Here is a 1,153,433-nt window from a genome sequence, read left to right on the forward strand (position 1 = left end):
CGCCTTCGGGGGTTGGAAAAATAAACTGTTTCGGCTTTAAATTTACAATACTAACGTGAGCGGCTTTATCAGTGGCGGTTCGTGAACTTGTGGATTGGAAGAGCTGCAGTAGATTTTGGTACATACAAATTTCACTGCTTGATACCATTACTAATAAGTATAGGACAAAAATAAATGCACTACATATCGAAAAACCAAAACTTCTTTACTTAGTTGGGAGATGTCTGTAGCATCATTTGCTAATCGCTAAAAAAAAAAAACTAATACCATCGATTTCAGTCTGAATTTCTGATCGGCAGACACTCAACTTGTAACCTACCACTTCATTCTGAATTGTCTTAGAATAACCTTAAACAGTGGAATGTTCCAAATGATTTTTGAGAGGCTCGTTTAGATTACTCACGAACTGTAGCAACCCACGAAACACACCAGGGTTCTTCGAATCGTTTTATCATCATATCCCCTATGGGGAAGTTTATATTGGCCACAAAATTTGATACAATCAATATTTTTTAAAATAATTTCACGATATTTTCTCACTTCTTTATTATGTTTGAGAATGTTTGTTCTGTTCGTTTCACTTAATTGCACAGCAGTGTTAGTTTTGCGTAACATAGCCAATGAAACAACATTTTTCAGGTGAGACTGCGAAGATTCGTGCATTTTGCTTTTTAGGGGCAAATGTCCTAAATGTGTCACACTACTCTAGTCCATGCAGCATCACCACCGAAGAGGAGGCAAGGAAAACAAAATACAGATTTTTTTGTTCACATCCACGTAACCACAAATGCTTAGCGTAAATTTCATTGTTATACTTCCTTACATAAATGCACTATTTCGGCTGGATGAAGCTTGAGTAAGATTTAAGTCGAGTAACGAACGACCCTTTAATTTCACTTCATTACATCAAACTTCTCCGCAAGGGAAAGTTGAGAAAAATAAAATTAATATTCTGTAATTCGCACACACTCATGCTTGCAAATTTGCACTGTTTAAGTTACGGTATTAAGCCGTCACACCAAAGCAACACTCAGATATACTGATGGTCAACAATTTTCTAAAACTGGAAAAGAAGTCTCTTTCGTATTTTTAGTGCTATACCAAAAGGATTCTACTCGTGCAATCATTTTGAGTTAAGGCAAATATTAGGTTCTGCTGGAGGCTGGATATATACGTAATAATAAGGCAAAAGAGAATATTAATTTCGTTATATTAACTCGATAAGATTCTACAAGAGTAAGTATGTGAAAATAAAATAAAAATTTTGTCACTATGTTTCAAGGGAATAGAGAATCCATTTGACGCACCATTACAATAGCGGTATGGGAGGGGAGGAAAGATCCCTTGTGGCCTGGCTCTGCAAGCCACTGCAGCGAAATATGGGTTTTGAACAGCGGCAGTTTCCCTCTGCTTCCCTTCACCTCTCTACCCCCTGACCTAGCAAAAGACACACTCTCTTACGAGCTGTCCCACCCTGCATATCCCAAGACGACTTTGAATGCAGTGTCAATTCCGGTACAGTCGACGTGCAAAAAGATTATGCATAAGATAATAGTACATATTCCCGGCCAGACGAAATATAAAGCAATCTATACTAATAATAAATCTGTAGCCGAAATTTTTCTGGTAATTTTCGATTTTCCAAAAATAATTGGTCCTAACATATATAATTAACCACACTGAAACCGAAAATCGCTTTTTTGAAATTTTTGTTTGTATGTCTGTCTGTCTGTATGTTTGTTACCTTTTCACGCGATAATGGCTGAACCGATTTCGATGAAAATTGGAATATAAATTAAGTTCGTTGTAACTTAGATTTTAGGCTATATGGTATTCAAAATACATTATTTAAAAGGGGGGTTATAAGGGGGCCTGAATTAAATAAATCGAAATATCTCGCTTATTATTGATTTTTGTGAAAAATGTTACATAACAAACATTTCTTTAAAAATCATTTTCGATAAGTTTTACTCTTTGAAAAATTTTGATAGGATAGATATTTAATGAGATAAATGAGTTTTAAAATTAAAATAACTGCCATCTAAGGCGGTGTATAGAAATAAAAAACAAATGACTTCGTCTATAAGGGGCCTTGGACACAACAATCGAAAGCTATGAAACATAGCCTACAGACAATGTTTCTGTGTTTGTATGAAGTAATATCAGAAGCTAAATTAACCGATTTGTATAATTAATTATTATTTCATCATTGGAAAGTGTAGTTTCTCTAGATGGACATAAAGCTATAATGTTATTACAGTAACTTCTGAGTGAATTGAGGACAGGTAAGATTAAAATAGCTTCTTATGCACAGAAAACTTGATAGGTTATTCTGTATATTCATTTCCTGTATTTCTGAAAATAATGTTTATGAACATATTCATTTTTATCTCAGAGAATTAACGAACAACGAGAGTATATTGATTTAGTATGCAGTAATAGTACGTTAGCTTAGAAATCCATTATTGTATAATTCAAATTTTAACTATGCTCAATTGAATCGTGTTAAAATACACAAAATATATATGCAATAAATGCAATGCAAAAAAATTGGGTAATGAGCCAAGCAGATTATGTTGCGCTGTTGTAAAAGCTGTTCCTCCTGAGATTCAAGATCTCCCACAACAAATTAAAAACTTTCTAATTCGAGTACATCCGTTATCAACACACTTTTTACATAATATAATATAATATAATATAATATAATATAATATAATATAATATAATATAATATAATATAATATAATATGATATAATATAATATAATATAATATAATATAATATAATATAATATAATATAATATAATATAATATAATATAATATAATATAATATAATATAATATAATATAATATAATATAATAATAACTCTGTAGCCAAAATTTTTCTGTTAATTTTCGCTTTTCCAAAAATAATTGGTAATAACAATTAAGAAACATGTTAAAGGAATTGTCATTGCACCAAATGAGTGGTCTCTGAATCAAAATGATCGCATTTTAATATTTTAAATACAATTTAAATTAAGTAACATATTAAACGATTTATCCTTCTATCAAACACGAATGTTCCCTGGATCAAATGTCCTATTTTAATTATGTAATTACTTTATATTTCTTTCTAACGGGTGCAGCGGAGCGCACGGGTACGGCTAGTTTACCAATAAAAGTTGTAACAATTCTCCTAGAAATTAAAATAAATATTATTTTTATTTTCCTGTCAAAGCAGGGAGTGCTGCAGCTCCGCAGCTCTTATGGACGAGCCGCCCCTGGGCTGTATATCTTTTTTCTAACTCTTACGTACTATTTTTTTTTTCAGTCTACCAGTAGTAGTGCAGTATAACAAAGAAAGTCGAATATATGCTTATGTTTAGTCTTCAGGTGTCGACGATGAGATGTATAATACGACTAAGAGTTTAGCTATATCGGCGAAATACTGAACTGAACGTCTTAGCCATTCTTGACAATGGTAGAGCGCATGTAACACCAGACTTGCCAACTTAAGTGATGTGAAATGCGGGAAATGAGTATTTAGTAAATTTAGTAAATTATGTTTTAATAATAATAATAATAATAATAATAATAATAATAATAATAATAATAATAATAATAATAATAATAATAATAATAAAACAATAATAATGATAATAAATAATAATAATAATAATAATAATAATAATAGCAATGGGACGAAAATATAAATATGAAAGCTATTTGATCATCTCTAAATCCCATAGATTATCGTGTCATTGAGGGAGAGCGCAAGTCGTGACCTAGTTGCTGGTATTCATTAATGTCGGTGTGTGTAATTTAATACAAACTGGTAACATCAAACCTTTCACAACTGTGGAGTAACGGTTAGCGAGTCTGACCGGAAACCAGGTGAGCCGGGTTCGATTCCCTATCGGGGCAAGTTATCCGATTGAGTTTTTTCCGGGGTTTTCCCTCAACCCAATATGAGCAAATGCTGGGTAACTTTCGGTGATGGACCCCGGACTCATTTCACCGGCATTATCACGTTCATCTCATTCAGACGCTAAATAACCTAAGATGTTGATAAAGCGTCGTAAAATAATCTACTTACTTAATTACTTACTTACTTACTTACTGGCTTTTAAGGAACCCAGAGGTTCATTGCCGCCCTCACATAAGCCCGTCATTGGTCCCTATCCTGAGCAAGATTAATCCAGTCTCTATCATCATATCCCACTTGCCTCAAATCGATTTTAATATTATCTTCCCATCCTCGTCTCGGCCTCCCCAAAGGTCTTTTTCCCTCAGGCCTCCCAACTAACACTCTATATGCATTTCTGTATTCGTTCATACGTGCTACATGTCTTGCCCATCTCAAACGTCTGGATTTAATGTTCCTAATTATGTCAGGTGAAGAATACAATGCGTGCAGTTCTGTGTTGTGTAACTTTCTCCATTCTTCTGTAACTTCTTCCCTCTTAGCCCCAAATATTTTCCTAAGCACCTTATTCTCAAACACCCTTAACCTATGTTCCTCTCTCAAAGTTAGAGTCCAAGTTTCACAACCATAAAGAACAACCGGTAATATAACTGTTTTATAAATTCTGTCAGATTTTTTGGCAGTAGACTGGATGATAAAAACTTCTCAACCGAATAATAACAGGCATTTCCCACATTTATTCTGTGTTTAATTTCGTCTCGAGTATCATTTATATTTGTTACTCTTGTTCCCAGGTATTTGAATTCTTCCACCTCTTCAAAAGATAAATTTCCCATTTTTATATTTCCATTTCGTACAATATTGTCGTCACGAGACATAATCATATACTTAGTCTTTTCGGGATTTACTTCCAACCCTATCGTTTTACTTGCTTCAAGTAAAATTCCTGTGTTTTCCCTAATAAAATAACCTACTAAAATAATAAAAAAAACAACAAACCTCTAGCAGTGATCTGCATCCAATACGACTTGTCCTTTGGTTGAACAATAACAAATCACGGAGAGCTGTGTCAAGTACGTGTAATCTAACAGCCTGACAAAAAGACAGTCATGAAATGCATGTTCAACACTTTTTAGTCTGATTTTTGAGCTTACAGCAGTATTGGTAGCTAATTATTGCAGTCAAAATTTTATTTACATTACCTCTGTGTACGATTTTTCAAAGAGGATTTTGAGCTGATAATTTTGGAAGGTTGTTTTGTGATATAGATCTCTGAGGGAGTCACGATATTTTAATTGTTTATATTAGTTTCTTAAATTTGTTAGCCGCAGAAATGAACTCGAAGGCCGGGAAGTGGGCTTTAGCGTCCTCACGCGTCGGGTTCATGCTGGTCACTCCCATCAGATGCAGCGGAAGTGCGAGTCCCTTGCTATTGATCCGAGATACAGCGGGGGCATCCACACTTCGGGGCATTCATTCCGGAATTGTTGGCTCCCCGGACTGGGCGTAACACTATCACCACGTGTATTCCCGGAATCTCCCGGATTCACTGCTCAATGTAGGTCAACTTCGCCGGGAAGCAGCCGGTCACCGGCGGGCGCATCTTGGGGGTTGTATGCATCATGCACCATTACAGGGGCGGCCTACACAGCGGAGCTGTTCACTGCAATAACGCCACTCTTACATTGATTTTGAGATCCTACATCAGACTCGTTAAAAGAACGTCTAATTTTTTAAAATTACATTTTAAAATATTTATTAATCATCATTATCATCAGTAAAAAAATAGGTCTTTGCAAACTTGTTTAGGAGTCATCAAGGAGTCTTTCCAATATGCCCTTTCTCTCACATGCACTGCATGACTTCGGATTTTAATATATTATTTTTAATTATTTAATTTATTATAATTATTCATTCTGTCTGATGCTTTTCCAATTCACTGTGGGCTAAAGCAAGAAGATGCACTATCACCTTTACTTTTTAACTTCGCTCTGGAATATGCCATTAGGAAAGTTCAGGATAACAGACAGGAATTTGGAATTGAACGGGTTACATCAGCTGCTTGTCTATGCGGATGACATGAATATGTTAGGAGAAAATCCAGAAACGATTAGGGAAAACACGGAAATTCTACTTGAAGTAAATAAAGCGATAGGTTTGGAAGTAAACCCCGAAAAGACGAAGTATATGCTTATGTCTCGTGACTAGAATATTGTACGAATTGGAAATATAAAAATTGGAGATTTATCTTACGAAGAGGTTGAAAAATTCAAATATCTTAGAGGAACAGGAACAAATATAAATGACACTCAGGAGGAAATTAAACACAGAATAAATATAGGAAATGCGTGTTATTATTCAGTTGAGAAGCTTTTGTCATATTGTCTTCTATAAAAAATTTTGAAAGTTAGAATTTATAAAACAGTTATATTACCAGTTGTTTTATATGGTCGTGAAACTTGGACTCTCACTTTGAGAGAGGAACAGAGATTAAGGGCGTTTGAGAATAAGGTTCTTAGGAAAATATTTGGGACTAAAGTTACAGGAGAATGGAGAAAATTACACAATACAGAACTGCATGCATTTTATTTTTCACGTGACATAATTAGGAACATTAAATCCAGACGTTTGAGATGGGCAGGGCATGTAGCACGTATGGGCGAATCCAGAAATGCATATAGAGTGTTAGTTAGGAGGTCGGAGGGAAAAATACCTTTGGGGAGACCGAGACGTAGATGGGAGGATAATATTAAACTGGATTTGAGGGTAGTGGGATATGATGATAGAGATTGGATTAATCTTGCACGGGATAGGGACCGATAGCGGGCTCATGTGAGGGCGACAATGAACCTGCGAGGTCCTTAAAAGTCATTTGTAAATAAGTATAATCATTCATAAAACTTGTCAAATTTCATTATTTTTTATTTCTTGACTTTGTTAAAGCTTGGTTCTACTTACAACTATTCCTAAATTTGATCACTTATCTTATTCCGTTAGGTTTACTTTGTTAACAACGTCATCTGAGAAATCAAATACAAATAAAATTAAATCGAACCAATATACATTAACTGGTAATCACAGTCAACTGTACTATCGAAGGTGATTTGTTGTAAGAGCGAAGTACCATGTACCATTCTACACGACATGTCCACTGACCATCTAATATAGGCTACTTATTTCTTTCATAGCATCTAAAGTGTTAATCTTCCATGATGTTCGTGGTCGACCTTTTATTTCTTCTTGCAGGAATCCAATAATATATGATTTTTGTAACATATTCTAAGCTAGTTGTTTGAAACCCACTGTGGTACTAGAAGGGCATATACAGGGACATCATTTTATTTTTACTAACATTTTTAATATTAACCTGGCTATACCTTTAGAGAACCGGAAACACCGTTCGCTATCTTCTTCCACGGCTGGAGTTCGACGATACTGGCGTAAAACACAAACAAATCGCTTTACTAGGTATAGGAGGGAAGAAAAGTACTTAATCCATTTACGTAAACTAGGAAATATCGCGATTTTGAGTTCGATCACTTTTGAGTTTAATCAAAATGCAGTACTGTATTAACAATAAATGTTTTTAATCACGAACTGAGTTGTCCATGCGAACGTATTCATTATGCAGTGTATATTATACTGCCTACAGTACATTAGCGTACAATATAGAGAATGAAGTTAAATTGAAAAATAATCATAATATGGATATTTAAACACATTTTTGAAAATGGTGGCCGTTCATTTCGATACAGGCTTCAGTTCTTTTGTGCATATTATCGTACTGTAGACTATTGCATCTAATTCCAATTGCCAGTTTCGTCCTTCGTACTAGTAACTCATGTTGAAATAATTCTGTACCTACTCTATAAAAGAGTACCTTGCGTACTGTAAGTTCAATCTTCACTTCTGCCCGACCCGCACAGATAAAATTACTCAGACATGCTATCTACTGTCCGTCCAAGTGGTTATGCCGCAGGATCGTAGAAAGGGAGGAAATCACGTGACAGTTAATTATTTAACGAGGCCCTTTTATTTAAGTTATTTTAAACAGTTGTATAATATTACATATATGTCCAATTCCTAAAAGAAATTGTTTTCAGAAAAGAGCTAAGACAGCCCAGCTTTTGCAGAGGGGCGTGCAGAAGCAGGTGGGGGAAATCGGAATGCGACGTAGGCAAACGGACGGTACCTGTGCGAAAATATGATTCAATATTGAAAGCTCCTTCGTAACTGGAAAACGCAAATATATAGTTCTGGAACGTACTATACTCACTAGCTCAGTGCTGTTTATTACATGCGGCCTTTATTCTGTGTGGAGGACAGTTGGAACTTCATTAGTAGAAGGGTTGGGACTGAAGTACATTCAAAAACTCAGGTACAATAATAATTGAAGTAAAAATAAAATGATGTCCCTGTAGAAGTCTTGGGGCGGGCAGGAAATGTAAGTACAGAACTGTATTCGTTGATGGATAACCAATAAGAATTTGTATTCATTTCACCTGCCACACCCATTACCCTTATTGGACTGAACTTTCAATTCTGTTTAGTCGAATTTAGGAGAGTCCACTGTACATCGTATGTAAATATATAAGTAAATAGTAAATAAATGTCTGTATTTTTAACTGGTAGAAGATCTATAGCGTCCGTTGCGGCATGTAATTCATCTTAAGAGTGAGTCTGAAACTGAACTTAAGTTATCACTACATCCCTGCCTCCTCGAGCAGAAATGTTGGAGAGGCTTTGAAAACTTGTACGAGTTTCTCGCATGTCAGTCGGTCTTCCCCTGGTGCTCTTTTAGGATCAAATTATTTTAATCTACATAATATTTCTTTAAAAGTGAAGAGTTTATCATCTTCAATACCTATGGACTCCCTTGTTAGCTCTCTTGTGTGGTTTGCAGTGTCGTTTATTTTCATGTCTTCGGGAGCGAAAGCGTCTTCAGAGCTTTCTGCTTTCTCAGTGAAGTTTCCGTCTGATTTTTGGACAGACGTCAGCCAGGTCGTGCTTCTTGATTTCCCAAACGCGATCTTATAAATTGTATTCCATGGATTGGTCCATTCAATTTGAAAAGGACTTTTGTCTTTCTCCATTGCAGATTGGTATAATCTTTTCCCTTCCATGTATGATTTTTCTGCTCGCTCCTTAGATCTTCATTGTTCCGAGTTCGTTGGTTTTTTTCCGCGGTATTTGTAGTTCCGTTGCTGGAAAGATTCTCCCTGGTATTTGTTTTTTACCTCTCTATTCAAAAACGTGTATTGCATTCTGCTGTTATGAACGAAAGCAGTCATGTAGGCCTATTTATTTTTCATCGTTGTACTGTTCAGTTTTTTTCTCGTAATTAGTATGTATGTATGTATTTATGTATGTATGTATGTATGTATGTATGTATGTATGTATGTATGTATGTATGTATGTATGTATGTACAGGGACATCATTTTATTTTTACTAACATTTTTAATATTAACCTGGCTATACCTCTGGATCAACGCCGTTTGCTACCTCCTTCCACGACTGGAGTTCGATGATACTGGCGTAATATACAAAAAAATCACTCTACTAGGTATAGGAGGGAAGAAAAGTAGTTCATCCATTTACGTAAACTAGAAAATATCGCGCTTTTGAGTATGATAATTTTCATTAGGTTTTTGTTTAATCAAAATACAGTGTAGTATTAACAATGAGTGTTTTTACTCATGAACTGAGCTGTCCATGTGAACGTATTCATTATGCAGTGTATATTATACTGTCTACAGCACATTAGCTTACAATATAGAGAATAAAGTTAAATTGAAAAATAATCATAATAGTGATATTTAAACACATTTTTGAAAATGGTGGCCGTTCATTTCGATACAGGCTTCAGTTCTAATGTGCATATCATCGCACTATAGCCAATTGTACCTAATCCCAATTACCAGTTTCGTCCTTCGTAACTAGTAGCTCATGTTGAAATAATTCTGCACCTACTCTATAAAATAGTACCTTACGTACTGTAAATTCAATCTTCACTTCTGCCCGATCCGAAAAGATAAAATTGCTCAGATATACTATCTACTGTCCGTCCAAGTGGTTATGTCGCAGGGTCGTAGAAAGGGAGGAAATCACGTGGCAGTTAATTACTTAACGAGGCCCTTTTATTTAAGTTGTTTTAAACAGTTGTATAATATTACGTAGACGTCCAATTCCTAACAGAAATTAATGTTCTCACAAAAGAGCTAAGACGACAACCCAGGCACTAGCTGGCGAATAAAAGCAGATGGGGGAAACCGGGATACGACGTAGGCAAATGGACGACAGTACCTGTGCGAAAATGATTCAATATTGAAAGCTCTTTCGTCACTGGAAAACGCGAACATATTTTTGGAACGTGCTGTTTACTATGACCGTAAGGCTACTATGACTGTATATGTGGTCTTGGATCTGTGTGGAGGACGGTTGAACTTCATTAGTAGAAGGGGTGGGAGTGAAGTACATTAAAAAACTCAGGTACAATAAAAATTGAAGTAAAAATAAAATGATGTCCCTGTATGTATGTATGTATGTATGTATGTATGTATGTATGTATGTATGTATGTATGTATGTATGTATGTATGTATGTATGTACCTACGCTATAAAGTACCTCGATATTTCCCCCGTTAAAGTAAGTACAGTGCATATCCCTTTCAGTTCTTCGGTAAAAAATCTTGGCATTCATGGATTATAATCTCAACTGGGACATGCAAATCACAGAAACCTGCAGAAAAGTATATTCTATTATCCATGTACTAAAAAGGATAAATGTTCATCTTCCCTTTTGCTTAAAAAGTCCCTTGTGCAGACGCTTGTATTTCCCTATTTTGACTATGCTGACATTTTGCTGACTGACCTTTCCAGCGACAACAAAACGAAACTTCAACGTGCTCATAATTTGTGTGTACGTTTTGTAAGCAATGTTCGTAAATATGATCATATTATCCCATCCCTGGAAACAATAGGTTGGCTTAAACTAGATAAGAAAAGAAATTTACATTCCCTTCTCCTTCTCTTCGAAATCTTGAACTCTTCTATTCCTTCGTACCTGTCGTCTCGCTTCACTTACCTTTCTTCCCACCACAATCTGAACACACGCTCTCGTCATGAAACAATACTAACAATACTATCCCATCGCACCTCCTCATACTCACCCTCTTTCACAATAGCCCTGCCAAGACTCTGGAATTCGTTACCTGCTAGCATCAGGGACTGTCGAAATAAAATTGAATTCAAACGCAAACTTACTAGACACTTGGTCAGTAATTAAGACTTGTTCAGACATGGTTTCTTGTAATATATCGCAAAATATTTCAATATCCGGCAATGTCATGACTATAGAATTTTGTTATTCTAGGTTTAATTTGTAATTCAGTAAATACAAAAATATTCTTTGTTCCTAACTTCTATGATAAAATGTCTAGCTTTCATTAATCAGGTAATCTTGTCGTACTTTAATTTTGATTGTAATTGTAATTGTAAATTTAATATTAATTGTAATTTTATTCTTCATATTATAGTTGTAATCCCCTGGTAGAGGGACAGAGAAGGCCTGACGGCCTTTTCTCTACCAGGTTAAATAAATACTAATACTAATACGTATAATTATAATATCCTTGTTAGGTTTAACCCTCAGATCATTCTTTGTTAGTAAGGCTTTCTAACCTCACATAGACGTACAAATGACGTAACTTCACGGCTTGGGGTCAACACGACGTCATTAAGACGACACAAACAATCACACTGGCAACGGACTCACGGCTGGAGTCCACCACACGACCTTGGCTTGCATGCAGCGCTACTCGTAAAGCTGCGCGCATTAGCCGTTGCGTTGTTTTGATGGTAATTATCAAAGAAATGTAAAAAGCGGTATTATCTCTCACTACACCAGTGATCCTTCAGCACCGCAGAAAATCCAACAGTTCAAAGAGATACGAGACCAGTCGCTTGCTTTGACAGCAAAGCGATAAATGAGGGGCGACTGTTTTCTGTTTCACACCGCGTTAGTGGTTAGCGGGAGCCCAGTAGAGGGAATCGTGTCGCAATAGCTTCTGAGTCCCGGAGAAATATCGTGATGAACTATTTAAATTAAACAGCAGTTAACATAACTGCTTTGTAACATATTCATATCATTGAATTATGTGTTATTTATAGTGACACCGGTAATTTTTATTAATGGGATTTACATGGATAGAATCTTTACGCATAATACACTGATCAAACTTTTTGTGATCACTTGATTTTTACTTAATATTTCTTAAAGTATGATTATTTGACGTCCCTTTCAAGTAAAGATACCATTAATAGGCGATTAGGTGATAATCGTCATTTATAGTATCATATTATTATTATTATTATTATTATTATTATTATTATTATTATTATTATTATTATTATTATTATCATCATCATCAACTATTGGCCAGATATTTTGTATTCGACAGATAATGGAGAAAAAATGGGAGTATAAGGGTACAGTGCATCAGTTATTCATAGATTTCAAAAAGGCATATGACTCGGTTAAGAGAGAAGTTTTATATGATATTCTTATTGAATTTGGTATTCCCAGGAAACTACTTCGATTAATTAAAATGTGTCTCAGTGAAACGTATAGCAGAGTTCGTATAGGTCAGTTTCTGTCAGATGCGTTTCCAATTCACTGTGGGCTAAAGCAAGGAGATGCACTATCACCTTTACTTTTTAACTTTGCTCTAGATTATGCCATTAGGAAAGTCCAGGATAACAGAGAGGGTTTGGAATTGAACGGGTTACATCAGCTTCTTGTCTATACGGATGACGTGAATATGTTAGGAGAAAATCCACAAACGATTAGGGAAAACAGTGGAATGGATTAATCTTGCTCAGGATAGGGACCAATGGCGGGATTGTGTGAGGGCGGCAATGAACCTCCGGGTACCTCAAAAGCCAGTAAGTAGGTAAGTATTATTATTATTATTATTATTATTATTATTATTATTATTATTATTATTATTATTATTTTCTTCACGAATAGGCCTAACTTCTTATTGGTCCGTTACTTTAACACTTTCACAAGGATTTTGAACCTAAAACACAAATAGCAGAAGTTTCTGGTTATTTGGTTAACATGGCACAAGATCATTAAATTACGATGAAACATAATAAACACAAGACAAGGAATACATACTACAGTGCATAATGAATTATATGTAATATGTATCCAAAAGTCTAGCCATATCGCAAGCAGGTCATTGTTGTCAGTTTGTGGGTTTTGGCTATATTACAGACTTGCAAACTTTCCTGCATAATGCGCAAGTCACCCGCAATTAGCCCACGACTTCCTTTGTCCCGCATTGGCATGATAATCTCCCGGACGTAGAGGTAATCGCTTAATTTTCGTTTGTAATATGTTTTCATTTCATTTCCATTAATATTAAAACACACTCCCGTCTCCCGAGTTTCATCTCTCTCAAGTTGGCGGTATGATGTTACATGCGCTGTATGACTGACAAGAATAACGTAAGTCTAAACTGTCATTTATTTAGCTTTATTTCAATCCATTCTCCAGTATGGAATTTTAGGATGGGGAAATGTTTGTAATTCTAATCTCACTCCACTAATACTTATTCAGGAAAGAATAATTAAAATATGCCTTAATAAACCAATTGATTACTCATCCGAGCTTTTGTTCACTGATTTTAATGTTTTGAAAATTAAACAAATTTATTATATTGCCTTATTAAACTCATACATAAAAATCGCAATAAATTCAAATTGTATCATCATAAATATGGAATTAAACGATCCGATTTTATACGGCTAGAGGAATCAAAGTGTTTCACAAGCACAGCCCTTAGCTATGGCACCTACTTTGATCCAAGGTTGTAATAAAATAATTGAAAAATACCCAAATTTGGAAAATTTTATTATCAGAAATTTCAAAAATAACGTTAGGAATTTAATTTTTAAAGAATATATATTGATTTAATATGTAGCCTATATGTATATATATGAGGTCAATTGTTAAAATTGAAATTGTATTTTCTAAAGTTAATTTATTGCTATAATTTTTTTCCTTGACCCACTTTACGTCAAATAATTATCTTTGTTTGTGTTAAGTATCTGTTTAGATAACTCCCTGAGCACGAGTTTTTACTCCTTCAGGGAAGAATTAAGACTGTATTTTTGTACATGTTATTTTTCTTACAATAAACAATTCTAACAAAAAACAATAAAGTGACAGTTAAAAAATAAGCTATACAAATTGCATACAATATCATTCGCATCATGATAAAGGAACAAGACTCGTTATTACGAAATCCGTATAGAAAATAATGAAGAAATATGTGTAGGGCCTCATCTTCGCGACAGTCCTTTTCATAGTGCTTTAATGCTAGAGACTCTTGACGATCATGGCTCATAAATAGTGCTAGTACCGAGAAGCATAGCCACTTAGTTCGTCAAAGACTATTCAGAGTGCACCACAGATGGTGGATCCACATTAAACTCTCAATGAATGCTGAATGAAGAATTATTATTGTATAGTATACTTCCTGTAATTAAGAATCATAACAAGAAATTTGGCGGTGTTATATCTTGCGATCATGGCGGCCAAATATTATGGTAAAAGTTCGGGAATTATTCCACTTCTTTCCTGTAACTAAAATGCCAAGTCGAAATAACACTTTAGAAATATTGGGTTGATGCAAACGTTCGTAGAGTTTTTTTTTTTTTTTTTGCTGTGACAGAAGTTTTTATTTGAGATGAATAGAATACAGAAGTTAATCAGTAATATATTCTCTTACATTGGTTTTTCTATTCCGTGACTGAAAAAATCTGCTACTTTGGACTTAAACAAGTCGTTAAGTCAAGTTTGTACAGTTTCTTCATTGTAAAAGGAGTTGCCTTTAAGATTGTTGGATAGAGAACGGAAAAGGTGAAAATCTGAGAGCGCAAGATCAGGAAAATATGGCGGATTTGGAATCACTCCCAACCAAGATCCTGGATAGCTGCTTTCGTCCTGTTGGCTGAGTGCGGGCATGCTTCATCGTGTTGCAGCAGCATTTGATGCAGTCTTTCCGGTCGTTTTTCTTAAATTGCGGTCGCAAGGTGTTTATGTTGTTAGCAATAAATGTCAGCAGTTATGGTTACATTCCTGGGAAGCACTTCGTAGTATACGACGCTTTCTTTACCCATCAGACGCTTAAGATCATTTTTTTCGGATGGTCACTAACTTTTTTACGGGTTGTTGCATGTTCAAACGACAGATTCATTTTCTTGCGGAGATTTTCCCGATGACATTCTCCCCGTATATGGCACGCGTATTTCGAGCTGCCTCCGCTGCCTTTGTTCCTCTATTACAGCGTTTCTCAAACTTTTTTGAAGTGGGGACCACTTTTTTAAATCAGAACAGTTCCGCGGACCATCTTACTCTTGTTGCCTTCAAAAGCAAATTTATCGTTTTTGTAGCAAATTTTAATACCAGTATACAGTAGAACCCCGATTATCCGACACCGTATTAACCGACTGACGGATTATCCGACTATCTTTCGCTCATTCTCTCTCTTTTTTTTTGCTGTAGAAACATATGAAGTACTACTGTACGTTATATTAGTACGCATTTTTGTCTAGAGAGTGTTATTACTAGCCTTTACACTCCCAGTTTGGTGTACTGTTCGAGTTGCCGTACTGTACAACTTCTACATAAAATGTATTTCATGAACGCTAAAAGAAAATTTTTGTGATCAGTATTGAAAAATGCATATAATTTAGTGATTTGGCTCATCTCGCATCAGAATACGAGACTAATGTTGAAACTGTGCGCGATTTAATAAAAATTAAGGATAAAGTGTATAGAGTATGTAAATCTACAACATGAGACCTCTTACTATTATTATCTTTCCGCTTACAGCCATTACAAGGAGTTTTCTTGCCCCTTAAAAGTACGTCCTTGACAACCGAACTTAAATTAGTGAACTTCTGATCCCCTACCTAGCGTGTTAAACACAAGACTACGGAGGAAATTACGAAACTTCAAGAATTATTCACTTCATTTACGAAAATATTTTATGGTACGGATTATCCGATTTTTTCGATTAATCATTCAGTCCACCCCCTTCATTACCACGGATAATAGCCTAGAGGTTCTACTGTACTTATATTTTAAAATAGAATTAATTAATTAAAATTGATTTAATTCAATTGATTTTATATTAGTGTTAACTAATTAGGGGAGAGTAGGGTAGTATCGGACATCGGGTAATATCGGACAGTGAGTTTCTTTCATCTACCACACGATGATAGTACCTGATTGACATAGTTACGTTTCTGTGATGTCGCATAGAGAAATGTAACCATGTCATTCAGGTACTACCATATGGTGGTAGATGAAAAAAACGCACTGTCCGATACTACCCGACTCTCCCCTAAGTTAATCTTAATAGAAGAAAATTCATTTTCGTTTTTTTAATAATTGAAGGCTATTAGAGTTTGGATAATCTTTAACTTATTAAATAAAAATAATAAATAAATGTTGGTACTCACATTAATGAGATGGATGAGCCTGCCGATTCTTGCACAGTTGTTCCATATTTGGACTATGCTGGTAAGATCGTCACATACAACGAATCGATTTCGGTAGCCTACTTTGTTTTTATTAGAGTTAGTGATGAAAAGCCTTTCTCACACAGATACGTAGAAGCAAACTGAATTATAATCTCTAGAGCACCATTGTACAGTTCACTATATTCTTTTTTCACTTATGATGAGGTCTAGAAATTAACCATACCTTCCGCTTGGAATTTCATTTTAAGGCCGGTGTCACTCGAGATTTCAATTAACTGTTCTCTTTCACTCAATGAAAGTTTGTTATTTTAATATCGCTATGAAATGGATCACGAACCCATATTTACTTGGAAAATAAATTTCAAATTGTGACGTGAGTTGTATTATTGGTGTACGACGTACAGTCCGTGTACATTTCAATGTGCAGATTGAGTGTCGGCAAAACTATTAAGAAAGTTATAAATACATGAAAAGGTTCGGTCCTCTGTTATGAATTACGGTGGTCCCTGACTGGGTTACAGGCGCGGCGCCAGATGTGCAGGGAAAAGATGGCGAGAAACACTACGTTCATAGTGCTTTAAATCTCTTTCTTGTTGCTGAGAGTAGAGTGGGGTAATAAAATTTATAAAATGTCACTACTGGGAGAAAAGGTTAAAGGCAATTGCCATGTGTCATTTGTAAACTCTGAGATTTTCAGCTGTAACGTGATACGGAATTCGTTTGAATTTTATTTTTTCTTCTTTCTTTTTTGAAGGACCACAAGGGCAGATCTCGAGGACCACAGGTGGTCCGCGGACCATAGCTTGAGAAACGCTGCTCTATTAAACTCAAACAGAAAAATATGTCGGAAGTGTTCCACTTGACTCTCAATCTTCCTCACACCACAAATAGCACAAACTTTCTTTAAATCCACAAAATTCAATGCATATTTACAAGCACAACACACGAAATAACAACTGATGAATGATAAACTTTAGCCTAAACACTCTTCTAACAACGCAGTGTTGTGATGAGTAGTGACGAACAAAAACGCTACGAATTCATGCATTAACCTAAATGCGTGTTTATAGTTTATTTGTTTCAACCGCAGCGATGGGTCAGTGCTAGAGGGCTGGACTTATAAGCCAGGGAGCCCGAGTTCAAATGCTGCCTTACCTTGAATTAGTAATTTGTTTTGGGCAACGGTCCAGGGGTTTTCTCCGAGTACTCCAGTTCCACTTTGACATCCAAACAATTTTATTCTCAATCATCATCATCGCCTGTAGTGCACTATGGATAGCTTCTACGTAGCTCTGTCGTAGAGTAGCCTATGGGAGAATAAGAAGTTAAGGACCCTGCCTTTGGAGAAGAGAAAGTTATTTCCTTAAACTATTTTTCAAAAAGTATGCCTAAACGAAATCACTTAACATGCATCAAAGTAGGACGGAGCACTTTGGAATCCAAAAACTGAGATATTTGACTTCATCTGCAAACCATAAATTGTGTAAGTAAATACATTTTTATTTATTTAAAAAAAAGTACTGTATATTTCAATGAAATCACGTAATATGCACCAAATAGGGCGATGCACGTTGTACAATAAAAACAAATTAAGTTATGTGACTTAATCTATAAAGTCTTTTGAGAATAAGGTGCTTAAGAAAATATTTAGGGCTAAGAGGGATGAAGTTACAGGAGAATGGAGAAAGTTATAATAATAATAATAATAATAATAATAATAATAATAATAATAATAATAATAATAATAATAATAATAATATCTATTTATTTAATCTGGCGAAGTTAAGGCCATCAGGCCTTCTCTTCCACTTAGCCAGAAACAAAAGAAGCTGATACAATTTTACAGACTAATATTTAAAGAACACTAATAAAAAAAAGTTACACAACACAGAACTGCACGCATTGTATTCTTCACCTGACATAATTAGGAACATTAAATCCAGACGTTTGAGATGGGAGGGCATGTTGCACGTATGGGCGAATCCAGAAATGCATATAGAGTGTTAGTTGGGAGGCCGGAGGGAAAAAGATCTTTGGGGAGACCGAGACATAGATGGGAAGATAATATTAAAATGGATTTGAGGAGGTGGGATATGATCATAGAGACTGGATTAATCTTGCTCAGGATAGGGACCAATGGCGGGCTTATGTGAGGGCGGCAATGAACCTCCGGGTTGCTTAAAAGCCAGTAAGTAAGTAAATAAGTAAGTAAGCAAGCAACTAATTAAGTAAGTAAGTAATCTATAAGTCTAAACGGTTTAAATAGGCACATGCAATTCATTTTTCAGAAATGCTTATACAATGGGTATTCATGTGTTGTAATCATTTATAATATTATTTTTATATTTACGACAATCGACATTAATAATCTTTATTAAATACGAATGTGTACAAATTTTCAGAAATTTCCTTTTGTTCTGGAGGCTTACCTCGGGCCGTAGCAGAATGTGAAATAATTATGATAATGACAACCCCTAGAGAAATCCCACAACTTCCGCTTTGTCCACAAAAGTTAAACCCTGAAAACTGGTAAGCGTTTTTATCGTATACTGTTTTATTACAAGACAGCGAATAAATCCATCCCTTTTCATTACAAATCATCATAAGCGTAGCGATTTTACCCAGCTATACCTGAGAGCTATTGAAGTTTTTTTAGTAGGTTATTTTACGACGCTTTATCAACTTCTTAGGTTATTTAGCGTCTGAATGAGATGAAGGTGATAACGCTGGTGAAATGAGTCCGGGGTCCAACACCGAAAGTTACCCAGCATTTGCTCATATTGGGTTGAGGGAAAACCCAGGAAAAAATATCAACCAGGTAACTTGGCCCAACCGGGAATCGAACCCGGGCCACATGATTTCGCTGCCAGAAGTGCTAACCGTTTCTTCACAGGTGTGGACGCTATTGAAGTTAAAGTAATCTCAACGAAAATGAGAAAAGACTGCACGTTGTAATTAATTTATCCGAAACGTACGGGTATGGAAAGGAATAGATTTGTTCATTTCATTTACATCTTCATCTTGAACAAAAAGCAAAACTAAAAGCAAATAGTTAGGACAGATTTCGAGCTCATCGGCATTTTGCGTTTTTGATTTAAAATAAAGTACCTACTAATTTTTACTAAAAAATTAATCGATGGTGTTTGGGTAAAAGGAGATAAGTCATAAAATGAGTTTTGAGAAAATGAAAATGAAACTTCGAACCCTTGTTGCAAATAGTTTTCTACATAAATAAAGTATTCTTTTGTTTTTTTTTTCACACCCACTTGTAGAATTTAACATGTGTGTATTCACCTGGGGAACAAAATTCCATTTGCATAAAAATGACTTAACCCTCTTTACCTGAACGCCATCGTAATTATTTAACTGCCTATTTCTCGGATAAATTGACTAATACAGAGCATTTTGCTCGACTCCTGTGCTATAGAAGTTTTTTAAAAGTTGTGTTCGTCTGAATTCACACATTACCGACATGTTTTGATTAAATTGTTGTTCACACGCAAAAGTTCAACCGTACCGATAATTCTAGCTATCACATACATACATACACGCACACACATGCATACATACACACATACGCACATACACATAAGCGCTTGCATGCATACAGTCATACATAAATGCACATATATATATATATATATATATATATATATATAAGTAAATACATATAGTACAGAAAGTTACATTCCCTATCTCTCTTATACCGAATTTTGCACACCTCTACTCCCTCTTACGTATCTGTCCGATTCCACAGTCTTTCTCGGTATCATAAGTTAAATACTAGGTCACAATATGATAACACGCTAGAAATACTACTCCACACATCATCTCTTTATTCTTCACCTTTCACTGTTGCTACTTCTCGTCACTGGAATTCTCTGCCGCCTGAAGTCAAGGGCTGCCGAACTTTAATTTCTTTTAAATGTAAATTAGAAAAATATCTTATGATGAGTTGCCAGACCTAACGCGTTGCAAATATTTAATGCAATGTGTTCCACTGTATTTATTTGTTTTTGTTTCTTATTTTTATTGTGTAATCATGTAAATCGTGTTTATTTATCACTTAACACCAGTATGTATCCCACTGTGTTATTTTTTTATTATTAATCTATTTTTTTATTGTGTACATTTTATTCAGTTGTCGGTTTCTGGTTTAATTATGTGAATCCTACTCTTACTTACTTGTAATCTAATACTAACATGTATACTAATGTCTTTATTTTTATTTTTACTGTGTACATTTTTTTATTGAATTATCGGCTTCTGTTTTTATGTGATTCGTATTTGATTCTAACAACATTAATGTGTATTCCACTATGTTTATTTTTATTTTATGAGGTAAATTTTATGTAACTACCTCTTTTGATCTTATTATGTACCTAAATTGTATCAGTATGTAATCACTTAATTCCGATCCAGTTGTATATTCAACTGTGTAAGCAAGTTTTAATCCTGGTTGAGTGTAAGAGAAGGCCTTACAGCCTTAACTCTGCCAGGTTAAATAAAGCCATTATTATTATTATTATTATTATTATTATTATTATTATTTTATATATATAATTAATTCGAAAGTACTTACACAAACTGTCCTCGACTGCTGCCTGGTTTATGCAGAATTGTTTCCATGGTGATGACTACTACGGACTTCGCTGTCATGCAGGGAAGTCCTGCGATATAACTTAGAAAGGAAGCATTTGCAACATACATTTGTTTGCGCTTGTGGTGACAGGTGACGCATCCGGACGTTTGGGAGTTTATTTCAGATTCACCTTGTACGAATCCAAAGCAACAACGGATATCCATATGTCGCTTCAAAAAATATTTAGGTAAGGATATTCTGGTCTCTGTGATAACTAAAGGCTGGTTCACAATAAACCGGGAACGGAAACGACGAGAACGAGAACGAGAACGAGAACGAAAATAATGTTATAATAAATGTATTTAAATGTGAGCATTCACAGTAGTTAATTGTTTGAATGCTTACATTTAAACACATTTATTTAGAAATATTTCCGTTATCGTTCTCGTTGTAGTTTCCGTTCCCGGTTTATTGTGAACCAGCCATTATTTGTTCCTAGAAACAGTAGTATTATGGAATTATTCATTTATAATATTAATATAAAATAGCCTATCAAAAAAATAATGGCCACATTAAGGCAGCCGTGGCGAAAATGTGATCGTGCGCCGAGCCACTGTGTAATCTGCAACGTGCATAGCACCTATGGAAGGAGGCGGACACCCGAAGGGGAAGTGAAGCAACTGTCTGTCTTATTGACGGATTTTCATGTTCCTTACATCAAGCACTTAAATATAATTTTATACAGTACAAGGTTACAAACTAATGTTTAGTACGTGTAACGAAGAAAGAAATGAATAAGAAAACATAGGACACATTATCACAACCTAAAATTAACTGTCTTCAGAATGTCTCTGCGACAGAGTTTCGAAATCAGGAATATGTCACTTACTGCCAGTCGCAGTTGATCACGAAGGTATTTGTCTGTCAGTCGTGATCTAAATTTGGTTTTTACTATTTTCATTGTTGAAAATATTTTTTCACAAACGTAAGTTGTAGCGAACATGGCTTCAACAGAGCAAGCGAAAGAACGAAGCTTCGGATATTTATTTTTTGGCAAAAATTTGGAAAGTCCTTACATCTAGCTTACATTTAACATCACATTGTAAATCTGTGAGTTTAAATTGAAGATCTAACTGCATATTTGTACATCTGCTGAAAAAGAATCGAGATGATGATAATAATAATGATGATGATGATGATGATGATGATGATGATGATAATAATAATAATAATAATAACACTTAACCTTTTTATGTTTCATCAGTAACATATACTATAATGCCATTTTATGTTATACAACCGTTTCCTCGTAATACTTGTGAACGAATAATACATTTAATATTCTCATCACATTGGCCTCAAAAAATGCGTCCATCCTACTTGAAACTTTCATTTTTGTAGAGGTACATCGTTTCGAGAGAGACATTGCGACGATACGCCATTCGCAGGTCAGAGACAAATACAAATGGAACGGAGTTTGACTCCAGTGAGAGAGAAGGTGGGGGTTGGGGAGGTAGGAAACAAGAGAAATGCATAGCTATCATTGCGAGCCACAGTGTGCTCGCGAGTCACATTTTCGCCACTGCTGCATTAAGGTGACACTAATCTTCTAGAATCGTGAAATTTAATTTCTTTTTTCACGTTTTATCAATTATTTACGACGCTATGTCAACTGGAAGATTATTTAGTGTCGATGAGATTGATGATGAGAAGATGAGTCTTCATGACTCATGAGATTATTTGACTTCCATCGTACAGTTAATTAAAACCTCAGAAAAAATCAACCAAGAAGTCAGCCAAGCGGGATTTGAACACACTTCCGGAAGTAGTCTCGGATCGGTGGGTATGTAAGTGTCTGTTCACACGGTACGGAAATTTCTAGAAACGTGCATTTATTCGAATAGATTTAGTATTGACAGCAGTGTATACACAGTTACATCTTTCTCGTGCATAAGATTAATTTAATTAACTACTTCGTAGACAATGGATGTGAATACGCTTCTTGTTTTGTATTGGTATCACCAACTAGTGTCGTGCATTTCAAGCGCTATGTTCGGTTCAAGTTTGTCGAGAGTGACGAGAACCGAAGTCTACTTTCAAGAATCAAATCTATCCAGCTCGCTCGAATCTGCCCCTTCAAGCTCGCTGGCCTCTCCTACTCTCCCCTCCAACCCTTCATGCTTTTAGCTGCATAAGGATTTTAGAACAAAACTTGTGGTTTTATTTAGATGTGAGGAAAGTAATTTTTAGCATTGTGGGATTTAATCGATTAATCTAATCGGAGAGTCGATCAATTTCTGTTGCAAGATTACTTACTTACTTACTTGCTGGCTTTTAAGAAATCCGGAGGTTCATTGCCGCCCTCACATAAGCCCGCTATTGGTCCCTATCCTAAGCAAGATTGATCCAGTCTTTATCATCATATCCCACCTCCCTCAAATCCATTTTAATATTATCTTCCCATCTACGTCTCGGCCTCCCTAAAGAACTTTTTTCCTTCGGCCTCCCAACTAACACTCTATATGCATTTCTGGATTCGCCCATACGTGCTACATGCCCTGCCCATCTCAAACGTCTAGATTTAATGTTCCTAATTATGTCAGGTGAAGAATACAATGCGTGCAGTTCTGTGTTGTGTAACTTTCTCCATTCTCCTGTAACTTCATCCCTCTTAGCCCCATATATTTTTCTAAGCACCTTATTCTCAAACACCCTCTACCTATGTTCCTCTCTCAAAGTGAGAGTCCAAGTTTCACAACCATAAAGAACAACCGGTAATATAACTGTTTTATAAATTCTAACTTTCAGATTTTTTGACAGCAGGCTGGATGATAAAAGCTTCTGAACCGAATAATAACAGGCATTTCCCATATTTATTCTGTGTTTAATTTCCTCCCGAGTATCAATTATGTTTGTTACTGTTGCTCCCAGGTATTTGAATTTTTCCATCTCTTTAAAAGATAAATTTCCATTTTTTATATTTCCATTTCGTACAATATTCTCGTCACGAGACATAATCATATACTTTGTCTTTTCGGGGTTTACTTCCAAACCTATGTCTTTATTTGCTTCAAGTAAAATTCCCGTATTTTCCCTAATCGTTTGTGGATTTTCTCCTAACATATTCACGTCATCCGCATAGACAAGCAGCTGATGTAACCCGTTCAATTCCAAACCCTCTCTGTTATCCTGGACTTTCCTAATGGCAGATTTTCATATTACTACACATAATAAACTTACAGTACCCTAACTGTTAATAAATATAAAAAAAAATAATTTTCATACTTATATAATTACAACTTTTACTATCAATTCTGTTAATAAATAATAGCCAGCATGTTAAATAAATGTTTTTATTTTCATAATATTATACGTAAGCATAACAAACTATCCAGCCTGTTAAATAAAATATTAAGTTACTTCATTTTCATATTACACATTATCGTCGTGCATGGCAAACACTATGTTCGGTTCATTTTGTCGAGTATACTGATGTTTCCTCTGCAGAAGAAGGTCTGTCGTGTTTGTTCCAACTTGGTATAAAAAATTCGCTGTCCTCCACTCCCACTCCTTTATGTTTTAACCGCTTAAAGATTTGAGCACACTTTGCGATTAGTTTGTCATATGAAATAAGAAGAAGTTTGTAAAATTTTGGTTGCCTCTCTCATGTTCGTACATTGCAGAACAGTATTTTAAACCGCTAAGAATTTGAGCATATATCTTGCGATTAGTTTTCATATGAAATAAGACGAAGTTTGTAATGTCTAGATTTCCTCCCTCATGTTTGAACATTGCACAACACTGGTCGGTACTATGAACATATGCGTTTTTAAAGTATATTTTAATTTATTCATACGTATATTTTTGTGAATATTTAGTCATAGGCTATTAATAACAAAAAAAATACCTATACTGATTATTATGCCTAACTTCGCAAGATAGGGAGAGGGAGGCAGGTTGGCTCAAATTTTACGTTTCATTTTTTTTTCCGTAATTTGTATAGAATTTTATGAAATCCTCGAAGATGGTCGTTCTACGTGGTTCTTTGGCTATGTGGAGAGATATTTGAATTTAGATTCCACCACGATTTAAATTTGAAATTTTGTATTATTTTGAAACGTGCAGATTGAGTCAACTTACTCCGCCCTGGAGGCAGATTGACACATGATATGGGACAAATTGGCTACATATTAAATAAAGGTAAACTGCATATAAGACTAGTTTTTTTTTTAATTTAACATTTATTTCTTTATACAGGCAAATGATTCAATATGACGAACGCACATAAATATATACCCATGGAATTAAACGCTCAGATAAAAGAGCTGAATCCTAGAAAAGCAAGGTAGAAAAATTAATTTTGAACGTGAAAATGACTACATATCATATTGTCTTATTAAAAATATCTGAGAAGGAGTTCATGCATACAAAATTTCTGTTACTATCTGTAAAATGTTTATGTACCATAACTTACATTCCAGACACTGTCACCTGGTGCACATTCTGAATAAGATTTAACACAATACAGGCAATATGTCTCCCCGTCTTGTTCGTTACTTTCTCTTCTTGAATTATTTTCTGTCTTTCGACTGGTCTTAAGAATCCTTTTCTCACTACTAAAGTCTCCTCTTGTATTTTTGCTGAACAAATTCATTATCCTTTTTCGATATCTTCTCCTCCAGTGCTTTCTTAACTGGAGGGTCAGTAAATATCGCAGTAGACAATTTTCCCCTTATGTCCTCATCCGTAGCTTACCTACAATATCAGGTGGGAGCCAGGAATTCGATTTTAAATTCCTTGGCCCTTGACCACTTTTCTGTTTTCTAACTTTACAGCACTGATAGCTCGTAGCATCATATTATCAGTACAAGTAGTTACTCTATAAGTTTTTTAAAGCCCTCATTTTCTCATTCACTGCAGTTAACATATATGTTTTAAGTTATATTTACAATCAATTAAATTGAACTTATATAATAACAAATTGTATGAATAAGTAAATTATATATTGTATAATTTACATAATCATTTACAGTAACACAGCGGCGTAGGTTAAACACCGTGCCAATCTGTTCCCTAACAACTGTGCCAACTTGTCTCTCGTGCAGATATTTGATTTGTGTTAAAATTACGAATTAGAGTAATGAATGATCGAAATGAAATTAACACGAAACAGAGCCAATTGATTGCAATTTCCAACGATGTATTTAAAGTTCATCAAATATTACATATGTACCTTGTAAAAAAATAATTACGAGACGGCGAAAATTTACTTATCTTACTGCAAAAACAACTTTATGGCTTCCTTCTTCTACCGCTTGCCACAAAAGCCTGGCGCTTCCGTGGAGCATGCTTTATAAAGCAGAGATCATATTGTCTGCGTTGTGCTGCAATCCATCGCATAAACACCGAAATAAAACTGGTGTGCCAACGTGCCTCTGTAGCCAACCTGCCTCCATCTTCCCTATGTGCCTGACAACCTTATGCAGGGAAAGGAGGAACTAAGGAGAAAGGCACCGAACGTATGTAAGGGAGGGAAAGATTGAACAAACACAAAGGGAGCTACGGTTCTACAAAGACTCGGCTAACTTAAACCAAACATAAGGCTTCTGACCGGTTTTGAACAGACTCGGTTATTTTAGTTTACATGCTTCATTTCCAGTTACTGCTGGATGCCTAAGGAGTAGGGCGAAGTTTGTAGTATCTTGATATCTCTTCTCATGTTCGAACATTGCACGACACTATCACCAACCAATAAATAACCACAAGTATTTAATGAAATTAATGTTATGCACGAGAAAAAGTCGAACCGTGTGTACACTGCTGTCAACATGAAACCGATTCGAATAAATGTTCGCTTCGAGAAATTCTCATACATTCTGAAAGGGACCATAGGGCCCGTTCACACGGTTCGATTTTTTCCCGTGCGTAATGTAATTTAAGTTATATAGCCTACGGAAAAAAATCGAATCGTGTGTACACTGCTGTCCGTAAGAAATCGATTCGAATAAGTGCTATAGTCCGGGTCAGCTTACTTCATACCCTAAGGGTGAAACCTAACCATTTTTCCCCCATTACTACATAAGCTAGTGGATTGTGGTGATTTTATAGTTTGCAGGTTTAATTTTCTTTTGCCAACTTCTTTTCGAATTTCGATACTGACAAATATTACAAATGGTAGTGATTTTGTAACTGGTATGTTGGCAGCTGAGACAAATATCTACAATATTTGTCGGTACTGGAGTTCCATGAAATTAAAATTGTACTAGATTTCTGAGCTGGTTACTGGAAGCTAGTGAAATATGAACATACTAACAATTAATTAATATCAGTATTAATATTAATATATAATATTTATTTTCGGAGTTAGTGCTAATAATTTCATGTGGTCAAACAAAATACATTTTTAGGTTAGGTCTCATAAGTCAATTGTTTAGTCAAACCAATGGATTTCGTATTGCCAGACAAAATACTTGACATTTTGATCTCTTTCCCGTATAGTTTGCTTACGAAAATATGTTACAAATTATTGAATTATTTAGAATAACCTTCCAACATGAAGTACGGTAAGTAAATAAGTCATTTAGTACGAAGGACTAGTAACAGTTGGCAACACTGACAAAACGGCAATATTTGTTGTTTAGGAACTGTTCTTATGTGATCCTCACTATAGTTTCGAGAAATTCCCGCACCATGTGAACGGACCCTTACGTTACCAGTGATAGTCCTGTTTGTAATTCCTATGTTTTAAAACACAAATAAGTAGGGAGTCATGTAATTTGCACCCAAGTAAAAATAACTTTCATTTTCTGTATTTACACAAATTCTTCCTTTTAATCCCACAATGTAAGATAGCTGATTTAAACTGTGCCTTGACCCTCTTATTAGATACCGTAAAATAGGGCAACTTTGCACCATTTTCTAATTAAACATTTGTTTTCAGTCTATATGTAGTCTTTAAATGTCTAATTTTGAGATGGGAATTTATTTTACACGTTCTAGGGACATGCGGGAATGTATTTAACCAGTCATATCTTCGAAAATAGATGCCTTTTGAAATTTATAATCTGTCAAAAATTGGTGCAAAGTTACCCATAGTTGGGGTTACTTTGCATCGCCAGAGTTTTGTGTATGTATTTATTCACACTGCAATGGGTATATACCCGGTGGCAGTGGTAACTAATTACACTCAATAATGACAATAATAAACTTGTTAATTAAAAATACACTTAATAATAATACCAGTAATTAATACAAATAATTAATACTAACAATAATTTATAATAATAATGATAATAATAGTAATAATAATAATAATAATAATAATAATAATAATAATAATAACAACAATAATAATAATAATAATAATAATAATAATAATAATAATAATAATAATAATAATAGGGAATATCCTAAATTAAATGAAGCATGATCACTTAAAATAACATTTAAAATAAATCTAATTTGTATCTTAAATCTAAGTTCGAACTAAAACCCACGAGTATGATATGTTCATATCTGCACAAGTACCTTTCCACATTACACTCATTTCGCTGTCAACTCACTCACTGCACTGGAACTACGACACATTTCACTGATTCTATCCTGATTTCACTAACACTTCAAAAACATTTCACTGTTCAAATACTTTGCACTGCCACTATAAACTATAAAGCTTCCCTGACAGGAACACGTTTCACTGACACAACACACTTCACTGACACAACACACTACACTGACACAACATAATTCTTCACTGATACAACACTTCAATAACAAAATAGCATTTACATAGTAAAGTCCTTAAGCCTATTTTTAAATACGTTTTTGGTTGTTGGTAAAGCCTTTAGTAAGTCTGCAGGTAAAGCATTCCAATCCCTGATAGTACTATTGAGAAAAGAAAACTTTCCAGTGTCCGTCCTCTGTCTTCTTTCCCTCAATTTATATGAGTGGTCGTTCCTTGAAGAGTAATTTGGCGGTTGCAACCTATTTTTTATTTCTCTCCAGGCAGGCTCACCTCTGTATGTTTTGAACAGTGCGCATAATCGAATTCGCGTTCTCCTGTCCGTTAGTGTGTCCCATTTTAATGGTGAATTTTTCCGACAACACTTGAGAGCCCGTTTTTGAATCTTTTCCAGTGTCTTAATATGTTCTAATCTGTAAGGATCCCAACATGCAGCACCATATTCCATTACTGGACGTACTAGTGATTTATAAGCTATCTCTTTGGATTTATCAGAGCCTTTTCTTAGCACCCTCATCACAAAGTGTAACGCTCTCCATGCTTTTCCCGCTGTGTCCGTAACGTGTTCCCCCCAGCCGAGATCGCTATGTTATTCCGAGGTATTTACATTTGTTAACTTCCAGAATAGTTTCACCCCCTAACGTATACGATGCGACTATTTTATTTATTTTCCTTGTAAAGCTGGTGGCTTTGCTCTTTATAGAATTTATTTTCATTTTGTTGGCTATTGCCCAATCATTTATTCTATTTAGGTCAGTCTGAAGAAGAGTAGTATCTTCATAACATTTTATTTCCCTGTATACCATACAATCATCCGCGAATAAGCGAACCCTAGACAAGATATTAACTGACATCATTTACAAAAGCCAGGAATAGAAGAGGCCCCAAGACACTCCCCTGTGGGACTCTGGAAGTAATTTCAATTGGGTTAGATAATTCCTCCCCTACCCGTACTCTCTGAGTGCGACAAGGTTAAAAACTCCTTGATCCACTGGAGTACTCTGAAGTCAATCCCCGTTGATTGTAGTTTAACCAACAATATATCGTGTGGGACTACATCGAATGCGCGTGAAAAGTCAATAATCACTGCATCTACTTGGCTATTGGAATCTATTCCGTCTTCTAAATCCTGACATACAGTTACTAATTGACTCTCACATGAATAGCCACCCCGAAATCCATGCTGACAGTTATGTAACCAATTTGAGTTATCCCAATGCTGCCTTAGATAAGCTGAAATCAAGTGTTCCAGTGTTAAGAGGAGTAGTGCAAAGTTTGCCACTGCTGGTGTTACATTGCACCATACACGTGTTGAACAATGAAAATATAATGTATCAGGAACAGAAAAAATTGAAACACAGATTGAAAAACTACTATAAATAGTAATACGGACAAAACTTTTTGAAAAAAAAAAACTACACAAAATTTCAATATAAGTGATCACATTCTTCTAAAATGTTGTTTCAAAAATATTTTCAGTTCTTTCGAATGAAAGTCGAGATAACAGCACGTGAATAACTGTAAAAAATTATACGTATTATTTTGTGTCAAGTTCTGGAATGGAATATAAGCAAGCCCTTTCTTGATACTTTTTTGGGTGGATTTACTCTCCCAATTTACATCCTCCCGTTCATATTCCATAATATCCTCCCTTTCAGTTCATTTGCAGGATTTGAATGATTTTGTCACTGCCTTGATGAGAGCACTGTTTGTTTTTATTCCCTGGTACTTGTCCAAGCCGAACCAATTGCTGACATCTTTTGGAGCACTTCATTTGAAATTTTGTCCCTTAATGATAAGCCTAATATCCTTCTCAACATTTTCCTTTGCCATATTTGGAGATTGTTACCAAGTTTGGCAGTGAGAGACCATGTATGACTTTAATATGTAGTAAAAAGAAAAACAAATTCAAGTAATTTAGCTGTAATACAAAGTGTGAATTATAGTAAGCATTTTTAAACTTCATGGAAGATCCTCAAATGAAAATAATGCAATTAAAATTTAAAAAATCTTCGTTTGTGTTATGGTGCAAAGTAACCCCAAATTAGCCTCAAATTCACCTTGATTAGAAAATTATTCTGTAACACATTTGCCGATAAAACAGCTGCACAAGCGAAACTAGAAAGTCTAAATGGATGAATATATATTTTAGTTGGTTATTTAACGACGCTGTATCAACTACTAGGTTATTTAGCGTCGATGAGTTTGGTGATAGCGAGATGATATTTGGCGAGATGAGGCCGAGGATTCGCCATAGATTACCTTGCATTGACATTACGGTTGGGGAAAACCTCGGAAAAAACCCAACCAGGTAATCAGCCCAAGCGGGGATCGAACCCGCGCCCGAACGCAACTTCAGACCGGCAGGCAAGCGCCTTAACCGACTGAGCCACGCCGGTGGCTAGTGGATGAATAAGGAACAGATACATGTATAACCTATCTTGAGATTGTGCACACCATCTGTGATGAAAAGTAATTAATTTGATCTACATTTCAATCTAATTATGCACACGTTCTGTTGTTAAGGTATAGAAATATCATAAACAAAGTCTATGACCACGAACAATGGAAAAATTACTGTACACATATACCACCTATTGGTGGAAGTGGTGAACAGATAAATATGGTTCACGTAAACACCCTAGACCTATATAAAACGTTTTTCATAGATGGTGCAGAGTTACACCTGCAGGTGCAAAGTTACCCCATTTTACGGTATCCTATGCAATTAATTCTGTACACATTTCCATTGTTTTTGTATATTATTTTACACTGTAACTATAAAAATCGGCAATTAATATTGATAGGAGTGGCTGAAACGAAATTCAAACTATGTCACTTGCTTGTCAAGCAGCCAGCACTGTGAAGCAAACCATTCAAGAGGAAACATTTTATGGATAGGCGCCGCTACTACAAAGGTGGTATTTAGAACGCACTCTGGAAAGCGGGCAATCCTTTTTTACAAAGAGCAACCTATTTTGGTTGATCGGTCTTCTCAGATTTTTAAATTACTGAAGGCAAGGATGGAATTCTGACTACAGAATTTGCGACTTGAAGAGAATAGTTCATATTGTTGAAGAAATGAAATACATTTTTTGTCAGGTGAACTTTAATTTTCAGATTAATTCGGGCACATATACAGTGTTTATTACCTAAAATTGTGTATGGAAAAGATTTAAATTGGAGGATGAATCGTATAGACTTTTTTATATAAATAATATTTATTTTTGCTATATTTTCGTAGTGGTTGAAGCTACATTAATTTTGAAAAGTATTTTGTTCAGTTTTGTTCAAGTTCTACATTTTTATAAAGCAAGTTTGCGAATTCAGTTTAATTACGAAAATATTAATTTAACCTGTAACCGAAGTGTGGTACTTTGGGTTCATACAGCATGCATGTAGCATTCCATTTATCTCTTTGCCTTACGTATCTTCCTCCAGTCTATCCTAATAATAATAGTAAAATCCCGAAAAGACGAAGTATATGATTATGTCTTGTAACCAGAATATTGTACGCAATGGAAATATAAAAACTGTAGATTTATCCTTCGAAAAGATGGAAAAATTCAAATATCTTGGAGCAACAGTAACAAATATAAATGACACTCGGGAGGAAATTAAATGCAGAATAAATATAGGAAATACGTGTTATTATTCGGTTGAGAAGCTTTTGTCATCTAGTCTCCTGTCAAAAAATATGAAAGTTAGAATTTATAAACAGTTATATTACTGGTTGTTCTGTATGGTTGTGAAACTTGGACTCTCACTTTGAGAAAGGAACAGAGATTAAGGGTGTTTGAGAATAAGGTTCTTAGGAAAATATTTGGGGCTAAGAGGGATGAAGTTACAGGAGAATGGAGAAAGTTACACAACGTAGAACTGCACGCATTGTATTCTTCACCTGGCACAATTAGGAACATTAGATCCTGACGTTTGAGATGTATAGGGCATGTAGCACGTATGGGCGAATCCAGAAATGCATATGAAGTGTTAGTTGGGAGGCCGGAGGGAAAAAACCTTTGGGGAGGCTGAGACATAGATGGGAGGATAATATTAAAATGGATTTGAGGGAGGTGGGATATGATGTTAGAGACTGGATTAATCTTGCTCAGGATAGGGACCAATGGCGGGCTTATGAGAGGGCGGCAATGAACCTCCGGGTTCCTTAAAAGCCATTTGTATGTAAGTATTGCATATTTATCTACATATTTTGCCAATGTTGGCTGCATATTTATGTACAAATTTCTCACTTTCATATTATATAAAATCCGGGCAATGTTACAACGATACCGACACGATCAACTGTAAGCCTCTCATTGAACTTGGAGTCATGGTATCAGATGTCATGTGCGTCACACATCGCTCAAGAACATTTCCCCGGTGTAAAGCAATATTACAGGGAGGAGTCGGTCTTTAGGTTAAATGCTGGATTACAACTGATGAAATTCTCGTATTTATGGCATCATTCACGAGAAAGTGGTGTCACCTTGAGCACTACTTTTGAAATAATCGGTGAGAATTGTGAAGGAAGAGATATAAGATGATGAAGAACCAAGATTTAGATGGAATGATCAAGAACAAGAAGATTTCAACAAACCTGGAAGATTGATGCTTAAGAACAATGAATACGTATTCGCATGAATAATTTAACTGATGAGACATTTGTTGAACAAATCTGATGCAATTCAGAGATGTGGAACATAATCTGTGTACGATAAACTGGTAGACGTGAGGCTGCTGACTGGGATTACATCTCTGCTATCGATATAGATTCACGATATTGACTTGCGGCACGTATTGTTCCGTGTTTAAATAATAGAACATGCTTAAATGAAAATTTGGGTTTTTGTATTCTGAATATTCTAAAAAATTCAACAAAGAGACAGGCTTATGTAAATAAATAAATAAATAAATAAATAAACGAATGAATGAATGAATAAATAAATAAATAAATAAATTGAATAAGCGAATGACTAAATAAATAATTGAATGATTGAATGAATGAGTAAATAAATAAATAAGTGAACGAATAAATAAATAATAAATAAATAAATAAATAAATAAATAAATAAATAAATAAATAAATAAATAAATAAATAAATAAATAAATAAATAAATAAATAAATAAATAAATAAGTAAATACGTAAATAAGTGAATAAATAAGCGAATGAATAAATAAATAATTGAATGAGTGAATGATTGAGTAAATAAATAAGTGAAGCAATAAATAAATAAATAAATAAATAAATAAATAAATAAATAAATAAATAAATAAATAAATAAATAAATAAATAAATAAATAAATAAATAAATAAATAAATAAATAAATAATTCTATACTAATAATAAATCTTTACGTAGCCGAAATTTTTCTGGTAATTTTCGATTTTCCAAAAATAATTGGTCCTAACATATATAATTAACCACCCTGAAACCGAAAATCGCATTTTTGAAATTTTTTTTTGTATGTCTGTCTGGATGTTTGTTACCTTTTCACTCGATAATGGCTGAACCGATTTATATGAAAATTGGAATATAAATTAAGTCCGTTGTAACTTAGATTTTAGGCTGTATGGCATTCAAAATACTTTATTTAAAAGGGGGGTTATAAGGGGGCCTGAATTAAATAAATCGAAATATCTCGCTTATTATTGATTTTTGTAAAAAATATTACATAACAAAAGTTTCTTTAAAAATGATTTTCGATAAGGTTTATTCTTTACAAAAGTTTGATAGGACTGATATTTAATGAGATAAATGAGTTTTAAAATTAAAATAACACCATCTAAGACGGTGCAATGAAATAACAAATGACTTCGTCTATAAGGGGCCTTGGACAACAACAATCGAAAAAGGGACCTTGGACAGCAACAATCGAAAGCTATTGAACATAGCCTACAGAGAATGTTTCTGTGTTTGTATGAAGTAATATCGGAAGCTAGATTAACCGATTTGTATAATTAATTATTATTTCACCATTGGAAAGTGTAGTTTCTCTAGATGGACATAATGCTATAATGTTATTACAGTAACTTCTGAGTAAATCGAGGACAGGTAAGATTAAAATAGCTTCCTATGCACAGAAAATTTGATAGGCTATTTTGTACATTCGTTTTCTGTATTTCTTAAAATAATATTTATGTACACACTCATTTTAATCTCAGAGAATTAACGAACAACGAGAGTGTATTGATTTAGTATGCAGTAATAGTACGTTAGATTAGCAATCCATTATTTTATAATTCAAATTTTAACTATGCTCAATTGAATCGTGTTAAAATACATAAAATAGGCTATATCTATACTAATAATAAATCTGTAGCCGAAATTTTTCTGGTAATTTTCGATTTTCCAAAAATAATTTGTCCTAACATATATAATTAACCGTCCTGAAACCGAAAACCGCTTTTTTGACATTTTTGTTTGTATGTCTGTCTGTCTGGATATTTGTTACCTTTTCATGTGATGATTGCTGAACCGATTTATATGAAAATTGGAATATAAATTAAGTTATTTGTAACTTAGAATTTAGGCTATATGGCATTCAAAATATTTTATTTAAAAGGGGGGTTATAAGGGGGGCTTGAATTAAATAAATAGAAATATCTCCCTTATTACTAATTTTCATGAAAAATGTTACATAAGAAAAGTTTCTTTAAAAATAATTTCCGATAAGTTTTATTCCATGCAAGATTTTGATAGGACTGATATTTAATGAGATAAATGAGTTTCAAAATTACAATAACGCCATCTAAGGCGGTGTAATGAAATAAAAAACAAATGACTTCGTCTATAAGAGGCCTTGGACAACAACAATCGAAAGCTATGAAAGATAGCCTACAGAGAATGTTTCTGTGTTTGTATGAAGTAATATCGGAAGCTAAATTAACAGATTTGTATAATTAATTATTAATTCACCATTGGCAAGTATAGTTTCTCCAGATGGGCATAATGCTATAATGTTATTACAATACCTAACTTCTGAGTGAATCTTGGACAGGTAAGATTAAAATAGCTTCTTATGCACAAAAAACTTGATAAGCATTCGTTTCCTGTATTTCCTAAAATAATTTTTATGACTGGATCAAAATGTTCGAATTTAATTTTTTTAATATAATTTAAATTAAGTAACATAATAAACGATTTATCCTTCTATCAAACACGAATGTTCCCTGGATCAAATGTCCTATTTTAATTATGTAATTACTTTATATTTATTTCTAATGGGTGCAGCGGAGCGCACGGGTACGGCTAGTAAACAAATAAATAAATAAGTAAAGATATATACATATTGTGACGCTTTATTCAGTGATCTCAGGGTGGATTTATCCCAGAAACTGCAACGTGTTCATAATGCGTGTGTTCGTTTCATTTGTAATGTCCGCTACTACGATCACATTTCGCCTTCTTTCGATAAATTATCGTGGCTCAGGTTAAATGAGAGGAGAAAGTTACATTTCCTTTCTCTCCTATACCGAATTTTGCACACCTCTACTCCCTCTTACGTATCTGGCCGATTCCACAGTCTTTCTCGGTGTCATAACTTAAATACTAGGTCACAATATGATAACACGCTAGAAATACCACTCCACACATCATCTCTTTATTATTCATCTTTCACTGTTGCTACTTCTCGTTACTGGAATTCTCTGCCACCTGAAGTCAAGGGCTGCCGTACTTTAATTTCGTTTAAATGTAAATTAGAAAAATATCTTATGATGAGTTGCCAGATCTAACGCGTTGCAAATATTTAATGCAATGTGTTCCACTGTATTTAGTTGTTTTTGTTTCTTATTTTTATTGTGTAATCATGTAAATCGTGTTTATTTATCACTTAACACCATTTTTTATTGTGTACATTTTATTCAATTATTGGTTTCTGGTTAATTATGTGAATCCTACTTATTTACTTGTAATCTAGTAATCTAATACTAATATGTATACTAATGTCTTCATTTTTATTTTTACTGTGTAGGCTACATTTTTTATTGAATTATCGGCTTCTGTTTTTATGTGATTCGTATTTGATTCTAACAACATTAATGTGTATTCCACTATGTTTATTTTTATTTTATGAGGTAAATTTTATGTAACTACCTCTTTTAATCTCATTATGTACCTAAATTGTATCAGTATGTAATTATTAGACTTCGTGGGATTGCCACGAGAATCGTAAGGTTTACTAAGCACGCGGTATAGACTGTATGAGAAGGGGACGTGCAACGGATGGAGTATGCCTCTGATGTAAACACTGAGCAGTATACTGCAGTTACAATAAAACCTGTATCCTGCATTCAAGAAATATAATGTATGATCATTGAAGCAGGAAATGTCTGAACATGTAAATACACAATTATTTTGTAGTGAGATATATTAACTCTTAAATGTAAGATACTCACATCATCCTTGAATATGTGCATTGCAGTGAAGAGTTACGTACATTTTGAGCGACTGCAAAGTGAACCTCCTTCGATGGTCACTCAAACAGTTTTATATTGGATAAATGTACGTTCAACATCACACGATGTAATAGGTGCATATTTGAAGAACGGAAAGTCACTACTTTTTAGTACACCAACTTCAGACGTCTTGTCGTGGCATGATAGTACATAATTTATAATACGAAGTTGTGAATAGGCAGAATTTTTAGCAATAATGTTTCTCAACTTACATTTAACTTTTTCTGAAATTAGTGAATTGTTATTTTGGATAACGGTTTGTGATACTTTATACACTATATTAAGGGCTTCTGAGAGTTGTAGTTTAGACGATTCTAACAGGGTGATGCTTTGTACACGATTTTAAAATTAGAATCAAAGAACAGAATATCTTCCAATAGCTGTTCAGAAGGCAATGATTTTACAGCTGCAACAGCGGAACTGTCTGTGCTATCCATTGCATCAGTTATCCCCCTTATTTTGCCGTAATATTTTGCATAATAATTAAGAGCATCCAACCCCGTTTTCCAACGGGTCAAGACTGGCTGCGGGGTAAGGGTATTCCAGGGGCAATTGTTTGGAACAGCAACACTCTCATTGTAATATGTTTGATTGAATTCTTGTCTGCACTGAACAAATGTTAAACTTTGACTATTCCAACCACAGTAATGCAAAAACAAGTGCTTACATAGGTATACATTAGCTGTAGCTGCTCTATCTATTTGGACCGGTCACAACTCTTAACATGAACTGCTTATACTACGAGTCCGGGCGGTCGCTCCCCTCCTCTATACTACCGTACATCGACTACCTGATGGCATGCTGGTGTGGCAATTCAACGAAGTCTAGTAATTATTTAATTCCGATCCAGTTGTATGTTCAACTATGTAAGCAAGTTTTAATCCTGGTTGGGTGTAAGAGAAGGTCTTACGGCCTTAACTCTGCCAGGTTAAATAAAGCCATTATTATTATTATTATTATTAATATTATTATTATTTTCAAATACAATTACTTTTATCTCATTATACTATGTAATTTAGTCATCCATTTTATCCCGTCCATTCATTGTCATTATTGTCGTTGTATTATAATCTTGTATATCTTTGTAATACTAGTTTATATGATTCCATTCTTCATTTATGATTCTATTATTTCATTTGTAATTATCATTTTAATTAATTGCCATTAATTTAATTATTTCTTTGTACTTTTATTGTAAATTATTGCTAATGTTTTTGTTATATTGTTTGTGCTGAACTGTAATTAGCCTCTGGCTATTGTACAGTACATTAAATATAAGTAAATAAATAAATTATTATTATTATTATTATTCCTATTATTGTTATTATTATTATTATTATTATTATTATTATTATTATTATTATTATTATCATTAAAAAAGGAAGCCAAATGCAAATACTGTTGATTGATTTATCATAATACAGTGACTACACGTGTAAAAGGACGTGTAAGTGTACCGAGTGTCCACAATCTGTCAAACGAGTGACTTCGAAAACACCACATAACTGAAGGGTTCAGAACCATAGTGGGCCAAGCGCCATTTATTAAACAGTAGAAAACAAGGGTTAAAATGAAATTATTACCATAATTCAATGGAAACATATAGCAAGTAATATAAAGTATACTCATTAAAACTAAATGATATGTCAATCTTCATTATACTATGGTATTCACTTAAATTTAATCCTTGCTTATTATTATTATTATTATTATTATTATTATTATTATTATTATTATTATTATTATCATCACTATTTCTTACCAATGTTTATTATTGTCACACTAACATTACTTATCCAACTTTCATTTTTTACTTCCATGTTGTTTTATGGTCTAGATCAGTCATGTCAATTGATGCCCATAGGCGCAAGCGCGCGCTTTAGAGCTCAGGAGAGCCTGAGCGCTTTACAGCGGAAAGGAAAGAGACAGACGAAAGACGTGGTATATGCCGCTTGGTCGAGCTGTATACAGGGATGGCCAGCACTGATTCAATATATAAAGGGAAGAGAACTTATTAAAACTGTATCCATGTTAATTTTTAGATTTGTCTGTAAAGTATAATTGCATTGTAAGAATGTAAGTTTAAATTTTAATGCTCATTTTTCACAAGTTTTTTTTTATTCAAAAGAAATATTTTCTCAACATTTTTTATAGAAAAATGAAATTTTGAGATAGCCTATATGCCTATTTATTTAGTAGCCATAGAGATACTGAAACAATTTTTTCGTAAATATAATATACCGTAAATACCTATTACTGAAGATAATGTACTTTTGATTTTGAAAATATTCGCGTGGAAAATGTTAGTAAGAAAATGAATTAACAAAGCAACTACTGTTACATCATAAGCAAAATATATGTGCCAAGTGTTGCAAAATATCAGCTCTATAGCTTCAACAGGTTTCGAGAAAATAACTTAATATTCTGATGAAAGGAAGTTGCTCACAAATATCACCTTAAAAGCATAATGCGATAAGAGTTATGTTATGGAATATTAGTTACACTTAAAACATATACCTAGACAGTAACTTTGCTTTGTACTATAATATTGTTCTAATTAGTTCATTGATTACTTTTATAAGGCTAAAGATACCATCAGTATCAATTCCAACTTATCATGTCATACTCAATCTCTTTTTTTTTTTTTTTGGATATCATTTTCTTTATGAATGATGTGTTTCATCCACTTAGTACAATATAGGCACCGTGCATGGGTCTCAAAATCGTACTGGTGGCGCGGCGCAGTGTCTCAATTTCTAATTAACTACAGGCTCGCAGTCATTCACTAGTCTGTGTGATATAGAAATTACCTGCGGCTTTCTGCCGATAAAAAGTTGTAATATTAGTAAGAATGGGTTCATTGATTCATAGTGTTCTGCCCAAGGGCAGGTCTTTCACTGCAATCCCAGCAATCTCCAGTCTTTAATTATTTTATAGATTCAGTGGAAAGTTCAGTACTGCTAGAGTGTACAAATGTAACTACAAAGTTCCTGAAATATCAGTGAAGTTGTTTGGCATTTAAATCAGATTTCAGACCATTGAATGAGGGTGAACAGTCATATTACTAAAACACTGATATGCTTATATTTGATGTCATGACGTGTATAATATTTGTGTGTATAATGTCTCTATAAATTACGTATTTTAATGTGATTTAATTCTAAAAGTAGTCTTAATTACACTTCCTGAATAATGGGCGACTGCAAATTCTCTAAAACACAACACATATGAACAATATCATCAACATACTACCTCTGACTGAGGTTCTGGCTGATATGTACATCTGTTATCAGGCAGTACATCTCACTTGACGATATGTGTCAGAGGAAGAATTTGTTTGTATGCATATGAAGTCTGACTAGTGTAATTTGTAGCTAGTCGGCGATATATGCAATGGAAGGAAAAGGAATTGGCTACTCTACCCCATGATATTCTGGTCTAGTTGCCTCATAAGTGGTGCCTTGTTGGTATCACTTATGAGGTTCAGACTTCCCTTTGGACAGTTGAATAAACAACAAGATCAACATGCGGAAGCAGTTTAATTGATAGTTTTTGTAAAATGTTATACTATATATTTTAATTCGCTGAATGCACCTTTCAAGATGAATTAGAACACTGGCAACGCTGTAAGTAGTTTCGACTTCTTCAGCTGTTAATTTACCATCGTGCAGATACGGTGGAGTAACAACAATGATCCCTTTATCGGAGAGGTTTGTTATTATTCCGGGAAAACCTGACTTCATCACCACCTTCTAATAAAGTCAATAATCCGCAATCAGTTGTTATGAATGTGTTACTCGATCTGCCTCGGTAGCATTTAGATTTGAAGGCCACCATCTGATCCACATTGGGTGGCTGTTCCACTTCTGAACAATTAATTGTCACTCTACATTTTTCAATATTGCAGGCATTGTTTCCTGAATACTTTCTCTGCTAGGCCAAAACCCAAAATTACAGTAACCATTGTGGATGTCAACAACATTAAAGTGGCGGTAAAAATACATTATAATTATAATTGTACGATTAACTCTGATCATCACCCTCATAGCAGAATACGACTATCCAGTTTTCATTTTAATTGGAAAATATGAATAGACGATTTTCTTTGCTAATCTTCCTCTTGGACAGAATTTTCCGAAGGCTTTCGATGTGAAATTCACTAATAAAAATGGTAAAAATAATATGTATGGTCTACATCTTGGGGCGTTTCGACTATCTATGGCAGATATTTTTGGGTTAAATGATAGAATTGGAAATATTTCTTATTATGATTCTACGGGTATGATTGTGTTTCAATTGGCAGCAATTTTAACAATATATTCGAAGCCACAAATGTCACTCCCATTAAGTCTGGTAGTTCTGTCTCATATTTTATTGTAGAATAATTTCGGAAACCTTGCATTTCATTAAACATATCATCTGTTCCTGAACGCGTGTCATAACATTTCTTATGTGACTTCAGTTCGGCATGTAATGGAATAGACACCTGAGTAGACAATTCACACAATTCAATTGTGAAAGAAAAAGACAAAATCACTAAGAATGGTTTCTTTTACTTCTGCCTGTATGGCTACTTCATTTTTCGAAATAACACTTGTTGAGCATTCGCCTTCCATAAAACTTAAATGTTCATCTTTTCTTCTTCTTTATGCGTCTCTTTCGTACCTCTCCGGAGCTAGTTGAGATGAGGCAGTCTTTTTCTTGTAATCTTTTATAAAAATACAGGGAACGGTATGCTAGTTGTGGGGGTGTTCTGATCTCGTTCCCAATAAAATGAATACCGCAAATTTTTGCTGCGGGTGTTGGTTTCAGCACTTAAAATCAAGAATTAAATATCGATATGAATACATTTAAAAATAAGTATATCATTTATTGTTGCTAATGTTATACATTATATATGTAAAGAACTCAGTAATTATCTATAATTTGAAATTTAAATGATAAATTCCTGTCGTTGCTAACTCAATGGTTATTTATAAACATAATACTATATACATTCTATTATTTATATCAGGCCTAGTATATAATAATACTATGATTACAATCAGTGTAGCCTTATTTACTTTCGTCTGCGTACTGCATGGATCCACAATTAGCGTCGTTGCGCTTCAGTTTTCTGTTTTGGGAATGAATAAAAACAATATCGGTTGGTGTGTTCCTATAAGCATTACTACACTCAAGAACACAGCAATTTGCATTACCTTTCCGCTTTTAAGGATCATCCGTATTTCTAATCATTTAACCTGAGACGTTAAGTATATTCATACGCTTCAAGCACAACTCTATCGCTGCTGTCCCGCAGTTAGTAACAACAGTCGCCACCAGAGGAGCTTGCACGGTGCCTATAGTTATACTGCTATGGAATTTATGTGAATATTTCTTCTTAAGGGGACACTCAACTATATTTTGGAACTTATTTCCTATTTGACCAATCTTTTTCAAATTTGGAGAAAAAGTTTAATATACACATGGAAAGTAACATGCAAAATCACAGCTCATTAGATCCAATACTTTTCAAAATAAAAAATATTTCAATTTTTAATCAATCATTAATTGAAATATCACTTTTAATTATCATTTTTTATTTTCTGGCTTTGTGCATTTGACTGTGACTTCTCAATGAATAGGGGAAGAATTCTGCATATTGATTTTGTTCTGTCACGTAAATTAGTGTAGAAATTTAATTTTTCATTTCTATGACACTTTTTCTGCAATTTTTAAGTTGAGTGTCCCCTTAACTCTTTATTATGTTATTAACGTTTCAAACACAACTGCAATATTAAGAAATTGGTGTTAGTACTTTTGTACAGAAAGAAGCCATATAAAAATAACGACATAAAATTTCACGTTCCGTTTAAAGTTTGTGCACCACTGTTTTCTTAATCCAGCAGGCTGCTTATTCCTCTTTCCATACCTAGCGCTTAACGCCCGCGCACGACGTCAAGGTCAGAAAAATCGTTTGCTTTGACATCACTGGTCTAGATATTAATGTAAGAACTATGTATTCAATTACAATTAGAGTCTGGTTGGGCGGAAGAGAAGGCCTGCTTGGCCTTAGCTCTGCCAGATCAAATAAATTATTGCTATTATTATTATTATTATTATTATTGTTATTATTATTATTATTATTATTATTATTATTATTATTATTATTATTAAATGGCGCTTGGCCCACTCTGGCTCTGAACCCTTCAATTACTGATAGAAAAATTATTGTCGTGACTGTTCAAGAGAAGCAACACAGATTCTTTCTACATGTCTGTAAGTACTAGTTATTACATGTTTCATATCTCACAAATACGTTCAAATTACCATTCAAACTAATTTATAAAACTCATAAACAACTTTGTGTCCTATTTCAGTATCTCACAAAGGGATTCCGTTGGTTTTTATATGATTCTGTAATTTTCTATTTAAAAAAAGTACTTTCATTCCTATACATGCATTCAAGTTTCTTTTCTGACATGTGCTACTAATTCTACGATGATTTCTACAGTAGAATACTCGATTTCGTATTACACCAAAACTACTGGACCAGTATTCTACAAGGCCGCAGTTCTAGACACAATGCGTGTTTGCCTTGTCAGCTGTTGCACTAAGCTGTTGACACAATTCTGTCAGCACTTTACATTGTCAGTCTCAGTAATGCAGTTGTCTGAACTGTATGCCTGCTGAAATATATACAGGGACATCATTTTATTTTTACTTCAATTTTTATTGTACCTGAGTTTTTGAATGTGCCTCACTCCCACCCCTTCTACTAGTAAACGTCCAACCGTCCTCCACACAGAACCTAGCGTATATAGTCAAAGTCGCCTTACGGTCATAGTAAACATAAACAGTACTGAGTTAGTGAGAATAGTACGTTCCAGAAATATGTTCGTGTTTTCCAGTGACGAAAGGTCTTTCAATATTGAATCATATTCTCGCACCGGTACTATCGTTCGTTTGCCTACATCGCATCCCAGTTTCCCTCACCCGCTTCTGTTCGCCCCTCTGTAAAGGCTAGTGGCTGGGCTGTCTTAGCTCTTTTCTGAAAACATTAATTTCTGTTAGGAATTGGACGTCTATGTAATATTATACAACTGTTTAAAATAACTTAAATAAATGGGCCTCGTTAATTAATTACCACGTGATTTCCCCCCTTTCTACGACCCTGCGACAAAATCACTTGGACGGACAGTAGATAGCATGTCTGAGTAATTTTATCTTTTCGGATCGGGCGGAAGTGAAGATTGAATTTACAGTACGTAAGGTACTCTTTTATAGAGTAGGCACAGAATTATTTCAACATGAGTTACTAGTATGAAAGACGAAACTGGTAATTGGAATTAGGTACAATAGTCTATAGTGCGATAATATGCAAAATAGAACTGAAGCCTGTATCGAAATGAACGGCCACCATTTTCAGAATTGTGTTTAAATATCCATATTAAGATTATTTTTCAATTTAACTTCATTCTCTATATTGTATGCTAATGTGCTGTAGGCAGTATAATATACACTGCATAATGAATACGTACGAATGGATAGCCCAGTTCGTGAGTATAAACACTTATTGTTAATACAGTACTGTATTTTGATTAAAGAAAAACCTAATGAAGATTATCAAACTCAAAATCGCTATATGTCCTACTTTACGTAAATGGCTAAACTACTTTTCTTCCCTCCTATACCTAGTAAAATGATTTGTTTGTATTTTACGCCAGTGTTATCGAACTCCAGTCGTGGAAAGGGGTAGCAAACGGTGTTTCCGGTTCTCAACCCTTAATCCAAACGTATAGCCAGTTTAATATTAGAAATGTTAGTAAAAATAAAATGATGTCCCTGTATATACTTCTAACCATGGTTAAATAAATGTACTGCAACGCATTTTCCTCACAGACATTTTTTCAAGTGTTCATTTTTTTGGAGCACGTTTGGCGGAATGTTTCTTCTTATCGAGTGCTGAACTTGTTTCTCGTCACTTACAATACTATATAATTTTACAACGCACTGTTTCGACGATTGTGTAGCCTCGAAAACACCGCAGAAACTTGTGTAAACAAGACTTGTATTGCTGCTTCTTCTTCTTCTTCTTCTTCTTCTTCTTCACAGTAGATACATTTCAATGTGGAAAATGCGTTGTTGTACTGTTTATCTACCGTTCAATAGTTAAAAATTCTGCTCTGTATCAGGGGTACAAATCCACGTAGAATATGTAATCCAGTTTCGACAATGAAACTACAGTTGTGTCTGGTTTGAACGTTTTATTTATTTTTGTTTTGATTTACAAATAGAGGATATGAGTCTATAATAAAAAGTAATCAATAAAGGAAATGCAATATATTTCTCTTCGTATGAAGCAACATTCCTAAATAACATTGAACAACAAATTTTTACCCTTCGTCTTGCTCCGAAATAGAAATAGGTAAATATTAGTAATATATGTGTCCTAAATCTGAATTTAAAATCCAAATTGCCTCATCACGTACCATTTTCCGGGGAAAATGAATTGAATTTTTTATGACAAATCTTATTTGTTTTAAATTTTTCAATGCTACTGATAAAATTAAAACACACTACGGATTGAAAATGCCCCATAATACTTGAAAAATATGTACTGGATACAAAAATGATGTTACATAGTTTAAAACAGAACAACAATAAAAATATTTCATGCGTATAATGAGAAAAATCTCGGAATTTGAACTTACATTTAAAATAATTTTCTGGATGACTTCTGTTTATAACTAGACCCGAGACTATATTTTACAAGCATCCAACAACAGTCTGCAAGCATGCTGGATGATGATCTTCCTTTATCGCGCCTTTCCATTTCAGATATTTCTTGATGAAATCTTTCCCCATGCTCCTCGCTTACCGCTCCAAAGTTAGGAGGAGAGGAATCCAAATAAGAATGTAAAAAATATATATTTTGAGGGACATATTACAATCCATTTTGTCATATGCACTTAACATGGTTTCCACAACAAGTTCTATGTAGTTGTCTGCCCTAGAATTTCCAAGGACATTTGAGCAAATGTCTTTGAAAGCACGCCATGCCATTCTTTCTGTAACGGAAAGTTTTTCCTCAAACAAAGGGTCAGCCATTACTGCTAGGAGCTTACGAGAAAAAGAGCGGGCCTGAGGAGAGGGACGCTGTTATCGCTGTGAATCACCGCTGCACGTGACACTAAGCATTGGACTGTATCAATCATTCACAAACCTTCTGCTCTTGCTCAGTCGTGTTATGAATCCATGTGTTTCAGTAACTGATATTCTTTCATTTTCAGTACAGTGTTTATAAAGATTGTGTTTTATTCGTCTATGTGTTGCGGTTACTGATATTCTTTCATTTTCAGTACAGTGTTTATAAAGATTGTGTTTTATTCGTCAAAATAACTAAGCTAATGATAATATTAGTAGACATAGGGGAGAGTCGGGTAGTATCGGACAGTTAAGGATTAATTGAATTTAGGACCTACCATTAATTTTGAATTAAATAATTAATAAGCTTATACTATAAGAAAATAACGTACTGATTTTACTAAATATGAATATCAAAACTATACAATGGTAACTTCAACATGAGAAATTTAAATTTAGAATAATGTTCTGAAATAGTGAAGTTGAGTAAAGTGTCGGCTAGTACCGGACACGCCCTGAACATTGTTACTTTTCATTGTCTATGGTTAGAACAGTAAAAAAAATCATTTTTGTGTTTTTTCTTTTATTTCACACGAATCACATTTGTAAAATTCTGTAGTTGATTCGGTGTTAGCACAATTTTCATGTGCCCAACCCTGGTAGAAGTCACATTTGATCCTGTCTTCCTGGAAGGTTTCACAGCAAATGATACACTCTGTTTCACCTTCAAAAATTTTTCCGCCCTTGGTATTTAGTTCTTGTTTCGACCTGGTAGCTCTTTTATTTATGCTGTCTTGCATCAGCCTTTTCTTCACTTTCTCACTCTTCTTCAAAGCCTGCTTCTCCTCCAGCTGAGCCTTGTAAGGGCTTGATGTGAGTATCTCGCTTCTGGCAGCTTGGCTCCTTCTCACATTAAGCCTTCGTTGAGCAGCTTCTGGAATTGGTGAAATCTGTTTAACGATGCGACTAAAAGAGGGAGTCAGATGTGATGTGGTTGAGTGAGATTTTGACGTTGAAGTTGATGCCGAATCAAGATGTAGATTGAGTGGTTTCGAGCATGAAGGTGGTGTTATGAATCCAGAAGATGATTGTTTTGAGCTTGAGATTGGGGACAGCTGGGAAGAAGTGGACGGCTTGGCAGTACACAACGTTGTTACTGGCTTAGATGCTGAAGCTTCTTATACTTCTGGAAGCTGACGTACGTCCTCTACAGTTGTCTCAGAATCTTCAGGCCCACAATTCCTAGACTCTTCAAAAAGCATGTCAGGGAAATCAAGGCCTTGAGATGGCAAGTAGTCTAAATCGGTAAAAATGTTCGGGTTGAATGGATGGATGCCAGTACATTGAAACCCTTTCTTTACTAAGTCCACGCGGCATATCCGTGAAAATGCAACGTTGACCAGTTCTGAGACTTCATAGACAATAATTTTGGAGAAAGAATTTCTGCGCATCCATTCAGCGCAAGCTTCATTGTATGCGTTCTTGAAAGGCTTCATAACTGTTCTATCTAATGGTTGAAGCCTGTGCGTCGTATGCGGAGGAAGACAACATGTGCACATTGCTGTTTCGAGCATACAGGATGACATTGAGCTCCTTATGGCTGCTATGAACGTCTAAAATTAAGAGCACAGGGTCTTCTCTGGTAGGATGGACACGTTTCACAAATTCCACAAACCACTTCATGAGACTGTCTGCAGTTATCCATCCTGTCTCATGAGCTACAGAAAGACTACCAGATGGTGCATTTATCATCAGGCGGTTGTTCATACGTTGCCTAGGAAACACAAAAAGTGGGGGCAGGAACTGGTCCCCGGATGCGTTGACGCAGAGAAGAACAGTTATTGTACGTCCCCTCTCTCCAGACGTTAATTTGCCTATTTGTTTCTTACCTTTCACGGACAATACTTTTGTATCGTTTATGTGAACGCAGGATATTCCAGTCTCGTCCGCATTAAAAATTCTGCTTGCCGGAAAGTGGAATTGATTTTGCAGATCTCCCAACTTGTCGAAAAATCTTGAAACTTGAGGCCCGTTGAATCCAACCGCTCTCTGTGAGCTGGTAGATTCAGCTGTTCGCAGTGATAAATTAGGATGTCGTTTTAGAAAATTATAGTAGAAATCTTTCCCAGCACGCTTCTTTTCCTTATTGAATCGATGCGGGATTCTTAGAGTCTCAGCCAAGTCGAAAGCCAGTTTGAGAAACTCTTTCTTAGTCAGTGGTATCATGCGATTATCTAAATCTTTTATGTGCTTCACAAATTTCTCTTCATAATTTTCGGAAAAGGTAGGTTTAAACCTGCCCATATCTGCACAAACTTTTACATCACTTCCTGATCTCACCTTCAGAACTCTGTCGCCTAGAGAACCTTTAGGGACAGAAAATGATACTGCGGCTTGCCTGATTGTCATTTTTCCACTCAGCACATTCTGTAAAGCCCCCTTCATGTTTTCTTCTCCCCATTTTCCGCGTTTCTTTTCCATTGTCGTGGACACTAATTATAGATTGGTAATCTGATAATCTGTAAAAGATAAAACATAAAGGGTCTTACGTAATTTATTTGAATTTAATTTATAATTTTAGTTTTAATAATGGTTGTTAATTTTGCTTCAATTTAATTTGTTTGTTTTAATTCATAGGCCCAATTATTCAATTGACAACAGTATGCGTTTTAAAAATTGTCCTGTACCAGAGATTTGTGTTTTAAACATTGTCCGATACTAGACGACACGTTCTGTCCGATACTAACCCGATTTATACCGTCATTTTATTGACACTCAAAGTTAAACTATATAATAATTTTTCATTGTAAGTAATACACAAATGTATTATTTACGAGTAACTCTACACTGCATTTAAGACATATTGTATCAATACTTACAGTGCGAGAAAGATAGACCACCAAACTTAAGTCGATGCACAGAAACTAAACCACACAAACACAAAATGGCATCTGCGAAGTGTACTCGTAGAGCGAATGCTTCCAACTGAAAGCAGTGTTCAGAGGTCGCATAGAGAAACGTAACCATGCCAATCTGGTGTTACCATCTGATGGCTTATGGAAGAAACATCACTGTCCGATATTAGCCGACGTCCGCTACTACCCGACTCTCCCCTATAGTTAATTTTACATAGGTATACAATATCTTATAATGGAACCACAGAGGAAAAAAGGAAAAACAATACACAGTGAGGCCCAGGAAACTATTAGAAGGGTTATACTTGCTTGTGATGAAGAAGCACGACAAGGGAGACTTAGCCACACAGTGAAACAAGCAAATTTACGAATATCTCATTACACTGGTATTTCGAGAATGTGCTGGAGCTGGTGAGACTTCCCTTTCTACTCCAGGGAAACACAGAAATCGCCAAGAGGAAAGAAATGTTCATTTGGACGATTTTGATAAGAGGGTAATTCGAGATACCATTAGTGAATTTTATTTAGTGAGAAAACAAGTGCCCACATGTCCAAAACTGTTGCCTGCATTAAAAGAAAAAATAAACTTTCCATGGGGGGTACATTCCTTGAGAAGGGTTTTGAAAAATATGGGTTATAAGTGGAGAAAATGTCAGAATGCGAGGAAAATATTAATTGAACGCCCACATATTATTGATTGGCGTTGTATGTATCTGAGGGCAATACGGCGATTCAGGGAGCAACATCGTCGTATAATATATATTGATGAAACCTGGATACGTAACAATTTGACGGTCCGTAAATGTTAGCAGAGTGACAGTCAGTCAGGAGTATTGGCTAAGTCAAGTTCAACTAATCGCCTTATAGTCGTTCATGCTGGTTCAGAAAGTGGTTTCGTAGAAAATTCATTACTAATTTTCCAGGCTGGTAGGGCTACAGGAGATTACCACGGCCAGATGAATTCAACAAATTTTGAACGCTGGGTTAACACTCAGCTCCTGCCGAATCTGCCAGAAAAAAGTGTTGTTGTTATGGATAATGCTCCATACCACTCTATTCAAGAAAACAAACCACCAACAAGAAATTCTGTAAGAGCAGAAATGATTTCGTGGCTGGAGAATAACAACGTGCCTTTCGCTGTAGAAATGAGGAAAACTGAACTTTTTATGTTAATAGAAAAACACAAATGCCCAGAAAAGACATTTCGTATCGATCAAATTTTAAAATTTCGTGGCCATGATGTCCTAGATTGCCTCCATATGTGCGACCTTGGTCCGATTGAGCTTGCGTGGGCGAAAGTAAAACGCCTGATAAGTGAAAAAAAAAACGTTGCTAAGGAAATGTCAATGGTACTGAGAGACATAACGAATGCATTTTCATCAGTTACGGGGAGTGACTGGTTAGGGTACTGCAATCATGTGCGGAAGCTGGAGACTCAATACTGGGAAAAGGATGGGTTGTTAGAAAACACTATAGATGAATTCACAATTGCATTGGGGGGTGCCGAAAGTGATACTAGTGACTCGAGTGACTCTCAATCGGATGAAGAAAGTGACGACACCGAACTTGCCCGTCCACTGCCGGACAGCGAATAAGGAAGTTCAACTTTCATCATATCACGTGAGTTAAATTAAATAATTATTTTCTTTTGTATACCAGAATTATAAGCAGCCTTTATTGTTGCTGAAAATCATTACAATATGATAATATTAATAATAGTTTAATACAACTTCGATTTTTTGTTAACATAGATTACGTATTCATTGTTTGCATCTATTATAAAATCGACATTAATTAATTAATATTTATTTTATTTTATTAATATCTTTTATAATTCTGTTGTACAAAAAAAAATAGCGTATGAAACTCGTACACTGTAAACTCGTTTATAATTTTACGCAATTATTATATTCGTTATTCATGTAACAAAGTATAACACTGTAAACTTATTGATTATACACTATTATTGCATTAATGTAAACATTTTTTTTTCAGATTAAATTATTCTTAAATTGTCGAATTACTGAATAAAATAACGGACGAAAATTAAATTTAAGTACTTAAATGTTTTGAGAATAACTTATAACTTAATTTATTGTTAACGGTTAACAGTTAAAAAAATTCTTTCGCATTAAAATGTTAAATTAGAAACGCGACGAATATTTTCAGGACACGTAGTACTAAGATGCATGCGACAGAAATGTTATGACTCTAGTATTACGTCACGCATTCCTTCCGCTCTTCTTCTCGTCAGCTCCTAGCAGTACTTTGTGAATTTGTGGACCGATGAAAATGCCCTCTTTTAATTTGCCTTCACTCAAACTGGTAAACGTTTTCTTTAAATACTTACTGAAAACCATACCCTTGTTTGTTTATTGCATAGATCTCACTTTGAAATTTACTTAATAGAAGGGACCAATATCTGTTTATTTATTAGAAGTACTAAATAACTTGCCAACAACCATAAGAAATCGGAAATAAGTCTTAAACTCATAAAATGCACTAGCTTTTGTTTTGGTTTATACCCCCAAACCGCGCCAGATGTTTCCTTGGGGAGCGCTTGTCGAAAAGTGAAATCATAGTATATCTTAAAAACCTTACGCGATACGAAGAAAAGAGATGCATTTTCGGATTCAGCGCACATCAAACCATAAGGGACACATTGTTTTAAGTCGGAGCAAAATTCTTGTTGTTCAGTGTAATTAGTTCTAGCTCACAACAGATTTTCCACTATAGTTCACTCAAAGTGTAGCGTATATGTACACTTAGCGGCAAAAAGAATGGGCCGACTCTTGGTCGATAGAAATGCTAAGTTCTATCGCGCGGTTCACTCGTGTAAACGTAACCCACTGCAAGGCATTGCTGTGGTGTCTCTTCATTGAAAGTCATCCGTCTATAATGTAGTAAACATTACGAGCGGTGTATGGCCCAGTGGTAAGAAGTCTGACATCTGTACCAGAGGTTGTGAGTTCGCCTCCCGATACGGTAAAATTATTATTATTTTTATTTTAACTTTTACTTAATTTATTAATTTAAATGTGTAATGGCATTTGTTAACAAACTTCGTTATGCCTGTCTTGTAAAAAATATTATTGCCCATCACCTGTGGGCTATTAATAGGTGAGACCTGGCCTGTATAAACAAAAATACTTGTTTCACATCCTAAAAAACCGGACGCATATCAAACACAAATAAATAATTAAATTTAAAAAAACAAGCAATTTTTTATGTATTAACAAAACAAGGCCTATGATGGGGACTAGTATCTCGTCCACAAACCACCTGCGTCAACAACTGCCCTCATTCTGCGCGGCATGGAGTCTACAAGATTATGGAACAGGTCTAAATTCTTGGCCATATCCTCCCACGCATCTAGAACTCTGTCCCATAATTCCTCAGGTGTCCGAACGGGTGGTTGTTCTGCTCAATTAGAGCGTAGGATCCTTTTGACTGCAGCCCACAAATTTTGAATCGGATTCATATCTGGTGAATTTGGAGACCAGTCGACTGGGTCGACATCACGCCTCCGTGGAGGTGTGTATGGGATGATTATCCTGCTGGAAGAAAAATGTTCCTTCTGGATATCGTTTTCCGTTGTATTAACAGATAGCAATATTGCTTGAAAGAGAGAGGGAGGTTTATTATTTATTAGAGTTTGGGCATATTCTAAGAGATATCGCCACATAATTATAGCTTTGCGAGACACATATGATGGCAAATTTGTAATTAAAAAAAGAAGATTGGGGGAAATTCGAACCTTGAGCTACTACTATCAACTTGTTCAATATACCAATGCCGTAACGACTTACGCTACTGTGACTTGTTAATATCAGTTCGGCATAATACGTGGTTTTCCTGTTCATATTCGCTGCGGTTGATTTTGTATTTATCAATTTTATTATTATTTCACTCTTCAAGGGCCCTGGTGTATCTAGAATCAACCCGCCATTCGATTTCATTACATATTTTAGACTCTTAAACAAAATACAGCAAATTTAAATGGTTTAATTATGTGTTACCTAGTGAACTACGGCTTTGACGAGACGAGCATGCGCAATGTTATGTCTCTGGAACTTAGAAATTGTCGGCCGGCCCATTCTTTTTGCTGCTAAGTGTACAGTATCACTTTGATATTACAGAAATCAAGATTACAAATCAAATGAGTGACAGCACAGGTCTGTAGCTGCTCTCGATGTCGAGATATTACTGAGAGAGTCCGCGTGACACTGCTAATTTTATAACTCAACTTCGGCGCCCTCATGTCCGCAGCTAGGGAAAGTAGCTTCATTGGACATGACCACACAAGTTACACTGACTCTTGGCCTAACTACTAATAACATAAGCATTCGGCTGTGACTTGTGGTCTTGTTGCAGTAAGCATTTGAAATTCTATCATTTTGTGTTTTACCATGGATCTTGGAACTGATACTCATAATTGGTGTGGGGATGGTCGTATTCTACCTCGAAACACACAGGCCTATTTCTCAATACAGTTCAGAACACTTACTAACTAACATTGACAATATAATGTACTAGTAAAATTGTATCGTTGACTTAGTGCAATTATTGTTAATAAGGCAATCCCACACAATGTGTTTTTTCCGGGTATAAAGCAAACAAGTTGCTGGGAGAACCCCATAAACTGCCTGCCACAAGACATCTTCACTGCTCGGTAAGAATGCCGGTAACTTAGGTTTGAATCATTCTACACTAATCTTATCCTGGTCTGTCATTCATACAATTATTTTGTAACAGTGAAAGGGCCACTTAGCTGTAAAATAAGAAAACTGACGCACTGTATAAATAGAATAAGCTATGAATTGATAGTACACAGACAAAATAAAAGTAACACTCTGCACCGAAGTATAATCAGAGGAGATTACAATTAGTGACTGCTTGAGGTGGGGACCATTCCTCATCTGTAAAAACTGAACCAGGAATCGCAACGGAAAGTAGGAATTGTTCTGTGTATAATATTTATCTTAGGAAGATTTTTATACGCACTACATTATTTCATTTGTCAGCTTAATCAACGTAATACAGTAAGCTACGAAGAAACTGCCTGGATTGATTTGCCTTTTTTTTTCTTCTTCAATTTTATGCTCATAATTCCCTCATACGCGTATACCTCTGATTGAGGTTCTGTCTGATATGTACATCTATTATCAGGCAGTACATCTCACTTGACGATATGTATCAGAGGAAGAACAATTGTTTGTATACATCTGAAGTCTGATTAGTGTGATATGTAGCTAGTCGGCGATGTATGCAAAGGAGGGGGAAAGGAACTGGTCATCCTACCCATTATCTCCTGACCTAATTGCCTCATAAGTGGTGCCTTGTTGGTATTTTTTATTTCAGTAGGTTATTTTACGACGCTTTATCAACATCCTAGGTTATTTAGCGTCTGAATGAGATGAAGGTGATAATGCCGGTGAAATGAGTCCGGGGTCCAGCACCAATAGTTACCAAGCATTTGCTCGTAATGGGTTGAGGGAAAACCCCGGAAGAAACCTCAACCAGGTAACTTGCCCATACCGGGAATCGAACCCGGCCCACCTGGTTTCGCGGCCAGACCTGCTAACCGTTACTCCACAGGTGTGGACCCTTGTTGGTATCACTTGTGAGGTTCAGATCTGTCTTCGGCCGTTGATTAAACAACAATTCCCTCATAAATAAACTTATAATAATAATAATAATAATAATAATAATAATAATAATAATAATAATAATAATAATAATAATAATAATAATAATAATCCGTGGCGCTACAGCCCGTGAAGGGCCTTGACCGACCAGCCGGCTGCTGGCCTCACGCCCACATGCCGAAGCAGAGATGAACGATCATCCAACCAGAATGGAGGTATCGTGTGGTTAGCACGATGATCCCCCCAGCCGTTATAGCTGGTATTCGCAACCGGATTTCGCCACCTATCGTAGCTCCCCAGTGCATCACGATGCTGGATGGGCACCGGTCCCATACACTGGCCGAAATTTCATGAGAAAATTTCTTCCCCCATGAGGACTCGAACCAGCGCGCATTCCGTAACGCGAGTCCTAGGCAGGATGCCTTAGACCACGACGCCACGGCGCGGGACTAAATGAACTTATAGACTTTCAATATGCACAAAATCTGACCATTAATAGGCCTGTAGAAGAAATCGCTGAATAATAAGCAAACAGGAGGCAAGCCCAAAACAACGTTTTCTTTATGAATGATACAGAATCATAATACTTTTTCTTTACAATTCGCATAACAAAAAGTAAAACTAAACATGTCCATTTTTATATAACAGTATCAACGTCAAATATACTCGGTCATAATTGCCTACATGTACTGTAGAGAATTCTTTAGTGCGGACAAATTGTGTATGCTCTATTGTTCAAAAAGCTATACGGAGCTCTTACTCAATCCTTGTGACGGGATGTTGAACTGAGCTGTCAATACTGTTGGAAAAATATTTCCCAATTTTCTGTAATACAATAATTAACGGTTACGCAGAATACTTGTTGTTGGTACATTAGACTGTACTTCATTTCACTCTCGGTACCAACGCGTGATTTGATGTCCTAGTCGGAGGAGAGAAACTGTAGCTGAGATTTCATTAACATAAGATTAGAATGTTTTGTATGGTTGTGAAACTTGGACTCTCACTTTGAGAGAGGAACAGAGATTAAGGATGTTTGAGAATAAGGTGCTTAGGAAAATATTTGGGGCTAAGAGGGATGAAGTTACAGGAGAATGGAGAAAGTTACACAACACAGAACTGCACGCATTGTATTCTTCACCTGACATAATTAGGAACATTAAATCCAGACGTTGAGATGAGCAGGGCATGTAGCACGTATGGGCGAATCTAGAAATGTATATATAGAGTGTTAGTTGGGAGACCAGAGGGAAAAAGACCTTTGGGGAGGCCTAAACGTAGATGGGAGGATAATATTAAAATGGATTTGAGGGAGGTGGGATAAGATGGAAGAGACTGGGTTAATCTTGCACAGGGTAGGGACCGATGGCGGGTTTATGTGAGGGCGGCAATGAACCTTCGGGTTCCTTAAAAGCTATAAGTAAGTAATTAAGTAAGTAAGATTAGAATAGCTTGGATAAGTCAGAGCGTAGATTAATGTTCAGCTTGCAATATCAATTTTTTTCGTCTTATGACTATGGAAAACTTTTATTGGTGGCAATAACTTATTCTTTTACTAATGCTTACATTGGCTTGATAGTCATCCGCGTCATCCAAAATAGGATAGGATGGAAACATACGTAAGAAAACATCAGTCGCACAAAAAACTGCCTCTTTCATACAGCACAGGAATCAAGTTTTAAGCTGAATTTATCTGGTTGTTATCCTATATGGACAGAAACTGAACCAATAAATAGGTAAATAGACGTTAATAAAAACGGATCATGGTGATAAATAAGAAGAAATAAACAATAAGGTTCACAGTAGGCTAAATAAACTATACAGTAAAAATAAAGAACACAACGACAAAAATAAAATAAAGCAGCGAATTGAGATGAAATAAGAATAACAAGACAAAATAAAAATAACAAGTAAAGTTAACAAAAAATGAAATTAAAAAATAACGACAGGATATGAGTAAATGAAATGATCAACTAAAATAAATGCAATGAAACGTACAAATATATAAAATTAATACAGTGCCCCCGTTTTATTTTCTTACCAATAAGCGGCTCTTACTCGCAGCTGTGTTAAGTTTCTGTTACGCGCCTCATGCTCTGTTCACTGGCAGCTCAAGACCTGAGACCAGGACAGGAAAAACACAAGACAATTGGACTCATTCACTTTCTAAGAACGGAAACGGAAGTTGTTTCCTTCTGGATCTGCCTGTCAGCACGGGCTATAATTTTATTTGTTTTGTGATGAGCGTATGATTGGAACGGATTTGCTGGATTTACTATATAACAGCGAGTTTTTATGTTTCTTATGTACTAACTATGCCCGGCAAGAGCAAAGACTCACCTGAAGTAGCCAGACATGTAACGAGTAGAGCTGGGTACGGAGCGAGTAGAACTGTTGAGTTACTCGGTTCTATCGGTTTATGTGCTTGGCAGCGGAGCACCGAAGTTACTCGGTTAACCGTAGCCGTTGCCGGTCAGGTCAAACGTTCAAACAGAGTTCACGTGTTTTACTTAATTCTAGCAGACAACAACGTAGGTACTGTTGTATTTAAATATTTTCTGCTGCAGGACAAATTATTTCCTTATCCCCCAGGGTGGGCTGAAAGGCCTCTAGTATTAAAGAGGAGTTTATCCTATTATACGACCTGTCAAGTGGGCCTAATGAACACTGACAGTCTGAACATATTACTGTACATAATAATAATAATAATAATAATAATAATAATAATAATAATAATAATAATAAAAATAATAATAACAATAATAATAATATATTATAATATAATAATATTATTACTATTATTATTATTATTATCATCATCATCATCATCATCATCATCAACATATTAGAGTGTTTGATTAATATTAAAATATGTTAAAAAAAGAAGTGCATTATATTTTTCTTCTATTTGTGTTTATTGGATTTCTGTTACCTCATCAGTCATAATTTTATTTGTATTTATTTCTACGAATTATGTTACCTAATTACTTTAATTTATCAATAATATTACTCTTCATCAAAGAGAACATGGGTGTATTGAAGGCTAGTAATGTTATAAAATAAATAAGCATTATGTTCTTCAGTTTAAGATTCCACGTTTTATTGATTATTTTACCCACTTTCCGTAATAGTAAATAATTCTGTGTATTAGTTTTAAGTGTTTTAGGCAGCGCTTCATGGAGCCCGTTTCTTTCTATCTTCTTTTTTAATTAGCTGCAGCGTTTAACGTTTACATCACATGTTAATTTATCAGCTGTTAGTATTATAAATTATTTTATCAATTTTATTTCGTCTGTCATATATAACAACACTGAAAGTTAAATAGGCCTTTGATACAAAATAACTCCTCAAATAGTTGTAATCACGCAAATGAAATTTGCAACCGCCATTTTGCAATGAAGAGAAGCACATTTTTCTCGTCAATTGGCAAAGCGAAAGCGCTTTACTACAACGCTTTTAAAACACGCTTGGTTTCACTTTCAAAGTACGTTCTAAAATCGACTCAATCTATCTCAATTTTAAATCTGCCGCCACAAATTTGTACTCTGTTCAACCGAGTAATGACGTCACAGTAACTGCTCCGAACCGAACCGCTCCGTCCTCAGCCCTAGAAAGAGCAGACGATCTCTCTGGTCATACCCATCTGCCCTGATGGTGAAATCTGTATGGAACTCCGAAACGTTGCAAATGTTGAGTTCCAGGACACGGTGGAATACCTATTTCCGTACACATTAAGGTGAAAGTTACGTGGGGTTCGTACATTCATTCATTCATTCATTATATTCCATAGATCTTACATGAGCAATGAAGGTTTAAGATGTGGAACAAGTCAAAATTTTACGATATTACAGTTACAATTTTTACAAATTTGTACAATATTTTACAGTTTTTACAGATTTACAATTTAGTTATTTTCTACAATTTTTTACAATATTTTGGCGAGATGTAGTGAGAGTAGGTGAAGTCCGAGGATTCGCCAAAAGATTACCCGATATTTGCCTCTTGGTTGGGGAAAACCTCGGAAAAAACCCAACCAGGTAATCAGATCAAAGGGATGAAATGATACCGAGGACTCGCCATAGACCATCCGGCTTCAGTTCCACGGCTGGGGAATACCTCGGAAGAAACCATTCAGAGAGACCAAAGGGGGATCCAACCCAAGCCCGAACGCAGCTCCGGATCAGCAGCCCAGCGAGTCTACCGACTGTGCTACATCGATGGCTCTACTAAAAATATACAATACATAGCCAATCAGATTATTAAATTTACAAACGCAAACGATCATTCATCAGTTGAGGTCATCAATTCCGTGCAGCAATTGCCAATCTGCTGAGAAACATAGAATGGGAAGTACATGAGGAGATTCATTATGTGCCTGAAGACGATTGTCATAGAAGGCTGGATATAATCGCCATTAATAGAAGAACTCAGAAAGCGATGGTCTTAGACCCTACAATATGCTTTGAACGAGATACGAATCAAGCATAGAAGAAAATGATAGCAAGTGAGCTGAATATGTATCTTTCCTTCCATACCTCAATGAAAAATATGGTATTCCGCTTCAGAACTGGGGTGTTACAGGCTATAATTAGGAGAGAGGGGATATCTACCAAAATTCAGATGTAATATTCTTAAATCTTTTAATATTACCTTTTATTAGATTGAGAAGATTGTGATGGAAATTCTGACGGTCTCTCTTCAAATTCTTCATTTCCATTTATAGAATAGAATAGAATAATAGAATGTTTTATTTTCGCTGGCAGAGTTAAGGCCATAAGGCCTTCTCTTCCACTCAATCAGCCTTAATCAATACAATACATATTTAAATTACGAATATTTACACTACACTTAAAAGATTCTCCAGCAATATTTTTCAGTTAAGTTTTAACGACTAGTACATGTTTATTTAAATTTAGATAAACCTATAAGATAAAGTAATAATTTATGCTCGACCATGCCGAAATGTAGTAATTATACACCTGGTAGCAGTCCTTTAATGCATGTCATTAAAGTACACCTATTCATTAAAGTTCAGGTTTTCGATTATCCTCGGATATGCAATCGAAAGACGAGGGAAACGTCATGGAGGCTGGAAATCCAATACTGTTGCAGAAGGTTATATTCTGTTAATATAATAATTAGCGTTAATTGTAAATAATATTCAAATAAATTTAATTTGTCATCTCGTTTTTCAATTCTAAATCAATTTCCAGGTTATACATTCTCTGCATTAGATCAAGGTCAATGACATTATTGTTCATCGGAAAAAAATCAATACTTTCGCGTCTGCGCACATCTCACAATTCACGAGCTATGAACAAGGTCACTTCCGATCTTCTGTCAGATACAAATAAAATAAATACTTCTGAATAATTTCAAATTAGAAATATGGTCGAGCATAAAAAGTCGTATGAAACTTGCCTGTAATGGTAATTAAGACGCACGTATGAACATTATGAAACTCGCTTGCGCTCGTTTCATAAACAAACATACTTGCGTCTTAATTATCATACTATCATTATAGGCTCGTTCCATAATGTACTATTATGAGCTAATTTAATTCAATAATTTATAATTAATTTGAGATATTTAGTAAAATGATGAGAATTAATTTAATATAAGTTTACTAGGACTATGTTATAGGGAGAAAAATATAAATCTAAAATATATTTATATAATGAGAATATTAATGTAATGAAATTTTGCCATTAGAGGTTTTGTGTTTTATTTAGAGAAATTAATAGTAATAATAAGAATGGACAGATGTTAGTTTCATTATAAGTAACAAATATTAATCAGTAATTAATCTGTTAAGTAAGAATTTATGTAATTTGACCTAAATGAAGTTATTTTCCAACAACCCCTTACATCACTCGGAAGCGAGTTCCAATTTCTGGCAACTGAAACTGCATAGGATGAAGAATATAAAGATGGCACACACACATACATTATTTAAACATATACATTTTTGTTGAAATGTATAAAACGAATAATTATTTTACTCATATAATTTTTCCAAATGCTTGTTATTATTCGGTTGAGAAGCTTTTATCATCCAGTCTGCTGTCAAAAAATCTGAAAGTTAGACTTTATAAAACAGTTATATTACCGGTTGTTCTGTATGGTTGTGAAACTTGGACTCTCACTTTGAGAGAGGAACATAGGTAGAGGGTGTTTGAGAATAAGGTGCTTAGAAAAATATATGGGGCTAAGAGGGATGAAGTTAGAGGAGAATGGAGAAAGTTACACAACACAGAACTGCACGCATTGTATTCTTCACCTGACATAATTAGGAACATTAAATCTAGACGTTTGAGATGGGCAGGGCATGTAGCACGTATGGGCGAATCCAGAAATGCATATAGAGTGTTAGTTGGGAGGCCGAAGGAAAAAAAGTTCTTTAGGGAGGCCGAGACGTAGATGGGAAGATAATATTAAAATGGATTTGAAGGAGGTGGGATATGATAATAGAGACCGGATTAATGTTGCTCAGGATAGGGACCGATGGCGGGCTTATGTGAGGGCGGCAATGAACCTCCGGGTTCCTTAAAAGCCAGTAAGTAAGTATATAATTTTTCTTTATATTTTCACGTTTGTAATTTCGGATCCCAGTGATCAATCTCACTTGAGGACGAATGATTTTGAATAAATGTTGGTAGTAACGTGCAAAAAAGCTTCGCGAAGAATTTTCCAAATTACTAATCTTTTAGACGCCCTGAAGTGTATAATGTTTTTAAAAACTTACAGACTGGAAGTGCACAAGGGTAAAAAGCGTTCAAGGAGGCGAATGTCTGATCAATTAAACTCAGGAACGTTCTTATAGGAAGTTATGTATTTTATTTTTATTTCTAGTGTGATAATAATTATAATTAGTGTAAAAGTTAGTGACCGTCAAAGAAATTCTTTTTCGACCCTCTTGCAGGCCGCATGACGGTAGCTTAGAGCGCTTCGGCGTACTGTGAAGGGGCCACTTATTGTTAGCTGTAAAATAATAATAAGGACGCACTGTATAAATAAATAAATAAATAAATAATAATAATAATAATAATAATAATAATAATAATAATAATAATAATAATAATAATAATAATAATAGTGGAAGCAAACTCGCCATGGATATATACAAATTAAGACACCTTAAATTGGATTCAATTCTCTTTGCAGATGATTTGGTATTATTAGCACTTTCAGAAGACGACCTCCAAAGGTCATTATATAATTTGCAGCAAGTAGCAGCCACATACAATATGGAAATTTCAACAGATAAAACAAAAATTATGGCATTCAGTGGGAAATACCCAATACAAAGTAAAATTTGTCTCGATAATAAAATATTAGAAAGATGTAATAGTTTCCCATATTTAGGTTACAATCTTTCCATTTTTGAAGAATTGGACATATCACATAAAATTAATAAATACACAAGAGCTATGGGCATTATAAATTGTGTGATGAAACCATCCTTGGTTCAGAAACACACCCGCATACGTCTCTACAACACATTGACACGACCGATGCTCAGCTATGGCAGCGAAGCATGGACACTGAGGAAAGCAGATAAAAGCACAATAACGGCTTGTGAAATGCGATTCATGCGAAGAACAGCGGGCTATACTAAATGGGATCTGAAAAGAAAGTGTGAAATTTTAAAGGAACTGAAAACTCAACCAGTTTTAGAGTACATTGTTCAATATCAGTCTAATTGGAAACATCATTTGGAAAGAATGAGTAATAGTAGACTCCCAAAGGCAATTTATGATTATGTACCACATGGCCAAAGATCTGTTGGTCGTCCTGCTAAGAGATGGCGTGAAAATGTTATGTGAGACCGTAACAGGCCTTGTGGCCTAACACTTGTCAGGCAGAAGAAGAAGAAGATAATAATAATAACACTTGTCAGGCAGAAGAAGAAGAAGATAATAATAATAATAATAATAATAAAATAATAGTAATAATAATAATTATTATTTATTTTAGCTGGCAGAGTTAAGGCCTTAAGACCTTCTCTTCCACTCAACCATTAAAAAGTATAGGCCTACATACATATGAATGAACTTACAAGCTACAAAGAATATAACAATTTGATTTAGATAAAAGTTACGTTTATACAAGAGTTGCCGGTACTTATGAATTAAACCGTAAAATGTTATGAACTATTAATTAAACAATGAAGTACAAACTGTGTAGCAGAATTAAACTAAAATACATAGAATGTTAATATATTTGAAATAATGTTAAATAATAGGAAGAGATTATTGAGAGACAATTTTGAAAATACAGCACTATCAGGATGCATGTCTAAAAAAAGAAGTTACCATATAGTCACTGACGGTTAAGTCGGTATAATTAGAGTGAATTGCTAAGAAGGTTATTCTTTAAGCTATTTAAAAAAATGTTTATTGTCTTGCAGCCCCTAATATACTTTGTGACAAGGAATTCGATTGTCGCGAGGTGGGTACTGTAAAAGATGATGAATAACAAGATGTTCTATGAAGAGGATACTTAGCGTGCCACAGACAAGTTATCGGGTATTTACGTCGTGGTTGGAGTATAGATAAGAGAAACGAGACGAAAGGAAATTTGCTGTTGAGGTGTGTAGAATTCGAAAGAGTAAAGACAAAGAGTGTTAAGTTCTACGTTCTTTGAATCGAAGCCACGAAAGACTTGCGAAGGACGGTGATATGTGATCATATCGCCGGATGTTGCACACGTATCTGACGCACATATTCTGAACTCGCTGTAACTAGACTGACAGTTCAGAACTTAGGTCACTTAACAGAACGTCACAATAATCGAAGTGCGGCATTACTATGCCTAATAGCATACAATTACTTACTTACTGGCTTTTAAGGAACCCGGAGGTTCATTGCCGCCCTCACATAAGCGAGCCATTGGTCCCTATCCTGAGCAAGATTAATCCAGTCTCTACCATCATATCCCACCTCCCTCAAATCCATTTTAATATTATCTTCCCATCTACGTCTCGGCCTCCCCAATGGTCTTTTTCCCTCCGGCCTCCCAACTAACACTCTATATGCATTTCTGGATTCGCCCATACATACTACATGCCCTGCCAATTTCAAACGTCTGGATTTAATGTTCCTAATTATGTCAGGTGAAGAATACAATGCGTGTAGTTCTGTGTTGTGTAACTTTCTCCATTCTCCTGTAACTTCTTCCCTCTTAGCCCCAAATATTTTCCTAAGAACCTTATTCTCAAACACCCTTGATCTCTGTTCCTCTCTCAAAGTGAGAGTCCAAGTTTCACAACCATACACAACAACCGGTAACATAACTGTTTTATAAATTCTAACTTTCAGATTTTTGACAGCAGACTAGATGGCAAAAGCTTCTCAACCGAATAATAACACGCATTTCCCATATTTATTCTGCGTTTAATTCCTCCCGAGTGTCATTTATATTTGTTACTGTTGCTCCAAGATATTTGAATTTTTCCACCTCTTCGAAGAATAAATCTCCAATTTTAATATTTCCATTTCGTACAATATTCATACATAATCATATACTTAGTCTTTTCGGGATTTACTTCCAACCCTATCGCTTTACTTCCTTCAAGTAGAATTTCTGCGTTTTCCCTAATCGTTTGTGGATTTTCTCCTAACATATTCACGTCATCCGCATAGACAAGAAGCTGATGTAACCTGTTCAATTCCAACCCTCTGTGATATCCTGAACTTTCCTAATGGCATATTCTAGAGCGAAGTTAAAAAGTAAAGGTGATAATGCATCTCCTTGCTTTAGCCCGCAGTGAATTGGAAAAGCATGAGATAGAAACTGGCCTATACGGACTCTGCTGTAAATTTCACTAAGATACATTTTAATTAATCGAACTAGTTTCTTGGGAATAACAAATTAAATAAGAATATTATATAAAACTTCTCTCTTAACCGAGTCATACGCCTTTTTGAAATCTATGAATAACTGATGTACTGTACACACAAAATAAAAATGTAACAAAATGGAAATGATAGGCTACGTAGTTAAAGTAAACTAAAAATTAAAAATAAATAATCTATAGAATTTTAAGTATTGATTAGTATTGGAGTAATGGTGGAATGATAATCTTGATTGAAACAGGCCTGTCAATGAGGAAAGCTTGGGGCCTAACAGAAATCGAACTCATGAAGACTTTTTGCTGAGGATCCTCAGTTGAGCCAAGACCAGATTTACCACCATAGTATAGGTGCGGCAGCGGTTAGCGAGGGGTGGCCAGCTTCCTAGTGGGATGGGGCGTTATCGCAGGGGGGGGACCCGTTCTGAGTTGCGGTTCTATATCGTCGTCACGGCAACCCCTGCCTGCATGGGGCAGTAGCATCGACCGGCTGTACCCGGGGCCCTGAGCCCCCCCACCCGTCCCTGCGCCCCGCCAGCCTCGCCATGCGGCCCGGGATCAAGGAAAACCAAGTAATAAAAAGACACTGGCATTCCAGGAGGCCCGCACCTGTCTGTCAACCCTTGTTAGCCCGACTTCCGAAGACCACTTAAGAAATTTGCTTCAATTTCAATAACACCCTATCACGTACTTATCGACGATAGACCCTCAATAGTCTCCTAAGCCAATAGACTGTTAGCCAACGTCTAGAGTCCAAGCTGTAGACAAAGAAAATTAGTCATATAATGTCCCTTTTGAATTATAGAAGCTGTTCAGATGGTTATACCCCGTTTCTTTATTTAACAACTCTGTCAAACTATGTAGACTGCAATTATAGTTATTTATTGGAGGGCCTATTAAGTTACAGAGACAATAAGATGATATAGTACTCTTCTTTCCTCGTGGATGTTCGTTACGCATGCGCAGCTTGTCGGGAAACAGCTGCGAGGAAAGGAGAGTACTATAGCATTAGTTAGCATTATTTCCTTAAGTCTATTTTAAGCTACAGAAACTATTGAAACACAATAATCTATTGGCCTTACTAATAAAAACCCTATATACAGACGTTTAAATGTCTTATTACTTATACAATGAGTAGCTCGTTTATAAGTTGTGTGTAAATTTCTTACTAATAATCACTACATACGTCGTGTATAACAGTATAACTGTTACACAGCTACGTCATAGTTTCGTCATTACTTCGTTAGGAAAGGTAATAGAATATCTGAGGTTCTCTATTGCATCCGGTAGAGCGCTCTAGTGTGGCGTGTTAAATATCGATAGTACAACTGGCTCTAATCGATTACCATACTACATTTTGGTCAAAGAGTACAAGCTACAGCAATATTATTCTAATAATTCTATGATCTTTGATTTGTTCTTCTGTGGTTACAAGGTAACCATAATCATAAAATGACAGTCGATACGAACAGCTGTTAGAGGGGCGGCCATTTTTTCTCTATATACAACGCTTAAACAAGGGGTTTCGTGTATATAACTACTGCAAAGCAATTCCCATTGTATAGTTACAGCCATAGCTTATTCACGGTTTATTAGTAACGTTTTCTGTCTCAACTCTGCATAAGTCTCGTATAAAAACTAAATACTGTTTATTATTAAGACTGTAAATATATAATTTGAACTGGTAATGGAAATTACGGGAAAACGGCTGAACGGATTTTAATGAATGACTCCTCATTTTGAAGCTTGGAACCCGAAGATTTTCAGAAAAATAGTAGTTTTCAGTGAACTGTCAATTTTCCTACATATTTTCCTATTTTCCAAAATCCATCTGTCATCAGCAGGCTTCGAGACTTTGGACCCGATACAATAAGTTTACTGTGCATGCACTATAGGTTGTTGACTCGCTGCAGGTAGATAGAGATGTGTTGAGGTAACAACGTTGCTATTTAGAGTAGAGTACGGTAGTATGGGGAAACACACATATTACATTCTGAAAGTAAATATACATTACACAATGATAATGTCAAAAGAATGTGAAAAGCATTTATTCTCCTGTCTTTTATAAGCATTTATGTTTAATTATACACAGTGTTAATGGTAGAAATAAGCATGTAGCAATTTTAATTTTTTCGTTTATCCTATTGTTCGTCTTTAGGAACTGCAGTTACAGTACCGAATTGCAATGTACCTACTACAAGATACATTCTCAGTGTCTCAAACGTAAATCTTTTTCGGTTATCTGCCAAAGTTTGTACTGTGAAAAGCTGCGCTCTACGTCGCATGACGTGATAGGAGCAAAACGAAAAAACCTAACATCATTGCAGTCTCTAAGAGACAGTCCTTTACTGTCGGGTGACTCTATGGCCACTAATTAGCTGTTTATGCTACACAATGTCCAATATCCGTTATTTTTACATAAAATTGATTTCCACTTCTGTTTTGCACGTTCAGTACCGGTGTACTTGATGTCTTGCATTATTTTCTAAATTAATTTGAGGGCTTCCGGCATCTCTTGCTCTGACTTTTCTAATCGTGTAATAGTTTCGGACACAGTTTGTATGAAAATCAAATTATTCGTCAGAACCTTCAAATCCAGGGCGTTTTCCTTTGCGTATTTGTTGGCATTCATTCTACAGTACCCCCACCCACTGTACGCTTTATCACTATACTCAGTACGCCGTTATGCGGATTTCCCACTGAACTGCTCTATTGGGTCCGAAGTCTCGAAGCCTGGTTATCAGTTTTGAGAACACTAATGGCGTTTCAGAATAAAACAAAACACACACTACAATAAACAATATTACAAGAAGGCCATGGCCTGCAGGATTGCTGACACAATTAGAAATCAAATTCAAATGGTCTTTAAAAACTTCAAGGCTTACTAAAAATAATTTACAGGTCTGATTCTGTTGTGTGTAATTTTCTGAGTACAGCTGTGTATTGGATATTAAAAACTACAAAACGTGAGGTGGTTTGATGACATTATTACCATTAGAAATGAAATATTATTATGCTATGATGTGACTATTTCTCATTAATTATGCATATTGTTAATGCTATATTGATGATATAAAAGTGAAATCTTTTGGGGTTGTATAAGTAGATGTAGAGAATATCTGAAGTTAGATCTTCATTTATATAATTTACTGAGTGGCGGCTATATAGTAGGCCCTATAAATAGTATATGTTACTGAAAACTACAAAACTTATGTAAGATAATATTATTAAATATAAAATATTTTTATAGTTATTAATCAAGGGGGTTGGGTCTTTTTCATATATTTAATGCCGGTGTAGTGTAGATATTTATATGCGTCATTCTCTTCAGTACTCGCTCGAGAGAGAGCAATAATTACAGTTCCTAAGGAAATACCAAAAGGTATTACCTACTGATAAAATAAGAGGCCTACAAGATTTTGTAGTCTCCCGATCATTTCAGCAAGATCTCTTAGCAGGATAAAATGATTTTACCCTCTACATTTCAAGCTCTACATGCAACAACTATATCAAGATGCTATGTCTATTGTTCGAAAGCTTAGCAAACTTGACAATTTTTTAACTTTCGCCTATAATCCACAATGACCTGAAATAGCTATTGCTTTACTCCCACATGATTAACCCACTGATCGTTCTGACATTGTTACTTGCGTTTTCGCGTTCAAACTAAAAAACTGAAGTATTTGGAATAAAAAAAACCATTCAGAGGGAGTAGCTTCATTATTATGGAACCAATCAACTTTCACAATATCTGGTATTCTTTATTTAAAATAGTCCACACCTGTGGAGTAACGGTCAGCGCGTCTGGCCGCGAAGCCAGGTAACCCGAGTTCGAATCCCGGTCGGGGCAAGTTACCTGGTTGAGGTTTTTTCCGGGGTTTACCCTCAACCTAATACGAGCAAATGCTGGGTAACTTTCGGTGCTGGACCCCGGACTCATTTACTCATTTCACTGGCATTATCACCTTCATTTCATTCAGACGCTAAATAACCTAGATGTTGATACAGCGTCGTAAAATAACCCAATAAAAAATAAAAAAAAAATATTGAAAATAAATCTGAAAAATTTTTATTTCAGCGTCTAATGAACTTAGTTTGCAGCATTTGCTGCACAAGCCACTAGTAATGATATAGTAGTAGTAGTAGTAGTAGTAGTAGTAGTAGTAGTAGTAGTAGTAGTAGTAGTAGTAGTAGTAATAATAATAATAATAATAATAATAATAATAATAATAATAATAATAATAATAATGAAGTTACAGGAGAGTGGAGAAAGTTACACAACACAGAACTGCACGCATTGTATTCTTCACCTGACATAATTAGGAACATTAAATCCATACGTTTGAGATGGGCAGGGCATGTAGCACGTATGGGCGAATCCAGAAATGCATATAGAGTGTTGGTTGGGAGGCCAGAGGGGAAAAGACCTTTGGGGAGGCCGAGACGTAGATGGGAGGATAATATTAAAGTGGATTTGAGGGAGGTGGGATATGATGGTAGGGACTGGATTAATCTTGCTGAGGATAGGGACCAATGCCGGGCTTATGTGAGGGCGGCAATGAACCTCCGGGTTCCTTAAAAGTCAGTAAGTAATAATAATAATAATAATAATAATAATAATAATAATAATAATAATAATAATAATAATAATAATAATAATAATCTCTCTTCAATTTGGTCAGAATTATGAACCACAAGTAGCTGCATTCTCTGATCATATAAGCAGCTTGGCATAAGGTCCCATAAAAGGGAGAAAAATTTCCATTTCATGGCAGGAATCTAACCCGGATTCTCTGCATTTATATCTAGATTTGCTACCATTTAGAGCCGCAGCAAAGGACCAAGATGGTAATTGCAATTGTAATTATTTTTTAAATGTCGTTGTGGAGCTATAGAGTAGAGATTATTCAGGGACAGTTAAATGGTAATTGCAATTTTAAATATTCATGTAACGTTTCTTTTAAACTACAAAACTATTCAGGAACAATGAGGTAATAATTATGATTATAATTCCTAAATGATCCTTTTATAAGGTGAAGGTGCCCCTTCAGAAGCTATGAAGGCGCATGGGGGACATTCCATCCTTTCATGACCCGGAACTGTATAGAATCACGTGGTGTAGTCAGTGCCAAGCTCCAACTGCCTGATCATACCCGGAATAGACCCAGAACTCTTATTTAACAGAAACTTGAGTGGACCCCGGGGCATTTTTGAAAGTTTGGCAGCGAGAGAAATTCCGCAAGCACCAGGAATTGAACCAGTCAGTTGCGACTTCAGGACGATTGCACCAAAATGAGTCGATACCGTTTGGGACGATTTTCGTAGAACGTGTGAGACGGTTACAATAAAACGTTTGAGATATCGTTCCCTTCTCATTTCGTACAGACTTGGACTTCCTAGGTATTGTATTAATTATTGTATTATTGTGTGGGAGAGAAGGCCTCAAGATCATTACTCTGTCAGGTAAAATAAAATAAATGATTTTATTATTATTATTATTATTATTATTATTATTATTATTATTATTATTATTATTATTGGGGATCATCAGTGTGGTTTTAGGCATAATAGATCGAATATTGATCAGATTTTTTGTATTCGACAGATATTGGAGAAAAAATGGAAGTATAAGGATACAGTGGATCAGTTATTCATAGATTTCAAAAAGGCATATGACTCGGTTAAGAGAGAAGTTTTATATGATACTCTTATTGAATTTGGTATTCCCAAGAAACTAGTTCGATTAATTAAAATGTGTCTCAGTGAAACGTACAGCAGAGTTCGTATAGGTCAGTTTCTGTCAGATGCGTTTCCAATTCACTGTGGGCTAAAGCAAGGAGATGCATTATCACCTTTACTTTTTAACTTTGTTCTAGAGTATGCCATTAGGAAAGTCCAGGATAACAGAGAGGGTTTGGAATTGAACGGGTTACATCAGCTTCTTGTCTATGTGGATGACGTGAATATGTTAGGAGAAAATCCACAAACTATTAAGGAAAACACAGAAATTCTACTTGAAGCAAGTAAAGCGATAGGTTTGGAAGTAAATCCCGAAAAGACAAAGTATATGATTATGTCTCGGGACCAGAATATTGTACGAAATGGAAATATAAAAATTGGAGATTTATCCTTCGAAGAGGTGGAAAAATTCAGATATCTTGGAGCAACAGTAACAAATATAAATGACACTCGGGAGGAAATTAAACGCAGAATAAATATGGGAAATGCGTGTTATTATTCGGTTGAGAAGCTTTTGTCATCTAGTCTGCTGTCAAAAAATCTGAAAGTTAGAATTTATAAAACAGTTATATTACCGGTTGTTGTGTATGGTTTTGAAACTTGGACTCTTACTTTGAGAGAGGAACAGAGATTAAGGGTGTTTGAGAATAAGGTTCTTAGGAAAATATTTGGGGCTAAGAGGGATGAAGTCACAGGAGAATGGTGAAAGTTACGCAACGCAGAGCTGCACGCATTGTATACTTCACCTGACATAATTAGGAATATTAAATCCAGACGTTTGAGATAGGCAGGGCATGTAGCACGTCTGGACGAATCCAGAAATGCATATAGAGTGTTAATTGGGAGACCGGAGGGAAAAAGACCTTTGGGGAGGCCGATCCGTAGATGGGAAGATAATGTTAAAATGAATTTGAGGAGGTGGGATATGATGGTAGGGACTGGATTAATCTTGCTCAGGATAGGGGCCGATGCCGGGCTTATGTGAGGGCGGCAATGAACTTCCGGGTTCCTTAAAAGCCATAAGTAAGTATTATTATTATGTGGAAGGAAGAAAATCAATAAAATTATACACAATATGAGTGTGAGGTAGGAAAGATCCTGTTCCAGTATTTGTATTACTTGTTACCATTTACAGGATCTGCAGAATGTTGAGCAGTTCAAATGCCAGGAAAGAATGTCCGCTCTACATCGATGTAGTTTTCACAAATGTAGTCAATAAAAGAAAAATTACTAATAGGCGCTATATATACTAGCATCGTGCATTACAGGCGCTATGCAGGAGGAGGATATTGCGTTTGTTCCACGTTGCTATAGAAATATTCACTGTTCCTCACTGTCATCCCTTTATGTTTTAACCGCTTAAGAATTTTAGCACAGATCTTCCGAATAGTTTTTCATGCAAAATAAGACGAAGTTTGTAATGTCCTGTTCCCTTTCTATAGTTCGAACTTTGCAGGACACTAATAGACACTACCATCGCAAAAGTGTCACTGATTTTGTCTGGAGGTAATAATGAGAGACCTAAAAACTAAAGAATCCTTTACTCACATCTGATTGGAATCCATGTATCCTCTACACATTGCTGGGTATTTGTATAATTTTATTACAAATTTTGGTCAAGATGAAATCTGCAGCAATTAATGTTCCTTTGAGGAAATAGATATTCTACCTTTACTTGGGATGCTCTTTCAGAATCAGCGTAAAACCCCGAAATTAAAAGTCGATCGCAACAACTGACAGTAAAGACTATTTCTGTCCACAAGTCAACATATTGTTCAACGGATCTTTAAGTAAGAAAGACGAACACAACCAGTACACATGGCTGTATGTGAATTGTATAAAGTTGAGTGAAAAACTTTCGATAGTAAAAAAGGTTGAACTCCGAAAACTGAACTTTCAGAACAAATTTTTGGTGCATGTAGACATAACGAAAATTTTGCTTCCGTTAAGAAAACACTAGTGCCCATTTTAAAGCAATATATTTTTTTCCGAAGGACTTTGTAGGCAGATTTTCTTATTAATGCCATGTCTGTCTGTAATAAGTTGTTGCTTTCTTCTTTTGATGATGGTTATCAGTATATTCGGTCCAAAATGAATGAATGAATATTTATTAATAGTTACATACAACAAAAAGACAAATAAAACAAAAAAGAATGCACATCTTCCTAAGCTTTCCTCTTAGTAGCAGTTCTGACAACCTGTAAATATATTTATTTTTTTATACTCTCTGCATACGCTATGTAGCACAACACTGCATTTTCTCTTCATACTAGGAATTTCAATTCTTCATTCTTTAGTTTACAACTCTTAATTTTAGTTTGAAAATATTAATGGCAGCCTTAAATTCAGGCGGTTGCTTTTCAATAAAAATTATACACACGTTGCTTCTGTTTGTTGTTAACAAGTGGTCTATACAAACATTCATATTGCATTGGGTCGCCCACTGCCTACTACAGCTATACCATGTTATGGAATGATTCAGATAATAAAATGCAGGACCGTCCCAGATGTCCTCAACGTGTAACTCAAACGACATAATTATGTGATTCAGGTAATGAAATGCACGACCGTCCTAAACATCTTTTCATCGAACCTGGTGCCTTTCAGCCCGTAACCATTTTTTTCCTTTCTGAGGAGGGCCCGAAGGCTTGCACCGCAGTCTGAGGCTTCTTGTGCCGATCTCCTTATTGTGGGATGATTTGGAAGTCCTTAGAACCGCATTCCTGTGAGTGCGTGTTACATTTCTTGGTGACATCGATTCAGCTACGGCATCCAGGTCTGACGGAATCTCTCTGTTACCATTTCGCAGCCTTCTCAGATCTATAGCATCTGTTTGCAAATCTTGTACTACGTCCTACTGCATCCTCGCAGCATCGTAGATATCGTGATTTACCATGGCGCCATCTGTCCGAGGAAGCTGCACAGACTGGTGGCTCTCTGGTCTGGCGTGAAAGCCCCTACGTTTCCCTTGGATCTGTGCACCTCTCTCAAACTGACGACGCATGTTGCGAATCACGACACCACGTCTGCGGCATCTCCTGATCGACCTGAAAATATTGAAGATGATAGATGAAGTTGAATCCACTAACTACTAATAGTTTAAATAAATTGAATACTAATCGCTACTCTGCGCTTTATTTTACAGAATGTTTACTTTAAACCTCATTACCCAATTTTGATTTACACCACTTTTGCTCTGAACGGCTCATATCCAAATAGCATCCTCAGTAGCCTAATGGTGTATCACTTAATGTACGATAATTACAAACAAATGAACACAATGTGCTTAATGCGAGAAACATTTGAAAGCAAAATGGCATCTCTGTCCACGGCCTGCTACTGTATGGTATTACCCCTGACCATATATTATGTCAGATTGACCACTCCCGTGTTATGAAATGAGAACAACCACCAGAGCCTTCACAGTCGAAAAGGCATTTTACGCTAGACGGAAGTAAAAAGTACAGTTGCTCCATGCACTTCCATGAGGGTTACAGTGTGACTTCTTTTGCAGTCGTTAGATGGCAGCATAGTGAAATTGATAAAAGTGTTTGCCTTGAAAGTCCATTAGTCTGATCAGTCTGTTATTGTGATAGTCAGGGATACTATCACTCGCACTGTTATTATTGTTAACGCCTTGTAGTAGCAGACCTTGCTCTTTTTCAGCAACGAATTGCAATAATTTCCCACTTACACCATTCGATGATGTCGGTTCGTGGCTCACAGTGAGCTGAGAAGGAAACCAATTTTCTCGAGGTACTCTCTTAAAAATGGAACATTTTTGGTCTTTAGAGTCTTAGTCTATGAAGAATAGGATGGGACAAACAGAAACTTGTTTATACAGAGTGATTCACGAGGAAAGGTAAACAATTTAGGATGTGAATCCTGAAGTCATCCTGAGTCAAAAAGTTCATATGAATATGGGACCGTTTTCGAATGGTTACGGAGATATGGCTCTTTGATTTCACAAAAACTTCTGAGATTCCATTGTACTAACTCGTATTTAGAGATAGATAACGGACAAATTTAAAGTTTATATTCACGTCTGCATATATACCTAATATTCTAGACGTCGGGGGTCGATGTTTTCGCACATTTTCAAAGGTACCTCCTTCTGCTTCAACGCACTGTTGCGCTCGGGCGTCAATGGGAGAGTTGCTCGTGGCTGTTCTTTATGCGGCGTGCAGCATCCAAAATACGGTCGATTAGCGCCTCTCTCGTTTCCACCTCCCTTTGCTATACCAAGTCTTTCATCCAACCCCATTTATTACTCTTCGATATGATACCCTTCTGTTCGAAAAGCGTCGTTCGTATTCAGCGACGGCATGCAAGGAACTTCCATCGCACAAACCATAAGCATACACAATATCGGCGTATTCTGCAGTCGAAAATTTATAAGGCATCTTGAAAAACACAACTTAACACTTCCGATAACTGTACCTGTATAACTACTGTACTGTAAGTAGCTGACTGAACTGCTATGAACTGATACGCGATAGTGTATTTGTGTTATGCGCGGGATATGTACCATTACATTAGATAAGGGCAGGCGATTTGACATTTGTAATGCCCCATCACCCGGTTTGTGAGGTGAATGAACTTATCCACGTCGGTCACAATGCAGATTCCAATGTTACGTCATTTATTATGATCGGTGATCTTCTCTCACGTCTCACGTTAGCAACATATGGTAACGTCTGATTCACATTGGGACGAGACGGTTTATAAAAAATGCATCTAGTTCCGCCATATTTCGAAAAAGGACCTATACTCATATGAATTTTTTCACTAAAAAGGACCTAAGATATCGTATCCTAAATTTTTTACCTTTCCTCGTGAATCACCCTGCATATAGATTATTTTATTATTATTATTATTATTATTATTATTATTATTATTATTATTATTATTATTATTATTATTATTATTGTGATGGTGGTGAACGCACCATTTTAATTACGATAGTTAACTATTTTATGACGAGACTGGAACCCTTATGTAATTAAAATGACATAAAATAATCTTTCCTCATACTTACAAATCCTACACAATAATCTTCCACTGGTTCCCTTGGTTAATTGACAGATCTACGGTTGGACCGACATGTTCGAAAAATACAAATGCTTGACTGATGTTAAGTCCCAACAGGTGTATGGGGGATTTAATAGAGAAGAGAGCAATTCAGCACATAGCCTTTAAAATAATCCAGAGTTGCGATTTTCGCTAAGCTCTGCTTGATTGCATAATTTACACTTTATATGCGTATGTGTATAACGGTAGAAGGACGGAAAGAGGAAGAAGGGAGGTTGACGCAGAGAGAAACGGACGCTTACATTGGGAGATGGCTGAAGTATTGAGTATTAATTACATGTTGTTAGTTTTGGAAGCCCAGAGTCATGGTCTTGTGTTACTCGAGGATGAGATTAACATGAGACGGAAAAAACTAAAATGTTTCGTTTGACTATGATTGTCGTCGTTTCGATTTCAGTTTATCAAATCTGTAGTAAAAGAAAAATGGTGTTTTCAGGTGTTTTCATGGAAAATTTAATTTCAATTAGCATACTTAAGAGATCTAAGGGCACGAGAAAGAAAACGAAACAAGAAGAAAAGTAGAAAAAGTAGAAGAAAATAAAAAAATAACTGGAAGAAAATAAGTATAAGAAGAAAATGAAAAAAAGTTGAATGAGTAAAGGAGAAAAGGAAAAGAAAAAAAAGGAATAAAAAGAATGTAAGAAGTAGAAGAACAAAAATCAGAAAGAAGTAGGCCTACCAGACGGAAGAGAATAGAAATGGAACAAATAAAAATAAGTTCGGAATATGTATGATAAGAACTTCCTTGTGTTAAATATTAATGTACCTTGTTAACATGTTTCGACCTATTTTCGGTCATCTTCGGAACTGGTCGTTGTTGGTCTTGGTGCCTCTTGTTTCCTGTGTGGGTGCGTTCGTAGTGTAGAGTCAAAGAGTGTATGCGTTTTGAAATTGAGTTGTGTGTTGAGAATATCGTTGGGGTGTGTTTTCGTGTGTCTGTATATTTCATATTGTTCTAGTGTGTTGAGTTTCTGGCTTTTTGGTTGGATGTGCAGTATTTCCATGTCTGTGTTGATGTCTCTTTAGGTGTGGTTGGCATTTGTGATGTGTCCTGCATATGTGGAGGTGTTTTGTAATTTTGTTATGGCTGTGATGTGTTCTTGTAACGTGTTTGAAATGATCTGCCTGTCTGACATCAATTGAAATTTGAATTTGAGTTTGAGTCAAATTGGTCTGTAGTACCGTAAACTGGGGATGCTTTGAACACAGATGAAACTTCGATTATTTTTTCAGAAAATCATATTTAGGTTTCTACATGCTGCACTTGTTATAGATGGAGGTAAATTTGGTATGAGAATGATTTTATGATAATTTACCTCCATATATAACAAATGCAGCATGTAGAAACCTAAATATGATTTTCTGAAAAAATGGTCAAAATTTCCTCTGTGTTTAAAGTATCCCCAGTTTACGGTACCATTAATGAAATCTGTGTTAAATAGTTTCTTCTTCTTCTTCTTTTTACGGAATACAGAGTCTTCGCTGATTTGTTTGAGCCATAACAAGCGAATACAAGCAGGGTGTGCTATTTCTAAGTTGTGGATCTGTTACTAAGCAAGTCTAGAAGCCGAGCTGAGCAGCTCCCTCCGGTTGCCATGGTGACGATCCTGGCAGGAGCGCAGCGCCACGGCCCGGCTCGTCCACCCGCCTGCGTCGCACAAACCGACGGACATCTCACTCCATTTTGCTTGCATCGCCGAGTTAAACAACAGAGAAACATAGAAGTATGGAGGCTTGACAGTGTGGGACACCTACAACAACAGCCTCGTGTGTGCGGGTTCTTGTGCGATTTAAAACTATTTTTAGAGAGATTTTCATCGGCTTGTGACAGATTGTTAATAGTTATTCAAAAAAACTTCTGAGACGAACGAATAACGTGTTTTTTTTATATGTAGGAATATTTAAAAAAAAAGATTGAAAGATATATACATAATATACATCACGTTTTATACTTTATCTAACAAAGATAACGGTTAGTGAAGACATGTCACTTGTACAGTGCTAGAATGGAGCTCAACGTTTAGATAGACTACTTTTTGTGTCCTTGTCACTTGTGTCCTGGAATAATCCTTCGAATATCGTATATCAAAAAGGCCTGGAAGTGTATAACTTGGTAAGTAGTATCAAACGTTTATATCCTTAAGTGATTAGGTCACACGAACTCTATGTGAACTCTTGCAAGTACCCGGCATGTTTTTGTTTGTACCTTGAGAGCCCTTTAAAACAGTGGTACAGGTAATGGCGATACTAGCGCTGTCTCGCGGCAGGTGTTAAGAACTCGCCACACCCCTGCAAAGAGATGTCTAAGATTTGAATGTTTGTTTCTTAGTTTTATTTCGCGTTTGAATTCATTTTTATTTTGTTTGCATTTGATTGAAACTTCCGTAAACAACTTTCAGGTGGTCGCAGGAGCGGGAAGACGCCTGCAGAAAAAAACACTTCATCTTGTCAATTTATCAACAATGGTGTTTGCGCATATCTCGGATTCCACTGTTGTGAGGTTATGAGCTGTTAAATATAGGTATACAGATGTAGCCGGCAAGTGCAATTCCAAAATATGTCCAGTATTAATACAGACTTCTTTATTATACGTTATTTGTTCACGAAATTTATTTATTTTATTTTAAATCCACCACAAACAGAAGCAGGCTTCCAATTACAGGTGGCTTACATAGATATATACACAAAATACATAATAAGAAAAAAACACAACAAAACAAACACACAAACGAAATAAAGAAAATACATAATGATAATAGATGCTAGAATATAATATTACAGTTAATATAGTGCCAAATGTCAATATAATGATGCAAAATTATTTAAAAACTAGAGTAGAAACATTATAATACACTTCTTCATAATTTAAATATCTAAGGAAATACAATTATTCTTTTTATTATTGTATGAAATTTTTCAACTGTTAAACTGAAATCTAATTGAGAATCACAGTTTAAAGACAGAGAGTTGTAAGTATTACACATAACAAACAATGGAGAGTTCTTGAAGAAAACAGTTCTAGGAATAGGAATAATAAAAGGTTGCCTATGACGTAATTCTGTTCTTTTTACATTGAACTGAAGGAATTTAAGAAAATCACAGTTATTCAATATACCGTTAACAGGAAACAGTGATTGTTATTTTTTAGTGGGTTATTTTACGACTCTGTATCAACATCTCAGGTTATTTAGCGTCTGAATGAAGTGAAGGTGATAATGCCGGTGAAATCAGTCCGGGGTCCAGCACAGATAGTTACCCAGCATTTGATCGTAATGAGTTGAGGGAAAACCCTGGAAAAAACCTCAACCAGGTAACTTGCTCCAACCGGGAATCGAAGCCGGACCACCTGGTTTCGCGGCCAGAAGCGCTAACCGTTACTCCACAGGTGTGGAGAACAGTGATTAATGATTATGTAAGTTTATATTTCTAATGAACTTCAGCTACTTATGTTACTCTTCACAATAGAACAAGAACGTCTGACGACAAAGTAACTCAAGTCATCACACGGGCATCTAAATAACTTCATTAAAATTGTGTTATGACTAGAGGTGTGACATTGCACTTTTTGCCTATTTTATTGCTTTATTCAAAGTTATAGGCTCTTTACTTATATTCATTATTAGGGACCGGATTTTTATGTAATGTCAAGGTGTGAAATATGTACATATTTATGTAAGAAAAATAAGCTGAATATGTACCAAAATATGTAAAATCATGAAAATATTTAATATCAATATCTGGCAGGTATAGGATAGGTAAAACTCTCCAGTTGTGATTTCATAGAGCACCCGAATTTTTTACCGCACACTTTACACATTACTATTTTTCCATCTGCAGTGGAAGTTTCGTCCATCACAATCCATGATTTTATTTTTGTCGTTAGGGTTGAAGATACAGGGGCCATTTAAGTTAGTTAAAAGCAGTAGATAAACTCACTTGCACTTTATACTGTAAGTACTAAAACTGGAGAACTGAGTGAAATGAATGACACAACAGTACTGCAAGCACTGTTTCGCTTTATTGGATTAGGAGAAAATAAGAGGAGATGTGGGACACATGCATTTTAGCTGCTCCCTGTAAGAAACAAAGTACCTACTAAAACCTCAAACCGTAGGTATTTACAAACTGTTGTTTGAAATGTGACATTCCTGTGTTATTCAGAAGGGTAGGATTATTCCAGCTGAGAACCATACTTTGTAATTGCTGGGAAAATCCCATTTCCGTATAGGTCTACTAAATTTAAAGTAAAGAGATCAAGCAATAACCTGAAAAGCTATTTATTTTATTCTTTCAACATCTTTCCAGTTTGTTCCTTTACTCCAGCTTCTTTTCAAAAGTCGGCTACTTTATTGCAGCTCATGTCAAACTTGACACGGGTTTTCCCTCGAAGGATCAGGAAGAGGGTGGGTAAGGTTGCAAACTGCATGGGAACGGCTTCTTAAGACATGTGCAGAACAATTATAGTTCGAGACAAATCATGTCGTCCTCGTCCCACTCCACCACATGAAGGCAACTTTACTTTCTGAATGATTTTTACAATATAAGGTAGTTGTATGAGAAAGGTTACCTTTTGTTCACCCATATTTACAGTGGGCGGTATGGGGTGAGTGCCTCTATTACTTTCTGAAACTAAGGACGTTATGTTTCGTCCCGAAATATATCATTTCTTGGGTAGGTAAAAAGGCTTTTTAAATCTGTGTATTTCAAATTGTAAACTTCCCCAGCAGATTTTTTGTTTTCCTTTTAGAGAAGTAAAAATGAATAAAACCCCTAAATATGTAGATTTATATAATACCAAGCCATAATATTTAATGTGGGGTAAATATGTAAACATATGTAGTATCAAATTGTAATATATTAATGGTAATTACAACATTCGCAAAGATTTGTTATTTATATACGGTTAGGTTGAAAGGAATATAATATGTAATTACATAGAAATCCGGTCCCTATTCATTATAGAGCCATCATTAGGATACAAAAATTCTAAAATTTTCTGTTTTGAAGGTAATTATCTATATCTGGAATCGGAATCTATTAATGCCTATTTCGGTTTTTTAACTTTCCAGAGTTTAAAATCGCTCCTTTTCTTCATTCCATTGTCAAAGAAGGGAATGAAAAAAGAACATGAGCAAATATTGTGGGAAAATATTGTGGCGGATGTTTAGCTTGTATTTATGGCAACAAAAATCACGTTGTTTTAACACTGAACCTCTGATTACGCCATAGTCGGTAGCTAAATTGTCACCACTGTACCGGTATTCTTGCTGACGTCATAGAAATATGTTTTTCATTGTTATTGCGAGTTTTAAACCAAACAAGTAACCTTGATATGGGTTCAACATTAAACCACAGACCTATATTCAAGCCGAAACAATGCCAAAGCAAGCTCAAAAACGGTTATCAGATGATCCTAATTTTCCAACAGACGCCAAGATCATTTTCTGCCTATGTTGCAAAGAGGTAATTTATGAGGTTTCGATATTTTGTTGGGAGATTTTGATATCTAACCTGAACCTCCACTATTCAGAACATGAATTATTTTTCTATTGATGTTAGATATGGAAAACAAATCATCCTGCAACAACATAATAATACAGCAAACCATGAAAACAACGCTGCCAAACAACACAAATCGAAGCAGCCATTTTCTTCAACTTTCATCAGACGATGAAAACCAGAATTTCAGTAAAAATATATCTTTCAGTAAGTTGAAAAATAAAATATTGAAGAAATGTCATGGGAAAGGGACAACAATGCAATTTATTTTCCTGTCTACACTAAAAAAACTGTTGTCACGAAAGGTTGGAGTTGCTGTTATGGAGAAGAAGGAAAATATCTGAAGAATGAATCCTGGATGGGATATACTACGTACATGGAGATGTGCAGGCATTGGAGGGACTGGAGTCACATGAGGTTAGATACGTGTTTTAAATATGCTTCTCTGATGTCTTGTGATGGTGAAAGAACATTTTCTACATTTAAGAACATTCTTTATTTATACTGGCAGAGTTTACCAAGTCACAAAGTATACAAGTAGTTAAAATTTAACAAAAAGTTAAAGAACAGAATACCAACATATTACAAAAAAATAATAATAATAGCATAATAAAATCGACACTAAACAACATGAAAATATTACCATAATAGAAAAAAAAAGAAAGTAAAATACATTGGAATATAGTGAAAGCAACTCATTTAGTACAAATGGTTAATATGGAAAAACGTAAGGAAGAATATATCAAAATGGAATGTAATAAAATAATAATAAAAAATAAAAGAAATACGAAAATTAAATAAAATTCACGATAAAAAGGCTATGATAATAAATTCATCGGCTGATAAAGGGAATAAAAAGGGGAAAGGAAGGAAAAAGAAATATATAGCCTATATTTTTACAAAACTATCGCAGAGAAAAGGGCTTATAACTGAAAGGAATCTAATTAAAAAAGTGCAATTTTAAATTATTTTTGAAACTAGACAATGTCCGACAGTCTCTGACATGTTGTGGTAGAGAGTTCCAGAGATGAGCTGCAGAGACGGTGAAAGATGAAGAGTAGAAGGATGTTCTGTGTTTAGGAATGGAGAGTGTGATATGGTGTTGTGAGCGAGTATCTATTTCGTGATATGAGGACAAATGTTGAAAACGAGAAGCTAGGTAGCTAGGGTTAGAGGTTTGAAGGATATTGTTAGTGATAGAAGAACAGCCGCTGCAATGGAGAATTAAAAAAAATATATTGTTTTAATTGGTTTATTTTACGATGCTTTATCAACTACTATGAATGAAATGAAGGTGGTAATTCCAGCGAAATGAGTCTAGGGTCCAGTGCCGAAAGCTACCCAGCATTTTGCTCTTAATGCGTTGAGGGAAAAGCTTCAGCTACATAACTTGTCCCAATCAAGATAGGTACCAATATTAATTTGCGTTATATGCGAAGATCCTGCTTTATAAACATAACAGATCCAGGAACAGCGAGATAATTTGTATTTGACCTGCACACAGATCGAAGCGGAATGGTATGAAACGAAACAAGGCAGGCAGAACGAAAACTGAACTAGAAGGAAGACAAAATTGAAGGAAAAGAAACTAGAACGAAATGAGACTAGAACCAAAAGAAAACAGATCAAGATAGTTGCACGGTCAGGCATGTTAACCGTTAGTCCATAACGGCGGACGATATATTGTTATGCATTTTCATACAACAATAGCATTGCGCATTGTGAAGAGTATGACAAAAATTAATTGGGAAATAATACCACAGTCTAGTATATACAGTCACGAAGCTCAATACTTAGTAAATATGCATCCATAGATAGTTGCTAACCACTAGGATCGCTAATATCGCCTCATTACAGACAATGCGAAATAATACCGACATAATCTATTGTTCCTAGCACCCTCACAACTCAAGCTTCGTGACTGTATATACTAGATTGTGATAATACTTCAATTGTAATAAGTGCCTATTAATAGCCTATTTTGTGTTTTAATGCCTATACAAACGCCTATTTTAAGTATTTCTACTGCCTGTTTGCTTGTATTTTTAATTTTTTAGAGCCTACATGTCACAGCTTTAGTTATGACATCTGACTAGTGTTCTAAATCCATACTAAGTACGCTGAGGTTCAAGCAATAGCATTTTCTTCTAAATATGTACAAGATCGGGACTCATTTCCTCAAAAGACTGGAGATTTATCTCTGTTTCATTGGGTTAGGTGTACATCATTGTTGTCTTGTAGTTTGACTCAAGCACATGATCAAGGAGTTCATATAATTTGTGTACGTCTAATGTTGAATAATAATCTCAACAGTTAAACTCAGAAGTAAAGAACTTCTTTGGCTTCTAACATAAATAATAAGTAAATGAGAAGGTGTTTTCGGTGTTAAACCTGCCACTATTTCGGTGGGTATTTCATGAAACATGTTGTTTATTTTGTCGGTATTTTGTGTGAAAGTAGTTGTCAATTAAATGTATTATACTATGTTTAATATAACACTTTTTGTTACCTTTTTCTTATTGCTTATACAAATCAGTAAGTCTGGATTTATATGCACTAAAAGTTAATACTGTTAGTCGGTATAGTTAATAAATATAAATGCCATGTCCACAGAACAAATAAAAATTAACAGAGGTGTGAGACAAAGGTGTACTTTATCACCCACTCTATTTTAACATACAGTACGACATTGTAAGACAATGGAAACAAAGAAATAAACCCAGGAATAAAGCTATATCTCGGAAACAAATGTATAAATAGGCCTACTAATGTTTGCAGATGACCAGGTTATTATACAAAAAGTGAAAATGATTTGCAACATGCAATACATCACTTAAACCACTTACTGTATAATAATAATAATAATAATAATAATAATAATAATAATAATATAATCACAAACTCAGAACTATGGAAGATAACAAATCAGAAAGAAATCACAATAGAAATGAAAAGACGAAAGTGGAATTGGATTAGGGCACACAATCAGGAAAGAAGATGGAGCAGTAGAAAGAATGGCTTTGGATTGGAACCTCCAGGGTAATAGAACAAGAGGAAGGCGAAAAAATACTTGGAGGAGAACAGTTTTGGAGGAAATTTCTAGGGAGGGGAAAACATGGAGCGAAGTGAAGAGGTTGGCTACAAATAGGGTCCGATGGAGGCACTTTGTGAGTGCCCTATGTTCCTCATGAGGAGATACAGGGGTTTGATTGATTAATAATAATAATAATAATAATAATAATAATAATAATAATAATAATAATAATAATAATTTATTTTAGCTGGCAGAGTTAAAGCCGTAAGGACTTCTCTTCCATTAACCAGCAAAAAGTATACATACATATGAATGAACTTACAAGCTACAAAAAATACGACAATTTGATTTAAATAAAAGTTACTTGTATACAAGAGTTACTCATGAATTAAACAGTAAAATACTGTGAACTATTAATTGAACAATGAAATACAAACTTTGCAGCAGAATTAAACTAAAATACATAGAATGTTAATATATTTCAAATAATGTTAGATAACAGGAAGAGATTATTTATGTGAGAATTATAATTGTAAAATTTCTGTCAAGAAAACTAAAGTTATCCCCTTTAGAGGAAAATATCCTTTTGCCATCTAGTCTGCTATCAAAAAATCTGAAAGTTAGAATTTATAAAACAGTTATAGGGTAAACTGTATAGTGATTGACCACTTAAGCTAATGAATAATAAAACAATGAAATAGCGGAAAACGGTGGTAACTTATTGAGAGAATTTTAAAGGCATTGGGTCAAGTGAAGATTCAGAAACAAATCAAAATCAATAAACAAAAGAAAAAATAAAATTTTAATGCAAAGATAAATTAAATAAACACAACAAGTCCACTTTTACAGTTATTGACCGTCTACTGCACAGTTATTGACCACACGCTTATTAGTGATTGACCGTCTACTGCACAGTTATTGACCACACGCTTATTAGTGATTGACCGTCTACTGCACAGTTATTGAATACTCATTTATTAGTGATTGAACAACACATTTTCACAATTTTCACTTTTTTCTTGTCTGTTTCGTTTCTCTTCTTCTGATCTTTCTCATTAAGAACTATTCGCCACCGCGTAGCTCTGTCGGCAAAGGTGTTTGCCTGCCGATCCGAAGTTTCGTTCGGGCGCGGGTTCAAGTCCAGCTTGGGCTGATTACCTGGTTGGGTTTTTCCGAGGTTTTGCCCAACCGTAAGGCAAATTTCAGGTAATCTATGACGAATCCTCGGCCTCATCTCGCCAAATACCATCTCGCTACCATCAATCCCATCGACGCTAAATAACCTCATAGTTGATACAGTGTCGTTAAATAACCAAGTTAAAAAAATAAGAAAAGAACTCTTCTCGCTGCCTTTTCTTTCATTTCTTATTCGCTTCCTTTCTTCTCTTGCCTCTTCTTCCATTTTTCTCTTTTGTGCCTTATCAGAAGCAAGTGTGTGTCATTTCTCTGATGTTATTACAAATGGCTTCACCCAGCACTGGACGAGGACCAAAGAACACTTTTCCTTCAACGGGTTATTTGCTTCTGGACGCTAAGGTTGCTTTTAGGACACCAAACTTCTTGGCAGCTTCATTTAAATCAAATCCACTGTGGACAGGTTCTGTAGCGTTTCGTAAAGCTTCCCCTGTATAATGCACTTTACCTGGCTTAGGCATTATAATATAGTATCAGTCCTGTAAAAATCCCCATCATTTAACCGATAACATATATAGAATTGGAGCAAATTGGTCATTATTCTAACAAATAATTTATGAACGACCAATCACTGTAGTTTGCGGCCATTCACTTTATAGTGATTGACCACGGGGCATTTTTATGTCATATAAAAACTTTAACAAAATAATACTCTGTGGACGGAAACCTTATACCTTTCCTCACACTGTGAGTGTAAAAACGAGCACCAGAATTTATGTATCCTTTGCAGAATAAATAAATTATTGCTTGCATTATTCTTAGCAATTTCTCTAGTTACTTACACTTGTTTACGTTCAGTTGCATTTCCAATCGATTTCAGTCCTCTCAGACAACAGATACTAACTCAGTGGGATGAACAGCGACAACTAACCACAAATAAGGGTTGCTACTAGAGGTATATGCAGCAAAAAGTGAAATCACGATCGTGGTTTATTCACAATATACCTGAAAAAAGGAACCGGTCAATCACCGTATATTGGTCAATAACTACCTAGTTTACCCTATTACCGTTGTTCTGTATGGTTGTGAAACTTGGACTCTCACTTTGAGAGAGGAACAGAGATTAAGGGTGTTTGAGGATAAGGTTCTTAGGAAAATATTTGGGGATAAAAGGGATGAAGTTACAGGAGAATGGAGAAAGTTGCACAACCCAGAACTGCACGCATTATATTCTTCACCTGACATAATTAAGAACATTAAATCCAGACGTTTGAGATGGGCAGGACATGTAGCATGTATGGGCGAATACAGAAATGCATATAAAGTGTTAGTTGGGAGGCCGGAGGGAAAAAGACCGATTAAAATTATTTTGAAGGAGGTGGGATATGATGATAGATACTGGATTAATCTTGCACAGGATAGGGACCAATGGCTGGCTTATGTGAGGGAGGCAGTGAACCTCCGGGTTCGTTAGAAGCCATTTGAAGAGTCCACTGCAAAAATGATGGATGTCACTTTCTTGTCGAGAATGAACCAAGACTGTCAATGCATAGCTTAAGACATATAGAATGTACATAGAGAGTTACATGGCATTAACACTGATAGTCATTGTCCAGTAATGATCGGAAAATCACAGTTAAGCTTTGAGCGCTAAGCATTTCTAACTTTCAATTGCTTCTCCTGAAAAATGTATTCCAAATGACATCCATCATTCTTGCAGTGGACTCTTCATTTGTAAGTAAGTAAGAGGAAAATATCCAATACGTTCTAAGATCATTATAAATGATCCTTTAAATGTGATCCAAAAAGAATTATCAAAATTTGTCTACATTAACATTTTGATTACCCAACGAAATTAATTTTTTAGGAATTGATGTATCAAATATAGAACAAATTTCTAAACAGACATTGCTGATTTACTTCCATAAAAATCGCAATAAATTTAAATTTGATCCTCATGAATACCATACGAGACAAAACTACACCCCAAACTGCTGGATTAGAACACAGCAGAAATTTTGGACCCAGAATCTATATATATATATATATATATATATATATATATATATATATACATATATATATATATATATATATATATATATACATATATATATATATATATATATAATTTGAACTGGTAATGAAAATTACGGGACAACGGCTGAACGGATTTTAATAAATGACCCTTCATTTGGAAGCTTGGAACGCAAAGTTTTCAGAAATATAGTAGTTTTCAGTGAAATGTGAGTTTTCTTACATAATTTTCCTATTTTCCAAAATCCATCTTTCGTCAGTTTTGAGAATTAATTGCATTTGAAAATAAAACAAAACACACTCTACAATAAACAATAGGCTATTACACGGAGGCCATGATCTGCAGGATTGCTGACATATTTAGAGTTCAAATTCAATTGGTTATTAAAAGCTTCAAGACTCGTTAAAAAAATTACAGGTCTGATTCTGCGGTATGTAATTTTCTGAGTACAGCTGTGTATTGGATATTAAAATCTACAAAACTTGAGGTGGTTTGATGACATTATTACCATTATAATTTAATTATTATTATAGTTAATGCCATGATGTTAATATATAAACTACAAAACTTACGTAAGATAATAATATTGTTATTAAAAATCAAATATTTTTATAGTTATTAATCAAGTGGGGTTGGGTATTTTTCATATATTTAATGGCGGTGTGGCGTAGATTCAGTATTGGCTCGAGAGAGCGCAAAAATTGCATTTCCTAAGGAAAGACCAAAAGGTATTACTTACTAATAAAATTTTGTAGTCTCTCGATCATTTAAGCAAGATTTCTTATTAGGATAAAATGATTTTACCCTCTACATTTCAAGCTCTACATGCAGCTGCTATACCAAGATGCTATGTCTATTGTTCGAAAGCATAGCAAACCTGACTTTTTTTTAACTATCACCTATAATCCACAATGACCTGAAATAGCTATTGCTTTACTCCAACATGAAAAACCCACTGATCGTCCTGACGTTTTTATTTTCGTTTTCGCGTTGAAACTCAAAAACTGAAGTTGGATAGAAAAGAAAAAGTATTTGGCATAAAAAACATTCAGAGGAAGTATGTTTCATTATTATGGAAGCAAATAATTTTCAAAATGTCTGGTATTTTTCGTTGAAAATAAATCTGAAAAATTCTTATTTATTTAACGAACTTAGTTTGCAGCGTTTGCTGCACAAGCCACTAGTATAATATAATGCATTAATTAGAGCTTAACCTGAACTAAGTACTCTGAACACACATTGATTTAGAAAGCAAATTAGATTAATTATTTAATTTTCTTTTGTGTTCTTAAGCTATTTGAGTTTAAATTTGTAATCTAATACTCGTGTACTTCGTATTTTCTGTATTTGTATATGTCATTACATGGTCTGTATTTTACTATATATTAATATTATTGTGCTGAACGAACATTCTTCAATTTTGTATAACTGAACTAAACTGCGCCCGAGCACGAGCTTCTGCTCTTTCGGGCTGCAATGCCTAATGTAGTGTAAACCTAGTGTATTAAATAAATAAATGTGAAACTTTGAATTGAACAAATATCTCATTTTAACTTCTTAGGTTGTGATATAAGTTACGAACGAGAGTGTTATAAAATCTGTAATGTACAATGGACTATTATGTACTGACAGACTGAATGAATAGCACAACCGAGGCTCTTATTATATTAATGCAGGGAAGGTAGCTGTAATGCTAGTCCGCCACTGCGTGAGCGTTCTGCTCTGGCTTGTCTTGCGGAGCGAGAGCAGCTCTGGCCGACTAAATGGAGCCGCTCTCATGCCCGGCCCTGTTCTAAAGGGTTAGGGAAAATGCAAATTCTTCTAATCAAAGTATAATTTGATATCCTGGGTTTTTTGGGACTCCTAATATGATTAGGGGCACTCTACATCGGGGCGAAACAGTCTCAAGACTGAAGCAGCAACTAATCAATCAACCAACCAACCAATACGATTATGAGTTTGATTTTTCTCTTTTTTCCTGATTTAAACCCCTAAGCGGGCGGGATGACCATGATTATTCAGTGATTTTATTTTTATGAGAAGTAGTATACATAATATAAACCTTGATGTTGGAAAACAATTATCAGGAATGGAATGCCTGAAAACATTGAAAGAATGCACAAAAAAGGTCTTTAAAGCCTTGGTTTTTCTGAACCGACGCATGCGACGTGCAAGGTGCAAGGCCCGCCTCGCACAAATCTGGACCACATGAGAGGTAGTGAGTGGTTTCTATGGCTGCGAGGTGCGCGATCTGCGGAGGTTCGCAGAGAGGCCTCGCAGCGTCGTCTCGGACCGAATCGCGCAGCCGGATTTGTGCGAAGCGCGCACTGCGAGGCCTCAGCAAATAGCTTTGGTTCTAGAGGGACGAAACAATGGTGGGTTGTATAGGAGAGATGTAGATTCACATTTTTTCACTCCTTAAATTTAAAGAAATTCACAACTTTTCGATGATTGGTTCTATCTCCCTATTAAGATGAGAAAAGGAGGTGAGAAGGGTAGCCTACATGTCGGAGTCGTTACAAACACCTGTTCTACTTGACTAACCAACAATAGATTGCAAAGAGCGGAATATAAAATACGTAAGAAATGAAAAACGAACCTGAGGGTTCACAAGAACGGATATATGAAGAAAATATTAACGTATCTAGAAAAAAATTGAAATTAGATAGCCTAGGCAGAGTAGGCTATAAAAAGACAGTCTACTGATCGCAAATACTGTGCATGTAGCAGTAAAACCGTATTCATTCACTGACAGTGTTCTTCCCAACGGCAGATCTTTCACTGCAAATCTAGCATTATTCGATCTTCTATATTTTCTGCCTTCCTCTTAGTCTACACATAGGTTTCAAATATCTTATGTTGTGTATCATCTGGTAATTACTTCTGCTCCGAACTTCTTTTCCCGTTCACAATTTCTTCCAGTGCATCTTTCAGTAGGTAGCTTCTTCTCAGCCTGACCCAACCAATCTGTTATCTGTTTAAACTTTACAGCTTTTTAAATGAGTCTAATACTCATTATTATTTTCAGGTGTGGATTCTAATTTAGTGGCTTTCTCTTGAAAACGTGCTTCAGATTTTCTTCTTTCTCTTCGTTCTTCTGTTTTTCTATATCCAATTTCGTCACAAGAAAAATATTAGAATTAGATACATATAGCGTTGACAAATAGTCTAATGTAGTCACTGTCTTCTCCACTAACAATGCAGGATAATTTTGGCTTATTATTTTAAAAGTAGCAAGACGGCGAAATACATTGGACATAACAAGCGCTCAGCAACTGATTCACACGAACTCGCAGCATGAGAAACCACAAGCTTCTCAGCGTCATTGCGAAAATGGTACGCAGCCGGGGTTGGTTTTTCTGAACCGACGCATGCGAGGTGCGAGATGCGAGGCCCGCCTCGCACAAATCCGGACTACAGTAGAGATAGTGAGTGGTTTCTATAGCTGCGAAATGCGCGGTCTGCGCAGCGTCGCAGAGAGGTCTCGCTGCGTCGTCTCGGACAGATTCGTCCGGCCGAATTTGTGCGAGGCGCGCACTGCGAGGCTTCAGCAAATAGCTTTGCATCTAGAGGGAAGAAACAATGGTGGGTTGTATATGAGAGATGTAGATTGGATTATTTTTACATTGCTTAATTGTAAATGAATTCACAGCGTTTCGGAGAATGGTTTTATCTTCGTCATAGGTGAAAAAAGGAGAGTGAGAAGTTGAAGATCAATATGAGAGTTCACATAAACAGATAAATGAAGAAAATAATGAAGTATATAGGAAAAGAAAATTATTATAATTTAGATATGTTGAGTGGAAAAAACCTCCATTCACGTCCACGTCGTGGTCCCTGGGGCAGTGTAATCTGTGGTTATACTGAACAACAAATTTTTACTTTTTGTCTTGCTCCGAAACAAAAATAGGTGAATATTACTAATATGTGTACCCTAAATCTGAATTTAAATTCGAAATCGTACTATTTTCCGCGGAAAATTGATTACATTTTTTATGAAAAACTTCTTGTTTTTAATTTTTCACTGCTTCTGGTAAAATGACAACACACTTGGGATTCAAAACGCCTCAAAATACTTGAAAAATGTGTACTGGATACAAACATGATGTTATATAGTTTAAAACAGAACAACAATAAAAATATTTAATGCATATAATGAGAAAAATTTCAGAATTTGAACTTACATTAAACGAATTTTCTGGATTACTTCTGTTTATAACTAGATCCGATACTGTCTTTTACAATGAACCAACAATAGTTTCCAAGCATCCTGGATGATGATCTTTCTTTATATCGTCTTTCCATTTCAGATATTTTTTGATGAACTCTTTTCCCATGCTCGTCGCTTACCGCTCCAAGGTTAGGAGGAAAGAAATTCAAATGAGAAAAAGTGTATTTTGAGAGACATATTACACCTCATTTTCTCATATACACGTGACATGGTTTCCACAACAAGTTCTATGTAGTTGCCTGCCATAGAATTTCCAAGGAAATTTCAGCATACATCTTTGAAAGTGCGTCATGCCATTTTTCTGTAATCGAAAGTTTTTCCTCAAACAAAGAGTCAGCCATAACTTTGTGAATTTGTGGACGATGAAAATGCCCTCTTTTAATTTGCTTTCACTCAAACTAGTAAACTTTTCTTTTAAATACTGAAAACCACAACCTTGTTTATTCATTGCGTATACCTCACGTTGAACTGTTCTGAAATTTACTGAATAGAAGGTACCAATATCTATTTATTTATTAGGAGTACAAAATAAAATGCCAACAACCATAAGAAACCGGAAATAAGTTATAAACTCATAAAATGTATTAGCTTTAGTTTTGGTTTACAACCTACAACCCGCGCCAGATGTTTCCTAGGACAAGGCTTATCGAAAAGTGAAATCATAGTAATTATATCTAAAAAACCTTATGCAATATGAAGTAAAGAGATGCATTTTCGGATTCAGCGCACACAAAACCATAAGGGACACATTGTTTTAAGTCGGAGCAAAATTCTTGTTGTTCAATGTTATAGCAAACGGGAGAGAATGAGAGCGTGGGTCCGTTCCTCACAAACTGGAATCCTCTGGTATGGGATCATACCTAGATAGAAAAGCAGGCAGGCTTAGAGGCCTTAAGGTAACAGTGCCACCACGAAACTCACTCATTGAGGGACTAATACCTTATTCTGAGGATATTTTCAAATACTAGAAATTTTCAGGCGAAAAATCGGAAGCGGTGGAGAGACCATCTTTTAATCAGCGTTCAGTCTGAAGCGGAACAGACGAGAAGGCCTAATCCAAGATAATTAATGATGAGGATAGTGATGATGATGGAGGAGTAGGGAAATAGTATCTACTGGATGCAAATAACCGTGAATCTAGTAGTAGAATAGCATAGGGAAGCGTAAATCTGTAAAAAAAAATGTGTAAAAAAACCGGCAATCATACCTCAGGAAGGTTTATACTCGGTCGAAGTTTTCAGATGTCCCCATCAAGGAACCGAGTTTAAACCTCCCTGACGTGTGCTGAGCTATCATATAGCAATATTAAAGCTAAATAGAAAATATTACAAAGCCCTTCAACGTGATTCGTTTCGCAGCCGGAAGATGTAGGTTAGTTTATTTTACAGCTCTTTATCAATATCTTAGGTTATTTAGCGTCTGAATGAAGGTGATAATGCCGGTGAAATGAGTCCGGGGTCCAGTACCGACAGTTACCCAGCATTTGATCATATTTGGTTGAGGGAAAACCCCGGAAAAACCTTAACCAGGTAACTTACCCCGACCGGGAATCGAATCTGGGCCACCTTGTTTCGCTGCCAGACTCGCTAACCTTTACTCCACAGGCGTGGACCACAGATCATAGAGAACTACAGTAAGTACATGGGTTGATTGGAGCATGATAACTAGTTAGCAGACAAATATGCCACTTCAATCCGTGGAAGAGAGTGTTCAGAAAGTTGGTTATGGATAGGCTATAGTAAATGGTTGGATTATCTAAGAGAAATACATGGACGAGACTCCCTGGACCTACTTAGAATCCGATGATACTGTACGTGGCTGTTCAATATCTCAAGATTTTTCGAACTGCAAGAGAAAGGGGCGCCCTATTTCATCAGTTCGAGGAGTGAAATTTGATATGAGGTTTGATAATAGAGGAAATTTCATGGAAAATCGACCCTCTCAGAAACATTGCCGGATGGAATGGTGTAAATGCAAGAAGTGTGATGTAACTCTGTGTCAAAGATGCTTTGAGCCTTACCACACTCGGTAAAGACAGACATTACTAAAATAAGTGTGTTTCATTATTGCTGCAGCATTGTATTGTTGCATTAAATACTAAAACCGTCATAAATAAATTTATTTATATTGGTGTAAATATTTCTGGTTATAAAACATTAAATATACAAAAAAATATATTTACTTTATTGCAAATGAATACGCAGATATGATAAGTGCCCAGCGGTCTATTTATAGACGGGGTGATATTCAACTACTTGGTGCACGGCACAAGAAACAAAATATATTCTTGACATCTTATGGATTCAATTTATGAAATAGATACATTATTTTAGTTTTTTAAATAAAAATAATTTGGGCTTTAATGGGTTAATTAAATACAAAATTCTATAGAAGAGGTACCTTGAGACTCCAAAATAAATTTTGAATTTTGTTTCACAATCAATCAGATGGCGGTTTACAAGAATATTGTAAGCACCCTCGCTTTTCCTATTCTTGAAGATATCACTGTCTTCACCAAAAAGAATGCAGGACCATTTGCTCTTCGTCATTATCTTCATCTTTCATTCAGCATTAGCAAACAGGTGACGAGACAAGCCACGCAGTGTCATTGCGAAGATGGTTCGCAGCGGCGCCTCGCATCTCGAACGTCGCATGCGTCGGTTCAGAGAAACCAAGGCTTAAGTGAGGCAAGACTGAATCATGTTTTACTCAGTTAAAAATTAGAACATAGTCTATAAATAGAATAATAGAAAATACTAGAACTCTATTAGTCATGTGATATACGAGTGCGTCCACACCTGTGGAGTAACGGTTAGCGAGGATTCTCCGTACATTACCTGACATTCGCCTTACGGTTGAAGAAATCCTCGGGAAACCCCAACCAGGTGGCTCGGGTTCGATTCCCGGTCGGGGCAAGTTACCTGGTTGACGTTTTTCAGGGGTTTTCCCTCAACCCAATATGAGCAAATGCTGGGTAACTTTCGATGTTGGACCCCGGATTCATTTCACCGGCATTATCACCTTAATCTCATTCAGACGCTATATAACCCAAGCTGTTGATAAAGCGTTGTAAAATAACCTACTAAAAAAATATAGCTATATACGAGTGCACTCGTCTGAGGAGGACGCCAAATGCTGTCAGAGCAGTGGGTTAGTTCCGAAACGGATACATTACAGGCTCGTAGAGAGATATATGAAATGACTGAAAAACAGTTACAGTAAATAAAAGGGGAAGTATTGAAATTTTTTTTATAGTTAGGATTTTTTACTTGGTTAGGCCTATATAACGACGCTGTATCAACTCCTACGTTGTTTAGTGTTGTAATTGGTGATAGCGAGATGATATTTGGCGGGTGACGCCGAGGATTCACCATACATTACCTGACATTCGCCTAACAGTTGAAGAAATCCTCGGGAAACCCCAACCAGGTAATCAGCCTTGAAAAATTAAACAATAAGAGTCAAGTTTTATAAAACAATGGCTGTATCCGCTCTACTCTATGGTTCCAAAACCTGGATAGTTATTATCAATAACGGTCTTGGATTAGGCCTCCTGGCCTGTTCCGCTTCCATCTCTTCCTTGGTCTTCCGATGTCTCGTTTTCCATGAGGTGTATAGTCCAATGGTCTCTTGGGTAACCTATTGTTGGGCATTCTTAATACATGTTCATACCAGTTGTTGCGGTAAGATTCTATAGTGTCCGTAATGGCCGTGATATTTAATTCTGCTCGGATGTCAGCGTTCCTTTTATGGTCGCAAAGAGTATATCCTGCAAGAGGTCTTAGCAATCGCATTTCAGCAGCTTCTATTCTTCGAAGTTGTCCTTTCGTTAATGACCATGTAATAATGCCGGGACTGCCATAACTTTATAGAATTTCAAAATTGTTTCTGGTCGAACTTTCTTTAACAGAGTTGATTTGATTGTTCTTAACAGTTGCTGAAATTTGGCAAGTTTAACATCTACGTCCCTGAAGTTTATATAAGAAAGACTGCAGCCAAGATAGTTGAATGTGTTGACTTGTTCTATACAATTATTATTGATTGCAATTTTGGATCTTACATGGTTCTTTCCTTGGAAGGCCATGATTCTGGTTTTATTTATAGGGATTTCCAAATTATGATTTTTTGCTATCTTGTATAATATATGTATTGCTCTTTGTAAGTTGTCTTCAGAATTTGCTAAGATTATCTGATCACCTGCGTAAAGTAATGTGTTAAGTGGGAAGTTGTCAATCATAAAATATGTGAGCAATTCGTCTTCCCAATTTTTGGTAATGTTATTTATATAAATATTAAATAAGGTGTGTGACATTGGGCAGCCTTGCTTTACTCCTTGATTTATTGTTCTAGCTTCCTTGCTTAAAGTGTTATTTGCTTTTAATTTGATTTTTGTGTTTTTGTACGTGTTCTTGTTTGTGCAAATTAAATGTTGGGGTATTTCCATTTCAACTAAAACATCCCAAAGTAGTAATATATAGGATAGTAATTTATAAAAGAACTAAAAATAAAAAAAAAATGTATAAATGAGATTCATGAAGAACACAAAGGGATGTACAAGATTGGACTTGATAAAAAAAAAGCAAGGATACAAGGAGAGAATGAAACATTACGCCATAAATGACGATTGGCTACAATACATTACATAGAATCACAGATACCAGTCACGAGACTGACAAAAATGGCACAGGATGACGTAACTACAGATCTTCGGGAACGAGAGACGCGAGAGTTTAAAGAAGAGGAGTATGGATTAACAAGGAAGTCATATCTAGGCAATAAGCCTAATTCGTGAACTGGAGAAGCAGAAGAAGAAGAAGATTGTGTTCACACTACTGAAGTTCGTTTTGAGAATTATGTCAAGGAAATATATATTTTCAGCCTCGCTGGAATATAAAAAAGTAGTTTTGTAGCAAGTTTGCCTGTGTATGTACAGTTTTCTCTTGTAGATTTTATATGGTATTCATAATTACACACCATATTTAGGAGTCTATTAATTCAGAACTTTTACTCATGAATAATGAGAAATGTTGCTAAAAGTTAAAAATGATTTACGTATATTCACAAAGAACTCGAAAAAGTGAATTTCGGTGGTAATAGAATCTACCACTTTTAAGAAGAAATGGTAGTAAGTAAAATAGAATAAATCATGTGTTTCCAGGAGAATTTAGGATTAGGGTTCTAAAAATTTTGTAAATTCTGTTTTATTTAACGACGCTCACAGCTGCCGAGATTATACCAGCGTCGCCGATGTGCCGGAATTTTATCCCGCAGGAGTTCTTTTACATGCCAGTAAATCTACTGACATGAGCCTGTCGCATTTAAGCACACTTAAATGCCATCGACCTTGGCCGGGATCTAATCCGCAACCTCTGGCACAGAAGGCCAGCACTCTACCGACTACGCCACCCAGGTCGACAGGATTAGAATCCCTTAAGGGCAAATACTTTGGGCAGAGCATATTTGCGCCCCACGGTCAGATAAGATGCAGCAGATAAAAAGGGTCCCTGTTTTATGGGCATAGTTGCGCCCCGTTCCCATCAGGTAGAGAAAAGGGGCATGACATAGTTGCGCCCCGATGAAATAGGTAGAGAAAAAGACACTAAGGAAACTCGAGCCTCGTAATCAACCAAGCTTATTGATTTCTTATTCGATTTAGTATTCATTATCGATATCGTTAAAATGAACACCATGAAGTTGGCAGTAATTTATTAACTGTTTTTCTACTGTTTATGCAGTTGACTACCGTTAAAATTAACTTTATGAAGTTGGCAGTACTCTGCTTTATTAACTGTTTTTCTACTGTTTATGCAGTGATTATCAATAGCCTACCGTTAAAATGAATACCATGAAGTTGGCAGTACTTTATTAACTGTTTTTCTATTGTTTATGGAGTTATTATCAATAGCCTACCGTTAAAATGAACACCATGAAGTTGGCAGTACTTTATTAACTGACATATTCAAATGAGTGAGCCGTTGGAATATGGGGTCTTAGCAGTCTTAAGATCTTAGCCCCGAAATATGGGAAATGCGTGTTATTATTCGGTTGAGAAGCTCTTATCATCCAGTCTGCTGTCAAAAAATCTGAAAGTTAGAATTTATAAAACAGTTATATTACCGGTTCTTCTATATGGTTGTGAAACTTGGACTCTCACTCTGAGAGAGGAACATAGGTTAAGGGTGTTTGAGAATAAGGTGCTTAGGAAAATATTTGGGGCTAAGCGGGATGAAGTTTTAGGAGAATGGAGAAAGTTACACAACACAGAACTGCAGGCATTGTATTCTTCACCTGACATAATTAGGAACTTAAAATCCAGACGTTTGAGATGGGCAGGGCATGTAGCACGTATGGGCGAATCCAGAAATGCATATAGAGTGTTAGTTGGGAGACCGGAGGGAAAAAGACCTTTAGGGAGGCCGAGACGTAGATGGGAGGATAATATTAAAATGGATTTGAGGGAGGTGGGATATGATGATAGAGACTGGATTAATCTTGCACAGGATAGGGACCGCTGGCTGGCTTATGTGAGTGTGGCAATGAACCTTCGGGTTCCTTAAAAGCCATTTGTAAGTAAGTAAGTAAGCAGTCTTGATATTTTATTCGTGATTTTCACACCGTCTGTAGCGTATAGTGAGGTTAATTTAAAATGATTGTTAAGTTTAGTGAAAAGGGTAAAGAGTTAATAATTCACAATGGTTCTAAGTTTCAATTTTCGAAACCCTGTACCGTAGGGTTAAGATATCGATGTACAAACAAAAAATGCAGTTCATTTATTGTGTGTGATCGATAAAAAAGTGTTATTTTAAATACCAAAATTGATCATATGCTAGGCCTACCTGATTTCAATGCAGCTATCACTGTAATATTTTTAAGTAGGCCTAATTTATTTATTTTATGACTATCACTTTCGTGTGTAGGCCTACTATGCCCATCGGGGCGCAACTATGCCATGTTCCTTCTGCTACCTGATTTCTTCGGGGCGCAATTATGCCCGGTATGGTATAGTTGCCCCCCGCGGTCAATTGAAAGGCCTAGGCATGGCACAATTGCGCCCCGAAGAAATCAGGTAGCAAAAGGGATATGGCATAGTTGCGTCCCGAAGAAATCAGGTAGCAGAAGGGACATGGCATAGTTGCGCCCCGAAGAAATCAGGTAGCAGAATGGACATGGCATAGTTGCGCCCCGATGGGTATAGTACACACGAAAGTGATTGTCATAATATAAACAAATTACTTAAAAATATTACAGTGATAACTGCATTGAAATCAGATAGGCCTAGCATATGATGAATTTTGCTATTTAAAATAACACTTTTTTATCGATCACACAATAAATGAACTGCATTTTTTGTTTGTACATCGATATCTTAACTTGCTGTACAGGGTTTCGAATATTGAAACTTAGAACCATTGTGAATTATCAACTCTTTACCCTTTTCACTAAACTTAACATTCATTTTAAATTATTCTCACTATACGCCACTCACGGTGTGAAAATCACTAATAAAATGCCAACGGCTCACTCATTCGAATATGTCAGTTAATAAAATACTGCCAACTTTATGGTGTTCATTTTAACGGTAGACTATTGATAATCACTGCATAAACAGTAGAAAAACAGTTAATAAAGTACTGCCAACTTCATGGTGTTCATTTTTACGGTATCGATAATGAATATTAAATCGAATAAGAAATCAATAAGGTTGGTTGATTACGAGGCTCGAGTTCCCGTAATGTCTTTTTCCCTACCTATTTCATCGGGGCGCAACTATGCCATGCCCTTTTCTCTACCTGATGGGAATGGGGCGCAACTATGCCCACAAAACAGGGACCCTTTTTTATCTGCTGCATTTTATCTGACCGTGGGGCGCAACTATGCCCTGCCCACTATGCCATGCCTAGGCCTCCCAATTGACCGCGGGGCGCAACCATGCCATACCGAATACTTTTACCTAAGAAAGGTAGCTATTTTTGTAATCCGAGTAGCATTCGGGAAAGATTCTCATGATTGTCTTAATGATTCCTTTAGTTGATTTGCCAGTTCTTTCAAAACTCTGGCTTTGATGATCAGTTGCTACCAAAGTGGACCTTGAAGTCGTAGCTGTAGCTAATTCTTGGGTTTCAAGCTGTTGTTTTGTGTGTCCATCTGTTGTAGTCCATTCTCACCACATGACCTGCCCATCATCATTTAATGTTCTCTGCGGAAACTTTGACATCTGTCATCTTCCTAAGTTAAAAGCATGTAATCAAGAACTTAATTGTTAGCTACAGAAGTATTACAGGCTCGGATCCTTCTCTCCTGAGGACTGCAGTTTTAATGCAGCATTGGCTGAAAACAATGTTAACATTCAATATAAAACGAGATTTTGATTAAACGTTTTGTAAAACTTAGTTGCATCCATCTCACTTAAATATATTTTAATTGAATATGTTCTACAAATGCGAATTTTATTACAGTTTTAATTAATAGAATGTATTACGTCAAAATTTATTTCATCCCTTTTTAAATTTTTAGGATTTTCAATACGGTCCTCTAAATGTCTACGTAACCTATTTTGATATTTCAAAACTCGTCACTTTTAGTTTTTAAATAGTTTATCAAATATAATAATAATAATAATAATAATAATAATAATAATAATAATAATACTTACTTACTTACCAATGGCTTTTAAAAAACATAGAGGTTCATTGCCGCCCTCACACAAGCCCGCCATCGGTCCATATCCTGAGCAAGATTAATCCTGGTCGTAGCATCATATCCCATCTCCCTCAAATCCGTTTTAATATTATGTTCCCATCTACATGTCTCGATCTTTCCGGAAGTCTTTTTCGCTCAGGTCTTGCGACTAATATTCTATATGCATTTCTGGATTCACACAGGCGTGCTACATGCCGTACCCATCTCAAACGTCTGAATTTAATATCCCTAATTTATTTTAGGTGAAAAATACAATGCTTGCAGTCCTGCATTGTGAAAATTTCTTCATTCTCTTGTGACTTCCTCTCTCTTAGCCTCAAATATTTTCCTAAACACCTTATTCTGGAACACCCTTAACAACTGTCTAAGTTTCACAGCCATATAGAACAACTGGTACCGTAATATAACTGTTTTATAAATAATAATAATAATAATAATAATAATAATAATAATAATAATAATAATAATAATAATACTTACTTACTTACAAATGGCTTTTAAGGAACCCGAAGGTTCATTGCCGCCCTCACATAAGCCCGCTAGCGGTAACTATCCTGTGCAAGATTAATCCAGTCTCTATCATCATACCCCACCTCCCTCAAATCCAATAATAATAATAATAATAATAATAATAATAATAATAATAATACATTGAAACAGAAGAATGTGATGGAATAAAACAAAAATTAAATTGTAAAATGCCAGAGAAGAATGATGCTACGAACTTTCATTCTATATGCTTACCCCACCTGATCTTTAATCAGCAAGAAATTACGAAGTCGCCTTCGGAGTGTACAAAGAAAAGATCTCAATTAGAAAAACAGGAGTGCTCAAGATGTCTCGGAAGATAGGCAAGCAATTCATAGCGCGTTTTGAGGTGTAGGTCATGTAGAAAAACAGGGCAAATTTTTGAAGTTCAGTTGTTGCTCAGAAAGAGAAGCTCTCAAAATGATTATTGTAATAGGCTAAATGTGGACCAGATGAAGAAACTTGCATTTTACAGACATATATTGACAACAGAATTTAATTTATAATTTCATGTGCCATGCAGAATGTCTGTACGGAAATATCATATGTAGGGTAAACATTGGTAATTTCGTGATAATTTCATGAAAACTAATTTAAAATGGAAATGTGTAAATATATCCTTATTCCGATTTTTTCATCTACAAGACGATAACTTGCTGTACAAATCTGGAGACATAAAAGACTGGATACATTCTTGAATATGTACCAAAAACCACTTTTACAACTTAAGCTGAAAGGTTGGTTATTTCGTAATAACCTTGGTAATTTCGTGATATTGCATTGATAATTTCGTGAGAGGTAGAAGAATTGTGGAAAAATTAATTAAAGTCAAATGAAATTCTCATTTATTGTTACAAGACTTCAAACATAGTAATTCCGTCTAATATTCATAGCAAGAAAACATGGAAATACATATCAACACATAATAAGAATGAAATCGAAGTAAAAATTGAAATTGAAAAGGGATCTTCTTTGCCCTGAAAGGGTGAACATTTTTATTACGGACTTTACTATAGCCTATATTACTAGGGTAACTCCAAAAGTAATGCATAACGTTTGTTTAAAAATTGTATTTTTATCCTACAGCTTTGCTATTTTCACAGAATGTAGATGCATCCTTAAGGAACAAAATGCCACTTTTCCACATAATCCCCGTCCCTTTCAACTGCCTTACGTAACCTAGGAACGAGGGCCTGTAGACCAGCACGGTAAAAGTCTGGACCAACACTGTCTGAGCCACTCTTTAGCAGCGTGCACAAGGGAGTCACCTTCTAACTTCGTTCCGCGAAGGGCTCCTTCAGTTTACCAAAGAGATGGTAATCGCACGGTGCCAGTTCAGGACTGTAAGGCGGATGTTTCAGTGTTGTCTATCCGAATTTTCTGATCTGGTCTGTGGTCTTGTGACTGACATATGGCTGTGCGTTGTCGTGCAATAGCACAACATCCTGCTTCTCCCGATGTCGTCGAACACGACTCAGTCGAACTAGAAGTTTCTTGAGATTTGCAACATACCCGTCAGAATTAATGGTGGTTCCGTGTGGCATGATGTCCACAAGCAAGAGTCCTTCTGAATCGAAAAACACAGTAGCCATAACGTTTCCTGCCGAAGGTGTACTTTTGAATTTATATTTCTTTCGTGAATTTGCATGATGCCACTCCATTGTCTGGCTGTCTCCGGTCCAAAATGTGGAGCCATGTTCCATCTTCTGTCACAATTCTTGCAAGTAAGTCATTTCGCAACTTATCATTGACACTTAGCATGATAACAATGCAAACAGAAGCTACACTGAACCCATTGCATCTCCGTTTTCTTTTTTGTTATCACATCTTGTCTTCCGATTTCTAACATTCCTATTGTAATACAATTTTTAAAATAGTATAAAATGTAACACTCAATGCTCAATAAAATTTCGCCTCAAACAGCTAAGATTTCTATCAGTAAAGCTAAGCCTATATGGCGACTACAGATGCATCTAAAATTCCAAAAACATTTCCTAAAATTTGATGAAGATACAATAAATCTTGGTACCAAATATCATATGCTTGCCTTTAGTAATAAGCCTATAATGTAATTACAAACATCCACAAAATTTGTACGCCTGAGAAGTCGTCGCAAACTTGCTCTCTCCAAACATAAAAGCTCACTGAAGCAACTACAAAAGTCACACAAAGCTTAGCTGTATGTTTCTGGAAACTGGACAACATATGCAATCCCTTGGCGGAAATTTGGATCTCGTAACACCATTGGTTAGTTCACAAAAGAGCAAAGAAAGAGTATCACGAAATAACCACTGCCACGAAATTACCAATGTTTACCCTACTTGGTTACATCGTAATAATATATGATGTGCGAATAATCACTTGGTGATTTAAGACGGCGCTTATTCCGTCGGATCCCGGCCACATAGTCACTCATAACGAGTGCACCTCTGCACATGTGTGGATATTGTGCCACTGTCATACATCTATGACGCAGTGCATGAGAGTAGGCCACTAGAGGGAACCCAAGAGGTGGAACTTAAACTGAGAGGGTTCGATCCGACATCGGTGTGCTTAGTGGATAGAGCATCAGCACGTAGAGCTGAAAACCCGGATTCAAATCCCGGTGCCGGAGAGAATTTTTCTCCGTTCCACTCATCTTTCATCATATGATGACGTAGAATATCTGCACGGAAATATCATATGTACTTCGGGACATCATAATAATATATTAATCTATTCTGTTTCTCTACTTGGAACTGAAATGCCAGAGAATCTTTCTGTAAATTGCCTACACATGTCTCGCTATGAGTTGGTTTTTACTTGTGTGGCGTACTGTATGTACATAATAATTCGTGATTCTAGCGTGAACTTTTCGTCTGATATTTCAATAGCCTAACAATCTTATTTTTTGCAAACACATTGAAATTACATTTGAAAGAAATCACTAAACAACGGCAGGTATTGATTTTTAAGAGATTTGTCACATTGCACGCTGCACGATAGAGGCAACCACGGAAGTAAAAACGCGACGTGGGCTTACACGCGCATTACGTGACCCTGAGGTGGAGTGAAGTCAGCCGGCTGCCCCTCTCTCGGCCCAGACTCGAGACGAACGCTCTGTGGCACATACTGCGAATAATAGAAATGCTAGAGACGCACTTTCTGCTTGTTGTTGTTGTTGTTTATTGACATTTCTGGCTTTGAGCCAGAGGCCGATTTAGGGTCTTATACGCGCAGGACGCCCTCTCCAGCCATTGTACATAAATAACCATATAAATATATTTACACATATGAAACTATTCCTGGCAAAAGTGCCAGTAGGTGTGTGAGTGAAGTGACTGATTCCTTTTATTTTGTGTAGGCCTAATTTGTTAATTTGCTATATTTGTAGGGGACTAGTTAGTATTAATATAATATACATATGGTACATATCAGGAATGGTGAACGGGAGAAGAGTTCGGGGTGAAAGATATCAGCTGATAGACAACGTTAATGTATTATTATGGGGAGATTAAGAGGAAAGAAAGAATTTGGGAAGAATGAAAAATGCTGGGTTTGCAGTTAAAGACCTGCTCTTGGGCAGAGCACTATGTATGTATGCATGCATGCATGCATACATACATATATATATATATATATATATATATATATATATATATATATATATATTTACGTACATATTTTTTGTTGAGATTTTAAAGTTTCCCCTTCCGGTGGCAGAAGCGTCTGAATGGTTGTGGAGACTTTCATGGAGTAGAGCTATTTTATTGATCTGCCTCTCTGTTGCTGTCCTGTGTCCTCTCAGACAGTATTCAAATTTCCAACACGTGTTTGCGGTTTTGTTTGTGTGTTTTAGTTTGGTGGTTGGGGCTGGTGGTAGTTTCTCTAGTGTTGTTCTGTTGTTTGTGTTCGGTGGATTTGCGAAGATGTGTTGTGTACATACGCGATTTACTGCAGAATGTGTGTATTTCCTGTTTATTTTGTTTAGATGTGTGAAGAGTGGCTTCGTTTTTGTCGTAGTGTAAACTGTGTTGTTTCTGGTGCGTCTGTGCAGGTGGAAGATTTGGCGGAGAATTCTTCTTTCGCGGGCTTCGAATTTTGATTGGGTCGTTGGAGGGGCTTGTGTGAAGGATGTATGTATAGGGATCGAACCAATGCTTCGTATAGGTGGACTAGTGTTTCGGTTATACAGACAGGTCGATTGATGCCACTTAGGTAGCTTATTGCTCTGGTGGCTGCGTTATATTTCCTCCAGATTTCTTTAGCTACTTCTGTCCAGGAGAGTTTGGAGGTGAGGGGTATTCCTAGATATGTGAGATTTCGCTGGAGTGGAAGTTGATTGTTGGCTATTGTGATTGGGTTGTTCTGGAGGACTGTTTAGATATACGTATTATCACAAACGAATGGCGACAGTTTTTAAACTGAAATCAGGATAACAGAGTTTTTTCTTTTTAATTTTATTATGTAACGTGGCTTTAATCGAAGTCTTTTGACTGCAGTCATAAGAATGTGGATTCATTCCTAGTTGTTACTTGACTAGCTTATAACTGTGCAAGATAGTAATAAATATCCTGATACTCATTTCTTTCTGTTAGGGGTTGTGTGAATGCTGGTCCAAAGTGTGGCCGAAAGGATGAGATTAAATGCAGCGTTTCTTAAACTTTTTTGAAGTGAGGACCATTTTTTTTAAGTCAGAACAGTTCCGCGGACCTCCTTACTCTTGTTCCCTTCAAAAGAAAATTTATAATTTTTGTAGCATATTTTAATACCAGTATATTTATATATTAACGGGTGGCTTGTGCAGAAAATGCTGCAAATTAAGTTCATTAGACGTTCAAATAAAAATTTTTCAGATTTATTTTCAATGAAGAATACCAGACATTTTGAAAGTTATTTGTTTCCATAATAATGAAACATACTCCCTCTGAATGGCTTTTATGCCTAATATTTTTTCTTGAACCTATCCACTTTCAGTTTTTGAGTTTCAACGCGAAAACGCAAGTAACAATGTCAGAACGATCAGTGGGTTTTTCATGTGGGAGTAAAGCAATAGCTGTTTCAGGTCATTGTGGATAGTAGGTGAAAGTTAAAAAAAATCAGGTTTGCTATGCTTTCGAACAATAGATATAGCATCTTGGTATATCTGCTCCATGTTTCGTGAACTATCTTGAATTGTACCCTGCTAAGAGATCTTGCTGAAATGATCGAGAAACTACAAAATTTTGTGGGCCTCTTATTTTATTAGTAATACCTTTTGGTCTTCCCTTAGGAAGTGTAATTTTTGCGCTCTCTCCAGCCAATACTGAAGAGAATGACTCGTATAAATATCTATACCACACCGCCATTAAATAGACCTATATGAAAAGACCCAACCCCACTTGATTAATAACTATAAAAATATTTTATTTTTAATAACAACATTATCATCTTACGTAAGTTTTGCAGTTATATATATATATATATATATATATATATATATATATATATATATATATATATATATATATATACATAAATAGCCGCTACTCAGTAAATTATAGAAATTAACATCTATTTTAACACATTTTCTACATCTACTTATATAACCCCAAAACGTTTCACTTTCATATCATCAATATAGCATTAATATGTATAATTAATTAAAAATAGTCACATCATGGCATTAACTATATAATAAGATTCCATTTCTAATGGTAATAATGTCATCAAACCACCTCACAATACACAGCTGTACTCAGAAAATTACATAGCGCAGAATCAGATCTGTAAATTATCTTAGTAAATCTTGAAGATTTAATAACCAATTGAATTTAAACTTTAATATGTCGGCAATCCTGCAGGTCATGGCCTTCGTGTAATGTCCCTTGTTTATTGTAGTGTGTGTTTTGTTTTATTATAAAATGTGCTAAAATGCAACTAGTTCTCAAAACTGGCGACAGATGGATTTTGAAAAATAGGAAAATGATGTAGGAAAATTGACGTTTCACTGAAAACTACTATTTTTCTGAAAAACTTTGGGTTTGAAGCTTCAAAAGGAGGGATCACCTATTAAAATCCGTTCAGCCGTTTTCCCGTAATTTACATTACCAGTTCAAATTATATATATAGAAATAGAATGAATTAATTAAAATTAATGAAATTAAATTAATTTTATATTTGTACTAACTAATTAAGTTAATGTTAATAGAAAAAAGTTCATTTTTGTTTCTTTAATAATTCAAGGCTGTTAGAGTTTGGATAATATTTAACTTATTAACTAAAAAAAATATATGTTGGTACTCACATTAATCAGATGGATGAGCCTGCCGATTCTTGCACAGTTGTTCTATATTTGGATGTATGCTGGTAAGCTTAAGTCGGAGATCGCCACATACATGGATTCGATTTCGGTAGCCTACTTTGATTTATTGGAGTTAGTGATGAAAACCCTTTCTCACACAGATACGTAGAAGCAAACTGAATCATAAATTCTAAAGCATCATTGTACAGTTCACTGTATTCTCTTTTCACTTGTGATGCAGTCCAGAAATTAACCATATCTTCCGCTTGGAATTTCATTTTAAGTCCGGTCTCATTCGAGAGTTCAGTTAACTATTCTCTTTCACTCAATGAAAGTCTGTCAGTTTCAATATCGCAGTGAAAGTGATCACGAACCCATGAAAATTCATCATATTTACCGGAAAATAAGTTTCAAATTGTGACCTCAGAGTTGTATTATTGGTGTACGACGTACAGTACGTGACCATTTCAATGTGCAGACTGGGTGTCTGCAAAACTATTTAAGAAAGTCATCAATACATGAAAAGGTTCGGTCCTCTGTTATGGATTCGGGTGGTCCCTGGTTGGGTTACAGGCTTGGCGCCAGATGTGCAGGTAAAAGATGGCAACAAATACCACATTCATAGTGCTTTAAATTCCTCTTTTGTTGTTGAGAGTAGAGTGGGAAGTCAGTAGACGGATAGGGTAATAAATTTCATAAAATGTCTGTACTGTGAGAAAAAGTGAAATGCGATTGCCATGTGTCATTTCCAAACTCTGAGGGTCGATTTCTAAAACACGGACGAAATCGTGGTTCCAAACCTCGACTTTTAAACCACGATCGAGGTCTGAATCCTTATGCGATTTCTAAAACGAAGTCGAGACGCGGCTTGAGAAGAAACCGAGGATCGTGGGTTTTATACGCAACTCAGAATCGATCTTTATTCTTGTAAACAGTCGATATTAGAAAGAAATGAACATCGGGATTAATATTTTTATTGAATTATTGCAGTAAGTCACATTCTTTTGTTCTCAGCTAATGTATTGTTATATTTACTAACTTACAGATTTATTATGTGCGTTTAAAACATTAGCATTACTTAGTATTTAACAGGGAACGGATTTTTAGGTACCAGAATGATATTGACTAAATAATTAGCAGAAGTCGAGCCTTTATGTTGTAGTTTATCATTTGTTCATAACTACTACCAACATTAACTACCTGAAAACCCGGTTCTAAGGAATTAATAACCTAAATATTTACTTACAAATGTCTTTTAAGGAACCCGAAGGTTCATTGCGGCCCTCACATAAGCCCGCCAGCGGTCCCTATCCTGTGCAAGATTAATCCAGTCTCTATCATCATAACCCACCTCCCTCAAATCCATTTTAATATTATCTTCCCATCTACGTCTCGGCCTCCCTAAAGGTATTTTTCCCTCCGATCTCCCAACTAACACTCTATATGCATTTCTGGATTCGCCCATACGTGCTACATGCCCTGTCCATCTCAAATGTCTGGATTTAATGTTCCTAATTATGTCAGGTGAAGAATACAATGCGTACAGTTCTGTGTTGTGTAACTTTCTCCATTCGCCTGTAACTTCATCCCGCTTAGCCCCAAATATTTTCCTAAGAACCTTATTCTCAAACACCCTTAACCTATGTTCCTCTCTCAGAGTGAGAGTCCAAGTTTCACAACCATACAGAACAACCGGTAATATAACTGTTTTATAAATTCTAACTTTCAGATTTTTTGATAGCAGACTGGATGATAAGAGCTTCTCAACCGAATAATAACACGCATTTCCCATATTTATTCTGCGTTTAATTTCCTCCCGAGAGTCATTTATATTTGTTACTGTTGCTCCCAGATATTTGAATTTTTCCACCTCTTGTGGAAATTTTTATATTTCCATTTCGTACAATATTCTGGTCACGAGACATAATCATATACTTTGTCTTTTCGGGATTTACTTCCAAACCGATCGCTTTACTTGCTTCAAGTAAAATTTCCGTGTTTTCCCTAATCATTTGTGTATTTTCTCCTAACACATTCATGTCATCCGCATAGACAAGAAGCTGATGTAACCCGTTCAATTCCAAACTCTGCCTGTTATCCTGAACTTTCCTAATGGCATATTCTAGAGCGAAGTTAAAAAGTAAAGGTGATAGTGCATCTCCCTGCTTTAGCCCACAGTGAATTTGAAAAGCATCAGATAGAAACTGACCTATACGGACTCTGCTGTATGTTTCACTGAGACACATTTTAATTAATCGAACTAGTTTCTTGGGAATACCAAATTCAATGAGAATATCATATAATACTTCTCTCTTAACCGAGTCATATGCCTTTTTGAAATCTATGAATAACTGATGTACTGTACCCTTATACTCCCATTTTTTTCTCCATTATCTGTCGAATACAAAAAATCTGATCAATAGTCGATCTATTACGCCGAAAACCGCACTGATGATCCCCAATAATTTCATCTACGTACGGAGTTAATCTTCTCAAAAGAATATTGGACAAAATTTTGTACGACGTCAACAAAAGTGATATTCCTCGAAAATTACCACGGTTGGTTTTGTCCCCCTTTTTAAAAATAGGTACAATTATGGACTCCTTCCATTGTTCTGATACAATTTATTTTTCCCAAATAGCAAGTACAAGTTTATAAATTTCGCTATATAATGCACTTCCACCCTCTTGTATCAATTCTGCTGGAATTTGATCGATACCTGGAGACTTGTACTTTTTCAGATTTTCTATCGTAATTTCGACTTCTGAAAGCATGGGTTCGGGTATAAATGGCTCAGCAGTTTGTATTTCAATTTCGTCCCGATCATTTCTATTTGGCCTATGTACATTTAGTAGTTGCGCAAAATAGTTTTTCCATCTGTTTAGGATTGATGGAGAGTCTGCAAGCAAGTCACCAGTCTCATCCTTGATCATGTTTACCCTTGGCTGTTATACGTTCTTAAATTCCTTTATATTCTTATATATATATATATCTCGAATGTTTTTATTCTTATTTGTTTCTACCTCATTCAGTTTTTCCTTCAAGTAACCTCTCTTTTTATTCCTAAGTGTACGACTTGCTTCCCGTCTTTCATTGAAATAATTATCTCTCTTCTCCTCAACGGATTCTGTAAGAATTTCAATTTTGCCTGTTTCCTTCTTTCTACTACCATGCAACAATCTTCATCAAACCACGGTTTCTTTTTCTTAGTTTCATAATAACCTATGCTCTGCTCAGCTGCAATTTTGATACTATCTCTCATATTTTCCCACACGCTATTAACATCTAATTCTTTCTCAACTTCGTCGGAACTTTCTAAAATGGCAAACCTATTCGAAATTTCGACCTGATAATTTTGCTTAACTTCCTCGTCCTTTAATTTCAAAATATTGAATTTAGTAATATTAACTTGTTGCTCTACTCGCTTGGCTACTGATAATCTTTCTCTTAATTCGCCAATCACCAAATAATGGTCAGAATTACAGTCTGCACCCCTGAAAGTTCGAATATCTACTATACTAGTATGTCTCCGTTTATCTATCAAGATGTGATCTATTTGGTTGTGTGTCAATCCATCTGGAGAAGTCCAAGTATATTTATGTATATCCTTATGGGGGAATGTTGTACTTTTGACAATTAAATTTTTCGATGTGGCAAAGTTGACTAATCTAACTCCATTGTCACTACTAATTGCGTGTAGGCTCTCTTTTCCAATAGCTGGTCTAAAAATATCCTCCCGTCCTACTTTAGCGTTGAAATCCCCCAGTAAAATTTTCATGTGATATCTAGGAAACTGATCAAAAGTATGTTCCAATTCCTCATAATTATATTGTCGTCTTTCTCTTCTGTAGGGGCGTGAGCATTTATAACTATGATGTCGCACCATCTACCCTTAAGTACTAAATATGATAACCTGTCACTGATAAATTCGACCTTTTTTACTGCTGATTTTATTCTTTTATGAACAAAGAATCCTGTTCCTAATTGGTGATTATTGTTTCCTTCCCCATAATACAACAAGTAATCTCCTATTTGTGATATGCCATTCCCATCTAACCTAACCCCTTGTACTCCCACGAAGTCTATTCTATATATAGCTAGTTCTTTTGCTACTAATGTTACCCCTCCTGTTCTATAAAGACTAGTTACGTTCCAAGTGCCAAATCTCAAAACCTTATTCCTTTGCTGTGGTTGTGCCAGAGAATCAGTCCTATTCCGAGTCTTATTGTAGGGATTCGTAACAAGTTATTTTTTTACGGTGATGGGTTGTTAGCCCTTCGCCCAACCCCCAAGCTGGAGGACCACCCCTTATCAGCTGTCTACGAGTGCTTATTCAATATATTCGCAGCTACCCTCCATATCTGGAGGCCGTCTCCTCTATCCGCAACCTGAGGACGCGCCTTGCCGTGGTTATAGGGACCCACAATACATGGAACCTAAATATTAACTGGATTAAAATTTCAAGTGAAACTAAAATGTAGTATGGTTCTATTTTCACATATACTGTAATAGGCTAGTGCTACGTGGTATGCCCCAGTAGCATAAAACTTGAAATAAGAAGACAAATCACGTTTGCTTCATATTATTGTAGGTCCACATCATTTTCGAGTACGAAATAAATGTCCAAAACTACTGTAAAACTGATAATTAAGATATATCGTTTTATAGATGTAAAAGTATAATTAATATAAAATATTATATCTTACTTCCCTGAAAGCAACAAGAAGGTGTCAACCCACCGCCTCTTACATTTCGTTGCAGATTATTATTTAGCGTTCTTGCTAAATTTTGCGTTGATTCCTTCGAAAATCCAAATATTCGCCTGAAATTATCGTCGTTACATAGTTATGAAGGATTATTCCTGTCTCTCATCACTCTAATCCAGGGATTTAATACCCTTAGACACAAATTTTCCTTGATAATCATCCAGCTGATCTACTATCTCCATCTTGTATACATGAGTCTGTGGTTTTAAACCTCCTCCAGCCGTGGTCTCTGCTTGAGACCATGGTTTCGAGTCATGGCTCAGAAAAATGAAAAAGTCCTCGTTTTATAAATCCGAACGCAGTTTAAAGCCATGGCCGTGGTCTAGACCTCGTTTTAGAAATCGACCCTGAGATTTTCAGCTGTAGAGTTATATACAATTCGTTTGAATTTTATTTTTTATTCTGCCTTTTTTGAAGGAACACAAGGGCAGACTTCGAAGACCACAGGTGGTCCGGGAACCATATTTTGAGAAACGCTGGATTAATGGATAAATCCATGATTCCATGAGAACGCGACCTTCAGGGTTGCAGTGTGATGTCTTAACCGCGACATTATTGCGCGTCTCGTTGTTGTTGTTGTTGTTGATGATGATGATGATGATTTTGAAGCTCGCGGACTCAAATTAAGCAGACAATTATGAATTTTGAGGGTTTAATGCCTTCAAAATAGCTTTCTTCACATCATGCACTTAAGTAAAGTAATCTACTTCATCTTCAGACGAAATTCATCAATTATTTTCCTCTAAGATTATTATCTCCTAGGTATGGTTCACACTACCATCTTATCAAAGAAATGGTATCTAATTCAAATAAATAATTCCCCACTGCGTCACAATAACACAGGTCATAGTTACCGTTTGTTTTATAAAGCGATCAGAACTTAATGATGAAATTCATAGACGAATTAATTGTTAGATATGCGTACTGTTTTATTTAGAGTCGTCTTAAGTCTGTATCGGTTAAGGCTAGAACCTACTATTTTTCTAAAGACAGTAGAAGACTGCAACGAATAGGCGACAGTCTTCAAACTGAAGAGGAACTTTGGTTAAGAAACTTTGAAAATTTAATTCCACAAAAATGTTTCAAGAACGTGACAGATACATCCAAACTATGTAAAAGTTCCTGACACCGTCTAAGAATATTTTATGTTACTTTTATGTCAGTTTCAGGAGTTTTTTAAAAGTGTTAAAGCTATTTATCAGAAACTGGAAAAAAGTTTATTTCGGAATGTGAATTGATAGCCCTCCAGTGAGAGGATTGAGAAATTATAGAGATGGAAAACATTTGAAGAGTCCACTGCAAGAATGATGGATGTCACTTTCTTGTCGAAAATGAACCAAGACTGTAATTGCATAGCTTAAGACATATAGAATGTACATAGAGAGTTATATGGTATTAACACTGATAGTCATTGTCCAGTAATGATCGGAAAATCACAGTTAAGCTTTGAGCGCTTTCAATTGCTTCTCCTGCAAAGTGTATTCCAAATGACTGATAAATAATCGAAACATATAGTATGTGAAGCTAGTGCTGCAGAACAGCGCTTAGAACCGGTTTATATTCGACCGGTTGTAGATCGACCGAGGTTGGACATTCGTTCGAATATCCGGCCTTGAAGCGGTTGCGCCTGGCTAGACAGAACCACAGGTACATAGGACAGAATAGCAAGCGCATTTCATCATTCAGGAACCCTGATGGCATTTTGTAACTACACAAATGGAGTAACTGAAGGAAATTTAATTTTCCTAAATAAAAAAAGTGTTAGCTTGAAATTCTTAGGAAAATATTTGGGGCTAAGAAGGATGAAGTTACAGGAGAATGGAGAGAGTTGCACAACGCAGAACTGCACGCATTGTATTCTTCACCTGACATAATTAGGGACATTAAATCCAGACGTTTGAGATGGACAGGGCATGTAGCACGTATCGGCGAATCCAGAAATGTATATAGAGTGTTAGTTGGGAGGCAGAAAGGAAAAAGACCTTTGAGGAAGCCGAGACGTAGATGGGAGGATAATATTAAAATGGATTTGAGGGAAGTGGGATATGATGATAGAGACTGGATTAATCTTGCACAGGTTAGGGACCGATGGCGAGCTTATGTGGGGCGGCAATGAACCTGCGGGTTCCTTAAAAGCCATAAGCAAGTAAGTACAGTAAGTTAGCTTGAAATAGGGTTATAATTGATTGAACACTTTGGTACATTTATCTTCATAACTAATATATGAATCAACTAATGGACACCGGTAACAACAAAGGAAATAAGCGTAATGCATAGATGAAATATAATATATAAACAAGTACAAGAACAAAATAAATTACAATTATTTACAAAATAGGAGAGCAAATAAGTACACACTTACTATTGTAACGTTCATACTTTAAACTCAAAATACATCGGATATTTCTGAAAGAGTAGTTATTAATATAGCCTACGTCTTTTAATTATTCTAAGTGGATGTATTATTATTTCTCTAATAAATCGTTTGGGAGATAAAAAGTTATTAACATAAATAAAAGCATTCTGAAATGTAATGATTGTATTTTCATGATGCGTGTTTCAATCGATGAAGAGAGAGGAGGAAATATCAATTGAAAGGTACACGATGATAATCGCATCCTTGCAACGATTCTTGGAACTCCTGGGTGGCTCAATATTATCGTCTTTCATTAGGGGAGAGTTGGGTAGTATCGGACATCGGGTAATATCGGACGTCGGGTAATATCGGACAGTGAGTTTCTTTCATCTACAACCAGGTGATAGTACCTGATTGACATGGTTACGTTTCTGTGATGTCGCATACAGTTACGTAACCACGTCATTCAGGTACTACCATCTTGGTAGATGAAAGAAACGCACTGTCCGATATTACCCGATGTCCGATACTACCCAACTCTCCCCTAGCTAGAGCCATGCACCCGAGTAAGACTCGGACATCCGTTAAACCGAACATTGGACCACTCCGCGAGACGCAAGAGCTTCGCATACTGTCTATAGCGCCAGGCGTTCAGTAGCAATATGTCTTTTCTATCTTTCGTAACCGGTTATGCAAGACTCTGATGTGAAGCTTTCGTCTCCAATGATTTTCTTCTTCAGGTTCTTGACTTATGAAAGAGACAGACCTCCGGGTAATTTTAGTAGAATTTGTTAATGGTCTACTATTAACGTACAAACGATAAGTAATATTAGTAGATAGTATGTGAACCTTTCGTATCGAAGGATTTTCTTCTTCGGGTTCTTGAATTGCGAGACACTACAGAACTCCAGGTAATTTTAGTAAGATTTGTTAATTAATTAATTAATTCATTCATTCATTCATTATATTCCATAGATCTTACATGAGCAATGAAGCTTTAAGTTGTGGAGCAAGTCAAAATTTTACAAAATTACAATTACAATTTTTACAATATTACAATTACAATTTTTAAAGTTTTACAATTTAGTAATTTTCTACAATGATGAGGTGAGGTCCAAGGATTCGCCAAAATATTACCCGGCATTTGCCTTTTGGTTGGGGAAAACCTCGGAAAAACCCAACCGGGTAATCAAATCAAAGGGGTGAAATGAAGTGATGCCGAGGACTCGCCATAGACCATCCGGCTTCAGTTCCACGGCTGGGGAAAACCTCGGAAGAAACCATTCAATGAGACCAAAGGGGGATCCAACCCAAGCCCGAACGCAGCTCCGGATCAGCACCCCAGCGAGTCTGCCGACTGAGCTACATCGATGGCTCTACTAAAAATAAACAATACATAGCCAATCAGATTATTAAATTTAAAAACACAAACGATCATTCATCAGTTGAGCTATATGTATAATACAAAACAAGTTAATTAATTAAATTTAAGGCATAAGCAATTCAATCAGTTGTAATATACAGAAACTGATAATACATATCATGCAAACTACTTCAAATTACAAACACAAACAATTTATCAACAGAGCTATACAGATTACTATTCAATTTAAGGCATATACAATTCATCGGCCAAAACTATACAAACATATACAACACAAAGTAAGCAGATTAATTCAATTTGCAAGCATACTTTCATTAAGCTATAGAAATTTGTGCAATTAATATCAAGTAGATTAATTCAATTTATAATCATAAACAATTCATCAGTTGAGCTATACAGACTACTATACAATTTACAGCATATAAAATTCATCAATTGAGCTATACAGACTACCATTCAATTTACAGTAGGCCTATATACAGGGACATCATTTTATTTTTACTTCAATTTTTATTGTACCTGAGTTTTTGATTGTACTTCACTCCCACCCCTTCTACTAATGAAGTTCAATCTTTCTCCTCACAGATCCAAGACCGCATATATACAGTCATAGTAAACAGTACGTTCCAAAAATATGTTCGCGTTTCTCAGTGACGAAAGAGCTTTCAATATTGAATCATTTTCGCACAGGTACTGTCGTCCATTTGCCTACGTCGTATCCCGGTTTCACCCATCAGCTTTTATTCGCCAGCTAGTGGCTAGGCTGCCTTATCCCTTTTCTAAGAACATTAATTTCTGTTAGAAATTGGACGTTTACGTAATATTATACAACTGTTTAAAATAACTTAAATAAAAGGGCCTCGTTAAGTAATTAACTGTCACGTGATTTCCTCCCTTTCTACGACCCTACGACATAACCAGTTGGACGGACAGTAGATAGTATGCCTGCGTAATTTTATCTTTTCGGATCGGGCAGAAGTGAAGATTGAATTTACAGTACGTAAGGTACTCTTTTATAGAGTAGGTACAGAATTATTTGAACACGAGTTATTAGTACGAAGGACGAAACTGGTAATTGGGATTAGGTACAATAGTCTATAGTGCTATAATATGCACATTAGAACTGAAGCCTGTATCGAAATGAACGGCCACCATTTTAAAAAATGTGTTTAAATATCCATATTATGATTATTTTTTAATTTAACTTCATTCTCTATATTGTACGCTAATGTCTGTAGACAGTATAATATACACTACATAATGAATACATACGTCCACATGGACATGGACAGCTCAGTTCGTGAGTAAAACACTCATTGTTAATACTGTACTGTATTATGAATTAAACAAATACCTAATAAAAATGATCAAACTCAAAATCCCGATATTTCCTAGTTTACGTAAATGGATGAAATATTTTTCTTCCCTCCTATACCTAGCAAAGTGATATGTTTATATATTACGCCAGTATCATCTAACTCCAGTCGTGGAAGGGGATAGCAAGGTATAGCCAAGTTAATATTAAAAATGTTAGTAAAAATAAAATGATGTCCCTGTACAATTCATCAGTAGAGCTACACAGACTAGTATTAATTTTAAAAGCATATACAATTCATCAGCCAAACTATAGAAACATATACAATCAAATTAGTTCAATTCACAAACTTATTTTCGTTAAGCTGTACAAAATAGTACAGTTCATATGAAGCAGATTAATTTAATTTATAAACTTAAAAAATAAAAATGGTACAATTAAAATATTACATTTAATAACCAGTACACGAAATATAATTTTAAATTTCTCGGATGTTCGTTAAAAGGAGATAAGTATGAATTGGCTAAAATGGGATAAGCAAAGATTTGAACTCTCCATGATTACTTTTTTCTTGTGTTGAAAGGGGTTAAGTCATTCTTCCATCGATAATGCAGTTACAGCGCTCCGTATTTTGTGACAAAGGGGTTATATTTCAGTACCAAAGGAGAGAAGTTTACATATCTTACAATTTGACTTAACCCCGTTTATATGAGCATCCACGAATTAAAACAAACATCTAACATACCATTAGCAGAATTTAATTGTCATGAACGATAATCCTTTCGTTCCGTAAGTTACTGAGCCATGCTGAGAAGCAAGTATAGTTTCTTTTTGTCTTGTTAAATAAGTATGTATATCTTTATTAAACTGAAATATTATATTACTATGTATTGAAAATAGCAGCATCTAATTTGACAATTAATTCAACTGGTAGAACGAAAGAATATAACTGGAGTCAAATAATGTGAACTTAATAAATTTCTTAAAACTCTATCTTGAATAATTTGTAAAGGTCTCAAAACAGTCTTCTTATTATGTCCCCAAATAAATGACATATACATTAAATGAGAATGGTTAAAAGCATAATATACATTCAAAAGACAAGATATAGGCATAGATCTTTTAAGGATATATGTACGTGAACGACCACAAATCTTATCAGAAAATGCAGGCTCTAAATTTCTAAAATTTTATAAGAAAAGGAACTCATAATTGGACAAAAATTACACAAGGTACCACAACAAGACTTATTGGAACTTAAATATCTGATAAAAGTATAAAAATGGTTACTAATAATATTTTTAAAACCAGTTTTGTCGAAGTATAAAAAAAAAATTCTGAAGTTACATCATTTGGTAACCATAACATTGTTATGGTCTCTCTGACATCTTTAATATTTTTTCTGCATGTAACAAACACTTATTTCTGAAAACTGGACTACTCTCAGACATGTAGAGTTGTTTATTTTAATATAATGAATTTTTTATTTGTCCTATATGAAATATATTAAAATATACATAATGTTTTGTGACCTAATTTTTCTATTTTCAAATAAATGCGCATTATTGTAGTCTACCTTTTGCATAAATACATGTTAAATCAGTGTACAAAATTTCAGAATTCTATCTCTAATGGTTATGCAGTTATGAAATAATGTGTAAAAAATGTTCAAATTTTAGGAAAATTTAATTTAAAATAAAACATGAATTCTAAATAATAATAATAATAATAATAATAATAATAATAATAATAATAATAATAATAATAATAATAATAATAATAATAATAGTCGGTATAGGCCAGTTTCTGATGATTTTCAAATTCACTGCGGGCTGAAGCAGGGAGATGCACTATCACCTTTACTTTTTTAGCTTCGCTCTAGAATATGCCATTAGGAAAGTTCAGGATAACACAGAGGGTTTGGAATTGAACGGATTACATCAGCTGCTTGTCTATGCGGATGACGTGAATATGTTAGGAGAAATTCCACAAACGGTTAGGGAAAACGCGGAAATTCTAGTTTTAGCAAGTAAAGCAATAGGATTGGAAGTAAATCCCGAAAATACTAAGTATATGATTATGTCTCGTGACCAGAACATTGTTCGAAATGGAAATATAAAAATTGGAGATTTATCCTTCGAAGAGGTGGAAAAATTCAAATATCTTGGAGCAACAGTAACAAATATAAATGACACTCGGAAGGAAATTAAACGCAGAATAAATATGGGAAATGCGTGTTATTATTCGGTTGAGAAGCTTTTGTCATCTAGTCTGCTGTCAAAAACTCTGAAAGTTAGAATTTATAAAACAGTTATATTACCGGTTGTTGTGTATGGTTGTGAAATTTGGACTTTCACTTTGAGGAAGGAACAGAGATTAAGGGTGTTTGAGAATAAGCTGCTTAGGAAAATATTTGGGGCTAAGAGGGATGAAGTAACAGGAGAATGGAGAAAGTTACACAACACAGAACTGCACGCATTGTATTCTTCACCTAACATAATTAGGAACATTAAATCCAGACGTTTGAGATGTGCATAGCATGTAGCACGTATGGGCGAATCCAGAAATGCATATAGAGAGTTAGTTGGGAGGCCGGAGGGAAAAAGACCTTTAGGGAGGCCAAGACGTAGATGGGAAGATAATATTGAAATGGATTTGAGGGAGGTGGGATATGATGGTAGAGACTGGATTAATCTTGCTCAGGATAGGGACCAATGGCGGGCTTATGGGAGGGCGGCACTGAACCTCCGGGATCCTTAAAAGCCAGTAAGTAAGTAAGTAAGTAAGTAAGTAAGTAAGTAAGTAAGTAAGTAAGTAAGTAAGTAAGTAAGTAAGTAAGTAAGTAAGTAAGTATAATAATAACAATAATAATAATGGTTTATTTAACCTGACAGAGTTAAGGCCATACGGCCTTCTCTAACATTCAACCTAACTTCTTTTTATACTTCTATCAGGTATTTAAGTTCTAATAAGTCTTGTTGAGGTACCTTGTAATTTTTGTCCAACGATTGAGTTCATTTCCTTATAAAATTACAGAAATTTAGAGCCTGTATTTTATGATAATATTTGTGGTCATTCACGCACATATATTCTTAAGCCTTTTCAAAATACCAGAAATTTGAGTAATCTTGATACAAACAGCCAAAATATGCTTATTCCATGTTAAATGTTTATCAACAATCAAACCTAAAAATTTAACTGATGTAGTTTTTTGTATTACAGAATCATTGTACTATAATTCTTTCGGAAGAATATACTAAAAAGAAGGTTTAGTGAAAATAGTATACACAATTTTTTTTCTTCAAATTCCTAATGTCTCCCTCAAGCGTTTCAATTAAGTCAACAGTGAGAAAATGAACTGTCTATTAAACGCATACGACATATGGTACTGCACACCTGGGAGTAACCATATTTGGACAGGTACAAAACATCAATGTGTTTCAACTCATAGTCGTGCTTGCTGGAATATCATAAAGGGGAGTTCTTGCAAGACTCCTTTGTTTCACATTCGATTATGCTCCTCATTCAAAGGGAACTGATCAATTGACTAGTAACTCTATGGGTTTAATGTTCTGGGGATTTCAGTCAATAGCGAAATTTGTGTTAAATGCTTAATATGGAAATATACGAATGCTGTGTTGCAGATGCAAAAGCAGAAATGGTTTCCGATCAAATATTAAATCCTCAGCCGTTGTTGCATCGGTTGTCTGTCTGCTTAAAGGAAACCAGAGTTCGACTGTGGGACATCCTGTGGGATTCGTAGTGAACAAATATACTCGTACAATGTGGGGCTGCATTTCTACGAATAACTCTGATTCCAAAATTCTGTAATTTCGTACCACTATCTTATTTATTTACTTATTTTCCTAGTAATTGTAACATAAAATATAATATATAGGCCTACAGAAAAACATTAGCTCGCCCCCTGAAAGAGTAGAAATCGTGCTCAGGGACGGATTCCTGAATTGAAATTAATAAGTATACAATACAATTTGTCTTATGTCTACTATGCAATTAGAATATATAAATTTAAATTTACAATGTTTCAATTTTTTATAAAATCCATAAATAACTTTTTAAATTGAATACTAGAACTATTAGAATTGACAAGATTAGGATATTTAAATATAAATTTGTTATATATTCTTGGGTCTAAATTACTACTATGATTAAATACTGTAACAGTGTTGCATTTTGGTTAAAACAATCTTAAAGAATTCATACCTTTTGTTTCATAACTATGAGAATACAATTCAAAATTATTTCGATTTTTATGTATGAATTTTATTAATACAATATAATAAATTTGTCTTACGTTAAGTACATTAAAGTCTATAAACAAATTTTGAGATGGAAAATCAATAGGTTTATGAAGACATATTTTAATTATTTTCTTCTGTAATAAATAAAGAGGATTAAAATTGGATTTAAATGAGCTACCCCATCCTATAATTCCATACATAATTACCGATTGAAATAAAGTTAAATATATTGTGCGTAATAAACTTATTGACAAGTAATTCCTCAATAAAACAAAATAATATATTATTTTACGTAATTTATTACAAAGGTAATTAATGTGTTGGTTCCATTATTGCCTTATTATTTTCTAAAGCATATATAATTATAATCAAAATTATAATCAAAATTTATCATAACATCAACCTATGTATATAATTATTTATTAACAATTATCGCTCTTCATTGAGGTGCCCAATCTAGGCTGCCGTCAATTCAGTGTCATGTATTGTATTTATATTTTATTTAGAAATGATCTGTATAGCGCTAAACGCGCTCATCGATCAATAAAAAAAATCTTATGGTGCTGTATCGTAGGGTGTTGCTCTTTGACTCAAATTTTATAAATTTAAAGGAGACCATTTGTGTTAAAATTAAATACTACTTAATTTTGTCACAGTGTTTGTGCTAGAAGATCAATAATAGGCCTAACCCGTCGAAGAACGAATGAGAGAGAGACTAACAGAGCTTTAGCCACTCCTTGTTTCCCATTGAATGTTTTAATGTAAACTACTAGACGTGAAATCTCATAGGGATTAATAAGAAGTGCTTCGACGTAGGGATCTGAGCTTTTGTGACAAATAGAAACAACGGATCCTTATAAAAACAACTCCTCCGCACTTTGTTGGGAAGTGACGAGTAGAGATGTTGGAAATAATTTAAATACCGATATATTACTTACTTACTTACTGGATTTTAAGGAACCCGGAGGTTCATTGCCGCCCTCGCATAAGCCCGCCATTGGTCCCTATCCTGAGCAAGATTAATCCACTCTCTATCATCATATCCCACCTCCCTCAAATCCATTTTAATATTATTTTCCCATCTACATCTCGGCCTCCCTAAAGGTCCTTTTCCCTCCGGCCTCCCAACTAACACTCTATATGCATTTCTGGATTCGCCCATACATGCTACATGCCCTGCCCATCCCAAACGTCTGGATTTAATGTTCCTAATTATGTCAGGTGAAGAATACAATGCGTGCAGTTCTGTGTTGTGTAACTTTCTCCATTCTCCTGTAACGTCATCCCCCTTAGCCCCAAATATTTTCCTAAGAACCTTATTCTCAAACACCCTTAACCTATGTTCCTCTCTCAAAGTGAGAGTCCAAGTTTAACAACCATAAAGAACAATCGGTAATATAACTGTTTTATAAATTCTAACTTTCAGATTTTTTGACAGCAGACTGGATGATAAAAGCTTTTCAACCGAATAATAACAGGCATTTCCCATATTTATTCTGTGTTTAATTTCCTCCCGAGTATCATTTATATTTGTTACTATTGCTCCAAGATATTTGAACTTCTCCACCTCTTCAAAAGATAAATTTCCAATCCTTATATTTCCATTTCGTACAATATTCTAGTGACGAGACATAATCATATACTTAGTCTTTTCGGGATTTACTTCCAAACCTATCTCTTTACTTGCTTCCAGTAAAATTCCGATATTTTCCCTAATCGTTTGTGGATTTTCTCCTAACATATTCACGTCATCCGCATAGACAAGCAGCTGATGTATCCCATTCAATTCCAAACCCTCTCTGTTATCCTGAACTTTCCTAATGGCATACTCTAGAGCAAAGTTAAAAAGTAAAGGTGATAGTGCATCTCCTTGCTTTAGCCCACAGTGAATTGGAAAATCATCTGACAGAAACTGACCTCTACGAACTCTGCTGTACGTTTCACTGAGACACATTTTAATTAATCGAACTAGTTTCTTGGGAATACCAAATTCAATAAGAATATCTTATAAAAGTTCTCTCTTAACCGAGTCATATGCCGTTTTGAAATCTATGAATAACTGATGTACTGTACCCTTATACTCCCATTTTTTCTCCATTATCTGTCGAACACAAAATATCTGGTCAGTAATAGCGATATATTGATATTGCAATATATTGCAGACCTAATTTCGATAAACGATATATATTGCAAATTATATACCGGTATATCGAAACGATTAACGATATATCGCTATTCCGTTAGCAAATTAATAGATTTTAATGCAGTTACATTTCCAGGTGTACATTTATTACAATAAACTTACTTACATTTTAATAGCTTATTCCTTATTAGCATTGACATTAACGTAACAGTCAAAAGATTAAATGTAAAATTGAAACCATAAACATTACATATTCAATACCATATGAAGAGTTTGCAGGAAAAACGATGAATGTCACAGTTTTGTTAAGGTTGATGTCATTATCTAATTCAATGGATTACTGCGAAATTTAATGTTGTTCTTATGAAAAATGATAAAAAGGAGAATTATCACCACGAATACAGTAATCCTTTCCTTTATTTTCTATAGAAACAGCACTACATCTTGCAGTTATAGACTCAATTAGATCATTATGTAATCCTTAATAGAAATGTGACATTCATCGTTTTTCCCGCAAGCTCTTCATATTATTAATTATTATTATTATTATTATTATTGCTATTATTATTATTATTATTATTATTTAGTTCTTAATCTAAATCAAAATTATGGTGGAGGTGAGCTTAAATGATACAATGGGAAAGTGTTAAGTGAACTCTATATGGGTCAGTATTTGATACTGAAACATTGATTCACTCATAGTGTTCTGCCCAAGGGCAGATATTTCACTGCAAACCCAGTATTCTCCAGTCTTTCCTACTTTCTGCCTTCCTCTTTGTCTCCGCATATGATCCATATATGTTATTGTCGTCTTTCATCTGATATCTTCTTCTGCCCCAAACTCTTCTCCCGTTCACCATTGCTTCTAGTGCACCCTCCTACTATTAATTTTAGCCCTCCAAGTAGATGTTGAACAGGGTAGGTGATAAAGGGCATCCTTGTCTTACTTTTCTCCCTATTTCACTTGCTTCTAACATTAAAATTCTTCTCCTTTGACTCGTTGTTTCATTTATAGGTTACTGAAAAGCCTTCTTTCTTTCCAATCCACGCCAATTTTCTTTAGGATTCCCATCAGTTTATTCCAATCCACCATTCAATTATTCTAATTTTATATAGGATTCAATCCAGGATACAAATATAATGTAGTAGATAAACCTCCTGTCTGTCTCATGTTCGCATACGTTGAATTTTGAATTTGGTATTGCATATTAAACAGTTTGAATTCGAATTCCAGCCCAGCCAATCAGAGAAAGGCATTGATTGGATTGGATATTTCAAATTTGCACAGTTATGTAACTGCTTACTTCCATTAACGCCAACTCTCAGGGAATTATCAGAGTTAACTAATGTGGATTTTATTGTTCATAATAATTCCACAAAAACAAATACAGAAAAAAACCGATAAATTTATGAGATTTATTATACGATATATTGAATCAAAATTTCGATATCAATATATCGATATATCGAAACGAAAATATCGGTATTTCGTAAAAACCGATATATCGTTCCCATCTCTAGTGACAAGGATTCATTGTTGGAGCCTACGACGTACTACATATGAAGACCACACGGAAAGAATGGGTTATGTGTAATGATGGAGGAAATAAATTAAATACCGATATACTGATATTGCAATATATTGCAAACCTAATTTCGATAATCGATATTTATTGCAGGAAATATACCGATATATTGAACGATTATCGACATATCGCCATTCCAAATCGCAAATTGCATTTTCAGGCCTACATTTACTGTATTACAATAAAATTACTTAAATTTTAATATTCCTTTCTACCATTGAAATTAACATCGTAACAGTCAAAAGCATAAATGTAAAATTGTAACAATAAATAATGCATTTTCTATACCATATGATGGTCATTTGGTAGAGAAATATATAAAATAGCTAATGTACAGTATGAAAGAAAAATACTGTATATATTTCAAACAATTTGCAACACTTGTATAATTTTTATCTGTTGTGTATGTCACGCGTAGCCTAACATTATTATATAAACACGATTTCTACAATATAAAGGCTGTGTTAGCGATGTGGCTTGATGTGTTGCTGGCTGCTCAAGCTGGGAAATAGTGTGGTGATACTAGTTAGCCATCCTAGGACCTGACTTGTAGCTTAGGCGCTTACCACTAGTATTCACATAAGTCATGTCTGACGGTGCTAACACCCTCTTTTTCCATTTATGATGAAAGACTGTCCGAACGATGCACAGTGTGTAATTTCAAGCATCTAGCCGGCCAAAAATAGTGATGGCGGAAATAAATTAAATACCGATATATTGATATTGCAGTATATTGCAAACCTAATTTCGATAAACGATAAATATCGTAGAAAATATATCGATATATCGAACGATTACCGATATATCGATCGTCCAGTTCAAAAGGGCGACAACTAAAAAATTGCCATTTTTTAGTTATTTATACTACTGAAAGCCCCTTTCGGAGCTCTTTCAGATTCAATATTGAGATAAGTCATATTTACAACCAAAAAGAAAAAAAAAACGAAATAAACTGCTTTAGAAGTAATTGTAACTATCGACTTTATTAATTCATTATTACTACATTTCGAAATCTATTAATAATGAACTGGAAGATTGTGATATACTCGTCCTGAATACTGACTCATTTCTAATTGTCGTGGTTATGAACGAGAAATCTGTCCCTTTTTAGGTGATTTATTTGAAACATTCAACTAAAGATATCTCAAAACTTGTTTTTTGAGTTGCAGCACTTTTGAACCAGACGATCGATATCGCTATTCTGTAAGCAAATTGCATTTTCAGGCTACATTTGCTGTATTATAATAAAATTACTTAAATTTTAATATTCCTTTTTACCATTGAAATTAACATCATAAGTCAAAATCATAAATGTAAAATTGTAACAATAAACAATACATTTTGAATACCATATGATGCAGGTCCTAACCTAAATAAATAAATAAATAAATAAATAAATAAATAAATAAATAAATAATAAAAGATATAATAAGAAAACAGAAGACAGCACTAGGTTGTACATAGAAATCATAGATGTAAACAAATGCCACATCGGTATTAAATCCTTGTTTCTGTTTCCATTTCAGAATATAGAAATAAAAGTTCTGATACCCGTTTTGAGGCCAGACGGTTCCTTTTTTTTATTATCCAATTTAATAAACCCTATTTCATCCTGAGGTATATTAGGGCTATAGTTGGCATCAAAATACATATTTTATAAGCAATAACCAATAATAAAATTATAATACAAAATTGTTGGTCAAGGTTACAATTCTCATGAATTATGTACAAGAACGCACCTTAATGAAAGAATGGATCGTTTCATAAAGCCTCAAGGCATGTCTCTATATTTATATCTAATGGTTATAGGAAGAAATATATATATATATATAATAGTTATTAAACATGTTATTTTAGAAGCAATAAATAGCTATACTAAGAGATGGCTTAAAATTTACGAATTAAATACATTATTTAGTAACAACAATTGGAAATAATCAGGTATTACAAGAAATGGCTCAAAATTAGAAATCAAATGCCTAATTAAAATAAAAATTAAAACCAAGAGTACAATATTATAGTATGCAAAATTGAAAACTTAGTTTCATTATAGTTGATTAGAACTAATACGATTTTTTTCCCGGAATAATTTAACATTTTACAGTTTCACGAATATTCTATTCAAGAACGACATGACATACTTATATGATTTAGAGTCGGTAAGTATATTGGTTAACGGTTTGGTAAATGTATAATTCAAAGTGTTCAGTAACAACTCAAGCTCGAATCTTTCACGGCAAAAGACTGGACAATCGTATAATACATGTTTGACATCTTGGGATTCCTCCCCACAAATGCAAGTTGCATCGTCTTTAATATGGAATCTATTTAATTATTCCCCGAATTTTCCATGCGCAATCAAAAACTGTGTCAGTACGAAATTTGGTGTTATTACTTTACATTTATTACGATGATAGACCGTTGGAAAATATAGCTCTTTTGTAAGAATTCCCTTATCACTATTGACCCATCTTTCGTTCCAGTCTTTCATATAATGTTCTTTGGATATTTTTTGATATAGGATATCGGACATAAATTGTACGACAGTGGCACATCAGAGTTGGCTGCCATCTTTGCCAATTCATCGGCTCTCTCATTTCCAACTATCCCAGTATGCCCTCTGACCCAAGTTATACAAATATGGACGGCACTTTTCATTACTAAAGTTCTTATCTCCGAGGCTATAATGTTAGTGTTATATTTATCATTAATTGATATTACTGCTGACTGCGAGTCATTGTGAACGCAAGCGCTGTAACCAGACTGACTGCACCATTTGATTTCTTCCCTCAAAGCTAATAGTTCTACCTGAAACACTGAGCACTCTGAGGAGAGTCTGAAGATGGCTGAGGTGTGTTCGCTGTCGTTCCTGTAGGCAACAAAGGCACAGCCTACTTTGGCATTTTGATTCGACAGTTTATCCAAACGCGATCCAGCTGTATAGATCAAAAGACGGTTCCCTTTCAGAGTGGGAGTTGCTCTCCTGCCTTGGAGAACATTAATAACAATATTAAAACAGTAGTAGATAAACCTCCCGTCTGTCTCACGTTCTCACACGCTGAATTTTGAATTTGGTGCTGCATATTAAACAGTTTTAATTCGAATTCCAGTCCAGGCAGTTAGAACAAGTATTGAGTAAGGTTGCACAATTAGGGTATGTAACTGTTCACCTTCATTAGCTCCATCTTTCGGGAATTTTGTATGTATGTATTTATTAACACTACAATTGGGTATACACCCGGTGGCAGTGATATATAATATACAATAATTACAATTACATGAAATAAAGTAAAATAAAACTAAATGAAATAAAATAAAATAAACGTAAATCTATAAATAGTAGATGCAATAAACCTAGGACTATAATTAAAAACTATTCTATAATAACGCCTACGATAAGCAAAAGTAAATCTAACTTATAAGTACTTCTATTTCACCAACTATTACAAATTTAAATAATTACATATCACCTTAATTAATTATATACCAACTTAATTACATATCATCTTAATTAATTACATATCACCTTAATTTCTTTGCACATATCATCTTCATTAATTATATATCAACTTAATTATTTTACATATCAACTCAATAATTACATATCAACTTAATTAATTACATATCAATTCAATTAAGTACATGACACAACTTAAATAATTACACTGCACCTCCAATTACATTTTCAGTCTAATCTTCTTAACCTTTCCTAAAATGTATTGATTTTAAGAGGACCACCCTGAAAGATTGCCGCAGGTAAGCTGTTCCAGTCTACTATTGTGCGGTTAACACAAGAAAATTTTGCCACGTCTACATTTAAACTTCCTAATATGATCCGCCCTTCCTAAGTATGATGGTGTTGCTAATCTAGCATTGATATCGGTCCATGCTTTGTGCCCCATTTGTGCCTTAAACAATGCGGTGAGTCTGGTTTTTCGTCGCATTGATTTGAGAAGTTCCCACCCTCACCATGTCCCTTCCCCATTTTGACATATTTTGCTGCCTTGCGTTGGACCTTTCTATTGAATCGATTTGGTTTTGTCTGTACGGATCCCAACCTACTGCTCCATATTCCATAATTGGGCGAACAAGGGTTTTGTACGCTAATTCTTTTGACTTTCTGTTAGATTTCTTTAGAATACGCATAGAGAAATGTAGTGCTTTCCAGGCTTTCCTTGTGGTATTCGTGACTTGTTCCTCCCAACCCAGTTTGTTACTTAAATATATACCTAGATATTTACAAGTGTTCACTTGTGGCACCGATGTACCATTCAGCTGATATCCGAGACAAATTTCTTTATGCGTTCTACAGAAGGATATTGACTTACTTTTACTGACATTGATTTTCATTTTATTTATCAGAGTTGTCTAGTATGGATTTTGTTGTTGTTGATAATGATAATTCGACAAGAAAAATCGATAAATTTATGAGAAAACCGATATATTATACGATATATTGAATCAAAATTTCGATATCAATATATTGCTATATCGAAACGAAAATATCGGTGTTTCGTGAAAACCATCTCTAGTTATGTGAAATTTTTCCGAAAATGAGATGATAGGTACCAACATATTATAGTTCATTAGACAACCTTTCAGGGGAATAAACTACTTTTGTGAAAACAGGTGTAGTCACAGAGTAATTTCTATACAAATGTGAGTTATACAATGAAAGAATGGGCAAAGTCCTCCGCTTGTGGATTTCTGAGCTTTGGTAATGTTGCTTTCTTTTGGTCAAGCAATGAGATATTAGAGGTGCGTTGTTGTTCTTATGTTAATTAATTTTAAACACTTGTTTTAATATTTTTAACGCGAAAAAAGGCAGTAGTATTTGTATGCTATTGCCTGTGGCTCACTTCCTGAGCGGGGCGAGATGCAGAGGGAGAGAGTGGGCGGTCCTGGGTACAGCATGTGCCTACTACCCTACGTTCAACACATCGGCCTTCTCAGGATTTCTTTCGTCAGCTATGGAGCAAGATCAGCCTTGGACAAGAGAATGTATAGACTGTCCCCTCACAAAACAAATTATGTTCTTCTCATCAATTCCTGTAACTAAACACTAATACCAGTGGTAGACTATAGTCTACTTGAGATTATCGACCTAATCGCGATTACGGTTGTCACGTGTACACATCCGTAAACTCTTTCCTCTATGGCAGTGTTTCTCAAACGTTTTCCACCGCGAAACCCCTTTTAACCTAAAGTGTAAAGGCGAAATCCTTGTAATATTTTATTAGTATTTAATAGTTAACAGACAAGTGAAAGATAGTAACTCAATAGTTGTTCAGTGGTACGAATGTATTTGCTTTTTAAGCCTGCAATCTGGTTTTACGGCGGAAAGTTGTAGTCTCATTTCTACTGTACTTCTGCATTTTGTCTTTTCGGTATTTTGTTTTAGTCAAGAGGACTTAGATCTAAGCCCTCTTGGTTTCAGTGAACACATACGCAGAGAATCCAGTGATGAAAGTGATAAGTATTATGGGTATTTTCCGTTTTAGATGTTCATCAAACATATTGTCATTAGGCATATTATTGGAATATTATTATTATTATTATTATTATTATTATTATTATTATTATTATTATTATTATTATTATCACCATCATCATCATTATCGGTGGTTTCATGATATTATTGAGTCATATTTTCGTAATATTTATATATTTTATGGTAACCACTAACGGTAAGTTTAAAATAGCCACCGGAGCAGCTCAGTTGGCTAAGGCGCTTGCCTATCGATCCAGGGTTGCGCTTGGGCACGGGTTCGATTCCCGCTTGGGCTGATTACCTAGTTGGATTTCCTCCCGAAGTTTTCCCCAACCATAAAGCGAATGTCATGTAATGTTTGGCGAATCCCTGACCTCATCTCGCCAAATACCATTTCGCTATCATCAATCCCATCGATGCAAAATAACGTAGTAGTTGATACAATGTTGTTAAATAACGAAGTAAAAACATAAGGAATAAAATTTAAAATCATATAGGGATCACGGAACCCCGGAACATACTTTGAGAAATGCTGCTCTATGGTAATTCAGCAGTTGTCCAAACTGAACGAAGAGTGGCCTAGTGTGTACATACATTTTCGGAAATCGCCATCAGAGATAATAGCGATAGGGGTAACCACGATTACAGTACCCAGTATTTTAAAGAGTAAAAACACCTGCAATGGCATAGGATAATGTTTTCAGAACATGTAATATGCTGCCGTGCCACACGCTGCAACTGCCGTGCCGGTCCGAGCAGACCTAAGAGGCGTGGTTATAAGCACTAGGGAACTCTCGGTTCAGGACGTGAGACACGGGCAGTAGGAGGAAATGAAAGCATTTATGCAATATTTTCATTTCATGGTATGTCAATAGTTATTGGTATTGTATTCTGATTGTTTTATCACTGATTGTGTAATTCACAAGTACAGCCTTAGGCTTATTGTGCAATCTTATATTGGTATGATTTTGAAGTTTTTAGGACCGCTCTTCAAGCACGTAATTCACTGATTGGTGACATTTTATCGATTCGGTTACGGCATCAATTTCAGACGAAGTCCGCGTGAACAGCAGCGCCCCTCGTTCTTCCCTGTTAATATGTCGCCTTCTAGATAGATGGCATTTGTTCGAAATTCACTTGTTTATGTTCTGCTGCATCCTCTAACCCGATGTTCTCTCCATCGTAGATACCGCGACTCATCAACGTAGCACTTATCCCAGAGAGCTACACTACCCTATCTGCCGTAGTCTATTTGCCTACAGGAAAATCCCGGTACCACGTCTGTAGACTTGGTCACCCTGAAACTATTAAGATGGTATATGAATTGAAGCTAGTGAAGGTGAAATGAGTCCGAGGTCTAGCGCCGAAAGTTACCCAACAATTCTGCTTCAAGTGGTTGAACGAAAACCTGGGGGAAAGAAACCAACCAGGTAACTTATCCAATCGGGATTTGAACCCGGGACCGCTCGTTTCACAGTCAGACAAGCTAAACATTACTCCACAACGGTAAACATTGAGAGAGTAGGCCTACGTTAGTTTTAATCGTACTGCAAAGCTTCAGTGTGAAAATGTACAGGGAAATAATTTTATTTTTACTAACATTTTTAATATTAACCTGGCTATACCTTTGGATTAATGATTGAGACCCGGAAACACAGTTTGTTACCCCCTTCCACGACTGGAGTTCGATTATACTGGCCTAAAATACAAACAAATTACTTTACTAGGTACAGGAGGGAAGAAAAGTAGTTCATCCATTTACGTAAAGTAGGAAATATCGCGATTTTGAGTGTGATAAATTTCATTAGGTTTTATTTAATCAAAATACAGTAGAGTATTAACAATAAGGGCCGTATTCATATACATTTTTAGCGCCGGTTTCCGATGGATGATCAGCGTTTTTCGTATTCATAAACCAGTGTTAGCGATAGGATATGATTTGAATTCTGTAGAAGTAACCAGTGAATAGCCGGGGCTAGCTTAGTACGCTCGTAGCGCGTGCTGCGAAATGTCTATGAATAGCACCCTAAATGTTTTTACTCACGAACTGAGTTATCCATGCGAACGTATTCATTATGCAGTGTATATTATACTGTGTACAGCACATTAGCATACAATATAGAGAATGAAGTTAAATTGAAAAATAATCATAATATGGATTTTTAAACACATTTTTGAAAAAGGTGGCCGTTCATTTCGATACAGGCTTCAGTTCTTTTGTGCCTATTATCGCACTATAGACTATTGCATTTAATTCCAATTACCAGTTTCGTCCTTCATACTTAGTAGCCTAACTCATGTTGAAATAATTCTGTACCTACTCTATAAAAGAGTACCTTACGTACCGTAAATTCAATCTTCACTTCTGTCCGACCCGCACAAATAAAATTACTCAGACATGCTGTCTACTGTCCGTCCAAGTGGTTATGTCGCAGGATCGTAGAAAGGGGGGGATCAAGTGATAGTTAATTACTTAACGAGGCCCTTTTATTTAAGTTATTTTAAACAGTTGCATAATATTACGTAGACATCCAATTAATTCCTAACAGAAATTAATGTTTTCAGAAAAGAGCTAAGAAAGCCCAGCCACTAATCTTTACAGTGGAGCGAGCAGAAGCAGGTGGGGGGGAAATCGGGATGCGACGTAGGCAAACGGACGACAATACCTGTGCGAAAATATGATTCAATATTGGAAGTTTTCGTCACTGGAGAACGCAAACATATTTCTGAAACGTATTATAATCACTAACTCAGTACTGCGGTCTTGGTTCTGTGTGGAGGACAGTTGGAAATTCGTTAGTAGAAGGGGTGGGAGTGAAGTACATTTAAAAACTCAGGTACAATAAAAGTTGAAGTAAAAATAAAATGATGTCCCTGTAGTTGTTCTCTTAACGAATTTATTCTGTTGGCAGTGTTGTTTTATGAGAACACACTTTATCACGTCGTCGATCAAATGTCGAAGACAAGAGCTGAACAGTGTCACATGCTGCGTTTTGTGTGTGAAGTGTTCATCACAGATTGGAGATTTAAACTGCTAAATGGGATTCTAGCGCATCTACCAGCTCCTTTACTTATGTTCAATTGAATCGATTGTTCCTCTTTGTCTGCAGGCCCTGTCTAGTCCCCCTGTGTAGTAGTCTACGTATTTATAGTCGAAGCAGCGATGCGGTAAGATTTATTTATTTATTTATTTATTTATTTATTTATTTATTTATCTATTTATTTATTCTGGTGTAGTTAAGGCCATCAGGCCACAACACCAGGAATACAAATACAATAATACATCGTAGCGATGAAATATTGAAACACCAGTTCACAGAAATTTGCAAGCAGAATTTTTTTATTTGTGAGATTTCTGGATTCATATTGAATTTGATATTCCCAAGAAACTAGTTCGATTAATTAAAATGTGTCTCAGTGAAACGTACAGCAGAGTCCGTATAGGTCAGTTTCTATCTGATGCTTTTCCAATTCACTGCGGGCTAAAGCAGGGAGATGCACTATCACCTTTACTTTTTAACTTCGCTCTAGAATATGCCATTAGGAAAGTTCAGGATAACAGGCAGGGTTTGGAATTGACCGGGTTACATCAGCTTCTTGTCTATGCGGATGACGTGAAAATGTAAGGAGAAAATCCACAAACGATTAGGGAAAACAGGGGAATTTTACTTGATGCAAGTAAAGAGATAGGTTTGGAAATAAATCCTGAAAATACAAAGTATATGATTATGTCTCGTGACCAGAATATTGTAGGAAATGGAAATATAAAATTTGCGAATTTATCCTTTGAAGAGGTGGAGAAATTCAAATACCTGGGAGCAACAGTAACAAATATAAATGATACTAGGGAGAAAATTAAACACAGAATAAATATGGGAAACCCTGTTATTATTCGGTTGAGAACTTTTATCATTCCGTCTTACTTACTTACTTACTGGCTTTTAAGAAACCCGGAGGTTCATTGCCGCCCTCATTTAAGCCCGCCATTGGTCCCTATCCTGAGCAAGATTAATCCAGTCTCTACCATCATATCCCATCTCCCTCAAATCCATTTTAATATTATTTTCCCACTTACGTCTCGGCCTCCCCAAAGGTCTCTTTCCCTCCGGCCTCCCAACTAACACTCTATATGAATTTCTGGATTCGCCCATACGTGCTACATGTCCTGCCCATCTCAAACTTCTGGATTTTATGTTCCTAATTATGTCAGGTGAAGAATACAGTGCGTGCAGCTCTGCGTTGTGTAACTTTCTCCATTCTCCTGTAACTTCATCCCTCTTAGCCCCAAATATTTTCCTAAGAACCTTATTCTCAAACACCCTTAATCTCTGTTCCTTTCTCAAGGTGAGAGTCCAAGTTTCACTACCATACAGAACAACCGGTAATATAACTGTTTTATAAATTCTAACTTTCAGACATTTTGACAGAAGACTAGATGACAAAAGCATCTGAACCGAATAATAACAGGCATTCCCCATATTTATTCTGCGTTTAATTTCCTCCCGAGTGTCATTTATATTTGTTACTGTTGCTCCAAGATATTTGAATGTTTTCACCTCTTCGAATGATAAATCTCCAATTTTTATGGTTCCATTTCGTACAATATTCTGGTCACGAGAAATAATCATATACTTAGTCTTTTTGGGATTTACTTCCAACCCTAACGCTTTACTTGCTTCAACTAGAATTTCCGTGTTCTCCCTAATCGTTTGTGGAATTTCTCATAACATATTCACGTCATCCGCATAGACAAGAAGCTGATGTAACACATTCAACTCCAAACCCTGTCTATTATCCTGAACTTTCCTAATGGCATATTCTAGAGCGAAGTTAAAAAGTAAAGGTGATAGTGCATTTCCCTGCTTTAGCCAGCAGTGGATTGGAATTGCATTTTGATGTGGCAAAGTTGACTAATCTAACTCCATTGTCATTACTACTTAGGCGTAGGCTCTCTTTTCCAATTGTTGGTTTAAAAATATCCTCCCGTCCTACTTTAGCATTGAAATCCCCCAATAAAACTCTCATGTGATATCTAGGTAACTGATCAAAAGTGTGTTCCAATTCCTCACAGAAGCTATCCATTATATGGTCGTCTTTGTCTTCTGTAGGGGCGTGAGCATTTATAACTACGATATCACATCATCTACCCTTCAGTACTAAATACGATAACCTCTCACTGATAAATTCGACCTTTTTTACTGCTGATTTTATACTTTTATGTACAAAGAATCCTGCTCCTAATTGGTGATTATCATTTCCTTCCCCATAATACAGTAAGTAATCGCCTATTTGTGATATGCCATTCCCATCTAACCTAACCTCTTGTTCTTCCACGAAGTCTATTCTATATCTAGCTAGTTCTTTTGCTACTAATGTTACCCCTCCTCTTCTATAAAGACTAGTTACGTTCCATGTACCAAATCTTATAACCTTTTTCCTTTGCTGTGGTCGTGCCAGAGAATCAGTCCCATTCCGAGGCTTACTGTTAGGTTTCGTAACAAGCTGTTTTTTACGGTGAAGGGTTGTTAGCCCTTTGCCCAATCCCCAAGCTGGAGGACCACCCCTTATCGGCTGTCCACGACTGCTTATTCAATATATTCGCAGGTACCTTCCATATCAGTAGGCCGTCTCCTCTATCAGCAACCATGATAGGACGCGCCATGCCGTGGTGATAGGGACTATCATCCAGTCTGCTGTCAAAAAATCTGAAAGTTAGAATTTATAAAACAGTTATATTACCGGTTGCTCTTTATGGTTGTGAAACTTGGACTCTCACCTTGAGAAAGGAACAGAGATTAAGGGTGTTTGAGAATAAGGTTCTTAGAAAAATATTTGGGGCTAAGAGGGATGAAGTTACAGGAGAATGGAGAAAGTTACACAACACAGAGCTGCACGCATTTTATTCCTCACCTGACATAATTAGGAACATTAAATCCAGACGTTTGAGAAGGGCAGGGCCTGTAGCACGTATGGGCGAATCCAGAAATGCATATAGAGTGTTAGTTGGGAGGCCGGAGGGAAAAAGACCTTTTGGGAGGCCGAGACGTAGATGGGAAGATAATATTAAAATGGATTTAAGGGAGGTGGCATATGACGATAGAGACTGGATTGATCTTGCTCAGGATAGGGACCAATGGCGGGCTTAAATGAGGGCGGCAATGAACCCCCGTGTTCCTTAAAAGCCAGTAAGTAAGTAAGTAAATATGAGATTTCTGGCTCTCACAGTGATTGGGTGGTGATGAAATTGTTCGGGATTGTAATACAGTGGAAGCTCTTAAGTTCGACAGAAAACAAGTTCGACATTCTATAGTTCGACTTCTTACGTAGTTAATCGGAATAAATTACTTCAGATTTTGGCAGATGATCAAGTACCTCAACAGATTATACAAAATATTACAACATATATAAAACAACTGTCACAGCAATTCGAAGCAAGAATAGACTTTCACAATGGCGACCCATTTAAAGTGGACTACGACAAGGCTGTGGTCTTTCACCACTTCTGTTCATTATTATAGAAACAGAATCGTTCAGGATTGGCGACAGACTCGCCATGGATTTATTCGCTTTACTTTTCGCTGATAATCCAGTTCTCATAGCATCAACTGATGATGGTTTACAATATTCAGTACACAATTTAAATATGGTCAGTGAAAAATATAACATGGAAATTAATATTGAAAAAACGAAAATCATGTCATTTTGTGGGAAATTCCCTGTACTAAGTAAAATCTGTTAGAATAATAAAATAATAAGTTAGAAAGAGTAAATACTTTCACTTACCTTGGCTATACACTATCACCTTGTGATGAAGTAGATATTGCTGAAAAACTATGTAAATGTAATAAAACAATGGGGATCATTAATAAAATCATAAAACCTTCACTAGTACAAATACACACAAGAATAGGCTTGTATAAAACCTTAGCACAGCCAGTATTAAGCTATGATAGTGAAGTGTGGACTGTGAAGAATAAATATGTCAGTAGAATAACAGCAAGTGAGATGAGGTTCATGAGAGCAACAGCTGGATATACTCGTTGAGATCATACAAAAATGAGGACATAATGCAAGAACTTCAAATAGAAGCCATTATACAGTTCATCAGCAAATATCAACTTCAGTGGAAGGGTCATCTCGAAAGAATGGATCGATGCAGAATTCCAAAAGCACTGTTTCATTACCACCCGCATGGGAAAAGATCTCTGAGTCGTCCGAAGAAGAGATGGATTGAAAATTCTAGTTGGAAACCTTAACAGGCCACTCGGCCTAATACTTGTTAGGAGGACGACGACATAGAAGAATTAGACACGCCCCTATAGGGGCACTAAGAAATGGGTTTGCCATTTGAATGGGAATTGGTTCTGTGTCTTGAAGTGATACTTTTGTTAAAGGAAACAGAATATTTTTATTGATTAGGATATTCATATTTAATGACTAATTTTAAATTAATGAACTCTTCTGTTTCTATTTGAGAATTGTGCCGTTTGTGAGACGGAACTGTCGAAACCCACTGTGGTACTAGAAGCGCATACACATGGATGGGCAACTCGTGCTCCCAGAATGCTAAAAAAATGAAAGAGAGAAAGACAGACGGAGGCAGCCGCAGCAGTTACAAGTTGTATGTAGTTTCACTGCAAAAGCCACGGTGAACTCTGGCGGCTCATGCAGGTGATCGTGATATCTATTCCATGATTTGAATTTGAGAATGACGCATGGTACAGTAATTATAGTAATTTTAGACATAATGTATCTAAACACGTAACAAAATTATATTATTTTCTAGCTTTGTAAATTAGTTTAGTACTGGAAACACAAACTAAATACAACCTTTTCAAAATATAACAAATATAGCTGCAACACTTATTTATTATTACAATATTTGATAATATTTCTTATTATATGTATTATTTGAAACGTAGACCGATAGAATTTACAAGTCTTTATACATTAAAGAGTATTCCTCTGTTCTCAGAAAGGTAATAGTCTGTATTCGCAAACAACAACATATTCAAGGAAGTATTTTTTACATGTCACAGCAGATGAAATAAGCTTACTTCTCAGCTCTTTCTGTATTTTGAGAGCTTTTACCTTTTTTCTTGTACTAAACTCTGCCCCAAGCACATACAGAATTGAAAGCTAAGAGTATAGATGGAAATTCTGACTTAGGCAACATTACGAACATTTCGATTCTTGATTTCGCTGGAATCAGACTGGCGTATTGTTCTGTAGATTTATCTATTCAAGCTATACATTTTCAGGATTTTCTATCGGCTGTAAGCCAAAAGGATTTCAGAAAAATCTCGATTCCTTGTCAATTGCCACTGTTTCTCCAAACTTACCAGTGAATTCTGCTGTAGGTTTTGAAGTAGGGTCTTATATTTGATAAGAAGATTTTGTTATCACTCTTCAAAATACTTCATAGTCAAAGAGAAAGTGAAGTTGTCTATGTTCTACATGATACTGCCATATTTCAAATTTATCCATAAATGTTCTTAGCTAGTCGATTATATGTCTTGCAATTCTGTAACTCGCACGCACAACGTGCTAACGATATTTGAAATCAGTCTCACCTTGTTGATATCTCATTTTTACCTTTAGCTGTTCTAAAGCAGATGCAGACAGTATTTCTTTACTAAAACCTTCACTGTATATTTGTAATATAAAAGTCATGCGTAAGAAAGTGTAATAGAACATAATACAAGCTTTACCTCTCTTCCTAATAAAAAAAATTCTCTTTCGACTCTTAATTAAATGGTCTGGGAATTATAATGTTTTTCACTTAAAACGAGCCGCCACTTACTGCAGACGCGTTCGAACTTGTGTCTTGAAAGAACCGCACACAGACAGTACAGCTAGTACAGAGTCCGTTCTATTTTATTTTATTTATTTATTTATTTTTTTTTTGCATTGAGATTGTGTTGACACTTTGAAAGCACGAGTTGCTCACCCATGCGCATACTGTCCAAATTTCACGAGATGATCTTTGCGAGGGGAGTGTAGTTCTTGCGGGGTAAGAGGAGAGAGTAAGCCAGTAACTCGGCGTCCTTGATGGAGCAGGTGGATGGGGTGATGTCATTGGCCGACTGTGACAAACAAATTTCAGTCAATGGCCGGTCTGTTTCGTGTTGGGGGTAAGTTATAAAAGTGGGGGAAAAACTCACATTCCTTGCTCGGATCTTTTCGTGAAATGCGGACAGTACTCAAGTCTTGGAGCGGCAGGAAATGCAAGTACAGTACTGTATTCGTTGATGGATAACCAATAAGAATTTGTGTTCCTTTCATCTGCCACACCCACTACCCGTATTGGGCTGAACTTTCAATTCTGTTCGGTCGAACTTAGGAGAGTCCACTGCACTATATAGAAATTTATTTTCCCCAGCGTTTCAGAACTTCTTAAAGGATAGATACTCGGAGTAGGCCTACTGCAATTTGATATGCAGGTGCGTACCTCCCAGTTTCGTACAAGCAGAATTTAGCTGTTATTGCGGATAGTCAGGCTTGAGGATGTCCTACTTGCGTACGAAAGTGAAGAAATACAATTCTCAATTTTCCTTCACACTTCGTCCTGGCTTAGGACTGGCAGATTTTAAAATTCTAGCGTACTTAAAAATTGTGAACTGTAGTTTTTGGTAATAAAAATTGTCTGGCTGAACTGTCTGCTGCAACATTTAAAAGTCCCGAATAAGAAGAATTGAGCGTACAAATTTAAAATCTGCTTTCTCTTAGAATTTGCAAAGAGTAACATTCTATCTTCAGCATCAACTGATTCTTCGGCCAGACCACGTTGCCTTTGATGAATCCTATGAAGTTGAGATTTTTACCGAAGAAAAACAGGTATTTCAGTAGGCCTAACCTATTCGTATCCGAATTTTATCAACAGTAATCTCACTAGAGGTTTTGATTTATCTAGAGAAAATCAAAGCTCGAGTGGGATTTAATTGGTTACTACACGATTAGAAGAAAGTATATAAAGATTAGAAGAAATAAAGTACTCTAATACAATGAAATATTATCTGACTTACGAAAATACAACTGTCTTCAAATCTATTATTGTACCATCTCAACATTACAAATATTACGCTAGATGGCAGTAGTGTGTTATGTTTAGCTGTTTTCTTGTTATCAGTTGTGCCAACTATGGAATCTTCATTGAATTCTGTAGACGGTTACTAGACAAGGCTTTGTTGATTCAGTTTCATTTTTATTAAAACAGTTGCATTCCACTTCAATTATCCCGATCCTAGTAATTAGCGTCACATGACAGATGATTTTCAATAAATCTTAGTATTAAACAATCTTGATACGTCACTATCCATAATAATATATAGTAGAAGCTATAACATAACCTAAATAATATAAACAAGTGTTAGAAAAGTTTTAATTAGGGGTGATGAAATAAACAAGAAACGTTTTAATTAACGATGATGAAGTAAAAAATAAACATGAATAATTTTAACAGAAACAATTATTGAAGTTAGAATTTTCAAATTTGAATGTTTTCGTGGTTGGTGTTTCAGTTGATGTTATATTGGACGTGTGCGTAAAAGAAGTGAACTCGTTGATGTACATGTTATATTCCTCAACTTATTCAGGATTTCCGAATGGTGCTTTTCATTTATTTGTAGCCTAAATAGGATTTCAAGGAAGATGCATAGCTATGACCAGTGATCTTTATTAATTCTTGTTCTTGAATGCCAATACGAGTCATATTTGAAACTGCTGTGCATCGACTGGAGTGGTTTGTAATTTTTTGTGTTTTTTTTTGACGTCCAGACCAGTTTAGTTTGAAATGTTGGCAAACAAAGAAACAAATGCTAGGGTAGTGATAAAAATAAACAAATGCTAGGGACGCAATAAAATTAAATAAATGCTAGGGACGCGATAAAATTGTGCGATAAGCAGCCATGATTGGTTGAAAGACGTCCTTTCGCACCGTTTTATTGGTCAAAAGTAGTGCGACATAGTAAAAGTGTAATAGTCAACAGTAATCTCACTAGAGGTTTTGATTTATCTAGAGAAAATCAAAACTCGAGTGGGATTTAATTGACTATTACACGATTAGAAGAAAATATATGAATCCTCTAGATTCAAAACCCCCTAAAGAGCATTTTGTTCATAATTTATTTATACCCACATATTGCTTGCTAAGAATGAATTCTAATGATTTATGTAGTTTGAATTCGAAAAGCCACTAAATTTAAAGAAAAAGGTTTGTTAAAAGTCACTGTTAGGTTGAAAATTCTCTCTATTTGGAACCAATTACTGTCAAAATTCTTCAATTTGTGAACATGGATATAGGGGATTTTGAATCTATAGGATTCATATGAAGATTAGAAGTAACAAAGTACTCCAATACAATAAAATATTAATTGACTTACGAAAATACATCAGTCTTCAAATGTAATATTGTACCATCTCAATATTACGCTAGATGGCAGTAGTGTGTTATGATTAGCTGTTTTCTTGTTATCAGTTGTGCCAACTATGGAATCTTCATTGAACTCTGTGGACGGTTACTGGTCAAGAAGGCTTTGTTGATTCAGTTTCATTTTTATTAAAACACTAGCCGTGCCCGTGCGCTCCGCTGCACCCGTTAGAAATAAATATAAAGCAATTACATAATTAAAATAGGACATTTGATCCAGGGAACATTCGTGTTTGATAGAAGGATAAATCGTTTAATATATTACTTAATTTAAATTGCATCCAAATAATTAAAATGCGATAATTTTGGTCCAGAGACACCCATTTGGTGCAATGACAATTCCTTTAACATGTTTCTTAATTTTTATTTCATGCAACCATAGTTTAATGAAGATTGACATCATTTAGATTTAATGTGTATATCTTATTTTACTTGTTATAGGTTTCCATTGAATTATGGTAATAAATTTTAACCCTTGTTTTCTACGCATTCAGTAAATGGCGCTTAGCCCACTATGGTTCTGAACCCTTCAAATAACTTAAATTATATTTTATAATATTACATATTATAAATTATATTACAATATATTATATTATATTATATTATACTATATTATATTATATTATATTATATTATATTATATTATATTATATCATATTATATCAGAAGTTACTGTAATAACATTATAGCATTATGTCCATCTAGAGAAACTACACTTTCCAATGGTGAAATAATAATTAATTATACAAATCGGTTAATTTAGCTTCCGATATTACTTCATACAAACAAAGAAACGTTCTCTGTAGGCTATCTTTCATAGCTTTCGATTGTTGCTGTCCAAGGCCCCTTATAGACGAAGTCATTTGTTTTTTAATTCATTACACGGCCTTAGATGGCAGTTATTTTAATTTTAAAACTCATTTATCTCATTAAATATCAGTGCTATCAACATTTTTCAAAGAATAAAACTTATCGTAAATTATTTTTAAAGAAACGTTTGTTATGTAACATTTTTTACAAAAATCAATAATACGCGAGATATTTCGATTTATTTAATTCAGGTCCCCTTATAACCCCCCTTTTAAGTAATGTATTTTGAGTGCCATATAGCCTAAAATCTAAGTTACAACGAACTTAATTTATATTCAAATTGTCATCGAAATCCGTTCAGCCATTATCGCGTGAAAAGGTAACACACATCCAGACAGACAGACATATAAACAAAAGTGTCAAAAAAGTGATTTTCGGTTTCAGGGTAGTTAATTATATATGTTGCGACCAATTATTTTTGGAAAATCGAAAATTACCAGAAAAATTTCGGCTACAGATTTATTATTAGTATAGATTTACGTGTTTAATTATGTATTTCATTTTTAGTTTGCTTATTTATTATTTATTTATCCGTTTATTTTATATTTAATAATTTTATTTGTTTATACATTTATTTGTTTAAATATGTATTTCTTTTATTTATAGTTTGATTATTTATTATATATTTATCTATCCGTTTATTTTTATTTACACACTAGCCGTACACGTGCGCTCCGCTGCACCCGTTAGAAGTAAATATAAAGTAATTACATAATTCAAATAGGACATTTGATCCAGTGAACATTCGTGTTTGATAGAAGGATAAATCGTTTAATATGTTACTTAATTTAAATTGCATCCAAATAATTAAAATGCGATCAATTTTGTCCAGAGACCACTCATTTGGTGCAATGACATTTCCTTTAACATGTTTCTTAATTTTTATTAAATGGAACCATAGTTTAATGAACATTGACATCATTTAGATTTAATGTGTATACTTTATTTTACTTGTTATATGTTTCCATTTAATTATGGTAATAACTTAATTTTAACCCTTGTTTTCTACGTATTCAGTAAATGGCGCTTGACCCACTATGGTTCTGAACCCTTCAAATAACTTAAATTATATTATATAATATTACATTACATTATAAATTATATTATATTATATCAGAAGTTACTCTAATAGCATTATAGCATTATGTCCATCTAGAGAAACTACACTTTCCAATGGTGAAATAATAATTAATTATAAATTATACAAATCGGTTAATTTAGCTTCCGATATTACTTCATACAAACACAGAAACATTCTCTGTAGGCTATCTTTCATAGCTTTCGATTGTTGCTGTCCAAGGCCCCTTATAGACGAAGTCATTTGTTTTTTAATTCATTACACGACCTTAGATGGCAGTTATTTTAATTTTAAAACTCATTTATCTCATTAAATATCAGTCCTATCAAAATTTTTCAAGGAATACACCTTATCGGAAATTATTTTTAAAGACACTTTTGTTATGTAACATTTTTCACAAAAATCAATAATAAGCGAGATATTTTGGTTTATTTTATTCAGGCCCCCTTATAACTCCCCTTTTAAATATGGTATTTTGAATGCCATATAGCCTAAAATCTAAGTTACAACGAACTTAATTTATATTCCAATTGTCATCGAAATCCGTTCAGCCATTATCGCGTGAAAAGGTAACAAACAGACAGACAGACAGACAGACAGACATACAAACAAAAATTTCAAAAAAGCGATTTTCGGTTTCAGGGTGGTTAATTATATATGTTAGGACCAATTATTTTTGGAAAATCGAAAATTATCAGAAAAATTTCGGCTACAGATTTATTATTAGTATAGATTTACATTCCACTTCAATCATCCAAATCCCAGTAATCAACGTCACTTGACAGATGATTTTCAATAAATCTTAGTATTAAACAATCTCTGATACGTGATTATCCATACTATCATATAGCAGAAGCTATAACATAACCTAAATAATATAAACAAGTGTTAGAAAAATGTTAATTAGGGATGATGAAATAAGCAAGAAACGTTTTAATTAACGATGATGAAAAAAAACATGAATAATATTAAAAGAAACAATTATTGAAAGTACAATTTTCTAATTAGGAACATTAAATCCAGACGTCTGAGATGGGCAGGGCATGTAGCACGTATGGGCGAATCCAGAAATGCATATAGAGTGTTAGTTGGGAGGCCGGAGGGAAAAAGACCTTTAGGGAGGCCGAGACGTAGATGGGAAGATAATATTAAAATGGATTTGAGGGAGGTGGGATATGATGATAGAGAAATGATTAATCTTGCTCAGGATAGGAACCAATGGCGGGCTTATGTGAGGGTGGCAATGAACCTCCCGGTTCCTTAAAAGCCAGTAAGTAAGTACAGTTTTCAAATTTGAATGTTTTAGTGGTTGGTGGTTCAGTTGATGTTATATTGGACGTGTGCGTGAAAGAAGTGAACTCGTTGATGTACATGGTTTATTCCTCAACTTATTCAGGATTTCCGAATGTTGCTCTTCATTTATTTGTAGCCTAAATAGAGTTTCTGGGAAGATGCATAGGTATGACCAGTGATCTTTATTAATTCTTGTTCTTGAATGCCAATGCGAGTCATATTTGAAACTGCTGTGCATAGACTGGAGTAGTTTGTAATTTTCTGTTTTTTTTTTTTTTCTTTTTGACGTCCACACCAGTGCAGCAGTGTTGCCAACGCATAAATTATATCCCCGTCAGTGTAACGCCTAGAAATCCGTCAGAATCCGTCAAAATTAAAAATAAATAAATACGATCTATCCAATATATCTTTCTAATAAAAGCAAATATTAACTTTTTTACCAATCATGATTAAATTAATAATAATAATAATAATAATAATAATAATAATAATAATAATAATAATAATAATTCATTCACATCACCTGCTTCTAGTTCTGGAGTTGATGTGCTGGGTTAGTCTACGCTACCCCAAAAATTAATCTGTAGTAATGTCACGAGAGGTGTGAGATCTGCCGATAAATCCACGAGCGAAGCGAGTGGATTTATCTGGGAAATCTCAGACCTCGAGTGACATTTATTAGGACTATTTCGTGAATAAAATAAATATGTAAATAATATATCCCTAAAATTCGATCACAAAATGTTAATAATTGTATATTTACGAATACTTAATCTATTCAGACATTGTGAAGTTGAAATAGATGAATATCGATTACTGCAATAAAGAAATTCGTTGTTATTATTCAGTAATGCCAAATGCGAAAAGCGAAATATAGGTTTAACAATGTTAATTACATGTACTGCACTTTTCTCTTATCATAATAACATAAATACATTTTCATTATCTGCTGAAATCATGATTTAATTTAAAATTTTATAATATAATTATAATAACCTAATTAATACATTAATTAAATGAAGAATTGTTGAAAACGCATTTATCTAATCTGAATGAAGGAATGTAACTTTTTCAAATAGCCTACAATGGACATGGAATTGGAAGATGAAGATGTATTATATAGGCTACAATAGGTAAGGTTAGCTGTGTGAGCAGGACCAATGTCAGCTGTGCCTTATTTCGACCGTTACTATGTGCTACAGGAAAGCATTTTTTATAGCTCGACAAATGCATTCTCGCTGTAGTGTGTAACGGAACTAAAGCTGCATCTACACAGTTCAATAATCCAATCGCGTATGCATGCAACCTGGGAAGAATATTGAAAGAATCAAGTTTAAAACGTACGTTAAATTAAGATGCATGAAGATTTTGTGTCTACATGGTGCGCCGTTTTGAACGTCGTCTTCACTGCGTAAATATATTAATTAATATTAAATATCAATCTTGCATTCATTGCTTTAAAGTTGAAAGAAAAGTTTAACCGTGTAGTTGTATCTTAATGTATTCATGATTATCAATTCACGGGGAAACAGTTGGCGACAACGACTAAACAAAAGAACGACCATGCGATAAATTGACAGCGATAAATCTAGCTGCAAAAATTATCGCAAAGTCTGACTGTGATTGGTTGGAATTCAAAATTTCATTACACTTCATTAGTCGAAAATGGAATGACGTCATATAAACGAAATAGTCAATTAAAAACGAAAGTAGCTAAAAAAGTCAAGAGACAATGTAAATCGTAATATCCGTCAGAAAATTCGTCACCCGTCAAAGCCATTCTTTTTCCGTCCACTACATTGAAATTCCGCAAATTTTGACGGAATTTCCCGTCCAGTTGGCAACAGTGCAGTGCAGTTTTAAAAATTGGCAAACAAAGAAACAAATGCTAGGGTAGTGATAAAAATAAACAAATGCTAGGAACGCGATAAAATTGTGCGATAGGCAGCCATGATTGGTTGAAAGACGTCCTTTCGTACCGTTTTATTGGTCAAAAGTAGTGTGCCGTAGTAAAAGTGTAATAGTCAAAAGAAAAACAGCACTTTCATAAAGTTCCCTCACTGAAGTATCTTCTCGCATTCTTTTTCTGGAGTGTGATAGTTGTTTCTGTACTACAACTTTCCTTATTTCACTAACACAGTTATGTGTAATTACACTCAACACAATATTTTCTTTACTTTTCATAGTTTCTATGCAACTGTCCCGTTTCTTGTTGAATCACAACCAGATGACTGACCTTATTTATTCTGTGCTTCCTATTTTGCTGACCATTGTATAAAGCCGAAGACTTCCTCTTGGTAGTTTATATTATTTCCACATTGATCACCCTGTAACAGACCAGGAAGATACTGAAAAGTTGAATTGCTATAAGTACGCAAAACCTACGTGTAGGCCTACTACGTATATAGGACGAATATTAACTTGTACCCAATTATGTGTATATAAGTAGGACGATTGTAACCCTTGTACGACTTGTACGCAAGTGTGACGTACGCATGTGTGAATAGCTCAGTATTTTTAGCTGTTCTTTTGAGACAAGCGTGCTACCAGGTGGCCCGGGTTCGATTCCCGGTTGGGACAAGATACCTGGTTGAGGTTTTTTCCGGGGTTTTCCCTCAACCCAATATGAGCAAATGCTGGGTAACTTTCGGTGTTGGATCCCGGACTCATTTCACCGGCATAATCACCTTCATCTCATTCAGACGTTAAATAACCTAAGATGTTGATAAAGCGTAGTAAAATAACCTACTAAAAACATCTGAAAGTGATAGGTCTTTCGATTGGGTCTCGAGGTATTATTCCAATTTTTTTTTAACTTTTCTGAAACAATGTGAATTACTCAACTCACTAAAAGACGAAATTTTAGTTACAGTTCTTAAAAAATCTTGCCAAATATTAAGTCATCACATACATCATATTTCTTAAATGTATCTTTTATTTAGTATCATATCTCTATTTTTCAAACAAAATTGTAATTTTATTGTATCAATGATGCCTGTACCAAATTTTGTGAATACACTGAGTCCTATGGGAATACCTCAGTTGGGAAGCAGTTTATAAGACAATATATTCGCTACATGTATCACTTTATTAAGAGTAAATCTATTTTTTATTTAATTTAAATAAGACAATATATTCGCTACATGTATCATTTTATTGAGAGTAAATCTATTTTTTATTTAATTTAAATAAGACAATATATTCGATATGTGTATCACTTTATTAGAAGTAAATCTATTTTTTATTTAATTTAAATAAGACAATATATTCGCTACATGTCTCATTTTATTAAGAGTAAATATATTTTTTAATTAATTTAAATAAGACAGTATATTCGCTACATGTATCATTTTATTAAGAGTAAATCTATTTTTTATTTAATTTAAATAAGACAGTATATTCGCTACATGTATCATTTTATTAAGAGTAAATCTATTTTTTATTTAATTTAAATAAGACAGTATATTTGCTACATGTATCATTTTATTAAGAGTAAATCTATTTTTTATTTAATTTAAATAAGACAGTATATTCGCTACATGTCTCATTTTATTAAGAGTAAATCTATTTTTTATTTAATTTAAATAAGACAGTATATTCGCTATATGTGTCATTTTATTAAGAGTAAATCTATTTTTTATTTAATTTAAATAAGACAGTATATTTGCTACATGTCTCACTTTATTAAGAGTAAATCTATTTTTTATTTAATTTAAATAAGACAGTATATTCGCTACTACTTACTTACTTACAAATGGCTTTTAAGGAAACCGAAGGTTCATTGCCGCCCTCACATAAGCCCGCCAGCGGTCCCTATCCTGTGCAAGATTAATCCAGTCTCTATCATCATACCCCACCTCCCTCAAGTCCATTTTAATATTATCCTCCCATCTACGTCTCGGCCTCCCTAAAGGTCTTTTTCCATTCGGTCTCCCAACTAACACTCTATATGCATTTCTGGATTCGCCCATACGTGCTACATGCCCTCCCCATCTCAAACGTCTGGATTTAATGTTCCTAATTATGTCAGGTGAAGAATACAATGCGTGCAGATCTGTGTTGTGTAACTTTCTCAATTCTCCTGTAACTTCATCCCGCTTAGCCCCAAATATTTTCCTAAGCACCTTATTCTCAAACACCCTTAACCTATGTTCCTCTCTCAGAGTGAGAGTCCAAGTTTCACAACCATACAAAACAACCGGTAATATAACTAGTTTTATAAATTCTAACTTTCAGATTTTTGGACAGCAGACTGCATGATAAGAGCTTCTCAACCGAATAATATCACGCATTTCCCATATTTATTCTGCGTTTAATTTCCTCCCGAGTGTCATTTATATTTGTTACTGTTGCTCCAAGATATTTGAATTTTTCCACCTCTTCGAAGGATAAATCTCCAATTTTTATAGTTCCATTTCGTACAATATTCTGGTCACGAGACATAATCATATACTTCGTCTTTTCGGGATTTACTTCCAAACCGATCGCTTTACTTGATTCAAGTAAAATTTCCATGTTTTCCCTAATCGTTTGTGTATTTTCTCCTAACATATTCACGTCATCCGCATAGACAAGAAGCTGATGTAACCCGTTCAATTCCAAACCCTGCCTGTTATCCTGAACTTTCCTAATGGCATATTCTAGAGCGAAGTTAAAAAGTAAAGGTGATAGTGCATCTCCCTGCTTTAGCCCGCAGTGAATTGGAAAAGCATCAGATAGAAACTGACCTATACGGACTCTGCTGTATGTTTCACTGAGACACATTTTAATTAATCGAAGTAGTTTCTTGGGAATACCAAATTCAATAAGAATATCATATAATACTTCCCTCTTAACCGAGTCATATGTCTTTTTGAAATCTATGAATAACTGATGCACTGTAGCCTTATACTCCCATTTTTTCTCCATTATCTGTCGAATACAAAAAATCTGATCAATAGTCGATCTATTACGCCGAAAACCGGAATGATGATCCCCAATAATTTCATCTACGTACGGAGTTAATCTCCTCAAAAGAATATTGGACAAAATTTTGTACGACGTCAAGAAAAGTGATATTCCTCGAAAGTTACCACAGTTGGTTTTGTCCCCCTTTTTAAAAATAGGTACAATTATGGACTCCTTCCATTGTTCTGGTACAATTTCCTTTTCCCAAATAGCAAGTACAAGTTTATAAATTTCGCTATATAATGCACTTCCACCCTCTTGTATTAATTCTGCTGGAATTTGATCGATACCTGGAGACTTGTACTTTTTCAGATTTTCTATCGCAATTTCGACTTCTGAAGGCGTGGGTTCGGGTATAAATGGCTCAGCAGTTTGTATTTCAATTTCGTCCCGATCATTTCTATTTGGCCTATGTACATTTAGTAGTTGCGCAAAATAGTTTTTCCATCTGTTTAGGATTGATGGAGAGTCTGCAAGCAAGTCACCAGTCTCATCCTTGATCACGTTTACCCTTGGCTGTTATACGTTCTTAAATTCCTTTATATTCTTATATATATCTCGAATGTTTTTATTCTTATTATTTGTTTCTACCTCATTCAGTTTTTCCTTCAAGTAACCTCTGTTTTTATTCCTAACTGTACGACTTGCTTCCCGTTTTTCATTGAAATAATTATCTCTCTTCTCCTCAACTGGATCCTGTAAGAATTTCAATTTTGCCTGTTTCCTTCTTTCTACTACCATGCAACAATCTTCATCAAACCACGGTTTCTTTTTCTTAGTTTCATAATAACCTATGCTCTGCTCAGCTGCAATTTTGATACTATCTCTGATATTTTCCCACACTCTATTAACATCTAATTCTTTCTCAACTTCGTCGGAACTTTCTAAAATGGCAAACCTATTCGAAATTTCGACCTGATAATTTTGCTTAGCTTCCTCGTCCTTTAATTTCAAAATATTGAATTTAGTGATATATCAACTTGTTGCTCTACTCGCTTGGCTACTGATAATCTTTCTCTTAATTCTCCAATCACCAAATAATGGTCAGAATTACAGTCTGCATCCCTGAAAGTTCGAATATCTACTTTACTAGTATGTCTCCGTTTATCTATCAAGATGTGATCTATTTGGTTGTGTGTCAATCCATCTGAAGAAGTCCAAGTATATTTATGTATATCCTTATGGGGGAATGTTGTACTTTTGACAATTAAATTTTTCGATGTGGCAAAGTTGACTAATCTAACTCCATTGTCACTACTAATTGCGTGTAGGCTCTCTTTTCCAATAGTTGGTCTAAAAATATCCTCCCGTCCTACTTTAGCGTTGAAATCCCCCAATAAAATTTTCATGTGCTATCTAGGGAACTGATCAAAAGTATGTTCCAATTCCTCATAGAAGCTATCCTTTATATAGTCGTCTTTCTCTTCTGTAGGGGCGTGAGCATTTATAACTATGATGTCGCACCATCTACCCTTAAGTACTAAATATGATAACCTGTCACTGATAAATTCGACCTTTTTTACTGCTGATTTTATTCTTTTATGAACAAAGAATCCTGTTCCTAATTGGTGATTATTGTTTCCTTCCCCATAATATAACAAGTAATCTCCTATTTGTGATATGCCATTCCCATCTAACCTAACCTCTTGTACTCCCACGAAGTCTATTCTATATCTAGCTAGTTCTTTTGCTACTAATGTTACCCCTCCTGTTCTATAAAGACTAGTTACGTTCCATGTGCCAAATCTCAAAACCTTATTTCTTTGCTGTGGTCGTGCCAGAGAATCAGTCCCATTCCGAGGCTTATTGTAGGGATTCGTAACAATCTGTTTTCTACGGTGAAGGGTTGTTAGCCCTTCGCACAACCCCCAAAGCTGGAGGACCACCCCTTATCGGCTGTCCACGAATGCTTATTCAATATATTCGCAGCTACCCTCCATATCTGGAGGCCGTCTCCTCTATCCGCAACCTGAGGACGCGCCATGCCGTGGTGATGTATATTCGCTACATGTCTCATTTTATTAAGAGTAAATCTATTTTTTTATTTAATTTAAATAAGACAGTATATTCGCTATATGTATCATTTTATTAAGAGTAAATCTTTTTTTTATATCATTTAAATAAGACAATATATTTGCTACATGTCTCATTTTATTAAGAGTAAATGTATCTTTATTTAATTTAAATAAGACAGTATATTCGCTACATGTCTCATTTTATTAAGAGTAAATCTATTTTTATTTAATTTAAATAAGACAGTATATTCGCTACATGTCTCATTTTATTAAGAGTAAATCTATTTTTTTATTTAATTTAAATAAGACAGTATATTCGCTACATGTCTCATTTTATTAAGAGTAAATCTATTTTTTATTTAATTTAAATAAGACAGTATATTCGCTACATGTCTCATTTTATTATGAGTAAATCTATTTTTTATTTAATTTAAATAAGACAGTATGTTTGCTACATGTCTCATTTTATTAAGAGTAAATCTATTTTTATTTAATTTAAATAAGACAGTATATTCGCTACATGTCTCGTTTTATTAAGAGTAAATCTATTTTTTTATTTAATTTAAATAAGACAGTATATTCGCTACATGTCTCATTTTATTAAGAGTAAATCTATTTTTTATTTAATTTAAATAAGACAGTATATTCGCTACATGTCTCATTTTATTGAGAGTAAATCTATTTTTTATTTAATTTAAATAAGACAGTATATTCGCTACATGTCTCATTTTATTAAGAGTAAATCTATTTTTTATTTAATTTAAATAAGACAGTATATTCGCTACATGTCTCATTTTATTAAGAGTAAATATATTTTTTAATTAATTTAAATAAGACAGTATATTCGCTACATGTCTCGTTTTATTAAGAGTAAATATATTTTTTAATTAATTTAAATAAGACAGTATATTCGCTACATGTATCATTTTATTAAGAGTGAATTTATTTTTATTTAATTTAAATAAGACAATATATTCGCTACAAGTATAATTTTATTAAGAGTAAATATATTTATTTTAGTTGGATTATTAAGTGTAGAAAGTATATTTATTTATGTATAGGAGAATGTCTAAATTTAAATGTTAAACCATTACATTTCACCCTATACTTGTATTAACATTTTCTAATATTAATATCTAAAATATGTTTGTTTTATATGCCATTTAATTAAGACTAAGTTATTTTTCATAATTTATTAGGTACATATTCTGTGCAGAAAATCTATTTATTGACTTGATGGAAACTGTAATTAAGAGATTTGTACTATACTCAATGTTAAATCGATAATGTGTTAAATTGGAATAATCTTATTAAAGAAATTACCCCCAAACTAAATTCAGCTTGTTTTGCTGTTAGATCTATGCAAAGGATAGTAAATATCAATACCTTAAAAACAATATACTTTGCATACTTCCACTCGGTAATGAGTTTTGAAATAATATTCTGGGAAAATTTCACAGATAGTAACAGTATACTGTACTTATATTACAAGTAATTAGAATAAGAGTAGGTGCCAAATCTAGGGAATCGTGTAGGACTATTTAAAAAAAACTGCAAATAATGCCCACGGCTTGTCAGTATATCTTTTCATTAATAATCTTCCTCGTATGTAATCGTGAAAACTTTGTAACTAATTCAATAGTTCATAGCATAAATACACGTCAAAAAATGACTTTCATACTCCATCGGCAAGTCTATCGTGCTATCAAAAAGGAGTGCGTTGTATGGCAGTAAAAATTTTTAATAGCCTCCTTATCGATATAAAAAATGAAACTCAAAACATAAGATTATTTAGGTCCAAATTAAAGAAGTATCTAATTTCTCATGCCTTTTATTCTGTAGATGAATTCATGACATTCAATAACGCTTCATGAAATTGATACTAAAACTTTGTGTTGTTTTAGTAGACTAAATTTAAATCTCTTCTGTATATATTTGATCTAGACTGTGACTATAAATTAAGACTTTATAATAGTATTAAGTTCTTTTAACTTGTTCCATATTCTAGCTGTAAGCAATGTATGAATATAATGGAATGTTAATAAATACAATACAATACAATACGTGGTTGTGTCTTACTCAAGTGAAAGGTAATAATTATGTCTCGTGTTGCAGAATCAAACGGTGAAATTGTCACAGCATTTGTAAAAAAGCCGCCTGTATACAATTGCACGGGAGATGTGGCCAAGATAGCAATTGATATCTACTTCAGGCGGATTAATTATTTCCGAAGTGGACTGAAGAGAGGATAAGAAGTTTCAGGTAAAGCCAATGTACATTTTTAGTATGCTTGTCATATTCTTGTTTAATTATAGTTATTGAAAAACCTCATTTGATTGTATACCCTGTGAACTTTATTGTAAGTCATAGTGATTACATTTCCACCTGCCATGAGACAACTTTCAGTGCTGTTAAGGGAAGAGGATGGTATTTTTGATGAAAAATGACTACATTTAAAAGAAAATTCTTTAAAATACTCTGTGATATGTGTGGATTGTCATTTTTAAACTTCCTGCTTTATGGATTTTTAAATCACTCGCCCACTTTTGTTGTTGTTTCCGATAAATTAAATTTTCAAAATTTTTTTATTTAAATTCCCTTTGATATGTGTGGAATGCATTGCATAAAATATTGTGGGTATTTGTGCCCTTATCGGATGTTGAGACGTCATTTTTAAACTTCCTGCGCTATGGATTTTTAAATCACACGCCCGCTTTTATCGATTTCCAGTAACTTCATTTTTTTTGCTACATTGCCAGACAAAATGGATATAATTTCTGAACTATTAAAGATACATGCATGAAATTTAGAACACATATTCTTTAGATTATTAGGAAACTTCTCTCTGTAACAGAATTTTGTTAATTGATTTCATTTAAAAAAATACGTCCGTTTGTTTGCAAGAAAGGAAATCAGAAAATTGTTACTAAATTTTAATTGTTTTACAAATGTAGGGACTAATATCAAAATTCTGTTACAGACTGTTTGTAGAACATACTTTTGCAAATACATTGCAAAAAACTGTTTGAATCTATCTTTAAAAACGGTTTAGATATATCGGTTTTGGCACAATCCTGCATTGGGTATATTTTTTTCAAATGTGAGCCCCCAAATAATTTTTTTTTCAAAATATTTTTATTTGGTTGAGTTGCCACAGCTATGAGCTCTTTACATAAAAAAAATTAATAATTTACACCAAATAGGAAAAAAGTTAAAAAAAATACCATCCTCTCCCCTTAAATGGTACGAAGAAAACATTGACAGCCTTATTGTTTCATGATTCTTGAAAGAGGTGCTAAACAGTTTAGTTCAACATTACAATGAATCGCGTACCCATCAAGAGATTTCGGGTTAAGTCTTAGAGCACTTAAAAATGTTCATTTCGATGGCACAGATCTTCTTGCGTGTCAATGGTAGTATGACATAGATCCTGGTCTTCATTTGTCTCTGAAGGAAGAAGCAGATGTGATAAGTGCGGTGAACGTGCAGGTCACTGCAGTGTAACTTTGAATTCTCGACCAAATAAGGAACACAAAACAAAAACTCAACAAACACAAAAACACACAAAACACAACACAAACACAAGAACACAAGAAATACATCACACTAACATACGAAAACAAAAACACACACAAGATCGCATCCTCATTCAGAAAACAGAAATACAACATAGCATAGCATAGCATACAGAACAGAAAACACACTACAAAGACATCTCAACACACAAACAAATAAATACAACCACACACTTCCGCTGCGCAGTCCATCGGCGATCAGCATCCAACAGGGAAGCAAGGAGTTGAACTGTGTTGTCCTCCACGCGGGGTCGTCCTGTACGGAGGTTGTCCTGAACGGCATCCCTGCCTTCCCGGAACGCTTTAACCCATGGTGCCACTGTGCGATATGGCAACGCTGCATCGGCATATGCTTCATGCAGTCCCTGAAAACATTCTTGTGCACATGTAATAGTTGCGACAGTTTCTACATTGGACAAACTCGATACAAAGAACACATCAAAGCAATAACCAGAAGACACAATACATCTACATAGGTTGGATAAAAAGTAATGGCAACCGTTCGATATTTCTGACATGGCTTTATTCACAGGGGTACAACATTTACGTACCTTCTATATAGTCGTCCCCCTTATTTATTACCTTTTGCCAAATGTGTGGAAGGCGTCGTACACCATTAGCGCGTCCATCTTCGTTGATGTTCCGTATTGACCGCCCTATAGCACGGATAAGTTCATCTCTGGTATTGTACCGGGTCCCTCGCAGTGGTTCTTTCACTTTGGTGAAAAGATCGTAATCGCACGGATCATATCGGGTGAGTACGGTGGATGTTCCAGAATCTCCCATTGCCAGCGGCGCAAGAGATCCTTGACAGCTGCAGCGGTGTGACTCCTTGCATTATCATGAAGAATAATGGGATTCTGTACCACCAATGGCTTGCAGAATGTGGAGTACAGTTTTGTGACATACTCAGACTTCCGCTGCGCAGTCCATCGGCGATCAGCATCCAACAGGGAAGCAAGGAGTTGAACTGTGTTGTCTTCCACGCGGGGTCGTCCTGTACGGAGGTTGTCCTGAACGGCATCCCTGCCTTCCCGGAACGCTTTAACCCATGGTGCCACTGTGCGATATGGCAACGCTGCATCGGCATATGCTTCATGCAGTCCCTGAAAACATTCTTGTGCACACGACCTCGTGTCACTTCAATTTTGATCCAGGAACGTTGCTCTAGTTTTGTAAACGTGGTCTTAGGGCGCTCGCACTATCCCTATGAAAGTCAACGTTCTACACACTGCAGTAGATTGACAGAGTACTGTCGCCGCTGGCTGCACTAACTCATCTAACAGCCCTTGTTCATGTCCATACAGCTGGCAGCTCTCGAACGCACCATCGTCACGTGACAGCAGTGTTGCCATTACTTTTTATCCAACCTATGTACATATGGTAAACCTGGAGGAAAGTGATACACAAGACTTCTTGTCCTCACCACGTAGATCATGGGCTACTTTTAGATCTATAAGCTTTATTTAAGTATAAGTTCCATGGGTCATCTTCTGCAGCATAATGATTACCATGCTAGCAATTAGGGTCGGCCTGGGTGCCGCAGTCGATAGAGTGCTGCCCTTCTGTGCCTGAGTTTGCGGACTCGATCCCGGACCAGGTCGATGGCATTTAAGTGTTGCTTAGATGAGACAGGCTCATGTCAGTAGATTTACTGGCATGTAAAAGAACTCCTGCGGGAGAAAATTCCGGCACACCGGCGACGCTGATATAACCTCGGCAGTTGCGAGCGTCATTAAATGAAACAACATTTTTGGTAGCAATTATATCCTAGAATCGTACGTTCAAGTCCGTCCGAGGGCGATAAAAATCTGTAGCAAACTTCTTTCGTTAGGATAATAAATCTGAGAATTCCGTGTCTAGATTTTCGGCAAGTAAAATAAACCTGTTCTGAATGAGAGAGACTTTAAATGTAATTTACTGACCATTTCTAGCGTACGTAGAAAAACTTGGATATAATATCAGGGCATTCGAAAAGTAATGGCATCATAGTTACTGTTTCATTTTACATTTATTTAGTTTATTTTTGGCAATATACACTTCAAATAGTCCCTTGCCATGTCTACAATATGTTGCCAAATCCTTGGAAGACGACGGGTCTGTATCTCACTGATGGATCTAGAGCTCTTTGGATCTTAACTCTTGATTGAAAGCGAATGCGTCGTCTCCACCCGTCTTGCAATAGTTCGTTATGGTTGAACTTCTCTCCCACAAGCTTCTTGTAATGCCGCAAAGCACTGGGTCGCATTTTTTCCTCTTGCAATCTGTATTTTTATTAATCATCTTTGTTCACACCTACTGAATATTTTTAGGGTGGTATTACTTAATACAAATCAGAAACAGTGCCTGTATTCACAAACTATAGTTACTTAAAGACTTTTATTATTTCACATTTATAATAATGTATGTATGTATTTATTAACACTACAATTGGGTATACACCCGGTGGCAGTGATATATAATATACAATAATTACAATTACATGAACTAAAATAAAATAAACCTAAATGAAATAAAATAAAATAAACGTCAATCTATAAATAGTAGATGCAATAAACTTAGGACTATAATTAAAAACTATTCTATAATAACGCCTACGATAAGCAAAAGTAAATCTAACTTATAAGTACTTCTATTTCACCCAATTATTACCAATTTAAATAATTATATATCATCTTAATTAATTACATACCAACTTAATTACATATCATCTTAATTAATTACATATCACCTTAATTTGTTTACATATCAACTAAATTACATATCATCTTCATTAATTAGGTATCAACTTAATTATTTTACATATCAACTCAATAATTACATATAAACTTAATTAATTATATATCAATTCAATTAAGTACATTACACAACTTAAATAATTACACTGCACCTCCAATTACATTTTCAGTCTAATCTTCTCAACCTTTCCTTAAATTTATTTATTTTAAGATGACCACCCTGAAAGATTGCCGCAGGTAAGCTGTTCCAGTCTACTATTGTGCGGTTAACAAAAGAAAACTTTGCCACGTCCGTTCTTTGTTTTCTACATTTAAACTTCCTAATATGATCAGCCCTTCCTAAGTATGATGGTGTTGCTAATCTGGCATTGATATCGGTCCATGCTTTGTGTCCCATTTGTGCCTTAAACAATGCGGTGAGTCTGGTTTTTCGTCGCCTTGATTTGAGAAGTTCCCACCCTAAGTCTTTTACTATCTCCTCACCATGTCCCTTCCCCATTTTGACATATTTTGCTGCCTTGCGTTGGACCTTTTCTATTGAATCGATTTGGTTTTGTCTGTACGGATCCCAACCTACTGCTCCATATTCCATAATTGGGCGAACAAGGGTTTTGTACGCTAATTCTTTTGACTTTCTGTTAGATTTCTTCAGAATACGCATAGAGAAATGTAGTGCTTTCCAGGCTTTCCTTGTGGTATTAGTGACTTGTTGCTCCCAACCCAGTTTGTTACTTAAATATATACCTAGGTATTTACAAGTGCTCACTTGTGGCACCGATGTACCATTCAGCTGATATCCGCTACTCTATTAGTGACTAAAAGATTCCATGCTCACCACTAGGAGCGCTGATTTACAGTATTGTTGTCATTACTTTTGAGTAACCTAGTAGAATGGGCCTACTACAGTGGCACCAGTGTCCATGGGCTTGTCACGATAGAAGAGGTTGCCTCTTAAAATAGCGTAGACAACCTTAAAACAAATAATTCCTGTACCAAAGGATGCTGACGTAACGCACCGGACGAATGTCTTAAAATAGCTATTTTGAAAAGTGTGAAAACTGATATTTTTCCAATCTCGAACCCGATTCAAGCGCTAGTTTTCCGCCCAGGCAGCACTAGTTTGACCTCCTGCCTGGTGGTGATGAATTTTGTAGTGGATAAAGCAGACGTTTCGTAGGATTTTCCTTGGGTACTCTCATTCCCCTCTTTTATTCCACCAACATCCTCCATCTCTCTCTTATTTCATCTATCATCTACATAGTTTAAAATAGACTGGAGTGAACATTTGGGGCTAGTATGGTTTTCATCGCGAATATAGGATTTAAGGGCTTGGGGCTTCAGGGTCTGGAGTTTATCAGGTACTCGTCTAGGAATGGACACTAGCTCTGTCAGGGCTAAGACAATGACTCACCATTTAGCATCGGATTCACGAATGCCATGTCATTTTCTACTTGGACCATATAAACTGCCTGCATAACTACAATTGGCACGTACCTACACGTTCTGTAAATAAATATACTTCAAGTACTGAAGGATGTTCCGCTGGCAACGCGACCGGCATATGGCTTCTTCATGATGGAGCCCCTCCACGTTATTCCCGTGCAGTAAGACGCCATTTCGCGGAAACGCTATTACGGGCGATGGCTGTTGCATTTCAGGTCCCGATCGCCCTATCTCACACTCCGTCAGTTCTGATTGTGAGGCCAAATGAAGGGAATTAAGTATGTATGTATGTATGTATGTATGTATGTATGTATGTATGTATGTATGTATGTATGTATGCATGCATGCATGCATGTATGTATGTATGTATGTATGTATGTATGTATGTATGTATGTATGTATATGTATATGTGTATGTGTATGTACGTAAGATGCATGCAAGTAGGTTCCGTATAATTATAATAAGTTTGTGAATTTCACACGTACGGTACTATGGAGAAATAGAAGACTTTTAAGTATAGTCTAAAGTAATAGCATACACAATGTGACAGTGTTACGGTATATGCATTATTTATATTAGACTGTAATTAAAACAGAAATGTACCTATAGATGTAGGAATAAATCTTCGATCACCTGCGAAATCATGAAATTAATAGTATTCGCGAAGTATTCTTGCTGCGATTACCCCTGCTTGAGCGGCAACTTCTTTCACTCCTTTATTCCACTGGTTGCTCATGTCATAGGAGCTCGCGAATAGGCACAAGGGAATCTACTTTCGAAAGGCTGATAGTTATGTTACACTGGGGACAGAACATCTAGAAGCTTGGAGACCGTTACTTTTAAGCGGTCCGACCACCCCCTTCTCCCACACTAGCAGGTACGGTACCATTCATCTGTAAAACTTTTTCTGAACAGAAGTTATTGTATTGTGAGAGGCAGCTGGATCAGTGAAAGTAAGTGGTCAACGTTTTCAGTTTGTAGTGCAACGAACAATTCTGCTGTGTTTGGGTTCTTCTGTAATGACGTCACTAAAACTTCTAGTTGTTCTGTCCCCGGTGTATCTCATTTTACACGTTCTTTGACGTCTTTTGGTCCACACCTGTGGAGTAACGGTCAGCGCGTCTGTCCCCGAAACCAGGTGGCCCGGGTTCGATTTCCGGTCGGGACAACTTACCTGGTTGAGGTTTTTTCCGGTGCTTTCCCTCAACCCAATATGAGCAAACGCTGGGTAACTTCCGGTGCTGGACCCCGGACTCATTTCACCGGCATTATCACCTTCATCTCATTCATACGCTAAATAGCCTAGATGTTAATAAAGCGTCGTAAAATAACCTACTAAAAAAGACGTCTTTCGTTCACTGTAGGAATTGCATGTAATTGATATAGTAATAAGAAAAAATGTGCTACATTAGTTTATCATCGCTTACTGATGAAGATGACTGCAAAATATTGAAAATTTTAAAAATTATACTAGAGGATACAGAAGTGTTCCCAGAGAGAATCTAACATTGCAACGTACTCGTTAATTATAACTTCTCTTTGACTCACTAGCATTCGAACACGGTTCAAAAACTTTCAAAGCTCTTTAGTGGGTTACAATTACGTAAAACGTGATTTTGTGCACGTTATTGCATGGAGAAAGTAAGATTACCATTAAACATTATCCAAAATAGGAAGAAAACTTTGGAACCTGTTAGAATGTCTCGTCCATTTGCACTGTGACACATGAATGTTAGTCTGTCTTTAATTTGATTGTCACCATTGTATTGTTACCACGATTGAACATTATTTAACTGAAAATTTAGAAACCCGTACGTCTTTATCGGAGGTACAAACGAGAAAAATATTACATTTTATATGTAACAGGAAACAGTGACGTCATGCACTGATAAGGTAACAGTGCATCTGCAGTAGTATTGCTGTCGGACTGTACAGGAGGCAGTGACGCCATGTACTGCAGAAACAAAAGTAGCCTGTAGATAGGACAAGTCTATATTATACGAAAGGAATATCGTAAAAAAGAAATGAAAGCTTAGGACGAGCCCATCTCATAAGAGAAAAAAAGACTAAAGTTGCTCGGTAGCTGAAGTTCAAATATGGTTCATGCACTTTCATACACTGTAATAGTACATATAGTATATAATACAGTATTATATTAGTAGCATATAGTCCTCATGAATCTCTAGTTAAAATTAAATATATAACATTAATAAAATATAATAACCCGAAAATGAAGCAATAGAATTAGAGGAGAAAAATTCAATACATTCTGAACGACCAAAATTAATCTTTACGCCAAAAATGAAGACCTATGTAGTCTCGGAATAATTGAGATTTAGAAATTTTATGTCACTTTTATTCATCAACGGATAAGGCAAACAGTTTTTTTTTCCACTACGATCAGTGATTAACATATTTTGCAGACTGTATCGATGGCAAGAAGGATAGATTAGATGAGTTGAGAATATTTTATGGGTGAATCACAGACCGGAGAAAGAACAAAAATGGCTGAGAAACTTTTATAACCGTCACCAGATCGTCCGACCATCACTGTCTCCTATGTTCCGTGAACTAGTACCAGTATATGACTGTGAACATCATACAAAAGGAAGGGTGTAATCTTCATGTAGTGCCGTCTGAACACTTACGTCAAACTGTGTCATAACTTTTGTTAAAACAAATTATACAGGGTGTAACCGTGGCTTTGTTACAAACTTCTAGGAGTGGCAGATGTGATCACTATGAAACATTCTGTTTGGTAATTGCAAGCCTTAATATGTGTGTCACCTCTGATTGAGGTTCTGACTGATATATAGGCTTACATCTGTCATTAGGCAGTACATCTTACTTGACGATATGAGAGGAAAAACAATTATTGTATACACCTGAAGTCTGATTAATGCAATATGTAGGTAGTCGGCGATGTATACAATCTAGGAGAAAGGAATTCGCCATTCTACTCCATTATCTCCTAGTTGCCTCATGAGTTGTGCCTTGTTGGTTTCACTTGTGAGGTTCAGACCTGTCTTCGGACAGTTGACTAAAGAATGTGTGTGTTAACCAGTATAACTAACACTACAGAATAATAACCCAAATTTTTATTACGTCATATAGCAGAGGTCTGCATCGGACGTTTTCGCTCGAGCGCCAAGTAGTTCATAGCATAATCCGATAGGTAGCGCACATGCATAATGGGTAAAATTGTCACGAGCGATAAATCCTCGAACGGTATAAGCAGAGCGTTAGATATTCCTTCTTGTTACAGTGGTGAACTGTGTAGTAACATAATAGATATTTATCATTTAAAAACTTTGCAGTGTTTAACTAACCTCTCCATAGTACAACTACAAAATTTGCTTTAAAATGTAATATAAATGTTGTAGGTAAATGTTTTTTTTTTTCCCCCACACAGGAGTGATTTTGTTTTTGCCACATCTGATAGATGTTATTGGATGTAAATGTACTGTAATTATTATAAACGGAGAACACAATCACGATAATGCAAGAACTGTATCAAGTTTTCTAGTAATAATAATAATAATAATAATAATAATAATAATAATAATAATAATCTCTAAGAATTAGTGTATCAATCTTTGCGTCTGTAACAGTTGTGCAGCATGATTATTCGTTTTATTATATTTTCTGTGACGTTATCTCTGTACTAATATTGTTATTAATCTACTGCTATATCAATAATATTTTGTAAAACGTTTCTACATTGTCGCAGTATATAGGCAGAACACTATGTATGGACCTATCATATTATATATGTGGTAAATCAAATATTGAATAATTATTAATTAGCAATAATAACTGTATATCGAAGTTTTTCATACTATTTTATTTATAACTCCATGTTACTGTTTTGATACGTTCCATTGACTGTTCCATTAAACGTGTGTCATAAACGCAGAAAATAAAGTCTTATTTTTATCGTGTGAGCAAAATATATGTGTATCTTATCTGTCACCTTCCATACAAGATAAGACATGTCGGTGAGATGACCTTGTACTGTGCTTCTATTTATTACGAGCGTATCACGACCGATCGTATCTCACTCGAGGGTGCGACACTCGACCGAGTTTAAGCGAGCGATTTAACTCCAATGCAGCACTCTGTCATATAGTCTATGACCTTTAAATAAAATTAATAAGTAAGTAATAAAATAAATAAATAAATAAATAAATAAATAAATAAATGAATAAATAAATAAATAAATAAATAAATAAATTCAAATCGTTCCTGGCATTGAGAATACAAATTTGTTTTATAAATCTTCGGGCTATTGACTAAACATACAGATCATAAGATCGATGTTTTATGTTAAGGATGCTCCTTAATGAAACGGCTACAGCTCCCGCTTCCCATGCTGGTAACCCAGGTTCGAAACCCGGTGAGTCCAAATCGAATTTGTGGGTAGACAGAGACGGTGCTTAGTGACAGGTTTTCTCGTTTTACCACTAGTATTACACTATTATTCCATTAATCATCATCATCATCATCATCATCATCATCATCATCATCATCATCATCATGCGTTACTACGTAGTTCGCCTCCCATGGTGTGTAGAGGGCAACGTGTTCGGCGGTATAAATAACTACAGCATCGGCTCGTCGCTTATACAGTAATTGGGGATGCTTGAATGAATGACGCAAAGTCAACCACTAATTTCGCACTGTAGTCATGTATATGTTTTACGTGACATCATACAGTCTCCTTAAACGTCTTACCATATGACAGCCGTGGCAAAAATGTGTCTCGCGAGCACATTGTGATTCGCAATGATAGCTGTGCATTTCTCTTGCTTTCTACCTCCCACAACCTCCACCCTCTCACTCACTGGAGTCAAACCCCGTTCCATTGGTATTTGTCTCTGGCCTGCGAGTGGCGTATCGTCGCAATGTCTCTCTCGAAACCCTGTACCTCTACAAAAACGAAACTTTCAAGTAGGATGGGAGGACGCATATTTTTGCTGCCAATATGATGAGAATATTAAATGTATGATTTCTTCACAAGTATTACTAGGAAAACGGTTGTATAACATAAAACGGCTTTATACTACATGTTACTGATGAAACATTAAAAGGTTGTGTTATTATTATTATTATTATTATTATTATTATTATCATCATCATCATCATCATCATCATCTCTCTACGTCGATCCTTTTCAGCAGATGTACGAATAATACGGTTAGATATTCAATTTAAACTCACAGATTTACAATGTGGGATGATCGTCCACCTCTGCTTCGGCATGTGGCCATGAGGCCAGCAGCCGGCTGCTCGGTCTTGGCCCTTCGTGGGCTGTAGCGCCACGGATTATTATTATTATTATTATTATTATTATTATTATTATTATTATTATATTTACAATGTGATGTTAAAATAAAAGCTAGATGTAAGGACTTGACAAATGTTGAACTTTTCAAATCTTTGCCAAAAAATAAATATCCGAAGCTTCGTTCTTTCGCTTGCTCTATTGAGCCATGTTCGCTACAACTTACGTTTGTGAAAAATTATTTTCAACAATTAAAATAGTAAAAACCAAATTTAGATCACGACTGACAGATCTTCGTGATCAACTACGACTGGCAGTAAGTGACATAATTCCTGATTTTAAAACTCTGTCGCAGAAACATTCTGAAGACAGTTAATTTTAGGTTGTGATAATGTGTCCTAAGTTTCTTATTAATTTCTTTCTTCGTTACAGGTACTAAACATTAATCCACCTGCAGTCGACTCAAATCCGACACCGCTAAAATGTCGGCGCGTTTAGACTTCTTAATCCTACTTCGGTACTATTTCATTAATAAAAACAAAAACTTTCATTGCTGAGCGTACAATGAAGTTAGCAGATCTCTGAACTCGTGTTACTTTGATATAACCTGGAGCTCAAGATGACGAATTATGACTTGCATGGCAATTGGAGTAACCATATTGATTTTCAAAGCATCTTTTATCCCTTTAAAGCATATACAGTATATGTATAATCAGGGATATTAGTCAATGACATACTGAATGAAGAAAAGTTGTATAGAAAAGGGGCAAATTAACTGTAAATTCTTTAAAATTATAGTCCAACATTGTGAGTTCGAATGTAATTTTGTCCCTTCAGTAAAATAGTCGTACAAAATTGAGTACGACTTAGAGTTCAGTCGTATCTCGTACAATTAGTCAAAATAGTCGTAAGCGTACGACTATAGTCGTACATATGACAACCCTGCTTTTATATGAGTCCCTTCGTCTTGTGTTATCTGACCACACTACGCAATATAGAACCTTCCCACTTTCGATCCTGAGGAAAAGTAGCCTACACATTATTTCCTCGGCAGTCGCGTTAGAAAGCCGACGGCATTTACCATGGATGGGCAACTCGTGCTCTCAAAGTGTCAACACAATCTCAGTGCAGGTAGAACGGACCCTCTACTAGCTGTACTGTCTGTGTGCGGTTCTTTCAAGACACAAGTTCGATCGCGTCTGCAGTAAGAGGCGGCTCGTTGTAAGCGAAAAACAATATAATTCCGAGATCATTTCCCCTTTAGTTACGAGTAAAAAGAGAAGTTTTTTTTTATTAAGAAGAGAGGTAAAGCTTGTATTATATTACACTTTCTTAACCATGACATTTTATGTTACAAATAAACAGTGATGGTTTTAGTAAAGAAACACTGTCTGCATCTGCTTTAGAATAACCAAAGGTAAAAATGAGATATCAACAAGGTGAAACTGATATCAAATATCATTAGCACGTTGTGCGTGCGAGTTACAGAATTGCAAGACTTACAATCGACTAACTAAGAACATTTATGGGTAAATTTGAAGTGTGGTAGTATCATGTAGAACATAGACAACTTCACTTTCTTTGACTATAAACTATCTTGAAGAAAGATAAGAAAATCTTCTTATCAAATATAAGACCCTACTTCAAGACCTACAGAAGAATTCACTGCTAAGTTTGGAGAAACGGTAACAATTGACAAGGAATCGAAAATTTTCTGAAATATTTTTAGCTTACGTCGATAGAAAATCCTGAAAATTTATAGCTTGAATTAATAAATCTACAGAACTGTTCGTAATGTTGCCTAAGTCAGAATTTCCAAATATACTCTTTGCTTCCATATCTTACTATATGTGCTTGAGGCAGAGTTTAATATAAGAAAGAAGTGTAAAAGCTCTCAAAGTAAAAAAAGAGCTGAGAAGTAAGCTTATTTCATCTGCCGTGACATGTAAAAAATACTCCCTTGAATTTGTTATTGTTTACGAATACAGACTATTACCTTTCTGAGAACAGAGGAATACTCTTTAATGTATAAAAACTTGTAAATTCTCGGGTTCTATGTTTCAAATGAGACATATAATAAGAAATATTAACAAATAGTGTAATAATAAATAAGTGTTGCAGCTATATTTGTTGTATCTTGAAAAAGGTTGTATTCAATTTGTGTTTCCAGTACTAAACTAATTCACAAAACTAGGAAATAATATAATTTTGTTTTGTGTTTAGGGTCAGTCTGTCTAAAATTACTGTAATTATTATACCATGCGTCATTCTGAAATTCAAATCATGGAATAGACATCACGACCACCTGCATGAGCCGCCAGAGCGCACCGTGGCTTTTGCAGCGAAACTATAAACAACTTGTAACTGCTGCGGCTGACTCCGTCTGTCTTTCTCTCTTTCAAGGTTTTTTAGCACTTTGGGAGCACGAGTTGCCCATTCCTGGCATTTACCTACATGAGCGAAATCTGTTTCCTGGTAAATGCTCTGTAGATGAACGACGAATCCCTGATTACTCGTTGGGATTAAAATCTTAAGAGGGAACTAACAATGAGCTCATATTAAAACCTACCTTCAAATTTTAATAAGATCATCTACATAATCATGGCAAAAGATGCCCAAAGGCGCAAGCGCGCGCTCTAGAGCTCAGGAGAGCCTGAGCGCTTTACAGCGGAAAGGAAAGAGACAGACGAAAGAGGTAGTATATGCCGCTTGGTCGAGCTATATTCAGGGATGGCCAGCACTGATTCAATAGATAAAGGAAGAGAACTTATTAAAACTGTATCCATGTTAATTTTTAGATTTGTCTGAGAAGTATAAGTGCATTATAAGAATGTAAGTTTTAATTTTAATGCTCATTTTTTCACAAGTTTGCTCTTTTATTCAAAAAGAATATTTTCTCAACCTGTTTACAGAAAACTGAAATTTTCAGATATGTTTATTTACTGTATTAGTCTTACAGTACTGAATCTATGTTTTCGTAAATCTAATATACCGTAAATACGTATTAGTGAAGATAGTGTATTAAAAATTTTGAAAATATTCGAGTGGAAAATGTTTGTAAGGAAATGAATTAACAAAGCAACTACTGTTGCATAATAAATAAAATATATGTGCTCATATGTTGTAAAAACATCAGCTGTATAGCTTCAGCAGATTTCGAGAAAATAATTTAATATTCTGCTGATAGGAAATTGCGCACTAATATCACCTTAAATGTATAATGCGATAAGAGTTTTGTTATGTAATATTAGTTACAGTTAAAACATGTACCTAGGTAACTTTGCTTTGTACTATAATATATTTTTTTTATTAATTTACTGATTATTTTATAAGGCTAAAGATACCATGAATATCAATTCCAACTTATCATGTCATACTCAATCTCTTTTTTTGGGATATCACTTTCTTTATGAATGATGTGTTTAATCCACTTAGTACAGTATAGTTGCACTACTATGGAATTTGTGTCAATATTCCTTCTCAATTCTTTATGTTATTAACATTTAAAACACAAGTGCAATATTAAGAAATTAATGTTAGTACTTTTGTTTTAGAGTCAATATAATATAATATCGAACAGAAAGAACCAAATAAAAATAACGACATAAAATTTCACGTTCCGTTTGAAGTTTATGCACCACTCTTTTTTAAATCCAACAGGCTGCTTATTCATATACATAACCCTTCCTCATTCCATAATTAGCGCTTGATGCCCGGGCACGACGTCAAGGTCAGAAAAATGCGCTTACTTTGACATCATCAGGCTTCGAGACTTCGGACCCGATAGAGTAGTTCAGTGGGAAATCTGCATAACAGCGTACTGAGTATAGTGGTAAAGCGTAGAGTGGGTGTGGTACTGTAGAATGAATGCCAACAAATACGCAAAGGAAAACGCTCTGGATTTGAAGGTTCTGACGAATAATTTGGTTTTCATACAAATCTATTTTCAAACTGTGTCTGAAACTATTACACGGTTAGAAAAGTCAGAGCTAGAGATGCCGGAAGCTCTCAAATTAGTTGAGGAAATGACACAGAGAATTAATGAGACATCAAGTACATCGGTTACTGAACGTGTGAAATAGAAGTGGAAATCAATTTTATGTATACAAATAACGGATATGGAACATTGTGTAATATAAACAGCAAATTAGTGGACATAGAGTCACCCGAGAATAAAGGACTGTCTCTTAGAGACTGCAATGATGTTAGGTTTTTTTCGTTTTGCTCCTATCACGTCATGCGACGTAGAGCACAGCTTTTCACAGTAAAAACTGTGTTTGTCAGATAACCGAAAAAGATTTACGTTTGAGACACTGAACATGTATCTTGTAGTACATTGCAATTCGGTACTGCAACTGCACTTCCTATAGACGACCAATAGGAATAATGAAGAAATTAAAATTGCTACATGTTTATTTCCACCATTAACTCTGTGTATAATTAAACACAAATGCTTATAAAATAGAGGAGAATAAATGCTTTTCACATTCTTTTGACATTGTCATTGTGTAATGTATAGTTACTTTCAGAATGTACATATGTGTGTTTCCCCATACTACCTTAATCTACTCTAAATAGCAACGTTGTTACCTCAACTCATCTCTACCTTTCACTATCTGCAGCGAGTCAACAACCTATAGTACATGCACAGTAAACTTATTGTATCGGGTCCAATGTCTCGAAAGTCTGGACATTTATTCATTTATTCATTTATTACATTCCACATATCTTGCATGAGCAATGAAGTTTTAAGATGTGGAACAAGTCAAAATTTTACAATATTACATTACAGTTTTTACAAATTTTTACAATATTTTACAATTTTTACAGTTTTACAGTGTAGTAATTTTCTACAATGATGAGTTGAGGTCCGAGGATTAGCCAAAAGATTACCCGGCATTTGCCTTTTGGTTGGGGAAAACCTCGGAAAAACCCATCCAGGTAATCAAATCAAAGGGGGAAATGAATTGATGCCGAGGACTCGCCATAGACCATCCGGCTTCAGTCGGAAGAAACCATTCAATGAGATCAAAGGAGGATCCAACCCAAGCCCGAACGCAGCTCCGGATCAGCAGCCCAGCTAGTCTGCCGACTGAGCTACATCGATGGCTCTACTAAAAATATACAATACATAGCCAATCAACACTGATCTACGTCCTGTAAGAAGCTCACTTTCTAAAAAATAGTTGCTAGTTTTTACTGGAAGGTTCAGAAGTCGAATCTAGAATATGTAAAGTCAGAGCAATGAGTTAGCAGCAGTTCCTGCTCCTCGAGCGGATGGTGGGGTGCTCGCGGGACCACAGCAGTTACTTATCTACACACTTCTGTTTGTCCGGAATAGAACATAAGCACAACTGACTCACATTGATAGAGCGATTGAACACAAATTTTTCTACACTATGCGCAACAAATCGTCCCCTTGTTTCCACACTGTTCTCATTCACATTTTTTTGCACTTGTCTGTATAACAGTATTCAATTTACTCTACTCGGGAGGTCACTCCGTAGAGTTTTCGTTGCGAACCAAGAATATGAAATCATATCCCGGAACAGGAGAGAAGAAATTGGAAAATGAATAAAAAGATTGCATTTTCAAAATGCTGTTCTTATGGAACACCCCAAAACGTAACATCTCCTCCACCGTGTTTTACTGTTGATAGTAAGTTTTATTTTTTTCATCCCTTCATTTGGCTTACGCAGTGCTAGGACTCTACCATTTGAGCTAAAAAATATTAAATTTCTTTTCATCTACGAAAAGTATGTTTTCCCTCCATTTTTATCATGACTATTAACAGGAGCTATTGGAGGAATAGTAACAATAACAGGTATAATTAAATGATTTCTATCTATGTAATTTTCTGCGTAGGTACTATAAAGCCTATTTTTCCTATTTACTGGATTAACATATGTATGTATGTATTTATTAACATTACAATTGGGTATACACCCGGTGGAAGTGCTATATAATATACAATAATGACAATTACAATAATACAATAAGTACAGCAACAATAAAAAAATGAAATAAAATAAAAAAACGGAAATTTATTTCTAACTATAAATAAGTAGATGCAATAGACCTAGGACTGTAAATAAAAACTATTCTATAATAAAGCTTACAATAAGCAAAAGTAAATCTAACTTATAAGTACTTCTATTTCACCCAACTATTACTGATTTAAGTAATTACATATCACTTAATTAATTACATACCAACTTAATTGCATAGCCTATCATCTTAATTAATTACATATCACCTTAATTTATTCACATATCAACTAAATTACATATCATCTTAATTAATTACATATCAACTTAATTAATTATATACCAACTCAATTAATTACATGACACAACTTAAATAATTACACTGCACCTCCAATTACATTTTCAGTCTAATCTTCTCAACCTTTCCTTAAATGTATTGATTTTAAGAGGACCACCCTGAAAGATTGCCGCAGGTAAGCTGTTCCGTTCTACTATTGTGCGGTTAACAAAGGAAAATTTTGCCACGTCCATTCTTTGTTTTCTACATTTAAACTTCCTAATATGATCAGCCCTGCCTAAGTATGATGGTGTTGCTAATCTAGCATTGATATCGGTCCATGCTTTGTGTCCCATTTGTGCCTTAAACAATGCGGTGAGTCTGGTTTTTCGTCTCCTTGATTTGAGAGATTCCCACCCTAATTCTTTTACTACCTCTTCACCATGTCCCTTCCCCATTTTGACATATTTTGCTGCCTTGCGTTGGACCTTTTCTATTGAATCGATTTGGTTTTGTCTGTACGGATCCCAACCTAATGTTCCATATTCCATAATTGGGCGAACAAGGGTTTTGTACGCTAATTCTTTTGACTTTCGGTTAGATTGGCTTTTTCCTTGTCACTCTTCCGTTATACCCATGCGTTTTGTTTCCTGGATTCACATTCAGATTCCCTTGCAAGCTCTGCTACAAGTTTCGGAGCACTCCTTCAGGGATTTTTCTTAATTTTTCTCATTATTGAACGAATATATTTGTCACCAAATTTTCTTCATTGCCCTTTTTGCGGAATCGATTCAATTCTGTCCTCTCTTTCAAACCTCCGTATAATGTCACCTATTGTCATGGATAAAGTGCTAAAAAACCTTGAAAGAAAGAAAGACAGACGGCGCCATCCGCAGCAGTTGCAAGTTGTTTGTAGTTTCGCTGCAAAAGCAGTTCACTGCCACGGTGCGCTCTGGTGGCTCATGCAAGTGGTCGTGATATCTACTCCATGATTTGAAATTCAGAATGACGCATGGTGTAATAATTATAGTAATTTTAGACAGACTGTACCTAAGCACACATAATAAAATTATATTATTTCCTATCTTTGTAAATTAGTTTAGTACTAGAGACACAAACTGAATACATTTTCAAGATACAACAAACACAGCTGCAACACTTATTTATTATTACACTATTTGTTAATATTTCTTACTATATGTCTTATTTTTTTGAAACATAGAATGCAAGAATTTACAAGTGTTTATACATTAAAGAGTATTCCTCTGTTCACAGAAAGGTAATAGTCTGTATTCGCAAATAATCACAAATTCAAGGAAATATTTTGTACATGTCACGGCAGAAGAAATAAACTCACTTCTAAGCATTGAGAGCTTTTACACTTCTTTCTTGTATTAAACTCTGCCTCAATTACATACAGTATATATGGAGGCAAAGAGTATATTTGGAAATTCTGACTTACGCAGCATTACGAACGGTTCGATTCCTGATTTCGCTGGAATTTGAATGGCGTGCTGTTCTGTAGATTTATCAATTCAAGCTATAAATTTTCAGAATCTTCTATCGGCTGTTAGACAAAAGGATTTCAGAAAAATCTCGATCCATTGTCAATTGTCACTTTTTTCCAAACTTACCAGTGAATTCTGCTGTAGGTCTTGAAGTAGGGTCTTATATTTGATAAGAAGATTTTCTTATCACTCTTCAAGATAGTTTACAGTCAAAGAAAGTGAAGTTGTCTATGTTCTACATGATATTGCCACCTCTAAAATTTATCCATAAATGCTCTTAGCTAGTCGATCATATGTCGTGCATTTCTGTAACTCGCACGCACAACGTGCTAACTATATTTGATATCAGTCTCATCTTGTTGATACCTATTTTTACCTTCAGCTATTCTAAAGCAGATCTAGACAATATTTCTTTACTAAAACCTTCACTGTGTTTATAATTTGTAACATAAAATGTCATGCGTAAGAAAGTGTAATAGAACATAATAAAAGCTTTATCTCCCTTCTTAATAAAAAAAAATCTTTCTCTTTCGACTCATCACTGAAGAGAAATGATCTGGGTATTATATTGTTTTTCACTCAAAACCAGCAGTCACTTACTGCAGAAGCGAGTAAACTTGTGTCTTGCAAGAACGGCGTACTGTACATGCACTACAGCTAGTACAGAGTCCGCTCTATCTGCACTGAGGTTGTGTTCACACTTTGAGAGCACGAGTTGCCCACCCATGCCTATTGTACTTCACTTCATGTTCAATAATTCGGCAATTTTCCTGTGTGGCATGATGGAATTTGACAAGTTTTCGTTGAAAAGGTGAATTCTTTCCTTTGCGCCCCATTCGCTTAGAAACAACTGCTAGCAGTCCGCAGTACGTCTGAACAGAACTGCAGTAGGGTAGTGACTGAATCACATCTCCCCACCCTCCAATGTATGTAAGTACGTTCTTGCATACAAGGTCAACGTAACGGAAACGAAGCCTATGCAAGCTGGCCGAATATTAATACAGATGCGTATTCTATCATTTTATGTTCAAAGTTGCAAATAGTCTGTACTGACTTATAGTTCGTGATTTGCGTTTCAATCGGATAAGCACATTTGATGTTTAAGATTCTGTATTTAAAGAGTCCTTTGGTTATTTTCATATTAAAGGTGTTGATAAGTCCGAAAATAAAATGGGGTTGGTTGAATATTAAGTGAAGTCACTATATATTATATTCTATTATCCATGTGCTAAAAAGGATAAATCTTCATCTCCCCTCTTGCTTAAAAAAGTCCCTTGTGCAGACACTTGTACTTCCCTATTTTGACTATGCCGACATTTTACTGACTGACCTCTCCAGCGACAACAAAACGAAACTTCAACGTACTCATAATTTGTGTGTACGTTTTGTAAGCAATGTTCGTAAATATGATCATATTACCCCATCTCTGGAAGCAATAGGTGGCTTAAACTAGATAAGAAAAGAAATGTACATTCACTTCTGTTTCTCTTCGAAATCTTGAACTCTTCTATTCCTTCGTATCTGTCGTCTCGCTTCACTTACCTTTCTTCCCACCATAATCTGAACACACGCTCTCGTCATGAAACAATACTAACAATACCATTTCATCGCACCTCCTCATCCTCATCCTCTTTCACAATAGCCCTGCCAAGACTCTGGAGATCGCTACCTGCTAGCATCAGGGACTGTCGAAATAAAATTGAATTCAAACGCAAACTTACTAGGCACTTGGTCAGTAATTGATTTCTTGTAAATAGTTTCCTTAATCTATCACAAAATATTTCAATATCCAGCAATTTCATCACTATTCAATTTTGTTATTGTAGGTTTAATTTTTAATTCAGTAAATATAAAATATTCTTTGTTCTTCTATGATAAATTATCTAGCTTTAATTAGTCAGGTAATCTTGTCGTACTTTAATTTTTATTGTAATTGTAATTGTAATTGTAAATTTAATACTAATTGTAATTTTATTTGTAATTGTAATTGTAAATTTAATACAAATTTTAATTTTATTCTTCATATTGTAGTTGGAATCTCCTGGTAGAGGGGCAGAGAAGGCCTGACGGCCTTATCTCTAAAAGGTTAAATAAATACTAATACTAAATACTATATACATATATCAGATTGGCCATTCCCATATTATAAAATGGGTACATATGAAAGAGAACAATCACTAGGCTGTCCACTGTCGAAAATGATTTTTTTTGGTAACGACCGCTAGAGGGAAGTACAGCTGCAAGCTATTACAACAGTCTAGTATATACAGTCACGAAGCTTGAGTTGATGAGGGTACTAGGAACAATAGACTGTACCGATACTGTTTCACATTGTATGTGATGTGGCGATAGTAGCGATCCTAGTGGTTAGCAACTATCTATGAATGTATAGGGTAAACATTGGTAATTTCGTGGCAGTGGTTATTTCGTGATACTTTTTCTTTGCTCTTTTGTGAACTAACCAATGGTGTTACGAGATCCAAATTTCCGCCAAGGGATTGCATATGTTGTCCAGTTTCCGGAAACATACAGCTAACTTTGTGTGACTATTGTAGTTGCTTCAGTGAGCTTTTATGTTTGGAGAGAGCAAGTTTGCGTCGACTTCTCAGGCATACAAATTTTGTGGATGTTTGTAGTTACATTACAGGCTTATTACTAAAGGTAAGCATATGATATTTGGTACCAAGATTTATTGTATCTTCATCAAATTTTAGGAAATGTTTTTGGAATTTTAGATACACCTGTAGTCGCCATATAGGCTTAGCTTTACTGATAGAAATCTTAGCTGTTCGAGGCGAAATTTTGTTGAGTATTAAGTGTTACAATTTTTAAAATAGTATAAAATGTATTACAATAGGAATTTTAGAAATCTGAAGACAAGATGTGATAACAAAAAAGAAGACGGAGACGCAATTGGTTCAGTGTAGCTTCTGTTTGATTTGTTATCATGATAAGTGTCAAAGATAAGTGCTAGATGACTTGCAAGAATTGTGACAGAAGATGGAACATGGCTCCACCATTTTGGGCCGGAGACAGAGGCAGACAATGGAGTGGCATCATGCAAATTCACCAAAGAAATAGAAATTCAAAAGTACACCTTCGGCAGGAAACGTTATGGCTACTGTGTTTTTCGATTCAGAAGGACTCTTGCTTGTGGACATCATGCCACACGGAACCACCATTAATTCTGACGGGTATGTTGCAACTCTCAAGAAACTTCAAGTTCGACTGAGTCGTGTTCGACGACATCGGGAGAAGGAGGATGTTCTGCTATTGCACGACAACGCACAGCCATATGTCAGTCACAAGACCACAGACCAGATCAGAAAATTCGGATAGACAACACTGAAACATCCGCCTTACAGTCCTGAACTGGCACCGTGTGATTACCATCTCTTTGGTAAACTGAAGGATCCCTTCGCCGAACGAGGTTAGAAGATGACTCCCTTGTGCACGCTGCTAAAGAGTGGCTCAGACGTGTTGGTCCAGACTTTTACCGTGCTGGTCTACAGGCCCTCGTTCCTAGGTTACGTAAGGCAGTTGAAAGGGACAGGGATTATGTGGAAAAGTGACATTTTGTTCCTTAAGGATGCATCTACAATATAATTTTTAAACAAACGTTATGCACTGCTTTTGGAGTTACCCTAGTAATATATGTAGGCTATAGCTTAAGATTGGGAGTCCGTAATAAAAGTGTTCACCCTTTCAGGGCAAAGAAGATCCCTTTTCAATTTCAATTTTACTTTGATTTCATTCTTATTATGTGTTGATATGTATTTCTACGTTTTCTTGCTATGAATATTAGACGGAATTACTATGTTTGAAGTCTTGTAACAGTAAATGAGAATTTCATTTGACTTTAATGAATTTTTCCACAAATCTTCTACCTCTCACGAAATTGGCAATGCAATATCACGAAATTACCAAGGTTATCACAAAATAATCAACCTTTTAGCTTAAGTTGTAAAAGTGGTTTTTGGTACATATTCAAGAACGTATCCAATCTTTTATGTCTCCAGATTTGTACAGCAAGTTATCGTCTTTTAGATGAAAAAATCGGAATAAGGATATATTTACACATTTGCATTTTAAATTAGTTTTCATGAAATTATCACGAAATTACCAATGTTTACCCTATTTCCTACGTATTGAGCTTCGTGACTGTATATACTAGACTGTGGTATTACTCTATGCAATTCCTTCATGGTTATAACGTGACTTCTTTTGCAGTCGCTAGATGGCAGAATAGTGAAATTGATTAAAGTTGTCTTGCAAATGCATTAGGCTAATCAATCTGTTATCGTCGGTTTCTAGGTAAAAGTGACCAAGTCACATTGAAGGCTTCCAAGCATTATGAAAATTTGAGAGATAATTTTATATTAAAAACTAATAATATAACACATTTACCTTCAAAATAACTAATTACTAACGTCTATAGAAGTACAGTTATCTTTGGATGGATCATTAAACCTTTAAATGCCTTTTTCCAACAATTTTGCATTTTGGACTTGGTCACTTTTACCAAGAAATCGACGATATACGATCAGCAGGCTTCGAGACTTTGGACCCGATACAATAAGTTTACTGTGCTTGTACAGGGACATCATTTTATTTTTACTAACATTTTTATGTGGAGTGCGACTGTCCCATTCGCACAGAAAGAAGCAATGCTACAATCTTCAAATCCGCACATATAAACCATTCGTACTTTGAATATTATCACCAGGCTTCGAGACTTCGGACCCGATAGAGCAGTTCAGTGGGAAATCCGCATAACGGCGTACTGAGTATAGTGGTAAAGCGTACAGTGGGTTGGGGAACTGTAGAATGAATGACAACAAATACACAAAGGAAAACGGTCTGGATTTGAAGGTTCTGACGAATAATTTGGTTTTCATACAAACTGTGTCTGAAACTATTACAAGGTTAGAAAAGTCAGAGCAAGAGATGCCGGAAACTCTCAAATTAGTTGAGGAAATGACACAGAGAATTAATGAGACGCCACGTACACCGGTTACTGAACGTGTAAAACAGAAGTGGAAATCAGTTTTATCTAAAAATAACGGATATGGAACATTGTGTAATATAAACAGCAAATTAGTGGACATAGAGTCACACGACAGTAAAGGACTGTCTCTTAGAGACTGCAATGATGTTGGGTTTTTTCGTTTTGCTCCTATAAAGTCATGCGACGTAGAGCGCAGCTTTTCACAGTACAAACTGTGTTTGGTAGACAACTGAAAAAGAGACACTGAAAATGTATCTTGTACATTGCAATTCGGTACTGTAACTGCACTTCCTAAATACGACCAATAGGATAAATGAAGAAATTAACATTGCTTCATATTTCTTTCCACCATTAACACTGTGTATAATGGCCATAAAAGACAGGAGAATAAATGCTTTTCACATTCTCTTGACATTGTCATTGTATAACGTTTATTACTTTCAGAATGTACATATGTGTGTTTCCCCATACTACCGTACTCTACTCTAAATAGCAACGTTGTTACCTCAACACATCTCTACCTTTCACTACCTGCAGCGAGTCAACAACCTATAGTACAGGGATATCATTTTATTTTTACTTCAATTTTTATTGTACCTGAGTTTTTTAATGTACTTCACTCCCACCCCCTCTACTAGTAAACTTCCAATCGTTCTCCACACACAACGAAGGCCGCGCGTGCAGTACTGAGTTAGTGAGCAAAATACGTTCCAGAAATATGTTCGCGTTTTCCAGTGACGAAAGAGCTTTCAATATTGAATCATATTTTCGCACAGGTACTGTCGTCCGTTTGCCTACGTCGCATCCCGATTTCCCCCACCTGCTTCTGCTCGCCCCTCTGTAAAAGCTGGGCTGTCTTAGCTCTTTTCTGAAAACATTCATTTCTGTTAGTAATTGGACATTTACGTAATATTATACAACTGTTTAAAATAACTTAAATAAAAGGGCCTCGTTAAGTAATTAACTGTCACGTGATTTCCCCCCCCCTCTTTCTACGATCCTGCGGCATAACGACTTGGACGGACAGTAGATAGCATGTCTGAGTAATTTTATCTGTGCGGGTCGGGCAGAAGTGAAGATTAAATTTACAGTACGTAAGGTACTCTTTTATAGACTAAGTATAGAATTATTTCAACATGAGTTACTAGTACGAAGGTCGAAACTGGTAATCGGGATTAGGTACAATAGTCTATGGTACGATAATATGCACAAAAGAACTGAAGCCTGTATTGAAATGAACGGGCACCATTTTCAAAAATGTGTTTAAATATCCATATTATGATTATTTTTCAATTTAACTTCATTCTCTATATTGTACGCTAATGTGCTGTAACACTACAATATACACTGCATAATGAATACGTCCGAATGGATAGCTCAATTCGTGAGTAAAAACACTAAGTGTTAATACAGTACTGTATTTTGATTAAACAAAAACCTAATGAAAATTATCAAACTCAAAATTGCTATATTTCATAGTTTACATAAATGGATGAACTACTTTTCTTCCCTCCTATACCTAGTAAAGTGATTTGTATTTTACGCCAGTATCATCGAACTCCAGTCGTGGAAGGGGGCAGCGAACGGTGTTTCCGGTTCTCTAAAGGTATAGCCAAGTTAATATTAAAAATGTTAGTAAAAATAAAATGATGTCCCTGTATAAAGCAGTATTTTGAATAGATAAAAATTTGAAAATTTCTAAAAAATCGTAACCAACAACTGTTTCTTATTGTCATAGTCGTATTTAGGAGGCTCAAATTATATAGAAAACATGTAACACATGCCCAGCGCAAAAAAAAAAATAAATAAATAAAATTTATTACGCAGTGTTAGCAGTTCTGTTTCCCTTATTGAGCGAAGACGCGGCGTACGTAAAGTGTCATCTTTTATATCCATTTGACCGAAAAAGTACTGGAAAATTGTTTATCAAATGCATAATATTGTGCGCTGCTCTCACTGATTGTCAGCTGTATAATCTTCGTGATCCTTCACTAAAAGTGAATTGACGCAAAATTTCTCTAGTCCACAGTAGTCGTCACCTCTGATTGAGGTTCTGGCTGATTTTGCTGTTGGTTGATATTTAGTAGCTTGTACTGAAAAGCGAGTATAATTCTTTCTTTGCTTATGATATTTTTAGTAGTTGATCCATATTTGTATCCTCAGATAGCCAGTTTGTCCAAGTAATGTTTAATTTTGCTTAACGAATGTTAAATTAACAGTCTGTTTATTTTTAACGCTTCGTTAATGTATTTTCCATTTGTTCAACATAATTTTGTTTAAGATAACCAACAATTAACTATAACATCTGTTAGCACTATTTTAACTACTCAACAGCAGTTGGTAATGATTCTATACATGTAAGACAATTTTTGATTAGCTAAAATTAATCTTTAAATTCTATATTATAGAGTGAGTCATGAAACTTGCATAAAATGACAACCTGTTATAGAAGGCCACGCTCCATAAACAAACAGTTGACAAATGAAAGTTGTAGGTGACGTGCTGAATAATAATTACAAAGTAAGGTTATGTTTCCTCATTGCTGTTATGGATACGAAATACGAAAGAAATAAAATAACACTGATGTATTTAAACAGTCCAAAGTATTTTTTAAATGTTATATTACCAGTCATATGCTAAACATTCCCTACAGAGAGACACAAAATATTAATATGACAACTTCTGTTCGAACAGCTGTGGAGACATGGCCATATTTAACTAACTGTTAAACGAGTTAGCTGCCCGAAATCCTACATTTAAAATTAACAAACTGTTAACAATCTGTTAAATCAAACTGGTGTTGAAAACACACAATTTTATTAATTAACAAACTGTTTAGTGTTTAACAGTCATTAAATTTTCTAACAATACTTGGAAAAACCGGCCATTAGACTCGTTATTTCTGTTTTGTCCAACAACGTTCAATATAAGCTAATTATCGTGGAATAACCCATGTCAAGTAACACCTTTTCTATTTCAATTTTCTCTTCATATCGCCGGGATTTAAACCCGAGATTCTTATGTGGAAAACGGTTATACTAGATCAGGGATAACAGACAAAATGTTGTTACCAATTTTAATATCCACATAACATACCAAGACTGTCAATAAATGGGTCGTTTATTAAGTATAGCGACACTGTAAAAAATCTTGGTTTATTAATGGACAGAGATCTAAACTGGAATAGTCAAGTAATTCACATCTGTAAGAAAACATTTTCATTGCTCCACTCTCTAAATCACTTACGAAACTCTCTGCCTCTTTCCATAAAAAGAAACATTATTCAATCGCTAGTGATGCCCCATTTTGATTACTGCGATTCTCTCTTGACAAATGAGGGGCTTAGAACAAAAAGCAGGTAAGTGACATTATTAAAAAAAATGAGGTAAGTGCGTGTTGTGATAGCCCAAAAGGATGTTTCTTTGGGAAAAAATCAGGGAAATGATCACACTGTGCAGTGCTGCTATATGGGCATCATTTCACCAAACTAGTGTATAATGTTCCATTGCATGTAGAACTTTAACTGCAATTTCCTCAAAACTATGTTTCTGTCACTTACCTGCTTTTTGTTCTAAGCCCCTCAAATATAACTGTCAATTCAGTTGAAAGACTACAATGTGTTCATAATGTGTGTGTCCGCTTCATCTGCAATACTCGTAAATTTGATCATATAACGCCATCTTTTGAAGTTCTTTCATGGGTCCGCCTAAAGGAACGTAGAATAGCACATTCTTTATCTGTTCTGTTTAGAATATTGTTCACTTCTATTCCAAAATATCTGAGAACTCGCTTTGAATATCTTACAACGTTACGGAATCACATCAGGCCTTAGTATCCATTCCTCGTCATCGCACCTCTTTCTGTTCATCTTCTTTCACAGTGTCAGTTTGTCGCCTATGGAACTCCTTACGTCGTCATGTCAGGGATTTCCGAACGGTTAATCAATTTAAATTAAGAATTAAGAACTACATACTTTTACATGAAACCGATTTGTGAGTGTTAGCCGATTTTTATAGGTTATTCTGTGTGTATATGAATTGTCATTTAGGCCTATCATAAAGTAGAATTAGGATATAAATTGTAAATAACTTAATTACGTATCATGTTTAGTTAATATTTCATTATAGCCCATGTAAGCTTGTTAATGTGCATGAAAATGATATTTATATTTAAGTATGACTTTACTATTTTTGTCATTGTTTTATTATGTATTTTACTTCTGGTAGTGTGGAAGAGAAGGCCTCATGGCCTTAACTCTACCAGAGTAAATAAGTAACAAAATAATTTTCATTTTCAACTAGAAGAGCAGATATCATTATTATAGGCCGAAAAAAATTGTGGACTCATTCTCGATCCCACAGTCCGTTTTGAGAACAGCGAGGAACAACCTAGAGAAGTCTGCAAAGAAAAACAGGCAATTTATCTGCCACGCTGCAGCCATTTGGGGACCAAATATAACATCAAGACATGGGACGTTATAGGAATTATGATTGGTGCTAGAGGCACAATCCCACGGGAGTCCTTAGAAATCTTCCGAAAATTAAAAGTTCCTGACAGCATCTTGGACATGATATCCTCCATTGCACTGAAGTCGTCGATCAGCATAATTAATCATCATTTATATTCTTTATAAAATATAATTTGTCTTGTAGCCTAAATTGTTTGTTGCATTTCCAATACATTTTTCAATGATAGCCTACCTAACTAGGGTTTCTACTAAAGAAAAAATTAAATTAAATATAAATATTCATTTAGAATTGATTAGGAGGCCGATTAATAAACCCTGGTTGGGAAGGCTATCAATTATTATTTATTATTATTTGCAATTTTCATCATCTGAAGCTATATTTCATCTTTATGTAGTTGTGCTTATTTTCTCTCTTTAATGGGTTTTGTGTGTCGTGCGTAGTATATTATAGCTTGATATTCTATACGCACGTTGACTGATTATGTCAGAATTTGAACAAAAGAAGTGACACTTCCCTTCCTGTTGTGCTACAGTGTTGAAATCTAGCGTCACAACCACGAAACATCTGCGCACTCTACCGTCAGGTTGGAGATTTAGCGTCAGTTGACTGTTGCATTCGGATGTGTGAGGTTGTGTGTGCATGTCTGTGGTAGCAGATCGGTTAGTTTTGTGCGTGTAATCAATAGAATGGGAGCAAAGGCAAGTGTTGTCGAAGCAAGGAACTTCCATGATCATGCTTGGACGTCTGAGCAGGTAACATTTCTATATTGTATGGATGTGGGATATGATTATCGTCGCTAATCATTTGGTCTCAAATGTTTTTCTTGTAGATATCAGGAGAGTCCTACTTTATACGAATTTCATCTTGCAATTTATTATAACTGTACAGTATATAAACGTGTTACACAGCCAGCAATTTTAAATTAACCCTAGAAAAATTTACGTTCATAAACGTTACGATTTCTTTCGAGTTCTGTAATACATTTCTGTGTTTATGAATCATTTTAACATTGTTAATATATCGGTAAAATGTATATTTGTTTTCAAAGAAGCAATTCTGGCTAACTTTAATTTAATAATCGTGCCTGATAGTGAGAGATAGATTGCTGTGCCTATCGGTTGATTTTTGGAAGAGTAGCCTACAATAAAGGTATTTAATAATCGTGCCTGATAGTGAGAGAGAGATTGTTGTGCCTATCAGTTCATTTTTGGAAGAGTAGCCTACAATAAAGGTATTTAATAATCGTGCCTGATAGTGAGAGATAGATTGTTCTGCCTATCAGTTGATTTTTGGAAGAGTAGCTTACAATAAAGGTATTTAATAATCGTGCCTGATAGTGAGAAATAGATTGTTGTGCCTATCGGTTGATTTTTAGAAGAGTAGCCTACAATAAAGATATTTAATAATCGTGCCTGATAGTGAGAGATAGATTGTTGTGCCTATCAGTTGATTTTTGGAAGAGTAGCCTGCAATAAAGGTATTTAATAATCGTGCCTGATAGTGAGAGATAGATTGTTGTGCCTATCAGTTGATTTTTGGAAGAGTAGCTTACAATAAAGGTATTTAATAATCGTGCCTGATAGTGAGAGATAGATTGTTGTGCCTATCGGTTGATTTTGGAAGAGTAGCCTACAATAAAGGTATTTAATAATCGTGCCTAATAGTGAGAGATAGATTGTTGTGCCTATTGGTTGATTTTTGGAAGAGTAGCCTACAATAAAGGTATTTAATAATCGTGCCTGATAGTGAGAGATAGATTGTTGTGCCTATCGGTTGATTTTTAGAAGAGTAGCTTACAATAAAGGTATTTAATAATCGTGCCTGATAGTGAGAGATAGATTGTTGTGCCTATCGGTTGATTTTTGGAAGAGTAGCCTACAATAAAGGTATTTAATAATCGTGCCTGATAGTGAGAGATAGATTGTTTTGCCTATAGGTTTATTTTTTTTTTGGGAAGAGTACAATAAAGGTATTTAATAATCGTGCCTGATAGTGAGAGATAGATTGTTGTGCCTATCGGTTGATTTTTGGAAGAGTAGCCTACAATAAAGGTATTTAATAATCGTGCCTGATAGTGAGAGATAGATTGTTCTGCCTGTAGGTTTATTTTTTTGGGAAGAGTACAATAAAGGTATTTAATAATCGTACCTGATAGTGAGAGATAGATAGTCGTGCCTATCGGTTGATTTTTGGAAGAGTGCAATAAAGGTATTTAATTATTCGTTCACAGTTCATCGTTTTTAAAAATTTGGAAATATGCACTTACTGCACTTTCTATTAGTAATAATTAGAGTTTCATAACACGAAAATTGATAATTTTCTCTGAATCTTACTTACTTTTATCCTGTGATAAAATCGAATAATCTGTTTCTTTTTTACCATCTATTCAAATTGTTTTTAATGCATACTTTCATGCTATTCATTCATTTTTGTAAAATTGTAGATAATAGAATAAATTAAGTTCCGCTCTTAAAGAGTAACAAAGATATAAGAGACTATGTAGCCAGATCGAAATATGTAGGCTACTTCAGAATTCTTAAAAATTTCTGTATCAGCCTTAGCTTTATCATAGTTTCTCTCCGATTCTTTGACATTTATTGCGGACAAAGAGTAGGTTTTCTTCTACTCTAGTACTTATTGTTATTCGTATTTCACTATACCGTCAGTATCGCTAAAACAATAATTTATCTTATATTGGAGAGTCTGTGTGTATAACGATGATTTTAAATAAAGAATTCCAGTGTTCTGAATTACCTCTGTAGTCAGAATGTTACGTTAAATAGGTCTAAATTATTTCATTTATTTATGTTCAACGTATATCAGTACTGGTGAGATTTCGCAAGATTTTAAAATAAATATATACGAGTATAATACCTCTTTATTGTTATGTCGAGAACGCAAAAACGACAATGATTTACTTCTTTATATCAACAGCAGAGAGACGAAATTAAGTTACGCTTTTGTTTCTCAAATGTACAGACGTTGGTAATCTTCTAATCTATCCAACTGTTAAATGTACGCATAGGATATAATTAACTGTAATAACTTCGAACTCATTAAATTATCGTATTTAATTTCTGGTACGTACGTCTAACTTTTCTTTTGCACATGGCTATTTTTCTCCGTTAACTTTGTGTTTCCTGTTACATATATTTTATTTTTGATTTTAATAGGTTATTTTACGACGCTTTATCAGCATCATAGGTTATTTAGCGTCTGAATGAGATGAAGGTGATAATGAAGGTGAAATGAGTTCGGGGTCCAACACCGAAAGTTACCCAGCATTTCCTCATATTGGGTTGAGGGAAAACCCCGGAAAAAACTTCAACCAGGTAACTATACCGGGAATCGAACCCGGGCCATCTGGTTTCGCAATCAGACGCGCTAACCGCTACTCCACAGGTGTAGACTGTCAAATATATGTTTATGTACATACAAACACGCATATGTGATACACACCTATTATGTGATGTAATATGCACGAATATATTAATAATAAATGCATTTATATAGATGTTTTGATAAATATTGATACTTGCTTAAAACTATTCGATATAAGTTCAACTTGTGTATTTTGATTTCGTTCAAAATATATCATTAATAAAAGAGTATACAATCATTCGAGAATAGATTCTGTAAATGTAGTACCATATATCACATCCTTATATTATCTCTATACTTTCGTTTATCATTTTTAATTCTTATATTTAATTTGTAACTGAAAGTCATTTTTGTATGATGTCTTTAGTATTGTTTATTGTCTCTTAATCCATGTATTTCGTCCACACCTGTGGAGTAACGGTTAGCGCGTCTAGCCACGAAACCAGGTGGACCGGGTTCAAGTTACCTGTTTGAGGTTTTTTCTGGGATTTTCCCTCAACCCAATATGAGCAAATGCTGGGTAACTTTCGGTGTTGGACCCCGGACTCATTTTACTGGCATTATCACCTTCATCTCATTCAGACGCTAAATAACCTAAGCTGTTGATAAAGCGTCGTAAAATAACCTACTAAAATAAAATAAATCCATGTATTTCACTCCTAAAACTACCTTTTTTATATTGCCTATTATTTCTATATCTTGTAACAAATACAATCCTAATATACCTAACGGTAAAATAGGTTACAATGTTTGGATAATAATAATAATAATAATAATAATAATAATAATAATAATAATAATAATAATAATAATATAATTTATGCGTACATTAATTTTAGTGTATGTTTCATTCATTGCTTTTATTATGAAATTGGAATATCCATTTCTTTCATTATGAAATTGAAATATCCATTTCCTTTGTTAGAACCTTTATTTCATATTTTGGAATATATTTATTTAATTATATAGTTTTCTTTTCAAGTAGCAGCTTACTCCGTAAATTTTATTTCATTAGGTACTCATTTTAAATTAGTTATTGATTCGTTCATTTACACATCTTGTTAATTGTTAATAATTAATCTTGTTATTTAAAGCTACTTTCTGTTTGGTTTCATTGTAATATGTTTTTATGGGACATATTATTTTGATTAAAATTCTGTATTACGGTACACGTTTGTTTTTTTTTTCTTTTGTCAATAATCGGTTTATTAAGGTTACAGTATAATAATAATAATAATAATAATAATAATAATAATAATAATAATAATAATAATAATAAATTAAGATTAGTATTCATTTGAATATTAATAGTGCTCCTGTGAAATTTATTGCAAATAAATGATGTCGACGTTTAAATAAATTTAAAAAGACGTGTGTGTATAAGCCATAAATAGGAACATTAAATCCAGACGTTTGAGATGGGCAGAGCATGTAGCACGTATGGGCGAATACAGAAATGCATATAGAGTGTTAGTTGGGAGGCCGGAGGGAAAAAGACTTGGGGAGGCCGAGACGTAGTTGGGAGGATAATATAAAAATGGATTTGAGGGAGGTGGGTTACGATGATAGAGAATGGATTAATCTTGCACAGGATAGGGACCGATGGCGGGCTTATGTGAGGGCGGCAGCGAACCTCCGAGTTCCTTAAAAGCCATTTGTAAGTAAGGAAGTGTGTATAAGTACGAGTAAAATATAAACAGAATTGGTGTATTTTGATTAATAGCAAGCGAATGACAATTTGATGGTTACGACGGAGAGCTTTTTGCTTACTTATTAGCTTGTTAATGTGGTACAAAATTTATAAGTGTAAGTAAATACGCTCTTATTATTAAAGAAATGTAGTCTACGTTAATTTTCTGCTCTTCTTACATGGGTATATATTTTCATATAACTTAAATAAAATTTAAAACCATTTCGAATATAATGTAAGCTTTCGAAAAAAAAAACTTTTAATTCATTTTATATAATTACGAAAAGTATAAAATTAACAGTAAGCTATATAATTAATAGTATCTATTTATATCAGCACACAAACAGAGAATATTATACTATACATGATTATGTTTTGCTTAGTGATGTTTACAGAAGTGAGTTATATCTAGCCATTAAATGAATTCCTCAACGAACTTGAATGCATTTAATTTAATTGGTGCATTTCTCTTCAATGAATTTTATATAATAATAATAATAATAATAATAATAATAATAATAATAATAAGAATAAAGAGATACGTTTGGAAGTAAATCCCGAAAAGACAAAGTATATGATTATGTCTCGTGACGAGAATATTGTGCGAAATGGAAATATAAAAATTGGAAATTTATCTTTTGAAGAGGTGGAGAAGTTCAAATATCTTGGAACAACAGTAACAAATATAAATTATACTCGGGAGGAAATTAAACACAGAATAAATATGGGAAATGCCTGTTATTATTTGGTTGAGAAGCTGTTATCATCCAGTCTGCTGTCAAAAAATCTGAAAGTTAGAATTTATAAAACAGTTATATTACCGATTGTTCTTTATGGTTGTGAAACTTGGATTCTCACTTTGAGAGAGTAACATAGGTTAAGGGTGTTTGAGAATAAGGAGCTTAGGAAAATATTTGGGGATAAGAGGGATGAATTTACAGGAGAATGGAGAAAGTTACACAACACAGAACTGCACGCATTGTATTCTTCACCTGACATAATTAGGAACATTAAATCCAGACGTTTGAGATGGGCAGGGCATGTAGCACGTAGGCTATGGGCGAATCCAGAAATGCATATAATGTGTTAGTTGGGAGGCCGGAGGGAAACAGACGTTTAGGGAGGCCGAGACGTAGATGGGAAGATAATATTAAAATGGATTTGAGGGAGGTGGGATATGATGATAGAGAATGGATTAATCTTGCTCAGGATAGGGACCAATGGCGGACTTATGTGAGGGCGGCAATGAACCTCCGGGTTCATTAAAAGCCAGTAAGATGATGATGATGATGATGATGATAATAATAATAATAATAATAATAATAATAATAATAATAATAATAATCTTCTACTACTTTGAGCGGCTTTTTGACACATTCAATCTTTGCTCGTGTAAGAAAGTACTTTGCCTTCAGCAATTGCTACTACTAGATCGCTACTGTCAGTACTGCTACAGCTTTCCTACCTCGTCCCCGATGACCTAGTAGTTACCATGACAGCCGTAGTACTAGGTTCGCGGGTTTAAACCCTGCCGAGGGCTATGGACTTTAAAGGATTGATACAAATTTCAGCACGGCTTCATACCGGAAAGAAGTAAATCTATGGATCCCTTGTCTGCAGTTTTATGGCACGTAAATGAGCCATTACACCTGAGAGAGGTTTCCAGGCAAAATTGTGTACCATTTGTCGTCTACGTTTAACTTCGATATCTCTGCACCTGAAAGTCGTTCACTAAAATGCTGCCGCAGTACCTACTGATATTACCACTGAAAACATTCGGTTAGGGTTGATCCTCTCCTTCCTAACATGAGTCACAGTATACACTTAAGCTTAAAATCGGTCCATGTGAGGATTGAGATTATGACAGTGACGGCGAAATGAACCTGAGGACCAATCGCCTAGACCTAGAAGACATTCTTGAATGGACTGAGAAAAAACATCGGAAAGAACTCGCTTGTAGGCCAGTTTGTTTCAACAGGGATCGCTATATTCTTGTCAGACGAAATGAATACTCCATAGAGGTTGACTTTTACTATCACCAGAGTTAATACTACCTCTACCATCAGTAACACTAATGCTATATCTCAAGAATAATAATAGTGTCTCTACCGTCATTGTTACTACTGTTTTACCACCAGTAATATTCCTGCTTCTAATATTGTTACCATTCCCATGACTACTACTGCTACTGCAATTAAAATTAGCAGGTACTATTCTGTTCCTACTACGATACTACTTCTACAGTATTATTTCTGTGCCTGATCCTCCACTTACTACACTACTGCTACAATGACAGTCGTATTTACTTCTGCTCCTACTATAATTTTTACACTCGGTACTATTACTTCTGTAACTACTACCGTAGCTACAATCATTGTATTTACTTCTGTTCCTACTATAATTTTTACACTCGGTACTATTACTTCTGTAACTACTACCGTAGCTACAATCATTGTATTTACTTCTGTTCCTACTATAATTTTTACACTCGGTACTATTACTTCTGTAACTACTACTGTAGGTACAATCATTGTATTTACTTGTGTTCCTACTATAATTTTTACACTCGGTACTATTACTTCTGTAAGTACTACTGTAGTTACAATCATTGTATTTACTTCTGCTCCTACTATAATTTTTACACTCGGTACTATTACTTTTGTAACTACTACCGTAGCTACAATCATTGTATTTACTTCAGTTTCTACTATATTTTTTACACTCGGTACTAATACTTCTGTAAGTACTACTGTAGCTACAATCATTGTATTTACTTCTGCTCCTACTATAATTTTTACACTCGGTACTATTACTTCTGTAAGTACTACTATAGCTACAATCATTGTATTTACTTCTGTTCCTACTATAATTTTTACACTCGGTACTATTACTTCTGTAACTACTATTGTAGCTACAATCATTGTATTTACTTCAGTTCCTACTATATTTTTTACACTCGGTACTAATACTTCTGTAAGTACTACTGTAGCTACAATCATTGTATTTACTTCTGCTCCTACTATAATTTTTACACTCGGTACTATTACTTCTGTAAGTACTACTGTAGCTACAATCATTGTATTTACTTCTGTTCCTACTATAATTTTTACACTCGGTACTATTACTTCTGTAAGTACTACTGTAGCTACAATCATTGTATTTACTTTTGCTCCTACTATAATAATCATTGTATTTACTTCTGCTCCTACTATAATTTTTACACTCGGTACTATTAATTCTGTAACTACTCCTGTAGCTACAATCATTGTATTTACTTCTGCTCCAACTATAATTTTTACACTCGGTAGTATTACTTCTGTAACTACTACTGTAGCTACAATCATTGTATTTACTTCTGCACCAACTATAATTTTTACACTCGGTACTATTACTTCTGTAATTACACAATCATTGTATTTACTTCTGTTTCTACTACTACTTCTACTACTACTACTGCTGCTGCTACTACTACAACTACTACTATTACTACTACTACTACTACTACTACAATTTGAATCACATTCATTATTATTATTTCTTCCATTGTTACTACGAGTATTACTGCTATCACTGATACGGCTGCTACTTCTATCCATGTAACAATCAGTAGTCTTCACTGTCACTACCGCGAGTAGTCACTGTTTCTACAAAATGAATACCGTTGCCATTGTTACTATATTGGGATTGAATATTATTTTTGCAATTATAACTAATAACACTCTGTCTTGCAAGTTTAGTTCGTTATAAATAATGATTTTAAATGATTATTTATTTTTCTTTTACGGAACCGTCTTCGTCATATGTTAATTCCTATTCATTTTTAACTAAAAATGAAATTAGTGATTATAACACATTTCCTGGAATTTCATTTAAATTATAAATATCACCTATTGATATTTTACTTTTAACGTTTACAGTGAAACTTCCCTTAACGGACACTTCCCAATAGCGGGCTGTTCTCAATAGCGGACATTTTAAAATTCCCCTGCAAAATAACATTGGCCCTTATGATAAAATTCTTCCAAAAAACGGACATTCTCAGTAACAGACGCGGACACTGAAATATATCATCCAACAACAATTAAAACTTCCAAATAACGGACAGCGTAAAAGAAAAAAAGAAAAAGACGGTTGTAAATTAAACGGAATTCTAACGGAATTCGTTGCAACAATCATTATCGTGCATTTGAACGTTCTTGTACTTTATTGAAGGTAAGCAGCACAGTTGTTAGTTGTGATACTGTACGTGAGCAGTCCGTACTTTCTTAATTTGTGAAGTTGAGTGTTCGGAAGTACAGTCACATTAAAATTGTCACAAAAACGTAAACGTTTGTCACTATAAGAGAAAGTGGATATTGTAAAACATAGTGAGAAGGAGAAAATAAGTGTTGGTAAGCTGGCCACAAAGTTTAATTTGGGAAAAAAATTCAGGTTAGTGAAAAACAAGGATGTTATTTTAAAATCATACATTGAGAATGCAGTTCTAGATTTCTTTGTGTAAGGTGAAGTGGTACAGAGACTGATGTTTATTTCATTTACAAAACATTTATTGGTACGATTTCTCTCCGGATGAACACTGTAAACAATCTCACAATCTCAATGTCTACTGTACTGTACTGTAAAATAGTGTTGAATATGTATGAGAAATTTTAATGTACTGTATACATACTAACGAATATCTAAATAGCGGACACTTCTCAATAACGGACATTTAATTTTTCCCCGGCGGTGTCCGCTATTGGGAAGTTTCACTGTACTCCATACCGTAAGTTTCAACAGAACTAAACACAGTGTTATGATCAAATGATTAATAATGGATTGATAAATTTCAGCTTTAAATTAATTTGAGTGTGCGGGGTTTCAGATAATTACGCACATAATACGTAGTTCTCATACTGTGTTCGTTAAGAAAGGTAATGCTACTTAATATCTTTATCGGTTATGTTACGACGCTTTTTCAACTGCTATGGTTATGTAGATCTGACGAGATGAGGGTGATAATGCCAGCGAAATGAGCCGAGAGTCCAGCGCCGATAGTTACCCAGCATTTGCTCTTAGTGGGTTGAGGGAAAACTTCGGAATAAAACTTCAACGAGGTAAATTGTCCCAACTAGGATTTGAACCCGAGCCCGCTCGTTTCACGGTCAGGCATGCTAACCGTTACACCACAGCGCTGGTACTTAATATTAATTGTCTATTCTTTTTGTACGTTTATGTTGTCGTAGTCAGTGTTTGCTGTTAAACTTAAATGGGAAACTTTGGAAAACAGACGTAGGAAAACTAGAATAACATCATTGTATAGAGCACATCTAGGTCAGAAAGCATGGGTAGACATAACGGCTCGGTTAGAAAAGCCAACGTACTATGGTAGGAACGATCATGATTTTAAAATCAAATGTAGGAAACAGAAAACGGATGTAGGTAAATTCTCATTTTTAAATAGAACTATAAATGATTGGAATGACCTACCTGCAGCGGTCTTTGAGGGCTGTCCTTCCTTAAGGAGATTCAAGAATAATTTAAAGAGTTGTGTATAAAGTGAAAATTAAAATTAAGGTGACATTCAACATTTAATTTTTTAAGGTGGCATGTATTTATCTAGCCTGACGAGTTTACTTCCTTGGTTTGAATTGTAAATTATTTAAAAATAGCGTGTAAGAGGGCCTTAGACTAGAAATGTTTAGTTTAAATGTAGTTCTGTTTATAAGTATGCATAAGAATGCAATTATTTGACTTATTTGAACTGTTGTATCAGTGAAGCGAGGTGAGTCAGTGAAGTTATGGTTTTACAGTGCAGTGAACAGTTCCGATCAGTGATAATTTATAGCGTCAATGAAATGTGTTCTATAGTGTCAGTGAAATGTGTTACAGAGTGTCGGTGAAATGTGTGATAAAGTGTCAGTGAAATGCGTCATAGTGCCACTACAGGGAATGAGATGAGAGTAAAGTGAAAGACTATTGAAACTTATGTAGGACCTATACATAATTATGTAGGTTGTGTTGTAAAATTAGGTGTTTTATTTTATGTTTTATTATTATTGTGTTAAATTGTATTGTGTATTCTTATTGTATTGTGTGTAAAATTGTATATGTGTTGTAAATTTTATTATGTATTGTAAATTTTATTGTGTATTGCTTATCATTTTAACAGTGTATTGTTAATATTGTATATACCACTGCCACCGGGTGCTTGCCCACTTGCAGTGTAAATAAATACATACATACATACAATTTTGTCTTATTTTTAAGTACTCTGACATAAAATGTAACTAGGCCTATTAATTTTCCACATTATTAATATTTATTGTTGATAAATTACGAAAGCGTTATTTACAATGAGTTAGATATGATATTTCATTACTTAAATTATTTCTGCATGAAATTAATAGTTGATGATAGTACTGTATGTAATATTTGTGTACTTAGCAGATTAATATTTTATACGTTCGTTATATTACCTTATGTTTAACATAGCAGATTGTGATTACAGTTTGACCTCCATTCTTTGGAATCTGTTTGCTATTGGTAATGTGTTTATTTACCATAACAAATTTAGTTTTGATGTTGGTTATGTACCATATACGATATATTATTTACTAAATGCCTTTTAATGTGTTGTAGATCACTGTGAAATAAATATCACTTTTACATTATTTAGTAGTTTTTTTTTTCGTGTCGAAAATGTGTTACGTGTTCAATGTTTGCACTTGCATAATCTTGTTTTATTTTCGACTGCCCACAGCAAACAGCTTAAATATTGAATTATCATCCATATACTCATTCATTACTTACGATTTTATTAAATTTGTTGCACTCGTAAGAATTTAATTTTTGTTCGTGTTATGTTATGATTATGTTTATACCAGGAGTTGAAAAGTATTCAGAAGCAAAAATGCGTACATGTTGATGTTAAAGCGTATTCTAAATTAGTATTTATATTTCAGACTTCGTATTAGTTCCAACACTCAATTAATCGATAAATTACTTTGTCAGTATAAACATACAAATCATTATTTAAAATGATATTGGTAACAACTATTTTTGAATACTTATAAACTCGCACATATTTTAAAATTTCTCGTGCTGGTTACCAATTGGATATGAATCAACTCAAGATTTTGTTGGCTAATTTATTTATTGTATCTAATAATAATAATAATAATAATAATAATAATAATAATAATAATAATAATAATAATAATAAAAATAACTACTACTTACTGGCTTTTAAGGAACCCAGAGGTTCATTGCCGCCATCACATAAGTCCGCCATCGGTCTCTATCCTGAGCAAGATTAATCCATTCTCTATCATCATATCCCACGTCCCTCAAATCCATTTTAATATTATCTTCCCATCTACGTCTCGGTCTTCCTAGAGGTCTTTTTCCCTCCGGCCTCCCAACTAACACTCTATTTGCATTTCTGGATTCGCCCATACGTGCTACATGCCCTGCCCATCTCAAACGTCTGGATTTAATGTTCCCAATTATGTCATGTGAAGAATACAATGCGTGCAGTTCTGTGTTGTGTAACTTTCTTCATTCTCCTGTAACTTCATGCTTCTTAGCCCCAAATATTTTCCTAGCACCTTATTCTCAAACACCCTTAACCTATGTTCATCTCTCAAAGTGAGAGTCCAAGTTTCACAACCATAAAGAACAACCGGTAATATGACAGTTTTATAAATTTTAACTTTCAGATTTTTTGACAGCAGAGTGGATGATAAAAGCTTCTCAACGGAATAATAATAGGCATTTCCAATATTTATTCTGTGATTAATTTCCTCCCGAGTATCATTTATATTTGTTACTGTTACTCCAAGATATTTGAACTTCTGCACCTCTTCGAAAGATAAATTTCCAATTTTTATATTTCCATTTCGTACAATATTCTCGTCACGAGACTTAATCATATACTTTGTCTTTTGAGGATTTACTTCAAACCTATCTCTTTACTTGCTTCCAGTAAAATTCCCGTGTTTTCCCTAATCGTTTGTGGATTTTCTCCTAACATATTCACGTCATCCGCATAGACAAGCAGCTGATGTAACCCGTTCAATTCCAAATCCTCTCTGTTATCCTGGACTTTCCTAATGGCATACTCTAGAGCAATGTTAAAAAGTAAAGGTGATAGTGCATCTCCTTGCTTTAGCCCGCAGTGAATTATAATAATAATAATAATAATAATAATAATAATAATAGTAATAATAATAATAATAATAATAATAATAATAAATTTCATGTAGAAATCTATCCCATATAGTTAACTTTAAAATATAATTGACTAAAATTTACTGGTTGCGTTATTCATTTAATTTTTTCGTAAATGTGATTATATGGTTCAAATACAAATTAAACGAACTCTGCTTCGTTTCGTAGTAGGTTTCCTCCTTCATGGAATGGATGTATGTCTAGTGTATCGTATCTGTTCTCTTATTTACTAATAATTGTATATCTGATCTTACACGATTCTCACAGTATGAACAGTGAGATTTCATAATATTGGTTCATAATTCTTTATAAGAGAAAAGATATTATTCGTAAAAATGCCGCTCGAAGTTGATATTATTATTATTATTATTATTATTATTATTATTATTATAGGCCAATTATTTTATAAGTATATCCATTATATTGACAATTATATCGGTAAAACTTTTATTCGTTAGATTTTTTAACGTTTAGTAATTTTTTTCAGTTTCTTATGTTTTCAATGAACATACAGACTGCTGTTTGATTTAGGCTACTACATTTATAATCACAATAATCACATTTTTTCCATCATGTCTGCTGGTCGGACTTGTGCTGTGCTCCAACAAATGAGGGAGTGGTCGCGTTCAGATATCGATCATGAGACTCCAGCCCGTTACTGCTGACGTCACAGCAGCTCCACTGCTCCTCCAAAATACATGCGATGGTCCATCGCATAGCAATCTCTACAGCAGTTTTCTTTCGCATATACTTTTTAATAACTGAAATTCTTCTCCGTTAAAACAATGTTTAATGTGACGTATTTCTCTTGCGTACTTAGATCCATGGTTGTAGGGCTTCAAATCTGGCCGAAGGCGATGTGTTTTTGAAGACGAAAGAATAAAACATTTTTCGTTTGGCGCGAAAGAAATTTTTACCTGAAATTTAAAACATTACGAAGATTGAGCGTGTAAGTAGATGATAATTATTAGGGCCCTAAAGTTAATACTCTAACGAGAATGACTATTATAATGAATTTTATTATAAAAATCTACCATTATTCTACTACTTCATCAGCACTAAATTAAAACATTATATGCAAGAATGGAACGAAAGATGGGTCAATATAATAAGGGAATTCTTACAAAAGAGCTATATTTTCCAACGGTCTATGATCGAAATAAATGTAAAGTAATAACGCCAAATTTCGTACTGACACAGTTTTTGATTGCGCATGGAAAATTCGGGGAATAATTAAATAGATTCCATATTAAAGACGATGCAACTTGCATTTGTGGTTAGGAATCTCAAGATGTGAAACATGTATTACATGATTGTCCAGTCTTTTGCCGTGAAAGATACGAGTTTGAGTTGTTACTGAACACTTTAAATTATACATTTACCAAACCGTTAACCAATATACTCACCAACTCTAAATCATATAATTATTTCATGTCCTTCTTGAATAGAATGTTCGTGAAACTGTAAAATGTTAAATTATTCCGGGGGAAAAATCGTATTAGTTTTAATCAACTATTATGAAACTGTAAGTCTTCAATTTCGCATACTATAATTGTACTATTGGTTTTAATTTTTTTAAATTAGGTACTTGATTTCTAATTTTGAGCCATTTCTTGTAATACCTCCTTATTGTCAATTGTTGTTACTAAATAATGTATTTAATTCGTAAATTTTAAGTCATCTCTTAGTATAGCTATTTATTGCTTCTAAAATAATGTGTTTAATAGCTATTTTATTTTTATTTCTTCCTATAACTATTACAGGTTGCCATTGACAAAGAGTACCGTGATGCAGTAAGTATAGAGAAATGCCTTGAGGCTTTATGAAACATATTTTGTTGTCACAGTGAAAAATAACAAATTGAAATAGATTGAAAGACAAAATAATATACGAAGTAACATCAAGAAGATGTGAATTAAAGACATGGTTCATGTATACAATTCCTGAAAATAGCTATTGTTCCTTTGCGTGTTTGTTTTTAAAATAATATGTTTAATCTGTAACTACAGTCAGTGTATTGTTATTAGTATCTCTTTGTTGTTACCTATTGCTTTAAAAAGAATATGTTTAACTTGTAATTTTAAGTCAATTTTTCTACTATTCCTTTACTGTTTACATTTGTTTTTAAATCTTTTGTATTGCCCCTACTATTCTATATTGCCCTTCAAGAATTTCGTTATTCGTTAGTTGTAAGTCATTACTTGTCTTATTATTTTAATTATTGTATTTGTTCCTGAATCACGTATGTAACTTGTAACCGTAAATCATTGCTTGTAATATCCCTTTATTACTCTTAACTGTTCCATTGTTCATGAATTAAGTATTAATTTGAAAGTGAAAGTCAAACTTTGTTATATTAATCTACTATTGAATATCTTTTTGAGGTTGTGTATTTATTCTGAAACGGTTAGACATTCGTGTATATCTTTTGCATTGATTATTCCTCAAACATCTCATTAATCTTTAACAGGAGCCATTCTTTCACTAATGTGCATGCTTCTACATAAATCATGTGAATTGTAACTGTGACCACTATTTTATATTATAACTTTATTATTGTTTATCGGTTATAAAATATGTACTTTGATGCCAACTATAACCCTAATATACCTCAGGGTGAAATAAGGTTTGTTAAATTTGGATAATAAAAAAAAATGAAAGTGGTGTTCGAAACGTTGCGTTGTTAAAATATCAATACAGCATATTTTGTACCTTGTTCCTGGAATGAGGTACGGAATGAAACATTTTTATATCGGCACTCTGGAAGTTGCGTTTAACACGATAGTCATTTCTGGCAGAAGTACGATAGTACGATGTTAGTACCTCATCATGCTATCCGTCAATTTAAGACTGTGTTGTGGTGGTATAACGGTGAGGTTAAGAGAATTAGCTGTGCATAAAATAATTGGGCTTCTTTTGAGGGATGGGCATACAGTTTATACAGGGACATCATTTTATTTTTACTAACATTTCTAATATTAACCTGGCTATACCTTTGGATCAATCGAAAACACCGTTTGCTACCCCTTTCCACGACTGAAGTTCGATGATTGGCGTAATATACAAACAAATCACTTTACTAGGTATAGTAGGAAGAAAAGTAGTTCATCCATTTACGTAAACTAGGAAATATCACGCTTTTGAGTTTGATAATTTTCATTAGGTTTTTGTTTAATCAAAATACAGTACAGTATTAACAATGAGTGTTTTTACTCACGAACTGAGCTGTCCATGCGGACGTATTCATTATGCAGTGTACATTATACTGTCTATAGCACATTAGCGTACACTATAGAGAATGAAGTTAAATGGAAAAATAATCATAATATGGATATTTAAACACATTTTTTAAAATGGTGTCCGTTAATTTCGATACAGGTTTCGGTTCTAATGTGTGCAATTCCAATTACCAGTTTCGTCCTTCGTACTAGTAATTCCTGTTGAAATAATTCCGTACCTATTCTGTAAAAGAGTACCTTACGTACTGTAAATTCAATCTTCACTTCTGCCCGATCCGAAAAGATAAAATTGCTCAGATATGCTATCCAAGTGGTTATGTCGCAGGATCGTAGAAAGGGGGGAAATCACGTGACAGTTAATTACTTAACGAGGCCCTTTTATTTAAGTTATTTTAAACAGTTGTATGGGTATAATATTACGTCCAATTCCTAACAGAAATTAATGTTTTCAGAAAAGAGCTAAGACAGCCCAGCCACTAGCCTTTACAGAGAGGCGAATAGAAGCAGGTGGGGAAAACCGGAATGCGACGTAGGCAAATGGACGACAGTACCTGTGCGAAAATGATTCAATATTGAAAGCTCTTTCGTCACTGGAAAACACGAACATATTTTTGGAACGTAATGTTTACTATGACCATAAGGCTGCTATGACTGTATATGCGGTCTTGGAACTGTGTGGAGGACGGTTGAACTTCATTAGTAGAAGGGGTGGGAGTGAAGTACATTAAAAAACTCAGGTACAATAAAAATTGAAGTAAAAATAAAATGATGTCCCTGTACATTGAATATGGATGATTGTGAAGAAAACGCATCATAATTTTCCTTTCCAGTTTTAGGGCTTGTGGCTTGTTACGGTCTCCCGCCATTTTTTCAGTGGTCTATCAATGGGTCCTTTTCTTCTGAGTGTATAACGGATATTTTTTTAGGGATCCTGATCCTGTGCATTCTGTTAAGCGTTCTGTACTGATTAGTCTGTTATTGGTGTATAATTTTTAGTTCTTTTGCAATGTCTTAATATGTATATAGCTTGTGGCTCTTCTGAGAAATTTCATCTCGACTGAAGTGAGTCGTTGTGTATCCTGTTTAATAATTTATTGAAGTGTTCCTTTACCAATAATTTTGTAAGCTTTCATTCTGGTAGAGTATGCCTTTCGACTTTGATCAGATTAAAAGTTTGATTGTTTTTTCGTAATGTTGTGTCAATTTTGAATTTTAAGCCGGATAATATTCCTGAATAATAATAATAATAATAATAATAATAATAATAATAATAATAATAATAATAATAATAATTAATGTAACATTTTTAGGTTCATGATCGAAGAGATGAGGGATAGAATGAGTAAACAAAGACTTCACTTAAAATATATCTGGAGTTTGTAAAAAAAATTGAAATAAATACATAATAAAACAATAGTAGCCTACCACGCAAAATAAATGGACGAAAATAATTACAAGAAAGGCTTATGCAATTTTATTTACTAGATGCGAGAGGTAGAGCAGCTGGCTACGGACTGGAAGGTCCGGGGTTCGATCCCAGGTGGTGACAGGATTTTTTCTCGTTGCCAAACTTTCAGAACGGCCCCGAGGTTCACTCAGCCTCCTATAAAATTGAGTACCGGGCCTTTCCCGGGGGTAAAAGGCGGTCAGAGCGTGGTGCCGACCACACCACCTCATTCTAGTGCCGAGGTCATGGAAAGCATGGAGCTCTACCTCCATGCCCCCCAAGTGCCTTCATGGCATGTTACGGGGATACCTTTACCTTTTTACATTTTAGATGCGAGAGGTATGAAATGTATAAAGTTATTCAGAACTCCGGACACGTAACTACTGGATCTTTGTTAACGTGATTTACATAAAAATTAAAATCCTGAGGGAAGACGAGATGTTGTAGGACCTACGTGAAAATGGAGAGAGATAATTTTAAATACACAATCATGGCATGGTAGTCTAATCCAGCCTTGCCAGACTGCAGTGCACGTCTAGGAAGACGGGAGCATTATGACTCTACCGCGGGTACCTGGCCTGACGTAGGAGTGCTTCCAGAGCGAAGGGAAGCGTTGTACAGAATGCAAATATCACTGTCTCTGCAGATAATTGCCTTACCAGTTGAATAAGAATAATAATATTTGTATCTCCATGTAACTCGTAATACTTTCTTCTAAAAAATATTACAACAATGCTCAGGCCTATGCTGACAACTTAAAAACGAATTTTGATCTTTGTACAGTAGTTATACTTACTGGCTTTTAAGGAACCCGGAGGTTCATTGCCACCCTCACATAAGCCCGCCATTGGTCCCTATCCTGAGCAAGATTAATCCAGTCTCTATCATCATATCCCACTTCCCTCAAATCCATTTTAATATTATCTTCCCATCTACGTCTCGACCTCCCCAAAGGTCTTTTTTCCCTCCGGCCTCCCAACTAACACTCTATATGCATTTCTGAATTTTCCCATACGTGCTACATGGCCTTCCCATCTCAAACGTCTGGATCTTATTCCTTTGCTGTGGTCGTGCCAGAGAATCAGTCCGATTTGAAGGTTTCGTAACAAGCTGTTTTTTACGTTGATGGTTTGTTAGCCCTTCGCCCAACCCCCAAGCTGGAGGACCACCCCTCATCGTCTGTCCGCGACTGCTTATTCAATAGGCCTATATACAGCTCCCTCCATATCTGGAGGCCGTCTCCTCGATAGAGGATAGATAGCTGCCTTACCAGTTGAATAAGAATAATAATATTTGTATCTCCATGTACTCGTAATACTTTCTTCTAGAAAAATAACACAAGATGCGCAGGCCTATACTGACAACTTAAAAACGAATTTTGATTTTTATACAGTAGTTATAGAAATAAATATCATTTCTTCTGAACAGTAACACGTAATAAAATTGATTATGATGCTGATCGTATAATAATAATAATAATAATAATAATAATAATAATAATAATAATAATAATGTCACCGTAGTAGTTCATGCGTTTGCGTTTTGCCTACTGATCCGGAGTTGCGCTCCTGCGTGGGTTCGATTCCCACTTAGACTGAGTACCTGGTTAAGCTTTCCCTAGATTTTCTCCAATCGTAAGGCGAATGTCGGGTAATCTAGGCCTATGGCGAATCCTCGGCCTCATCTCGCTATCACCAATTCCATTGACGTTAAATAACTGAATAGTTGATACATCACTGTTAAGTAACCAAGTAAGAAAATGACGATGAAGATAATACAATAATAATAATAATAATAATAATAATAATAATAATAATAAATTAATCTTTCTAAAGTCATTACACACCTGATCCTAAATTAAGGCGTTAATTCTTAGGAAGCACTTCTTCTTAAAACAATACATTAATTAAGGCACGAATTGAAGTTATTTAACTTAGGAGTGGCATAGTCAATGCTTTTTTATGTTAGAAGGTTTGTAGAGATAAATGGAGGATTATCAAACATTTTAAGTTTGTACTCGTATTCCTTCAGAGAGCGCTGTTTGCTGGCGATGTTATCGTGGGTTTAATACTTTTACCACAGCGTTTCTCAAACTATGGTCCTCGAGTTCTGCCCTTGTGGTCCTTCAAAAAGACAGAAGAAAAAATAAAATTCAAACGAATTGCGTATCACACTATAGATGAAAATCTCACAGTTTGGAAATGACACTTGGCAATCTCCTTTCACTTTTTCTCCCAATACTGACAGTTTATGAAATTTCTTACCGTACCCGTGTACCCACTTCCCACCCTACTATCAGCAACAAAAGAGGGATTTAAAGCACTATGAACGTGGCGTTTCTCGCCATCTTTTCCTGCATATCTGGCACCAAGCCTGTAACCCAGCCAGGGACCACCCGAATTCATAACAGAGGACCAAAGTAACAGAGGAACCTTTTCATGTATTGATGATTTTCTTAATAATTCTGCCAACACCCAGTATGCACATTGAAATGGGCACGTACTGTATGTCGTACACCAAAAATAGCATGGCAGTAAAATACTATGTTTCCACCATGAATAAATAATAGAACGTGCCAAACTGCATCTTTACTTGTTAAAAATCGGGCATTTTTCTGCATTAATTTTATTATTTGTTTTTCGAGATAACGATATAAGAAATTTTAGACTCTGCCTGTTTTAAAATCCGACAGGTTTACTTATTATACTTGCGTGTTTCGTCTCTAAGTACCGTTTCAATTTCGCGGGTTTCATACACTCGTTTAAAACAGTTCGTAACAAACAGCGCACCGAGGTTTTGGTTCACGCTCATTGCAGCACCAAGTAAATCCAAGTTCCAAATAACTCTTGTCATATTTACGAAAGTAATAGCTACCACTAGGATTAGATATTTCTTTAATGGAACTATAATTAATATATTTCTTCACACACAGCTTCTGAACTATTAGCACTGCCTAAATGAAGCGTATCAAGTTCCTTTCTTTTCAAAGATCCATCTCGAAGCCTGTTTTACATTATTTATGGGCAGTATTTAACAGAGACATGGACAACTACTAGCGTGTACCACATGAGAAGGATTTCAAACAACTAACTGCTAACAGGCAAGCGATGAATCGACAATGCACATAATTTGTTATAAGTTACTTGTGATTGACTACAAAAAATACAATTACAAAAATATTATAATTAATTCTATTTTAAAATATAAGTATATTGGTATTAAAATGTGCTACAAAAATGATAAATTTGCTTTCGAAGGTAATAAGAGTAAGGTGGTCCGCGGAACTGTTCTGACTTAAAAAAGTGGTCCCCACTTCAAAACAGCTTGAGAAACGCTGTTTTAGCAGAAGCAAGTCTCATCAAACGAGATGTAACTGTAGCGCCTATCTTTACTGTCGTTGTCTTGTCATGTTGCTGGCCACAACTGAATGCGTACCTACCCTGCTGCACAAGACTCTTGATTCTCCTCTTACAGTCGTGAAAGGAGAAGCGAACTGTGTAGAGCTGAGACGAGATGTTATGGCACCAACCTGCGCGAAGTTTTAAATTGCCGCCCAGCAGGGTAGAGGAGTGGGGGTTGTTTGGGTTACGGTTCTCAAGCTCAGAGCGGCAGGCATATGCGTTTCATCTCATTCTAAAAACATTCGCCTTACCTTAGTATCACCACTTTCCTACTCGGAGTCCGAAGGTACCTAATGGAATTACGCCCGCTATTCCATCTTTATATTTTTATTCTCCGTCCGAATCAGACGACTGATCTGTGCTGGAATCAGATGTCCCTAAGTTTATGGAAATGTTCTCCAAAATACTGTCCATAACGTGCTCACTTTCAATGTAATTGTTCTCTACTTTCTTCATATAATCATACACTGATATCCATTCTTGAAAGAAGCGATTACAGAGCCGTACTTATGCGTAGCGTAGAGATTATAAATGAGTCTTCTTATGACTTCCTCATCAAAACTGTCTACAGCTGCAACAATCTTCTTCCTCGGCTGTGATTTTTTCCGGACTGGAGAAAGAATCTGCTGTTCCTGCCTCAATATTTTCCCCTTCTTTCCTGATTCTTGCCAAGGTTCGCTTTGAAATACCAGTGGCAGCCAGTACTCTTGCACACACGCTTTTCAATGGAATTGGTATTCCGTTTACAGCCTCTTCTGACATGAATTTCCATACATTGTATGCTATTTCATGTCCTTGACTATGAACTACTCTATGATTTCACACCTTAGACAATGCCATAATGAGGGCGCTCAGAAGGACAATGTTTTCATTATTAGCAATAGCGGTAGTAGCAGAACGATCTGAACACTCGGAATGCTAGTAACCAACTAACCCAACACCCCTCCAGTTGAGTGTGAGGGCGAGTCCAAGCAAACGAACTAAAATGCGTCCCTCGCGCTGGTGCCATAACTTCTCGTCCGGGCTCTACCAATAAGCAAGAACTACTGAAGAAGCAACGTCTTCTGTCAGTACTCATTGACATGGCTGCGATCCGTTATGTTCAAGACGGTAAAAATTCAAATAATGTTATGTTGAAAAAGAATATATTATGTGACGAGTATGATCTCCATTTTATTCATGAGTGCTGACAGAGAAAATGTCATTTATCTTATACAGGGTGTTTCCGGGCTAGTGTTACAAACTTTCAGGGATGATGGTGAAGGGCACATGTATCAATTTGAGATAAGGAACCCTGGTCCGGAAATGATTGAGTCGAAAGTTACAAGCAAAAATAGTTGTGTGGAAATGACATAATTTTGTTCCTCTGTACACCTTATTTATGTGTATTTATCTGTACATCTTACACATACTGTATTTATCTGACGTTGTTTACGTTGTCTACTTACAGTATTCCATTCAGTGCGCTGTCTGAGGGTTGGGGACAGGAAACTACACTAAAGCAATGCAGATAGCGTAATGTATAACGGACATGGTAGGTCCTGATATGCACGTCTGTAGACAGCAGTGTATGTGTACAAGTTGCAGTGCCCAATCGATCAGTCCTAGTGAAATGGAGGAGTACACGAGAGCGGGATATGCAGACATGATTTTCGAATACGGATGAGCCAATGGGAACAGTAGACAAGCTCACAGATTGTATCGGGCCTAGTACCCACGTAGGAGACATCCGGCCAATACCATCTTTCGACGACTGTTTCAAAGGTTAAGGGAAGGAGGGCACGTGATGCCAAATTACAATTACATTTCCACACAACTACTTTTGCTTATAACTTTCGACTCACAAGGAGAGGACATGCTCTGTATATCACCGAATGGAATAAGATTGTGTGAAATGAAAGTACAAGACGTACTGTTTAAAGTCATAACTGGTATGCGTGGCCAATGACCCCTCGTTTTGGAAATATTGGCTATTGTTATTGGCTATTGTCTATTGTTTGCTGCGAGATTGCGAAACTTCCAATTTAAAGTATTTAATCACGAAACATAATATAGGTTTTCTATTCATTTAAGTGTACCTTATCGTCCCTTTCAATCTGCAGGATTATTTCACTTCCACCCTGTATATACAGAGTGATTCACGAGGATTTATCGCCACTTACGAAGTTTATTTCCGAAGACATTGAACAAAAAATATTATATAAACATATGTCCTATTCTCAATATTTTCAGAGTTACACTAATTTGAAGTTGTTAGTAAAATAACTTTTTTCTTTCCTTTAGTTTTAAGGGTAATAGTAATATGCGTTACAAGAGCGGTATGTTGAAGTTTTCATATTCGAGGAAAAGTTTGAAAAAGCGAAACGTAGTTGAGCTTTTTTAATTTCCGAGAATTGAAAGAAAACATACCGCTCGTGTATCGTACATTATTTTGTGCGAAGACCGTTTATTACATACCTGAAAGAGGAATTTCTAATTAGTTGCAATGAAATCTCCATCTTGGTTTCTGTTCAAAGACAGCAAATTTGCAAAACAAAAATATCTATCTTCAACATTGTTGCTTTAAAATGTTTTCTGTGTTTACTATACTCCAGCAGGCCGTGATATACGTCTGTCTTTTTTTTTTTTACCCAGTCTATAAATGCGAACTTAAAACAAACGGTAAGGTTATGTAATGAGTCTGGAATCTTTTTGATTTTTTCACGGCTTCCTTAATGTTACTTCCATCACAAATGCAGTACTTTAGTGGAATTGTAGAGTTTACTTAATTTTTGCAAATATTTAAAAACAATAATTAACAGTGCAATTTAGGTGAAATTGCAGTGGTAAGTTTCCAATTTATAATTATTACTATATTGAACGTCTCTAAAAATAATATGTTAAAAGCCTAAAGCAGTAAAATCAATATGTCATTTAAGCGGTAAGAAGAGGAAAATTGTTATGTGTGTTAGGTTGTGAATACTGAATGTGGAATTTTAGACTTTCCGCGGATTGGTTTTGTGCGGAAACCAAGCAAATACGCACGATCTCGCACAAAAGAATATTACAAGTAGAGAATGAACTATTCAGAAGTATCATTTCTTTAATTGGCTGGTGTTCTGAAGCTAAAAATATGTTAATTGCTTTGTACAGATTTTGTTGTTCAATTTTTAACTAAAAATTACACAGTTCTTACGCACTTATCAAAATCTTGTTACAAATCATACGATTTTATGAACTTGATTCTTTACAGTTTAATTATGCATTCTAATATACAGTCATAAAGAATTTACAAGAATGGCGTGAAAAAATTGTGATAAATACATAAAAAAATGTGATTTTGTAGTTAAAAGTCGAAAAAAAAATCTGTGCGAAGCAACTAGCCTATGGAATTCACAACATATTTTTATCATTAGAATACTAGCTAATTAAAGAAATGATTTTTCTGAATAGTTCATTCTTTACCCTTAAAACTAAAGAATAATGGTATTTTACTAACAACTTAAAATTAGCGTAACTCTGAAAATATTGAGATTAGGACACATGTTTATACGATATTTTTTTGTTCAGAATGTCTTCGGAAATAATCTCCGTAAGTGACGGTAAATCCTCGTGAATCACCTTGTATATAGGCCTATATGTGACATGTAGCGACCAATAATACAGGCGATCGAAGTAGCCAACGACCAGCGAATAAAGTAGAGCAGAGTTCAGCTTTGGTCGCTTTCATTTCTGGGTAGCGAATTTGTTCGCCAAGCCTTATTACACGAAGCGAAGTTACACAGCTGCGTCCAAAGTAGCCAGCGAATAGCGAACGAATACGCCCTGTCATATACCCTTATCAATAATTTGATTAGCTTTGATGTTACAGTTCGAAATAAATATTGCCAAAGCAACCAAAATGGACAATTAAAAACGCAAAATGTGATGACCTCAAACTGTATTATTTTCTGAGTGAAATGGTGATTTTATTTTTATGTAAACTTTGTTTTAAAAATATTAATCACTTTTAAAACCGTTATGATTTAGATCATCTCTATAAATAGGCCTAAAATGATGGATCGAGTAATTTCATAAAATAAATAACAGGTCGTGGGGCTGAATACTTGAAATAATAATAATAATAATAATAATAATAATAATAATAATTATATATATATTTATTTATTGATATTTATGTGCTGGACAACAGCCATTGGCCAATAAAAGGCCAGCACAGTGATACAATTAATACATTAAAATGAACAACTATGGTACAATTAAATACTTGAGTTAACAACAAAATGAAGAACATAGATTACAATACTTAATTTACAAGAATTAAAACTATAAAATATTAGGGAAAGGAGTTGATTCTTACTACCAATTTGTGTATAAGGATTATGCAAATAATATTAGCAAAGACATTGCCATATTCTAATACTTCTCTACATTGAATGGATCGAAATCGCCTACATGTAAGTTAGCATGTTTAATACATTTGGAGACCGGCGTGGAAGATTTAGAATTTCTAATATAGAAGAGTTTGTGATGTCTCATGTCCTTCATGGGAAGACGAAGGCGGACACTGTTTAAGAAAGATTGACAATTAATGTCACCTTTAAGAATAAGTAATCGAGATCATGACGTCTGGCATACAGGCTTCGACATTTAAAGTGCTCGCATTTTTTATCATCGTTATACTCAGAGTTATTAGGCAGGAATCGGTACGAACATAATGAAATAAATTTCCTTTGAATATTTTCCAGTTTAGCCGAATCAGAACTAGTAATAGAGCTCCAAACTACAGATGCATATTCGAGTTTCGATCTCACTAATGTATAGTATAGTATTAAAGAGAGTCAGGTGAAAAAGAATAAGTAATTGACCGAATTATTCCTAACATTCTTATTGCATGGTTATGAATATAATCAATGTGGTTGTGAAAATATAATTTATTGTCAATTAATACACCGAGGTCTCTAATACAATCATTTCTGTTAATTGATAGGCCTATATTTTTTAGATGATTGTTATATTTTAGTGTAGAGGTTTTCCTTGAAATTATATTACGTAAGTTTTGGATTCATTACTCACCATCCCGTTATCAACTGACCAATTGGTAATTGAATTAATGTCATCCTGAAGAAATTGACAGTCGGCAACACTGTTGATTTTTCGAAAAATTTTAAGATCGTCAGCGAATAATAGATAATAATAATAATAATAATAATAATAATAATAATATTAATAATAATAATAATAGGAGGGGGAAAAAGGAACTGGACAACCTACCTCATTATCTTCTCACCTAGTTGCCTCATAACTCATAAGTGGTGCTTTATTGTATAATTTGTGAGGTTCAAACCTGACTTCGGACAGTTGACTAAATAAACAAAAATAATAAGTGTTATTATTGTTGGCTTTGTCTTTTCAAGCATGTATCCCTTTCTTCTGCTGTTCTTTTAAATTATTCATAGTAGTAGCACTTCATTCCACTGAACATGTCTTCGATGACTTTTCTTCTTGGTCCTCCCTGTCCATTCTTGCCAAATGCTTTTCCCTCCACTATAGGCCTATTAACTAAAAATGTATTATGTCATATTGTATGACCAATTGATTTTCTTTTCCTCTTCCCTGCATTCTTTATTAATATTAACTTTTACTTACCTTCTTTAAACTTCAATATTTGATACTTTTTCCCCAGCAGATTTTTAACAGTTTACGCCATATCCACATTTATGTGGTTTCTAAAAGATTCTTTTCTTACTTTTCAATTTGACAACATTCACTTCCATCCAAATAACATTTTAAATAAATGTTTTCCTTATTGGCATATTTATTTGGTGACAGCTCAGTAACTATTTTTATTAATAAAAACTTGTTTAGCTAAAACAGTACTCATTTTAATTTGGCTATAACACATTAACGGCTTAAGAGTATTACACAAAACTAATGATCCTTACATTACTTCCACTAGGGACCTTATTGAGGAGAGTAAAACATGTTTAAAGAGCCTTAAATTAACTCCTGCTAATTCTTTTTTAAATAATCGTGAAAATTTTGTGAACTCTCGAAAAGTTAGAGACGCTTTAAGAGAAAAGGAATTTGAAAATTGGTGTACATTGCAACAAAAGGGTAAAGGAGTGATTCTTAACAAAGAGTTCCCCCCAGCCAACACCTGGATAAGAAATCACAAATGACATGGCCGCCAAGGTCACCCGATATGACTGCATGTGACTTTTTTCTATGGGGGTATCTAAAGGACCGTGTGTTTGTACTGCCTTTACCACGTGATTCAGAGGAACTAAAAACCAGAATTAGAGAAGCTGCCGAAACGGTCACAGAGGATATGTTGAAAAGGGTGTGGGAAGAGTTTGATTATCGTTTGGACATCTGCCGAGTCACTCGTAGTTCACACATTGAATCTCTGTAAGGTGTAAAACGAACTTTGAGAGTTTGACTTTAAACTGACGTGTTTGAAAGTGCTATCATTAGCAGTTTTTGTGTAATAAAATATTGAAAGTGTTATCGGACTTTTGATATGCCTATCATTTTATCTTTTAGGTGTGTTTCCAAATTATATGTAATACGCTTTGTCAAATCTGGCAACCTTTTCATAAGGGAAGTTAAATTTATATATTATTATTATTATTATTATTATTATTATTATTATTATTATTATTATTATTATTATTATTATTAGTGATGAAACTGTCAAGATAACAGAACTTCTATTTTAACATTTCCAATTTTGATGTTGGCAGAAAGGTTTGGTATTGCACTCACTAGTAATAACTTGGGGTTCCTAACATTTATTTTAAGTTTCAGTTGATTGTAGTATCTACATTCTTTTCACATCCTTCTCAAAATCTGATGGAGTTGCAATATCATCCGACTCGTTCTATTTTCACGCCTGTGGTGGTTATGGAGCCTCACTAGACGTTAAAAAATAGCGAGGGACTGGATATGTAGTCATCATAGCGTAGCGGGTCTCTGTGTGATGTGATCAGTATAGCGTAAGTCCATCGTCCACAACACAAAACCAGTATCAAAGTAAGTCTCTGTGGAGAGACACGATACGAAGGCTGTATCTATTTTTGCATTTGAAACCCACTCTGTATCGTCGTCCCGGTGATTATCATGCTTGTTGGACCCGAAGTTCGCGGCTTCAAACCCGTCGAGAGAGATGGATTCTTAACGATAACAAAATAAATTTTGAACCTGGAGTGTCATATCAAATTTGCTGCATGTAAAAAAAAAGCCTGATAGAGAGCTCCAGGTAATATTTATCGAACATTTCTCATCACGTAAACATTTGGAAGCAGCGCCATATCAGTGGCATAATTGCACTCCGTAATTCATACCAGTGTATATATATATATATATATATATATATATATATATATATAATTTGAACTGGTAATGAAAATTACGGGAAAACGACTGAACGGATTTTAATAAATGAACCCTCAATTTTGAAGCTTGGAACCCAACGTTTTTTCAGAAAAATAGTAATTTTTAGTGAAATGTCAATTTTCCTACATCATTTTTCTATTTTCCAAAATCCATCTGTCGTCAGTTTTGAGAAATAGGTAATGGCCCTTTCAGAATAAAACAAACCAAAACACAAACACACTACAATAAACAATATCACACGAAGGCTATGACCTGCAGGATTGCTAACATATTTAGAGTTCAGATGGCTGACATATTACCAATATGTCGAGTTTCATTTGTGTAACTTTTTCTGAACGTTTCTGTAATATTGGTTATTAAAAACTTCAAGACTTACTAAAAAGAAGATTCTCTGCTGTGTAATTTTCTGAGTACAGCTGTCTGTGTATTGGACATTAGAAACTACAAAAGTTAAGAATGTTTGATGACATTATTACCATTAAAAATGAAATATTATTATAGTGAATGCCATTATGTATTTGTCACCAATTATACAGATTAATGCTTTATTGATATGAAAGCGAAACTTTTGGGGTTACATAAGTAGGCGTAGAGAATATCTGAAGTTAGATCTGCATTTCTATGATATTTACTGAGTGATGGCTATATAGTAGTCTATACAAAACTTACGTACAGTAAGATAACAATATTGTTATTAAAGTGAAATATTTATATACCGTAGTTATTAGTCAAGTGGTATGGGTATTTCGATATATTTAATGGCGGTATGGTATAGATATTTAAAGCTGAAAGTTAGAATTTATAAAACAGTTATGCTACCGGTTGTTCTTTATGGTTGTGAAACTTGGATTTTCACTTTGAGAGGGGAACAGAGATTAAGGGTGTTCGGAAATAAGATGCTTAGGAAAATATTTGGGGCTAAGAGGAATGAAGTCATACGAGAATGGAGAAAGTTACAGAACGCAGAACTACATGCATTGTATTCTTCACCTAACATAATTAATTAGGAACATTAAATCCAGACGTTTGAGATGGCAGCGCATGTAGCACGTATGGGTTAATCTAGAAATGGTATAGAGTGTTAATTGGAAGACCTGAAGGGAAAAGACCTTGAGGGAGGCAGACGTAGATGGGAGGATAATATTAAAATCGATTTGAGAAAGGTGGGATATGATGGTAGAGACTGGATTAATCTTGCTTAAGATAGGGACTTCCAAAATGTCTGGTATTCTTCATTGGAAATAAATTTGAATTGTAATGAAGTTAGTTTGTAGCATTTGCTGCCACTAGTATATATAAATATATAAATAAATAAATAAATAAATAAATATATATATATATATATATATATATATATATATATATATATATAAAGAGTGGAAATGGCAAAGGTTCTAAGTGCCATTGTTTGGCATTTTCCTTTTTCTGACTCATTGTGTTCCATTCGCCATCGCCGATAAACTGTATAAGTTCCATGAACAAAGGCCTTTACAAGTAGTTTCAACATTTACCCCGAAATGTGAATGTTCTAACTCATATTGTCATATTCAGGAGAAGCATTTTTTCCCTTAAACTAGCTAAGAAGTTAACGGTAATTTTTGTAAAGGATCTTATATTGATGATACAACATTAACATGACACAATAAATCCATTTATCCTGACAGTAACTTTATACTATATAATACACAATCAATATTTACCATCTGTTCAGCAGAATCGAAGGCAGGGAGGGGTAAAACTAAAACTAAACAATTTTTCGAATGAATGACATGGAAATTTTACATCACCGTACATTTGTACGTGATGGTGTAATAGATGAGATAGGAAAGGAGAGCAATATATGAGATATTGTTAAATGTCGGAAAGTACGAACAAGTCAACGGTATGCCCATATTGATCATACAGGGACATAATTTTATTTTTACTAACATTTCTAATATTAACCTGGCTATACCTTTGGATCAACGATTGAGACCCGGAAACACCGTTTGATACCCCTTCGATGATACTGGCTTAAAATACAAACAAATCACTTTACTAGGTATAGGAGGGAAGAAGAGTAGTTCATCTATTTACGTAAACTAGGAAATATCACGCTTTTGAGTTTGATCATTTTCATTAGGTTTTTGTTTAATCAAAATACAGTACAGTATTAACAATAAGTGTTTTTACTCACGAACTGAGTTATCCATGCGAATGTATCCTATTCATTATGCAGTGTATATTATATAGTCTACACCACATTAGCGTACAATGTAGAGAATGAAGTTAAATTGAAAAATAATCATAATATGGATATTTAAACGCTTTTTTGAAAATGGTGGCCGTTCATTTCGATACAGGCTTCAGTTCGTTTTTGCATATTATCGCAGTATAGACTATTGTACCTAATTCCAATTACCAGTTTCGTACTTCGTATCAGCGTCCTGGTATCAGTAACTCATGTTGAAATAATTCTGTACCTACTCTATAAAAGAGACCTTACGTACTGTAAATTTAATCTTCACTTCTGCCGGATCCGAAAAGATAAATTACTCAGACATGCTATCTATTGTCCGTCCAAGTGGTTATGTCGCTGGGTCGTAGAAAGGGAGGAAATCACGTGACAGTTAATTACTTAACGAGGCCCTTTTATTTAAGTTATTTTAAACAATTGTATGGGTATAATATTACGTAGTCATCCAATTCCTAACAGAAATTAATGTTCCCAGAAAAGAGCTAAGACAGCCCAGCCACTAGCATTTACAGAGAGGCGAATAGAAGCAGGTGGGGGAAACCGGGATGCGACGTAGGCAAATGGACGACAGTATTTGTGGGAAAATTATTCAATATTGAAAGCTCTTTCATCACTGGAAAACGCGAACATAATTTTGGAACGTACTGTTTACTATTACCGTAAGGCTACTATGATTGTATATATGGTTTTGAATCTGTGTGGAGGACGGTTGAACTTCATTACTAGAAGGGGTGGGAGTGAAGTACATTAAAAAAACTCGGGTACAATAAAAATTGAAGTAAAAATAAAATGATGTCCCTGTAAAATAACAGCAGACTAGTAAATATTGATAAGGGAAATCATCTCGTAGGGAAAAGTTACCCACGAAGATTAACAACTTTGGACAGACATCCAGGCCGCTTGGTTTGTCTCCGAAGAAAGACCAGGAGCGTTAAAAAAAGAATAAGGAGAAAAGTAAAAGAGATACCGACGGTAATAATAATAATAATAGTAATAATAATAATAATAATAATAATAATAATAATGATAAAAATACGGATACTCCCTCATCAATAATCTCAGTTTTGAAGTATAGTTATGGTTAGGAACCGGATTTTTATTACTGGGGAAGTTTACAATTTGAAATGCACAGATTTAAAAAGCCTTTTCACCTACCCAAGGAAAGATATATTTCGAGACGAAACATAACGTCCTTAGTTCCAGGAAGTAATAGAGGCACTCGTCCCATACCGCCCACTGTAAATATGAATGAACAAAAGGCAACCTTTCTCATATAACTACCTTGTATTGTAAAAATCACTCGGAGAGTAGCGTTGACTTCATGCAGTGAAGTGGGAAGAGGACGACGTGATTTGTCTCGAACTATAATATTGTTCTGCACACGTCTTAACAAGTCGGTCCCATGCAATTTGCAACCTTACCCACCCTCTTCCTAATCCTTCCATGGAAAACCTGTGTCAAGTCTGACATGAGCCGCATGGTTAGGGATTTTTATAGTATCTACAGGGTGGGCACAAAGCTATCCCCTGTAAATACCTCAAATACACACATTATTTATGTAATTCATAATTCACACATACATCCACTTTACACTAACTTGTGTCTTAAGTGTCTAAAGGATTAGTAGGTATGTCCCCCATAATTCTCTTCACACAAAACAAAACGTCGCCAGGTTCGGTGTGACATTCGCCTCAGCACGTCAGCTGTGATTTAATTTCAAACTTTCGCTACAGGTGGAAAAATAGTAATGTGTCAAGTGTGCGATAAAAAAGTCAGGTGCTCTATGAAATCACAACTGGAGAGTCTTACCTATCCTATACTAGCCAGATATTGATATTAAATATTTTCCTGATTTTACATATTTTGGTACATATTCAGCTTATTTTTCTTACATAAATATGTACATATTTCACACCTTGATATTACATAAAAATCCGGTCCCTAGTTATAGTTGAAGTGTTGTGACAAGAAATTAATTTAATTTTCAAAGTAAAGGTCATTAGTTTAATGGTCTTGAACACTTTTCAGTGAGGTTCGTTATTCTGGTAGTTTTTTTATGCTAAGAATTCGGTGATACCTGTTCCAGCGACTTTCAAGTTTTGGAAATTTCTTCCACACAAGAAGTGGTCCATAGATCGAAAAAGATAAGAATCTGAAGACGTAAGATCAGTTATATTCGGGGTGTGATAGCTGTACAATACCTCAAATTCCTGGATTTTTTCCATGGTTTTTCGAGTGGTTAAGGTTTTTCATTGTCCCCCTCCAAGAGAATTCGATGAACTAATGCCGGGTACCTCTCTCGCACACTTAATGAACTCGTTTTAACTGTTGAGATTGAAGAACCACATCGACTGCACTTCCATTTGGAACAAATTCCCAGTGAATCACACTTTTAAAATTTCACCAGACACACATTACTTCGGCCCGAAATGATATTGTTTAATAACGACTTTGGCAGTCTAACGGGGATCGAGTCATTATTTCAATGTGTCAGGGTTGCAGCAGCGAAACACAGACGTTAGGTCCTTTTTATAATGTCCAAAATTTTAATGTCCATTTTATTATGTCCATTACATAAAAGTACATGACACTATGTCCAATGATGTATATGTCCACTTTATTTTAGTCCGATTGCACAAATTCTGTGTCCACATTTTTACGTCCACTACATGATTGTGCAATACATTATGTCCATCTACAAATTTACTTCAATTCCCTACTCAGTCTCTTCTGCCTGTTCATCTTCACACAGCTTCAGATGATCACTAATAGCTTTGAGGTAAGTTCTGATGTGTCCTTCTTCGTTGTAGTTGTTGTAATTCCGAACAATCTCTTCTACTCGACTTAAATTTTGTAGGTACGACCTTTTACTAGGGTGTCGCACATCCAAATGCCGGCCAAGCAATTGGATTATTATAATTTCATTATTCCTTTGGCTTTTCTTGATAAATGCCATGAAATTCCAGACCGACGCGTGATGTGTGACGATGTGTTTCTACGGTTGAAGGGTGGACGTTCAACATTGTTTCCTATTCACCATCCGTACCATTGCGTTCTATCGGGCAGTAACATCAACGCCTCTTCATCTTCTATTTCAGATAGTTCTTGAATAACAATACCTTGAGGTGGTCCGTTTGGGTAACTTGTAGCCCTGTATTTCACTCAAGCGACTGTTTCCTTAACGCGATTCTCGGCCGGGTTTGCGATATGCGTACGATTACCTTCTTTAAAGACTGGTAGGCCTATGTCAATCTCCACATTCCTGTTTGTGCAACATCTTGCATTACACACATCTCTCTTTTCACATCTCCAGCATCTCTTTTGCCCATTACTGCTGTATGAATGATGATAACGAAAACTTCTATACAGTAGCAAAGGTTTTCCTTTTTTAGACTGGATCAATTTTGATTCATCCATGGTTGTGTCACAATGTAGCCTACTCTATAGAGGAAACAGGGTAGCCGTTTCCATAGTTTCGATGTACACTGAAACAGAAAGCAAAGAATACTGCTGATGCAGTATTAAATAAAAGTGGACATAAATGACAGTGGACTTAAATAAAAGTGGACATAAATGAAAGTGGACTTAAATAAAATTGGACATAAATAAAAGTGGACATAACAGTAATGGACCCAAAAAAATGGACGCACATAAAATGTGGACATAAATGAAAGTGGACAAAAATATTAGAGGACATAAGTCATATGAACATGGTTTCAATGGACTTAACGTCTTAGAACCGCAGCAATACCTATTTTTCATCACATTTAACAATTCTCCTGAAACATCTATTATCAATAATGTTATAAGCTGACGACAGATATCAGAGACGACTCTGCGTTGAGCCTGTTCAGGTGTCATTACATGAGGTACAGATCTATACCTTCTGTATGATTTTCTAAGCGTTTGTGTGGCGGTGTATTGTATCTTTTGAAGCCCCAAGTTTTTCTGACAGCATACGAGTACTTTTTCGTGGATTTTCTTCCAAAACTCTGTGTATTCTCAATATTCCATATCTTAGGCCTTTCTGGATGTTGAAGATTTACGTCTCTTTCCCATTACTGAAACGCGGAAACCATTGTTGTGCTACTGTTGTGCTACGACTTTCCACACTCGACTAAACTTATTTTTTGAGCCCTGGCAACAGCTTTATAATCTTGTTTTCACAAGGACTCTATCTCAAAATTTATTACCTCCATTTTATATTCTTTGTATTAACGATTGGCGACTGTCACATGCTCAAAGTGAACGATAATTATCATAGCGTACTGTAAATAGCATTGTCCAAGTAAAGCAAGTCATTAAAATCTTACAAACTGAAAACTTTAAACACCGACATCACTTACGAGACGACCTAATAATAGGGTAAAGGTTGGTAATATTGTGATGCTAATAATATTATGATAGGGGCCTACTTTTTTTTTTTTTTTAGAATTTTTTACAATTTTACTGAGCGAGAGGAAGATCAGTTTTTTGCGTCAACGTATTAAGGGAATGTTCGTGGACACGTTTCTGCACAAAACGGGCCCTTCTCTCGCTCATTAAAATTGTAAAAAATTCTCAAAAAGTACTATCATAATATTACTATTCTTTTTTCTTTTTTTTTTTTTTTTTTTTCTTTCACGAGGAGCGTACTGCAGGATTTGTTTCGGTATCTGTTCTATCCATCCTTTTGAAATGATTAACATATTGTAATATTGATTCGACTTTGAGTTATTTCAGTATATCATTATTTCTTTCGTGGTTCCATTTTGTGTCTCATGAAGTCCATCTCGGCAGCGATTAAAACTGTCGGGCAAGAGTTCTTTTTAACTGCGATTCGTGTATAACTCTAAATAAATGATGGTTTTAAAATTGTATTTATTATGCATTATGTTTTTATAAATTTGGTAAATTTATTTTGTATATCATAGTCATGTGTAAGTGATAATGAATGTCCAAGGTATTTAATATTGTTCATCCTTTCCAATTATCTGTTACTGACGTACATCTTGCTGTGTATATATATATATATATATAAATAATATATATAATATATATGTATCTGTGTGTGAGTGTATGTATGTATGTATGTATGCATGTGTATATTTATAAATATATGTCTACATGTTGTTATATTATGTCTACAAATGTACATATTTTAGCGAAATGTCTTAATATGATCTACAAGTTCAACATGTCTATTCATGTTAAATTCTCTAGGTATTTCGATTATAATTTCAAGCCTTCAATCAAATTAATGTTTATTCACCGTATGTATCTATATGTTATGTCTCTACATACGTAAGTATGCATGTATTTATGTATGTATGTATGTATGTATGTGTGTATGTGTATGTGTGTATATTAGCTAAGTGTCATAATATTATCTATAAGTGCAACATGCTATTCATGTTAAATTCTCTATGTTTTTCGACTGTAATTTCAAGGCATTAATCTAATTAATTTATATATGTTACACTCTTACAAGTGTATATTTATTGTATGGTAGTCTGTAAGTTTCAATTTGTTATGATTAGTTTAAAATATAACCCTAATATACTATATGTAAAATAGGGTTTATAAATATGGAATAAATACTACTACTACTACTAATATTACTAGTATCAGAATATTACAACCTTTACCCTATACCTCTTTTTTGTGTTTCTTGTTCACTTCATGGATCTGGGAGCAACAGTAACAATTATAAATGATACTCGGGAGGAAATTAATCACAGAATAAATATGGGAAATGCCTGTTCTTATTCGGTTGAGAAGCTTTTATCATCCAGTCTGTTGTCAAAAAATCTGAAAGTTAGAATTTATGAAACAGTTATATTACGGGTTGTTCTTTAAGGTTGTGAAACTTGGACTCTCACTTTGAGAGAGGAACATAGGTTAAGGGTGTTTGAGAATAAGGTGCTTAGGAAAATATTTGGGGCTAAGAGGGATGAAGTTACAGGAGAATGGAGAAAGTTACACAACACAGAACTGCACGCATTGTATTCGTCACCTGACATAATTAGGAACATTAAATTCAGACGTTTGAGATGGGCAGGGCATGTAGGACGTCGAGGCTGGAGGGAAAAAGACCTTTGGAGAGGCCGAGACGTAGATGGGAGGATAATATTAAAATGGATTTGAGGGAGGTGGGATACGATGATAGAGACTGGGTGAATCTTGCTCAGGATAGGGACCAATGGCGGGCTTATGTGAGTGCGGCAATGAACCTCCGGGTTCCTTAAAAGCCACTAAGTAAGTAGTAAGTAAGTTCACTTCATGGTTTAGGCTCTGCGGCTTCCTAGTTCATGTTTCTTCTTCATGGTTGGCGATCTTTAAAAGTTCACTTTATTTTAATATTGTGCAATATTAGAAAATTCGGGTTCCCCCAATACTCATGTTTTGAGGCCTTTACCTCATTAGGAAGTAGAAGATCCAAGTCGCCCTTTCTTATAACATGGCTATGCCGACTATTATCAATGTCAGAATACAAGTACGTTTGAACTGTTAAGAATTTGGTTAAAACACGAAATTTCCCAGGCATAGGTGTCCTTCCAGTAAATATCCCTTCATTCACTTCCCCCTTTGTCAAGGATGCTGCTTTTTATTATTGTAACTTTATAATAATAATAATAATAATAATAATAATAATAATAATAATAATAATAGTTTTATTTTCCCTGGCAGAGTTAAGGCCATCAGGCCTTCTCTTCCACTCAACCAGGATCAAATCACATACAGAAAAATACATACCGGTATACAAATATTAACTTAAAAATAATAATAAACATAAGTAAGTAAAAAAAAGAGATTGAATACATTAGGCCTATACAATATCAGCATTAACTTTAAAATAACAATAATAACAAATAAATATATATATATGTAATAAAAAAAAGAGACTGTATACATAATCACAAACAGGAAAATACATTCTAGTATACAAGTATTAACTTAAAAAAATAATTAATACATGTTAATATAATCTCACAACTAAAGGAATAGTAGAATTAGTATGATCAGCACAGCACGTGTTACATTGAGACAATGACAATTACCTAGATATTAGTGTTAATGGAAAAAATAAAGTAATGACTGTATAAAATAATAATAATAATAATAATAATAATAATAATAATAATAATAAATAAAAATTACACCTAAAAAAAGTAATTCTGTGCATTTAAAATATTTCTAAACAACTTAATTTTAAACAACTGAGGACTAAGACTACCCCTGATTTCCAGCGGCAGCGAATTCCATGAGCGGGCCATGGCTATTGAAAAAGAACTTGAGTACAGAGATGTCTGATGACGTGGTATTGATAGCAACAGATTGTGCTGTGAACGTGTATTACGATTTTGATGTGAAGCTAGAGGCAAGGTAGTTGGGTTTGGAATCATGTATAATTCGATATAGCAGACAAAGAGAATGTACTAAACGTCGATCTTGCAAGCGGAGCCAGGAGAGTCGTAGAAAATATTCCGATATATGATCATGTCGGCGGATATTGAAAATAACTCGGACGCAGACATTATGTACACGTTGAAGTTTTTGAGAAAGTTCAGCACTTAGGTCGCTATATAAAACATCACAATAGTCAAAGTGAGGCATTACAAGGGTCTGTAAAGGAATATATCTTTATATCTTTTCTGATAAATTTATTTTAAATTCTGTCCAGAATTGTACAACTCTTTGCGTTGTAGAGAAATTCTATTTTCACTTGAATTATTTGATGAATTTCAGAACTTTATTATTTTAAAAAATTTAACACGACTGCTAAACATGATATTCAGATAATGTGAAGATTACGTTCATATTGCAATTCATTTTACGCTGATTAATTTGTGTTTGCAGTAATGCTGAGATACTGGTGTAGGATTGTATCGTGCTTGCTAGCATGCTATCGAACATGTTGTAAAGAACTCTTGTCATGCAACCATTTCTCGTGTAATGTCAGCTCGTGGAAAATTGATTTTCAGATATTTACACAACATTCTTTCCAGTATAAGTAATTTTTAAAATATCACAATCCGACTATTCCAAGATTTTATACCTTGTTATCATTTTCGGTAAATTCGGTGTTCATTTGTAACCCTGCCAGAGCCGCCTTAGTGCCTCAGTTGACACAGCGGTGACTTACGATGACCACGGACCTGAGTTCTAATCTCGGCGATGGAGGAGTTGTAATTGTCGCGGACAAAGGTAATATTTTCGAATGTAGGCTTTCACGGTCGGCGTCAATAGGGTGAAAGTTACCCGGCTATTAGGTTGTGGTCTACTGGCGTCTACCACGTTTCTTCTACAGCTGCGGTAGACATCGTCAGTAGAGTATTTCGCCACTGATGATGTCTACCGCAGCTGTAGACGAAACGTCTAGTGGTAACATCGCTAGTAGATCACTATCTATTAACCCGGTTAATTCTCACCTCAAAGGTTTCGGGGTTCTTGATTTTTTTTCCTTCTCATTCTACCAACACTCTTTGCAATTCCCTTTTCATTATCATCTCTGTTGCCAGAAACAGGATCTATTAATCCGGTTAACTTTCCCCCAAACGTTTCGGAGTTCTTGCGTTTTTTTTTCCCCCTTTTCATTCTACTAACACTCTTTGCAGTTCCCTTTTCATTATCATCTCTGATACGAGAAACAGGATCTATTAATCCGGTTAACTTTCACCCCAAAGATTTCGGAGTCCTTGAGTTTTTTTTTTCTTTTCATTTTACGAAAACTCTTAGCAATTTCCTCTTCATTGTCATCTCTATTTCGAGAAACGGGGTCTATTAATCCGGTTAACTTTCCCCTCAAAGGTTTCGGAGATCTTGAGTTTTTCTTCTTTTCATTCTACGAAAACTCTTTGTAATTCCTTCTTCATTATCATCTCTGTTACGAGAAACAGGGTCTATTAATCCGGTTGACTTTTCCCCCAAAGGTTTCGGAGTCCTTGAGTTTTTTTTTCTTTTCATTCTACGAAAACTCTTTGCAATTCCCTCTTCATTATCATCTCTGTTACGAGAAACAGGGTCTATTAATCCGATTAACTTTCCCCCCAGAGGTTTCCGAGTTCTTGAGTTTTTTTCCTTTTAATTCTACCAACACTCTTTGCAATTCCCTTTTCATTATCATCTTTGATGCGAGAAACAGGATCTATTAATCCGGTTAACTTTCACCCCAAAGATTTCGGAGTCCTTGAGTTTTTTCTTTTCATTCTACGAAAACTCTTGGTAATTTCCTCTGCATTATCATCTCTGTTACGAGAAACAGGGTCTATTAATCCGGTAAACTTTCCCCTCAAAGGTTTCGGAGTTCTTGAGTTTTTTTTTTTCCTTTTCATTCTACGAAAACTCTTTGCAATTCCCTCTTCATTATCATCTCTGTTACGAGAAACAGGGTCTATTAATCCGGTAAACTTTCACCCCAAATGTTTCGGAGTTCTTGAGTTTTTTCCCCTTTTCATTCTACCAACACTCTTTGCAATTCCATTTTCATTATCATCTCTGATACGAGAAACGGGGCACCATTTGTGTCTATGTATCACCGAATCGATCGTCCTGCATGGTTGGTGGTCGTCGCGGTTCTTCCAAAGATTGATAGATAACAGTGGGGGTGGACTCTAGACGACTTATAGGTATGCATCACAGACACTGAAAACCGCAGAATCGTCTTTGTCTCATGAGGACATGATGCATGTAGATCTGTGAGGTATGGCAACCACGTATGATATGTGGATTTGATGGCTGGAGAGTAATGCGTGTTGTGGTGGATGATGGAACCGGTTTAGTCGATTAACATAATCGACACGCAATCATTTTATGACAGGTAGACAGGAGCCCGTTAAAGCATTGTGAATACGATCTAAATAAGTCAATTGCCTATCCCACATGAGTATTAAAGAAGCAATTATCTGTAGTAATGTCACGAGAGGTCTGAGATTTGTCTGGGAAATCTCAGACCTCGAGTGACATTTATTAGGACTATTTCGTGAATAAAATAAAAATGTAAATAATATATCCCTAAAATTCGACCAAAAAATGTAAATAATATATCCGTATATTAACGAATACTTAACCTATTCAGATATTGTGAAGTTGAAATACTCGTAGATGAATATCGATTACAGCAATAAAGAAACTCGAAGTTATTATTCAGTAATGCCAATTGCGAAAAGCGAAATACAGGTTTAACAATGTTAATTACATGTACTGCACTTTTCTCTTATTATTATAACAAATAGATTTTCATTATCTGCTGGAATCATAATTTAATTTAACAGTAACAGTGGGGACAGCTACATACCAATGCTTATGTATTCACAGCGAGACATGTTGCTACACAGTGCAGCCATCTCTGTATAGATAGGCCTAATTAAAACACGAATTTTATTATGCCATACGGAAGACAGTTTGATAAAAAAAACCTTATTATTACTATGCAAGGTCTTTGGGTTTGATGTGCGATGATGTTACATAAATTTGAACATTCGACTTTCTATGAATTCTTTAATTTCGTTCACAAAATACAAATTTTATAGGTTATAATTATAGGTTAAGTTATCTGTGGGAGCAGGACCAATGTCAGATGTGCCTTATTTCGATCGTTACTCACAATCAGTGTTACACGAAAGCATTTTTTATGGCTCGACAAAAGCATTCTTGCTGTAGTGTGTAACGGAACTAAAGCTGAATCTACACAGTTCAATATTTCAATCGCGCATGCGTGCAATCTAGGAAGAATATTGAAAGACTCAAGTTTAAAAGGTAAGTTCAATTAAGATGCATGAAGTTTTGTGTCTACCTAGTGCACCGTTTTTAACGTCGTCTTCACTGCGTAAATATATTAATTAATATTAAATGTCAATCTTGCATTCATTGCTTTAAAGTTGAAAGAACAGTTTAACAGTGTAGTTGCATCTTAATGTATTCATTATCATCAATTTACGAGAAAACAGTTGGCGACAACGACTAAACAAAAGAACGACCATGCGATAAATTGATAGCGATAAATCTAGCTACAAAAATTATCCCAAAGTGTGATTGTGATTGGTTGGAATTCAAAACTTCATTACATTTCATTGGTCGTAAATGGAATGACGTCATATAAACGAAATAGTCAGACAAATCCATTATCTTTACTTCGATTTCCTCAGTTTTTTCATAGACTCAGTTGTAATATGGCGAGTCTTGTGTACTTGTGGTGGTGTACGGAAGGGCGGCAAGAGTCTTTTGGCATTCAGATCATGTCTCATGAATTATGCATATAAATTTCAGTAGAAGTGATAACTTGAGCAGAATCCTTACGAGTATATTTTCAGCTGAGCAAATACCACGAAGATGAGTAGGGTACCTCCATAGCGGTCACCAGATATGACATACGACTCTTGTGTCAACTTATCTCAGTAATTGGGTTTCTCAGACTCACCATTGACATCATCCGTGTGCTAGCGAGTCTAGCCATTTTTCAACTGGTAATTCCTGATTACCGCTAGTGCATAATATTGTGAATATTTCACAGAGAGAAGTAATTTGGCTAGCCATTTCCATCTCACATCACCTAAGCCCGTATGTCTATCCTGTAATCATGTTTGTTTATATAAAATTATCTTAAATGAAGGGAGGAATGGAAGGTTAAGTGGGCAGTGTTGGTAGAATGACATTTTAAATTTTAAGGAAATGTAATTTACAATTCATTTTTGATAACCAGGTAAGCCGATCTTGTTACATTTATCAATATATTAAATCTTCCTTTTCAATCTTTATGGCTTAACACATTAAACAAAATCAAGTTACATATCACTGTTTTGTATATTTACATTTGTACGAACGTTTTTACCACAGTGCTGCATTGGAGTTAAATCGCTCGCTTGAACTCGGTCGAGTGTCGCACCCTCGAGTGAGATATGATCGGTCGTGATACGCTCGTAATAAATAGAAGCACAGTACAAGGTCATCTCACCGACATGTCTTATCTTGTATGGAAGACGACAGATAAGATACACATATGTTTTGCTCACACGGTAAAAATAAGGCTTTATTTTCTGCGTTTATGGCAAACGTCTAATGGAACAGTCAATGGAACGTACCAAAACAGGAACATGAAGTTATAAATAAAATAGTATGAAAAACTTTGATATACAGTTATTATTGCTAATTAATAATTATTCAATATTTGATTTACCACATATATAATACGATAGGTCCATACATAGTGTTCCGCCTATATACTGCGACAATGTAGAAACGTTTTACAAAATATTATTGATATAGCAGTAGATTAATAACAATATTAGTACAGAGATAACGTCACAGAAAATATAATAAAACGAATAATCATGCTGCACAACTGTTACAGACGCAAAGATTGATACACTAATTATTATTATTATTATTATTATTATTATTATTATTATTATTATTATTATTATTACTAGAAAACTTGATACAGTTCTTGCATTATCGTGATTGTGTTCTCCGTTTATAATAATTACAGTACATTTACATCCAATAACATCTATCAGATGTGGCAAAAACAAAATCACTCCTGTGTGAAAAAAAAAGAACATTTATCTACAACATTTACATTACATTTTAAAGCAAGTTTTGTAGTTGTACTATGGAGAGGTTAGTTAAACACTGCAAAGTTTTGAAATGATAAACATTTATGATGTTACTACACAGTTCATCACTGTAACAAGAACGAATGTCTAACGCTCGGCTTATACCATTCGAGGATTTATCGCTCGTGACAATTTTTTCCATCATGTATGTGCGCTACCTATCTGATTATGCTATGAACTACTTGGCGCTCGAGCGAAAACGTCCGATGCAGACCTCTGGTTTTCACCCTCCAAGGGGCATCATCAGGTAAAACAATATTAAAATATCATATGTCTGAAATCAGGTATATAAAAATGTGGAAGACTTTATCATGATACATAACGTATCAAGTAAATATCATAATATAGTGTGCACAATTGAAGATGTTAAAATGGACTTGAACAAATGTATATTAAAAAGTACCGTGAAGAATCATTATTAACATGCCTGAATGGCTATGTCTTGTATGCTATGTATGATATCAAGAAAATGCATTGGTTAATGCTTAATATACTATGCGTACAAAGATATACATTACTGCTAAATAGTACTGAATTGTTGCATATTTGTTATATATATATATATATATATATATATATATATATATATATATATATATATATATATAATTTTAACTGGTAATGGAAATTACGGGAAAACGGCTGAACGGATTTTAATGAATGACCCGTCATTTTGAAGCTTGACATCCAAGGATTTTCAGAAAAACAGTAACTTTCAGTAAAGCGTTAGTTTTCCTACATAATTTTCCAATTTTCCAAAATCCATCTTTCGTCAGTTTTCAGAACTAATTGCATTTCAGCAGTCGGCCGTGATTTCAGAATAAAACAAAACACACACTACAATAAACAATAGATTATTACACGAAGGCAATGACCTGCAAGATTGCTGACATATTTAGAGTTCAAATTAAATTGGTTATTAAAAACTCAAGACTTGCTAAAATAATTTACAGGTCTGATTTTGCGGTGTGTAATTCTCTGAGTGCAGCTGTGTATTGGATATTAAAATCTACAAAACTAGAGGTGGTTTGATAACATTATTACCATTAGAAATGAAATATTAGTATAGTTAATGCCATGATGTGACTATTTGTCATTAACTATACATATTAATGCTATATTGATGATATGAAAGTAAAACGTTTTTGGGTTATACCCAAGCTTAAGTATATGTATAGAATATCTTAAATTAGATCTTCATTTCTATAATTTACTGAGTGGCGGCTATTTTACAAATGAACTTACAAAACTTACCTAAGACAATAATATTGTTATTAAAAATCAAATATTTTCATAGTTATTAATCAAGTGGGGTTGGGTCTTTCTCATGGTGTAGATATTTATATGCGTCATTCTCTTCAGTATTGGCTCGAGAGAGCGCAAAACTTATAAGGAAAGACCAAAACGTATTACTTACTGATAAAATAAGAGGCCTAGAAAATTTTGTAGTCTCCCGATCATTTCAGCAAGATGTCTTAGCAGGATAAAATGATTTTACCCTCTACATTTCAAGTTCTCCATGCAGCAGCTATACCAAGATCCTGTGTCTATTGTTCGAAAACATAGCAAACCTGACTTTTTTCAACTTTCACCTATAATCCACAATGACCTGAAATAGCTACTGCTTTACTCCCACATGAAAAACTTACTGATCGTCCTGAAATTGTAACTTGCGTTTTCGCGTTGAAACTCAAAAACTGAAGGTGGATAAGTTCCAGAAAAAGTATTTGGCATGAAAAAAACATTCAGGGGGAGTATCTTTCATTATTATGGAAGCAAATAACTTTCAAAATGTCTGGTATTCTTCATTGAAAATAAATCTGAAAAATTTGTATTTGAACGTGTAACGAACTTAGTTTGCAGCATTTGCTGCACAAGCCACTAGTTTGATATAAATGACACTCATAGAAGATATTCCATTCAATGGGTATATGATGAAACCAATAGAATGATGCAGGTTGTCAATATTCAGTTTTCAAATTTTTCTATTTTATATGTGCTAAAATGTAAGTTGCAAAATAATGATAGTTTGTTATATAATGTTTTGTATACACGACGCAGAAGTATCTCCAAATGTTGAGTCAAGATTGTTCAAATGTGCTCAAATGTTGTTCGATGTAACGATGGGAACGGTTGAACCTGGAGAAAAACCCTCATTTTTCGATTTTTGCTATCGCATCATATCAGTCAGTGTCAGGAATAGAATCAGTGTTCGCAAAATGATGAACATACTCTACTACTGAATTGCCAAAGTGATTTTAACCTTGCTAATTGCAAGACCTCTCGCCAAGGAATTCTGTTTTCAATCCCCAGGATATCCTGTAAGATTAGTGGCAAATATATCTGCAATGAGACTGCTTTTCATGCAAATTTTCCGTTTCCTCATTAATTGATAATAATTTAGCTGACGACATTTTTGCAAAACAATACTTCTGCGGGGACTATTTTATCATGAATGCTGCACTTGCTTCTGAAATTTTCATTCTGAAATGTTCCATAATAATCATATCATTGCATCACATATTGTTTGGGTAGTGTTCGTAGTTAAGCTGAGAGAATAGGTAGCTGTTGCAACTCGATAAGGAATATAACAAATGTGAAGTAGTATCCTGTCATTTAATGCATTGATGTTAAACTAATTAAGTAACACCTTTTGATTATGTAATATCTGTCCTTATAAATATTATCAAGGATTCTCTTCAAATATTACATCATCATCTCTCTTTCAATTAATCCACTTATATTTACCTTAAACAATTAACTTTCTTTTTTCTTTAATGTATCCATCACATTATACTATACCGGTCTTACTAATAAACCGTGTATAGTTTTTATACGAGACTTACGCAGAGTTGGGACAGAAAACGTTACTAATAAAACTTGCATAAGCTATGAACGTATAAACAGATTGTACTATACAATGGAAAATGCTTTGCAGTAGTTATATACACGAAACCCCTTGTTTAAGCGTTGTATATAGAGAAAAAATGGCCGCCCCTCTAACAGCTGTTCGTAACGACTGTCATTTTTTGACGATGGTTGCCTTGTAACCACAGAAGAACAAATCAAAGAGCACAGAATAATTAGAATAATATTGCTGTAGCTTGTACTCTTTGACCAAAATATAGTGTGGTAATCGATTAGAGCCAGTTGTACTATCGATACTTTACACGGCACACTAGAGCGCTCTACCGGATGCAATAGAGAACCTCAGATATTCCATTACCTTTGGTAACGAAGTAATGACGAAACTATGACGTAGCTGTGTAAGCTGTGTAACAGTTATACTGTTATACATGACGTATGTAGTGATTATTAGTAAGGAATTTACACACGACTTATAAACGACCTACTCACGGTATAAGACAGTTTAACGTCTGTATATAGAGTTTTTATTAGTAAGACCGTACATGTTTATTGTATTCAGGACACTTATGGCCACTCAAATTCTTTGAGCTGATGTCTACAATTTAGAAAATACAGGGACATCATTTTATTTTTACTTCAATTTTTATTGTACCTGTGTTTTTGAATGTACTTCACTCCCACCCCTTCTACTAATGAAGTTCAACCGTCCTGCACACAGATCCAAGACCGCATGTACAGTCATAGTAGCGTTACGGTCATAGTAAACAGTAAGTTCCAAAAATATGTTCGGCTTTTCCAGTGTCAGAAAGAGCTTTCAATATTGAATAATTTTCGTCCATTTGCCTATGTCGTATCCCGGTTTCGCCCACCTGCTTTTATTCCCCAGCTAGTGGCTGGGTTGTCGTCTTAGCTCTTTTGTGAGAACATTAATTTCTGTTAGCAATTGGACGTCTACGTAATATTATACAACTGTTTAAAATAACTTAAATAAAAGGGCCTCGTTAAGTAATGTACTGTCACGTGATTTCCCCCCTTTCTACGACCCTACGACATAACCACTTGGACGGACAGTAGATAGTATGTCTGAGTAATGTTATCTTTTCGGATCGGGCAGAAGTGAAGATTGAATTTACAGTACGTAAGGTACTCTTTTATGGAGTAGGTACAGAATTATTTCAACACGAGTTACTAGTACGAAGGACAAACTGGTAATTGGGATTAGGTACAATAGTCTATAGTGCGATAATATGCACATTAGAACTGAAGCCTGTATTGAAATGAGCGGTCACCATTTTCAAAAATGTGTTTAAATAAGTTATCCATATTATGATTATTTTTCAATTTAACTTCATTCTCTATATTGTACGCTAATGTACTGTAGACAGTATAATATACACTGCATTATGAATACGTTCACATGGACAGGTCAGTTGGTGAGTAAAAACACTTATTGTTAATACTGTACTGTATTTTGATTAAACAAAACCTAATGAAAATGATCAAACTCGAAAGTGCGATAGTTCCTAGTTTACGTAAATGGATGAACTACTTTTTTTCCTTCCTATACGTAGTAAAGTGATTTGTTTGTATATTACGCCAGTATCATCGAACACCATTTGTGGAAGGGGGTAGGAAACGGCGTTGATCCAAAGGTATAGCCAGGTTAATATTAAAAATGTTAGTAAAGATAAAATGATGTCCCTGTATATGTACCACATGTATTGTTTCTACATCCTTCTTACTTAAGATTATTCTTAGTATTTTCCTCACTTATGAATTTCAAATGTTTTAAATGGCAGTTATTCATAATAGGGCTTGTGACAATATCATGGTGTTCTATTAGGTGTATAGAAGACTTAGATATTTATAGGAAGAATTGTATTGCTCTTTTTTACATATGTTTGTAGACTTCTTCTCCGTTGATTTTGGGCTTGCGTCAATTATTGGTAGAAATATGAGAACAATTTCAATGATATCCTGATGGCATATCTTATCTACTACCATTGCCATTTCACCTCAGTTTTTCATTGTTCTTAATTTTCCTTCCTTCGAGGACACGTGTTTGAAAGAGCTAGGCCATTAAGTTATTGTTGTAGATGTTTGAAAGTGCGCTATTAATTAAACTAAATTCAGTAATAATAATAATAATAATAATAATAATAATAATAATAATAATAATAATAAACGATTAGGGAAAACACGGGAATTTTACTTGAAGCAAGTAAAGAGATAGGTTTGGCAGTAAATCCCGTAAAGACAAAGTATATGATTATGTCTCGTGACCAAAATATTGTACGAAATGGAAATATAAAAATTGGAAATGTATCCTTTGAAGAGGTGGAAAAATTCAAATATCTTGGAGCAACAGTAACAAATATAAATGATACTCGGGAGGATATTAAACACAGAATAAATGTGGGAAATGCCTGTTATTATTCGGTTGAGAAGCTTTTGTCATCTAGTCTGCTGTCAAAAAATCTGAAAGTTAGAATTTATAAAACTGTTATATTACCGGTTGTTCTGTATGGTTGTGAAACTTAGACTCTCACTTTGAGAGAGGAACATAGGTTAAGGGTGTTTGAGAATAAGGTTCTTAGGAAAATATTTGGGGCTAAGAGGGATGAAATTACAGGTGAATGGAGAAAGTTACACAACACAGAACTGCACGCATTGTATTCTTCACCTGACATAATTGGGAACATTAAATCCAGACGTTTGAGATAGGCAGAGCATGTAGCACGTGTGGACGAATTCAGAAATGCATATAGAGTGTTAGTTGGGAGGCCGGAGGGAAAAAGACCTTTGGGGAGACCGAGACGTAGATGGGAAAATAATATTAAAATGGATTTGAGGGAGGCGGGATATGATGATAGAGACTGGATTAATCTTGCTCAGGATAGGGACCAATGGTGGGCTTATGTGAGGGCGGCAATGAACCTCCGGGTTCCTTAAGAGCCAGTGAGTAAGTAAATATAATAATAATAATAATAATAATAATAATAATAATAATAATAATAATAATAATAATAGAATAAATATGGTAAATACCTGTTATTATTCGGTTGAGAAGCTTTTATCATCTAGTCTGCTGTCAAAAAATTTGAAAGTTAGAATTTATAAAACAGTTATATTACCGGCTGTTCTTTATGGTTGTGAAACTTTGACTCTCACTTTGAGAGAGGAACATAGGTTAAGGGTGTTTGAGAATAAGATGCTTAGGAAAATATTTGGAGCCAAGTGGGATGAAGTTACAGGAGAATGGAGAAAGTTACACAACACAGAACTGCACGCATTGTATTCTTCACCTGACATAATTAGGAAGATTAAATCTAGATGTTTGAGATGGTCGGGGCATGTAGCACGTATAGGCGAATCCATAAATGCATATAGAGTATTAGTTGGGAGACAGGAGGGGAAAAAGACCTTTGGGGAGACCGAGACGTAGATGGGAAGATAATATTAAAATGGATATGAGGGAGGTGGGATATGATGATAGAGACTGGATTAATATTGCTGAGGATTGGGACCAATGCCGGGCTTATGTGAGGGTGGCAATGAACCTCCGGGTTCCTTAAAAGCCAATAAGTAAGTAAATAAGTACGTATGTAAAGTGTTATCATTATCATATTACATCATTGTTGTTTATGTAAGGTTATTCAGTAGGCTATTCAATAAATAATATTTCCTACACATCCGTGAGCCTAAATTGTCAGGTTAATAACCATGTCATACTCAGTCTCTTTTTTTAGAATATCACTTTCTTTATGAATTATGTGTTTCATCCGCTTAATACAGTATAATATTATACTACTATGGAATTTAAGTGAATATTCCTTCTTAACTCTCTATTATGTTATTAAGATTTAAAACACAAGTGCAATATTAAGAAATCCGTGTTAGTACTTTTGCTTTATAGACAATATAGATAATATTAAACAGAAAGAAGCCATATAAAAATAACGACATAAAATGTCACGTTCCGTTTGAAGTTTGTGCACCACTGTTTTCTTAATCCAACAGGTTGCTTATTCATATACACAACCCTTCCTCTTTCCATACTTAGCGCTTGATGCCCGCGCACGACGTCAAGGTCAGAAAAATGCGCTTGCTTTGACATCACTGTTCTAAGACAAATATAATAGTTCAACACAGTAATAAAAATATGATATATATATTTTTTTGTTTCATAATCGGTTCTTTTTATTCTGAATCAGATTTCAGACATTTGTTTAAAAAATCATCCTCAAAATAGAATGGAGTGATAGACATTTGATAATTACCTTATGCAAAATTGGGTTAACACAGTAAATGTTTAAACATTGCTTTATTATAATGAGCAGGCTTCGAGACTTTGGACCCGATGCAATAAGTTTACTGTGCTTGTACTATAGGTTGTTGACTCGCTACAGGTACTGAAAGGTAGAGATGTGTTGAGGTAACAACGTTGCTATTTAGAATAGAGTACGGTAGTATGGGGAAACGCACACATATGGACATTCTGAAAGTAAATATACATTACACTATGACAATGTCAAAATAATGTGAAAAGCATTTATTCTCCTGTCTTTTATAAGCATTTGTGTTTAATTATACACAGTGTTAATGGTGAAAATACACATGTAGCAATTTTAATTTCTTCATTTATCCTATTGGTCGTCGTTAGGAAGTGCAGTTACAGTACAGAATTGCAATATACTACAAAATACATTTTGAGTGTCTGAAACGTAAATCTTTTTCAGTTGTCTACCAAACACAGTTTGTACTGTGAAAACATGTGCTCTACGTCGCATGACTTTATAGGAGCAGAACGAAAAAACCTAACATCATTGCAGTCTCTAAGAGACAGTCCTTTATTATCGGGTGACTCTATGTCCACTAATTTGGTGTTTATATTACACAATGTTCCATATCCGTTATTTTTACATAAAATTGATTTCAACTTCTGTTTTACACGTTCAGTAACCGGTGTACTTGTCTCATTAATTCTCTGCGTCATTTCTTCAAATAATTTGAGGGCTTCCGACATCTCTTGCTCTGACTTTTCTAACCGTGTGATAGTTTCAGACACAGTTTGAAAATAGGTTTGTATGAAAACCAAATTATTCATCAGAACCTTCAAATCCAGAGCGTTTTCCTTTGCGTATTTGTTGTCATTCATTCTACAGTTCCCCAACCCACTATACGCTTTACCACTATACTCAGTACGCCGTTATGCGGATTTCCCACTGAACTGCTCTATCGGGTCCGAAGTCTCGAAGCCTGGTAATGAGACTTCGAAGTTGAGGCATATAAACTCTGAAGTTACGTGCACACAGGATAAAGCAGAGTTTACAGAGCAGCTGGCAATGTAGTCGTTTCCCATCCTCCACACAACGTATCAGTTGAAGATTTTGCAATGCAGCCCGAGCAAGTGAATAAATAAATAAACTTTCACCCGAATGACAAACGTAAATTTTGTTGGACAGAATACAAAGTATGATTTTCACTCAGATGTAGGAACATAACGTTTTCTTAGGTCTATAAAGAGTTATATCAAATACTTTACTATAATAATACCGTACAGGTAGCAGTTTTACGTGCGAACTACGATGGTGCTGCTACCTACCTACCGGGATGGAGATACTCGCGAAACAAGCTGTAATCAACTGCAATGTATATTGTTTCTGGACTAGTTAATTTGTTAATACTTTTATGAATTAGCGCTGTGTTAAAATGTCAGGGTGTATATGTGCTGTTTATAATTGTGACAATTGCAGCATTACAAACTGCTCCAAATCGTACTTTCGATTTCCGACAATTCATAAAACATAAGTCAACAACATTCTTTAGTAGGCCTAATTCCTTCGTGTTTGTGTTGATAGAAAAATATTAATTAGTTTTTTTTTATTTAGACCTAATAAATAAATAGAAGTTAAAATGTATTGGATTTTAAGGTTTTATCAAATTAAGTTTTATTGTTGTCCACATGCCTTTACTAATTTATTACAAGCATCAGATTACTATCAGTTTTATCTTTGCAGTTGTCAGTAATGCATATATAAAACATTAATGTAAATTCATTCCTAATATCAGATTGATTTTGTCTCGGTAAACCAAAGAAAAAAATGTAACAATTAATTACGGAAAGTAATATGAAGTATGCAATATTTCTCATAATATGCAGCTTTGATATAAGATAATAATTTTACATTAAATATTATTCAACATATCTTAAGTGTTTCATATATAATTCCACATTAGTAACTCACGTTTTAAACAATAGTCCGAATCTCGCTATGTTAATATTTGTGTATGTGGACGTAATTCCATCCCTCTGCGCTAGATGTCAGGTCCGCGATTTTTCGCACTCACGCCAATGCTGCTAGTATACAGTTGTCCGGTATTATTATAGTAAGGTATTTGGTTATATTTTTTTAGTAAGTTATTTTACGACGCTTTATCAGCATCATAGGTTATTTTGCGTCTTAATGAGATGAAGATGATAATGCGGATGAAATGAGTCCGGCGTCCAGCATCGACAGTTACCCAGCATTTGCTCATACTGGGTTGCGGGTAAACCCTGGAAAAAACCTCAACCAGGTAACTTGCCCCAACCGGGAATCGAACCCGGCCCACCTGGTTTCACGGCCAGGCGCATCGTTATTCCACAGGGAGGGACCATAAAGAGTTATTATTATTATTATTATTATTATTATTATTATTATTATTATTATTATTATTATGGGAAGAGGTGTATTGTACATACAAATTTTTGGATTTTTCCAGCAATATTTTATACATTTAATAAAATAGATTTGCGATACTCGAACTCGGGAAATAATGCCCTCACTAGCTTCAACTCTACTAATTACTTATAATTTTTCCACCCTCAAACTCAGGAAACTACGTCGTCGACAATTCCATAGACGAACCGTAAACACTACATCATAACTGTTGCCATTTGTTATTTCGGCTAATGTCAAAGAGAGAGAGAGAGAGAGTGTGTGTGTATGTGTGTGTGTGTGTGTGCGCTCAATGCCTACTCACTTCACTTTACGTGATTCGGGTTAAAAAGTACGCCGACACATGGTATTCCCAAGCGGTCACTCATCCAAGTAGGCTTCTGACCGCGCTGAAATTTGCTTGACTTCGGTGATCGGACGAGAAATGATTTTTGAACATGGTATGGCCGCTACTGCTAGCAGGACACAAATTGCAGTTTCTTCCACATATGGTTAAATAATTTAAAATCAGTCTCATTTGGTAGAGAAATATATAAACTAGCTAATGTATGAAAGAAAAATACTGTATATATTTCAAACAATTTTCAACACTTGTATAATTTTTATCTCTTGTGTATGTTACGCGTAGCCTAACTTTACTATATAAACACGATTTCTACAACATAAGGGCGGTGTAGAAGACGTGGATTGTAGGGTTGCTGGTTGCTCAACTTTGGTCATAGGATGGCGATCAAGTTAGTCATCCTAAGATCTGACTTGTGGCTTATAACTAGTCTTCTCTCAAGTCACGACTGCCGGTTTTACACACATTCTTTTTCCGTTTATGATGAAAGACTATCCGAACGGTACACAGTGTGTAATTTCAAGCATCTAGCCGGCCAAAAATCATTTTTCACACTCCGTCTTTAATGCTAAACCATGCTAAACTCTGATGGAGACATGTTTATAACACTCCAAAGTATAACATCCAAGTGTAGACAGATGCTTACATCTGGTAGGTGACCCTCACAACAGAGCGAAAGTTGCATGTCTCCGATAAGATCATTTACACTGCAGAGGCAGGCGCGCAGTTTGTATTTGGATGACGCAAAGTGAGGAACTTAATATAGTATTTTTCTCTAATACAGAGCGTGGATATATAGGGACATCATTTTATTTTTACTACCATTTCTAATATTAACCTGCTATACCTTTAGATTAACAATTGAGAACTATATGCTATCCCCTCCCACGACTGGAGTTCGATGATACTGGCGTAAAATACAAATCACTTTACTAGGTATAGGAGGGAAGAAAAGTAGTTCATCCATATACGTAAACTAGGAAATATCGCGATTTTGAGTTTGATAATTTTCATTAGGTTTTTGTTTAATCAAAATACAGTACTGTATCAACAATAAGTGTTTTTACTCACGAATTGAGCTATCCATTTGGACGTATTCATTATGCAGTGTATATTTTACTGTCTACAGCACATCAGCGTACAATATAGAAAATTGTGGCTATTTACACGTATTTTTTAAATTGGTGGCCGTTCATTTCGATACAGGCTTCAGTTCATTTGTACATATCATCGCACTATAGACTATTGTACCTAATTCCAATTACCAGTTTCGTCCTTCGTACGAGTAACTCATGTTGAAATAATTCTGTACCTACTCTATAAAAGAGTACCTTACGTACTGTAAATTCAATCTTCACTTCTGCCCGATCCGAGAAGATAAAATTACTCAGACATGCTATACTGTCCGTCCAAGTGGTTTTGTCGCAGGGTCGTAGATAGGGGGGAAATCACGTGACAGTTAATTACTTAACGATGCCCTTTTGTTTAAGTTATTTTAAACAGTTGTATAATATTACGTAGACATTAAATTCTTAACAGAAATTAATGTTTTCAGAAAAGAGCTAAGACAGCCCAGCCACTAGCCTTTACAGAGAAGCGAGCAGAAGCGGGTGGGGGAAAGCGAGCTACGACGTAGGCAAACGGACGACAGCACCTGTGCGACAATATGATTGAATATTGAAAGCTCTTTCGTCACTAGAAAACGCGAACATATTTCTGGAACGTAGTATACTCACTAACTCTCTACTGCTTGACTGCATGTACGCGGCCTTGGATATGTGTGGAGGACAGTTGAACTGCATTAGTAGAAGGGGTGGGAGTGAAGTACAGTCAAAACTCAGGTACAATAAAAATTGAAGTAAAAATAAAATGATGTCCCTGTATTATAAGAAGGTATATACTTACGAATAAACTACTCCTTTTGCTAAAAATTATCTTGTTGTCCAGAATAAGTGTCTGAATAAATATGTGCAACGTTATTACATTACTAGCTAAAAGCACCCTGCATTGTTCGGGTTTTCCTTTTTGCTTCAGACTTAAGATCTCCGCAACTCAAGTATAGAAAAACAAAACGAATTACTGTCTTTACTAAGCTTTCCTAGTCCCTAAAGATGAATTTATTTTTTTGGGTTATTTTATGACCCTGTATCAACATGTCAGGTTACTTAGCGTCTGAATGAATTGAAGGTGATAATGCCGGTGAAATGAGTCCGGGGTCCAGCACCGAAACTTACCCAGCATTTGCTCGTATTGGGTTGAGGGAAAACCCCGGAAAAGACCTCAACCAGGTAACTTGCCCCGACCGGGATTCGATCCCGGGCCATCAGGTTTTGCGGCCAGACGCGCTGACCGTTACTCCACAGGTGTGGACCCTAAAGACAAATCTTTCATAGTGTCACATGAATTCTTAGCCAAAACACCTGCCAAGATTAACAGAATTTAAAACAGCTGAATGTCAGCCACCGAAGAGAAAAGATGTCATCATGTACCTTACTGTTTTTGTTTTAATTAGTTTTGTCTTGTAGTTCAGCTAAACAAAAATATCTCATTGGTCCCTTTACATCAGTACAGCATAGACTCAATGTTGTACTTTGTACTAAAGCTTTGATGACACAAATTTAGTGTAATTTCCTGTCTATATGTGCTTTCGCTTGACGTTTAAAGACAGTTAACGATAAACAGGAAATTCTCTTGTTCCCAGTTTGAACTCCTTGGGGTCTTATGGTGAGTTACAATTTACCTCTTTATCACTCGTATCAAAGAATCAATATGGAAATAGAAAATATATATAATAGGATTGGAGAATTTTGTACCCCTTGCCCGCTTTACGCTTGCTTATGTCATACCCAGTTTGTTAATTATGACTTGAAAAATGACGTCTTACAAATACTCGAACATAATACTGTATATTAATTATGTAATTTTTATTTTATGTTACAGAACTGGCCCTACAGTAAAATCTCGGTATTATTGGACATGAAGAGTAATATTTTGAGAGAAACTTAAAAATTAACAGATTGTTATTTCCAGTAGGCTTAACGTACATAGGCCTACTACTGTACGTTCAGGACATGATAATATAGATATAATTTAGCAATAAAACATATTCGGACATGAACAACAATAATGTAAAAGACATATATTTTAGAATTTATACCCTTATTTTCAGCGAGCTTATGTACGTACATTCACATAATTTTGTGGTAACTTTGTTTGAGACAGGATAAATAAAATACTACGGACGTATCATTTATGTAGTAAAACTTCCTTTATGGCGGGTTAAAATAAAATAACGTATCTAAAATAATGTAAATAAATTATCAAAATAATAAAAAAATATATGTGAGTTCAGTACACGTTCGAACCTCTGTCCCCATGTACTACAGTCATTCACCTTACCACAACGCTACAGAGAGCTACGGATTGAAGCGCTTGAATTTACGTGATGTTTGATTTTGAATTTTTAAAAATTAAACAAAAATGTGTTTTATGCCAGTTTGTATTGCATATTATTGCCCATGATACATTCAATCAAGAGATCATCCCTCAGTTACGTAGTTTTAATATAATATTATTTTATTTTATATTTTAATATCAATATGGCCGCTTTTACAAAGGAAGAAGACGTGACTGGTTGACGTCAATAAAATACAATTGATTGTAGAATAGGCCATTTTAATATCATACATCCCTTATTTCGTTCTAATTTTTATTGTTTTCAATAATTTAACGTTCATCTGTCCATTTTTAATGTAGCCTATGTTCTTCTCCTGGTCATGAAGGTTAAATGTGCAAACTTTCGCAAATATTGGTCAAAGCGTGTAGATTTGTATTGAGTACATACAGTACATACGTACGTACGTACATACATACATACATACATACATACATACATACATACATACATAGCCACATTGTTATATATATAAGATATCAACAATGAGCTGGCCTTTTCCCTGAAGAGAGATATTTAAATTATTGAAGATTAATAAATTCTAACGTAACCTACCTGATGTAATAACGCAACTTTCAACTCCTGAACCTTTTTACTGCGATCTTCGCCAACAAAGCCATCGTATCTCTACGTGTGGACTAGTAATGACGCATTGTATTATGTTTTCCTCTTTCCATTTGTAGCAGATTAATATTGACTCCAGCTGCTGTGAAAAAATAAGCATTTTTCCATGCAATATTGAAAGAATTTGCCGGAAGATTACTTTTCCGTCTTTTAGATTCCTCCATTATGTTGCCGTAGACAGGCAAAGTGAAATAGCTACTGATAACACACACTACACCAGATAGCTGCGTGGACTATCCTCTACCTACAACAGGCCTACGTGATTGGGACGTAACTTTCCGGAGAGCTGTTTGGACGGCTTTCCCACTCCCAAGGAACGGCCGCAACTTGTGTTAAATGTGACCAAACACTGGGCTTGTAGATATACAGGATAGAGAGGGAGACGGATGAGTGAATGAATATATTACACCTTCGTGATGAGTGACCGGTATAGCTCAGAGGATAGCGAACTGAAGTCATGCTCCCAATCTGTGCTGGAGCACTTGCGATGATCTCTTGATTACCTTTTTACCGAGATTTTTCTCAATTGTAAGACGAATTTTAGGTAATGCTATGGCGAATTCTTACACTGTCTAGCCCAGGAATGAGCGATAGTGCGCATTTGTATTGTTTGTGTGAGGTTATAATCCCCACATAAGAACGCTCCCCACTTGAAATTTGACGTGAACATGAAGCAATATCGGAAGATATACAGGGACATCATTTTATTTTTGCTAAAATTTCCAATATTAACCTTCGGATCAACGATTAAGAACCGGAAACACCGTTTGCTACCCCCTTCCACGACTGGAGTTCTATGATACTGACGTAATATACAAACAAATCACTTTACTAGGTATAGGAGGGAAGAAACGTAGTTCATACATTTACGTAAACTAGGAAATATAGCGCGATTTTGAGTTTGATAATTTTCATTAGGTTTTTGTTTAATCAAAATATAGTACAGTATTAACAATAAGTGTTTTTACTCACGAACTGAGCTATCCATGCGAACGTATTCATTATGCAGTGTATATTATACTGTCTGCAGCACATTAGCGTACAATGTAGAGAATGAAGTTAAATTGAAAAATAATCATAATATGGACATTTAAACACGTGTTTGAAAATGGTGGCCGTTCATTTCGATACAGGGTTCAGTTCTAATGTGCATGTTATCGCACTTTAGACTATTGTACCTAATTCCAATTACCAGGTTCGTACTTCGTATCAGTAACTCATGTTGAAATAATTCTGTACCTACTTTATAAAAGAGACCTTACGTATTGTAAATTCAATATTCACTTCTGCCCGATCCGAAAAGATAAAATCACTCAGACATGCTATCTACTGTCCGTCCAAGTGGTTACGTTGCAGCGTCGTAGAAAGGGAGGAAATCACGTGACAATTAATTACTTAACTAGGCCCTTTTATTTAAGTTATTTTAAACAATTGTATGAGCATAATATTACGTAGACGTCCAATTCATTTTTTTTTATTTTATTGGGTTATTTTACGACGCTGTATCAACATCTAGGTTATTTAGCGTCTGAATGAAATGAAGGTGATAATGCCGGTGAAATGAGTCCGGGGTCCAACACCGAAAGTTGCCCAGCATTTGCTCATATTGGGTTGAGGGAAAACTCCGGAAAAAACCTCAACCAGGTAACTTGCCCCCACCGGGATTCGAACCCGGGCCACCTGGTTTCGCAGCCAGACACGCTGACCGTTACTCCACAGGTGTGGACCGTCCAATTCATAACAGAAATTAATGTTCTCAGAAAAGAGCTAAGACAGCCCAGCCACTAGCATTTACAGAGAGGCGAATAGAAGCAGGGGGGGGGGGGAACCGGGATGCGACGTAGGTAAATGAAAAATGATGCAATATTGAAAACTCTTTCGTAACTGGAAAACGCGAACATATTTTTGGAACGTACTGTTTACAGTACTATGACCGTAAGGCTACTATGACTATATGCGGTCTTGGATCTGTGTGGAGGACGGTTGAACTTCATTAGTAGAAGGGGTGGGAGTGAAGTACATTAAAAACTCAGGTACAATAAAAATTGAAGTAAAAATAAAATGATGTCCCAGTATTTTAGGAAGTAGATAAGGGTGCTTGCAAGGCGGAGCCTGGTTGGTAGTTGGTAGCCTGACCGGTTATCTAGTCGAAAGGAATGCCCGAACGTTAAGCAATGGAGACGTGCAAGGCGAGGCCTGGTCGGTCGACTCCTACGCAGCCTATTAGCCCGTTGGTAGCTCGTAGTAGGATGGGCGAAAAATAACGTAGCAGTTACTTTGTAACAGTTACTTAATTGTAACTGTTACAAAAATAACTTGGACACGAAATAACTAGTTACTCGCTGTTACACTGTTACTTTCGTCTGGATGTAACTTCTGCAAAAGAAACTACGTAGTTATAATAACGTCATTACGTAGTGTTCAACCGGTTCACGAGATAGCGCGGCATTACTAATGTGTTTCACCATCTGGTTACAAAAAATATCAACTAAGTCTGTTCCCTAAAGTAGAGCACAGAGCACGGTCGCAGTCTAATATTATGCAAGGTAAACCATCACAAAAATTAGTCATGATGAATAAATCAATTTAGTTTATTATATATCATAAGCTATTGATGTCCTTCGTAACAATATAAAGTTTTCAAATATTTAAAATAAACTATTATTGCATGATTTGTCGCATTAGGGGCCTACTTATTTCATAGGTGGATCTAGGCTTTTAATATCGTGCGGGGGAGAAAGTTTGAGCTTGTTTATATAGGTACCGATAAAACTACTTTAAATAATATCTTAGACTTTGTCTACACTTCTATAAAGTCGTCATATCTCATCCTTTTACAATGCTTTCATGGGCGTAAGCAAGTGGGTAGGTCAGGGAGAGGCTTTGGCTTCCTAAATCTCAAAAGAAAATTTAAAAAATATATGTTAGCACTGAATAAATACAAAAAGTAAACTGAAAACAAGGTACATTTTAGAAAATCTGTCTAATATTAAAATGAAACTATGTGGCACAATTCCATACTATTCAGTTACTATCCCCCCCTCCGTTCTGAAGTCACCAACATTGTACCACAGCCAGGGATGTGCTGGAGGGCACTCGCAAAGGCTCGCGCGAGCCCTTTGTTAAATATTTATATTGGTCCCAAGATCTTTGCTAAATAACTCGCAAGGAAAAATCAATCAAATAAACGCATTTTTCTAATTTAGGTAACCAGCTACTATTCTGCATTCTGCTAAAGCGAACGCTTGAAAATACAGAAATTTAGTGGCTTTTGCACTGCTTGTTGGAGACTCTCTATAGCTAATTATGATTTCCGAGATTTCGTGGATAACTTAATAGGAAGAAATTGCCCTTTTGTCATTCATTATAGCCAAAGCCAAAATAAATCATGAATTACATCACCATTAGCAGTGCGGAAGCTGTAAGAGACTTCAGTGTAATGAATGACATTGTCACTGTGAAAGAAGTAGCTTACAATCTCCCACTTGTCAAGTTTAATGACAATTAAACTATCGGCAAATCTATGAAATAATGGGAGAGGTTCCAGTTTGTGCTATCCTGTTTGAGAAATCATCGCATCGGTGGAGCTGTTTTGAAGATCAAGAGTTATTATTATTATTATTATTATTATTATTATTATTATTATTATTATTATTATTATTATTTTGTTCGCGATCCCGCATTAATAGCTGTGCGGATACTCACGTAGCCGCCGACCTCTGGTTGAAAATCACTGATCTACGCTATATGCGTATTTATTATAATAAATAAATTCATAATGTACATAATATTTGAGGTATAATATGATTCATGATTGTATTTGTTAAATAACATTCGGTTCTGTGGCGTACTGATGATGATGATGATGATTATTATTGTTATTATTATTATTATTATTATTATTATTATTATTATTATTATTATTATTATTATTATTATTATGTGTTTGTTACGAGTGTTGAAAGGTCAATGAAACCAATGTTTTATGGTACAGTATTTCTGCTACAAATGTACTTGTCAACGTTTTCAATCATTTTTACAATATAAGTTATTTAACATTCAAATATAACTTGTTCGTGGGTAACTAACTGCTTCTGTGCCTCTGCTAGTTATTTAACATTCAAATATAACTTTTTCGTGGGTAACTAACTGCTTCTGTGCCTCTGCTAGTTATTTAACATTCAAATATAACTTGTTCGTGGGTAACTAACTGCTTCTGTGCCTCTGCTAGTTATTTAACATTCAAATATAACTTGTTCGTGGGTAACTAACTGCTTCTGTGTCTCTGCTAGTTATTTAACATTCAAATATAACTTGTTCGTGGGTAACTAACTGCTTCTGTGCCTCTGCTAGTTATTTAACATTCAAATATAACTTTTTCGTGGGTAACTAACTGCTTCTGTGCCTCTGCTAGTTATTTAACATTCAAATATAACTTATTCGTGGGTAACTAACTGCTTCTGTGCCTCTGCTAGTTATTTAACATTCAAATATAACTTGTTCGTGGGTAACTAACTGCTTCTGTGTCCCTGCTAGTTATTTAACCGTATAAGTTATTTAAAATTCAAATATAACTTGTTCGTGGGTAACTAACTGCTTCTGTGCTTCTGCTAGTTATTTAACATTCAAATATAACTTGTTCGTGGGTAACTAACTGCTTCTATGCCTCTGCTAGTTATTTAACCGTTAAATATAACTTCTTCTTATGTGACTGCTATAATATTTTGTCTCCGGCAGGAAATTGTAACCGTTACTTATAACCGTTATTTATAACTACTGAACAAAAGTAACGGAGACAGTTATAACAGTTACAAGAAAATAACCGTTTGTCACATCCCTAGCTCGTAGAATGGGTCACCTCATTTTTCCAGCTACCAGCGACCTAAATGCGCATGCGTCCTGCGAGTCCGTAGAACTTTCCCACGTGCTAAACGCCTACTGCTCGTCATTTCGACGTGCATAATGGATTGTGAAAGATTAATTACCACTACTACTACTACTACTACTACTACTACTACTACTACTACTACTAATAATAATAATAATAATAATAATAATAATGTTTATTGCCAGAAAAATACAATATAACGGCATTGTAAATTTACAACATTCTATCACTCCCCTAAAAGAGAGTGTTCTCGTACTGAGGAGAGGATTCGATACATAATAAATGTAGACGCATAAATTAGAACATAACAACATCTAAAATTAATCATTACTCATAACAAATTGCTTACATACTTTTTTAAATTTCAAACTGTTGGAGATAAATAGATGTGCGTATTTCTTTATTAATTCTAAGGCAGATATTAGTACTATGGTTGAAAGCAGTGCTCGTTAAACACTTGGGTTCCAACAAACGTATTGTATTCATGCTTTTGGTTTTGTTTGAGAGTATATTTTCTGAAATATATGTGATTTTTATATAACAAATTTAATAATGCATTGATATAAATTTGATGCATTTTCAAGACTTTAAATTGTAAAAAACAATTTTCCGGTAGGATAATCAATGTTTAAAAATTTTGTAATCAGACTCAACCCGACCACCAAAGCCCATAATTATCATATTGTGAAAGTGTAAGATGAAGTAGGAGTTGAAATGGATACTAATAAAGGTAAAGGTAGCTTCTTCACATGCCAAAAAATGCACTTCGGTGTCATGGAGATAGAGTCCCATGCTTTCTTGATCTCGGCACTAGAATGAGGTGGTGTGAAATGGATACCAATAATAAGTAACTTTGTAAATGAATTGATATTCTATTTAAAATGACGATTTTAGAAACAATATAATTACAGGTACTGACCTTTTGGAAATTAATACATATTATTTTAGCAATGCTCTATGTGTATCACAATGAACTATATGGGATTTAATGAAAGGGTACTATTATCCAATACCTTACTATAATAATACCGACAGCTAGCAGTTTTACGTGCGAACGACGACGGTGCTGCTACCTACCTGCCGCGATGGAGATACTCGCGAAACAAGCTGTAATCAACTGCAATGTATATTGTTGCTGGGGTAGTTAATTTGTTAATAGTTTTATGAATTAGTACTCGTGTTAAAATGTCAGGATGTATGTGTGCTGTTTATGTTAAATGTTATGTTTTAATTAACGACGCTCGCAACTGCAGAGGTAATATCAGCGTCGCCGGATGTGCCGGAATTTTGTCCCGCAGGAGTTCTTTTACATGCCAGTAAATCTACTGACATGAGCCTGTCGCATTTAAGCACACTTAAATGCCATCGACCTGGCCCTGGATAATTGTGACAATTGCAGCATTACAAATTGCTACTTTCGATTTCCGACAGTTCATAAAACGTAAGTCAACAACATTTTTAGTAGGCCTAATTCCTTCGTCTTTGTGTTGATAGAAAAATACAAATTAAATAGAAAAAAAGAAATAGAAGTTAAAATCTATTGGATTTTAAGGTTTTATCAAATTAAGTGTTATTGTTGTCCAGATGCCTTTACTGATTTATTACTAGCATCAGATTACTATCAATTTTATCTTTGCAGTTGTTAGCAATGCGTATATAAAACATTACTGTAAATTCATTCCTAATATCAGATTGATTTTGTCTCGGTAAACCAAAGAAAAAAACATGTAACAATTAGTTACGGAAAGTAATATGAAGTATCTATATTTCTCATAATATGCAGCATTGATATAAGATAATAATTTTACATGAAATATTATTCAACATTTCTTAAGTGTTCCATATATAATTCCACATTAGTAACTCACGTTTTAAACAATAGTCCGAATCTCGCTATGTTAATATTTGTATATGAGGACGTAATTCCATCCCTCTGCGCTAGATGTCAGGTCCGCGATTTTTCGCACTCACGCCAATGCTACTAGTATAGAGCTGTCCGGTATTATTACAGTAAGATATTTGCTATTATGATGCTTTCCAGAAAAGTTGAGTTATTTACGTGGTTATTTGCATACTGAAAATACTCCAATATCTATGATAAGTTACGTTAAGGAGAATCTGAAGACCAATATAATCCATCCTGGCACTTTTATAAATTGTTATTGTTTTTAAAGACAATTTTGAAAAAGCAGAGTAAGTTCAGCTGCACTGACTGGCAGGCGCAAACAAACTTCATTCTCATCATCCCGACCTTCTGCCCAGCCACCAGCTAGCTTACGAGCGACCAACACGGTAACCAGCCAGGCTCCGTCTTGTACACCCCGACTTTCTGTCCAACGACCAACTAGGTTACGAGCGACCAACTCGGTAACGAACCAGGCTCCGTCTTGTAGGTACCATAAGGATTCACAATACAATGTCTTCCTTGTATTATTTGTTGTTGTTGTTGTTGTTGTTGTAAAGAGTGGGAAGAACCGTATTTTCGTACAGGGACATCATTTTATGTTTATACTTAAACTTTTATTGTACCTGAGTTTTTGAATGTACTTCACTCCCACCCCTCCTACTAACGAAGTTCCAACTGTCCCCCACACAGATCCAAGGCCGCAGTACTGAGTTAGTGATTATAGTACGTATCAGAAGTATATGTTCGCGTTTTCCAGTGACGAAAACTTCCAAAATTGAATCATATTTTCGCACAGGTACTGTCGTCCGTTTGCCTACGTCGCATCCCGATTTCCCCCACCTGCTTCTGCTCGCTCCACTGTAAAGATTAGTGGCTGGGCTTTCTTAGCTCTTTTCCGAAAACATTAATTTCTGTTAGGAATTAATTGGACGTCTACGTAATATTATGCAACTGTTTAAAATAAATTAAATAAAAGGACCTCGTTAAGTAATTAACTATCACGTGATTCCCCCGCTTTCTACGATCCTGCGACATAACCACTTGGATGGACAGTAGATAGCATGTCTGAGTAATTTTATCTGTGCGGGTCGGGCAGAAGTGAAGACTGAATTTACAGTACGTAAGGTACTCTTTTATAGAGTAGGTACAGAATTATTTCAACATGAGTTACTAAGTATGGAGGACGAAACTGGTAATTGGAATTAAATGCAATAGTCTATAGTGCGATAATAGGCACAAAAGAACTGAAGCCTGTATCGAAATGAACGGCCGCCTTTTTAAAAAAATGTTTTTAAATATCCATATTATGACTTTTTTTCATTTTAACTTGATTCTCTATGTCGTACGCTAATGTGCTGTAGACTGTATAATATACACTGCATAAAGAATACATTCGCATAGATAACTCAGTTCGTGAGTAAAAACACTTATTGTTAATACTGTACTGTATTTTGATTAAATAAAACCTAATGAAAATTATCACACTCAAAATCGCGATATTTCCTAGTTTACGTAAATGGATGAACTACTTATCTTCCCTCCTGTACCCAGTAAAGTGATTTGTTTGTATTTTACGCCAGTATCATTGAACTCCAGTCGTGGAAGGGTGTAGCAAACGGTGTTTCCGGGTCTCAATCATTAATCCAAAGGTATAGCCAGGTTAATATTAAAAATGCTAGTAAAAATAAAATGATGTCCCTGTACCAACTACTACATCCACAAAGCAAAATATTCTTATTTGTAAGAATCTGCTATATTAATTACATATAATTAACAGGAATTTTAAACAATTCATGAAAATAAATATTGATTTCAAGTGCTTCCAGGTAGATATTATTTTGATGTGAAATATGTATTATATTGCTATAGGTCCCGGTTAATTCGTCTGAATAATCTATACTAATAATAAATCTGTAGCCGAAATTTTTCTGGCAATTTTCGATTTTTCAAAAATAATTGGTCCTAACATATATAATTAACCACCCTGAAACCGAAAATCGCTTTTTTGAAATTTTTGTTTGTATGTCTGTCTGTCTGGATGTTTGTTACCTTTTCACGCGATAATGGCTGAACGGATTTCGATGAAAGTTGGAATATAAATTAAGTTCGTTGTAACTTAGATTTTAGGCTATATGGCATTCAAAATACCATATTTAAAAAGGGAGTTATAAGGGGGCCTGAATTAAATAAATTGAAATATCTTGCTTATTATTGCTTTTTGTGAAAAATGTTACATAACAAAAGTTTCTTTAACCTTAATGTGCAATAAGTTTTATTCCTTGGAAAATTTTGATAGGACTGATATTTAATGAGATAAATGAGTTTTAAAATTAAAATAACTGCCATCTAAGGCGGTGTATTGAAATAAAAAATAAATGACTTCGTCTGTAAGGGGCTTTGGACACAACAATCGAAAGCTATGAAACATAACCTACAGACAATGTTTCTGTGTTTGTATGAAGTAATATCGGAAGCTAAATTAACCGATTTGTATAATTAATTATTATTTCATCATTGGAAAGTGTAGTTTCTCTGGATGGACATAATGCTATAATGTTATTACAGTAACTTGAGTGAACTGAGGACAGGTAAGATTAAAATAGCTTCTTATGCACAGAAAACTTGATATGCTATTCTGAATATTTATTTCCTGTATTTCTTAAAATGGCTGTTGATACATCACCTGGACCCGATCACGTGCTTATGAGAGCAATTCGTAATGTAGTTTGCTATGAAATAATTTCTTTAATTGCAACATGTATACTTTCGTTGTGTGAAATACCTCCTTGCCTCACTAAAGCACGGACTATATTAATCTACAAAGGAGGCGATGTTACTGACTTAGGCAAGTGGCGACCAATTCCATTGTTCCATATTGAGAAGAATCATCGAGCGTATACTCGACAAACGCCTTAGGAAAATTGTTACATTTCACGAGTTCCAACGCGGATTCACAAACAGCCCCGGTACTTTAATAAACACTTCCTTACTTGATTCTATTTTCAAAGAGGCCAAATCCAGAAAAACGAACACCACCTTGGTATTCTTGGACATTCGTAAGGCGTTTGACAATATTGGCCACCTCCATCTGAGAAACACTTTATCCTCTCTCAATGTGCCATCTCCCTTAGCCGAACTTATCGCTAAATTACAGGAAGTTAATACCACTCAGATCAAGGTTAACCACAGAAAAACGGAACCTATAGTAATATCAAGAGGTGTGATGCAAGGATCACCCTTATCGCCTTCATTATACAACATCGCGACGGATCACATTCTTCATGAGCTTACTTCCGAAGAACTTGCCGAAGAATATGGTTTTAAACTCGTATCAGGTCTTCCCAATGTAACCGTTCTGAGCTTCGCTGATGATATGGTAATTGCTGGGAAAGATTCTGAAGCTGCCGAAAAAGCAACTAGAAGACTTCATGAAATTGGGTTGGAGATTAACGCGAAAAAAATCTAAATGCATTTCTATTGTAAACGGCAAACTTAATACGTCTTCTGTTTACCTCGATTCCACTACAGAAGTGCCCGCAAGAGACATCAATGAAACCGTCAAATATCTTGGAGTAACTTACAATGACGAAACCGTTTTCGACTCCGCGAGAACTATGGAAGCCCTCCGATCTGAGTTAGAACGTCTGACCACCTCACCCTTGCTCCAGCCTTACCAAAAATACAACGTGGTTTCTTCCTTCATTTGTCCGAAGCTTGTATATCCTTTTCAAACAACACCTCTCGATAAATTACCTGTCAAGTTCCTCAAAGATGTAGATCTTCTTATTAAAAGCTCAATTAAGGACATCCTGGAACTTCCTGGAGATATTCCAGACAGTATGTTGTATTCCGACAAAAGATTTAAAGGCTTAGGTATTTTCTGCGCACGTTGGGAAGCCTACTTGCAACACGTCAACTCTTGCATGAAGTTGAATATGTGTAATAATATGTACATAAACAACACTAGATGTCTAATGGAGGAAGCTAAACATTGTTTGAACAACCTTCAAATCGATGAAACTGAACACCTAACTTCTACGAGTGGAGTAATAAACACCAGAAAAATTAGGACCGAATTACTCCAGCGAGAGTACAACGCATGGTGCAACTTACCTCAAAAGGGAAAAGGCGTTATTCTGTACAGTGAATTCACTCCCTCTAACAAATGGATAACTAAGCCCGATGGAATGACTAGCGGTGAATGGAAGGAGGCTATCAAGATGACTGCCAACGTAAGCGCTGTAAGAGCCATACCCGGTAGGTCTCAGGACAACCACTGCAGGCGATGCCTCAGTGAGATAGAAACCCTTGGACATGTCCTGGGAGCCTGCCCTTATGGCGAAACATTGCGTATACATAGGCACCATGCAATTAGAACTAAATTGGCCGATGCCCTTAGAAAACTTAAATACACCGTCTATGAAGAAGTCCACGGAACCGCCGACAATGGCAGTAACAGACGAATTGACATAATCGCCATTAGCGAATCCCTGTCTCAGGGTATGATAATCGACCCCACCATCAGGTTTGAAACGTATAAAGGACAGCCCGAAGACTTACATGAGGAGAAACGAGCAATATACTTTCCAACCATCTCGTATTATAAAGATAAATACCAACTTCATGATATCAGTGTTACGGGATTGATGTTTGGAGCAAGAGGAACGATACCCAACTTCTCTTCTCAATTCTGTAAGACCCTAGGACTGCACAAATCTTTTCTGAATGAACTGGCCCTCCTCATAGTTAGAGAGTCAGCCAAACTTTTACGGAACCACCTATATGGACTCTAATTCAGTGTATGGAAAAAATTGACGCACCATTATTTTTTTTCTTTTTCCTTCTTAGCTTTCATTGATTCTTTACTTGAACTTTTTTCTTCTTCTGTAAATTGCCATTGTTTGTTTGTGTATGTGTTTGCCTTTTTTCTTACTCTTTTAGCTCTCATCTTCTATTTGTTCTTGTATTGTTTTGTATGCTTTGTCTAGTGGCAGCCTCTAATTTGAGGAAGCTTTGATAAATAAATAAATACACATTAAATCTAAATGATGTCAATCTTCATTAAACTATGGTTGCATGTAATAAAAATTAAGAAACATGTTAAAGGAATTGTCATTGCATCTAATGAGTGGTCTCTGAACCAAAATGATCGCAATTTAATTATTTAAATACAATTTAAATTAAGTAACATATTCAACGATTTATCCTTCTATCAAGCACGAATGTTCCCTGGATCAAATGTCCTATTTTAATTATGTAATTACTTTATATTTATTTCGAACGGGTGCAGCGGAGCGCACGGGTACGGCTAGTGAACAATAAAATAATATGAAATTAGGGCTATATGGATATTTCACTGTTATTAACAGGAGTGGTACGGACTTAAAAAGTTCAAAGTGTTGAAAAATAAAGAAAGGGAGCCAATCTTGATTTAAAATCTTTCAAGAAATTAGTTTTTGAATTTTACAAGGACTTGCCACAAGAAAGTTTCCTCAATTTGTGGAGCAGTTTTGGACTGTTCAAATGTTCCCCCAAGGAACTGTTCAAACGTGTCCCACATAACCCTATCAAACACGACCATTTAAAAGGAACAAGAAGTAATTATTAGAGATCTGCAATAATTTTTGAAATGCGAATTCATTAGATTCTTTTATTACGTAATGAAACTCATCTCTGAAACGTCGTTCATGTTAGAATATTCTTACGAAATTCGAAAAAAAAAACTTTCTAAGCACTTCAATTCAATTCATCCACTGAGTTCACACCAATAAATTAAATGGAAGGAAAATGGCAGCCAATACATCAGAATGGCTGCCTTCTGCTGTCGGTACCGGCAACTTGAAAATTATGTATTCAGGTGAGAAATTTAATGTGTTCAAATGTACCTCCCGCTCAAATGTGCCTCCTTCTCTCCTACAGTATCGTTGAATAAGGTGAAAGTGTCAACAAATCCGTTACAATAAAATACTGTAAAAAAAGAGTTGCGATATGCCAGGCTTATTTATTCTTGATGTACAGTGAAACCTCTCCTTACGGACACCTCCAAGATACGGACGCTCCTCATTTACGGACGGATTTTTATGTCCCAACTGAAATAATATAGAAATAATGATAAATTTAACTCTCGTTTACGGACACCCTCAGACACGGACACCAACAGCGGTTTTATGGACTTAAAGCTTGCTTTACCTCCTGACTGCGGACAGAACTTGGATATCAGAACCTAATGTGTTACAAAAATGAAAAATTTAATTTTGAGAACTGTACAGAAATTCCTTACCATGAAAGAAGACAATAAGGGTCTCGTAGGCTACCACCAGCCCAGCCGGCTACCCCTTATTGCCTGGAAGCGGGTGGATAAATAAAGTCATACAATTTAACTTGTCTGATGGGTCCAAGGTTTCCGCGGTCGTGAAATTGTATTCGACACATGATGGGTTAGTAGGATTATTCTCTTCACTTCAATCAGGTGTTCTGTTTCGAGAGACATGGCACCTGAACGTAAAGGTTAAGTTCAAACTGTAAGTTACAGTACTGCATAACTGTAGACCTAGAATAAAATTGCATGGCACAGTACTGTATTTTCCTTTTCCGATCTTATCTACTGTAGTTAAAAGTTGCAAAGAATTTACTGCAGTATACTATATTTAGAATTAAACTAAAGTAATAGATTTCATTTAAAGCATGAAGAAATACATAGTGTATAAGTTATTATAAATTTACTGTTACATTGGGGAGCCTCCCTCGCAATAAAGGACACCTCCCAGATGCGGACAGATTGTTACGTCCCTTCGATGTCCGTAAATGAGAGGTTTCACCGTATTTATGAAATACTTCATAACAGCCTCAATTTCAGAATGCATCACAGTAGAACAAGTATCTGTGAACCGTTTTTTTCATTCAGAAGGCGTAGAGCAGTCGGTGGCGCGCACATATGACGGAGAAGTGTTGTGAATGAACGGAAAGATTTTAGTTTGAGAGGGCGTTTTTTTTATGAAGGACCCGCAGGCCAACCTTCGACATTAAGAACAAACGACAAAATGCTGAAGTGAATGCACTAGTAAAATATAGCGTGGGACTATTTAAAGTGAAATTACATCAACTCTGAACATGTTAAGAATAGAGTATGCTATACTTGACGATGACCTTGGCTGCCACACAGTCTGTCTCCGTTAGATACAACTACAACTAGCGTAGGAAGATGAACGCGCCCGTTTATGGATATGGAAAAGTTTCCTAGAGAGATCCAACCGATTTAGAAATTATCTATTGTAACGAATTGTCGAGAGTTTTGATGTTTAATAATAATAATAATAATAATAATAATAATAATAATAATGGCTTTATTTAACCTGGCAGAGTTAAGGCCGTAAGGCCTTCTCTTACACTCAGCCAGGAGTCTCTGATTACTAACTACGTTATAAATGTCAGAGTTTGGAACAAAAACAATCTATCTGTTATTTCACCTTTAGGGAACGGCACGGACTGGAATTGTCCTCGCACGCAGGCCACTCGGGTGGGCCCATTGTACTACCCGAGATGGAATGGTGTGCATGCCCTGAGGCCCCCCGCGCGCAGATTCCCCTGCGCGCCGCCTCGAACTCCCCTACAGCCTACATCAGCGTTTCTCAAACTATGGTCCGCGGACTACCTGTGGTCCTCGAGTTCTGCCCTTGTGGACCTCGAGTTCTGCCCTTGTGGTCCTTCAAAAAAGACAGAAGAAGAAATAAAATTCAAATGAATTGCATATCACACTATAGCTGAAAATCTCAGCGTTTGGAAATGATACGTGGCAATCGCCTTTCACTTTTTCTTCCAGTGCTAATATTTTATGAAATTTCTTACCCTATCCGTTTACCCACTCTATCTCAGCAACAAAGGAGGGATTTAAAGCACTATGAACTATGAACGTGGCGTTCCTCGCCAACTTTTCCCTGCACATCTGGTGCCGCGCTGTAACCCAGCCAGGGACCACCCGAATTCATAACAGAGGACCCCAAAGTACCGAATCTTTTCGTGTATTGATGACTTTCTTGATAGTTTTGCCGACACTCAGTCTGCACATTGAAATGGTCACGTACAATACGTCGTACACCAATGATAGAAAGTGCCAAATTGCATCTTTACTTGTGTAAAATCGGGCATGTTTCTGCATTAATTTTTTTTATTTGTTTCTCCACGACGATATAGGAAATTTTAGACTCCGCCTATTTTAAAATCCGACAGGTTTACTTTTTACACTTGCGTGTTTCGTCTCTAAGTGCCGTTTCAATTTCGCGGTTTCATACAGTCGTTTGAAAGCACTTCGTAACAAAGAACGCAACGAGGTTTTGGTTCACTCTCACTGCCACACCAAATAAATCCAAGTTCCAAATAACTCTTGTCATATATACGAAAGTTTTTTCTCTTTGAATAGCTACCACTAGGACTAGATATTTCTTTAATGGCACTATACTGACTTACTGGCTTTTAAGGAACCCGGAGGTTCATTGCCGCCCTCACATAAGCTCGCCATTGGTCCCTATCCTGAGCAAGATTAATCCAGTCTCTACCATCATATCCCACCTCCCTCAAATCCATTTTAATATTATCTTCCCATCTACGTCTCGGCCTCCCCAAAGGTCTTTTCCCCTCTGGCCTCAAAACTAACACTCTATATGCATTTCTGGATTCGCCCATACGTGCCACATGCCCTGCCCATCTCAAACGTCTGGATTTAATGTTCCTAATTATGTCAGGTGAAGTATACAATGCGTGCTGTTTTGCGTTGTGTAACTTTCTCCATTCTCCTGTAACTTCATCCCTCTTAGCCCCAAATATTTTGCTAAGAACCTTATTCTCAAAAACCCTCAAACTCTGTTCCTCTCTCAAAGTCAGAGTCCAAGTTTCACAGCCGTACAGAACAACCGGTAATATAACTGTTTTATAAATTCTAACTTTTAGATTTTTTGACAGCAGACTAGATGACTAAAGCTTCTCAACTGCATAATAACAGCCATTTCCCAAATTTATTCTGCGTTTAATTTCCTCCCGAGTGTCATTTATATTTGTTACTGTTGCTCCAAGATATTTGAATTTTTCCACCTCTTCGAAGTATAAATCTCCAACTTTTATAGATCCATTTCGTGCAATATTCTGATCACGAGACATAATCATATACTTAGTTTTTTGGGATTTACTTCCAAACCTATCTCTTTACTTGCTTCAAGTAGAATTTCCGCGTTTTCCCTAATCGTTTGTGGATTTTCTCCTAACATATTCACGTCATCCGCATAGACAAGAAGCTGATGTAACCCGTTAAATTCCAAACCCTCTCTGTTATCCTGAACTATCCTAATGGCATAATGGCACTATAACTGATATTAATATATTTCTTCACACACAGATTCTGAACTATTAGCATTGCCTAAACGAAGCGTATCATCATGTTCCTTTCTTTCAAAGATCCGGATCGATGTCAGTTTTCCATTATTTATAATGGGCATTATTTAACAGAGACATGGACGACTACTAGCGTGTACCACATAAGAAGGATTTCAAGCAACTGCTAACAGGCAAGCGATGAATCAACAATGCACAGAATGTGTTATAAGTTACTTGTGATTGCTACAAAAAATATAATTATAAAAGTATTATTATTAATTAATTCTATTTTAAAATATAAGTCTCCTGGTATTAAAATATGCTACAAAAATGATCAATTTGCTTTCGAAGGGAACAAGAGTAAGGTGGTCCGCGGAATTATTCTGACTTAAAAAAGTGGTCCCCACTTCAAAAAAGTTTGAGAAACCCTGGCCTACATGATTCCTTTACCATTCCACGTAGGCCTCATCGCGGTCCCTCAACCCAGGTCTCTCGAGTTACCATGAGCCCGGTGGAGAGCCCACGGTGCGTAGCGCTACCACCAACAACGGATGACAACATATACACGGCGGCACCCCGCAGCCGACTCTATATCGAAGCAATTAGACATTGCATCTATATATAGTATATACGGTATAAATGTAGATTTTGTTCGGATGTATACTTATGTGAGAGAAGAAATGAGTAATGTATTTATTTATGCAGTTAACTCGTCCATAAAAGTGTATACGGTAGTGAAAATATGTGGATATTTACGTTGTTACCATACACATAAAGTATACAGAGCGATCCAAAAGTCGCGCACATCTTACTAATATATTCACATATATTTATAAAGATGAATTTATTACGTTTACTTACATCAGTTTTTACATGAGTTACATCATACCCTTCCTTTAAGATAACCCCACAGGAAGAAATCTGGGGACGTCAAATCGGGGAAACATGGGGGCCAAAAAACTTGAGAAATGATACGCACACCAAAAAACTCGCACAAAAACTGCATGGTTTCATTAGATGTGTGACATGTGGCACTGTCCTGCTGGAACCAACAATCACGTTCATCATTGCGAAGAAGCACTGATCCACATTCCCTAAAACGGGCGATTAATCTCGTTATGGTCGAATTGTTAGGCACTGCCACTTCCGAATAATTCCTATGAAATTCGTCAACAACACGTGCATAAGAACGACTGTAAAAATAATGTTCAACAATGAAAACTCGTTGCTCTTGGGAAAACGACATGTATGTCGAACAGTAAACAAAGGACTACTGCAAGTGTCAGCAGTGTTGCCAACCACACCGCTGCACAAGCTTAAGAAACCCGCTAAACTGTAGTTTAAAAAACTCCAGATTTTTCTTAACACATCACTTCCAAATTTGAAATGCAAACTAACAGTTTTAGGAACAGGAGGATTTTATAATTATAAATATAGACGAAATTATGGAAAGATTGCAACATTTTGTAGGCTCTATATTATGCAAAATCGTTTTCATCCTTGTAGAGTTTTACGCGGCATATTTCTTCAAAATTTAATGAAGTACATACCTACATAGATCAAGAATATACTGGCCACTTCGGAAATAATCACATTCACAATCACAACAGTCGATCCGAAATCTGATGTCACACTGAGTAGGCACGTTCTACCAACAATGAGTCTAGATTTAAGTTTCAAGTATGTCTGTGTTACATAAAGTATAATGCGGAATGATAAACTAAATAATATATCTTATAGGTTATCATAAAGGAAAATAATAATTCAGTTCATTATCAATTCTTTATGATTAAATATATCAATTCAATTACAAAAACAATGCATGCATTAGATTAAGAGTTTAATGAATGCGGCACACCTCATGTGTACAGCAACAATGGATGAAGCAGGAAATGGACGTGGTTGTACCAAATCGAGTTAACATAAAACGTTGATATTTTATACTATCACAATAAAAAAAGTGTGATAATACCATACTAAACTCTGGTTAATGATTAACTAACATTGTTATCTGCAAGTACACATAAAAACAATTATAGATTAACATCTGTACAGAAAAAAAAAACTTAAAAATATCATCTCCCTCTGCCAGAATCATAAAAAAAACGCCAAATAAATAGCTAGCCGCTGACGGTAAAATTCTGTAGCTGACCATAGTCCTGAAAACGCCAGATTTTATCTACAAAACCGCTGACTTGGCAACACCGAGTGTCAGTGTACACATACACATCAAACTGACGTCTAGGTTTGTTGCTGTTAATACTCATGATGCTATCTAGCGGTAGCCGATAGCACTTTCCAACTGCACTACTCAATATAGACACTAGAATTTTAATGTGCGCCACTTTTGGGTCGCTCTCTATTACAAAATACAAATCATATTACATTCAGTAGATTTCTTACTAATTTGTTATAGCCTATGTTAGTCAATTTCATCTTCAATTAATTCATAAAAATCAGTTTATTTGAATAACAACGGGTTTTGAAGAGAGATTGTATTCCTTGAATTAGAGCTGTTCTACAAGTGTTACAGCTATTATTTTAATGAACGTTTGACGTGACAAAGTATTGAATTTTAAAACATGTCATTACAAACTTTTAACATTTTCCGAATGATATACTGCGAAGTTTTATTAAGAATCCCAGTTTAAAATGTTGTAACTGCTGCAAATAGATACATAGCGAGAGGAGCTTATGAAGACCGTCTTGAGTTAAATAAAACTGTTTACTGAAGGATGCACTGAAGAATGGTGAACGAGAGGAAAGTTCGAGATAAAAGAAAACATCAGAAAATAGATAACATTATAACACATCGATCTTTCTATGTCTCACGCTGGTATTTCTTGGACCGCAACGGACTGCAAAGAAAATAACTAACGCAATGTCATATTATATTTGTTATATTTATTCATACATACTGTTCTACCCATGGGTAGGTCTTTCACTATTTAAATGCCGCTTTGATATTTTCTTCATACATTGAAGTATACCTCTGATTGAGGTTTTGGCTGATATGTATATCTATTATCAGGCAGTACATCTCATTTTACGATGTGTCAGAGAAAGAACAATTGTTTGTATGCATCTGAAGACTGATTAGCGGAATTATGTAGGTAATGGGCGATGTATGCATTGGAGGGGGGAAAGGAACTGGCCACCCTACCCAATATCTCCTGGCCTAGTTGCCTCATGAGTGATGCCTTATTGGTGTTACATATGAGGTTCAAACCTGCCTTCGGACAGTTGATTAAACAAGACTGAAGTATTTTTCTCGCAGGCAAACTCAATATTACAGACAAGTTCCATAAAATTTCTCAAGGGCACTCACCTTTTTTAAAGCAACTTTAAGTACTGAATAGGATTCTGTTAGCCTCCCTCCCCCATATGATAGGATGAGATATGAGTATGGAAGTAGATAAGATGAAGATGCAAATAATAACAGTGGAAAAATGAAAACAGGATTCGGCGCCGAAAATTATCTAGTATTTGCCCTTATTGGGTTGAGAGAAAGCCCCGGTAAAATCTCGACCAGGCAACTTATCTCAACCAGGATTCGATCCCGAGTCCGCTAGTTTCGCAGTCAGGTACGCTGACCACTGCGGCAAAGCAGTGAACTAGTTATTTTAATATACTATTCCCAAAAATTACTGCAATGAATTACATGACGACTTTCCATCAGGACTTGGGATGTACTCTAAACAGAAACATGAGCTGCGGTCAGGAAGTCAAAAGGAGAAGAGCAATGGCGAAGAAAGCTTTTGATAGAAAAAGGAGCATCTTCTGCAGATCTCTGAAAAAATAACTAAGGAAGACGCTAGTGAAGTATTTTGTGTCGAGTGTGGCATTGCATGGGTGAGAAACATGAGCATTAAGACGAAGTGAAGAGAAGAGTCTAGAAGCATTTGAACTGTGAATATGGAGAAGAATGGAGCTTGTGGTATGGACAGATAGAATAAGAAACAAAGCTGTGTTGGAAAGAGTGAATGCAGAAAGAATGATGCTAAAACTAATCAAAAGGGGAAAAGGAATTGGTTGGGTCACTGGTCTACTGAAGGAATGGTGAACGGGAGAAGAGTTCTGGGCAGAAGAAGATATCAGATTATAGACGATATATGGATCATATGCGGAGACTAAGAGAAAGGAAAGAAATAGGAAAGATCGGAAAAAACTGATTTTGCAGTAAAACAGAGCACAGAGCCCGTGGGTATGAATGAATGAATGAATGAATGAATGAGGACAGCTGTTCTCGGGGATCACATCTAGGCGTGACGACGACATTGCGGCTAGCCTGTCTGTTGATTTTCTTGTTCTTAAGTATAGGTGATGCAATGACAAAAGATGAGACTTGCTGGAGAAGTATGTAAAATGAATGCATAATAAAATGGATGTTGTTTGTGGGGTAATCGCGAATGGGCGTTATAAAACAGAGCACATGGGCGGAGACGTTTTGAGGTACTGCCTGTGTCTCGAGGGAGAGAGATTAAGCTTGCCTAATAAGGGAGTTTACGTAATATATACGAACGCAAAAGAAATGCTTGAATCTGTTATACTCGTATAGTCTGAAATAGAATAGCTTCACTTCTTTTCATTTGCTTAATTTGTTTTTAATTACTACGTCATATCCTAAAGTCAGAATCGCAGTGTCGTCCTTAATAGAGTGTGATTAACGAACTTGATAACGATCTTTAATTCATCAAATGTAGTTAAATGATCAAACACATTGCATGCTGTTGCAATGCAAAATCATGGAAAGTAAAGGAAGGGAACGAAATATATTCAGAAAGAGTTTTTGACTTATTGCAGGTAGGATGGGCGGAAGTTCTTCGGCTATTGTGACCATCTATTTTGAGTATTGTCACCCTGTTGTTGTTTAGTCAAGTGTCCGAAGATAGGTCTGAACCTCATAAGTGACACCAATAAGGCGTCATTTTATGAGGTAACTAAGCCAGGAGATAATGGGGTAGGTTGGTCAGTTCCTTTCTTCATCCATTGCATACACTTCTAACTAGTAATGTATTAGTCTACACTAATCGGACTTCAGATGTATACAGTCAGCGTCACTGTTTTTGGAGTGTGAAATAAGTAATGGGAACGTTAAGTGTGAGTGTTTTACATTTGCCGTAGTCAGTCCAACTGTGTTTGGCAAATGGCTGATGTGACGTATATAGGAAGTGGTACCATTCTCAGCAACATGCTCACAATCTGGGCACTATATATCTAGGACACACGCCAAAAATGCTGACGCCAGCTGTGCAAACAATTGTTCTTCCTCTGACGCATATCGTCAAGTGAGATGTACAGCCCTGATAATAAAAAGTCAGCCAACGAAACTGGCGATTTTTTAAAACTTTGATAATTATTGCAGTGATTACTTTGAAACGAAACTTTCGCTTTACATTTAAAGTATACACAATAGCATTTACCTGTACCTCATGAAATTCTTATTTTCTGAATACTACATTCCGTAGGTGGGACCCATTTCGTTGCACACATTCTTCAAGTCTAACAAGGAGAGGACACGCTCTGTATATCACAGAATTAAATAAGATTTTGTGACATGAAAGTATAAGACGTACTGTTTAAAGTGGTCAATGACCCCTCGTTTTGAAAATATTGGCTATTGTTTGTGACATACTTCCGTTAGGTGTCTAATAGGAAAACATTAGACTTTGTAACGGCGTACCTCATACGGTTGGATGCTGAGTCGTCATCCAGGTAACTTAAGTTCGAATCCTAATCCCTTCTCATTTTTTAAAGCTTGATATTATTATTATTATTATTATTATTATTATTATTATTATTATTATTATTATTATTATTAATTATTTTTAATTTCTTTTTATTCACTTTCAGTTGTCAGCTCCTATATTCAAAGCCATGTTGAAATATGCGTGGTATGCATCAAAATTAATGAAGGAATGAGAAGTGTTTGTGAATGTGAAGGATGTCTGTTTCGCAGTAGAAGTGCGGAAAAATGTGTGTGACTGTGGACAACCTTCTTTCATTTGCTGTGCATGGTGCAGGAAATATGTATGTTTTGTGTGTTTTTTTATGGCATTTAACATAATGAATCGGGACAAAATGAAGTGGAATAGCTGCTACAGAAACAGAACAGACAGCAGTGACACATCTTACCTGCCTACATGAGCAATATTTCATTGTTTATCCTTTACAATACAATGTTAACTAATTATAATTTGTTTAAAACATGATGAAGCGTTCAATACATTGGGAAATATGATATATGTAAGTAGATTACTGTGATCACAATATTAATCATTATTAAAAGAAAAAAAAATAGGACCAGTTAAGATTCGAACTTAGGTTGCCTGGATAACAACTCAGCATCCAACCATATGGGCTACGCTGCTACACAGTCTAATGTTTCCCTATTGAGCACCTAACGGAAGTATGTCACAAACAATAGCCAATATTTTCAAAACGAGGGGTCATTGGCCATCCATTCCAGGTATGACTTTAAACAGTACGTCTTGTACTTTCATCTCACATAATCTTATTTCATTCGGTGATATACAGAGCGTGTCCTCTCCTTGTAAGTCTAGCCGTGTGACTGGTCTCACCATCCTGTTGAAACCACGTGTCTCTATTGATGAGAGGATTATTGGCAATTTGTGGAGACAAATTCTTTAATCACTCGGACATATCGCTGTGATGTTACAGTAACAGATGTCCCATTATCGTCCGCAAAGGAATAAGGACCGATGATTCCAAATGACGCTATTGCATACCACACTGTGACTTTGACACTGTGTAATGGTTCTTCATCCATTTAATAAGGGTTAGTTGGTGACCATTATCGAAAGTTTGGTTTATTGACGTATGCAGAGAGATGAAAATGAGCATCACTCATCAGCATATTATCATCTTCGTTAACATTTAGATCCAGGAATTGTTGGTAAAAAGTCATGTGGTTTACTTTATCAGCATCTTTCAATGTCTGCACTACTTGAATTTTGTATCAATGCATGTGTAAGTCCTTACGAAGAATTCTTCCTATACTGGTGTTTGACAAACCAATTGAAATTGCATGACGACGGGCTGAACGTTTAGGACTATGGATCGTAGCAACGCTTACGGCGTTGATATTTTCCGGGGTACACTTATTCTTTAACGCAGAACCAGTTAAAAGTTCTAAATTCAGATTTTTATTGCATGGCCTGATGGTATGGGATCATTGCGATGGATATTGTAATTGACATCGAAATAGTCGTTGTGTAACTCCCTGTAAAGCAGATTTGAATAATTCCAAGGGAAAAATTGTTCCTGGACCTAGAAATTATTCAAATCTTCTTCACAGGGAGCTTCACCTGAAAAACTAGATTTGCATAATATATACGTTACTGTAGGCATGTTAGCAGAAAACCACAATTCCAAGTCATACAGAGATTATGTGCACTCGATGTGGATCTCTGGCGTCTCGTTAGCCCACGTGAGTTGTGTGACAAAGGGAAAAATTGAGACGGTCTCGGTGAAGTTTCCGAATAGCTCAGTTGGTAGAGCGCTGGTACGTTCAACCAGAGATCCCGGGATCGATACTCGGCCACGGAACAATTTTTCCTTTTAAATTATTCATGATTTTGTACCTCATGTCGTTAAATAGTTCCATAGATTCCATTAAAGAAACGCTTTGCAGGATCAGACACATCGCCACTTTTCGATATCGTTGGTTAAATGTTTCTGGAAAGAATAGTCTACTTGAAACCATCTATAAGATACACTGGTTTTCCCTTTTCACTATACACAGCTATTTCTTCGCGGTCAGACATGACTGTGAATAAGATCCTCACTATTCTTAACTTGTCCACATCTGTGGCGTAACGGTTAGCGCGTCTGGCCGCGAAACTAGGTGGTCCGGGTTCGATTCCCGGTCGGGGCGAGTTACCTGGTTGAGGTTTTTCCGGAGTTTTCCCCTCAACCCAATATGAGCAAATGCTGGGTAACTTTCGATGCTGGACTCCGGACTCATTTCATCGGCATTATCACATTCATCTCTCAGACGCTAAATAACATAAGACGTTGATAAAGCGTCGTAAAATAACCTACTAGCTATTCTTTACTTCACCAATAATGAAATACAACAACGATGACACAACTACATACATCTAAATAGTTAGTCTTCTTCTTCTGCCTCACAAGTGTTAGGGCACAAGGCCTGTTACGGTCTCACATAAAATTTTCACGCCATCTCTTAGCAAGATGACCCACAGATCTTTGGCCATGTGGCACATAATTATAAATTGCCTTTGGGAGTCTACTATTACTCATTCTTTCCAAATGATGTTTCCAATTAGACTGATATTGAACAATGTAATCTAAAACTGGTTGAGTTTTTAGTTCCTTTAATATTTCACAATTTATTTTCAGATCCCATTTAGTATAGCCCGCTGTTCTTCGCATGAATCGCATTTCACAAGCCGTTATTCTGCTTTTATCTGCTTTCCTCAGTGTCCATGCTTCGCTGCCATAGCTGAGCATCGGTCGTGTCAATGTGTTGTAGAGACGTATGCGGGTGTGTTTCTGAACCAAGGATGGTTTCATCACACTATTTATAATGCCCATAGCTCTTGTGTGTTTATTAACTTTCTGTGATATGTCCAATTCTTAAAAAATGTAAAGATTGTAACCTAAATGTGGGAAACTATTACATCTTTCTAATATTTTATTATCGAGACAAATTTTATAGATTTATTTGTTTTTTTTTTTTTTGTTTTTTTTTTAAGAGACAAATTTTACTTTGTATTGGGTATTTCCCACAGAATGCCATAATTTTTGTTTTATCTGTTGAAATTTCCATATTGTATGTGGCTGCTACTTTCTGCAAATTATATATTGACCTTTGGAGGTCGTCTTCTGAAAATGCTAATAATACCAAATCATCTGCAAAGAGAATTGAATCCATTTTAAGATGTCTTTTAATTTGTATATATCCATGGCGAGTTTGCTTCCACTCTTTAATTATTCGGTTCATATAAATAATAAAGAGAATGGGTGATAATCCACATCCTTGTCTTACACCAGTATTGATGGGTGTCCAAGATGATAACTTACCATCTTGTTTAATTGCTATTTTATTTTGGTTATATATGTTATGAATATTGCGGATAAATTGTTGTGGACCATTGTCGTCTTCTAAAATTTGTAATAACCTTGATCTGTCTACTTTATCAAAGGCTTTCTTGAAATCCACAAAAGCCATATGTGTCTCGATATTAAATTCTTTGTGTTTTTCTAATAATAGTTTCATTTTAAAATATCCATAATACTACTAAATAATTAGTACCAACCTATATGGGCCAGATAAGTGGATTGATTCTCAGTAATTAGTACCAACCTGATAAATTGTACACTCGTAATCTATACCGGATAGCAGTAGATAAATTCACAGTAATTAGTGTCAATATGATGTGTGAACTAAGATTCTAACCGACTCAAATATTTATTTTTAAGTGGTTATTATGTAGGCGCATCTTAACATACATGAGTATAAGCGAAAGTACCTGCGTGGAAGGAACTGAACTAATACTGTACCCTTTTTACCCTGGGACCTAACTAGTAGTGAATATTTCAAGTTATGTATTTATTCGGACTCAATTCGTATCCCAGCCAAGCATAACAAACGAAACAGAAAAGATGACCGTCCAGGTTTTAGTAGCTGGTGATGGAAGCTGTATGTTCCTGATGTTCATTTACGGAATATGGTGCAATGTCCAAAATGTAATGTAATTCTGTAACATTTATGGTTACTGAACTACAAAAAATTGTACTTACAAAAATTGTATAACAATACATTTTTATTTAAGGAATATCCTGTTGTGATGGATATTTTGCATTGAAATTACTGGTTGAGAAACATAGAGAATTTAATCTAGAAACGCATATGGCATTCATTGACTTTAGAAAGGCTTTTAATAAAGTTAATCGGAATAAATTACTTCACATTTTGGCAAATGATCAAGTACCTCAACAGCTTATACAAAATATTTACAACATATATAAACAACCATCATAGCAATTCGAAGCAGCAATAGACTTACACAATGGCGAACCATTTATCGTGGAGTACGACAAGGCTGTGGTCTTTCACCACTTCTGTCCATTATATACATATAAACAGAATCGTTCAAGATTGGCGACAGACACGCCATGGATTTATTCCAGTTAATCGAAATTTGCAGCTTGATGCTTTACTTTTCGCTGATGATCTAGTTCTCATAGCATCAACTGAAGATGATTTACAATATTCAGTACATAATTTAAATATGGTCAGTGAAAAATATAACATGGAAATTAATATTGAAAAAACGAAAATCATGTCACTTTGTGGGAAATTCCCTGTACTAAGTAAAATCTGTTTGAATAATAAAATAATAGAAAGAGTAAATACTTTCACTTACCTTGGCTGTACACTATCACCTTATGATGAAGTAGATATTGCTGAAAAAATATGTAAATATACTAAAACAATGGGGATCATTAATAAAATCGTGAAACCTTCACTAGTACAAAGACACGCAAAATAGGCTTTTATAAAACTTTAGCACAGCCAGTATTAAGTTATGGTAATGAAGCGTGGACTGTGAAGAATAAAGATGTCAGTAGAATAACAGCAAGTGAGATGAGGTTCATGAGAGCAACAGCTGGATATACTCGCTTAGATCATAAAAAATGAGGACATAATGCAAGAACTTCAAATAGAGCCCATTATGCAGTTCATCAGGAAATATCAACTTCAGTGGAAGGGTCATCTCGAAAGAATGGATCGATGCAGAATTCCAAAAGCACTGTTTCATTATCATCTGCATTTCAAGAGATCTCTAGGTCGTCCAGAGAAGAGATGGACTGAAAATTCTAGTTTGAGACCATAACAGGCCACTCGGCTTAATACTTGTTAGGAAGACGACGAACATAAATGTAAGGGTCTCAGCCCTTTCAAAGCTCAATGGGAAGCATATTTTCAGCATCTCAATATTTGCAACACATTGAGAACCTCGCATCCTCTTGTCGTTTCTACAAGGAACATAGCAGCAGAAAAGAAAGTCTGTTCAAGGAAGTTAAAAATTCCACCTGAAGATCTGGATATAAGTAACATCAACGTCCATAAACTACGACAAGATCTTAGGAAACAAAGAGTACGACAAATGGTGTGCGCTTCCACATAAAAGAAAGGTGTTATTTTATTTCAAGAATATACTCCCGGAAATAAATGGATTTTTTCTAAGGAGGGTTTGTCTTCCTCTGAATGGCGGGACGCAATTAAGATGAATGCTAACGTAGCACCAGTGAGAAGTCTTCATCCTTGGACGGTTTCCGTTGCAGATACTGCAACGAGATTGAAACCTTAGCACACGTCCTAGGATCCTGTCAGCATGGAGAATTCCTGAGAAATTCACGCCATCATAACATCCGAAAACTAATAGCACAAGCCCTTAGAAAAAGGTCCTTCGAGGTCCATGAAGAGGTGCACTGCGTTGCGTCTGAAGGCGGCGGAATTAGAAGAGCGGACATCGTGGCTCTAGACAAGACTAATAGCACAGTCTACTATATACAGTTGCGAAGCTTGAGGTGTTTTTTTGCAAATCTCGTGATAAAGCGCTCCAAGCGGTTAGCAACTAGAAACAATAGACTGTCCATGGTCGACTTCGACTGTGTCGTATTTCTATCGAGTGCTAGCTTGTTGCGTATTTCACATTGATGCTTGTGAAATGTTCGTTATTGGCTATAATGAAAATGTTAATGGCTAAAATATAATAATTGGAATAATAATATGGGACAAGGAGGAGATGTTTGTAGTGCTATAAATTGTAGCAACAGTAAGAGAAAGAGGCCAGAGTTATCCTTTTTCCGACTTCTGAAAGATTCAGAAAGGTTCCTGGGTTTCCACAAGAATGCTGTGCAAAAACAAAACTCTTAATTTTGAAGTTCTTTGTGACTGTTAGAATCGTGTTAGAATACATTATATCCTTAAATTTCACAATGAAATGTTTCAGTCTAACCGAAAGGACATTAAATACCGGTTAAAGTTCTGTCACTTAGGCTGCTAAATTTCCAGAGAAATAAAGGTTAGGTCTACTTTTTTTTTCACAGGATATATTTTTAATTATAGCTATTAATTTTGTTATTATTTTTATGTGTTATTTTACTAAAGACGTAGAAAAATTAAGTTTGTTTTAATGAAATTTATTGATCACGTTTTATTTTCAATTCTGGTGGGATTATTATTGCTTAGGCCTATTTTTTTCAAAGGATATGTTTTTAATTATAGCTGTTAATTTTGTTGTTATTTTTATTTGTTGCTTTACTAGAGACGTAGAAAAAGTCTGTTACAATAAAATTTATTGGTCACGTTTTATTTCCAATTCTGGTGTGATTATTATTGCTTAATCTCATCGCACTTTGTTACCTACGTAAGCCTGTACTACAAGTACCGGTACACGTAAGTTACTCCATTAATTCATATTTCCATTATTATTGTTGTAAAGGGAAATGGAAATTAATATTTATTGGTTTCATAGTTAATTATTGCTATAATCTTGAATGAGTGAAGCAATTATAGTAAATTTCAATTCGTTTTGCACAAACAAAAATTATATTAACTTATTTCTTGCAGGTATCTTCGAGTTTATGGTGGAATTTAATATATTTCATTAAAATAATAAATTAACTTCATGCATTTAATATTTCAATAATGGAAGGAAGGTGTTAATTTTTCCAAAAGAACACGACAACGAAAGTGTAACATATTTTTCGTCTGCTAGGAGAGAGATCTGCGATGATGAGGCGATAGTAGCGATCCTAGTGGTGGGCAACTACCCATGTTTGCAATTTTACTACATATTGAGCTTCGCGACTGTATATAGTAGACTGTGCTAATAGTAAGGCTTTATACTGGACCCAACTGTTAGATTTGAGATGAGTCAGACCCAACCATCTGAGGTCAACAAAGAGAAACAACAAATTTATGAGCCTACTATTCCGTATTTTCGAGAAAAATATCAGATGGAAGGCACCTGGGAAGTACATGGTTTAATGATCGGAGCGAGGGGCACCATCCCACGATCAACTGCGAACACTATCAAAACATTTGGAATCCATGACATCATTCCAAAAATAATTACTTCTAGCATTAAAGGGTCTGTGGCGATTCTGAAAAATCATTTATACGGAATATCATAATCCCCCCCCTCTTTCTATCCGTTAGTGTGTGATTGTTACAATATAGCTATGTACAAATGTATTATTTCTTAAATTTAAGCTCCTAGTTTACATTTCAATTTGACTCATCTATTTTACTGTAATCGTTATTATTCTTATATGTGTGTTATTATGTGTTTTTGGCAACCCAGGATGCCTGGGCAGACTATTTCTTCGAAATAAATTATATATAAATACAATTTATCTAGCAACTCTGTCGGGTTGGTGACCACGGATTGAAGTATTTTATTTCATATAATGACGCTGCGTGATTTATTTTGAGAGTATAGAGCTGACATTTTAAAGATAAACAGTAGAGAAAGTGTGTGTCGAGACGGCGGTTAAACGGAAATTCTAATTTCTCCATTAAGATTTTATTACATCTGTGAGAACGTAGAATTGCAGTACAGTTAATTACTACCTGGGGAAAACGTTCACAAACATTAAGCTTCCGTAATTCGGTTTCGTGGCAGAACTCGTGTCTCTCCCCATGGGGACTTCCGACATGTGTAATTAGACCCATCAGAACCCCGAATTAGACTTTTAGCTACTTTCGCACATAGTATATGTTCCAAAAATATCTAATGTGTTAGTCTATCTGTTCAACTACCTGTCTGCTACATCTGTGTTCCCTCCCACCGGAGAGAGTTTTATGAGGCTTAATGTTAAACGCTCTCTAAACAACCGTATTTTCAAAATCAAAACTTGTTTAAAATCTATTAATGTCTTTTATAGCCTACTAGTGGCTTGTGCAGCAAATGCTGCAAACTAAGTTCATTAGACGTTCAAATAAAAATTTTTAAGATTTATTTTCAATGTAGAATACCAGACATTTTGAAAGTTACTGTATTTGCTTCCATAATAATGAAACATACTCCCTCTGAATGGTTTCTGTGCCAAATATTTTTTCTTGAACGTATGTATCCTATGTATCTTGAGATTCAACGCGAAAACGCAAGTAACAATGTCAGGGCGATCAGTGGGTTTTTCATGTGTAAGTAAAGCAATAGCTATTTCAGATCATTGTGGATTGTAAAAGGCAGGTTTGCTATGCTTTCGAACAATAGACATAGCATTTTGGTATAGCTGCTGCATGTAGAGCTTGAAATGTAGAGGTAAAATCATTTTATCTTGCTAAGAAATCTTGCTGAAATGATCGAGAGGCTACAAAATTTTGTAGGCCTCTTATTTTATCAGTAAGTAATACCGTCTTTCCTTAGGAACTGTAATTTTTGCGCTCTCTCGAGCCAATACCAAAGAGAAAGACGCATATAAGTATCTACAACACAACGCCATTAAGTATATGAAAAAGACCCAACCCCACTTGATTAATAACTATAAAAATATTTGATTTTAATAACAATATTATTATCTTCCGTAAGTTTTGTAGTTTATATATATAATAGTCGCCACTCAGTAAATTACAGAAATAAAAATCTAATTTAACATATTCTCTATGTCTACTTATATAACCCCAAAACGTTTCACTTTCATATCATCAATATAGCATTAATATGTATAATACATCAGCAATCCTGCAGGTCTTGGTCTTCGTGTAATAGCTATTGTTTATTGTATTGTGTGTTTTGTTTTATTCTGAAATCACGGCCGTGCTGAAATGCAATTAGTTCTCAAAATTGAAGAAAAATGGATTTTTGAAAATAGGAAAATAATGTAGGGAGATTTATATTTCACTGAAAACTAATATTTTTCTGAAAAATGTTGTGTTCCAAGTTTCAAAATGAGGGGTCATTTATTAAAATCAGTTCAGCCGTTTTCCCGTAATTTCCATTACCAGTTCAAATTATATATATAGAAGATTTGTTGTCAAACGTTTTCACTTCAACTGATTACATTCCATTTATTTAGGCCTATATTCGAACCATATCAGCGTGTTCATAACGCGTGCGTCTCCTTCATTTGTAATGTTCGTTACTACGACCATATGACATCTTCTTTCGAGAACATATCATGGCTTATGTTACATGAGAGGAGAAATCTGCACTCACTTTCTCTCTTACACCGATTTATGCACACTCCATCCCCCTCTTATTTATACGCCCGTGTCCATACTTTCTCTCTCGCTATCATAATATTAATATTCGATCCCAACGTGATAATACGCTAGAACTTCCACTCCACACATCATCTCTGTACTCCTCATCTTTCACTGTTGCTATTTCTCGTTACTGGAACTCTCTGCCACCTGAAGTCATGGGCTGCCGAAACTTGAAATCCTTCAAATTGAAGTTAGAAGATAAGTGTTGTATTGCATGTTTCCACGTATTCACTACATTTGTTTTTATTCTAGTGATATTTATCTTATTTTATCTGTTTTTGTTTTTATCATATTTCCCGATAATGGTACATCTATAATGTGATAACAAGGGACCGGATTTTTATGTAATTACATATTATATTCCTTTCAACCTAACCGTACCTATATAAATAACAAATCTTTGCGAATCTTGTAATTACCATTAATATATTAAAATTTGATACTACATATTTTTACATATTTACTCCACATTACATATTCTGGCTTGGTATTACATAAATCTACATATTTGAGGGTTTTATTCATTTTTACTTCTCTGAAAGGAAAAAAAAAAAAAAAAAAACTTCTGCTTGGGAAGTTTACAACTTGAAATACACAGATTTAAAAAGCTTTTTTTACCTACCCAAGAAAGGACATATTAGTTCCAGGAAGTAATAGAGGCACTCACCCCATACCGCCGACTGTAAATATGAGTGAACAAAAGGCAACCTTTCTCATACAACTACCTTGTCTTGTAAAAATCACTCAGAAAGTAGCGTTGCCTTCATGCGGTGGAATGGAACGAGGACGACATGATTTGTCTCGAACTATAATTGTTCTGCACACGTCTTAACAAGTCGTTCCCATGCAATTTGCAACCTTACCCACCCTTTTTCTAATTCTTCCAGGGAAAACCCGTGTCAAGTCTGACATGAGACTTTCAGGTTATTGCTTGACCTCTTTACTGCATTTTACATTTAATAGACCTATACGGAAATGGGATTTTCCGAATAATTAGAAAGTATAGTTCTTGGCTGGAATAATCCTACCCTTCTGAATGAGACGGGAATGTCACTTTTCAAACAACAATTTGTAAATGCCTATAGTTTGAGATTTTAGTAGGTACTTGTTTCTTACAGGGAGCAGCTAAAATGCATGTGTCCCAGAGTCCATGGATATACCAGAGTAGAGCAATCACTGCGTCGGCCGCCATTGTTATTCCTTTTCAACACGCGTGGGATAGGAATATTTAAAGTAAAATTCAGATATTTTCAATTTTCAGGGCAAAAACTTCTAAAGGATCTTCTTACCCTTTAGAACATTATTGTCAGTCAACATACCAATGTATAAAAACTTCATTTAATAATTATTACAGCAAAAATACGCATTTAAGTGTTCAATACACTCATTCATAAACATCACAGTTATAGGTATTACAGCAACATGAACTTAATAAATTACAAGTAACAAATGAAAATAACAATGTTGCAAATAAAGAAACAATAAATCTAGACATTTCCAACTGCATTCATTGTGCGTATAAGGGGACACTATACTGAAATTAGTTTTAAGAGTTCACAATAGCGAAATCAATAACTACCACAGTTACGAAGCTAGATTCACCAAATTTTGGTCACTGGTATATCTGCTTAATGGTGACAAATTTATAAAATTTCATCCGCCTACGATAAGTGATTTCCCTTTTTTAAATATTTTATTATTAAATATTTAACTGCTTTATATAAAAAGTTGTTTGCACAACATTGACATTATTCTTAAGTGCTAGCCTATTCACTTATATGGATCCTTACATACATGGAATCAAAGCTTACTATAGGGTTTTGCTGTAAAATTAATCAATAAATTACTAGAATTTTTTTATTATAAAATAAAAAATAAAAAAATTAATAGTCATAAAAATTCCTAGTAATTTACCCGTTCACTTTACAGAAAATTCCAATAGTAATGTTTGTTCCAATGTATATAAAGAATCATATAAGTGAATATCAAATAAAAATAATCTAAATTGTGGCGCAAAGGACTTTTTGTATAAAGCAATACAATATTTTATTAAGTTATTAATAAAATGCAAACCACTTATCACAGAGGGACAACATTTTGCACATGTGTTATTATTAACCAGATATACTTGTTATAAACATTTTGTGAATTTACCTTTAAAAATATGGAAGTTAGTAATTTCAGTATAATGCCCCCAAGGATATATTGGTGAGATTTTGTCATTTCTGTTAAAAAAATCGTTTCTTTGTTTTTATCTTTAAAAATTTGTTTATGGTCTAAAGATGCCCTCTGCCAATTTTCATGACATACGACCGGCCTATCAGTTGTTTAGGGTCACATTCTTAAAAGGATGCGCGCTCTGACTGCTAATTTAAATGCTCCGTCCACGACCTCCACTCTGAATTCTGCGACCATTTTGGAAATTACGCTGTATTTCATACATTATTTATTATATTAAATTTCCAATTGAGCCAGTGTAGCTTCTCGACTTCTCGAAATATTTCTTCATAGAATCCAACAGATGTTAGGCCTACTTCAAAGGTTGCTTTCCTTTGAAAGATATTCAGTTACAAAGGAGAGCACAACTCTTGTCTAAAGGAAAATTCCACTTGTTGCTAGTAGCCATAACAACGTGTTTTCCATGCTTGGTTTTTGTTTGTGATACAAGAAATATTTGCAAGTTTCTAACAGTTTTATTGTTAGCCTTATAATACCGTCTATTGTCTATAGTGATTTGTAAGTAATATTTATCTAGTATAGAGTTTTCTTAAGTTTACATAGAATTTTTTCTGTCGTCATCTTTATGTACTAATGTAGGTTAGATGTGCACAGCGTGGTAGTGTATATAAGGGTAAGTTCTGCATATAATATGCTAGGTCTATAGGCTATGTGTCAAAATACCTAGAAAATAAAAAAAACAGAGACCTGGTTCATTATTATCACCCCAAACTTTGAAGTCAATTTTCTCCACTTAAATTTTCTGTAAATATTGCATTGCTAAAACTGCTACTCTTTCTATAGATTTTGTACTACATGCATGATTTTTTGCAGAGGTTTTTGAATGTTCTTAACAAAACTTCCTATCAGGATTATACCTAACACTCATTTTTTTGTTGTTGTTGTTTTGTCAACTGTCCGAAGATAGATTTGAACCTCATAAGTAACACCAATAAGGCATCACTCATGAGACAATTAGGCCAGGATATAATGGGGTAGGGCGGCCAGTTCCTTTCCCTAGATTAGCTACATATTCCACTAATCAGACTTCAGATGCATACAAACAATTTTTCTTCCTCTGTCACATATCGTAAAGTGAGATGTACTGCCTGATAATATATATACATATCAGCTAGAATATGAATAAGAGGTATTTTAATACTAATATTTTTTACGCTCGAGTTGAATTTTATTTCTATTTTTACACTTTTATTGCATCAAATATTTTTAATTATTTTTTTAGTAAAATAAAAAGGAAAATTGTATAGTAAGTTTTGTTTCGGAAGGTCTGACATGTATGTAGACAAAAATTCTGGACAAAATAGTAGCAATTTTTGAATACCTAAATTTACACAATTTAAAATTAAAAATTAAAAGTACAAAATTTCAGAGATCTACCTAGAATAGTTTAGAAAATTGAAATTTCACATCAGTCTAACCTTAATACGGTTTCTAGTTTCTACGGTCTTTGTATTTTTCAATCGAGCCAAACAACACAATCTTGTCTCAAAATGAATTCAGAATTTTCACAAATATATTATGTCATTCTTGCAAATAGCAATTAGGATTAAATTTAGAAATGCTTGGTTTGAAAGGGAGAAGATGGTAAAAATTTGACACTGATCCTAATTGGTACCTGATTTTCATTTGTTTTATGTAGAAATATCATTGCTGAAACAACTTAAATTTTAGATTAGTTTTAGAAAAAAATTTGAGGCCCAAATTTTGAAAAAGTAATTATCAAAATACAGTCATTCATTAATCTCAAAATGTATGCTCGCTTAGGTAGTGGATCGTTTCTTTTTATATTTATAGTCACTTCTTTCCTTTTTCCTTATTTCTTTAACCTTATCACAAAGAAAACAAATGTTCGCTTATTTCAGTTCTCTGTGAACAGTTCTGAACATAGCAGCACTGCATTTTTTCGCACTTACATTACATTCTTTCCCCATACAACCGTATACTGCATAGCGCGCACTGGACTAACAATGGCGGATTTGTCGGCATTTGCCGGCCCAAAGGATTGCAGTACTATGGATATCCACGGACTCTGATGTGTCCCACATCTCCTCTTATTTTCTCCTAATCCAGTAAAGCAAAACAGTGCTTGCAGTACTGTTGTCATTCATTTCACTCAGTTTTCTAGTTTTAGTACTTACAATACCTATAAAGTGCAAGTGAGTTTATCTGCTGCTTTTAACTAACTAAAATGGCCCCTGTATCTTCAACCCTAATGACAAAAATAAAATCATGGATTGCGATGGACGAAGCTTTCACTACAGATGGAAAAATAGTAATGTGTCAAGTATGCGGTAAAAAAGTCGGGTGCTCTATGAAATCACAACTGGAGAGTCTTCCTATCCTATAGGCCTACCTTCCAGATATTGATATTAAATATTTTCATGATTTTACATATTTTGGTACATATTCAGCTTCTTTTTCTTACATAATATGTACATATTTCAAACCTTGATATCACATAAAAATCCGGTCCCTAGTGATAACTTAAGCTACTTATTATCATAATTTTCCTTGCTGTGTCTACTTAAAAATATTGTATATATATATATATATATATATATATATATATTGTGTTCATTACATATTTTGTACTTCACTATTTTATTATTATTATTATTATTACTATTATTATTATTGTTATTATTATTATTACTATTATTATACATAATACATACTTACTGGCTTTGAAGGAACCCGGAGGTTTATTGCCGCCCTCACATAAGCCCGCCATTGGTCCCTATCCTGAGCAAGATTAATCCACTCTCTATCATCATATCCCACCTCCCTCAAATCCATTTTAATATTATCTTCCCATCTACGTCTCGGCCTCCCTAAAGGTCTTTTTCCCTCCGGCCTCCCAACTAACACACTATATGCATTATTATTATAAATAATATTATTATTATTATTATTGTATCATATTTTTATCCTTTGTATGTCTCATTTATATTGACTTAGTGTTCACATTTTATTATACCTTTTCCTTTCTTTCTATATGTTATATAATTGTCTCATTTTAACTGACTTGTTTACATTGTCTTTATGATTATCTACTTCAATGCTGTACTTTGTAAGTTTGTAGTGTTTTTCGTATCGCAGTTTTAACCCTGGTTGAGTGTTAGAGAAGGCCGTAGGACCTTAACTCATCCAGGTTAAATAAACCATTATTATTATTATTATTATTATTATTATTATTATTATTATTATTATTATTATTATTATTATTATCATCCGGAAATTGGGGTCCGTTAAATGAATTAAAAGAAGTGGAATATGTGCAATTGATTAAACATATCTGTATGATACAATACAAGTTTTACTTTTCCCAATAATCGCCATTGACTTCTATGCGTATTGTGTATCTTGCAGTGGCGGTTCGTGCCTAAAATGACAAGGAGTTCACTACTTTTATGATATTACCACAGTCTAGTATATACAGTCACGAAGCTTGGGATGATTTTTTGCAATTCTCGCGATAGTTGCTAGCCGCTTGGAGCGCTGTGAGTACTCGCTTAACCCGATCAGGAAGGGCGGCGTATCAACCATATAAATTACATATTATGGAATGCATAAAGAGTAACATATGTTTCTCTAAAATGTAGTGTAACTCCATTAATACAATTTAAAACATTGATTATGAGATACTTCAGACATAATTCACTTGGGAGTTAAAGTGTAATATTATTTATGGTGTAAAAATTACGTTGTTCGTATGTGTAATACCTGCCTTTATTTCGATTAAATATTGCGAAGTTCTTGTACATTCATTTATGCACGATTCAATAATTTTCAATTGCACCGCACGGATATTTAGATATGTTAAATTATAGGTTATGTTTACTGTATCAGTTGCCCCTTCCTGTCTAAATTTAGTGATCTTCAATGCCTTGCCATTCATATGAAACTTATAGTTTATGTTTACTATATTCAACTTATATTCCTAAATTCGCAATTATACATTATAATTAAGCATAATGTCATGTATGATACCCCGGACATTCAATTTGTCTGTATTTTAATATTCAGCACTGAATTATTATAGCCTATTTATCTACTACTTAAGAGATGAAGTAACATAATCGTATGTACACTAATTTCGTAGGAGTGGTATGGTAAAGGTTTTGTCTAAAATTAAGGAAGGTAGATGTGCTAAATTGAAATCACAATATAAATTCTTTTTTATTAAACCTCAAAATAGCTTCCATTCTAAACTTAAAATGCTGACGCGAACAGATTATGTTAACATGTAAAATTCTCTTCACATTAAAATAACACAGTTTTATAATTATTTCTGCAACATATTATGCAACAAGAATTAAACGGAACTTATGGACACATTGCACTAAATAAAGCTTAGCAATGATACGCAATAAAGTTATAATATAATATTTCACTGAGCTCCATACGCTGAAATAGAAAACCCGAACATACATTATCGTCTGCTCGAGAAAGGGTCTGTGCTGAGGCGATAGTAGCGATTCTGGTGGTCAGTAACTATCTATGTATGCATATTTATTAAGTATGGAGCTTCGCAACTGTATATACTAAGTTGTGGTAATATACTATTAAGGTGTTTCATTTAATAGGTTTTTAATTCTGCTGTGTGAACTATAAGCTTAGAGGTGGGGATTGGTTAGTGCGAAATGGTTTTTGAATAGAAATGTCCGAGGATTCACTGTGACATTAGCTTTATATTTTGGGAAAATATGGTAGAAACATCTCAAACAGTTCATGGACCAAGCAGAATTCGAAAGTATTGTACGCCCGAACGCAGTCGCGTTTTGTTGCACACGTAACTGCGAGACTGTACATCAATTACTATTATCAATAGTGATATAATCAATGTAACTATTTCTGTTACCATTTATTAGCATTACTACTGCATCTGTCACTATTATCAGTGCAAACTAGTAGGTCTACTACGGCTATTATCGATACTTTTACTGCTTTACCGCTACCGATATTACTACAGCTATCACTATTACTACGAAGCTATTATAATAATCGCTATCTATACTAATACTATTGCCAATGCTGGTACTATCAATACTACTAATGCTGCGTTACTATCAGTATTACTACTGTTATTGCTAATGCTAACAGTACTACAGTGAAACTTCTCTTAACGGACGCTTCCCAATAGCGGACTCCTCTCAATCGCGGACATTTTAAAATTCCCCTTCAAAATAACATTGGCCCTTATGATAAAATTCTTCCAAATAGCGGACATTCTCAATAGCGGACGGGGACACTGAAATGTATCTCCCAACAACAATTAAAATTTCCAAATAACGGACAGCGTGAATGAAAAATAAGAAAAAGACGGTTGTAAATTAAACGGAATTCTAACGGAATTCTTTGCAACAATCATTATCGTGCATTTGAACGTTCTTGTACTTTATTGAAGGTAAACATCACAGTTGTTAGCTGTGATACTGTACGTGAGCAGTCCGTGCTTTCTTAGTTTGTCAAGTTGAGTGTTCGGAAGTACAGTCACATTAAAATGTCACAAAAACGTAAATATTTGTCACTAAAAGAGAAAGTGGATATTGTAAAGCATAGTGAGAAGGAGAAATTAAGTGTTCGTGAGCTGGCCACAAAGTTTAATGTGGGAAAAACTCACGTTAATGAAATTTTGGAAAACAAAGATGTTATTTTAAAATCATACACTGAGAATGCAAATGAGAACACAAAAAGGACTTTTCCTAAAACTGAGGGGTTTGCCATTGACAATTTAACATATGAATGGTTCTGCCGTGCTAGAGCAATAAGATGCCTTTATCTGGGACCTTGATTAGAGAGAAAGCCTTAGAAATTGAAAAAGAGTTGCGCTATTCCAATTTTAAAGCTTCGGGTTGTTGGCTAGACAAGTTTCGGTCGCGACACAATATTTCCTACAAAAGTGTATGTGGTGAATCTGCTTCTCTTCATCCACAAATTGCATCTGACTGGAAAAGTAAACTTACTGATATTTGTGAAGAGTGAATATGTATGAGAAATTTTAATGTACTGTATACATACTAACGACTTTCTAAATAGCGGACACTTCTCAATAACGGACATTTAATTTTTCCCCGGCGTTGTCCGCTATTGGGAAATTTAATTGTATTACTATTATTATCAAAATTGTGAGTACTGCTACTAATGCAGTTACTACCAGTACTACTGTTAATATCGTTACCAGTATTGTTACTACTGCTACTATTCTTAATATTAGTACTATCCGTAATATTACCAATTCAAGAACTATCATTACTAATAGTATGTAGGCCTACTACTGCGTCTCTGGTTTGCTGTTATAATCACTAAATCGCTACTACAAAGAGTACCACTGTTGCTATCATTACTAATAATACTGTTACTTTACTGCCATTTCTGTTACTTGTATTCATCTGGAACATTGAAGATGAACTCGGGTCATTCTGCAGCATCACTTAGCGGGGAAACCTCAGTCAGGATTCGTTTACGAAGCCCACACCCTTACAGACACAAATCAATGAGAGAGCTCAGCTGCTGCCATCTCGCGGGCTGCTGCAGAGTTCCTATTGATCGGACACACACATACAAGACGAGCCGCGCCTGTCTGTGAATGCGTGGCTAATGGAAGAAAAAATCCTACGCATTGTGATGCCTTCATATTTGTTGTGATTACACTAGACGTGACAGGCATGAAATCACGAAATAAGTAAAATTGCAAAGGACAAATATCAGGCTCCCAAGAAAAGAATGAAGAGACAATAATAAGACCTAAATAACCTGAACCTCGTCACAAATCCTCTCTTCAAATGGAAATTATTTGATTCGATTGATCTACGTGTGTGATGCGATGACGTATGAATGAAATATTACGTTATCATAAAACCGTCATCACAATCGTATTCAGCTATAGGATTAGTTTTATTATAACCAACTCAAGGATAAAAATAATTACAATAATTATAATGCATACGATCGTTATAGTCATCATTTTAAGTATTTAGTCTTAACAATATTAGCGTCTTTATTGTAATCATAATCTTAGTCACGATTGTAGTCATCTCAGTAATATCAGCATTATTATTGTAGTAACAATCTTAACCATTTATTGTAATTATTTTCCAATAGCATAAACATCATAATTGTAAACTTTCTCAATATTATCTTCATCATTATTTTAATTACAATTTTATTCATTAATGCAATCCATTCTCATTAATAATATCATAGTTATTGTATTCGAAATCTTAATTATTATTGTAACATAATTATTCGGAATAGTATCAATATCATAATTATTGTAATCACATTCTTAATCATTCTCAGTAGTGTCGGCATTATAATTCTAATCACAATCTTAATTGTAGCCATTGTCAATAGTATCAACATCATTATTTTAAACATACTCTTAAGAATGATTTATTGTAATAATTGTCAGTAGTATCAGCATCACAATTGTTATCAGTTAATCACAATTTTAATCATCATTGTTATTCTCAATAGTATCAGCATCATTATCACAATCTTATATAAATTGCAATCATTATCAGTAGTATCAGTATCATAATTGTAACCACAATCTTAATTTTATTGTTAAATAGGCCTACCATTCTGGAAAACATTTGAAAGTATTCAATTGTAGTAATTCTCAGCATTACTATCAGCATCATTATTGTAATCAGGAACTTAACCATAATTTATTGCAATAATTGTCAGCAATGTCAGCTTATAGTACTCGTAATATTAATCAAAATTGTAATCATTCTCTGTAGTATCAGCATCATTATTGTAATAACAACCTCGTCGCTGTTTGTAAATTATCCTTGCAAGGTGTTTTCTAGGATGTCCTCTCAAGTTTTCTTTGTGACATCTATTTTAACATACTGCTTGGTACGCTGTCTTTTTACATGACCATATCATCTTAATTGTTTGTTATATCATCCAAAATTGTAGATTTTAGTCCCATCATTTTTATAATTCTATTATTGTTAATTTTGTCATTTCTATAAATCTTCTCTTCGATGCTTTAAGGTCCATTTCAGTTAGAATAAATTTAGATTGAATTGTTCGTTTAAATGGCGAAATATCATCATAAGTGATTATGCTCTTAATACTGTCATTATAAATGTTTCCGTTGATTTTTTACTTACATTTTTATCTCAAAAACTCTGTTTGATGCTATAGTATATTTTACTCTTTAATTTCTGCATTAAGTTCTTAATATTTTTCATCATTGTATATTTTAACCTCTAAACCAATCATGTCAAACTCGATGCCACCATAAACCTACACAGAGCACAGGTACAGACTCTGGGCAGATGACGTGAAGCAGACGACAATTCAATCGTATCTACATTCAGTGTTCTGTGACCGATCACATTGCCGTGTGCGAATATAATACTAGGGAAATTTCTTGTGCACGATTAGCTATAGTATTTAGCGATAAGCTTATGGTCTCGAACTTCGGAGGTTCATTGGGACATACATTCTTTGCTGTTGTTAAAATGTAGTCCTTAATATATTTTCCGTATGATGTGTTGCGAGAATCATGCGCTAGTTCACTGCTCGCTCTCACAGCATCAACACTATACACCTCCATGTTCTACGAAAAATATATATAAAAAAACCCTTTAAGAACAGAGCGCTAACCTATAGATTATCTCAGTTTTCACAGAATCCTTGAAGCTTTCACCCATTCACAAAGTTATTATCGACGCATAAATGCACCATGATTTTCAGACCTATTTTCAAGAAAAAAGTGCGTCTTATACCCCGAAAAATACGGTACATAGCGGGGAATGTATAGTAAACATTAAGGGCCGTATTCATAGACATTCTTAGCGCGGGCTTCCGGTGAATAATCAGCGTTTTTCGTATTTATAAACCAGTGTTAGCGATAGGGTATGATTTGAATTCTGTACAAGTAACCACTACTACAACTGTACTAATACTACTCCTCTACTATTATTACTACTACTACAACTCCACTACTATTACTACTAATAAATCTAGACTACTACCACTACAACTGTACTAATACTACTACTCTACTACTATTACTACTACTACAACTCTACTACTACTGTTACTACTACTACTAATACATCTATACTACTACTACTACTACTACTACAACTGTACTAATACTACTACATCTCTACTACTACTACAACTCTACTACTACTGTTACTACTACTATACTACTACTGCTACTACTACAACTGTACTAATACTACTACATCTCTACTACTACTACTACTACTACTACTACTACTACTCTACTACTACTATTACCACTACAACTCTACTACTACTACTAATACATCTATACTACTACCACTACAACTGTACTAATACTAATACTCTACTACTATTACTACTACTACTACTACTACTACAACTCTACTACTACTGTTACTACTACTATAACTACTACTACTACTACTACTACTACTACTAATACATCTATACTACTACTACAACTCTACTTCTACTGTTACTACTACTACTATTAATACAGCTATATCACTACTACTACTACTACTACTACTACTACTACTGTACTAATACTACTACATCCCTACTACTACTACTACTATTACAATACTGCTACTACTACTACTACTACTGTACTAATACTACTACATCTCTACTACTACTACTGTACTAATACTACTACATCTCTACTACTACTACTATTACTACTACTACAACTCTACTACTACTGTTACTACTACTATACTACTGCTACTACAACACTACTACTGTTACTACTACTATACTACTACTACTACTACTACTACAACTGTACTAATACTACTACATCTACTACTATTACTACTACTCTACTACTACAACTCTACTACTACTATACTACTACTACAACTGTACTAATACTACTACATCTCTACTACTACTATTAGTACTATTACTACTCTACTACTACTGCTACTCTACTACTACTGTTACTACTACTCTACTACTACTACTACTACTATTACTACTATAACTCTACTACTACTATTACTAATACATGTATACTACTACTACTACAACTGTACTAATACTATACATCTCTACTACTACTACTACTACTACTACTACTACTACTACTACTACTACTACTACAACTCTATTACTACTGTTACTACTACTACTATAACTCTACTACTACTACTACTACTACAACTCTACTACTACTAAAACTCTACTACTACTATTATTATTATTACATCTATACTACTACTACTAATACTACTACTACTAAATCTGTACTAATACTATACATCTCTACTACTACTTCTAGTACTACTACTACTACAACTCTACTACTACTACTAACATTCTACTTCTACTATTACTACAATTCTGCTACTACTATTGCAACTACAATTCTACTTCTACTATTACTACAACTCTACTACTACTATTACTACTACAATTATTCTTCTACTACAATTCTACTTCTACTATTACTACAGTTCTGCTACTACTATTAAAACTACAATTCTACTTCTACTATTACTACAACTTTACTACTACTACTACTACTACTACTACTACTACTTCTACTACTACTACTACTACAATTCTACTTCTACTATTACTACAACTTTACTACTACTACTACTATTACTACTACAATTCTACTTCTACTATTACTACAGTTCTGCTACTACTATTACAACTACAATTCTACTTCTACTATTACTACAACTTTACTGCTACTACTACTACTACTACTCTAATTCTACTTCTACTATTACTACAACTCTACTATTACTATTACTACAACTCTACTACTACTATTACTACTACAATTATTCTTCTTCTACTACCACTACTACTACTACTACTACTACAATTCTACTCCTACAGATGCTATCCTACAGGTGCTAACACCTGTAGGAGGAGGGAAAACTCACCTTCCAGCAAGCACTAGTAACGAAACGGAAAACCAGGGTATAAAGATGGAATACTAATAATACTAGTATTTCCTATTCGTGCACACTGATGTTGTATGTGATAACCTCAAAACATGTAATTTAAAAACGAAATTAATTAAACATACATTGCTATAAACATATATTACTTCTCTTTACGAATGTACAGAGTGGAAGTGAAATAACCTTGCAGATTGAAAGGGACGATGGGATACACCTATAGAAAACCTATATAACATTTCGTGTTTAAATGCACGGTTGATAAGAAAATTAAGTTTGTAGTTTCAGCAGTCCTGCAAGATCGTCGGTAACACATTCTACTCGTGTTACAGATGTAAGAGGTCAACGAAATAGGTGAGTTTTGGTAGGTGAGCTGTTGCTGCCAAGACGTTGTCACTTGCTCGCTTCGTACAATGGCTTGAATTTAGAGCTTTTTAAAATTTAAAATTATGCGAAAACCGTGCACGCTATTGAAATACGCCAGAGAGATAAATTATATTTGATTAGATTTCCTATCGATATGGACAAAAATCACGATCCTACTCGCAATAGTTACCGAATAAAAGATTGTTAAACATTTGGGGGAAAAAAACTTTCTTTTCTGAAAAAAAAAAAAAACTAACTTTCCACCAATACGATATTGTATTTTTTGTTACATACAACATGAGCTATTCGTTTTGGAAATCTGCAAGCTATTTCACTTCCACTCTGTATATCATTACTATTTTTAAGATTAAGAAATAACAATGTATATTCAAGAAAAGATCTTACCGTTAAAATTTTCTTTTTCCTCAAAAACGAAATAATGATTAACGTTTTAACAGTTCAGCTTCTAACTGCAAACTGACACATTCCCGCGAAAGTGTGTGTCAGTGCGTAGAAATAGGGATATCCCTAGCGCGCGGGTACTTTAAGGGATGAGCTTTGCGTGTGCGTTTGGTCTGCAGTAGCTGTATAGCTAAAGGTAAAGGTATCCCCGTAATATGCCATGAAGGCACTTGGGGGGCATGGAGGTAGAGCCCCATGCTTTCCATGACCTCGGCACAGCTACTTTGTCTAAAAAAGAATCTTATTCAGACGCTTGTAATGCCCCATTTTGATTATTGCGATTCCTTGCTAACTAATGTAAGTTCATTCTTAGCTGAGAGACTACAACGTGTTCATAATGTGAGCATACGATTCATCTGCAATACTCGTAAATTTGACCATATAACGCCTTCCCTCCAGTTACTTTCATGGGTGCGTCTGAAGGAACGAAGAACAATACATTCTGTTTAGAATCATGCATACTTCTACTCCGAATTATCTGTTATCGCGCTTTCAATTTCTTACAACTCTTCGAAACCGGCATCAAGCATTTCTTTCTATCCCTCATCATAGAACGTCTTTATACTCTTTATTTCTTGTGTAGCTTCACTTTGTATATACTGTATTTTTTTCTCTGTTTATTTCTATTATTGTATTTGTATTCCTGGTGTTGTGGAAGAGAAGGCCTAGTGGCCTTAACTACACCAGAATAAATAAATAAATAATAAATAAATAAACATTGAGAATTTACAGAGTGTATTATTACTGTATATTAAATGCTCCTAAAATAACTTAGATGCCAAATTTGTGTTGTGTTCTTCTTGTAAAAGCCAGGGAAAGGATTTTGCCTAGATTTTTGCCTGCAATCATTTTCCGAAAGATGCTTACAGGTAGCTCAGACGTATGTATTTAGTAAGTCTATGGCTCAGACTGCCCCCCGCTACAAATTCACGTGCTGTTGCATTAAAGGCGTTGTCGCTCTATGTCACGTTGACAAGATGCTGCTTGTTCTTCGCGTATTCTGATTCATAGCAGACAGCAGAGATACATCAGCCGTCCGAACAACACATTTTATATATACAAACAGATCAATTTTCGAGTAATTTCAAGGCTGCATTGAATAATGATTTTTATACTTTTAATAAAAACCTCATCGATTTTACACTTCCTAAACAAGTGGCTGAAATGAAGCAGAGGAATCTGTTAAACATCCATCATTATTGAGAAATGACTTGGACTTTTCTGGTTCCTCCGATTCCATAAGAATGTAACTAATTAAATAGTGTCTCAAAAGAATTACTTCAACAAGGCCCTGCTTCAACTAAGAAAATGCTGGCTACAGTTTCATTCTGAGACAAGACAAAAAAAAATTGTAACGAAAACATGTATGAAACCTCGACAGCAAGCTTTATTAGCTGAGATATATTCAGTATTTGTATGAGTTTCCAGAGTTTTCCCTGAATTTTTCAATGGGATTATATAATACACTATATATCAGATGTCTTTGGAGCAGATATAAACAAAGGAACGAAACGAAAGAGCGTGGCGGTTCACATGATTCTAAGGGTGCTATTCATAGACATTTCGCTAGCCCGCGCTACGAGCGTGCTAAACTAGCCCCGACTATCGACTGGTTACTTGTACAGGATTCATATCATACATCGCTAACACTGGTTTATGAATACGAAAAACGTTAATTCGCTGATCATCCACCGGAAGCACGCGCTAAGAATGTCTATGAATAAGGCCCTCAATGTCTGCGTATGAATTAAGTGACCGACTACGTTCATATAACGAAAAATGAAAATTAAAGTAATGTGTCTTTGAACATACCTTCTTGCACCAGTCATTATTCCCCAGTTCAGTTTAAGTGATAGGCTTTCCCCTCTACTCACACTCTCAACCATCAGTGAAGGGGAAGATCCTACTGTCCATCTTACTAACGTTCGACTAAATCACTTTCAATATAGTGACTAATTTTATTATTGAAAGTGTTCACCGGTAATCTATATTTCGAAAGTCTATACTATACTATGCGTTTGTATTTCATTTTATTGCTGTTTATATCAACTGGTAGATTAAAAAGCTACTGACAGCAGAAGATAAATGTTTTCTTCTCTGCCAGTTGCTACTCTATAGCACACACAATGGGACAATCTGTACTGTGTCACTCCCCCCTGACTTCATAATACAAACTAACATCCCTTAATTTAATTATCAGTTGAAAATATTGTAAGAACGACACTAAAATATACTAAAACATTTAATTGTCAAACATCTGTGTCACTGTATTTTATAATCACCTATGTACTTTAGTTAATATTTTATTTTCTAGTGTGTACAGTTCAGGGGGTGCAGGTATAAAAGGTAACAGCTACCGGTCTGTTACTGACGGACTCAGGGCAAGTAGAAGGGGAAAGAAATGCCTTCGCATCCTCTCAACTTGTATGAAATGTGGTTTAGTTGTACTGCTGTCGTCTGCTCATACACCGCACAGATGCTAGAAGCAATAGAACTGTAGTAGTGAACGCGTCTCGTAACCAGGTTATGCACGCGCTAGTGTCTACAACGCTCTCAGCTAAGTAATGACTCGCCAATGGGAGCGCAGCGATAACGTGAGATGCATCGAGACTCTTGTTATGGTCTGCTTCAAAGACTTCTGGTATAGAGTGTAAGCTTGCAGTTGTTGTTTAGTCAACTGTCCGAAGACAGGTCTGGACCCCACAAGTGACACCAACAAGGCATCGTTCATGAGTCGGTAGTAAGGTAAAACATTTCTTATGTTATGACAAAAGACATAAGCTACATCAAATTTTGAGGAAGCTGTATGTCGGAAGAACATTCTCACTAGCACATCACTGTCTTTTGTTTCCGGGCATCACTAATGTTCCATTCTATCGTATCTTATATAATCAAATGTTCTGCGAGTGACGTCCAGAAAGTAAGTTTACCCGGAGACGTTTAAAGAAAGAAAACACAATTTCATGGAAAGATTTATTGGAACAGATACAGCAATTGTTTAACTATTTCCCAGTATATTTCCCACTGGAACTGAGAGATTTCTCACACCGCGAACAACTTTTGTCCCTCGTAGAAGTCTCCCGCCTGGAATCGGAACCAGTGTGTGACAACCGTCTGCACCTCTATGTTGATACCACGGTATCAAAAAGTCTCAATTCAGGTGGAAATATGTTGAAAAAATAGCTCAACAATTCCTGTATCTGTTCGAATAAATCTTTCCATAAAATTGTATTTTATTTCTGCAAACGACCTCAGGGAAACTTACTTTTTGGACACGTCTCATAGCTCCAATGTCGCTGTATTTGGAAGTAGACGGTCACCCCTTGCCTTTTGGGATGCTCCCCGACTTCTTCAAATCTTCCATTTGAATTCTAATTCATTCAATGGTGAGCTAGATCTTCTACTTGGCTGCCAAGCATTGAACATGGGCTAAAACAGTTTTTACATAGATAAAGCGAATTTTTATAATGAAAACAAAATTTGTCACATCTCTGTCTTTAAAAGTCACTCTCTGGAGAAATCGATTGAATTGTTATAACACACTGTTTTATCCACTTACTTTTCCCTGATGGCACCATTTCCACACATTGCAGTGTTGACGATATCATTCTCTATCACAGATGACTCTTCAACTTCCTCTTCTTCTATAAAAGGAATATCATCTGGTGCACCTATTCTGTCGCTATTAACAAAATTAACCCCAGCTTCAGTACTCGGTTTCCTTCCACTTAGGTTGTCCAACATGCCACCCTCTACATCTGCAGAGTTCTCGTCAGATACAAAGTTGGGCTTTGGTGGCTGTATGTAGAATGCTCTAATTTTTCGTTTTCTAATTCCCAAAGTATCTCATGCACTTCCATGCACCTTTTTCTAACATTCATTTTGTTACTTGTACTTTCTTGCAACTCCTCTATCTTACTGTTAGTAGCAAGAGAGCACAAAGAATGAGTGACAACATATTAGCCTAGCGTTACCATATGGTAACGTAAGAAACAATGTATTATATCCACAACAATGTTACGGATTGTAAATTTGTAATTGATGTACATGAATACTCAATCAACAATAAGTAAAATGCCACAACAAACATTACAATCAAATTAATCAAAGTAACAAATAAATTATCTTACTTCTTGTTGCTCTCCAAAATTGCTGCTGAGAAAGCAACATCTAAATCGCGCAGCTGCTCTTGCCCAACTGGTATAATCAATTTGTAATTTCATAATGTAATAAGAAAGAACCAATCATGCAACTTGGATTCACAAAGAAAAATTCCAGTTTTATTAATTAAGGATGTGTATGAAGCAAGTTATATTCCTTTCTGCACTGCATGGTAACGCTAGGTTAAAATGGGTTTTAATGTGTGTAGTGGAAATCCCATTGTTGACGGGAGTGTTTATAGTCAATTATAGAAAGTAATTATTGTTGAAATAATAAAATTTCATTCTTGTTTTGAATATAAGTTACAGTACAAACAATTGTTCTTCCTCTGACGTATATTATCAAGTGAGATGTGCTACCTGAATAGATGTACATAATATCATCCAGAACCTCGGTCAGGGTATAGACCTACAGTAAACTCTCGATTAACTGGAATGTTGATTATCTGGGACGACCGATAGTGAAAAATATACCGGTATAGGATATATAGCCTATAGCTATACATAATATAGTCTAGGCGAATATGTAAAGTAATAAAGTAGGGAAAGCTTGACTCCAAAAATTCATTTCGTGAATAAAACCTTTAATAATAATAATAATAATAATAATAATAATAATAATAATAATAATAATAAATTTAGCTTCCCTTATGAAAAGGTTGCCAGATTTCACAAAGCGTATTACATAATTAGGAAATACACCTAAAAGGTAAAATGATATACATTTGAAACGGTTAGGGAATCGAATATACAAAATGTAAGAAAAATTTACACCTAAGTAGCGTTTGTGCTCATTTACAGTTAAGATAGGAGGAAAAATTTTATCAGATAGGTTAGAATGATTTGAATGCCATATACCGCGAGAAAAATAATAGTACGGATTTGTTAGCATTGATATCTAAACCAATCAACAGCCATCGATTAAGATAACTTGAAACTTCCATTATCACTCCCATACAAATGATTTCTTAATATCTGAATCGATCTGTTGAGGGCACTATGGCTATTTCCTTCACAATGCTGTGTGTTAGGCCCAGGTTTTTACATTTGTTGGCAAAGAAGGAGGGTATGGTACCTCGTGCTCCCACCATCAGACCTATCACATCAATGTGGGACAGGCTATATTTACGTATATTTATAGAACGGGAATGTTGGTTCATAGATGCGTTTCTTTTCACTGTCCACCTCATGCGGTTGATCTGCATGTGTCTCAAATCTGATGGTGGGATCGAGAATGTATGCCGAGTTGTTCTTAATGGCAATGATATCAATTCCCCGAACATTTCCTTGTGTGGCTATCCCTGCACCTCTTGATGGACTGTAAACCTTACTTCCTTCAGTGCCTCGGCCAGCATAGAACGGACAGCATGGTGACGGATGTTACGAAGGGCCTCACTATAGGGGCAGAAGCCAAGGATATGGTGAAGAATTTCAATCTCGCTGAGACAACGCCTACAGTGGGTACAATCCCGACTAATTATTAAATCTACGTTTTAACTTAAAATTTCAAAATCATCATATATATTCAAAACTGCATGTCCTTAACCATCAAAATGCACGAATAATCGTGAGGCTATTGGAATCATATTATTTCATCCTATTAAAAATTATATTTCATCTTTCTGCAGCTAGAGAAGTACGAGGAACTCAATTCCGATAGTTCCTCCCCTATATAGGAACGCCATTGCTGGCTGAATATTTTTTTTCTCTCGTATGATGGACGCAGTACAAATGAATAAAGAGGCAATATTCACCTTCGTCAAAGTTTCATTATTTATTTATTTATTTATTTATTTATTTATTTATTTATTTATTTATTTATTCATCCACTTCATTCTCAAATTTCTCGTTCAGGTTCATGAACTTTCATTTTGCTAGTATCTATATTCTGCAGATCCAGCTCTTAAAGGGAATCGCTCAGTATTGTAATTACACGTTTACGCTATGATTTGTTTTAAAATAAGTTAAGGTATGTAAGAAAATGCTGAATTATATTAAAGTATAGTATCTTATACAAAATAATTATAAATATAATTTTGACACGCACAGAAAACCAAGAAGCTAGAGAAAGTAAGCAACTGTACAAGATGATTTGCCGCATGGAACGCTCCTGCCATCTAACGATAAAGACTTCGCATAAGATATCCCTTTCCTCTAGAACACAACACGTCTCAGGTCGTAGATCACACTCTTTCATATTTGTACCCATATTTCATATTCGTAACATTTCCTCTATTATTGTTATTATTATTATTATTATTATCATTATTATTATTATTATTATTATTATTACTGTTGTTATTTAAACCGAGAGTAACATTTCTACAAAGCCTTGTAACCACGTTTCCCATATGAAATCAGAGGTCGTTCTTCTGTAGGTTCTGAAGCGAACTGAAATAGCTTTGGAAACAAAAATAGAATGTAAACGGAAAGCGAAGACTATAATTTCAACATTGAAACATGAATGGATACTCTGTTGCAGACTTCAGAGATGTGGTGACAGCAGCTCGCAGTGCCGGAGGACGCGATGGGGAACAAGCTGAGCTGCTCTTGTGCGCCGCTCATCCGCAAGGCGTACCGCTACGAGGACTCGCCATGGCAGACGTCCCGGCGCCGCGACGGCCACTTGCTCAGGTGCGTAACCAATTCCATTTGCACTTTGTGTTCTCCTTTCTTCAGTCTTCTTTGCTTCTTTCTTCTATCATTATTTCTTCTATGCATATTGTTTTTATGTATTTTGCGCTTTCTTTTTTCTTTCCTCCTATATTTACTTACTGGCTTTTAAGGAAGCCGGAGGTTCATTGCCGCCCTCAGATAAGCCCGCCATAGGTCCCTATCCTGAGCAAGATTAATCCAGTCTCTATCATCATATCCCGCCTCCCTCAAATCCATTTTTATATTATCTTCCCATCTACGTCTCGGCCTCCCCAAACGTCTTTTTCCCTCCGGTCTCCCAACTAACATTCTATATGCTTTTCTGGATTTGCCCATACGTGCTACATGCCCTGCCCATCTCAAGCGTCTGGATTTAATGTTCCTAATTATGTCAGGTGAAGAATACAATGCGTGCAGTTCTGTGTTTTGTAACTTTCTCCATTCTCCTGTAACTTCATCCCTCTTAGCCCCAAATATTTTCCGAAGCACCTTATTCTCAAACACCCTTCACCTATGTTACTCTCTCTCTGTGAGAGTCCAAGTTTCACAACCATAAAGAACAACCGGTAATATAACTGTTTTATAAATACTAGCTTTCAGATTTTTTGACAAAAGACTGGATGATAAAAGCTTCTCAACCGAATAATAACAGGCATTTCCTATATTTATTCTCTGTTTAATTTCTTCCCGAGTATCATTTATATTTGTTACTGTTGCTTCCAGATATTTGATTTTTTTCACCTCTTCAAACGATAAATTTCCAATTTTTATATTTTCATTTCGTACAATATTCTGGTCACGAGACATAATCATATACTTCGTCTTTTCGGGATTTACTTCCAAACCTATCTCTTTACTTGCTTCAAGTAAAATTTCCGTATTTTCCGTAATCGTTTGTGGATTTTATCCTAACATATTCACGTCATCCGCATAGACAAGAAGCTGATGTAACCCGTTCAATTCCAAACCCTCTCTGTTATCCTGGACTTCCCTAATGGCATACTCTAGAGCAAAATTAAAAAGTAAAGGTGATAGTGCATCTCCTTGCTTTAGCCCACAGTGAATTGGAAACGCATCTGACAGAAACTGACCTTTACGGACTCTACTGTACGTTTCATTGAGACACATATTAGTTTCTTGGGAATATCAAATTCAATAAGAATATCATATAAAACTCCATGTATTGTTGGTCCCTATCACCACGGCATGGCGCGTCCTCAGGTTGCGGATAGAGGAGACGGCCTCCAGATATGGAGGGTAGCTGCGAATATATTGAATAAGCAGTCGTGGACAGCCGATAAGAGGTGGTCCTCCAGCTTGGGGGTTGGGCGAAGGGCTAACAACCCATCACCGTAAAAAACAGCTTGTTACGTATCCCTATAATAAGGCTCGGAATAGGACTGATTCTCTGGCACGACCACAGCAAAGGAATAAGGATTTGAGATTTGGCACTTGGAACGTAACTAGTCTTTATAGAACAGGAGGGGTAACATTAGTAGCAAGAACTAGCTAGATATAGAATAGACTTCGTAGGAGTACAAGAGGTTAGGTTAGATTGGAATGGCATATCACAAATAGGAGATTACTTGTTGTATTATGGGGAAGGAAACAATAATCACCAATTAGGAACAGGATTCTTTGTTCATAAAAGAATAAAATCAGTAGTAAAAAAGGTCGAATTTATCAGTGACAGGTTATCATATTTAGTACTTAAGGGTAGATGGTGCGACATCATAGTTATAAATGCTCACGCCCCTACAGAAGAGAAAGACGACCATATAAACGATAGCTTCTATGAGGAATTGGAACATACTTTTGATCAGTTCCCTAGATATCACATGAAAGTTTTATTGGGGGATTTCAATGCTAAAGTAGGACGGGAGGATATTTTTAGACCAACTATTGGAAAAGAGAGCCTACACGCAATTAGTAGTGACAATGGAGTTAGATTAGTCAACTTTGCCACATCGAAAAATTTAATTGTCAAAAGTACAACATTCCCCCATAAGGATATACATAAATATACTTGGACTTCTCCAGATGGATTGACACACAACCAAATAGATCACATCTTGATAGATAAACGGAGACATACTAGTATAGTAGATATTCGAAGTTTCAGGGGTGCAGACTGTAATTCTGACCATTATTTGGTGATTGGAGAATTAAGAGAAAGATTATCAGTAGCCAAGCGAGTAGAGCAACAAGTTAATATTACTAAATTCAATATTTTGAAATTAAAGGACGAGGAAGTTAAGCAAAATTATCAGGTCGAAATTTCGAATAGGTTTGCCACTTTAGAAAGTTCCGACGAAGTTGAGAAAGAATTAGATGTTAATAGCGTGTGGGAAAATATCAGAGATAGTGTCAAAATTGCAGCTGAGCAGAGCATAGGTTATTATGAAACTAAGAAAAAGAAACCGTGGTTTGATGAAGATTGTTGCATGGTAGTAGAAAGAAGGAAACAGGCAAAATTGAAATTCTTACAGGATCCAGTTGAGGAGAAGGGAGATAATTATTTCAATGAAAGACGGGAAGCAAGTCGTACACTTAGGAATAAAAAGAGAGGTTACTTGAAGGAAAAACTGAATGAGGTAGAAACAAATAGTAGGAATAAAAACATTCGAGATTTATATAAGGGTATAAAGGAATTTAAGAACGGATATCAGCCAAGGGTAAACGTGATCAAGGATGAGAATGGTGACTTGCTTGCTGACTCTCCATCAATCCTAAACAGATGGAAAAACTATTTTGCGCAACTACTAAATGTACATAGGCCAAATAGAAATGATCAGGAGGAAATTGAAATACAAACTGCTGAGCCATTTATACCCGAACCCACGCTTTCAGAAGTCGAAATTGCGATAGAAAATCTGAAAAAGTACAAATCTCCAGGTATCGATCAAATTCCAGCAGAATTAATACAAGAGGGTGGGAGTGCATTATATAGCGAAATTTATAAACTTGTACTTGCTATTTGGGAAAAGGAAATTGTACCAGAACAATGGAAGGAGTCCATAATTGTACCTATTTTTAAAAAGGGGGACAAAACCAACTGTGGTAACTTTCGAGGAATATCACTTTTGTTGACGTCGTACAAAATTTTGTCCAATATTCTTTTGAGAAGATTAACTCCGTACGTAGATGAAATTATTGGGGATCATCAGTGTGGTTTTCGGCGTAATAGATCGATTATTGATCAGATTTTTTGTATTCGACAGATAATGGAGAAAAAATGGGAGTATAAGGGTACAGTACATCAGTTATTCATAGATTTCAAAAAGGCTTATGACTCGGTTAAGAGGGAAGTATTATATGATATTCTTATTGAATTTGGTATTCCCAAGACACTAGTTCGATTAATTAAAATGTGTCTCAGTGAAACATACAGCAGAGTCCGTATAGGTCAGTTTCTATCTGATGCTTTTCCAATTCACTGCGGACTAAAGCAGGGAGATGCACTATCACCTTTACTTTTTAACTTCGCTCTAGAATATGCCATTAGGAAAGTTCAGGATAACAGGCAGGGTTTGGAATTGAACGGGTTACATCAGCTTCTTGTCTATGCGGATGACGTGAATATGTTAGGAGAAAATACACAAACGATTAGGGAAAACACGGAAATTTTACTTGAAGCAAGTAGAGCGATCGGTTTGGAAGTAAATCCCGAAAAGACAAAGTATATGATTATGTCTCGTGACCAGAATATTGTACGAAATGAAAATATAAAAATCGGAGATTTATCCTTCGAAGAGGTGGAAAAATTCAAATATCTTGGAGCAACAGTAACAAATATAAATGACACTCGGGAGGAAATTAAACGCAGAATAAATATGGGAAATGCGTGTTATTATTCGGTTGAGAAGCTCTTATCATCCAGTCTGCTGTCGAAAAATCTGAAAGTTAGAATTTATAAAACAGTTATATTACCGGTTCTTCTGTATGGTTGTGAAACTTGGACTCTCACTCTGAGAGAGGAACATAGGTTCAGGCTGTTTGAGAATAAGGTGCTAAGGAAAATATTTGGGGCTAAGCAGGATGAAGTTACAGGAGAATGGAGAAAGTTACACAACACAGAACTGCACGCATTGTATTCTTCACCTGACATAATTAGGAACATTAAATCCTGATGTTTGAGATGGGCAGGACATGTAGCACGTATGGGCGAATCCAGAAATGCATATAGAGTGTTAGTTGGGAGACCGGAGGGAAAAAGACCTTTAGGGAGGCCGAGACGTAGATGGGAGGATAATATTAAAATGGATTTGAGGGAGGTGGGGTATGATGATAGAGACTGGATTAATCTTGCACAGGATAGGGACCGCTGACGGGCTTATATGAGGGCGGCAATGAACCTTCGGGTTCCTTAAAAGCCATTTGTAAGTAAGTAAGTAAGTATATCATATAAAACTTCTCTCTTAACCGAGTCATATGCCTTTTAGAAATCTATGAATAACAGATGTACTGTACCCTTATACTCCCATTTTTCTCCATTATCTGTCGAATAAAAAATATCTGATCAATAGTTGATCTATTACGCCTAAAACCACACTGATGATCTCCAGTAATTTAATTTACATATGGAGTTAATCTTCTCAATAGAATATTGGACAAAATATTGTACGACGTCAACAAAAGTGATATTCCTCGAAAGTTACTACAGTTAGTCTTGTCCCCCATCTTAAAGATAGGTACGATTATGGACTCCTTCCATTATTCTGGTACAATTTCCTTTTCCCAAATTGAACTGTGGCACTGGATACAAAATTGTGAGGTCCACGTTACATGGATCTAAATGTTGTCATCAAATATATTCAAAATCAAATATACAAAGAAATACAGAGTAGTGATTTTCAGTAGCTGAATGATTACCATGCTTCCATTGAATTCGAGGTTGGCAGGTTTAATTCCGACGTAATGCTATGAATTCTTACGATTAATAAAAACATAAACATGAGTCTCTTCCTAAGAGAAGTAAAACCGGAAGCTGTATTTCTTACATTTACGACACATAGTAGATTCTTTCCACGAGTAGAAGGACTTTAGGAAACAGTACTAGTCATATCTCGCCCATAAATCTTCTTCTTTTGCAGAAATATGTACTAACAAATTTTTGGGAATGGAGATATTCCTGACGGCGATATCTGAAAATGTTGAAAAAGAAACAATTAGGATGTTAGTGTTGATACGGTGTTTCCGAATATTCCTACGAGGTAGTAAAAACTTGTAAAAAAGAGCAAAAATTAGTCAATGTTGAGGTATCTAAGACCATACAAAATTAGAGAGCCGATAAGCAATTAGGCATTCGTCTGATTGGAGTAAATTGCAGCCAATCCAGTTAAATTAACTCCTACAATGAGAATTCATGTACAATTTAAATTTAATTTTTAATTTCTTCAGTGAAAATAATTCTTAGATTTGATAGGGAGTGTGAGTTTTGTTTGTTTATTTTATTTATTTGTTTATTTATTTATTTGTTTATTTATTTTATTTATTTGTTTATTTACTTATTTGTTCTTTTATTCATTTATTTGTTTATTTATTTATTTATCTATCTGTCTATTCATGTATCCATCCATGTATTTATTTATCTATCTATCTGTCTATTCATCTATCCATCCATATTTTTATTTATTTATTTATTTATCTGTCTGTCTATTCATGTATCCATTCATCTATGTATTTATTTATTTATTTATTTATTTATTTATCTGTCTATTCATGTATCCATCTATATATATATATATATATATATATATCTGTCTATTCATGTATTTATTTATCTGTCTATTCGTGTATCCATCCATGTATTTATTTATTTATTTATTTATTTATTTATTTATTTATTTATTTATTTATTTATTTATTTATTTAGGAATAAATACTTCTTATCTTATGACGTATAAAGGAAGATTATTGTGACGGTACAAAAAATAAATTTCGGTTGTATCACACGGCTTTTTCTAACGACCACATTCAGATTATGGCTTCTTTATTAATGTCCATAGTTCATTTGTGTAAGCAACAAACTTTTAAGGTATAGAACAGACTTTATTCATAGTTGTTATGTATAGACCGGTTCATCCTAAAATGATGCGCGTGAAGTGTAATTTCGAGAAAATGAAAATGTAATGAAAAACATAAACAATTAATTTGTGATGCTCATTGTTTAAGGGTCTAGTACAGCACTACAAAAGTTTGTGTGTTGCAGGTTGTGGGCCGAGGTATTCCACGTGAGTGCGAGCGGCGCAGGCACAGTGAAGTGGCAGCAGGTGTCGGAGGACTTGGTCCCGGTCAACATCACATGCATACAGGATTCCCCGGAGTGCGTGTTCCATATCACAGCATACAACAGCCAAGTAGACAAAATACTGGACGTTCGGCTCGTCCAGCCAGGTAACACATTTCAGTTCAATCTTAAACGAATTGGAAGTCGAACCATATTTAATTATATCTGACATTTCTCACTCAGAACGTACGAGATTTCATTGCTAGCAGATAAATATGTGATAGAAAAAGTGGATAAGGACAGATCATATTAATTATTATTACAGGTACCTAATTAAAGAGTGGTTTGATTCAAACGCTCTTTCCTTAAACACATCCAAAACAACTGTTGTTTCGCTTTCACTAAGGTCCAGTGGTCTTAAATCTCCTCAATCTTCTTTTAGGCTAAAAATCCATCATTCTAATTGTTCTTCTCAAAATTGTGGATGTCCTATATTAACCGAATCCTCAGAAGTTAAGTATTTAGGCATTACAATCGACCAACACTTACGATGGAATAAACATATTACATATTTTGCAATAGATTACATAAAACAATTTATATCTTTGCTATACTTCGGTCATATTTACCAGTTAATATTTTACGTCTCATTTATTTAGCTTTATTTCAATCCATTCTCCAATATGGAATTTTAAGATGGGGAAATGCTTGTAATTCTAATCTCACTCCACTAATACTTATTCAGAAAAGAATAATTAAAATATGCCTTAATAAACCAATTGATTACTCATCCGAGCTTTTGTTCACTGATTTTATTTTTTTGAAAATTAAACAGATTTATTATATTGCCTTATTAAACTTCATAAATAAAAATCGTAATAAATTAAAATTGTATCATCATAAATATGGAACTGAAAGGTTCGATTTTATAGGATTACCGGAACCAAAGTGTTTCACAAGCACAGCTCTTAGCCATGGTATCTACTTTGGTTCAAGGTTATATAATAAAATAACTCCCTGAGCACGAGTTTTTACTCCTTCAGGGAAGAATTAAAACTGTATTATTGTGCATGTTGTTTTACTGACAATACACAACAATAAACAGTAAACAATATCTGAGTTTCATAGAGAAGATTTCTTTGTGAGAGGTTGTATAATGTAACCACTTGGTTAGATATCATTATGCTCGACCATACCGAAATGTAGTAATTATACACCTGGTAGCAGTCCTTTAATGCATGTCATTAAAGTACACCTATTCATTGAAGTTCAGGTTTTTTTATTCTCGGATATGCAATCGAAAGACAACGAGGGAAACGTCACGGAGGCTGGAAATCCAATACTGTTGCAGAAGGTTATGTTCTGTTACTATAATAATTAGCGTTAATTGTAAATAATATTCAAATAAATTCAATTTGTCATCTCGTTTTTCAATTCTAAATCAATTTCCAGGTTATATCAAAATTAGTTCATGTTATTCTCTACATTACATCAAGGTCAATGACATTATTGTTCCTCGGAAAAAATCAATACTTTCGCGTGTGCGCACATCTCACAATTCACGAGCTATGCACAAGGTCATTTCCGATCTTCAGTCAGATACAAATAAAATGAATACTTTTGAATAATTTCAAGTTAGAAATATGGTCGAGCATAAAAAGTCGTATGAAACTTGCCTATAATGGTAATTAAGACGCTCATATGAAAATTATGAAACTCGCTTGCGCTCATTTCATAAACAAACATACTCGCGTCTTAATTACAATCATTATAGGCTCGTTGCATAATGTACTATTATGCAAGTAAACTACGAGACTTAATAAATAGTAAGTTAATTAAAAAATTAATTATGGCAACTACGTAGGTGTGAACTTCAATGTACAGTTAAGAGTCTCTTTCCAAGTTTCGAATGGTCTTCTGACATCTTCCTCATCGTTATGTGCCGCATATCTTTCGAGGCTCATTCTTTCTATCTAGTCTTTTGCTTCTGTCGCTAGTTAAATGTATTAATGTAATGAAAATAAATAAACGTGCACTGTGCACAGTTTTCCCTTATTGTTTGTATCTTACATGCTCTTCTTGATATCCCACTCCTGTCATTATTTTTAATTTGGTGATTTAGTGGCCATCCTTCTGAACCTGACTTCTAAAATATTAAATGTCAATATTATAGATAAATTCCGTAGGAAAAATTAATATATATATATATATATATATATATATATATATATAATATTCTCTCAGCTAGCAGTGCATAATAACTGCGGATTCCCGGTCAAACAAGTCACTCAGCTGAGTGCGCTCCTAATATAATGGCAGTTGACATTGGATACACGTTAACATAATACAGAGCGTTCGCCTATGGGTGGGGCCAGGAAAGCGGCCTGCCTGCGGTGTCGCTTGCGGGAATCGTCTATCCGTAAGCTTCCGCTTTCTATACTAGGCTATACTCTGCAGGGTTTTAATTTTAAAAGTTTAGCAGCACTAAAGACTGATGTTTTTGAAACACTAACTTCCTGTGAAACACGTCTTAGAGATTTATTAGGAGAGCGTGGAAATCATGCACTGATTTCATCAATTTTTTCTTCCGTCAATACTCTTTGTTTTCGCTTAGGAATTGTAGCATTTATCGACCCTGTTGTCCTTCATTTGTTAACAAGACGTCTAATAGCTTCTCTACCCTGAATTGGAGCACCCGGATATTTCACTTCAAATTGCCTACATGACTCTTTTTTCACATATGCATCATATATAAAAACTCTTTGTTCAAGCGTGGATTTTGCGTTTTGCATTGTTAACAAATTTTACACACACGCTGAATATTTAAGCAACTGTGTCAAGAAACTGCACTGTACGTGTTAAATACTGCAACATCTGGCTCACAACTGATAACTTTTCGACCTTGATGTCTCAACAACTGCGCGCACAAAGCGGCGTATCAGTACCGGTACATGCCGCTTTCCTGGCCTCACCCGTAGGCGAACGCTCTGTATATGCCTAACTTGGAGTCAGGCCACAAAGGGAAACATCGAAGGAGGAAGATTCGATCCGGTGCTGTGGATTGAATTCGGCGTAGCTCAGTGGTTAGAGCGCTTGGTACGTAGAACCAAGGACCCGGGTTCGATCCCCGGCGCCGGAGCGAATTTTTCTCCTAAAATATTAAATGTCAATATTACAGATAAATTCTGTAGGACAAATTAATATATCTGTAATAGATAAACTACGTGCCTAGAACCACATTTCGTTAAAAAGAATGCTTTAAATAAGTTTTCCCGTTAAAATATCACAACGTATTTTCGCAAAATTATAATGCTAGCGCTTTATATTTGGTATAGATAATATCCACTTTTCCCTCTTTCTTCTTCTTCTTCCTCTTTCTCTTCCTCCTCCTCCTCCTCTTGCTCTTCTCTCTCTTCCAGTCCCATCTTTCTCTGCTTCATCTTCTTTACCTCAACGTCACCTGAAGACAAGGATAGAGAAAACATTCGAGACATTGGATTTTCTTTATTTCAGCAACAGAATGATTACAAATAAAATATCTCAGCATTAATTAACCACTACTGCTTTTTTCGTCATTTAAATAGAAGTGTATTGCACTAATGTTCCATCGATCTGTCTCTCGTTCCAGGTACACGGATTGGTCAGGCATCAGAATGTTTCGTGTACTGGAAAGATCCGATGACCAATGACACATGGGGTTTAAACTTCACATCACCCATAGATGCCAAACAATTTAGGGAATGTTGCGTAAGTATATCAATGTTAGTTAAACACCTATTTTATTTGCTTGGTGATGGTCTGACTCACTAATACCATCTCAATAAGCCATAGCTTTTTACAAAAGGCGGCAATATATTCTTTTTCAAATTCTGTGATATTTCAGGCAGTTTAGATTTTTATTTCACTTTTATTTGACCACTAGCTGTACCCGTGCGCTCTGCTGCACCTGTTAGAAATAAATATAAAGTAATTACATAATTAAAATAGGACATCTGTCCAGGGAACGTTCGTGTTTGATAGAAGGATAAATCGTTTAATATGTCACTTAATTTAAATTGTATTTAAATAATTAAAATGCGATCATTTTGCTCCAGAGACCACTCATTTAGTGCAATGATAATTCTTTAACATGTTTCTGAATTGTTATTACATGCAAATAATTAAAATATGATCATTTTGTTCAGAGAACATCAGTTTTTGGTGCAATTTAGTCCCATCAAAATTTTGCTTGGAATGAAACGTATCGGAAATTATTTTTAAAGAAACTTTTGTTATGTAACATTTTTCACAAAAATCAATAATAAGCTAGATATTTTGGTTTATTTAATTCAGGCCCCCTTATAACTTCCCTTTTAAATAAAGTATCTTGAATGCCATATAGCCTAAAATCTAAGTTACAACGAACTTAATTTATATTCCAATTTTCATCGAAATCCGTTCAGCCATTATCGCGTGAAAAGGTAACAAACATCCAGACAGACAGACAGAGAGACATAAAATCAAAATTTCCAAAAAAGCTATTTTCGGTCTCAGGATGAATAATTATACATGTTTACACCAATCGTTAATTCTCTGAGATGGAAATGAATGTGTTCATAAACATTATTTTAAGAAATACAGGAAATGAATATACAGAATAGCCTATGACGTTTTCTGTGCGTAAGAAGCTATTTTAATCTTACCTGTCCTGGATTCACTCAGAAGTTACTGTAATAACATTATAGCATTATGTCCATCTAGGGAAACTACACTTTCCAATGGTGAAATAATAATTAATTATACAAATCGGTTAATTTAGCTTCCGATATTACTTCATATAAACACAGAAACATTTTTTGTAGGCTATGTTTAATAGCTTTCAATTGTTGTTGTCCAAGGTCCCTTATAGACGAAGTCATTTTATTTATTTCATTACAGCGACTTAGATGGCGTTATCTTAATATTAAAACTCATTTATCTCATTAAATATTCGTCCTATCAAACTTTTATGTAGAATAAAAGTTATCGGAAATCACCTTTAAAAAAACTTCTGTTATGCAGCATTTTTCATGAAAATTAATAATAAGCGAGATATTTCGATTTATTTAATTCAACCGCCTTATAACCCTCCTTTTAAATAAAGTATTTTGAATGGCATATAGCCTAAAATCTAAGTTACAACGAACTTAAGTAATATTCCAATTTTCCTATAAATCGGTTCAGCCATTATCGCGTGAAAAGGTAACAAGCATCCAGACAGACAGACAGACATACAAACAAAAATTAAAAAAAAAGCTATTTTCGGTTTCAGGATGGTTAATTATACGTCATATTAACACCAATTATTTTCGGAAAAGCGGAAATTACCAGAAAAATTTTGGTTACAGATTTATTATTAGTATAGATTACTTTCTTATCGCTGATTAAATATTTCATCGTCTATGACTGATCTCTGCATTTCAATATTTATCCTATGCATTTACGCATACTTTGGTGTTTTAATTACGTTATTGCAATATCATAATTTCATCGCCTCTGAATAACACCTTAGTTCAAAAGTAACATTAAAACGTTAATAAATTGCAGCCAATACATCTAAGTATCGAAGTGAAAGCGTTAGCAGGACGGAGAGAACATTGGTAACAAGAGGAATTAAGTCAATATATTTATGCATATTCTGATGACCTAATTACATTATTGCACTACCACAATTTCATCGCCTCTAAGTATGCACAAAGTATAGCTAAACATTTACCTAAAATAACAATTAATTATAATTCTATGTTCTTGTGCCATTCTATGTTCTGATTACATTAATGCTTCATCGTTATTTCATCACCCCTAAATAACCTCTATAATTAAACATTAATATTAATGTAATAATAACCAATCCATGAACTTGAGCGTATTATTGTTCTGGTTACATTATTGCTATGTCATTTCATCTGTAGTTCAAAATTTACCACAAAATAATAATGAATTATCAGCCCACGAACTTATGAATATATGCTGTTCTGTTTACAATTTGCTTCTTATATTGTCATTGTCTCGTGACGAGAATATTGTACGAAAAGGAAATATAAAAATTGGAAATTTATCCTTTGAAGAGGTGGAAAAATTCAAATACCTGGGAGCAACAGTAACAAATATAAATTATACTCGGGAGGAAATTAAACACAGAACAAATTTGGGAAATGACTGTTATTATTCGGTTGAGAAGCTTTTATCATCCAGTCTACTGTCAAAAAATCTGAAAGTTAGAATTTATAAAACAGTTATATTACCGGTTGTTCTGTATGGTTGTGAAACTTGGACTCTCACTTTGAGAGAGGAACACAGGTTAAGGGTGTTTGAGAATAAGGTGCTTAGGAAAATATTTGGGGCTAAGAGGGATGAAGTTATAGGAGAATGGAGAAAGTTACATAACACAGAGCTGCACGCATTGTATTCTTCACCTGACATAATTAGGAACATTAAATCCAGACATTTGAGATGGGCAGGGCATGTAGCACGTATGGGCGAATTCAGAAATGCATATAGAGTGTTAGTTGGGAGGCCGGAGGGGAAAAGACCTTTAGGGAGGCCGAGACGTAGATGGAAAGATAATATTAAAACGGATTTGAGGGAGGTGGGATATGATGATAGAGACTGGATTGATCTTGCTCAGGATAGGGACCAATGGCGGGCTTATGTGAGGGCGGCAATGAACCTCCGGGTTCCTTAAGACCCAGTAAGTAAGTATTGTCACATGCGAAAGTCTGCGGTAATTAAAAAATATAAAACAAGTTATGTCTGCAATTATTATTCTACACCACCAGTTTTTCTTTGAATAACCACTTTAATGTAAAAGAAGTGTTAAAGAATGAACTGGTAGCTATCATCCATATACTGGATGAATAAATTTTAGAGAAACTGTAACTCAGCAACTCTGCTCTCGACCATGCCGTATATCACCTACACTGTTGAACATCTACTTGAAGGATTTAGTGAAGAACTGTTTTCAGAATATGGTAAGAGTGATAGTAGGAGGAAGAAGAATAAAATGCATAAGATTTGCTGATGACATGGAGTTATTAGCAAAAGAGGGCATGATACTAAGCGATATGCTACTGGAGCTAAATCACAGCTGTGAGCAATATGGAATCAAGATAAATGCAAATAAGACAAAGATCATGGTCATAGGAAGGAAAATGAAGAAGGTAAACTTCCGAATTTTAAATGAGGCAGTACAGCAAGTGGAGAGCTTCAAATACTTGGGGTGTACTATAAGCAGTAACATGAGCTGCTGCCAGGAAGGAAGCTGCGGACCTCTGGGGAAAGAACTAAGGAAGAAACTAGTGAAGTGCTTTGTGTGGAGTATAGCATTGTATGGGGCAGAAGCATGGACATTACGACGAAGTGAAGAGAAGCGAATAGACGCATTTGAAATGTGGATATGGAGTAGAATGGAGAGTGTCTGTCCATTTCACAGAGTAAGAAACGAAGCTGTGTTGGAAACAGTGGATGAAGAAAGAATGATGCTGAAACTGATCAAAAGAGGAAAAGACATTTGGCTGGGTCACTGGTTGAGAAGAAACTGTCTACAGAAGGATGTAGTGGAAGGAATGATGAACAGGAGAAGAGTTCGTGGCAGAAGAAGATATAAGATAATAGACGACATTAAGATGTATGGATCAAATGCGGAGACAAAGAGGAAGGCAGAAAATAGGAAAAACTGGAGAATACTGGGTTTGCAGTGAAAGACCTGCTGTTGGGCAGAACACTATGGATGAATGAATATCAAGGACAGAATTCTCACCACATAAGTGTGGTACATTCAAGATCATCATCTCTAGATTGTCGATGTTGATACATTAGCTCCGAGTATGTTATACTGTAGACAACCTGGGCGGATATCGGATACAACATGGGTTGATTGGCCACCACTTTCTCCTGGTATCACTCATTGGGCTATTTATAGTGCACCTATATCAAGGACAGAATTCGCACCACATAAGTTTGGTAAATTCAAGATCTTCATCTCTAGATTTTCGATGTTGATACATTAGCTCCGAGTATGTTATACCTTGTCAAAAATTTTTCTTTCTAAAAAACTTCCCTCCGAATGAATTTCATGCTAAATGTTTTTTCTTGGTCTTATCCATATTCATTTTTTTGAGTTTCAATGTGAAAACGCAAGTAACAATGTCAAGACGATCAGTGATTTTTTTCAGGCCATTGCGGATTGTTGGCAAGAATATGACATTTTGGAGTGTATTAGATATCAGTAAATGCTGGAGATCATTCTGGCCACGTTAAAACGTTAGCATAATATGTTCAATCAATGACGTATTTATTGACCATAAGCTCGTAATGAGTTTTTATCAGAGCCATCTTCAGTTACAAGCTGGAGCATGGGTAGGTTTGGCAACGCTGAGTGTAGGCGGGAGGAGGCGAAATAAAGGCATGACGTTTGACGTTTTAGTGCTTTGATTTCGTTGTCACATGTACGTTTTCGACATTAATTGATACAAAACTAAGTGCATATGATCAAGATTCAGCGTATTGATGTACGTAATTTATAACGGAATCCGAAATGGTATTTAATTTGAGTTTCAGAATACTGCGCAAGCACTTGCATACAGCCATTTATAACTTAACAAAAATTAAAAGCATATGTGTTTTTTATTGATGGTGCAAGGCAAAATAAATAAATACTTAAAGAAATGTTACTTGTACCAAAGATAAATAAAATAACAACGTACTTTCGCAATATCCTATTCCAATCAATTAACCATTATGTGGCTAGTAAATTGACAATGTTTTGCCGCTTTATGTTGTTTCACCTCTGACGTGAAAAGTCTAGGATATCATATACATTTTAATTTCATGTGATTATCTGTCGTGCTTTTCTATAAATATTTCAGATGCCCAGGAAGCCAATTTTAGCTTGAACCTGGTCAGTCACCATAACAACACTGTTATCCTATTTTTTTTGTTATAAACTTTTCAAAATACGGAATAATTTTAAATAAATATAACTACAGAAAACAAGCTAAGAATGTAAATTAAGCAAATAAAATAAAAATGTAAACAGAGGCAATTTTTGACATATTATAATAAAGTATGAGGATGTAAATACAGTTAGGCCAAGTATAAAGATCTATGAAAAAAATGAAGAAACATATCTTCAACATAATACGTAACAAAACACATCATTATCTATTAAGTATGTGCCAATTAGCGTAAATTCAGTGAACTTTAAATCCTGTAAATACGAAGTGAAAAGAAACATGTTTATAACTAATTCATTAGAAAAGAAATAATATTAATAAACAAACCTTGAAAACCAACAAATTGAGTGTATGCAACTACAAATTAAAGGTAGTTCTAACGTATAACAGGCATTCCGAATCTTCAACAAAACTGCAACATTTATGGGATCACAAAACAGTTGTTTACAATGAACTTGAAAATCAACGGCGTAACTTTATTGATGTAGCAGGCGAGACCCAACAATTTGGCTAGAATTCTGATACACCACGTAAGACTATAAACATGTAGTTTATACAATATTTAATATTTAGAAGAATTGTCAATCACTTTGTCATTAATAATAACGGTAAAAACTTGCTAACGACTGCATTCATATAATTTATTGTCTTGTTTTTATCGCCAACACGCACTTAGTTTATAATACATCAACAATTAACGTTTGGTACGACCGCGAACATAATTCCATCGACATACACTTATATTGTAATTTTAATTCACATTGAAAATCGGCATTAGCACAAACACGTGTTCTGGAAAGTAGGCCTTCGGTTGACAGTTAATTACAGTGTTGCCGACGTATGGCTTCGGCTTGTAACTGAAGAAGGCTCTGGTTTTTATTGTTACTCGCTGAAGATCAGAGATGTAAGTTATTTATGTATTGTCCCGCGTATTTTCAACAGTAGAGGCTGTTGTGGGGAATCCGTTGTTGAGGTGCTGAAAATGAGACGAATGCTATAGCAGGGTTGTAGAATCGTATAATATATATCCTAAGTAAAATTATTCACCAAAAATCATTAGCTGTTTCAGCGTTTTATTCGTTGCTAGTTGCGGAAAATAAACTAATCCATCATGTCAGCAAGAAATGAAATGGCCTGCTATTCGTTGTACAGTAAAATGATGTACTTGGCAGCGTTCACGAATCTAATCGATTGAACCAAAGGAATACAAAATTAATTTTGATGTAGTTTAAAGACGCAGCTAAAATATAAAGCATGACTGACGAATGCCTCTTTCATAGACTGCACTATTACCTAGGATAATTAGAGAATCACACATAAATACGTGTCTACACCGCACCGCCATTAATATATGAAAAAGACTGACTCCACTTGATTAATAGCTATAAAAGTATTTTGTTTTTAATAACAATATTTATTATTCACGTACGTTTTGTAGCTTTCAGTAACATATATGTGAAGCACCGCCGTCTGGATATCCTCGCCTAGCGTCTCAGAGGGGATCCAGACGGCGGTGATGTGAAGCTGTTACTCAGAAAATCTTAGAAATGAAGATCTAATGTGAGATATTTTCTACGTTTACTTACATAACCTCAGAAAAGTTTCACTTTCATATAATAAATAATAGTATTAATCTGTATCATTAATGACAGATACTCAGACCATGGAATTACCTGTAATATTTCATTTTAATGGTGATAATGTCAACAAGGTTCCTTGAGTTTTGTAGTTTTTTTTATACACAGCTGTACTAATAAAATTACACAACAGAGAATAGATCTGTAAATTTATGAATCTTCGTAAGAAGTTTTGAAGTTTTTAGTAACCGTTTTAGTAACCATGATAATGCTTTTTTTTATTGTTTTGTTTTATTCTGAAAAGCTATTAGTTCTGAGAAACTGACAACAAATAGAAAGTAGGAAAATTGTGTAGGAAAATTGACATTTCACTGAAAACTACTATGTTTCCGCATATCCTTGGATGCTAAGCTTCAAAATGAGTGGTCATACATTAAAATACCTTCAGTCGTTTTCCCATAATTTCTAGTACCAGTTCAAATTATATGTATATAGATTGGCTGAAAACCCCTTCCTAGTGACAAAAGATAATTTGTTCGTCAAAGAAAAGAGAACTGTTAGAATTGTTTTCTGTTTCGAGCTTAAAATCGTGTTTCCCATAACGACCCTGTTGCAGTCTTGGTTGCATGCACGGCCATGTTTCCCTTGTTTTCTGAATTACAATACAACATTTAAATGCCATTTTCATGAACATGCTAGTGTCCCGTGAACATTTTCTGCGTTGGTTTTCTTGAGAACGAACGTAAGGAGTAAATTTAATGTTGAGCAAAACTTGCGACTTAGAATATCTACAATTGAATCGCATTCTCAAAATTGATAGCTGCAAGATAATTATTATGAACCATCTCATGAAGGGCAGTTCTTGTTATCGCATGCAAAATAATTGTAAAAATAACCTATCTTTAAGTAGTCATAAATATAATAAATAGTATTTAGGAGAGCGTTTTCATTTTTAGTGATATGTGTATACACTTCAAAATACATAAATAATGGTTACTCGAGAGTAAATCTTTCACCTTAAAATAATATTTCAATTTAAACATTTTTTTTTTATAAATTCACTACATGCCTATGATTAGGTGTACTCTATTCACTTATTATAGCACACATTGAATTAAAATTTTAGCCTCTTACTAAAACACACTCTACTAGAAATATTAATATATCTGCAATATTATGGGTATAGGGCTTATACCAATCACAAACATCTTTATACATTCTTTTTTACGTTAAGATTTTTTTTACTGTTTTAAGGACAACATTTATTTATTTATTTATTTATTTATTTATTTATTTATTTATTTATTTATTTATTTATTTATTTATTTATTTATTTATTCTGGTGTAGTTAAGGCCATCAGGCCTTTTCTTCCACAACACCAGGAATAAAAATACAATAATAGAAATAAACAGAAAAAAATACACTATATACAAAGTAAAGCTACACTAGAAATAAAGAGAGAGAGAAAAAAACACTATAAACAAAGTAAATCCACACAAAAATATACACAGGTTGCAGTCACACAAACTTTAAATTAGTGATTAAGTATCATAATTAATTGTATCCTAACTAATTAACTAACATAAACAAGAAACTTGCAACTTTAATCTAAATTAAAAAAGAAAAAGAAAACACAAATCAATACTTCTAGCAATACCTAAAAAACATTAACTAAGACGAAATTTTCCAATTTAATTTTGAATTGTGATAAAGTCCGGCAGTCCCTGACGTCATTAGGTAACGAATTCCAGAGGCGAGGTATTTCTACAGTATAGGAAGATGAGTATAAAGACGTTCTATGATGAGGGATAGAAAGAAGTGCTTGATGTCGGTTTCTAAGAGTTGTAACAAACTGAAAGCGCGATAACAGATAATTCGGAGTAGAAGTATGCATGATTCTAAAGAGAAGAGACAGTGAATGTATTGTTCTTCGTTCCTTCAGACGCACCCATGATAGTAACTGGAGGGAAGGTGTTATATGATCAAATTTACGAGTACTGCAGATGAATCGTATGCACACATTATGAATACGTTGTAGTCTCTCAGCTAAGAGTGAACTTACATTAGTTAGCAACGAATCGCAATAATCAAAATGGGGCCTGAATAAGATTCTTTTTTAGACATATGGAACAAGGAGTGAAGTTGAGAAAATATTTTTTTGCAAATGTGTGTTCTTGAGTGTTCCAATTTAGACCGCTATCCATAAAAATGCCTAGATTTTTAACTGTTTCACTGCATTTAACAATAATTCCATTCAATATTATATGTAGTATAGTACTACTATCAAGAGTGCTTCGTAGACGATTATGTCCCATTACGATTGCTTGCGTTTTATCTGGATTTAACCTTAATCCAAATTTGTGTGCCCACAGTGAAATCGAATTGAAGTCTTCGTTTATTTTATTTACTGCGTCACTACTCTCGTCAGATTGGTAGACCTATAATCCCTATGCCCATAATATTGCAGATATATTAATAACTAGCCATACCCGTGCGCTTCGCTGCAATTGTTAGAAATAAATATTGACTTAAATCTAAATACAGTTTTGTAATTAATTAATGAATAATAGCTTTTTGTATGTTGTAAGTCGTTTGCTCCTGAATCATTTTGAAAGTTGTATTTAAAACTATTAATTTGACTGTTATTATCATGCAACACTTTCTGGAGTTGTTCAGTAAATTCTACTTTTAAGATTTATACTACCTATGTTATACCTAATAGATAATTGGTCAGAATCTGAAATGAAGTATACTTGTAAGAACTGAGGGCTCTCAGCTGAAGATGATTTCTAATTAAATGATAAATCTATGCTTATTTTATTCTGAAACGCTATTAAATGATGGGGTAGAATTGACTTTATGTATTTCTTTTGCACCAAACGATGCCACTTGAAATAAGGTGTTATACTGTCTTATGTTATTTAAAAAGTGTGTTGATAACGGATGTACTCCGATAAGTAAGCTTTTAATTTGTTGTGGAGGCTTTTGAATCTCAAGAGGAACAACTTATACAACAGCGCAACATAATCTGCTTGGCTCATTACCCAATTTTTTTGCATTGCATTTATTGCATAGTTTATTCATTTTATCTATTTTAACAATCACATTATTAAGGAATGGAGATTGAAACCACATGGAAGGATACCTACAGTCTAGTATATACAGTCGCGAAGCTCAATACGTAGTAAATATGCAAACATTAGGTAGTTGCTCACCACTAGGATCGCTAATATCGCCTCATTACAGGTAATGCAAAATAGTACCGTCACTGTCTATTGTTTCTAGCACCCTCAAAACTCAAGCTTCGTGACTGTATATAGTAGACTGTGGTATACCGATAAGTTGTTTGTCCCAAATAGATACCTTATTATTTGCTGCTGATATTATTGTGTTTATGGCAACTTCAGACGATAATTTACAACGTTTGGTTTACAACTTTAATCAAATGGCAGAAAGTTTCAATATGTAAAATTCAACTGACAAATCTGAAGTGATGGCTTTTTTAGGAAAGGAACCAGTCCGTAGCAAAATCTGCATCAATAATAAGATCGAACAAGTTAAACATTTTAGTTATCTCGGTTACCAAATTTCATATGAAGAAAAAAAAAGATTTGTATGAGAAAATTATTAAATTCAATTCAGAGCAATGGGGGTAATTAATCAGATATTCAAACCAACCTTAGTACAAAAACACACGCGCACCAGAATTTATAAAACATTGGCCAGACCTATACTCTGTTTTGGTAGTGAAGCTTGGACGATTCGTAATATTCATTCACAAAGATTAACGGCGGCAGAAATGAGATTTATGAGTCGTACAGCGGGATACACGAGAATGGCTTACATTAGAAATTTTGACATTATGAGAGAACTGCAGATTGAACCGATTATGGAATACCTACAGAAATACAGACAAAACTGGAGATCACAAGTCATCAGAATGCCTCGTTCTAGAATTCCACGCCAAATTTTAAATTACCATCCTGTGGGCAAGAGATCCTTGGGCAGACCGTTCAAGCGCTGGCAAGAGACCATAATGGGCCACTAGGCCCAATACATGCAAGGATGATAATGATGATCTAGTTAAACACAGTTAAATTGAGCATAGTTAATATTTGAATTATAAAATAATGGAATGCTAAGCTAACGTACTATTACTGCGTACTAAATCAATACTCTCTCGTTGTTCGTTAATTCTCTGAGATGAAAATGAATGTGTTACGTAAATATTATTTTAAGAAACACAGAAAACGAATATGGGTAACTTACGAGTGCAGGAATACTATTTCGTGACACTTTGTAAAATAACTCAGGTCCAATGAGCTCAAAGGTAAAATGCTAATGTTTGCTCCATATGTGCTGTATTCTTGGTCTGGAGAAAATACTCACCTTTCCGACAAAATTCTTAAAAATACTCTTATGTTCTGTGGACAAAAAGAAACTGAAGTGTATAAAATTAGAGCATTTTATGTGGACCAAATAAAGTTTAAATAATCAAGTAATATAATATTGTTTATATTGAAAGTTTTCTGTGCGTAAGAATCTATTTTAATCTTACCTGTCCTCGATTCACTCAGGAGTTTCCGTAATAGCATATAACCAGGGCAAGAGATATCGAGCGCTATAAGGTACAAATGCGAGACTCATAGTTGAATGTTTACATAATCGACAGTTGCATTCACCTCCACGCGCAGGGAACATCGAACCGCGCTTCTTCCTAGTGTGCATCGACAAGAAAACAGTACAGTTGTGTCGTAAGTCTGTCATTCAGCAATTCCCATACGTTTCGTGCGGAGATATGCCGAAAACTAAAACACGTAGGCCTACATTAGATACATAATTAAGAGCATGCACTTCAGAATTTGGTGACGTGTTTGTCATTGCAAATGATAAACTATTCTGCAAACTGTGTACACTGTACTTGCTAGATTCGAGGAGTTTCAATGTACGGCGTCATGTAAATAAATGATTCATCGGGTTTTGACATCTTATATCTTCAAATGTATAATGTCCATCCATTTGTACTAATAGCCAATCGAAAGAGCACATTTTCAAGTTCTGTACATATCATTACAAATGTTCTATGTGCCCTCCTCGTGTTATCCGACACACATCTACGCGGTAGTCCAATTCGACCCATACACGTTGGAGCATGTCATTGTCGATGTTCCTCAGCGCAGCACTGATGCGATCCCGGAGTTCAGCCAATGTTGTCGGCATAGGTGGCATGTAAACATTCTCTTTCACGTACCCCAAGAAAAAAATCACAAACTGTGAGGTCAGGAGACCGTGGGGGCCACCTGAGGGGTGCCAAATCATCCTGAGAACATCGCCCAATCCACCGGTTTGGAAGTTCCTCGTTCATGTATCGACGCACTTCTCTATGCCAATGACGCGTAACTCCGTCTTGCTGGAAGATGAAGTTTGGGTTGTCATTTGTCAGCTGAGGAAACAACCAGTCTTGCAACTTTGGTAGGTACGTCGCACCCGTCACGGTATTCACAGTTGCTTGAGGAATGTCCAGTTCACGACTTGCTAGACGTGTTGATTTTTGTTGCCTCTCGGATTCTCTCCACCTTTTCAGCTGAAACACCTGGTCGTCCTGAGCTTTTTCCTTTGCACAAGCACCCTTTGTCTTTCAACTGTCGATACCACCGCAGAATGCTTTGGTGGGTCTCCTCTGTACTGTCTCCGGAACGCACACTGCACAGTGATGATGGATTGAGTACTCTGATATTCCAAAATATAAAATGCTTTCTGTTGATCAGTCACCATTTTACCAACCGCCACTAGTGAGTCACTGAAGAGTCAGAATGAAATCTGAAATGAGAGATACAAAATTTAAGAATATGCTCTTTCTATTGGCTATGAGTACAAATGGGTGGACATTATAAATTTTAAGCTATACGATGTCAAAACCTGATGAATCATTTGTATACACTCTGTTCAATTAAACATAAACGTGCGTGTAATAAAGTGAATAAGATGTTACCGCAAGAGTCCAGCTAGGCAAACGCCGATCTACGAAGAACTGTGTAGTGCATTTATATCTGAAAATATCCCACTCCTTAAATTAAAAAAAAAAATGAGGCACTTCGGGAATTCTTAGGAAAACACACCGGGAGACCTATCCCTGATGGATCGACTTTACGACAAGTATACGTGAGCAAAATATACGAAAAATGTATAGAAAACATAAGAGCCAAATTGCACAATGAAAAACTTTACGTGTATATCGATAGATCGACTATTGATCAGATTTTTTGTATTCGACAGATATTGGAGAAAAAATGGGAGTATAAGGGTACAGTACATCAGTTATTCATAGATTTAAAAAAGGCATATGACTCGGTTAAGAGAGAAGTTTTATGTAATATTCTTATTGAATTTGGTATTCCCAAGAAACTAGTTCGATCAATTAAAATGCGTCTTACTGAAACTTACAGCAGAGTCCTTATAGGCCAGTTTCTACCTGATGCTTTTCCAAGTCACTTCGGGCTAAAGCAGGGAGATGCACTATCACCTTTACTTCTTAACTTCGCTCTAGAATATGCCATTAGGAAAGTTCAGGATAACAGAGAGGGTTTGGAATTGAACGGGTTACATTAGCTTCTTGTCTATGCGGATGACGTGAATATGTTAGGAGAAAATCCACCAACGATTAGGGAAAACGCGGAAATCCTACTTGAAGCAAGTAAAGAGATAGGGTTGGAAGTAAATCCCGAAAAGACGAAGTATATGATTATGTCTCGTGACCAAAATATTGTATGAAATGGAACTATAAAAATTGGAGTTTATCCTTCGAAGAGATGAAAAAATTCAAATATCTTGGAGCAACAATAACACATATAAATAATACTCGGGAAGAAATTAAACACAGAATAAATATGGGAAATGCGTGTTATTATTCGGTTGAGAAGCTTTTGTCATCTAGTCTGCTGTCAAAATCTGAAAGTTAGAATTTATAAAACAGTTATATTACCGGTTGTTCTGTACGGCTGTGAAACTTGGACTCTCACTTTGAGAGAGGAACAGAGATTAAGTGTGTATGAGAATAAGGTTCTTAGGAAAATATTTGGAGATAAGTGGGTTGAAGTTACAGGAGAATGGAGAAAGTTATACAACGCAGAGCTGCACGCATTGTAGTCTTCACCTGACATAATTAGGAACATTAAATCCAGACGTTTGAGATGGGCAGGGCATGTAGCACGTATGGGCGAATCCAGAAATGCATATAGAGTGTTAGTTGGGAGGCCGGAGGGAAAAAGACCTTTAGGGAGGCCGAGATATAGATGGGAAGATAATATAAAATGGATTTGAGGGAGGTGGGATATGATGGTAGAGACTGGATTAATCTTGCTTAAGATAGGGACCAATGGCGAGCTTATGTGAGGGCGGCAATCAACCTCCGGATTCCTTAAAAGCCAGTAAGTAAGTACGTATCGATGAAACGACCAATCCTCTCTGTCGTCACATAGCCAGTGTAATTGTAGGATCAATGAAAACACAAAAAATGCCTAGCAGACCGTATCTTCTGATATGTGTGGCTTTAGATGAAGAAAATTTCTGAACAGTCAGTGAGTTCTTTGGAAATGAATTGACCATGTGATATACAATACGAAAATATTCTGCTGTTCGTTACTGATGCTGCACTTACATAGGGCTAAAGAGTTGAAGAAAACTTATAAAAATGATACACGTGACTTGTCTAGTCTATGCTTGGCACAGAGTGGCGGAAGAAGTCAGGGAACAGTTTCCTAACGCCGACAAATTAATTGCAAAGTTTAAGAAAATATTCATTAAGGCTCCTCACCGAAAGTCGGAATTTAAGAAAGAATGCCCTGCAGTACCTCTTCTTCCCCGTCCAGTTCTTACTCTTTGGGGATGGTGCATAGACGATTGCAAGTACTACGCTCAGAACTTCTAGCGTGTAAAGTAAGTGGTGCAGTTGTTTGACCCAGATGACGGGGCTGCAATTAGAGTATGTCAACAGGATCCGACTGTTGAAAGAGATGTGATGGAAGTTAGTTCACAATTTGGATTCTTACCCGATTCCATTGCTGCATAACAAAGCCGGGAACAGAACTAGTTGTTCAAATAAGGAGAATGAGGGATGTCTGAAAGAAACTCAATGAAATAACAAGTAACACTGGAAAGGTAGCATCTGGCAAAATTAATAGAGTTTTGAAAAAAAAAAACAGTGGATATCGTACACCTAATCAAACTGTAAATGTGATATCAAGAACACATACCGTGGGCGTCATAGAGGGTGTAGACTGAAGTGATATTCTCAATTTCAAGTATGCTCCAACCGTTTCAGCTGATGTTGAACGCAGTTTTTCCATATTTAAGTATTTTCTCTCATGTAACAGGGCGTCCTTTTCAATGAACAATATCAAACAATGCACACAACGATGCAGAGGTTGATATTTAATTATGTATATTTGTAATGTTTATTGGTGTCTTGTGCATTGCCAAGAAACATACATGTAGTTCAAAATGAAATGCAGATTATGTATATAGGCCACTATGTCATTAAAATATTCTATTTGTTTGTTCTGAAATAAGTATAGAGCCAAGTTTATTAGCGAAAAAGAAAGGAGAAACAACATCATCTCCTATTGCTGGATTATCGAAATCTACGAAGAGGTGGCCGAGATATTGTATGATTGAGTACATACTGGAAAGTTCTAGAGCGGTCTTGAGATTTCAAGAATATTCTGTACCTAAAATGTTTATGTGGTGGTGGTGGTGGTGAATAAAACCGTCGATGATGATAGTGATGATGATGATGATGATGATGACGACGTCTTTTATTTTAATTAAAGGATAGATTTAATTTCGTTTGTAATCTGTTTTTACTAATTGTTTTGATAGGTTTTCGATCTTAAACGTTGAAGAGAAAACTCTCGAACATAAAATTATGTTTTCGGTAATATGAGAAAGATAATGAAAGCCGAACTACTCGAAGAAATCCTGCAGACAGATTTATAGATACAAAACTCACAAGATACGATAAGTGAGAGCTATTGCTTATAACTATTTTAATTTGAGAACGGTTCTCGCAGAACAAGCTATATAAACATAACATTAATGATTCGTTATTTAATGAGTAGTAAGAATAAATCTTAAGTACTTTCTCAAGGTTTGTACTTATGAGTATGAGCACTTCCTGTGATTATATACTCGTAACCACTAGAACATACTCATATTCGTAAGATTAAAAATATTCTACTCATCTCATCAGCCTTCATGATCGTTTAAAAGTTAGTAGGCTATATACCGTACTCGTGTTGCCTATCTTCTTTGACAACATCGCACCTTGATGCTAAATTTTTTATAGACTTTCACATACTATTGGCATGCTGTAAAAGTGATGTTAATAAAATAGGAAACAAGAAAATAATACTGAAAAACCTCATTACGGGATGTTGGATGGAGATTACAATCCATTTCTAGAATTCCAGGTATGTTAATATTTTTTAATATGGAGCATATATATATATATATATATATATACATATATATATATACAGTATATATACAGGGTGTTTAAAAATACGGGGCATAATTTCAGGTATGTATTTCCCACATGTAGACAATCAAAATAGTTCATTACAACATATGTCCGGAAATGCTTCATTTCCGAGTTATGGCCTTCACAACATTGAAATTCACCGGAACGTTTTTCTTTCCGCAGGTCGTTGCCGTCAAAGGAGACATTAAGAGGGCACTCTGACGGTTCATTCCGAGGCGAAGGTTACATTCAGTGTTGTGTAGGCGTTAGACTGTGCGACATGTATTTAAATCAAGAGCTGGCAGAGATACACTTCATGTACGGTAAGGCGGACGGCAATGCTGCGCTGGCTCGTCGTTTGTACCAGGAGAGGTACCCACAGCGACAATGTCCAGATCGGAAGACATTTGTACGTCTCCATTACCGTCTGTGGGAGTATGGAAAATTTAACTCTCCTGGTTTGGGAAGGGGACGACCAAGATCTACAACTCCAGAAGTACAGGAGGAGATTCTGGAGGCTGTGAACATGACTACTTCTATCAGCACACGAAGGGTAGCGTTGCAAGTCAATGTTCCTCATACGACTGTCTGGAGACTGTTGAAAGAGTATCAATTGTATCCTTATCATTTGCAACGTGTACAGGCCCTGTCACCAGCAGATTACCCTGCACGAGTTAGGTTCTGTCAGTGGTTCTTGCAGCAGTATGGTGTAAATCTGAACTTTCCTGCCTTAGTATTATTTACAGATGAAGCACAGTTCACACGAGATGGCATAACAAATTTCCACAATCAGCATGTATGGGCGTATGAAAACCCACGTGCAACTGTTTCATCTCATCATCAGGTGCGGTTCTCCCTCAACATGTGGGCCGGTATTATTGGTGATCGATTAGTTGGACCCCATGTACTTGTAAACAGACTTAAACGGGGCAGGCGTACACAAACTTCCTGGAAAACACCATACCTCATGTTTTAGAAGACACTCCACTGATCAATCGTCAACACATTCACTTGTTGCATGATGGCGCTCCTGCACACTTCAGTCGTACGGCTCGCCTGTACTTGGATCGAAGGTTTCCTGATCGATGGATAGGTAGAGGTGGCCCAATTGCTTGGCCTCCACGCTCACCTGATCTGAACCCTCTCGATTTCTACTTGTGGGGCCATTTAAAATCATTGGTTTATTCGTCTCCGGTGTCTGATTTGGAATCCCTTCGGAATCGAATTGTGGCATGTTCTGAGGACATACGCAATACTCCTGGAGTTTGGGATCGTGTTCGCAGGTCAATGAGACATCGATGTGAGGTCTGTATTCAAGCAGGAGGTGGACATTTTGAACATCTTCTGTAACGACAACGACCTGCGGAAAGAAAAACGTTCCGGTGAATTTCAATGTTGTGAAGGCCATAACTCGGAAATGAAGCATTTCCGGACACATGTTGTAATGAACTATTTTGATTGTCTACATGTGGGAAATACGTACCGAAATTATGCCCCGTATTTTTGAAACACCCTGTATATATATAATTTTAAAGTTACAAATAAATGCATTTTGCAATTCATATTTTACAAAATGAACTGTAATTGGCAATTTTAATTAACAATACAATTTTACAGTCGAACCTTAGGTCTATAATTTGATGGCTATTCATCTTTTTACAGACTATATTTTTTCTGAAGAATAAATACGTGTTTAACCAATTTACATTCACTTTTATGAAGCGTTAAAGACTTCTGAAGTTTTTTGAATCCTCATGTTCACGTCTTTTTCTATATTTTTCCATGAAGCACTACACGGTTCATAAATTCTGCCATTTTTTTTAAACTGAACAAAAACAGGAAATACTTAGAACTGAGCCTGCGACAAACCATACTCAGAATAACATGAGAACGAACTTATAAAAATGAGATTATATTACCTTTTATTCATACCAGACATGAGTAGATATTCTGTACAAGATGAACACTCGAGTATATTCTACTATGCTTCCATGTCATGAGTATGTAAAAATAAATAATTATGTACTCAAATGTTTTTATTCTTACTAATAAGAGTATTTACTAAAACAATTCCAGTATATACTATATACTTATTTTTATTCTTATCACCCACTGTCTCTTTTAGTCTACAAGGGCCGTTTATAGATGAGATAATAAGCATAACCGTAATCTTCATTAAACGTCCATTTTCAAGTATAGAGATTATTAATAGTCGATAAGAGAATGAGTTTTATTGTAATTCTTTATTTATTGTCCTAATTTATGTTAAAATGTTCATTATATGAGCCTTTCGAGTCATGAATGTAGTATAGAAACAAGACGACTTGCAATTCTAATCATTTAACACCCACTTTAAACTGAAAAAGCTGTTGAGAGATAGCCTATAGTAACGTAATAGTTGTGATTATTCTCTTCAACCATAGAAGCTGTTGAGATAGATAATATGCTCAATGTAATTGTATGTGTTTATTTAATATCTTGTTTTATGCAACAAAGACTACTGAGAGCCTATAAAATACAAATTTTGGTTTACATAGGCCTAAGTTTTTATTTAATATTATGTTGTGCACAACAAAGCTTACTACGGGATGAAGAGATAATGTAAATACAATTGTATAATTCTTTTCGTAATGTTTTGTATTATAGTTGGTACGATGTGTCTCTAAATTAACTGTAATTATTTATTTAACTTTTCTATAGCCCACAAAGACTCTTCATAGATTGCGCCCTGGTAAATGCAATCTTTACTCTTAATTTAATACATAAATAATAAATGAAAAAATAAATAAAAGAATAAGAAGTAAATATTGTGACGAAACTTAATAGTTGGAACACGAAATAGGAAAAAATGTAGCAAATAAGATAAATAAATAAATTACTTTACTTACCAGTAACATTAATTTTATTCTACAAAGGTTTTTAAGATACAAAATCTTTTTTCTCGGTTATTTAACGACGCTGTATCAAATACTATTCAATTCAATTCAATTCAATTCAGTTTATTTGGCCATTAGACATACAGTTTTAGTCTTCGTCAGAATACATTGAAAAACATATAAATACATTTTAAAAAAATACTAATAAAAGAAACAGTGAAATTTAAATAATACAATGAAAACTTGAAATAATTTGAAACTTTTAAATTAAAGAAAACTAACTAAATTGCAATTAAACTTATTTATTAACGTACATTTTCATACAAATTTGTGTTGAAAAACTCAGCAACAGAGTTTTGAAGCTACTGATTGGTAATTTATAATATTGACTGGGGAGCTTATTATATAATTTCATCCCCATAATTAAAACGTTTGTGTTGCTCTTGTGTAATCTACAATATGGAATATTAATTTGTTCACTATTTCTAATTTCATGATCATGTATATTGGCCACTAATGAGTAATTGTCGATATTTTGTCGAGTGTAAAGTACTAGATCATATATATATACAAATTTATGATTGTTAAAATCCGTGATTGTCTGAAAAGTAGCCGACAATGTTCCAGATAATTTGAGTTACATAAAATTCTATTGGCTTTCTTTTGTAAAATCAAGACGCTTCCAATTTTGGTTCCATTTCCCCAGAAAATTAGGGCATATCGGATTATCGACTGAAAGAAAGAAAAGTAGGCACATCTTAAATAATTTTGAGAAACGCAAATCGTTAATTTCTTTAACAAATATAAAACTCTTGATAGCTTTGTGCATATGTATTCGATGTGCTTATCCCATGTTAAACTGGAGTCTATAAAAAGTCCTAGAAATTTTGTGTAGTTGAGTCTGTTGTCCTTATTAGATAATTTAGGCTGAAAGTAATGTTGATAGTTTTTTCTTGATTAAGCAAGAAACCATTAGATTCAAACCATAAAGCCATCTGTGATAGAGTGTCGCTGTTGAGAGGTTATTTAGCGTCGATGGGGTTGGTAATAGCAAGATAGTATTTGGCGAGATGAGACCGAGAATTCGCCACAGATTACCTGACATTCCCCTTACGTTTGGGGGAAATCTCGGGAAAAAAAAGCCACTCAGATAATCAGCTCAACCGGGAATCGAATTCACTCCCGATCGCAACTCCGGTTCGGCAGGCAAGCGCCTCAGCAGACTGGGCTATGCCGGTGGCTTACAAAATAATTGATCGAGCTGAAAATCCGCTCGTTGAGTTTTCATCGAATACTTTTCTTCCAGAAAAAATATTACGTACTGGAATTAGACGGTATTGTCAGTCTTATGAACGGTCTTTGTCCACCTTATTCGCAAACATGTAATTTTTAACCTATCTCTTGCACATATAAAGACTGCACACAGGCTATATGATATGATATAGGCCAACTGTATGATACAAGATAAATGATATGATAGATGGTACGATATGATATACAGTATGATATGATACAATGCGATACGAAATGGCATTAATGCAGGAAGATAACATATGATGTATTGTGTATGGTATGATATGACATGCTGTATGATATAATATGCAATATAATTGTACTTTACATAATTATTAGGGAGCGGATTTTTATGTGCTAAAAATTTAAATATATTTATTTTTATGTGCTAAAAAGTACGAAAATATTTGCTAAAAATAAAAAATATATATATATATTTTTTTTCAAAATATGACAAAAATACGTTACTTAGCTTGAAAAAAATGTTACTAGGTACTCACCAATCACACTTGAGTATCAGTTGCTAGTACTTGTCCGAGAAATGCAGTGAACAACAAAGGTCATCTCCAAATTCTCCATCAAAAATGCATGCCGATTACCTCTGAACAACGACTTATACTGTGAAAACGATCTTTCCACATCACAGGACGTCAGACGTGCATATTTAAAGAGAGGAATGTCACAAACACCTACACCGTCTATTTCACCTACAGGCACACCCTCCAATACTTGAGCAACTTTACACATTTTTTTATATCCACTGTTTTGTCGTGAATGCACACGTGAAGCAGCGGCAATGTGCGTGTTTCCAGACAAATGTTGGGTTACCTGAGAGCGTTGATCTGCACTTACTGATTTACCAAACAGTTGGCAAAATAACACTTTTCCGTCGGTAGTAAAAATGTTTTTAAATTCATTTACATATTGCTGTAGACGCGATCTTAAACCCGATTTGATTTTAGGCATCTTAAGAGGCTAATATACACACACGTCTTAACGTAAAAAATGTTTCTAGCTACTGACTATGTCGGAGAAAAGCTTCCTATAGCGACGCCATCACGTCTACACTACGCAACTTATGCTTATTGTCCGATAACGGGGAATCACAACAAGATGTATTTCCTCATTTCATAGGGATTAACGAAAGGCGAGAGATTTTAAATTAAATAATGTTTATACCCGAGCTCTCATCCGTTGTGTTTCACAAACAAAGCGCAGAATAAAATAATCTTCAGCAACAATAAACATTCCTAATTATGTGTTGCAAGATCTTTCCTTCTTGTCCAGGTTAATTTATTCTCATATTGATATGCTGTCTAGCAGTTGTCAGAACTTGAGGCGATACTATTACAAAAATGGATCACGGATACACCACACAGCATTTAGAAACACGAAGCAACCAAGAATTCTTAAAAAGATAACGTATAATTGATTTAGTTTTAAAATATTTAAAAGTTCTTGTAACAAAATTATTTAAGTAAAAAAACTCCAAGATTTATGTGTTTATAATAGATTTCCTGAAAATATGTATTTACATAAACTTTTTGTGAAAATATGTGTTTTATGTGAAATAAAATTCGGGTTTTAAACTTGAAACTTGACATTCGGAATTTTTAACTTTGTTAATTGTGTTTTATCACACGCAAGAACAATATTTAATTACATAGGAATCCGCTCCTTAATAATTATAGTCCTATGCAGTATAAGAAATTATTAGTGAAATATGTTGCAAGATTCCCTCTTTTGCTTGGGTTACCGATATCCATAGGCAAATTATACGTATAATAATACAGCGATATTGTTTGTATACATCTCATGTCTGAGTAGTGGAATATGTACTGTCAATGACACAGCTCATCTGCCCTGGAAGGAATGCGGAGTTAGGGGTAGTTTCGCATTAGTAGTGGATAGGGTAGATGGAGAGAAAGTTTGAAAATAGAAATACAATGTAGCATGCATTATAAAAACATTGACTGACCAATTCTGCGCCGCATTACAATGGAGTAGCTAATTTTGAATCACTTTCATCATCATCATCATTATCATAATTAGACTTCGTTGAATTGCCACACGCAGCATACCGATGTACGGTAGTATAGAGGAGGTGAGAGACCGCCCGGTCTCGCAGTATAAGCAGTTCATGTTAAGAGATGTGACCGGTTCAAATAGATAGAGTAGCTACAGCTAATGTATACCTATGTAAGCACTTGTTTTAGCATTACTGTGGTTGGAAGAGTCAAAGCTTAACATTTGTTCAGTGCAGACAAGAATTCAATCAAACATACTACAATTTGAGTGTTGCTGTTACAAATACTTGCCCCTGGAATACCCTTATCCCCGCAGCCAGTCTTGACCCGTTGGGGAACGTGGTTGGATGCTGTTAATTATTATGCAGAACATTACGGCAAAATAATGGAGGTAATTGATGCATTGGATAGCACAGACAGTTCCGCTGTTGCAGCTGTAAAATCATTGCCTTCTGAACAGCTATTGGAAGATATTCTGTTCATTGATTCTAATTTTAAAATCGTGTCTAAAAGCATCATCCTGTTAGAATCGTCTAAACTACAACTGTCAGAAGCCTTTAATATAGTGGATGAAGTATCACAAACCGTTATGTTAAAATGTTATGTTTTATTTAACGACGCTCGCAACTGCAGAGGTTATATCAGCGTCGCCGGATGTGCCGGAATTTTGTCCCACAGGAGTTCTTTTACATGCCAGTAAATCTACTGACATGAGCCTTTCGCATTTAAGCACACTTAAATGCCATCGACCTGGCCCGGAATCGAACCCGCAACCTTGGGCATAGAAAGCCAGCGCTATACCAACTCGCCAACCAGGTCGACAACAAACCGTTATCCAAAATAAGAATTCACTAATTTCAGAAAAAGTGAAGTTTAAGTTGAGGAACATTATTGCTAAAAATTCTGCCTATTCACAACTTCGTATTATAAATGGTGTACCATCAGGTCACGACAAGACATATGAAGTTGGTGTACTAAAATGTAGTGACTTCCCGTTCTTCACATATGCACCTATTAACATCGTGTGATGTTGAACGTACATTTTCCGAAAATAAAAACTGTTTGAGTGACCATCGGAGGAGGTTACTTTGCAGTCGCTCAAAATGTACGTAACTCTTCACTGCAATGCACATATTCAAGGATGATGTATATTACATTAAATTTTAAGAGTTAATATATCTCACTATGAAATAATTGTGTATTTACATGTTTAGACGTTTCCTACTTCAATGATCATTCAATACATTTCTTGAATGCAAGATACAGGTTTTATTGTAACCGCAGTATACTGCTCAGTGTTAACATTAGAGGCATACTCCATTCGTTGCAAGCTCTCTTCTCATACAGTCTATACCGCGTGCGCAGTAAACTTTACGATTCTTGTGGCAATTCCACGAAGTCTAATCGTCATTATCATCGCTGCTGTCATCAATATCACTATCGTCTTCTTTATCCAAAGAAATAATCAGATTACCCACTATTGCAGGCACTGTACTATGTCGAAATGTATATTGGCTTTCCACTTTTAATCTATGTTGACAATGGCCCTTCCAGTCCTATCGGGGGCGATCCCAGTTTCTTTTCTAATTTGTTTTACAGTAAATTCAGACACACCAGTGTCATATGCCACGCTTTTAGTGGCCTGAGCAGCTAAATGCGTAAGACTCCTATTCTTGACTTCATTATCACACGTTTCTGTTACTTTCGCTATTATTTCACAAGCTTGGGAATGAATTAACTTCTTTTTCTTAGGAGCCGGCATGATTAGGTACACTTAAGTTTAAGTTAATAAATTTAGTTGCTATATACAGATACGCTTAGAGATACACTTAGTCTCTACATATACGCAAACACTACGCACGAAATTATTCTACAACAGTTACTGGGCTATTCCATATGAAATCGATCAGTAAAAAACCTCTCATTTTTTTAATACTATAATTTTTTCCCTATTTATACAAGGTGCTGAGGAGAGTGCATTTTCAAAAATATACTATCGAAAGTCAAACGGTTTTCGTACTATTGAGCGACAAATTTAGCGTATTGCATAAAAACAAGCCTCTTTCAGCGCTCAGAACTCTGGAACCGTTTACTGCAGAACATTGAACGGGAGCTCACTTTGAAGCTGACATTTGGTAGGTTATGTTAAGAAGTAATTCTTATTTTTATTGTACACAGAGAGACATATAATCTGATTTTACTTACTTTTAGTCTTTTTTGCCAATTTGTAAAAATGTAAAAAATATTGAGAAAAAAACCTTGCATTATTAAGAGGGATTCGGCATTGTTTGCTTAGTGGCTCGGCGATGAGTTTCGAGGGTATTAAATAAATCATTTTTACACGTCTAGACTTGAACGGCGCAGTACCGCACGAACTGGCCGAGAGATGAAGAGAAGCGAGCGTTGGGCGTCATTTTACTCCTGTGTTTATGAAAACTGGTGATAAAGCTAGCCCAGCTATGCGCTACTAGACGAAACATCATGTGTTTGTCTCCTGACTAGCTCCCGCCTCACAGTCAGCTGGTAAGCTCACGCGCGTACTATTTATTTTCTTTATTTGACATTTTCAATACTTTGTTATCAACGGTGCACCAGTAAAAATATGTGTTTATTTGTACTTTCAATGCGGAATCTAACCAAACATTTTAAAAATATTCTTTTCGTGGGCAAAGGCGTCTTAATAGAGAAAAATCTAAATTTCTCCATCTCCATAAAAAGTATGAAAAACTGTTTAAATGTCAATATAAACTTTAATTTCTCAGCATCAAAATAAACCGTGATTTTGATCACTGGGTGAAAGGATTTCGGAGGCACAACAGTTTAAAGATGCTAATTTTATGAAAATACGATAAATTAAAATATTTTTAATTTAAACACTATGAAGTTCTGATGCCTCAAACTTTGCACAAAGCATTGTATCACAGTTGTCAACGGACAGAAAAAATTTCATTGTATTTAAAAATTGCAAGGTCAATTTTCTCTATATTTCGGTCGATTTGAGATGGAATAGCCCATATACTTAGTCTATATATACGCAAACACTACACACGAAAGTTGTACTGCTACGTCTTAGCTTGGAATATAATATATTTACATCGGCAATTCTATTAATTAGAGAAAACAAACGTTCACCTCCATCTTCCACGTATAAATGGAGACAAATGTTTTTTTTTAAGAAAATAGAAAGGGGATTAAGCAGAGAGTATTCACCCGAAAAGTACCGTTGGCCTCACACCCCTCTAAACAATCACAATCAGGGCAGATGATCTGTGTCACCGACTGTAGCTAGTCAGACGTTTGCAATGGAGGGGGAAAAGGAACTGGCCATCTCACCCTATTGTCTCCTAGCCTAGTTGCCTCATTAGTGATGCCTTGTTGTTGTCACTTGTAGAATCCAAACCTGTCTTCGGACAGTTGACTAAACAACAACAACAACAGTGGACAAACGTGAGTGAAAACGGGACAAGCAAAAGTGGATCAATCCAGTACTTGAAGTGTGATGGTTATTTCAAATGTTGGTGTATTTGTAGATCTATGTCTCTCATACGGCCCTATGACCTGAAATGTCCATACAATTTCTGTCTATAATAATAATAATAATAATAATAATAATAATAATAATAATAATAATAATGGTTTATTTTAACTGGCAGATTTAAGGCCATTCAGCCTTCTCTTCCACTCAACCAGTATGGTAGAAAATTATTACATTGCTATGAATGTAACATAATTAATACAATACAATACAATGCAATACAATTCTACAATACAAGACAATATAATACATAATTAATATAATACAATGACAATTTTTTTATCTTCACAACACCAATAAAATAATTATGTAATAATAATAATAGTAATAGTAATGATAGTCATACCTAAATTAAATTAAATTATTAAACTCGATCACAATTATAACTTCAATTTGACTGCGCCCGTAAGAAATCGTTTAACCTTTTCTTGAAAGTGGTTATTGTCTGGCAGCCCCAAATCTTCTGAAGTAGAGAATTCCATTCACGGGGGACTGAGACAGTAAAAGAGGATGAATAGTGGGGTGTTGTATGGGCAGGAATTGCTAGGATTTGGTTCTCCTGTGATCTGGTTAGATTGTGATTTGAGGATAAGTAGTTAAACCGGGAACGAAGATAATTCGGAGTAGAAGTGTGGAGAACTCTAAACAGAAGAGACAGTGAATGAAGTGTTCTACGGTTACTAAGTTGCAGCCAGGATAAAGATTTGAACGAGGGTGTAATATGGTCAAATTTGTAAGCATTGCTGATGAATCTGACACACATATTGTGCACACGCTGCAGCTTGTTCGAAAGGTCAGTTGTCAAGTCTGTAAGTATTACGTCGCAATAGTCAAACAGTGGTAGTACGAGGGTTTGCACTAGAGTCTGTTTTAATTCTGGCGGGAGGAAGTTTCTGAATGGATTAAGAGAATGCATGGTACAGTATAGCACACGCTCTTGGATATTTCCTTTTTTTGGCATTCCCAATTTAAATTTTCGTCCAAGAAAATGCCGAGGTTTCTGACGACGGAATGCTACGGAATAGCGGCATTTGCTTAAGAGAAAGTCCGCAGTAGAAAACCATCCGGAACGACGGCAAATACATGTTGTAAAGTAACTGTTAATCTTCAGAGCAAATGTTAATGAGAAAGTATAAAAGAAGGGAGAAAATTTAATTTACCCTCCCATTTGTAAGGACTAAAATATGGCAGAGAAACAAGTTGTTACGTGTGAATTCATTATGCAAACAGTTTTGTCGTGACAGGCTGCAGTTTCTGTGGTCACTTGTAACTGGAAGCGATTCAGCAAGCACGCAAACAAGCATTCAGAGCGCTATCGCGTGGGAGGACCGCGTAGAATATGGAATCCTAGTCAATATACATACTCTTAAATCAAGTGTTTGCCGTAATAGGAATAGCTGTCAAGGAGCGTATTTCATAATAAGCAGTGTCATGGTAACGACATCCAGTCTTTTATAAGCTTACTCTCTCGTTTGTTTTATTTAATATCTAATTAGTGCAGCACGTAACGGTTTTGATGTTGCTTGGAGGCTTGGCCATGGCTTCTATATTTGGACATTGTCAGTGTGTTATTTTGGAAGGAGGCTTGGCATCGAGTTGGCTCTTACGTCACAGGAGTCCCGTTATGTATGTATTTGTATGTATTTATTTACACTGCAAGTGGGCAAGCACCCAGTGGCAGTGGTAGACACAATATAAACAATACACAATACAATCATTTTATTTTTACTTCAATTTTTATTGTACCTGAGTTTTTGAATGTACTTCACTCCCACCCCTTCTACTAATGAGTCCACACTTGTGGAGCGCGTCTGGCCGCGAAACCAGGTGGCCCAGGTTCGAATCCCGGTCGGGGCAAGTTATCTGGTTGAAGTTTTTTCCGGGGTTTTCCCTCAACCCAATAGAGCAAATGCTGGGTAACTTTCGGTGCTGGACCCCGGACTCATTTCACCGGCATTATCACCTTCATATCGTAAATAACCTAGATGTTAATACAGCGTCGTAAAATAACCCAATAAAATAAAATCTACTAATGAAGTTCAACCGTCCTCCACATAGAACCAAGACCACATATACAGTCATAGTAGCCTTACGGTTGTAGTAAACAATACATTCCAAAAATATGTTCGCGTTTTCGAGTGACGAAAGAGCTTTCAATATTAAATCATTTTCGCACAGGTACTGTCGTCCATTTGCCTACGTCGTATACAGGTTTCCCCCACCTGCTTTTATTCGCCAGCTAGTGGCTGGGCTGTCTTAGCTCTTTTCTGAGAACATTAATAATTTCTGTTAGGAATTGGACGTCTAAGTAATACTATACAACTGTTTAAAATAACTTAAATTAAAGGGTCTCGTTAAGTAATTAACTTTCACGTGATTTCCTCCTTTTCTACGACAAAACCATGTCTGAGTAATTTTATCTTTTTGGATCGGGCAGAAGTGAAGATTGAATTTACAGTACGTAAGGTATTTCAACATGAGTTACTGATACGAAGTACGAACTTGGTAATTGGAATTACGTACAATAGTCTATAGTGGATAATATGCACAAAAGAACTGAAACCTGTATCGAAATGAACGGCCACCATTTTAAAAAATGTGTTTAAATATCCATATTATGATTATTTTTTAATTTAACTTCATTCTTTATATTGTACGCTAATGTGTTGTAGACAGTATAATATACACTGTATAATGAAGACGTCCGAATGGATAGCTCATTTCGTGAGTAAAAACACTCATTGTTAATACTTACTGTATTTTGATTAAACAAAAACCTAATGAAAATTATCAAACTCAAAAGCGCAATATTTCCTAGTTTACGTAAATGAATGAAATACTTTTCTTCCCTCCTATACCTAGTAAAGTGATTTGTTTGTATATTACGCCAGTATCATCGAACTCCAGTCGTGGAAGGGGGTAGCAAACGGCGTTGATCCAGAGGTATAGGCAAGTTAATATTAAAAATGTTAGTAAAAATAAAATGATGTCCCTGTACAATACACAATACAATTATATACACAATACAATAAGAATACACAATACAATTTAACACAATAATTACAATTAATAATAAAACATAAAATACCTAATTTTACAATAAACCTACATATGTATAGGCCCTACATAGTTTCAATAGTCTTTCACTTTACTCTCATCGCACTCACTGTACTGGCACTATGACGTATTTCATTGACACTATAGAACGCATTTCACTGACACACTATAACACATTTCATTGACACTATAGAACACATTTCATTGACGCTATAAATTATCACTGATCGGAACTATTCACTGCACTGTAAAACCATAACTTCACTGACTCACCTCGCTTCACTGATACAACAGTTCAAATAAGACAAATAATTACACCCTTATGCATACTTATAAACAGAACTGCATTTAAGCTAAACATTTCCAGTCTAAGGCCCTCTTACACGCTATTTTTAAATAATTTACAATTCAAACCAAGGGAGTAACTCGTCAGGCTAGATAAATACATGTCACATTAAAAAATTAAATGTTAAATGTCACCTTAATTTTAATTTGCACTTGATACACAACTTTTTAAGTTATTTTTTAATCTCCTTAAGGAAGGACAACCCTCAAAGACCGCTGCAGGTAGGTCATTCCAATCATTTATAGTTCTATTTAAAAAAGAGAATTTACCTACATCCATTTTCTGTTTCCTGCATTTGATTTTAAAATCATGATCGTTCCTATTATAATACGTTGGCTTTTCTAACCGAGCCGTTATGTCTACCCATGCTTTCTGACCTAGATGTGCTCTATACAATGATGTTATTCTAGTTTTCCTACGTCTGTTTTCCAAAGTTTCCCATTTAAGTTCTTTTGTCGTATCGTTTCCATCTTCTCTTTTACCTTGAACAAATTTAGCTGCCCTATACTGGATTCTTTCTAAGGAATTTATCTGATATATTCTATAGGGATCCCAACATGTAGTTCCGTATTCCATTAACGGTCGCACTAACGTTAGATATGCTATTTTTCTCGATTTGGGACTGGCTTGACTCTTTAACGGGCCACCTTGTACAATATCCTTTGTCCTCCGCCTGCCTTTCCTTCCTTCCTTCCGACATTGCGCAAGTCATCTGTAGAAACTAGAAAACACACACTAGCTACACACTCCACCAATGACAACGAAGATAATACGTGTAATATAATTTAAACACAATAATTATCGATACACTAGACCGATAATACAACTAAATAATATTTTTAATTCACACAAAACACGCACTAACCAGCCAACTCAGTCATTCCGGGCACTATATTCACCACTAGGCCGTTGTATTTACGTGCAACTTGTAAACATAGACATGGCAACACCGTCCCGATACCATGGTTACGCGTTTTTCGTGATTGGTTGATTTGAATGGTTGCCATGGTAACATGCTAAAGGCGCCATTTGTCAGGTCGGAAGTTGTTTTGGACAAACCAGTAACAAGAATTTTTCGAAATTAAATTAAGACAAAGTAAAGCCAACTAAAGGACAAAACCAGAGGAAGAAGTTGATTTTATAACGGAGAACTCTTACATAGACACTGCATTACGAACATAAATGGTAGAATACTTACTCGATAAAATTACAAGTCTAGTGCTACAGTTGTAGATTTACAGAAGGAATAATTTACTTTCTCAAGGAAATCGTTCTACATAGCAATGACATGGCTGGATATGCCTTGGCATACTTCTTCAATTCGTGGAATTATATTTAGGTATACAAAAGTCAAATCTGTGTAAATTTAAAATACAAGCAATTTAAACAATATGGAATTAATGAAACTAAGGAGCTCGGGTAAAGATGTCATCAGTCATCGATCTTACTAAATAATTATACTTCGAAGCTCAGGTCCGATGGGAGAGATGCAGGTTAACTGATAGCGGAGTATTGGACGGAGGTGAGGAAACAGACTAGGGCTGCCTGGTTGGAGGTTTCGTACGTACTACGATGTCATTGCGATGTCGAAAACGAAATTCAATTGTAACAAGTTTTTAAATATACATTATTAAATTCCTTCCACAAAAAACCTTATAGCAGAAATATTTTGAAATAGCAAAATGCATCACATTATTGCTGGAAAAAAAAAATGCAGCCTTAATTATGGAGTAAAATTTATAATGACTTGGATTTTGAAGTACCGTTATCTATACTTGAAAATTATACTCTATAAATTCAAATAGGAAATTGGAGATATTTAGAATATGCAATTTAATTAATATTAATATATTATTATATTTAACATCCTGTATATTTTAAATTGGTTACCTTTTCCATTATTACTTGTTACTAATATTAAATTCTTACTAAATTGAATATTTCAGTTATTTTCAATTTAAGTATAATATTATCTTCGTTTTTTGGTAACGGTAATGAGTTTTGGGGTTGGGTTTATATTAAATAGAACCTATTGTTTTCTTTTTTTTCTACGTAAATATTGTTTCTTTTATAGTAATTTAATTAGTTTCAGACATCTGTTTCTGTGACCAATGTTTTGGAATCACTCTGCTTTAACTTACTTTTTGATTTATGTAGGCCTACAGTTACAAATGGTATGTGTTCTGATATTCTAATAATAAAGTATTATTATTAGGGCTAGGTGAAAATGTGATTAATTACAGTTGCAGAATTGGAGTTAATGTTGCCGATATTTTAAACTACAGTAGCATACGTGTAATCTCCCTTTCACACTAATATCTACCTAGAATATCATTTTATCTCAGTTTGTGAATTGAATGTTGCTTACCTACGTTACTGTTAAGTTAGATTTCATTACCTTTAATCAATTGTTATTCTATTCTAATACTCTAGACTACTAACAGCTGTTGTATTTTATTGGAGTAATCGAACAAATTATTATCCATAATTTATTCATAACAAAACCATCATTTCCTCCCGCCAAAATTAAAACAGACATTAGTGCAAACCCTTGCATTACTATTACTTGATTATTGCGACGTGATACTCACAAACTTGACAACTGAACTTTCTAACAAGCTCTAGCGTGTGCACAACATGTGTGTCAGATTCACCAGCAATGCTCGCAGATTCGACCATATTACATCTCGTTCAAATATTTATCCTGGCCGCGACTCAATAACCGTAGACATTTCATTCGCTGTCTCCTCTGTTTCGAGTTCTCCACACTTCTACTCCAAATTATGTACGGTCCCGTTTAACTATTTATCCTCCAATCACAATATAAACACAGGTCACAGAAGAGCTAAATCCTAGCAATTCCTCCTCATAGAACATCCCACTATTAACCCTCTTTTACTGTCTCTATCTCAGAAGATCAGGGGCTGCCAGACAATAACTAGCTACTTTCAAGAACAGGCTAAGCGATTTCTTACGTATGCAGTCAAATTGAAGTTATAATTATCATTATTGAATTTAATAATTTAATTATATTTAGGTATTATTATTATTATTATTATTATTATTATTATTATTATTATTATTATTTTATTGGTATGTTGGGACGATAAAAGGAACTGTTAATGTATTATATCATATTATATTATATTATATTATATTATATTATATTATATTATATTATATTATATTATATTATATTATATTATATTATATTATATTACTAGCCGTACCCGTGCGCTCCGCTGCACCTGTTAGAAACAAATATAAAGTAATTACATAATTAAAATAGGACGTTTGATCCAGGGAACATTCGTGTTTGATAGAAGGATAAATCGTTTAATATGTTACTTAATTTAAATTGTATTTAAATAATTAAAATGCGATCATTTTGGTCCAGAAAGCACTCATTTGGTGCAATGACAATTCCTTTAGCATGTTTCTTAATTGTTATTACATGCAACCATAGTTTAATGAATATTGACATCATTTAGATTTAATGTGTATACTTTATTTTACTTGGTATATGTTTCCATTCAATTATGGTAATAACTTAATTTTAACCCTTGTTGTTTCCTACGTATTCACTAGACTAAATGGCGCTTGGCCCACTATGGTTCTGAACCCATCAAATAACTTAAATTATATTATATTACATAGTATTATATTATATATTATATTATATTATATTATATTATATTATATTATATTATATTATATTATATTATATTATATTATATTATATTATATTATATTATATTATATTATATTACATTACATTATTATATCAGAAGTTACTGTAATAACATTATAGTATTATGTCCATCTAGAGAAACTACACTTTCCAATGGTGAAATAATAATTAATTATACAAATCGGTTAATATAGCTTACGATATTACTTCATACAAACACAGAAACATTCTCTGTAGGCTATCTTTCATAGCTTTCGATTGTTATTGTCCTAGGCCCCTTATAGACCAAATCATTTCTTTTTTATTTCGTTACACTGCCTTAGATGACAGTTATTTTAATTTTAAAACTCATTTATCTCATTAAATATCAGTCCTATCAAAATTTTTCAAAGAATAAAACTTATCGCAAATGATTTTTAAAGAAACGTTTGTTATGTAACATTTTTCACAAAAATCAATAATACGCGAGATATTTCGATTTATTTAATTCAGGTTCACTTATAACCCCCCTTTTAAATAATGTATTTTGAATGCCATATAGCCTAAAATCTAAGTTACAACGAACTTAATGTATATTCCAATTTTCATTGAAATCCGTTTAGCCATTATCGCGTGAAAAGGTAACAAACAAACATACAGACAGACAGACAGGCATACAAACAAAAATTTTAAAAAAGCGATTGTCGGTTTCAGGGTGGTTAATTATATATGTTAGGACCAATTATTTTTGGAAAATCGAAAATTACCAGAAAAATTTCGGCTACAGATTTATTATTAGTATAGATATTGTATTATATTATATTATATATCACCTCATGTGATAGTTATTAAGTTCCTCGTCGGTAGCTATTAATTATGTCCATTTCGGCTTTTCCATTTTAAGATTATCTAATGTTCCTTCAAATAGAACGTTGAAAATCAATGAAAAGTGACCAACACGCTTGAAAAGATGCATTCTCGTGTACCATATCCATATTAACTCTTCCTAGTTTACATATATTTGAATGAGTAAAATTTGTACATTTGAATAATTTGATGTACCAAAAAAGATATACATAATTATAACACAAGAACTAGAATTAACTTGGCCATTCCTGCTTGCAGATTAACTAAAACACTTGATAGTTTTGTTTTTTTAGATGTTAAATTTTATATCAAATTACCGATACACTTAAAAGAAGCTATTAATTTTAGTAATTCTGTTAGGACTTTTCTAATTGAAAATAGTTCTTATAGCATAGATGAATTTCTTATGATTAGACAGTGGATGCGGGATGACTATCGTTGAATGTAGGTGTACATTTACTATATGTTACATTTTTTTTTTTCATTCAGACCATTCGCTCAACAGGTTTAAACGTAAACAAACGACGTCAAAATGCTACTGTATCTCCGTACAGTCAGAAGGAAAAGAAAAATAACGTAGGCCTACTGTAGTACTGTAGTACATACCTTGCAAGGTTCAGTCCTCGCCATCATTGATGCAATTACCAGCGTTGCAGTAAAAGACGATATATTTTCGTAATATAATCGTACCTATTTTTAAGAAGGGGGACAAGACTAACTGTAGTAACTTCGAGGAATATCACTTTTGTTGACGTCGTACAAAATTTTGTTAAATATCCTTTTGAGAAGATTAACTCCATATGTAGATGAAATTATTGGGGCTCATCAGTGTGGTCTCAGGCGTAATAGATCGACTATTGATCAGATTTTTTGTATTCGACAGATATTGGGGAAAAAATGGGAGTAGCCTATAAGGGTACAGTACATCAGTTATTCATGGATTTCAAAAAGGCATATGACTCGGTTAAGAGAGAAGTTTTATATAATATTCTTATTGCATTTGGTATTCCCAAGAAACTAGTTCGATTAATTAAAATGTGTCTTAGTGAAACTTACAGCAGAGTCCGTATAGGCCAGTTTCTATCTGATGCTTTTCCAATTCACTGCGGGCTAAAGCAGGGAGATGCACTATCACCTTTACTTTTTAACTTCGCTCTAGAATATGCCATTAGGAAAGTTCAGGTTAACACAGAGGGTTTGGAATTGAATGGGTTACATCAGCTTCTTGTCTATGCGGATGACGTGAATATGTTAGGAGAAAATCCACAAACGATTAGGGAAAACGCGGAAATTCTACTTGAAGCAAGTAAAGAGATGTGGTTGGAAGTAAATCCCGAAAAGACTAAGTATATGATTATGTCTCGTGATCAGAATATTGTACCAAATGGAACTATACAAGTTGGAGATTTATACTTCGAAGAGGTGGAAAAATTCAAATATCTTGCAGCAACAGTAACAAATATAAATGACACTCGGGAGGAAATTGAACTCAGAATAAATATGGGAAATGCGTGTTATTATTCGGTTGAGAAGCTTTTGTCATCTAGTCTGCTGTCAAAAAATCTGAAAGTTAGAATTTATAAAACAGTTATATTTCCGGTTGTTCTGTATGGCTGTGAAACTTTGACTCTCACTTTGAGAGAGGAACAGCGATTGAGGGTTTTTGAGAATAAGGTTCTTAGGAAAATATTTGGGGCTAAGAGGGATGAAGTTACAGGAGAATGGAGAAAGTTATACAACGCAGAGCTGCATGCATTGTATTCTTCACCTGACATAATTAGGAACATTAAATCCAGACGTTTGAGATGGGCAGGGCATGTAGCACGTATGGACGAATCCAGAAATGCATATAGAGTGTTAGTTGGGAGATCAGAGGGGAAAAGACCTTTAGGGAGGCCGAGACGTAGATGGGAAGATAATATTAAAATGGATTTGAGGGAGGTGGGATATGATGATAGAGATTGGATTAATCTTGCTCAGGATAGGAACCAATGGCGGGCTTATGCAAGGGCGGCAATGAACCTCCGGGTTCCTTAAAAGCCAGGTAGTAGTAGTAGTAGTAGTAGTAGTAGTAGTAGTAGTAGTAGTAGTAGTAGTAGTCGTAGTATATTCTTGTAAGTTGTCGAAGCTGAATCGTCTTCGTCTATCGATTAAACAGTTTTTGTATCGAGAGAATTTCTGAAGAAAACCTCTAAAATGGAGATCACTCAATTTCTTTAGAGGAATATTTGTACTGAGCATCATGTTGCACGTGTCGTTAGACCCGCACAACTAGATGATGATGATGATGATGATGATGATGATGATGATGATGATGATGACGACGGTTCCTTAGAATTCATTTCAACGCATTTCCTGTGCGATGTACTGTTGCAATGTTTCTCTATAGCCTGAGTTTTTCTGTTTTTTATTTACATTTTTACATACATTACACACGATATTGTCTTCGTTAATACATAAAATGTCACTCTCATACTTCTTAATTGCATTTCGTATCTCTGAGCGAATTTAACGTTTTGCCTTCGACATTATGAATGGATCAGCACTGCACTATTCAACTCGTACTAAATACTTGAGCTGGATAACATAACTGCGCACATTGCGCTGCAATATTACTATTAACGGACCGGGGTTCTTTCGTTCTGTACGCTACTGTACTCGCCAGGTACACAAAAGACGGACGGCGCGGCACGTGCCATATACTCTGATACGAAACAACTTCACTTTTCCTTAAGTCATCCCGCATACATGTCTACTTATGATTCTTTCTAATGTAATTCAATAATGACGAAGCTTTTTATAATTTTATTGTTTAATGGCTAATAAAGATTATTATTATTATTATTATTATTATTATTATTATTATCATCATCATCATCATTTAATTGTTTTTTCCTCCCATTTCCACGTTTGATCATAGATTCATTCATCCATTCATTCATGCTACTAGTTACAGTTTATTTTTTGTGAACTACTATACAAGAAACATACCTAAATGAAATCACTTAATTAACACCCAAGTAGGACAAGCTCTCGACTTTTGGATAAGTCTACACAAATGCATTCTCCATGATCTCAAAATGAAGATATTTGATTAGAGTCGACGGCAATTCGGAAGGCGGTAGTCTGCTAGCGTTTGTGTCGAGAGAGACTAATAGAGAGGGCAAGGCAGCGTACAACATTGCCACATCGTTCTTCACGCGCACGTGCAATACAAATACCGCAGGAGAGAATTTAAATTATCAAAAGACAATAATTTCCTTAACCGTTGATTACTGAAAGCATAACACCAAACAAACCCTGTTTCCTTCACTAACAATATTCTTTGCACGTTTCTCAATCCCACACCACATGCTTCTACAGTCGTTTCTTGCGCGTTGGCAACGTAGCAATCAGCATCAAGATGGCCGGCAGCGTTCTGCTCGTCAACGTTTTTAAAATAATTATACACCTTTAACACTATTTTCCGCGCCTGCCTGTGCAATACTTATCTTTTTACAGTCTCTTCTTATCTTACACATACACAGTAAATGCTAGTTTTACTTATTCAATGTATTGAAACATTCACACGTGAACAAACAAACTTGGGAAGTACTTGTTATAGACTGATTCTGACTGGTTCTACTGTACAAGTTTGTGACGTCACATATCAGAAATGCTACGGCGCATATAGAAGCTAACCGCCTTCCGAAATGCCGTCTAATGTAATAAATGGTACGTTTGATATAGACATAAATAGTTTCTTTATCACCAAGCTGCGGATTTTTAGGCACTAAAAACAGTTGAAATAGGCAGGCAAAATAGGCATTCAAAATTCTAAAATAGGCATTTAAAAAGGCACTAACAATTTCTAATTTTCAACGGCTAACACGACCATAGCGTAGCATTATACATTACTTTCTATAGTAATGTCATTATGGCAGTGAATAATTAAATATTCGTCCAAATGTTGTAATGAGAACTGATGTCTATTGTCTGTAAGAATGTTCTTAAATTGGGAGAAACTCCCTTCCACTTCACATGAAGTGATGGGGCAATACTTCAGGGATCCAATCCCAGCTGGAGACCAAACCAGTGGGAACGCGGTAATGTCAATGCATTTTCCAATCAGTGCTTCTGATGACTTTTGCTTTGGCATATCTCCACGGTATACTTCACGTATTTTTTTTAGTTGGTTATTTAACGAAGCTGTATCAACTACTAGGTTATTTAGCGTCGATGAGATTGGTGATAGCGAGATGGTATTTGACGAGATGAGGCCGAGGATTCGCCGTAGATTACCTGGCATTCACCTTACGGTTGGAGAAAACCTCGTAAGAACCCGAAGTAGGTAATCAGCCCAAGCGGGATCGAACCCGCGCCCGAGCGCAACTTCAGACCAGTAGGCAAGCGCCTTAACCGACTGAGCTACGCCGGTGGCTTTTCACATATTACAGCAGAAAACTCAACTCCGTACTCAATTCACAAACTCACAAAACGGATACACAGTTTAAAACAACTTCCCTAGTCAACTACCACAATGATTCATGCGGCTTTCGAAATACATTTTTCCTTATTGGTTGATTTTAAATTATTCAATTTCTCCGCGCTCTGGTGGCAGTAAAACGTAACACACAGAATTATCGATATTCTATATCACTTCCCTCAGCTAGATAAAAAAGAAACAAATTACAGATTCAAAAAATATCGATAGACTGGTCAGTAAATTCAAGTATAATATATAATACGGATATTTAGGCACCTTTTAGGAATTTATAAGCAAATAGGCATTTACTAGTGAGATAGGCAATTATAGGCACTATAGAATTCGCATATAATACTCACAATGTCTTAAAATGGATATGTAACCTAAAATCTTCCGCCTTCAGGTTAAGGATTAAAATAGGCATATAGGCATAAATCCGCAGCTTATTTATCACAAATTTACATAAACTTAGCTATAGATTTGTGTCAGTATTCTCTAATAACTTACTGTTTTTCTCTTTACGAAAATAGGCATTTATGGGTATAATAATGTGTTAAACATAGCAGTGGTAAGCCTATATCGAGATTCCGTCCTTTAAATTGCTATTTGGCTTCAGTGGGTCGCCCACGCATAACAAATAGGTATATTTACAAGGGTTGGTATAAATCCTTGAAAAAATGAGCCCACGCTATCTTATTTTTCCCCTATCTGTCCCTCTGCGTGATAACTAAAGAAAGGCATTTATACCACAACATGAGGATATTAAGTTAGTTGTGTTTAGACATGAATGACGTAAAGCCTGAGGTATGGCCAGGTTACAACTGAAATGTGTTTTGTATCGCAGTAATTGAATGGGGATATGTTTTATGTACGTACAACGAACACTCTATGCATACCTAACCTTGTAGTCTCTGTGGCTGAATTAGTGATAACTCAACGCTTTGAAAAAGGGAAAATATAAATAATTTTACATTATAGTAATTAATTTCTCTTAGCCAAAACTTTTTCTGTAGATATCAGTTACTGTGTCTTATCGTCAATATCTCTACAATCGCGAAGAAAATTGTCTGACGATTCTCGAAATGGGGCGATATTGTATGTTTTTGTTTTTGAATAAAGAACAATATTTTACCAAAAATTTCAACGCTATGTAACTCTAGCTTAGTTGGTAACGCGTTTTCCTGCTGAACAGGAGCTGCGCTCGTCGAGCGTGGGTTTGTTACCCGCTTGGGCTGGTTACCTAATTGAGTTTTTTCCTCAAGATTTTTGATAATTGTAAGGCGAATGTCAGGTAATAACACGACCAATACTCAGCCTCATCTCACCAAACACCATCTCGCTATCATTAATTCCATCGACGCTAACCAACCTGTACAGCAGTTGATAGTGTTGTTAAGTAACTCATTAAATATTTACAAAATATCATTATGTAGGCCTATTTCATATAATTATATCAATTTCGGATGAAGTAACTTTGAGATGCTGAGTGTGAATAAAATCTGCCCCATAGCTTACGAGAAATCGCTGCACAGCCGAATAAACAGACTCTATACCTCAAAACCACTTTTTCGTTGTTAGAGATGCTGAAACATATACTTAAAAAAAATTGAAATCGATATCTTTTTAACCTTCACACTATAATCACAGTCTAATATATACAGTCACGAAGCTTGAGTTGTGAGGGTGCTAGGAACAATAGACTGTGCCGATACTATTTCGCATTGTCTGTAATGAGGCGATATTAGCGATCCTAGTGGTTAGCAACTATCTATGGATGCATATTTACTACGTATTGAGCTTCGTGACTGTATATACTAGACTGTGCTATAATTTTTTAAATCATACAAAATTTCGAAAAAAGACAAATTTCGCAGGTTTTGAATCAATTGATGAAAAATGGTTGATGTTGAAGAGCCTTTCACTTGAGCTACTGAGGAGTAAGTGTGAATGACTCATTTGCAACGAAAGTTTCAAATTGTTGACAATTTAATAATGTATAATTTCATGTCTGATATTGAAACAGACGTACTATAGTTGCGACGCTGTTATTCCCGGCGTGACTCATCCTCTTTGCTTACGTCTTAGGAAGTGAAGGCTCTATAAAGTCTAGGTAGGTAGTGTCGTTCGCCATTTTTGTTCTTTCGTTGCCGAGCTACCATACGGGGAATCTATTTGCCACATCGTTAAACATTATCATGTCGTAGCTCCTATGATAATAAATCAAACACACTGTAATTCAGCAAATAACGTCTTCGTGTGCTTTCTGCGAACGCCAACGAAAGAGCCAAAATGGCGGGCGATTATATTAAGTATTTATCGAGCCTTAAGAAATGAATAATATCTTCATCAGCTAATCACAAGACACACACTTTTAAATGTAGCCGACCTGCAACGTGATTGGCTGCCGGAAATTAGAGCGACGGAACTATAAATCGGAATTTATAGCAGGAGTGAATGTTCAGCTTTTAGTGGAACCCTCCGATTCATATAGGGTACTTTCACATATACATCTTATCGCTCTTAAAAATCCACTTCCGTCTATCGGATATGAACCCACGAGTCGGTGAATATGGTATCCACTTGACCAGCCAAGAAAATTATCTTACAAAGGAAATAACAGATTGTGATGGTTGTATGTTCTTTAGAGAACCTACATTTATTTTCCCTGCTATTAGCATACAAAAGCATATTACATTAATGCCCGGTTTCTGGAAAGACAGATACCTGTACATACAAAGTTATCTAAGATTTAACGCGCTGATATGTTTGAAACGAGTTTCCGAAACAACAGTTATGGTCATCTTTACAGTTATCTGTGCTTCAACTGGTAACTGTGCCTCGGTCTGTTGTTACCTGGCTGTTAGTACTGATTCTAACAAATACCGACATGCGGCGCTACTGCATTACTGTTTTGTAAATTATAATAACTGATATTAAATAATAATATAAACCGGAATTAATTAATTTACTATATTATCAGTATAATTTAAAAAAATTTGGCGTTTTATTTACGTAACTTACGATAAATGTTCTACTTTCCATGACATATTAGGATAATAATGTGTGTATGTAAAAACAATTTCGAATATCTTAAGCTTAATTTTCTTCATAAACTTCAGACTCTATGTCGTCAGTCAAGGAATATTTTATTCTTGGGTGCTCTACCAATGCCAATGGTATTTCGGTCTCAGAAAGTCCATTTGAACACATGAAAACATTCATATGGACGAATGTAACATATTTTACATTACTAATATGGCTGCCGTAACCACCACAGCTGACTGCGGTTGTAGTTTTGTAGCAGAAATTACATCTAGCCCTCGCTCCACTAGTATTATTTACCTCGATGATCACGCCAAATACCAACAATTATTGCCTTTTTAATCATATTACGATTGTTTATCACACGGTTCCTTGATCCTACTACCACAGTCTAATATATACAGTCGCGCAACTTCACATTTTTTGCCAACATTCGCGACACTAGCGCCCAAGCGGCAGGCAAGGCACTGGTCATAGGGTTGATATAGTCACGTTCAGCCAGCACATGCTTTAAAGGGATGCAAGATGTTATGGTAAAGTTTTAATCACGCGTCGGAATAAAGGCAATGTGTGCAATGACGAAAATTGCAGTAACAACAAGTTTAAATCTCCGAATTTGTTGTTCTTCAGATTCCCTAAAGACCAAGAGATAATCATAACTCAGTCATAAGCAATAATCCACGTTGTAGGGAGCCTAGGTATTGTGTTCTATAAAACATTTATTAGTTATCAGTTACCTATTTCTGTGTCAGGAAGGAGAGTTTAAATAAAAACAAAGTATATAACTGTTACAGTGTATTATTTTTTTTGCAGAGATCATATGTGACTTTGGATAATGTATCTACAGTTTTTAATGCAAGTAATTCCATAATTTTTGTATTCGTGTTTTTTTCTTTATACTTTTCAAAAGTTGAATGTTATATTGCATTCAAGTATGGTTCATGGTGTTAATTTTTCAGGAATTCATGGAGTATTGTAATCATTTAGCAAAATATTCTCTTCTTGAATAAACCCAGACTGTGTCGATAAATTTCTGATGTGTTGGTGTAGATTCATGTGGCAGACTATTAAGTTCTCAAGAAATAAAAGAGCCTTTTTAAATTTAATATAAAAAGCAATCTTTACTGTAATAATTTGCATGACTGTTTTTGCTGTCGATTCTACATTCCCAGTGATTATTTCAGCCGTTCAGAACAGAAGTGATGTAACTTAAAATTAGGTAATGAGGTTTAAAGTAAAAATTCTGTAAAATACAGCGAAAAGTAGCAATTAATATATCCTTCGTGCTATTCACTGACTACTAATAGTTTAAATAAATTCAATATTAACTGCTACTTTGCGCTGTATTTTACAGAATGTTTACTTTAACCCTCATTACCCATTTTTGACTTACACCACTTTTGCTCTGAAAATAAAATTAGGCCTACATTTTCTGAGTTAATTGAAGTTACAATTTTTTCAACAAAATTGTGTGTTCATTTATTTGTTCTCACCTACGTCATATTAACAGTAAGTTTATGTAAATTACGTATTATATAGGTAGGATAAGTTAAAATTAAGCTTACGTGTGAAAACTGGAAATGTAATGTAAAATGCGGTAAACTTGCCATAAAAATTTAAACCATAATATCAGCACTATTTGTGACTGAAAATAATAAAGGAAATATAGGTTCTTCAGAAATGGAAAAATAATTAACTTAATAAATCAATGTCTGTCATATTAAGGTTTAAATCCTCCCCTTCTTTATTTTCAAGTTTACCTCAGCGGCCGATTTGCGGTATGGAAAATAGTTAATTTCTCAGGAAATAGGGAGAGGAGTTCACCACGCAATGTACCCTACAATTTTGAAACTACTAATTTTGACTCTTCTCACAGGAAATATAGAGTTCCAATGATTCATAAATATATTTAGGAATGAATTGAATTAACCGTCCACGTACGAACAATTATATTATTTCAAACCATGATATGTGATCTGGGTCATGATTCAGTTGTAAGGAGGAGAAAGAATTACGTTTATTCCTAGCTTCTGAAACTTGTAGATTAACTGCGTGTGAAATTCTTCTAGGATTCTAAAGTAAAATTAATAAGAACGATATACATTGTATAACATACAAATATAAAATAAGTTACGCAAAACCCGTTTTCTGATGTGTTATCATATGTCGTGTGCACACTTTTAGCTTGCCTGCCGCTAGAGGGCTACTGTCGCGCCAGCTGTCAAATGTTGGCATATTTTATACGTATGAGTTGCGCGACTGTATATATTAGACTGTGCTACTACTACAGAGCTCACTGCCATATTACTACTGAAAACTTCTGCAAATAAAAATAACTATAAATAACTAAAAAAAAAAATCACTAACAAAATACTAGTGGAGACATCTATGGACAACAAGAGATACTGAACTTGAGGTTATCTCAACTGTCAGTTACAAGATCTGATAAATCTACATTTAACTTTTCGGAAACTCATGAAAGTTATCAGTGCAGTCAAATTTATAAATGTAGTTAAGGAACTGACAGTTAACTGAGGTGAAACAGAAACCGGGCATAATTGATGTACTGTAATTTATTTTATTTTATTAACGCCCTCGTCTTATAGCCTACTATCCCTGTCCAGCATGGCCCCCTCTTGTCTGAACCTTTATCTGCACTTGCCTTGTTCTTGCTCTTTCTCTTTCGTATTATATTTCTCATTTACCATTGTCTTTTTGTGTTCTACTCTTGACATTTTCTTATTTTTCTTTGACTTTTACTTAAATGTATAGGCTACCGTCCTCTTTTAGCTCTGTTTCATCTAAACACAGACGTGTTGTCCACTTGGTAATGTTCATAAATTAAACGTAGACTGTTTTATGTCCACTACTTGAATGTCTATGAAATGAAGTCCATGATAAAGAAGTCCAAATAATAGAATGTGCATAATTCCTGAAGTCCACAAAAGAAATTTCTAATTGTGGGATGTACAGTAGTGGCAAAAAAAACCGGACCGACTGAATAATCAAAGTCCCCAAAATGAGCCACTGCGCATGCTACGCCCGCATTCACAAGATAGCGAGTAATCTATTGAAATTGTTGTAGTTTCGACTGCTGACGTAGTCCATTTCGAAAGCCATTAGAAAATAATAATAAGTTAATTAAGTGGTAAAATATCGCTGCCCCAAGCACCTGAGCCATTCAATGAAGATGAAAACAGTAAACAGCTGCGTGGCTGTTGTTCAACTGCACAGGTGGTTTCGGGTCCAAGGAATATGCACCGACGCTCTGGAGTGAACAAGGCTCTGAAATCAGCTACAAGGGTCGGTCCGGTTTTTTTTGCCACTACTGTACAATAGATACTGTATAATATCCATTTTTAAGTAAGGTCGTTGATAAGAAAATGTATTAAGCCTAATATGCAGTACCAGAAAAAAGTAATGATTCAAATCTTGATGGCAGTGCTTCTGTATGTAGGCAACAGGTTTCGCAAGACTGTCCACAAATAGCTTATATGCAGGTGCTCTTGTTTACTGCACATGCGCCATGCGTTGTATCTGAAACTTAGTAAAATTAGGTGGTCCATTTCTTTTTTTCTGGAACTGTACAGTAGTGGCAAAAAAACTTGACCGACCCTTGTAGCTGATTTCAGAGCCTTGTTCACTCAGAGCACGATAGACTGGTAACTGAGACTTTCGTGGTTCGAATCCTACCTAGAAAGGAAACTTTTTTTTTGTCCTTATTCAAAATTATTTTCAATACTTTTCGATGCAGCGATATTTTACTACTTTACCAGAACATGAATTTTACCAGCAATCAAAAAGTATTGGGAATAAATTTGAATAAGGAACAAAAAAAAGTTTCCTTCCGAGGCAGGATTCGAACCACGAAAGTCTTAGTTACCAGTCTGTCGTGCTCTGGAGTGAACAAGGCTCTGAAATCAGCTACAAGAGTCGGTCTGTTTTTTTTTTTTTTTGCCATTACTGTACATACTTTTTAATGGCATGTCTAACATTTTGATGACCGCTAACCACTTGCGTAATGAAGTTCATTTATTCTTTTGGTCTTTCCTGATAAACTCCATAAATTTCCAAATTGATGCTTATGTGTGAAAACTTAACGCATAAATCTATTATACCAGTCTTCAAAGGTATTTGTAATGTTTTCTTGAGTTATCAAAACTACCTGATCTAAGGGCTTCGCTCTTCTTCCTCTGGTTTGTGTTACCCTTACGCAGGTTATGTACATCCACAACGCTAATTCCAACGGTTTTCATGATAGTTATAGGACTATCAGATAGCCTACATTTAATACATCATCCATTGGCACGTAAGAGAGGAGTCAGTCGGTTTATAAAGACTACCAGTTAGATGACATGCTGCAGAAGAAGGTGTAAGAAAAGGATTTGGATTATCACCTATTCTCTTTATTATTTATATGAACCGAATAATTAAAGAGTGGAAGCAAACTCGCCATGGATATATACAAATTAACAGACACTTTAAATTCTCTTTGCAGACGATTTGGTGTTATTAGCACTTTCAGAAGACGACCTCCAAAGATCAATATATCATTTTCAGCAAGTAGCAGCCACATACAATATGGAAATTTCAACAGATAAAACAAAAATTATGGCATTCTGTGGGAAATACCCAATACAAAGTAAAATTTGTCTCGATAATAAAATATTAGAATGATGTAATAGTTTCCCATATTTAGGTTACAACCTTTTCATTTTTGAAGAATTGGACATATCACAGAAAATTAATAAATACACAAGAGCTATGGGCACTATAAATAGTGTGATGAAACCATCCTTGGTTCAGAAACACACCCGCATACGTCTCTACAACACATTGGCACGACCGATGCTCAACTATGGCAGCGGAGCATGGACACTGAGGAAAGCAGAATAACGGCTTGTGAAATGCGATTCATGCGAAGAACAGCGGGCTATACTAAATGGGATCTGAAAAGAAATTGTGAAATTTTAAGGGAACTAAAATCTCAACCAGTTTTAGATTACATTGTTCAATATCAGTTTGATTGGAAACATCATTTGGAAAGAATGAGTAATAGTAGACTCCCAAAGGCAATTTATGATTATGTACCACATGACCAAAGATCTGTGGGTCGTCCTGCTAAGAGATGGCGTGAAAATTTTATGTGAGACAGTAACAGGCCTTGTGGCCTAACACTTGTGAGGCAGAAGAAGAAGAAGAAGAAGAAGAAGAAGAAGAAGAAGTCAGATTTCGAACATTAATTCTCACTGTGGGTATTACCGATTGTTCTAAGCAGTTTTCTGAGCCAAAGCAACAACTTATCTCCAGATGGACTGACGAAAATGGAAGAGACATCCTTTAATTGAGCAGTGCAGACAATCTGCACATTGTACAGTCGTCTCTGTGCACTGAGCTACCTGAATAGAGTAAATCGACTTAGAGGAGCGCGTGGCACGATTGTACCTCACGCAACACTTGAACGAGTTAAACTTAAATCTACAAGAGAAAGAATTTCTGACATATGGCTGCCTAGAATAACGTTGTAAGTCAGTTTTTACAGTTTGTCAGGAAATTAAAAATATGTTTATTCCATACTAACATTGTTAAATATTACAAAATAAGACAGTGTTAGGTCTGTATTAATACTTCAGTAAGTATTCACAACATATATATATATATGTATTGTCTTCATCTTCCAAATAACACAACTTTTTGAACATTTACAGTAGAAAAACGTTGTATGTCAATCCAGAAGAACAACGTTGTAAAACAAAGAAACGTAAATAATATTCATATTTCCTGGTAGATTCTTTATGGTTGTTACATTTGAGTACATTAAATAATAATAATAATAATAATAATAATAATAATAATAATAATAATAATAATAATAGACAAATTTATATCATAAGAACTTGAAACAAATTACATAACTTAAATAATATGTTTAGGCATACAATATCGATATTACACAGACAAGAATCCTTTTTTTTTTTTTTTCTTTATTCTCTTATTAGGCCATGGTAGAATTCAGAGTAACCATGACCTTATTACCTTTAACTATTCTCCTTTAGCACTCTATGGGCCTACATTGACTTACAACCTTGTTCTACTCACCAGTCCAGGTCGTTTCACAGCTTGTTTAATGTCACCTTCCTTCGAAGTATATTCTTTCCCCTGATCCTTTAGTGTCTTACGTACATTGTCCTTTCATTGCATGATATTAATTTTACGTTTTCTCTTTCTATTTACGTTTTTTATGAGACCATGTGTCACGCTACAAGTATGATTGTCCGCCATTTTATTTGCGTTACAACATTATTCAGCTCAGCAACACACTCAAAATACTACAGCTCTCGAAGTAGTGTGAATATCAGCAAGACGATGACAGCACATGATGCAAGATGTGCGATACAACATTTTTCAGCCGAAAACTCAGTTTGGCCAAAAACGGACTTACAACGTTATTCTAGGCAGCCATTCCATTAATGACGTGGTGAAAGCATTTAAACTGATGGTTTTGTTGTGCAAAACACATATAGGATCACATTCTTATTAATTTTCGCTACTTTCAGTCACTGAATGCAAGAATGGATGTTCAGAAATATATAAATATTCTGAATAGCTTGAAAGATGAGCAGAATGTCCAAATGTAAATTTAATCCAACACACTTGTACATCTTTCCAGCTAAGAAGTAAGAGAGAGCCGCTTGAGCAACACACACACACACACACACACACACACACACACGCCGTTCATGTACTGCACATTCAGTGTCTCATTACTGGCATACCTGCTTTAACTCAGCAGGACACTGAAGAACAGCCGTGACGAAAATGTGATCGTGCGCCGAGCCACTGTGTAACCTGCAATGTGCATAGCACCTATGGAGGGAGGCGGACACCCGAAGGGGAATTGAAGCAACTGTCTGACTTATTAACGGATTTTCATTTTCCTTACGTCAAGCATTTAAATATTATTTTATACAGTATAATGTTACAAACTAATGTTTAGAACGTGCAACGAAGAAATAAATGAACAAAAAAACATAGGACACATTATCACAACCTAAAATTAATTGTCTTCAGAATGCCTCTGGGACAGAGTTTCAAAATCAGGAATTATGTCACTTACTGCCAGTCGTAGTTGATCACGAAGGTATTTGTCTGTCAGTCGTGATCTAAATTTGGTTTTTATTATTTTCATTGTTGAAAAAATGTTTCACAAACGTAAGTTGTAGCGAACATGGCTTCAACAGAGCAAGCGAAAGAACGAAGCTTCAGATATTTATTTTTTGGCAAAGATTTTAAAAAGTTCAACATTTGTCAAGTCCTTACATCTAGCTTTCATTTAACATCACGATGTAAATATGTGAGTTTAAATTCAAGATCTAATCGCATTATTCGTACATCTGCTGAAAAAGGATCGACGTACAGAAATAATAATAATAATAATAATAATAATAATAATAATAATAATAATAATACCTAATCTTTTGATGTTTCATGAGCGACATGTAGTATAATGCCGTTTTATGTTATACAACCGTTTTCCTCGTAATACTTGTGAACAAATCATACATTTAATATTCTCCTCATATTGGCAGCAAAAAAATGCGTCCTCCCATCCTACTTGAAAGTTTCGTTTTTGTAGAGGTACATGGTTTCGAGAGAGACATTGCGACGATACGCCACTCGCAAGTCAGATACAAATAAAAATGGAACGGAGTTTGACTCCAGTGAGTGAGAAGGTGGAGGTTGTGGAGGTAGGAAGCAAGAGAAATGCATAGCTATCATTGCGAACCACAATGTGCTCGCGAGTCACATTTTCGCCACGCCTGCTGTAGAATATGAACTTTTCATTAGTGGGTATGAAAGCTCTGTATCAAATTGAAATTGACTTAAACTGAGTGGATTTCTAAAAAGTGGAATTTAAATACAATGGCCAAAAGAATATACGGGCATAAAATAAATATGACGTGGACGTTGCCTGTGGATGATGCGTCTTGAAACCGTTTTACCCATACGCTTATTTTATCTTCCCTTATTCTGGCTTATATTATTCTTTTCTTACTCTGTCCGGCCTTTCTGCTATATGACCCTTACCTTGTCCTAGCTCTGTGCTCTGTCCAGTGTTGCCAAGTCAGCGGTTTTGTAGTTAAATCTGGTGTTTTCAAGATTATGGTTAGCTACAGAATTTTACCGTCAGCGGCTAGCTATTTATTTGGCATTTTTTGATGATTCAGGAAAAGGGAGATGATATTTTTTTTCTGTAAAGAATGAACTTGCGGGAAACAACATTAGTTATCATAAACTAGAAATTAATATGATATTATAACATTTTTTCATTGTGCGAGTATAAAATATCAACGTTTTATGTTAACTCGATTTCGTAAAACCACGCCCATTTCCTGCCTCATCCATTACTGTACAAATAAGGTATGCCACATTCGTTAAACTGTTAGTCTAATCATATAGGCATTGTTTTTGTAAATGAATTGACATGTTTAATCATAAAGGGTAGATAATGAACTGAATTATTATTTTCATGTATGATAACTTATACAGTATTATGATTAATTCATTTATAGTGTTCTGTCTATGGGCAGATCTTTCACTGCAAACCCAGCATTCTCCAGTCTTTCCTACTTTCTGCCTTCCTCTTTGTCTCCTCATATGATCCATATATCTTGATGTCGTCTTATATTATATATTATTAATTTATCATTCCACATTGTAGTTCATGTAACACAGACATACTTAAAACTTAAAACCAGACTCATTGTTGGCAGGCACGTCTCCAGCTCAGTGTGAAATCAGATTTCGAACAGACTGGTGTGAAGTGTTCAGTATATTATTATTGATCTACTTCATTCAATTTTGAAGAAACATGCCACGTAAAACTTCAGAATTTTAGGGATGTGTGAAGAAAAAAAAAACAACGTGTTAAAAGGTTGGGTGGAAGAGTTGCCGGTGATATTTCGAAAGCTCGGCGTAAATGATGTAGGGTGATATTGAATGCAAAATATTCCGATTTAATTGTCCGTACGATTTTGCATAGAACATAGAGCCTACGAAGTGATACACACTTTCCATAATTTAGTCTACATTTTTATAAAATTCTCCAGTTCCTAAAACTGTATAGTTTGTATTTCAAATTTGGAAGTGATGTGTTAAGAAAAATCTGGAGTTTTGCAAGAACGGTTTATTTTAAGCTTGTGCAGCGATAAATGGAATTCTGAGTTGGCAACACTGGCTCTGTCCTCTTTTCTATCATATCGTGGCCTATTCCTCCACTACACACGCAGATCTGTGCATATATTGCTTTGTTTGTTACAGTCACCGTCTTTTAAATTCTCTCGAAAGGCGTCGTCGTCATACTCGCTGAAGTTGGAACCGCCGAACAAGCAGAAGATGAAGGCGAAGAGAAAGCCGCTGTCGACGCCGGCCTCGCCCAGCCGCTCGCGCGAGCCGCAGTGCACGTGCATGACCGCGGAGCAGTACGCCCGCCTGCGCGCGCAGGACCCCCGCTACAGAGGTAAGCCACGCCCCTGCCTTCTGTACCTGCATCAAATGCAAACACTCTTTTCTCAGATCATGTGCAAATGACATACTTTCTCATTATATGTTTTGCTAAGTAACTGAAAATAACCGCTCTTAAAAATGCTTTGAATAATGTTAACTTGCGCCCTGTAGACCTCTTAAACTTGAAAAAGGAAAAAATCCTTGATTTGAAGGGATATTTATCACAATTCTGTAGGCAACAGTTACATGGCCACAGGCATATCTTAAGCCCGGTTCAGACGGTGCGTGTTTCTGTGATGGATTCCAAGGTGGCTGCGCTGATGGGTAGCCTGCGTGCTCACTTGCCGGAAGTAATGCACTCTGGTGGCTCCGTGGATGGCTATCTTGCTGGATTTCGAGGGTAGGTTCCTTGCTATTTTTCGTGATGGTTTGCAGGCTGGAAACCAAAGATGATCATATAATATCACCTCTGAAACCATGTCGCCATGTTCGTTGTTTTCCAACTAAACCTATTTTTTTCTATATTGTTTAGTTTCTAAGAAACGACAATTAAATATCGGACTTTAGCTGTTTTGCACTTATGGCTTAATTACTTTATTACGACATTTACTACTGTTAATGTAGGACTTAGTTGTTTTCCACTCACGGTTTAGTTTCTTTTTGACCATAAGTGTTGGCAACATATTGTTATGCCCCAGGGCTAAAGAACGCCCTGTAGCATGATTTCCTGTGGAGTATTAAATTTGAAATAGGAACAGTGTCAGCGGAATACACGGTCTTAAGATGCTTAGCCAGCGGTATAGAGTCTTGCTGGGCGTATGGTAAATCACTCTCCACAATGAAAGTATTCTTACGCCTCAGATCATTGCTGGACTAATCGGATTGGTCCAGTAGGACAAAGCATGCATTTTAATTGGTTAAAATTATATCACGCATTGCTCGAAATCTTTTCTTGCGCGTAGTCTCATTATAGCGACTTATCACTATAATGCACTGAATCAAATTAAATGTAAGAGATGTTTGATTAAGACGACATTTGTAAGTGCGTGAAATCAAAAGTGCTTTTAAGCCCATCTCACCTTGTGGTTGGCTTGGTCGGTTCCCCGGACGGGAAACGGATAACGACATAAAAAGTGTTGGTGAGAAGACGCGGCAGTTAGTGAAGACTGGCAGAGAGGGTGAATTTGAGAGATTTAGAAGCGGCATGGCGTCATCCAATGAAATACCTTGTTAAGTAGCTTTGTACATTTGTAAATATATAATAAATCAGGTAGAGTTTACAATATTGCAATCATTTCAGACTAAGTTTAGTAATCATGTAGTTTTCCTATAGTATCCTGAGAGTAAAATCGTTTTCCATTGTTGTGTACAATGGTGGTGTCAGAAATCCTGATGAGAAAGAAGTCGAACGCAGTAGCCATCCGGCTAGCAATCAGTGCGACCTAAGTGACGGTCGCACAACAATATGAAACAGCAGATGATTTTCCAATTTGAACTGTGAAAAGAGCCAGCTCCGTGTGAACAACTACCATCACCGTAGGCAACACGGGAGGCAGCAAGTGAGCACGCAGGGCAGCCATCAGCGCAGCCACCTTGGAATCCATCACAGAAACTAGCACCGTCTGAACCAGGCTTTAGGCGGTAGCACATTTCCTGCCAACCCGGAGCTACGCTCGGGCGTGGATTCAGTTACCGCTTGGGTGATTACCTGGTTGTTTTTTTTCCGAGGTTTTTCCGAACCGTGAGAAGAATGCCAGGTATTCTATGGCGAATCTTTCGCCTTATTTCGCCATATACCATATCGCTATCGCCAATTTCATCGACTCCAAATAACTTAGCAGTTAATACAGGGCCAATTAAAAAAAATCAGTTACATTGTTGTTAAGATGCATACGTTTTACTTCGCTTCATTTGGCACTATTTCTTGGGAGAGGGGGAGAGAAGAAGGATATTTCAGAAGAGTAATATTATATGGGCCTATTTTGCATGTATGAATATTTTGTGCAAATCTTGCCTAGGACGTAAAATAATATTTCTTAAAAATCTCTTGCATATTGGATGCGGAGGTCTGCATGGACAATCGGGCAAGTAGGACAAAACTTATATATTTTCGTGTGCTTTCTCTGGCCATAATAGTTTTTTGTTTTCTCAAGTAACACGTTAATAATAATTTTCACCTAAAAAAAAAATAGAAAATCTTTATTCTACGTCTGCAAGCAAGATTATCGTACGCCTCCAAGTGCCAAATATTTTATTTTTAATATAATAATGTATCCAGAGCAACAGTAAATTGTGAGTTTATTAGTATGCAATAATGAGTGACTACATATCAGCAATGACCAGTGAGTACTCATTTTCACATTACACAAACTGATTACTTAACTTATTGTTTTGTTGATGTTCCCTTGTTTCCCCGCTTAAAGTTGTGGTACCCTAACTGCACTATTATAACAAAAATAAGTTGGGCTTATTAATTATTCCATTAATTTGAGCCTTCACCTGGCTCTCTGTGTACTTTGAAATTTCGGGCGGGCTCAAGTAATACAGTTAAAAACAGTCTCTGATTCGGATTGGATTAGGATTCACAGGGAACGGGTCAGACTGGGCTTTAAGCTTTGGACTTTGCAGATAACTGTTGCGTATAATCCAGATTATTTGGCCCTTTGGTAATGAATATGTATAAAGTCCATAAAGTAAAATATTGTAGATATATTGTATATAGACGGATGGAGAGATAGACAATGTAAGAACCAACTTTTTCGGCATCACGGGTTTCAAAACGAGAATTTTCATGAATATCTCTATATCACGATATTTTCTTTGTATTTCGTATAATGAGAAAGTAAAACATAATTCTAAGTAATAGGAATGGTTCCAAGATAGCTATAAAAGTGGAACAATCGCATATCTCGTTCAGTGAACTGGCGTCTTCTCAACAGAAGAGAAATTGGTTATATCTTTGGCAGGCAATATGGAATTTGTAAGTGAACAAAATGACTGTTAGGCTGGGTTTGCCGCCCATATGCTCGTACTAGGGTTTACCTTGCCTGATTATCTCTGTAACATGAACGCAACAGTTCTGAATCAGCACTGTACAGTTATGCAGTTCCGGCATATACCAATTTTGTGTTTTTCCTTCTTCGTACAATTTGGGAGACGATTGCCCCCAAAATTTTAGTTTTAGTAGGCCTACCTAGTACCAAATCTGGAGTACTTTGTAAGAACAAAATGAGGTTTGCGTTTTTTATTATCTTAAATATTTTTTTTCTGCAGTTATATTTTTCTATTTGTTTATTTTGCAATAAAAGCAAAAGTAAACTTTCACTGAAGAAGTTACCTCAAGGCAAGGTATCAGATTGTCAGTGATTTGTTTTCGAAGAAATAATAAGTAAATTATTTTTGTATTATGTTTCTTTACATATATTATTAAGGTGAAAATTAATTAAAATTATTTTCGTATATTTATTTTCTGACTATGATTCTTGACAACACGCAGTTGATAACGGTATCTCAACCAAAGGGCTTCAGTTTCGTTCTTATACAGATCTTAGAATTTCTGGTGGAGAAAAAGGTCACAGGGAAAGTGTTCTCCTAATTTTTCATATGTCTTCCATTGTTTTACCATCCCATTTTTCCCGCATCATAAACCCATCTATTCTTAATCACCTTTTGTCCCTCGCATGTAGTGCATTTAGTTAACCAACATTTCTCTCCAAAGTAGATTGAGTGTAGATTCTGGCAAACTTTTCTCTTAGTATTTCGGTTCCGATTGCCAATATCAATCCACAGTTGCTCCAATATTTTATTTGTACCTCGTAGTCCTTGCATATCCTCAGTAATTGAAAGGTAGGATAAACTAATTGTCGAACAAAGCTTTAACAGTTTTTAATTTGTGATTTCCTCGAACAATAATAAAATTAATTTATTTAATAGAAAATTCTGTCCAATTAAGAATATTTTTGTCTCACCTGTTCTTCTTTAGGTTGTTTATTACGGATGTAGAACTATAAAATGATTAATTATTATTAATATATTCATTTTCGATGAAGCTAAGCCTACATCCTAGATATCAACAGTAGTTTCCTATGGGAATGTTCTTGCGTCAGCACTTTGGTAAGAGCTAGTAATTAAATTTTAATGAATGTGGTGTGTTGTCTGTGTGTGTATATATAGTTCTTTCATTCTAATATACCTACAGCGAGGTGTACCATTAACCAAATTGGTATAGTAACTGTCAACTAAGAGGGACTCTTCTGCGCGTTTGTGTTCACGCGATATTCCAAAACGAATCAGCTTCAGTCATTTGGTAGGCGATAAATAGCCACAGCGATTGTATTTTATATGGTTATTTATTTGTATGAAGATAACCATCATTAATTGTGATTTGTATGTTTAAATTAATTTAAGAGGAAGAATTTAAAAATTATGCTGTCAAGAAAATAATGATATGCGGCCAAAGTGAATGGATACTCACCAGAAATGAAACATATATGACACTTTTTGAAGTCTCTATGCCTTTTCCTTGTAATATGTTCAAGAGGAAATACTACTTTTTCCTTTCCCAAATCGTTGCATGTTTATGTAATACTGGCATAGATTGAAGACGGTCGCTGGCATACATTGATGTTAACAAGACGTTAATTTCTGGACATAACAATCGCAAATCTTATTATTCTCCAAAGGTGGCTAAGGTTTAGTCCAGTAAATTGAGAGTTCTTACAGGAATTAATGCGAATGGATAACGTTAAATCTATGTTATGTAAAGGAAATTGATTTTGGAGCAGCATTCCTCTAAACGACATTTCATACAAGTTGAGAGGATGCGAAGGCATTTCTTTCCCCTTCTACTTGTCCTGAGTCCGTCAGTGACAGACTGGTAGCTGTTACCTCTTATACCTCCACCCCCCCAAGCTGTACACAATAACAAATAAAATATTAAATAAAGTATATAAGTGAATATAAAATACAGTGTCACAGATGTTTGACAATTATGTGTTAGAGTATATTTTTGTGTCATTCTTACAGTATTTTCAACTAATAATTACGGTACATTTAGGAATATTAGTTTGTATTATGAAATCAGGGGGAGAGACACAATGCAGATTTTCCCATTATGTATGCTGTAGAGTAGGAACTAGCGGTGTATAAAACATTTATCTTCTGTTGTCAGCAGCTTTTTAATGTACCAGTTAATATAAACAGCAATAAAATTCAATATAAACGCTTAGTACGGACTTTAGAAATATAGAGTACCGGTAAACACTTTCAGAAATAAAATTTGTCACTATGTAGAAAGTCAATTAGTCGAACGTTTGTAAGATGAACAGTAGCATCTTCCCCTTCACTGGTGGTAGGGAGTGTGAGTAGAGGGGAAAGTATATCAACCAAACTGAAATGGGGTTTAGTATTCCAGTTTTCGTCAAAATTTCTCACTCCATTTGTGGTTCATTAGTTCCGTACAATCGCTTCGTCGTATTAAAAAAAAGACTTTACATTATTACAATTACTATTTAGCACATGTGTCAAATTATGAATGGGGTGTAAGAATCCGTGAATTTTAACCAATCTGAGCCATCGAACTCTGCAATATTGTAAATTCCATGATCGCTTTAGTCTTGATGCTGATTATTCTCAAGTGTTCTTACAACCAATTAGAAGCGTCATAACTTAATAATTATTATCAATTAACTCAGAAATAAATTATCTTTTTTAAGCGTGAAGTGCATCCAATAAATTTTATTTTACGAAATGTTACTTCCGAATTTAATTATGATTATAATAAAAATTGACATTTCCACTATTCCTTAATAGTTAGAGTAGTATAACTTCAGATAACGCTAGTCGTATTTCAAAGTTAATATTTTCGTTCTATAAAATGAAAACCTATGGCAATTTTTTCAGATTTTTCTGAATAGCCACTTTAACTGAAAAGCGACAATAAATAAATATTGGTATAGTGCAATCATCAAATTATCGCCTTCAAAAAGCGTCTGTTGCTAAAAAAAGTATATCATGTAATTAATTACGTTAATACGGTAAATATCATTTTATCTTCTCTAGACAGCCTCTCCAATTATAAGTACAATGAGTAACATTTTGAATAGTCTCTTAAGTTGAAAAGAATTAAAATGACAATTTTCATTAAAATTATCTTTCTAATGGCCGGTTTCTCCAAGTATTGTTAGAATATTTAATGAATGTTAAACTCTGAACAGTTTGTTAAATATAGTTATTTCATGTCTTCAACACTAGTTTGGCTTAACAGCTTGTTAAGTGTTTGTTAAATTTTTAATGTAGGATTTTAGGCAGTTAATTCATTTGACAGATAGTTAAATATGGCAGATGACACCACAGCTGTTCAGACAGAAGTTGTGAAAATAATATTTTATGTCTCTCTCTCTTTAAGCAATGTTTCGTGAATGACTGATAACATAACATTTAAAAGACGCTTTAGGAAGCTAATATAGGGAAGATAATCTTCAAAACTGAACTGATTATCATATTGGCTGCTTATTTTGATGCTGAGCTAGTATTTATTGAATATTTGGAAAATGTGGGATCTCAACGTGGCAAGGTAACTAGGAATGATGATTTATATACTATGCATGATACTCAATTTGTGACAATATAGGTTTTCAAGACAAGTAGGCCTCAAAATTTACAAGAAATTTAAACCAGACTTGAATATCCTACAAACAGAAATAGACCACTTACTCCAATTCAGTGTCTACTATTTACTCTTGATTCTGTGATACTGGCTCTTTTCAACTAGTTACAGCCAATGTCAATAGTGTTTCAAAATACACAGTGAGTATTATATTACAAAGTTTTCAGAAAAAATTGCTTCTTTGAAAAGTCCTCTATTAGCATTAGTACTATAACCTCACGTTGTAATAATATTATTATTCAATAGTAGTCACCTACAACTTTCATTTGTCTTCTTCTTTATCGGCCATGGCCTATTGTACCAGGTTATTATTTTATACATGTTTCATGACTTACTCTACAATAAGAATTTAAAGAATAATATCAGCCAATAAAAAATGTCCTTACGTGTGCAAAATCATTACCAACTACTGTTGAGTGGTTAAAATAGTGTTAACGACTGTTATAGTTAAGTCACAGTCTAATATATACAGTCACGAAGCTTGGGATGATTTTTTGCAATTCTCGCGGTAGTTGCTAGCCGCTTGGAGTGCTGCGAGTACTAGGACCAATAGACTGTGCCACAGTCATCGTGATCTAATACAGGCCGTAAGGCAGACCATGTAACTCGCATAACCCGATCACGAAGGGCGGCGTTTCAACCATATAAATTAGTTGGAATGCATAAACAGTAACATATATTTCTCTAAAATGCAGTGTAATTCCATTAATAAAATTTAAAACAATCATTATGAGACACTTCAGACACAATTCACTTGCGAGTTAAGGTGTAATATTATTTATGGTGTGAAAATTGCGTTGTTCGTATGTGTAATATCTGCCTTTAATTCGATTAAATATTGCGAAATTTTTGTACATTCATTTATGCATGATTCAATAATTTTCAGTTGCACCGCAAGGATATTTAGACATGTTGAAATTATAGGCTATGTTTACTGTACCAGTTGCCCCTTTCTGTCTAAAGTGATCTCCAGTACCTTGCCATTCATATGGAAATTATAGGTTATATTTACTATATTTAACTTATATTCCTAAATTCGCAGTTATACATTATAATTAAGCATAGTGTCATGTATGATACCCCGGACATTCAGTTTGTATTTTAATACTACAGTTGAGTACTGAATTATTGTGTTTCTCTACTACTTAAGAGACGAAGTAACACAATTGTACGTACACTAATTTCATAGGAGTGGTATGGTAAATTTTTTGTCTAAAATTAAGGAAGGTAGATGTGCTAAATCGAAATCAGAATATAAATTCTTTTTTATTAAACCTCAAAATAGCTTCCATTCTAAACTTAAAATGTTGACGCGAACAGATTACGTTAACATGTAAAATTCTTTGCACATTAAAATAACACAATTTTTCAATTATTTCTGCAACATATTAAGCAACAAGAAGTAAACGGAACTTATGGACACATTACACTAAATAAATCTTAGCAATGATACACAATAAAATTATAATATTTCACTGACTTCCATGCACTGAAATAGAAAACTCGAACATATGGTACATTACAGTTTGGATCGAAAAGGCATTGACTGTGCCGTTTTTCGCATTGTTGTGAAAAGTTGTGTAAACGGTGAAATGTTCGTTATCGGTTGTAATAATTGTAAATAGCTACAATACAATAATTTGAATAATAGCATGTGACAAGGAGACGTTTGTAGCACTATAAATTGTAAGAAAAGGAGGTCAGAGTTATCCTTCTTCCGAAAGATCCAGGAAGGTGAGTTTATAGATTATAATATATATTTTATGAAAATAATACATAAACCATATGTATTTCATATTTCAATAGTGGAAGGAAGGTGTTAATTTTTTCAAAAGAACACGATATCGAAAGTACAATACATTTTATCGTCTGACAGGGAAAGAGTCTATGATGAGGCAATAGTAGCGATCCTGATGGTGAGCAACTATCTATGTTTGCATATTTAGTAAGTATTGAGCTTCGTGACTGTGTATACTAGACTGTGGTTGTGTTGGTTATTTTAAACAAAATCACATTCGAGAAGCGAAAAATACAGTAACAAAACGTTAAAAATAAATAAGCTGTTAATTTCACACTAGTTAAGCCAAATTAAACATTTCTTGGACAAACTGGCCATAAGTATCCACTCTAGTTGAAAATTTATGTTAAAGAATCGTGTTATACGATAATTATAATCATATTGTCTCCGAATTGCCTTTATAATTCAGAAAGAATACTAAATATGGAAGTACGACTAGTAGGATAGTTATCATTTTACTTTCTTTAAAGAAACCTCTCCAATTGAAAAGCGACAGCTTAGACAATGATTACCGCCTCTGAATAACCTCTGTAGTTGAAAAATAATATTAAATAAATCAAATTAATAACACCTGTATTTATCGTTCTTAAATTTTGAAGTGTGACAGTTCTCTCTCATTCGTCAGTGTACAGTGACCATCTATTAAGGTCGAAATTATGGGAGATTATAAAGAATATTCAGTGCAGACAGTTATTAGTTATATTTCGGTTAATTACACCAGTTTAATGTATTAAATGACTTTAATAAGCACTAAATATGTTAATATAACAAATAAATTAAGAACTTTGATGCAAAGATTTTGATGTATTAAAACAGAAATTTCTGGATTTCTAAATGTTGTTAGTTCTTGACTACCGATCCGGAGTTGCGCTGGAGCGTGGGTTCGATTTCCGCTTGTGCTGATTACCTGGTTGGGTTTTTTTTTCCCCGAGGTTTTCTGCAACCGTAAGTCCAATGTCAGGTAATCTATGGCGAGTCGTCGGCCTCATCTCGCCAAATACTATTTCGCTATTACCAATCCCATCTATGTTAAATAACGTAGTAATTGATACAGCGTCATTAAATAACCAAGTAAAAAGAAATTTCTAAATGTTTGCTACGCTACTTGAGATTCAACTAACGGGACGTGAAATAAATTTATTATGCATACATTTTGCATATTTCAACCACGAATCCTCTGCAAATTAATAAAAAAAATTTAAAAAAAAATGGTATTGGATTTATAGTTTGGGTTTAATCATATTAAACACTACTTAATCTCTATTCATTCTCAATTTTAATTTTATTTTTGTCTGTATTGGAATCCCCTCCTGAGCACGAGTCTTACTCATTCAGGAGTAAGCTAGTTTATCTTTCATTGTATTAATTAATTTGTATTCATTTCAAACTTACTATTAATAAAAATAAATAAAATAAATAAATTTATATTTAAGACAATTGTAAGTTAGACTTCACAGAGTAAACTAAGAAATATTTTAGTGTAATGTCAAACAAATTATTAACAATTTGTATTTTTTATCTACCTCATCAAAGGTTTTTAATGAATTTATAAATATATTATTAGTGAATCTGAATTAATATGAGTAATTATGCGATATGATTTTCTTTATTCGGTTATTTTACGACGCTGTATCAACATCTAGGTTATTTAGCGTCTGAAGTCCACACCTGTGGAGTAACGGTTAGAGCGTCTAGCCGTGAAACCAGGTGGCCCGGGTTCGATTCCCGGTCGGAGCAAGTTGCCTGGTTGAGGTTTTTTTCCGGGGTTTTCCCTCAACCCAATATGAGCAAATGCTGGGTAACTTTCGGTGTTGGACTCTGGACTCATTTCACCGGCATTATCACCTTCATCTCATTCAGAAGCTAAATAACCTAAGCTGTTGATAAAGCGTCGTAAAATAACCTAATAAAAAAAATTTAGCGTCTGAATGAAATGAAGGTGATAATGCCGGTGAAATGAGTCCGGGGTCCAGCACCAAAGTTACTCAGCATTTGCTCGTATTGGGTTGAGGGAAAACCCCGGAAAAAAAAAACTCAACCAGGTAACTTGCTCCGACCGGGATTCGAACCCGGGCCACCTGGTTTCGCGGCCAGACGCGCTAACCGTTACTCCACAAGTGTGGACTATAAAATTCTTCTTTATTCCTATATAAATCCAATAATATTACATGATTATTACTACTATCAGCTAAAGTTACTGAAAACTTGAAATTAAACATATATTTAGAAGTGTTTCTTGTTATGGGACGTTGGACCCCGGACTCATTTCACCGGCATTATCATCTTCATCCCATTCAGACGCTAAATAACGTGAGCTGTTGATAAAGCGTCGTAAAATAACCTACTAAAATAAAAAAAAAAATAAAAATGTTATGGAACAGAGATTATGAAAATATTAATCGTTTTAATGTTTTGATTATAAATAATGTAAATGTCAATCAAAGTTATAAATTCATATCAATTCCCCTAATTTCTTTAAAAAAATGTAAAAGCAATGTTTCTACAAACATATGTATTAAAAGTCTTAATACTTAGGTCAATGTCCTTTAAGCATATCAGTTCTATAATGCATCAAATACAATGTACTCTTGGCTTTAGGTTGACACTCTCAATAGAATATCTAGAATACAATATTTAATTAATATACTATTTGAATATAATGTGATATATTATTTATACATATTTTTATGTTTTCAATTTCAGTAAAGTAATTTAGGCCTATTTCATGTTGTTTGCAATTACTTTATCGAAATTGTTTGTAAAATTTGAAGAGGCAAGAATATTATCATATACTGTAGCCTATCGTACAACGAATTGTGATGGAATAAGTAAATAAAAACGCAACGAGGATAAAACTAATCTCTTTCGCATTTTCATATCAGTTAATTAGGGCGAGAAATTGACTCTTATCTTAATTATCACGATCATCAGAAGTAAATCCAAAAGACCTCCTGTTGTGGGAAATCTTAAGAAACTTATCAATGGAAATGTATCGAATAGTCTATAAGAGCTTACTGCAAGATCTAATGCTATTGTCTTGCAATTATTGAAAGACAATGAAGGGAGGACATAAAATATACATTAAGTTAAAATCAATCAAACAGTATTGAAACACACAAAAAGACAATTAAAAATCATTCGCTATATTATATGTTTCGGGAAGAGCTATCCCAACATTAAGACCGGTTCAGTTCGTACTAGTACATCCTGCTGGTTAGTATGAGTATTTCATGATGGTATTGTGACAGCGACGTGAGATTCGAAAGTTCCACACGTCTCTAGAGATGGCACTCCAGAAAAATCCAGAGCCCTCCCCTCTCTACCAGCACCAGATGCGCGCGCACTCTCTCTCCACTCTCTCGCCGCGTTGGCTCTTTCCCCTCTCCGCCGCGCGCCATCCAAAGTGCTCCGCGCGATCTTCTCTCTTGCGGGACGCTGGTCGTGAGTTCGAATCTCACGTCGCTGTCACATTTGGGGAAGAGGAAACTTTCGAAAGTTCCACACGTCTCTAGAGATGGCACTCCAGAAAAATCCAGAGCCCTCTCCTCTCTACCAGCACCAGATGCGCGCGCACTCTCTCTCCACTCTCTCGCCGCGTTGGCCCTTTCCCCTCTCCGCCGCGCGCCATCCAAAGTGCTCCGCGCGATCTTCTCTCTTGCGGGACGCTGGTCGTGAGTTCGAATCTCACGTCGCTGTCACAGTATGATTAATAAATAGACACTGGGAACAATAATTCATAATAAATAATACTTCTTTCTTCAATTAAACAAAACTTAGATCTAGAAATTACACATAAACAAAAAAGATAGACTTTCATATAAATGAACCGAGATTGATTCATTGGAAGTATAGGAAATAAAATGGCTTTATTCCTTTCTGCAGGCACTCTAATCATGTAGGCGTTTAATCTTACGTTATAAAAATATACTAGCTCGTTATGTTGCTGAATTCTGAACAAACCGGCAGAGTAAAGAAAAAGTTGGAGAGAAAAAGTTTCAATTCGTACTGACTTTATCTACCTCATTTCAAAATAGTTTCACTTATTTCCCTAATAACTTTTATATTGGGCTTCTTAAATAGTTTGATATACGCTTTCATGAGGATTATAAAGAAATAATTATTATTTACTCCTGCAGAATAAAATACCTATCCATTGTCTATAAATACAAATTTCCAGCTGAAAATGTATCGATTTTTAACCTAGAACAGGGATGCAAAGCTGTGCTTCAATTGTGGCAGAACGTCACAAGTAGGAACACGTAACTCATCCCTTTCCTTCAATCCTCGCGTCATTGTAGGGCAGGGAGAGAAGAGAGATGTATTCAGCGTGCTTGCCAAATGTCACATATACGTCATGAATGCTCCGGGGAAACAAACTCTTTCCCCATGCTTCCACCCCTCTCTTCTTCAGTTCTACATCCCTGACCTAGAACGTTACTATAAGAAGTACTTGAGCCACAATGGAGAACTACATTCTCGCCAAAAGTTCGGATAATGCTTTGCGTATGTGCTGAGAATTTTAAAACTTCTCATCAAGCGTGAACACTGGACCTAATATTTCTGTAAGCAGAATATCAATTAACTGGATAATGATTTTGAAGTTACGATGATATGATGAATATTATTATATCCTAGGAAGCTTTCAATTGCAGAGTTTATTCAGTGTTAGTAAGATTAATGGCCAGTTTGTCCAAGTAATGTTTAAGTTTGCTTAACGAATGTTAAATTAACAGTCTGTTTATTTTTAACGCTTTGTTAATATATTTTCCATTTGTTCGACATAATTTTGTTTAAGATAACCAACACTTAACTATAACGTCTCTTAGCACTATTTTAACTATTCAACAGCAGTTGGTAATGATTCTACACATGTAAGACAATTTTTGATTGGCTAAAATTAATCTTTAAATTCTATATTATAGAGTGAGTCATGGAACTTCCATAAAATGACAACATGTTATAGCAGGCCACGCTCCATAAACAAACAGTTGACAAATGAAAGTTGTAGGTGACGTGCTGAATAATAATTACAAAGTAAGGTTATATTTCCTCATTGATATTATGGATACGAAATACCAAAGAAATAAAATAACACTGATATATTTAAACAGTCCAAAGTATTTTTTAAATGTTATATTACCAGTCATATGCTAAACATTCCCTACAGAGAGGCACAAAATATTAATTTCGCAACTTCTGTTCGAACAGCTGTGAAGACGTCGGCCATATTTAACTAACTGTTAAACGAGTTAACTGCCCGAAATCCTACATTTAAAATTAACAAACTGTAAACAATCTGTTAAACCAAACTGGTTTTGAAAACATACAATTTTCTAACAATACTTGGAAAAACCGGCCATAAGTGTAGCTGTAGGATGCTGAAGTTAAATTCTTGACACACACGACCATAAAATTTGCCTGGAGCTCTCTTGTTCAGGAACAAAGTTACTTTACGTGCCGTAGATCTACGACAGAACATCACTTTTATTACTTCTCTTTCGAAAATTCTTGAACTCGTGAACCTCGGGTATAATGCCACGTATTGTAACCAAGGAGACTTCAAATTGTGGCATGTTGTGTATGCAAGTATTTTCTTGTCTTGTTGCATGCGACTGTCTTCACGATCTTCCCTCTCACTGCATCGAACTGGGGCGTCTGTTCTTCTCGGCAGTCTCTCTCCTCGCATGTCGCATGCCCTGTCTCATGTGTCAGTAGCTGCAGGTGTCGGTGTCGTCGCAGGTTCGGCGACGCTTCCTCGTGCCACGACGCGCGCCACGGAGACCGACGCCGGCGCCCGCGGCGAGAAAGTGACGGCGGCCACCTCCAGCACGTCTCTGTACGACAACGTAGGAAGCGGCGGGGGCGGGGGCGGCGGTAAGGCGCCTCAACGCGGGGCAGACGCCGCCCAGGGCGCGGGCACGAGGCAGACCAGAGACCGCGGGACGCAGCAGCAGAACCAAGACATCGGCACCACCACGACCCCCACCACGGCGTCGGCCGGCAAGACCTCGGTAGGCACGCAGAACCACGTGGGCTCCCAGGTGGGGCAGGAGGCGCACGAGGCCTCGAAGAGCGAGGGCACGCAGGCCGGCGGCACCCTGCAGGGGAGCAAGAAGAAAGAGGCCCACCACGCGCTGAGCGCCTCCAAGTCCATAGACTACCCCGACATGGACATGGTGAGGGAGGCGGAACTGCGCGCCGCGCACCACCACAGCGTCAACAACAACAATAACAACAACAATAACAACAATAACAACAACAATAACAACAACAACAACCGGCGTTCGAAGAGCAAGAGCACGGACGACATGACTCGAGGCGACGGCAGCATCAGCCTGGATTCGAATACGCTCAAGAGGATGCTGAAACCGATGCCGTCGGCGGAGAGCCCGGTGACGTCACCCGAGATGACGCGACGTCGCTACAACTATTACAACAACCACCACCATCACCACCACCACGGCAGCAACAATAATGGTCGCCATGTGTTGTCTGAACCAGAGTCCAACCACCATCACAAGAGTTCTGGAGGACGTTTCTCCAGCTCCAGGTCGTCTCACGAGATCGGGCGCGGCAGTGGCGGATACTCCGGGGGACGAGGGCTGTACCTGGAGTTGGAGCGCAACGGGGGCGGTGGCGGGGGCGGCGATCTGTCGCCCCCGTCGGACAATGTGTTGTTCGACAATCAGTGCTATGCCACCACCCCCAGCTCCAGTAACGGCAACTCGGACCTGGACCAGCCGTCGCACTACCACAACTCCACGTCCACCCCCACGCCTGGCTCGCCGACCAGCAGACTGCTGCTAGAGTACGAGATGCATCTGAGGAACACCTTGGCCAAGGGGATGGACGCGGAGAGCTACAGCCTGCACACGTTCGAAGCACTGCTCACACAAAGCATGGAGAATCTGGGTGAGTACCTCACCAAACAACTCCAACTAGAGTTAAACGCACGATTGAAGGCGGGTGAGGGAGGATTATCTCGTAACGCTGCAAGATTTCTGTTCTGAGGATGACGACAAGATCAACAGGAGGACAGATATCACATTTACTAAACTAAAATATGAACGAAGATTCTACATGGTCGATTCTTTTACAAGATTAGATCATCATGACATGTGCCAACACTTCTACTGGACGTGAATCTTCGCCTTCTTTTCTTCTCCTACGAGGGAATTCTTGTTACCATTATACACAACTATTCTGTCGTTTTTCTGTGAAATAGGCAGAACTTTCTCCTTTCATTTTTCCGTGCATAATATTTGTCATGAACAGCATAAACTTTTATTGTAGCTTGTAAGCTGTTCTATAACATCTCTTTGTAAGAGAATCAATGACTGAAGCTGATTGGTGAAGAAAATAATGCTATCTCAGCGCACCATTCACCCGCCTTCGTTCTTGCGTTTGACTCTAGAAAACAAAAGCAAAGACATTCAATAACGACAAGGAAATAATAGTCATTTTTCATCATTATCTCCATCACCATAATATCATAATCATAACTACGTCACGAATTAGGAAATTATCTCTTATAGCTTCAACAAAATAGGTTTCATTTAATCTTCTTCTAATTATAAGTTTGTAGTGGAATGCAGATATCTTGTGTTTCTGTATGTTTTTATTTTTTTTTACTTAGGAAATAAAATGTTTAATTTTCATTTCCGTTTTTGTTTATTTGATCCATTTCTGTGCAATTCATCACTAGGGACCGGATTTTTATGTAATTACATATTATATTCCTTTCAACCTAAGCGTATGTAAATAACAAATCTTTGCGAATCTTGTAATTACCATTAATATATGAAAATTTGATACTACATATTTTTACATATTTACCCCACATTACATATTATGGCTTGGTATTACATAAATCTACATATTTAGGGGTTTTATTCATTTTTACTTCTCTAAAAGAACAAAAAACGTCTGCTTGGGAAGTTTACAATTTGAAACACACAGATTTAAAAGGCTTTTTTACCTACCCAAGAAAGGATATATTTCGGTATGAAACATAACGTCCTTGGTTCCAGAAAGTAATAGAGGCACTCACCCCATACCGCCCACTGTAAATATGAGTGAACAAAAGGCAACCTTTCTCATACAACTACCTTGTATTGTAAAAATCACTAAGAAAGTAGCGTTGCCTTCATGCGGTGGATGGGACGAGGACGACATGATTTGTCTCGAACTATAATTGTTCTGCACACGTCTTAACAAGTCGTTCCCATGAAATTTGCAACCTTACCCACTCTCTTCCTAATTCTTCCAGGGAAAACCCGTGTCAAGTCTGACATGAGACTTTCAGGTTATTGCTTCACCTCTTTATTTTAAATTTAATAGACCTATACGGACATGAGATTTTCCGAGCAATTAGAAAGTATGGTTCTCGGTTGGAATAATCCTACCCTTCTGAATGAGACAGGAATGTCACTTTTCAAACAACAGTTTGTAAATGCCTATAGTTTGAGGTTTTAGTAGCTACTTTGTTTCTTACATCGGGCAGCTAAAATGCATGTGTCCCACATCTCCTCTTATTTTCTCCTAATCCAGTAAAGCGAAACAGTGCTTGCAATACTGTTGTGTCATTCATTTAACTCAGTTCTCTAGTTTTAGTACTTATAGTATAAAGTGCAAGTGAGTTTATCTACTGCTTTTAACTAACTGAAATGGCCCCTGTATCTTCAACCCTAACGACAAAAATAAAATCATAGATTGCGATGGACGAAGCTTTCACTACAGATGGAAAAATAGTAATGTGTCAAGTGTGCGGTAAAAAAAGTCGGGTGCTCTATGAAATCAACTGGAGAGTCTTACCTATCCTATATCTGCCAGATATTGATATTAAACATTTTCATGATTTTACATATTTTGGTACATATTCAGCTTATTTTTCTTACATAAATATGTACACATTTCACACCTTGGTATTACATAAAAATCCGGTCCCTATTCATCACTGTCAGATATGTAATTTCTATGAATTGCATTTAATCGATTTTAATCTATTCTCAGCAGCGGCAGTGCCACACCATCACCATCACAATCAAAATCGTCTTCATCACCATCACCATTACCATCATCTGCATTCAGTTAAACCGAATGACCCCTTCCGTTCTCACTTTTGCGTCATCGTGTACAGATAGGTATACCTTGACTATAGAATCACTAAAGTACAATTTTAACATTTAAGACAGTTTCATTATTTCAATGAATAAAATTATTATTTGACTTATGAATGGATAGTTGAATGTATTTTCAACTGATTGGTTTACCGGTGGGTGATTTGTTAATAGACTGAATGTTAGACATACTGTTTTTTTTTTTCAGGGACTTTCCTACAGACGTGTAGGGTGGTAAGATTGATCAGTATGAATAATTTTCATATAGGAACTCATGTGCAGAAACCTTACTGTTGTAGTTAAAAGTCTTATGATGGGTTGCAAGAAAGCATTTGTTACTTCGTTAGCCGCTAACGGACCAATAAGTTCGAAAGACGCGTTGCAAGAAACATCTTTAGTGTTATTGGTCCGTTGAAGGATTCACTAACTTAGAGATCTGATTTCCCTCCTATAATAATATTTATTCCTCCGTTAGACAGCCATCTTACGTACTTTTGTGTATTGGAGAGTAGTTTATTGTTGTTGTTGTTTATTGTTGTTTATTGTTAGTAAAATAACATGTACAAAAATACAGTCTTAATTCTTCCCTGAAGGAGTAAAAACTCGTGCTCAGGGAGTTATCTAAACACATACTTAACACAAACAAAGATAATTATTTGACACAAAGTGGGTCAAGGAAAAAAATTATAAGAATAAATTAACTTTAAAAATACAATTTCAATTTTAATAATTTAAATCATACAAAATATACATAGGCCTACACATATTAAATGGACATATATTCTTTAAAGATTAAATTCCTAATGCTATTTTTGCAATTTCTGATACTAAAATTTTCCAAATTTAGGTATTTTTCAATTATTTTATTATATAACTTGGACAAAATAGGTACCATGGCTAAAAGCTGTGCTTGTGAAACACTTTGGTTCCTCTAGTCGTATAAAATCGCATCTTTTAGTTCCATATTTATGATGATACAATTTGAATTTATTAGGATTTTTATGTATGAAGTTTAATAAGGCAATATAATAAATCTGTTTAATTTTCAAGATATTAAAATCAGTGAACAAAAGCTCGGATGAGTAATCAATTGGTTTATTAAGGCATATTTTAATTATTCTTTTCAGAATAAGTATTAGTGGAGTGAGATTAGAATTAAAAGCATTTCCCCATCCTAAAATTCCATATTGGAGAATGGATTGAAATAAAGCTAAATAAATGAGACGTAATATATTAACTGGTAAATATGACCGAATTATAACAAAGATATAAATTGTTTTACGTAATATGTTGCATAAATATGTAATATGTTTATTCCATCGTAAGTGTTGGTCGATTGTAATGCCTAAATACGTAACTTCTGAGGATTCGGTTAATATGGGACATTCACAATTTTATATATTTTGATTCATCATAATGTTACCTGTGTGAGATTCAGGCGTGCGATATTTTGTGTAATAGCCTATATACACGATATTATATTAATATTGCATATCGATGGCTAAAAGTGATATCTCGTATCTGTACATTTCAGGAAAATAAAAACAACTTCGAAACTATTTTCTCAAAATAGACATGCTTCTTATATACGTTTCAGCTCTGCAAGATTTCTATTCGAGAACAAAATATTAGTACACTGTTCAATTTTGTGAATATAATAATAGTGTAGTTAATCTAAATAATAATAATAATAATAATAATAATAATAATAATAATAATAATGTAGAGAGAAGAATAAAAAAAATAGCTGCCCTTGAAAAAGGGTTACCGAGTGGTAATAGCATCTAAATTAATTGTAGATCAACAATATTCTATTTTAAATTTAAATTTTATTTTTATTTTATTTTATTTTAATTTATTTTTGGGGGGCAGCTATCCTCGACATGAATAATTTATTTTTCATATATAGAGCTGTACAGATGGTTATTTACAATTAACAAGGAATGTCTTAAAACATTAATGGCTATATCTTGAAGTTCCAAAAGATCGATATGGAAACGATGAAAGAAATTGATACAAAATCTTGATATAGTGCCCCTTGCACCAAAGAGCAAGCCAATTACTTCCCAGCGACAAACGGGTATGCGGTATTTCTCTTCCAGATAAGGAAAACAGGGTTCATAATGTCTTTTCTTTTCCAGATCTACTTCTAGTGGTTGGAATTCGGCACCCTCAAATCTTCTAGTGGGATCGATTATGCAGCCAATCTAAATTACAATTTTTGTAGATAGAGATATCTCTTCTTAATCATTGATATACGATAATTTGATTATTTATTTAATGTATTTATTTATTTATTTATTTATTCATTAATTCTTTGAATAATGAAGTTGTTATTTATTTCTTTATTACAGTCTGTAGTTCATCGTCTGACGACGAGGTTATGTGCTCTATAGACTGTCTTTTTATTTTCCATAAAATTAATGTACTCGTGTGCTATTTCTAATAAAAAAAATAGGCATATGTATCTTTTTCACTGAAACTTATGTTCCTGATTTCTTCCTGGTTCGTATGAGCCTATATTTATTTCAAATTTTGACAACAATAAAAGTAATGCTTCACACCAGTCTAGCAGCCGATGTTCACTTTTTATTCATTCACGTCCTATTGCTTCACTTGTAAAATCCAAAGATGCTTGGTTAAAGATCCAATAACTACTGGTCCGTTAAATTCCTCTTCTGCAACCCGACAATCCAGTAACTTTAAAGGTCCACTAACTAATGGAGGAATACATTACCTATAGGTCTGTTTTCTTGTAACCCAGCATTAATGCGTGTAGTCAGGTTGCTTTCTGTTATATTGCTGAACTATAGCTATTAATTCTGAAGCGATTAAGGGCTTATAGTAAATTATTTTGTTCATTTTTTAAATGTAAGCCGGTATAGTGCCATGGTAATGTTTGTACTTAGTTTACAGTGTACATTGCAATACTAACTGACATCGAACTCATAATCTATGCAATGAAACCAGCGTATAGGTAATTAAGTATGGACACTTCGCGTCGGTACCTTTGATGTAGCAGGACTGATTTCAATGACCTTCAAGCCAGCTAGAGCGTGAGATTCTGCTTTCTCCTTAGAGTTGGCGCTGACATCACACCAGCTAGCAGTCGACACAGCGGAAATATAACACATATAATTAATGCATCTAGGTACATTATGTACTCAAATAAAATAAATTGGATCCATAAAATAATAAATCCGTCATTAACTGTAATGTCTAGACTCTAGAGTTCCGTTATAATGAGAGTTGAGAAGTTGACCCTAACAACAATTAAAATATGTAATGATTTGATAGCAGTGAAAATGGAAAAACAAAACTCTTATGAGAAGTAAAACCATATACCTATATTATATTATATACAAATATTAAACGAATTTGGTACATAATTTATAACGTATTATATTATTTTATAATATAATTTATTATATCTGAAATATAAAAAATTATTATTACAACTAGTTTGGCACTGAGAAATAAGGAAAAGCTGTTAACTTGAATTTATTTGAAGCAAAGCGTTACTGGATTATGCAATAAGATAGGCGATGTTTGGATCCTATGTCTCAACTCTATACTCAATTATTATCTTAGGGTATGCTCGATTACACTAACCTCTAGCGCTTGAAAGTGGAACTAAACGCCGGTGCACAGAGAAACAAAACACAGGAAAATTCGCTCTGTGTCCATTCTTTATAATCCCTATTCGCTGATGTAACTGTCCTTTTAGGACGTTAAGCTTATTAGAGTTAAGCATTAGGCCTATATACAAACAATAACTTTGGTTTCTTTCCGTTTCTTGTTATTATAGAAATAATAACATTAAAAGAATTTTTAAACTACCATATTATCGTAATGTGACAATTGCCTATCTGAATTTATAGATTGAAATACATACTTTTGCTGCACTGAAATAAAACAATGAGTGTGACAAGGTAACTTTGCAGCTTTACCTTTCTGCATTAGGATACTTTTTCGCACTGCATTTTACACAGTTATAATGTAATCAGATTTTAGGACTTGGATGTAGAAACTTGTGACTCAAATTTAGCGAACATTTTAACATTGAATAAATATATCATAAGTTGAAGACTTCATAAATGTAGATTTTTCTCGGAAATACGCGAACATAACATTTTCTGTAATCGTAGTCACCTTTTTATTCCAGACCAAACTATGAACAATTGATATTCTCTCTCATATCGTTGTCTAGATCTTTCAGGAAGCAACTGGTTTCTCAAACTCTGCGCTGCCTCAATGTTATCGAGTGCAGTTCCTATCAATTCTCCATCACTTTCATACATATTCATAATAACTTACGATATTTTTCGCATTTTTCAAACAAACTTGAAACAAAAGCAATAGTTACTAAATAAAACAGTTATCTGACCATGGTAACAAACTAACAAATGCTAGTCGATTCGCGTCTTCTAGTATTGTGAGATTTTAAACGAAATACTATAACATTACCTACTAGATTATGTATTTTTATGTTTTAAAATTATGCTTATCCATAAAAATAGTACGTATCCCACGTGTAGAAAGGCTCATTGCAATCCTCGTGTCATATGACTCTCAGATGTGCAATGGATGCCTAGTATTACAATATACTATTGTTGATGTGCATTTGATTTATGGAAGAGCAAATGAAAATGCAAGAAAAACTGCAAAGCTTTATTAGTCAAAATATAATTTACGATGTCGACTAACTCATGAGAATTCACCAACGTGACGTGTTGTTGACTGACTTAAGCACCGAACTCTGGAACAAATTACGTGTCCATATATACAGGGTGATTCACGAGGAAATGTAAAAAATTTAGGATGTGAATTCTGAAGTCATTCTGAGTGAAAAAGTTAATATGAATATAGGTCCGTTTTCGAATTGTTACGGAGATTTGGCTCTTTGATTTCACAAAAACTTCTGAGATTGCATTGTACTAACTCGCATTTAGAGACAGATAACGGACAAATTTAAAGTTTATATTCGCGTATGCATACATACCTAATATTCTAGAAGTCGGGGTCGATGTTTTCGCACATTTTCAAAGGTACCTCCTTCTGCTTCAATGCACTGTTGCGCTCGGGCGTGAATCGCTCTCATCGCTCGGGAGAGTTGCACGTGACTGTCTTCATGCCGCATCCAAAATAGGTCGATTAGCGATTCTCTCGTTTCCCCGTTCCTTTGCTGTACCAAGTCTTTCATCCCATATACAGTAAATACTCTTCGATATGGTACCCTTCTGTTCGGAAAGCGTCGTTCATATTCAGCGACGGCACGCAAGGAACTTCTAACGCACAAACCATAAACATACACAATATCGGCGTATTCTGCAGTCAAAAAATTTATAAGGCATCTTGAAAAACACAACTTAGCACTTCTGATAACTGTACCTGTATAACTACTGTACTGTAGGTAGCTGACTGAACTGCTATGAACTGATAAGTGATCGCGTATTTGTTGTGACATTAGTAATGCTCCATCACCCGGTTTGTTTCTCTTCTCGTATCTACATCGCTCACAATGCAGATTTCAATGTTACGTCATTCATCGGTGATCTTGTTTCACATCAGCAGCATGTAGTGACGTCTGATTCTCATTGGGGCGAGACGTTTTACCAAAAAAGTGCATCTAGCTCCGCCATCGTTCGAAAACGGACCTATGTTTTACGAACTTTTTCACTCAAAATGGCCTAAGATATCGTATCCTAAATATTTTACCTTTCCTTGTGAATCACCCTGTATGTACAATGTCCGACGACACGATCATATTTAATCATTTTTCGAATCTTTATAATGGCTCCATCTCAACGATCGCAGAACTGTACACTGTCTTTCTCTCCTATTTCAAATTCTGCGCACCTCTGCCCCAAGTTATCTGTCGTCTCGTCTTGTGTATTTATGTTCCAATCATAACCCAAATACTCAATTTCAGATCACCGCACATTGTGTATACCTCATCATAACACTTCTCGATACTCTTCATCATTCCCCGTTTGTTTATTGTCTTTGGAATTCCCTATCTCATACTTTAAGGGGCTGTCAGACATTGGCTACATAGACAGCTTAGACAGTGATCTTTATTAAAATGTAATATTACTACTATATGATATTTATTTTAAATATATAAATTTTCTCTATCATTTTAATAATTATTTCGATTTACATTGTTGAAATATAAGAATAATAATAATAATAATAATAATAATAATAATTTATTTGAACGATCATAATAATGATACACTTTTGGTTCGCACTCCCGATGAAGCAAAAGCTTGTGGCCGGGAGTAGAGTTTACATGGAATAATGGAAAAGTAATATTACAAGTTTAAGCCTATACTAAAATAATTATTTACTTGTTTAATTTAAGTAATCAAATATATGTAAGCAAAAGTAAAGTGATAAATATCAAAATAATAACACAAGAAAGAATAATATAAGAAATACAATGAAATTATAACAAATATATGTAAGCAAAAGAAAGTGATGAATATCAAAATAATAATACAAAAAATACAAAGAAATTATATCAGGTAAAACGTAGAAGATTCGGTTAACTAGAAAGTACAAATAATAAAATGAAATGAAAAATGTTAAATAATACAATTGTAATAAAATGCAAAATATTATGCAATAATATAACGGAGTAATAATTATTAAGTACAGTATATACATAAATGATATTTTAGTTTTAATTGATTTATTGAATTTTGAAAGATTGAAAGATTCCTAACTTAGAAAATTTTGTTTTTTTTTTTAATTTCATGTAAAGAAAAAATGAAAAATAACAAAAATGAATATATATATATATATATATATATATATATATATATATATATATATATAATAGGATACTAATCAGTGTTTAAAATCAGTTGAAGTGCTTGCTTTTTAAATAATTTATTATTGGAAGTTGCTAATTTTGAATATTTTTAATGAAGTTATTATACAATCTCGGGCCGAAATTTGAGGCATGCCTTAGTCCTGCTTCAGAATTGCATTTGGGTTCAAACAAAGGACATGATATAATTTGTCTTCTTGTACTGTAACCATGGTCATGATAGTTATTATTATTGTTTTTGTGGTAGTATTTTAATAGGGGATATATAGGGCATATCAAAAGTCCGGTAACACTTTCAATATTTTATTACACAAAAACTACTAATGATAGCACTTTCAAACACACGTCAGTTTAAAGTCAAACTCTCAAAGTTCGTTTTACACCTTACAGAGATTCAATGTGTGAACCACGAGTGACTCGGCAGATGTCCAAACGATAATCAAACTCTTCCCATACCCTTTTCAACATATCCTCTGTGACCGTGGCGGCAGAACCTCTTCGAATTCTGATTTTTAGTTCCTCTAAATCACGTGGCAAAGGCGGTACAAACACACGGTCCTTTAGGTACCCCCATAAAAAAAGTCACATGCAGTCATATCGGGTGACCTTGGTGACCATGTCATGAAACATCTGTCCCTTACTCCAGCACGTCCTATCCAACGATCAGACATCTCCGTATTCAGGTAAGCACGAATTGCATTGTGGAAATGTGGCGGAGCCCCATCTTGCTGAAAGATGAAATCGTCATCGAGATCTTGTCTAAGTTGAGGCACCAACCATTGCTCCAACATGTCCAGATATGAATGTCCAGTCACAGTAGCCTCAATGATGATGAAAGGTCCGTACAGTTTTCGTTGTGACAACGCGCAGAAAACATTCACCTTCGGTGAATCACGCTCATGTTCAATGATTTTGTGAGGTTTCTGTGTACCCCAAACACGACAATTGTGCTTGTTAATTTTCCCACTCGTATGGAATGTCGCTTCGTCGCTGAAAATTAAGCGGCTGAATAAGTCATCGTCGTCTGCTACGAGTTTTCTTGCCGGCTACAACAAAGGCAGCAAAGGTGAATGTTGGATAGGACGAGCTGGAGTAAGGGACAGATGTTTCATGACATGGCCGCCAAGGTCACCCGATATGACTGCATGTGACTTTTTCCTATGAGGGTATCTAAAGGATCGTGTATTTGTACCGCCTTTGCCACGTGATTTAGAGGAACTAAAAACCAGAATTCGAGAAGCTGCCGCCACGGTCACAGAGGATATGTTGAAAAGGGTATGGGAAGAGTTTGATTATCGTTTGGACATCTGCCGAGTCACTCATGGTTCACACATTGAATCTCTGTAAGATGTAAAACGAACTTTGAGAGTTTGACTTTAAACTGACGTGTGTTTGAAAGTGCTATCATTAGTGTAATAAAATATTGAAAGTGTTACCGGACTTTTGATATGCCCTATATGTATATTTGTTTAATATTCAGTACATTGAATTCTTAGTATATTGTTTGACACTTGGAATTAAATTATTATTATTATTATTATTATTATTATTATTATTATTATTATTATTATTATTATTGTTATTATTAAATGTAAATTGCTCCTGTATTGCTGTCATTTTTATATTTGTTCTTATAGGCCTACTGGTTGAGTGGAAGTAGAAATAAACCTATTAAATAAATAAATAAACAGACGTATGCAGGAAACACGGCGTCTGGAAGCAAAGGAAGATAACAGAGATGATATTATGTTCGATGGTAGCTAGCTACTACACATATCAACATTGAAATTACCATACAAAACTTTTCGGCACATGTGCTCCTATATAAAAACTGTTCATGCTGATCACCTCTACCAGCCGTTAAAGTTTATAACGAAGTCACTTGCAACAGCCTGTATATAAACTAAGTTATTGATTCATTTACTTATTATATTTATTATTGTATTTGTGCTTCCTTTTTTATTTGTTTATTGATGGATTGATTCATTCGTTCCTTGTTCATGGTACATTTCATTCTTTCATGTATGTGTTTAATTGATTGATTCGCTAATTAATTTCTTCATATATTATATTTATTTCAATTTTTAATTAGCTGATAGACTGAGTAATTAACTCGTTCATTAGTTTAATACTTAATTCTATCCTCAAATTTAGGCTTCAAGAATAATTTATTTCAATTTCATCATATCTGTCTTGGTTTTTCAATGTCACAAGTGTACAACACAATCATTACAATAGCTTGTATAGACTAAATAATTGATTCAATTATTTCTTATTCATTATTGCATTTTTCTTTGTTATTTTATTTGTTTATTGATAGTTTGATTCGTTCTTCTTGCCCATGGTATATTTAATCTTTTTATGTGTGTTTTATGATTGATTCACTCATTAATTTCTTCCTTATTGTTATATTTACTGTACCATTATTTCAGTTTTTCATTAGTTGATAGATTGAATAATCAACTCGTTCATTACTTTAATACTTAATTCAGTCCTAATTTCAGGCTTCAAGATTTAGCATTTATTCCGATTTAACCATACCTCTCTTAGTTTTCAATGTTACAAGCTGGTATTTAATACATTTTTGTTATGGTGATACAGTTAATTTCAAGTGCTCCGAATGATTCTGTTGTTGCTGTTTAGTCAACTGTCCGAAGACAGGTCTGAACCTCATAAGTGACGCCAATAAAACATCACTCATGAGGCAACTAAGCCAGGAGATAATGGGGTAGGGTGGCCAGTTCCTTTCCCCCTCCATTGCATACTTCGCTGACTTAGTAATTTTAGTAACATATTACACAAATCAGACTTTAGATGTATACAAATAATTGTTTTTCTCCTGATACATATCGTCAAGTGAGATGTACTGCCTGATAATACGAGGCAACTGACTTTTTTATTGTTTAATATCTTGTCACATAAGAAATTATTTTAAGACATTATTCTTTCAGTAACTGGTGTGAAATCTCTAAGTTATGGATTGTACATTTCATTTTACGTTTTCCTTATGCTAAATATGCTATTTTGTCATGATTGAAGAATTTGGTCTATACCTCTTCTCTTACAGTGGCATGTTCACATTAACATCCCATCAAAATAAGCTGAATTTAAACGGAAAGTGGCAAAGACCAATTTAAAGTATCAAGTCTACTACACCTTTTTCAGTTGTATTTCAGAAAAAATAAATTTAATTTCAGAAATTATCAATTGTATTTCAGATTAGTCAATTCAATTTCAGATAGTATCAATTGTACACAGGTTGTAACTTTAATAATGGCAAGTATTTATTTATTACGAATATACAAGTAATACATCTGTGAAACTTCTACAGTCCTTCAGTATAGTAACCAGCATTGTCTACAACTCGTCAGCGATGTGGAAGTCGTAGTATCCCTGTAGCAGCTCCTGTTCTGTTGATGTTTCTGATGGATCGCCCTACTGCCTGCAGAATATAGGGAACAGTTCGGAATCGAACGTCACGAAGTGGTTCCTTCATCTTTGAATTAAATCATAATCACAGGGGCTTAAGTCTGGTGAATGTGGTGGATGTAAAAGCACTTCCCACCCACAGCGAGGATACAAATCAGTTTGCCATGTGCGCCCTTGCGTTATCCTGCGTTAGGCGATTCTATAGAATATCAAACACAGTCATATGCGATATTCCTATCTCCTGGGCTAACTCACTTACCGTCTGTCGTCGATCGCTGTCTAATAGAGCGGAAACAGCTTGAAATTCCTCTTCACTAACACTAGGACGATCCGGCCGAGCCATGTTTTCCACACGGTCATGCCCCTCGTTGAAGGCTCGAACCCACCTCGCCACATTCCTGCATGGTAACGCATCTCTCCACATGCCTCAACAAGACCGTCATGACATTGTCGTGCTGTACGACCACGGGGAGATTGAATTTTCAGCCAAGATCGCCGTTCCTGCTTTGTAAACATGGCGAAACACAACCGCTTAGAGCTGTAACCAACAGGCGACTAACTTCAACTCTCCACAACGCATGCGCTATGATTCGGACGGAAGAGTCCTTTTTAGGGGGAAGGAGGGCAGACATAGACTAACATGTGGTAGAAGTGACAACAATTAACTCCGTCTCGTTTCGCTTTTACAGCAGTGTTGCCACTATTAAAGTTACACCCCACGTACTTCAAAAAACTTTAATTGTATTTCAGATTTGTCAATGTAATTTCAGATGGTATCATTTGTATTTCAGATTAGTCCATTCAATTTCAGATGGTATCAATTGTATTTCAATAAACATCAATTGTATTTCAGATTTGTCAATTGTATTTCAGAAACTATCTTTTGTATTTCAGAAGTTGGTGGTTGTGATTGTGTTCGTGCAGTACAACATAGTACAATTCATCATGCTGCAGCTTTATAGCTATGGAGAATATGCTCTTCAGACGCTAAAATGCAATAAAGTCGAGGATTTTTAAACCCATCTTCCGTTTTTTTTAATATATGTTAAAATCTCAAGTAGGCCTACATTTGTTATTTTGTGAAATAAAATTGACTATGTAATCTTAAATGCATTGCTTATTTTCTGAAATTAAATTGACTATGTACAGTAATACACCTGTCAAATTATATTGTTGTTATGTATGTAATAATTCGATAAATAACTTTCGAATTTATTACTGCATTACAAAGTACAGTATTTCACAATACAGTACAGTAAATTTCTAAAAATCCTTATATGAAACCCATTATACTTTATACTTTATAAGAATAAAAAGACCCCAGCCCCTTGGATGACGACTGATGTCCGAACGCGACTTAGCCTATAGGAAATACACCCGCAATAAAAACGACGAATATTTTAACTCATATAAACACCTAAGAAACAGAACGACTCAACTAATAAGAAACGCTAAACTCAAATACTCCTACAAACTTATAGAGCCCAACACAACCCCTTCCGAGTTATGGAAAAATCTGAAGGTCATTGGACTTGGAAGGGCTAGTGAACAAGCAGACATACCCATCCCACTTGACCGATTGAACGAACACTTTGTAAAGGACCCGACCTTAAACAACACAACGAAACAAGACACAGTTTTGCCTGACTCAGCTTCCCCAACTCGAGACAAATTCTATTTTACTGACGTCACTCCTATTGACGTAATGAAAGCCATCCGACGCATCAAGACGAAAGCTCAAGGGCCAGACAACATTAGCATATTACTCATACAGAAAATACAAGACATAGTAATACCTACAATTGCACACATATTCAATAGTTCCTTAATCACTTCAACTTTCCCTAAAATATGGAAGCAAGCTTTCGTTCTTCCTCTTCCAAAAGTCAAAGTTCCCACCGACCCGAACGACTATAGACCAATCAGTATCCTGCCAGCCATATCAAAAGCACTGGAAAGAATCGTACACAGACAAATTACTAACTACATGAACGAACACAAACTATTCGACAAGTATCAGTCAGGTTTCAGAGCTGGACACAACACAAGCACTGCTCTACTTAAAGTGACAGAAGACATTCGTGAAGCAATCGACTCTAATAAAGTAACAATACTAACACTTCTTGACCTTAGCAAAGCTTTCAACTCTGTAAATTTCGACCTGCTCACCCATAAATTGAGAAATCTGCATTTGTCAGAGACTGCTGTGAGTTGGTTCGAATCCTACTTACGGGAAAGACAACAATGTGTTGTATCCGGGAATCGAAGCTCTTCCTGGTTTAACATAACATCAGGTATACCACAGGGTTCGGTACTCGGACCATTGTTGTTCACGATATATGTCAGTGATATTACATCTCATGTAAGGCATTGTAACTATCACTTGTATGCTGACGACCTTCAATGCTACATCTCTTCCCGCTTAGATCGAATAAATGACGCTATAGATAAATTGAACAAAGACATTGACTCGATTGTGACATGGACAAAGAAATTCCATCTTAATATCAATCCTGGAAAGACACAAGCAATCATATTAGGACACAAACGGCAAACCGACGCTGTAAAGCACCTCGACATTTCCCCCGTTAAAGTAAGTACAGTGCATATCCCTTTCAGTTCTTCGGTAAAAAATCTTGGCATTCACATGGATAATAATCTCAACTGGGACATGCAAATCACAGAAACCTGCAGAAAAGTATATTCTATTATTCATGTGCTAAAAAGGATAAATGTTCATCTTCCCTCTTGCTTAAAAAAGTCCCTTGTGCAGACCCTTGTATTTCCCCATTTTGACTATGCTGACATTTTACTGACTGACCTTTCCAACGACAACAAAATGAAACTTCAACGTGCTCATAATTTGTGTGTACGTTTTGTAAGCAATGTTCGTAAATATGATCATATTACCCCATCCCTGGAAGCAATAGGTTGGCTTAAACTAGATAAGAAAAGAAATTTACATTCACTTCTCTTTCTCTTCGAAATCTTGAACTCTTCTATTCCTTCGTACCTGTCGTCTCGCTTCACTTACCTTTCTTCCCACCACAATCTGAACACACGCTCTCGCCATGAAACAATACTAACAATACCATCCCATCGCACCTCCTCATACTCATCCTCTTTCACAATAGCCCTGCCAAGACTCTGGAATTCGTTACCTGCTAGCATCAGGGACTGTCGAAATAAAATTCAATTCAAACGCAAACTTACTAGGCACTTGGTCAGTAATTGAGACTCGTTCAGACATGGTTTCTTGTAAATAGTTATTTTAATCTACCACAAAATATCTCAATATCCGGTAATTTCATCACTATAGAATTTTGTTATTGTAGGTTTAATTTGTAATTTAATAAATACAAAAATATTCTTTGTTCTTAACTTCTATGATAAAATGTCTAGCTTTCATTAATCAGGTATTCTTGTCGTACTTTAATTTTTATTGTAATTGTAATTGTAAATTTAATATTAATTGTAATCTTATTGTTCATGTTATAGTTGAAATCCCCTGGTAGAGGGGCAGAGAAGGCCTGACGGCCTTATCTCTACCAGGTTAAATAAATAAATCTAATCTAATCTAAATCTAATCTAATAAAACAAGAAATTGAAGATACAAAATCTGAAATATATTTGATGCCATTTGAAATACAATTGAAAATTAATCTGAAATTCATTTGATACCATCTGAAATACAATTGACTAATCTAAAATGCATTTGATACCATCTGAAATACAATTGTCTAATCTGAAATACAATTGATACTATCTGAAATTGAATTGACAAATGTGAAATACAGTTGATAATATCTGAATTTAAATTGAGTAATCTGAAATACAATTGATATTTTCTGAAATACAACTGGAAAAGGTGTAGTATTGTATCTACAGTTGATTTTCTAAAAAGTCATTTTTGTCATTTACTTGTATTCGTTTTTGCGCCAACCGTAGTAACCATAGTTCGACCCCAAAATAAGGTCTATGAAATTTACTTACGACGAATCATTTTCAGGCAGTTTTCTCAGTATTTCGACTTTCCCCGTCATTTTTACTCAACTTTTGCTCGATTATCGCCGCATTTTCTCAATTTCTGGGAATACTTTTTGTAATTTATAGAGAAGTTGAATACGCAGATTAAATGATAATGCTGTCAGCTCAGTGCACATTACTTAGTTTATGTAAGGTGAGCTAAATAGCTGATTAAAATTCCACTTTTCATTATGTCGCCTTTGATTTTCGTCTGTATTTCCTATGAGAAATATAATAAAAATTATAACTTTAATATTTCGTTAATAGTGTGCCTAGTGCGAAGTGATAGTAAATAATTTCAAGTACAAATTATATGCGAAACGTCTCTGAATAACATCCCAAGTTTGAGAGAGAAGTTGAATGAAAAATTTCAAGTTACTTTATGTGCGTTTGGCTCATCATCTTATATAATATAAAAGTCAATGTGGCTATGTATGTACTCTATACAAATCTACACACTTTGACCGATATTTGTCAAAGTTTCCACATTTAACCTTCATAACCAGGAGAAGAACATAGGCTACATTAAAATCGGACAAATGGACGTTAAATTAATTAAATAGATAAAAAATAAAAATAAATACGATTAAACATTGATGTATAATAAATGCAATCTTATACAGTCAATTGTTCTTTATTATTGTCTGTTATATTCAACATCGACTTCCATGAGGCCATGGAAAAATAACACGACATGAAAATTGTTGATAGGCTACATCATGAAGGCCAAAATCTAGACAATCTTGGTTGTGTGATTGTAGCCTGTATATATTTTCGTTTGGTTTTACTTTGCTTATAGTTCGATTTTCTATTATTTTATTCGTATTTCTGGCGGTGTGGAAGAAGGCCTAATGGCCTTAACTACGTCAGAATATAAATCTATAAACAAACAAATAAATAAACCAAAACAAACATATATTAAAAACAGTTAAACGTAAGGCACATGAAGAAATGTTTATTTTCGATGCCTGATGTACAGGCGATTAAATTGAGTTAACCCTGGCAGGCATTTGGCTAAGAAGTTCATTAATTTAAGTATGTGAACGCTATAGAAAGATTCATTTTTTAGGGAAGACGAAAGCTTAGTAAAGACAATTCGTTTTGGTTGTCTGTAGTTGGATTTCCGAAAAGTCTAACAACCAGTTTAATTAGAAATAGAAGCAGAAAGGAAAACATAGGCAACGACGGGTGATTTCAGTTAGTTCTTAATAATTCTCACAACTTGAAAGAAAATTAAATAAAGGATTGCATTTAGTACATGTACAGTTGATAGTACAGTTCCTACGAAGTTTCTTATTTAATAGTGAGATGGAAGTGTTACGAAAATATTTTTCTTTTTCCTTTTTCACAGGAAAAAAAAAGCATTTTCTCTGATGCAGTAAATTTTACTCTACGTAACAACAGTATTTTATCGCTAATAAAATTGTTGAGGATTCTTTTACTGTAACTCTCCTGGTGGACTTTTGGTACACTACTATGCTGCGCGAGTACTCCTGACATTAATGTCGCTTGTGCGCAGATGAAAATCTCCGGGCACAAGACTTGATCGATACGCAGTTACAGAAGTCAAGTTTTCGTAGAAGGCGTAGGAGTCCGATGCTACCATTCCAGAATAAAGCAAATTTATTATCTTTTCAATAATTTCTTAAATATTAAAACAGAATTAGGCAAATGAGTTGCAGTTTAAAAATTGCTTTCTATTCCGCTGACTAATTACAGCATTAGACTCATAACAAAAACCAAAGTAGCCTATATTCTGTTCACGATTAAAATTTTCCAATTATCTCTACACCATATTGTAGAGGGGTACAGCATTCTCGTAAAAATGTGATTTATTTTTCATGTTTTTTATACGTACGTAGAACCACCAGCTACTGAAATTATACTAACAAAAACATGTGGCAGGTTAATCAGCTCTCCCTCCATTCTTTCCACATCATACTTAGTCATAAAATTGATATTTCTTATAGGAAACATATGTTAATAGAAATAATTTTGTGTTTCTATTTATCTGTTTATTAACAGCAGTACCATTCCTAATTAACTAATAGGAAATATGTAATTAAATAATTTATTTGTTTTAGTCTAAATCTTTTACGTCTAACCAGCCACAAAAAAATTTTATACTTGAAGTAAACAATTATATTTTTGTTGAATTATCTTTTCATTTATTCATCTGATGTCAAAAGTGAATCATTGCAAGAGTTAAATAATTATGAGAATGTATTTATTTTTATTATTAAATTGCTGTATCTTCTGATTAACTAAGAAGACTGTGGTAAGGCCAAGGAGAAAAATTTCATCATTTTAATTATAAATGCTTCATCTGGCCAACTCCGAAGACTGAATACTACTTAAAGGATAAATTGCATTCTCTTTTATGCAAGTATAATTTTATATTAATTGATAAGGATATCATAAATTATTTAAAACTGTATGTGTATATTCATTTTCTTATTTGTTTATATATTTATTTTCGCAACTATTGCTGATTGGGAGCACATATTGCTGTAAATCGCATAACATTTTTGCAAAAAGAAGTAGATTTTAGTCTCCTTTTACAAACTGTCCCCTTTATTGAATTATTGTTTAAGATGCATAGCCACATAGAATACGGTCTTTATTAATGTGAATTGGCTATATGCACGACAGTGGAAGAAAAATTCCATGAACTCCCAATCCTATCTACTTAAATTTTTGTCTGTTCAATTACTTATTTGTGATTCATATTGCTCGTTGATAATCGAAATTAAAGTAGGATAATTAACAATTCATTATTATAGTTTACGAGTAACTACGTAATTGTGGAGTTTATTCGAATGAACCTTGAATATGTTGTCAAAGAATTAGTATAAAATAATCATAAAATAAATACCAAGTGAATAATTTTAATTTAGTTTCTCGTAAAGAGATAGAATTATACCAGCATTATAAGATTTAACATTTTGATAATAAATAACTAAACAGTAAGAAACCAAACCCAAATCATCTCAACCCAATAAAATTCTAATTTTTGTTGGTACATAATACTACTAGTATTCGGTCAGATAAGAAACCGTCATTACATTGCCTGGATTCAGTCCTTCTAGTTGAAAAAGTGTAGCTATTTTCTGTGAGATGATAAATAGTAAATATTGTAACAATGAAGTGCAGAAAATACAACAGAGCAAACTGGACTGCCTAAGAAAAATATCCCGGTCAGTTCTGTCCACCACAAATTCTGTTCACGTGATGACTAGATAATGGAAACGAAATGACTGAACGAATTATTGAACTGGTCTTATGATAATTTGTCGACAGTACTGTACTAAATAAGTAAGTAGGTACAAATTTGTGGTTGAATAACTAACTGCATAATTATTAAATAAATGAAGACCATTTAAAAAATATATATTAGAAAGAGTAAATTATTTTACATATCTCGGATACACATGATCTTTTTTCGATGAAGTAGACATTTCACAGAAAATTTCTAAATACACCAAAACAATGGAAATAATTAACAACATTATGAAACCTTCTCTAGTACAAAGGCATACTAGAATTCACCTATACAAGACCTTGGCGAGACCTGTACTTTGTTACGCCAGTGAGGCATGGACATTGAGGAAGAAAGACGAAAGCAGAATAGCGGCTAATGAAATGAAATTTATGAGATATACAGCGGGATATACGAAATGGGATCACAAACGCAATGAAGATGTAATGGAAGAATTACAACTAGAACCTGTAATTAATCACGTAAAACATTATCGGAACAACTGGATAAATCATCTGCATCGCATGCATAGAGATAGAATCCCAAAAGTCATGCTCCACTATCGTCCAAACGGGAAGAGATCTCTCGGTCGTCCAAAGAAGCGCTGGATTGAAAATTCAACTGTGAGATCGTAACAGGCTATTTGGCCTAATACTTGAAGGAAATAAGAAGAAGACCATTTAAATATATACTCTAAATAGTTTAAATAGTTAAGAGACAAGTATATAGAGAAGAAAACAGAACTAATTAAATAAATAAATAGGTAAATTTTATACTTCATATTTCGAAATTTTCATATAAATGAATAAAGTAAATAAGTGTATAAATAAAAAAAGCTTCAAATCCTGCATTTCTGGGTTTTAAATGTGCTTTCCTTCCAGAGAGCTTGTCAGTTTTTTATGTTGTCTTGCGTAAAGCAACGGCCTTGCGTAAAACAATGACCATGTTGACTATATGAACAGAAAATCCACTTACTTATGAATGTCTATACTTCGTTTCATAATGTCTGGCAGGAGAAGTAAACATTGTCGGCAGAGGATGGTCGGTGCTGGACTCCGGACCCATTTCACCGGCATTATCACCTTAATTTCATTCAGACGCCAAATAACTTGAGATGTTGATACAACATCGTAAAATAACCCATTAAAACATCTACTTAGAGAATTTAATGAAGAACTGTTTTTAGAACATGAGAAGAATAATAATAGGAGGAATAAGAATAAAGTGCATAAGATTTGCTGATGATATGGTGGTGTTAGCAGAAGAGGAGACTCTACTAAGGAATATGCTATTGGAACTAAATGACAGCTGTGGGCAGTAAGGGCTGAAGTTAATGCAAACCAATGGAAGTCAGTGGTTATGGCAAGAAAAGTAAAGAAGATAAACGTGCTAATTTGAAATGAGGAAGAAGCTTTAAATAATTTGGGTGTGCTATAAGTAGCAACATGAGCAGTTGCCAGGAAGCCAAAAGGAGGATAGCAATGGCAAAGCAATTTTTATAGAAAAAAGATCATTTTCTCTGGACATTTAGAAAAATAATTAAGGACGAGATTAGTGGAGTGCCTTGTGTGGAATCTGGCATTGTAAGAGCCGAAATATGGACATTATGACGAAGTGAAGAGAAACTCCTTCAAGCATTTGAAATGTGGATATGAGAATAATGGAGCGTGTAAAATTAATATGAAATAAAGCTGTGCTGGAAAGATTGAGTGAAAAAAGAATAATTCTGAAACTGGTCAGGAAGATAAAAAGAAATTGGCTGGTTCACTGGCTAAGAATTTTTTTTATTTAAATTTAAATATACAGAACAAAGAAATATAATTACAAAACAAACAAAGAGAAATACAAATAAAATAATACAAGCAATATAAAAAGAAGATACAGTAGTATTAACAAAATTTGAGACCGAATGAGCAGCGCTCGTGCTCGGTCGCAGTTCAGATATAATATTAAAATAAAAAATAATAATAATATAAATAAATAAGTAAAATAAAATAGGAACTAAAATATAATTACAGCGGCAATGGAATTATATAATATAATATTAACACTAGAGAAGAATAATATCGCACGTGAAAAGTAGTACTAATATATATTTCAAAATTATAGAATACAAATATAATATAGATTCATTAATTCATACACATAAGCTATAAATTTATTTAATCAAATTGAAGATATTAACACGTTTCTAATTTTCTTGTTATATGTTAGTGGGTTACATGTTAGAAGTTCTGGGCGTAATTTAGTTAAAGCATTGTACAACCGAGGGCCAAAATTTATGCTATGCTTTAGACCAGCAGATGTGAGACTTTAGGTTCTACTAATGTTGAATTAGGCTAATATTTTGTCTTGTGACATAATTGTATGTCTGTAATACAAACTTATTACGATTTTTATGATAAAATTTTAACAGCGTATACTTATAAATTTGTTCAATATTAAATACATTAAATTCAGAATAAATTAATTTAGTTGGATAATCGAAACGTTTCTTCAAACAAATTTTAATTATTCGTTTTTGTAGTAAATTTAACGGACTAAGATTAATTTTTGTACTTCCACCCCAAACAATTATATCATATTGAATGATAGACTGAATAATGGCCAAATAAACATTTCGTAGAACTCTAATAGGTAAGTAGCATCGAAGATTAACGAATTTATAAATTGTTTTACGAAGCCTCTTACAAAGAAGAAACTGCCTACTGAAGAATGCACTGGAATGAATAATGATCGGGAGAAGAGTTCGGAACAGAAGGAGATATCAGTTGATGGACGACTTTAAGATATATGGATTGTATGTGGAGATTAAAAGGAAAGCGGAAAATAGGGAAGATTGGAGAATGTTGGCATTGCAGTGAAAGACCTGCCTTTGAACAGAAAACTATAAATAAATTAATATGTTTTGTATGGAAGTGAGTGAAGTCTCTCTGTTGCTCTCGCATATAACGACTTGGATGCTGGTTTCCTGAGCTAGGTGTGTTTTGGAGCCTGACACCTATTTCATCTAATTTCTCTAGTGAGAACGCGAGGTCTACTGATTTTCATTTACTCAGAACGGAGCCTGTTTTTTTTTGTTTTTTTGTTTTGTTTTTTTTTTTTTTTAACTTTCCCACTAATCTAAGGATTACGGTTCTATCAGCAACGTTTCCACCGTGGAACTCACGTTGAAAGAAGCAACGATACTTTTCGTATAGAACGGTATTTGAAATACTTTTTTCACAAGAAATATTCTTTGTCTTAAACTGCATACATTCACACATTTACACAATGACAGAGATACTGAATACCATCTTGTGTAACCGAAGGCCTCTGCCAGCCGAATGCTGTCCTCTCTTCCTCCCGGCCGAGTTCAGCTCGGGCTACGGGCGATGCGTCACTTTGGAGACTCTCTGTATAATTTACAGATAAATAGAAACATTAACTTGTGAATTAACAAACCAAGTAAGGAAATAAATAGAGCTATGCAATAAATATTCTTGCAATTAGTGTTTTGTATATGTTACAACATTTTAAGATTTTACAGTTATATTTATTGGTATGATACAATAAGATAAAATAAGGCAATTCTCTATAAAAATGAATAAAATGTCTCATTTAAAGGAGCATATAACATTCCACATATCTAAGTAAGTGAATTTCAAAGGAAACTCGTCAAATTATTAAGTATAGATGTGTAATTTGAATTTTTATAATTTACCTTGCTCACAATTTCTGAATTTGAGACCAATGAATTACAAAATTGATATGCTCTTCAGCACTGTTAGCTTGTTGGTAATTGGGCTAGAGAAATTATACTGAAAGTAAGGGTCTTAAATAAATTAGTCGTCATTATAGAGATTTTTTCTATTTACAGAATTTGCAGAGAGTTTACCTGGGTCCACCCCACGTAGCCCATATCCAGCTAGAAGACGTGAGTATTACTTTTGTATCTCAGTTATTTTTTTGCAATACACACTTTTTAATGAATTTCCACTGCTTCATTATATCACATTCACAATTTACCACTAACTAATTTAGGAAAATAGCTGTATTGTATATTTCCTTGCATCTTGCAGAACAATATGCATTTCAAATTTTGAGGAAAGATGTTACATCATAGAAAATGTAACAGCGAAGAATTTCCTGTGAATAGAGGGACACAAATGTCACTAAGAATAACATCTAATTCGTTATAAATTTATTCATAGATGCGTGTGTACATACATTATTACTATTATTATTATTATTATTATTATTATTATTATTAATTATATTTCTTATAATTGTGTTTATTATTGTCATATTGGGTGTAATTAGTTACCATTGCCACCAGGTATTTAGCCATTTGCAGTGCCAATACGTACATACATATACATACATACATACACACATACATACATACATACATACACACATATATACATACATACATAATACATACATACATACATACATACATACATACATACATACATACATACACACAAGTGCATATACTCATTCATACGTAAATACACATTACACACCGTGCAGTATATGCATAATCGCACGCACACACAGATTTAATCCAAAAAATATCCGAACACCTTTGAGAATGTAACTTTGATTCGAGTGTATCGAAGGTAACCGAAGAACTAAAGACCGTTCTACATGTGAGTTGTGAGAGCGATATTATTAGTTTCGTCTGATGGAATTCGATGTTATGTTAGCTTATTAGTTTATTAATATTCGCATACTTGGGTGTAAGAATATCTCAAATAGAAAATAACTTTGAACCTGAGGTTAATCTCCACTTAAACTGTGTATAAAATGAGTAGTCTGCGATGGAAAGCGTACTGTCCGAAGTCTGTCTGATTAACAGAACGATTTTGGTTTTAATACTTAAGGAAGCGGGAGCTCTTGTAAGAGTTCTAGCCTTACTTTATAAAGATATCAGCATTTTATCATAATCTATATAAGTACAAATGGATTTTATTTATTTATTTATTTTTATTTATTTATTTATGTATTTATTTATGTATGTATTTATTTATGTATGTATTTATATATTTATGTATTTTTTATTTATCTATTTATGTGTGTATTTATGTATGTATGTATTTATTTATTTATTTATTTATTTATTTATTTATGTTTTTTGTGGCTTTGAAAAAATCCACGAAGCCAACTCTGATCTTCACTTAAACAGGATATGAAAGAAAACAAAAAGAAGAAAAGACTAGTAATAAAAGTATTTTTGTTAGATATAACAGTCAGAACACTATTGCTCATTCTTAATTACATACTATTTGAGTCCATTCGTAACTGGAGTCATAAGACAATATTATTGTGTAGGATAGGGCCTGACTTGCTCCAGACTAAGTAAACACTACTCCCTTCTACTAGTTAAAATTCTACCTACTGGAAAGAGCGCCCCCAACACCCTAGTTGAAACATCAGCGAATGGACAGTACCGTCAGCTGGAGGACACGCGACAACTAGTTAATGTTTGTAAACAAAACGCACGGATCAAGGATGCCTATCCTGATAAAGCTACTTTATCCGAACCTTACTCATCAGCAGGCTTCGAGACTTGGGACCCAATACAATAAGTTTACTGTGCATGCACTATAGGTTGTTGACTCGCTGCAGGTAGGTAGAGATGTGTTGAGGTAACAACGTTGCTATTTAGAGTAGAGTACGGTAATATGGGGAAACACACATATGTACATTCTGAAAGTAAATACACATTACACAATGACAATGTCAAAAGAATGTGAAAAGCATTTATTCTCCTGTCCTTTATAAGCATTTGTGTTTAATTATACACAGTGTTAATGGTGAAAATAAGCATGTAGCAATTTTAATTTCTTCATTTATCCTATTGGTCGTCTTTAGGAAGTGCAGTTACAGTACCGAATTGCAATGTACCTACTACAAGATACATTCTCAGTGTCTCAAACGTAAATCTTTTTCGGTTATCTGCCAAACACAGTTTGTACTGTGAAAAGCTGCGCTCTACGTCGCATAACGTGATAGGAGCAAAACGAAAAAACCTAACATCATTGCAGTCTCTAAGAGACAGTCCTTTATTCTCGGGTGACTCTATGTCCACTAATTTGGTGTTTATATTACACAATGTTCCATATCCGTTATTTTTACATAAAATTGATTTCCACTTCTGTTTTGCACGTTCAGTAACGGTGTACTTGATGTCTCATTAATTCTCTGCGTCATTTCCTCAACTAATTTGAGGGCTTCCGGCATCTCTTGTTCTGACTATTCTAACCGTGTCATAATTTCAGACACAGTTTGAAAATAGATTTGTATGAAAACCAAATTATTCGCCAGAACCTTCAAATTCAGAGCGTACTCCTTTACGTATTTCTTGACATTCATTCTACAGTACCCCCACCCTGCTCATCAGTTTCAAGGCTTGTAACTACAAAACGGAACGTTTCCGGACGTGGGTTCCTAGATGGTAATTGTTTTCGTATTTATCACCTCTACCACTCTAAAAATTTGGAAGGATTACTGGAACACTCTGTATATGGGCTATTCCATATAAAATCGATCAGTAAAATACCTCGCATTTTTTTATACTCTAATTTTTCCCTACTTATACAAGGTGCTGAGGGGAGTTCATTTTCAAAAATATACTATCGAAAGTCAAACGGTTTTCGTATTGCGCGACAAATTTAGGGTATTTTATAAAAAAACAAGCCTCTTTCAGCGCTCAGAACTCTGGAACCATTTACTGTAGAACATTGAACGAGAGCTTATTTTGAAGCTGACATTTGGTAGGTTATGCTAAGAAGTAACCCTTATTTTTATTTTACACAGAGAGACAGTTAATCTGATTTTACTTGCTTTTAGGCATTTTGGCCATTTGTAAAAATGTAAAAACATATTGAGAAAAAACCTTGCATTATTAAGAGGGATTCGGCATTGTTTGCTTAGTGGTACGGCAATAAGTTTCAAGGGTGTTAAATAGATTATTTTCACACGCCTAGACTTGAATGGCGCAGTACCGCACGCACTGGCCGAGAGCTGAAGATAAGCGAGCGTTGGGCGTCATTTTACTCCTGTGTTTATGAAAACCTGTGATAAAGCTAGCATAGCCATGACTGCTAGACGACACATCACGTGTTTATGTCTCCTGGCCTTGCTACCTCGGCTAGCTCCCGCCTCACAGTCAGCTGATTAGTTCACGAGCGTACTATTTATTTTCTTTATTTGATATTTTCAATACTTTCTTATCAACGTGCCGTCAGTAAAAAATAAGTGTTTAATTGTACTTTCAATGCGAAATCTAAACATATATTTTTAAAACATTTTTTCCTTGGCAAAGGCGTCTTAATGAGGAAAAATCTAAATTTCTCCATTTCCATAAAAAGTAAGAAAATCTGTTTATATGTCAATATAAACTTTAACTTCTCAGCATCAAAATAAACCATGATTTTGATCATTGGTTGAAAGGGTTTCGGAGCCACAACAGTTTAAAGTTGCAAATTTTATGAAAATACGATAAATTTAAATATTTTAAATTTAAACACTATGAAGTTCTGATGCCTCAAACTTTGCACAAAGCATTGTATCACAGTTCTCTACGTACAAAAAATGTTTCATTCTATTTAGAAATTGTAAGGTCAATTTTCTCTGTATTTCGGTCGATTTGAGATGGAATAGCTCATGTACACAGTACGTATATGTATAGGCATTGCACACGTTCATATGTTCATTAAATACATTCGTTACAGGTAATGTGTAGGCACAAAGCGCGAGTGTGTATTTTTGTATGTGTGAGATAGGGAGAGAGATGGAGCTAGTTTCTCTTATCAATTTTCATTTGAATTATTCCTTATATCCAGTATTTCAAATATCTTTTTAGACGGTAAGATGTAAAGGTAGGAAATAGGAGAAGGTGAAAAATTTTAAAGTCATGTAAAGAGACATAGTAGTATAAAGGACCACAACATCCTCTAGCGTTCGGGTCATCCCCATGTAGTCTGAGCTCTGCTAGGTGATAAAATTGCGATTTTAAAATTCAGAGCTCGTTGCTACTCGCTCTCAAAGCAGATCTTGTTTCCTTATAACGGTAGCGCCGCGCCGTAGTGAACGCTCCCTATATATAGACATGCAACATTTTGTCGCAGCTGGTTACTGGAAAAGTGTTTCCACGATATCCACTCTTGGTTGTAATAAAATTTTGTAATTCTGTCTTGTAGTTCAAATGTAGTATTTATAGAATTATTTATTTTTGTTTACTATTGTTTTGACCTGTGTTTATTTAGATTTAGATTTAGATTTATTTAATAATAACATATAGCCTACATAAAAACGTTACATTAAAGTACCCCGAAAGAGCAAAGCTCGTGTTCGGGGACATTTCCGTTACATAATAGTAATATGCGTTACAAGAGCGGTATGTTGAAGTTTTCATGTTCGAGGAAAAGTTTGAAAAAGCGAAACGTAGTTGAGCTTTTTTAATTTCCGCGAATTGAAAGAAAACATACCGCTCGTGTATCGTACATTATTTTGTGCTAAGATCGTTTATTACATACCTGAAAGAGGAATTTCTAATTAGTTGCAATGAAATCTCCATCTTGGTTTCTGTTCAATGACGGCAAATTTGCAAAACAAAAATATCTGTCTTCAACATTGTTGCTTTAAAATGTTTTCTGTTTTTACTATACTCCAGCAGGTCGTGATATAAGTCTCTTTCCCCCCCCCCCCCAGTCTATAAATGCGAACTTAAAACAAACGGTAAGGTTATGTAATGATTTATTTTTCATTTTAATATTTTAACAATAATGTAAGTAAGTAACAATATTATTTATATAACATATTGCAGTAATAACGTCGGCAAGTTTGTTGATTTTTTCACGGCTTCCTTAATGTTACTTGCATCACGAATGCAGTAACTTTAGTGGAGTTGTAGAGTTTACTTAATTTTTACAAATATTTAAAAACAATAATTGACAATTTAGGGGAAATTGCAGTGGTAAGTTTCCAATTTATAATTATAACTATATTGAACGTCTCTAAAACTAATATGTTAAAAGCCTAAAGCAGTAAAATCAATATGTCACTTAAGCGGTAAGAAGAGGGAAATTGTTGTGTGTGTTAGGTTGGGAATACTGAATGTGGAATTTTAGACTTATCGCGGATTGGTTTTGTGCGGAAACCAAGCAAATACGCACGATCTCGCACAAGTATACATACTTTGTAGACAAAATACTTAAGAAAAAGGTCATATAAAGATGATAATAAAATTAGTAAATAATAATACTAGTAATAACTGAGTGAAAAAAGAGACGATGTTGAAATTGGTGGATTAATATTAACTTATTGTTAGTAGTATAATTAGTACAGGTCATGTTGATATAGTAACCAAGATAAGATAGAAAAAATATACTTAGGATAGAAATAAACTTGTTTTACAATACATGGTACATAATATAATACAGGGAAGTCTGTCATATAAATTTTTTAATTCTGGATCTGAAAATTTCATTGCTTAAAGTAGTCAATTCTGGATGAAATTTAATTATCGAATTATATAGACGTGGACCATAATTTGTACTATGTAGTAAAGCAGCAGATGTGAAACATTTAGGTTTAACTAAATTAAGAATTTCATTTCGTCTTGTATTATGATCATGTGGCTGAGCTACAAATTTCATTCTATTTTTATGATAGAATTTCATTAAAGAGTATTTATAAATTTGGTCAATTGTAAAAACATTCAATTCGGAATGGATCAAATTTGTTGGATAATCCAGCCGCCTTTTCAAACAAATTTTGATTGTACGTTTTTGCAACATAATTAGACGAAGAAGAGCAGTTTTTGTAATGCCTCCCCATCCAGTTATACCATATTGGATAACAGATTCAACTGTAGCCAAATAAACCATACGTAATACATGAGTAGGCAAGTAATGGCGAAAGTTTACGAATTTGTAAATTGTTTTACGGATCCTGTTACATAGAAAGGTGATTTGTCTATCCCATTTCAAGTGCTGATCAACAATAATTGCCAGGTATTTCACATCTACAGATTGTTTCAGGCAAGGGCATTTACAGGTTGTAGAGAGTTTACAAAATGAGTTGTGGATTATTAATTTCAAATGAGAAAGTGATTTGAATTTGTTGAATCCAGAGACTTGTCTTTTTTATTAATTTTAATTTTAATTGTTTGTTACTGGAATTTATATTTATTTGTGTTTTGATTTACCCATTGCAGTAACTTTGCAGTTTCGTCATACAGTTCACTGTAGTACAGATTTATTTATTTTTGTGTGATATTATGACTATTGTTTATTGCTTTTTTGCTCTCAATAACAGTTACAGGCCGTGAAAGTGATACACCCTACTTAGCGGAAATAACACTTTAATGAACCGAGTTCGTTTATTGAAATAATATACATTTGACTTTCCATGGGAATAATAGCATCTTACTTTCATTTACAACTGTTATGCCGTTTAACTTATTCCATTCTTTATAGGCCTATGCAATGCATCAAATTATTCTTTCCTCTGTAAGTCCGAGATTTCTCTGTCAATAACTATAACACAATAGACCTACTTTTGTTTTATTCGCAAATTTGTTCAGGAACTTTCATTTTTCACAAATTAAAACTACAAGCCGTTGTAGATAAATTACTTACCATACTACATCATCACATGATAGCACCTAACGAGAATTGCAAGTAACATATACACGAGAAGTTTATTTTATGTTAACTTTTTACCTTTTGCAATTCCTTTTGTTTTGTTTTTTTTTAATAATCTGGAGATCTTTCACAAAAAAATCTTATATGTCAAAAGTACACACCTAGATCTTCAGTGGACTCGTTACAAACTCGGTTAGCGACTAATTCCTAAGCATCCATATTCCTCCGTTCAAAATCTTTTGCGTGCTTGTTAGATTGAGAACTAAAATTTGTTTTTGAAACGACTACAAATATTTTAATGTAGATATGGGGAAGAATTGAGCTTGTGAAATGGACAGACAGGACACAATAAGAAATGAAGCTATGCTGGAAAGAGTGGGTGAAGAAAGAATAATGCTGAAACTGATCAGGAAGAGAAAGAGGAATTGGCTGGGTCATTGGTTGAGAAGAAACTGCCTACTGAAGGATGGACTAGAAGGATTGGTCAACGATAGAAAAGTTCGGAGTAGAAGAAGATATCAGATGATAGCATTAAGATACATGGAGCATATTCGGAGACTAAGAGGAAGTCGGAAAATAGCGAAGATTGAAGAATCTTCAGTGCAATAGATGCTCTTGGGCAGAATACAATGAATGAATGAATGAATGTGTTTTTGTTTATTTATTATTCCTTTCTTGCAATTATTTGTTTTTTTTTTCATGATAATTCTATTCGTTTCTAAATTGTTTTAACATTTTATTACAATTTTTATTTGTAATGTTTATCAAATTCCATTATTTATTCCTTATTTGTTTACATTTACTATATTGTTTTAGTCATTTATTTTATTTGGTAAAGGTTAGTTAATCATTGTGTATTTTGTATGTATCAATTTTTATTATTTTTGTTATATTCAGTTTAATTTCTTACTTGTTTCCTTTGTATTTTATTTTACATTAAATATATTTTCTTGTTATATTTCCATCTGATTTATTCGCTTATTTTAATTTTGGCTTTATTTTTTAATTTGTTTATCTTTATAATATATTGTTTCTATTTATTCTATAAAGATTTATTGAATATTAATTTTCAAGTTACTTATATTTGTTTCTAGCATTGCAACTCAATCTCATATTATAAAAGATACAATTTAGCTTTCACCACTTCTGTTTATTATATATATATATATATATATATATATATATATATATAGGCTATAAACAGAATCGTTCAAGATTGGCGACAGACACGCCATGGATTTATTCCAATTAATCGAAATTTGCAGCTTGATGCTTTACTTTTCGCTGATGATATGGTTCTCATAGCATCAACTGAAGATGATTTACAATATTCAATACACAATTTAAATATGGTCAGTGAAAAATATAACATGGAAATTAATATTGAAAAAAACGAAAATCATGTTATTTTGTGGGAAATTCCCTGTACTAAGTAAAATCTGTTTGAATAATAAAATAATAGAAATAGTAAATACTTTCACTTACCTTGGCTATACACTATCACTTTATGATGAAGTAGATATTCGCTGAAAAAAATATGTAAATATAATAAAACAATGGGGATCATTAATAAAATCATGAAACCTTCACTAGTACAAAGACACACAAGAATAGGCTTATACAAAACCTTAGCACAGCCAGTATTAAGCTATGGTAGTGAAGCGTGGACTGTGAAGAATAAAGACGTCAGTAGAATAACAGCAAGTGAGATGAGGTTCATGAGAGCAACAGCTGGATATTCTCGCTGGGTTCATAAAAAAATAAGGACATAATGCAAGAACTTCAAATAGAACCCATTATGCAATTCGTCAGGAAATATCAACTTCAGTGGAAGGGTCATCTCGGAAGAATGGATCGATGCAGAATTCCAAAAGCACTGTTTCATTACCATCCGCATGGCAAAAGATCTCTAGGCCCTCCAAAGAAGAGATGGACTGAAAATTCTGGTTTGAGATCATAACAGGAAGACTTGTTAGGAAGACGACGACGACAATTTACCTTCTCACAAGTGATGATAATACGTACTATACTATGATATATATATATATATATATATATATATATATATATATATATATATATATATATATATATATATGTATGTTTGTGTTTCTTGGTCCGTCTTCGTGCGTCTTGGTTTGCTGGATAGATTCCTATCATATTCGATGTCTATATATAATATTAATAAACTTAGCTTCCTTTATGAAAAGGTTGCCAGATTTCACAAAGCGTATTGCATATAATTTGGAAACACACTTAAAAGGTAAAATAATATGCATTTGAAACGGTTAGGGAATCGAATATACAAAATGTGCCCAATGTGCCCATTTACAGTTAAGAAAGGCGGAAAAAAATCATCAGATAGGTTAGAATGATTTGAATGCCATACCGCGAGAAAAATAATAGTACGGATTTATTGGCATTGATATTTAAACCAATCAACAGCCAGCGGTTAAGATAACTTGAAATTTCCATTATAACTCCCATACAAATGATTTCTCAATATCTGAACCGATCCTTTGAGGGCACTAATGGCTATTTCCTTCACAATGCTGTGTGTTAGGCCCAGGTTTTTACATTTGTTGGCAAAGAAGGAGGGTATGGTACCTCGTGCTCCCACCATCAGACCTATTACATCAATGTAGGACAGGCTATATTTATCTTTATAGAACGGGATTGTTGGTTCATAGATCCGTTTCTTTTCACTGACCACCTCATGCGGTTGATCTGCATGTGTCACAAATCGGATGGTGGGATCGAGAATGTATGCCGAGTTGTTCTTAATGGCAACGATATCAATTCGCCGAACACTTCCTTGTGTGGCTAGTCCCTGCACCTCTTGATGGACTGTAAACCCTACTTCCTTCAGTGCCTCGGCAAGCATAGAACGGACAGCATGGTGACGGATGTTGCGAAGGGCCTCACTATAGGGGCAGAAGCCAAGGATATGGGGAAGAGTTTCAATTTCGCTGAGACCATGCCTACAGCGGGTACTATCCCGACTACTACCCGGCACACATGAAATAAAATATTTATAGCAACAAGGAGAACAGTACATTTTGTATCCCGATATTTTTCAACTGAAATTACGAGATTGCTGCGAGCTTGTTGAAAAAAAATTGTTGTGGGGACTAAGTGATTATTATTCCGTGAAACGCATAATGATAATCGATAAATAATGTACCATTTATTTCATATAGGTTCTTTTTGTACTATGACTTTATCATGCCGCACAATGAACAGAACGTCTTACCACAGACTCAAGTTCAAACATCGGAAAGTAGTGTGGAAATACTGTAGATATTACACTCCGAGTATTCCTGTATCTCTGCTACCACTCCACTGTTTATTCATAATTGCTTCGTTGTCATCGCTCCGTGATGTATTGTCAGCCCTTGGAAGTCAACAATTTCTTAATACATCAACTACACCAAGTTTTTTTTTCGCAATAAAATGTTTCCAAAGAAATAACAAACGTCGTCGTCATCATCATCACCATCATCATCATCATCATCATCATCATCATCGACTGAAACTTCTGATCCTTTTCTCTCTCAAGAAATCGAAATCGAGTAATAAACGTGGCGCGTAGAATTAAAATAAAGGAAGAATATCAGTATAATATACGTACTACTACACATTATGTAATACATTTGGAACATTTGGTGCTTTTTGTACTAAGATAATTTTGGATCTATTTTATATTGTACAAGGGAAGGCAGAATTGAAAACATAGAAATTAGACAAGACTTTGAAATATTTGCAATAGCAGGCAAAATACAGGGACATCATTTTATTTTTACTTCAATTTTTATTGTACCTGAGTTTTGAATGTACTTCACTCCCACCCCCTCTACTACTAAACTTCCAACCGTTCTTCACACAGAACCGAGGCCGCGTATGCAGTACTGAGTTAGTGAGTATAGTACGTTCCAGAAATATGTTCGCGTTTTCCAGTGACGAAAGAGCTTTCAATATTGAATCATGTTTTCGCACAGGCACTGTCGTCCCTTTGCCTACGTCGTCGCAACCTGGTTTCCACCACCTGCTTCTGTTCGCCCCTCTGTAAAGTCTAGTAGCTGGGCTGTCTTAGCTCTTTTCTGAAAACATTAATTTCTCTTAGGAATTGGACGTCTACGTAATATTATACAACTGTTTAAAATAACTTAAATAAAAGAACCTCGTTAAGTAATTAACTGTCACGTGATTTCCCCCCCCCTTTCTACGACCCTGCGGCAAAACCACTTGAACGAACAGTAGATAGCTTTTCTGAGTAATTTTATCTTTTCTGATCATGCATAAATGAAGATTAAATTTACAGTACGTAAGGTATTCTTTTATAGAGTAGGTATAGAATTATTTCAACATGAGTTACTCGTACGAAGGATGAAACTGGTAATTGGAATTAGGTACAATAGTCTATAGTGCGATAATATGCACAAAAGAACTGAAGCCTGTATCGAAATGAACGGCCACCATTTTCAAAAATGTGTCCACACCTGTGAAGTAACGGTCAGCGAGTTTGGCCGCGAAACCAGGTGACCCGGGTTCGAATCCCGGCCGGGGCAAGTTACCTGATTGAGGTTTTTTCCGGGGTTTTCCCTCAACCCAATACGAGCAAATGCTGAGTAACTTTCGTTGCTGGACCCCGGACTCATTTCATCGGCATTATCACCTTCATTTCATTCAGGCGCTATATAACCCAGATGTTGATACAGCGTCGTAAAATAACCCAATAAAATAACAAAAAATAAAATAAAATTCTCTCACAAGAAATCGAAATCGAATAATAAACGTGGCGCGTAGAAATGAAATAAGGGAGAAATGTCAGTATGATATACGTACTGCTACACATTATGTCAGGCATGTCAATTGATGCCCACAGGAGCAAGATCGCGCTTTAGAGCCCAGGAGAGCCTGAGCGCTTTACAGCGGAAAGGAAAGAGACAGAATAAAGAGGTGGTATATGCCGCTTGGTCGAGCTATATTCAGGGATGGCCAACACTGATTCAATAGATAAAGGGAAGAGAACTTATTAAAACTGTATCCATGTTAATTTTTAGATTTGCCTGAGAAGTATAAGTGCATTATACGCCTAAGAACGTAAGTTTTAATTTTAATGCTCATTTTTTCACAAGTTTGATTTTTTTATTCAAAAGAAATATTTTCTCAACTTTTCGTATAGAAAAGTGAAATTTTCAGGTATAGGCCTATTTATTTAGTAGCCTTACAGAATGTTTTCGTAAACCTAATGTACCGTATATACGTATTACTGAAGATAATGTATTGAAACTTTTGAAAATATTCGCATGAAAATTGTTTGTAAGGAAATGAATTAACAACGCAACTACTGTTACAACATAAGCAAAAGATACGTGCCCATGTGTTGTAAAAATGTCAGCTCTATAGCTTCAGCAGATTTCGAGAAAATAATTTAATATTCTGATGATAGGAAGTTGCTCACAAATATCACCTTAAAAGCATAATGCGATAAGAATTTTGTTATGTAATATTACTTGCACTTAAAACAGATACAGTACCTAGGTAACTTTGCTTTGTACTGTAATATTTTTTTGATTAGTTTATTGATTACTTTTGTAAGGCTAAAGATACCATCAATATAAATTCCAACTTATCATGTCATACTCAATCTCTTTCTTTGGAATATCACTTTCTTTATGAATGATGTGTTTCATCCACTTAATACAATATAATATTATACTACTATGGAATTTAAGTGAATATTCCTTCTTAACTCTCTATTATGTTATTAAGATTTAAAACACAAGTGCAATATTAAGAAATCAGTGCTAGTACTTTTTTTTTACAGACAATATAGATAATATCAAACAGAAAGAAGCCATATAAAAATAACGACATAAAATTTCACGTTCCGTTTGAAGTTTGTGCACCATTGTTTTCTTAATGCAATAGGTTGCTTATTCATATACACAACCCTTCCTCTTTCCATACTTAGCGCTTGCTGCCCGCGCACGACGTCAAGGTCAGAAAAATGCGCTTGCTTTGACATCACTGCATTATGTAATAGATTTGGAACATTTGATGCTTCTTGTATTAAGATAATTTTGGATCTCATAAATACAGTGCATACATTTTATATTGTACAAGGGAAGGCAGAATTGAACACATAGAAATTAGACAAGACTTTGAAATATTTGCAGTAGCAGACAAAATAGAATTCGACAGGCAAAACTGGAAAGACCACATGCAGTAGAATGAATGGCGAAGAATATTCGAAGTATATATTGCAATACAAACCAAAATGAAGGGGAGATGTAGGCAGACCTAGGAAGCGACGGGCCAATGACCTAAATCGTGATTGGAAATGAAGATGACATTTTATTTCGCTGTCGTACGAGACCAGAACCAGCTGTTACTGCGCGCGCTGCAATTCAAGGTCACGCATAGCCGCTGATAGATGGTTTTCTGTTATTGTGCGCAGTATTGAGTTGAGTTGAGTTTCAGAGCAATACTAACTTACTACCACAGAAATCCAATAAAATATAAATCTAATAGAGATGAATATCGTACTCGAAGACAAAAGTCTACTTTCCCATTAATCGAGCCTAAATGTAATACAAGTGCAGCTCTTAAACATGGTGCTAGTTTCGGTCCAAGACTATATAATAAAATTACAAACCATTTTCTAAATTTGAAATATTTTAAAATTGAAAATTTTAAAAAAGAAATTTATAAAATTATTCATGATGTATAATATTAACAAATGTGTGTATTTTTTTTACCTTTTATTTTTCACCACTATATTCATGTTTTTATTCAATATCACTGGCTTCTGTCTGATTTTAAGTTTATATTAAATGTTTTTTCTCTCTTTTTCTCGTTCTCCTTATTTTTTTTTTTTTACTCTTGTGTGTTATTTATTGGTTTGAATTAAGTTACTTACTGTATTTAGTAAACTGTCCTTGTAAATTTTATGTTATATTAGTGAGTAAGACCGCACCGTACACGAGCCTGGCTCTTACGGTAGTGGCTAGAAACATTTTTGTTTTATAATTTTAATTTTTACTCACTAGCTATCTAGTTAAATAAATAAATAAACAAATAAACAAACAAATAAATACATAAACAAATCAACAAATAAACAAATAAATAAATAAAACAGTTGAAACGAAAATCTATTACGAAATAAGCACAAGAAGCGGGGATCAGCCGATCAGTACATAATTCTACAAAATTTCTAAAAAACGAGAAGAAATAGCCAACATTTCGGACGCAGAGTTGCAACATGTAAATAAAACTGTGTTTAGACTGTATAACGCCTGCCCAGAAGCAAATGGGGAACACTTTCAATATCATGTTTGAAAAGGTAAGCATTTTTATCACTTTCACAATTTCAAATTGTAAAGAAAAAACTATCCTTTGTAGGTTTATCTCGCAGTTTTCACTTCCTCTAGTGTTAAACTGTAAAATATATCCACTGTGGAAACATCATGAAAGCAAATTTGTTGCATTTAAAGGTCAGGAAAAGCCCTTAGTTTGGCAGGATGTTAACTGCTGTTACGAGACAATCGGCATTTAGAATATGTTACTGACTGATTCGTCACACTAATATACGATGAAGTCGTGCATTCCGTTTAAAACCCACTCACAAAATCTACGCCTGATTTCAGATCACCAGGTCGTAGTTCTTGCACGTAAATGTGTAACGTTTTAACTGCAATAGCTTAATAGTACTTCGCACAGAAAAGTAAAACATAGCCTACTCCTTTTCTTCAAAATATGACGAAGCATTTTAGGGAAATTTTCTAAGCGATGTCTAATGTCATCCAAATTTTATTCGGTGAGGATAATAACCTTCTTTTGCGTTTCTTAGTCTATAAACACTTTCTGTCGCCAGGAATTTATTCACAAATGTCGTCGAAAAACTTTAGCCGAATTCAATACATAATTGTCGTACAAAAGCACTCCCTGTGTAGTACTTTATCTGTAAGCCATTTTAAGCTATAAATTACAGACACAAACATACTCGTACAACACCAAATTTCATCTTGGCTTTCAATAAGGCAAAGAACAGCAATGTTGCCGCTTTTATTCGCAGCTAACATACCCTTTCCGTAACCGGTGCGTGAAAGTGCACCTGCAGACAGTGCAATTTCCCGCTTCGTGGTACGGAGATAATTATTTATTTATAATATATTCATCATCCTCTGACTGAGGTTCTGGCTAATATGTATATCTATTATCTGGCAGTATGTCTCGCTTGACAATATGTCTCAGAGGAAGAACAATTGTTTCTATATTTACATCTGAAGTCTGACTAGTGTAAATGTTACTATAATCTTTTCGCTGTAAGAAAAATCCTAATATAAACAATAGCACGTGACTAAAGTGAGGCCACTGTTTGGAGCCATAGATTCTCAGTACGTGTTCCCGCCTACTGTTGTACATTCTGTTTCATGTTAAACAATTCCTGTTACTATGCATTCATTTGTTTAGGAAATATTTACTTTATAATTACTGTAATTAAAACTCACTTAAGTTATTATATACATTTAAGCCTATTTGTTTTTCTCCGCTTTTGAGAGAGTTTTCACTCTTATGGTTAATAACCACACACACCAATGATGCAGAGGCCATAGTACAGTACCACGTGCTTACGTGAACAACTACGAGCTCAAGTGACGCTACCTTGTTACAAGAACAGACTACCTCGGTATTACTGTTGGTATTCATCCGCGTTCATAGTACATAATAAAATATAAAAGTAGCTTTTCTTTTACATATCGTTTTACATCTAAGTGAAGTTAAATGTTTCATTGTATTTAACAACTAGAATTCAATTTTTTATTTTCAAATAATACAAGATGATAGTTTCCAAATACGAACTATATTTTCCTGCGTCGTGTGAGTGTTTCGACTGTGAGCCAATCACGGGTATGACAGTCACGTGCTTGTGTTTAAATTAGGATTTTTCTTACAGCGAAAACAGTGTAGTCAGCGATGTATGCAATGGAGAAGGAAAGGAACTGGCCACCCTACCTCATTATCTCCTGGCCTAATTGTCTCATAAGTGGTGCCTTATTGGCATCATTGGACAACAAGAACAATAATATATTCATCCAGTACCTTTAGTGTCAAATTTTTCTAGTCGTTGTCGACCTCAATGTGACCGTGTCATTGTTCATTATTGCGACTGGATCGCCCGTTCTTCTATATATAGTTGAGTATTGAAAAATAATGTCCACCTTTTCTTGTATAACTGTACCAAAATTCGTTTAAGCTTTTAAATCCGTGCATGTCTAGTGGGTATAGAACACAGAGCTCAAATATCACAACACAAAAATGTGAAAACCCTGACGCAACAGTAAGTTATGGACGGTCGCAAAGATAAAAAATGTAAACATCAAGCTTTGTCTAGCTAGATTTTAACACGGCATCTCACGTTATGTCATATTCCATTCTCCATATCGTAACTGAATAATCTAGAAATTCAATAATATATTAATTGTCTATAGACTTGGCATACATGAACGTCATTTCAGATCAATCTCTTCATTGAAATGTTTTATTCTTAATCTTTAACTTTATTCACTGTGAAATTCAATTTCAGTTGTTCTTCAGTCTTTGCAGCAGTGGAAATTGCTGTCTTTAAGCGAAATAACGAACACTTAGTGTCCAATAGAGCGCATTATTCAGTAGGCCCAAATTTATCTTAGACTTTCTTATGGCTTTTAAGTAACCCGGAGGTTCATTGCCGCCCTCACGTAAGCCCGCCATCAATCCCTATTCTGAGCAAGATTAATCCAGTCTCTACCATCATATTCCACCTCTCTCAAATCCATTTTAATATTATCCTTCCATCTACGTCTCAGCCTTCCCAAAGGTCTTTTTTCCTCCGGCCTCCCAACTAACACTCTATATGTATTTCTGGATTTGCCCGTACGTGTTACATGCCCTGCCCATATCAAACGTCTGGATTTTCCTAATACGTCAGGTGAAGAATGAAATGCATGCAGTTCTGCGTTGTGTAACTTTCTCCATTCTCCTGTAACTTCATCCCTCTTAGCTCCAAATATTTTCCTAAGCACCTTATTCTCAAAAACCCTTAACCTCTGTTCCTCTCTCAAAGTGAGAGTCCAAGTTTCACAACCATACAGAGCAACCGGTAATATAATCATTGCTTTATAAACTCTTTCAGATTTTTTGACAGCAGACTTGATGATAAAACCTCAACCGAATAGTAACACGCATTTCCCATATTTATTCTGCGTTTAATTTCCTCCCGAGCATCGTTTATATTTATTACTGTTGTTCCAAGATATTTTAATTTTTCCACCTCTTCAAAGGATAAAGTTCCAATTTTTATATTTCCATTTCGTAGAACAGCGTTTCTCAAACTTTTTTTAAATGGGGACCACTTTTTTAAGTCAGAACAGTTCCGCGGACCACCTTACTCTTGTTCCCTTCTAAAGCAAATTTATTATTTTTGTAGAATATTTTAATACCAGTATACTTATATTTTAAAATAGAATTAATTATAATACTTTTTTAATTATATTTCTTGTAGCCAATCGCAAGTAAATTATAACAGATTCTGTGCATTGTTGATTCATCGCTTGCCTGCTAGCAGTTAGTTGTTTGAAATCCTTCTTATGTGGTACCCGCTAGTAGTTGTCCATATCTCCATTATAAATAATGGAAAACTGTCTTCGATCTGGATCTTTGAAAAGAAAGGAACATGATGATACACTTCATTTAGGCAGTGCTAATAGTTCAGAAGCTGTGTGTAAAGAAATATATTAATTATAGTGCCATTAAAGAAATATCTAGTACTACTAGTAGCTATTCAAAGAAAAAAATACTTCCGTAAATATGACAAGAGTTATTTGGAATTTGGATTTACTTGGTGTGGCAATGAGAGTGAACCAAAACCTTGCTGCATTGTTTGTTGGGAAGTGCTTCCAAACGAGTGTATGAAAGCCGCGAAATTGAAACGGCACTTAGAGACGAAATACGCAAGTGTAAAAAAGTAAACCTGTCGGATTTTAAAATAGGGGGAGTCTAAAATTTTTTATATCGTCACCTGGAAAAACAAATAAAAAAATTAATGCAGAAATATGCCCGAGTTTCAACAAGTAAAGATGCAATTTGGCACGTTCTGTTTTTGGTGTACAACGTATAGCACGTGGCACCCGTATATTAATTCGCAGAAAAACGATAAAGATAAACATTTGTCGGCTTGTGTTAAGAAACATTCACAGTCGCCAAGAATCATCGGAACACAAAAATCACACTGTGATAAAATCGCTATTAACTGTCACAGCAAATTTTCCAGAGCTGTCACAGTTCGAAGCTGTGAAAGCAAAATGCTGTCACATCCCACCTCTAATAACAATGATCTTGGTCATGGAAGCGTCTGAATGTATTGTTTTTTATGTTGCAGGTCCTGGGAGTAGCGCCAGCATGAACAAGTCCTCGACTCTACCGCTGCCACACCGCCTCGGCATGGAGCGACCCAGCAGTAGTGCGGCACGTGACAGGGAGGGATACTACAGCGACCGCAATGAACTCATCAGAGACCGCGAAAGAGAGCGGGAGAGAGAGCGAGAGAGGGACCGTGACAGGGGCTACCTGAGCGACCATAACTCCAGGTATGGAAGCGCTCAACACGTCCTGTTTCACCATGGATGAATATATAATAGGATGCGAAACTTACTGAGTTCCCCTAACACATACTAGAGGCGCTGTTATAGAAATTGCTCTTGCTGCCACCTGTTGGGAGGAGGGGCGTTATTACATCTAGCAGCGCACCAAGTAGCGAAAAGAGTAATAATTACTCCATGCATTTAGCAGCGCACCTGGTGACGAAAATGTTAAACTGTGCAGAAAGTATTCCCTCCCACCCTCATCGATAGTCAAAACTAACCCAATTTAAAATAAAACATTTACATTTTTATTCCTCACAGCATCTTCTACTGAAAATTCTTACCGGAGCCAACAGTAAGATAAAAGAGACGATCTATTTTACACTATCCAATTAAAATATAACCAGACAGAGACAAAAAATAAAGCAAAAGGCTAGATAATTGGGATTGTATTCTTTGGGTATTTATTGTACAGCGTAATGGAAAAGTCTGCAAGAACTACTTATATAGTTCAATTTATTATATTACTATTACTTTACAATACATTCAACAACACTATTTTTACAACGTCCATAAACATCACTGTTTAACATACACTGTTTATACACACACATAGCATCACTTTATATTCACTTATTAGCAAGTTTCTGTCTGCCATCTTGTCTCTTCGAGCAATATCTCGAACGGATAAATAGAGAATTCTGGGTAATGTACCCAACACGTAGTTCTAATGTTCACCACCTACGACGTTGGGCGCTGATCATCTTATTTCAGCCCCCCGCCGCCAGATGGTGCTGACCGCAGTTTAGCATCCTATTATATATTTATCCATGTGGTCACGTTTGAATGTAGGCCTCACATTTATCGCTAAGGAATTGTATCAGAAGGACAAACAATGATACAATAACGCAAGAATAATACAAAATTGATTTTGCGTTAATTCACAGTATTAGGGGCCTGAAGGAACAATAGCTGCTTGTATTTTTTTTATTTTAGTAGGTTATTTTACGGCGCTTTATCAACAGCTTTGGTTATTTAGCGTCTGAATGAGATGCAGGTGATAATGCCGGTGAAATGAGTCCAGGGTCCACCACCGTAAGTTACCCAGCATTTGGTCATATTGGGTTGAGGGAAAACCTCGGAAAAACCTCAACCAGGTAACTTTTCCCGACCGGAAATCGAACCCGGGCCACCTGGTTTCGTGGCTAGACGCGCTAACCGTTACTCCACAGGCGTGGACAGCTGCTTGTGTATTGGATGACCATTTAAAAATAAATATACAATTAGACTAAAATATACAGCAATAAGGAACACACTACCTTTGTACAATGTCATTGAAGGTAGCAATTCGATCCAAACACAGTTCTTTGTATAAAACATAACTTTACATACTGCATATGCGAACAATTGAGTCAAACAGAACACTGATTGAAAAACATAACTTGACACAATTAGAATGAGACTTAGATTACAATAATATTTCTTTATAAACAATGTTTTTTTGTATATGCTATATCACCATCTTGACCCAGTTCACTTGTATTTCTAATGACAACTTGTATATCTTGTGGATTCTTGACACGTCTGAACGCAACATACAATTGTGCCACTCAGTATCATCTTTAAGTAGTCCACGTGTAACAGCAGTTTTTTTGGATATTTCATAGGTTATAATCCAGACCTGCAGAACTGTAGCTCCTTAGAGGGACTGCTTTATTATCCTTCCTTACCCCACCCACCTTTTCTACCAGTGCGGTCATGACGTTCTAGTTACGCTCGGCTGCATCAACATTCATTCTCGCGGAGGCAGGTATACAATACGCTATCAAAAATTACAAATGAACAGATAATAAAATCCTTAGGCACATACCTTTAGAAAGTAAGAGAAAAATGAATGAGGGAAATAAATAAGTTAAAATACATGTAAAATAAATTTTAAAATGTATGTGTGCATATAATGTAAGAAGGTCTACCTATGTATATATGTCCTATTACTAGTGAAGCCGATTAAGTCCACTGTTTGTGTAAAATAAGTTAAGTACAGTCCCCGACTTGTCTTTCCGTGCTCTGTATTCTACTAAAATGAAAAAAGTCCGAAATGTTGCATGCAGGCAACAAATCAATTACATTATTTGAAGAATTTATTATTATTTTTCGTGCATTAATAAAGTTTTAATTCCTGTTTATAAAAAACTTGTATTACTGGTCTTAACTGGTTTTACTAGTAATAGGACGATAAATAAATTGTACGTTGATAAGTGAGTGATAGCTATATGACCGGATGTCAGTGCTGTCATTCAACATTGTAACACATTCCAGCCAAATAAATAAATACATAAATATATATAATATATATAAATAAATACGCAGTACGCGTACTGCAGTTTAAAGAGAACTGGAACATGGCAAAATCTAAACCCGTGAACAAATACTACTTCCAAAGGAAATAAGAACATGATTATTTTGTTGTTAAAGAAGACGAAAGAATTGCTTGTTTACTGTGTCCCATCCAATTTATTTCTACTCGTCATTTCATTATTAAACCACATTTCAACAAAGCCCATATTAAGAATTACGGAATGCACAAACTTTCGGTTTGAAGAAAAACTACCGGAAAGACTGTGTAAAGTGCTGCTGCAACACGATAATGCGCACCGACACTCCGCTATCATGACTAAAGCAGCTATCCAGAAGCTTTGTTGGGAGGTGATTCCACATCCCCATATTCTCCCGAATTTGCGCTCTGAGATTTCCATATTTTCCGTCCTCTGTCCAAAAATCTTCAAGGGAACTCCTTTGATAACGAAGATGCTTTACAAACTTGGCTTGACGACTTCTGTAACACTAAATCAGCAGATTTCTTCTGACGTAGAATGGAAAAACTACCCCAGCGTTGGCAGAGAGTCATTGATGCTATAGGAGAAAATATTACTGATTAATTTTTCTATTCGTCTGAAAATAAAAACTTTTGTTATGGCGAAAGAACGCATAAACCCAGTATAAGCGGTACGGGAACTTCTGGGCCATACTATTAGAATTCACACATTTCAAGTAACCTCATAAAAAGAAATTTGCGGCAAGATAAATTATAGCTTTTGAAAAATCAGGCCCCACATAATTTCCTTAAGAAGGTAGTGGTTTGGTTGTGCTCGAAGTGTGGCATGTGGCGCCATCTATTGGAACCAGTAATCACATTCTTCAACATAAAGTAGGGTAGTAAAGTGTGAAATGACAATCTTGGTAGAGTTTAAGAAAATGGGACCAACGTTGCGACGACGTGAAATCGCTCACCGTACAATAATTTCCTCACAGTACAGATGTGTTTCATGTAATACATGTGGGTTTTCAGAGGTCCAATACCTGTTCGTTGGACTGTTTGTGATTCTCTAAGATGAATTCAGAACTCATCGCTGAAAAACAGTAGATGCAATACTGCCATTCCATGTTGTTCCACAAACGAATGAAATCATGTATAATACTGAGTTCGTTCTCGCACAAGTACAGTAATTGCTGCACTTCCTGAGCACACTGAACACGATATTCATGGGGACGTAATTCCTCGTAGCCTCTGGGCACTGTCACAAGAGATCCTTGCTTGCTCTGCTAGTTTTGGAGACTTTGAAGAAGAACTCTGTAGCGCGGGTCTTCACTAGTACTTGTCGTCCTATATTAGATTCATGTTTGCCGAGTAGGCCTATAGAGCAGAACCGAAGATCGCATTACAGAATTAGTTCTATCACGTTTGTTGCTTTTCTGCCTAGTTTCTTCCCTTCCACTCCTTCCTTCATGATTTAGCTACATAAGGCTGACAGACACGTATCTTGCAAAGTTATGCTTAGTAATAAATATAGATGATGATAATAATAATAATAACAATAATAATAATAATCATCATCATCATCCTTGCATGTATTGGGCCTAGTCGCCCGTTACGGTCTCTTGCCAACGCTTGAACGGTCGGCCCAAGGATCTCTTGCCCACAGGATGGTAATTTAAAATTTGGCGTGGAATTCTAGAACGAGGCATTCTGATGACATGTGATCTCCAGTTTTGTCTGTATTTCTGTAGGTATTCCGTAATCGGTTCAATCTGCAGTTCCTTCATAATGTCAAAATTTCTAATGTGATCCATTCTCGTGTATCCCGCTGTACGACGCATAAATCTCATTTCTGCCGCCGTTAATCTTTGTGAATCAATATTACGAATCGTCCAAGCCTCACTACCAAAACAGAGTATAGGTCTGGCCAATGTTTTATAAATTCTGGTGCGCGTGTGTTTTTGTACTAAGATTGGTTTGAATATCTGATTAATTATCCCCATTGCTCTGTTGAATTTAATAATTTTCTCATTCAAATCCTTTTCTTCTTCATATGAAATTTGGTAACCGAGATAACTAAAATTTTTTACTTGTTCGATGATCTTATTATTGATGCATATTTTGCTACGGACTGGTTCCTTTCCTAAAAAAGCCATCACTTTAGATTTGTCAATTGAAATTTCCATATTGAAACTTTCTGCCATTTGATTAAAGTTGTAAACCAAACGTTGTAAATTACCGTCTAAAGTTGCCATAAACACAATATCATCAGCAAATAATAAAGTATCTATTTGGGACAAACGACTTATCGGTATACTTCCATGTGGTTTCAATCTCCATTCCTTAATGATGTGATTCATGTATATTATAAATAATAGAGGAGATAAACTACGACCCTGTCTCACTTCTTGATTTATTTGTTTCCATTCTGAATATTTGTTTTCAGTCCTAACCTGTATATCATCATTGTTATAAATATTGTAAATAACTGTTACTAATTGATTTGGAATACCATCATGTGCTAAAATATTCAATAATTTGTTTCTATCTACTCTGTCGAAGGCTTTCTTCATATCAATAAATGCCAGGTGGGTTTCAATATTAAATTATCTATGTTTTTCGATCAAAAGCTTCAGTGTAAAATATCCATCTGCATATAATAATAATAATAATAATAATAATAATAATAATAATAATAATAATAATAATAACAATAATAACAATAATAATAATAATAATAGTAATTATAATAATCTGCACAGAAACTGTGATTTATTTGGATATACTGGAACTTGCATTTTTACACACATATTTCGTTTCATTTAGAGTACTTTAGGTATTGTATTATATTGTATTTATTAATATTGCATGGTATTCATACATTGCTTCACAGCCAGAATATGGAACAAGTCAAAAAACTTAATACTATTATAAAGTCTTAATTGACAGTCACAGTCTATATGAAATACATACAGAAGAGATATACAATATAATCTACTAGTACAACACAAAGTTTTAAATAATTGATTAAATGGCGATCTTACTCGTGTTAATTATGTAAGCATGTGTGGCTTACAGCTGTTTCGGTGCCACTTCACACCATCCTCAGAGCCTTCTGTGTCTCGGTGCCATCACAACTTCGCTACTTGTTGTGTGGGTGCATTCGTGTGATGAAGAGTTGTGTCAAATAGTGTGTGTGTTCTGAAATTGATCTGTATGTTGAGTATTTGATCAGGGTGTGTTTTAATGTGTCTGTATATTTCATATTGTTCTAGTGTGTTGAGTTTTTGGTTTTTGGGTTTTATGTGTAGGATTTCCATGTCTGTATTTATGTTGTTGTATGTGTGGTGGCATTAGTTATGTGTTCAATAATCAAATACTCAACACACAGATCAATTTCAGAACACACACACTATTTGACACAACTCTTCATCACACGAACGCACCCACACAACAGGCAGGAAAGTTGAGATGACGCCGAGACACAGAAGGCTCTGAGGATGGTGTGAAGTAGCACCGAAACAGCTGTAAGCCGCACATGCTTACATAATTAACACGAGTAAGATCAACATTTAATCAATTATTTATATTCAAGTGTTAAAAGTAATGCACGAAAGATTCAACATGGATTACAAAGTTTTAATATCAATCTCATGAAGCGTTGTTGAATGTCATGAATTCACCTACAGAATAGAAGGCGTGAGAAATTAGGTACTTCTTTAATTTGGCCCTAAATAATCTTATGTTTTGAGTTTCATTTTTTATATCGATAGGTAGGCTATTAAAAATTTTACTGCCATATAACGCACTCCTTTTTGATAGCACAATAGACTTGCTGATGGAGTATAAAAGTCATTTTTTGACGTGTATTTATGCTATGAACTGTTGAATTAGTTACAAAGTTTTCACGATTACATAAGAGGAAGATTATTAATGAAAAGATATACTGACAAGCCATGGGCATTATTTGTAGTTTTTTTAAATAGTCCTACATGATTCCCCAGATTTGGCACCTATTACTATTCTAATTACTCTTTTTTTTTTTTAATAGGAATATACTGTTACTATCTGTGGAATTTCCCCAGAATATGATTCCAAAACACATTACCGAGTGGAAGTATGCAAAATATATTGTTTTTAAGGTATTGATACTTACTATCTTATGTATAGATCTAATAGCAAAACAAGCTGAATTTAGTTTGGGGGTAGTATCTTTAATATGATTTTTAAGCCAAGAAATTTGGTTGTTGTTGTTTATAATAGGGATCTATTGTTAATTATAGCGTTAGAAATTTGCGAGGTTGAATTTGGATAGGATTCAAATTGAATTATGTTAGTTTTGTTACAATTTAATGCCAATTTTTTTGCCTGAGAACCAGTCACATATTTTGAAGAGAATTTCCTCTGTTGAAGATTGGAATGTGTTGTAGTTATTGGCTGTAATTACTATACTTGTGTCATCTGCAAACAGTATGTATATTTTTGTGAATGTTTAGTTATAATAATAATAATAATAATAATAATAATAATAATAATAATAATAATAATAATAATAATTAGGGCTAGGATTTTGATGAAATTGCATCTTTATTTTAGTAAGCCAGAAACATAAGTAGGTGCTTTAGTATTTATATGTTATGTAATAAACTGAGTGTTTTAAAACATATTTCTTAAGGCCTTTTTTTTTTGCATTTTTTACCTCTTACAACTCATAAGAGCATTTTTTTTGTTTTATTCGGTCACTTTTGGGGAATTTTCATTTAATTTTGGCCATAAATCCCCATTATTAATGTAAAATATTATTTATTTTCTTCGATATTTTCTCAACATATTTTTTTCAATTAATAACCATTATATTGTATATTATTTTAATCGTTTTTCTACACAAATATTGTCATTTTAACGTTGTAAACCACCACGTAATGGATCAGTCCAAGCACCCCTTCAATATAGACTTCTCCATACTTGCTAGTTCCGGATAAGAGTGGCCTTGTTGTGGACTATGGAACTACACGAGGTAAAATAATTAATTAAAGTCTACTACTTAGAAAAATTATGTAAAATTAAATAAACTTAAATGTTGGTACTAGAATTAAATATAATTATTAGTCTGAATATTGATATTCTTACTAAGCCAATTATGTAAGTTCAATTTTTAGGGAATTTTAAGGTCATTTTTTAGAGATTTTTAGTTCATAAATGCATTGTTTTAGGACATTTTTTCATGATTTATAGATCATCATAATCCTAGCCATAATAATAATGATGATGATGATGATGATGATGATGATAATAATAATAATAATAAACGTTGATACCGTTATCTGAACTGCTACAGCATCGGATTTCCACGCTAATAATCCTGGTTCGATTCCCGACGAGTCCAACTGGAATTTGTAGTAGAAAAAGACGGTGTTTGGTGATAGGTTTTTGCAGGGTAGTACTGTTTCCCTACAGGCATTCCACCATTGCTTCATTGATCATCACCATACGATGTTCCGCAGTTTATCTCCTATTGTGTACCAAGAGCAACGCCTTCACGGAGGCTCAAAGAAGTACAAGCTTCAGCGCTCGCCCACTATATGGGGACACTGGGGTAAATGAAGCAAATCAGTGTCCCCCATTAGTTAAAAAAAATGTATAATTATGTAAAGAATGCCCCAAGAAGAACGTGGATTTAATAATGCGAAGAATAAATTAAACAATAACAGATAACAGAGCAGATGTAGTGCCAATAAAAAGATATTGTTGTGACATTGCGCCATTGTTTTTTGTTGGTTTGGTGGCCCTGTTATCTATTCTGTTATCCGTTTTTATTGCATTTAATCACATTATTAAATCCGACGTTCTTGTTGGGACACTCTTTATGTAGGTCAATTGTTGAAAGAACGGCAGAACGAGACCATGCTCATTCCTCCAATCATTCATGGTCCAGTAAATGTCCATTTAATCACCAGCATGCACTCAGAGCGAGGGGAAAAATGTCATTCACCATTCACTTCAGTCAACAAACTTCGCTACGAACATAACCTCTGAAACCAATTTTAACAAGCTTAGCCATTGCTCCACTTTTACGTGTTCCTGGATGCCTGTGGAATAAAGCAAACTTAATAGTATGTTGGTTTCCTGTCTCATGTTCGAACATTGCACGACGTTAGTTTCCACATCCTTCAGTACACCTTCCGTCAACACATTAGATTCAGTAGCGGCCGGTGATCGAAATCCTTGGTGAGGCCAGATGAAACTAGTTTAAGTGCCTCCGATAGAAAATGTTTATGATATTAATTATTATTGTTATTTTATTATTAATATCATTATTACTGTATTATTATTAGTCTATTATTATTACTATTAATGAAAAATAATAATTTCACTCACCAAATAAACTGTTATGCTGTGAGTTTCAGTGATTGTTTCAGTGTCATGAAGCAACCCATATTATGTGTTGAAATTTCCCTTTCTTTCTTTTATTTTTATTTTTTCCCTTGATAGCAACAAACAAGGCCAAGAGAAGTTTATTTTGAACCACATAACCACTTAACCATTTTGTTGCCCATACCAGTATGCAATATAAACTCGCTTTTCAAGATTATGTCAGAATAAATGTTAGCGATGTCGTAGGTATCTCGGTAGGCTCTCTCTTTATTTAAAACTGCCTTTCTTTTAGTGTTATTTCTTCTCGAAAAAGGACACTCTAACAATGAATTAACTACACCAGCATTATTTCTCGCATTTGTTTGTGTTTATATTTTCTCGAAATACATAACAACATTGGCCCAGATTCACTATTGTACTACGAAGTGCAATAGTACAACACCCTCGCTGAAGTCATAAACTAAGACATAAGGGGAGAGAATAGTGTGGGTCTCTGCCTGCCAAAGAGCTGGAATTTTTGTTATTTATGGGCTATTTAGGAAGACAAGTCACCATTGCTATTCCCACCCCACTCTACCCCTGAGGCCGGCCCATGTATGGCAGGAGTGGAAGCTGACCAGGCCAGACGAATTGTGCCTCAGCTACAACGTTTTAAGCGCAAGCTCAAAGCCTGCGAAAAGACATGAAATGCAGAATCCAGACCCGGCACGAGCGATCCTGGCCTCAAGAACAAATTTTACTGCAAAACAGGTCTATATACATCACTAGCCAGACCCGGCACGAGCGATCCTGGCCTCAGGAACAAATTTTACTGCAAAACAGGTCTATATACATCACAAACCAGACCCGGCACGAGCGATACTGGCCTCAGGAACAAATTTTACTGCAAAACAGGTCTATATACAAATGCTTCTACAGCGATATATGCTTCATTCAAATAACTAATACATTACATAAAAACTCAAAATTTGATTTCAGTTAAGCCAAGTGACTGAAGCCCGGCCTCACTTGCCTCAGTCAATCAGCCGCTACTTTTCTTGTTCCTATCTTCTAAACCTCCGTTTTACGGAAAAAAAGCTATGATTCTACACAGCCTTTACTAAATGGTCACAGAAGTATCCACTCAGAATTTCAATATACTAAACATGGAGTTCCCCAGAGATCAATTTTAGATTCATTATTGTTTCTAGTTTATATTAATAGCTTAGCCTCAACCGTAAATAATTTATCACAGATGATACAAGTGTTATTACATGAAGTAAACAATATGATTACTTTATAAACCCTCCTAATACAATATTAAGTATAATGAGTGAATGGTTTAGTACAAATAAACTAGCACTTAATGTTGATGAAACTAGTGTAATCAAATTGAGCACACATAATAGTCCTCTGTTTCCCTACTATATTACATTAAATGAAACTGATCTCAAAGAATCTGTAAACAGAATATTTCTTTGTTTGGAGTTGGATAATCACTTGAACTGGAAAACATACATAGAAGATTTTTGCTCCTAAATTGAGATCTGCCTGTTATATATTAATATTCTTATCTTCTATTGGCAATATAAACACGCTTAAAATTGCATACTTTACACACTATCATACTATATTAAAATATGGATTAATATTTTGGAGAAACTCGTCTGAAGCTTTATTTTTTGTTTTTATTGGGCTATTTTACGACGCTGTATCAACATCATAGGTTATTTAGCGTCAGAATGAGATGAAGGTGATAATGCCGGTGAAATGCCGGGGTCCAGCACCGAAAGTTACTCAGCATTTGCTCATATTGGGTTGAGGGAAAACCCCGGAAAAAACCTCAACCAGATAACTTGCCCAGACCGGGATTCGAACCCGGGCCACCTGGTTTCGCGGCCAGACGCGCTGACCGTTACTCCACAGGTGTGGACTGAAGCTTTGTTTCACAAACGGAAGTTATAAGGATAATTACAGATTTGCATGAAAGGACACCATTTAAAAATGTTTCCAGAATTTAGAAATGTGAGCACATTGTTTTCTTTCAATGGTGATGATCTTCATTATAAAAATGTATTAGTTACTAATCGAAACGTCTATAATTTTAATACAAGAAGCAAATCAGAACTCAAACTAGGTACCCTTTGTTAGTTCCTTACAACTAACTTACTCACTTACAAATGGCTTTTAAGGAACTCGAAGGTTCATTGACGCCCTCACATAAGCCCGCCATCGGTCCCTACCATCATATCCCACCTCCCTCAAATCCATTTTTATATTATCCTCCCATCTACGTCTCGCCCTCCCCAAAAAGATCTTTTTCCCTCCGGTCTCCCAACTAACACTCTATTTGCATTTCTGGATCCGCCCATATGTCCTATGTGCCCTGCCCATCTCAAACGTCTGGATTTAATGTTCCTAATTATGTCAGGTGAAGAATATAATGCGTGCAGTTCTGCGTTGTGTAACTTTCTCCATTCTCCTGTAACTTCATCCCTCTTAGTTCCAAATATTTTCATAAGCACCTTATTCTCGAACACTCTTAGTCTATGTTCCTTTCTCAAAGGAGAGTCCAAGTTTCACAACCATACAGAACAGCCGGTAATATAACTGTTTTATAAATTTTAACTTTCAGATTTTTTGACAGCAGACTAGATGACAAAAGCTTCTCAGACTTTTTCCTTATTTATTCTGCGTTTAATTTCCTATGTAATGTTATTTATAGGCCTAGTGTTGCTGTTGCTCCCAGGTATTTGAATTTTTCCACCTTTTCAAAGGCTAAATTTCCAATTTTTATATTTCCATTTCGTACTATGTTCTGATCAGGAGACATAATCATATACTTTGTCTTTTCGGGATTTACTTCCAAACGTATTTCTTTAATTTCTTCAAATAAAATTTCCATGTTTTCCTTAATCGTTTGCAGATTTTCTCCTAACATATTCACATCATCCGCACAGATAGCTTTGTTAGTCAGATATTATAAAAAGGAATTCACAATAATTCATGTATTACGGTCTTCAATGCACTTTCTAATTGTTTTAAAGGTTTGAAAGGTTAGAACAAAATGTTCAAAACAGAAGTAACGAAATTTCTACATACTAATACCTTTTACTGAACCGATGAATTGTTTATGCTTGTAAATTGAGTTAGTGCTTGCTATGTATCGTATATTTTTGTATAAATTTGTAATTACTCCGCATATTAAGATCTGAGAACTACATACTGTAAGGTCTATGGAATATACTGTAGAAGTGGGTAAAGTCAGTCAGTGGGTGTATAATTCGATCATTTGCGATTTTTATTGAAAATTATAGATCCTCACAATTACCTGTTACAATTTTATTATGCTGACTTCATTGCCTGACATTGCAAATATAAGCGAGAGGGAAATCAAAAAGCCTGCGCATGCCAACAATGGGAACACTGTGTAACTACCATTGAAGTGAAAACTGTTATTCTCAACTTTTTCTCTTAAACGATAACAAAGTCTTACAAACTCTAAATTATAGTCAGCAGTGAAAGGAGACAGGAAGTACACGTAAGTACTTTCGTTGAAATTGTATCATGAAATAATAGTTTTGCAGTTCGTAAATGTTAGTAGGCTATTGAAACTTATTATTTTCAGAAAACTTGTACTTTTGTAGGATTAAGTCGATCATGCCATCGACCTACTCGAAGCAGATAGGACCAGCAGGAAGAATAAATTGTTCACCGAAATACCTCCAACTAACACTTATAAACAGAAAAGTGTCATAGTATAGCTTATATTGATGGGATAGTGGGGAAAGAAGAAAACGAAATTATGGTGAATTCCTTGCGTAAGAGAAGCACTGCCAAAGGAAGATATATTGTATATCCCTCTGTACTTGACGATGGGAACAACGTAGTTTCTAAAGTGACATGAGGAGGTGAAGATTTCAAATAACATGTGATATAAACCTAAGCGATGTTGAATAGCATTTTAGATTATAATTGAAGTGTGGTATTTCAATGTACCGGTAAATTTTGAATTTTTAAATCTTTGTTTGTTGGCATGTGAAGTATTAAAATGTGTTTTTATGTTTTACATGTTGGCAATAATAGTCACGTTTGTACAGTGGAGACCTATAGGCCTAATTGTATCGAATTGTATGATCACAGTAACAAAAGATACACTATATAATGCTATAGGCATATATTGTAGATTAATATTGTTTTTTACACCCCTTATAACAAATAAAGTATATGTAATACACTTAATTTGTTTTTTTAAAACATAAACAATGATCGACTTTACTCCGCAATATTTTAAAATCGATCTTAAACTAAAAATTCAATGGTGATCGACTTTACCCTATTTAAAAAGGTAACTTCGACCACAAGTCAAATAAAAAAAATCAGTCTTTGATAGATTGTAATTCACTTCTTGTAATACGATTTCATAAGTGAAGGATTTGACGACAAAATGCTATTTTCTGAGGAACTTCGCTCCATTGCATAACCTCAATATCATAAAAAAAATTGCAAAATTTTGATCGAATTTACCCTCTTCTACGGTAATAAATGATATAAAGTGAATGGTTGAACGACAGCATCCGCATATTTAGGAGGAATTCTCTCGGCAAGATGTGCATATGAGCGCTTTGCGAAATAATCCCCAATAATAAACATCCTCTGTTCCTGCAGAAAAGACATGCTGCTCCCGCTACACGTTGCAAGCCACATAGTTCAGTGGCAGCAGTCTGTCGGAAGGTTGCTGATCTAGAAGGACGTTCGCACGATTTACACTATCATTTCTGACGACGCCATGTTGTTGCTTCCAGGTGTACCTCGTGTCTCGGCGAGTCGGCGCGTGCTCAATGGTTCCGGCACTCCGACGGCTGGAGGTCCGGCAGCTCAACGTTCGGCTCGGGGTCTGGCTCCGGCCTCGTCTCGGGTTCAGGGACCGGACAAGGCACTCACAAGCGCTCGCCCTGGGACTCCCTCCCCTCATTACGACATGAGGGCAGTTTGGGAGACAGCGGCTACAAGTCCAACCGCGCAGATTCTTTCGAACAAAGGCGAGTCCTCTTTCCTTACATTACAGGCAGAAATAGAGGCCGGATTTATATGCAATCACATAGGCGTAACATTTACTGAAATGTACAGTCTTAGATAAAAATATGACCGGCGCCCTTCGGAAGACTTGGCTTGATTCCGTGAGAGCTTAGTTTTACACGTGAAGTAATTTCTTATGCACGACTCCACTCTGTGTTTCCTTTGTTTTGTTCGTTTGTTGCTTTTTCTGTCTGTTTATAGGTCAAATGTTATGAATAATCTATAAGGAAGATATATTCAAGGAGTAAATTAGGTGCAAAATAAACATTCTTTCCCTAATCGCGTCAACCAGGCGCTGCCCAAAGAGGACTTAGACAAATTCACGCTACAAGAGATGTCATTTTTTGTGTCTAAGGCTGTACATTCTAAATATTTACAATTAATTTGATTCTAATAACACTGGGCAAAAAAAAAAAAAAATCTTTAATGTTTCCTGCACTTCATGAGTCAATTCTTACTAATTTTGGGTTTCGAAAAACGAATATGACAATGAAAAATTTTTCTTTGCCCCAGTTTCTGTGATACACAATAGGTGGAAGTATTTCAGTTTAACGGATTAAGAGAAAACGATACATTATTTTTAATTACATATGCCAACAACATTGAAAGTGCATTTAAATTTTTTTAAATAGCAGTTACATTCTATGAGTTCTAAATTTATGGAACAATGCCTGGCAGATGGTTGGGTCTGAAGAGAATCATGTGTGGCTTCATGAGATCGTCGTCTTTTAGCTTGCCTCTTGTGAGTTCCGGAGTATCCCTACGCAAAGACCAGCAGTAATCCGCAAGCATTGTTTCATTCTAACGGCCCTGATATCTTTGTTCCATAACAGAAATATTGTGATGGAACCTTCCTCCATGTTCATCACTGAAAGCTCCACAACTAGGAGGGAAAAAGTCTAGGTGGGAGTGGAGAAAATGGATTTTAAGGGACATGTTGCATCCGAGTTGATGGTATTTTTGCAGGAGCACTGTCACCAACTGAGTGTAGTTATCATCTCTTTTGTTGCCTATAAATCCATGAATAACTCCCTTGAAGGCTTCCCAAACTTCCTTTCCTTTCCCCTCCAAAACTTGGTCAAATGCAGGATCCTTTACAAGTTCTCGAATTTGTTGCCCGACAGAAATACCTTCCTTAACTTTGGCAGCACTTAATTTCGGAAATTTCTCTTTTACATACTTAAAGGCCCGTCCTTCTTGGTTCATACCTGTGACAAAATTTTTTATCAAACCCAGGTTAATATGCAGGGGTGGAAGAAGGACATCTTTTGGGTCCACGAGAGGCTCGGCAACAACATTTTTCTCGCTATGGTTAAGATTTCTTGCAGGCCAGTCTGCTTGAATATAAGTTAATGTTATTTCCTATCCCTGCTGTCCCACATACATAAAAAGCAGCAATAAATTGTGTATCCCAGTTGCATTCCTAAGAGTACAGCAATGACTTTTAGATCACCACAGATTTTCCACTTGTGTTCATGATATTTGATTGAGTCGAAGAGGGCTGTCATATTTGCATAAGTCTCCTTCATATGAACTGCATGACCAACAGGAATAGAAGAAAGACGGTTTCCATTGTGAAGTACTACAGCTTTCAAACTAAGCTTGGATGAGTCTATGAATAGCCTTCATTCAGTTGGATCATGGTTCAAATTCAAACATTAATGTCGCAGCAAACAAGATTGTTTTTCTTCTAAAAAAAAGGGGGGGGGAGCAGATCCCTGTGACGTTGTCTGTACTGTGAGATCCTGACATCACGTTCGAGAAGATTCCATTGCTGTAGTCTAGACCCTAGAATTTCTGCCTTCTCCTTTGACAGGTCAATGTCTCTAATGAGATCACTCAATTCCGCTTGACTCAGTCTGTGCGGCTTATCTTTTTTTCCTCAAAATCAGGGTCATGGGATGTGGAAGGCTTGTTGGATTCTTCTTGCTCCACACTGTCTTCATTTTCTACTTCAAACACACAATTTTCGTGGCATTTTTACAAATTTTACACTTTAAAAACACTTCCAATCTAAAAATTCTGCATTAATTACAGCAGAAACAATATGAAATTCACAGTCACAGCAACAATATCTATGTTTGTAACTTACAAATAGCTGAAGAACATTTTTTCTTTGATATTTGACAGGTTTGCCAACTCCCAAAACAAAATTTCCCCTAAATTTCCCCCAAACTGAAAATGTTGACTCTGAAAAATGAAATGTCACTTTATCTCCAAAGCAAGAGCTAATCTGTCATTTTTATGGTGATTTTTGAATTCAGCAGGTGGAAATACATAAGAATTAGCTATTTTTGAGCCCGAAATATTTTCATTGTTGACCAGTGTAATCAGTACCCACCAGAGTGCTGCATTGGAGTTAAATCGCTCGCTTGAACTCGGTCGAATGTCGCACGCTCGAGTGAGATAAAATCGGTCGTGATACGCTCATAATAAATAGAAGCACAGTACAAGGTCATCTCACCGGCATGTCTTATCTTGTATGGAAGGCGACAGATAAGTTACATATGTTTTGCTCACACGGTAAAAATAAGGCTTTATTTTCTGCGTTTATGACAAACGTCTAATGGAACGTACCAAAACAGTAACATGAACTTATAAATAAAATAGTATGAAAAACTTCAATATACAGTTATTATTGCTAATTAATGATTATTCAATATTTGATTTACAACATATATAATACTGTATGATAGGTCCATACATAGTGTTCCGCCTATATACTGCGACAATGTAGAAACGTTTTACAAAATATTATTGATATAGGAGTAGATTAATAACAATATTAGTACAGAGATAACGTCACAGAAAATGTAATAAAACGAATAATCATCCTGCACAACTGTTACAGACGCAAAGATTGATACGATTGATACACTAATTATTATAGATTATTATTATTATTACTATTATTATTATTATTATTATTACTACTACTACTACTACTACTACTACTACTACTACTACTACTACTACTACTACTAGAAAACTTGATACAGTTCTTGCATTATCGTGATTGTATTCTCCGTTTATAATAATTACATTTACGTCCAATAACATCTATCAGATGTGGCAAAAACTCCTGTGAGGGGGGGTAACATTTACCTACACTATTTATATTATATTTTAAAGCAAGTTTTGTAGTTGTACTATGGAGAGGTTAGTTAAGCACTGCAAAGTTTTGAAATGATAAACATCTATGATGTTACTACATAGTTCATCACTGTAACAAGAACGAATGTCTAACGCTCGGCTTATACCGTTCGAGTACTTATCGCTCGCGACAATTTTACCCATCATGCGCTACCTATCGGATTATGCTATGAACTACTTGGCGCTCGAGCGACAACGTCCGATGCAGACCTCTGGTACTCACCGAGACTGAAACACTTGGCCACGTACTGGGGTTCTGTAAGAAGGGAGAGCTACTGCGTAACAGACACCATCGTGCCCGTACAGCAATTGCCAACCTGCTAAGAAACGGAGGATGGGAAGTACATGAGGAGATTCATTATGTATCTGAAGATGATTCTCATAGAAGGGTGGATATACTCGTAATTGCCATCAATAGAAAAACCCAGAAAGCGATGGTCTTAGACACTACGATTTGCTTTGAGCGAGACATGAATCAGGCACTGAAGATAAATGATGACAAGCGAGCTAAATATCTACCTTGCCTTCCATACCTCAGTGAAAAATATGGCATTTCGCTTTACAACTGGGATGTTACAGGCTTACTATTTGGAGCGAGAGGTTGTTTACCAAAATTTACGTGACTGTATTATCCTTAAATCCTTTAAAATTCCCTTTTATGAGGTTCAGAAGGTTGTGATGGAAATTCTGAAGGCTTCTCTTCAAATTCTACACTACCATTTGTATATGTTAACACATAAATGTTTGTTTTAATATAAAATTCAAATAATTATTTTGCTCGTTTCATTTCCCTTTACCTTTATGTTTGATAATTCCGGATCCCAGTGGTCAACCTCACTTGAGGACGGATGATTTTAAAACAAATCTTAGTAGTGCCATCTTAATTACATTTTTATATGAATTTGAAGTAGTCTATAATCGATGTAATTCTGACACTTTTCTCTGTAAATTTTCTTCGTTTGTCACTGAATATTTTACATAGGTAAAATGTTTTCCTTCTACAATACAGAAGTTACCGATACGCACGTTATAAACCTACAAAAGAATAAGACTACTAAATCTGTACCTCACAGGTAATGTATGATGTCTTTTTTTTTTTTTTTTTTTTTCAATTTTGAGATTATAGCACTACTGAATTTCTAAGGGTGAGATCTATCTAAAGGTAGGCCTACCTATAGGCCTACTCTGTCCTGGGGACGATTTATTTCGGATTCAATGCATTTTCTCAAAAGGAAATGATCATATATTAAGTATATAGCCTACTACCATAAATTCCACGTAACTTTGTTTACTTTTTTATGCGTCTTAAAATTTTTCAAGGTGAAACAGAATAAGAAATGAAGCTGTGTTGGAAGGAGTGGGTAAAGAAATAATGACGCTGAAACTGATCAGGAAGAGAAAAAGGAATTGGCTGGGTAAATGGCTGAGGAGAAACTGCCTACTGAAGGGTGCATTGGAAGAAATGGTGAACGGGAGAAAAATTCCGAGCAAAAGAAGAGGAAGGCGGAAAATAGAAAATATTGGAGAATGTTTGCTTTATAAAAGACCTCCCTTGGGCAGAACACTATGAATGAATGAAGTTTGTAACTTCAGCAGTTACGAAAGCAAGAGAAGATTGAAATTTGTTTTTTTATCTATACCGGTATCCTAAAATGGACATCATACAATATCTTTGAGGTAGCCTACAAAATTTTAGTAAGCATCAAGTATCAGACCTGGGACCATAATGATTATATTTCGCAGCAACCATTACTGTAAAACAAAATGCCGCTTTGTAAATATATGTTTAAATTTAGCCTATCTTTTAACTCTGTGTTAAGATGTGTACTATATACATGTGTGTGTGTATATATATATATATATATATAAAGCGTTATTTTCAAGAAATATATGTTTTAAGTTCATCGCACTTTTATCGGAACGGCTAGTGTATACTTTACACGCTGATAAACCGTATTCGAATTCTGGTGATGGACAAAGCTGATATTCAGTGGTAGGTTTCAGCAGGTACATCCGCTTCCCCTATTAGCATTCTACCATTGCTCCATTAATATTCATTTGTTTCTATGTAGATCACCTCCTATGGTTCGCTAATAGCAACGAAATGGCGGAAAAATTTTACAGTTACGACACGTCACTGCCAGAGAAAGATTTTGAGGTAAATGATGATGATGAATTATTAGTACCCCCCCCCCCTCGTAGCAGAAAAATTAGTCATTAAAAAAAGTATGTGAACACGAATGCATTTTGTATATAAATATGCACTTTAGGCATAACTTAATAGTAAGAACCTATCCTTGCACACAACACGCGTAATTTTTTTGTAATGAGATTATTATTATCATCATCATCATCATCATCATCTGTGGTCATACAGCCCTTTTAGTTTAGCCTTGACCTCCTTAAGAATTGCCGCCCAATCTTCCCTCTCTAGGGCTCTCCGTCTCCATCTCTTAATTCCTGCTTTAACTAGATCATCCTGAACATCATCCAACCATCGTAGTTTAGGTCTTCTTGCTCTTCTTTTACCACTTAGCGTGGCATCTAGTAATCTTTTAAGAATATTATTATTGTCCAGATTATTATTATTATTATTATTATTATTATTATTATTATTATTATTATTATTACTACTACTATTATTACTTACTTACTTGCTTTTAAGGAACCCGGAGGTTCATTACCGCCCTCACATAAGCCCGCCATCGGTCCCTATCCTGAGCAAGATTAATCCAGTCTCTACCATCATATCCCACCTCCCTAAAATCCATTTTAATATTATCTTCCCATCTACGTCTCGGCCTCCCTAAAGGTCTTTTTCCCTCCGACCTCCCAACTAACACTCTATATGCATTTCTGGATTCGCCCATACGTGCTACATGCCCTGCCCATATCAGACGTCTGGATTTAATGTTCTTAATTATGTCAGGTGAAGAATAAAATGCGTGAAGTTCTGCGTTGTGTAACTTCCTCCATTCTCCTGTAACTTCATCCCTCTTAGCCCCAAATATTTTCCCAAGCACCTTATTCTCAAAGACCCTTAATCTCTGTTCCTCTCTCAAAGTGAGAGTCCAAGTTTCACAAATATAAAGAACAACCGGTAATATAACTGTTTTATAAATTTTAACTTTCAGATTTTTTGACAGCAGACTGGATGACAAAAGCTTCTCAACCGAATAATAACAGGAATTTCCCATATTTATTCTGTGTTTAATTTCCTCCCGAGTGTCATTTATATTTGTCACTGTAGCTCCAAGATATTTGAACTTTTCCACCTCTTGGAAGGATAAATCTCCAATTTTTATATTTCCATTTCGTGCAATATTCTGGTCACGAGACATAATCATATACTTTGTCTTTTCGGGATTTACATCCAAACCTATCGCTTTACTTACTTCAAGTAAAATTTCCGTGTTTTCCCTAATCGTTTGTGGATTTTCTCCTAACCTATTCACGTCACCCGCATAGATAAGTAACTGATGTAACCCGTTCAATTCCAAACCCTCTCTGTTATCCTTAACTTTTCTAATGGCATACTCTAGAGCAAAGTTAAAAAGTAAAGGTGATAGTGCATCTCCTTGCTTTAACCAACAGTGAATTGGAAACGCATCTGACAGAAATTGATCTATACGAACTCTGCTGTACATTTCATTGAGACACATTTTAATTAATCGAACTAGTTTCTTGGGAATACGAAATTCAATAAGAATATCATATAAAACTTCTCTCTTAACCGAGTCATATGCCTTTTTGAAATGTATGAATAACTGATGCGCTGTACCCTTATACTCCCATTTTTTCTCCATTATCTGTCGAATACAAAATATCTAGTCAATAGTACATTCTTTCCTATGGGATATTAATTTCGTATATCTAGATCTAGAGTCGGTTATATATGGGCGAATCCAGAAATGCATATAGAGTGTTAGTTGGGAGGCCGGAGGGAAAAAGACCTTTGGGGAGCCCGAGACGTAGATATGAAGATAATATTAAAATAGATTTGAGGGAGGTGGGAGATGATGATAGAGACTGGATTAATCTTTCTCAGGATACGGACCAATGGCGGGCTTATGTGAGGGCGGCAATGAACCTTCGGGTTCCTTAAAAGCCAGTAAGTAAGTAAGTAAGTAGGAAGCTTGGGTGGAAAGGAATCAGAAAAATTCAAAAGAACTATTGGGGTTAATTAGAGACAGACAAAAGTAAATCACCTCTCTTGTTCTAGTAGATGTGGACGATGTTGCTATTTTGTGACGAACATGCTGTGTTTGTAAAATGCGTAATTTAAACAACAAATAAAATGAAAAATTTGATACCCAATAAAAATTTCAATGCTTTGGACTAGTGATCAGCAAATCTGCCTTCGAAACTAAGGGCCCGGAGTAGAATTCTGGTTAGGACAAGATGCCCCAACCTCAGAATAGGATTCTTCATCATAATCTTCAAAAAAGTTGGCAGAGTTGCAAGTGACTACACGCTAATATGCAAGGCATTAGCAAAAAAATTCAGTAAAAATTGAGATAATGATGCAAACTATTTGAAAAAATTAAAGCAAAAACCACCACCACCACCACCACCACCACCATCACAACACCGATGTTGCTGCTATGTTCAACATATTTTTGAAGTTATGTAGAGGAGAAGGTGGAAATATGGGCTAGGAGTGGTAATATACGCTACCTCGTTTTTTACTATATATGATCACAGTCTACTATATACAATCACGAGGCTTGAGTTTTGAGGGTGCTAGAAAGAATAGACTGTGACGGTCCTATTTTGCATTGCCTGTAATGAGGCAATATTAGCGATCCTAGTGGTGAGCAACTATCTAGTGTTTGCATATTTACTACGTATTGAGCTTCGCGACTGTGTATACTAGACTTTGATATGATGTTGTTAACTAGCGAAAAAGCTGTAAAAGTACATCTCGTCCATCAGTCTGCGTGCACAAAGAGACAATCTAGTTGCTTTTGTGGTGTGGATGTGGTGTGTCCTTTGTGTTTTTCATCAATTTCAAAGTTTTTGCAGGGGTGTAGTTTCAATTTTATTGAAAGAAATGTATTTCGTGTTCAGAAATCACGCTTGATGTGTTGCACTGATTAAGTATAGCGCTATCACATGGCATAAGAGTAATATTTATTTAGGACAACAATTGTCATACATAATCTTAGAAACATTCATGAGTCGATGCTGCTAATATGGGTTACCGCTGTGTCAAATATGGGATAGGTAGCCCATATTACCAGTACATTAACACATCCCGTATTTTCACTATCGTGACTTGTGTTGTTACAGAATATTTCCATTGATGTGACACAGGTTTCCTACTTATGTTTCTTTGTTTTTTCCAATTTTATTTTCAAATTTTTATGGTAGCCCATATTTAGACCCTACTATCTATAGAGGACCAGTTCGTCTTTCATTCAAAAAGTAATTATATTCAAATATCTATTGCAACTATTGACCTTTAAGACTGCAAAAACTGCATATGAATAATTACTCTGTATGTCAGTAAAGATTTCCAAGCATTATGTCACAACATTTTCCATTATTATCAGGAAAACAAAATGGTAGCCCATATTTCCACCTTCTCCACTACTGTTGTTTTAGTCAACTATCCGAAGAGAGGTCTGAACCTCACAAGTGATACCAACAAGGCATCACTTATGAGGCAACTAGGCCAGGATATAATGGGGTAGGATGGCCAGTTTCTCATCGCCGATTAGCTACATATTACACTAATCAGACTTCAGATGTATACAAACAATTGTTCTTCCTCTGACACGAGTATGCTATCGTCAAGTGAGATGTACTTTCTGATAATACTGATATGTACTGTACATATCGGTCAGAACTTCAATCAGAGACGATATCTACAAGGAGCGGCCGGTCCTTAAGAGCCACCGGGGCTCCCATAAATTTTCTTTTCGCATTTAAAATGTGTGTCAGTATCAGTGGCGGCTCATACATATTTAATGTATAGTGCCAAAATCAGTGGTATATCCAGGATACCCTAAGGGGGAGGGTAACTCTTTTTCCTACTATAAGCAATAATAATAATAATAATAATAATAATAATAATAATAATAATTAGAGACGAGAATTCCATGCAAATGCATGTTTTTATAGGAACATAGGACATAGCTCATACTTAGTACTTATCCATTTCATTACTTGCCGGTTCCAAATATGTGTACTTTTCCCTTGCATATTTGCATGTTTTCGACTTTTTAGGGATAAAAACATGCATAATGCATATTTAGGTAATTTTTAGCTTAATAATGCATATAATATACATTACATTCAGTTTAAATGCATGTTTTAATGGTTTTGTGTGGACACCTTAGTTTCTCGATTTTATAGCCCATATTATTTTAGCTTCAGAAATCAGGATTGAAAAAAAAAAAAAAAAAAAAAATTAAATAACAGAAAAATTAAATAAAATGTTAAGATTTTCTCAATAAGGTGTTAGAGGACCTTTCCCTAGACTGAAGTCCACTTTTACAACACTCTACCGACGACCCTCTATACACTGCGTGTCATAAATTTATTACGTTGGATATTTTGAGAATAGTAAGTAGAGAGGAAATGTAGAGGTTTCAAGGAAATTGCCGACAAATAATTTAGGTCAAAAGCATCCTCTTTCAGGGAGGTTGTAAATTCTCTTCCTTTTCTAGTACTAGTAGCAATTTAGATTCTTCTAAAATTGGAATCACCGTTAAACTGTGTTTGCAGTTTGTGAATGTCGTAAGTTGTTAATGTGCTTGTTTATTCTGTTTGCGCGTGTTAATGTGGTTCTAATATGTTTCCAATTTAAAGATTCCAAAAGTGTATTCTTTGCACAGTGGATTACTGTAAAGGAAAATATTTTATTAGGTCAGATGAGGATGTCGTATTTGCGAGATCTGTTTCCGAATATTTTATATGACAATTGTTCTTTGTAAAATAATTACAAAACTTGTTCAAAATAATTATTAAATTACGATGTCCGTTTTTAAATCGTATCTAGGTAACCGTAAGGTCTATTATAATTTCAGATGAAATGTACTAAAAATTTTCAAGTCGACCAGCATGTCGCATCTGTTTCACATATTGCAAGAATGCAACAAAAGAAATAATCTTCAAAGAATTTCATAGATCACTCAGCTATGCCCGTGGGAAAGTGGATGTAGCGGCGAAAAACAAATTGGACAGGGTCCTAAATGCTAACCCGGACTGCGGATTCTCTTGTTCAGTGGAGAAGGTTATTTGTGGCGAAAACTTGAATGAAGAATTTGACCTGACACTGTCACAAATATGTTCATTCAAGTTTAAACCCGTAACTTCTTGCAATATAGAGACAAGTGCAGGAACCTCACAGAAACCAATTTAAAAATGTTATTAGGTTTTTAACTGTGCCAAAAAAGTGAAGTGAAATAAGACATTTTGAAACAAAAATAAAAGTGCATATTTTAAAGTATTTTTCGCTTGATCATGCATATTTCATAGTTTGATAGTGCATGAATGCATGCATATTTTGGGATTTTATAGTGCATAAAATTCTCGTCTCTAATAATAATAATAATAATAATAATAATAATAATAATAATAATAATAATAATAATAATAATAATCACTCACCAAATTTATACAACTGGAGCACTTGAGCACTTTTGTTGACCAGGTTAATATGCGCGATAGATAAAACCCATTCGCCTATTCTTCTGACTTGAAAATAAATCCATCATTTTTTTGTTGAAGTTGTCTATTTTGCAAACAAAACTCCTCAGATTCATCGTGCTCTCTTAGTGCTAAATCTAGTGCCCCACAAAATCGTATACAATTTATTATTAAATTTAACACATATCTGTTTTTATCAACTTGCTCATTGTGTTTTGCAATCGCGAGTCTGTAGTGTGAATTTAACTGATTTTCAGTGTTCGCTTTACCCAGCATAGACCAACTGTAGACGTTATTCATATTAACCTTTGACTTATGATGTGTTTTTATTTTACCCCATAAGTGTACTAAATCTGTCACAGCCACTTTTGACCAGCTAAGTTCACCTCCGAACAGAACACACGAGAAAAAGAAGAACGCATTTTTCACATCACATCCACACAACCAGTTGTTTTTTAAATAAATATCTGGGTTGAATTTGCGAGATCTGTTAACTTTAGCACTTTGCTGCTTTTGATGAATATTTAAGTGCGGTGTTGGTCTGCCTAATTCTTTAACAAGAAGTTTGTTTTCATATGTTAATGTTGAAAACTGAGATTCCAATAAAGCGCCAACCGAATTCATTTTTTAACAGTACACAACACGATAACACGACCACTATTACGATGACAACCTCACGACTTAACACGTTCACACTACACTTGGTACTTTGGTAGAAATAAGTGAAAACTTTCTCAAGCCAAGTTTTCAAGAAACCGGGAGAGATTTTATTATCTTATTGTTGCAGTCTTCGCTAAGAAACTTGTTCCGACAAAGCGAAGGACAGACAAAGCGCGAGGTAGTAAGGGATCGGCATAGTAAATGGGGATGTATACAGTTTTACAAGCATTGCAAAAGCCAGCGGCAATTTGTGCCTGGCACATTTCAGATCATGCTTTTAGATGCTGAAAAGGACGAGCGAACATGAAGATTGCGCGCGCATTCCATTATATTTCTTATGGGATGTAGTGCCTGACACAGATCCATCCTCCAAACACTGGTTACAACGTGTTTCGCTGCAAAGATCATATTGACGGTAGAGTTTGTGTAAGCGTAACTTGTTTCTCTCAGGTTTTGAGCGGAAAATATGAATTCTCCTTTTCCTTCTGTATTCTGGTAGTGCCATGGCACAACGGCATTACCTCTAAAGCCGCCCCTGGTCAGTATAACGTCAAAGATTGTATGACACTAAATATGGTGAGCCTGGGCCAGCGTCAGAGAGCTCCACAACTTGAATCACTTTATCGCTCAACTGCCATGGTGCGCGGAGTGCAATGTCGCGTTCGCTACCGACGGAGATTCACGAAGTATTACGAAGTTACCGTTACGAGTATATGATTCGCTTGGGGCCCGTCCTGCCTGGCGCACGGAAGCGCATACTATAGTACATACCAACGAGATAGAAAGAGAAGGATATAGAGTGGCCATGTTGTCCTGTACAGCGCTCTTTGCGGTGCCACCGCGAAACACGGCAGATCTGAACTAAGCGCCCACCTTTGTAAAAATTCGTCTGCTTACAATGTTGTATAACGGAGGTAAGAACTACAAAAAAAAAAAAACAAACAAACAAAGAAAAAACATGCCTGTTGTGTGTGCTGCATATAACTGCAATGTGAAAAGGAAAAAGACAAATGATATATCATATTCCATGTAAATTTTGTGAAGTTAAATCCATAGTTTTGTTAATTAGCAGCATTTTTTTCATGCATTAATGTGTAACAACTCCCGGCATAAACAAAATAAATAGTTCACTGGTAATGTACTTAAACTAAATACGGACAAAACCACTACAATTCTGTTTCAGACCCAATGAAAAACAAATACCAATACAATATTAAAATTGTATTTTGACACCGGCATTCTTTATTTCTGCTCCTTCTGTCCTTACTGCTTATAGAAGACAATGAGCTGTATCTTATAAAAAGTAGGCCTATTTCGAAGACAAACGATTAATCAAATAAATGGTTCACTAGTAATAAAGTTAAACTAAATACGGATAAAACCACTACAATTCCGTTTCAAACCCAGTAATAGCAATCAAATATTAAAATTGTATTTCGACACTCGCATCCAAAATAACGCAAAACTCTGGGGTAGGTCGTATTGTCGTTAGTATTTTGACTGGAAGGACATGAAAGAATATAATTGAGCACCCACGTGCAATAATGGGGTAAGTATGAATATATTTCGTAACTACTTACCCCATTATTGACGTGGGTGCTTAATTATACACTAATAATAATCTGTGGTGCCACAGCCCTTGAAAGGCTCAGACAGACCAGCCGGCTGTTGGCCTCACATTCACATTTCGATAATTATACTCTACTGTAACAAAAAAAACTGAAAGCGTGTTTGGTCATGTTTTACCCACGTTACAAGCTTGGAGGTAAAGGTTGTTTACTACAGTTAGGGCCTACTTTCATTCTATATCTTATGGTATAATAAATAGTTTTGCAATGTGTAGAGACTGGGAAAACAATTTAATAAAATCATCCGTATCATACTCGTTCATTTTGTAGGCAATCTTGCAGGTCGCATTTAAAAGAACCTGGGAATATTAACATTTTCTTCAGTATATTTGCTAGGACTTCTTGTCATACTACATGACAATTTTGCTTAGGTTATTCTTTTAAGCATTCCTTCTAGGAATAGCTCAAGTGTTTTAAATTTAGCGTACATAAGTTTAGATTAAGTTCCTAGGACGTATTTGACGAAATACAAGGTTTTTCCACTTCAGTTTAACTGATTTATGCAAACGAAATTTTGACAGCAGACGATTCTAATGTCACTTATCGCCACGCCTACTTTGTTTTGGAAGCATAAGTTCATGGCGGACGGTCGTTCAATTTTTTTCAAACATGGCGGCGCAATGACCACTCTATATCTTTCTCTTTCTAACTCGTTGGTACATACCGCTTCAACAACACGATGAAACTTTCAGTCCCGAGTTGTATTCTCCGTTAAGGAAAATAAAGTGGAGCTATTGAAATGCTTCGAAAGGATTGAAGAGGGAGATGACTCAAATGAATGGGATGATATAACAGTGAGAGAAGCATTTGGTCTAAAAAAGCTTGTTAAATAATAATTAATTTATATATTCTAAATTTATTTTATGGCTTGATGAAACATGTTGATATGTTAGAAAATATGGAGAAACTGTTGTTAGTGTCCCGCAAGAAATTTTTCAAAGTCCAATGATGGAACACTGCGCATGCGCAAGACACAGACAAATAAAGGAGCTACCACACCATAGATACAGCTGGTGCTCTAATAGTAACATGTACTTAAACCGTTCTAGCAGGTACATTTCACAATAGCTGAAACTCAACATAACAAATGGCGGCAGTTATATTGCATCGTTTAGGGCCGTTTTCTCCAAAGTTAGCTAAACTTGGGATAAATTAAACCCGTTCAACTTTACTATTCAGTTTAAACATGCTTCCATTTTCTCCATAAATATCTGACAGCCCACTGTTTAAACTAATGTTGGCACTAGATGCTCATGGCTTCTCATGTGTTGGCTACACTGAACAACTAGCCAATCAGAGCCAAGATTACTGATGGCGCGTCAGATTTTCAACATGTCAGCGACAGATCACGATGTCAGTTGTTTACAGAGAATTAATGCTATAATCAAATCAACGCGAATAAAGAAGGAATGCATCTACTAGTTTCACAAATAAATACATCATTTATACCCATGCGAAGTGTTGTGTATTATTTAATCAGCTGTTTTCTTGAATTTATTGGAAAGCGTTCTCGATTCCACTTTTCTCTGATAGGCAAGATCGTACAATAATTTGTGTCTTGTGTTAATGTGCATTATCTGGTGGCATGTGTGGATCCATATAATAGAGATGCAAACTGCAAATAGATTGAGCATATCTGAAAATCTATCCTTTTCCTTTGAAATTGTAGCCAAAAATGTCACATGAGTGGACATTCTGTAGCAATATGTCAATTCAGTACCTCTAAAATTCTTGTACTCTTTCAATTAAAAATTGTAAATAAAATGAATATCCAATGTACGAGTAATATTCATATTTAATTTATTTTTAACCCGTTATAATAAAAGTGAATAAATATAAATTATGTGAATAGCATAAACATTGTTACCGTCACAGTGAAGGAGACGTACGTAATAAAGTATAATCTTCTATTATGTGTATTGCGTGCGATATAATAAAATTAGGGATACAAAAGTACGGGCATTTTTCTTTTCTTTTTCCGAAATTTGGGGATATTATTTGAATTAAAGAAGACAACTTACTATATTGTACCAATGCATAAAAAATCAAAGCGAAAGTGAATATAACATAATTCTACTCTCCTAACGTTAATGTCCTGAAAATTTCAAACAGATAGGTTAGTCTGCTTGATTTTCTTTTATGGATTTTATTTACCTTCGACCTAACCATTTGGTCTTATCGCGACATCAGAATTTATATCAGTTTTACAGCTGATAGATTATAATATTTAAGTGTGTAATGTGTATATCATTATTGCATTACAAGAGGGGGATATCAGTGCAACAGACTGGTTCAAATTACAATATTAGTACAAATAAGAGAAATTATAATGTATGAACTGCTTGATTTAAGCATGCATGATAGCAATCTAGCCTAACTAGTGTATTATGTAACTAGTCGGCGATGTATGCAAAGGAACTGGCACCTTACTCCATTATCTCCTGGCCTAGTTTCCTCATAAGTGGTGCCTTGTTGGTATCACTTGTGAGGTTCAGACCTCTCTTCGGACAGTTGACTAAACAACAACAAAACATAAGAATCACAAGCACGACCTCATCGAAAAGTTTGTCTACGTTGGTGGCAGAATTAGGACTAGAAACGAGTGAACTCGGCTAATTTCTCGATACTGCCCGAGTGTAATTCGTAAGCTGAACCTACTTGAAAGCAAGAAAACCGCTCAATACCCTCAAAACTCGAGATACGAAATGCACTGGTTATAAAAGTTCAGAATATTTTTTTTCTTTTTTTAGAAAATCATCTAATTTTATTTCACCTTCTGTGATCAATATGTAGCTGTCTGAGGGATGTGTACAAAACAGTGGCTATTGCCGTTGGTTATTCTATAATAGGTGTCATCTCTTGAAGAATGTAAAAATTAATTTTATTGTTAATCTGGTTTCCTAGCCCGAACCAGGAAATACATTTCACCACTTTTTTTTGCTTGTACGATACGGATACTGACACTTGTCTTAAAATACAAATTTTCAGTACAAAATATGAAGTTATGGTAACCTTAGATATAATTACGAGGAATTCAGAAGCCAATTTGATTAAATATTCTAACATTCTAATGGGGAAAATAACTTCTGAAAGGTTCAATAGTACATATATTAGTGGACAGAAGAGAGTTGCGATCTGCATGATTGTAATTGAACTAAAAAGTTAATCATCTTGAGGTGTTATCCTTAGGATGCGTTATAGTTATAACTAAAATTCGAAGGTTCAGTCCCTATTCTAGCCCGCAACGTGTAGCATTACCTTTGTTTACTGCTGCATCATGCATCAGGTACGTACAGCCAACTTATAAAAACACTCATGCACAATAGGACCTCAAGCTCCATGTAACCCAGCCGTGGCGAGAACGTGACTCGCGAGACATTGTGGCTCGCAGTGATAGCTTTGCATATCGCTTGCTTCTAACCTCCGCCAACCTCCACCCTCTCACTCACTGGAGTCAAACTCCGTTCCATTTGTATTTGTCTCTGACCTGCGAGTGGCATATGCCTCTCTCGAAACCATGTACGAAAGTTCCAAGTAGGGTGGGAGGACGCATTTTTTTGCTGTCAATATGATGAGAATATTAAATGTAGCTATGATTTGTTCACGAGTATAATGAGGAAAACGGTTGTATAACATAAAACGGCATTATGCTACATGTTACTGATGAAACATTAAAATGTTAAGTGTTGTTGTCGTCATCATCATCATCATCATCATCATCATCATCGTACGTCGACCCTTTTTCAGCAGATGTACGAATAATGCGGTTAGCTCTTCAATTTGAACTCACTGATTTACTATTTGATGTCAAATGAAAGCTAGATGTAAGGACTTGACAAATGTTGAACTTTCAAATCTTTGCCAAAAAATAAATATCCGAAGCTTCGTTCTTTCGCTTGTTCTGTTGAAGTCATGTTCGCTACAACTTACGTTTGTGAAAAATTATTTTCAACAATTAAAATAGTAAAAACCAAATTTAGATCACGACTAACAGGCAAATACCTTCGTGATAAACTACGACTGGCAGTAAGTGACATAATTCCTGATTTTGAAACTTCGTCGCAGAGACATTCTGAAGACAGTTAATTCTAGGTTGTGATAATGTTCATTTCTTTCTTCGTTACACGCACTAAACATTAGTTTGTAGCCTTGTACTGTATAAAATTATATTTAAGTGCTTGACGTAAGGAAAATGAAAATCCGTTAATAAGTCAGACAGTTGCTTTACTTCCCTTTCGGGCGTCCGCCTCCCTCCATAGGTGCTATGTACGTTGCAGGTTACACAGTGGCTCGGCGCACGATTACATTTTCGCCACCGCTGATGTAACCCGGTCAGTCTGATAGGATTTGTCCGTGCGTAATAATATGATAATTAATATAGACAGTATGCTGGTAATAAACGACAGTGTTATTGAACATATTGTCGTTCGAAGAACATACAAAGGCAGTTGTACAGGACATTCAACATTTAAATTACCGTATTTAAAGCAACAGTAATATGTACATAGTCACAATTTTCTGGAACAAAACATTATTTTGTTCATAGACCATATGTGCAGTACAGTTGGTTAAAATGAAAGTGGCTGGCTTCTGAGAGACTGAGTTCGAATCGGGTATTTCCGTGAGCGCTCGGGACAGCCAGGCTTTGTTCAAAAGATTGCGTATATTCTTCTATTACGCAGTTATAATGGGGAACACAACTATTAATCACTAAAATCTTCCGAGAAAATAATTCATATACGAGATTTAAAACAGATAGATCGTTCAGAGTGTATAAACAGTGAATATTGTAACACAAACACTATACTGTATAACAGGTTCTCAAGTGGAGTATGACCATAGCTCGTTACAATGCCATTCTGACTGCAGTGAAACTCTTATGGCCGGTCTTTCCAAGTATTGTTAGAAATTTTAACGACTGTTAAACTCTAAACAGTTTGTTAATTAATAAAATTGTATGTTTTCAACACCAGTTTGGTTTAACAGATTGTTAACAGTTTGTTAATTTTCAATGTAGGATTTCAGGCAGTTAACTCGTTTAACAGTTAATTAAATATGGCCGATGTCTCCACAGCTGTTCGAACAGAAGTTGCGAAATTAATATTTTGTGTCTCTCTTTAGGGAATGTTTAACATATGACTGGTAATATAACTTTAAAAAATACTTTGGACTGTTAAATACATCAGTGTTATTTTATTTCTTTCGTATTTCGTATCCATAATAGCAATGAGGAAATATAACCTTACTTTGTAATTATTATTGAGCACGTCACCTACAACTTTCATTTGTCAACTGTTTGTTTATGGAGCGTGGCCTACTATAACAGGTTGTCATTTTATGCAAGTTTCATGACTCACTCTATAATATAGAATTTAAAGATTAATTTTAGCCAATCAAAAATTGTCTTACCATGTGTAGCATCATTACCAACTGCTGTTGAGTAGTTAAAATAGTGCTAAGAGACGTTATAGTTAAGTGTTGGTTATCTTAAACAAAATTATGTTGAACAAATGGAAAATACATTAACAAAGCGTTAAAAATAAACAGACTGTTAATTTAACATTCGTTAAGCAAAATTAAACATTACTTGGACAAACTGGCCATTAGCGTAGTTTGTCGAGCGATAGCTAAGAATTCGTGAGATTACAAGTTCAAATCTTCATGGAGTTACTAAACTTCTATTTTGTTGCCTTTTAAATGCATCAGTGAAAATATAACAGGTTTTCGTTTTTTTTTTCTTAGAGTACTTTTCGCTTTATTATTATTATTATTATTATTATTATTATTATTATTATTATTATTATTTTCGTGTTAATAGAAACTTTTGACGCTAGATGGAATTAACACTAAAGACACAATTAGGAGCTTTCATATTAAAATGCTGTGTTAATAATTTCATTAATCCCTGCTGCTTTGCACTCTATTGCCCAAGGAACATCCAGTAAATATGTTGACGGTTAAATAATTGGCAATAATTAATTTGCAAGTTGTACTACAGGGAATATGATTCTTCTTCTTCTTGTTCTTGTTCTTGTTCTTCTTCTGCCAATACACAGTTTCGGGTTGTTTCCCGTCTGTGAACTACAAATTGAATTGGTCCGTCCAACGTCGGTGAGGTCTGCCTAAATCTCTTCGTCCTCGTGGATGGTAATACAAAAGTCTCTTTGGCAAACGATTTTCAGGCATCCTAAGAAGGTGGTTTCTCCATTTACGTTGATAATGTTGGATGTCTGCGGTATATCTCCTCAACTTCCCACTGATTTATTATGTCTTCGCTCCTAATACAGTCCCGCAATGTAACTCCTGTCAGTGATCGTAGAAATCTCATTTGTGATGCGTTGATTCTATTTATTTCCTTTTGCCTCAGTGTCTAACATTCACTGCCATATAACAGAGCTGGTTTTGATATTATGTTGTGAAATCGGATTTGGACCTCTTTTCGCATTTGTTTTCCAAAGTTCCTTCTCAAGATACCATTTAATTGATTATATTTCAATATATTTTTATTTACGTCTTTTTGATAATTATACAAAGAAATATGACTCCCTAAATATACAAAATCTGTCATTTGTTCTATAATTTTGTTATCAACCACTATTTTTGCTCGTAGAAGGTTTTTGCCATAAGCTGCCATTACTTTTGTATTTTCGGTTGATATTTTCATATAGTATTCTTTTAAAACCATCTGTAGTTTAAAAACAGAGCGCTGTAATTCGTCTTCAGTTTCTGCAAACAATACTTGGTCATCTGCATATATTGTTGTATTTAGTCTTGTGTTTGTCAATTTGTATACCTTTTGGTACTACTTCATTCCATTCTTTAATTGCTTTGTCTAAGTCCTTAATATGATTATTATACCAATCTAAATCCGTGATCATCAAGGGCTAAACGTAATAATTGTAAACAAAAAGAACGACCATAATTCTGATGACAAAATATATCCTTCGCTTAATATAGGAGCATTGTACGCAACTTGAAGTGTAAAATTTTCGAATCGTTGCCCATGCGTTGTAGCTGGTCACAGATTATTGACAACCCCGGATCTCATCTCCAGCGAGTACGCAGTGGCATTTGTCCCCTTCATAATTACATCCAGCACATCTGATTGGAAACTCCCCCCCCCCCTCCCAAACCCATTGGTCAGCTAACGCGTGAAGCTGATTGTCCCTCCCTCTCAGTTTGGTGGAGATGAGCTTCGCCTGTTTGTTGTGAAGCAAGTAGAAACATGTGAAAAGTTGAAATAATTCAGAGGTTAATGTTCACCTGCTGATCTGGAGCTCCTCTCAGACATGGGTTTGATTCCTGCTTGGGCGGATTATCTGGATTGTTTCTCCGAGGTTTTCCCCAATTGTTGAGAAGCATATTAGGCAATCATATTGCGAATCTTTGACTTCATCTCGCCAAATGCTATTTCACTGTCACCACTTTCATCAATGTTAAATAACTTCTAAATTGATACAGCGTCGTTAAATAACATAAGGTACACGTACCAAATAACACCACCTTAACACTTCAGTCACTTTTGCTCTGGAAATAAGTTATGTATAAACACGAAAATTATGAAATAGAAACTGTAATGTTATCTTTACAAAATAGCACAATGAAAATGGATATATTATATACCGAACAAGATTTAGAACTCAAATAGGAAAAACTTTGTAAACTGGCGTTACTAGGAACAGGTTGTCCAATTAACGCCACCTATTTTCTAGTAACTATATACACTTATAATTGTTAATGAATTATTTTTCCTAAGCAACACAAATTGAACTAAGCGACTAAATTTGAGTTTCTATTGATAAAATATACAAAATCACTCAATACTAATGAAAGATTCTTGATCTGAAACTGAAACACCAGATGGATTAGGAAAATATGTTTTCCAGTGACTCCTTACTTAAAAAAAAGAGACAATGTGATACAGTAGAAAGTTATTAAACACAAAAGTATTTACCTTAGTTTAATATGAATGTTTTCCAATAAGTAAAACAAAAAAATTAAGTTATGTAAAATAAAAAAAAAAATTAAGAGTTCGATAAGCAATTGAACCAATATCATCACTGCACATTCTGAACATTTGTAAGTTGAAAGCTTAGTGATTTTCCTGATGTTTTCACACTGATGCTGTACTGTGAGCCTTAGTACTAACATAACCTAAAATTTTGTCTGTAGACTTTTAACGCCACTTGGCGTTAAAGCGCTACTGAGTACTTGATAATATGACATACCTGTTTCTCTAACATTTTCAAATTTTATAGATAGCAAATACTTTCTATACACAGAAGAATGTTTAAGGATCACGAAAATATATAGTTTAATATAGTTATTATTTGCTCAACACACAAAATAAAATATTGCCTCTTACCTTGATATAAGAACAGCCATTCACTATCAACACACAACAGGAAAATGATGGAATATCATGTCACTCGTAAATGTCAGCGGACAGCTAGTAACTCATTTCACCACTAATTTGCAAGCGAATGCAGGCTACAGTAGTGCACTACCGAAAACTTGTGCCGTTAACAAATTTTAATAGGGTGGCGTTAAAGGTATACATGGCGTTATTTGGCTCAAGGACCTTACTAATACATATTTACGTTTAAATTGTTCACACTATCTAAGTTTCCGTCTCAGAACTGTCGGCGTACAGGAAAAAATACTGTGTTTGCATTTTTAGCTCATCTTCGATATTATTCTCTACAGTCCCGAGACAAATTTAAAGTTAAAAAAATGTTAAAATATTATTTATTGGGTAATTGGCGATAGAAAGACAAACACTAACCAATCAAAATTTGTATCATGACCTCAATTCTTGTTTTATGCTAGGTATCGTATGTGATACCGTGGGATTCTATAAGGACTTAATTTAGTATCCATTCAGTTTTATTTATTTTATAGAAATGCATACAATTGCTTACAAATAATGAAATGAAAATATCTGTATTCCTGTAGCAATACTACGCTTAGAAATCATGACAAATATAATACTCTCGTTAAATGGGCCTATATAATATAGAAAATATATTTCCTTCGTGGAAAAAAGATGATCTGTAAAGATGCTCTGTACCAGGAACTACACTACCGGTAAAAAAAATCTGAAGAATAATAACAACAGAATAACAGCAACAACAAGGAATTTTGCAAAATATTGCAAAATGTTCCCTGTGGCTACAAAGACGAACCCCGTCCTAAACCAAAGCCTGTACCGTTTCAAGGTACCTAATGCATTTCGACCGTAGTTCGCTCCAGATGCGGGCACAGTGATCAAATCTGATTGGCAGTTTCACACTCTATTTCAGCCATTGGCTTATATGAATTGGTTCTGCCCACAATTTTTTACTAAACTGTCCGTCTATTGGAGTATTATACAATACATGGGTGCAGTGATCAAATCTGATTGGCAGTTTCACATAATTCCTATTCCAGGCATTGACTTATATGAATTGTTTCTGCCCATAATTTTTTACTAAACTGTCCATCTATTGGAGTATTATGCAATACACGGACACAGTATCCTTTTTTTGACCCGCACTTACAGTCTTCTACTAGTTCTACACCGAATCCAGTGGATGCCATAAAAACGGACGTATTGTCAAACTACTTTAGTAGAGCTAGTTTGTCGCCATTTCTCACCACTTGCTCGTAACTACCCCTACATTCTTTCTTCATATCAGCGTCACTTTTTAGTGAAGGGTATTATATTGTAAAGAATATTTTGATTATATGAAAATGATGCGAGCATGAAATAACAGCTATCACGTTTGTACAATATTATATATTCTACTTATTATAGAAAACTATATTAATGTGATTTATGAAAAGTCATGCTAATGACCAAAGCTATCGCCAATGATACCTCTTAAAAAGTAGTATTGTACGCCTGTATGAGAGCCCAAACAATGTTTCTATTATTATTACGTGAATAGGTTCCGGTAATGTGTAAGAATGTATCAACAGTTAATATTATTTAATTTAACATATAACAAATCGTCAATTATATTTGCTTTTCTCAGCCATGCTGCTGACTGGACGGAATGATAAATCCAATCAACTGGAAGCATCTAGTGACAAGAAAATAGAAGAAACTCGAATGAAAACCAGAAAGCGTAGGTGGTATAGAATAAGATACCTCAGAGCACGGACCTATATAAGCGCATAATGAATGATATGAATAAATTTCTAAGCTGTCATATATGGTACCGAAGGATAGACGAGGTTAAATGACTATCATTGGCCCGTCGATACGCACCCTGTACTACATCAATTACATTCCAGCTATTATTAAAATGGCCCCATACCTCATTGTTATAAAAACATTCTGGGTTCTACCAGTGAACCATATGGATGTTACTAAGATATTTTATGCTGGTGTTTGGAAAGAACAATATACATTAATGAATGTTTGGAAATCGCACGTGGAATAACAGACCATAAAAATATTTCCCAAGCAAAGGTCCTTAATGTTGTGTGTTCTTTGTTGTGCAGGGGCATTTTCGACCGACAAGATAGTCTACGATCCGACTACATGAGCGACAGAGAGTCTCGCTATGGCATCGTGCAGCAGGCATCCATCGAGAGCACGGATTCGCGCCTCTGCTACCTCACTTCATCAGAGGTGAGTACTCAGTCTCGTTTCTTTACTAGTTATAGTTTTAAGTTGTGAAAAACTTTCTCAGTAACATTTCTTGCTTCGAATTTGACATGAATTGAACGTCATTAAAGTGTTATTAATTGTTCACCTGATTTTCGTAAAATCCCATTCTGAGCGTGTTTCCAATCACTGTTTCGTTGAAATTATCGTTGCCCGATTTGAAATCTCAACGCAACTGATTGAAAAGGTAAACAATATTTTCCGCCGTGACATTTCTCTAACGTCTCTAATTCCTAACTACTCATTCCTGCAATTGTAATAGGATAGAAATTGAACATAATTTATTTGTAGTTATTTTTAAGGTGTCACTATACTGAAATTACTAACTTTCATGTCTTTAAAGCTAAATTCACAGAACTTTTATCACTGGTGTATCTGGCTAATAATAAAACATGTACAATATTTCATCCCTCTATGATAAGTTGTTTTTACTTTATTAATGTCTTAATAAAATATTGTATCGCTTTATATAAGAAGTTCCTTGCGCCACAATGTACATTAATTTTAACTGATATGATTCTTTATATACATTGGAACAAACATTAGACTACTATTGTGTTTTTCTGTACAGTGAATCGGTAAATTACTAGGAATTTTTTTATAATTATTAATATTTCTATTTTTTATTCTTTTATACTAGAAAATTCTAGTAATTTGATTAATTTTACAACTGGTAAGTTTTGATCCCATGTATATAAGTGAATATCAGTTAAGAATAATGTAAATTGTGGCGCAAGGGACTTTTTATGTCAAGCGATTTAATATTTTAATAAATATTATAAAATGCAAACCACTTATCATAGCCGGATGAAATATTATACATTTGTCATTATTAACCAGATACACCAGTGATCAGTCGGCCAAGGTAGCGTAGTCGGTATAGCGCTGGCCTTCAGTGCTCGAGGTTGCCGGTTCGATCCCGGTCCAGGTCGATGGCATTTAAGTGTGTTTAAATGCGACAGGCTAATATCAGTAGATTTACTGGCATGTAAAAGAACTCCTATGGGACAAAATTCCGGCACACCGGCGACGCTGATATAACCTCTGTGCAGTTGCGAGCGTCGTTAAATAAACCAATTTTTTTTTATACCAGTGATCAAAATTTTGTGAATCTAGCTTCATAAGTATGTTGATTATTGTTTTCACGATTGTGAACCCTTAATAATATAAAACTTGAAAATTTCAGTATAGTGTCCTCTTGAAGTCACTTGCTCATTTTATTGAAAACCACACTTCTGTTCTTAATCCAGTATTTTTTTCACTATATACTGAAATGACAGTTAACCAAGCTGAAGCCTGAAAACAAAGTTTTGCAAGGATAAACAATTTTCTCCAGTTATATCACTTCTTACAGACTTCTCTAGCTTTGCAGAAACGCCTCTCGACTTCAATGTTCTCGGTTCTCGTTTTTAAACGTTATTTGAGTGTGGTGGTCTCGCATCATTCGCCCATGTTTATAGAAAATTCAGACATGGTAGCTTTGTCTACTACAATTTAATTGAAATATTTTTTACCCGAGATGCAATCTCGATTTAAAGGTTTGCAAGGATGCAATATTTTCCGACAAAAAATTTCATGGAAAGTCATAGTATAGATTCACCTGTCTACTTTCGGTGACCTCATTGTAGTTTACAGAAATTGAACGTTATTAAAACATAATCATTTGTCGCGGATAGCCACTACTACTGCCTATATTCAGTAATTTTAACACACTTCCATTAAAATGCTTGTTCATCCAAGATAAAATTTCAAAGGATTACATCAATGGTCGGCATTTTATACCTTCAATCGTTATACAGTGAATGCAGTAAACCTATCCAGCTCATTCTCCTCATATGCTGGCGAACTTGATGACAAAGGAGAAGATTATGGACAATAAGAAATCATTAAAATACTTAATATTAGTTTTGATTACGAAGTGAGGTGCAGAAGAAAGATTTTAGTGTCCTTTATGAAAGCAGCGAGGAGTAATGGATATTACGCGATAGAGAGAGAGAGAGAGAGACAGAGACAGAGAAATAACTCGTCCGGCCTTAATTAAGGATGACCACGAGGACCCGGAAAGTAATAGCAAGTAAATATAATTAATTAAATATGAATATTGTTATAAAAATAAAATGTAATAATTAAGCACCATTTATTAACAAATTATAAAATGAAATCTTAGAAGATGACTATCAAATTATAGCTACTTATAAATAAAATATTTTATTTAAAATTAGCATATCCTTAATTAAGGCCTTCTGAGTGGTATAAATGAAATTGTATAATCTGCAGGGAATCTTTAAGAATTTGCGAGATGATTTTTTGAATTTAAAAAGATGATATTGATAATTGTTTTAAAAATTTTGGTAAAGAATTCCGAGCACCTAAAAAATAAACCCGTCACTGACCAATTGAAGAGAGGGATGTTATACTTGGCACTAAGGTAGGGAATACAAGGTTCATAAATGGCCCTCTTTTCCTGATAAACCTGATGAGCTAGGTTTAGATCTCTCTCCATGTATATAGTTGTATCTATGATAATAGCCTTTTGTTGTTGCCTGTTTATTCCTATTATATCCGCTCTTCTGTGGGAGTCGTCTTCAGAAATACAGTGCACCTCATCATGAACTTCCCAACCCTTGTTCCGAAGAAGACAGGCGATAGCTCTATGATGCCTGTTGCTACGCAATATCTCTCCTTTCCGACAAAAGCCCAACACGTGGCCAAGAGTTTCTGTCTCGTTGCAGCCAGGTTGACGGCAACAGGTCGTGCTGAAAACTCTGCCAGGAACGGAGCGCACTGCAGTAAGGTTGCAGGACATCTTGATTGCATTAATGTAGTCTGAAGACGACAAATTCTTTTTGGTGCTGACCCATGAATTGGCTCTTTGAAAATAAATTTAAAATCAATGGTGAAGCATTCGATGTCGAATTTTATTTGGAAAGCATGAATGAGGCGGAAAAACATGAGAATATAAATGAAAGGGAAAGGGCACAGAAAAAGGAAAGAGTAAGGGGTATAGTAAATAATAACTCAATGAAAAGAAAGGGTGAAGTTGCAGAAGGTCAAGGATTCATGAGAATGCGGAGGAAGGGTGTCTGCAGAATTCAACAGTCGGCAAATTCCACTCAGGCGTTAGTTTTGAAAACGACTCCACATGTGCCAACGTCGATAGGAAATAGGAGAGGGAATGAAGCCAGGAGTAAAGCGGGGAGGAGCGGAATGGACACTTGAATGAGCTAGTAATGACGTCATTCCAAGGCCACGCCAGAAGAGAGTGGCATCAGGAAGGTGGAGGAGTTTGCAATGTCAGCAGTGGAGATCTTGAAGATGTAGGTCAGCAGGTGAAGAATGAAGCCAGGAGTAAAGCGGGGAGGAGCGGAATGGACACTTGAATTAGCTAGTAATGACCTCATTCCAAGGCCACGCCAGAAGAGAGTGGCATCAGGAAGGTGGAGGAGTTTGCAATGTCAGCAGTGGAGATCTTGAAGATGTAGGTCAGCAGGTGAAGAATGAAGCCAGGAGTAAAGCGGGGAGGAGCGGAATGGACACTTGAATGAGCTAGTAATGACGTCATTCCAAGGCCACGCCAGAAGAGAGTGGCATCAGGAAGGTGGAGGAATTTGCAATGTCAGCAGTGGAGATCTTGAAGATGTAGGTCAGCAGGTGAAGAATGATGATTCCAGGAAATTTCATTTTCTGTAGTTTTACTTCCTATTCCCATGTTATGTAAATGACTCCATGGAGAAATTGAGGGATTGAGAAGACCGAGAGCATGACGGCGTTTGGCATTTCTAATACTTCGTGTTTTGTTCCTAATTTTTTATAGTTCTAAATATTTCTCTCAGATGTATTGTGTCTGACAGCTGTGAGTTGTGTGGGATGAAGATAAATACCAATAAGACGAAGAGCATGATCATAGGAAGAAAAATACAGAAAATAAACTTACGAATTCTAAATGAGGCAGTAGAGCAAGTGGACAGCTTCAAAAATTATTAGGGTGTACTATAAGGAGTAACATGAGCTGCTGCCAGGAAGTTAAAAGGAGGATAACAGTAGCAAAGGAAGCTTTTAATAGAAAAAGGAGCATCTTCTGCGGACCTCTGGAAAAAGAACTAAGGAAGAGACTAGTGAAGTGCTTTGTATGGAGTGTGACATTGTATGGTCAGAAACATGGACATTACGACGAAGTGAAGAGAAGCGAATAGAAGCATTTCAAATGTGGATATGGAGAAGAATGGAACGTGTGAAGTGGACAGACAGAAGTTGTGTAGGAAGGAGTGGGTGAAGAAAGAATGATGCTGAAACTGATCAGGAAGAGGAAAAGGAACTGGTTGTGTCACTGGCTGAGAAGAAACTGCCTTTTGAAGGATGCACTGGAAGGAATGGCGAACGGGAGAAGAGTTCGAGGTAGAAGAAGATATCAGATGATAGACGACATTAAGATACATGGATCATATGAGGAAATAAAGATGAAGGCAGAAAAAAGGAAAGACTGGAAAAAGCTGGGTTTGCAATGAAAGACCTGCCCTTGGGCAGAACACTGAATGAATGAATGAATGAATGAATGAATGAATGAATGAATGAATACTTCCTATAGGCGACGTCACGTGACTCCATGAGGTTAAGTATGCTACCAGTCATTCATGGGGCAGGACGATGAGTAGCACATCTTTTCTAATTGCATCACCATGCTATTAAAAGCGGCCAATTTTTCATCAACAGTGTCTATGTTAAATATTGTATGCCATGTCAGTTTCATGGCGTCGGAAATTAATTTATTCTTGTCGACATGTTTTAGATTTCTGTAAGTAATGAATTTCGCTGCAGCTTTCGTCGGACACTGAAGAGAATACTCTGCGAATATTAAGTCATGTACAGAAATTCCAGGGACAGGCAACTGCCCTGTTATTACAATTCTGTCAGGATTGTTTGTAATAATTAGATCAATTAGGTTTTCAGTAGTAACTGTGTGATGGGTGAGGTTAAGGAGAAGAATATGGCTGTAAGTTATACCTATAAATAAAAAACTTTCGTATTCTCCATCGAGATACATTTAATGCAACGAAATTACAGTTGAAATTCTTTATTTTTCAAGTAAAACCATGTCACTTTAAATTAGAAAGTTATTGAACTAATTTACTTGACCACAGAAGAGAAGTTTACAGACTTCCTTAAAAGTACAACATTAACATAATAGTGTACATTCTTACAGTATAATACACAAAAGCTGATATATTATGTATTAATGTTACATTTTAAGGATATGACCTTCACGATACAACTACTCTCCCTCAAATGCTCGAATGAATGCTTCACATGCCTTTACTACGAGAGACGAAACACGCTCCCACGTCATAATTTGATTAGTTGGAAATCACTAGCCTACGTCGATGCTATTCCATAATTTTACTTGATTGATTACGTCACAGTAAAATCAGAAATGACGGACGAAACGAAAGTTTTGTTTTTTTGCTGTTTTGTCAGGAATGACAGTGTTTCTGTTTATGAAAGCTGAAGTAAATAGGTTACTTCAATACAACTCGACTTTTATAAGTCTTCAAACAAATTTAGGTTTAGCGCTGTGATAAGCGACGCATATATTCGTATATTTTATTTTCTTTCTGCTCCGAACTACTATTTTGCTCTCTGAAAAGCGATAGTGTCAGCAGTTATCTTAGCGTCAATAAAAAAAAAAAAAAAAAGAATCAAAACATGTCATCTTGTTTCGTAGAGTTCCGAGATTAAATAATGTTATGTCGTTTGATTCAATTTTAACGCGAAGTTTCAACTCTCAGTCATCACAAGTTGTAAACCTTGTTAGATTCCGCAGTCAGTTCTGGATTGAAGTAGGCAAAATGTTTTTAGCGGTGCCTCTAGGGAAAGAAATACACTTAAGAATAATAATTATTAAACTGAATCTAACAATTCCTTTACCTTAAACATGGCATGGCTTCCAAAAGAATATCAGAGACGACAATAATTGTTATTATTAGGGAATGGATTTTTATATGCTAAAAAACTTGAAAATGAATTCCCAAGAAACTAGTTCGATTAATTAAAATGTGTCTCAGTGAAACGTACAGCGGAGTCCGTATAGGCCAGTTTCTATCTTATGCTTTTCCAATTCACTGCAGGCTAAAGCAAGGAGATACACCATCACCTTTACTTTTTAACTTCGCTCTAGAATATGCCATTAGGAAAGTCCAGGATAACAGACAGGGTTTGGAATTGAACGGGTTACATCACCTTCTTGTCTATGCGGATGACGTGAATATGTTAGGAGAAAATCCACAAACAATTAGGGAAAACACAGAAATTTTACTTGAAGCAAGTAAAGCGATAGGTTTGGAAGTAAATCCCGAAAAGACAAAGTATATGATTATGTCTCGTGACCAGAATATTGTACGAAATGGAAATATAAAAATTGGAGATTTATCCTTCGAAGAGGTGGAAAAATTCAGATATCTTGGAGCAACAGTAACAAATATAAATGATTCTCGGAAGGAAATTAAACACAGAATAAATATGGGAAATGCGTGTTATTATTCGGTTGAGAAGCTATTGTCATCCAGTCTGTTGTCAAAAAATCTGAAAGTTAAAAATTATAAAACAGCTATATTACCAGTTGTTCTGTATTGTTGTGAAACTTGGATTCTCACTTTGAGAGAGGAACAGAGATTAAGGGTGTTTGAGAATAAGGTTCTTAGGAAAATATTTGGGGTTAAGAGGATGAAGTTACAGGAGAATGGAGAAAGTTACACAACGCAGAACTTCACGCATTGTATTCTTCACCTGACATATTAGGAACATTAAATCCAGACGTTTGAGATGGGCAGTGCATGTAGCACGTATGGGCGAATCCAGAAATGCATATAGAGTGTTAGTTGGGAGGCCGGAGGGAAAAAGACCTTTGGGGAGGCCGAGACGTAGATGGGAGGATAATATTAAAATGGATTTGAGGGAGATGGGATATGATGATGGAGACTGGATTGGTCTTGCTCAGGATAGGGACCGTTGGCGGACTTATGTGAGGGCGGCAATGAACCTTCGGGTTCCTTAAAAGCCATTTGTAAGTGATTAAGTAAAAAAAACTTGAAAATATTAATTTTCTTATATAGTAAAAATTTAAAATAGTATAAAAATGGAAAATATGTGTAAAAATGGTAAAAAAAATTGTGTTTCAATATTACAGAATTTTAAATATGTAATACTATAAAAGGATCACTCACCAATCATGATGGGACAGTGAAGGGTTCAAATAACTCGCTGTTGCAGTGAACAATGAAAACTTTCTCTCAGTTTTCCAACAAAAACCGACGTCGTTGTCTTGGAACAATGCGTGATACCGGGAGAAGGAGCTTTCAACGTCACAAGAAGTTAGTCTAGTCTTGCATATTTCATCAAAGGAATGTGAGTCACACAAACTCTCAATTTCAGCAACGTCTTCTTGCCCTTTATACATTAAATCCATAATTATTTTCAAGCACGCTTTTATATTTCCCTGTAAAAGGTTCTACTTTACGACCTTTAGAGTGAATTATCTTTTTTCAATGCCATGCACCTCATTAACTGTCTCATTCAACAAGGTGATGTTTCTGATTTCTTTATAGAACGACGCAAAAAAAAACTCAAATTTGCAGATATGTAAGGTAATTAATTTTTTAAGGAACTGTCCTTGTTCTGAAGAATTTCAATTAATGAAGGATCAAAATTATTTAGTTCGTCTAGCACTGATTTAAATTTTTCAAAGTTGTCTGCATAATCCCGAAAAGACAAAGTATATGATTATGTCTCGTGACGAGAATTTTGTACGAAATGGAAATATAAAAATTGGAAATTTATCCTTTGAAGAGGTGGAAAAATTGAAATACCTAGGAGCAACAGTAACAAATATAAATGATACTCGGGAGGAAATTAAGCACAGAATAAATATGGGAAATGCCTGTTATTATTCGGTTGAGAAGCTTTATCATCCAGTCTGCTGTCAAAAAATGTGAAAGAATTTATAAAACAGTTATATTACCGGTTGTTGTTTATAGTTGTGAAACTTGGACTCTCACTTTGAGAGAGGAACATAAGTTAAGGGTGTTTGACAAAAAGGTTCTTAGGAAAATATTTGGGATGAAATTATAGGAGAATGGAGAAAGTTACACAACATAGAACTGCACGCATTGTATTCTTCACCGGACATAATTAGGAACATTAAATCCAGACGTTTGAGATGGGCAGGGCATGTAGCACGTATGGGCGAATGCAGAAATACATATAGAGTGTTGGAAAAAGACCTTTGGGTAGGCCGAGACGTAGATGGGAAGATAATATTAAAATGGATTTGAGGAAGGTGGGATATGATGATAGAGACTGGATTAATCTTGCTCAGGATAGTGACTAATGGCGGGCTTATGTGAGGGCGGCAATGAACCTCCGGGTTCCTCAAAAGCCAGTAAGTTAGTAAGTCTACATAATATGCTACTGCTTCTAACAATGTCCCCAGCGAGTGCTATGGGTCTAAGTGGAATTGCAGAATCTAGATTTCTAGCTTTGAACAAATCAATTCTTATTGGGGCTTTCACGAACACTTTTTTGTCGTTTGAAATTCATTTATTCACTTCAGAATGTAAGGATGTTCCTATTTACATACTCTGCAAGACAGCACGTGCAGTCAAGGTCACGATGCAATATATTTAAGAAAGAAATTCATATTGTGTGTTCATTAATATGTAGTATGTACAGTAGTGGCAAACGGACCGACCCTTGTAGCTAATTTCAGAGCCTTGTTCACTCCAGAGCACGATAGACTGGTAACTAAGACTTTCCTGGTTCGAATCCTGCCTGGGAAGGATGTCATAGATGTATGACAGTGGGACCATGTCCACACATGTGCAGAGGTGCACTCGTTATGAGTGACTAACCCAAGAGGTGGAACTTAAACTGAGAGGATTCGATCCTACATCGGGATGGGAATCCGGTGTGGCTTAGTGGATAGATAATCAGCATGTAGAGCTGAAAACCCGGGTTCAAATCTCGGTGCCAGAGAGAATTTTTCTCCGTTCCACTCATCTTTCATCATATGATGACGCAGAATATCTGCACGGAAATATCATATGTACTTCGGTACATCATAATAATATATAAAAAATACATGCCGTAACCGTTTTCAAATTCTAAATGAGTTTTTCTGTATTATATTTAATAATAACGTAATAAAAATCGCAAAAGAAACTGAAGTACTCAGAGGAAAAATCTTCTATAGCCTCACACTTTTATGTAAGTCTCACAGGATTTCATAACATAAGTTTTGAACTAAGATCGATTTTCTCACAGGAATAAGTCGACTGATCGATCGACTGTTACATTACATCGTTGTAAAAAAACTTCATTAAAGTTTACAATTTAAAGCAAGATCAATGGACATCAAACCTTTCATGAAATTGCCGTAAGGAGAAGAATTTCTTGCCTCTGTCTGGAATCGAACTTTCGCCCTTTCATTTCTTACCTATGATGAAAATTCGTATACGATTTGAATGCTTTAACTTGGAAGCGAGTGGAGTATAATTGGCCAATGCAGGAAACGAACCTCTTGCTTGAGGAGTGGGAGGAAGGGACAGAGAGGGTTGTTTGATGATGAATGTACTCGCTTAGGGAGCGTGAAGTGAGGCGAGAAGTGTGTAGTTGAGATTGAAACCCTCCTCTGCTTCACCATCGATGTGGTCTGATAAGGAATCTCATTAAGAGGTGCAACACGTTGGTTGCCAAGGAGGTAAAGTTCCACTTGGACACTTTTAAATGAATTTCCGTAACTTGTACTTACATCGTATCTTTCGCCAGTGCCGTCCGCTAACGGCATTCTACGAGTTTCTCTTTCCATAGTTTTACTTTAACACTTTAAGGGATACAAACGATTAAGTGTTACTTTAGCACTGCTTGCAAACGATGGCTCTTAAGTTCGAAACTGACATAAAACATGAATATTTTGTGGTAGGTTAGATGAACTGCTTTCATGCCGATTTAATGTCTCAGGAGTCTTAACATGTGTATCCAGTGTAACATTAAAATGTCTCAAAACAGACATGTCAAATTCAAAGTACGAAAATCTTTCAAGGATATAAAAAAAATCCGTGGCGCTACAGCCCGTGAAGGGCCTAGACCGACCAGCCGGCTGCTGGCCTCACGCCCACATGCCGAAGCAGAGGTGGACGATCATCCAACCAGAATGGAGGTATCGTGTGGTTAGCACGATGATCCCCCCAGCCGTTATAGCTGGCATTCGCAACCGGATTTCGCTACCTATCGTAGCTCCCCAAGTGCATCACGATGCTGCGTGGGCACCGGCTCCATACACTGGCCGAAATTTCATAAGAAAATTTCTTCCCCCATGAAGATTCGAACCAACGCGCATTCCGTAACGCGAGTCCTAGGCAGGTTGCCTTAGACCACGACGCTACGGCGCGGAACTTAATACTGTAGATATAAGTTATGATAAATTCGTTAGCCTCGTCCAGTAACTTTATTTACTTTAGTTCATCCTTTTCATCCTGTAGTATAACTTGTTTATTTATTTCAGTAACATAATTATTTAATTATTTCTCTCCGCTCTAAAAAAAATCTTAATAGATAGACCTATGTATTATGACAAACCAGAGCCATCTTCAGTTACAAGCCGGGGCATGGGTAGGTTTGGCAACGCTGAGTGGAGACTGGCGGAGGTGAAATAAAGGCATGACGTTTGACGTTTTAGTGCTTTGATTTCGTTGTCACATCTACATTTTCAACATTAATTGATACAAAACTAAGTGCATATGATCAAGATTCAGTGTATTGATGTACGTAATTTATTACGGAATCCGAAATAGTATTTTATTTGAGTTTCAGAATACCGCGTGAGCACTTGCATACAGCCACTTATAACTTAAAAAAAATTAAAAGCATACGTGTTTTCTATTGATGGTACAAATGAAAATAAATAAATACTTAAAGAAATGTTACTTGTACCAAAAATAAATAAAATAACAACGTATTTTCGCAATATCCTATTCCAGTCAATTAACCATTATGTGGGTAGTAAATTGACAATGTTTTACCGCTTTATGTTGTTTCACCTCTGACGTGAAAGGTCTAGGGATATCACATACATTTTAATTTCATGTGATTATATGTCATGTTTTTCTATAAATATTTCAGATGCCCAGGAAGCCAGTTTTAGTTTAAACCTCGCTAGTCACCATAACAATACTGTTATCCTAAATTATTTGTTATAAATTTTCTAAAATATAATTTTAAATAGGTCAAGGCCAAGTATAAATATCTATGAAAAAATGAAGAAATATACCTTCAACATAATACGTAACAAAACACATCATTGTCTATTAATTATGTACCAATTAGCGTAAACTCATTGAACTTTAAATCCTGTAAATATGAAGTGAAAATAAACATGTTTATAACTAATTTATTACAAAAGAAATAATATTAATAAATAAACCTTGAAAACCAGCAAAGTGAGTGTATGCACCTACAAATTATAGGCAGTTCTGACGTATAGCAGGCATTCCGAATCTTAAACAAAATTACAACATTTATGAGATCACAAAACAGTTGTTTAGAATGAACTTGAAAATCAACTGCGTAACTTTGATATAGCAGGCGAGACCCAACAATTTGACAAGAATTCTGATACACCACAAACCACAAGTGAGACTATAAAAATGTAGCTACACAATATTTAATATTTAGAAGAATTGTCAGTCACTTTGTCATTAATAATAATCGTAAAAATTGCCAAAGACTGCAGCCATATTTTCATTTATTGTCTTGTTTTTATCGCCAACACGCATTTAGTTTATAATACATCAACAATTAACGTTTGGTACGACCGCGAACATAATTCCCTCGACACACACTTATATTGTAACATTAATTTACATTGAAAATCGGTATTAACACCAACACGTGTTCCGGATAGTAGGCCTCCGGTTGACAGTTAATTACAGTGTTGCCGACGTATGGCTCCGGCTTGTAACTGAAGAAGGCTCTGGACAGACTCATCGGTTCCTTACTACATAATATTGACTTGTTTATTTCAGTAACATAATTTGTTCCTTTGATTATTTATCTCCATTTATTTTATGTGTTACCTGATTTTATCAAATTTATTAATTTATGTATTTATTTCGCCACATTTTATTTTTATTCAATTTTTTTGACATTAAATTACGATATTTTATTCCTACATATATAGTTCTAAACATCCATTTCAATTTAATTTAATTAAAATTATCCTTATTTTATCTATCCATATTTATTGTTACGTACCTAATTTCATTTTCTATTAATTCTTCCTCACTATTTAGAAAGAATAAAGGAAAATATTGTTATCCTTTAAAAAATGGAATTCGAAAGTTTTGAAGAAAAATGTATGTTTTCTGCATTTCTTATATCTATAAAGTAGTCGTCGTAGGCATGCCGTTTGCCTGTCTCAGGACATAAATTTTAGCGTGAATGCAATATAATAAGTAAATCAAATATAAGAATAGTTTTATTTCTAGTCGGAAAGATACAAAATATCAATTAACAACAAACCGTTGCCAAGGAGAGCTAAAATTTTCATGGTCCACTCCGTTGCATAATGAACACAGACAGGCTAGTTGTGAATTCAGAACTCAGAGCGCTACATGTAGTCTTTCTTCTAAATTATTGGCCGAATTTTGCTCACGTTCGCCGCGGCCATCCAAGCTGTCCGTGGTTCGATTGCCGGAGTGGGCATTGTAAGGAATTTATCTTCCTTTTGCGGGATGAGGTGGTTGTCTATTGTCTTTTGGTTGTCCTGTGAAGTTTTTACGATGATCCTGCATTGTGCTGATCCCACATATAGGGAGACCAGCAATCTGTGGATATATCTAGTGTCGATTCACACAATATATCCTCCTCTCCCCTAGGTTGTAAGTTGGCAAAATAGAGGAGGTAAAACAGATAAAGAAAAGATGACGTTCGTATTCAGTAACTACAAGTTAATTTACCCGGAAATAATACATATGAAACAGGACAATCTTTAGTATAGAATTATTTGAAACAAAAATCGGCAGACACTACAGTAGAGGAGCAAGACCTGTCCTGTGACCTTATCATGTGTCGTGGCTATATCACCAATGGGTATGGAGGGAGAAGATAGGTTTGAGTCTGAGATGAACTTCCGTGTCGATAGATTCGTATAATATCAACCATCATGAAACAAACTCTCTTTCTAATAGCTCACAGCTGACCTGATGGAGCTCGCCTCCTGAGATACTTTTTGCTACTTTCTGTATTACGTAGAATAAATTGGAAAACGGGAGGAAGATGTTAGTTATATTTGATAGATTGTTATCTGTATTAAAATCACATTTTCTTAAGTTCATTGCTTTCCTTGGATTAAAATTCGCTTTAAAAATTAACCTGCTTCTTTGAATACTAATGACAAATAAAAGCGTACTGACATCTTTCTTGTTTAAAAATTAAATTTAAAGAATATTCTTTACCCACATTCATTATATCTGAAAAAAAAAAAAAAATGTTTTGCAGACAAGCTTATAAATCATAGGCTATTGAGATAAATACTTCCTCACGTTGAATCTTTTCAGTGATGTTTTTTTTTTATATTAAATTTCATTTCGTGTTTGATGTTTTTCGCTAAAAGATATATGCATAATGCGTAAAATATTTTAGTTTATCATTAATCTTTCACAATGAGACAATAATATGGTTTTCTTGTAAACGTGTAAGTTTAATATTCCTCCGTTGAAAACCTTGCAGGGGAACATCACTTTTTTTTTGGAAGTTGAAGAGAGGCTTGGAAATTAAAAATTTTGAAAACTTTGTCGTATGGTGAGAAAGCATACGTCATCTTCGTGACACTCATTTATATTTTTTATTGCTTGCATATTTTAGTTACTGTAGTTTTCAATTATTTTATTAATTTATTTATCTTCAGTTGTGTATAGTTATAGTTTTTACCTAATTTTGTTGCTATCCTATTTCACTTAATGTATTTAGTTTCATATGTTTTAATTATATAAAGTTATATTTATCTTTTATTTATCTATATATTATTTTAAATATTGCACGAAATGGAAATATAAAAATTAGAAATTTATCTTTTGAAGAGGTGGAGAAGTTCAAATATCTTGGAGCAACAGTAACAAATATAAATGATACTTGGGAGGAAATTAAACACAGAACAAATATGGGAAATGCCTGTTATTATTCAGTTGAGAAGCTTTTATCATCCAGTCTGATGTCAAAAAATCTGAAAGTTAGAATTTATAAAACAGTTATATTACCGGTTGCTCTGTATGGCTGTGAAATTTGGACTCTCACTTTGAGAGAGGAACATAGGTTAAGGGTGTTTGAGAATAAGGTGCTTAGGAAAATATTTGGGGCTAAGAGGGATGAAGTTACAGGAGAATAGAGAAAGTTACACAACATAGAACTGCACGCATTGCATTCTTCACCTGACATAATTAGAAACATTAAATCCAGACGTTTGAGATGGGCAGGGCATATAGCACGTTTGGCGAATCCAGAAATGCATATAGAGTGTTAGTTGGGAGGCCGGAGGGAAAAATACCTTTAGGGAGGCCGAGACGTACTTAGGAAGATAATATTAAAATGGATTTGAGGGAGATGCGATATGACGATAGAGAATGGATTAATCTTGCTCAGAATAGGGACCAATGGTGGGCTTATGTGAGGGCGGCAATGAACCTCCGGGTTCCTTAAAAGCCAGTAATTAAATAAGGATATATTATTTTAATGTACCGAAATACATATGAAATTTCCATGCAGATATTCTGCGTCATCGTACGATGAAAGAGTAGTGGAACGGAGAAAAATTCTCTCCTGCACCGGGATTTGAACCCGGATTTTCAGCTCTACGTGCTGATGCTTTATCCACTAAGCCCATCCCGGTTGTCGGATCGAATCGTCTCAGTTTAAGTTCCACCTCTTGGGTTCCCTCTATCTATTTACCTGCTTTATTTATTTACGTTTTATTTATTTATATTAATTTGGTTACAAATTGAAATTTTTAATAATTACTGTTTATTTTTATGCATCTGTTTTCAGTAGTTTATTTTTGTATATCCAACTATTTATGTATGATTATTTATCTATATCCCGTCTCTGTATTTAGTTTCTATGAATACGTAATCACGTCTACGCATATAAAAGACCCCGTGTCATATGAACATTGTAACGGGGAATGGTGTGGCAGTTAAATAATATTTCATTCCCGCCTGCTCGCTTCTGTCACATGAGTGGAATAGCCTATTTACTTGGGGGGTGAGGGAAATAATTACGAGGAGCTTGTGCATGCACAAGTTTTTAATTAATTTTGTCCTGCTCTCTTTCTGCCAGCAACCAGATGTTGAGCAACATTCCGATGTAATGGATTTTTAGTAATACTGTTACAACTACTAGCATGAGGAACTATTTCGCGTACTATCGTCACAGCTCCTGGTATTGCTACTATTACAAATACTATTGCTATTATTAGTTAGGCCTATTACTACTCCTAATACTGCTACTAGAGTGCCTACCTGCACTTGTACAATAATAATGTTATTACTGTCGCCACCACTATAATATTATTGTCATTACTGCTATTACTACAACCACTACTGTTGCTATTGTTATAATTACTACTACTATTACTAGCAGACCTATCACTGCTGCAACTATTACTGCTATAACTACAGTTTCTACTACTACTACTACTACTACTACTACTACTACTACTACTACTACTACTACTACTACTACTACTACAATTATCACTCAATTGCTACCGGTATTGTTACTGATACTACTATTAATACAACCACTACTGTTGCTATTGTTATAATTACTACTACTATTACTAGTAGACCTATCACTGCTGCAACTACTACTGCTATAACTACAGTTTCTACTACTGCTACTACAATTATCAGTCAATTACTACCGGTATTGTTACTGATACTACTATTAATAAAAAAATAACCACTACTGTTGCTATTGTTATAATTACTACTACTATTACTAGTAGACCTATCACTGCTGCAACTACTACTGCTATAACTACAGTTTCTACTACTGCTACTACAATTATCACTCAATTACTACCGGTATTGTTACTGATATTACTGTTACTACAACCGCTATTGTTGCTATTACTATACTTCCGATATTGCAAGCACCCTATCACTGCTGCTACTATTACTGCTATAAATATAGTTGGTACTGCTGCTACTATAGGCATCGAACAAGGAAAACTCAGTGCGCAGAAACCAGGGGGCGTGACTGTCTCGCGCAGATGACGTAGCTCCCGTTCCCTGCATGCTCTCACGCCTACTGCAGAGGGGTAAGAGGGGTATAGCATGCACGCCGCGAGGAGTTCGAGTTCTACTACAGTCACTACTATTTTAATATGGCTATAGTTACTACTGCTATTACTAGCAGCGCTACAATTACTGCTATAACTACCATTTATACTACTGCTATGCTGCTGCTACTACTACTACTACTACTACTACTACTACTGCTACTACTAATACTACTACTGCTACTGCTGCTACTAATACAAATACTACTACTAAAACTATTATTATTATTATTATTATTATTATTATTATTATTATTATTACAACACTTCCACTTAAAATTACGTTAATTCGTGTTTTTATACATTTAACTTCATTACGGCATCGAATTCTTTGACTTCCTTCTTGCAGTTTTCTCACGCCAATTTTCTTTCCTATAGCTTGAATTTATATCAAATGACTGCTTAAACACCGGAACCCTGATACATATTCAAAAACGAAATACTGAAATACGCGTGAAAATATCCCTTATAATTATGTAGTTACATAATTTCACTGACTTTGCATTTTTCTCTAAGTGCTAAAACGCTATTTTCTTACATCATATAAAATAGTACCTTGTCACCTTCAATAAAATCTCTCTTCTGAATTTAACATCTGAATTTATTTGCTTCAGATCGTGATCATCTTGACGGTAGTTTCTCTAATATAAAATTGATGTGGAATATCACTGTCCCCTTCAAACGACTGACACTTAATTTTTTCTTGAAACGAAGAAGAATTTGTGATCTATACCTGTCAGGAAATGTAAAATCTTAAAGCCGAAAGAAAAATAAATGTGTGACAGTATCCTGTTGGACAGTAGCTACAATAACAATGTAACAAGCAGTTGTCTCGAACAGGATTGAGTTAATTTTACTCATCTGTTATTATTTCCTAGTAACGATTGATTTCAAAACAAAAGTTTAATCACCAATCCAAACATTACGACACGGAAAATAGGAGAATTCTGAAATTTAGGCAAGCCTAAAATAATAAGTTGATTACAATTTTTCCACTAGCTATTTTCGCTTTGATAATAAATCCGATCTTGAGAAAGTTAAATTATAAGCAAAGTATTCATTTAATTTTGTAAGTCCGGAGGCGAAAAAACCCTTGGGGAGACCGAGACGTAGATGGGAGGACAATATTAATACGGATTTGAGGGAGGTGGAATATGATGATAGGGACTGGAATACTCTTGCTCAGGATAGGGACCGATGGCAGGCTTATGTGAGGGCGGGAATGAACCTCTGGGTTCCTTAAAAGCCATAAGTAAGTAAGTAAATAGCAAAATATTTATTCAAAATATTTTTCCATTTATATATGTCCATGGTCTGCTGCCTTGGCTCTGTGGATAGCGTACGCGCTTCTTATCCAAGCGTTCCATGTTTCTATCCCTGCGTGAGCAGTGGAAGACTTTCATCTTCCGTTCTCGGGACTGTATGTTTATCCCTTGTCATGTATTGTCCTGTGTTTTCTCAGCGGTCGCCTGTGCCGTGCTCACCACACGACTAGGGAGGCCCACTATGTATGCCTGCCAAGTGTTAGCCTATAGATATCTTTCCCTACAGCGCTTTAGATTGTAAGTTGGTAAAAAGGAGGAGGTGAAACATGACGAAGAGAGATGACATGCATGAAATTGTTGACTTAGGCGAAAGCTTTAATGAATACTTACTCTTCATACTATATATGTTTCAAAATACACATATTGTTCCCAAAACAGCGTTATGTTTGTTATTATCCATTTTTATTTTATTCCTCTTTTATAACTAAAGCTAGTAAGGAATGAATAGCGACCTCGCGAATCTAGGAACCAACAGCTAGTATAATGTCCTATAGGTCTAGAGAGGAAGACGAGAAATCAAGTTAAGGCCAATTCACAATAAAAATTAAACATAACCGTAACAGAAGTTTGCGCCCAGGCTACCAAATGGGATCATTCACAATGATTCACATAAACACTGACATAAACATTACCGTAAGACGTTAACGTGAAAGTTTGCAAACTACAAACTTTCATGCTTATGCATACAGAACACACTCGTGGAGCGCTGAAGTATACGACAGAATATGAGGAAATGGCGTCGTTGTTATGTGCCATGGTTACCAAATATCTTTGCGGTTATGTTTATGTTCCATTCGTGAATGTTCTTGATTTTACCGTGACGTTTACATTTTTAAGTTAACGTTTACGTTATGTTTAATTTTCATTGTGAATGAGCCTATATACCAGTAAGTAGCCAGCTGGAAATATATACAATACATAAAAAGGAAACAATTTTAATCATAGACGAGCGGGAAGAAGTCGGGATGTCCGCAAAATAAATAATTTTAACAATTATAGCTACAACGACATTATGGTTAATAATTGTATTATTATTATTATTATTATTATTATTATTATTATTATTATTATTCCGGGTAGCTCAGTTGGTAGAGCAGCTGGCTACGGACTGGAAGGTCCGGGGTTCGATCCCAGGTAGTGACAGGATTTTTTCTCGTTGCCAAACTTTCAGAAAGGCCCGAGGTTCACTCAGCCTCCTATAAAATTGAGTACCGGGTCTTTCCCGGGGGTAAAAGGCGGCCAGAGCGTGGTGCCGACCACACCACCTCATTCTAGTGCCGAAGTCATGGAAAGCATGGGGCTCTACCTCCATGCCCCCCAATTGCCTTCATGGCATGTTACGGGGATACCTTTACCATTATTATTATTATTATTATTATTATTATTATTATTATTATTATTATTATTATTATTAGAGCAAATAATGTTAAACTTTACAAGTCGTGAAGTCTTTGTGACTTGAACAAGTTTGTTCAGATTCTTAGCCAACACTAGAAATTCATAACTAAAGATACGCTTGCTTATGTGGTTAGCATGACACTAGACCGCCGCCGTTTGAGACAATGAAAGGGATGTTCGCCTAGACAAGATCATATGGAAAGGAGACAGTCTCCACTTTGTTTGGTGCCGAAATTGAAACTATACTGTCTGGACTGCATTTTATTCACATATTATGTTAACGCTTGCGCTTTACCGAAAGATGTTTATTTCAAATTATATTTGTTTTTATCTAATTATCTTTAACTATTTTAATAACTTATATAATCTTACTTTGTAATTATTATTTGTGCATGTTATTTATATATTCCTTTTATTTACTTATTTATTTATTTATTTATTTATTTATTTATTTATTTATTTATTTATTTATTTATTTATTTATTTATTTATTTATTTATTTTTGTTTGTTTATTGATTTGTTTTATTTCAATTGGTATTTCTGATCATTTATTATTATTATTATTATTATTATTATTATTATTATTATTACTTACAAATAGCTTTCAGAGAACTCGGAGATTCATTGCCACCCTCACATAAGCCCGCTATCGCTCCCTATCCTGAACAAGATTAATCCAGTCCCTACAATCACATTCCATCTCTCTTAAATCCATTTTAATATTATCCTTCCATCTACATCTCGACCTCCCCAAAGGTGGGGGTGGTATTATTATTATTATTATTATTATTATTATTATTATTATTATTATTTGTAAAGTTGTTTGTCCGCCGCTGCAATGGCTCTAAGGTAGTGTATACTCTGCCCATAAAAGCTGTCCGTAAGTCGAAGAAATTTACCTTCCATCAAAGGAGAATAGCAATGGCAAAGGAATCTTTTAATAGTAAAAGGAATATCTTCTTCGAATCTCTAGAAAAAGAACTAAGGAAGAGATTGATTAAGTGTTTTGTGTGGAGTATGACATTGTATAGAGCAGAAACATAGACATCACGACAAAGTTGTCCATACCTGTGGAGTAACGGTTAGCGCGTTTGACCCGAAACCAGATGGCCCGGATTCGAATCCCGGTCGGGGCAAGTTACCTGGTTGAGGTTTTTAAGGGGTTTTCCCTCAACCAATATGAGTATATGCTGGGTAGCTATCGGTGCTGGACTCCGGACTCATTTCACCGGCATTATACCTTCATTTCATTCAGACGCTAAATAACCTAAGATGTTAATGTAATATATCGTCGTAAAATAACCCACTAAAAAAGAAACGAAGTGAAGAGAAGCGTATAGAACATACCTGCACAAAAACAGCGCTCAACGAGCGCGCGCGCGCTCCTTCGGAGCGGGAGAGCTGTGTTTACCGCTCGCCGAAACGGAGAGGAAGATACGTCAGAATGACATAGACTTGCTAAGGTATAGGAGAGGGAAACGACCACTCAGCTATCTAGTGGAGTGCAGTGTGTAGGCCTATTCTCAGTAACTGTTTCACGTTGCTTACCTACTGCTATAGTACAGTATGGAGGAATCTAAAAGACGGAACATAACATTTAACATTTAACGATTTACAGCTCGAACTTATTGATCTTCAATATGACCTAAGGGCTAAAGATCGTTTGAATAATACTACTAGCCTGGTTGAGTTTTACAAGACTAAACATTAGCAATAATATCCACGACTACACAGGCAGGCTGTGAAAATGATTGCTATGTTTAGCTCAACATTTATATTTGTGAGCAACTGTTTTCTATAATCAACTTCAATAAAGGCAGACATCGAACATCTGTAACTGATATTTCATTATGATCAGTAGGCTACTGTTCCTTTCAGCTGCCAACAGCATAAAACCTCGTTTTGATGTACTGATAAATAAAAATATAATAAAATGATATTGTACGTTTAAGTAGCTATAGAATTTCTATTATTTCTGTAAAATAAATATTTCTTTATTAATTAATAATAGTCCAAGATAGTTTTGCAAACACTGAACGGCAATTTATTTCATAAACACTCTTACTAGTACTTCCTTTTGTGTATATTTTGTACGAGATCACCCCTTCTTCCAGTCCACCCTTATACAAAGCGCAGCTAATATCTGCATTCCGCTCATGAGCTGTGAGCCGGCTCGGAGAGCGGAAATCTTGTGCAGTCGTGATATAGAAGCATTTGAAATGTTGACATAGAGAAAAATGGAGCGTGTGAAATGGACAGACAGAATAAGAAATTAAGTTTTGTTGAAAAGAGTGAGTAAAGAAGGAATGATGATGAAACTGATCAGGAAAAGAAAATAATAATAAGTTGGGTCACTGGCTGAGAAAAAACTGTCTGCTGAAAGATGCACTGGGAGAAATGGTGAACGAGAGAAGAGTTCGGGGCAGAAGAAGATATCAGATGATAGACGACATTGAGTATGTGGATCTTATGCGGAGAAAAAGAGGAAGGCAGAAAATAAGAGATTGGAGAATGGTTGTTTGCAGTGAGAGACCTGTCCTTCGACAGAAAATTATGAATGAACTATGGGAGTAGATGATTGTCTGTTGTCTTGTGATTGCCCTGTGATATCTCGGCGCTAGGCTTGCGTTATACCAATGCCACTTCCAGGGAAGTCCATAATGTGTAAATGTCTAGTGTTGATTCAGACACAATACCCTTCCTCCCTCTACACAGCAGCGGTCTATACGTTAGTGCTACAAGGGAGATAAAGAAGAAATAACGTAGAATTGTTTCCATAATTACTCCATTTGCCTGTTGGCTCGTTGCGATATGAGCTACATTTGAGCTACATTAGGCATTGCAGCCCGAAAGAGCAGAAGCTCGTGCTCGGGCGCAGTTCAGATCAGTTATACAAAATATATCACAAAATTAAGAGAATTCATTGAGCACAATAATATTAATATATGGTAAAATACATACAGCATGTAATAATAGGGTCTATATACAAATAGAAAATATAAAAGTATATAAATATTTGAGTATCAATTTTTAACTCAGTTAGCTTAAACAATTAAATAATTAATCTGATTTGTTTCTTAAATCTATGTGTGTTAAGTGTACTTAGTTCAGGGTAAGCTCTAATTAATGCATTATATATTTTGGGTCCAAAATTCATGCTGTGTTTTAATCCAGCAGTTGTGTGGCATTTGGGAGTATTTAGAAAGAAACTGTAGTTTTGTCTCGTATGGTATTCGTGAGGATCAAATTTAAATTTATTGTGATTTTTATGTAAGTAAATCAGCAATGTTTGTTTATATTTTTTTTAGATTTGATACACCAAATTCCTGAAAAATTAATTTTGTTGGGTAATCAAAAGGTTTATATAGACAAATTTTGATAATTCTTTTTTTGGAGCAAATTTAAAGGATGGAGAGTCGATTTTGCCATTCCTCCCCAACCTAAAATACCATACTGAATTATTTATTGAAACAGAGCTAAGTACACAGTACGCAGAACATAAACAGATAAATAAGAGCGTAGAATGGAAAATTTGTGGATTGTTTTACGCAATCTGTTACACAGGAAGGAGATATGCTTGTCCCATTTTAAATGTTGGTCAATAATAATGCCTAAATATTTAACTTGTGAGGATATACTCAAAGCGTTACATGAGCAAGTAGGTAGGTTACAATCATGTATTGTTATACTTCTATTATTATTCATTTTTAGTTGCTCAAGGCCATGTGATGTTAATGAAAATGGTATTAATTTTGTTTTAGAAACGTTCAAAGAAAGTAAGTGAGCATCCAGCCATTCTTTAATAACGTTATTACCACTATTAGAATTTTGATAAGTTTCATTCCAACTCGAACCGCTAAATATAACAACAGTATCATCAGCATAAGAATATAGAGTACCAGAATATTTCTCAATGTCAATTTTAAGTAAATCGTTGATATATATTAAAAACAAAACAGGACCTAAAATCGTCCCCTGAGGTACACCTATATCAATGTTACTTGTTTCACTAAGGTGATCATTTATTTTAGTTGCTTGAGTTCTGTTACTTAAGTAAGATTTAAATAATTTTAAAGCCATTCCATTAATTCCCAATCTATCCATTTTATTCAAAAGTATATTGTGATTGACTGTATCGAAAGCTTTTTGTAAGTCTAGAAAAATATGCAGAGAGACTTGGAGTAAATTTACGCACGTTCGCAACGGAACGAAATGTGACTCACTATTGTTTTCACTGTAAAGTTTTTGTCGGAGATTTGAATGCGTCAGGTTTTCTGTTTACTCATCGCAAATACCACGAACATGTTACTCCAGGAAATCCTCAAAACTCTTCCTAGAATTGGAGCAGGGAGTCGATAAACAACTGCAGAGCTATTACCAAAAAGTTCAGGAACTATTCGTAGAAACTGCAAGGGCTCAGAACAGAGAAGACCCGTGTATTGATCTGTGTGATCTCCTTCAACTACTAGCCTATATATTTCTACTCATTTAAAAACAATTTCTTAGCACAATTACTTCCAGTAGTGAGTAAATTAACGAGTTAATTTGGTCCATCTCGCACAGCAGAGTCATGAGAATCGGTAGAAATTTTCTTGACAACGCAACGGCTAGAGTTCATTGCTTTCACGCTTCACGAACATTACAACCTTTTTATGCTCGCACACTGGAGTTGAAGTCGTTACGACGTAATGTGATTGTTTTACTTCAGACGTTTTGTTACTTATTTTATCTCAGATCTCTCGTATTACTCTCTACAGTCTTTTAAGGAAAGCGAATGCAGTCTTCATTTGAATCGCACAAGCAATAAAATGAATGTAACTTCAAAGAATTACGAACATTTAATTCAATTAATAATAGTATTATTACTATCATTAAGCTTACAACCACTACCACTACACTACCACTACCACTACGTGTCCACCATTTCTGTTCATCTAGAAGTGTTTTGCCGTCGGTAAAGTGCTATGTCGTTCAAATGTTATTGTTTTAATATCATATTACTTCATCATATTACTTCATTGACATACGGTAGTTACTTCAGTTACTTATGCACTCACCATTAAATCAGACGGTCGAAGTGTTCACCGTTTGCTCTTAAACGTAGGTCAGTCCTGTGGAAAGATTGCTGGTAACTGCGTGAAAGATTTACTGTATTGCAAGAATCGCTTGACTAATATTTTCCTTTAAATTCCCCAGAATTCTTTGACAAGTTAAAGGTTGTACAAGACTAGTTCTTATAAGGAATGATGATATACGACATGAATTAAACATCTGTAAGATGAATGACAAAATAAATAAGTGGAAAGAACGTCTTGAGAGGATGTCAGATGCGAGGCTGCCCAAGCAAATATGGAAATATCGAACTATAGCACTGATGTCAAAGCAAGCGCATTTTTCTTACCTTGACATCGTGCGCGGGCATCAAGCACTAAGTATGGAAGGAGGAAGGGTTGTGTATATGAATAAGCAGCCTGTTGGATTAAGAAAACACACATTTTGCCCGCTGTGGTATAGTGCCTTCTTAATTTTTAATATTGAAGGCAGTAAAGAATCAAGAGTTGTTAATTTAACAAGTTTTAACGTATTATAATTGTGTTTCAATTTTGTATCTGATATAGACACAATAAACTCTTCGTGTGTGATACACAACAGATTCTTCGTATGAAATTGTTAATTTTGTGAAGACAATTGTAGCACTTAATTGCCGTGCGTGTTCTTATACAAGCTTATTCAAGTTGAATGATTTACAAATTCAGTCAGTGGGAATGAAATGCAAATTTGTGCAGCAGAGAGTGAGTAAACACATCAGCGAAACAAATGAGAGCATTTGGAACGAGTTAAAACATGTTCATAACGAAAAGAAAGGGTACAAATAAAAGTAAAGGAACAGGACCAACAACACATTTGCCACGTCTGGAGCAGGACCAACAATACATTAACCACGTTTTATACAGGACCAACATATTAACCACGTCTGGAACAGGACCAACAACAACACATTAACCACGTCTCGAACCTTCAAACTAATGAAAAGCTCTCTTTAGACGCAGAGATATGTTCGCAGTTTCTCCAAATCGATTCCAGGCAGATTGTGTGGAAGGCCTACTCAGATTAGTTATTTTCCGGATACTTAGGCTCACACTCTCGCTCCACTGCCCTACCCAACCGGTACCGCCGTGCTATCAGATCGTTTGCGATTAGTTCATTCAGCTGAATGCTCACCAAAGAGACCACGCTTTGACTCGAGCAGAGTCTGTGACATGGTGAGGGAAGAGACTGCGTAACAGTTTTTTTTTTCTGGATAATAGGGGTTTCCCTGCCATTATTTGCACTTACTGCAATACGAGCGTGTCATCTTGTGGTCTTTCAGTAGGCTATTTAAAGTATTTGAGTAAGTACATGTATACCAAACTATTTGCTACCAAATATTTCGATGAAAGCTCTTATATCAATTGCTTTAATGAGAGCTATATTAATGTGATTTCCGTTAAATAAATAATTGACTGTAGATCAGCTTATAATAGTTACCGTACTAGTGGCTTTTGCAGCAGATGCTGCAAACTAAGTTCATTAGATGTTCAAATAAACATTTTTCAGATTTATTTTCAATGAAGAATACCAGACATTCTGAAAGTTATTTGCTTCCGTAATAATGAAACATACTCCCTCTGAATGGCTCTTTTTGTGCCAAATACTTTTTCTTGAACCTATCCACCTTCAGTTTTTCAGTTTCAACGCGAAAACGCAAGCAACAATATCGGGACGATCAGTGGATACCCATTTCAGGTCATTGTGGATTGCAGGTGAAAGTTAAAAAAATGCCAGACTTGCTATGCTTTCGAGTAATAGACATAGCATCTTGGTATAGCTGCTGCATGTAGAGCTTGAAATGTAGAGGGTAAAATCATTTTATCCTGCTAAAAGATCTTGCTGAAATGATCGGAAGACTACATAATTTTGTAGGCTTCTTATTTTATGAGTAAGTAATACCTTTCGGTCTTTCCTTAGGAACTGTAATTTTTGTGCTCTCTCGAGCCAATACTGAAGAGAATGACGCATATAAATATCTACACCACATCTACATTAAGTATATGAAAAAGACTCAACCCCACTTGATTAATAACTATAAAAATATTTGATTTTTGATAACAATATAATTATCTTACGTAACTTTTGTAGTTATATGTATAATATATATATATATATATATATATATATATATATATATATATATATATATATATATATATATATATAGCCGCCACTCAGTAAATTATAGAAATGAAGTTCTAATTTAAGATATTCTCTACATCTAATTACATAACCCCAAAACGTTTCACTTTCATATCAATATAGCATTACTATATATAATTAATGAAAAATAGTCACATGATGGCATTAACTATAATAATACTTTATTTATAGTAGTAGTAATGTCATCAAACCACCTCAATTTTAGATTTTAGTATTAAATACACAGCTGTACTCAGAATATTACAGACTGCAGACTCAGACCTGTAAATTATTTTAGTAAGTCTTGAAGTTTTTAATAACCAATTGAATTTGAACTCTAAATATGTCAGCAGTCCTGCAGATCATGGCCTTCGTGTATTAACCTATTGTTTATTGTAGTGTGTGTTTTGTTTTATACTGAAATGCAATTAGTTCTCAAAACTGACGAAAGATGGATTTTGGAAAATAGGAAAATTATGTAGGAAAACTAACGCTTCACTGAAAGTTACAATTTTTCTGAAAATCCTTAGATGCCAAGCTTCAAAATGACGGGTCATTCATTAAAATCCGTTCAGCCGTTTTCCCGTAATTTCCATTACCAGTTCAAATTAAATATATAGATTTACGAGATACTATTGTCGTAACGTTTCATTTTACAATACGAGATTGAAAATTTGTCAAAGAGGCCGCAGGACGAATTTGATAACCAGTTGAGAATTGTAATATGAAGCTACGACATGTGTGTTGTATAAAGTTTTATCCACTTTCATAAAAAAATAATGTAAAATTGAATATTGTCTGAATGTAAGATTTTTATGGCCGGCTATATTAGATTTGCTTTTGTAGCTGTTCGATTCCTCTAGAGGGCCTTGTACGAGAAACATTCGAAGAATGTTATTATTGTTACCGTGACTAGTCAATATAAATATTACAAATGCTGCTATTGGTTTATTAATTCCAATAAAATCGCGACAGAGGTATGAAGAGGAATATGAGAAATTTGAACAGTGGTGTAAGAAAAAAAAGGTAGAGAATGTTTCTGAAAAGGTTATGCTGGCATATTTTTCAATGAAAATTAAAAAGTAGAAATTAAGTTCTTTGTGGACTCATTATTCTGTGTTGAGGTGTACGATCTCATTGAGAAAAACGTAGACATTAGTAAGTAAACACATTTGTTAGCTTTTCTAAAGTGGAAAAGTGAATTGTGAAAATGTTACCATTAATGTGTATAACAAATAAAATTTTTACTTTACGACACTCGGTGCCGTAAAGTTGTCATTACAATACTCGTTTCAATGTTTTTATGTTTCACTTTACGTTATGAAAGCGGATAAACAGTCTTTATCGTTAGTCAAAATCGTGCATGCCACATTATTGTACTACCGTCGTAAAAATATTTTCTTTATTAATTGTTTTATAATGTACAAAAAGATAACGTATGAAACACGTTTATAATGTTATGGAGTTATTGCATTTGTCAAAATTAGGAAACGAGCGAAGCGATCTGCTACTGCCTGCCTTTTAATGTATATCTGTTGTCGACTAATATAATTTAGATCTAATTTATTTACCTTTCTACTTAACATCCGCTTGACCACTTGTCCAACCACTAACCCAGTCTCCCATCCTGCTTATCTATTTGTCAGTCTCTCTGATCGTCAGTCCGTCTGTCTCTGTCCATCTCTGCCTGCCTAGTTCGTCCAGTCATCCATTTACCTACTTGCCTACCTGCCTGCCTGTCTGTCTTATCTAATCTAATCTAATCTAATCTAATCTAATCTGTCTGTTTTTCTTTGTCTCTGTATATTCATCTTTCCATCATGTAAGAACCATTGACTGGCAGATGGGAAGATTAATACGTATGTTAGGTAGGTAAGTAGGTACATAAGTAGATAGATAGACAGAGATGGGTGCAATGCGTTTGCGCCATATTTATTGTTTATTTGCAATAGGGATATCTTATGCCAAGTTTTACCGTTAGATGGCAGGAGCGTTCCATGCGACCCAACATGTTGTAGGGCTATATTATGTCATATGCTATAGTTGATTGTTTTCTCCCTCTTGTTGGTTTTTTGTACGTGTCAAAACTATATTTATAATTATTTTGTATAACTTAATATAATTCAGTATTTTCTTACCTAATAATTTAATTTACAATAAATAATAGCGTAAACTTGTATAATGATAGGGACCAATGGCGGGCTTATGTGAGGGCGGCAATGAACCTCCGGGTTCCTTAAAAGCCAGTAAGTAAGTAAGTAAACTTGTATAATACTGAGCGATTCCCCATAAGAGATAAAATAAAATAGGAACTTTGTCGCAGGTGAATATTGCCTCTATGATCATTAGTATAGTAAGTACCGTACGCTAAAATCTAGATATGCAGCCATCAATGTGTTTTTTTTATAGGGAAGGAACTATCGAGATTGAATTCCTCGTATTTTTTTATAGTTGCAGAAAGATCAAATGCAATGTTAGAGAAGATGATATAATATGATGGCAGTAGTATCACGATTATTACTGTGTTTTGTAGGTTAAGAACATGCAGTTTTGAATACTATGATGATTTTTAAAATTTGAAGTAAAACTATGGTTTTAATAATTTGTATACAGCATATTAAAAACATTATTCACGAAATGGATTTTACTATGGATAGTCCTGGACAATAAACATCCCAGTTAATCGAGAGTTTACTGCAGGCGTAAACTTCGGAAAGTCCTAGAAGTACTGAATATAATCTAAACTAACATAGCTCGTTGTCGAGGTTGCATATGCTTCTATTAATTTTCTTTTCCCTCTTCCAAAACGAAACTGTAGCCAGCAATTCTTTACTTGAAGTAGTTATTTTTGTTTAATAGCTAGCACTTTCGAGGCACAATTTAATTAGTTACATTTTTAAGGTTTAAAACATATATTCAGAATATTTCGGGACCTGAATGAAGACAAAAGGCTTTCCCTGGTTTTTACATATACGAACACAACAAAAATTTGGCATTTTGAGTTGTTTTTAAGAGTATTTAATGTACTAATATACTACGTAAATCCTCAAGGTTTAAATACCGGAAAACAAATGAACACGCAAAGCGCATCCCTCGAAGTACACGCGCGCTATCTGTTGGTACTAGTTCAGAATATCCCTACTGAAAAGTACTGCCATATTTAAGGGTAATGAGTTTGCGCCAACGACTGTTTTGGGTAAGAATTTTCATTTTTCTTAAGTTGGTAGATCACTAAATCTACTAGTGCATGATACCCAGGTGGCGTGTTTTGTTTTGGTAGTAGGCACAATGAGCGGGGGGGACATAAACATTGTGAGGGTGACTAGTGACTAGTGAAGGTTGTCATGGAGGTAGTCCAAAGGTGCAGCAATAGGGGACAGGACTTATTTGTAAGAGATGGTTTTAAGTTTCGCAAGGCGTACACATATGTAGATGAACGTATACGTTGGCGTTGTACAGTGAAGAATTGTCCTGCCAAAATAATATTCTTAAACAGTGAAACGAAAATTTTAGGCGGCCATAATCACCAAAGTAATGAAAGAGATCTCGTGCGTAAAAAAATGCGTGCGTCGTGTAAAAGGAAAGCGACTAGTGACTTAAGTGAAAAACCAGGCATCATAATATCTACAACATTCAATGAGAATCCAGTGTACTGCATTTCACTGACGTTAAACTATTACGAGAAGCAATCTAGAGAGAACCACGTCACCATATGACGAAACTACCAACAACCATACTTGAAGTTCACGAAGCTGTAACTGAATTGCAACCAATGTCCTCCACTAATGAAGATTTTGTATCGTATCGTAACATCTTACATAATATTTTTGTACCAACCTATGAACAAAAAAGTTGCATATTACGTTTGAGTTACTGGCGCAAACGCAATACGGATATACAGCAACCCATTTGGCGCAATTACAAGTGGCGCAATCATGCTGGCCCGGACAGAGATATCTCTGTCCCAGGATTAAATACTCGAGCAGGTAGGTAGGTAATGCACATTTAAACCATAAGATAGTATGTATGATGGAAACAGTATGGTGAACGTAACTCTGGTCGAATTACAATAGATAGAATATTCGAAGCGTTCCCCATGGATCTCAATGTAAGCGATTATACATCACATGACGCACTTTTTCGAATGCTTCGGCCTATATCCTAACAGCATTACAGGCGGCGCACATACGTTGTTCCATAGTCGGTACATCAAGATCCGGTTGAGAGTACAAATATTTAATATTCTCTACAACTAAGAATCAAGGACATTTGGTCTGGAGACCAGGCGGGTCATGCGGTAGGACCTCTTCCACCTATCCATCTATTAGGAAAGTGTTACTGAGGCACTGGGGAACGGTAACACAGAGCTGAATCATGCGTCAGCCACATGCCTTGTCGTTTTTCCAACAGTATAGCCACATATCACGTTATGTAGACCAAGTTCACAAACGCATTTCGCACATATATTCACAAGACCTATCAGTGTATCTACATAAGTACCTATTTGCTTGCCTAAGTATTTATCTTCCCATCTATCTGTCGATGGTGGTTCTTACGTCCCTAACATTTTATTCTTAACAGACGTTTGGGTTTTGTCGATCTTGCACTAGATCAGGGATGCGATACCTACTAGTATTTCAGAGCGCGAGCTTTTTTAAGCTCTCTCCATAAGCGCGGAGCTTTTCTACCTGAGGCACAAGGGTGTACAGCACATACAACGTTGCAGACCATGACAGATCGCAAGCGAGATTACAATACAGATTTTAATGATAAGTAGAAGGTTCAGTTTTTATGAAATGAACATGGCGGTGAAGTACAGTGTTTAATAAGTAAAAAATATATATTATATTATTTGTAAAAAAATTTCAAACGTCAGTACGAAACACAACACAACACAGATATAGAGATTATTCTGGAGAAGAGCGAAATTGATTTCAGACAAGAAATAATGCTGAAAAATTAAGAAAATCCCAGTTTTTTTTGTTTTTGTTTTTTACGATTATAATCGTAATCATATTTGAGACTGTTTTAAATGACTTAACCATATAACCATATAGGCCTATGACCATACATGCGGTGCGTGAGTTGAGACGAACATTTTTTTGTTTTTTTTTTTTTATGCTGTTTTCTCGACTTTAAAATTTTAAGCAGTTTACTGAATGAAAAGCTCCTTGCACAACAGTTATTTTCATATTGGTCTGAAACTTCACACAAAGATCAATTATGTTGATAAATAAAATTTAATTAGCATTTGTATGATATATTAATATTACATTTCTTCGGGGAATATTCATATTGCATTTAGATTAAATATACTGTAATGGCAAATTCATAAAGTTTAAAAATTTATTGTGTATCTCTATTTAGACTGATCTCCAAATCTAATTAATTTTTATTCCCACGACTATTTTCAACACTTTGAGCAAGTGTGAATTTAAAATTTTGAAAACTTTGACGCAAGGAGCCTTTTTAGTGATGTCAATATAAAATATATTTTTAAAAATATAATTTCAAAACTATTAGACTTAATGACACCAAATTGTGTACAGATTACATGTAGTATTGTAGATCTGTTTATATAGTTTAAATTTCACAAATTCTGGCCGAAAATGGTGGAAGTTTTAAAAATCATACATATCCCCTTAAATGATTGACCCCAACATTTACGATGGCTCTTCAATAGCATAATTTAATCAATTTTCTTTTTCGTGTTACGTGCATCTCACAAATCACTTTAAGAAAACTCATTACATAATCACGACTGGAGAGTAAGGACTACATTTTCACAATCACACAATCAATATACTCTATTTCAATCTATATTGTCATTATTATTTTTTCAACAAATGCTCAAAAGTACTTAGAGATCACACATGTCGAGCATGTAGACCCTATTAGTTTCTCCTAACCAATGAAGTGAAGTATTTACACAATAAATAATTGCTTTTAACAAGAAAATGGTTTACAAATAATTAACTTTTCCTATTTCTCTTTTTGTTCTTAAAATCCCTTTCCTTTGCGATTTGTTTATATATGTACATGTATATTAAATAACTGAATAATTAGCCCTATTACATAGCCAGAAATTTAGTAACGCAAGTTATTGTAATAATTGCTGCCTTTATTCGCTGCATGTGCATGTACATCCCTGATGTCTACTTTACGACGCTATGTAGTGGATACGCTATGCGCTCGTGATCAAGGTCGAGCTTTTCTACCGTGATTGGGAGCTAATATCGTCTCATCCCTGCACTAGATGGTCAATTTGGGACTTCTGTCATGTAAGATAAGCACAACAATGGGACTCGCATTAAGACGATACAGTTCGTTCGAAGTGACTCGACTTCCTTTTCATTATAATTCTACTATTGCTCCCTTATTGCCATAGCATCATAACGTAGACCTTGAATATCTTCTCTAGGTGAAGAATTAACTACGTATACGCTCTGAATGTTTATGTTACGTTTTGTTTAGACGCGAGTTCACTGAATAAAGTGTGTGAGATTGTCTACAGTTTAGATATAATCTGCGATCAAGAGAGCATAAATGCCGCGATGTGATAAAATGCGGGCAGATTCATTCAGAAGAGACCATTATCTGTTGCATGTTGGGAAAAGAGGCGGCGCGTGTGCGTGACGTCATGGGTCGATCTCGCAAGTAACAGGGGAGCAGAACCCACCCCCTCACGCCGCAATGTTGCGCGGATGTGCCCGGGCGGGCAGGCGATCTTATAACGAAACTTGGGGGAAAATTCTGAATGGGGATTTATCCAGGACCAGTGAGACGATGGCTGCCTCTCTGTTGATAACGCTCTTTACACTCTTACCTCTTCTCATCTGATCTGATCGATAGACCGCAATCGACGACAATGCTTAGCTGTTCTCCACATCTGCTCACGTTCTACTGCTTGGTGAGAAACATTGACTGTAAGGTCAGTGCTGTGGGTTCATTTCCCAGTTAGTGACTCTAGATTAGCTAGCCTTGAAATTTTCATTTATATACGAATTTGTTGTAAACTGTAGATTGGCATTTCAGTTTTACTGGTGATAAAATTGTTTCAGTTAGTGTTGAGTCAATTCCTTAATTGACTTTCACCTGGACGAACGGACACAGCTGTGGAATGATACAGAAGTATTGGCAATAATCTTGACTGTCGAATTTCACCTAACCGCTTTATCTAACTGTACATTGACATTTAATTTTACTGTTTTTGCGGTAGTGTTTGAACTAGTTTAATTGGTGTTCGTCGATTTGTGAATTGCCACTAGTGAGCAGATACAGCTGTGGAATGATACAAAAAAGAATTGAATCTATTATAATGAAGCTACTGGTATGTATATGACATTAATATTATTACGTAACTTGTAGCATTGATGCAATATGTTCTGTCTTATCTCTTCATCGCTGAGGGTTAGCCTACCTGTTGAGCCTCAAAATCAACCAAACGTCAGCTCAGTTCAACTTGTTTATTGCAGCGAGAGTGACCTTGAATTTTACGGGGTGGTGACCTTGGAAAGCTGCAGGTCAATACAAGGGATGGCGGCCATGTTGTTTTGTGGATGACCATTTATTTTATGAATGAATATTACAAGTAAGGAAACACGTGATATTTATACGCTTAGTATCTTAGATGCGTACTATATGACCTGATTGATAGACAGGTGTCATGCGAACAATGAAAGTTAAAGTGCACCTCTGATACGACGACGTGTTCGTTTGTTCTCGTAGAGTCCACTTAATTAACATACGTTTATTTACCAGTGAACTATCTAGTGATCTTATCTTATTATGAGAGAATGCATAATGGCTATAATAAAACAGCATTCAATAAACGGAAAGTGTTTTCTCAAAAGCAAATAAAATAATATGAAATTAACTACTAATTTAGGTCCTAATGCGTAGGAGAGTCAGAAGTATTAACAACAAAGATAATTGTTTGGTACAAATTAATACTCAATTAAATTAGCTTTCCAATTAAATTTCTAAAAACAAAAATACAGTACTTGATTAAACGTGAATTTCACTGAAGAAATTTATACGAATTAAAATTATCTGTAATTAAATATTAAGCATTCAATTTAATTAAGTATTGATTTATTTTAAGAAAAAAATACACAGCTTTAGTTAAGTTACTTAATTAAAGTATTAATAGGTCATAATATTTAATAAATAATTCATTTCTTAAAAAAAATACGAATTTAATTACTCTCTTAATTTATTTTTAGTGATGAGTGAAGCATTAAGTTAACAAAATAGAATTTACATAAATTTAATAATTACTCCAATAATTATTTTATAATTTACAATGACAAGTAATTCATTTAATCTAAACGAGACAATTTACACAAAAATTCAATTATCAGCATAATTATTTTATAATTTACAACGATAAGTGAAGAATTAATTTTAGAAAAGAGAATTTACATGAATTAAAATACTCTCTTAGTTACTTCGCAATTTACAGTCGTAAATAATTTATTCAATTTATGAAAATGGATTCATAAGGATACTATCACTTCACAATTTACAGTCGTAAATAAAGCATTCAATTTATGAAAAGGGATTCATAAGAATACTATTACTTCGCAATTTACAGTCGTAAATAAAGAATTCAATTTATGAAAAGGGATTCATAAGAATACTATTACTTCAAAATTTACAGTCGTAAATAACGCATTCAATTTATGAAAAGGGATTCATAAGAATACTATTACTTCACAATTTACAATCTTAAATAACGCATTCAATTTACTTCCGTAATTATTCCGTAATCTACAATGATAAAAAAGCTTTCAATTTGCAATCCATTATTTACACAAATTCAATTATCGTCATAGTTATTTTATAATTTATAATTGTAAGGAACTTATCTAATTTACAAAAGATAATTTATATAAATATAATTGCTTTTATAATAGTATTATAATTTATAACAACAAGCTGAACATTCAATTTATAAAAGAAAATTTACATAAATTTAATCATTCTCGTAATTATTTTACAATTTTCTATGAAAAATAAATCATTCAACTTACAGAACATAATTTACGAAAATTCAGTTACTCTCACATTCATTTTTAATCTACGATGGTAAATAAAACATTACATTTATAAAAATATAATAAGAATTCTATTACTTCGTAATAATTCAATTTTTTACAATAGCAAATAAAGCAACTGATTAACAAAAAAGAAACATTCATTAGGTAGCTTCAAAACTATTTTGTATACAATGAGAAGTAAAGCATTTAATTAACAAAAAAAATCGCAAATGCAATTATCTTCATAATTGTTTTGTAATTTACAATGGTAAATAAATCATTAAATTTATTTAAAAAAAGAATTTACTCAAATTAAATTAATTCTTATTAAATTTATAATTTAAAATTTTTATAAAAGCCATTCATTTTCTGAAAGAGAATGAACACAAGTCCATTTTAATTCTGTAATAAGTCACAGAATTTATTAAATAATTCGTTTTCTTGAAGACAAAATTTGTAAAATGAAATTGTTTTGGCCATTGTTTCTCTAATAATTTACAATTATTATTATTAATATTATTATTATTATTATTATTATTATTATTATTATTATTAATTCAATTTCACAACTTCAGTTAGATTTTGATTTATTCGTAATTCAAAATTAAATTAATAATACTTTTTCGCCTCTGTAAAAAAATAAACACAGATTCAATTTCCTATTTAGTTATACAGGGACATCATTTTATTTTTACTTCAATTTTTATTGTACCTGAATTTTTTAATGTACTTCACTCCCACCCCTTCCACTGATGAAGTCCCAACTGTCTTCTACACACAAATCCAAGACCGCATATAGTAAACAGCACTGAGTTAGTGAGTATAGTACGTTCCAGAAATATGTTCGCGTTCTCCAGTGACGAAAGAGCTTTCAATATTGAATCATATTTTCGCACAGGTACTGTCCGTTTGCCTACGTCGCATCCCTATTTCCTCCACCTGCTTCTGTTCGCCCCTCTGTAAAAGCAGGGCTGTCTTAGCTCTTTTCTGAAAACATTAATTTCTGTTAGGAATTGGACGTTTACGTAATATTATACAACTCTTTAAAATAACTTAAATAAAAGGGCCTCGTTAAGTAATTAACTGTCACGTGATTTCCCCCCTTTCTACAATCCTGCGGCATAACCACTTGGACGGACAGTAGATAGCATGTCTGAGTAATTTTATCTGTGCGGGTCGGGCAGAAGTGAAGATTGAATTTACAGTACGTAAGGTACTCTTTTATAGACTAGGTACAAAATTATTTCAACATGAGTTACTAGTACGAAGAACGAAACTGGCAATTGGAATTAGATGCAATAGTCTATAGTGCGATAATATGCACAAAGGAACTGAAGCCTGTATCGACATGAACGGCCACCATTTTCAAAAATGTGTTTAAATATCCATATTATGATTATTTTTCAATTTAACTTCTTTCTCTATATTGTACGCTAATGTGATGCAGACAGTACAATATACACTGCATAATGAATACGTTCGCATGGCTAACTCAGTTCGTGAGTAAAAACACGTATTGTTAATACAGTACTGTATTTTGATTAAATAAAAACCTAATGAAAATTATGGACCTCAAAATCGCGATATTTCCTAGTTTACGTAAATGGATTAAGTACTTTTCTTCCTTCCTATATCTAGTAGAGTGATTTGTTTGTGTTTTACGCCAGTATCATCGAACTACAGTCGTGGAAGGAAGGTAGCAATCTGTGTTTCCGGTTCTCTAAAGGTATAGCCAGGTTAATATTAAAAATGTTAGTAAAAATAAAATGATGTCCCTGTATAATACATGTAAGGGATTTTTCATTGAAATCTTATTTGAATATTTCAATATTCTTCAAGGAGACTTAACAGAATCTTGAGCTTCACTCGTTCGAATCGAAAATAAACTGCAAAGTAAGAAATATTCATTAAATTTGTACTCAAGATGTATATATATTCTATTTCCGTCTTGTTAACAGCTTCAACTCCGTTTGACTTTCACTCGGTGAATTTGTTCTTTATCAGTTCCGAATCTCGATATTCTTGACAGGGTATCGCCGCGAGAGGACGGCAACTTCTCTGCCGTAATTGTCGAACGCGCAGTCTAAACAATATATTGCAGGAGCTACGTTTATAAAATGTCTACGAAAAATAAAATAATAATAAAGATTTTACTTCCTCTGACGAGGCCCAAGGTGTTTCGTCTTGCATTCTATCCGTACTTGTTAATGGAATTTGTACTAGCATTGTTTATGCTACATAGCTCTAATAAAACCTCAATACAGAAACAAAGTTGAAATGCAAAGCTCGTTCAAATGTTATACCATTTATGATTTTAAAATGAAACACATTATCTGAATTATTTCATGTTAGACGTAATAACATGAATCTCTAAGTTTTCCTCTTGAACCGTCACATAGCTGAAATATTGTGTGATTTTCGTGATTGTATTCTCGTAATGATTGTATGTATGTATGTATGTATGTATGTATGTATGTATGTATGTATGTATTTACACTGCAAGTGGACAAGCACCCGGTGGCAGTGGTACAAACAATATAAACAATAAACAGTACAATAAATTATACAACACACAATACAATTATACACAATAGTTACAATTAATAATAATACATAAAATAACCTTATTAATAAGTGAACCTAATTTTATATTTCAACCCACATATATTTAGGCTTTACATAAGTTTCACATTGGTACTGATAATAATCTTTCACTTTACTGTCATCTCACTCTCTACTGGCACTATAACACATTTCACTGATACTATAGAATACATTTCATTGACACTATAAATTATCACTGATCGGAACTATTCACTACACTCTAAAATCATAACTTCACTGACTCACCACGCTTCATTGATACAACAGCTCAAATAAGACAAACAATTACACCCTTATTCATACTTATAAACAGAACTACATTTAAATTGTAGTGGCATTATTCACCATTCTTTTCAATTTGCTGTTTTCTCGGAGATTATTAAAATATAATTTTTGTAATTTTTACTCTTCTCAGCATCCCTTTCAAACTAAAGCAGCTATTAGGATGATATTTTGTGTTGTGCTTGTAACTTTGATACAAAATCCCTTTTGTAATTATGAAAGATATTCGGAACGAATGGCTACTATTCTTTGTTTACCTTTCCCTTGAAATGTTAAAGAATATTCAGAGATAATATAATGAACCAACAGGATTACAACGAAGAGCTAAACACAATCAAATACATAGCACAAGAAAACGGATACAACCCTAACATAATAGACAACATAATACGTAAGACAAAACATAATCACAAAAAAACATAAGAATACAACACAAACACAAGAACACAAAAAATACATCACACTAACATACGAAAACAAAAACACACACAAAATTGCAATCTCATTCAAGAAATTAAATTATAAGATCGCATACAGAACAAATAACACTTTACAAAAACATCTCAACACACAAACAACACAAATAAACAAATATAACCACACAGGCGTATACAAACTCAAATTTATTTATTTATTTATTTACTTACTTATTTATTTATTTAACCTAGTAGAGATAAGGCCATCAGGCCTTCTCTTCCCCTCTATCAGGGGATTAAAACTACAATATTAACCTGCAACAACTTCTACATAGGACAGACAGGCAGATCATTTCAAACACGTTACAAAGAACACATCACAGCCATAACAATATTACAAAACACCTCCACATATGCAGAACACATCACAAATGCTAACCACATCCACAGAGACATCAACACAAACATGGAAATACTACACATCCAACCAAAAAGCCAGAAACTAAACACACTAGAACAATATGAAATATACAGACACACAAAAACACACCCCAACGAAATTCTCAACACACAACTCAATTTCAGAACACACTCTTTGACTCTACATTATACCACAGGAACACACCCTCACAGGAAACAAAACAAGAGGCGCCAAGACCAATAACGACCAGTTCTGAGGATGACCCATAAATAGGTTGAAACATGTAAACAAGGTACGTTAGAATTTAACACAAGAAAGTCTTATCATACATATTCCGAAGTGATACAGTGTTAAAAGTTGTGTAATCAAGATGTATACCGTAATATAATTTTATTGTCATTCTAATTAGTTGTTGTTTAATGTCGCTTTGAAGTACTCAGACAGAAAGACATAAAAGTTACAGCCGTATTTTAACGCCTATTTTCGACTACAGCTCTTCAGATGTGTGAACGTATGATGATAACAGAACATTAACAGAATGATACTTGTAAAGAAAACAGAAATAAATGCTGTATTAGAGAAAATCTACTTCATAAACATTTTTTCTATCATAAAAAAAATTTTCTATCACAAATTTTACATAATCTGTCCATCATTGAAATACATTTTCTTACGCTGGAAAACCCTTAAGATGACATCGCTAGATCATACTCTGGGAGTGTAGCGGAATTCTGCTCTCCTCAAGACTGATCATAAGAATAAATAATTATAAAAAAATTGATGATTGCCTCAGATTACAAATTTAATTTTCCCACTAAAGGAATAATTGAAGACTGGACATAAAAAAGGATGTAAGTGCCAATATCTTTGAAAATTAGTTGTCCAAAATAGAGTTTATGTCCCTGGCTCAATCCAGTAAGAAAAGGGGTTAAATTTTATTGTAATTTTATTTAGAGTTAGCTTCTTCCATAGATGTGCAAAATGTATGATACTACATTACTAGCTGAACAAGAAAGCCCTGTTTTCTAAGGTTTTTCTCTTTGACACTTACAGCTTTTTATGTCCAGTCTTCAATTCTATTTTATTTCATAATTCAGACCATTCATGTAATTCTTTTGTACTGAATATATTCTGATTTATTATATATTTATTTACTTATTTCTTTACTTATTTATTTATTTATTTATGTATTTATTTATTTATTTATTTATTCTGACAGGATTAAGGCCATAAGGCCTTCTCTTCCATCCCACAAGAGAGCACATATAAATACAATAAGAAAATACAGACGCTGATGAAAATATTACAAATTAAATTAAAACCCTATAGAGGGTCAACAGGGTCAAAGAACACTATAGAGCTCAATTCGAGCTAATAGAAGAAAAAAAAAAAAGAAAGAAAAACAGAGATAGCAATGGTGATAACTGATAACTGACAATAATAATAGTAGTAGTAGTAGTAATAATAATAATAAATACATTACATATTAATTGTCAATTTTACAACAGCATAGTTACAATATTTACTATATGTCATGAGTTAAGCCGAAGTTGCGCAACCTGACAGGTGTTCAAAAAGCAATTCCATGAACTAGAATGTGATGTTTTAATTTAGATTTGAAATTTGATATTTTCCGACTATCTCTGACATGGTCAGGGAGAGAGTTCCAGAGGCGTGGAATAGATATGCTGAAAGATGATGGGTAGAAGGATGTTCTGTGCAGAGGAATAGAGAGAAGGTACATGTTCCGGGTTCGAGGTAGTGAAAGGTAAACAAAACGAGATGGTAGGTAAGAGGGTGTGGAGGTGTGGATGATATTAAATAGTAATAAGAGAGAGTTGAAGAATCTTCTTTCTTTAAGTGGACTCCAACACAACAATTCTAGTGACGATGTTACATGATCGAATTTTCTAATGTTACAAACGAAACGAACGCTGTAGTCTATGGGCAAGATCAGTATTTAGATTCGTGAATAGAGAATCGCAATAATCGAAGTGGGGCACCACTAAAGTTTGGATCAGGTTCTTTTTAAGGCTGAGAGGTAAAACGTTGGTTAAGTGTCTGAGGGAATGAATTATGGAAAAAGTTTTCTTACATATGTTACTGAAGTTACTAAGATTTAAAGTGCATAGCCCTATATGACCATGTACTTGATAAAATTAACTTGTTGTGTTATAAATGAAAAATGAAAATAAATATACAAGACTTTTCTACGAAAAATAGAGTCCGCTCTCATACTGATTTTAAGATCATGTTAAGATTAATTTATAAAAGTCGGTCATTACCTTCAGTTACAATTTACAGGGTGTTCTTTTTAACTTTCCAGCTGCTTATCTCGAAAGAACGCGTTTGTGAGAAAACAGTTTTGAATATACCTAAACGTTTTTCGTTTGAAAGGAAAAACAATGGCATTAGTTACACTTTATTTAGTGGAGGTTATCAAAGTACTTTTGAGGTCTTCTTGGTTTTTTAAATCTGAGCCCAAAATTTTTTTTTCGTCAGATTTTGTATATTACGTACAAAAACAAATCTTTTTCTTTTACGTTTTTTAAAGAAACTTTTATTGTTATAAAAATTTATAAAAATAAAAACATTAGTACACAGTAATACTTCGAAAGATTACGTCTTACATTTCGTTTGTTTACTTTGCACATACTTGTAAACATTCGTTTTAACTATTAACAGTTCCACGACTGTTGTAGGGCTGCGTCAGAAGTTAATATGTGATGAAATAAATTGACGAGCGGATGTGAAATAGAAGAAATCTCATTTCTGCGCTTATGTTTACTGTGCAGTATGTATCTATTAAAAGTAAACAAAAGCAATCTGGCGTCTGTGTTTACAGTAGTCTATGTGTTTTAGTAAGTTATTTTACGACGCTTTATCAACATCGTAGAAAACAAAGAACGGACGTGGCAAAATTTTCCTTTCTTAACCGCACAATAGTAGACTGGAACAGCTTACCTGCGGCAATCTTTTAGGGTGGTCCTCTCAAAATCAATACATTTAAGGAAAGGTTGAGAAGATTAGACTGAAAATGTAATTGTAGGTGCAGTGTAATTATCTAAGTTGTGTCATGTAATTAATTAAGTTGATATGTAATTAATTAAGATGATATGTAATTAAGTTGATATGTAAATAAATTAAGGTGATATGTAATTAATTAAGATGATATGTAATTAAGTTGATATGTAAATAAATTAAGGTGATATGTAATTAATTAAGTTGATATGTAATTAAGTTGATATGTAAATAAATTAAGTTGATATGTAATTAATTAAGATGATATGTAATTAATTAAGATGATATGTAATTAATTAAGGTGATAGGTAATTACTTAAATTGGTAATAGTTGGATGAAATAGAAGTACTTATAAGTTAGGTTTACTTTTGCTTATTGTAGGCGTTATAATAGCATAGTTTTCATTTATAGTCCTAAGTTTATTGCATCTTTTTATTTATAGTTAGAAGTAAATATAAGTTTATTTTATTTTTTATTGCTGTAATTATTGTATTATTGTAAGAGTATTATTGTATATTATATATCACTGCCACCAGGTGTATACCCAATTGTACTGTTAATAAATACATACATCTTAGGTTATTTAGCGTCTGAATGAGGTGAAGTGAGTCCGGGGTCCAGCACCGAAAGCATTTGCTCATATTGGGTTGAGGGAAAACCCCGGAAAAAACCTCAACCAGGTAACTTGCCCCGACCGGGAATCGAACCCGAGCCACCTGGTTTCGCGGCCAGACGCGCTAACCGTTACTCCACAGGTGTGGAGTAGTCTATGTTTCTTTATGCGAAAGATAAACGAAAGAATACAATATTTCAAAATATTACCATGCACTACTAATGTTTAATATTTTTAAAAAACATTTTGTAAAAATTAAAATTTGATGAGAAAATGATTCAGGCAACAGCTGCTTATTCTTATGCGTAAAATCAGAATTTTAAAAATCTTTGGGTTCCTATTAGAAAGAGTTGATCTTAAAGGACCTTTATAACGTCCACTAAATCAAAAATAATTAATGCCATTGTTTTTCCCTTTCAATCGAAATGTTTATTAAAAACTGTTTTCCCGCTTACGCGTTATTTTCGACGTAAGCAGCTGTAAATTTAAAAAAGACACCCCAATATACCTCGATATCAGAAAATTCCTGTAGGATCGGGAGACTTACTACTATTTTTAATTAGACAACGTTTCTCTATAATTTTTGTCAACGCTCACCTTGTAAATAAATACCTGCACTTAAAAATACCGGCCTGGATTGCGCAGGCGGTAGAGACACGGCATGACACTATCGCTTTGTCATAAGGATTGTGCATTCGAGCATGGATGTTGTGTACGTATTAGTTTAAGGAACTGGAAAACGGAAAAAAGGGAGAAAACTACAACAGAAATGAAACCTCTTCATTTTTTTAATCATAGTTGTTCACAGAAGGATTTTAAAATAAAAAAAAACATACAACACTTCTTTACATGCTGTGTCAGTTCTAATATCCTTAATATTTCATAGATTTCTACGTTCCCTAAGTCGCTTGCTTCTATAACGAACATAATTGGGTCATTTGCAGAATTTGTATAACAAATGACGTCCATCAATTCATACCTTTCCCATTATTACATTTATAACGGTAGAGTTATAAATTCCTAACAGTGAGTAGTTTCAATACTAATGTAGTAAACGTCACAAGAATTATTTCCTTCATGTAAAATATTTCACGAGAATAAAATAAAATTCTCATAGTAACAGCTAAAATTCTGTGTCCATACTTGTTAAGTATTTAAAATGGAGCATGATTATGTCCATATAAAGGTTTGTTTAATAATGCAATTGAGCAAAAATCAAACATTTGATATTATCAAAGCTTACTCATTTATGTCTGAGTTTATATTTCCTTAATATTATTGCATAATTACTCTAATCCAATAAGTCAGTCAGGTCTGTTACACCATTCTGTTCCTATGGATACACAGTTGAAAAAGAAATCCCACAGATGTCAGCACAAGTCAAGATGATGCACAAAGAGTCATTTTGATTGTACTGCTATGTTCACCCATTTTGATTTGGCGAGATTGTGTTCCATACCCTTGCTTTATGTTTTAGTCTAAGCGTGCATTTTTACTCTGTTTGTGTTGTGTTTTCCACAAATAACAACATATAAAGTCAAGATCAAGAGGACATAATAGTGCACGTGTGCAGTAGTTAAGTTGCTATTTTTAAGATTTTTAAGCAAAAAAATTTTATGTTAGCACATGCTTATGTTTGCTTTGTCATGTCTCTTACCTGTCAGATTTGTTACTCCGTCATGTCTGTTACATCATTCAAAACAGTGCTATAAAGCAAGGTGAGTGTACAGTGGCTGATTAATTACTATGGCAGAGACATTGCACTGTATTAATTCATACAGAATATGCACTAAATAGTACTTTAATTCTGACGTTCTCAATCGTCCATTTGTTATACAAATTTTGCAAATGACCCAATTATGTTTCGTTTAGAAGTATAGAAGAATATAAAGGAGTGTCCATAGATAGCCTAATTACTACGTCAAGTATGTTGTGCGTTATTTGCTGCTCAGATTATCAAATTTTCAGACCGATATCAGAGATGGAGAACTTTCTATTTGCTTCCTCTATTGAACGCGAACTTGTCTACCTATCATCTAGGAAAGAGGCGTAGTAGCGAAATACATTTAAGTTGGCGTTAGAGCCTTGTGACGCAGACGACAGGGCAACATGTCGCCTTCTCTTCTCCCAATTATTTACGGCGCAAGTCGACAGATCTAATGATGGGTCAGACTCTTTGAAGCGCCCACTAACTGAACCGCAACTGAGCGGTCCATACTCGACGATCCGGTCGATAAATGTCTCGGGAGATAGAACGTGCGGGTCATTACACAGATTTCCGACAGGAAAAGAAGAGTCATTCCGCACGGAATTCTGCTCCATCTTGGAGTCACCGTACATTTTCGACTTTCTCTTCTTTTTATCCTTTCCATCTCTCTTTTTCTTTCACTCTTCCTCCGCCTCATTCAACTGCCCTCGTACAATAACTTTTATTTTCATCTACGCTCTCCTTTCTCTCCACCTCTTTCGTCCATTTTGATATCTGCTTGTTGAAATTGCACTTGGTCTCTTGAACTTTGTACTGAAACGTTTCCCTTTTATCTTTATCCATAATTCTATCGTTTACTGAACAACTTTTATAAAAAGCCGCCTCTCTGATGACAATAAACAACGCCAAGCCTTTCATCCCGACTCTGTAGAGAGAATTTCTCGCAGTGATGTAACTGGGAGATTTTTTCAACATAGAATTCTCCAATAATAAAGACTATAATACCTTTTGTCAACAGAGAAGCACTGACACAACAAAGGGAAAATAGTTATGACGCTTAGTAGCTACTGGGACATTTAGCAATCGATTTAGTTTAGCTGAATTTGCTTTCAGTTAATTGGTTGATTTTATCGTGTGCTGTGCATGCCGTACTTACAAGGATTTAAATTTATTTAAATTGGTGCTGATATTTCTTCTTAATTGTCAACCTCAGTCCAATTTCAAGAACTGTCACAAAATGAAATATTACTTATATCATTATCGATATATTTGTATTTCCTTCGTAGGCAGTAAGACAATTGTTTTTTTTTAATACGTTTGGATGAATTTTGCCCCAAATATTTACAAGAATATAATTATTAACGTGAAACTGATTTTGGAGGCAGAAATTTTGCTTAATAATTTAGCATTCGAGACAAATTTAGGGCTTACTTTTCTAGTAGAGAAAGAAGAGCTAAATGCTATCACTGAGATGCATTGTTATATTTATGCCACTTTTGACAAGAAGACGTGTACTTAAAGTACTTTCCGAACGGACCATCTGTGTCAGTAAAATTAATTCCATATATCATTATAATTTATAGTGATTACAATATTCAAGCCATTGTTCAATCTGTTCAAACATATACAATTTTTTACTTCAGTCATCTAGAAAAATTTTTACTTACTATTTGGGAAAAGGAAATTGTACCAGAACAATGGAAGGAGTCCATAATTGTACCTATTTTTAAGAAGGGGGACAAGACTAACTGTAGTAACTTTCGAGGAATATCACTTTTGTTGTCGTACAAAATTTTGTCCAATATTCTTTTGAGAAGATTAACTCCATATGTAGATTAAATTATTGGTGATCATTAGTGTGGTTTTAGGCGTAATAGATCGACTATTGATCAGATTTTTTGTATTCGATAGATATTGGAGAAAAAAATGGGAGTATAAGGGTCCAGTACATCAGTTATTCATAGATTTCAAAAAGGCATATGACTCGGTTAAGAGAGAAGTTTTATATAATATTCTTATTGAATTTGGTATTCCCAAGACACTAGTTCGATTAATTAAAATGTGTCTCAGTGAAACGTACAGCAGAGTCCGTATAGGTCAGTTTCTATCTGATGCTTTCCCAATTGACCGTGGGCTAAAGCAAGGAGATGCACTATCACCTTTACTTTTTAACTTTGCACTAGGATATGCCATTAAGAAAGTCCAGGATAACAGAGAGGTTTTGGAATTGAACGGGTTACACCAGATCCTTGTTTAAGCGGATGACGTGACTATGTTAGGAGAAAATCCGCAAACTATTAGGGAAAACACATCAATTTTACTTGAAGCAAGTAAAGCGATAGGTTTGGAAGTAAATCCCGAAACGACAAAGTATATGATTATGTCTCGTGACGAGAATATTGTACGAAATGGAAATATAAAAATTGAAGATTTATCCTTCGAAGACGTGGAAAAATTCAAATATCTTGGAGAAACAGTAACAAATATACATGCCATTTGGGAGGAAATTAAATGCAGAATAAATAAGGGAAATGCCTGTTATTATTCGGTTGAGAAGCTTTTGTGATCTAGTCTCCTGTCAAAAAATCTGAAAGTTATAATTTATAAAACAGTTATATTACCTGTTGTTCTTTATGGTTGTGAAACTTGGACTCACACTTTGAGAGAGGAATAGATATTAAGAGTGTTTGAGAATAAGGTGCTTAGGAAAATATTTGGGGCTAAGAGGGATGAAGTTACAAGAGAATGGAGAAAGTTACACAACACAGAACTGCATGCATTTTATTTTTCACCTGACATAATTAGGAACATTAAATCCAGACGTTTGAGATGGGCAGGGTATATAGCACGTATGGGCGAATCCAGAAATGCATATAGAATGTTAGTTGGGAGGCTGGAGGGAAATATACCTTTGGGGAAGCCGAGATGTAGATGGGAGGGTAATATTAAAATGGAAAATAGGGAAGTGGAATATGATGGTAGAGACTGGATTAATCTTGCTTAGGATAGGGACCGATGGCTGGCTTATGTGAGGATGGCAATGAACCTCCGGGTTCCTTAAAAGCCATAAGTAAGTAAGTCAAAAACTTATCTTTTGTTAAAATATATATGAAGGCATTTTATTAATATACAGTAAGTATATATTAACGAACGTTTTCGCCTTATTGGCATCATCAGATTTGTAGTAGCAACAAAGTTAAGTTCTTGACTGAAAACAAAAATTATATAAGTTAAGTTTGTCAATATAGCTTATCAGAACATCAAATATAAACTGTAAAGCAATATATTCAACTTAAAACTAATTCTACGACACATTCCATTACGGTTTTAAAATTATTCCTAATCGTCATGGGTATTTCAGGGAAGATATTCCCTTGACACGCTATATATACGTCCCTGCTCTAATAACACTCAATTCAGTATTTTTATAATCATTGCATTTTTTTTAAGGTAATGTTTTAATATTATCTCTAATGCATTGTAATTTACCATTCTAAGCCTCCACTGTCCTCTAATAGCTAGAGCGCTGGATTTATAATTCTGTGGGTCCGGGTTCGATTATAACTTGTGTTGGGCAAACCCTTGGTCCAGATAACAGGGGTTTTTTTCCGGGAGCTCCAGTTCTCCTGGGGCATCCCAAAAAATCTCAATCTCATCTCATAGCGGGTGTAGCGTAGACCAGCCTCGTGTGGCACACTCTGGGTAATGACTCTTGTCGAGAAATTGGTCTACATGAACTGGCTCCGTATGGATGAATGACTAATAGTAAAATATCTATCATTGGTAAAAAAAAAGAAAACTTTACCACTCTTGCCCACAATTTCACCAGCTTCCTTCCACATATTTATTTTTTTATTATCTGCAGTAATGTCACGAGAGGTCTGAGATTTCCCGATAAATCCACGAGCGAAGCGAGTGAATTTGTCTGGGAAATCTCAGACCTCGAGTGACATTTATTTGGACTATTTCGTGAATAAAATAAAAATATAAATAATACATCCTAAAATTAGCTCAGAAATTGTTAATAATTGTATATTTACGAATACTTAACCTATTCAGACATTGTGAAGTTGACATAGATTGAGTATCGATTACTGAAATAAGGAAATTGGATGTTATTCAGTAATGCCAATTGCGAAAAGAGAAATACAGGTTTAACGATGTTAAGTATTTATTTACTAGCGCTTCCTCAAATTAGAGGCTGGCATTAGACAAAGCATACAAAACAAGAACAAATAGATGATGAAAGATAACAGAGTAAGAAAACAAGGTAAACAAGTACACAAACAAACAAACAAACAAACAAACAAACAAACAATGGCAGTTTAGAGAATAAAAAAGTTACAAGTTACTGCACCTTTCTCTTATTATAACAGAAATATGTTTTCATTATCTGCTGAAATCATAATATAATTTAAACATTTTATAATATAATTACAAATAACCTTATTAATACATTAATTAAATGAAGAATTGTTGAAAACGCAGTTATCAAATTTGAATGAAGGAGTGTAATTTTTTTCAGATAGCCTACAATGGACATGGAATTAGAAGATGAAGATGAAGATGTGGAAGTAGGATTTTAAAGGTCGAACACACCTAAACAAATTGAAATTCTACACCCAAATTAAATCTTAATCCAACATTCACACTTTATTTAGTACTTCGTCGTTACATTACGCACTACACCGAGAACTAAGAACTGTGTAATATTGTGTGGAAACAACTATATAGCAATGCTTATGTATTCACACTACAGCGAGACATATGTTGCTAAACAGTGAAGCCATCTCTGTATAGATAATTAAAACACGTATTTTATTACGGCATATGAAAGGCAGTTCGATAAAAAACCTTGTATATAACATTATACAAGGTTTTTGGGTTTGATATGCGATGATGTTACATAAATCTGAACATCTACTTTCTATTAATCGTTTAATATCATTCACGTAATACAGACTTTATAGGTTAAAATTAGGTTAGTTACCTGTGGGCGCGGGACCATATGTTAGCTGTGTCTTATATCGACCGTTACTTCGTGCTACAGGAAAGAATTTTCCATAGATCGACAAATGCATTCTCGCTGTAGTGTGTAACGGGACTGAAGCTGCATCTACACAGTTCAATTTCCCATGCAGTCTGGGAAGAATATTGAAATGATTAAGTTTAAAACGTACGTTCAATTAAGATTCATGAAGATTTTGTGTCTACATGGTGCGCCGTTTTGAATATAGCCTTCACTGCGTAAATATATTAATTAATATTAGCAATCAGTCTTGCCTTCATTGCTTGAATGCATAAAGTTGAAATAACAGTTTAACCGTGTATATGCATCTTAATGGATTCATGCTCATAATTTACGGGAAACAGTTGGCGACACCGACTAAACAAAAGAACGACCATGCGATAAATTGATAGCGATAAATCTAGTTGCAATAATTATCGCGATGCTTGACTGTGATTGGTTGGAATTCAAAATTTCATTATAATTCATTGGTCGAAAATGGAATGACGTCATGTAAACGAAATAGTCTGTGTAATTTTGGAACGCATATCATCCAAGGCAGAATGATTGGAAATATAATTAATTGAAGTTTCATAACTTATTTGTGAGAAATTGTTAAAGACAAGATGTTTTGCAGCCATATTATTTTATCGTCATTCGTTTGTTCTAAATGAACGACGCCGACGATCATCGGTGCCTATTTGTAGCCAAGTCACTCCACAGCGATGAACGCCAAAGCAGAGCGCTGCAGCCCGCGTGTATTTACACCTATAGCTAACCGAACAGCGCTGTTCGCTCGGCGATGATCGCCATAACGGGGGAACCATAGCTTTAAGATTATTTAAAACATTTGTGAAGTATCTTTCTTGCAAGTTGTGCAACTCTGAATTATTCTTGACGCAAACTGATCATTCTTTCCGTGACGGCGACGACGAACTAATTATTTATAACCTGAAAAGAGGATACTGAATTATCTCGTGCAGTACCTCTGTACTGATTATATTTTATCAAAGAATAGAAGTTATGTGGTATTTTTAGAGTATTAATTAGAGCGTTTCACTCAGCAGTGACGAAGCAGTCGGACGTGTTCCTGTACTTTCCATTCGAAGCGGTGTGAAATATGTAAAATAATTCATGGCGTTATTTTTAACTTCACAGTTATCTTCAAAATTCTAACAAACTAACAACAGTTCGTATTTTTACCGCACCTTTTCCAACATAGAAAATTGACCGATTAAATCATAGTGGCTAAAATAATTCATAACTATATTATCAGTGTATTAACTTTCTGTGTAGGAATGCCAAGAAATGGGATACTTTCTTAAAGTTTAGTCCTACATATACTAGGTCATTCACTGAAGAAATAGCCTAAATAAAAAATAATTAAGTTTATATTTGTTTTAGAAAACTAATTTTTGTCATTTTTCTATATATATTATGTCACACTACAAGCTGTCTCAATTTCTGCAGAAAAAAATCTTTATCCTGATAACATAGCCAATCATAACTTTCTTTTAACTTAATCATAATCATCGAATTTCATTCCTCTGACAGAAGCGTCACGTGACAATCTGATGGTGCGAGATGTAGGCTATGAGGGGCATGTGACAGAATCTGCCAATCCAATTATTCGGTGCATTATATTGTGTTATAGACACAGGGAGGATGAGGGTCATTCTAAAGAAGAATAACCACCCTTCGTCTGCATTCAACAACGCTTTGCTTTGTATTAGCAGATAGTCGGTTCCGTTTAATTTATTTAATCTTGGCAAGGTAGAATTTAAAACTTGGCTCATAAACATGGCCTTTTAAAACATTAGTGAATTTTTTAACGCTGTCATTTGTGACATTTAATTATTTTACTTTGTAATCTGACAATGACTTGCGTTTTTAGTATTCATGGACTTCGAATATAGAATATAAAAGAAACGTCGCTTGGAAGACCCAAAAAGAAATGAGACCAATTTCCAATGTAGACGTAACGGGACATTTGTAGATGGATGATGATGATGATGATGATGATGATTATGAGCATGAGTTTGACAACGGACAAACATTATGCACTAGGCGGAATTCGAACTTGCAACCGTGGTCACCATACAACTTCAAAGCTATACCTAAAGGCCCATTCACAATGAAAATTAAACATAACTGTAACATAAACACAGAAGTTTGCGCCCAGGCTACCAAATGGGGTCATTTACAATGATTCACATAAGCATTGACATAAACATTACCGTAAGACGTTAACATGAAAGTTTGCAAACTCCAAACTTTCATGCTTGTGCTTACGTGATTTACAAACAGAACACAATCGTGGAGCGCTGAAGTATACGACAGAATATGAGGAAATGGCGTCGTTGTTGTGTTTCCATGGTTATCAAGTATGTTTGCTGTTATGTTTATGTTTCCATCGTGAATGATGGTATGACTTCTTGATTTTACCGTAAAGTTTATATTCTAAGTTAACGCTTACATTATGTTTAATTTTCATTGTGAATGAGCCTTTAGTATTTGCTTATCCTGCGGCCACCTACCGCTGGGAAATAGTTACGAAAACTGTTGAGCATTCCAACTATCTAACAGTGATTGCTATTTTACAGTGACTTGGAACTGTTGTCTGTCTTATCGCGCTCGCGTTCACAAATTTCATTCCTAATTAAACCTCACTGGTTTATTGATCGAATTATTCAATAACCAAAAACTGGCAATTATTGGATTTCAAATTTCATTGGAAATTCCAACATAGCAAGCCACGTCAACTCTGTGAGCTTGAAGGTTTGTTTCGATGCAAAGCAATGGTGGGATACGAGATTGAGGCTCTCGCGGTATTCCGTTTCTGATATAGTATATGAATGTATACATATATTTTAAATGATGCCTCTAACATTTAGGATAACCTAACCGCACTGATTCATATTTATATATACACTACTGTTGTGGGATTTAATCGATTAATCGGTCAATTTCTATTGTAAGTTTAATCGATCAAAAATATTTAATCGAATAATCGAGTCGATTAAAATTAATCGGTTGTAGTTGATATTAATTATTATTTTGTTAATACAAACTCATACTAAAAATTTCGACAATATTTCTCTCTCGGAAATTGCTTATCTAAAAGCACAATACTACTGTTATTTTCTAACTGTAAACCAGGTAGTGTAGAGAAAATCTTTGCACAAACACTTCAGAAAGAGATGGAGATATGAGGAGAGTGGCCTAGTCTACCTCTGTTGAAAGTTGAAACACAATGTGTAACCCTTATTAAGTTTTATGGTTTTCCAAGAAAACTTCCACCTTGTCAGCTCATCTTCCTAGCATATGAAATATATACATTTCTGGGATTCGTCCCCCTCATCCCTTATAAAATATCCATGTCTACACTGTGTGCAAATCTGGTAATTCGACTACAATAGGGGCCAGTCTTCCGTTTCGACTGCTGTACTTTTGCAGTTGCAGTTTCTGTACTGACTTTGTATATGAAGGTTCTGTGTTTAGTTTGATAAAGAAAAAAACAGTTTTCTGTTGTCTGTGAAGAGTATAAACTCCATTATGTCATATGAGAATTTGAGAGGTAAACTCTGTGAAGCGTCTGGATTTAAATTGAACGATCGTGGAGAAGTGCTTGACAGAAAAAAAGTTTTTTTCGTGTTAGTGATTCAGGAAACTTGCATAGACACTTCGCTAGCCCGCGCTACGAGCGTGCTAAACTAGCCCCGGCTATCGGCTGATTACTTGTACAGGATTCATATCATATCATATCGCTAACACTGGTTTATGAATACGAAAAACGTTAGTTCGCTGATCATCCACCGGAAGCCCGCGCTAACAATGTCTATGAATATGGCCCATTGTTACTAAACGTAGAGCGGCACTTAATTCGAAGTATGTGAATGCACTCACATTTTTAAAGTAATGGATGAAGCAGTATTAACTAGGTGAGCCTTCATACTTTTTGTTATTTATGTTTGTCTCAAAAATTCCCGGAGAAATTGACACAACAAATTATATGCATCATCATAAATATGTTGGTAAATACTGTCATTAAAGTAATTGTTTTGTAATATAACGATACAATATATAAAGATATACAACATTTAATACTTACGCTTATCACCGAACACAAGTTAAAGTTAACAATAATTGTGTATTACAGTATATTAAAACATGTTTTCAAATCGATCAAAACTCGATTAATCTATCGATTAATCGATTAAATTCAAATAGTTAATCGATTAAATATTTTGATCGATTAACAGCACTATAGTCGCGACGCTGTTATTCCCGGCGTGACTCCTCCTCTTTGCTTAAGTCCTAGGAAGTGAAGGCTCTATAAAGTCTAGGTAGGTAGTATCGTTCGCCATTTTTGTTCTATCGTTGCCGAGCTATCATACGAGGAATCTATTTGCTACACCTTACACATTGTCATGTCGTAGCTCCTATGATAATAAATTAAACGCACTGTAATTCAGCAAATAATTGAGCGGCAAATAACATCTTCGTGTGCTTTCTGCGAACGCCAACGAAAGAGCCAAAATGGCGGGCGATTATATTAAGTATTTATCGAGCCTTAAGAAATGGATAACGTCTTCATCAGCGAATCGCAAGACACACACGTTTAAATGTAGGCCTAGCCGACCTGCAACGCGATTGGCTGCCGGAAATTAGAGCGACGGGACTATTTGTTTTATTCCTTTCTTTGTTTATTCTTATCTCGCCTTTCCTGATTTCCTTTCCCGCTTTCCCTTTCTTTCATTTTTGCATTGTAGACAATAAATCAGTTACAATTATATGTCGTGGTCTTGCACACTGGCGCAGCCATGGGAGAAGGGTAATGGGCTCTATTCCCCCCAGATGCAAGTGCTTTCTTATTTATGTTTTTCAATTATTTGCTGATATTACAACCAGTAATTAGTAGTAACGAACACAATATAAGCCTGTTCAAAGCATTTCACGTAAAATATTTTGAAATAAATTATTGAAGAGTTCGTTGTTGAGTAAATAATTTCTGGTCGTAATTGCAATCCAGCGAAGATTGCAATTGCGTCAGTCCTATCACAGCTTCTCTGATCCGATTCATTGGACTTATCCACGTCACAGAAGAATATACAAGGCCGTGATCTAAGCCGTGTTATATTCTCGTTATTATCGACTCGGCCTCATGCTTAACATGTCGGCATCCTACAATAACGTGCGGTGTGCTTTTAAAACATAATTTTGCCTACCGATTCACAGTGTGAAATTTCGCCAATATAGCTGGCCAAAAATATTTGTCGCTTCTATAAGCATGAGTAGTAATGTTTTATGTTACAATAACATGATATTACCCTTATTCTATCATTTGACGACAGTTTCAGATGTGCGAGATTTCTGAACTCGCGAGGATGTCGGTTCGAATCTCTACGGATTACAAAAAATTGTTACATTTTGGAGTTGGCATAGAATATTCTTAAATTGGTCAATTGGAAAAGAAAAATTACTGTAGGTAATGTTCAATATTTTAAAAATAATTTTATTACTTCTTTAACCAGAAATCATTATTTTGCATTAAGTGTTGGAGGGATAATTATCAGACAATTATAATACTGACACGTACATATTTTAATCACTGTCTTAGCAGACATGGGAAAACCTACTATATTTTCACTCACATATAGGCTATTGTATCTAACATCTAGAACCTTAAACATTTTCACAATACATCACACTTTAGAACATTATAAAATATATAAAATATTATTGTCCAGCAGTGGGGAAATAAAAAACACGTTAGCCTGTAATTTATAAGTGATGAAATTACACTTAAAAGTAACATCTAATAATGATAGTAGTAGTAGTAGTAGTAGCAGGAGCAGGAGCAGCAGCAGCAGTAGCATACTAAACATAATAATTGAGTAAACAGAAAATAAATACTCTTGTGTAAATGAAGGGAGATAGAGCAGACTGAATCACACAAACAGAACATAATACGAAATAGAAGTATTCAAAAGGGAATGAAGATAGTGAAAAGTCAATAATACTAACTCAAAATAAAATGAATAATAAAATCTAAACATAATAAGGAAGGGCTATATTAAAATACTGACTGACATTTAAATTAAAACAGGTAATACCTAAGCAAGATAATGTTTTCAGAACAATAAATGCTTAAAACCCTATCTCCAGCATTGAGGGGCATGTCAGTGTCCGTAAGCAACTTTATAGCATCCGGTGATAAATCAACATGTGCTGAGTGCCGAAACTTTCTGAGACTGGAGATGACAGGATCACTTGAAATCAACAACATAGAAAGTACTGTATATCTCTGTTAGTATGGATTCTTGACATCTTTCTAGTATCATTCTGCCTGTATCTTCTACAGTCCTTGTTGCGAGCCTCTTGGGCTTCTTCAGTTAGTTGCCCTATTGGTAGCATGAAATTACTTACAATTTCTGGGCCATGAACTAGGATCTTATGAACAGATACTGGCATATAATACCATGGGTATAAACTAATATACAGTTCTCTTGTTTGATTTAAATATTGTTTGAATTTATTTTGATTGGTGTCTTAATAGTATTTAGAACATCCTCTTGCACACTTGGTAATCGATGAACAGTATGGCCCAATAATGACTGTAATTTAATTTCTGCATTTACTTCTGTGATCGGAATACTGTCCTCTGGAGGGAAGCATGCTTCTTTTGCCTGACGTAAAATGTAGTAGGAAGGATATATCTGTGATCCTAATTCTTTTGCATTGTCGTACATAATTTTATGTTGATTGTACGTAAGATTGGCACTAACATAGAATGATAATGCCTGTTCAGGACTAATTTGCTTAGGTTTTGATTCGAACAACTGCCTGGCTTTTTTATTTTTGTTGCTCTCTTAAGGGAAACTAGGAACAGTTCTTTAACAATGTTAGCAGCATCTATTTTGTCCTGAATGTTTAAGATCTGGTTCAGCTGCTAACATTACAGCTCCGGAACCTTGCCCCTGAGAAAAATTTAGCTTTCCGCCTCTTATTCCTGTAACTACTATCGCCAAAGGATAATTTTGGCCTACCCTTACTTGAACCCGATTTGTTCGTAAATTCTTCACAGTCCGATTTCATGTCTCTATAAATTTCTGCTGGGAATGTTAAGTCACAATCTAACCACTGACGATTAAATTTAAAAAATTGGTGCATCCGTCTTCCACACTTAACCCACTTATTAAACTGTATCGAAAGTTTTGATACAGAATTTTTCATTTTATTAAGAGTGGATTTATTACATTCTCCTATGTCCAAAACCTGAAGCAGCGAGTCCAGCATTTTTGTATTCCTTGTTTGTTTGGAGCTACTACGCCACACTTGAAACAGCCTCCTCCTTGCAATTGAAGTGCGGGAGTCTGAAAATGACAAACTTCCGCACATTTCCGCAACTTGAGATTTTGCATACATATTTAAAACAAATCGATCTTCATAATTATGTAAATTCTAGAGTTTGGAACTTTTTGGAAATTTTAAAAACTCTATTTAAAGAATATTTTTTTTAATCCTATATTTTTTGGCCATTTTAAACTTAATGTTATGGCTTATTGGTAGAAAACGAATTATTTAAATATATATAGGATTAAAGTGCATACCTTCCTCTGCATTTTCCATGTTTCACTTTTAAAATAACACGCTTCTGACAAAGCTTACACAGCTTTGTCTTATGGTGCGCTGAACGCAACTGAGAAAGGCAACCGAAACCTTATCTCGATGCGTATGTTTATGCTTGTGCTGAGTATAAACTATGATGACCCTTGCCAAACAAAATGCAGAACAAGATACTGCAGACATTTAAGAATAAAATGTATTGCAGCGTGGATCTCAATTTTCGAAGTCAAAATTGACTTTTGGCCAGCTAGATTGGCGAAATTTCACACTGTGCGATTGTTGCTCTGTAGATTTCACTCTAATCGTCACGTTGTCACGTCTACTTCCTCGATAAGAATAAGCACTAGTTTGTTATATTTTGAATGGCCATTATTATAATTGTTTCATATACGAGTATGTTGACATTCTTAACTCTTAATAATAATTTTTAATCACATACCTTAATGTTCGTCCCCAGCACAAGACATTGCAATCTCGATTTTAGTCCATGTGAATTAGACAAGTAGGTGTCATTTAATAACGGAAGCAGCTTATTTGTTGCAATATTGAAATTGAGGCGAGTGATTGGAGCGGCGACACAAGAAATTGAAAACAATAATACAATTAAATTTCAAAAACCTGTCGAATGTTATGCACGAGGCCGCTCAAAGTCCTGCCGAATGTTAACCATGAGAGCGCGGCGATAATACCTGCGCCTGCGCAATACCAAGGTTTATGATTACTGATATGTTACTTCTGGATTTAAAAATAGAATAAAATGAAATCAAATAAAGTGCTTTATACCTTTTTGTGTTAAAAATTTAATATAAAAAAATTCGTAAACAAGACGGGATGAACAGTGTTACCGGTGGTGGTGGTGGTGGTGGCGGTGGCGGTGGCGGTGGCGATGGCGGCGGCGGCGGCGGCGGTTGTTTTATTGATTAAGAGTGAGATCTTAAAGAGATTTTTTTGGAAACTAAAAAAAAAAAAAAAACGAAAACAAACCATGTTTAATCCCATCCAAGCTAATAATTCATTAAATTATTTAATTTTTTATGATTGACCATGCCGAAATGTAGTAATTATACACCTGGTAGCAGCCCTTTAATGGACCTCATTAAAGTACACCTATTCATTAAAGTTCAGGTGTTCCACCAATCAGAAAACACCATTGTAGCAATGTGAAAGGGCAAGTAGAGATTATTCTCGGATATGCAATCGAGAGATAACTAGCGAAACGTCACGGAGGCTGGAAATCCAATACTGTCGCAGAAGGTTATGTTCTGTTACTATAATAATTAGCGTTAATTGTAAATAATATTCAAATAAATTCAATTTGTCATCTCGTTTTTCAATGTCTAAATCAATTTCAAGGTTATATCAAGATTAATGTTTATTTTACTCTCTAGATTATATCAAGGTGAATGTCGACATTTGTTTCTCGGAAAAAATCAATACTTTCGCGTCTGCGCACATCTCACAATTTACGAGATATTGCAGAAGGTCAGTTCCGCTCCCCAGTCAGATAAGAATAACGTGAATACTTATGAATAATTTCAAGTTAGGAATATGGTCGAGCATAAAAATTCGTATGAAACTTGCCTATAATGGTAATTAAGACGCTCGTATGAAAATTATGAAACTCGCTTGCGCTCGTGTCATAAACATACTCGCGTCTTAATTACTACCATTATAGGCTCGTTGCATAATGTACTATTAGCAAGCATGGAATTATTTTAGCACCTTCTGGTTGTACCAGTGCCTTGTATATAAGCACATTAAACGTTCATTCTTCCGAGCTACATTTTCTGTCTCATAGCTTGGAGAATTTGATTTCTCTAACGAAGTCGTAATTATGCTAACACCCTTCTTCTTCCGTCTATACATCTGAGGACTTGTTGAAATAAGCCTCCTTTTATAATTATGTGATCAAACCATATCCATCTTAGGTGTTCTAATGTCCTTGTTATTGCTAATATTCCACAAGTCCTGGAATTAGGATAAAATATTTCTTCTTAAACTTTCGTTCTATAATGGGCCTATTATTAAGGTCAGACTGACTATATATATATATATAATTTGAACTGGTGATGGAAATTACGGGAGAACGGCCGAACGGATTTTAATAAATGACACCTCATTTTGAAGCTTGGAACCCAAAGTTTTTCAGACAAATGGTAGTTTTCAGTGAAATGTCAATTTTCCTACATCATTTTCCTATTTTCCAAAATCCATCTTTCGTCAGTTTTGAGAACTAATTGATTGCATTTCATAATAAAACAAAACACACATTACAATAAACAATAGGCTATTACACGAAAGCCATGACCTGCAGGATTTCTGACATAGACTTCAAATTTAATTGGTTATTAAAAACTTCAAGACTTGCTAAAAATAATTTACAGGTCTGATTTTGCGGTATGTAATTTTCTGAGTATAGCTGTGTATTGGATTTTAAAATCTACAAAACTTGAGATGGTTTGATGACATTATTACCATTAGAAATGAAATATTATTATAGTTAATCCCATGATGTGACTATTTTTCATTATCATACATATTAATGATATGAAAGTGAAATGTTTTGGAGTTATATAAGTAGATGTAGAGAATATCTTAAATTAGATCTTCATTTCTATAATTTACTAAGTGGCGTTACGTAAGATAATATTGTTATTAAAAATCAAATGTTTTTATAGTTATTAATGAAATGGGGTTGGGTCCTTTTCACATATTTAATGGCGGTGTGATGTAGATATTTATATGCGTCATTCTCTTCAGTATTGGCTCGAGAGAGCGCAATAATTACAGTTGCTAAGGAAAGACCAAAAGGTATTACTGATAAAATAAGAGACCTACAACATTTTGTAGTCTCCCGATCATTTCAGCAAGATCTCTCAGCAGGATAAAATGATTTTACCCTCTACATTTCAAGCTCTACATGTAGCAACTATACCAAGATGCTATGTCTATTGTTCGAAAGCATAGCAAACCTGACTTTAACTTTCACCTACAATCCACAATGACTGAAATAGCTATTGCTTTACTCCCACATGAAAAACCCACTGATCGTCTTGATATTGTTACTTGCATTTTCGCGTTGAAACTCAAAACCTAAGGTATATAGGTTCAATAAAAAGTATTTGGCACAAAAAAACCATTCAGAAGGAGTATGTTTCATTTTTATGGAAGCAAATAACTTTCAAAAGTCTGGTATTCTTCATTGAAAATAAATCTGGAAAATTTTTATTTGAACGTTTAATAAACTTAGTTTGCAGCATTTGCTGCACAAGCCACTAGTTTATCTTAATTACAAAATTTCCAGTACAGACAGAATGATGATTTACAGATATTACATTTTGTGTTCGTTTAAAATTATTGTCCTGATTTGAGTGAGGTGTTCATTATAAAGAATATTGATTTACGCTCATAATTCTTCAGAAATACGTACACTTTTGGATATTCCATCGTATTCTGGAACTTCACACTTCCAGCAACTGAGCTCATTTATTTGGAGTAGTCAGACATGAGCCCAACAGAGAAGGCGACTTCCTTGATGGTATTTATTTGCATCTATGATGGAAACTGTATGTAGTTCTGAGATTCGTTCATATGATGTATTTTACATTTCTAACTTAGGTATAGTTAGGTATAATTCTTTCTTAGGTATAATTATTGATAATCATTTAAAATGGAATAATCATATTCATTATATTTATAATAAATTACGTAAAACCTTGTTACTTTGTTGTTCTAAGAAATATTTTGTCACTTAACTGTGTACGTGTAATTTATTTAGCATTATTTCAATCTTTATTTATGTATGGTATCATAGGTTGGGGTGGAACTTATAAATCCAACGCCTATCCGTTAATTTTGCTACAGAAAAAAAGTATTAAAAATTTGTTTAAAAAAGCAGAAAGATTACCCAACTGAATTGTTGTTTAAACACTTCAAAGTTTTCAATATTAAACAACTGTATTATTTTATTTTATTAAAATATTTTCATAAAAATTTTAATAACTTTGAAAGGTATATACATAAATATAGAACTAAAAATATGAATTCTCTGCGTTTGTGTGAACCAAAATGTAAAACCAATGCAGCTTTTTATCATAGCATGAGTCAAGGTACCAGATTATTAAACAAATTTTATTCCAATATTATTTTAACCACGAATCCTCTCCAAATTAATAAAAAAAATTGTATTGGATTTATATTTTGGGTTTAAACATACTAAATACTATTTAATTGGTATTCACTCTCAATTTTAATTTTATTTTTGTCTGTATTGGAATCCCTTCCTGAGCATGAGTCTTACTCATTCAGGAGTGGGCTAGTTTAACTTTCTTTGTGTTTATTAATTTGTATTCATCTCAGACTTACTAGCAATAAAATAAATGAATAAATAAAGCTACGTGTGTAGATCCTTCGGTCTATAATAATAACTAATAAATATACTAATTCGTTTTAATGCAATGTTATTAAACTAAATATTTAAATGAATCCTGTAAAGCCTTAAACAGTATAGGCATTTGCGTTTGGAGAGGTAGATTGAATTTTACCCACACGTTGTGCTAGTTCAAATGATTATTTTAATCATTTACAGTGTGAAACCATGATTTCGAATACATTACATTATTACGTATATTGTGTTGTATCAGTCCCGTGCCGTGGCGTCGTGGTCTAAGGCAGCCTGCTTAGGATTCGCGTTACGGAATGCGCGCTGGTTCGAGTCTTCATGGGGGAAGAAATTTTCTCATGAAATTTCGGCCATTGTATGGGACCGGTGCCCACCCAGCATCGTGATGCACTTGGAGAGCTACGATAGGTAGCGAAATCCGGCTGCGAAAGCTAGCTATAACGGCTGGCGGGATCATCGTGTTAACCACACCATACCTCCATCCTGGTTGGATGATCGTCCACCTCTGTTTCGACATGTGAACGTGAGACCAGCAGCTGGCTGGCCGGTCTGGGCCTTTTATGGGCTGTGGAGCCACCGATTATTATTATTATTATTATTATTATTATTATTACTATTATTATTATTATTATTATTATTATTATTATTATTATTATTATTACGTTACACAACACAGAACTGCACGCATTGTATTCTTCACCTGACATAATTAGGAACATTAAATCCAGACGTTCACGTATGGGCGAATCCAGAAATGCATATAGAGTGTTAGTTGGGAGGCCGGAGGGAAAAAGGCCTTTAGGGAAGCCGAGACGTAGATGGGAAGATAATATTAAAATGGATTTGAGGGAGGTGGGATATGATGATAGAGAATGGATTAATCTTGCTCAGGATAGGGACCAATGGCGGGCTTATGTGAGGGCGGCAATGAACCTCCGGGTTCCTTAAAAGCCAGTACGTAAGTATGTAAGTATTAGTATTACGATTGTGTCTTTTTACTTTGTTATTTAACGACGCTGTATCAACTACGAGGTTAATTAGCGTCGATGGGATTGGTGATCGCGAGATGGTATTTGGCGAGATGAGGCCGAGGATTCGCCATACATTACCTGACATTTGCCTTACGGTTGGGGAAAACCTCGGAAAACCCCAACCAGGTAATCATCCAAGCGAGAATCGAACCCGCGCCCGAACGCAACTCCGGATCGGTAGGCAAGCGCCTTAGCCGACAGAGCTACGCCGGTGGCTCTACGATTATATTGTATAAAGTGTGGAGGAAAATTGAGTCATTTCAAGATGCACAACTTAATATTTAAAATTCCTATTTATTGTATATTTTATATTTGCGCGTAACTTTCGTGTAAAAATGTAACCAATACATCTTCTTTTTAGTTTCTTCAATGCTGTTTTGTATATTCCTCTCCCGCCACCTTGTTAAAGATGTCTAACAGGCTGTAGGCCTATGAATGTCTGTCCAGTCTTCTTTTCTCTATCCTCGGGTACCACATTGTTGTTATATGGGACCACGTAAGCTGATCTATTTTCACCATGTACCATCCTCATTTCAATTGTTGAGTTGTTTGTACATATACTGTATATATATATATATATATATATATATATATATAATTTGAACTGGTAATGGAAATTACGGGAAAACGACTGAACGGATTTTAATAAATGCTCCTCATTCTGAAGCTTGGAACCCAAAGTTTTTTCAGAAAAATAGTAGTTTTGAGTGAAATGTCAATTTTTCAACATAATTTTCCTATTTTCTAAAATCCATCTGTCGTCATTAACTAATTGCATTTCAGAATAAAATAAAACACACACATAGTAAACAATATTACACGAAGGCCATGATCTGCAAGAATGCTGACATACTTAGAGCTCAAATTAAATTGGTTATTAAAAACTTCTAGACTTACTAAAATTAATTTACAGGTCTGATTCTGTGGTGTGTAATTTTCTGAGTACAGCTGTATATTGGATAGTAAAAACTACAAAACTTGAGATGTTTAATGACATTATTACCATTAGAAATGAAATATTAATATAGTTAATGCCCTGCTGTGTCTATTTTTCATTAATTATACTATTAATGCTATATTGATGATATGAAAGTGAAACGTTTTGGGGTTATATAAGTAGATGTAGAGAATTTCTTAAATTAGATCTTGATTTATATAATTTTCTGAGTGGCGGCTATATAGTATATGTTATTTAAAAGTATAAAACTTACGTAAGATAATAATATTGTTATTAAAAATCAAATATTTTTGTAGTTCTTAATCAAGTAGGTTTGGGTCTTTTTCATATATTTAATGGTGATGTGGTGTCGATTTATATGCGTGATTCTCTTCAGTATTAGCTCGAAAGAGAGCAAAAATTAGAGTTTCTAAGGAAAGACCAAAAGGTGTTACTTACTGATAAAATATGAGGCCTACAAGATTTTGTAGTCTCCCGATCATTTCAGCAAGATCTCTTAGCAGGATAAAATTATTTTATCCTCTACATTTCAAGGTAGTTTACGAAACATGCAGCGGCTATACCAAGATGCTATGTCTATTGTTCGAAAGCATAGCGAACCTGATATTTTTTTTAACTTTCACCTACAATTCACAATGATCTAAAATAGCTACTGCTTTACTCCCATATGAAAAACCGACTGATCGTCCTGACATTGTTACTTGCGTTTTCGCGTTCAAACTAAAAAACTGAAGGTGTATAGGTTCAAGAAAAAGTATTTGGCATAAAAAAACCATTCAGAGGGAGTATGTTTCATTATTATGGAAGCAAATGACTTTCAGAATATCTGATATTCATCATTGAAAATAAATCTGAAAAATGTTTATTTGAACGTCTAATGAACTTAGTTTGCAGCATTTGCTGCACAAGCTACTAGTAATATATAACATGTACGATATATATATATATATATATATATATATATATACATAAATCAACGGCTCATCTTTATCATCGTTGTTTAACTTATCGAAGTGACTTGTCCCGTCTTCAAGTAGAGTTAATAGTATTGATAAAAAATGTAAACGACTCTGTCAAGTCTGCTGTACGTTGTGATGTTCTATCTCTTGAAATTAAATAATTCAACTACCATTTCGCTTGCAGCACCTATTTATGCTATAAAAGGTAACGTAAGTCACGCGAGGTCTTGGAGATGGCATTTCTCTTCTCAACACGTTAATAATTCAGGAATTGCTTCGCAGATGGAGTGTCTTTTTATGCTGCAGGTGTGACGTGTGCGACATGCACCAGTTTTATACTCTTTAAGTAGGGTTACTGTTTGTGGAAGGATACCGGAGGAGAGAAGTTCTTTATATTTACGAATTCTTTAAATTGTTAATTTAGTTACATGTTTGGCAACGATAAATAATAATATTAATTAAATTGCACACCGTTGTAACGCCAGACTTGCATTCTGAGATGAGCTACAATTTCTTGTTCCCTAAACCACTCAGTTATTTGTATTTTTTTAATACTTAGCACAACACGATTTCTTTTGATACAGTGGAAGACATTTAATATACAAGTTATACAGTACGACAACTCAAATAAGGTCCCTGAGCTAAATAACGCCATGTATACCTTTAACGCCACCCAATTAAAATTTGGTAACGACACAAGTTTTCGGTAGTGCACTACTGTAGCCTGCATTCGCTTGCAATCTAGTGATGAAATGAGTTACTAGCTGTCTGCTGACATTTACGAGTGACATGATATTCCATCATTTTCCTGTTGTGTGTTGATAGTGAATGGCTGTTCTTATATCAAGATAAGAGGCAATATTTTATTTTGTGTGTTGAGCAAATAATAACTATATTAAACTATATATTTTCGTGATCCTTAAACATTCTTCTGTGTATAGAAAGTATTTGCTATTTATAAAATTTGAAAATGTTAGAGAAACAGGCATGTCATGTTATCAAGTACTCAGTAGCGCTTTAACGCCATGTGGAGTCAAAAGTCTATGGACAAAATTTTAGGTTATGTTAGTACTAAGGCTGACAGTACAGCTCAGTGTGAAAACATCAGGAAAATCACTAAGCTTTCAACTACAAATGTTCAGAATGTGCAGTGATAATATTGGTTCAATTGCTTATCGAACTCTTATTTTTTTTTATTTTACATAACTTAATTTTTTTGTTTTACTTATTGGAAAGCATTCATATTAAACTAAGGTAAATGCTTTTGTATTTAATAACTTTCTACTGTGTCACATTGTCTCTTTTTTTTAAGCAAGGAGTCACTGGAAAACATATTTTCCTAATCCATCTGGTGTTTCAGTTTCAGATCAAGAATCTTTCATTAGTATTGTGCGATTTTGTATCTTTTATTAACAGAAACTCAAATTTACTCGCTTAGTTCAATTTGTGTTGCTTAGGAAAAATAATTCATTAACAATTATAAGTGTATATAGTTACTAGAAAGTAGGTGGCGTTAATTGGACAACCTGTTCCTAGTAACTCCAGTTTACAAAGTTTTTCCTATTTGAGTTCTAATTCGTGTTCGGTATATAATATATCCATTTTCATTGTGCTATTTTGTAAAGATAGTATTACAGTTTCTATTTAATAATTTTCGTGTTTTTACGTAACTTATTTCCAGAGCAAGAGTGACTGAAGTGTTAAGGTGGCGTTATTTGGTACGTGTACCTTAGTAGACCATAATAACTCTCTGTAGAAAAATAACGTGATACGTAATATAATGTACAATATTTCATATATTTCTGTAGCAAAAAAAATCAAAGACAATCGGATAATCCGCCAATCGGTTAATAGGGTGACGGATAATCGGGGTTCTACTGTATTTTCGATTTTTAATTCCTTTTAGTACTTCTACACTAGGCATCATAGACTCTGAAGCAGGATCATGTTCAGCATATTCCAAACTCAATATCAAGGAATTCGCATTATCTTCTTTTAAAGTAAGGTTACAGCTGTTGTTATCCCCATTTCACTGAGCACTGGTTGATAGCTGATGACCCTCGGGTATTACGGAACCCTTCTTAAGCCACAGTTCCAGTTCAACGAAAGTTTAGTTAACACTTCTGCAATCAAATTAACATGCAGGTATATATATATATATATATATATATATATATATCTTCCTTTTCATCTAAATGTTGGATCGTCAAAGAGTTTTCAGAGCATTCAGCGAGCCGTAGCCGCTCTACGCAAAACCTTCAATGTACGCTTGATGTCCTTGCGCTTGTATTTTTGAAATATTTACGTTACATGCCGGTTGAATTTCTCTTTGAAACTACGTGCTCTACTAATACGGAAGAGAGTAAAAGTTGCAGATAATACGTATATTACACAGGGAAGTTATTTTGAATACTGCACGATTATAAGACGTTTACATGAAACCGAAGGTTTTTCAAACTTAAAAATTAAGACATAAATATTTAATATTTCAGCTTTAATTTTTACTTTCTCATTATACAAGATAACTTATAAGGGAAAGTATTTTGGTAATTGAAAGATCTATTTCCAGATTTTCGCGGAAGTAGGTCTACAAATAACCAGCATCACTGATACCGTAAGAATAGTTTGTCATAACATGTCTGTGTACTGCTATTTCTTCTCAATTACTGGACGAATCTTATTCATATTCAGTTTCTACAAGTTAGTTTTAAAAAAATGAGAAAAAAATAATAGTTACTTTCTGACTTATTTACAAATGGCTTCTAAGGAACCCGCAGGTTCATTGTCGCCCTCACATAAGCCCGCCATCTTGAGCAAGATTAATACGTGCAATCCCTAGCATCACATCTCACCTCTCTCAAATCCATTTTAATATTATCCTTCCATTCCCCCGTGTTCCAGAGAAATACATTGTATGCAAACTTATATCCACTTCTGATTGCTATATTCAAAGTTCAAACGGCCTCCGGACTATCCTTAGAAACAAGAAGGATTCCATTTCTTTAACTCTATTTGTTACTTTTGAGTGAACCAAAGCAAAGTTTAAATAGTTTAACATTTATGTCACTTTTATATACTGATGTTGCAAATGGAGAAATATAGATAGCTGTTTTGTGTATGAAAAATTGACTTATATCTACTGTTTATAAATAAAGTTAAATGTTTTTTTTTTATATTTTTTTAATATTACTGTCATCTTCTGTTGTGCTTTCTTTCTTCCTTTTTCTCTTTCTTTTCTACTTTCTATCCTTTTTTCATTGTCTGTTTATTCTCTCATATGAACAGCTGTTTCGTGTCAATTGTGGATCTGTGCCTGCGATCGGTTATGTCAGTATATGTGCGCCCGCACATAGTTTACGTAAATATATGCAGACTTGTACAGCTATGCACTTCTGATTTTTTTTTAGAAACTTTAGAAAATTGTAGCCTTCTTCACCACTCCTCAGGTAATGGCATTTTTGTGTACGAATTTTAGCGTATTTGAGTTTTATTTTCGATAAGGAATTTGAGATACGAGTTTATCTCCAGTTCATTGTAATAGTGAGATCAGCGATGGGGAGAAGTAGCACAGTGTGTTCCCTTCCCCTCAATCATAGTTGAACCCCTCCCACTGCTAGCTAGCAGACTGCTCATTCTTGTATATGTTTCCGTCCACATCGCGACCACAAGTCTGCGAGTATCAGTGGTGGAATCATGTCCCACGGCAAAGTAAAAAGATACATTTACAAAGACGAATGAGCATATAAGTACTTTTGTGTTCCTCGAAATAATAAAGCATTGTGTTTGTCGTGCAGCAAGGTGGTATTCTGCTCCTTGTTCAGTGTGTTCCCTCCATGAACAGAATAAAATTATGAGAAAAATTTGGCAGATAAATATTTGAATTTGTATTTATATCGTGATGACATTGTTGTAACAGAAATCCTGATATTACAGTATCGTGATGGTTTTGTGTAGTCGTTTTACAAATTAAACGCTAATTTATGTCCTCCTTTTAAATAGGGCCTTTCCGCAATAAGAAATTGGAAGAAATTAAACATTCATTAAGAACCAAAGACGAGCCAGCTTCAGTTTGTTTAGAAACAAACATACTTCGTGTTAGTTATCTTTTCTCAAAACATATAGCAGAGAAAGTTAGGTGTTCTCGGAAGGGTGTAATAACTTCGGCCCCAGGTTTTATAACATGATAATAGCTAAATTCCTAAACATACAATTTGCTAATGCTTCTTATTTTAAAAAAAAATCAATTAAAAATTGCTGTTAACAGGAAAAAATTTAACTCAATTATTGTGATATCTGTGGTTTTTCTTCTTCACTTTTTACTCTGTTATTTAATAAATTGTCTTAACATTATGTGGAATGCTCCCTGAGCACGAGTATGTAAATTTCTCTTTCTGAGGGTGCTAGAGTGTTGTTATATTAAAAAATCAATATGTATCTTTGTTCTGGCAATAAAGTATTATTATTATTATTATTATTATTATTATTATTACTGTTATATTGTTGTTTCTTTTGTAACATTATTATACATTGTTAATTATTCGTACTATCAGTTCATCTGTTGCAAGAAAAGTATTTGCATTCTATTTACTTTGTTTATTACTCATTCGATCTGTTTACCGAATGAAGTAACAGAGTTATTATTTTCGTTCTATTTATGTAAATACATTTTAATTATTAAAATGTAAACGCTTGTTTCGTCCTATTAACATTTATCAGCACCCTATTAGTTCAGGTCAGGAGTATAACAACACAACTATTACATCGCGTTTCTACTGGGTTACGCCGCTGCACAGCTTTGGACCCGCCTTATAAACAATCAAACGAAATACGCCTGACCTTGCTGTTTTAGATGTGGAGTGAGTAAGTTGCTGATTATGTTCTTTCCACCCCTTTACCCCATCGCTGTAATACTGTATCACTCTCTTGTCTTATATTTGTCCTGAATTGTCTTGGTTCCTAAATTTACTACCGAATTTCATTCGTCTAGACTTCTAGAGTCTTCATATAGGCCTACACTATATCTTATGCTACTGTTAAATAATATTGGAGATAGGCTACAACTTTGTTCGCTCCTTGGAAGTGATAGAGTAGTAACATCTTTTTAAAAGGAAACCTTGGCCCAGTTTGCTTCGACTGGTAATACCTTGTAAGGGCCCTTTGTCAAAGATACGACGAAGTTCTCAACGTCGGCTGAGGTATAGAATGAGATTTCTATACTCCTCAGATGGCTAAGGAGGCAAACAACTACTGCTAAAGGTTAGAGAAGATCGGGCAACACGAGAAGCCGTAAGATGGCAACCTCATCACAGGTCTTACCTTGCAGCAATCTCTACTACTCAGGAGCTTCATACGAAAAAGACTATCGATTTCAAATATAGTCATCATCTCTAGCTACACCGCTTCATCACTAAATGTAGGCCTACTGGATTTAAAACGTCTGACTCCAAGTCTTCAAAGATCCACACTACTTGATGCCTGACACCGTGTGAAAAAGTCTGTGTACGAATTATCGTATAGCAATATGGTATTACCACCATCTCCAATTAATACATGGCATTCTCACAAATAAACATGGTTGTTAATGTGTATGTATGTATTTATTAACACTACAATTGGGTATACACCCGGTGGCAGTGATATAATATACAATAATACCATTACAATTATACAATAATTACAGCAATAAAAGAAAAATAAAAAAGATAAAATAAACCTAAATTTATTTATAACTATAAATAAATATATGCAATAAACCTAGGACTATAAATAAAAGCTATTCTATAATAACGCCTACAATAAGCAAAAGTAAACCTAACTTATAAGTACTTCTATTTCACCCAACTATTACCAATTTAAGTAATTACATATCACCTTAATTACAAATAAAGTTAATTACATATCACCTTAATTTATTTACATATCAACTTAATTACATATCAACTTAATTAATTACATGACACAACTTAGATAATTACACTGCACCTACAATTACATTTTCAGTCTAATCTTCTCAACCTTTCCTTAAATGTATTGATTTTAAGAGGACCACCCTGAAAGATTGCCGCAGGTAAGCTGTTCCAGTCTACTATTGTGCGGTTAACAAAGGAAAATTTTGCCACGTCCGTTCTTTGTCTTTTACATTTGAAATTCCTAATATAATCAGCCCTTCGTAAGTATGATGGTGTTGCTAATCTAGCATTGATGTCGGTCCATGCTTTGTGTCCCATTTGTGCCTTAAACAATGCGGTGAGTCTGGTTTTTCGTCGCTTTGATTTGAGAGATTCCCACCCTAAGTCTTTTACTATCTCTTCACCATGTCCCTTTCCCATTTTGACATATTTTACTGTCTTGTGTTGGACCTTTTCTATTGAGTCGATTTGGTTTTGTCTGTACGGATCTCAACCTACTGTTCCATATTCCATAATTGGGCGAACAAGGGTTTTGTACGCTAATTCTTTTGACCTTCGGTTAGATTTCTTCAGAATACGCATAGAGAAATGTAGTGCTTTCCAGGCTTTCCTTGTGGTATTAGTGACTTGTTCCTCCCAACCCAGTTTGTTACTTAAATATATACCTAAGTATTTACAAGTATTCACTTGTGGCACCGATGTACCATTCAGCTGATGTCTGAGACAAATTTCTTTATGCGTTCTATAGAAGGATATTGACTTACTTTTAGTGACATTGATTTTCATATTATTTTCTGTCGTCCAGGTTTCAATCACGTTAAGATCGTTTTGTAAGGCGGCGATATCAGATTCGTCATTAATTTGTCTATATATTATACAGTCGTCAGCGAATAATCTAACATTTACAAAGAACATTCTGACGAATTGTTATAAAACTGGACGTAAAGTACTGAAGGAACGTCTTACAAATAATAAGACACTGGAGCCGAGGATAAATAAGAGGGTAAGAAATATAACAGGAAGGAAAGCGGAAGGGAATGGCAAAAGCACTCATGGGACACAAGCAGTTTTCCATGGAATATCTAAACTCTGATATTGTCACGTCCCGTATCAACGTGCGTGGAAGGAGAGTGGAAAATGTGACAAATTTTACTGCATATGAAATGCTGACATATACAGACTTGTCTTTGTTTATATAACATTTCTTTCTCGGTTGCTTTCAACTGTATACACTAACGAAATTATTTCTTCTCTATATTTGGTAGGTGATAATACTTTTAAACAATTTATGTTGAGTATTTTTCAATTCAATATAGACAATACTTCTTATCAAATGGGACTGGAGTTTGATTCCAAACAGATTCAAGAGATTTGTAGTGGTAAAAGAACCTGAGAGGTATTTCTTCCACAATTTTTCAGTAATTTTCATTTCGATCCTCATGAACTTATCTTCTCTGAATGGTTGTGGTGTTTCAAAGGGGTTAAATAAGTTATATTATGCTTAAGGCCCATTCACAATAAAAATTAAACATAACCGTAACATAAACACTGAAATTTGCGGCCAGGCTACCAAATGGGATCATTCACAATGATTCACATAAACATTACCGTAAGACGTTAACATGAAAGTTTGCAAACTCCAAACTTTCATGCTTATGCTTACGTGATTTGCAAACAGAACACAATCGTGGAGCGCTGAAGTATACGACAGAATATGAGGAAATGGCGTCCTTGTTATGTTTCCATGGTTAACAAGTATCTTTGCGGTTATGTTTATGTTCCCAACGTGAATGTTCTTGACTTTACCGTAACATTTACATTTTTAAGTTAACGTTTACGTTATGTTTAATTTTCATTGTGAATGAGCCTTTAAACATGGGACGGCGCAATGCTTCCCACTACCAAGGCCATGACGAAGTCGGCACAAAACCTCCTCCTAACTCAGACACCCGTCCGTTATTTAGAAGAGTGTATGTATGTATGTATGTATGTATGTATGTATGTATGTATGTATGTATGTATGTATGTATGTATGTATGTATGTATGTATGTATGTAGGTAGGTACGTACGTACGTACGTACGGCATTTGAGGACAGGCGTATAAAGAAAAATATATCTCTGACTGCTCAATTTCATAAATCCGCCTATCCTCAAGCTCCATTAGTCATGGGAATTGAAATTGAAACCGTCCCTGAAATCCAATCCTCGACAGCGATATATATTAGGGTTTTTCGTTCAGAATAGCGAAGGCATAAATCCTGCGCGGAAAGGATAGCCCGCCGTGGTATGTCGTCTGTCAGCATTCCACTTTTCCTACAGTTTGCAATCCAAGTCGGAATTTTAGGACAACAGTAGACTTATAAAGACTGTTTTCACAAGAATTGCATCGTTCTTATTCTGAAGCAAGAACGAATGTGCTCTCTCAAAAAAGGAACAGCGGTAGAATAAGTTTGCTCCTTAAGGTCGGTCATTTGCGAAACTGAGAGATTACCATTATTTTTTTTTTACTTTCGAATGATCGTTTTTTACTTGTGTGTGGAAGATTGTTCCCCAGGAGAGTGATTTTATTCTACAACATTTCATATAATAATAATAATAATAATAATAAAAGCCATAAATCCCCAGTGGTCTTCTGCTTGGGCAGGGGTGGCTCGAATCTTGACCATCAGAAGAGCCGACCTGATGGTCTATTTACATTCCTAGTTTTTTTTTGTCCACAATTTCACTAGCACTGGTTGTTGCTGCCGCTAAAAGTTGGTTGACTGCGTCCTTCCACCGTGTTCTTCGGCGTCCTATTCTGGTCCACAGTCCTCCTAGCTGCAACTTGAACTCGTCCCCCATCTGGTTCTCGGTCGTCCACGGTTTCTCCAGCCAATTTTCGGATCTCAACTAGTTATTAGCCAATGCAGAGTAGGTAAGAGCAAATCTTTGAACCAAGACTAGACAGGCACACATTGCGGACCTTCCTGATCGTGTGCTCAGCACGGCACAGGGTCACCGCTGTCACAGTACAGGAGAGCGTATTAAAAGGAGCAGGTATTCCCATGCAAAGAAAATTAATATTTTCCTTTTCCCAAGTTCGCAATCGAACCACCGATAGCTTGATGGGAAGCACGTACACTGTCCACTGAGTTTTGAATATTACATCTTGTATTTTCCATTTTCTTGCTTGTCCTGTTTTAGATAGATTATTTATTTATTTATTTAATTATTTATGTATTTATCTATCTATCTATCTATCTATCTATCTATCTGTCTGTCTGTCTGTCTGTCTGTCTGTCTGTCTGTCTGTCTGTCTGTCTGTCTGTCTGTCTGTCTGTCTGTCCTATCTATCCTATCTATTCTATCTATTCTATCTATTCTATCTATTCTATCTATTCTATCTGTCTGTCTGTCTGTCTATTTTTCCGTACTTCATAGTATAAAGGAACACATCCAGGAGTTTGGTACTGACTCAGTTTTCTGAATAGGATCAGTGGCGAACGCGATCTGATTATAACTATTTCGATCTATTATTATTCAAATCAGTAAGGTACTGCACAACTACACAAAAATATATTATATTTAATTAAATGTGACCAAAATAATATTCTTTCATTGCAGAACATGAAAATAATACTATTTTATTACATAACATTAAAATAATACCGGTACTCTTTTATTACAAAACATAAAACTAGTACACATTGTTACGGTTTTTTACGACTATCTGCATGACATTATCAAGACATCGTTCTTTAGCACATAACGCCTCTCTATGTATTATGTAGTGAATTTCAACTAATTCATCTGATGATTCATTAATGGATTTTAGAAATCGTCGTAATATAGCTATGAAGCCATTATGTTTCTCTATTATTGCTGGGGTGCCATCTGTGGCTATACAAATAAATTTTTCTCAGAATAATTCATATTTTGTCACAACTTCAAATACAGCTTCGAAAATATCATTTCTACTTGTATTGCCTCTCAAAGATACAAAATCAAGAAAATCTCCAAATATGTTGAGTTCAGAATCCACACCCCGTAGAAAAATGGCTAATTGCGCAGTATCTTTTGTCGATAGCTAAAGAATACCATATCAACGCTCTCAATTTTACTTTTTGCTGATCTTCAACGTCCTTAGCTATTTCCGTAAGTTTGTCTGTGATAGTTCGCCCAGAGAGATATATTGATTTACGTACTTCAGTTTTTTTCCAGACAAAGACTCTCGGAGACAATCATCAAACATTCTCTAATAAAGTCTCCTTCCGAGAAACATTTCAAATTTTCGGCTATGTGCTTCGAGATAAGATGACTGACTGGAATTACGTTTGTTCTTAAACAAACTGAAGCGGGCTCGTGTCTAGTTTCCTTTAACTCTATTAACATTTCTGAGACGGTTTGGGCCTATGCAGAAAAAGAATATAAAAAGTATACCTTTAAATATGCGTAATTCTTATGGCCGGTTTTTCCAAGTATTGTTAGAAAATTTAACGACTGTTAAACTCTAAACAGTTTGTTAATTAATAAAATTGTATGTTTTCAACACCAGTTTGGTTTAACAGATTGTTAACAGTTTGTTAATTTTAAATGTAGGATTTCAGGCAGTTAACTCGTTTAACAGTTAGTTAAATATGGCCGATGTCTCCACAGCTGTTCGAACAGAAGTTGCGAAATTAATATTTTGTGTCTCTCTTTAGGGAATGTTTAACATATGACTGGTAATATAACTTTAAAAAATACTTTGGACTGTTAAATACATCAGTGTTATTTTATTTCTTTCGTATTTCGTATCCATAACAGCAATGAGGAAATATAACCTTACTTTGTAATTATTATTGAGCACGTCACCTACAACTTTCATTTGTCAACTGTTTGTTTATGGAGCGTGGCCTACTATAACAGGTTGTCATTTTATGCAAGTTTCATGACTCACTCTATAATATAGAATTTAAAGATTAATTTTAGCCAATAAAAAATTGTCTTACATTTGTAGAATTTTAGCCAATAAAAAATTGTCTTACATGTGTAGAATCATTACCAACTGCTGTTCAGTAGTTAAAATAGTGCTAACAGACGTTATAGTTAAGTTTGGTTATCTTAAATAAAATTATGTTGAACAAATGGAAAATACATTAACGAAGCGTTAAAAATAAACAGACTGTTAATTTAACATTCGTTAAACAAAATTAAACATTACTTGGACAAACTGGCTGCTAATATCTTAAAATCGCAAACATTTTATAAAAAAAATAATATACATATATATAATGAGACAGCCAACTATCTCTATGACAACCACAATGTTGAAAATGAAATGCAATAACAATTGAAATACACCTGAGAAACATAGTTCACTGTAATCCTTTGCGTAAACAGTGTTAAAATGATGACATCACACATTGTCTCATCATTATGAGCGACACAAAAGTACTTTAGTTCCCATTCGAGTTTAAAAACATATTTCTTTGCTCTACCACGAGGCATGAGTCCAGCATTGATGCCCACTCAATGTTGTGAAAGACATACTGGTGCTTGCCTAGTAAAGGTAGGCAAGTCGTGGTAGTGCGTGGAAGAGGTTAAAACACGGACAGAGGGGAGGGAACACAATGAGGCACTTTTTCCCACGACTGCACTAAAGTAATCTAAAGTGACTATTCACGTAACTATTATATGATATTAAGAAATGTTCTTCATATACCTCGGACGCAATTTGTTCTTTTTTTCATTAACTAATACCGTTTTTTAATTACATATTTTATGTAAGTTAATTGAATAATAAATACCGATACAAGACACGTTACAGATACTAAAACAAATGCTCATAGACAACACACCACAAGAACACATCGAAGAAATCATCGAAATTACAGACATCATCACAAAGCAAAACTATTTCACACACAACAATTCTACACCCAAACAGAAGGATTGCCAATGGGATCACCAATAGCTAGCATACTAGCAGAGATATTTTTACTTAACATAGAACAAACATACATACTCAACAATGAACACAACAAATATGCAGACAACATAATATACTGGCACAGATACTTAGACGACATACTCATACTATACAAAGTAAACAAACGACAAATACACAAACTACACCAATACATAAACAAAATACACCCAAAACTCCAATACACACTGGAACTTGAAAACAATAACTCCATAAATTTCCTAGACATCACCATAACAAAAGTTGACAACAAACACACCTTCAAAATATACAGAAAACCAACCACCACCACCACCACACACTACACAACACATCTAACCACCCCATACAACAGAAACATGCTGCATTCAGGACAATGGTACACTGATTACTCAACATATCCATGAGCCAACAACACTACAATGAAGAAGTGAACACAATCAAATACATAGCAAAAGAAAATGGTTACAACCCAAACATAATAGACAACATCATAAGGAAGACAAAACAAAAACTCAACAAACACAAAAACACACAAAACACAACACAAACACAAAACACAAGAAATATATCACACTAACACACGAAAACAAAAACACACAAGATCGCATCCTCATTCAAAAAACAGAAATACAACAGAAAACACACTACAAAGACATCTCAACACACAAACAATACAAACAAATAAATACAACGACACAGGCGTATACAAACTCACATGCAATAGTTGCGACAGTTTCTACATTGGACAGACAGCCAGATCATTCCAAATTCGATACAAAGAACACATTAAAGCAATAACCAGAGGACACAATACATCTACATATGTCGAACACATAACTAATGCCAACCACACATACATTAACATAAATACAGATATGAAAATCCCACACATACAACCCAAGAACCAAAAACTCAACACACTAGAACAATATGAAATATACAGACACACTAAAACACACCCTAATCAATTTCTCAACACACAGATCAATTTCAGAACACACATATTATTTGACACAACTCATCACACGAACGCACCCACACAACAGGCAGCGAAGTTGAGATTGCGCCGAGAACTAGTAGGCTTTGAGGATGGTGTCAAGTAACACCGAAACAGCTGTAAGCCACACATGCTTACATAATTAACACGAGTAAGATCGCCATTTAATCAATTGTTAATAAATTTATGGTTGTCTTCCTTTTGAAGTTCCATATGTAGGCCTACCATATTTAAATCGTTAGAGTCTTATTTTTCAAAATCTTCTAAACTTCATTTTATATAATATTTCTGTGTGATGAAATAGTAATAATAGTTATTAAGCACGTTTCATTTCTACTCGCTATTGTTATTAATGTGTCACTCATATTGAATGGGAAGGTTGTCTGTATTTATTGGTTGACTCTGAAGTGCTGTTGCCTGTCAGCTTCGTTTAGAGACGATTTGATTGGATTATGCTCATTCCATCTATCTGTTTTGACTTTTAATCTAGTGTATTTATAAATGTCACTTTTAGTCTGCAAACACAACCCCTCTCAGTATGTTTGTATACCTAAAAATAGAGAATATTCTACACATTCTTTACTGTAGTTTCACATTTTTTCAAATGTTTTGCTGTTACTCACTTCTTTAATAACTGAACTTGTTGCTTACAATGCTGCCCTTAGGATCCAAGATTTGCGGTCTGAAACCAGATTGAGGACAAAGACTATAAAGGGATAACAAATGTTAAACATGTTTAAGTAGCCTATATCATATAAAATTGGGAAATATTGAACATATAATTACCACTTTTCTCATCAAAGATCCAGAATCGAAATTTTGTACACACATTTTACGTTGGTCCTACATCTACTGACAAGCTTAAACTAATTTAAAGAATAAAATAATAGGTTTATATACTTCGTTTTTAGTTATATTTGAATATCTGACTAAATATATGCATTTTGTTTATGAAAGCTTATCCAGATATATGTGAAATTTGATAATTGTGGCTTTAACCATTTCTGAGAAGACTTAACGTGTCTACGTTCCTAAAACTTTTAAGTAAAAGAAATGTAATTTAAAATGTCTTATATCGATTTATGGCCTAACTACTAATACCATTAGCATTCGGCTGTGGCCCATAGTGTTACTACAGTAAGCATTTAAATTTCTGCCATTTTTTATTTCGCCACGAATTTCGGAATGGGTGCCCATCAGAGACAGGCAAAATCTCTGTCAGGCTTGCCCATGACTGTTTACGTCCGTGAGCGGGCTTACGCTTCGTATCGTTCGCCCGCCTGCAACCTTCCCTCACAAGCAGGCAGGCAGTGTGGTTGCACTTGACTCCCAAACCGTCCTACGAGTGACCCGAAAGGACTGTTGGGTTCCGCTGACCTGTGCCAGACTGTGCTGCTTTCAGATGCATGATAAATATGAACCAAGTCATTCAAACCTGACAAGAAGCCTACAGATATAGACAAACTACTGAAAACTGAATTTGTTGTCTTCTGAAACGTACCGTTAATAAAGACAAAGAAAACTATTTCTCGTCAACATAATATCCATTAAATGCCAACAGTTATTATAAATTACTTGCACTTTCCTTTTCGTTATAGTAATATAAATTTAATGCAAACAATTCAAACTTTCAACTTCATAAATAAAAAGAAATCTATCCCTCAGAAGTTAAATAGCAAATCAATATTTTGAAGAACGAAATGTATAATATTCTCTTATTATTTTATGAATTCTGTAGCGCAATAAATCATAAAACTGTTTCTTTAATCAAGAATTATCTGCCGTTATTTCTTGAGTCACATACACTTTGTAGAAAAATGAAATGTATAATATTTTTCTTATTATTTTATTAAATTCTGTAGTGAAATAAATCGTAAAACTATATTTCTTTAATCAAGAATTTTCTGCCGTGTTGGATCATAAAATAAAGATTTTTTTAAGTGACTAAATAGCCAACGAACTTAGATTTCAAACTAGTACTGTTTCTTCTTAACCAACGCAGACTGGCTTCCGTGAATGCAAGTCACTCTACCTTATAATACGAGCAAACAGGCAGGCTTTCTTGGGTCCCGCCTGGACTGAACCTATAAAACACGGGCTGAATGGGTTTAGTCTTAAAAGTTAACTTGCTTTGTAGCGTCACCGGAACCCAAGCCTGACGGCAAGCAGTTACGGGCGTGAGTCTTGTCTGATTTGCCGGTGTCTAGTGCCCATATTGTACTCAAAAATTTATTAATTATATATTTGTAGCATCTTAATTTGATGGCTTTGGAGAATATTTTTCAAGAGGAAAGCGAGTTAAAGGCATATGAGTATTCGGGTTCGCTAGGCATTGCTATATTTCGAATCCTGTTTGATTATGATCTCTGACTTCGTGATGAAGGATCCATGGAGCGGAGAAAAATTCTCTCCAGCACCGGGATTCGAACCCGGTGTTCAGCTCTATCCACTAAGACGCACTGGATTCCATGCCGGATTGAATCCTCTCAGTTTAAGCTCCACCGCTTAATTTCCCTTTAGTGACCAACCCTCATGCACTGTGCCACAGATGTGTGGCACAATATCCAACACATTAATGTGCAGAAGTGCACTCATTACGAGTGACTAAGTAGCCGGGATTCGACGGAATGAGCGCCATCTTAAATCACCAAGTGATTATATACGCATAAAGTATTATAGCGCTGTACCGAAGTACATATGATATTTCCGTGCAGAAATTCTGTGTTATTATATGATGAAGGATCTAAGTTTAATTATTTTATTTAATTAGAACCTTAGTTCAGGCATGCCAAAACCCTGCACATTGTGCAGTCGCGCACATTCGGCACTTGTCTCTGTGCGATGTGCAGTTCCTATTCCCCTACCCGGAGGGAGTGAATCGGCTTGGAGGGGAACGCGACAGGGCTGTACATTATCTGCAGTAGCAGAACAGCTTTGGTTTCAGTAACACAGATCAGTACGGGTGCTCATTGAGCTGTGATTGTGAATGCGTTATGAAAAATAAAGTGAGGAGTCCACAGATATTACGAAGAAGAGAAATCACGAATCATATAACGTAACTGTTATGATGTTTTCCTCAGCCAACAGTAATTATTTTAAAATGAAAGGCTTTCATCATGGCATGTGGACCTAATAGTGATGTGAGAATTTAAATCAGATTAGTAAAGTTCTCAAAATATGATATTCGCCAGCTCTTATTTCTTAATTAGTATTCTCACGGCAAGACAAACATGACAATGATATTGTTTTGGAGTCTGTACTAACACAGCCATCAATGGTTAGACGACTTACAACTTTTATTTGATAAGCTGATAAGTTATGAGAATATTGAGTGAAGAATACATGTGAGGATCTTGAGGTTGTAAGGGAAGGAAAGAAAGCAACTATTTGTAAGGCGGAAAATTTTTCTGGAAAAATAATACATAACGGCGAATTTTCCATCTTACGTTACTATATTATCTTAATATACTTACGTTAATAAATCTTTAAACCTGACATAAAGAAAATGTCCTCGCTTCACAGCTTGTGAACTACTCTTTTAACTCAATTCAGTAACGCTCCCAACTTGCTAATACTTGCTCTCGACGTTTTCCAAATAAACTATATATAAATTTAAATTCAAGCTTAATTTATCCAATTTATTAATAATAATGTGAATTTATATTAATATACAGCAAGGAAATGATTTCAGTGTAAAAGCCTCACAATGTCCTATTGCATGTAATTGGGAGTAAAATATTTTCCTTAACATTTGTTCACCAATGGTCCCAATAATACTTGAGGAAAAATGAAAGAGTATTACTTTGAAATAATCAGTACCTGCTGCGTAAAATGAAATACTGTGTTCGTTTTTTGTTGTTTCGAAATTACTGCAATATCTATATTTTCTTCAAATACTGTATACAAATCATGTAAATAAATGATTCTTTACAAACGATTGCTTTGTGAATTGTAACTGAGTAAGTCTATAGTTTCTTGTGTTACAATTGTCAAATATAGACACTGACAATAATTATTGTGTTTTTTCCTTCTGCTAAGTGTGTTTATAATGTCCAAATGTCAATTTAATTGAACACTAAAAGCGCAGAATAGATTCTTGTACATCCCTCCGGCTAAGAACTGGTAAGAGCAACACGTGAATGACGCAATCTGCACAGACAGGCGTTCCGCGCACATACACTGCACTTTCAGTGTCTGATTTCTGACATGCCTGCCTTAGTTGCTCTTCATTTTGTTTTATCCTTGTTATTTTCAAGCATTTATACTTTACACCTCAACTTAAACACACAAGTTTGTTTTGTGAACTTATATAGGTATACATTTATTAATTGTATTTTTTTCGTTATTTAGTTAAAGATAAACAGTCTAATACGCTCGTGTATGAAACAGGAAATATTATCTCTCTCACCGGAAGGATATAAATTAGGTGCTAGTTACTGCAGACAAACTCTTGAGGATGGAAGCGTGAGTGTATTTCTCAAATCTGACCTTAATTTCAAAAATATTGATCTTTCACATTTTTGCAAAGACAGGGATTTAGAAATTTGTGCTGTTGAATTAGAAAATGAAACATATAATTTCATTATAATATGTCTATATAGAGCACCATCTGGAGACTACGAAAATTTTATTCATTTATTGAAAAAGACACTAGAATGCTTACAGAAACTGAAACGTGAATGCATTATGTGCGGAGACATCAATGTCGATTATCTAACAGAAAGCAATAGGAAAGATCAACTAAATTCATTGCTAGCATCTTTCAATTTAATACACACAGTAAACTTTCCGACAGAATACAAGGGGATTCAGCTACTGCAGTAGACAACATATTCATCGGAAAAGAAAAAATAGGTATATCTCAAACAACCCCAATAATTAATGGTCTTTCGGATCATGATGCTCAACTCCTAAGTATAAATATTAACACATCATCAAAAAAAACAACTAAAGTGAGATTCAGAAATATAAACAGGGAACCATTAAATAATTTTGAAATAAATCTTAAAAGTGAAACATGGGAATCAGTATTCAGTCAAAGTGATATGAACAGTAAATTCAACGAGTTTCATAAAACATTTCTAAATATTTTTGAATCCAGTTTTCCTGTAAAGTATAAAAATGAAACAATATGTAACAATAGATAGATTACATAAGATATTAAAATCTCATGCAAAACCAAGAGATCATTATACATACAGAGCAGAAATAGTAATGATACAAACTTAAAACAACACTATAAAAATTATTCAAAAATATTACACAAAGTAATTCAAAAAGCTAAAGAATTACACTATAATACAACAATACAAAACTCTGATAATAAAATTAAAACAACTTGGAACATAATCAAAAAGGAAAGTGGACGATCAAAAAGTAAAGTAACAAACTATACCCTTATATCTAACAATACAAAAACATCAGACCCAAATGAAATTGCAAATATATTTAACAAATATTTTCTTACAATAACTGATAACCTCAACATCCCCCAAGATAATGTTACTAACAGTTTAGATTCTTTAACACAACATTTTCCAACAAAATTCCCAAATATTCAAATATTTCCAACAAACAACAAGAAGTAATTGCAATTATTAAAAATCTAAAGTCAAAAAACTCCTCAGGGTACGATGAAATAACAAGAAAAATGTTAAAAGCAAGTTCACATATTATAGCTGGGCCATTAAGTTATTTATGTAACTATTCATTGTTCAATGGTATATTTCCTGAGAGATTAAAATATTCTGTGGTTATTCCTATCTTCAAAAAGGGAGAAACAATGTCTCTAGAAAATTACAGACCCATATCACTTCTACCAGTCTTCTCCAAAATCTTTGAAAAAGTAATAATATTCTGGGGAAATTCCACAGATAGTAGCAGTATATTTCTATTACAAAAAAGAGTAATTAGAGTAATAGTAGGTGCCAAATCTAGGGAATCTTGTAGGACTATTTTCAAAAACTACAAATAATGCCCATGGCTTGTCAGTATATATTTTCATTAATAGTCTTCCTCGTATGTAATCGTGAAAACTTTGTAACTAATTCAACAGTTCATAGCATAAATACACGTCAAAAAATGACTTTCATACTCCATCGGCAAGTCTATCGTGCTATCAAAAAGGAGTGCGTTATATGGCAGTAAAAAATTTTAATAGCCTCCCTATCAATATAAAAAAAGAAACTCAAAACATAAGATTATTTAGGGCTAAATTAAAGAAGTACCTAATTTCTCACGCCTTCTATTCTGTAAGTGAATTCATGACATTCAATAACACTTCATGAAATTGATTCTAAAACTATGTGTTGTACTAGTAGACTATATTGTAAATCTCGTCTGTATATATATATATATATATATATATATATATATATATATATATATATATATATATATTTGATCTAGACTGTGACTATAAATTAAGACTTTATAATAGTATTAAGTTTTTTGACTTGTTCCATATTCTAGCTGTAAAGCAATATATGAATACCATGGAATGTTGATAAATACAATACAATACAATACAATGAACATAACTTGAACGAGAGCGGTAATAGAGAGAAAAAAAATCACGTGACGCTGTTCTACTGAAACTAGGTAAAACCAGGACGAATAGAAGAAATAGTGTACGCATTTCTATGGGGGACCTGACAACTAATGGCGCTTCGATCGCTAGGATCTATCGGTTGTCTGAAGTCAGACACCTCGAAAATGTATTTCTCGCGCGTTTAATGATGAAAGTTTCTAGGGGTTGTTAATATGCTTTGTAGTTGAGAGTTATGTAGATGTCTTCAATTTGTTGTGCTTTGAATTAACCAGTGACAAAATAATATTATGTAGTTTACAAAATAATTAGAAAAATGCCGTACTGTTTTATTTGTTGTAGAAATAGTGTAACAAGATATTTATTTTCATCTCCCAAAGAAAAAGATGAGTTTGGGCAATGGGCCAGATCGATTCCGCGGAAAGATAGGCAGCTTTCGGTAAATAATCGTAATTGTGATGTGCATTTTCCCGAATGCATGATTATAAAATCAGACTGTTTTATTGATAAAAAGTCATAAGACAGAAATACCGCGGGTGAGTTGGAAATTACAACCAGGAGCTGTACCTCACATTTTTCCTAATTTACCGAAATGATGAAATATGTGAAAATAAACGTTATGGAGTGGTAATATTCGAGGAGTCAAACTCAGAGAAGAAATTCAATTTAATAATTATTATTCCCTTAATACATCTTGATTACACAACTTTTAACACTGTATCACTTCGGAATATGTATGATGAGACTTACTTGTGTTAAATTCTAACGTACCTTGTTTACATGTTTCTATCTATTTATGGATCATCCTCAGAACTGGTCGTTGTTGGTCTTGGCGCCTCTTGTTTTGTTTCCTGTGAGGGTGTGTTCGTGTAGTATAGTGTAGAGTCAAAGAGTGTGTGTTCTGAAATTGAGTTGTGTGTTGAGAATTTCGTTGGGGTGTGTTTTTGTGTGTCTGTATATTTCATATTGTTCTAGTGTGTTTAGTTTCTGGCTTTTGGTTGCATGTGTAGTATTTTCATGTCTGTGTTGATGTCTCTGTGGATGTGGTTAGCATTTGTGATGTGTTCTGCATATGTGGAGGTGTTTTGTAATATTGTTATGGCTTTGACGTGTTCTTTGTAACGTGTTTGATATGATCTCCCTGTCTGTCGTATGTAGAAGTTGTTGCAGGTGTTACATTTGAGTTTTGTATACGCCTGTGTGGTTGTATTTGTTTATTTGTGTTTTTGTGTGTTGAGATGTTTTTGTAGAGTGTTATTTGTTCTGTATGCGATGTTGTAATTTAATTTCTTTAATGAGGTTGCAATTTTGTATGTGTTTTTGTTTTCGTATGTTATTGTGATGTATTTTTTTTGTGTTCTTGTGTTTGTGTTGTATTCTTATGTTTTTTGTGATTATGTTTTGTCTTACGTATTATGTTGTCTATATGTTAGGGTTGTCAGTCGTGGACAGCCGATAAGGGGTGGTCCTCCAGCTTGGGGGTTGGGCGAAGGGCTAACAACCCATCACCGTAAAAAACAGCTTGTTACGAATTCCTACAGTAAGCCTCGGAATAGGACTGATTCTCTGGCACGACCACAGCAAAGGAATAAGGTTTTGAGATTTGGCACTTGGAACGTAACTAGTCTTTATAGAACAGGAGGAGTAACATTAGTAGCAAAAGAACTAGCTAGATATAGAATAGACTTTGTGGGAGTACAAGAGGTTAGGTTAGATGGGAATGGCATATCACAAATAGGAGATTACTTGTTGTATTATGGGGAAGGAAACAATAATCACCAATTAGGAACAGGATTCTTTGTACATAAAAGAATAAAATCAGCAGTAAAAAAGGTCGAATTTATCAGTGACAGGTTATCATATTTAGTACTTAAGGGTAGATGGTGCGACATCATAGTTATAAATGCTCATGCCCCTACGGAAGAGAAAGACGACTATATAAAGGATAGCTTCTATGAGGAATTGGAACATACTTTTGATCAGTTCCCTAGATATCATATGAAAATTTTATTGGGGGATTTCAACGCTAAAGTAGGACGGGAGGATATTTTTAGACCAACTACTGGAAAAGAGAGCCTACACGCAATTAGTAGTGACAATGGAGTTAGATTAGTCAACTTTGCCACATCGAAAAATTTAATTGTCAAAAGTACAACATTCCCCCATAAGGATATACATAAATATACTTGGACTTCTCCAGATGGATTGACACACAACCAAATAGATCACATCTTGATAGATAAACGGAGACATACTAGTATAGTAGATATTCGAACTTTCAGAGGTGCAGACTGTAATTCTGACCATTATTTGGTGATTGGAGAATTAAGAGAAAGATTATCAGCAGCCAAGCGAGTAGAGCAACAAGTTAATATTACTAAATTCAATATTTTGAAATTAAAGGACGAGGAAGCTAAGCAAAATTATCAGGTCGAAATTTCGAATAGGTTTGCCACTTTAGAAAGTTCCGACGAAGTTGAGAAAGAATTAGATGTTAATAGCGTGTGGGAAAATATCAGAGATAGTATCAAAATTGCAGCTGAGCAGAGCATAGGTTATTATGAAACTAAGAAAAAGAAACCGTGGTTTGATGAAGATTGTTGCATGGTAGTAGAAAGAAGGAAACAGGCAAAATTGAAATTCTTACAGGATCCAGTTGAGGAGAATAGAGATAATTATTTCAATGAAAGACGGGAAGCAAGTCGTACACTTAGGAATAAAAAGAGAGGTTACTTGAAGGAAAAACTGAATGAGGTAGAAACAAATAGTAAGAATAAAAACATTCGAGATTTATATAAGGGTATAAAGGAATTTAAGAACGGATATCAGTCAAGGGTAAACGTGATCAAGGATGAGAATGGTGACTTGCTTGCAGACTCTTCATCAATCCTAAACAGATGGAAAAACTATTTTGCGCAACTACTAAATGTACATAGGCCAAATAGAAATGATCGGGACGATATTGAAATACAAACTGCTGAGCCATTTATACCCGAACCCACGATTTCAGAAGTCGAAATTGCGATAGAAAATCTGAAAAAGTACAAGTCTCCAGGTATCGATCAAATTCCAGCAGAATTAATACAAGAGGGTGGAAGTGCATTATATAGCGAAATTTATAAACTTGTACTTGCTATTTGGGAAAAGGAAATTGTACCAGAACAATGGAAGGAGTCCATAATTGTACCTATTTTTAAAAAGGGGGACAAAACCAACTGTGGTAACTTTCGAGGAATATCACTTTTGTTGACGTCGTACAAAATTTTGTCCAATATTCTTTTGAGGAGATTAACTCCGTACGTAGATGAAATTATTGGGGATCATCAGTGCGGTTTTCGGCGTAATAGATCGGCTATTGATCAGATTTTTTGTATTCGGCAGATAATGGAGAAAAAATGGGAGTATAAGGGTACAGTACATCAGTTATTCATAGATTTCAAAAAGGCATATGACTCGGTTAAGAGGGAAGTATTATATGATATTCTTATTGAATTTGGTATTCCCAAGAAACTAGTTCGATTAATTAAAATGTGTCTCAGTGAAACATAGAGCAGAGTCCGTATAGGTCAGTTTCTATCTGATCCTTTTCCAATTCACTGCGGGCTAAAGCAGGGAGATGCACTATCACCTTTACTTTTTAACTTCGCTTTAGAATATGCCATTAGGAAAGTTCAGGATAACAGGCAGGGTTTGGAATTGAACGGGCTACATCAGCTTCTTGTCTATGCAGATGACGTGAATATGTTAGGAGAATATACACAAACGATTAGGGAAAACACGGAAATTTTACTTGAAGCAAGTAAAGCGATCGGTTTGGAAGTAAATCCCGAAAAGACAAAGTATATGATTATGTCTCGTGACGGGAATATTGTACGAAATGGAAATATAAATATTGGAGATTTATCCTTCGAAGAGGTGGAAAAATTCAAATATCTTGGAGCAACAGTAACAAATGTAAATGATACTCGGGAGGAAATTAAACGCAGAATAAATATGGGAAATGCGTGTTATTATTCGGTTGAGAAGCTCTTATCATCCAGTCTGCTGTCCAAAAATCTGAAAGTTAGAATTTATAAAACAGTTATATTACCGGTTCTTCTATATGGCTGTGAAACTTGGACTCTCACTCTGAGAGAGGAACATAGGTTAAGGGTGTTTGAGAATAAGGTGCTTAGGAAAATATTTGGGGCTAAGCGGGATGAAGTTACAGGAAAATGGAGAAAGTTACACAACACAGAACTGCACGCATTGTATTCTTCACCTGACATAATTAGGAACTTGAAATCCAGACGTTTGAGATGGGCAGGGCATGTAGCACGTATGGGCGAATCCAGAAATGCATATAGAGTGTTAGTTGGGAGACCGGAGGGAAAAAGACCTTTAGGGAGGCCGAGACGTAGATGGGAGGATAATATTAAAATGGATTTGAGGGAGGTGGGGTATGATGATAGAGACTGGCTCAATCTTGCACAGGATAGGGACCGATGGCGGGCTTATGTGAGGGCGGCAATGAACCTTCGGGTTCCTTAAAAGCCATTTGTAAGTAAGTTGTATATGTTAGGGTTGTATCCGTTTTCTTGTGCTATGTATTTGATTGTGTTTAGCTCTTCGTTGTAATCCTGTTGGTTCATTGGTATGTTAAGTAGTCTGTGTACCATTGTTCGGAATGCAACTTGTTTGTGTTGTGTACGTGTGTTGTTGTTGTTGTGGGTTTTCTGTATACTTTGAATGTGTGTTTGTTGTTTACTTTTGTTATTGTGATGTCTAGAAAATTTATGGATTTGTTGTTTTCAATTTCGAATGTGTAGTGTAGCTTTGGGTTTATTTTGTTTATGTGTTGATGCAGGTTTTGGAACTGTCTTTTGTTTCCTTTGTATAGTATTAGTATGTCATCTACGTATCTGTGCCAATATTCCCTTAAATTGTATGAATTTGTTGATTTCGGAGATCTCACGACTGATGTCCAAAAGAAACAATTAGCAAATCATGCATTAGTATTTATGTTTATGCCAGTTGTGCAAGGTTGGATTCAACCAATTGCTATTTACACTAGCAGAAACGCTACTCCAGGTGATATTCTCGCTAAAATTCTTATACAAGTTATACTAAAATTAGAAGCAGGTAACCAATCATGGTGAGTAATTTAATGAATTTATAGGTACTTAACGCATATTCTAACATTTTGTGGGTTTTGTAGGTTTCGTTTTTTGTCTCTGAATTCGCAACTTGTTACGAAAAGTTTAATTATATAAATACTGAACTTATAATTGCTTTCACAACGTTTCAGATCCCATTGTATTTTCCGTTAGGAACGTTCATAATAGTATTACCTGATAGAAAACTATTAATTATGAATAAGGGACTATAAAGGTATTTCTTAAGTTACGAATAGCCGGGTTAAATGTAAGAAATTTGCTTTTAAAAAGGACTACATTGAACGTAAGAAGTACTGCAGCCGTGGCGAAAATGTAATAGTGCGCCGAGCCACTGTGTAACCTGCAACGTGAATAGCACCTATGGAGGGAGGCGGACACCCGAAGGGAAAGTGAAGCAACTGTCTGACTTATTAACGGATTTTCATTTTCCTTGCGTCAAGCATTTAAATATAATTTTATACAGTATAAGGTTACACACTAATGTTTAGTACGTGTAACGAAGAAAGAAATGAACAAGAAAACATAGGACACATTATCACAATCTAAAGTTAACTGTCTTCATAATGTCTCTGCGACAGAGTTTCAAAATCATAAATTATGTCACTTACTGTCAGTCGTAGTTGATCACGAAGGTATTTGTCTATCAGTCGCAATCTAAATTAGGTTTTTGCTATTTTCATTGTTGAAAATAATTTTTCACAGACATAAGTTGTAGCGAACATGGCTTCAACAGAGCAACCGAAAGAACGAAGCTTCGGATATTTATTTTTGGCAAAGATTTTAAAAGTTCAACATTTGTCAAATCCTTACATCTAGCTTTCATTTGACATCACATTGTAAATCTGTGAGTTTAAATTGAAGACCTAACCGCATTATTCGTACATCTGCTGAAAAAGGATCGAAATAATAATAATAATAATGATAATAATAATAATAATAATAATACTTAACCTTTTAATGTTTCATGAATGACATGTAGTATAATGCCGTTTTATGTTATACAACCGTTTTCCTCGTAATACTTGTGAACAAATCATACATTTAATATTCTCATCATATTGACAGCAAAAAAATGCGTCCTCCCATCCTATTTGAAACTTTCGTTTTTGTAGACGTACTGTACATGGTTTCGAGAGAGACATTGCGACGATACGCCACTCGCAGGTCAGAGACAAATACAAATGGAACGGAGTTTGACTCCAGTGAGTGAGAGGGAAGGTGTTGGAGGAGCAAGAGACATGCATAGCTATCATTGCGAGCCACATTGTGCTCGTGAGTTACATTTTCGCCACGGCTGAAGTACTGTGAACTTCTTCCGAGTCACGCTCGTAGCGGTAGCAGCGCCGCGTTGCGGCAGATCCGTGTAAACTCACAGAGTGCGTACACTATTTCTTCTGTTCGTCCTGGTAAAACCAACACAAAATAAGCATGCATATGTAAGTTGTACACATTTGCATTACTCCTTCTGTATCATAAAAATGCATTTTGATATACACTTCGACTGTATAGAATAGAATTTACTCATTGGTCCAAAAGAACGAACAATGAAATCAAATCAAATACACAAAATATTAAACACGAAGCTTGTTGTGACATCACCTTAATTTCCATTCTCTTTAAAAGCTTTCAGTCAACAGTCGCTCTGTTTTGCATTCATCGTAATCTGTGCTTACGTTTTCCAACTCATGTACAATTTTGTCTATTATGTGTGATGTTTTCATACAGTCAGAATTGAGGTTTTTATGACAAAAGAATTAAATAAAAATGCGTTACATGTATAGCGACGCGCAAGATTTGTGTTACACATTCAGTTTTTCGTTTCACTCAAAGAGTCGTTAGTAAAGTCTAATGGGGATGATAATTAAATGTGCTTGATGCTTGATGCGTTGTTAACAATTATACGTTTAGTGATTACGTAATATAAAGCATTCGCTTGCATATAAACGTGTAAATCTGCTAATGACAGCTTGTGAGAATGTACTGGAAACTATTCTAAATAGTCGGTTATTTGTTCATGATTGTGCAGTTAAGCAACGCATGCACTATCTACAATTCTGACATATTTTTTCACTTCTTCGTAACACATTAGACATTACAGACATATTTGTTATTACTTCATCATCATCATCACCATCATGTACTCTAAAGTTTACTTCATTAAGTGTGTTCAGTTTTTATTGATCTGTCCTTACAGAATATGATAAATGATGAGAGTGCCACCAACAAAGCTTGTAGAAATCTTGCCAAACAGTATTTTTCCATAATGGTTTCATTTCCATTATTCGCCTTTGCATTCATTCATAATTCCAGTCCACACCTGTGGAATAACGGTCAGAGCATCTGGCCGCAAAACCGGGGTTTTCCCTCAACCCAATACGAGCAAATGCTGGGTGACTTCCGGTGCTGGACCCCGGACTCATTTCACCTGCATTATCACCTTCATTTCATTCAGACGCTAAATAACCTAGATGTTGATACAGCGTCGTAAAATAACCCAATAAAATAAATAAATAAATTCATAATTCCCTGCCCAAGGGCAAGTCTTTCATTGCAAATCCAGTATCTTCCGCCTTCCTCTTAGTCTCCGCATGTGATCCATATATTTTAATATTGTCTATCATCTGATATCTTCTTCTGCCACGAACTTTTCTACCGTTTACCATTTCTTCCAGTGCATCCTTCAGTAGGCAGTTCCTTCTGCCAATTTCTTTTTCTCTTCCTCATAAATTTCAGCATTATTCTTTCTTCACCCTTTCTTTCTAGTACAGCTTGATTTTTTACATAGTATTATTAAGATATCTTATTTAATGCACTATAATCATATATTTATACAGCGTTTTTTTTAGGACTAGGCTACGTGAATAATGATATAGGAAAAATCACGGGAGTTAAGAATTATATACTTAGACTTTTGTCAGGAAAGATTGTTTCTTTTACTTCTCAGAATCTTTATTTAGCCTTTTGTAAAATTCTAAAATGGAAAGAAATAATAGTCTATTACAGTAAAAAAAACACACTTCTTTAAAACCGATCACAAACCACACAAGAAAAAACAAACCAGCGCCAGTTTCAACTAAACTGGCGTCACACCTAGCAGAGACATCTTCAGGGTTTCTCAGGTCACTTTAGTAAAGTAGTAGCTTACATTAATCACTAACGAAGCCTTTCGATAAAAATGATAAGTAAACCTCAATGTTGTGCAACTTTTCACGTTTACCTGATTATAATGCATGGCTGAAGTTCCTTTTAAGATTTTGGTGTTATTGCCAATTTGGAGGTGTTAGTTTAAAGTTGCGTATATAAAGTTTTATAATCCAGAGTTAAGATATTTAACACATAAGATTGGTTTATACAACATTTTTAGCATGAATTTTCAGTTATAGAATTTACATGGACTTTTAATACATGGCTGCATTTATTTTTTTGGCAAAATTGTGGAAAAAAATGTGCCATCTAATAAAATAAAAAGGACTAAATTGATGAAAATATTACTCCAAATTTCATTATTGTTAAAATTTCGCAAATAAAGCAAGTACTAATTGGTGGAATTAATTTAGGCCTAAGCACTTGAATTAATTTGTTTGCGTTTTATACGAATTCACGTTATTTTGCGACTCAAATGTGCGTTTTCTTATGATTATGGGAAGAAGTATAAAGAAATTGCGCAAAAAATGGCAAAATGAGAACAATTTACGTCATCGCGTCTTGCGAATTTCACGGACCTTTTTGCAATGGTACATATCATTCGATGCAAAGAAACGTAAAATGAAATGTTTTCACTTTCATCGTTTACCATATTAAGTCCTCAATTTTAAACCAACACAAGACATCGATAATTGACGAAACTACGTGGCAAGTATACCGATAAGACACTGCAGGAAAATGTGGTGGAAGATAAATCCTCACTCCTTGCTAGTAACCAGACCCGAATCAACTGAATTCATAGCCGCACTACCTTTAATCACGGTGTAGGGAAGTAAATATTTTTATATACATAGTATTTATTAAAATCCATAACATATGGAGATAAAACTGGAGTACTAAAATGATGTTCAATTTTCTTAAGCGTTGAAATGTTTCTTATTAAATTTTACGTATTCTGTTATTTAACGACGTTGTATCAACAGTTAGGTTATCTACCATCGATGGAATTGATAGCGAGATGGTATTTGTCAAGATGAGTCTGATGATTCGCCGGAGGATTACTTGACATTCGCCTTACAATTGGGGAGAAAACCTCGGAAAAACCCAACCCAGTAATCAGCCCTTGTGGGATTCGAACCCACGTTCGAGCGCAGTCTCGGATCAGTAGACAAACTCGACTACCGCCTGATGACAGTGATATTGATGTTTAACAAGACGCGTCAACAACAATGGCTATTTGCACCCGTTAGTTAAAATTCTTTACAACAAACACAAACTGATACTAGCATACTAGCATAGACCTAAGTGAAATATGATCACAAGCTAAAAATGTCACACTGAAACTAAGCGTACAGCTACCACAACAATGCTGATGAGATCCTTCATTTCTCTATGCGTACATTTCTGTATGCGCATTCTGAAAAAATCTAATCGAAGGTCAAAAGAATTAGCGTACAAAACTCTTGTTCGCCCAATTATGGAATATGGAACATTAGGTTGGGATCCGTACAGACAAAACCAAATCGATTCAATAGAAAAGGTCCAACGCAAGGCAGCAAAATATGTCAAAATGGGAAAGGGACATAGTGAAGAGATAGTAAAAGACTTAGGGTGGGAATCTCTCAAATCAAAGCGACGAAAAACAGACTCACCGCATTGTTTAAGGCACAAATGGGACACAAAGCATGAACCGATATCAATGCTATATTAGCAACCCCATCATACTTAGGCAGGGCAGATCATATTAGGAAGTTTAAATGTAGAAAACAAAGAACGGACGTGGCAAAAGTTTCCTTTGTTAACCGCACAATAGTAGACTGGAACAGCTTACCTGCGGCAATCTTTCAGGGTAGTCCTCTCAAAATCAATACATTTAAGGAAAGGTTGAGAAGATTAGACTGAAAATGTAATTGTAGGCGCAGTGTAATTATCCGAGTTGTGTCATGTAATTAATTAAGTTGATATGTAATTAATTAAGATGATATGTAATTAAGTCGATATGTAAATAAATTAAGGTAATATGTAATTAATTAAGGTGATATGTAATTAAGTTGATTTGTAATTAATTAAAGTGATATGTAATTACTTAAATTGGTAATAGTTGGGTGAAATAGAAGTACTTATAAGGTAGGTTTACTTTTGCTTATTATAGGCGTTATTATAGAATAGTTTTTATTTATAGTCCTAGGTTTATTGTATAATTTAGGTTTATTTTATTTTATTTTATTTTATTTTATTTTATTTTATTTTATTTTATTTTATTTTATTTTATTTTATTTTTATTGCTGTAATTATTGTAGAATTATAATGGTATTATTGTATATTATATACCACTGCCACCGGGTGTATACCCAATTGTAGTGTTAATAAATACATACACATAATGGGTACTGTATGTATGAAGTAACAGAATTCATAAGAAGAAATTACTAAAGACATGTTTCAAAATATGTATAAAAAGTAACTAAATGTATGACTGAAGGGATGCTGGGTAACTTTCGGTGCTGGATCCCGGACTCATTTCACCGGTATTATCATCTTCACCTCATTCAGACGCTAAATAACTTAAGATGTTGATAAAGCGTCGTAAAATAACCTACTAAAAATGACTGAAGGGATATATTCGAAATATGGTATTGTATGTCATCATCATCATCATCATCATCATCATCATCATCATGTACTGTACGATTTAGACTTTTGGCCTGTTTTGTTTGTATAGAAATTTAAAATTGATTTTTCCAACGCTTTTTAGGGCATCCGATTTAGCGCCTTGAATTGCAGCAGACGAGGACTGCGAGTTGGACCCACCTTGGTTATTTGTGATCATGCCATCTATTCCTATATTCTCTGAATGTTTTGTAATTTTTAGTTGGTTATTTAACGACGCCGTATCAACAACTAGGTTATTTAGCGTGGATGAGATTGGTGATAGCGAGATGAGGCCGAGGATTCGCCATAGATTACCTAGCATTCACCTTACAGTTGGAGAAAACCTCGGAAAAAACCCAACCAGGTAATCAGCCCAAGCGGTGATCGAACCCGCGCCCGAACGCAACTTCAGACCGGCAGGCAAGTGCCTTAACCGACTGAGCCACGCCGGTGGTAATTTTTTGTAATATTTTGCATGTTTAATTCTTGTCGAATATTTTCGTCTCGCTTGTCGTCTAATAAACTATATCCTGCTATTAATTGATATTAACAACCTGATTTCAGTTGCTTCCATTATCCTTTTTTTTTTACTTGGTTATTTAATTACGTTGTATCAAGTGCTGGGTTATTTAGTGTCGATGGAATTGGAGATAGCGAGATGATATTTGGCGAGATGAGTATAAAGGATTCGATATAGATTACCTGACATCCGCTTTACTGTTGGAAAAACCAATCAGTTAATCAGCTCAAGCGAAAATCGAACCCCTGCCCGACAGCTTCGGATCAGCAGACAAACATGCTACCGCTGAGCTACGCCAGTCGGTTCCATTGTCTTCATTTATTGAGTTGTCATGTACAATATTTCAAATCCATAGGGCAATGCTGGAATTGCCATTTCTTCATAGAATTTTAAGGTCGTTTTTGTCCTAACTCAATAAATGAATTAGTTTTACTTTTATTGTGGCCATTAGCTGTTAAAATGTAGAGAGTTTTATATACACATCATTAATTTTCTCATATGATATCATGCAATCTAAGCAATTGAAGCAGTTAATTTGCCCCACAATTTCATTATCAATAATTATTTTTGTTCTTAGTGGTTTTGTGCCCTTAAACCCCATACTTTAGTTTTTTTAAGTACTTAAAGGACGTGTTTTTTTTTTTTTTTTTTTTTTTGCAATACAGTTCAATTTAAACAGGGCTCTTTGAAGATAATATTGTGTGGTTGCAACTATAGCCCGATCATCGGCAAACAATCATGTGCTTTAGAGACGTGTAACTTCGGTTAAATTTGTTTCCACATTCAGGCCCATTTGTCACCTTCTGATGACATCGTCAATGTAAAATTAAATTAAACTACTGTAGTGGCTTGTGCAGCAAATGCTGCAAACTAAGTTATAAGAAGTTCAAATAAAAATTGTTAAGATTTATTTTCAATGAAGAATACCAGACATTTTTTAAGTTATTTGCTTCCATAATAGTGAAACATACCCTTCTGAATGTTTTTTATGCCAAATACTTTTCCTTGAACCTATCCATTTTCAGTTCTTGAATCTACTTATATAAAACCCCAAAAGGTTCCACTTTCATATTATCAATATAGCATTAATGTGTATAATTAGTGACATATAATTTGCATTAACTATAATAATATTCCATTTTTAATGGTAATAATGTCATCAAACATTCTTAAGTTTTGTACTTCTTAATATCCAATACACAGCTGTACTCGGAAAACTACAGACCAGAGAATCAGACCTGTAAATTATTTTTATATGTTATAAAAAATTACACAAATGAAGATCGACATATTGTCATTATGATGTCAGAGAATCTGAGCCATCTGAACTCTAAATATGTCAGCAATCCTGCAGGTCATGGCCTTCGTGTAATAGCCTATTGTAATGTGTGTTTTGTTTTATTCTGAAATGCAATTAATTCTCAAAACTGACGAAAGATGGATTTTGGAAAATAGGAAAATAATGTAGGAAATTTGACATTTCACTCAAAACTACTATTTTTCTGAAAAACTTTGGCTTCAAAATGAGGGGTCATTTATTAAAATCCGTTCAGTCGTTTTCCCATAATTTCCATTACCCGTTCAAATTATATATATATATATAGGTGATAAGGGCACCTTGTCGAACGTCTGGTGTTATTCCTTTAATGTAGGCCTAATAATGAAGACTAAATAAACATGATATGTTGTATTTTTATGTAAAAAACATTTCGCCTATCAAATACAGAAAATGTTACTATAAGACGACAGTTTTCGTTCCACCACTTGCAGAACTCTCGAAGATTTCCACTTAAGGAAGATTCTTAGGAACACGATGCTTTTCAACTGTTTTCTCTAAACAATTTTCCGGCCACTAGTTAGAGAATAGACTACTGATCAAACCCTCCCTCACAGTGCATGTGAGAAACCACGGAAGTTGGAATAAGAGAATAAAAAGGGCGAACGTCAGTGAAGATCTTTTGATGGCTTGAGAGAAAGTTGGTGCGAGACTCTAGCCAAGGAGAAGTGAATGGAGAGAAAAAAGTGATACTCCTTAAACTTGAAAGGATAAAGCGAAACACTTCCTTTACAAAAAGGCGTTATTCTTCTAACCGTGAAGTCGGATAAAGGTGTCGGCAGGTGACTACACCAGAGCATCAGCTTTCAACACCGGATATGTGGGTTCAAATCTCTCTGAGTTTAAGAGGAATTGATAGTGGCGGTGCAGGGGCTGCTTCTTATTGAAATACCCCCTTTTTCCATACAACCAGTTAATCAGATTTCATTATCTTCTGAGAGTAATTGACCAGCCGAGCCAATCAGTACTGTAATATATCTTCTGGTACTTCATTTCTGATGAGCCGCTTTAAGCTGATTACAGTCGTCAGTTCTCAGAATTGCAGTTCCAGGTGAATGTTCTCTAATTCGTATATTTTTTTACCAAGCCCTCAATTCATGATGTCCTTCATACCTATATTAAGTCGTTGCTGTAATTTCAATGTTGACCGTAGAAAATATGCAAATCTGAGGCCATTACAGGCCTGTGTCGTACAATAAAGAGTATACGAAGAAATAGAATTTGAAGTAAAGAATAAGAGAAAATATGAAAGAAAAGAAAATGTAGATCGGCCATCAAAAACTAAAAGTTGAAAATGCATAAGCCTGAATTGAAAATAATAATAATAATAATAATAATAATAATAATAATAATAATAATTACTTACTTACTTACAAATGGCTTTTAAGAAACCAGAAGGTTCATTGCCGCCCTCACATAAGCCCGCCATCGGTCCCTATCCTGAGCAAGATTAATCCAGTCTCTATCATCATATCCCACTTCCCTCAAATCCATTTTAATCTTATCCTCCCATCTACGTCTCGGCCTCCCCAAAGGTTTTTTTCCCTCCGGTCTCCCAACTAACACTCTATATGCATTTCTTAATTCGCCCATACGTGCTACATGCCCTGCCCATCGCAAACGTTTGAATTTAATGTTTCTAATTGTGTCAGGTGAACAATACAATGCGTGCAGTTCTGCGTTGTGTAACTTTCTCCATTCTCCTGTAACTTCATCCCGCTTAGCCCCAAATATTTCCTTAAGCACCTTATTCTCAAACACCCTTAAGCTATGTTCCTCTCTCAGAGTGAGAGTCCAAGTTTCACAACCATACAGAACAACCGGTAATATAACTGTTTTATAAATTCTAACTTTCAGATTTTTTGACAGCAGACTGGATGATAAAAGCTTCTCAACTGAATAATAGTAACAGGCATTTTCCATATTTACTCTGCATTTAATTTCCTCCCGAGTATCATTTATATTTGTTACTGTTGCTCCAAGATATTTGAACTTCTCCACCTCTTCAAAAGATAAATTTCCAATTTTTATATTTCCATTTCGTACAATATTCTGGTCACGAGACATAATCATATACTTTGTCTTTTTCAGGATTTACTTCCAAACCTATCTCTTTACTTGCTTCCAGTAAAATTCCCGTGTTTTCCCTAATCGTTGTCGGATTTTCTACTAACATATTCACGTCATCCGCATAGACAAGCATAGACAATAATAATAATAATAATAATAATAATAATAATAAATACAGTTTCAGAGGAGAAATTAGAAGAAATTCTAAGTCAAGGTCTCAAATGGAGAAGAAAGAATAAAACTATATTGTTCACTCACTCACTGTGGAAATGTCTTCAGAATCGCTGACCACATTATAATGTTGTGTGCTCGAAGGAGTACAACAAAGAGAATTGAATTGTCCGTTGTCTTTGTTTCCGATTCAGTCCAGACACTATTTGCCTATATTGTTCGTGGAGATATTGTTTCCGTCGTGCAAGCTGCAAGGCAGGGTTAAATGCTACACATCTAAACATTCCGTGTCCCGGCAGTTCTCTGTGTCAAGGTTTCAATTTAGATATCTCTCTACTCTATCACGAGGTGGGTGTGGTCACACGAGAATAAATCAGGTGGAATATTCCTTCAATTTGAACAATGCTCCTATAAACCAAGGAAGAATGTTAGCGTTGCGACATTGATCCCAGCCTCCCGCCCCGTCCCTCGCCCCGCGCTCGTTGCCTTGCCAACCACCCCGCTCTCTCGCATGTGGAGCCCTCTGGCTGGCTTCGTGACGTCACAGGGATGCTGCTCCGCTTGGGCAGAGTCGAGCGTCTCCTCTGCACGGGATTACGAGGTTTCGACGTTGCAGTTGCGGCCATTTGTGATGTTTATGTGATCGGCGTCTAGTGAACGCGTTAACTGGACATCCATGCGAATTTGTCTGAAGATGGGGCTCGGCCGAACTCTGAGGTGTTACTAGCCATCTTTTGTAGGGTCGTTGAGCCTACAGATGACGTAACATTTACAAAAGGTGGTTTGTGAAGTGCCTTTACTGTAAGACAAAGAGTAAGAACATGACCGACACATGTGCCTTGTACCGGAGGATGGATTGATGTCGCCGACGACGCGACATGGTGGAGTCGTCCTCCACCTTGCCCCGGTACGGGCGGCGCCCCTACCATGTGGTCTCCAGCGCCCTGCGTCGCCGACGCAACAAGACGGTGCACTTCGGTGACAACCTGCTGGCGTCTGAGTTCCTGGAGCCCAACGTGCAGCAGCTGTTCAGCTTCATAGAGACGGTGCTGAGCGCCTGGGTGGTGGACGAGGATGACGATGACAGGAGACGGAGGAGTCGGAGCAGGAGTCGAGGACTCCAGCAGCCCCGCAGGACGCCTTCGGACGTGGTGGCCCTCATCGGCAGCAACCTCAACGGCGACCGTAATATCGGCAGCCCCAGGTTCAAACACCGGCATTGGCGTATCGCGCCCGATCGCTGCAACGCCATCTTTCTCAGCAAGGTAAACAGACAGGGACGCCACTCGTGTCCCAGCAAGTCTGACAAGCGCCAAAACTAATCAGATGTATGTCACATAGCTTACGGTTATTATTTTCACAGCTCATTTGTTTTGTAGATGGATTTTCAACATAGTAGACCGGATTTTGAACCCACATACACATACATCTTGATGAGGTTTATAGCACGACAGATTCGCTTAGATCAGTGATGTCAAAGCAAGCGCATTTTTCTGACCTTGACGTCGTGCACGGGCATCAAGCGCTAAGTATGGAAAGAGGAAGGGTTGTGTATATAAATAAGCAGCCTGTTGGATTAAGAAAACAGTGGTGCACAAACTTCAAACGGAACGTGAAATTTTATGTCGTTATTTTTGTATGGCTTCTTTCTGTTTGATATTATCTATATTATCTGTAAAACAAAAAGTACTAATATCAATTTCTTAATATTGCAGTTGTGTTTTAAACGTAAATAACATAATAAAGAGTTAAGAAGGAATATTCACTTAAATTCCATAGTAGTACAACTATACTGTACTAAATGGATGAAATAGGCTACATAATTCATAAAGAAAGTGATATCCCAAAGAAAGAGATTGAGTATGACATGATAAGTTGGAATTGATATTGATGGTACCTTTAGCCTTATAAAAGTAATCAATGAACTAATCAAAACAATATTACAGTAAAAAGCAAAGTTACCTAGGTGCTCTATCTGTTTTAAGTGTAACTAATATTCCATTACAAAACTCTTATCGCATTATGCTTCTAAGGTGATATTTGTGAGCAACTTCCTATCATCAGAATATTAAATTATTTTCTCGAAATCTGCTGAAGCTATAGAGCTGACATTTTTACAACACATGGGCACATATATTTTGCTTATGATGTAACAGCAGTTGCTTTGTTAATTCATTTCCTTACAAACAATATCCATGAGAATATTTTCAAAATTTTCAATACACTATCTTCAGTAATACGTATTTACGGTATATTAGATTTACGAAAACATTCTGTAAGGCTACTAAATAAATAGGCCTATATCTGAAAATTTCACTTTTCTATAAAACAAGTTGAGAAAATATTTCCTTTGAATAAAAAAATCAAACTTGTGAAAAATGAGCATTAAAATTAAAACTTACATTCTTATAATGCACTTATTCTTCTCAGACAAATTTAAAAATTAACATGGATACAGTTTTAATAAGTTCTCTTTCCTTTATCCATTGAATCAGTGCTGGCCATCCCTGTATATAGCTTGACCAAGCTGCATATACTACCTCTTTCGTCTGTCTCTTTCCTTTCCACTGTAAAGCGCTCAGGCTCTCCTGAGCTCTAAAGCGCGCGCTTGCTCCTACGGGCATCAATTGACATGACTGGCTTAGATCATCCCATTCTTCCTTACCATTCACGTTTCATCATTGTTTCATCATCGTCATCATCATCATCAGTCCATTGTTGGAGACTCGAGTTAAAGTATGCGAGAGCAACTGAAATTTGTGATAAAGAGTACTTTGGTGCAGGTTTTCTCTGAGTACTCCTATCTCCTTTATCATCCACAAATCATCTACCACCACTAAAAAACATTCAGAGAAAATAGGACAAGCACGTGTATTTTCAAAACCAGCTCAGCATCTATGAATAGCGTCCATGATGAAATTTTGAATTACAATTATAATTGCCATTTTAACATCCCTGAATATCCTCTTGTAAAAATTCTGTGGTCGGGAGGAAAAAAGTCTTAAGTAAAAATTTTATACTTTTCAGAAGAGCAGTAGAAAGATTGAAATTGGTGCCAATTATAGAGTTTTTTTAATTAAGAAGTTTTTCCTGGATATTATTTGTTTATATTTCTTCTAAAATAGGTAATGTTGCTCATTTAACAATTTTCTTGATTATTTCCAAAAACAGCCGCACTTAAACCCTTTTAAGACTGGAAGCCAAACTGAGTAGAACGGACTATTAAACACAAGACCTTTTTCATGTCAAAATAAATGAGAAATTTAAGTTATTAGGAATGCAAAATGGGTCTTAAGCAATTATAGGACTGTTTACCCTGGTGCTTAAAGTTTTAAAAGGAAAGGGCATCAGTATGTGATAAAATGGCTAAAATACAAGTTAGACCTTTTTAATAGGGAAACATGGAAAGTAAACATGTGATGTTTGTAAGGAATAAAGTATTAAATATTCTTAAGTCCTTTATTCTGTGTGTGCTCGATTCAAAAAGTACTTAAGACATTTGGTAACGCTCTATAAATCCAGCCAGGAGTCTTATTTGACTTTAGCCGTTTTACCAGATTGTATAGAATTGTTTCCGCTTTCAGAATATATAAAAATCTCATTTTCACAAAAAATTTACTTAAGACCTTTTTCCTCCCGGGCACAGAATTATAAATAAAAGTATCATCTTACCTTCTGTAACCATACTCCATAGTTTTAAAGACATGTTTAATAAAGAATTACACATATACTATTATCTATGAATGATCTCTGTAGTTTGGAGCATATGCTACGTAAAGAATTACAATTAGGGATCATCAACACATCGTTTCTGAATAGGTTATGTGTTTTAAAAGACATCACATAGGCTAATTACAATCAGCTTTAGGATTAGCGATGAGTCTCGTGTTCCGACACTGCTCTTTGGCCGATTGTCTGGATCGGTTTTCAGAGGTTTTTCCCACTGTAAAGTGAATGTCAGATAAATCGATGGCGAATCCTCGCATTCATCTTTCTAAAATAGCACAATGCTATCATCGATGCCAGATAACTGCATAGTTGGTACATCGTCGTTAAATAACCTTTTAAGTAATTGAATTCACCCTTTCATTATTATTTTCTGACTAATCTCTGTATTTCAAAGAGATGTTAAATTGTCTCGGTGCACAAGCTATGATATTTCTTAAGGTCAAATCTGTCGTAGAATAAATTTTTTCATATTAAGACTATTTTCCCATAAATCCCATTCCATTATTGCTTACTGTAATTTTCTTCTTTATGTTCCGTAATAGACGAAAGGTGTTAAATGAAGACTTGAAGCCATTATATTTTGGTATAACGAGGATCTCTCTGTCATTTTTTCTTACAAAAGGAAATTACAGATGATATCGCCGCTCTATAATAAGTGCAGATTCTCATTAGGCTGTACCATAGTAAAATATTTAAAAATGTTTTTAAAATTTAGGTACACAAGACGCTACGTTATTCGAAGTGCAATCTTCAATCTCCGCCTAGCTTCATTAATCATCTGGGAGACTTTTATTTTCAGTTAATTCATTGCATAAATCTGACAGGTTACAACAAATTTATCTCCTCCTCGATATGAGTTCTGCCATCATATAAGTGATGCTTTCATTACTGAACTTAAATTGCATTTTTATACATTTTCTTAATATATTTTCAGTTTTAAATACTAACTAAACACGTACAATAATGCAATGAAAAATAATGAGTGTGTTTTTTTTTAATTGGTTGGTTATGACATTTTTGTGCAAATCTTCAATTTTTCTTTCAACTTCACGGATTCAAGCAATGCATGCAATATTGATATTTAATATTAATATATATTATACGTAGTGAAGATGACGTTCAAAACGGCGCATCATATAGACACAAAATCTCCATGTATCTTAATTGAACGCGCGTTTTAACCTTGATTCTTCCAATATTCTTTCCAGATTACATGCGTACTCGCATGAAAAATTAAACCGTTTAGATGCAGCTTAAGTCCGGCAATAAGAAGAATTGAGACAGGGAAATCAAAAACTCCCTAACTCCAATAAACCAAATTTTACAGGAGAGAGAAAAAAAAACTTGTTATTTCTCTTACTAACTTTAAATATTATGCATTTCTCTATTAATAATGTATAAAATTACATTCTTTATTAATTAAATACTTCAAAACCTAAATTTTTACGTTATCTTATGTTACACTTTGAAATAAACACTGCTGGAGTTACTGGTTTTCTGACTTCCACATTGTATGAATTAAGAAAAGTGAATAAATATGAGCCATGTGAAGAAAAAAAGACAAGTATATCATAATTCCCTTATGAAACATTGGAATATACGAGAAAATGGAAGTTTATTATTAAGATTAACATTACTACATTTTTTTTTAATTTCAAATATATGAGACAGAAAATCACAAATTACCATAAAGCACATCAAAATACACAAATAAAACCACAAACAATATTAAAATGTTAACACAGTCCCATTCATATTACAGATTCTGTTTTTTTCTCTCACTATCATATTCTTCTTGTGCATCTAGATTATAGATTATTACTGTCCGCAAACAGAGTTCGGTAATTCAGCCTACTTTCCTCAGAAATAAACTGCATTAAATTGTGCAAGTCCTTTTGCTTTCTTCTTTCAATGGCAATGCTGAATTGTACCTACTTTAGTTGACTGGGGAATGATGCATCTGTATTGGGTTTCTGGAAGTTAATCGACTCGATATTGTGCCTTTAATAGTCTTCTTACATGGATTTCATAGATTTTTGTGACATTCTGAATACCGTATCGTATCACTTTACTCAGCCGGTTGAGCGACATGCTACCGGGAAATTAAGCTTGGAATGCAAAAACTCTCTTATTTCATGGAGTAAGTGGAGTTCTGACTTCCACGAGTTTTAAAACAGCCCCCAGAATGCAGATGAATGTCGATATTAGTGTATTCTTGTCTTCCACGCATGCGGGACAAACTAAAAAGCATCATCCAGACCATAACTCAATTTTGTCAAAAATTGGAGTTAGTGGGTTTTTTTTTATCTCCCTGTCTCAATTGTAATTCTGAGGAAATGGTATATGTAAGGCGGAATTCATTAACCTTAGTGAAAGAGTATTCAGTAAATAACCAGTAAATTTTGTTTGGAATTCTGTCACTCACTATTCGGGCTCTTTTACATGCAATTTATTTACTATGACGTGGGTATTGTAGCTTTTTTTCTATTCAGATATAGGATATGCTAAACCTTTGTTCGTCCTTAAGAATACATCGCCTTTAGTCTGATTTGAATCCGCGAATCTCGAATCTAATTGCAAATATCTAGAACTCCATCGTTAGCGAAGAGTTACCATATATTTTATAAGATAAAATATATCGACACACACCTTTGTTTATGATTTTAATACCATTCATAGTATGTATTGAAATAATTAGAAATATAATTCGACCTGGAACATAACCGATTAGCAGCCTACTGTATATGGAACCAATAGGAATATCCTAAACTTCTGAAATTTTCATTTTAACTACAATGTTGAAATACTCTAAATTATACACAGGTTGTAACTTTAATAATGGCAACTATTTATGTATTACGAATATACAAGTAATACATTAGTGAAACTTCTACAGTCCTTCAGTATAGTAACCAGCATTGCCTACAACTCGCTGCCAGCGATGTGGAAGTCGTAGTATCCCTGTAGCAGCGCCTGTTCTGTTGATGTTTCTGATGGATCGCCCTACCCTGCAGAATATCGGAAACAGTCCGGAATCGAACGTCACGAAGTGGTTCCTTCATCTTTGGGATTAAGTCATAATCACAGGGACTTAAGTCCGGTGAATGTAGTGAATTTTTATTTTAGTAGGTTATTTTACGACGCTTTATTAACATCTTATTTATCATCTGAATGAATGAAGGTGATAATGCCGGTTAAATGAGTCCGGGGTCCAGCACCGAAAACCCCGGAAGAAACCTCAACCAGGTAACTTCCCCGACCGGAAATCGAACCCGGGCCACCTGGTTTCGCGGCCAGACGCGCTAACCGTTACTCCACAGATGTGGACGAATATGGTGGATGGAAAAGCACTTCCCATCCCCTTGATGATACAAATCAGCTACAGAGTGTGCCGTGTGCGCCCGTGCGTTATCCTGCAAAATGATGGGAGGGTCCTGCAAAACGTGTGGGCGCTTTCATCCAACGCTGGTCACGGATTATGCTCAGAAAAATGACGGAAATATTGTGCATTAACATTCTGTCTTTGCGGGACGGTATGTGTTAGGATGGCGCCGTCACAATCGTACACAACAATCAGCATAACTTTCACATTCGTAGAGGTACGACGCACCACTCTGCGTGATGATCTGTAATGACGCTACTCATTTGATTGACGCTTAAGTAGAGGTTCGTATGACCTGGTCCATGTCTTATCAAGCGCAACAATACGCCGTAAGAAGGCGTCTCCTTCACGATCATAACGCTCCAAGTGAGTTTGAGAGGTGTCGTATCGTATCCATCGCTGTGCCTCCGTCAAATCCCAGGGAACCCACTGAGATGCAATTTTTCTCATTTTTAAGCGATTCTTTAGAATACGAAACACGGTCATATGTGACATTCCTATCTCCTGGGCTAACTCACGTACCGTTCTGTTGTCGATCGTTGTCTAATAGCGAAGAAACAGCTTGCACTTCCTCTTCACTAACACTCGGACGTCTCGATCGAGCCATGTTTTCCACTCTGTCAAACCGCTTGTTGAAGGCTCGAACCCACCTCGCCACAGTCCTGTATGGTAACGCCGTCCCTCCACATGCCTCAACAAGACCGTCATGACATTGTCGTGCTGTACGACCATGGGCAGATTGAATTTTCAGCCAAGATCGCTGTTCCTGCTTTGTAAACATGGCGAAACACAACCGCTTAGAGCTGTAACTAACAGAGACTAACTTCAACTCCCCACAGCGCATGCGCTGTGAATCGGACGGAAGAGTCCTTTTAGGGGGGAGGAGGGCAGACATAGACTAACATGTGGTGGAAGTGACAACAATTAACTCCGTCTCGTTTCGCTTTTACAACAGTTTTGCCACTATTAAAGTTACATCCCACGTACAAGCTGTGTGTGTATTTGAGAAACAATAGAACGACTTCTTTCGTTACTGTCATACGAGGCGCATCCAGAAAGTAAGTTTCCCGATTTTTCCCTTTGAAAGTAAACGTAATTAGCCATGTCAATTGCGCATGCGTAACAGATCTATGACGTATCAATCATATGTCACGTCTGGTGCCAATAGGGTGGCAGCAGTGGTCCGAAATGGAAGCTCTTATTCCTTCTCCCGCCGCCTGCGAGGTTCGGTCGGTGATAAAGTTCTTTAATGCACAAAGCATTGCGCCAATTAAAATTCATCGGCAGCTCTGTCAGGTCTATTGGCCGAACATCATGAGTAAACAGATGGTGCGTCGCTGGTGTAGGCAGTTTTCCGAAGGTCGTCAAAGTGTCCATGATGAAGAGCGCAGTGGGCGACCGTTCCTCATCAATGATGATCGTGTTGAGCTGGTGCGGCAGTGCATCATGGAGAACCGTCGCTTCACGATTACGGAGCTGAGCAGCCATTTTCCACAGATATCGCGATCCTTGTTACATGAGATTGTCACTAAGCACCTGCTGTTCAAAAAAGTGTGTGCCAGAAGGGTGCCGAAGAACCTGACACCCGAACACAAAATGCAACGTTTAGGAGCAGCACTGACATTTCTGCAATGGTATCACGATGACGGCGACGAGTTCCTCGACAGGATCGTCACGGGCGATGAGACTTGGATTTCGCACTTCACCCCGGAAACCAAGCAGCAGTCAATGCATTGGCGGCATAGTGGATCTCCGGTCAGGACGAAATTCAAACAGACACTGTCGGTACGGAAAGTGATGTGCATGGTGTTCTGGGACAGGAAGGGCATTCTGCTCATTGACTTCCTTCCAAGAGGTGAACGGTGAACGCTGATCGTTACTGTGAAACACTGCGAAAATTGCGACGTGCAATTCAAAACAAGAGGCGTGGAATGCTTACTGCAGGTGTTGTGCTCCTCCACGACAATGCTCGTCCACATACGGCTCGGCGGACAACAGCTGTTTTGACGGAATTTGGCTGGGAGTTGTTTGATCAGCCACCTACAGTCCTGATCTTACTCCCAGCGATTTTCACGTTTTCTTGCACCTCAAGAAATCCCTGTCCTTCGGTGAGCATTTGGCAACGACGAAGAGCTGAAGACGTCTGTCACAGGCTGGTTCCATTCACAGACGGCAGAGTTCTACGACAGAGGGATACAAAAGTTGATCCCACGATACGACAAGTGTCTCAATTCTGATGGTGGCTATGTTGAAAAATAGCTGAAACATTGCTGTACCTGTTGCCAATAAATGTTTTCCTGAAAGTGTGTGTTCTTTTTTTTAAATAGGGAAACTTACTTTCTGGATGCGCCTCGTACGTCTAAATAGAGAAAGTAAATGACTAAAGCGAAAAATAATATTTATTTTATTTTTACAATGTATGAAATACTTTTTCCTCTTATCATAAAAATTGTGACGTTTTTAGTTTGCTTCAATATGATTTTTTTATTTATAAAATTTACATAAACTACGAATAGATATCATTTTATTAATCTGTTAAATTAAATTGTCATTTTATAAAAGGAAAAATTTGATTCTGCACTATTAAATAATACAGAGCATTCGCCAAGAAACAGAGTTCGCTCAAGTAAATAATAATAATAATAATAATAATAATAATAATAATAATAATAATTTATTTATTTAAACGATCATAGTAATAGTACACTTTTGATTGGCACTGCCAATGAAGCAAAAGCTTGTGGCCGGGAGTGGAGTTTACATCGAATAATGGAAAAGTAATATTACAAGTTTAATCCTACACTAAAATAATTATTCAATTGTTTAATTTAAATAATCAAATATATGTAAGCAAAAGTAAAGTGATGAATATCAAAATAGTAATACAAGAAATAATAATAAAGAAATACAATGAAATTATATCAAATATATGTAAGCAAAATAAAGTGATGAGTATCAAAATAATAATACAAGAAATAATAATACAAGAAATACAATGAAATTATATCAGATAAAACATAGACGATTCGGTTAACTAGAAACTACAAGAGCTAATGGCACCTTTAAAAAAAATTAATAAAATGAAATGAAAATGTATTAAATAGTACAATTGTAAAATAAATACAAAATATTATGCAATAATATAATGAAGTAATATATTATATACATAAATGATATTTTAGTTGTAATTGATTTATTGAATTTTTGATAGATTGAAAGATTCCTAATTTAGAAAATATATATATTTTTTAAATTTCATGTAAAAAAATGAAAAATATCAAAATTATATATATATATATATATATATATATGAACTTTTCATATTACAGATCGAGCGGGACTGTCGAGAAAATAGTGTGTACATTTCCCCTGGGTCCAACGTGGAAGGTTTTGTGTTTCGTAGTATGTATAGATAATACAGAATGAAGGGACGTCAGTGTTAGAGTAATAGTATGCAGCTGACTTCCATTCAAAGCCATTTGTGGGAATGCAATACACATTAGAACAGCGCATCTTCATTTATGATGCGCACTGTATATTGTGAAGAAATCGTACAAAAAGTGTTGTGCTATATTTCTATGGCGTTCAACAACCGTCTGATTCAACAGTTTATTTCAGAATTCAGCGAAGAAATAAAGTACTTAAATCGCGTTCTATGTGAAAAAACCTAATGGGATAGGCTATATCATATATGCTACAACAGTCTACTACGAATCGTTAGGACAATTAGCTCAGTAGCCAAGTTTATCCAAGTTATCAGCTTGGAAAGCAACGAAATTGCTATAACCAAAGCTTTATAAGATAACAGTCATTCATAAGTTGCATGAAACGGACCATATGCTTAGGGTTCAGTTTTGCCGATAGAGACAAAATCCAACGTGTGTATAGAAATCTTTTCAAAATATGTGAAATGATTTACAGAGGATGGCCGACTTTTCCAGCACTTACAAGGTAAGCTAATAGCCTAAATTACGTCTGTAATGTAATGTATAAGTAGCGACATTTTATTGACGAATTCCGACGCGCTGGATCACCGCAAAGCGACTGTAACTTGCCGATGTCACTTTTCGAACGGCGCTGTACTAAGCGAAACCTGTTTTCAGGCGTACATCCGCTATAAACGCTATTTAAATCATTTGTCTTTAACATGTTATCACAATATTCATTTTAGAGAAAAGAGGTTAAGTTTCCTAACCATTGTTACGTATTTGTAAGTAAATTAATGCTTGATTATCATTATTGCATTGCAAATAGAATACAAGCTCTTTAATGCTTAACAAAGGATTTTAATTGACTGTAATCTATACTAATAATAAATCTGTAGCCAAAATTTTTCTGGCAATTTTCGATTTTCCAAAAATAATTGGTGTTAACATGTATAATTAACTATCCTGAAACCGAAAATAGCTTTTTTTTAATTTGTATCTGTCTGTCTGGATGTTTGTTACCTTTTCACGCGATAATGGCTGAACGGATTTCGATGAAAATTTAAATATAAATTAAGTTCGTTGTAACTTAGATTTTAGGCTATATGGCATTCAAAATACTTTATTTAAAGGAGTCTGAATTAAATAAATCGAAATATCTCGCTAATTATTGCTTTTTGTGAAAAATGTTACATAACAAAAGTTTCTTTAAAATGATTTCCAATACGTTTTATTCCATGCAAAATTTTGATAGGACTGATATTTAAGGATATACAAAACTTTTAAAATAACAATTAAATATATTTTCACCGCCGCCTCAGATTATAGCGTTGTTGTTCCTGCAGTAACTCCTATGTGCAAAATATACAATTTTTGAGTAGGAAAAAAAACACATTTATTCATTCCATGGCAATGGTACATAGGAGATTGTGAATTCTTACATTTTCGAAAGAAAGAAATATAATTACTTATCACTATATATGCTGTATCACTATTTAAGTTGTGTGAAGGGTTCAGAACCATAGTGGGCCAAGCGCCATTTACTGAATACGTAGAAAACAAGAGTTAAAATTAAGTTATTACCATAATTCAATGGAAACATATAACAAGTAAAATAAAGTATACACATTAAATGTAAATGATGTCAATGTTCATTGAACTATGGATGCATGTAATAAAAATTAAGAAACATGTTAAAGGAATTGTCATTGCACCAAATGAGTGCTCTCTGGACCAAAACGATCGCATTTTAATTATTTAAATACAATTTAAATTAAGTAACATATTAAACGATTTATCCTTCTATCCAACACGAATGTTCCCTGGATCAAATGTCCTATTTTAATTATGTAATTATGTTATATTTATTTCTAACAGGTGCAGCGGAGCACACGGGTACGGCTAGTACATAAATATAATAATACAGAGTTATGAGAATAAAAAGTTTGTATATTATATTTACAACTACAAAATATAGCATACATTCTGTCCATACCGTTACATTTTACATAAAATTGCAATAGCACACTCTGCTCAAAATTTATAAAACGTTGGCGGGACCATTATTAAAATATAGAAGTGAGACTTGGACTATAAAGAAATTTACGATCTATAAGAAAAACATCACAGTCACTTTTAAATCATAAAAGGAACTTTGACATGTCTATCAAGTAATCTTGTGATTCCCTGTTACCGGGCTCCGTCAATCGATATCCTTCAAGATATACTGAAAGATGATAGTTTAAAAAACGATTTGACTTTCCTATTAGCAAATCTAAGCTTTTTGTGTGACACCATAAAAAAAAACTCGAAACATCCAAAAACCTGTTGTCTGAAACAAGGAGGTGCGTGCCGTGGAAATTAAACTAGACTCGCTACCAGGTTCAGAAACACAATTACTAAGGGACAAATTCCAGAATGTGTTTGGGAAAAACAGTGGATATAAAAAATGTGTAAAGTTGCTCAGGTATTGGAGGGTGTGCCTGTAGGTGAAATTGACGTTATTCAGAGATAATCGGCATGCATTTCTGATGGAGAATTTGGAGATGACCTTTGTTGTTCACTGCAATTCTCGGCCAACTGCTAGCACTCAAGTGTGGTTGGTGAGTACCTAGTAACATTTTTTTTTTCAAGCTAAGTAAGGTATTTTTGTCACATTTAAAAAATATATATATCTATATTTTAGCAAATATTTTCGTATTTTTCAGCACATAAAAATAAATATATTTAAATTTTTAGCACATAAAAATCCGCTCCCTAGTGATGTCTATAAATATTTGATTCTGCGAGTCAGGTTACTAAGTTTTTCTTGTTCTTCTTGAATTGTCCAATTTTTCTTCCCGTGAATTAAGTGAAGATTTTTCCTCAGTATTTTATTTTCAAAGATCATGGACTCATTTTCCGTTCTTCCTCTTAGGATGCATGTTTCTGTTCCATAAAGTAAAATAACCGCTTTTTATTATTCAAAATACATCTCTTTGTTATGACACCAGTACAGTACTTACAGTCAGATCAAAAACTGTACATATATAACCGTTAGACTTAAACATGTGCAAGGAGGAATTCGAGAACTTGAGGAGACGGTTATAGATGCATTATACTACAGACTATTCTTCTCCGCCCTTCTAAGTGCTTTAATGCAGCTGATGTTCATGCAAGTGGCAAAATGTGTAAGAGATATAAATCCTGAACATGGAGGATGTAGGAAGAGAATAAAGACCGTACGAGATTTCTAGAATGCATTAGTCAGTGTACATACATGCTGTAAACAATGTGGCTTTGAGAGTATGTGGGATAAACGCTGTACTGACATACAATAGAACTTCATTGCTGCAGATTGCTTTTTCAGAAAAATTTTAGCGTAGTGCTTTCTAGTTCTTTTTTATATTGTCGTGCATCCATTTCTGATTTGCAGTACTTGACGCCTCTCAACCTCAAAACAAAAACCCAACAAACTTTAAGGTCAAATATATTGCGCCTCAAGTGTTCGTGTTGCATAATCGGCAATGTATTAGGAGATTTTGAGCAAGAAAGAGGAGTTTTATCTCTATATCATAGGAATTAGATGTGTCCTTTTCCACTGCTTATGAAACACTTTAGGCCTACTTGTTAACCATATAAATACGATGTTTAGCAGTAAAAATCTTTCCAAATCCTGTAAAGGCTTAATAACAAAATGTAATGATAATTATCATCATCATCATCATCCTTGCATGTATTGGGCCCAGTGGCCCGTTACGGTCTCTTGCCAACGCTTGAACGATCTGCCCAAGGATCTCTTGCCAACAGGATGGTAATTTAAAATTTGGCGTGGAATTCTAGAACGAGGCATTCTGATGGCATGTGATCTCCAGTTTTGTCTGTATTTCTGTAGGTATTCCGTAATCGGTTCAATCTGCAGTTCTTTCACAATGTCAAAATTAATAATGTGATCCATTCTCGTGTATCCCGCTGTACGACGCATAAATCTCATTTCTGCCGCCGTTAATCTTTGTGAATCAATATTACGAATCGTCCAAGCTTCACTACCAAAACAGAGTATAGGTCTGGCCAATGTTTTATAAATTCTGGTGCGCGTGTGTTTTTGTACTAAGGTTGGTTTGAATATCTGATTAATTATCCCCATTGCCCTGTTGAATTTAATAATTTTCTTCTTCATATGAAATTTGGTAACCGAGATAACTAAAATTTTTAACTTGTTCGATGATCTTATTATTGATGCAAATTTTGCTACGGACTGGTTCCTTTCCTAAGAAAGCCATCACTTTAGATTTGTCATTGAGATTTCCATATTGAAACTTTCTACCATTTGATTAAAGTTGTAAACCAAACGTTGTAAATTATCGTCTAAAGTTGCTATAAACACAATATCATCAGCAAATAATAAAGTATCTATTTGGGATAAACGACTTATCGGTATACTTCCATAATGATAATTGTAATTATAATAAATAATAGATATGAAGAACGTGTAACACATGAAATCTTTCATCGTGAAATATCAAGATACGAGGCGCATCCAGAAACTAAGTTTCCCGATTTTTTCCTTTTGAAAGTAAACGTAGTTAGCCGTGTCAATTGCGCATGCGTAACAGATCTATGACGTATCAATCATATGCCAGCCGGACAGGTCCGGCATGGTGCCAATAGCGTGGCAGCAGTGGTCCGAAATGGAAGCTCTTATTCCTTCTCCCGCCGCCTGCGAGGTTCGGTCGGTGATAAAGTTCTTTAATGCACAAAGCATTGCGCCAATTGAAATTCATCGGCAGCTCTGTCAGGTCTATTGGCCGAACATCATGAGTAAGCAGTTGGTGCGTCGCTGGTGTAGGCAGTTTTCCGAAGGTCGTCAAAGTGTCCATGATGAAGAGCGCAGTGGGCGACCGTTCCTCATCAATGATGATCGTGTTGAGCTGGTGCGGCAGTGCATCATGGAGAACCGTCGCTTCACGATTACGGAGCTGAGCAGCCATTTTCCACAGATATCGCGATCCTTGTTACATGAGATTGTCACTAAGCACCTGCTGTTCAAAAAAGTGTGTGCCAGGTGGGTGCCGAAGAACCTGACACCCGAACACAAAATGCAACGTTTAGGAGCAGCACTGACATTTCTGCAACGGTATCACGATGACAGCGACGAGTTCCTCGACAGGATCGTCACGGGCGATGAGACTTGGATTTCGCACTTTACCCCGGAAACCAAGCAGCAGTCAATGCATTGGCAGCATAGTGGATCTCCGGTCAGGACGAAATTCAAACAGACACTGTCGGTACGGAAAGTGATGTGCATGGTGTTCTGGGACAGGAAGGGCATTCTGCTCATTAACTTCCTGCCAAGAGGTGAAACAGTGAACGCTGACCGTTACTGTGAAACACTGCGAAAATTGCGACGTGCCATTCAAACCAAGAGGCGTGGAATGCTTACTGCAGGTGTTGTGCTCCTCCATGACAATGCTCGTCCACATACGGCTCGGCGGACAACAGCTGTTTTGACGGAATTTGGCTGGGAGTTGTTTGATCAGCCACCCTACAGTCCTGATCTTACTCCCAGCGATTTTCACGTTTTCTTGCACCTCAAGAAATTCCTGTCCTTCGGTGAGCGTTTTGGCAACGACGAAGAGCTGAAGACGTCTGTCACACGCTGGTTCCATTCACAGGCGGCAGAGTTCTACGACAGAGGGATACAAAAGTTGATCCCACGATACGACAACTGTCTCAATTCTGATGGTGGCTATGTTGAAAAATAGCTGAAACATTGCTGTACCTGTTGCCAATAAATGTTTTCCTGAAAGTGTGTGTTCTTTTTTTTAATAGGGAAACTTACTTTCTGGATGCACCTCGTACTACATTTACCTTAAAAGAAATATAAAACAAAAGAACATAATTGTAAGAATAATTCCCAAGGAACTGGCTGTAAAATATACTCTCACAACAGTGAAAGAACCTGACCAAATATCATACGCAGTCGGTTTTAGAAACAAGTCAAAATTAAATTTGCATAAAACTCTTGACAGAAAAAATGATACCACATAATAAACTAGTCACACTGGCATTTTGTAAAACAAAACAACACACAAAATTGGCTATGCAATAACAAGCTTTGATAATTTAGAGGAAATTTACATGGAATCGAAAAGAGAATATCAAGATCAGATCGAAGAGATGAAAATGCCGAAAGTCATCGAGGTGGTAGCCATAGCAACATCAATCCAGTTTTAATCCGCCTTAATTAAACTAATGGAAATTACTGGCGGCTATAACAGCTTGAGAAATCTGTATTATCCAGGGTACTACACGCGTTGATTCTTAGTTACATAAGCAGAACAACCCGCCATTTCTAATCTCACAGTCAAGGCGACATAACAATTCGTGTACAAAGACAAGATTATGGATGCATGTTTGAGGTTGGGCGACAGTAAAGCTTCACTATTGTTGCCTGTGAAATAAACAAATACAAGGGTAAAGTAAATCCATGTGAAAGAATTAAAGTTTGAAAGAGTATTAAAAATATAAAGTAATGTAAATCCTATGTGTATTAATTTATGTGAAAATTAATTAATTAATTTATAAATATAAAATATAAATTAAAGTAATATATTTAGATGAAAATTAATTCAGTAAGTAATTAAAAAATATAAAGTAAAGTAGTCCCTATGTGGATTAATGTTTCGATGCAAGTTAATTTATTACAAAATAGACTATTAAGCAAAATAAATACTTTGTCAATTAATGTTTCAAGATCTGCACTGGGAGAATCGAACCCTCGAACTTCCGACTTAAAGATCAGCATTTTGTCAACTAGGCTATCAGTGACAGCAATGAATTAAACTCTCTATATGAAATAGTGTACCCTGCATAAATGTTTCAATGAATGCAGTTAGAATCCCCTGTTGACTACTGAATGCAAATATTGAAATTACATTTCATTTCTTGAAATATTTCATCATAAAATATCTTGAATTATATTTATATGCTTACTTACTTACATACTTACTTGCTTACTTACTTACTGGCTTTTAAGGAACCCGGAGGTTCATTGCCGCCCTCACATAAGCCTGCCATTGGTCCCTATCCTGAGCAAGATTAATCCGGTCTCTACCATCATATCCCACCTCCCTCAAATCCATTTTAATATTATCTTCCCATCGACGTCTTGGCCTCCCCAAAGATCTTTTTCCCTCCGGCCTCCCAACTAACATGCTATATGCATTTCTGGATTCGCCCATACGTGCGACATGCCCTGCCCATCTCAAACGTCTGGATTTTATGTTCCTAATTATGTCAGGTGAAGTATACAATGCGTGCAGCTCTGCGTTATGTAACTTTCTCCATTCTCCTGTAACTTCATCACTCTTAGCCCCAAATATTTTTCTAAGAATCTTATTCTCAAATTGAATTATATTTATATTACAAAGGTAATTATATATTGTTGGCGTCCAATCCTTGCGTCTCGAATTTATGATCCACTTATTTTTTTCTTTCTTTGTCAGCAGAAAAATGGTAGAATTTGTAGATTCCATGCCTACAATTATTTGTACAGTTTGCAGCCGCACAACAACCACTGCGTAAAATTCTGCAGTGCCTGGGAAAAGTGACATAAGTTAGTTTCCACAAACCTTTTTTGATAATTTATTGACAACTTACACTGGTTCATATCGATTTGATTTTTTTCTGTATGAATTATTGTAATGGGAGAAATACTTATGTTTATTTTTCCAAGCGAGCATATGTTCCGTAAGTTGTCAATACATTATCAAAAAAGGGTTTGTGGAAACTGACTTATGTCACATTTCCCAGGCACTGCAGAATTAATAATAGAGTTTAATGTTTAAAACTAAAATGCATCCACGTTTCAGAACTTTTACTTTCCGTAATGTTGTTTCCGCCACACAGACGTCAAGTCACTTGCTTGGGAATCAACATGGCGGATTGGTCTGCTCGGGGAATATAGTGCTCTAATTTTTAGTAAATGATCCATCCATATCCAGAAACTCGCTCTATCTTGTACTACAGTAAACTGCTGCTTGTGAAAGTTTCTTAAACCACAACGTTAATTACGTACACTACATAAAATTCCATTGTAAGATAATCCTATAATAATAATAATAATAATAATAATAATAATAATAATAATAATAATAATAATAATAATAATAATACTTACTTACTTATAAATGGCTTTTAAGAAACCAGAAGGCTCATTGCCGCCCTCACATAAGCCCGCCATCGGTCCCTATCCTGTCCAAGATTAATCCAGTCTTTATCATCACATCCCACCTCCCTCAAATCCATTTTAATCTTATCCTCCCATCTACGTCTCGGCCTACCCAAAGGTATTTTTCCCTCCGGTCTCCCAACTAACACTCTATATGCATTTCTGAATTCGCCCATACGTGCTACATGCCCTGCCCATCGCAAACGTCTGAATTTAATGTTCCTAATTGTGTCAGGTGAACAATACAATGCGTGCAGTTCTGCGTTGTGTAACTTTCTTCATTCTCCTGTAACTTCATCCCTCTTAGCCCCAAATATTTCCTTAAGCACCTTATTCTCAAACACCCTTAACCTATGTTCCTCTCTCAGAGTGAGAGTCCAAGTTTCACAACCATACAGAACAACCGGTAATATAACTGTTTTATAAATTCTAACTTTCAGATTTTTTGACAGCAGACTGGATGATAAAAGCTTCTCAACCGAATAATAACACGCATTTCCCATATTTATTCTGCTTTTAATTTCCTCCCGAGTGTCATTTATATTTGTTACTGTTGCTCTAAGATATTTGAATTTTTCCACCCCTTCGAAGGATAAATCTCCAAATTTATATTTCCATTTCGTACAATATTCTGGTCACGAGACATAATCATATACTTTGTCTTTTCGGGATTTACTTCCAAACCGATCGCTTTACTTACTTCAAGTAAAATTTCCGTGTTTTCCCTAATGGTTTGTGGATTTTCTCCTAACCTATTCACGTCACCCGCATAGACGAGAAGCTGATGTTTCCCGTTCAATTCCAAACCCTGCCTGTTATCCTGAACTTTCCTAATGGCGTATTCTAAAGTGAAGTTAAAAAGTAAAGGTGATAGTGCATCTCCCTGCTTTAGCCCGCAGTGAATTGGAAAAGCATCAGATAGAAACTGACCTATACAGACTCTGCTGTATGTTTCACTGAGACACATTTTAATTAATCGAACTAGTTTCTTGGGAATACCAAATTCAATAAGAATATCATATAATACTTCCCTCTTAACCGAGTCATATGCCTTTTTGAAATCTATGAATAACTGATATGCTGTACCCTTATACTCCCATTTTTTTCTCCATTATCTGTCGAATACAAAAAATCTGATCAATAGTCGATCTATTACGCCTAAAACTACACTGATGATCCCCAATAATTTCATCTACGTACGGAGTTAATCTTCTCAAAAGAATATTGGACAAAATTTTGTACGACGTCAACAAAAGTGATATTCCTCGAAAGATACCACAGTTGGTTTTGTCCCCCTTCTTAAAAATAGGTACAATTATGGACTCCTTCCATTGTTCTGGTACAATTTCCTTTTCCCAAATAGCAAGTACAAGTTTATAAATTTCGCTATATAATGCACTTCCACCCTCTTGTATTAATTCTGCTGGAATTTGATCGATACCTGGAGACTTGTACTTTTTCAGATTTTCTATCGCAATTTCGACTACAGAAAGCGTGGGTTCGGGTATAAATGGCTCAGCAGTTTGTATTTCAATTTCGTCCCGATCATTTCTATTTGGCCTATGCACATTTAGTAGTGGCGCAAAATAGTTTTTCCATCTGTTTAGGATTGATGGAGAGTCTGCAAGCAAGTCACCATTCTCATCCTTGATCACGTTTACCCTTGGCTGATATCCGTTCTTAAATTTCTTTATGGCGTTATATAAATCTCTAATGTTTTTATTCTTACTGTTTGTTTCTACCTCATTCAGTTTTTCCTTGAAGTAAACTCTCTTTTTTTCCTAAGTGTACGACTTGCTTCCCGTCTTTCATTGAAATAATTATCTCTCTTCTCCTCAACGGATTCTGTAAGAATTTCAATTTTGCCTGTTTCCTTCTTTCTTCTACCATGCAACAATCTTCATCAAACCACGGCATCTTTTTCTTAGTTTCATAATAATCCATGCTCTATATATTTTATATATATTTTGATGTACCGAAGTATATATGATATTTCCATGCAGATATTCTGCGTCATCATATGATGAAAGAGTGATGGAACGGAGAAAAATTCTCTCCGGCGCCGGGATTTGAACCCGTTCCATCACTATTTCATCATATGATAACGCAGAATATCTGCATGGAAATATCATATGTACTTCGGTACATCAAAATATATATGATAAGCGTAATAAATCACTTTGTGATTTAAGACGGCGCCTATACCGTCGGATCCCGGCCAACCAGTCACTCATTCGAGTGCACCTCAACACATGTATGGACTTCGGTCCTGCGTTCATGGACATCTATGACGTAGTGTAGAGGGCGGCCACTAGAGGGAACCCAAGAGATGGAGCTTAATCTGAGACGATTCTAACCGGCGTCGGGGTTGTATCCGGCGTGGCTTAGTGGATAAAGCATCAGCACGTAGAGCTGAAAACCCGGGTTCAAATCCCGGCGCCGGAGAGAATTTTTCTCCGTTCCATCACTCTTTCATCATTTAATCTATGCTCTGCTCAGCTGCAATTTTGATACTATCTCTGATATTTTCCCACACGCTGTTAACATCTAATTCTTTCTCAACTTCGTCGGAACTTTCTAAAGTGGCAAACCTATTCGAAATTTCGACCTGATAATTTTGCTTAGTTTCCTCGTCCTTTAATTTCAAAATATTGAATTTATAATAATAATAATAATAATAATAATAATAATAATAATACACTAAGATTTGATTTCGCCGAACTCTTGTAACCATTTTGTTTCAGGGCTCACATGTTTTGCATGCTCTGAAAATTTTTCACAAAGTGAATGCACGCTAATGTAAGGCTGCAGGAGAGTAAATAATAATTAATCAACAACGCCTTCGACTGACTTCTTAATCTTAGCAAATTTAGCGTGAAAAATGACACGATGAGCCTTGTCGTGTTCTATAATTATTAGAATGAAGTTGTATTTTGTGCGTTTTTTTATCATCTCTTTCAAATGGATTTTAGATTTTCGCCCAGCCCATGGATCTCTCACATGCTGAAGTTTGTGTCATGTCAATACATCGATTATTTTATTTTTTAGAACGGAAAAGTTTTCCATCAAGTGCATTAACTTCGCCAATTTTTACTCCATACTTTTGCCCAGTAATTTACATATTATTTACTAGATAACTCAGCTTATTGTCTCTCTTTCTCAGTTGTTAGGTTCAAAGCAGCAAGAATACTCTCTAATCCACGATCACCACTTCTCAATACTCATACTTCCACTCTCCGCAAACTATGACAAATTGTACGTCCAACACAGTTTTGGGATGAATGTGAGGGTAACTACTAACGATTAAAATTATAGCCCTCTAGGAACTCTGAAACATGCAGATACTGCCAGAGATTGTTCTCGAGGAATTAGTTTTCCTATTAATCACTCGCGTGTTATGAATAAGTTACCCGGGTTTACTCAAATCAGACTGGAAACTTAAATTTTCGTCCATTAATTACAAATATCATTTTCATAGCTATGTATTGTATTATAATATTCTCAAAAGATGTCCGTTATTCATTATATAATAATGAATTGCAATATCTAACATTAATGACATGAAAATCTATTATCGACGAGCATCGCTTGCGAAACTCTTAACTTTATCGAATTCTTTATAACTTTAATGTATAATTTTACGCATCGGTAATACTATTCTTAATAATCCTCTGATTTAATGATGTCTAAAACAAAAGTTTGTAATTTATAAAATAATAATATGGTCGAAATACAGTTTCCTTCTCTTACATGCCAGTCACAATCGTTTTTCGATTATTTTTGTTTTCAGTGCTATTCTCACTTAAATGTCCGTTTATTAGCCTTACAAAATATTTATTTCATCGGTTGTAAGCAGACAACTTCAGAGGAGAGTTAGATGAAGAATTACAATTAAAATCGTATTTATCTTACGATCTTTGAAAATCTTTTGTAATTTAGAAGAATGTTAAATACAGCCAACTCTGGATATAGTGAACTCTGTTATAGTGAACATTCGGCTGTAGTGAACCTAAATCGTTGGTCCCAAACCGCATACATTAATATTTCCGTTCATAGTGAACTCTCGCTTCGGTTATAGTGAACCTTAAAAATTGAAGTTACAAGAGTTGTATCCTGACAAATTCTTACCTGAAGTCAGACCTTCTTGTATAGAGAACAATATTCTAAATTTCTTACTCTTTAGTCAAAGAACAAAGGTAGGGTTAGTGATTCCTAGACAATGAGCTGTACTGTTAATCCAGGCAACGCATCGAAACAACGGAAAATGAAATTGTCTTATTTTATTAAAGAAGACGGACATTATGTCCAGGGCATAAATAAAGGTAAGATTTCGATGGCTTTCAAACTCAACCCTCTTCAAGTTTCCATTAAGTGACCCGGGAAATTCCAAGGCTGAGTACGCACATAACAGCGTTTGTCATTTCTACCTGATCTGTGTTCCAACAGTGAATGTACTGTATAAAAATGTCGAAGCGTAAAGTGTTTTCTTTGGAAGATAAGGCGAATATTATAAGTGACATTGAACGTGGTCTTTCGCAAGCGGACTTGGGTCGACAGCATAGTTCAAGTAAATCAATTGTGAATAACAGTATACAGTGTAATCCATTCCACAGAAATGAAATATCTTATTTTCTTGTTCACAATTTCATTCATTTCTGTCTTTTAAAGTTAGTGGAGGGACACTTCGGATATAGTGAACGAAATATGCAGGTCCGCAGAGGTTCGCTATTTCCGGAGTTGACTGTATAAGAATCCTTGGAAGTCACGGTTGTGGATTTTAATTCCGTCTAGGACAGTGATGTCAAAGCTCGCGCATTTTTCTGACCTTGACGTCGTGCGCGGGCGTTAAGCGCTAGGTATGCTAGGAGGGATAAGCAGCCTGTTGGATTAAGAAAACAGTGGTGCACAAACTTCAAACGGAACGTGAAATTTTAGGTCGTTATTTTTATATGGCTTCTTTCTGTTTATTTTCTATATTGTATGTAAAACAAAAGTACTAACCCCTATTTCTTAGCCTAATATTGCAGTTGTGTTTTAAACATTAATAACATAATAAAGAGTAAAGAAGGAATATTCACACAAATTCCATAATAACTACAACTATACTATACTAAGTGAAATAAACACATCATTCATAAAGAAAGTGTTATCCCAAAGAAAGACACTGAATATGACATGATAAGTTGAAATTGATATTGATGGTATCTTTAGTCTTATAAAAGTAATCAAAACAATATTATAGTACAAAGCAAAATTGTCTAGGTATATGTTTTAACTCTAACTAATATTACATAATAAAACTCTTATCGCATTATGCTTTTAGGTGATATTGGTGCGCAACTTTTTGTTATCAGAATATTAAATTATCTTGAAATCTGCTGAAGCTATAGAGCTGACATTTTACCAACACATAGGCACATATTTTTTGTTTGTGATATAACAGTATCTGCTTTGTTAATTCATTTCCTTACAAACATTTTCCATGCGAATATTTTCAAACATTTTAATGCACTATCTTCAGTAACACGTATTTAAGATATATCAGATTTACGAAAACATTGTTTCAGTACCTGTAAGGCTACTAAACAAACATATCTGAAAATTTCACTTTTCTGTAAAAAAAAGTTGAGAAAATATTCTTTTTGAATAAAAGAGCAAACTTGTGAAAAATGAACATTAAAATTAAAACTTTCATTCTTATAATGCACTTATTCTTCTCAGACAAATAAATTAACATGGATACAGTTGTAATAAGTTCTCTTCCCTTTATCCATTGAATCAGTGCTGGCCATCCCTGAATATAGCTCGACCAAGCGGCATATACTACCTCTTTCGCCTGTCTCTTTCCTTTCCGCTGTAAAGCGCTCGGCTCTCCTGAGCTCTAAAGCGCGCGCTTGCTCCTATGGGCATCAGTTGACATCACTGGTCTAGGACATGGGAATTTGTCAATTAACAATGTTATACCTAGTACTGGCTTGGAATTCTTAGATGGAGGCCCGGCGTCGTGTTAATCCAAAGTGTGTAGTCTCATCATGTGTCGGGCTCGTTTCAATCAAAAAGATTGGAATAAGCAAAATCTTCTATAGATACATAAAAGTCCCTACTAGATACAAATTCTTGTGTTGTTCTGCTGAACAGAAAATAAAACCCCGCTAAAAATAACTCTCGTACTTTTATTGATTACATTCTGTGTCCTTGGTTGTCTCTGGATGTAACGAATGCGATTGTTTTTGTACTAGCACAGGTGCGAACACTTACTTGTCTAATCTCCGTGAAAGCAAGCAACTTCTCTGACGTACCCGTGTAGCAAGTTGCAGATACGGACGTGCGTAGGCGTTAAGATTATTTATGTCGCTTGTTTGCTGCTACTAGTGTACAAAAATTCTAAGTCATAGAGCCACAGCAAGTGAAAGTCTGGATATGTAAGCAAGAAAAGAAACGCTGTTGAAGTTTTGCAAAAACAGTGCTAAGTTAGGAGTGTAAAATATAGACATCACAGAAAAAGACAATGTTATGCAGTGACAGATATATCCTTTCTCATTAGTAGGATCCAGAATTTTTGGTATAATATCACTGAATAGAACGACATTCAAGTTTCTGGAGAGCGCTGTGTTTGTTAGAGAGACGTAATATATTCCCAGGAGGGAAATGTGTTATTAAGAAATGAAAGAAAATTTATGACGATTTTATTTAAATCGAACGTTTTTTTTTCATTCAATATAGATAGTAATAGCGTTAGTCATATACCAGTCCTATACGAGTAGATAGGTATTATAAATTATTGTTCTAGTCTGTATAACTGTTTCTCTCATTATAATATGCTTCCGCGAGTATTCAAAATTAGTGTATACCTTCCCACTCAACTACAAGAAGTCGCTAACAACGGAGGTCATTGCTATTCATATTTAATACTTACTTACTTACTTACTTACTTACTTACTTACTTACTTACTTACTTACTTACTTACTTACTTACTTACTTACTTACTTACTTACTTACTTACTTACTTACTTTTAAGGAACCCGGAGGTTCATTGCCGCCCTCACGTAAGGCCGCCATAGGTCCCTATCCTGAGCAAGATTAATCCAGTCTCTATCATCATATCCCACCTCCCTCAAATCCATTTTAGTATTATCCTCCCATCTACGTCTCGGCCTCCCTAAAGGTCTTTTTCCCTCCGGCCTCCCAACTAACACTCTATACACATTTCTGGATTCGCCCATATGTGCTACTTGCCCTGCCCATCTCAAACGTCTGGATTTAATATTCCTAATTATGTCAGTTGAAGAATACGATGTGTGCAGTTCTGTGTCGTGTAACTTTCTCCATTATCCTGTAACTTCATCCCTCTTAGCCCCAAATATTTTCCTAAGCACCTTATTCTCAAACACCCTTAACCTATGTTCCTCTCTCAAAGTGAGAGTCCAAGTTTCACAACCATAAAGAACAACCGGTAATATAACTGTTTTATAAATTCTAACTTTCAGATTTTTTGACAGCAGACTGGATGATAAAACCTTCTCAACCGAATAATAACAGGCATTTGCCATATTCATTCTGTGTTTAATTTCCTCCCAAGTATCATTTATATTTGTTACTTTTGCTCCCAGGTATTTGAACTTCTCCACCACTTCATAGGATAAATTTCCAATTTTTATATTTCTATTTAGTACAATATTCTCGTCACGAGACATAATCATATACTTTGTCTTTTCGCGATTTACTTCCAAACCTATCTCTTTACTTGCTTCCAGTAAAATTCCCGTGTTTTCCCTAATCGTTTGTGTATAAGATAATCAGTCCCATTCCGAGGCTTATTTGAAGGGTTCGTAACAAGCTGTTTTTTACGGTGATGGGTTGTTAGCCCTTCGCCCAACCCACAATATGCAGGACCACCCCTCATCGGCTGTCCGCGACTGCTTATTCAATATATTCACAGCTACCCTCCATATCTGGAGACCGTCTCCTCGATCCGCAACCTGAGGACGCGCCATGCCGTGGTGATAGGGACCCACAATACACGGATTCATATTTAATGGGCTACATAAATTAAAACAAGAATTATTTTAAATAATATAGTTTAATATACATGTAAAATGTATCTTTATTGTAATACTGTACTTTCTTTTCGGTTCCATACATGAATATTCTTCACACTATAATGCATGGAATTCTTCATTTCTGAGACTAGTAGGAGATTTCATTCCGAAGACCTAAAATGTCTGTCAATAGATAAATTTAATTTCTTCATGTGAAATTGTATAATTTATGGGATTTATAAATCATGTAGAAAATATATATGCTAGGTAGGCCTATCTACTTTCCCAAAATTCACCTTCTTGCAACTACCTATGCATCAACACAAATCCATTTCAAAGTATTAATGATTTTAAATAGTGGCAAAAATTAATTGAATTAACGATTTAAGAAAAGAAATTGAGGGGTTGGGTGCAAGAAAGGCTCTTATCTCAACTGCAAGTTTTGAGAAAATTGATGTTGAAAATTCAAACCGTAATAATGTGATCTATGCACGCCTTTACATTTTGGTTCTCCTGACCTCTATGATCACAGTATTGAACTACAACTTGGTGATCATATGTATAACAGATCAGATAACACAATAAAGCGTTTTACTCAAAAAGGGCATTCATCAATGATGCTTGTATAGTACGGAGACGCCCTCGTGTTATTTCATGGAAGCCCGTGAAGGCGTCTACACCTGTGGAGTAACGGTTAGCGCGTCTGGCCGCGAAACCAGGTGGCCCGGGTTCGATTCCCGGTCGGGGCAAGTTACTTGGTTGAGGTTTTTTCCGGGGTTTTCCCTCAATCCAATATGAGCAAATGCTGGGTAACTTTCGGTGCTGGACCCCGGACTTATTTCACAGACATGATCACCTTCATCTCATACAGACGCTAAATAACCTAAGATGTTGATAAAGCGTCGTAAAATAACCTACTTAAAAATCCATGAAGGCATTTCGACATACTGGAACATCAACTACTGCGCCGTCTTTCGTAACATACCTTGTAAAACAAACTTCCCCCTGAATGCAAACGTTGTGATCTCTGCTGCCGAAGGGTTGATATTAAGCTTACGGGAAAGTCTCTGTTTCATATCTTGTACAGTAATCATCCCCGATAAATAAGAATCTTGTAAATCTTTCGGTTCTAATGTGGAGAAATTATGAAATAATGCCTCTCGATCTTCCTCGTATACTGTCTCGAAGCAATGATATCTCTTGCATCTAGAAAAAGAAATGTTCCATCTTACTTATTATAATACAATGATATAATTATTAATAATAATATTTCATATCAATTATTTCATTATGCTTTACATTTTAATAATTAAGTAATAAACACTTGCTTGTTAAAGTTTATATTACAGAACTTTACTGCTTACCTGTAACAAACGCCAATACTTTTTCATTCCACATGCTTCTCAATATGGTTCGTGTGTTCTTCCTCTGTATTTTTAATCTTTTTATAATGTTTTGCTTCTTCTCCATCCTCTTTTTTTCTACAGTGGAAAACTAGCATCCTCTTATGTAGAAGCCATTATTCAATATTACAAACAAAAACACTACCAATTACAGGAAGTAATGAACACATCCTGAAAAGTGCATTGTTGTGTATTTGAAAGTAATACTGGATTGAAGTAATCTAAATAATCAATTAGAATGTAGCTAAAATTCGAATGAAAATAACCATGTCAATTGACATGGGCAGTTTTAGTCGAAACCACGAATGACATGGCTTATTTTTATAGAACCACCATATCTCTGACAAGCCCTCACGCTTGACATGGGCTGATTTTCACGTAAATGATATGTCCAGGCGGTAGAAGAAGTCTCCATCTATTGTATAACATCGAAATCTTATTTTCGAAAAAAGTGACAAGGGCTGTTTTTATTTAAAAAAAAAAACTCAATTGAGCTTTTAATAACGGAAATTTTAAGAAATTTTGAAAATAGGTCACCAGTTAATGCTACATTCTGTGATCTCACTAAAGCGTTCGATTGTGTTGATCATAATTTAATTTTATCAAAATTAGAATTTTATGGTATTCGAGAGAACACAAAATATTTTTAGAATCTATCTTCATGGCAGAAGCCAATTAGTTGCTATAGGCGAAAATTGGTCACGTCTCTCCACTACACATTATGGGGTTCCACAAGGCTCAATAATTGGTCCTCTATTATTTTTAATAGCAATAAATGACCTTCCAGAATTCATTAAAGCAATAACAATTATGTATGCAGATGACACTACTTTCCTATGTTCTTCCTCTGCTCTAAATCAATTACATGCTCTCAACAACAACACTCTATCACAGATGGCTTTATGGTTTGAATCTAATGGTTTCTTGCTTAATCAAGAAAAAACTATCAACATAACTTTCAGCCTAAATTATCTAATAAATAAGGATAACAATCTCAAGTATACAACATTTCTAGGACTTTTTATAGACTCCAGTTTAACATGGGATAAGCACATCGAATACATATGCACAAAGCTATCAAGAGTTTTATATTTGTTAAAGAAATTAACGACTTACATTTCTCAAAATTATATAAGATGTGCCTACTTTTCTTTCTTTCAGTCGATAATTCGATATGCCCTAATTTTCTGGGGAAATGGAACCAAAATTGGAAGCGTCTTGATTTTACAAAAGAAAGCCATTAGAATATGATGTAAATCAAACTATCTGGAACAATGTCGGCCAATTTTCAGACAATCACGGATTTTAACAGTCATAAATTTGTATATATACATATGATCTAGTACTTTACACTCGACAAAATATGACAATTACTCATTAGTGGCCAATATACATAATCATGAAATTAGAAATAGTGAACAAATTAATATTCCATATTGTAGATTACACAAGAGCAACACAAACTGTTTAATTATGGGGATAAAATTATAGAATAAGCTCCCCAGTCAATATTATAAATTACCAATCAATAGCTTCAAAACTAGATTTTACAATTGGTTATTAAATAATCCTATTTATTCTGTTGCTGAGTTTTTCAACACAAATTTGTATGAAATTGTATTTTAATAAATAAGTTTAATTGCAATTTAGTTATTTTCTTTAATTTAAAAGTTTCAAATTATATCACGTTTTCTTTGCCTTATTTAAATTCTACTGTTTCTTTTATTAGTGTTTTTTTAATGTATTTATATGTTTTTCAATGTATTCTGACGAAACCTAAAACTGTATGTGTAATGACCAAATAAATTGAATTGAATTAATGAAGAAGACAGTATTTACTGAGAATTAATTTCAAATTATTGAGATTTTTTAATAAGAAAGAGCGGTGGCTGCTATAAATTGAACAACAGAAATTATTTCGTCTATAGAGGGCAGCGTTAACATACAGAACATAGTTAAGATGGGAAGTCGGGTCTCTTGCACAGAAGTACTCTTGGCTTCTATAGCTGCGCTGCTCAGCTTGTTCATCCCTGAGGCGCGAGGAAGTCGGACTTCACTACTTTGAAAAAGTTGTGCAACTCTAGTGGTCACTTACTGTGCTCCCTGCCCTCCGCTGCTGTTCTTGGTACTTGGCTTTGTCTCCATTGTCGTCCACAAGGGTCGCTCTCACACAATGCCTGCTCCTTACCTTTCAATATAGTCGAGTGTCCAAGTGGCAGATAAGATAACCCTGTAAGTCACTACAGCCCGATAGGGACAGTTTTCTTTCCTAGATTTAGACACGAAACATTTCGTGTGTAACGGAATAATATTGCTATTATCAACATCATTATCATTATCACATTTTATTCAACTTTGTTGCAACCTAGTTCCTCAGAAGCAGACCTCGAAAATATTTATTTCCACAACACATCCCGAACGATATGAGCACATTTTATCTCCACATTTTTTCCATCCTGTTAGTTTTTTTTAGTCTTCATAATGTAACATATTCACAATATGTAATTCCAATTGATATTGTACAACATTTGTGTTCTTTCCCGTATTCTGCTTACTTCACTAGCGAGATTTTAGATGTTTTAAGCCTCTAATCAAATATACAGGGTGTAAACGATACAAACTGTCAAAATTATATAGATAGTGCATATCGATCTACTGAACAAAAGTCTAGTGAAATTTAATCGTTATTTCTTATTATATATATATATATATATATATATATATATATATATATATATATATAATTTGAACTGGTAATGGAAATTACGGGTAAACGGCTGAACGGATTTTAATGAGTGACCTCTCATTTTGCAGCTTGGAACTCAAAGTTTTTTTTTTCAGGAAAATAGTAGTTTTAAGTGAAATGTCAATTTTTTTACATAATTTTTCTATTTTCCAAAATCAATCTTTCGTCAGTTTTGAGAACTAATTTGCATTTCAGAATAAAACAAAACACACACTACAATAAACAATAGGTTATTACACGAAGGCCATGACCTGCAATATTGCTGACACATTTAGAGTTCAAATTCAATTGGTTATTAAAAATTTCAAGACTTGCTAAAATAATTTACAGATCTGATTTTGCGGTGTGTAATTTTCTGAGTACAGCTGTGTATTGTATATTGAAATCTACAAAACTTGAGATGGTTTGATGACATTATTACCATTAGAAATGAAATATTATTATAGTTAATGCCATGCTGTGACTATTTTTCATTAATTATGCATATTAATGCTATACTGATGATATGAAAGTGAAATATTTTGGGCTTATATAAGTAGAAAATATATTAAATTAGATCTTCATTTCTATAATTTACTGAGTGACGGCTATTATTTATACATAAAACTACAAAACTTACGTAAGATAATAATATTGTTATTAAAGACCAAATATTTGTATAGTTATTAGTCAAGTGGGGTTGCGTCTTTTTCATATACGTAATGGCGGTGTGGTGTAGATATTTACATTCGTCATTTTCTTCAGTATTGGCTTGAGAGAGTGCAAAAATTACAGTTCCTAAGGAAAGACCAAAAGATATTACTTACTGATAAAATAAGAGGCCTACAAAATTTTGTAGTCTCCAAATCATTTCAGCAAGATGTCTTAGCAGGATAAAATGATTTTACCCTCTACATTTCAAGCTGTCCATTCAGCAGATATACCAAGATGCTATGTCTATTGTTCGAAAGCATGGCAAACCTGACTTTTTTTTTAACTTTCACCTACAATCCACAATGACCTGAAATAGCTATTGCTTTACTCCCACATGAAAAACCCACTGATCGTCCTGACATTATTACTTGCGTTTTCGCGTTGAAACTCAACAACTGAAGGAGGATAGGTTCAAGAAAAAGTATTTGGTATAAAAAAAACATTCAGAGGGAGTATGTTTCATTATTATGGAAGCAAATAACTTTCAAAATGTCTGGTATTCTTCATTGAAAATAAATCTGAAAAATGTTTATTTGAACGTCTAATGAACGTAGTTGGCAGCATTTGCTGCACAAGCTACTAGTTTTATTTTTAATTCGTAAAATGCCATGTTTTAAGATTGATAGTAGTCTAATTATTTGTTTACATTTCCACTGAACGTGAATTCTATTGCCAGTGACCTTGCGCCCAACATACTGCATACCAAAACAACAGAATAGCAACCGACTGCTTGAGCGTACGTATCGAGCAAAGTAAATAACGACTATCTATTCTTATTTTCAAAAAAGTTAGACTTACAAAACTAATTTTTAAGGGGAAATACCTTGACAGTTGCAGAAAAACATTATTTGGCTTTTTTCTTCAGCTATTTATGCTCTACTACGAGTATTTTTTGGCATTTTATATCGTTTACACCCTGTATATAGTCGGATTAGCTTACTTAATACTCTAAGGGTAAAACCTAACCATTTTGCCCCTGTTATTACATACATTACATTTTCTTTTATCAACTTTGTTTCGAATTTCAAGTACTGACAAATACTACTGCAGTTATTTTCTAATTATTATGTTGGTAGCAATAATTTTGGTTTGCAGTGAAGGAAACTGATGAAATGGGAAGTACCTAGGTTTGTGAATTAATAATTAACTAGAAATACCAGTGTTAATATTAGTATCAATACATAATTCAGTTACGTTGCGTTGTGATTTCAATTCAACACTATATTCAAGTAAATGTAATTAAAGAAGAAATAACTTATAATAACCTATAGACCTACTTGTTATGAAACATACACGTGGCTAATGGATACAAATATATTTCTTTGTGTTCATATTTTTATTAAAATGTCCAAGAGAGGAAATAGCATGGTAGCGACTTAGGAGTATCGGTGTGTGTATTTTAAGTAGGGTATGCCTTTGGAAGTTGTATTCTGTTTTCTGAGTCAGTAGTAATTTGACGTGATCAAACAAAATACATATTTAGGTTAGGTCTCGTGAATCGTAAACTATTTAGTCAAAGCAATGAATTTCATGTTGTCAGATAAAATACATTTTAATATTAGATGATACTAATCTACTAATTATCAACATAATGTGTGAGAGGTCCAGGAGGAAAAATATACTCTTTCACAAATTATTGAAGCATTTAGAAAACACCTTCTGAGATAAAGATGAGATGTGGTAAATAAGTAAATAAACAAGACATTGTTATTTTAATACTACGTTATTATCATTGCTATTATTATTGTCATTATAATTTATTCCAGTACATGTTATTGTGACGTTACCCTCTTTGGTGATATCTCGTAATGGTTGGCCTTTTAGGAACTACTCTTACATGATCCTCACTACTGCAGCAGCTGTTAGATTTAATCGAAATTCAAAATTATTTTAAGGTCAAAGTACGTAAATGTATATATTTACAGAACTATAAAAGTACAGTTCCTACGACTGACATATGACTCCAAATAAATCGATATTTAATAGGCCCAATAATAAAGAAGCGTCAATAAGTTGATATATGTAAAACCACAGTATCCGGCCTATTAGCAATCAGTGTTGGTGTGGTGTACAGATCATACACAACTGCACTGGTACAAGTGTAAGAACATTGAAAGCCTGTTTCTTTTTTCCATTGATAAGCTTACCTTGGCTTGTTTTAACCACTTGCCAAAACTTACTGCAGTGTTTCCATGATTTTCTCCCTCGAAACGAAAGTACCATAACAATATTAAGAAAATATAACCTTTCGTCATTGCAGTATAATACTGTTATAACATAAAACGTACAACTATTAAGGAACATATATGTTAAGATAAATGTATTCTAGCCTCGTCTTATAACTACTGACATTTTCAGTCTTCAAAATGTTCTTTACTATAAGCCTAATCCCAAACGTCTATTGCGTATGATAAAATATAATATATACTTTATGAAAATAATTATAAACCTTATGTATTTCATATTTCAATAGTGGAAAGAAGGTGTTAATTTTTTCAAAAGAACACGATATCGAAAGTACAACACATTTTTCGTCTGCTAGGGAAAGGGTCTGTGATGAGGCGATAGTAGCGATCCTGGTGGTTAGCAACTATCTATGGATGCATATTTACTACGTATTGAGTTTGGTGACTGTATCACAGTCTACTATATACAGTCACGAAGCTTGAGTTTTGAGCGTGCTAGAAACAATAGACTGTGACGGTACTATTTTGCATTGCCTATAATAAGGCGATATTAGCGATCCTAGTGGTGAGCAACTATCTAATGTTTGCATATTTACTACGTATTGAGCTTCGCGACTGTATATACTAGACTGTGGTAATAGGACATCACTAACAGTGACAGTAATCCAGACCAGATCTGATATGATGTCATTTCTTTTAAATAATTATCACAGCTTTTTAATTTTAAGTACTGGGAATGAGATTCTTCTATAATTCAGCTATGGAGAGGAAAAATATAGTTTTCGAAGAACTTTACCGTGGCCTAGCGATCAGAAATGGCCGCTAAAATTATGACGTAGTTACACAGGCTTTATTAGAAACTAAATCCGTCTCAGAAATAAAATGATTGCTTACTGAAATACCCGCTGGGTAGAAGTATTTATTTCAATAGGTTTTATTCTAACATCTTTCAGTTTATTTAAGTAATTGAAATTACGATTCTTAACCAACAATATGGCATTCAAAAGTAGTTTCAACTAGCATTTCATTTTTATTTATTTATTTAGTTATTTATTTCTTATTTATTTATTTATTTATTTATTTATTTATTTATTTATTTATTTATTTTTCTAATATTTGTAACATAAAATATTATATATATATATATATATATATATATATATATATATATACAGAAAAACTTTAGCTTGCTCCTGAAAGAGTTGAACTCGTGCTCAGGGGCGTAATGCTGAATTGAAATTAATAAGTATACAATAAAATGTGTCTTATGTCTACTGTGCAATTAGAATATATAAATTTAAATTTATAATTTTTCAATTTTTATAAAAATCATACATAACTTTTTTAATTTAATACTAGAACTATTAGAATTGACAAGATAAGGATATTTAAATATGAATTTGTTATAATATATTCTTGGGCCTAAATTACTACTATGATTAAATACTGTTGCAGTGTTGCATTTTGGTTCAAACAATCTTAAAGAATTCATACCTTTTGTTTCATAACTATGAGAATACAATTCAAAATTATTTCGATTTTCATGTATGAATTTTATTAATACAATGTAATAAATCAGTCTTATGTTAAGTACATTAAAATCTAAAAATAATTTTTGAGATGGAAAATCATTAGGTTTATGAAGACATATTTTAATTATTTTCTTCTGTAATAAATAAAGTACATTAAAATTGGATTTAAATGAGCTACCCCATCCTATAATTCCATACATAATTACCGATTGAAATAAAGTTAAGTATATTGTGCGTAATAAACTTATTGACAAGTAATTCATCAATAAAACAAAATAATATATTGTTTTACGTAATTTATTACAAAGGTAATTAATGTGTTGGTTCCATTTTAAATGATTATCGAAAATTATGCCTAAATACTTAACTTCAGAGGACTCCTTAATAATAATCGGACATTTATACTGTATAAGACAACAATCAGAATTATGTAATTTAATACTTAATATAGATGTAGGAGGTTTGTTACATTTTTCAGATAATAAGAATGGAATAATTATGGTTTTATTTTCGTTGACAGAAAGCTAATTTACGTCAAACCATTTTTTTATTAATTTAAGTCCATTATTTGAATTATTATATGCATCATACCAGGTTTTTCCACCAAAAAGTAAAACTGTGTCATCTGCATAAGAATAATGAACAGCATTGTATTGTTGTAAGACAATGGCATGTTCCAAGATCGTCGTTAAAGACAGCTGGTAGTAACATAAGATAAAAGATAAACACTTTTCATATAATTACTCCAACATTGTTCCATTTTCGCCTTGTCAACTCATTTTCGTTTATATGCAACTCATGTACTTTCATAAATAAATGTTAAGAAATTTTGGTTATGATAAGCTTATAATTCAGCAACTGTAGAATGAGAATTGAATATGCTCGGAAAATCTGCCACACATTCTTTTACTGTATATTATCTGACGAGACTCAACTACAGGTCCTTTTGCTCAGATGCCGCCAGCGGTAATGGAGCAATAGTTTAATGAGAATAATAGCGAACTTCGTAGTGATGGGAAAAAAACTTTCACCACAATAATCGCTTCAATACCGCAGCGTTTCTCTAGCTTCTTTGAAGTGGGGACCCTTTTTTAAGTCAGAACAGTTTCGCGGACCACCTTACTCTTGTTCCCTTCGAAAGCAAATTTATCATTTTTGTAGCATATTTTAATACCAATATACTTATATTTTAAAATGGAATCAATTAATTAAAATTAATTTAATTGAATTAATTTTATATTAGTATTAACTAATTAAGTTAATCAATTTCATGTTGTAGTTTGCCGATAAGCTGTTAATATTTAACTGTAATTATTTGTTTACTATGCCGCCTTTGCTTATCTTAAAAGTAAATAATTTGCATTAACGTTTTCGATACATGTGTATCATCTTCAGATGTGAAGTGTTAAATTAACATTTATAATGAAAACCTTGCCTATTAGATGGAACTTAAAATGATGATACTAGTGTGATTGCTTTGACTTAACTTAAGTTGATCTGTGATATACATGTTATGTTAGGTTAAAATCACTTGCAGTTCATGTGGTATAATCTAAAAGATATGAAACTATTTAAGAATTGTATACAACTATAAATGTAGTCATAGAAATGTGAAAACTTTGCAGAAACACTTTAAAAAGTTTAAAAACACTTTGAACACTTGTGTTTCTGCAAAGTTTTCACATTTCTATGGCTACATTTATAGTTGTATACAATTCTTAAATAGTTTCATATCTTTTAGATTATACCACATGAACTGCAAGTGATTTTAACCTAACATAACATGTATATCATAGATCAACTTAAGTTAAGTCAAAGCAATCACACTAGTATCATCTAATAGACAAGGTTTTCATTATAAATGTTAATTTAACACTTCACATCTGAAGATGATACACATGTATCGAAAACGTTAATGCAAATTATTTACTTTTAAGATAAGCAAAGGCGGCATAGTAAACAAATAATTACAGTCAAATAATTAAGTTAATGTTAATAGAAGAAAATTCATTTTCGTTTTTTAATAACTCGAAGTATTAGAGTAGATAATTTTTAACTAATTAACTAAAAAATAAATAAATGTTTGTATTTCATTAATGAGATTCTTGCACAGTTGTTCTATACTTGGATGTATGCTGGCAAGCTTAAGTCGGAGATCGTCATATACATCAGGTCGATTTCAGTATTTTGTTTTTATTAGAGTTAGTGATGAAAACCCTTTCTCACACAGATACGTAGAAGCAAACTGAATTATAATTTCTAAAGCACCATTGTACAGCTCACTATATTCTCTTTTCACTTGTGATGAGGTCCAGAAATTAACCATACCTTCCGCTTCGAATTTCATTTTAAGTCCCGTGTCTTTCGAGAGTTCAATTAACTGTTCTCTTTCACTCTATAAAAGTTTATTATTTTCAATATCGCAATGAAAGGGATCACGAATTCATGGAAATTCGTCATATTTACTTGGAAAATAAGTTTCAAATTGTGACCTCGGAGTTGTATTATTGGTGTACGACGTACAGCACGTGACCATTTCAATGTGCAGACTGGGTGTCGGTAAAACTATTAAAAAAAGTCATAAATACATGAAAAGGTTCGGTACTTGGTCCTCTGTTATGAATTCGGGTGGTCCCTGGCTGGGTTACAGGCGCCAGATGTGCAGGGAAAAGATGGCAAGAAACACCACGTTCATAGTGCTTCAAATTCCTCTTTTGTTGTTGAGAGTAGAGTGGGAAATCGGTAGACAGGTAGGGTAATAAATTTAATAAAACGTCAATACTGGGAGAAAAAGTGAAAGGCGATTGCCATGTGTCATTTCGAAACTCTGAGATTTTCAGGTATAGTGAGACACGCAATTCGTTTGAATTTAATTTCTTCTTCTGTCTTTTTTGAAGGACCACAGGTGGTCCGCAGACCATAGTTTGAGAAACGCTGGTAGAGCTCAGAAAATCTGTCGGGAATCGACCTTTGATCCTCTTTGTGAAAAACCATGAAGCATCGATAATTGAGAATGATAGCGAGCACTCTGTAGTACTGCGAACTAACTTGCACTGCAAAGTCTTTGCCACAGAGAATCTGCAGGGAATCAAACTTTTACTTCTTCTGGTAATAAGTACTCAGTTGATTGATCTACAGCCGTGTAAATATTGGAGTGATGTGGATGAAATAAATGCATGAACCGGGAAGGCCCCGTTGTACAGGTTATGAGGGGTGGAATTTGTGTTTGGAGTTCCTTTTACTGTGCCCTCATATTCGGATCGATACGCTAGCGACCCTTGCGCGAGGGGGAAACATCGGAGCATCGCTAGCTGAGATCAGATCTGACGCCTCACAAGCTTTGATGGAGCAGATATCTAAAAATACTTCAAGTCAGGTCGGCGGATTTCTGCCGCCGCGTTGCTTGTTGACTTAGATGTCTGTCATTTCATATCGGCTACCGCTGAAAATCGCAGACGTGATCGTACTTGTGGACACAGTTGCCAGCCGCCTTTCACCGATTTTGTACCCTACGTTATGGCTCTAGTGGTAGCGTTTACTTCTTCAAATCCTGCGGATTCAGGTTTCATTTTCGATAGAAAATAGTTTTATGTAACTTACCTTTCGTATTTCTCTCCCCTTGTATTTCTTTCTTATGTTTTCTGAAGTTAAGCGATGATCTTGCATCATGCTAATCATATGAGCAGAGAGTTTCGATACTTATAAATACAAAGTTCTGGTAAATAATCCAATCCAAAATTCCCTATAAACTAAATTAAGATGACGATGATAATAATAATAATAATAATAATAATAGTAATAATAATAATAATAATAATACTTACTGGCTTTTAAGGAACCCGGAGGTTCATTGCCGCCCTCACATAAGCCCGCCATTGGTCCCTATCCTGACCAAGATCAATCCATTCTCTATCATCATATCCCACCTTCCTCAAATCCATTTTAATATTATCCTCCCATCTACGTCTCGGCCTCCCCAAAGGTATTTTTCCCTCCGGCCTCCCAACTAACACTCTATATGCATTTCTGGATTCGCTCATACGTGCTACATGCCCTGCCCATCTCAAACGTCTGGATTTAATGTTCCTAATTATGTCAGGTGAAGAATACAATGCGTGCAGTTCCGTCATTATTATTATTATTATTATTATTATTATTATTATTATTATTATTAATTGAAAAGAAATATTCAGAATGGAAACGAATAAATCAAGGAGTGAGACAGGGTTGTAGTTTATCTCCTCTATTATTTATAATATACATGAATCACATTATTAAGGAATGGAGATTGAAACCACATGGAAGTATACCGATAAGTCGTTCGTCCCAAATAGATACCTTATTATTTGCTGATGATGATGTGTTTATGGCAACTTCAGAAGATAATTTACAACGTTTGGTTTACAACTTTAACCAAATGGCAGAAAGTTTCAATATGGAAATTTCAACTGACAAATCTAAAGTGATGGCTTTCTTAGGAAAGGAACCAGTCCGTAGCAAAATTTGCATCAATAATAAGATCATCGATCAAGTTAAAAATTTTAGTTATCTCGGTTACCAAATTTCATATGAAGATGAAAAACATTTGAATGAGAAAATTATTAAATTCAACAGAGCAATGGGGATAATTAATCAGATATTCAAACCAATCTTAGTACAAAAATACATGCGCACCAGAATTTATAAAACATTGTCCAGACCTATACTCTGTTTTGGTAGTGAAGCTTGGACGATTCGTAATATTGATTCACAAAGATTAATGGCGGCAGAAATGAGATTTATGCGTCGTAAAGCGGGATACACGAGAATGGATCAAATTAGAAATTTTGACATTATGAAAGAACTGCAGATTGAACCGATTACGGAATACCTACAGAAATACAGACAAAACTGGAGATCACATGTCATCAGAATGCCTCGTTCTAGAATTCCACGCAAAATTTTAAATTACCATCCTGTGGACAAGAGATCCTTGGGCAGACCGTTCAAGCGTTGGCAAGACACAGTAACGGGCCACTAGGCCCAATACATGCAAGGATGATGATGATGATGATGATTATTATTATTATTATTATTATTATTATTATTATTACTACTAGCCATACCCGTGCGCTCCGCTGCACCCGTTAGAAATAAATACAAAGTAATTACATAATTAAAATAGGACATTTGATCCTGGGAATATTCGTGTTTGATAGAAGGATAAATCGTTTAATATGTTACTTAATTTAAATTATATTTAAATAATTAAAATGGAATAATTTTGGTGCAGAGGGCACTCATTTGGTGCAATGACAATTCCTTTAAAATGTTTCTTAATTTTTATTACATGCATCCATAGTTCAATGAACATTGACATCATTTACATTTAATGTGTATACTTTATTTTACTTGTTATATGTTTCCATTGAATTATGGTAATAACTTAATTTTAACTCTTGTTTTCTACGTATTCAGTAAATGGCGCTTGGCCCACTATGGTTCTGAACCCTTCAAATAACTTAAATAACTTAAATTATATTATATTATATTATATTATATTATATTATATTATATTATATTATATTATATTATATTATATATTATATTATATTATATTATATTATATTATATTATATTATATTATATTATATTATATTATATTATATTATATTATATTATATTATATTATATTATATTATATTATATTATATAAAAATTGTGTTGATAACGGATGTACCCCGATAAGTAAGTTTTCAATTTGTTATGGGGGCTCTTGAATCTCAGGAGGAACAAATTTTATTTTACAACAGGGCAACATAATCTGCTTGGCTCATTACCCAAATTTTTTGCATTGCATTTAATGCATATGTATTTTAGCTCGATTCAATTGAGCATAGTTAAAATTTAGATTATAAAATAATGAAATGCTAAGCTAACGTATTATTACTGCATATTAAATCAATACACTCTCGTTGGTCGTTAATTCTCTGAGATAAACATTATTTTAAGAAATACAGGAAACGAATACACAGAATAGCCTATCAAGTTTTCTGTGCATAAGAAGCTATTTTAATCTTACCTGTCCTCAATTCACTCAGAAGTTACTATAATAACATTTTAGCATTATGTCCATACAGAGAAACTACACTTTCCAAAGGTGAAATAATAATTAATTATACAAATCGGTTAATTTAGCTTCCGATATTGCTTCATACGAACACAGAAACATTTTCTGTAGGCTATGATTCTTAGCTTTCGATTGTTGTTGATCAAGGCCCCTTATAGACGAAGTCATTTATTTATTTCATTACACGGCCTTAGATGGCAGTTATTTTAATTTTAAAACTCATTTATCTCATTAAATATCAGTCCTATCAAAATTTTTTAAAGACTAAAACTTATCGGAAATGATTTTTAAAGAAATTTTTGTTATGTAACATTTTTCATAAAAATCAATAATAAGCGAAATATTTCGATTTATTTAATTCAGGCCCCCTTATAACCCCTCCTTTTTAATAATGTATTTTGAATGCCATATAGCCTATAATCTAAGTTACAACGAACTTAATTTATATTCCAATTTTCATCGAAATCCGTTCAGCCATTATCGCGTGAAAAGGTAACAAACATACAGACAGACAGACAGACATACAAACAAAAATTTCAAAAAAGCGATTTTCGGTTTCAGGGTGGTTAATTATATATGTTAGGACCAATTATTTTTGGAAAATCGAAAATTACCAGAAAAATTTCGGCTACAGATTTATTATTAGTATAGATTATTATTATTATTATTATTATTATTATTATTATTATTATTATTATTATTATGCTTTGATAGGGCCATTTTGACTGTTTCAACTTCTGTATCGAGCTGATCTCTCCAACGTTCCTTGGGTCTTACCGTTATTCCTCTTCTCTGTGTATTTTACAGAAGCTCGTATGATGTTCGGTATGGCTGCATCTTAGTCACGTGATAATGATGTGAAGCTATGAACGTTGCCGCTGTTGATAGTGCTTTGAGTATTTAAATTGTCGCGGATGGCTTCATGACAAGCAGGCCTACTGAATGTCCTGGCAGTGTTCTCATGGGTAGCATTTTTGCTGCTTCTAATCTTCTGAGCTGAAATGTTGTGAATGCCCATAATCTAGATTGGAGATATAATAATGTCGGTATATCACTGTTCTGTACATTTTAATATGGTTTCTGCTCTGACTTTTGAAGAAGATTTTCTGTTGTCTCCATAAGTTTTTGATATTTAGGAAGTCTTCTTGCAATTTTAATTTTCTTCCTCAAAAACAGTCAGCTTACTTGATGACGTCTGTCACTTAGGCCTACATTCCTACCATTTTCATATCAGATATTGCTTAAAATGGCGTTTGAGTTCTAATTCTAGCTATTACCTTATAATTGAATTATATTTCTAGGCTCTCGGTGAAAGAACACTTAGGCCCGATTGCATAAACATCGCTGACTGGAGTTCACTTTCGAGCAAAGAACAAGAAATGAACTGAGTTCCATCTCTGTATATATATATATATATATATATATATATATATATATATATATATATATATATATATATATATATATATATATATAAAATTTGAACTGGTAATGGAAATTACGGAAAAACGGCTGAATAGATTTTAATGAATGGCCCGTCACTTCGAAGCTTGGTATCCAAGGATTTTCAGAAAAATAATAACTTTCAGTGAAGCGTTATTATTCCTACATAATTTTCAAATTTCCAAAAATCCATCTTTCTTCAGTTTTGAGAACTAATTGCATTTCAGTATAAAACAAAACACACACTACAATAAACAATAGACTATTACACGAAGGCAGGATTGCTGACATATTTAGAGATCAAATTCAATTGCTTATTAAAAACTTCAAGACTTACTAAAAATAATTTACAGGTCCGATTCTGCGGTGTGTAATTTTCTGAGTACAGCTGTGTATTGGATATTAAAATTTACAAAACGTGAGGGGGTTTGATGACATTATTGCCATTAGAAATGAAGTATTATTGTAGTTAATACCAAGATGTGACTATTTTTCATTAATTATATATATTAATGCTATATTGATGATATGGAAGTAAACGTTTTAGGGTTATGTAAGTAGATATAGAGAATATCTTAAATTAGATTTTCATTTCTGTAATTTACTGAGTGGCGGCTATAGGCACCGTGCAAGCTCCTCTGGTGGCGACTGTTGTTACTAATTGCAGGACAGCAGAGATAGAGTTGTGCTTGAAGCGTATGTATATACTAACGTCTCAGGTTAAACGATTAGAGATATGGATGACTCTAAAAAGCGGAAAGGTAAAGCAAATTGCTGTGTTCTTGGGTGCAGTAATGCTTATAGAAACACACCAACCGATATTGTTTTTATTCATTCGCAAAACAGAAAACTGAAGCGGAACGACGCTAGTAAGGATTCAAGCAGTAAGCAGACGAAAATAAGAGGCCTACACTGCTTGTAATAATAGTAGGCCTATTATTATATACCAATGTAAAAAATATATAATGTGCATATTATATTATGTTTATAAATAGCCATTAAATGAACAGCGACGGGAATTTATAATTTAAATTTCAATGCTGTATATGCTATTATATTTAAAAGTAAAAACATAGTACATAATTACTGAGTTATTTACATATACTGTATATTATCTATAATATTAGCAACAATAAATAAATATATTTATTTTTTTTTAAGTATTCATATCGATATTTAAATCTTGATTTCAAATGCTGATGTTTCATCTTGGGAACCAACACCCGCATCAAGAATTTGCAATATTCATTTTATTGGAAACGAGAACAGGACACCCCCAAAACCAGCATACCGTTTCAGTATTTTTTCAAAAGATTGCAAGAAAAAGGCTGCCTTGTCTCAACTAGCTTCGGGAAGGTACGAAAGAGACACAAAGAGAAGAAGAAAAAGTGAAAATTTGAGTATTATGAAAGGTGAATGCTCATCAAGTTTTATTTCGAGAAACGAAGTAGCCATACAGGCAGAAGTAAATGAAACCATTCTTAGTGATTTTGTTTTGCCTTTCACAATTGAATTGTGTGATTTGTCTACTCATGCGTCTGTTCTATTGCACACCGAACTGAAGTCACATAAATGTTATCACAAGAGTTCAGGAACAAATGAATGTTTAATGAAATGCAAGGTTTCCAAGATTATTCTTCAATAAGAGATGAGACAGAACTACGAGACGTACCGGGAGTGACATTTGTGGTTTTCAATCTGTTGTTAAAATTGCTGCCAATTGAAACATAATCATACAGTAAGATTAGTAAAGAAAATAATCTACTTATATTATTTTTAATTAAAATGAAAACTGGATTGTCGTATTCTGCTATGAGGGTGATGTTCGGAATTCATCGTACAACTATATAGGATGTACTTTTACCACCACTTTAATGTTGTTGACATCCACAATGGCTGATTTTGTGTACTGGTCTAGCAGAGAAAGTATTCAGGAAACAATGCCTGCAATATTCAAAAGAAAGTACCCAAAATGCAGAGTGAAAATTGATTGTATTGAAATTGAAGTGGAACAATCACTAAACGTGGATCAAAAATGGTGGCCTTCAAATCTATATGCTACGGTGGAAGATCGAATGACACATTCATAACAACTGATTGAGGATTATTGACTCTATTAGAAGGTGGTGATGAAGTCAATAAAACAAACCTCTCCGATAAAGGGGTCATTGTTGTTACTCCACCGTATCTGCATTATGGAAAATTAACATCTGAAGAAGTCGAAACTATTTACAGTGTTCGAATTCATGTCGAAAGTTGCATCAGCGAATTAAAATTTAAAGAACATTTTACACAAACTATCAATTGAACTACTTCCATATGTTGATGTTGTTTAGTCAACTGTCCGAAGACAAATCTGAACCTCACAAGTAATACCAACAAGGCACCACTTATGAGGCAACTAGGCCAGGAGATCATGGGGTAGGGTGATCAGTTCCTTTCCCTCTCCATTGCATACATAGCTACATATTACACTAATCAGACTTCATATGCATACAAACAATTGTTCTTCCTCTGACACTTCGTAAAGTGAGAAAAGTGAGATATACTGCCTGATAATATGTACATATCAGCTAGAACCTCAATCAGAGGTAGTATGTTGATATTATTCATGTGTGTTGTGTTTTAACGAATTTGCAGTCGCCCATTATTCAGGAAGTGTAATTAACACTACTTTTAGAATTAAATCACATTAAAATACATCATTTATAGAAACATTATACACATAAATATTATACACGCCATGACATCAATTAATATAAGTATATCATTGTTTCCGTAACATGACTGTTCCCCCTCATTCAACGGTCTGAAATATGATTTAAATTCCAAACTACTACACTGATATTTAAGGAACTCTGTAGTTACATTTTTACACTCCTCTAGCAGTACTTAACTTTCCACTGTGTGTAGGAAATAATTAAATACATATTTACGGTCACATTACACTTCAGTTCTGTTTTCTGCTTTCAGTATTCTACGCAAAGGACATGGAATATTAAGTCGTCTAATTTTAGAAGAGAAGCCGGCACGACGAATGTTAGTTCTTTTTTCGGGAATATGTCATTAATTCTCCTTCCCTTACAATGTTTTTCTTTTCCTACTGGAACTGTCTAATTTGTTCATTATTAACGTAATAAAGAAGCACGGCTACATGTTTACATGAACTTCCAAGTCCTGCCGGGCAAGGGCAAGTACTATTAATAATATTTATTTCTCCGTCAATGTATAGAAAGGTCGATTAGAGAAAAAATCACGAATATGAAAGTAATAATAATAATAATAATAATAATAATAATAATAATAATAATAATGATAATAATAAATCATGTAATATTGCAGTATAAACTTCGGGGACATGCACTTACTTCAAGAGATACTTGGTAGGATGAATGAGTAACAGACGTTTGCTGGACTTCTGCTTTTAATAAAGAAAAATCACTTCTCTTCATTTCTTTCTCATTACTCCATTACTCACATGTCCATTAATAAAAAGAGTGTTTCCTTTCATTAGTTCTGAACAGAAGAAAATATCAAATAATAGACATTAATATATATGGTTCTTATGCGGAGACTAAAAGAAAGGCAGAAAATAGGAAAGACTAAAGAATGCTGGGTTTCCAGTGGAAGACGTGCCCTTGGGCAGAACACTGTGAATGAATGAGTCCCTTCTTACTAATATTACAACTTTTTAATCGACAGAAAGCCGCATGTAATTTCTATATCATACATGACTAGTGAATGAATACCATTCTGTAGTTAATTAGGAACTGAGACACTACGCGGCGCCACCAGTACGATTCCCAGACCCGTGCACGGTGTCTATACAGTATATATAACTACAAAACTTACGTAAGATAATAATGTTGTTATTAAAAATCAAATATTTTTATAGTTATTAATCAAGTGGGGTTGAGTCTTTTTCATATACTTAATGACGGTATGGTGTAGATATTTATAAGCGTAATTCTCTTCGGTATTGGCTGGAGAGAGCGCAAAAATTACAGTTCCTAAGGAAAGACCAAAAGGTATTACTTACTGATAAAATAAGAGGCCTACAAAATTTTGTAGTCTCCCGATCATTTCAGCAAGATATCTTAGCAGGATAAAATGATTTAATCCTCTACATTCCAAGCTCCTACATACAGCAGCTATACCAAGATGCTATGTCTATTGTTCGAAAGCATAGCAAACCTGACATTTTTTAACATTCACCTACAATCCACAATGATCTGAAATAGCTATTTCTTTACTCCCACATGAAAAACCCACTGACCGTCCTGACATTGTTACTTGCGTTTTCGCGTTGAAACTCAAAAACTGAAGGAGGATAGGTTCAAGAAAAAGTATTTGGCATAAAAAACCATTCAGAGGGAGTATGTTTCATTACTACGGAAGCAAATAACTTTCAAAATGTCTGGTATTCTTCATTGAAAATAAATCTGAAACATTTTTATTTGAACGTCTAATGAACATAGTTTGCAGCATTTGCTGCACAAGCCACTAGTTTTGTATAACATTGATATTAGATTATGTGAACTTGGTTTAATGTTGATATATGATTACAAAAGTGCTTGTCAAAACATCGCTAAACATGAAGGAAAATCGTGTTTGTAGTGAGTTGACTTGCAGTACATTGCTTGATATTCATATGAGAGGTTCAGAGAACAAAATGGTGTAACTCCACTTTTCAAGAAACTGGAGTTAGCCTACTGGCATACTTTGTAGCAAGAACGTCCACACTTTCCAGTGTTACAAGGAAATACGTATACAAATGATCATAGTGCTCAGATGTGAGGTTATTGAGGAGAAACACTAAGAGAGGAGAAAGCGTTAAGCAAATTTTTAAAATGGAGAGAAAGAGAGAAAAGGATGTAGGCCTATATTTTGTCCAATGACTGGGCCCTTAACTTGCCCTTATTCGTCCCGACTCCACGAGCAGGCTACTAAATGTCGCTAGCATCGAGAAGCGTAGACCACTTAGTTCGTCAGATACTATCCAGAGTGCACCACAGGCTAATACATTTATATCGACCTTGAATGAAATTGTCAACATATATAAATGAGTTATAGAGATCATAAAACATTGCTACTACCAAACAAACGCACAAAATTTCGAAACAAATTATTGCAGGATATAATTCCATGAGATTGTGAAAATCTGAAGATATTATGTTACGAGAACACAAGGAAACGTCAATTCTGAAAACAATATAGTCAACAGCCCAATAAATGTGACAGTGCACTATGCATTATGTGCATAACTAGGCCTAAGCGTAATAGACTAATACACATCTTTCTCTACGCACAATTAAAATAAACTTTATTCAAGTTTTACTTACAGGAACAGTATTTATTCTTCTTTATTTTGATAACGAATTATTTAGATTTGTTAAATTAAGTTCAACCAGCTTGACCTGAGAAAAACTTCCAGTTCGATTTGATCTTAGATCAAGACGAAATGAGTCCACACCTGTGGAGTAACGGTCAGCACGTCTGGCTGCGACACCAGGTGGCCCGGGTTCGAAACCCGGTCGGGGCAAGTTGAGGTTTTTTCCGGGGTTTTCCCTCAACCCAATACGAGCAAATGCTGGGTAACTTTGGGTGCTGGACCCCGGACTCATTTCACCGGCATTATCACCTTCATTTCATTCAGACGCTAAATAACAACCGGTAATATAACTGTTTTATAAATTCTAACTTTCAGTTTTTTTTTTTTTTTAGAATAGATTGAATGACAGAAGCTTCTCAACTGAATAATAACAGGCATTTCCCATATTTATTCTGCGTTTAACTTATGCGGATGGCTACTACCACAATTAATTTGTTAGTCTATTTTTAGACCTCTGTATCTGTAAAGATTCCGTCCTATATGTATGAACGAAATGCCGAGATCAGCCGAGAAGAGGCAGTGGCATAGATCAGTGTTCCGCAACCGGTGTGCCTTCATAAGCTGAAAGGTGTGACGCGAAAATTACTTGTAATTGAAATGGTGTGTTGGCAAAACATGCCCAATCCCCGAGTGTGTTGTGTGTGGTGAAAATCTCAGTAATGCTGTTATGGTTCCCAGTAAATTAAACAACATTTGGTAACAAAACATTCTTTTCTGTCAAACGAAAATGTAGCCTATATTATTATCGTCGGTTGTTGGAAGAAAAAAAAAAAAAACAAGTGCCGCTCTTGACGATGTCGGTACAGGTTTGACAAGAAGTACAAGAAGCTAGCTATAAGGTGGCTGAATTTATCGTAAAAAAAAAACACACATAATAGCTGAAACGTTGTTAATGCCTAAAAATTGGTTTGAGATGTTCCCAACTGTATGGCCCTTGCTGACGGTAATAAAGTGTTGATGGACTCAATTAAAGAACATTTAGTAATCTTGCAGCAGAAGTTCAAGAATTATTTCGGAGAGAGTGTTCAAGATTTTTACTGGGTTCGTGATTCATTCACTGTGAATTCAAAACATCTTCCGTATAATATACTCGTACAAGAGAAACTAGCAGACTTAAAAGCAGACAGAATATTGAAATTAAAACTTCACGAAGTGCCTTTACAAACATTTTGGTCGTCAGTAAGGAGTGAATACCCGACTATCTTCGAGACGGCAGTTAATACGGCATTTTCAACTATAAGTGTGTGAACTGGGCTTCTCGACGTTAAATGAAAATTAAAACATCAAAGAGGGAGAGACTCAAATCCATCGATGAAAGAATGAGGCTTGCACTGTTAACGATTCCGCCACAGATCAGCCACTTGTGTGCATATAAGCAGATCCATTGAAGTTATTTGCTTTAATATTAGTAATAAAAATACGTATTTTCTTCAGTGAATTAAAGTTCATAAATTCTTAATAAATGCAAGAGTCGATTTCTGTTTATAACAACGACAACAATAATAATAATAATAATAATAAAATTAATAATAAATTTAATTACAATACGTAACTATATTAACAGAGTCACATCATATGTTTCTGAGGGGATTAATATTTTGGTGTGCCGTGTGGAGTCCAGGCCCATCTAGGGTGTGCAGTGAGTATAAAAAGGTTGCGGAACACTGATATAGATGTCAGTGCTCGGCTTTGGAATCTAACTTTTAATATATTTTCTCTGAATTACATTTTCAGTTATGCTGTAACTGATTCCTCTTGTCTTCAGATGTCAGACGATGACCGGATGTCCCTGACGACGGCGGTGAGCGACGAGGAAGATGCAGAGAGCGTTCACAACTCACCATACAGGGCCAAACAAACGGGCACTGCGGCTGCTTCCTTCAACTGCACCGGCGCCGTCAGGAAGGCGGGGTGAGTAGCTCAATATCTGTCAGTCTGACCGTAGAGGGTTTCATAACCCTGTCAGGTTTGACGCTGGTCCATTATTAGCTTCTTCAAACCTTCACAGACCCAGCCCTAGATCAATCACTCAGCTGAAGGCTTTTCACAAAAGAAGCGGACACATATCGAACAAGGCGACAATACAGCTGAACTTGGTTACAGTGAGCACGGTTAGTGCGACACCTCTGCTACGGAGCGACTGTCATTAAGAAGTACTATTTTTATCAGTACGCCTATTGAACAATTATTTTTATGCTCGACCATGCCGAAATATAGTAATTATACACCCGGTAGCAGCCCTTTAATGGACCTCATTAAAGTACACCTATTCATTAAAGTTCAGGTTTTCCACCAATCAGAAAGCAATATGAAAGCGCAAGTATCAATTATTCTCGGATATGCAATCGAAAGACAACTAGCGAAATGTCACGGAGGCTGGAAATCCAATACTGTCGCAGAAGGTTATGTTCTGTTACTATAATAATTAGCGTTAATTGTAAATAATATTCAAATAAATTCAATTTGTCATCTCGTTTTTCAATGTCTAAATCAATTTCCAGGTTATATCAAGATTAATGTTCATTTTACTCTCTAGATTATATCAAGGTAAATGATATTTGTTCCTCGGAAAAAATCAATACTTTCGCGTCTGCGCACATCTCACAATTTACGAGATATTGCACAAGGTCACTTCCGCTCCCCAGTCAGATAATAATATGAATACTTATGAATAATTTCAAGTTAGAAATATGGTCGAGCATAAAAAGTCGTATGAAACTTGCCTATAATAGTAATTAAGACGCTCGTATGAAATTATGAAACTCGCTTGCGCTCGTTTCGTAAACATACTCGCGTCTTAATTACTACCATTACAGGCTCGTTGCATAATGTAGGCTACTATTATAACGATAATTTTTAATAAGTAATTCGTTTATAACATGGGTGGGCAACTCATGCTTTCAAAGTGTCAACACAACCTCATTGCAGGTATAACGGACTCTGAACTAACTGTAGTGTCTGTATGCGGTTCTTGCAACACGCAAGTTCGTTCGCGTCTCCACTGAGTAAATATGGCGGATAGCTGCTAGACACGTGTTATTACGCTCCGACTTAGGTGATTATTAGCAGCGGTTTCAGAGTACATTACTCTTTGAAAGTGTTTAAAAGTGTCGTGGTATATAATTTTGTGTTATTTCGCATTCGATTTCTACGACAAAATGGGTGGAAATAGCAATAATAAGAAGTCATCTCCCAGCGAGTTCTCCGAAGAAGCTGTCCGACGCGTCATGGTGGAAGCGTTGAAAGATCCCGGCATGCTGCAGGTACTGACGCAGGCCATCAGGACCGCCATTGTGGAGGACTTGAAACAAACTATTGCTGAAAACAGTGCTGTGATAGAAAGCCTGAAAACAGCTCTAGAGGAGAAGGACAGGCACATTAGGCAGCTCCAGATGAAGGTGGACGATCTGGAGCAATATCAGAGGCGACAGTGTTTACGGATTTTCGGTGTGAGTGAAAGTGAATCTGAGAACACGGAAACTATCGCCACTGAACGTGGCTCCTAAAATAGGAGTACAATTAACTGAAAGTGATATCGACAGAAGTCACCGAGTGGGACGAAGAAACAGTGATAGGCCTCGGCCTATCATTGTCCAATTTGTCAGCTATAGAAAGAGGGCTGAGGTATTCAGAAACAAGAACTGTTAAAGGGTAGTCTTGTTACCGTCCGTGAAGACCTAACTAAAGCCAGGCATAATCTCTTAAAAGAGTGCATAACTAAATACCGCCTGAATATAAACGTGTGGACACAAGACGGAGACATTATTGTCAAAGTAGGCGAACACAAACACAGAATTAAATGCCCAGAAGACATGATCTGAACGAGTCGGCTGCGTAAAACTAGTAAGGCAACTAATTTTAATATACTGCAATATTCAATCTATATTAAATTTTACTCTAACAGTAACTTCACTTAATAATTAATTCTTTTTCATTCTTATTTTTATCATTTAGCACTGTAAATTTAAGTCACTTTAACTTTTACTATATAATAACGTTATTAATTAATTAATTATTTTTATTCTTATTCTTTATCATGTAGTACTGTAATTTTAAGTTATTATTGCTAGAAAATAATTTAAAAACTTGAATTGCATTTAGGTTGGTACCATTGAGAACAAAAAGCAGCATGTTCGCCCGACAGTCCCTGAGGTCAGAGGACAGAGACCGCCCCCCTGTATTAACACGAACAATAGCAATCCTACCCGCTCACTGCCCTGTACCGCAGACATACTCAAGGCTGCACTTTCTTCCTCTCCTTTGTCACTTAATATTGTTCACGTGAAAGCTCAAAGTCTGTTGTGTCATTTTGATGAATTGTCTTCTATCTTCTCACCTTTAGACATTCACGTTATTCTTATCTCGGAATCTTGGTTACATCCTAATCTTCTTTCCACTCTCGTAAACCTTCCTGGCTATACGCTTTGCCGTAATGACAGAGAGGGCAAGAGAGGAGGAGGGGTGGCTGGTTATATTAGATCCGATTTGCGACCTAAAATTATTCATCATTCTCCAAGCCAGTACTCTGCCAAACCCGAATTTATGTTTATTGAAATTTGTACCTTATTTACAAAATGTCTAGTGTGTGTCGTATATAAACCCCCACATATATATGACGTAGTTGATTTCGAAACCTCCTTAATAAACGTAACGCCGCAACATGAGAACGTTATAATAATGGGTGACTTCAATTCAAACTTACTTGACTCACATCCTAGTACGACTAAAAGACTTCAATCATTCTTTCAGTGCCTTGATATGGTAATCTGCAGTGTCCTAAATTGACTCCTAGAGTAATTACTTACAGGGATATTAAAAGAATAGATGATATTGCACTGAAAGAAGACGCTGCACAACTTCCATGGCACATGATCTGGACATTACGAACTGTAGACGAGAAAGTAGACTTATTCAATACGTTAATACTTCAACTTTATGACAAACACGCGCCATTAAACACCAAACGTACCAGAAAGACCCCAGCCCCTTGGATGACGACTGAAATACGTAGCCTGATGTCCGAACGCGACTTAGCCTATAGGAAATACACCCGCAATATAAACGACGAATATTTTAACTTCTATAAACACCTCAGAAATAGAACGATTCAACTAATAAGAAACGCTAAACTCAAATACTCCTACAAACTTATAGAGCCCAACACAACCCCTTCCGAGTTATGGAAAAATCTGAAGATTATTGGACTTGGAAGGGCTAGTGAACAAGCAGACATACCCATCCCACTTGACCTCTTGAACGAACACTTTGTAAAGGACCCGACCTTAAACAACACAACGAAACAAGACACAGTTTTGCCTGACTCAGCTCCCCCAACTCGAGACAAATTCTATTTTACCGACGTCACTCCTATTGACGTAATGAAAGCCATCCGACGCATCAAGACGAAAGCTCAAGGGCCAGATAACATTAGCATATTACTCATACAGAAAATACAAGACATAGTAATACCTACAATTGCACACATATTCAATAGTTCCTTAATCACTTCAACTTTCCCTAAAATATGGAAGCAAGCTTTCGTTCTTCCTCTTCCAAAAGTCAAAGTTCCCACCGACCCGAACGACTATAGACCAATCAGTATCTACCAGCCATATCAAAAGCACTGGAAAGAATCGTACACAGACACATTACCAACTACTATTCGACAAGTATCAGTCAGGTTTCAGAGCTGGACACAACACAAGCACTGCTCTACTTAAAGTGACAGAAGACATTCGTGAAGCAATCGACTCTAATAAAGTAATAATACTAACACTTTTTGACCTTAGCAAGCTTTCAACTCTGTAAATTTTGACCTCCTCACCCATAAATTGAGAAATCTGCATTTGTCAGAGACTGCTGTGAGTTGGTTCGAATCCTACTTACGGGAAAGACAACAATGTGTTGTATCCGGGAATCGAAGCCCTTCCTGGCTTAACATAACATCAGGTATACCACAGGGTTCGGTACTCGGACCATTGTTGTTCACAATATATGTCAATGATATTACATCTTATGTAAGGCATTGTAACTATCACTTGTATGCTGACGACCTTCAATGCTACATCTCTTCCCGCTTAGACCGAATAAATGACGCTATAGATAAATTGAACGAAGACATTGACTCGATTGTGACATGGACAAAGAAGTTCCATCTTAATATCAATCCTGGAAAGTCACAAGCAATTATATTAGGACACAAACGCCAAACCGACGCTGTAAAGCTCCTCGACATTTCCCCCTTTAAAGTAAGTACTGTGCATATCCCTTTCAGTTCTTCGGTAAAAAATCTTGGCATTCACATGGATAATAATCTCAACTGGGACATGCAAATCACAGAAACCTGCAGAAAAGTATATTCTATTATCCATGTGCTAAAAAGGATAAATGTTCATCTTCCCTCTTGCTTAAAAAAGTCCCTTGTGCAGACCCTTGTATTTCCCTATTTTGACAATGCTGACATTTTACTGACTGACCTTTCCAGCGACAACAAAACGAAACTTCAACGTGCTCATAATTTGTGTGTGCGTTTCGTAAGCAATGTTCGTAAATATGATCACATTACCCCATCCCTGGAAGCAATAAGTTGGCTTAAACTAGATAAGAAAAGAAATTTACATTCACTTCTCCTTCTCTTCGAAATCTTGAACTCTTCTATTCCTTCGTACCTGTCGTCTCGCTTCACTTACCTTTCTTCCCACCACAATCTGAACACACGCTCTCGCCATGAAACAATACTAACAATAACATCCCATCGCACCTCCTCATACTCATCCTCTTTCATAATAGCCCTACCAAGACTCTGGAATTCGCTACCTGCTAGCATCAGGGACTGTCAAAATAAAATTCAATTCAAACGCAAACTTACTAGGCATTTGGTCAGTAATTGAGACTCATTCAGACATGGTTTCTTGTAAATAGTTCTCTTAATCTATCACAAAATATTTCAATATCCGGTAATTTCATCACTATAGAATTTTGTTATTGTAGGTTTAATTTGTAATTCAGTAAATACAAAAATATTCTTTGTTCTTAGCTTCTATGATAAAATGTCTAGCTTTCATTAATCAGGTATTCTTGTCGTACTTTAATTTTTATTGTAATTGTAATTGTAAATTTAATGTTAATTGTAATTTTATTGTTCATGTTATAGTTGTAATCCCCTGGTAGAGGGGCAGAGAAGGCCTGACGGTCTTATCTCTACCAGGTTAAATAAATAAATACTACTAAATACTACTATTTAAACATCGCCAACCCTTCCACTCACTGCACTCCCCCTACGTTGTCCTTTTAGATATGCTATCCTTTCCAAAGAGCTCTGAGTCGTGTAGAATCTACTGACATCGGCGTCACGCAAACACAAGTGATGTCCTATTTTTCGAGACGAATGTAATAGTGAAAGGAGAATATTGTGGAGAGTGTTGTTGAAATAATAAGGGGCAAAGGGGAGAATCGCGAGAAAAACACTTATAACTAGACAGTGGTTGCGGGATGACTTAAGGAAAAGTGAAGTTGTTTCGTTTCAGAATATATGGCACGTGCAGCACCGTCCGTCTTTTGTGTACCTGGCGAGTACAGCAGCGTACAAAACGAATGAACCCCGATCTGTTCATAGTAACATTGCAACGCAATGTGTGCAGTTGTGTTATCCTGCTCAAGTATTTAGTACACGTTCAATAGTGCAGTGCTGATCCATTCATAATGACAAAATATTAAATTCGCTCAGAGATACGAAATGCAATTAAGTATGAGAGTGACATTTTATGTATTAACGAAGACAATATCGTGTGTAATGTACGTAAAATTGAAATAAAAACCAGAACAACTCAGGCTATAGAGAAACATTGCAACAGTACATCGCACAGGGAATGCGTTGAAATGAAATGTGAGGAACCATCTACATCATTATCATCATCATTTAGTTGTGTGGGTCTAACGACACGTGCAACATGATGCTCAGTACAAATATTCCTCTAAAGAAATTGAGTGATCCCCATTTTAGAGGCTTTCTTCAGAAATTCTCTCGATACAAAAACTGTTTAAGCGATAGGCGAAGACGATTCAGCTTCGACAACTTACGAGAATATATCGTCGTTTACTGCAACGCTGGTAATTGCATCAATGATGACGAGGACTGAACCTTGCAAGGTATGTACTACAGTACGTTATTTTTCTTTTCCTTCTGACTGTACGGAGATACAGTAGCATGTTGACGTCGTCTGTTTACGTTTAAAACCTGTTCAGCCAATGGTCTGAATGAAAAATTGTAACATATAGTAAATGTGCACCTACATTCAACGATAAGTCATCCCGCATCCACTGTCTAGTGATAACCTTGACTTTGTCACAGAACAACTCTCCCATTGCCGAGATTTCAAATCAGGTCCACGGTCATCGTAAGCAAGCGCCCTTCAAACTGAGTTACCAAGGAGGCTGATCTTAGACTGTACTTTATAAAGAAAGAACTGATGAAGGAAATTAAAAATACCTCCAATATGACAGTACAACCGCACACTAACGATTATTTCATATAGGCATGTGTCAGAATCTCTTTCTTGATCAGATACACTGTAATCTGTTGCCATAGAGATTCATATTTTCTTAACACAAAGTGTAATTTTTACATGTGTAGGTATATTGAACAGAGGTCTGTGAAACAAGCTCTCGAACACTGCAGGATATTGAAAGCAATATCTTACACACTATCTCAGACTGGTGACATACAATGGGCTGCAGAATGTTTCAGAATTCGAAGAGAGACGAGAGACGTGCATTTCATAACGTGGCTGACATTTCCATTAATACTTGTAATGGTATGAATGTTTTAATGAAACTAGATTGCTTGGCAACCAGGACCGTTCGCCGATTCCTCTATTTTTTTTTTTTACTGGTAGGCCTAGCTGACAGTCTCGTGACATCAAGCGCTATACATACTAGATAATAAAAGACCTAATTGTCAACGGAACATTATAAATGCACATATGGAAGTATAAATGTAATCTATTTAATTTTATTTAATTATGTCCATTGGAACATTGTAATTGTTTCACTTATTACCACCCACTCAAGCTAATACATGAAATAAATATACACTTACTTACTTACTGGCTTTTAAGGAACCCGGAGATTCATTGTCGCCCTCACATAAGCCCGCCATTGGTCCCTATCCTGAGCAAGATTAATCCATTCTCTATCATCATATCCCGCCTCCCTCAAATCCATTTTAATATTATCTTCCCATCTACGTTTCGGCCTCCCTAAAGGTCTTTTTCCCTCCGGCCTCCCAACACTCTATATGCATTTCTGGATTCGCCCATACGTGCTACATGCCCTGCCCATCTCAAACGTCTGGATTTAATGTTCCTAATTATGTCAGGTGAAGAATACAATGCATACAGTTCTGTGTTGTGTAACTTTCTCCATTCTCCTGTAACTTCACCCCACTTAGCTCCAAATATTTTCCTAAGCACCTTATTCTCAAACACCCTTAACCTACGTTCCTCTCTCAAAGTGAGAGTGAAAGTTTCACAGCCATACAGAACAATCGGTAATACAACTGTTTTATAAATTGTAACTTTCAGATTTTTTGACAGGAGACTAGATGACAAAAGCTTCTCAACCGAATAATAACAGGCATTTCCCTTATTCATTCTGCATTTAATTTCCTCCCGAGTATCATTTATATTTGTTACTGTTTCTCCAAGATATTTGAATTTTTCCACCTCTTCGAAGGATAAATCTTCAATTTTTATATTTCCATTTCGTACAATATTCTGGTCACGAGACATAATCATATACTTTGTCGTTTCGGGATTTACTTCCAAACCTATCGCTTTACTTGCTTCAAGTAAAATTGATGTTTTTTTTCCCTAATAGTTTGCGGATTTTCTCCTAACATAGTCACGTCATCCGCTTAAACAAGGATCTGGTGTAACCCGTTCAATTCCAAAATCTCTCTGTTATCCTGGACTTTCCTAATGGCATACTCTAGAGCAAAGTTAAAAAGTAAAGGTGATTGTGCATCTCCTTGCTTTAGCCCACAGTGAATTGGAAACGCATCTGACAGAAACTGACCTATAAATAAATATACACTTAGGCCTAAATATCTCACAGTACAAGTGTCCTGCACTATTAGAATATGAAAGAGGCAACCAAGACATTACAAACTTTGTCTCATTCCATATGAAAAACTAATCGCAAGATCTGTCCTAAAATCCTTAAGCGGTTAAAACATGAAGGAGTTGGAAGGGAATAGTTTATAACAAGATGGAACGAACACGACAGGCCTCCTTCTGCAGAGCGAACATTGAACATTCGCCATACTCGACAAACTTGAACCGAATATAGCGCCTGAAATGCACGACACTACATAGTAAGTAAACAAGCTAGAGAACCCGTACTCCAGTCATGTCAACTGATGCCCATATGGGCAAGCGCGCGCTTTAGAGCTCAGGAGAGCCAGAGCGCTTTACAGCGGAAAGGAAAGAGACAGACGAGAGAGGTAGTATATGCCGCTTGGTCGAGCTATATTCAGGGATGGCCAGCACTGATTCAATAGATAAATGGAAGAGAACTTATTAAAACTATATCCATGTTAATTTTTAGATTTGTCTGAGAAGTATAAGTGCAGTATAAGAATTTAAGTTTCGATTTTAATGCTCATTTTTCATGTGTTTCCTTTTTTATTCAAAAGCAGTATTTTCTCAACTTTCTACAGAAAGGTGAAATTTTCAGATATGTTTATTTAGTAACCTTACAGGTAGTGAAACAATGTTTTCGTAAATCTAATATATCGTAAATATACAGTATATTACTGAAGATATGTATTGAAAATTTTGAAAATGTTCGCATGGAAAGTATTTGTAAGAACATGAATTAAAAAAGAAACTACTGTTACATCATAAACAAAGATATGTGTCCATGTGTTGTAAAAACGCCAGATTTCTAGAAAATAATTTAATATTCTGATGATAGGAAGTTGCACACCAATATCACCTTAAAACCATAATGCGATAAGGGTTTTGTTATGTAATATTAGTTACAGTTGAAACATATACCTAGATAACTTCGCTTTGTATTGTAATATTGTTTTGATTAGTTTATTGATTACTTTTATAAGGCTAGAGATACCATCAATATCAATTCCAACTTACCATGTCATACTTAATCTCTTTGTTTGGGATATCACATTCTTTATTAATAATGTTTCATTCACTTTATTATGTTATTAACTGCAATATTAAGAAATTGGTATTAGTACTTTATTTTATAGACAATATAGATAATATCAAACACCAAATAGCTATATGAAATAACGACATGAAATTTCACGTTCCGTTTGAAGTTTGTGCACCACTGTTTTCTTAATCCAACAGGCTACTTATTCATATACATAATCATTGCTCCTTCCATACCTAGCGCTTGATGCCCGCGCACGACGTCAAGGTCAGAAAAATGCGCTTGCTTTGACATTACTGCCGTACTCGGTCCGCTAGTATACGCTGAAATTGGTTCTCAGTCTAAAAGAAATTGAGACTAATCTCGGAAACCCAGTTTCGCTTAAGTCTCTCTTGGTTTATCGAGTAAATTCTCTTGAATTGACAGCTTTCGGTTCAACCTCGACGCTTTCCGTTTCCGCCAATGTCAGATTCGACTTAAAATCCAAGATACACGAAAAATGTCTCAGAGCTCGAAGTTAATGGAAGAGGGATTTAAAATTGTAGAACTGCAGAGTAAGCAATCGCTTGAGGGAACAGCTCAGTGCGGTGAGACGGATACAAACTTACGACGGATCTCTCAAACTTCGGACGCTTTCCTATGGCATATATATAATCTGTCTCTAGTTGATAGCGCCAGTGCAATTCTCAAATCAATTTGAATGTTAAATGTTCGTGATCATTATTATTATTATTATTATTATTATTATTATTATTATTATTATTTGCTTTCCGATTCATTTAACTAAAACTGTTGAGCTCTCAGGTCTCAGCCTTAGGACCTTTTCTCTTTATAATTTTCATAGATATAATTGCACATTACTTTTTTCTTAATCCAACAGCCTCCTTATTCATATACATAATCCTTGCTCCTTCCATACCTAACTCGTATAAAATAATAAAACTCCGATTATTATTATTTACAATTCGTTGATGATTTTAAAATCTTTGGTGCAATTAAAAATCCCGCTGACTGCCAAGCTCTCTAAAGCGATATTAACGCAATCACAAAATGGCCTGAAAAGAACGACATGCATTTAGGACAGGCCTGCAGAACCCGTAAGTAGGGGAAATATGACGTCAGGCTCACTCCACTTCTATTGGGGATGATCGACTTCCGCGTAGAGTTGTTCTCTGCCTGTGACGGCACTGTAATAAATTCATTGTATTTATAACGCGTTATCTATTTCAAGGTTTACAGTTATGCTAGATTTCCTGTCGGTAGTTTCTTTGAGAGGAGGTAATTTTTACAAAAACAAGAAAATATATTATAAACATGAATCCTAAAATTAATACTTTTAAATAAGCAAGGACTGTGAAACTGGTATTGTAACAACTCTCTTCTAATATAAGTTCAGAAAAAAAGGTCTGATATTTTGAGAGGTGATAATATTCATAAAAACAAGAATAAAAATGTCTAATAAACATGAGGCTGAACAAACAAGGAGTGTTAAATTGGTACTGTAACAACAGCATAACTTCTAATGTGAGCTCTTCGCTCGTTTCTTATTGTAGTAAAAAAAAGAGTAAACGGACAGATATGACATGCCTAAAAAGAAATTAGCAAAAAGCTTATATTTCAAAGATAGGATGCTGTTGCTACAATATCAATTTGACAATCTTTGTTTCTTCAAAGTTATTCATTTTAGAGCCCATGTCTATTAGACATTTTTTCTTGTTTTTACGGTAACTACCTCCTCTCAAAATATTGGACTCTTTTTTCTTAACATTCTGTATAGTCGTATGTATATACATATGTATATGTGTAAAATCTTATTATTATATTTATATAATACAGTATAAAGGGCTGAACTTGCCTATTTTTGTATCAACTGATTGAATAGGCCAACATAATAATATATCTTCACACTGCCCTGATTGTATGGAACTTACTTACGGTGATAATAATGATTTCCATTGTATCTGACATCAGTAAGTTCTAACTCGGCTGAAAGCGATTATTTTTAAGAACGATAAAAGTTCTAACTGTGTCTCGAAATAAGAGAGTTGCACACCAAATTCCCCTACAGTTCCATGCCATTATTCTAGCATTTCTTAATATCATTCTGTCCACACCTGTTGAGTAACGGTCAGCGCGTCTGGACGCGAAACCAGTGGCCCGGGTTCGGTTCCCGGTTGGGGCAAGTTACCTGGTTCAGGTTTTTTCCGGGGTTTACCCTCAACCCAATATGAGCAAATGCTGGGTAACTTTCGGTGCTGGATCCCAGACTCATTTCACCGGTATTATCACCTTCATCACACTCAGACGCTAAATAACCTTAGATGTTGATAAAGCGTCGTAAAATAACCTACTACTAATACCATTCTATCATAAAAAGTAATTAATCCCGTCTTACAGAACTGGAATTCTAGACTCTGTCAAACTGCCAGAGGGCATGTTAGATATTTGCCGACCATATCTGGGGGTGTTAGTAGTAATTCATGTGGAGTAGGAAATCTTTGGCATATAGGCTATAAGAACTCTGCTCTCGTAATCTGATCGGTCTAGCATTCCGTAACAACGAAACTACTGCACACGAGGCATAGTTCAGAGCGTAGTTTGGCTGTCGGAACCGAACTCGTCCATAAAGTAGATCTCTATAACTTGTGAATCTGCTGTTTCCGGACCCACTTGCAGTTTTTGTGCATATTCGTGACAAGGCGAAAATTAATGTGCAGTTGGGATTATTGCACGACTAGATTATTGGCCCGTAGCTGGAAATGACGATCTGGACAGGTTCCAATTGTTTGTGGCACCGCAACTCGCTGTCATAAACCATTATGAACTTAAACCTGTTTCGAACCAAAATGTACAGAATCTATTAATCTTGGTCTTCCACTGCGGCTCAAATGAGACCGTTCCTGGCTGTAGATCCGGAGAGCGTGGGCTCGATTCCCAGCTGGAAAGAAGAGATTTATCTTTTCTCTGTAGAGTGTGTGTTTGTTTGTTCGTTTACTTGTTTATTTTGTTTGTTTATTCGTTTACATCTATCTATCTATCTATCTATCTATCTATCTATCTATCTATCTATCTATCTATCTATCTATCTATCTATCTATCTATCTGTCTGTCTGTCTGTCTGTCTGTCTGTCTGTCTGTCTGTCTCTGTCTGTCTGTCTGTCTGTCTGTCTGTCTATCTGTCTATCTGTCTATCTATCTGTCTGTCTGTGTCTGTCTATCTATCTATCTATCTATCTATCTATCTATCTATCTATCTATCTATCTATCTATCTATCTATCTATCTATCTATCTATCTATCTATCTATCTATCTATCTATCTATCTATCTATCTATCTATCTATCTATCTATCTATCTGTCTATCTGTCTATCTGTCTGTCTATCTGTCTGTCTGTCTGTCTGTCTGTCTATCTATCTATCTATCTATCTATCTATCTATCTATCTATCTATCTATCTATCTATCTATCTATCTATCTATCTATCTATCTATCTGTCTGTCTGTCTGTCTGTCTGTCTGTCTGTCTGTCTGTCTGTCTGTCTGTCTGTCTGTCTGTCTGTCTGTCTGTCTGTCTGTCTGTCCGTCCGTCCGTCCGTCCGTCCGTCCGTCCGTCCGTCCATCTATCTAGCTAGCTACCTATCTACCTAAGTACCTACCTTAATACTAATGTGCTATCCAACAGCGACTTACTTATAATAGGTTAGCACAACATTTACTATTATAATAGCATAATAGTATTATTTTCAATGCTAAAATAATATAATAATACTTTTAGTGAATATTTTACAATTAATGCAAATTTTTAATTCATAAAAGTAACTGGATCAAATTATTCTTATACAAGTTGGCAGTTTTAATGTATCTGGAAACAGAGAAAAAGAGATTAGAATTTATGTTATACGAAAAAAGATTACGAGTTCTCATGGGTTTCTGTAGGAAAAGTTAAGGTAAGGTATTTTTTATGGAAGATTCAAAGGTTACATTATCTTTAAATATAATGAATAAAAACAGAGTATGAAGATCGTGTGATTGGACAGAAATTCATACGCACATAATGATAAGAATTTGCATTCGATACATTCTAATGTTGCCGAATGAGTTGTAATGGAATCCCAGAGTAGGCTATATGTGCATATTCGAATTTAGATCTCACTAATGAATCAGCCTAGAGAAAAAATAAATTATTTAAAGTATTAGATCCAATATGCTAATTGCATGGTCGTATGTGAAATCTACATGCTGATGAAAATAAAATTTATTGCCAAAGAACATATCAAAATCTTTGATACAATCCGTTGACAATTTTTCGATTCTGTCTATGACACTTTGGAGAGATTAACATTCAGCAATATTTTTTTGCTTTCAATTCGCCAATAATAATAATTAGTCATAATTTATTCTTGTGCCAATACCACCTATGAAAATTATAAACTTAAGATGTCCTGATGTTGAGTTCTATAGCACTCCACAGTTGAAGTTACATGACCGGAAAGTTTATAATAATAATTAATAATAATAATAATAATAATAATAATATAATGATAATAATAATAGTTCGATAGACTGAATAACATCACTAAATAAAGATAGTTAATTGATAGAATAAAAACTTTTTGGGACCAACAAGAAGTATACAAAATCTCAACTGTACTACCATTTATAGAAGTTATTCCGAAATGTTTACATAGTATTCTAAACTAGACTGGAGTGCTTGAACACTTGCATTCAACTGCATGATTTTCGGCACTCTATCGATATTTGTAATAGTCGATCGTATTCTCAATAAATAATGATTACCATAAAGATAGAAATTTCCCTTATGTCAGGTGAAGAATACAATGCGTGCAGTTCTGTGTTGTGTAACTTCCTCCATTCTCCTGTAATCTCATGCCTCTCAGCCCCAAATATTTTCCTAAGCACCTTATTCTCGAACACCCTTAGCCTATGTTCCTCTCTCAGAGTGAGAGTCCAAGTTTCACAACCATAAAGAACAACCGGTAATATAACTGTTTTATAAATTGTAACTTCCAGATTTTTTGACAACAGACTGGATGATAAAAGTTTCTCAACCGAATAATAACAGGCATTTCGCATATTTATTCTGTGTTTAATTTCCTCCCGAGTATTATTTATATTTGTTACTGTTGCTCCCAGGTATTTGAATTTTCCACCTCTTCAAAGGATAAATTTCCAATTTTTATATTTCCATTTCGTATAATATTCTCGTCACGAGACATAATCATATACTTTGTCTTTTCGGGATTTACTTGCTTCAAATAAAATTCCCGTGTTTTCCCTAATCGTTTGTGGATTTTCTTCTAACATATTCACGTCATCCGCATAGACAAGCAGCTGATGTAACCCGTTCAATTCCAAACCCTCTCTGTTATCCTGGACTTTCCTAATGGCATACTCTAGAGCAATGTTAAAAAGTAAAGGTGACAGTGCATCTCCTTGCTTTAGCCCACAGTGAATTGGAAACGTATCTGACAGAAACTGACTTATACGGACTCTGCTGTACGTTTCACTGAGAAACATTTTAATTAATTGAACTAGTTTCTTGGGAATACCAAATTCAATAAGAACATCATATACAACTTCTCTCTTAACAATAATAATAATAATAATAATAATAATAATAATAATAATAATAATAATAATAATAGGGCATAACTGTTGTAATAATAGACCTATCGTTAATTGTTTAGGTAAAGTAATACTTTCTATTCTGAACCCTAGGCTTCAAACGCCGGCGAGTTCAAATGGCGGCGATTGCGATAGATTTTTGTCATGTACTGCTGTTTCTCTTACCAGCATTTCTCCATTAATCCATGTCGTCATTCTATAGTCCTATAACGTAGATCTATCCTTCATGGTGCACTACGAACAATGTTAACGACGACAAGGTGATCACCAGTTTCGGCGCATTACTCCAAAAGAAGTGAGCTTAAGGTTGGGAATTGAAGTATCCGTCGTTAGAAATAAATTTAAAGTAGCGATGAACAAATGCCGAACCACTTGATAAGCAACCCGCAGAACCATAACACGCCAAGAAGTTCGGAACGAACTGATAGATGAAGACTTGAACAGACAATGAGTGCAGTGGCGGATTGCTGATATATACTTTTCTACTTCCGGTTTAACCGGAAGTAACTCCAACTCTCTTATTTTAAATGAAACACCCAATATATATTTTTTTTATTTTGGAATAAAGCTCATTAAGAGCTTTTCAAAAATTACAAACACTTGATACTTCTGTACAAATTCAGTGTTGCTAAGTCAAGAAAACAGAAAAGTGTATCGAATATTAAAATAATAAATGCACCACCTAAATAACTTTTGAAGCATACGGTTCCGGTTTAACCGGAAATAATTCCAACTCTCTTATTTTAAATGGAACACCCAATATATAATTTTTTTTAGTTTTGAACAAAGTTCATTAAGAGCTTTTCAAAAAGTACCCACACATGGTACTTTGTACAAATTCACTGTTGCTAAATAAAAATGGAAGTAGTGCAAGATATTCCTAAAGCCTGGTTAAATCATTCCTTAAATGGTTTCTATGATCGAGTGACACATTGTAAAGCAGCTGAGGGCTACCAATTTGAACACATAATTTAGAAGGTGAGCTAGCTTTGTTTTGTTTTTGTTAAGGAAGGAGTATTTTTATTATTTTAATATTCGATACATTTTTCTGTTTTCTTGACTTAGCAACACTGAATTTGTACAGAAGTATTGAGTGTGGGTACTTTTTGAAAAGCTCTTAATGAGCTTTATTCAAAAATAAAAAAAAAAAAAATATTGTGTGTTTCATTTAAAATAAGAGAGTTGAGAGTTACTTCCGGTTAAACCGGAAGTAGAAAAAACTCGGTAATACCACTATTGAGTTCTTAGCATATGATTATCCTCACATACCAAGTTTCAGATCACTGAACCGTATGCTTCAGAAGTTATTTAGGTTTATTATTTTAATATTCGATACACTTTTCTCTTTCCTTGACTTAGTAACACTGAATTTGTACAAAAGTATCAAGTGTGGGTAATTTCTGAAAAGCTCTTAATGAATACTATTCAAAAATAAAATAATATATTGGGTGTTCCATTTAAAATAAGAGATTTGGAGTTACTTCCGGTTAAACCGGAAATAGAAAAAACTCGCTAATAACCAGGGGCGGCTCGTCCATATTAGCTGCGGAGCTGCAGCACTCCCTGCTTTGACAGGAAAATAAAAATAATATTTATTTTAATTTGTAGAAGAATTGTTACAGCTTTTATTGGTAAATTGCCTTATATTTCATCTGGCCGGGAATGTGTACTATTATCATATGCATTATCTTTTTGCGCGTCGACTGTACTGGAATTGACACTGCATTCAAAGTCGTCCTGGGATATGCAGGGTGGGACAGCTCATAGAGAGTGTGTCTTGCTAGGTCAGGGGGTAGAGAGGTAAAGGGAAGCAGAGGGAAACTGCCGCTGTTTAAAACCCATATTTCGCTGCAGTGGCTTGCATAGCCAGGCGACAAGGAAAGATTTTCCTCCCCTCCCACACCGCTATTGTAATGCTACGTCAAATGGATTTTCTATTCCCATGAAACTTAATGACAAAATTTTTATTTTCTCTTCACATACTTATTGTTGTAGAATCTTATCGAGTTAATATAACGAAATTAATAATCTCTTTTGCCCTATTATTACGTATATATCCATTCTCCAGCAGAACCTAATATTTGCCTTAACTCAAAATGATTGCACGAGTATAATCCTTTTGATATAGCACTTAAAATACGAAAGAGGCTTCTTTTCCAGTTTTAGAAAATTGTTGACCATCAGTATATCTGAGTGTGTTACTTTGGTGTAACGTTTTAGTACCGTAACTTAACCAGTGCAAATGTGCAAGCATGAGTGTGTGTGAATTACACAATATTAATTTTATTTTTCTCAACTTTTCCTTGCGGAGAAAATTGATGTAATGACTCACCTGAAAAATGTTGTTTCATTGGCTATGTTAGGCAAAACTAATATTGCTGCGCAATTAAGTGGAACAAACAGAACAAACATTCTCAAACATAATCAAGAAGTGAGAAAAAATCGTAAAATTATTTTTAAAAATATTGATTGTATCAAATTTTGGGGCCAATATGAACTTCGCCTTAGGGGACATGATGAAAAAACGATTCGAATGACTCTGGTGTATTTCAAGGGTTGCTACAGTCCGTGAGTAATCTAAACGAACCTCTCAAAAATCATTTGGAAAATGCCACTGTTTAAAGGTAATTCTAAGACAATTCAGAATGAACTGGTAGATTGCAAGTTGAGTGTCTGCCGATCAGAAATTCAGACTGAAATCGATGTTATTAGTTTTTTTTTTAGCGATTAGCAAATGATGCCACAGACATCTTCCAACTAAGTCAGAAAGTTTTGGTTTTTCGATATGTAGTGCATTTATTTTTGTCCTATACTTATTAGTAATGGTATCAAGAAGTGAAATTTGTATGTACCAAAATCTACTGCAGCTCTTCCAATCCACAAGTTCACGAGCCGCCACTGGTAATACTATTATTGAGTTCTTAGTATATGGTTATCCTCGCATGCCGAGTTTCATGTCACTGAACCGTATGGTTCAAAAGTTATTTAGGTGGTGCGGGACTTTTAACTAACCCTGTATGTAAATATATATATATATATATATATATATATATATATATTGATTACGGTTTATGTATAATTTAGACCACATATAAATAAAATAATACGAAACAACATTTTAATTACTTTCCTTTCCATTTGCAATTATTTCGTCAAAATCTCGATTTATTTCAGATAAAGCTATTTTTAGTTGCGCCAACAGATGTTCGTCAGTCAAACGACATAATGCATTTGTGAAAAAAGTTGCTTACACAAATATGTAGAAGCCAACATAGCCAAAATTTTAGTTGCAAAGAATCTTAATGGCATGTGTTTAGCAACTGAAAATTGTTTAAATACATCGACACCAAGTTTATCGTGGCACAGATGTTTCAAACGAGTAGCCCTATCATTTTTCACAGATATTAATTGTAGCCCAACTGCAAATCCAGTCTTATCTTTGCAGTTCGACGTGCATAGGATTTACAAAAAAAAAAAAGTCAAAATCATTTCCCAGGTTTTTTAATTCGGCAAATCATTTTACTAAAACTTCAGTCTTTACTTACTGGCTTTTAAGGAACTCGGAGGTTCATTGCCGCCCTCACATAAGTCCACCATTGGTCCCTATCTTGTGCAAGATTAATCCAGTCTCTATCATCATATCCCACCTCCCTCAAATCCATTTTAATATCATCTTCCCATCTACGTCTCGGTCTCACCAAAGGTACTTCAGTCTTTAGATGTTCTAATAAGGAAATATATTTATTAAGGTCATTGTAGTCATTTGTATTTTGGAGGTTTTGCAAATAGGGAAAATGTTATAGCTGCCCCTCTGGTAGCTGTCCCTTCCACAGGTCCAACTGTACGGGAAAGGATTTAATTGCATCGTACATGTTCACTATATCTTGATTTCTTCCTTGAAGTTTCTTGTCGAGATCGTTTAAGTGTTTTGATATCAACAAGGAAAGCCAAATCTTTAATCCATTCTTTGTTTTCTAATTCCACAATTCATTCGCTTTCCCTGTAAAAACAAACAATATTGATTAATGGACATGAACATTATGCATAGCAAGCATAATGAAGTAAATCATCATCATCATCATCATCATCCTTCACGAATTAGGCCTCTGTAGACCTGTTTCGGCCCCATCTAGCAGTCTTCTAAAAGGTCTTCCTGGTCGACGATGTCCTCCAGCTTTATACTGCATCATAATTTTTGGGATTCTTGAATTTTCCATTCTTCTTACATGATCTAGCCAATTTAATTTGTATCTGTTGATTTTTTCTTCTACTGACTCTACTTCTAAATGTTCTAAAATTTCTTCATTCCTTTTTCGGTCTAAAAGAGTATATGCTGCTGTCCTCCTGAAAAATTTCATTTCCGTTGCTTTGATTCTGTTCATGTCTTTTTTCTTTAATGTCCAAATCCCGCTTCCGTATAAAAGGGAGGGTAATTCTAGTGTATTATATATTTTTAGTCTTGTAGATTTTTGTACTAATTTACATTTTAATATATTGTTTATTATTCCTAGAATTTGTGTAAATTTGGTAATTTTCTTGTTCACATCTTTTTCATTTTGATAAGATATTTCACAACCCAGATAATTGATATTTTGTACTTGTTCGAGGCATTGGTTATTGTGTATTATCTTACTTCTGACTGGGTCTTGTCCTAAAAATGCCATTACTTTTGATTTTTGTGCTGAAATTTCCATCCCAAAATCTTTTAATATTTTATTTAATGTATATAATCCTCTTTGTAAATTATCCTCTGAATTGGAAATTATGACTTGATCATCGGCATAGAGTAAGGTATTTAATGTTAGAGCACTGGTTATTTTGATTCCTGATGTGTAGATTTGGTTCCATTTTAAAATAATTTCATTTATATAAATGCTAAATAAAGTTGGTGATAGTGGACAACCTTGTCGAACTCCATTATTAACTAATTTTCTTTCGGATATACAGTTATTTATTTTGATACTTATTTTGCTGTCTGTGTAGATTTATATTATATTTTGTAATAGCAAATTTGGAGTATTTTTATCTTGTAACATGTGGAATAAAAGGTCTCTTCGGACTTTATCAAAAGCTTTCACAAAATCAATAAAAGCTATATGGGTTTCTAAATTAAATTCTCTTCCTTTTTCTAACAATAGTTTGATACTAAATAATGGATCTACACATGATCTTCCTTTTCTAAAGCCATTTTGACACTCCAGAAGGAAAGTTTCAGCATGTTTTTTTTTTAATTTTTCATGAAGTAAATGATAACTTTTAATGCAATAAAACATTTGTTTTGTAAAGCTATTTGTATGCAACTGTTACTGACCAGACGTTTCATAAACTCATTTACTGTCTCACGAAGTTCAAAGAAGCGATGAAGCATGTTATCCCGTTTGAACCATCTGACATCAATATATTAAATCAGATCTTCATAATCGGATTCCATGTGCTCCAGATGGCTCGTAACAAAATTGTAACTAGGTCGAATGCTGTTTAGTACGTGTTAGTTCCGAACTTACGCGATATACTTCTAAACTCTATCGGGTAGAACTTCATTTTTCCTTGTCGTGCTATCTTTGTATTGCCATCTTACAGGTTTGTGCAGATATTTTTCATTTTTAGTTATTCTTAGAGAATTGAGTCTCAAAACTTTAAGTATAGTTAAAGATAAAGATACTCCTTTATATGCCATGATGGCATCCATGTTTTCGTGACTTCGACACTAGAATCAGGTTGTGATCAGCACCGCACTATGACCGCCTTTATATAATATTAATTAATAATTAATAATATGTACGCAATATGTTGAAGAGACAATAAAACATGAAGGAGACAGTATTCGACACTGTGTGGATAATGAGAATATAGGACAGGTTTTCCCCGAATACTTCGGCTTTTCCTTTCATTCTTACTAAACCATTGTTCCTTAATTGCGTATCATATTACAATCTCTGAACAGCTTCTTTAGTTCAAAAGATTATCACAAATTAATAAAGGATTATCCATTATCTATCCTTAAAAATCGAACTACCCATCAGAAATTCTGCCGAGGACGAGAATCGAAATCAGGCTGCCTAAACAGAAAGCACACGCGCTGTTTCCGCCGACCCATAGGGCGATAATGGACGTAAATGTAGGCAGTACACTAAGCATTAATACCTTGATGCATCCAATCAGTAGACTATAATCATTACACATAGAGGTCGCCAGACTGGCGCCAATACCGTTCTATCACAGTCTAATATATACAGTCACGAAGCTCAATACTTACTAAATATGCAAACATAGATAGTTGCTCACCACCAGGATCGCTACTATCGCCCCATCACAGACTCTTTCTCTAGCAGACGATAAAATGTATTGTAGTTTCGATATCGTGTTCTTTTGAAAAAAATTAAGACCTTCCTTCCACTATTGAAATATGAAATACATGAAGTTTATATATTATTTTCATAAAATATATATTATATTCTATAAACTCACCTTCCTGGATCTTTCGGAAGAAGGATAAATCTAACCTATTTTTCTTACAATTTATAGTACTACAAACGTCTCCTTGTCCCATATTATTATTCAAATTATTGTATTTTAGCCGTTTATAGTTATTACAACCGATAACTAACATTTCACAGTTTACATAGCTTTTCACAAAAATGTGAAATACGGCACAGTCAATGCCTTTTCGATCTAGACCAGGCCGTAATGTTTGTTCGTGTTTTCTATTTCAGTGTATGGAGCTCAGTGAAATATTATATTGTAACTTTATTGCGTATCATTGCTAAGCTTTATTTAGTGTAATGTGTCTATAAGTTCCGTTTACTTCTTGTTGCATAATATGTTGCAGAAATAATTACAAAACTGTGTTATTTTAATGTGAAGAGAATTTTACATGTTAACATAATCTGTTCGCGTCAACATTTTAAGTTTAGAATGGAAGCTATTTTGAGGTTTAATAAAAAAGAATTTATATTGTGACTTCAATTTAGCTCATCTACCTTCCTTAATTTTAGACAAAACATTTACCATACCACTCCTATGAAATTAGTGTACGTACAATTGTGTTACTTCGTCTCTTAAGTAGTAGATAAATACAATAATTCAGTACTCAATTGCACTATTAAAATACAGACAAATTGAATGTCCGGGGTATCATACATGACATTATGCTTAATTATAATGTATAATTGCGAATATAGGAATATAAGTTAAATATAGTAAACATTACCTATAATTTTCATATGAATGGCAAGGCATTGGAGATCACTAAAATTAGACAGAAATGGGCAACAGGTACAGTAAACATAACCTATAATTTCAAAATATCTAAATATTCGTGCGGTGCAACTGAACATTATTGAATCATGCATAAATGAATGTACAAGAATTTCGCAATATTTAATCGAAATAAAGGCAAGTATTACACACACGAACAAAGTAATTTTCACACCAAAAATAATATTACACCTTAACTCGCAAGGAATTATGTCTGAAGTGCCCCCTGATCATTGTTTTACGTTTTATTAATGGAATTACACACACATTTTAGAGAAATATATCTTACTCTTTATGCATTCCAATTAATTTATATGGTTGAAACGCCTCCCTTCGTGATCAGGTTAAGCGAGTCACATGTCTGCCTTACGGCCTGTATTAGATCACGATGGCAGTGACACAGTCTATTGTTTCTAGTACTCACAGCGCTCCAAGCGGCTAGCAACTATCGCAAGAAATGCAACTCGTTGGCAAAAAATCACCCCAAGCTTCGTGACTGTATATAGTAGACTGTGGTTCTATACTGTATTCCCAAATGCCCTTCCTCCGAGACCAACTCCAGAATATCTCCAGAAATAACTATACCTTCAAACACGATCAAATATTGTAATGGATTTGTCATGAGAATGACAAAAAATAAGCTAAATACACTTTTCCAATTCAGATATAACTCATGATTATGTCGCTATGCTCACTCAAAATCTAAGGGCCGTATTCATAGACATTTTTAGCGCGGGTTTCCGGTGGTTGATCAGCGTTTTTTGTATTCATAAACCAGTCTTAGCGATAGGATATGATTTGAATTCTGTACAAGTAACCAGTGGATAGCCGGGGCTAGCTTAGTACGCTCGTAGCGCGTGCTGCGAAATGTCTATGAATAGCACCCTAATAGTCCTACTCTGTCCAAGATCGAAGCCTGACAACTATTGGTGAAAATCCGTCAGAGGATTAGTCACAAAGGAGGCCTGTTTCCATGTCTTTGTTGCAGATTCCTGAGCGTCAAGAAATGGTTGCTTCGAAAAAAGCACCAGATCGAGCTTGCACGCAAAAGAGGCTGGAAGGGTTACTGGGTATGTCTGAAGGGCACCACTCTGCTCTTCTACCCCTGCGACTCCCGGGAGGGACGCTCTGTCGAGGCGGCCCCCAAGCACCTCATCATAGTCGATGGTGCTATCATGCAGCCCATACCGGAGCACCCGAAAAGGGACTACATCTTCTGTCTCAGCACAGCCTTCGGTGACGCTTACCTCTTCCAGGTGAGTGTAGCCTTATACTGTAGTGCTACGTGATGCGAGAACTACAGCGTATTTATTCGTTCCTTAGGACAATGATTTTCAAGCGTGACCCTATTGCTTTGCTAATACTTAAGGTCCCTCTGTGTATACAGGGTAATTCAGGCTACCCGTAACAGTAATTTATTTCGGAAACTAGTGCATGAACATTTTCGAGACAAAAATATTTATAATTTTACCGCATGTGAACTTTCACTTGAGCTTGATTTCATCAATCAGCTCTAACAGGAAGTAGGGTCAGTGGCGTATTACTTTAAAATTTCAAATGGGAGTCGGGGTCAAATATGGTACCATTTGATAGAGCTCTTCAAAACAAACAACTTTCATAGGAAACGTTTTTATCAATTCCTAATCTTTCAATGAGAAAATGTACGAAAAGACAATGGGTGATTCGGATCACCCGTAAGTCATTTATTTCGGAAAACTAGTGCATGAAAATTTTCGAGACAAATATATTTATAACTAAAGCACATATGAACTTTCACTAGAACTTGATTTCACCAATCAGCTCTAACAGGAAGCAGGTCAGTGGCGTATCACTTTAAAATTTCAAATGGGAGTCGGGTCAAATAGGGTACCATTTGATAGAGCTTTTCAAAATAAACAACTTTCGTAGGAAACGTTTTTATTAATTCCTACTCTGCCAGTCACTTGACCACGCCGAAGTATTAGGAGTCACTGACAGTGTTAGAAGAAGAGTACAGGTGTGTGTTGCTCAGAACGGCAGATAGTTTGAAAATTTATAAAAATTTAATGGAATTGTCAAGCCTTTCAGTAACATGTCAACATTAATAATTGTCTTGTTTGCATTTTCGTCTTGTAACATTTCTCAATATTGATGACATTGTCTTTTTGTACGTTTTCTCATTGAAAGAGTAGGAATTGATTAAAATATTTCCTATGAAAGTTGTTTGTTTTGAAGAGTTCTATCAAATGATACCTTATTTGACCCCGACTCCCATTTGAAATTTTAAAGTGATACGCCACTGACTCTACTTCCTGTTAGAGCTGATTAATGAAATCAAGCTCAAGTGAAAGTTCACATGCGGTAAAATTATAAATATTTTTGTCTCGAAAATGTTCATGCACTAGTTCCCGAAATAAATTACTGTTACGGGTGGTCTGAATCACCCTGTATGTATCTGTATATGAGTATATTCCTCAGTCTCTTAAACAGCTTACTGAATAATGAAGAGCCACTAAGTTTCTTGGCAAAAAGTTATCATTAGATCAATTTGAAAATAAATGTTAAAAGACTGCAAAAATTATCAAGGTGTCGATCTTCTCAACAGTGTATATAAAAGATTTTCTTCATTTACAGCCAGTAAATTAGAAACTCACTACAGAAATTTAATCGGTGAAGAGTGAAGTCGATTTAAAAGGAACATATCTTACATTGATGGATTTTGAAGTTCAAACTTTGATTGAAAAATAAGAAATTGAATAAAGAATTACACACGACTCTCATAGATCACAGAAAAGCTTTTGACTGGATTGGCCGAAGTAAATTTCAACAGGTAAACTCTAAATAAAAACATATTAGAAGGGTACAAGGGAGAAAAGATCAGGGTCCACCAAAAGTGAAAAACGAGTTATTAATATCAAATAGATTACTAATATGTGAGTGTATCATCGTGTTAAATATTACTGAGCATAAATGATTAGCATCCGAGAAACATGTATTTAAATTTGAGCATTGTTAAAAGAACATCGACGGTCGAACTTTCAGTGTGCTCTTCTGAACAATTTGCTTTATCTTTTTCCCCCCTGTATCCTTCATTTGTGATATATAACTTACATAAAACAGAATATCAGTAAATATTGTACCAGAAACCTATGCAACAACAACATTCTTACACCGATTAGGCTACTGTTCACTATCTATAAAAAGCAGTCTTTAAAAGCTGCCGTTGGACATCACACTACAAGGGAATAACAGATTAGATTGTTACATGCAAACGATCAAGTCCTTTTCGACAATAATAAAGATGAATTACATAGTCTGAATTTATAGAAAAAAAATTATAGTTTTTAAATCGCACCAAATACACTAAAATCATAGTTTTCAAGCGTAAAATACCAGTGAAAAGCATGAGATTAATTATTAATTTCATACTGGAACTGATGCATTCCTTAGGCTACGCCCTGACATACTAGAAGAATGTGATCAAACTTCAAAACTTATAACAAAGCATTAAGAAATATAATCAAGTTTTTCCAGTAATATAAGTTCCAAAGACTACAAAAATTTGGCAAAATGTACCCTCAGCTATGGCAATAAGATTGAAATATTCATTGTCAAAATGAACGATATTTAAGAATTTAAGACTGAACATAGGAAAGGCTGTAAGTGTCAATATCTGTTAAAATTGATTTTCAAATAAAAAAGAAAAGAAAAGGACTTCCTCGTTCAATCGACTAAGAAAAAATGATAAGTCCCTTTGAAATTTTATTTAGAGCCTAGCTTCTCCCGTATGATATTAATACTTGCACAAGAAAGCTCTGTTTTCTGCGGTTTGTCTTTGTCACTTAAGTCTTTTTTATGTCCAGTCTTCAAAATTGTAGAAATGAGATTTTAAGGAGAACTGCTGGCTATAGTATTTTGGCTCATATGAATAAGGAGCGGATTCCTATGTAATTAAATTTTTTTGCGTGTGATAAAACACAATTAACAAAGTTAAAAATTTCGAATGTGAAGTTCCAAGTTTAAAACCCGAATTTTATTTCACGTAAAAATACATATTTTCTCAAAAAAAATTTATGTAAATACATATTTTCAGGAAATCTATTATAAACACATAAATCTTGGAGTTTTTTTACTTAAATAATTTTTTACAAGAACTTTTTTAAAACTAAATCAATTATATCACTCAGAAGTACTGTATCTTTTCAAGAATTCTTGGTTGCTTCGTGTTTCTAAGCGCTGTGTGGTGTATCCGTGATCCATTTTTGTAATAGTATAGCCTGATGTTCTGCTAACTGCTAGGCAGCGTATCAGTATTATTATTAGAGAATAAATTAACATGGACAAGGAGGAGAGATCTTGCAACACATAATTAGGAATGTTTATTGTTGCTGAAGATGATTTCATTCGGCGCTTTGTTTGTGAAACACAACAGATAAGAGCTCGGGTATAAACATTATTTAATTTAAACAAATCTCTCGCCTCTTGCTCATGCCTATCAGGCCATAAGCATAACATATGAAGGATGACGAAATAACAGGTGAATAAAACCTTTTGTTGAATATTGAAGAGAGTACAGGCAACATTGGTTTTAACATGAAAAAATAGAACGCTACAGAATATGTAGACAGATTCTTTGTCATATACAAGGCAGTAGATCCGTTAGAAGACCTCACAACGATGATTAGATATCGTAACAGGAAACTAAGACCTATTACAGTACTAGGTGGAGGAGGAAGAGGAGGAGGAGAAGGTGGAGAGGAGGATTATATAGAGTGAACCGTAAGTAATGTCATTAATTTCAGGGGATTATTCTTCGAGATGCTTCAAACAAAAAGTTTAATACAATTTTGTTCGTTTTTGCTTCCTTTTCGAGATAAAAATTGTTTCATATTAAACATTTCATTGAGTGTTTTGGAAAAAAAACATTGATTTAATTCTCAATATACTCGGTTAATTTAAGAGAACCGTGTATTATGATAATAAATAATTGAAAGAAATGTAGTTTTGTCCTTTAAATGTGTAGAAATTTGATCCGAACAAATGTAACACTGTAACATTCCTTTGCAGAACAAGTTATATTTGTTCCGATGAAATTTCTTTACATTTCAAGGACAAAACTAGAATTATTTCAATCATTTATTATTACAATGCACTGCTCTCTTAAACTGACTGAGCATATTGTAAATTAAATCAATGGCTTTCCCAAAACATGCTATGAAATATTTCATATAAAACTATTTTTATCTCGAAAAGGAAGCAAAAACGAGCAAAATTGTATGGAACTTTTTGTTTGAAATATCTCAAAGAATAACTCCCTGAAATTAATGGCATTACTTAAGGTTCAACCTGTATATGTGGCTGTGTTTAGAATACATACGTACGTACACGTACGCACGCACACACACACACACACAGAGAGTCTTAGAGGAAAGTTTTATCGCACAGATACTTTATAAGTCCCAGAAAGGAGATAGTGCGCATGATCAGAGGACGAGCGACCTGGTTCACAAGAGAACGACTAGTTAAGGTAATAAAATTAGTTTTGTTTCGTTGTATATCTGATCATGTGCACTGCCTCCTTTCTGGGACTTACAAAGTACCTGTGCGACAAATTTTTTTCTAAGACTTTACGTACACACATACGTAATACGTACAGTACTAGGAAAAAAAAAAGTAATGGATCGATTCTTGATGGCGTTGGTCCTGTATGTCGGCAACAAGTTTCGTAAGAATGTCCACAAGTAGCATATACAGAGTGATTCACGAGGAAAGGTCAAACATTTATGACGTGAATTCTCAAGCCATTCTAAGTCAAAAAGTTCATATGAATACAGGTCCCTTTTCGAACGGTTACGGAAATATGGCTCTTTGATTTCACAAGAACTTCTAAGATTCAATTGTACTTACTTGCATTTAGAGACAGATAACGGACAAATTTAAACTTTATATTCATGTATGCATATATACCTAATATTCTAGACGTCGGGGTCGATGTTTTCGCATATTTTCAATGCTTCAATGCATTGTTGCGCTCGGGCGTGAATCGCGCTCATCGCGCGGGAGAGTTGCACGTAACTGTTCTCTATGCCGCATCCAAAATACGGTCAATTAGCGCCTCTCTCGTTTCCCCCTTCCTTTGCTATACCAAGTCTTTCATCCAACCCCATAGACAGTAAGTACTATTCGATATGATACCCTTCTGTTCGGAAAGCGTCGTTCATATTCAGCGACGGCACGCAAGGAACTTCCATCACACAAACCATAAACATACACAATATCGGCGTATTCTGAAGTCGAAAATTTATAAGGCATCTTGAAAAACACAATACTTTCGATAACTGTACCTGTATAACTACTGTACTGTAGGTAGCTGACTGGACTGCTGTGAATTGATGATAGTGTAGGCTATTTGTGTTATCTGCGGGTTCTGTGTCATTACATCAGACAAGGGCAGGTGATTGGACATTTGTAATGCCCCACCATCCGGTTTCTTCCTCTTATCTACATCGTTCACAATGCAGATTCCAATGTTACGTCATTCATTGCGACCTAGACCTTGTCTCACGCCTCGTCTCACGTCAGCAGCATATGGTAACGTCTGTTCAAATTGTGGCGAGACGTTTTACCAAAAAAAAAAATTCATCTAGCTCCGCCATCGTTCGAAAACGGACCTATGTTCATATGAACTTTTTCACTCAAAATGGCCTGAGATATCGTACCCTAAATGTTTTACTTTTCCTCGTGAATCACCCTGTATACACGCGCTCTTGTTACTTCACAAGCTGAATGCGTTGTATCTGGAAATTAGTACAATTAGGTGGCCTTTTTCTTTTTTCTGGTACTGTGCATATATTCATTCATTCTGTTACAATTCATCAATGTAATTTTATATATCGATCGTCCAGTTCAAAAGTGCGACAACTCAAAAATTGTCATTTTTTAGTTAGCCTATTTATACTACTGAAAGCCCCTTTCGGAGCTCTTTCCCATTCAATATTGAGATAAGTCATATTTACAACCAAAACGAAAAAAAAACTAAATAAACTGCTTTAGAAATAATTATGACTATGGACTTTATTAATTCATTATTAGTACATTTCGAAATCTATTAATAATGAACTGGAATATTGTGATATACTCGTCCTGAATACTGACTCATTTCTAATTGTCGTGGTTATGAACCAGAAATCTGTTCCTTTCTAGGTGATTTATTTGAAACTTTCAATTGAAGATGTCTCAAAACTTTTTTTTTTAGTTGTCGCACTTTTGAACCAGACGATCGATATATATATATATATATATATATATATATATATATATATATATTTCAATCAAATAAATCGAATTTTGATTGGAAATCATAAAATGAAGTTATTAATAACTTCGAAATTCTAAACTACTTTCCCATCCGAGCTTATGTAAATGCCTAACACATAAGCATATATAACTCATGATACATATTGTACTTCTACATGTACTTCACGTTGAATTTAAAAATGTTGCATGCAAATATTAAGTCCATTGAAATGGAATAAGGAAAAGAGTTGTTGATTTTTAAAGCAATTTTAGTGATGGTTCAACAGAAACATGCTGCACTGGAGTAAGAACACACACAATGTATTTTCAAGGGGCTGAGTGTGCCTCATAAGCATAAAGTTGAAGTTCATATCTCCACCAGAAACTGAAGACGTTCTTCCAGGACATAATAATCAACTCACTGTTGGTATGGTAGCGATACTAGGCCCTAAGTGATTAAGAAAGGAGAATCTACAGTATTGCTAGGATGTTCGCTACGTTCTAAATCATGGTACCAGCTGGACATTATTGATTGTCTTGTTCGAAGGCACCATGCCAAGTTGAGCTGGAGAACTGGGTGAACAGCATCCACTCTGCCTGCGCAGCTGCATTCGCGCGTCATCGCGGTAAGACAGGCACGTTGCATCTGCTGCAGGAAGAGATTTACCGCCTGGAGAAGGCCATAGAGTCGGTAAGTAATTTGCATGAGGTTCGTTTGTGGAATTATAGATGTGAAAGTGTATATTGTCCTTAAGTACCATCTACTGTCTGAAGAATGTAAGTCAATACTTTCGCTGAAACTCTTGAATATTATCATGCTTTTATATAAGCACCTTTATTTGATAACACTGCACAACAGTGATTTTGATAAATGTAAAATTTCTTCTGTTTATTATGTAATTTCATCTACTGATTCCAAAAATGAAGTCATAATTTTTCTACCACCCACCATTTTTTGTTTGTTTGTAATTTTGGAAAAATTGATTTATTTTTATTGCTATATACAGTGTTTACCATGCCAATGAAAAAGTAAATATTTCAAATATTTCATTTTATTGCTTTAACAATTGACCTATAACTTTACATCATTATTGCCTGTGAAGTTAGAATTCATAAAAATAATTTTCATTCCTCTTTAGACTGTGCTTGTTAGTATTAATTCTCAGTTGATTTGGAACTTAATTCATGAAACAAGTTTCATAACCTACGTTTTTTTGTCCTAATTTAGATGTAGTAAAAAATCTTATAAAGTGAAACATACCTCGATATACTGTACAAATTACATAAACAATTTTTGTTACGTTTGTGAATAGTTAACTTCGAATTTTACCATACTACTTAAAAGAGCTTACAAGTATTTTTTTTGATTGCAAAATAGATGAGGACAGGAAACTGGCCCCTGAAATCTATCTTGCTCCATGTAATTCTATTAACTAGTTTGCTAAAAGGATCCCGTCATATGTCTCTTCCAGATCCAATGATATGCCGCGAACCTAAGGATCATTCAACAGACTATTACTTTATAGCAGCGGTGGCGAAAATGTAATCGTGCGCCGAGCCACTGTGTAACCTGCAACGTGCATAGCACTTATAGAGGGAGGCGGACACCTGAAGGGGAAGTGAAGCAACTGTCTGACTTATTAACGGATTTTCATTTTCCTTACGTCAAGCACTTAAATATAATTTTATACAGTACAAGGCTACAAACTAATGTTTAGTACGTGTAACGAAGACAGAAATGAACAATATCACAACCTAAAATTAACTGTCTTCAGAATGTCTGTACGACAAAGTTTCAAAATCAGAAATGATGTCCCTTACTGCCAGTCGTAGTTGATCACGAAGGTATTTGTCTGTCAGTCGTGATCTAAATTAGGTTTTTACTATTTTCATTGTTGAAAATAATTTTTCACAAACGTAGCGAACATGGCTTCAACAGAGCAAGCGAAAGAACGAAGCTTCGGATATTTATTTTTTGGCAAAGATTTGAAAAGTTCAACATTTGTCAAGTCCTTACATCTAGCTTTCATTGCAACATTACATTGTAAATATGTGCGTTTAAATTGAAGACCTAACCGCATTATTCGTACATCTGCTGGAAAAGGATCGAAATAATAATAATAATAATAATAATAATAATAATAATAATAATAATAATAATAATAACACTTAACCTTTTAATGTTTCATTAGTAACATGTAGTATAATGCCGTTTTATGTTATACAATCGTTTTCCTCGTAATACTTGTGAACAAATCATAAATTTAATATTCTCATCATATTGGCAGCAAAAAAATGCGTCCTCCCATCCTACTTGAAACTTCCGTTTTTGTAGAGGTACATGGTCTCGAGAGAGACATTGCGATGATACGCCACTCGCCGGTCAGAGACAAATACAAATGGAACGGAGTTTGACTCTAGTGAGCGAGAGGGAGGGGGTTGGGGAAGTTAGGAAGCAAGAGAAATGCACAGCTATCATTGCGAGCCACAATGTGCTCGTGAGTCGCATTTTCGCCACGGCTGTTATAAAGTGAAACATACATCGATATACTATACAAATTACATAAACAAATTTTATTACGTTTGTCATTAGTTAACTTCGAATTTTACCATACTAGTTAAAAGAGCTTACAAGTATTCTTTTCATTACAAAATAGATGAGGACAGGAAATTCGCCCCTGAAATCTGTCTTGCTCCATGTAATCCTATTAACTAGTTAGCTAAAAGGATCCCGTCGTATGCCTCTTTCAGTTCCAACTATATGCCGGGAACCTAAGGATCATTCAACAGACTGTTACTTTATAGGAACCACAGATGAGAAGATTACAGACAACTTGTCACTAGCTGATTCAGAGCTATAACGTGATGGGGTGTCATGTATCTCTCAAAATAACTTCTTGGATTCTCATCTATTTTTTCTTTCCTCAAAACCTTCGGGTAGTGAGCGACGAACATGGGGAGCGTTTTCATCAGGATTTTTCTGAAATGGAAAGGGTCTACACGACACTCAAAAGAGATGTTTTTGAAGCAGAGTATAGCTTAAAATGTATCTGACACATTTTAGGTAAGTAAATATGATCTTAGGTAAAATTTACAAGGTGTCAATACTAGAAAAGTATGAATTACATTTCATACCATTACTCAAAAAACCCGGGTGATAGAAAAATATTTAAAACAGGTTTGAAATCAGCACGAAAAATGCAATAAGAATCACCTATTCTTTATCTTTCGACAAACAATATGTTTAATTTTGTTGAACAGTATACTTAGGGCCTTTATGGGAATAGTATCTCATAAATAATGTCTTTTTAAGCAAAGTTTTATTCGGAATATATCCGAATACGAAATGTATAGCACTAAAGACAATTAAAGTTCTATGATCTTTACCTATCTTTCAGCCAGTGTCATGATCTCGTAGAGGTACCAGTTCGTGCTTTTGATATTAAAAATTTGTGAATACTCATTTCTACTGCTTCAGTGTTCTGAAAATTTCCTTCAGGAAGGAAATGGATCTTGGATCTAAACGAGTGGTAACCCGAAGTCGCAAGATCAAGGCTATATGCTGGACTGGTACGAGTTCGACTCCAACCATTTCCTTTGTGGGTTTGAGCAGTGTGGGAGTTTTTTGCCCTGTTTCAAGACAACTCTGTTTCAATTCAATAGTGTCGACCAGAGTGCTACATTGGAGTTAAATCGCTCGCTTGAACTCGGTCGAGTGTCGCACCCTCGAGTGAGATACGATCGGTCGTGATACGCTCGTAATAAATAGAAGCACAGTACAAGGTCATCTCACCGACATGTCTTATCTTGTATGGAAGGCGACAGATAAGATACACATATGTTTTGCTCACACGGTAAAAACAAGACTTTATTTTCTGCGTTTATGACGAACGTTTAATGGAACAGTCAATGGAACGTACCAAAACAGGAACATGAAGTTATAAATAAAATAGTATGAAAAACTTCGATATACAGTTATTATTGCTAATTAATAATTATTCAATATTTGATTCACCACATATATAATATGATAGCTCCATACATAGTGTTCCGCCTATATACTGCGACAATGTAGAAACGTTTTACAAAATATTATTGATATAGCAGTACATTAATAACAATATTAGTACGGGGATCACGTCACAGAAAATATAATAAAACGAATAATCATGCTGCACAACTGTTACAGACGCAAAGATTGATACACTAAATATTAGAGATTATTATTATTATTACTACTAGAAAACTTGATACGGTTCTTGCATTATCGTGATTGTGTTCTCCGTTTATAATAATTACATTTACATCCAATAACATCTATCAGATGTGGCAAAAACAAAATCACTCCTGTGGGGGGGGGGGGAACATTTACCTACAACATTTATATTACATTTTAAAGCAAGTTTTGTAGTTGTACTATGGAGAGGTTAGTTAAACACTGCAAAGTTTTGAAATGATAAACATCTATTATGTTACTACACAGTTCATCACTGTAACAAGAACGAATGTCTAACGCTCGGCTTATACCGTTCGAGGATTTATCGCTCGCGACAATTTTACCCATCATGCATGTGTTCTACCTATCGGATTATGCTATATACTACTTGGCGCTCGAGCGAAAACGTCCGAAGCAGACCTCTTGCCGACCACTTCTTCTGTTAAAAGTGAATAAATTTCTTCCAACTATTGAGAATTAAGTTCACCATCAGTAACATGTCCGTTTGAAATCAGCTGAAAATTAATTACCTTCATAATATTCCACTAGACACAAAATATTACTTTCCGTCAAATAGACTTCAGTTGGCAACATTCCTAGGAGATTGACGGGTATAGAACCACTGTTACTAGGGGTCAGAGTTGCGCTAATATATCCATTTGTCACCACATATGACAATTCTCTTGATAAATTTATCGTCCATGTGATTAGTGACAAGCTGACAACAAATACCCAAACCTCGCAGAGCTTGTTCTGGCGTCTCTTCATGAAGTCCAAATCTACAACTTCTGTATGATTTCCCGAGGATCTTGATGTTGCAATGTAGTACTTTATCTTTTGATAGGTATACCAATTTCTTTGAAAATTTAAAAGTGCTTTTTGATTAATTTTCTCCTAAAGTTCTAAGTGTTTTTTCGATACCTTGCGCCTTCCGATGTGTGGCAGAACAACATTGGAAAAACTTTGGCTGGCAAGAAATTTTATTTCAGATCTTCAACAATAGACCTAACTTTCATACTGCAGTTCTGGCTAAAGAAGTATTTTTTTCAGTTCTATTACTCGTACATTATAAAAAAGTTCTGTGTTTTATACAGGACCACAAACTGAAGCACATGGCAGATCTACAACAGAGTGTCGTATCCGACCCTGAAACTAAGCAGCAAATAAACAATCAGATTATTCAGTGGGAGGAGAACCTGGAACGACTGCATTGTGAACAGTTCCGACTGCGCTGCTACATGGCCAGCTTGCAAAGCGGAGAGCTGCCAAATCCAAAGGTGAGCGAAGTAGCGTATGAATATTAATCAAATGGCTGGTTCCTACATTGTGTTAACATGTTCCATTCCAGCCTTTTCACTAAGGCTTGTTTATTTTTATTCTCTTTTACTCCTTTATTTTTTCAATCCCTTCTTTTCTTCGTTTTGCTTTTCTTCCTTGTCTTCTTTCGTTCTCTTGACTTTCCTCTACCTATCGTCATCATTTCCTGCTCTTCCTTGCCCAATCTCTCCTTTCTCTTTATGATATACGTTGTTCTCTTCTCTTCTCTTCTCTTCTCTTCTCTTCTCTTCTCTTCTCTTCTCTTCTCTTCTCTTCTCTTCTCTTCTCTTCTTCCTTGTCGTTCTCTCTCTCTCTCTCTCTCTCTCTCTCTCTTACATCCGGAGGTTACATTTTTTTAGTATATGATTTTAACAAACTTGACATTCAGACCTTTTACATCCGTGCATTTTATAAATGCGCCAGACAATTTATTTCTGGTGCCATTTGTTTTATTGTTTTGGTTCTTTTTAAATACTACTTGGGGTCTGAGAACTTCTCACTTTCATGGTTTTTATTCATCACCTTGTTGAAACTGCATTTTTTTGCCTCGTTTTAACCGTGACAACGCTTTTTAGTTCTTTTAAGTATTCCGGTTATTGTATTGTGTTTGTGTTTAATAAAAGATTTTAGATAAGGGCGCAAATAGTCACAGTAGCTGACGCGCCCTTTTTAAACCCCACTGAGTAACTATCTCTCTCTCTCTCGCTTTCTCTCTCCCCCTTTTCCGTACCCTTAAACGTTCGCGTTCTCCTTCTAATTTTCTTGGTTCTCTTTCCTTATCCTGTCTCTTAACTTATTTGTTCATTTTCTTTTCTTCTTTGTCCTTTTCCTTTCCTTCCTCGTCTTTCTATTTTCCTTTTCTTCCTTCCCTCCTGTGTCCTCTTAACTTTTCCTTCTCCCTCTCCTTCCTCTTTTCAATGCCCTCTTTCTCAAATTTATCGTTTTCCTCCTCATTTTTCTATTTTATTGTCCACTTTCTCAACTTTTCTCGTTTTCCTCATCTTCTTTCTCTCCTTCATTGTCCGATTTCTCAACTTTCTCCTTTCGCCATTTTTTTCTTTTTCAATGTCCTATTTTTTAGCTTTATATTTTTCCCATTAATTTTTTCTCTTTCATTGTTCTCTTTCTCAACTTCTCTCGTTGTCCTCTTTTTCCATTCTTTCATTGTCCTTTTTCTGAACTTTCTCCTTTCCCTCCTAATCTTCCTTTCTTTCATTGTCCCTTTTCTCAAATTTCTCCTTTCTCTCCTCTTCTTTCTTGTCCCTTTTCTCAAATTTCTCCTTTCTCTCCTCTTCTTTCTTGTCCCTTTTCTCAAATTTCTCCTTTCTCTCCTCTTCTTTCTCTCTTTCATTGCCTTCTTCCTCAACTTTCTCGTTTTTCTCCTCTACTCTATTTCCTTCAATGCCCTCCTTTCGAGCATCCTCCTTCCTCTCCTCTTTCTTTCTTTCTTTCTTTCTCTTTCTCAACTTGTTTACCTTTTCTTCTTTTTGCCTTTCATTGTCTTTTCTCTCTTCGTCTTCTTTCCCATTTCCCTCGGTCTCTTTCTTAACTTTTGTGTTCTCTCCATCTTCGTCTCTAGATCTTTTTCTTTGTCTTTCCTCTGATCTTTATTGTTGTCTTTCTCTTTCCCTCGTCTTCTTCCTCGCCCCCCCCTGCTTCCTTTTCTTCTTTCCCATTCCCTACGTCGTCGTCTTCCTCCCCTTCTTCCGTTTTCCCCTTTCTGTCTTTTTTCTTATTCTTCTACCTCTTCCTCTAATAAGTCATATTTGCTTTCTTCTTCGTTTTCTTTTATTTCTGCTCCTCGTTCTACCTTTTCTACTTCTTCCATTCCTCTTATTTATATATTTTTCCGTCTGTAAAATAATGGACATCGTGTTGTTTTCGTCTAGAGTAGACCTGCATAATTCTTTGCTTTTCTATTTCTTGGCAAATTAATTTGTTACCATTTTAGTTTTACATTTGTTCCTAAAAGAGAAAATTTGAAAATATATGTAAAACCTATTGAAAGTAACATCACTTAGTCCATCGCTGTGGAGTAACGGTTAACATGTCTGACCGTGAAACGAGAGGACCTGGGTTCAAATCCTGGTTGGGACAAATTACTTGGTTAAGATTTTTCCCGAATTTTCCCTCAACCCATAAGACCAAATTCTAATTCTAATTCTAATTTATTCACAATTTACATTTGAAATTATACATATGAATTGATACTCGAAATGAGCATATGCTCGTGCTCGGGTACAGTCCAGTAGGTCTACACATATTTTACAGATATCAATAATAATGTTGATGATAGAAATAATAGTAACAATAATAATAATAATAATAATAATAATAATAATAATAATAATAATAATAATAATAATAATAGAATAACCGTGACGGAGATGATACAAAGATAGTAATACAAATTAATTCAATAATAATAATAATAATAATAATAATAATAATAATAATAATAGTGATAAAACAAAAATATTTACTATAATAAAATAAATACTAAGACATAAAATAAAATATAAAACCACTTAGCGAGAGTTAACACAATTTAAATAAGCATATAATAGCCAGGAAAAAAATGACGAACTCGAAAATCAACAGAAAAGTTCGTTGTAACGCAGACGACAGCAACCGCCGTATTGACAATGTGTTATGCATTAATGGTAGTAGGGGGGAGCAGAAGGTCTACGTAACTGCCGTTCTCTTCGAATCTTCTCATACAATCATGGGAAGTTAATGCTGAAAAACAAAGTGTCTACGAGTTAAACTGTTCATTATTACCAGGATAAATACAAATAATACTGAAATATATTAATCAAGTTTCAGTTATAGATCTCCCCTTTTGTGCAAGAGGTATTATCTCAAAATATTTTATGAATGGCGGGGAAAATATAAATTTCAAGAACTCTCTAGTGACAGAGATAGTAACAAGTACAATCAAGTGTATCTGTGGCGATGCTAAGAAATCATTTATTGGAGATATGCATTGTTATTAATTAAGAAAGTGATCTATTTATATTTATTACATTGTTTTATCTTATAGGTTACATGCATCAGATAAATACAATAAATTTTAGTAACATATAATGCTAGTAACACTTAAAATAATAATAAAATGCTGGGTAACTTTCGGTGTTGGATCCTGAACTCATTTCGCTCGCATTATCACCTTCATTTCATTCACACGCTATATAACCATAGTAGTTGCAAAAGCGTAGTAAAATAACCAATACAAAACATCACTTAACCAGGGGCGGCTTGTGGGGTAGTGCCAGTGTGCCATGGCACCGCCAATGAAATAAACAAAAAATAATATCCTAAAAAGCAGTTGCAGTAGTTTATTTCTACACTTTTATTCGTATTTCATCTGAACGAGCGCGCGCACAGATCGGGACGCACTCTTGCAGCGTTTTTCCGAACTTTGGAGCCACTTCTGTGTGGCACTGCCTACGTCCATATACCACTGTACAAAAGGCTACTGATTCTAGTTTATATGCATTTCTTATGGCAGACTTTGAGCCGAATTCAGTTTGACTCAGTAGTTAATATTCCGCCCGCTAGAGCACAATAATGCAGAAATTTCGCTAGATGGCAGGGTTGTTGGAGACGTTAGGAAGGGAACCATGAACCGCAGACTTGCACGAATACACAAGTTAAAGTTCCGCGCCAAATGTTAATGTAATGTTGCCAATTCAAAACTAATGCACATAACTTGGATTTGAATGTGTAAAGTATTATCCGTTTAACTATATTGAATGCAGAGATAGTCATGGTTCTTTTTAGAAAGATAAATATTTTTTCATATTATGTAAAACTGTTTGTTAATGTTGTGTAATATTTGTTTTATTTTGCGGCAACTAAATATCGTTACACTGTTGCTGTAGTATTGATGCTTCTGTTAACGATACATGAGATCTGTGCAGGACATGAACATGTGTTATTCAGGTCGCTGCCTTAGATTCATCGGCCTGTTAAATAAAGTGCAAACGTGTTCGTTTATTATCTATATCACTGTTTATCTCGTGTGTTTTTGCCAGTAATTTTATTAGTTATAAAATTTATTTGTTTTTGACTAACAATACTGTGAAAGTTTTGCATTATCTGTATCTGTAAATTTCGTTATTAGTTTCGGAAATGTTATTGTAACTGTTACTAGATGCATTATTAATTATACACCTGGTAAAATAGCTGGTTTAATTAATTTGTTTTATTTAACATAATGTAAACGTGAGCTGCGATTATCAGTTTCACTAGGGTAATTTGCGTAAAACCTTTTTTTTTTTTTTCATTTTTGGCACCACCACCAGAATGCCTCACCGGCCGCCACTGCACTTAACTAACATTGCAATTATATGGTTTATTTGTGATTGTTTCAGAGCCTTCTGACTCACGTATCACGTGCTACAAAGAACACACTGAACAAGTTGGGGGTGTTCACAGTATCCTCATTTCACGCCTTCATCTGCGCTCGAAGCCCCTCTCTTCTGAACAATCTGCTGGCAGGTCGTGGTGCCACCAAGCGGAGACCTCCTATGCTTTCCCGCTCCAATTCTGGTTCTAGTCGACGTTCGCTCCAGATGACATCTCGCGAGGAGAGTGAAAAGACTGTCAAAGTATCTCTGCCTGATAATCAGGTATTGGAAGGAAAAATAATATCCTTATCATTTAAACTCTATATTTATAAAGTCAGAATTTATTTCTTTATTCGAAATCATTACTAAACTCAAAACAGAGCAAAAACTGATAAATTAGAATTTTAAGACATTTTCAGCAGTTTCACAAAAGATTTATTTCATTTTATAAACTAAGTGAAAATCACTTCTTAAATTTTTCGCATATAATAATTATTTTGGACAGTATTTTATCTGCATGCAAACTAAAAACCTTTTTTAATTTTCATTTAACTCCAGAACATGTTTTTATTTAAACTAAATGTTTAAAATGGTCAACTTGACACTTCTTGCCCCTTCATAAATTCACAATCCCTAGATGTCAATTTTGTTGTTTTTAAATCACCCAACCTGAGAGATATCAACACCAGAGCCAAGAAACTTTCTTCTTGCAATCAAAGGTAAGTAAAAAGGTATAATAATATTTTAACTTGAAAACTAAAACTCTCTTACAGAATTAATTCAGTCATGTGTACAAAAGAATGAATTTCATCGTAACTGTTACAAGTTAACAAAACGAAGCAACATTTTTATGCAAGTGAATGTGCATAATATATTTTTAAATTTCACAAAATATTTTCGGCAAGTATAAGGTATATAAACGGAATTACTTGTTACGTCTGAATAAAAGCATAAAGAGCAAAGTTCAAGTCATAAAAGCAGTCGGTAACTTCCAAGTAACTGTTGTCAATGGGAGTGGCGGGAATGATCCATAAGTGTCCGAATCCATACTATGGTGAGAGGAGGGGGACCGGTCCAGTGCCACATGGAAGGGTGAGGGATTCCCCAAATCATCACAGCGTTGCCAACTGACAACCGCCATCAGACCTGTCCCAAAATAAATACACATATTTAGACTCTGTATATTTGTTGTTATAACAATGTTGTTATTATTATTATTATTATTATTATTATTATTATTATTATTATTATTATTATTGTTATTGTTATTGTTATTATTATTATTATTATTATTATTATTATTATTATTATTATTATTATTATTATTTAAAATTAAAATAAGATGGGAAAACATTATTTCCAATGAAGACGTTAAAGACTCGACAGAATTTGGGTTGCATCTCTGTACTTCTATTCTAGTTCAATCCTTAGATGTTTCTTTTAGAACATATAGATCGATTTCAGCTTGTAGCCTTGTAGGAAGAGCCCAGTGAACTAACCACTGCTGTTCTGTTGGAAGAGTTACGATAACACTCTCCTTCGTTGTTCATTTGTTCACGCTTTGCGCTTATATCATTATTGTCAGACATAGCGATGAAACATAGTAGGCCATGCGTGTGCAATATGCCAGCTGCATTTTCTAAATTAAAAGGAAAATCATTACATAGCCAAAGCCAAGAAATTATTACTGATGTTTATGAATTGTGTTCTCCAAGATTCATAACAAAGGTTCAGGAAGTACAATAACGAGATTCGGAAGCAACAGAAGTCTTATATGTTCGATTTCAAGAGCATTACATAACCGAAAGAAGCACGTTGAAATAAGACTATCATTCGATACGTCAGGCAAGACAAAAAGAATAACGGAAATAGATAATTCTCATAAATGTGCTATTCGATGTACTATTCATAATACTTACAAATAGGACGTAACTTAACAGTTCCAACAGAAAAAAAAAAACTACAACTAAAGTTGAAAGACACATTTAGGTTTCAAGGTAGTGTCAGTAGCTTTATGAAACTATTATAAAAGATCTTGGTTTGAAGTGAAAGGAAACTAGATGTAATAGGAAATCATCATATACTACACCAATGGATTGGACTGACGTTAGTAATGCTGATTGTTAGTCTCTATATCCATATTTGAAGAAGAATGTATCATTTGTTTTTTCGGAAGGAAAGAATGGTTTCACTCCAAAAGACCTGCGTATCTACAGATCGAAACAAAAAAAAACTGAAAATGTTCGTTATGAAATTAATTTAAAAAAATACGGTATTTAAAATGACTTGTAACTAGGTTAACACCATATTTACATCTCAACTTTGTCCTGGTTGTCGATAATGTTATCAGTCACAACATTCAAATACATAAACCGCCTACACCTAATTCTCTAATGAAGGATATGAAAGCCTGACTGAAAAAATTACATCCGTTTTAACAGCAAAGCTACAAAAACAAAATTGTGTGATATAATGAAAGCAAATAAGCAAGGAAGAAAAACATATTGCATCAAATATCATCAGAACACGGTCATAATCCTCTACGTCTTCCACCATATCAGCCAGATGAACCCAATGAATTAATCTGAACGAATGTTAGGAAATAGGAACACCAGCCTCATAGGCTATTTATTTGGATGAATGTTGAGACCGGATAGAAAATAGGAATAGCAGTTTAAGCGTCATCGAACAACTGTGTCTCCGGAGATTTGAAAAAAATCTAGTCTGGGGAGCGTGGGGGCCATATATTTTAAGAAATGATATGTTCTCTAAAACGTTGTAGAGATCTGTCAGCTGTGTGTGCAGTGGCATTGTCTTGTTGGAATCATGAATACTTGGCTATTTCATCTTCAAGCTGAAAAATGAAATCATACAGAATTTCAAAGCAATAACGTTCACTGTTTATCGTTTCAATAAACAAAATAACTTCAAGTTTCCGATCATACATTGGCGTAACGTATAAACTGTAAGGGTTATCGCCCGACCATAATCGTGTGTTCTGTGAATTGATGTAGCCGAAAAGGTGAGACCAGACCTTTTCCGTGTAAAAAGAAACATCAAGCACATTAATACTTCTTTGTCACATTACATTACCTTAATCCTCTTTCGTGGTCAGCCGCTTTCAGTTCTTGTACTGCCGTTACTTTATACGATAAGAATTTTCATTGTTTTCGAACAGCTTCATACTCTATTGCAAGACAGCTACTTGTATGTTGTGCCAACTTACATAATGATTTTATGGTCCTCTGAATCACAGAGCCATAAATATCCTCCTACTTCAGCTAGTCTCGCACTCCGTTCATCGTCCTGCACTGAGCTAGTTTCACGGAATTTATCGGTTACCAGACATAAAGTCTAGGATTATAATGTCCATTCGTCAAAATGTCCATGGAATAATGTCCACGTTGAAAATGTCCGTGTTAAATCGTCCAGAGTCAAAATGTCCATACTGCCCGTGCCTCACTTCCTGAGCTGTTTCTTTGCGGGGCGAGACGCAGAGGGGGTGAGTGGGCGGTCCTGGGTACCGCATGTACCTACTACCCTACGTTCAACACATCGGCCTTTCCAGGATTCCTTTCGTCAGCTATGGAGCAATATCAGCCATGGACAAGCGAATGTATAGGCTGTCCCCTCACAAAACAAATTATGTCCTACTCATCAATTCCTGTAACTAAACACTAATACCAGTGGTAGACTACAGTCTCTACTTGAGATTATCGACCTAATCGCGATTACGGTTGTCACGTGTACACATCCGTAAACTCTTTCCTCTGTGGCAGTGTTTTTCAAACGTTTTTTCATCGCGAAACCCCTTTTAATCTAAAGTGTAATTGCGGAATCCTTGTAATATTTTATTAGTATTTAATAGTTAACAGACAAGTGAGAGCTAGTATCTCAATAATTCTGTTCAGTGGGACGAATGTATTTGTTTTTTAAGCCTGCAATCTGGTTTTATGGCGGAAAGTTGTAGTCCCATTTATGCTATACTTCTGCATTTTGTCTTTTCGGTATTTTGTTTTTGTGGACACATACGCAGAGAATGCAGTGATGAAAGTGATAAGTATTATGGGTATTTTCCGTTTTAGACGTTTATTAGGCCTAAACATATTGTTATTACGCATATTATTGTAATATTATTATTACTCATATTCTTGTAATATTATCATCATCATCATCATCATCATCATCATCAGTTGTTTCATGTTATTATTGATTCATATTTTCGTAAAATTTCTATATATTTCTATAGTATCCACTAAGTATAAAATAGCCACCGGTGCAGCCCAGTCGGCTAAGGCGCTTGCCTATCGATCCAGAGTTGCGCTCGAGCGCGGATTCGATTGCCTCTTGGGCTGATTACCTGGTTCGATTTTTTCCCCGAGGTTTTCTCCAACCGTAAGGCGAATGTCATGTAATCTTTGGCGAATCCCCGACCTCATTTCGCCAAATACCATTTCGCTACCATCAATCCCATCGATGCAAAATAACCTTGTAGTTGATACAATGTCGTTAAATAACCAATTTTAAAAAGTATAAAATAAAATTTAAAATCATATAGGGCTCACGGAACCCCGGAACATACTTTGAGAAATGCTGCTCTATGGCAATTCAGCAATAATTGTCCAGACTGAACGAAGAGTGGCCTAGTGTGTACTTACATCGCTATCGCCACCGGAGATAATAGCGATAGTGGTAACCACGATTAGAGTATCCAGTATTATAAACAGTAAAGGCCCCTGCAATGGCATTGGATGTTTTCCGCATATGTAATATGCTGCCGTGCCGCACACTGCAACTGTCGCGCCGGACCGAGCAGACCTAAGAGGCGTGGTTATAAGCACTAGGGAACTCTCGGTTCAGGACGTGAGACACGGGCAGTAGTTCTATAATGTCCGCTTCACTCTGATGTTCAGAGTCAAAATGTCTACAGTTCTATAATGTTCACTTCACTCTGATGTCCAGAGTCAAAATGTCCATAGCTCTATAATATACACTATATCCATTGTTCAAGGTAGTTATAGTAATCTATGTAAAAATTTTCAAGTACAGAACTAACCAGAACTGAAATTTTTAAAGATGGAACGAAATCCTTAGTTAGTGCATCACAGAAGGGTAAGCCACTTCTTTCTTTTCGTGGGTACCTGTACAAACATCATGACCTTAATAGAGATAGGACAAAAATATATCGGCGATGCAGGGAAAGGAAAATGTGTAATATTACAATGATAACTAACAGCAACCTGGATAACATTCGGGTTTTGCGGGATGGCACAGATAAGCATTTACATAGTGCCGATGAAGCAGGTATAGAAGTAAACTGCATCTTGAACCGTGTTAAGGCAAGAGCAAGAGCGTTGGCTGTATATCATCCATCCATTTGACGATTTATACAGTGCCTAAAGCGTGAAGAAAATGAAATTTGAACACAAATATTACAAGCAAGAGGGGGGCGTACACAAATTAAAGAGGCGGTGAATAAAACGTATTTGACGAATCAAAGACAAATTCTCCAGATTGTGAGAAACTACAAGAGGTACAAAGAAAATGGAGAAATTCTCATATAGCTACCTTAAAAGTGTTGGTTACCATCTTAAAAGTGGGGCTCCGGTTCCCGATGATTAATAACTTATTTGTACGAGTTATGGAATAAAATTTATTGTGTTCTATTCAAGCAGAATTTTCTTTTGAACTTGGACGTTTGACACTATGGACATTTTCACCTTACGAACGTTTTATCATATGGGCTTTCTGTCGTATGGACATTTAGTACATGGACATTTTCACCGTATGGACATTTTGACCTAATGGAGGTTTTATCATATCGTCACGTGAATGCAAGAACTAGGTGACTCGAAATTTGCGTTTTTTAGTTACCTCTTTTATAGCATAGCAAAAATCGCACAAAATGTAATGCAAGAACTAGATAACTGATCGAACGATACCAGCGACTTCTATTTTCCAATATAATAAATAGGTAAAAGAAAACGAGACATATTCCCTAGTGCAATAAATAAGTAAATAGGCAATGTCACAAAATGTGAAAAATCAAGTTACCTAGTTCTTGGATTCAGGTGACGATATGGACGTTCTGTAGTATGGACTATATACGGTGGAAGCAATTTATCGATAATTGCACAAACTGCATTACGATGTGGAACTGGTGTTCTTGGAAATTTGTCAGAAAATTTCTGCAGCACTGTTTCCATTTAGGCCTTCCCTAAACGCATAATCGACAAGAAAAGCACATTCTTCCCGGGAAATAACCATGGCGTCTACTCGATGAAACTCAGCGACTGCGACAATTATTGTAGGGTTACCAACTGATAAAGTTCAAAATATATCTTTTTTTCAGGAATCAATGTGCTTGTGGCTTTGGAATTGTACGAGGGATGATCTAGAAAGACTGAGACTGATTTTTCCACCGTAGCTTCCTTCATAGTCCCATGCTTGTACCTAGAATATTTGAAAAGAGCGGGGTTTTATGTATAGGTAGTGTCCATAGGCGGCAGCACTGTCGTACTGGTCGATTGTTGTAATGCTCTGTATTGTAGATACTGCTTGCATTCACATACGACAAAATGGAGGTGACGCGAGAGGAGCAGTATGAATCGATAAAATTCTGTTTTCGCTTAAAGCACACAGCCTCAGAAACTTTATGAAAAGCTGCAGTAAGCATACTGTGAAGATGCACTGCATCTTGCAACAGTGTTTAGGTAGTTCAAGGACTTCAAAGAAGGACGAGTTTCCTGCGTTAAGCAAGGTGGGCTTGGTACTTCGTCCTCTGCTGTGATAGAAGTCAACATCAATATAGCTGGTGTGATTGTCCGTGAGGATCGGTGGATAATATTGTGTAAACTAGAGACGGGAAAAGTTATTTTCTCGTAACAGTTCCAACTGTCCAGTTCCTTGAAAATACTAGGTTCCAAATAACAGTGCCATAATATACTCGTATAACTACACAAGTACATAGTGGTATTTTGGATGAATGTTAGCTACTTATGTCCCGCCCACTATAGGAGAATAGGCCAGTTTTACACTAATCCTAAACATATTTAGTATACCTTGTTGCTTGTGGGCCATCCCAAACCCCGACCTCCACCCAGAAGAGCGCCAGTCCTTATATACCCGTCAGTCAAGGCCTTCTGACAAATAAAAGCAATTGACAATAGATATCTCAGTCATGACAACCTCATAAAATATCCTATCAATTGAATAATCGATTTTGCTACGTACAACATAATTATATTATATTATATTATTACCCATTTCAGCGAGTACTGACGACACTGCAAAATACGACAATTTGGTCCAGGCAGCATTCCCTTTTGACACAAGGATGATTTATGTAACATGTTTCTAAATGAGTCTTTTAAATACCGGTACATTCCTTAATATAATTTGGTCTAGGGAGCATTCTCTTTTGGCACAAGGATGATTTATGTAACATGTTTCTAAATTAATCTTTTAAATACCGGTACATTCTTTAATAAATCACTGAAAAACAAATGTGAATATAGGTATGTGGAGTGAGTACGAAATTATTATTATTTTTTGGCGCATCATTTTTACGTAAATAACGACAAATAAAAACTAACATGCCAGATATTTTAAGATATACAGGAAACAAGCATGAATATTATTCACCATTCTTAAAGATCTTGGGATAGAAAAAAAACGTATGGAATAGAAATTACATACAATTAATGTACGTTTAGTAAACAATAAGCAAACCATCTTTGATTAATCATTTCAAAACAACGTGAATATAGCGTAGATTGTGTAGGAAAATAATTTCTTATATGTTGCTCCCAATGTGCATCATTGTTAACTTATGAAAACAAATGAAAATTAACATGGCATATAAACACTATTTGAAGAAAGATAGGAGATATTAAGTAATATTCAGCGTTCTTAATGATCTTTGGATGGAAAATAACAATGAAATATGTATAAAATAGAAATTACATACAGGTGAGCATATAAAAAAATAATAAGTAGAATCATATCTGATTAATAAGCTCAAATTACTCCAGGTTTAGTGTAAGAGTGGTCTATATCTAACGATGTCTCCCAGCAAATTACTTGGTTCATAAAAACAAAAAATCATGTTAGAAGATTGAATTTGTGTATTTTCTCTGAAACTTTCCAAATATTTGTAGGCAGTATTTTACATTAGATTGCCGAAAATTGGTTTATAGCGCAGCATTGGCAGTGATAAAAGTGTGACCGTATTTTGTAACATGTACCACAATAACATGTACGGAAGACTAGTTTGATAGAACAGTGGTATTTCGGAACATGGACGTACGAGTAGTTGATATTTTGACACTAAATGATCACATAGCCTACTTCCCTGTACCCATGTGATGCAGAATGATGTCGTAATGAACTGAGATGTGAATTCGTGGAAAAGAAATGTTTTCTACTACCAAACTGAATTCGTAGATCAGGTTTGTTCGAAGCAGCAAATTTGGAACAGATGCATTGTAGGGGCCACCCATCACACATTATACACAAAAAAGGTCACTGGAAGTAATGGTGTGATTAGCGTTTTTAGCATTCGATATTCGATAAGCATTAAATGCTACCAAATTAAAAAATTAAACAGTTTGTTACTACTGATGTGATTTTAGTTACTTTTTATTATATTTTTGGTCCAGGGAAAATATATTTTACTATTACTGCCGTTATTTCCATTTTGAAGTAGGCTACAAGTCAACAATGTAAAACTGACTATTAATTTAGAAGTTGGCAACATATTTTATGTCTATTATAACAACAATACGTATCGATAGTAGCATTCATATCATTCAGCCAATAAGGAGATTGTAATTTTAAATTATTTGTAAATTGGTCACGAAATCGAAGTGGATGCCAATGATAAATAAAATCTAACCTATGCTTCCTCTTCTGCCCAGTTCAAGTTCACAATGGTGTTCAATTTCTCGAAAAATTAATAATAAAAAGCTATGATAATTTCGGTCGTGCTAAAATTCATAATACCGTCATTAATAGTAATAATCTCATTGTAATGTAACAAGTAATTTACAACATTTATATTTTTGTAGCTAAATAAAAAATCGTCAACATTCTCTGCTGTCTCACTAAGTTTACAATAGCCTACAGTCATGTTTCAAGAGAAGTTAGCTTAATTTCAAGAATTGGTAATGAAACTAAAAATGTAAAATATTTGTAAATAAATCTTGGCCTATATATTTTCATCTCCCTTGATGAAATTCACAATATATTTACTATACTGTAATATAGGCATTATGTTAATAATTGTTTTATAGAATCCTATATTCGGTAACATCGGTTTTAAGATAATTTGTACATGTTTTAAAAGAAGTTCTTCATATCTTTATTATTTATCTTTTATCTTTCTAACGTTTCTTTCAGTGTGGCGAAAAGATTTCCACTTCAGTTTCCAATAGAACAAAAGATGTTCCGTTCTGTGGAACAGACGTTGTTATGATGTAGTTCCAAAGTGAAGCGAGTATTTTGTATTAGCTCAGAACAACACTGTTATTTTGTAACGTAGTATTCCAAGTTGCTGTTACTTTTTGAAACTGTTCCAAAATAACTGTTACGTTATTTTTCCCCACCTCTAAAGGCTCGTCTCCACTATTAAACATTTAACAACAACTTGTTAAATGTTAAATTATTTACCGTTAACATTCCAACATGTTGATTGAATATTTTAATGCTAATTTCATTTAACACTTTGTTCACACTGCTAAACATGTTAAACTTGACTTTCTTTGCGTAGTCAACCATAAACAGTCTATGAGATTTTAATGTAGATAGTGTCTTATTTTTCAAACCTTGGACAATGGACTCAGATGATGATTTGACTTTTGTAATTGCCTCTATTGTTTGTTACGAGGCCTTGAAAAGGAAGAAAATGAGAATGTGGGTGCAGCAATATCTTAGTAAAAGACATTATGCAGAAGACATTCTAAACGAGCTTAAAGTTGAAGATCGATTTGGATTCAAAAACTTGCTGAGAATGTCAGAACACGATTTTAATATAGCGCTGCAAAAATACTTCCTATCACATGAAAGAAAGACACAATTTAAGAGCAGCCATTTCATGTCAGTTAAAAAAATTACAGCGCGATTGATTGACTACGACATGATAGATGTTAAAGGAGCGAGTAATATCGTGTAATTATTCTTTCCGAAGTTTTACGAACGTTAACATACATCACCAAGTACGACCATTACTGATGTCAACATAGCATTAACGTTTAGCATACGACGAGATTGCGAAAACTCTATTGTATTCTCGAGAACAATTAAATAATAATTCCAGTTCTCTAAAACAGTCGGCCTTCTTCGTTTTGTATCTGTATTCTTTTGCAAATATATCCCACAAAAAAGAGCTTTCCATCAGTGCATTAATTTTATTCTAACGTATTTTCTTTCATCCATTCCATTACTTCGAACAACTTACAGCCAACACCAAGGACCAATGATAGTATAAAAATGATCAATATACGCGCCACAAAATCGGAAGTTAGTTGTTGCTATGGAAACTGTACGAACTTTGCCGAACTGTACCGATGCTGCACGAGCAAATGAATTCACTTGACATGTTTTCCATTGCTGCTGGAAAACACGCCAACATGTTAAAAGTGTTAACTTCAACATACTCAGTCAACATTTTAAGTCAATTGAGACTTGAAATGTCCATATACATGTTAAATTCAACATGTTATATTTAACATGATGTTGTTAAATGTTTAATAGTGGAGACGAGTCTTAATGTAAACTCGCTGAAATATTACGAATTGCATATGGCAGTGTCTTTACAATTACGCATGATCATCTCCACATGACCCTGTTTGTGCCCGTTGGGTGCCAAGTCTGTTGACTCCTAAACAGAAGACTGTGCGATTGGAAACATCCCGTGACGTGCTACGTCTCTTTGCTGGTAGAGGGGACGCTTTTCTGGAATCAATTATCACCAGTGATGAGTCATGGCTGCATAATTATGATCCTGAAGGAAAACAAACCAGTACAGTGTGGAAATCGCCAGATTCGCTATCACCAAAAAAAAAAAAAAAAGCGAGAGTTATTCCATCTGCAGGAAGGTGATGGTGATGACGTTTCTTGACTGTAAGGAAATGATTTACCAGCAAACAGTTCTCCTCATACTTCTGTTAAAATATTGGCGACACTGAAAAAGCACATTGCAAAGAAACGACCACAACTTCATCGGATGGTTGGAGACTGCATCATGACAACGCACGACCTCACAGCGCGAATCAAGTCATGCAACGTAACTTGTATATCACATCAGTCTTATAGCCCCGATCTCGCTCCCTGTGACTTTTTTATTCCCGTCACTAAAGGAAAAGCTCCGAGGCATTCGATTTAAGATGTCTAAAGGCCGTATTCATAAACGAGACTTTGGATGAAGACTTCCCAAAGTCGACTTTCGTAGTAAAGTTTAACTTTGTTAAAAGTCCTATTCATAGATAATACTTCTGAGACTTTGACTTTGGTAAGTCGAGATTTGACGATCTTGTTCTAATTTTGGCAATCAAAATCACTGCTTTCTAAACGAATTAAATTAATAGATAGCTGAAATAGAGTAGGCATTGCCACAATCAAAGCCATCTTTTGAGTCACAAATCAATGAAACAATTGAACATCGGTACATATTAAGCAATAATTGTTAACCGTTATTGCAGCTTTACATAAGAATAATATTATTCGAGGGCTTATTGTGAAACTAACGTAAGTACAAAAATTGACATTTTTAGATATTTACAACAATCGATAATAATTTGTTCTTCTACCTAGCCACAAAAAAATCGTAACTCAGTTCGAACAGTCTTATATATAACACAATTCATAACTACAAAACATGATGGTATGGTTTATCTGAAATAGTATTGCCTGTTAAGAATTTTGTTGTGAATAAAACATCTATTGCAGTTATGTTGGTTTCACATTAAGCTCTGAAATTATTTCATTGTAAAATACTTTTGTTGTGAAGATAAGGATGATAAGATTCCACCAATGACAGACTATGAAAGAGATATATTATCCTGCTGACAGTTTGTAGAGTTATTCCCTGCATGTCTGCAAAAACTACTTAAAAATTATCTGAAATCAATATGCAGAAAATATTATTATGACGACCGCAAGAATTATAAATTAACTGCATTTCCAACTGTGTAACCTATCCTCTATAGAATTAAATAGTAGGAATCAATATTAAGCTATTAATCCTTACCTATAGCGTAAAATCGCGATGAAATAACATGTATTATTTATTGGTGGAACAGATAATCCTCTTTTATTATTCATCAATGAAAGTTGAAACATGATATTTAATACTGTCTATCAAATCTATAATAATACGCTAAGGAACATGAGCGGCTTTAATAACCTCCTAGATGCCATCAATATTCTCGGAAAATTCAACAATTTCCCAAATATCAGTCATTTTCCTTTTGTCCACGAACGAAAGTCATACCGGTAGTCAAAGTCTAGATTTTCGGCGACTTCGAAGTAAAGTCACGATTGAAGTTTACTTTCCTCAAAGTGTCGACTGTGAATAGGAAAATGGTGACTTTGTACTTTCCAAAGTCAACTTTGGTCCAAAGTCTCGTCTATGAATACGACCTTAAAGCAGTGCTCAAGCAATGTGATGCGATCCTAAAGGACCTGACATGTGTTCGAGGACTGGAAAAAACGTTATCACAAGTGCATTCAAGTAGAAGGGGCTACTGTGAAAAATCTGATGTAGGCCTAAACATTGAAGTAGAGTAATAAACATCTGTGAAAAAAATAGTCTGTCTTTCTTGATCAGCTCTTGTAGCAACTGTAAAAAGAAATTCCTCTGGTTGGGTCATACAAATACACAATGACTTTTCCAACGCTCTGTATAATGAAAATTAGGCTTTGGTAAATCTTTAAGTGCAGTGTAATTAAATGTAAACGACTCCGTTAACAGTAGCAGCTGAACTTCGATATTTCGGATACAGATGGCCATAGTGCAATTACTCACTTAGGCCTATAGGAATAGACATTTTTCTGTAAAAAGAGATTGGGCAGATCTGATTTTTAATATTATGTATTGCTGTAAAAGCCTCAAGTATGGTAAAATTTAGGATTCATGAAACAACTTGCCTATTGATTCAGGACTTCACTACAATTTTTTATGTTTCGTTATGAGTAGAATCGAAATGGGGTACTGTACTCCAACCACGAGAAAGTCTTTGCGGAATGAGACGGAGCGGGGTAATGCTGTGAAGGAATGCTGATATCATAAGATGTCATAAGGTCACACACGTGGGTACTCGTATCTCTATTGGCTAGCTCTCACAGCACAAACAATAACATTGGTACACACATATTTACACTACCCTAGTTACAAAATTAGTTCATTGTTAATCTCCTGATCTTTTAATCCCTCCATACAGGAAATAACATATGCAGGAGAGCGCATGGTTTTTGAACTGACGTTATAACGATAATATTATCTGTCTACTTCGCTCCAATAGATGACGCAATAGTAAACACATTCCTTTCACGGTTGATCTCCTGGTTGGAGAACAGTATCTATTTTTCATATTTAATAATATTTCGTAAAAATTGTTATATTGCGGACAAATCTTCAAATTACTGTATCCACTCACAAGCAACCTATTATAACATCAGAGCCAGTGCCCAGTATACAGTACAGACCAGAGCGTTGCCAACCGTAATCGAATTCGACTAAATACAGCTTAATTTTTAGTCATGTAATTTGTAGCAGAATGATCGCAGCCGAACTGAGATTCGATCGAGTGAACATCTGTGAATACTCGCTTTAATACCTATGCCCCCCGTAAAATTACGAAAAAAAACAGAAAATGTAGGTTATTTTTTTATATATACCCACACTGGTCTACGACCCTTATTTATGGCAAGGAAAGTATTGCTATTTTCAGTTTTATTTTCCTACTATTTCAATAGAGTCTGTGGGATCGCCTTCCCAACAGAAATAAACCTGCCTTACCCAATAAATGACACCTGCAACACAACTTTAAATCTGTAGAATTGGTGGTCTGTTTTCTGTATTATTCAAGAATAAAGACTATCTCTAAACCATCTCCAAATGTGCCCCTCTTTACGATTGGACTTCTGTTGTCGCCATGTTTACAATGTTTTGCACAAGTATTGCTACAAGTGGACAATGAGATATCCATGGGAAGAGCCAGTTTTTAAAATGGGGAGAGGATATATGTTTCACTGTTTATTTATTTTTATGACATCTTCTGATTTTGAGTATAGCTTAATTTTGGTATCTGTAGCTGAATTGCTGGACGTTTGTAGCAGACTCGCTCCTGTTAAGACTAGCAGACGTTATTTTCGATATGTTTTCCTGAATAATTAGGATACATTCATTTTTTTTAAAGAAAATTTTATTTATTTATTTTTATTTGATTTTATTTTATTTCTAATTTTGGGGGTTTGGATTTCATATTTTTTCTCTATATTTTTTCGCTCTTTAATTATCACCACACCCCTGATAAATATTTGGTCTAGTTAATATCATGTTTGTTTTTTAATCCGAAACTTATGAATTCGTACACTTACCAAAGACGAGGATATTTTAATAGCGACACTCTTAATATGATTTTATTCGGAAGGGTAATGAGACCGTCTGTGTCGCAAATTTACAGAACGTAAAAGAATTTGCCTCAGACTGATAAGGTATCGAGAAGAATTTATACTTTCATTTCGCTATATTCTCTGCTTTGCCAAAGATGTCTCTGCGGGAAGACATCTCTATTCGAAATGTTAATGTCTTAGCAAGACACTGTGTATTGAGACCGCAAAAGCCTATTGTGAACGAAGTACAGTAGCAAAAAAAAAAAAAAAAAAAAAAAAAAAAAAAAGCATGAGAAATTAGTCGGTAAACAACTGTATAGAGGATTGGCCTTTGATATAAAAATACCTAGATAATACTTTACCGTAGTATTAAGATTTACTTTACCTACTTGACACTATACAACTAATAAAAACCAAACCACCATTGTAACTCAGGCGGTAGGCGCGCCTGCCTCTGATCTAGAGCTGCTCTCGGGCGTGGATTCAATTCCCGCATAGATTGTTATTTGATTTGGTTTTCCGAGGTTTTCCAAAATTTTAAGGCGGATTTTAGTTAATCCATGACGAATCCGTTATCATCAATTTTATTGATTATAAATATCCTAGTGAGTAAAAAAAATAAAAAAGTTCCCTTTCTTTACATACAGTGTCTATCAGTATTATTCTTACAGGTGAAAATATGTAACAAATTTAGTGATAAAGGACACATGAAATGCAAGTGTTATATTTATCTTTGAAAATTTTATTCAGCAGCATTATGAATACAAATAAAACAAAAAATAAACTCCATATATATCATAAACATGTAAATCAATAAAATTTAACAAAAAATAGAATTTCTTCACCTGTCATTTATGTTCGTATACTTAGTAACAAAATTAAATAACTACACATAAATAACAAACACTTACGTGCTAATATCTGGTTGCATATCCTCTGGCTTTGATCACTGCCTGGCACCATCTCTGCATGGAATTTACCAACTTTTTACATTGCTGCGGAGTGAACTTTCGCCATTCTTTCAGCATAACGATTCTGAGGTGTTCTTTGGACAAAATTGTATTTTTATGTTCATTTTCCTTAAATCTCAATGATAAATGCTCGATGGAATTCAGATCGGATGATTGAGGAGTAGTATAGAGTTGCTTCGGGACGTTCCATATCAACCAGTGTCTGTTCATTTCGGCCGTAGGTTTGCTGTTGTTGTCTTGTTGGAAAATGTAGACAGACGGCAAACTCATTTATATTGCACTTTACTTGACATTATTTTTCAAGATGTTGTTATAGACCATTTTGTCCATAATTCCATCAATGAAGTCGATATTACCTACGTCTTTCGAGGACATACAGCACCAAATCATTAGGGGAGAGTCGAGTAGTATCGGACATCGGGTAATATCGGAGAGTGAGTTTCTTTCATCTACCACACGATGATAGTACCTGATTGACATGGTTACGTTTCTGTGGTGTCGCATAGAGAAACGTAACCATCATTCAGGTACTACCATATGGTGGTAGATGAAAGAAACGCACTGTCCGATATTATCCGATGTCCGATATTACCCGACTCTCCCCTATCCATGATTCACAGTGGAAAGAGTGTTATCCACTTCGTCGCCCTCATTCTTCTTTCTCCACACTCTATGGGCACCATCGGATCCGAAAAGATTAACCTTGGTCTCATCCGACGAAGTAACACTGTCCCAAAATTCTTGCTCCTTATTTACACGAGCTTTAGCAAATTTAGTTCTTGAAACTCGATTTTTCCTACTTACTAAGGGCCTCTTCCTCATACCTCTACCATGAAATCCATATTTATATAGAACACACCGCTCCGTTGATTCGCTAACAGTCTTCCTTGTGGTTTTTGTCATGAGAGGACGTAGTTTCGGCACACTTAATAGTAGATATGATTTTATCTGTCTTATGATAAAATGTTCTTCCCTCTCATTAAGTTTTTTTTTTTTCTTTTGGTTTTCTCATCTGATTTGCAGTAGATTCACGGTATTAGAATTCATTAACCACATATGGTATTCTGGAATGGCTTTTATTTATTATATTGTCTATTTTCCTTAAAGAATAACCTTTAAGAGTCAGTCTAAGTATCGTCCCGTCTAGCTCGGCATGCAGTTCCTTCGATTTGCCCATTTCGAACAGAACTGACTGCTGAAGCAAAACAAATCCTAGAGCACGGGACAATGCACTGTTTACGTTGCACTCGCTGTTACCATTAAGGCACGGATCCCCGAATATGTCAACATTACTCAAGTGTACGAATATAAATGACATACTATTTTATTTTCAAAGCAATATGTTTATTAATATTTGTGTTATTTAGGGATTAAAATAAAACTGGTTGTAAATTAACGCTCTAAGAAATGGTTTTAAAACATAGTACACTGTATAAGTATAATTACTTTGTACAGAATGTTGTTTTATTCGTTTAAATTAAATATGTACGAATAAGAATGAGAGACACTGTAAAACAAAAGTTATATTTCTTACACAGGTTAATGCATATGCGAGTTTACATTAGACGGAGGAAATGTTCATATTGAAACTGTGGCGTGTATTTCATTAACGAAAAAGGTGTCGATTGTTTTTTCTCTTACACATCTTGTATTGCATGTCTGATCTTAATTAAAGATAACATGTGATATGAAAATAGTACTGTTATTGAAACTTGTTATAGCTCTTGAAATATCAGATCTAGTGCGACTTTAGTGGTTACATCAAACTGCAGTGATGTAATTAAAATGTTATTGAATAATATGACTAGTTACAAATTTTACGTATGGAGGTTATTCAGATAGTTTAATTACTGACTACAACTCCTATGCCAATAAAATAACAAAGATCGGCACTACTGCTCTTCCCTCTTTGTCTTACTCCCTCGTTAGTGGCTAAATTTTTAATTGATACGCTGTTCCAGCAATAAAAAGTGATAAAAAATATCAGCAGTGAAAATAATAGAAGGTGTAGCCATACAAATGTGCAGCAGAGCCGCAGAGGTAACTTAATAAATTAGAGACAAGGATTGACAATAACAGGCGAGGTTATAAATGATGCGTTATTTAATGTGTATCATAAACAGAATGTGGGCATTATACAGGGCTAGCACAAATTAAGGGTACACGGGAAAAACGAACAATGTCACATTTCCATTAAGGTTGAAATATTGATTTATTTCGGTATACTACTGCTAAAATTATTGGTGTTTCTACTTGAAATGAAGGAAATGATGAATGTATCCGTGGTTTTAATTCTTCTTTACCACTTTTGGTAAAAATAACACTAAATTTTGTAGTAATACAGTGAATTAGATAATGATATCACCCTTAACAGCATTGTGACATTGTTCGTTTTTCCCGTGTACCCTTCAAATGATTTAAGCGATTTCACTGGCATGTATTATGAAAAGTATGAAGCCTACATTATTGAAACATATACCAATGAAAAGAGATACTCGCCAAGTTATGAAGCTACAATTGCTCGATGTGCTCTCCTCGCGTCAACCGACAAACATCGACACGGTAGTCAAACTCATCCACACACGCCGGAGCATATCCTGGTCAACTCTAGCCACAGCAGCACGGATCCGATTCTTCAGGTCATCAAGATTAACTGGCAATGGTTGTACATAAACTTGATCTTTGACAAATTTCCATAGAAAAAAATCACATGGGGTCAATGGTAGGGCATTGGAGACCAATGAAATTAGGAAGGGGCAATTGCTACAGTAAACATAACCTATAATTTCAACATATCTAAATATCCGTGCGGTGCAACTCAAAATTATTGAATTGTGCATAAATGAATATACAAGAATTTCGCAATATTTAATCGAAATAAACGCAGGTATTACACATACGAACAACGTAATTTTCACACCATAAATAATATTACACCTTAACTCGGAAGTGAATTATGTCTGAAGTGTCTCATAATCATTGTTTTAAATTTTATTAATGCAATTACACTACATTTTAGGGAAATATATGTTACTCTTTATGCATTCCGACTAATTTATATGGTTTAAACGCCGCCCTTCGTGATCGGGTTAAGCGAATCACATGGTCTGTCTTACGACCTGTATTATATCACGATGGCAGTGGCACAGTCTATTGTTCCTAGTACTCACAGCGCTCCAAGCGGCTAGCTACTATCGCGAGAAATGCAAAAAATCATCCCAAGCTTCGTGACTGTATACACTAGACTGTGAGTGTACTGAGATACTTCAGCGAAACTTGGAGAGTGTCTCTTTTCATTGGTATATTATGCTTCAATAGTCTAGGCTTCATACTTTCATAACACATGACAATAACATCAGTTTATTATAATCGCTAGCCCCTTCATAATGGAAGACTTCCCACATATATGTTTCAATACAGTTACACTTATTTTAATCTTCCATCATCATCATTGTATTGTTATCATTTTCAAGCTTTCACCATCTTTGATGTTCTTTGTATTTTGGTAGCAAATGCCACTGAAAGTGAAATTACACAAATAGGTAAGGGGATGTTCAGTAAGTTTAAATGCAGCATTATGACATACATTCACAGCAATGAGTCTTTTGTGGACTGGAGCATTTTCTTAACTGAAGATAATTCCACGAGTCATTAACTCTATTCTTTTTTCTTTGATATAATAATTGCGGAGAAGAGTTATTAATGCTTGTTAGTTTTACCCAGAAATCATTTGACTTCTCTTCAAATATTTAATCATTACATTTCACAAAATTATTGCTATGATATATTCAGCTGAGTCCTATACTTCCAATTGTGGAGAACCACCTTGACAACGGCTCTCCACTGTTTTGATTTTCAAAGTAGTGAACCCGTATTTTATCAACCGTTAAAATCGACCAAGAAAAAGTTTTAAAGCCTGTTTTGAACAAAGTCAAATTGGCTTCAGAGAAAATCTGTCCTTCACGCTTTCAAAGCAGAATCATTGTTGTCACCCACCTGACTGACATCATAAAACCCAAATAATAGTTAAAATTATTGTTCCAACTGCGCCGTTTGCAAAATCTGTCATCTCAGCAATAGTGGGCAAGCGACGATCTTTCCTGATTAAATCATTCACGTGATCAACACTTTCTTTAGTGCCGGTACACTCGATGTATTGCTAACCCGCACTCTTTGCGTTTCCTCTTCTTGTTCTTCCAAACATAAAATTCCGGTACCAATTTTTTATAATTTGATATGAAGAAGAATTGACTTTCAAGATATTTGTCATATCTTGATAGATTTCTCTGAGAGTTAAAACATTCTCGTGGAGATATTAAATTTAATGTTTGCATGAAGCTCATTCTTCTCTATTTCTAAAAGGAACTTCCTACAATCACTGTTTCAGAATTGAAATGCTTTTAAACTAGAATGTCACCTACAGAATAGAAGGCGTGAGAAATTAGGTACTTCTTTAATTTGGCCTTGAATAATCTTATGTTTTGAGTTTCATTTTTTATATCGATAGGGAGGCTATTAAAAATTTTTACTGCCATATAACGCACTCCTTTTTGATAGCACGATAGACTTGCCGATGGAGTATGAAAGTCATTTTTTTTTAGGCTTTCTTGGTGATTGTGTTCATAAGCAGACTTTTGAGTATTTAATCTTGTGCTATAATTTAACATCGTCAGTATTTCGGAATGCATACAGGTTTCATCTTCATGCTCAGCTCCTCTATTGGGCCTGCAATGCCTGGCTGGCTACTTTATAAAACTGGCCATGAAATCAACGTTACTTCCTTTCTTCAGTATATTATATTGACCATCCCTGGGCATAAAGGGGAAGTGAAAGGGATGGAGAAACCCCTGCCCATGTTTTTTTTTTGTAACGCCTTATAAACAAACGCGTAGTAAGGCTCCATGCATCAGTGGCGGATAGGCGACCATCAAGAGCAGAACGTTCGTAAAAACTATCATGCCCGCCTCATACAACCCGTAACTGATCTTCCTGCCTGCTCGTACTGCACCAAAACATTACTGTCTCAGCCGGGGAAGGTGGGGTGGGGAGTTAAGGGGTGATCTTCAATGAATCTATATAGACTGTACAACTTACTACTTAATTGGGGTTAAATGAATCATCCGATATGACATGAGAATATACAATAATGTAGGTTAAATGCATATAATGGAGAAAATTATATAATTTATATAAGATAATCTAGACTGTTTTAATAACATTTTTTAACACAAAACAAAATACTATGAATCCTTCAGTCCCACACTACTGGTAGAAAATACACAGTTGTATGATCAGTGTAGTAATACCTATAATGCAACCAATGTGTATGAAAGACAGACTTTTAAAATTATAGGGTCTACATAAAGATTGTTAAACATTCAATAAACAAAGCTCCGTTAGTACAGTAACATCGTGCTCAGCCAACCGTGTTAGAAACAATAAATATTTACAGCCATTATAGAAGAATGTAACTGATTTTATAATTCATTCAGAATTACAAGTTAAATTGGGATAGTTATTACTAGGGACCGGATTTTTATGTAATATCAAGGTGTGAAATATGTACGTATTTATGTAAGAAAAATAAGCTGAATATGTACCAAAATATGTAAAATCATGAAAATATTTAATATCAATATCTGGCAGATATAGGATAGGTAAGACTCTCCAGTTGTGATTTCATAGAGCACCCGACTTTTTTACCGCACACTTGACACATTACTATTTTTCCATCTGTAGTGGAAGCTTCATCCATCGCAATCCATGATTTTATTTTTGTCGTTAGGGTTGAAGATACAGAGACCAATTTAGTTAGTTAAAAGAAGTAGATAAACTCACTTGCACTTTATATTGTAATTACTAAAACTAGAGAACTGAGTGAAATGAATGACACAACAGTAGGCTACTGCAAGCACTGTTTCGCTTTATTGGATTAGGAGAAAATAAGAGGAGATGTGGGACACATGCAGTTTAGCTGCTCCCTGTAAGAAACAAAGTACCTACTAAAACCTCAAATTATAGGCATTTACAAACTGTTGTTTGAAAAGTGACATTCCTGTGTCATTCAGAAGGGTAGGATTATTCCAGCCGAGAACCATACTTAATAATTCCTGGGAAAATCCCATTTCCGTATAGGTCCACTAAATTTAAAGTAAAGAGGTCAAGCAATAACCTGAAAAGCTATTTAATCTTTCAACATCTTTCCAGTTTGTTCCTTTACTTCAGCTTCTTTTCAAAAGTCGGCTACTTTATTACGGCTCATGCCAAACTTGACACGGGTTTTCCCTGGAAGGATTAGAAAGAGGGTGGGTAAGGTAAAGTGCATGGGAACGGCTGGTTAAGACGTGTGCAGAACAATTATAGTTGGAGACAAATCATGTCGTCCTCGTCTCACTTCACCGCATGAAGGCAACGCTACTTTCTGAGTGATTTTTACAATACAAGGTAGTTGTATGAGAAAGGTTGTCTTTTGTTCACTCATATTTATAGTGGGCAGTATGGGATGAGTGCCTCTTTTACTTCCTGAAACTAAGAATGTTATGTTTCGTCCCGAAATATGTTCTTTGTAGCGTAGGTAAAAAAGCAGAAGTCTCCCCCCCCTTTAGAGAAGTAAAAATGAAAAAACCCCTAAATATGTAGATTTATATAATACCAAACCAGAATATGTAATGTGGGGCAAATATGTAAAAATATATAGTATCCAATTTTAATGCATTAACGGTAATTACAAGATTCGCAAATATTTGTTATTTATATACGGTTAGGTGGAAAGGAATATAATATGTAATTACATAAAAATCCTGTCCCTATTTATTACTCACAAATCGATAATATGATATGGAAATGTATTAGAGTAAAAAATCTTTAAATCTATCTCCGGAGTTGCGCTCGGACGTGGGTTCAACTCCCGTTTGGCTCGATTGCCCAATTGGATTTTATTTCCGAGATCTTGTCCAACAGTGCAGTGTGGCGAATGCCAGGTAATCTATGGCGGATCCTTAACCTCACTCTGCGAAATATCATCTCGCTATCATCAATTCCATTGACAAAATATAGCATAGTACTTAATACAAATAATCAGTAAAAATTATTTCACCTTCTGTTAGATCAGGCCTGCACATGGTTTGCGCTCTCCGAGCCGGCTCACAGCTCATGAACGGAATGCAGATATTAACTGCGCTCTGTATAAGGGTGGACTGGAAGAAGGGGTGATCTCGTACAAAATATACATAAAAGGAAGTACTATTACGAGTGCTTATGAAATGAATTCCCGTTCAATGTTTGCATAACTATCTTAGACTATTATTAATTAATAAAGAAATATTTATTTCACAGAAATAATAGAAATTCTATAGCTACTTATATGTACAATACCATTTTATTATATTTTTATTTATCAGTACATCAAAACGGGGTTTTATGCTGTTGGCAGCTGAAAGGAACAGTAGCCTACTGATCGTAATGAAACATCAGTTACAGATGTTCGATGTCTGCCTTTAGTAAAGTTGATTATAGAAAACAGTTGCTCACAAATATAAATGTTGAGCCAAACATAGCAATCATTTTCACAGCCAGCCTGTGTAGTCGTGGATATTATTGCTAATGTTTAGTCTTGTAAAACTCAACCAGGCTAGTAGTATTATTCAAACTATCTTTAGCCCTTAGGTCACATTGAAGATCAGTAAGTTCGAGCTGTAATTCGTGTAATATTAAATGTTATGTTCCGTCTTTTAGATTCTTCCATACTGTACTGTAGCAGTAGGTAAGCAACGTGAAACAGTTACTGAGAATAGGCCTACACACAGCACTCCACTAGATAGCCGAGTGGTCGTTTCCCTCTCCTGTACCTATAGCAAGTATATGTCATTCTGACGTATCTTCCTCTCCGTTTCTGCGAGCGGTAAACTCGGCTCTCCCGCTCTGAAGGAGCGCGCGCGCTCGTTGAGCGCTGTTTGTGCAGGCCTGTGTTAGATCATACAGCTTCCAGACGAGCATATTATAGAATTCCCAGTTCTTAAAATGCAGAATAATTTGATACATTAAACTCTTCAGGGATAGTTCTCAGAAGCCACTTCTTTCAATTCAGCTTCCTATTTTACCGAAATTATGGATCTAATATGCCATACTACGCACTACATGTATTGTGCTTTCAAATGGTCATATTTTTGTACACAAACATAGGGGAGAGTTGGGTAGTATCGGACATCGGGTAATATCGGACATTACGTTTCTTTCATCTACCACCAGATTGTTGTACCTGAATGACATGGTTACGTTTCTGTATACGACATCACAGAAACGTAACCATGTCATTCACGTACTATCATCTGGTGGTAGATGAAAGAAACTCACTGTCCGATATTACCCGATGTCCGATACTGCCCAACTCTCCCCCTACACATGGATATATCAAGGAATTACGGTTCAAAGTAATAATATTAATAAGAAAAAATGTAAGCAAATCCCGCTTCTCTCACTTCTGTTGAGACAACGTACAGTACGCTGCATGTGCAACTTACCGGCATTATAACCGACCGTAGCGCGCGTGTTTAGTGGGGAGATCCGACAGCTCTGCCGCACGAGAGAAAAACGAATCGACGATGAATGGCAGTGATTTAGGCCCATAGTCATGTACAAATAATGCACCGGTAAGAGGTAATAAGGAAACATTATGTTGATCTTACCTTTTATCTAAGCATATATTGAAAATGATGTCTACCTTTCTGGACATAAGAATCACATCGGAGAAACTTACAGATATTCAGGCAAGAATACAACTACGTCCCAAGAAATCTTAACGCCTTTTAGCACAAAAATGCGACATGTCACAAAGATCAGCATTAAGATGGACTGAAAATTCTGCACATCATTATGCGAGGAGTGACAGTGGTTCATCGATTACATCAATAGCATCCAGCCACTCGCTTGAATTTTTGTAAATGAATGCTGTAATCTGTTCGTGATGGTACTGTTGATCCATCTCAGTCAATAATGACGGAGGAAGTTGGTTCCATCCAAAAGGTTATATCCACTCAATTGGAAACTGAAAAGCCTAATTTAGTGCATGCAGTCCCTCTTCACGATCAGAAAGGGGGCGTGTGGTGGCATTATTACACATGCGGTAATTGGTCCCTACCAGAGTGCTGCATTGGAGTTACATCGCTCGCTTGAACTCGGTCGAGTGTCGCACCCTCGAGTGAGATAAAATCAGTCGTGATACGCTCGTAATAAATAGAAGCACAGTACAAGGTCATCTAACCGACATGTCTTATCTTGTATGGAAGGCGACAGATAAGATACACATGTTTTGCTCACACGGTTAAAATAAGGCTTTATTTTCTGCGTTTATGACAAACGTCTAATGGAACGTACCAAAACAGTAACATGAAGTTATAAATAAAATAGTATGAAAACTTCGATATACAGTTATTATTCCTAATTAATAATTATTCAATATTTGATTTACCACATATATAATATGATAGGTCCATGCATAGTGTTCCGCCTATATACTGCAACAATGTAGAAACGTTTTACAAAATATTATTGATATAGCAGTAGATTAATAACAATATTAGTACAGAGATCACGTCCAGAAAATATAATAAAACGAATAAGCATGCTGCACAACTGTTACAGACGCAAAGATTGATACACTAATAATTATTAGAGATTATTATTATTACTAGAAAACTTGATACGGTTCTTGCATTATCGTGATTGTGTTCTCCGTTTATAATAATTATATTTACATCCGATAACATCTATCAGATGTGGTAAAAACGAAATCACTCCTGTGTGGGAGAAAAAAAAAAGCATTTACCTACAACATTTATATTACATTTTAAAGCAAGTTTTGTAGTTGTACTATGGAGAGGTTAGTTAAACACTGCAAAGTTTTGAAATGATAAACATCTATGATGTTACTACACAGTTCATCACTGTAACAAGAACGAATGTCTAACGCTCGGCTTATACATTTCGAGGATTTATCGCTCGCGACAATTTTACCCATCGTGCATGTGCGCTACCTATCGGATTATGCTATGAACTACTTGGTGCTCGAGCGAAAACGTCCGATGCAGACCTCTGATCCCAACATACTGCGGCTTTTTTTATTAATATTAAGATGAAAAACAGTATGTTTACTTCCAGCAGGATAACTCCACTGCACATGCAACAGCTATATCGTTAGAAGCATTAGAAAAAGTGTTTGATGATCGCGTAATTAGTCGCCAGCTCATTTCCCGGATTTAAATGTTCTAGATTTTTTTCTGTGGGGAATATAAAATACAAAGTTTGTGTGAACAGTCCACACTCTTGAAGGGCTGGAGGATGATATAGGCGAGTGCTCAGTGAAATTACAAATAGAGAGTTGCTGAAGATGTTTCAGAATTTTCTACTCAGATGTGATTCTTGCATCCAGAAAGGTGGACATCATTTTCAACACATGCTTTGATAAAAGGTAAGATCAACATAACGTTTTCTTATTACCTCTTACAGGCGCTTTATATGTCCCGGACTATAGTCCTAAATCACCGCCAATCACCGCCAATTCGTATTCCTTCCATGCGAGAGAGCTGTAGGATCTTCCCACTAACGCGCGCTATGTCCGCTTATGCCGGTAAGTTAGTTGTATGCCGCGTACTGTATACCCTTAAATACCCCTACTTTCTCAGTATACGTATGTAACTTCAACTGTCACCATTTCTACTAAAATTCGTCTCCTATTTACCTTAATTAAATTCCATTACGGTACGTTGAAATCAAACTGTAGATTTTGCAAGCTCATATACCGGTACATTCCTGCAGAATGACTAAGAATCGCATGAACCTTGCATCATTGATCACGTATCACAGTGGTTCATAATGCTATGGACAGGGCAGAACTTCTGGGAAGTCATTGGAGATCGTTGTCTTTATGTGGGTAGAGGTACAGTTTTATTTTCACGCAAAATCACTTGAAAGAAACGGACTGAATGCGTAAAAATAGTAATGATATCTAGAAATGCTTCTTCTTGTACAGTCTGTGTTGTTTCGGTGGGGACCCGGCTTCATACTGACTCCACGTAATGACAGTTCCGCCAGTTTCTTATCTAGCTATCTACAGTTATCTGTAATGTGTTAGGTCAATAAAGCTTTTGAAGAAGACCGGAAAACACATTGGACTGAAGAGTCATTAACGGTGGTGGTGGTGGTGGTGGTGGTGGTGGTGGTGGTGGTGGTGGTGGTGGTGAAGTAAATATTATTGGTGATTTCGAGGCAGGTAATGAATAGGGACCGGATTTTTATGTAATATCAAGGTGTAAATATGTACATATTTATGTAAGAAAAATAAGCTGAATATGTACCAAAATATGTAAAATCGTGAAAATATTTAATATCAATATCTGGTAGGTATAGGATGTAAAATCACGAAAATATTTAATATCAATATCTGGCAGGTATAGGATAGGTAAGACTCTCCAGTTGTGATTTCATAGAGCGCTCGACTTTTTTACCGCACACTTGATACATTACTATTTTTTCATCTGTAGTGAAAGCTTCGTCCGTCGCAATCCATGATTTTATTTTTGTCGTTAGGGTTGAAGATACAGAGGCCAATTTAGTTAGTTAAAAGAAGTAGATAAACTCACTTGCACTTTATACTATAAGTATTAAAACTAGAGAACTGAGTGAGCTGAATGACACAACAGTAGGCTACTGCAAGCACTGTTTCGCTTTACTGGATTAGGAGAAAATAAGAGGAGATATGGGACACATGCATTTTAGCTGCTCCCTGTAAGAAACAAAGTACCTACTAAAACCTCAAACTATAGGCATTTACAAACTGTTGTTTGAAAAGTGACATTCCTATGTCATTCAGAAGGGTAGGATTATTCCAGCCGAGAACCATACTTTGTAATTTCTCGAAAAATCCCATTTCCATATAGGTCTACTAAATTTAAATTAAAGAGGTCAAGAAATAACCTGAAAAGCTATTTATTTTAATCTTTCAACATCTTTGCAGTTTGTTCCTTTACTTCAGATTCTTTTCAAAATTCGGCTACTTTGTTGCGGCTCATTTCAAACTTAACATGGGTTTTCCCTGGAAGGATTAAGAAGAGGGTGAGTAAGGTTGCAAATTTCTTGGGAACGGCTGGTTAAGACGTGTGCAGAACAATATAGTTCAAGACAAATCATGTCGTCCTCGTCCCACTCCACCGCATGAAGGCAACGCTACTTTCTGAGTGATTTTTACAATACAAGATTGTTGTATGAGAAAGGTTGCCTTTTGTTCACTCATATTTACAGTGGCAGTATGGGGTGAGTGCCTCTATTACTTCCTGGAACTAAATCTTGTTATGTTTCGTCCCGAAATATATCCTTTCTTGGCTAGGTGAAATCTGTGTATTTCAAATTGTAAACTTCCCAAGCAGAAGTTTTTTTTTTTTCCTTTTAGAGAAGTAAAAGTGAATAAAACCCCTAAAAATGTAGATTTATATAATACCAAGCCATAATATGTAATGTGGGGTAAATATGTAAAAATATGTAGTATCAATTTTTAATATATTAATGGTAATTACAAGATTCGCAAAGATTTGTTATTTATATACGGTTAAGTTGAAAGGAATATAATATGTAATTACATAAAAATCCCGTCCCTAGTAACGAATTATGGCCACTTTTAGAAATACAGTGTGTGTGTGTGTGTGTGTGTGTGTGTGTGTGTGTGTGCGTGCACGTACGTGCCTAATGCCCACCCACTTCACTTTGCGTGATTCGGGTTCCGCACACTGCGGATAAATGGCACGACTGTGATTCGTTTTCAAATTGCACACCACTTCGGTGGGCCACGTTATGCATGATGTGTATCTGTGAAGAGTTATGTCGTGTACTAGGGTGAGTGTATGTTAAGTGTTCGTGTAAGTGTAGTGTAGGGAATGGGTGAGGATGATGATGAAGGTGAGGAAGGGAGAAGAGGGAACCCGATGCCAGCACGTAGCCTACTCCTGTCGAATAGCACCAAGGTGTGCAAAAAATCCTCCCCTTGCTTTGCAGAGATAGGTTGTGTTCTTCAATCTTTTTCTTATTGTTCTGGCACTGATTTAGACCTCCCATCGCCTTTTCGAGGCAATTTCGTTCTTCTGCAGCAGTCGCATGGTGATGCCCGCAGATAATGAACGTCCTTAACAGTTTCTCTTCCGACGCTATTACCGGTCTTCTGGAGAAAGTGTTTAGTTCTCTGTACCTTTGAAATATTCTCTAGACAATAAATATATAACTAACACAGAACATATTTGTCCCATATTTTATAAAAGAAAGTGCTCTTACAGCTTTCTGTAGACCTAAGAGCATGTTACGTGACAAAAATCAGTTCCACACGGACTTAAAAACCTAAACAATTACAATTTGATCAAACAGTAATATGGGATATGACAAAGATTAAGCATGAAATTATTAGGAAGCCATAAACATTATTTCTGGAAGAGCAACATTTATTGCAGAGCTCAGTTTGAGATAAATACTGAAGAGTCGGAAGTTCATAAACCTCTCTTCGACATGGGAAATCCGTCTAGAAACTACTGCCTTCAACAAAAAAAAGTTTGAGAATAGTGGGAAAATGAGGCGTTATGTTGGCTATAGTGATATCTCATGAACTGTTAACGCTAACCCCCCCCCCCATGGTCACTGTATCATGGTCTATATGCCTGTATATGTAAATATATGTGTATACACGTGAACGACGCATCTTAGTTGCATTCAATAGGGAGATTCAAGGTATTCTACAGTTCAGGATAAATACAATGCCTCATTAAACGTGTGGACTTAACTACTTAGTGACGGAGATGACAAAAGATAGATCAGGAAAAAATTAAGGCATATTGCTGTATTTTGAAGTAGAGGAAGCGCAAAGAAAGCTTGCCCATTTGACTGATGCGCAGAGAACGATATTCTGTCCTCATGCCGCCATGCTCGTTACAGGGCTGCTATGAATCACCTAATGTTGATTACAGGGCGCATTCGAAAGCGCGGTCTTGAACTGTTCGTATCGTGGAGTGTATTGTGCAGAGCGGGTAGAAGTTAGCGTATTATTCTGCGTTTTATCCCTGATATCAGAAGTTTTAAATAGTTCAAAGTGTGTTTGTTAAATAACAGAGTTCTGTATAACATTCTATGTACTTAACGATGCCCCTGTTTCGCTCTAAATTAGGAAGTGCTAATAAAATGTTACATATTCAAACTAGGGAATTGTTAATAACGTTTATAAATTTATGAAAAATGAAACAGACTCCGCTCGTAACATAAGGAGTATATACAGATTAAAATAAACCGACCATAGTACCCTAGTTATCGGAACATTTTAATAAAATCACATAGTATTAGTCCTTAGTGTTTTATTACAACGTCAAATACAGGGATATCATTTTATTTTTACTAACATTTTTAATATTAACCTGGCTATACCTTTGGATCAACACCGTTTGCTACCCACTTCCACGACTGGAGTTCGATGATACTGGCGTAATATACAAACAAATCACTTTACTAGGTGTAGGAGGGAAGAAAAGTAGTTCATCTATTTACGTAAACTAGGAAATATCGCGATTTTGAGTTTCATCATTTTCGTTAGGTTTTTGTTTAATCAAAATGCAGTACAGTATTAACAATGAGTGTTTTTACTCACGAACTGAGCTGTCCATGCGAACGTATTCATTATGCAGTGTATATCATACTGTCTACAGCACAATAGCGTACAATATAGAGAATGAAGTTAAATTGAAAAATAATCATAATATGGATATTTAAACACATTTTTGAAAATGGTGGCCGTTCATTTCGATACAGCCTTCAGTTCTAATGTGCATATTATCGCACTATAGACTATTGTACCAATCCCAATTACCAGTTTCGTCCTTCGTACTATTAACTCATGTTGAAATAATTCTGTACCTACTCTATAAAAGAGTACCTTACGTACTGTAAATTCAATCTTCACTTCTGCCCGATCCGAAAAGATAAAATTACTCAGAAATGCTATCTACTGTCCGTCCAAGTGGTTATGTCGTAGGGTCGTAGAAAGGAAGGAAATCACGTGATAGTTAATTACTTAACGAGGCTCCTTTATTTAAGTTATTCTAAACAGTTGTATAATATTACGTAGACGTCCAATTCCTAACAGAAATTAATGTTCTCAGAAAAGAGCTAAGACAGCCCTGCCGCTAGCTGGCGAATAAAAGCTTGTGGGGGAAACCGGGATACGACGTAGGCAAATGGACGACAGTACCTGTGCGAAAATGATTCAATATTGAAAACTCTTTCGTCACTGGAAAACGCGAACATATTTTTGGAACGTACTGTTTACTATGACCGTAAGGCTACTATGACTGTATATGCGGTCTTGGATCTGTGTGGAGGACGGTTGAACTTCATTAGTAGAAGGGGTGGGAGTGAAGTACATTAAAAAACTCAGGTAAAATAAAAATTGAAGTAAAAATAAAATGATGTCCCTGTATCAATTATTACACGTTTACATATTTCTTATAACATCTTTGTCATTTCATTCAGTGATTTTATGTGTAAAAAAATAGTGCTTCTGTATTTTCAACAATTACATATTTCTTGTAATATCTTTGTAATTTCATTCAGTGATTTTATATGTAAAAAAATCGTGTTTCTGTATTTTCAACAACGTTATGTTATTAGTTACTCTGCAACTAGGTTTAGGTTACGTTACATGCGTTGTGATAAATCTCACTCGAAACATCAAGCCAGCAGACGACTGAGAATAGTCGACAGTTTGCCAATCGAATCGAAGCGAGGTCGAGTACACCCGAACGTTTCCGAAAGTTCGCACAGCTTTCCATGGCAAGCTTTTCTTGCGTCTACTCTAGCAATTAAATTAATTCGATATAACTAATCAAATATGTTTTATGGAATATTCATAATAATTATTACAGTTACAACAAAGCTGAAAAATATTACGCCATGAATTCTTGGCACGCCAAGCGTATCACATATTATGACCAGTCACTGTAATGGCATTGCATGTTACATTCGACATTACACCACACTGGAGGACAATTTCGTAACACTTTAGTCTGGACCCTTGTGTTCCTCTATACAGACCGACTCCACTCCAGCCCCTACCTAACAAAATCTGTTGCTGGGCCGCGAGTAGTCGCATGACACGTCCATGCACGCTTCCCTACGCAGACCGATTCCACTCCAGCCTCTACCTAAAGCAGGGTTTGACAGAATTATGCACTCTGTGCTTGCACGGTGTACTACGAGAGAAGTGTTTATAGAGTGCACGAAAACCGGTTTATTCAAGTTGCGGTACGTACAGTATGTTTCAAAAGAAAATGCTATTCTACCAAACTAAATAAGAACACAAAGTAATGAAACACTTCCTTAAACACAAAACAAATCATGTCTGTTGCACATTAATTCATATTACTCAATTTCTCAAGATTTGGAGAAACTGTATTAGCACAAGCTATGCGAAGAACTGCCGTTAAAAGCCAATCATTTCTTGTTTGAGATTTGTTTATTTTCGCAATAGAAAATAACTTTTCACATCTATAAGTGGAACCAAATAAACACAAAACTTTCTCACACAGCTTATGCAGATTGGAAAAGCGTCCTCTTGGGAATCCGTCGTAAAACGGCACAAGACTCGACCTTGAATCATATTTCGCTCGCATCTCTCGATCACATCGCAGGTCAATCAATTCACACTATAATGAAAGGGGGACGTTATCAATAATCAGTTGGAATCAGAACATATAGCAAAAATACGCAAATCCATTTCCAGGCAATCTAAATCGTGGAACCTTGATGTAAATTCCTCTAATAGACCGGATAGAATACATACGTACATTTCGAAATTTTCATTGTTCAAAATTCTATGCGCTTAGATAAGGATGGGAAATGATATATTTTGCCCTTTTGCATTTGACGTATCCATAACAGCAATTTCTCCTTAAAAGCTGCAATTCTATCAGTAAATTGTGTATTAAGAATTTCTTTTCCCTGAAGTCCTAAATGTAGCTCATTTCAAAGCTGTAAGATCTGTTGTAGCTGCTGGCACACTACAGCGCGCTGCAGCGCTCGCACTTGGAATTCCCCGTGCGCACGGAGGGCAAATGCACTCAAACGCCCATCGCTGACCTAAAGCCTGATTCACACGGGGATAGTTTACAGGGGTCAAGCGCTTGAAGCCTCTAAATTTGACGCCGTATTTGCGATCACACGGAGACACTAAACTTGAAACCATGTTCCACACGTGAAAAACGTGCGCTGAATGTTGTATGCTTAAAGGTAACTGTTTTAATTTTTTTTTTTTTTTTGTGAACCACTTCTATATTTGTTTTGGACACCTTATTCCCTAAGTTTCGTAACAAGTTTCTGAAATAATTGCATCTGTTTAATTTTAATTGTTATTATTTTGTAGTTTTCTCATGCCGTACCGTATATTCCACGGAAGTTATGTAGTACAGTACATCTCATGCACTTCTAAAAATAGGGTGTATATATATTTATTTTTATTTATTTATTATGACTTATGGGAAAGTAGGTACACAGGCTAGATGCCCATCAAAGCACCTTCTTTACATAAATTTAATTTATGATTATTCATCTATACATCTTGATTACACAACTTTTAACACTGTATCACTTCGGAATATGTATGATAAGACTTTCTTGTGTTAAATTCTAACGTATCTTGTTTACATGTTTCGACCTATTTATGGGTCATCCTCAGAACTGGTCGTTGTTGGTCTTGGCGCCTCTTGTTTTGTTTCCTGTGAGGATGTGTTCGTATGGTATAGTATAGTGTCAAAGAGTGTGTGTTGAGAATTTCAGGCGTATACAAACTCAAATGTAACACCTGCAACAACTTCTACATAGGACAGACAGGCAGATCATTTCAAACACGTTACAAAGAACACATCACAGCCATAACAAAATTACAAAACACCTCCACATATGCAGAACACATCATAAGTGCTAACCACACCCACAGAGACATCAACACAGATATGGAAATACTACACATCCAACCAAAAAGCAGAAACTAAACACACTAGAACAATATGAAATATACAGACACGCGAAAACACACCCCAACGAAATTCTCAACACACAACTCAATTTCAGAACACACACACTATTTGACACTACACTATACCACACGAACACACCCTCACAGGAAACAACACAAGAGGCGCCAAGACCAACAACGACCAGTTCTGAAGATGACCCATAAATAGGTCGAAACATGTAAACAAGGTTCGTTAGAATTTAACACAAGAAAGTCTTATCATACATATTCCGAAGATTATAATTATTGATAATGATTCATATGGGCGCCAGTTATAAAATAGGTAATAATACTGTATATGCGACTCATTAGCAATATAAATAAAAGAAATGAAAACATGAGAGAGATGTTGCTTATTATGATTAAAAAATCAGAAATTTAATAAATCGATCATAAATTGCAGGAGCAAAACAAGGAAAAAGTTTTGATATTTGTCTCGATCTAGTGATATTAAATAGCAAATTTCTTCTATATATATATTTGAAAGGATATAAAATGGAATTAGTTTGAGTATTTCAACAAAATCTGTAATATTTTTGTTCATACTTTTTGTGAGAAATATCATCGAGTAAATCGTTCTTGTGTCTTTGACCGTGTGGAAACCAAAAATTCATCTCAATAATCTAGTTGGGAACTGGAATGGACAAGATATTTTGAATATATTATAATATAGGAACCTAAGGAATTTATTTTATATCAACTCATTAGAATGAAAGTTGTTTTTGCAACAGGATTCCAGATAATAATTATTATAGTAGCATATTCCACTTGCTTCTAATCAGGTGTAGGCCAAACCTAAAAACAGATGGTTGGTTGAATAATTTCGAATTACAAATCCAAGTGATTTGTGAGCAGAATTAGTAATTGTTAAAATGTGGAGTTTGAAAGTTAAATTAATCTCAAATTCCATACCTACATTAATTAGCTATTAATTTAAACAAACCATACACGCACACTATCCACAATATCTGCTTGCAAGTTGCTACAAGTTAGCATTCACACGAGGAAAGTGGTGGAGTCAAGTTGATCACGTGACGGGAAAGTGGACACAAAAGTTGACGAGTCGTCAACTCAAATTCTGCTTGACCGCCAAGTCACAACTTGACTGTCCCGACCATATCACACAGGGAAAGTCGAAGGAAAGTCTAGTTGCTTCAAGCACTTGACTTCTGTAAACTATCCCCGTGTGAATAGGCCTTAACAAAATATGTTGCTAGGGGGCGAGTAGTCTTACGCCGGTGTAAGGAACGGTCCGTGCACGCTTCCCTACGCTGACCGGTCTCACTCCACCCCTTACCGCCTAGCTTCCTCGGAACAGGCGCTGCGCACTTCCGACACTAGCCGACGAAACATTACTACCACAGTCTAGTATATACAGTCACGAAGCTCAATACGTAGGAAATATGCATACATTAGATAGTTGTTAACCACTAGGATCGCTACTATCGCCTCATCACAGACAATGCGGAATAGTACCGGCACAGTCTATTGTTCCTAGTGCCCTTATCAACTCGAGCTTCGTGACTGTATATCACAGTCTACTATATACAGTCACGAAGCTTGAGTTTTGAGGGTGCTAGAAACAATAGACTGTGCCGGTACTATTTTGCATTGTCTGTGATGAGGCGATAGTAGCGATCCTAGTGGTGAGCAACTATCTAATGTATGCATATTTACTACGTATTGAGCTTCGTGACTGTATATACTAGACTGTGTTACTACATGGGACTGGTCTGCATAGCAGTTCTTTGTTTATGTGTTTCCTATTTCGCAAGTAAATGGTTCATTGCTTGTTTGTATGTGTAATGCACAGACTATGGATTTTCACCCGGTAGAATTCCACCACATATATCTCAATGACATATGCAAATGCAAGCTTACATAACCATTTTTTGTCTAGCTTCTACTGTAGAATGTCCTCTTACTAAACGATTAAGATACACTTTGTGTATTAAATGGCTTCAGTGATAAAGATCACTTCTGTCTTCCTTTTATTCTAATTAATATAAAATCTCCACTTGTTATCCTTTCAGTTTAGATAATATATGTGCACGTCCATTACTGTGTTCAGTGTAATATCTGTACTGCTCACTTTCTGTGTTGAGGCGGGATCAGAGAAACATGCTCATCTGTACAGCATTCATTTTTAGCTCCTTACCTTTTAGTTGTGTGCACATGGAGTTTATGTCGTTGTTTGTTGACATCAGATCGAGGGGTGGAGTACCCGCTGGGACAGACTGGACACGTACACTCGCATTAATATAAAGTGAGTCACTTCTGTCAATCATTCTTGAGCGAAACAAATGAACTTCAACTGTTGCAAATTATAACTAAGTGCATGCGTAAAGTATCGAAATTAAAGCTTCTCCTGCGATCACTCAACAACAGTTTGTATTTAGAGAAACTTTTCTCGCCATCAAAAGACGTTACTGGAGCAAACAGCAAATAAGGAACGTTACTGTCTTTTACTCCCCTTTGCGCCAGTTTTTTGCCACAATGCCGAATAACCAGGGATCTTGTGCAGGACGCCTTTAAGTTTATTCTTAACTTTTTCGCCAAGAGTATTACCCTGTACATCTAGAACATTCACGTTTCTTTCAAGATCTTTTATTAAATTAAGGGCTTCTGACATTTTCAGATCGCGAGCTTCTAAACGTTTGTTTCCGAGAACCCTGAAACTATCAAGACCTGCAACACTTAGCGACGATTCGTTATGTATATTTTTCCAGAAAGTCCTTAAAATAACTATTTTCGAGCTTGTGAAATGGTAGATTACATTTAACCATCATTTCACATAAATCTCTGTAAAATTCCGAGTCCTTAACCTGATTGTCAGTAGAGATGGACGATTGTTCATTGCCTATCCTGGTGAACAAATTTACGTGGTTAATATGTTTCTTCGAATTACAATGTTGTTTCAACTATTTACTTTTACTTCCCCTTATTGACGTCTTACACAGAACACATATTATAGAGTCGGCATGTGACTTTATATGTTCATTTCCAAAGTCCTCCACAATCTTATTCAAACGATCCTGTAAAGAACGTTTTGCTTTCGGCATTGTAAATGCACTGATCTTGTACAACTAAAGATAATTGACATGGTACGTTCGCTGTGTGCTCTACGTGGACGGTCTGTCTTACAACTCCGCAACTATTTTGTATGTGATCCGTACGTACCAAAGGTGAAGTGACGTCATCCATACTCCGTACAGCTAACTTAACATTCGTTGTCTGTCGTGTTATGGGGCTAAAAATGAATGCTCTACTCATCTGTAACAAAAGATTCTGGGGAGGGATTGATGGGAACTTCAAAAACCTAACTTTCATGTCCCCACCCGCACGTTGATTTGATATACCTACCGCTGGTTGTACAACCCTTTTTATATGATTATGATCCAATTACCTGTAAGCTAATGAAAAAGTAATAATTTATTAAAAGGAGACCTCAGAAGGTTGAGAATTCTGATATTCTATCAGAACAGAACTTCAAACTAAATCCAATAATAAACGTACATTTTTAACTAAGAATATTTGAGCTGACAAGCAAACGTTCTGATGGGGGCAGAAAAAAAAAAGTTAAAATTTTTTCTTCCACCATGTTAATAATGTCAAAATAAGTGCTTATACAAATTTTGGCCACTCGACCGCAATTATGAGGGACGTAAAAAAATTAATTCGCCTGGGGCCGTTAACAAAAAGAAAAAACACAATTTCATTGGACAAATTTATTGAAACGGACACAGCTTGTTCAGCTATTTTTCAACATATTTTTCATCGGAATTGAGACATTTTTCATATCATATGATCGACAGAGAGAGATGCAGACGCAGTCAAACGCTGGTTCTGGTCTGAGGCGGCTGACTTCTACGACACAAAAATTGATCCCATGGTATAACAAATGTCTCAATTCCAGTGGGGGATATATTGACAAATATAGCAACACTTTCTGTATCTGTTTCAATCAATATTTCCATGAAATTGTGTTTTTTTTTATAAACGGCCCCAGAGAAAATTACTTTCTGGACGGTCTCTTAATTGCGGTCGAGTGGCCAAAATTTGTATAACCACTTATTTTGACATTATTAACATGGTGGAAGAAAAAAAATAACTTTTTTATCTGCCCCATCAGAACGTTTGCTTGTGAGAGACTATTACTTTGGAACATAACAAAATTAAAAGGAAAACTTTAATAAAAACTTGAGTAGGCAAGTATAAAACCAAAAAATATATATATATAAATTTAAAACCAAGAAAAATATAAAAGTAATAATAAAATTAAAAATAAATAACGTGAATGTTTCGTATATTATATTCGACAACAGTTTTATTACTAGTTGCTAAGAACACTGAATTTAAATTGGCAGCTATGTTTTACTAATTGCGGTACTGAGACACAAAAGATTTATTCTTGGATTACTTTTAAATTTATATATATATATTGCAACCAATGTCCTGGTGTGTCTGACGTACTCCATGTGGATAATTGCTTGGGCGTGCTGATCCCCGCAGACTGCTCACGTGTACCTTCGGGATGCGATGTCCGTGGAGGAGTTCCTCGTGAGCGCTTGCGGTCGCAAGAATTTAAACGCCATGGAACATTTTGTTCGTGTGAAGAAGAGACGAGACATGGAAGACCACAACTATTTCGTTCCGCATCGGACGGACCTCATAGAAACATACGTAAGTATACGTCGTTTTGCAGTTTGCCCATAATTATTTACATTTACGAGTAATGACATATTTCAGTACACATTCACTATACAGAACGACGAAAAGTTCTATAAGAAAACTTCTAGGGGTAATTGAAGAAATGAGAATCATTTTTTACAACTATGGGTTTAAGTAGGTCTTCTTGAAAACCGCATTCCATCAAGCACGCAACCCGATCATAAGCCTTCAATGCAATGTAGGGCTATTCCATATGAAATCGATCTGTAAAAAACCTCGCATTTTTTATACCCTAATTTTTTCCCTACTTATACAAGGTGCTGAGGACAGTGCATTTAAAAAAAATATACTATCGAAAGTCAAACGGTTTTCGTATTATTGAGCGACAAATTTAGCGTATTTTATAAAAACAAGCCTCTTTCAGCGCTCAGAACTCTGGAACCATTTACTGCAGAACATTGAACGAGAGCTTATTTTGAAGCTGACATTTGGTAGGTTATGTTAAGAAGTAATCCTTATTTTTATTGTACTCAGAGAGACAGATAATCTGATTTTACTTGCTTTTAGGCTTTTTGGCCATTTGTAAAAATGTAAAAAAAAAATATTGAGAAAAAACCTTGCATTATTAAGATGGATTCGGCATTGTTTGCTTAGTGGCTCGCCAATAAGTTTCGAGGGTATTAAATAGATTATTTTCACACGCCTAGACTTGAACGGCGCAGTACCGCACGCACTGGCTGAGAGCTGAAGATAAGCGAGCGTTGGGCGTCATTTTACTCATGTGTTTATGAAAACCTATGATAAAGCTAGCACAGCCATGACTGCTAGACGACACATCATGTGTTTGTCTCCTGGCCTTGGTTGAATCGGCCAGCTCCCGTCTCACAGTCAGCTGGTTAGTTCACGCGCGTACTATTTATTTTCTTTATTTGATATTTTCAAGTCGACCTGGTTGGTGAGTGGTATAGTGCTGGTCTTCTATGCCCAAGATTGCGGGTTCGATCCTGGGCCAGGTCGATGGCATTTAAGTGTGCTTAAACGCGACAGGCTCATGTCAGTAGATTTACTGGCATGTAAAAGAACTCCTGCGGGACAAAATTCCGGCACATCCGGCGACGCTGATATAACCTCTGCAGTTGCGAGCGTCGTTAAATAAAACATAACATTGATATTTTCAATACTTTCTTATCAACATACCATCAGTAAAAAATGTGTTTATTTGTACTTTCAATGCGGAATCTAACTATATATTTTTAAAATATTTTTTCCTAGCCAAAGGCGTCTTAATGAGGAAAAATCTACATTTCTCCATTTCCATAAAAAGTAAGAAAATCTATTTATTTGTCAATATAAACTTTAATTTCTCAGCATCAAAATAAACCATGATTTTGATCATTGGGTGAAAGGGTTTCGGAGCCACAACAGTTTAAAGTTGCAAATTGTATGAAAATACGATAAATTTAAATATTTTAAATTTAAACACTATGAAGTTCTGATGCCTCAAACTTTGCACAAAGCATTGTATCACAGTTCTCTACGTACAAAAAAGTTTCATTGTATTTATAAATTGTAAGGTCAATTTTCTCTGTATTTCGATCGATTTGAGATGGAATAGCTCAATAGCTCATCAGCTGTTTGTTTTGAAGTCCAACATACTTCGTAAGTGAAGCATGCTTCATCCGTTATCAACGCCTCTACAGGAAACTGAGAATCGTCAGCCGCGTGAAATTAGCGCATACACGCAACTCAAAGAGGATAGTTTTCTGGACTTCACCCTACATCACTCTCGTGCTCATGCAACACGTTCCATACATATTGCAAACCGTACGTCAGGCGTGTCCAAAATAGTTAGCGCCGAATCACTGTTGAATGCAGCCCGCAACACTTGAGTCTACGTTTGAGGAGTGGGGATGGAGAGGTAGTTTAGACAAATCTCAACGTGTGGCAGTGGTGGATTACGTAATTTAGCTGTTATCAATGGCTGTTTATTTATCGAATTATCAACTTAAAAAATATGTATTTATACAAAATTTATCCATGGAATATTCTCTTACAGATACTTTTTGAAATATAACGTAATCGACATTTGTTTAAGAATGAATATAATGCATGTTTATTTCTTCAGTGAGCCAATTCATAGGCTAATTCTTCTCATATAGCATTTGATATATTAATAAACTGTTATTAACTAATTTTTAATAACGTCTTTCCTATATCTATTGAATCAGAAATTTGCAAAAGGAACCAAGTCCACATTTTTTGCAAGTTAAGGGTATATGTATATGAACGACCACAAATATTATCAGAAAATGCAGGCTCTAAATTTCTAAACTTTTATAAGAAAATGAACTCACAATTGGACAAAAATTACAAGGTACCACAACCAGACTTATTAGAACTTAAATATCTGATAAAAGTATAAAAAAGGTTACTAATAATATTTCTCAAACCAGTTTTATCAAAGTATGAAACAAAAACAAATAACAAAAAAATTCTGTTGTTACATCATTTGGTAACCATAACATTATTATGGTCTCTCTGACATCTTTAATATTTTTTCTGCATGTAATAAACACTTATTTCTGAAAAGTAGACTACTCTCGGACGTGTAGAGTTGTTTATTTTAATACAATTAATTTTTTATTTGTTCTTTTTAAAATATATTAAAATTTACATAATGTTTTGTGACCTAATTTTTCTATTTTCAAAGAAATGGGCATTATTGTAGTCTACCTTTTGCATAAATGCATGTCAAATCAGTGTAAAAAATTTCAGAATCCTATCTTTAATGGTTGTGTAGTTATGAAATAATATGTGTGAAAATTTAATTTAAAGTAAGAAGTGAATTCTAAAAAAATGTTATTAGTAACATTCTTATACTTTCATCAGGTATTTAAGTTCTAATAAGTCTTGTTGCGGTACCTTGTAATTTTTTTCCAATTGTGAGTTCATTTCCTTATAAAATTTTAGAAATTTATAGCGTGCATTTTCTGATAATATTTGTGGTCGTTTACGTACATATACCCTTAAGTTTATACCCGTTTCTGGCTCTCCATACTCCCTTCTTAGATTTCAGCATTAAAAGGAACCAAGTTCTATAGAATGTATACATTTAAATTATGTGTCAACATGTTTGGACTGTTATACATCCAGATCCATACAAAAAGGTTTTGTGTTGTTTTCTTAAAATTTACTTTTTTCGGACTTGGTCCCTTTTGCAAATTCCTGATTCAATTCAATTAATAATTCACTGTAAAGAACTTGGTTTATATGTTTGTAATAATAAGTAATTATTTTAACCATTACTGTTCCATTATCTTCTTTATCGACAACATGAAAATCTGACGCTATATCTGATTCAATCAAAACGTTCCAGAACATAACCAATGCTAACCATACATACAATAACATAAATACGGACATGGAAATCCAACACATACAACCCAAGATCCAAAAACACACACACTAGAACAATACGAAATATACAAACACACTAAAACACACCCCGATCAAATTCTCAACACACAGATCAATTTCAGTACACACACACTATTTGACTCCACTCTTCAACACCTTACAACAATCAAACACACCCACATAACAGGCAGAGAAGTTCGAGATGACGCCATGATCTAGTAGGCTCTGAGGATGGTGTGATGAAGCACTGAAACAGCTGTAAGCCGCACAAATCTTACATAATTAACACGAGTAAGTCCACTAGTTGATCAATTGATTACGTTCCACAACGTTCTTTTCCAATATATGTATCCTGTATTTTGATTTCACAATGTTCGTCACACTTATAGGTTGATGTATACATAAATTATACGAAACAAGCAAAGTATAATAATAATAATAATAATAATAATAATAATAATAATAATAATAATAATAGGCCTAATAATACATTGATTATAGTTCACGTTAAGACTTTGTTTGTTAAAAACATAAAATTGTTTAGTCACCCGTTAAAAAGTGTTAAAATTTGTTAACAGAACAAACCAACAGAAACACCACGTGAGAATAAATACATAACATTAACATATCGCAATACCAATACTCACAAAATTGCAACTTCATTCAGAAAACTAAAATACAAGATAGCATATAAAACAAATAACACAACACAGAAATATCTAAAATAATCACATTAAACATTCAAATAAATATAATTTAACTGCAGTTTACAAACTAAAATGCAATAGTTGCCCACATTTTTACATACGACAGACAGGAAGATCCTTTCAAACAAGATATTATGAACATGTTAAAGCTACAACAAAACCCTACATCACATCAAATTACACAGAACACATTATCACCAATAATCATGACTACAATAATATAGAAACAGATATGGAAATTTTACACATCACATCAAAAAGTTCACAGTTAAACATCTTAGAACAATACGAAATATATAAACATACAATAAGATACCCACAACATATATTTAACACACAATTACAGTTCAATACCCGCACATTATTCGACGTCGTGATACGTCATAACCAGGGAACGGATTTATATGGACTAAAAATATATGAAATATGTAAATATATATGTAGTTATTTTTACCAAAATATGGAATTAAATATGGATTTTTACCAAAATATGGAATTAAATATGGACTTAAAATTATAAAAAAATGACTATGTACGTTAAATATTGGTACATTTTAATCAAACTAAACAAAAAATATAATGGACGTACCTTATCTTCCAATGTAGTTTCAACAAAACACAATTTTTATTGTCTGTTACCATAACAATAGGTTACAAACATTTCTTTCAAGTGCTGAAAAGTGAATCTTCTTCTATTGTCTCTGAGGATAGATTTATACTGACTAAAAGAGCGTTCGACGTCACAAGAAGTAACTGGTACATAATTCAATTTCACAATGTCTGCTGGGGATAAGTCCAAGTTAATCTTCACTGTTGATTCACCACTCATCACAGCAACAACCTTTTGTAGTTCTTCATATCCAGGGTTTTTTGAAAGTACAGTGTCCACCTTAGCTCTTACTGCATCTGCAACTTTACCTCTACCACGATTCAGTTGTTCCACAGTGCTATTTATAATTTCAAAACTTTCAGATAGTGAAAGGTGCCTATTTTGGAGACTTTTGAGCGTTTTTATGATGCATGAAAATGTATGCTGAATGTGAGCTAAGTCATTCTTCACACTTATGTCACAGGTAACTGTTTTCGCAGTATCAATTGAGACTGCATCTTCAGAGTCCAATGCAAGGAGAACATTGTTAATAGAGTCTATATGTTCGGCATAATATTCAACTGCTTCTAGCCATGTACCCCATCTAGTTAAAATTGGCTTTGGTGGCAATGGAATTTCAGGGTACATTTCTTTCAACACGTTAACTCTACTGGGAGCTTTGAGAAATACTTTTTTCACTGATGAAATCAACAAATCTACTTTAGGGAAATTGTCTCTGACCACTTCTGCCACACGATGAAATGCATGCGCCACACAAGTAAAATGAGTCAATTTAGGATATACAACAGATAATGCTTGTCCAGCTTTGACCATATAAGGGGCAGCATCGCTAATAAAGAATAACACATTATCGTACATAATACCCTTTGGCCACAGGATACCCATAGCTTCGTTGAACAGTTTAACTATAGTTTTGTTATTGCACTTTTCTAGAACATCACAATGTAAAAGAATTCGTTCAGAATATTGTTCACTTAACAAACCGATAACTACATTACCAACAAGTCTACCTTCTTTGTCGGGAGTCTCATCAATGGAAACCCAAATTGAACTATCTTTAATTTCATCTCTTATCTTCTGTATTGTCTCATCGTAGATGGATGGAGCATACGTCTTCCTAAGTGTTGACTCATCCGGGATTGTATGTTGAGTATATTTTTCAAGGAATTCCCTGAAGACCTTATTCTTTAGTTTGTAGAGAGGAATATCAGCAGAGATGAGAGAACGGCACAGGTCGATGTTAAACTCAGATCTTACATTCGATGTTGTTGGTTGTGTTAAAAACAATTGTCTCTGCTTGGAATTTAGTTGTTTGTTGGCCTGATGTTTACTAGTTGTAATGTGTTGTTGCACCAGGAACTTTTGTGTAGATGATACTGCACACTGACACAAATTACAAAATAATATTTTATTGTCAGTTGATAAACCATCTTCTTTAAATTCTGAAATGTAACTTGTTAGTTTTGATTTTAAATTGACTGAATGACGTACTTTTGGCATATTTACCGTCTTTATAGTATGATTTACAAAACTGAACATATGTGTACTCTGACTGGCATTTAACTGTTGAGCTGCACAACTGAAGTCTGTTAAAAATTTTAAATTAAATTAATACAGTTTTGTAACTTACTTTCCCATTGTTGATAGGACTGCTAATTTTCAAATAACTCTGATGTTAAAGGGATTACTGAACATGTGTTTAAATCTCTATTGTTGAAATGTATTTTTAAAAGTTAATGGAATTTTGTTTTGTTTTATTGTTAAACCTAATATAATATGGACTGTTTTATATGAAATATGGAAAATATATGGAAATTAACGAAAATATGTACTAAACTCTAAAATATGGAAAAATATGGAAAATAAAAGTAGGATTTTTCAACCCTACACATTGTGAAACATAAAGATAATGCAAAATATAAATTATATTAGCTTTATAAGTAAATATGTATTTACATATAAATCCTTTCCCTGGTCATAACACACAAACAACCAGCCCCCACCATAAGAGCAACACACCCCCACCCCTACAACCGACAAATGCACATCGTAGAATTCAAGATCACCAGAGTTCAGGAGACACTGATGAAGACGTAACATCACGTCGAAACCTAAGGTTTTAAAAATTTTAACACTTTTTAACGGGTGACTAAACAATTTTATGTTTTAATAATAATAATAATAATAATAATAATAATAATAATAATAATAATAACAATAGTAGCAATAATTATTATCATAATAATCATCATCATATTCTATACCAGTTAACTAAAGTGATATCAAAAACTTTTTTCTTGCATTTTAACTGTCTTGATTGTACCTATGCAGTGTAAAATATTACCATGGCAACTTAAACTTACCATTAAGCAAATCCTGCATAGTATAGTCAAAAAACAAGGTACAATAAAAAAATTGTAAGAAAGTTCTTGATGTCACTGTATATAACATAAGAATTGTGATGAATAAGTTAATATAATGTGAACAATAATAATAATAATAATAATAATAATAATAACAATAGTAGTAATAATAATAATAAACATCATCATCATCATCATATTCTATATCAGTTAACTAAAGCGACATCAGAAACTTTTTTATGCTCGACCATGCCGAAATGTAGTAATTATACACCTGGTAGCAGCCATTTAATGGACCTCATTAAAGTACACCTATTCATTAAAGTTCAGGTGTTCCACCAATCAGAAAATATCATTGTAGCAATATGAAAGCGCAAGTATCGATTATTCTCGGATATGCAATCGAAAGACAACTACTGCGAGATTAGACAATATTAAACTCAGTCGAAAGAAACAACACACAAATTAACATCAATTCACCGTCATCTTCCAGCCTTTCACAAAGCACATTCCCGCAAATTCATTTCACCAATTGCCGGAAAAATCAATATGGTCGAGCATAAAAAGTCGTATGAAACTTGACTGTAATGGTAATTAAGACGCTCGTATGAAAATTATGAAACTCGCTTGCGCTCGTTTCATAAACATACTCGCGTCTAAATTACTAACATTATAGGCTCGTTGCAAGCAAATCCTGTATGGTATAGTCAAAAAACAAGGTACAATAAAAAATTGTAAGAAAAAAGTTCTTGATGTCACTGTAGATAACATTAGAAACGTTATGAAGAAGTTAATATAATGTGAATAATAATAATAATAATAATAACAACAATAGTAATAATAATAATAATAATAATAATCATCATCATCATCATCATCATCATATTCTATACTAGTTAACTAAAGTGACGTGAAAAACTTTTATCTTGCATTTTTAACTATGTCCTATGCAGTGTAAAATATTACCATGGTAACTAAAACTTACCATTAAGCAAATCCTGCATAGTATAGTCAAAAAACAAGGTACAATAACAATTGTAAGAGAAAAGTTCTTGATGTCACTGTATATAACATTAGAAATGTTATGAAGAAGTTAATATAATGTGAACAGTAATAATAGTAGTAATAATAATAATAATAATAATAATAATAATGTAGGTACAGTCTTTAAATCAGAAAATTGAGGAGTGGTACGTAGTATAATGACGTTTTATATTGGTTTTGAAAAGCCAAGCAAAACCTTGCAGCAAATGAGATTTTAATATTTTTTTTTCCTTCACAGTCAGAAACTAAAATGTCTCCTCCCATTGCGAATGGAAGTTATTTTCTTCACAATCGACACGAAAAAACGCGACTTCGATATAGACATTGCGAAGGTACAAGCGACACTGATACCATAGGTCCTCTGTCATGCAGGGAGTACTGGGAGGGGTTACAGAGCTCGATGCTCGCAACTCACTAAATGGACACGCCTGCCGTACGGGCGAACACTTGTGGATGGATTGTGTTCAAAATGTAATAAGTAGGGCTAGGATTTTGATGACCTATAAATCATAAAAAATGACCTAAAAACAATGCATTTATGACCTAAAAATCTTTAAAAAATGACCTTAAAATGCCCTAAAAATTTATCTTACATTCTAAAATTGGCTTAGTAGGAAAAGGAGTTTTGTGCTACTTAATATTTTGACTACGGTAATAATTAAATTAAATTCTAGTACCAACGTTTAAGTTTATTTAATTTTACATAATTTTTTCTAAGTGGTACACTTAAATTAATTATTTTACCTGATGTAGTTTCCATGTAGCCCATCACAAGGCCATTCTTATACGGAATTAGCAAGTATAGAGGAGTCTATATTGAAGGGGTGGTTGGACTGATCCATTACATGGGGTGTACTACGTTAAAAGGGCAATATTTGTATAGAAAAACGATTAAAATATTATACAAAATAATGGGTATTAGCCACCGGCGTAGCTCGGTCGGTTAAGGCGCTTGCCTGCCGATCCGGAGTTGTGCTCGGGCACGGGTGCGATTCCCGCTGGGGCTGATTATCTGGTTGGGTTTTTTCCGAGGTTTTTCCCAACTGTAAGGCAAATGTCAGGTAATCTATGGTCAATCCTCGGCCTCATCTCGCCAAATATATCACTATTACCAACTCCATCGACGCTAAATAACCTCGTAGTTTGTATAGCGTCGTTAAATAACCAAGTAAAAAATAAAGGGTATTAATGGACAAAATATGTAGACAAAATATCAAAGGAAATGAACATTATTTTATATTAATAATGGGTATTTGTGGCCAAAATGAAATGAAAATGCCTCAAAAATGTCCGAATAACACAAAAGATGCTCTTATGAGTTGAAACAGGCAAAAAATGCAAAAAAAAAATGCCCTAACAAATATGTCTTAAAACGCTCAGTTTATCACATAACATATAAATACTAAAGCAGCTATGTTTCTGGCTTACTAGAAAAAAAAATGAAATTTCATCAAAATCCTAGCCCTAGTAATAAGTAATAATACTTCTTCACCAAAATGAGCCTGATTGTGATTGGTTATTATCAGTGAGCCGGTGTCCCCCAGTCTACGGTGAATTCAGCTGAAAGCAGTGGCGAAGCTCTTAAGAGGTTTTTGAGGCTTAGCCTACCCAACAATTTTAAGTAACAGTAGGTCTATAACTTCGTAATAACGATGTATCGTAATACTTGGTTTCACTCCGATCCTTCCATATATTAAGTTCACTTTTGGCAGTCATTCCAGGATGGAGAGTTCAGTGCGAGAGGCTAGTGGCAGAAGCCTCTAAAGCATTGCTATCACCTTGACTCGCAAGCTTGAGGGGATCGGGGAGGATGTATCGATTAGCTACATCTCGGTACGAGACGCGGCTAATCTCAATAATACGTTGCGCTATATTGACTTTTTGTGAATGCGCTGCGTTGTTGAATGTTAGTTTAATCAAAATTTCATGCGTGTGAGTTACATATTAATTTTGTGTAAAATGGCTCATACTGAGAGAACAATGAGATTGTTATTTGTAGAATTAAAAGAGAAACCATTGAACATATGAAGCAAAATATGCTTATAAAGATAGAAGATCGATACCACATTTACATATTACATAAAATAGCGGGTGGAGGAAAATAAAATACAAAATTTCAATTTTCGTAGTAAAGAAATATCCTTGGTTAACAGGGTGCTCTGAGAGAAATAAGTTATAATGTCGTTATACCTGTATTCTGTTTGGGGGTGAAAATGAGTGGTCATCGTCTTCTTGTGGAATATGTCACAAAAAAAAATTATATAAAAGCCGAGAAACATTTACTCTATGAAAAAGATATAAGGTAAGCAGATTTTTTCAGCCTACCTAGTATTTACATCTTAGCTTTGCCACTGGCTGAAATTACGATAAACTGGTCTCTTTCCTGAAAAGTTGACAGTATATTCTCTTGGCTCTTCTATCTTTTACATTAGCAGCACCATACACAGAGTGCCCGTAACTTCGCACACCATGTTGATCTGGCGATGCACTTAGCGATATCAGCACAAACTTTTCAAAGTTGGGTTTCAAACCAAGAAACTAATGAACTGACTACACATTGCAATGAAGGCCGATGAATTGATTGCTGTCTTAGTGGACTGTACCGGGTGATTAAAAAATCCGCGCAAAAATGTAAAGGAAGGCACAACAAATACTTTTTGTCTGACAACATGGGATCGGCATCGGGTCGTTGTTGTGATTGGAGGAAATTCCCTTGGCAGCAAGGCAATGCTTGTGCAGGTTGCGATGCCAGGAATCGTTACCCTGGAGAATTTGGTGTCCCTTGCTGAAATGACATTAATTTGTCCCTTTAGATGGCTAATTTTTTATTTCATTACTTTATATTGTCGGACCATCGGATCTGTGCCCCTTCAGCACTGTCGTCGTTCTTGAAAAAGTTAATGGCTGTACTCACTCCATTCCACCCGCTTTCCTCCCACCACATCAAACAGCAGGCCATGAACCTTGCCGAATAGGGATGTTGCCAAACTTCCGTCAAACGCTGTCATAAATAACTGGTCCTCCATGCTACAATATAATTTCTTTCAATCAAAATACATCTTGTATTTCTACATTTTTTAACCTAAATCCCATGTCTCGAATCACTTTCCGTAGCGTTTCTCTCCAACTTTGAAAATTATTGCTTCTCTCGAAACCTTCAGTAATTTCTTCAATGTTAGAACTTCTTTCTGCACGGTATAAAATTCTTGTATATTTCTTCTTAAAATACATCGGTTCATATCATTTGCAAGAATTAAAGGTTGCCTTGGTCGGTTCTTCCCTGGTGATTCTAGCGTTTCATCTCCTGCACAGACTCCCTCTCTCCTGATTTTCTTTATTAGGCGCTCTGACCTGCCTATATAAATTACATAACATGTATTAATATTAGTTAAGTAAGTAATTTTAATACGTAATCAATTGAAATAAAATAAGCCCCACCTGTGATCGCAGCTGCTCTTTTCGTTGCCTTATTTATAGGAAACAGATACTGACCTGTTTGTTTCTCTTCATCGCAAAATGCTATTACGTACTTGCTTAATAATATTTCTTACGCCACTCCGTGCTGCAGTATTCATATGAGTTGACAACACTGGACTGCAAGTGCAAATAAACTGTCCCGCAAGAAGGCTCAAAATTGTGAGTAGTGGGGGAGAGAAAGGGAGAGAGATAGAAAAGAGAGAGATAGGAATGCAGGGAGAGAAATGAATTACCGAGGCTGAGAAGGAATTAGGGTTCAATTCGCACATCTTGCGGAGGCACAGATCCGATGGTCCGACAATATTTTACTAAGCAGAAAATAGCGAATTTCGATTCATTTTTACATAAGTTGAGCGCGATAACAATACAAGCCAGCCAACAATGCTAATTATTGTGAACGTTATTTTTTTTCTACAATAAGTTGGAAAATTGTTGTTTAGCAGTTTAAATTGTCATTTCAAAGGCGGCCACAAACTTTATTCTTTTTATTTTCACACAGTTTTACCGAGCGAGGAAGACTGCATGGGTAAGAACGAAGAACGAATAATGAATACTGAGTTTTTGTAAGTTTTTATATCCCCCTTCCCGAGGAACAAAACATTCAATTCGCACTCTTTGCATGTGGTTTCAACGTGATGGTTTGTCGGCACATTTCACGGTTCCTTCGAAACTTCCTGCACGGCATCTTCGCCTATTGTTTGGCCATTAAGATCACCAGACTTCACTAGCATGAGCATTTTCCTGTGGGTTAACTTTGAAGAATGACGAGAAACAATATTAAGGAACAGGATTTTGGTTGTATCTAACATAATTCGTGATCTTTAAAAGAGTTTGAAAGTCAATGGTTCGCCATTTTGAGCTCTGTTTAGAAGTTAATTGTTAATGATGGTCACTTCGAGCACCTCCTGTAACTGCGCACCGTGTGGGTAGGTAACCACTGTATTTAGCGGGTGATGGGTTGTGTGCGGCGCGGCTGTCCCAATTTTCGTGTCGCCTAACAGCCAACAGAGTGACACTGAAACCATGTTTTTAACAAAAAATTATATATTAATTGTTTTTTGTCAGCCTGTAATGATTTCAGGATGCACTTTCGACTCATGGTTGTTTAACAAAAACGTTTTTTTTTTTTTTTTGCATCTCTTCTGTTACCCCTGAAAGTAATGACATCGATTTTTTTCTTCACTATGTAGTCTGCTATCAATAGTCATTCAACTGCTGGTTTATAGTCACAAGTTTTCCTATAATATTCTCCTGTATAATTTCTCAAAAGCAGTTTTACGACAAGAGGCCTCAGTTGGTTAACTTTGTCATTCGGTATTTCTTTAAAATACGTACAGTATTTATTTATACCCTTTAAATAGAACATTACCAGCACTTTCATTTTACAAGACTACTTTTAAACTTATTCTAACGTTAGAAAAGACATTTTACAAAGTAATCTCTTTAGGAGTAGAAGGTCCAAATCCAATACACATCAGTACTAAAACTTTTGTATAGATTCAAGCATCAAAATTATGACATTTTTATACTGTAGTTATTAATGGTAATGAAATGCTTTATTACATTCTAATATAATTTATTAAAATAATTGTATCATGAAAATGATACATTCTTTCCCGTTAAACGTTATGCACATTTTGCAACAATTCATTTTCATTACATTCCTTTTAATTGTTAGTTATTTTAAACATTATTCAAAAGGCATAAATTAAATAATAATAAGAAGATAAACGTTTCGTTATGCATTGCCCACAAAAGACACTTTTTATAGTTCAAGAGAGCCTGGCTTCATTTTTATATTAATGATTTAAGTGCGTACATAATATTGTCATAGGAAGTTCATGTATAAAAAATTTAAGATGGAAGTGTAGCTGGCCATGTGTAATTAATTAGTAGGCCTTGTAAAAAAGAAGATTATTGATTATTGTCAACTTTTCATGCATGATACTTTGACAAAATATTATCAGTTTTCGGTTAGGTGATTCAAAACAATTATATCATGGTATTACTATTATAATTTCTGTTGTGTATTTCATTTTAAAGATTTTTTTGTCATTAGGTTGCGTTCTTTTTCTCAAAGAATTGTTTCCGTACAGTTCTATAAATAAAATCTTTTTTTCTGTAGTATAATAATTCATTGTTTCAAGATTAAGGCCATCAAACAGAATTTTAGCTGGCAATAATCAGTAGATAATCTTCTTTTCTACAAAGTACAGAGTCTTTCATAAGTAATGAGTCTATCGGAAAATCAACTATTTTGGATAATTTTTTTAAATGATGTTCATCCTCACGAGAAAGAACCCTTCCCGGTGCCGTATAGTCGATTTCGAAACAAACACCCTCTCCCCCGCCGCCAGAGGAAGCTACTTATCCATGTGTAATGCGCATTTGATACCAACTTAAAATGATCTGGAGCATTGCCTTCTATACACCAATGACTTAAAGTGACCTGGAGCATGGCCTTCTATACGCCAAGGATAATGGCATACAGCCATGCCTATACACACTGTTGTGAAAGACTTGAATGATAAAATGCCACGCAGCTGCTTAACGTTATTGCAGAAGAGAAAAATTGCTGCCTGGTTTGAACTTGGAAACAGTGTCGCTCAAATTCAGCGTTTATTCCGTAGACGAAGTGTCTCCAGGCAGGTAGGTCGGTCGCACAGGCCCAATCCGTTGTCCTCCGCGATCACCTGATTTGACTCCACTGGACTTCTTTTTCTGGGGGTTCATCAAGGATCGTGTCTATGCGACTAAGCCACGCATCATTCCTGAATTAGTGGAACGAATTGAACACACGATACAAATGGTTACGCCTGACATGCTCACCAGAGTCCATGAAGAATTGATACGTCGCTTACATTTGTGCATTCAGCAGAACGGAAGACACCACATTTTGTCAACAATTGAAACTGTTTTTAGATTTATGTGTTTCAATAAAGGTTTAAAACACTAACCACTCTTTTGTTTAATAGCTCTGGCGGCAAGGGAAGGGATGTTTGTTTACAAATCGACTGTACGGCACCGGGAAGTGAGGATGAACATCATTTCAAAAAATTATCCAGAATAGTTGATTTTTCGATAAACTCGTTACTTATGAAAGACCCTGTATACTAATTTATTACACATGACCACCAGCTACATGTAATTCCACTTTCAATTTTTATACATGGATTTCTTATGACAATGTTAATTCTCTATGTACTGTAGTTCGAAATACACATGGTATGCATCTAGACCTAACTATTTTTTTTTCTTTCAGAAATTCACATAAAATTTTACTCTGAGACATTACTATGTACGAAAATAAATGTTTAAAATCGATAGAAATATTACAGGGTGCTGGTATTAGAAATTTATAATGTGAGCGTAAATAAATCATTTACTTTTCATGCAATCAACAGTTCAGTGCAATCGAATATTATTCCAAGAGAAATTGTAAAACAGTAACCTATTATGATCATTCGCACACGCTTACAGTTTACACGCAGCTGAGCAGTGGCGGGTGAATACAAGCTGATTATTTTATGAAAGAACGACACCACATTATTCTATGTGGTTTTAAAATTGTTTATGATATGATATATGATATGATATATGATATGATATGATATGATATGATATGATATGATATGATATGATATGATATGATATGATATGATATGATATGATATGATATGATATGATATATGATATGATATGATATGATATGATATGATATGATATGATATGATATATGATATGATATGATATGATATATGATATGATATGATATGATATGATATGATATGATATGATATGATATGATATGATATGATATGATATGATATGATATGTGATATTATGATATGATATGATATGATATGATATATGATATGATATGATATGATATGATATGATATGATATGATATGATATGATATGATATGATATGATATGATATGATATGATATGATATGATATGATATGATATATAATATGATATGAAATGATATGATATGATATATGATATGATATGATATGATATGATATGATATGATATGATATGATATGATATGATATGATATGATATGATATGATATGATATGATACAAGCACAGATTATGAGCGCATTTTGTGATACTCTCGGCAGAAAAAAAAAAGTATTTTTTTTTTAAGAAAAACAACGTATTTCTATTTTTCTAATACCATATTCTCTACTACCAACTTGAAAATAATTATACTATAAATGAGGATCCATTTTATTTTAGTTGTACCGTGTTAAGTGCCCTAAAACATTTTCTGTCATAAAAATAAAAATTTAAGATTCTGTATTTGATGACCTAAAATACCGGTACTAGTTCTTACAGCAGTCTCTCATAAAATTGCCTATTTAATCTGTATAAATATTCTTTAGCTAGTTCAGATACCGCATTCATATAACTATATATTTTTAACAAAGGCACCACAAATACAGACTTCCAATCTCATGCGTCCCACTCAAAAACTCCGTATGAGAAAGTTTCACCACGATTCGCAGTAGGTTTGATCGGACTGACAATGTACTTCACACAATTCTCGGTTCTCGAGCGATCAGCTTTTATTGCAGTCAAGATAGACTTTAAAACCAAAAGTACAGTGTGGAATAGCGCGTTTTATTATGTTAGAAGCCAAATGAATACTTTTTAAGTATAGATCGAATCGACAGTATCCATTGAAAATTGTCTGCTGCAAACGTCCGAAGCAAGTAAATTAAAAAGAGATTTTGTTTTAAGTTCGATATTGGATAAAAAGTAAAAAATAAAAGTACTATTTTAAGATGAAGGTAATATGGACCAAATTGGAACAGATTAGAAAGAATTCCAAGAAAATATCTCCATAATCTAACAGCAGAGTGTGCTGTTTAACGTAAATGCGCGCATTCAGCAACAAAATTTTGCAATTTTGACCTATAACTTAATATTTCAGTGGTTCAAAGGCTGAATATTCCCGTTCCCGACAACACTAACATTCAGATTTAGGCCAATCTTCGATATCTCCCCACACCATAATGGGACTGACGTCTGATTTATATTTCGTCGAAATGGGAAATGGGAGGAGAAACTTTAAAAGGTAAGCGAAAATGCATCCTTTGCAAAGGGAGTTCGGGGCTGAGAGAAACTGAATATGTGAGCTCCAAGCCTGTTGGCCACTTGTCTCACTCCAGGTTACACTGCTCCACTGAAGGAGCTCTAGAGAATGTTGAAGGGGAAAAAGCCGAGAATGGACGTAACCATTGCTACCACATACGGGAGAGAGGAGGAGTCGTATGAGGAATTTACTGCAGGATCGGAAGAAGAAACGCCGGAAGGTGTAAAGGCTCATTCAGAATGAAAATTACACATAACTTAAGCGTTAACTTAGAAATGTAAACGTTACGGTAAAATCAAGAACATTCACGATGGGAACGTAAACATAATCGCAAAAATACTTGGTAACCATGGAAGCATAACAACGACGCCATTTCCTCATATCCTGTCCTATACATCAACGCTCCACGATTGTGTACTGTTTGAAAATCACGTAAGCATAAGCATGAAAGTTTGGAGTTTGCAAACTTTCGTGTCAACGTCTAACGGCAATGTTTATGTGAATCATTGTGAATGATCCCATTTGATAACCTGGTCGCAAACTTCTGTGTTTATGTTACAGTTATGTTTAATTTTCATTGTGAATGGGCCTTTAGTCTGCACATTGAAAGGTACTTTGTCCTTTCGCAGTGCAAGTAGGAGTCGAGTAAACTCGCTCATGTAACAGACTGAGCAATGTGTGAAAGCCGAGCCAAGGCATATATGTCGAAAATTTGTATGCGGAAAAATTTCGGGAACTTTATAGGGAAGGGGATCTAGGTCCATGATCCATTTCTTTTAAGGCTCATCTCGGCATTTGTCTTAGTGCCTTAGAAAAACCATGGAAATACCGTAGGCGGGATGAGTTGTCTCAATTTAAGAGACTAGCTAATTGACTCTTATACAGGGACATCATTTTATTTTACTAACATTTTTAATATTAACCTGGCTATACCTTAGATTTACGGTTGAGAATCGGAAACACCGTTTGCTACCCCCTTCCACGACTGGAGTTCGATGATACTGGCGTAAAATACAAACAAATCACTTTACTAGGTATAGGAGGGAAGAAAAGTAGTTCATCCATTTACGTAAACCAGGAAATATCGCGAGTTTGAGTTTGATAATTTTCATTAGGTTTTTGTTTAATTAAGATACAGTACAGTATTAACAATGAGTGTTTTTACACACCAACTGAGCTTTCCATACGGACGTATTCATTATACAGCGCATATTATACTGTCTATAGCCCATTAACGTACAATATGGAGAATGAAGTTAAATTGAAAAATAATCATAATATGGGTATTTAAACACATTTTGGAAAATGGTGACCGTTCATTTCGATACAGACTTCAATTCTTTTGTGCATATTATCGAACTATAGACTATTGCATCTAATTCCAATTACCAGTTTCGTCCTTCGTACCAGTAACTCATGTTGAAATAATTCTGTACCTACTCTATAAAAGAGTACCTTACGTACTGTATATTCAATCTTCACTTCTGCCCGACCCGAAAAGATAAAATTACCCAGACATGCTATACTGTCCGTCCAAGTGGCTATGTCGCAGGATCGTAGAAAGGGGGGAAATCACGTGATGCTTTAATTCATTACTTAACGAGGCCCTTTTATTTAAGTTATTTTAAACAGTTGTATAATATTACGTAGACGTCCAATTCCTAACAGAAATTAATGTTTTCAGAAAAGAGCTAAGACAGCCCAGCCACTAGCCTTTACAGAGGGGCGAGCAGAAGCGGGTAGGAGAAACCGGGATGCGACGTAGGCAAACGGACGACAGTACCTGTACGAAAATATGATTCAATATTGAAAACTCTTTCGTCACTGGAAAACGCGAACTTATTTCTGGAACGTACTATACTCACTAACTCAGCACTGTTTACCATATGCGGCCTTGATTCTGTGTGGAGGACAGTTGGAACTTCATTAGCAGAAGGGTCGGACAGAAGTACATTCAAAAACTCAGGCACAATAAAAATTGAAGTAAAAATAAAATTATGTCCCTGTATGAGGCGATTATTGAATTATGACTCAATAGACAAGGTGCATTGTCTCAATGTAGGAGATTAGCCAGTTGACTCTTTAGTAAAAGATTTCAAAGATTTAAGTACGTTTTCTCCACCGTGCGTAGTGTGGGAAGATATCGAAGTTTCACCCAGTTTTATAATTGACCGTTTTTGCAAAACTTGGTAACTGCAAAATTTTCAAAATTGAGATTTTGGTGGATTAGTTAACATAAGACAGGCCTCTACATGATTCTAAAGGCTTCTTAGGAAAATCATATTATTTCCTTCACAGTAGCGTGTCAAAGTGTGATCGTTTTTTCAAAACTTGCTTTCTGCTATGTGAGAGCTATAACAAAACTTGCAGTTATTTCAGTTTTTTGTGTTTCCTATAAAATTTAGTTTTTACAGTTAGCAAGTTTTGCAAAGAGGACCGTTTTTGAAAAACTTGCTAACTGAAAAAAACTAAATTTTACAGGATAGACAAAACACTATAGTAAGCAAGTTTTGCTATATCTCTTACTTATAGCAGAAAGCAAGTTTTGAAAACACGATCACACTTTGACACACTACTGTGAAGAGAAATAACCCAATTTTACTAAGACGCCTTGAACATCATGTAGAGGCCTGCCTTATGTTAACGAATCCATCAAAATCTCAATTTTGCAAAGTTTGCAGTTAGCACGTTTTGCAAAAACGGTCATCTTAACATGGCGGAATTGTAAACCCACAACTGATATTTTTACTGACGAAATGTGACTACAATTATCGAGATACCATACGTAACTTTCAGAACAGTCGTTATTGGAGTTCGGAAGTACTTCATCAATTATATCAGGCCTGTCCAGACTTCGAGCCCCAGGCGCGCTACTCAGCTGCGCCAGTGCACCGAGGTCCCACCACGCGGCTATCAGAGTAATAGTGGGGACAACCCAAACTACATTTCGAAAACGGCTTGGCTGATTTGGCGATTTTAAGGATATTTTGTAGCTAGCACTTCAACACTTCAGGTTCCTGCTAAAGCAAACGCACTACGAGCTGTGAAGCTGCTAAGAGGGGATTGAATACAATTTAAAACCACCTACCTGTGTGTGTGTTGTCAACTGTAACGCCTGCTTAAGTTCACTCAGCTTCATTTCACGATCGATGCCTACCAAGCGCCGTAAGTATCCTTGTGTTTTCGATTATAGTGGCGTTCCAAGGAATATTTCTTTAAATTTAAAAGCACAAGATCACATGCAGAAATAGGCTACCTCGCACTCCTGTTTGAAGATCGAAGCCTCTCCGTTTCTTTTCACGACTCGCCTTAGTTATACTTTACCTTCAAACGCTACCATCAAGCATACACGTGTCACTGCATCCCCCCCCCGTTTGTGGTATTGTCGGACCATCGGATCTGTGCCCCCGTAAGATATGCGAAATGAACCCTAATTCCTTCTCATCCTCGGTAAGTCATTTCTCTCCCTGCATTCCTATCTCTCTCTTTTCTATCTCTCTCCCTTTCTCTCTCGCCCACTACTCACAATTTTGAGCCTTCTTGCGGGACAGTTTATTTGCACTTGCAGTCCAGTGTTGTCAACTCAACATGAACACTAGCACGGAATGGCGAAAGAAATATTATTAAGCAAGTACGTAATAGCATTTTGCGATGAAGAGAAACAAACAGGTCTGTTTCTTATAAATCAGGCAACGAAAACAGCAGCTGCGATCACAGGTGACGCTTATTTTATTTCAATTGATTACGTAATAAAATTACTTATTTAACAAATACTAATAATACAATATTTTTATGTAATTTATTTAGGCAGGTCAGAGAGCCTAATAAAGAAAATCAGGAGAGAGGGAGTCTGTGCAGGAGATGAAAAGATAGAATCACCAGGGAAGAACAGACCAAGAGAACCTTTAATTCTTGTAGATATGAACCGATGTATTTTAAGAAGAAATATACAAGAATTTTATACCGTGCAGAAAGAAGTTCCAACATTGAAGAAATTACTGAAGGTTGCGAAAGAAGCAATAATTTCCAAGGTTGGAGAGAAACGCTACGGAAAGTGATTCGAGACATGGGATTTAGATTTTAAAAATGTAGAAATACAAGATGTATTTTGTTTGAAAGAAATGATATTGTAGTATGGAGGACCAGTTAATTTATGACACCGTTTGACGGAAGTTTGGCAACATCCCTATTCGACAAGGTTCGTGGCCTGCTGTTTGACGTGATGGGAGAAAAGCGGGTGGAATGGAGTACAGGCGTCAACTTTTCCAAGAACGACGACAGCGCTGAAGGGGCACAGATCCGATGGTCCCACAATACCTAAGAAGTTACGTCCATTTTCGACTTCTCCCATTCAAAATTTTCTAGGGCTCCTTCAGTGGGGCAGCGTAATACAGAGTGAGACAAGTAGTCAACTGTCTGTGAGCTCACATACTCAGTTTCTCTCTGCCCGAACTCCCTCTGCAAGGACGCGTTTTCGCGTACCTTTTAAATTTCTCCTCCCATTTCCCCTCTCTTTCATTCATTTTGAATCTTTCGTACACTACTTTTAACACTTGAATATAAATAACTTGATTAAATGGCGAACTTACTCTTGTTAATTATGTAAGCATGTGCGGCTTACAGCTGTTTCGGTGCTACTTGACACCATCCTCAGAGCCTTCTGTGTCTTGGCGTCATATCAACATCGCTGCCTGTTGTGTGGGTGCGTTCGTGTGATGAAGAGTTGAGTCAAATAGTGTGTGTGTTCTGAAATTGATCTGTGTGTTGTAGGGGCGAATGCTAGTCACGAAAGTTAGGCTTGCTCTTTTATTCACAGAGGAAGATGGGAGGATATAATAATTCATAATCAATAAAAATAATCAGACCCACATAAATAATTTATTTTATAACTATGAAATCATTGAGTCATGGATCATATTCGCTTATGAGATGTAGAAGTTCGATATGATATAACAAACATCGCCAACAAAACAGTTTATTTAGTTTTTTTTCGACCCTGCCAACCAATGCATATTGTTGTATTGAGCTGCACTGAACGAGCGCACATATTCTCTATAATGTCTGTCTTCTCTTGAATAGTTCTTCGGGAAAATGGATTTAATAATAAGGTTTCAATGAAACACAATTCCGAACTCATTGCAATACTTCAAATTAGTGTTTAAGAATTAATAATACATGCAGCAGCTAACACATGCATTCCGCACATTGCACTCGCAGATCACAGCACATTCCCGCTGTCAGTACTGCTCTGTGTAACGTTAAATAGTCGTTGGTGTAGCTCTCGGACCAGAGCTTCAAACAACACATAACAAAAGCATGTGCCCCTAGGACGGACTAAGGAGAAAGGCACTTGCGCGCGCATCATATTCTCGCTATTTCTACGTCTTTCCTGTAGCTCCAAGAAACGAGCAATCGTTGCGATACTTACGGTGTGCAACCTGCGGATGGTATTATGCCTATACAATATTCCAGATATCAAAATAAATTTTAATGTAGCCTACGTAATTCTATTTTGAGAAATACACATTCTACGAAAATATTGGGCTTGCGCAGCAAGCATAGCATGCCCTGAGAAATCGTCCCTGGTGTGTTGAGAATTTGATTGGGGTGTGTTTTACTCAACACACTAGAACAATATGAAATATACAGACACACTAAAACACACCCCAATCAAATTCTCAACACACAGATCAATTTCAGAACACACACACTATTTGACACACAGAACTCTTCATCACACGATCGCACCCACACAACAGGCAGCGATGTTGAGATGACGCCAAGACACAGAAGGCTCTGAGGATGGTGTCAAGTAGCACCGAAACAGCTGTAAGCCGCACATGCTTACATAATTAACACGAGTAAGTTCGCCATTTAATCAAGTATCTTTCATTCAATTCAATACACGTATATAACTATAGTCTATACGTACATTAAGCGCGGAGCAAATGCGATTGACTCTATGCAGCCTGGCGGGGCAAACGAGAGGGGTGGTAGTCTGACTCATGTCAGTTGTGCGCGCCGAAGGACTGCCTGGAGCATGACTGGCGCACTGCTGCGCCGGGAGCGCTGTTTGGACGGGCCTGATTTATGTAATAGGCTATTACATCACATTCATAATGTTCTGCATAATATTACACAAGAACTGGGTCCAGTGTTGAGCAATTTATTGAACCTTATCAATGAGCAACTGGACATAATTTCGAACATTTTTTTCTTAATTTCGGTAAGATTAAACACTGTTACAGCATGTGATTACACCCTTAACCTTGTAATTTAATCATAATGTTGAAGAACATCCTTGTATAGGTAATAAGTGTCATTAAAGAAGGCGAAGAGCTAGCAATTTGGCCAGTACATGTTGGGAGCACTCGAGATTGGAAATCCTGTATGCTAGTATTGTAATGGTTTAGCAGCCGTGAAATGTGATTAGAAAGGAAAATTGAAGTACATAGAACACATTTTAAAATTATTTTAATTATTCAATTGTCATTTTGGCAAAAGTCCATATAGAGTATAGGTTCTGAGAACTACTGTAGCCTACTTCACTGAATGAAATGTATGTATTAATTTATATGGAATGTACAGAAGAGTTTGTATGGTAGTTATAAATAATTGGATGTTACAGCTACATACGCACGAAATAGTGGAAGTTTGCGCCAAAATTCTCTACCAAGTAGAACTCCAACGCACCACCCTGGAGCAGATGTGGGGGTTTTCTGTGGAAGCAGAGCTTATAGAGAACGCAGACCGTCAGGACGAGCTGTGCTGTTACGTCAGTCGAGTGGAGGACAAGAGTGTTGCCATGCAGAACGGTGAGTGAATTCCTAAAGATAAATGCAGTCTTTAGAATTTAAGCATAATTTAAGTAGTGTCAACTATGGTGAAATCGGACGTTGGTCAAGTTTTATTACCTTACTACCACTTCCAACGGACTCCTAACGAATATTCACACGTTTATCACTGGGATTGTGGCGCTGGAAATCAATTTAGAACACTTTTATCTCAGCCACGACACATTTCAATTTTTATTGTACAATATGAATGCAATTATCACTACATTGACACAATAATTCTTGCAAATAACACAGAAACAACTTCGGAAACGTAATTAACAGAGTCGCAGTTTCACTTCACTTCCACTAGATGGACTCAGAATTCCAGCAGACGATATGGTACAGCCGTAGCAGGGATGCCAATATCGGCAAACGAAATGAAACTGTGAGGAATGTTACAACAGGTGTGCTAAACGTTAGCAATGTTACAATAGATGTGTAGCACGTTAGATTAGGTTAGGTTTTGTTAGGTGTGTAAGATAATATGTATGGTTACCACAGTTGGCGACACTGCAATCATTCTCCCACTCCACCTCAAATAACGTAACAACGACGAAATATGGCCGCCTTCTTCCTTCAAGTACGACGATTTTCCTATATAAGTAAGGAATCTATTTAGGGCGGGTTGGGTGGGACCACAGCTCTCCCAGTGATCACATCGAGTTTCTACTACTCCACACTACAAAACTAAGGTATTTTCAGTGTTTGTTTTTAATTTTCTATACTGGCAGTACATTAATAAAACTTCACCCGGACTCTTTTACTTATGTCTTTTATGGCATGCTGATGTTTTTGATTATACAGTATGGCATTTCTCGGGGAAAATATTTTACAATTGTAGTGCATATAAAACATGGAGGGTAGCTGTTGAATAAGCAGTCCCAGACAGCCAATGAGAGATGTTCCTCCAGCTTGGGGGTTGGGCGAAGGGCTAACAACCCATCACCGTAAAAAACAGCTTGTTACAAATCCTTCAAATAAGCCCCGGAAATGGGACTGATTCTCTGGCACGACCACAGCAAAGGAATAAAGTTTTGAGATTTGGTACTTGGAATGTTACAAGTCTATAATTATAGAACAGGAGGGGTAACATTAGTAGCAAAAGAACTAGCTAGATATAGAATAGACTTTGTGGGAGTACAGGAGGTTAGGTCAGATGGGAATGGCATAACACAAATAGGAGATTATTTGTTGTGTTATGGGGAAGGAAACGATAATCACCAATTAGGAACAGGATTCTTTATTCATAAAAGAATAAAATGTAGCACTAAAAAAGATCGAATTTATCAGTGATAGGTTATCGTATTTAGTACTTAAGGGTAGATGGTGCGATATCGTAGTTATAAATGCTCATGCCCCTACAGAAAAGAAAGACGACCATATAAAGGTAACTTCTATGAGGAATTGGAACAGACTTTTGATCAGTTACCTAGATATCACATGAAAATTTTATTGGGGAATTTCAATGCTAAAGTAGGACGGGAGGATATTTTTAAACCGACTATTGGAAAAGAGAGCCTACACATAACTAGTAATGACAATGGAGTTAGGTTAGTCAACTTTGCCAGTATTCTTCACCTGACATAATTAGGAACATTAAATCCAAACGTTTGAGATGGGCAGGGCATGTAGCACGTATGGGCGAATCCAGAAATCCATGAAGAGGCTGGAGGGAAAGAGACCTTTAGGGAGGCCGAGACGTAGATGGGAAGCTAATATTAAAATGGATTTGAGGGAGGTGGGATATGATGATCGAGAATGGTTAATCTTGCTCAGGATAGGGACCAATGGCGGGCTTATGTGAGGGTGGCAATGAACCTCCTGGTTCCTTAAAAGCCAATAAGTAAGTAAGCGCATATGAAACTTGATTTTTTTCCAAAGAGGTAATTTGAAAAGTTAAATTAAAAGTGTTTTATATTACAGCATTTTTTACGAATGTGTACAGCCTTTCAGCTCTCTTTCACAACTCACGTTCTTCTTGAATCATCGCTAAAGTTGCTTTCCTCGTAATTTATATTACCAGGAGAGCTTCCTAGTGATACTTTGAAGTAGGCCTATCACTTGTCTATTCAGTAACTCACTTCAGCTCGTGACTGTTTTATATTTTCACTTAGTCTGGCAGAGAGTTTACTTAAAATGTCTCTTCAAAAAAAAAAAAAAAAAAAAAAAAATTTACCCAATCCACGTCCAACAAATTGTTGGCAAGTCATTTCTCTTTATTCCCTTTTCTACCGAATATCCTTTTACATGTTGCGTACTATCATCAAAGGTTAATGGGAAGCCCTAGTGGGCAGCTCTAATGCCATACATCAGAGTTTCCTCCTCTTTTGAAGTTAAAACAGTTTGGTCTACCATGGATATAGGACGAACTTTGTTAACTTTATTTTCATTTGTAATCTGGTATTTGATACAATTATTCTGAATCTTTGCAATGAGAAAGCTTTCCTGCCTTGACAGCTCTAACAACAGCTTCCAGCCTCACAGGATCACAATATCGCATCGACTGTAGCTACTCCAAGTGATTTCTTATAATTTAGGGATATCATCTGATATCAATCCACACTAATAAAAATCATGCAAGTTATAGTTCTTGGAAGAGATAAATGACTGGTAATAACCAAAGTACAATATCACCTGAATTTGGAGTTAATAATATACTATCCAAGTTCAATATTGGCAATGAACTAAATAAAAATGTTATTTACTTCGATATAGCAATATTCAGTTCCTACTATGATTGACAGGTGGCGAGTTTTGAGTTTAGCTGACAAGCGCCAATCACATTGTTTTCCAACAGTCAAAGTTCAAATGCTATAGGCTACGTTGTCACTTTTCTTACTCGGTTGTCAGTGTTTTCATTTCAAGATATACTGCATTTTTTCTGTGACCTGTAGTGATCTAAATGGTTATTTGAAATATGGAGATCGTGGAAAAGCATTTCTTGCTATTCAGAATGCATTATCAATGAAGAACCATTCCTTGTACAGAGCAAATGTGTCAGCTGTGTTATTCCTACTCCTAGACATGTGCCATCCATGCAATTTCGGAAATTTCTTTCTTTTTATCTCAATTGTCTCTCATCATACCGATTCAATTAGGCTATAAACCCAGTAATAAATTAAGCAATTTAATTTTCTACACAAAAACACACCCACATCAAATCACAACTCAATTTCAGAACACACACACTATTTGATTCACATTACATTACACAAACGCACCCCCACAGGAAACGGAATTAGGAGGCGTGAAGACCACCCAGTTCTGATGATGGCCCCCAGGCCGAAACTAGTTAACAAGATAACCTAGTTATTTAACACGTGAAAGCATATATATATATATATATATATATACACACACACTTTATATTCCGAAGTGAAATAGTGTTAAGTTATGTAATCAAGAAGTATAATAAAATATGACAAATGCCTGATATCAAGGTTGATGTTTTTCAAGTTTCAACAACATGATTTTAATGTTTTAAGTTATAATTAAAATTTTCATGGCTTGCAGTACCTAACGGTATTTTTCAATGATATTTGCTGTTATAGAAGATTAGGAAGTGAGAGAGTAGTTGCCCTTACTTCTGGATTGATGTACTAAAGATCACAAAAGTGATAACACGAATAGATGTAGAACTGAAAGATAATTTGTTTGCTTGCAGGTATCATCAAGGGAGACGAGATCATGGTGATCAACGGTGCTATCGTGAGCGACCTGGACATGATGTACCTAGAGAGCGTCTTACAAGAAGAACTAGCTCTCTGCATGATGATGCGCTCCTCGCGCACAGAACCCCCAGACCTTGCTGGAATCATGAGAGCTACCGACGATATCATCGAGAGTCTTGTGTGTCCCCCACCTCCCTCAGAACCTCCTGTCATAAGCGAGGAGATGATCTCTGGCCTCATCGTACCTGCGCCGGGTTGGAGTTAGTATCTTCTTCCTTTTCTTCTTAAATGATCATGGAAATGCTAGTGGTAGGCCTATAGTCTGAAGTTAACAAATTGGCCAACGATTGTAGTATCAATTTCAGATTAAATGGAAACAACTTTTACTAGTTTTGTATCTAATGTTACACTGATCGTTTGTTAAACTGTTTCAAAACTTGCAATGTAAATTGTACTGTACCAATTTCTTCAATTGACACTGGAACAATACTTACACCTATGGTATGCTGGGTGAATAGATTACTTTCTTACCATGAAATAGCAACTTCCCTCTTGGGCAGTAGTGCTGGTTACAGAGGGCGTATGCCAGTGATGTCAAAGCAAGCACATTTTTCTGACCTTGACGTCGTTCGCGAGCATTAAGTGCTAGGTATGCCAGGAGGAATAAGCAGCCTGTTGGATTAAGAAAACAGTGGTGCACAAACTTTAAACGGAACGTGAAATTTTATGTCGTTATTTTTATATGGCTTCTTTCTGTTTGTTATTTTCTATATTGTCTGTAAAACAAAAGTACTAACACCTATTTCTTAGCCTAATATTGCAGTACTGTAGTGTTTTAAACGTTATTCATTCATTCATTCATTCATTTTATTCCATAGATCTTACATGAGCAATGAAGCTTTAAGATGTGGAATATGTCAACATTTTACAATATTACAATTACAATTTTTACAAATTTTTATAGTTTTACAATTTAGTAATTTTCTACAATTTTTACAATTTTGTACAATTTTTTTTACATTTTTTACATATTTTTACATTTTGGCGAGATGTAGTGAGATGAGATGAGGTCCGAGGATTCGCCAAAATATTACCCGGCATTTGCCTTTTCGGTGGGGGAAACCTCGGAAAAACCCAACCAGGTAATCAAATCAAAGGGGGTAATCAAATCAAAGGGGTTGATGCCCAGGACTCGCCATAGACCATCCGGCTTCAGTCCCACGGCTGGGGAAAACCTCCGAAGAAACCAAAGTCCAAAGGGGGATCCAACCCAAGCCCAAACGCAGCTCCGGATCAGCAGCCCAGCGAGTCTGTCGACTGAGCTACATTGATGGCTCTACTAAAAGTATACAATACATAGCCAATCAGATTATTAAATTTACAAACGCAAACGATCATTCATAAGTTGAGCTATATTATAATACAAAACAATTTAATTAAATTTAAGGCATAAACAATTCAACCAGTTGTGATATACAGAAATTGATAATACATATCATGCAAACTACTTCAAATTACAAACACAAACAATTTATCAGTAGAGCTATATAGATTACTATTCAATTTAAAGCATATACAATTCATCGGCCAAAACTATACAAATATATACAATACAAAGTAGCATGCTTTCATTAAGCTATACAAATTTGTGCAATTAATATCAAGTAGATTAATTCAATTTATAATCATAAACAATTCATCAGTTGAGCTATACATATTACCATTCAATTTACAGTAGGTCTATATACAATTCATCAGTAGAGCTACACAGACTAGTAATCATTTTAAGAACATATACAATTCATCAGCCAAACTATACAAACATATACAATCAAATTAGTTCAATTTACAAACTTATTTTCGTTAAGCTATACAATTCATATGAAGTAGATTAATTCAATTTATAAGCTTAAACAATTCATCAGTTGACCTATACAGTATACTATTCAATTTACAGTACATACAATTCATCAGTTATGCTAAACAAAAAATACAATACATAGTAAACAAATTAAGTCAATATAAAAACATATTTTAGTTGAGCTATATAAAATTGTACATGTCATTTAAGTAGAATAATTCAATTCACAAGCATAAACAATTCATAAATTGTGTAGAAGGTATGAGTATGTAGAAATTTGGTTAATTCTTTTCTGAACCTTTTCTCGTTGTTCTTCAAATCTTTAAGATAATTAGGCAGTGCATTGAAGACTGTTATACATGAATAGCGAACTCCTTTTTTAAAACAGCTTAGACTAACAGAGGGTAGATGAAGATCTGATTTATGTCTTGTATTAATATGATGAATGTCTTGATTAGTACTGAATTTATCTTGGTTCTTAATATACAGCATCATTAGGGAAAGAATGTATTCACAAGGTAAAGTCAAGATTTCTAAGTTTCGGAAAATATTTTTACATGAGGTCCTTTTATGCACTCCGGCCATTATTCTTATAGCTTTCTTTTGTAAAACAAAAACGTGTTTAGCTTCAGACGAGTTACCCCAAAATATTAATCCATATTTCATTACAGAGTGAAAATATGCAAAGTATGACATTTTAAGTAAGTTTATATCACCAATAGTAGATAAGGATCTTAATGCATAACAGGCAGAGCTCAATTTACGAGTAATACATTCTATATGCGTTTTCCAGTTCAAGTGATTATCCAATTCTAAACCAAGAAACTTTGTGCTTATAGATTCTTTGAGATGAGTTCCATTGAATCGAATACTGTAGGAAACCTGAGCACTATTGTGTGTACTAAATTTGACTGCACTGGTTATATCAACATTAAGTGCTAGTTTATTTGCATGGAACCATTCATTCATTAGATTCAGCACTGTATTAGAAGTGTTTATATAATGATCGTATTGTTTGCTTGAAATAATTACACTTGTATCATCTGCAAATAAAATTACATGGGATGAATTGTTTATGGTCAAGGCTAAATCATTAATATAAACTAGAAACAACAATGGACCTAAAATTGACCCCTGCGGAACACCATGTTTAATATTTTTAAATTCTGAATAAGTAACTTTATGACTATTTGGTACATTTATTTCTACTTTTTGTTTTCTATTTGATAAGTACGATGTAAACCAACCCAACATCTCATCTTTAATACCATAAAACTTCAATTTTTTTACTAATATACTATGATCTACACAATCAAATGCTTTAGCTAAGTCACAAAAAATCCCACCTACATGTAGTTTCGAATTTAATGAATTTAGTATTTCATCCACCAAACTAAAAGCAGCATTCTCTGTCGATTTTTGTTTTCTAAATCCAAACTGTTCTAAAACTAATATATTGTTGGACTCCAGGTAATGATATAATCTATTATACATAACTTTCTCAAACATTTTTGAAAATGTTGTTAATAATGATATGGGTCTGTAATTAGCAATAGTACATTTATCTCCCTTTTTGTATATTGGTTTTACTATTGAATATTTGAGTCTTTCTGGAAAAATACCACATTGCATTGACAGATTGCATAGATAGCTTAACGGAGGGGATAATATTTCAGAACAAGCTTTCAGAACTTTACTTGGAATTTCATCATATCCAGAGGAATATTTTGTTTTTAGTTGTTTTATCACATGCATGATTTCTGCTGCGGTAGTGGGAATAAATTTGAGACCTAAAAACTCAGTGTTAAATGCATCAGTTAGGTAACCAAGTGCAGCATCTTCTGCACAATCTTGAATGTTTAAGTTCTGAATAATATTTATATAGAAGTCGTTAAAATGATTTGCAATTGATTTTGGGTTATCTATTTTACTATCATTGATTTTAATGCAAGTAATATTTTCACTCTTTGAATATCGATTAGTTTCATTTTTAATAATATCCCGAATAGTTTTAATCTTATTATCTGAATTTTGTATTTTTTCATTCAGATACATTTTCTTTGCATCTTTTATAACTTTTGTCAACGTTTTACAGTAATTTTTGTAGTAATTAAGAACATGAGGATCATCACTATTCCTACTCATTAAATATAGATTCCTTTTTCTAGCACATGATATTTTAATTCCCTGAGTTATCCACATGTTTTTACTTTTACATTTTTTCACCACCTTGACTGGAAAACATTCATTGAAATAATTCGTAAATGTAGTGAAAAATGCATTAAATTTAGTATTAATATCAATGGTATCGGTACTATATACATTTTCCCAAGATTCATTTTGTAGACATGTATTTAAATGATGAAGAGATTCAGCATTTATAATCCTTTTTTTTTATTTTTAGATTAACACTTTGGAATTTTTCACTCATATTGAAAACACTTAGAATTCGTGCATCGTGATCAGACAGGCCATTGACTAATGGTACTGTTGAATAGGAATTCAATCTACTTTTATCTATAAATATATTATCAATGGCAGTACTACTTCCAGCTTGTGTTCTGGTTGGAAAACTTACTGTGTGACTAAGATTATAAGTTTCAAGAAGTGAGTTTAATTTTCTTTTACGTGAGCTTTCTGATAGATAATCTATGTTTATGTCACCACAGATTACAAATTCGGTATGTGGTTTATAAAGTCTTTTCAATAATGAATCTAAGTTAGTAACATAAAAAAGAGTAAAGAAGGAATATTCACACAAATTCCATAATAACTACAACTATACTGTACTAAGTGACTTAAACACATCATTCATAAAGAAAGTGTTATCCCAAAGAAAGATAATGAATATGAAATGATAAGTTGAAATTGATATTGATGGTATCTTTAGTCTTGTAAAAGTATAATCAAAACAATATTATAGAACAAAGCAAAATTGCGTAGGTATATGTTTTAACTGTAACTAATATTACATAATAAAACTCTTATCGCATTATGTTTTTAGGTGATATTGGTGCGCAACTTTCTGTTATCAGAATATTAAATTATGTCGAAATCTGTTGAAGCTATAGAGCTGACGTTTTACCAATATATAAGCACATGTTTTTTTTTTTTTTTTTTTTTTTTTTTTTGTGATGTAAAAGTATTTGCTTTGTTAATTCACTTCCTTACAAACATTTTCCATGCGAATATTTTCAAACATTTTAATACACTATCTTCAGTAATACGTATTTACGAAATGTTAGATTTACGAAAACATTGTTTTAATACCTGTAAGGTTACTAAACAAACATATCTGAAAATTTCACTTTCCTGTAAAAAACTTGAGAAAATATTCTTTTTGAATAAAAAGCAAACTTGTGAAAAATGAGCATTAAAATTAAAACTTACATTCTTATAATGCACTTATACTACTCAGACAAATCTAAAAATTAACATGGATACAGTTTTAATAAGTTCTCTTCCCTTTATCCATTGAATCAGTGTTGGCCATCCCTGTATATAGCTCGACCAAGCGGCATATACTATCTCTTTCGTCTGTCTCTTTCCTTTCCACTGTAAAGCGCTCAGGCTCTCCTGGACTCTAAAGCGCGCGCTTGCTCCTATGGGCATCAGTTGACATCACTGGCGTATGCCATCAGTGAGTGAATATTGCTATCTGCAATTGCATCTCAACTTACTTTAGTCTTACATTGTTGGTGGAAACCAATACAAGATTACATGTGTATGCATATGCTCATGTTTAGCTTAAAATGGAACACAGATTAGTATAGAATAAGAGTATTCACGAACGATATTATGTGTTAACAAACTGGGTTAGTGAAGTTCGAAAATGATAACAGGAAAGATTCCCTGGTTTTAATGTTTCAAATTATTCAATTATCTATGAACTTGTAAATAGATTTTGGACGACAGGAGGTGTTAACAGACAAGCAACGCAGAAGCAGGCATGCTATCTTCACCAAGGAAAATTTCGATAACATTTATTTTGATATCGCTTGGAAAATTATCCTAAAATGATTTCGTCGTCTTTGCAGGAAATGGTTATGTCTTATAGTTCTGTGTTAAATTCTAAAATGTTATTGAAGATAAAACTTTACAAGTTTACAATGATGCAAGGACTACATCTGGTGACCCTACAATCAGCATAGATTTTGTGAGTGAATTTTAAATGTAGAACATGACGGTGAAATTAACCTTAATCCCATCTGCTTTCAGACAAGGCTTTGTTTCAGCTCCCTCTCTCACCTCTTCCCCTCTCTCTCATACCTCCCCTCCCTCTCCCCGTTTCCTCACTCCTCCCTCCCCGTTTCCCCCCTCTCTTTCTCTCTCCCCTCCCCCTCTATCCCCTTTTTCTCTCCTCCCTCTTTTCCCCTTTCTCTCCGTCTCTTTCTTGGAGCATTACAGCCCAAGAGTCTAGTTGCTGCTTCATAGTAAGGAAGTAATCTTTTCACTCTGTATGTTTCCTGAAAATCTGAATTAAGCATATTTAAAGTTATTTTTTATTCAGAGGTATAAGTTACAAACTGTTGAAAAACTATAATCCTCTGACTGAAGTCATAGTATTAAAAACATGAGTTAACGAAATGAATAATATACTTAGGAAAACAAACATATTGATTGTTATGCATACCAGTAAGTGTAAATGTATCTTATTTTGAATATTACGCTCACGGTACCATACTGGTAATGTATTTAAATTAGCCTACATACCAAAAATTAAAAAATTAATGTACCAGTAACTATTATGGTTGTCCATGTTGAATCTTTCGTACACTACTTTTAACACTTGAATATAAATAATTTATTAAATGGCGATCTTACTCGTGTTAATTATGTAAGCATGTGTGGCTTACAGCTGTTTCGGTGCTACTTGACACCATCCTCAGATCCTACTAGATCTCGGCGCTATCTCAACTTCGCTGCCTGTTGTGTGGGTGCGTTCATGTGATGAAGAGTTGTGTCAAATAGTGTGTGTGTTCTGAAATTGATCTGTGTGTTGAGAATTTGATTACGGTGTGTTTTAGTGTTCTGTATATTTCATATTGTTCTAGTATGTTGAGCTTTTGGTTTTTGGGTTGTATGTGTAGAATTTCCATGTCTGTATTTATATTATTGTATGTGTGGTTAACATTAGTTATGTGTTCGGCATATGTAGATGTATTGTGTCCTCTGGTTATTAACACATTAAAGCAATAACCAAAGGACACAATACATCTACATATGCCGAACACATAACTAATACTAACCACACATACAGTAGCATAAATACAGACAAGGAAATTTTACACATACAACCCAAAAACCAAAACCTCAACACACTAGAACAATATGAAATATACAGACATACTAAAACACACCCTAATCAAATTCTCGACACACAGAACAATTTCAGAACACACACATTATTTGACACAACTCTTCATCACATAAACACACCCACACAACAGGCAGCGAAGCTGAGATAGCGCCGAGATCTAGTAGGCTCTGAGGATGGTGTCAAGTAGCACCGAAACAGCTGTAAGCCACACATGCTTACATAATTAACACGAGTAAGATCGCCATTTAATCAATTATTTATATTATGGTTGATATCCATGTTGTATTTGTCAATTCACGTAAAGTCAAAATAAACAGAAGTTTCGTAAGAATTTTAATAGAAGTTTAGAATTATTAGGCCTACTGTTTACTAAGATGTAACGCTACTACATTACTACCGTTTTTCACCAGGTAAAGAGTTATACTCGCCCGAAACAGAGAGTTCTCCAGCACCATCCAGTGACACTGGAAAAGCTACTTCACGAACAAATTCTTTCGAGATCGAAAATCTACTGAAGGTAAGCTTGCTTGGAAAAACCAATACTTTGAAAACGTGTATAAAATATGGTCAATGTTACTTATGTCCCTCCCACTATAGAGACATAGGCCAATTTTACACATATTTAGTATAACTTGTTGCTTCTTTGACAGGTTAAGTTTGGTTAGTTTAGGTTAGGTTAGGTTTTTGTTATAGCCTACCTTGCATATACGATTATAGCGCAACATTGGCAGTGATAAAAGTGAAATATTCGTTCAGTGGGCGTTGGATAGTCTACATTGACCTAAAATATAATCTGTGGGAAATTAATAGTATCCATTATAATGAAAACATGCATAGTCATTTTATGCATCCATAATTTTATTTATTTATCGAAATTAACTGCACAGAAAGTAGTGATGCCCAGTAAGTATATTTATGCAACCCTACAAATTGTTCCATTATACACGTCTATATTATTTCTTTACCTATTTATTTGGTTCCCTCGCTTTAAAAAGTCTGCGAAAGAATAATTTGGCCAACTTACAAACTTCCCAACCTCCTTGATTTCTCTAGTGTGGATTTTTTCTTAGATGTTCAGTTTAGCAGGCTGAGGAGCATACTTAGCCCAACTGTTATTAATTAATAAGTATTTACTCCTTCTGGTGTTACAGTTTAACCTTCTGTATTTTTTAATTTATTTATATAAATTTATTTATTTATTTATTCATTCATTCAAGTATTTTATTTATTTCATTTATACAGAGTGGAAGTGAAATAATCCTGGAGATTGAAAGAGGCAGTAGTGTACGCTGAAATTAATAGAAAACCTATATTACGTTTTGTGATTAAATTTATGGTTAATTAGAAAATTGAGTTGGAAGTTCATAGAACTAAAGTGGGAAATTGGAGATTAAGACCAGTATATTTACAAATGTTAATCTATGCGGATGATATAATCTTAATAGCAGAGACACCTGAAAGGCTACAACACATGCTGATGGAATGGAACGAAGAGTTAATGAGAAAAGGGATGCGGATTAATGTCAACAAGAGTAAAGTAATGTGGATCTCTAAGGAAGATAGACAGGCAACAGAATTTAACATTGAATGTGAAGGACAAAACCTGGAGAAAGTGGAACAATATTTGGGAACAATAATAACTACTGACGGAAGAGTAGATCAAGAAGTACTGAACAGGGTAAAGAAAGCAACATCAGCATACTAACAAATAAGTAATACAATAGTTGAGAAAAAAGAAATAACCACTAAGACAAAAATACAGATATATAATTCAATAATTAAACCTATAATACAATATAGTACCGAAAGCTTACCATTCTTAGATAAACATCGAGTAAATTAACAGCAGTGGAAATGAAATATCTTAGAAGAGCTGTAGGAAAGACCAGAAGAGATAGGATAAGGAATGACAGGATAAGAGAAGAAGTTAAAATGAGAAAAGCATTAACAGAGGTGATTAATGAAAGGCAGTTGAAATGGTTTGGGCATGTATATCGTATGGGAGAGGAAAGGAAGTTTAAACAGGTGATGGAGATGAGAGTGGAAGGAAGAAAGAGAAGAGGAAAAACCAAGGATTAAATGGGAGGATACAATAAAAAGAATAGGCCAACAGAAAGGAAAAACAATGGTAGAGATGAAGAGAATGTGTAGAGACCGGGAAAAATGGATGAATTGGACGGAGAGAGGCAAACCCGACACTTAGCAGCAGAAGGGACTGAAGAAGAAGAAGAGGAAGAGTTGGAAGTTTCAGCAGTCTGGCAACATTGCCGCTAACACACTGCTCTTTCTTCTAGTAATACAGATGTAAGAGGTCTGCTTTGGTGAACTGTCTCCCATCTCTTTTTCTGGCTGCAATGTTGCAAGCTGGTCGTATCGATCAGTGGCTTCAAATTAGTGGTTTTTAAATTAAATCTACACGAAAACCGTCCTCGCTATTAAAACACACCAGAGGAATAAATGATTCTTTATTAGATTTCCTATCGATATGGCCAAAAATCACGATCCTACTCGCAATAGTTACCGAACATTTGGGGAGGGGAACTTATTTTTCTGAGATAGCTATAGATTTTCCACCAATTTGGTACCAGTATTATACTTTTTTTTTGTTACATACAACATGGGCTATTCACCCTGAAAATCTGAAGGGTTATTTCACTTCCACCCTGCATATTCATTCATTCATTCATTCATTCATTCATTCATTCATTCATTCATTCATTCATTCATTCATTCATTCATTCATTCAATGTTTTTAGTTCGTGGGTACTGTACTTACTTGTATTAATTCCTATTTGTTAGATATTGCTGTTATAATTTATGTTTCCTGAACTACTATATCTTTTCTATCTCGCATCATATTAAATCATTATCATGCCATAGCATAGTACCAGTATGTTATATATTTAATTTCGGTAGAATATTTCCTTATCTAGTAAAGTTATCATTTTCAGTGTTGATATTACTGACTCAAATTTAAATATGTTCACAATACAGTAAAACCCCGATAAGACGCTGTTCAAGGGACCGGGTGTAAATCGCGTATTAATCGGGACCGCTTATTAGTCGGGTATACTAATTTTGACTTATATGCAATATCTATTAGCATTTTTCTGTATTGAAATACATGATTCGTGAAAGGTAATAGAGCATTATTCCATTATGTAATTACTGTACTGTACGTTAAAGACATCTACGATACTGTATGTATGTTCTGTACTTAATTCTTTCGAAAAGAGTCATTTATAGTTGTTTGCCGTGTGCGTGTTCTCCAAGTCCTTATGTTTATCACATTTCACTCTCTTGCGCTTACATCCTCCCGACGTCGCAGCTGCAGTGATTGAGTCACGATTTTTTATTATCGTTCTTAATGTCGATGATGGGATTCCTAATGAATCAGACAGTTGTTTCTGTTTCCATCGCACTTTCGTAAGATTTCCAATTTTTCCGACACAGAAAGCACTTGTAATCACACTCACAAACACTTCAACACACTAAAAGATAATAAACAGCCCAGCATATATTTCCAGAATTTTGTTACGGTCGAGAGAGTTTGAGAGAGAGAGAGAGAGAGAGAGAGAGAGGGTTAGCAAGAGAGTGGATTAATTTAACTGTAAACTTGTGTTGTATTGTAAACTTTAAGCGCGCAGATAAAGGGTCGAATAAGAGAGCGTAACAAGAGGGTGAGTATTGTATAGTATGAAGGTTTAAATGCGCGGGTAAAGGGTGGAATACCAATACTTTTCAGGTTAATGGCACCAGTTGATTGACTGACTGACTGACTGACTGACTGACTGACTGACTGACTGACTGACTGACTGACTGACTGACTGACTGACTGACTGACTGACTGATTGATTGATCTATACATGGATGTAGACGTCAATTACATAATAAATAAAAAACACAATAAAATTAAAAACCCTACAAGTTAAAATAGCTACATTTAAAATAAATAATATAATCAATTAGTATTGCATATATCATAACTTGTGATTTAAGAATTCTTTCACTGAATAAAAAGTTTGATCAGTTAAAATCTGTTTAACTTTCACTTTAAATTTTGCATAAGGTATCTGCAATGGTAATTTATTAAAAAACACAATGCCAGTATAGGCAGGCGATTTTTCATATTTCACAAGTCTATGATTTTTTATTGAGAACAGATGTGCATTTCGTGTATTATAATTATGATCATCTAAATTCTTATTGTATTTATTCTCATTCTGTTTCAAGAAAATTAGGCATTTGTAAATATAAATGGATGGAAATGTTAAAATTTTGTATTGTCTAAAATAAGGTTTGCATGAGTCAAAACTCTTTAATTTAAAAATGGATCGTATAATTCTTTTTTGTGCAATAAATATCCTATTAACATTGATAGAGTTATCCCATAAGAAAACGGCATAACTGAGATATGCATAAGCAAGTGAATAATAAATTGAAATCAATATTTTGGTGTTTAGTATATCTCTCAGTTGCAAGTTCAATGGCCAAAATGTTTCATTGCTGTTACAGTACACGGCATTGCTGAAAATTACATCGAAAATATTCCACAAAAATAACGTATTATGCTGGACTTGAGCGCAACAAACGGGGTATTTTATAAAGGCGTTATATTTGAAATGTGCAGGGACCGGACAAAACAAAGCGTATTACATGGGATATCGTAATAAACGGGCGCGTCTTATCGAGGTTTTACTGTAATTGTAAAGATTGTTAATTTATTAGCGAAACTTCTAAATATATAGTATTATTGCCTAATTCCTATTGTAAGGGACTGTAAGAAAATAATGTCTGAGCATCGATTAAAAATGATTTTCCATGATATAAGTGGTTCTATTAATTTATTACAGACAGCAGAACAAGTTACAGGATTCTGCAGGTCGCCAGTAGAGACTCGGAAGTCCAGTCCTACTGGAAGTGTTGCTAGCAGCCAGTCTCAAGCTCTACTTACTCCTAGTCGTCAACTGTCAGATGCAGAGAAACTCCGAAAAGTAGTGCTTGAGTTGGTGGACACAGAGAGGACTTACGTGAAGGTAAACCTGACAAAACTTTCATCTAGTGAAACAGCAGTGGCGTAGCGCCAATGTAAGCTAAAAAGCTCAGCTTCCCCAGTTAATAATAATTTCATAACAAACCTGCAGTTTATGAACAAAATCATTTATTAATTTTAATACAATTTATATTTATGCGTTAAATATTGTGATGCGGCAGCTTAGGATGATTTGTGATGCAGCAGTAAACATGAAGCCCGCACACACCAGCTTCCAATCCCCTCATTCTTCTGTGTAACCCACACCGCAGATTTTCCATCTCTTTCTAACAAAACTACCCTGGTCGCAAGGCTCGCAAGAAGCTAGCTTTAACATTGAAAAGAATTTAGTTTCCGAGTTATCCCTTTCGTGAATTGTGTTTAGTTGAAGTGTTAGTGTGCATTGTGGCTGATCTAATAAATAATGAGTGAAATAACAGTTTCTGACACCAATTTAATTGAATGTTTAAGACAGTTACATTTTCAAGACTGACTTACGAACAAAAGTGTGATTTAAAAAACGACCGACTCCCTGCTATCAGTGAAGGACACAACCAAGACAGACGCATACTTACGTAATTAATTACTAATACTGTATTTATTGACCGTTAATATTGTGCTTTCTCTAAAATATATGACAGGGAGTAAGCTAATGTTAAATTATAGGTATATGTTTCTATTTGTTAGAGATATGTGTAAACCATGAAATCGTAATTTACTACGTACTATTTGAGGTCATGTCTTATCGGTGTTACTTACGAGGTTCCAACCAAACTTCGGACTGCTGACATTGACTACTATTTATTTTAAGACTATATTTTTGCAATACCTTTTCTCATATGTACAGTAGTGGCAAAAAAAAACTGGACCGATCCTTGTAGCTGATTTCAGAGCTTTGTTCACTCCAGAGCACGATAGACTGGTAACTAATACTTTCGTGGTTCGAATCCTGCCTGGGAAGGAAACTTTTTTTTTTCCTTATTCAAATTTATTCTCATTACTTTTCGATTGCTGGTAAAATTCATATTCTGGGAATAATAAGTTAATTAAGTAGTAAAATATCGCTGCAATAGAAAAGTATTGGGAATAAATTTGAATAAGGAACAAAAAAATGTTCCCTTCCCAGGCAGGATTCGAACTACGAAAGTCTTAGTTACCAGTCTATCGTACTCTGAGTGAACAAGGCTCTGAAATCAGCTACAAGGGTCGGTCCGGTTTTTTTTTTTTTGCCACTACTGTACATGGAAGATAATTTGAGTTAGCTTCCCCTGCTCAAAATTTCATGCTACGCCACTGTGAAACAGTACCGGTATGCTGAACAAATGTTTCCAGAGTATTATTCGTTAACTGCAGAATTACGCTTCCAAACGAGAACTTTTGTAAATAAAACCCTAAGGTCTAAAAAAAAAAAAAAAAGATAGACATAAATTTGCATGACAGCTAAAATGAACGGAAATTTAACAATTTATGAAATGGAATAAGAGATGGCATACATTTTTAGAGCACCTTCTCCACTGTCATGTGAAACATATTAACTTCACGATCTGTATCATCATCATCATCATCATCATCATCATCATTAGGGCTAGGATTTTGATGACCTATAAATAATGAAAAAAATCTTTCAAAAATGCCCTTAAAAATGCCCTAAAAATTTATCTTACATAATTGGCTTAGTAAGAAAAGAGGTTTTGTACTACCGGTACTTAATATTTAGACTAGTAATTAAATTAAATTTTACATAATTTTTTCTAAGTAGTACTCTTTAATTAATTATTTTACCTGATGTGGACGTGAGGTCAGCAGTCGGCTGGTCGGTCTTGGCCCTTCATGGGCTGTAGCGGCATGGATTTACTTTACTTTTAGTTTCCATATAGTCTACCACAAGGCCACTCTTATCCGGAATTAGCAGGTATAGAGGAGTCTATATTGAAGGGGTGGTTGGACTAATCCATTACATGGGGTGTACTACGTTAAAATGGCAATATTTGTGTAGAAAAACGATTAAAATATTATACAAAATAATGGGTATTAATGGACAAAATATGTAAAGAAAATATCAAAGGAAATAAACATTAATTTACAGTAATAATGGAACTCTTTGCATCATAATCCACAGTTAATTCCCGATTTACCACGAAAATCGTCTGTAGCTGCATTTAGATTGGCAACAGGCCATAGAATTGGAATATATCAGTCCCCTAACTGCCCATTGTGCAACTCAAACCAAGAAATGGATTCGGAACACCTCAAATTCTGTGCTTCAGTGGCTGACCATGATAATATCTTTGAAAAATATTGAGTGCAATAGGTCAAATGACTTTACTGTCAAACGCCTGGCATTAGAAAACAACAACATTAATAATGGGGATTTATGGCCAAAATTAAATGAAAATTCCTAAAAAATGACCGAATAAAGCAAAAGATGCTCTTATGATTTGAAACAGGCAAAAAATGCAAAAAAATGCCCTAACAAATATGTCTTAAAACACTCAGTTTATCACATAACATATAAATACTAAAGCAACTATGTTTCTGGCTTACTAGAAAAAGATGCAGTTTCATCAAAATCCTAGCCCTAATCATCATCATCATCATCATCATCATCATCATCATCATCTCTTTGTTTTATTACCAAAAATATCTATTGTGCGACAGCCCATGAAGGGCCAAGACCTACAAGCCAACGGCTGTTCTCACGTTCACATGCCTTAGCAGGGGTAACATGTGGTTAGCACAGTGATACCCCCAGCCATTATAGCTTGTTACGAAACCAATTTCACTGCTCACTGTAGTTCTCAAAATTCATCATGATCCTGAATGGGCTCAGGTCCCATACACCACATCCAATCCTTCCAATGTGCCGTCCACCTGGCGAAAGCAGCCAATATAAGAAAGATAAAGAGGAGGAGTGGATGATCGTACCGCCGCTTCCACAAAGCCAACACGGGAGCCAGCAAGTGAGCACGCAGGGCACCCATCAGTGCAGCCACCTTGGAATCCATCACAGAAACTAGCACCGTCTGAACCAGGCTTTATTCTGTAATTACAAAACAGACCTTAATTTAAGAACGCGACGACTGCTTGTTCGCAAGATTATAGCTATTAGTTGTTAAATTTTTGTTAATCTACTTTTGAAATATTTGTTAATTTCAGCACTTAAACAATCTGCTGGAGAACTACCTGGAGCCATTAAAGAAGGAAACATTCCTATCAAATGCCGAGATCAATGCCTTGTTTGGAAACATTCAGGAGATTGTGGCATTCCAGAGACAGTTCCTACAAAACCTGGATGAAGCTTTGGAGCTCGAACCCGATTTCCATAAGTTCGAACATCCCAGTCAATTCAAAGTAAGTAAAACATAGAGTAACGTAGTTTTTACAGTGAGAATTTTCAGTAATGCTTAAAGTATCAGACTTCATATCGACTTTGAAAATGTGAAATTCTTATGAATACGAAGTCCGTAATTTATTGTATTTTAAAGTACATAGTTTCGCTTAATAAATTGCCATACTGACATGATTTCTTCACTCCTAGACTTTGAAATATTATGAATATACAGTATAGAACATATTATTATTATTATTAGGGACCGGATTTTTATGTAATATCAAGGTGTGAAATATGTACATATTTATGTAAGAAAAATAAGCTGAATATGTACCAAAATATGTAAAATCATGAAAATATTTAATATCAATATCTGGCAGGTATAGGATAGGTAAGACTCTCTAGTTGTGATTTCATAGAGCACCCGAATTTTTTACTGCACACTTGACACATTACTGTTTTTCCATCTGTAGTGAAGGCTTCGTCCATCGCAATTCATGATTTTATTTTTGTCGTTAGGATTGAAGATACAGGGGCCATTTTAGTTAGTTAAAAGCAGTAGATAAACTCACTTGCACTTTATACTGTAAGTACTAAAACTAGAGGACTGAGTGAAATGAATGACACAACAGTACTGCAAGCACTGTTTCTCTTTACTGGATTAGGAGAAAATAAGAGGAGTTGTGGGACACATGCATTTTAGCTGCTCCCTGTAAGAAACAAGTACATACTAAAACCTCAAACTATAGGCATTTACAAACTGTTGTTTGAAAAGTGACATTCCTGTCTCATTCAGAAGGATAAGATTATTCCAGCCAAGAACCATACTTTCTAATTGTTCGGAAAAACCCATTTCCGTATAGATCTACTAAATTTAAAATAAAGAGGTCAGGCAATAACCTGAAAATCTCATGTCAGACTTGACACGGGTTTTCCATGGAAGAATTAGGAAGAGGGTGGGTATGATTGCAAATTGCATGGGAATGACTTGTTAAGACGTGTGCAGAACAAATTATAGTTCGAGACAAATCATGTCGTCCTCGTCCCACTCCACCGCATGAAGACAACGCTACTTTCTGAGTGATTTTTACAATACAAGGTAGTTGTATGAGAAAGGTTGCCTTTTGTTCACTCATATTTACAGTGGGCGGTATGGGGTGAGTGCCTCTATTACTTCCTGGAACTAAGGACGTTCTGTTTCGTTCCGAAATATATCCTTTCTTGGGTAGGTAAAAAAAGCTTTTTTTTTTTTTTTTTTTTTTTCCTTTCAGAGAAGTAAAAATGAATAAAACCCCTAAATATGTAGATTGATGTAATACCAAGCCATAATATGTAATTTGGGGTAAATATGTAGTATCAAATTTTAATATATTAATGGTAATTACAAGATTCGCAAGGATTTGTTATTTATATACGGTTAGGTTGAAAGGAATATAATATGTAATTAAATAAAAATCCGGTCCCTAATTATTATACAGTATAAAAATATATTCTTTTCTAGAATATGTTCGTTTTGTCGAGATGACAATTGAGACCACCTACTCTTTCCATTTTCCATTACACGTTCTTCTTTCCTTTTCCATTATAGTTTTTGTGGTAATATGCAAACCTTAAACAAATCTCCAAATATATTAATCAGCCTTACAAGAGCACTCCCTCACAGTGTTACGTGTCATATATTTCAAGAAAACAAATGTGAAATAAACTCTTAGACTGAAAATAAGACAACAGCTAGGGCACTAGTATTCCAAGTTCGAGATTGATTTGGATCCCAAGAAACCAAGATAAATGTACTAGAATAGTGCTAAGGCAGACTTCTTATTGTGCTTTCGTTTTCCATCATAATTCCATAATTTTTGCTCAATTAATTATACATAACACTACTACAGAAAATAGCGAATAAATTACGACACTATTTTTTCTCGAAATTACAATTAACAAAAATATCTAAAATGAAAAGGTCTTAAAAAACAAGTTGTTAATAGAAGATTATGCATTTTGAGACAATGCTTAAATGGGTAAGGATATTAAAGAGGCTGCATTTGAAATTTAAATTTCTGACATAAATTTAAAGTTACGTAAATGTGGACAATAATCTTCGTCTTTGTCACTATGATCTAGGGTGATCAACTCTCCCATATTTTCCGGGAACTCCCATATTTGAGCTAATTTTTTTTGGATTCTCCTGACTCCCGTATTGATATTCTAATCCTCTCGCATTTTTCATAATCAATCATGAATGCTAATTTCTTAATGTAACCTTACAATAAACACTAAATATACAAGGCGTGTTCTTAAAGTAAGTTCCGTTTTCAATTATAGCAGTCGCATAACTGCAATCATTATTTTTTGAGTGCGTGTTTTCTTCTTCAGTCCTCAGGTAAGCTGTGCATGCAGTTTCAGAGATTCAGTCCGTATGTATGGTTAGTTGTGATCAGTTGAAATGTTTAAAGTGATCGAGCACCCCGCCGACTGTGAGATGCGGTCTGTTATCTGTTTCTTGAATGCGAGGAACATCAAACCAGCTGACATCATCGTCAACTTTGTGAAGTGTATGGTGATGATGCCATTAGTGATGGAATGGTCAGGAGATGTGTTAGGAAGTTCAATGAGGGCCACGTCTCTGTGCATGACGAGCAGCGTACCGGTCGGCCATCTTTGATCAATGACGATTTGGTGCATGCTGTCGATGAAAAAATTCATGAGGACAGGAGGTTCACAATTTCTTCGCTTTCCTTGAATTTTCCACAAATGTCGCAGAGTGTTCTCTACAAATTGTGATAGATTGATTATGATATCGAAAATTGTGCTTACGATGGGTACCCAAGATGCTCACAGAGGAACACAAAACCAAACGAGCTTCCAGTGCATTGAGCTTTCTCACACGTTACAGTGAGCAAGGCGATGAGTTTCTTGACCATATCGTGACAGGTGACGAGACTTGGGTGTCTCACATGACACCTGAATCGAAGCAGCAGTCCATGGAATGGAGGCACACTGCATCGCCAAGGAAAAAGAAATTCAAACAAACCATGTCAACACGCAAGATCATGTGCACTGTTTTTTTGGACAGAAAAGGAGTCCTTCTCATCGAATTCTTGCCTCGGGGTGAAACCATTAATAGAGAAATCTAATGTCAGACCTTGAAGAAGCTCCATCGTGCAATTCAGAACAAGAGACGTGGGATGCTGACTGACGGAGTTGTGTTGCTTCATGACAACGCTCGGCCACACACAGCTCGTGACACCCAAAATCTCATCTCGAAATTTGGCTGGGAATAAATTGACCATCTCCCCCTACAGCCCGGATTTGGCTTTGAGTGACTTTCATCTCTTCCTGCACCTCAAGAAGTTCCTCGGTGGTCAACGTTTTGATGGCGACGATGAAGTGAAAACAGCAGTGCGGGAGTGGTTCACATCGCAGGCGGGCGAATTCTACAATGAGGGGATAGCAAGACTTGTGCCACGACTCGATAAATGCCTCAATAATGGTGGAGATTATGTTAAGAAGTAATTGAAGTGTGGGGAATACAGTGCAACAAAAATGGTTTGTAAATATCTTCCCGTTTACTTACTACACCCTTTTAGAACATACTTTAAGAACATGCCTCGTATTTAGATATAAACTGACATTAATATTAATAGTTTATCAGGCAGCAATCAGTGCAGTAATCCTGTTCCGGTGATCCTGGATTGTTTGTGTAATTGTGTGCACTTATGATTGTAAAGAATTTCTTTATCAGTTTGCATATCAATGTAAAAAATTGAATACTCTGTGGCATCCTGTTGACAAATACAAATAACTTAAAGTTAAAAAACATGGATATTTTTTCAATATTATTGCACTCAATATTGAGATATAACTCATATTTGTAGTATAATTAAATAGATAGTTGTACATTATTTACTATAAACAATTTTAAGAAATCATAAATTGTGGCTTCACATCCCAAACAATTGCGCTAAAATTTTTCGTGACTAAATCTCCCATATTTTTGTGATCAGAAATTGGTCACCCTACTATGATCCTTTCAGTTAACATAGTCGGCCTGGGTGGCGCAGTTGGTAGAGTGCTGGCTTTCTGTGCCCGAGGTTGCGAGTTCGATCCTGATCCAGGTCGATGGCATTTAAGTGTGCTTAAATGCGAAGGCTCATGTCACTAGATTTACTGGCATGTAAAAGAACTTCTGCGGGACAAAATTCTGGCTCACCAACAATGCTGATATAACCTCGGCAGTTGCGAGCATCGTTAAATAAAACATAATTTACAATTCAGTTAACCTTGGCTTCCCTACGGACAATATGAAAAGGACATATAAAATGTTTAATTTCTTACAAAATTTAATGGTATGTATAGAGACCTATAATGTATTCTGACAATTTGAATGAGTGCAAACAATTTAAGCAGTTCAATAATGGAGACATTCCACGAACTAATGCTGTAATGATGTTACATAAATAGGTAAGCTACCAAATATTTTATATTATTTTAGGTAGTCACTATTTTTAAGAAATCATAAATCTTAAACAGTTATCATTATAATTAATTTAAGGTATTTTTTTTTATTTCAGATGATAGTCATATAAATATGATAAGTTTATTTGAAATTTTTATTTAACGTCTCTTATATACTATAAAGGCAAATAATGATATTTCAATGTACCGTAACTTTCCTTTTTATTATTCATTGTTCGATACACTCTTTTAACACTTATAATCACTGAATAACTTAATGATATCTTTACTGTGTTAAGGGAAGAGGATGGTATTTTTTTAACTTTTTTTCCTATTTGGTGTAAAATATTAATTTTTTGTATGTAGAGAGCTCATAGCTGTGGCAACTCAACCAAATCAAAGTATTTAAAAAAAATTATTTGGGAGGCCCAAATTTGAAAAAAATATACCCAATGCAGGATTGTACTAAAACTGATATATCTAAACCGTTTTTAAAGATAGGTTCAAACAGTTTTTTGCAATGTATTTGCAAAAGCATGTTCTACAAACTGTCTGTAACAGAATTTTGATATTGATCCCTACGTTTGTAAAATAAACATTTAAAATTTAATAACAATTTTCTGATTTCCTTTCTTGCAAACAAACGGACGTATTTTTAAAATGAAATCAATTAACAAAATTCTGTTACAGTGAAAAGTTTCCTAATAGTCTAAAGAATGTGTGTTCTAAATTTCATGCATGTATCTTTAATGGTTCAGAAATTATATCCATTTTTGTCTGGCAATGTAGCAAAAAAAATGAAGTTACTGGAAACCGATAAAAGCAGGCGTGTGATTTAAAAATCTATACAGCAGGAAGTTTAAAAATGACGTCTCAACATCCGATAAGGGCACAAATACCCCATAATGTTATGCAATGTATTCGACACATATCAAAGGGTATTTTAAAGAAAAAAAATTTTTTTTTTTTTATTTAATTTACCGGAAACAACAATAAAAGTGGGCGAGTGATTTAAAAATCCATAATGCAGGAAGTTTAAAAATGGCGACTCAACATCCGATAAGGGCACAAATACCCACAAAATGTTATGCTATGCATTCCACACATATCACAGAGTATTTTAAAGATTTTTTTTTTTTGAAAATTTATTCATTTTTCACCAAAACATACCATCCTTTCCCCCTAACTTTTGCAATTTAACTGGCTGACTAGTTTCGAAGTGGTATTCTCCAGTGTCTTTTTTAACTTACAGGAATATCAGTGAAAAACGAATGTATGATATGCCAAAAGTGGAACAAAGATGGAATGAAACTGGTATGAGAAAACGAAAGCACTCGATAAAACCTGCTTCATTATCACTTTGTCTATACAAACCTCAAAGGATATGTCAAACAAACAACCAATATCTTTTCTATTCTGGAAGTTTTAAAACACAATAAAACACTTCAGATGCTATTCAAGAAAGCAGTGTAAAAATTGACTCTGATTATTTAAATAAACTTTTATTCCATATTTCCTATTAGAGGATGTATTTTTTTTTCTTTCAGAATGTGCTCTTCTCTGTGGGTAGCGCATTCCTCTACTATGTAAACCACTTCAAACTGTACAGCTCCTTCTGTGCCAGCCACTCCAAAGCACAAAAAGTTCTGCACCCCAGTAAGTAGTTTCTTAATATTGTTGATTTTGAAGTCTCAAATATAAACTAAAAGAGCATTAAACAGGTACCTAACATAATTTTGAAACTTCTGAAATTCAAAGTTACTCTCAATTCTTAAGTGGTTATCTTATTTGTCATTAGACCTGACTTTTGTGGGTTCGGATATAGCAGAGATTGATAAAATGTTTAGAATTGTAAAAATCCTTCGTAAGAGAAATCATATCAAAGTCCCATGTCGTAGATGCAAGTGAAAGAACGCTGTCTCTGACCAGAGGGTTCCAGACTAAATTTACTGATTATATCTCGCCATGAAAAAATTGAATTTTGCTAGTCATCATTCTCATCTGCCATCATGTACCAGTAATCGGAAGTACTGAATTCCTCCTTCCAGATACACCAATTCATAAATTGAATCCAACACTAGAAACTCTGCAGCTCTCAACAAGAGCAGAATTCCAGGAAAGTCTTATTTGACCATACCTTGACACTAAAAGCAACTAGAACAAACTTTTTAATAATTCAGTTGATTTCTAAAAGCATAATAGCAATAATACGCATAGTAATAACAATTTTAACACAGAACTGAGTAATATGTCAACTCACTAACAAACTCCTCAGTGCGCCTCGGTGTCTCTTTCACTCCATAATAACGTCTGGACTGTCACAATAAGGAGCCACGTTCTGATAGTCCGAAAGCTACTAATTGCTCTGTATTCTTACTCCTTCCAATAATCAGATTCCTTTTCTTGGCTGGAGTGTCGTGCAGCAAAGTGTGGCAGAAGCAGCTCCTTGAAATTAAATAGTCATTCATCACTGAAAAATAATCCAGGGTGTGATAACCAATCAAGAGCCAAGGATGACCAGCCGAATTCTGGTCTTACGTCCACTTATCTTAGCAGAGATGAACGATCATCAAGGTAAAGTGTAGTCAGCACAAGTGATCCTCCCAGTGCAATAGCTCACTTTTGATTTTGCTAGTCACAGTAGCTCCTCAAATTCATCATGATGGCACGTGGGCACAAAGTGAGGACTCGAGCCAGCAGTCATTTTGTACAGCTAGTCGAAGGCATGTGCCTTCCTTAGACCACACAGCAATGGCGCGGGACTCGTCTCTTATAGTTAGCAGAATCAATCTATTCGCCTGTCTTTTGTGGACTGATAATTTTGGCTAACATATTATCTGCTGTAATGATTTGCTACTTAAAAAAGAAACTTTGAACTTTATTCTTAACTTTACAAATGAGTTCAAACTACGCAAATTTGCTTAATGTTTCTATCCTCAGTATGCACACACACACACACACATACACCTACACACGATATTCTTTTTCCTAACAAAATAAAGGACATAAGGAAAGGAGGCAGAAATAAACTTAGAAAAGCAGAAAGGAAAAAGAAAATTGTCAAGAAGAAAGAAAGAAGAAAATAATTCATTACATATTCATTATATGAGGTCTCGCCACCCTCATTGAATATTATCACGACTACTATAAAGTAGTCAATGTGCATTATCACCTTTAAATCGAGAAAAACTCGTTCTGGCACCGGGAATCGAACCCGGGACCTCTCAGCTCTACGCGTTGAGCGCTCTTTCCAACTGAGCTATGCCGGGATACGATCCACGGTGCCGGTCGAACTCTTCTCATTGTAATGTTTACTGCCTACTACCTGCATTTAAACCTATGTAAGTCATGTATGCAGGAGTGCATATTTAAATGACTTTATGGCCATATTCAACAACAGTTTGTGACAACTGCTAACATTTAATACATCACATATTCATTATATGAGGTCCCGGCATAGCTCAGTTGGAAAGAGCCCTCAGCACGTAGAGCTGAGAGGTCCCGGGTTCGATTCCCGGTACCGGAACGAGTTTTTCTCTATTTAAAGAAAATAAAGAGAAGTAGGAAAGAATTAATAAATGAGAAGGAAAGGCAAAATAAGGAAGACTAAAGAAAGAGAGAGAAAAGGAACAAACAACAGTGAAGAAGAAATAAAATAAAGCCAAGAAAGAAAAAATATGAGAATAGGAAAAGGAAACAAGCAAATGAAAGAAGATAAGAGAAAGAAAAAGTAAAGGAAGAAAGAATAAAGACGAGGAAAAAAGGAGAAGAGTAGAAAAGAGAATTTAAGATAGAAAGTAAAGAGAAAAGAAAGCAAAATAAAAATATAGGGGAAAGGAAAGGAAAAGGTTAGATAGAATAAGTTTCACGAAAGTATCGATAGTATTTCTTTTTTATCCAAGATACATTACACTATTGTCGGATCATCGGATCTGTGCCCCCGTAAGATATGCGAACTGAACCCTAATTCCTTCTCAGCCTCGGTAATTCATTTCTCTCCCTGCATTCCTATCTCTCTCTTTTCTAGCTCTCTCCCTTTCTCTCTCTCCCACTACTCACAATTTTGAGCCTTCTTGCGGGACAGTTTATTTGCACTTGCAGTCCAGTGTTGTCAACTCAACATGAACACTGCAGCACGGAGTGGCGAAAGAAATATTATTAAGCAAGTACGTAATAGCATTTTGCGATGAAGAGAAACAAACAGGTCAATTATCTGTTTCCTATAAATCAGGCAACGAAAACAGCAGCTGCGATCACAGGTGGGGCTTATTTTATTTCAATTGATTACGTATTAAAATTACTTACTTAACTAATACTAATAATACGACATTTTTATGTAATTTATATAGGCAGGTCAGAGCACCTATCAAAGAAAATCAGGAGAGAGGGAGTCTGTGCAGGAGATGAAAAGCTAGAATCACCAGGGCAGAACAGACCATGGGAACCTTTAATTCTTGTAGATGATATGAATCGATGTATTTTAAGAAGAAAGATACAAGAATTTTATACCGTGTAGAATGAAGTTCCGACATTGAAGAAATTACTGAAGGTTGCGAGAGACAATATTTTCCAAGGTTGGAGAGAAACGCTATGGAAAGTGATTCGAGACATGGGATTTAGGTTAAAAAAATGTAGAAATACAAGATGTATTTTGATTGAAAGAAATGATATTGTAGCATGGAGGACCAGTTATTTATGATACCGTTTGACGGAAGTTTGGCAACATCCCTATTCGGCAAAGTTCGTGGCCTGCTGTTTAACATGGTGGGAGGAAAGCGGGTGGAATGGAGTGAGTACAGGCGTTAACTTTTTCAAGAACGACGACAGCGCTGAAGGGGCACAGATCCGATGGTCCGACAATAACTTATAATACTTTGGTTTCTGTTTATTTCGTAACTTAAATCCGAAACTGTTGTCTTAATTGAACTTGTAATATTGACATTTGACAATATTAAAGCAACACAAGAGGCAACGAAAATTAACCAGTCAGTCTGTTTTATAGTAATCTGTTGCTTGTTCAGATGAGGGCAATCAGGCACTCCAAGAGTTCCTCGCAGCACGCAATCCTCGCCAGCAGCATTCTTCAACACTTGAATCGTACCTCATCAAACCAATCCAGAGGATCCTAAAGTATCCCTTGTTACTACAACAATTAAGGAATCTCACAGATCCGCAAGCAGATGAACACCAGCATCTAGTAGGTAAGTCCTATTTATGTTTGATTATTATTATCTATCTGTCTCTCTGTCTATATAGCCTATCCTCCCATCTTTTCCTGGGCTTTCCAACTATTCTTTTCCCATGCATTTGTTGGGTGAAGGACCTTCTTGCTATCCGCTTCTCATCCATTCTCACTACATGTCCTGCCCACTGTAATCTTCTAAATTTAATAAATCTGGATACTTCCATATATTTATATAACTGATATAACTCAGAATTATATCTTATTCTCCATCCTTTCTCATCTTGGACTGGGCCAAAAATCCGTCTTAAAATCCTTCTCTCGAAGCTGTTCAATCTTTCCTCCGCCTTACTTTGCATGGTCCATGTCTCACAACCATAGCACAATATTGGTCTTATTATTGTTTTATACAGTCGTATTTTGTTATTCCTATGTATTGTTTGGGATTTCAACAAGTCGATCATTGAAAAATAGGCTTTGTTAGCCCGTAATATTCTTTCTTTTATCTCCACTAATCATCATTCTCCTTGTTTACTATGGAACCCAAATATTTAAAGTTTTCTACTATTTCAATATCAGTATTATTCAGTTAGATAACTTTATTTTGTACTGATTTTTTAGTTTGAAGAACTGTTTTCGTCTTATTTGTATTAATACATAATCCTATCTCTGCCGCCTTCCCATCTAATTCTGTAAAAACTTCTTCTATCGCCTTTTTTGACCTTTCCACAATGCTGATATCATCAGCATAACCTATCAGTTGTACTGATTTATATACTACTGTTGAGTCTGTTTGTATTTCCATTTGCCTGGTTACATATTCCAACGCTAAATTAAATAAAACTGGGGCCAGCCCATCCCCTTGTTTCAATCCATTCCTTACAGTCAGTTCTTCTGTTAACTCATTCTGAATTTTAACTTGTGCTATGGTGTTTTCCATGGTAGTTTTTATTAATCTTTTTAATTTTGATGGGATATTATATGAAATCAGTGCTGCGCACAACTTTTTCCTCACTATGCAATCATAAGCTTGTCTAAAATCGATAAATACTTCATAAAGGTCCATACCATACTCCCAGAATTTCTCACTGATTTGTCTAAATGTAAAAAGTTTATCTATGATTGACCTTCCAGGTATCCTACCTACCTACATATCTATCTGTCTGTCTGTCTAATTATTTATAAATTCATTTATTTACTTACATAATTATTTATTAACTTACTAGTCTCTCATCATTAGCCTGCACAGATGTAAGCCAATTGCATTAATGTTATTATTCAATTTTTGTTACAGAGGCTTTAAAAGGCATGGAAAAAGTAGCAGAACACATTAATGAAATGCAGAGGATACATGAAGAATATGGAGCAATTTTTGATCACCTCTTCAGACAACATCAGAAGTCATGTAAACAAGTGAGTTTACCATCTTGTTACCAGTACTGAAGATGACCATTATTGTATGCATAATAATAATAATAATAATAATAATAATAATAATAATAATAATAATAATAATAATAATATTTATTTGTCAGAAACCAGTGTACAAGGCCTGGATATGACATCGTCAGGTTCGATAGTATACACACGCACACATACACTCACACATGCACAAATAAATATAGACAAGTAAACAAATAATTATAAGCAAATAAACATACATAGTCAAATAAACAAACATTGAGAAATAAACAAAACAAACACTGAGAGATAAACAGAGTATGCTGTAGGTTAACACATTTATATAAGGACAAAAGGTATAATTAAAATACAGAGACAAATTAAAATATAAAGAAAGGGTTACATTTCTAAAATACAATATTTACATCATACTCCATGAATTCATTCACTGAATAGAAAGGTCTGTTCAGCAACCATCTATGTATGCAGGGCTTAAACCTATTTATTGGTATCTTTCTCGCCTCCAATGGTAGCTTATTAAATATATTTATGCCATTAAAAAAGCACAAAGTTATTGCAATTGAATCGATCAAATCAAGAAGTGATCAAGTGACATTTTTTTGAGAATGGAGATAATGCCGCCATATTGTCCTCTGTGTGGAGGGGCGTCATATTGATGCAAGAAAAAACCAAATACATTACTGAAATCTGTTTTAATAATGCACCAAAGTTTTTTCTTAAGTCAAGCAATGGCCAAGTGCATAGTACTTGGTTCTTTCTTGCTATAAGTTCATATCCTCAAGTCAATAAATGACCAAGTTTAAGTACTTGAACATTTAGTTGGCAGCCGTATGAGTGTCTATGTGTTTGTGAAAAACTGTATCTCGATCTAGTTGAGCAAGAATATTACAGCTCTGTGAAAACCTTTGCAATAAGTGAAGAAGAGGAGGAAGATCGTTAGGTTCTATTGGGTTAGATTTGATATGAAGACTAAATTTTGTTCAGTTAAATTCTTTCTTTAGTATCTTTTCAGTCATATCACATTTCCATAAATGTTTTGCGTTGCAGGGATCAATGTTTTGTTTTAGTTCAAGTTATTGTACTTTAAGTTTTCAATCAGTGTAATCAGTGCTGTAGTTAGAAAAAATTGTAGGGGGTACCGGTACTGTTGAAATCCCCTTGATCATACAATATCATCATCATCATCATCATCATCATCATCATCATCATCATCATCATCATGAACAGTTTCGTTTTAGGTCAAAATGGGCTGTGACGGTGAACCTAGCGAAGATGGTCTTGGTCTTTCCACTGATGTTTTGGTCGTCCTTGATCTCGATGTCCTGTTGGAGCTTACTGGAATGCTAATTTTGGGAGTCTAGTTCTTTCCATTCTCCGCAGATGCTCTTTCCATTCTTGTTGATATCTTGTTATCTCCTCGGTTAAACTGGGTACTCCAAGTTTTTCTGTGATGGCAGTATTCCTTTGGTGGTCTAATCTAGTGACTCCTAACAATATCAGACAATATGTTGTTGTTGTTGTTGTTGTTGTTGTTGTTGTTGTTGTTGTTGTTGTTGTTTTCTAATGCCAGGCGTTTGACAATAAAGTCATTTGACCTCTTGCATTCCAATATTTTTCAAAGATATTATCATGGTCAGCCACTGAAGCACAGATTTTGAGGTGTTCCGAATCCATTTCTTGGTTTGAGTTGCACAATGGGCAGTTAGGGGACTGATATATTCCAATTCTATGCAGGTGTTTGGCCAAACAATCATGGCCTGTTGCCAATCTAGATGCAGCTACAGACGATTTTCGTGGTAAATCGGGAATTAACTGTGGATTATGATGCAGAGAGTTCCATTTTTTCTCTTGAGATTGTGTTATCAAATTTTGTTTGTTGAAGTCTAAGTATGTAGATTTAATAAATCTTTTCACAGAATAATACGTAGATTTAGTAACAGGTCTGTAAGTAGCAGTGCTGCCCTTCTTTGCTAAAGCATCCGCATTCTCGTTTCCCAGGATTCCACAATGGGATGGTATCCATTGGAACACAATTCTTTTATTGAGTGATATTAATTGAGAGAGCATTTGAGTTATTTCTGCTGTTTGAGATGAAGGTGTGTGTTTAGAGACTATTGATAGAATATCAGACAATAATATGGACTCATATTGTACTTCTTTTCCAAGGTTACTTCTTCGTCATGCAGACCTCCTTCCAAATCGCAGCCACTTTGCACATAAAACAAGAAATTAAGTGCTGACACTGGTGGCTCAACACTTTTTTTAGGAGCAAAAGCCTAGAAGCTCTTTTATTAGAAGAGTACCGGTATTCCTTTTCTTAGTGAAGATATTGTTCATTACAATAATGCTCATTCACATCTTTAGTTCAAATTAGAACAATCTATAATATGTAACTGGGCTCTGATTGAGGTTCTGTCTGATATTATCAGCAGTAAGTAGGCTACATCTCACTTGACGATACGTGTCAACGGAAGAACAATTGTTTGTATACATCTGAAGTTTGATAATATGTTACTAGTCAGCGATGTATATATTTATAATGAATTCATCTATCCTAAGTGCTAATCATATTATGAGATGTTGTATGTTAGAGTTTTTCTATATGCAAACTGAAAACATTAATCTCAATTACATTAAATGCTACAAATAATGCTTCTGCTCAAAAAGAAAATAATAATAATTTTTCTCGTACATTCTAAACAAATTCTTCTACAAAATTAAATATATTACAGAAACAATATATATTTATTTTGCAGCCAATAGACTTGAGTCCTGGTGACCTTCTGTATTATGGTGGTGTGGAATGGCTCAATATCTCAGACTTCCTCGGCAAGATCAAGAAGGGTCTGGAATTACATGCCATGTGCTTTGTTTTCAAATCTGCAGTTGTATTCCTCTGCAAAGAAAGGCTCAGGCAAAAGAAGAAACTCATGGTAAGTTTTAAAAACCATATTAATTAATGTTCTGCTTTATTCTTTTCAGTTCTTGTTAGATATTGTTTTCATTGATTCCACTTCTAATGAGACCTATGTGGTAGCTGAGTGGTCAAACCTTCACCTGTTACTTAAGTAGTCTGAGTTCGAGTTCTGGCTAGGCCTAAAATTTTTATTTTTTAACAACGGAGAAGAATTTGCTCTGGTGCCGGGGATCGAACCCAGAACCCCCAGTTACGCACTGGTTGTTCTGCCACTGAGCTACGTCAAGGCTCAATCCACAGCACCGGATCGAACTCCTACCAGTACCTTTGATTTTTTCCCATGTTCGACATAATATGTCATCGTACAGTAGCGCTAGAGTGAATTTTTCTCTGTTATTAATAAATAGTAGCCACTACAGAGAATTCTGTAGGATCAAAAATTAATAATATCATCATGTAAGATTTTTACTTTGACACTTGAAGGGTACACAGGAAAAACGAACAATGTCACAATGCTGTTAAGGGTGATGTCATTATCTAATTCACTGTATTACTACAAACTTCAGTGTTATTTTTACCAAAAGTGGTAAAGGAGAATTAAAACCACGGATACATTCATCATCTCCTTCATTTCAAGTAGAAACACCAATAAATATTGTAGTAATATACCGAAATAAATCAATATCTCAACCTTAATGGAAATGTGACATTGTTCGTTTTTCCCGTGTACCCTTCACTTGTGTCAGACATGATCGCAATTGGGATTTTTCTCAGTGTTAATTCTTTATTCGTTAACAGTGATCAAAAAAGTCCAATCTATAGTGCCTATCTCGTTTAAACAATCCACCGATGCTTTCGCCATCTTTTACTTTGTCAGTATAAATTGGTCTACACAACTGGCTTCTTCACATGGCTGAATGACAGATAATTAAGTATCAGCCATAGCAAAAAAAAAATACATACATGGGATATTCAATAATTAGTGGCAACAATGTTTGTATGTGGCACTATCAGCGGTAAATGATGCAAGCTGATAACAATGAGAAAGAAGAGATCTGATGTGTGTTATCTGTGAGTTTGAAGACAATAATCTCATTTATAAGGTATTTGTAGTGAGTTTAATTTGTAGACTGTTATCTGTAGTGCTCTAAAATGTTTAGCAAATACGAACAAAGATGCTTAATTAAAATTCAGATTGCAAGAGGCAAGAATGCTCGACAATGCCATACAGCATTACTGGAAGCTTGTGGTAGAGAGACTTCACCATATCATACCGTGGCTAGGTGGGCACATGCATTTCACAAAGGGAGGGAAGATGTTCATCAAAAACGTGGAGCTGGCAGACCGCAAACGGCAAGTGATGATGTGCATGTGAACACTGTAAGAGCACTGCTGGAAGAACACCGTTGTTGGACTTGTATTGAACTAGCAAGGAAAGTTGGAATTGCTCTTGGTACGATTCTTCACATACTTAAGAAGTTAAAGACGAGGAAAATCTGCGCTCGGTGGGTTCCACACAATCTTAAAGAGGAAAACATGTGGCAGAGAATGGTAACAGTGAGATTAGAACGCTATGGACGTGAAGGCGAGCGTTTCCTTCGACGTATCATAACTTTAGATGAAACCTGGGCTCGATGCTTCCAACTAAAATTGAAGAGAGAATCAAATGAGTGGCAGCACAATGATTCCCCACAGCCAAAAAAGTATCGGTAAGAACAGGATCCACTTAAAGTCATGTTCATTATTGCTTATGATTTTGACAGTGTCTTTGTCACTCATTCACTTCCTATGGGAAATCATGTGAACGGTGCATATTACAGTTACTTTCTGGAGCACCATTTATGACCAGCTGTGTGCCGTAAACGTCCGAATCTCCTGAATTCTCATCCTATTGTGCTACATGATGGTGCTCGCTCTCACATAGCTGCCCCTGTGATTAATTTACTTCGCAGATGGAACTGGGAAATTCTAGAGCATCCTCCATACTCCCCAGATATGAGCCCATGTGATTTTGAACTTTTCGCGAACATAAAATTACCACTTAGAGGAGTTTGCTTTAGAACCAGACAGGCAATTATAGCAGCAGTAGAGCAGTCTGTTCGAAGATTAGTACAAGAAGACGCTGTGGATGGCATCCGTCGTCTCCCTGAGGTGTGGAGGCGGGTTCTTCATGTTGGAGGAAATTACTTCTGAGCACTGCAACAATGTGACTGTTTCAAAACTGTTTTCTTTGTTGTTAATTCAAATGTTGCCATTAATTTTTTAATTACCCATGTATAGACCATACAAGGGTTGTAAATAAAGTAGTGGCAACACTGCCAGGAATGGGTCATGTGAATTCGCATGCGATACAAGACAACTGGTGATCATAGAGATATTTTCGGTGTATTGAATGGTAAAATCGGTTGCTATGACAACAGATGTTATTGTGCGTGCTTAAATGTAGAGCACTATTTTTAATTGCTTTAAAGCATGTTTACTAAGATTTACGAATGATCGTGGATAAAAATCGAGGTAGCCCATGGTAGAAATGTTCGCCAATGTCATCAATGGTTACTTAAAGCTTGTGGAAATGATGCATTATCATATCGGATGGTTGCAAGATGAGTCTCTGTATTTCGTACGGGTCAGAATGAGACGGCACATGTGAACAATGAAGTTTTAGGCTTTGATAGGTTTGGTGAGATATTGTTTAAAATATACGACATTTTTTGTGCAATCTCATTACATTACAACGCAACTTTTGTGCCCTAGCCGTTTTTTGATTTCCCAAAAAAATTTTTTTCTATACACCCCTAATGCAGATGCTTGAATTGAAAGTACGTTTATATAGAGTTAATGTCTGTTCAACGAAAGAATAAAGTGATGTAACACATGCACGTGGTGTTAAGATCTCTGAATTGACAATGATTCTTTTATTTTTTGCCACAGGAACAGATCTATTGGGTTCTATGATTTACATCACTTTATTCTTTCTTTCGCTGGACAGTACAGAAGTTGGAATTTTCCTTTAGGTTTAAATCAGTACTGTACCGGTATGGCATTTTACGTACATAGGCCTAATTTTGTAACTGACGATTTCTTCTTCTTATTTGGTATTACAGCCCAAGTGAGCCTTAACCTCCTCTATGGCTCTCTTCCATCCTTCTCTATCCATCGCCACTTCCTCCAATTCCTTATTCCTAATTCCACTCGTACACAGTTCCACCATCTTGTTCTCGGTCTTCCTCTTAATCTGGTTCCATCTGGGTTGTTATTGAAGACAATCTTCACTTTCCTTGTAGTTTCCATCCTTGTGACGTGTCCCAACCATCTCAATCTTTGACATCTTATGTGCGTCTCCAAATCCGATTCCTTCTACAGTTCGTATATCTCATTATTATATCTGGCTCTCCATCCATCCACTGTTTCAATTTCTCCGAAAATCCTTCTTAAGATTTTCCTCTCAAATACTGCTAGTTGTTTGCATGTATTTTTATTTAGGACCCATGTTTCTGTACCATATGTTATAATGGGTCTTATTAGGGTTTTGTAAATCTTGATTTTGATTTTTCTAGATATTATTTTATTTTTAACAGTTGGTAAAAGTGAATAATATGCCCTGTTAGCCAGATTTATTCTTCTTTGTACCTCATTCCTTAGGTCATTATTTGCTGTCAATATTGATCCGAGATATGTAAATTCTTTTACCTTTTCAAACTTGTATATTCCCATTTTAACTTCCTTCACTTGATCATTTTGTCTTTTGGTGACTGACATAAATTTAGATTTCTTTGTATTTATTTTAAATCCCAGCTTCTGAGAACTGACGATTTACCCTGACCAAATATTTTGGTGAGCTTCAGTGCTTCCATAAATTCAGCGGCCTTGTCCTTGGATGGCCCTGCTAAGAATAACTATTGAAACTTCTGCTTACAGCAGCCCAGACTAAACACTGGATGAGTCGTACCGAACTGCATGATTAAGATTTTATTCAATACCTGTACAGGGTATATATGCATTTCTTGTTTGTATAGGGTGTTTCGAGTAAAGGCAGCTCAAGTGAGGTGGAAATTATCCGCTATCAGGTTCTTATCCCAGTTACGGAAGTGCAAGTCCGAGCAAGTTCAGCTAAAGACATGGACTCTCACTTCCTGTGGGAACTCATTCACCTGCGCAGCCAATTACAGAGGCGGTCTGAGAAGGTGTATGTCCTGTCCAACAGGTATGTAATCATAGCGTGAAAACTGTCTGAAAGAGGAATAAATTTTTGTCGCTTTTATGAGGTACCAGTAACAAAAATAATAGTTATTTATGGTACTTGTGAGGTAAGTGCATCTTTATTGCGTGAGTAGAAGGATTTAAGCACGAGGCGTCAGCCGAGCGCAATGAAGATCACGCTCACAAATACCATACGTAATTTTATCCATGACCATAAGGAAAAATTATGTTTTATAAAAGAAAATATGTTGAAAATAAGTCCTCGTATAATCACATTTATCATGGCATGGATTTTAGAATCGATACGCAAACTAGGTAGGCCACGATGTAGGAGGCCATGAATAGTGAGGAATGGTATCTAAGGCGTTGGATAAATAACAAATTATAATTATTTATGTAATTTAATTTTTTTTTTTCATTTTAAACGTGTATTTTCATCTTTTTGAAGTTTCAGGGATTATTTAGAAACGTTCACGGGACTAATGTGATTAAAATATTTTCATATTTTACTTCTGTAAACTTAAGAGGAATATTAAGACGTAATTAATCATCGTGTCTGTTTAGCTCAGTTGACTAACGCGTGTTGTTATTAAATCCTATAAACCCAACTTCGCAATTTCAAGTCTCCTCGCATCCCGAAAGGTAAATTATTATCCCAAACATTTAGTAAATATCATAAAAAGCTCATATGAGACAAAAATATTGATAAGAGTAGGTAATCAGATAAGCAATTCAGTAATAGTAAACAAAGGTGTGAAGCAAGGGTGCCCGCTATCTCCAACATTATTTAATATAATTATACCTCAATAAAGCCATAGAAGAATGGCGGAATAAAATATCATTTGGTATAAATTTAGGAACAACTGTATTAAATACAGTGCTTTTTGCGATGATCAAATATTGATTGCAGAATCTGAGGATGATCTACAAATGGCAACTTACCAACTCCAGCTAATAACAGAAGGATATAATCTAAAAATTTCTAATAATAAAACTTAAACAGTGGCTTTCAGCGGGCTTAACCATAGGCGATGTAAAATAGTTATTAATCAAGGAACTGTAGAACAGATATCTTCTTTTAACTACTTAGGCTGCAATATATCTTATTTGGGTGAACAGGATATTAACAGTAAGTTGAGCAAATTGCAACAGATGTGTGGAACAATAAGAAGAACTTTAAGAAATAAAACACAGTGCTCAACACAATTAAAATGTTACAAAACCCTAGCAGTTCCATTATTAAACTGGTCATTAAACCGCGCATCAAAAAGAAAAATTCAAGTAAGTGAAATGAAGTTCCTACAAGGTGTTGCCAGTTATACTTTATTGGATCATCAAAGAAATGAAAATATCCGACAATTATTAAATATTTTTAATTTAGAAGAAAAGATTAAAAATCAGAAACAAAATTGGTACCAACATACTGTATTACAAGACTGACTAATGATAGACTACCAAAACAAATTATGGATTATGCACCAACAGGATATAGAAATGTCGGAAGACCGAAAATGAGATGGACAGATGATTTAAACCTTGAAGACGGAACAGGCCAATAGGCCTAATCCCTGTAGCTGAAGGCGGGGGGGAATATATATATATATATATATATATATATATATATATATATATATATATATGGATGCAGTGCACAAATTACGATGTACTAGTATTAGTAGATAGAGAAAGAAGGAGATTGAGTGTATGGAGATTTAAGAAATGATAATAAAGAAATAGAGGTAGTGACATCTAGTAACTTCTTGAGTAATAGTTGAATGTAAAAGTATAGGTGTGTGCCCGGGTACTAGGAAAATACTAATGAACTGTGAGGTAAAGTCTTTATTTCACTAGTGGAATAAAGTAATGTTGAATAAAAGCCTATTTTACGAACGCAAAAGTATTTAGTAAACGCATGTTTTTTGTTAAGGTCATGGATAAGAACTATTTATTTCAAGTTCGTTTCAGTCTACAGAGTTTCAGAGACAATGAAATGGCGATATCAGTGATGGAAAAAAAAATAATGAGCCATGATAAACTCGATGGAAAAGGGAGAAAATTCTCTTCCCCAGCACAAAATTATTTTCTTGCCCAACAGAAACTATAGATGCATCTAATTATTTTAGTTTAGCTTCAAAAACTGAATCCATAATTCAAACATTCTTTGCTATGTCAGTCTAAACCAGCACTTTCCAACCTTCTTCGTCTTTCGTACCTCTTAACTAGGCTTATATTGAAACTGTACCCCCAACTCCTCCTCCTCCAACACCATTTTTTACCACACTACTTGCATAAGATGTAATAAAACTGTTTTGTATATCTGGGTTAGTTTTTTTTTTTTAGTTTAAAATAATAGAAACAAATTTGGCAAAAAGCAATATTTATTTTACAATTATTTTAAAGCAATAAAATAATGAAGACTAATAACTCTGATAGTTATTTCATTAACATGTGTTTTATATTGTTATGCTATAAAATACAAATTTTTACAAAATTTTGTAGTAACAAAATAAAAAGATTACAATTACGAAACACTTTTAAGTTAAAATAATTTCAGATTTATCTTTACTTGTATCATCAGGTATTGCAAGAAACAAGGCAAAAAGATGTACCGTAATGTCCACCATTTATCAATAAATTATCTTTGGCGCATCTCTGAATGGCTGACACATACTCCTGGTTGGGAATCGCTGGTCTAAACAATATCTCTTGCAGATACAAAGATCTATTTAAAAACTGTAAGCATATTAAAATAAACTATACATGTTAGTATTTTTCAACCCTTGATATATTTCAGCAAATCATGTGAATCTAATATAGGCCTAATATGTTTATGTATATGAGACAGATGCGGTATTAACTCATTCCCTCCTCCATCCCCGGGAAGGAGGGAGGGGAGAAAATTGTTTGAAATCAACACTTACGATGGGATGAGAACAGTAAAGAAACCAAAGTACTGGTAGGTCTACTCGGAAAAAAAAAAAGTATATCACTAATGCTTTGTCCACCATAAATCTTAAGAATTCGCCTAGGACCTAACCCCATTTATTTTGCATTTATTAAGCATTTCTCTCAAAGTTTATTCAATTTTTATTAATTTAAATCAATGTAATAGCGTCAGTGTGTGATATTTCTTGTAAAATATAATTTTGTCTAAAGTTATAATGTAAAAGAAAGATATAGGTAATATGAAAGATTTTTATACTCGTATGTGGCTATTTTCAGAACGAAATATCGCTGTAACAAATGGTTTCAATGTTTTGATTATTGCTATTTCAATAACCGTTGAGTTTTATGGAAAGAATTAACTACAGTAATAAGAAGCTCCACTGTAGAATGATATCTTAGATATAAAGATATAACAAAGCAATTGCCATTATTTTATGGTGCAGCTTAAAAATGTGTTGTAAAGGAATCACTATAGTAAATAGCTAAAGTTCTTTTTATATTATTATTTGTACAGCACGGCTGACTTCAGAAATGCCTTCCTGAAGACAATCCGTCAGATAATCAGAGAGAGTGTTAGAAATATGAGTATCCCAGCAACGAAACCTGGCACGACAAGTACAGGTAAGTACAGTAAAAACATTTTAGTTTCTTACCACTGTCCACAGCCATGCTACCAGATTCCATCATGCACTCTACAAAACAGTCGCAAAATAATCACCTTGACAGTAACTCACTATTAATGCTCATTGTTACAACAATAAAAATAAAAAATAAGTATTTAAAATCGTTCTTCATGAAGTGTTACATCGTTGAAGTTTTTATGAGTCAAAACAGGACGCCACCTCCTATGCACTGTCTTGCAGCTAGACTTTAGTCTCTCTAAAGATTATATGCTGTAGGATGACTGTCGGACAGAATAGGGATATCTTATGCGAAGTTTTACCATTAGATGGCAGGAGCGTTCCATGCGGCGCAACATGTTGTAGGGCTATGTTATGTCATATGCTACAGTTGATTACGTTTTCCCGCTTGTTGGTTTTCTGTGCGTGTCAAAATTATATTTACAATTATTTTGTATAAACTAGTATAATTTAATATAATTCAATATTTTCTTACCTCATAATTTAATTTAATTTCCAATAAATAATAACGTAAACCTGTATAATATTGTGCGATTCCCGGAGATGGGTGGGCAAATCTGCAGTACGCAGAATATAGATATGAGTAAACTGAATGTTCATGAACCTAAACGGGAACTTTGAGAACGAGGTGCACGAATAAAAAAATTGGAACCATGTCGAAGGTGAATATTGCCCCCTTTAATCATTAGTATTTAAGTAACAGGGTATGCTGCCACCAACGTGTTCTTTTATAGAGAAGGGACTATCGAGATTGAATTCCTTGTATTTTTTTCTATAGTTGCAGGAACATCAAATGCAATTTTTAATAGGATGATATAATATGATCACAGTAGTATCACGATTATTCGTGCATTTTGTAGGTTAAGGACATGCAATTTTGAATACTATGTAGCCTAGGATGATTTTGAAAATTTGAAGTTAAAACATGGTTTTAATAATTAGTCTACAGTACATTAAAAACATTACTCACGAAATGGATTTCACTACGGATCGTCCTGGATAATAAACATCTCAGTTTATTGAGAGTTTACTGCAGGCGTAAACTTCGGAGACTCCTACAACTACTTCATATAATGTAACTAAGCTAACATAGCTCGCTGTCGAGGTTGCATATGTTTTTATTAACTTTTCTTTTTCCTCTTCCAAAATGAAACTGTAGTCAACAATTCTTACTTGAAGTAGTTACTTTTCTTTAATTAGTTATATTTTTTAAGATTTAAAGCATTATTCAGAATATTTCGGGACCTGATTGAAGACAAAAAGCTTTCCCTGGTTTATTACAATAGGAACATAACAAAAATTTGCCATTTTTAGTTGTTTTTAAGAGTATTTAATATACTAATTCCAAATACCTACACAACGTATATCAATGTTTATATACCGAAAAACAAATGCACACGCAAAGCGCAGCCCTCAAAGTACACGTGCGCTATCTGTTGGTGCTAGTTCAGGATATCCCTATTAGTGAATCGTGTGCAAAATAAATACCCATTATTGTATAATAAATCGAGAAATATCCATTCAATCACCACTAAAGAAGTTCTCGCTCATAATGACTGCCAGACCCAACAAGAAATTTAACTTCTCCCACAGGGACTGCATGAGTGCATTGTCTTATGTTTGTCCTGTGTTATCTCAGGCCAGCTTAGGCTACACAGCATGAGGCGCACAAGGGAAGCTCATAATACAGCTGCAGGAGTAAGTGCAGCTTGAAGGTAAGGAAATGAAATGTGTGCGCTGTATATTATAATTATTAGATAGTACCAGTATGTCTATTTATGAAAATAGCTCAATGCTTTTGATTGTAAGAGAACGTTTTGAGATTCATATCAGAGACTCAACACTTCGATTCTTTTTAATAAGGACATAGTCAATTGCACAATATATGAAGGGTCCAGAAGAATAACAATCAAAGTCACACTTTCTTCAAAAAAAGTTATTCAATCTTAAAAACACCTTTACACAGTAACTGAGAAACACTGAAATTTAATATTAAGAAATACACTGATTACCTGATTGGGTTTCTTCCGAGGTTATTCCCAACTGTAAGATGAATGTCAGGCAATCTATGGCGAATCCTCGGCCTCATGTCTCCAAATACCATCTCGCTCAGCGATGGGGTAAAGGGGTGGAACGAACATAATCAGCAACTTACTCACTCCACATCTAAAACAGCAAGGTCAGGCGTATTTCGTTTGATTGTTTATAAGGCGAGTCCAAAGCTGTGCAGCGGCGTAACCCAGTAGAAACGCGATGTAATAGTTGTGTTGTTATACTCCTGACCTAAACTAATAGGGTGCTGATAAATGTTAATAGGACGAAACAAGCATTTACATTTTAATAATTAAAATGTATTTACATAAATAGAACGAAAATAATAACTCTGTTACTTCATTCGGTAAACAGATCGAATGAGTAATAAACAAAGTAAATAGAATGCAAATACTTTTCTTGCAACAGATGAACTGATAGCACGAATAATTAATTAACAAATTATATAAATAATGTTACAAAAGAAACAATAATATAATAATAATAATAATACTTTATTGCCAGAACAAAGATACATATTGATTTTTTTTAACATAAAACACACTAGCAGCCCCAGAAAGAGTATGTTACCTACTCGTGCTCAGGGGGCATTCCATATAATGTTAAGACATTTTTATTAAATAACAGAGTGAAAAAGTAAAAAAGAAGAAGAAGAGAAAAATACAAAAATTGAACTTTAAATTTTCTCTGTTAACAGCAATTTTTTAATTGGTTTTTTTTCTACATTATCGGCATTAGCAAATTGTATGTTTAGGAATTTAGCTATTACCATGTTATAAAACCTTGGGCCGAAGTTGTTACTCCCTTCCGAGAACATCTAAATTTCTCTACTATATGTTTTGAGAAAAGATAACTAACACGAAGTATGTTTGTTGCTAAACAAATTGAAGCTGGCTCGTCTTTAGTTTTTAATGAATGTTTTAATTCTTCCAATTTCTGGCCCTATTTAAAAAGGACATAAATTAGCGTTTAATCTGTAAAATGACTACACAAAACCGTCACGATACTGTAATATCAGGATTACTGTTATAACAATGTCACCACGATAAAAATACAAATTCAAATATTTATCTGCCAAATTCTTCTCACTATAATTCTGTTCATGGAGGGATTTAAAATGCCGGAACACACTAAACAAGGAGCAGAATACCTCCTTGTTGCACAACGAACACAATGCTTTGTTGTTTCGAGGAACACAAAAGTACTTACATTTCCATTCGTCTTTGTAAATGTATCTTTTTACTTTGATGTGGACATGATTCCACCACTGATACTCGCAGGCTTGTGGTCGCGATGTGGACGGAAACAGATTCAGGAATGAGCAGTCTGCTAGCTAGCAGTGGGAGGGGTTCAACTATGATTGAGGGGAAGGGAACACACTGTGCTACTTTTCCCCATCGCTGATCCCACTATTACCAATTCCATTAATGCTAAATAAGCTAGTAGTTGATACTGCGTTGTCAAATAACCAAGTAAAATAAATAAAAACAATTGAGGTCTTTATAATGTTAGTGATGATACGCCTCTTAGTGATTTATGTTCTTGAACCATCATTCATAACACATGCATAAATTAAACCAGTTACTGTTTACCCGAAAAAGAAAGAAATTTTCGTTTTCTGCATTTTACACTCTCCAGTTCCAAATTTTTTTATTACTATTGGCAGGTATTTGACTGTTTCTTCATTCACCCATATGGAGCCAGTTGTGCAGACCAATTTACCAACACAGTTGTTGCCTAGGGTGCGCCATATGGGGCTGGTCTATGACTAGGGCCCGGATATATATGCACTGAAAATACCTAAAATATGCATGCAAATATGCATTAAAAATTTTGAAAATATGCACTAAAAACAAAACAATATGCACTAACCAAATCTTGCAACTGTACTGTGGTTGGTTTTTTCCAACACTTTGCATGAAAGGAAACGAGGTTTGCTGGGTTCCTTTGGACATAATTTACCCGCTATGAAGTTCGCTATGTATCTGCCACATGAATCTGTTGATTCATCAACCAAAATCCATTAACAGTTCTCTCCTATGTCAGACCATATTGAATCTAGGATAGAAGCATGTAGCGAAAGTAAATAATTTTTCCTAAGAGTGGATTCATCCGGTGTCCTCTGATTAAGACAATATTTTTGAAGAAATGATCATAGATATGGATTATTTAATTTATGCAGCGGAATGTTCTGCATACAAAAGCTTTATGAAAGTCAGCAGAAAATTTACTAACTTCAGACCGTGATTTCGCTTGAGTTAAAAGTACCTGTTGCGTGTTCTTACCCTTTTGTTTTGATCAGAGATGTGCAGTTGTTTATGAATGCTGTTCTAGTTAAAACTTTTTCTCGCATTTCACAGTCTTCTCACATACTTGACAATACACTACATCGCCGTCAGTTGAATAGTCACTATTGCCTGAAATCCACAGCTGCATTAACAAGGATTTAGTGGACTTGTCTTCAGGCATTTTTAGTTTAATCTGACAGAACACCACATAAACTATTAGTAGATGAAAAACAAGTCAACAGATGAACACCTGCTGTCCTGTCGACACAAACTTTGAGAGGATACTGCATTGAGAAAGGAATGTAAGAAATTCCTTCTGTGAAAAAGGTCTGCAACGTCCATCTAACTGCATGTATTGTGAGACTGGAAGTATGGTCCCGTTAACATTTCACTTGAAATAGGAAGGCTATTGTAGTGCCAAGGGATGTCCGACATACAAATTCATTACTAGATTTACAGTTCGTTCAGAAATGTCAGATAATTGATCATACATAAACTAAATAAATGCCGAAACATGCACTAACCCTCAAAATATGCATTTGCATATGCACATATGCATTTTCGAAAAATCCGGACCCTGTCTATGACATACCAGAGATGAGATGAGATGAGATGAAATGACGGGCTTGTCCAATACAAGTTGGGGGTACGTCATGGGTCGAACCCAGGTCTACAGGATTATAAGTCCAGCGCTCTAGCCACTAGACCACCATGACGGCTAGTCCCAAAATGTGAGATATCTCACAGGTAGCTCAGCTGGCTCACGATAACTGCGAGTCATATTTGTGGATCCTGAGGGTTTTCCTTGGGGTTCATCTGTTTCCCTCAGTCATTTCAGTCAACATTGTCGTCACTACAGTAGCATTAATCAAAACGATATTGGTGTGATGTAATATTGTGATTGGCATCAGTCTGAGGCCATAGTTTTGTTTGTTTGTTTAGTCAACTGTCCGAAGACAGGTCTGAACCCCACAAGTGATACAACGAAGGCACCACTTACGAGACAACTAGGCCAGGAGATAATGGGGTTGGGTGGCCAGTTCCTTTCCTCCTCCATTGCATACATTGCCGACTAGCTACATATTACACTAGTCAGACTTCAGATGCATACAAACAATTGTTCTTCCTCTACTGGGTCTTCATTTCAAAGTGTGTCATGACGTCACTGTTGATGAGTCAGCGATTTGAAGCGAGTTTCAGCTTTTATGTCAGAGAAGTTGCCTATTAATCAAGGCGTTCAATCTGAACTTGAGAACGTGTACGGTATAACTTGAACGTCGTAGAAACAGATGACTGTCTGTACGGTCTGTGTGCTACCATAACCTCTTTCGAACTGTCTTTTGCGCGACCAAGTCGTACGCAGGGTATTTGTTATCATCGGTTGCGTACCGCAACATTTCACAATACAAATCAAAATATTCCATGTCCATGTTGACTGTCGAAATTAATGTCAACAAATGCGTAAGTAATCGTCTTAACCCTCTCCCCATATCTCGACAGTAAGAAAAAAAACTCAGTCCACACCTGTGGAGTAACGGTCAGCGCATCTGGCCGCGAAACCAGGTGGCCCGGGTTCGAATCCTGGTCGGAGCAAGTTACCTGGTAGAGGTTTTTTCCGGGGTTTTCCCTCAACCCAAGACGAACAAATGCTGGGTAACTTTCGGTGTTGGACCCCGGACTCATTTCACAGGCATTATCACCTTCATATCATTCAGACGCTAAATAACCTGAGATGTTGATACAGCATCGTAAAATAACCCAATAAAAAAACTCACCTCAGTACATGTTTCGAAACAGTTCACATTCCTGCCACTACCAGTGTTACCGTACGAATCGGTAAGAACGCCATACTTGCCAGGCAACTTCTCTGACACATAGGTAATACGCCTCTGCGGAAGTGTAGGAAGATTGAATTCTCTAGGCTCATCGACTAGCCACATGACGACATACAGCGAGCCATGACACACTTTGAACTGAACACCCAGTAGTATGTTTTCGGAAAAGGGGAGTGGAAGGCCACTGCAATGGGACTCCATTGTAACCATAAAGATGTACAAGTTAAATAGATAGATAGCACCATACAGCCGAATTACGATATCTACAAGAATGTGACTATTCGAATTTCAAACATTTCTATGATAGGAATGTTAAGGCACAATAATCTCACTAGAGGCTCCAGTACAAGCCTTCGGGGCCCTCCGCAATAACAAAAAAAGAGATGAAAGAGTAGTGGAACGGAGAAAAACTCTCTCCAGCACAGGATTTGAACCCGGGTTTTCAGCTCTACATGCTGATGCTTTATCCACTAAGCCACACTGGATTCTCATCCTGGTGTCGGATCGAATCCTCTCAGTTTAAGTTCCACCTCTTGGGTTTCCTCTGGTGGCCGCCCTCTGCAGTACGTCATAGATGTCTATGAACGTAGGACTGAACTCCACACATGTGCGGAGGTGCACTCGTATGAGTGACTGGTTGGCCGGGATCCGATGGAATAAGCGCCATCTTAAATCACAAGTGATTTACGCATATCGTATATATTACTTTTTTTAATGAACCGAAGTACATATGAGGATCGATTTTGCAAAACTTGCTAACTGCAAAATTTGCAAAATTAAGATTTTGATGGATTCGTTAACATAAGGCAGGCCTCTATATGATGTTCAAAGCGTCTTAGTAATATTGGTTTATTTCTCTTCATTGTAGTGTGTCAAAGTGTGATCGTTTTTTCAAAACTTGCTTTCTGCTATAAGTGAGAGATACAGCAAAACTTGCTTACTATAGTGTTTTGTCTCTCCTGTAAAATTTATTTTTTTCAGCTAGCAAGTTTTGCAAAAACTGTCCTCATATGTACTTACCCTTTATACAAAATTACACAATTTTTCATAAGTATTGTTATCACTTGATTTAAAATGTTGATTAAATTCTTTTACTGTTTACTTGAGTTATATCACTGCACACCTAGCAATATAGCAGAAAATTTTTCCCTTGCAGGCACACTAATGTCTTCATCGACAACAGGCACTACTACATCATCATCCTCAACGACGGGTGGTACACCAGTAGCTAATGAAAGTACTCCTCCAACTACAAGCAAAGGTGTTGTCATCCTCCAAGGTTCTCATACTTTAGGGAAGCCGAAGAAACCTCCGAAAGGACCTCAGAGGCATTCTGCAGGGAACATTGACTATGACAATTTGGACAGCAGTAGAGACTCTGGTGAAGATGTGCCCCATCCAGGAAGTGGTAGCTTTAGGTCAAGAAGTAAAACGGTTAGTGACGGAACAGGTAGGTACACTTTGTAATTAAATTATTCTAGAGATTTATAAAATCGATCAAAAACTACTTCATGAAAGCGTATGTCTGTTAATTTTTTGCTTACCTTAAACTGAGATATTCGTAGGGACTGACGTAATTGTCAGACTCGAAACTTAACTGAAGACTTTCAAAGTACATACATTTAAAAATAATAACTCTTTGAAAGTTATTTTTTTTTCATTTATGCACCATAACACCCAGACGTATGAAAGAAAATATTGACACAATTGTTTAAGTCATATAACGTGGTGGCTTTATGGGTTAAAGCAGCGTTTCTCAAACTATGATCTGCAGACCACTTGTGGTCCTCGAGGTCTGCCCTTGTGGTCCTTCAAAAAAAGGCAGAAGAAAAATTAAAATTCAAAAGAATTGTGTATCACTCTATACCTGAAAATCTCAGAGTTTAGAAATGACACATGACAATCAGCTTTCACTTTTTCTCCCAGTACTGACATTTTATGAAATTGATTACTCTATCCGTCTACTCTCAACAACAAAAGAGCGATTTAAAGCACTATGAACGTGGTGTTTCTCGCCATCTTTTTCCTGCACATCTGGCGCCGCCCCTGTAACCCAGCCCGGGACTACCAAAATTCGTAAGAGGACCGAACCTTTCCATGTATTTATGACTTTCTTAATAGTTTTGCCGACACCCAGTCTGCACATTGAAATGGTCAATACTGTACATTGTACACCAATAATACAACTCTGAGGTCACAATTTTAAACTTATTTTCCAAGTAAATATGACGAATTTTCATGGGTTCGTGATCACTTTCATTGCGATATTGAAATTAACAAACTTTCATTGAGTGAAAGAGAACAGTTAATTGAACTCTCGAATGAGACCGGACTTAAAATGAAATTCCAAGCGGAAGATATGGTTAATTTCTGGACTGCATCACAAGTAAAAAGAGAATACAGTGAACTGTACAATGGTGCTTTAGAGATTATAATTCACTTTGTTTCTACGTATCTGTGTGAGAAAGGGTTTTCATCACTAACTCTAATAAAAACAAAGTAGGCTACCGAAATCGACTCAATATATGTGACGATCTCCGACTTAAGCTTATCAGCATACACCCAAATATAGAACAACTGTGCAAGAATCGGCAGGCTCATCCTCTCATTAATGTTAGTACCAACATTTAGTTATTTTTTTTTAGTTAATAAGTTAAAGATTATCTAAACTCTAATAGCCTTGAATTATTAAAGAAACAAAAATGAATTTTCTTCTATTAACATTAGCTTAATTAGTTAATACCAATATAAAATTAATTTAATTTAATTAATGTTCATTAACTAATTATATTTTATAATATAAGTATATTGATATTAAAATATACTACAAAAATGATAAATTTGCTTTCGATGGGAAGAAGAGTAAGGTGGTCCGCGGAACTGTTCTGACTTAAAAAAGTGGTCCCCACTTCAAAGAAGTTTGAGAAACACTGGGTTAAAGTATTGGAGGAAGATCAGTCGAACCTCGGAAACGTCGCATATCTCAAAAAAAGTTCAGCTATGGAAATGTACTAAAACAAATTTTTCACTATTGCTTCTCCCACCTTCAAACTGGTAGTAAATGATGCGTTGTGTTATGCCAGAGGAAATCACAGCACATCGATCAGACAGCGACAAAAACTGTGATCCTGGCACAAAGTCTGAAGGAGAGGAGGATTCACAAACGAAGGGGAAGGCAACATTAGGACGAACACCTAACCACCTTAGCCTGAGCACCACGTCGACTCTGTCAGCAGGCAGTACTGGCAGCCAGGCTCGCCTCATCCAGTCTTCGCATCAACCCGAGAACTACCAGCCAACCACGGTAAAAGATCTAGGTAAGCCTACCTGCATGCAGTGCTACCTATCAGGCAACTACAAGACCGTGTGAACACACCCCGCAACAACGAACATTAAATGGAAGCTCATCTGTTGATTCCTACAACATTTTGCTCAGCAGTGAGGTAGGTGCTCAAAGTGCCTTGAGAGCAGGTATGTGTGTTGCTGGAGCTTTTTTTTTCGAATGATTTACACAGAAGATTAATATTAATCACGAACTAAAGCATCAAGTTTACATGTCTGTCACCATCTTGCAGCTGTATTTTTGAACAGGACAGTTTAATAACCAAAGACCAGGGTATTGAATTCTTAATAGTGGTCCTGCCTAAATTAACATTGTACTGGCATTGCCACCTAACTGATCAAATGATGCTCACATGTATCATAGAAATGCTCAATTACAACAGCAAGATAAAACATGCAGCTATATCCATTCTTTCTTGATATTTAGATTTAAGATATTTTGTTCATCATTTTACAAATAATTTTCATTAACCTTTTTTAATAACAAAAAAAATCTTTATCCAACATAAAGATGACTCAGCTGTAATTGTCATCTTAGCAAAGAGACTACGGTTTGATTCTTTGACAGAGCCTGTGGGGACAAATGGCTGTGTGGAAGTTTTTCTCCAATACTTCGGTTTTTCTGTAGCATTCTCATTCAGCCATTACTCCATTAAGACTACATCGTTCTTTCATTCTTGTGAAGAGTTCCTACAGTTCCAAATAATAGTTAAATAGCTGTCTACTACCGTACCTAATAATACTTACTTACTGGATTTTAAGGAACTCATTGCCGCCCTCACATAAGTCCGCCATTGATCCTTATCCTGAGCAAGATCGTACCTAACAATAGATCGTGAAAATTCGTATGTAAGGGGCTAGGTTTACTTAAAAACTTCCCCTCCATTTCAAATAAAATCTAGTCCATTTATCATATAAATACTGTATTTGAATCCCTTTCTACAGTAATGGACTATCCTTTATCGAGAACAAAATAGTGGCTGTTCACTCTTAGCTGAGAGACTACAACGTGTTCATAATGTGTGCATATGATTCATCTGCAGTACTCGTAAATTTGACCATATAACACCTTCCCTCCAGTTACTTTCATAGGTGCGTCTGAAGGAACGAAGAACAATACATTCACTGTCTCTTCTGTTTAGAATCATGCATACTTCTACTCCGAATTATCTGTTATCGTGCTTTCAATTTCTTACAACTCTTCGAAACCGACATCAAGCACTTCTTTCTATCCCTCATCTTAGAACGTCTTTATACTCATCTTCCTATACTGTAGAAATATCTCGCCTCTGGAATTCGTTACCTAATGACGTCAGGGACTGCCGGACTTTATCACGATTCAAAATTAAATTGGAAAAATTTTGTCTTAATGTTTTTTTAGGTATTGCTAGAAGTATTGATTTGTGTGTTTTTTTTTTTCTTTTTTCTTTTTTTACTCTAGATTAAAATTGCAAGTTTTTTGTTTATGTTAGTTAATTAGTTAGGATACAATTAATTATGATACTTAATCACTCATTTAAAGTTTGTGTGACTGCAACCTGTGTATATTTTTTTGTGGCTTTACTTTGTCTATAGTGTTTTTTCTCTCTCTCTCTCTCTCTCTCTCTCTCTCTCTTTATTTCTTGTGTAGCTTTACTTTGTAAGTGTATTTTTTTCTGTTTATTTCTATTATTGTATTTGTATTCCTGGTGTTGTGGAAGAGAAGGCCTGACGGCCTTAACTACACCAGAATAAATAAATAAATAAAAAAATAAGTGTCCAGAGGGTCAGTTTGTCCCCCATCATTCTCCTCATATAAAATAATGCGTCACCAAGTTAGGTGTGACATTCGCCTCAGCATTGCTGATGTAATCTGTTGGAAAGTGTGTCACACTGCGTCCTTCAGTTCATCAATGGTGTCGTACCATTCCTGTGCAACAATGCTTTTAATCATACATGGGCACAATTTTCGGTTACGTGAGGCACTCGATTTGAAATAGTTTGTTTACTAGGAGAGGAAACTGCAGAGTAGGATGGGAAATATAAACTGCTGTAACCTGCATCACCTTATCGTAATCGCTAAGGCGGTCAGTGGCGAATTATTAGGAAAGCGCTTGGTTAACGTGAGAGACTCGAAAACATTTATTCAATTTGGCAAATTAATTCGGCAGCTTTAATTATAAACCTCTTTACTATTTCTCCATCATTGAATTTATTTAAATCACAGGCGAGAAATTGCGTAACTAGCCAATAATAAATACCGGTAATTGATTAAATGGCGATCTTACTCGTGTTAATTGTGTAAGCATGTGCGGCTTACAGCTGTTTCGGTGCTTCTTCACACCATCCTCAGAGCCTACTAGATCTCGGCGTCATCTCGAACTTCGCTGCCTCACGAGTAAGATCGCCATTTAATCAATTATTTATATTCAAGTGTTAAAAGTAGTGTACGAAAGATTCAACATGGATAGCCAATAATATTCCATCACGTTGTCTACGTTTATTTTCTTTAATATTCTGGCGTTTCTCAAGATTACTTAATAGATTTGCACGTTCTCGACCTAAAATAATTTCAGAAAATCATATTTCGTTTTCTACGCACATTTGATATTTTGTTTTTATAAATTTCTTTTGGAAATAATACGTACAAACAACATTTAATTTCTCGTACCTTTTAAAGCAGCGTGTTTATGGTATAATGTTGTATTTAGTATACTATGCAAATGTAAAGATCATAAATTTTCTTCGGAATAGTACGAAAAATAACATTTAATTTGTCTTACCTTCTAATTCAGCATGTTCTTCATGACATAAGGAGTAATGTCGTTGTATATTAAATTTATTAATGCCTAATAGGATTTTCGAGCATAACATACATCGTATGTTCTCCCCTTCTGAACAGCAAAAAAACTCTTCCTCCCATTTCTCATGAAATAATCGTTTTCTAACGCGTACACACTGCTTTGATAATGCCATTATGCCACCACTGATATTGCTTATGAAACTGATATAGAACCTGCCCACGCCTAGGAGCTATGTGAGGGAGGAATGGGGACTGTGAAGATGATGTCACTCAGAGCGATAAGCTCTGTGAAGGTCAGTGAGGCACGATGCCCATGTATGCTCTTAATTAAACCTCACAGCGCATTGTCACAGATTTCCACAACACTAGATTGGCCATGGCCCATCCATCTTACCAGCTCCTCTCGACTGGCCACGTCACAGCCCTGACTTCAGAACCTGTGACAGTGCGCTTTAGGGTTTCATCAAGAGCATTGTTGAACAAGAATGGTATGATGAATTGAAGATGCCATGCGACGCACTTTTCAACAGAGTACAGGAGCAATGCTGAAGCAATTGTCACACTGAACCTGGTGACGCATTATTTTGTGTGAGGAGAATGATGAGGGAAATACTGACCCTTTGGACACTTACGACTCACAGTTAGTGTAAAGTGGATGTATGTCTGCATAATGGCCGGAATTACATAAATAGTTGTATATTTGTGGTACTTATAGAAGGTAACGGGACTCTGTGCCCACCCTGTATGCTTCGTTGGGAGTGGAAGGGCACTCTAATGGGAATTCATTTTAAGACATGCAGGGCACTACACAACTGAGTCACCATATCTACAAAAGCGCGATCGTTTGGACTAAAAAAATAATTTTCAATTTAGCAGCAGTAAGACACAATGAACCTACTAGAGCCTGCAGTACCCCCATGCTAGATTTCGGACTCCTCCGCCATACCAAAAAAAAAAAAATAAAATAAAAAAAAAAGTATATGAGATTAGAGTCATTTTTGATTTCATATAAGGCAACAGGACGTCAAGGAGTAATACAATCTTTTGTAATCAAAATTTACTTCAGTGCTGCTCCCACATGTCCTCTGCTATGAACAGTGCATGCACTTCCAACCAAGCAATCAGTGATTCGACTTCTTTCTGTTCCACGGGATTGGGTGTTTGTTCCTCGTCTTGTACTTGTCCTGTGACGTCTCTGTGGTGGCCCTGCATTGTAAGAGTGTCTAGTGTTGGTCCAGAGACACCCTCTCCTTCACTACATTAGACTTGAAGTCTAAGGAAGAAGAGGTTAGATAATAAGGTAAAGAAGAAGTAACTTACTTCTGCTTAAGATATCAAGAAATAATATAATTTTTTGTAATCGAAATTTGGTCTAGTGATACTTCGCAATAAAATTATTTCACAACAATGAATTTAAAAAACTGACTAAAAATTATACATTAAATGCTGTGTTAGATTAAAGAGAGGGATAAGGAAAAGAATAAATTTAAATTTTTACAGTGTTTACTTAACCCGCAACCTGGGACATATTATTTTTGTCACACTGTCTTGGATGTGGAGTATTTTTTACCCAGTTCTAAAAACCAGGCGCTATTTTCAAGTCTATGTGACATTATGGCAATGAAATTAAGTTTGGAGGCACATGAGATAATGTTTCATAATTAAAAACAAAAAAATATATATTTTTGTGGAAATGAAGGCTTTACTGCCAACAAATTTGTATTTTGAGAAATTCCTCGACACAGTTTTACACTCTGTTAATAAACAAAGAATGGAAGCACGTAACCTAATCATTAACAAAATTGAATATCAGAACATTGAACTGTAAACAATAATGCATAAATTAACCTAAAAATAAATTCCATTGTTACAAAACTTGTACCAAATATTTAGATTGAATTTAGGTAGTTGTGACAAACATAATTTCTGCAGTCTCCACTGGATTTATATCACAGTCATTGTCACTAAAGTCACTTTCTTCAGCTTCCAAAGTATTCTGCGTCCAACCACTGAACTTCGGATCATCAGCCCGCATACAGTGCTTCGATGCGAATGTCATGTTTACCTTTAGAGAAGATACGAGATAAATGTGGAAAAACTAACATTACCTGGGACATGGGGTATAATCTACCCGAGCCTGAAATTAAAGCGGTTTAGGTTATGATTACTCACCTACAGGAACAAAACAGTTACATCTAACAATGAATAGTCAACTGCCAGGAAGGTACTCAGTAGCGCTCCTGTGTTGGGTGACGGATAACAGAATTAACGAAAGATTTTAAAATGGCTTGGGTAGAATATACCCCATATCCAAAGTTATGGGTTAAGTACGTACTTAAATGTTCCTGGCAAATACCATAATTTGATAATAGGAATTTTTAAAACACAGGTGGATTAATATCTGCAGAAAATAAAGCCAGTTTTATTGTTTTAAATTATTTTAATATTGATATGATCTTATATTCTTTCTGGATCATGTCTTTTCCGAAATTTCTCTTCTCAAATTGACTGTCTAGGATCGTGTGACAAATGAAGATCAAAGGCAAGAGTTTTTGTTATTAGCGATAAATGAGGAAGTTGTTTATTGTTCAAAAACCATGTTTTTAGATGTATTTGTCACAACTCTGAAATGGTTTACGACATTATTTTTTTGCGAATTTTTTATAATTCTGTCTGTTTTATAGCTATAAATGAGAAATATATTACTTTTCATTTGTTATAGAAAAAAATGTACAGTACATTTGTTTCAAGTTGCAAAAATAAGAAGAACCTTACAAATAAAACTTGAATTACCAGTAGACATCCACAACTTCATGTAATGAAGTCAGAAGCAGTATGTAATAACTGAATTTTAGAGGTCTGATGGAAGAATAATAATTAGAGAGGTAGGTCCGTATTTCAATTGTTGCGACAACAATCAAATAAATCTGTTAGCAGATTTCTCTGCCCCTAAGCGTTAACTTGAATGGGGACAGATATTTCCTTGGAATTTCCCTACCCGCTATTGCTTTTGGTAAAGAAGCTTACAAGGGACGACTGCCTGCAGGTTTGGGACAAACGGTATTTTTTTGCTAATTACGGAGTTTTCCCACTGAGATTGTTGACCTGCGGTTCTTTGAAGAAAACTGTTTTCTTAACCAGAGAGTTCTGTAAGTAGTTAGTGATTTGGTAGTGGTATGTTCTGTATTAAGGATTAAACATGGGAAATTAATAGTGTTGAACAATATCAAGAACATGGATTTTACAAAGTTGTTAATAATGTTTTTGTGTGTAAATATTGCAATACGAGAATTGATTGGAATACGCGTGAACATTACTGTTACCTTATCTGTAAACTTAATCAGGACTGTACGCCGTATTTGTTAACTTTAATTCCAGCCATTAATCATTAATTTTAAGGTATCCGAAAATAATTGCGAAATTAATGCGGATTTTTAGCATAATTTTCAACTCAAAACACCGCCAATTACAAAAATTAATGCGAATTTTTTAAATATTTATCACCATAAACTCTTGCCTCTGGTGAAGAAAGGAGGTAGAGTTCCTGAGATCTTTTTTCAAAATTGTATCTTCTTCTTCTTCTTCTTCTTCTTCTTCTTCTTCTTCTTCTTCAAGAAGCTATAAATAAACTCATTTACAGTTCCATCTCTATACAATGATTAATTTAATTAAAATCATCACCATCACCACTGCAACTGCCGATAGTATCACCACCACCTAAAAGATTTACAACTGCTGGAGATTAGAAATAGGTATAGAAACTGATTATTTTTATAATTAAAACACTGTATTCTATGTTCAGTGTACACAAATTTTTGCTAAGGAATACTATTTATTGCATTATTTTTACTGTATTGCTAAATATTGTTAAAACATTAACTATTCATTATTTCTTTTGTTACATAGTAGAATTAGATTCGTATTAACTTGATTACCGGTTATTTATAACATTTCAGATTCCTTAATTTTGTACAGCTGAAAGGTTTACTACTTAAAATACTTTATATAACATAGAAAATGAATCTCACTATTGTAAAACCCAGTGCTAACATGACGATGGCATACATATAGATTTTAATTATTGTCATCAACATCTCTTTTTATAAACTTGAACTGTATATCATTTTTCGAAGTAGGCCTATACTGAAAATAAAATGAAATGTCCATATACAGAGTGTTTCATAATTATAGGTACAAACTGCAGCGGTGAGTAGAGGACAATAAAACAAGACAAAAAGTACTATACATCTTGATTACACAATTTTTAACACTATCACTTCGGAATATAAAGTATATACAGGGTGATTCACGAGGAAAGGTAAAAAATTTAGGATACGATATCTTTGACCATTTTGAGTGAAAAAGTTCATTGAACATAGGTCCGTTTTCGAACAATGGCCGAGCTAGATGCATTTTTTTGGTAAAACGTCTCGCCCCAATGTGAATCAGACGTTACCATATGCTGCTGACGTGAGACGAGGCGTGAGACAAGGTCAAGGTCGCAATGAATGACGTAACATTGGAATCTGCATTGTGAACGATGTAGATAAGAGGAAGAAACCGGGTGGTGGGGCATTACAAATGTCCAATCGCCTGCCCTTGTCTGATGTAATGACACAGAACCCACAGATAACACAAATAGCCTACACTATCATCAATTCACAGCAGTCCAGTCAGCTACCTACAGTACAGTAGTTATACAGGTACAGTTATCGGAAGTGTTCAGTTGTGTTTTTCAAGATGCCTTATAAATTTTCGACAACAGAATACGCCCGATATTGTGTATGTTTATGGTTTGTGTGATGGAAGTTCCTTGCTGAATATGAACGACGCTTTCCAAACAGAAGGGTACCATATCAAAGAGTACTTACTGTCTATGGGGTTGGAGCAAAGACTTGGTATAGGAAAGGAAGGGGGAAACGAGAGAGGCGCTAATCGACCATATTTTGGATGCAGCATAGAGAACAGTTACATGCAACTCTCCCGAGCGATGAGCGCGATTCACGCCCGAGCGCAACAGTGCATTGAAGCAGAAGAAGGTACCTTTGAAAATGTGTGAAAACATCGACTCGATGTCTAGAATATTAGGTATGTATGCATATGTGAATATAAACTTTAAATTTGTCCGTTATCTGTCTCTAAATGCGAGTTAGTAAAATTGAATCTTAGAAGTTATTGTGAAATCAAAGAGCCATATCTCCGTAAACGTTCGAAAACGGACCTGTATTCATATGAACTTTTTGACTCAGAATTACTTCAGAATTCACATTCTAAATTTTTTTTACCTTTCCTCGTGAATCACCCTTATGCTTTCACGTTTTAATTAACTAGATTACCTTGTTGACTAGTTTTGATGATGGCCCACTGGCCGATATTAGTCAACAAGGCTACCTAGTTAATTTATACGTGAAAGTGTATATATATATATATATATATATATATATATATATATATATATATATATATATATTTTATATATCTCTGGCGTGTAACTACCATTTACAATGTGTTACCGGAGTTTGTTGACATTATCAAGAAACATTATATGGTTATATAGTTTCAGTCAGCAACTTATCAAAGTATATAAGTACAGAATAAATTTTCTGTCACATCACATTAAATTATATTTCACGAATATTTTCAACTTATGCGAGGCGTATTCTTAAAGTAAGTTCCAAAAGGGTGTACTAAGTAAACGGGAAGATATTTACAAACCATTTTTGTTGCATTGTATTCTCCACACTTCAATTACTTCTCAACATAATCTCCACCATTATTGAGGCATTTATCGAGTCGTGGCACAAGTCTTGCTATCCCCTCATTGTAGAATTCGCCCGCCTGCGATGTGAACCACTCCAGCACTGCTGTTTTCACTTCATCGTCACCATCAAAACGTTGACCACCGAGGAACTTCTTGAGGTGCAGGAAGAGATGAAAGTCACTCGGAGCCAAAGCCGGGCTGTAGGGGGGATGGTCAATTTGCTCCCAGCCAAATTTTGAGATGAGATTTTGCGTGTCTCGAGCTGTGTGGGGCCGAGCATTGTCATGAAGCAACACAACTGCATCAGTCAGCATCCACGTCTCTTGTTCTGAATTGCGCGATGGAGCTTCTTCAAGATCTGACAATAGGTTTCTCTATTAATGGTTTCACCCCGAGGCAAGAATTCGATGACTAGGACTCCTTTTCTGTCCCAAAAAACAGTGCACATGATCTTGACATGGTTTGTTTCAATTTCTTTTTCCTTGGCGATGCAGTGTGCCTCCATTCCATGGACTGCTGCTTTGATTCAGGTGTCATGTGAGACACCCAAGTCTCGTCACCTGTCACGATATGGTCAAGAAACTCATCGTCTTGCTCACTGTAACATGTGAGAAAGCTCAATGCACTGGAAGCTCGTTTGGTTATGTGTTCCTCGGTGAGCATCTTGGGTACCCATCGTGAGCACAATTTTCGATATCATAATCGATCTATCACAATTTGTAGAGAACACTCTGCGACATTTGTGGAAAATTCAAGGAAAGTGAAGAAATTGTGAACCTCCTGTCCTCATGAATTTTTTCATCGACAGCATGCACCAAATCGTCATTGATCAAAGATGGCCGACCGGTACGCTGCTCGTCATGCACAGAGACGTGGCCCTCGTTGAACTTCCTAACCCATATCCTGACCATTCCATCACTAATGACATCATCACCATACACTTCACAAAGTTGACGATGAATGTCACCTGGTTTTATGTTTCTCACATTCAAGAAATGGATAACAGACCGCATCTCACAGTCGGCGGGGTGCTCGATCACTTTAAACATTTCAACTCATCACAACTAACCATACATATGGACTGAAGCTCTGAAACAGCATGCACAGCTTGCCTGAGGACTGAAGAAGAAAACACGCATGCGCAAAATAACAATATTGCAGTGATGCGATGGCTATAATTGAAAACGGAACTTTAAGAACACGCCTCGTATAAAGTCATCTTCAGGTGATAGATACAATAAAAGCAACAAAAATTGAACACAGGTGATATACATCAGGTGAACACTTGTATACATTACAGAATTAAACCTGTATATTCATTAAAAGAGGATATGAGTGTGGCTCTAACAGCATGCAATATATAACAATTAGTAGTTAGTTAAAATAGTCTTGTAATATGAAGACCCCACTTTGATTAATTCCATAAATGTTGTGCGACCAATAACAGATTGCATGCATATTTAAAATTAAAGTTTAAAAACGGCGGAATTATCCACATGTGATGCAGTGTTCAAACAAGCAAAGTCTATGAGATGTAGATATTGGCATTCTATGTGTACTTATATATAGTCGGACCATTGGATCTGTGCCCCTGTAAGATATACGAACTGAACCCTAATTCCTTCTCAGCCTCGGTAATTAATTTCTCTCCCTGCATTCCTACTCTCTCGTTTCTGTCTCACAATTTTGGCCTTCTTGCGGGACAGTTTACAATATTTGCACTTGCAGTCCAGTGTTGTCAACTCAACGTGAATAATGTAGCACAGAGTGGCGAAAGAAATATTATTAAGCAAGTACGTAATAGCATTTGCGATGAAGAGAAACAAACAGGTCAATATATGTTTCCTATAAATCAGGCAACGAAAAGAGCAACTGATATCACAGGTGAGGCTTATTTTATTTCAATTGATTATGTATTAAAATTACTTACTTAACTAATACTAATAATACAACATTTTATGTAATTTATATAGACAGGTCAGAACTCCTAATAAGGAAAATCAGGAGAGAGGGAGTCTGTACAGGAGATGAAAAGCTAGAATCACCAGAGAAGAACAGACCAAGGGAACTTTTAATTATTATTGTAGATTATATGAACCGATGTATTTTAAGAAGAAAGATACAAGAATTTTATACCGTTCAGAAAGAAGTTTCAACATTGAAGAAATTACTGAAGCTTGCGAGAGAAGCAATAATTTCCAAGGTTGGAGAGAAAAACTACGGAAAGTGATTCGAGACATGGGATTTAGGTTTAAAAAATGTAGAAATACAAGATGTATTTTGATAGAAAGTAATAATATTGTAGCATGGAGGACCAGTTATTTATGACACCGTTTGACGGAAGTTTGGCAACATCCCTATTCGGCAAAGTTCGTGGCCTGCTGCTTAACGTGGTGGGAGGAAAGCGGGTGGAAGGGAATGAGTACAGGAGTTAACTTTTCCAAGAACGACGACAGCACTGAAGGGGCACAGATCCGATGGTCCGACAATACCGTACTTTGATAAGTTGCTGACTGAAACCATATAACCATTTCTATTATAATTCCACCTTACCTGAAACCAAATATGACTTTCAAATTTATTATCAAGAAAGCTGGAATACACAAAACATTTCAAATATCCTCAAACAAAAAATCCAGACGATTCAAGTCGGGGGACCTGGGAAGCCACAATGTTGGTAAGCCACGACCATGACTAATACACCTGTGGAAGCTTGTACATATGAACTCTAGACTATTCGAATTAAACTGAATTGGTACTCCATCACGCAAGCACCACAGCAACTGCCTTTCCTAAAGAGACATATCATCCAAAATGTCGCGTAGCTCATGTTAGGTACGCACGACAATTAAGTTTGCTAAGTAACAAATGAGGTTCCAAATGCACCAGACGTATTCAGTTGATGGCCATAGTGATGACATCTCGCAACTGTTGTTTTCGGACCTATGTTTATTCGAACTCTTGCCTTGTTTGGCCCTCTAGTCGCCCCTACATTTTGTACGCATCATTATGAAATACTCTGTATAGTCCTGTATTAAGTTGCGAGCTTAAAACTGTTACGTGAAAAATATTCCACACAGCCAACAATAAAAAATCAGATTCCTCTTGTAATTGCATTTAATAAAATATTCTCCATTTTGAATCTTGCAGACAACATAATATACTGGCACAGATATATAGACGACATACTCATACTATACAAAGGAAACAAAAGACAAATACACAAACTACACCAATACATAAACAAATTACACCCAAAACTTCAATACACACTGGAACTTGAAAACAACAACTCCATAAATTTCCTAGACATCACCGTAACAAAAATTGACAACTTCAAAATATACAGAAAACCAACCACCACCACCACACACATACACAATACATCTAACCACCCCATACAACAAAAACATGCTGCATTCAGGACAATGGTACACAGATTACTCAACATACCCATGAGCCAACAACACTACAATGAAGAAGTGAACACAATCAAATACATAGCACAAGAAAACGGTTACAATCCAAACATAATAGACATCATAAGAAAGACAGAACAAAAACTTAACAAACACAAAAACACGCAAAACACAACACAAACACAAGAACACAAGAAATACATCACACTAACATATGAAAACAAAAACACACACAAGATCGCATCCTCATTCAGAAACCAGAAATACAACATAGCATACAGAACAGAAAACACTCTACAAAGACATCTCAACACACAAACAAATAAATACAACCACACAGGCGTATACAAACTCACATGTAATAGTTGCGACAAGTTCTACATTGGACAGACAGGCAGATCATTCCAAATATGCTACAAAGACCACATTAAAGCAATTAACCAGAGGACACAATACATCTACATACACCGATCACATAACCAATGCTAACCATACATACAATAACATAAATGCGGTCATGGAAATCCTACACATACAACCCAAAAACCAGAAACTCAACACACTAGAACAATACGAAATATACAAACACACTAAAACACACCCCGATCAAATTCTCAACACACAGATCAATTTCAGTACACACACACTATTTGAGTCCACTTTTCAACACTTTTCAACAATCAAACGCACCCACACAACCAGCAGAGAAGTACGAGATGACGCCGAGATCTAGTAGGCTCTGAGGATGGTGTGATGAAGCACCGAAACAGCTGTAAGCCGCACAGACTTACATAATTAACACGAGTAAGTCCACTAGTTAATCAATTACCTAAAATATTCTCCTATCAGTGCTAAAATTAAAACAGAAAATTATTCATATATTTACTGTTGTATTGGTAATATAACGGTACATACAATAATTTAGCGATATTTAAATTCGCTCACTCAGAATCATAATTATATTTTAATTTGGGCTTCTTATGCTTCAATTGTATATACAGAGTGCGTACAAATCCATATACCGTATTCCTATATATATATGTATCACAAATGGTGGGAATCCAAACATCTGTATGTGTCCCTCCGTGCATAGATGAATGCTCTGCCAAGTTCTGTTGTTCATGCTAATCAACATTCTGGGAGTCACTTTCTGGAAGGCTGAATGTACCGCATTTTTGAGTTCATAATTTATTTATTTTTTTTATTTAGTTTTATTTTTATTTATTTAACTAGCTAGCTAGTGAGTACAAATTAAAATTATAAAACAAAAGTTTCTAACCACTACTGTAAGAGGCAGGGTCGTGTACGGTGTGGTCTAGCCAATAATATAATAATATTGAATATATAATGGCGCTTCCACATCTCCCCCTTCATGAAACCCCAGAAGGCGTTAACCTATGTTATCAGGTCGGGCTTCTTCGAGGCCATAGTAAAGGAGCTGGACAATTGTCCGATCCAGCAATTCCCGAAGATTGCTTTCAGTGTCGAACAGCTGATTCAGAGTAGACCAGCACCCCATCATGTTGAAACCACTGTTCAAAATTTCTGCGTCTTGCAGTTGTGGAATGAGCCACTCATAACTGACGTGATCAACAAAACCAGTAAAAAAATACGGACCAAATAGACACATTCTTGTCATTTAAGCCCAGATTGTGACATGAGATGGATTGCACTCGATTTCTTCAAAGAAATTTGGAATAATTTATTTTCCCATATCTTCCATGTCACATTTTTTTATCGATGTGCAGTTAATTTGGCGCTCATGGACCCACATGGCTGCCACTAAATCTTCATCGATTGTTATGCATTCAGTGTATTCCGAATCTCAGCGCTGAGCAATCTGATGGCATCACGGTGTTCCGAATTTCACCGATGGAGTCACTGATGCTCCACCGGTGTCGCACCGGTGCCATCAGCTTGCAGAGGTGGTGGCAGTATCCATCAGTGAATCTGATTGGTTCTTGTATAGGGCAGGAATTAGCAGACGAATGACATCGTGCACTGTTATGTCATGGCGGCATGTTCTGCTCTAGTTCTGCTGTATTGTCTGTAATGAGCACAACGTAAAAACAATATGTTAATGGCTTATGAGCAAACATGTCAACGGACCAGTTATTACTACCAGTTCAAGAAATAAATTGTTTATGCTCTCTTTTCTTTGAACGAGATGGCAGTACGGAAATTTCGCAAAATTTTGCTAGCGTAGCACAGACAACAACTTATACAGTCGCCATGACAGCCATCGATCCTTCCAGCAATTTTGTTCCTAGTTCGCTGCAGCGTGACGTCATTGTTGTCCACTGGTCCGGTGAGATTCGGAATATGCTGATAGTAATCCTCAGAGCATCAATAGGGGATAGCTCTTGAGACAGCAGAACACTTGCACGAGTGACATAATTATTCACGTGAGCTTAATGCATTTTGTGCGCATTCTGTATTTATAATATTGGTATATGTTGAGAACAGAGATGAATTTTCTTGGACATAGAAAACAGCACATTCGCACAAGTAACTTCATTTTGTGGACAGACTGTACTGCATGTTAAATCTTGCTGCTGCATTACTGAAATAGTTTGATAGACATAATATATAGCAATAATAACTCACTGAAATTTATGCGTTGATAGATGTATAGAAATTATAACATGATGAACAAATATTCCTTTCATATTATTTTCATCCAACATTGGCGTAACTCGTTTAATTACAGCAATGGACAATAATCAACTATATGAATGTAAGACGAGGTATTTATTTTCTGATTTTCAATACAATTAATGCTTTGTTCTGATACAGTTATTGTGATTGTGTGAAAACAATATTGATACATGGTCTTGAAAATTATACTTCTCTTATTACATTCGGTTAACCCTGTTTTGTCCATATTACTTCTAACACAAATTTATAACAAATGTACGGTATATTAATATTGCTGATCATCAGAATTGTATAGTTTTTAGTTACGCAGAGTGTTTTATAAGAATAAAAATGTTGAGGTAAATAATATCATCCCAAACATGTATTAGATCAGATGGTCTGTTAAGGTCTCACATCAGTCCATCTCTCAGCTGGGCGACCAACAAATCTTCTTCCATGGTGAGCATACTGTAGGATTTGTTTCGAGATACGTGTAGGTAAATTATATAAATAATACATTAATGTTGTCCTGTCATTCTTTCTGAGAATTCTTTTTTCATATTACAGTGCGGAGAAACAGTACCTAACAAGCAACGTAAATTTAAAGTTTAAGCATATAACTTTATTTTTCAAATTTTCAAATTTCAAATTTATTCACAATTTACATTTCAAATTGTACATATGAATAGATACCCGAAATGAGCATATGCTCGTGCTCGGATACAATCCAGTAGTCTACATAAATTTTACAGAGATCAATAATAATGTTGATGATAGAAATAATAGTAACAATAATAATAATAATAATAATAATAATAATAGAATAATCGTGACAGAGATGATATAAAGATAGTAATACAAATTAATTCAGTAATAATAATAATAATAATAATAATAATAATAATAATAATAAAACAAAAATATTTACAATAATAAAATAAATACTAAGACGGGTGAAATAAAATATAAAACCACTTAGCGAGAGTTAGCACAACTTAAATAAGCATATAATAACCAGGAAAAAATGAACTCGAAAATCAACAGAAAAGTTCGTTGTATCGCAGACGACAGCAACCGCCATACTGACATTGAGTTATGCATTATTAGTAGTAGAGGGGAGCCGAAGGTCTACATAACTGCATTCTCTTCGTATCTTCTCATACAATCATGGGAAGTTAATGCTGAAAAACAAAATGTCTACGAGTCAAACTGTTCATTATTACCAGGATAAATAGAAATAATACTCAAATATATTAATCAAGTTTCAGTTATAGATCTCCACTTTTGTGCAAGAGGTATCATATCAAAATATTTTATGAATGGCGGGGAAAATATAAATTTCAAAAACTCTCTAGTGAGTAATTACTAAAATAATAAATAATAGAGTATTTATAATTAACATTCAAAATGACTTCCCTCACTTCATACCAATAGTCAGAGATTTTGTAATTCCACAACTCATTCGAGGAAATCTTGCAGCCACGTTCAATCTCTCTATCAGTCTATAGACAAATTATTCTGTTCAGTTACTAAAAAACAACTTTATTCTACACTTGGGTAGCTAGACTTAAATTAAGAGTAGGTACCGTATTTTGAGACAGATTTTGCCTCATGTAATAGTAGATGTCGACTGCAGTTTGCAGCTCTGATTTGATTAAATGTGTCGTGCTCATGTTTCGAACATCTGTCCAATTATTGTTTATAAGATGAAACACACTCTTCGTATGAGCATTACTACTTGATATGCTTAGAACAAAACTAGCCAGTTTTTCCAAATGTATAACATTAACATTAAACGGATGAGCAACTAAAACTCATTTCTGGCAAGCATTACGTTCTATAAAGATGCATATTTTAATGCATCTCTTGAACAAAAAAAACTCATCATATAGGCCTAAACAATCATCATTCACGACAAAATCAAATGTTTAGAAAAAAGTTTTTATATTATGCAAAAATAAAGGAAGAAAATTGCTCGAAGAGAAGAATAATATGGGAGCCGGAAGACTGTTAAAAATTAGGGGCAAATACGGGAGGTCCCGGGAAATATGGGAAGGTTGACAACCCTAGACTCACCTCACCAGCTATACAAAGAATGCAAAAGAAATGCATCAACTGTTCCTCACTCCAAAGCTACTTGAAACCACGCCCCTTATTCATCAGCTTCCGAACTGATGATGTCCAGTGTACAAGGTACATTAGAAACATTGACTCGCTGCTATACCTGTACCCATAATATTACTGCCAAACAGGTCGGACCTGTATATAATATGAAATTAATTTCTATCACAATTAATATACGAATAATAAAATTTCATTGTAAAAGTACTATATAATAGGCACAATTAACAAAAAGCTGCATCTGTAGCTCAGTGCTAGTGCGTGCTGGTTTGATCCCCGGCTGCGTCATGATGGAATATCTAGTGAACAAACCAAACATTTTACAGGATTTTTCTCAGGGTACTCTCGTTTAACTCTTTCATTCCAGCAACACACTCTATTTCTCCCTCATTTTATCTAACATCTACAGTAGTTAAAAATAGGCTGGGATAAAGTCTTAGTAGTAGTACAAATCTCTGTACTGATATACAGGGTGATTCAGACCACCCCTAACAGTCATTTATTTCGAAATCTAGTCCATTAAAATTTTTGAGACAAAAGTATTTATAATTAAACCATATGTGAACTTTCACTTGAGCTTGATTTCCTCACTCAGCCCTAACAGGAAGTAGGGTCAGGGGCATATCACTTTAAAATTTCAAATGGGAGTCGGGGTCACATAAGGCACTGGTACCATTTGACAGAGCTCTTCAAAACAAATAACTTTCATAGGAAACGTTTTTATTAATTCCTACTTTTTCAATGAGAAAACGTACAAAAAGGCAATTGGTGATTTGAACTACCTGTAACTCATTTCTTTCGGAAACTAATGCATTAAAATTTTCGAGACAAAAATATTTATAACTAAACCACATGTGGACTTTCACTTGAGCTTGATTTCATCAATAAGCCCTAATAAGAAGTAGGGTCAGTGGCGTATCACTTTAAAATTTCAAATGGGAGTCGGAGTCAAATAGGGTACCATTTGATAGAGCTGTTCAAAACAAACAATTTTCATAGGAAAAGTTTTGCTTAATTCCTACCTTTTCAATGAAAAAACATACGAAAAGACAATGGGTGATTCAGACCACCTGTAAGTCATTTATTTCAGAAACTAGTGCATTAAAATTTTCGAGACAAAAATATTTATAACTAAGGCACATGTGAACTTTCACTTGAACTTGATTTCATGCAGTCTTTCAATAACATATCAACATTCATTTTCTTGTTTACATTTTCGTCTTGTAACATTTGTCTTTTTGTACGTTTTCTCATTGAAAGAGTAGGAATTAATAAAAACGTTTTCTATGAAAGTTGTTTGTCTTGAAGAGCTCTATCAAATGGTGCCCTATTTGACCCTGACTCCCATTTGAAATATTAAAGTGATACGCCACTGACCCTACTTCCTGTTAAGGCTGATTGATGAAATCAAGCTCAAGTGAAAGTTCACATATGGTTTAGTTATAAATATTTTTGTCTCGAAAATTTTAATGCACTAATTTCCGAAATAAATTACTGTTACGGGTGGTCTGAATCAGCCTGTATATATAGGATTTAAGAGCTTTGGGCTCAGAAGCTTGTGGTGTATCATGTACTCGTTTGGTGATGGAACCTTGCTCTGTCTGGCTTGAGACAGGATGACCAGCCTGTCAGCATCTGATTTACGATTGCCACCCGGGCCACCTGTTGGAATGGAAAAATAATCTCATATAGGGCGCACAATGGGCCAATGTGAGCCTAAGTACATGGATGCATCTTGCATTCAGCCCTGAAAAAGCCAGCCAGTCAACACAATTCAAGTCTCTTACAATTTATACGACGTATTTCCTATCTGACATCATGTAGGGGACTGAAATCAGTTAATGGCAGCAACTGTGACCCTCTAAGTCTGTTTACTTGCAGAAACAGCCTGGCTGGAGTGCTAGTAAAAACAAGATAATTGCATGAATGTTGGTTCTGTTATTGAGTTGGCTCTTTGAATCTTTGGTTCTGTCGCAATGGATAATGATGATGGAATTTGTGTTGGACAAAGCAGATGTTGCAGAGGGTTTTCATCGGGGTACTCCTGTTTCCCTCTATCATTCCACCAACACTCTCCACCTCCCTGTCATTTAATCCATCATCTGTAATAGTAAAAACAGTTTGGGATGAAGTCTTGGGGGTACGAGTTTCCGATGCTGACATAGGAAGGGCTTGGGGCTCCGGGCCCCTAGGGCTTATCAGGTTACTCGTTTGCAGATGAGACCTTATAGAATACTGCTCTGGTAGTTTGGTAGAATATGAAAATTGGGTATTGTACGGTAGAACTGGTTGTGGAATTTGTAATATTGGTCAGAAAAGAAATGTGAATGCATGTATAGGATTTTTTAAAATTAAGTGTTACAGAATCATAAAACAACCAACGACATGTCTTTGTAGGATATCGAAATAAGCCTGTAAGCTGATTACGAAATAGGTACTCTTATTGGTATTAGTGCTCTATTTTACACACACACACACCAGTGGCGGCTCCTGCGTATTGCTTAAGAGGAGGAAAGAAGCTAACAGCACGAAATGACACGTTCTTGAATGAAACAAGCTACAAATTAGCCAACATGCATACATGTAAGACCAGGTAGTGTTGGGGTTGGTCTTCCCTTCTGCATAGCAATAATCTGTTCTTGTAAACTGAGTTCCCTAAATTTTTCAAAATATATAATGTTTTCACTTCCATTCATTGTTAAATAATTGCACAAATTAACAATTACAAGGAAATTCACCTCGCAGCATTTTTCGAGCACACTACAGCATCACATGTGTTGGAAAAGACTATGGCTACTAACACGTAAACGTAACCGTGGAAATGGGAATGGGAAATAATCTGAGGAAAGCGAGAACACTGCACCCACCCACGTGGTCTGTGTTGCCACATATACATTTTACAAATTCAGTATCACATGCTTTTGAAGAATGTCAGTTCTTGTAAAGTCATACTACCATTATTGTTCAAAGTTGCCAGTGGCCAATTAATTTTTTATGTTAAAAATAATTTGTAGTTTGGAGTACTACTTTCAATTTCAAATATATTTGTACAAAACTGACAACTTGGCTGTTGCCCTGTCTAGTAGACAATGAATGGAATTGAATTTCAGGGGCCAAAAAGATCTGCGATACTAACGTAGAACTACTTCCTCTTTGTTTTATATAAACCCGACTTTAACTTTCAAATATCCTAGAAAGTTTCAAACCATGAATAGTAGCTTATATAAAGTGCAATGAATAATATTTTTGATTTATAATTAAAAAGAAAAGTTTATATGGTGTCTTTCATAGCGTTGCGTTAAAACTGTTTTTATTGTGCCTCCTCCAAGATGTGTTAGTCTGGTTGAATGCAACATCGTTAGATGGCAGCAGTAGCGAGCTTGCTGCACGACCAGTCGGTTTCTATTTCCCGCCCTTACGCTGATTCAGAGGAGGATCTCCTCCCTCTCTGTTCATTTACTCGCTTTAAATCTCTACTTCTTTCTATGGCCGCTAGTGCACTGTTGTCTATGTGTGTTAACTGCAGTAAAGGAGGAATGGATTGACTTTCCTCCACACAAACAATCTCGCATCTTTCTCACAGTTTTCTAGCAGCACATGAGCATGCATCGTTTAAAACTCGACCAACCGAGGTTTTCTTATAGCCGTGAACTTAAAAATTATCGAATCTTCCTTGAATTTCAAGGCACATATTTTATTTGGTATTTACTTTCAAAAGAAGAAAAATGTGAGGAGGACGTTCCTCCCTTCCCTCCCCCGAGGAACCGCCACTGACACACACGCACACAGTCTTAAGCAAGTTGCAGAGGAAGTCGCTTTGTGCAAGTTAGGGGATAGTAACGTGTAGTAGAGGCGTTGACCTGTGTTAAACTGGTGAATAAGTGTGCGTAATAATGAAATGGAGGACAACGCAGTGAAACAAGACCTAATGGAAATGAAGGAGAGCATGGCAGAGCTAAGGAAGAAGATGGAAGAAATTCAACTGGAGAACGAAATTTTATAAAAACAAATGGGATCACTCTGAGTAGGAGAAGAGGAGAAAAACTTGTTATTTTTCGGAATAGAAGAAAAAGAGAGAGAACAGAGTATCGATACATATGAGAAGATATTAGGAGTGTGTTGGGAGTGTTTTGGTATGGACGTGAGCAATGGACAAGTACAGGAAGCATTTAAAGTAGGAAAGAAGCAAAAACAAAATTCAGAATAAATTAGGCCAATATTAATAAAATTAAAGAGAGTGGTTATGAAGGAGAGGATTATGAGGAATAGAAGGATGCTAGGGAACACAACGATCAGAATAGATGACGACTGGAGCTACGAAGTGAGAAACAGAAGAAGAGTTTTAATCCCTTTTCTTAAAGCAGCACGAAGAAATGGACAATTCGCGAAACTTGTCAAGGACAAAATTAAGATAAACAATTTGGTTTTTAGTGTAGAAGAAGTCTAGTAACGTTAAAGGACCCAATTGTAGACTCAGAAGAAAGGAAAAGGAACAGAAAAATTTTGAAAGGAAAAAATCAAGAATATCGTATCTAAAGGCGAGGTTAGTGACACGAGTATGGTGAGTGTATGCAAGAGCAGCGAGGCAAGTGTAAAAGTGTTAAACTCAGCGAAAATTCCCGGAAAGCAGGCAGTGACGTCATCTGAAGACGAAATAGAAGTGACGCAAACTGGTATTCAGCAAGCACAGCAGAACGTAACCTCAGTGAATCGAAGGTAAATAGTGGGCATCAGATGGGAGCAATTCCAAAGCGGGTGAAGGAACTAAGATCCAAATCGAGGCTGACGAGAAGCAGAGTAACGCAAGTAGGAGATAGTTCAGGGAGCAGTGATGAAGGAAGAGGGGAAAACAAGGTGAAAAGGCAGTATGACTTAAGGAAATGATGTGGAGGGGAAATAAACTGAGAGAAAAGAAAACTAGGACCTAAAATAAAGTAGCAATGTGGAAAAGTTAGCAGTGAAAAGTCCAAATAGTTAGAGATTTGGAATGAGGGGAGATGTGCTATACACGAGAGGGGATCAAGAATTAGAAGTATAGTATTTTTGGTTGCAACACTGCAACATCTGCATCACTTTAATATTAAATTAAAATCCTTATGTAAATAGTATGCGACCTTTGATGTCTGAACTTAATTCTTCCTGTCAACATCTAAGTCTCCCTTGTCCAGTTGAACTTCGTAAATCTGTGACTAGGAAATTAAGAGAGGAATTAAGAAATGCAGTATTAGAATCATGGAAAGTAATGCCTGGAAGAGGCAGAGGTGTAGAATTGTACAGACAAGTACCTAAAGCCAACGCCTGGATTTTTAATAAGTCTGGACTATCTACATCTGAATGGGTAACCTGCCTTAAAATGAACGCCAATTTAGCAGCAGTTCGAGGAGTACCTGGTCACTCTTTGGACGGATTCCGGTGCAGACATGGCTGCCCAGAGACTGAAACCCTTGCCCACGCCCAAGGTCAGTGTAACAGAGGTTTACTCCTCCGAAATGCCAGACACCATCATGTTCGATCCTTAATTGCAACTGCTTTAAGAAAAAAGTCTAGGATAGTAGAAGAGGAAGTCTTTTGCCTTGCTACTAATGGCTCCTCTAGACGTATTGACATCATAGCGTATTCCCAGACTACCAAGAAAGGTTGATCCTACCATAAGGATTGAAACGGGGAGTAGCCAGCTGGAGGATGTCAATAAAGAAAATATCAACATTTATCTGCCAACAGTTGATTACTTCAAAGCAAAATACCAGCTTGAAGACATTGAGGTGATTGGTCTTCTTATTGGAGCTCGTGGTGTGATTCCCAAGTTCTTTGAAAGCTTCAGGAAGACTTTTGAACTACCACTGACACTTACTGCTGACATCATAATTTCAGTTTTGAAATGCTCTTGCCAAATTCTGAGTCAACATATTCACTCAGTTTAATTTTTTTTTCTCTTCACTTCATAATTCATATATGTTTATTTTAATTTTCTTTCTACAAAATTTATGTAAACATTTAATATTGTAAAATTCATGTAGGAGAGTATACTGAGTCCTTTTGGGCTACCTCCAATGGGAGGCAGTTATTATTATTATTATTATTATTATTATTATTATTATTATTATTATTATTATTATTATTAATGGGTGAGGAGTAATGTTAGGGGAAGTGATGATGGATAAGAAAAGACTAGTGAAATAATTGCAATAATAAATTAAAAGAACGAACGACCTTAATGACTTGTACCAGAGGCGTGTAAAATGGGGAGACAGCACTGTATACTAATAATGTGAAGTGCCGCCTCACCAAAAGGTATGTTGCTTAAAGACAAATTCATTCATTTATTCATTCATTCATTCATTCGTTCGTTCATTTGTTCATTCATTCAAATATATATACTAACTTGACCCACTCAAAATTTCTTAGTAATATATGTAAGCTTACAGTATATATACTAAGAAATTTTAAGTGGGTGAAGTTGGCACAATATAGGAGAATTCTAACCTAGACAATAAAAAGTGAAATTTCTTATTATTTAATGACTCGCCCAGCATCTTGTAGAAGCTTTCTTTTCTGCTCTATGTGTCTTCTTATGACAAACTCGTATAAATCAACATACCATCTCACAACTGCAATAAGTTGCATGTTAAAGCAACTTAAATGTCTCCTTCCTTCGTTTCTCCATAAATTTTTATTCTTTTTATCTCCACGCTTTTTGAAAGGCACATTTAAAATTAAAGATGAAAATTGAATAATTTTATAACCGCAGAAGATTTAATCTTGCTGTCTTTAGTTTCATGTGCAATCACATCTACTGGTTGTACAAGTGTTAATGAAATTGCGAACACTTACATTATGCAGTTGTAGTTTCACTTACAAGAATATTGGTTGGTTAGTAATAGTCTAAGCTCCTTTTGGATTTTTTACAAAATTACACCAGTTTTCTACTCCTACACTCAACCTAGGCACCAGTATTTGTGAGCATAATGCAAGTGTAGTGAATGAAATACAAAAGTAATAAAAGGAATTATTTGAAAATTGGTGCTTTCTATAAAAGGCAATGCCGTACATCTTATTCTTGCTATAATTGAAGTATATTTTAAATAATAAAAACAATTTCATGAATAAATTATAACATGGATCCCCAAGTTAGGACAGCACATTCTTAGTGATGAAATAAGGAACTAACGAAAAGAAAAATTGAAATATTTATTACATACCAGTATTGCAAATCAGTGTTTCTCAACAATTTTACAAACTACTTTTTTTTAGGAATGCCAGTACAATCATAATGTACAGATGTAAAATTAAATTTTAAACATACCGTAGGCCTACTTACGTGCATAAAATATAGTAAGTAATCATTACTTACACACTTTGGTGGTGTAAATAAAATTTAAGATTAACTGAAATGAAAATTTGAAATATTTTAATTAATTAATTATAAAGTTTTCCATTTTAAGCGTAAACTCTCCATAAGTTAGTTCCTGATTACAAAAATTATTGTGACTTCGGAATATGTAGTTTATTGCTTTCGCATGTTAGATACTAGGTACGGTACTTTGTTGACTAGTTTTAGCCTGTTGTGGGTAGCTTCAGAACTGTTTGGTCCTGGTCTTCGCACCTTCTGTTTAAGTTTCGTGTGGGTTCGTGTGTATAGTTTAATGTGGAGTCAAAAGTGTGTGTGTGTGTTCTGAAGTTGAGTTTTGTGTTGAGGATTTCATGTGGGTGCGTTTTTTGTATGCCTGTATATTTCATTTTGTTCTAGAGTGTTTAGTTTCTACATAGGACAGACAGACAGATCATTTCGAATATATTACAAAAAAAAAACATCACAGCCATAACAAAATTACAACACACTTTCACATACACAGAACATCACAAATGCCAACCACACCTACAGCAACATAAGCACAGAAATGGAAATTCTACATATTCAACCGAAAAACCAGAAACTAAACACATTACAACAATATGAAATAGACAGGTACACAAAAAACACACCCACATGAAAACCTCAACACACTTTTTGACTCCACATTACACTACACAAACACACCCTCACACGAACGAAACACAAACAGAAGGCGCAGAAACCAGGACCAACCAGTTCTGAAGATAGCTCACAACAGGTTGAAACTAGTCAACAAAGTAGGCCTACCGTACCTAGTATTTAACATGCGAAAGCAATAAACTACATATTCCGAAATGATAGTGTTAAAAGTTGTTTAATCTAAATGTATAATTATTGGGTAATTTCTTAGTACCCGGTACTCATTACAAGGTCGTTTTTATGTTTACACAGCGGCCCAATCCTAAACATATTTAGTATAACTTGTTGCTTGTGGGCCATTCCAAACCCCGACCTCTACCCCTAAGAGCGCCAGTCCTTATATACCCGTCAGTCAAGGCCTTCTGACAAATAAAAGCAATTGACAATAGATATCTCAGTCATGACAACCTCATAAAATATTCTATCAATTGAGTAATCGATCTTGCTACGTACAACATAATTATATTATATTATTACGCATTTCAGCGAGTACTGACGACCACTGCAAAATACGACAATTTGGTCCAGGGAGCATTCTCTTTTGGCACAAGGATGATTTATGTAACATGTTTCTAAATTAGTCTTTTAAATACCGGTACATTCTTTAATAAATCACTGAAAAAGAAATGTGAATTTAGGAAATGGAGTGAGTACGAAATTATTATTATTTTTTGGCGCATCAGTTTTACGTAAATAACGACAAATAAAAAGGGATTATTACCAAGTACGTACACTGCGTTTGTCAAATGCGCATCACCATGCTTTCCAAAAGGCACTTTTCAGTGCCCGAAACCCCGACTTATGTTTTATGATGTGTTCTTTCTTGCTTTAAGGGGGCCGCCCCCTAAAACCCCTCTTGGGGACTTGGCCCCCAAACCTTCATGCAATTAATTTATAGTAATAACCGGTCCATCACATTTGAGTTGAAGGTACGAGTTACATTTTATAATGTGTTCTTTCTTGTTTTAGGGGGCTCCAACCCCTGTTGGGGACTTAGTCCCCAAATCCTTATGCAATTAATTTATAATAGTCTAATAAACCGGTCCATCACCTTTGGGTTGAAGGTACGAGTTATATTTTATGATTTGTTCTTTCTTTGTTTAGGGGACTCCGCCTCCTAAAACCCCTGTTGGGGACTTGGCCCCCAAACCTCCATGCAATTAATTTATAGTAATTAACAGGTCTATCACCTTTGGGTTGAAGGTACGAGTTACATTTTATAATGTGTTCTTTCTTGTTTTAGGGGGCTCCGCCCCCTAAAAACCCCTGTTGGGAACTTGGTCCCCAAACCCTCATACGATTAATTTATAGTAGCCTAATTAATCGGTCCATCACCTTTGGGTTGAAGGTACGAGTTATTATGTTATGTGTTCTTTCTTGCTTTAGGGGGTTCCGCCTCCTAAAAACACCTATTGGGGAATTAGCCAACTTACACCCAACTTGGCGTATACTTACCTGTATATGTGTAACCGATCCGTCATCACAAAAATAGTATTATCACATCATACGTTACCATGACAATCACGTTAGGCCAAAATTGACATAAGTAACCAGTACTGGGTACTAGGAAAATACCAATTATTGTAAATTAAACATTGATCTTTATATAAAGGAAGTCCCATTTTGAGAAAAGAACCCAAATCACAGGGATACAGAAAATTTAGTGGCAAAATCTCTTCCATTAACAAAATTAAACACTATCAGCAGTCTTCATCCTAGCCTATAATCTAATCACAGTAGATAAAGAGTTTCTCCTTTCTGCTATACCCACTTCATAAATGTATTTCGACATTGTAAGACTAGTTGATCACAAGAAATGTTTAGTTTGTATTTGAATTGGAAGGCAACCAACCATACTTAACAAACAGTGAGAGGTGCATTAAATACGTAGAATGATTCTAGAGTTATGTAAAATGTGTCTTTGAAGAAATAGGCCTACACATATTTTTTATCTGTTTTGATACTGCCTAAGCTTCATTCTTGTAACGGTAAGTACTTAAGTTCAATATGTGACACATCCCTATTTCCAAACACCACATATTTCGTTGTAATATTGTGATGAGTCAGCTCTATTAATGCATGATGTGTGTCTCATAGGTATTTGTGTTTCGTTTACCCGGAAGAAGAAGAAGAAAGGTTTCTATCAAACAATGGATTCTTTCTTTATGGCATGATTCAAATAACTAAGGGATACACATCCATATAAGAACATACAAGCTTGAAGTTCAGAATATTGTTGAAACTTACTCTCAAAAAGATGTATTATGGGCAGAACTAGGTCGTTCATAAAATCTCTGTTACAGTACTGTTGATAATACAAACAATTATATTTGATAACATGTATAAATAACTGCAATAAATGATTGAATACTCCTGTTAACTAAGACTGTATTGGCAAATAATTCAAGTTTAAATATTTTCACACTGGATATACAATTATAATCATATGTATTCAGGCTTATGCAATTAATCAACAGTTTTTGACATTCTGCAGCAAAAGTAATTAATCCTATTATTTTCAAAGACTAGTGACATTTCATAAAATGATTATTAAACACAAAAAATAAGATGAAATCAACTGTAAGTGCTTACTTATAAAAATTGTCCAATTTTTTCTCTTTTATGATGGCTGTGAAGGTTTATGTTCGTTGTCTTTGTATATTTTTTGTTATTAAGATTATCAATATTATCATATCTTTATTTTTTTTTTTTGTATATTACTTTAGTTGTTTAATACTTTATTAGTACAAGACATATATTTTTTGTCATATGTGTTCTATTGATTAATATGGTACAAGTTTGTAGTAAAATTTTTGAGGCAAAGAATAAGAAATAATTCAGAAAGAGAAACACTGATCCCTGATGTTGAACTGAGCCACTCTATTCTGTATCAGTTGGAAGTAACATAATATGTCTAATCTGTTACTCAGTTAACATTAAAATTCAAAATATATTTCTAGCTGGTTCCAATAACTTAAACTAAATCCATTAGATACTAACCTGTTCATGTATAGCCTACAACTAATGTTTAAATGAACTGTAGTAAAGATAAGTATGTAGTGAGATAAATGAAGAAATGTAAGTAGAATGAAGAGATTTTAGATGAGAATTTAGTTGAAGTGTGTTGGCACAATGTAAACAAAAGAATCTTCAAATAAAATGATTACTATTGTGTATTATTCCATCATTTTAAACAAATTATAATAAAAGATAATGCTTGGTAACAATCCCTTCCCAAGCACTGCGTAGTATTAAATTTACATCGTAATTCCTAGAATTAAATAATGGCTCACAAATAAAAATTCATTTGTAGTGGTGAGTAGGTCATTAATACTTTCAAGCAGTGGCGGCTTCTCAAGGGGGTTGCAGGTTTGTACACCCCCCAGTAATGTTCCTAATCTCCCGGCTTTGTTACTATTAAAAATATAATTTTATTTTACAATTTTCATTCATGACTGTCTGCAGCTGGCGTCTTGTTTTGTACGTCTGCAGGAGCCTCCGAGCCTCTTGGTTTGCAAAGATGTTGAAAACCTAGGGAAGGTAGTTTATAGAGATGTTCGGCTAATGCGGGGACAGGGGGATTAGGCATGGTCTACTGCTTCCTCATTGAGAACGGTTTGCCGCACTCCCTGACATGGACACTAACATCAGTGCAGAAGAAACTAAATTCACTGGGAAAGTATCTGTTTCAACTAGACATTTGTCCGAAATAATAAGCATGAAAAATGTATTCATTCGGCTTGTGCAACGAACAGACGCATATTTCGCATATTACTTTCTCAATCTACATGCACACAAACGGCACAATACATAAAGGAGCTTGTATTTTGCTCTAAAGTTCTAAGAGTTGTCGTTCTGACAAGAAGTGCTGCTATCTCCCGACAGCCTACGAAAGCTGCATTTGAATTTTATGAACGAAAACGTTATACTTAGTACTTGGTAGCATTCTGATGGCGATTCTGTGCTCAAATGTTTTTCATGAGGGTAAATCGCAATATAGAGAGCTCCGCCCATGACCCCTTCTACTTTTGGACTTTCTGTATAAATAAGTATACTTATATTTATTCAGTAATTTTACTTATTAATTTTGCATATAAATTAGCTTTATATATATATATACGCCCTCAGGTATACACGGTTTAAATTTTAAAGTAAAATATGTTTAACTCCTTTTCGATATCCATTGTGCACCATCATATTTTCAAACCACCAGCCGCCACTGCTTTCAAGTCTTGGAAAGTGCTATAGTTGGTGCATGACAGTTCACTGATCCAGGACTTGAAACAATAGACTTCATTTAATTGTTTACTCCCATCCTCTTGCTTGCATCACTAATCCATTGCTTTTACAACAAGCTTTTATGTCTATGTCTGTTGGTTTTCATACACTCCAAGTATTAAAAGATGTGTACAAAAATATTTTTTAATATACGGTACCGTAATTTATGTTACCTACATGTTGTTTTATTGATGTAACTGTATGTTGTGCTATCGAATGATGAAGGTAAAAACAATATTCAAAATTATGAGTAAATGAACTGAAACTGCAAACCCAAAACACTAACTGGTTGACTTTCTCTGGTTGTAGGGTCGCCAGTGTGGAAACCAAGAGACATGGTAGGCCTAGGCGAAGCAACCACTCTACCCCGCAAGGGCAAATCCTCCTCAACATCCTCTTGTTCCGAAACCACGACCACTAGGGACCGAGAGCGTTGTTTAGTGTACGAGTTTCCTGTTGTGAGAAAGACAGAAGGCTCCACCAGCACTCATGAGACTTCCTCATCCTCGTCAACAAGCACCCAGCAGCCATGAAGGAGGGCTCGACTCAAAACATAGGTAATTCTACATTTTTCATTCACAACAAAGTCCTTAAAAATGAAGTTTTATTTTTACACCATCTTATTTCATTCCGACATACTTGGTGTCAGTTTTAGGAAATACCATGATTACGGTACTCGTTCCATGAAACATTGTTGGTGTCATGGAAAGGTTATACAGAACAGCAACTTTCCGTACCAGTGACAATGATGTTTTATATTATGAGAAATGAGATAGTATTTATGGTGTGGAAAATGGCGGAACAGATGCATTACAGGACCCACTCTAAATATAAAAATATGCTAACCCACAAAAAAAGGTCAACGGAAGTTGCGTTTCTATCAATTAAATGATCGATATATCGCACATCGGATACAAAACTGGCACAACTCAAACTTGAATAATTTGATACAACTCGAGTTGTGTCTGTTTTGTAGCTAATATAAATAATTTTTACTTCAGTGAAACACTGAATTTTAGAGATGTGTCAGTCTTATAGTTGGTAGAATATTGTTATAGCTATCCAGTTATGATACTAACTCAATTTTCAGTTTTTTTTAGTTGTGCCAGTCTTCTATCCGATGTGCGATATATTGTTTTCAGTATGTTGCCAACCAATCAATATTGTTGTAAATTAGTTTGATCATAATCATGGCAGCAATTTCGAATGCTATAGTTAAATATAAAAAAAGAAGTGGATCAAATTCTCCCTCTTGATTTAAAATGTAGGCCTCGAAATGGAAATTATGGAATTATAAATAAGTTGTAAACTTTTTAGAAGCTTTATCCATGAATAAAGACATGCAGGCTATGTTTATGGTTTTTTTATGCGAATATGGTTTACTTAGGAGTGAAATGTTTTGCGAAACATCCAATCCTGGGATGAGACTGAAGAAATTTAAAAGTAAACGAAATGAACTCCTGTGGAGATGTCATTGGAAATTGCAAGGTATTAAATGATAGACACAGGAACGCCGTATCGTAGCACTTTGTGAAATCACTCGGATAACAGAGAAGATGAAATGGAACAAGTCCAGTGAAGTCCATGGTAAAATGCTAATTTTACACCAGTTTTGTTTTTAATTCTTTGGTCCAGGGAAAATACTAATAAAAATGTGTTTTTGTGAAAGACTAGTATTTTCCCTGGACCAAAAATACAGTATAAATTGAGTAGAATTAGTATTTTATAATATATTATAAAGATGACTAATATGAACTTAATTTTATTGTTGTATTAATACCAATGTTGTATTGTTTGAAAGTTTAATCTTACTGTGTTTAAAGTTTAGCTTTGATTTGTTTCTTTAACTTCATTTTGAATAAAATTTAATATACTGTATAACAAAGGTGACTAATATGAGCTTAATTTCATTGTTGTTGGTTTTATTAAATTATACATGTTTATAGTACTATGTATTTTGTATTGTTAAGATGGCATACTTGATATAATAATCGAAAATATACAATATATAATCGATACTATGGAATACTCGGGGTGGGTCCTATAATGCATCTGTTCCAAAATGGCAGTAGGTACCCTGTACTCCAAGAAAATTTGCCACATTAATTTTGTCCACAAAGAATCACTACGAAATCCAGTTCTCCACCATAAAAACTGGTATAGTACTATTTAATCAGTGGTGGATCTTTCAAACTTTAGCCATGTTGAAATGGAATACTGGTACGGTACCTATCTTGTTCATTTGTGTTGCCTAACTTCAGATGTGGGTGCCAATGACAAAGATTTGCTTGGGTTACTTGTACACCTAACTATTTTAATCAAGGAATTTCTTAACAATGATTAAACAGTTTCCTGTTGATTTTACAAGATGGTGAAGGATAAAGAAATGGTAAAATGACGGCAGGGAAAACGGAAATATGAGAAATCTCAAATTTTACTTCTTAAATATTATTTATAGCTATAATTTATTTATATTTTTGTTTAATTTATTTTTAATATAATTTTGTTATCGCTAAGCAATCTTATCAAGAAAATTTTGATTTCGTCTTGCTGGGTAAGCTCAGAAAATGAATTGTTCACTCATTCGTTAATAATGAATAAGTTGCATACAGAATCGGAATGTTCATGAAATGAGAGATAAATTAGTGTTAAATTTAATATATTTATACTAGGTACTTTTCAGAATTTGAAAAAATTAAACAATTGGTTTCATCATAGCAAAAATATTATATGAAAAATAAAGTTACACAAAACCAAACTGTTTATACTTACTTACTTACTGGCTTTTAAGGAACCCGGAGGTTCATTGCCGCCCTCACATAAGCCCGCCATCGGTCCCTATCCTGAGCAAGATTAATCCATTCTCTATCATCATATCCCACCTCCCTCAAATCCATTTTAATATTATCTTCCCATCTATGTCTCGGCCTCCCTAAAGATCTTTTTCCCTCCGGCCTCCCAACTAACACTCTATATGCATTTCTGGATTCGCCCATATGTGCTACATGCCCTGCCCATCTCAAACGTCTGGATTTAATGTTCCTAATTATGTCAGGTGAAGAATACAATGCGTGCAGTTCTGTGTTGTGTAACTTTCTCCATTCTCCTGTAACTTCATCCCTCTTAGCCCCAAATATTTTCCTAAGCACCTTATTCTCAAACACCCTTAACCTATGTTCCTCTCTCAAAGTGAGAGTCCAAGTTTCACAGCCATACAGAACAACCAGTAATATAACTGTTTTATAAATTCTAACTTTCAGATTTTTCGACAGTAGACAGGATGATAAAAGTTTCTCAACCGAATAATAACAGGCATTTCCCATATTTATTCTGTGTTTAATTTTCTCCCGAGTATCATTTATATTTGTTACTGTTGCTCCCAGATATTTTAACTTCTCCACCTCTTCAAAAGATAAATTTCCAATTTTTATATTTCCATTTCGTACAATATTCTGGTCACGAGACATAATCATATACTTTGTCTTTTCGGGATTTACTTCCAAACCTATCTCTTTACTTGCTTCCAGTAAAATTCCCGTGTTTTCCCTAATCGTTTGTGGATTTTCTCCTAACATATTCATGTCATCCGCATAGACAAGCAGCTGATGTAACCCGTTCAATTCCAAGCCCTCTCTGTTATCCTGGTCTTTCCTAATGGCATAATCTAGAGCAAAGTTAAAAAGTAAAGGTGATAGTGCATCTCCTTGCTTTAGCCCACAGTGAATTGGAAACGCATCTGACAGAAACTGACCTATACGAACTCTGCTGTACGTTTCACTGAGACACATTTTAATTAATCGAACTAGTTTCTTGGGAATACCACATTCAATAAGAATATCATATAAAACTTCTCTCTTAACCGAGACATATGCCTTTTTGAAATGTATGAATAACTGATGCACTGTACCCTTATATTCCCATTTTTAAACTGTTTATACTACTTACTGATATTGTTTTTCAAATATTTGACAAGCACTTTTATTTGATTTGAAGTCTTTATATGGTGAATTACGATTTAATTATAAATTACTGACATTAGGTGGATAAGACGTTGCACTTGTTGATTGTTCCTTGACTGTTGGTGGTGTAGGAACATTCACCATTCACTAAATTATCGATACTATTACCGGTAACTGAACTGCAGAAGTGAGGTTAGATTTTTTCCCTCTACATTCTTGCACTCGTTCCAATCAGGAACAAACATAGAGTTAGTACCTACCGTATATCATACTTACTGTATGGGTACAAATCAAGAATGGTACGGGCCCACAGTGAAAGTAGCTATAATAATTAGACCCCTAGTAAAAAAAAATACAAAATGGTAATAGCAAAAACAATAATAATAATAATACTAATAATAATAATAATAATAATAATAATAATAATAATAATCCACCTCTTTGATGTTGAACACAGTCACACATTTATTAAGACTCTTTTCTTTTAATAGGTACCGGTACTAGTCTCCAGACTCTAAAGAGAAACTTTTCAGCACTTTGAGAAGACAAAATTTCCTTCAGAATCAATCTCCAAAATGTCATGTTTAATCTAATCAAATTTAAATTATTTAAGTGTGGTTGTGCCATGCGTTTTCTTAATAAAATTCATATTTTATTAATTTTAGCTTGGAAAATGAATGTTCTGCATATTCATCGATCATATAAACAATGTCAGAAAAACCTTCATAGCAATTTCCAACTCGAATGTCATTTATATTACCGGTATTATTATTATTATTATTATTATTATTATTATTATTATTATTATTATTATTATTATTATTACCGGTATGTCATCATTTTCATCATCATATTTTTTGTTACCAGTGGAACTAAAATGGTTAATTAGTTTCGGAATTTTTTTGATACTGTACTTTATTTCCGTTCTTTACATTTCTTTTGCTTAGACAACCACTTTCAATAAATCTAAAATGCAATTAAGCCTGGTTTCAGACTTCCCCCTCAATATCTAAATTGACGTGTTTTTTGTTTAAATTCAATTCAATTTAAACAATTAGTTATTTAGACTGGGAAGTTTTGAAATGAAAGCCCTGTATATAACATTGAACCACATTACAACACCAGATATATTTAAACATATAATAATACTGTTGGAGATGCAACTAATATAAATTTTAAAGCAATCTGTCGTCAATTAGGTAAGTTTTAGAAAAGTAAATTATTGTTTGAGACATTTCCCTGCTTATTACAAAACACAGAAAATAAAACATATAAGGAAATACGAGGCGTGTTCTCAAAGTAAGTTCCAAAAGGGTGTAGTAAGTAAACGGAAAAAGATTTACAAACCATTTTTGTTGCATTGTATTCCCCACACTTCAATTACTTCTCAGCATAATCTCCACCATTATTGAGGCATTTATCGAGTCGTAGCACAAGTCTTTCTATCCCCTCATTGTAGAATTGCGATGTGTCGCCATCAAAACGTTGACCACCGAGGAACTTCTTGAGGTGCAGGAAGAGATGAAAGTCACTCGGAGTCAAATCCGGGCTGTAGGAAGGATGGTCAATTTGTTCCCAGCCAAATTTCGAGATGAGATTTTGGGTGTCACGAGCTGTGTGTGGCCGAGCATTGTCATGAAGCAACACAACTCCATCGGTTAGCATCCCACGTCTCTTGTTCTGAATTGTGCGACGGAGCTTCTTCAAGATCTGACAATAGGTTTCTCTATTAATGGTTTCACCCCGAGGCAAGAATTCGATGAGAAGGACTCCTTTTCTGTCCCTAAAAAAAAACCAGTGCACATGATCTTGCGTGTTGACATGGTTTGTTTGAATTTCTTTTTCCTTGGCGATGCAGTGTGCCTCCATTCCATGGACTGCTGCTTCGATTCAGGTGTCATGTGAGACACCCAAGTCTCGTCACCTGTCATGATATGGTCAAGAAACTCATCGCCTTGCTTACTGTAACGTGTGAGAAAGCTCAATGCACTGGAAGCTCGTTTGGTTATGTGTTCCTTGGTGAGCATCTTGGGTACCCATCGTGAGCACAATTTTCGATATCTTAATTGATCAGTCACAATTTTGTAGAGAACACTCCGCGACATTTGTGGAAAATTCAAGGAAAGCGAAGAAATTGTGAACCTTCTGTCCTCATGAATTTTTTCATCGACAGCACGCACCAAATCGTCATTGATCAAAGATGGCCGACCATGCACTGCTCGTCATTGAACTTCCTAACCCATCTCCTGACCATTCCATCACTAATGGCATCATCACCATACACCTCACAAAGTTGACGATGAATGTCAGCTGGTTTGATGTTTCTTGCATTCAAGAAATGGATAACAGACCGCATCTCACAGTCGACGGGGTGCTCGGTCACTTTAAACATTTCAGCTGATCACAACTAATCACAAACACGGACTGAAGCTCTGAAACTGCATGCACAGCTGAAGAAGGAAACACGCATGCGCAAAATAACGATTGCAACGATGTGACGGCTATAATTGAAAACGGAACTTACTTTAAGAACACGCCTCGTACATAAAGAATTTTGTTGTGTAGATAATGTAAATATATTGCTATCTAATTTGAAAAGACAAATTGAAATGAAGTAATTAAATATTGTTGTCAAAAACACAAAATAAAATGCATATAACAAAACATTTTGTTGTTTAGATTATGTAAATATATTACAAATACAACTTTCTAATATTGAAATAAAGCGATAAAATGTTCTTGTCAATCCCACGAGAACAGTGGTTCTTAATCTTTTTTGAGCCATGGACCCTTTCAAAAATCTGGTGAAAGCTAATATCCCTACCTAGAAAATGTCAAGAAAGTGAGAAGCATTTTAGATACGCTTCTGCTTTTTACATCAAAATAATGTATTGCATACATGTTAATTTTTATATGACTTTCATGGGCCCTCTGAAGCCCATCCAAGGACCTTCAAGGGGTCCATAGACCCCAGATTAAGAACCTTTTAGTACGAGATTGGTGACTGACTGGCTCCCACTGAACTCCTCGTCTGTCCACCTCGCCCAGAGCATGCTCGATTCCTGCCCACCATGAGCACATCTGCTGTAACATATACATTCAAGTGAGATGTACTGCCTGTTAATAGATTTACATATAGGCAGAACCTCAATCAAGATGGTAATAAAAACAATTGTTATCAGGTCGTGACATAAGTAATGTCAGTTTTTTAAGTTTGGTGTTTTATAAGATTTTAATGGTTTTCTTTAGTTTGACAATGCAATTTACAGGACGCTATGGTTATTATTGTGTATTGTGAGCATGTGGCAGTCGTCAATTGTTAATGCAAAGAATATAAAATGGAGGTGATAAAGTTTGGGATTAAAGTTCTTCCAAAGCACTACAGGAAACAAGATTATATAGCTACTGATGCAGATTGAAGAATAATTACGTGAAATCGAGGGTGAAGGTGATGTTAGTGAGTGTGTAGCACAACGATTATTCCAGTGTTTCAGTAATGGATAAGGAGATATAAAGATTTACGTCATGAAAAAGCTAAGGTATGGGACATTGAGAAAACACGGAGGCTTTTGGAAGAAGATTTTAAAAAAGTACTCATAGGTTGTCAGAAGAACTTGGGGCTTCAAAAGATACAATACGTCGCCATATTGAGACGTTTAGAAAATCATACTGAAGTTTTAGATCTGTACCTCATGAATTGACACCTGAACGACCCTTAGATTTACTCATTCTCCTATCAAATTGAATACCAGGTCTTTCCTGGGGGTAAAAGGTAGTAGGAGAGTGGTGCCAACCACACCATCTCATTCTAGCATTGAGATAAAAAAAAAAAACATGCAGCTGTACCTCCATGCCCCCCCCCCCAAGCGCCTTCATGACATATATAGGGGATATTTTTACTTTTACATAATAGGATACGGTATTACAAAATAAAAATCGTACCTATCTTTAAGAAGGGGGACAAGACTAACTGTAGTAACTTTCGAGGAATATCACTTTTGTTGACATACAAAATTTTGTCCAATATTCTTTTGAGAAGATTAACTCCATATGTAGATGAAATTATTGGGGATCATCAGTGTGGTTTTAGGCGTAATAGATCAACTATTGACCAGATATTTTGTATTCGACAGATAATGGAGAAAAAATGGGAGTATAAGGGTACAGTACATCAGTTATTCATAGATTTCAAAAAGCCATATGACTCGGTTAAGAGAGAAGTTTTATATGATATTCTTATTGAATTTGGTATTCCCAACAAACTAGTTCAGTTAATTAAAATGTGTCTCAGTGAAACGTACAGCAGAGTTTGTATAGGTCAGTTTCTATCAGATGCGTTTCCAATTCACTGTGGGCTAAAGCAAGGAGATGCACTATCACCTTTACTTTTTAACTTTGCTCTAGATTATGCCATTAGGAAAGACCAGGATAACAGAGAGGGCTTGGAATTGAACGAGTTACATCAGCTGCTTATCTATGAGGATGACGTGAATATGTTAGGAGAAAATCCACAAATAATTAGGGAAAACACGGGAATTTTACTGGAAGCAAGTAAAGAGATAGGTTTGGAAGTAAATCCCGAAAAGACAAAGTATATGATTATGACTCGTGACGGGAATATTGTACGAAATGGAAATATAAAAATTGTAAATTTATCCTTTGAAGAGGTGGAGAAGTTCAAATATCTTGGAGCAACAGTAACAAATATAAATGATACTCGGGAGGATATTAAACACAGAATAAATATGGGAAATGCCTGTTATTATTCGGTTGAGAAGCTTTTATCATCCAGTCTGCTGTCAAAAAATCTGAAAATTAGAATTTATAAAACAATTATATTACCGGTTCTTCTTTAGGGTTGTGAAACTTGGACTCTCACTTTGAGAGAGGAACATAGGTTAAGGGTGTTTGAGAATAAGGTGCTTAGGAAAATATTTGGGGCTAAGAGGGATGAAGTTACAGTAGAATGGAGGAAGTTACACAACACAGAACTGCACGCATTGTATTCTTCACCTGACATAATTAGGAACATTAAATCCAGATGCTTGAGATGGGCAGGACATGTAGCACGTATGGGCGAATCCAGAAATGCATATAGAGTGTTAGTTGGGAGGCCGGAGGGAAAAAGACCTTTAGGGAGGCCGAGACGTAGATGGGAAGATAATATTAAAATGGAATTTAGGGAGGTGGGATACGATGATAGAGAATGGATTAATCTTGCTCAGGATAGGGACCAATGGCGGGCTTATGTGAGGGCGGCAATGAACCTCCGGGTTCCTTAAAAGCCAGTAAGTAAGTAAGTATTACAAAATAAAAAAAGTCTGGCTTTTCTGTAGGGGCTGTTGTACCTGCAGGCATCCCTGCTCTACTATAACCTCAAAGTAAATACTCCAGACTTTTACAGTTCTTTAAGTGACGTCTTCATAAAGAACAGTACATATTAACCAATCCAGTCATGACGTCATGCACTATTATTCAGGTTTTCTAAAGGTTAACATCAGCAGATAAAAGGGAAGCATGCTTTCTTTCAAAAATTAACACCGTTTGCGGGCATGGGAGTTTCTATTTTATAGCTATGCACTGTCACGTCTTTCTTCTTTTTAAGCAATAGATTGTATGTGTCTATGATTATATTATATACACAGAGCATTAATAAAATATGGGCGATTTAAAGAATTAGTAATGTAAACTTATATAGGTATTATTCACATTCTTATTGCACAGATTTCAAACTAAAAGTGGGAGATTTATTTATACATGATTAATAACGTCCAAAATGAATGGCAATATGATTTAAATGGTCTTTAAAATTACCAATAATTCTGTGGCACAAGTCGTCGAGAATTAAGGACTGGATACTTGGGTTCGATGTAGAATACTGATATCAAATGGAACAAGTAAACTATGTTGCATATCCTCTTATCCAGCTTTTGATACCATATGCAGTAATAATCTCGTCCATTTTGTCATAAAATAGTGCTATAATTATATTATGGATACTTAAAACATGTACATGGTTTAATATTTTCCAAAGTAGTGGAATTAAGTGACGGTCAAAAGTGAATTATCGTATTTCGATTTATGGTAACTGAAATAAAGTAAGGTGGTCTAACATAATCTAGGAATGGAAGAAACAATAATACCAAAAAATAACAATACCTGTAGACCTAATAATAATAATAATAATAATAATAATAATAATAATAATAATAATAGTAATAATAAATTTGTTATCACCAACTATCATCAACTTTATGCAAAAATATTTTTAAAGAATAACAGACTCGAAGTATATGAATTCTGACGCTATTAAATTAAGTACCACTACCATTTTTGTATATAAATTTTAAAATGAATAGATTTATCGAAGGAGACACGAACCCTAGTGGAATGAGGAAGGCAGGACTGTCTGCTTATCTAACTCTAGCACTGAGAGGAGATGAAAATGGAAAATTGACGGAAGCAGAAAAAGGGACATGGAAGAACCAGATAGTCTGTTTATGTCTCGAATAAAAAAAATCGGAAGAAATGTGGTTTTACTTGCCTTCTTAATCATTTCATAGCAATATTTATTCACATAGCAATTCTTAGTTATAGCATTATTGTCATGAAAATTTGTCCATTTGCTTGTTTGCATTATTTACTTATTTACCAGTATTTATTTATCTCTTCATTTATTTATGCATGCATTCATTCATTCATTCATTCATTCATTCATTCACTCATCATTTATTTATTTCTTTATTTATTATTTAAAGTTTTCAACTCGAAGGTGTGCAGCACTTGTGAGATGACAGGAAGAAGAAGTAGGAAGAAGAAGAATAAAGTGCATAAGATTTGCTGATGATATGGCATTGTTAGCAGAAGAGGAGGTGATACTAAGGGATATGCTACTGAAGCTAAATGACAGCTGTGAGCAGTATGGGATCACAAAAGAAGTAAATTAAAATCATCAGTACCAGTTGCAGAAGACACAGCCCTGCAGTGTACATAGGTTGGATAAAAAGTTATGGCAACACTGCTGTCACGTGACGATGGTGCGTTCGAGAGCTGCCAGCTGTGTGGACATGAACAAGGACTGTTAGATGAGTAAGTGCAGCCAGCAGTGACAGTACTCTGTCAATCTACTGCAGTATGTGGAACGTTGACTTTCATAGGGATAGTGCGAGTGCCCTAAGACCACGTTTACAAAACTAGAGCAATGTTCCTGGATCAAAATTGAAGTGACACGAGGTCGTGTGCACAAAAATGTTTTCGGGACTGCATGAAGCATGTGCTGATGCAGCGTTGCCATATCACACAGTGGCAAGATGGGTTAAAGCGTTCCGGGAAGGCAGGGATGCCATTCAGGACAACCTCCATACAGGACGACCCCGCATGGAGAACAACACAGTTCAACTCCTTGCTTCCCTGTTGGATGCTGATCGCCGATGGACTGCGCGCGAGTTAGCAGCGGAAGTCGGAGTATGTCACAAAACTGTGCTCCACATTCTGCAAGACATTCTGGGTTACCGCAAAATTACAGGGCGTTGGATACCCCATGAAATTTCCGAGGTTTAACAATGGCACCGCCATGCAGTTGCACAGGCCTTGTTGGACCGGTACCAAAGGAAAGATGACGACTTTCTTGGACGAATCGTCGCTGTGGACGAAGCCTGGGCTCGCTCATACGAACTAACCAAACTTGAAACGTCAGTCAAATGAATGGAAGCATCCAGGTTCTTCTCGTCCGAAGAAAGTGCGCCCTACACAATGTGCTGTGAAGGTGATGTTCATTGTGGTGTATCACAATGATTGGGTAATACTGCACCACGCTGTACCTCCAAGGTAGACGGCAAACGCGGACTACTTCTCCAGGTTCCTGCAGCATCACCTTCGTCCAGCCCTCACGAGAAAACGACGACACTTGGTGGTACAGAATCCCATCATTTTTCACGATAATGCAAGGAGTCACACCGCTGCTGTTGTCAAGGACCTCTTGCGCCGCTGGCAATGGGAGATTCTGGAACATCCACCGTACTCACACGATATGAGTCCATGCGATTACGATCTTTTCACCAAAGTGAAAGAACCACTGCGAGGGACCCAGTACAATACCAGAGATGAACTTATCCGTGCTATAGGGCGGTCAATACGGAACATCAACAAAGATGGACGCACTGATAGTGTACGACACCTTCCACACATTTGGCAAAAGGTAATAAAAAGGGGAGCGACTATATAGAAGGTACGTAAATGTTGTACCCCTGTGAATAAAGCCATATCAGAAATATCGAACTGTTGCCATTACTTTTTATCCAACCTTAGTATATTGACTACACCCCAACTCTGGCTACTAGCAACAAGCATCTATAATGAACACCGATCAAAATACCCCTCATTTCTCGTGAAAAACAACAACTGAATAGACTACAGTGGACTATAGTGGATTTTATGTTGTCAGCAAACAGCTGGATACATTAAGAAGATTGATTGATTGAATTCTGAAGTTGAAAGCATTAAATGAATTACTGCTACTAAACGGGTTGGCCAGAAATGAATGCCCCATATAATTTTCCTCGGTCAAAACAATGTGTTAGGAACACAAAATTTGTCGGTATTAAGTATTTGAAGTTTCTTGCATCTGTGCGCAAAGTTTCAGCATGTTGCAAGAGACAGCAAAGATGCTGCAACAATGCAAAATTGAGTCTATCCGTGATACTCATTACAAACGATGTGCTGTAATAGAATTCTTTGTTGCGAAAGAAACAGATGTTGGGTGAATATTCACAATCGTATGTGTGAAGTCTGCAGCGTAACCAGAGTAAGGACTGGTACAGACAAGGTATACATGCTCTTCTTTCTTTCTCGGTGGCTTACGGCCATAATAGTTGATAGACATTATGTGGAAAAATAGGGTGTGTAAAAAACCTCTTTTTATAAAGTGTGTAGTTTTAATTTTTCTAGAATAGATATTTACTAATAAAAAATGTGGGGCATTATTTTCTGCACAGAATAATACTACTGCTACTACTATGGAGATGACGAGAACGATGATGTTGAGGAGGATGGTGATGTCAGTAACAATAGACAAGACAAGAATAGCAATTAAAATTACTACTATAATGATTATTATGGTTATGAAAAATTGCTGGGATAATGGCAGAGAAAGTGGAAATATCCTAGGAAAGCCTGCCCCAATACTGTCTTGTCTTCCAAAAATTTCTCACAGAAGACTTCAATTTCGATTCTTCAGCTGTTTTTAGTTGACTGTATCTGACTGAGGCTTTGACTTACTTTATAAAAGGAGAAAAATAGACTTGAATAATCCAGCTCATTCTAATGCCTCGTTTCCACTCTCACCAAGACGAACCAAGGCTGAGTGCAATGGGCACATCTCACCTCACCTCATCCTGCCTTGGCAGCACATCACTTTGTGGTACCCGAATCAAAGGAAGGAGTGGCGAGTGAGAGTGTCCTCGACACTTTCGTCCAGTCAGTGCAGGATAGCGTTGGCACGTGGTGTATCACTACATATAATTAGTCAACTTTCTTGATTAATTTCATTGTTTTTGTTTCATTACTATTTTTTCAAGAGTTGAGACTTTGGAATTTCCTTTGCGTGATACATAAGCACTAAATTATAATAGCTTAATATACATAAAGCCATCCAAAGTGATCCTCTTTGAGCTACATTATTTGGTTTGGTTATAGACCTTATATTGAAGAAACTGGAGATGAGGGGAAACATTACAACAAAATTAAGGCAATGTATAGCTTATGCTGATGTCATAATAATAACCACAAGAACAAAATCGGCTTTGATAGAAACATTTAACAATTTAAAAGAACAGCAATGAATTTCGGATTGATAATTAATGAGAAGAAAACAAAATTTTTAATCCACTGATTGAAGTTCACGTTAACACTTTGTTTGTTAAAAACATAAAATTACTTAGTCATACGTTAAAAAGTGTTACAATTACCTTCGACAGACGGCCCGTTTCGACGTGATGTCACGTCTTCATCAGTGTCTCCTGAACTACTGGTGAACAAACCAACACAAACACCACGTGAGAATAAATACATAACATTAACATATCACAATACCAATACTTACAAAATTGAAACTTCATTCAGAAAACTAAAATACAAGATAGCATACAAAACAAATAACATAACACAGAAATATCTAAATAATCACATTAAACATTCAAATAAATATAATTCAACTGGAGTTTACAAACTAAAATGCAATAGTTGCCCACATTTTTACATAGGACAGACAGTAAGATCCTTTCTCACAAGATATAATGAACATATTAAAGCTATAACCAAACCCTACATCACATCAAATTATGCAGACCACATTATCAACAATAATCATGACTACAATAATATAGAAACAGATATGGAAATTTTACACATCACACCGAAAAGTTCACAGTTAAACATCTTAGAACAATGCGAAATATATAAACATACAATAACATACCCACAACATATACTTAACACACAATTACAGTTCAATACCCACACATTATTCGACGTCATGATACGTCATAACACACAAACAACCAGTCCCCACCATAAGAGCAACATACCCCCACTCCTACAATCGACAAATGCACATCGCAGAATTCAAGATCACCAGTAGTTCAGGAGACACTGATGAAGACGTGACATCACGTCGAAACGGGCCGTCTGTCGAAGGTATATATCTTTTTTAAAATTTTAACACGTTTTAACGTATGACTAAGTAATTTTTTTTTTTTTATTTTTTAAATGCAGCACAAAAAGGAAAATTTTATGAGATTTTAAAATAAATGATATAATGATTCAACAAGTTCCAAGTTTCAAATATCTTGGATCAACTCTTAATAACAACAACACCATTGAGGAAGAAACAAGAGAAAGAATTGTAATGGGGAAACAAAGCATACTATGCCACCCTGCAGTTATTTAGAAGTAAATTGATATCTAAACAGTCCAAATTTAAGCTATACTGTACTACAATAAGACCTGTAGTAACTTATGCCAGTGAAACATGGGTCCTTAAAAACTCCATAAAACACAAACTACTGTACTAATTTTTGAAAGAGCAATACTGGTACTAAGAAAAATTTTTGGTTCAACTAAAATGAATGATGGTACATGGAGAATTAAATATAACAGTGAACTGAATGAGCTGATAAAGAATAGGAACATAATAAATCATATAAAATCGCTAAGATTAGGATGGTTTGGTCATATAAATAGAATGGAGAATAATAGATTGGTCAAACAAATATACAAATGGAAACCAATAGTTAACAGAAAGCAGGGTAGACCAAAAAATAGATGGGAGGATGATGTCCTGAATGATTTGAAATTGGTGAAGGTGGAAAACTGGACAAAGATAGTTGGAAGCCGTAAGGAATGGAAGAAAGTTGTTGAGAAGGCCAAACCTTTCATCTGAGTATTGTAGAGCCTGAAGAAGAAGAAGAAGAAGAAGAAGAAGAAGAAGAAGAAGGAGGAGGAGGAGGAGGAGAAGGAGAAGGAGAAGGAGAAGGAGAAGGAGAAGGAGAAGGAGAAGGAGAAGAAGAAGAAGAAGATATAAAGCCATCGCAGCAGCAAGTCTGACATCCTTCATCACCGAAACAAAGTGAAGATCAAGCCAGAACTCGACAGAAAGTCACTTCACCAATGTGAACAACAACGTGATACTACAGTCTAGTATAACAGTCACGAAGCTCAATACGTAGTAAATATGCATCCATAGATAGCTACTAACCAGTAGGATCGCTAATATCGCCTCATTACAGACAATGCGAAATAGTACTGGCACAGTCTATTGTTCCTAGCACCCTCACAACTCAAGCTTCGTGACTGTACGGGTTATTCCATATGAAATTGATCAGTAAAAAACCTCACATTTTTTTATTCTCTAATTTTCTCCCTACTTATACAAGGTGCTGAGGGGAGTGCATTTTCAAAAATATACTATCGAAAGTCAAACGGTTTTCGTATTATTGAGCGACAAATTTAACGCATTTTATAAAAACAAGCCTCTTTCAGCGCTCAGAACTCTGGAACCATTTACTGCAGAACATTGAACGAGAGCTTATTTTGAAGCTGACATTTGGTAGGTTATGTTAAGAAGTAATGGACAGCCGATGAGGGGTGGTCCTCCAGCTTGGGGGTTGGGCGAAGGGCTAACAACCCTTCACCGTAAAAAAACAGCTTGTTACGAATCCTTCAAATAAGCCTCAGAATGGGACTGATTCTCTGGCACGACCACAGCAAAGGAATAAGGTTTTGAAATTTGGTACTTGGAATGTTACAAGTCTATATAGAACAGGAGGGGTAACATTAGTAGCAAAAGAACTAGCTAGATATAGAATAGACTTTGTGGGAGTACAGGAGGTTAGGTTAGATGAGAATGGCATAACACAAATAGGAGATTATTTGTTGTATTATGGGGAAGGAAACGATAATCACCAATTAGGAACAGGATTCTTTATTCATAAAAGAATAAAATCAGCAGTAAAAAAGGTCGAATTTATCAGTGATAGGTTATCATATTTAGTACTTAAAGGTAGATGGTACGATATCGTAGTTATAAATGCTCATGCCCCTACAGAAGAGAAAGACGACCATATAAAGGATAGCTTCTATGAGGAATTGGAACAGACTTTTGATCAGTTACCTAGATATCACATGAAAATTTTATTGGGGGATTTCAATGCTAAAGTAGGACGGGAGGATATTTTTAAACCGACTATTGGAAAAGAGAGCCTACACATATCTAGTAATGACAATGGAGTTAGGTTAGTCAACTTTGCCACATCAAAAAATTTAATTGTTAAAAGTACAACATTCCCCCATAAGGATATACATAAATATACTTGGACTTCTCCAGATGGATTGACACATAACCAGATAGATCACATCTTAATAGATAAAAGAAGACATACTAGTATAGTAGACATTCGAACCTTCAGGGGGGCAGACTGTAATTCTGACCATTATTTAGTAATTTGGAGAACTAAGAGAAAGACTATCAGTAGCCAAGCAAGTAGAGCAACAAGTTAATATTAGAAGATTCAATATTCCGAAATTAAAGGAGGAGGAAACTAAGCAACATTACCAGGCCGAAATTTCAAATAGGTTTGCCGTATTAGCAAGTTGCGACGATGTTGAAGAAGAGTTAGATGTAAATAGCATGTGGGAAAATATCCGAGATAATATCAAAATTGCAGCTGAATAGAGCATAGGTTATTATGAAACTAAGAAAAAGAAACCGTGGTTTGATGAAGATTGTTGCATGGTAGTAGAAAGGAGGAAACAGGCAAAATTGAAATTCTTACAGGATCCAGTTGAGGTGAATAGAGATAATTATTTCAATATAAGACGGGAAGCAAATCGTACGATTAGGAATAAAAAGAGAGAATACTTGAAGGAAAAACTGAATGAGGTAGAAACAAATAGTAAGAATAAAAACATTAGAGATTTATATAAGGGCATAAGGAATTCAAGAATGGATATCAGGCAAGGGTAAACGTGATCAAGGATGAGAATGGTGACTTGCTTGCAGGCGCTCATTCAATCCTGAACAGATGGAAAAATTATTTTGGACAACTACTAAATATACATAGGCCAAACAGAAATGATCGGGACGAAATTGAAATACAAACTGCTGAGCCATTTATACCCGAACCCACACTTTCTGAAGTCGAAATTGCGATAGAAAATCTGAAAAATTATAAGTCTCCAGGTATCGATCAAATTCCAGCAAATTAATACAAGAGGATGGAAGCGCATTATCTAACGAAAATTATAAGCTTGTACTTGCTATTTGGGAAAAGGAAGTTGTACCAGAACAATGGAAGGAGTCCATTATCGTACCTATCTTTAAGAAGGGGGACAAGACTAACTGTAGTAACTTTCGAGGAATATCACTTTTGTTGACGTCGTACAAAATTTTGTCCAATATTCTTTTGAGAAGATTAACTCTAGATGTAGAAGAAATTATTGGGGATCATCAATGTGGTTTTAGGCGTAATAGATCAACTATTGATCAGATATTTTGTATTCGACAGATAATGGAGAAAAAATGGGAGTATAGGGGTACAGTGCATCAGTTATTCATAGATTTCAAAAAGGCATATGACTCGGTTAAGAGAGAAGTTTTATTTGATATTCTTATTGAATTTGGTATTCCCAAGAAACTAGTTCGATTAATTAAAATATGTCTTAGTGAAACGTACAGCAGAGTTTGTATAGATCAGTTTCTGTCAGATGAATTTCCAATTCACTGCGGACTAAAGCAAGGAGATGCACTATCACCTTTACTTTTTAACTTTGCTCTAGAGTATGCCATTAGGAAAGTCCAGGATAACAGAGAGGGTTTGGAATTGAATGGGTTACATCAGCTGCTTGTCTATGCGGATGACGTGAATATGTTAGGAGAAAATCCACAAACAATTAGGGAAAACACGGGAATTTTACTGGAAGCAAGTAAAGAGATAGGTTTGGAAGTAAATCTCGAAAAGACAAAGTACTGTATATGATTATGCCTCGTGACCAGAATATTGTACGAAATGGAAATATAAAAAGTGGAAATTTATCTTTTGAAGAGGTGAAGAAGTTAAAATATCTGGGAGCAACAGTAACAAATATAAATGATACTCGGGAGGAAATTAAACACAGAATAAATGTGGGAAATGCCTGTTATTATTCGGTTGAGAGACTTTTATCATCCAGTCTGCTGTCGAAAAATCTGAAAGTTAGAATTTGTAAAACAGTTATATTACCAGTTGTTCTGTATGGTTGTGAAACTTGGACAGAGACTACGGGTGTTTGAGAATAAGATTCTTAGGAAAATATTTGGGGCTAAGAGGGATGAAGTTACAGGAGAATGGAGAAAGTTACACAACACAGAACTGCACGCATTGTATTCTTCACCTGACATAATTAGGAACATTAAATCCAGACGTTTGGGATGGGCAGGGCATGTAGCACGTATGGGCGAATCCAGAAATGCATATAGAGTGCTAGTTGGGAGGCCGGAGGGAAAAAGACCTTTAGGGAGGCCGAGACGTAGATGGGAAGATAATATTAAAATGGATTTGAGGGAGGTGGGATATGATGATAGAGAATGGATTAATTTTGCTCAGGATAGGGACCAATGGCGGGCTTATGTGAGGGCGGTAATGAACCTCCGGGTTCCTTAAAAGCCAGTAAGTAAGTAATTAGTAATCCTTATTTTTATTGTACACAGAGAGACAGATAATCTGATTTTACTTACTTTTAGGCTTTTTGGCCATTTGTAAAAATGTAAAAAAATATTGAGAAAAAACCTTGCATTATTAAGAGGGATTCGGCATTGTTTGCTTAGTGATACGGCAATAAGTTTCGAGGGTATTAAATAGATTATTTTCACACGCCTAGACTTGAACGGCACAGTACCACACGCACTGGCCGAGAGCTGAAGATAAGCGAGCGTTGGGCGTCATTTTACTCCTGTGTTTATGAAAACCTGTGATAAAGCTAGCACAGCCATGCGCTGCTAGACGACACGTCACGTGTTTGTCTCCTGGCCTTGCTTGTCTCGGCTAAGCTCCCATCTCACAGTCAGCTGGTTAGTTCACGCGCATACTATTTATTTTCATTATTTGATATTTTCAATACTTTCTTATCAACATACCGCCAGTAAAAAATATGTGTTTATTTGTACTTTCAATGCGGAATCTAACTATATACTTTTTAAATATTTTTTCCTAGCCAAAGGGGTCTTAATGAGGAAAAATCTAAATTTCTCCATTTCCATAAAAAGGAAGAAAATCTGTTTATATATCAATATAAACTTTAATTTCTTATCATCAAAATAAACCATGATTTTGATCATTGGGTGAAAGGGTTTCGGAGCCACAACAGTTTAAAGTTGCTAATTTTATGAAAATACGATAAATTTAAATATTTTTAATTTAAACACTATGAAGTTCTGATGCCTCAAACTTTGCACAAAGGATTGTATCACAGTTCTCTACGTACAAAAAAAAGTTTCATTCTATTTAGAAATTGTAAGGTCAATTTTCTCTATATTTCGGTCGATTTGAGATCGAATAGCTCATATATACTAGACTTTGGTGATACCACAACTGCACGGCAGGCAACTGTGTGTGAGGGGCGAAAATGTAGAGAGAACCTCGCGACCGTGTATCTTTGCCTCAGTGGCTCGTCCAAATCATCGAGATGAGAATGTAGAGGAAGAATAAGTGAATGGAGAGATTGAACGAATGACCTGCAAGTACAATTCTAGAAGCTAGAGGCGATTTTTTTTTAACCAATGGCAGGTATTCGACTCTGCATCCTTCACCCAAACAACCCCGTTTAAGAGTAATACGCCAAAGCTGTAATTCTTTTAACCAACAATTTAGCATTTCCCTCGGTGCACACCGGGAGGTAAATCACTTAACACCACATAACCGTGACGATTAATAAAGCAATGGTGGAATGCTGGTAGGAAAAATTGGAGTACCCTGTGGAAACCTACGACAAGCACTGCCTTCTTCGACAGCTAATTCCACTTGATCTACCGGGATTCGAAGCCAGGTTACCTGCATGGAAAGTGGACGCTCTAGCCATTCGGCTAATGGTCCACATGGGAATAAGATGAGGTAAATGAAAACTGTAAGAGTGGTTTTTCAGTATGACAAAGATGGTACCCGAACACAGTGGGATGTCATTTTGGTGATCTCGAACTGGCAGGATAATCCCTTGGGTGCTAGTGAGTCTTGCCACAAGGCATTCATCATCTGGTACTGAAATATACACCCATATGCCAATAGGTTTCGCCTATAGAACATCTGTGTCTGACACCAGTCTACAGCCATGGACTTTTCACATATAAGTATTAGTGTGGGTGGTCATCTTCATCTGACACCACCGAAGTTCCTACATCTTACCCTGAAACTATATTCATGAAACATGAAATGGAAAGTAGGACGAAAAGTAGAGTTCGCAATGAAATTGGTACGAGGCGTGTTCTTAAAGTAAGTTCCGTTTTCAATTATAGCCGTCGCATCGCTGCAATCATTATTTTTTGCATGTGTGTTTTCTTCTTCAGTCCTCAGGCAAGCTGTGCATGCAGTTTCAGAGCTTCAGTCCGTGTATGTGGTTAGTTGTGATCAGTTGAAATGTTTAAAGTGATCGAGCACCCCGCCGACTGTGAGATGTGGTCTGTTATCCGTTTCTTGAATGCGAGGAACATCAAACCAGATGACATTCATCGTCAACTTTGTGAAGTGTATGTGATGGTGCCATTAGTGATGGAATGGTCAGGAGATGGGTTAGGAAGTTCGAGGGCAGCATCTCTGTGCATGACGAGCAACGTACAGGTCAGCCATTTTTGATCAATGACTATTTGGTGCGTGCTGTCGATGAAAAAATTCATGAAGACAGGAGGTTCACAATTTCTTTGCTTTCCTAGAATTTTCCACAAATGTCGTGGAGTGTTCTCTACAAAATTGTGACAGATGGATTACAATATCAAAAATTGTGCTCACGATGGGTACCCAAGATGCTCACCGAGGAACACATAACCAAACGAGATTCCAGTGCATTGAGCTTTCTCACACGTTACAGTGAGCAAGGCGATGAGTTTCTTGACCATATCGTGACAGGTGACGAGACTTGGGTGTCTCACATGACACCTGAATCAAAGCAGCAGTCCATGGAATGGAAGCACACTGCATCGCCAAGGAAAAAGAAATTCAAACAAACCATGTCAACACGCAAGATCATGTGCACTGGTTTTTTTTTGGGAGGACAGAAAAGGAGTCCTTCTCATCGAATTCTTGCCTCGGGGTGAAACCATTAATAGAGAAACCTATTGTCAGACCTTGAAGAAGCTCCATTGCGCAATTCAGAACAAGAGACGTGGGATGCTGACCGACAGAGTTGTGTTGCTTCATGACAACGCTCGGCCACACACAGCTCGTGACACCCAAAATCTCATCTCGAAATTTGGCTGGGAACAAATTGACCATCCCCCCTACAGCCCGGATTTGGCTTTAAGTGACTTTCATCTCTTCCTGCACCTCAAGAAGTTCCTTGCTGGTCAAAGTTTTGATGGCGTCGATGAAGTGAAAACAGCAGTGCGGGAGTGGTTCGCATCACAGGCGGGAAAATTCTACAATGAGGGGCTAGCAAGACTTGTGCCACGACTCGATAAATGCCTCAATAATGGTGGAGATTATGTTGAGAAGTAATTGAAGTGTGGAGAATACAATGCAACAAAAATGGTTTTTAAATATCTTCCAGTTTACTTAGTACACCCTTTTGGAACTTACTTCAAGAACACGCCTCGTAATATTGAGGAAAACTCTCATACTTCGAGATTATTCACCACAAGTATCACTTCAGTTAGCACCACAGATCGAACATGAGGTTGTGGTATGATAAGTCTCCTCTGTAGCATTGAGCTAATGGGGGACCTTAGACATAGCAGGAATAGGAAGATAATTTTCATAGAATATACAACAATTTGCGTAAAAATGTATTATGTCTCATTTTCAGGAAGCAGTAAGCACACCACGTGCCAGGACGTCTCCAGAATGGCTATGAATGTGTGAAAAGAAGAATGAGCACCTCTTTCAACAAGATGCAGTGTGTTTAGTGACAATAATAGGATAAAAACCGTGACAAAAATTATTTTAAAATTATTTACTACAATATTACATGCACTGTTAATATATTTTGTTCTTTTCTTTTTTTTTTTTTTTTTTTTTAAGATTGCAATGCCCAAGATTTATCTGGAATTTTGAGTAGAAACTGTACAAATGAATGTTGGCATGTGGTCTGAATTCCCATAAAAACTATACTGGTATGCAGTTGAAACAATTTTGATGTTAAGCAATCACTTTCTTTCAAAGAACTGTTCACTTAAGTAGGTATGCTATCCTAGTATGCCATTCTTCTAACCTAATGAAACAGTGAGTGTGGCAACAAGAACAGTCTATTTAATTACTGCATTGTATACAACCGTCATTTTTTTTTTTTTTTTTTCAGATTGTGAGCATGGCAACAAACTACCAGAAAAGTGTCTTCCGGAATCTTGTTATAGTTAATAATAATAATAATAATAATAATAATAATAATAATAATAATAATAATAATAATAAAACACTTTTTTCAGATTTATATTGGGCATTATGATTGGTTCTGTTATACTGTTTTCATTATACGGTACATTGAAAGTTTGTCACAAGCTTAACATCATTATTTGGATGGTGTACGAGCACAAGTGAAGGTGTATTTGTGGTGTAAGGTTGGAGGGTTGATTTGAAATCAAATTAGAACTGAAATCCATAACCCTTATATAAAATTGAGCAAGAAGTACAGAATGGCGATTTCTTCTCAGAACACTTCTGTTACTCGTCTAATATCCTGAAACAAACTAGCCACTTTTTTTTATTTTGGTATAAAGAATAATTTTACCCGTTACATTATCGTTATGGTAACATCGGAAATATTTTATAAAGTGGCTTATTTTTTCCAATTTATTAATCTACGTAAGTGTTCTGAGGCTACTGTTAATAAATTTCTTCCTAGTAAGAAATCAATAAATATTTGTTGAAATTCTACTTTATATTTTCACAGAAAATAATCTTACAGAATGTTTTGTTGATTTTATTGAAATCCAATGTATATAATATATACTGAGCTGCAAACTTGATATCCGATCAACCCTGAGAGATAGGTTATATATAACGTAAAGAAGTCCTGTTTGAAAAAGAAAGCGTTGCTTATAGACAAGAGTATGTTCACAATGAGATATGTTATTAAAATTACAAGTTATGTATTGTTGATGTTGTTGAAGTCCTGGGTAATTGTGATAAAAAAGAAATTGATATTTAGGAAATGTCTATCACTCTCTTACGAACATCGCTGGATGATGGACTGAAAGATATATTTGTTATTATTGACAGTTTTGGAATGCTGCTAACTGTATTTGACTTAAAAGTATGGACAAGGCAATACAAAAAAATTGCATACGTATGGCCTACGAGCCTGTGTGAGGTGGTTAAAAATAGCTCAAACTTGGAATGTATTTTTGTGGTTTAGTATTATAAGATACATTACATCAGCTTTACTAAAAGTATATCAAATGTTAAAATCCCATTATCATATGTTACCACGGAGATACCCATTCATCATTTGTACATATATATCATTTACTATCTGTCATAGTTACATCGTGTCAAGCGTGAGTGGTCAAGTTCTAATAGTACATTTAAAAATTATTGAATGAGCTTCAAATTGAGGAATGATGTTCCTCCAGTAGTTGTTATGAAGGAAGGGTACTCATAACATTATGATATTTTGTCAATTTGTAATTCAATTACAAGAATTGATTATATCGTTATGCAACACCATGCATTATACCATCATCACCAAACATTTTCATGCCTCAAATCAAATACAAAACTTGGTTTCGTTTCCCAGTAACGTAACCGGAGGATCTTTGTTCCTAGGTAACTGGAAAAAAAAAATACTAGACGTAACATTAGGCTGTATCGAAGGTTTCCCAACACAGTTCTTCTGCCAATGCACTTTGTTCAATAACAGTCACATGAACAATCTTACGTACCGTATATTATGTTACTAGATGTTTGGATTCTTTAATTACCGTACAAGAATGTGCTCATCGTCTTCGCTCTACAGTAGGAAAACGTACGAAAGGCCAAAATGTGGAGTTTCCAATGTTCATTTGCCTGTGGAAACATTGCTCAGATATGAACATAACTGTTTGCATATCAGCTGTTGAAGTAGCCTATTGGTGAGTGAGTAGTTAAACAATTTTAGAGCGTGCGATTTTAAGTCTTTATTACTGCAACAATATGTTAGTACGTCATAAGTTTGTCGACACCCACCTCATATTTTGTGCAATTTCTCGTCAGTGTAATGAGACAAAGCTCAACATCTGTAACATAAAAGAGCACCTCATTGATTATTATCCTTGTTAATAACTCGTAAATGGAGAGGCAGTAATATTTTACATCAAACCTTGTTAAAAAAAAAGAAAAGGGTTTAAAATATGACTGTCTACCTGGTTTTATACGTATAAAGAAGAAAATAAAGCAATTAAAATGAGTTTACTGTTGGATCTGAGCAAATTCTTGAGACTTATAAACTGGCAATATTATTCCTTTCGCAGTCCTGGTACAGCTAAATCCAGCCTACAGACAGTCGTTGTTTCTTTATAATCAACAATCAGCAAATAAATGGATTTTTAATTTCCCTGAACTTTAGTAAGGCTTCCAAAATGCTAATTACTTTGAGGATTTTTAGGGAATTTGTTCAGATTCAGAATATAGTTACCGGTACTTGGATAGAAATTGCACAGTTTTAACACATTGTATATAATTGTGCTTATATTTCAAATAGTATTGTTATTATTGAAAAAGAAGTACATAACTACACAATTTAAAGCAGAGGGACCTAATAGCTGAAAAATTGTAGTCACATAAGTTACACAAAACAAATGTAAATGTTGCATTTGACACAAAATGACGAAGTTTAATAATATATAAAACAATTCCTAAGAGTAGGCTAATGCATATCCATATCATACAATAATTTTTTTATGCTTAGCCATTTCTTAACATCTGTAGAGAAACTACAATGCAGCAACCTGGCTCTCAAGACAAGCCGATCGCAGATTCAAGCTATGCAAACAGCTTGCTATTTGTGAAATGCAGCACAGTATCGATAATTTGATACACCACAAACAATTAATGTAAAGTCCATGTCGAATCTTTCATACACTACTTTTAACACTTGAATATAAATAATTGATTAATTGGCGATCTTACTCGTGTTAATTATGTAAGCATGTGCGGCTTACAGCTGTTTCGGTGCTATTCGACACCATCCTCAGAGCCTACTAGATCTCGGCGCTATCTCAACTTCGCTGCCTGTTGTGTGGGTGCGTTCGTGTGATGAAGAGTTGTGTCAAATACTGTGTGTGTTCTGAAATTGATCTGTGTGTTGAGAATTTGATTGGGGTGTGTTTTAGTGTGTCTTATATTTCATATTGTTCTAGTGTGTTGAGTTTTTGGTTTTTGGGTTGTATGTATAGGATTTCCATGTCTGTATTTATGTTACTGTATGTGTGGTTAGCATTAGTTATGTGTTCACATGTTCTTATGTAATCACCCCACACAATACAAACATGCTGCATTCAGGACAATGGTACACAGATTACTCAACATACCCATGAGCCAACAACACTACAATGAAGAAGTGAACACAATCAAATATATAGCACAAGAAAATGGTTACAACCCAAACATAATAGACAACATCATAAGGAAGACAAAACAAAAACTCAACAAACACAAAAGCACACAAAACACAACACAAACACAAGAACACAAGAAATACATCACACTAACATATGAAAACAAAAACACACACAAGATCGCATCCTCATTCAGAAAACAGAAATACAACATAGCATACAGAACAGAAAACACACTACAAAGACATCTCAACACACAAACAAATAAATACAACCACGCAGGCGTATACAAACTCACATGCAATAGTTGTGACAGTTTCTGCATTGGACAGACAGGCAGATCATTCCAAACTCGATACAAAGAACACATTAAAACAATAATCAAAGGACACAATACATCTACATATGTCGAACACATAACTAAGGCTAACCACACGTACAATAACATAAATACAGACATGGAAATCCTACACATACAACCCAAAAACCAAAAACTCAACACACTAGAACAATATGAAATGTGGAGACACACTAAAACACACTCCAATCAAATTCTCAACATACAGATCAATTTCAGAACACACACACTATTTGACACAACTCTTCATCACATGGACACACCCACACAACAGGCATCGAAGTTGAGATAGTGCCGAGATCTAGTAGGCTCTGAGGATGGTGTTGAATAGCATCGAAACAGCTGTAAGCCGCACATGCTTACATAATTAACACGAGTAAGATCGCCATTTAATCAATTATTTAATGTAAAGTATTATTAAATATGAGCAATTAAAACATAATTGACTCGCTTCCCTTGAGAAATAAAGGCAATGTTTTCTCGAATGTTATTTTTAAGTTCTTCCAGGGTACCGTACCGATATGTGGATTATTTTTTATACTTTGTCTTTTAGAGTTTAAGCCACAAAGGATTAGGTCTGGGGATTGAAGAGGCCACACAATCCTACTGATAATTCAAATACTCTAGGAAGTTCATCCTTAGAATAGTCAGCTGCTGTATATGCTGTTGCAAAATCCAGTTAGAGAGGGAGCATGCCTTTGTCTTCTTTCAACAGGATTCTGCAACAGCACATATAGCTAACTATTTTGTGAACGAAATTCAGAGAGTATTCGAGGATATAATTATCAGTAGGAATGTGTGGACCTTCGATCTTCCGACCTAAACCCTTGCGATATTCATTTCTAGGGAACTATTAAAAACATACACAAAAATAATTCACATATCCCGAAAGAACTGAAAAATATACGTCACCAAACATCGTAAGATGAAGAATACATTTGAAAAATAGCATTTAAGAAAACATTGCCTCCATTTCTTAAGTAGGTACAATAAATGTTCAAAAGAAAAGGAAGATAGTTTCAGCATCTCCTTTCTCAATTTAATAATATCTATTTTACATTAACAGCTTGTGGTATCGAATTACTGATAATGTGCTACATGTCCTGATATCAAGCTGTCTGCGTAACTGGAGTCTGTGTTGCAGTTTCTCTACAATCTATTCACCCAGCATTAGTTTACCAGTTACAGATTCTCACCTTTGTATCCAGCAGGAAAAATCGCAGGTTGTTTGTTTGTTTATTTACTTATTTATTTACGGCCGTGTCTTGTGTCGTAATGACATAGATGCCAAAGTCAAGACATTTGTATGATTTATTTAAGATTTTGTGATTATGTTCACTGGAAATGATACGAAGCTATTATTTGCTGCGCCAGCGATATAAATTAAGATAAGTTATGGAGATTTAGTAGAATTAATGCAGAATAAAATGAGAGAACCCGGGAAATTCTGCCCACATACCGTGTGTATTCACTACATATTCTGTTTGGGGTGATCGAAACCTAGATGTCTAGTGTGGATAGCTGATCTCCAAGCTGTTTAGTTACTACATATATTAAGTTAAATTATTTTATGAAAAAAACAATCCGAGAGAAAAACTCTTAAGAAATTGTGTTGTAAATATTGCTTAACATGTGGATCGACATAAACTTTCGTTCTTTGATTATCTCTGTATTTATTTATTTCTAATTTGTAAGTTGTGTATATGTTAATTTATAATTCAGTACTGGTACTTAATTTTCTGACTTTAATAGTAAAAACACTGCATACTTTTCGTTAATATCGTTTCATCTTGATTAAATTAAATTTTGCAGTGCACCAGTTGGCATTTTGTAGTCTAGCCTTGACTGTGGTCTGTGTAATGGAGTTTGGTTGCATTTTTAAGAATGAATTTCTCATTAGCATTTACTTTTCTTCATACGAAAACGTATTATAACATCTCATGTTATATGTTGGCTCTATCCACATATTGACTGCATTTAATGAATTTTAGTTGTCATTTTTTTTTCCTTTAGAAATGAATATAATTTTCGTTACAAATATACGGTACTAATAAAAAAGTAATATACTGTACTGTATTTATACTTTTGTGACTAAATTACATGTACGTTTTATAACTATTTGGATGTTCGTGCAACATATACATTTGGAAATATAAACACAAACTGCGTAATAATTTCTTGCTCTGGATATACCTTATTTTCATATCATTAGAACACCTGAATAATTCAAAAATAGAATACTTACTTAATACCCACATACAAACTCTGCAAACTAGAGCGAAGATAATAGGCTGGATTTCAGAGAATTAATTTCAATCGTACAGGGGCAGAGTGGTGTGTTGTCACATGTGAATGATATTAAGTTATTTATTTATTGAAATTCTTATGTATGTTTTAGAAGTATTCATCTTACTGTTTCTGCTTTAGCATAAATAGATTAATTTTCTTAGTTATTTTCTTCAAAACAATTTCAAGTCAGTATGCTGTTTTATAAAATAATACCATCACCACTACCCTCATCATCATCATCATCATCATCATCATCATCATCATCATCATCATCATCATCACCACCACCACCGACAAAGTTATAAATTATTACTTTAGGTCATAATGCTTACTGTTATCACTGTTGTAAATGTTAATGAACTAACAGGCAACTTTCAATTATTTCTAATTATTCATTAAAAATAGCTCTCTAATTTCATATTTACTTGATCAGGAATCTGCAAAAGAAGAAATATGTAAGTACACAACAGTAATATGCTTGTACAAGGCCTTAAAAACTATCAAAAACTTGAAATGAAACATTTAATATTTCATAACATTAAATAGTAAGAATTAAGATATACGGATCATATGAGGAAACAAAGAGGAAGGCAGAAAATAGGAAAGACTGGAGAAAGGTGGGTTTGCAGTGAAAGCCCTGCCCTTGGGCAGAACACTAAATGAATGAAATAGTAAGAATTATTTTGTACTCTTCAACTTCCTGTAATGTCCTGCCCCATAGCCGCATGATCCAAAGCGTTATGAATTACAGTAGACTAGTGATGCTGAATCCTCATGAGGGAAGAAATTTTCTCATGAAATTTCGGCATTGTATGTGACCAGTGCTCACACAGCATCTTGACGAATAATTTGAGCAGCAAAACCCAATTTCAAAAGCCAGTTATAACAGCTGGGGAGATCATTGTACTAACCACATGTTACCCCATACCGGTTGGATGATAGTTCACTTCTGCTGAGACATGTGAATGTCAGGCCAGTAGTCAGCTGGTGGACTTTAGCCCTATATGGGCTGTCGCACCATGGCTTATCTTCTGTAGTCCAAGAACAGTGAAAACTAAAATAGAAAGTTTACTGGCCTAAATTAGTATCGGTACCGGTATTGAATTTCAAAATAAAAGAAATATTATTTTGATGAATTGCGTTAACTTGTTTTATAATGTTTTCTGTCACCTGTTTTAACGAATTATTTCTGTGATTATAAGAATATGCAATTTCTCATTTCTTACCTTTAAATAAAAAGGTCAAAGGTTGGCTGTTCATGCTAGTAATCCGGGTTCGAATCTCGGTTGGTCCATGTGGAATTTTTTATGGACAAAGATGGTGTTAAGTAATAGGTTTCTCGTTTACCTTACCAGTATTCCACTTTTCTTCTATTAATCGTCACAGCCACTGGCATAGCTCAGTTTTCTAAGTCACTTGCCTACCAATCAGGAGTTGCGCTTGGGCGTGGTTGGATTCCCGCTTGGGCTAATTACCTGATTGGGTTTTTTTTTCGAGGTTTTCCCCAACCGTAAGCTGAATGTCACGTAATCTATGGCGAACCCTCTGCCTCATCTTGCCAAATACCATCTCGTTATCACCAATCCCATTTTGACACTAAATGACCTATCAGTTGATACAGCGTCGTTAAATAACCAAGTAAAAAAAAATAATCATATTGGTGTGCTGTAGACGACCTCCATGTTGTACCAAGGACAACGCTCTGTAGAAAAGGATCTATAAGTACCAGTACAGAGTGTTCCTCCTAGAGGTAAATGACGCAAAAGCCATTGAAATAAAAAATCTTTAACTGAAAAATAATAATTTAATGGACTTGGAGACAGTAACAGTTGGCTTTTTTTTACACCGAAATACTTAAACTGCCTTCCAAGATAAACCACTGTTACTCCAATAGTAGTTTCAATGTGACCTTGGTAGTAAGATTGTATGTCCTTGCACAAGTCTTGCAGAGTACAAAATGTCAAAGAAAAGTTTTACATTACATTACAATAAAGTGTAAATGATTAAAGAATCTTGAAGAGCAACAACTGCAAATTTCAAAATAATGAGCATAGTAAAGATAATAGTTTTGACAAGAAAATCATCAATCTTGCATATCTTTATTTTAGAAGACTGTATATTGAATACGTATAATTAATGTTTCGTTAATGATTCTTGCTTTTCTGTTTCAGTACATTTTAGTTCTTTTCTTGTTCCGAATAATAAGAATAAAATGAAGGTAGCATACTGATAATAAGGTGATCGTAGAATTTCCATTAGACAAATTCTGACGAAGTATTGCACAAAACGTAATTGTTTACCAGTACTGGTACGTTAATTAATACATCCATGAAGGTTTGTTTGTCATAGTAGAACGAAATCAAAGTTCAACTAAGATCGTGTCTAAAGTTTCGAAAACTTGACTACTAGTTCTGTATTTAACTAGATTTTTACTGCATTTAATTTACAGAGAATCTGCTGCTTTTCCTGTATAGAAACTCTTCCATTGTAGAATGACACGTAAGTTTTTTTTCACGTTAATTTATACCAGGGTTAGTTAAAAGTCCCGCACCACCTAAATAACTTTTGAAGCATGTGATTCAGTGACATGAAACTTGGTATGTGGGGATAACCATATACGGTACTAAGAACTCAATAATGGTATTACCGAGTTTTTTCTACTTCCGGTTTAACTGGAAGTAACTCCACCTCTTTTATTTTAAATGGAACACCCAATATATTTTTTTTATTTTTTAATAAAGCTCATTAAGAGCTTTTCAAAAAGTACCCTCACTTGATACTTCTGTACAAATTCAGTGTTGCTAAATAAAAATGGAAGTGGTACAAGATATTCCTAAAGCCTGGTTAAATCATTCCTTAAATGGTTTCTATGATCGACTGACACATTGTAAAGCAGCTGAGGGCTACCAATTTGAACACATAATTTAGAAGGTGAGCTAGCTTTGTTTTGTTTTTGTTAAGGAAGGAGTATTTTATTATTTTAATATTCGATACTTTTCTGTTTTCTTGACTTAGCAACACTGAATTTGTACAGAGGTATCGAGTGTGGGTACTTTTTTGAAAAGCTCTTAATGAGCACTATTCAAAAATAAAAAAATATATTGGGTGTTCCATTGAAAATAAGAGAGTTGGAGTTACTTCCGGTTAAACCGGAAGTATAAAAAACTCGGTAATACCATTATTGAGTTCTTAGTATATGGTTATCCTCACATACCAAGTTTCATGTCACTGAACCGTATGCTTCAAAAGTTATTTAGGTGGCGCGGGACTTATAACTAACCCTGTATATTAAATATTGAGATTATTGGAAAAAAATAGTTAATTTACTTGCACCACTTTTATTCATGTGAAATTCTTCTGAAATGTTTACATTTTCGCAAAAGACTATAATAAAAATTCATAACAAGTCTCACTTCAGAAGAAAAGCAAAGACGTAGAGTTAAACGTAAAAAAAAAAAAAAAAACAATTAGGCCTATGTCCCTAAGTGGGTTGAGGAAAAATTTGCTAGTCATTTGTTCTCTCTCAGGTCAAAATTCAGCCCCTCTAGGCATGACCCTCGCTTATTATTCTATTATAGTAAGCAATGAAATCTGCCTTATAGAGTCTTTGTATCAGAAATACATTTCCTTACATTGCAAGCTAGAAGAGTCCAGAAAATTTTTAGTTGATCATATCTGGAGGTACCGAAAAAAAAATAATAAATTATTATAATTATTATTATTTTATTATAATCTTAAGTTCAGTTTAATGGCTTGAAGAAGAGAGAGTTTCTTTGTAAACAGAGACCTATTTCTATTTATTCTTACTGGTACCGATTTGCAGCTGCCACCTTCTTTTGGTCCCCAATTTTTCTAGATCTCCGTCTTGACATTTTCTTGTATCAGATTTCTTTGTTCTAAAACTCTCTGTAGTTACAAAAATATATTATAGTTTGTCTTTCACTCATTGTTAAATATGTACATATACTGCACTGAGTTCAAACACTTTGAGTTAGTTGAACGTTTTGGTACACAAAAACAAGTTACAAATGTGGCTCCACGAGATTATAATCAAGGGCACAACATTGTTTGACATGGAACAGATATGTATTGCACATATATTTATAATATTAGTCGGGAAAGTAGTTTGTTCCATTTAAATCTTTTGAATACTTGATGCGAAGTGTGTGCAGTTCTGTGCTAATGTCTTATATTTAGAAACATCCACCGTTTCGGAGCCAAGGATGATCAGGACTCTTTCCTTGCCTTTCTTGATGATGGAGCTTCTACATACCGGTAGCTCCGAAACATTGGATGTTTCTACATATGACAAAAATCTCAAAATTTACCATCATATATTGAACACTAACAGTCTTAAATCATGCTTTTGAATTCTTATATATCAGGGTGGCACTAAAAGACAGGGTCATTTGTTAGACTGTTTTGAGACTTTCTATTGTGGGGGTGATGATTCCCTTATTCTATAACTTACACAGATAATATATCTATATCAAGTTAAATATTTCATAATTTAATAATTGTACTTCTTAAATTCAACTTACGTACGGTACATACATAAATTTTGTGGATAACAAAAATACAGAAAGAAATCGATGTAGTGGCTTCATCTACATTATGACCATTTTATAATGAAATTTAATGTAAGAAAAATACCAGTAAAAAAAAAAGTAGACGATATACTGGGAAAAGCACGTTGCTTAACTAGAATATATCATGGAGTTTAAAAGTTAGTTCGAAATTAGGACAAGCTGAGTGTTGGACTAAATGTAAGGAAGATCGTTGTCGAAGCCCTTTATCTTAATTAATCACGAATACAAGAACTGAAATTAAGTCTCAATTTTTACACTTGTGTAATGCAATCGGCCTTTTGCACATGTGACAAGAAACCCAATGCCCCACATTAATTTATTTTAAATTGGAAAAGGCTAACCATAATTCCATCACATTTCATATTCTGAAATATAAATACCATTGAGATTTAAAGTCATACCTATCTTTCATTTTTCAGTTTTCTTATACTTGTGTATGTACATAACATTTCAGTTTTCCTTACATCTGTTGTGAATGTGAACTGTACAGAAGAAATATATTATTTAAGCATTTTAAATTTCCAAATCTTTGTAGTTATTAACAAATAAGGAAACAGATGCCTTGTACATAGTATATGTGAAGCTTTAAAATAAACTATACTGAATCATCCTATTATATTGGTTATATTTACTATTATTACTTCTTCCATTGAACGAACTCCTGTTATCTGATAAATTCCTGTCTGACATCTGTGTATAATTCACAAGACTGAAAACTAATAAATGTGAAGAATAGTAGGGGAGTAGTGGGTACAGTGAGACAAAAAATATTAAGACATATATGTATGCAAGTGAAATTTCAAATATTTTTCAAATCAAGTGCAATAGAAATATACATTAAAACATGGAGTACAATAATACATACACAGAAATGTTAATAGATAAAGGACATAATATACAATACGTGTTTGTCAAAAAAATGAAAATGTCTCACTGTTCCCATTCAGGAGGGCACAGTGAGACACCACAGTGTCTATTAACGGACATTGAAATGATTTACATTTATTTCAAAAGAAAAGAAAGCTTGCTGTCTCTTTATCTTGCCATGTTCTGTAGACTTATTTAGAATCATTTTGATGTCTGACTTCGAAACCATTGAAACATCTCGAACATTTGGAAAAGTGAATTTTCCATGACTTTTCAAACTTTTGCGAAAAAATAAAATTAATTTTTGGTGACAACAAAGCTTATAATTATAAGAATTTAATTTAATTCTTTATTATTTTTTAATATTTTCTTAAATTTTGTGAATAATTTTTTATTTAAGAAACCATTAAAATATAATGTATCCATTATTTTAAGCTATAGTTCCTAAATTGGTTACTAGTAAGTTCATTTTTAATGTTAGTTACCGGTAAATGTAATATAATTACAGTTTATTTTTGCAAATCATTGGTAAATGGGAACAGTGAGACGTCTCAGTGTACCCGTCAATGGAATGTCTCACTATTCCCTTTACACATAGTTCATTTAAAAATGGCGCCATCGCTTCAAAATCAGAACAAGAAAGACGAAACTTTGCCAAACATAACGTCAAATACCATAGTATTAGGTAACAAAACATTCATATTTATATTTCATTTGTCTATCCAATATAATCTTCATTAAACACAAGCCAAAATTTTACTTCTAGAGTGAAAAATTACGAATTATTTTTTCATCACTCACCTTTATAACTAGAGTCAAATCGAGTATGAAAATACTGTTACTTTACTCATGCAACATACAACTCCACTGTTACAAACATCTCAATATCAAAATTTACCATCTAATAAAATATGTCTCACTGTTCTCCCTGTCTCACTGTACCCACTTCTCCCCTAAACATAATATTTGTTGAGTTTTGTACTATATATTACAAAATACCATAAATAATAGCTTATACTCTGCTGGAAACCAGCGAATGAAGAAAGTCAGTAGCAGAGCACTGCGGAGACTGATAGAAGATTCCTTCTCATGTGAATACACAGTGATGTACTGAACTTATTCACAGAATGGAATACTTCATCCTGACTTCCAGATATTGATGTCAGTGTTTCAGAATTTTTTGTCAAATTCTTCCATAACCACCACAATAAGAAAATTCCAGTACAGAATATTTAAAAAACGTACTGTGCACAAAAAAATGTTTAAGCTACTCTTATACATGTGAATGGTATTAAAAGCATGATTGATCCTTGAATGTAGAGTTGAGTTTAGCTTGGTTTGTTAAACAATTCTTTAGACAGCCATTCTTAATAGCATATTGTAAATTGCAATATTAGTGTGGAAAGACATTCATATCACATCTGACTGTCATTGTTGCAACCCGAGGTTGTATATGACACGAGAATTGCAATGAGCCTTTCTGCACGTGGGTTACATACTGGCCCTATTTTTTATGGACGACCATAAAAATACATAGTAGATAATGTTATAATATTTTGTTTAAAATCTCACAATGTTAGAACAGCGAATAGGGATTACAAAGAATGGACTCTGAACAAATTTTCCTGTGTTTTGTTTCTCTGTGCGCCACCGTTTAGTTCCACTTTTCCACTTTCAAGTGCTAGAGGTTAGTGTAATCGAGCACATGCTAAGATGATAATTGAGAATAGAGTTGAGACACAGGATCCAAACATCGCCTACCTTATTGCATAATCCAGTAATGCTTTGCTTCAAATAAATTCAAGTTAACAGCTTTTCCTTATTTCTCAGTGAGAAACTAGTTGTAATAATAATGATTTATATTTTATATATAATAATTATATTATGATGTTGTTGTTTTCTAATGCCAGGCGTTTGACAATAAAGTCATTTGACCTCTTGCACTCCAATATTTTTCAAAGATATTATCATGGCCAGCCACTGAAGCACAGATTTTGAGGTGTTCCGAATTCATTTCTTGATTTGAGTTGCACAATGGGCAGTTAGGGGACTGATATATTCCAATTCTATGCAGGTGTTTGGCCAAACAGTCATGGCCTGTTGCCAATCTAAATGCAGCTACAGACGATTTTCGTGGCAAATCGGGAATTAACTGTGGATTTTGATGCAGAGAGTTCCATTTTTTCCCTTGGGATTGTGTTATCAAATTTTGTATGTGGATTTAATAAATCTTTTCACAGAGTAATACGTAGATTTAGTAACAGGTCTGTAAGTAGCAGTGCTGCCCTTCTTTGCTAAAGCATCTGCATTCTCGTTTCCCAGGATTCCACAATGGGATGGTATCCATTGGAATACAATTCTTTTATTGAGTGATATTAATTGAGAGAGCATCTTAGTTATTTCTGTTGTTTGAGATGAAGGTGTGTGTTTAGAGACTATTGATAGAATAGCTGCTTTGGAGTCTGACAATATAACTGCATAGATGTGATGTGGCATAGAAGATTCCTGAGACTTTCACTTATTGCAATGATTTCTCCATCAAAACTTGTTGTTCCATACCCAAGAGAATTTATATTATAAAATAATATAATACATTATAAAATTATGTATCAAATTCGTTTAATATTTGTATACAATATAGGTATATGGTTTTACTTCTCATAGGAGTTTTGTTTTTCCATTTTCAGTGCTATCAAATCATTACATATTTCAATTGTTGTTGGGGTCAACGTCTCAACTCTCATTATAAAGGAACTCTAGAGTCTAAACATTACAGTTAGTGACGGATTTATTATTTTATGGATCCAATTTATTTTATTTGAGTACATAATGTACCTAGATGTATTAATTATATGTGTTATATTTCCGCTGTGTCGACTGCTAGCTGGTGTGATGTCAGCGCCAACTCTAGGGAGAAAGCAGAATCTCACGCTCTAGCTGGCTTGAAGGTCATTGAAATCAGTCCTGCTACATCAAAGGTACCGACGTGAAGTGTCCATACTTAGTTACCTATATGCTGGTAACACTGCAGCTGTATGAAGGAGGTTTACAGTCGAGAGTACCAATAAATAATAGATTTTTTCTACAATAGTGTGTGAAGTGCAATTTCACGCACTGTTAGCAGTGTGTAAAGTGAGCGTTTTCAACACCAGTGCGTGAAGTGAGCATTGTGTGCGTGAAGTAACAATTTGAGGCTATCAAAGAAAAAACATTGTATGGTACACATTCGTGAAGTTGTATTTTGATATTCAGGTATTTGAGAAACTCGGCAAGCCTCATTTCTCAAACCTACACTCCTGTCAAAATGCTACACGCGCGCGCTCGCACGCACGCACGCACGCGCGCACACACACACACACACACACACTCTCTCTCTCTCTCACTCACACACTCTCACACACTCTCTCACACTCTCTCACACACACTCTCACACACTCTCACACACACTCTCACTCTCTCTCTCTCTCACTCACTCTCTCTCACTCACACACTCTCTCATTCACACACTCACTCACTCACACACTCACTCACACACTCACATTCTCTTTCACACTCTCTCTCACACACTCTCTCACAGTCTCACACACACACACACACACACACACACACAAAAAAACTAAAGAGAACTTTGATCATATGAGCATTATCATTAATAAAAAATAAAATTTTATTGCAATCTGTTTGAGATACTGTTGAAATATTTCAGCCTTCACATAGTTCATAAACACAAACTTTATAAGTACTGCACAACACATAATTAACATTTCAAAGTGAAAGATAAATATTTTTGTTGGTATCCAATTTTACATGAAAAATAAGAACAATAAATGCACAATTAAATTCTGCAAAATGTTCACTGTTGTACAAGATCGCTTGTCTCCAATTCAGCTAATATGACAAGTCTAATTTTTTTTTCTCAAGATTTTGAAGAGTTTGTACCTATTGTAGGCCTATGCTGTGTGTTTTCATTACAGCTAGCGTGATACATTGAATATAAAATCTTTATTTATTATTATATGTCTATCCAATCTGTTTGCGATAAATAAAGAAGGCTTCAGATTCAGTTTCCTGATTATAATGTTCCAAGTTGCTGTAAGGTTAACATCATTGTAACAAACGCTGTAACACAAGGTTTAGTTAGAACTTACAAAGCACGGAAATGAATATATTTTGTTCTCACTGCGAAAGAATTTCATGGAAATTTAACTCAATTGAGATGTTGAATGGCATTGCTTTCATCCACCAAGCAGAGTTACAATTAATTCTGTATCACTTTTTAAGGTTTATGAAGAAAGTGGATGTCAGCACACTTCAAATGTATTTCTAATGCTGTAAATTATTATTACAAAATAATTACTTTATAAATAAGACACTTTAGTTCAGTCCATAACGGTTGGCTAGACTGTGATCACCAGAAACTGAATCTAATATACAGCATACAGGTACCTCTGAAAGAATGCCAAAATTAAAAGTACCTATTGGTAATACTCTTATTCATATCTGACTTACAGAGTTTTAAGTATGATTGCAGTTACTCTTTACTTTCGCTGTTCGGCATCTGGAAATCTACTTCATAAGTTAATCAAAGCATAAGTGCTACAAAATGAGGACAGAGCAAATTTCTGTAATCTGTTAATGATGGGAACTATTTGGTGAAAATGAAAACTATATATTTACAATGATTGTTACATTCATTTGTAAGTGTAGTAAAACATTACATTATGAGTAAATCACAAATAAAAATTCAACACAAAGCAAACTCGAAACTACAGAAAAATCATTTAACCAATTGACTTAGTCAAGTATTTTGAACTTTAGATGACATCTGCAGCTAGGATGTGTAACTAACTAACGAAGAGTTCAATATTTTCAGTTTCTTAGGAAATAATGTATGGAACAACAAAAGCCAAAATAACAGCACCTGGTACGTAAGTAGTTGTGTGTTCCATATTAACATACAATAATAAAACTAGGCCGGATACGACCAAGACAAAAAAAATTACATGAACAATATTAAAATGGAAGTATCAGTACAGAAGAATGGTAGCCAGAACTACATGACACAGTATCAAGAACCAAAAGATCAGGGATTAGTGTAAAATACAGTACAGAAATGAACAGCTAAGTAGAAGTAGGAATGAATAAGATCTTCATTTTACAGAAGAAAATGACATAATACATTTACGGAACATTTTAAGTCAATATTTCATTTAATTGTGGAAGATTAAGATGATTCATAACCTTCTCAACAAGATGTGACTTCCTGTCCTTCACCTTGCACGGTACATTCTTGGTCCGCAACCAATTGACAAGTGTGGCTGTATTAACACGTGCCAAATCTCTATTCCTTGCTAATGCCTCCACATCTACATCAGTCTGGACTTGGGGACGCGATCGTGGCTTCTTGTTTACTATGATCTGTAACAAATAAGGATTGAGTGAATAACACAAACCTTTGAATGTTGTTGTTGTTGTTGTTGTTGTTGTTGTTGTTGTTGTTGTTGTTGTTGTTGTTGTTGTTGTTGTTGTTGTTGTTGTTGCTGTTGCTGCTGCTGTTGTTGTTTTTTAATGCCAGGCATTTGACAATAAAGTCATTTGACCTCTTGCACTCCAATATTTTTCAAAGAAATTGTCATGGTCAGCCACTGAAGCACAGATTTTGAGATGTTCCGAATCCATTTCTTGATTTGAGTTGCACAATGGGCAGTTAGGGGACTGATATATTCCAATTCTATGCAGATGCTTGGCCAAACAATCATGGCCTGTTGCCAATCTAAATGCAGCTACAGACGATTTTCGTGGTAAATTGGGAATCAACTGTGGATTATGATGCAGAGAGTTCCATTTTTTCCCTTGAGATTATGTTATCAAATTTTGTTTGTTGAAGTCTAAGTCTAAGTATGTAGATTTAATAAATCTTTTCACAGAGTAATACGTAGATTTAGTAACAGGTCTGTAAGTAGCAGTGCTGCCCTTCTTTGCTAAAGCATCTGCATTCTCGTTTCCCAGGATTCCACAATGGGATGGTATCCATTGGAATACAATTCTTTTATTGAGTGGTATTAATTGAGAGAGTATTTTAGTTATTTCTGCTATTTGAGATGAAGGTGTGTGTCTAGAGACTATTGGTAGAATGGCTGCTTTGGAGTCTGACAATATAACTGCATTCTTAAATTTATTGATGTGGCAGAGAAGATTCCTGAGACTTTCACTTATTGCAATGATTTCTCCTTCAAAACTTGTTGTTCCATATCCAAGAGAGAGACAGGACGAAACACCTGCACCGGCACCTTGTTCTCTGGAGATCAAGGATCTGTCAGTGTATAAATGAAGCCAGTTTTGTGGAGGGTACCTAATATTAATTGTCTCTAAAGAAAACTGTTTCATTATTTCAGTGTTTACTTCTGATTTCAGTATTTCTTGTGTTAAATTTAGAGTATACTCTATATTTATAGAGTTAAAGGGTTTGGTTTAATTTGTAAGTTTTCTTTTAAATTCGGGACGTTGATTTTCTGTTTTAATTCTTGAACCATGGATAGGAAACTTTTTTGAGTTTTTAATCTACAGAGAGGACTGTATGAATGCCAATTGTTTCCTGGTGATCTGATAAGTTTTTCATATTGAATCAGTGCTTTTTCTTCTATTATCATTTTGAATAGTTAATTACAATAATTTAATTAATGTGTGGATGCTTTGTAATCACAGAGGAAATACGAATTTTCACAAGTAGTATACATATTATTTACTGACTTCAAGAAAGCATTCGACAGTAATCACAAAAGATATCTGTGAATAAAAATATTATGGTTTATTTAACGAAGCTCACACGCCAGTGTGCCGGAATTTTGTCGCGCAGGAGTTCTTTTACATGCCAGTAAATCTACTGACATGAGTCATCGACCTCGGCCGGGATCGAACCCGCAGCCTCGAGCATAGAAGGCCATCACTCTATACCAACTATGCTACCGAGGGCGACTATCTGTGAACAACTTCAATATGAAAGAATTTGGGATTCCAAAGAAATTAAGTACCGGTAAGTAACTTAATAACAATGTGTATGTATAACTGATATAACCAATGCCAAATATAAAGTCAAAGAAGAAGCTACTCCATCTAATAATCTTCATGTAAATGCAGGAGTTAAACAAGGAGATTCGTCATCACCTACATTATTTATTCCAATAATAGAGGAAATAATTTGACCAATCAAATCTTTGAATACTAGAGCAAAATTAAGAAACAAAATTAATATCTTAGGTTATGCCGATGGTTCAGTAGGGAGAACGTGAAGATAGCATAAAATTACTTACTGTGAAACTCTACAATGTGTTAAATTCAACTGGTTTGCAAATAAAATTAATACTGGCAGGGACAAAATATCTAGTAGGCCTACTAGTAGTTTTCCAAAATCCACATCATGCAATTACATATACATTAAAACAAATTTGAAAGATTTGATGAGTTTAAAAACTTAGGGACACAAATACATTTGATTAACACTGTTGTCATCTTCCTAAGTATTAGGCCGAGTGGCCTGTTACGGTCTCAAACTAGAATTTTCAGTCCATCTCTTCTTTGGACGACCTAGAGATCTTTTGCCATCCAGATGGTAATGAAACAGTGCTTTTGGAATTCTGCATCGATCCATTCATTCGAGATGACCCTTCCACTGAAGTTGATATTTGCTGATGAACTGCATAATGGGTTCTATTTGAAGTTCTTGCATTATATCCTCATTTTTTTTATGATCCCAGCGAGTTGCACTCATGAACCTCATCTCACTTGCTGTTATTCTACTGACATCTTTATTCTTCACAGTCCACGCTTCACTACCATAGCTTAATACTGTCTGTGCTAAGGTTTTATACAAGCGTATTCTTGTTTGTCTTTGTACTAGTGAAGGTTTCATGATTTTATTAATGATCCCCATTGTTTTATTATATTTACATATTTTTTCAGCAATATCTACTTCATCATAAGGTGATAGTGTATAGCCAAGGTAAGTGAAAGTATTTACTCTTTCTATTATTTTATTATTCAAACAGATTTTGCTTGGTACAGGGAATTTCCCACAAAATGACATGATTTTCGTTTTTTCAATATTAATTTCCATGTTATATTTTTCACTGACCATATTTAAATTGTGTACTGAATATTGTAAATCATCTTCAGTTGATGCTATGAGAACTAGATCATCAGCGAAAAGTAAAGCATCAAGCTGCAAATTTCGATTAATTGGAATAAATCCACGGCATGTCTGTCGCCAATCTTGAACGATTCTGTTTATATATATAATGAACAGAAGTGGTGAAAGACCACAGCCTTGTCGTACTCAGTAGCGGCCCACGGTTACAAAGGTTGGCAGTTCTGCATGAAAAATAGTGTATTTAGCAAACTCATGCAGTTTATTGCATTTAAATCAGATGTGTGTAATTACAACGCCTTCTCAAAGTTGACTGTGCACCCGAAAGTGTACTCCAACCATCTGCACGCCCTACCCACCCCATGCGCTACACCTCTCCCACCCGGCACAACTACACGTAGTAGCGATATGCTCCACATGTTGATACCTGAATAATCAACCATCAGGAACTTTCTATTGTTCGAACGCTTTTAACTCCTACCGAATTTTGTTACGCCAACTTTTCTAGCCTACACCCATACCGGCAGACAGGATTATAAGACATTGAGCTAGGAGTTCTCTGTGCAATTTCTCTTTTAATTTAGAAAAGGGTTGGTCGTTTAGGTCTTCATTTCATTCATTTTAAAATAAAATATTTTCTTAGACACACTGACTAATCACATCAAACCACCCACAGTACTCAACACACTGGAACTGTAATGATATATAGTAAATCCAGAAGCCTAGTGTTCTCCTAACGTAGGTCATAAAGAAATGAGGGTGTTGGGAGTTCTTTTGTATATTCGGAGAGAGCTGCTTCGGTTGCAGCTCTAATGCAGTCTTATGGGAGGGTAAAAGAAACCAGTTTTCTGCTACCGACTACCCTACATTGAGCTCCAGGAACTGCCGATCACAGATCCGAAAAGTACACTACAGATAAAATTCTCGAGCAGTTCAAGGCTCCTACAGACAGTAAAATCTCAAATTGAAGGAGAATGAATTGGAAATATAAATGAAACAATGAACTAGATTAGATAAAAGCACGTTTTACATTTTACAGGTCCATGTAAATGGCGGTTCTGCAGTTCTGCAGTTCTTATTGTACAGCCGCCCCTGGTTGTACTCCACTATAAATGGGTCGCCATTGTGAAGGTCTATTGTTGCATCGAATTACTATTACAATGTTGTTTTATATATGTTGTAAATATTTTATATAATCTGTTGAGGTACTTGATCATCTGCCAAAATCTGAAGTAATTTATTCTGATTAACTTTATCAAAAGCCTTTTTAAAGTCAATGAATGCCATATGCATTTCTAGATTAACACTGTAAAAGAAGAAATTAGGATATCTGAAGTCAGAGAAGTACAGTACTCTCAAATTCGTTAAAAAAAGGGAAAATTATATGTCATACATACAAATCACTGATTAATCCTAGGCCTATACCAGTATCGACTTTGCTTCTGAAACCTGGGCAATGAAGAAATTTTTGTTTTATGCTTTCGTAAATTTCGCGTTTTGTCTCGCTGGCATGAAAAAAGGGTATGTAATGAACGCACGTAGATAAAATGTCGAATCATGCCAGCTTGTTATAAGTGTCCCTTTTTTATTTTGGAAATCTGGTCATCCTAGCTTAAACTTTAATCTCATTTCGAAGATTTTAAGTTACCGGTAAATTATATAAAAATACTTACAATAAATGATAATAATAGAAATGCATACCGGTACTTTGTTAGGCAGTGTGACAGAATCGTAGTTCATATTAGGCAAGGACTGAAAATCTCCTGGAAGAGATTGTTTTTTCTCTATTATAACAGAGTTGACTGACTGTGGTGCTACAGATGCACAGAGTTTACGTTTGAACACAGGAATCATTTTCTCCTGCTGCTTCAGAATGTCTGAAAAACAAAAGCAAAAGCAAAATGTCAATATATTAAAACTGATTTTAGTCTTGACCCCTCATAAAATGTCCAAAAACGAATATATCAGTCGCGGCTCCTGCACATTTCTTAAGAGGAGGAAAGAAGTTAACAGCGCAAAATGACACATTAAGAGAAACATGCTATACTTCGCACGAAAACATGACGACCTTCCCTCATACCCTTCACCAATTAACTCCAGGCACGCGCAAGGGATAAACCCTTAGCCGAGTTGCCAATTCTTGAAGTCATTGTGATTTGCGAACATTTTTCAAACTGTGTTCCATGAAACCGCGATTTTCAGTGAGACTATATTATCTTTGTAAATATACCTTAATTTATAATTACTAAAACAAAATTGGTATAAAAATGAACAAACTTATTTTAAAAACACTTAATATTTATATTTTCACTAACATGTGTTGCCTAAATAAACAAAGAAATGCAGAATTATAGCCTATAATAAGGGTTAAATTCTCATGTTATTGAAGTTCCAGAATTTTATACTTAATTAAGGATGTTTCGCTGGTAAAATTTTCGGAAACTGTGATCATTGAATAGCAATTTATATTCGGAATATGTATTACAGTATATGACTTCCTTGTGTTAAATTCTATCGTACCTGGTTTACATGTTTCGACCTTTTATGGGTCATCCTCAGAACTGGTCGTTGTTGGTCTTGGCACCTCTTGTTTTGTTTTCTGTGAGGTTGTGTTCGTGTGGTGTAATGTAGCAATTTATAGTACAAGAGAGTAAAATTAGATTTTATCCGCTTCGCCTTGGGTGATAATTTCCACGAGCGCATAAAATCTGTTTACTCTAGTGTGCTATACAGTATTTTATTCATTACTGGTATGTAAATTGAATTTAAAATTGCAGGTCTTTTCTTTGTAATGTATTGTTGGCGAAGAAGTTCATATATATTCATTTTAACTATGCTAATATGTTGGTTGTCATGTAGAGAGTGATTTAAAAACATTTAATTCACTGCTGTAAGTTAGAAAACTTTTAAGCACTGCTGTAAATAATGTCAATATTTACGTTGCTAAGGACAGTGAAATAAAGACCAGTTTAGATACCAGTCATGGATAAATGTATTCCTTTTACATCATTTTTTCATAACACGAAAATCATATTAAAGCACAAAAGAATATATTTGTTTCTCTGCCAGTTTAGTTGCTGATTCTATGCAAATTTTCTATAGGCCTAAGGATCGTTATAAGATACGAAATATGACTGAATTAATTAAGGGGGCATGTACACTTCTTATACCTTAAAATGCCGTTATGTAAAATATAGGCCTAATAATTATAAAATGTAAATTTCTACACTAACTATTGAAGTTAATTCAGGTAAAACAACCTATATTAGTTTTTTTTTTAGTTATTTTTATTTAACGACACTGTATCAATTACTAGGTTATTTAGTGTCGATGGGATTGGTGATAGCAAAATGGTATTTGGCGAGATGAGGCCGAGGATTCGCTATAGATTACCTGACATTCGCCTTACTGTTGAGAAAAACCTCGGAAAAACTCCAATCAGATAAATCAGCCAAAGCGGGAACTGAACCCACGCCCGAGTGCAACTTCGGATCGGCAGTCAACTCAGCCAACTGAGCTATGCCAGTGGCTCCTTATTAGTTCTGAAGTTATGATTTTTAATGTAAAGTGCGGCATTGGCTATAATAGCTGTTCAGTGGAAAACGGCATGAGCTTTTTTTTCTTCTTCGCAAACTATATTCCTTAAAAACACTTTTCCTGGTAATTCCGGAAGTGCTGGATAGAATCGAATGAAATTTTTTCTGCATTCTTAAACATAATGTACAAATTAGGCCAGAATATTTCCGCAAATTTATTTGCTGTTGGCGATATCTCTTTCGCGTACTGTTCACATACTGTTCGACGAAGTACATCACGCATAAAATCGTCTATCTTACCGAATTCTGTTTTAGTTTATTTTCTCTTTAGTTGGTGAACCGTAATTCTTAATTTCTATGCCCCATATATTATTTTTTACCAACTCCGCCGGTTGCGTCCGATTTTAAGTGATTAAGATTTGTACTTATCAAACTGCCTCAACTTTCGATTACTCTATGGATAGAATTTCTAACGTTAGACACAATTTTAACACTTTGTTTTTAATAGCTACGCTCCTCTGCAAATAAGATATTCTGTTTCTTCGACTGTGTTATTTGTTCTTGTCGTGATCTTCAGGTGAATCAGGAAGCCTGACTGCGGATCATCTGCTCCAACACTCATTAATCATGGCCGGAATAAATTACACATATTGAAGTGCACAACGGTATAAAACAACACGTCGACAAATGCCTAAAAAGACACTGAGAACGGGTGAAACCCAACAGGTAGAGGCAATGACTTAAATTTGACAATGCTGGGATCCATTGTATTTCTGCCACGCGGCTAGGGGTTGAGTAGAGGATGGGGGTTTATGAGAGATTACCAATTCCAAGAAGAGAGGCCGTCATGTTTTCGAGGCAAGTATACAAATTAGCCTACATGCATACTTGTAAGACCAGGTAGTGTTAGGGTTGGCCTTCTCTTTTGTATAACAATAATCTGTTCTTGTAAACTGAGTTTCCTGAATTGTCCAAAATATGTTTTCACTTCCATTCATTGTTGGATAATTGCACAAATTAACTATTACAAGGAAATTCACAAACTCGCAGCATTTTTCGCGCACACTACAGCATCACACGTGTTGGAAGAGACTAGCTACTAACACATAATCAGAACCGTTTTACGGAAGTGGGAATGGGAAATAATCTGTTAGGAAAGCGAGAACACTGCACCCACTCACGTGGTCTGTGTTGCCACATGTACATTTTACAAGTTCAGTGTCGCATGCTTTTGAAGAATGTCAGTTCTTGTAAAGTCATACTATCATTATTGTTCAAAGCTGCAGGTGGCCGATTAATTTTTTTATGTTAAAAATAATTTAGTTTGGAGTACTTTCAATTTCAAACATATTTGTACAAAACTGACAACTTGGCTGTTGTCCTATCTAGTAGACAATGAATGGAAGTGAATTTCAGGGGCCAAAAAGATGTGCGATACTAACGTAGAACTACTTCCTCTTTGTTTTATATAAACCCGACTTTAACTTTCAGATATCCTCGAAAGTTTCAAACCATGAATAGTAGTAGCTTATATAAAGTGCAATGAATAATATTATATTTTGTTATGTAATTAAAAAAAAAAGTTTATATGGTGTCTTTCATAGCTTTGTGTTAAAACTGTTTTTATTTTGCCTCCTCCAAGATGTGTTATAGTCTGGTTGAATGCAGCATCGATAGATGGCAGCAGTAGCGAGCTTGCTGCACGACCAGTCGGTTTCTATTTCCCGCCCATGCGCTGATACAGAGGAGGATCTCCTCCCTATCCGTTCATTTAATCGCTTTAAAACTCTGCTTCTTTCTCTGGCCGCTAGTGCACTGTTGTCTATGTTTGTTAACTGCAGTAAATGAGGAATGGATTGACTTTCCTCCACACATACAATCTCGCATCCTTCTCACAGTTTTCTAGCAGCACGTGAGTGCGCATTGTTTAAAACTCGATCAACCGAGGTTTTCTTATAGCTGTGAACTTAAAAGTTACAGAATCTTCCTCGAATTTCAAGGCATATATTTCATTTGGTATTTACTTTCAAAAGAAGAAAAATGTGAGGAGGACGTTCCTCCCTTCCCTCCCCCAAGAAACCGCCACTGGAATATATCATCACATGTGTAGACAGTAAGCAGAAGTACAGTGTGGGCAGAAAGTAACTCCCTGTTGTAAAATGCTTATAAAGTTTGTATATATTAATATTTTTTTATGAAACTCAGTACAGTAAAATCCCTTGTATTCGGCACCCAAATAACCGGCAATACCAAAACAATGGCACTTTTGGCTACACCAAAAAAAAAAAAAAAAAAAAAAAAAATGTCATTCATGCGAAAGGAAAGAGTCGGGCAAAGATGTAAGTGGTTTTTTTTGGATCGCACATGCTGCATATTGTATTTACTCTTTACATTGTTCAAGCATGAAAACATAGACAGAAAACCCCGTAGATAGGGTAGCATCAATAAGTTGTCACTTGGGACTTGCAAACAATGCGCAGAGCAATACCTTTAAATTTACCACTTGAACTCGCCCATTTTGAAGGGAAGTTGGATGAGTCTAAATAGGAAAGTGTGAAATTTTCTGTTATGCTGTAGCGCATAAAAGCTTCATTCGAGTAATAAACAAGCAGACATTAGAGATATGTTAAAGAGGTTCAAATCATGGAGCACTACATAGCTGCGACGTTGGCTACACTGCTCTTCAAGTCACATGGCCGCCATTTAAAATTGTCATAAGTTTATGAAAACTTTTAGTATTTTTTACGCTATTATGTATTACTGTAATTACGAACTGATGAATGTAGGCTACATTACCGCATTCAGTACTAAAAATAAACATTGTGCGTATTTCAAAACTTTATTTTTAAATATGTATACAAAAATTACTAAATTTCAATATGGAAAAAAATGTTGGTGCAGTACAATATGTCTTTACATAACCTATAAACATATTTTCCAATTATCCGGCACTGGCTTTGTCCCACAGTTGCCGGATACGAGGAATTCTACTGTATATAGTTTCTTTACAGAGGTAGAAAGTGATCCATAATGGCACATCGCAGGACACTGCAGGAAAGGCCTCTAGTGGCCTACCCTCATGCACTGCGTCATAGATGTATGACAGTGGCACAATGTCCACTAGAGGGAACCCAAGAGGTGAAACTTAAACTGAGAGGATTCGATCCGACATTGGGATGGGAATCCGGTGTGGCTTAGTGGATAGAGCATCAGCATGTAGAGCTGGAAACCTGGGTTCAAATCCCAGTGCCGGAGAGAATTTTTCTCCGTTCCACTCATCCTTCATCATATGATGACGCAGAATTTTTGCACGAAAATATCATATGTACTTCGGTACATCATAATAATACCGTATTGGCCCGAGTGTAAGCCGCACCCTTAATTTTAGGGGGAAAGGAGAGAAAAAAAAAAAAGAAAAATTGAGTGCAGAATGAGAAAAAAAGGAAAATTGAGTGCAGTGAAATTTACCTGTCACATTATCCAATTACAAAACTGTTTACACTATTTAAACACTTTTTCTTCAATTACAGTATTATGTGGGTAAATCACCAAAAATACCGGTACAACTAATCACCGTGTTCTCCAATGTCACTGCTGACTTCACTACTACCAGTACCGGTATTTCTTTCATCACTGTCATTTTGTTCATCACTCTCCGCCCAAAGTACTTCGTCCTCACTGCCATCCAGAGCATTAGACACGCAGCATTTCTTGAAGCCTTTGATGATTGAATCTGGTGATATCGTGTGCCATGAAGAGAGAATCCACTCACACATAAGGCTGACAGATGGCTTCTTGATCTTCCCAGATGGAGTGAATGCATGACCCCCTTCTAGAAGCCAATCCGAATACTGTTTTCGGAGATGGTCTTTAAAAGGCTTGTTCACGACGACATCAAGCACCTGCAATTTTGATGTCATACCTCCTGGTATGACGACTAGGTATGTCTTCAATGCAGTAATTTTCTTCTTTACTTCGGGTGTGAGGTGACCTTTAAAGGCATCCAATACTAACATAGCCCTCTTACAGAGCAGCGCACCTGGTCTGCGATTCCAAACCGTAGCTAGCCAGTCCACCATTAGTTCGGTTGTCATCCATCCTTTCTCTTGGCAACGAATCACTAATCCCTTAGGTAAATTCTCCTTGGGCATAGTTTTACGCTTCAGAATAACGTACGGAGGCAGTTTTCCTCCATCTGCCATAACCGCCAGCATCACAGTGATTCTTTGTTTTTCATTTCCAGTTGTTCTCAATGATATGCTTTTCGCCCCTTTATTGTCAACTGTCATATTGCTTGGCATGTCCCAAAATACGGGCGTCTCGTCGGCATTGCCGATCTGGTGTAATGGGTAAGAGTGGCGCTGACGCAATTCAATGACGTGCCTCTGGAAGTTGATGAGTTTCTCAGTAAAATCCTCTGGCAGTCTCTGTGCTAATGAAGTGCTTCGTCGGAGAACAAAGCCACTTCTACGCATAAACCTGCGGCACCAACCTATACTCCCATGGAATTCTATCTGTGGAATGTTTAGGGTCTTCGCTATTTCCAACGATTTTACCTGGATTACTTGTCGAGAGATAGGCATCCCTTCTTTCCTTTTGTCTTGTACAAAGGAAAGGACCCTATGTTCTAGTTCAGGGTATTTCCCAGCCTTGGGTCCTCTGAAAGATTTTCTGGTTCTATTGGCATTTTTCAGTTTATCCTCCGAGGCGATCCAGCGCCGCACATTAGACTCATCCACACTAAACTTTTTGCCGGCTTTTCTATTAGACGTACTCCTAGCATGACGAATAACTGCAAGTTTGAAACTAGCGTCATAACTGCGCCGAATTCCCAAGCTTGTTGAAGCTTTTCTTTCTACGTTTCCGCTCATGGCTGAACCCGTAGCTACGTACAAACTGTTTTAATCTGTCCTATCATACAAAAGAGTACGATCACTGTAATATGAAGACTGGTACATTGTTGCGTCATATACCATACGACTGCTGACAATTTCAAACACGAGCGCGTGGCATTGTTGCTCCATTTCAAAATGATAAAATTACCGGTAGCAACATGCGCTACATTTCAAGTTTAAATTTATCGGCCGCGCAAATAAGCCGCACCCCAACTTTTCGAGTTTGAAATTTGAATAAAAAGTGCGGCTTATATTCGGACCAATACGGTATATGATATGCGAAAAATAATCACTTAGTGATTTAAGACGGCGCTTACTCCATCGGATCTCGGCCACTTAGTCACTCATAATGAGTGCACCTCTGCACATGTGTGGACATTGTGCCCTGTCATACATCTATGACGCAGTGCATGAGGGTAGGCCAATAGAGGGAACCCAAGAGGTGAAACTTAAACTGAGAGGATTCGATCCGACATCGGGATGGGAATCCGGTGTGGCTTAGTGGATAGAGCGTCAGCACATAAGAGCTGAAAATCCGAGTTCGAATCCCGGTAGTGGAGAGAATTTTTCTCCGTTCCACTCATCCTTCATCATATGATGACGCAGAATTTCTGCACGGAAATATCATATGTACTTCGTAATAATACAGAAAAATAACCCTTAAACTTATCTCCAACCTCGAATGCTTATGATTGAGCAGAATTATTGCCTCGAAACTTAGTTAATGCTATCTAATTCCCATATGGCATAGGCCCCATACTTTCGATAGGAAAGACGATGTTCGCTGTAAAGAAACCAGCTCAGCTGACGTTCACTCGGTGATGATCGCTGTACCGGAACCATAGCTTTAGGAGCACTAGTGGAAAATGCCGGTACATATGTGGAGTTTTAATTTTAATTGTTCATGATTTCTACCATTTCACACCACAACAGAACTTGTTTCATTACAATAGATAAATTAGGAAGAAAGTTATTAGCAATTCCTAATGGGAAGTTAGTTTCCGTCCACTCTGTAGATAAATAGGTAAATATAAAGGTACCGGTACCAGTACCGATAGTGTGCGTGTGTGTGTGTGTGGATAGGCAAGCATGTAGGGAGTGGATATATAAGCAAAGAGCTAAGTTGATAGGCGTAAATAGATTGGGGGGGGGGGTGCGTGCGTGCATGTGTGATATACATGTATATATAAAATATATCGATGTTACAACATTTTACTTGCAAACAAATTGATATTCCTTTTCATCTGTGAACTTCAAGGACCTACCTTTGCCTACATTATACATTTCAATTTGTGGTAGACAGTTATATATGGCTGGTGGTAGTTTGTTCTCAGTTTCTGCATTATCAGTTGAGTTTTGTTGATTGGATAATGTTGTAGATTTTGGAACTGATGACAAAAATTCAGATTTGTTGGCTGGAAGTAGATTCTCACACAAGTTTGCCTTTGCCAAGCTCTGAAACCAGCAATTATAATTCTGTTACTCAAAAGCCACAGAAATAAATTAGTATAGGCTAAACAAATTATTTCTGTGATAAGAATATAATGTAACTGTTATCCATCGTCTAAACCCATTGTGTGTAAGAAATATTAGACAGCAGAAGAGTTAATGAAGAACTCAACATTAGTTAACAACAACAGCATATTAAAACTGTATATATATTTTATCTAGAAAATGTTGCATGAATTTCTTTGCTTGCAAGGAAGTTAAATAAATTGAACATTCAATTATTTTATGTATTTCATTAAGTTAGCAGTTTTGGGCTCATACTGAAAATTCTGAAATATGTGACAAGTCTTTCTGAAAATCACCTCCTCACATAATTGTTTAAACCAGTAGCAGCTGGTGGTCAAAATAATGAGTGTGCTACAATCTCTATATCGGCCTACTGTATACACTTATATTTATCTTGATTTCAGACTCGCCTAGTGACGAAATATGAAGTCCAGACGACATTCCTTCCTACTGAAAATTTGTCAATTACCCTGGTGTTAAACCCCTCCATCTTGGACTTCACACTCTTTTCTATTGACAGTATTGCAAGAGCAGTGAGACAATCCTGGGACATAGTGTTCCTTAAAAATGTTTTTATGCGTTTTAAGCAAGAAAAACATCTTTCTGGCTCAGCAGTAGTCATTGGTGTTGTAACCAAAATATTTAACAACTTCGTTACTTCACAGAATGGATTCCGTATAGAACTTCAAGTTCGCGTTCAGGAAAATTATGTGAAAAATTGTCAAAAATTTTGCTGTTTAACAATTTTGTTGCGTCTAGGTAGCTTAAAGACTGGAAATGGTGAGTAGCTTCCTGAATTATACGGTCACATACTTCCTTGGCTTCAATTTTCTGGGATTCCATTTTCCGTCGCTTGCTGGCTGATTCAGGAGGAACCTCATACAGATAGATGGCAGATACATTGTAAATAGTTCCGAGTTCTTCCACAGTCTAGTATATACAGTCGCGAAGCTCAATACATAGTAAATATGCAAACATTAGGTAGTTGCTCACCACTAGGATCGCTAATATCGCCTCATTACAGCCAATGCAAAATAGAACCGTCACAGTCTATTGTTTCTAGCATCCTCAAAACTCAAGCTTCGTGACTGTATATAGTAGACTGTGGTTCTTCCACAAACAAGCATTCTTTCGTTACGCTTTATTTTTGCAATCTCCAAGCTGTGTCGTGCTGAAGCTGACTACAGCACTTTCCCGCGTAAAAATAGCCAATCAGAGCAGTGAGTATTTGGTGAAGTTCTAAGTAGCACAACGAACCCCCTGAGGCACCGAAGAGTGAAGACTAAACACTCTATAACGAGTCATGAACATAACCACGACAAATTGTCAAATGACAGATCAAATACTATGGTATTACAAATACATTATTTGAGCAAAAATTATCATTGTGCTGTAGCACTGTAGCACATAAGGACGGGCCGCCCCTGGTTTAAACTACATTCTGTGGTAAGTTCCTCTAATAAAATTGGTTTTAACAGACTACAAAATGTAAAATTTCTGTCGCAAGAACATAATTCCAGTCCATGATTTTACAAACATACCTCACTCCAGTGGCATAGTTTGGGCACAGCATACACTATTCGGGATTCAACACCAAAAGGATACCCGCATAAGGTCGGTAGTTTTATTGCCAAATTTTTCAAGAAAGTTTGTAGCACGGTGTTGTGATCCATGTGCCGAAGAAATACCAAGTCATGTTGCCGAACACACAGACTTGGGTATGTGTACAGTATGGGACTAAGAGAATGGAACGAAAGGGAGCAAAAGAACAGTTTCTCAGGCTTTTCTGGAAGTCTGTATCCATACTGAAACAAACAGGTGTATGCAACATATAATAGTTTCTATGATTCTTAACTTCAACGTAGGCTAGTTTTTATTTCTTATAGCACAAAAACAAAACATTACAAAATTAAATAGGCCTAAATTTAATAATTATATTAAATATTTTAAAAGAAAAGTTTTCAGAATTCTGAAACGCTAGTTATACATGTTAACACCAATTATTCTTGAAAAATCGAAAATTACCAGAAAAATTTTGGTTACAGATTTATTAATAGTATAGATAGATGCTGTTTTGTAGACTTAAATATCAGGATAAAAGAGATGTTTTAAATTCTGGATAAGTTCCATTTGTTCTTTGTTTTTAGAAATTGCTAAGAAACTAGAGAAGTTGTATAATAGTAAGTACATTATGCAACGAGCCTATAATGGTAGTAATTAAGACGCGAGTATGTTTATGAAACCAGCGCAAGCGAGTTTCATAATTTTCATACGAGCGTCTTAATTACCATTATAGTCAAGTTTCATACGACTTTTTATGCTCGACCATATTTCTAACTTGAAATTATTCATAAGTATTCATGTTATTCTTATCTGACTGAGGAGCGGAACTGACCTTGTACAATACCTCGTAAATTGTGAGATGTGCGCAGACGCGAAAGTATTGATTTTTTCCGAGAAACAAATGTCGACATTGACCTTGAGATAATCTAGAGTAAAATAAACATTAATCTTGATATAACCTTGAAATTGAATTAGACATTGAAAAACGAGATGACAAATTGAATTTATTTGAATATTATTTACAATTAACGCTAATTATTATAGCAACAGCACTGACTTTATTTCAAACATGGGTGATTTATTGATTTATTGTTGTCTTTCGATTGCATATCCGAGAATAATTGATACTTGCGCTTTCATATTGCTACAATGGTATTTTCTGATTGGTGGAACACCTGAACTTTAATGAATTGGTGTACTTTAATGAGGTCCATTACAGGGCTTTTACCAGGTGTATAATTACTACATTTCGGCATGGTCGAGCATAAAATAACTTCATAAAATTCTTCCGATGAAAGAAGCTTTTTTGTTTGAAAGATTGAAGCATTTCACTTTAAATGCTACACCACAGGAGAGACTTTCATCATTAGCCCCTTAGCTTTGCATAGAGATATACTACCAGTATGCCTCCAAGTTAAATTTGCGTCCCGTGAACACAAGAGACGAGCATTAGTAGCTCGTTGTTATACTAGGGGCAGAAGAAATCGGCGGGTCTGGCAAACCCCTACTTCTCTATCCCGACTCCTACACCCCTCAGAACTTGCTTGGTGTATGTTCCTGTCCCAAATAACTCCATTGATACTTTTTCACTGCAGAAAAACTTATAAAATAAATAAAATATATTACAAATGGGGCCTACATTCTTCACTCAATATTATCATTATAATATTTTGCAAGTTAAGTCATTTCACAAATGTACGGTAATAAAGTGTAATGTAAACTTAAAATAAATCAAATATTTAGCATTACACAAATACTTTGTATTTATGTATTTTCAGAATGTTGTGTTGAAATAGTAAATACTAAATAATGTTCATGCAGTATACTTACCAACTTTATAAATCACGATAAAATTAAACATTGAAGTACAAAATATTAATGTATGTTTACTGATTGTGGAATATGTATATTAATATAACATGAACGAGTTTCGTAATGAAAGCACACTTACGAATGGCTTAGCTTAATAAAATAAATAACATAATAGGTATGACACAAAAAAATCGTTTTATAAATTGGGCACTCAGCACTATTCTGATTCTATGCAATGAGTTTCATTCAGTCTTGTTTATACGTCTGTATTATTGAAGTCCATCAACAATTCAATACAAGAAGTGTTGAAATAGCATATATTCAATGAAAAAAGTCGATAAAATATTCGCCAGTCACAGTTATATCTACTCAAGTTAATGTATTATTGACAAACTATTAAATAATATTTCATTTTATGATCCTAATAATATTTTATTCCCAAACATACCGGTAATGTATTTTACCTAATTATAACAAACACTGGAGCTCCTAAAAATTTAGCAGTCAAGAATATGTAGTAGACTACAATATAATACTCCATTTGACAGAGATATAATTAGCATATCAATTAAGAAATTTACCTTATTCCGTGAACAATTTCTAAAAAAATTAAATTAACTTAATAATGATCTTCAACAATCTAAATAATGAAACAATTTTCCATTGTTAATGTCTTAAATAAGTAACTTAATATAGCATAAAATAAAATGTTACAATATCTAAAAAAAATATTATTAATTTAAATGTAAAATTCAATATTATCTACATCTGTCCGTGTATTCTTTAAATAAATATGTATGTATGTATGTCTGTATGTATTTATTCACACTGCAAATGGGTGTATAACCGGTGCCAGTGGTAACTAATTACACTCAATAATGACAATTAATAATAAACACAACTAATAAAAAAACAATAATTAATAATAATAATAATAATAATAATAATAATAATAATAATAATAAGGAGCATCCTACATTAAATGAAGCATGGTCACTTAAAATAACATTTAAAGTAAATCTAATTTGTATCTTAACCCTAAGTTCGAACTAAGACCCACGAGTGTGACAGGTTCATACCTTCACAAGTACCTTTCGGCACTACATTTATTTCGCTGTCAACTCACTCACTGCACTTTTCTACCTGATTTCACTAACATTTCTAACCATTTCACTGTTCAAATACTTTGCACAGCCACTTCACTGACACCAACACACTTCACTTACACAATATATTTCACCGACACTACACACTTCACTGACACAACACACTTCCTCACTGATAGAACACTTCAAATAACAAGATATCAATTACACCCTTTAAGTAATGTGTATAATGTACTACCGTCTATTAGTAAAGTCCTTAAGCCTATTTTTAAATACATTTTTGGTTATTGGTAAAGCCTTTAGTAAGTCTGCAGGTAAAGCATTCCAATCCCTGATAGTACGATTGAGAAAAGAAAACTTTCCAGTGTCCGTCCTCTGTCTTCTTTCCCTCAATTTATATGAGTGTTCGTTCCTTGAAGAGTAATTTGGCGGCTGCAACCTATTTTTTATTTCTCTCCGGCTGACTCACCTCTGTATGTTTTGAATATTGCGCTTAATTGAATTTGCGTTCTCCGGTCCGTGAGTGTGTTCCATTTTAATGGTGAATTATTACGACAACACTTGAGAGCCCGTTTTTTAATCTTTTCCAGGGTCTTAATATGTTCTAATCTGTAAGGATCCCAACATGTAGCACCATATTACGACAACACTTGAGAGCCCGTTTTTTAATCTTTTCCAGTGTCTTAATATGTTCTAATCTGTAAGGATCCCAACATGCAACACCATATTACGACAACACTTGAGAGCCCGTTTTTTAATCTTTTCCAGTGTCTTAATATGTTCTAATCTGTAAAGATCCCAACATGCAGCACCATATTCCATTACTGGACGAACTAGTGATTTATATGCAATCTCTTTGGATTTATCAGAGCCTTTTCTTAGTACCCTCATCACAAAGTGTAACGCTCTCCATGCCTTTCCTGCTGTGTCAGTAACATGTTCCCCCCAGCCGAGATCACTGCTAAATGTTATTCCTAGGTATTTACATTTTTTAACTGTCCCCTAACTGCCCATTGTGCAACTCAAACCAAGAAATGGATTCGGAACACCTCAAAATCTGTGCTTCATTGGCTGGTCATGATAATATCTTTGAAAAATATTGGAGTGCAAGAGGTCAAATGACTTTATTGTCAAACGCCTGGCATTAGAAAACAACAACAACATTTTTTAACTTCCGGAATGGTTTCACCCCCTAACATATACGATGCGATTATTTTATTTTTTTTTTCTTGTAAAGCTAATGGCCTTGCTCTTTAGAGAATTGTATATGTAAAATTAGGCTCCATAGAATGATTGTTTTACTGCTATTCATCTCCCATTTGCATAAATTTTCTGGACCAATCGTAAAGAAGCGCCACTGGCCTTTGACAGTGACTGTCTGCATTGATGATAGGACATTTTTAATGTCCTCACAGTTCTTTCAAGAAACAGTGAAGTTGATAAACACCACCTTTAGTAAGGCTTCTGATATCAGGGCCCGACTCAGGGCCCGACTGAGACATGATAGTGATTACAGCACTCGGATGATTAGTAGCTGTTTAAAAATACTGTTTATTATGAGACATATTGTATTTACGAACAAACTGTAGCACAGTAGTATCACAGACAAGCACTTGTCAATAACTAACATTCGAACGGAGCGACAGAAAGGTTTCCTTGTTCAGGTCATAAACCGATAGAGAAAGTGTGGAGTGAGTTGTTTCCATACCAAACCAAAAACCCGCCTATTGATTCTGCCTGTACTATAGTATACAATCTACAGTTTCGTCTGTGAGCGAGTTACAAGAGATAATGCAATGAGTGAGGTAATGTATATAATGTGTGTAAGAAATACGGTGCATTATATTAATATTAGTAATATTAATTTAGACATACTTCGTTGCAATAATTAACTATTCAGTATTGAGTATCCACTGTACGTGAAGACGATAATTGAAATTGGATAAAATAGTCTATCAGAATTAACGATTACTGCACTTTACACGGGTACAATACATTATTTATATGGGTACAACTAACACTTTCAGCACCTCCTACACACGTGTATTCACCACTATCTCATACAACTCGCTGGCACGAACAGTAAACACCTCTTTATCAGCTTAGTATTTACTCATAGGTTGCAAAGGCGAGAGGGAGAGGGAATGGTGATTTACATTCTTTCCGGATGCAGATTTAACTTGGAGGCGTAGTACTGTTCAGTCTCAGTGAAACTCAGATATTTTACGAAGGCATCATCGACAGATATAATTGACTTAGTATACGAGAAAAAGGACGAGTGAATGAAATTAATTTTTTTTTCTTTGCATGTATTCTAGAACTAGTAAAATTGTACGTAGTTTATGAATAGTAAGCTTACACATGTATTACCGGTAGTAAAACTGTTCATGCATCTATGTATGTGAACAACACTCCACACATATATTTTTTACACAAATCGCTACTGGAGGGAAATAAAATTGTGAGTACCATGTGGTACATTTAGCCTACATCGTGTAAAAGAATCATGTCCTTAATAGAGGATTCCAAACAAAATTTAGGCCTGTTACTATAGCATAGCATTTTAGACAAATATATATATATATATATATATATATATGAAGCGGTCAATGGAATAAGGGCCGAAGTCCAAGTTTTGTCGAAAATGGTTTTTTGAGTGCAATTTACTCTCAAAGGCAAGGCGCACATTATGCACTATTAAAATGACCGATATCCATGCCCGTTATTATATTACAGCGGCTTAAAAATTTCAATCCATGGAACAAGGTCCGATGTCCGGGACTTCGGACATTATTGTATTGGCTGAGCTACGAGTATGATTTGGAGAGTGTCTCATAGAGGCACTGCAGGTGGAAAAGTGGATATCGCGAGTAAATGGATTGAACTTGTTAAACGTCACTTCCAAGTTGTTGAAATGACACACACTATTTTCAAAGACTTTGATGGGTTTCACACAGTTTTTCAAGAAAAGCGCATCTCAAAATGGTGAAGTGTTTCAGGTATCAAAATACAAGGTTTTCCCATACCATCATTTGCACAAACACCAGGTAAAGGTCGTAAAGTAATGAGCGGAATGGTCATGAGCAGCTTCTGTCTCCTTAAGAATAACGTGACTCCCAACCTCAATGTACCACAGGACCACAGCTGTTAAAAGTGCAAAGGTACATGATGTATCTACTCACTCATTCATTCGTAGTGTTCTGCCCAAGGGCAGGTCTTTCACTGCAAACCCAGCATTCTCCAGTCTTTCCTATTTTCTGCCTTCCTCTTTGTCTCTTCATATGACCCATATATCTTAATTATCTTAATGTCGTCTATCATCTGATATCTTCTTCTGCCCCAAACTCTTCTCCCGTTCACCATTCCTTCCAAGCATCTTTCAGAAGGCAGTTTCTTCTCAACCAGTGAACCAGCCAATTACTTTTTCTCTTTCTGATCAGTTTCAGCATCATTCTTTCTTCACTCATTCTTTCCAACACAGCTTCGTTTCTTATTCTCGATCCATTTCACATGCTCCATCCTTTTCCATATCCAAATGCTTCTAGTCACTTCTCTTGACTTCGTCGTAATGTCCATGTTTCTGCCCCATACAATGCTACACTCCACACAAAGCACTTCACTAGCCTCTTCCTTAGTTCTTTCTCCAGAGGTTAGCAGAAGATGCTCCCTTTTCCATAAAAAGCTTCCTTTGCCATTGCTGATCTCCTCTTAACTTTTTGGTAGCAGCTCATGTTACTGCTTATAATACATTCCAAGTATCTGAAGTGGACACTTGCTCTACTGCCTCATTTAGAATTCGCAAGTTTACCTTGTTTACTTTTCTTCATATGACCATGGTCTTCGTCTTGTTAGCATTTATCTTCATTCCATACTGCTCACAGCTGTCATTTAGCTCCAGCAGCATATCCCTTAGTATCATCTTCTCTTCTGCTAACAATGCCATACCATCAGCAAATCTTATACACTTTATTCTTTTTCCTCCTCCTATCACTCCTCCCATTTATGTATCTAAACTCCTGAAATATCTATGAGAGAATGCACAGCAGTACTTGCAGAGTATTAAGGGTGAGGAAGGTAGCAGAACTCAGAATGTTGGCAGTGACTAAGGACAAAAGTCAGTTGCTCATTACATTGAAATAGTTTCTTTATTGTAAGTATTATTATTATTCATATTGGTGTCATATCCTTTTTTTCTAGACAATTAGCTCAAGTGATGTGTGTATTCTGAAAATACAACTCATTTAATAAATAGAATTCACTATTTCAGATTATTGTGCTTGTCTCTTACACTTGCGTAGTAAAACAATGTAATAAGGACCAAAGTCCACCACTTATCATTCTATTTATTACCCATACTATTAAACTCACACGTGAGTGTTCATTATTAGTCAGAGTGGTGCACTATGACCTACAACTGTGCAAATTTTTGTTAGTGTTGGTCTATTGATTTAGGAGATGTGATTTTTTTTCGTCTCCTGAAAAATTTACTTCTCTGGACTTCGGTCCTTATTCCACTGACCGATTCATATATATATATATATATATATATATATATATATATATATATAATATATATAATTTGACGTGGTAATGGAAATTACGGGAAAAAGGCTGAACGGATTTTAATGAATGACCCCTCATTTTGAAGCTTGGCATCCAAAAATTTTCAGAAAAAATAGTAACATTCAGTGAAGCGTTATTTTTCCTACATAATTCCTATTTTCCAAAATTCATCTTTCGTCAATTTTGAGAACTAATTTCATTTCAGAATAAAACAAAACACACTACAATAAACAACATGTTATTACACGAAGGCCATGACCTGCAGGATTGCTGACATATTTAGAGCTCAAATTCAACTGGGTATTAAAAACTTCAAGACTTACTAAAAATAATTTACAGGTCTGATTCTGCGGTGTGTAATTTTCTGAGTATAGCTGTGTATTGAATATTAAAATCTACATAACTTGAGGTGGTTTGATGACATTATTACCATTAAAAATGAAATATTATTATAGTTAATGCCATGATATGACATTGATGATTTGAAAGTGAAACGTTTTGGGGTTACATAAGTAGATGTAGAGAATATCTTAAATTAGATCTTCATTTCTATAATTTACTGAGTGGCGGCTATTATATCTCAACTACAAAACTTACGTGAGATGATAATATTGTTATTAAAAATCAAATATTTTTATAGTTATTAATCAAATGGGATTGGGTCTTTTTCATATGCTTAATGGCGGTGTGGTGTAGATATTTATATGCGTCATTCTCTTCAGTATTAGCTCGAGAGAGCACAAAAATTACAGTTTCTAAGGAAAGACCAAAAGGTATTACTTACTGATAAAATAAGAAGCCTACAAAATTATGTAGTTTCTCGATCATTTCAGCAAGATCTCTTAGCAGGATAAAATGATTTTACCCTCTACATTTCAAGCTCTACATGCAGCAACTATACCAAGATGCTATGTCTATTGTTCCAAAGCATAGCAAACCTGACAATGACCTGAAATAGCTACTGCTTTACTCCCACATGAAAAACCCACTGATCGTCCTGACATTGTTACTTGCGTTTTCGCGTTTAAACTCAAAAACTAAGGTAGATAGGTTCAAGAAAAAGTATTTGGCATAATAAAACCATTCAGAGGGAGTGTGTTTCATTATTATGGAAGCAAATAACTTTCAAAATGTCTGGTATTTTTCATTGAAGATAAATCCGAAAAATTTTTATTTGAATGTCTAATGAACTTAGTTTGCAGCATTTGCTGCACAAGCCACTAGTTAATATTTATAATGGGAGCATAGATGCGAGTTGATTACCTATATTAACGAACCAGCTGGATAACACAGGGAGGGGTTACTGAAACCAAGGCGATAAGATAAGGGACTCGCTGGTTGAACATTCTTCAAGAACATTAATGATACCCACACGGTACAACTGATTGAGATAAATATATTTTTGTATAGCGCTTACGAGTTTATAACAGATCAACAGTACTATACTTCTCAAAATTTCTCATTTAATTATAGTTTAACTTTACGTATAGGTACTTAATAATATTACAGGCTAACAACATAGTTTTAAAAAAAGTTAATTCCGTATGCTTATACTCATAATTCTAACCATGTTCTTCCAATGTCTCTTGAGCTCTTTGTAAGTCTTGAAAGGACAGGAATCAGGAATATGAGGAGATAAAGCCCTTACACGAACTTTCTTCAAACTATAAAAAAGAATATCAGTTTATATAATAATTTATTTATTTATTTATTTTATTTATTTATTTATTTATTTAATGTGCTGTACAACAGCCAGTGGCCAATTACAGTTCAGCACAAATATAACAAAAAACATAAAACAAAAATAATTATTACACATAAATATAATTACGATTAATTACAATAATGACGATGAATGGATAACTAAGAATACTATTATGAGACAATGTTAATTGAGTATAATGCCTAAAATAATACATAAATGATAAATCGTTGCCAAGAGCAAACAAAGTCTATACATTGAAGGGATCGAATTCGCAGCCATGCATGTTGGCATTTTTAATGCATCTGGAGACTGGTGAAAGAAATTTCGAATTTCTAATATAGAAAAGTTTGTGGGCTCTCATATCTTTTGTTGGAATACGTAAGGTAATATTGTTTAAGAAAGAGTCACAGGATACAAAAGAACAGATAATCTAGCTCATGGCGTCTAGCATATAGATTTTGACAATTAAAATATTCACATTTTCTCTCATAACTATACCCGGAATTAATGGGCAAAAATCTGAATGAACATAAGGATATAAATTTTCTTTGTACCTATATTTTCTAATTTAGTCGAGTCCGTAGTTGTAATCGAGTTCCAAACTACAGATGCATATTCGAGTTTCGATCGCACCAATGTATAGTATAGCATTAAGAGAGAATCGGGCGTGGAAAAAGAATAAGTTATTGACCGTATTATTCCTAGCATTCTGATTGCGTGATTGTAAATGTAATCAACGTGACTATGAAAATACAATTTACTGTCAAAGAATATTCCAAAATCTTTTACGCAATCCGTTCTGTTAATTAGTACATTATTTAGATAATAATTAAATTTCAGTGAAGAAGTTTTTCTAGAAAAGGTTATTACATTAGTTTTGGATACGTTAATTTTCATACCATTGTCTTCCGACCATTTAGCGACTGAATTAATGTCACATTGAAGTGATTGACAGTCAGTACTACTTTTGATTGTACGAAAAATTTTTAAATCGTCTGCAAATAATAAACAGTCAGAACTTATTCTTTTACATATATCATCTATGAATATAATAAATAGGAGAGGTCCTAAAGTAGATCCCTGCGGGACTCCGCAAATTATATTATAAGAATAAGAGTGTATATTAAACAGTCTTACACATGAAACTCTATTACTTAAATAATTTTCGAACCACTTTACGTAGCTTACAGAAAGGCCAATATTTCCTAACTTATCAAGAAGGATATAGTGCGGAACTACATCAAAAGCTTTGCTGAAATCAAAATATATTGAATCAGTTTGTCCCTGCGTTTCAATTATTGGTACAATTTGATTTAGATATGTGACCAGGTTAGTGACAGTGGATTTAGTTTTAGTAAATCCATGTTGTGAAGAATTGAGCTTGTTTTTCACATAAAACGATATATGTCTGTGAATAATGGTTTCAAAAATTTTTGAAAAGTTATTTAGGATCGAGATAGGTCTGTAGTTTCTGACATCATTTCTTTTTCCGTTTTTAAATATAGAAATAATTGCAGCGTGTTTCCATAGTGAGGGAAATTCACCATTTTTCAAACTAATATTAAATATGTGGGCTAAAAGAGGAATAAATATATTAGAGCATCCTTTAATTATAGAATTTGGAATACCGTCAGTGCCAGTTGTTTTTGTTGGTTTAAGTTTTTTAATTGCTTTACGAACGTCATCATGTGTTACTTTAGGTATAGGTAATGAGTCTGTTATATTCGTAATAATGTTTTCATATGTATGGCTATGTTTAGTCTGAACAGATTTGAAGTGATCAGCAAAAGCATTGACAATGTCTAACTGATCTGTGATGTGTTTATCGTTAAGAATTAATTCAGAGGGATAATTATCAGTCTTCCGAAATGATTCAACATATTTCCAAAACTTTTTTGGTTCCGTTTTAAGATTTTCATTAATATTTTGAAGCCATGATAATTTATCCGATTTAATTTTAGATTTCACAAGTTTTCTATAGTAGGAAAATGTTTGATAATAAAATTCAGTTTTGAATTTTTTATATTTTTTATGTGCATGGTCTTTCTTTCTAATAAGTTTACGTAAGGTGTTAGAAAACCATTGTGGATAACTAGACCTTTTGACTCGAGTGACAGGAACTGCCTGGGATATGACACTATTAACTACTGAACATAGTGAGCTAGCTGCATCGTTAACATCGACAGCTTGGTAAACACAGACCAATCGTAATTATATAGACTCCAATATAAATTCAAGTAATCACCTTGAGAATAATTTGGGAAAGAATTTTGTTGATTCTGGGGAGAAAAATTTAGTGTGACTTCAAGAGTTATTGTTAAGGGAGGATGATAGTCATCCTGTAAGACTAGCGAGTGAGTGGCCAGATTGACCTCAGTCTCGGTTAAATTTGTAAATATAAGATCAAGTAAGTTTTTGTTATTAACTGTTGAATTTACTTGTTTCAATCCAAGAAAGCAAGAAGATGAAAATAACTCTTGAGCCTTAATTTTGGAGTAGTAATGGATGTTATTAGCACAACAACCAGATAACCAATTCATACCAGGAGTATTAATAATAATAATAATAATAATAATAATAATAATAATAATAATAATAATACAGTAAAACCCCGATAAGACGCTGTTCAAGGGACTAGGTGTAAACCGTGTATTAGGCGGGTATACTAATTTTGACTTATATACAGTATCTATTAGCATTTTTCTTTATTGAAATACATGATTCATGAAAGGTAATACAGTACTACTCCATTATGTAATTACTGTACTGTACGTCAAAGACATTTACAATATGTACTGTACTTAATTCTTTCGAAAAAAAAAAAAAAACATTTATAGTTGTTTGCCGTGTGCATGTTCTCCAACTCCTCATGTTTACCACACTTCAATTTCCTGCGATTACATCCTCCCGACGTCGCAGCTGTAGTGATTGAGTCGCGATTTTTTATTATCGTTCTTAATGTCGATGATGGGATTCCTAATGAATCAGAGAGTTGTTTCTGAGTAAGAGTACTGTTCTCATCGTACTTTCGTAAGATTTCCAATTTTTCCGACACAGAAAGGACTTTTTGTTTAACACTTTTTGTAATCACATTCACAGACACTTCAATACACTAAGGACCAGCAAAAATTTCCAGAATTTTATTATGGTCGAGTGAGGAATGTTGTTTGAGAAAGAGAGGGTTAGCAAGAGGGTGGGGTATTGTAACTGTATGCAGGCTTTAACCACGCAGATAAGGAGTCGAATAAGAGAGCGTAACAAGAGGGTGGGGTATACTAAGGTATGAAGTATGAAGGTTTAAATCGCAGGTAAAAGGTCGAATACCAATACTTTTCAGGTTAATGGCACCAGTGAGTTCAGTAACCAAGGTGTTTCATTACTGTTACAGTACATTGCTGAAAATTGCATCGAAAATATTCCACAAAAACAGTGTATTATGCGGGACTTGAGCGCAACAAACGGGGTATTTTATAAAGGTGTTGTATATGACATGTGCAGGGACTGGACAAAAAAAGCGTATTACACAGGATAGCATAATAAGCGGGCGCGTCTTATCGAGGTTTTACTGTAATTATAAAATTACAAAAATGACAGTAGGACTATATAGATTCTTGTAGGAATCTCACTTTTCAGCTGAGCAATAGCTTTAAAATGCTGATATGATAGATCTATGATATTAGATGTTGGGAAACAAACCTAGCAGGAAATGTACCTTACAACTTGACTTCTGAGCTTCCTAGTCATACGAACGAGAAGCACTCAACACGACTCAGAGAATGCATTACTAAATTAATGAACAATACCTGCCATCAGTACTAATCTTTATTGACATGTTGGTTCCGATAAGTAAATGAATAACATTCATAAGCTTTATTTGAAAATCGTCTGTATCTTATCATACTTACTTACTTACTGGCTTTTAAGGAACCCGGAGGTTCATTGCCACCCTCATATAAGCCCGCCATCGGTCCCTATCCTGTGCAAGATTAATCCATTCTCTATCATCATATCCCACCTACCTCAAATCCATTTTAATATTATCCTCCCATCTGCGTCTTAGTCTCCCCAAAGGTCTTTTTCCCTCCGGCCTCCTAACTAACACTCTATATGCATTTCTGGATTTGCCCATACGTGCTACATGCCCCGCCCATCTCAAACGTCTGGATTTAATGTTCCTAATTATGTCAGGTGAAGAATATAATGCGTGCAGTTCTGCGTTGTGTAACTTTCTCCATTTTCCTGTAACTTCATCCCTCTTAGCCCCAAATATTTCCCTAAGAACCTTATTCTCAAACACCCTTAATTTCTGTTCCTCTCTCAAAGTGAGAGTCCAAGTTTCACAACCATACAGAACAATCGGTAATATAACTGTTTTATAAATTCTAACTTTCAAATTTTTTGCTGTATCTTATCACAAATAAATTTATTTATGGTAACCTATGGTATTATACAATATGCATATTGTTATGAATGATGACTTAACTGTGCAATCTAAAAGCATATAACATGAGCAAGTTAATAGACATTGTGTAGATATAGAGGTACTGAGAAAAAGATTGAAATTAGAATTAAAATATTAATATTACTTACTTACTGGCTTTTAAGTAACCCGGAGGTTCATTGCCGTCCTCACATAAGCCCGCCATTGATCCCAATCCTGCGCAAGATTAATTCATTCTCTATCATCATATCCCACCTCCCTCAAATCCATTTTAATATTATCTTCCCATCCACGTCTCGGCCTCCCTAAAGGTCTTTTTCCCTCCGGCCTCCCAACTAACACTCTATATGCATTTCTTGATTCGCCCATACGTGCTACATGCCCTGCCCATCTCAAACGTCTGGATTTAATGTTCCTAATTATGTCACGTGAAGAATACAATGCGTGCAGTTCTGTGTTGTGTAACTTTCTCCATTCTCCTGTAACTTCATCCCTCTTAGCCCCAAATATTTTCCTAAGCACCTTATTCTCAAACACCCTTAACCTATGTTCCTCTCTCAAAGTGAGAGTCCAAGTTTCACAACCATAAATTACAACCGGTAATATAACTGTTTTATAAATTCTAACTTTCAGATTTTTTGACAGCAGACTGGATGATAAAAGCTTCTCAACCGAATAATAACAGGCATTTCCCATATTTATTCTGTGTTTAATTTCCTCTCGAGTAAAATTTATATTTGTTACTGTTGTTCCCAGGTATTTGAATTTTTCCACCTCTTCAAAAAATAAATTTCCAGTTTTTATATTTACAAAAAAAACAAAATTATTATATTATTATAAAACACTGACTTCAGCGTTTTATAGAACCTTGCTCCTCATTCACTGTCACAACTTATGAGATGTCATCATTATCGCCATCTTCTTCATTGCTATTCAGGTGCACGATGACGCCATCCACGGTATTTTCTAGGATTTCATATTTCCTACAGTTTTCCTCCTCTAGCTTCACGACGTGTTGACAATATGACTCCCAGTCCTCTGCACTAACTATGCTTATTGCTTAGTTTGTCAGGCTCAAGAGGTACCAGTCAAGATGTCGACTGTTACATTATGTTTCCTTATGTAATGATTCATGTTGTGCTCCTTCTTCTCAAATTCACAGCAATTCAGTAATTAATTCATAATCATGGCTCGCTCACGTATTCGATTTTCGCCGAGGACATGACATTTCTCCTGACAAATTGGTTCGTTGGTGTTCCACTCTTCCATAGCCATGTTGTCAACAGTTATTCTCGCATGTGATAAAAAATCGAAAACTAAATCGTAACACCTAAACTACAGAACCATGTTGTTAAAATTTGTTCTCATATGTTTACACAATAGCAATCGCAATACCAAAACCCAGCAAAATTTCAATACCAGAATAGAGTCCGTAAGTGAAAGACAAGAGATATACGATCCGCACAGAAGTTGTTGTTTTCTAATGCCAGGAGTTTGACAATAAAGTCATTTGACCTCTTGCACTCCAATATTTTTCAAAGATATTATCATAGTCAGCCAATGAAGCACAGATTTTGAGGTGTTCCGAATCCATTGCTTGGTTTAAGTTGCACAATGGACAGTTAGGGGACTGATATATTCCAATTCTATGCAGGTGTTCGGCCAAACAATCATGGCCTGTTGCCAATCTAAATGCAGCTACAGACGATTTTCGTGGTAAATCGGGAATTAACTGTGGATTATGATGTAGAGAGTTCCATTTTTTCCCTTGAGATTGTGTTATCAAATGTTATTTGTTGAAGTCTAAGTCTAAGTATGTAGATTTAATAAATCTTTTCACAGAGTAATATGTAGATTTAGTAACAGGTCTGTAAGTAGCAGTGCTGCCCTTCTTTGCTAAAGCATCCGCATTCTCGTTTCCCAAGATTCCACAATGGGATGGTATTCATTGGAATATAATTCTTTTATTGAGTGATATTAATTGAGAGAGCATTTTAGTTATTTCTGCTGTTTGAGATGAAGGTGTGTGTTTAGAGACTATTGATAGAATAGTTGCTTTGGAGTCTGACAATATAAGTGCATTCTTAAATTTATTGATGTGGTATAGAAGATTCCTGAGACTTTCACTTATTGCAATGATTTCACCATCAAAACTTGTTGTTCCATATCCAAGAGCTCTATAAAGTGAGAAGAGACAGCACGTAACACCTGCACCGGCACCTTGTTCTCTGGAGATCAAGGATCCGTCGGTGTATAAATGAAGCCAGTTTTGTGGAGGGTACCTAATATTAATTGTATCAACACTGAAGCAACGTAGACTGAAAGCAAAAAGCAACAGCATAATATATGGTACTGGCCTGTTCTATACTCCTCACCCCAGGCATGGGTTCCTCATTCCCTTAGAGCAGACGTGGGTTTAAATGCGCCGTTCTACTCTGATTGCTGCAACATGCATCAGCTGTTAACGTAATACTCAGCGGTGGATCGCGTGAAGTATTGAAACACAGAACGTTAAGTAATTATGCAGGACAAAAAGATACACAGTTTTCTACAAATGTTATTTTTATGAATCAACAATGAAAGAAAACAAATTTTCCAAAACAAATACAAACTATTTTACAAAAAGCTGAAACATAACTGTATTTCTAATTTAAACAATCACTGTAAAAACCTTATAAAATGACATAAAACGTACAATTCCACAACAGTTAAAAAGTAATGCCATAATCTGAACCTATTTGTTTTGAAAGGGCATCAGTCACTAATTTGCATCCTTTGAAAATAAAATTAAGAAACTAAGGAAAAATAGATTCTTAACAAAATATCAAGCACATTACTAAGAAACAGAACAACAACAATTAGGCTATTTTTTTAAACTTCTTACTGTAGTCCTTTGTTGTTTTTGTCAATTTACGTCAATTGACTCATGCCCTTAAAAGAAAGGATTCGTTTATTCTTCTTCGTCACGTAAATCAGCAAGTGTTTCAAAATTTGGAGTCATGTCAGACATTGCAATTGTGAGCTGTTAGAATAAATTTTCGTCTGAAATGCGTGATCTTGATTTGGATTTTACAATGGCCAACTGAGAAAAAAACTGTTCACAAATAAAGGTTGAGCCAAACATAGAAGCAATTTTCATAACAAAACTCCGAAGATGTGAATATTTTACTTTGCAAAGTTGTTTAAGCTTATATACATCTAAACCAGCCATATTTGTGCACTTGCACTTGGGGTTTCGCGGCCAGACGCGCTAACCGTTACTCCACAGGTGTGGACTACTATTATTATAAAAAATAAAATAAAATAAATTTGTTCGATTAAAACGAGTCTTTTCACAATGTCGCTCAACGTGCTAGTAAAATTTTGTAGCATAATAAGCACCTAACGCTTTCCCCTTCTTCGCAAAAAAAGAATTCATTTTCCCATTCTTTGTGGAAATAATATTTTTGGACTTTTTTACTTCAGGAGCTTCCTTAGAGCGCGACATTTTTTTTTAGTGAAATCCACCGCTGACTGCCAGTACTTCAACCAGTCGGACATGTACCCCAGCTAGGGGTGTGGAGGGAGGGAGATCACGTCCTTGCGTTCGACTCCGTTCGACATGAACTACTGATGCCCACGTCTGCCTTAGAGCAAAGAACTCAAGCTATAAGGTGCATACAGCACTATATTATAGAATTTTAATCATAAAAAAAGACTGACACAAACAATACCTGGGCAGAACACTGACGCACTGCTCGCCACAGTTGTTTCCCATATCCATATTCTCTTTTTGTAGCTGTGGAAGTCTAATCCGTAGGGGCCACACAGACATGAACATATCCCCATCTTAAACAAAAAGCAGAATTAGATACAGTTATGCAATATAGAAGCAATTCCAAATACTGTACAGGTTTTCAGCTAGAGTTCTTTTAACAAATCGTTTCAATTAAAATTATACTTTGACATTATCCAAAAAGTAACAGTTGCATTATTAACATTCTGTAATGCTCTTTCAGATGAATGGTAATAGGTCTCATCACAGTAGAGTAGAGGGCCAAAATTGGAGTTGGTTCTATACTGCTTACAGCAAAACTGGATATTTGCAATCAGTGGCATATACTGGTTAAAGGGTTTGGGCTACCGCTGACCCTATTATTACACAAAATATATCTAACAATTACTTTAATTTTAATTACTATGGTAAAACTAATAATACAAAATTATTACATTATGTTATATTATAAACTTTTTCTTTTGTAATTTCCTTGGGCTACTGCCGGTAGCCCCAGTAGCCTGCAAAATACGCCCCTGTTTGCAATTGGTTCCTATTTGTCTGCATAGAAAAGGAGAGAGATTAGGCAACACTCATGCAATTTGTATTTGTATTGTATTTATTAACATTCCATGGTATTCATACATTGCTTCACAGCTAGAATATGGAACAAGTCAAAAAACTTAATACTATTATTAAGTCTTAATTTATAGTCACAGTCTAGATGAAATATATACAGACGAGATTTACAATATAGTCTACTAGTACAACACAAAGTTTTAGTATCAATTTCATGAAGCGTTTTTGAATGTCATGAATTCACCTACAGAATAGAAGGCGTGAGAAATTAGGTACTTATTTAATTTGGCCCTAAATAATCTTATTTTTTGAGTTTCATTTTTTATATCGATAGGGAGGCTATTAAAAATTTTTACTGCCATATAACGCACTTCTTTTTGATAGCACGATAGACTTGCCGATGGAGTATGAAAGTCATTTTTTGACGTGTATTTATGCTATGAACTGTTGAATTAGTTACAAAATTTTCACGATTACATAAGAGGAAGATTATTAATGAAAAAATATACTGATAAGCCATGGGCATTATTTGTAGTTTTTTTAAAATAGTCCTACAAGATTCCCTAGATTTGGCACCTACTATTATTCTAATTACTCTTTTTTGTAATAGGAATATACTGTTACTATCTGTGGAATTTCCCCAGAATATTATTCCAAAACTCATTACCGAGTGGAAGTATGCAAAGTATATTGTTTTTAAGGTATTGATATTTACTATCTTTTGCATAGATCTAATAGCAAAACATGCTGAATTTAGTTTGGGGGTAATTTCTTTAATATGATTTTTCCAATTTAACACATTATCGATTTTTAAGCCAAGAAATTTGGTTATTGTTATTTCTAATAGGGATCTATTGTTAATTACAGAGCTAGAAATTTACGAGGTTTAATTTGGACAAGATTTAAATTGAATTATGTTAGTTTTGTTACAATTTAATACTAATTTATTGACTGAGAACCAGTCACATATTTTGAAGAGAATTTCCTCTGTTGAAGATTGGAATGTGTTGGAGTTATTGGCTGTAATTACTATACTTGTGTCATCTGCAAATAATATGGGATGACCTACATCTTTTATTTAAATGACTCTTGTTGAAGTGCATGTTTAACACTTTCTTAAGGAAAACCTGAAACATTTAAATACTTGTCAAATTTCAAAGTAAAAACAAAAAAATTTGTAGATATTCACTTCTATGTCTTTATACTCACATACGTTGGAAATTTTCCTGTATGTTCCATCACAGTCTTCGTCTGCTTTTAATATCCCTGCTTTTTCCAAATGCTAATACCCAAACATACAACAACATGTGGTGCTTTCTGAAGACATTGTCTCTGAATATGTGGAAAACAGTTAATCATTTTGAAGCTTTTGTTAGATTATGAAATAGTATCACACAATGCTGCCACAATTAATTTTCCCAGTGTTAATCAATCAATCTTCTTAATGCAGCCAGCTGTTTGCTGACAACATAAAGTCCACTATAGTCCACTGTAGTCTATTCAGTTGTTGTTTTTCACGAGAAATGAAGGGTAGTTTTATCAGTGTTCATTATAGATGCCTGATGCTAGTAGCCAGAGGTGGGGTGTAGTCAATATATACTGCAGGGCTGTGTCTTCTGCAACTGGTACTGATGATTTTAATCTACTTCTTTTGTGGTTTATGGATGGACAGTATAGAAGAATGTGTTCCAGATCTTCATCATGATTATTACACCACAGACAAGTAGGATTATCAGAAATGTGAAATCTGTGTAGGTACAATTGAGTGACAATGTGACCTGTTCTGGCTCTTGTTAAAAATGTTTGAACATGTCTGGGCAAGTTTTTGTACATTTCCAGGTCATTTGGTTTCTTTCGTACAGACTGTAAAATTTTTTCTTTGTCAGAAGAGAGCCAATTGTTGATCCAAAGGTTTGTAAAATGAGACTTTACTGAAGCAAAAACACTGGATAGAAATATCACTTGAAGAGATCTTGGTTGCAAATATGTTGCCTGTTTTGCAATATTATCGACTTTCTCGTTTCCAGGTATACCACAATGACTAGGTATCCATTGAAATGTTAATTCCTTTTGTAGTTCTTTTAGTTTACGTAGTTGTTTCTGAATTGGAATAATTCTATGTGCATATAGGTTTGGTACATATTTAATTATATTAAATATAGCCCCCTTGGAGTCGGTATGTATGCAAATAGATTTTTCAGAAATTTGAGTAACACACTGAAGAGCAGCATCAATAGCTAGAAATTCAGTGTCAAGACTGGAGGAGGATGAACATGGTATGAAATAATTTTCTTGATATTTTGGAATATAATACCCTGCTCCTGATGTCCCATTATTAGGATTTAGAGATCCATGTGTATAAATTTGAAGGTGATCCTTATATGTCCTGCAGAGTAGTTCCATGGAATCTAACTTAAGAATGTATGGAGGATCATTTTTGGAATGATTTCCTGGAATTTGTATGCTATGTTCTGGAATCATCCATTTCCATGGAAGAATTTCGTTCACAACTGGAGTTTTAGCAATGAGTGTGTCTGTGATATAGATTGGTATTTCTTCTTTTTTTCCCAGTGTTAAGATTACAGAGTGTAAATTTCACTTATGACAGAGTTCGCTTAGGAAAATTAAAGGAAACAATATATCAATCCAGGAGGATTGAAACAAAACATATGAAATTGGAAATGGTTAAAAACTTTTATTTTTTGGTCTTTCCTATTTACCATCATCAGAGATGTCAGATGATTTTGCAGAACTAATATCAGAGGCCCCTTCCAATAGTGAATGTTTTTTGATTTTCTCATTATATTCTGGAAAACTATATTGAAACATCAACCTTCCCCCTTCGAACTGTACAAACTACAGACGCAGCAGAATGTTACCACAATTGACTACAGAATGAATTTTGTAAGACGTATCTACCTATCTTCATGGTCAAAGATGTATTACAGTAAAACATAGACTGCATATGAGGTATTTAAAATGAGAGAATAGAAATGGGAAGGACAGCAAAGAAAGCAGAATGGACAAACACGTAAGGAATTATTCATCTTCAATCAGTATCCAAAACAAAAAAATACAGTGCAACGAAATGAACAATGTCCATATTTATTTTAATATAGACCTATTTTAAAGAAGGCCACAGTGTATTTCAACTTCTGTGTTTCTTAGTTACTTCCTCGAGCACATCATTTTCATTCTTATAAATTTTCTCATGTAATTATATACAGTATGTACAGTAGTGGCAAAAAAAAAAACCGGACCGACTCTTGTAGCTGATTTCAGAGCCTTGTTCACTCCAGAGCACGATAGACTGGTAACTAATACTTTCGTGGTTCGAATCCTGCCTGGGAAGGAAACTTTTTTTTGTTTCTTATTCAAATTTATTCCCAATAATTTTCGATTGCTGGTAAAATTCATGTTCTGGGAATAATAAGTTAATTAAGTAGTAAAATATCGCTGCAATCGAAAAGTATTGGGAATAAATTTGAATAAGGAACAAAAAAAAAAAGTTTCCTTCCCAGGCAGAATTCGAACCACTAAAGTCTTAGGTACCAGTCTATCATGCTCTGGAGTGAACAAGGCTCTGAAATCAGCTACAAAGGTCGGTCCGGTTTTTTTTTTTGCCACTACTGTACATAAGGGCCAGTCCATTAAGGCACACCTCCCCTGTGCTGTTCCTAAGGTAGGTTTTTGTTATGAATGCTTATATAAAAGGATCAATCGTCAATTCAAGTATCAGAAATTAAACTTTTAAGACAAGTTAAAAATCACAGTACCCTAAATGTTATTTAAAAAATGGCACAGAATGAGCAAAATTGAAAACGATTTGCCTAAATAAAAGAATAGAAAAAATTAAACTCTCAGAACGAATGGATGAAAAAATGATTTATAAAATAGTGACCTGTTGCGCGAAAAGGCTCCTAAAGTCGTGAAAGGAAATTTTACAGGAGAGCAAAATAACGAATTTGCGGTGTAAAAACTGCATTTCTATTCATGTTGAATCTTTTGCACACTACTTTTAACACTTGAATATAAATAATTGATTAAATGGCGATCTTACTCGTGTTAATTGTGTAAGCATGTGCGGCTTACAGCTGTTTTGGTGCTTCTTCACACCATCGTCAGAGCCTATTAGATCTCGGAGTCATCTCGAACTTCGCTGCCTGTTGTGTGGGTGCATTTGATTGTTGAAAAGTTTTGAAATGTGGTGTCAAATAGTGCGTGTGTTCTGAAATTGATCTGTGTGTTGAGAATTTGATCAGGGTGATATGCCGAACGCATAACTAATGCTAACCACACATACAGTAATATAAATACAGACATGGAAATCCTACACATACAATCCAAAAACCAAAAACTCAACACACTAGAACAATATGAAATATACAGACACACTAAAACACACCCCAATCAAATTCTCAACACAGAGATCAATTTCAGAACACACGCACTATTTGACACCACATTTCAACACTTTTCAACAATTGAATGCACCCACACAACAGGCAGTGAAGTTCGAGATGACGCCGAGATCTAGTAAACTCTGAGGATGGTGTGAAGAAGCACCGAAACAGATGTAAGCCGCACATGCTTACACAATTAACACGAGTAAGATCGCCATTTAATAAATTATTTGCATTTCTATGTTTTGACATCTTGCACTATCTGTAGGCTTTTTTACATACTAAACTAGGACGTAGTTTTACACAGTGCTTCTTAAATACCTAAATCTTTCTTATAGTTGCTAAGAAAACAAATGAAAACTTTAATTTGCATTTTTCTCGAAAAGTACATAATGTAATATCAATATTCAATAAGTAATATATTAAAAACTGTAGCACCTAGACCATGATTTTTTTTAATGCTCAGTATTTTATCCTCTTTTTCAAACCACAAAAAACAAAAAAATGAAAAATCCGACTTTAGGTCCCATTTCCTGCAACTAGTCACTATTAATTAACGTATTATAAGATAAACATGAACTGGAAATAGATTTAGGTTATCCAGAAAGACATGATCTGTTACTTGAAACCGAGATAAGACAAAGGCAGTGGTCTAAGCCTGACACGAAGAAGAAGAAGAAGAAGAAGAAGAAGAAGAAGAAGAAGAAGAAGAAGAAGAAGAGGAAGAAATTATCACTATAGAAGAATGAAAAGGAAAAAATCCAAGTGAAGTTAAGGATTCATATGTGCATTACCTGCCTCAATGAAAAACGTACAAATATGATATTTTCTAAGATCAATCAATCAATCTTCTTAATGTATCCAGCTGTTTGCTGATAACATAAAGTCCACTGTAGTCTATTCAGTTGTTGTTTTTCACGAGAAATGAGGGGTATTTTGATTGGTGTTCATTATAGATGCCTGTTGCTAGTAGCCAGAGTTGGGGTGTAGTCAATATATACTGCAGGGCTGTGTCTTCTGCAACTGGTACTGATGATTTTAATTTACTTCTTTTGTGGTTTATGGATGGACAGTATAGAAGAATGTGTTCCAGATCTTCATCATGATTATTACACCACAGACAAGTAGGATTATCAGAAATGTGGATACTCACCTTGTCATGGTGAGGGGGCTTAAACTTGTTGTTTAAGCTAACAAGTAACAAAGAGGTACCCACATAAGCTGCATTAACACCAACGCAGTCCCACTATATTTTTCACTACTTATGATTCATGGAGTCCCTCAGTGTAAAATTCTCCAGAGGTAAAATAGTCCCTCAATCGGATCTCCATGTAGGGACTGCACTGAGAGATGCCAAGAATCGTACTACAGTACTTATTTGGAACACCAAAAGTCACACCGTCCAGTCAATCAGAGCCAAATTTAATATTGAAAAGAACCACATAATGAGACAAAGAGGTAAATGTAATACCAATAGGATTGAAGTATGGTGTCAGTCCAATGCAGAAGCAAAATCCATTCTCTGTAATTTAAAAAATGAGGCTAAAAGAATAAAAAAAAGAAAAAAATAATAAAGAATAAAAAAAAGAGAATATTTTCTAAGATGTAACTGTGCAAATGTTAAAGTTCTACGTTTCAATAAGGTAAATACTCTTTTGAAATTAGTTTAGTTTTACTTAGAAATAGATAATTATGATGTGATTAAAAATTCATGTCCCAAAAATATCCGATAAACTGACATTTGTTTTCAGGGTCATATTGGGCACAATGACTCACTGCTGCAGCACTAGCTCTAAGAGAATGTCCCCTTTTCAGTAAGCAATCCAGCGAACGGTTGTCTATTGCATTGAGACTATAGAGCCATTTGATTACACTCCTAAAATTCAGGACACCGGTGACCCGAACCGATTTTAAATAATGCCATCATCAGGTCACCGGTGACTCAGTACATGGGAGAATCCAGACATCAAATCCTTCCACTGCAGGGAACATGTTAAATAAAAACCTGTATTTGTCATCAGTTATTATTAGAGCTAGGATTTATATAAATAATTGATTAAATGGCGATCTTACTCGTGTTAATTATGTAAGCATGTGAGGCTTACAGCTGTTTCGGTGTTACTTGACACCATCCTCATCTCAGCGCTATCTCAACTTCGCTACCTGTTGTGTGGGTGCGTTCGTGTGATGAAGAATTGTGTCAAATAGTGTGTGTGTTCTGAAATTGATCTGTGTGTTGAGAATTTGATTAGAGTGTGTTTTGGTGTGCCTGTATATTTCATATTGTTCTAGTGTGTTGAGTTTTTGGTTTTTGGGTTGTATGTGTAGGATTTCCATGTCTGTATTTATGTGTGGTTAGCATTAGTTATGTGTTCGGCATATGTAGATGTTTTGTGTCCTCTGGTTATTGCTTTAATGTGTTCTTTGTATCGAGTTTGGAATGATCTGCCTGTCTGTCCAATGTAGAAACTGTCGCAACTATTGCATGTGAGTTTGTATACGCCTGTGTGGTTGTATTTATTTGTTTGTGTTGTTTGTGTGTTGAGATGTCTTTGTAGTGTGTTTTCTGTTCTATAATATGCTATGTTGTATTTCTGCTTCCTAAATGAAGATGCGATCTTATGTGTTTTTGTTTTCGTATGTTAGTGTGATGTATTTATTGTGTTCTTGTGTTTGTGTTGTGTTTTTGTGTTTGTTGAGTTTTTGTTTTGTCTTCCTTATGATGTTGTCTATTATGTCTGGGTTGTAACCATTTTCTTGTGCTATGTATTTGATTGTGCTCACTTCTTCATTGCAGTGTTGTTGGCTCATGGATATGTTGAGTAATCTGTATACCATTGTCTTGAATGCAGTATGTTTGTGTTGTGTGGGGTGATCAGATGTGTTGTGTATGTGTGTGGTGGTGGTGGTGGTTGGTTTTCTGTATATTTTGAAGGTGTGTTTGTTGTCAACTTTTGTTATGGTGATATTTAGGAAATTTATGGAGTTATTGTTTTCAAGTTCCAATGTGTATTGGAGTTTTGGGTGTATTTTGTTTATGTATTGGTGTAGTTTGTGTATTTGTCGTTTGTTTCCTTTGTATAGTATGAGTATGTCGTCTACGTATCTGTGCCAGAAAGATTCAACATAGGATTTATATCTAGTAAGAGTTAAGAATGACGCCGAGCATAGTTCAGCTGATGTGATGCTGATTAAGAAAGTTTTAAGCCTGGTTGACAAGACTCGAAATGCAAGAAAAGTCACAAGGATTAGACAATAAACCTTTTAATCCCCCCACTGTTTTGTAAGTGGTGGTTAAGAGAATTAAAGACCCTTAGTGCTAACTAATGGAAGTACTGAATGACAAGAATGGCAAGTATTAGGAGTGGGGGGCATGTTTATAAACTATGCCGACTATAATATTAGCTTTTACTACATATGAATCCTAGCTCTAGTTATTATAGAAGCAACTTACCTCTTGTTATCACTTCTAATTTAATGGCATTCAAGGCTGAAGTACTCAGTAAGAAGTCACGTCCTTCAATTAAATAACAATCTACTTGATTCCACAAAGGGCTGATGCGAGCTACTAAAGTATAACGGAAACAAGCTTCATAAATAACATTAGACACAGGTTCTGGGCTTCTTGACTGAAACAATTAAAATCGAGCAAGAAATTTAATCAGTTTTGACATTACTTCCTAAGTAAACGTACAGGGTGATTCACGAGGATTTACCGTTGCTTACGAAACTTATTTCCGAAGACATTCTGAGCAAAAAATGTCATATAAACAAGTGTTCTAATCTCAATATTTTCGGAGTTACACTAATTTGAAGTTGTTAGTAAAATACCTTTTTTCTTTAGTTTTAAGGAAAAAAATTACAAATAGAGAATGAACTATTCAGAAGTATCACTTCTTTAATTGGCTAATGTTCTGAAGCTAAAAATGTGTTGTTAATTGCTTTGTACAGATTTTGTTTCTCAATTTTTAACTAAAAATTACATTATTCTTACGCACTTAACACAAAAATTGTTACAAATCATACGACTTTAGGAACTTGATTCTTTACAGTTTAATTATGCATCCTAAAGTATAGTCTTAAAAAATTTACAAGAGTGGCGTGATTTGTAACAACTGTTGTGATAAATGCGTAAAAAAATGTAATTTTGTAGTCAAAATCGGAAAAAAATTCTGTACGAAGCAATTATGGAATTCACAACACATTTTTAGCTTCAGCATACTAGCTAATTAAAGAAATGATACTTCTGAATAGTTAGTTCTTTAGCTGTAATATTCTTTACCCTTAAAACTAAAGAATAATGGTACTTTACAAACAACTTCAAATTAACGTAACTCTGAAGATATTGAGATTAGGACACAAGTTTATATGACATTTTTTGCTCAGAATGTCTTCGGAAATAAGCTCCGTGGCGGTAAATCCTCGTGAATCACCCTGTATATTGCTCATAAAGCTGCAACAGGTATGTAGATGATTCTTCCCTCCCTCCATGTACGGAAGAGGGGTCCGAAGATTAGCACTGCAGGCTCAAATGGGCTCTTATTGTGCCTTATCACTCCTAGTTCAAATTTAATTTAATTTAATTTACTTTTTTATTTAAATTGAAATATACAGAATAAAGAAATATAATTACAAAACAAACAAAGAGAAATATAAATAAAATAATACAAGCAATATAAAAAAGAAGATACAGTAGTATTAACAAAATTTGAGACCAAATGAGCAGCGCTCATGCTCGGTCGCAGTTCAGATATAATATTAAAATAAAAAATAATAATAAAAATATAAATAAATAAGTAAAATAAAATAGGAACTAAAATATAATTACAGCGGCAATGGAATTATATAATATAATATTAACACTAGAGAAGAATAATATCGCACGTGAAAAGTAGGACTAATATATATTTCAAAATTATAGAATACAATATAATATAGGTTGATTAATTCATACACATAGGCTATAAATTTATTTAATCAAATTGAAGATATTAACACGTTTCTAATTTTCTTGTTATATGTTGGTGGATTACATGTTAGAAGTTCTGGGTGTAATTTAGTTAAAGCATTGTACAACCGAGGGCCAACATTTATGCTATGCTTCAGACCAGCAGATGTGAGACATTTAGGTTCTACTAATGTTGAATTAATATTTCGTCTTGTGTCATAATTGTGTGTCTGTAATACAAACTTATTACGATTTTTATGATAAAATTTTAACAGTGTATACTTATAAATTTGTTCAATATTAAATACATTAAATTCAGAATAAATTAATTTAGTTGGATAATCGAAACGTTTCTTCAAACAAATTTTAATTATTCGTTTTTGTAGTAAATTTAACGGACTAAGATTAATTTTTGTACTTCCACCTCAAACAATTATACCATATTGAATGATAGACTGAATAATGGCCAAAATAAACATTTCGTAGAACTCTAATAGGTAAGTAGCATCGAAGATTAACGAATTTATAAATTGTTTTACGAAGCCTCTTACAAAGATAAGTAATGTGATGAGGCCATTTTAAATTCTGATCAATAATGATACCCAGATATTTGACATATGTGGCTTCTTTCAAAGGTGGACATTTACAACTTTCGGGATCTAAACAATTTTCACTGTGTATTATTAGTCTATATTTATCGCTAAATTTTAAATTTTGAACACTGGCAGCTGTTAACGAAAAAGGAACTAAAGTTGATTTAGATATATTTAAAGAAAGGAAGTTGGAATTAAGCCATTTTTTAACAATGTTAGCACCTATATTAGCATTTCTATATGCTTCCTGCCAAGAAAAACCACTGAAAATAACTACTGTATCATCCGCATATGAATATATAGAACCATTAAATTTTTCTAAATTTATATTTAGCAGATCATTAACATATATTAGAAATAAAATAGGTCTCAAAATTGTTCCTTGCGGTACACCTACATCAATATATTTGTATTCACTAAATTGATCTTCAATTTTGGTCATTTGCCTTCTGTTACTAAAATATGATTGGAATAATTTTAAAACTATACCTCTAACTCCAATAGTATGTAGTTTGTCCAAAAGTAAATTATGATTGATAGTGTCAAAAGCTTTCCGTAGATCCAAGAAAATACCCAAACATTTGTTTCCGATATCTAGTTCATTGATAATTTTTCCAGTAACATTAATAAGAGCATCATCAGTAGAAATATTATTGCGGAAACCAAACTGATTTTTAGAGAGGATTTTATGTTTTTCTAAATAATTTATTAATCTATTCTTTAAACATTTTTCAAGCAATTTGGAAAATGTTGGAAGTAAAGATATAGGTCTATAGTTATTTAAATTATTTTTATCTCCAGATTTGTATATTGGAATTACTATGGCACATTTCAAAACATCTGGGAATATACCTTGCACAAAACATAAGTTAAAAATATGAACCATGGGTTTTAATATATATTTGATAATAATTTTGAAAGTATTATTCTTAATTCCATCTATACCAGGAGCAACATTATTTTTTAACTTCTTAACCAAAATAATAATTTCATCTTCAGTTACAGGGAAAAGAAACATGGAGGAAGCTAAATGTTCATCTTGTGTCTCATTTTGTAGAGAAGAGTTAAAATTTGACTTATTAATGTTAGAAATAACTTTGTGTCCTATCTCTGAAAAATAATTATTAAATTCGTTTGCAATCTCTTTTCTGCAATTTAATATTTCACCCTTATCGTTTTTTAACTCCTTGACTGGCTGTTTATTTTGTACATTTACATCTGTAGCTTCATTTATAACTTGCCACAATTTTTTAGGTTCATTTTTGTATCTATCAAATTTGGATTCATAATATTTAATTTTCGTTTTTCGAATGATAAGAGTTAACATATTTCTATATGCTCTGTAGTAATTTTTTAGTTGTACGTTACTTGGATTCTTTTTAACTTTTAAAGCAAGTTTGTCTCTTGTACAAATATAATTAATAATGCCGGCCGTGATCCAGATTTTATTTTCTTGGATTTATTAGAAATTTTCTGATTACTGTTTATAATAGTATGTTTATCTATATACTTTATGATTAAATTGTAGAAAATTTGAAAACAGGCATTGGCATCATTACAATTATAAACCGATTCCCAGGTTTCTTTTAGAAAATCTGTAATCAAATCAGGATAATTAATTTGTTCCATATTTTGTGATGAGAGAGTAACAGACGGCCTGGAATTGTATTCATTGTTAGACATTTTTAATAAACTAAAAACAATATAATGATCGGTAATAGCACTAGATAAAACGCCAGGTATGAAGCTATAATTATTTTGAGTTTTTAGAAATATATGGTCGATGCATGTGCCAGAAATTATTGAAGGCCTAGTGATGGCATTTAAATAATTTACAAAACCACATTCATGGAGAACATTCATATATTTACTGCCAATTAAATCTATACTATTTTCTAATATGTTTATGTTTATGTCTCCAACAATAATATGGTTGCGACAACCTTCTAAATTGGATAAATACTGCTCTAAATTGTCTATGAAATCATTTTGAAGTTCAAATGGCAGTTTTCTTTGTAGATATTGTGACTCAGCTATGTGGTGCCATCGGTCGATTTAGCCTTGTAGGCTTACAGGTCCAATGGAGTCCCACTAGAATGCTTCCAACCTCCCAAAATGTCAGATATTAGAAGGTATACAGAATAATTGCTGTGAGTGGAAGGAATAGATACAATGACAGATAAATGCCTACTTAAAATGGCTCTACATTAACCATGGGAAAGTGACTAATTGAGGACCATTTTTGCAAAACTTGCTAACTGAAAAAACTAAATTTTACAGGAGAGACAAAAAACTGAATGAAGAAAAAGAGGTTATAGGTAGAACCATCACACTTTGACACACATAATGAAGAGAAATAATTCAATTTTACTAAGATAACATCGCATAGAGGCCTGCTTTATGTTAACGAATTCACCAAAATCTCAATTTTGAAAATTTTGCAGTTAGCAAGTTTTGCAAAAACAGTCCTCAATTGGAATACGTAGAAAGAGATAGTAAGAGCAAGTATGTAACTTCCAGCTACTTCGGAATAGAGAGATAAATACTCACCCCTTGGATAGAAGAAGAGTAGTTCTTAACAATGGGAAAATAAATACATGATAAAATTGAAGCCCAAGTGGGAAAAACACTTCATGTCCACTTTCGGTACAAAAGGAGTTATTAGAGCATCTAGAGGCTTAGCATGAACACTGTCACGTGGCTAAAGAACGAAAAAGAAAAACGATTCGAGTCTTTCGAAAAGCCACTTTGAAAATTGGCTAGCACAAAGAAAAATGCTTCATGCCCACATAGGAATAATACTGGAGATTATCTCAACACCAGAGACGTGTGACATGAATCATTCTTCCAGCTTTGTCTTCATTATTAAGAATTTGTTGCATTGACATCAGTCGGAGTCAGAACCAGTTGCAATATTAATGTAGCAGAATATTGCTTTTACTTTCTCACTGCACGAAGTATAAAGAGGAAGCGATGTTTTGAAAAAAAATCGATTTCGAGATTTTAACAGAAATACAGTACATGTTTTTAACATCCCTCATACCGAAAAAGTGATTTTGTACATGCACTCTATCTGCCTCTTTATAATGACTCCTCCTTTAGTACTGGTATTAGATCAATTTTGTTTGTATTCAGTATCTCCAAGTTAGTTCGAAATTAATAACTTTAGTAAAAATTAACGGATCTTTATTTTAAATCAACAACATACAAAGTCGACTTCCTCTAAATCAAAATCAGAGGATTTTCTTCGTGATTTTTTGTATTATGAAGAATAAACTGAAAAATGAATTGGTTGTATATTTCGTGTCAAAAGAAAAAAGTTTTCTCCAGCGAAATTTTGGACTACAGACTTATTTCTAATCTTAGTCGCAATTTCTGTTCAAGATTTATCACCTCGAGCACAAAAGAATACATTACAACCAACAATAATTTCAAATTCTTCTTTCTTAATAGATTAGCGGTCACTAATTCTAAGCCTCATTATTATGCTTGAATGAATAACAACAGGAGCAATTTATTACTTTAAAACTTTCTCTTCAATGATTTGATTTTGCATTGTTGCTGATTATGTTTCACAAGAAGGAATACACTTAGGTCATTGATAACATAAATCAAGAATAACTGTGGCTGAAGTGAAATATTTGAAAAGAACAGCAGGTTATAAATGAAACGACTACAAAACAAACAGGGGCGGCCAGTGACATAAAAATCTCGATTGTGCTACAGTTTGATCATACACATACATAAAATGTAACATGCAATTAATCTAATGTCGAAAATTATCTTCATACTACCAGTACACTCCTTCCTACTGCAGAATTTCTCTATTATTCTGATGTTGAATCCTTCTATGCCAGACACAATCGTAAAATATCGAGAGTCATTTAATTTACCTCAAACATCAATTTCATTTCATAATAATTCATGAAATTTTCATAATTAAATGTTACATGGAAATATTCAAGGTGTTCCATTTTTTTTTTTTTTTGCCTGTCAATGTATATTTATCTATTATTTACAACACATTAATATTTTTCTGGCAGTTTCCAATGAGTGTCGGAACTAGTTCCGACAACAAACCAAATAAAGTAAATTTAAATAATTCAATTATGCGTTTACAAATGAAGCTGTGTTGGAAAGAGTGGGTGAAGAAAGAATGATACTGAAACTGATCAAGAAGAGAAAAAGAATTGGTTGGGTCACTGGCTGAAAAGAAACTGCCTACTGAAGGTTGCACTGGAAGGAATAGTGAACGGGAGAAAAGTTGGGGCAGAAGAAGATATCAGATGATAGACGACATTAAGATATTATGGATCATATGCGGAGACAAAGAGAAAGGCAGAAAATAGGAAAGATTAGAGAATGCTGGATTTGCAGTGAAAGATCTGCATTTGGACAGAACACTATGAATGAATTATATGTTATCTTATTTATCTGTGCTCTAGGTCTCTGAACATGTCTTGTGTCTGGGACTTAGAATATTCCAGCATCTCATTCTTTTTTGAAGTGATTGTACGTCTAGTTAAACTGTAATTTTATTATAAATTGAATAAAAGATTTTAATTCTTGGGGTTATAAAAATCTCTTTTTGTGCAATACAAAAAAGCCAAAAGTGTATCTTATTATAATATACTTTATATTCGTACATGAAGACCTCGCCGTCTTCATTGAAGTAAGCCATTGATGATACAAAGGAGGAGAGTTCGCCCAGCACCGCGAATCGGGTCTCGGCAAAGCTGAGAGATCCTGGGTTCGATTCCTGGTACCAGAACGAATTTTTCTCCAATAATAGGCATGTATCTTATTATTTTAAAATATAATAAATGATTCCATTTAGACAGGGTGTAACTAAAAGGTACCCTACATCAAAGCTTCAGGGAAACTTTCCTCAAATCTAGAGGATGGAAATATATTATACAGGGCTTTCATTTCAAAACTTCCCAGTCTAAATAACTAATTATTTAAAGTTAATTAAATTTAAACAAAAAAAACACGTCAATTTAGATATTGAGGGGGAAGTCTGAAACCAGGCTTAATTGCATTTTAGATTTCACCCCCACCCCCAGTCTCCCTCCTTTAGAAATTTCAAATGGCACCCGTATATTTTTATACTTAAATATGAAAGAGCATTCAATTGTTTATACACCTCATTCATTTATTTCACATTTTTGTTTTATATCGTTGCCTCGCAACCTAGATTGTTGTTATTGTTGATTACAGCTGAAGCTACAAATACCATTGAACATTTCTTGTCATAGTTGTGTTCGTGTTTTAAATTGTTGTAAAATGGTGTATACCCTTAAAGAGAGAACAGAAATCATATTTATTTACGGAATTGCGTCTTCTTTTTGATTGCAGAAGGGTACCAGTACTTACATTTTTCGATGTTTTCTCTTCCGTTCTTTAACCTCCAAATTCCCAATCTCCACCAAGCTATGCCCATATGTTCTTCCCTGGTGTTAATTCTTATGTATTCTTCCTGTCTCCATACGATTTTCATTTCTTTGTAATCTTTTAATGACCTTAGACTGTTTAAATTACTGAACATTTCTTGCCTCGCTATGTCATTACTCCTGCCCATTATAATTTTACCCATTAACTTAAATTTATATTAATTTAATCAATTTTCTGGCATACCCAATTTAGTCCTAATCTACTTACGTTATTTTCTAATTCTCTTAGTCAATCTGACTTAGTTTTTCATCGTTTATTATTATTATTATTATTATTATTATTGTTATTATTATTATTATTATTATTATTATTATTATTATTATTATTATTATTACAGTGAAACCTGTTCAAGACGGAAGTGACATGGTCCTAATTTTTTTTTCCGTTGTGGACAGGTTTCCATATTATTCAGGTGTGACATTAAAATGGAATATTTTGTCACTGATATACCGGTACATGAAAAACAAAATGGCATGCCGCAAACTGCAAGAAGTACAAAATATTCAATTTAACACTCATCACATTAAATCAGCTTTCTGTCGCTCATTACGTTAGTGAATCATCTTGATTAAAATCTCATTTTCTGTATAAATATTATCATAACTCACTCATTAGTCATTAAACATTACTAAAGTTTACTAATCTCATTCTATTTAATATCTAACACTATACTCTAATACTGTACTGCATATCACTGCATATTATTAATTAATTGGACTAGGAGCTATCTATTAGAAGCCTTGAATTCTGGTTTATTTAATTTCTTCCCCAGTTCAATAGCTTGCTTTGCAGAAGAGATCCAGAAATTGGCTTGTTCTTTGAAAGGTCATGAACAATCCACTCCCACAACAGTTCATTTATTTTCACATAAACAGTTGCTTTCTGGTTCCTTTTGCGTCACCAATATTGGCTGCACGTCACTAACACATTATGATCTTTATTTTTTAAAGTGTCACACCTGAGTTTTCCACAACTTTACTTCTATATTATTTCAAATAGACTTTGTTTCTAATTTTCCTTTATCTCGATAACTTTTACTCCATCACTTAATGTTAATGCCACATTTTATGCAACTTTTTTCTTTTACCTGGAAATCACTACACTTGCGCTCTGTTTAGCTACGACAGTATATGGGTGTGAAGCATTGAAAATCTTTGAAGGGACTCGTCTGCCTAGTCAACAGGGTAATAAAATTTATGACCAACAGGCCAACACACCCTCGTACCCTCTAGAATTTTGCAAAGAAAACTTGTTTTTATCTTAGTGACCTACATATTTCGTATATTCCTTGAAATTACACGCTGTTTCAAAATATAGTTACAAAATATAGTGTGTCCAAAATATTGTTTCCGTTTTGAACAGTAGCACACAGTTTCCGTTTCTGCGTTGGACAGTTTCCGTTTTATTCAGGAAAAATTACACATAATACATACAAATTTCACTGGGACCAATAAATTGTCCCGAAATAGACAGGATTCCGGATTATTCAGGTTCCGATTTGAACAGGTTTCACTGTATTATCATTATTAGATAAAATCAATGACGTGTGTGCCTATTCTAAAAATAAACAGATATCGTATGATTTGAGTTACATGGGTTTTATATTAATTTTATTGTCCATCACTCACACACTCACCGTTATGTATAGTTTTTCCAAGAGTAATTGTACCTTTCCAGTTCTGTAGAAGTCATCTGTCATCACAATATAAATAGCACCATCCTTACCATTGCTGGGAGATGCTATTATTTCTGACTCAGAAAATATTAACTGCCTAAAAAGAAATATACATCAGTTTATCATTATTTTAAGTCTTCTCAGATACATTACTCAAGTATACATTACATGTAACACATTGGATTTAAGAAATTTTTTTACTTTTCTGTAATGTTATTAGTTATTGGAAATTCTAACTTTCAAGGCCTAACAACAATAGCTGTAAATACAACAAAAAACACGATTGTGCAAAAAAAAAAATTTTTCTTACTTTATACTAAGCGAACGTATAAAAATAGTGTATCAAAGGGTTCTGCAAACTGCACATCATATGAAAGGGTTCCTTGAACTCTAAACCGCTGGGACAGTATCTTCTTTCTACCTTCAACAAGTAGACTTACCACCACAAATAGTAAATAATAGTCCTACCTATTTCTTTTGATCACGCTTATATCTCAGCATGACCATGGACACAAATTTATAGCACAATGTTGAAATTGGAAAAAGAAAAATAGTTAGGCCTACTTACGATAATAGGAAACAAAAATTTATCCAGTGAATGATATTGATATCACCGATATTGGTATCACTAAAACAAGCCTGATAAGACCCCTATATAGGCCTGTTAAGGGAGAAGGAGGCACATTAGAACGGATTTAATTTCTCACCTCAACACATAATTTTCAGTGAGTTGCCAGTATTGACAGCAAAAGGTAGCACTTCTGATGTACTGACTGCCATTTTCCTTCCATTTAATTTATTGGTGTGAACTCAGTGGATGCACTTGTGTCGAAACTGCTTAGAATTTTTTTTTTCGAACTTCGTAAGGATATTTTGACAACAATGTACGTTTCAGAAGTGAGTTTCATTATATTAGAGCCTAATGAATTCACTTTTCGAAATTATTGTATATCTCTAATGTTTACTTATTCTTTATTTTAAGTCCACACTTGTGGAGTAACGGCTAGTGCGTCTGGCCGCGAAACCAGGTGGCCCGGGTTCGATTCCCGGTCGGGGCAAGTTACCTGGTTGAGGTTTTTTCTGGGGTTTTCCCTCAACCCAATATGAACAAATGCTGGCTAACTTTCGGTGCTGGACCCCGGACTCATTTCACCTGCATTATCACCTGCATCTCATTCAGACGCTAAATAACCTAAGATGTTGATAAAGCATCGTAAAAATAACCTACTAGAAAGAATCTAGCTTTTAATGAATGGTCGTAATGGATAGGGTCACGTGGGGCACATTTTAACAGTTTCTCGGGAAAACGTTTGAACAAAGTTCAAAACTGCTCCACAATAATAATTTAACAATACTGTGAAAAACGTTTTAAAAGTTTAATGTAACGAATTTATTGATGATACCATATTTGTTTTTAAGGCATAAAATTGTTCGGACATACATAAAGAAAAGAACAAGCATGAATTACCCAATGAAGTTATTTAGGAAGCAGCAAGGCCTGCCAGTAAAGCAAAAGATGCGCATGTGCCTATGAGCGGCAAAATTAAAAAAAAAAAAAAATCGTCCCTGAGAATCCTGAGATATTTGTTTTGGGAAATCGACAAATGCGGAAACCATTTCTAATCACATATATTGCTGACTAACTTCCTAATTTAATTTAATTCTAACTTATAATTTAAAAACTGTTTACACATACTAAAATATCACATCATTTGCTATTACTATCTACTACAGAGTAATCAGCAGACCTGTTAGATATTTATTTCACCACTGCAAGGTGTGCAAGAAAAATCGCACAATTGTACTAATCACGTATTGTGACTGCAGTTTGCATTAGTAAAAATCATAACACTTCAACGTCGATATATTTTTTAAAAAAGAAAGGGAAAAGTTAGGCCCACTTATAAATGATTAAATTATGAATTCAGGGAAATGGAAGACAATACAGTACTTTAATTCACTGGAACTTAATAATAATAATAATAATAATAATAATAATAATAATAATAATAATAATAATAATAATAATAATAATAATAATAAATACATGAAAGGATAGACTACAGTGTTCATGTAAAATGTATTAAGTTTCTTTCATTATTTCCGAAAAGGTATGGTGTATGAATTGAACAACAGGAAGGTAGGCCTAGTTTATTTTATTGGGTTATTTTACGACGCTCTATCAACATTTAGGTTATTTAGCGTCTGAATGAAATTAAGGTAATAATGCCAGTGAAATGAGTCTGGAGTCCAGCATTTGCTCGTATTGGATTGAGAGAAAACCCCGCAAAAAACCTCAATCAGGTAATTTGCCCCGACTGGGATTCGAACCCGGGCCACCTGGTTTCGTGGCCAGGCGCGCTGACCGTTACTCCACAGGTGTGGACAGGAAGGTAGTGCCTTAGTTTATAATATGTAATATCTTTTAATGTCAACAATGACAGCCATTCATTTTAATATAATTGAGACGTAGAAGTTTTGAAATTATGTCTATTGACCATAAAATATTGTACGAAGCATTTAATAAGCAACGGTGAGTCCTTTAAATGTCCCAAATGTCAATGTCATTTAAGTGTTCTGCTATGAATCTCTAGAACCGAACAGCGCTCTGAGCGGCGGAATTGGCATTACGCGAGAACTACTTAGACCCGTATTTCTGTGCGCCAGCTTGTATAATCTCGTAAGCAAGGGTATGTATAATAATCATTAATTATTTTGCATACATCAATCATAGTCTTTTGTTATCTCTTATATAACTGAATTCCAGTTTGGCGGTACCAAGGTACAAGAAATGTATTTTGGGGGTACGCTAGTTAAAATGATGAAATACTACTCTGCTAAATCAAAGTAGCCTACTAAAATAGCTATTAAATTCGTAACTACGGGATGACTCTCTAGTGGCTTCTAATGAATAACTGTTACAAAAAAAAAGTAGGCTACTTAATACATAGCATTTTGGCTATTATAGCTGCTTAGATAGAAAGACGACATCCAAATTGCAAAACTTTACACTCATGAAAGTCAAGAGACCAATAACTCATGTCTTCGAAAATGTAGAACATACCTATCGCCACACGCTGCGAATGCGAAATACATGTAAACTCTTTTAATAACCTAATTAACTCACAAGTATAATGCATCGTAGACTCTATATATCATTTATAATTTTCTCATTGAACAGAAATCATCATACCTGCATCTAAAAATTTGCCAGTGATAATCGGATTTTGCAGAACTATCGTACTTTTCAGAGCAAGTCACGTAACCCACAATACAACACATTCTTTCTCGTTTCGGAATAGAAGAAAACAATATCGTCCTAACAGATCTGTTATTCAAAACATCCATTGTTATAACACAACCACAATATAAATTTCTTGCATTCCTGCACCCTACAAGCCGCCTGGCACCTAAAACAACAATGTAACGCTAGCGTTCTTAAATTCAAGCTACTATACACCCGCCAACAATGACAAAAAACAAAATCGAAACTTCATGCATGAACAGAGTTGCCAATTGTGACAAGAATATAGTGACAATCGCTCTACACGGATCAACTTTAAGCATTCAAATTTCAAGCAATGCATGCAAGAGTGAACGAAACGCATTCAATTGAGCACGCTTTTTTCCATTAAAATGAGAGCGCATGGGGCAAGTGAAAGCTATCGTTGGGGACTTTTAATCCGTGGTTAGAAAATTCGCTTACACGATCATAAAATTGTAGGTCAGAACGCCAGTGTAAGCGAACGACGGGATAAATCAGAACCATAGACAAATAAATAGATCAGAACAGAAGAGATAATTTGACAAACTTCGAAACAGTTCTGCTAGTTCTCAATAGGTGGCACCATTATTGGGGCTATTTAAAAAAGTGTCTGCGAAAATGACAATATCAGCGATTTCCAGCTACACCCAGTGTTGTTTTACAATCAGTAGGGGAGGATGAAATATTGAATAATTGAAAACGTCAAATCTCGTTTCTCAAATGTGTACTGAGTGTTGGGAAAACGACACCAACAAGAATGGTCTACGAACTGGCTTTCTACATCACAGATAACACAAAGAGGAGGGACCCGAATATTCTTCCACTATGACTCTCAATAAGGAAATTTAAAGTGAAAGGAAGGGATTTTTCTTCGAACAATTACCGTCGCTGTCGTTCACACTTGTTGTTGTTCTTGGTAGTGATACCAACATGTTACATATGTTACTATGTCTCTCTTGATTTGATTTCCAGTATTTTATTCATATAAATGCCTTCATATATATTACTTACTTCCAGAGTAGTTATGCATATTGAAATCAGTTTTATTTTATAGCAAGAAACTATGGTCAAATAGACAAAAGTTGTATTGAGATAAACTTGAGTATTATCAGTTTTGCATTTTATATTGGCAGTCATGAATTTATGACCCGGGTATCAGCATTCTGCAGCTGCACGTGTTGAAGGATGTAGTAAATCCATATACCTTGGAAGGATGTATTTAGATGTGTAGCTGTGGAGAATGTTTTTGGATACATTTTCAGAGTGTAATTAGTATTTAAAAGTCATATGGCTTGTCCCTGTAATGTAATTATCATCAGCTGTTAATCCTTGAACTGTAGTCGTAGTTCCACGTAAATCCTTTTGAAAGCATAGTACATGTGGTCTCAGCCTAGTTGAAATATTAAGTTGTCTACGTAATGTATTAAGTTTTGTGTTGTGAAGATTGTTGTAATGGGGGCAAGAAAACGTAGGAAATCCGACACTGAGGACCAGTCTGGAGAACCGCCATCGAAAAAATTACAAACATTTTCTGGAAGTTCTTTTCGTAAAAGTATTCAAGGGCAAAGTGCCCTTGCAGGTTAGTATCAGTAATGAGTAATATCGGTAATAGTGAAGTTGTATAAATGTAGTGTAAATGTAAACATTAAAGGGTAAACTGCTTTCTGGGTAAACCCATTAAAGTTAACATTTAATGTTCTTCGAGGAAAGTTGTCTAAAAATCCGTCAGCTAGTGCAGGTCTACTTTTACAAAGTATAAAACTATAACTGTAAAATAAATCAATATCTCTCAATCTATAAAGTTTGACTAAGGTTGATATTACCTGGAGAGGCCATTATCTGAAGGGTACAACAAGCTAAACAGTGACGAGAATAAAATAGGCAATCTAATCAATCAATCAATCAATCAGTCTTCTTAATGTATCCAGCTGTTTGCTGACAACATAAAGTCCACTATAGTCCACTGTAATCTATTCAGTCGTTGTTTTTCACGAGAAATGAGGGGTATTTTGATCGGTATTCATTATAGATGCCTGTTGCTAGTAGCCAGAGTTGGGGTGTAGTCAATATAAACTGCAGAGCTATATCTTCTGCAACTGGTACTGATGATTTTAATTTACCTACTTATTTTGTGGTTTATGGATGGACAGTAAAGAAGAATATGTTCCAGATCTTTATCATGATTATTACACCACAAACAAGTAGGATTATCGGAAATGTGAAATCGGTGTAAGTACAATTGTGTGACGTGACAATATGACATGTTCTGGCTCTTGTTAAAATGTTTGAACGTGTCTGGGCAAGTTTTTGTACATTTCCAGGTCTTTTGGTTTCTTTTGTACAGACTAAAATTTTTTCTTTGTCAGAAGAGAGCCAATTGTTGATCCATAGGTTTGCAAAATGAGACTTTACTGAAGCAAAAGCACTGGATAGAGATATCACTTGAAGAGGTCTTGGTTGCAAATATGTTGCCTGTTTTGCAATATTATCGACTTTCTCGTACAGTGACTAAGTATCCATTGAAATGTTATTTCCTTTTGAAGATTTTTTGGGTTACTTAGTTGTGTCTGAATTGGAATGAGGGCGCGTTTCCGTACAGAGGCAGTGGCATTTCTCTAAGGTTAGGGCCCAGTTTAGGTGGGGGGGATGTGTGTGTGTGTGCGTGCGTGCGTGCGTGCGTGCGCGCGCGCGTTTTTTTTTATCGAAACATGCGTACTATTCTAAATATTTTCTAGCCCCTAATTTTCAGAAATTTGAATAACACATTGAAGAGCAGCATCAATAGTTAGCAATTCAGTGTCAAGACTGGAGGAGGATGAACATGGTAGGAAATAACTTTCTTGATATTTTGGAATATAATACCCTGCTCCTGATGTCCCATTATTAGGGTTTAGAGATCCATCTGTATAAATTTGAAGGTGATCGTTATATGTGCTGCAGAGTAGTTCCATGGCATCTGACCTAAGAATGTAAGGAGGATCATTTTTGGAATGATTTCCTGGAAATTGTATGCTATGTTCTGGAATCACCCATTTCCATGGAGGAATTTCGTTCACAACTGGATTTTTAGCAATGAGTGTGTCTGTGATATAGATTGGTATTTCTTCCTTGTTTATTTTATAGAACTTACTCAGGATATTATCAGACAGTTTGAAGAACATCTGAGATCTGGATGAGGCTTGCAATTTTAAATAGGCTACCTAAGAGAGAACGAAAGAATTAAAGTAAGATTACCTTGACAAAAGCAGGATTGGAGAATAGCACGCGACACTGAAAGTTTTTTTATGAAGAAAAGTGAAAAAAGTTCTAATTTTCAGAGGGAAGGTAGTTTGGAATGTGAAGAAATCATGGAGGACGACTGTTGACTGGAAAACATATTAGAAAATGAGTAAAATTCGGAAATAATTCATCCGTGTAGATAACAAAGTGATTATATAAACATGTGAAATAAAGAGGTAGAAAGAACACTTTAAAATGAAGACGAAATACATATTTCACTTCACCTAGTATATGCAAGGCATACCAACAGCCTAAATTAATTTAACTTAACCTGTCAGATTCAAAAGCCTAACTTAATCTAATCGGTCACAGATTCGTATATGCAAGGCATATGTAAAGCCTAAACTAACCTACCACAGATTTCCGCACCGTAGAACTCAGAAAAAATGCAAGTTGAAAGATTCAGCATCGCGTGCTATAGAAAAGCCCAAAAGCAACCAAACCTAACCAGAACTGGTCATATAATTTATTATATTGGTGAATCTTTCTTATGTCTCAGCCACTATAGAAACTTCATGAAATACCTTGAAAATGCCTTGGATTTATAGTATTGATTAGCAGAAATTTATGTGATCACTGGGAGAGCTGTAAGCCCACCCAACACGCCCTAAATACGTACCTTACTTATATACGAAAATCATCGTGCGTGAATGAAGAATACCGCCATATTTCTTTAATGTAACAGTGGGTTTCAGTGTCGCCAACATAGTAATAATACTACACACCTAATCAAACCTAACCTAACCTGTCACATAATACACATCTAATCAAACCTAATCTAACCTGTCACATAATACTACATACGTTTAGTAACATTCCTCACATTTAATAGCATTTCGTTTTCAAATTGCCGGCTCTGCCACTCGTGTCGGTTGCTATCTAGTGGAAGTGGATTGTACTAATTCTAAGAAGAATATGGCGACTTTAAAAATAATTACATTTTATATGTTTCGTGACATACTAAAGGTGTTAATCTATACTAATAATAAATCTGTAGCCGAAATTTTTCTGGTAATTTTCGATTTTCCAAAAATAATTGGTCCTAACATATATAATTAACCACCCTGAAACCGAAAATGGCTTTTTTGAAATTTTTGTTTGTATGTCTGTCTGTCTGTCTGTCTGGATGTTTGTTACCTTTTCACACGATAATGGTTGAACGGATTTCCATGAAAATAAGAATATAAATTAAGTTCGTTGTAACTTAGATTTTAGCCTATATGGCATTCAAAATACGTTATTTAAAAGGGGGGTTATAAGGGGGCCTGAATTAAATAAATTATTTCGCTTATTATTGATTTTTGTGAAAAATGTCACATAACAAAAGTTTCTTTAAAAATCATTTCCGATAAGTTTTAATTCATTGAAAAATTTTGGTAGGACTGATATTTAATGAGATAAATGAGTTTTAAAATTAAAATAACTGCTATCTAAGGCAGTGTAATGAAATAAAAAACAAATGACTTCGTCTATAAGGGGCCTTGGACAACAACAATCGAAAGCTATGAAACATAGCCTACAGAGAATGTTTCTGTGTTTGTATGAAGTAATATCGGAAACTAAATTAACCAGTTTGTATAATTAATTATTATTTCACCATTTGAAAGTGTAGTTTCTCTAGATGAACATAATGCTATAATGTTATTACAGTAACTTCTGAGTGAATTGAGGACAGGTAAGATTAAAATAGCTTCTTATGCACACTTAAAATAATGTTTATGTAAGTTACACATTCATTTTAATCTCAGAGAATTAACGAACAACGAGAGTGTATTGATTTAGTATGCAGTAATAGTATGTTAGCTTAGCATTCCATTACTTTATAATCCAAATTTTAACTATGCTCAATTGAATCGTGTTTTTATTTTTTTTTTTATTTTAGTAGGTTATTTTACGACGCTTCATCAACAGCTTAGGTTATTGAATCGTGTTAAAATACATATGTATTAAATGCAATGCAAAAAAAATTGGGTTGGCTAATGAGCCAAGCAGATTATGTTGCGCTGTTATAAAAGTTGTTCCTCCTGAGATTCAAGAGCCCCCATAACAAATTAAAAACTTACTTATCAGAGTACACACTTTTTATATAATATAATATAATATAATATAATATATAATTTATTTAAGTTATTTGAAGGGTTCAGAACCATAGTGGGCCAAGCGATATTTACTGAATACGTAGAAAACAAGGGTTAAAATTAAGTTATTACCATAATTCAATGGAAACATATAGCAAGTAAAATAAAGTATACACATAAATCTAAATGATGTCAATGTTCATTAAACTATAGTTGCATGTAATAAAAATTAAGAAACACGTTAAAGGAATTGTCATTGCACCAAATGAGTGGTCTCTGGACCGGAATGATCGCATTTTAATTATTTAAATACAATTTAAATTAAATAACATATTAAACGATTTATCCTTCTATCAAACACGTATGTTCCCTGGATCAATGTCCTATTTTAATTATGTAATTACTTTATATTTATTTCTAACGGGTGCAGCAGAGCGCACGGGTATGGCTAGTGAAGTAATATATATATATATATATATATATATATATATATATATATATATATATATGGTACAATAAGATTTGAAATCTGTTGTGGTTGTGATAAAAGTAATGAAAATTAGTTTATAGCACCACATTGGCAGTGATAATCTGAAAGTTAGAATTTATAAAACAGTTATGTTACCAGTTGCTCTGTATGGTTGTGAAACTTGGACTCTCACTTTGAGAGAGGAATATAGATTAAGGGTGTTTGAGAATAAGGTGCTTAGGAAAATATTTGGGGCTAAGAGGGATGAAGTTACAGGAGAATGGAGATAGTTACACAACACAGAACTGCACGCATTGTATTCTTCACCTGACATAATTAGGAACATTAAATCCAGACGTTTGAGATGGGCAGGGCATGTAGCACGTATGGGCGAATCCAGAAATGCATATAGAGTGTTAGTTAGGAGGCCGGAGGGGAAAAGACCTTTAGGGAGGCCGAGACGTAGATGGGAAGATAATATTAAAATGGATTTGAGGGAGGTGGGATATGATGATAGAGAATGGATTAATCTTGCTCAGGATAGGGACCAATGGCGGGCTTATGTGAGGGCGGCAATGAACCTCCGGGTTCCTTAAAAGCCAGTAAGTAAGTAAATACATTGGCAGTGATAAAAGTGTGTAGTATTCGTTCAGTGGCTGTTGGATGCTCTAGATTGACCATTAAATCATTTCTGATTGTTTCTGCAAGAAGTTTGATATAGGCCAATGTAGACCTATTATGTTTTTCTTAGTACAGTATCTGTAACTGTAATCTAATTGTCTTTCTGATTGCAGCCATAAAAGAATTTATAGCACTCTGTAAATCACGAGACACTCAAGATGCTGTTGTACATTATCTGGAGGCAGGAGGTGGAGGTTTGGAACTGCTTGGACTTTTGCAATCTGAAAACAAGAAGAACATGGCATATGTTGTACCTGTTTTTTCTGCTTTTCGCTTCATCGTCATCAGGTTAGTTAAAGTAGCCTATAGAATTAAAAGAAAGGAATTAGAGAATCTATTGTTTGCCTACCAGCTCCTGTTTCTGCCTGGAATTTGGTAGAGGTCTTAAAGTGCAATAAAGAGATAGCTATATTTGTGTGAAAACGCTGATTTTTTACTACCTACCATACTAGTATGTATTCAAAAAACATAACGCACTCTATTAGTATTGTGATCAGGGCTGGCCTAAGGAGTTGCGAGGCCCAATTCGAAAAATTATTTGGGGCCCCCATGTTCACAGACAAAGTCTGTAGAATCTATACCAGTAAGCATAGTTTTTTTTTTTTATTATACAAAGAAATGAAAGAACATATGCATTTGAAAAGTGTATGTGATTTTATGTCAAATAAGCACTGGTCCCTTCCTCATCTTCATCATCATCATCATCATCATCATCATCATCATCATCATCATCATCATCACCACCACCGCCACTCATTCCAGACACTATACTTACACGAACACTTACACATACACTCACCCTAGTACACGACATAACTCTCCACAGATACACATCATGTACAGTGTGACTCGCCGAAGTGGTGTATAGCTAGAAAATGGCAGAGCAGTGTATATTAGAGAGTACCGCATTCTCGGCGGCGGTGGCCATATTTACTCCTTGCTCGGCACAGAAGCATAAGCAGTAATGCTAGAGGGAAGGTCATTAAAGACGGATATCATACATGTTGTTGTGGTTTATTGAATACAGGAGAGAAGGATTAACAAACATTATTGTCATAGTGAAATGACTCATTAGAGATAACACTTTATTATTTATGTTATGCCCATTTCAATAGGGATAACATAAGCAATTTTCTACTGCATTTCTCATACCAACACTTCGACTGCCACATTTAAGATATTGTTGTACTGCATTTGCTATAACAGACAATTTTCTTAACAATAAATACATTCTAGTCCTAAAATACAGTGACGAGACTTTTTTAAAAATATTATAACATGTTGGGAACGTATGAGTTGAAGTGTTAATGAATAAAGACTTCAAATCCTTTAATTTCAACTCATTTTCTACCAACGTTTCACATTTTTCTGCATATAGAATTATATCAAATACGAATTTACAAGGGTATACAAGTGACATTACCTTATACGACTTGAGAGTCACTAATGTGCTAATAAAATTTATAGATTCATCCCTGGTATCAGTTATTAGAGATGAAAAACAGTTTTCACAAATAGGGTACTATATAACTTATTTTATTTTGAACAAAACTGTTCCCGACAAATAGTAAAGAGCCTGTTATTCACTCAAGTCACTATTTATATTTTCAGTTAAATTACAATTTAGCCTAAGATCAATTTCCTTTTACTAACATTCATCTTCACTTGAACTTTCTGTTTCGGATTTACTTATATCTGTACCTAGAAACTCAATTAATTGTTCAGAATCGCAAACTGCGTAATTTTAATGCTTCGTTTTTTGAGAAAAACTGAGAAATCGTAATGCAGTTTTGAATTATTTTGCATCCGGGATTGGATTTCTGGAACGGACGGTAGAAAATAAATTTCCTAACGCATCCTGCATGCATCTATCTGGCAAAGATACTTGAAGTTCGCTTTATTAAGACAATTTTCATAAAAATCAAGAACTATTTTTGTTACCAATATTATACCAGTTTGGGATGGCTTCCAACGTCCCCTTTTGCCTTCTTTGATGTTTTCAATTATAAATATTTTGTAATTACTTCCTTATGGCTTTTAAGGAACCTGCAGGTTCATTGCCGCCCTCACATAAGCCCGCCATCGGTCCGTATCCTGTGCAAGATTAATCCAGTTTCTATCATCATATCCCACCTCCCTCAAATCCATTTTAATATTATCCTCTCATCTACTGCCTTCCCAAAGGTCTTTTTCCTCTGGCTTCCCAACTAACACTCTATATGCATTTCTGGATTCGCCCATACGTGCTACAAGTCCTGCCCATCTCAAACGTCTGGATTTAATGTTCCTAATTATGTCAGGTGAAGAATACAATGCGTACAGTTCTGTGTTGTGTAACTTTCTCCATTCTCTTGTGATTTCATTCCTCTTAGTCCCAAATATTTTCCTAATTACCTTATTCTCATACACTCTTAACCCTCCGCTGGACACGTTAAAAACGTTACGTGTGTTGGCAAATGGGTCATGGGGTCTCAAAAGACCTCAGATGCCCAGCGAAGGGTTAATCCTGTTCCTCTCTCAAAGTGAGAGTCCAAGTTTCACAACCATACAGAACAACCGGTAATATAACTGTTTTATAAATTCTAACTTTCAGATTTTTCGATAGCAGACTAGATGACAAAATCTTGTCAACCGAATAACAAACATTTGCATATTTATTCTGCATTTCATTTCCTCCCGAGTGTCATTTATATTTGTTACTGATGCTCTAAGATATATGAATTTTTCCACCTCTTCAATGGATAAATTTCCAATTTTTATATTTCCATTTCGTATAATATTCTGGTCACGAGACATAATCATATACTTTATCTTTTCGGAATTTACTTCCAAACCTTTCGCTTTACTTGCTTGAAGTAAAATTCCCGTGTTTTGCCTAATACTTTGTGGATTTTCTCCTAGCATATTCACATCATCTGCATAGACAAGAGGCTGTAACCCGTTCAATTCCAAACCCTCTCTGTTAGCCTGAACTTTCCTAATGGCATATTCTAGAGCAAAGTTAAGAAGTAAATGTGACAGTGCATCTCCTTGCTTTAGCCCGCAGTGAAAGTATTATGTCGTTGAGAAAATTAATCATTGAAGTATAGACTATTCCTCGTCTTGTTTGTGATTTAATGCTAATTTGTATAACAACAATTGATTACACATTGATTAACTGCACAACAACACCGCATTCTTCAAGATAGCAATGGAATATCACATTAGAAACCTGTGTTCCTATGCAAGTCTTGCATTGTAATGAGTCTCCGCAGGAGTAAATATGGCCGCCGCGTCGGCATTTGCCGGATCAAAAGAATGTGGTACTCTCCAATATACACTGCTTTGGAAAATGGGTCACAGTTCTGCCATCTATCCACAATATGCGGAACCCGAATCACGCAAGTGAAGTTGGTGGGCATTGGATACATTCTAAATCTTGACTGCTATGTATGTTCTTGTATATCACAACATCAGGATAGCTTTAATTGTATTAATGTAACCTATATTCAGGTTGAATTTATGTAGATAACTGTACTGTTTGGTGGTCACTTTTTTGTGTCTGAGAGTGCACCTGTTTCTGAATGAGAAGGCTCCAAATAAAATTTACCAGCTGTTCATTTTCGGACACTGAAATTCAAATCTTAGAAGCCATCATTCTCACCTGTCATCTATAACCATCTTGCCATTAATGAATAACCTCTACATCTAAGGAAGAAAACAAAAGTTGAAGTAAACATTCATCAATAATGAAGTAAATATTCATAAATAATACTGATCTGTGTCATTTTTGAGGTCAGCATTTTCATAGCTGTTCTATTATATTTAGTGCACGCTGAATTCAGAAATATAACTCATTTTGCTCAGTCAGGTCAGATTTTCTTGCTATTGTATTTTTTTAAGAAGATGGTATTTCAGAAATAAATTGTATTTTATAGCTATTAAACTATACTAATTATGGTTTGAAGTCAGACTTACATTTGCGTAAACAGTAAAATATGTATATGGAATGAACACAAACACCATTATGTGGAAGGAAACACCTTTTCAAGGATTTTCGTCGTGTTTTGCATCTGGAACATGTCTCTTGAGGTACTAGCAATAGTCTGCAAGCATGTTTACATCCCAACGACCCTGGTACCTCTCTTCCTTCACTCGAATGTGTCTATGAAAGTGCTTTCCTTGCTCTTCTCTGTATTCCCCACAGTTTTCAGGAAAGTAATCAAAATGCGAGCTGAGGAAGGGCATCTTTATGGACATACACGCATTAACTTTGCAGGAGTTCCTCAACAGTATGTTCGTACTCTGGGTCCTATGGTTGCGCAGAAAGTTCTTAATAATAGAATATGAGCCAGGCATCCCTCTCTTTATCATCTAATTTATCATCATTCATATACTTCCTGATTTGAGGGCCATCAAAAATACCTGCTATTAGTTTGGCTCACTGACACGTGGAAACTTCTGATCTAGGAAAGCAAGATCTCTACTTTCTTTGTTGAGTGTCTTATGCCACATTTGATGTGAGGTGGCGAAAGTAGAACTTTTTTAGGACAAACCGTTGTGTGAACCTGGTGCAGCACACACGAGGTACGAAAAGTTTGTTCTGATCATAAATTTTTACGCCAAAGTGGGCAATGATACTTGTACATTTTCCTCCAAAAGGAGTGATTTTAAACTTTCGATCTGGCATGGTCACTTTACCACAAATATAGTTGTTTTCTAATGCCAAGCATTTGACAATAAAGTCGTTTGACTTCTTCCACTCCAATATTTTTCAAAGATATTATCATGGTCAGCCACTGAAGCACAGATTTTGAGGTGTTCCGAATCCATTTCTTGGTTTGAGTTGCACAATGGGCAGTTAGGGGACTGATATATTCCAATTCTATGCAGGTGTTTGGCCAAACAATCATGGCCTGTTGCCAATCTAAATGCAGCTACAGACGATTTTCGTGTAAATCGGGAATTAACTGTGGATTATGATGCAGAGAGTTCCATTTTTTCCCTTGAGATTGTGTTATCGAGTGATATTAATTGAGAGAGCATTTTAATTATTTCTGCTATTTGAGATGAAGGTGTGTGTCTAGAGACTATTGATAGAATAGCTGCTTTGGAGTCTAACAATATAACTGCATTCTTAAATTTATTGATGTGGCATAGAAGATTCCTGAGACTTTCACTTATTGCAACGATTTCTCCCAAAACTTGTTGTTCCATATCCAAGAGATCTATAAAGTGAGAAGAGACAGCACATAACACCTGCACCAGCACCTTGTTCTCTGGAGATCAAGGATCTGTCGGTGTATAAATGAAGCCAGTTTTGTGGTGTGGTCCTCCAGACATTCTGGGGGTTGTGTGTGAATGAAGTAGCCACCATAACGTTAAAATATGGTGTTCACTTAAATCGGCTACAACTTGCCATTTTCACTCCAATATGAAATGAGTACCACAAATATAGTAAAATCAGTCTTATCACTGAGAAAGCTCGAGCCAGACTAGATGGGGCTGCAAGAAAGAAGGTGATTTTACCACCCCCCCCCCTCTCTCCTGCTGAGTTGACATTATACAGAGTTGCAAGCTATGGCCCGTGTCTCAAGTGTGATTTTCAAGGTCTGACACAGGAATGAAATTTCTCGAAAAGGTCCTTTCTGTCACATTAACTGTATGTACTATATCATACATTTAATGTACATCTTATGTGAATATGTCTGTTTAGTATCAGTAAACATCATATTTTCTTACTTGTTGTATGCTTTATTTCTGTAAATGCAGACTAACTAAAAACTTAGCAGTAAAAAAACCTGACCTGATTGAGCAAAATGAATTATATTTTTGAGTTCAGCATGCATGGAATATAAAAAACTCAGTTATAAAATCCTTTAATCTCAGAAGAAAAGGTTGTTTGAAATGCAGACCAATGTAATTAATATAGTGTTTTCTCCATTATAAATATCACAGAATCTCCTGGAGTTCAAATTGTAATCCTTTTGGTGAGAAGTTTTCAGATGACAGTTTATATCATGTTATTTTAGATTAGATATAGCTAACAAGAGAACTGCTAATGAGCTGATATCGAAACCTCCCCTCAAACAGCACACACCTATTCAACAGCAGGTAAACAAATGTAAATAATTAGTTGCTCATAATAACTTTGAGGATGAGAAAGCTTAATTTGAATGTTACATTAAGAAATAATAGCGCATACTTGGAGAGATTGATCCTTGATCTCCAGAGAACAAGGTGCCGGTGTAGGTGTTACGTGCTGTCTCTTCTCACTTTATAGATCTCTTGGATATGGAACAACAAGTTTTGATGGAGAAATCATTGCAATAAGTGAAAGTCTCAGGAATCTTCTATGCTACATCAATAAATTTAAGAATGCAGTTATATTGTCAGACTCCAAAGCAGTTATTCTATCAATAGTCTCTAAACACGCACCTTCATCTCAAACAGCAGAAATAACTAAAATGTTCTCTCAATTAATGTCACTCAATAAAAGAATTGTATTCTAATGGATACCATCCCATTGTGGAATCCTGGGAAACGAGAATGCGGATGCTTTAGTAAAGAAGGAATCTACATACTTAGACTTCAACAAACAAAATTTGATAACACAATCTCAACGAAAAAATGGAACTCTCTGGATCATAATCCACAGTTAATTCCCGATTTACCAGGAAAATCATCTGTAGCTGCATTTAGATTGGCAACAGGCCATGATTGTTTGGCCAAACACCTACATAGAATTGGAATATATCAGTCCCCTAACTGCCCATTGTGCAACTCAAACCAAGAAATGGATTCGGAACACCTCAAAATCTGTGCTTCAGTGGCTGACCATGATAATATTTTTGAAAAATATTGGAGTGCAAGAGGTCAAATGACTTTATTTTTAAACGCCTGGTATTAGAAAACAACAAAACAACTAGGAGAGATTAGTTGAACTGTCATTCTCGTGAAAACACACCCAGTCACAAAATAAACTCGTGAACTCAGAGTGCTTCATCAGTAGGAGCACAGCTGAGCGAGCGCTATCTGCTAAAAGCCAAGCAAGGGCTCTGAATTTTTAGATGATCTTTCATTAAACCTTTAATTTCGGAACCTTAGTATGAGCAGCTAATTCTTTGCATTTATCTGTATAACAGTGTGCGCAATTTGAGGGGTAGTTCTGACAGCATTCTAACAGTTCCCTTGCAAGAAGTAATCTTACTATTGTGTTCTGTTTCAGCACTCTAACAAGTGCTCAGCAATACAAACCTGACACAGAAGAAGCATGTAAACAACTGCTGACTTACCACTTTTCAACCATACATGACATGCTCTCTTTGAAGAGTACTTCTAAGCACAGACAAATAGTACTGAAGTTGCTAGCAGGTGAGTGCATTTGATGCTTGTTTCAGTTATTCAACTTTTCCTTTCTCATTTTATTGTATGCAAGATTTCATATACACATGCACTCTCTCTCTCTCTCTCTCTCTCTCTCTCTCTCATCCAGTGTATATCATAGTGTGATTATTTTCTTCCTGTAGTCAACTCCTTAATTTTGTATATCAGGTGCTTGTCTGATATTTTTAGTTTACTTTAATGTATTTCATTTTCCAGAAATGTAGTGAAAATATTTAAGAAAATTTGTACATTTGCTTGTCTAGTAATAGAATTACTTTTTGGTTTGTTAATATAAAAAAAATAACTAAACAGAAAGTCTATCATTGCAGTTATATTTATGTATGTACCTGTATAATCAGAAATAAAAATAATTGTGTTTAGCGGTTGTGACGCTCAGTCCCCAGCTGGCCCGGATGATCTTGAACCATGTGAAGATTGGGCCTCATTTATGGTCTACATTAACAAAACACACGAAACCAGTAGACAAGAGTGTTCGCACTAGCTTCATACATTTCCTGATGGCTTTTCTTTTTGATGGCTGTACGTCAGTAATTAGACACTTGCTCGAGATTAAAGGTAAGTTCGAATTTAGACCATTCTCTACAAAGGGTGTATCAGACCAAATGTACATAGGTACTATCCTAGATCATATATACCCAGATTGCTCGGCGTTATAGGTTTTGATGGTAACAACTTTTGTCAGGTAGAATTGGAATATATCAGTCCCCTAACTGTCCATTGTGCAACTCAAACCAAGAAATGGATTTGGAACACCTCAAAATCTGTGCTTCAGTGGCTGGTCATGATAATATCTTTGAAAAATATTGGAGTACAAGAGGTCAAATGACTTTATTGTCAAACGCCTGGCATTAGAAAACAACAACAACTTTTGTCAGGTTTACTATGCTGCCATCTAGTTGTTACATAAGGAGTCACGTCATAACTCCCATTTGAATTGCATTAGTGACTGTACTGCCATCTCGTGTTCGTTTACTGCAGATGAGTGATGATCCTGGCGGTTGTTCTCTTCAAAGTGCAATTGATTTTAACATAGGAATGAGCAATCTGTATGTGATCTGGGGTACTATCTAATGCTCTTGATTTGACAATCGAGTTATTTTCTCTCTTGCTTCCCAGTATTTAGATGTAAGACTTTTATTTTGTTTATGTGCTTCACATTGTGTTAAATGATTAATTAATTAATTTATTTATTTATTTATTTACTTATTTATTTATTTATTTCATCAATCTTTGTTCACTTCGTGGCGGATTAGATGTGTTCCTCCTGTTCTTAATCCGCCATCACTCTCTATACAAACATTACAAGAACTACTACATATTGAACCTATAAGTATCCTCTGTGCACTCTAATAATAATAATAATAATAATAATAATAATAATCTAATAATAAACTAATAATAAGTATAGCTCTTGTATTTAAAACCCTTACTTTAGCTTTTTCACTTCTATACTCAATCTCTTAAAAGTTATTCTGTTAACTTCATTGACTACTTTTCGTAGTTTCCTATCATGTCCGACTACTCATCATTTATAATTCCATATCCATTAGAGCTTTGACTTTCTCTTCCCATTTAATTTTAACTCTAAAAAGAAATTCTCCTAATTTATGCAGACTGCTGGCGTTAAGGGGACCATTCATTTTTTATAAGCTACTATAGCGTTTATTTGTAGAAATTTTTTATCCACCAAACCGTTTCTCAAATCATTTGTTGCCTGTCACTTTAACGCAATATGCATTGCGTCTTCCGCTAGTCCACACAAAGGACATTTATCCTTCTCTACATTCCCTCTCTTATTCTTGAGCCTCCAGATACCTAATCTCCACCATGCCATTCCTGTTCTCTCTTCCCTTGAATTTAGTCTAATATATTCTTCTTGTTCCCAAAACTGCTTCACCTCCCTATAGTATTTCAGTGATCCTAGGTCTTTAATGTTACTAAAAATATCTTGTCTCGAAATTTCGTTTGCCCTCTCATTTACTATTCTTCCAATAGTTTTCGTGTTTATAGACCCTAGTTCTCTCCATAGCCGATTTAGATCTAATCTGTTTATTTCTCGTTCCAGCTCTTTCAGCCAATTCGATTTCCAATTAGCGGCTTCCGTACAAAAGATACATGTTTTCATAATTACTGAATCACTCCTAAACAGAATATTACCTAAATATTTGATTTTTCTTTCTAGAATAATTCCCAGACTCGAATTGATTCCCATCTCTAGTAACGCTGCTAGGTTAGAAGCATTCTCCGGTATTCCTAGAAATTTGTTACACATTTTGGCTCTTACTTTATCGATGTTTCTGCTGGATAACCTATTATCCCAGATCTCAATATTATATAATATTTTTCATTCAACTAGTGCATTATAGATGTTGAGAAATAGTGTTAAATGATTCATATTCATTTCTTCTCCTTCAGAACACCATACAGAATTTGGAGTAGACACTCATGAGGCAACTAAGCCAAGAGATAATGGATCTTCTAACATTTCTTTACAATATTTCATGCGCAAATGAACACCAATTCAAAATAAAAACTAAATGTGAAATAGGCACTTACTGTAATGTAATGAAAAAGTAAGACATAATGATTGGCTAAAGCAGGATGTCAAAACGCCTGCACTGCATGCTCTAAAGAGCCCGCATAACATTTCCTTAAGTGCGATAATTCTACTTTATCTTGCTAAGGAATGAACCTTGTTGGATTTGTATTGCTTGTAGTATGAGCACGTAATACAGGCACTTTGACATCTCTGGGCTAAAGCAATCTGCATCATTTTCTCTTTGCTACAACCCATCTACATAGATTACAATAACATCAGATATATCTTATGCCTGTGTCATATTTGGCGAATGGTTGGCACATCACATATTACATGAATTAGTAACTATTTTACATCATTGTGAATAAATAGCCACAAATAAAAGTTTGCTTCTCTGTATTCTGGAACATTTTACCTATGACTTGATGGGTTTTATTCCATTTTGCTTTGAGGATCCCAATATAGTTCTGCAGTGTTGTTGTTTCGATGAAGAATGTAATTTAATCCTTGGGAGGATAGAAGGTGCTTTTCGATCCACGTTGTTTGCATATGATGAATGTTTTAGACTGGTAGATCTTCATATGCGTGAGATGAACAGCAAGGCAATCATATCCTGTCTTCAATCTGAATGTAGCTATTGCCTCATTTCTTGGTTATTCTTATTCAAGTTCCATAGTTTTTCGATGTCTTCCCACTTTTTTTCTTTTGACCGTTTGAATGTTTCTTTCCTATTGACTTCTAAGGTCTCTTTAGAAGTGAGTCTCTTGAAAGAGTTTAGAGAAAGTGGTTTTTTACGTATAGTTTTTTTCTGTGCCTTTCTTGGCTAATTTGTCAGCATTCTTATTTCCTTCCACTCCTACATGGGCTGGAATCTATTGGAAAATTGTTGTTGTTGTTGTTTTCTAATGCCAGGCGTTTCACAATAAAGTCATTTGATCTCTTGCACTCCAATATTTTTCAAAGATATTATCATGACCAGCCAATGAAGCACAGATTTTGAGGTGTTCCGAATCCATTTCTTGGTTTGAGTTGCACAATGGGCAGTTAGGGGACTGATATATTCCAATACTATGCAGGTGTTTAGCCAAACAATCATGGCCTGTTGCCAATCTAAATGCAGCTACAGACGATTTTCGTGGTAAATCGGGAATTAACTGTGGATTTTGATGCAGAGAGTTCCATTTTTTCCCTTGGGATTGTGTTATCAAATTTTGTTTGTTGAAGTCTAAGTATGTAGATTTAATAAATCTCTTCACAGAGTAATACATAGATTTAGTAACAGGTCTGTACATAGCAATGCTGCCCTTCTTTGCTAAAGCATCCGCATTCTCGTTTCCCAGGATTCCACAATGTGATGGTATCCATTGGAATACAATTCTTTTATTGAGTGATATTAATTGAGAGAGCATTTTAGTTATTTCTGCTGTTTGAGATGAAGGTGTGTGTTTAGAGACTATTGATAGAATAGCTGCTTTGGAGTCTGACAATATAACTGCATTCCTAAATTTATTGATGTGGCATAGAAGATTCCTGAGACATTCACTTATTGCAATGATTTCACCATCAAAACTTGTTGTTCCATATCCAAGTGATCTAGGGTGATACCCCCAGTAATGGACATGTAACCAGTAATGGACAGGTTGACTTTTATTTTGTAATAATAAGAGTACCATGTGAAATTTTGCATTGGTTGTCCATCTAGTGATAGGCGATATTACTACAAAGAAGTACAAGTTACGAAACGTACCACCAGAGGTCAGGTATTTCCATAAACTACAGTACATGTTGTTGCTGCATGAAGCATCTCTTTGTTTGAGGCAAGAGTAAGGAAATTTGTTAAGGTGTGTACACGAAGAATCTGTTTCATATGCAAGACATCTTTTACTAATAATTGTAAGTGTTTTGAATTTTATTTAAATTAAGGGTTGAAAGACAGTGTTAAAGTTGTATTTATGCATAATTAATATCACACATGTGTTTTAGAACACATGTTCATTACTGGTTTAAAATTGTTCATGTTTTCCAATAATGGACATGGTATGTCCATTACTGGATTTTATTAAATGTTTTTCAAGTGGCTAGATATTGAAACTCTATAGTATACTTATGATGTCAACAGAATGATACAGCAAAATAAGCATAAAATCCAGTAGTGGACAGGGGGTGTCCATTATAGGCATTACGAATGTCCATTATTGGATAGGAATACATATAGGTATTGCAATTAGACATTTTATATTTTAGATACTGTCTGCATTTTATAAGAAATGGCTGATGCAGGAAGGAGACCCTTCTTTAAATATAAAGAAGAGGACATGGAGAAGGCAATTGAGGCTGTGAAGAAGAAGGAAATGTCTTTCGCTGGTGCCAGTAAAGCTTTCAGTGTGCCTCGTGTGACACTCATGCGAAAGGTGAAAGAAGGTAAGAGTGCCAAGAGAAAAATGGGCCCACCAACTGTACTAAGTGAAAGAGAAGAAAGTCGATTGGTGCAGTGGATAGGTGATATTGGAAAGCTTGGCTTCCCTCTTATTAAAGAAGATCTTCTGTGTACAGTGAAAAGAATAATGGACAATACACAAAGAATTAATCCCTTTAAGGATGGGAAACCGGGCAAGAAATGGTTTGATGCATTTCTTAATCGTCATGCAGAACTGAAAGAACGAGTTGCAGAACAACTTACAGCTAGCAGGGCCTGTGTAACTGAAAAACAGATCAGAAGTTGGTTTGCGGAGGTGAAATCATTTTTCCTAGAGAACAGTTTTCATGATGTACTTTTAGATCCAACGCGCATATTTAATGCTGATGAATCTGCATTCAATCTGTGTCCAAAGTCAGGAAAAGTGTTGAGCATAAAAGGCGAGAAAAATGTCTATGAAGTGATTAGTGGCTCGGGAAAAGAATCATTAACAGTTTTAATTACAGTTCGAGCGGATGGTTTAATGGTGCATCCATTCATTCTGTATCCGTATATTCGTATTCCAGCTGATGTGATTAAGAGTGTGCCTGACAACTGGGCTATTGGGAAAAATGAGTCAGGATGGATGACAAGTGAGACTTTCTATGAATATATTTGTAATGTATTCCAACCCTGGCTTGTGAAGAAGAAGGTGAAACTGCCTGTTGTTCTCTTTATGGATGGACATAAATCCCATCTCAGTATGCACTTAAGTGAATTTTGCTCTCAGAAGCAAATCATCTTGATTGCTTTGTACCCAAATACAACGCACATTCTGCAACCATGTGACGTTAGTGTTTTTAGACCAATGAAAGTTTCATGGAAAAATGTCGTCCATAAATGGAGAGCTGAGCACTCATATGAGGCAGTGACAAAACAAAACTTCGCACAGTTATTCAGCAGTGTAACATCATCAGTCAAACCAGAAACTATTCAGAATGGTTTTAGAATTAGTGGGCTATTTCCTTTTGATGCTGATAGTGTGAATTACAGCAAATGTGCTCCAAGTGAGATTCTGACACACGCAATAGTTCCAGCATTCCAAAATGTTGAACCACAACAAAAAAATGATGTGAAAGTTATCCAAGGGCACCTTACTTACTTAGAATCTTTGATTGCACCAGAAAAACTATCACATTTCAATGCTTGCTTTAATGAATCTAGAGAATGGAATGGTGAAGAATGTGCAAAAGATTTATATAATATCTGGAGTAGTATAAAAAATGAAGCTCATTCACTAGATTCAAACAATTCACAATCAGCACCAGTGACATTCCCTGCGAATCAGTCAGCATCGGTGACATTCCCTGTGAATCAGTCAGTATCAGTGACGTCCCCTGAAGAACCATCAGTATCAGGTCATTTACTTCAGACCAGAAATGAAACAACACCTAGCAAAACAGGATTGGATGATGATGAGGAAAGTACATCTAGTGTCGGCAGTCCTTTTAAGAGAGCACTATTCTGGCCTGAAAAGCGAGAAAAGACAAAAAATAAGAGGAAAACTGAAAAAATACCATCGGTGATCACATCAAATGAATGGAAGAAATACTGCATGAAGAAGGAAAAGGATAAAACTGAGAAGGAGCTGGAAAAGAAAAAGAACCGCCTTATCCGTGAAGCAAAGAAGAAAGAAAAAGAGAACCAACAACATGAGAAGAAGAACAAATCCAAACTATCTCAGAAAAGACAAAAAACCCGGGTCATATATTCAGAAACTGAAACCGAGACTGAAGAGTGCTATGACAATCTCTGTGATGATACTAGTGATAATATAGTATTCACTGACTCTGATGATGACACTGTCCCTAATTATGACACGTCAATAGCAAAAGGCAAAATTGATATTCAAGCAGAAATGTATTATGCAGTCCATTATGATGACCATTTGCCTTCAGTAGGACGTGTTATTTCAATTCAGGAGAATTTGTGTCGGATGAAATTTCTAAAACAAATAATGGAAAATACCTACAACTGGCCTTCTAAAGATGATATTCAAGATGTTAATGTGTCATTCATTTTGCATGGCCCAATTAAATTAATGGGTAATGGGCCTTTCACAATTGATCAGAATCAATTGTTAAAAATTCGTGCAGCAAGTAGGTTGTTTAAATTAAACAGAAAATGAACTTGGTTTGGTTTAATATGGTACCCATTTCCTTAAGCACTTATATAACAGGAATATGATTATCTTGTGCATTATTTTTGACATTTCTTATAATCTGAATTTAGATTTCTTTCTAATGTAAAAATAATCTGTAGTGTTGATATCCAAGGGTATTCTATTATTATACTTCGATTAAAAATGTCCTATCATTCTTGTTTGTTTTAAGTGTTCCTTTTGATGTTAAAGGTAAAAAATAAATACATATTTTTGTAAATGTCCATTACTGGTTTTCGGTATGTCCATTACTGGAAATGGAGAGTTATTGGCCTGTCCATTTCTGGTACTGAAACTCATCATTAAAAAAATAATTATTATTTTAAAATTATTGGGAATATAAGTTATTCATTTTGGGGAAATATTATAGGGATGTGTGCAAACTTAAACACATGGAAATGTTACCTGAAAAATGTATTAATGATGAATAATAATCAACTGAAGAAAATCCGACCTTAGCATGTCCATTACTGGGGGTATCACGCATTCCTAAATTTATTGATGTGGCATAGAAGATTCCTGAGACATTCACTTATTGCAATGATTTCACCATCAAAACTTGTTGTTCCATATCCAAGTGATCTATAAAGTGAGAAGAGACAGCACGTAACACCTGCACCGGCACTGCATGCTCTAAAGAGCCCGCATAACATTTCCTTAAGTGCGATAATTCTACTTTATCTTGCTAAGGAATGAACCTTGTTGGATTTGTATTGCTTGTAGTATGAGCACGTAATACAGGCACTTTGACATCTCTGGGCTAAAGCAATCTGCATCATTTTCTCTTTGCTACAACCCATCTACATAGATTACAATAACATCAGATATATCTTATGCCTGTGTCATATTTGGCGAATGGTTGGCACATCACATATTACATGAATTAGTAACTATTTTACATCATTGTGAATAAATAGCCACAAATAAAAGTTTGCTTCTCTGTATTCTGGAACATTTTACCTATGACTTGATGGGTTTTATTCCATTTTGCTTTGAGGATCCCAATATAGTTCTGCAGTGTTGTTGTTTCGATGAAGAATGTAATTTAATCCTTGGGAGGATAGAAGGTGCTTTTCGATCCACGTTGTTTGCATATGATGAATGTTTTAGACTGGTAGATCTTCATATGCGTGAGATGAACAGCAAGGCAATCATATCCTGTCTTCAATCTGAATGTAGCTATTGCCTCATTTCTTGGTTATTCTTATTCAAGTTCCATAGTTTTTCGATGTCTTCCCACTTTTTTTCTTTTGACCGTTTGAATGTTTCTTTCCTATTGACTTCTAAGGTCTCTTTAGAAGTGAGTCTCTTGAAAGAGTTTAGAGAAAGTGGTTTTTTACGTATAGTTTTTTTCTGTGCCTTTCTTGGCTAATTTGTCAGCATTCTTATTTCCTTCCACTCCTACATGGGCTGGAATCTATTGGAAAATTGTTGTTGTTGTTGTTTTCTAATGCCAGGCGTTTCACAATAAAGTCATTTGATCTCTTGCACTCCAATATTTTTCAAAGATATTATCATGACCAGCCAATGAAGCACAGATTTTGAGGTGTTCCGAATCCATTTCTTGGTTTGAGTTGCACAATGGGCAGTTAGGGGACTGATATATTCCAATACTATGCAGGTGTTTAGCCAAACAATCATGGCCTGTTGCCAATCTAAATGCAGCTACAGACGATTTTCGTGGTAAATCGGGAATTAACTGTGGATTTTGATGCAGAGAGTTCCATTTTTTCCCTTGGGATTGTGTTATCAAATTTTGTTTGTTGAAGTCTAAGTATGTAGATTTAATAAATCTCTTCACAGAGTAATACATAGATTTAGTAACAGGTCTGTACATAGCAATGCTGCCCTTCTTTGCTAAAGCATCCGCATTCTCGTTTCCCAGGATTCCACAATGTGATGGTATCCATTGGAATACAATTCTTTTATTGAGTGATATTAATTGAGAGAGCATTTTAGTTATTTCTGCTGTTTGAGATGAAGGTGTGTGTTTAGAGACTATTGATAGAATAGCTGCTTTGGAGTCTGACAATATAACTGCATTCCTAAATTTATTGATGTGGCATAGAAGATTCCTGAGACATTCACTTATTGCAATGATTTCACCATCAAAACTTGTTGTTCCATATCCAAGTGATCTATAAAGTGAGAAGAGACAGCACGTAACACCTGCACCGGCACCTTGTTCTCTGAAGATCAAGGATCTGTTGGTGTATAAATGAAGCCAGTTTTGTGGAGGGTACCTAATATTAATTGTCTCTAAAGACAATTGTTTCAGTATTTCAGTGTTTACTTCTGATTTCAGTATTTCTTCTGTTAAATTTAGATTATATTCTATATTTAATAGAGTTAAAGGGTTTGGTTTAATTTGTAAGTTTTCTTTTAAATTCGGGATATTGGTTTACTGTTTTAATTCTTGAACAATGGATATGAAACTTTTTGAGTTTTCAATCTACAGAGAGGACTGTATGAATGCCAATTGTTTCCTGGTAATCTGATAAGTTTTTCATATTGAATCAGTGCTTTTTCTTCTATTGTCATTTTGATACTGTTAATATTAGTGAGGAATCTCATAGACTCTATTGGAGTTTTGATTCCACCAGTAATAATAAGTCTGAGAGCTTGATTTTGAACATATTCTATGTCGTTTATGAAAGGTGAAGTAATTAAAATTTCTCCGCAGTATGTCAGTACTGGCTGTATAAACATTTTGTATGTAGTGTTCAGAGTTTTCCTAGAGCATCCCCATTTCTTTCCTGCTAGTCTTTTTAGAAGGGAGAATCTTTTACGAGCTTTTTCAGAAATGTATTTCAAATGGTTGCTCCATGTTAACTTACTATCGAAAATAACTCCAAGATATTTGGATTCATAAGTCCTAGGAAGGTGTTGGCCATTGTATTGGATATTGAATTCTCTTTCTTTTTTACCAAGTGAAAATATTTGGTAGTTACTTTTGCTTAAATTGAGTGTCATCAAATTTGATGTATTCCATTCATGTAGTTGATTTAGAGCTTTAAGAGCAGAATTTTGAATTTTGTCTCTATGTCTGTAAGATCCGGAAGTCCACAAAACTATATCATCTGCAAATAGTGCTGTTTTCATGATCTATTGGAAAGTAATCATCGTCTTAAGAGCTAATAGTTGCTTATGAAGTTATTTGATGTTCTGGATTCTAACCAAGGGAGGTTTGCATTTGAGGAAACAGCAACGTATTTTGGAACATATGCTGTTTATTTTAGCTAATGTTCGGTAACAACAACAACAATAATAATAATAATAATAATAATAATAGAACAAGAGAATAACTTGAATTATTTAGCCTGCAGTGTGAGACATGAAAGAGACTTGGATGTAAACAAAAAATGCGATAAATAAATTCCAACACTTCTGTGAAATGATGAAAAACACATTAATAGAAAAATACCAGAAAGAAACAATGTCGGTATTGTATAATGTGGTAGCTGTGCCGATTCTAATTTATGGTTCAAAATGCTGGACATCTAACAAAAGGGCAGGAGAGAAGACTGGATGTGTCAGAGATGAAATTTTTAAGATCAGTAGCGGATTACAGACTGATGGACCACAAACAAAACGAAGCTATTAGGGAGGAACTATGAATAACAGGAATAAACGAACTAATTAAAATATAACGACAGAAATGGTTTGAACTCATACAAAGAATGACAATATAACAATATTTCCGAAACAGATATTGAACTACAAACCAAAGATTAAAAGAAGACAAGAATTCCTCTTAAAAGTGTGGAGTGATCAACACTTTGACTAATCTCGTATTCTGAACAATAATTGAAGCCTAATTCATAAAGAAATTGGTGAATAATAATAATGATAATAATAATAATAATAATAATAATAATAATCAATCTTCTTAATGTATCCAGCTGTTTGCTGACAACATGAAGTCCACTATAGTCCACTGTAGTCTATTCAGTTGTTGTTTTTCACGAGAAATGAGGAGTATTTTGATCGATGTTCATTATAGATGCCTGTTGCTAGTAGCCAGAGTTGGGGTCTAGTCAATATATATTGCAGGGCTGTGTCTTTTGCAACTGGTATTGATGATTTTAATTTACTTCTTTTGTGGTTTATGGATGGACAGTATAGAAGAATGTGTTCCAGATCTTCATCATGATTATTACACCACAGACAAGTAGGATTATCAGAAATGTGAAATCGGTGTAGGTACAATAGAGTGACAATGTGACCTGTTCTGGCTCTTGTTAAAAATGTTTGAACATGTCTGGGCAAGTTTTTGTACATTTCCAGGTCATTTGGTTTCTTTTGTACGGACTGTAAAATTTTTCCTTTGTCAGAAGAGAGCCAGTTGTTGATCCGTAGGTTTGTAAAATGAGACTTTACTGAAGCAAAAGCACTGGATAGAGATATCACTTGAAGAGGTCTTGGTTGCAAATATGTTGCCGTTTTGCAATATTAACAACTTTCTCGTTTCCAGGTATCCATTGAAATGTTATTTCCTTTTGGAGTTCTTTTAGTTTACTTAGTTGTTTCTAAATTGGAATAATTCTATGTGGATATAGGTTTGGTACATATTTAATTATATTAAATATAGCCCCCTTGGAGTTGGTAAGTATGCTAATAGATTTTTCAGAAATTTGAGTAACACACTGAAGAGCAGCATCAATAGCTAGCAATTCAGTGTCAAGACTAGAGGAGGATGAACATGGTATGAAATAATTTTCTTGATATTTTGGAATATAATACCCTGCTCCTGATGTCCCATTGTTAGGATTTAGAGATCCATCTGTATAAATCTGAAGGTGATCCTTATATGTACTGCAGAGTAGTTAATAACAACAATAATAATTTGAGTACATTTTAATGAAGTTATTATGAAACAAAATGCACAGTGCCATGTTATCTGTTGTAATGAATTGGCTGGAGTGAATGGTTACTTGAAGAAACTCGTATGATCTGGACCATTACAGTTTTCTTGTATGAAGTGCACATTACATATACAAAATGTTCAATGTTGTCTATACACTACACAAGATTATGTTGGATAAACATTGAATTGAAATATTACACCACCACATTCAATGAAGGTAAATACACATATAGTAACATAGTTTATTGGCTTGTGACTTGGGCCACTTGGCTTGTTCCCGCTCCTCTCAGTATATTCTTTCTGTCAGATTTTATCTCTCTCTGAGTCGAGGTCTCCAACTTTCTTCATCTTCATGATCTGTAATTCATAAATTTTTTGCTGAGCACATTTAAGACATTCTGTTAATATTGTAACTTTTATTCCAACAACAATAATGTGACTTTTATTTCAACAACAACCATACTCCTGTCAACAATGGGTATTCCATTCAACACAGCAACACAGTATTCGTTACTGCACTCCACAGAACGGCAATGACTATTCACGTGGATTATTGAGAAGAACAACAATGTACTGCTAATCTCAACTAATGTTCACAAAGCACTATGTACAAAACAAAACTGTCAGTTCTCAGTTCACAGTTTGTTCGCTTTGGCTAGTTCTTCTAGCTCACTCAGTCAAGTTCACTGTACATCGAACCCCAAATCTTCCAGATAACAGTTCACTGCACTTCGAACCGAAGACTTTCAGATACAGTTCACTGCACGTCGAACCCAAGACTTCCGGACGCGTTGTCTTTGCCTGGACGTTGCCACAGTTACTCAAGTTCACTGCACCTCGAACTCAGATCCACTGGATACGTCTCTGCTAACTAGCTCTCTCACAGCTGACAAAACTGACTAAACTTTTTATTTTTTTTATTTTAGTAGGTTTTTTACGATGCTTTATCAACAGCTTAGATTATTTAGCATCTGAATGAGATGAAGGTGATAATGCCAGTGAAATGAGTCCAGGGTCCAGCACCGAAAGTTACCCAGCATTTGCTCATATTGGGTTGAGGGAAAACCCGGAAAAAACCTCAACCAGGTAACTTGCCCCGACCGGGAATCGAACCCGGGCCACGTGGTTTCGCGGCTAGACGCACTAACCGTTACTCCACAGGTGTGGACCTGACTAAACTGACACACTTGAAAGCTGCTCGCGCTTTATTTATTTAATCACATGTTCTCGATCATTCTGTGTTTCTCTTACGTCCCTCCCCTCCCCTTCACTCTCTCTCCCTTGCCGCGCCGCTCTTCAACATCTGCCGAACGCGCGCATAGACTCCCGAGGCAATGGTTGCCACAATATGCTATGTCAGTTTTTTCCTACTGTCTTATTTTCAGTATCAAGTCGAGAATTCCTACCTCACATCTGATAACTTCTGTACGTTTTTGATCTTGTAGAGGTACTCCTACCATAGACCTCAGAAAACGCATCTCTCCTGATTCAATTATTTGTCTGTCTTGTTTTGTTAGCATCCATGTCTCAGTGGCATAGGAACCGGCACTGTCTTATAAAACTTCAAATTCATTTCGTTCATTGTCTTATTTTTTCAGACATCTTGTAATTGCACGTGGGTGAAATTCTGAAATGGGCAAATGTGAATAACAAAACTGGAAAAAATATATTATATTAAATTGTGTACTTTTTTCTCACATTGGTTACATTTGCTACTATTATTGAAGATTCTGGTATCAGTTGCGCTTAAAAAAATTTTTATGTGAGATTTTTCTAATTTAAAAAAAAACCAAGGGATTGTTGTTACCTTTCCCTTACAGCCCATTGTTTAAGGTATCTTCTAAACTTCTGTACTTCAGATTTCACTTGTCTTCGAACATTTCTTTTTTCACGATCAGTCATATCTGCTATTTTCTTTCTTTTTTTTATATATTCTTTGCCATAGTCCCTTTTTTTCTGCAACTCCTCTTCAGTCATATTTGCCCTCTGCTTATGTATCCTCTCCCATTCATATTTCCTACTTCCATCATCAGACTTTTTTTCTTTCTTATAAACAATCACATGAAATAATATTCGAAGTTACTTTATCCACCAGTATTTAATAATTGTATGTTAAATGAAACCTTGGTCCCACAATAAAGGGACCGACATTACAGGGACCGTTGTTACAAATTAGTTTAATTTCCGCAATAGTTCTGACAAAATAAATCGTTAAAAATATCATGGAGGTTAGATTTTTTAGTCGACAAACATTGTAACGTTTTGCATATACTACGAAAGTTTAATATATACAAATTATATTTAATGCCACCTGGGACCGGTGTTACCGATAGAAAACATAACATTCAGTCATCAGTGATGATTTTTGTATTTTTTCAATAAAATAAATTACGACAATGGACGAAAAGTTTTTTAACTGGCGCCATGTTGACCTCTCATCACTACCAACCATTAAAATTTACCACATGAAGCAAAATTGTCTTTTGTGTAGCTCTTTTATTTCAAGGGACTGGCATTATGAAATTTTTGGGGACAAACTTTATGTTAAAGTTCAGTTCAGAATTAAACAATTCCTGTCTTTCATAATTATTTTAACTATTTATTTTTATAATCTTGGCCGAGGAAATAAAATCAAATCGAAACATTCTGAGAAAAACTTAGTAAAACAGAGTGAAATGTAGTTGGGGACATAGGGACCGTAGTTACATTTTTAATTATAAATTTTAAAATTAATCCTTTTATGCTTTGTTTCCAACTAAAACATGTGAGAGTTAGTTAATTAAACGCAAAAGTAATCAGTTAACATTTTCAAGAAACTCCTTAAATCAGTCAGGACGTACATTTACCCAGTTCAGAATATTCACTTACGTATCAGTTGATATCTCTGAAATTCCGTTTTCAACTACTTTTATAAATAAAAAAATATATAAAATAATACATTATGACATGTGTGTTATTCTTGAATAGGTTTTCTCACAAGCATAATTCCTGGATTGCTGTATGATAATTCTCAAACAGTGCATCTTGTACTAACAACAATGTGTGACAACATACTGATGAATATGGCAATTTCCAAGACAAGTAAGTTGCACACATTCAGTACACCAGTAGTGAAGTCTCTCTTTGCGCTTTATGATTGGAAAGGACCTTTGAAGTGGAAACCTACAATAAAAGGCCAAGATGTTGAGGCGAAAGATATTGTAGAGGTAAGAGTATACATTAATTTTCTTTAGTTGAGTATTTATTACTTGAAATAAAATGATCCAAACATACATCAATTAATATTTAGCAGGAAACTTCTTACAAAAGTGGAGGACTGGGGTTTGAATCTGGATATTCTGTGAAATTTGTATTTGACAAAGTAACTATAAGACATTTCCCTCCCCCCCTCTCCCAAATACTTTTAATTTTCAAGTCATTTTAATTTTATCATTGTTACGTATTTAATATATTCTATTTTATTCACTCTGCTAAACTTATCACTACTATATCACACTTTGAAAGCATTCATAAACGAAAACATGGTTCATAGTAGTGACACTTGGCCACACGTGTTTGCGAACTTCAAGTTCATAGAGGAATATATAAATTGAATTACTATACTCAAATTTGCAATATTTTCATTGTAAGAAAAAATATATAACTTTTTTAAAGACTGTACACAAGTAAAAAATGGAATGTTGAAAAGGGGATCAAGTTGAGATGAAAAATGGTCGGAGGAATAAGTGTATTATTTCATTGTTAGTAGAGGTGTGAAATCATAGCATTAATTATAGCAAAAATATTTGTAAAATAGCATTTTATAGACTTAATTATTGAAGAAATTGCTTCATTTTCTATATACACTTTTAACACTTATATATCACTGATTAAATTTCCAACTTCTTTACCGTGTTAATATTTAGGATTTATCTTGCTTGACTAGTTTCGAAGTCTTGTGCTTCATTGTCCAAAGCCTAGTGGAGATCCCGCGCTATCTTCTGGTTTCCTGTTGTGGTGGGGTGTGTTCATTATTGTGGTGAAAAGCGTGTGTGTTTTGAAATTGAGTTGAATGTTCAGGATGTGATGCAGGTGTGTTTTAGTATGTTTATAAATTTCATATTGTTCTAGGGTGTCAAGTTTCTGATTTTTTGGCTGGATGTGTAGTATTTTCATGCCGTTGTCTACGTTACTGTAACTGTGGTTGGAGTTTGTGATGTGTTCTGCATAGGTTGAATTGTTGTGTAGTTTGATTATGGCTGTGATGTGTTCTTTGTAACGTGTTTGAAATGATCTTCCAGTTTGTCCAATGTAGAAGTTGAAATGATCTTCCAGCCTGTCCAATGTAGAAGTCATTGCAATTTTTTCATGATAGTTTGTAAACTCCTGTTAAGTTGTATTTATTTGTGTGTCTTGTCTATGTGTCAAGATGTTTTTGTAGTGAGTTCTGTGTTCTGTATGCTATGTTGTATTTTAGTTTCTTGAATGATGATGCAATTTGTATGTGTTCTCGTTTTCATATGTTAGTGTCATAGGCGGAGTTATGGGGAGGGGGGAGATGGGGGGCACTGCCCCCCCCAAACTTGTCTGACCTTTATTTTTCTATTAACATTAGAAAATATTGAATTCAAAAGATTTTCCTTGCTTTTGTTTATGATTAAGTTTCTGTGCTCAAATTGACGAATAAATGTCTTCAGATCATGTGTCTGGACTATAATATTTATTTTAAATTTCTGAATGTATAAAAATTTGTATACCTCATTTGAGGAATGGAAGCACTGTAATGTTTCTTGTGTAACAGCCTGTACTCATGTGTTAGAAGTCTGCAGATGTTCAGGCCACCACTGGGAGAAATATGAATAACATACTGCAGAATAATGCAGAAAAAAGAAAAGTGAGCCTGGTACAACATGTAAATTTAAGGACGTGAGATTAAGTAAAATAATTAGAATTTACTTTTCATATATCTTCAGGAGGGTAAGCTTCAGATAAAAAAGTTTCTGTTAGCATTGTTACGTAATGTTATTGCTGTATGCATGTGTTTGTGTACGAGAGAGAAAAATAGGTAGATTTTTTAAGTTATGTCCTATTGTAATTTGTAGTAGACCTACAGTTCAAGTCCTATAGAACTAGGTCCGAAACATTGTGGATATGGATGTAATACTGTAAGAAATATGTCCCCGAAAATACCTTTATTAAATGATCATACTCTGATATACTGTACCACGGTCAAGTTATAATGGAGGGAGGAGGTAATTGATGTCCCCCATAACCTTGTTATATCGGGATTCTATGGTTTTGCATTGCCACCCCCCCAAGGAAACTGTTCTCTCTCTGCCTATGGTTAGTGTGATGTATTTGTTTCTTTCCTGTGTTTGCATGGTGTTTTCTTGTTTGCGTTTAGTCTTTCTTATGATGTTGTCTATTATGTTGGGGTTGTATCTATTTTACTGTGCTATGTATTTGATAGTGTGTATTTCTTCGTTATAGTCTTATTGGCTCATAGGAATGTTGATGAGTCTGTGTATCATGGATCGGAATGCTGCGTGTTTGTATTGTGTGGGGTGAATGGAGGTGTTGTGTATGTGTTACCGCAGTAGTGGGTTTTGTGTATATTTAAACATATTTTTGTTGTCTGTTTTTTTTATGGTGATGTCTAAGAAATTTATGGATTTGTTGTTTTCTGTTTCTAGTGTGTAGTGTAGTTTCGGGTGTATTTTGTTTGTGTGTTTGTGTAGGTTTTTCAATCTGTCTTTTGTTTCCTTTGTGTAGTATTAGTATTCCTTCTACATATCTGTGTCAGTATATGATGTTGTCTGTATGTTTACTCTTGTCTTCGTCTCCAGCATCCTAGTCGAAATTTACATAAACAACATAGAACAGAAACACATTCTAAACAAAGACAAGAGCAAACACGCAAACATCATCATATACTGGCACAGATACGTAGACTACATACTAATACTGTACAAAGGAAACAAAAGACAGATTGAAAACCTACACAAACACATAAACAAAATACGCCCAAAACTACACTACACACTAGAAAATAACAAATCCATAAATTTCTTAGACATCACAATAATAAATACAGACAACAAAGACATCCATGTTGAATCTTTCGTACACTACTTTTAACACTTGAATATAAATAATTGATTAAATGTCAGTCTTACTCGTGTTAATTGTGTAAGCATGTGCGGCTTACAGCTGTTTCGGTGCTTCTTCACACCATCCTCAGAGCCTACTAGATCTCGGCGTCATCTCGAACTTCGCTGCCTGTTGTGTGGGTGCGTTCGATTGTTGAAAAGTGTTGAAATGTGGTGTCAAATAGTGTGTGTGTTCTGAAATTGATCTGTGTGTTGAGAATTTGATTAGGGTGTGTTTTAGTGTGTCTGTATATTTCATGTTGTTCTAGTGTATTGAGTTTTTGGTTTTTGGGTTGTATGTGTAGGATTTCCATGTCTGTATTTATGTTATTGTATGTGTGGTTGGCATTAGTTATGTGTTCGACATATGTAGATGTATTGTGTCCTCCGGTTATTGCTTTAATGTGTTCTTTGTATCGAGTTTGGAATGATCTGCCTGTCTGTCCAATGTAGAAACTGTCGCAACTATTGCATGTGAGTTTGTATACGCCTGTGTGGTTGTATTTATTTGTTTGTGTTGTTTGATGTCTTTGTAGTGTGTTTTCTGTTCTGTATGCTATGTTGTATTTCTGTTTTCTGAATGAGGATGCGATCTTGTGTGTGTTTTTGTTTTCGTATGTTAGTGTGATGTATTTCTTGTGTTCTTGTGTTTGTGTTGTGTTTTGTGTGCTTTTGTGTTTGTTGAGTTTTTGTTTTGTCTTCCTTATGATGTTGTCTATTATGTTTGGGTTGTAACCATTTTCTTGTGCTATGTATTTGATTGTGTTCACTTCTTCATTGTAGTGTTGTTGGCTCATGGGTATGTTGAGTAATCTGTGTATCATTGTCCTCAATGCAGCATGTTTGTGTTGTGTGGGGTGATTAGATGTGTTGTGTATGTGTGTGGTGGTTGGTTTTCTGTATATTTTGAAGGTGTGTTTGTTGTCAACTTTTGTTATGGTGATGTCTAGGAAATTTATGGATTTATTGTTACACAATTAACACGAGTAAGATCGCCATTTAATCAATTACTTATCAACAAAGACATGTTCAAAATTTACAGGAAACCTACCACCATGGTAACACACATACACAGTACCTCCAATTACTCCACACAACACAAACATGCAGCATTCTGATTCATGATATGCAGACTCATCAAATTCCTATGAACCAACAAGACTATCAAATACATAGCACAGGAAAATGGATACAACCCCAACATAATAGACAACATCATAAGAAAGACTAAACGCAAACAAGAAAATGCCACACAAACACAGAAAAGAAACAAATACATCACAATAACATATGAAAACAAGAACACATACATAATTGCATCGTCATTCAAGAAATTAAAATACAACATTGCATATAGAACACAGAACAAACTACAAAAACATCTTAACACACAGATAAGACACACAAATAAATACAACTTAACAGGAGTTTACAAACTATCATACAATAATTGCAATGACTTCTACATTGGACAGACTGGAAGATCAATTCAAATATGTTACAAAGAACACATCATAGCCATAACCAAACTACACAACAATTCAACCTATGCAGAACACATCACAGACTCCAACCATAGTTACAGTAACGTAGACAACGACATGAAAATACTATACATCCAGCCAAAAAACCAGAAACTTGACACCCTAGAACAATATGAAATTTATAAACATACTAAAACACACCTGCATCACATCCTGAACACTCAACTCAATTGTTTACTGGTTATACTGTGCACTATAAATGTGTTTGGATAGTGTTTTGTACTGCAAAAATCAAACGTATGTATCCCAGTCCATAATTTTATGTATATATTTTTTTAGGATGAAGATGTTGATGTTGAAACAGAAGAGGACAAACAGATCGTAACAGATGCTGTCCATAATTTTCTTCAAGTTCTGTGTACATCTCATAAATTTGGAATTATTTTTCACGATAAAAGTATTGGAACATCAGGCAAAAAGCATAATGAATTGTTGCAGTCAGTACTCATGGTAACTTATATTTTATTTTAAACAATATTTAATAGAACTTCTGATAATTCCATATATAGTATATACAGTAGTTGGTTCCATTATCTTCAGATATAGGCAACTAAGAACTTTTTGTAATTCTGATAGACTGACAGTGTAGAGCAGCATTTCTCAAACTATGGTCCGCGGACCACTTGTGGTCCTCGAGTTCTGCCCTTGTGGTCCTTCAAAAAAGACAGAAAAAAATAAAATTCAAACGAATTGTGTATCACATTTTAGTTGAAAATCTCAGAGTTTGGAAGTGATACATGGCAATCGCCTTTCACTTTTTCTCCTTGTACTAATATTTTATGAAATTTCTTACCCTACCCATCTACCCACTTCCCACTCTACTCTCAGCAACAAAAGCGGGATTTAAAGCACTATGAACTATGAACGTGGCATTTTTCGCCATCTTTTTCTCTGCTTATCTGGCGCCGAGCCTGTAACCCAGCTAGGGACCACCCAATTCATAACAGAGGACCAAAGTACCGAACCTTTTCATGTATTGATGACTTTCTTGATAGTTTTGCCGACACCAGTCTGAACATTGAAATACACACGTACTGTATGTCATACACCAATAATAGAACGTGTCAAATTGCATCTTTACTTGTTGAAAATCGGGCATGTTTTTGCATTAAGTTTTTTTATTTTTATTTTTTTCCAGATGACGATGTAAGAAATTTTAGACTCCGCCTATTTTAAAATCCGACAGGTTTACTTTTTACACTTGCGTGTTTTGTCTCTAAGTGCCGTTTCAATTTCGCAGGTTTCATACACTCGTTTGAAAGCACTTCGTAACAAACAATGCTCCGAGTTTTGGTTCATTCTCATTGCCACACCAAGTAAATCCAAGTTCCAAATAACTCTTGTCATATTTACGAAAATATTTTTTCTTTGAATAGCTACCACTAGGATTAGATATTTCTTCAATGGCACTATAATTAATATATTTCTTCACACACAGCTTCGGAACTATTAGCACTGCCTAAATGAAGCGTATCATCATGTTCCTTTCTTTTCAAAGATCCGAATCGAAGCCAGTTTTCCATTATTTATAATGTGCACTATTTAACAGTGATATGGACAACTACTAGCATGTACCACATAAGAAGGATTTTAAACAACTAACTGCTAACAGGCAAGCGATGAATCAACAATGCACAGAATTTGTTATAAGTTACTTGTGATTGGCTACAAAAAAATATAATTAGAAAAGTATTATAATTAATTAATTCTATTTTAAAATATAAGAATACTGTTATTAAAATATACTACAAAAATGATCAAATTGTCTTTCGAAGGGAACAAGAGTAAGGTGGTCCGCAAAACTGTTCTGACTTAAAAAAGTGGTCCCCACTTCAAAAAAGTTTGAGAAACGCTGGTGTAGAGAATTCCATTTGTTTAGTATGGAGTACCTTTAAAGAGGAATTCATTATCCTGATGAAAAGGAGATGGTGGGCGGAACTTAGTGTAATATAGAACTTGCATCTTTGTTTCCCTCATGGAAAAAATTGTACTTTGGATATTGTCATCTGAAAAAGCCATTCCACTCGTCCAGTTTAAAACCTTTAATTCTTCAGATTTTAAATCACTAGGTTCAACTTCATTTTGAAGTTAGTGTGTTCTTAAAGAACTTTTAATATGATATCTTTGGTGGTTGTTTACCATATTTGTTATTCAGTCCAAAGCTATGATTTCAAAGGATTTTTAAGAGTGTTAAAATTTTTAGCGTAATTTTCTTGAAAAAGATAATAAACCCAGTGTCACATGTTTAAATTTATAGCATGTAAAACTCTGTTCTTGAGTGAGAGGATTCCAAGCAAAATTTAGCAGCTACTTTTCGCCTTTGTCAAAATTAAATTCTGTTAGCCATATTTCTTTTTCTTCATCTTTCATTGATTCATTCAGTCATTGGGTACAAAATTTCACTTTACTGGTGTCCCTACCTGAGACTGGAATATTTAACACAACCAGATTATTGAAGTCCAGAAAATTTATAGAGGACAGCTGAATCTAGATGCACTGGAAACCATTGAGTTCTAAGGATGGCCTTGTTTGAAAAAGAAGTAAAGTCAGAGAATCCCAAGTCTTAGATTTATGGTACCTGTAAATAAAGGACTCACTTCTTGAATGAGTGTGTTCTAGACGAAATATACTAGGTTTTTATGCTGCTAATAATAATCTTCATCTGCTATCCTATGATGACAATGAATTTCACTGTTAAGGTGGAAATTGAATTCTTGACATTGTGAGATTAGCTGAGCCTAATTGTTGATATCTGGTGGTGTTAGAAATAAACAAATACTAGCATTATTAAGTGTTCGCGTAGGCTTCCGCAGCTGGTGTACATGGTCTCTGGATAACTTCGGGGCTTATACCGCGTTGTCTTGGTGTTGGTGGCTGACGTTTCGACCACTGTGTTGTGGTCATCTTCAGAGCTGAGCAAATTGGATAAAGAAATAGCTATAGCCTTACACTCAACAGATTCAGGCCATGCCATCGAATTCGACAGTATCAAGATAATAGATAAAGAAGACAACTTATACAGAAGACTGGTCAAAAAAGCCATCCACATCAAACTACACCCCAACTACATTAACAATGACGATGGGTTACAACTCAGCAACTCATGGGGAAGTCTATTCCAAGATCATTCTTAGGAACGAGAAACCAGGTCTCCACATGTACGCGGCGCCCCTTCATCCGGACATCGGGCACAGAATCAAGGTCACTCTTTCGGACCTTATGAGAACCAGTCTTTAATATAAATACTTCCTTCCATACAGACCTCAATCGGATTGGACAATGAAGAACCAATCAAATGCCAGAAGGAGAACCTACGACCTATCACCGAAAGTCCTCCCCCCATTGAGACTCCTCTATATATATATATATATATATATATACAAGCTCGCACACTATTCTTTATCCAATTTGCTCAGCTCTGAAGATGACCACAACACAACAGTCGAAACATCAGCCACGAAGACTAAGACAACGCGGTATAAGCCCCGAAGTTTATCCAGAGACCACTAGCACTATTAGTTTCGTTCCTTAATATTACATTTCCTGCATAAACAAACACTTCTGTTTGTGAAAAGTGCAACATCCAGAAAGAATGGCCCAAACGACTCCAAACTCAGGAGATGTGTAGAACAGTGTACCACCAATAATTGATGTCGGTGCAGAGCTTCCAAACGAAGTGCAGGTATGCCTCGTCGATGTGGAAGGGCGCAATATCAGCACGTGAGTTCGAACGGGGCACAATAGTTGGTCTCCAGGAAGCAGGTTTGTCATACCGTGACATTTCGGCTCGTACAGGGCATGCTGCTACGACAGTGATGCATGTGTGGATCCAGTGGATAGAAGAGGGTCATACGCAGAGACGAGCGGGTACTGGACCACATAATGTGACCACAGTACGGGATGACTGGCTTGTTCACATGGCTGTGACAGACCATACAGCTTCATCCACAGTGTTGAGTCGACATTGGAATACTGCAATGGGTGTGGACCTGTCTGCATCAATGGTTCGTCACCATCTTTTGAGGGCTGGACTAATGGCTCGCATGCTGTTTCATCGGCTTCCATTGTCCAGAAACCACCAACACCTCAGACTGCAATGGGCACGTGAACGTTGTCACTGGTGTGCTGAGTGGCAAAATGTAGTACAGTGAAACCTCTCATTTACGGAGATCGAAGGGACGTAACAATTTGTCCGCATCTGGGAGGTGTCCTTTATTGGGAGGGAGGCTCCTCAATCTAACCGTAAATTTATAATATTCATTATGTATCCCTCCATGCTTTAAATGAAATGTATTACTATAGTTTAATTCTAAATACAGTTTACTGTACTACAGTAAATTCTTTGCAACTTTTAGCTACAGTAGATAAGACCGAAAAAGGAAAATACAGTACTGTGCCATGCAATTTTATTCTAGGGCTACAGTTATGCAGTACTGTAATTTACAGTTTTCAAATTAACCTTTACGTGCAGGTGCCATGTCTCTCGAAACAGAACAACTGATTGAAGTGCAGAGAATAATCCTACTAACCCTATCATGTGTCGAATACAATTTCACGATCGCAGAAACCTTGGACCCATCAGACAGGTTAAATGTTATGACTTTGTTTATCCACCCGCTTCCAGCTAACAAGGGGTAGCCAGCTGGGCTAGTAGTAGCCTATGAGACACTTACTGTCTTCTTTCATGTTAAGGAATTCTTGTACAGTTCTCAAAACTAAATTTTCCATTTTTGTAACACATTAGGTTTTGAAATCCAAGTTCTGTCCGCAGTTAGGAGGTAAAGCAAGCTTTAGAACTGTGAAAGAGCTGTCCGTGTCCATGTCTGAGAGTGTCCATAAACGAGAGTTAAATTTATCATTATTTCTATATTATTTCAGTTGGGACATAAAAATCTGTCCGTATATGAGGAGTAGCCGTAAGGAGAGGTTTCACTGTATTTTCGGACAAGTTCCACTTCAACTTGTCCTACAATGATGACCGCATACGTGTTAGACGCTATTGTGGTGAACACAATCTGTGAGCTTGCATTGTTGAGCGGCATAGTGGACAGACGCCTAGTGTGATGGTGTGGGGCACCATTGGATGCAACATGCGATCTCGCCTCCTACGTATTCAGGGCAATCTGAATAGCAACCACTACATTAGGGAGGTTTTAGAGCCCGAGGTACTGCCTCTCCTTCAGGCAACTCCACATGCCATATTTCAGCAGGACAATGCCCGGCCACATGTGGTGAGGATTGTGCAAGTCTTCTTCGTAGAACAACGGGTATCACTGCTTCCCTGGCCTGCACATTCACCAGACATGTCGCCCATCGAACATGTCTGGGATATGGTTGGTCGGCAACTTGTTCGTCATGGTCCTCCAGCACCCACTCTTGACGCTTTGTGGACTTACATACAAACTGCGTGGAGGGAGATTCCCCAGGAACATATTCAGGTCTTCTCTGATTTCATGCCAGGACACTTAGAGGCTCTGATTGCAGTGCATGGAGGCTTCACACCGTACTGAAATCTCACGCTCACAGATCATGTACAGTTCTGTAATTCTAATCATTTGTGTATTGTCATGTACATGTGGTATCAGTTTCATTTCAGTCTCATGTATCCTTCTTGGTGTTGCAATTTCCACAAACATTAGTGTATTATTAATAAATAACAAGATTTAACTTATTTCGTATTTCAATGAATATCCTGTAAAGTAGGTAATTTGTTAGTAATTAATCGTTGTATGGTTCCTTGAAATATGTTGGTTTTCATTTTATAAATTTGTACATGCAAAGAAAACAAAAAATGCAGTTAAAGACAACATTAATAAAAGGTACTTTTGTACTGTATTTATTTTGTGTGCATATGTTATTTATGTGCTGTATTTTTTATTTGAACAGAACTTGGAGAAACCTTGGGAACATGAAGAGATGGCCGAATTGATTGTCAAGATTCTCGTATCTTGTCCTGACCTCATGAAATGTGTTGTAGCAAATGTGGAACCGTATTTAGAGCCTCGAGTTTCCAACAGATGGATGAAAACTATGAATTTTGTAAAGCAGGTAAGGACGAAATATTTTATTTTTGTGAAAACTGTTGATCAACATAAGAATTAAAAAGTTCATTATGTTGAATACATGACTACAAAGAATGATTATGTTCTGTGATTGCTTTACATTAAAAATATATGAGCGTTAATTAAAATATATCATTTTGTCATTTTTTTGTTTTTACTTTTCAGATTGTGCAGAGCATGTCTCCAGAGCAACACTTAAAACCATATGCAGATGGTTTGACAGTGCACCAGTTAACCCTTATAATACAAACTCTAACCCTGCCATCACCAGTGTTGAAGGCAGTTGGCTCAGGGATGCTACAAAATAAATATCTGATCATCAGATATGAAGCATTGAGCTTACTGCTTGTGATGTTGAGACAGTTCAGTGATTTCATTACCTCTGTAAAAAGGTGGAATCTTATTGATGATTCTACCCTCCATGCCCTTAAACAGAGCATTATGAAGGTATACTTAAATTTTTGTAAATGGCCATTAGTCAGTATTTCATTGCATGATATAGAAGGGAAATTATTGACTTGAGGATTGTAATGAATTTATTTATGAATGCAGTACTGTGAGAAAACAGATGTGCAAGATAGTGTCATACAATATACACTCCTTCATCAACTAGAAGGAGAGACCAGTAAATTGTAATCTATAAACGTTGTTCATTAAACCCCAGGAAATATCGAATGTTAGTGTAATAAATGTGAAGCAGGAAATACCATCAACACGGATTGTATTCTTCACCTGCCATAATTAGGAATATTAAAGTCAGACGTTTGAGATGGGTAGGGCATGTAGCATGTATGGGCGAATCCAGAAATGCATATAGTGTGTTAGTTGGGAGGCCGGTGGGAAAAAGACCTTTGGGGAAGCCGAAACGTAGATGGGAGGATAATATTAAAATGGATTTGAGGGAGGTGGGATATGATGGTAGAGACTGGATTAATCTTTCTCAGGATAAGAACTGATGGTAGGTTTACGTGATGGCAGCAATTGATCTCCGGGTTCTCTAAAAGCCATAAGTAAGTATTAGTTTTATATTCATGTTCGATTGTTTATGTCCATACACATTTATAAAACATAATTTCTGTTGTGCTTGTGCTGTTATATTATTTAATAAAGATTTTTATGCTCGACCATGCCGAAATGTAGTAATTATACACCTGGTAGCAGCCCTTTAATGGACCTCATTAAAGTACACCTATTCATTGAAGTTCAGGTGTTCTGCCAATCAGAAAGCACCATGTGAAAGCGCAAGTATCGATTTCATCAATTGCACAATAAATAACCTACATTTGAAATAAAGTCAGTTCTGTTACTATAATAATTAGCGTTAATTGTAAATAATATTCAAATAAATTCAATTTGTCATCTCGTTTTTCAATGTATAATTCAATTTCAAGATTATATCAAGATTAATGTTTCTTTTACTCTCTAGATTATATCAAGGTCGTCGACATCTGTTTCTCGGAAAAAATCAATACTTTTGCATCTGCGCACATCTCACAATTTACGAGGTAGGCTATTGCAGGCAAGGTCCGTTCCGCTCCTCACTTAGATAACAATAACATGAATACTTATGAATAATTTCAAGTTAGAAATATGGTCGAGCATAAAAAGTCGTATGAAACTTGCCTATGATGGTAATTAAGACGCTCATATGAAAATTATGAAACTCGCGCTCATTTCATAAACATACTCGCGTCTTAATTACTACCATTATAGGCTCGTTGCATAATGTACTATTTCATTATAAGCTGTTAATGGGAAATGAATTCAGAATTTAAGAAAAATTTTCATCTTATATGGATGGAATGACAGATTATTAAATGAAACTATATGTCTCTTTTCAGCAACTCCCAAATAATGAAATGATGATATCTCTCTGGAAACTGTCATCATTTGAGGAAGATGAAGAGGAAGATAGTCCTCAATTAACAGATGCTTTGCCAGAACCTAGCATCAGTTCATATCTTTTGTCAGTAATAGATTTGTTATTGTTCTACAATGAATGTTTTCCTCACATGTTGGACATTCCAAGTTCCACTAATTTCTTGGCTGATATAGAAAATATTGCATTAAATGAAGAGGCTCAGGAATCAGTAGCTCTTCTACAAGAAAGAATCCTACAGCTTCTAATCACACTGGATAGCTTTGCCTTTACACCTGACAAGGTATGTAGAAGTTAACTCAGTTCATTTCTGCTCATAAGATCGAGATTTACTTTAGTTATTGATAAATTTAATTCGTATTAAATGAACCAGGGTTTTTATCCTTGATAGATCCCGTTATAATTATGTGGTGAACAAAATGGTATTGTGAAATAGTTTTCCGTAAGTACTGTATTTACTCGAATGTATTAGGTTGGTGCATAATTCCATAGCGATTTTCCATAAGTTTACTAAACACATAAGAGAGAAGTTAATCATTAACAATATATTGTCCTTCACTATTTACAACAGTGTGCCAACACTGGAGTAGTTTTTTGATTCCGCGCCTGTAGAAATTGAGTGGTTTTGAGTTATAGAAGTCATCAAGCCATGTTCAGAGCGCATTTTTATTCAGAAAGGAAGTTCCTTGAAGGTTGTTTGATAGAGAGCGGAAAGGTGAAAATCTGAGGGCATAATATCTGGTAAATAAGATGGGTGTGGAATGACTTCCCAACCCAACTCCTGGTTAGTGTTTTGTGTCAGGTTAGCAGAGTGCAGACTGGTGTTATTGTGGAGTAGCATCACTTCACGCAGTCTTGTTGGTCGTTTTTCTTGGATTACATGTACAAGATGTCTCAGTTGGTGGCAATAGGCAGTGATGGTTACACCTCGGGGAAGCAATTTGTAGTACAGCACATCCTCGCAGTTCCATTAGATGCATAACATCTTTTGTAGATGCTCGCTGGCCTTTGTACAGGGAGTTGCTTTTTTCTTTGAGTTCAACCATTCCTTTCTTTTCCTTATGTTAGCATAAAGACACCATTTCTCGTCACCAGTAACGATATTGGTTAGGAATGTTTGATGTTGTTCACGAACCAGCAAGCAAAGATGCATGCACATATGGCCACCTGCTGATTTTTGTGGTTTTGGCTTAGAGCATGCGGTAGTACCCATACATCTTACTTTTGAACCTTGCCCATTGAATGCAAATGTCACACGATGATGGAATGGTCACAGTTCATCTCATTTGCCAGTTCTCGGATATACTGACATGGATCATTGTAAATTAATATGTTTAAACGATCTTCAACAAACCCCGAAGGTCTTCCTGAATGCAGAGTGTCACTAATCTCAAAACGACCCTTCTTAAAACAAGAAAACCATTTTCTTGCCGTGCTCTCTCCAATAGCATTGTCCCCATACACGGCACAAATGTTTCTGGCCGCCTATGCTGCTTTTGCCTGTCTATTAAATTCCAAAAGAAGAATATGTCGGAAATGTTCCACTTTCTCCATTTGACACTTCATTTTGTAACATCCACGGCTCCACTCCCTATCTGCAAAAATGAAAACTTCAGTATGTAAACTCAATCACAACAATTGAACTTCAAATAAAAAATGACAATCGATAAATAAACCCATAGCAACTGGAGAACCAACATGCAAAACAAAAACACTACAAACCCACTAATATGCATCCCAATTTTTTTATCCTAAAATCCAGAATAATTACTGGCGAATATAATACGCATTTGTGCTAAAACATTCAAGATTAAAATAATATTATGAAGACAGGTTATAAAGGCACCCTGACCTACAGCTATACATCATATTCATTCTCACTTGCAGTATGAGAACTGGAAATTCTGGTGAACAGGTCTGGGTTGATGTCAATACATTGACAATGGGTAATGTCATGCCACTTTTTCATAAGGAATCGTATTGTTGTTAATTTCTTTAGTTTATTTAAAGAGGCACAATTGTTAAAAGTTGTGTACAAAAAATCTCAGAACAAAATAAAAGTGTCATTAAGTTTTTACCGTAGTTTAAAATAATATTCATATTAATAATAACTGTTGTCAAAAATGGACATGAAATTACGATTGAAAAGTGTACAAGAGACGAGAAAACACGAACTCGTAATGCCATTTCCATCAGTTTCCCACCATGTATCATAGCATAAATTGAGCATTAATTTAAATTTGTTCATGTCTGAGTGTTTGGATGCAAATATAATAGCCATCGAATATAATATGGTTCCTGGTTTTCAGGACGACATTTTGTCAAAAAAGGTGCATACTATAATAGCATAAATAAATCCGCCAAGTTAGAGCATCTGTCTCCAGACTAGCTGGCCCGGGTTCGATTCCCGGTAAGATCAGAGATTTTCTTGTAAAATTTCTACCTCGGGACTAGGAGAGGTGGCAGTGCACAACTTCTGATCACTAAATTGTGCACCAATATCCCTGGGTTAAATCCCAAATCTCTCCACAGTACATATATTACTTTTGATAGTGATTTGTCTGTTGGATGGGGATGTTAAACCTGGCAGTTCCCCTTAGTACTATAAGACAGGAGTAGGCTATGTGTCGGCACTAGGTTTCCCCTTCTCCCTTCCTCATCATCATCATTCTCACTCATTCCCTGCACTACACTTATAATTACACTCACCGTAGTATACGACATAACTCTCCACAGATAAACTCATGCACAGTGTGGCTTGCTGAAATGGTGTTCTAATTGAAAATGGGTTACAGTCTTACTATTTATCTGCAATATGTGGATCCCGAATCACGTAAGTGAAGTGAGGGATAAATCGTAAAACAGTGAATGCCAGTAGGAGAAGTTATCCCCACCCTCACCGCATAGCACCTCGCTCGCCTACTCTCTCTCTCTCTCTACTATCTGCCCCGCTTCGGTGAATCACTGCCTACCGCCTCGCATGGATTTCATATTTTACAACAACACAATACAACCAAATTGATGTGCATTAGACAACAACCACATACGTACTAAGACATATCCAACGACACACATTGCATTTCTGCAATATGTTATGGCAGTTCCTTTGAACATAAATAGATTCATTTTCCCTTCTACCACCAACTCGTCTCAGTAGCCGAGAGGTCTAAAGCGTGACCAAAAAGCATGCGTGCGTTTTGTTAGGAAGATCACTGGATCGAATACTATCCTCCTCTAAGTCATAAGAAAAAAAAAAGAGAGACATGAAGCAAGAAAGAGAGAAGGAGAGGCTGGAGAGGGAAACAGGACGAACTTCCGCTTTTGCTTCGTAGATGCCGCATTCATTTTTTTTTGTTCCACTTTCCTCCACTAGATGTCATCCCAGCCTAAACCCCTATTTCCACTCTTTCCCGCTAGAGTGTGCTGTGAGCTTGTAGGGGAAAAGTGGAAAGGGGTCATGGGCAGAGCTTAACGTTCGCTGTTTTACGATTTGCCCGAATTGGGTAGGCATACACACAAACACACATAATTGCGTAAATATGGTACATGGGTTTTCCCTACTACTCTCATTTCATTGATTGGTTCACTATTGCCATATCATTTTTAATACATCTCAGTAGAAATACCTCCTTGAGCCCCGAGTAACACTCACTTTCATTAGCAGTATTATTGATCAGCATTTGCTGCTCAGTGGACAAATACCTGTGACCTTTCGCTAAGGGAAGTTACTCTGTTTTATTTATAACTATTGCTTACACTTCTCACTAACAGAATGAACCGCATCTTCTTGATACGTAAGCTGCAAGAAATAAGATGTTCATCAGTGTACGAGGCGTGTTCTTGAAGTAAGTTCCAAAAAGGGTGTAGTAAGTAAACAGGAAGATATTTACAAACCATTTTTGTTGCATTGTATTCCCCACACTTCAATTACTTCTCAACATAATCTCCACCATTATTGAAGCATTTATCGAGTCGTGGCACAAGTCTTTGTATCTCCTCATTGTAGAATTCGCCTACCTGCGATGTGAACCACTCCCGCACTGCTGTTTTCACTTCATCGTCGCCATCAAAACGTTGACCACCGAGGAACTTCTTGAGGTGCAGAAAGAGATGAAAGTCACTCGAAGCCAAATCCTGGCTGTAGGGGGGGATGGTCAATTTGTTCCCAGCCAAATTTCGAGATGAGATTTTGGGTGTCACGAGCTGTGTGTGGCCGAGCATTGTCATGAAGCAACACAACTCCATCGGTCAGCATCCCATGTCTCTTGTTCTGAATTGCGCGACGGAGCTTCTTCAAGGTCTAACAATAGGTTTCTCTATTAATGGTTTCAAGAATTCGATGAGTAAGACTCGTTTTCTGTCCCAAAAAACAGTGCACATGATCTTGCGTGTGACATGGTTTGTTTGAATTCCTTTTTCCTTGGCGATGCAGTGTGCCTCCATTCCATGGACTGCTGCTTTGATTCAGGTGTCATGTGAGCCACCCAAGTCTCGTCACCTGTCACGATATGGTCAAGAAACTCATCGCCTTGCTCACTGTAACGTGTGAGAAAGCTCAGTGCATTGGAAGCTCGTTTGGTTTTGTGTTCCTCGGTGAGCATCTTGGGTACCCATCGTGAGCACAATTTTCGATATCTTAATCGATCTGTCACAATTTTGTAGAGAACACTCTGCGACATTTGTGGAAAATTCCAGGAAAACGAAGAAATTGTGAACCTCCTGTCCTCATGAATTTTTTCATCGACAGCACGCACCAAATCGTCATTGATCAAAGATGGCCGACCGGTACGCTGTTTGTCATGCACAGAGACACGGCCCTTGTTGAACTTTCTAACCCATCTGACCATTCCATCACTAATGGCATCATCACCATACACCTCACAAAGTTGACGATGAATATCAGCTGGTTTGATGTTTCTCGCATTCAAGAAGTGGATGACAGACCGCATCTCATAGTCGGCGGGGTGCTCCATCACTTTAAACTGATCACAACTAACCACACACACGGACTGAAGTTCTGAAACTGCATGTACAGCTTGCCTGAGGACTGAATAAGAAAACACGCATGCGCAAAATAACGATTGCAGCGATGTGACAGCTATAATTGAAAACGGAACTTACTTTAAGAACACGCCTCGTATTTGCTTCAGTGATGCAATATGAATGGTATAAGGTATTAGACAATGTATTTGTATGTATACATGAAAACGAAATCTTATATGAGGTGCCACATTAGATTCATAAGAAAGTTCCTTGGAATTGTTGTCAACAACAAGTATACATTTGTAAACATTACAGTATTCTGCTATTGATAACTTGAGCATTATTACCGGATAAGCCATAATTTGCGACCAGCAATATCCCCTGTAATTTTTATCAGCAGAGACATCTCAAAGATAAAGTGTATAAAACAAATTCTCGCACACTGCAGAATCTGGAAAAGAATTTCTTACAAATATCACTAATTACTTAATTAGAAATTACATGTAAGGAGCGACAGCGTGTCTCATAAATTATTCAAGAGATGTAAGGCATGCATTCAACAAGGGGTCAGACATTTACACCAGAGTCCACACCTGTGGAGTAATAGTCAGCGCGTCTAGCTGCGAAACCAGGTGGCCCGGGTTCGAATCCCGGTCGGGGCAAGTTACCTGGTTGAGGTTTCTTCCGGGGTTTTCCCTCAACCCAATACGAGCAAATGCTGGGTAACTTTCGGTGCTGGACCCCGGACTCATTTCACCGGCACTATCACCGTCATATCATTCAGACGCTAAATAACCTAGATGTTGATACAGCGTCGTAAAATAACCCAATAAAATAAAAAAATTTACACCAGAACTTGTATTGGTAATTGTAACTTTAATGAAATTAGGTTTCTCTTGTGACTGAGACTATTGATGACTCATTTTCTAATTCGGAGCTAACGGTTGCTCGCCAACTTCACTAGTAATAGTCCATGCTCCTGTTAGTTTTTCAATGAATTTTTTTTTTTTATATTCCTAAACAAGTACTTTTTTTTCTATTCTGCTTGGGTTTAAATTTGTAACATTATTTTGACATTCCATTATTTCGTTGTTGTAATAAATTTTTCTATATGCGTTCCTTTTCCCCTTCTCTTTTTCTGCATTTCTTTCTTGTAACTTTCTTTGTTTTGTAATTTCTGCCTTGTATTTCTTTATTTACTTTGTTACTTTATTTTTCTCTAAATTAAATATGTTTGCAAATAAAGTGACTTATTATCAGGGAAAGGATTTATATGTAAATACATATTTACTTATAAAGCTAATATAATTTATATTTTGCATTATCTTTATGTTTCACAATGTGTAGGGTTGAAAAATCCTACTTTTATTTTCCATATTTTTCCATATTTTAGAGTTTAGTACATATTTTCGTTAATTTCCATATATTTTCCATATTTCATATAAAACAGTCCATATTATATTAGGTTTAACAATAAAACAAAACAAAATTCCATTAACTTTTAAAAATACATTTCAACAATAGAGATTTAAACACATGTTCAGTAATCCCTTTAACATCAGAGTTATTTGAAAATTAGCAGTCCTATCAACAATGGGAAAGTAAGTTACAAAACTGTATTAATTTAATTTAAAATTTTTAACAGACTTCAGTTGTGCAGCTCAACAGTTAAATGCCAGTCAGAGTACACATAGGTTCAGTTTTGTAAATCATACTATAAAGACGGTAAATATGCCAAAAGTACGTCATTCAGTCAATTTAAAATCAAAACTAACAAGTTACATTTCAGAATTTAAAGAAGATGGTTTATCAACTGACAATAAAATATTATTTTGTAATTTGTGTCAGTGTGCAGTATCATCTACACAAAAGTTCCTGGTGCAACAACACATTACAACTAGTAAACATCAGGCCAACAAACAACTAAATTCCAAGCAGAGACAATTGTTTTTAACACAACCAACAACATCGAATGTAAGATCTGAGTTTAACATCGACCTGTGCCGTTCTCTCATCTCTGCTGATATTCCTCTCTACAAACTAAAGAATAAGGTCTTCAGGGAATTCCTTGAAAAATATACTCAACATACAATCCCGGATGAGTCAACACTTAGGAAGACGTATGCTCCATCCATCTACGATGAGACAATACAGAAGATAAGAGATGAAATTAAAGATAGTTCAATTTGGGTTTCCATTGATGAGACTCCCGACAAAGAAGGTAGACTTGTTGGTAATGTAGTTATCGGTTTGTTAAGTGAACAATATTCTGAACGAATTCTTTTACATTGTGATGTTCTAGAAAAGTGCAATAACAAAACTATAGTTAAACTGTTCAACGAAGCTATGGGTATCCTGTGGCCAAAGGGTATTATGTACGATAATGTGTTATTCTTTATTAGCGATGCTGCCCCTTATATGGTCAAAGCTGGACAAGCATTATCTGTTGTATATCCTAAATTGACTCATTTTACTTGTGTGGCGCATGCATTTCATCGTGTGGCAGAAGTGGTCAGAGACAATTTCCCTAAAGTAGATTTGTTGATTTCATCAGTGAAAAAAGTATTTCTCAAAGCTCCCAGTAGAGTTAACGTGTTGAAAGAAATGTACCCTGAAATTCCATTGCCACCAAAGCCAATTTTAACTAGATGGGGTACATGGCTAGAAGCAGTTGAATATTATGCCGAACATATAGACTCTATTAACAATGTTCTCCTTGCATTGGACTCTGAAGATGCAGTCTCAATTGATACTGCGAAAACAGTTACCTGTGACATAAGTGTGAAGAATGACTTAGCTCACATTCAGCATACATTTTCATGCATCATAAAAACGCTCAAAAGTCTCCAAAATAGGCACCTTTCACTATCTGAAAGTTTTGAAATTATAAATAGTACTGTGGAACAACTGAATCGTGGTAGAGGTAAAGTTGCAGATGCAGTAAGAGCTAAGGTGGACACTGTACTTTCAAAAAACCCTGGATATGAAGAACTACAAAAGGTTGTTGCTGTGATGAGTGGTGAATCAACAGTGAAGATTAACTTGGACTTATCCCCAGCAGACATTGTGAAATTGAATTATGTACCAGTTACTTCTTGTGACGTCGAACGCTCTTTTAGTCAGTATAAATCTATCCTCAGAGACAATAGAAGAAGATTCACTTTTCAGCACTTGAAAGAAATGTTTGTAACCTATTGTTATGGTAACAGACAATAAAAATTGTGTTTTGTTGAAACTACATTGGAAGATAAGGTACGTCCATTATATTTTTTGTTTAGTTTGATTAAAATGTACCAATATTTAACGTACATAGTCATTTTTTTATAATTTTAAGTCCATATTTAATTCCATATTTTGGTAAAAATAACTACATATATATTTACATATTTCATATATTTTTAGTCCATATAAATCCGTTCCCTGCTTATTATATATGAAGCTACTGCTATCTGCTGATGATTATGTTGCAGTGTGGGTGGTAAAAATGGACACTTTCTCGTAAGGAAGTGATTGTGAGGTGGTGGTGATAGTTAGGGACCGGATTTTTATGTAATTACATATTATATTCCTTTCAACCTAACCATATATAAATAATAAATATTCGCGAATCTTGTAATTACCATTACTTACTGGCTTTTAAGGAACCCGGAGGTTCATTGCCGCCCTCACATTGGTCCCTATCCTGAGCAAGATTAATCCAATCTCTACCATCATATCCCACCTCCCTCAAATCCATTTTAATATCTTCCCACCTACGTCTCGGCCTCCCCAAAGGTCATTTTCCCTCCAGCCTCCCAACTAACACTCTATATGCATTTCTGGATTCGCCCATATGTTCTACATGTCCTGCCCATCATTGATTACCATTAATATATTAAAATTTGATACTACATATTTTTACATATTTATCCCACATTACATATTATGGGTTGGTATTACATAAATCTACATATTTAGGGGTATTATTCATTTTTACTTCTCTAAAGGGGGGGGGGGGCGAAACTTCTGCTGGGTAAGTTTACAATTTGAAATACACAGATTTTAAAAAGCCTTTTTACCAGCCCAAGAAAGGATATATTTCGGGATGAAACATAATGTCCTTAGTTCCAGGAAGTAATAGAGGCACTCATCCCATACCACCCGCTCTAAATATTGGTGAAGAAAAGGCAACCTTTCTCATACAACTATCTTGTATTGTAAAAGTCACTCAGACAGTAGCATTGCCTTCATGCAATGGAGTGGGACGAGAACGACATGATTTGTCTCGAACTATAATTGTTCTGCACACGTCTTAACAAGCTTTCCCATGCAATTTGCAATCTTACCCACTCTCTTTCTAATCCTTCCAGGGAAAACCCGTGTCAAGTGTGACATGAGCTGCAATAAAGTAGCCGACTTTTGAAAAGTAGCTGTGAAGAAAGAAACTGGAAAGTTGTTGAAAAATTAAAATAGTTTTCAGGTTATTGCTTGACCTCTTTACTTTAAATTTACTAGACCTACACAGAAATGGGATTTTCCGAATAATTAGGAAGTATGGTTCTTAGCTAGAATAATGCTACCCTTCTGAATGAGACAGGAATGTCACTTTTCAAACAACAATTTATAAATGCCTATAGTTTGAGGTTTTAGTAGGTATCTTGTTTCTTACAGGGAGCAGCTAAAATGCATGTGTCCGACATCTCCTCTTATTTTCTCCTAATCCAGTAAAGCGAAACAGTGCTTGTAGTACTGTTGTGTCATTCATTTCGCTCATTTTTCTAGTTTTAGTTCTTACAATACCTATAAAGTGCAAATGAGTTTATCCACTGCTTTTAACTAACTAAAATGGCCCCTGTATCTTCAACCCTAATGACAAAAATAAAATCATGGATTGTAATGGACGAAGCTTTCACTACAGATGGAAAAATAGTAATGTATCAAGTGTGCGGTAAAAAAGTCGTGTGCTCTATGAAATCACAACTGGAGAGTCTTACCTATCCTATACCTGCCAGATATTGATATTAAATATTTTCATGATTTTACATATTTTGGTACATATTCAGCTTATTTTTCTTACATAAATATGTACATATTTCACACCTTGATATTACATAAAAATCCGGCCCCTAGTGATAATTAATGGAATAATGGATGGGAAAGAATAGGTCCCAAAGAAAACCTGTCCCATGCTGCCATTGTTCATCACACATTTCATTTGACTTGCTGAGATTTAATCCCAACTCTCCACTAAGAAGTCAGTGCTCTATCTGTTCGGTGAATGATGTGCTTCTTTCCTGTTTTAAAATTATTTGGTCTCTGTGGCAGTGAATTTGCTTCTTTTTTTTCTCTCCCTGTTAGGATATGTTCAGGAGTGCTGTTCATCGTCTGTCAAACCTAGCTGACTTTCCTTCAGTCGCCATTCCCCTGCAAGCAAGGAATATTCTCTGCACACTTCTCATCAACACTGGGCTATTTGAAGGAGTCCTGAATGAGGTATTTGTGTGGCTTCACTGTTTCCTTGCTACGCCTGCTGATCACAGACAATCTGTGGTCAAACTTCTGGTGGATGCAGTTGTATGTGTCTGCAAGGATCCTGCTAGATACACAGATTATATTTCACAGTCAGAAGAAGTAGGCGAAGACACCAATCAGACTCTAGATAAAAGTCAGATAGAGGATGTATTTGATGGTGAGTAAAGTTAGAATCTTTATTTTATTACCTGTGCTACATATTTAGAAATATAAATTACGTTGTTTGTCTTACATAGACTATATTATTGTTTGTGATGTAAGTGAAGCAGCCTATACTGGATAAGAAATAGCAAAAGCTAGGAATTTGTAATATTACATGTGCGCGCGCACACACACACACACACACACACACACACACACACACACACACACACACACACGCGCGCGGATGGAGGGAAGGGAGGGATATATATATATATTAATGTAGGTGCTCAAGTATATAATAAATTGAATAGAATCTCAATGTATTGTTATTATTATTATTATTATTATTATTATTATTATTGTTATTAGTATTAGTATATTACAATAAAACTTCATTTATACATTTCTCACTTATGTTTTCCACACTTACACGTTTTTTCTGAAGTCCCGGCAAAATACCTATATGTTTCATATTAAATTACTGTATTCAGTTATACACTTTTACACTTGATATGATATGATATGATATGATATGATATGATATGATATGATATGATATGATATGATATATGATATGATATATGATATGATATGATATGATATGATATGATATGATATGATATGATATATGATATGATATATGATATGATATGATATGATATGATATATGATATGATATGATATGATATGATATGATATGATATGATATATGATATGATATATGATATGATATATGATATGATATATGATATGATATATGATATGATATGATATGATATGATATATGATATGATATGATATGATATGATATGATATATGATATGATATGATATGATATGATATGATATGATATGATATATGATATGATATGATATGATATGATATGATATGATATGATATGATATGATATGATATATGATATGATATATGATATGATATGATATATGATATGATATGATATATGATATGATATGATATATGATATGATATGATATATGATATGATATGATATATGATATGATATGATATATGATATGATATGATATATGATATGATATGATATATGATATGATATGATATATGATATGATATGATATATGATATGATATGATATGATATGATATGATATGATATGATATGAAATGATATGAAATGATATGATATGATATGATATGATATGATATGATATGATATATGATATGATATGATATATGATATGATATATGATATGATATATGATATGATATATGATATGATATATGATATGATATGATATGATATGATATGATATGATATGATATGATATGATACGATACGATATATGATATGAAATGAAATGATATATGATATAATATGATATATATGAGAGCGTGGTGCCGACCACACCACCTCATTCTAGTGCAGAGGTCATGGAAAGCATGGGACTCTACCTCCATGCCCCCCAAGTGCCTTCATGTCATGCTACAGGGATACTTTTACCTTTTTTTTATGATATATGATATGATATGAAATGAAATGATATATATGATATGATATGATATGATATGATATGATATATTTATTAGTCAAACAGCATCTATCATGTCATGGTGTACCTTCACATTCCTGTATTTAGGAAGCACCACAACTCATCATTACATTTTTGCCATCACATTACTTTTTCTCATCGTCTGCTTATCTCTTCTCTGATCCTATTGTTAAAATCAGGAATTTTTTTCTACTCAACAGATCAAACACCACTTTTGTTCTCAACTATCACTTCTGTTTACGTACTGAAACAAACCACATTACATTAACACTATTGCCCATGACTCTTTACTACAATCACACTATTCCCCTTAATTCTTTACTATATTAACACTATTTTCCTTTACTCTTTACTATCTTAACACTATATCCTTTACTCTCTACTATATTAACACTATTACCCTTTATTCTTTACTATATTAATGCTATTCCTCTTTGCTCTTTACTACCTACGTTAATATCATTCCCCTTTACTGTTTATTATATTACCCCATACCCCTTTACTCTTTACTATCAATAACACTATTTCCATTTACTAGGTTTCAAAACATGCTTCTTTTTCCCTATGCCTTCACACCCATTCCTTTCTTACCTCATTTACTAATATATCCATTTTATCCCTCATATCATCCATTAATACTTTCCATGTCTCTGGATCAATCTTTTCAGCACTGTTCACTTCCACCATATTTCTGTCTTTATTGTTATTCTCTTCTACATTGTTACTAATTTTTTTCATCACTATTTGTTCTGCTACTGCAACTCGAGCAGGATAAGGGCCTTCAGGAGCCACAGACTTGGAATATGGTACCTGAGAAGGCACCTTCAATAAAACCTTCTTTCCACATCCTACTCTGCAATTCTATATACGTATGAAGTGTGTGCTAAGACACATTACGTGCACCATTTTTGAGTAAATAGCTTGCAGAAAATTAGCCGCTTTAGCCATATATGGTGTACTGTCAATCAACAACAACAGTATGTTGTCATGTTAAATGTCATTATGGCATAATGGATTCAAAGATCTACCAAAGTTCTCTCTTCACATGTTGATCCACAGCAATCTTTCTTTCAAGCCCAACTGTCATTTCGTACATCTTACAATATATTTTGTATATTTGTATCTGTGCTAAAAACTTTTTTTACATAATGAGAAACATAATGCTCTAATCTTGTAGTGTAGGCTTTCATGGCCGGAGTCTATAGATCTAGATTCATTTTCCGGGCTGATAGGCCGTGGTCTGTTGTTTGATTTTCTACCAGACGTTTTGTCTGCAACTGCGGCAGACATCTTCAGTGGAGTGGTATTCGAGGTCGCAAAAGTCTTCTCGGCATACCTGAGGCAACTGATCCTGTGGCTGGTTGTGCGTGCGTATTTATAGTGCATCTAGCGGGCCAAGGCCTACATATTTATAGTGCATCTAGCGGGCCAAGGCCTACACATTTATAGTGCATCTAGCGAGCCAAGGCCTACATATTTATAGTGCATCTAGCGGGCCAAGGCCTACATATTTATAGTGCATCTAGCGGGCCAAGGCCTACATATTTATAGTGCATATAGCGGGCCAAGGCCTACATATTTATAGTGCATCTAGCGGGCCAAGGCCTACATATTTATAGCGCATCTAGCGGGCCAAGGCCTTGGCCTGCTAGATGCACTATAAATATGCACACACAACCAGCCACGGGATCAGTTGCCTCAGGTACACCGAGAAGAGTTTTGCGACCTCGGATACCACTTCGATTGACTGGACGGTGTGACTTTTGGTGTTCCAAATAAGTACTTTAGTACAATTCTTGGCATGTCTCAGTGCAGTCCCTACCCAGAGATCCGATTGAGGGACTATTTTACCTTTGGAAAATTTTACACTGAGGGACTCCATGAATATAAACAGTGAAAAATATAGTGGGACTGCGTTGGTGGTAATGCAGCTAATGTGGGTACCTCTTTGTTACTTGTTAGCTTAAACAACAAGGTTAAGCCCCCTCACCACGAGATGGTGAGTACCCAATCATTAGTACCAGTTGCAGAAGACAAAGCTCTGCAGTATATATTGACTACACCCCACCTCTGGCTACTAGCAACAGGCATCTATAATGATCACCGATCTAAATACCCCTCATTTCTCGTGAAAAACAACAACTGAATAGACTACAGTGGACTATAGTGGACTTTATGTTGTCAGCAAACAGCTGGATACATTAAGAAGATTGATTGATGTCGAATACCACTCTACTGAAGATGTCTGCCACAGTTGCAGACTAAACATCTGGTAGAAAATCAACCAACAGACCATAGCCTATCAGCCCGAAAAATGAATCTAGATCTATAACGATCTAATTTTTACGTTTTATTTTGCTTTACTTTTGGCGTGACTTCACTACGCAACAATTTGCTATATTAAAAAAAAAAAATTCCCAAAAACAGTGAATTGATAGCAGTTAACCATGTACAGTATCTGCTGTTAATGAGTCATGTTTCAATTTAGTATGACTGATTGTGCAAATTCATTCGTAGAAAGAGAGGAAATAAGGCTTTACTGGATATCCTGAAGCCAAAGTTCTTTAGTAAAATTCATTGTCTGTCGGTATTGGGCAGAGGAGAGCTAGGTAGTCTTGGCCATGTTTATTTATGTAAAAGTGTAGGTTATTTTAGCTTTTGTACTGCCAAGAAACAAATAAAGTTAATTGCGTTTTAAGAAAAGTGCCTTTGTGAAAACTTAAAAAATGCAAAATAATGTGTAATAATTGTTAAAAAGTACTAAAATTTCATTAAAAAAAGTCACATTCTACAAAATCAGCAAAAAAAATGCAACAAAAAATGCCCTAACAAATATGATTAGAACAATTTAGCTCCTTTCATTCTGAAAAACATTGGTGTTTGGCCTTACCATGAGAAAGATACAAATGCATAAAAATCTCAGTCCTAATAATAATATCATCATCATCATCATCATCATCACCAAGAAGTTGTCTTTACCTTCAATGGTAATAAGACTTCGTATATTTATATAAAATTGTATTTTTACAGAATTACTGGAAACTTCCGAAAATGAAGTGAATGAAGATGGATTTGAAGATGTTGTACCTAATAGTATGGTTATACTGAGTCCATTGCTCCCAGGTGTATTAGAGACTGCAGCTATTGAAAGTGAAGATTATCAGACAGATGGTGTTAAATATTTTATTTCTTGTGTAATAATTCATCTTCTACATTCTCAAACATCTCCAGAAACATTACTACATCTTGTTGAGCGTTGGCCTATGTCTGTGCCATCTGCTGTCATGACTTATATTAAAGGATGGTCATCTGAAGGAACACCACAACCGCTTAAGAAGCCTTTTGGAAGCAAAAGTACTGAGAGCAAACTTAGTGTAGCCCTTTTGCAACATAGTGGAAGTTCTGTTGATCACATTTTGGGCTTAGATGTGAGCGAAAAATCTCTTGAAAATGAAAATAGAACTTTGGTTTCAGTGCAAATGGCCTCGGAGCTCTATAGCAAAAGACAGTTTTGTACTCAAGATCCAGTCCATTTGCTACTGCTTTATAAGTTATCAGTTTTTCATATGGTGCAGCTTGCATCCCATGGGAAGTTAACTGAAACATTGAGAGATAAATGTAAAGATGCATTGATATCTCTACTAAGTGCAGTCTCACATGTAGACAATCATTCAGATAGAGCAGTGTTGACATCTTCCAAGGAAGTACTTGGTTTATTAGATGGTAAACAGTTACTCATACATTGTCTGCAACACACATTTACACATCCTTGTCTTGTACAATTTTTCAGTCCTGTTCATAGAAAGAAACAGTCTGTGCAGAAATTAGTAACTGAACTTGTTTTAGAATTAGTGAAATTATCATCTCAATCAAAGAACAATATAATAAATTTAAGTGGCTTCTTCAGACCATTTAAACAGAAATTAATTCATCAAATCATCAGAAAGTTAAACAAATTTGATAAAAACAAAATGTCTTCCTTTGATGTGAATGATATTGTGGCAATGGTAGAAATTTTTGAACTGAATTTCTTTGATGTAGTGAAACTTATGGAGAATATGGTGAAATTGCCAGTGGAGGCATTGGTATCTTCAGATGGTGATCTCCCCTCTTTTTCTCTATGGGGACATCTTTTAGTGCACCTCACGAAACGTTTTGTAACTTTGCACAAACCAATGAAGTCTACCATGGTTACCATCATTGCCAATTATTTGGCATCAAAACAACAACATTTATATCTTATGTTGTTGGAAGAACATTTCTTGCAGTATTTGGAGCAGTTTCCACATCACTTGGAACACATACCAACACGTAAGATATTTCACTTTATTTTATTTTATAGTGGTATATGGGTCATTTGCAGAATTTGTATACAAATGACATCCATCAATTCATACCCTTCCCATTATTGCATTTATAACGATAGAGTTATGAATTCCTAACAGTGAGTAGTTTCAATACTAATGTAGTAAACGTCACAAGAATTATTTCCTTGAAGTGAAATATTTCACGAGAATAAAATAAAATTCTCATAGTAACAGCTAAAATTCCGTGTCCATATTAAACGGCATTTCTTGCAAGTTGAGAGGGCGCGAAGACATTCTTTTCCCCCTCCCTATTCCCCAGATACTGTTAGCGACCGAGCAGTAACTGTTACTTCTTATACCTGCACCCCCTACGCTGTACACAGAACAAAATAAAATATTTAATAAAGTACACTAGGGGATATAAAATGCAGCCATACAGATGTTTGACAGTGATTTGTTTCAGTATATTTTAGTGTCATTGTTATAATATTTTCAACTGGCTACTAATAAAATTAACGAATGTTGGTTTGAATGTTGGGGAGCGACACAGTGTAGATTGTCCCAGTGTGTATGTCGCAGTGTAGCAACTAGCGGTGGAGAAAACATTTATCTTTTGCCCTGAGTGGTTTGAGATTTGTTTCGTCCCTACAGTTTACTTCGTAGTGTTTTGTGAATATCGGTATAGGAAATAGTGTACATAGTGTAGTGTTAATTTCTTACATAAGTACATAGTTTTTTTTTTATTTAGGATTAGGACCGTATTTTATCGTAGTTTGTAAATTATTTAACGAACATTATGGCTTCCAGCAGTGTTATAAAACATAAAAAAGGTAAACCAATGCGAAGTGGTCAGAAGAGATGTGTGTTGAATTTATTTCAAACGTTATGTGCTGAAAATCTAACTTACAGTTTAGAAAAGGTGGCTGAGATGACGGGGAAACTAACGGGAGTGGGAAAAGCAAGTGTTTATCGCATCAGAAGAGAGGCGAAGATGAATGACAATAAATTAAAGAGTCCGGTGAAATTTCGCAAAACTGTTCCACTATTAGAAAAATACGACGAATTCACAAAATCAGCAATAAGATCTGAAGTTCACCAATTCTTTTTTCGTCAGGAACTGCCAACTTTAGTCAAAATATTAGCTGCGGTGAACGGTGATGAAGATAATAGTGATAAGATAAGACATAAAGAGGTATGTTAATTTAAATTAATTCTTGATTTCCGCACAAAACAGATTATGAAAGTCTATAAAAATATTCCTAGTTCTAATTTTATTATAATGCATGTCATAATACAGGCTTTGTATTATAATGTTATTATTCATAATTCCACTTAAATTCACTGCATAGTACTATAATTTGTGTAGCTGCAAGTAGAAACGCATTACTACTGGTTCAGTAGACCTATGCTTATTAAGATCGAAATACTTAAATTTAATATGTCAGTTGTACGCCTGTTTTAGTATTTATTTCTTCTTACGTTACAAGTAACTGTCGTATATTGAACTCATTAAATATTTTTAATGTGCAACTTATTGATATAGACAGGAATAAAAATAGAATTGACTTCTTGGTATAGACTTTCGAAATATAGATTTTGACACTTTGTGTTGTAAGTCAATTAGTCGAACGTTTTTACGACGGACTGTAGCACCTTCCCCTTCACTGACGGTAGAGAGTGTGAGTAGAGGGGAAAGCCTCTCAACCAAACTGAAATGGGAATTAGTTAAGTTTTTAAAATGGAGCATGATTATGTCCAGATAAAGGTTTGTTTAATAATGCAATTGAGAAAAAAATTAAAGAAACATTTGATATCAAATCATCTTCATTTATGTCTGACTTTATTATTTCCTTAAATATGATTGCATAATTACTTTAGTCCAGTAAATCAGTCAGGTCTGTTACACCATTCAGTTCCTATGGGTACACAGTTGAAAAATAAATCCCACAGATGTCAGCACAAGCCAAGATGATGCACAAGAGCCATCTTGAGTGTACTGCTATGTTCACCCATTTTGATTTGCGAGTTTGTGTGTCATACTCTTGCTTTGTGTTTTAGTCTAAGCATGCATTTTTACTTTGTCAGATCTGTTTGTGTTGTGTTTTCCATAAATAACAACATATAAAGTCAAGATCAAGAGCACTTAATAGTACACGTGTGCAGTAGTTAAGTTGCTATTTTGAACAATATTAGGCAAAAAAATTTTAGGTTAGCACATGCTTATGTTTGCTTTGTCATGTTGGTTACCTGTCAGATCTGTTACTCCATTTCATGTCTGTTATATCATTCAAAACAGTGCCATAATTTTTTCTTATTATCTGTCATTAAAGAAACTAAGGCTCAAATATCTTCGCCTTAAGGGCAATCTACTAAGATAATTGTTACTGAAAGAATGGTTTTCTGTTAGTTACTGAGCAAGTTATTATCTTTACGTTAGGTAACAGATCTGATATTAAGATATTTAAAATATTTGTTCATTTTTGATCTGAAGTTAGTTCCGTTACTATTCTAAAACCTATGCATTGTTTAAAGAATATCTGATATAAAAAATAAAGGAATTCTATTTCTATAAAAGATCCATTGTCCTGTCCTGTAATACACCTGACATTTAGCCATGTCATCAGAGATTCATTGATACTTGTAGGGAATGCTGTAAAGCAAGGCAAGTGTACAATGGCTGATTACTATGGCAGAGACATTGCACTATAGTAATACATGCAGAATATGCACTAAATAGTACTTTAATTTTGACGTTCTCAATCTTCCATTTGTTATACAAATTTTGCAAATGACCCATATATGTATGTATACTGGTGAGCTGGCAAGTATGAGTCTTGAAGGGGTATAGAATAGGTAATCTTGTGATTAACTGTGACATAATCTATCGGCAGTTGCCATAAATCATTACTGTCATTTCACATCGGTATGTTGTTCAGCTGTGTGTTCAAGGAGTTAAATTCTTGAGCTTTCATTATTGTTTCTTTTTAATTCAGTTGACTCATTTGCATTTCAATAAGTTTTTTGTGTGACAATACATAGTGAGCAGTAACACTTCATTATGAATGTTGCGAGGAATGTTTTCTGAAACTAGCCTGCAGTGTAAGCCTTCAGACCTCTCACTAATATCATAGTCTAGTATATACAGTCACGAAGCTTGGAATGATTTTTTGCAATTCTCGCGATAGTTGCTAGCCTCTTGGAGTGCTGTGAGTACTAGGAACAATAGTCTGTGCCACAGCCATCATGATACAGGCCATAAGGCTGACCATGTAACTCACTTAACCCGATCACGAAGGGCAGCGTTTCAACCATATAAATTAGTTGGAATGCATAAAGAGTAACATATGTTTCTCTAAAATGTAGTGTAATTCCATTAATAAAATTTAAAACAATGATTATGAGACACTTCAGACATAACTCACTTGCGAGTTAAGGTGTAATATTATTTTTGGTGTGAAAATTACGTTGTTCGTATGTTTAATACCTACCTTTATTTCGATTAAACATTGCGAAATTCTTGTACATTCATTTATCCACGATTCAATAATTTTCAATTGCACCGCACGGATATTTAGATATGTTGAAATTATAGGTTATGTTTACTGTACCAGTTGTCCCTTTCTGTCTAAATTTAGTGATCTCCAATGCATTGCCATTCATATGAAAATTATAGGTTATGTTTACTATATTTAACTTATATTCCTAAATCCGCAATCATACATTATAATTAAGCATAATGTCATGTATGATACCCCAGACATTCAATTTGTCTGTATTTTAATACTACAATTGAGTAACGAATTATTGTATTTATGTACTACTTAATGAGATGAAGTAACACAATTGTACGTACACTAATTTCATAGGAGTGGTATGGTAAATGTTTTGTCTAAAATTAAGGAAGGTGGATGTGCTAAATTGAAATCACAATATAAATTCTTTTTATTAAACCTCAAAATAGCTTCCATTCTAAACTTAAAATGTTGACGCGAACAGATTATGTTAACATGTAAAATTCTCTTCACATTAAAATAACACAGTTTTGTAATTATTTCTGCAACATATTATGCAACAAGAAGTAAACAGAACTTATGGACACATTACACTAAATAAAGCTTAGCAATGATACGCAATAAAGTTATAATATAATATTTCACTGAGCTCCATACACTGAAATAGAAAACCCAAACAAACATTACGGCGTGCTCTAGGTCGAAAAGGCATTGACTGTGCCGTATTTCACATTTTTGTGAAAAGCTATGTAAACTGTGAAATGTTGGTTATCGGTTGTAATAACTGTAAATGGCTAAAATACAATAATTTGAATAATAATATGGGACAAGGAGACGTTTGTAGTACTATAAATTGTAAGAAAAATAGGTAAGAGTTATCCTTCTTCCGAAAGACCCAGGAAGGTAAGTTTATAGAATATATTTTATGAAAATAATATATAAACCTTATGTATTTCATATTTAAATAGTGGAAGGAAGGTGTTAATTTTTTCAAAAGAACATGATATCGAAAGTAGAATACATTATGGTCTGCTAGGGAAAGAGTCTGTGATGAGGCGATAGTAGCGATCCTGGTGGTGAGCAGCTATCTATGTTTGCATATTTAGTAAGTATTGAGCTTCTTGACTGTATATATTAGACTGTGCTGATATCTGTAAAGAAGCCATACACTTGCTTTGGTGAGAGAAAAAGAGAGAGAGACAGATGGGGGGAGGAGAGGGATGGAGAGAGTGGGAAAGGGACAGAAAGAACAGAAGAGGAAGGAAAAAGTAGGGGAGGGAGAGTATGTATGTGCGCATGCATGGGTCTGTGTGTGTTTTTTGTTATTTTATTTTATTAGGTACATAACATGGGCATTACAATGTGTTCTGGTTTTCGTTTAACTGTACCTTTGCTGATGTGCTAATCTATAAATAATTATTAATAATTATGCCCCTTACTTACTCACTTACTTACTTACTTACTTGCTTACTTGCTTTTAAGGAACCCGCAGGTTCATTGCCGCCCTCACATAAGCCCGCCATTGGTCAATATCCTGAGCAAGATTAATCCAGTCTCTATCATCACATCCCACCTCCCTCAAATCCGCCCTGCCCATCTCAAACATCTGGATTTAATGTTCCTAATTATGTCAGGTGAAGAATACAATGCGTGCAGTTTTGTGTTGTGTAACATTCTCCATTCTCCTGTAACTTCATCCCTCTTAGCCCCAAATATTTTTCTAAGCACCTTATTCTCAAACACCCTTAACCTATGTTCCTCTCTCAAAGTGAGAGTCCAAGTTTCACAACCATAAAGAACAACCTGTAATATAACTGTTTTATAAATTCTAACTTTCAGATTTTTTGACAGCAGACTGGATGATAAAAGCTTCTCAACCGAATAATAACAGGCATTTCCCGTATTTATTCTGTGTTTAATTTCCTCCCAAGTATCATTTATATTTGTTACTGTTGCTCCAGGATATTTGAACTTCTCCACCTCTTCAAAAGATAAATTTCCAATTTTTATATTTCCATTTCGTACAATATTCTGGTCACGAGACATAATCATATACTTTGTCTTTTCAGGATTTACTTCCAAACCTATCTCTTTACTTGCTTCCAGTAAAATTCCCATGTTTTCCCTAATCGTTTGTGGATTTGGTCCTAACATATTCACGTCATCCGCATAGACAAGCAGCTGATGTAACCCGTTCAATTCCAAACCCTCTCTGTTAACCTGGACTTTCCTTAATGGCATACTTACTTACTTACATACGTACTGGCTTTTAAGGAACCTGGAGGTTCATTGCCGCCCTCACATAAGTCCGCCATTGGTCCCTATCCTGAGCAAAATTAATCCATTCTCTATCATCATATCCCACCTCCCTCAAATCCATTTTAATATTATCTTCCCATCTACGTCTCGGCCTCCCTAAAGGTCTTTTTCCCTCCGACCTCCCAACTAACACTCTATATGCATTTCTGGATTCGCCCATATGTGCTACATGCCCTGCCCATGTCAAACGTCTGGTTTTGATGTTCCTAATTATGTCAGGTGAAGAATACATTGCGTGCAGTTCTGTGTTGTGTAACATTCTCCATTCTCCTGTAACTTCATCCCTCTTAGCCCCAAATATTTTCCTAAGCACTTTATTCTCAAACACCCTTAACCTATGTTCCTCTCTCAAAGTGAGAGTCCAAGTTTCACAACCATACAGAACAACCGGTAATATAACTGTTTTATAAATTCTAACTTTCAGATTTTTCGACAGCTGACTGGATGATAAAAGTTTCTCAACCGAATAATAACAGGCATTTCCCATATTTATTCTGTGTTTGATTTCCTCCTGAGTATCATTTATATTTGTTACTGTTGCTCCCAGATGTTTGAACTTCTCCACCTCTTCAAAAGATAAATTTCCAATTTTTATATTTCCATTTCGTACAATATTCTGGTCACGAGACATAATCATATACTTTGTCTTTTCGGGATTTACTTCCAAACCTATCTCTTTACTTGCTTCCAGTAAAATTCCCGTGTTTTCCCTAATCGTTTGTGGATTTTGTCCTAACATATTCACGTCATCCGCATAGACAAGCAGCTGATGTAACCCGTTCAATTCCAAACCCTCTCTGTTAACCTGGACTTTCCTTAATGGCATACTTACTTACTTACATACGTACTGGCTTTTAAGGAACCTGGAGGTTCATTGCCGCCCTCACATAAGTCCGCCATTGGTCCCTATCCTGAGCAAAATTAATCCATTCTCTATCATCATATCCCACCTCCCTCAAATCCATTTTAATATTATCTTCCCATCTACGTCTCGGCCTCCCTAAAGGTCTTTTTCCCTCCGACCTCCCAACTAACACTCTATATGCATTTCTGGATTCGCCCATATGTGCTACATGCCCTGCCCATGTCAAACGTCTGGTTTTGATGTTCCTAATTATGTCAGGTGAAGAATACATTGCGTGCAGTTCTGTGTTGTGTAACATTCTCCATTCTCCTGTAACTTCATCCCTCTTAGCCCCAAATATTTTCCTAAGCACTTTATTCTCAAACACCCTTAACCTATGTTCCTCTCTCAAAGTGAGAGTCCAAGTTTCACAACCATACAGAACAACCGGTAATATAACTGTTTTATAAATTCTAACTTTCAGATTTTTCGACAGCTGACTGGATGATAAAAGTTTCTCAACCGAATAATAACAGGCATTTCCCATATTTATTCTGTGTTTGATTTCCTCCTGAGTATCATTTATATTTGTTACTGTTGCTCCCAGATGTTTGAACTTCTCCACCTCTTCAAAAGATAAATTTCCAATTTTTATATTTCCATTTCGTACAATATTCTGGTCACGAGACATAATCATATACTTTGTCTTTTCGGGATTTACTTCCAAACCTATCTCTTTACTTGCTTCCAGTAAAATTCCCGTGTTTTCCCTAATCGTTTGTGGATTTTCTCCTAACATATTCACGTCTTTGCATAGACAAGCAGCTGATGTAACCCGTTGAATTCCAAACCCTCTCTGTTACCCTGGACTTTCCTAATGGCATACTCTAGAGCATCTCCTTGCTTTAGCCCACACTGAATTGGAAACGCATCTGACAGAAACTGACCTATACGGACTCTGCTGTACGTTTCACTGAGACACATTTTAATTAATCGAACTAGTTTCTTGGGAATACCAAATTCAATAAGAATATCATATAAAGCTTCTCTCTTAATCGAGTCATATGCCTTTTTTAAATATATGAATAACTGATGCACTGTACCCTTATACTCCCATTTTTTCTCCATTATCTAACGAATACAAAATATCTAATCAATAGTTGATCTATTATGCCTAAGACCACACTGATGATCCCAATAATTTCATCTACATAAGGAAGAATTGATGTATATCTATACCTAAAGTGATATTACATTTGTATTATTTTTTTGCATCTTTGTGATATAATATTTTTGTGTTTTTCAGGCTTACTGCATTCCCTTCTGCAACAACAACCAGTACACAGCTCCACTGTAAAACTTTGTGTATTGTTGCTCAATCGCAAATCAGTCCTGATTCATGATTTCATATCATTTGTAAGACAGAGTAAAAGTCTGAGACAGAATTCTACTCTTCTCTTTCCACTCTTATCAGTTGCCTTCGACTATGGTGCTCCAATTGAACAAACTGTTCTTAATAAAATATATAGTCAGTGCAGCAGTGAGATTCAGACTGCAGTTCTAGAACCGTCTAAAGCATCATGGTGGTTAAAGTGTCATAGTGATGTTGCAGTACAACTTCTGGAGAAGTGTATGGGTGAGTAATTTTTCATGGTAATTAATTTTCTGCTTTCCTCTGCTCCTGCTTCTCCACCTTTCATCATCTCACTATATTTTTCTCGTCCCTCCACATCAGTGTTTTATCCTTTAATCTCTTCCTCATTCTCCCTCTACTTCCTTTGTTTTCTATTCACTCGCATCTTTTTCTTATTCCTCTTCCCCTCATAGCAGTGGCGGCTGATTGACTGAGGCAAGTGAGGCCGGGCCTCAGTTACTTGGCTTAACTGAAATCAAATTTTGTGTTTTTATATAATACTAGTGGCTTGTGCAGCAAATGCTGCAAACTAAGTTCATTAGACGTTCAAATAAAATTTTTTCAGATTTATTTTCAATGAAGAATACCAGACATTTTGGAAGTTACTTGCTTCCATAATAATTAAACATACTCCCTTTGAATATTTTTATGCCAAATACTGTTTCTTGAACTTGACTTATTCACCATCAGTTTTTGACTTTCAACGCGAAAACGCAAGTACTCGTAACAATGTCTGGACGATCAGTAGGTTTTTCATGTGGGAGTAAAGCAATACCGGTAGCTATTTCAGGTCATTATGGATTGTATGTGAAACTTTCGAGTCAGTACTGAAGAGAATGACGAATATAAATATCTACACCACATCGCAATTAAGTATATGAAAAAGACCTAACTGCACTTGATTAATAACTATAAAAATGTTTGATTTTTAATAACAATATTATCTTACGTAAGTTTTGTAGTTATATAGCCGCCACTCAGTAAATTATACAAATGAAGATCTAATGTAAGATATTCTCTACATCTACTTACATAACCCCAAAACGTTTCACTTTCATATCATCAATATAGCATTAATATGTATAATTAATGAAGAATAATCACATCATGGCATTAACTATAACAATATTTCATTTCTAATGGTAATAATGTCATCAAACCACCTCACGTTTTGTAGATTTTAATATCCAATACACAGCTGTACTCAGAAAATTACTCACCTATAAATTATTTTTAGTACGTCGTGAAGTTTTTAATAACCAATTGAATTTGAACAGTCAGCAATCCTGCAGGTCATGGCCTTTGTATAATAGCTTATTGTTTACTAGCTGTACCCGTGCGCTCCGCTGCACCCGTTTGAAATAAATATAAAGTAATTACATAATTAAAATAGGACATTTGATCCAGGGAACATTCGTGTTTGATATAAGGCTAAATCGTTTATTATGTTACTTAATTTAAACTGTATTTGCATAATTAAAATGCGGTCATTTTGATCCAGAGACCACTCATTTGGTCATAAAAATTATTTTAGGAAATACAGGAAACGAATGTACAGAATAGCCTATCAAGTTTTCTGTGCATAAGAAGCTATTTTAATCTTACCTGTCCTCGATTCACTCAGAAGTTACTGTAATAACATTATAGCATTATGTCCATCTAGAGAAACTACACTTTCAAATGGTGAATTAATAATTAATTATACAAATCGGTTAATTTAGCTTCCGATATTACTTCATACAAACACAGAAACATTATTTGTAGGATATGTTTCATAGCTTTCGATTGTTGCTGTCCAAGGCCCCTTATAGACGAAGTCATTTGTTTTTTAATTCATTACACCGCCTTAGATGGCAGTTATTTTAATTCTAAAACTCATTTATCTCATTAAATATCAGTCCTATCAAAATTTTTCAAGGAATAAAACTTATCGGAAATAATTTTTAAAGAAACTTTTGTTATGTAACATTTTCCACAAAAATCAATAATAAGCGAGATATTTCGATTTATTTAATTCAGGCCCCCTTATAACCCCCCTTTTAAATAATGTATTTTGAATGCCATATAGCCTAAAATCTAAGTTACAACGAACTTAATTTATATTTCAATTTTCATCGAAATCCGTTCAGCCATTATCGCGTGAAAAGGTAACAAACATACAGACAGACATACAAACAAACATTTCAAAAATGCGATTTTCGGTTTCAGGGTGATTAATTATATATGTTAGGACCAATTATTTTTGGAAAATCGAAAATTACCAGAAAAATTTCTGCTACAGATTTATTATTAGTATAGATTGTAGTGTGTTTGTGTTTTTTTTATTTTGAAAAGCCATTATTTCTCAAAACTGACGACAGATGGATTTTGGAAAATAGGAAAATTAACATTTCACTGTAAACTACTATTTTTCTGAAAAACTTTGGGTCCAAGCTTCGAAATGAGGGGTCATTTATTAAAATCCGTTCAGCCGTTTTCCCGTAATTTCCATTACCTGTTCAAATTATATATATAGATATTAGTTATTTGAATGAAGCATATATCGCTGTAGAAGTATTTGAAAACTTTGTAGTGTATATAGACCTGTTTTGCCGTAAAATTTGTTCCTGAGGCCAGGATTGCTCATGCCGGGTCTGGTTTCTGCATTCCATGTGTCTTCGCGGGCTTTGATGTTGGGCTTGAAAAGCTGTAGCTGAGGCACAATTCGTCTGGCCTCGTTGCCTGGTCAGCTTTTACTCCTCCCATCCGTTGACCGGTCTTGAGGGTAGAGTGGAGTGGGAATAGTGGTTGTGACTTGTCTTCCTAAATAGTCCATAAATAAAGTAAAAATTCCAGCTCTTTGGCAGGCAGAGACCCACACTGTTCTCTCCCCTTATGTCTCAGTCTATGACTTAAGCGAGGGTATTGTACTTCATAGTACAGTAGTGAGTGTGGTTCAATGTTATGTGTTTCTGGAAAATATAAACACAAATGCGAGAAATAATGATGATAATTATAGTTAATTCATTGTTAGAGTGTCCTTTTTCGAGAAGAAATAATATTGAAAGAAAGGAAGTTTTAAATAAAGAGATAACGTACCGAGAAACCTACGACATCGCTGACAATTTTTGTGATAGATAATCTTAAACGCGAGTTTCTATTGCATCCTGGTATGGGCAACATAAATGGTTAAGTGGTAATGTGGTGCGAAATAAACTTTTCTGTTGGCCTTGTTTGTTGCTGTCAAAGGGAAAAAAAAAATTTAAAAAAAAGAAGAAAGGGGAATTTCAACACATTTTCTTGCTGAGCATAATATGTGTTGCTTCATCACACTCAAACAGTCACTGAAACAAACTCACAGCATAACTTATTTGGTGAATGACTTATTATTTTTCATTAATAATAATGATAATACTGATAATAATAATAATAATAATAATAATAATAATAATAATAATAATAATAATACAGTAATAATGATATCTATACTAATAATAAATCTGTAGCCGAAATTTTTCTGGTAATTTTCGATTTTCCAAAAATAATTGGTCCTAACATATATAATTAACCACCCTGAAACCGAAAATCGCTTTTTTTTTTTAATTTTTGTTTGTATGTCTGTCTGTCTGTCTGGATGTTTGTTACCTTTTCACGTGATAATGGCAGAACCGATTTATATGAAAATTGGAATACAAATTAAGTTCGTTGTAACTTAGAATTTAGGCTATATGGCATTCAAAATATTTTATTTAAAAGGGGGGTTATAAAGAGGCCTGAATTAAATAAATCGAAAAATCTCCCTTATTATTAATTTTCATGAAAAATATTACATAACAAAAGTTTCTTTAAAAATAATTTCCGATAAGTTTTATTCCATGCAAAATTTTGATAGGACTGATATTTAATGAGATAAATGAGTTTCAAAATTACAATAACAACTCCATCTGAGGCAATGTAATGAAATAAAAAACAAATGACTTAGTCTATAAGGGGCCTTGGACACCAACAATCGAAAGCTATGAAACATAGCCTACAGAGAATGTTTCTGTGTTTGTATGAAGTAATATCGGAAGCTAAATTAACCGATTTGTATAATTAATTATTAATTCACCATTGAAAAGTGTAGTTTCTCTAGATAGACATAATGCTATAATGTTATTACACTAACTTCTGAGTGAATCGAGGACAGGTAAGATTAAAATACCTTCTTATGCACAGAAAACTTGATAGGCATTCGTTTCCTCTTACTTACTTACAAATGGCTTTTAAGGAACCCAGAGGTTCATTTCCGCCCTCACATAAGCCCGCCACCAGTATCTATCCTTAGCAAGATTAATCCAGTCCCTACCATCACATCCCACCTCCTTATTTGAAGGATTCGTAACAAGCTGTTTTTTACGGTGATGGGTTGTTAGCCCTTCGCCCAACCCCCAAGCTGGAGGACCACCCCTCATCTGCTGTCCGCGACTGCTTATTCAATATATTCGCAGCTACCCTCCATATCTGGAGGCCGTCTCCTCGATCCGCAACCTGAGGACGCGCCATGCCGTGGTGATAGGGACCCACAATACATGGATTCGTTTCCTCTATTTCCTAAAATAATTTTTGTGGCCAAATGAGTGGTCTCTGGATCAAAATGATCGCATTTTAATTTTTTTAATACAATTTAAGTAACATAATAAACAATTTATCCTTCTATCAAACACGAATGTTCCCTGGATCAAATGTCCTATTTTAATTATGTAATTACTTTATATTTACTTCTAATGGGTGCAGCGGAGCGCATGGGTACGGCTAGTTAATAATATAACAATAATAATTAACAGGGAACGGATTTATATGGACTAAAAATATATGAAATATGTAAATATATATGTAGTTATTTTTACCAAAATATGGAATTAAATATGGATTTTTACCAAAATATGGAATTAAATATGGACTTAAAATTATAAAAAAATGACTATGTACGTTAAATATTGGTACATTTTAATCAAACTAAACAAAAAATATAATGGACGTACCTTATCTTCCAATGTAGTTTCAACAAAACACAATTTTTATTGTCTGTTACCATAACAATAGGTTACAAACATTTCTTTCAAGTGCTGAAAAGTGAATCTTCTTCTATTGTCTCTGAGGATAGATTTATACTGACTAAAAGAGCGTTCGACGTCACAAGAAGTAACTGGTACATAATTCAATTTCACAATGTCTGCTGGGGATAAGTCCAAGTTAATCTTCACTGTTGATTCACCACTCATCACAGCAACAACCTTTTGTAGTTCTTCATATCCAGGGTTTTTTGAAAGTACAGTGTCCACCTTAGCTCTTACTGCATCTGCAACTTTACCTCTACCACGATTCAGTTGTTCCACAGTACTATTTATAATTTCAAAACTTTCAGATAGTGAAAGGTGCCTATTTTGGAGACTTTTGAGCGTTTTTATGATGCATGAAAATGTATGCTGAATGTGAGCTAAGTCATTCTTCACACTTATGTCACAGGTAACTGTTTTCGCAGTATCAATTGAGACTGCATCTTCAGAGTCCAATGCAAGGAGAACATTGTTAATAGAGTCTATATGTTCGGCATAATATTCAACTGCTTCTAGCCATGTACCCCATCTAGTTAAAATTGGCTTTGGTGGCAATGGAATTTCAGGGTACATTTCTTTCAACACGTTAACTCTACTGGGAGCTTTGAGAAATACTTTTTTCACTGATGAAATCAACAAATCTACTTTAGGGAAATTGTCTCTGACCACTTCTGCCACACGATGAAATGCATGCGCCACACAAGTAAAATGAGTCAATTTAGGATATACAACAGATAATGCTTGTCCAGCTTTGACCATATAAGGGGCAGCATCGCTAATAAAGAATAACACATTATCGTACATAATACCCTTTGGCCACAGGATACCCATAGCTTCGTTGAACAGTTTAACTATAGTTTTGTTATTGCACTTTTCTAGAACATCACAATGTAAAAGAATTCGTTCAGAATATTGTTCACTTAACAAACCGATAACTACATTACCAACAAGTCTACCTTCTTTGTCGGGAGTCTCATCAATGGAAACCCAAATTGAACTATCTTTAATTTCATCTCTTATCTTCTGTATTGTCTCATCGTAGATGGATGGAGCATACGTCTTCCTAAGTGTTGACTCATCCGGGATTGTATGTTGAGTATATTTTTCAAGGAATTCCCTGAAGACCTTATTCTTTAGTTTGTAGAGAGGAATATCAGCAGAGATGAGAGAACGGCACAGGTCGATGTTAAACTCAGATCTTACATTCGATGTTGTTGGTTGTGTTAAAAACAATTGTCTCTGCTTGGAATTTAGTTGTTTGTTGGCCTGATGTTTACTAGTTGTAATGTGTTGTTGCACCAGGAACTTTTGTGTAGATGATACTGCACACTGACACAAATTACAAAATAATATTTTATTGTCAGTTGATAAACCATCTTCTTTAAATTCTGAAATGTAACTTGTTAGTTTTGATTTTAAATTGACTGAATGACGTACTTTTGGCATATTTACCGTCTTTATAGTATGATTTACAAAACTGAACCTATGTGTACTCTGACTGGCATTTAACTGTTGAGCTGCACAACTGAAGTCTGTTAAAAATTTTAAATTAAATTAATACAGTTTTGTAACTTACTTTCCCATTGTTGATAGGACTGCTAATTTTCAAATAACTCTGATGTTAAAGGGATTACTGAACATGTGTTTAAATCTCTATTGTTGAAATGTATTTTTAAAAGTTAATGGAATTTTGTTTTGTTTTATTGTTAAACCTAATATAATATGGACTGTTTTATATGAAATATGGAAAATATATGGAAATTAACGAAAATATGTACTAAACTCTAAAATATGGAAAAATATGGAAAATAAAAGTAGGATTTTTCAACCCTACACATTGTGAAACATAAAGATAATGCAAAATATAAATTATATTAGCTTTATAAGTAAATATGTATTTACATATAAATCCTTTCCCTGATAATTAATATCATGAATAAACATTTCCTATCGGAGGCACTTAAACTATGTAGTAGCATCTGGCCTCACCGAGAATTTCGATCACCGGCCACTACTACCTCATAGCCATTTCATAGTTTCTTATTATTATTTTTGTTTCTGTTTCTGTTGTCATCGTTATTACACCAGAATTATGTGTTAATCAATTTACTTTCTCCACATTTGCATGTCATTTTCAGTACTTCCTGATCAAATCCCCTAATAAACTTAAGTTACTAGTTGTATCTTTTTGAATTGACTTCTAATTTTTACATCTTAAAAATTGGGTATTATTTTCGTGTTTGTCTTACTCATGCGTTACAAGCTCAAAAATAAACATTTTTAGAGTAAAAATAATAATTATACTAGTATTAATAAATAATTTAAGACATCAAATTATTGTAGTAGTAAACAAGGCAATTATGATGAGCTTGTTTGCTTATATGTAACTTAGATCTATACCGTTAAATAAAAGATTAACATTTGTTTTCTCGTATTTTATCATTTGTGAATGGAACTTGGTCATAATATTCAAATATTATTGTAGCCATTTAAATTCTATATATTTTCTGGACTTATTTTTGCCTCAGTGGTTTTGGAAAACACACATAATCTCGTCATATGTACTGATAATTATAATTATGTATAAATAATGATACATAATTGTCACAAACCATAGAAAATAACAAAAATCTTCACCAAAATTGTATTACAGAAGTTAAACCAAAGAGTTCCACAATTCAGTACACTGCTCTGTCGATATTGGAGAAAGTCAGTGTTCACCTACTTCGATGTAACACGTAGAACAAGTCCCCTGTAATTGACAAGCATCATGTTTGGCTAATCTGGTCTTGGTAGAGCATGAAAGTCAAGGAATATTATGGACAAGAAGACATTGATCATATGGGAATGGGTCTTTAAGACTTGTTAAAAGAAATTAATTTTATTTCCTAGAATATATCTATCCATAAAATACAATAATAAATAAATGAAATGATGAATGAATAAATGAATTAATGTATGAATCAATGAAGAAATTAATGTGTGAGTGAATAAAATAATAAATGATTAAATAAATTAATGAATAAATAAATACACAAATAAATAAATACATAAATAAATAAATAATTAAGAAGCAAACCAAGCAAACAAATAAATATATACAGTAATTAAATAAATGAATGAATTAATAAATAAATAAGTGAATAAAGAAGTGGGTAAATAAATAAATAAGTAAATGAATCAATGAATAAATGAGTAAATAAATGAATAAAAAAATTAATAAATATATAAATAAATAAGCAAGCCAAGCAAACAAATAAATAAGTAAATAAATTAATAAATAAATGAGTAAAAGAATGATTAAATCGATTAATAAATCAATGAGTAAATAATCATAATCATTTATTGCATCCACTGATCATACACATGATGTGGGACATGTCATATTTACAAACTAATAATTAATTACATAATATACATAAAAGTAATAACTATAATTAAATGCAACACAAACACAAATATACAAAACTTGGAACTTGATTGAAGAAGACTACAGGTCGGTCGATTTTGGCTATAAGTCCCATTTGCAGTATGTCTTGAAGTCAGGAGTCAGTTTCAACCGCCGCGTCCTTCATGAGAAGACATCCTTCTCGAAGTCAGGATCTGGAAAAGTGAAAGTAAAATTTTTTGAAGTAAGGCGTTCTTTTTCTATTCAGTTATGACAATTTTCAATAAATTCGTTCATACTGTAAAAGCAGTTTTTGATTAAAATTTTATAAAGAGCTTTCTTAAATTTCTGATGTGCAGATATTTCTTTAAGATAATTTGATATGCTATTATACATAAGAAGACCAGCATGAATGAAACTGTTTTTATATAGAGTTGTGTTAAAACTTTCAATAAAAATATTATCTTTATTTTTTTTATTGTACTGGTGTGTGTCTGAATTTATAGGAAAACTATACAAATTATATTTGATAAAATTTAAGGTTTCATAAATATAAATACAGGGTAATGGCAAGATATGTAATTTTTTTAAGAATGGTCTGCACTTGAATAAATAGATAAATAAATAAATAAGCAAGCCAAGCAAACAAATAAATGCGTAAGTAAATAAATACGTAAATAAATAAGTATATAAATAATTACATAAGTAACTCAATAAATAACTGAATAAATAAATTAATTAATTAATAACTAAATGAATAAATAAATGAGTGAATGGATAAGTGAATATTATCTTAAACTCTCCAGCAATATCCAACTTAATATTTGCACTGTCTTCTAGGCATTGAATAATATTTATTTGTCAGAAATACTGAAACTTGAACATCAGTGACATGATGCCTTATCGGTATGCGGGGGCTTGGATTCTCGTCACAACAATCGACCACTTGTACTGTTTTCTACTTTCTTTAGACTCAAATGCATTCTATTAAATTGATGGAGCAGTGTAACTGACATTAACTGTAGGCATTCCATCCAAGGGAATGAAATTTGATTGTAGTCAGATTGATAGAGATTTGCAGTAGACATAGTGAATGTGGGACGCGTTTTCTTGAGTACTTCAATTTTTCTATTCATATCACCATTGCTCTGCTCCAACTATGTCATCCATCGACCAACACTAATTCTAATTATAGTGAGGATCACATAAGAACAGTTCCTAAACAGCAAATATTGCCGTCTTGTCAGTGTTACCAACTGTTACCAGATATCACACGATCCTATGTACTGAATGACTTATTACTTTGTTGGAAGGTTATTCTAAATAATTCAACAATTTGTAACATATTTTCGTAGGCAAACTATATGAGAAAGGGATCAACATGTCAAGTATTTTGTCTGACAATACGAAATTCATTGGTTTGGCTGAACGATTGACTCACAAGACCTAACCTAAAAATGTATTTTGTTTGACCACATGAAATTGTTAGTACTAACTCCGAAAACTTAACTGACTATAGTCTTGAATTATAAGCACAACACAACACATAAAAAACTATTATGTATTAATATTAATACTGATATTAATTAATTATTAGTATGTTCAAATTTCACTAGCTTCCAGTAACCAGCTCAGAAATCTAGTACAATTTTAATTTCATGGAACTCCAGTACCGACAAATATTGTCGATATTTGTCTCAGCTGCCAACATACCAGTTACAAAATCACTGCCATTTGCAGTATTTGTCAGTATCGAAATTCGAAACGAAGTTCGCAAAAGAAAATTCAACCTGCAAACTAGAAAACCACCACAATCCACTAGCATATGTAGTAATTGGGAAAAATGTTTAGGTTTCACCCTAAGGGTATGAAGTAAGCTGATCCGGACTATAGCTCCTGTAATTTAAAAGTCTCTGTAAATGAAACATACTTACCTTAAGCTAGTGTATAAAGTAATGTCTGTCCATTTATATGTATATATTTATTGTGTTTGCAACTTCATTTCAGATACTGAAGTGGCAAAAGATCTATGTCACAAATTCAAATCAACTGTTACAAAGTCGCTCAAATATGAAGATTTTCATGTCACCATTCTCAAATGCATATTTGCAAAGAATCGAGTAAATGATGAGGAATCACAATTAAACTTTGTATTGCTGTTACTTGAAATGTTAATTAACTCATCACAAGAAGGAATATTGGATGAAAAACGAGTTGAACATGTGTGTCAAATTTTGCAAGACTCTGTGGGGTTACTGAATGACAGCACAGCTTTGCAGAAGAGTAGTGAATGGTCTGCATGCATTAAGATGTCCCTCAAGTTTGGTTTACAGACACAGCAAGATACCAAAGGAATGTTACTTGAGACTCTTGGAAAATTATGTGATATTATCTATAGAAGTAACATAAAAGAACCCGATGTAAATAAAATGTTTCAGTGGACATTATCACATTCTGAATTTCTGACTGTCATGCTTGGAACAGCACAGAAGAAAGGTTAGTTACTTACTTACTTACTGGCTTTTAAGGAACCCGGAGATTCATTGTCACCCTCACATAAGCCCACCATTGGTCCCTATCCTGAGCAAGATTAATCCACTCTCTACCATCATATCCCACCTCCCTCAAATCCATTTTAATATTATCCTCCCATCTATGCCTCGGCCTCCCCAAAGGTTTTTTTCCCTCCGGCCTCCCAACTATCACACTATATGCATTTCTGGATTCCCCCATATGTGCTATATGCCCTGCCCATCTCAAACGTCTGGATTTAATGTTCCTAATTATGTCAGGTGAAGAATACAATGCGTGCAGTTCTGTGTTGTGTAACTTTCTCCATTCTCCTGTAACTTTATCCCTCTTAGCCCCAAATATTTTCCTAAGCACCTTATTCTCAAACACCCTTAACCTATGTTCCTCTCTCAAAGTGAGAGTCCAAGTTTCACAACCATAAAGAACAACTGGTAATATAAGTGTTTTATAAATTCTAACTTTCAGATTTTTCGACAGCAGACTGGATGATAAAAGCTTCTCAACCGAATAATAACAGGCATTTCCCATATTTATTCTGTGTTTAATTTCCTCCCTAGTGTCATTTTTATTTGTTACTATTGCTCCCAGGTATTTGAATTTTTCCACCTCTTTAAAGGATAAATTTACAACTTTTATATTTCCATTTCGTACAATATTCTGGTCACGAGACATAATCATATACTTTGTCTTTTCGGGATTTACTTCCAAACCTATCTCTTTACTTGCTTCAAGTAAAATTTCCGTGTTTTCCCTAATCGTTTGTGGATTTTCTCCTAACATATTCACGTCATTCATATAGACAAGCAGCAGATGTAACCCGTTCAATTCCAAACCCTCTCTGTTATCCTGAACTTTCCTAAAGGCATACTCTAGAGCAAAGTTAAAAAGTTGTTGTCCAGTGCCTTGCATTTGGCAATGAAGCCATTAAAAAGTAAAGGTGATAGTGCATCTCCTTGCTTTAGCCCACAGTGAATTGGAAACGCATCTGACAGAAGTTGAAAAGGTTAATTACAGTAGATAAAAAAGTAATATATTTCTTCTTATGTCTTCTTTTTAATATCGATTATGATCTTTGGAAAAAAACAGAGTGCATTTCATGATAGTATTCGTCTGTTACTTCTTTGTGAAATGTGAAGTCCATTATGCATCATGCCAGAAGCACATTTGTCTATGAAAATGCATATACAGGGTGAATCAAAAGTCTGGAACCATATAAATGTCTTCCCTATGCTTGATTTTCGATTACTATAGACAGTGTTGTCACAGTAATTTTTCTCTTGGCCATACGCCCCACTTCTTGTTTTCTCCCTTGAAATATATTTTGCTCTCCTCTCTCTATTTCCCCGACTGTCATTTAATGATTTTTTAATATTAAAGAAGAAGAAGTAAAGAAATTGTTTTGCTTTACATTTTAATTGTAGAACAAGCTTTATTTAAAGAATATATGATGTAGCCCCACCATAGATGCACACTTGTCTCGATGAATGTTGGAGTGTGTATTTGCATGTATTTGCAGCACTTCTTCTTTTTCAACCATTATTTTATATAATTCTGGATTCCAGTGCTGCAGAGTTGGACAGTTTTTGTTTATGACCATCAAATAAAATACGCTGTCCTGGGCCCGTCTCAAAGAGTGAAGAACTATTCACTCTCTCACTTTACTCTTCAATATTCTTCAAGCCTCTAACCCTAGCTACTTAGCTTCTCGTTTTCAACATTTGTCCTCATATCACGAAATAGATACTCACTCACAACACCATATCACGCTCTCCATTCCTAAACACAGAACATCCTTCTACTCTTCATTTTTCACGGTCTCTGCAGCTCATCTCTGGAACTCTCTACCACAACATGTCAGAAACTGTCTGACATTGTCTGCGATAGTTTTGTAAAAATATAGGCTATATATTTCTTTCCTTCCTTTCCGCTTTTTGTTCTCTTTATCAGCCGATGAATTTATTATCATAGCCTTTTTATTGTGAATTTTATTTAATATTCGTATTTGTTTTCTTTTTTATTATTATTTTATTACATTCCATTTTGTTATATTCCACCTTACGTTTTCCATATTAACCATTTATACTAAATGAGTTGCTTATACTATATTCCAATGTATTTTACTTTCTTTTTTGTATTATTGTATTATTTTCATGTTGTTTAGTGTCGCTTTTATTATGCTATTATTATTATTTTTTTTTTTTTTGTAATATGTTAGTATTCTGTTCTTTAACTTTTTGTTAAATTTTAACTGCTTGTATACTTTGTGACCTGGAGAGTGTAAGAGAAGGCCCTATGGCCTTAACTCTGCCAGTATAAATAAAGAATTATTATTATTATTATTATTATTATTATTATTATTATTATTATTACATTAGGAACAGCAAGAGATGATCTAAGATCTTTACAGATCTCTGCATACAAAACTTAGGCACCCATATGCCGTATGGCTCCATACAGACAAAATTTTCTTTTTCCCATACGATTAATTAAAAAAATTTAGGTTCCCATATGCTGTATGGCCCTATATGGCCTCCATGACAGCACTGACTAGATGTTACCAGTATTTGTAAGACCAAATGCTCTACCAGTGACACATTCGATTCTAGCCCTCAGCTATCTCAAAAACCGCCATTTTGGATGCAACTTTGAAATTTTAAATGGAAAGGGGGTCATGCAGATACTCAAAAGTATGTGAAATTTTCTGGAAAAAAGGTGCAATCTGTTTTGAGATATCTCTAATCGTTTTCAAGTTATTTAAAGATAACTGTCATAATGACACAAACATTAGTTACTGCATCTACAGATATTTTGTAACATCGTACAGCACTAAGGAGGCTTTGGAAAAGATATTTTTATGCAGTTGTGGTAATTAACTTTTCCTGCTTTATTGTTTTGTTAACCTGTGACAGTTTTAATGCATTGTTGTGGTTATTTGAAGCTTTCCTATAACACATTTCTTGATTTTCGTGATGGCATTATCGAAAGAGGAAAGAATTGATATCATTCTTCTTTCTGGTAGGTTAAGCCACAGAAATGTTGCAGCAGACTGAACGAACAGTTCCCTGGACATTGGATTGGTCGATGTGGACCAGTAGAATGACTGGCCAGGTCTCCAGATTTAACACTTCTTGATTTTTTCTTTTGGGGTTATATAAAGAGCTTGGTATATGAAGAGAAAATTGAGAATGTGGAACATTTAAAGAACTGTATCATTGAAGCCTGTGCTAAAGTCACCCCGGAAATGCTACAAAATGTTCTCTTCACATTCTCAATTTTCTCTTTATATACCAAGCTCTTTATGTAACACCAAAAGAAATAATCAAGGGGTGTTAAATGTGGAGTCCTGGCCAGCCATTCTACTGGTCCACATTGACCAATCCAATATCCAGGAAACTGTTTGTCCAGTTTGCTGCAACATTTCTATGGCTTAACCCACCAGAATGAAGAATGATATCAATTCTTTCTTCTTTCGATAATGCCATCATGAAAATCAAGTAATTTGTTATGGGAACGCTTCAAATAATCACAACAATCATTGAAACTATCACAGGTTAACCAAACAGTAAAGCAGGAAAAATTAATTACCAGAGTTACATAAAATATCTTTTCCAAAGCCTTCTTAGTACTGTACCATGTTACAAAATATCTGTAGATGCAGTAACTAATGTTTGTGACATTATGAACAGTTGTCTTTAAATAACTTGAAAACGATTAGAGATATCTCAAAACAGATTGTATCTTTCCCCCCCCCCCCCAGAAAATTTCACATGATTTTGAGTACCTACATGACCCCCTTTCCATTTACAATTTCAAAGTTGCATGCAAAATGGCGGCTTTTGAGATAGCTGAGGGCTAGAATCGAATGTGTCACTGATAGAGCAATTTGGTCTTACAAATACTAGTAACCCTATAGTAATCGAAAATCAAGCATATGGAAGATATTTATATAGTTTCAGACTTCTGATTCACCTTGTATATTATGAAGAAATCAGATTCTGTAAAGCATTATTACTAAGGTGATAATGATCTGTATCTTGGTATATGTATTTTTTTAACATTTCTATATTTGTTACTTTTTAATTTCAGCTAAAATTCTAGCACTGTTGCTCATACTTGTCCAGAAAGATCCGTCAGTAATGTCAGCTTCACATGTTCCAGTATTTCTGAGTTCTTATAATGCAACTCTGGAGCTATCAGACCAACTTGTTTTACAGGTAAGTCTATAGCTCGTAAATACAGAATTTCTCATGTTAACAGTGTCAGTCATGTTTTGATGAAAGGCATTCTCAGTTCCTGAAGGGAGCCAAGATTACGTAGGCTATGTGAAAAGTGAGTTGTTGATTCTATTCCTGTTCCAAACACACACAGCATTCATTATGTCTCTGCTCTGAATAATAAGTGTGTTTTGGTGAGAGAAACTCCTTCACTTCCTCTGATAATGAGGATGATGATGCTTCATCAGATAGGCTTACTGATAATGTAATGAGAAATGACTAAACCTATAGGTATAATGGCATTGACGCCTAAACAGAACTGGGTAGTTGTCAGATATGACAATATGCTTTACCCAAGTGACGTGCAGTCAGTTAAAATGAATAAAGTAGAGGTGAAAGTGGGGCAGACGCAAGAAGAGCTTGCCACGGTAAGCTGCTCGAACTTATGGTAACGTTCGGGTGCACTCGACCTCGCTTCGATTTGATTGGCAGTTCTCAGTCATCTGCAGGCTTGATGTTTCGAGTGAGATTTATCACAGCGCATGTAACGTAATGTAAACCTTGTTGCAGAGTAACTAATAACATAACATTGTTGAAAATACAGAAGCACGAATTTTTTTTACATATAAAATCACTGAATGAAATGACAAAGATGCTATAAGAAATATGTAATCGTGTAATAATTGATATTTGACATTGTAATAAAACACTAAGGGCCGGTTTGTCCAAGTATTGTTAGAACACTTAACGACTGTTAAACCTTCAACAGTTTGTTAAATACAGTTTTTCCATTTGTTCAACACCAGTTTGGCTTAACAGCTTCTTAACCGTTTGTTAACTTTAAATGTAGGATTTCAGGCCGTTAACTCATTTAACAAACAGTTAAACATGGCGGATAACACCACAGCTGTTCAGACAAAAGTTGTGAAAATAACATGTTATGTTTCTCTTTGAGGAATGTTTAGAGTAAGGGCCGGTTTCACCAAGCTTCAGTAAATCAGTCCAAATGAAACATTAACTAGTACTGAACATAAAAATATTTACACGAGTACGTTTATATGTGCGGTGTCTCCGTAGGCTTCAATCCGAGCTCCTATATGTGCCTCGTCGCGCTGGTTACGTCACAACTCTCTGATGGCGCAGTCAGTAGCGAGTTGGCTTGGCATCCCAGGGACCCGTGTTCGAATCTCGGTGGTAACCCTTTTTTTTTATCAACGTAACTAATTTTTATGCATGTTACCTTTCATTTTTTTTTTTTAATTTTGCGTAGTGGAACAAATTATTTCGCAACTCTGGCTCCACTAGGAGAATTTAAAAAACTCTTGGGAGATCAATTTTCTTCCCGAAATAAAACAAAGATAAACAAACAAATTAAAGAAAAATAAAAGAAATACACATGTGGATCTAATACATTGTCCACATGCCACCGGCGTCTATCACTGCCTGGCATTTTCGGGGCATTGAGTCCACCAGATCGCGGAAATAGTTCTGGTCCTTAGCGAAATCTTCCCAGGTAGCCAGAACTTGATCCCAGAACTGATCTGGATTTTGAGGTGGGATGTCTCGATATTTGTCAATCCTCCTCTTTTTCGTGCTTTTCCGTGAACCATCTTTGAACGTATATGGCGGAGTGCGCGGGGTGATTATCCTGCTGGAAAATTAAATTTCCATCGGAAAGAAAACGATTATAAATTCCAAGAATCCAGCTCTTTTGCTTCTGTTTTAAAGCCAGTGCAAACATATCTTATCGCTAGCTGTAATATAATTCTAATAAATGAAAGTTAATATACCAATTAAGTTTTGTTGTTTGAATGCACATTATGTATTTATTTACTAATATTTCTTAGATATACTGGTATGTAGTTATAATAATCACTTTCATGTCTTAAAATAAAACTCAGTTGTATGTTACCTAGTTGACTAGTTTCAGCTTTGTCTCAGCCGTTTTTATGATATTCTAACCTACAATCAGTTTCTTCTAAAATTTTGAGTACCGGTTCCACGATCTTCGTGACGCGGTATCTTTTGTGAATTTTTATGTCATTCAAATTTTCAAAATGATCGGTTTTTAAATGGTTAACATTATCTCCATTTGACTCTTAATTTTCGAGCAATTCCAGATATAACAATTCTGTGTCGAAACGTTCCGCCATTTTATATTGCAACTAATGAATAATTAAAAATTTAAAGACGGAAATTTCTATCACTAAATTTAATGATAGTTTTACTGGTTTGTTAGGCTAAAGATGCTTGGTGAGATATAAAAATGATTTAATGAACCAGTAAATACATTAATGAAGCTTTGTGAAACCGGCCATAAGACTGGTAATATATAATTTCAAAAATATTTTGGAATATTAATATAGGGAAGATAATCTTTATAAGTCAACTGATTATCATACTGACACTTATTTCGATGCTGAGCTATTATCCATTTAATATTGAGGAAATGTGCGATCTCAACGTGGCAAGAAATTGAAGTCAGATTTGAATATCCTATAAACAGAAATAGGCCACTTGTTCCAATTCACCAGCTACTATTAACTCTAGATTCTATGTTACTGGCTCTTCAACTATAGCCGATATCAATAGTGCTTCAAAATACACAGTGAGTAAATAATAAAATGTTTCAGCAGCAATTGCTTCTTTAGGACTAAAGTACATATAATTTATACATGGACCTGAATTAGAGAATTTTATATGATACGGAATTCTCCTCGGGGTTTTGTGTACTACACACACATTCGTGTAATTATTGTCACCTGGTGGTAATAATGCTGAGTTTTTCTAAACAGAAATTCATATTTAGCATTATAAAATATAACCATACGTATAATAATTATTATTATTCAATAGTAGTCAATGCAACTTTCATTTATCAACTCTCTGTACTGTATGAATCATGGCTACTGTAACAGGTTACGATTTTACACATGTTTCATGACATATTCTACAGTACAGAATTTAAATAATAATATCAGCCAATAAGAAGTTGTCTTATATATGCAAAATCATTACCAACTGCTGTTGAGTAGTTAGAATAGTATTAACGACAGTTAAAGTTAAGTGTTGGTTATTTTAAACAAAATTATGTTGGAAAAATGAAAAAAATCTTAACAAAATGTTAAAAATAAACCAGCTGTTAATTTAACATTTGTTAAGCCAAATTAAACATTACTTGGACAAACCGGCCATAATACTATGTGATTTTATTAAAATGTTCCGATAACTAGGGTACTATGGTCGGTTTATTTTAATCTGTATATACTCCTTATGTTACCTGGGGGGAAAAAGCCAAGTCTGTACTTTTATCCATTTTCAATTTATTATGGAACACCTCAATTCCTGCAGCTTGGAAAAAAGCAATCATTGCACCAATTCACAAAAAAGGGAAACCTGCTCATGATGTTAATAGTTATCGACCAATAGCACTATTAAGCATGATAGCAAAAATCATGGAGTCCATGATCTCCAACAGATTAACTTGGTATTTAAAATCCCAAAATCTTTTATCACCAAGACAAGCCAGCTTTCGACAACTACGCTCTACCAATGAACAAGTCATATGCCTCAATCAAGAAATAAAAGACAGTTTTAACAAGAAAGAAGATACCTTGGCAATATTTATTGACTTTCAGTTAGCATATGACTCTGTTTGGAGAAATAAATTATTACTAAAACTCCAGAAATTAGGTATCTCCAGCAGTATATTTAGATGGATATCAGAATTCCTTAGTCAAAGATTCATTGCCACTAAATTCAATAACTCACTTTCTAGTTACAGACAAACATATCGAGGTCTACCTCAGGGTGCTGTCCTCAGCACAACTTTATTCAATATTTATATAAATGACTTACCCTCCCTATTAGAGGAATCAAACATGAAAACAGCACTACTTGTAGATGATATAGTTTTGTGGACTTCCGGATCTTACAGACATAGAGACAAAATTCAAAATTCTGCTCTTAAAGCTCTAAATCAACTACATGAATGGAATACATCAAATTTGATGACACGCAATTTAAGCAAAAGTAACTACCAAATATTTTCACTTGGTAAAAAAGAAAGAGAATTCAATATCCAATACAATGGCCAACACCTTCCTAGGACTTATGAATCCAAATATCTTGGAGTTATTTTCGATAGTAAGTTAACATGGAGCAACTATTTGAAATACATTTCTGAAAAAGCTCGTAAAAGAATCTCCCTTCTAAAAAGACTAGCAGGAAAGAAATGGGGATGCTCTAGGAATACTTTGAACACCACATACAAAATGTTTATACAGCCAGTGCTGACATACTGCGGAGAAATTTTAATTACTTCACCTTTCATAAAAGAAATAGAATATGTTCAAAACCAAGCTCTCAGACTCATTACTGGTGGAATCAAAACAACTCCAATAGATTCTATGAGATTCCTCACTAATATTAACAGTATCAAAATGACAATAGAAGAAAAAGCACTGATTCAATATGAAAAACTTATCAGATTACCAGGAAACAATTGGCATTCATACAGTCCTCTCTGTAGATTGAAAACTCAAAAAAGTTTCATATCCATTGTTCAAGAATTAAAACAGAAAATCAATATACCGAATTTAAAAGAAAACTTACAAATTAAACCAAACCCTTTAACTCTATTAAATATAGAATATAATCTAAATTTAACAGAAGAAATACTGAAATCAGAAGTAAACACTGAAATACTAAAACAATTGTCTCTAGAGACAATTAATATTAGGTACCCTCCACAAAACTGGCTTCATTTATACACTGACGGATCCTTGATCTCCAGAGAACAAGGTGCCGGTGCAGGTGTTACGTGCTGTCTCTTCTCACTTTATAGATCTCTTGGATATGGAACAACAAGTTTTGATGGAGAAATCATTGCAATAAGTGAAAGTCTCAGGAATCTTCTATGCCACATCAATAAATTGAAGAATGCAGTTATATTGTTAGACTCCAAAGCAGCTATTCTATCAATAGTCTCTAAACACACACCTTCATCTCAAACAGCAGAAATAACTAAAATGCTCTCTCAATTAATATCACTCAATAAAAGAATTGTATTCCAATGGATACCATCCCACTGTGGAATCCTGGGAAACGAGAAAGCGGATGCTTTAGCAAAGAAGGGCAGCACTGCTACTTACAGACCTGTTACTGAATCTACGTATTACTCTGTGAAGAGATTTATTAAATCTACATACTTAGACTTCAACAAACAAAATTTGATAACACAATCTCAAGGGAAAAAATGGAACTCTCTGCATCATAATCCACAGTTAATTCCCGATTTACCACGAAAATCGTCTGTAGCTGCATTTAGATTGGCAACAGGCCATGATTGTTTGGCCAAACAACTGCATAGAATTGGAATATATCAGTCCCCTAACTGCCCATTGTGCAACTCAAACCAAGAAATGGATTCGGAACACCTCAAAATCTGTGCTTCAGTGGCTGGCCATGATAATATCTTTGAAAAATATTGGAGTACAAGAGGTCAAATGACTTTATTGTCAAACGCTTGGCATTAGAAAACAACAACTCCTTATGTTATGAGTGGAGCCTGTTTCGTTTTTCATAAATTTATAAACGTTATAAATAATTCCCTAGTTTGACTGTGTAATGTTTTAATAGCACTTCCTAATTTAGAGCGAAACGGGGGCCATTGTTAAGTACATAGAATGTTATACAGAACTCTGTTATTTAACAAACACACTTTGAACTACATAAAACTCCTGATATCAGAGATAAAACGCAGAATATGTAATGCAAACGCTAGCTTCTACCCATTCTGCACAGCAACACTCCACGATACGAACAGTTCAAGACCGCGCTTTCGAATGTGCCCTGCATTAGGTGATTCATAGCAGCACTGTAACGAGCATGGCAGAACGAGGACCAAATATCATTCTCTGCGCATCAGTCAAATGGTCAAGCTTTCTTTGCGCTTCCTCTACTGCACCGATCAAAATCTGGAAAATACTATTATTGGCTGAACAAGTGGACTGCATTACATATTTCAAAAGAGGCATTGTTAAGAAGATTGAAGCTCCGTACCCTGTGGAGGTACTCGAGGTCACTATTTCTTTATTCATTCATTTATTATCTTCCATAGATCTTACATGAGCAATGAAGCTTTAAGATGTGAAACAAGTCAAAATTTTACAATATTACAATTACATTTTTACAAATTTTTACAATATTTTACAATTTTTACAGTTTTACAACGTAGTAATTTTCTACAATGATGAGGTGAGGTCCGAGGATTCGCCAAAAGATTACCCGGCATTTGCCTTTTGATTGGGGAAAACCTCGGAAAAACCCAACCAGGTAATCAAATCAAAGGGGTAAATGAAGTGATGCCGAGGACTTGCCATAGACCATCCGGCTTCAGTCCCACGGCTGGGGAAAACCTCGGAAGAAACCATTCAATGATTCCAGAGGGGGATCCAACCCAAGCCCGAACGCAGCTCCAGATCAGCAGCCCAGTGAGTCTGCCGACTGAGCTATATCGATGGCTCTACTAAAAATATGCAATACATAGCCAATCAGATTATTAAATTTACAAATGCAAACAATCATTCATCAGTTGAGCTATATGTATAATACAAAACAAGTTAATTAAATTCAAGGCATAAACAATCAGTTGTGATATACAGAAATTGATAATACATTTCATGCAAACTACTTCAAATTACAAACACAAACAATTTATCAATAGAGCTATACAGATTACTATTCAATTTAAAGCATATACAATTCATCGGCCAAAACTATACAAACATATACAATACAAAGTAAGCAGATTAATTCAATTTACAAGCATACTTTCATTAAGCTATACGAATTTGTACAATTAATATCAAGTATGTAGATAAATTCAATTTATAATCATAAACAATTCATCAGTTCAGCTATACAAACTACTATACAATTTACAGCATATACAATTCATCAATTGAGCTATACAGACTACCATTCAATTTACAGCATATAAAAATTCTATTAATTAATCAGTCTGCAGATTTTAATTTAATTTAGTTTTACCTATTTCATATGTATGTGTTATTTCTAATATGCATACATGATGTGATATGAAAGGCTGTTTGTAAAGACTGGCCCATTTTTTTCATTATCTTTAGTAAATGAAACTCAGAATAATTTTATTTTATAAAGCTGTTGCATGAGCACTGTAAATAAATACAATAATTAAATTGTAATTTCATAATAACATAGAAATAAAAATACTCAGCTCTTATTTTAATTAAATAAGTGAAAAAAAAAAAGAGCAACAAAAATTACCTGTATCTGATGCCAACATATTTCAGACATTTTACGTCAACACCAACAATTTTACATTTGACATTAAAAGAAATTTACTTTCTTAAGAATGTGAAGCAGCAAATAGGGTGGGAATTGTGTTCTTATTGTAACTTAAAAATGAAAATTACTTTACCGAACTGAAGTACTACACTTCACAGAGTTTTCATATTAAACTAGGTGATGTTACATAAACTGATTTTTTGTGCTTTACATCTGACACTATGAATTTTTATATTATACCTAGTAAAAATGAATTTTTAGATAGAAACTCAATGATAAAAAGTTCTTCAGATTGAATGCCCAAGGTTGCGGGTTTGATCCCAGGCCAGGTCGATGGGATTTAAGTGTGCTTAAATCCGACAGGCTCATGTCAGTACATTTACTGACATGTAGAAGAACTCCTGCAGGACAAAATTCCGGCACATCTGGCAACGCTGACATAACCTCTGCAGTTACGAGTGTAGTTAAATAAACCATAACATTTAACATCTTCAGATTGATATTCTCAGGCAATGTGAGAAGATTACTTGATTTCCAAAGACATTATTAAAAAAAAATATGGTGTAAAAATCTTCCGAATTTTACGCCTGAACCATGGAATTGCCCTGTAGGAACCAAGAAACATTCCATAGTTTTTTGTCTATATTTCTACGACATTCTATACTATCCCAGAAACTTCGGAATATGAAACGTGTACAATGCCAGGACTGCCATACCCTGACTCTACGAGTATGGCTCAATAAAATCCAGCAGAATTGTAAAGTTAGTCATCTACTGCATTTCCCTAAGTTCATTCCCAGTTTATGGGTTGCATGTGAATCATTTGAAAGAACAAATCACGGATTTGAATAATTTCAAGGGAAAAATTGTTCCGGGGCCGGATATCGATCCCGGGACCTCTGGTTGAACGTACCAGCGCTCTACCACTGAGCTACCCGGGAACTCCACCCGACACCGTCTCAACTTTTTCCTTTATATCCACACAACTCGCGTGGGCTGACGAAACGCCAGAGACCCACAACGAGTGCACACAATCTCTGTGTGAAAGACTAGATTTGCATAAATCACGGATATTTGCAATTCTATTGGGGTCAGTACTTATGGCTTGTCAGATAAAGTGTAGCAGAGAAGTGTTGTATTTCATTAATGTTAACTTCACCAAAACGTCTCAGTTGATTGTCTATGCCGTAAACAAATGTTGATCGCAAAGCATGTTTTATAGTACTGTAAAGAATTTTCAGTTTGAAATGTTGCCAAATAAAGAAACAAATGGTAGGGAGGTAATAAAAACAGAATAAAGTATATAAAGATTACAAGAAATAAAATACTCTAATACAAAAAAGTAGATATTGATTGACTTACTAAAATTCTACTTCGCTAATGTTACCTTCACCAAAATGTTTGAATGGAGCCGCCATTTTCAGTCGACTATTTATGCAGGAAACAAATGACTATCGCAAAGTGTGTTTTATAGTACTGTAAAGAATTTGCAGTTTGAAATGTTGGCAAACAAAGGAACAAATGCTAGGGAAGCGATAAAATTGTGTGATAAGCAGCCATGATTGGTTGAAAAACGTCCTTTCATACTGTTTTATTGGTCGAAAGTAGTATGGCGTAGTAAAAGTGTAATAGTCAGCACAAACTAACCTGTCATAGGTGCTTCATCATCCTATTTTTAGAACAAACGAAAGTGTCTGGTGCTAATATGAGTTCCTCGGTTACCCAATGAAATGCAGAGTTGCCTATTTTAAGTAATGAATGGCGCAGATGAGACCCTACAGATAAAGAAGTTTCATTTCTAACTTTGCGTTGAAATCTCCAACAAACAGGTATCACAATTTCGAGGGCATCTTATAAAACACTGAAACTGAAAAGGAAGGGGCAAGTGAATCACTCTGTCTGTATATGCTGTATGTATGTATGTATGTATGTATGTATGACTTATAACTCGAAACTCTTTGTAGTACAGTCTTGCATGTTACTTTAATATCAAGGAAAACAGTTATTTATAATATAAATTATTTGCAGTTACTTCAAATCTATGAAGCTGAAGGAGTGAGTTTGTATGAGTACCGGCCATACCTGTGGGGGGAAGCAGCTGTCAGTCATTACAGTGTCAAATCTAAAGTAGGGTTGTCTCTATGGAGGCAACCTCAAACAGGCCAAGTATTAGATCTTCTTGAGATGGATACTGTATTGGACACACTTAAAAACTTTCCTCTGGGTAGAGGTCTTGAGGTAAGTTTTTTTTTTCTCCTTCTACTCATCTGCTTATTCCTTTGTTTCACCACATACCACTTTTCCCTCCATGTGCAATTGAAAAGTAACTTAGCAACTGTGAACAAATATAGTTTTCTTTTAGAATACCACACTTGTGATATTTTTAAAAGAATGGAAATCTGTTCTTTTTCTAACATTAAAAATAATTTCAATTAAACCTATCTGCAGAATTTGCATTCCTCTTCATACTCATTGCGACCTCTCTTCATTGCAGGAAATTCTGCTGACTACTCGTCTTTAAATTTAATTTTACGTTTTGGTGGTATAGTCACAGTAACAATAATAATAATTATAATAATAATAATTATAATAATAATAATAATAATAATAATAATAATCATGACAGCCACTGTTGAAACAGAAAAACAATGAGATTCTTACAATACAATAATTTCCTGCTTCCTCCAACCTGCTGAATGTTTAGCCAAGTTATTTTAATATAACGAAGCGCATTCGGTAGCTTGTCAACACTAATTGATAATTCTGCAGTACTTGGGAAAAGTGACATAAGTCAGTTTCCACAAACCTTTTTTGATAATTTATTGACAACTTACGGAACATCTGCTCGCTTGGAAAAAGAGACCTAAGTATTTCTCCCATTACAATAATTCATACAGAAAAAAATCAAATCGACATAAACCAGTGTAAGTCGTCAATAAATTACCAAAAATGGTTTGTGGAAACTGACTTAAGTCACTTTTCCCAAGCACTGCAGAAATTTAAACCAAAGTGGTTGTAGTCAAGTTTCCAATCGATTAATGACAATCGAATTTTAATAAGACAACTGAGGTGGAAATTTCAAATACATTTCATAGTAGAAATGACATAATATTATCGTAAAATATATATATTCTGTAAATCCGGGATTTTTACTAAACCGACTGGAACACTTTTTCCAACTCTCGTAAGAGGGACAGTCCCAGTTTTCCAGGACGTATGGCAAACCTAATTACTTATTTTCTTTTTCCTTCCTCTTCTACTTAACTTTTTATTTTTTTGTTTTCAGCTCCTACTCAACTCCTTGTCTTCCTTCAACTATTCACTTACAAATTTTTTGTTTTCCTACACCTTCTACTTAATTGCTTACTCTTTTTTTTATCTTGTACCCACCTGCTATTTTTTTTTTTTCATTTTTATATTTTCTCTTGAGATGTTATTTTGATAGTAAAGTACATAATGTACTGATTTCATATGGAATTGGAATGTTATTTAACCAATGAAGATGCATTCATGTATAAATGCTCTTTTACACAAAAATGTATGGTGTCAACCACAAGGTGATGACACATATATAGATCTGTTTATCATAAATTACTATCATCATCAACATCATGGTATGGGCCGTTTGGCCCATTTTGTTCCCCTTACGAATTTGTAATAACTATTCATAAATTACTAAGAAACTTTAAAAGAACGAAGTATTGTAGAAACTCATTGACACAGTTGTTGACTGTATTGTTGTCGTCTAGAAATTTTGTTTTGTTTTCTTTTTTTTTTTTTAAGACAGTGAAGTTCATAATTTGCCTTTTTCGTCTGCTGTTTAACATCTATACATATAAATTAAATTATACACCTTTTTCTTTCTTTCCATTATTTTTTTTTAGGTTTCTCAATTATCTAAACACATTTGTGTGTGTGTAAATTTTATCTTCTCACAGGATTCTCAAACATTTATGTATATGTATTAAGTGATTCCATCTTCTTTCCGTCCATTATTCTCTTAATTTTTTGTTTTCCTACACCTTCTACTTAATTGCTTACTCTTTTTTTTATCTTGTACCCACCTGCTATTTTTTTTTTTTTTTTTTTTTTTTTTTTCATTTTTATATTTTCTCTTGAGATGTTATTTTGATAGTAAAGTACATAATGTACTGATTTCATATGGAATTGGAATGTTATTTAACCAATGAAGATGCATTCATGTATAAATGCTCTTTTACACAAAAATGTATGGTGTCAACCACAAGGTGATGACACATATATAGATCTGTTTATCATAAATTACTATCATCATCAACATCATGGTATGGGCCGTTTGGCCCATTTTGTTCCCCTTACGAATTTGTAATAACTATTCATAAATTACTAAGAAACTTTAAAAGAACGAAGTATTGTAGAAACTCATTGACACAGTTGTTGACTGTATTGTTGTCGTCTAGAAATTTTGTTTTGTTTTCTTTTTTTTTTTTTTTAAGACAGTGAAGTTCATAATTTGCCTTTTTCGTCTGCTATTTAACATCTATACATATAAATTAAATTATACACCTTTTTCTTTCTTTCCATTATTTTTTTTTAGGTTTCTCAATTATCTAAACACATTTGTGTGTGTGTAAATTTTATCTTCTCACAGGATTCTCAAACATTTATGTATATGTATTAAGTGATTCCATCTTCTTTCCATCCATTATTCTCTTACAGGTTTCTTAAACATAAAAAAAAAATTATATATGTAAAGTTTACATCTCTTGTCCTTTTCTATTTTCTAATTTTACAGGCTTCTCAAATATACAAAGACATTTGTACATGCAAAGTGTACGATCCAGCTTTCTTTTTGCCACTCTTTACTCATCTCCTGGCTCCTGCATCTATAGTGCAGACTCACAAGTTCATATGTTCAGGTGGGCTGGCACTGACTCTAGCTTCATTGGGATCCAGCTGTGAGGAAACACGAGCTGCTGCATACCAAGTTGTGTCCAAATTGTACTTCCATGAAGAAGCCATTAGGTGAGTTTCAGTTAATCCTGCACCAGAGTTGGGCGAGTAAATTATAATATGAAAGTATTATGCACATAATTTGCTTGTAAAGCATGTAAAGTAAAGTAAAATAAAAGAAAAAAAGTTTCATTCATTGCATAATAAACTAACGTTTAACTGTGACACATTAAACCTTAATAACTCAATTGGTTTAATTTTCGTTTCTTTTACTAGTTATTTACACCCAAGAAATTTGAGTACAAACTGAATCCAGTGATGTTTCAAAACTCTTCATTAATATTAATCTTCCGCATGAAACACTTTTAATGTTCATTCATAATTTTTTTTATATTTTAAGAGTTATACAGCACTATTACGTAAAAATTTCAGTTTGAGGTTATGGTGCAACACACTTTCTCAGTTGCCTTCAACTCTTCCTGCATTAAATAACACTAATTATGTTTTCTGGTTAGCCTCTACTGAAATTTCAAAAACAGGACTTGTGTAATGAACTTAAGACAAAAGACAAGTACTAAGATGATATAATATGGCTTGATTTTAAAATGGTTTCCTTATTTGAAATAATTCGTTGCCAGATTCAAGTACTGCCTAATTTTGCGTACATTAAAAATTTAACCAACATTGCTAAGAAAATGTATTCCGTAATTATCACACATTTGATCTTTAGTTTTGAGTGTGGAATAAATATACGCAAATTTTTTAGTATTACCGTATTTTCTCGAATACCCCATGCTCTCAAATAAGCCACACACCCCACTTTAGAAAGAAAGAAAAAACCTCAAATTATAAAAATAAAACTGCCAGCAAATGTATTCACGACAAATTAAAAACAATTAAACACAAATACAGTTCAATTAATTTTAAGTCCTTCGTTGCAAGTAAAGATTGCAACGGCATTAGAGCATTCGAGGCCTAGGGGTTCATTTCCCTTTCCTTCCTCCTCTTTCTACTTTTCTGTTCCTAGTGCTGATCTGCTGTGGCACTAAAATCGTCCTCCAGTGGCTTAAGGAGGGAAAGCTGATGATCAACAAGATCTCCCAGCTAGGTCCAATGGACCCGTCGACCAACAGCAGGTGTGGTCCTCCAGACATTCTGGGGGTTATGTGTGAATGAAGTAGCCACCAGAACGTTAAAAAACGATGTTCACTTAAATCGGCTACAACTTGCCATTTAACAAATCTGTGCTTCATTGGCTGGTCATGATAATATCTTTGAAAAATATTGGAGTGCAAGAGGTCAAATGACTTTATTGTCAAACGCCTGGCATTAGAAAACAACAACATTTAGTGGTACTCGTTTTCAGAATTTGAAATATGACTCACAAACTATACGCTTATCATATTTCAATTTCATTCTGACACATGTATGCTAATCCAAATGTCATTTAACAATGTTAACAATTGAAATAACTGCGCAGGAAGATAATAGCATGCACTACTACCTTAGGAGTTGCGCAGGAGAAAAATCGGCAATATTGCCAACTTTATTTTGAACAAGCCGCGCATCTGTATGTTTTACTAGTATATTTCGAAAGAAAGTGCGTAGTGTATTCGAGAAAATACGGTATTTTTCATATGAAAGATGATTAGTGTTAGCATTGTGGACTAGAGCTCATTCGGAAAAAAATCTCTCCAATTGCGCATATGAAGCTGAAATGTTTGCAGTTGTATCAGCAAATCCCCTGTTTTCTTGTGGTGTCTCTTGGCAAAGAATCAGAATTCTTTCTATATATTTTTCCAGCGGTCATTATGTTCGTCACCACGATTCTATCCTTGATATTGCGGGTGAAGCAAATAGTTCTACTGCATCAGTGATATTGTTTTCTGACTTCTGCCATGTATTGCTGTGCTGGTTTATAGAATCTAGAAGCACAATATTCTTTCATTCACTTGCTAAAGAACATAATAATAATAATAATAATAATAATAATAATAATAATAATAATAATAATAATAATAATAAGTGAGATTTCACTGATATTGAAATTATGGCATATTCATCATTGGCTGGCAGTTTATACATTGTTGTAATGTTGATTTTCAAAGGAACAGACATGGCATGTTGTTGAGAGCGCTAGTAGGTGTCGACAATGAGACTAGCTGCAGAACCATCATTAGACAAAAGTTGTTATATATTTTGGATGTTTGAATGCTTTAAGAACTATATTTACATTATAACTTCAGATGAAATGTTTGTTGATAGAAGTAGAAGGCAGCAGATTTGAGTATATGAGTTTTAGGTGGAATGTTATAATTTATGACACTTCCTCATTTTTACCATATTGCTGGCATTATCAGACACAATACAATAGACTTTTGTATTATACCGTATTTTTGCTATTTCGGTCACTTCATTCACAATTATTATTTATTTCCTATCTCTGACTGTCTGACACTAAACCATTACTTCATTAGATTCAGCACTGTATTAGAAGTATTTATAAAGAGATTGTATTGTTTACTTGATAGAATCACATTTGTATCATCTGCAAATAAGATTGCACAGGATAAATTACTTATAGTTGAGGCTAAATCATTAATATAAACTAGAAACAATAACAGATCTAAAATTAAACTCTGGGGAATTCACTGTTTAATATTTCTAAATTCTGAATAAGTGACTTTGTGACTATTTAGTATATTTATTCCCAGTTTTGTTTAGCAATATACGAGTCAGCCTACATGATAGACATTATAAACAAACATGTATGTAGCTAGCAGTATGCTTTCTGTTCAAGAAATGCTGCGACATAGAACATTTTAAAAAGAAAGTTTACGCTAAAGAGAGTGTGGTTTTATATTGCTGATTGTTGGAAGAACAAACCAATCTGTCTTCCAATTGTATCATATGCAAAGTGATACATATGGTCGCCCTCAGTAGCGTAGTCGGTATAGTGCTGGCCTTCTAATCTCGAGGTTGCTGGTTCGATCCCGTCCCAGGTCGATGGCATTTAAGTGTGTTTAAATGGGACAGGCTCATGTCAGTAGATTTACTGGCATGTAAAAAAACTCCTGCAGGACAAAATTCTGGCACACTGCGATGCTGATGTAACCTCTGCAGTTGCGAGCATCGTTAAATAAACCATAATTTAATAATTTTTCATACATATGTAAGAAACAGGTTTTTTCTATTATATTATGTTACACTCTCTTACGTTAAATAATTACTGTACTAAAATACTATGAAAATAATATTTCTATTAGGAGTGATTTTAGAATGAATTTAGAGATTGATTACTTATTTACGTTTTTTACCTTAATTACTCATTTTTATGCTTATTTATTTTTAACATCGTGTAGAAATCCTTTTTTCTCAAAATGTCCCAATCCTATCCTACACGTCTTTATATAAACTATCGTTATTATGAAATTTGTCAAACATGTAGGATATTATCAACATCACTTCTGCCTTCTGGGGATGCATGGTAGTATTGCCAGTAAGACATAATGCTCCAAGCTAAAAGGTCACAGATTTGATTCCTGGTGGAGTCATGGATTTTCTCCATTGATCTTATCCTTCCAGGGGTGTGTTTACTCACCCCCTAACAGAAATAGTTACCAAGTGTAGTTCCTTTGGGACTAAAGGTGACAGTCACACAGGATTGATATCCCTACTACTGTTAGTGTCGATTATCTGTACAAGTGAGAGCTTAACCTTTTGCCATTATCTGTACAAGTGAGAGCTTAACCTTTTGCCATTTGGGCCTCCATGGTCTATAATGGGATGACCTTACTTTACTTTTACCTGCATCCTTAGTTGCACTTTCTCATTGGACATATGTGTGATATCACACTTTGTGACTAGTTGTTTTTATTTTTATCAATTTTATTTTTACAGAAGGGCCAAGGGGCGACTACTGGGTCTGCAGTTCTTAGATGCGATACGAAATGGAGTGGCAAATATAACAAACACATCCAAATATCCACAGCTCTCTTCCATCATAACAACTTTCCTAGCTCAAACATCACTCATTCTTCCAGAGACTCATCATGCAATGTATATTCCTCTACAGAATTTCATCATAGCCAAATCATCCCTTGATGTAAACACAGTACCTGAGTTCTTCACTTTCTTCCATAGTTCTGAAATTGAATACAGGTAAGTTCTATTTATTTCTTAGTAAATGAAGTCTAGTTTGTTATACTAATAGTATTGATTGGCTCTGAATATAATTCACAAATTCTATTGTATCAGCTGTTTTATAATTGGAAAGTATAAAATAAGTACTTTCTTATTCGACTTCTCTTCCACTATCATCATCATCATCATCATCATCATCATCATCATCATCAAAGACTTTCCATTGTCTTCTAATGTGTTCTTTTTGATGCACTCTTCTAAATACTTCTTTTTTTTACATATTTTCTGACTTTCTTGTATATAACTTGTGTTCTAGGCATTCCGATAATTTTCGATGTTGTTTCATTTCTAAAGTGAATTTGAAAACTTTTCTTTTCCACTTTTTTTCCTTCTCTCCCAAAAACAATTAGCATATTTTTCGTAGGGTCAATGATACTAAACATATCACTTTTAGTTTTTTTTTTTATCAGTGTATCATCTGTTCTTCGTATAATTTCTTCTACTACTATTCAAAAATTTCATTTTGGTTGCTTGCTTCAGCTTAAATTCTTACTGATATGATCCGAGTTTATCATCTAATATATAAAAGTGAATGTGGGTATGTATGTATGTATGTATGTTCCCTATACAAATCTACACGATTTGTCCAATATGTACCAAAGTTTGCACATTTAATCTTCATAACCCGGAGAAGAACATAGGCTATATTAAAATTGTTAAAATGGACGTTAAATTGATTAAAAAAGTAAAAAATAAAAATAAATATGATCAAACATTCATATATAGTACTAAAATGCAATTTCTATAGTCAATTGTTCTTTATTATTGTCTGTTGTATTCAACATAGACTTTCATGAGGCCATGGAAAAAGCAAAACGATATAAAATAACATTGTAGATACATCATGAAGGCTAAAACTAGATCATTCATACAATAAGTATCTTTACGAAGTCCAGGACCGAATTATAAATTTCTCGATGCAGTTGTAGATAGTGAGCAGACTGTGTTTTATCAAACTGAATTCTTAAATTCTTTAAAATCACAAGGATTGCCAACACATAATTTAATACTTAATATTGAATCACCAATAGTACTATTGCGAAATATTGATCCACAAGAATTATGCAATGGAACAGGAATTGGAGTGAAAAAACTCATGACAAACGTAATAGAAGTGACAGTATTAACTGGCAAAACGAAAGGAAAAGATGTTTTTATCCCACATATTCTTATGATAGCCAGTAACTTGCCATTCGATTTTAAGTAACTGCCATTTCAGTGCAACTAGCATTCGTAATGACCGTAGTAAAATAAAGCTCAAGGATAGTCACTCAAAGTTGCAGACATTCACTTAAATCTCCGTGTTTTTCACATTGTCAATAATTGCGTAACTTGCTTTCAAGTGAGCACACCTAAACATATATACACATTTATACAAAAGACGGGAAAACGAATTGTATGCATATCAATGAGACTTTTGTCATGTTCCTAATGTAGTATGTGAATATACGCAAGCCCACTGAAAATAAGACATTAATTTATATTTTCTTTATTTTTGTTCATTTGAATTGATTGGGATACCGATATTTTAAATCCAAGATTTGGACGGCTATCATTTCGATATACTACTTAATTCTAAAATATATATCTTTCAAAATATTATTGCCCATGTCCAATAATGTGTTATTGCGAAATTTTATCTGTGTAATCAGGTTGCCAGTGTAGTATGTCAAGCATTGTGGAAAGAACGGTCACTTCATTTTCTATAACATATGTCTTTCAAAATATTATTATTTATGCTGAATAATGACTTCTTGCAAAATTATACTCTATCTGCATTCTGTATATAAAATAAAAAGTAATATATTTAATATGTTCTGAATTTGTTAGATATAATATCTCAAGTAATATTTTAAAAAAGGCCGGGTATGATATAAGCGGGCGTACAGCTGTCAAGGGGTAAAAAATATTCCAATATAAATTGAATTACATACGTATATATTGATTCTTTGGTACGACCGATAGATAAATTTTGGCTCACGATGACACCTCAACGATTAAGACTGGGAACAAGAGAATTCTCTAATTACCATCAGCTGTCTCTGTAATTCAAGTGAAAGCACACATAGACATGAAATTACGTGAAATGTATGTCAGCACAGCTTCAGTTAAATGTACAGATCTTACAATTATTTTTTCTCCGCCTCTGTAGTCGTACAACGTCACATTTGTGGCGGGGAGGAAAGGAGACAGCAGAAAAATTAATGGTGTTTAATACGCTGACAGCCACGACTAAGATAAAGCACTTGAAATTTAGCGGTAACTGACCGGCAGAGATAAATAAACAAAACAAATAAATATATAAATTTAAAACAAAGTTGAATGTCAGGCACATGATGAAATATTTTCTTTTCGGTGCCTGATCTACAATTGTTTTAAATTTAGTTAAACCTGGCAGGCATTTGGCTAAGGAGTATTAATTCATATAAGTGAAGTTAAGTAAAGATTCATCTTTATGTGCGAGGAAAGCTTAGTAAAACAATTCCTTTTGGTTGTCTATAGTTGGGTCTCCGAAATTTTCGAAAATTTAACAAACAGTTCATTTGAAAACAGAAGCAGAAAGGAAAACCCGGGCAATGCCGGGTACTTTCAGCTAGTAATATATTAAAGTTGGAATAAGTATTAATTGGACAAAAGTTGAAGTTTAACTGCAAGTAAAAATTCTGTTTGATATAAACAGAAGCCAGATAATTAAATGTAGAGAAAATAATGAATTTTAATTACTGAGACGTTAAAATTACATTAGAGATTTTTAAAAACTAAAGTTAGAGAGAAACTGAATAAGGTTGCAGTGTTACCAGAATGTCTTATTGGCAAGTTTTTTAATTGTGTCAATTTTATATTAATAGGATGTATCGTCTATGGATACTGCAAATAATTCGGGATGGAATGAAGAGTGATAAAGATTTTCAAGTGAGTGAAAGAAGTGTAGTTTTGAAACTTCTTATGAGTTTCTACTCATCTGTTCTTGCTGATGATGACGTCAAGGTTAGTACTATACATTTTTTTATAGTTTCCATTTAAATCTGTGTGATTGCGTGTGCACATGTGCATGTGGAGCATATGAAATGGACAGACTGAATAAGAAATGAAGTTGTGCTAGAAAGAATGGGTGGAGAAATAATAATGCTGAAACTAATGAGAAAGAGAAAAAGGAAATTGGCTGGGCCACTGGCTAAGAAAAAACTGCCTACCAAAGGATGCACTGGAAGGAACAGTGAATGGAAGAAAAGTTTGGGGCAGGAGAAGATATCAGATGATAGACAACATTAAGATAAGATACATGGATCAAATGCGGAGTCTTAAGAGGAAGGTGGAAGATAGGAAAGATTGGAAAATGCTGGGTTTGCAGTGAAAGACCTGCTCTTGGGCAGAACACTCAGAATGAATGAATATATATGAACTTAATATAACATAATTGTGTACACTTTTATTATTGCATTCCTGAAACTTCTCTTTTTCCAAAACTTGTGTATAGGCCTATGCATGTCTGCAGGTGTGTGTTTATGCATTTCTGTTAGGTTTTACTGTAATTAACTGATGGTGCATTCATTATGTGGACAAGAAGAACAAGTATGCCAAGTCAAGCTTTTACATACCTGTTAATTACTTTTCATTGTTCTCTTCATTTGTATAATATGGAGGAATGCCGATGCTTATTTCGAATAATGTACTTGTGAAAGGAGAATAATTTTCATGAATTTATTTTCAGAAAAAGTGACCTAATTGTGGTACCTGAAATGTTCTTGGCTCAAAAATCTGTGGTAATGTCCCTTTTTGGCCAAGAAAATTATTGTCACCGTAGTGTGAATGTTAATGCCATTTAAAAAGTACTAGTCTTTATGTTAAAACTTTATAAGAGAGAATATCATCGAAATGATAGCCGTCCAAATCTTGGATTTAAAATATCGGCATCCTAATCAATTCAAATGAACAAAAAAGAAAATATAAATTAATGTTAAAAAAATACATAATGAAATTTTAAAAAAGAATATTCTGCAACAAGATTTGGTAGCTATCAAAACGATAAAAATTTATTGCAAATAAATAATATACATTGAATATTGTAAAGATGAATAGAGATGGTGATGGATGATGTTCAATGAAGATTTTAAAATGGTTGATGCAATTGTCTGAAGAATCTTATCAGGAACCTTTAATTTTCTGAGGATCTCTGATGTAAATTTGGGAATTGTTCCTCGCGCACCAAACATAAGTCCAGTGATATTCCAATCTTAAATATTATATTTATGACTGAGATTATCACAGCATGGAAGGTAAATAGCGCGTTTCTCTTCATGTACCTGTTACTATTGTAATTAACGTGTTTTTCAGAAGTAGACTTTTGGGTACTTCGTGTTCTAGAACTTATGATCTCCAACAGTTCAGAACTACATTCAGTTTCCATCTACACTGGAAATGGGAATACTTGAAGGGTCCCAAATCTGTTGGGCCCGTAATGCTTGGCCACTCCAATCCACATAATATATTTATTATATTTTCCACAATTTCGAAATTGATGCCTTATTATGAATTCTTTTATTTATTTAGGGTTATTTTTAAAATGTACGTATACCTGTCTGAATCTCTTTCAGAAATTGATCCTTGAAGTGATTGAATCAGTTGTGAGGATTCCTGGGCCAGCTGAAGTTCTCGTGTCCAAGAATGGCCTCATATCCTGGTTGCATCAAATAATAAGACATCTCACCCCAGATGACATCATTCTCACCAGTGCAACAATTAATGTTGTGCATTCTTTATGGAATACTTTCTGTTGTTCATCTGAATCGAAGAGTCCTGGTGACATTAAAAGGAAATCACTGGTGCTTCAGCATCTTCCACGTCATATATTGCTGTTAATGTCAAATCTTTTATCCAAAGTTGGATTAAAATTGACACTGACGGACCTCCGAAAGTTTCTGCATACCATAAACAGTGTATTATCATTTGAAAATACAAAAGCAACATGTAGTATAATAAACACACAAAAGATGTTTGAAATACTTCAGGTAAGCAAAGCTGTTGTAGGCTCAGTTTCAGACTGTGAGGATCTGTTGATGTACGGATGCAAGTTTGCACAGCCTTCTAAAGGAACCAGTTCTACACTTACTGCAGACAGTGACAGTGAACAAGCAGTTTGTTATTTGAGAAGTATCATAATGAGATGGTTACAGAAGATGTTCAACAGTCATGCACCAACATGAGAGTTGAGTATAAGGGCTGTTCAATAGAATAAATACTAATCGTGATGTTTATTGCTTTATTCATTCATTCATTCATTTATTTTATTCCATAGATCTTATATGAGCAATGAAGCTTTCAGATGTGGAACAAGTAAAAATTTTACAATACAGTAGAACCCCGATTATCCATCACCCCATTAACCGATTGTCGGATCATCCGACTATCTTTCTCTCATTGGATAAATCGCAATATAGCGAACGCCAGTAGAGGAAGTTATCCCCTCCCACATGAAATGTGTACTCGACACAACACTCGCCTATCACGTAGAGTGTCTGTTCAGCTAGTAGGGGAAAAGTGGAAGGGGTCGTGGGCAGAGCTTCTACGTTCGCTATATTGCGATTTGCCCCTCTCGTTTTCTTTTTCCTACAGAAATATCTGTACATTATATTAGCACGTTATTTTTTCGAGAGAGGATTATTACAAGACTTTGCTCTTACACAGTATGGTCTACTGTTCAAATTGTCGTACTGTGTAACTTCTTTATAAAATTTATTCTACGGGTATCAAAAGAAATCGTGTTGTACTAAGTATCAAAAAGTGCAAATAGAGTGGTTTGGGGAACGAGAAACTGTGGCTCATCTCAGAATACGAAATTGGAATCACAACTATATGCAATTTAATGAAAATCAAGGATAAAATGTATAAATACGTAAATCTACAACATGAGACGTCCACTCTTCCTATCTTTCAACAGACAACCATTAAAAGGAATTTCCTTGCAACTAACAACCCGTTGTTAACAAGCAGACTTAAATCAGTGAAGTTCTGATGCACTACCCAGCGTATTCAATACAAGACCATAGAGGAGCTTATGAGATTGCAAGTATTATTCACTAATTTTACCAAAATCTTTTATGGTACGGATTACCCGATTTTTTCGATTAACCATTCAGCCCACCCCCTTCATTACCACGGATAATAGAGGTTCTACTGTATTACAATTACAATTTTTACAAATTTTTACAGTTTTACAATTTAGTAATTTTCTACAATTTTTACAATTTTGTGCATTTTTTAGAATATTTTGGCGAGATGTAGTGAGATGAGGTGAGGTCCAAGGATTCGCCAAAAGATTACCTGGTATTTGCTTTTTGGTTGGGAAAAACCTCGGAAAAACCCAACCAGGTAATCAAATCAAAGGGGTTGATGCCAAGGACTCGCCATAGACCATCCGGCTTCAGTCCCATGGCTGGAGAAAACCTCGGAAGAAACCATTCAATGAGACCAAAGGGGAATCCCACCCAAACCCGAATGCAGCTCCGGATCAGCAGCCCAGCGAGTCTGCCGACTGAGCTACATCGATGGCTCTACTAAAAATATACAATACATAGTCAATCAGATTATTAAATTTACAAACGCAAACGATCATTCATCAGTTGAGCTATATGTATAATATTAAACAAGTAAGTTAATTAAATTTAAAGCATAAACAATTCAATCAGTTGTGATGTACATAAATTGATAATACATATCATGTCATCATCTAATAACAGACATCCTTGTGAATTGAATGGTCAAGTCTTTGAGAATCACTTACAAGGTAGTCATTTCTTCCTTTAATAACTGAAAATGTCTGCCACAATGTGTTCCTTTAGAATAGATGGAAATTATGAATTTGCTGTTTGCTCTCAGGATCCAAATTGTACAGCTGTGTGCCATCTTGAGAAAGAAAATTGCCGCCACCTTTCACTATTCTCGTCATCTCTAGACACTCACGTTCTCAGACAAGCCACTGAATGCTGACCTGCTTCATGTGTGTATCTGACCCCTATACATCTATATTTATTGGAAATGTACAAAAACTTGCCCAGACATGTTCAAACATTTTAACAAGAGCCAGAATAGGTCACATTGTCACTCATTTGTACCTACACCGATTTCACATTTCTGATAATCCTACTTGTCTGTGGTGTAATAATCATGATGAAGATCTGGAACACATTCTTCTATACTGTCCATCCATAAACCACAAAAGAAGTAAATTAAAATCATCAGTACCAGTTGCAGAAGACACAGCCCTGCAGTATATATTGACTACACCCCAACTCTGGCTACTAGCAACAGGCATCTATAATGAACACCATCAAAACATCCCTCATTTCTCATGAAAAACAACAACTGAACAGACTACAGTGGACTATAGTGGACTTTATGTTGTTGGCAAACAGCTGGACACATTAAGAAGATTGAGTGATTGAGATATCAATGTACACTGTCACTCAATGCTGCTAGTGCCACATTGATGTGAACATATCTATATGGAAATCGATCACAAAAATAAATCCATTCAAATGTATTCCTTAAAAAGCAGGAATAAATTATATTATTTTTAAGGTAGTTCTGTCAGGACTCTTGAAATCATTTCTTTTTAAAAACAGAAACAATAAAAGGAGGCTTTACTGTACTCTTGAAACAAGTTCCATTATATGTTTACAAAATGTTATTGGACTAGTCTTCAATAATAATAATAAATATTATTATTATTATTTCTTTTTATTTTTATTTATTTATTTATTTATTTATTTTTATTTTTTTGTTGCTAATGGCGAGTACTTGACTCGTCATTATCCATATGAAGCCAGTTATATACTGTAGACCAATTTACCGACAGAGTCGTTGCCCAGGCTGTGTCATAGGAGGCTGGTCTATGCTACATCCATGATGAGATGATATGATGATGGAGATTTGTTGGGGTGCCATAGGTGAACTGGAGAAAACCTCTTGTGTTACTTGGACTTGCACAACACAAGGAATTGAACCCGGGTCTACAGGATTTAAGTCCAGCGCTCTAGTCACTAGACCACCATGGTGGCTACTTCAACTATTCTTGTTAACAATATGATTTATAATTAATTTTTTAATATATAATTGCTTTTCTATCGCACTTCCTGAGTTCAATTTAATACAGTAAAACCCCAATAAGAAGCTGTGCAAAGGACCGCGTGTAAACTGCGTATTAACTGGGACCGTATATTAGGCGGGTATACTAATTTTGATTTATCTATTAGCATTTTTCTTTATTGAAATATAAGATTCATGAAAGGTAATACAGTATTACTCCATTATGTAATTACTGTACTGTACGTCAAAGACATTTACAATATGTACTGTACTTAATTCTTTCGAAAAAAAAAAGTCATTTATAGTTGTTTGCTGTGTGCGTATTCTCCAAGTCCTCATGTTTACCAGACATCAGTTTCTGCGATTACATCCTCCCGACATCGTGATTACATCCTCGTAGTGATTGAGTCGCGATTTTTTTTTTAATTGTTCTTAATGTCTATGATGGGATTCCTAATGCATCAGAGAGTTGTTTCTGAGTAAGAGTATTGTTCTCATTGTACTTTCGTAACATTTCCGATTTTTCCCACACAGAAAGCGCTTTTCATTTAACACTCATTGTAATGACATTCACAGACACTTCAATACACTAAAGGACAACAAACTGCCCAGCAAAAATTTCCGGAATTTTATTACGGCCAAGTGAGGAATACTGTTTGAGAGAGAGGGTTAGCAAGAGGGTGAGGTATTGTAACTGTATGTGGCTTTAACCACGCAGATAAGGAGTCGAATAAGAGAGCGTAACAAGAGGGTGGGGTATGCTAAGGTATGAAGTATGAAGGTTTAAATGCACAGGTAAAGGGTCGAATACCAATACTTTTCAGGTTAATGGGACCAGTGAGTTCAATGACCAAGATGTTTCATTGCTGTTACAGTACATTGCTGAAAATTACATCGAAAATATTCCAAAAATCAGCGTATTATGCGGGACTAGAGCGCAACAAACGGGGTATTGTATAAAGGCGTTATATATGAAATGTGCAGGGACTGGACAAAAAAAGCATATTACACTGGATAGCATAATATCCGGGCGCGTCTTATCGAGGTTTTACTGTACTATATTTTGTTTTTAGGGAGTGGATTCACCAAAGTGCCTTAAGATTGTCGATCTTCTCCTTTGTTGTTTATATCTACTTCCAAATGAAATGAAACAAGTTACAATGATCTTATTACTACATTGCAGGTTCAGTGTTTACATTCATAAGAACCCTAGTAGAAATGCTGGGATTACTTTTTTATTACCTTCCATTTAAAAACATTTAATACTACATATAAACAGATGTTGTAGGATAAAACAAATTCTCCATGTGCATTCCTCATCATCGAATAAGGTTCAGGCAAGATGCATACAAAACGATGTAGCAGCAGTCTGCTCCTCACATATTGCTTCCATCGCACTGGAAATAAACTTAAACATGTTTCAGTTGGTACACTTGCCATGAGTTAAGATTGTTGTGTCAGTATGATGTAAAAGGTTTGGGATGAAGTTAACAAAACACTTGCGTTTTCATTATCTCCTGGCAACTTTTCTTTAAATAACAAAAATCCAAGTCAATTTTTATTAAACAGCCTTTGTATATTTTTATATTAAAATAAAGGATTTGACAAACAAGTAAATTGAATTTTTATTTATTTCATTCTTTTACATAGTACTTAGATACATCAAAATACATGCCAAGAGCCACATAATGGTACAGCACATATTTTAAATTGTTAACTGCCTCCCATTGGAGGTAGCCCAGAGGGACTCTGTATACTCTCCTACATGAATTTTACAATATTAAATGTTTACATAAATTTGTTGACAGAAAATTAAAATAAACATATATGAATTATAGACTAAAGTGAAGAAAAAGAAATTAAACAGAGTGAATATGATGACTCAGAATTTGGCAAGAGCGTTTCAAAACTGAAGTTACTGTGTAACCACCAGCTCAGCGTCCCTGACTGGAATGCGGTGATTGCCTGCTAGTAAGACAAGGACAGAGCTATGTTGAGGTGTAACATGAATGCTACTACCTAAATAGAAAATATTACTCACATTGTATTCCTCATGGTGAAAGTGGTGTTGCTAGATCCGATAGGTCCGACATGCGCAGAAATGAAGAAGTCTGATCGTCACTTGTATCACAGTTATCACTGTCATCACTATCACTATCAGTGCTGAAACCGTCTCCAGAAATGATAATGCTGTCGATAACATCAGGTAGTCGTCCATCTGTTTCCCAATATGAGTCCTCCAGTTTCTTCACGTGGTCACAGCAGCGTTTCCAGTCGTCTTTCGTTATGGACGCTATTGCATATTTTGCAATATTATTCAGCGCCTGTAATGACAGGTCGCCTGTAACATTATTTTCTCGCACTATGCGCTTCATTTGTGCCCAAATGAGTTGAATTGCACTAAGTTCACACATGTAAGGGAGTAGTCGCAATACGGTATGACGATGTAAAGCAAGCATGGTTAAGTCTCGGTGTACATTTTTTCCTGCAGCCATGTTATAATATCCTGTTTCACAGCACACCGTGAGGGAACTTTGTCAACTTGCATATGGTGATATGGTGCGTTATCCATAATCACTACAACTTGGGAAGGGAGATTTGGAATTAGTTTTTCCGTAACCCACTTCTCGAAATTAACATGGTTCATTTGGTCATGGTAGTCACCAGTAGACGTACCTGCCTTATAGATCAACTCAGCATTTTGAATGAAACCTTTGCTACTGCCCGCATGAACAATGATTAATCTGTTTTTGGCATTTACGTCCATATGAATGCCTATATCACTATCATCTTGCCAACATCTCCTGAAAGTCAAGTTATTGTCGATCCAACTTTCATCCAAGTAAACCAGCTCACGACCAACTTCCCTATAGCGCCGAATTTGAACTAAATATCCGTGCCGCCAACTCAGACTATCAGGTCTCTCTAATAACACTTTCTGTTGACTTCGACATTTTTTTCCACTTAAATCCCATCCTCTTCTTAAGAGTTTGGAGAGATGATTTATCCCATGGAAAGTGTATTTTCTGTCGAATAATGGGCAGCAGTTTCGGCACGGTTGGAACTGTCTTCTCTTTTAAGTAGATGTCGTGTACAGACCTGCGAATGACACATCGATCGAAGTCATCTACTTACATTGTCGTATGAGGTGGTTTAGTTTTGCGTTTCTTTCCTGAAGTAGACAGAGGTTCATTTGGAGAATTTATTTCCTGTAATTTATTCTCTTTACGTATATTTTTAAGTAGTTTCCGATTTATTGCAATATAATGCTGCTCTTTTTGCTGCCTGATTTATAGGTAATGAAAGAGCATTATTCCTAGCTTATCATCACACTGCTTAGTAACGGAACTGATAATTTCGCGGCCTTCCGAATGAATCAATTTACTCTTCTTTAATGGCTGCATTTTAACAATACACCCTTTCAATATAGCTTACTATTTATTTATAATCAGTCACAATCACAAATAAATACAAGAGAAAAGAGAAAATGAAAATACACACACTAAGAACCACACTATCGCTATATAGCACATTGGCCTACTAGTTGAGATAAGTGTTTTTTGCACGAATATTACAGTCACTCCTACTCCAGCTAACGGGACTGATGATCTACCCCTCACTTCCCCAGCTCTCAGAGGTGTCGAGCTGCTGGCCAGACAGTATGTCAGTAGTAAGTGTCTGTGGTAGTTCAAAAGTCTTCCTGAAGCTTTCAAAGAACTTGGGAATCACACCACGAGCTCCAATAAGAAGACCAATCACCTCAATGTTTTCAAACTGGTATTTTGCTTTGAAGTAATCAACTGTTGGCAGATAAATGTTGATCTTTTCTTGATTGACATCCTCCGGCTGGCTACTCCCTGTTTCAATCCTTATGGTAGGATCAATTATACAGCATAACCTTTCTTGGAAGTCTGGGAATACGCTATGATGTCAATACGTCTAGAGGAGCCAAAAAACTTCCTCTTCTACTGTACAAGACTTTTTTTTTCAAAGCAGTTGCAATTAAGGATCGAACATGATGATGTCTGGTATTTCGGAGGAGTAAACCTCCGTTACACTGACCATGGACGTGGGCAAGGGTTTCAGTCTCCGGGCAGCCATGTCTGCACCGGGATCCGTCCAAAGAGCGACCAGGTACTCCTCTAACTGCTGCTAAATTGGCGTTCATTTTAAGGCAGGTTACCCATTCAGATGTAGATAGTCCAGACTTATTAAAAATCCAGGCATTGGCTTTAGGTACTTGGCTGTACAATTCTACACCTCTGCCTCTTCCAGGCATTACTTTCCAAGATTCGAATTCTGCATTTCTTAATTCCTCTCTTAATTTCCTAGTCACAGATTTACGAAGTTCAACTGGACAAGGGAGACTTAGATGTTGACAGGAAGAATTAAGTTCAGACATCAAAGGTCGCATACTATTTACATAAGGATTTTCATTTAATATTAAAGTGTTGCAATAACACTTCCCATGATGCTCTGACTAGTCCCAAAACTATATTTTTTGCTTGCATATAACATACTAGTAGGTGTATCAGATGGCAACATAAGCATTTGTTTAACAGAACTACGTATTAACTTGTCAATAACTTCTAAGAATGTTCCTGGTAACTGATGGATAGGAGCCATTTGTAATGGGTAGATCAATCCAGTGGGTTGGTACACCCTCATCCTCATTCATCCCATAAATTCAGGGTGCACAATAGGCCTCAGTATAGCCGACATGCTAAGGGTTGTCCCTAACACGTCCCTAGCCACCATTATTTAACCTAACCTACTGATAGCCTGAATCACCTACTGGCTGAAAGTCTTTCTCCAGGAAACGATCCCTCAGTTTCGGAAACAGGTGAATATCCGACTGTGTCAAGTCTGGACTGTAGGGTGGTACTCAAAAGTTTCCAAGTGAAATTCATCACATAGCAAATCATTTTGTCTTTCTGGTAGTATGCAAGTGAGCATTGTCATGAAGAACAACAATTCCGCTTGGCAGTTCTGAATAGCCAGATGAATAACTGATTGAACTTCGTAGTTAACAGAATTATCAATACATGCATTAATTTAAAAAAATCGCTACCCTCAACAAATCACTATTTATGCCCCAGCTATTGTTCCAGACAAATATCTACATCACACTGAACACAGCTAATCCAACACCGGCTACAACGAAACAGCTGCATAGTCAGAATACCCAAATGTTCTTTACTTTACGAATCACCCATAACAGAATGAGAAATTGTAACCAATATTAGAATTTGTCTTCAGTTCAGCCTTAAGAACCAAGAACGCAATTAAAATTTGTTATCATATACTGGTATGAATTGCGAACCGAAAAAACAAAGGAGCGTCATTATGTCTAAATTAATGAAATTTGATATTAGTAAGTTTTCGTTTTTTAGAGAAAAATATTTCAACATTACACATCATAAAAAAACCAAACTCGAGAACTACAAACGAACATGCAGTCGTTATTCCAATTGCTAGTATTGTAAAGATTGGTGCTACAGCTGTGAAGGTAATACCAAATGTTTGTCTGTTTATTTTAGGCATGTTCTCTCTCCAGTAGCGCTGGCGTAGTCTGTGTAGTACTCCACTCAGCCACATTTGTCTCAGACTGTGAAAACAATAAAACAATTTTTGTGGTATGTCATTTAACTCATTCTGGTGCTAAACACAAATTGAGAAAACACTAGAGTTTTAGAATTAAATTACGTAAAAAAATACTTAGAATCAGTGTCAGCTTTGATCATCTTTGTTGGTGGGGCCAGATGTGAGGTTCATTATCTTCAAAGTGGGAATTGGGGGTACACTTTTTAAAACATGGCCGACCTAAAGGCCCATTCACAATGAAAATTAAACATAACCATAACATAAACACAGAAGTTTGTGCCCAGGCTACCAAATGGGATCATTCACAATGATTCACATAAGTATTGACATAAACATTACTGCAAGACGTTAACATGAAAGTTTGCAAACTCCAAACTTTCATGCTTATGCTTACGTGATTTGCAAACAGAACACAATCGTGGAGTGCTGAAGTATACGACAGAATATGAGGAAATGGCGTCGTCGTTATGTTTCCATGGTTACCAAGTATGTTTGCTGTTATGTTTATGTTCCCATCGTGAATGATGATATGACTTCTTGATTTTACCGCAATGTTTATATTCTTAAGTTAACACTTACGTTATGTTTAATTTTCATTGTGAATGATAAGTTGTACTACCAAAAACAGTAGAATAACATACCGTATAATAAAATTTACAAATATAAAGTCTAAAATGATAACAGAGGTTTAGAACTTAACTCACTAAGTGGCAGGATTACTTATATAAAGGTTGAGCACATCTGTTCTTGTGGCTGGCAAAGATATCAACAACTCTGTTAAAGTTTGGAATTTTACTAATTCCCTCCTTATGAATCGATCATACAGCAGTGAATTCAACCTGTTTTGGCCCATTCTGTTCCTGTTCCTAAGGAATGTTTTCATTCTTTTCAAAGTGCTGAAACAGGAGTGGTTAGTGCAATTTCCAGTTCTGTGTACTTTCAGAAAACAATTCCTCGAAGGAATGCTGCATAAAAAATCTGAATAGATCACAGACTGAATGGATATCTTGGAAAGTATCATTGTAATAGATCATGAACAGTTCATTTTTCAATATAGGGTCATTCCATATCAAAACAACAAGGCGCTCAACCCGACCGACTTGGATTTCTTTCAAAATTTGAGGATTTGTTTTACCTGCCGCACTAACTAAAATTTCCGAGTTTCATATGTCCTGTGCTTTTCGCTTTCTGTCAGTGGCGTTTCAAACATGAAGAAAAATCATATTTTTGTAAGCACGCCACTTAAATTAAAATTATATGTCTCAACAACGTATCCAGATAAATTTACAAAAATTGGGTGATACATTCTTAATATGTGATAGTTTTTATTGCTTATATTGTTTTCTGCGTGTATTCAATTACACTAAAAAAACATGGTGAAACAATTTTCATATATTCATATTTTAAAATGCGGGGGTTCTATTTTAAGGAAAAAAATATATAGTTCGCCTCAATTAGTGATATAATGAACTGATAAATTTCAACTTGGAATCATCATAGGTTACAAAGACAAAAATTATTATGTCACTGCAAGCGTAAGCTAACCGTATAAGTCGCGATAATTATGTCCCACACATTCGTTGTATTTAATTATATTTGATCATATTCTTGAATGTCGCTATGTCATTTAACATGTACATAATTCGAATTTTTTTTAATTATTACCTCAAATAAATTATTGTCACATGGATTTTGTTAAACCTGAAGTTCTATAAGAAATGCTTACTTTTCATTGCTGAGATGAAATAGCCTGATCATCTTTCCAGACAGGATGCTGCGTTGTTTCAGCGGCATTTTAAAACTGATTAGCAAGTATAATACCCATCCTAAACAGCAGGACTGTATGAAACTTGTGTTCCAGGCACTGCAGTAGATTTTGCAAATCGAAGAGCAAGCATTTTTTCCTCTTCAGTATAGCTTTTTTCAGTCACATAAACAGTATTAACGTTTGGGAGATGATCCCTTGTCCAGTCGTACAATTCCCTAGGTATAGTTATTTGTTTATCGGATGGTCTCTGCAAACTAGTACAAGCTGCAAACCTTTTAAGTGTCCCTCCTACAACATCGCATGCTCTTTTGCCATGCAATATGCAAAAATAATGCAATTCTGCTAAAAATCCAAAATCTTCTTCATGTAATGTGAGGTTCAGCAAATGTTTTCCTATTTTTATATTGAGCAGAGAATCCATCGGAGAAATACATAATTTTTGTGGTGAATTACAGATGTTTGTTTTAATGACTCCATTAGATATTTTTGAAACATGTACAGCTGTAGTGTCATATTTCGGGCAGTGTGAAATTATTACCAGATTTTTAATAGAGACTATACCGGATGACGATTCGTTATAATCAGGGAACGGATTTATATGGACTAAAAATATATGAAATATGTAAATATATATGTAGTTATTTTTACCAAAATATGGAATTAAATATGGATTTTTACCAAAATATGGAATTAAATATGGACTTAAAATTATAAAAAAATGACTATGTACGTTAAATATTGGTACATTTTAATCAAACTAAACAAAAAATATAATGGACGTACCTTATCTTCCAATGTAGTTTCAACAAAACACAATTTTTATTGTCTGTTACCATAACAATAGGTTACAAACATTTCTTTCAAGTGCTGAAAAGTGAATCTTCTTCTATTGTCTCTGAGGATAGATTTATACTGACTAAAAGAGCGTTCGACGTCACAAGAAGTAACTGGTACATAATTCAATTTCACAATGTCTGCTGGGGATAAGTCCAAGTTAATCTTCACTGTTGATTCACCACTCATCACAGCAACAACCTTTTGTAGTTCTTCATATCCAGGGTTTTTTGAAAGTACAGTGTCCACCTTAGCTCTTACTGCATCTGCAACTTTACCTCTACCACGATTCAGTTGTTCCACAGTACTATTTATAATTTCAAAACTTTCAGATAGTGAAAGGTGCCTATTTTGGAGACATTTGAGCGTTTTTATGATGCATGAAAATGTATGCTGAATGTGAGCTAAGTCATTCTTCACACTTATGTCACAGGTAACTGTTTTCGCAGTATCAATTGAGACTGCATCTTCAGAGTCCAATGCAAGGAGAACATTGTTAATAGAGTCTATATGTTCGGCATAATATTCAACTGCTTCTAGCCATGTACCCCATCTAGTTAAAATTGGCTTTGGTGGCAATGGAATTTCAGGGTACATTTCTTTCAACACGTTAACTCTACTGGGAGCTTTGAGAAATACTTTTTTCACTGATGAAATCAACAAATCTACTTTAGGGAAATTGTCTCTGACCACTTCTGCCACACGATGAAATGCATGCGCCACACAAGTAAAATGAGTCAATTTAGGATATACAACGGATAATGCTTGTCCAGCTTTGACCATATAAGGGGCAGCATCGTTAATAAAGAATAACACATTATCGTACATAATACCCTTTGGCCACAGGATACCCATAGCTTCGTTGAACATTTTAACTATAGTTTTGTTATTGCACTTTTCTAGAACATCACAATGTAAAAGAATTCGTTCAGAATATTGTTCACTTAACAAACCGATAACTACATTACCAACAAGTCTACCTTCTTTGTCGGGAGTCTCATCAATGGAAACCCAAATTGAACTATCTTTAATTTCATCTCTTATCTTCTGTATTGTCTCATCGTAGATGGATGGAGCATACGTCTTCCTAAGTGTTGACTCATCCGGGATTGTATGTTGAGTATATTTTTCAAGGAATTCCCTGAAGACCTTATTCTTTAGTTTGTAGAGAGGAATATCAGCAGAGATGAGAGAACGGCACAGGTCGATGTTAAACTCAGATCTTACATTCGATGTTGTTGGTTGTGTTAAAAACAATTGTCTCTGCTTGGAATTTAGTTGTTTGTTGGCCTGATGTTTACTAGTTGTAATGTGTTGTTGCACCAGGAACTTTTGTGTAGATGATACTGCACACTGACACAAATTACAAAATAATATTTTATTGTCAGTTGATAAACCATCTTCTTTAAATTCTGAAATGTAACTTGTTAGTTTTGATTTTAAATTGACTGAATGACGTACTTTTGGCATATTTACCGTCTTTATAGTATGATTTACAAAACTGAACCTATGTGTACTCTGACTGGCATTTAACTGTTGAGCTGCACAACTTAAGTCTGTTAAAAATTTTAAATTAAATTAATACAGTTTTGTAACTTACTTTCCCATTGTTGATAGGACTGCTAATTTTCAAATAACTCTGATGTTAAAGGGATTACTGAACATGTGTTTAAATCTCTATTGTTGAAATGTATTTTTAAAAGTTAATGGAATTTTGTTTTGTTTTATTGTTAAACCTAATATAATATGGACTGTTTTATATGAAATATGGAAAATATATGGAAATTAACGAAAATATGTACTAAACTCTAAAATATGGAAAAATATGGAAAATAAAAGTAGGATTTTTCAACCCTACACATTGTGAAACATAAAGATAATGCAAAATATAAATTATATTAGCTTTATAAGTAAATATGTATTTACATATAAATCCTTTCCCTGGTTATAATATATTACGAACGTATGAATGGTTGCCTGCACATTAGTCCTGTGATATGACTGAATTTCATCTTGGATTACGAAATAATAGTTTTCAGCGAAGTCGCATAACACAACAAGCTGGCATGGCAGTAGAAATGATTTCATATCACGTAGAAACTTACTTTGTTCAGATGATATAAATGAGTGAGTCAGTAAATCACCAAGTTTCTCCAAGAGACAATCGAAAAATTTGTCTGTGGGTTTCATTATGGTCTCAAGCGTTGAACGGTCAGTCGTCATCCACTGGTTGTAGGTCACTGATTCACTGAAGTTTTATTCGAAACATTTCTCTAAACCCTCTCTTATTTTGAATGGTTCAGGACATTCTGTACATTTCCTGAACAAGCAATTTATATGAGGAGGACTGCACACCGTAGTAGCCAAGAAATGTTATAAGTTGGAAGTTATCAAGAAAAATTTTCTAGAAATCCACGTAGACTTGATTTAATAAATTGCTTCCGGCATAAGTTTTACATTCTGATGAGGACACAAACACAGACAGTATAGTTCCACTAACTCCAGCTAGCATACAATTTCTTGGTCTAAGAGCTGAAAATTTGGAGAATATTACCTTCATTTCAGGGTTAGAATTTTTAAACACTGCATATAATTCATTTCTGCTCATGTGATTTACTCCCTGATTCTTTAATCATAACAAATATTTCTTACCAGGCATCATTCTGCTTATCTCGTCAGAATAACAGAATTCTTTAACTTTACCGGCAACAGCAGCGAGCAAGGGTTTTCCAGATTTCGGATTTGGTGAACACAAAATTCCCTTTCCCTTTGCCAGGACTTTGGCTTTCTGAATTATGTATTCGAAAGCTGAAAGAAACTCTTTTTTATATTATTTACGCTCCAGCTTTTAGGTAGTAGTGTTAAAATGGTGATTTTCTCACTTACCTGAATTTTGAAAATTTCAGAATCAGGAAGGTCCTGGTTCCTCGGCGTCTTGAATATCGAAGACTTTATCTTTTACAATATTTCCAATTTCTGTCTCTTATATTTCTCTTGTTCGTAGCCTTTTTTGTTTAATAAGGAACACACCTTGGTCAAAAAGACTTGTATTTAATGAACTTACATTTGCTGTAGAATCGACGTATTCTTCATTACTAGAGTCATTCTGAGGATTCTGCGTAATAGCATCATATTATATTTTTATTTCTTTGCGACACATAGTGCACACCTTTTGTTCCTGTTTAAATCAGGGAATACATTTAGCATCCACGATATAACACTTCTTAAATTTTTCTTCTAATTACAATGCCCTGATTTCTCGAAGGGATTGCAGCAAACATAGGCCTATAACTTAAAACGCGACTCCATTACATCGCACAAAACTACCACATACTACAAAAACTAACGACACTGCACTTGAAACAGATCGCACATTTTGTATAAATTGAAGACTGTATAAATTGCCACTCATGACGGCCTGACAGATCAACGACGCAGATAATCAGACAAGTACGATCTCGCACGCATGCAGTGTTTGTGTAAGATGGGTTTAAGTACTACAAACCAAGACTTGATATATTTTTTTCACTGAAACGTTACCAAAATGAAACTTACACCAAGGGGAGAATGCTCTTACCTCTATAACATATATTTTTCGCGAAATAATTCGTGTCCTGCATTTTTAGATATTCAATGTTAAAATGTGTTTCACGTGACCATTCAATAAAGAATTCGATACTTTGATGCAAACCTATTTTTATTGAAACGTATGATTCCTTAGCTTTAAAATAAGCCCAAGTTTAAGATTCTACCTCAATTAGAAGAGAAGTTATGAATTATTTTTGTTGACATACAGTAGTATGCAACATTTTTACATTTTTTCTCATATTGACAGAATTGCTGTATGGATATTGTGCATTATTGAGGGCTAAAATTTTACATAATTAATTAACTTAAGGTTCTTTACCATTAATCTAATGAAAATCTGAGGTGTTCGGGTTGAAAAATCCACTTTTTTGTGTTGATTTGACATGGAATGACCCTATATATATATATATATATATATATATATATATATATATATATATATATATATATATATATTCCAAATAATGGAACTGTAACTTGATGAAAAAATGCTGACTAAATTAACTAGGAAATTTTCTCTGAACGTAGCAAATTTTTTTTGATCAATAATTTCGAAGCTACTAAATATTTGAGACTCTTGTAATCGTCCTTTCAGTTGGTTACTCATTATGTCACATACTTTGACATCTGCAGTCAGGTTTACTTCTGAGCCATGTTTTGGTCGTTTCCTTGAAGGACCAGAATGTGTGTCTTCATCAAAGTGATACCTTCCAATGTTGTCTTATTTCAAATACAGCCTATTCAAAGTGTTGTAATGTGTTGGATATGGTAATTGTATTGGCACTCTGCATCTAAATTGTGTTATATAAGATGTTAACATGTTTCATATGTCTTAGAAAGAAAAAAAAAAAAACAAAAATTCTGGATTGTTAAGCAAATTCTTTAAACCAAAAGCTTTCTCGCTGTTATATCACAGTGTGTAGATTATTATTGGGCTTGCCGCTCTGCGTGAATGAAGGGACAGTGGCTGCTAAAACCAATTAGTGAGAGACTTTGCAAAGGATATTTTTACTTAGCTTTCTCATCTAGTCTGTACCACTTTTGAAGTAATAACTACGAGCAAATAAATTATAATTATAAATAAATGCATATGTGTTACATGCTCCACTGGCCCTTAATGACAATCCACCACTGATCGCTCTTGTGTAAATAATTGCCACCTAACATTCATATTTTTATAATTTGTTTTATTGATTAATTCTAAAATTTTTCTGTTGAAATAAAAAGTAGTTACGGTAATTTTCATTGTATTAATGAGTTCGTTATTGAAAAACAGTTGCAGTTTACTATGTGAGGAACATACAGTACAATCCAACTTACTTGTGATTGAAGAGACATTTATATGGACTCCGCTTTGACAGTGCCATGGATACACTGCCTGGAATAGTGGTATGTGGCACTTTCTGAATGTTGCATGGTACATCTCCATTTTCTATTCTCATCAGCCACATGTCAGAAGTTACAAGTGCATATTTGTCCTCAGCACAAAGACGCAAGATGCCTTCCATTGCATTATCATGTAAACTTTCTCTTTTGTTTTGAATCAGTCTGCGGTATAGTGTCCTCATTACGTAGTTTTTTGATTCCTAAAAAGCAGTAATGATAATATAATGTATAATAATAATAATAATAATAATAATAATAAAATACATTATGCAAGATGATAGTCTGTCTGAACTGTGTCTACTGTCATTAAATGCCAATTGTCTGTAAAGATGGGAGTCTTAAGCCTCGTGTATACGGTGTCAGCAGGTAATGTGTCATTTAGTGAGCAATGGCAAGCTGAGTGACAGCAGTCTGGAACTGATGCATAGTTGAGTGTGTACACATCCGGAAACGGTGATGTGCACACAGGATTATCTTAACAGCATGTTAACAAGGTACGTTAAAATTTAACACAAAGTCTCATCATACCTATTCCAAAGATAAAATAAATTATTTATACCATACGTAATAATGTGTTTTCTCTACTTCGTACAGTGAAATATGATACTTCTGCTCCCTTTGTGACACCAAGCTTGTACGTTCCATCCCGCAGGAGACCTTCAAAGCCAGTGAAGGGCAGTATATCTCGTTGGACTGTCAGGAAGGACACAAGAGCGGCGGAATAGGCTGCCAGCAAGACGTATCCCAGCACGTAGGAAGTCAGGTACACAATGCGACAGGGCCAGGATCTTGGTGTCATTTCCTGACCTGAACAGTTAATACATATTGCCACACAGAAATGTTTTCTGATTAACTTTACACTTCTTTATTGTGTCAACTTTTTAGGAAATTACCTAGCTGACTGGTTTCAAAGGCTTTGGACATTGAAGGATAACACTTCGAATCTAGTCAGCCAGGAAATTTCCTAAAAAGCTAACACAGTAAAGAAGTTGTAAAGTTAATCAGTGATTATAAAAGTGTATATAGAACAATGAAGAAATGTTTAATTTAAGCTATATACACAATTGAAAAGTTAAGAACAACATTTTTAAAATACAGTAGAGCCCAGATTGTCCGTCTCTCTATTAACCGATTGGCGGATTATCCTACTGTCTTTCTCTCGTGGGAATTTTTTTTTTTTTTTTGTGACACAGAAATATATGAAGTACTGTACATTATTAGCCTGTAATTTTTTTCTAGAGAAAGCTATTACAAGATTTTACCTTTACACAGTATGGTCTAATGTTCGAGTTGTCGTACTGTATAACTTCTATATAAAATGTCTTCTTGGAATATCAAAATAAATCGTGTTATTCTAAGGATAAAAAGTCCAAATAACTTGAGTGGTTTGAGGAATGAGAAATTGTGGCTCATCTTAGAATACGAACTGTGTGTAATATGTAGCTAATCAGCTATGTATGTATTGGCGGGAGAAAGGAACTGGCCACCCTACTCCATTATCTCTTGGCCTAGTTACTTCATGAGTGATGCCTTATTGGTGTTACTTATGAGGTTCAAACTTGTCTTCGGACAGTTGGCTAAACAATAACCAGTGGCATAGCATGAAATTTTGAGCAGGGGAAGCTAACTCAAATTTTGCAGTGTAGGCTTTCACGGCCGGAGTCTATAGATGTAGATTCATTTTCCGGGCTGAGAGGCCGTGGTCTATTAGTTGGTTTTATACCAGACGTTTCGTCTGCAACTGCGGCAGACATCTTCAGTGGAGTGGTATCCGAGGTCGCAAGACTCTTCTCGGCGTACCTGAGGCAACTGATCCTGTGTCTGGTTGTGCGGGCGTATTTATAGTGCGGCTCGCGGGCCGCACTATAAATACGCCCGCACAACCAGACACAGGATCAGTTGCCTCAGGTACGCCGAGAAGAGTCTTGCGACCTCGGATACCACTCCACTGAAGATGTCTGCCGCAGTTGCAGACGAAACGTCTGGTATAAAACCAACTAATAGACCACGGCCTCTCAGCCCGGAAAATGAATCTACATCTAACTCAAATTGTCTTCCATGTACATGTGAGACATATTGCAAAAATATAGTCTTAAAATAATAAATAGTAGTTAATGTCAAGTCAGCAGTCCGAAGATTGGTTGGAACCTTGTAACACCAATAAGGTATCACCTCAAATGTTACGCAGTAAATTATGATTTCATGGTTTACACATATCTCCAACAAATAGACACCTATACGTATAATTTACCACTAGCTCACTCTCTGTCATATTTAGAGAAATCACAATATTAATGGTCAATAAATACAGTATTAGTAATTACGTAAGTATGCGTCAGTCTTGGTTGTGTCCTTCATTGACAGCAAGGGAGTCGGTCGTTTGGTTAATCGCACTTTTATTCATAAGTCAGTCTTGATAATGGAATTGTCCTAAAAATTCAAGTAAATTAGTGTCAGCAACTGTTATTTCACTCATTATTTAATATATCAGCCACAATTCATACTAACACTTCAACAAGACACAACTTACGAAAGGGATAACACGGAAACTAAATTCTTTTCAATGTTAAAGCTAGCTTCTTGCTAGCCTTTCGACCAGGGTAGTTTTGTTAGAGAGAGATGGAAAATCTGCGGGGTGGGTTACAAAATTTTTGATATTTTAGGTAATAGTTTAATTCTATTAGATGTAATAAAGGTAATTTATATTACTTTATTTATCCTATCACGATAACCCTTTATTCAGGCACTTTATTTTTTGTTATTTTAAGGATAAATAAAGTAATATAAATTACCTTTATTACATCTAATAGAATGAGTGTAAGAAACCAGTCTGCTTGGAAGCTGGTGTGTGCAGGCTTCTTGTTTACTGCTGCATCACAAATCATCCTTAGCTACCACATCACAATATTTAACGCGTAAATAAAAATTGTATTAAAATTAATAAATAATTTTGTTCATAAACTGCAGGTTTGTTATGAAATTATTATTAACTGGGGAAGCTGAGCTTTTTAGCTTACATTGACGCTATGCCACTGACAATAACTGTGTGCAATTTAATAAAAATGACGTATAAAATATGTAAATCTACAACACGAGACCTCCACTACCCCTATCTTACCACAGACAGCCATTACAAAGAGTTTCTTTGCCCCTTAAAAACCCATTTTTAACAACCAGACTTAAATGAGTGAGCTCTGATCCACTACCTATCATGTTGAATACAAGACCACGGAGGAAATTACGAAAGAGTAAGCATTATTCACTAAATTTACGAAAATCTTATGGTACGGATTATCCGATTTTTTTTAACCATTCAGCCTACTCCCTTTATTACCACGGATAATAGGGGTTTTACTGTAGCTCGCTATTAGGTTGGTTCAGATAGTGGTATTAGTGGCTAGTAATTGGTGAAGGTGATCTCACTCTAGACATAAGTTCTTTTAAATCATAATTTCCAGAACAGATAGAGGAGGCAGTCTAGTGCTGGGATTATAGAATCAGAAAACTCGTACACTAAAAAGACCAATACTTTCACAAACATTTTCTGAAATATGAAAACGGGTCAGATGCCAAAAAGTGTAATAGAACATTTATTACCTCAAAAGTAATCTCAAAACTCTTTATACATTTATCCCACTAAAATACTCTCTCAATTAATATCACTCAATAAAAGAATTGTATTCCAATGGATACCATCCCATTGTGGAATCCTGAGAAACGAGAATGCCGATGCTTTAGCAAAGAACGGCAGCATTTCTACTTACAGACCTGTTACTAAATCTACGTATTACTCTGTGAAAAGATTTATTAAATCTACATACTTAGACTTCAACAAACAAAATTTGATAACACAATCTCAAGGGAAAAAATGGACTCTCTGCATCATAATCCACAGTTAATTCCCGATTTACCACGAAAATCGTCTGTAGCTGCATTTAGACTGGCAACAGGCCATGATTGTTTGGCCAAACACCTGCATAGAATTGGAATATATCAGTCCCCTAACTGCCCATTGTGCAACTCAAACCAAGAAATGGATTCGGAACACCTCAAAATCTGTGCTTCAGTGGCTGGCCATGATAATATCTTTGAAAAATATTAGAGTGCAAGAGGTCAAATGACTTTATTGTCAAATGCCTGGCATTAGAAAACAACAACATCATTTATCCCACTACGAGACAAGACGATCACTCCCATTCTTGAAAAAGTTTGTGCACTGTCTACCGAACCAGTTCTTTACCCAGTCATACACGTCTTCATCCGAATGCAAAACGAAGCCCATGAATGTCTTTCTTCAACTCTCCAAAAATGTGAAAATCGCATGGGGAGAGATCTGAGCTGTAGGAGAGTTTTGAAGCATTTCTCAACCAAGTCTCTGAATCGTATTCCTCACAAACTTGCCACTATGTGGGCGAGCATCATCATGAAGAAGGATAATACTGTTCGATAGCATTCCAGGGCGTTTTGACTTAATGGTGTGTCTCGGTTTCTGTAAAGTTTCTTCATAACGCTGTGCTTTGATTGTGGCCCCATGTTCGAGAAATTCAACAAGCAGAGAATCCCTAGAATCGAAGAAGAATGTCAACATGACTTTACCGGAACTTACGTGTATTTCTTTGGGGAGAATCCATGTGTTTCCATTGTTGACTCTGCTGTTTGCTCTCCAGTTCAAAATGGTGACACCACAATTCGTCCTCAGTGACAATACTGGACAGAAATGCATACTCTTCCTCGTGGTATCGTTTCAAGTGACCCACTGAGCTGAAGCAGCCATTCTGTTTGCTTTTTGTTCCTTTGTCAACTGATTCGAACCCATTGTGCGCAGATTTTTCGGTAAAGCAGGTTCTTCGTCGCAATGATGTATACGGAACTGTGACTTATTCCCACCAAACAACGAAGTTCTTCCACAATGTTCCATCGATTTCCCCATATAAGACCATCAACCTCAGCAATAACAGCAGGAATGATGGCACGATGAGCCTGTCCTAGGCGAGCATCGTCTTGCAGTGACACGCGTCCCTCTCGGAATCTCTTGTGCCATTCCAGTACATGGGAACATGACATGCAATGATGGATTTCTCGTCCTATTCCTTCAGCAGTCAAAAATCGCACCACATCTCGCTGTTCTTCTTTACCTGACTCCATTAGTGATGTTGGGTGAACACACGTATCTCTAACCTCACTTCCAGCAAAATAAACGAACGACTAGTGTGTAAGTAGAGGTTGTAATTTCCTCCCGAGTGTCATTTATATTTGTTTCTGTTACCCAAAAATATTTGAATTTTTCCACCTCTTCAAAGGATAAATTTCCAAGTTTTATATTTCTATTTCGTACATTGTTCTGGTCACGAGATATAATCATATACAGTAGAACTTGGTTATAACGACATCCAAGGGACCTTAAAAATTATGTTGTTATAAACGAGTGTCATAGTAACTGAGATTCACATTATCAATCTAGTGAGGTGGAAAATAAAAAATAACAAACTTAAGTAGACTTATTTTAGATTTATGTATTGACTTTTAAGCCTACAATGAACATAATAAAATACAAGTAAGCCTACAATTATAAATACAGTATTCTGTATTAAAACAGTTTGTTCAGTACTCACCAAACTACTTTATTTAGAAGTGAAGTAATCAGTCATTTTACTCTGTTGTCTTCTACATGCCCAATACACACTTTCTAGAGCTAAATTACGTTCTATGTTCATAATTTCAGTTGCAATTTCACTGCTCCCTTCCCTAGCTTCATAGAAATGTTCATAATTCTAATGACTTCTAAAGCGTCACTCATTTCTTTTAGTGGTTATACTGCGTTAAACTTGTGTGCACTTAGTGAAAACTTCCTGTCGAAACTGGCCTAATACCGCATGAATTCGGGCAGTTACAATGGGGTGGGGAATCCACCTACATTCCAGAGATTTATGACAGAAGGAGACTAAAGAATTTGTCAGGGTCAGATTTCAACAAAATATTTCTTAAAATACTTTGGCTCTTAGAAAATCTTATTCCAAACTGAGGTTGAAAATGACGTTATATGTGAGGTAGACGCATATACGTTTGTCGTATTAACCAAGTTAGAAAAGCATATGTCTTATGGGGAATTAGTTGGGACCACAGAATATTTGACGTTATAGGCAAGGTGTCGCACAAAACGAGGTCGCTATAACCAAGTTCTACTGTACTTTATTTTTTTGGGATTTACTTCCAAACCTATCTCTTTACTTGCTTCAGGTAAAATTCTCGTGTTTGTGCTTGTAAAGTGAATGAATCTGCTAGCTATATATTGTATATTGTTGTGTAACTTTTGACATGTTCCATATCTCAGAGCTACGATATTGATATAAGATCTACAGAGTTCAATAACTGAAATGAAATGTCATGAAAAAAGGATAATATTATAAGCATCATCCTCTACTATGTTTAGTATTAGTAGCAACATGATTATTGTTTTTATTTTTTAATTTTGATGCAGCTACAGACACTGAGCTGTTTATGTAGTGTAGAGAATAGTTATTTAAAATATGTACTAACTACTGTAGTAGTAGTCGTGAAATTAGATTTATTGTATTTACCTTGGCTACAAAAAGCGCTGTAAACGCAATACAGAGATTCCAAAAAATGTCCGGGGTGCGAACCATTCCTTTTACAGCTATGTCCAAGGTGGTGAAACAATGATAATGTACCAGTCAGGATGAAGATTGCAGCTGTTACTGCAAGCCACAGATTTCTTTTAAATGGTGCTAGGAAACTGCTCCAATGAAGTTCAAGTGTTTCGATCCTTTCAATATACAGGTTAGTACTGAAAGAAAAAGTTATAAAACATATCCATTTATGATTACACTAGCTTGGCCGAATGTTTCCATGCTTCCCATTATGTCCAAGATTCATAGATAAAAACTTGGCATGTGTTTGTTGTCCAACTTTCTGGATTTCAAATTTTCACTTGAAATGGAACTTTACTATAATTTTTTGTTAATTGTTAATAATATTCCTAATTTTAAGCTTTCTAGTGATTTGTTTATCCTTTTATTTTTTATCTTGGCTTAAAAATCGATAATGTGTTAAATTGGAAAAATCATATTAAAGAAATTACCCCCAAACTAAATTCAGCATGTTTTGCTATTAGATCTATGCAAAAGATAGTAGATATCAGTACCTTAAAAACAATATATTTTGCATACTTTCACTCGGTAATGAGTTTTGGAATAATATTCTGGGGAAATTCCACAGATAGTAACAGTATATTCCTATTACAAAAAAGAGTAATTAAAATAATAGTAGATGCCAAATCTAGGGAATCTTGTAGGACTATTTTAAAAAAACTACAAATAATGCCCATGGCTTGTCAGTTTATATTTTCATTAATAATCTTCCTCTTATGTAATCGTGAAAAACTTTGTAACTAATTCAATAGTTCATAGCATAAATACACGTCAAAAAAATTACTTTCATCCTCCATCAGCAAGTCTATTGTGCTATCAAAAAGGAGTGCGTTATATGGCAGTAAAAATTTTTAATAGCCTCCCTATCGATATAAAAAATGAAACTCAAAACACAAGATTATTTAGGGCCAAATTAAAGAAGTACCTAATTTCTCACGCCTTCTGTTCTGTAGGTGAATTCATGACATTCAATAATGCTTCATGAAATTGATACTAAAACTTTGTATTGTACTAGTAGACTATATGTAAATCTCTTCTGTATATATTTCATGTAGACTGTGACTATAAATTACGACTTTATAATAATATTAAGTTTTTTGACTTGTTCCATATTCTAGCTGTGAAGCAATGTATGAATACCATGGAATGTTAATAAATACAATACAATATGACAGCTTTGAGTCTATTGGGAATACTCAGTGCTGTAGTTGGACCGGTATGCTGTACTGTCTAAAATAAAAATTTGCTGTTACCGTACCAGACAAAAATACAGATTCGAAAATATATTAACTATGTTGAAATAGTCTTTAATATACTTTGAAATGGAGAATGTTAGCTATTTAGAAAACATTTTGATTTTGATATCTGGCATGAAAGTAGCGGCTGGCATCTCATATTCTTTGCTTAAACGCTTGTTCATTCGTTGTTTTATCGAAAATCATGGTCTGAAACTTCAGGAGTAGATGTGATTTGTTAGTTTCAAGCTTGCATAACGCCTCAAGAAATCTGCTACACTGATTCGATAATTTCAAAACTTGTGTATATGCTTTCGCATAACACTGATTTTATGATGCGGCACCTGAAGAATTCTGCTGCATTGATTCGCTAATTTTAAAACTCACTCAGGTGTAATGCTAGCAGTTTGCTAGAGGTGGGAAATATTGTTACTTTTCGTGCATTCATGAATCTTGAGTCCAGTTACATGTTATAGATTGTATTCCAATTTCAACTAAAGAATGTGAATGAGCATTACTGTAATGAACAATATCTGCACTAAGAAAAGAAATACTCTTCCAGTAAAATAGTTCCTAGGTTTTTGTTCCTGAAAGTGTTGGGTCACCAGAGGCAGATACATGACGAAGAAGTAACTTTGGAAAAGAAGTGCAGTAAGAGCTGGTCTGACCAAGGAGATTTCAGCAGTACCCCCTAAAATTTGTTTCCAACTATAGCACTGGGAATACTTCCCTCTTGAAAATTGTGTACATAAGTTTTTATGCATTGATTTCTGAAACTTATTCGGATATTTTATCCGAAATAGAGACATGTTGAAAATTATTAATCTATATTATATAGATTCTTATTTATTTATTCTGGATGTATATTGTTATTTAAGATGTTTACCTCATTACAGTCCTCAGCCAACATGAATGTAGTTAGGAGTCTAGCCCTGGGTGTTTACTCTGTATAATCTTATTGAAAATGAGAGTCAGATAGGTGTTTAATTTCTAGATATGTGGTTTGACTTTTGAAGTGCATCTGACTACCTTATTGAGACATACATACTTGTCTATCATTAGTGGCATTAGGAAGTCCACTACTTTAAGTCTGCTTGAGTACATCGTTAATCCTCCAATAGCTGCATCTGCTTCTTTTCTCGCAAGGACTCCAATCATTCCAAACCAAGTACCAAAGTCTGATTTAATGGACCAATCTTCTTCTGTTGTTTCTATATATTTTGATCTGGTAAGCGAAGAATCAATGGTGTGAGATTTTACTGTTTAAGTCTGTTGTAGTTCATTCATTATCTCATGAAACCTACTTGCACGTAAGGGGAAGAAGAAAGTGGACTGTAAAGCTTCCCTCTCTAGCTATGCTTCCACTTGCAGCTAGCTAGCTCACCTCCACCATAAGGCTCTTACTATGAGCTGTGTCGCACGTGTTCATTTGGTTCCAAGAGATAATGAATAACCTATAGTAATGATACATGCTATTCTGAACAATAATTGACAAGTGTTCAATAACATTTTTAATGTGTAGGGGAAAAAGAAGGAAAATATGAAAGGATCTCTTGTGCAAGTTCTTTGAAGGAACCATAATATGAGATCTATTAATGTCACAATGAAAATGGACAAAAATAGGATCATAATAAAATTAGTATAATATTTTCTGGAATATACGAATCTTAATTTATTTAGTAATGAATTATTTCGTAGAGTGTAAATCTTACGTTATTTTGACTTATTCAAATATAAAATATACTTACGTAAAATTTAAACGTTTTTCTAATTCTGACCAGGTTTCTCCTAAAAAGCCACTGATCTTTACAGTTGCTCCACTGTCATCTCTGATCAAAGTTGTAGGAAGGTCAAACTGTTAAAATAAGGGTTATATTTTGAAGAAAAGTTAAGATTTCATCATTTCAATAATTAGTTTTTAACAATTGGAAAAGAAATGTTGTATAATTGTATGATTGATATTTTATGAAGATGTGGAAAAATCTATATGTTGTATTGAAATCTATGTAATTGCTATAATACTATATCTATTTATTTATTTAAAATTTTCATTATACAGGGATTGCCTAGAAGACAAAACAAAACAAAATTTTGAATATTACATATTACATGGATAATTTGTTATGAATATAAAACCAATACTTTTTAAGTAAGTTCTTTTTTAACATTTACTAGTACTTAAAATTAATAATGGAAAATTCTGTGCGTTGAATAGATACCCTATAACCATCATAATTGAACCATTACCTGCTCAAATTATGAAAAATAGTTCCTTATGATTTTTTATGCAATGTACTTGACGTGCCTTTCAACCAAACTCCAAACAGCTCTGTCTAGGAGTGAAACACCATAACTAAGGTCTTTTTGCCTCCATAGTGTTGTCCTAGGTATACCATGGAAGGTGATTTACATAGCACCAGATAATTATGATGATTAAAGGAAAAACGAGTGGAACTTCGGTAAGGGAAACGGGAGTACCCTGCGAAAACCTAGCACCAAACACAGTCCTTGTCCACTACAAATTCCATTTGACCCACTGGGTGCTTATGATTGTTTTTGTTTTTTTATTATTATTATTATTATTATACTTTATTTACTTACTGGCTTTTAAGGAACCCGGAGGTTCATTGCCGCCCTCACATAAGTCCGCCATTGGTCCCTATCCTGAGCAAGATTAATCCATTCTCTATCATCTTATCCTACCTCCCTCAAATCCATTTTAATATTATCTTCCCATCTACGTCTCGGCCTCCCCAAAGGTCTTTTTCCCCTCCAGCCTCCCAACTAACACTCTATATGCATTTCTGGATTCGCCCATACGTGCTACATGCCCTGCCCATGTCAAACGTTTGGATTTAATGTTCCTAATTATGTCAGGTGAAGAATACAATGTGTGCAGTTCTGTGTTGTGTAACTTTCTCCATTCTCCTGTAACTTCATCCCTCTTAGCCCCAAATATTTTCCTAAGCACCTTATTCTCAAACACCCTTAACCTATGTTCCTCTCTCAAAGTGAGAGTCCAAGTTTTACAACCAAAAAGAACTAATGGTAATATAACTGTTTTATAAATTCTAACTTTCAGATTTTTTGACAGCAGACTGGATGATAAAAGCTTCTCAACCGAATAATAACAGGCATTTCCCATATTTATTCTGTGTTTAATTTCCTCCTGAGTATCATTTATATTTGTTACTGTTGCTCCAAGATATTTGAACTTCTCCACCTCTTCAAAAGGTAAATTTCCCATTTTTATATTTCCATTTCGTACATTATTATTATTATTATTATTATTATTATTATTATTATTATTTTATTATTATTATCATAATCATTATCAACATCATAACATGTAATCATTATATTTATTCATTGATATAATACTTAGATAGCCACCAGCACAGCTCGGTCAGCTGATGAGCTTGCCTGCCAATCCGAAGTTGCACTCGGTCGTGGGTTCGATTCCCGATTGGACTGATTACCTGGTTGGGTTTTTTCTGAGGTTTTTCTCTAACTGCAAGGCAAATGTCAGATAATCTATGACGAATCCTCGGCCGTATCTCGCCAAATACCATCTCGCTGTCACCAATCCCATCGACAGTAAATAACCTAATTGTTGATACAACGTCGTTAAATAACCAACTAAAAAATACTTAGATGAAAATAAAATACATTATACCTCTGAAACAACCACTCGTAGACCCAGGCCATGGAGGTTCTTTCTTCTATTGTAGAAACCTGTAGTTCTCCATGCAAGACCCATTTGGAGTGACCAGTTTCCAATAGTCTGTATTACTAAAGGGAAATGTTTCTTGATACGGTACACCTCTTTAAGGTATATTATCCCTTCATTTCCCGGCACAGCCACCAGAAACTCACAATCGAGAGGAATGTATATTTGAAGAAAAATATCGTCTATTGGACGAGGTTCCGGGAGAAAGAGTAACCATTCTGCCCAAGTTGATCTCACGTCTGCCATCACCTTTCAGATGAAGAAATTAGAAAGACGTGTTAATGAAAGTAATTTGAGTTCTGAAGAAAGTTCAGTCTCAAATAATACAGATACTCGTAGACTTACAACAGATTTCAAAGATCATGTCATAAGTTAAGTTAAGCGTAAGGTGAAAAGTCACATACAGTAAGCATAGTACTAAATATATTATGATATATTTTATTACATTTATTAATACCATAAGCAGCACAATCTGTTTTTTATGCTAGTGATTGAACTTCACGACTGCTGCCAGGCTTAACTTACGAGGCGTGTTCTTAAAGTAAGTTCCAAAAGGGTGTAGTAAGTAAACGGGAAGATATTTACAAACCATTTTTGTTGCATTGTATTCCCCACACTTCAATTACTTCTCAGCATAATCTTCACCATTATTGAGGCATTTATCAAGTCGTGGCACAAGTCTTTCTATCCCCTCATTGTAGAATTCGCCCGCCTGTGATGTGAACCACTCTCGCACTGCTGTTTTCACTTCATCGTCACCATCAAAATGTTGACCACCGAGGAACTTCTTGAGGTGCAGGAAGAGATGAAAGTCACTCGGAGCCAAATCCGGGCTATAGGGGGGATTGTTAATTTGTTCCCAGCCAAATTTCGAGATGAGATTTTGGGTGTCACGAGCTGTGTGTGGCCGAGCATTGTCATGAAGCAACACAACTCCATCGGTGACATTATCTGAGTTAATATCCTCTCCTGGTAAAGTCTTTGCATTTTTTAAGCAATTTCGACATTTTTCCTGTACCAGTAAAATATTGGGCCTGTCTCCTTTGCCAGAGACGTCCTTAGTAAGTCTTTCATCTTTATATTATGCTTTCATGACATACTGATACTTTAAATGTTAACCTCTTGAAGAAAATAACTAGAATATTGACACGTTTGTATCTCTTTATACAAATTATAATGTAGATATTTCCATATCTAAAAATATACTTTAAGATTTTGACGAAACCTATATTTTTAAATCCCTGATATTGAAAATTAGAAATATCTCTTTGTCTCAATTCATTGTTGCAGGATAACACTGAATAATAATGAAATGTTGGTAGGGTCAAAAGAAGTAGGCCTACTCCAAGAAAATCTACCCCATGATTGTCTTTGTCCATCATAAATTCCAGTTTGTCTCACCAGGATTCTAACTCAGGTCATCGATATTAAAAAGAAAATCGACTAGTTTAGCTAGTGGTGCACCAATGAATAGGGTGTATTTGAGTCTTCTATAGAAACAATGAAATATAATCGTGCATAGTTAACAGTATTGTGAAAAATGTTAAATGTTCAGAAATGAAATATGTAAGGATGCATGATGATGAATCAAATATGATAAGAATTAAAACTTCATCTCTTAAATGAAAAAATTACATAATCTGGAAATAAAATACATACTATCATCTACATATATAACTAACTACCCATAAAAAGAAAGGAACGTACAATGATTGCAAAGACAAAATTAAATAGGCTATTGAATCCAATATGAGAGATGCGTAGAGGTGGTAGTGGTCAACATGAACATACACTAACCTCGTGTATGGATGGTTTAGCCAATGGCAATACAACAAGAGGTAGGCGATACCCGAGTGAATAGTACTGTAGGATGTCAGGCAGTCTTTGTAGCTCCACAACAGTTGTAAGAACTCCTTCCTGAGTCAACTCTTTCTGAATCGTATGAAGCATTTTGACAGCTGTCAGTTCTGGAATCAGAATTATAAATGTATTTCAATAATTAAAAGATAAATTATTATATTATATTATATTATATTATATTATATTATATTATATTATATATAAAAGTCAATGTGGTTATGTATGTATGTATGTATGTACTCAATACAAATCTACACGCTTTGACCAATATTTGCCAAAGTTTGCACATTTAACCTTTATAACCCAGAGAAGAACATAGGCTACATTAAAATTGTGCAAATGGACGTTAAATTGATTAAAAAATGAAAAATATAAATAAATACAATCAAATATTCATGTATAACAGCAGAAGACAGTTTCAGACGGTGTGACGTTTGTGGAGGAAGAGCACATCCCTCATTTCGTGTGACGTCAGGTGAGAGCACGTAATGCAAAGTGCCTACATAAACGGCGTTTCTTTGAGTTACGAGAAGAAATAGCATTGTTCATGACTAGTCTAAATCAGCCTGTCCCCAAGTTGCAAGAATAAACCTGAATTTGTGACTTGGCTTTCCATGAGAAATTAAACAGATCACTTAAACGATTTAAATACCTCACTTCAGGGCAAGAGTCTCATCGTAACAGATATATACTATAAAGTTGAAGCGTTAAATTGCCATTGGCTCTATGGATAAATCAATTGCTGGCTGGAAACTGTGCATTTTTCGAAGTTATCGCAAGTGCGTGATCCGGACATTAGTCCCTCATAAGAATATGTGCAAATTCTACAAGATCTTCTTCGCCAGTTGAATCGAAGTTTCAAGTTGTAGAACAGTTTCTACTATATTTCAGCTCTTTGCAACCCTTATTCCCCAGATGTCAAAGATGTTCCTAGCAGGTACCAATTGGAACTGTTAAATTTACAATGTGACGATTTGTTGAAGGACAAATATAAACACAACAAGGGCTTGGTTGACTTTAACAGGAATTTCTACCAAGCCAAATTCCCGAGATTATATGCATTTGCTGCACAGGTATTATGTATGTTTGGTTCGTATGGTTGTATGCGAACAATTTTTTCTGTTATGAAACTTGCTAAACCTAAATTAAGAAGTACCTTGTCAGATCACAACCTAACATGCAGTCTTAATTATATATTGCCCAGTCATTATGTCCCAATATTGATAAATTGGTTAAAGAAAAAAGAAACAAAAAATGCAGAAAAATGTCAACATAATTAATCGTTCTGTGCCTTCTTCCAAATTACAGAGAAAAGAAAATGTAGTTTGTATATATTTTTTCATAAAATACAGCAAAGGTTTAAGTATTTCTAATTATTTTTAAACACGTTATGTGATTGCAGTGATTATAAATAAAGGATAGCTTGATGTACAAATGAATGTGCATAATAAAAACTTGTATTATTTTACTATATATTTGTTTCGCCAAATTAACTGAAATGAAATACTACGTGACTATTAGATACAGTAAAGTGTCCAGCATATGAGACTGTCTTTGCTATAGATTGATTTTCGCATAATAGAGCAGAAATTGAATTATTTATACTCAGAACACAAGATGTGCAATTGAGTTAACATTACCATTGCGATATCCAGGCATTAAACTGTGTTATGAACGCAGATCACTTTTATTTATCGCCTAAATCACTGCTACCTGCACGCCAAATACCCTCTCCACCCCCCCTGCAAACTGCTGTCCACATTTCACAGACCCTGCACAGACGTCGAATGCGAGACGGCAGAGCGGAGAGAGGTGACGTCACAGTGCTGTATCCTGTCCTGGTCTGATGTATAATATTAAAATGCAATCTTCTATAGTCAACTGTTTTTTATTATGTTGTTGTTTTCTAATGCCAGGCGTTTGACAATAAAGTCATTTGACCTCTTGCACTCCAATATTTTTCAAAGATATTATCATGACCAGCCACTGAAGCACAGATTTTGAGGTGTTCCGAATCCATTTCTTGGTTTGAGTTGCACAATGGGCAGTTAGGGGACTGATATATTCCAATTCTATGCAGGTGTTTAGCCAAACAATCATGGCCTGTTGCCAATCTAAATGCAGCTATGGACGATTTTCATGGTAAATTGGGAATTTACTGTGGATTTTGATGCAAAGAGTTCCATTTTTTCCCTTGGGATTGTGTTATCAAATTTTGTTTGTTGAAGTCTAAGTATGTAGATTTAATAAATCTCTTCACAGAGTAATACGTAGATTTAGGAACAGGTCTGTAAGTAGCAGTGCTGCACTTCTTTGCTAAAGCATCCGCATTCTCGTTTCCCAGGATTCCACAATGGGATGGTATCCATTGGAATACAATTCTTTTATTGAGTGATATTAATTGAGAGAACATTTTAGTTATTTCTGCTGTTTGAGATGAAGGTGTGTGTTTAGAGATGATTGATAGAATAGCTGCTTTGGAGTCTGACGATATAACTGCATTCCTAAATTTATTGATGTGGCATAGAAGATTCCTGAGACATTCACTTATTGCAATGATTTCACCATCAAAACTTGTTGTTCCATATCCAAGTGATCTATAAAGTGAGAAGAGACAGCAAGTAACACCTGCACTGGCACCTTTTTCTCTGGAGATCAAGGATCTGTCGGTGTATAAATGAAGCCAGTTTTGTGGAGGGTACCTTTAAAGGGGTGTCTTTAAAGACAATTGTTTCAGTATTTCAGTGTTTTTTTATTATTGTCTGTTGTATGCAACATCGATTTTCATGAGGCCATGGAAATTATAACATGAAATTAAAATAACATTATTGATACACATCATGAAGGCTAAAACTAGATAATTCATGCAATAAATATCTTTATGCAGTCTAGGAACGTATTATGAATTTCTCGATGCAGTTGTACATAGTGAGCAGACTGTGTTTTATCCAACTGAATTCTTGAATTCTTTGAAACCACAAGGATTGCTACCATATAATTTAATACTTAATATTGAGTAACCAATAGTACTATTGTCAAATACTGACGTACCAAAACTATGCAATGAAACAAGAATTGGTGTGAAAAAACTCATTCAGAACGTAGTAATAGAAGTGACAATATTAACTGTCAAAACGAAAGAAGATGTTTTTATCCCATGCATTCTATGATACCCACTAACATGCCTTTCGATTTTAAGTAACAGCAATTTCAGTGCGACTAGCATTTGTAATGGCCATATTAAAATTAATCTCAAGGACAGGCGCTCAAAGTTGCAGACATTAACTTAAAAACTCCGTGTTTCTCACGTTCTCAACTACATTTTATACAAAAAAGTAGGAAAAAAAAAAACAAGATTTTACACACGTCAAGAAGCAATTCAATGATACTTTTTCATATTGCTAATGTAGTATATATTGATTCTTTGATACGACAGATGGAGAGATAAATTTTGGCTCTCGATGACACCCCAACTGGTTAGACTAGGAACAAGGGAATTCCCTGTTATCGTCAGCTGTCTCTGAAATTCAAGTGAAAGCAAACACAGACATGAAATTACGTGAAATGTACAGCTTCAGATCAATGTACAGATCTTATAATTATTTTATCTCTGCCTCTATTCAACGTCATATTTGTGGGGAAGGAATGGAAACGGCAGAAAGGTTGTAATGATTTTTAATACGTTGACTCCTATGACTAAGATAAACCACTCGAAACTTAACAGTCACTCACCAACAGAGATAAAATGTAAGTTCTGTAGAACATTGATACCATGCTAAGTAGGCCTATAGGGACCGAGGAGTGTGTTTTTGTTTTGCTGAACTTCAAGACAATGCCAATTCATTTAAAGTTTATGTGAAACATATATATGTTTGATTTAACTTTATTTATAGTTTGAGTTTTTTTATCATTTTATTTGTATTTCTGGTAATATGGAAGAGAAGGCCTGATTGCCTTAACTACGCCAGAATAATTAAATAAACATATATATATATATATATATATACACACACACAAATTAAAAAAAAAACATTTGAAAGTAAGGCACGTGATTAAATGTTTCCTTTCGTTGCCTGATCTGCAGTTGTTTTAAATTGAGTTAATTCTTTCAGACATTTGGCTAAGAAGTTCATTAATTCATGTAAGTGACGCTATGTAAAGATTCATTTTTATGGATGAGGAAAGCTTATTAAAGAAAATGCGTTTTAGTTGTCTACAGTTGAGGTTCTGAGACTTTCGAAAAGTCTAACAACCAGTTAAAAAAAAAAAAAAAAAAAAAAAAAAAAAAGGACAACCCGGGCAACACCGGGTGCTTTCAGCTAGTATATTATATTATATTATATTATATTATATTATGTGGTTACTAGTTTGCTGTTAGATTCATAATTCGTAGGATCAAGTCTTTAAGAATGTCTATTTCAGTGGAAAATCCGTTTGAAGTGGATTTCGAACCCATGGCTGAACCACTACGCAACGTGAAAGCTTCATCTTTCTTAACCATAGTGTAGGCCTACTATTCGTAAGCGGATAGCATTAAACTTACGTTTGTCTGATTCTTCATGTTGATAAAGCAGAATTATATACTTGGAATGGAGTTTTTGTTGAATTGAGCGAGAGACTTGGACAATAGTGTGCATGGATATTTTGTTTCCTGCTACAACTACAGTTAACACGAATACTATGATCCACGTTATAAGAGCCATGACCTATTCACTCGCAAGAATACTTCAGTGTGCGCCAAATCTTGTTGGTGTGAACATTTCTGTTGTGAATATCCGTTTTACTACTACGATATTTTCATTTTGCCAGATGTTATGATAACAACGAAACAGTCTGACAGAAAACGGACGACATAACTTAATATGTTTAGTCATGTTGTTTTAAACACGAAAAATACTGGGGCATAAAAGCGAGAACGTGTAGAATAGTAAACTGAAGTTCGAAGGTTCTTTCCCAGTTTTGTTAGCAATCTTGCGTTCGAAATCGTTGGAACTGAAGCGAAAGTAAAAATAATAATAATATGGAATAATATCCGTACGTGAGGAAGTGGAGAACAGACTGCCACAAAAAAAAAAAAAAAAAAAAAAAAAAAGCAACCAGAATAAACATAGGCCTACTATGTTCAGAAGAAATATTTCTTTTCAAAACATATTAAATCAGAAGCATTTCGTAATCGAAACAGACAGGAACATCATTATTATTGGTCCACACCTCTGGAGTAACTGTTAGCGCATCTGGCCGCGAAACTAGATGGCCCGGGTTCGATTCCCGGTTGGGGCAAGTTACCTGGTTGAGGTTTTTCTGGGGTTTTCCCTCAACCCAGTATGAGCAAATGCTGGGTAACTATCGTTGCTGGACCCGGACTCATTTCAACCGGCATTATCACCTTCATTTCATTCAGATGCTATATAACCTAAGATGTTGATAAAGCGTCGTAAAATAACCTACTCTACTACTACTACTACGCATTATTATTATTATTATTATTATTAAGTTATTATTATTATTAATAAAATTAAATATCAATAAATTATTATTATTATTATTATCATCATCATCGACCGGAACTATGGCAGAATGCCCTTTTAAGGGAAGACTCCACTGAAAATCATGAAAATTTTTCCAAATTTTTTTAGCTATTTCACTTATTCAGAATTTATATTTTCATACCCCAAATGGATTCAGCTCAATTCTGATTACAAATACTCGTATGTTTACACTTTTTAAATTAGGGCTGGAAGGAGGCGTGGAATTTAAACAGCTGTCAAAATTGTTTTTCATCGAAGAAGTAACTTTTTGTTGGCTCCCTGAAGTTGCTAGATGAATGTAGCGGAGGAGAATATTAATTTACATAAATATTCATTTTATTTTCAAATCTATTTTTCTGTGTTCATTTTTGTTGATTCAACACCAACTTTCTTATGCCAAATATTAAACAATCTGGATGAAATTTTTACTCCAAGTATTTATGAGGTAGCTGCATGTTTCTATGCATTTATTTTGTGAGAAATGCTGCTAGCTTATTTTATTAATATTTTTCTTAATGCTGCTAGTTTATTTTATTAATACGGGCAAAATATTAATAAAATAAACTAGCAGCATTTCTCACAAAATAAATGCATAGAAACATGCAGCTACCTCATAAATACTTGAAATAAAAATTTCATCCAGATTGATTAATATTTGGCATAAGAAAGTTGGTGTTGAATCAACAAAAATGAACACAGAAAAATAGATTTGAAAATAAAATGAATATTTATGTAAATTAATATTCTCCTCCGCTGCATTCATCTAGTAACTTCAGGGAGCCAACAAAAAGTTACTTCTTCGATGAAAAACAATTTTGACAGCTCTTTAAATTCCACGCCCCCTTCCAGCCTTAATTTAAAAATGTAAACATACGAGTATTTGTAATCAGAATTGAGCTGAATCCATTTGGGGTATGAAAATATAAATTCTGAATAAGTGAAATAGCTAAAAAAATTTGGAAAAATTTTCATGGTTTTCAGTGGAGTCTTCCCTTAAATATGTTAACTTACATCTATGTTAAATTTAAAAGTGTCTCTATATGAATTACATCTTTATTTTAATATAAATGCCTTAATTGTAAAATAAATGCCTTTTATTACATTAATTTAATTATTTATTGTTTAAATCAAACCTATCTGCCTGTACATTTAATTTATTTCTGTAACTGTAACAATGACAATATCGAAGCTTTCCAGTCAATTCATATTACTAACTTTAAAAGTGACAATGTGTTTCGCATTGTAGAAATAAAAAAGTAAAGGTTTAAATTACTGCTTGTGTTTGCCTTCCGATAATTTCATATTTTCTTTGAAAGCAACAGTGAGTGCGGCAGTTAGGGAAAACCACAGAAAAAAAAATCCCAACCAGAATTTGAACTCGGGCCCACTCATTTCGCGCTAACCATTACTCCACAGCGGTGGACTTATGTTTTAGTTAAGTACTCTTACAGCGTTTGCCCTGTATTATTTTAAGTTAAGCTATAGTACAGAGGTCTCCAAAAAGCTTATAGTCATTCGTGCTCTCGATGCTGCCCGCCGAACACAGTGTGCTAGGAGGGGGAGAGACTCGTACCTCAACAGATGGGAGCGGTCAGTGGGGGATTGCGGCAACGGTCCGTTTATGTTTACAAATAATAACATCAAAAGGATAAGAAATATCATACGTTTGTATATTATTTTGACATATTATGAAGCTTATACTTTTGATTGGGAAATATTCGTGAGCGAATGCAAACATGGAAAATAGAATAATTCATTTCGCATAAGCTGCACTTTCCAAACATCTAGCATTGCCACAAACCATGTAACACGATTGTACATGTCGATTATATTCTGAGTGTGTCCTTGCAGATGACAATTCAAATTGTTGAAATTTTCCGAAATACCAACAAGGAATGTTAAATCAGTACCAAACAGTTCATCTTCCAGCTCCTGAATGTTCTTCCCTTGTAAATTAAAGGGAACAATTAGTTTCAATGAACAATGTAGATATACTGAAACAAAATATACAATAAAGCATATGCATAAAAATCTTACCTAATCTTCATATTCCTCTCTTAGGCCTAATTGCTCTAACAGCTTACGAAATTTGCGATATTTTAGGAAGGAACCATTAATTGTGTTGACCGATCGTACGACGACATCCATCATCTATTTCATATTTACAACTTTACTCCACAGTGCTTCCTGGTGAATTAAACAATGCGAATATGTTACATTTACAGGCACTCCCTTATCACTCAACCATTTGTTTAGCCTGCCTACCAATCCTGTCCGTTTACCAGTCATGGCTGGAGCCCCATCTGTTGCTATTGACACAAGCCGTTGCAAATTCAACCTTTCTGTTCTATGGTGTCTTTCAGTACCTGAAAAGCATCTTCTCCAGTTGTATTTTCCTCCAGAGTAATTACATCTAGAAGATATTCAGACAAATTAAAATGTTCATTAATTCCTCGGATGAAATTGGCTAGGTGAGCTTTGTCATTTCTATATATGCTTTGGTCCAATGCAAGTGAGTAAGCTACAAACTAGTTAATTGTTGTTTCGACTTCAGATTCAATTACATTTGCAATCTTGCAAATCCTTCTCTGAACTGTGTTTGGAGACAATTTAATTTTCTTAAACTTGTGACTTTGTTTTGGACACAGTATTTTAGTAACGTTCTGTATGCACGATTTTACAAATGCTCATGCTGTAAAGGGCTTCATTGATTTTTCAATATTCCAAGTTAGAACATAGCTAGCAAGAAGTTTTTTGTTTAAGACTGAGGATACGTGTGTGATTTGTGTTTGTATTTTCTTGTTTCAAATTTATCAAAATATTTGTATTTTACCTAAAATAAAACGAGAAACTATAAGTATATCATGCGAAACTGAGTGTAAACGTATTGTAATGTACTGATTATTATGTATAACCAACAGTTATACAGACGTCCCAAAATAAATTATTTTTACAGTCCAGCATACCTGTTATTTTATTGTATGATATTCTTTGTGAAGAGTCGAGTAGTGTCGTCGCATGTTCAATTTTAACACGCCCTTAAGAATTTTCGAACAAATTAAACATTTCATATTCTCCCCACTAACACATACATACATACATACATACATACATACATACATATATATATATATATATATATATATATATATATTTCTCTTCCCTTTCATCCATGAATGTACTACGGTCATGAAGAGAAGACATTGTGAAACGGTCGAACACTCCGACCAACACAATGACAATGGCAGTCCGCCACTGCTCTTCGTTTGCGCATAAACATTGAGTACAGTACAGGTGGGGATGGGTGAGGCGGAGCGAGCTCACTACATACTGACTTCGGTTCCGTTCAGGGGCTTACTCGCGAGTACGCTTTTGGAGACGTCTGCTATAGTATTTAGTGCCCTATTGAAGAAAAAGATTGTTTTTTTCATGCTTAAGAGCTAATGATAAAAGAAGAGTATGGAAGATTTGTATGCCAAAGATTTGAAAGTATGCCCGTATTAAACTTAATAATTTGATTTATGTCTATACTTGTTTTTCTGAAAGATGGGACATGACAGTTAAGCGGCCGAGCTTGGAACTACAGTGCTATGTTGCCAATATGGACTACCACGCTGTTAGCTGATGGAAGCTAGCAATTGACGTTAAGTTGGCTGACGTTAAAACATTCATTGACAATTGACGCGAAGGTAAGAAAACAATACAGAAATCGACAATGAATCAAAGATGAAGCATACCAATGCTAACATTGTGTGCACAATAAATGTCACAAGGAGAGCTATTAAGCATTCGCCACGTGGGAAAGGTAAGTTTGGCAACTCAACCGTTGTTACCATAGCAACAGACCTACCACGCTATGTGACATTCAGTTGTTTTTCCGATCGCAACGCTCCTGTCATGTCCCTCTTTCAAAAAAACAGGTATAACGCCTATCATTTACTTGTATTAATATGATTTACAGTGAAATTGAGGAATGCAAGTGTACATAGGCTATATTTTATAACCTAAAATTCGTAAAGAATTACGAATGACAGACGACAAAAAATAATAGTGAGTCTGCTTTGCGAATGGTTTGATATGCAAATGTTTGTTGTGTGAATACTTTATATCAAATAATATTGACAATACTCAGTTTGTTTTGACATGAAACGCTACAGTACTGCTATAGTACGAAAACGACAGCCTGCCCTATTACAACAAGGATCCAATAAAATATAGGCTATTACCATATTTCATGAATTTCTGAAATAATATTATTTGTTCAAGAAATGTAATGGTCATTTTTTAATGGGCTGATGAAGTGAGTCCAATAGCTTCTGCATTAAATAAATAAAAATGTATTTTATTAAATGTATTACTCTCGATTTCGTTTTATACTGAATATTCGATATTAAAATACGGTACAGTACGCATTTAATTGTTTAAATAAAAATGTAATTTTTAATGTAAAATAAGTAGCCTACTTTCCTTTCAGACACCGACGTATTTCCGAAGTACTGGTAGCGTAATCCAAGGTTACGCTCGCACGTGGATTTAAATTCCTCTGGTTGGGTATTTTGACATGTAAATTCGATGGTGTTTGTATAAAGGGAGATTAGTCATAAAAATGAGTTTTGAGATAAGTGAAAATTCAACTTCGGAACCTTATTGCAAGTAACTTCCTAGGCCTACATAAAATGTTATAGTCCCGTCGCTCTAATTTCCGGCAGCCAATCGCGTTGCAGATCGGCTACATTTAAACGTGTGCGTCTTGTGATTCGCTGATGAAGACGTTATTCATTTCTTAAGGATCGATAAATACTTAATATAATCGCCCGCCATTTTGGCTCTTTCGTTGGCATTCGCAGAAAGCACACGAAGACGTTATTTGCCGCTCAATTATTTGCTGAATTATAGTGCGTTTGATTTATTATCATAGGAGCTACGACATGATAATGTTTAACGGTGTGGCAAATAGATTCCTCGTCTGGTACCTCGGCAACGAAAGAACAAAAAGGGGAACAATATTACCTACCTAGACTTTATAGAGCCTTCACTTCCTAAGACGTAAACAAAGAGGAGGAGTCACGCCGGGAATAACAGCGTCGCGATTATAGTATTATTTTTTTAGATACCCACTTGTACTCGTAGAATTTAACTTGGATATGTACAAGGGGAACAAAACTCTATTTTGCACCAAAAAAAATGGCGTAACCCGGTTTACCCGAACACCATCGAATTTATATAGAAAAAATGAAAGGATTTTGTGGAACGGAAATTACACTGACGTCATTCGACTTCGGTCGTCATGAAAATGTTTACCTAATATCCGATTACTTTAACAATGTGGACGAATCCATTCCTGTGCACAAGAGGAGGCAGGAACAGAGGAGGCCTTCCAACATATTTCTGACAAATGAAATGAACTTATATCGAAGATGGCTTATATATATAATGGATTGATCAGTTTTTGGTACATCACAGAAAAATGGTAGAGTTTAGGTTGTCAACTAGTATTTCTTTATGTTCTATGGGGTGCTTTGTATGTTAACATACCAAGTTTCACCTTTTTTTTTTTTTACATTTATTGGCATGTAGTCATTATCTATATATAATTTGAACTAGTAATGAAAATTACGGGAAAACGGCTGAACGGATTTTAATGAGTGACCCGTCATTTTGGAGCCTGGCATCCAAGGATTTTCAGAAAAATTGTAACTTTCAGTGAAGCGTTAGTTTTCCTACATAATTTTCCTATTTTCCAAACTCCTTCTTTCGTGAGTTTTGAGAACTCATTGCATTTCAATATAAAACAAAACACACACTACAATAAACAATAGGATATTACACGAAAGCCATGACCTGCAGTATTGCTGACATATTTAGAGCTCAAATTCAATTGGTTATTAAAACCTTCAAGACTTACTAAAATAATTTACAGGTCTGATTCTGCGGTGTGTAATGTTTTGAGTACAGCTGTGTATTGGATATTAAAATCTACAAAACTTGAGGTGGTTTGATGACATTACTAGCATTAGAAATGAAATGTTATTATAGTTAATGCCATGATGTGACTATTTTTCATTAATTATACATATTAATGCTATATTGATGATATGAAAGTGAAACGTTTTGGGGTTATGTAAGTTCATGGAGAGAATATCTTAAATTAGATCTTCATTTCTATAATTTACTCAGTGGCGGCTATATAATATATAACTACAAAACTTACGTAAGATAATAATATTGTTATTAAAAATCAAATACTTTTATAGTTATTAATAAAGTGGGATTGGATCTTTTTCATATACTTAATGGAGGTGTGATGTAGATATTTATATGCGTCATTCTCTTCAGTATTGGCTCGAGAGAGCGCAAAAATTACAGTTCCTAAGGAAAGACCAAAAGGTATTACTTACTGATGAAATAAGAAACCTATAAAATTTTGTAGTCTCCCGATCATTTCAGCAAGATCTCTTAGCAGTATAAAATGATTTTACCCTCTACATTTCAAGCTCTACATGCAGCAGCTATACCAAGATACTATGTCTATTGTTAGAAAACATAGCAAACCTGACATTTGTTTAACTTTCACCTACAATCTACAATGACCTGAAATAGCTATTGCTTTACTCCCACATGAAAAACACACTGATCGTCCTGACATTATTACTTGCGTTTTCGCCTTGAAACTAAAAAAACTGAAGGTGGATAGGTTCAAGAAAAAGTATTTGGCATAAAAAAAGACCATTCAGAGGCAGTATGTTTCATTATTACGGATGCAAATAACTTTCAAAATGTCTGGTATTCTTTATTGTAAATAAATCTGAAAAATTGTTATTTGAACATCTAATGAACTTAGTTTGCAGCATTTGCTGCACAAGCCACTAGTATAGTAAAATTCTAACTCAGACCTAAGTCACGGTCCTCGAGCCGCATTCGCGGTCGTACGAAACGTTAGTTGTTTATTGTTGAAGATTTGGAATGCCTGATATATGTCAGAACCATCTATAAGTTTGTAGACGTAGACACTCACTCTATTCATTTTCAAGGTTTGTTTATGTATGTGTGTGTGCGTGCGTGCGTGCGCGCGCACGTACAAAAAGAAACTGAAGTGTATAAAATTAGAGCATGTGATGTGGACCAAATGAAGTTTAAATAATCAAGTAATATAATATTGTTTAGATTTAAAGATTTCTGTGCGTAAGAATCTATTTTAATCTTACCTGTCCTCGATTCACTCAGGAGTGAATTACGGTGTGCTATTACCGTAAAAGCATAAACATTATGTCCATCTAGAGAAACTAAATATTCCAATGGTAAAATAATAATTATACAAATCGGGTAAGTAGCTTCTGAGATTACTTCATACAAACACATAAACATTCTCTGTATGTTAATATTGATAAACCTTTATCCAATCATGCAATATCCGTATAAAATAGTGTTAAGTGAATAGTTTCCGTTTGTTGTTGTGCAAGGTCCCTTATAGAGGAAATCATTTGTTTTCATTTCATTGTAGCTTATTAGTCTGAGGTGGCGCTGAAATGTGTTTACATTGTCATTTTAAAATTCGTGTATCTCGTTAAATATCAGCCCTAACAAAATTTTTCATAGAATAAAACAGATCAGAAATCGTTTTTAAAGAAACTTTTGTTATATAATATTTTTCATAAAAATCAATAATAAGCGAGATATTTCGATGTATTTAATTCAGGCCCCCTTATAACCCCGTTTTAAATCAATTATTTTGAATGCCATATATCCTAAAATCTAAGTTACTACAAATTCAATTTATATTCCAATTTTTATATGAATCGGTTCAGCCATTATCGCGTGAAAAGGTAACAAACATCCAGACAGGCAGAGAGACATATAAACAAAAATTCCAAAAACTCAATTTTTGGTGTCAGGATAGTTAAATGTTAACACCAATTATTCTTGAAAAAATCGAAAATTGCCAGAACAATTTCGGTTACAGATTTATTAATAGTATAGATTTCAATTTAAAATTTGACAACAAATAAGTCTGCTTAAATGCAACAGGCTCATGTCACTAGATTTAGTGGCATGTAAAAGAACTCCTGCGGGACAAAATTCCGGCACACTGGCGACGCTGACATAACCTCTGCAGTTGCGAGCGTCGTTAAATATTAATCAATCAATCGAACTCCTGTATCTCCTCACGAGGAGCATAGGGCATTCACAAAGTGCCTCCATCGGACCCTATTTGTAGCTAACTTCTTCACTTCGCTCCATGTTTTCCCTTCCCTAGCAATTTCCTCCAAAACTGTTCTCTTCCATGTATTTTTTGGCCTTCCTCTTGTTCTACTACCCTGGGGGTTCCAATCCAAAGCCATTCTTTCTACTGCTCCATCTTATTTCCTGATTGTGTGCCCTATCCAATTCCACTTTCGTCTTTTGATTTCTATTGTGATTTCTTTCTCATTTGTTATCTTCCAGCATATTAAAGAAATAATTGTGAAGAACAGTATTGTTATGGTGACTGGCGAGGCTTAAACCAAAACTGGCTTAATAGGCATCTGTAATATTTATGAAAAAGCACGACGGATAATCGTAGGAATTTTTAAAATGTATATGATATCCTAGATCTTTCACGTTACAGGTGAAACACCATAGAGGTACAGAACATTGCCAATTTGCTAGCTACAAAATTGATTAATTGATTGGAACGACTTCAGAATACCTCGAAAGATGTCGTTATTGCGTTACTGGATTATTTATTTTATTACATGGAACATATTTTATGTAGGCCCTATGTATTTATTTATTTACACAAAAACGTGTATTTTTAATTAATTTAAGTGGCATCAAAGTCTTTGTATAAAAGTACTTACGCGATATTCTGAAATCCAAATAAAACATTTAACATTCCGTAATAAATTACATATATCAATACCCTGAATCTTGATCATATTCACTTACCTTTGTATAAATTAATATCGCAAATGTCAGTGACAACGAAACCAAAGCACTATTTTGTCAAATTATATTATCAATACAGATTTCAAACATCCCGCTTTATTTCGTCTCCTCCTCCGCCTTCGCTCAGCGTTGCCAAACGTACGAATGCTCCTGCCACGGTCGACTAGTCGACCGTGCTCCGGCTTGTAACTGAAGACGAACTCTGACATAAGCTTAGCATCCAATAGGCCGTGATTACAGTGCTAAAGTTCAGGAGGAATATTTTTATTTTAGCCTGATTCCTGATTTGTCACTCACAAGATTAGGTACCCTGTTGCATCTGTTTGGCTTAGAATAATACATGAGTAGCATATACGTTTTTTCTAAAGATTGAACATGACATCGTTGCCATCGGAAAAACAACTAAATATTACATAGCGTGAAAGGCTTGTTGCTATGGTAACAACGGTTGAGTTCCCACGTGGTGAATGCTCTCTTGGCGCCATTTATTGTGCACAGAAGTCAACTATTAATACGTTTCATGTTTCATTCCTTGCATTAGCCATATAACATTTTTTTTTTCTACAGTTAGGTCTGGAGTAACTTCAAATTTGAATTCCCAAGCAGTGGCGGCTTTCATATTTAATGCCTAGTGCGAAAATCAGTGGTAGATCCAGGATACCCTAAGGGGGAGGATAACTCTTTTTCCTACTATTTCCTCCCTGGATCCGCCTATGATCTAAACCAAAAACAAGAAATAAGCAATAATAATAATAATAATAATAATAATAATAATTAGAGACGAGAATTCCATGCAAATGCATGTTTTTATAGGAACATAGGACATAGCTCAAACTTAGTACTTATCCATTTCATTACTTTGCGGTTCCAAATATGTGTACTTTTCCCGTGCATATTTGCATGTTTTCGACTTTTTGGGGATAAAAAATGCATAATGTAAGTTTTAGCTTAATAATGCATATAATATACATTACATTCAGTTTAAATACATGTTTTAATGGTTTTGTGTGGACATCTCAGTTTCTCGATTTTATGTCCCATATTTTAGCTTCAGGACTCAGGATTGAAGAAGAAAAAGAAAAACAAAAACTAAATAACAGAAAAATTAAATAAAATGTTAAGATTTTCACAATAAGGTGTTAGAGGACCTTTCCCTGGACGGAAGTCCACTTTTACAACAATTTACCGACGACACTGCGTGTCATAAATGAATTTATTACGTTGGATATTTTGAGAATAGTAAGTAGAGAGGAAATATAGAGGGTTCAAGGAAATTGCCGACAAATAATTTAGGTCAAAAGCATCCTCTTTCAGGGAGGTTGTAAATTCCCTTCCTTTTCTAGTACTAGTAGCAATTTAGATTCTTCTAAAATGGAATCATCGTTAAACTGTGTTTGCTGTGTGTGAATATCGTAAGTTGTTAATATGCTTGTTTATTCTGTTTGCGCGTGTTAATGTGGTTCTAATATGTTTCCAATTTAAAGACACCAAAAGTGTACTCTTTGCACAGTGGATTACTGTAAAGGAAAAGATTTTATTAGGTCAGATGAGGATGTCGTATTTTGCGACTGTTGGAGTAAAGAGTTAAGCAATGCTGTTCTGTTTCCGAACATTTTATATGACAATTGTTCTTTGTAAAAAAAATTACAAAACTTGTTTAAAATAATTATTAAATTACGATGTCCGTTTATAAATCGTATCTAGGTAACCGTAAGGTCTATTATAATTTCAGATGAAATGTACTAAAAAATTTCAAGTCGACCAGCATGTCGCATCTGTTTCACATATTGCAAGAATGCAACAAAAGATAAGAATCTGCAAAGAATTTCATAGATCACTCAGCTATGCCCGTGGGAAAGTGAATGTAGCGGCGAAAAACAAATTGGACAGGGTCATAAATGCTAACCCGGACTGCGGATTCTTTTGTTCAGTGAAGAAGGTTATTTATGGTGAAAACTTGAATGACGAATTTGACCTGACACTGTCACAAATATGTTCATTCAACTTTAAACCCGTAACTTCTTGCAATATAGAGAGGTCATTCTCTGCCTACAAAAACATATTGACTTACAAGTGCAGGAACCTCACAGAAACCAATTTAAAATGTTGTTAGGTTTTTAACTGTGCAAAAAAAGTGAAGTGAAATAAGACATTTGAAACAAAAAAAATGCATATTTTATCGTATTTTTCGCTTTATCATGCATATTTCATTGTTTGATAGTGCATGAATGCATGCATATTTTGGGATTTTATAGTGCATGAAGTTCTCGTCTCTAATAATAATAATAATAATAATAATAATAATAATAATAATAATAATAATAATAATCACTCACCAAAATTTATACAACTGGAGCACTTGAGCATTTTTTTGACCAGGTTAATACGCGCGATAGATAAAACCCATTCGCCGATTCTTCTGACTTGAAAATAAATCCATCATTTTTTTGTTGAAGTTGTCTATTTTGCAAACAAAACTCCTCAGATTCATCGTGCCCTCCTAGTGCTAAATCTAGTGCCCCAAAAAATCGTATGCAATTTATTATTAAATTTAACACATATCTGTTTTTATCAACTTGCTCATTGTGTTTTGCATTCGCGAGCCTGTAGTGTGAATTTAACTGATTTTCAATGTTCGCTTTACCCAGCATAGACAAACTGAAGACGTTATTCATATTAACCTTTGACTTATGATGTGTTTTTATTTTACCCCATAAATGTACTAAATCTGTCACACCCGCTTTTGACCAGTTAAGTTCACCTCCGAACAGAACACACGGGAAACAGAAGAACGCATTTTTCACATCACATCCACACAACCAGTTGTTTTTTAAATAAATATCTGGGTTGAATCTGTTAACTTTAGCACTTTGCTGCTTTTGATGAATATTTAAGTGCGGTATAGGTCTGTCTAATTCTTTAACACGAAGTTTGTTTTCATATGTTAATGTTAAAAACGGAGATTTCAATAAAGCGCCAACCGAATTCATTTTTTCACAGTACACAACACGATAACACGACCACTATTACGATGACAACCTCACGACTTAACACGTTCACACTACACTTGGTACTGTTGGTAGAAATAATAAAGTGAAAACTTTTTCAAGCCAAGTTTTCAAGAAACCGGGAGAGATTTTATGTTATTGTTGCAGTTTTCGCTCTAAGAAACTTCTTCCGACAAAGCGGAATGACAGACAGAGCGCGAGGGATAGTAAGGGATTGGCGTAGTAAATGGGGATGTATACAGTTTTACAAGCATTGCAAAAGCCAGCGGCAATTTGTGCCTGGCATATTTTAGATCATGCTTTAGATGCTGAAAAGGACGAGCGAACATGAAGATTGCGCGCGCATCCCATTATATTTCTTATGGGATGCAGTGCCTGGCACAGATCCATCCTCCAAACACTGGTTACAACGTGTTTCGCTGCAAAGATCATATTGACGGTAGAGATTGTATAAGCGTAACTTGTTTCTCTCAGGTTTTGAGCGGAAAATATGAATTCTCCTTTTCCTTCTGTATTCTGGTAGTGCCATGGCACAACGGCACTACCTCTAAAGCCGCCCCTGTTCCCAAGTAAGAAAATGAGCGGTTGAACACACAAATGATGGGCCGTGCTTTGGTTTTGTTCATTTGGGAAGGGATTTGCTGTTTGTACTGTATATTAAAACAATTTACTAAGAAAGTGGGTGATCTTCACGAATATGTATGATTTAAATATTTAAACTATATGTTTCCTAAAACTTCAAAGTTATTTAACTATTTAATTTAATGCCCAAACACTTGATACGCGATCATTCATCTACGAACTTCCCAAAACAAATCACCAATACACTCTTATACTGAAAAGTTTGATGCATGGTCCTAGCACAGTCTAGTATATACAGTCACGAAGCTCAATACGTAGTAAATATGCAATCCATAGATAGTTGCTAACCACTAGAATCGCTACTATCGCCTCATTACAGACAATGCGAAATAGTACCGCACAGTCTATTGTTCTTAGTACCCTCAAAACTCAAGCTTCGTGACTGCATATACTATACTTATTATTATTATTATTATTATTTTTTTTTTTTTTTTTTTATTTATTTATTTTTTTTTTGAAAGATGGGACTTTGGTCCTAGTCCAAAACACTACTCTCATCTTTGCACAGAACGCAAAATGATGACGGCAGGATGGAAAACCGATGTAGATGAGCAGCCAGATTATCGTGACCAGTGAGGAAAAAAACTTCAAAGTAGTCAAATTAACTTGAACAATATAGCAACTAAAGTATCATTTGCAGCAATAAAGCGAATAAAAACATTTTGAGGAATACTCAGGAAAAGGAAAGAATGTCATCCTTATAATTTCTATAATATATTGAGAATGGACTTCATAAATTTATGCCCAAAGAAATTTTCTTCGATGGGCTCATCACATTTTTACTACGACAAGGAGATTCGAGTTGCATTATAAAGTAATAATATGAGGTAAGACTCTGGAAGTCTCTGATAAAGTCTAACAGAAGAATAACGAAAGAGAAGACATGGCAAGAACGAGCGAAGGAACGAAACACTATCAGATATTGGCGGTTGTGAGGACAGAAAAGACAGGGCTTTTTCATTAGTATGATGTTTTTGAATCAGCACTCTACTCGTAATGAATAGTGCTGATTCAAAAACATCATAATAATGAAAACGACATGTGCCAAAGAACTGACACCTTCACGCAGATTAGTAGCCTATTACTATTGTCCAAAATAAGCAAGATTCTCTCATCATGTGGTCCAATCTACATAATATAAGAAATCTATTGAAAAGACAAAATATAAGCCGAAGTTTGTAAGTTGTATGAACTGTGTCTAAGATAAGAGACATAATGTATTTTACACAATCGTATGGGAACTGAAATTCGGTTTCTATATCGGGAATAGAATCAAAATCGGAAAATGTTCCTAATAAGTAATATTTATATTTGTTATAATCTATGCATAGTTCAAATTCTTTGTGCCTCCCACCTCACATTTCATTGCAGGGCTGGGTAATGTTCTTTTCGTACACAATGTCAGTAAAAGTAAGTCAATATCCTTTGTAGAACGCATAAAGAAATTTGTCTCAGACATCAGCTGAATGGTACATCGGTGCCACAAGTGAATACTTGTAAATACTTAGGTATATATTTAAGTAACAAACTGGGTTGGGAGCAACAAATCACTAATACCGCAAGGAAAGCCTGGAAATCACTGCATTTCTCTATGCGTATTCTGAAGAAATCTAACCGAAGGTCAAAAGAATTAGCGTACAAAACCCTTGTTCGCCTAATATTATGGAATATGGAGCAGTAGGTTGGGATCCGTACAGACAAAACCAAATCGATTCGATAGAAAAGGTCCAACGCAAGGCAGCAAAATATGTCAAAATGGGAAAGGGACATGGTGAAGAGATAGTAAAAGATTTAGGGTGGGAATCTCTCAAATCAAGGCGACGAAAAACCAGACTCACCGCATTGTTTAAGGCACAAATGTGACACAAAGCATGGACCGACATCAATGCTAGATTAGCAACACCATCATACTTAGGCAGGGCAGATCATATTAGGAAGTTTAAATGTAGAAAACAAAGAACGGACGTGGCAAAATTTTCCTTTGTTAACCGAACAATAGTAGACTGGAACAGCTTACATGCGGCAATCTTTCAGGGTGGTCATCTCAAAATCAATACATTTAAGAAAAGGTTGAGAAGATTAGACTGAAAATGTAATTGTAGGTGCAGTGTAATTATCTAAGTTGTGTCATGTAATTAAGTTGATATGTAATTAATTAAGATGATATGTAATTTAGTTGATATGTAAATAAATCAAGGTGATACGTAATTAATTAAGATGATATGTAATTAAGCTCATTTGTAATTAATTAAGTTGATATGTAATTACTTAAATTGGTAGCAGTTGGGTGAAATAGAAGTACTTATAAGTTAGGTTTACTTTTGCTTATTGTAGACGTTATTATAGAATAGTTTTTATTTATAGTCCTAGGTTATTGCATCTATTTATTTAGAAATAAATTTAGGTTTATTTTATTTTATTTTTTATTGCTGTAATTATTGTATAATTGTAGGCCTAATGGTATTATTGTATAATATATATCACTGCCACCGGGTGTATACCCAATTGTAGTGTTAATACATACATACATACATACATACATACATACATACATACATACATACATACATACATACATACATACATACATACATACACACATTACTTTGATTCAACATTATGTATTAAAAGAATTCTGTAGTAAATTTAAGGAAGTATCATTCTATTTTTTTTATCAAACTATTTGTGATAACTTAAAATATAAGGGTATCTCTTTTATGAGCTGTATCAATTTGTTACAATTAATTGTTATTATGTACGCAGAGTACATGAACTTTTAATCGATATGTTGTGTTGGCAGCATGTGTCTGACATTCGTCAAAACCAAAGTTCAACTTGCCATGATAAACATGTGATGTTGACCCTAGCAGAGAATACTAGCGTTGATTACAGAGCCATCTTCCGACAAAACATGTAAGTTCTCATTCGATAACAGATCGCGGCGGTACGCAGGCGTGCTCGGCATGAGAGGGGTTTGGAAGCAGGTAGTACAAGTCCATCGCGCAAATTAAGCAGACCACGAGGTGGTATTATGGCAAGTGTTACGAGCGTTTCTGAATGAGTGCGTGTGGAAAAAATGTGCGAAGGTTACTTAATCCGTGCGTGTACTTTGTGAGGTTCGTGTGCTTATATTTCGGTACTATTTTGAGTTGTATGTTGAACGTGATGTGTCGCCGGGCGAGCTAGACGGGATTTACGGGTAGGGTAAAGGCTCCAAAGCATTCGCGAGTGAAAGTGTTGGTGGTTGCGCGGCTCGGCCATATTTTGGCCCGACCCGGCTGGTTGGCTGGGAGAGTGAAGTGGGCTCAGGGGTTAGTAAAGAGTGAAAGAGACACGCCCCATAATCACCCAATCCGAGAAAGCAGCTGGAAGTGTGTATGGATGAGAATGTGTGTCCATGCTTACATGTGACATTTATAGCTATGTATGGCAGTAGTATCTTCAGGTTCAGTGTGTGACAAGTGAGAAACAGACCACACGAATAACCCCCACGCAACAAGCTGACCGGCGGTTGTCTGCAGCGAAACATGGCTGACGACGAGGTGTTATTCGATGACGTTTATGAACTCTGTGAAATAATTGGCAAGTAAGTAAAAAAAAATACAACACCACATTGTGTACATCTTTTCTTCGCTATTATATCTTTTCCTGAAAGCTCTGGTCCGTTGCTAAGCGACGTGTTTGTGCTTGTGAGAGGTTATGATTGACTGTTTAAAATTTATATTGCCTTTCGTCTTAATAAGATTTAGTATAATGTTTATTTAAAGATAGTCCACTATCAGAGGTTATATTGTTACAATGGGAGGCATATCGGCGTGTGTGCACGCCTCCCCCCCCCCCCCATCAGGCTAAGTACAGTCGCGAACATGGAAATTGAACACCAGTAAGTTGTGATGAGAAAGTGCTAGATGAAAATAACATTAAATCAAATATATAGAATTTATTTAATTTTCCTAACAATATTTTTTATTATTTACGTCAGCATGTACAGGCCTAGTTTGGGTATTGACGTACTGACTTTCTAGATATTTGTATTATAAGTCGGGGTTGATTTTATTGAACGTTCTATTTCATTATGATTTAGTAGTGTAGACATTCTTTGCCTCTTAATATTAAAAGCAGTAGGAAACAAATGTTGGCAGCCTTTGAAACCTTACAGTTTTACAGAATGAGAATGAGTGATTTGCCTGTTAATTGAAGACATTAAAAAATATCTGTAAGCTTGCTACTTGATTTATAATAACTTATTTAGAAATACTCCTTTATATTACAATTTTTGTTTAGAAATTATTTTATTTTGTCATTATGTTTAACAAGAAACTAGAATGTTATAGGATTGTTGTTTAATGAACTGTCCGAAGAAAGGTATGAACCTCACAAGTGATACCAACAAGGCACCACTTATGAGGCAACTAGGCCAGGAGATAATGGGGTAGGGTGGCCAGTTTCCTTTCCCCTTGTTACAGGTTAGGGTAAGGTAAAGGTGCATTCCTTAACTTAAACACAACTTCTTTACAGTGCTTGCATATCGAGTCTTTATTTCTTATCAGAATGTTATGTTACAAGTTTTGGTAAATTGTTAGAAGATGTTTCCATGTAGTTGTATAGTGTAATAACTACCGAAAATTCTGTTTATTTGTTCTTTGGTCTAGGGTAATGCATCCTATTTGAATTCAATGAAGATAGATTACCGGTACTTGTTTCATTTGTGCTTCAAATTGTCGACTGTGTTCCAACAAAGTATGCTTGTGTTGTGTAACAAATATTCGAAAACAGAAGGTGCTTTTAAAGCCTTTGGTCCAGGAGAATTATTTGAATGTAATGAAGGAAACAAATGGCAAAGAACAGAAATTAACAGAATTTTCTGTATTTTTGTCAGAAATGCTACACCAAAGGCACAATTTTTGTAATTTTTCAGAATATGTCGCTGCACATACACCAGTCTTACACTAAACCTAAACTTAGTCTGTACTAAAATCCTAAACTAACCTAACCTAACCTAACCTAACCTTTCCTAAATCTGTCACAGGTTAGGTTAAGTTAATTTAGAATTTGAGTATAGCTTCATACACAAAGTTTAGGTTAATATAAAACTGGTCTATGTGCAGCGATACATTCTGGGAAATTATCCAGTTTTCGTTTGCTTCACTGACTTCTGTGAGATGTAGGTCTATATAGTGATAAAGGCATGGTTTTAGTTTGCAGCCACAAAAACTTTAAATATAAAAATCGTTTCATATTTATCTGTATAATAAGTTAGGCTATTCTAATGTATACTGTTGTACCTTCCACTCATTTTTACTAATTACCGACATAACATGTGAGAGTTTCAAGACGAATTGCTAGGGAAATGGTCAGTTTTCCTAGTATTGCATCCTGGACCTCTCGAGTATTATATTTTTGTAACAAGTGGAGGGAGTGAGGGCTACAACATTGCATTAGAATGTACAGTAAGTATGAAACGAATTTTATGTTGGAAGTATTTATGACTGCTAACTAAAACCACATGTTTACTACAGAAGCCAGTGACACAAAAGAAAATTGTGCCTTCTTTGGTGTAGCTTTTCTGTAGAATTATCTTTCCTAAACAAAACCAACATACGTACATGGACACCTATTAAATTACCCGAGTTTTAAATAACTTATTGGGTAATTAGTATACAATGATTAATTGTAGTATACAGTAAACGACATACAGTAAACCAAGTAGGATAGATGCTCAAAAAATAAAATAATTTTTCCTATAATTTAACGGAAATAAGTGAAAGGTTAAGTTATAGGCTAGAAACATTAATGATTAATAGAGGCTATTTGAAGTTTAAAAAGACTATTCTAACATGTTGAAGTCATTTTTTATTGCGCATTTAATTTCTATAACACTGGCGCAGCGAGGGGGAGGTTTGGGGTAACTTTCCCAAAGATCCTCCCAGAAAAATAAAAAAAAAAACGAAACGCTGTTGAAGCTCTGCAACATTATAACACAACTTATTTCCAGTGATACACAACAATAATAGCTCTTCTTGTAACTACTCATACTCTTGAAAGGTCATTTTCATCACTAAGAAATCGTAGGAACCGTACCTTAGGAACAGCACAGGCAAAGAACGTCTTAATGGACTGGTGTCATTACATACATAAATGAGAAAGTTTCTGTGAGTGAAAATTGTGTGCTCAAGGAACTAGCTAAGAAACCCAGAAGTTGAAGTACACTGTGTCCGGCTTAAAAGTATAATATAAGAAAAATGGCCGTCGGTTATTTTGTCACACTTCAATTTTTTATGTAATTAATATTTAATAAGAATTTACTCGGGGATGGTTTTCATTGCAAACATACATTATTTATTCTATTTCTATTTTATTTACGATTTTATAATTAAATAGAACATAAATCCATAAAGACTGTAATACCACAGTCTACTATATACAGTCGCGAAGCTCAATATGTAGTAAAAATGCAAACATGGGTAGTTGCCCACCACTAGGATCGCTACTATCGCCTCATCATCGCAGATCTCTCTCCTAGCAGACGTCAAAATATGTTACACTTTCGTTGTCGTGTTCTTTTGGAAAAATTAACACCTTCCTTCCATTATTGAAATATTAAATGCATAAAGTTAATTTATTATTTTAATGAAGTATATTAAATTCCACCATAAACTCGAAGATATCTGCAAGAAATAAGTAATATAATTTTTGTTTGTGCAAAACGAACTGAAATTTACTATAATAGCTTCACTCATTCAAGATTATAGCGATAATTAACTATGAAACCAATAAATATTAATTTGCATTTCCCCTTACAACAATAATAATGGAAATATGAATTAATGGAGTAACTTACGCGTACCGGTACTTGTAGTGTAGGCTTACGTAGTTAACAAAGTGGGATGAGGTTAAGCAATAATAATCACACCAAAATTGGAAATAAAACGTGATCAATAAATTTTATTGTAACAGACTTTTTCTACTTCTCTAGTAAAGCAACAAATAAAAATAACAACAAAATTAACAGTTATAATTAAAAACATATCCTTTGAAAAAAATAGGCCTAAGCAATAATCCCACCAGAATTAAAAATAAAACGTGATCAATAAATGTCATTAAAACAAACTTAATTTTTCTACGTCTTTAGTAAAATAACACATAAAAATAATAACAAAATTAATAGCTACAATTAAAAATATATCCTCTGAAAAAAAAAAAAAAAGTAGATCTAACCTTTATTTCTCTGGAAATTTAGCAGCCTAAGTGACAGAACTTTAACCGATATCTAATGTCCTTTCGGTTAGACTGAAACATTTCATTGTGAAATTTAATGTATTCTAACAGTCACAAAGAACTTAAAAATTAAGAGTTTTGTTTCTGCACAGCATTCTTGTGGAAACCCAGGAACCTTTAAGAAATCGGACAAAGGATAACTCTGGCCTCTTTCTCTTACTGTTGCTACAATTTATAGCACTACAAACGTCTCCTCCTTGTCCCATATTATTATTCCAATTATATTTTAGCCATTAACATTTTCATTACAACCAATAACGAACATTTCACAAGCATCAATGTGAAATACGCAACGAGCTAGCACTCGATAGAAATACGACACAGTTCAAAGTCGACCATGGACAGTCTATTGTTTCTAATTGCTAACCACTTGGAGCGCTTTATCACGAGATTTGCAAAAAAAACACCTCAAGCTTCGCGACTGTATATAGTAGACTGTGGTAATACTGCAACGTATTAACTTACGTTCATTTTTTTTTATTTCTGCACATAAATATTTTTCATTTCGTCGCATGGCAACATTGTAATGAAAATTTAAATCTGTGAGCACTCGCCTATTCTTGATATCCCGTTTTCCTTAAGTGCTGCATACAGTATTATCTCGTTAGAAATGTATTCTTCATACTAATTCAAGATGTATAGTTCCTTACGTGTTTGTCCATTCCACTTCTTTTTTTTTACTGTCCTTTCTATTTCTCGTATTTTCAGTACCTCACATGTAGTCTTATGTTTTTATGGCCATGAAGATAGGTGGATAATTTATATCTTACAAAATTCATGCTACAGTCCACTATGGTAACATTTTGTAGTGCCTGTACAGTTCGAAATTGTGGGCCTTCAGTCCACAGTTGAGTGGGGGGAAGGTTTATGTTTAAGTATTGTTTTCCAGAATGTCATGAGAAATTTCAAAACAGGAGGGATCTCTGAAATAAGTTCTGCAAAAACGTCTGATACCTCTGATGCTAATAAATAGGAAAGACTAAAAAAATAAAAAATTTTAACCACTTTCGAATTTCAGATGTTTTGTTTCGGAAGTTCTGAGTTGATATAAGGCTACCGTTTCCTTTAATTTTCCTAAGCCAACGCTGTCCTAAGTGAAATTTGCACTCTGTAATCTTAACATTAGGAAAATTAATTTTGACAGCATTGTGTGATGTTATTTCATAATCTAACAAAAGCTTTGAAATTATTAACTGCTTTCCAATATTTGGAGACATAATTTCTTCAGGAAGCACTACGTGTTATATGTTTTAATATTAGCACTTGACAAAGAACAAGTAACCACATGAATATTGGAAGTATGGTGTACATTTGATAGAAATGGTTGGGAACATAATCAGAAGTACCATCAACCAAAATAATGATGCATTCATTATTCATGAGGAAAGTTAGATTTGTTTTACAAGTTATTAACCCTTTGCAGCACAAATTAATTTTTTATGTTTTTCATATCATGGATCATAACAAAGCTTCAATCAATTTTTTCAATATTTTAACTCTGCACACAACTTCAAAACACAGATGGCACCTATATGTCTGTGGCTGGGAGGAAAAAGGTCTTAAGTAAAAATTTTATACTTTTCAGGAGAGCAGTAGAAAGATTGAAATTGGTGTCAATTATAGAGTTCTTTTAATTAAGAGGTTTTTCCTGGATATTATTTGTTTATATTTCTTCTAAAATAGGTAATGTTGCTCATGTACGGTAATAATTTTCTTGATTATTTCCAAAAATAGCCACACTTAAGCCCTTTTAAGACTACAACCCAAACTGAGAAGAAGGGACTATTTAAACATAAAAACTTTTTCATGTCAAAATAAATAGGAAATTTAAATTATTAGGAATGCAAAATAGGTCTTAAACAATATAGAACTGTTTACCTGGTGCTTAAAATTTTAAAAGGAAAGGGCATCAGTATGTGATAAAATGGGTAAAATGCAAGTTAGACGCATTGAATGTAAACATGTGATGGTTTGTAAGGAATAAAGTATTAAATATTCTTAAGTCCTTTATTCTGTGTGTGCTCGATTCAAAAAGTACTTAGGACATTTGGTAACGCTCTATAAATCCAGTCAGAAGTCTTATTTGACTTTAGCCGTTTTACCAGATTATAGAGAATTGTTTCCACTTTCAGAATATATAAAAACCTCATTTTCACAAAAAATTGACTTAAGACCTCATTCTTCCCGGCCACAGATGTTATACCCAAGAGATAGTTTCTTGGTGAAATATCTGTGCTATAAAATTTAGAAAGAAAGAAAACTGTGGTTCTTCTGAACAACCACTATGCTGCAAAAGGTTAAGACAATTTTACTGTTCCGTCCACATACAAAAACTGAATTCTCTAGATTCAAAACCCCCTAAAGACCATTTTGTTCAGAATTCAGTTATGCCCACATATTGCTTGCTAAGAATGAATTCTAATGATTTATATTGTTTGAATTCAAAAAGCCACCAAATTTGAAGCAAAAAGTTTGTTAAAAGTCACAGTTAGGTTGAAAATTCCCTCTATTTTCCACCAATTAACTTACTGTCAAAATCCTTTATTTTGTGAAAGTGGATATATAGGGGATTTTGAATCTATAGGATTCAACTGTTCTCCAATGTGACTAACTACATTTGCGGCAGAAGCATGTTATAATGGTTCATTGATGGAGAAAGTGTTTTACAAATTTTCCTGTAAACTACCTACCTGAGCGGATCAATTTCAGAAAAAAAAATCTCAAAATTATTAGGCTATTTTATTTTTATTTCTTCCCTAATCAACTTTAAGAGTTTGGTTATAAATCACCTGTTGCCTTTCTTTTCAATGTACGATTTTTTTTGTTTTTGTTTTTGTTTTTGTTTTTAAATTAGATATTATGAAATCTTTTCATGGTCATGATACCTGGTCTATCAACGTTTAAAAGTTTCTACTTCTCATGATCTGTTTCACTGTAAGCTTCCACGTTTTGCAAATGTAGTTTTCAGGTATAGCTCCGTGTGAAGTTGATTTAAATAATTTGAAGGGAAAAATTGTTCCGGGGCCAGGTATCGACACGTTAAAATACACAAAATAGCTACTTATATAAAACTCTAAAAGGACATTAAATTTGTTTATAAAATATTAACACGTTAAAATACACATAATAGCTAGGCCTGCTTATGTAAAACTCTAAAAGGACATTAAATTTGTTTATAAAATATTACTAACTTATGGCTTTAAGGAACCCGGAGGTTCATTGCCGCCCTCACATAAGCCCGACATTAGTCCCTATCCTGAGCAAGATTAATCCAGTCTCTATCGTCATATCCCACCTCCCTCAAATTCATTTTAATATTATCTTCCCATCTACGTCTCGGCCTCCCTAAAGGTCTTTTTCCCTCCGGCCTCCCAACTAACACTCTATATGCATTTCTGGATTCGCCATACGTGCTACATGCCCTACCCATGTCAAACGTTTGGATTTAATGTTCCTAATTATGTCAGGTGAAGAATACAATGCGTGCAGTTCTGTGTTGTGTAACTTTCTCCATTCTCCTACAGCTTCATCCCTCTTAGCCCCAAATATTTTCCTAAGCACCTTATTCTCAAACACCCTTAACCTCTGTTCCTCTCTCTAAGTGAGAGTCCAAGTTTCACAGCCATACAGAACAACCGGTTATATAACTGTTTTATACATTCTAACTTTCAGATTTTTTGACAGCAGACTAGATGACAAAAGCTTCTCAACCGAATAATAACAGACTTTTCCCATATTTATTCTGTGTTTAATTTCCTCTCGAGTGTCATTTATATTTGTTACTGTTGCTCCAAGGTATTCGAATTTTTCCATCTCTTCGAAAGATAAATCTCCAATTTTTATAGTTTCATTTCGTACAATTTTCTGGTCACGAGACATAATCATATACTTAGTCTTTTCGGGATTTACTTCCAACCCTATCGCTTTACTTTCTTCAAGTAGAATTTCCGCGTTTTCCCTAATCGTTTGTCGATTTTCTCCTAACATATTCACGTCATCCGCATAGACAAGAAGCTGATGTAACCCGTTCAATTCCAAACCCTCTGTGTTATCCTGAACTTTCCTAATATCATATTCTAGAGCGAAGTTAAAAAGTAAAGGTGATAGTGCATCTCCCTGCTTTAGCCCACAGTGAATTGGAAAAGCATCAGATAGAAACTGGCCTATACGGACTCTGCTGTAAGTTTCACTAAGACACATATTAATTAATCGAACTAATTTCTTGGGAATACCAAATTCAATAAGAATATTAACTTATATGAAACTTCTCTCTTAACCGAGTCATACGCCTTTTTGAAATCTATGAATAACTGTTGTACTGTACCCGTATACTCCCATTTTTTCTCCAATATCTGTCGAATACAAAAAATCTGATCAATAGTCGATCTATTACCCCTAAAACCACACTGATGATCCCCAATAATTTCATCTACATATGGAGTTAATCTTCTCAAAAGTATATTCGACAAAATTTTGTACGACGTCAACAAAAGTGATATTTCTCGAAAGTTACTACAGTTAAGGCTCATTGACAATGAAAATTAAACATAACGTAAGCGTTAACTTGAGAATATAAACGTTACGGTAAAATCAAGATCATTCACGATGGGAATATAAACATAACCGCAAACATACTTGGTAACCATCGAAACATAAAACGACGCCATTTCCCCATATTCTGTCGTATACTTCAGCGCTCCACGATTGTGTTCTGTTTGCAAATCACGTAAGCATAAGCATGAAAGTTTGGAGTTTGCAAACTTTCATGTTAACGTCTTACGGTAATGTTTATGTCAGTGCTATGTGAATCACTTTGAATGATCCCATTTGGTAGCCTGGGTGCAAACTTCTGTGTTTATGTTACGGTTATGTTTAATTTTCATTGTGAATGGGCCTTAACTCTTTAATAATAATTTTTAATCACATACCTTAATGTTCGTCCTCAGCACAAGACATTGCAACCTCGGTTTTAGTCCACGTGGATTAGACAAGTAGGTGTCATTTAATAATGGAAAGCAGCTTATTGGTTGCAATATTGAAATTGAGGCGAGTGATTGGAGCGGCGACATAAGAAATTGAAAACAATAATGCAATTAAATTTCAAAGACCTGCCGAATGTTATGCACGAGGCCGCTCAAAGACCTGCCGAATGTTAACCATGAGAGCGCGGCGATAATACTTTGTTCTCAATTTTGACTGTATGTTGGACTCACGATAACCAAAGATGATTGTTTTAGCAACAGCGCTTATTCTGCCCATAAATTATAATCTACAGCTACAAGACACACCGTCTTGTAGCTTTGACATTGACATTGTCGTCGGCTCTTTATACCTCAAAGCCTTCCGCCTTCTTTGATAGCGCCTGGGCTCGAATGAGCATGACTTCTATAATTTCTACTGTATGAAGCCGCCCTCATTCGAGCCCAGATGCTATCAAAGAAAGCGGAAGGCTTTGAGGTATAAAGAGCCGACGACAATGTCAATGTCAAAGACACCGTCTTGCAACTCATCATCATCAATAATAGCTATCAGGGTTTAGGCCATTTGGCCTGTTTCGTCTCAGGTGAAAAGCTAGTCTCTCCATCGCTTCTTCGGGCGTCACGATCTCTGTATAATCTCCTGGGTAGTCTATCATTTGGCATCCTTAGAACATGCTCATGCTAGTTGCTCTGATACTTGTGGATTGTCTCTGTAATGGCTGCGATATTTAGTTCTTGTCGGATGTCTTCATTATATTTATGGTCATAGAGAGTGTAGCCTGCTATACTAAAAGCCAGGTTATGAACCGACTAAACCGGAAGCAACGTTCTGTTGCTCTCTTTTTGAGCTCTATTGCCACATAGTGGCGCGAGATTCAAAGCGTGTTTAGCGTTTGTCACCGATATGTTTAAAATAACTACTGTCTATAGTTCTCGATAACACTATCAACAATATTAGTAATTAAAATTACTGTTTTAAGAAAGCACGAGCTAATGACGCTGGTACGAAATGCGACTCGTAATGCACGTGGTACTGCAAATGAACTGGGAAGTTTGGCTACACTGTCTCCGTGATTCCGTTGCCAGATTTTCGTTAGCAGACGACATTTTCACGTGAGGTCCAATGAAAAGCTCCGTTCTCTTTTCCCTTCCGCCCCGCCATACTCAACGTGTCATCGCTGCACAGGCTACCCCTCTAACCCGCACTTTCCTCTCGCCCTGCCAACTACTTTCTGTTTAGTCGGTTCATAACCTGGCTTTTAGTATAGTGGTCTTAGTAATGTCATCTCAGCTGCTTCTATTCTTTTCAGTTGACTAGTTGTTGCAACTGTGGATTATAATTTAGGGCCAGAATAAGCGCTGTTGCTAATATGTCTTGACGCTAATCAGTGCATTCTTCTTCAGTGAGCACGTGTTTTAGTTGGAGTACAGAATTATTATTTTTCTAGTTGTATTTGATAGTGTGTAGTTAATAGTTTTAGTAGTATTGCATAGTGTGCATTATAGTTTGACAACTTCAAGTGAAACTCCGTAAAGCACCCCAACTTCTTGAATCTCTCTCTTTCTTTCTTTTCTCTCCCTCGCTCCTCGTCATTCAGTCACCAATCACCACGTAAATATCTGAGAAGGTGTGTGTGGGCATCGCGACCAATAGAAGAACCACTCTCCAGTATTACCACAATAACGGATTCTTCATTTTTGCCTCGACTGTCGGCTAGGAAGGTTCCATTATGCTAGCATTGGAGGCAACTAGTCAACCTTTTAATGCTTTTGTTAGCAGGTTTGACAAACTGTGAGTGGACCTGCAAGTACATAGTGCATAGTGCTCTCTCTCCCTTCCTCTCGTGCTTTCTAACTTGCTCCTCCTCAAGAGAGCCAGCGCTCATGTAGTAACTCGGTAAGGGTTTCAGTTCGATTTGTCAATCTATAAGTGCGAATAGGTTGAAGCCTTGGGAAACAAACCAAATCCCTTCTATTGAAAATTAACAAAGTGACCCTTAACTTATAGTCCCGTCGCTCTAATTTCCGGCCCTATCGCGTTGCAGGTCCGCTACATTTAAACGTGTGCGTCTTGTGATTCGCTGAGGAAGACGTTATTCATTTTCTTAAAGCTCGATAAATACTTAATATAATCGCCTGCCATTTTGGCTCTTTCGTTGGCGTTCGCAGAAAGCACACGAAGACGTTATTTGCCGCTCAGTTATTTGCTGAATTACAGTGCGTTTGATTTATTATCATAGGAGCTACGACATGATAATGTTTAACGGTGTGGCAAATAGATTCCTCGTCTGGTAGCTCGGCAACGAAAGAACAAAAATGGCGAACGATGCTACCTACCTAGACTTTATAGAGCAGTGATCATCAACTCGCGTATGAACGGGCACGGGCAGTGCTTGGCTATTGCGCGCTTACTGTACCGAGCAGAGAACCGGTTTGTAACGTTGCGTTGTAGTGAACAGAGGCGGTTCTTGCCATCCATTTAAACAAGAGATGTGAGGAACAGTAAACACTTCAAAACGTAGGCCACACTCAAGAAATACGATTTACAGATGCATTATACAACTCACAGTAACGAATATGGCAGATACGAAGATAAAGAGCATGCAGTATTAGTTCAACAATTGAAGGAAACTGTGCTAGAAGTTGTTTAAAATCACAATGTTAGTGAATCGGCTATGCGACTCAGTTATAAAATTTCACTTGTAATAGTCAGATATTAGAAACCTTTTAAAGATTGAAAATTTGAAGAATGTTTAATTGCAACTGAAGAACTTATGTCACAACAAGTGTAGGAGTTTGAATCTATCAGTTTGTCTCCTTCCACCGTGGTGCGTCCCATCCGAGGTCTAGCCGAGGACGTTCAGGTGCAACTAGTAACTATTTGTCACCTTTCATTTTGTTATTCTTTGGCAGTAGATGATAATACTTACGTAGCGATAATCCCCAACTGGTGATTTTTGTAAGAAGCGGTATTGAAAACCTTCAGATTAAGGAGAGCTCTTATATATTATTCTCATAAAGGATACTACTACTGGTTCCGATATTTTCATGTAGAGACTGTAGAAATTATTTTGAACTTTCTTGGAATAAACTTATATCCTTGGCAACCAATGGTGCTCCTTTCATGGTTGGAAGTAAAACGGGTGTAATAAGGAGTCTAAAGGACGGAGTGAAAAGCGTTAATTTACCCCATGAAGTTATTTCTATTAACTGCATTATACACTAATAATTAGATCGAAAGATCTCACTCATCGTCAATTTAAGTCTTTCTTGACGAATGCAACAGTGAGTATGGCGATCTGTTATATTATAGTAAAGTGCGGTGAATAAGTCGTTGCAAATTATTGAATAGGTTCTTTGAACTGAGGGAGGAAACATCATCGTTCACGAAGAAAAAAAAAGCCTGTATCATAAGTGAAAAATGAAAAACTGGATTTGTGAATTTGCCTTCTTAATGTAATTATCTGAATGCTTTAAATTGTTTTCTACAAGGTAAGAACAAGATTATTGCACAGTAGGTCCGGGTTTCGATCCCAAGTGATGACGGGATTTTTCTCGTTGCCAAACTTACAGAATGGCCCCGAGGTTCACTCAGCCTCCTATAAAATTGAGTACCGGGTCTTTCCAGGGGGTAAAAGGCAGTCGGAGCGTGGTGCCGACCACACCACCTCATTCTAGTGCCGAGGTCATGGAAAGCTTGGGGCTCTACCTCCATGCCCCCCAAGTGCCTTAATGGCGTGTGACGGGGATACCTTTTTTTTATATGACAGAGTGAAGGCGTTTAATATGAAACCACCTCTAATTATGGAACGTCAGCTTAACTAAAAGGATAAGTTACAGCACATTTTTCAAAATTAACAACGATATAGCCCTACTAAAATTTCTTAAGACTTTGGATTTCGAAGAATATATTCACACATAATGCGATCTCCGCCAGGAATTTGATTCGACATTTAAAGACTAGGAAAATTTTCAATTTTATTTTTGATTATTATCTGTAATTGGAACTTATTGATTTACTTTACGATAGTGAATTGAAGGGCAAATATCAAAATAAAAGAAGTTATCTGAGTTTTATATGAACTTTCCATGTGTTAGATTTCCCCGATTGTACAGACATACATGTTAGGATCCATACATCTGTGCGAAAAGTAATTTTTTCCTATGATGAAGATAAACAAGCCATGTCATGAAACCAAGTATCGGATCACAACTTAAAATGTGCTCTCAGATTATGCACTATACGAAGAATAGTTCCAAACGTTGAGAAATTGCTGAGGGAAAAGAGAATTAAACAAATCCCAAAAAATCAGTGCTAATGCCAGTGTTGAGTGAAGTGAATGGCGTTAATTTCTGCATTACTATTCCCAGGGTTTTTTTATGTGTTTTGTTCAACACTTTCCCTAACAGAAGCAGTTTACACATTTACAGTAATTTTCATGCATTGCCCGAATAATTAACATGAATTGTGTATTACATTTCTAAAAGTAGGCCTAATTATAATTTTATTAACTTCTAACTTTGTTGAAAATAACCTATAATGTTTTCCAAATTGCTTAACATGGTTTATTTAGTTATTTCTATTCAGCCTGTATCTTTTTTCATCAGAAAACAATCATAAACCTATGCAGTAAATTCATATTGTGGTCCCGCCGCTGAACGTCTTACCTGCCCTGTTACGACTTTCCGCGGGCGAGCGGGTAAGGCTTGATGACGACACAGTGCTCTGAGTTGGGGACCACTGTTATAGAGCCTTTACTTCCTAAGACGTAAGCAAAGAGGAGGAGTCACGCCGGGAATAACAGCGTCGCGACTATAGCACTAGTGATTCCGGTGCACTAAAGAAAAGGAACGCGACAAAAACTATAAACAAAACCAAAAGTTTGTAATGCACACGAGTAGGCTATGTTCAAAAAACAAAGTAGGAAAAGGCTCAATTTAGGAGATTTTGAAATTAGACAGAAAAAAAGTGCGAAGAATTGTGCAGAGGTGTCCTGTCACGCAAAAAAAAAAAAAAAAAAAAAAAAAAAAAAAAAAACAGGAAACAAGACACCAAAATTTAATAATATTGACGATTTCTGCTGTGATTTCATTAGACGCGATGTTTTTCGGTTTTTTAGAGATGGGCAGTTGCCGACAGTGCATGAACTTTTAAAACCCTTAGTGATAGTCGATACATGTGTTGAGTGCACCTCAACACATGTATGGACTTCGGTCCTGCGTTCATAGACACCTATGACGTAGTGCAGAGGGCGGCCACCAGAGGGAACCCGAGAGATGGAGCTTAATCTGAGACGATTCTAAACGGCGTCGGGATTGTATCCGGCGTGGCTTAGTGGATAAAGCATCAGCACGTAGAGCTGAAAACCCGGGTTCAAATCCCGGCGCCGGAGAGAATTTTTCTCCGTTCCATCACTCTTTCATCATTAGTTTGTAACCTTGTACTGTATAAAATTATATTTAAGTGCTTGGTGTAAGGAAAATGAAAATCCGTTAATAAGTCAGACAGTTGCTTCACTTCCCCTTCGGGTGTTCGCCTCCCTCCATAGGTGCTATGCACGTTGCAGGTTACACAGTGGCTCGGCGCACGATTACATTTTCGCCACCGCTGGACTACAGCTTTTTCTCCAGTGGATGGATTTTATTCACTCAGTGTTATCGAGTAATTGATTCGATCTTAAAAATAATCGTAGAAACATTTTAGAAAGTTTATGTAGCTACAGCATATAAATAATGACGCGATTGTTTTTGAAGAGACGATTCTACAGGGTGTTTCAAAAATACGGGGCATAATTTCAGGTATATTTCCCACATGTAGACAATCAAAATAGTTCATTGCAACATGTGTCCGGAAATGTTTTATTTCCGAGTTATGGCCTTCACAACATTGAAATTCACCGGAACGTTTTTCTTTCCGCAGGTCGTTGCCGTCAAAGGAGACATTAAGAGGGCACTCTGACAGTTCATTCCGAGGCGAAGGTTACATTCAGTGTTGTGTAGGCGTTAGACTGTGCGACATGTATTCAAATCAAGAGCTGGCAGAGATACACTTCATGTACGGCAAGGCGGACGGCAGTGCTGCGCTGGCTCGTCGTTTGTACCAGGAGAGGTACCCACAGCGACAATGTCCAGATCGGAAGACATTTGTACGTCTCCATTACCGTCTGTGCGAGTATGGAAAATTTAACTCTCCTGGTTTGGGAAGGGGACGACCAAGATCTACAACTCCAGAAGTACAGGAGGAGATTCTGGAGGCTGTGAACATGACTCCTTCTATCAGCACACGAAGGGTAGCGTTGCAAGTCAGTGTTCCTCATACGACTGTCTGGAGACTGTTGAAAGAGTATCAATTGTATCCTTATCATTTGCAACGTGTACAGGCTCTGTCACCAGCAGATTACCCTGCACGAGTTAGGTTCTGTCAGTGGTTCTTGCAGCAGTGTGGTGTAAATCCGAACTTTCCTGCCTTAGTATTATTTACAGATGAAGCACAGTTCTCACGAGATGGCATAACAAATTTCCACAATCAGCATGTATGGGCGTATGAAAACCCACGTGCAACTGTTCCATCTCATCACCAGGTGCGGTTCTCCCTCAACATGTGGGCCGGTATCATTGGTGATCGATTAGTTGGACCCCATGTACTGTACTTGTAAACAGACTTACGGGGCAGGTGTACACAAACTTCCTGGAAAACACCATACCTCATGTTCTAGAAGACACTCCACTGATCAATCGCCAACACATTCACTTGTTGCATGATGGCGCTCCTGCACACTTCAGTCGTACGGCTCGCCGGTACTTGGATCGAAGGTTTCCTGATCGATGGATAGGTAGAGGAGGCCCAATTGCTTGGCCTCCACGCTCACCTGATCTGAACCCTCTCTATTCCTACTTGTGGGGCCATTTAAAATCATTGGTTTATTCGTCTCCGGTGCCTGATTTGGAATCCCTTCGGAATCGAATTGTGGCATGTTCTGAGGACATACGCAATACTCCTGGAGTTTGGGATCGTGTTCGCAGGTCAATGAGACATCGATGTGAGGTCTGTATTCAAGCAGGAGGTGGACATATTGACCATCTTCTGTAATGACAACGACCTGCGGAAAGAAAAACGTTCCGGTGAATTTCAATGTTGTGAAGACCATAACTCGGAAATGAAGCATTTCCGGACACATGTTGTAATGAACTATTTAGATTGTCTACATGTGGGAAATACATACCGGAAATTATGCCCCGTATTTTTGAAACAACCTGTATAGGTCTATATCTATTATTACTCCTTGTTTGACATCGTGAAATGTATTGTTTACTTAGAGTTTTTACCTTTTCCTGATCCTTTCTTTGTCCCTGAAACTTTCAATGTTAATAATAATGATTATAAGGTTAGGTGGCCGCTAGACTAGAGCACTGCTCTTCCATTGAGGTGGCCCGGGTTCGATCCCCGACCAGGTTGTGATGAAATTTGTGGCGAACAAAGACGTTGCAGAGGGTTTTACCCTGGGTACTACATTTTCGTTCTATAATTCCATCAACACTCTCCATCTTCCCCTGATTTCATGTCACCTGTAGTAGTTAGAAAGAGGCTGGGATGAAATCTTGGTGGTAGGTGGTGCGGGCTTCAGGAAGGGCTTCGGGCCTTGGGGTTATCAGGTTTCTCTGAGGATCGGACCTGGCTCTGTCAGGGCTGAAGCAGAATGGCCCACCCAGCGAATTTTCCTGTTCTGTTTTTCTGTGCGAATGAGCTCCGTCGGCGTTTAGTTCCACTTTCAACCGCTAGAGGTTAGTGTACTCGAGCACACGCTAGAGTTCCTCGATAATAATTGAATACAAGAGTTGAAATACAGGATCCAAACATCGCCTACCTTGTTGCATCCATTAAATTCAAGGTAACAGCTTTTTCTTATATATTATAAAATAATATAATGCATTATAGAATTGCGTATAAAATTCATTTAATATTTCTACACACTATAGAGACGTATGGTTTTATTTCTCATAGAAGTTTTGTTTTTCCATTGTCAGTGGTATCAGTACATATTTTAATTGTTGATGGGGTCAACGTCTGAACTCTCATTATAATAATAATAATAATAATAATAATAATAATAATAATAATAATAATAATAATTTATTTTAGCTGGCAGAGTTAAGGCCGTAAGGCAGTCTTGCGATGAGGACTAATAATTGCGAGCGAGAGCTATTTTATGCCCGCTGCGCGCGCGCGGAGCTCTTTTACCCAACGAGTTAGAAAGAGAAAGATATAGAGTGGTCATTGCGCCGCCATGTTTGAAGAAAATTGAACGACCGTCGGTAATGAACTTATGCGCCCAAAACAAAGTGGGCGTGGTGATAACTGACATTAGAATCTTCAGCTGTCTTAATTTAGTTTGCATAAATCAGTTAAACTGAAGTGGAAAAACCTAGTATTTCGTCAAATACGTGCTAGGAACTTAATCTAAACTTATGTACGCTAAATTTAAAACACTTGAGCTGTTCCTAGAAGGAATGCTTAAAAGAATAACCTAAGCAAAATTGTCATGTAGTATGACAAGAAGTCCTAGCAAATATACTGAAGAAAATGTTAATATTCCTAGGTTCTTTTAAATGCGACCTGCAAGATTGCCTATAAAATGAACGAGTATGATTCGGATGATTTTATTAAATTTGTTTTCCCAGTCTCTACACGTTGCAAAACTATTTACTATACCATAAGATATAGAATGAAAGTAGGCCCTATCTGTAATAAACAACCTTTACCTCCAAGCTTGTAACGTGGGTGAAACATGACAAGACACGCTTTCAGTTTTTTTTTGTTACAGTAAAATATAATTATTATCGAAATGTGAACGTGAGGCCAACAGCCGGCTGGTCTGTCTGAGCCTTTCAAGGGCTGTGTGGCACCACAGATAATTATTAGTGTATAATTGAGCACCTACGTACAATAATGGGGTAAGTAGTTACGAAATGTATTCATACTTACCCCATTATTGCACGTGGGTGCTCAATTATATTCTTTCATGTCCTTCCAGTCAAAATACTGTGAATTTTATTTAGTAACAACAATGTAATTTATTCGCCACAACAATAATTCCTTTCTACAATTCGCCTTAAACGCTCTCGTCAACAATTGGATTTTTACTCAACACAGTATTCGTTATAGCACTCCACCGACGACAATGACAATTTACTTGGACTAGTACGAACAACAATTAGCTGTTAATCTTAACTAATATTTACAAAGCACTATTTACAAATCAGAACTATCAGTTCTCAGTTCACAGTTCTTCTATCTCAGTCACTCGAGTTCACAGTATCTCGAACCACAGACCTTCAGTTACAGTTCACTGTACTCGAACTCGGGTCCCTCCAACTGCGGTCCACTGCACTCGAACTCAGGTCCCTCCAACTGCGATCCACTGCACTCGAACTCAGGCCTTCGGATGCTGACGCAGATGCGGACGCACACTCGAGTCGAACTCCGGTTGGCTTGACTGGCTTGCTTGCTCTGGCTTACTCACTGACTGAATAACTGAAAACTCTGTCTAGTTCGCTGGCGCCTGCTCTTTTATAGCAAAATCATAGTTGCGAGAACCTTCTACAGGTGTGTAGAGAATTATCTCAATATCTCTACATCGACAGACGTCTGGAATAGTCGAGAAGGTCGTTCCACATTCACTGCGTCAAGTAGCAGCCGCGCGCGCAGACTCGTCGCGTGACGTAATACACCCTCTCTCTTCTCTCCACCGCGCGACGTCACTCAATGTTCCGTGGAGCCTGTGCGATCTGCTTTCTTGCGGGACGCTGGTCGTGAGTTCGATTCTCACGTCGCTGTCACAATACTAACAACAATACGACCTACCCCAGAGTTTTGCATTATTTTGGATGCGAGTGTCGAAATACAATTTTAATATTTGATTGCTATTTGTAGGTTTGAAACGGAATTGTAGCGGTTTTGTCCGTATTTAGTTTAACTTTATTACTAGTGAACCATTTATTTGATTAATCGTTTGTCTTCGAAATAGGCCTACTTCTTATAAGCTACAGCTCATCGTCTTCTTGTATAAGCAGTAAGGACAGAAGGAGCAGAAATAAAGGATGCCGGTGTCGAAATACAGTTTTAATATTGTATTGCTATTTGTTTTTCACTGGGTCAGAAACGGAATTGTATTGGTTTTATCCGTATTTTGTTTAAGTACATTACCAGTGAACCATTTATTTTGTTTATGCCGGGCGTTGTTACACATTTATGCATGAAAAAATGCTGATAATTAACAAAACTATGGACTTAACTTCATAAAATTTACATGAAATATGATATATCAGTTGTCTTTTTCCTTTTGACATTGCAGTTATATGCAGCACACACAACAGGCATGATTTTTCTTCGTTTTTTTGTACTTCTTACCTCCGTTATACAACATTGTAAGCAGACGAATTTTTACAAAGGTGGGCGCTTAGCTCAGATCTCCCGTGTTTCGCGGTGGCACCGCAAAGAGCGCTGTACAGGACAACATGGCCACTCTATAGTCTTCTCTTTCTAACTCGTTGCTTTTACCTGTAAACATTGCTAAGGATGTACAGATCTTAGAACACCGCGCATCATGACGGAACGGAAGCGCTTAAAGCTTTCAAGGAAGAGTGGAAGATACAATATTTATGCTTCGAACATGGTGATGAAGTCCAGTGTTTTTTGTGTAAAAAAAATATCATTTGCAAAAAAAGCAACATAAAACGGCATTGTGAGACGCAACATGAAAAAAAAAATATAGGTATTATTCAGGAGAAGAGAGAAATAAATTCATTTCGGAATTGACATCGAAGGTAAATTAATTTACATTTGGGTCAGTAGATTGTATCTAGATTCCTTTTATTTCTTTATTTTAAATGTATTGTTGATGTTTTATTTGTTGTTTGTTTCTGGATATTTACTTTTATTACACCACGTGTTTCTTTAATTTAGAAATAATATTTTATCTTTGATTGCACTTTAACTTATACTATTACTAAACTCAAAATGCTAATTCACTTTTATTCCAATAACTATTTTCAGGATTTTTAGCAAATATGAACTAAAATTTTGAAAACTTTGATGCAAGGAGCTTTTTTAGTAACGTCAATATAAATATACTGAAAAATATAATTTCAAAACTATTATATCTAATTGCACCAAATTTTGTTCAGATGATAACCTATTATTATAGATCTGTTTATATAGTTTAAATTTCACAAATTTTGGCCGAAATTGTGTCATACATACGGTATCCCCTTAAATGATTGACCCCAAAAATTACGATGGCTCTCCATATCTTAATTTAATCAATTTGTTTTTTCATATTACGTGCATTTCACAAATAACTCTAAGAACACTCATTACATAATCACGACTGGAGAGTAAGGACTAGATTTTCAAAATCACACAATCAATATACTATATTTCAATCAATATTGCCATTATTATTTTTTCAGTAAATACTCAAAAGTACTTAGAGATCACACACGTCGAGCAGGTAGACCCTATTAGTTTCTTCTAACCAATGAAGTGAAGTAAGCTTATGTACATAATAAATAATTGCTTTTAACAGTAAAATGGTTTACATACAATTAACTTTTCCTATTTCTCTTTTTGTTCCTAAAAAACCTTTCCCTTTGCGATTTGTTTATATATGTACATGTATATTAAATAGCTGAGTAATTAGCCCTATTACATAGCCAGAAATTTAGTAACGCAAGTTATTGTAATAATTGCTGCCTTTATTCGCTGCATGTGCATGTACATCCCTGATGTCTACGTTACAGTGGATGCGCTATGCGCTCATGATCAAGGTCGAGCTCTTCTACCATGATTGGGATCTAATATCGTCTCATCCCTGCCGTAAGGCCTTCTCTTCCACTCAACCAGCGAAAAGTATACATACATATGTATGAACTTACAAAGAATTCAACAATTTGATTTAGATAAGAGTTACATGTATACAAGAGTTATTTACGAATTAAACAACAAAATACTATGAATTATAAATTAAACACTGAAATAAATAGAATGTTAATATATTTCACATAATGTTAGATAATAGAAATAGATTATTATGAGACATTTATGAAAATACAGCGCTATCAGGATGCATGCCTAAAGGAAGGAGTAACAATGTAAACAGTGATAGTTTAAGTCAGTATGATTGGAGAGAAATGCTAAGAAGGTTATCTTTTAAGCTGTTTTTAAAAGTGTTTATTGTCTTGGAGCCCCTAATACTTTGTGACAGGGAATCCAATTGTCGCGAGGTGGATATTGTAAAAGATGACTTGTAATGAGATGTCCTATGAAGAGGTATACTTAGCGTGCCACAGATAAGTGATCTGGTATTTACGTCGTGGTTAGAGTATAGATAAGAGAAACGAGACGAAAGGTAATTTGGTGTTGAAGTGTGCATAATTCGAAAGAGTAAAGACAAAGAGTGTAAAGTTCTACATCCTTTAAGTCGGAGCCACGAAAGACTTGCGAAGGACGGTGATATGTGATCATATCGTCGGATGTTGCACACGTATCTGACGCACATATCCTGAACTCGCTGTATCTTGACTGACAGTTAAGAACGTAGGTCACTTAACAAAACGTCACAATAATCGAAGTGCGGCATTACTAGGGTTTGTACTAAGGTAAGTTTTAGTTCCTGGGGCAAGAAGTTTCTTAAGCGACTCAAACAGTGAATGGAGGAACAGATTTTTTTTTATCGTTTCTTTAACTTGAACATTCCAATTTAGATTATTATCGAAAAAGAAGCCAAAATTTTTTACGACAGATGAATAAGGGATTAGCGTGTAAAGGAACTCTAGAGTTTAGACTCTTAGACATTACATATAATGACGGATTTACTACTTCATCGGTCCAATTTATTTTGAGTACATAATCTACAGCTGTCAAAAGAAAAAGTGGCCGCTCTCCTGAAACAAAGTTCCCTTCGGGTATCTTGGCTACAATTCGGAGACAGGCGATGTTACATGTTGTTGGACCACGTTGCCTGATATCTACAGTTATAATTGAAGTATTCTGTGTGTTATTCGATAGCGTAATGGCAGCGTTCCGGCCTCTTATTCGTGAGGTCCTGGGTTCGACTACAACCTCGTGCTTTTTATGTTCTTTTTTGTTCTGTTTTTGAGAGAGACAAACTATACATAATGGCTCCTTTCTCTTTTACAATTATTTTAGTAATTAACATCAGGTTCATTAATATATTATGCCATGACTTTATGATTATGATATTGTGGCTGCAAATGGAAAGAAAAAAGATTTTATTGTCAATAAAAATATCTTTCGTGGCATAAACAAAACAAATTTACTGGCGTCAGCCTTAAAACATTCAAACAATTAAGCGTTCAAAAAAAAAAAAAACAAAAAAAAAACAAAAAACAAAAAGCCACAATTCAATATTTAGTCTATCTTCCTCTTATCTCGATCATCTTGCAGTCGAGTGGGCATGGAATCGACTAGTCTTTGCAAATAGCGACTGTTTTTAGACACGATATTCCAGGCATTCTGAACATACATACATACATAATTGTTCTGCCCATGGGCAGGTCTTTCATTGTAAACCCAGCAATCTCCAATCTTTCCTATTTTCTGCCTTCCTCTTAGTCTCCGCATATGATCCACATATCCTAATGTCGTCTATTATTCTTTTCAACCAGAGATCCAACCAATTCCTTTTTTCTCTTTCTAATCAGTTTCAGCATCATTCTTTCTTCACTCACTTTTTCAGACACAATTTTATTTCTTATTCTATCTGTACACTTCACACGCACCGTTCTTCTCAACATCCACATTTCAAATGCTTCAATTCGTTTCTCTTCATTTCGTCGTAATGTCCATGTTCCTTCCCCATACAATGCCACACTCCACACAAAGCACTTCACTAGTCTCTTCCTTAGTTCTTTTTCCAGAGGTCCGCAGAAGATCCTTCTTCTTCTATTAAAAGCTTCCTTTGTTCATGTTTGCAGTTTTTCTTAGGAAGGATAGGCCTAAATGCGGTAACATCCCGTTGCTTTCCGCACACCACTATCTCTTTCGCATCTTATTAGATTCCAGGGGGCCCAAGCGTGGAGATGAGGAGAGTGGATTTGACTAATTGGGCCCTCCGGACTTCACCGAAAGTCACGGCAAGGGTTAAATATTAGTTCTATCAGGATGTTTGACTCGATCAGAGACCGGGAAATCCCAATTAGCCTTTGCCCCCCGCATCCTGGACTAGCTTCTACGAATCATCAGAAAATCTTAGAGTGTGATTGGGCCAATTTTTCGGAAAATGTTTCCACACTTTTGCCCTCGTAGCTCAGCGGACGAACGTCGGAATTTAGATGTCAACGTCTCAGGTTCAATTCCTTGTTACTCCTTTTCATTTTATTGTGGTTCAAGATAGTATAATGTAATAATACAAAGAGAAAAACTAATACCAGTATTATGCAACTGGATTTTTCCAAACCTAATATTAAATTTATGTTATTTATATCGCTAAAGAACGATTACAATATAAATAACTTGAATATTATTTATACAGTATCACTAAAGAACGATAACAGAATATAAATGATAAATATCGGTTTGTTTAATTAATATAAGATATTATATAATACGTATTTAATTATCTAAATAAAATAACCTATTTTACAAAGAAAAATGGTTATTTGTGTTATAATAATTACTTACATAAAATACAGATTATTTATATTGCGAAAGAACAATAACAATATAAATAACTTGAATATTATTTTATAATGCTAATGAAGGAAAACAGAATATAAATGATAACTTGAATATTATTTATATCGCTAAAGAACGATAACAGAATATAAAAAATGTGAATATTATTCATATCGGAATTTCACAGAGTTATTACAGATATATTTAAGAAATTGTAGAAGTATAGTAATTAGTAACAGTGTCCTATTTATTCTACTTGGAGCCAAATTTGTAACTTTTAAAAGTGTGGTTACTATGTTGAAGTGTATGTGTTGTAACGGATGCTTGATTTGTTATGTATGTGAGTCAGTTATGGGATGCTTGATGTCGTCGCAATGTCGTAATTATAGTTTGATTGTGTTTGTGTGACTATTGTGTATTAATTTATGATGTATGGTACGGAAAGTTGCATATTTGTGTTATAGAAGTGTTACGTATGTGTGTTGTTAATGTTTTTGTATGTTTCAAATTGATACCTGATATTTGTTTTGCAATCGCGATACCTAATTTACGGTTTGTTTATGTTTTGTTTACATCGCGTAAGCTAATTTAATTTTCTTTTCTATTTCTCTTTATGCTTATCTTTTTTGTGTATAAAACTATAGCCCTAACATACATGTGTAAAATAGGGCTAACTCCCATTGGAGATACAATAATAATAATTATTATTCATACCGTTATAAAACGATAACAGAATACAAATGATGACTTGAATTTTATTCATATCTCTAAAGAACGATAACAAAATATAAATAACGTGATATCCATAAAGAACGACAACTGAATATAAATGATAATTTGAATATCATTTACATCGCTAAAGAACGATTAAAAAATAAAATGAAAACTTGAAGAAGGCCCGAACCCACAACCTTTGAATCATTAAACAAGCACTCTACCGCTGGTCTACGAGGCGCAGATATGGAACACTTTCATAGTTCCGGAACTGCTTGTACAAGCACATGCATCGTGTAACATCGCCGCGACCCGAAGTGGACTTTGAAAATATTTGCTGTTCACGAGTGCGGCCACTTTTTTTTTTTTTTTTTTGACAACTGTACACTAGTCGCCTGGAATCTGAAAGCACAGCGGCAGTTAGCTTCGTCTGTAAAATAGAGAGTGCGCATGCGCGAACATATACTACTTACAGTTCTGCTTCTACCCACCGCGTGACGTCACTCATGGTTGCAGATCCCAGGCGGGAAGTAATGCTGTGAGGAAGAATCTCTACAATACATCTTCACATACATTTACTACTATTTAATGCCAATAAAAACAAATTAATTTGAATATTATATCATTTTGTAGGTGAACTGATAATTTCAGGCGTTTGACACTGCTTGTCTTTGTAACTAAATAATTTCCACAAAGAGCATCACCTCATCTTTCACTTACTGAATGACTTTGTCGTCATTGTGCTATGAGTACGTTTGCGCTCTCGTTGACATCACTGTACGACTTCATAAGACTTCTAAGTCATGCTAGTAGTGCGTAATCGCTTCCGATGTGCGAGTAGCTTAAAACTCTTCTCCCACGACTGAGTTTGAACCCTCGATAATGTCCAGTGTTGCCAACTCAGAATTCCATTTACCGCTGCACAAGCTTAAAAAACCGCTAACCTGTAGTTGAAAAACTCCAGATTTTCCTTAACACATCACTTCCAAATTTGAAATACAAACTATACAGTTTTAGGAACCGGAGAATTATATAACAATGTAAACTAAATTATGGAAAGTGTGTATCACTTCGTAGGTTCTATGCAAATTCGTATGGACAGTTAAATCCGAATATTTTGCATTCAATATCAGCTTACACCATTTACATCGAGCTTTCCAACTGTCACCGTCAATTTCTTCCACCAATCTTTCAACACATTATGTTTTTTTTTTCAAACATTTCTAAACTTTTGTACGTATGTAGTTTTACGCGGCATATTTCTTCAAAACTGAATGAAGTAGATCAAGAATAATATACTGGACACTAGAGATGGGTAAAAAATAACACAACAGTTATTTTGGAACTGTTCCGGTCTCGGAACTGTTGCAAAAATGAACAGTAGGTCGGAACCTCCTGTTCCGAAATAACAGTGTTCCGACTCCGAGCTGCTCACTTGCCAACTGTTGCGGCCTCGCAGTACCGCGTGGCACAAGGTATGTTCCGACTCCCTCGGAACTGTTGCAAAAATGAACAGTAGGTCGGAACCTCCTGTTCCGAAACAACAGTGTTCCGACTCCGAGCTGCTCACTTGCCCAGCTGTTGCGGGCTCGCAGTGCCGCGTTGCACAAGGTATGTTCCGACTCCGAGATAACAGTCGGAACGTCGGAGCTTGTTCCGATGAACCAACGACAGCTGCAGTTACACTGTACTTGAAACTCTCACGTGGTTGGAGGGGGGCGCATGGACATTGAAATCCTTGCGGTGGCGCGAACTTTAATATCAACATTTGTAAGACTGGCCAATCATCTGTAATGTTATAGTAAGTATTCAATAATCTGTAATATTGATTCCCGCTTTATGGTTTATTTCACCATTAGTTGACTAATTCTGTTTTATAAACATTCTACAAAGTCATAAAGTACGCATACTATTATTAATTAATTGATCAGCTGATTCTATACAAAGGTTAAAGTCGTAAATGGTAATGAGTGGTTTAGTTACAATGTCTGTATGTCGTTTGTTGAGGTTAAGTCTGACAAGCACAAGTTTTTGTGCTATCTTCTCTGTTATCAAAGAACGACAAAAATGTTGTAGCATTATTTGTTGGAAACTACCCATATAAGTACTGATTTGGAGAGCGAGGTTTAATGCGAAGTTTAAATTACACTTTGGTAAAGATGCGATTCCAACGTTTTACTAACCCACTGCGGGGTTTCCAGGTTTCAGTACTGCCAATATATATCTTTTTTATTTATGAAATTGTAATATTTATTATTATTATTATTATTATTATTATAACTGTGCATTAAGAAAAGTAAAATTAAAAATTAATGATTTGTTTTTTTTTATTATGTAATAGAGAGAACAGAAATTACATACCATATGTTTTAAATGTTATGTTATTTTTTTTTACTTGGCTACCATGTCTTTATAACTTTATGTACGAAAACAAAGTGTTGTATTCTGTCCTTGTAGTCAACAGCTGTGTAATTACTAACATTAAGCTTTTGAGTTCTGTCCGCATGCACAGCAATTTTCCAAAATCGATTCGAATGTGCATTGCAGTGCCATCTATAGATAAGAATGTGTACTATGTCATGCCTGTGAGTGCTCCAGTGTGAGCTGCATGGTGTTATTTGTCTATGGTGAAGAGGGAGGGTACTGTACCGTTCGTTTGAACGACTCAACGACTCCGACTCATCACCACTGGTGACTGTTATTTCGGAACTGTTATTTGGAACATAGTATTTTTTCGGAACCGGAACAGTCGGAACTGTTCCGGGAAAAGAACAACTTCGCCCATCACTACTGGACACTTCGGAAACAATCACATTCACAATCACACCAGTCCGTTCGAAATCTGATTTCACACTGAGCTGGAGACGTGCCTGCCAACAATGAGTCTGGTTTTAAGTTTTAAGTATGTCTGTGTTACATAAACTACAATGCGGAATGATAAATTAAATAATATATAATATAAGACGACATTAAGATATACCGGATTATATGAGGAAACAAAGAGGAAGGCAGAAAATAGGAAAGACTGGAGAATGCTGAATTTGCAGTGAAAGATCTGCCCATGGGCAGAACACTATGATTGAATGAATGAATCATAATACAAGTTATCATAAATGAAAATAATAATTCAGTTCATTATCTACTCTTTATGATTAAACATATCAATTCATTTACCAAAATAATGCACATATGATTAGACTAAGAGTTTAACGAATGTGGCATACCTTATATGTACAACAACAATGGATAAGGCAGGAAATTGACAAGGTTGTACCAAGTCGAGTTAACATAAAACATTGACATTTTATACTCGCACAATGAAAAACTGTGATAATACCATATTAATCTATGGTTTATGATTAACTAATATTGTTGTCCGCAAGTACATATGAAAACAATTATAACATCTTTACAGAAAATATCGTCTCCCTCTCCCGAAATCATAAAAAACGCCAACTAAATAGCTAGCCGCTGACGGTAAAATTCTGTAGCTGACCATAGTCCTGAAAACAACAGATTTAGCTATGAAATCGCTGACTTGGCAACACTGTACATGTGCAGGGCAGGCACGTTGACAAGTGACTACGGATGATACAAAATGTTAATGAGCGCTTTACTCTTGCGGTGTACGTACATTTTGATCCAGGGTATTGGCCTGAAATTTTGATGGAGGAGGTACGTAATATAATGACCCATTGCGTTGGCTATATAAAGCGAGAGTTTACATGTTCATTACACCGAAGTGCATTGTGTTCAGATTAATTGTATAATGAGTCGCTTTGTGTGGCTTGCGGTACATTCTTTCATTATCATTTTGCCGAATTACATATTTCACGTGTATTTTTGACAGAGCGCTGACTTATAAATTTGCTACAATCCATTCATGTCCTAAAAATGCTTTTGTGGATAAATTTATACGCCCAGCCGCAGCTCAATCAGCTGTCAGTTTCTCAGCAAAGGGTGCTTGGTTTGAAGTCCGATGTATCGTGTGCAGTTTGTAATTTAGAAGTCACTATGGGTCAGATTTTGTTCCAGTACTTTGGTTCCGTCATTCTTGTTTCATAATTGCTATAATTATCGCAGATTTCTCAGAGTTCGATCCTAAACATGCCCTGTAAATCTTGTAATGTACAAAATGGCTGTATGAAATTTTTTAGTTTCTTGTGCCATTTTCACTTCCACCAATGTTCCATTATTACTAGGCATTTATCACTCCTGAATAGCTTGTGAAGTGTGAAAGGTAAGACAATAGAACATTAAAACTGCAGTTGTGTCCGAATAGTCTTTGTAGATAAAAGGAGAGTTAAACAAAGAATTACAATTATCGTCTTATCGAATAATCTATTTCAGTGGCGGTTTTAGCGGGGAACTAAGCTAAGAATCTGAAACAAACATTTTGTTAAAATTTTAAAATAAAGATTTCCTTGAATTGAGTATACGTAAACGGAAACTACATTCATGTGATTGCTTAACGTCGCTGTGAAAACTTAATTCACATTTTCATATGAATCGAATTAGGCCTACTTTATATAATGTAGACTGATAATTTAATGGTTTGTTTCCAAAACAGCTATTTTGCTCAAAAACCGATTTTAACTCAGTGACATATAATAAACATGTTTCTTACATTCTGAATTCAGTGCTAAAATCATGTTATTATACAAGTACTTACCACACCGGCGACGCTGATATAACCTCTGCAGTTGCGAGCGTCGTTAAATAAACCATAATTTAAATTTTTATGAGCTTAAAAATGAATTATTAAAATATTTGCCACAGAAAAATCTGAGTTGGTACCCTCATAAGTGACGAAATATCTAGCTGATATTTTTGGACATTTGAATATTCTTAATGCTAGTATGCAGAGAAAGGAAGAGAATATTCTTAGATCAAGTGCAAACTGAATGGATTCTTCAGAAAAATTCAACTGTGGAAGTCACACAGCTGACACTGATATTAATTCTAGTCTGATTTTAGAATATGTTTCTGTTTTGGAGGACAAACTGCAATAATAATTTATTTTCCTTCCTCAACGTGAATGAATGCGATAGGGTTCGCACAGTCCCTTTGCCGTTACTGCTAGGGACACAAAACGCCTATCAGTAGAACAAACAGAGTTGGCTGATCAAACTTTGCAGCTCAAATTTAGGGAAGAAAAACTACTTAATTCTGGATTTTATTGAAGAGAGAGTTCTCAGTGTTACAGAACATGCCACATCTATAGCTACTGCTTCAGTTTTATACAACATTTCTGTGCGAACAGGGATTTTCGATACTAACACACTTTAAAAATAAGAAACGCGAACGACTCTTTCTGTAGACCAAAAATTGGGTTTTTATCCGTGATTCCTCCCCGCATTGAAGAATTGTGCAAAAGTAAACAAGTCCACATTTCTCACTGAATTATTGGCAAAACATTCTTAACTTTTAAATTTGTGTTACATGTTTGCAGATTTCTAAGAATAATAAATTACATCTTGAATCTTGCGTACACTACTTTTAACACTTAAATATAAATGATTGATTAAATGGCAAACTTACTAGTGTTAATTATATTAGCACGTGTGGCATACGGCTGTTTCGGTGTATACTGTACACCATCATCAGGCCCTGCTTATATAATTAACACTAGTAAGTTTGCCACTTAATCAATCATTAATAAATTACATTTAAAAATATTTAATACACAACCTACTTTATCTGGTAATGTATTTTTTTTTTCGCGGCACAGTCAAGCAATTTGAGAACCCTTGTACTAGAACAGTACGAAATATATAGACACATGCATAGCACATCCTCAACACACAACTAAATTTCAGAACGTACACCTTTTTTGACACAACACTGCCAATTTAAAATGCACCCCCAACTCTATCCCCACCAAAACACCAATAGAGAAGAAACCAGAAGATAGCGCAAACCTTCAATAGAACTTTGAAAATGGCGTAAAGACCCGCCGAACCTATTCATTCATTCATTCATTCATTCATTCATTCATTCATTCATTCATTCATTCATTCATTCATTCATTCATTCATTCATTCATTCTGGTGTAGTTAAGGCCATCAGGCCTTCTCTTCCACACCACCAGAAATACAAATACAATAATAGAAATAAAAAGGAGACAAAAACATTATAAACAAAGAAAAGCCACACAAAAATATACGCAGGTTGCAGTCATACAAACTTTAAATGAATGATTAATTATCATAATTGTATCCTAATTAATTAACTAACATAAACAAGAAACTTGCAATTTTAATCTAGAGTAAAAAAACACAAATCAATACTTCTAGAAATACTTAAAAAGCATTAAACAATACAAAATTTTCCAATTTAATTTTGAATTGTGATGAAGTCCGGCAGTCCCTGACGTCATTAGGTAACGAATTCCAGTTGCAAGGTATTTCTACAGTGTAGGAGGATGAGTATAAAGACGTTCTATGATGAAGGATAGAAAAAAGTGCTTTATGTCGGTTTCGAAGAGTTGTAAGAAATTGAAAGCGCGATAACAGATAATTCGGAGTAGAAGTATGCATGATTCTAAACAGAAGAGACAGTGAATGTATTGTTCTTCGTTCCTTCAGACGCACCCATGAAAGTAACTGGAGGGAAGGTGTTATATGGTCAAATTTACGAGTATTGCAGATGAATCGTATGCACACATTATGAACACGTTGTAGTCTCTCAGCTAAGAGTGAACTTACATTAGTTAGCAAGGAATCGCAATAATCAAAATGGGGCATTACAAGCGTCTGAATAAGATTCTTTTTTAGACTAAGTGGTAGAAATTCTTTCATATGGAACAAGGAGTGAAGCTACTTGTGAGCGAACCTTACTCAATAAGTAAAGTGCCATAGGCTTCATAGTTTCACTGAAGTTATGAAAGTTGCTAATTTAACAAGTTTAACAGTATCATTAATGTAACCTGAAAAGAAAGATTCAATTTCGGGTGATTTTCAAGTTGACTCATTGTCCGTGAATAGCCTCTTACAGTATATATTTTGAAAGGATGCTGAAGATAAAAACACTGTTACAATAATTATCATCTTACCTTCTCTGAAGAGCTTCCATATTTTTAAGTGGTAAATTAAATAAGAAAGAACGACTGCAATTATTATATTACTAAGTAGGTTTTGTAGTTTAAGAGTAATATTAAATTAAATATTACAGTGAAAGAAGAGCATGAAAAAATTACCTTCTTGCTTTCTGTAAGTTTTATTGGCTGACTGAACTACGATTGAATACAGAGGTTTGAAGATAAATTGATGCTATGAAATAGGCCTATAACTTAGGTAAAAGAAAACGAAGGAGTTGTTGCGTTTCCAAGGGATTCTACACCATCATTTGGTACTCTGATGTATTTGACCCTCGGTCTTACTGCGCATTCATATGACCCACTTAGCCCCATCGACTAATTTATTCGATCTACATCAGTTATTCTTACAATAGGCTGGCTACACGAAGAGAAATGGAATAAAAAGAGCTGTAAGAAACTTCATTCTTCATTATACAGTGATCATATTATTTTATTGCAAACTTAAGAAAAATGAGATTTTTTTTTTTGTTTGTTCAAAAGATTGTTGCATATTAGATTATTACAAGCTTATGCAATATTTTTTTCATGAGGTGCAATAAAATAATACGCGTCAATTCCTTCGAGCTCTAGATTTTACGCAGTGACTAATAAAACAGCTGTTTAGACCTAAAGTTGTGTCCATAATCTACGAAATAACTTCCTGATTGAAAATTCACAACCGTCGCATTAATTCAAACAAAATAAAAACTACCCAGTTAGCCGAGCATTGACGCACGATGACCGCGGACCCGAGTTCGTATCTCAGCGATGGCTCAGCAGTACAATATTTGTGATCGACAAAGTCAAGGTTGTGAGGGATTTTCTCGAGGTTTTTCCGTTATTCCATCGTCATTCCAACAACAGTATTCATAATTTCTCTCTTATTGTCGTTTCTGTCTCGAAAACTAGGTTATGTTTGTGGTCGGCAAAGCGAAGGTTGTGCTTTTATCGGAATTCTTCAGTTTTTTTTCCTCGTAATTCCATCGAAATTCTCCACAGTTCCTTTTTCATCGTCATTTCTTCGAAAAATAGGGCATCACTTGTGTTAGCGTGACGCCGATTCGGACGCCTACCATGGTGGATGTTCCTCGTTGTTTACTTACTTACTGCCTTTAAGGAACCCGGAGGTTCATTGCCGCTCTCACATAAGCCCGCCATTGGTCCCTATCCTGAGCAAGATTAATCCAGTCTCTATCATCATATCCCACCTCCCTCAAATCCATTTTAATATTATCTTCCCATCTACGTCTCGGCCTCCCCAAAGGTTTTTTCCCCTCCGGTCTCCCAACTAACACTCTATATGCATTTCTGGATTCGCCCATACGTGCTACATGCCCTGCCCATCTCAAACGTCTGGATTTAATGTTCCAAATTATGTCGGGTGAAGACTACAATGTAACTTTCTCCATTCTCCTGTAACTTCATCCCTCTTAGCTCCAAATATTTTCCTAAGCACCTTAATCTCAAACACCCTTAACCTATGTTCCTCTCTCAAAGTGAGAGTCCAAGTTTCATAGTCATGAAGAACAACCGATATATAAATGTTTTATAAATTCTAACTTTCAGATTTCTTGACAGCAGTCTGGATGATAAAAGCTTCTCAACCGAATAATAACAGGAATTTCCCATATTTATTCTGTGTTTAATTTCCTCTCGAGTATCATTTATATTTGTTATTGTTGCTCCCAGATATCTGAATTTTTCCACCTCTTCAAAAGACAAATTTCCAATTTTTATATTTCGATTTCGTACAATATTCTCGTCACGAGACATAATCATATACTTTGTCTTTTCGGAATTTACTTCCAAACCTATCTGTTTACTTGCTTGCAGTAAAATTCCCGTGTTTTCCTTAATCGTTTGTGGATTTTCTCCTAACATATTCACGTCATCCGCATAGACAAACAGCTGATGTAACCCGTTCAATTCCAAACCCTGTCTGTTATCTTGGACTTTCCTAATGGCATACTCTAGAGCAAAGTTAAAAAGTAAAGGTGATAATAAATGTCCTTGCTTTAGCCCACAGTGAATTGGAAACGCATATGACAGAAATTGACCTATACGGACTCTGCTGTACGTTTCACTGAGACACATTTTAATTAATCGAACTAGTTTCTTGGGAATACCAAATTCAATAAGAATATCATGTAAAACTTCTCTCTTAACCAAGTCATATGCCTTTTTGAAATCTATGAATAACTGATGCACTGTACCCTTATACTCCTATTTTTCTCCGTTATCTGTCGAATACAAAATAGCTGATCAATAGTTGATCTGTTACGCCTAAAACCACACTGATCCTCGCTGTTTATCGAAAAATTTATAATTGGTAGTGGTGGGTTCTAGACGACTGATATATCTGCATTAGAGGACTGAAGACACCCAGGATCTCACCTCTGACGAGAACATGACGTTGCATGAGGTACGGCAGACCACCACTGGATGTAAAGTGTACGAATCTGAAGGCTGGAGAGAATGGTGGAGCCGGCTTAACAGGGCAGCACTGTTGGCACGCAACTCATTTCATCATAGCTGTATATAATTGAGCTGAAGTTCTGGGGTGCTCCATTTTACAGCCTAAAAACAATTCTACATAAATCTGTATCACAGACGCAAGACCGCAAAATAATGTTATTTATGCTCCCTTGCCACTGCAGAGGCTATTAAGAGATTATCGAATAGTGGTAGATTAACAGTAGGGCTAGTGAAATGAAAAAGACAGTAATTCCGAAGTAGGTTTTCCCACAGCTGCTATGTGTAGTACCTTCGCGTTCCAGTGTTAAAATTAATTTTAGGGCCGTATTTATAGACATTCTTAGCGCGGACTTCCGGCGGATGATCAGCGAACTAACGTTTTTCGTATTCATAAACCAGTGTTAGCGATATGATATGATATGATATGATATGAATCCTGTACAAGTAATCACTCGACAGCCGGGGCTAGTTCAGCACGCTTGTAGCGCGGGCTAGCGAAATGGCTATGCATAGCACCCTGAGTGTCTCTTAGCGACAAGCCTTCAGCCAACTAGTCTTGGTCATTGTGCAACGTACATTGCATTGTTTATGTTGTCCCTTTCCAAACCATACGTCTAAATTTAACAATCATGGGCAAGATATGTGGAACATATGCTTCAGTGTTAGTGGGATCGTTGAAAGTGAGAATTGTACATTTTGTTTGTTCAGTGGAAATCTGTTACATTCTTCAATTTCTCTCTTTTTATCCCCATCTCTCTCTCTCTCTCACACACACACACACACACACACACACACACACACACACACACACACACACACACACACACACAAATAAACAAAACAAAAAAAAAATAGAATTGTAAATAAGAATGTGAAATATAAATTTGTAGAAATTATAAATAATTGTAAAACTAAAGTATCATTAAAAAAACAATAATTTTAGAATCTGCAGTAACATCACAGTCTAACAGTAGATTGTAAACTATAAACCAGGCCTGCACAAGGTTTGCGCTCTCCGAGCCGGCTCACAGCTCATGAGCGGAATGCAGATATTCGCTGCGCTCTGTATAAGGGTGGACTGGAAGAAGGGGCGATCTCGTACAAAATATACACAAAAGGAAGTACTATTATGAGTGTTTATGAAATGAATTCCCGTTCAGTGTTTGCATAACTATCTTGGACTATTATTAATTAATAAAGAAATATTTATTTTACAGAAATAATAGAAATTCTATAGCTAGTTAAATGTACAATATCATTTTGTTATATTTTTATTTATCAGTACATCAAAACGAGGTTTTATGCTGTTGGCAGCTGAAAGGAACAGTGGCCTACTGATCGTAATGAAACATCGGTTACAAATGTTCGATGTCTGCCTTTATTAAAGTTGATGTAGAAAACAGTTGCTCACAAATATAAATGTTGAGCCAAACATAGCAATCATTTTCACAGCCAGCCTGTGTAGTCGTGGGTATTATTGCTAATGTTTAGTATTGTAAAACTCAACCAGGCTAGTAGTATTATTCAAACGATCTTTAGCCCTTAAGTCACATTGAAGATCAATAAGTTCGAGCTGTAAATCGTTAAATGTTAAATGTTACGTTCCGTCTTTTAGATTCCTCCATACCGTACTGTAGCAGCAGGTAAGCAACGTGAAACAGTTACTGAGAATAGACTACACACAGCACTCCACTAGATAACTGAGTGGTCGTTTCCCTCTCTACCTATAGCAAGTCTATGTCATTCTGACGTATCTTTCTCTCCGTTTCGGCGAGCGGTAAACATGGCTGCGCTCGTTGAGCGCTGTTTGTGCAGGTATGCTATAAACGGTAGACAGCTATAATTAATTGTGACCTTAGAACATTTTTATAGAGAAAAAAAGAGAAAATCGTGGAAACAAAATAATCCAAATCAGATTGTAAATTTCAAATTGCAGAAAATCAATATAAATGCAGCCTATATTTCGAGAGAAATAAGTGAATGGTAAAGATAAACTTACATAATCTTCAAATTAGATTCTAAACTTTGAATTATTATAGATGACTGTAAATAATTGTAATATTATAAGAGAGCTCAGTGCATGTAGTATTTCTCAGTGTAATGGAACATGCCGTTTTTAATAAATACATAAAAAAACACACATACACACACACTCTCACTCTCTCTCTCTCTCTCTCCCCTCGTCTTAGTTCTCATTCCAATTTTGTTCACGACATCAACTCATCAATTTCTCGTGGAATTGGTGGGGAATATTGGACAAATCATAAGTTTAATAGAACAGGAAATAACGCTGACATAAAATGTAGCAAATAGAAATGAAAGAACCACAGAATCTTTCCTCACCTTGTTTATACAAAAACAGTTTTATTTTAGAAGACGTTAGCTTGCTTTTATTAACTTGCTGTAACCGATTTCTTCATGCAACATTCCGTTTAAACTATAGACGAAACAAACTCGTACTGAAGCCATTCATATTGGGAGATTGTGCTATCACCAAACTTTGACGTGAGCAAGAAATGATTGGTAAATTTTGCCAGGAGCTATCTCCTTCGAGGATAAGATTCGTATAACAGGGACCTTTGTCTTTATTTGTAACGATTTGTAGAATATCATTTTGTCTCGGATGAATTATAACCCACAAACATCAGATTTAATGGTATATAATACGGTAACCACTAGGCTAAGAGACGATTTTACAGTTGCTATTTAGAGACCTTAAGATATTAATTCTCAGTGGCGGATTAATCACTAGACCAACTTAGTGGCGGTCTTGGACCTCGGAAATTGCGGAAAAATTTCCTAGTTGAATTTATGGACTTTGTAACAGAAACCATGTTTTCTTTATCTCTTGATTTTCCTCGAATCTGAGATCACTTATAAAGTATAAGCTCGGAAACTTACTGCCGAACTGTAAATGAAGGGCGAGTTACGGACTACGTAAATCAAAATATGACTAAAATTCGCCCTTGTTTCAAAGAAGCCTAGCAGTCAACGATCAAGAAGATTTGTAGTAAATGCTACGTTCGTAAAAAAAAAATCTTGATTTCGAAGTCGTTGTCAAACACTTTGTTGCCGTGAAAGTACGTTGAGTACACTTATAAGAGGTACTTACTAGTGTTCTGCAATGTTAAAACATGAGAGAGGCAACCAAGACATTACAAACTTCGTCTTATTCGTATGAAAAACTAATTGCAAGATGTGCTAAAATTCTTAAGCGGTTAAAACATGAAAGGGTGGTAGTGGACGACAGAGAATATTTTTATAACAAGATGGAACAAACACGACAGACCTCCTGGAACAAACCCGACAGACCTCCTCCTGTAGAGAGAACATCGGCGAATATCGAACTTCGCCATACTCGACAAACTTGAACGAACTTAGCGCCTGTAATGCACGACTCTAAAGTCGCGTCGCTGTTATTTCCGGTGTGACTCCTCCTCTTTGCTTATGCCTTAGGAAGTGAAGGCTCTTAAAGTCTAAGTAGGTAGTATCATCCGCCATTTGTGTTCTTTCATTGCCGAGTTACCAGACGAGGAATCTATTTGTCGCACCGTTAAACATTATCAAGTCGTAGCTCACTTACTTACTTACTTACTTACTGGCTTTTAAGAAACCCGCAGGTTCATTGCCGCCCTCACAAAAGCCCGCCATCTGTCCCTATCCTGAGCAAGATTAATCCAGTCTCTGCCATCATATCCCATATCCCTCAAATCCATTTTAATATTATCCTCCCATCTACGTCTCGACCTCCCCAAAGGTATTTTTCCCTCCGGTCTCCCAACTAACAATCTAGCATTTCTGGATTCGCCCATACGTGCTACATGCCCTGCCCATCTCAAACGTCTGGATTTAATGTTCCTAATTATTTCAGGTGAAGAATACAATGCGTGCAGTTCTGCGTTGTGTAACTTTCTCCATTCTCCTGTAATTTTATCCCTCTTAGCCCCAAATATTTTCCTAAGAACCTTATTTTCAAACACCCTTAATCTCTGTTCCTCTCTCAAATTGAGAGTCCAAGTTTCACAACCATACAGAACAACCAGTAATATAACTGTTTTATAAATTCTAACTTTAAGATTTTTTGACAGCAGGCTAGATGACAAAAGCTTCTCAACCGAATAATAACAGGCATTTCCTACATTTATTCTGCGTTTAATTTCCTCCCAAGTGTCATTTATATTTGTTACTGTTGCTGCAAGATATTTGAATTTTTCCACCTCTTCGTAAGATAAATCTCCAATTTTTATGTTTCCATTTCGTACCAGTATTCTGGTCACGAGACATAATCATATACTTTGTCTTTTCGGGATTTACTTCCAAACCTATCGTTTTACTTGCTTCAAGTAAAATTTCCGTGTTTTCTCTAATCGTTTGTGGATTTTCTCCTAACATATTCACGTCATTCGCATAGATAAGAAGCTGATGTAACCCGTTCAATTCCAAACCCTGTCTGTTATCCTGGACTTTCCTAATGGCATATTCTAGAGCTAAGTTAAAAAGTAAAGGTGATAGTGCATCTCCCTGCTTTAGCCCACAGTGAATTGGAAAAGCATCAGATAGAAATTGGCCTATACGGACTCTGCTGTAAGTTTCACTCAGACACATTAATTACTTATAATTTAATATTATGAACTGGTATCGACTTGAGAAAAAGAAGGTTAATTTTATTACACATGTTAAGATAATTTTATTTTCTCATATATAACATAAATTATACAGAAGATGTTAAGATGATTGCATTTGTACGTAATTCTTCATTTCACGTACTTTTTTTTTTTACATACAGAAGGTAGCCTATTTGGGGGTGATAAAATAACTAATTTCAGTAACTTATTTAAAACGTGTTGGAAGTAAATCCCGAAAAGACAAAGTATATGATTATGTCTCGTGACGAGAATATTGTACCAAATGGAAATATAAAAATTGGAGATTTATCTTTTGAAGAGGTGGAGAAGTTCAAATATCTTGGAGCAACAGTAATAAATATAAATGATACTCGGGAGGAAATTAAACGCAGAATAAATATGGGAAATGCGTGTTATTATTCCATTGAGAAGCTTTTATCATCCAATCTGCTGTCAAAAGATCTGAAAGTTGGAATTTATAAAACAGTTATATTATCGGTTGTTCTTTATGGTTGTGAAACTTGGACTCTCACTTTGAGAGAGGAACATAGATTAAGGGTGTTTGAGAATAAGGTGCTTAGGAAAATATTTGGGGCTAAGAGGGATGAAGTTACAGGAGAATGGAGAAAGTTACATTGTATTCTTCACCCGACTTAATTAGTAACATTAAATCCAGACATTCGAGGTGGGCAGGGCATGTAGCACGTATGGGCGAATCCAGAAATGCATATAGAGTGTTTGTTTGGAGACCGGAGGGAAAAATACCTTTGGGGGGGCCGAGACGTAGATGGGAGGATAATATTAAAATGGATTTGAGGGAGGTGGAATATGATGATAAAGACTAGATTAATCTTGCTCAGGATAGGGACCAATGGCGGGCTTATGTGAGAGCGGCAATGAACCTCCGGGTTCTTTAAAAGCCAGTAAGTAAGTAAGTAAGAAAGTAAGTAGATGTTAATTGCAGATGATGATGATGAGAGGCACGATCATCCTCTCTTATCTCATCTTATCTTTACCGGGTTGTTATTCGCCAGATGGAATGGTGCATCGGATAATTGGGATGTGCGCAGTGGAAGACTTACAAAATAAATAGTGTGAATTTTTAGTAACAATTATAATTAACAAATAAATGAATAACAAATACATGAATGATTGAATGAAAGTAACATACAAGTATGAAGTTAAATGAAAAGAAAAGATGTCCTAAAGTGATCTCAAGTATAACAATAAACAAATTACTAAACCGTCGAAACTTGGAACAATCTGGGCCAATATACTTGCAAGTCATGATACAGCCTATTTAACAAATTCCCAGTAATAGATTCTTAACCTATTAAAACATTTGCCCGTTGGAACATTCTCGCAATATGCCCAACAACATATGAGGCTCCAACATTAATGCCCAGCCATTATGATAACTCTTAATAAGTGCCCCATTAAATTACAAATTACCATGAAATTGCAACTAACAAGTTCAAAATGTATATTGACTCAGTATAACACAAAGAAGTAACCCAATATAAACAGTCACACGGTTGATCAATGTACACATGATTAATTAAAGATTAATCTCAAATAATCCACACACATAGTAATAATCTCTGTACTATTACAACAAACCTGTTGCCCAAGAGAGAGAGAGAGAGAGAGAGAGAGAGAGAGAGAAACACTGAATAATATACAACCGTCAATAGCTTCGAATTCGCGTACTCATTTAAATACTCACTGAAACTCAATACACTCGAATTCATAAGTACCACCGTGTAGAAAGCAATGATAATCAATTTGGAAAATAGGAAGTACTAGAATAATCAAGAGAGCAATATGACTCCAGTCTCATTACGTACACTATTACGATATAAGCCATAAAGATCGTTAATCACCGCAATTTCGCCAGCCTACCTTGGAATCTCAATTAGAGGTAACTTATCACAACTATATAACCTCACACAAACTCGAATACATAAACCAAGACCTATCACTAGCGAATAATTTCCATATACGATCCACCAAATATATCACAAACACACATAGCCCAAATATCAAAATAACTTCATAACTTCAATTTAACTACTCCAATGATAAATCTAATACAACCTTATACCACAGCACTGAACCCCGGAATGGATTTAACTGTCCGAGATATTCTCCAAACAACTTTCATGTCAAGCGTAGATTCCTGCGTGAAACTAATAATATCACAATTCTCGGAACAACTTTACACATCGAACTTTAGTTCCTAAGTGAAGTTTACTAGACGAGCCCTGGTTCCTACGTGAAGTCTACTAGTCGGACGGGTGCTCCTGAGTGTAGTTTACTAGACGAGCCCTGGTTCCTACGTGAAGTCTACTAGTCGGACGGGTGCTCCTGAGTGTAGTTTACTAGACGAGCCCTGGTTCCTACGTGAAGTCTACTAGTCGGACGGGTGCTCCTGAGTGTAGTTTACTAGACGAGCCCTGGTTCCTACGTGAAGTCTACTAGTCGGACGGGTGCTCTTGAGTGTAGTTCACTAGACGAGCCCTGGTTCCTACGTGACGTCTACTAGTCGGACGGGTGCTCCTGAGTGTAGTTTACTAGACGAGCCCTGGTTCCTGAGTGTACTAGTCGGACGGGTGTTCCTGAGTGAAGACTACTAGACGAGCCCTGGTTCCTGATGTAGTTTACTAGTCGGACGGGTGTTCCTGACTGAAGACTACTAGACGAGCCCTGATTCCTGAGTGTAGTTTACTAGTCGGACGGGTGTTCCTGAGTGAAGACTACTAGACGAGCCCTGGTTCCTGAGTGAAGTCAAAAATAACTGAGCGTAATCAAGAAACCTCGCCTCCCTCTCTCTTTTGTTTAACAAAAACCAGCCGGCCAATGGGAAAATTAGGTAAGAAACTAGGAGGATAAATGGCGCTATCTATGATATGCTGTCGGAGTGAACTCTGTCGGGCGAGATGGTGTACTAGCTGGATAACTGACGCGTTGAGCTCGGCTCAATGAAATAGTGGAATGCGAATAACTGGTAGAACGAAACTGCTCCACAGCTTAACCTAGACCACATATCTCACAGGATCAACCCTAGAATCCTGACTGGATTGGTTTTCGACGTTGTTGGAGATTATCAGTTACCGATTTAGTAACGTTGTCTTGTACAGGACTCTTATTTTATACAGGGATATCATTTTATTTTTACTGACATTTCTAATATTAACCTGGCTATATCTTTGGATTAACGGCTGAGAACCGGGAACGCAAATCACTTTACTAGGTATAGGAGGAAAGAAAAGTAGTTCATCCATTTACGTAAGGTAGGAAGTATCGCGGTTTTGAGTTTGATAATTTTCATTAGGTTTTTCTTTAATCAAAATACAGTATTCTATTAATAAGTGTTTTTACTCACGAACTGAGCTATCCATTAGGACGTATTCATTATGCAGTGTACATTATACTGTCTACAGCACATTAGCGTACAATATAGAGAATGAAGTCAAATTAAAAAATAATCATAATATGGATATTTAAACACATTTTTGAAAATGGTGGCCGTTCATTTAGAGACAGGCTTCAGTTCTTTTTTGTACATTATCGCACTATAGACTATTATATATCTATTATATTATATCTATTATAACTAATTCCAATTACCAGTTTCGTCCTTCTTTGACTGTATACGTTTGGTTCTGTGCGGAGAACATTTGGAATTTTACTAGGATAGGGGGTGGGAGTGAAGTACATTCAAAAACTCAGGTACAGTAAAAATAAAATGATGTCCCTGTATATGTAGTTCATGTAGAAAATATGTAAGCTAGAGTTTTGATATCATGGACATATGGCAAGATCTTGTTGGATGAGAAATGGGAATGCTACGTTTCTGTTTTATTTTCCAATTTCCAATCATAATCCAAGGACGTAAAATACACTCAGGGACAAAAAAAAAACCGGACACTTCTATATTTGCTTGTATTTAGTTCCCAATTATTTCAAAATGAATCAAAACCCATTTAAACAAAATAATGTTTCATTTAGCACCTTATACGACAACATTTGAAAAAAAAAATCTCTGATGAGAAAATTTACAAAAAATTACAAAGGGCGTATAACTATGGCATCATTTGGTCTAACTGTTTTTTTCATTTTATGGTGCCTTAAACATTAAAAACTCTTTTTAGTAACGGGTATTATCCCCTCTGGCTTGAATAACTGCATCCATGCGTCTTGGCATGCTCTCAATTTGGTTAGCAATGTCTTCTTGAGGAATAAGTTCCCATTCTCCACCAAGTGCTCGCCTCAACTCTTGTAACGATTCTGGACTCGGTCGTCTATTCTTAACATGCCGTCCCAGCATGCCCCACACGTGTTCAATTGGGTTCATGTCTGGACTCCTTGCTGACCATGGAAGAACATGGATTCCCACTTCTTGGAGATAATCTCCGACCGCATGGGCAATATGCAGCCGTGCATTATCGTGCATTAAAACAAAATTATCGCCTACAAATTGGCCAAATGGCACAACATGATCAGCCAAACATTCATTTATATACCTATCAGCTGTTAGTCTTCCATTTTCAACAAAAATCAACTCTGTACGAGCATCCGTACACACTCCTGCTCAAACCATCACTCCACCACCTCCATACGGCACATTTTCGGAAATGCAACACTGTGAAAATCGTTCTCCCCTCCTTCTCCAAACTCTTTCACGTCCATCAGGTGAGCACAGATTGAAATGGGACTCATCGGTGAACAGAACACAGCTCCACTGTCCATTTCTCCAATCCCTGTGATCATTTGCAAAATGCAGTCGTTCAACTCGATTCATCCTGAGAAGTCTGGGACCAGTTGCAGGTCTACTTGATATCAGTCCACTTTCTTTCAACCTCCTTCTAACTGTTTTGGCCGAAATTGGGCGTCCATGCATGTTAACAAATTGCTGGGCTACACTAGTAGCTGGCAGGTTGCGCTCCCTAAGAACTCTCAACACCATATACCTGTCTTGATTTGGATTTGTAGCTCTTGTACGACCCGAACCTGGTCTTCTGGTATATTCTAGGGTCTCTCTATACCGTTTTATGGCATCATGGGTTGTGCTTCTAGCCATATTCATAACATTTGCAATGTAACGTACACTGCGTCCATCATCGTAAAGGGCTACAGCTCGAGCCACATCTTCAGGTCGCATCTTGTTTTAAGACAAATGTTACAACCCCACTTAAACTCAGAAAATGTAAAAATAAAGAAATAACGAATGATAACGATAATGAAGCACAAAATGGTTGAGATAAAATTGTTATAGCTGAGACTCCGAAAGCAAAATTGGAATATTTGGTTGTAATGGCTTGTTTATAAAACAAATAACAATCAACAATGTACACACGTCTCCATAACAACAGATGGCTACCATAATATTGTATGAGAAGATAATGTTTTGCAAAATACCAGCAAATATTAAAGTGTCCGGTTTTTTTTCCCTGAGTGTATTTTTGATTGGAAGCAGACCTGTATAGAGTACGACATTTTCTCAGTTTGTGAGCGAAAAATTTTTATAGTTTCAAAAGCTTATAATAATAGTAATAATAATAATAATAATAATAATAATAATAAATTCAGTTAATATTAATTGATGTGAGCGCAAGTTTTAGATTGGTTAAGCGGGTTAAAACATTATAATAATTTATTTTGTAAGAATATCTCAGCGGTAAACGTTGAATGTTCAGGACGAGGGTAGTAATCGTGTCCACCCCCAGTATCTCCCCCGGGCAGCCGCACCTGACTTCCTTGGCACGCTCCCCGTTACCACAGAGCTCGGCGATTTTACGAGTGACCGCTTTTTATTAGATTCAAAAACAGTAGGCTGCTGTTTGCTACATCTCAGAAACCTCTCATCATGCATGTGGCTTATCCGTAGTTTTCGTAAGCCCTGAGACAAATGTGGTGAGTCGTAGAATGGACCACGGATGTGCAGCTTTCCCATAATTTTTTTTTAATTTCGAGTCAGCGGCGGCTGGTGCTCTTGGTGACATGGGATTTACTAATGCGTGGATTTAATGCCTAGTGTTGACAAAATACGTTTTCATACTATGGAAAGTAAATTTCGCAGATTTGTTACATCTATATTCATCCAAGCTCTCTTCCCACCCTCTGTTCCAAATATGAAACAAGAAAAATATAAAACGAACCATTACTGATAGTCTATATCCGGATTTTCATTCTTGTCATATTTTCTATCTTAAGTTCTAGTTATTTGCTCTTATAAAATTATTAAATTAATGACAGCAACGATAATTTATTTCAATTGAAAAAAGAAAAGATAAATTAAGTTTAATTACGTAATTTTGAAAGTTATACTTTGTAATACACTACTTCGATCAATATTGCAACATTTACAAGTCAGTCTATGTGGGCTATTCTATCTCAAATCGATCGAAATATAGAGAAAATTGACCTTGCAATTTTTAAATACAATGAAACTTTTTCTGTCCGTTGACAACTGTGATACAATGCTTTGTGCAAAGTTTGAGGCATCAGAACTTCATAGTGTTTAAATTAAAAATATTTAAATATATCGTATTTTCATAAAATTAGCAACTTTAAACTGTTGTGGTTCCGAAACCCTTTCACCCAATAATCAAAATCATGGTTTATTTTGATGCTGAGAAATTGAAGTTTATATTGACATATAAACAGTTTTTCTTACTTTTTATGGAAATGGAGAAAATTAGATTTTTCCTCATTAAGACGCCTTTGACCACGACAAAATATTTTTAAAATGTATGGTTAGATTCCGCATTGAAAGTACAAATAAACATATTTTTACTGGTCCACCGTTGATAACAAAGTATTGAAAATACCAAATAAAGAAAATAAATAGTACGCGCGTGAAGTAACCAGCTGACTGTGAGGCAGGAGTTAGCCGAGACAAACAAGGCCAGGAGACAAACACGTGATGTTTCGTCTAGTAGCGTATAGCTGGGCTATCTTTATCACAAGTTTTCATAAACACGGGAGTAAAATGACGCCCAACCCTCGCTTATCTTCAGCTCTCATCCAGTGCGTGCAGTACTGCGCCGTTCAAGTCCAGGCGTGTAAAAATAATTTATTTAATACCCTCGAAACTTATTGCCGAGCCACTAAGCAAACAATGCCGAATCCCTCTTAATAATGCAAGGTTTTTTCTCAATTTTTTTTTACATTTATTACAAATGGGTAAAAAGCCTAAAAGTAAGTAAAATCAGATTATCTCTCTCTCTGTATACAATAAAATTAAGGATTACTTCTTAACATAACCTACCAAATGTCAGCTTCAAAATGAGCTCCCGTTCAATGTTCTGCAGTAAGTGGTTCCAGAGTTCTGAGCGCTGAAAGAGGCTTGTTTTTATAAAATACGCTAAATTTGTCGCTCAATAGTACGAAAACCGTTTGACTTTCGATAGTATATTTTTGAAAATGCACTGTCCTCAGCAACTTGTATAAATAGGGAAAAAATTAGAGTATTAAAAAAATGCGAGGTTTTTTACTGATCGATTTCATATGGAATAGCCCATGTGCATTCACAACAGCAAAGTCTGATAGCACCTTCTAAATTAGGGTTCAAGAACAAGTTGCCGAGCTTATAACTTGTAACGTGATCTTTGCGTTGCGGGAAATACATAATGAGAACATGGTTTCTGTTACAGTATTGATAAATCAACGAAGGGAAAATTTTCGCAATTTCGGAATTCATCTTACGCTACGGTCATGTTGCATCCTTCCACTTCCAGAATCCCGCTGCCCTAGATATGACCTAGGTTGGCCTAATGATTAATCCTCCTCCAGTACTGAGAAGAGTTAATTGTGAACAGAATTTGTGTTTTATTTTTATTTACGAGGGGGGACCCAAAAATAACCGAAATGTTTTTTTTTTTTTTTTTTTGCATTTTATTGACCTCTACATTCACAGTACTTTAGTCCCCTTCAAAGTATTGTCCATGTGCATTAATGCACTTGTCCCAACGCTTTTGCCACTGCTGAAAACAGTGCTGGAACTCTTGAGGCAGGATACTGTTCAAAGCCGCTAGCGTGTTTTCTTTGACGCCTTCCACATCACTGAATCGCTTTCCTTTCAGACATTTCTTCATTCGTGGAAACAAAAAAAAAAAGTCCGACGGAGCCAGATCGGGTGAGTAGAGTGGATGAGGCACAAGCACCATGTTGTTGTTTGTCAAAAACTGTCGGACCGTCAGAGCTGTGTGGGCTGGAGCATTGTCGTAGTGCAGCAACCAGTTCCCATTTCTCCACATTTCGGGCCGTTTTCGTCGCATACTCTCTCGTAATCTCCGTAACACATCCAAATAGAAATGTTGGTTTACTGTTTGTACTGGCGGAACGAACTCTTTGTGGACAGTGTCATTCACATAAAAAAAAAAAAAACAAATCAACATTGCTTTCACATTGGATCGCACTTGACGTGCTTTCTTGGGTCGTGGTGAATTTGGAGTTTTCCACTGGCTCGATGCTTGCTTTGATTCTGGATCGTGCCCATAGCACCAAGACTCATCCCCAGTCACAATTCTTTTAAGAATATTTGGATCGTTCTGCACTTCACTCTTCAAGTCGCGGCAAACTCTCACGCGGTTTTCTCTTTGGACATCTGTGAGCAAGCGAGGAACAAATTTTGCAGACACCCATCTCATGTGCAAATCTTCGGTTAAAATTCGCTGGACCGTGCTCCATGACAGGTTCGTTTGGTCAGAAACTTCGTCAGTGGTGTTTCGACGATATTCATCAATTGCACATTTGATTTTGGCAAGGTTTTCGTCATTTCTTCCTGTCGAAGGACGCTCGGGGCGTGGAATGTCGTTAGTTGACATGTTGCCATACGAGGAATCTATTTGCCACACCGTTAAACATTATCATGTCGTAGCTCCAATGATAATAAATCAAACGGACTGTAATTCAGCAAATAATTGAGTGTCAAATAACGTCTTCGTGTGCTTTCTGCGAACGCCAACGAAAGAGCCAAAATGGCGGGCGATTATATTAAGTATTTATCGAGCCTTAAGAAAATGAATAACGTCTTCCTCAGCGAATCACAAGACGCACACGTTTAAATGTAAAACACCTTCAACGCGATTGGCTGCCGGAAATTAGAGCGACGGGACTATGACTATTGTTGCAGAAAAAAAAGCAAATATCTCGACGAGAAGTGTTCGAAATTAAATAAGTATACTGAAAGTCGTTAGATAAAAAAAAGTAAAAGCAAAACAAACAATACAATATCAAACTGATATTACCTTCATATTGAAGATTGTCATTGTGAACTCTTTATTCCATTGCGGTATGGGAGAAACCATCACTGATTCAAGTTCACTTTCCGTAGCCGACATTTTTTTTTTTTTTTATACCTGAGTGGCAGTTCGAAATGCCAGTAGATCGAATTTTGGCTCATAACAGCAGAGAAATAACCAAGTCACAGATTGGAATTCTATAATTGGCGACATACGGCGCTACTGGTGTCGACTGAAGTACGGACTAGGGTTGTGTGGGAATTGTGTTGTGGACTACTCAATTTGTCTAGCTATTATTGCCCCTGTCGTTTATACATTTTAGTGGATTACTCCTCTCTGTCGTCCTTTTCCGCTCCAAAATTCTCCAGTCCTCTGAATACCGTATGTGGAACAGGTTGCCAGATTACTGAAGCTGAAAAATCATTTCAATCTCTGACAGTCCTACATTAAATAAAATAGTCATACTCTTTTCCAATAAAAATGTTATTACTGTTATTACAAGTTATCTTGAACCTTACACCGCCTAAGTCTGTCTTTCGAACTGCTCGGTACGGCATGTACTCATCAACGTAACGGCACGGCAAGGATGCCCCTCCCTCGGGTAAAGAGACTCTTTTCAGAAAACGTTGGTTCTTTTACTTTACGGCTCTCTACTGTAAAAGAACTGGGTTCAATACAGACATCATCATCTCATGACACTCCGGTTTTGAGAGGAGAACATGGTTTCATAGCAGGTTTTAATTAAACTGTAATGAGTAAGTATTTAAATATAATCGTGTGTACACTCCTCCTCTCTCATCCGGGCTGAGGACCGGCAATGGCGGAGTTACTACAGCTATTTCTATACATTATATAGGCCTACATGACTTACAACTACAGCTGATATGTACATATTCTTATAACAATATTTTACAGGCTTATTGTTTGAATTTACATTAATTTACAATTATACATAACTCATATCCCTGCCATTGCTGCCATCATCGCTTGGTCCAAAATTAATTATTATTTCTTCAATGGCATCATCCATTCGGAATTATCTTCTTAATCGTAGGTACTATTTTCTAAACAAAATAGAATTCTTCGATTATATCCCGAATGACATGTTGATCAAAGTCTTCCACTTCAACTTTACACAAGTCCTACTTCTGGAATGAAATAATATGTTTCGCAGAACTATAACAAAATAACAACTTACAACAGTAATTCATTATGTTGCTCACAGTACACACACTAGTGTACATAACTATTATAGCAATAATTTCTAGACATTGCATATCTATTCTTTCCCGGAGTAGTGTGAGGTTCATTCGGTTGTAATTCAATATTATTCTTAATTATCTTAACTGAACTAATACGTTTGCCAGACCATTTAGCCGCTCTCTCATATTCCTTATCAAAAGGTTCCAGCAAACATGAATTGTTTAATTTTTCCTCCTCGCAACACTTAATTATATTTGCGATAATTTCTCTTTCTCCGCTGTGGGTAACAGCGTTACTTCTTCTCCGCGGTGGTGTGATTTCACCATAATTACTACCCTGTGGTTGCTGCTCCATGTTAACATTACTGGTACGCAGTGAAGGAAATAGTTCTATGTTTCTTGACAAGAGATTATGATGCGGAGTATGCGCAAACAATTCAGTTGGCTCCACCCACGTTACGGGCTTCCTTCCCTCTGCCCCTCTGTCCCCGCTCAGGAAGTTCAAGATAACTTGCAATTACAGTAATCGCTTTGTTTCTTATTATACATTTATTTTCCACACACGCCCCGTTCTGTAAAAAAAATACTGTGATTTCTTATTACGAAATTAGGTGTCAGAAAAAAATTGAATTGAATGAACACATTTGTTAAGTATAAACAAACACATACACACAAAAGGAACTTATTTTTGAATGAATAGTTAATTAGAAAAATAATTTGGAAGTTTCGCAGTCTGGCAACATCGCCGCTAATACACTGTTTTATTTTTCTGGTGATATATGAGGTCAACGAACTAATGTCTGTCCCCCTAGTCAGGAATGTCAAAATGAGCCATAAATGGCATTTGGCATAGTCGTGGTTAGACTTTTCTACAGCTGCCAGATGATTGACAGCTCAGCTGAGAGTTCGATTGCTTGAAAGTTAATTGCAAGTCTTTTGTCATAGTAAACATTTGTAATCTTTTTGCTGTAGTCTGTTTCAGGAGATACAGAGTTTTGTTTTTGTTTTACTATTGACTGAGTTTACTTTTTTAAGTGTATCAATATTGTAGTATAATACAATTTTCTAGTGAAAGCAAGATGTACAACCTTGATAATTAGTGAATACCGAAAGTTTTTTTTTTTTTTTTTTTCAAGTACGATTACAATACTTACGACCGAAGTAGATATATTCTTGTGCAGTATTTGAAGTGTGAAATAATGTAATTTCAATGATTTAAAAAATCGAATGTTTATAAATCTGTTTCTCATACTTCAAAATATTAACATATCAATAGTAGGCCGCTTTTACTCTTGTTGAGTTCCTGTTTGTGTAGTGTGTTGTAGATGGCTTGTGTTCATGTAACTGCTTATAGATTTTGATTAATGTTTGTCGTATCTGTATTTGAGGCGATGATGAATCATGGCATGTAAATTTCCAATCTGACATTTGCCTTTATGACTAAGGGATACCATGAAAAACTCCAGTCAGATTGGTCGGCCACAGCGTTTGAACCCGTGACCTCCCGAATGCGAGTCTCAAATTCTACCAACTGAGCCAACTCGCTCGGTTGTGCATCATTGTTTATGTAAATAAAGAAAATGAAAGTTAATGTGGTACATAAATATTATTTTAAGAAACACAGGACACGAATATGGGTAAATTATGAGCGCATGAACGCCATTTCGTGACACATTTTAAAATAACTCAGCTCCAATGTGTTCTATGGTAAAATGCTTATTTATTATATGTTGTATTTTTGGTCGAGTAAAATACTCTTAAAAATATACTATTATTTCTATGGACAAAAAGATATTTAAGTGTATAAAATTAGAGTATTTTATGTGGACCAAATAAAGTTGCAATAATCAAGTTATACAATATTTCGACAGAATATTAAGTTTTCTGTGCGTAAAGATCTATTTTAATCTTACTTCACTCCTCATATGTAGCATACATCCATCTAGAGAAAGTACAAATTTCAAATATTGAAGGAATTATCCAAATCGGTTAATTAACTTCTGAGATTACTTCATAAAAACACAAAATTTTCTGTATAATAATAAACATCAAGGCCGCTTTAAATAGACGGAGTCATTTGTTTTGATTTCATTATAGCCATCGTCGTTGTTCCTGCAATAACTTCGATTTTTTTAATTTTCCCCTATTAAATAACTTAAATAGTGGTACAGTAAATAATAAAATCCCCTCTATATGTAATTATATTTCTTTCTTTCTTTCTTTCGGAAATGTAACAATTCACGATCTCCTATGTACCACTGCCATAGAATGAATAAATGTGTTTTTTCTTCCTACTAAAATGTTTATATTTTGCACATAGAAGTTATTACAGGAACGACGATGCTATAATCTAAGACGGCGGTGAAAATGTATTGTTGTTTTAAAACTCTTGTATAACCCAAAATATCAGTCCTATCAAAATTTTGCATAGAATAAAACGTATCGGAAATCATTTTTAAGGAAACTTTTGTTATGTAACATTTTTCACAAAAATGAATAATAAGCAAGAGATTTTTGGGTTTATTTAAATCAGGCCCCCTTATAACCCCCCTTTTAAATGAAGTATTTTGAATGCCATATAGCCTAAAATCTAAGTTACAACGAACTTAATTTGTATTTTAATTTTCATCAAAATCCGTTCAGCCATTATCGCGTGAAAATGTAACAAACATCCAGACAGACAGACAGAAAGACAGACATACAAACAAAAATGCCAAAAAAGCTATTTTCGATCTCAGGGTGATTAAATTATACATGTTAACACCAATTATTTTTGGAATTTCGGTTACAGATTTATTATTAAAGTCGCGACGCTGTTATTCCCGGCGTGAATCCTCCTCTTTGCTTACGTCTTAGGAAGTGAAGGCTCTATAAAGTCTAGGTAGGTAGTATCGTTCGCCATTTTTGTTCTTTCGTTGCCGAGGTACCAGACGAGGGATCTGTTTGCCACACCGTTAAACATTATCATGTCGTAGCTCCCATGATAATAAATGAAACGCACTGTAATTCAGCAAATAATTGAGCGGCAATTAACGTCTTCGTGTGCTTTCTGCGAACGCCAACGAAAGAGCGAAAATGGCGGACAATTATATTAAGTATTTATCCAGCCTTAGGAAATGCATGACGTCTTCATCAGCGAATCACAAGACGCACACGTTTAAATGTAGCCGACCTGCAACGTGATTGGCTGCCGGAAATTAGAGCGACGGGACTATAGTATAGATTATCATCGTACATGACACACTATTTTCGGTTCATTTTGTCGACGTATGGCGAAGTTCGATATTCGTCGATGTTCGCTCTGAAGATCGAAATCTATCATGTTTGTTCGACGAAATTATGAACATATATGCTGTCCTCCTCTCCCATCCCTTGCCGTTCTAAACTGCTTAGAATTTGAGCACATATTTTGCGACTAATTTTTGATATGGAATAAGACGAAGTTAGTAATATCTTGGTTTCCTCTCTCATGTTTGAACATTGCACCATAATAGTCGGTACTATGAACATAAATATATTTTCATTTACTTAGACGTATATTTTTGTGAATGTTTAGTCGTATTTATAACAAAAAAACTGTACTTACATATTGCAATGCGTAAATTCGCAAGATATAGGTCTGATGTCCTTATGCAGCTGAAGCATAAAGGCGCAGGAGAGGATGATCTAAAGAGAAAGACGCCGAATGTAAGAAAAGGGACAAGATTGAACAACTGCAAAGTGATACTCGGTTCTACAGAGATTCGACAAACGTGAACCAAACATAAGGCCTCTTACCGCTTTTTAACGAATTCTGTTATTTTAGTTTAATGCTTTTCTTCTACGTAATGTTGGATGCCTGTGGAATAGGGCTAAGTTTGTAATATCTTCTCGTGTTCGAACTTTATACGACATTAATGAGAAACATAATTATATTTTGTAGTTCTTTCATTCAGTTACACGCCAAATAAGACTGTAAGAATCGCTTGTGATTAGAGATGGAAACGATATATCGGTTTTTTACGAAATACCGATAATTTCGTTTCGATATATCGATATCGAAAATTTGATTCAATATATCGTATAATATATTGGTTTCCTCATAAATTTATCGTTTTTTTTTTTATTTTTTTGTTTTGTAGAATTATTATGAACAAAAAAATTCACACTAGTTAACTCCGATAATTCCCCGGGAGATGGCGTTAACCCAGATATGCCTGAAATATTTTTTTGCAATATTTGTGTATTTTACAAATCACATTTAATGCAGTATATAATTGGAGCATACATTTTGAGGAAGAATTGTAAACTATGCTTACATGAAAGGAAACAATGTAATTGTTATAATTTATTATTATTATTATTATTATTATTATTATTATTATTATTATTATTAACAAATTATTACGTTATTTTATTATAGTTTATTATTATTACTAATATTATTCTGAAGAGCGATATATTGTGGCTACATTCATTTAAACTCTAGAAGGCTTTCGTCATTGAGTAGTACCGTACTGCTATCGATACGTAAAAATACGTAATAGGTGAAAAAATGTTGATGTTTCTTGGAAGAGGTAATATTGGGAGAGAAGAGACGATACATATAATGAAGCAATTGCTGTGGCAATGTCGAGAGGTTTGAGTTCATTTTCTCAAATCTACATTGTTATGACAATGACAGTTTAGATAGAAAATAAGACCTCTTTCAAAAATAATTAATGAAAAACAATAGAAACTTACAGTATGAACATTCAATACCTCCCTCCAGAACGTCACCAGTCTTCCACTTGTAAACAGATCTTGCTGTACAAATCTGGCTTTCAGGTATAGCGCCCTGTGAAGCAGACTTGAATAATTTCAAGGGAAAAATTGTTCCGGGGCCGGGTATCGATCCCGGAACCTTTGGCTTAGCGCACCAACGCTCTGCCGACTAGCTACCCAGAAACTACACCCGACTCTGTCTCAACTTTTCTCTTTATATCCACACACCTCAGTGGGCTGACAGACGCCAGAAACCCAATTTTGAGTGCACACAAACTCGGTGTGACTTGGATTGTGGTTTTCTCTTAACGTATACCTGAAAGCCAGATTTACATGATATATATGTCACTGAGGCAGTTAACAGAAATCCACAATTCAAGTCACATAGAGTTTGCGTGCACTCAAAGTTGGCTTTTAGGCATCTTGTCAGCCCACTTGAGATATGTGGATATAAAGGGAAAAGTTGAGATGGTATCGGGTGTAGTTCCTGGGTAGCTCAGTTGGCAGAGAATTGATGTGATAAGCCAAAGATCCCGGGATCGATATCCGGACACGGAATAATTTTTCCCTTGAAATTATTCAGATCTTGCTGTGTTCGCAGAAACATTCCTATGACTTTGCGTCTGCTCTTCACATGCAACAATTTGTCACCCCATTCCTAAACCCTTCCCCTTCTCTTCAAGAAGGCTATGCTGAAATATTTCTGCTCCTGCTGCAAGCTGTGAACCAGATAGATTAGTAGGTGTTATATCACGTTTGTCCCCTGAATCCTCGTCTGTTATGTCTTCAGTGGCATTTGTAGGCTGCATTACAGCGATATGTCTGTATTTGAGATGAAATTTCGCTCGTACCATAATTTTCAAACATAGATAGCATTTCATGCACGGAAAATCCACTAAAATTTGAAAAAAGCGAAACAATTTCGAAATGTATGGGAATATGCCAACTGTCCTTTTAAAAGGACACATAAGTTTTCGTCATTGTAATGTCTCAATGAATAGGTATTTCGAACGCATTGTGGTTTCACGTAATATTTATGTTTATTAGGAGTCATTTGATCTACAACAATTTTTAAAATAATTTCGTACTGTAACAATATTTAACTTTCATATCTGATTTGCGTCTCGGATGCCACAGCTGAAATAAACGAACAACTCTCACGTCCACATCTCAAACTCAACGATGACTATAACTCTCATTACCAGTCTTACCACACCTAGCAAGCCTCTAATCATGACCAGTAATAGTGACACCTGTGAAAAAGCAAATGCGTGAACTGTAGAGAGGGTTATTTGAAAGATTGACCATTGTCCTTTTAATAGGACAGTAGGCATATCTGGGTTAATGAAAGTGGACTGTTACATAATTGTGCAATCTTGAAATATCCAATCCAATCAATGCCTAACTCTGATTGACTGGTCTAGAATTCGAATTCAAACTATTTAATATTTAATATGAGATTGATAAGGGAGGTTTATCTACTACTATTTTAGTATTAATGTTCTTCAAGGCAGGAGCAACTGCCACTCTGAAAAGGAACCGTTTGACTTCAAAACTTTTATTTCTATGTTTTTAAATGGAAAGAGAAACAAGGATATTGTGATTTTATTTCAACAATAATGTTACTTTTATTCACAACAATAATGACTTTCTATTTCTGAATTTAAACACTCCCGTCAACAATGGGTATTCCACTCCACACAGCAACACAGTATTCGTTATTGCACTCCACAGACGACAATGACAATTCACTTGGATTATTGAGAACAACAATGTACTCCTAATCTCAACTAATGTTCACAAAGCACTACGTACAAAACAAAACTGTCAGTTAACAGTTCGTTTGCCTTGGCTATTTCTTTTAGCTCATTCACTCAAGTTCACAGTATATCGAATAGAAGCATTTGGAATGTGGATATGGAGAAGTATGAGCGTGTGAAATGGACAGACAGAGTAAGAAACGAAGCTGTGTTGGAAAGAGTGGATGAAGAAAGAATGATGCTGAAACTGATCAGAAAGAGGGAAAGGAATTGGGTGGGTCACTGGCTGAGAAGAAACTGCCTACTGAAGGATGCACTGGAAGGAATGGTGAACGGGAGAAGAGTTTGGGGTAGAAGAAGATATCAGATGATAGACGACATTAAGATACATGGATCATATGCGGAGACAAAGAGGAAGGCAGAAAGTAGGAAAGACTGAAGAATGCTGGGTTTGCAGTGAAAGACCTGCCTTTGGGCAGAACACTATGAATGAATGAATGAATGAATGTTTCAATGTCAAATACTGACCCATATAGAGTTCACTTAACAGTCTCCCATTGTATCATTTAAGCTCATCTTACCTCCGCTATAATTTTGATTTAGGTTAGGAACTACATAATAATTATGGTATTGAAAATGTATTGTTTATCGTTGCAATTTTACGTTCAATCTTTTGACTGTTATGATGTTGATTTCAATGCTAATAAGAATAAGGAATAGGCTATTAAAATTTAAGTTTATTGTAATAAATATACACCTACAAATGTAATTGCATTAGTATCTATTAATTTGCGAAATAGCGATATATCGATATATTTTTTGCAATATATATCGTTTATCGAAATTGGGTTTGCAATATATTGCAATATCAATATATCGGTAATTAAATTATTTCCTCCATCTCTACTTGTGATTCATATGACTGTATCACAACGATGTAATTTCCCTCTTAATTGGGTGTTGCGAAATCCGTTACATAATACGAGTATATTGGACTTCAGCGGCAAAGATTTGAATCCTGAAGTCAGAAAAAAATTTCCTAACATGGTAATGTTAGTAGTGATGGTAATGAAATGATCAGTATTTGGCATAAAATCCGAGTATGTAGGCTGCATAATGTTATAATTATAATTTTATTGCAGCATTTGTTTTTTTATCGACACAGACGCTTCAGCAATAAATTGTTAACGACTGGTGATAATATTATGCGTGGAGTCCTTTTATCGACCTTCAAGGTGTAGGTCTATTACAATGCAAATCCTTTCGCTCAATGAAACAACGATGCGGAGATTCAGGAAATGTTTGTGGCTATTTATAAACCGTTGTGAGGTCCGCTATTGGTTGGTACGATGTCTGGAATTGATGATTGCGTGCAGATTGTGTGCAAGTTCTCTTACATACAAACATTTTTGAAAGCATTTGGAGTTGCACTTTAATATTGATGCACTTCTGTTCTTCAAAATATTATTTTGTAAGGAATTAAGGCCCATTCACAATGAAAATTAAACATAACCGTAACATAAACACAGAAGTTTGCGCCCAGGCTACCTAATGGGATCATTCACAATGATTCACATAAGCATTGACATAAACATTACAGTAAGACGTTAACATGGAAGTTTGCAAACGCCAAACTTTCATGCTTATGCTACATGATTTTCAAACAGAAATATACGACAGAATATGAGGAAATGGCGTCGTTGTTATGTTTCCATGGTTACCAAGTATGTTTGCTGTTATGTTTATGTTCTCATCGTGAATGATGGTATGACTTCTTGATTTTACTGTAACGTTTATATTCTTAAGTTAACGCTTATGTTTAATTTTCATTGTGAAAGAGCCTTTACACCTAGCAGAAAAGTACTGGGTGGTAATAATTAATTAATTATACATTATTGGTTAATATTTTGTTATTACGACAGTTAAGGTGTTGCTTGAAATGACGATCTTGAATTGCTAGGATATGTCTATGTAAAGTTTCCTTTTGTCTTCGTTAGCCAATTCTGGCGTCGTGTAAATTTTTTACATTGGTTATTCAGTAAATATTATTTTTATATACCGTAACGTTCATTTCAAATTACAGAAACTATTAAGAGGCATTGAAGTTATACAGCAGTCGTGGAAAGATAAAAAAAACGAGTATTTGGAGCGTAAAAGACAACATTGTCATTTTATCCATAAAAATCACACAGAATCTGCCTAGATTCGACATTCAGATTTTACATTGACGATAGCTCATTGTCAGTTGGCAGAGCACCATTGGCTTACGATGACTGCGGACCCAGGTTTGAATTCCGGTGATGACGGATTCATATTTGTGGTCACACCCAAGGTTCCTGATAGCTTTTCTCGAGGTTCTCCCGTTTACCTCAATCATTCTATAGTCATTTTCCATTTAAATATGAATTACCATCATTATAATATTACCCAAAACGGTGCCGGCGTGATGTACACTATCTATCAAAAAGTAATTGGGCACTATTTTTGCCCTTTTTAGAACCTCGTGGTACCACCTCTTGTTGCTATAACAGCAGCCACCCTGTCAGGCATGCTCTCACTAGTTTGTGTAGAATATCCACTGGAATGCGTCACCATTCCTCTTGCAACATGGCACTCAGTTGGACAATGGAAGTTGGCCGCATATCCCAAGACCTCAATCGCCGGGCCAATTCGTCACAAAGTTGCTCAGTGGGATTGAGATCAAGACTCTGTGCAGGCCAGTTCAGCCGGTGAACATTATTGTCTGCATACCACTGCATAGTACCGCCGAAACATGGGGCCAACTTCCATTTTCCAACTGAGTGTCATGTTGCAAGAGGGATGGCGACACATTGCAGTGGATATCCTACACAAACTAGTGAGAGCATGCCTGACAGGGTGGCTGCTGTTATAGCAACAAGAGGTTATAAAGGGGCAAAACAGTGCCCAATTACTTTTTGGTAGATAGTGTATTTTGGATGACGTACAGATGGCTTCGGTCTGAGAAATTGTAATACGATTTCGTGGGGATCGAAGGCACCGTAATGGGACTCCATCAGAACTGAAAGACATAACCTGAATCGACATTTATCACCACAGTTGAATCACGATATTTAGAAGAGCGCAATCGTTTGGACTTCAGCATTATTAATATGAAAGTACAGGTAAGACACAATATACCTACTAGACACTCCCCTTAACTGAAACAATACTAACAATACCATCCCATTGCACCTCCTCATACTCATCCTCTTTCACAATAGCCCTGCCAAGACTCTGGAATTCGCTATCTGCTAGCATCAGGGACTGTCGAAATAAAATTGAATTCAAACGCAAACTTACTAGGCACTTGGTCAGTAATTGATTTCTTGTAAATAACTTCCTTAATCTGTCACAAAATATTTCAATATCCAGTAATTTCATCACTATACAATTTTGTTATTCTAGGTTTAGTTTGTAATTTAGTAAATATAAATATAAATGATAAATTATGTAGCTTTCATTAGTCAGGTAATCTTTTCGTACTTTGATTTTTATTGTAATTGCAATTGTAAATTTAATACTAATTGTAATTTTATTTGTAATTGTAATTGTAAATTTAATACTAATTGTAATTTTATTATTCACATTACAGTTGGAATCTCCTGGTAGAGGGGCAGAGAAGGCCCGACGACCTTATCTCTACCAGGTTAAATAAATAAATATTAATACTAATACTTAATAAAATAACATATATTACATTGACAATAGATAAGCATCCATACCTTACATGGGACCTAAACCCACGACCCTTGTTTCCATATACCGTTAAATATACGTCTTAGCCACTGAAGAAATACAGGAAACTTAGGACGTACCCATACACATTGTTTGAAAGTTTATTGTATGAATTACAATATATTTAATGTAATTAGAAAACTATGTGTATAGTTGTACATAATGTGTTTGAATGGTGAAGAAACTCAAAACTTATGCAAGAAATGGCCGTCGTTCTTTTCCATGCAGATATTATATTACACTATTTCCAGTATTCAGGGGTGTTTAATGCCAGCATAATAGCTTGCTGCAGATCTTCATACTCACGAGAACTATTCCTTCAAATAACACTGCAGAGACATATCTGGTGGAGTTAAATCTGGGGAGCGGTGTGGCCAGAGATTTTGGAGATGAGAAGATCTGCAAAAGTCTCTTTGGGTAGGCCCTATGTCCATCATTTCATTCTGCATTAAATGTAGCACTTTGTTCCATCATTCTACTGAAATAGTCACGTTCATCGAGGTTGTGTCAGTTTTACAAACTGTTGAACAATTTCTCTGTTACAGTACCATCTACAATGAATTCGAAAACAGATAATCCCACAATCCTTCGTTGTGATATGATGCAAGAACGTCTGTTTTTTCGGAATGAAAGTCTTTTAGTGTAACTGTTGCGTATTTTGTGCAGCTGAAATCCTCATGTTCTTAAAGTTGGTGTATCCATGAAAAATGAAACCATGCTTCATCTCTAAAAAGTGTTATTCACGGTGACCACATTGTTGCAAGTGAAATTGCGAATTGTTCGCAGTGATTTTCATGTTTCTGAAAACACTGACGAGTTTAGTTTCTTCGCCACCTTTAGAGGAGTAGTGGGTACAGTGAGACATAAAATATTAAGACATATGTATGCAAGTGAAATTTTTAAGTATTTTTAAAATCAAGTGCAATAGAAATATGCATTAAAACATGGAGTACAATAATACATAAACAGAAATGCTAATAGATAATGGACATTGAAATGATTTACATTTATTTCAAAAGAAAAGAAAGCTTGCTGTCTCTTTATCTTGCCATGTTCTGTAGACTTATTTAGAATCATTTTGATGTCTTACTTTGAAACATCTGGAACATTTGGAAAAGTGAATTTTCCATGACTTTTCAAACTTTTGCTTAAAAAAATGAATTTTTGGTGACAACAAAGCTTATAATTATAAGAATTTAATTTAATTCTTTATTATTTTAAATATTTTTTTAAAATTTTGTGAATAATTTTTTATTTAAGAAACCATTAAAATGTAATGTATCCTTTATTTTAAGCTACAGTTCCTAAATTGGTTACTAGTATGTTCATTTTTAATGTTAGTTACCGGTAAATGTAATATAATTACAGTTTATTTTTGCAAATCATTGGTAAATGGGAACAGTGAGACGTCTCAGTGTACCCTTCAATGACATGTCTCACTGTTCCCTTTACGCATAGTTTGTTTAAAAATGGCACCATCACTTCAAAATCAAAACAAGAAAGACAAAACTTTGCAAAACATAACGTCAAATACCATAGTATTAGGTAACAAAACATTCATATTTCTATTTAATTTGTATATCCAATATAACCTTAATTAAACACAAGCCAAAATTTTACTTCTAGAGTGAAAAATTACGAATTATTTTTTCATCACTCACCCTTATAACTAGAATTAAATCGAGTATGAAAATACTGTTACTTTACTCATGCACCATACAACTCCACTGTTACAAACATTTCAACATCAAAATTTACCATCTAATAAAAAATGTCTCACTGTTCTCCCTGTCTTACTGTACCCACTTCTCCCCTACTGGACCTTGCTCCAATTTGCTGTGACAAACATCGATATATTTCCATCGAGGTTCTTATGTTTGCTGTTGGACATTCTCATTTAAATCTGTAGTTCTGGGCCTATAGCTTTGCAATCTGTATCCTGCAGACCCTGTTTCATGAAATCAGCATAAGCTATCCTTGCTTGGTGCCGGAGTATCAGGATAATTACGGCTCCATAACTCCACACACTTCTGATAAGGTCTGCACGCAAGGTGTGTCTCTAGCAAAGAGATTGTCTGATCACACGGAAGAATAATAATTTTCAACTGATGAAAATATCCAACAGCATTTACAAATTACTATGCGGTCACGCAGCCTTCGCATAGTTGCGGTTATAGGCTACAATGTACGTAGCCGCCAACTTTCTAAGCGTGAAAACTATTCATAGATAAATCAATACATTTTTGAGTACAGGAACATTACTAACGCTGTATAGATAATTGAATCGGTAAGTGGAAAAGTGGTAATATTCCAAAATCATGCTTTCGAGATAATAAAAGAAAATGATTTAATAAAAAAACTTATAATGGGTCACATTAAATTTACTACTAGTTACAAGTATCTCAGCCTTTATATTTGTTTGTTAATATATAAATTGGTTTTTAGATTTGATTGTTTAAAGTTTGGGAATGTTACTCTTTTTCCAGTCAAATGGAATATTGGTTAAAATGATCAGAAATATTTTGAACAATTAGTAAGTTTTCTTTATAGCGTAACTGTCCAAAAAAGTGTACAAATACTTTTTTTCAAATGTGGAAAAGGAAACAATCATAAAAACGGTGTTACAATGTTGTTTTTCTGGTCTCGACTAACACACCTTTGTAGGTTACAAACTCTTTTCCCCTACTCCTAGATATTTTCTCCATTTCTTTTGTATGTGTATTCTTGTTCACCTTTCCTTTCTTTCTTCTTGGCTCATTATCTTCCTCTTCTAACATTGTTGTTTTTTACTCCAAGACACTAACTTCAAAAACTATTTTTCAAATCTTGCAGACAGAATACCGATGATCAAACAGTCCACACCTATGGAGTAACGGCTAGCGCGTCTGGCCGGAAAACCAGGTGGCCCGGGTTCGATTCCCGGTTGGGACGAGTTACCTGGTTGAGATTTCTTCCGGGGGTTTCCCTCAACATAATATGAGCAAATGCTGGGTAACTTTCGGTGTTGGACCCCGGACTCATTTCACCGGCATTATCACCTTCATCTCATTCAGACGCTAAATAACCTAGATGTTGATAAAGCGTCCTAAAATAATCTTCTAAAAAAAAAAGAATGATCAAACCTAACCTGCAACACCTGTAATAACAAAGCACTAAACAGTTAAGAAACTAAACGATTATTACAGTGCTTGTCAGCTCTCGAAGCATAATATATGAAAACTAACACAATAGTGCTCCACTATTGAGTGGAATAAAAGTAAAATTCCTGGAATGTTACCGTTCTTCTACTCAACTGCAAAACACGGATCATGCCATTGGCATTAGTATGGTAGGAATATTACTCTTCTTCTGCTCAATAGGTAGGACTATGATATATGAACAACTTTGCTATCTGAGTTTATTTTCGCATTTTTTGGAATGTTACCCCTTTTCCACTCACCGATTCAATTATTCTTACAGAAAGCGAAAGAAAAACAAATGAACTGTTCAAACTGCTTCAAAACATAGGCCTAAAGAGTACAAAAAATAAAAGTGCTCAATTATGTACAAAATTGGGTGTGTTTCTTTATTCTTCCCGGGTTCGTTTTCCGACATGGAAGTTAAATGCTGTATCGCTTCCACAGGACTGGCTGTACCCCTTATGTGCCTATGCTGTGCTGTGGACATCAGTCGCCTTGATCTATGCCACTTATAATAATATAATGATATCGTCGTTGTTCCTGCAGTAACACCTATGTGACATATTTATCGATTTTCAGATTTTTGCTCTATTAAATAACTTAAAGTCCACACCTGTGGAGTAACGGTCAGGGCGTCTGGCTGCGAAACCAGGTGGCCCGGGTTCGAATCCCGGTCGGGACAAGTTACCTGGTTCAGGTTTTTTCCGGGGCTTTCCCTCAACCCATTACGAGGAAATGCTGGGTAACGTTCGTTGCTGGACCCCGGACTCATTTCATCGGCATTATCACCTTCATCTCATTCAGACGCTAAATAACCTGAGATGTTGATACAGCGTCGTAAAATAACCCAGTAAAATAAATAGAAATAACTTACATACTGATACAGCAAATAATAAAATCTCCTGTATGTAATTATATTTCTTTGTTTCGAAAACGTAAGAATTCACAGTCTCCTATGTACGGCTGCCATAGGATGAATAAATGTGTTTTTTCTTCGTACTGAAAGATTTTATATTTTGCACATAGGAGTTATTGCAGGAACGACGACGATATGCTCAGAGTCTCGCAGTTTAGTGTCGTTGTAAGATGTTTGAGATGCTAATTTAGTATGGCCTATATTCTACAGTAAAAAGTTAACACCTATGGTTTTTAAAGTTAATAATAATAATAATAATAATAATAATAATAATAATAATAATAATAATAATAATATATTACCAGTTGTTCTGTATGGTTGTGAAACTTGGACTCTCACTTTTGAGAGAGGAACAGAGATTAAGGGTATTTGAGAATAAGGTTCTTAGGAAAATATTTGGGGCTAAGAGGGATGAAGTTACAGGAGAATGGAGAAAGTTACACAACGCAGAGCTGCACGCATTGTATACTTCACCTGACATAATTAGGACCATAAAATCCAGACGTTTAAGATGGGCAGGACATGTACTGTTCTCCAACCAGGAGATTAACCGTGAAAGGAATGTGCTTACTATTGCGTCATCTATTGGAACGAAGTAAATAGATAATATTACCATTATAACGTCAGTTTAAAAACCATGCGCTCTCCTGCATATGTTATTTCCTGTATGGAGAGATTAAAAGACCAGGAGATTAACAGTGATCTAATTTTGTAACTAGGGTAGTACAAATATGTGTGTATCAATGCTATGGTTTGTGCTGTGAGAGCTAGCCTATACAGATACGAGTACCCACGTGTGTGACCTTATGACATCTTATGACATCAACATTCATTCATAGCATTACCCTGCTTCGTCTCATTCCCCAAAGACTTTCTCGTGGTTGGAGTACAGTAGCACGTATGGGCGAATCCAGAAATGCATATAGAGTGTTAGTTGGGAGGCCGGAAGGAAAAAGACCTTTGGGGAGGCCGAGACGTTGGTGGGAAGATAATATTAAAATGGATTTGAGGGAGGTGGGATATGATGGTAGAGACTGGATTAATCTTGCTCAGGATAGGGACCAATGGCGGGCTTATGTGAGGGCGGCAATGAACCTCCGGGTTCCTTAAAAGCCAGTAAGTAATAATAATAATAATAATAATAATACTATTAATATTAATAATATCGTTGGCACTCTAGGAAATATTACCTAAAGACAAACTGTACATTTTTTTTATCATTCTAGGCACAAGGTTTCGAATAAATTGCAGAGAAAAATGTTCACATTACGGTATACACAAACATTCGGTTAACATTATAACCAGCCACCGGCGTGGCTCAGTCGGTTAAGGCGCTTGCCTGCCGATCTGAAGTTGCGCTCGGTCGCGGGTTGGGCTGATTCCTGGTTGGGTTTTTCCGAGGTTTTCCCCAACCTTAAAGTGAATGCCAGGTAATTTATGGCGAATCCTCGGCCTCATCTCGCTGTCACCAATCTTATCGACGCTAAATAATCTCGTAGTTGATACAGCGTCGTTAAATAACCAACTAAAAAAGCCATTATAACCTTGTTTGCTGTAGCATCTGTCTTGTGATTCTTTCTTTGTTGCTCATCTTTTCTGTTAATAATAGGGTAATTTGGGGGAAGTAGAAAGTTTGTTACTGTTTTTGTATGTCAGCTATTGGTAACACTAGCTTCACTGTGTGGGAACTCAGGGGAAGAGTTGGCTGTCACCAAATATTACGTGCGAAGATGAATAATTAATTTATGGACTTCCATTTCCATTATTTTGGAACTTACCGCGCGGATGCCTTGATGAGTGCATGTTCTTGCTTATTTTGAAATAGGATGTCTGTTTGTAATTGGCTTAATTTCCGTTTTGAAGTCGAACCGTTTCATTTTTTTTTTCTTATTCTGTTTGTGAAGTACGTATAAAATATTTGTCATTTACTGACAATTCCTTTTTATTGTTGCGTTGCGTTTTCGCCCATGTATATGGAAGGAATGTGCTTGTTTGTAAGGGTTCATTTTTAAATATCGATTAAACGCGTACTATAATAATAATAATAATAATAATAATAATAATAATAATAATAATAATAATAACAATAATAAATCTAATTCCCCTCCAGTTATTTCTTATAGGATTATATCCAATCCTAAGTAGAGCTTGAGTTTGTATGAAAAATACGTTACATCCAATTTAATCTGAAAGGTAATATACAAAAGTAATATTGTTTGAAATTTATGTCTTAGCCGATGATTTTAAATTCATTTGATTGTTTATATAAATGAATAATTATGTTGACTATTGCACTTTTACTACGTCACACTACTTTTGACCAATAAAACGGTACGAAAGGACGTCTTTCAACCAATCATGGCTGCTTATCGCACAATTTTATCGCGTCTCTAGCTAGCATTTGTTTCTTTGTTTGCCAACATTTCAAACTGCACTGGTCTGAAAGTCAACAAACAGAAAATTACAAACCACTCCAGTCGATGCACAGCACTTTCAAATATAACTCGCATTGGCATTCAAGAACAAGAATTAATAAAGATCACTGGTCATAGCTATGCATCTTCCCTGAAACCCTATTTACAAATAAATGAAGAGCACCATTAGGAAATCCTGAATAAGTTGGGGGATACACCATGTAGGTACATCAACGAGTTCATTTCTTTTACGCACACGTCCAATATAACATCAACTGAACCACCTACCACTAAAACATTCAAATTTGAAAATTGTACTTTCAATAATTGAGGCGTTCAAACGTCAACATGATTAACTCCTTTTCCAAAGATTTTGAGATATTCAAGGTTAAAGTTGAATACACACAAATTCTTCTGTGTTGTAGTCAAGAAGAATATTGCATTCTGTGGGCTTTTTACTGAATTATGGAGTTAATCAGTTTGACCACTGAAAATATGGTCAATTTAATACATTGCCAACTTAGAAACTCTGAAATAACCAAAAGTGGAGTTAATCATGTTGACTTCTGAACGCCTCAATTGTTTCTTTTAAAATTATTCATGTTTATTTTTTATTTCATCAGCGTTAATTAAAACTTTTCTTATTTCATCATTCCTAATTATAACTTTTCAAACACTCGTTTATATTATTTAGGTTATGTTATAGCTTCTGATATATGATATTATGGATAGTCACGTATCAGAGATTGTTTAATACTAAGATTTATTGAAAATCATGTCAAGTGACGTTGATTACTGGGATCCGGATGACTGAAGTGGAATGCAAATGTTTTAATAAAAATGAAACTGAATCAACAAAGCCTTCTTGACTAATAACCGTCCACAGAGTTCAATGAAGATTCCATAGTGGGCACAACTGATAACAAGAAAACATAATCATAAAACACTACTGCCATCTAGCGTAATGTTGAGATGGTACAATAATACATTTGAAGACAGCTGTATTTTCGTAAGCCAATTAATATTTTATTGTATTGGAGTACTTTGTTACTTCTAATCTTTATATACTTTCTTCTAATCGTGTAATAGTCAATTAAATCCCACTCGAGTTTTGATTTTCTCTAGATAAGTCAAAACCTGTAGTGAGATTATTGTTGATAAAAATATTCTGAAGAATTTGTATGTTTCTGTGAAATGTAATACGCATATATTCCCTTTTTGATTTTTTATACCGGTAGCTTACAATTTTTAATGCAGCATCTTGAATTTTACACGTGGTGTTTATATAAAGTCGGAAACCATGTTGTTTTCCATTTCTGCATATAATGAATGGATACCGGTAACGTCTTGTGATATAGGAAGAACACTTTACTGTATAAAACATTCTAAGCCACAGAAGTAGAAATTTCACTGAGGGAAATCACATACAATAGTATACGTATTTTTTAAGTTTTGCTAACTCTTTTGGTTATAAAGTTTATGGATTTAGGTTTCGATTTTATTTCTCTAGAATTTTATCTTTTCAGTGTTCTTTCAAACGGTTGTTTTGCAGCGTCCTGACTACGTGATACAGATTATGTATAATATTGGTTCACAATTCACCTTTGGGGAAGCTGAGACTTAGATGGGAAGATAATATTGAAATGGATTTGAGGGAGGTGGGATATGATGATAGAGACTGGATTAATCTTGCTCAGGATAGGGACCAATGGCGGGCTTATGTGAGGGCGGCAATGAACCTCCGGGTTCCTTAAAAGCCAGTAAATAAGTAAGTATTGGTTCACAGTTCTGAGTGAGGACGGACTGGACCAAACGTCCAAACTTTTGAAGCATACGTTGATTTCAGTGGCGTTAAGGAGGACAGGGGGTCAATTGCCCCCTCTGAGTTTAAGATTAAAAACATTTATACTTGAGTATAGTACTGCTAGAAATGTGAGAACTGTATTTTTAATATTAAATATTTTACTTTTATAAATGCTTCAGAAATAAAAGACGAGCTAAGTTAATAGCTTTGCTTAAGAGGTTAGGTACAGCTTACAGCAGTAATATTTTTGGAAGTATTCAACATTTTTTTCTCCATTACTGTATCTTGTACAATAATGAAAATTGGTATGTCTAAACCACTGTCCTTCAGCTATTTGAAAAAAAAATATATATATATTTTTATAATTTAAAAAAATTATTTGTTTTTTTTTTTTTTTTTTCTTTTTCAAAATTCAAAACGGTGGCAGTTCACTGTGCAGTGATGAAGCGTTTCCCTCATAACTCATAAACTTGTTAACTTTTTCATGTTCTCTCTCTTTTATTTTATTGCTGAAAGTCATATTTACAATATCATGCTCTTTGAACTACAATCCTTAATAAATAATATATTTTTATATTGTATTAGAAGAAAATACTGATATTTGACCATTTTTAAAAATGAATTTTTTTTTATCAGACAATCTATCAAAGGTAGAGAAGTGATCTTGCATCATGTTATAGATATGACATGTATAAATACACACAAAACGTTTCATCACAGAATGTTGGATAGTTTTTGAGTTATGAGGGAAACACTTCATCACTGCATAGTGAATTATGAATTTTGAAAAAAAAAAAAAAATATATATATATATATATATATAAATCATTTTTTTAATCGTAAAGATATTTTTATTGTATACCAGAAGAACAGTGTTTTTTTGCACATACTAATTTTCATTATTGTACAAGATACAGCAATGGAGGAAAAAAATGTTGAATATTTCCAAAATTTTACTGCTTTAAGCTGTAGCCTATCTAACCCCTTAAGTGAAACCAAGGCGTTACGCTTTGCTACATTAGTGGTTCCGTACATATTGCAGTTAACTAATTATTTTATCACATGCTGAGAACATGGGATTTTCTCCATTCGTTTTCTAATATGCCAGGAAACATCTGAGATGTTATTAAACAATTTTATCAGAACTTTGCAGTTTAGTATGTGCTGCAAGTTCATACTTGAATCTTCTTGTCTGCAGGGAACACATTTGGTGATGTATAAATTCCAGTGCTGAAGTGATGCGCTGCCAAACAGTCATGTCCAGTAGTTAGCCACTGCTGTTCTTCTTGGTGAATTAGGAATCAAATTTTTTTATTATTTAATATTGTCCGTTTATAATCTTTCTTTATTAGCCTAATAATTTTGCTGAATAATACGTAATCTCAGAATGAAATCTTTGTGGGATTGTGGTTCCTTTCTTTGCCAAAAGTCTTTTTTTGAATATAGGCTATTATAGAAACTTAATTTTGGCATAGATTTACTCTTACTCTCTTTGTTTTCTGATGCTATTAAAACAATAGCCAGAATTGCAGATTTTTAATCACAAAATATGATTAGTTCGGTATTTATTCTGTAAATTAATTGCTGTAGACCGGTATTAATAGCTTCTAATATTATCGCCCCGCTGTCATGGTTAACATGTCGGCATCGTACAATAACGTGCTGTTTGCTTTTAAAACATAACTTTGCCGACTGATTGTTGCTCTGTAGGTTTCACTCTAAGCGTCACGTTGTCACGTCTACTTCCTCGATAAGAATAAGCACTAGTTTGTTATATTGTTTGTTTCATATACCAGTACGTTGACATTCTTAACTCTTAATAATAACTCTTTAATAATAATTTTTAATCACATACCTTAATGATCGTCCTCAGCACAAGACATTGCAACCTCGGTTTTAGTCTACGAGGATTAGACAAGTAGGTGTCATTTTATAATGGAAGCAGCTTATTGGTTGCAATATTGAAATTGAGGCGAGTGATTGGAGCGGCGACATAAGAAATTGAAAACAATAATGCAATTAAATTTCAAAGACCTGCCGAATGTTATGCACGAGGCCGCTCAAAGACCTGCCGAATGTTAACCATGAGAGCGTGGCGATAATATCTAGAATGTTCTCCTGGCAAAAAACCACAATAAATAGCTGCTCCGGCAGTATTATTCTGTTGCAGAGATCCATCTATGTAAATGTGTAACCACTCAGATTTTGGTTATAATGTATCCGTAGTTTCAAATGCCAGTAATTTCATTATTTTTCTATTTGTGTTCTTTTTCTTTATATTTTGCAAGACGATATTGTATATTACTGTATTCAAGTGGCGATCATGTTAATGATGAAGTTGCGTAATCCTTCAGTAAAATTTATACTTCTTGAATAAACCCAGACTGTGTTATTAAATTTCAGTTAGGTTGGTCGTAGCTTCTCCAGTAATTATCAAGTGACAGACGTATACATTTTTCAAACAGTAAGAGAAACATTTTTAAAATTTGGTATCAAGTAGGATGTAACAATTTGCGTGGATGTTACTGGTGTTGATTTTACAGGTGCAGTATTCTATTGCAAATAGAAATAGGGTATACTATTTTTGCTAACTGAAATTAAAATTTCTTTATCAATAAAATTGTGTGTTCATTGTTTGCACCTACATCTTATTAACAGCAAATGCATGTAAATTACGTTATTAATGGCGTAAAAAGTTAAAACTAGGCTTATGTGTAGAATCGAAATATAAGTACTATTGTAAAGCGGGGTAAACTTGACAATGAAATAGTAATATGCGTTACAAGAGCGGTGTGTTGAAGTTTTCACGTTCGAGGAAAAGTTTGAAAAAGCGAAACATAGTTGAGCTTTTTTAATTTCCGAGAATTCAAAGAAAACATACCGCTCGTGTATCGTACATTACTTTGTGCGAAGATCGTTTATTACATACCTGAAAGAGGAATTTCTAATTAGTTGCAATGAAATCTCCATCTTGGTTTCTGTTCAATGACGGCAAATTTGCAAAAAAAAAAAAATCTATCTTCAACATTGTTGCTTTAAAATGTTTTCTGTGTTTACTATACTTCAGCAGGCCGTGATATACGTCTGTCTCCCCCCCCCCCCCAGTCTATAAATGCGAACTTAAAACAAACGGTAAGGTTATGTAATGATTTATTTTTCATTTTAATATTTTAACAATATTATTTATATAACATATTGCAGTAATAACATCGGCATCTGGATTCTTGTTGATTTTTTCACGGCTTCCTTAATGTTACTTGCATCACGAATGCTGTAACTTTAGTGGAGTTGTAGAGTATACTTAATTTTTGCAAATATTTAAAAACAATCATTAACAGTGCAATCTAGGTGAAATTGCAGTGGTAAGTTTCCAATTCATAATTATTACTATATTGAACGTCTCTAAAAATAATATGTTAAAACCCTAAAGCAGTAAAATCAATATATCACTTAAGCGGTAAGAAGAGGGAAATTGTTATGTGTGTTAGGATGGGAATACTGAATGTGGAATTTTACATTTTCTGCGGATTGGTTTTGTGCGGAAACCAAGGAAATACGCAAGATCTCGCACAAAAGTACAGTATACCATGATATGAGCCCTATTTCTGACTTAAAATATATAATAAATACTTAAGAAATAACAAATTGAAAATAATAATGAACTTTAAAAATGTGTTTAGTGCATATGATGTACTATATACAATATACAGTATAGGTTACATATAGGGATCGGATTTTTATGTAATTACATATTATATTCCTTTCCACCTAACCGTATATAAATAACAAACCTTTGCGAATCTTGTAATTACCATTAATATATTAAAATTTGTTACTACATATTTTTACATATTTACCCCACATTACATATTATGGCTTGGTATTACACAAATCTACATATTTAGGGGTTTTATTCATTTTTACTTCCATAAAAAAAAATTCTGCTGGGGAAGTTTACAATTTAAAATACACAGATTTAAACAGCCTTTTTACCTACCTACCCAAGAAAGGATATATTTCGGGACGAAACATAACGTCTTAGTTCCATGATCAGAAAGTAGCGTTGCCGTCATGCGGTGGAGTGGGACAAGGAGACATGATTTGTCTCGAACTATAATTATTGTTCTGCACACGTCTTAACAAGCCGTTCCCATGCAATTTGCAACCTTACCCATCCTCGGAAAACCCGTGTCAAGTCTGACATGAGCCGCAATAAAGTAGCCGACTTTTGAAAAGAAGCTGGGGTAAAGGAACGAAGTGGAAAGATTTTGAAGGATTAAAATAAATAGCTTTTCAGGTTATTGCTTGACCTCTTAACTTTAAATTTAGTAGACCTATACGGAAATGGGATTTTCAGAGCAATTAGAAAATATGGTTCTCGGCTGGAATAATCCTACCCTTCTGAATGAGACAGGAATGTCACTTTTCAAACAACAGTAAATGGCTAGTTTGAGGTTTTAGTAGGTACTTTGTTTCTTACAGGGAGCAGCTAAAATGCATGTGTCCCACATCTTTTCTTATTTTCTTCTAATCCAGTAAAGCGAAACAGTGCTTGCAGTACTGTTGTGTCATTCATTTCACTCAGTTCTCAATTTTTAGTACTTACAGTATAAAGTGCAAGTGAGTTTATCTACTGCTTTTAACTAACTAAAATGGCCCCTGTATCTTCAACTCTAACGACAAAAATAAAATCATGGATTGCGATGGACGAAGCTTTCACTAAAGATGGAAAAATAGTAATGTGTCAAGTGTGCGGTAAAAAAGTCGTGTGCTCTATGGAATAACAACTGGAGAGTCTTACCTATCCTATACCTGCCAGATATTGATATTAAATATTTTCATGATTTTACATATTTTGGTACATATTCAGCTTATTTTTCTTACACAAATATGTACATATTTCACACCTTGATATTACATAAAAATCCGGTCCCTAGTTATATTTTATTTCTCAAGTATTTTTATTACGTTTTTTAAGTCACAAATGAGGGGCTTAGAACAAAAAGCAGATAAGTGACATTATTAAAAAAAATGAGGTAAGTGCGTGTTGTGATAGCCCAAAAGGATGTTTCTTTGGGATAAAATCAGGTAAGTGATCACACTGTGCAGTGCTGCTATATGGGCAACATTTCACCAAACTAGTGTATAATGTTCCATTGCATGTAGAACTCTAACTGTAATTTTCTCAAAACTATGTTTCCGTCACTTACCTGCTTTTTGTTCTAAGCCCCTCAAATAGAACTGATAACATAGTTTATATTTTTTATGGTCAAGTTTACTCCACTTTACAATACATTTTGTTTTCACACACAAGACTAGTTTTAACTTTTTGTCCTACATAACGTAATTTACATTCATGTATATTTTCGGTTAAATTTACCCGAGTTTATTGTGTGGAAAACCGTTCGTTTCAGAGGAAATGAGGGTGGGGCGCCGCGGGATATACACTATAACAGCGTTTCTCAAACTTTTCTGAAGTGGGGACCACTTTTTTAAGTCAGAACAGTTCCGCGGAACACCTTACTCTTGTTCCCTTCGAAAGCAAATTTATCATTTATGTAGCATATTTTAATACTTACATTTTAATGTAGAAATAATTGAAGCGTCGGCTGGAACAACGTTGTAAGTTACAAAATTTTCATTCGGCGTGTTTCCGTGTAATAATGTTGTATGTTATGTTACCTTGCTATACTCGTTGGCTTGCAACTGTCCATCAATGCAGTACATGAAATTTGTCCACTCAAAAGTTTGCTACCCTCATAAGAACAACGTTGTACGCGTACACATTTTTGCAGCTCCTGTAAATTTTACCAAATGTAACTTATAACGTTATAACGTTAATTCAATTAATTTTATATTAGTATTAACTAATTAAGTTAATGTTAAGTTAATTTCTTATATCGTCATCTGCAAAAAGAGAAATAAAAAAATTAATGCAGAAACATCCCCGATTTTCAACAAGTAAAGATGCAATTTTGCATGTTCTATTATTGGTGTACGACGTACAGTACGTGACCATTTCAGTGTGCAAACTATTAAGACAGTCATAGATACATGAAAAGGTTCGGTACTTTGGTCCTGTTATGAATTCGGGTAGTTCCTAGCTGGGTTACAGGCGCGGCGCCAGATGTGCAGGGAAAAGATAGCGAGAAACACCACGTTCATAGTGCTTTAAATCTCTCTTTTTATGCTGAGAGTAGAGTGGGAAGTCGATAGATGGGTAGGATAAATAAATTTAAAAAAATGTCAGTACTGGGAGAAAAAGTGAAAGGCGATTGCCATGTGTCATTTACAAACTCTGAGATTTTCAGCTATAGTGTGATACGCAATTCGTTTGAATTTTATTTTTTCTTCTGTCTTTTTTGAAGGACTACAAGGGCAGACGTCGAGGACCACAGGTGGTCCGCGGACCATAGTTTGAGAAACGCTGCCCTATAAGATTTTTCCTAAAAAAAATCTTGACGCTCTCCTCCCCAAACAAAAACTTAAATTACGTTACTGATTGATTTTAAATACATTTTTGTGCACTTTTGCGTTTGCATTGAAATACAATATTATGTTTTTGCGTAAGTAACTGTGCTCTGATGATAAGTTAATTGATTAGTACGTCAGCTGTCTTTTAAAGGTAATTCTGAGTTTTGTATTTCATTGTGAGATATTTTATTTTGAAGATGTTCAATCTTCTTAGGAGGTCTTTACAGTTGAGTGCACAAAACAAATAGCGGCTGGTCGCAGAGCGCTCAGGGTCCAAGCTTGAAATAGATTTTATCGTTCCATCTACACTTTTTGTTTTCACTTCATCACCTTTTTGAAGTAGAGAGAATATTACGTTACATATATTTATCCATACTGAGCCTGCTTTTACAAACGTTCGCACGTAAAGGATGTCAGAGCAAATAAATATAGAACGTTACAAATCTCCCAGCTGCTTTGAATGATTGTCACTTCTTCGTTAGTAAACGAGAAGTTGTATCTTGTTAAAGAAGAAATTGTTTGGATAAGGTTACAACAACGACAGGATGTTATTTTTTTTTTTTCGTTTCCTATTTAATAGAGCCAAGTTACCCAAAAACACTTTGAAACAAACTCATCAGTTGAATGAGATTAACGTCTCCTTTCGAATGCACAGAGTTTTAAAAGAAAATAGGTCCTTTATTATCCCTCCCCGGCAGTGTTTACATCGCCTTTCAGACATTATGGAACGCAGTACAGTTAGGTGATCGTTTAATTTTGCGAAGGAACGTGGATATGAGGCCAGCAGTCGGCTGGTCGGTCTTGGCCCTTCATGGGCTGTCCAGCCACGGATGCAACCGTTGATCCTCGTTCAGTTCACTTGGTTCATGTTTTTGGCCTGATAATTTTCTCAAGATACATACTTTCTGATTATCATGAAGTTTTATTTTATTATCCGATTATTAAGGAGTCCTCTGAAGTTAAGTATTTAGGCATAATTTTCGATAATCATTTAAAATGGAACCAACACATTAATTATCTTTGTAATAAATTACATAAAATAGTATATTGTTTTGTTTTATTGAGGAATTACTAGTCAATAAGTTTATTACGCACAATATACTTAACTTTATTTCAATCGGTAATTATGTATGGAATTATAGGATGGGGTAGCTCATTTAAATCCAATTTTAATCCACTTTATTTATTACAGAAGAAAATAATTAAAATATGTCTTCATAAACCTATTGATTTTCCATCTCAAAATTTGTTATTAGACTTTAATGTATTTAACGTAAGACAGATTTATTATATTGTATTAATAAAATTCATACATAGAAATCGAAATAATTTTGAATTGTATTCTCATAGTTATGAAACAAAAGGTATGAATTCTTTAAGAGTGTTTGAACCAAAATGCAACACTGTTACAGTATTTAATCATAGTAGTAATTTAGGCCCAAGAATATATAACAAATGTATATTTAAATATCCTAATATTGTCAATTCTAATAGTTCTAATATCAAATTTAAAAAGTTATGTATGGATTTTATAAAAATTGAAAAATTGTAAATTTAAATTTATATACTATAATTGCATAGTAGACATAAGACAAATTGTATTGTATAATTATTAATTTCAATTCAGGAATCCGCCCCTGAGCACGAGTTCTACTCTTTCAGGGACGAGCTAAAGTTTTTGTGTATATATTATATTTTATGTTATAATTATTAGCAAAATAATAAATAAATAAATAAATAAATAAATAAATAAATAAATAAATTATACATATTCTGTCCCTTTTATACGGCTTTCTTGCAGAAAGGTAAATATGCGAAAGAAGTTAGTTTGCATAATACTATTATGATTATGAGATATTGTTTATTTCCATCTTGAATCTTGCGTACACTACTTTTAACAGTTAATAACAAATGATGATAAATTGGCAACTTACTAGTGTTAATTATATAAGCAACGTGTGGCTTAAAGCTGTTTCGGTGTATACTGTACACCATCATCAGAGCCTACTAGGTCATAGCGTCATCTTGATATCGCTGCCTGTTCTAAGGGTGTGTTTGTGTGTTGAAACGTGGAATCAAATACTGAGTATGTTCTGAAATTGATCTGCGTGTTTGGAATTTGATTAGGGTGTGTTTTAGTGTGTCTATATATTTCATATTGTTCTAGCGTGTTGAGGTTTTGGTTTTTGGCCAACAACACTACAATGAAGAAGTGAACACAATCAAATACATAGCACAAGAAAATGGTTACAATCCAAACATAATAGACATTATAACGAAGACAAAACAGAAACTTAACAAACACAAAAACACACAAAATACAACACAAACACAAGAAATACGTCACACGAACATACGAAAACAAAAGCACACATAAGATCGCATCTTCATTCAGAAAGCAGAAATACAACATAGCATACAGAACAGAAAACACACTACAAAGACATCTCAACACACAAACAACACAAACAAATAAATACAACCACACAGGCTTATACAAACTCACATGTAATAGTTGCGACAAGTTCTACATTGGACAGACAGGCAGATCATTCCAAACACGCTGCAAAGAACACATTAAAGCAATAACCAGAGGACAAAATACCTACATATGCCGAGCACATAACTAATGCTAACCATATATACAATAACATAAATACAGACATGGAAATCCTACACAGACAACCCAAAAACCAAAAACTCAACACATTAGAACAATATGAAATATACAGACACACTAAAACACACCCTAATCAAATTCTAAACACACACATCAATTTCAGAACACACTCGCTATTTGACTCCACATTTCAACACACAAACACACCCTTACAACAGGCACCGATATCAAAATGACGCTATGATCTAGTAGGCTCTGATGATGGTGTATACAGTATACACCGAAACAGCTGTAAGCTACACGTTGCTTATATAATTAACACTAGTAAGTTGCCAATTTATCAATTAATTGTTTATTTGCGTAGTCAATGTTTAGGATATTTTATTAGTTAATTAAAATTTTAATTCTACAAGAGTTGTTCAGTATGTAAAGATTATAATACAAATTCATTGGCTTGTTCCATATTTATGAAAAGTTTGCACGTTCCTGCGTAATTTCTCTTCTAAGTTCACTTGAACCTGGACCGCCTGGGTGATAGGCTGAAGGTTTGAGCACAGTGGCAATAATGAACATATAGATCTAACACTGATGTTACCAGCTGATTTAAATGAACACTGCTACCAACGTACATAATGAAATTTCTTTCTTATTTTAGCCGATCTTTCGCGTCTTTATTTATTGAATGGTTCTTGTAGGCCTAATGTATGAAATGATGAAGAGCGTGTTCTGCATTGCATTCCAAAGCATTAGGAGTTAATGCACATTAGGCGATTTTCATGAGTATTTGAGGTGAGAATTATCTGTACTTCGTGACAGACTGTACGAGAGCAATACGTTTTATTTACGTAATCACATCTGAGTCGGCCCCAATGGGCAAGATATAGAGGAACCTCTGAAGCCTAGGTCAATGCATTTCAGTCATTTAGTACGTAATTACGTTACTCTTCGCAACAGAATCAGCCATGCATGGCGTACAGAAGGTTAGCACTACCAGAAACGCACTTAAAATACAGTTTACAGGATTATAGTACTATTCCTAGAAGGAATGCCACTAATTTCGAGGGTGGAAACGGGAAAAGTTGGAGAAAATGGAAGCGTTCGAAAATATAACGTCATGGGAAATGCTTGATTGTAATTATGATTATTAGAGGAGAACAATTCGCTCCGGCACCGGGGATCGAACCCGGGTCCTTGGTTCTACGTACAAGTGCTCCAGTATACATTATGGTGTTCCACAAGGCTCAATAATTGGTCCACTGCTATTCTTAGTAGCAATAAATGACCTTCCTAAATTCATTAAAGCTATAACAATTATGTATGCTGACATTCTTATGTTCTAGCTCTACTCTGAATGAATTACATGCTCTAACCAATGATATTCTATCACAGATGGCTTTATGGTTTCAATCTAATGGTTTTTTGCTTAATCAAGAAAAGACTATCAACATAACTTTTACCCTAAATCATGTAATAAAAAAGGACAACATACAAAACTATACCAAATGCCTAGGACTTTTTATAGACTCCAGTTTAACATGGGAAAAACATATCGAATATATATGCACAAAATTATCAAGAGTTATATATTTATTAAAGAAATTACTGACTTACGTTTCTCAAAATTATTTAAGATGTGCCTGCTTTTCGTTCTTTCAATCGATAATTAGGTATGCCTTAATTTTTTGGGGAAATGGTAGCAAAATTGAGTGTCTTGATTTTGCAAAAGAGAGCCATTAGAATTCTATGTCAATCAAACTATCTTCAACATTGTCGACCTCTTTTGAACAATCTCAGATATTAACTGTCATAAATGTGTATATATATATATATATATATATATATATATATATATATATACATACACGACCTAGTCCTTTACACTCGACAAAATATAGACAATTACTCATTAATAGCCAATAAACATGATCACGAAATTAGAAATAGTGAACAAATTAATATTCCATACTGTAGATTACATTGTTAGTTGGGTGGCCGGAGGGCAAAAGACCTTTGGGGAGGCCGAGACGTAGATGGGAAGATAATATTAAAATGGATTTGAGGGAGGTAGGATATGATGGTAGAGACTGGATTAATCTTGCTCTGGATAGGGACCAATGGCGGGCTTATGTGAGGGCGGCAATGAACTTCCGGGTTCCTTAAAACCCAATAAGTAAGTAAGTAAGTAAGTAGATTACATAAAACTAGTACAAATTTTTCTGTCATGGGGATGAAATTATATAATAAGCTTCCCAGTCAATATTATAAGTTACCAACCAATAGTTTCAAAGCTAGATTTTATAATTGGCTTTTAATTTAATCCTTTCTACTCAGTAGATGAGTTTCTTAACATAAATTCATACGAAATTGTTTTTTAATAAATAAATTTATTTACATTTAGTTATAAATATTATATTAAGAGTGAAGTGTTTTAATTAGTTTTATGCTCGACCATATCGAAATGTAGTAATTATACACCTGGTAGCAGTCCTTTAATGCATGTCATTAAAGTACACCTATTCATTAAAGTTCAGGTTTTCGATTATTCTCGGATATGCAATCGAAAGACAACGAGGGAAACTTCACGGAGGCTGGAAATCCAATACTGTCCCAGAAGGTTATGTTCTGTTACTATAATAATTAGCGTTAATTGTAAATAATATTCAAATAAATTCAATTTGTCATCTCGTTTTTCAATTCTAAATCAATTTCTAGGTTATATCAAACTTAGTTCATGTTATTCTCAGATTATCAAGGTCAATGACATTATTGTTCCTCGGAAAAAATCAATACTTTCGCGTCTGCGCATATCTCACAATTTACGAGCTATGCACAAGGTCACTTCCGCTCTTCAGTTAGATACGAATAAAATGAATACTTCTGAATAATTTCAAGTTAGAAATATGGTCTAGCATAAAAAGTCGTATGAAATTGCCTATAATGGTAATTAAGACGCTCGTATGAAAATTATGAAACTCGCTTGCGCTCGTTTCATAAACAAACATACTCGCGTCTTAATTACTATTCTTATAGGCTCGTTACATAATGTACTATTAGAGTTTCAAAATGTTTTGTGTTTTCATTCTAATCAAACTTTACTTTTTTCAATTATATGTGTATTTTCAAATTATGTTTTTTTTTTCCTCCTTTCTGTATTGTGACGAAGCCTATCACTGTATGTTTAATGGCTTAATAAATTGAATTGAACCACTGAGCTACGCCGAAGTTCAATCTACAGCACCGGATCGGATCCTTCTCCTCTAGTGTTTTTTCTCATTGTTACCATAAGAAATATATTCTGTGGACAAAAAATTAATATTTACGTAGGTTCTTCGCCCAGCAGTGCATATTACTGTGGAATCTCAGCCACCAGGTCACTCAGTTGAGTGCGCTCCTTGTATAATGGCAGTTGACTTAATACGTATAATATATTATGACAACATATATGTTGAACTTGGAGTCAGGCCACAGAGGGAAAAATACTAGAGAAGAGGGATTCGATCTGGTGCTGTGGATTGAACTTTGGCGTAAGTGGTTAGAGGAATTGGAACGTAGAACCAAGGACCCGGGTTCGATCCCCAGCGCCGAAGCGAATTTTTCTCCTCTAATAATTATTGTTAGACTACCATAACAGATATATTAAGTAGGACCGAAAATTAATTTTTACGTAGGTTGATTGTAATTGGTGACTGTTCAAACAGATTATATAAAGTCGTGGTCGATCGGAAGAATTCGGTTAAGGAATCTGTTAGTATTTCTGAAGACACCATTTTAATAAAAAGTAATTACGCAAGTACGTTATTCTGGATCTTTATTGAATAACGTGATTAGAGGAACATTAATTAAAGTTGATCATTCTGTGGTAGATTATAGGTATAAAAACACGACAGTATGGACATTCTAGAAGGATGCCGGATTAGCATACATGAATGAGTACCAGCAGAAAAAAAACGTTGAAGACCAAAAATAATATTCCAGAAGAGAATTTGGTCAACTACGAAATAGAGAAAACTACACGAAGAAGCCTGGAAAGACAAAACATATTAAGATGTCCCAACATTTCTGAAATATCTTATTGGTTTTTAATATTGACTTAGACGAAATTCAATAATGTTCATTTCTTTATTTTGTTTAGTTTGCAAGTTTATGTCAGTTTACTCTTTTGTGATGTTTAACAGGTAGGATGTATCAAACATTTGTTAAACCGGAAATAGTTTAGTACCGTTCCTAGTATGTAAATAATATCGTCACCTGAATGCAAGAACTAGGTAACTTGATTTTTCATATTTTGTGACATTGCCTGTTTACTTATTTATTGCACTAAGGAATATGTCTCGTTTTCTTTTACGTATTTCTTACATTGGAAAATAGATGTCGCTGGTATCGTTCTATCAGTTACCTAGTTCTTGCATTACATTTTGTGCGATTTTTGCTATGCTACAAAAGAGGTAACTAAAAAACGCAAATTTCGAGTTGAAGTACTCTGTAGTCGAAATGTTTTTTTGTGCGAGATCGTGCGTATTTGCTTGGTTTCCGCACAAAACCAATCCGCGGTAAGTCTAAAATTCCACATTCAGTATTCCCAACCTAACACACATAACAATTTCCCTCTTCTTACCGCTTAAGTGACATGTTGATTTTACTGCTTTAGGCTTCTAACATATTATTTTTAGAGACGTTCAATATAGTAATAATTATAAATTGGAAACTTACCACTGCAGTTTCACCTAAATTGCACTGTTAATTATTGTTTTTAAATATTTGCAAAAATTAAGTATACTTTACAACTCCACTAAAGTTACAGCATTCGTGATGCAAGTAACATTAAGGAAGCGTGAAAAAATCAACAAGATTCCAGATGCCGATGTTATTACTGCAATATGTTATATAAATAATATTGTTAAAATATTAAAATGAAAAATAAATCATTACATAACCTTACCGTTTGTTTTAAGTTCGCATTTCTAGACTGGGGGGGAAAAAAAGACAGACGTATATCACGGCTTGCTGGAGTATAGTAAACATAGAAAATATTTTAAAGCAACAATGTTGAAGATAGATATTTTTGTTTTGCAAATTTGCCGTCATTGAACAGAAACCAAGATGGAGATTTCATTGCAACTAATTAGAAATTCCTCTTTCAGGTATGTAATAAACGATCTTCGCACAAAATAATGTACGATACACGAGCGGTATATTTTCTTTCAATTCTCGGAAATTAAAAAAGCTCAACTACGTTTCCCTTTTTCAAACTTTACCTCGAACATGAATACTTCAACATACCGCTCTTGTAACGCACATTACTATTTTTCAATGTTATCCATCGTTATGTGTTGGTTTGGCGGGTGTTTATAAAGGTTTAGTGTGAACAGAATTCATACTTCGTGTAATGCTGTATCTTCCACGTAATTTACCCCAAAAGACATTTCATGGTTGGTCTGTTGCCGCTACTTTTTCCCCTGCGGCGATTGAGTAGCCAGCCTTCAGCCTGTCATGCAGGCGGTCCAGGTTCGAGTCCCGGTCAAGCCTGAAATTTTTCATTGAAAAATCCATAGTGACACTTGTGGCGTACAAGGTCGCAGTTGGGGTTTTTCTCGGGGTTCTCCCATTTCCCTATATTAGGCATCTACATCATTTCATCCGATCTCTATTCCGTTATCATTCCATAGCATTCCAGAACCCCGACTGGCGACGCACGGAAGGGGCTGGGCTAGGAACCGGCGGGGGGGGGGGTTGCCTGCTCGAAACCGATTCTGAGGAGTAGCGCAATAGATATTTAAAGGGGCAGGGCATAGTTGCGCCCCACGGTCAGGTAAGATGCAACAGATAAAAAACGGTCCCTGTTTTGTGGGCATAGTTGCACCCCGTTCCCATCAGGTAGAGAAAAGGGGCATGGCATAGTTGCGCCCCGATAAAATAGGTAGAGAAAAAGATACTATTGAAACTCGAGCCTCGTAATGAACCAACCTTATTGGTTTCTTATTCGATTTAATATTTATTAAAATGAACACCATGAAGTTGGCAGTACTTTATTAACTGTTTTTCTACTGTTTATGCAGCGATTATCGATAGCCTACCGTTAAAATGAACACTATGAAGTTGGCAGTACTTTATTAACTGTTTTTATACTGTTTATGCAGCGATTATCGATAGCGTACCGTTAAAATGAACACCATGAAGTTGGCAGTACATTATTAGACCTAACTGTTTTTTCTACTGTTTATTAAGCGATTATCGATAGCCTACCGTTAAAACAGGACCTCCTATATTACCGGATCTGACACTGTAAGCGGAAGTAAACAAACATGGTGGACAACTGAGTGGTTAACGCAACTGTGAAAGTATAAGTACTTCATGTGATGTTTATTGTGTTTCTTGTATCATTTGCCTCTAGTATAATTGTTGAAGGCTTTATAAGTTAGTATATAATAATAGAATTGTGACATTATAATTAATATAAATTGTTTTCGTAGAGAACAAAGCTTGGAAGTGTTGTTATGTCGTTACCAGACTTAACCTTAAAATGCCTTGCACTTGTAGTGTCCCAGGTTGCAAATCGAATTACGATAAAGAAAGTCCGTTTGTATACGTATTGTTGTTTCCAAAAGATAAAGATTTAAATGATAGTGGACAAGAAGCATTCATTGTGAACATTTTATCCCAACAAACAACTCAGTGGTTTGCATAAAACATTTTGATTCTGATTTCGTTATCAGAGAAGATAAATTTCCATGTGCGGACGGTTCGTTCATAACTGTGTCTTTAATAAGTTTGATGGTGCATTAGAACATCTACATACTGTTGAAATTGACAGAAGTACACAGGAAATTCTAATCTGCATTGGTGGCTATGTTTCTCATAGTGTACTTAACTCGTTAGGATCGAATACAGAAAAGTATGTATCATGTGTGTCAACTTTGTCTACAGCCAAGGACTTGATAATTGGAAACAATACAACATTTTCTTATTTTAATGGCTTAAACCGTAGTCTGAAATGCCCTTCCGATTTTGTTCTTAGTTTGTGTACACTTGTGTATAAACTATTTAACATTTTACGAAACGAAAAATCTTAAAATGACTTCTTACAGTTCAACGGTCAGAGGAAGCTTGTCATCAATTTAGCAATGGCTTTCTTTGAATTAAATGCCACAGATTTTGATGTAATGTGTAAATGTGAAATGACTTTAAGTAAAGTGCAGCAAGTATTGGCCAACATATTTATTAATAATTACTGCAAAGTTCAAAATGAAAAGCATACATTGAAAGACAAAAATAAAACCAATCGAAAGTGTTCCAAGTTCAAAAAATAGGCTGCTGTGCTCTCCAAGCTGTGAATTCCTCATCCTTTTTAGTTGTACGGCCTATCTAATCCCTTGTGTATGTATAAGTGGATATTACAGTGATAAGCTATAGTGAATAGTGTCATTTCATCCTGAATCAACATCAGTGGATATAGTGAGAAACTACAGTGAATAGTGTCATTTCATTCTGAATCAACATCAGTGGATATAGTGAGAAACTACAGTGAATAGTGTCATTTCATTCTGAATCAACATCAGTGGATATAGTGAGAAACTACAGTGAATAGTGTCATTTCATTCTGAATCAGCATCAGTGGATACAATGAGAAATTACAGTGAATAGTGTCATTTCATTCTGAATCAACATCATTGAATATAGTGAGAAACTACAGTGAATAGTGTCATTTCATTCTGAATCAGCATCAGTGAATACAGTGAGAAACTACAGTGAATAGTGTCATTTCATTCTGATTCAGCGTCAGTGGATACAGTGAGATATATAGAATAGTGTCATTTCATTCTGAATCAGTATCAGTGGATAAAGTGGGAAACTACAGTGAATACTGCCATTTCATTCTGCATCAGCATCAGTGGGCACAGTGTTAAACTGTACGTAGTAAATAGCTAGCTTTGTTTTCAACCAATCTCAGTGAATACAGTGACGAAGTTTAGTGACTAGGAAGACAGGACTCCATATTATATAATTTCCAGTTGCTGATGAAATCGATTTGTATAATCCAGGTAAGATTTCCTAAATCCTGAAGTAGCAGCTATTCAGTATTATATTACTGCCTTCTATTTCCTCACAAATCTGAATTTTACCAGAGTTAATTGGTCAATTGCCAATATTCATGTATAAAAACATATAGGCCTAAGCCTAATATAATAATAACATATTGAAGCTTTTAATTAGTTTTCTTTTATTATTGGTGTAGATGTAGATATATTTTTATGTTACTGAATGTCCTATGTCCATTTATGTAGTGTAAGGAACTTTATTATTTATTGTTTTATTGAGAATTTTGTTAAAATACTCTCATCGATGCCGTATTTATTTTAACTCATTGCAATCTACGAAAGCCCTCTCCTGGCCGCCATCTTGGATGCCAGTGTCAGGTCCGGTAATATAGGAGGTCCTGGTTAAAATGAACACCATGAAGTTGGCAGTACTTTATTAGACCTAACTGTTTTTCTACTGTTTATGCAGCGATTATCGATAGCCTACCTTTAATATGAACATCATGAAGTTGGCAGTACTTTATTAACTGTTTTTCTACTGTTCATGCAGTGATTATCCATAGCTTACCGTAAAAATGAACACCATGAAGTTGGCAGTACTTTACTAACTGGCATATTCAAATGAGTGAGTCGTTGGAATATGGGGCCTTAGCAGTCTTGACATTTTATTAGTGATTTTCACACCGTCTGTGGCGTATAGTGAGGTCAATTTAAAATGAATTTTAAGTTTAGTGAAAAGGGTAAAGAGTTAACAATTCACAATGGTTCCAAATTTCAATTTTCGAAACTCTGTACCGTAAGGTAAAGATGTCGGTGTACAAACGAAAAATGCAGTTCATTTATTGTGTGTGATCGATAAAAAAAAGTGTTGTTTTAAATAGCAAAATTGATCATATGCCAGGCCTACCTGATTTCAATGCAGCTACCATTATAATATTTTTAAGTAATGTATTTATTTTGTGTACTATGTCCATCTTGGCGCAACTATGCCATGTCCATTCTGCTACCTGATTTCTTCGAGGCGCAACTATGCCATGTCCATTCTGCTGCCTGATTTCTTCGGGGCGCAACTATGCCATGTCCATTCTGCTGCCTGATTTCTTCGGGGCGCAACTATGCCATGCCTGGGCCTCCCGATTGACCGCGGGGCGCAACTATGCTATACCGATTTAAAGGTCGCAGTGCTGGGTCGTAGTGCTCTTCTCCTGAAATTCCATTCCAACAGCCAACTTCAGCAGATTCGAAAGTTTGAATTATTGAAATATGACGTCATAGCCGGAGCAGCAGTAGGTCTATTCATTGCCATTACTAGCCTAATATAGGGGAGTTAGGCCTAAAATGACATACTTGGGTAAAATGACATACTATGTGTTTTGTGAAAACATTGTAAGCTAAGTTTGAATTTACAGCTCTATAGTGCACAGAAGCTGGAAACAGTGGTTACATCCAAGTTTTAGCAAGCAAAGGCGCTTTTTGGTGAAGCAGGTGCAACTAAAGGAGAAAAGTGCAAGACGATATAATATTGTTGAGGTATGTTAAGTTATGTATTGTTTGTCCTTTTAAGCTTCAGATATTAGTGATATAATGTTCATGACTGAAAACATGAATATTTCCCTCTATAAAAAGCATTACAATATCCAAATTCATAAAGAGGTTAGGTCGTACTAACACTATTTCTTATTCTTCTTCATTCCGGGTAAAATGGCATACTATGTCATTTTACCCAAGTGCATGAAATGAGAAGCCATATATTATGGGCCATAGCGATTTGCAAAATTGGTGTCAAATTTGTTTACAATGGCTGATTAGTGATTACTTCTGTGAAATTATATAATATATAGTGGCATCTCTCTCATTGCTCGACTGAATTTTTCGTAAAGCTAACTGATTTTAAAATAGGTGAGATGGGGATTTCTTTAAAATACTATATAAAACCCTAAAGTTTCTAAAATAAATATATTTTCAATATTTATATGCACTGAATTTGTTACTCTGATTTATCCTTTTATGACTGATCTAGGCTTGGCAAGTCTGAAGTTTACTTGCACCTACTTCACCAAAAAGCGCTTTTGTGGAAAACATTGTAAGATGAGTTTGGATTTACAGCTCTATAGTGCACAGAAGTTGGCAACAGTGATTACACGCCATGTTAGCCTTCCCTCGTCACTGCACCCACCGACTCCAGCCACTTGATGTCTCTTTCTTCGGGCCTTTGAAAACATATGATCAGGCCGTTACAAAGTGGCTGAGGAACCATCCTGAATGGGTGATAACACAGTTTCGAATTGCGGACTTATTTTCTGAAGTTTATGGAAAAGCTGCAACCATCACCAATGCATTGGGTAGATTTTCTTCAACAAGAATTTGTCCACTCAATTTGGACATATTTCCTGATCACTTATTTAGTCATGCAGCGCCCACAGACAGACCTCTAACGAATGCAGTCTCTACAGACGGGCCAAAGGGTACAACACAGAAGAGCAGTTCAACAACAAGGAATGCAAAAGAACATATGATAGAGCCATCACCAACAACTGCTCCAGCAGCGGAAACGTCACACCTCATGTGACACAGCAAGAGATCTCCCCGATTCCCTCTGGGGAATCTGTGGCGAGAAGAAAGAGAACACATGAAGGGTCCCAAATCGAGCATTTCTTTTAATGACCAATTAAAATTAAAGGAAGCTGAAATAAGAGCTGTAGAAGAAAGGTGTTCAGCAAACAGAGGAAAAACACAGCTTCAGTTTGATCTGAGCAATGGGGACCAAGATGAAGAGAGTGACTTCGATGGTGATGTTGAGAACGATGCACATTGTCTGTACTGCAATTAATTTTACAGCCAATATAAACCAGAAGAAACATGGCTACAGTGCAAGAAATGTTTCTCATGGGCACACAATGAATGTGCAAGTGTATCTAAGAGAACAACATTATTTTTTTAACTATGTAAAAATTAACTTAAGTGTGTCATTTTACCCTAGTAACTTGGGTAAAATGACATAGTTTGTCTATTTTCAAATATACCTTTCAGTTAAAGATTGTCAGTATTTTCCTCTTTCTGTTGATCTTAATATATGTGTTAATGTTGTAGTATCGGTTATATATAATTGACCAAAACAAATTTGGTAAGAATACATATTTTTTTTTCAAGATTTCCTTAAGGTATGTCATTTTAGGCCTAGTTCCCCTATTATGTATATGTGTAATACATACATACATACATACACGTTTGCACATGATTATTTATTCATACACCATACTGTTCCGTAAGCTACGTTAATTTTTCATAAAATAACTAACATTTCATCGACCTTCGATCTGTTTCTAAGAGTTGTTCGTAGCGTTGTAATTTCGGGGTAGTTACTGGAGTCCCCAGTGTAGGTTTTATGTGCAGTTTTACGGCAAGCCACAAGTTTAGTTTATTGCTTCCTTATAACGAACTAAAGTAAAACTATGCAATTTGTCTGATCGGTGCGGTGGTGGACGAAGGTGGTGTTGGAATAGCATTTCATACTTTCTTCAGAACTCATCAGATCACATATTTATAAATCAATGGAAACTCTTGTACTGCATAATGAAAAACATAGTAATCAGATGGATTTTCTACGATGAGATTGCTTTAAGGCAACGTTTCTCAAACCTTTTTGAAGTGGGAGCACTTTTTAAAGTCAGAACAGTTCCGCGGACCACCTTGCTCTTGTTCCCTTCGAAAGCAAATTTATCGTTTTTGTAGTATATTTTAGTATCAATATGCTTATATTTTGAAATTGAATTAATTAATTAAAATTAATTAAATTAAAGTAATTTTATATTAGTATTAAGTAATTAAGCTAATGTTAATAGAAGAAAATTTATTTTTGTTTCCTTAATAATTCAAGTTTGGATAATCTTTAACTTATTAACTAAAAAAAAAAAAAAAAATGTTGGTACTCACATTAATGAGATGAATGAGCCTGCCGATTCTTGCACAGTTATTCTATATTTGGACGTATACTGGTAAGCTTAAGTCGGAGATCGTCACATACATGGGGTCGATTTCGGTAGCCTACATTGTTTTTATTAGAGTTTGTGATGAAAACCCTTTCTCATACAGATACGTAGAAGCAAACTCAATTATAATCTCTAAAGCACCATTGTACAGTTCACTATATTCTCTTTTCATTTATAATAAGGTCCAGAAATTAACCATACTTTCCGCTTGAAATTTCATTTTAAGTCCGGTGTCATTCGAGAGTTCAATTAACTGTTCTCTTTCACTCAATGAAAGTTTGTTATTTTCAATATCGCAATGAAAGTGATCACGAACCCATGAAAATTCATCACATTTACTTGAAATAAGTTTCAAATTGTGACCTCAGAGTTGTATTATTGGTGTACGACGTACAGTATGTGACCATTTCAATGTGCAGACTGGGTGTCGGCAAAACTATTAAGAAAGTCATAAATACATGAAAAGGTTCGGTACTTTGATACTCTGTTATGAATTCAGATGGTCCCTGACTGGGTTACAGGGGCGGCGCCAGATGTGCAGGGAAAAGATGGCGAGAAACACCACGTTCATAGTGTTTTAAATCCCCCTTTTGTTGTTGAGAGTAGAGTGGCAAGCCAGTAGATGAATAGGGCAATAAATTTCATAAAATGTATTTATTTATTTATTGTGGTGTAGTTAAGGCCATTAGGTCTTCTCTTCCACACCACCAGAAATACAAATACAATAACAGAAATAAAAAGGGGAAAAAAAACACTATAAACAAAGTAAAGTCACACAAAAATGTACATAGGTTGCAGTCGCACAAACTTTAAATGAGTGATTATAATTAATTGTATCCGAACTAATTAACAAACATAAACAAGAAACTTGCGATTTTAATCTAGAGTAAAAAACACAAATCAACACTTCTAGCAATACCTAAAAAGCATTAAACAAGACAAAATTTTCCAATTTAATTTTGAATTGTGATAAAGTCCGGCAGTCCCTGACGTCATTAGGTAACGAATTCCAGAGACGAGGTATTTCTACAGTGTAGGAGGATGATTATAAAGACGTTCTATGATGAGGGATAGAAAGAAGTGTTTGATGCCGGTTTCGAAGAGTTGTAAGAAATTGGAGTAGAAGTATGCATGATTTTAAATAGAAGAGACAGTGAATGTATTGTTCTTCGTTCCTTCAGACGCACCCATGAAAGTAATGTCAGTACTTAGAGAAAAAGTGAAAGGCGATTGCCATGTTTCATTTCCAGACTCCGAGATTTTCAGCTATTGAGTGATACGCAATTCGTTTGAATTTTATTTTTTATTCTGCCTTTTTTGAAGGACCACAAGGACAGATTTCAAGGACCACAGGTGGTCCGCGGACCATAGTTTGAGAAACGCTGCACACCCACTTTATATCACAAGTTTTCTTGTGGGGAATCACAAACTAACGAATCTCTTCTCTAGCTAGAACTAATAAAATATTTAATTAATATATTTTTAAGACTCATAAATCATGCAAAGATTGTGTGTGGCTTCTTGTAAGCGTACTTCAGTTCGGGAGGGTATTCTGCGGATAGCGTGCAAATGAAAACAGAGTTTCCGAGAGGAGAACCGGGGGCAATTATGCAGTGCCTTAGTCGTTGGCAATGCATAGCTTATGATACGAAAATAGCGATAACTCTGGGGCTCTAAGCTGTGTAGAAGACCCTATACACGGTTTCTTGTGTTATAAACCGTGTTTTCATTGCTTGGAGTAAAGTGAATGATATTGTGGGTAGTAAAATTTTTTCGACGTTTCTTTCAACATGGGTTGAGATGAGAGTACAGTGAGACAGTGGATATTACATTAGGCTGGGCGTACACAGGAAGAGACGAGACTATCAGAGACAAAGAAACCTCAAGACAAAATGTCAGGGACTAAAAATATCTTGCTTCTCTCAGTTTCAGTCATTATGGCATGTCGTGAAGATGTGCCTATTATTTTGTATTATTATCTGCTGTGTTTGGACGAAAAGTCATTTCACAAATTTTGGATACGTTCCATCAACCAAAAGATGGATCTTGCAAATTTTTTATGAACTTCAAGACGATCATAAGAAATTCTTCAAGTTCACACGAATGAGTGTACAAATTTGTGACTATCTAATTCCGTTGTAGTGCTGGTGCACGACAGTGATACTGACAGTGTTGCCAACTCAGAATTCCATTTACCGCCGCAAAAGCTTAGAAAACCGCTAAACTGTAGTTTAAAAACTCCAGATTTTTCTTAACACATAATTTCCAAATTTGAAATACGAACTATATAGTTTTAGGAACTCGAGAATTTTAGGTTTCAAGTTTTAAAAAATTTATAATATTTATAATACTCTGGAAATTGAAATAACACTCGTCTCTGCCCAGAAGTTTGTTGTGAATGGCAATATTATGTTGTCGAACAACAGAAAAACACTCCCTACTCTTTTTTGTGTGTATTATTATTAGACATCGGATTTTTAGGCACTAAAAATTGCAGTTTTAGGCGCCTAAAATAAGCTTAAAATTTGTAAAATTAGGCTCTATTTTAATTAAAATAGGCATTTTAGGCACATCAAGGTATCATACTTATTTCTTTCACTGAAATTTTTAGTTATACACTAAAATACGCACAAAAAAGTATGTTTAAACATTAAAAAAGAATACTATATTATATTTATAAACAGAGCTGCACAAATTTAATATATTGAAACTAATGAAATAATAATTATTGATATCAAGATTACTCATTTTAAGTTATTGAAATTCAGTTCCATGCTCAGACTTTATTATAATTATCTACACAGTACACCACCAGAATTTTTTCTAAATTCTCCACAGTTAACCTTTGCCTTTTGTCACTGAGAATCATTTTGAAAGCAGAAAAACTTATTTCAACCGAAACTGATGTGAGAGGCACAAATTTTAAAGTAGGTACAATAGAAACATCAATACTTACTGGAACATTTACACTTTCCCCCAATATCACTCTTGATACTTTTTCCAACAATGAAAATCCTACATTCTTATTTAATACGTTGTCCCACTTATTTTTAACTTTTTTCCCAGTTTCGTCCAAAGCAGAATGTATGTTCACTTGAGCCTCCTTTACTATTGCTATTTGGCTACAAAGAGATTGTTTTTCACGTTCTAATTGTTCAATGCTTGCAGGTATGAAAGAAAAGTTTGATGTTATGTAGGCAATATCGTTTTTCACTCGTGAGTCATTCAGACAATCTTTCACTGCTTTCACATACGCTGCACTATCAGTTTCAGGTAATTTATCAATAACTGTGACCACTTCTTTAAAATACTTAGAATAATACACCACTGACTGAATCCAGGTTCCCCATCGTGTAACAACCGGCTGAGGTGGGAGTGGGATATCTGGAAAGTTCTCTCTGAATATTGAAATCCTGGATGGGGCTTTACAAAAACATTTTTTTGTGTTAGAAATAAACGAATTGACAAGAGGAAATTCATTCCGGATTGTTTCAGAAACCCTGTGAAGGCCATGTGCTAGACAGGTTACATGCGTGAGGTTAGGATAAAATGTTTTAAGAAGTGGAGCTGCAGCAACCATGTATGAGGCAGCATCAGTACAAAACAACAGAACTTTAGAATCGTCTATATTACCTGAGTATAAAGACTATAGGCCTTTATTTACAAAATAAGCAATGGCTTGGCTATTCACTTTCGAAAGTTCCTTAACACATAGAGGTGTGGAATCGAAGGTCCATCAGGATTAAGTTTTCCTACTACCATATTTGCTATATACCTATTCATAGGATCTGAGGTTTCATCCACAGAGACCCATATGTAAGAATCACCTATATCCTCCCGAATGGAAGCTAAAGTTTCATTGTATATTCTGTCTAAGTAATTTTTTCTTAGGGTCGACTCAGATGGGATATTTTGTTTGCAGTATTTTTGTAAAAACTGTCTTAAAACCGGATTTTCAATTGCATTCCAGGGAATGTTAGCAGCAACAAACGCTCTGGTTAAATCAGCATGGAAATTGCTGCTGAGATTGGATGAAGTAGGCTGTGTTAGTAAAGTTTGTTGCAGTTGATTTTTCTGCTGAGCTTTAGCCTTATGAGCCGCTCCTTGCACATGCTGCTTTAGGTGGCACTTCTTTTCTTGCGAAATCTAAAAATGTAAAGTAAACTGAATTAAAATAAAATCCTAATTGTTGTATTGCCGTATTTCTATCACAAAGTTAGTGGGTTCGAACAATCAAAATTTTAATGACCTGCAAATACTTTAACTATCGGAATTTAAAAGGTTAAAGTGTAGTGGTCTTAAAAAGAATTATACCTCAGGATAGCTCAGTCAATGTATAAATATTATAGGCCTACTCATTAAAATTAATAGAATTTATATATTTCAAATATTGTTACATACCTGTTTGCTACAAATCTTGCAGAATATTATTTTTCCATCATAAGTGAATTCTGAATATTCTGTTAGCCATTGCCGAATCAATGTAGATTTTGCACTTATATTTTTCGGCATTATCGCGTTAAACTTCACAGGAAAACGTCCTACCGCTCAAAACTTCTCAACACAAATAAGGTGAGGGAAAGAGCAACTGTTAACGAGCATTCAAATGAACCGTTGTTATTGAGATTCAATTGGACAAAAATACAAAGTTCCACTTATTGTTGCATTTCCTGGTAGTGTTAACACTAGGAGGGCCATTCTTTTAAATATTTTGTAACGGTTTACCCTACTAATTCGCAGTTTTACGACTTTCATAAATATTTAAAAAACACTCTTTCTCCAAAAATTGTGATTTTATGACACTCTGAAGGGCAGTACAGCTAATCGGTTTCAGACCGAAAACAGTCATTTTTATAGTATAGTATATCTCTGAATCGGTAGCAGCACATGTTGTGATTGTTGCCTGCTTCAAAACTGAGGTTGGTTCTTTGTCGGCATTTATGCCTCCAAACATGTTAAATTCGGTGAAATCTATTGCGAGTGTCGTGAGATTCAAATCATTTTGTTTCCTTTATCAATGGATTCATGGCCGGTGTGAAGCAAACTTTCCACTTTTTAAATGCCTTAAATTTCGCAGTGAATGCATGTATAAATGATAAAAAGTAAGAGTAAAATGCGAAACTTTACAGTGAGTTAGGCATTTTTAGGCGAATATTAACAAATTAGGCTCTAATAACCGTTTTAGGGCATTTTAGGGCACTATAAAACTCTTTGAATACCTTTCAATTTCCATGAAACACAAATATTAATAATTATTTTTACTTTTCTCCTAAAGAAACAAAATAGGCATTTGCCCTAGAATCCGATGTCTGATTATTATCAGCATGGGTAATTAAATCTATTTTGCATTTGATATCACCTTACACCATTTACATCGAGCTTTCGAACATCACCGGTAACTTCTTCCACCCAATCTTTCAACACATTGTGTTTTTTCACACATCTCTAAACTTTTGTACGTATGGAGTTTTATGCGGCACATTGCTTCAAAATTGAATGAAGTAGATCAAGAATATACTGGACACTTCGGAAACAATCACATTCACAGTCACACCATTCCGTTCTAAAATCTGATTTCACACTGAGATGGAGACGTGCCTGCTAACAATGAGTCTGGTTTTAAGTATGTGTTATATAAACTATAATGCGGAGTGATAAATTAAATAATAATAATATATCATATATCATAAATGAAAATAATAGTTCAGTTCATTATCTATTCTTTATGATTAAATACATCAATTCATTTACAAAAACAATGCATACATTAGATTAAGAGGTTAACGAATGCGGAATACCTTATTTGTACAACAACAATGGATGAAGCAGGAAATGGACGTGGTTGCACCAAATCGAGTTCACATAAAACGTTGATATTCTAGGCCTATACTCGCACAATGAAAAAGTGTGTTAATACCATACTAAACTCTGATTTATGATCAACTAACATTGTCCGCAAGTACATATAAAAAATTATAACATCTTTACAGAAAAAAAAAACTTTAAAGTATCATCTCTCTCTCTCTCTGTCTGGAATCATAAAAAAACGCCAAATAAATAGCTAGCCACTGACGGTAAAATTCTGTAGCTGACAATAGTCTTGAAAACACTAGATTTAGCTACAAAACCGCTGACTTGGCAACACTGAATTACTGAAATCAAATTAATCTGAATCGCCTTCCGATACTCTACAATGCTGATAATATGAATTGATGAAAGCAAACTTGACTATCACTGGCAACGTCTTCCATCCAAACTTTCGACACATTATGTTTTTTTCCACATATCTCTAAATTTCTGTAAGTATGGAGTTTTACGCGGCACATTTCTTCAAAATTGAATGAAGTCGAACAAGAATATACAGGACAATTCGGAAATAATCACATTCACAATCACACCAGTCGGTTCGAAATCTGATTTCACACTGAGCTGGAGTCGTGCCTGCCAACAATGTCTCTGTTATATAAAGTATAATGCGGTATGATAAATTAAATAATATGTCATATAGCTTATCATAAGTGAAAATAATTATTCAGTTCATTACCTATTTTTTATGATTAAAAAACCATATATATATATATATATATATAAATTCCTTTAATTCAGTAACATATAATAACATATTTCTTATATTCTGAATTCAGTGCTAAAATTAAGTTATTATGCAAGTACTTACCACACCGGCGACGCCAGGAGATAATGAGGTAGGTAAAAGCATTAGTCGCAGCTTACTCCTACAATGGGAAATTAAATTAAAGGAGCATTAGTCGCAGCTTACCCTTGCAATTGGAAATTCAACAATAAGGTCATCCGTAGCCATGTTGTCAGCAGGATGCAGGGCCACCGCCGAGACAACACAAGACAATACGGTAATATAAGACAGGGAACATATACCCAATCTCGTAGTAATAAGATAAATTTTCACTTTTCACGCCGGTAATTGAACCCCCGACCGCTTAGCTTGCAAAGCGCTCAACTAATCCACAGGGGCGGACTGGTAGGAAATTATATAATTTAATCGTGAAACTGTATGAATAATTATATTAGTGCTGTGAAATTTGTGGTGAAAAGTTTTTTCTTCTTCTAGTATTTGAGTTGCTTCATTATGTCTGTATGATTTCATCTTTGAATTTTCTATTGTTAAAAAATAATAATTGCAATTATTTAATCTTAACTTTAGACCTCTATAATAAAATTATGGACCACCTGTGGTGTAGGAGTCAGCATGCTGGTCTCTTACGCAGAGGGCCCGGGCTCGATTCCCGGTCGGGTTGAATTTCCTGGTTGAGGTTTTTCAGGATTTTTCCTCAACCGTAAGGCAAATGCCAGGAAATTCGGGCCACAACATCCCTGAATATCACTGGCCTCATTCATCACCGAAATCATATTCATAACAAATAAGTAATACATATAGGCTACAGTCGCCATCTAGTTCACAACAATATAACCAGTCTCAACAATAGTACACAGGCCTTCGGATTTCAACCAAAGATTAACTCGCGATATGGCCAAAGATGTTAAAGCGAGTATAAATAACAGCGAGGAAAAAAAATAAAGAAAAAAATAATAAAATTATGTTGATGCTATGAGATGTGTGAAAAGCAAAGCGACTGCTCATTTTATGTACAGTGCCATATGAATATCTGATTGTTTTAAATAGACTCTGTAGTTTTTTAATTGGACGCTAAATTAAGAACAATGATGTTGGACGGTGTACGCAATTGAAAGTGATTTAACATGTTATTTATGTTAAACTTGATTCAGTTTATTCATTTTTAGTTATAGATAGAACGAATTGCATGTTAATGTATTTTAATTTAAGGAGATGTGTAAGTCTTATTATCATTTCACAGGATGCAAATATGAGCAACTGGAATTCGCGTTGTCAGCTGTATAAAGAATCAAGAAATGCAGCCACAACTTCTCAGATGCTTTTTACATAAGAGGATGTGTACCACAATAGAATGAGCGTATCATCTTTGGATTGCTGATTGACTGCAGATTTTAGTCGTTTCTGCGAGTAAATCTTTTGGCGTAATCAGCGCCATTGTTGTGAAAATTTATAATTCCTTGAATGTGTGTGCAAATTAGAACGGAGAAAATGCAATTTGAAGGCCTCGAGAAAGAATGCAGAGACTATTTTACTGTATAAACTCTAAAGATAATAGGTTATGCTGCAACAATACACTTTTTGTTAATATTATCAATAACCCACACGCAGCCCCAAAATTTAAATGGATATAGCCATAATATAGTGTTATTATTATCTTCTTCTTCTTCTTCTTCTTCACTTCATGATATGGGCAATTGCCCGTTCCGGCTTCAAAGGTCGCTCCATCTTTTCATCGGTCGTCCCTGATCTCTTCGTCCTTTTGGTTTATATTTTATTGCTTTCTTAGGAAGTCTGTAGTCGTCCATTCTCTCTAAATGTAATTTCCAATCTTGTCTGTAATTGTCTATTTTATCAATAAGTGGGTACCTATACTCCTAGTTCTTGCCTAATATCTTCATTTCTAATTCTATCTAACCTCGTGCATCTTTTTATTTTCCGCAAGAATCTCATCTCTGCCGCTTGTATTTTACTAACTTCAGGTTTTGTTGTAACCCAACTTTCACTTCCATGTAAGAAGAGTAGGGACTGCCATTACATTGTAGAATTTCATTTTTGTTTCCTTTCTGCTTTTATTCTTCAAAGTTTTATTAATTGTGCCACATACTGTCTGGAATGATTATTTTATTTTTATATCATTATCCTTTTTGTAACTTACATCACATCCCAGGTATTAAAATTTGTTACTTGTTCTACTGCTTTATTATCTATTTCAATCTTAGGTCTTACAGTATTTTTGCCTTGTAATGCCATTACTTTTGTTTTTGTATTTGATATGTTAAAGTTATGCTTCTGGCATATTTTATTTAGTTCATATACTGCTTTTTGTAGTTTTGTTTCAGTATCTTGTATTATAGTCATATCATCGGAAAATACCAGAATATTAATTTTTATTCCTCTATCAATTAGAATTCCAGGATCTATATTATTATAAAAAAAATAATAAAATATTTGGTTGTACGCTTACATAAATAGACCAATTTAACTTATAATATGTTTAACATAACTTATTTTATTAATAATTGAATTTATTGTACATTTTAAATATATTTATGCTTGAAAATTTATTCTACTATGTTTTTATGTAATGTTTATAATTGTCTATTTTTTGTCTGATTGAAATAAAATGTCGGAGGACATATTCTTCGAATGTTATTTCATTTATTTTATTTCTCTCTTCTTTCTCTATGTCGCTTTCGATATTTTAGAATTTTAGATCATCCTAGTTCTGTATCCATTGATGCAAGAGTATGATATATCCGAAATCTTTTATCGTATTGAAGTGAAAGAGAAAAATGTGTTAAGAGGTTTTGTATATAATGGAGTCACCGCGTAATCGTCTTAAAAAGTGTAACACATTTTATTTACAGCTTACAATAATTTCCGAAGCAGTTAATGGTTTTAAAATTTTGGACCTTGTATCTAAGATATATGTACACCTTTACATACAAAAAAGTTTGTTTTGTATAATTTTGCTCTGTAGAATTTTTATACAATTGAGAATGGTACCAGAAAGAGAATGAAGTGAACAGATCCCTTGAAATTATGTCTAAATTGTTTTTAAAAATTATTTTGTTTATAATTTTGACATGCAACTTGAAACATGATAGCTCATGCAGTTTTTAAGATAGAGCCACAGTTTCTTCACTGATTTATAGCTAAAACTATTCTTTAGTGTCTGACATAGAGCTATTTTTTATTTTTGTTTACATTAATTAAATATTACCATATATGTAACTTACAATAATATTTTATGTTGCATAAATCGTGTAAAAAATCCATAGTAGATAATTATTAATTATATTAATGTTATTTTATTCATTGTCAGGCACTGGGGGACATTTCAAGCTTCAAAATGACTCCAATATCTTCTTGGTATCACGATACATGACTGAGATATCATGTTTGAAAGAATTAAATATACTAAAATTACTATTTACAGGAAATGAGCCACAAACTTTCATAGCCTAGAAAACTCCATCAGCTTCATGTCGGTCCAGTTTCAGCTTCTTTCTGCCTCGCAAATACCTCCGCCTTGTTTTAACTTCAGGTGTTGAATGTTTTTTTTTTTTTTGGCATTTTTGTCCCTATTTCCATTGATGCAACAAATCCTGCGATGGAGTTTGTATCAGGGTTTATGCCCATCCTCCTCAGAATTGTAATTTCTACTTTTGGACTCTTATTAAAATGACGTACATCACTGACACACAAATTTACAGTTTTATGACTAATAGTAAAAGATTATAAATTACTTCATTATGTAAAAAGGTTTTTTCAATCTAATGATCATGCCCAGATATCTATGCATCTATTTTGGAACTAGAAAGAAGTTCATTTTACAAGCAATGCTGGACGAGGGGATTGACAGCTACGAAGATCACTCCAAAAGTAAGTGACCGTGGCTGATGACGCAGCATTTTGGAAAATGGAACTTATCTGAAAAGCCATAAGGCATAAATCGAAAATTCTTATATCAAATTAAAGAGGAGAAAATTCTCTATTAAAATAGTTATATTTTCTTCTTATTCTTCTTCTACTTCTTATTCTTCATCATGCATTAAGCCCTGCTAAGGCTTGTTGCGCGCTCCAAATTATTAGTTCATTGGTCTCTCCATCGTTTTTTGGTCTTCCTATGTTTCGTTTTCCTTCAGGTATATAATTTAATATTTTCTTTGGGTATCTTCTCTCATCCATTCTGTCTACGTGATCTAGTCATTTTTTTCTGTGATGGTCTCTTTCTTCATTTAGGTTAAAAATCTGTAATTGATTTCTTATATCTTCATTTCTGATTCTGTCCCTTTTAGTGACTCCCAGAACTGATCTTAAAAACCTCATTTCTGCTGCCTATAGTCTACTTTTATCTCTACTTGTCATTGTCCAAGTTTTACTACTATATAGAGCTGGGCGGGAAACCTTAGATGTAATAGCATGTTACAGACCACCCAGTGAATTAAACAATTTAACTTTGCACAAACTAAATGAATATCTTAATACAGTATCAGAAGACCGAAACGTAGTAATTGCTGGGGATCTAAACCTCCCGAAAATTAACTGGAACGGGATTTCAGGTACAAATTCAGATGCACAGACCCTTGTTAATGAATTGATCTGGCGTAAAGATTTCACGCAGGTAGTAAATGGTCCGACGCGTGACAATGCCCTCTTAGATGTTTACCTACTAAGACCTGTCTCTCTCTTTGTCAACTCTGAAAGTCTTCATAAAATAAGTGATCACAATAGCGTCTTATTAGAAATCTTCTGGGAAAACACAGTAAATCCGAGGTCAAGTCCAGTGTCTGTCTGGAATTTTAACAAAACCGATGTCCATGAATTACAAACGTTTCTACGACAAAAGCATGATGACTTTCTAAGGACTGAAGGAAATATGGAAAATGTGTGGCATAAATTTAAGTATATAATTTTCGAGGCATTAGTAAAATGTGTACCTTCTAAAATAATTAAGAAAAATCCGGACCCAGAATATTACACTAATTATATTCGCTACTTAAAGAAAAAGACAAGGCGCGCATTTAGCAAACGTAAACGGAGCCATGAGCATTGGGAAAAATTAATTAGGAAACTTGAGTGTGAAAAAAGGTTAGCTCAGGAAAATTTTCTAAAAACTATTTTAAAAGAAGATGAAAGTAACAATTGGAGACAGTTTTATAATTATGTTCGCAGGAGAAAAGGGAAAAATGAAGGAGTAGTGCTTTTACGAAATCAGAACGGAGAAAGTATAACTGATGACAAAGAAAAGGCCGACTTATTAAATTCCTATTTCATTTCGGTTTTCAATAATGATAATAATAATAATAATAATAATAGTAATAATAATAATAATAATAATAATAATAATAATAATCCCGCTGATAGGAGTGGTTGTGTCACAGACCGTGAATGTGAACCAAATTCGACTTTCAAAATAACTTCCAAAGGGGTTAGAGAGAGAATAACGAAATTAAAAAATCGGAAGTCTCGAGGACCAGATAGTATTGCTACAGAGATTCTTAAATTAGGTTCCGAGGCCATAATTCCATACTTAATGCGTATATTTCATGTTTCCATAAACAATGCAACTATTCCATGTGACTGGAAATCAGCTATAGTGGTACCCATACATAAAGGTGGAAATAAATTAGATGTCGGAAACTACAGACCGATTAGCCTTACATCTGTCGTATGTAAAGTCATGGAGCATTTGATATCGGATTATATTCGTCATGTTCTAAATGCGAAAGACTGGTTTTACAACCGCCAGCATGGTTTTAGGGAAGGCTTCTCATGTGATAGTCAAATTACGTCGCTGGTTCAGGATCTAGCAGAAGAGGTAGATAGAGGCGGAAGAATCGATGCAGTTGTGATTGACTTTTCGAAAGCATTTGATTTGGTGCCACATGACATATTAATAGATAAGTTAAGTAGGCTAGGAATAGATAAAAGAGTGGTGCTATGGATCCAAGAATTCTTAAAAGGTAGAACCCAGAGAGTTAGAGTAGGTCATGAAATATCGGAAATTGGAAATATAAGTTCAGGGGTGCCACAGGGCAGCGTTCTGGGTCCATTACTCTTTATAATATACGTAAATGACCTATGCCAGGATATTACATCAAATGTGAGGCTATTTGCAGACGACTGCATTATCTATAGAAAGATTAGAAATAATTCAGATGTAGATGCTATTCAAACAGACTTGAATAACATTTACAACTGGGCGTTAAAGCATAGGATGAAAATAAATGGTTCTAAAAGTAAATCTATAACATTTTGTAAAACCCGAGAGGAAACTAGTCTTAATTACGAATTCAGTGGTGTTGTAATTCCGCAAGAACAATGTTGTAAATACCTAGGAGTGTATTTAAGCTCCAAACTTTCTTGGGGAGAGCATGTTGATAATGTTACAGGCAAAGCATGGAGGGCACTTCACTTTATTATGAGAATTTTGAGAAAGGCTAGCCCCAAATCGAGGGAAATAGCATATCTAACATTAGTGCGACCGTTAATGGAATACGGAACTACGTGTTGGGATCCCTATAGAATATATCAGATAAATTCCTTAGAAAGAATCCAGTATAGGGCAACTAAATTTGTTAAAGGTAAAAGAGAAGATGGGAACGATACGATAAAAGAACTTAAATGGGAAACTTTGGAAAACAGACGTAGGAAAACTAGAATAACATCATTGTATAGAGCACATCTAGGTCAGAAAGCATGGGTAGACATAACGGCTCGGTTAGAAAAGCCAACGTACTATGGTAGGAACGATCATGATTTTAAAATGAAATGTAGGAAACAGAAAACGGATGTAGGTAAATTCTCATTTTTAAATAGAACTATAAATGATTGGAATGACCTACCTGCAGCGGTCTTTGAGGGCTGTCCTTCCTTAAGGAGATTCAAGAATAATTTAAAGAGTTGTGTATAAAGTGAAAATTAAGGTGACATTGAACATTTAATTTTTTAAGGTGACATGTATTTATCTAGCCTGACGAGTTTACTTCCTTGGTTTGAATTGTAAATTATTTAAAAATAGCGTGTAAGAGGGCCTTAGACTAGAAATGTTTAGTTTAAATGTAGTTCTGTTTATAAGTATGCATAAGAATGCAATTATTTGACTTATTTGAACTGTTGTATCAGTGAAGCGAGATGAGTCAGTGAAGTTATGGTTTTACAGTGCAGTGAACAGTTCCGTTCAGTGATAATTTATAGCGTAAATGAAATGTGTTCTATAGTGTCAGTGAAATGTGTTACAGAGTGTCAGTGAAATGTGCTAAAGTGTCAGTGAAATGCGTCATAGTGCCACTACAGGGAATGAGATGAGAGTAAAGTGAAAGACTATTGAAACTTATGTAGGACCTATACATAATTATGTAGGTTGTGTTGTAAAATTAGGTGTTTTATTTTATGTTTTATTATTATTGTGTTAAATTGTATTGTGTATTCTTATTGTATTGTGTATAAAATTGTATATGTGTTGTAAATTGTATTATGTATTGTAAATTTTATTGTGTATTGCTTATCATTTTAACTGTGTATTGTTAATATTGTATATACCACTGCCACCGGGTGCTTGCCCACTTGCAGTGTAAATAAATACATACATATATAGAGCTGCAGGAACTGCCATAGTTTTATAAAATTTTATCATCGTATCTTTTCTTACTTTAATTTTTAAAGTTCTTTTAATTGTTCCGCATATTTTTTAAAGAAATTCAACTTTATTTCCAATATCTAACTCTTTAATATATGATACTGAAGATCCTAAAAATTTAAATGTATTTACTTATTCAATTATATTATTGTCTAATACAAGTTTACATCTTAACGGATGAGTTCCTTGAAATGCCATAGATTTGGTTTTGTTTTTTGATATATCAAAATTGTAATTAAGAGTTATTTTATGGAGTTCAAATAATGCTCTTTATAGCGTGTCTTCATTGTCAGAAATTATTACTTGGTCATCTGCATATAGGAGTGTCATTATAAAATTCTTCCTATTATAATCAGAGGATATATTTAAAATGTTTAGCCGCTGTTTCCATTCTCGGATTGCGTTGTCTAGATATACAGTAAATCCGAGAATGGAAACAGTTATATTTTGAAAACTCTAATTTTTCATCATTTTTTTGCGTTTTATGGGTGTAAGTACATATACCTTAAGCAATATTGAGTTCATGCTTAAGTCGGTAACATGTTATTAGCTCGATACGAAGCATGTTTAATATAAACTTCGATTAGTTATAATAAATTATAAGTAATGTAACATTTTCAGTAAATCCTATTTTTACATTACACACGCCGTCCCCTACATAATAACAATTGCCGCATCCCCTCGTCGAAGTCGTCTGCCGCCAGTTTTCCGACCCAATTCTTCACGGCCACTTTCACTTCGTCATCGCTTTTGAGCGTCCCACTATCACCCCGATTTTGTACCCAGTGACTGTAATCATTTTCGCCACTTGAAGATATTTTTAGCGGAACAAAAATTACACAGATAGCTTTGTTGGAAATCGTGCAAATGAAACTGTGATTCTATTACTCATTTAAACATAAATTATGAACTTTTTTTTGTATATTTCTCTTTGTGATTTGTACTTGTCTTTTGGTTTTGGTATTCTTATTGTGAAAACGCGGATGTCTATACAAAGTCAAGGATTCCTACGATTACTTCCTTTGTGAAATATTCGCCATCAGAATCCTGTGATATTGATTTCGTGGGAAGAAGATAATATGGTTCTATAGTTTACTTTTGCTCTCTGCGTTATGATTCTGTGGTTCAAAGGCAAAAGGTGATAAGCCGCCACTCAGTAAATTATAGAAATGAAGATCTAATTTAAGATATTTTCTACATCTACTTACATAACCCCAAAACGTTTCACTTTCATATCATAAATATATCATTAATATGTGTAATTAATGAAAAAGTCTCATCATGGTATTAACTATAATAATATTTCATTTCTAATGGTAATAATATCAAACCACCTCAAGTTTTGTAGATTTCAATATCCAATACACAGCTGTACTCAGAAAATTACACACCGCAGAATCAGACCTGTAAATTATTTTTAGTAAGTCTTTAAGTTTTTAATAACCAATTGAATTTAAGCTCTAAATATGTCACCAATCCTGCAGGTCATGGCCTTCGTGTAATAGCCTATTGTTTATTGTAGATTGTGTTTTGTTTTATACTGAAATGCAATTAATTAGTTCTCAAAACTGACGAAAGATGGATTTTGGAAATTAGGAAAATTATGTAGGAAAACTAACGCTTCACTGAAAGTTACTATTTTTCTGAAAATCCTTGGATGCCTAGCTTCAAAATGACGGGTCATTCATTAAAATCCGTTCAGCCGTTTTCCCGTAATTTCCATTACCAGATATAGATAAAAGTGATCTTGAATTGTGAGAAAATGGTGGAATGGTGGCAGAGGAAACCAGAATGCCGTGAGAAAACGTGCCTAACTCACTGTTTATTAATCAACATTTTAACTTGGATTGCTGTGATTTGTCCGGGTTTCCGGCCTGGAAATGCGACTGTCTGTCCTTTTGTTGTGATAGTAGCAGATTAACACACTGATTTTATAGGCAGTTTTTATATTTTTGAGTTCGTGATAGGTTTAGAGAAAATCGAAATCCTTATGTAATCCATTTGCCTTTGAAGCAGGGTTGGCATCGAATTTAAAATAGCTGCAAGGCCGCACACTATTTTAGTCCTGCTATGCTGTCACTGATATCTTTGTGGTATTTGCGGCATAAACATAAACTTACATGTGCCGCTGTAGTTCTTCATACGGATATAAAATGTTTAACCTATAGAGGTTAAATTTTTTAAGGATTTTTATGCAAACAAGTTTTACTCTCACCTGACTTGCATGTCTTTGCGTAATAACTTTTTCAAATATTGGATAAATCTTATACCGGTATTTTTTTAAGTGGCGCAGTGTAGCGAACTTTAAATTTCGTGGCATTAAATGAAGCGATATTTACTTACTTACTGGCTTTTAAGGAACCCGGAGGTTCATTGCCGCCCTCACATAAGCCCGCCATAGGTCCATATCCTGAGCAAGACCAATCCAGTCTCTATCATCATATCCCACCTCCCTCAAATCCATTTTAATATTATCCTCCCATCTACGTCTCGGCCTTCCTAAAGATCTTTTTCTCTCCGGCCTCCCAACTAACACTCTATATGCATTTCTGGATTCGCCCATATGTGTTACATGCCCTGCCCATCTCAGACGTCTGGATTTAATGTTTCTAATTATGTCAGGTGAAGAATACAATGCATGCAGTCCTGTGTTGTGTAACTTTCTCCATTCTCCTATAACTTCATCCCTCTTAGCCCCAAATATTTTCCTAAGCACCTTATTCTCAAATACTCTTAACCTCTCAAAGTGAGAGTCCAAGTTTCAGAACCATAAAGAACAACAGGTAATATAACTGTTTTATAAATTCTAACTTTCAGATTTTTTGACAGCACACTGGATGATAAAAGCTTCTCAACTGAATAATAACAGGTATTTCCTATATTTATTCTGTGTTTAATTTTCTCCCGAGTATCATTTATATTTGTTATTGTTGCTCCCAGGTCTTTGAATTTTTCCACTTCTTCAAAGGATAAATTTCCAATTTTTATATTTCCATTTCGTACAATATTCTTGTCACGAGACATAATCATATACTTTGTCTTTTCGGGATTTACTTTCAAACCTATCTCTTTACTTGCTTCAAATAAAATTACCGTGTTTTCCCTAATCGTTTGTGGATTTTCTCCTAACATATTCACGTCATCCGCATAGACAAGAAGCTGATGTAACCCGTTCAATTCCAAACCCTCTCTGTTAACCTGAACTTTCCTAATGCCATACTCTAGAACAAAGTTAAAAAGTAAAGATGATAGTGCATCTCCTTGCTTTAGCCCACAGTGAATTGGAAACGCATCTGACAGAAACTGACCTATACGGACTCTGCTGTACGTTTCATTGAAGTGATAGTGCATCTCCTTGCTTTAGCCCACAGTGAATTGGAAACGCATCTGACAGAAACTGACCTATACGGACTCTGCTGTACGTTTCACTGAAGTGATAGTAAAATTAATTGTTAAAATGCGAATTTTTGTGTCGAAGAAGGTCTTGATATTGAATACAGTTTTTTTTTAATTGGTCTATTATGAATTTGTAATGTAGAAGGTAATTAATTTCACTGTAATTAAAAATAACCATTTGAATTTGCCTAATCGTATTGCACTTCAAGTTTTGTAAAAGAAAATTACGTAGGCTACATAAGTACATACATAGGCTTACATACATACCTAAAATCTTTTAAGTACACTCTACTTAGAGATAGTATGTTTATTGAGCAGAACTAGACTCTTGCGGAAGTTTATAATAATCTGTTTTACATGGCCAGGTTCTTTTTTCTTTCTTTTTTTAAATTTCCGGTATCTTTATATTTTACTTAACTGTTTGTATCTGTATGTTATAGAGTACGTTTTCGTTATTCAACATTCTTTGTCTTGTAACCAGGATAATTCTCGTAGTCATATATAACTGTATAATATTCTATCTCAAATAATTTCTTCATCATCCAAATTTTTTTTAATTTCCATTACGTATTCCATGCGTCTGCTATTGGTATCATGTAATTGTCGAGTTTATCTCGAGCTGTTACTTTTTTACTTGGTTATTTAACGACGCTATATGAATTAGTAGGTTATTTAGCGTCTATGGGATTGGTGATAGCGAAATAATATTTGACGAGATGAGGCCGAGGATTCGCCACAGATTATCTGATATTCGCCTTACGATTGTGAAAAACCTCAGGAAAACCCGCACATGCGATTATGCGCATACCCAGTACCTAACCGCTATTGGTAGAATGTGTAACAATCCTTTTCTGGTGACAGTTTGTCTTCTACCGGGACATCATTTTATTTTTACTGACATTTCTAATATTAACCTGGCTATACCCATGGATTAACGGGTGAGAATCGAAAACATCGTGTGCTACCCCCTTCCATGACTGGAGTTCGATGATACTGGCGTAAAGTACAAACAAATCACTTTACTAGGTATAGGAGGGAAGAAAAGTAGTTCATTTACATAAACTAGGAAATATCGCAATTTTGAGTTTGATAATTTTCATTAGGTTTTTGCTTAATCAAAATACAGTACAGTATTAACAATAAGTGTTTTCACTCACGAACTGAGCTATCCATTCGGACGTATTCATTATACAGTGTACATTATACTGTCTACGGCACATCAGCGTACAATATAGAGAATGAAGTTAAATTGAAAAATAATCATAATACGGATATTTCGACACAGGCATAATTGCATATTATCGCACTATAGGCTATCGTACCTAATTCCAATTAAGCAAACGAAAAAAGTTCACAACCCTCACCGCTATAAAAGAGAAAAACCAAAAAACGTATGCAACATTAACATACAACAAATATATTTCCAACAAATTAAGCAATTTTCTTAATAAAGAAACATTACAATAGCGCACGAACCCAATAACAAACTGAAAAACAATTTAAATAACGGCTTCCATAAATATGATAAATTACACAATAATGGTATTTACAGTATAGAATGTGCAACATGTAAAAACAGATATATCGGACAGACACGCAGAAATTTTAAAATCAGATATGGTGAACACATATTTGTTTTTAAAAATAACCGTAAGAAATCAAAATATGCCACTCATTTGTTGGAAACTGGTCGTGAACTAAGACACAGCAAAGATACTTTAAAATCCTACAATCTTGTTCAGACAATAAACTAATAAACAGCGCAGAAGAATGCTACATAAATAAACAATATTTAGAATATGGTACTATAATAAACGAAAATATGATTCATAATCATAACCAGTTATACATTCTGTGATTTAATAAAATATACTCCCGACCCTTCTACCATAACATTTAATATCACTACGCGGATGTAGGAACAGCAAATATTACGTAGCATCTGGTTAATTGCATACAAACGCACGAACAGACACCTACATTCAGCTCCGATCACCAAAATGTAAGTATTGATATACAGGATGTTTCCGAGGTGGTGTTATAAACTTTCAGGGATGATGGCGAAGGGCACATGTGTCAATTTGAGATAAGAAACCATGGTCCGGAAATGACTGAGTCGAAAGTTATAAGCAAAAATAGTTGTGTGGAAATGGAATTGTAAATTGCCAACATGTCCCCTCCTTCTCTTAACCTTGGGAACAGTCGTTGAAAGATGGTATGGGCCGGATGTCTCCTACATGGGTACTTCGCCCGATACAATCTATGAGCTTGTCTACTGTTCCCGTTGGCTCAGCCGTATTCGAAAATCATGTCTGCATATTCCGCTCTCGTGTACTTCTCCATTTCACTAGGACTGATCGACTGGACACTGCAACTTGTACACATACACTGCTGTCTACAGACGTGCATATCAGGACCGATCATGTCCGTTACACATTACGCTATCTGCATTGCTTTAGTGTAGTTTCCTGTCCCCATCCCTCAGACAACGCACTGAATGGAATACTGTAAGTAGAGAACGTAAACAACGTCAGATGAATACAGTATGTACAGATAAATACACATAAATAAAGTGTACAGAGGAAAAAAGTATTTCATTTGCACACAACTATTTTTGCAGTTCAAGAGATCTAAAAAAAAAAAAAACACAAAGTCGTTATGGTAAATTTAATGTAAGAGATCTGTACACACGTCATCTGAAGAGAGCTAATACGCTACCTGAACCTTAGTACTATGAGATGGTGATGTGATTAGTAAGGAGCGGATGCCTATGTAATTAAACATTTTTTTTTTGCGTGTGATAAAACACAATTAACAGAGTTGAAAATTCCGAACATGAAGTTTCAACTTTAAAACCCAAATTTTATTTCACATAAAAACATATTTTGACAAAAAAATTATGTAAATACATATTTTCAGGAAATCTATTATAAACACATAAACCTTGGAGTTTTTTTACTTAAATAATTTTTTTAGAAGAACTTTTAAATATTTTAAAACTAAATCAATTATATCACTCAGAAGTACGTTATTTTTTAATGAATTCTTGTTTGCTTCGTGTTTCTAAGCGCTGTGTGGTGTATCCGTGATCCATTTTTGTAATAGTATCGCCTCAAGTTCTGAGAACTGCTAGGCAGCATATCAATGTTATTATTAGAGAATAAATTAACATGGACAAGAAGAGAGATCTTGCAATACATAATTAGGAATGTTTATTGTTGCTAAAGATGATTTCATTCAACGCTTTGTTTGTGAAACACAACAGATAAGAGCTGGGTATGAAAATTATTTAATTTAAACAAATCTCTCGCCTCTCGCTCATGTCTATCAAGTAAGGCAATATATCTTGTGATTCCCTGTTATGTCTTCGTCAATCGATATCCTTCAAGATACACTGAAAGATGATTATTTAAAAAACGATTTGGCTTTCCTATTAGCAAATCTAAGCTTTTTGTGTCACTCCATAAAAAAACTCGAATCATCCAAAAACCTGTTGTCTGAAACAGGGAGGTGCGTGCCGTGGAAATTAAACTAGACTCGCTACCAGGTTCAGAAGCACAATTACTAAGGGACAAATTCCAGAATGTGTTTGGGAAAAACAGTGGATATAAAAAAAATGTGTAAAGTTTCTCAAGTATTGGAGGGTGTGCCTGTAGGTGAAACTGACGGCGTAGGTGTTTGTGACATTCCTCTCTTTAAATGTGCACGTCTGACGTCCTGTGATGTGGAAAGATCGTTTTCACAGTGTAAGTCGTTGTTCGGAGATAATCGGCATGCATTTGTGATGGAGAATTTGGAGATGACCTTTGTTGTTCACTGCAATTCTCGGTCAACTACTCAAGTGTGGTTGGGGAGTACCTAGTAACATTTTTTTTTTCAAGGTAAGTAAGGTATTCTTGTCATATTTAAAAAAAAAATATTTTTAGCAAATATTTTCGTACTTTTCAGCACATAAAAAATAAATATATTTACATTTTTTAGCACATAAAACTCCGCTCCCTAGTGATTAGCATTGGCTTTCGGCAACTTTTTACTCCGGGATTTTCTTCAATATGTAGGAGGGTGAATGTATGCCGGAGTATTTCTGGAAATTATGGCAAGATTAAAAATCCTTCTTTACCCTGGGGTACATCCGAGTTCTATTAGTGTTGGTCTGTCACTCTACCGACACAGCTAATAAGGCTCCGAGATCGTTATGGAATTACTCTATTTTGCTGTCGAGAATGGAACCAAATTTTCCCTGAATTTTTAGCCTGAAACGCTTCTACCTGGTCCACAGCGCAGGATTATCAGCTTGTATAAGTGATCACTACTTAAGGATGAAAATCCAATATGTGCATACAAAATCAGTTTACTTGCCTCCCTTCCTGTTGCAGCCCCGTCCTCCGCGTGTTAAGATGAGACGCGCGCGGAATACTGAGAACGGGCACGTTCTACATGATGCTGTTTTAAAATTCAACGCATGCAAACCCATTTTTAAAGATAAAAATCGAATCTGTATATCACATTACTTCTGATATCGAATGTGCTCAATATTTCAGATTACTCCGCCGTGGCCGAACTGACGCGTCTCATCCAGGAGTGGGAATGCCATACCTTCACAAAATTCTAGATTACTGTATTTCTATTTTCGGCTCCTCTTAAAGTATAAAAACACTGACACACATGCAGTGTATTATGTAGTATCATATCGACAATTTTTCTCTGATTATTCTCTTACCTGCATTACTGAGTTATTATTATTATTATTATTATTGTTATTATTATTGGCTGCCGGGTAGCTCAGTTGGTAGAGCAGCTGACTACGGACTGGAAGGTCCGGGGTTCGATCCCAGGTGGTGACAGGATTTTTTCTCGTTGCCAAACTTTCAGAACGGCCCCAAGGTTCACTCAGCCTTCCATAAAATTGAGTACCGGGTCTTTCCCGGGGGTAAAAGACGGTCAGAGCGTGGTGCCGACCACACCACCTCATTCTAGTGCCGAGATCATGGAAAGCATGGGGCTCTACCTCCATGCCCCCCATGTACCTTCATGGCATGTTACGGGGATACCTTTACCTTTTACCTTTATAATAATAATAATAATAATAATAATAATAATAATAATAATAATAATTATTATTATTATTATTATTATTATTATTATTATTATTATTATTATTATTATCATCATCATTATTATTATTATACTTACTGGCTTTTAAGGAACCCGCAGGTTCATTGACGCTCTCACATAAGCCCGCCATTGGTCCCTATCCTGAGCAAGATTAATCTAGTCTCTACCATCATATCCCACCTCCCTCAAATCCATTTTAATATTATCTTTCCATCTACGTCTCGGCCTCTCCAAAGGTCTTTTTCCCTCCGGCCTCCCAACTAACACTCTATATGCATTTCTGGATTGGCCCATACGTGCTACATGCCCTGCCCATCTCAAACGTCTGGATTTAATGTTCCTAATTCTGGCAGGTGAAGAATACAATGCATGCAGTTCTGTGTTGTGTAACTTTCTCTATTCTCCTGTAACTTCATCCCTCTTAGCCCCAAATATTTTCCTAAGCACCTTACTCTCAAACACTCTTAATCTATGTTCCTCTCTCAAAGTGAGAGTCCAAGTTTCACAACTATATAGAACAACCGGTAATATAACTTACTTACTTACTTACTTTCTGGCTTTTAAGGAACCCGGAGGTTCATTGCTGCCCTCACATAAGCCCGCCATTGGTCCCTATCCTGAGCAAGATTAATCCAGTCTCTACCATCATATCCCTCAAATCCATTTTAATATTATCTTCCCATCTACGTCTTGGCCTCCCCAAAGTTCTTTTTCCCTCCGGCCTCCCAGCTAACACTCTATATGCATTTCTGGTAATGTAACTGTTTTATAAATTATAACTTTCAGATTTTTTGACAGCAGACTGGATGATAAAAGCTTCTCAACCGAATAATAACAGGCATTTTCCATATTTATTATGTTTAATTTCCTCCCTAGTGTCATTTATATCTGTTACTGTTGCTCCCAGGTATTTTAATTTTTCCACCTCTTCAAAGGATAAATTTCCAAATTTTATATTTCCATTTCGTACAATATTCTGGTCACTAGACATAATCATATACTTTGTCTTTCGGGATTTACTTCCAAACTTATCTCTTTACTTGCTTCAAGTAAAATTCCCGTATTTTCCCTAATCGTTTGTGGATTTCCTATTATTATTATTATTATTATTATTATTATTATTATTATTATTATTATTATTATTTGTTTTTGAACTGCAATTTCAAACTAGTAGTGTAAAAGTAAGACAGTGCGTTATTGAGAAACGCAGAATAGCACAATACATGTTCCAGGCAAGTCACAAAATTAACTGACAAAATACTTCCATTATGCATATCGAAATGCCCTATCAGACTATCCAGACCAAATCTCCCCGATTTTGGCTACCAATTGTCCAAGTTAAAATGGCCAAACTGCGGCCAAAATACATATGCCTGACAGTATAAATCCTCCCCACCTGGTCTTCGGTTTCTGGATTTCTACTTGTGTCAGTAGATGGCAGTACTAAGAGTATGCGCGAGTGTCTTAGACACAATTTTCGACCTGTCTACGTTATTGTTTCCATGTTCATTGATATATTGTACATTGATTTTATTTTCAGTGCACTGTCTTCCCTGCTCCTCTTCTGTAATATTTTCTTGTCATGTTTATTCTTATATTGCTGTCTTGGACTTGTCATATAATTCTAGGCTCCTTTACCTATAATTTCATTTTACTAGCAATCGTTGATCAGTTAAATGAATTTAGCTATTTGTAGACTTCAGTCCCTCACGCTGTTAAGAAGTCTTAGACATAATGGCTCAATTTATGAATGCCTTACGTGCCAGAAAATGATATTCAGCGTCATGATGGATAAGAATCTACATATAAGACTTTACGTAGAATTGAAATAGAAAATGTTGAATGGTTGGCATACAATGTTTTTGGGTGAAAGTAAGGAAAATAGAGGAGGTTCTGAACAAAGACAGCGCACTTTTTTAGATGTGTACATCAATCTACTGTATATAAAACCATTTATACTGTAATGGACATGCTCTCAAACTGTCAGCACAACCTCAGACAGGCAGAACGAACTCTGTTCTACCTGCAGTGTCTTTACACGGATCTTGTAAGACGTAAGTTCTCTCGAGTCTGCATTAAACGGGGGCTTTTTGTTAAGAAAGAAGGTAAAGTTATATATACGAGTATTATGTTCTACTACGCTTTCTTACGTATAATATTTTAACTATCAAAAGACATTTTACAAATAGATATGGCGAAAGTTTTGGTAAAGTAATACTGTATGGACCTGCAAGAGAGAAAGCTTCAGAAGAGCTAAAGGGAAAAATGGGATATCAACAAGGTGAAGCCGATTCACATTATAATCAGCACGTTGCGCATGCGAGTTACAGAATTGCGCGACATATGGTCAACCAGGTAAGAGTATTTGTAGATACATTTAAAATGTGGCAGTATCAAGCGGAACATAAACAAGTTTTCCACTTTCCTTCACTAGAAACTGTCGTGAAGAGTGATGAAGAAAATCTTCTTATCAAATATAAGGGTCTTCTCCAAGACCTTACAACAGAATTCACTGTAGGTTTGGAGAGATAGTGACAATGGACAAGAATTCCACACAATGCTTCCAAATTTGAACAAGATTTTAATGCAAGAAAGAAGTGTCAAACCTCGAAACGTACAGAAAGATCTCAGGAGTAAGTTTATTTCATTTTCTGTGACATGTACAAGAATTTACTCTCTTGAATTTGTGACTGTTTAGGAATACAGGATAATATCTTCTGAAAATAGAGGAATGCTCTTTAATATATAGACACTTGTAATCTCTCATGTTTTATGTTTCAAATAAGACAAATATTAACAAATGCTGAAATAATAAATAAATGTTGCAGTTACCGGTCTATTTGAAAAGATTGTGTTCAATTTATGTTTTCAGTATTACATAATATCGTATTCTAATTAAGAAAGCTTGGCAACAATAGAATTTTGGTATGTGTGTTTAGTTACAGTTTGTATAAAAATACTGTAATTATTCTACCATTCGTCATTCTGAATATAAATCATGGATTAGATGTCACGACCATCTGCACGAGCCGCCACAGCGCACCGTGGCAGTGAACTGATTATGTAGCGTAACTACAAACAACTCGTAACTGCTCCGTCTGTCTTTCTTTGCATCAAAGTTTTTAACACTTCGTGAGCACGAGTTGTCCATCCATGGTAATGGACCTCATTTCTAAGGTTAACGTGTGGATTAAATTTCCTAATACTGTCGAAGCTCTTGAAAATGCATGAATGGCAAAGAGATAATCTTTTCTATGTGCTATTGGAGCTCTTGACTGTACTCTCATCCATATTTGGAAACCATTAAATCATGGAGATAATACGTTAGCCTAAATAGGAAGCAATTTACGAGCATCAATATAGCCTACTGGTTACCTGTGACAATAGAGAGACATTTAAAAGTATAGGTGCCTCATGGCCAGGATCAGTAGACTACACGATCCCCGCATGTTCAAGAATTCAGATGTATAAACCATGATTAAAGAGAATAGAGCACATGCTCTTGTCTTAGGTGAATAGATAGAAGGGATAGGGAGTAGTGAGACACAAAATATTAAGACATATGTATGCAAGTGATAATTCAAGTATTTTTAAAATCAAGTGCAATAGAAATAGACATTAAAACATGGAGTATAATACTACATAAACAAAAATGTTAATAGATAAGGGACATAATATACAATACGTGTTTGTCAAAAAAATACAAACATCGCACTGTTCCCACTCAGGAGGGTACAGTAAGACACCACAGTGTCTATTAACGGACATTGAAATGATTTACATTTATTTCAAAAGAAAGGAAAGCTTGCTGTCTCTTTATCTTGACTTGTTCTGTAAGCTTATTTAGAATTATTTTGATGTCTGACTTCGAAACCATTGAAACATCTGGAACATTTGGAAAAGTGAATTTTCCATGACATTTCAAACTTTTACGAAAAAATGAAATGAATTATTGGTGACGACAAAGCTTATAATTTTAAGAATTTGATGTAATTCTTTATTATTTTTTAACGTTTTCTTAAATTTTGTGAATATGAAACCATTAAAACGTAATATATCCATTATTTTAAGATACAGTTCCTAAATTGGTTACTAGTATGTTCATTTTTAATGTTAGTTATTGGTAAATGTAATATAATTACAGTTTGTTTTAGCAAATCATTGGTACATGGGAACAGTGAGACGTCTCAGTGTACCATTTAATGGCATGTCTCATGTTCCCTTTACGCATAGTTCATTTAAAAATGACGCCATCACTTCAAAATTAAAATAAGAAAGACGAAACTTTGCCAAACATAATCTCAAATACCATAGTATTACGTAACAAAACATTCATATTTATATCTCATTTGTATATCCAATATAACCTTCATTAAACACAAGCCAAAATTTTACTTCTAGAGTGAAAAATTACGAATTATTTTTTCATCACTCACCTTTATAGCTAGAATCAAATCGAGTATGAAAATACTGTTACTTTACTCATGCAACATACTAGAGATGGGTAAAAAAATAACACAACAGTTATTTTGGAACTGTTCCGGTCTCGGAACTGTTGCAAAAATGAACAGTAGGTCGGAACCTCCTGTTCCGAAATAACAGTGTTCCGACTCCGAGCTGCTCACTTGCCCAGCTGTTACGGGCTCGCAGTACCGCGTTGCACAAGATATGTTGCAAAAATGAACAGTAGGTCGGAACTTCCTGTTCCGAAATAACAGTGTTCCGACTCCGAGCTGCTCACTTGCCCAGCTGTTGCGGGCTCGCAGTACCGCGTTGCACAAGGTATGTTCCGACTCCGAGATAACAGTCGGAACGTCGGAGCTTGTTCCGATGAACCAATGACAGCTGCAGTTACACTGTTCTCGTTGTTCTTTATGTTGTACTTGGAACTTCGTTGGATGAAGTTGGTACTTGAAACTCTCACGTGGTTGGAGGGGGACGCATGGAAATTGAAATCCTTGCGGTGGCGCGAACTTTAATATCAACATTTGTAAGACTGGCCAATCATCTGTAATGCTATAGTATTTAATAATCTGTAATATTCATTCCCGCTTTATGGTTTATTTCACCATTAGTTGACTAATTCTGTTTTATAAACATTCTACAAAGTCATAAAGTACGCATACTATTATTATTTCATTGATCAGCTGATTCTATACAAAGGTTAAAGTCGTAAATGGTAATGAGTGGTTTAGTTACAATGTCTGTATGTCGTTTGTTGAGGTTAAGTCTGACAAGCACAAGTTTTTGTGCTATCTTCTCTGTTATCAAAGAACGACAAAAATGTTGTAGCATTATTTGTTGGAAACTACCCATATAAGTACTGATTTGGAGAGCGAGGTTTAATGCGAAGTTTAAATTACACTTTGGTAAAGATGCGATTCCAACATTTTACTAACCCACTGCGGGGTTTCCAGGTTTCAGTACTGCCAATATATATCTTTTTTATTTATGAAATTGTAATATTTATTATTATTATTATAACTGTGCATTAAGAAAAGTAAAAATAAAAATTAATGATTTGTTTTTTTTATTATGTAATAGAGAGAACAGAAATTACATACCATATGTTTTAAATGTTATATTATTTTTTTTAGTTGGCTACCATGTCTTTATAACTTTATGTACGAAAACAAAGTGTTGTATTCTATCCTTGTAGTCAACAGCTGTGTAATTACTAACATTAAGCTTTTGAGTTCTGTCCGCATGCACAGCAATTTTCCAAAATCGATTCGAATGTGCATTGCAGTGCCATCTATACATAAGAATGTGTACTATGTCATGCCTATGAGTGCTCCAGTGTGAGCTGCATGGTGTTATTTGTCTATGGTGAAGAGGGAGGGTACTGTACCGTTCGTTTGAACGACTCCGACTCATCACCACTGGTGACTGTTATTTCGGAAGTGTTATTTGGAACATAGTATTTTTTCGGAACCGGAACCGTCGGAACTGTTCCGGGAAAAGAACAACTTCGCCCATCACTACAACATACAACTCCACTCTTACCAACATCTCAACATCAAAATTTACCATCTAATAAAATATGTCTCACTGTTCTCCCTGTCTTACTGTACCCATTTCTCCCCTATGTGTAAAACTGATATTTTCCTTAATGAAAAATGATATTAAGAACAAAGTCAATTAAAAGTTGACTCGCTGAACGCAGTTTTATTATTTCAGTACAATTGAAAGACATGTCGTGTAGCCTACCGCGTTTCCATAATTATTTATCGATGAGCAACTCCCTGCTCAGCTCCATCCGAGTCACAGAAGCACGATTATTCTCATGTTGGCGATCAGTCATCTGCGAGCAGTCTAGTTTTATAGTTATTTAAATATAATTTGATTATAATTACATTGATTATTGATAAGAGCCAGCGATAAAGTATAAAATAATACATTTATTAACGTCTGTGTCCGTGGTTCATGACTCGAAATACCAAATTGAAAAATTAAAAAAAAAATTGAACGAACACGTCATCAGAGTGAATGCTACAGACTGCCTTCTCAGCAGTGCTATACAAGTGAAAAGGAAGAAGAAACCCAGAAAGAGCAAGAAGTTGGGCTATGTCTTGCCGAAACAAGCCAAGGACGTACACCTTAATGAAGAAAAATGTTGTTGTTTTCTAATGCCAGGCGTTTGACAATAAAGTCATTTGACCTCTTGCACTCCAATATTTTTCAAGGATATTATCATGGTCAGCCACTGAAGCACAGATTTTGAGGTGTTCCGAACCCATTTCTTGGTTTGAGTTGCACAATGGGCAGTTAGGGGACTGATATATTCCAATTCTATGCAGGTGTTTGGCCAAACAATCATGGCCTGTTGCCAATCTAAATGCAGCTACAGATGATTTTCGCGGTAAATCGGGAATTAACTGTGGGTTATGATGCAGAGAGTTCCATTTTTTCCCTTGCGATTGCGTTATCAACTTTGTTTGTTGAAGTCTAAATATGTAGATTTAATAAATATTTAAACAGAGTAATATGTAGATTTAGTAACAGGTCTGTAAGTAGCAGTGCTGCCCTTCTTTGCTAGTGCATCCACATTCTCGTTTCCCAGGATTCCACAATGGGATGGTATCCATTGGAATACAATTCTTTTATTGAGTGATATTAATTGAGAGAGCATTTGAGTTATTTCTGCTGTTTGAGATGAAGGTGTGTGTTTAAAGACTATTGATAGAATAGCTGCTTTGGAGTCTGGCAATATAACTGCATTCTTAAATTTATTGATGTGAAATAGAAGATTCCTGAGACTTTCACTTATTGCAACGATTTCTCCATCAAAACTTGTTGTTCCATATCCAAGAGATCTATAAAGTGACAAGACACAGCACGTAACACCTGCACCTTGTTCTCTGGAGATCAAGGATCCGTCAGTGTATAAATGAAGCCAGTTTTGTGGAGGGCACCTAATATTAATTGTCTCTAAAGACAATTGTTTCATTATTTCAGTGTTTACTTCTGATTTCAGTATTTCTTCTGTTAAATTTAGATTATATTCTATATTTAATAGAGTTAAAGGGTTTGGTTTAATTTGTAAGTTTTCTTTTAAATTCGGGATATTGATTTTCTGTTTTAATTCTTGAACCATGGATATGAAACTTTTTTGAGTTTTCAACCTACAGAGAGGACTGTATGAATGCCAATTGTTCCCTGGTAATGTGATAAGTTTTTCGTATTGAATCAGTGCTTTGTCTTCTATTGTCTTTTTAATGCTGTTAATATTAGTGAGGAATCTCATAGAATCTTCACTCCAATGAAGAAAAATAAAATGAGGATGATCCATGGTCTATCGGATATTTAACAAAACCTTGTATTGCATTTCTTGATTCGCATACCCTGATTATTAAAATCGTTGGAAACTTGTGTGTCCTTTTACTTGCCCATAAAGAACAAAACTATGGTATGTCGTGATTTCGAATTTTATTGGTGTTGTGGGATCTAATAGATTAATTTCTCTTGTAAGATTAATCGATCAAAAATAGTTAATCGAATAATCGAGTCGATTAAAATTAATCGGTTGTACTTCATATTAATTATTATTTTGTTAATACAAACTCATACTAAAAATTGACAATATTTCTCTCTCGGAAATTGCTTACTTAAAAGCACATGAGTACTGTTATTTTCTAACTGCAAATCAGTTAGAGTAGGGAAAATTTTTGCACAAAGATTTCAGAAAAAGATGGAAATATAAGGACAGTGACCTAGTCTACCTCTATTGAAAGTTGAAACACAATGCGAAACCTTTATTAAGTTTGGAAGTTTTCCAAGAAAACTTCCACCTTGTTGTCAGCTCATCTTCCTAGCATATGAAATCATACTTCTCTGGGATTCGTTCCCCTCATCCCTTACAAAATAGCCATGTCCGCAAGTGTGCAAGTAAGAGCGTAACTACATTCTTCTCTTTCTAAAATCTGATAATTCGATTATAATAGAGACTAGTCTTCTGTTTCGACCGCTGTACTTTTGCAGTTGCAGTTTCTGTATTGAGTATGTATATGAAGGTTGTGTGTTTAGTTTGATAAAGAAAAAAATCAGTTTTTTTGTGGTTTGTGAAAAGTATAAACTCCATTATGTCATAAGAGAATTTGAGAGGTAAACTCGGCGAAACGTTTGGATTTAAATTGAATGATCGTGGAGAAGTGCTTGACAGAAAAAAAGTTTTTTCGTGTTTAGTGATGCAGGAAACATTGTTACTAAACGTAGAGCCGCACTTAATTCGGAGCATGTGAATGCACTCACATGTTTAAAATCATGGATGAAGCAGTATTAACTAGGCGAGTCTTCTTAATTTTTGTTATTTATGTTTGTCTCAAAAATTCCCAGAGAAATTGACACAATAAATTATAAGCCTCATAATAAATATGTTAGTAAGTAATTAAAATAGTTGTTTTTTAATATAACGATACAGTATATACAGATATACAACATTAATTTAATACTTATGCTTATCACCGAACACAAGTTAAATTTAACAATAATTGTGTATTACAGTAGGATTAAAACATTTTTGAACTCGATCAAAACTCGATTAATCTATCAATTAATGGATTAAATTCAAATAGTTAATCGATTAAATATTTTGATCGATCAACAGCGTTAATTTTTATATATGACAATCCCTTTCAGAGAACAGGAATTAAAGTTCTGACGTATTTCTAACGTGTTGGAAGATTATATAACTGTTTTAGATGTAGAGAGACTGTGACATCAGTTTCTTCTCAGGCCTTCGGTTTACTTTAAAGTTACACCATTATTTCTTTGTACTAACAGATGCCATCTCACCCAGGAGACCTAGTTAAATTATTAGAATGTTCTGCAACACTGAAAATGGAAGAAGAGATTGTGAGGTCCTTATATTCAACATGTTTACTTATTCCGAAGTTCCAATTCGCTGCAGACAGTGTGAATTTTTCGTGTCTGTAAGAATGCCTAGTATGGTTAACAGTTACATTATTTAAAAGTTTCGTCACCCATTTACAACAACTGAGAAAGTCCAGATAATATGAACGAGAACTTTAAAAAGTTGTCGTAGTTCATTCGCCATACACATTTTGCTATAGTCCCGTCGCTCTAATTTCCGGCAGCCAATCGCGTTGTAGGTCGGCTACATTTAAACGTGTGCGTCTTGTGATTCGCTGGTTAAGACGTTATTCATTTCTTAAGGCTCAATAAATACTTAATATAATCGCCCGCCATTTTGGCTCTTTCGTTGGCGTTCGCAGAAAGCACACGAAGACGTTATTTGCCGCTCAATTATTTGCTGAATTACAGTGCGTTTGATTTATTATCATAGGAGCTACGACATGATAATGTTTAACGATGTGGCAAATAGAGTCCTCGTCTGTAGCTCGGCAACGAAAGAACAAAAATGGCGAACGATACTACCTACCTAGTTTATAGAGCCTTCACTTCCTAAGACGTAAGCAAAGGGAAGGAGTCACGCAGGGAATAACAACGTCGCGACTATAGTTATTCGTTTTTAATATCGATATGTTGTTTCAAAATTACGTAAACATGTTTAAATTTAAATATATAGGAGCCAAAAGTCAGTGTAATTACCCATTTTTTCATTGTTTCTGATTGTTTTTCTTCTCTGTCGATACATCTCTGATGACGATCTAGTAGGCCTACTTGCTTACTTACTGGCTTTTAAGGAACCCGGAGGTTCATTGCCGCCCTCACATAAGCCCGCCATTGGTCCCTATCCTGAGCAAGATTAATCCATTCTCTATCATCATATTCCACCTCCCTCAAATCCATTTTAATATTATCTTCCCATCTACGTCTCGGCCTCCCTAAAGGTCTTTTTCCCTCCGGCCTCCCAACTAACACTCTACATGCATTTCTGGATTCGCCCATACGTGCTACATGCCCTGCCCATCTCAAACGTCTGGATTTAATGTTCCTAATTATGTCAGGTGAAGAATACAAAGACGATCTAGTACACTTACACAAATTCTCCCGTACAGTATCTGATCCGAATCAGTTTGTTGGAAAGTCTTTTCAGTGGCTGATTTCAGGTCCTCGACTGTGTTCAGATGGGTAGTGACTCATATTATGAAAGCTTATATGCAGTGTTGCCAACTCAGAATTTCATTTACCGCTGCACAAGCTTAAAAAAACCGCTAAACTGTAGTTGAAAAACTCCAGATTTTTCTTAACACATCACTTCCAAATTTGAAATACAAACTATACAGTTTTAGGAATTAGAGAATTTTATAAAAATGTAGACTAAATTATGTAAAGTGTGTGTCACTTTGTAGGTTCTATGTTCTATGCAAAATCGTATGGACAATTAAATCTGAACATTTTGCATTCAATATCACCTTACACCATTTAGGTCGAGCTTTCCAACTATCATCGGCAACTTCTTCCACCCAATCTTTGAACACATTATGTATTTTTCACACATCTATAAACTTTTGTACGTATGGAATTTTACGCGGCATATTTCTTCAAAATTGAATGAAGTAGGTCAAGAATATACTGGACACTTCGGAAACAACCACATTCACAATCACACCAGTCGGTTCGTAATCTGATTTCACACTGAGCTGGAGACGTGCCTGCCAACAATGAGTCTGGTTTTAAGTTTTAAGTACCATATGTCTGTGTTACATAAACTACAATGCGGGAAGATAAATTAAATAATATATCGTAAGATAAGTTATCATAAAATAAAATAATTCAGTTCATTTATGATTATATCAATTCATTTACAAAAACAATGCATAGATAATTAGACTAAGAGTTTAACGAATGTGACATACCTTATTTGTACAACAATGGATAAGGCAGGAAATGGATGTGGTTATACCAAATCGAGTTAACATAAAACGTTGATATTTTATACTTGCCCAATAAAGAATTATTGTGATAATACCATATTAAACTCTGGTTTATGATTAATTAATATTGTTGTCCGCAAGTACATATGAAAACAATTATAACATCTTTACAGAAGAAAAAAAAACTTTAAAATATCGTCTCCCTCTGCCGGAATCATCAAAAAACGCCAAATAAATAGCTAGCCGCTGACGGTAAAATTCTGTAGCTGACCATAGTCCTGAAAACACCAGATTTAGTTACAAAACCGCTGACTTGGCAACATTGCTTATATGATACTTAATGGTTTAATATATTCAATAGTTTAGCGGTGTGTTCCTCGACTCCTTCAATATGATATAATGCTGTATACTTACATCCAAATTTAAATTATTACAAAAGATTTAACTGCTACACGAAATGTTGGAATGTTTGCAGTTCCGAGTATTGTATGTATCTCTAAAAATCGTGTATTTCATGATCGTAATCCCAAAATCGCTTGTAATTTTACACATGAGGATTATTATGTAGAAAGTATAGTTTTTGGAATTGTTATGAAGGCGTGATTGATTTTTAAGATTATTTTCGTACTTTTCTATTGCTCGAAGTTTTGTAACAGTTCCGATATCTGAACATAGTATGGTCATGTCTTTTTTAAAACCGTTTACAATTTCGAGGCTTCATTTGTTAATAAAAACTAAATAAATTAAAACCTATAAATGCTCCATAACTGTAGTAATTTTTCATTCATAGTTTATGTTAGTGTAATAGATGTAGAAAAGAAACGAGAAGCGCGTCCCTTGTATTTAAACACTAAACCTGTTGCATACTATACAGGGTTATTCACGAGGATTTACCGTCCCTTACGGAGCATATTTCCGAAGACATTGTGAGCAAAAAATGTTACGTAAACATTTTTCCTAATCTCAATATTTTCCGAGTTACACTATTTTGAAATTCTTTGTAAAATACCATTATTCTTGAGTTTTAAGGGTAAAAGAATATTACAGATAAAGAATGAACTATTCAGGAGTATCATTTCTTTAATTAGCTATTATTCTGAAACTAAAAATGTGTTGTGAATTCCATAGCTGCTTCGTATAGAATTTTTTAACTACAAAATTACATTTTCTTACGCATTTATCACAACAATTATTACAAATCACGCCACTCTTTTAAATTCTTCAAGATTGTACATAGGGATGCATAATTAAATTGTAAAGAATCGAGTTCCTAAAGTCGTATGAGTTGTAACAATTTTTGTGATAAGTGCGTAAGAATGATATCATTTTTAGTTAAAAATTGAAAAACAAAATCTGTACGAAGCAACTGACAACACAATTTTAGCTTCAGAACACTAGTCAATTAAAGAAATGATACTTCTGAATGGTTCATTCTCTATTTGTAATATTCTTGTACCCTTAAAACTATGGAAAAAAGGTATTTTACAAAGAACTTCAAATTAGTGTTACTTACTTACTGGCTTTTAAGGAACCCGGTGGTTCATTGCTGTCCTCACATAAGCCCGCCATTGGTCCCTATCCTGAGCAAGTTTAATCCAGTCTCTATCATCATATCCCACCTCCCTCAAATCTATTTTAATATTATCCTGCCATCTACATCTCGGCCTCCCCAAAGGTCTTTCCCTCCTGCCTCCCAACTAACACTCTATATGCATTTCTGGATTCGCCCATACGTGCTACATGCTCTGCCCATCTCAAATGTCTGGATTTAATGTTCCTAATTATTCAAATTAGTGTAACTGTGAAAATATTGAGATTAGGACAAATGTTTATATGACATTTTTTGCTTAGAATGTCTTCGGAAATAAGCTCCGTAAGTGACTGTAAATCCTCGTGAATCACCCTGTATATATGAGGGCAACTTAAGTTAATTTTGATTAAACGTAAAAATCATAAAATTGTGAAGAAATATTTTGATGAATAGGACGTCTTTTCCCGCACCAAGTATTCCGAGATCCGTGATGCAACAAGAAATGACAAGCCTAATGCTAATGTTATAATAGTGACCATGAGCCGATGAATTTCTATGATCACGCTCATGACGTCATCTGCCAACGCTAGGGGATTGAGGGTGCCGAAGTTGTGTATAAAATTAACCGTGCTGCGCGGCCTCTCTCAGTAATATCTCTGCATCGAGAGCAACTACAGACCTGTGTGACCACTCGTTTGGTTTGTAAGCGCGAGTTCTGTATTGAAGTGATAATACACACGTAAGTTACACTTTGAGTGGACCATAGTGCACAAAAAATCGTTCTGAACTGGTGATAATTTATTTCGGAATGTCTCTTCACATGAAGAGAAAATATAATGCATACCTTTCACAATTACTTCTCTGTCTTTTATCATAGGCCCATAGGTACTCATCATCTGTAAACCGGAACAAAAATAAAACGTTCGAACCAATCTACAGTAACTGTAATGAAGGATGAGTGGAACACAGAAAAATTCTCTCCGACACCGGAATTTGAACCCGGGTTTTCAGCTCTACGTGCTGACGCTCTATCCAACTAAGCCACACCGGATTCTCATCCCGATGTCGGATTGAATCCTCTCAATTTAAATTCCACCTATTGGGTTCCCTCTAGTGGTCTACCCTCATACACTGCGTCAAGATGTATGACAGTGGCACAATGTCCACACGTGGGCCGGAGAGAATTTTTCTCTGTTCCACCCATCCTTTATCATATGATGACGCAGAATTTCTGCACGGAAATATATGTACTTCGGTACATCGTAATAATATACAAACTAACTGTAGTTTCATTCCCGAAACAGAGTGACGTATTCTACTTTCCTGTGTTTAGGCCTACCTGATGCAGCGCAGTTTCTTTTATTGATGATGTATTTAAATAAAATACCATTCGGAGACAGAAGTATTTCTCAAATAGACAGAGTCTTTAAATTTGCAGAGAATGTGCAATTTTCTTTTCATATTTTAGTGAAAACAACATACTGAGTAATTGCGCTAAGAAAATAAATAGTATAAAACCTCCTTCACACTAGATGATCGATCGCAGTGATTATCGTTGCTGTGACGACTGAAATAGCGATTATAATCTCATCGACTGCACATTTCCCTCTGTGTCATTCGCGATGGCGCTGAAGATTGAAGAGGTATTGTTGCTTTCTTTGCTATTGAAAAATAGGAAGCGTAGAAGGGCAAGGAAATATCACGTCCATCCTATTATGAGTGCTCACTTGAGCAGGGATGTTCTATACACTGTATGACGATCTACATGAGGATGAAAGAGCATTTTAAAATTATTTCTGAATGTCTGAAAAGTCATTTGATGATCTGCAATCAACAGATAAATTATCACAGGAGGACAATAATGAAACATCTCTCTGCACGTTGTTTTGAAGCAAGACTGACTGTAGAAGGTTGGTAGTTGTGCCGATTGGTCACCTAGTGTGAATGACGCAATTGAGATTAATATCTCATCTTGTGTCATGCGACTATATGAGCCGTTCAGAGCAGAAGTGGTGTAAGTCAAAAATGAGTAATGAGGGTTAAAGTAAACATTCTGTAAAATACAGCACAAAATAGCAATTAATATTCAATCAATTTAAACTATTAGTAGTCAGCGGATAGCAAGGAGGACATGTTAATTGCTACTTTGCGCTGTATTTTACAGAATTTTTACTTTAAACTTCATTACCCAATTTCGACTTACACCACTTTTGCTCTGAACGGCTCATATAGTCTCGATTTTGACAATTATTGCGGTAGTGAACGACTGCAAGCGACTGTTAAGCATCTCGTCAACTGCAGTTTCCTCGTATGAAAGGGAAGTGACCGATTCGATGTTAAAACGTGTTTTACAAGTTGCACTACAAATCTAGTGTGAAAGAGGCCTAAGAGTGTACAACGCACAAATATTGTAATGGAACTTCCTATTTTATGAGTCATACGCGTACTTCAACTGTTTATAGTTTTCTTTAGGCGCCCAATATTTAGGCCTATAATATACATACGATTATATTAAGGATATATTTTAATATTTGGGGCAGTTTTACTTTCTCATTTGATATAAACATTATTGCGTTGATGACGCACTTCCCATTTTCACACAAATGACCGCATTTTCAGAAAGAAGAAATGTATTACCTTTTGTTATTATAAAATTGGGTCTTATAAGTATATTTATATCTTGTGTAAAATCTATGGCATACCTAAATAATGAGATAGGAATGTTTAAACATTTTAAGCAGTATGGAATAAAGACTTTCATATCATTATTACCATTTCAGTATATGCTGAAACAGACAACACATTTTATATAAGCCCACATAAGAAAAATAGCATGGCAAAATCAACAGTTCTTAAAATCTTACTGTTACTGCTGTTTACTTGAGACTGGGAATATTTTTCGAGAAACCAGAGTTTTGATGCCAGCCGCTTGATTTTGTGATGATTCTCTTTTCAAGATGGAGGATAAGGTGTGCTGTTAATCTTGTTGTATAAACAATTTCGTTTGACTTCATAAATGAAAAATAATTATTCATATATAGGTGGAACCGAACGTGACCAGTACTCTCGCAGCAAACTGACGCATTTTAGAATAGTGCCTTAGAGCAATTAATAAAGAAACTGTAGTATCTCAACTTCATTACTGTTCTTTTTCAACTCAGAATCACACAATATTTCATTAAGTTTCGTTCGGTTGTTGCCTTCTGAAGAGGGGAATGGAGCAGTAAACAAACAGAATCATGTGATTTTAAATCTTCAAACTAAGCTCGTCAATGGAAAGGATGTTTATTTTTCGCCTAATTGATGCTTGAATATATCTGCTTTATAGATTATTCATAACATTTGACCTATAAATAGATGGAAGAAGCAACGAACAAAGAAATTCCTTCACGTGTAAATCTTAGCTCTCACGGAATGAACCAAAGTTTTCCGAATGAGACTTAGCGTATGACAGCCGTTAGTTTTTTTGTCTAAGACTGTACATGTGCTTGTCTCTTTGCCCCGCGCCCATCGCCGATTGCTGTAGCAGAACGTACAGTACTGTACAAACATGCACAGCGCCCTCGGAACGGAATCTACTACACTCGTTTCTTGGTTTACGTGTACTCACCTAGTACCACAGTCTACTATATACAGTCACGAAGCTTGGGATGATTTTTTGCCAACGAGGTGCATTTCTCGCGATAGTTGCTAGCCGCTTGGAGCGCTGTGAGTACTAGGAACAATAGACGTGTGTCACTGCCATCGTGATCTAATACAGGCCGTAAGGCAGACCATGTGACTCGCTTAACCCGATCACGAAGGGCGGCGTTTCAACCATATAAATTAATTTGAATGCATAAAGAGTAACATATATTTCTCTAAAATGTAGTGTAATTGCATTAATAAAATTTAAAACAATGATTAGGGGACACTTCAGACATAATTCCTTGCGAGTTGAGGTATAATATTATTTTTGGTGTGAAAATTACGTTGTTCGTATGTGTAATACCTGTCTTTATTTCGATTAAATATTGCGAAATTCTTGTACATTCATTTATGCACGATTCAATAATTTTCAGTTGTACCGCACGAATATTCAGATATGTTAAAATTATAGGTTATGTTTACTGTACCAGTTGCCCCTTTCTGTCTAATTTTAGTGGTCTCCAATGCCCTGTCACTACATATGTATGTTATGCCATATGGATATTATAGGTTATGTTTACTATATTTAACTTGTATGCATATATTCGCAATTATAGATTATAATTAAACATAATGTCATGTATGACACCCGTCACATTCTATTTGTATTTTAATACTACAATTGAGTACTGAATTATTGTATTTATCTACTACCTAAGAGACGAAGTAACACAATCGTACGTACACTAATTTCATAGGAGTGGTATGGTAAATTTTCTGTCTACAATTAAAGAAGGTAGATGTGCTAAATTAAAATCACAATATAAATTCGTTTTTATTGAACCTCAAAATAGCTTCCATTCTAAACTCGAAATGTTGACGCGAACAGATTATGTTAACATGTAAAATTCTCTTCACATTAAAATAACACAGTTTTGTAATTATTTCTGCAACATATTATGCAACAAGAAGTAAACGGAACTTATGGACAAATTACACTAAATAAAGCTTAGCAATGATAAGCAATAAAGTTGTAATATAATATTTCACTGTTGCTGGGTAACTTTCGGTGCTGGATCCCGGACTCATTTCACCCGCATTATCACCGTCATCTCATTCAGACGCTAAATAACCTTAGATATTGATAAAGCGTCGTAAAATAACTACTAAAATAATAAAAAATATTTCACTGAGCTCCATACACTGAAATAGAAAACCCGAACAAACATTACGACCTGGTCTAGATCGAAAAAGCATTGACTGTGCCGTATTTCTCATTTTTTGAAAGTTATGTAAACTGTGAAATGTTCGTTATCGGTTGTAATAACTGTAAATGGCTAAAATACAATAATTTGAATAATAATATGGGACAAGGATACGTTTGTAGTACTATAAATTGTAAGAAAAAGAGGTTAGAGTTATCCTTCTTTCGAAAGATCCAGGAAGGTGAGTTTATAGAATATAATATATATTTTATGAAAATAATATATAAACCTTATGTATTTCATATTTCA

The 1,153,433-nt window shown here is 35.1% G+C and overlaps 4 protein-coding genes and 1 long non-coding RNA gene across 12 annotated transcripts in view; 3 read left to right on the plus strand and 2 right to left on the minus strand.

Moving 5' to 3' along the window:
* The first annotated feature begins 77,299 nt into the window (after positions 1–77,299).
* sif (still life) lies at positions 77,300–804,599 on the plus strand. Of its 4 annotated transcripts, XM_069812852.1 has the most exons (32): positions 77,300–77,736; positions 154,100–154,246; positions 291,916–292,067; positions 298,300–298,484; positions 301,946–302,064; positions 352,884–353,082; positions 367,274–368,446; positions 392,065–392,121; positions 410,271–410,478; positions 423,949–424,185; positions 447,808–447,937; positions 596,898–597,043; positions 620,200–620,467; positions 627,034–627,177; positions 631,797–631,979; positions 636,396–636,653; positions 674,556–674,726; positions 698,069–698,255; positions 701,941–702,207; positions 709,539–709,645; positions 713,982–714,164; positions 717,317–717,511; positions 723,494–723,602; positions 726,968–727,147; positions 728,423–728,541; positions 731,307–731,483; positions 735,484–735,671; positions 739,128–739,234; positions 746,586–746,879; positions 748,513–748,746; positions 778,111–778,358; positions 800,301–804,599. In XM_069812852.1, the coding sequence occupies exons 3-31, from the start codon at positions 291,961–291,963 to the stop codon at positions 778,332–778,334; spliced, it is 6,156 nt and encodes a 2,051-aa protein (XP_069668953.1). In that variant the 5' UTR covers positions 77,300–77,736; positions 154,100–154,246; positions 291,916–291,960; the 3' UTR covers positions 778,335–778,358; positions 800,301–804,599. The 4 variants fall into 4 exon arrangements, with proteins under 4 accessions (XP_069668953.1, XP_069668955.1, XP_069668956.1 ...); XM_069812854.1 differs by lacking the exon at positions 674,556–674,726; XM_069812855.1 differs by lacking the exon at positions 367,274–368,446 and having other exon boundaries at positions 800,301–804,597.
* LOC138691122 (uncharacterized) lies at positions 716,018–753,761 on the minus strand. Its single transcript, XR_011329752.1, has 3 exons — positions 753,726–753,761; positions 741,267–741,420; positions 716,018–717,200 (listed from the first exon to the last, which is right to left on the minus strand). It is a non-coding gene; the product is annotated as an uncharacterized lncRNA (long non-coding RNA).
* An 11,063-nt stretch (positions 804,600–815,662) lies between the features above and the next one.
* Positions 815,663–840,918, minus strand: LOC138691123 (uncharacterized). Its single transcript, XM_069812856.1, has 5 exons — positions 840,831–840,918; positions 831,761–832,024; positions 829,970–830,159; positions 821,975–822,150; positions 815,663–817,548 (listed from the first exon to the last, which is right to left on the minus strand). Exons 1-5 carry the CDS (start codon positions 840,831–840,833, stop codon positions 817,324–817,326), a joined length of 858 nt encoding a protein of 285 aa, XP_069668957.1. The 5' UTR covers positions 840,834–840,918; the 3' UTR covers positions 815,663–817,323.
* A 30,305-nt stretch (positions 840,919–871,223) lies between these two features.
* Positions 871,224–973,098, plus strand: LOC138691124 (nucleolar pre-ribosomal-associated protein 1). Of its 2 annotated transcripts, XM_069812857.1 has the most exons (19): positions 871,224–871,659; positions 876,701–876,875; positions 883,795–883,940; positions 884,334–884,528; positions 898,963–899,201; positions 903,947–904,117; positions 909,554–909,715; positions 909,895–910,176; positions 911,571–911,891; positions 921,929–922,259; positions 926,805–928,085; positions 936,063–936,392; positions 946,644–947,132; positions 951,255–951,382; positions 960,740–960,949; positions 963,486–963,715; positions 967,544–967,804; positions 970,696–970,834; positions 972,442–973,098. In XM_069812857.1, exons 1-19 carry the CDS (start codon positions 871,533–871,535, stop codon positions 973,048–973,050), a joined length of 5,826 nt encoding a protein of 1,941 aa, XP_069668958.1. In that variant the 5' UTR covers positions 871,224–871,532; the 3' UTR covers positions 973,051–973,098. The 2 variants fall into 2 exon arrangements, with proteins under 2 accessions (XP_069668958.1, XP_069668959.1); XM_069812858.1 differs by lacking the exons at positions 871,224–871,659; positions 876,701–876,875; positions 883,795–883,940; positions 898,963–899,201 and having other exon boundaries at positions 884,399–884,528.
* A 50,538-nt stretch (positions 973,099–1,023,636) lies between these two features.
* Positions 1,023,637–1,153,433, plus strand: part of LOC138691133 (peripheral plasma membrane protein CASK-like) — an 854,250-nt gene continuing 724,453 nt past the window's right edge. For all 4 annotated transcript variants that reach the window (XM_069812867.1, XM_069812868.1, XM_069812869.1 and 1 more), the window contains exon 1: positions 1,023,637–1,024,293. In XM_069812867.1, coding sequence (XP_069668968.1) covers positions 1,024,235–1,024,293 — 59 coding nt within the window. In that variant the 5' untranslated portion in view covers positions 1,023,637–1,024,234. The remainder of the gene's footprint in view (positions 1,024,294–1,153,433) is intronic.

Source organism: Periplaneta americana, chromosome 16 (assembly GCF_040183065.1).
Source record: "Periplaneta americana isolate PAMFEO1 chromosome 16, P.americana_PAMFEO1_priV1, whole genome shotgun sequence".
Classification (NCBI taxonomy): domain Eukaryota; kingdom Metazoa; phylum Arthropoda; class Insecta; order Blattodea; family Blattidae; genus Periplaneta; species Periplaneta americana.

Bases quoted from the DNA above. Each gene is read 5' to 3' on its own strand.
- sif (XM_069812852.1), top strand. From the start codon at position 291,961: ATGGGGAACAAGCTGAGCTGCTCTTGTGCGCCGCTCATCCGCAAGGCG. The intron at 709,646-713,981 runs GTAAGCTTGCTT...AATTTATTACAG, and splicing joins AGATCGAAAATCTACTGAAG to ACAGCAGAACAAGTTACAGG. The intron at 728,542-731,306 runs GTGAGTTTACCA...TTTATTTTGCAG, and splicing joins ATCAGAAGTCATGTAAACAA to CCAATAGACTTGAGTCCTGG.
- LOC138691123 (XM_069812856.1), bottom strand. The intron at 822,151-829,969 runs GTAGGTCCTTGA...TTTGTTTTTCAG, and splicing joins AATGTATAATGTAGGCAAAG to ACATTCTGAAGCAGCAGGAG. The intron at 817,549-821,974 runs GTATGCATTTCT...TATTTGTTACAG, and splicing joins CACTGCCTAACAAAGTACCG to ATCATAGTAAACAAGAAGCC.
- LOC138691124 (XM_069812857.1), top strand. From the start codon at position 871,533: ATGGGGGCAAGAAAACGTAGGAAATCCGACACTGAGGACCAGTCTGGA. The intron at 883,941-884,333 runs GTGAGTGCATTT...AATTGTGTTTAG, and splicing joins AGTACTGAAGTTGCTAGCAG to CGGTTGTGACGCTCAGTCCC. The intron at 899,202-903,946 runs GTAAGAGTATAC...ATATTTTTTTAG, and splicing joins AGGCGAAAGATATTGTAGAG to GATGAAGATGTTGATGTTGA.